General features: G+C 43.0%; 1 protein-coding gene across 1 annotated transcript; it reads right to left on the reverse strand.

Annotated features, from left to right (window-relative positions):
- Positions 1 to 5,968: 5,968 nt before the first annotated feature.
- LOC144827556 (enoyl-CoA delta isomerase 2-like) lies at positions 5,969 to 963,701 on the reverse strand. Its single transcript, XM_078685819.1, has 8 exons — positions 963,529 to 963,701; positions 676,478 to 676,663; positions 610,454 to 610,523; positions 502,018 to 502,120; positions 357,971 to 358,088; positions 122,197 to 122,286; positions 36,231 to 36,374; positions 5,969 to 6,249 (listed from the first exon to the last, which is right to left on the reverse strand). Exons 1-8 carry the CDS (start codon positions 963,682 to 963,684, stop codon positions 6,094 to 6,096), a joined length of 1,023 nt encoding a protein of 340 aa, XP_078541945.1. The 5' UTR covers positions 963,685 to 963,701; the 3' UTR covers positions 5,969 to 6,093.
- Positions 963,702 to 1,153,433: the final 189,732 nt, after the last annotated feature.

Consider the following 1,153,433-nt stretch of genomic DNA (forward strand, 5'->3'; position numbering starts at 1 on the left):
GGGGTGGAGTCAACAGTATTCTGGGGAAGCATGGAAGGGTTATGATGTCAATTTCAGGAAGGCATTGGAATTCAACAGATCATTGCCATGGGACACGGTAGATTCCATGGCGTGGCACAAACAGTTCTCCGATACTGCACCTCCCCCTCAGTTCGGTGCGGGCAAGATGTTCACTAGACCGCAGCAGCCCTTTCGGCCCCCCCAAACGAGTGAGGTACCTGGGAAGTTTAGGGCAGGTGGGCCAGAGAAGAAAGGGGTGTGCTGGGATTTTAATAGGCGCACCTGCACAAGGTCCGCGTGTAAGTTTAGACATGCATGTTCCTCCTGTGGGCACCCCTCTCATCCAGAAACCACCTGTAGGTCCAAGCAAAGTAACACAGGTCAGAGGGGTAGGGGAAGGCCAGTGTAACGCAAACAGGTTAGGCCCCCCCACACCAGTGGATGTGGTGGCAATGATTCCATGGTTGAACAGATACCCAGACCACACATCGGCCACCCTACTCCAAGAAGGTTTTTCTAAGGGTTTTAGGATCCCGGCCGGGGGATACACAGGCAGTGCGCACTGTAGAAATCAATTGTCAGTCAAGCACAATCCGGCTGTTGTGGCCGCCAAAATTGACAAGGAGCTTTCATTAGGCAGGATAGCTGGCCCTTTTTCTGAAGTACCAGTACCCAATTTTGTGTGTTCCCCATTGGGAGTTGTACCTAAAAAAGAGAAGGGGCAATTCAGATTGATCCATAACCTGTCAGCACCTAGGGGGGCGTCATTGAATGATGCCATTGACGAGGGTATCTGTAGTGTTAAGTATGCCTCTTTTGATCAGGCTGTTAACTTACTACAGGCCACGGGACCCGGGGCGCTGATGGCGAAATCTGACATAGAATCAGCCTTTCGCCTCCTCCCAGTCCACCCGGCGGACCAACATCTTTTAGGTTTCACCTTTAGGGAGAAGTTCTACATGGACAAATGCATGCCTATGGGTTGTTCTATTTCTTGCGCCTACTTTGAGATGTTTAGTTCCTTTCTTGAATGGGCCATGAGACAAGTGACGGGCCATCAAGGGGTCATGCATTACTTAGATGATTTCCTCTTCCTCGGTACAGCGGGATCTCAGGAGTGCGCACTGGCATTGCAGGAATTTTGCGTGCTCATGCGGGCTTTTGGGGTCCCTCTTGCGCCCGGGAAGACGGTGGGCCCGACCACCTGCTTAGAATTCCTTGGCATCGAGATTGACTCAATGGAGGGATGTTTTAGATTACCTATGGACAAGGTGTGCAAATTCAAGACATCGCTACAGTTATGCCTCCGGAAGGAGAAGGTCACTCTGCAGCAATTACAGGAGGTAGTAGGGCAATTGAATTTCGCTTTGAGAATCATCCCCATGGCTCGCCCCTTCTCTCGCTCCATCGCCCACGCGATGAGGGGCCTGAGGGAAAAACACCACCGCACGCGCCTATCGTCTGAAATTCGCCAGGATATGCTTATTTGGATGGCATTCCTGGAGGATTTTAACGGTAGGGTGGTCTGGCCCGGCCCGCCCACAACATCGGCGGAGTTGGGACTATGGACTGACGCGGCCGGTGGTGTGGGCTTTGGCGCCATCCTAGGGAACAGGTGGGTCGCTCAACAGTGGCCAGAAGAATGGAAGACATGGGGTCTGATCAGCAACATTGGCTTCCTTGAACTCTTCCCAATCTGGGTGGCACTGATGGTATGGCCCGAACACCTATGTAACCAATCAGTGGTGTTTTGGTCAGACAACATGACAGTGGTGGAATGTATCAACCAGCAGGGGGCGCGGTGTCCTTTCATACTTCGTCTGATCAAAGAAATTGTTCTGCGGTGCCTTAAACTGAATGCTAATTTTAGAGCCAAACATGTCCCTGGTATTTTAAACAATGCGGCTGACTCCCTTTCTCGCTTCAAAATGCAGGTTTTCAGGGAACATCTTCCCACAGCAGACCCCTCGCCAGCACACTTCCCAGCAGTACTTTGGCAGATTGGTGCCCCAGATTACAGGACCTCGTGGTCGCTAGCCTAGCCCCCAGGACCAAGACGGCTTACGAAGGGGCGTTTCTGTCTTATTGTTCTTTCTTGGGGCCACAGTGGGAAGTGCTTTGGGCGAAGGAGGATGGGTTTGCAGCCTATTTAGAATGGATGCATAAGGAGGGGCGCTCGGTGGCAGCGGCGACCAGACATAGGGCAGCTGTGTCATTCTTCGCGCAAGCTAGGGGCTTCCGGGATCCCACTAATACCTTTATGATACGTAAGGCTTTAAGGGGATGGCGCCGTATTCAGGGACACCAGAAGGATAAGAGGAAACCCATTGGATTGGCCCGGCTAACAGCCTTACTGGGCACACTGGAGACTGTTTGTAACTCGGAGTGGGAGGTGCTTCTTTTTAAGGCGGCATTCTCCCTGGCATTCTATGGGGCGCTGAGAATTAGCGAACTTGTGACAGGTTCCAAGTCAGACCTACTAGGCGGCTTGCAAAAGGCTGGGGTGTTGATAAGGGGGGACACCATGTGGGTGACTATCCAGAAATCAAAAACCGACCAAGAAGCTAGGGGTCACACCATAGTTCTGCAAAGGGCCCCCGCCAACCCGTGCTGCCCGGTGAGGCACGTAGAATCACTCCACGGACTATTGGTAGGTTCAGCGGGCAGGGCATTGCTCTGTCACGCTGACGGGAGCCCCTTGACCAGGTATCAATTCAGGAGAGTGTTCGAAATGGGGGTTAGGAAAGCAGGTCTTGACCCTAAAGAGTTTGGCTCTCATTCCTTCAGGATTGGGGCAGCAACTGAGGCGGTGGCGGGGGGCCTCCCGGTGGAAAGAGTGAAGACAATTGGGAGATGGTCTTCAGAATGTTATAAACGTTATGTTCGGATTGACATGCTATGATTACTTGTCACTCACGCCTGGTCTCTTTCCGCTCTCTTACAGTTTCTCAGACCTGTTACGCAGGGGAGGAATTTGTCGTCGGGCACCGCCAATATTCATCGGCACGGAGCGGCGACCAGGAAATCATGAAGAACAATGTCTGGATTGTTGGTCATTCATATGTGAAGCGAGCAGAATGTGTCTTCCTGTCAGGTGATAAGAGGAAAAGGGCGGCACAACTAGGGTTGGACATCACGTTCTTTGGCAGAGGGGGGTTATGTCTTCACGAGTTTAGGGGATTCTTCCAAGGGCTGTTAGCACGCCAGCAGTCTCCACCGTCAGTGGTGATACTTCACCTTGGGGAGAATGATTTGGCAACACTGGGCAGGCGCATCTTGATTGAGGAGATTATCTCAACGGCGGGTTGGATAGCTAGGACCTGCCCCGGGTGCACACTAGTATGGTCACAACTCATACCCTGACTACAGTGGCGGGGGGGTCATTCGGTCAGGGCGTTGAATCACTCGGTAAAGAGGATCAACACACGGTTGGATAGGTTGTTTCGAACCCCCTTGTTACAGTCAATACCTCATGGGTGCATCTGGGGTCACAAGTATTACTTGAAGGACGGGGTTCATTTGACAGAAGAGGGTAATGTCCTATGGTCTGACAATATCTGGGCTTGGCTAGAGGGCTTTGAGAGGAGGAGGGTGTCCTTAGGCAGGGGCTAGAGGGGGAGGCCAGATCGTCGGTTAACAATGCTGGCCTGTGGCGGTAAGGTCATTATCGGTGAGCACATATTTGAGGTCTGAGGGGGCGGGCATCATCCTATGGAGGTTCCCGCCCGGGGGGAGGGGCCTGCGGGCCACTCCCAGTACTCCAGGGGCAAGGTAATATGCAAAGGAGCGCGGGTAGGAGTAGTTCACGCTTTCCTTAGGCTGGTAGCCACCCCGCGCGCGTGGACTCATGACGCCACCGGCGCAGAGTAAGGGCCCTCCTTTAGTGGGTAAATGGAGTTTAGGGCGTAGACCGGGCAACTCCCGGGGTAACACTGCGCATGCGCACTTCTAGGGGGGAGGCGCAGCTTGTAGGACCTGACACCGGTAGTGACCCTGCCATATGGCCAGAAATGTACAAAAATCAAGTGTAGGATGTTTAGTTTAAGCTAGGAACAACATGTATTAGAGTTTTGTTAAGGTCAGGCTCTCAAACTTGTTGATAACAATTGTATAACTGAATGTCCTGCTGATTTTTGTATTCATTGTTGATTATGCAATTAAAACCTTTTTTAATTTCATACTTTAATAAATACGGCCGGGCGACTAGCGCCCGCCTTCCAAAAAGTAAAACACGTCTCGTGTCCACGTTCCTGGGGGTTGGGTGCCGGATTGGGGGGGGAGGCGGCAGCTAGTCGCTGACCATGTGAAAAGGGGGGGCCCTCGGCCCCCCCGCACGCATGGCGGCGCGGCGACCATCTCCCCTCCTTTCCCCGCGTGTCATTCGACGGTGGGGGCGTGCCCTGGGGGTGCGGCCCACTGCCGATTGGCCGGCGGCCCTCCTGACCCGGATTCAATGGAGTGGTTCCGGGTCGGGGGGGCGGGCGATAGGAGGGGCCATCCGGCCCCTCGGGAATAAGAGGTAGGGAGCGCCCAGGAGACCCCCTTGTCCCTGGACGCTCCCTCGCTGAACGTTGTGCCCCGCGTTCGGGGCCTCTTTGTTTTCCCACCCACCATCCCTTGGTACAAAGTTTTAAGCAGTGTTATGTCCGGTTTAATGATAAGTTTCGAAGGTACGGACCACGGGAGAGAGTGGGCTGTTGGTGTATTTTGTGATCTGTTGTTTAGGAATTTTTCCCCTTTGTAGCAAAAAGATGTGTGAAGTGAACTGTATTTGAAGCTATGTGTCTTTAGGCCTTTTTTCCCTTTATAGCTAGACGTTGATATTGTGATTTTGAGAAACATGAGTGAACCAAATTGTAATTTAATGCCATGTGTCGTTAGGCCTTTTTTCCCTTTTAGCTATACGTTGATACTGTTATTTATTAGCCAGTGTAGTTGTCCTTTAGAATTTTTCCATAGGTCGTCGTATTTATTAGGTATGGGGCATGCGGTAAGGTCATTATCGGTGAGCACATATTTGAGGTCTGAGGGGGCGGGCATCATCCTATGGAGGTTCCCGCCCGGGGGGAGGGGCCTGCGGGCCACTCCCAGTACTCCAGGGGCAAGGTAATATGCAAAGGAGCGCGGGTAGGAGTAGTTCACGCTTTCCTTAGGCTGGTAGCCACCCCGCGCGCGTGGACTCATGACGCCACCGGCGCAGAGTAAGGGCCCTCCTTTAGTGGGTAAATGGAGTTTAGGGCGTAGACCGGGCAACTCCCGGGGTAACACTGCGCATGCGCACTTCTAGGGGGGAGGCGCAGCTTGTAGGACCTGACACCGGTAGTGACCCTGCCATATGGCCAGAAATGTACAAAAATCAAGTGTAGGATGTTTAGTTTAAGCTAGGAACAACATGTATTAGAGTTTTGTTAAGGTCAGGCTCTCAAACTTGTTGATAACAATTGTATAACTGAATGTCCTGCTGATTTTTGTATTCATTGTTGATTATGCAATTAAAACCTTTTTTAATTTCATACTTTAATAAATACGGCCGGGCGACTAGCGCCCGCCTTCCAAAAAGTAAAACACGTCTCGTGTCCACGTTCCTGGGGGTTGGGTGCCGGATTGGGGGGGGAGGCGGCAGCTAGTCGCTGACCATGTGCTTTTGCTAATCTGAAATGATCTACTTGCACTCAGTTTCATATTGAAAGTTAGGAGACACTTTAACACGGATCCCTGGTTTTTGCCCACACAAATCCTTCAAGGATTTGTGGAGGGGAACAGGTTCGAAAGAGGATTCGTGCACGGTTTTACTGTTTGATAAAACAAAAAACTGCCTTACGAAATTGGAAAGTAAAAATGACCAGGATACCAATATGAGCAGGTGGTAATGGCCTTTCCTCAGGGCAGTTTTACTATCCGCTAAAGCTCTGAAGGAAGCCATTAGTTAAAGCAATGCATGTATATTCAACCAAGGACTCTTGTATGGTACCTCCTTCCCATCAATCTTTTATTGCTGAGTGGACACCCTTGAGAGATGAAGAATGTGCCCACTTAATGGCGTTAGAAAAATACATTTGTAGGTGTCAATTCTTGAGGGAGCTCAAGTGCAGATCACAGTTTTGACCTTTTTTGCAAAAATCTCTCCATGACTTTCAGACTTCCCCCCGTTGCCAACGTTCGGATGAAGCACTCAGACTCCTGGGCAATGACCTCGTGAAGTTTGTCCTTCCATATTCCTCTGATCAACTGCTTCGAAAGAGCCAGGGTCTGAAACAACAAGCACAAGGAGGCAATGTAGAACTGTTCTGTTTAAGATACCTCTGAGTATTCTTAGACTGTTGCTTTCAATTTTTCTGGACCCTTGTATATGTCAAAATACTAGCATTTTAAGTAACTGAAAGGCATAAATTGCGACTGATGGATTAAAACTATGGCCCTAATGCATCATTGTTGCCGTTTGCGATTCCTAAATTGTGAAAATTAAGGAATCGCAATTTAGAAATCGCAAACGGCAATGCATGAAAAAGTCGCATTTTTTTGCGATTCCTTATTTTTCCTTAATTGCGATTCACAATTTGCGAATCGCAATTAAGGAAAACCTTCCCATTGATTCCTATGGGCCAAAAGGCCCATAGGATTGAATGGGAAGGCATTCACATTTTGCGAATTTCATTTTGCGAATCGCAAAATGTGAATGCAATTTCAAAGGTGCAGGGGGGTTCCAAAGAACCCCTCCCTGCACCCCTGAAATTTTACTTTAAGTGCAATTTACACACACACATGCCCTAAGGACATGTGTGTGTGTAAATTAAAACTTTCAAAAATGTAATTTGTGCATATTTGAACGTTTTCGGTAAATTAGCATGAAGTTCAACTTCATGTTAATTTACCCCTTCCAAATTGCGAATTCGCAATTTCAAAATGATCATGCATTGCATTTAAGAAATCTGAAATTGTGATTTCTTAAATGCAATCGCAATTTTAGAAATCGCAACGTAGTTGCGATTCCTAAAATTGCGAAAAGCATGATGCATCCCAAATTTGAGAATTGCATTCGCAAACGGCCGAAAATTGCGATTCGCACCGTTTGCGAATGCAATTCTCAATGATGCATGTGGGCCTATGGACCGCTTTACAAGCCCATCACTTTATTTGCTGCACCGCCAGCGCAATGGGCTTGCCCATATTTACAAGACCATGTAAAGTCACCCTGTGTGACTTTTCATAGTCTTGTAAATATGTGCCCCTTACACGCATTCCTTTACGTGAAAGGGGTGTTGCTGTGGGTGTTCCCAAGCAACATCCATGGACCGTGACACATTCCCAGATTTACAACATTTTGTAAACCTGGAAATGCGTCAGAATTCTACGCCTCCGTAGAGGAGGAATAGGAGTGGCACAACGAGGAAAAATACTTTTATTTCTCTTCATTTTTTTCTCTTTCTATGCATGGAAAGGAAAACATTGCATCAATGATTGCTTTTTTGCAAAAAGTTGTCCCTTTCTGCACAAAAACAATTCTCCCCACATTGCAGGCACCCTTGCAAAATTACGCAAGGGGGGCCTATGCTGGCGCATGGTAGCCAATTGTGCGCCAGTGAAGGGGAAAGCACACAGATGCGTCGTATTGTTGTTAATATGACCCATTCATGTGCTTTGAAAATGACGAAGCTCGGCACAGCAGAATAGCTTGCTGTGACATTTTCTTGTAAGTGAGGCCCTATGAATGAATGAATGACGTAACTTGTAAAGCACACAGCTACTTAGAGAGTGTCCCGGCACAGCAACATGTGATAAGGAGAGGATGGAAAAAAATTACTGGTTGAAGAGATGCATTTTTAATAGCTTGCAAAAAGTGGTCTCATTTACAAGACTCCTGAGTTACACAAGAAGGAAGTTAAACATTTTGGCAACACAGGAAACATTCTCCCATAATCCTTGTTTTCTTTTAAAGCAGAGGAACATTATCAAATGAGCTTTGCTAAACTGTAGGTCCATATTTGGCTGGAATTCCTGAATTCTTTTGTTTAGATAGAGAAGGCCAGAGTTATGGTAAGCTGGGTGAGCAAGCATTAATGCTTTAAACCTGATTCTCATGTGGACTGGTAGCCAATGCAGTTGGTTAAGATAAGGTGATGTCGGTGAGATCGTTTTAAAATTGAACAGCAGACGAGCAGCCGTCTCTGCCCTCAGCAAACAATTTTTGTGGCTTTTGCAATACATGCATGCTAAAATGTCCAGTACTGTATATTATTTAGATGTAAGTGTATAGCAGTTTAACAATGGTGGTGAGCTCAGTGCCCTCTTTATTCATATTGTGTAATTGGCCTTGTTGTGTTGCAGTTGAGCTGCCAGGTGACATGGCAAATTCAGTGTGCTGTGTGAGACAGATAAATCTATTGAGTTGCAAAGTCTGATTGCAAGGATTCTGCCTGCTAAATACAGTGGCATAACAATAACCCCACAACCCCCGTGATGCGGGAGGGGGGCGAGCTATAGGGGGCCTCCTCAGGCACTATGCAGGGGAGGCAGCTGAGAGCTCCTGACTGGTTCTGGAGCGTAGCCGGGGGCCTCTATATACTTTGCAGAGGGGCTCCCTCAAGTTTTGTTACGCCACTGGCTAAATATTCATGAGGCAAGATTACATCTACAAATCTAATAAACCAGATGCAAATGTTAAGATGGAGGCATGCAAGCCAAGGGACAACAGAGACATCTACAAAATCACATTGATGAACAGTCATTATTATATATCCATGGTCCTGAAGACAACAATAGTTGCAGTGTCAAGAAAAGTAGCTCTTTGAGAATGGTAAATTGTTTGAGCTTGCAGCATTCCATTGGACCACTGATCACCACAGGAATCTTTCTTGAATTGGAAACTATTCATAATTTAACTTTGCAAATGGTTCGCAAGTATAACATGTTTTGAGACTGCATGGTGCTCACTAGCAAATCACATTGCTTGCAAATTGCAAGAATGGAGTAAGTGTCTCTTTGCCATCCCTTTGCATTGCAATGCATAAGAATGTTACCATTTTGAGACACAAAGACATCCACAGCGTGCAATGCCATTTTAATACTTTGTGATTTGTGTTTTTAATCTCATGAAGCGTACTGTTTCTCCGGGTAGGGTAACCCAAAAGTATAGGGTGTTCTCAGCCCTGGGTTTGTATGTTTACAATAAAATACCTCTGGGGATTAAATATTAAGCCAATCGACACACTATGCAAGACAAAGAAAGTAGATACATTGGCACCCACCCTTATGAGTTGGCTAATGAGTTCCTGTCAAGTCGCTCCACCAGAGATCAGGTGAGTTGATACACTGGCAAGATCCCTCAATGGGGAATCAGTAACATTGGTAAATTAAAGATATGATCCACATAAATTCCCCAACAGGTAATCAACCTGCTGGGTAATTTATGTGGCTCATATTTCTCATTTCCAGTGCTAATGTCATAAGTAATGCGGGGGGCCATCAGTGGGTTACCTGGAATGTGAAAAGTTCTCAGGCATTAGTGTGCTTCCTAATGAAATTGCAAGAACAAAACACATAAATGAAAACAGCTGAGCACTTTTGAGACATGTAAAGATCTATTTTGACTACGAAAAAAGGCAGCATGTGAAAAATAAAGATACAAAAAAATGTGGAAAGGTGTCAGGGTTTCTAGTTCTCAAAACCTACAAGGGAGGTGAATGCGTTGTTTTTATTCAGCGGCATGGGGAGGGTTCCATGGGTGGCAGTTAAGATTTGAATTTGTGCACAAGGCACCTAATAAAATAAGCTTTTACCTACCTCATAATTTTGGTGGTTATTTCCATTATCCATGTACACTCTTCCATAAATTTCAAGGAATGATTTTCCGGGGGTCTCCGACTAGTGAGACGTATTATTTAATTTATGAGTTTTGCGTTACCCAAGATAACATGACATTACCAACCCTCCTGTGATTTGCTGGTGCCACCCCATACCTTAATGGCACTTGGCAGTTACCTATATAATATCTGTAAGTGATAAGGAAGATTCCTGGAATTTCTGTCAGTCACATGGGTGTGACTGCTCAAAACCTCTGGAGTGGTGAACAAGAATCTGCAGGTTCAAGACAGTACCATAGAGAAGAATAGAAAACGCAAAACTTTCTTTTGACTTGGGCTGTCCAGATGCATGTTATACCAGTTTCTGATGTCTGAACATCTGACCTCAGAAGAGCCACATCATGATTCTGATTCTTTGCTGTTTAAATGAGTCAAAAACCTACCTTTTCTTAGCAAGGTTTGTTAATAATGAAGTTAGAAAGGGTCCAAAAATTCAGCACAAAATGGGTGTTTAGTTTCTTCCATGATAATTAGATCATGCAAATTACCAATGGCATATTTTGAAAGCAGATCATTAAAGGGTTATCCTTATTTAAAAATGCAAGAATTCTATTTTGGAATATGCCATTTGATTCCTTATATGTTTATTAAAACATGTTATATCGCAATAAACTTGCTCAAAGTAATAGCCGTACTCAAAGATTATGTTTTTTTGTTAACTAAGGAGATAACTACATGATTTCCAAAACTATTTTGTACTGATTTTGACCCTTTTGAAGCTGGAGAGAGCGTTGCTCCTCTCAGATAGCACATACAGCCTTACAGAAGTAAGTGTGGTTGCACTCAGACAAAGGAGCAGATAACCGTTTACAGGTTTGTGCCCTCAGTAAGACTGTTTTCAGTAAAGCCACATAGGGTGTATGTCTGAACCTCGCATGTCATTACCACGTGTCCATTTCCACGCATATGCCTTTATCTCGCATGCCTTTACCATGCAAATTGTTACCTTGCATATACCTGTACCATGTATGCCTTTACAATGAAATGTAAGTGCTTTGTAGATAAGGATAAAGCCTTTATATCTTTATCTGTATCTCTAAAGCTACCTAAGGTTTAGTCTTCCCCATTGCCATAGAAGATAAACTATAAACTCAATGAGATAAAAAAAAGAAGGAACCACTGAGGAGCACTTCTGGACCTAGTCAGAGGTATGAGCAGGGCCACTGGAATTATGCGACTGTTTGGCTGCATCGACTTTCGCACTTATACATTTTCTGCATTTGCCACATAATCCATCCTCTTCTGCGTAATCTGCACATTTAAACAAAAAAAATCTTGTTTATAGCTCAAACGGCTCAAATCCTACCAAAATGCACTGACAAGTGTTACAGCGTAGTGGGAGGCCCTGCGCAAATCTAGAATGGTCACCTGTTACTTATTGCTTAATGTGGGTATTAAATTGGTACTAATGGTGTGCAAACCCCTCTTGCCTCTTTCTCCACCACTGCACCTCTCTTACCTCGTTCTGCATTTCTGTTGCTTCTTTCTGTACCTTTCTTTTTTCTGTACTTCTTTTGCCTCTTTCTGATAATCTCTTCCACTTTCTGCACCTTTCTTGCCTATTTCTGCACCTATGTTGGTTCTTTCTGTACTGCCCTTGCTTCTTTCTGCCCCTCTCTTGTAAATTTCTGCACCACTCTTCCCTCTTTCTGTATCCCCTTTTCTCTCATTCTGCACCTCTGTTGCCTGTCTGCACCCCTGTTCTTTCTTTCTGCATCTCTTTTGCTAGTTTCTGCAACTCTCTTGCCTCTTTCTGCATCCCTCTTGCCTCTTTCTGCACGTACGTTGGTTCTGTGTGCAGTTCTCTTGCTTTTTTCTGCATCTCTCTAGATTTTTTCTACACCCCCTGCCTCTTTCTGCACCTCTGTTGCTTCTTTCTACACGTATCTGGCTTCTACCTTTTAATTTACAGATTAATAGAGTGTGCTATTTGAAAACACAGGTATTCAAGTATTTGTATGTTTATTTTTATGTAACATGGCACTAGGTAAAAACAGAGACACACGCATGTATACCTTCACAAACTTTGTCAGACTTACAGCAGTGATATATTTAGGATTGCTGTTATATATGTGGAATGCCTAACATTTTGAGCAGTCAATGAATAATGAACCTTCAAGAGGAAAGTGAGGGTTAAGACATCTTGGGAGAAAGATTAGTGATTACGCTACTTTGTATGAGTCTGTTGTAAAGTACAGTCGAAGTAGGCTTCTTTCTATAACTCTGTTGGTTCTTTCTGCATAGCTCCTGCTTCTTTCTGCACCTTTCCTCCTCTTTCTGCACCTCTCGTCCCTCTTATTGCACTTCTCTTGCGTCTTTCTGCACCTTTCCTTCTCGTTCTGGACATGTCCTACCTATGTAGGCATAGTTAGAAATTAGCATTTAAAAAACCTTAGAAATTCACTGAAAAAAACATAGCTTTCAGGGACATCATAGTTAGGAATTAGCATTTTAAAAAAACTTAGAAATTCACTTAAAAAACCATAGGTTTCAGGGACGTTATAGTTAGGAATTAGCACTTAAAAACCTTATGAAATCCGTGAAAAAAACAGAGGTTTCAGGGACGGTATAGTTAGGATTTAGCATTTAAAAAACCTTGGAAATTCACTGAAAAACAAACAGGTTACAGGGACGTTATAGTTAGGCTGACATTTCACTTGTACAAAACCAGAGACATTTGGCAGTCATCACTCATGACATGGTCAGTGACATCACTGATTACATCTCAAATACCATCACTCATGACATCATCCAGTGACTGAGTGTTTATAAAATTTTTAAGAATGAAGCCTAACTATAACATCCCTGAAACCTGTGTTTTATCAGTGAATATATACATATATATGTATATATATTTTATATATATATATATATATATATATATATATATATATATATATATATATATATATATATATATATATATTCATCACACAAAAGATTGCTCTTGCGGGGAAAGCCTCTCCTGGTGAATCTCCGATTATTTCATGAGCGTGCAGCAAGCGCGATGATTAAACCCTGTCCCAATCACGTTCCAGCCAAACATGTTTCGGGCCACCGCCCTTGTTCACTGGCTACAGGAAAACAAGAAAACGCGCTGAAAATGCAGTTACGTATTTTATTCAAATTTATGCCCCACCCTCAACGGGCTCCTAGGCACTATGGTATTAGTAGTCCTGCATTGCAATTAACACCCCAGTGGGTTTCAGTGTCAGTCTCTTTGTTGTGCCAAAATTAACAAACCCCAGTGGGATGACAGAGTCTTCACCTTCACGCTCATTGCCAATATCCAAGGTCTCATGAAATGACACACACCAGTTTGGAACCACACCGTGGCAGTCCCGGTTCCACCATGTCGTGGCGGGCAGTCCCCTCGACTGAGCCAGCCGAACTAAATTCATCACACAAAAGATTGCTCTTGCGGGGAAAGCCTCTCCTGGTGAATCTCCGATTATTTCATGAGCGTGCAGCAAGCGCGATGATTAAACCCTGTCCCAATCACGTTCCAGCCAAACATGTTTCGGGCCACCGCCCTTGTTCACTGGCTACAGGAAAGCAAGTAAACGCGCTGAAAATGCAGTTACGTATTTTATTCAAATTTATGCCCCACCCTCAACGGGCTCCTAGGCACTATGGTATTAGTAGTCCTGCATTGCAATTAACACCCCAGTGGGTTTCAGTGTCAGTCTCTTTGTGGTGCCAAAATTAACAAACCCCAGTGGGATGACAGAATCTTCACCTTCACGCTCATTGCCATTATCCAAGGTCTCATGAAATGACACACACCAGTTTGGAACCACACCGTGGCAGTCCCGGTTCCACCATGTCGTGGCGGGCAGTCCCCTCGACTGAGCCAGCCGAACTAAATTCATCACACAAAAGATTGCTCTTGCGGGGAAAGCCTCTCCTGGTGAATCTCCGATTATTTCATGAGCGTGCAGCAAGCGCGATGAAAAAACCCTGTCCCAATCACGTTCCAGCCAAACATGTTTCGGGCCACCGCCCTTATTCACTGGCTACAGGAAAGCAAGAAAACGCGCTGAAAATGCAGTTACGTATTTTATTCAAATTTATGCCCCACCCTCAACGGGCTCCTAGGCACTATGGTATTAGTAGTCCTGCATTGCAATCAACACCCCAGTGGGTTTCAGTGTCAGTCTCTTTGTTGTGCCAAAATTAACAAACCCCAGTGGGATGACAGAGTCTTCACCTTCACGCTCATTGCCATTATCCAAGGTCTCATGAAATGACACACACCAGTTTGGAACCACACCGTGGCAGTCCCGGTTCCACCATGTCGTGGCGGGCAGTCCCCTCGACTGAGCCAGCCGAACTAAATTCATCACACAAAAGATTGCTCTTGCGGGGAAAGCCTCTCCTGGTGAATCTCCGATTATTTCATGAGCGTGCAGCAAGCGCGATGATTAAACCCTGTCCCAATCACGTTCCAGCCAAACATGTTTCGGGCCACCGCCCTTGTTCACTGGCTACAGGAAAACAAGAAAACGCGCTGAAAATGCAGTTGCGTATTTTATTCAAATTTATGCCCCACCCTCAACGGGCTCCTAGGCACTATGGTATTAGTAGTCCTGCATTGCAATTAACACCCCAGTGGGTTTCAGTGTCAGTCTCTTTGTTGTGCCAAAATTAACAAACCCCAGTGGGATGACAGAGTCTTCACCTTCACGCTCATTGCCAATATCCAAGGTCTCATGAAATGACACACACCAGTTTGGAACCACACCGTGGCAGTCCCGGTTCCACCATGTCGTGGCGGGCAGTCCCCTCGACTGAGCCAGCCGAACTAAATTCATCACACAAAAGATTGCTCTTGCGGGGAAAGCCTCTCCTGGTGAATCTCCGATTATTTCATGAGCGTGCAGCAAGCGCGATGATTAAACCCTGTCCCAATCACGTTCCAGCCAAACATGTTTCGGGCCACCGCCCTTTTATTTATTTTATTTTTATTTATTTTATGGTTTTTGTAAAGCGCGACACTCGTCCCATGGGACATCACGGCGCTGTAAATCAAAAGGAAACTGCTGGGACTGAATTGGGGAGTTAGTTTTTAGGAAAAAGGTTAGTTTTTAATTTTTGGCGGAATTGAAGGTAATTTGTGGTGTGTCTGAGGTCTACGGGTAACTCATTCCATCTTTTGGCAGCCAGGTATGAGAAGGCGCGACCGCCAGTTTGTGCCTTGTAGATACGCTTAGATTTAGCCAGCGCCAGGTGGTTTGATCTTAGGTTCCTGTTGGGGATGTAGAACTCAATTTTCTCTTGGAGAATGAGGGGGCCCGTTTTATGAAGGGCTCTGTGTGCATGACAGAGTAGTTTGAAAGTGGCCCTCCGACGCATTGGTAGCCAATGGAGTCTTTTGAGGCATGCGGATGCCGAGTCTCGCCTACCTTTGTTACATACCAATTTGGCTGCCTGGTTCTGGAGGACCTGTAGGCGGGAGAACAGTTGTTCGTTCATCCCTTCGAACAGGGCATTGCCATAATCCAGGCGGCTGACTAAGAGGGCTTGAGTGACAGTGCGTCGGCAGTCCAAGGGTATCCAGGAAAAAAATTTTGCCAGGAGTTTAAGTATTGCGAATCCCTTGCCCCAAAGTGAACGGATGTGGTCCTTCATGGACACGACATCGTCCATAATGATGCCGAGATTCCTGGCATGCTGTTTTGGGGTGGGAGCTGATCCCACTGAGGGTGGCCACCATGTAGCGTTCCATGTGAGTTTAGCTCCTCCAAACAGAAGTATCTCTGATTTGCCGGCATTTAGCTTTAAGCAATGGTTGCGCATCCAGTCTGCCATTTCGGAGAGACAGCCGTGTAGCTTTTCTTTTGCTGTCTCTGATCCCTCATCCATTTTCACCATCAGCTGTGTGTCGTCGGCATAGGAACATATGCCGATGCCCCACTTTCTTCCAATGTCTGCCAGAGATGAAACGTAGACATTGAAGAGAGTGGGGCTCAGTGAGGCCCCTTGTGGGACTCCACAGCTGATGGGGTAGGGTTTTGAGTGGAATTGGCCCATGTGAACTGCTTGGCTGCGATTGCTGAGAAATGATTTAATCCAGCCTAAAGCTGTAGCTTGCACTCCTTTGCTTAGGAGGATATTTAAAAGGCGGTCGTGTGACACCGTGTCAAACGCTGCTGACAGGTCGAGCAGTATCAGAGCCACAGATCCTCCTTGATCTGTGATGCATCTCACACTGTCCGATACTGCCAGCAGCGTTGCCTCGGTGCTATTGTTGGCTCTGAAGCCGGTCTGGGTGGGGTCCAGGAGTGAGTTGTCTTCCAGATATCGGGACAATTGTGTGTTAACCAGTTTTTCCAAGGCCTTGGAGAGGTAGGGGAGCTGGGAGATAGGCCTGTAATTCTCTGGATTGGTGATGTCGGATCCGGCTTTTTTCAGAAGGGGAGTCACGGATGCGTGCTTCCAAGTTTCAGGAAAAGATGCAGTGGTGAGCGATTGGTTAAAAAGTTTGGTAATAAAGGGGCAGAGCGTTGGTGCGATTGTGGAAAACACAAAGTGGGGGCATGGGTCCGCAGGAGAGCCTGATTTAATTGTTTGTAGTACAGATAGTACCTCGGTTTCGGAGACTGGTTGAAAACTTGTTCACTGGCTACAGGAAAGCAAGAAAACGCGCTGAAAATGCAGTTACGTATTTTATTCAAATTTATGCCCCACCCTCAACGGGCTCCTAGGCACTATGGTATTAGTAGTCCTGCATTGCAATTAACACCCCAGTGGGTTTCAGTGTCAGTCTCTTTGTTGTGCCAAAATTAACAAACCCCAGTGGCATGACAGAGTCTTCACCTTCACGCTCATTGCCATTATCCAAGGTCTCATGAAATGACACACACCAGTTTGGAACCACACCGTGGCAGTTCCGGTTCCACCATGTTGTGGCGGGAAGTCCCCTCGACTGAGCCAGCCGAACTAAATTCATCACACAAAAGATTGCTCTTGCGGGGAATGCCTCTCCTGGTGAATCTCCGATTATTTCATGAGCGTGCAGCAAGCGCGATGATTAAACCCTGTCCCAATCACGTTCCAGCCAAACATGTTTCGGTGGAACCGGGACTGCCACGGTGTGGTTCCAAACTGGTGTGTGTCATTTCATGAGACCTTGGATAATGGCAATGAGCGTGAAGGTGAAGACTCTGTCATCCCACTGGGGTTTGTTAATTTTGGCACAACAAAGAGACTGACACTGAAACCCACTGGGGTGTTAATTGCAATGCAGGACTACTAATACCATAGTGCCTAGGAGCCCGTTGAGGGTGGGGCATAAATTTGAATAAAATACGTAACTGCATTTTCAGCGCGTTTTCTTGCTTTCCTGTAGCCAGTGAACAAGGGCGGTGGCCCGAAACATGTTTGGCTGGAACGTGATTGGGACAGGGTTTAATCATCGCGCTTGCTGCACGCTCATGAAATGATCGGAGATTCACCAGGAGAGGCTTTCCCCGCAAGAGCAATCTTTTGTGTGATGAATTTAGTTCGGCTGGCTCAGCCGAGGGGACTGCCCGCCACGACATGGTGGAACCGGGACTGCCACGGTGTGGTTCCAAACTGGTGTGTGTCATTTCATGAGACCTTGGATAATGGCAATGAGCGTGAAGGTGAAGACTCTGTCATCCCACTGGGGTTTGTTAATTTTGGCACAACAAAGAGACTGACACTGAAACCCACTGGGGTGTAAATTGCAATGCAGGACTACTAATACCATAGTGCCTAGGAGCCCGTTGAGGGTGGGGCATAAATTTGAATAAAATACGTAACTGCATTTTCAGCGTGTTTTCTTGCTTTCCTGTACCCAGTGAACAAGGGCGGTGGCCCGAAACATGTTTGGCTGGAACGTGATTGGGACAGGGTTTAATCATCGCGCTTGCTGCACGCTCATGAAATAATCGGAGATTCACCAGGAGAGGCTTACCCCGCAAGAGCAATCTTTTGTGTGATGAATATATATATATATATATATATATATATATATATATAAAATCAACAAAATGCCCTGAGCATTAGGAAATCACTGGACAATGCTCTGCCCTCCAGCTCTGAATTTCAGCATGCCTTCATGCTCCATTTAATTAATCAATTTGCCGACGTGTTTCAAGGTTACAACACCCCTTCATCCTGGGCTGCATAAATGACACCTGAGATTCGCATCAATTTCATTTCCGGTTCATTTTATTTCATTTCAAGCCCCCTGTAGGCGTGTGCTAAGTGCAACGTCATTCCAGTATCACTCTGGGACTTGAAGTCCTTAATGCGATAAGTAATGATTTCCTAATGCTCAGGGCATTTTGTTGATTCTACATTGCACACGGCGGCCCGGCCGTGAGGAAAGCACCATCGCCTGCTTAGAGAGGAATGTGACTACCAGCTGGGCGAGGCTGAAGATACAAACAGATTGTGACTTTCGTGGCACAGTGCTCTTCGATTATACAAACATGCCTGAATGTGACATTGACCTACTAAAGGGATTTAAAAGACAAGCATAATTTTAAATGTACACTTGAACTTACTTAAAGCAAACATTACTTATCGCATTAAGGACTTCAAGTCCCAGAGTGATACTGGAATGATGTTGCACTTAGCACATGCCTACAGGGGGCTTGAAATGAAATAAAATGAACCGGAAATGAAATTGATGCGAATCTCAGGTGTCATTTATGCAGCCCAGGATGAAGGGGTGTTGTAACCTTGAAACGCGTCGGCAAATTGTTTAATTAAATGGAGCGTGAAGGCATGCTGAATTTCGGAGCTGGAGGGCAGAGCATTGTCGAGTGATTTCCTAATGCTCAGGGCATTTTGTTGATTATAGATATATATATATATATATATATATATATATATATATATATCAATGTAGCTCCTCCTCGATTCTCTAGACGTCTCAAGCCACAGCCTCGCACACCAGCAAACAAGGGAGACGGACCACAAACGAATCAGCATAGATTGTTTATTCACAGAGATCAGCTACGCGTTTCAGGCAAGTTTTGCCCTTGATCACGCTGCAACATGGAACTAGACGAAATGCTTTTTATGTGCATATGCAGTGTTAAAGAAACACCCCCTCACAATGACATCATGTATCATGTGATAGATAAACAGTGAATAGATACTACCACTGAATGTTATAGCATTGTAAACAGCACATATTAATATTACTGGATAAATCCAAGTGTTCTTCAAAAAAACATAAGGAATTTAAAATATAAACACACATCATAAGGGAAAAAAAGGGGGGGAAGGGGAGGGGAGAGAGAGATAAAATAACTGTATAAATACATTAAATCTCTTCTATATATATATATATATGTGTAAAATATATACACTTACCTGCAAAATGTTTTCATTTTTTCTATAAAGGTAAGCATGATAAAGGTATATGCATGGTAAAAATGTGTTTGGAAAGGCATGCATGGTAAAGTCATATGCTAGAATACCATACATTCATGGAGGTAATTCATAATTTAAAAGGTAATTTCACTGAGGATTTTGTTATAGTTGAAAGGCATATATAGACAGCAGTTACCACATGAACCTATTGACACATGTGGCAGCTTAAATACCTTTGGGGATCAGCTGAAGATTTGGCAGTATTTGTGATACTACATATGAGATAAAGTGATAGTTCAATTTCTAAAATGATTGATAAGACAGAAATAGGTACCCAAGTTAAAAACTCTTCCTTAAAAGAAGTTATGGTGATTTTGTGAATTGTCAAAATATCTATTAAATCAGTTTAGTAACTGTGTGTCAAAGTTAGAGGTTCCGGTGCTGGTACCAATAGACAGAGGGTGAAAAGAACAAGGAATGATCACCTCAGGGTTTAGTTAATAGTCACTACACATGTTATACCATTCTCTCTATGAGTCAGTTTGCTAACTACAAACATTATTAGTAACCAGTTGAAAAATTGTGAAAAGTAAGACCGGAAGAGCATTTTGTTTAAAACAGATCCAAAGTTAGTGCAATTAGCTTCTAATTACTAAGGTTCAGTGGCTCACGGAATGCTCTATGGTGATGCATTCATTAAGTATATGGCAGAGTTTCAATGCATAAATCCCAAAGGTATTGGGGGAGCATGTTTCTGGGTTGGCTGGGTGAACAATGGTTTCTCAATGGTTTCTTTTTCAAGACCCTTTAGATTCTTCTAACCAACTTAGCATTTCAATGTGGGAATACCTGGAGCTGGGTTTATACACAGAGACAGAGGGGTAGAAAGAACAATTGTGTAGAACATTTTGAAAGAAGTGTCACAGGTGAGGTGTAGAAGTCAAGGTTGTTCATTTATCCTCTTAAAGTTGGGTGGCTCACCCTTTTTTACACAAACTGGATGATGGCAAGTCAGGATCCTTTGGTTCTAGAAACTGTGAGGGAATAAAGATTACAGTTTATGGAAAAAACAGTTCATAGAAGAAGGCCCCAGGTTTTAAAGTTCTGTATAGAGGAAAGGCTTTTAGCGGAGCTGGAAGTTCAGGAATTATGATTAAAAGAAGCAAAATAAAAGTGGCTCGTAAAGGTTTGTAAGCAGCATATTTCTATTAAAAAAGAAGTACGGAGGGAAAGTTAAAATGGAGGGGGCTGCTCAGGGACATTCTGCATAAAGGTGATTGGTTGACCAAATTAGAAGGAAATGTTTTTGCCAATTGCTATTTGGGAACATTTCCATATGAATTTGTAGTTCCAATGGCCAGAAGAGATGTGGCAATTTTGCAGTCTTCTTTTTAGCCTATCTTCCATCTCATGGTGCTTCACAAATTTGCCACGTCCAGTGCTAGGTTTGTTAAGAGTGAGGGTGTCAAACTTATAATTTATCTGTACAACATTCTGATAATGAGTCAAGATAGATATTTGTTAATGCAGCAAATGTATATGACAGTAAAGCTTCTATAAAGTCTAGTTTATTTAATGAGCACATTGTCAAGCTTGGTTCAGGAGACTCAGTGGCCTATTTATGAGAGCCCTGCATCACTTTTACTGCACATAAAGTGATACATTTTGGATGCAGGGCTTTCATGCAGATTTCCGATGCTAGGCAAAGCCACACTGTGTGGCTTTAAGTGGCCTCATATATCATGGGATAAGGCGACTCAGCGCAAATCGATACTTTGCCTGCCTTACTCTACGCCCGGAATGCATTCCATGGACATTGAGGTGGGTTTTCCCACGCAACACCCACAGATTTTGACGCTGCCTCAGATTTACAAAGTGATGCAAACCTGGGAAATAGTCAAATCCATATGCACCCCAAAGTGAGGGGTAACGAGGAGAAATATGTTCATTTAGTCTTGTTGTTTCCCTCTTTCCATGTGTGCTGCATTCTGTAGCACACATGGAAAGAGGAAAATGCCTAATAGGATTTTTTTGTGCAGGAAGATGCCCCTGCAAGAGAGGCACCCTTTCACCATGGCGCAAGGGTGCCTACATTGGCCCTAGGCTGCCAAAACCTCACCAGAGAGGACAGGAATGCCCTGTTTGCTTAAACACGGTGCATTCCTGCCCTTTCTTGTTGGCATAGGGCAGTACAGCAAGGTGCGTTGCTGTGCTGCCCTATGCCAAAATTCCTAAAATGAGGCCCTCAGTATTTAGTTTTTCTGCAAAGATTTTCAATCCATTGAAAAGAATCTGGAGAGAAATAAGAAATGTTTTGTCTTTAAGATTTCACTGGGGATATTGGCATGTAATATGTCTCCTTTTGTCTAATTTCTGAGTTGTTTTCCAGGATCATAACCTTATGATGGCCAACGTATCAGAACATGTTGGGGGAACCCATGTTCAAAGGGCCAAGCAGAATTGTCTTAAGGTATTTTTGGAATTATTGTCTCCAGAGATTAATTTTAGTAGAGCATATTCTATTTCTGAGGAATGATGTTGTGGATTGGTTCTCGAGAGCCTTTTAGTAATCAAGGAATTGAAAATTGAACACAGTAAATTTACGGGTGATTTAGAGAGTGTGGAACACTTTTTGGGGTGACCTATTTGTAACTAGCTGGAATGCTTAGGTCAACAATTTTTTCAGCTAGCAACTAGACCTGAATCTGCGGGGCTAGATGCTTTCCTTCAAGATTGGAATGCCAATCACACCTTATTTCATTTTCCCCAATCGCAATGATAACCAAGCTGACATTGATTGTCCATCATTGGTTATGAGTAATGTTGGAATTGTCTGTAGATTGTTTATTGTTACTTCCAGGCTTTTGTGAACTTCCCCTGAGCCCTTCAGTAGTGTTTCATGATTTAGTGGTTGGAGGAGATTTGTTTCTGATAGCATGGAGAAATCCAGGAGATTACGGGAAATGCCTGTACTTTCAGCTGGCACAGCAAAATTCATAGACCTGGACACCAGAAACTAAGAGGGCTTATAGACTTCATGGCAGAAATAATTTTGATAGTGTGTGGAAAGGGGGTTTGATCCGGTTTCAGTTGAAGTAGTGCAAGAAGTCAATTGTTTGAGAATGGTCTCTCATACAGGAAGCTGAATAGGTATCAAAGCCTCCAGGGAGATGCAACTTTCTGTGGGATGTGTGAAAGGCCCTTACACTTTTGTAAAGTTTGGATCTTGTAATATCGTGAGCAGTGCTGGGCACTAGGACCTGCCCGTCCAAGTTGTAATGTAGGTTGGAGGGGCGTAACAGGAGGAGCCTAGATGGGAAGAAGGCAGATAGTAGGCAGGGCATGAAGGGAAGTGGAGGGAATAAAGAGCTCCTGAAACTTACCACTGTGTCTGCGTGGTTTGTGGCCCCTGGACACTACAAGTCTAACTTAAATCTGTCTTTTAGGGTACTTATTATGAAGCTTACAATGTTATTATGTTTAATGTATAAGAGGAGGGTTTTAGATTGTAGGAACACTTGATGTAACAAGTAGGATTTTGAATCCAGATGAATTTGTTTTGATTTAACTTAAAGGAGAACAATACATTCTTCAACAACTTTTTACCCCTTGTTGCAGGATAATTCATTATTATGTGTTGTTCAGTGTGTGAAGGTGCATGAGAGTCTTGACCTGTAAGACCTTCTGGTGTAACACAATCATTAATCTTGTTCAAAACAGCACATAAGGCTGTTTCATCTCCAACTGTGAGAGGAATATCAGCATCTAAGACGTTCATTATGGGGGTTGAGCTCAGGACATAAAATGTTGTTGAGACTGTACAAGACATGGTATGTTTAAATAATTTTATTTCAAATATGTTGAGAGTGCTGCGGAACATATGGTGGCAAGGCTTTGAAGTTGCATACTGTTGGCCTCTGTGGCTTGCCATAAAATAATAGGATTTTCCATAGCATGGTAAACAGAAAATCTGGAATTTAATGAAGATACAGAAGCCATTATTATCCCTCCCTTGTTTTCCCTCCTCCCTGGACTAATGTATTTTTGTTTTCAGTATGAAGAGGAGATGTGAAGTAATCCAAGTCGAGAAGACATATAGAGAAGGAGGATCAATGTTTTTTTGTGATCTGCTACTACACTTCAGACTTTAGTCCATGAAGATGTTGCTGTTTGTTTACACCAAACTACAGAAAGTAAATTGTGCAACATCACTGCTTTTAATGTGTTTCGAATGTTGAAAGAATTCCAAATTCCTTTCTTGCTGCTGTTGTGAGCTGCAGAAATAATGGAAATGGGTATAGTATTGACCTCTGTGTCTTTAATAAAATTCAGAATTTCAAATCAACATGCTTCAGATAATGTACATTATCCAATGACCTTCACTCATTCGAAAGAGAAATACTGTTTGATTGTCATCTACTACCAAAAATATAGAAAGTCTTAAATTGGAAAAACTATATTTTTTAAATCTGTGACCTGAATGCCATGTACGATTGGATGGAGTGAACCAAAAACTGGAGGCATGTGGTCACCTTTTTAACAGAGGGTGTGTTTCAAAATGGAAGATTTTTTGGGGTTTAGTTTCTGCAGCTCCGGTTTTGAAAGATGTTAAAAAAAAGTACAATGAGATTCCAGAATGAACTACTGGAATCTGCTGAGGCAGAAAAGAAACATAATGACATTTCAGAAAACACATTGATGATTTTGAATGAGAAATGAATGTCAACATGTGGATAGGTGCATGTTTTTAAGTGATATAGTTTTTACATGTGACATGAGATAACATTTGGTGATGTTACTCCTATTCATAGTTTAATGAAAAATTAATCAAGGCAATCAAGTATGCAGTAGTTCCACAACAAATACCAAATTAATGTACTTTTTAAATTAGTATTAGCATTAATATTAGTCACACTGTCTATCATGTGGTTCTTTTATGAAAGGTGAGGTACGTACAATGCTAAGAAACCTTTGAGTTAGGCGGAGATGTAGTTCTATAGAGTGAAAGACATGACTCCTTTTATATACAAACTTGAATGTGCACTTAGGTGATATGGGTATCAAAACTGTGCGTTGTCAGTATCTGAAAGATAAATGGTGCACTATAGCCTTTGCTTCAAGAGTGCTTCCATCTGCTGAAAGCATTTATTCCATGTTTCTAATGGAAGTGTTCGTTCCTGTCCAGTGAAGCACTATAAGACATACGTGGAGTTGGAGGACTCATAAGCCATATGTTTTCTGTGAAAAGTCAGTATCACAGGAAAACGACAGCGACATTAGTGAGGTTACTGGCTATGTATGAATGCAACTTTCTTAGTAAATGTGCTCCTGGTAAAACATGAAAGGACCACGTTTATTTCAAGATTACCTTTATAGTTTCAGGTTGTGTACTTGCAGTTGTCGAGAGACCTGGGGTAACAAAAGGCATTGTGTCTAAACACGAGAGGTTGTCAGCCATAAAAAAAGACAAAGTGGTCTATTCCAATAGCCACTCACGTCCATAAATCAAGTTTAGGGGTGTAAGTGACAGGATTTATGGCTGCTAGGTTTTCACAAATAGTTAAACTGTAAGCTGATTTACTTCTATGTAATTGTAGGCTACAGCTTCATATAATTATGTAGGAGTAGATCCAAGACACGGGTGGGAAGTGGCAGGATCAGTGTGTGGTTTGCCTTGTGAGTTTGTGCATATTTCTAAACACTTTTCTGACCCTTTCCTACCCATTGAAAGGTCAGAGCTTTGCTCCTACATCGAGAGAGAGTACATCCATTTCTAGTTCAGGGTGGAAAGAAGGCAATGGAATTCTCCTAGACTTGCTTGCGGTACAGGGAAAAAGTTTCTCTATATATTTTTCCCATGAAAGAGAAAAGGCAAAATAATTTTTTTTGCTGTACTTCGGACTGCCTTTTGGCATTTAGAATTGTATCCTGTGTACAAGTCTGCATTGGAGAAATAGCAACAACAAAAGAGATTCCCCAAAGCATGCATGAAAGCTGCGTCTGGTGCAACATTCCAGGAATACCACTGGCAAAGTTTATAAATTGGATATCTGCAACCATGGGCAGGAGTTCTGGATTGTTTTTCCCCAGACCTATTGTCTTTATTATTGCTTGTTTGTGTGTGTGATTATGAGAGTGTTGCAAGAGTGTAAAAACGCAAAGGTTTTACACTGTCTGGCCCGTATTACGTATGCAGCACATTTTTCTTGTTATTACTCGGTGCACCTTTCAAAAGTGAAAATGCTCCGCATTGTAAGTGAATGCACTGCCCCCAGGGCGGTTGCAAAGGCATGCTGCCCTGGGGTCAATGCATTCAGTTGAAAAACTGAGTGGCTGCTTTGAAGCCGCTCTGTGTTTCACTGTGGAGGCTGTCATGTCGTGGCAGCAATAACGACTGACAATATATGCGTGTTTAGAAGAACTTTATTCCTACATCTGCTCCTGACCCTGTCCCTACTCTAACCGCCCGTTTCCTGTCGTTGCCCCTCCTCTTCCCTCCACCCCTAGACTCCTCCCATTCCAGCTACTAGACTGCATACAACATCACATCTCCCCCTTTGTTAACAAAACGACAAAACTGGAGTTATTCCTAGTCCATTTCCTCAATTAGTCTTCTTGGCTTGAGTATGTCTCGTCGTGGTCTGAGACATGGTCCAGAGTCTGTAGGTGCACTCTCCGGTGACCCTTCACCTCTCAGAATGGGACTGAATTGACTTAGTCTGCTACCATCATGTGGTGCTGTGTCCTTTTCAAATGCTTCTTTCAGGCCTAGCGTGCACTTCTGAAAGTGAGACACATTTCGAGTAATTCGTCTTTGCCCGGACTCGGCAGTGATCATGGTGCCTTTCTGCTGAGTGATAGACAGGGGCTCATTCTTGAATCAACAGTCTGTCTTCTTGGTTTGCTCCTGTTTCACTAGTACCCAATCTCCAATCTGGAGAGAGGGAGACTTTGCGCGCCTTCTTGCATCCGCATACGTCTTCATCCTGTTTTTCTCCGCTTGATCAGTTCTCGCTGTTTCTTGATGGGTGCGAGTCGGGGACACTGGTGCTAGAGCTCCTTCCCATGTCGGGATCCTTGTCCCGATAGGTCGCCCGAGCATGAGGGTGGCAGGACATTTCCCAGTGGTGGCATGTGGGGTGGTCCTGTATGCTCGTAGCACTTCATTTAGAGCTGTTTGCAAGTCCTTTTTCTCGAGCGTGGCCTGCTGGAAGGTTTTCTTGAGTGTGGCCATAAATCTTTCAATGGTGCCATTGGCTTGCGGCCACAACGGCGTAACCTTTCGATGTCGAAAGTTTAGATGCTTCGCAAATTCATGGAAGTCATGACTATTGAATGGTGGACCATTGTCTGTTTTGAGTTCTTTGGGAACACCCCATGCAGCAAATACCTTGTCCAGCACGGCAATTGTGCTGGACGCATTTGTGGAGGGCACAAACCGAGCTATCAGAATCTTGAATACTCGTCGATGATAGCCACTACATACCGGCCTGATTGGCGGGGTCCATAGAAGTCCATGGCCAATTCCTGCCATACCCCTCCTGGCAATGGAGTCATTTGAAGAGGAGCTGGAGGTTCTCCGGATCTTACCAGCTGACATTGAGGACAGTCTTTCAAGGTGAGCTCAACCATTTGATCTAGTTGCGGGAACCATACCCTCTCTCTCAAAGCTCTCTTGGTGGCAACTACTCCACGATGACCCTCGTGTGCGAGGTTGACTACTCCTTGCCGTAGCTGCCTCGGGATTACGATCCGATGGTCCCTCAGTAGGAGCCCATCTGAGGTGGTTGACAGCTCATCACTGACCTGTCGGAAGGCTTGCATTTCTTGGCGTGTTTGAGGATCGCCCGCTTCATCCTCACTCTCGTGTCTCCAACGATGCGTGCGCAATCGGCGCATTACTTTTTGTAGGATATTGTCTTGCACCGTCGCATCTTTGATAGCGTCTATTGGGACTGCCGGTGGTCGGGCTACATCTACCACGAAGTGAATATACTCCTCAGCTATCGAGGAACGTGACTCCTGAGATGCCTGCGGGTGTCTGGACATGTAGTCCGCTGGGTTCTCACCCTTCCCGGGTTTGTGAATGATGGTGAACGTGTATTCTTGCAGTCTCAGACCCCATCTTTCAATGCGGGGCGGCATCTTGGCTTTGGGGTTGCCAAAAATGGTGACCAGGTCCTGATGATCGGTGATCATGGTGAAGTGCTTGCCGAAGATAAACACATGAAAATGTTCACAGGCCCACACTACCGCAAGGCTTTCTTTCTCGGGTTGGGAGTAGGCCCTTTCGGTGTCAGACAGGCTGCGGCTGGCATAAGCCACAATGTGGCGCTGGTCCGTGACATCATCATATTGGGCTAGAATGGCTCCCAGACCTACAGGACTGGCGTCTACTGTTATTTCTGTCTTCCGCTTGGTGTTGAAGTAGGCCAAATTGTCCGCCGATTCCACTGCTTGTTTGATCTCTTGGAAAGCTCTCTCACACTGAGGGCTCCACTCGAACGGTTGTCCTTGTTTCGTGAGGGCACGAAGTGGATGGCTAATGGTTGGGTAGTCCTTGATGTATCTGGAGCAGTAACTGGCCATTCCAAGAAATGATCGAACGTCGCTGACGTCTTGAGGACTCTTGGTGGTGTTAAGAGCGGTGACTTTCTCGGGGTCGGGCTTCATTCCTGCCCCTGAGAACACATGGCCAAAGAACTTGAGAGTGGATTGGTGAAATTCACACTTGTCTTTGTTCAATGTTAAGTTCGCCTCCAGGAGAGCATGGCACACTCGATCCAGGGCTTGGTCATGTTCTTGGGTGTTGGATCCATAGACCAGTATGTCATCACTGTAATTTAGTGAATTCGGGATGTGCCTGATGGTTTGGCGTATGACCTTCTGGAATATTTCGGCTGCCGAGGAGATTCCGAAGTTTAGTCTTTTGTATCGGAATAGGCCCAGGTGAGTTGCGAACGTTGTGATGTATCTTGATTTCTCGTGTAGCTCAAGCTGATGGTAGCCCTTGTAGAGGTCCAGCTTCGAGAATACCCGGGCCCCATTTAAGGCCGCTATCATGTCGCTCAGGTATGGTCCTGGATGTCTCTCTCGTTCTATGGCTGTGTTGGGAAGCCTCATGTCCACACATAACCGTACTTTCTCAGGGGTGCCTTTCTTGGGAACGATCACGACTGGTGATACCCATGGTGTAGGACCATCCGTTTTCTCAATGATATCTGCCTGAAGTAGTTCTTGAATCTCGTCTTCCACTGCCTGCTGAAGTTGGAAAGGTACTCTCCTTGGGTGTTGAGCAATGGGGCGCACCTGATCATTTATGTGTAATCGAATTAGGCACTTATTCATCTTGCCAAGTCCGCTGAACAGTTTTGGGAATTTTCGGACGATGTCCGGATTAGCCTGTACTTGATATAGTATTTCTACCAGTCTAAGTCTCTCTGCTGTGGGCAGGCTGAGGAGGCAGTCAGCCTCTGGTCCTTCAATGACATGAATGTAGGCCTGTACTGCTGTGGATTCATGTTTGAGTGTTGTTGCAAATTTGCCTAGACAGGGGAGTGGTTTTCTTGCCATCCAGGTGAACACCCTGACATGTGCGGGGCTCAAAGCCGGCGGCGGCCTCATTTTCTTGTATTCGGTCACGGGCATGTAGTTTAGTGATGCCCCACTGTCAAGTACAAATTTGGTGGCATGAGTCCCCACTTCAATGTCTAACGGAGGATACCTCTTTAATTGGTCTGGGTCAGCCACCATGCATATGTATTCATCTGTATACGTCGTTTCTCTCGAGTTTGATCTTGACTCTCTCGACGAAGATCTTCTGATCCATTGGGATCTGTGTGATTCTTTGCTGGAGCGTGATGACCCGAAAAAGTCAAGGGTGGCAGGGTGTCACTTTGACACCCTGTTGCACCCCTGATTAGTGCTTAGGGCATGTATGTGTGCCACATGGCACAGGTGTACATGCACAGATTTGCATATACACAGGTATTTGTTATTTACCACCTACTAATAGTTGGTGGTAAATAACGAATCCTTAAAGCCCTGTGGCACTGTTTACAGTGCCACCTACATCTCAAAATACAGATTCGGCAATTTTACCGATTCGGTAAAATTACAGATTCTGTATTTTGAGATGCCATACATCTCAGTATCCAAATACTGGTCGGTAACGGCCGAAAATCGGTATTTTCGGCCGTTACCGACCGGTATTTGGATACCTACATCTGGTCCTTTGTACCTAACCGGGGCACAGAGCATTGCCATTCACATAAAATGTGGGTTCTTTTGGGGTAGTTTTCAAATGTTGGGTGATTTCAAATTTCCTTTAGCTTCCCCTGCTGAATGGCTGCTTTATTTGGGATCGTATTTACAACAAGGGGTGGTGAGGGACAGAGTCTCTGAATTAAGCAGAATACTCTCACCCAGTCAAAAGATCAGGGCTAGATCCAACACCGTTTTTTAGCTCATTGCACCATCCCAGTTTCAGAACCTGGCTGTATGCAAATTAGTCTGTTCCTGTCCCAGTGCATGATGGGAACAGGGCAAACCAAACTACAAAAGCCAATTCTTACACTGGGAAGGAAACAAGCTTCCGGGGACCGGTTTCTGGCATTACAGCCGTCTTCGGCCCGGCTTGCTTGAATCCTGATGGTGCAATGAGCAAGGGACTCATGTCTGAGTATACCCTTCCACGCTTAGGGTGGACAAAAATATTTACAACAAGGGGTGGTGAGGGACAGAGTCTCTGAATTAAGCAGAATACTCTCACCCAGTCAAAAGATCAGGGCTAGATCCAACACCGTTTTTTAGCTCATTGCACCATCCCAGTTTCAGAACCTGGCTGTATGCAAATTAGTCTGTTCCTGTCCCAGTGCATGATGGGAACAGGGCAAACCAAACTACAAAAGCCAATTCTTACACTGGGAAGGAAACAAGCTTCCGGGGACCGGTTTCTGGCATTACAGCCGTCTTCGGCCCGGCTTGCTTGAATCCTGATGGTGCAATGAGCAAGGGACTCATGTCTGAGTATACCCTTCCACGCTTAGGGTGGACAAAAATATTTACAACAAGGGGTGGTGAGGGACAGAGTCTCTGAATTAAGCAGAATACTCTCACCCAGTCAAAAGATCAGGGCTAGATCCAACACCGTTTTTTAGCTCATTGCACCATCCCAGTTTCAGAACCTGGCTGTATGCAAATTAGTCTGTTCCTGTCCCAGTGCATGATGGGAACAGGGCAATCCAAACTACAAAAGCCAATTCTTACACTGGGAAGGAAACAAGCTTCCGGGGACCGGTTTCTGGCATTACAGCCGTCTTCGGCCCGGCTTGCTTGAATCCTGATGGTGCAATGAGCAAGGGACTCATGTCTGAGTATACCCTTCCACGCTTAGGGTGGACAAAAATATTTACAACAAGGGGTGGTGAGGGACAGAGTCTCTGAATTAAGCAGAATACTCTCACCCAGTCAAAAGATCAGGGCTAGATCCAACACCGTTTTTTAGCTCATTGCACCATCCCAGTTTCAGAACCTGGCTGTATGCAAATTAGTCTGTTCCTGTCCCAGTGCATGATGGGAACAGGGCAAACCAAACTACAAAAGCCAATTCTTACACTGGGAAGGAAACAAGCTTCCGGGGACCGGTTTCTGGCATTACAGCCGTCTTCGGCCCGGCTTGCTTGAATCCTGATGGTGCAATGAGCAAGGGACTCATGTCTGAGTATACCCTTCCACGCTTAGGGTGGACAAAAATATTTACAACAAGGGGTGGTGAGGGACAGAGTCTCTGAATTAAGCAGAATACTCTCACCCAGTCAAAAGATCAGGGCTAGATCCAACACCGTTTTTTAGCTCATTGCACCATCCCAGTTTCAGAACCTGGCTGTATGCAAATTAGTCTGTTCCTGTCCCAGTGCATGATGGGAACAGGGCAAACCAAACTACAAAAGCCAATTCTTACACTGGGAAGGAAACAAGCTTCCGGGGACCGGTTTCTGGCATTACAGCCGTCTTCGGCCCGGCTTGCTTGAATCCTGATGGTGCAATGAGCAAGGGACTCATGTCTGAGTATACCCTTCCACGCTTAGGGTGGACAAAAATATTTACAACAAGGGGTGGTGAGGGACAGAGTCTCTGAATTAAGCAGAATACTCTCACCCAGTCAAAAGATCAGGGCTAGATCCAACACCGTTTTTTAGCTCATTGCACCATCCCAGTTTCAGAACCTGGCTGTATGCAAATTAGTCTGTTCCTGTCCCAGTGCATGATGGGAACAGGGCAAACCAAACTACAAAAGCCAATTCTTACACTGGGAAGGAAACAAGCTTCCGGGGACCGGTTTCTGGCATTACAGCCGTCTTCGGCCCGGCTTGCTTGAATCCTGATGGTGCAATGAGCAAGGGACTCATGTCTGAGTATACCCTTCCACGCTTAGGGTGGACAAAAATATTTACAACAAGGGGTGGTGAGGGACAGAGTCTCTGAATTAAGCAGAATACTCTCACCCAGTCAAAAGATCAGGGCTAGATCCAACACCGTTTTTTAGCTCATTGCACCATCCCAGTTTCAGAACCTGGCTGTATGCAAATTAGTCTGTTCCTGTCCCAGTGCATGATGGGAACAGGGCAAACCAAACTACAAAAGCCAATTCTTACACTGGGAAGGAAACAAGCTTCCGGGGACCGGTTTCTGGCATTACAGCCGTCTTCGGCCCGGCTTGCTTGAATCCTGATGGTGCAATGAGCAAGGGACTCATGTCTGAGTATACCCTTCCACGCTTAGGGTGGACAAAAATATTTACAACACTGGGTAGGAGTGTTCTGCTTAATTCAGATACTCTGTCCATCACCACCCCCTTTTTGAATCGTTTTGGCCACCACAAGTGTGGAAGGGTATGCTCAGATGTGAGTCCCTTGCTCACTGCACCATCAGGATTCAAGCAAGCCGGGCCGAAGACGGCTGTAATGCCAGAAACCGGTCCCCGGAAGCTTGTTTCCTTTCCAGTAAAGAATTGGCTTGGTAGTTTGGTCTGCCCTGTTCCCATGATGCACTGGGCCAGGGTCAGACTAATTTGCATGTAGCCAGGTTCTGAACTGGGATGGTGCAGTGAGCTAAAAAATGGTGATGGATCAAGCCCTGATCTTTTGACTGGGTAGGAGTGTTCTGCTTAATTCAGATACTCTGTCCATCACCACCCCCTTTTTGAATCGTTTTGGCCACCACAAGTGTGGAAGGGTATGCTCAGATGTGAGTCCCTTGCTCACTGCACCATCAGGATTCAAGCAAGCCGGGCCGAAGACGGCTGTAATGCCAGAAACCGGTCCCCGGAAGCTTGTTTCCTTTCCAGTAAAGAATTGGCTTGGTAGTTTGGTCTGCCCTGTTCCCATGATGCACTGGGCCAGGGTCAGACTAATTTGCATGTAGCCAGGTTCTGAACTGGGATGGTGCAGTGAGCTAAAAAATGGTGATGGATCAAGCCCTGATCTTTTGACTGGGTAGGAGTGTTCTGCTTAATTCAGATACTCTGTCCATCACCACCCCCTTTTTGAATCGTTTTGGCCACCACAAGTGTGGAAGGGTATGCTCAGATGTGAGTCCCTTGCTCACTGCACCATCAGGATTCAAGCAAGCCGGGCCGAAGACGGCTGTAATGCCAGAAACCGGTCCCCGGAAGCTTGTTTCCTTTCCAGTAAAGAATTGGCTTGGTAGTTTGGTCTGCCCTGTTCCCATGATGCACTGGGCCAGGGTCAGACTAATTTGCATGTAGCCAGGTTCTGAACTGGGATGGTGCAGTGAGCTAAAAAATGGTGATGGATCAAGCCCTGATCTTTTGACTGGGTAGGAGTGTTCTGCTTAATTCAGATACTCTGTCCATCACCACCCCCTTTTTGAATCGTTTTGGCCACCACAAGTGTGGAAGGGTATGCTCAGATGTGAGTCCCTTGCTCACTGCACCATCAGGATTCAAGCAAGCCGGGCCGAAGACGGCTGTAATGCCAGAAACCGGTCCCCGGAAGCTTGTTTCCTTTCCAGTAAAGAATTGGCTTGGTAGTTTGGTCTGCCCTGTTCCCATGATGCACTGGGCCAGGGTCAGACTAATTTGCATGTAGCCAGGTTCTGAACTGGGATGGTGCAGTGAGCTAAAAAATGGTGATGGATCAAGCCCTGATCTTTTGACTGGGTAGGAGTGTTCTGCTTAATTCAGATACTCTGTCCATCACCACCCCCTTTTTGAATTATTTGGGATCGGCTTGGCCTCGACCCAAGTAGACATGCAAAACCAAAACATTTAGGAAAATATGGTACCTGGGGGAGTCTAAGGTGGTGTACCTTGCTTGGAGCCCAAAATGATTTCTTACCCTCTATTCCCTGCAAACCTAAAACTTTACCTAAAATCATACATTATCCTCACATTTTCCTCACATTTCTGTGATGGAAATGTGCAGAATCTGCAGGGACCCACAAAATTTCTACCAGCCAATGTCCCCACACTTCTGATAAAAAAACAAAACTTCCCCCACTTGTTGGCTGTGCCTGGTGCCCACAACAGAAACAGATCAAACCATACAAGTAATTCTCATAATTAATATGTATGACATTAAATGTGCATAGAATGTGAATGTGTGAAGATGAAATGGACATGTGGATGTGTGTAAGAGAAGGACATGCTCTGTAAGACTGAGAAGCAGCACATTATATTTTTCTGTCAAAGTGGCGTATGAATATGTATTGCTTTTAGAGAAGATGCTCCACACTCTGCAGAGAGGATCCATTTACTGGTGTGCAGTGAGAGGGCAAGTGGATGGCTGAGACCATGGTGAGAGCAATGAAAGTAGAGAGGAACATTCTAGTCAGAAGAGAGAGCAGAATCACAGGAGAGGGACGAGAGAAAGGTACAGCAGTTGGAACATTTCTGTTCATCCTTCCTTTGGAGTTTAGAAACAGGGCTCCTTCTGAGGGAAGAGGATACAGTCAGCCCTTACTGGGAGGCTTAGAACATTGGTTCCTGTGCTGTCTTGGGATTTGTGAGCTTTCTTGCACCTAAGCTATGAAAGACTTTGACAAATGTTTGGGATCTGCCTGGTATGTGGCAGAGATGGTGGTTGTGACTGCCCTGACCTGTTTTAACCATGAGATCTCCCTGGCATGTTGAGAGCCTTTGTGTGGGTTATGGGCCAGGAACCATGGAGAGCAGGGTGTGAAAGGCAGCTTTTCATTACTATCTTGAGACCTGGCATGGCAGATGATGGTCTGGAACAAAAGGAGCAGGAAAGCTCATTTGTTTGTTTCTGGGATCCCGGTTCTTTGTCAACCATACGTTTGAATACGGAGGTTTCTATGGCAGGTGGTGCTAGAGTGTGCTGGGGTGGTGAAAGTGATACCAGTGCTGCTCATAGTGTACTGAAGATGATAGTGGTGGCAATGATGACAACACTGGTGTTGGTTATGATGTTAGTAATAGTGGTAGTGATAGTTGGGTGATGGTGATAGTGGCATTAATAATGATGGTAATGTTGGTGATAGTGATCGTAATTGTGGTGATGGTAGTGCTGTTATTGTTGGTGATGGTAGTAGTGCTGATGGTGGCATTAGTGACAGTAGTGGTGATGGCAGTAGTAGTGGTGATGATGATGGTGTTGGTGATGATGGCGTTGATTGTTCTGGTGATAGTAGTGGTGATGTTGGTGAAGCCATGATAATAATGGTGGTATGATAGTGATCGTAATCGTGCTGATAGTAGTGATAGTGGTGGTAGTAATACTAGTGGCGATTGTAATGATGGTATTGATAATGGTGATATTGGTGGTGCTGGTGATAATGTTGGAGATGTTTATACTGATAGTCATAGTAAAGGTGGCAATGGTGGTTGTAATGGTGATCTAAGGATGGTGTTGGGGGTGGTAAAGGTAGTCAAGGTGATAATGGTTGAGGTGATGGTAATGGTCGAGGTAGTGGTGGTAACATTTACTCTGCTCAGCATTATGACATACTGTAACATATTTGTCTGTTATTTAAAAGCTTGTATTAATAGGGCATTTTTTAAATCTAAATCCTAACAATGGCGATCAGAGCACAAACATGTACTAGTAATAATAATAATAATACTTCTTTGCTTACGCATGAGTGTTTGTATTAAATTTGAAGCTCTAAATTGTTTATGCTTGTTGCTTACAATTCACAGCATGACATTAAAAAAAAAAACAAATAATGAAAAAAGGAAACACATGCTTTGTTAACAAAATTGTGTGTATGTGCTTTTCCTGAATAGTTATGCTGTACCCTCAAGGAATGGTATTATGAAAATGAACTGGAAGATTACGTTTGTGTTCTAAAATGTGAACTTAAAAGGCATGCACTGCAAAATATTATACAGTACATTTGGCAAATGACCAATATGTTTGTTGCATTTTTAAGAAAGCCTTTGTGTATGAACATCTTTATTTTATGTAATCAAGCAACATGTTAACATGACAGCAAAGTGAAACACATGCATCTAAACTGAACACACATCCTAAGCAAAAATGCATAAGCCTGCTATTTAAACGTCTTTGTGTCAGCAAAGTAAATACACAACTGGTTCCAGTTACATGCCATGTGCCTTCACAATCTAACAAAAAGACTACTTGATGTCTCCATTACTAAAACCGAATGGGAACACAAAAGGGACAGAATAAATATGTTAGGCTAAAGGGGGCTGATCCAAATCCTACTCTTCTGTGTTCTTCATCTCTTACTAATGCGTTAAGGCATTAGGTCTTTCATTCTGTTGAAGCTATGTATAGCTGGATCTAAAAATAACTTTGAAATATAATTTGAGGATGAGATGAATGCAGCTTGAATAAAAGAAGGACTGGCAGATATTTTTAAACTTTAAAGAGAACCAGAAAAGTATTATACAGCAGTTGAGTTAGGTAATGGAGAATGGTGGTTAAGTACGAAGAGAATGTTCTTTGTGAAGAACCCAATAAAATTGTACTATAAATTGAAGTTTTGAACAACATTTTTTAAACTAACCTCTTTTGGCCGAAGTGCATAATCCTTTAATCTTTTCCAGACATCACTATGGAACGTTTTGTCAGGGAAAACATCAGCCACAAGACCCAAGGCACATGCGTCTCTTGCTGTCAACAACTTGCTAAAAAGAAGCATCTCTGTAGCCTGAACAACATAAGCAAGAATAACATTACTAAATATGCTTCCAATACACAGATCTAACATTTGTTATTGAAATGACAAGCAATTTTAAATTATTTTTACATAAAGTGTTAAATGTAGTTTTATTTGTGGAAGACAATAAATATAGACTCAATCAGTACTATATTGTAGAAATCTGTCCAGCTGGACAGATATTTAATGTGCAATCAATTCATTATTTACAAAGAATAAACGAGAAGCATTTTTAAGTGGGACACAAGCCTGTATCCAACTTTAGCAAGTTTTCAAATTGCAATATCAACAATGTAATTTATGCAATTATTTGCCCTTGTAACAAAATTTACATTGGTCAAACAACGCAAAAGGCAAGAATACGGATCTGCCAGCACCATAGCAGAATATGCTGCAACTCTCCAAATGCCCCGCTGGTGAAACATTTTCAAGCAGCAGGCAATACTGAAGATGACATACAGTGGACAATCATTAGCGTGATAAAGCCACCACCAAGGGGCGCAGACATTGCGCAGCTCCTTAATAAGGAAGAACTGAAATGGATATTGAGAACTGGAAGTATCTACACAGGCCTCAATCTTCTGGAGGATTGGACTTCATAAATTTAACTGTAACTTTCTCTGAGGTTTCCTGCGCGTGTGGTGTTTACCACAGACATTTATTATTTCAACTGCCCTGTTTTGTCCTGTTGTTAATGTCTAAGGTGCTTTTTTAACTCCACTACTGATTTTGCCACTATTGCAATGTATTGAGGTCCATTTTTACTCATTTATTATGAGTTCTGCTATTTCTGGTAACCTCTCTTACTGGTTATACTCTGTCTCTCCATTACAATTATCCACGCCTATTTATTCCTGCACACTTCAAGATGGCCTTGTTCTTGACAACTAGGAGTCTCTCTTTCATTTCCTTGTCTTAATGGGCTTTTTAACTATATTGCTAATTTTATCTCTACTAGAATGTACTAAGGTTCGTCCTGCTCCTTTTTGTACTAGCTCTGCTATTCCTGACAAAACTTCTCTTATTTGGTTTATTCTGTCTCTCTACTACAGCTAGCCTTGCACCTTGATCCCTTCACACTCCAAGATGGCCACTGTTTTGACAACTAAGAGTCTCTCCTCCATTTCCATATCCCCGATCACCTGACCTAGTTCTTCCAATTCGAAGTGCCTTAAATATGGCCTCCTCTCGGCTCAGTCATTGCTGTGACCGGCAACAGTCATGTTGTGACAGACTGAAGACTGGAGACGGTAAGCGCGCTCACCTTATTTACTCGCCCTCATATCACAGGCCACGCTTCCAATCCTTATCTATCCCTCCGCTTCCTTCCCACAGCATGGTTCCGGAACACTACTTGAGCCCGCATCCGCGACTTGGTTTACATTGCTAAATTTACATTCTGGATCTTCCCTAACCGGTAGGCCGGGTCACCACACACACCATGGTTCTTCCCACATGTTGGTCTCTCATCCCTAACCACCCCACTACTCCTTCCCTTTAGCACTGGCACAAGAATCTAACTCGCAGTCTGCACAAGTGGCTTGCTCCAACTTGAACTATCGTCACCTTGGAACCCTACTACCCGGTAGGCGCGCTCGCCCTGCATGCCGCAGTTACTTCCATCCTATATACCTCCCTTTATTAATATAAGTTTTACCCATTGTAGGTCTCAGCCTTCCGGTACGTCAACCCTCATACATGCACCCAGACCTTTACTTATATGGTCCCACGCTGGTCATTCTTTATCTTGCCTCCAAAGGCAGCCTGGCCATTGAAGCAGGTTAAGACGATCTCATCTTACCTCTCAGGTCCCCCATGCAATAGTATTTATGCGCTTCTCTAACTTTTGGAAATTGTGTCATTTCCGTGTAACTGCTACATACAAACACGGCTACAAATAAGGTTATTTTCACCCCTTGAAAACACCCTTGCCAGATCTTGCTTCCATCCTGATCGTCTGCATTCCTTTTTCCTTTTATCTGTCTCCTCGCATCACCCTTTCTAGAATTTTTCACTGCACGTTTATTTTCATGTGATTGTTTCTAAATAGAGGAGCCTCACTCATCCAAACCGGAAATCTCACTATAGGCAATCTCACGAGCACCTTGACGTACGCCAAATTCCCCTTGTATGTAAAGTAACTCCAAATTTCCTTTCTTTTTTCTTCCTTCAATTTCTCCCATGGTTCTAGCAATTAAGTCATATGTAAACAGGCATGCTTATTAAAATGTTCTGAAGATGATCCCAGTATTTTCTTAAGGGATCCAAATGCTGTTGACACCTTGTACACCATATACTCTTGTTTAAAATGTCCTAATTTTTGTCTACTGTATATTCTGTTTGTTCTATGAGAAATGTGCTGAAAACAAACATTTTCCCTTGCCTGAACCCCTCACTTTATGTTGTACATCTTTCTTGCTAAAGTTGGATACAGGATTGTGTCCCACTTAAAACTGCTTCTTGTAAACATTGAATTGATTGCACATTAAATATCTGTCCGGCTGGACAGATTTCTACAATATAGTACTGATTGGGTCTATATTTATTGTCTTTCAACTATTTTTTGTCTGGGGACCACTGTCTTTAGAAAAAAGTTCAATTACCCAAAGGTCCCTGTCCAATTATGAATTGGGTCTCCTTGTCCTTTTACAATCTGTAGTTTTATTTGTGTCCGTTTGAATATTTTTTTTAATAATTTCATAAATGTCCGTTTTTGTGTGAATTGCAATTAAGAGATCGCTATTCCTAATGAATGAAACTCTAATGAGTTTCATTAGCAATTCATAATGTGTCGCAAATGGATCTACCTCAAAAATATTAATGACTTAGGCTGAACTATGTGACTCACTACGATTCACTGCCATCGCCAGGATGGTGGCCACCATGTCTGTGATTGCTTTCAAATAAAGCAATTTTTTTTATGCAGCCCATATTCCTTAATAAAAAATGGGATGCTTTTACAAAAAAAAAGAAACTTTGAGGTTTCCTTTTTTATGAGTAGGCAGAAGTCGTTGGTACCACTGTCTTCTCTTCAAAAAATATATTCCCAACCGTTATCAAAGGGGAAGGGGTCCCCAAGGGATCTTTCCCATTGCCAAATGGGTTACCACCATTTCTCAAATGGTGGTAAATTGCAAATGTTTTGCAATTGCATTATGGTTGCATTATGGTTGCATAACATTCATACATACCATTTCAATTATGTTTTAGGAAGGGATGCCCTCAACATGCCCCTTCCAAATACTGAATCTCAAAACCCAAATTGAGATTCAGTAATATGTTATGAAATTGCTTTTTGGGCTTTGTACATCACAAAAAGCATTTTTGCATTGCAAAAGGCCTGATTCTGTGAATCGGACTATTGGCGACCTCAAAAATGATTTGTACATGTTGTCCCCAGTCTCTTTGGCCATTCGGCCATTTATGTGATGATAGTGGCAGAGGGCTATAGACCTATTTTTTACATTTCAGCCACAGATAGCTTTATCTGTCTGTTGGCCAGTTCAGTTGTTTCCAATATACATATCTTAGGCTTTAGGTGAGCCTCTTGTTCATGATTGGATTACTTTGTTGTCTATTTTAGTTGCCTCCTCTTGATTCAATTACATTCTTCCCTTGTCTGCTGTTTGTCATGCCCAGACCTATTTCAGTCTCATAGTGTCATGGCTGACTGGCTTATATTTCACCACTTCTGACGTTGCTTACAATAAGGGAACTACTTTGTTGTTTTCGTTTCAGTTCTCCAAGGGAGTGCATGTTTGATTGCTCTCTCCCATGTGTGTTGCTTCCTTTTTCAATTTCCCCTTGCTCCCTTTAATGTCTGTATTACTTCTCCCCACCCCAACTAGTTTAGTGTTTACCTGTTCCTCTGCATTCGGTTCTTTTATTTTACCAACCACCTCTCTAACCCTCTACTGCCACCTATTTTATTTTATTTAAAATGGGCTGCTCTGACCACATCCTTATCAATTCTTTAATGTGTCCCCTGGGGATGGCCTATGCCCCCGGGAAGAACAGCATGCCCATATGTTGGTATGCCTGCTCCCCTTGTCTCGGTTGGAGGGTAGGAGAGCAAGCCTGCAATTCCCATTCATGTTAAACTAAAATACAACCATTACTTTGTAACAATATTTTACAACTGACTATTTGCCCTGAACACCTCTTTAGAAGACTGGACTCCTGGGCTGTGTTGCACATTCAGTTACACAAGGTTTAATCTTACCCATTGGAAACCTTTAATTTTGAGTGACATAATGATTTTTTAGGTGTTTTCCTCAAGTTCTTGCTTTGAGAGGCCTTTTTTTCCTTTCAGCAATCCATTGAAATGTGTGCATTTTCTTGCTCTCCTCATGTGCAGCTTCTTCTTTAATTTGCCACCACACTTTGTTTCCATCCCCCTTCTACCTCATTCATTTGTTCTCCCATTCCTCATTCATTTTGTTTTTTAAATACCCCGTTTCTCTACCCCCGTTGCTCTGCCTCTGGTTTACCAAAAAACCTTTGTGCATCTGGTACGCTATAGGGTTTTAATCCATTTTATGTTGGCCACTTGCAAGTGTGCATGTATGGTGGGCATCAAGGAATGAGTCTGTTTTATTTGAGCAAGCCCATTCAAAGACAGCTGCTGTGGATGCATGCACATCCCTAGCGGCTATCTCCGAACAAGTTTGTTTAAATATTACAAAATACATTAAAAGATGTCTGCTGTCTGAACAAACCCATTCAAAATGGGTGTCAAAGACGCAGAGGCATCGACGGAGAATATCTTAGGCAAAAAAAAGGTGGCAAAACCAATAGGTTTCACTGCTGAGATATATTGACTTTGCCACTGCTTGATTTATTAGCCTGCAAATGGAAATAATGTTGTCTTATTTTGTATTCGAAGGGTATACTAGTAATTGTATTGCAGTGATATTTAGGGCAGGAAAATTTGTGATAGTCTGACGTTTTTGCCTAAGAGAGGCATTATGCGGTGATCTGCAAATCTGTGGAATCTAGTTCATGTAGTGTGCTACGTTCCTTAATATCTGCTGACAGTTTGAATGGGAAGCTGGGAGGAAGGGATTGAAATTTAATTTTGTCAACTGCACTGCTTAATTTATAAAAAAAATAAGTGAAAAGCCCTAAGGTTTTTCTTAGGGCGTCACCACTAAAAGCTGGGTTGCAGAATGCTAAACCGCCTAGTTCGGAATCCTAATACTGCATCATTCTTTCACCACTCCACACTTCCTGTTTTATCTTACTCTAGTACATGGGTACTCACAAACCTTTTCTCAGGGGCCAAAAGTACAGTCTGGTTTGTGGCCGAGGGCTGCACCGATGAGCCTGCGGATGGGGAGGGGTGGGGCGGGCGGGGCGATAGGGGCGTGGATACTAAAGTAAAAACAAATATTCAGTGTACAGGGCAGGAATGCAAGGGCCCTGACTGTATGGTGCATGAGGTGGGTATGGTCACAGAGCTGTGGTGTATGGGACAGGGATGTCAAGGCCTTGTGCTGTAAGGTTCATGAGGCACCAGTGGTCGCTGAGATGTAGTGTATGGGGCAGGGGTGCAGGAGCAGTGCGCTGTATGAGGCACTGATGCATCACAAAGCTGCCGTGTATGAGCAGGGGTGCGAGGGCACTATACGTGCATGCGATACAGCATAGATAAGTCCAGGGGCTGCACATTTAACTAGTTATAGATCCGAAGCAGCACTGCATGTGGCAGGAATATTAAAGCCCTGGATCTGCACGTTTGAGAAAAACAATGAAAACTTGTTTTTTCAAGCAAGATTATTTTAGGTTGGTTACTCTCACATGTAAGAGTCCACTCTTGCCAGTTTGGGAATGCCCTTTGAGTTGCTGGTCGAGTTGTGTAAATATAGGTCCATTCATTTCATTAATTAATTCATGGTTACCCCCAATCTACAGCTGCAACGGGAATCAATTATTAGTCAACTTCGCTCTCACTAGGGCACAAGTCACTGGAACGAATTCCTACTCATTGTGTAAAGCGGGAACTCAGTGACGCCACAGACACATTGCACACTGAATGTCACTGAGCATCTGGGATCCCTCCTTAAAACACCATGCTTCACAACCGCACCACATCTCTGAGAGACCTGCTTGAAGAACAAGGCAGAATCACAGCGTGCTTCATACAGTAAATAGGAATGTTTAGAGGCCCGTCAGCTCTAAGGCGGGGAACCGGTTTGGTACCAGGGAGGCTCATAGCTTAAACTTCAGTTGTCTTGTTCAGAAGGCATTATCCTTACATGTGCCCATTGGGAGGTGAAGGAGGGAGAACTCTTGGACAGGCATAGCGTGGTAACATGGATAAAAAACACACATTTACCTTGGGAGTCTGCAAAATGTACCTAGATTGGTGCTGCTGAAAAGGCACAGATATGACTGACTGATGTTGCTGATGGAATGCCTTCGTGGCTGTGACTACAGCTGTTTGGTTACTGAGGTTGAAGATCTGCACCACAGCAGTAGTTTCCCCCTCAGTGGCTGATGCTGATGGCTATGCTGGACTGGAAAGGAAAGTCAGCAAACTGCATGCCAGACGCGCAGAGCCCATATGGCTCAAAGGGCTTCAGCGTTGTGTGTCAGCCCAGGCTGAGACAGCTTCCAGGTCAAACACACACACAGTTTTTGAGCTGCCAGTCACACCCGAGTACTTCACAGGTTGTTAAAAGACCATTCACTTGTTAATGAGGCTTTTGTGTATTTTGACCCCTTCTTAGAGCCCCTGCATCTCACGTCACTGAACAAGAATGGGAGGGGGCACATGTGAGGAGGCGAATCGCTAATTTCTTGAGCATGCTCCGTTGATTGCCTTTTTTTCTTACTATGAATGCGGTCCCGAGAAATGAACAACAGGCTGAACAATGTCTGCTGACTGCGTCTGCTGTTGTTTTCCACACGGGGGCCGCATCTAAAGGTCTGCCAGCCGCAAGTGGCCCGCGGGCCGTACTTTGAGTACCTAGGCTCTAGTAGGTACCTTTTCATACTAGCTTTCTCTCTTTGCTACTGATTTCTTATCCTTTTTTCTCCTTTTTCTCCTTTTCATGCCTTTCTCGCCCTCTCTTGCACTGAGCCAAAGTCTGATAAGGAAAAATAGATTCTGGTTCCCTAAAGTGAGGGCTGGTGCTGAAGATTTCTATCCACCTGATCAAATTAAGCAACACGTGTAACTGTAATAAAAATTATACTTTTGTATATTGGATTTAATTTCATCTTTCTACACGAGTGACAAAGATTTACTTACTTGCATTTTACAATAACATTTTTAATTGTTTTATGTATGTCAAATATGTCATTTGGAGGTTTTTCACAATTAAAAGTACTTGTCAGATCACAAATATGGGTCCACCACCTGGGAGAGTTGGCAAAAATATGGTAAATCACCTGCTTATTTATAAGGGTAGAGATACCACTTGTCAAGCGTTGGTAGGGAAAATGAAGGTTCTTAGTATTTTATAGCACTACTTAGGCATGTGTTTTTCTGACTACACATAGGACGTCAATAAACTTTTTTTATTTTTTATTTATTGGGTTTTTATAATGCACAAAACATAACGTCCTCAATGAACAATCAGTTGCATTATCCATTACATATGGAGAAATTCCGTTACAGCCATGACACTATCTTTGTAAATGACAAACAACCTTATTTAGTCCATATCCATTCAACTGGACCAGGGTATGTAAAGTACAATTGCATTATGGCAGTCGATAAGTTAATCTACAGCATGAGGTGGTTATATATATAACCAGCAGTCCAAGGGAAAAACACATTCTTGATGGGTGCCTCAACCTCTTCGGTATATCGCAATAGAGCGGTCAAGGGGGTGAGAACCATATGTAAACCTGTCATTTGTGTCATGGCATCGGTTACCTGTTTCCAGCAGCTGTTTGTCACTTTACACTCCCAGGCCACTTGGAGAAAAACATCCCACTCCGACCCACATCAATCACATCTGTCTGTTGGGCGCAGTCGGTATTTGTGCAGTCGGTACAATAAAGTCAAGGCAGGTATTTTAAATGGATAATACATAGTCGATCACTGGCTGTAATCTGACACGTTTGCTGGCAGTAGTAGAGCCATTTTGTATCTGTCTGTGCGAGTTCCATTTCCGCATTCCACCCATGTCGGCATCCCCCCGAAAGTTCACCTGCTCCATTTGTGCATTGTGGTATGTCTTGAAACTATACGTTTGGGACATTTGTCCTGTAGTAGTGCGTGAAGAGTAGGACGTCAATAAACTCTATTATGACAATATTAAAAAAAAATCTTCACGCAACGAATGTTCATTACATATTTCGTTTGTTGCAAACTTTCATGGCGTTTCAGGGACGTTTGACTTCTGGAACCATGCAAGGCCTGGGATTGTGTGGATAATATTTATGGAAATTCACAGATCAAAAAAGAAGCACTCACTCTCAGGAAAAAAACCAGCAAAGCAATATAACAGATGATTGTGGGAGTTCTGAGGACAATATGCTGTGCATCCTCGACGTGACAGACCGAGCGAGGGGTGTCAAAGATTGAGCTTTTATCCAAGATCTCCATGCCTTGACTATGGAAGAATTGTTTGGGGAATTAACTCTGAATACGCTAAGGCTGTGGAGTTAATGACAATGTGTAGGACATCGAATCATTAAAAGAGAGGGGCCCAGTCTCAGCATTTGCACTAGAGAAGCTCTACACTCTGGCAATAGTGATAGTCAATATAAAAGGGCACATTCCCATGCAGTCTTCGCCTGGAAGCTATTTGTGTAGTTGCATTGGTATTCTACTATCGGATGTATGACGTTACAACGCAGGCTATTACAACGCCTGCCTTTACAACGCGGTTTTTACATCGCATACCATTACAACGCATAGCGCTTTTGGGTGTTGGATAGTGAATAGTTTAATTTACTATTCCAACACCAGTCCCCGTGGACACTAGGGAAGGTTATTGGATAGTAAATTAACCTTTCCCTATCCTAGAGCGCCCCCCAGCGCAATGCGTTGTAATAGTTTGCGTTGTAATGACTGCGTTGTAATGGTAGTGCGTTGTAAAAGTTTCATTGTAAGTGATGTTTACCTCTACTATCATCTCAGTTCACATTCATTTCTCATTTCTCCACGTTTGTTTTGTTTTCTCTTTATCAGTTTCTTCCCACTTTCCTCACAACCTACCTTGTTATAGTGCTGCCCGTTTGGAGCGTTTCACTCCACCTGCTTGTTATCATGTATTACAGAGTTACCAGCCTCCCATGTTCCTGAGAATGCTGGTAAGCTTCCTGGTATTTTCTGCATTCGTCAATGACTTGCCTGTTGTTGGAGACTGCTAAGCAATATTTCAGTGGTTTACTTTATGATTGTAAAGGTCACTACAAACTCCAGTAATCCAGTTCTCCTGTGCTGTAGTATGACAACCTGAATTCTACGTATTGGCACCTTACCTAATGTGAGAGAGACGTTATCACTGAAGCAGAACACTGGGATTTTTCTCTTTCACGCTCTCTCTCCTCCATTTTTTCCAGTTTAATTTCACAATTAGCACATTTTCTTTTCTATCAGTCCAGAGATTCAGGGAGGGTGGTGGATGCTTATCAAATTTATAGTCTGCATTTTGGAAACCTGATACTAGGTACTTGTGTTGCAGGGATTCTGCTCAGGAACAGAACTATGCTTGGGATCATAGAACATCAGTAGTTAGGGACTGAGCCACCATACCACATCAGTACCATGAGCCAGAGACTGACTAATTATAGTGTCTCACTTGCCCTCCTACTCATAACCAGAGAAATAAGTGAAAAGACACCCACAGAACACAACACTCCCGACCCTCTCAAGGATTGCGGTCACAGAATACACACTCGTACTCACCTAAAATAAGATATGAAAGAGACAATAAGGAAGCTTGAAATGTTCATTTAAACTATTGTGCTCTAGAATGCAGTATTCGTGCCACAGTCAGAAAACAACTGCCTAGCAAAAATACCATCTGCATTGCAATACACCATTTATATTATGAAAAGGCCTGCCACATTATAAGACAGTATAGCCTAACACATCCCCCTTTCTACAGAAGCAAACTGATTATACAGCAAAGATCTCTAAGTGTAGCAGCAGACCTCACACCTTCGCACACACAGATGAACGCTCTATATCTCAGATACAGCTGTGATCTTCTCTCAGGAAATATCGGTCTCTCTCTCTCTCTGCTTTTCCTTGCCTTGCATACCAATATGACTAGGTTAATATGTTCATAAACAACAGCTGCATTTCTGTGTTGTTTCGAGGTGTGAGTGCCTGACCAGAACAAAATACCAAGGGACATTTTTGTTTGACCTTGTCTGCTGTTCAGACTAAATCCCAGGAAAGAACAGAGCGAGAAAACAACTGCAGAGCCTGTGTGAAAATAAAATGTAGCACAAAAGCAAACATGGTTATGTAGTAACATGTGAAAAGTTAATGCAGCCTGTGTCCCGCATATTTAAGCTAACAAATGGAAAACTACAATGGGCCCGATGTAGAACACTTGACATTCTTCCCTTGCTCAGGAAGGAAGCACGTAAAGGAATGGCAAATCAGACAATAAGCAAACTCAGAGGTAGCACTAGGAATCAAAAATAGTTACAGGAACAGACAAATGACAATTTGAGAAGAAAAATATCTAATCAGTGAGTGTTGGAGGAGCCTAGCATGTAGGCGGCCATTGTAGAGGCAAAGGCAGTGGCGGCTGGTGGATTTTCAAAGTGGTGAGGCAAAAAGTTTTGTACCCGAGTAGAAAGGGCGAGCGAGTGAGTGTAGCGAGCAGGCACGAAGTACAAAAGGAGGGTGCGGGGTGGGGGTTCTACATAATAGATTGCAATGGTGGCTTTTACGCTACATATTTTTGAAAAAAAGGATCCAAATATCTAGCATTTTAAAGCACAAGTGTGAGGAAACATTGTTTTAATGACAAAAAATATTTGCATAAGATAACACAAATTACACTGGGAAGCAGTGATTTATCCAAGTTTTCATGTTTCACTTTGCATAAATCAGCCAGCAAATGGGCATCTCTTTGTCTTTCCTAATGTTAAGGCTTTGTTCTTATCTTTATGTGCATGTTTCTGCAGTTTTTATACATAGCATGAAGCAGACCAGAAGGCAGAGCACTTTACATGAGCACCGTTTACATCACATAAGATCACACTCACACACATTGTTTGTAGGTATGGGGTGATTACGTGATTTGCCCAGAATCACAGTATTCTGAGCAAATGCCGAGACACAAACCTAGTTCCCTAGACAGCAGCTCTGACCATATAGCCAGATCCTGTGCGGAGGAAGGCAGACAGGCAGAAGCCACATGAAAGGAGCAGGTGTTTTTATACCTATAATACATTTGCACACACGGTGCCCCCCCGAAATCAGAACCCGGTCGCGGTTGGCTGCGTGCATTTCTACCCTCTACCTGTGACATTTTTGTGCTGTTCCTTAATTGACAGGCTTGAGGCACCTTCTATCTCTCTGCAGTGTATCTGTTAACTGCCTGCTCTGTAGCTGCTTGTGGTCGTGCCAGTGATATGCTACAATGTGCTTGTTGTATCTGCCAGCTGCAGTGTTGTTCAGTGCCTGTTACCTGCCTGCTCAGCAGACCACCTTTCTGTTCAGTGTCTGTAGCTGCCTGCTATGTATGATCCTTCTGACTGTGTTATGCCGGTTATGTGCCTGAGAGAAAGTTGTGAACGGAGGAGCCAGGGAGCGTCTGGTGTCAGTCGAGATGTGGATGATGTTAATGAGGAAAGTGTAGAGGTTCAGAGTCTTAGGAAGTGGGCCATTTAGAAAGTTTGGGCGTGGGAAACGTTGTCCTAATAGCATAGCTCTTTTATAGGGCTTGCCATTGCACTTTCACAATGCTATCAATACAATTCATTCAAATTAGTAAACTTGGAATACTCATTTTATTTTAGGAAGGATGAAAGGCTGAGCCAGCCTGCTTTAGGAGTGGGCTATGGGGGTGGGAGCGAGCTGTTACCTTGAAGTTCCACACGGACTCAGTGCCTAATTCACAGTGCACTGGCTGGAAAACATAGATAATTCTTTCCCCTGTTCACATTCCTTTCTTTCTGCCCTTTCTCTCGGCCCTTGATCCCTCGGGTCTCTCCTCACCTAAACTAGTATCGCGCCCCATTTCCCTTCTCAGGCATTGTTCCTCACTTCCAGAAATCAACTCTGAGGCCCTTTCGAATCCTCTCACGCTTCAGCATCTGCGCACCCTAGAGCCGGCCATGCTCTTTAGACACCAGTCAGGAATCAACTGCAGCTTTGTCGGAACCCTAAAGAGAGACATCCTCCTATCACTCGAGAGTACTGCTCTGCTTCCTGAGATGTGTACCTGCCCCCATAGAATAATACCGTGCCCCATGAGACGTGCACTGCCCCCCAGAGAGTTCTGAACTGACTCTACGCTCTCTGTCTCGGCCCCAGAGGTGTTTTGCTCTGCTCCTACCCATGAGCTCACCAAGCCCTTTAGGGGGCTCTGTACCAGTCACCTTCGTGCTCCTCACTAATCTCCAGAGGGCACTCCCTGCCTCCTGCCTTTTGTACTACTTCCATGGGTGCTGCATTTTCCCCAGGGAGCTTTGAACCTAATCTGGGAGAGCTTTGCTTTTACACAGGACGGCCCTGCCATCCTTCACTATTCAGATGACTGCCCAGAACTCTGTTTCTACCCCTCAACGCTGAAGTGCCCTTCACCCTTGTCACCACGGCGTGCACACCCAGAGCTCTCGTGCTCAGCACACTGCACTCTCGTGCGTGCAGGTGGTTGTTTCCAGCCAGGAGAGGGGAGTGTTGTAAATGTGGTCTGACACACCGCCCTCCTTGCCTCCCGCGCTCAGCTCTCCGCATTGCACAGCCTGGCAGCCCGACTCTGTGGAACAATCTCGATTACTCACTGGTTAATTTTGGGCCCTTTTTATTCTGGTGTGTCGATATCTCTAGAAGATTATTATTTACAAAGCATCAACTGAAACTGTGTACAGCTAGGGAAGCAACACAGAAAAGGAAATGGATTTTAATAACGTAGTTTTAACTGACCAACGGAACGTTCTCTGTTTGCGTCGGGCTCCTTATGATTTGGACTGCAGACAGGAACTGGAAACTGCCAGATTTTGACTCCCCCCCCCCAAATCCCAGCCCACCAATCATTTTACAATTAAACTGTTGTTCCCTAGGTCTCAGCCGGACTGTCCTGCCCCCAGCCATTGAAATTAATTGAGGGCTTCCAACTCCTCCGTGGGCCACACGCTTAACGCCCAAACTCAAACAAGATTCCTGCAGTGATACACAGGCAGCGCCCATCAGTTTGTCGTCACTGCCCTGCTTTCTTGCACTAGGTCGACGGAATCTTCGCCTGGCCTGGAGGCATGCTCAGAGCTAATGTACATTCTCCCCACTCCCTCAAGGAAAAACCCAGAATTACACATGGTTGTTCACCGAGCAGCCAGCACAAAAACCGAGCTAGTTGCTCGGTGTTCCACCTCGCATTTTTTTTTTACCCCAGCAGGGTGGCAGGGCGACGCCCATCTCGCCCCTTTGCACCATCCGCCCCTGGGCAAAGGACTCCATGATGGCATCTGTTTCCATGTAGATGGACAGATCTGCAACCCAGTTCATAAGTTCCAAAGAACATACATGATCCTCAGCTCCAACAAATGCAGATACTATTAAGGGCAACCTGCCCTGACTTCAAAGAAACTTTGAGTAATCGCTGTGCAGATGCACAGGAACTCCTGTTGGGCATTTGCTCCAGACACAGATTTTGTAGAGGGCGCAAATGCAAGGAACAGTCCTGATAAGGAGCCACTAAGGGGCTCATCAGAAGTTCAAGATGCAAGTTAGCGGGCGTCTGTAAAGTCAGGCAAATGTCCAGTAACCATTGAAATGGGCACCTGATGTAGTGAAATACAGGTTGCACACAGTTGAAGTAAGCACAGTGGAATGTTAGGGACCAATTCACATCCAACACTTGTAACAGATTTATGGCAAAGAGCTGAAGTTGAAGCATGCGCTCATGGTAGTGCTGGAGCAATGCTAGGTCCAGGACAGCCACAGAACTAGCATCCATTATGGAGCAACAGTAACAGGATGAGAATGTGGCAAATGAAGAACAGAAGCAATGGGAACCCACCGAACACGCTGGAAAAAATAGAGTGTAGATAAGCCGGTATTACTCCAAAGATAGTTTGAAAAGAAGTGACGAGGCCAGTGCCCACAAGTTTAAAAACATGCACCACACCCGCAGTATCAGAAGGATTAAATATTTGATGTATCACTTCCCAAAATGCAGGGGAAGATTGGTATTTAACAATGACAGTTTTTCAACAGTAGTTTTGGCCGCCTGCAATTTGAAGGTCTAGCTGGCAGCAGGGGCGGCTGGTGACATTTGAAAGTGGTGGGGCGTAAACTAATTTGCATATTGCACCGCAGCGAGCGCAGCGAGCGAGCGAGCCCGAACCACCTTGCATCCATCCATACATCATTCATGCATCCATCCACCCATCCATCCTGCATCCATCATTCATTCATCCACCCATCCACCCATCCATCATTCATTCATGCATCCATCCATCCACCCACCCACCCACCCATCCATCATCCATTCCTGCATCCATTCCTGCATCCATTAATGCATCCACCCATCCATCCATCCTGCATCCATCATTCATTCATGCACCCATCCATCCACCCTGCATCCATCCTGCATCCATCATTCATTCATCCACCCATCCTGCATCCATCATTCATTCATGCATCCACCCATCCATTCATCCACCCATCATTCATCCTGCATCCATTCATGTGTCCACCCATCCACCCATCCTGCATCCATCATTCATTCATGCACCCATCATTCATTCATGCACCCATCCATCCATCCTGCATCCATCATTCATTCATCATTCATTCATCCACCCATCCATCCACCCTGCATCCATCCTGCATCCATCATTCATTCATCCACCCATCCTGCATCCATCATTCATTCATGCATCCACCCATCCATTCATCCACCCATCATTCATCCTGCATCCATTCATGTGTCCACCCATCCACCCATCCATCCACCCATCCTGCATCCATCATTCATTCATGCACCCATCATTCATTCATGCACCCATCCATCCATCCTGCATCCATCATTCATTCATCCACCCATCCATCCATCCACCCATCCAGCATCCATCATTCATTCATTCATGCATCCATCCATCCATCCACTCACCCATCCATCATCCATCCTGCATCCATTCCTGCATCCACCCATCCATCCATCCATCCATCATTCATTCATTCATGCATCCATCCATCCATCCACCCACCCATCCATCATCCATCCTGCATCCATTCCTGCATCCACCCATCCATCCATCCATCCATCATGCATTCATGCACCCATCCATCCACCCTGCATCCATCATTCATTCATGCACCCATCCATCCACCCTGCATCCATCCTGCATCCATCATTCATTCATCCACCCATCCTGCATCCATCATTCATTCATGCATCCACCCATCCATTCATCCACCCATCATTCATCCTGCATCCATTCATGTGTCCACCCATCCACCCATCCTGCATCCATCATTCATTCATGCACCCATCAATCATTCATGCACCCATCCATCCATCCTGCATCCATCATTCATTCATCATTCATTCATCCACCCATCCATCCACCCTGCATCCATCCTGCATCCTTCCTGCATCCATCATTCATTCATCTACCCATCCACCCATCCTGCATCCATCCTGCATCCATCATTCATTCATGCATCCACCCATCCATTCATCCACCCATCATTCATCCTGCATCCATTCATGCATCCACCCATCCTGCATCCATCATTCATATATTGTTATGACCATATAACTTGCACACAGCTTGTCAGTGTTTAATACCAGTCTCGAACCTTGTACTCCAGCACCAATGATACATGATTAATATTAATTGTTTTTAAAAACATGTATTTATTCGACACCAATTTCACACCTTAGTCGGAACATCATTTTTATTTGTTTTTTAAAATATCTATTTATTTAACACCAAAGTAAGTCATGTATACATTTTTATGGTTCGATAAGAGGCTCGAACCTGGTTTCCCAGCACCAAAGTCGGCCGTGCTATCCGTCAGGGGTTATGTAACCGGGCTATGTAGTGACCAGCCAATCCTGCGCCAGGATTGGCTGGGGGGGCACCATGACTCCTCGCCCAGTCGCCCTGTGTAACCCCGGGGGCTGCGGCCCGCCCCCTGGTCCTCTCTCTAAGGGGGAATTCACAAGAAAACGATCTGCGCATGCGCGGGCATGTTTGTGCCCAAAAATACACTTGCTCAGCTGCAGCAGCCCGATCCTTCCCCCCCACCCCTTGCGCACTCCGGGAAGGTCGGGTGTCTCCCGGTTCCCGGCCGGCAGACAGCGCAATTTAAAAAAATAATTGTGTTTGGCTTCTAGTGACGACGTGGTGGGTCCATGGGGCTTAGTGGGGCTTCGCCCCTACGCCCCAATGGACGCACCGCGCCTGGCTGGCAGATGTAAGGGCCACTTCTTGTTGAAACAATAATGCCTTCAGTCTGCTAAGCTTGTTGTAATCTTATTTCAAAGTTGGAATGAAAGGCAAGAGTGAGCTATCTATAACTCTGTGTGGAGGGGGAAACAGGAAGTTGTTGCATGAAAAAGTGAGTAACTGGGAAATGGACACAATATAAAGGACTCCTGCCCGCATACCACAACAGTCCTGATTATTAAGCATAAGATTGCTTCCATTGGAGAGTATAGTAATGAAGGGAAGAATTGTGGCAACTGGAGTTCCCTTTAAATAACAGGCCAAATTAGGCGGCAACATTTTACAAGCGCAGCAGATTTAAATATGTTGATAACAAGTGAATGACCGGCAGTCACACTCCTCTCCCATAAAAAACTTCTCTATCAGCATGTTCACAGCGATAGGTAAACAGCAGGGACCATAACTTCTGGATGTAGCTGCTCCCAAGGGGTTCATATCTACCTATCAGAAAATGTTTCATTCACACTGTAAATTGAAATATTGACATGAGCAGGGATTTTTTTCTAATTTCTCTAAATGTAACATGGTATATGTGGTGTTTTTCATAGCTAGAAACAAAGCAGTACAATTCAAGTAATGCCAGGTAATGTGTCCATTTTTAAGTGTTTCAAATGTCCAACTAAACTGCATAACGGATCTGAGCTGACTCTGACCATGATACAATGTTGACATATCATTCTGTGCAATATCAACAATGGATGACACAATGCTGTTCATTGTAAATACAAGATGATAAGGTAATAATACTTTTGTCTACAACAGCAAGTACCTTATCCAAGTTATCTTGATCAATTTGTCTCAAGCGCATAGCAGCTTTATTTTGTGATCATTTCCATATTTCATTGTAGGCTGCATATAGAAATCTTTTAGAATGTGGTGACTTGGGACCTGATTAAAATCCGATATCCTCATGTCCTTGGATAAAAAAAGAAAGATGTTGCTTGACTGCAGACAGTATGGAATGTTCTAACTACTGCTGGCATAACTTTTACACTGAATAGGTGGTATTAGTGTTCGAATGGGTGGACTGTGAGAACCGTGAATCCGGTCTACTTGATTTAAAACCAGAGGTGGAATTGAGAAAAAAAACTGACAACCAATAGTGTGTACTGGCCACAATAACCACCCACCAGGATTTGCAAATGGCGAGTTCAATGTAACATTTGTTATCATACTATTTAATTGGTCTTCTGTACAATGTGTGTAAGATTGCCAATTATCAAAGCAGGCAATGGAAGGAATTATCAGGGCATTCAGTTCTGTAATGTTTGCTAATCCCAGACAAATAGTCTGTGGACCAATTAATTTAGAAAAAATATTTTGTGTGGGAACCAGGAAGGCTTGAAATAGAGTTTCTGTACCCTGGACCTGACAGAGTTTTGTTTCAGATCAATACTGTATTTGCAATAATCATAACCCTTAAGGCCCGTTGTTCGATAAATGAAGCCAAATTTATCAGCTAGTCTGACTAAGCATATACTTTTTCAACTGGGTTGGATCCAATTTTAAAAAGTAAGATGTTGGATCTGAAAGGTCATTACATGTGAAATAAGTGTATTTATCTATCTGTGTTTTTGAACTTTCTTGTGGTGGAGCTGGACATTATTCTCACTGGGTATAATTATAATGTGGACGTTGCCCACTTGCTATATGCAAACATGATGTCCATAATGGTGATAACAGAACATCTCAGAGTAGTTTGCTGAATTACAAAATAAATCCTCTGAGTAAAAAATAGTATGTATAATATTGCAATTCATGAAGAATTGAATTCACAGTATCAACATCCCAATCATCTGATTGTAACCCAGTACTATTATATCACCCATAGAAACTTTGAACACATATGGAATCTGCAGGGTCTCCGTAGGACCATATATATCAAATCAAACTTTATCCCAAACAATTTCATCAGTCACTGGAACAGCTGAAATGTTGACAAGGGGCAAGTCTTGTTTCATTTTGTGTGAAGAGGAATGAGGAACCAACCCCCCGTCGACCAGTTCTATAGAAGAATGATCTGGGAGGTAATGGTTGTTGATCAGAAGGAAAAAAACAGTCATGAATGCAATCCACATGAATAAGAGAACCAAAGAGAAGATACTCCAAATGTTCATCCAAAGAGGGACTAAATAAGTACGTTTAAACCAAGAAATAAAAACACAAATCCACGCTGCAGGTGGATGCAGAACCGAAGACACTGAAGAACTGTCTGATGTGAAATGGTCTTGATCCATATAGTACAATGGGAACTCAAATGGAAAAGAGGTGGCTGCAATTCAGTAATAGGAGTTAAAAAATGCATCTCAGAAGGAGTGTCCAATGGCGGATCAGTGTAAACGACATCCATTGTAGAAGATGTAGAAGTAGAAACAGGTACCAAATCACCTGAAGTATCAACCTTTCCCACACGGTAGCCAGGGAGAAGCAACAATGGTGGTACGCACGGAATGCAAAGAAAAGTCTTGTGAGGGAACACTCCTCTGCATACTATGGTGAATTGGCCATATTGTTTAACTTGACATGCTCAAAGGAGCCAAAGCGATTCTCTTTATGACCTGGAAGAGGTGGCATATTCATAGTTTGTGTGCCCTGGACACCAAGGACTGGAACAGGAGCACAGTATGTTGGGCCGAATTCCTTCTTGAGGGCTACTTTTTGGAACCAGGTCGCCAACTTTGGAAAGCCAACCTGAAAGCCTGGAGCTGAAGAGAGCAATGCAGGCAAATGAGTGCAAGCCAGGGCATCACAGCACTTTCGTAGATCCTGCAAAACAGTACAATGGTTATCTACCTTGATGGTTGCCGCCACAACACCTGGGCCATCAAGGTCTGGAGCATACATCTTGTTGCCAAAGAGCCTTTCCCACGGGGTTCGCCCACCCAGAGATTATTGAGTGCCCGTTGAACCCCATAGAGATGATTCTACCAACTAGGTCCTGTACCTAATACTTTAGCCGTTAAGGATTGCTTCAAGGCACAGTTCATTCTCCCCACAACAGAATTGCCTTCAGGCCTAAATGGAGAAGAAAAATGCACTTGCACACCCATGTACTTTATCGAATCACAGTATGCCTTGGAGGAAAAAGCCAGAACTTTGTCCGAGTGGAATGTGCAACAGGCATACATCTTTAATTCCACTCTTAGTGTTAGCAGAGCACTGTGGCCAAACCTAGAGAAATCTGGAGCAAGAATCAACTGCAACCAAAATTAATTTGAAAGCAGATTCAGAAATTAAAGTACTGCAATGATCCAAGTAAATACAGCCAAAGGCCTGATTGGAAATAAACAAATGTGCTGTGGTGGATGAAACATGGTAGAACTTTTAATTTATTGTCAGATGTCACAATATAAAATATATTTCTTAATTTGTTGATATACACCTTGCCACCAACACCAATTACCTTGTTGCAAGAGGGAAATAGTGGTAGCCACTCAGACATGTGCTGTAGCAACTCCTTCATGTGCGGCAAGTATTAAAGAATGTCTGCGGTCAAGGTTGGGGATACAACAATCACTAACCCCAGCTATAGTCACAAAGGGAACATGTTGTTCATTTAAAAAATAAGAACATATTATCGGAACACCTTTAGGTAAAGTGGTGCCAGCTTGAAAATTATTTTAAAATTAATTTTTTTAATCTCTTTTTATTACATTTAAAAAGTAATCAGCAATACTACCATGCAAAGTAGCTTCCGTATTGAACCAACCAGAAACACACGTGATCGATCAACACCATAGGGGAAAAACATCACATATCAAATCAGTGATCCCAGCGTACAGTCTGACTGCCAACTTTCTTCCATATATATCAATTCTGCTCCGGCTGGCGAACCAGCCATGCATGGCCTGCTGCTGAAGGAAGTGTCACAATGGCCAGCTTGAAAATGATGCACGTCTGCCAATATGTCATTATCAACATGTGTTTTGGAATTTGTAACTGCTGCTATTTTAAAAGAGGCTACTGCAGATTTGGCTGCCTAATCCGCCGGAGAGTTTCCTACAGCGTGTGCTCTCACCTTTAGGTAAAGTGGTGCCAGCTTGAAAATTATGTTAAACTTTATTTTTTAATCTCTTTTTATTACATTTAAAAAGTAATCAGCAATACTACCAAGCAAAGTAGCTTCCGTATTGAACCAACCAGAAACACACGTGATCAATCAACACCATAGGGGAAAAACATTACATATCAAATGAGTAATACCAGTTTACAGTCTGAGTGCCAATTGTTTTCCATGTATATCATTTACTCTGCTCCGGCTTGTGAACCAGCCATGGCCTGCTGCTGAAGGAAGTGTCACAATGACCAGCTTGAAAATCATGCATGTCAACCTATATGTCATTATCAACATGTGTTTTAGAATTTGTATCTGCTGCTATTTTAAAAGAGGTACAAAAGGGGGTGGTGATGGACGGAGCATCTGAACCAATCAAATACTCACACGCAGTCAAAAGATCTGGGTTTAATCCATCACCGTTCTTTAGCCCACTGTGCCACCCCAGTTCAGCATGGCCATATGCAAATCAGTCTGACCCTGTGCCTCATGGGAACAGTCCAGCTCGAACTGCCAAGCCATGCCATGCCTTCCCTGGACCGGAAACAAGCTTCCTAGGACCGGTTTCTGGCATTTCAGTCGTCTTCAGCCAGGCTTGCTTGAATCCAGTGGCAAAGTGAGCAAGGGACTCACGTCTGAGCATACCCTGTCAACTTGTGGCGAACAAAGCGGTACAAAAGGGGATGGTGTTGGATGGAGCATCTGAACCATTCAAACACTCACACCCAGTCAAAAGATCTGGGTTTAATCCATCACCGTTCTTTAGCCCACTCTGCCACCCCAGTTCAGACATGGCCATATGCAAATCAGTCTGACCCTCTGCCTCATGGGAACAGTCCAGCCCGAACTGACAAGCCATGCCTTCCTTGGACCGGAAACAAGCTTCCTAGGACCGGTTTCTGGCATTTCAGCCGTCTTCAGCCAGGCTTGCTTGAATCCAGTGGCAAAGTGAGCAAGGGACTCACGTCTGAGCATACCCTGCCAACTTATGGCAAACAAAGCGGTACAAAAGGGGGTGATGATGGACGGATTATCTGAACCAATCAAACACTCACACCCAGTCAAAAGATCTGGGTTTAATCCATCAATGTTCTTTAGCCCACTCTGCCACCCCCAGTTCAGACATGGCCATATGCAATTCAGTCTGACCCTGTGCCTCATGGGAACAGTCCAGCCAGAACTGCCAAGCCATGCCTTCCCTGGACCGGAAACAAGCTTCCTAGGACCGGTTTCTGGCATTTCAGCCGTCTTTCAGCAGACTTGCTTGAATCCAGGGGCAAAGTGAGCAAGGGACTCACGTCTGAGCATACCCTGCCAACTTATGGCGAACACAGCAGTACAAAAGGGGGTGGTGATGGACGGAGCATCTGAACCAATCAAACACTCACACCCAGTCAAAAGATCTGGGTTTAATCCATCACCGTTCTTTAGCCCACTCTGCCACCCCAGTTCAGACATGGCCATATGCAAATCAGTCTGACCCTGTGCCTCATGGGAACAGTCCAGCCCGAACAGACAAGCCATGCCTTCCTTGGACCGCAAACAAGCTTCCTAGGACCGGTTTCTGGCATTTCAGCCGTCTTCAGCCAGGCTTGCTTGAATCCAGTGGCAAAGTGAGCAAGGGACTCACGTCTGAGCATACCCTGCCAACTTCTGGAGAACAAAGCGGTCAAAAGGGGGTGGTGATGGACAGAGCATCTGAACAAATCAAACACTCACACCCAGTCAAGAGATCTGGGTTTAATCCATCACCGTTCTTTAGCCCACTCTGCCACCCCAGTTCAGACATGGCCATATGCAAATCAGTTTGACCCTGTGCCTCATGGGAACAGACCAGCCCGAACTGCCAAGCCATGCTTTCCCTGGATCGGAAACAAGCTTCCTAAGACCGGTTTCTGGCATTTCAGCCGTCTTCAGCCAGGCTTGCTTGAATGCAGTGGCAAAGTGAGCAAGGGCTCACGTCTGAGCATACCCTGCCAACTTATGGTGAACAAAGTGGTACAAAAGGGGGTGGTGATGGACGGAGCATCTGAACCAATCAAACACTCACACCCAGTCAAAAGATCTGGGTTTAATCCATCACCGTTCTTTAGCCCACTCTGCCACCCCAGTTCAGACATGGCCATATGCAAATCAGTCTTACCCTGTGCCTCATGGGAACAGTCCAGCCCGAACTGCCAAGCCATGCCTTCCCTGGACCGGAAACAAGCTTCGTAGGACCGGTTTCTGGCATTTCAGCCGTCTTCAGCCAGGCTTGCTTGAATCCAGTGGCAAAGTGAGCAAGGGACTCACGTCTGAGCATACCCTGCCAACTTATGGCTAACAAAGCGGTATAAAAGGGGGTGGTGATGGACGGAGCCTCTGAACCAATTAAAAACACTCACACCCAGTCAAAAGATCTGGGTTTAATCCATCACCATTCTTTAGCCCAATCTGCCACCCCAGTTAAGACATGGCCATATGCAAATCAGTGTGACCCTGTGCCTCATGGGAACAGTTCAGCCCGAACTGCCAAGCCATGCCTTCCCTGGACCGGAAACAAGCTTCCTAGGACCGGTTTCTGGCATTTCAGCCATCTTCAGCCAGGCTTGCTTGAATCCAGTGGCAAAGTGTGCAAGGGACTCACGTCTTAGCATACCCTGCCAACTTATGGCGAACAACGCGGTACAAAAGGGGGTGGTGATGGACGGAGCATCTGAACCAATCGAACACTCACACCCAGTCAAAAGATCTGTGTTTAATCCATCACCGTTCTTTAGCCCACTCTGCCACCCCAGTTCAGACATGGCCATATGCAAATCAGTGTGACCCTGTGCCTCATGGGAACAGTCCAGCCCGAACTGCCAAGCCATGCCTTCCCTGGACCAGAAACAAGCTTCCTTGGACCGGTTTCTGGCATTTCAGCCGTCTTCAGCCAGGCTTGCTTGAATCCAGTGGCAAAGTGAGCAAGGGACTCACGTCTGAGCATACCCTGCCAACTTATGGCGAACAAAGAGGTACAAAAGGGGGTGGTGCTGGACGGAGCACCTGAACCAATCAAGCACTCACACCCAGTCAAAAGATCTGGGTTTAATCCATCACCGTTCTTTAGCCCACTCTGCCACCCCAGTTCAGACATGGCCATATGCAAATCAGTTTACCCTGTGCCTCATGGGAACAGTCCAGCCCGAACTGCCAAGCCATGCCTTCCCTGGACTGCAAACAAGCTGCCTATGACCAGTTTCTACCATTTCAGCCGTCTTCAGCCAGGCATGCTTGAATCCAGTGTACCGCTATTTAAAAGAGGCTACTGCAGATTTGGCTGCCTAATCAGCAGGAGAGTTCCCTACAGCGTATGCTCTCACATGTTGATTACCTCATGTGAGCGCCTGGAAATGTATCCTAAAAATCTGCCACCATACCCCACAGCATTTTGTGCGTGCTTGTACTACATTTGGAATACTTAAAATCTTTTTGTTGCCAAAAATGCAAATTATCATTAAATGATTGTACACAATAAAATGAATCACATACTATGAGTGCGGGGAAGTCGTGATTTATATGTTCAAGGGCAAGAAGCAAAGCCTTTAGATAGGCTAACTGCAAGGTAATGTCTACTAGAGACTGAGCGTGAGTAATAGAAGATTCAAAAGACCATCTAGCATAGTGCCTAGAATGATCACACACGCCGGGGTTTATTTCTGATTAGAACCTATAGCAGGTTGTACCGAACCATCAGTGTTGATGATATACTTGTATTTTTCAAGTGGAAGAAGGGAAGAAGTTAAAGGATTAACGCGCTCATACTATAAGAATGATTGCGCCTGTTAAGAAGGGTCACAGATAAAGTAGACATCAACTGCTGTTAATGATGTATCCCATTGAATTCAATGAGGATGAAGGGCTTTCGAATTGGATCACTATCTTTTGTGACAGCCTCTAAGGCGGGCACAGGAGAAAGGAGAACCATTTGATTACCTAGAGTTAAAGGTCGTTCTTTAAGAATGGCCATCTGTACTGCTGCTGAATTTTATTCAATGGAAGCAAAACACATTTCGCCTGCGAATATAAATGCGACTGCAATAGGAACTGTATCTCCTTCATTAAATGTGACATAGGTAAACCCAACAGAACCAGTAACAATCTGGATGACCACATTTGTAGTATTAAGACTTGTATGTAAATGTCACATTTCGAGCAAATTAGACTGTAAAGATCTGAGAATTGCAGTGTGTTCAGGCATCCAGCAGGCTACCAAAAATTCAGGACATAATAAAGCGTAGAGTGATTTAATGCGTTGAGCATATTCTAGAATATAAGTTCTTCCAAAATTTTAAAAGAAAAGAAAAGATTGTAGCTTTTTTAGTGTAATTGGGTGTTACAACTGTGCACATTTTTCTAAAATGTGAGGGGCCAAGCTCATACCCTTATTTTTTAATTCATAACCAAGCAAAAGAACACTGAGGAAAGCAATGTGAGATTTTTAGAGGTTGAACTTGTAACCAAGTTCAGAAAACCGCAAAATTATGCGATTCACCCTAGTTAAATGAGGATTTAATTTACTATCTGTCAAGTAGATGTTATTGATATAGGACAAAGCATCAGGGTCAATCTCATGGAAAGCGGACACAATTCAATCTGCAAAACGCCGGGGATATTTTTATACCGCATAGTGGAATGGGCATATTGCCGTTGGGAGTCCAGGGCGAAAATTGCGGACCAATCATGGCTCTATAGTACCAAACTGTGACTGAAAAAAACATTCAAAATGTCAAGTGTGGTTTGACATTTTTTATGAACAATATTGTTAATTAGAGGTGTGCTCTGTTTATTTTGGACAGCAAAAGTGTGAGTATCCCTATTCAAATGTTGATGATCTAATACAATACAATAAGACTGATCTGAATTTGAAACCGGAAAAAGAGGGTTATGCATTTGTGAGACACAGGGTTCGATTACTCCTTGGAATTCCAATTGAATAAGAATGAGGTTGAGGTTGTATAGTGGACTGCATACGAATTACATGGAAGGAGAATCTGTGCTCCATCCAATTGGTTGCGATATTAAGCAGGGGCAAGAGCAGGAGCAATTCAGAAGCATAGGCCTGTTTGACTGCGTCTGGAACCAGATGCGAAAATGAAGAGACCCTGGGGACAAGCAAGAGTAAAAGGAGGAGGCAAATCTACCTCTGCTAAAAGAACATAATAAGAAGTTAAATTGTCCCAAAAGAGAGCTTTAAAGATGCATTTAACATCACTTTCAATCTGAATATCTAAGTGATAGAGTCGGTCCGCGGTTTTTATTCTGATGGTTTCTGTTGTTCTCACCGCCATAAGTTGGTGGAGTATCTTATGAACTATGGTGAATTCTGCTGCATTGTTGAGGAGAGTCACCGACCAACTCCTGTCCAGGAGGAGGGTTCTCACCATCTGGGGCATATTTTGCTGTTCAGGCCGCTGCTTTCTTTTGCCTCAGAAGGAGGCTTGTAAGGTTGGTCCATGTTCTTGATTTTCATGTCAAAAGTACGCTGTCTGTCCATTTTAAGTGTCATGTACTCTCCATGTCTATTATCAAATTGTCCTCGCCTGTCGTCCTATTGATCAGACGAGTCCTGAAAGGAACGAGGAAAATGAATATCAGGAACCATGAAAGTGATAACGAGTTTTATTTTTTGAGAGTGTCACGAAAGTCATAATGTCGGTTAGAGTATTCCGGGGTGGTGTACTGCCACAAAGTCTACCCTTTTGTTGTGGTTGTTTAGATTAATCCCATGTTTTCTTTGGAAAAACCACAGATAGGGTGAGCTTCTTTGTCAGAACCTGGCTTTACAAGGGTGGAGACTGACCGTCTGGTCAAACAAACTATTATGTACTAGGGACGTATACACCTGTGAAATAATAATAGGCACTCACGGTTCGCAATTGGTATCTCGTCACCAAGCCGCTGGCATATAGCCAAGGAAGCTGCTTCACCTTTGACATTAGAAAGCATAATTTCTGAGACAGCTGGAAAATTACCGACTGGTTTCAACCTCAAATCTGGGACAGGACCTGCTTCATGTTCATTCTGCATTTGTTTGAGGACGTTCAGCAGAATGCCCATCAAGGGAGTGCCATTACAGAGGGTATACACTGTGACAAACACTGTCCCCCAGGTGTTGCAGTCGGCTAAAGGGGGAATTGGACCATTTAACAAACACATAGTTAAATTTATGAGTTTTTCCTATTGACCCATTATGGGGGAACTCATCGTCAACTTGATACATTTTTATCAGCAATCCAAAACAGAAAGTCCTCTCGATTAGGTGGGTGTTTGCCCATAAATGAATTTACAATACCTGGACTAATTGTAAGACATTGGACTTGGTATACCTGAGCAGGTGCACCAGTCCTAGTTGGACCGGCCAGAAAGGCACAAGTAACAAATTTTATTAAGCGTCTATACAAATGAACAATTTGTTCATATAACGCAAGCGTTTCAGCCAAATTCAGAGCTGCCAAATTTGGGTAAGGCGTAAAGCCTGCAAGAGTAGGCCAGGTGGCTCCATCAATACTTAAGGGGCCCATACGAACAAAGCTGTTGACATGGGAAAGGGCGCCACTAAACAAAATCTGCTGTTCCCAGACCGTAAGAAGAATCTCAAGAAGTGCATAAGGATGAGAAGCATTTGGCACTGCAGCTGCAGTATAAGTATGAAACATCTTGTCATTAGCATTGACAGAAGGAAAGGTGACCTAAGAATAAACACTTCAAAATTGTACGCTGCGTCCGCTTCACTCACACAGACCATAGGGGCCTCCGCATTAGGGACACCATGCACAAGTAAGTGTTTAGTAACGCAGGGCAGCATTAAGCAGCAATATCAATAGCCATAATCAATATGCAAAGGATTAAAAAAGGCAGCACAAAAGAAATGTTATCCTTTCAACTTTCAAGCTTGAAAAACCAACAGAAATAGGTGTGTCCTAAACACTGTGGAGGAGAGATCACAAGCAACACGGACGTCTTCGCAAAATGTCGCAAGGGTATTGTGGGCAAGCAAAAGCATTACTCAGAGATCCCCGAGTAAGTACCAGACCAATCGTTGGTGGTGCCATGTTGCAAGGATTCTGCTCAGGAGCAGAACTATGCTTTGGACCATAGAACATCTTTAGTTAGAGACTGAGTCACCATACCACCTCAGCACAATGAGCCTGAGTACTACTCACCATAGTGTATCACTTTCCCTCCTACTCATAACCAGAGGAGAAAGTGAATTGACACCACAGAACACATCATTCCCAACCCTCTCAGGGATCATAGTGACAGGACGCCCCCTTTTGCACACACACTCATACTCATCCACAATAAGATATGAAAGAGACACGAAGGAAGTTTGAACTGTTTATTTAAACTATCACATTCTAGAATGCAGTATACGTTCCACAATCAGAAAACAACTGCCTAGCAAAAATACTATCAGAATTGCAATAAACCATATATTATGAAAAGTCCTACCATATTACACGGCAGAATAGCCTAACCCACCTCTCCTTCTACAGAAGCAAACTGATTATACATCAAAGATCTCTGGGTTTATCAGCGGACCCCGTACCTTAGCATACACAGATGAATGTTCTACATCTCAAATACAGCCGTAATCTTCTCTGTGGAAATATCTGTCTCTCTCTCTCTATGTTACCTTGCTGCTCATACCTACATGACATGGTTCACATGTTCATAAACAACAGCTGCATTTCTGTGTTGTGGCTAGGGCGAGTGCCTGACCAGAACAAGATAACTAGGGACATTGTTGTTTGACCTTGGCTGCTGTTCAGACTAAATCCCAGGAAAGAACAGAATGAGCAAACAACTGCAGGTCCTGTGAAAATATAATGTAGCATAAAAGCAAACCTGATTTGTAGAAACATTTACAAAGCTAAAGTGACCTGTGTCGTGCACAGTTAGGCTTACATAGGGAAATCTACAATGGGCCCTATGTAGAATACATGACACGTGGTTTCTTCAGCTTTCCAGGACCTTCTGTATTCTTTAGGAGAGAAATTCCACAATCTGGCTATACAGACAAGACCTGGATCCTTGTAATCTTAGCAAGAAGCTAACTGCCTTAGTCCTTCGCACTGCCTTTTAGTCCCATAGACCCAAGCCAGAGCGTAGCATTGCGGGTTTCTGTTTACTGGGATATTTTAACCTGATATGTGGTAGTACACTTTCCTCCCTTCCTAAATAATGTTGTAGGCTTCCGCATGCAACTTGACAGTTGGATCAGGTTTGCCATATTCTCACCTGATTCCAACCATGGAGAAAACACTGAAGCCGATGCCGGACCTCCTATCCTTCATGCAGTGGCACAAGATCAAGGGACTAACCTACTTAGATCAAGCACGGTCCCTAGGGGGGAGTGGGGTTGGGATACAATAAGAAAAGAGAGTTTTGCGGTATTGGATCTGCTTAGTGGCTATGTGACACTGTATAATACGATTTGTCAATTCTTAGACCTTCTGCCTTTAACCTCTGGTTTTGCAATGTTGTAATACACTGGAAATAGCAAGAGAAGGCAGTTACCATCAGTGCACGAACAGGTCTCTACCTACAATGACCATGCATTTACTTCAGTGTCATACACAGCAGCGTGTCATGAGAGCAGAATACCCAAAATCACAGATTACAGTGTGAGCACTCTCAGGGATAAAGTCGAAACACAGATTGGAGATACTTGCACTCCAACGGATAAACTCGGAACACAAGTTGGAGTTGCACTCCCAAGGATAAACTTGGAACACAGGTTGGAGTTACTTGCACTCCCGTGGATAAAGTGGGAACACAGTTTTAGGTACAAGGTTCATACATATATCAAATACTCTGAAGTGCTTTCTCTTGGCACTACTGCTTATCAGAGAAACACAGAGCTAAAATATTTTAGTCCTTGCGCAAACCTAGTTTAAGCATCAAGGTTGCAAAAATGGTCCAAAGTGTAAAGAAAGAAGAAGCGCTGGAGAAAATCACAGAGAGGGCATGGAGGAAAAGTCTATAGTCTTGGAAGACGCTGATATTTGGTTCTGCTTACTACCAGAGGAGGATTAGTGTGCACTAACCTGATATCAAGAGCTTAGCCTAGTTCTTCCACTTGACTGAAGTTTGAAGAAGATCTCGAGGCTTTGACTCTGGTATTTGCTGGGGATTGGAGTAGCTGTGAAGGAGGGAGAGATAAGGAAGACTTCAAGGGAGCTGGAGCCACAGGAACCATCGGGTCACTTAAACCTGAAGGAGACTGGAGGGCTTCTTGGTTCCAGCTGGATTCTTCAGTTGATTGGGAAGTGTGAAGCTTGTTCCGTAGGGAGCAAGGCCAAGTGAAACTTGGGGCTGGGTGGGATATATATACCCTCTCTGAGGCTCAATGGATGTAGGTAGATCATGTGTGGCACATGGGGTACATGGCCGTCTGAAAGGTTCTTGAACCCTTGAAGAAAACATGTGTTAGTACACTTGCGTTGACCTTACAGGAAGGGCAGATGCAACTTGGCGATCTTACCTAAATAACAGGAAACAAATGCATCATTTTCGCTCAGCATGCATAATGGAAAACAGCACAAAGGCCTTAGTAACAGCGGGTGCAAGGCTTGCCATTGGCTCATGGGATTCTGGGGTTTGGCTTGCAAATACTCAAGCATGATGGAAGCACAAGTTTTGGGGAGCATCAGTCATGGTATCATAGTGTGCCATAAGACGCCACAGGGGTAAGTCAACATGAGCCCGTGCTCTAGACCACTAGGTAGGCAGCACAGGAGGGGGTTGTGACAAGGTTCAGGCAGAGAATATTCAAGTTAAAACATGGGTTAATAGCAGAGGTGGAAAAATTTGATTGTTTCGAATTTTTGACATTTGTCGCATTTTTCTAACTCAAGTTAAACATAGGGCCAGATTACGATGTCAGGCGTATCGCCACTGACAGGCTATCGGTGGAGATCCACCCTGCATCTGACTCAGGAGTGCGAACTCCGCATTATGATGCGGTAGGTCAGACTGCTGCGGCCTGGAGGAAAAATTGTTGCCTCCGACAGGATCAGGGATCCCATTGGGCCATTGGTCAGACAAATAATCCCCAAATTGCTGCGATGCCTGCTCAGACACCACCATTGGTATTATTTATTTATTTATTATTTATTTTACAGATTTATAGAGCGCATGGCTGCCCATGGGCGTCCCAGCGCTGATAACAAGAACCTGGTGTGACGTGCCTTATGGAAAAAGCCATGTTTTAAGTGCTCTGCGGAATGAGAGAGGGTTAGATTGGTCTCGGAGGTTTGAGGGAAGCGAGTTCCATAGTTTAGCCGCGTTATACGAGAACAGTCGGCCGCCAGAGCGAGCTTTTCTGATCCTGGGTACCGAGGCTAAATTGCAGTTGGAGGAACGGAGCGTTCTTAGGGTGGTGTGAGGTGAGATGAGGTTTTGGAGTATGGGGGGGGCCTTGCCGTGCAGAATCTTATGGGTCGTACAGAGAGCCTTAAATTGAATTCTCTCTTGAATGGGGAGCCAGTGTAGGGCCTTCAAGGAGGGTTTGGCTGAGCAGCGACGATGGGTTCCTGTAAGGATACGGGCTGCCGCATTTTGAGCCGTTTGAAGTTTAGCCAAAACTTTTTTAGGGGCCCCCAGATACAGGGCATTGCCATAGTCCAAACGGGATAGCACAAGGCCGTGGATAAGGAGTTTGCGGGATTGTGCCGGGAGCAAGGGAAGGATTTTCCTTGCTGATCTAAGCAGGCCGTGGCAAGTTCCAGCGGTTTTCCGTGCTTGGGCTGAAAAGTTGAGCTCTTCGTCTAACCAAATGCCCAGGCTTTTGATTTCAGGTTTAGGCGCAGGAGGAGGGCCCATGGCTGACGGCCATACGGATATGGAGCTGTGTAGAGATTTGTTGCCTAGAAACATTATCTCATTTGTTTCGTTATTTAGCTTGAGGTGGGAACTGCTCATCCATTTCGTTATTTCGATTAAGCATGTGTGGAGGTTGGAAACGGAGTGGTCATGCTGGTTAAGGGAGACCACCAGTTGAGTGTCGTCAGCGTAGGTCAGTAGTTTGATTCCGTAAGGGGCGACGACTTTCTCGAGGGGGGACATATAAACATTAAAAAGGGTTGGGCTCAGGGATGAGCCCTGGGGTACCCCGCAATTGATGGTTGTAGGTCTGGACGTAAAGGTGCTCTTTGTCACCTGGAAAGATCTGTTTTTGAGGAAGGATTCTAGCCAAGCCAGAGCAGTTCCTGCAATTCCAAGATGCCTGAGTCTTTGGATCAGGATTAAGTGGTTGACGGTGTCGAAGGCAGCGCTGAGATCTAGGAGGATCACTGCCACTGATCCCCCTGAGTCGATGATCTTCCTTGCTTCTTCGACTACCGTCAATATTGCAGTCTCGGTACTCTGGCCCGGCCTGAATCCCGTTTGGGAGGGTTCCAGTAGTTTATTAGATTCGAGGTAGTGGGAAAGATTTTGGTTAACATGTTTCTCGGCTATTTTGCTGATGCCTGGGAGTAGGGAAATTGGCCTTTAGTTGCCGAGTTCAAGTGGGTCAAGGTGAGGTTTTTTGAGCAATGCTTTCACCATTGCTCTTTTCCAGCTGGGAGGGACAATGCCTAGGATGAGCGAGTTATTGATGAGTTTTGTCAGATAAGGTAGGATAGTAGGTCCGACTAGTTTCAAAATGTTAAGTGGAGCAGCGTCAGTTGGACTGCCACTTTTAATGGAGTTGAGTATGAGGAGGGTAGTGTCAGTTGTAAGCGGGGTGAAGGCTGACAGCTGAGTGATAGATACTATAGGTGGTGGAGTGGGTAGGTTGACGTCGGGGATGGTTGTGAGGGCGTCCAAAGGGGTAGGGGGAAGTGATTTGATGATGTTGGCAATTTTTGAGTTAGATAATTCCGCAAGTTCATTGCAGCGAGTGGCTGAGGGTTCAACCAGGGGAGGGGGCTCCGGTATTTTAAGGAGTTTCCTGGCTATTTGATACGTTTCTCGAGATGAATTGGTGGATGATTTTATTTTCTCCTCAAAGTAAGCGATTTGTGCGGCTTTGATTGCTTTCTTTTAGGAGAGAAAAGTTGTTTTGTATTCAGTTTTCCTGGTGTGGTCAAAATTTTTTCTCCATTCTCTTTCTGATCTCTTGCAGGCTTTTTTTTGGAGACGCAATTCATCAGTGAACCATGCGGAGGTGGCTTTGCTCCGTAGATTACAGGAGATTTTTTTGGGGAGGGTTTTGTCCAGGGTGTTGCCTATCCATGCTGAGAATTCTGCATCAGCGCTGATGGGGTTGTTATCGAGTGCGGGCGGGGAGCTCTCTAGATGTTGTTTCCAGGTTTCTACATCAAGTTTAGACCAGGGACGTGAAGGCTTGCTAGGAGGGGCAGTGGGACGAGGAGCGCGAGTGATTGGCCAGTTTCAAGAGATAAGGAAGTGGTCAGTCCAGGGGACTGGGATGGGGTCGAGGACGGTAAGATCGTTGATGTTGGTAAAGACCGGGTCCAACAGATGTCCTAAGGTGTGAGTGGGAAGGTGGCCTAGTAGTTTTAATTGAAGGGTTTCGAGGTCTGCTATCAGGTCAGCAGTAGGTTTGACTTCCTTTTTATCAAAATGGATGTTCAGGTCCCCCAGGATCAGACATGAGGAGTTGGTAGCGGCCAGACATGAGGAGTTGGTAGCGGCCAGAGTGTAGGAGTGCTCCATAAGGGATTCGCAGAAATGACCTAGTGGTCCTGGGGGGCGGTAGATGAGGAAGCCTGAGATGGATTGACAAGGGGAGACCTGGATGGAGAACATGGCGTTTTCGCAGTCAGCGAGGGGACTGCCTTGAAGACGGCATGAAAACTGGTCTTTATGAATTATGGCAATGCCCCCACCCTTTCCCTCAGGGCGATCCAAACGCTGAATAAGGAAGCCTGAGGGCAGGGAGTTGACAATGTCAGGGTCTGAGTCCGGTCCTAGCCATGTTTCTGTTAGAAAGAGCACTTCTAAGTTATAACTTTCCAGCAGAAGATGGATTTCTGTCGAGTGCTTAGGGAGAGATCTGCAGTTAATGAGGGCCATTCGTATAGGGATAGGGGAAGGCAATTTAGGTACAGTGGGGGTGAGTCTGTATGGGCAGTGGGAACATCGGCTAGGGGGGTGGTCAGCGAGTAGGCCATGTAAGCATGAGTCGTGTACCTTTTTATTAAGGTGGAGTAGGTCGTCCCTTTCATATCTCTGTGTCAGATTGCTGGATTTAGTAGTATGGCTTGGTTCTGCGCTCTGCCTAGCGCGGACGAGCGCAGACGAGCTTGCCTTAAGCGCGCCTTTGGCGCGCCATCGTCGCGCCCGCTGCGCTCGTCCGCTGCGCTGCCTGCTCTGACACATGATTTATAGATGGAGTGGGTGCGTTGGAGGGGGGGGCGTGGCCACCAGGGGTGGGCGTGTCCCGTGTCTCCTCGAGGCCGGTGATGGCGGCTTGCAGGCGATTTCTGCCCCTAACAGCGTTAAGATCTGCTGTTTTTAGAGAGCAAGTAAGTGCTGGGGAGTTGGTGCCAAGTGAGATAAAAACAGTTTTACACAGGTTTTAAAACAATATTTCCGTTTCTAAAGGGCGTGACTCCCGGCTTTCCGCCTCAGGAGGTTCGTGTATAATGCGGCGCTAGTACTCAGTGCTCGTATTTATACTTAGTGAGGGGGGGCGTGGCCACCAGGGGTGGGCGTGTCCCGTGTCTCCTCGAGGCCGGTGATGGCGGCTTGCAGGCGATTTCTGCCCCTAACAGCGTTAAGATCTGCTGTTTTTAGAGAGCAAGTAAGTGCTGGGGAGTTGGTGCCAAGTGAGATAAAAACAGTTTTACACAGGTTTTAAAACAATATTTCCGTTTCTAAAGGGCGTGACTCCCGGCTTTCCGCCTCAGGAGGTTCGTGTATAATGCGGCGCTAGTACTCAGTGCTCGTATTTATACTTAGTGAGGGGGGGCGTGGCCACCAGGGGTGGGCGTGTCCCGTGTCTCCTCGAGGCCGGTGATGGCGGCTTGCAGGCGATTTCTGCCCCTAACAGCGTTAAGATCTGCTGTTTTTAGAGAGCAAGTAAGTGCTGGGGAGTTGGTGCCAAGTGAGATAAAAACAGTTTTACACAGGTTTTAAAACAATATTTCCGTTTCTAAAGGGCGTGACTCCCGGCTTTCCGCCTCAGGAGGTTCGTGTATAATGCGGCGCTAGTACTCAGTGCTCGTATTTATACTTAGTGAGGGGGGGCGTGGCCACCAGGGGTGGGCGTGTCCCGTGTCTCCTCGAGGCCGGTGATGGCGGCTTGCAGGCGATTTCTGCCCCTAACAGCGTTAAGATCTGCTGTTTTTAGAGAGCAAGTAAGTGCTGGGGAGTTGGTGCTAAGTGAGATAAAAACAGTTTTACACAGGTTTTAAAACAATATTTCCGTTTCTAAAGGGCGTGACTCCCGGCTTTCCGCCTCAGGAGGTTCATGTATAATGCGGCGCTAGTACTCAGTGCTCGTATTTATACTTAGTGAGGGGGGGGCGTGGCCACCAGGGGTGGGCGTGTCCCGTGTTTCCTCGAGGCCGGTGATGGCAGCTTGCAGGCGATTTCTGCCCCTAACAGCGTTAAGATCTGCTGTTTTTAGAGAGCAAGTAAGTGCTGGGGAGTTGGTGCCAAGTGAGATAAAAATAGTTTTACACAGGTTTTAAAACAATATTTCCGTTTCTAAAGGGCGTGACTCCCGGCTTTCCGCCTCAGGAGGTTCGTGTATAATGCGGAGCTAGTACTCAGTGCTCGTATTTATACTTAGTGAGGGGGGGGCGTGGCCACCAGGGGTGGGCGTGTCCCGTGTCTCCTCGAGGCCGGTGATGGCGGCTTGCAGGCGATTTCTGCCCCTAACAGCGTTAAGATCTGCTGTTTTTAGAGAGCAAGTAAGTGCTGGGGAGTTGGTGCCAAGTGAGATAAAAACAGTTTTACACAGGTTTTAAAACAATATTTCCGTTTCTAAAGGGCGTGACTCCCGGCTTTCCGCCTCAGGAGGTTCGTGTATAATGCGGCGCTAGTACTCAGTGCTCGTATTTATACTTAGTGAGGGGGGGGCGTGGCCACCAGGGGTGGGCGTGTCCCGTGTCTCCTCGAGGCCGGTGATGGCAGCTTGCAGGCGATTTCTGCCCCTAACAGCGTTAAGATCTGCTGTTTTTAGAGAGCAAGTAAGTGCTGGGGAGTTGGTGCCAAGTGAGATAAAAACAGTTTTACACAGGTTTTAAAACAATATTTCCGTTTCTAAAGGGCGTGACTCCCGGCTTTCCGCCTCAGGAGGTTCGTGTATAATGCGGCGCTAGTACTCAGTGCTCGTATTTATACTTAGTGAGGGGGGGGCGTGGCCACCAGGGGTGGGCGTGTCCCATGTCTCCTCGAAGCCGGTGATGGCGGCTTGCAGGCGATTTCTGCCCCTAACAGCGTTAAGATCTGCTGTTTTTAGAGAGCAAGTAAGTGCTGGGGAGTTGGTGCCAAGTGAGATAAAAACAGTTTTACACAGGTTTTAAAACAATATTTCCGTTTCTAAAGGGCGTGACTCCCGGCTTTCCGCCTCAGGAGGTTCGTGTATAATGCGGCGCTAGTACTCAGTGCTCATATTTATACTTAGTGAGGGGGGCGTGGCCACCAGGGGTGGGCGTGTCCCTTGTCTCCTCGAGGCCGGTGATGGCGGCTTGCAGGCGATTTCTGCCCCTAACAGCGTTAAGATCTGCTGTTTTTAGAGAGCAAGTAAGTGCTGGGGAGTTGGTGCCAAGTGAGATAAAAACAGTTTTACACAGGTTTTAAAACAATATTTCCGTTTCTAAAGGGCGTGACTCCCGGCTTTCCGCCTCAGGAGGTTCGTGTATAATGCGGCGCTAGTACTCAGTGCTCATATTTATACTTAGTGAGGGGGGCGTGGCCACCAGGGGTGGGCGTGTCCCTTGTCTCCTCGAGGCCGGTGATGGCGGCTTGCAGGCGATTTCTGCCCCTAACAGCGTTAAGATCTGCTGTTTTTAGAGAGCAAGTAAGTGCTGGGGAGTTGGTGCCAAGTGAGATAAAAACAGTTTTACACAGGTTTTAAAACAATATTTCCGTTTCTAAAGGGCGTGACTCCCGGCTTTCCGCCTCAGGAGGTTCGTGTATAATGCGGCGCTAGTACTCAGTGCTCGTATTTATACTTAGTGAGGGGGGGGCGTGGCCACCAGGGGTGGGCGTGTCCCATGTTTCCTCGAGGCCGGTGATGGCAGCTTGCAGGCGATTTCTTCCCCTAACAGCGTTAAGATCTGCTGTTTTTAGAGAGCAAGTAAGTGCTGGGGAGTTGGTGCCAAGTGAGATAAAAACAGTTTTACACAGGTTTTAAAACAATATTTCCGTTTCTAAAGGGCGTGACTCCCGGCTTTCCGCCTCAGGAGGTTCGTGTATGATGTCCATTTCCCACAGTCTTTAAATGTCAGTGCTTCTGACATTGAAAGACTGTCAGAAAATGACATTTGGCTTCCCTAGCAGGGCCCCTATCCCCCTGGTCCTCTGCTATGGGGCATAGGTGCACCTAGGGTGCCCCCCTAAACATCCCTTCACCATGTGCCACATGGTGCAGGGATGTTTGAAAAATCCATTATTTGATTGCAGCTCGTGCTGCAGCCCTTTTCTGGCCTCTGCACAAGCTGTTATTGAAAATTGTATGTTTCCGATCGCCCATAGGGTGGTCGCATTTAAATTCAGCTGGCAGAACTGCTAACTTATGGTTTGCGGTTCCATTCTGCAATGGTATTGGTTGAACTCTTGTCCGACCAACATCGTAAATAGGACCTAAGGCTTTTTTATCCATAACACAGTCCAAAAGCAGACTTCTGCATCCTGCTGTGGAAACATGGGCTTTTAAGCTTGCTATTGAGGTTATACCTTAATATCGACTCAATGACATCATTGAGCTGTAATATTGTTGTAAAACATTTTAATGTGAAAAAAGGTGTGTGGCACATAATACTGAAGGTAAGTATATATATTTTTACTGTGTAGAAAATTGCAATAAATAAAAGTTTTTCTTTTGTAAGAGTCTTTATGTGTTTTTATTGTTTTATTATTTGTTTTTCTTATTTTATATTTATTTTATTGAATCAAATATGAATATTTTTCTTGTTTATTAGATTGTTGGGTTTTTACGGGGGTAGGATGAGAAGTTTTTTTAATTATATCATTTGTGTAACGTGTTGCAGTTTTTTAATTTTTAAATCAATTGTTAATTGGCTACATAAATATGTAAATTAGTGTCATATGTAAATTAGTGAAGAAATAGGGTTATGGGGAGCACTCCGCTTTGTGCAATTAACTCTATTTTTAATCTGGAATACTGGTGCTGTGACTGTAAAGGGATGTCACCCCTAGGTGATAGAAACTGATAAATGTAACAAGCCAAGATGCCTGTAACAATCACGCAAAGTTCACTCGGTGTTACTTCACACCTAAACTAACTGTTCAAGCTTTAACTCATCTATTTATTTGAAATCTGATGCTTAACAAACATCAATTTTAAATCAAAACATATTTACTTGATGTACAATTATTTCTCTTATGCATTATTCACAAATCCATTTAAATGACAAATCATAACATGACATATATGATAACATAAATTCATGATGAACAATGAAAAATTCAAATCAGTTGCATTTTAACAACATGCCCAATGCATTTCGCAACCACTTGAGTTCCTTCCTCAGGGGCCAATCTGAAAAATTGAATGAATAATGTGATGGGTTAGTGCCCAGGGTTGTTCAACTTCGTGAGTAAATATGTGTGTTTCAGAATGGTGTCTTGTATGTAAATGAGGGATCCATACCTTCATGAGCTGTGAAGCCGATCAGCGATCTATAATGATCAGAAAGCATCTCAGTAATAACCATAGAATTGGCTCTTAACACAAAATCTATCTAATATTCCTATCCGTATAATGGAAATATTCTTACCGGAAGTGTCACAGTCTTGAATAATAAGCAACTGCCAGAAAGGTTAGAGACATATCTGTATTAGAACAACTGTTCGACAATGCCTCAAGAAATAGCATATCTCAAACAATGTTATCAATGGAAGATAACATCCTACCTGATCAACGAATGCGGTGTAGCTTTATCTGTGAAAGATACGAAATAATGTCTGCCAATGGTTAACGTTCTACTACCCAATACTTTGCATCAAGTGATCATAAAAAGTGACGAGGTCAACATACCTTACGTTTTCTTTTAGAATCACGACAAGGTAAGTGGTGTTTATTCTTTTTAAAAACATTATTTAAGTATTTAGGGAGGGCGGGAGGGAGGCGGGTGGCGGGTGGCGGGCAACTTCGCTACTCCCACGGAGTAGGCAACACTACGCCCACTCCGTTGGCGTAGCGAAGTACTACGCCCAGGGTTAGTCTACGTTGCAAGTCGGAGCAGCACTCACGGCTTCAATGCAGATGACGGCATTGCTCGCCAGCGTCGTTGTTGCAGGATTCCTTCTGTAGCAGCTAGAACAGCAAGTTTCAGATCCAGACAAACAGAAGGGGTGAAGTCTGGTATCCCTGAGACTTCTGTCAGGAGGCAACCTCAAATCAAGCCCTTGGAGTAATATTCTGCAAGATGATGAAAGTTCTTTAAAAGTTCCATCTCCTCTCCTTGGCACTGGAGACACCACTGTAGGCCAACCTAGCAACACAGCACACTGGCAAGGGGGCGGTCCAACTCCTAAAGCTTCATTGTTCTTCTCCTTGGCAGAGATTTGTCTTGTTGTTCCAGAAGTGATCTAAAGTCTTGGGGTCTGGGTCCCCGTATTCATACTGCAAAACCTTTTGTCCTCTGAAGGCAGAGGGTCCTGTACCTAGTTCAAACCAGTTATGTGCAGTCCTGGAGCACTTTGTTTACATGACTCCTTCTTTCCTTTGGCAGGGTGGGCCAGGGTCATCAGGCACACCGCAAGAGGTGGAGCCAGCATTGTAGAAGGCAGGCATAGTCCTATTCAGGCACAGGTGCTACTCCTCCCACCCATCTGCAAGCCGATAGGTCTATTCAGCCTTGTGCTGACTCACCCTGTCTCCCCCACCCCCTGTCATTCACAAATCCAGACACACAATACACAAGCTAGCAGAGGCAGGCTGGATGGTTAGGCAAGGAAATACCTACTTTCTAAAAGTGGTATTTTCAAACACAGAATATTAAAACCAACTTCACTAAAAGATACATTTTATCATTCGGAGTTCAGGCATACTAAATTCGAATTTCTACCATGTTCCCTGGGTCAGTTAGGATTATAAGATGTTATAATCAAACTGCCCATTCTGGCCTATGGGGAACAGGTAGCCTTGCAATAGTGAAAAACGAAAATGACTGTCATTCACTATTAGGACATGCCACACACACCAGTGCATGTCCTACCTTATACTTACACTGCACCCTGCCCTTGCACCTACCTTAGGGGTGTCTCATATGGAGAAAAGGGAAGGTTTAGGGACTGGCAAGTGGGTGCACTTCACAAGTCGACATGGCAGTACTAGACTGCACACAGGCTCTGCAATGGCAGGCCTGGGACACACCTTACAAGCTGCTTCTGTGGGTGGCACAACCAGTGCTGCAAGCCCACCAGCAGCATTTGATCTACCAGCCCTAGGCACACATGGTGAATTTCCTTGGGTTTGACAAGTAAATCAAATAACCCAATCATTGAGTCACTTATCAATACATCAATTTAACATAGGGAGCACTTGCACTGTGGCACTGAATAACAGTGGCACAGTGCCCAAAGCATCTAAACCAGTAAAACAGATCAAAAACAGAGGAAGCAATCAGTAAATAATGTAAGGGAGACTCACGCCAATGATACCAGGTCTAACAAATTTGCTCTTGAATTGTTCAATAAATTTGCATTCCTCTTTATAGCTCATCTGATTGTTGTTCTTATTATGGCAGCACAATCCTGCTTCCTCCCAACAAACCTGAGTGCTACTACAATCTTGGTAATATTAAAACCAGGCAAGGCTCTGAATAGTGCCCTTCACACCACCCTATATCTCTCATGAACTCAGAAACCAAGATTCTAGTGACATTTTTTGCAGGTTACTCAAAGCCATCAATTCACTTGTACATCAAACTAAAATAGCTTCACGCCTGCTCGCACCACCAGGCACTGCCTTGGCCAAATACAGCTGCCAAAACATTTTCCAAAGCTTGCGTCCAGCCAATAAGAGCTCTCCTCCTGTCGTGTGGCTTTGCGTACCAATGCAGAGTTGCGAACCCTTCAGGTCCCCAGATATACAACTGAAAATGTCTTTACATTTCTCCACAACCACTGAATGGATTTACAGCAAATCACAAAATTCACTTCCCTGAACAAACATCTACCTTCCTGTCAAATTTGTTGTTATTCCGTTGAGCAGTTCATGCTGTAGCCGTGTCTAAAATGTCCTGTAGCAATTAACATGTGGGAAATGCGTTTTGAGACCCCACCTTTAACTTGACCCCCACTTGTCGAATCACCCCGAAACTTTCAAGACAGCAGATGAATGGAGTGTTAAACTAGTTTTTGAAATTTCGTGAGGATTTGTCAAACAACACCAAAGCTATTGGCAAAAAAAAAACCTTTTTCCTATGGAAACTAGGTCCTAACTGTAACTACTTACTGGGAACTGCCAGTAGGTAATATATATATATATATATATATATATATATATATATATATACACACATACATATATATAAATAAATATATATATATATATATATATATATATATATATATTACCTACTGGCGGTCGCCAGTAGGTATATATAGTTAGGATTTTTTCTCTATGGGTTTTTTGAAAATTCTATGTCTAATAACTTTGGCGTTTGTGGACGGAATTGGCTTAAATTTTCAGGAAAATGGCACATTTTGTTTCTGAGCAGCCCCTGAAAATTGGGGGGGGGTTCGTCCAGGGGGGGTCGAGAAAAAAGGGGGGTCCCAAAACGTGTTTTTAACATTGAGTTTTCCATAGGGCGGTTGGCCTCACTTTTAGCCCGAACGGCTGAATGGATTTGCACGAAACTTGGCAAAATTGTAGGGACTGGTAGCCCGATGTGCCTTTTGTAGGTCTCAATATATGTGCTCCAGTGGATTTTGAGAAATTAACGTTTAAAAAAAGATATATATCTGTAACAGTGGACCGGGCAGCGCTCCAGTTCGCGTACTTTTCGCGCAACGGAGCTTTGTGAAGCGAAGCTGATTGGTTCTCCGGCGTCTGTCAACATTCCAAACAGTCCGTAGCGGCCGCCATCTTGTCTCTCGGTAGGATCGAGAGACAAGAGGAGGCGAAAGGGAAGGGGCAAATGACGATAAGGGGGCATAGTAGATCCTCCCTGACCTCTTAGGTTTGATGTACCATTTTGCCAAGTTTGGTGTAATTCCGTTCAGCCATTCAGGCTGTAGACGTATCTAAATGTCAATAATCGAACGGCTGAATGGATTTGCACGAAACTTGGCAAAATATTAGGGACTGGTAGCCCGATGTGCCTTTGCTAGGTCTCAATATATGTGCTCCAGTGGATTTTGAGAAATTAACGTTCAAAAAAAGATATATATCTGTAACAGCGCTCCGCTTCGCGTACTTTTCGCGTTACGGAGCTTTGCGAAGCTGATTGGTTCTCCGGCGTCTGTCAACATTCCAAACAGTCCGTAGCGGCCGCCATCTTGTCTCTCGGTAGGATCGAGAGACAAGAGGAGGCCAAAGCGAAGGGGGAAATGACCATAAGGGGGCATAGTAGATCCTTCCTGACCTCTTAGGTTTGATGTACCATTTTGCCAAGTTTGGTGTAATTCCGTTCAGCCATTCAGGCTGTAGACGTATGTAAATGTCCTATGGAAAATTGCATGGGGAAAACACATTTGAAAGTGTTGAAATTTAGAACCAATTAAAATGTTACTTTGGTTTTGTATTTGTGTGTGATGAAAGTTAATTGGTTATGTATATATGTCAAATGAGAGGAAACCACAGCCATTTTGTGATACTACTGTCTGAGGTACATTTGTGAGGAATTTTTGGTGGTGAATTTCTGGTGTTTGATTTACACAGTACTAACACTTCTCCTACTTTTAAAAAGGTGAGTTGTTAATTTGTAAGGGGAACTATGTTGTACACTTGAAGATAATTTGAAAAATGTTTTCTGTTATTTATTTGCAGTCTTTTCTGTTATACTAAATACTTGATAAAGTTAGTTTTATATTATGTATTACTAAAAACGATAAATGAAAGTGATTATTTTTTTCTGCAATTTACAGCAAGCAATTTCAAAATAAAATGGCTCACAATGAAGAGATCGTGGCAATTTCTTTTGAATTGTCCACTACATTGATTGAAATTGAGAGCACCAATAATGAAATATTGTCACATGGAGGAGATGACTTGTATGATTCCATTAGATTGATTGAAATGGACAGCACCAATAATGAAATATTGTCACAAGGAGATGACTTGAATGATTCCACTACATTGATTGAAATTGAGAGCACCAATAATGAAATATTGTCACAAGGAGGAGATGACTTGTATGATTCCATTAGATTGATTGAAATGGACAGCACCAATAATGAAATATTGTCACAAGGAGGAGATGACTTGAATGATTCCACTACATTGATTGAAATTGAGAGCACCAATAATGAAATATTGTCACGAGGAGATGACTTGAATGATTCCACTACATTGATTGAAATTGACAGCACCAATAATGAAATATTGTCACAAGGAGGAGATGACTTGAATGATTCCACTACATTGATTGAAATTGACAGCACCAATAATGAAATATTGTCACAAGGAGGAGATGACTTGAATGATTTTTTTGATCAATCTGTTGATGGCGAATTTATCGAATGTTTGGAGACCATAGAGTTACAAGAATCATCATTGCAGACTTTTCATGAGGAAATTGCTGATGAGGACATGTTACTAGTTCTTTCAAATTTAGAAAATTCTGAAGAATAAATTTATATTTAGAAATCAAAAATTGTTTGAGACATTATTCATTTTTATTTTTAATTTATGAGGTTGTAGCGAAGTGATTGTAGTATAAAATGAGACTTATAGTATAGAGTGCAACATTTTTATGTTACATGGTAAGTGTACTCATATTTACTTCCCTTCTGCCACTATATTATCTCCAATGTGTATTTGACATCTCTTCTTCATCTCCGGCCTCCTTTCTCTCACTGTGTGTCTCCGATGCATCTTATCGCTGCTATTTTGTGTAATTACAGAAGAGAGTGAAATAAAATAGTTCGGAACGTGAAAAGGGGGCAAAGTAGAGTACCCCTCACCCCGTAGGCCTTTTCAGGCGGTCCCAAAAGGATCAGTTTCTGCTTTCCTGAGAGATTATGGTATGAGTTCCATATACCACAATAATTTGCATTACAACATGCAAGATATCTATCTCCTATTACCAACTTTTGGAGATATTCGCGCTAAGCGCGAATATCTCCAAAAAGTTATACCTGCCCTGAGCAGTTCTTAGCCATGTTATCCAATGGGAGGTGGATAACATGGCTAAGAGCATTAGCTCGGTAATGCATGAATATCGCGGACTTTTTAGCGATATTCATGCATTGCGGCCGTTTTTTATCGCATTTGCGATAAACCTTGATAATAGCAAGGTTTATCTTCGATAATTTCTGACGATGCTTAGCGGTAAAAAATTTGTTGGTAAGCATCGTTAGCGATAAATATCGCTTAACTTTGGTAATATGCACCAACGTCTGTTAACGTTCGATTCGAAGGAAATGAGGAAGTGTTGAAAAACATTGTTTGCGCCATCTTGCCTTTTTTGAAATGCCACACTTTTGTCGTGCACGGCAGCCATTTTAGATGCCTTGACCAGACCCACTCTCTGCACGCTGTCGATTCGTAGCATGGCTCCCCACCCTCGCAAGCATCTTCCCCAGGCACTGGTCACCCCCGCTCTCTGTCTTATGCATGGGCAATAAACCTCCCCCCATCTGCGCTGCTCTTCCCTGAGAATCACACTCTGTGCCCGCCCGACACCTCCCTTTCGCCCTATTCACTACCGCACCCTCTGACACTCCTCTTCCTCTGTGTCCGATTGTCCAGGCTATCAGCTAGCCCTGCAGATGTAGTTTATGGCTCCAGCTGTAAAGAATCACCCCTCTTTAAAGGAGTTATAGTAGATCAAGGCCCACACCCGATGAGATCCGTCACACCACACGTGTTCCTACTATCTGAAAACCATCCTGTATTGTGATTGGGGAGGGGACCGAGCCTGAAGCGGAAGATTCCAGGAATGACTCTTTGTACATCAAAGTTTTTACAATTATGTGTCACATTAAAAATATATAGCACTCCAACAAAGTAGTAGGAATATAAAACTTTAATAACATATAAATATATACAACAAAACAAAAACAGTAAAAACATTTAAACAACGAAGAGACCGTGGCAATTTCTTTTGAATTCCTGATGAGGACATGTTACTAGTTCTTTCAAATTATGAAAATTCAGAAGATGTTGCCTGGGGGTGGGTCGTCAGTAGCAGTCTGTTGTGCGAATAGTTCCAAGGCAGCAGAACGCGCTGAAATCTAGATGGCACGAAAGTGATGTCTAGTAAGTTGCCGCCCAGCAAATAACGGCGTGGGGCGCCGCGGGGGGTGGATTGTCAGTAGCGGTCTGTTGTGCGAATAGTTCCAAGGCAGCAGAAAGCGCTGAAATCTGGATGTCACGAAGGTGATGTCTAGTAAGTTGCCGCCCAGTAAATAACGGCGTGGGGCGCCGCGGGGGTGAGTGAGTCCAGTAGGCACCACAGCTATTCTTACCGGCATTGCAGAATTACTGCTGGGGACAATGCCTGTGCTGTAGCTGGGTCACAGCAGAAACAAAAAGGATTCTGTTGAAGATGTTGTTGGTTTTCAATTTGAAAACAGTTCTGGTGTCAATTGCTATGCTAATGTAGTGGTTAATGTTTTGTTTTCTTTAGAAAATGTAAAAGAGGGGGAGGCAGTCCAAAGTTCCGTTAAAAGGGCAAAGGAAAGGATCGGTGGTTTGAACTATCAGTCAAAAAGGGGAGGGGGTGCAACAATTTATCCTACCGGGTCACACTGTGCTTTCACCGGAACTGAGGTCTGCAGGATTCTAGTAATTCAAAGTGAGGCTGGCGCCAGCATGGGAGCGCCGACGTCCCGCGGATACAGTTTCGTCACTCCACGGGCGATCATGGCAGTCATTCCCCATCGGGGGTGTCTGCGGGGGTCGGAGACTCCCGCGGCTCCTGTAGAATCTTCAAGGTCGTGGAGGACTACGGTGGTGGAGTCAACCAGTGATCGGGCCATTTCTTCATGCTGGGCCCGCTCTTGCCAGGTCGACCGCCATTTTGAGAGTTCGGTAGCTACTGGCGATCGCGGGGTCAAATGAGCGGACGGGCTCCACCCTGCCGGGCGAGACGTTGCAGCATCACCACAGTGGAAGAACCCTTTTCCGGGCGCTTGGAGCGCCGAGGGTGCAGGTGGGAAGCCTCCACTGGGGAGGCGGGAGAGGCCTGTTCGCATCGTCTCTCCCTCCCAGTGCACCCCACGGCGTCTCGCTTGAGATTTGTTATGGCCGGACCAGGGGATGAGGACGAGGGGGGGGGGGGTCGGAGGCATGTGCAAGACATCCCCCCCCAGTGTTGTCGCAGCCATTATTCAAGAGAGTAGAAGTGTCCCGTCCGTCTTCGGGCCGGGCTTCCGGTGGATGTCGGCCGGACGCCCCTGGCTCTGGCCCCATGAACGGGTTTCTTGGTTTATCGGCTGCAGCCGGATCCCGTCGGCCTCGGCCCCCCGACCGTTGGTGGCCGGACCGGAAGAGCATGTGGCGGGACTACCTGCAACTCTCAAGGGCCACCGCGGCCGGACTGGGAGAGAGAGGGGAGGGTCGAGGAGACATTCCCCCCCCCTGAAACTCTTCAGCGTTGTAAAGGCAATCCCCTGCCCGGGTCCCGCTGGCCTCGGCCTCTCCTCCGGCTACACCCTACGTTAGGATCTCCTGGCCGAGGCGTGGCAGCAGGATCCGCCTTATATGGGCTGCTCCCGGCTGGGCGTAGCCGCAACCCTGCCCCACCTTGGAAGTTTCCAGAGTGGGGGCGGATGTTCTACTGACTTGCATTTTCCCTAGTCTATCGATTTTTTTGGCGTGGCAGGCGGTGGGACAGCGAGGGGTGATTTGGTTTCTCTTACTGTTTTTCTGGTCTCTCACCACTGGCATATTTCTAACGTTTTCTTGTTTCTAGGACATTAATAGGTTTTATCATTACGTTATGTTATCGTTTCTTTGTTCGTTGTTTAATAAAAGTTTATGTTCATCAGTGGCCTACTGATTTTCGTTTTCCTATTCTTTTCTTTCCAGGTTGTTTCATGCTAAAGTTTCTGTTAACAGGATACAGTGATCACTTCGTTATTATTGCATATGTCCTTTTCACTAGGGGTGCTCTCTGGTCGGGCCAGATGACGTATCTCTAGTAAATGGTCCGGGTGAAACAGGTGCATCAATCAGTGGGGAGTAGATAGGCATGACAGATTACAACGGGGGAGAAAGGTCCGCATTACGTACCCTTTCACTATTTGCAAAGATTTTCCTACGTATATTTGCAAACAGGGAATACCTCCAAAAAGAACCAATTCCCAAACAGTCAATGTTTGGGGAAACAATCAATCAATGAGGAACGAAATAGGCACGACGTGTTAAAGGTTTGCGTTACCTACCCTTCACTATCTGCAAAGGGAGAGAGAATATTCCTATTCTTCCTCGTTTGCAGGCAGAGAAGATTCTTAAGATAACCAACTTCGAACAATTCAATGCTCGATTCAAACAATCAAGAAGGGGTACTGTGAACACAAATGAACGCCGCTTATGTACATACACATTGGTATTATCAACAGGTTGTTCCTAATGTTTCTATTTTAGGGAGGTCAAAAAGAGATCCCATTAGTGGCCTACTGATTTTGCTCGATTCCTTTTCTTTTTTTACACGATTTTTCGCTATCTGCAAAGACTAAACAGAGTATTGCGACTCTGTGCTTGTTTGTAAATTGAGAATGAACCAAAGAGAACAATCAATCAAATGGAGAGAGAAGCAGGCACGACGGATTACAACGGGGGCAAAGGCCTGCGTTAACTACCCTTCACTATCTGCAAAGAGAGAGTACTCCTAATAGAAATGAGGGGTGGGGGGCAGCATTCAAAGCAGATCAGTGTGCATAAACACGAAAATGTTTTTACTTACCACGTACTTGACATTCTACAGCTTATGATATTTGCTATTAAAAAACCATTGAAATTCACTGAAAAAACCATAGGTTATAGACCATATATAGTTAGGAATTAGCATTTAAAAAACCTTATTTTACTCACACAAAACCATTGAAATTCCATATATAGTTAGTTGCACTAACTATATATCGCGCACCCGCAATCCACTGCTGATCATGTCACATATTACATCATTCATGACATGGTCAGTGACATCACTGATGACATCACTGATGACATCTCAAATGACATCACTGATGACATCACTGATGACATCTCATTTGACATCATTCTTGTGCTAATACGATAAACCTCTTCAGACTCTAATATAACCTTAGATACACTCAGTGTATACAGACACTCACACACTGCCACTCATCCATGGAGTTACTCACACACCCAGTCAGTCATGCAAAGAAACAATCTCACCTCCATTTCTTCAACTATACAGTTAAACACACCTTACTTATTGAAACATATACTAACACATATTTACTCTCTTATACAATCCCTGATACAAGTTCACAATGATCGATACAACCACTCACTCATTCAGTGGCTCTCATGCACAGTTATTTATATATGCCAACTCTCACATGTACTGTGTTTTACATATGTATGACATGTAGCATTGAGATATCCATTCACTCATCAATACACTCATGCACACAGTCAACTGCCCATGTAGCTGTTTCCACATGCACTCTTGAACTCATACACCTAGTGAATAAACTGCTCACACATCTATGCACAGAGTCACACACCTTACAGCCACCCCCACACAAACTCAATCTCCCATAGAAATACTTGGGCAACCAATTAATAACACATATAGCCTCTCGTATAGCTAATGATCAACACATGCAGCAGTTTACATCACAACAGACATAATGATGCACAAATTAAGACAGTTTAGTCACTAACCCATGCATTCAGTGAGACATATTTAATCACTCACTCATACAGTCAGTCACGCACCTACTAAATCCTTCATCCAGACACTTATACATCCACTCATTCTTCAATATGTAAGACATATTTTAACTTTACAGAAACATACAGTCACTGGATGTTGTCATCAGTGATGTCATCAGTGATGTCATTTGAGATGTCATCAGTGATGTCATCAGTGATGTCACTGACCATGTCATGAATGATGTAATATGTGACATGATCAGCAGTGGATTGCGGGTGCGCGATATATAGTTAGTGCAACTAACTATATATGGAATTTCAATGGTTTTGTGTGAGTAAAATAAGGTTTTTTAAATGCTAATTCCTAACTATATATGGTCTATAACCTATGGTTTTTTCAGTGAATATATATATATATATATATATATATATATTCAAAAAAGAAGGAGAGAACTCTGGGTAGTTCCCAAGTTTAGGTGGAAGGCAGCTCCTGTATAGAACACCCTCAACACCAGCGACACTCTAAATTTGCTCACCTCAAATGTCTGCTTTTCTATCAAAGTTTTTAAGCATAGGGTTAGCACAGTGCTATCCATGCCGAGATAGAAATGGACAAAGTCTTTTGCCATTTGTACAGCAAAGTCTTTAAGCATAGGATTAGCATAGTGCTATCCACGCATAGCTGTAAAATGACAAAAGCCATTTACCACTCCAGGCCTAATATTACAGCTTTGGATTGGTAAAATACTATCCAAGCCAACCTGAAATGAATAAAAGCAACCACTGACATGTGTTTCGCTGTCATTACAGCTCTTCAGAGAGATTTAGCTTTGTTCACAAACAAGGGAGCACCCTGTATAAGTCAAAACAATTCCCTTGCAGGCATAGAATGACGCATAAATTATGCAAAAAAAAAGGCGAGAACTCTGGGTAGTTCCCAAGTTTAGGTGGAAGGCAGCTCCTGTATAGAGCACCCTCAACACCAGCGACACTCTAAATTTGCTCACCTCAAATGTCTGCTCTTCTATCAAAGTTTTTAAGCATAGGATTAGCACAGTGCTATCCACGCTGAGATGGAAATGGACAAAGTCTTTTGCCATTTGTACAGCAAAGTCTTTAAGCATAGGATTAGCACAATGCTATCCACGCATAGCAGTAAAATGACAAAAGCCATTTACCACTCCAGGCCTAATATTACAGCTTTGGATTGGTAAAATACCATCCAAGCCAACCTGAAAGGAATAAAAGCAACCCCTGACATGTGTTTCGCTGTCATTACAGCTCTTCAGAGAGATTTAGCTTTGTCCACAAACAAGGGAGCACCCAGTATAAGTCAAAACAATTCCCTTGCAGGCATAGAGTGACGCATAAATTATGCAAAAAAAAAGAAGGCGAGAACTCTAGGTTGTTACCAAGTTTAGGTTAGTATGCGTTTATACTATACAGGGAGTGGGAAGCGAACTACTCACACCTACCGGTCTGAAAACTGGAATGAAGTGTTTTAGCAAGCTGGAATAAAGAAATAATAGTGAAGAATATAATGCAGAATGTTGCAATGGCACAGAAGACAAATGGTGAAATGAGGTGTGTCTAAGAAAGTGGCTGTGTGTAATAAAGGGATGGAGTTTGAAAATTATACAGAAAGTGTCTTTATTTAAGTGCCATAATTGGACCCACTGGTGCAAGAGCTAGGGTGTCCAACTGATGCAAAGTTGAACCACTTCTGCTGTATTCAAATGTAAGCTCCTGCATCAGTGAATTCCATATTACATGTTACAGTTGCATGTGACATAAACAATAGCTATTACACTTGAATGACTGAATTCTATAAGGAAAATAAAGGTAGCATACGATTACCACATGTATCCTTTAAGAAAAAGAAAGAACAAAAAAAGAAATTGCAAAATGTAATCATCAAACTTTTTAGGTACTGTGGCAGTGCTTTTTTGTAACACAAAATGATCAACAGTAGAACAGTCAACAATCTGTTGTATAGTAAATTCAATGTGGTGCATGTTTGAGTTGGTACTAGTTGTACCCACATTGGAACTTTAAGGATGAATACAAACATTGCGCTTCTGAGAAGCACATTTGGTATCTTTCTAGTGAAACCATACATTACTGTGTTCAGCTGTTTCAAAAAAATATTCTTGTGTAGAGAGCTAAGCCATCGAGCTGAGAGAAAGTCCAACCGTTTCTGCTGTAGTCAAATCGAAGCTCCCGCATCAGTGAATTCCTCATTATATGTTACAGTTTTATGTGACATACAGAATAGCTATTAGATATGAATGACTAAATTGTATAATGAAAATAAAGGTAGGGTTCGATTACTACACAGTGCCAACCAGTTCCTAAACAAAGTTGTCTTTTTTCATTTTTATCATCCGATTGTGAGCAGAGGCTGTGTATGAGTAAATTTGTGTGAAAGGGCTTCGTGAATAACAGGCAGGCAGAGAGGCGGGTGCACAAAGAAAAGACCTGGTTTCTAAATGGGTGTTGGGTTTAGGCTAATTTAGCAAGTAAATAGCGTATTTGCATAGGACAGACATCACTGATCCCTGGTTTGAGTGGAGACATAAGGGGTAATAATGAAGATAGAGTTCAAATGTCTGAGTATACTTAGAAAGTTAATAAATCAAAGTAGTAGGATTGAAGTGTATTATAAAAAATTTAAAGGAAAAAGTAAAAAAAGATGGAAAAAATCCATCCAAGAATAATGTGAGTTTCTTACAAGTCTTGGAGATTGCAGTCCAGGAGTTCTTCAGCGGCTTGAGATGCGTAATTTTCCAAGAGGCTATTGTTGCCATCGTCTGAGAAAAGCGTAGAGATCCAATTCATATCCTCGAAGGGACAGTAATGTACCTCGAATGTTGGAGTGGCAATTTGAATAGGGAGGCAATCTGCGATATTGTGAAAGGTTACACGTTGCAGGAGGTATTTCGTGGCTGCGCAGGAATCCCATTCCATCACAATACCTTTTTGCATTGCATTCGCCATTGCTCCACTGCCAGAACAATCACGTTCATGGTTTTCAAGATACTGCATTACCAGCTGGATATTGGGAGTGATTATTGGGATGTTGGCAAGGCATAGATCCATTCGCCAGTCAAATGGGCAAGCTTTGCAATCAAAAGATGGTTGTACGCATATTGCATAAGTGTAGGTAAATGTTATGTTGTAGCTGGCTTCAATAATAGATAGAGGGAGGTAGCCGAAAAGTGTTCCCATTTTTTTACAGTATTGATGTAGCTTGGCGTAGAGGCGTATTCTGTCAGACATAGTTGTTTCCACAGAGAGAGTAGCCATTTTTTACAAGCAGAATTAGTAGTAGGATGGCCGCAAAGAGAGCGAGAATTATGGGCACTGTTCCTGTTATTCCAGAGATGATCGAATGAATGAAGTGTGATATTAAAGGAAGAACTGTTTGAAAGCGTGTTAAAAGGCTGTAGGAGACCGGGTTAAAAAAGTGTGCCAGACCTTGAGTGTGAGATGTGTTGAAAATTGGGTAAAGATTCGCTAAGTGTAATTGGTGGTTCGTATTTAAAAGGGAGTGTATTTTACTTGAAGCTCGTGGTATCTGCAGTCGATACATTTATTTTGCAGAAGTGAGGGAGACTTCTGTACTGAACAACAGCGCTTTTAGTTTGGTTTGTTTCATGAAATCTGTTTTCAAACTAAGGATTGAAGGCCAAATAGAAGTTTGGGAGTTGGTTTGTGTGGGTGGGAATAGACATTAGCACCGGAAGTTACTCGGTTTGAAACAGTAAGGACATTCGGTATGCCAGCTGACATTCCTTAGGAGTGCAGGTTATTGAGAAGCAGATAACTGCCGTTAGAAAGCTGTGTGAATGTTGGCCTAATTGTGGGAGTTGGCGTCCTTTTAAGAAAGGATGCAATATTGGGGGCTGTAAGCTCAGAAGCTCCGTGTAGTTGGACATTCTTGGATAGTAATGAATGACTGCCACTGTGGTTGCAGTTTTCACCTGTGAGAAAAAGTTCTGTATGCTCTTTAAGACAGCGATATGTAAATGGGAGAAACCACTGCTCGTGAATAAACGCGCTAGTTTATATAATCATATTCAACATGACAAGCAACATGTACACCTAGCAGAAACAATGACACTACGTACTGTGGGAACCGTGGGTAGCCTTGTACACAAACCAAACATGGCATGGCACCTCTATTACACAATGCAGAATGCGGGGAGAGATGAGAGCAAAGTATGTGCGAAGGTGGAAAGTGATTCTCGATTATAAAAGAATACAATCCAAACATGTAAACATACAATGATGGTCTATTGAGTGATGTGGACAGTGGAAGCAACCATGATAGTATAGTCAGTAGGGAATAATATGGAATGGTAGCACGTACGTGTGTCCTCCCTTCCCCCCCAAATGTTTAGGGAAGTGGGCTGGCTCAGCGTATGCAAGGGTAGCATAGGGGTATGAAGAAGAGGAACGTTTCTCTGGGTGTGGTTCTCTTCCGGATTGGCAAACTTGTCTGCCAGATCTGTGCAGCTTACACCGCCACGAGGCTGACGCCGTGAGCGAAGTAGCCGGCGTGAATGATGCTCGACGCATATATGCCAAACAGTTCACCTTGCGACACCACCGTATGTTAAAAAGGGCCCTTGATGTGCTGGCAGAAGCTCCTAGGCCGAGACGTGCGACCTCAGAAGGGTCTTGAGATTAACGCTGGCTACCGCGAAACAGGCACACAGTGCCCAGCCTGAGGCACAGGAGCGTGGAGTGCTCTGAATACTACAAACACAGTAGTCCAACAGGTACCAACAGTGGAACGGTGCTTTGATACCATAGTAGGCGATGCTAGAACTGTATCTGAGAGTGGAGATGAAGGTACTCCCTTCGACCAGGTGCAACCAACTCTAGGTCCCAACAGTGGAACGGTGTCTTGATCCCACAATGGAAGATGTTCGATATTACCTACTGCTTGGTTTTCACAGAGCGTCCTCCATTGAGGTGCATTATACTTTGTGCTTCCGTAGTTAACTGTTGCACATGATTATTGGGCTTGTTTGACTGCTGTCGCTGGACTACACTGCGGTACAGCAGGTCTGAACAGTGAAACAGGGTTTTGATTATACGAATTAGGATATCAGCAGTTATATTCTGTTATGATTTGTGTAAACCCCCTCCAAAGAGGTGCAACCAAGTGTAGGTCCCAACAGTGGAACGGTGTCTTGATCCCACAGTGGACGATGTTAGAACTGCATCTGAGATTGGAGATGAAGGTACTCTCTTCGACCAGCTGCAACGAACGCTGGGTCCCATAGTGGTACAATGTCTTGATCCCACAATGGACAATTTCCGATATGACTTGTTGCTTGGATTTCACAGAACTCCCTCTGTTGAGGTGCATCACACTCTGTGCTTCTGTAGTTAACTGCTGCACATGATTATTGGGCTTAGTTGACTGCGATCGCTGGAATACACTGTGGTACAGCAGGTCCATACAGTGAAATGGGGATCTTAATTCGATGATTGAGGATGTCAGAAGTTAAAGTTTGTGATGATTTCTGTGTACCCCCTCTGATGAGGTGCAAGCGATTCTAGGTCCCAACAGTGGAACGGTGTCTTGATCCCACAATGGACGATGTCCGATATTACCTATTGCTTGCTCTTCTTAGAGCTTCGTCTGTTGAGGTGCATCACACTCTGTGCTTCCATAGCTAACTGCTGCACATCATTTTTGGGCTTGGTTGACACTAGTCGGTGGAGTATACTGCGGTACAGCAGGTCCGAACAGTGAAATAAGGTCTTGATTCTATTATTAAAGTCTGTGATGATTTCTTTGTACCCCCTCTGATCAGGTGCAATGAACTCCGTGTTTTTGAATTTAATGGTATGTGACTGTGAGGTGTTAATGACCACTGCCTCTGGCCTACACTGCGGTTAGCAGGGTTCACAATTCAGAGTGGTGATTGTTCAGTTACAGAATCCAATGGAGTAGCCCCGGGCTCATAATGGCTGGTATAGGCATGGAGCTGCACCATTGCAATGTTTCTTTGTTCACAGCTCTGGCAGTGAACAAAGGCTTCAAGGAGCCTGGGTAGATTCCAATCCCCTCCCGCTCCCTTAAGGCTTTGCTTAATTTGTTAGAACATTCTATCCTTTAGTGGCAGAATGTTCTAATAGCCGTATAGCCCTTCGTAGCAGGGTAATACCGGCTATTAAAATCCCTCTCGCTTGTTAAAGGCCCTTGCCTTCCGCTCGGGCCGTTAACGCTGGAGAGGGCCTTTAATAGCCGGTATTGCTGTAGTGCGCTCTTACAGCCCCACTCATATGCATCATTGCAGGCTCTGCACATGGTCTTTGTGGCTTCATGCATTGAAAACTGTGGAGTTCTAGTCAATGCTATGAGGCTGTGGGCCCTTGTGAACGCTCTCTCTGGTCTATAGTGCAGACCGCAGTGTTCACATTTGAGATTGAGACGGTATTGTAGATGATGCAGTCCTGTAGGAAAAGACATTGGTTCAGTGCGCTGTGTCTGCACCACTCATACGCATCATTGCAGACTCCGCACACATTTTCTTTGCTTCGCGTATTGCTAACTGTGGAGCTCAAGTCAATGCCACATGGCTGTGGGCCCTTGCTGAGCGCTCTCTCTTGCCTACACTGCAAAAAGCAGTGTTCACAATTGAGAAAGAGTCGCTATTGTAGATGAGGTAGTCCTGTTGGAAAAGACATTGCTCCAGTGCGTACTGTCTTCACCATGTATACGTACCATTGCAGGCTCCGCACACGCTTTTTTGTTGCTTTGCTTACGACAAACTGGGCAGCTCAAGTCACCTTATGTAGCTGTGGGCCCTTGCTGACCACTCTCTGTGGCTTACAGTGCAGACAGCAGTGTTCACAATTAAGATTGAGTCGCTATTGCAGATGATGCAGTGTAGAGGGCAACAGATATTGCTCCTAGTACGGCCCGCCTGCAGCACGCATCATCGCTGGCTGTGCACATGTTGAATGCTTTTGATGGGGCTATGGTAGTGCACTAGAACTGATTGAGCGTTTATGATATATTTTTTGTGTGTATTAGTTCAGATCCATTGATTGTATGTCAGTATACTACACGTTGTGGTTCTTTTATGATAGAATTAATTCTGTATTATTTTACATCTACTGTCCCTACCTTACAGCAGTACAAATTGTTGATTCTGTTAATATTAAATCTCTGTGTGGTCCAATGATTACTGTTGTAGTTGATGCTAGCAGCAACCATTCCCTGAGGGCTGGTTTACACTCACACCACACGCATCCAACACAGACGTCACTGGATATGTGACCCCGGTAATAAAAAGGAGTCGAGCGCACCTGCCCGTACCCACTTCCACTATCTATCTGTGTCCATGTGTTCATTATCTATGCAAGATACTGTCTCCGGGCCCAACTATATTAAGTTGTGCTGTGCACAGCGTATGCAACCATGTTACCTCTGGTACTGGAGAACATTTCGGTAATGTAACATTTAGGTGTATGGCTATCACAGGTAGAAGGGTACTTTACAGAGTATGAATATTGATGAAGATAATGGTTGCATTTTTTGTGTAGTGTAATATATATGTCTATTGCAAAAAGTTTAGAACAAAGCTCTCTAAGCAGAAGATGTGTGTCTCATGAAATTCAGTGCAGATATTGACTAAAATGGGTGGCTTTTTCGAACTGTTACAATGGGAATTGTTATGAACTAATGAAATGCTTTTTTTTTATGGTCACATGGCAATCGTGCGCCCAGTGCGCAATGAGACTGCACCGATGTGATTTTGAGAAAATATATTTGCTATATTATAAGTTTATTACAGTTAGAAATATATAAATGTTTAAAATATTTTTAATTATCGCTTGCTCTCATATACACTTTAAAGTTATTTAGATATAGTTTTGAGACAAAAAAATGAGGGACTGGTGTATGCAGCACGACACCGTACGTCTATGATGTAACACAGGGCGTGGCAGTGTGCATTTGTCACATTCGCAATGCAGTGCGGGTGCCAGCCCTTACGTACATGACGTAACACACCGCTTGGTAGTGCGTACCGGTCGCATACCATAGTAGCAGCTGGTGCGACTTCATACGTACATGTTTTTACATACCACTCACTATTTCCCAGGTATACACACACATCTAGTCACTTATACATGTAGTTACTCATCAATACAGGACTATATTATGCACTCATACATCTACACATGCAGTCACACTCATCCATAGAGTTACTCACACACCTAGTCAGTAATGCAAAGAATCAATCACATACCCATTTACTCATGTATTCAGTTATACACACCAACTTCGTTATTTTTAGACATACCACAACACTTATTTACACAGATACTAACACATATTTACTGTCTTATGCATTACTGATAGTAGCAGACACTTATTTATACACCCACTCTTCAAAAAACTTAGTCTCACGTATAGTCATTTATATACTCCAACACTCACATATCGTGCCATAAAACATATGTAGTTAGTCACAGATATACCACTGAGACATTCATTCACTCACCAACATACACATACACATACTAGCTCACCCATACAGCCCTTCCCAGATGCACTTTTTAATCCATACAACCAGTGAATCATCCACTCAGACATCTATGCACAGACTCATACACCCGCTCACTCATCCACCCACACAAACACTCAGGGACCCATACAGATACTCAGACAATAAATCAATAACCTATATAGACACTCATGTAGCTATTCAGCAACCCATGCAGTTGCTTACACACCAACTGAGAGACTAATACTGACTTTCACACAGTTTAGTCATTAACACATGCATTCAGTAAGATACGTTCAATCACTCACTTATACAGTCAGTCACAAAATAATCCCTTTAGGCACTTGTAAATGCATTCATTCTTCAATACACCTTGGCATATATATATATAAAACATATTTAAACTTTACAGAAACACACATTCACTGGATGATGTCATGAGTGATGTAATCAATGATGTCATTTTAGATGTCATCAGTGATGTCACTGACCATGTCATGAGTGATGTAATATGTGACATCATCAGCACTGCATTGAGGGCGCGTGAGTTATAGTTAGCGCAACTAACTATAACTGGGAAATTACTCTGGTTTTATGTGAGTGAAATGTCCAACTAACTATAACGTCCCTTAAACCTATGGTTTTTCAGTGAATTTCTAAGGTTTTTAAATGCTAATTCCTAACTATAACGTTTGTAAAACCTATGGTTTTTAAGTGAATTCACTGAAAAACCATAGGTTTAAGGGGCATACATGTATGTAGGGTGCACCAAGCAATACAGGCACGAGTAAAGGGCAGATATGGACAAGTGCTTGAAGGTTTGGTTTTATAGACATAGAGTCATAGCTCCGATGTTTTCCAGGTCCATGGCAATTTTTTTTTTCTGGGACTTCTTGTTTCATTTAACACTGTAAACAAGTATAAAATCAGAACTACAAGTCCTAGATTTCAAAGAAAATATAGGGAGTAACTTACTTTCAGCCGAGAAGGTTGGGGCGGGTGGTAAGATGTTACCTGGGATCACATTAGTGTTGTTCAGAAGTGGCTGCCTGTATAGCAGGTGGGCCGGCATTGTGGAGAGGAGGTCCTTCTTGAGGGGGTGAGAAGAAGAAAGGCTCTGGTTGGTCTTCAAGGGAGAATGTGGTCCCGGTGCATTCTGGAGAAGCTTTTCCTTCACCCAACTCATCTCATTTGACATGTTTTCTTAAAGCCCCCGCTAGTCTGGACCTTCACCCACACTACTTTGAAAGATTCAGTGACCTCCTGCCATAAGGTTGCCTTCTGGATTTCGCTGAGAGTGAATGGAGGCAGCCAATGTAGGTATTCACAATATTTCCCCACAAATGTAACTACAAGGCTATTTCCGCCTCAATTCAATTTCGCTTCCTCTTTAGCACAGCAGGATCATTGGTGTAGAAAGACACAGGACCCAAATGCGACAAGATCCGAATGCTGGAAATGCTATGGTTTGGCCAGAATTTATGGGGTTGCTTGGGAACACATGCCAGGTATGTCAGATTTCTTTCTTTCAGATGTATAGTAGTTGCCTATTCACTGCTATGCAGAGGTCTCTCATTCACTGCCATGTGGAGGACTTTGCCCGGAGTGCTGAGGTCTCTTATTCACTACCATGCAGAGGATCCGCACTTGTGGCAGAGTGTCTCCGCCTAGAGCGCAGAGACTCCGTCAGACATAACATATGGTTGTTAATTATATGAAGTAACTATACTGTCTAAATTATTATTGTTCTGATTCCACATCCTAAACTGAGAGGGTAGAGACACTTTTGAGTAACTTTACCCTTGGATTTTGTGAATAGCCAAAAAGCAGTAAAGTAAGACTTCACTACTCACAAGTGTAATTTACCTTTGTGAATGGCCCCCATAGCCTTTAGAAGAATGCATCTGGTGACATGGATTAATGTAGGGCTTCCAATGGTTTGGAAACATTGAACACCATGTTTCACTATACACAGATGATATGCTTCTCTTTCTCCACCAAGTCCCTTACAGACTGGGCAGAGGGGAGTGGCGATAATATAGTTATATGGGGTGTCTCAGGACTCATGGTCAACTGGAAAAACCCATTATGGTTTCAGTTCAAACTGGAGCTCAGGCCACCAATTGGCATACTAATCTGCAGGGCCAAACATACATCTTTAGGTCCCAGTGATTATACTTTGCAAAAATTGCCCAGTTGTGCTGGGTTTTACATATATCCATTTCCAAGACCTCTTTATGTATTGCAGAAATACCTATATGGCATCCCACAAACATGCTTTTTCTATGTCCACGCCCAGATACTGCATCTCATTTGGATGAGCCAGATGCAGCACATAGTTATTCTACTGGGAAGCCTAACGCATTTGGTATTTGCTCGAAAGCAAGGATGACCTGGTTCTTAGACTGGGACAAGATATCCTCATTGGCTCTTCCCCTACCCCTTACAGTATCATTTGTGTTGAAAGTGTCACAATCATCAACACAGTTTTAAAAATAAAATAGTTATCATTTACAATATATTTGATTAGAATGTCATTATGCATATTATTTTTTCATTTTAAACTGATATCTAATACCATGCTTAAAATAATTTAAATAATGTTTAATTTCAATGTGTTTCATTTTTTTATGTTTCCCTGTTTAAGTGTTATTGCTGCATTATAGATTTTATACGACTGTATTGCATTCCTACTGCTTAGCTACGTTTGGTGTTTAATTTGCTCAAAGTCTGTTCTGGTGTATATTTGAGCTTTTTTGCCAATAGTGAAACCATAATAAATTTACATTTGTATTAGTGAAATTCATTTGTCTTACTTGGATGTGGGTGTGAGCTTTGTATTAACATGCACCTTCTTAAACTGTCTGTCAATTTCCCTTAAACCTATCCATTTTGTAGTAATTATTCCCCTTTTTTCCACTTCTGGCCATGTCCCTCCCACATTTACTATGAAGGAGAGGTGGGGCATAGATCTCTGGTCTTTAAGTTTGAGAATTGCTTTGGAGTATTTGGAGTATTTAAAGTAGTAATGTTTTACAAACACCAAAAAAGTGTTTATGAATAGGCCATTAACACTTATTAACTTCCTGGCCCAGAAGAGCGTGTCATCAAACTTTACAAAATGTTTGTGGTTAAGGACAGCATGTTATATAAAGGATGCAAAAACCAGTGTCTTTGGTAACAGGGTGTTCCTGTGGGTTGTACCTTTCTACAAGGAAGAACAATTACCACACAACAGAACTTAAAGAGCTGCTCAACCCGAGGATGTTTTTGCATAAAAAATTAAGCATCTTTGCATTTTAGGTGCACATGTTAGTAAAGATCTTTCCTTCCTATGTTAACTGCAATTTCTACCCTTGGCTCTATCTACCTCATTCCACCATACCTCTTCCACACCTTCTTATATTTACTAACCTTATTCCTTCATCTAACTGCTTAGAACCACTCTGACTGCCCCAACCCCATCTACCATTCTTAAGCCCCCTGAACCACTGACTCTCACTGTACCTTCCTAAGTTCTCACCTAACCATCTGCTCCTTTTATCAGGTTCTTCAACTTTACCACTTTTTTCATTCAGCCATGTCATACATTTGTGCTATGCCTACAACTTTTCTCCACCCTCTAATTGGTCCATCCTCCTAATACACTGCTCAATCACTTAATACTTCCTTCCCCCTTACCACATATTCTGCATCATTGTTTCGACATCTGTCACACTTCTGCCATCTCCCTACTCAACAACCATAATGCAGGTTGCTTGCTTTCCCTCCTAACCTGCCCGTCTGTATCTCCTTTACTATACTCAATCATCCTGCCTCATAAATCCCTAACTAAGACTTCTCCATCCCATCTACCCTCCACTTTCTGATACCTTGCCAGTCCCTAGCTCCTACATTTCTCATAGCCATCCTCTACCGTTAAACCCATCTGTTCCCTTCTTACATTCTTCTGTCCCACTCTAATCTTTCATACCTCCTCTTGCCTTGCATATGAACTCTTCTCCTACTTTATCTCCCTTACCTCCCACACCACCATCACACTCCTCACAGATTACATCTTTCACTGCTTTCTGTACTCCAGACCCCAGCAAGTCTCTACTTCGCCTCATCCAACAAATACAACAAAGCTCCATTGATGACCTAACAAAGAATGCAACATCCTCTATCTCCCTAGCTCTCTCGTCTCTGTCTCTATGCTAGAAACTCCCTCTGCAATCCTCTATTTCTCCTCATCCATCTTCTTCTCACCATGGATTCTCAGGGCCTCAGTTAAAGACTTGCATGTGGGCCAATCTGCCCACCAGATCTGCTTAGGCTACGGCTCCCACACCTCAGGTGGAGTACTGATTACTATAATAAGAGATCCAGATCTGGTGGCAGAAGATATCTGTAGCTTTAGAGACATCCAGTGACTCTACTGAAGACAATGACCCTTTGCCAGAGGAGCATACTGCTGTTGTTACTGGAAGGGCGAGATTTTGATCGATACCTTATCACTATTGATCTAAACCTCGATCTGGTCGACTGAACCTTTGTTGCCTGTCATTGAAGGAAGAAAGTGCCTCTCTTACCAAGTTAGTTCACCCAATAAAGGACTCCGCTCCAAAAGATCACAAACAACTTCTAGCTTTCAAAAGTTTATTGTAAGGTTAGGATAAGCTGCAAATACAGGCATCTCAGAATGAGATTCACGAGATACACAGGTCCAACTACATACATGTGCTCTCTGAAAGCCCTCAGACGAGCAACGGAAATTACCAGCACAAGTTCTAAGAATAATAAAGCTATCAGCATTGACGCATATTGAGATCTCTCCTTCATTTAAGTTGGAGGAAAACACACAGGTTAGGCTGTCCCTACCCTGCTCTAGATGGTATCCCTACTTAACCAAGTCTCAACCTAACAAAAGGTGTCAGCAGTGAATGACCCCCAAGGGAAGTCACTCACTCTTAGTCTCTTGGTGAAAACCTATAGTTCTCCAGTCATGACCCCTCTCTGCCTACCCATCCGCTCTCTAAAGGGTCCTCAGGCATCTGCTCTAACTCCACCCAGGGGTGCTGTCCCTAATACAAAACAGTCAACAACATTTGGGACGCCCCTCGTGAGACGCCCCTCACGTGGTGTAGCTTCTGGCTTTTTCCATGCTGCTTTGTATTGGGCCTCATACGTTGGAGTTGACCTTGCTTCTCAGACTCTTCTCCGGCCCGCTGATACCCCTTAAACATTCCGGAACCCTCCTCCATGTCTGGGCCGTCTACTGAACAGACCTCTATTCATTTTATTAATAATCGGATCCTCCCTTTTCTCTTGCAGACAGACATCTGCAGCCAAGAACCCAACTCTCATAGACTTCCAAAAAGGTTCGCAACATTTCTCGGCCCAGACATGTACGTGTAAATCAATGTTAAAACATTTCAGGCCTACAACATTTCTCATAATAATTATAGCATTCAACTTCTTCATTAATTAAAGCATGTTAATACTCTTATTCTATTATTCAGTAAACACATCTATAAATCATGGCCCATTAATGCAATGACCAAAACATTAGTTCAATCTATGTCGTGAAAAGAAACACCTTCTAGCTCTGGCCCTGAGGCCTACCACATTCTGCGTTTAACCACATGCCATCTTACATTTTAGCAGCTACACAACATGGATTCAGGAATAATCACATCTAATAAAATCATATAGTGTCACACATTTCTGTATTAATTCCACTTCTACTTAAATCTCTACATTAGCTATACATTCAGAATATAATTGCAGATACTACTAGCACTCATGGCATTTCTCCTCATGATTTGTGCTTACTACGGGTAAGTGTGATGCACTCATACATTTAGGTCTGTTTGCGCTCTCTCAGTTCCCCCCTTTGATGACCTCTCGGGGTCATCACTAACATTTAAACTGCAGTTATTGCTAGCATAACTTGTCTCTGCGCTTCCAGAGCCCTCAGACTCCTGTACTGATTATCTTGTATGGCAGCCAATCTCTGCAGCTGCTCTCTTTGGGCCCTTTCTGACCTTTTTGCTCTGTACCATTTGAATACCCTTACCAATCCCCACAATATAATCCCACAGATCAATATTATGATGATAGGTTTTAGTATATACCACACAAAGCTTTTGCCTAAGGTGGAGATCCACCCTCCAACTTCACTCATTCCGTGGCCCACCTTTTCCCAGACATTTTCTCTACTCAAGTCTTCGATCTCCTTGTGAATATCAGTTATGTTCCTAATAACTTTCTCAAGGGGCTTCGAATTGTCTGGAATGTAGGTACAACATTCCTGGACCTTCAAAGCCTTACAGACTCCGCCCTCTTTTGCTAGTAGGACGTCTAACGCAAGACGGTTCTGAAGAACCATAGCCCTTATCGATTGCATCTCTCCTTCTACCAGCATTAAGGACTGAGCAGTGCTGGCAGACAACCTGTCGACGACTGTTGCCAGTCGTCTAATTTTAACATCATTAAGGATTAGTCCCAAAAGAGGGAACATAGCTCCAAAGACATCTCCAACCATTTCTGCATCTCCTATATCTCTCCTTCCCCTCGATGATGTCTTGCCCTCGATGATCTCTAAGTCTTGTGCATGATATATTTTGGGGAAGACAATTGCTAGGTAACATGATCCATACCAGTTGTCAGGTAGTCTCACGTAGGCATTTCTTCCACATACAAAATACACATTTGGAATCACTTGCATTCCCTTCAGGAAATCTTTAGTATAGTACTCTATATTGAAAGCATGTTCACAGCTGACTTCTCCCACGTATACATTTTCATAATACGTTTTGGCTCGGTGAAGACATAGCTTTCCTTTCTGCGTCTTATCTAAAGCTATTGGACCACTACTACCCTTTCTCTTGTGTGCCTTCTCTTCCTCGGTCCAATCTGTTTTCCATTGTCCTGATTTTTTCAAAATCTTTTGTCTCCTGTAACGATCATCCACCTGCCCTATGAACTTCTTCTCGACTTCTGACACTTTGCATGTCAGGTTATTTCTACGGGCATGTGAAGTATCTAAGGTAATCCAAGGAATGAAGAACTTGGCCAATCTGTCTTCACTCTTCCAGTAGTCCCATTTGTTCATCTGCTTATAATTTGGGACTTCTGGCAACACTGAATCATAGTTGGAGAAATAGTATTCAAAACTATCTCTCTCATAAAATATACTAAGCAATAAGCTACATGTAATGCCATATGTCAGCGGGAGGTGATGATATCTAATGCCTTCATCTACAGACGCCGGCAACTGCATGCAGACGTAACAGTCCTTAACCTCCATGGCATCCACGTATTCATATAAGAGTTTAGCATAAGCATTTGACCTAAAGTCTCCTTGGGACTCATCTACGTGTAACCTGCGGGCTTCTGCAGCTAATGACGCTTTCTCTTGAGTGTTTTCCCTTTTCTCACCAGCAACAGTGGGTGTAAGCGTTTCTACAGATTTCACATCAGTTACCTTCGCCTCTTCCTCATGTCCCTTTACATAAGAAATTGTTACCACTAAAGCTATTAATATTGTCACTCCTACTATTAGTGTACCTATTATACATTTAGCTCTGCGGTTCTGGGTGCCGGCTTCCATTTCGTCAGACAATATAGCTCTCTCTTATCTTGGCACAAAGTTCCTTTCTTCACGTTCCTTTACAGTCTCTTTTTACTCCTTTTGTCTTTAGAATCCACACAACTGGAAGCTGACAACCTTCTTCGCAAAAGTCCTTTAACAGTTCAATAAAGACAACCCTAGCCCTTCTCCATCAACTCAAGGGAAGTTCCCTAATATTCTCTGCTTCCTGGGCGCTAGGTAATCTTCTTTTTTCTGCTCGCTTTATTTACAAAGTCCTTTAAGCATCTACTATCAAGTTTGTGCCTGCAGCTTCGATAGCAAAGTTCAGTATTTCCAAACGAAGATTGTGCTCTTCATGGGCTGTTATCGTTGTACCAAAGTCGGGGAATTGCAATTCTGAAAGAAACATGTGTTTTAACTTGCTGAGGCGGGGAGGTCTGGGGAGCATGAATGTTAGTGACCCTTCTTGTTCGACTCCGGGTACCAACAGTCGTATTTCCACGGTGACGATGGGCTCAGAACTGGACACCACCACCGCTCGAATCCTCCCTGTCTCCTGTTTCAAAGACATTTGTCGCCAGATATGTCCACTCAGGTGTGGAGTATCTTCTGCTAGGCACACGCACTCTTCTTGACCTTCTTCGGTCCGGTGCTTCAGCGCCCTGAGCACCTTCTTCCGGGTCTGAGTCTTCTGATATCGGAGGAAGGGTTATCTCTGGAGTTGACCTCAGGCTAGAGCTCCTTCTTTGCGGCCAATTAGCTTCTCCACGTGCCCTTCTACTCCGTCTCCTTCTTGTCTGTTCTCGCTCTCTGTCAGACCTGTCAGTGTCTGACTCGTACTCCCAGCTACTTTCTCCTTCTGTAGCGTCGTCTGTTTCGCTGTTGTACTGACCGTCCTCAGCTTGGTCAGACTCGTTCCCTGCTTCCGCTGGCACCTCTACAGCTTGGCTAGCCCCCTCTATGGCTTCTCGGTCCTCTGCTGGACGTCTATCCGAGAGAGGAGCTGTTTCTTCCCGAGGTGCTGGAACCCTTCGCGTATGTGACGCGTGGATCCAATTGGGCAGGCCTCCCACTTTCACAGCCGTATTCGCGATCAGGATGATCTGGAAGGGCCCACGCCAACGAACATCCAAGCAGCTTCTTCTCACATGTTTTTTCACCAGGACCCAGTCCCCAGGATACAGGTCATGGCACGGGCCCTGGCACGATGGAACCTCGGCAGCCTGCACCTGAAGGGACACAGAATGAATGGCGTCAGACAGCCCCTTACAATAGTCCAGGATCATATCATCTGTGATATTTAACAGTGCAGTAGTTGGGACAGATGGCAGCCTCATTGCTCTCCCCATTAACACCTCATGTGGTGACAACCCCGTTCTTCTGTCTGGGGTACTACGAAGGCTCATGAGGACCAATGGCAGGGCGTCAGGCCAACTCAGGGTCGTTGAGGAACACACTTTTGCAATTCTGGCTTTGATCGTGCCATTGATCTGCTCCACAATTCCTGAGGCTTCTGGTCGGTAACTGCAATGCAATTTCTGATCTATGTTCAGAGCCGCACAAATCATCTTCACAAGCTCGCTGTTGAAATGCGTTCCCCTATCTGATTCCAAAGAGGCCGGCACCCCGAAGCGCGGAATGAGTTCCCTAAGCAGTAACTTGGCCACTGTGAGGGTGTCGCACCTACGTGTAGGGTATGCCTCAACCCATCTGGAGAATACACAAACAACCACCAGGACATAGCGGAGGCGGTTGCACCTCGGCATTTCAATGAAATCTATCTGCATTCGATTGAATGGACCTCCAGACCTTCCTATGTGGCTTAGTGCAACTGGTGTTCTTTTCCCTACGTTCAGCTGCTGACAGGTCACACAACGCTGGCACACTGCTTCTGCTGCTATTCTAAACTTAGGATTGTACCAAGTCTGTCTAAACACTCTCAGCATAGCGTCTCTCCCTAGGTGTACGGAACCATGTATGTGTCTGGCCATTGGGCTCACCATCTCATTGGGCAACACTGCTCTGCCATCTGCTGAGACCCAAAAATGGGACTCACCCACTACACATCCTGCCTTTTCCCATGTTTCTTTTTCAAAATCAGGAGCATTTTCTTGCATGTTTGCCAGTTCGTCCCAAGTATCAACAGTTTCCAATATCATGGCTAATTCAGTCCTTACATTTATTCCACCCACTTCCACCTCTGTGAAAGAGTACCCTTGTTCTGCGCAATACCGCGCGACTTCGTCGGCATATCTATTGCCTTTCGAGACGAAGTCCTCATTTCTGGTATGTGCGGTGCACTTTACAACTGCGATACCTGCTGGACATTGCAACGCCTCTAACAACAGGCGCACAAACTCTCCATTGCGAATGGGAGAGCCTGAAGAGGTCATGAACCCTCTTTGAGACCATAACTGCCCGTAATCATGAACCACCCCATAACCATATTGGCTGTCGGTGTATATGGTGACTCGAATTTGATTGCTTGCCAAGCAAGCACGTGTCAAGGCAATAATCTCGGCTACCTGAGCGGAGTGTACTCCTTCCAGGCACCCAGCTTCTACAACTCCAGTAATTGTACAAACAGCGTAAGCTGCTCTCAACTGCCCAACTTCGTCTCTTACACATGAGCCATCGACAAAGAAAATTTCGTCTGGGTCGGTCAGTGGCTCATCTACGATGTCGGGTCTGGGTTTGGTGCATAGTTCAGTCACATCGAGGCAGTCATGGTCTGTACATTCATCATCATCCTCGATATCATTTGGGAGTGGCATCAAGGTGGCAGGATTCAAAACAGAGCATCTCCTGAGGGTCACATTCTCTGCAGCAAGAATAACTTGCTCATAGCGCGTGAGCCTGCTGTTGGTCAGATGCTGTGTTTTGGTCCTGGTCATCAACAGTTCAACAGAATGGGGCACGCACACCTCTAACGGGTGCCCCATGACGATATTTTCACATCTCTCAATGCTGACACCCGTTGCAGCAACGGATTTGAGACATCCGGGCAACGCTGCGGCTACTGGGTCTAAAGTAGCCGAGAAATAAGCAACTGGTCTACGGGCATTCCCATGGATTTGGACTAACACAGACAACGCGCAACCTTCTCTCTCACAACAGTAAAGCAAAAATGGTTTATTGTAATCAGGCATTCCCAATGCCGGAGCACGACACAGGTCCTCTCGCAGCTGTAGGAATGCCATCAAACAGTCTTTGTCCCATGGTACCGGATCGCTCACCTCCTTATGCGTCAGTTTTTGCAAGGGCTTTGCTTTCAGTGAAAAGTTCGCGATCCACTGTCGGCAATAACCCACCATCCCTAAGAACATCCTGACCTCTCTCTGTGTCTTAGGCGCATTCATTTTCATGATCGCCTCTATCCTGTCTGGTGACACCTTTCGTTTGCCTTTCTCTATTCTGTGTCCCAAGTACTGCACTTCTGTCAGGCAGTACTGCAACTTTCCCGGGGACACCTTGTGCCCATTGGCAGCCAGGTGATTTAACAAAGCAATGGAGTCCTCCCTGCAAGCTTCTTCTGTTTCTGACGCCACGAGGAGGTCGTCTATGTACTGGACCAGAACTGACTTCTGGGGCAGCACTAGACTTTCAAGATTTTTCTTCAAAAGCTGGTTAAAGATCGATGGGCTCTCTGTATACCCCTGAGGAATACGACACCATGTTAGGACGCGACCTTCCAGCTTAAATGTGAAAAGAAAATGGCTTTCTTCGTCCAGAGGGATCGAAAAGAAAGCCTGACAAAGATCAATCACAGTGAACCACTCAGCTTGGAATGGAATCTGAAACAGTATCACTGATGGATTCGGTACCACTGGACAACACGAAACGACTATGTTATTAATCTTTCGAAGGTCCTGTACTATCCGGAATTTCCCATTTGGTTTCTGCAGACCCATAATCGGGGAGTTGCATGGACTACCCACGATTTCTTTCAGTATTCCCTGTTTAATCATGGACTCGATCACGGGCTTTATGCCTGCAATCGTTTCTGGAGTCAATTTATATTGGGGTGTTCTTGGGAACTCAGCATGCGGTTTCACTACAATTTTCACTGGGTCCACCCCTTTGACCAATCCAATCTCTTCCCCAGTGAAGTCCCATACTTCTGGTGCCACTGTCTCTCTCAAGTCCCAGGGGAGCTCATCTACTGTCAAAGTAGGGTACAGCTCCACGCATATTCTTGAGTTTGCAACTTTGAAGTCTGCGTCATCATCATTGGTCAATACCTCCACTCCCTGAGGTGTACAGTATATTGTACAATTCAATTTACACAACAGGTCTCTGCCTAGCAGACACACAGGACTTGAATCGCAAACCACAAACTGGTGCTCATCGCTGTACTTCCCTATTTTCACCTGTACCGGTTCTGTCAATTGGCTGGTTATTCTCCTGTTTGCGACCCCCACCACTTGTATGGTCTCTCCAGACATGGGCAGGTCTGGAACTGCAGCTGATCTGATCGTGGACCTAGTGGCTCCTGTGTCCACCAGAAATGTTGTGGGGCACCCTGCTACTTCTGCTTCGACATAGGGTCCCCTCTGGTCCACCTCCAAGGCTGCCCCGAGGGTGCAGTCTTCTCTTTCCACTCTCTGTCCGGTTAATGGGTCCACATAATAGCACTCTTCTCCTTCTACAAACAGGGGCATCTGTCTATAGGTCTTACCCATATTCCCTACTCGGGGAGGTTGCGGGAACTGGGCTCGGGGAGGAGCCCCCCCCCCTTTGAGCACCTTTCCCTGGTATGGCGTCACCCCTCTCGTAGGCGCTCTCTGGACCTCTTCCTCCTCTTCCTCTTGTTCTCCTATCTCTACATTGTAGGGACACTCGCGTTTCCAATGCCCCACCTCGTTACACTGGTGGCACCTAGTCGTTTTCTTCAGGGCAGCTATGTCTATTCTGGGTCTAAAGGTGGAACTCTCCTCATTGCCCTTGTTCTGACTGTACTGCTTCTTTCCTCCTGTACCTGTTCCTTGCTGCTGTTGCTGCTGTCCCCCCTTCCCTGCTGCCTGCATCTGTACCACCATCAATTTTTCTTTTAGTTTCTTAGCCTTGGAGTCTATCTCATCACAGCAGTACCTGGCATATCTCAGTATTTCGTCTAGGGGTCTATTTTGCCAACAAATCAAGTGTTGCTGAATCATTAAACTAATATCCGGTCTCAGTCCCAGGACGAACTTGGACACAAATTGCCCTATGTCTTTTGGATCCATTACATCCAAGCCGCTATACTGTTTAAACGCCTTCAGCAATCTCTCATAATATTCGTGGACTGTCTCTTTGGGTTCCTGTCTGGTTCGGTCTATTTTGACCCAATCTATGTCTTGCATTGGCACTTTCTCTTTCAGCCAAGTCATCACTCTCTCGAATTTTGCCATCACAATCTCGGACGGCCCATTAGTCTTAGCATCTCTCTCCGGCTCCGTTGTGGGCCACTCAGCGCTAACCTTGCATGCTGTCCACAGATCTCCTGGTACTACAATGTCAAACAGCGTATTCAGATCTATCCATAGGACCTTTGAGATTTTTACAAATCTCTCAACTTGCTTGTACCACTCCACTGGGCTTTCCCGCAATTTGGGGAAGGAGGTGGTAAAAGCAGCTAAATCTCCCCTACTCCAAGGGACATGTACATAATTCCCATTTGCGACCTCACGCAAAGGGTATGCTTCTATTCCCTGCAGCCTTCCTGGTGTCGTACCAAGCGTGCTTCTCCTGACGGTCCCTTTCTTGGACCACCTCTCTTCCCACTTATCTAGTGCCCTCCATGTCCTTATTCCAGTGATCAGTTCCCTTATGTGCGTTTTCAGCCCGATCGTTCTCCTCTCATCTAGGTCTCGATCTGTATAATGTAGCCTGTGGTTACCCTGTAATGCTTTGGTTCTTGACAGGTCCACCATATATTTGCCTGCTAGTTCGACTAACTTCTCATGGATTGCTCTCGCTTTTCGAGTGATGTCCTTTGCCATATACAGTATTTCATCTTGCTCATACATTTCCATTCTTTCTAAAGGCAGGGTACCATCTACCATGTCATCCAGGTCTGACCTTAAGCTGGCGACATCGAGTCTCTTGGCTTTTATCTCAGCTCGCAATATGTCTTTCGAAGGGGGCTCACTGGTCTCCCTACCATCCCAACTCCGAGCTCTACGTTTGGGCTCGGGAGAGTTAATGAGTGCTCTCCCTTGCTCCCATCTCTCCAGGTCCCATGCTCGGCCATCCGATCTTGGAAGGTGATGGAACACGGGCCTGTTACCCCCACTCTCTCCTGCTTCTCTCCTTTCTCCGTACGCCTCTCTGTTATTTTCCCTCTGGTCGCTACTCTCCCTTTGCCTAGTATCGCTCAGTATCCGATACGATCCTTCCTGGTTCCCCATATTCCCTGGGCTGCGCTCGTTTCCGTCATCACAGGGACTATGGTGCGACCTCTCACAACTCCCATTCAGTTCTCTGGTGCCGGGCACACAGTGGGTACACTTAAAGCTGTTTCTGTACTCTTGCGTTCTCCTCTCCCCTTCACTGAGTATTGGGCGCGCCACCCCTCCACTCCCGGGGCCCCCGTTTTCCAGGTCCGTTCTATCTCCACTCCGGGCCCAATGGGTGACTCCCCTACTATCTCTCTCTCTCCAGTCCCACTCCGGGCTGCTCTCCCCAGCCCCGCAGTGAGTCCGAGCTCTGCTGTCCTGACTTTCCCTTTCAGCTTCTGCAGCTATGATGCTCTTGTGAGCCTCCACTGCCTCATCCCACTTCTTCATGTACTCATTTAGCTCTTGAAAGGATTTTCGTCCAGATCCCCTCAGATCCACTGGCCATCTAGGGCCCCCAGGATCCCCTCCTGGATCCCCTGCTGTGTGCATCGGGGTGCTCCACTCTCTGGGTATCGGCATCTGACTTGGGGAATTGATCGTATCGTTCCTCCTTGCCGTCTCTGCTCTTTCTCCGTCCTTCCGTACCCGTTCTTCCCCTCTTGCTCTCTCTGGGTCATATATCGATACTATAGGACCTATGGTAACAGGTACCTGCAGTGCAGCTGGTAATCCGTAGGATGTGGCGCACTCCGTTTCCGGCGCTCTCTGTACCACAAACCTCCCGACTACCTGTTGCACCTGACTAGGCTGGGACAGCTCTTTCTTTGCCTCAGGATCCCACTCTGAACTGGGAAGCGGTCCATGCTCTCCTGCATTGCCCCCCTTTTCTCTTTCACTATGCTCGACCTCTCCCCCTGCTCTATTATACGGGGGTGGCCTGTCTGTCAATAATCTGTTTATCAGGCTGTCCTCTGTTTCGCTCTCATCATCTTCTTCTAGGGGGCTTTTATTTCCGGGCACCTCTAACACTGGGTACAGTTTATTTACTTCCATGTTATGCACTCTCCATCTTTTAGCATCCGCATCCCACCTGGCATCCTGCACTGCCCTTACCGATCGTTTCACCCTTTCTTGTCGTCTGTTCATATTTTTTTCATGCGCTGCCCTAATCCATGCATCAAGGGCTTCAAACTGGGTCGGTCTAGGCAAGGGTCTCATTGAGGTCATGACTGATTTTAATCGATGTAACACCTCTAATCTGAACGTCCCGTACTTCGGGAACGTCAGTTCCTCATTTCCTTCCGTAATCTTACTCCACTCTGATATCCAAAGGATCGTATGCAGCCCAACATTCACTGCCATGTAACGAGCCGGCGTACCCTCCGGCGGGGCTTCTTCCCCTTCATCCGATCCCCGCTTCTCTTTTTTAAACGCCGCTCTCAGCCATTTAAAACACTTCATAATTATGCGCACAATATCCAGCCTCGCTACTCTGTTTACTTCCTGATGACAATCCACCAATCCTGTCGCGGCTTTGCTAACTTGGCCTATCGCAGCGCGGTCTTTCTCCGGTCGGCCAATCCCAGCTCGCCACTTTCTGACGTCTTTGCTAGCTGGCCTATCACAGCACGGTCTTTCTCCGGTCAGCCAATCACTGCGCGACACTTCCTGACGTCACTTTTCTCCGCTTCGCAGCAGCACCCCTCCTTTCTCAACTCGTCTCCCGGTCATGCATGCGTCCCATTCATACACCGAAAAATGACTACTTCCGACCAAGCGGTCACTTCCCTCGACTGTACGTCCACAGTCTATATGTAATTGTCAACACAACTGACGAAATGTCTATCGTCTCTCTGATAGGTTGCTTACACACACAGTAACCTCCGACCAGCGTCCGTTACTCACGCACTCACTCTTACGTTCCCCCTATCTCGGTCTTTCGGGTGATCAATGGTACCTCATGACCCCCTTCACACTATTTGACAATTACTCTGGGTGTCCGATACACCCGAACCACTTAAGCTCTCCTTGAACTTAAGATTTCCACCGGTTGCGCGCGCTCACAACCTGTTCCACAGTCACTCTACAGACATTCAACTCCGCCAGACATTACAACATAGATACAATACAAAAACACCGCAATCTAACACGCATGACCCTTTATACTCACTCTCGACCGATACTGCTGCTTTTTCTGTCTCACGTCATCCGGATCTTCTTCGGCGGGCGGTTCTTCCGATCATCGATCTCTAGGGGCCTTGGGGTAAGCTAACCTGGCCTAGGTCACCGTCCTCAAGAAGGCAACCATCCTCTATAGCTACCAACTGGAAGGGCGAGATTTTGATCGATACCTTATCACTATTGATCTAAACCTCGATCTGGTCGACTGAACCTTTGTTGCCTGTCATTGAAGGAAGAAAGTGCCTCTCTTACCAAGTTAGTTCACCCAATAAAGGACTCCGCTCCAAAAGATCACAAACAACTTCTAGCTTTCAAAAGTTTATTGTAAGGTTAGGATAAGCTGCAAATACAGGCATCTCAGAATGAGATTCACGAGATACACAGGTCCAACTACATACATGTGCTCTCTGAAAGCCCTCAGACGAGCAACGGAAATTACCAGCACAAGTTCTAAGAATAATAAAGCTATCAGCATTGACGCATATTGAGATCTCTCCTTCATTTAAGTTGGAGGAAAACACACAGGTTAGGCTGTCCCTACCCTGCTCTAGATGGTATCCCTACTTAACCAAGTCTCAACCTAACAAAAGGTGTCAGCAGTGAATGACCCCCAAGGGAAGTCACTCACTCTTAGTCTCTTGGTGAAAACCTATAGTTCTCCAGTCATGACCCCTCTCTGCCTACCCATCCGCTCTCTAAAGGGTCCTCAGGCATCTGCTCTAACTCCACCCAGGGGTGCTGTCCCTAATACAAAACAGTCAACAACATTTGGGACGCCCCTCGTGAGACGCCCCTCACGTGGTGTAGCTTCTGGCTTTTTCCATGCTGCTTTGTATTGGGCCTCATACGTTGGAGTTGACCTTGCTTCTCAGACTCTTCTCCGGCCCGCTGATACCCCTTAAACATTCCGGAACCCTCCTCCATGTCTGGGCCGTCTACTGAACAGACCTCTATTCATTTTATTAATAATCGGATCCTCCCTTTTCTCTTGCAGACAGACATCTGCAGCCAAGAACCCAACTCTCATAGACTTCCAAAAAGGTTCGCAACATTTCTCGGCCCAGACATGTACGTGTAAATCAATGTTAAAACATTTCAGGCCTACAACATTTCTCATAATAATTATAGCATTCAACTTCTTCATTAATTAAAGCATGTTAATACTCTTATTCTATTATTCAGTAAACACATCTATAAATCATGGCCCATTAATGCAATGACCAAAACATTAGTTCAATCTATGTCGTGAAAAGAAACACCTTCTAGCTCTGGCCCTGAGGCCTACCACATTCTGCGTTTAACCACATGCCATCTTACATTTTAGCAGCTACACGACATGGATTCAGGAATAATCACATCTAATAAAATCATATAGTGTCACACATTTCTGTATTAATTCCACTTCTACTTAAATCTCTACATTAGCTATACATTCAGAATATAATTGCAGATACTACTAGCACTCATGGCATTTCTCCTCATGATTTGTGCTTACTACGGGTAAGTGTGATGCACTCATACATTTAGGTCTGTTTGCGCTCTCTCATTCTCACTTAGAATTTTGTTCTGCAAGAACAAACTCTAAAAGTGGAAATTTGTTATTGAAAAACAAAAAAAAGAGAATAGCTTTGGATCGTGACATGTGTGTGTGTGGGGGGTGAATTTTGCAATTTCTCTACTCAGGACTGCAATGTTTCACATGGCACTTGTATTTTTGTAATATGTATTGCAATGGTTTTAATTAACTATGCAAATAAAATAAACTTCAAACATGGCACTTGTAGGAGGAGAAAACATGTGACAACCGCCTACCCAAGATAGACAGAATAATGAACTCCATGACCTGCTGATTCTGTGGTAAATAGACCAGCATTGGAGGATTTCTGCCAGTGGAGTCAGCTGAGGCTCCATTAGCGAAATGTAGGGGTTCACTACAACTGAATGGGTGAGGGAACAATTAGTTACAAGGACTTGGATTGCTATTCATTTGAATTTGAATCCGAACCCAATGCTTTGTCGAACAAATGAGACAGACAGTTTGTAATCATGCCAATCTTGATGGCTGACAGCTGCAAAAGAAGTTTTATATATTTTTGGGGACAAATATCCTTGGTAAAATATTGTGACTGCAAAAATATCATGGACACAATATCACTTTCTTTTTTGGTTATAATATGTGTTTAAAATAATGTTTACTCAAATATTGTTGTATTAATGTCGTTATTTTAATGTTATAATTTTAAAAATTCTTTTTTTAAATATAATAAATTGTTTTGTTATGCATAACTTTTTAGTGATTGTCCAAAATATCAGTAATGTCATGTATCCATAATATTGTCACATTTATTGTGTGACTACCAAAATATCATGGACAGGAATGTCGCAGGAAAGAATATTTTTTTTAATGTTGTGTTTAATACTGCTGTAAAAACATATAATTGTTAAAAATGTAGGGCCGCATGTACAAAGCATTTTTGCAGTTGGAAATGGATGATTGATCCATTTTCGACTGCAAATTTACATATGTATAAAACACAAACTGTGATTCAGTAACACATTACCAAATCTCAATCGGTGTTTGCGATTCGGTATTTGGAAGGGGGATGCTTAGGGAATCCCTTCCAAATACTGAATCTTAGTGGGATGTATGAATGTTTTGTGACCAAATTACGGTTGCAAAACATTCATATTTTACACTTCTCCTTGAAGGAGGTGGTAACCAATTCGCAAATTGGAAGGGGTCCCCAGGAGACCCCTTTCCCTCTGAGAATGGACAACAAATATTTTTTTAAGGTTAGGCAGCAGTCCACAGACCCATGCCTACTCTTAAAAAATTAAACTGCACAGTTTCATTTTTTTCCTTATAAATGCATCCCGTTTCCATTTAAGGGAAACAAGCTGCCTTCAAAAATCACAACATGGTGTTCTGATGGCCTCAGCAGGCCACCACCCCTGAGTCCTAAAGCGTTTCAAATTGTGACCTACCTTATTAATATGCACGATGTAGATCTACGCCCAACCCACTAGGAATCGCAGTTTCATACACTAGAAATATCGATTTCCTAATTGCAAAAATTTTAACATGTTTCAGGAATTAGGTGGGTAGCATTAAAAGCATTTACTTAATTTTTCCAGAGAATTTAATATATTTTATTATAATTATTAAAAAATAAAAATGGTAAATGTAAGCAGAGATGTTTTACATATCCCCGATCTACGTGACAGGCACGATGTGGTGCCTGTCACTTTGTTCAGGGATATGTAGGGGGTTTGGTGCCCCCCAACACCCAAAGAAATGTCAGGAAATGTCTGGTGGGGAGTGACATCCTAATCCCTAGGGCGGTGCCTGGTAGGCACTGCCATCAATGCAGGGATGGGAAGGCCCTCATCCACACCCAATGGATCAAATGGATCAAATAGCCAGTCGGATGAGTGGCAATTGGAGTTTCCAAACGCCATGGAACCACCAGCCATTGTAATGGGGCGGGCAGGGAAGGGCCTTCTGATGGTGGTGAGAGGACCACTGACAGCCTGACGGTAGCAGTCTCTCTGTCATTGTAATGACCCCCTATGATTTGATTCTCTGGATATGTTGCTTATATATTTCTTTTATGCAATTTTGTGGATTCATTTAAGAGCATGGATATTAGCTACAAAACTGTAAGTTTTATTTATTGAACCAACTGTATCACAGTCAATGGTCACTTCCTCTCTTTGGATGTCTGTGCCACAGGTGGACTGCAAACCCAGTCAGTTATTGAAGTAAAATCCCACAAAGGACCGAATCTGCCGCAATCTCACTGTAAGTTAATTCATGTTACAGACACAACACGTTTCAACTTTACAAAATATACCCAACATTAAAAGACTTGGAAAACATATTCACAACCATCTTTTGAAATGTAAGATGTCGGCAGTTAAAAAAATTCACAAATTATGTTAAAGACTCACAATTAGCCATCATATTATACATTAATTTTAACTAATAACTTCATATTGGTGTGGGATGGGCTTTAGGAAAAAATAATATGGACTCAGGAGGTGATAAGAGGAAATAAAGTCTGGTCTGGTTGAAAGAGTAGTAACAGCCCTGCATGGTTATGTGTAAGTAGAATGTTTAATATTGTGTACATCATTCCTTGTTTAAAATCAATGATAATTTTCGGGGGTTAATAGTTGATAGTTTTTACTTTGATTTGGGTTAGAAATGTATAGTATGCATCACTTTACTAATTAGGATGCAGTGGATAAACTAAAGGTATGTTTATGTTGTGGTATTAACCATGTATGGTATACATATGCGTGAAAGGTGGAGGGCACAATACAAATGTGCTTTCCATCATCCAAGTCTGCCTTTGTCTTAGCAGGTAATTTTTTATAGTATAAATATGGATTCTCCTGTTGTTAGTGCTATCATACATGAGGAAAGGTTCTTTACTATGTACGGTTGTTAAGTGAGGTGGAGTATCTATGGGGTAAATGTATCAACATACCCCTTTGCGATTTCTAAATAGCGATTTTTAAGGAATCGCTATTTAGAAATCGCAAAATGGGATGTATGTAAAAAAATCGCAATTTTTTAGCGATTTCTTAATCTTCCTTATTTGCGAATTCGCAATTTGCGAATTCGCAAATAAGGAATAATTTCCTATTCATTCCTATGGGCCAGGAGGCCCATAGGAATGATTGTGAAATTAATCTCAATTTGCGATTCGCAATTTGCTAATCGCAAATTGAGAATAATTTCAAGGGTGCAGGGGTGTCTCAAGGACACCCTGCTGCACCCCTGAAATGTACATGTGTGTGCATATGGCACACATACATGCCCTATGGGCATGTGTGTGCGTCACATGCCACCTTAAAAAATGCCAAATTGTGCATTTTTAAAAGAATTCGCAAATTAACATCAACTACAAGTTGGTGGTAATTTGCGATTTCTTAACCAAAACTCTGCGAATTTCAGCCTTTGCGATTCGCAAACGGCTTGATACATCTAGGCCTATGTCTTGGAACGTTTTAGAAGCAGCAAGGGTTTCTGCTGTAGCCTTTCTGGTGTGTGCTTACAGTCTACATAAAATAGTTTAACTCAAAGGATTGCAACCACCTGTCTTGATCACCACAAGTGGCTTAAACCATAATACGTCTGTTGGAACTGTAATTTAAGCTTCCCCAATTTTGCTGATCTACTCATTTCACTTTTGTAGCCACCTTGAGTAATAGATGCTGTGGGCCTGCAGGCATGTGAGTGGATTGACCAAAATGCCAGCAACATCAGAAATGGCTTCACACATTCTTTGATATTGGACAAAACAATGGCAAGCTGTACAAAGCGCTTTTGTCAGTCACACGCTTGGCTTGGGACTGCATAATGAGCTTTTTAAAATGTCGAAATGCGTGTTGCTTCTGAAAATTTATTTTCTGACTCAAAAAAGAGGTTTTTGGGTCTTCTGGAATCGCAAACAGGAAGTGTGTAAGTGGCATTCCCAATCTTTTCCGATTTTAGGTGAAATGTATCAATGGGTTCGGGCCACAATTGTGGTCTCAACCATTTATGAGTTACTTACCGCCAAGTTAGGGGTGACAAACTTCATCACCAAAGTGAGGTTCTTCCCCTTAGGACATCCTTTCCCTTTATGAATCAAGTCAGCATCCTCGGACAAAATAGAGAGTGGCCATGGGGGTACTGTTTGCTCCCTCAGTGCTTTTCCACAAAAGGAAGCCTTCTTTTCACACAGCATTAGTTCCATTAAGGAGCAATGGCAGCCTTAAAAAGGAAATCTTTCTCATTTGAGAGTGGCATGCTGTTCATTGCATACCAGCCTCCTTTTGTGTGTAGCCAGTCACAAGAGGTTGCAAATAGTGACCTGCCTAAAATTTATTAAGCAGGTTATGCTGCAAACCCCTCTGACCAGAGGTTTTGTGGAGCAAACACAAGGAGATGATGGATGGAGCACTGACATTTTTCAGCCACTCACCCCCAGTCACCGATCTGGGTTTAATCCATAATCCTTCTTTAGCTCACTTCACCACCCCAGTTCAGACCCAGCCATATTCAAACCAGTCTTCACCCAGTTCCTTAAGGAAGTAGTGTGGCTCACTGTGAAGTAGTGTGGCTCACTGGTTAGAGGCGGCAGACCCGAGAGCAGAGGACGGCCCGGGACCAGGGTTCGATTCCCGGCGCGGCAGGTTTCTGGACCAGGGTCAGCGGACTCGATAATTCTTTCGCCTCGGTGCCCACTCTGATCAGCGATCACACTCGGCAACTCTGGGCATTAGCTTGCCTCATCTTCACTAACGGCCCCACCAGACCGCCGGGGATGCCTGGTGTCACCCTGGAGATACCCATTAAGGGACCATCGCCCAGGGAAGCCAGGAAGGGTTTCGCAGCGGTCGAAGCGCCTTGGGACCCTACGGGTAAGTAGTGCGCTATATAAATGCCTATACACATATATTAAGGGAACAGTCCAGCCCGAACTGCAAGGCCAGGTCTTCCCTGGACTGGAAACAAGCATTCTAGGACAGGTTTCCTGGTAACACCCCTAATCAGCCAGGCTAGCTTGAATCCAGTGGCAAAGTGAGCAAGGGACCCACATCTGGGCATACCATGCCAACTTAGGGCGAACAAAGCAAACACAAGGAGATGATGGACGGAGCACTGAAACCTTTCAGACACTCACCCACAGTCACAGATCTGGGTTTAATCCATCATCGTCCTTCAGCTCACTTCGCCACCCCAGGTCAGACCCAGCCATTTGCATATCAGTCTTGACCCTGTTTCTTATCGGCACAGGCCAGGTCTTCTCCAGAGTGGAAACAAGCATCCTGGGACCGGTTTAGTAGTTACACCCCTCAGCAGCCAGGCTAGCTTGAATCCTGTGGCAAAGTGAGCAAGGGACCCACATATGGACATAACCTGCCAACTTAGAGGTTTTGTGACACATCTTATTCGTAGATAGGTCTCATCACAAAAGTCAGTGAATGGTTGTATATAGTTGCTGAATTTGTAGCCACTATTTTCAACCTGACTCTTAGTACATCTTGCACAGTGTTCCATGTCTCACCGTTAACCCTCTTAATAGGCTCTTATTTGCTGCTGCGATGCCACGGTACGGTCAAGAAATGGATATAAGGAACCCTGTTTACTTTCTTTTCCTGTCCTTTCTAGCATGATCCCTGAGCCCAGGGATAACGAGGACAGTGCCATGGGTATGAACAGACACTTCAGGGACAAAAATTGCTACCCACAACTAACCCTATTTTTGATCCATGCCTGCTGGGCCTGGATCTCCATAATCTCTTCATGAGCCAGATTTACTTTTCTTTACTCTTTAGCTAAATCAGATTTTCTTTCTTTTTCTATATCTTTTTATTAACTATTTTATAATGGATCGCACACATTACATACCTCCCATCTCACATTGTTTGTCAACTCAGAAGAACAAATATATATTTTTGAGAGTACAGACAGAAGGTTAGGTAGAAAAGAAATACATGGGACGGAGCAGGCTGCAAGGGATCGAATGACCCTGTGTAGACATTATGTGTAGCCAAGTGCCTCAGCCAATCTGATTTTCAAAGATATTGGGCTGCTTATCCTTGTTAAAGTTGCTTGTTGCATAGCCAATAAAGGAGCCAAAGCAATACATTTCTTAACTTATTTATGAATATTCTTGGTATACACCTTTATTGCAATCAATGGTGAGGCAGGTATTTATTAATCAATCATCTTACAGAGATAGGCATTTGTTTGAGTCAGCAGCTTAGCAACATTGAACACCTCATTGCGACATGCATGCATTCTCAAAGGGTCTAATGTATAATATTACTGCTGTATAGTGAACATTCTGTAAAAGCTTAAACTGCAAAAAATGGTGTCTGAAATTCATAGAAACAAAGGCATGTTGGACACAACAGAAAAACTAATGGTTATCTAGTATGACTTCATCTATACCTAATTCAATTGTAAGTCAGAATATTGCATCAAGAAACATCGTCTGATGAACATCGATTACATACATATTGTCCCATTGGATGTAGATTTATTGTCACATTTGGTGTAGTTTTTTTTTGTTATTGATTCCAATGGGGTGGTATTTTTGTAGATGACATTTAGGACATGATATTTATGTCACATGATATTCTGCCAACAATATTCTGGTACCACACTACCTCCTTCTCAAATTGCCTGCTTTAATGACCACCTCGGTCTTCAAACATTCCATCGTACCATACAACTTTTACACCACTCACCTATTAAACAGTGTTTGATTGATAATGGTCAAAGGCAGAACTTCACATGGTTCTTTGGGGACGGCAGGATGACTAGATTTGTCTGTATGCCTCAGATGAAAATATTTAAAGATACGTAGCATTGCATTAAAGTGTTTTGCCTTACAACAATAAAAAAAAAGAAACTTCACCTTCATGATCACTGGCTGACAGTAATTTGAGCATGGGGGGACGGGCCACACACACAGACACATGCACACTTACTCACACCCTTGCATTCACATGCACACACCCATTCACAGCACACACTCACAAATACCTACACACACACACTTGCATGCGCCAAAACAAAAATATATAAAATGTATACCATCTGCAGCATCACAGGTGGCAGGAGGGAAGCCTCCGAGGTTCCAGGAAGGGGATACCACCACCTCCTCTCAGTCAATGAGAGGAGACAGTAGTCCTGACTCATCACACAGTAGGATGGGGTCAGTGAGACTGCTGATCCCATTCCACTCTGTGACAAAGGAGCTTCAAGGCTTAAAACTGAAGTGCCCAGCTCCAATTCTATCAGTGATGCTCCCTCTCGTCATGAGGAGGGATCCTGGGCTTAGGAGGTCATACCCATAGGGCTGTGAACATTTTCAGCCCAGCAAAGTTCAGTTCATGCTGCCAGGCCCCTGCGAATTTAGCCTATGTATAGCGTCTGTCTGCATGAACTGAACAAGAAGGGTGTGTGTAAAGCTGACCTTTGCTCAGTCTGACAGACACTCTTTATGTTGGGAAAAAGGTAGGGTGGCAGGGCTTTTCCACTCTTAGGGGAGGGTCGATGCTGTTCATGAGTTAGCTGTCCCAGTCAGGGCATGTCTGACCTGCTCAGTGATTCAATAAGAAATCTCTCCATTCTTGTTGCGAGTAGGGGATTTTGGAGTTGTACTTACGTCACTGAATAAAGCAGCATGTGACATGTAAGCCCTCCATTTTAAAGTAGACCTCTTAGGATTAGCAGCCAGCCCAATTTGCAAGGTGCCATGTGACTTGATACCTGTTCCCTCTCCACCATCACAAGCACTGGACTGGATGAAGAGTGATTGCATGTTTTTTTAATGGCCATGTGCCAAAAGGCAATGAAGCGCGAATGCAAAAACAGCAAGCTGCTTCTCTCGACAGGAAGCATCATGATTACTTATTGCGTACGGGACTGTTTACACAGACAATGTTCCTGCAAGTGGACACGGTGGGTCGGTGGGGCGGGGCGGGGGGGAAGTTGACAGACGACGGAATAGGATTTATTTATTTTCCCTATGCCATCATCTGTCTACTTCTCCTCTGTGCTCCGCCCCACCCCACCTGCTCACCGGTCTTACCTGCAGTAGCCACGACTGTGTTTACCTGCCCATATCAGACAAGAAAGTCAGAAAAAAAGGATCGAGTTTGCAAGAAGAATTTTTGACAGTAGTGGAATCTGGGTATTTACTAACAGATATATACATTTCAGAAGGGTCAGTATTTTAATTAGTGGAATTCCACCAGGGACTTATAATGTTAAAATATTTCATTTGCCAATCTGACTGGTCAGCCATTTTATTCTTGGTCCATAGTTCTCAGTTACCATCACATTACAATTTCTTTGACTTTTTTTACCGAGATATGACATTTTTTTATTGAGTTAAAATTCCATTTCCATATTTCTGTAACCTACCATGAGTATCTAAAGTAATTCATTGTGAAAATCTCAAAGTGCTGCACAATGTAACCTTGTTATCACATAAAATGTAATTGCTTGCCATTGATCATATGCCAGTTGTTGGGAAATCAAAAAATCGTTTTATTAAAAAAAAACTTCATTTTTTCAATAGGAAAACAAAGAAGGTGGTTCATCCAAAAAACAGAAGTCATGTTTCCACGTATTCCATGTCTCTATTGTGCTAAAAACAGAAGTGATGAAGGAAGATTTTGAGAGAACCCTTTAGCCATCTTTACAATGATAGAGATTCACTTTAACACCACAAATGAAATCGCCACAGTAATTTAGGCACGGTAGACCTTGCTCCCAAAGGGTCAATGTACACTTTTCTGCTGTCTTATAAATACTAAGCTCCTTGTTTGTGAATAGCAAATAACTAGTAAACTTACACCAAAAGTGTAAGTTTACCTTTGTGCCCACAGATTGCATCTTTGCCACATTACTGCGCAAAGATAATTTTCAGGCTCATAGAAACCAAGTGGCCCACTTCCTGTGTGACCCTTTCATCTGATTATTGCCACTTCCTGTGTGACCCTTTCATCTGATCATTGCCACTTCCTGCGTGACCCTTTCATCCCATCATTGCTTTTAAGCCCTAGTAATCTACATTCTGCAATTTTAACATTTTAATAACAATGGGCCAAAAGAGACAGTTTTGCAAAAAGCTGTTCGCTAAAAAGCCAAAACGGGAGGAAGATGTCCTAAGGGACATGGGCTGCTTGTTAGCTATAAACTCCACCACTTCCATTTTCCGTCTTTCACACCTCAGCGGAGCCATGCAATCTTTATTTCCTTTTTGCAAACACGTTTCTCACTCGTGCGTACATAGAAGAGTTATTTAAAAATTCAGCCATCTTACCTTAATTGTCACGAAATCGTTCTGCTTTTTCATGTCACATTCTTCAAACTTGTGGGATATTGAACATTAAAACTGAGCTGTAATAAGCATCATACGTCCACCTCTCCACATTTTGGGAATTTGCACTGTGTGTACATAGGCTCAGTAACTTATGCATGGCAGTCATGGTGTGCGAAGTTGAGTAGAGAAATGTAAACCGACAGGCTCTAAGGCTGGGCATAGTGCCAGTCACTGTAAATAGATGTGCGCCTGTGCCATAATTAGCAGGCTGTCTAATTTGAAATATATTAATATCATCATGACAATTAAGCGACTTGGAGAAAAAAGCACATTGCGCCTCATCAGAATTAAATCATCTGCAAAGATGCAATCACAGTACAGCAAGCCACATCCCTGTGATATCTACACACACACACACCCACAGACGCACACACTTGTGAAAGCCCATAAAAACTGAGAATGTACCCACTCAAGCAAATAAACTGCTATGCACATTATGAGCGATGCAGCTATTACTCGCTGCACATGCTTATGACCAATGTCACGAGAATGAAAGCTCGCAGAGAAATGAGATTCTAATAAAGCAGAGTGTTCCCTGATTGCATTAATCAAGTATGTTTGCTGAGATTCTGTTTCACGGAGGACCTTATCAAAAGCCCGCTCACTGCACCTGACAGATTACTACATCAGACCCAGGACGATTGGAGAAAATGTCCTTAAATATTATGTGTCCACAGAAGCAAAACCACTTCAGAAAGAATTGGCATCTCACACCCATGCATCAATCAGCAAGTTAGCATGAGATGGCACACTCGAACATGGTGGCATCTCAAGTCACAAAATCGAACTGATCATTTGAAAGCTGGCGTTTAAAGGGAGACATGTTTTCATTTTCCCTTTCTTTTCCGTGCACTGTACAGCATACATGCAAAGCAAGAAACGTTTTAAATGTTGTCTAGGCATAGTATCTGGAAGTTCTGGAAGTAACCGATGCTAGACTCATGCACACACTCATGCACTATGCGAAAAAGGTGTGTGTGTGTGGTGCGCTGCAGCAACATTCTGCCCTGGCGCTGGGTAGAGGGCAGGAGGGAGCCATATCCCTGTAGATAAGCCACTCTCCTGCTCTCCTTCTCACACAACGCTCAGGAGCATTTTTGGCTACTGCACTGCATTGCGTGAGAATTTGAAAAATTTGGCCCAAATAGTTCCTTTCTACTTTCAGTGTCACATCAACACATATGGATCAAACAATTAATAAGAAAAAAAAATAATTTCGTATTTGAAAATTGATTATTGTTTCCATTTCATTATTCATGTTCTATGTTCTTTCCTATGTTTATTCTTTATGTTTCTATTTTAATCTGCAACTTAAACTAGGCAACTGGACTCCTACAACATTTTGTCTGTCAGCCGCACCGCCCCCGACTTCTTGTTACAGCATCTCCACATTTCGTTTTCATTTCATGTGTGCCTAGAGTATTTTTAGTGTGCGCATTTTACACAAAAGTACCTTAGAAGGCCCCATAATTGCTGGGAAGGTGAAAGAAGAACAGCCTTCTGGAGAGACTCCGAATTTGGAAAACGGTGTTTGGAAGGTTGCCTGTGGGGGAAAACAGAAAACATTACATACAATTTTATAGAAATGTCATTATGAATTCACATTTGGAGGTTGAGGTAAAAGGCTGGCGAGAATTTAGATTTATTTTACATGAAGTGCCTGAAAAATATGAAAACAGTACAACCGCACAAAAACACTGAAGACCTGGGGCAGTATCACTCCTTTCATGGACAAACCATGTAATCAGACAAACCTAGTAATTGCAAGGCGAGGAGGTGGTCTACGCATTTTCAGGTTATTTAGTTAACTGTGTTATGAGACATTATAATAAATAGAGGTGAAAACTCATGCTTATCCTGATGAAGACACACAGGGCAGGAGTCACAAAGATGTCGCTATGAGTAGGTGTGACGTACTCTTGTAGTACTACTGGGTTACACCTGAACTATTGGATTACCCATTGCTTATTCCTTGAATACAGAAGTAATTCAGTTGTATTACAACTGTAAATCACCGTGAAAGCCTCGAGGACAGTGGCCACAGTGGTTTGCAGGTGTCCAGCATTTCGTAGATTTCTTTAGATGACACAATTACAAGTAAAGGTGATGAAGGTCCCTAGTTAGTAACACAGCTGTCCTGCTTAGCATTAGTTTCCAACAGCCTAACCATCCCACCCATCAGTCCAACCACATGGGACACTTAAACATCATAGGGGCATATTCTCAAGGACCTATCGCCGAGTTAGGGGCACTTTATCGCCGCCAAAGTGGCGATACATTCATCGCACTATTCACAAGCTGGTGCTAACAGCCAATATCACCCCTTTTCCTGTAATAGCAGCCTCAAAAAACATCGCCACATATGACACCAGCAACTAACGCTAATGAGATGCAGAGTAGGCGTTCCCGTGCAAAGATCTGCGACAACACCACTTTGCAACATTCTCAACGACCAGACAGATAGGCGATAAGTGCACAAAACATGCGATAAGGCGCGTTAGCAGCAGGGATTTAACACCTGCTCTGACCTGGTGTTAAGTCGACGACACCCTGCACCATAAAGGGTGCCCAGCCCAGAGCCACACCTGAAGTACAACAGATGCCATGGAGCTACTCATCATGCAGCTCGGAGCCCCAAGAGGGCCACAACACCCACCGCCACCACCCCCAGGCCCACCACCACCCCCGGGGCCCCACTGGCCCTCCCCGACCACAACGGAGGCATCGCAGAAAAGGAGAGCGGACCTTCAGTAAATGCACCAGCCTCACAGACTTAACATCAGAGGATTTCATTGCCCACTACAGGCTCAAAAGGACAACCATCCAACGCATCTTGACCATAATTGCCCACAGGCTGACGGTACCAACACAGCAGACAACCAACATCCCTCTGCAGACAGAGCTGCTAGCTGTGCTGCACATGTTGGCCTCTGGGACCATCCAACCGACAACTGCCAGAGTCGGAGGAGTCTCACAGCCAGCCCTCTCCAAGTTCATCACACCTGTTTTGGATGCCATCATCAGCTTGGTACCCCAGTATCTTCACTTCCCACACACTGCCCAGGAAAAGCTGAAAACCAAGCAAGGCTTCTACGCCATAGCTCCCTTCCCGCACGTGTTGGGAGCAATCGACTACACACATGTACACCTCGTGCCCCCTGCCGCCACTGCACCCAATTACCGCAACAGGAAGCACACGCATTCCCTCAATGTGCAGGCAATAGTGGACCACCGTGGAGTCTTCACCAATGTTGATGCCAACTACCCAGGAAGTGTGCATGATTCCTTCATCTTCCGACAGTCCATCTTCAACCAGCGCGTTGAAGCTGGCACCTATTGGAATGCAGTGCTTGTTGGTAAGTACCACATGAACACACCACACACCTCAATGCCACAATCATGCAACTCACAACTCTGGGAATGCGCATGTTACCAACTCAGACACAACATGCCAAACAACATGCCCACCTACCAGACACAACAGCACAACTTACTGTGGTGACCTTGGCAAGCCATGTACATGAGCCATCAATGGCATGGCACCTCAGCCACACAATAGCAGAATGTGGGGAGAGGTGGGAACCATGCATGTGTGAAGGAGGCAAGTGACCCATGAATGAGAATGTACACAATGCCAGATATGGTGTGGATGCGATGGCCACACTGCAGTATGCAGCCCACAGACATGCTCATGTCGCATATACTGCTGGTGTGTGGAGTGGAGTGAACAGTGGACGCAACCATGTTACCCCAGGCTGTGGGGAACAGCGTGGAAAGTAGGTCATCACACCCCCCCCCTGTAAGCATGAGCAGTTTGCGCTGGCCCAGCATACTCCAGGCCAGCGTAGGGGTGTGAATAAAAAGCCTGTAGCACTGAGTGTGGTTCTCCTCTGGAATGGCCAATGTGTCTGCCAAGGTGGCACCTCCCAGCACGCCACCAGGCCAACGCCGTGCGCGGCTGTACCTGCAACCATGTGCGCCTGCTGCACCCCCAGGCCACATGTCCCTAGACCCGTCTTGGCCGCCCCTGCGCAACAAGGCCACACCGCTCACCTTCTGACACTGGTGTGTGTCAACGAGGGCCCACCACGTGCCTGTGCAAGTTCCAAGCCAAAGGCCCGTGACCTTGGCAGCCTCCTCAGACCATTGCTGTCCTCCTCAAGACAAACCGCCAGCACTCCTTTCTCGTTGACGTACTCCACCGGCCTACACAGCGGTCAAGTAGGTCACACATTTGGAACTGAGTCTTGATTATACAATGGCTTAGTACACATACCAATCCAGAGTTTAAATCACTATACTCCCTTCGATGTGGTGACACCAAGTCTGTGCATAGCATTCCAACCACACGTGTCTGTGGGCCCTTGATGACTATGCCTTCGGACTACACTGCGAGCCAACAGGCCTCACTCCAATCCAGTCCACACCAGGCAGGACACAGCATCGTCGCTGGCTAAACACCCGATCAGCTCTGGTGCTTTTACCTCCGTCAACCACAAGTCATCTTCACATGCCATCTCAACATCGTGTATTAGAGTTCCAGGAGGAGCTTGCTGAACATCACCTGGCCCGCGCTGACCGCTGCCTCCGGCCCACACAATGGTCAAGTAGGTCACACATGTGGAACTGAATCTTGATTATGCAATGGCCAAGTACATACTTTATGGCTGACTTGATATCACTGTACTCCCTTCGATGTGGTGCCACCAACTCTGTGCATAGCATACAAATGACACCTGTCTGTGGTCCCTTGCTGACTACTGCCCTCGGCCTACACTGCGGTCGAGTAGGTCACAAATGTGGAACTGAGTCTTGATTATGCAATGGCAGAGTTCACATCATTGTACGCAAGGAGAGGAGTCAGAGGAAGGCGTGGTTCAGTCCGGAGGACAAAAGGATCCTCGTTACGGAGCTGATCGAACACTACCAACAACGGCTCTGGTGCCACTAACTCTGTGCATCGCAAGCCAACGACACATGGCTGTGGGCCCATGTGGACCACTGCCTCCGACCTAAACTGTGGTCAAGTAGGTCAAACGTTTGGATCTGAGCCTTGATTTATTCATGGCAGAGTTTATATCATGATATTTAAACAAAAAGTGTTCCCATGGTAAGTACCTAGTTATCCGCTCAAATTGTTTATTTGACTTACTCTCTCCTCTTACATTCCAATGTGTCTTATACAGACCTCATACCAATCATACTAGACTTTTCTCAACCCCTTTGATATAAGTAGAACCACAAAAGGCACTTTATGCAATGGAAAATATTCAGCCTAACGATGCCAATTTATACATTATGTTCAATTTTATTAAAACATTTAAAAACACCTGTCTTCGTTGGTCTTTTATACATATGTTTCTCAATTCGTAGCAATTCATCAAATCTCTACACTCAGAAAACACATTTACTATAATATCACACTTTGGGATGCATAATCATGATATTCAACATTTTGTTAAAAACATATATGTATATCATTTTAACAAAACCACAGAGGTTTATTGTCGATGCGTTTCGGTGGAGCCTGCTTTCGCACCACCTTCCTCAGGACAGTTAAAAACACACAATAATCTGTAAAAAAAATTTAAAATCCAAAGTCACTAGTGTACATTGGCAAATTTTATTTATTTATTTTTTAAATTATTTTTTGGGGAGTTTTATATAGCGCTGACCTGACCCAGGGGTACCGGAGCGCTTTACAACAGTGTTTTCATAAAAGTTACATAGTAGAGCAGTCTTAAAAGCATAAAGATTGGCAGTCCAAGAGTGCGGAGGCTTCTTGAGGCATAGGTTTCTTGAGGTAGTGATTGAGTCCTGAGATAGCCTCGTTGAATGCTTTATTGAGGTAGTCCGAGGTCTTGAGGCAGCTTAATTGTTTGCACATTTGCCTAGAAGCTGGTTGAGATGGATCTGAGCGATGTAGAGTCAGAGAGCATTGACATCAGGGATAGCGTGCCAACGGCAGCTATCCATTTGGGAGGGAACGGTTGAGGAGGAGGGTTTTTAGGTGTTTTTTCAATTTTGTGAAGGACGGGATAGTTCTGATATCTGTTGGGATGGAGTTCCAGATTTTTGGTGCGTTTCCAGCAAATGATCTCGCGGCGGTTTTATGTTTGCGTGTTCTCAAGGGGATGAGAAGGAGGGAGTTCGCGCTCCTGAGGTTTCTTGTCAGCCCGGCATTCTTGAGTTTGGCAGCCAGGTAATCCGGTTTTCCAGTGTGAAGGGCTTTGTGCGTGAGGCAGGCCGTTCTGAAGTTAGCTCGCTGTTCGACTGGAAGCCATTTTAGTTATTTTAGTGCTCGAGAAATGTGGTCGTATTTTCTGATTCCGGTGACCATTCTGGCTGCTGCGTTGAGGGTTGTTTCGAGGGGGGCCAGGTGGATTTTGTGGTGCCGGTTAAGGTTGCGTTGCCATAGTCGAGTCTGGATAGCACCAGTGATTGAGTGGCTTGTTTGAGGTCTTTAGTAGGAATGAATGGTTTAATTTTGTAGAGAAGCTTTAGGTTGAGGAAGGCAGTCTTAGCAGATTTTTTGATGTGTTTGGTCATGTTCAGTTTAGAGTCTAGGGTGATTCCTAGGGATTTTACAGAGTTAGCCAGGGTGAGATTGCTGTTTAGAGCATCCATAGCTTTAAGCCATTCTGCAATTTGTGGGTTCTCTTCTTTGTTGGAGATGAGGAGGATTTCCGTTTTGTCTTGGTTGAGTTTAAGGTGATTTTCGGTGAGCCAGTGTTGAATTTCTTTTAGGGTGTTGTTTAGTCTGAGGATGTCCTCTGGGGAGGAAATTTCCAGATAGATCTGGTGTCATCGGCGTATAGGTGGAAGGGGATATTCGCCTTTTTTAGTATGGTGGTGAGGGGTTCCATGTATATGTTGAACAGTTGTGGTGAAAGCACTGAGTCTTGGGGCACACCTCTGCTGACGGGGTGGAGGTCAGAGGTGAAGTTTTTGATTTTTATCCTGTGCGAGTGGTTCTGGAGGAAGGAGGTGAACCAGCGGAGGACCTTCTCATCGGCACCTACCCTTTCTTGTAGGGCCTTGATGAGAAGTTGGTGGTCTACCGTGTCAAAAGATGCTGATAGGTCGAGGAGAATGAGAAGGCAGCAGTGATTGGAGTCCAGTGACTTGTGAATGTCATCTGTGATATTGAGGATCGCCGTCTCAGTGCTGTAACCTTTTCTGAATCCCGATTGGTGGGGGTCAAGAAAGTTGATGTTGTCCATGTGTTGAGTCAGTTGTGAAAGGACACATTTCTCGAAAAGTTTGGATAGGAGGGGGAGATTGGAGACGAGTTTGAAGTTGTTCAGGTCCAAGTAGTCGAGGCCTGTTTTTTTTAGTACTGGCATTACTTGTCCGACTTTAAGGCATTCAGGTATGATGCCGTATCTCAGGGAGCTGTTGATGATTCTGCACCAGAGCAGGGCTATGGAGAGTTTGAGGTTTTTGGTCAATTGAGTGGGTATAGGGTCCAGGACGTGAGAGGCAGGTTTGGAGGTGGATATTAGCTTGATAATCTCGGCTTCTGTGATGGGATTGAAGAACTTCTATGTATTTGTGTGGTGTAGGCATGTGCTTTCTATTGGAGCTGGGGACAGGCTTTCGCAGGCAGGGTTGGTGCTGGTGTCTAGCGAGTGTTCAATCTTGGAGATTTTATCTTCGAAGAAGATGGTGAAGTTTTCGCACAGTTCCTTGGAGGCCTGGGTGGGGGATACGGGGGGCTTGGTGGTTTGATGCTTGATGATTTTAAATAGTTCATTTGGCCTGTTTTTTGCATTGTCCAGGGCAGAGCAGAAGAAGTTGGGTTTTTCGTTACGGATGTGTTTTTTGTATTTACTCTGAGCTGCTTCGAGTTGTTCTAGGAGGCTTGCGGAGGGGTTGTTTCTCCAGAGTATTTCTATCGCTCGAAGTTGACTCCTTTCGATGTTGAGGTCCGTATTGAACCAGGATCTGGATGGGTTGCTCCTGGTTTTTTTTTGTTTCAGGGGGGCTATCTGGTCTAGAATGGATGTCAGGGATGTGTTGTAGTAGTCAGTGAGTTCTGTCGTGGATAGATCATCCAAGGAGGCAGTGAGGAGGGAGTTGACTTTTTCCTCCAGGTCAGTCATGTTGATCTGAGTGAGATTTCTGGTCCATTTGGGCTGTTCTTGGGAGGGAGGTTATATAGTGGCTGACTCTGTGAGGTGGAAGAGGATTAAGTGGTGGTTGGAACAATCAACCGGAAGGTGTGGCTTATCGTCACCGCGTCACGATTGGCTATGATGGCATCTAGGGTTGCACCTTTTTAGTGAGTTGTTTCTGTGCAGTGTTGCGTGAGGTTGTTGTTGCATAGTAGCTCACTCAGGTTTTGGATTAACGGGTTGTTATCTTCGTTCCAGTGTAGGTTGAGGTTGCCTAGAATAAGGTTATTCGAAACTCGTAGTGAGCAGTGGGCTATCAGGTCAGACAGGTGTTCTGTGAAAGTGGTGGAGTTGCCTTGGGGGTGGTAAATGAGGTGGCAGGTAAGTGTTTTTTTGTTGCAAGTGTTGATGTTGACAGTTAGGCACTCAAAGGGGCTGTAGTTGGAGGAGTCGGTTTCCGTCACAGAAATGTAGTCTCTGTGGATGATTGCTAAGCCTCCTCCTCTTTGGTCTTTTCTGTCTTTGTTGGTGATTGTAAAGCCTGGGGGGACGAGAGTGTCCAGGAGTGGAAGGAAGGAATCATTAAGCCAGGTTTCGGTGATGAATGCTATGTCTATGTCGTGCGTGAGGATGGATTCTGCTAGTTTAGTGGCATGTTTGGGGGCTGATCTGCAGTTTATGAGCATGCAGTTAGTGGGGGTCATCACTGTTTTGGGTTTATTCGTTAGGGGGCCGTGGGGATGTCAGTGCGGGTAGTCGGTGGCCTAGGTGAGTTTAGGGGGGCTTGGTCTCTTCCTAGTCCGTTGATGACTTGAATTTTGGATTGGAGTGTGACAACAATAGGATTGTCGTACAAGGAGGAGAGATCTGCCGCGTCACTCTCAGACATGGCGTCCCTGGTTCTTCTGTGTCAGATTGGGGAGAGGGTTAGCTATCCATCTCTGGGGAGGAACAGTGGACGGTCTAGGTTGTGTCTGGGTGGTATAGGGGTGGGTGTGATGTGGTCGCTGGGGCGCTGCGAGGTTGTCTATGATTTCACTGAGGCCCCGGATTATAGTTCTTATCTGGGTTTCGAGCATGGAGAGTCGCTGCCCAGTCTCTAATACATTGAGGTAATGGGACTGAACCTGTGTGGGTGTGTTGGGCCTAGGGGGGAGAATCTCATGGTGTTGGGCAGCTTAGTGGTGTCAGTATTGTCTGTTTTGGGTCTGGGGAGAGAGTATCTTAGGGAGATGGGTAGCCTAGAATTGGTTGTGTTATCCGTGTGGGGTCTGGGCGTAGCCGAGAGTGCAGGGTGGTGGGGGTCTTGTTGGGGTGTGGGGACTATATTGTCTGTGGGTTCAGGGGGATGGGTGTTCAGGATGTTCGGAGTGAGTTGGAGCGAGTGGAGGGCACGTGGAGGGTGGGGGTGAGAACCGCCTAGGGACCGCTGGGGATGAGAGCCAGCGGAGGGCATAAGGGGGTCCTGTTCTCTATGGGGGTGGTGAGGGGGATGCCATGTGGTGAGGGGTCTTGTTGGGGTGTCGTTGCTTAGTTGCCTGTCGGTGTGGGTGCTCAAGTTTTTCGCCGTGGGTTGGGGTGGGTGGGTAGCTGTGAGAGTCGGCAAGTGGCGGGTGGGAGTAAGAGCCAAGGGTGGGAAGTAGGGGGGTCCTGTTATTCCTGGGGGTAGTGAGAGGGATGTTGTGTGGCGGGGGGGCGTGTGGGGTTGCTAGGTAATCTCGGAGCGGTGGGTGGCGGGTGGCAGAGAGAGCTGAAGGGGGGCTGAGGGTTCCTGTTCACCCTGGGGGAGGCGCGGTGAGTGTTGTGAGGAGGTTGGAATGTGGGGTAGCTAGGGAGTGCCGGAGATGTGGGTGTCAAGTGGGGGTGAGGGCCGGACAAGGGTAGTGGAGGGGAAATGTTCTCTCTGGGGGTGAAGGGGGGATGCAGCATGGTGTGGGGTGTGTGCTGTTGTTAGTGGATGTCGAAGTGGTAGCTGAGTTCAGAACCGGTTCCTCCGGGGGGGGGAGTAGGGGCGGGAGGTGAAGGGGGCATGAGAGGGTACATTCCGGAGCGAGGGGAGGGGGGTGTCAAAGGACTCTAGATTGTTGCTGTTGGCTTGTATCAGGATGGTGCACTTGGAATAGAGGGTCACCCTGGTATTACCAGTATGCCTTGATCGGTAAGGGAGTGATATTGTTAGTTTGCAGCTTTGTGAGGTGTTGGTGGTTTTTAGGTCGAGCTGGAGAAAAGCAATGCGATGCATTGCGTCCAGCTCGACAACTAATGTTGCCCGCCTCCTGGGAATCTGAGACATGGGTCGGGCACGCGTGGCGATTGGTTTCTGTGGACGCGCACGTCCAGGCCGGTGCCGTGCCCATCCCCTGCCTCAGAATCCCTGAGGTGCGCAAACACACACATACACACATGCACACACACACACACACACAGGCAGGCACACACACACACACACAAACATACACACACTCGAGCGCACACATACAGACGCGTGCAGACACACAGGCGCTCCCCCCCACCCCCCACTCACCGGGTCTGTCGGACTCCTCGCGGTGACCGTCCACACACTCACTCGGGCTGTGGAAGGAGCGAAGACCTCGGCGCTGCCCGGGTGTAACTTGGCAGCCTCTCTTGGCAGGTAATCTCCTCGGGCAGCTTCTTTCCGCGGGAGGGAGTCTGTCGCAGTCACAGCGACCACCACGGCTGATAAGAGCGCGCACAGGAATGCGGGGAGATGAGACTGTGCGCGCGTAGTCACGGGACCGCAGCAAACCAGAGGCCATTCAGTTGGCAACGCGACATGATGCGGTAGAGGCAGGGTGGCTCTTAACCCACGGGTTGCGCAACAGAGAAGGTGCTGCGTAGTGAAGTTATTTTACTTGTTATTAACTCTGATTGTATTAATGGCATGCATTTACAATGGGGACAATCTTGATCGCATTCTGACATCTGGGCTGTGCTTGCTGCCGCCCATAGGAGCCACTGGACCTCTGCTGGACATTTGATAGAGGAGAGGAATGCCGACCCTCCCTTTTCGTGGTCTTTGCGGCTGTCCGCATTGCAACCTCGAGGCAACGGCCGCAGTGGGGGTGATTGGCAACTGGGGTGGTTGAGGCAGGGACCTCCAGGGCTGAGTTGAGTGGTGCCACGCTGTGAACGGCGGAGGCGACAGTGGTGCCAGGCAGGCAGGGAGGGACAGCAGGGGAGGGAGCTGCCACCCGATTTCCACACCCATCAAAGGCATCGTAAGGAGCCTATTCCCACGCTTGGTGTTGTGACTGCTGCGAGTGCAGGAACTGTATAGCAGAGAGAGAAGCCCAGAGTGACCCGCGAAGGCGGGCGTCCAGGGCTGGGTGCAGCTTGTTTTCTTTAACCCCTTCCATGCTGGGCCGATTCTGCTCCTGTGCTGAAGATTTCAGCGCGGGTGCGGTCATGATGGCCCCCAGCCGTCATCAGCACACGATCACTGTAGTGCATGACGGCTGGGGCCCGTCAGCAGCATGGAAGGGGTTAAATGACATACATGCTATCCCGCAACGGCCTTTTTTTAGCAAGCATCGTGCGCCTTAACAAATGCATTTTTTTAAAGCACTGAAACGTCGAGCTTTTACTTTAAATAATTCTTTTTTTCATCCTTTGTTTTTCTTTTCAACATCGGTAAAAAGCTGCTCTTTAACTTTAACAATGGCGCAATTAAATAGAAAAGAAAGGCGGCAGCCGCCTTTACATCATTGCCGGCTGTGCAGCTTTTACTTCGGCTATACCTTCAAACATGGTGACCGCCGCCTTCCTTTTCTATTTGTTTGCTTTTCTAACATTCGCGGCACGGCACGCATGCAGTGGAAGCTATTTAGTGTATGGTGGCGAGGTGCTTCTGGCTCCTGTTGGCGCCTGCTTCCCCTTCCAGGTGTGAAGCTTGCAGAGATTAGGACCACTGGATGGTGGCGAGATGATCGGTCGTGTGCTGTCTTCTACAACACTACTTCCTTTCACTAATAATTCTCTCTTCTGCTTTTTTGCAGTGATTGCCAATGATGCACTGAAGTGCTGCCATGAAACTCTAACAATATTTCTCTACACTTCAGAGTGCAATCATGAAATACTGCATTATTACAAGTAGTAATCTTCACAAAAGTTATTTACAAAAGTTTAAGCTATTACCATTATAAATTACAATAACTTTTATTCAAGTTTTAATTATTTAAAAAAATTAAAAGCCATTGTTATTTGTAATATCAATACATGTAAGTCACGTAAATACAACACATATTGCATTACAAATGCTATAGGTGTCACATTTGCGAAAGTTAAAACTATTTGCATTGTAAATGACAAAGCTATTAATCTTGCTATTTTCAAAAACAAATCATTAATAAAAAATGTGTCATTTACAATACCAATAGCTCAAACTTTACTAATGCGAGACCTATTGCATTGCAAATGCTTGTTTGTAATGCTGAGCTGCGATCTGAAAATGGATTTCCATGCTTCGTGTCTCTCAGTGTGGAAGATAAGGTCAGTTTTTACCTTTCCTTTTGAGTGGCAGTGGTAGGTGTCTGCAAAAAGTGACTCGGGTGCTGTCTAATCAGTTTCTGTTTAAAGTTCTTCTTCGCTTTGGGTGAGAGGTCAGGTGGGAAGCTGATCGCAAGGGAGTTAGGGCCGTGCAGAATTACGTGGTTCATAGAGGAGGGGGTGGTGTGGGCTGTTGTGTCGTAAGGCATTGGGTGTGGATGGGGCGGGGGGCGGGGGGCGGGCTCCGTACTGGAGGGCGGGAGGTAGTGTCCGGCGGATCTTCGGAAAGTAGTAGGAGAGAGAAGGAAAGGTTCAAGTTTGGAGAGATTCTTGAGGTTACTAGGGCTAGTAGAAGAGGGCAAACTCAGTGGTGTGGTGGATTGGGATGCTAGCAGTGTGGGTTGCGGGGTCGCCTCAGTCGAGAGTTAGTGTACCTGGGCATCCCTTAGGAAGTTAAGAGTGAATATATGGTAGTCACAGGCGGGTTCGGTCTCTCTACCTTCCTGTTGATGGTGGGTTAGGAGCAGCATAGCGCTCAAGTCTGTGGTGTTTTTTACTCAGAGGAGGTCATAATTTACCAGATGGGATAAGAGGAAGTGTCAGACCAGAAGTAAACGGGATCAACCAATGAGCTGCGTGGCGCTCCTGTCTGAGGTGTAAAAGTGCAATTCAGTGGAGGCGGTTTGGTGGTTGTCAGGTTTAAAACATTTACACATGGCCTAAATAGCCGTGAAGAGTGGGAAAATCTATACAGATAATGATTCTGTACTATGCACCTCCAACTATTGAGCAATCTGGTGGGTTTAAAGAACTCACTGCTGAACAATTGGAAACAGAACAGGATGGGTAACCATGCGGCAGAGCGTGTGATTGTCACCGCTGTGCAACACTAGGCTAACTTTAGTATGTTGTATCATAATGTTCATATAGTAAAGGGACATTTCAAAATGGCCGCGGAATAGCTAAGGCCACCCCTGCCACTGTATAGGGGATATGTGACTTTAAGGAGGTGCAGAGGAGCGTCCGAAAGGGCGAATCGTTTTCCTAATAATTCCTTGAAGGATTTCTCGAAGATTGGCGGTTACATAGGAAGTAATACTCGCCCTGTTACACAAGTTTTTAGAAAATAAGTAATAGTGCGGGTAACAAACAGGCGATTATTCGTAATAGATGAATGTAAATATTACAGGTCTGGGCAAGATAGCTTGGCAACAGCGCTCCAAATGTGAGGAACTTTAAGATTCCACACTCTAACGAAACTAGGACAATATGGCGCCCATTAACAATAACAAACACACTGCTGGTCGGGGGAATCTTGTTACCAGAAACAGGAACCCGATATCATGTGACCACGCCAAAAATGTAAATGCCGGCACGGTAGCATCTTGTTCGTTGTCCCCGTCGATCCAGGAGAAAGGGTAGTGCTGCCACAAGAAACTAGAGGTGAGGAGAATGTGGGGAGGCTGTAATACGGAGAAAAGGTGCTTGTTGCGAGGTAGTAAATGCAGCGCAGACCCGCACCATTAGCACCCTTATGAGAACGCGGGGAGGCTGTAATATGGAGAGAAGGTGCTTGCTGCGAGGTAGTAAATGCAGCGTAGACCCGCACTGTCGGCATCTTTAAAGAAGCACTTCCTGTGAACGGAATTAATAAGTAGTTGGCTCCTACTTCATGTAATAATGGGCAGGCTTAATTTGCCATTATTGCTGTATGTGTAGTGTAAAAAGAGTATGGAATACGCAGCAGCATTTCCTCTGAGTAAGATATTAATCGAACTGGGGGATTGTAAACAGCAACGATGGCCCTATCACTAGAAGCCAAGGCGATGAGTTAAAATTATATATAACCCTCCTTATCGCGAGCACTACACGCAGGCGACTTACAGTCTAGGAATAACATAGCCAGTACCTTTGATTATTCGCCTGGCTAAAAGTTATGCTAGGGAGTATAATAGTTAGATGAACGTAAGTAATGAGATTAGGGGTAGGTCCACAACAAGGGAGTAATATTTACTTATGGCCATAGCAATAGGAGGGTAGAACAAAAGAACCGTGAGTCAGGTGAAGAGGGAGAGATCGAGCGGCCAGCGGTAAATATAATGAGAACAAATATAGAAATTAACGCTGTGTTTCCCATCCTAGAGCGGAACCCGGGGACAATTGAATAATCCCAATATAGAAAAAAGAGGGGTACTCCAAGCTCGTGTTGATATTCATGCATCAATTCCTAAAGTGGAGGGAGAACACCACATACTAACGGGCGAGTACTTAAAAAACATGTTGAATAAATGTTCTCCAGCTAGGTCATCGAGTGTTTAATTTTAAAATGGTCCTCCAAAATATTGATTTTATATTAGGTGAACAATTCATGTAAAGAGCTGACAAGAAAGCCACACCGTCAGAAATATAGGATGATTGGGGAGTGACATAATATTAAACACCCAACATCTTACACGAGGGTGAGTGTATAACTAGATATATAAGAGCAGATAAATTAATTTAGGACATCTAAAGAAAATTATATATATAAATATCTGTCCCAGCAGTCTCAGAAAAATAATTACTGGTGAAGCGGACTGCAGTTTCCTTGGATGAATGATCAGGGAATCTGGAATTTTTTTTACGGGTATGCACACAAGTTGTTTAAAATATCAGGTTAAGGTGATATGATGATTGAATGGAGTAAATCTAGTTGGGGGGTGAGACTTAATAGTGGCACTTAAGGGCTAAGTATAAATGAAGTTGAGAGGGTATGTTCTGTTGAATTTCGCTCCTTATTTTAAGTGGGACTACAAACAGCATAATATGAGATGTTGATAAAAAATTATGTCTATGCAACAATGAACTATGAGGTGTTGATAGAGAATATGTTTATGTAATGATAGACCATATTATGGATGGAACGTTTGCCAATGTACACTAGTGACTTTGGATGTGAATTTTTTTTTCACATATTATTGTGTGTTTTTAACTGTCCTGACGAAGGTGGTGCGAAAGCAGGATCCACCGAAACGCGTCGACAATAAACCTCTGTGGTTTTATTAAAATGATATACATATATGTTTTTAACGAAATGTTGAATATCATGATTATGTATCGCAAAGTGTGATATTATATTAAATGTGTTTTCTGAGTGTAGAGATTTGATGAATTGTTACGAATTGAGAAACATATGTATAACTGACCAACGAAGACAGGTGTATTTAAATGTTTTAATAAAATTGAACATAATGTATAAATTGGCATCATTAGGCTGAATATTTTCTATTGTGTAAAGTGCCTTTTGTGGTTCTACTTATATCAAAGGGGTTGAGAAAAGTCTAGTATGATTGGTATGAGGTCTGAATAAGAGACATTGGAATGTATGTGTAATGGTTCTCAGGCAGGTTCCACAGGAGCGCCAAGGATCAGATGAATATTCCACAGCCTTCCCCTACGGCCTTCCGACTCTATCAAGCACTAGAGTACCGAGAGGCTCGCCAGGGGAAAACAGGGAGACAAAACAAGGAAAGGCGGGGAAAAAATATTCTTCTTGGTATGACGACTTCTGTGTGGTTGTACATGCACCTGGCCTGGACCTCTGATGGTTGTAGGGGCTAAAACCAAAACAGGAATTACTAACCCTCAGAAACATGCACAAAAGAACAGTAGGCACATCTATAGGTTATGTGTACTACATACCAAGAGTAAATAAACTTTGCAGGCATATAACTGTGTATGGGGGACAGGAGTTAGGTTGAGCTAAGGTGGAGGAACAAACAAGAAACACAATAATGAGTACTCGAGGAATACTGTGCACTTGTCTACACTGTTCAGAATTATAGTAGTCTTACTTGGTCATATGTAGAAGACTCTTAAACCAACATCTGTATTGCAGTAGAGCCCACCCGAACCAGACGGTAACATTCACGTAGAATTAACTGGCTGAGATGTAAAACAAACATACATTAATACAAGTATGACTTCATAGAGAATAACATAGAAATAGCGCACTGCGCTGTTACCGTGATTCTGGGAGTAGTGTAGATGAATCATTCACGAGTCCACGCAAGTGCAGAACCCACACACAGCAAGTATGGCCAGGAATGCAGGAAGTGAGGGAAGATGATAAGTACCAAGAAGGAAACAAACTGCGGGTAAGGGAATCACCGGATGGCGGAGACTAAGCCCGGCCGCCGGGTGAGGGAAGGACACAAACACGGCTAAATACCTAAAGGGTCCCCTGCTGGTCAGCGGGGGAAAAGCCCGGCTGAATTGCGGAGCAGTGAATAGGGAAATGACGGGGGAGAAACAGCCCGGCCAGACGACGGAGTAACAAACCCGGCCGTCGGGCGGAGCCAAGGAAAAAGGAGGAGAGGTCAGTGATTGCCCGGCCAGACGACGGAGCACAAGCCCGGCCGACGGGCGGAGCAGCAAACCAAGGGGAACACTGACACTCTGCCCGGCCGGACGGCGGAGTCAAACCCGGCCGTCGGGCGGAGCAGTCTATAAACAAACGGGGCTCAAGAACTAGTTCCAGAGCTTGGAACTATAGCAGGAACAAGAAGATAACCTCAAACGCAGAGGAACGGAGGAGAGCTTGATCCTCCACTAAGGAAATCCGGAAATCAGGCAACAGGAAACCAGGACAGGAAACGCTGTAACGGGGGCTTGACGCAAGGACGTAAAGCGTCGCTCCCAGGGCTCTAACAGCTTATGAAGGGGTTTCTTAAAGGGACCGCCCGTTTGCGGACCTCGAGGCATGACAGCACACTCCCCCCACAACTCCCCTCTCCAGGTTTGGGTTTGTCAGGATGACCTTGGTGAAACAAACGAATCAGACGTGGGGCATGGATATTAGTGTCAGGTTCCCATGTACGCTCTTCTATTCCATAACCCTTCCAGTGCACCAGATACTGCAATCCCCTTCCTTTTCTACGGGAATCCAGAATCTCCTCCACTTCATATTCATCCGAATCTTGGAGGTACACAGGAGCAGGTCTTTGGGGCAGTTTGGTACCTGGTTCAACCGGTTTCAACAGGGAAACGTGGAACACGGGGTGAATCCTGAAAGAGGGTGGAAGTTCCAGTTTCATGGCCACCGGATTTATCATCTTCAGCACTTTGTAGGGGCCAATGTATTTAGGGTTGAACTTGCGTGGACCCCTCAATGTTATATGTTTTGTGGAAAGCCATACTCTGTCTCCTGGAGTGTAAATGGGTTCTAATCTCCTGTGTAAGTTAGCACCTTCTGTGTACCGCACCTTCGCCATATCTAGACAGTCGATGGTATTCTTGTGTACCTGTTGAAGTTTCTCTACTCTGTCAATGGCAGCCGGATTGGATCCATCAGTATGGACTACTGAAGGCAATAGCTTAGGGTGATACCCATAAGAACAAAAGAAAGGGGTTGTGTTGATAGAAGAATGCGGGCTGTTGTTGTATGAAATCTCGGCCAACCATACTAACTCATCCCAATCACTCAATGACTGTAATACTTGATTACGTATGTATTGTTCAAAACATTGATTGACCCTTTCTGTCTGTCCGTCTGTCTGCGGATGGTGACTTGAGGACAGTCGGACATCGATTTGGAGCATGGAACAGAAACTTTTCCAGAAACGTGACACAAATTGGGCACCCCTGTCGGACACTAAGACGGAAGGGACCCCATGGAGTCTGGTTATGTGTTGTAGAAATATGGAAGCCAAGCTAGCTGCTGTCGGTAAGCCCTGTAGAGGTACGAAATGGGCCATTTTCGTAAATAAATCTACCACTACCAGTAGTGTGTTGTTCTTCCTCTTAGTCACAGGCAAATCCACTATAAAGTCAAGTGACACCGTATGCCAAGGGCTAGGAGGAGAAGCCAACGGCATGAGCAGGCCAACTGGGTTAAGGTGAGAAGCCTTAGTTTGGGCACAAACGTGACATGTCTTCACATAGGTCTCTATATCCTTAAGCATACCAGGCCACCAAAACCTCTCCCTCACTGCCTTGGTGGTCTTCTTTATACCTGGGTGTCCTGCCACTGGATGTGAATGATACCACTTCAAAACCTGTTGTTGTAGGTCAGTAGAAGGTATCACCACTCCCCCCTGTACCCAGACTAAACCCTCTTTCAAAATCATGTCTTGGGAACCCACCAACGTTGTCATGTCTACTGCAGCCTGGCTCCTCTGAACCTGTGCTATGAAATCTTCTTCCTCTGAAGTCCCTCCTACAATACTAGTCCTAGGGATGATGTACGGTTGTTCAACTACGTCCGTAGGAACTTCAAACCCTAATCTTGACAGAGCATCGGCCTTTCCATTCTTTCTCCCTGGTCTGTAGTGAACTGTAAAGTTGTATTCGCTAAAGAATTGTGACCAACGTAATTGTCTCATAGAAAGTGCCTTAGCGGAATTGATATATTGTAGGTTGCGATGGTCCGTATATACCACCACGGGATATCTGGCACCCAGTAAATACTGCCTCCATTCTTCGAATGCTTTCTTGATGGCCAGTAATTCTTTGTCTCCCACTGCATAGTTGTATTCAGCAGGGGTGAACTTATGGGAATAATAGGCCACCGGATGACATTCGCCTGACTCCGTGTCTATTTGGGACAATACTCCACCCACTGCCACCAGTGAGGCGTCTACCTCCACCACAAAGGGAAAGGCCGGGTTCGGATGACTCAAAACAGGAGCGCTAGTAAAGGCCTTCTTCAGCAGGCGAAAAGATTCTGCTGCCGCTAGGGACCAAACGAAAGGGATGCCTTTCTTCAACAAAGCAGTGATAGGTGCTACCAGTGTAGAGAAGCCATGAATAAACCTTCTGTAAAAATTGGCCAATCCCAAAAAACTTTGGATCTCTTTTATTGTACGAGGCTCTGGCCAGGACAAGACTGCCTCCACCTTCGCGGGATCCATGCTGAGACCCCAAGGAGACACTATATAACCCAAAAATGGGACTTCTTGTGTATGGAAGTTGCACTTTTCAAGTTTGCAATACAAACGATTCTCAAGTAAACGTTCCAACACGTTGCGTACATGCTGTACATGTTCACCCAAAGATGAAGAAAAAATCAGAAGATCGTCAATATATGCAATGACGTATAGATCCAGCATTTCTTTCAGGACCTCGTTTATAAAAAACTGAAACGCTGCAGGAGCGTTGCAGAGCCCAAAGGGCATCACCAGATACTCATATAGCCCGAATTTAGTACAGAACGCGGTTTTCCATTCGTCTCCCTCCCTGACTCTCACAAGATGATATGCGCCACGCAAGTCCAGCTTGGTAAAAAACTTGGCATTGCGGATTCGGTCAAGGAGGGAATTGATCAGAGGCAATGGATAACGATTCTTGATCGTGACAGTATTCAACTTCCTGTAGTCAATACAGCACCGCAGACCTCCTTCTCGTTTAGGGATGAAAAATAGAGAAGAGGAGGCCGGGGAACGTGAAGACCTTATAAAGCCTTTAGCAAGCATGTCGTCCAAGTAATCGCGTAAATATATATTCTCTTTTTCTGTAAGAGCATATACTCTGCTACATGGGATTCTTGCTCCCGACTCTAGGTCTATGCGGCAGTCATACACCCTGTGTGGCGGGAGGATCTCTGCTTCCTTAGCATCAAAGACCGAGTGCAGATCTTGGTAACACGAGGGTAGTTTAGTCTTGCTCTCATCACTACTGCTACATAAGGAACCCATGTCAACTAATGTACCTCCCACTGGTTCTCCTGGTTTAGGTGGAAACGTTATTGTCGAGGTTTCCCAATTGATGTTAGGGTTTTGGGCTCTGAGCCAGGGTATGCCTAGGAGTACTGGAAATTGCGGAGAACAAATAAGGTCAAAACTTATGTCTTCGTGATGTTCGGGGTCTATAGTCATGTGTAATACAGAGGTATGATGTGTCACAGGGCCTGAGACAAGGGGACTACCGTCAATGGTGGTGACATGACTGGCTATTGTTTTTGGAGTACAAGGTAACATGTTTTCTTTGGCCCATTCTTGGTCCATATAATTTCCTGATGCCCCTGAATCAATCATTACTAGCGCATGTAAACCATGCGCTCCGCTAGACAAAAAGGCAGACACATACATGTGATTCGTTGGGGTGTTTCTATAGTCAGTGGAAGAGACGGTTAATCCTAACCTACCTGGAGTCCTTGTCTCACAGGACTCCAGGCTTCCTAGTTTCCCGAAAACTTAGACTGTGCGGGTTTTATAGGACAATCCTTCAAAAAATGGCCTGCCTTCCCACAATACAGACACAGTCTGAGTGTTCGTCTTCTGTGCCTTTCCTCTTGTGTGAGAGGTCCCCTCACTATGCCTATCTGCATGGGCTCACTCTCGTCAGTGGATTTCTCTACAGTGACCTTCTTTTCACGTAAAGGCAGATACCTTGCTTCAGGTTTACCCTTCTCTTTCTTTCTTTCTTGTTGTCTGTGATCTATCTTTACCACTAAATCAATGAGCTCGTTACATGATGTAGGCAGATCTACGATTTGTGATAAAGCATCCTTCAAGTCATCTCTGAGACCTTTGTAAAACATGGTACCACGTTTCTCCTCTGGCCAGTGGGATTCGACTACAAGTCTACGAAAAGAAGTAATGTAGGACACGAGATCTTGATTGCCCTGTTTCAATGCTAATAATTCTGTATCCGCAGACTGGGTGTATACATGTCTATCAAAAAGTTTACGAAACTCCCTCCTAAAAGCGGGGTAACTGTGTAGCAACGGATCATCCCTGTCAACTAATGGTATGGCCCAATCTGCAGCACCCCCACTAAGGTAGGAAATTACGAAAGCTACCTTAGCCTGGTCAGACGGAAAACATGCAGCCTTACAGGAGAAATGTAGCTGACACTGACTAAGGAAGGCGGCACATCGTGCCCCGTCTCCAGAATACCTTTCAGGTGGTGCTAAAGGTAGAGAAGGGGGTGTGGTTACTTGAACCACCGACGGGTTTCCCCCGGTAGCTCCACTCGACTGTTGTCGCTGTAATACATCCATTCTAGTTATCAATGCTTGGGTCTCTACCTGTAAATTCCCCAACATACTAGCAACATCAGCCAGGGATACTGCATCGAGATCCATGACGCTCGGGCAGAACAAACCACGTGGGCTTTACGTTCTGTAATGGTTCTCAGGCAGGTTCCACAGGAGCGCCAAGGATCCGATGAATATTCCACAGCCTTCCCCTACTGCCTTCCGACTCTATCAAGCACTAGAGTACCGAGAGGCTCGCCAGGGGAAAACAGGGAGACAAAACAAGGAAAGGCGGGGAAAAAATATTCTTCTTGGTATGACGACTTCTGTGTGGTTGTACATGCACCTGGCCTGGACCTCTGATGGTTGTAGGGGCTAAAACCAAAACAGGAATTACTAACCCTCAGAAACATGCACAAAAGAACAGTAGGCACATCTATAGGTTATGTGTACTACATACCAAGAGTAAATAAACTTTGCAGGCATATAACTGTGTATGGGGGACAGGAGTTAGGTTGAGCTAAGGTGGAGGAACAAACAAGAAACACAATAATGAGTACTCGAGGAATACTGTGCACTTGTCTACACTGTTCAGAATTATAGTAGTCTTACTTGGTCATATGTAGAAGACTCTTAAACCAACATCTGTATTGCAGTAGAGCCCACCCGAACCAGACGGTAACATTCACGTAGAATTAACTGGCTGAGATGTAAAACAAACATACATTAATACAAGTATGACTTCATAGAGAATAACATAGAAATAGCGCACTGCGCTGTTACCGTGATTCTGGGAGTAGTGTAGATGAATCATTCACGAGTCCACGCAAGTGCAGAACCCACACACAGCAAGTATGGCCAGGAATGCAGGAAGTGAGGGAAGATGATAAGTACCAAGAAGGAAACAAACTGCGGGTAAGGGAATCACCGGATGGCGGAGACTAAGCCCGGCCGCCGGGTGAGGGAAGGACACAAACACGGCTAAATACCTAAAGGGTCCCCTGCTGGTCAGCGGGGGAAAAGCCCGGCTGAATTGCGGAGCAGTGAATAGGGAAATGACGGGGGAGAAACAGCCCGGCCAGACGACGGAGTAACAAACCCGGCCGTCGGGCGGAGCCAAGGAAAAAGGAGGAGAGGTCAGTGATTGCCCGGCCAGACGACGGAGCACAAGCCCGGCCGACGGGCGGAGCAGCAAACCAAGGGGAACACTGACACTCTGCCCGGCCGGACGGCGGAGTCAAACCCGGCCGTCGGGCGGAGCAGTCTATAAACAAACGGGGCTCAAGAACTAGTTCCAGAGCTTGGAACTATAGCAGGAACAAGAAGATAACCTCAAACGCAGAGGAACGGAGGAGAGCTTGATCCTCCACTAAGGAAATCCGGAAATCAGGCAACAGGAAACCAGGACAGGAAACGCTGTAACGGGGGCTTGACGCAAGGACGTAAAGCGTCGCTCCCAGGGCTCTAACAGCTTATGAAGGGGTTTCTTAAAGGGACCGCCCGTTTGCGGACCTCGAGGCATGACAGCATGAGGATAGAGAGTAAGTCAAATAAACAATTTGAGCGGATAACTAGGTACTTACCAAGGGAACACTTTTTGTTTAAATATTGTGATTTCCCAGTACCCTTTTTTGGTTAAAGGGTCACTCTCTATTTTTATTAGAGTGTATATCATTGCACAGGCCTCATCGCAGACTGCATCCCCTTTTAGACCTGGTGCCACTGACTCTGTGCTCCTAAAATCATGGACACTCTCTGCTTGAACTTTGGTGGTGTCTGAGTTCAGGGCCTAGGGATCGTCTCCATCATCATGTAGCTCATACTGACTTGGTGGTGAAAGGGAGTCTGTAGCATTCCACTCCTCCATTTGCCTGTTTTGACTTGGTTCTGCCCTCTGCATCATGCCCAGGAAGGACACCTTCCACTGTCCCCCAAAACACTCCGCGACATTCACCTTTGACATCAACGAGGACCCGCTCACCTCGTCTGGCCCTTCCTCAGTTCACCGCAAGTCATCGTCCCATGGCAGGGTGCCTGTGCCGGCTGCAGTGCGTCCAGGGCCACTAACTCTGTGCAGCTCAAGTCATGGGCCCTTTCTAAATGAATATTGGATGGCCTCTGTGTCGATGGCCTGGGGCTCATCAACGCCATGTTTCGGTGGCCCTGCGTTGTCCGCTGCCTCTGGCCTCAACTGTGGCCCACCTGGGCTCACACCACAAATTGAGTCCTGACCTGCCCAGACGACGCATCACCGCAGGATGCTCACGCCACCACTGCCAGGACCACCTACAACTGCCAGAGGCGAAAGAGTCTTACAGCCAGACTATCCGAGTTGCTGACACATGTCTTGGATGCCATCATCAGCTTGTTACCCTGCTCATCTCTTAAGGTGCTACCAACTCAGTGCACCACATCTCATGGAACCTTTCCAATAGATCTTTTTTGATGTAGACAGCTCACGCAACAATGTCACCTCATGCAGTGGGAAACACCTGGGACGATGATTGGGAAGATGTGGCCAGTGTGAGTAGGTGTGAAGACACGGACAATGGGAGGGCAGGAGGCAACAACGAGAAGGCAAAAATGCAGACTTGAGGTGGCAGTCCAGCTACACACCAGGAGCTATGACTGAGGTACGTGCTGTGGACTGCGGATGCAACAATGTCACCTCAGGTAGGGGAAGAGCTGGGGCGGCAGGTGTAACACACCCTACTGCAGCAGAAATATCTTGAAGGGACACAATCCTAGAGAATTTCTTCACATGAGCACGATCAGCTCTGGTGCCCCTACCTCATTGCACTGCGACTCACCGACCCTTCTGACTGATTATTGGGTGACCTCTGTACTTGCTCTGGCTACCAACATGATGCATCGCAGTTGTTTGTGTTATGTTGATGTTTTCTGTTTTCGCTTTAATGGTGAACACTGTTCAAGTTGTTCCCAGCACCAACCACTCCCTGAGGGCTGGCTTACACTCACCCCACACCCATCCAGCAAAGGCTTCACTGGTCAGGTGACCCTGGTAATAAAGTGTGGCCGGACGCACTTGCCCGAAGCCAGTACAACTGACTATCAAAGTGTGTTTGTGTGCTCATTACATATGCATGATGGCCCCGGGCTCTAACACATTACATTGTGCGTTGTACAGCGGATGCAAACATGTCACCCCAGGCAGTGGTTAAGGCCTTGTACAATTAGTCCTGTTGTCCCCCCCTTCATACATAAGAGGAGTGGACTAGGTTGATGTTGGCAAGTCCAGCATAGGGGTGTGATTGATTGTCCCGGGCTCTGGGCATGGTTCTGTACTGGAAATGTGCAAATGCTTGTGTCTATGTCGCAGTGTGTGTATCTGTTGGTGAGTGCAAGTGGTCCCTGATGGGAATTGGAACCCCATGTATGTAATCGAGTTCAGCTGCCATGAGTTCGAGCCTTCCTGCACTTGTTTAGCCACCTCCTTCTGGCAGTCTCACACCTGGCCTTGGAATGCCATGTGTTCTTTGGGTGAGGTGCTGGGAGCCATCCGTGGTGGTGTGTGCTTCCGGCTGTGTGGTCTGTGCAGGGGGTGGGGTCTCCTGGATGCAGCTGGATTGCCCTGCTCCTGGGGGTGGGATGCGGAGGCTGTCCACAAGCCTTTGGATGGTGTTGGGGCAAATGTCCAGGGGGTCCTCTTCATCATCACTGAAGAGATGTCTGCTTTGCTCTGCAAGAGGTGTTAATTGTTCCACTGCAATGTAAAGGGGAGATGCTGATTGACAGTGTGTTCCATGTATGTTGACGCATTGTACATGTTTACATACAGGCTGCACAAAAAATGTGCATTGTGACTGTTTGGGAGTAGCTGGCTATTGCATGCTGTACAGTGGACATTTGAACTACATCAGGGATGTGAAGCTGTACGCGTACACTCTCATCTCACAGTTTCCTGCTATGCGAGTTGTGATTGACCAGTTTCTACACACAAGCGGAACCAGTTGTGTCCTCTGTTCTGCAGTGAAAGTGTTGCACTTCGTACCACATTGTTGTCCATGTTGATGTGCTGTTATTGATATGTGTGTGTGCTGCATTGTGGGTGAGTCGCCCCTACAGCTGTGATTTTGCTGCCCCTTATCCATTTGGGCCGGTGTGCCTCTGACTTCTCGGCAAAACTCAAACTCAGTGGCGGACAGGATTTAGCTAGCCCCTCCACCCTCCCAAATTAATTAAAATTTTTAAAAGAAGGCACTTACCTGTGTAGCTGCCTTCCTTTCTGCCTGGCCGCTCTCTTTCCTGCTCCTCGACGTCCTTCTTCTATGAAAAAACCCTATGTTGTACGTCTTGCGTGTGAGCATGCACAAGATGTACAATGTAGGAGTGGGGACTGGCGTGTGTTAAGAAGAGAGTGTCTGGGAGATTATACGTATGTATGAAGTCTTTTTGGGTCATAAGGGTGCCCTCTGCAAACCGATCACGCACTGTTTGGACCCCCTCTTGTTTCCACAGTGCCAGCCTTCTGCTTGTTAATGTACATGAGGAAGGGAGGAGGCCTCATGGCGGTATACAAGGAGCATGAGGTACTGAAACTAAGGGGTATTTAAGCACCATTTTCCAATCTGACAATGTGACATGCAACAATAGTATGTGTGTGGGCTGTATGGGGATGCCTGAGCACAGCAATCAATGTAATTGGCCTCGCTCGAGCTGTGACTCAGTACTGTCTGTTTCCCACAAGTTATGGTCAGTGAACCAGTATGATAACCACTGCAATTGCCCGACTATGCAATAGGCCTTAAAATGGGGTGCTCTCAGCCCATCTTTATCTGGCGGAAGACAACGTTTTGCTAAGTTAACTCTATTCCACCCATGCCCCTATAGCAGATCAGTCAGTAGGGTGTTTAGTTGTAGGAAAATCCCTGCAGGAATCATAATTGGCAAATTCACAAAATGATAGAGAAGCACAGTAGCATTACCATTTCGGCCAGTAAGCGCAGCAATTGTGCATGATAGATTGCCTTCTATTAAATCTAGACTATCCCTATACACTTGTATCCCGAGGTACCGGAAAGTGGAAGGAGCTACTGAGATCTCATATTCTTCAAAACTTAAGTTAGGAGTGGTGTATGTACCAGTAAAGAAATGTGCATTAGATTTGTTTACGTTAATGCGGAGGCCAGAAAGGGTTCCAAAGGCAGTCACCAAGTAATTTGTTTCCTGCTGTTGAATGAATGAATGAATGAAAATATTTCTATAGTGCACAACTACTCTGAACATTATCCCAGTCCTTTTAGGCATCAAAAAAGGCACTGCACTGAGACTATGACCATCCCCCCAATCATGACTAGACTCTAAATAAAAATGCTTTCAGTTCCTTTTTGAATACACAGACCTACCACTTTAACAGTAAAGAGCAGCCTCCCCTCCATTGTTTCTTAAAACGAGGAACCAAAATTAGACCCTCAGAACTTGAACGCAAAAACCTACCCGGCTGTATGCCACCATGCGTCCATTCATTTCAATCTTTATTTCGGCTTTACGCCATAAAAGACTAATTTAAGCATTACAATTCAATACAAATAATCAGATTCAATTAAAATAGTAAACACATTCTAAATAACTGTGCAACACATGTTGAAAGACACTTGGAGCATGACAATAAAATCATATGAGACTGGAGGACACCTCAGTAATTCTAAAAGCAAATTCAGTTAAGTGGTACTATTGGAAGCAAATTCAAGTCCATAATTCAAGTCCATAAATAAAGGAAACTCGGTTACAGCTGATGGCCCATTTTTTTCCTGCGGTAGCAAATAGAAAGTAAAAATCTACTAACACTAAATGTTATCTGTTGCGAAGTGTTTGTAGTTAAAATTCTCAGAGCCTGAGGGCAGGACCTCAAGCCTAATAGTAGGCATATTGGTTTGATCCATCTTTTTCTTTCTTGACCATACAAGGGACAGAAGAAAAGAATATGCTGCTCATTCTCTATTTGATTATTTTCACAAAATGAGCAGACTTCGTCCAATGCCTCGGAAGATGGATCACGGTTCCTTGCCCAACGAGCCAAAGTTGATTTTATTAAAAGATTACCATATCTGAACTTTAAAAATAATGTTTTGGCCAGTGGAGGCTCTATTTCGTCCGTAAAGGTCTCATAAAAGGGTTCATCCTTAAAATTTAGAAATTTTGAAACTAATGAGCCACTAGTTATGGTATTTACAGTCATATTTGCTACATGGGACCAAAAGGCTCTTTTCAGGACTAATTTGGGATTAGATGGTAACAGCTCCGGGTTCTCCCAAAAATGTTTCAGACCTATGATATTAAACCAAGTACTAACATGTCTAAGCCATGGGATTTTTTTCTGGCTGTCCAGCGCCATGATCTCTATCAGCCCTTCTCTATATGCTTGAAGTTCAGGGACATGCCACAATCTTACCCATAGCATAAGCGGTCTAATTTTGAAATTAAGGTCCAATTGCAGAGGTACTAATGGTGTTCCTCTCGGAACCCTTACCAAGCTTCGCAAGAAATTATTATCTTGGACGCTAAAGGTCTCCTTGGACCCCGCCCCCCATAGTTCTGCACCGTAAAGCACTGATGATTGAACTTTGAATTTAAAAAGTTCCATTACTGGAAACACCGCTTTACTAGTGCTTAAGCTTTGCTCTCTAAGTATTGGTTTGACATTCTGAGCAAATAGCAGTTTGCTTTTTTCCAATTGTGCTTTCCAGGTAAAGTTGGAATCTAGCGTCCATTCAAGTACATAGGTACTCTGTTGTGGTTGGCTTGGTGTGTTAGCGTTAGCTTTATACTTGATTCGTTGTTAGACTGGCAGCCAATGAAGTGCTTCCTCAATTACATTTTGAAATCTTGAAAAAAAAAATAAAAAAAAAAATACATGAACTGCCATATTCTGCATAACCTGTAGCTGCTGAATTAGATATTTTGGTAGACCAAGGTGCATTGGCATAATCCAGCCTGGATAAAATCGGAGACCTGACTTCTGTTACTTGGGCCTCATGGGGAAGCAGGTGAAGAAACTTCTTCACCATGCTCAGAATCCAAAATCACATTTTCACTACTGCACACCTGTGCCCCTAATCAAAAATGAACATCAAACATCACTCCCAGATTCCTAGCCACCGCCGTTGACGTGGGCAAAGAGGGAACACTGTCAGGCCAGGTCTCAACCTATACTGGAAGGAGATCCTGCCCAAACAATAAGACCTCCGTCTTATCGGGGTTGCACAGCAATCTACTGGTTTCCAGCCAGTCAAACAGGGCCACCATGCAACTAACAAATGCAACCCTCGCATGAACCCCATCATACATGAGCAGGAGTTGAGTATCATCTGCATATAAGATGATCTTAATGTCATAGGATTCAAGGGGACTTGTAAATGTTGAAGCGGTGGGATTAAGGGAGGAGCCTTGCAGCACCGCCCACTTCAACATTTTTCTTCCTGAGGCATATGGCGTAATCCAAGCCACCTGCTCATGTCCTTCCAGGAAGGAGCCCAGCCAGCTCACTGCAGGCCTTGTTACCCCCAGAGGCTCTAACCTGTATAGTAAGAGGTTATGATTCAAGTATCAAATGCTACTGACAGGTCCAAGACACATACAGGCCTGAATCCAAACTAAACTTAATGGGCTCTGAGGCCTCTAGTAATATGTACTCTGTGCTGTGATGGACTCTAAACCCTGATTGAGGGAGGGGGAGGGGCGAAGTAGGTTATTCTTTGTCAGAAAGATGATGAGTTGCTGGTATACAAACTTCTCTGGCACTTTAGAAGATACTGGAAGTAATGAGACTGCCCAGAAGTCAACTAAGGATTCAGGATCGCTATTAGCCTTTTTTATTAAAGGGATCACATTTGCTATTTTCCAGTAATCTGGCAATGCAGTGGAGCAATAATATCCGAGATAGACTCCAAAATATGAGGCAGAATGGTATCTGTTGGGGACCAAGACGTACAATTCACAAAAGAGGCAATCACATCCTCCACAGATGGCGCTGAAAAAGTTGACAATGTCAGACGGGAACTTAAACCTAACGGGTCTCCTAATTCTGAATCTTCCAGACCTTTATTCACCTCCAACAGATTGGACTGAATTCTGAGAACTTGCTCCTCAAAAAGTCACTCCGTTGGGAGCATAAGGACTGACTAGGATCCAACGAGGGAGAAGCTAATTCTATAGTGGGCTTAATCAGGCAGCTGATAGAAATACCATCAAACTCTTTCTAATTTTTTACATGCTACTCTTTCAAGAGCTAATTCCTGTGAGAACCAGCCTGCTGAATGGATCTTAGTAGCCTTTCCTATTGCTATGGCTAGGAGGCCAATATGATGAGCTGCCCTCCTAAGCCATGAATTTAATCGCAAATTCCCCTTCCTTGGCAGAATCGAGGATAACCTGTATCTAGTCTAGCAGGGTGCTCCTTAACTCATCCAAGGGAACACTCCTCCAGCATCTATTCTCATTCAGGGGCAAAGAAAGTTGGGGTTCCTTTAAGTAGTCAAACTGCCACACAAAAGGCAGGAGAAATGATCTGACCATAACACTGGCTGGGGGGATTCCCCTTTTAAGTTTAGATTTAAGAATATGTCATCTATAGCATGGCCAGCTGTATGGGTAGGCCCCATAGGGGCACTAACTAAATTAAAGGTGACTGAAGTATCCATTAATTGCATCCTTAAAGGCTCCTCTACCATCCTCAAGCATGGTGAAATTAGCATAGAAGAAACAGTTAAGGGCTAGTACTTAACCTTGGGATGAAATGAAAACTCCCACATTTCCCGGGGTCGGTAAACCAATATCCCAGACAGGCAATGTTGTCTATTGATAGATAAGCTAAAGCCCAAGGTTTCAGCTCCTATAATCCCATCTGGTTTGAAGGCCTTACAATGATGTGTCCTCTTGTAAACCATCTTCTCCCCATTCCCTCTTCTTCCCACCCTGTTTAAATGCATAAAGACATGCGGGATGGCAAAATGCAGATCAGTACAAGCATCCTCATTCCTTCCCGAAGGTGCCTGAAATACAGGATCATATCAGCAGCATACATCGACATGACATGTATTATGTGGCCCACCATAATCCCCTTATATCCCACTTTCTAATGAAGTCTTTGTGCGAAGAGTCAATTGCATGGATGAAGAGGAGCGGGGAAAAGGGGCAACCCTGCCTAGTGCCTCACAAAACCAGATAAGATCGATATATATGCGGGCCAGTCCTGGCCCTTGCTGTGAGGGCAATGCAGAGCAATTTGACTGAGCTGATATAAGTCTGAGGAATACCAAGTCGTGTCAGGGTGGAGAACATGAAGGCTCAATTCAGGAAGTCAAATGCCTGGTTGTTATCTAAAGAGAGACAACCGATATGAGGTACTTACTGGCATCAATGATTTGGAACAACCGCCGGATATTCATTGAAGTGCTTTTGCGAGTTACAAATCTGCATTGATCAGAATGTATCAAGCGTGGGATGAATGATAGTAATTGTCGGGCAAGGACCTTGGCCAGCATCATATATTCAGTATTTAAAACTGATAATGGAAGACATGTGGTCAGTTCTTGTGAGGGCTTCCTGGGTTTCAGTAATTATCTGCCCAAGGCTTCTCTAGTAGAAGAAAGAATGTGACCCACATCTAACAATGCGTTGTATAATTTTTCCAGTTGTGGGATCAGCTGTGTAGTATAGGCAGACTCCACCGAGAGCCCATTGGATCCCGGTGTTTTATTACATGCCAAGTCCTTTAGGGCGCCTCTGATTTCATTAATCATTATAGGCATAGACAGGTCTTCTCTGACTGCCTCCTGCTTCTCAGGCAGGTGCGGCCTTTGGAGGAACTCCATCAGTTTTATGGGGCCAGGGTTTGGATGTCCGGTATATAATTCAATATAGTTGTCCCAGAATGCTGCATTAATCTCATGCTGTGTAGGTATTGTTCCCTGGGTCAGGTTATTCACCGTCAGCATTGGTGTGGTGGAGAGTTCTGGACATTTTATATGTGCCAATAGTGCGCTTGACTGGTCTACCTCTGTGTGGACTCTCTGTGTATATTGGCAATGGTTTACTACCTAGAGATGTTCTAACCAGTCCATATATAGTATCTGAGCTTCCTGCAACTGAACAACTGAGCAGCAACATCCTGAGTGTCTGCAGCTGCTGTTTCCAGGGGCCCCAGTGAGTTTTCTACCTATTGGAGCTTTCAGAAAATCACTCTGGGGGCTCCTACCACAATGTTAATTGCAGTGCCTTGAATCACTACTTTAAATGTTTCCCATTGTATGATGGTGAGGAACCTGTGCCCATGTTGGTTATAAAATATGTATCAATAGCCATTGCCTAGGTTTCTCAGAACACTGTCTCTTCTGAGAGATTAGGCTGTAGGCATCAGGTAGGGATGGGAGCTGGTATCCAGCCCAAAGCAGGGTAATCTCTAGGGGTTTATGGTTATATGGTTTTACTCAAGTAAGTGGCATGAATTATGTGTGTTTGGAGGCATGTGGGGCATAAAAAGTGGTCTAATCTTGAGTGTAAGTTGTGTGGGTGCGAGTAAAAGGAATATTCCTTCATGCCTACATTCCAGTCTCCCCACACATCAACCGATTCCCAGCAAGAAACCCATTATCTAAGCATTCTGACCTGCCAGGCTGGTGCTGTCCCTGGCAGTGTGTTCTATCCAATACTGAATTTGAATCCCCTCCCAGCACCCTTGGATAGGAAGCCCAACAAGCCAGCACAGCTTACAAGTGGGTAAAAAAGGTGTCTTGTTCCGTGTTAAGTGCATAAATGTAGCCCAGTATTAACTCCTTCCCATCCAAGGTGCCCTTCTCCAACACATAGTGACCTTGAATGTCCACCCTCACGTCCAGGAGCCCAAATAGAACCCCAGCCTGTATCCGCCCCATGTGAGTATGCCAAATAGGAAATTTAAAATAATTGGTCTTGCCACCATTTGTGTAGCTTAGATGACTCCGCAGTAATCAGGTATGTTTCTTGGAGATAGGTAATATGGGGCTGGCGTCAGTGTAGATGTGCTAATAACCTGTCTCTCTTTTGTATGGAACCCAGGCCCCATACATTCCATGTAAATATAGTGCTTCGCCACTGACATCCTGTCTGTACCTGTAACAACAGTCTCTCCACACAACGTAGTCCGCCTTCAGCAGTCGTCCTCCAATGATAGCAGTGACATTTCCAAACATTTCAATGCATCTATCTCCCAAAATTCGGCCCAGCAATCAAGGGTCGTTCGACCAAACCTGTTGAAAAAAGGTTACGTTCTTAAACTTTTAGAACCAAACCAGCAGTCTTGTTGCGTGATCTCAGCCCAAGCTAGGAACCAGTTAAAGTCCATCCTGCTCCCAGGCCCCTCTCCGGCAACTGGAACTAAGTAGTGGTTTACGGAGCCAATGCAGATGTTCCATCTCAGTTCATCGGCAGGGACAGTGCATTACCCACAGTGGTCAGCAACCAGTTCCAGTCTGTGGTATTGTCCATTCATGAAGAAGTTAACAATGTGGGGTATGATGTTTGCATAAAGCGCCACAGCAGATATTGAGTGCCATATTACATTGGTGCTAGAAGCTTCTCATAATTTGTCTACAGTTTGTGGAGTTACTTGGGGAACAGCGCTACACTATGAGCCATGTCTTAGTCTGATTCACTACTCTTGGAGGAACTGGAACTGAAAAGTGGAGGTGGGGTCTGTAGGGTGGTCGCTGACCGGATAGCTGTCAGTTCGCCCTCCCACACTTGTTGTGGGGAGGAGGCCTTGGTGCCTCTTCAACTTCCTACTGGAGCCTGAGGTGCCCATCGTTTCTTCATTTTGCGGTTTGCTCTTGAAGTCGCCACCTCTGGCTGCTGACGTCCCTGAGAGTCAAGGGGTTGTAGTTCCAGCCATTCTAGGACCAGTTCCAGGGTATTGAAGAAGTGCACTTGCTGACTCCACAGTACTTTGAGTTTGGAAGGAAAGAGGAGGGTGTAGGTAAGTCCTGCATCTCTGAACTGCCTCTTGGCCTCCTGAAAGGAAGCCTGCCCCCTCTGAACAGCAACCATATAATCCGGAAGAGAAAGACCCCCATGTTATTTGCAAGAATGGAAGATCGATCCCTGCCTGTATGCAACAGGGCATACCGGTCATGATAGTTAAGGATCTTGGCCACTATCACTCGTGGAGAGACGCCAGGAAGTGGTCTCTTGGTGAACACCCTGAACAACTCAGAGAGTCCTGTAGACACCACTGCATTCCGGAGCCACTCTTTCATGACCTGAGTGGGACATGCACCCTCCGTGCCCTCTGGGAAGCTAATAATAGGATGTTATTACGTCGAGCTCTCCCTTCTGAATCTTCTGCCCAGTCCTGGAGTACCTCTACTTGGCGCTGCAGTGGGTCACCTGCGTAGTGAGTTGAACATGGCTTGGAGTCAATGTTAAGAGTGTCAGTTCATTAGGTTTGACCTGTCAGACAATGTTCAATGATCGTCTTTGATTACGCTCACGTCAGTAGTGATAGCCCCTAGTCATTGTTCCATGACTTGGGGTGACTGTCTTATCTCCTGTAGGATCAAGTGTAGTTTGTCAATCAGGGATGTTCCTGAAGAGGGCAGCTCCATGTCTAGGGTTCTGGCCAGAGATCCATCTGTTGGGGGCGACTAGGAGCAAGTTGGTACTACCGGATGATCTGTTGTTTCCCCGTGTGTGCTCCATGACCACCAGCAGTCAACCACTGCACACTATTTTGTGGACAAGCAGGGCCGTAGTAGTAGGGCACCCGGCCGTCCTGCAATACCCTCTCCACGGAGCCTAGGCTTGAGTACTGAAACCAGCAGGGAGCTAGCCAGTCTATGTCTCCAGCACTGACCAAGAATGTGTCTGACCCTTCAGTACGCCAGAGCATCCAATGTCGGGGTACAGTGTCACTTTTCTCGTACCTGTCATGCGCCTGTCACTGGTCAGGCCAACGCTGGTGCTCTTGTATTGCCTCTTGTTAAGAGGGACTGAGATGTACAATAGTAGGCTGGGTCCCATCCTGCATCAACTGTCGGGCACAACAACTTCCTATGCCAGGGGTTTTCCTGACGGCACACTCTGAGGCCAACAAGGGTACAGTGCTACATGCCAACTCAAAGGTGGAGATGCAGGCCCAGATCTGCCAGGCTCCTGCCTACAGAGTACCACAACATGACTTCTAGTCTATTGCCACTGGGGTATGGCACCAGGTCCAATCTCTTTCTGGTCACAGACCCCAGTTGAGGGTGGTCAAGGAGTTCCTGCTACTGGTATCGCTCCAGGGGCCCCCCTTTGTGATTCTCATGAGGTTCTTTTCTACTCAGCCCAGCACAGGTGTGGCTCTATCAGTTTGCATGGGGAAGAGGGACCAAAGGGGTAAGCGCTAGGTAATAGGGGCCTTGCAAGGCTTTTAGTGAACGTCCTCCTGTCTGCTCATTAAGCTCAAGACCTCCCGCTGTGCAGGCAATCACAGGGAATCATCTGGAATGATTACTCCTATCCTGGCATCATTCGGAACGGCAGGTTAGGGGGACTGGAGCTTCCTCATGGGTAGGTTCTTCCATCAGCAAACTCAGCCCATCATTTTGACATCAGCACCCAGCAGTCCGGGAATATGTTGACAACTTCCTCAGCACTCGCTACTCCAGGTCTCCGGGCTCGCTCCCAATCAGTCCTGTATGTCTACTGATAGTGTACACATTCTATCAGGCAGACAATCAGGGGTCTGGCTGCCTCCGATCTGTAGGGCCTATGGCCGCCCACAATTTTGACAGCATGATGCGGCCACTGACCAGCCAGGTCCAGGATATGCAGATTTCCACTCTAGATCCATGCAGAAGGGCTTTTTCTGTTGTAGCCACACATCCCTGGGTGTCCCGGCTACTGGTCAGGATCTGGCTAGCTCCATGTTGATGAGATTAGGGCCAGATTATGGGGCTCGAGCACAGGAGCCCTCAATCATGCATCCTTCATGTTTGTGTTTCTATTGCCCCCTTAAATAGCTTTTTTATTTCATTTTCAGAATATCTCCTATTTTTCACAGTAAACAGTAATGGCGGCCATTTAATTTCTGACATTCCAACAGCCAATCAATCAGAGCACTTGTGGGACTCATGGGAGGCTCATGCTTTCATGAAAGCGTGAAGGCTCACAGGAAAATGGGCCTCTAGACCAATGTCAGGGCTCCATTTTTGATTTTGTGCTCTCACAGGAGGCTCACAAGCCTAAATGCCAAAATATACAATTATTTTTACCATATGTTTCTCAAAAACTACTGAAAGGATTTCTACCAAATCACAAAAAGCTCAATCTATGACTCCAAATATAGCTTCCTGCCGAATTTGGTGTAATTCCGGTCTATTTTGGAATTGCATTCAAATTATATCTAGTCTTCATGCGATTTGAAGACTTTTAATAGGAACACTGGTCAGTATTTTTACTATTTGTGGAATCAACACCTCTGTTCTGTTTCATTTAGCCTTCCGTTAGCTTGATACACTGCACAATCCATGTTTTTTATCCTGTCTTTCCAATTTACTAATGATATGGAAGTCAATCACTATTGGGGCATTCCAAAAGATCCCTTCCACTTCCTTGATGTTATTAATTATTCAACTTCAACTTTCATAGATGTACGTTTTTATGGAATGGTGAATCTCAATCGATCAATCAGTAGATTTGTAGAACACCTCTTGTCACTCGTGAGGGTATCCAGGCACTCTCAGGGTCAAGTTGACTAGGTGAATAGCCAGGCCTCTGAGACTTTCGGAACTCTGGAAGGGATGGGGAGCTGCGTAGAGAAAATGGTAGCTCATTCCATGTCTTTGCTGCTAGATAGGAGAAGGAGCAACCTCCGCATCTGCTATGTTGAATGCCAGGGGGGAGAGGGTTGGAGAAAGAGAGGCAGAGCGGTGGTGTCTGGTGGACTGATGGAAGTTTAGGTGGTGGCTCAAGTAGGCAGATCCGTAGTTGTGTAGGGCCATGTATGCACAGGTCATGAGCTTGAACTGTCTTAGTTTCTAAACAGGGCGCCAGTGGAGTTCTCGGAGTCTGGCTGTGGTGTTCTGTATGGTCTGTAGTCGAGGAGGTGAGCTGAGATCTCTGCTTAGAGAGAGTTGCCGTAGTCCAGTCAGCTGTAGATGAGGGCCTGGGTGATGTTACATCTTGAGCTTTGGGGTAGCCATTTTAATATCTTATGAAGCATGCAGAGGATAAAGACGCAGGAGGAAACAGAGTCGTTATGGTTAGCTTCTTGTCAAGAATGATGCCTAGGTTCCTAGCATGGTCAGTGGGGATAGGAGTAAGCCCGAGTTCTGAGGGCCACCAGGATGCATCCCATGGGTATCTTTTGTTTCCAAAAATCAATACCTTTATCTTGTCCATGTTGAGCTTTCTGCAGTTGTCCTTAATCCAGTTGGCCACGCCTGTGATGCAGTTGTAGAAGTTGGTCTTGGTCTTGGTGGTGTCTTCAGAGAGGGAGAAGAGGAGCTGTGTGTTGTTAGTGTAGGATATGATGTCGAGTCTTTGGGTTTTGGCTATGCTGGCCAGAGGTGTATTAAAAGCGTTGAAGAAGGTAGGACTGATCGAGGATCCTTGGGGTTCTCCACAAATGAGTTCCTTGTGTTTAGATGTGAAGGCAAAAGGTAGTCTTTTTGTGTTCTTCCTGTGAGGAAAGAGGCGATCAATTTGAGAGCAGCTCCTTGGATGCCTGTGTTGTGCAGCCATGTGATGAGTGTGAAGTTGGAGCTGCAGTCTCTCCTCAGTTACGTCGAGTAGGGCTCAAATGTTGTTGGTAGCTGTGAGTGCTGTCTCAGTGCTGTGGTTGCTGCAGATTCCAGATTGGGAGGACTTGAGTAGGGGGTTCAGTTCCAGATTTGAGGAGAGTTATTGGCTGATTGCTCTTTCTAGCACTTTGGCCGGGAACAGGAGCAGGGGGATTGGTTGGTAGTTATTGAGTTTGTCAGGGTCCGCCGATGGTTTCTTTAGTAGGGCATTGGCTTCTGTGTGTTTCTAATCCTTGAGTAAGGTGGTTGTGGCAATTGAGGTGCTGAAAAAGGTGGTGAGTACGTGGCTGACTCTGGCTTCACCTAGGTTGAAGAGGTGGTGAGGGAATGGCTCGGTTGGCGTCCCTCATTGGAACAAGTACGTGATAGGGGTGGTGTCCTATGGGGCGAGCTGACTCAATTTGGTTATTCAGAGGTCTTTGTGTTGCATGAAGAAGTTGGTTGCCTTGGGGTGAGGTTTGAAGTTTCTGTAGATGTTGGTGATCTTGTCATGGAAGAAGTCTGTAAGTTTGTTGCAGAGTTCCTGTGAGGGGGTAATTTTATGTGTTGCAGCTGAGGAGTTGGAGAATTCTTTGATGATGTTGAAGAGATCTTTGATATTATTGGAGCTTGATTTGATGTGTTAGGCTAAGGCCTTTTTCTCCAGTTCTCTCAGCTGTCTGTGGAGAGGTTGTGGGCTGTCTTGAACTCCAACTCCTTTCCAGTTGCTTACAGTGTCCTTTCGCGGTTCTGAGGTCTTCATTTTACCAGCTAGCCTGCGTGGTGGACCTTCTGTGTTATTGTTAATTCCGGCTTTTATAGCGCCAACTCACCGGCAGGTCTCAAGGCGCTTATGACCGAAAGGCAACAATTACATGATTGTCAGATTGTGGGTGTTGTTGTCAATGGGAGTGATGCTATTTGCACAGTTCATGCTTCAATTATTGAAATTTCTGACATTCTGGTCAAGGTTGATGGGATTGGTGGTGTTGAAGCCATTGATCCCTGTGTCCTCTGAAACTTTGCTCCAGCTGTGGTGGGAGGCGTTGAACAGATTGGGTGGCAGAGGTCCATGAGCTGGTGATGTTGAAGTGGATGATGTAGTGGCTGGTCCAGGTGAGTTCCGTGGTATCGCTGTACCTAATGGGGTTGCTGAAGGTGAAGATGGGGTATAGTATGTGGCCTGTGGTGTGTGCGGGGTCATGGATGAGTTAAATGAGTCAGATGCTGTTGAGGAGGTTGGCAGTTTTTATGTCATTGTAGTCATTGAGATGGAAGTTGAGGTCGAGAGGAAAATTTAATAGTTGTTGGAGTCTATGGAAAGGGGGGGCGATGAAGTTGGTAAAGAAGTTGCAGAGGCTGGACGTTGTCTTGGAAAGTGGTAGGTGAGCGGGTCCCTAATGGTGGTTTTGTTGTCTATTTGGAGTCGGAAGTTGAAGTGTTCCATAGCTGAGGAGCTGTCATTTGTATTGGTGCATTAGATAGATTCCTTGTGTACGATACGATCCCTCCACCAGATTTGTTCATGTGTTCACAATGGGAGAAACCTTTTATCTTTTGGGTATTGCAGTGGCGATGTCGGGTGCAGAAGTGGGGTTGAGTCAGGTGTCAGTGAGGGAGAGGACGTCGGGTGTGAGGGTGGAAATGAGGTCCTAAATCTCAGTGGTGTGTTTGCATAGTGAGCATGTGCTGAAAAGGGTGCATGCGGTTTGGTGTTTTTGTTCAGGTGATATGTGTGGTATGTTCAGGGTTGGGCTAGACAGTGGGCTGCTGTGGGTGCTGTGGTGGGTGAAGAGGCAGTGGCTACAGGTGAAATGTCATACCATGGAGCGTGAGTTAGAGCAGTTGCAGTGTTTGTTGTGGCGTCTGGGGTCGAGGATGTAGAGTTTGCCAATGGCATTGTTGGTGGGAGGAATGGTGAGCAGGAAAATACGGACAGCTGCAGTGTCACTGGATCAGACTGGAACATGCATGATCTAGAGACGACAGGTAAGTGGCAGGCTAAGTGCCCAGGTGACTACTAGCGGGGTCACAGTGTGGCATGTATTAAGTAGGTCTAGGGGTGGACTGGGCTGCTGCTGGTGGGAAGAATGGTGAGTGGGAAAACCCGGGTGGGACAACCCAGGCGGTGGGGGTGTCACTGGATCAGGCTGGAACATGCACAAACTGAAGGCCACAAACCAGTGGAAGGCCAGGTGCCCAGGTGTGAGAAGCTGGCATGGTATATGATGTCCACTAATGTAAGTGAGCAACTTGCACCAGTCCAGACAACCCTTATAGTGATTTAGGAGGTCTCAGACAACCTTAGAAATCATTCAAAGTGGTAGCTGTGGAAAGCAGCCTTCAGGCTTAGTCTTGATTGAGTGTAAAGCAGCTTGTTTTACCAGTATGCAATATTGTAGTATAGATTAAATGAAAAAGAACCACACAAAGTATTTATAAAAATATGTATTTCTTATATAACACTATTTAGTATGCTACAGTATCTCCCACACAGATAGGCACAAAGCACACAATAATAAAGCAAAGAAATCACAGTAAGTAGCACTAATACACAGTGGGCCCCGGGGGGGGGCATATACTAAGAAAGAGAGTGGTATAAGAACAATGACTCAAATCAAGACAATGAGTACGTAGAATTGCTGGGGAGCCACAGAACCACCCAAGGTAAGTAGATAGGGACCCCATGGAGAGTGTGTGCAGTGTGTGAACACAACTGTGTGCTACGTTCAAGTCTATGTGCAAGTCACGGTTGGAGTTTTAAAGATTAGGGACCCTTCCCAGTGGACCCTGAGGAAACCCCGTGAAAGACAGAAGGTTGGAGAGCCACCCCACCCGTGGATACCGTGGTACCAACGTTGCCTATCCCAGAGAAGCCTGGTGCATAGGTATGAAGTGGCGTCAGAAACCGCTTGCTGTCGAACCCAATGGAGGACTGCAGGAGAGGGCCTCTGCTGGAAGAGGAGAATGTGTTTTGGGGAATCCAAATGTGGATTTTTGAAGAGGAGTACCTGAAAGCAGAAGGGACATGTCTATGTCACTTAGGGGTGACCAGGAGACTTGGAAGACGGATGCCCTCCGATGTTGGGTGCTTCAGGATAGAAGATGGTTACCTTGACTCTGCAGCTGCAAGGACCAGGCGATGCTGAGGATGACCTGGACCCGGATACAAGCAGTCCCACGAAGGATGCCACGTGCTGAGGGGTCATGTCCAGCGGGAGCACCAGCAAGCCTTGGCAAATACAACCCATGCAGTAAGCAAGAAGGTGCACAGTTGGGACCAGCAAGGCCCGGGAGACTTACCACAAGCAGGAGAGTCAGGGCAGGCCCCAAGCAATCAGGGGAGCCCAAGGAAAACAAAGGTGACCCTCAAATGGACCCACAGGCCAGAGGCACAGGAAAATGCAGGCCACGATGCACAAGATGCAGTGTGGCCAAAGATAATGGTCACTGGTGGTGCTCAAGGTTAAGGCTACTTGGAGCCCAAAGATCTTCTTCCATAGATGTCAACAAGCCTTTGCAACTGCAAAGGGGACGCGGTAATCAGGGGTTCGCTTATTGCAACCCCAATGAGGACTACTGGCCTCAAACTTGGAGAGAAGGTTTCAGGAGCTAGAGAAAACCACCACCTGTATTGCTGAGCCCACGAAGTCTGGAGGAGCTCAGGGTCTGCAGACCAGTCGTCTTAGTTGCAGTGCCTGTGAATGCAGGTTACTTCAGTAGTCCTTGATGCTCCACAGGCCTTGGAAGGGTCCATCATGCAGAGGCACAGACGATGCAGTAGACTGGAAGGGAGACAAAGTTAGGCCCAAATGAAGTCCAGAGTGCCCTGACGGCAGAAGTGCTTTGGTTTGAGCTCTGAATCTTATCCCATGATGAATCTAGAGAACTAAAGTCAGGTCAGTCCTTAGGTACCCTGGGGAAAGGGTTGGGAAGATTCAGGAGATCCTCCCAGAGGAGAGTCTGATCAAAGTAAAGGTTAATACCATGTCCTTTGTCCAGTTTTGCACCAGAGCGGGATCCAATGGCTCCCAGGACTGGTTTGAACTGAACTATGCACAGGGACACAAAATGTGCCCCTCATGCAGACTTACAGGCGCTGACAAGAACACCAACCCAACCCTAATACACTAAATCCTGTCTTGGAGGTGGTCACACCTCCCTTTGACAGGATAGAAAACCTATATCATTAGTAATTGGTGCATGCACCAGCTTACACAGGCTGCAATGGCAGACCTGTAGTTCCATTTAGAACAGTCGCTCAGGGGTGGCATAATGCATGCTTCAGCTCATGGGAGAGCTCTAAGGGTACTATGGTCTGGGTACATGGGTGCCTTATACTAGGGACTGACAAGGGTATCCCAGTATCCTATCTGGGGTGAACCTAAGCATGTAACACAGCAGTTTAAGGAGAAAGCAGATGGTCTGGGGTCCTGATTAGAAGGATCCCAGTCTGACTAGTCAAAAACAGTATCACATCAAACAAAAGTGGGGATAATCATAAGAGGCAGATCCTACTTTCCTACACAACCCCTCCAAACGTAAGGAGATGAGACTAACCTTGCCAAGGTGAGTCTTCATTTTCTAAGTGGAAATATCTGGAGAGTCCATCTGCATTGGCATGGTAACTCCTAGGTCTATGTTCCACTGTATAGTCCATCCCCTGTAGGGAAATGGAGCACCTCAAAATGTTGGGGTTTTCACCAATAATCTGTTTTAGCCATAAGAGGGGCTTATGGTCTGTCTGAACAATTAAATCAGTGCCAAACAAGTATGGCCTCAACTTCTTCAGGGCCCAGGACACAGCAAAGGCTTCCCTCTCTATAGCTGACCAAAGTTTATCTCTTGGGGTCAACCTTCTGCTAATAAAAGCTACTGCTTATCCAAAAATCTGCATTAATTTGTGACAACACAGCCCCTACCCCCAACTCAGATTGATTTGTTTGGACAAATAATTGCTTGGTGTAGTGAGGGCTCTGTAGAATGGGAGCAGTGCACATACATGGCCTGCTTGATATCATCAAATGCCTTTTGACAGCTTAACTGTCCACCGAACTTTCTTGGGCATTTCCTTGGAGGTAAGATCATTCAAGGGGGTCACTATGGACCCATATCCTTTTACAAATCTCCTGTAATACCCAGTCAGTCCCAAGAAAGCTCTGACCTGAGTCTGGGTAGTTAGAGCAACCCAGTCCATTTTGGTATGAATTTTGCTCTGAAGTGTTTGAACCTGGCCTCCACCCACAAGGTGGCCGAGGTACACAACCTTGCTCTTCCCTATCTGCCACTTAGTAGCCTTGATAGTGAGGCCTGCTTTCTACAGAGCCTCCAAAGCATTCTTAAGTTGGACCAGGTGATCCTCCCAGGTGGAGCTAAAGACAGCTATATAATCAAGATATGCTGCACTATAGCCTTCCCGACAAGTGAGAACCTTGTTCACTAGCCTTTGGAATGTGGCAGCTGCATTCTTCAAACCAAAGGGCATCACAATACATTGATATTGCCCACTAGGGGTTGAGAATGCTATTTTTGGTTTGGCATCCTCGGCTAGCCTGATTTGCCATTTACCAGCAGTTAGGTCAAATGTGCTCAAGAACTTGGCTAAGGCCAAAGTGTCAAGAAGCTCATCTGCCCTATGAATTGGATGAACATCAGTCCTAGTGACTGCGTTTAGTCCCCTGTAGACAACACAAAACCTCATCTCTCTCTTACCACCATGGGTGTGAGATTTTGGTACCAAGACCACTGGACTAGTCCAAGGGCTATCTGAGGGCTCAATCACTCCCAACTCCAGCATCTTTTGGACCTCTGTCCTTATGCAATCTCTGACATGGTCAGGCTGCCTGTACATTTTATTCTTGACAGGTAGACTCTCAACTGTGTCCACCTCAGGGGTACACCAAGTGGTTTGACTGGGTGTCCACGAAAACATGTGCCTATATCGATTGTGGACCTTCCTACAATCAATCTGCTGTTGGTAAGTGGGGCTGCCTGCCAAGGCTACACCATCAACTGACCCATCACCAGGGATTTGTGAGAGGAGATCAGGGAGAAGGTCACTCTCTTCCTCCTGCCCCTCATCAGTTGCCATGAGCAAGCCACTTTTTTCTCAATGATAGTGTGGGATCTACTCCTCTTATCTTAGAGAGCTGCTGGGTCACAGGCTCCAACACCCACACCTTATGGCCTTGCTGGAAAAAAGTTAGGACAGCCTTTTGGTCACACCAAGATATTTGCAATTCTTAACTGGCCTCTAGGTTTTTGCTGGCCTTCTTTATGTACTTAGCCGCCCTGAAGTGGAGAGCAAGTACATAGTCCACTTTGTCTTGTTTCGGAGGTTTGAGAGGTAACACCCATTCCTCTTTCACCAAACATAAGGAACCCCTAACTGGATGCCCAAACAGAAGTTCAAAAGGGCTGTAGCCAACCACCTTCTGAGTGACCTCTCTGTATGCAAAGAGAAGGCAGAGCAGAGGGGCATTCTATTTTCGCCTAAGCTTTTCCGGGAGGCCCATAATCATACCCTTCAGGGTGTTGTTGAATCTCTCAACTAACCCATTGCATTGTGGATGATAGGGTGTGGTGCATTTGTAATTCACTCCACACTCTTTCCACATTGCAGTGATGTAACTTGACATGACGTTTGTACCTCTTTCAGTTAAAACCTCATTAGTGAAGCCCACTCTAGCAAAAATTTCCAAGAGGGCCATGGCCACCACAGGGGCTGTGGTGGTTCTAAGGGGAATGGCTGCTGGGTACCTAGTGGCATGGTCTACCACTACTAGTATGAAGCTGTGCCCAGATATTACAGGAGGGTTCATGGGACCAATTATATCAATTCCAACCCTCTCAAAGGAAACCCCCACCACTGGAAGTGGTATCAGGGGGGCCTTAGTGGTGCCAGCTGCCTTCCCACAGGCTTGGCATGTGGCACTGGAGCCACAAAAACTCCTTTGTGTCCTCAGACATGTGAGGCCCATGAAAGTGAGGGACAAGCCTGTCCCAAGTTTTACTTTGACCTAAGTGTCTTGCCTGGGGAATATCATGTGCTAGGGTGAGTAGGAAACCCCTAAACTTCAGAGGTATAACCAACCTCCTGGTAGCACCAGGCTTGGGGTCTCTACCCTCTGAATAAAGGAATCCCTCATCTTAATAGACATTCCCAGCAGCCTCAGCAGCAGCTTGCTATCCAAGGGGTTCAAGGTAGGGCAGGTTTGGTGCTCCAAACTCAAGTCTGCCCTGGAAGGGCCCCATGTTCCCAAGAACTCATCCTGATCAGGCTCAAGCTCATCTGGGACAGTTCCTTCACAGGTACTGAGATCATTTCCCCCAAGACACCAATCCTCACTCTGAGTCTGGGGGGAAGACACAGCCTTACCACTCCTGCTTCTTCTCTTGGAAGTCACCTGGTCCATTGTTCCAGGATCCATGGCTTGTTCAGTGGATGTCAGTTTGCCTTGTGACCTAGTCCCAGCAAACACATCTATCGAGATGCACAACATTGCTGCACAAGTCCTAAATTCAACCTCAGCCCATGCTGAAGTTTCCAAATCATTTCCCCACAAACAATCTACTGGTAGGTCTGATCTTACCATAATCTTCTTTGGGCCAGTTACCCCTCCCCAGCTGAAATTAACAACTGCCAAATCATTTTAAGTCCTGACATTGTTTGCATTGCTCACTTGGTACATTCCACCAAGTATTAACTGTCCAGGAGACACAAGTTTCTCTGTCCCCTTGGTGACACTGGCCGCTGTGTCCCTGTAGGCCATTGCCTCTGTTCCATTAATCAAAAGCTATTATCTGTACCTGCCCAGGTTACTGGGACTGACAAGTAAGGTGGCAATATCCATGCCACCATCACAGACTAGAACAGCCTGAGCTGGAGTTCTGACTAAGCCAGAACCCATCTCATATCCCAAAGTTAACCCCACTAATTGTTCTCTCTACCACCCCTTATACTTGTGCTTGGGGAGCAGTTGTCTTAGGGGCAGGGGTGGTAGGAATTGTTTCCTTGGCCTTTGGACAGTCAGCATCTCTTGCCCAATGGGTATTTTGTTTACAGAGATAACGCCATGGTTTGTTTTTGCCTTTTCCCTTGTTGGATTGTGACTCCCCCCTAGATGCAGGTGTTTGGGGTCCTGATGAAGACTCTTTTTGTCATTACCCTTGTCCCCACCCTTATCTTGAGTTTTTGAAGAATCTTGCTTCTTCTGGTCACAACTATTGTTCTTTTTTTCTGATTCAACCTGGTCCTGGCCATCTTATCTGCCTTCTTTCCCAATTCTTGGGGAGAAGTCAAATCTGAGTCTACCAGGGATTAATGCAATAGCTGATGTTGGCAATTATTAAGGATCTGCTCCCTCATAATCAAACTGTAAAATCTTTCAAAATCATACACTTTGCTGCCAAGCAACCAACCTTCTAGAGCCTTAATAGCACTATCCACAAAGTCTACCCAGTCCTGATACTGTGCCTTCTGGATGTCTCTGATCTTACTCCTGTGTTGTTGAGTGGTTAAGCCAAACCCATCAACGAGAGCACTCTTCAAAACTGAGTAATTATCAGAATCCTCTTCTCTAACAATGAGGAGCTTATCTCTACCTTTGTCAGCCAAGGAGAGCCACAAGATAGCTCCCCGGTGCTTTGAGAGACCCTCTGGCCTTTACAGACCTTCTCTAAAGCAGTTATCCATTTGTGGATGTCATACCCAACATGGTAGGGAGGGACAATCTTCTTCAGGTTCCTATGGTCAAAGGAATATTTCTTACTTCTAGGGACACTGTTGCTGCCACCATGGGACTCGAGTCCCAGTTTCTTACTAGCCTTCTGAACTTCAAGGGCCAACTGCTCTTTCCTGAGCCTAAGCCTAGCTTTCTCAAGCTCAAGAAGTTGGTACTCCCTATCTAAAGAGTTCCCTCCCTTACTAGAACTGGAGGCGCTTACTAAATGTCCTGAGGCATTGGATTCTCTTGAGGAGGATCTAGACTTCCTCCGTCTACTGTGTACTCTCTCAGGAAGAAAATAGGGGGCACCTTCTGGGCCATCTGTAGTATCCTACGGGAGGCCTGAACTGTCTAGGTGGGACTCATCAGGCTCCACTTGGTCAGGGTTTGATTCTAGGTCAAAGAGGGGTTCCCCTCCTGCCCTATCCTCATACCCTGGCCCACCAACTCTGTCCTGTTCATCTGACCCAGAAGCTTTCCTCAGGTCATCCAACAGTAACACCTGTACAAGTCGTTGAGTGTTGGCACTTCTCCCTGTCTTCAGCTTTCTAGATGCACACAGTGCTTTCAGTTCGTGGAAAAAAGTTCACTGTATCTAGTAGGCAGAGAGCCACTGGCATCTTCTTTCGTCGACATACTAAGTGAGGTATGGTGTTGCACCTACCTAACCTAGTGTAGGAGTGTGGCTCAATGGTTAGAGCGGCAGACCCTGATGCAGAGTTCTAGCCAGGGACCAGGGTTCGATTCCCGCCTCGGCGGGGTCTCGGGCCCAATTTCCTCAGACCTGTTAATTCTCGCCTCAGTGCCTATTCTAATCACGGGCCCCACGCTGCAACTCTGGGCAATAGCTTGCTTAGCCTCCACACCGGCCCCAACAGTGCTAAGGATTCCTGGCTTCACCCTGGGGGTGCCCAGGAGTGGACACTTCACAGGGAAAGGCAGGAGGGGTTCCACAGCGGTATGAGTATCAGCGCCAGGAAGCCGAATAGGCGACACCGCAAGGTGACCGCCTGGTGACAGTGCGCTCTATAAGTACCATGACATTTACATTTACATTTAGTGGGAACTAAATTCTCTGAGGTTGGAAAAAGGGTGTACTAGACCCATAACTTACCCAACCATAAGTTCAGTAGAACTTACTATTCTAAGCTTCTTGTATTCTGGGCACTAATGTATCCATATGTGCCTAGTACTAGTGGTTTTTCAGTTAATCAACACATAGAATTATCTGGTAACACAATGCAGGCTTGAATCCCAACTGCTGCACCCCAATGTGAAAAGCTGGCCTGGTTTATGATGTCCACTAATGTAAGTGTGCACCTTGCACCAGTCCAGACAACACTTATGGTGATTTAGGAGGTCTCAGACAACCTTAGAAAGCTATCCAAGTGGTTGCTTTGGAGAGCAGCCTTCAGGCTTAGTCTTGAAGGAGTGTAAAGCAGCTTGTTTTACCAGTATGCAATCTTATAGTATAGATTAAATGAAAAAGAACCACACAAAGTATTTATAAAAATATGTATTTATTATAGAACACTATCTAGTATGTTACAGTGTCTCTCACAAGGAGATAGGCGCAAAGCACACCGTACTAAAGCAAATAAATCACAGTAAATAGCACTAATACACAGTGGGCCCGGGGGGGGGCGGACCAAACCATAAACTATGAAAGTGGTATAAGAACCACGACTTGAATCAAGGCAATGTCGAGAGGACGTAGAATTGCTGGGGTTCCACAAAACCACCCAAGTTAATTAGATAGGGCCCCCACGGAAAGCGTTTGCAGTGTGTGAACACGACTGTATGCTCCTTACGAGTTTATGTGTAAGTCACGGTTGGAGTTTTAGAGAATAGAGACCCAGTGGACCCTGAAGAAACCTCGTTGAAGACAGAAGGTTGGTGAGCCACCCCACCCATGGATACCTTGGTACCCAAGTTACTTATTCCAGGGGAGCCGGGTGCACAGGTGTGAAGTGGCATCTTGAAGGAGTGTAAAGCAACTTGCATTACCAGTATGCAATCTTATAGTATAGATTAAATGAAAAAGAACCACACAAAGTATTTATAATAATATGTATTTATTATATAACACTATCTAGTATGTTACAGTATCTCCCACACGGAAATAGGCACAAAGAACACTACTAAAGCAAAGAAATCACAGTAAGTAGCACGAACACATAGTGGGCACGGGGGGCAAACCATATATTAAGAAAGTGGTATAAGAACCACGACTCGAATCAAGACAATGAGTACGTAGAATTGCTGGGGAGCCACTGAACAACTCAAGGTAAGTAGATAGGGACCCCATGGAGAATGTGTGCAGTGTGTGAACACGACCGTGTCCTCTGTACTGGTCTATGTGCAAGTTGCAGTTGGAGTTTTAAAGATTAGGGACCCTTCCCAGTGGACCCTGAAGAAACCCTGTGTAAGACAGAAGGTTAGAGAGCCAACCCACCCGTGGATACTGTAGTACCCAAGTTACCTATCCCAGGGAAGCCTAGTGCATAGGAGTGAAGTGTCGTCGGACACCGGTGTCGAACCCAATGGAGGACTGCAGGAAATTGCCGCTGCTTGAAGAGGAGAAAGTGTCCGGAGGAATCCAAATGTGTATTCTTGAAGAGGAGTACCTGGAAGCAGAGGGGATAGTGTATATGTCACTCTGGGGTGACCAGGAGACTTAGAAGACAGATGCCCTGCAATCTCGGGTGCTTCAGGTAAGATGAAGGTGACCTTGACTCTGCAGCGGCGAGGACCAGGCGATGCTGAGGATGACCAAGACCCGGATAAGAGCTGTCCCACAAAAGATATCGCGTGCTGAGGGGTTGGTGTCCGGCGGGAGCATCAACAAGCCTTGGCAAATACAACCCAAACATGAAGTCAAAAAGGTGACTGTTGGGACCAGCAAGTGACTCACCACAAGCAGGGGAGCCAGGACAGTGTCACTGGATCAGGCAGGAACTGGAGACCACAGGCAAGTGGCAGGAAAGATGCCCAGGTGCACCAGATGCCACACAGGTGGTTTGGATACATGTAAAACCCTGACTTTCTTTCTCTTCTTTTTCCTCTTTCTATTTTGTTTAAAGACAGACGTAGCCACAAGATTAGGTGAGTACCTGGGCACCAAAAATTCTATAGATCCGGTACGTTCAAAGACACCAGCAAATTGCTACTTAGATTTACAAGAATAGCTACGCTTGCCACCTACCATTCTATTTATATTTATTATTTGGTAATTCTTACCTAAATTCACAATATTCACAATGCCACGAAATATGTACATGTACCTGGGTCCTGTCATGTTGGGTGAACTGTCTAACTCTGAATTTTGGCAAACTGCCCTAATCACCGGGAGTGTTATTTTCTAACTTCCGATTAGTTCTACAACTTAAACTATTAATCGATAATATACCATGCTTTTTATATAATCCTCAAACTTATGTGATTGCACAGCTTTGGACAAGGACCTGTCATCAAGTAGTATACTTTACCTCACAATCATGTTTGTATAAACTGCACATATATCCGCAGTTGGTTCTTTGTAGTTCATAAACCACAATCTATTTTATATAAAGCATTTATTTCACTTATTGTGCTATTCACAGCCTTGACGAAGTCCAGTGTGGACTAAATTAAAAATGCCCTAACTTTGTGACAGTTTATTCCTTTCTTTATGTATTTGATATCCTTTTCCAAGAATGTTAATGTTCTTGTTACACTTAATAACATCTAACAGCCAGGGGAAATATAATTAAGGTAGTTAGCACATAATACTTTCGGTGCTGTATCTGAGTAGCACACCACATGAGGATTATTAATTTAAATCTAGACTCTAATGAAAACTAATGAGCACGTTGATGCTAATTCATGGCAGTTTCAATACGCTAAATTGACAGGAGGCTCATAACGACCTATTTTATTAAGGTTGCTGAATGCAATAGTGTAAAGGGAATTTTTTGGGATATTCTGTGTCCCGTGACAAATGAAACTTTTCTTGTAGATAGTGAGCCTATTCACATGTGTGCTTAATTGAAAAGTGTATTTTGCCACTGTGAATTAAATTTTCTTTCTCAGGGAACGAAGTATTAATATTGGGTTTACGATTTAATAAAATGCCCTGCTGGACTTCAGGAGCAATGCCATATTTGCCCTGTTAATTATAAGTGGTACAGTGTCACAATATATTTAGCAAAACCATCTACTGACAGAAATATCGTGTTCTAAAGATTGTTGATATGTGTAAAAGATATTTAGGACATAATAAAACTGTCATACAATAATTTGTGTTGATACCATGCTATGCAGGTAGAAAGTGAGAGGGTGGGTGATTGATTGTGAATTTGGGAGGTTACTTTCAATGAAGGTTGAAAGTGATTGAGCAGATGATAGTGTTAACACTTTTAATTAAAAAATCCAATGGGTTGAGACACAGGACCAGGGACGTGTGAGTCTCATAAGCCAATAGTACTAGAGTAAATAAAAGAAAACTTCACAGGACAAACTTCAAAGTACACATTTTGGTGTCCGAGTGGAGTGAAAAGGACACACAGCAGTCAGGTAAGGGTATAACTGTCTTTATTTTCCCATCAGGTAAGAGCACAACACCACGTGTATCTGTTACCTTCTCCTCTCCTCTCCTCTCCTCTCTTCTCCTCTCCTCTCCTCTCCTCTCCTCTCCTCTCCTCTCCTCTCCTCTCCTCTCTTCCCCTCTCCTCTCCTCTCCCCTTCCCTGTGTCCCCCCTTTGGCCTACCCCTTTTGTCACATGTCCTGCAGGCACTTCCTACCCTGGGTGCTGCATCTGGAGGGCAGCTGGAGTGCTGTCTTTTGTAACACTGTTTCTCTCTCTCTCTAAACCATAACTTCTCCGCACCCTCATTGGAAAATTGGTTGGTTGAATGGTTAGTAGTCCTGCTTTGTCAGCAGGTACCGTTTCTTCAATGAGTCTTGTGGGTCTTTTGAGGGTCTTTCTTGTTCTTTGTGGTTGATTAGCTTCCTCATCTGTGCAGCCACTCTTGGGTCCTCAGGATCTTGAGTTACAGATATGGTTGAGTCTCAGCAAGGGACATGGTGGTGTGTCTTGAAATGTGTGATATTGCATGTCAGCTCCCGGCCGTTACCTCTTGCTGTTATCATTGATTCTATTCAAGATGTCGCTTGCATTGGTTCTGCCTTGTATTTCATGTCGTCTTTCGTTGCTTGCTTTTCTTTTACCAGCATTAAATCTCCATTACTCAGGTCAGAAGAGCATGCACATCTCCTCCTGTCAGCGTATTGTTTAACCTTTTCCTTTGCTTTATGATCTCTCTGCCGCACCATCTCATCAGTGACTACTGGTGTGGTGGTTGGTGGCATCCAGCTTGGAACGTGGGTGTGACCCTCTTGTCCCAGGATCAGTGTTGCCAGGCATTGTCCAGTGGAGATATGAAGGGTATTGTAATATACTCTTAGGATGGTGTTGAGAGTCTGTTGGGTGGGCTTGTGGCTTAGCTCTGCTTGCACCAGTGCCTTTTGAGGGTCGACGTGTGAGCCAGCAGTGATTAAAGTTCAGGTGCACAGTGAATTGTGCAAACTCCTGGCTGTTGAATGGGGTCCCATTGTCAGTCTTAACAATTTTAGGGATTCCCCAGGTTGCAAACGTTTCATCTAGCAGTGGGAGTGACTGTTCTTGCACTGGTTGATGTTAGGCCTGAGCGTAGTTCGCTGAGTTTTTCTACGCAGAACTCCGCAAGGTTACAAAAAACCTTCGCGAAGTTCCATGAGTGGCAGAGTGCAGTGTGAACTGCAGTTTGTGCTGGAATTCCTGCCGCTTGGTTAGAAATTCTACCTTGCAAACTTACCGTACGCAAACTTACCATTCCCGATCACGAGCGGGGAACAAACTCCACTGCACATCACGAAGCGGAGTTTTCTGCACTCTGCGAGCTCCGCAGAGTGCAGACAACTCTGCAAACTCCGTTAACGGAGCAAAGTTCACTGCCCAGGCCTAGTAGATGTTAGTGATTTGGTTAGCTGGAATCTTGAGAGTTCATCTATGATGACGCATATGTATGTGCCTGATTTTAATGGGCTAAGGAAATCTGCTGTCATGTTTAGTCATACTCGCTGACGAAGAGGTGACATCTGTATGGGAAGAAGGTGTGTGTCCCCACTGTCTGCTTGGTACGGCATGCAGGCACGCAGTGTTTCTTCCATTAAACTGTCTAGGTTGGGAAACCATACTCTGTCATGTAGGGCTCTTTTGGTGACAATGATCCCTCTGAGGGCTTTGAATGCCAAGTCAATAATTTGTTTGCATAGTGTTCATGTGATGATGAAGCGTCTGTCCCATAGGAGTAGGCCACATTCCATGGTCGAGAGTTCATCAGTTACTTGACAAAATTTGTTCAGCTTTTGTCTGTTGGCGTCTGATGGCATGTCATTAAGGTGTCACCATTTGTTGTTTTCTGTTCTCTTTCTTACTTCCCTTAATGTTGGGTGCCTGTGATTGTGTTCTCTTATGATCAGGATGCACACAGATGGTAGTATTGTCTGGTCAATGGCAATGTTTATGCATGTGTCTTCCTTCCTGGAATCCACACTTGCCAGCGTTTAGTGTCAGGTCGGCATGACATAGAGCTTGGCAGACTTTGTGTAGTGCACTGTTGTGTTCTTCTCGAAATTTCCTAAGCAGTAGGATGTTGTCATTACACTTAAGGGCATTAGTGATGGATCTGATTAACCTTTGGATCACCTCCTGGGAGATTTCCTCAGCTGACAATATTCCAAAGTTCAGTCTTTTATATCTGATGAGTCCAAGATGGGTGGTGATTGTGGCAATTCATCTTGACACATTGTGGGGTGATCAATTTGCTCATTTGTGGGCCTGGGTGTCTCACCCTCTCTGTGTTTAGCATCCGCATATTTTTCTATGAGACTGTTACCAGTGGTGAGACCCATGGCATTGAGTCACAGGATCCTTCAATAATGTTGGCAGCTAGTAATTCCTGGATTTCATTTTCAACTGCCTTCTGCAGGTGAAATTGAGTTTTCCAGTGGTGTTGGGCATTTATGTGTAGGTGTACTTTATTTTCCCATCAGGTTGGAAAACAAGGCCACATGTGCCTGTAAACTTTTCCACCTCGCCTCTCCCCAGATGCTTCTAAAAAATTGTCTAGCCAAGCAGCCCACCTAGGACCCATGGAGGTGCCTGGCACTATGACAAACGGGCCTGTTGGCCTAAGGAAGGTTATGGAGCCTCTGATTGGTTTGTTCTCAGTGGACATGTCCCTGTTGTTTGCTCTCTTACATTCTTTTTTTGAAGTATATATATATATATATATATATATATGTGTGTGTGTGTATACACGGATGTATGACGTTACAACTCATACTTTTACAACGCATACCACTACAACGAAATTTTTACAACGCTAAAACTATTACAACGCATGTATTTACAACGCATGTTTTTACAACGCAGGTACCTTTACAACGCATACCATTACAACGTAAGTATTGGTAAGTATATTTAATTTTTTTTATTTAATTTAATTGAAATTAATATAATATAATTTAATTTAATTTAATTTAATGTAATTTAATTTAATTTTATTTTATTTATTTGATTTAATTTAAATTTTTATTTTTTATTTTTTGCCCTGTACCCCTGTACCCCCAAAACCCAAAACTGACCCTGAACCCTAAAATTACCCCTGTACCCCAAAAACCCAAAATTAACCCTGAACCCTAAAAATACCCCTGTACCCCAAAAACCCAAAACTGACCCTGAACCCTAAAAATACCCCTTTACCCAAAAACTGAAAACTGACCCTGAACCCTAAAAATACCCCTTTACCCAAAAACTGAAAACTGACCCTGAACCCTAAAAATACCCCTTTACCCAAAAACTGAAAACTGACCCTGAACCCTAAAAATACCCCTTTACCCAAAAACTGAAAACTGACCCTGAACCCTAAAAATATCCCTTTACCCAAAAACTGAAAACTGACCCTGAACCCTAAAAATACCCCTTTACCCAAAAACTGAAAACTGACCCTGAACCCTAAAAATACCCCTTTACCCAAAAACTGAAAACTGACCCTGAACTCTAAAAATACCCTTTTACCCAAAAACTAAAAACTGACCCTGAACCCTAAAAATACCCTTTTAAAAAACCCAAACATATAACATTTAAAATATAATATATACTTACCAATACTTACGTTGTAATGGTATGCGTTGTAAAGGTACCTGCGTTGTAAAAACATGCGTTGTAAATACATGCGTTGTAATAGTTTTTGCGTTGTAAACATTTCGTTGTAATGGTAGTGCGTTGTAATAGTTGCGTTGTAAAGGTTGTTTCCCGTATACACACATAATTAAAAAAATGCTCCCTTTCACTTCTTTTTTGGCGAAAAAGAGAGCACGAACTCCACTTGTCTCTGTGCAATTTCTTTTATTCCCCACAATTCCTCGTCATGTGTGTGTGTATATATATATATATATATATATATATATATATATATATATATATATATATATATAGCTACGATCTCAGCATTCTCTCACCAGAGCCCAGTAACGGATTCCATCGTCGCAGAAGAAGAGAGGAAGACCCAAGTGCAGGTGAGCAGTGTTTTATTTAGTTGTTTGGAAGGCCCACCTCGACATAACGTTTCGGCCTACCCAGAGGCCTTGGTCACATGACGCAAAAGTGGAGGAAGGCAGAATTTAAAGTGCAAGTGTCTAATTGGTTTGAATCGTGATTGGTTATTACACAGTCACATGCTCCTACTCCATATTACAATTCATGGAAGAAAGACTGTTAAGTAGTTTGAATCACAGGCTAATCCCTGTTGTACAATTCAGTGTGTGCAAAATACAGCAAAATTAAAAATACAGTATGTGTCTTGAATTCAGACCTTCAATAATGTCACAAATTCAGATCAACATCATTTTTACGGAAATATGTAAAAAGTGTAAAATACAATTAAAACCATTTCCATATTTTGATATTATCTTTATACAAATTGCAAAATGAATTTCGCTAATGTAAAACAGATAAAAAACTGTACAAAATTCTTAGAATGAGTTTGCATAACACATCCCATAAAATATCCAATAAAATTGGAATAATAATGCTGCATAATGCACATTGTGATGTTAGGCGCACAATACTGTGACAAAGCCTTGGAGGAGATAATACCAGTTTGAATACATTATCGCAGCCTCCCTATAAGATCACAATACTAGCACAACCAACTACCACAGTCCCATTGATCTTTCAATAGAGCAAACACTGTTCAAACCAAAGTGATTGTGCTTAATGATTGAAGAAATTGGAAAGTGTGAAAATCAAAAAGTTTTGTTTTCTTTCATATTTAATTTTTTATGCATTTGAAATCAGCCTAATCCTAGGCTGAGAGAATATGTTGCTGTGTCCACATTGACAAAAGTTCTAAGGCTCTTAATAGCATTACCCCAGAGTATGCCCATGTGCACAGTGGCCTAAGTCTGCTGTATATCAATAGCCTATTAATTAATTGTTTAACTGATCATCATATGTTTCGATATAGTGGGTTCAACATGAGGTTTACAGGCACGTGTAAAAGTCCTCTGTGGAGTTAAGACCTCCTGGTGTCTTACTATCCATCTCCAAAATGTACCTGGTCTCCAAACTCCTCAGAGCACCCTCTCTGTCACCTCCTCTTCTTAAGGGTCCTATCGAGTCGATGGCATAATATCTTAAGAGTGCACTGTTGTTATTGTGACACTCTTTGAAGTGCCGAGCTACCGGATACGCGGAGTCATTGGTCTTAATAGCTCGTATGTGCTGGAGTATTCTCTTGTGGACCTGCAGCTTGGTGCTCCCAACATACCGCAGGCCACAAGGACACTCCAGCACATACACCACGTACTCACTCTTGCAAGTCAATTGTTTATTGATCTTGCGTGGGGTAGCAGAAAAAGGAATAATATATTCCGATTTGTTGACCCCATGGAGGCAAGCCTTACAGCTGGAACATTTCCTAAAGCCTCTGCTTTTGTCCAACCAGTTCTTGCGGGAACCAACCTCAGGACTGGGTCTAACCAGGGCATCCTGCATGGAATAGGCTTTCCTATAGGTGATTAAAGGTTTAGCCGGCATGGTGCTCCCTATAACGGGGTCACATTTAATCAGATTCCAATATTTAGCAACTGATTTTCTCAAAGCACCATGTTGCCTATTGTACGCCCAGATTAGTCTAACCGGTTGCTTATCATGAATCTCAGTGTGCTTCAGTTTGTCTTTAGGCTCAAGGGCCGAGTCACAGGATAGTGCATTTGCTCTGCGCATCGCTTTGTCAATCTCCTCCGCCTTGTACCCCCTGGCCAGGAACCTGATTTTACTAGCTTCCTGCGCCTGACTGCATTGTGTGATGGTACTCCATAGCCGCCTGATTCGGAGCATCTCCCCATATGGGATGCTCCGAATCAGATGGGCGGGGTGATGGCTACTCGCGTGCCGTTGACTTTCTATACAACTTGGTCTGTAACTCGCCATCTTTAATCTCAATGGTCACATCCAAGAAATGCACATGGGACTGACTGATGTCTGAAGTAAAAGCCAGATTGTAATCATTTACATTTAGAGTGGTGACAAATTGTTCAGCTTCAGATCTTGTACCACGCCAGATTAGGAACACATCGTCTATAAATCGATACCAACAAACAATAGACCTTGCAGCAATGTTGGCGTGTTCACCATGGAGGACCTGCCTCTCCTAGTAGCCCATATGCAAACAGGCATAACTGGGAGAGAAGCAGGCCCTCATGGCCACCCCCCTGACCTGCTGATAGTACCGGTTGTTGAACATAAAAAACTTTTGATTCAAACAAAAAGTAATCATGGACAAAATCATCCTATTATGTTCAGACATTATGATAGGTCTAGATCCCAAGTAAAATTCAATCGCTCTAATACCGTCCCGATGTACAATGCTGGTGTATATATATATATAATGAAGCTCCCAGTCGCTACTTCCAATCCTCGGACCGGCGAAGCGAAGACAGAGACAGACCACAATTCAGGTAACAGTTTTCTTTTACTGCAGCATATAAATGATAGTTAAAACAGCAATGACGCGTTTCGGGCGTAGCCACCCTTGTTCACATGCAGTTAGTTACAAGTCTGAATAACTTTTTATAATGCAATCCTTTGCTGATGATGTCACATATTACATCATTCATGACATGGTCAGTGACATCACTGATGACATCACTGATGACATCTAAAATTACATCACTGATGACATCATCCAGTGAACGTGGTGTGTTCATTATTTAAATATGTATTATATATATAGCAATCTGCATTGAAGAATGAGAGGATATATAAATATCTGGATGAAGGATTTAGTAGCAGTGTGATTGACTGTTTACTTGACTAATTTATAGTGTCTCACTAAATATATTGGATAGTGATTAAACTGTGTGAATATCTGTATCTCTGTATCAGTTGTTGTGTAAACTGCTGCACCAGTTGGTTACTAGCTATGTGAAAGTCCATATTAGTTATTGATTAGTTAACTGAGTATTTGTATGTGAGAGTGAATGTGCGTGTGGTTCGGTGGGGGGTGTGTGACTACCCAAAGATGTGTGAATAGTTGATTCAGTAGGTATATAAGGTAAGACTGCATGTTATAACAGTTGTTTGGGTGAGTGAATATCTTTATGGGTGTGGTGATGAGCAAATATATCTCTCAATGGTACATGTCCAACACACTAGAAAAATAAAAGGCAGTGTATGTGACAGTTGTTGTATATAAATAAGTGTACATAAGACTTAGTGATTGTATGAGTGACTGTATGGATAACTGTATACTTGTAATAGTGATTTTATAATACACTAAGCATGAGTTTCTATCTATATGAAAAAATGAAGTGGTGTTTGTATACGTGTGTAGCTAACTAAATGTAAGTATGATCCGTTGTTTGCATAAGTGAGTAGGATGACTGCATAAGTGAATAGGATGTGTGTTGGTGTGTAATGTCGATATAGGTGTATAAATATATTTGATAGTGTTCTATTGATCATTGATAGCATGTTTGAGTGAATCTATAGGTAAGTGATGTGATGTGTGTGTAGATCTAGGAATCACTGAGTGGGTTTTTAGAAACTTGTATTGGTGTGTCAATGGATTCAAATATGGTACTATGTATTTTACAGTAAGTGATGAAAGGTTATACTAGTGTATGATGAGGATTGTCACATGGATGATATAATCAGTGATGTCATCAGTGATGTCATTTGAGATGTCATCAGTGATGTCACTGACCATGTCATGAATGATGTAATAAGTGACATCATCAGCAGTGGATTGCGGGCACGTGAGTTATAGTTAGCATAACTAACTATAACGGAGGAATTTCAATGGTTTTGTACGAGTGAAATGTCCAGCTAACTATAACAGCCCTGAAAACTATGTTTTTTTAGTGAATTTCTAAGGTTTTTTAAATGCTAATTCTTAACTATAACATGCTTGTAACCTATGTTTTTTTCAGTGAATTTCAATGGTTTTTTAAATGCTAATTTGTAACTATAACGTGCCTGAAACCTTTGGTATTTTCAGTTAATTTCCAAGGTGTTTTAAATGCTAGTTTCTAACTATGCCTACAGAGGTAGGACATGTGAATGAATTAGTACATGGTGCTAGATGGCTGATTGGAGGAGTGCATGGGGAGTGACAGGGTGATTGCTGGAGTGTATAGATACTGACTGGGGAATTAAAGGTGTGAAAGACAAATGTGTAGGCGGTTAGAGGACTGCATGCCTAGTGGATAGGAGTTTGAAGCAGTCCATGTGCTAAGGCCTTGGTCACTGGATGAGTACTTGGGTACTGATTGAATGATTAGAGTACTGCAAGGAGAGTGCCTGGGTGAATTTATAAGTGGTGGAGTTTTGGCACAGTGAATGGATTAGTACATGGTGCTGAATGGGTCACTAGAGGAGTGCAAGGGGAGTGACAGGGTGTTTGCTGGAAGTGTATGGAGACTGACTGGGGAATTGAAGGTATGAAAGACAAGTGTGTAGGTGGTTAGAGGACTGCATGCATAGTGGATAGGCGTTTGAAGCAATCCATGTGCTAAGGCCTGGGTCACTGGATGAGTACTTGGGTACTGACTGAATGATTAGAGTACTGCAAGGAGAGTGCCTGTGTGAATTTATAAGTGGTTGGGTTTTGGCACAGTGAATGGATTAGTACATGGTGATGAATGGGTCACTGGAGGATTACAAGAGGAGTGACAGGGTGTTTGCTGGAGTGTGTGAATACTGACTGGGGAATTGAAGGCGTGAAAGACAAGTGTGTAGGTGGTTAGAGGACTGCATGCATAGAGGATAGGGGTTTGAAGCAGTGCATGTGCTAAGGGATGGCTCACTGCATGAGTGCTTGGGTACTGACTGACTGAATAGAGTACTGCAAGGAGAGTGCCTGGGTGAATTTATAAGTGCTTGGGTTTTGGCGCAGTGAATGGATTAGTACATGGTGTTGAATGGGTCAGTAGAGGAGTGCAAGGGGAGTGACAGGGTGTTTGCTGGAAGTGTATGTATACTGACAGGAGAACTGAAGGTGTGAAAGACAAGTGTGTAGGTGGTTAGAAGACTGCATACATAGTGGATATTGGTTTGAAGCAGTCCATGTGCTAAGGCCTGGGTCACTGCATGAGTACTTGGGTACTGACTGAATGATTAAAGTACTGCAAGGAGAGTGCCTAAGTGAATTTATAAGTGGTTGGGTTTTCGCGCAGTGAATGGATTAGCACATGGTGCTGAATAGGTCACTAGAGGAGTGCAAGGGCAGTGACAGGGTGTTTGCTGGAAGTGTATTTATAATGACTAGGGAATTGAAGGTGTGAAAGACAAGTGTGTAGGTGGTTAGAGGACTGCATGCATAGTGGATAGGCATTTGAAGCAGTCCATGTGCTAAGGGCCGGCTCGCTGCATGAGTACTTGGGTACTGACTGAATGATGTGAGTACTGCAAGGAGAGTGCCTGGGTGAGTTTATAAGTGGTTCGGTTTTGGCGCAGTGAATGAATTAGTACATAGTGCTGAATGGGTCACTGGAAGAGTGCAAGGGGAGATACAGGGTGTTTGCTGGAGTGTATAGATACTGACTGGGAAATTGAAGGTGTGAAAGCCAAGTGTGTATGTGGTTAGAGGACTGCATGCATAGTGGATAGGGGTTTGAAGCAGTTCATGTGCTAATGTGCTTGGGTACTGACTGAATGATTAGAGTACTGCAAGGAGAGTGCCTGGGTGAATTTATAAGTGGTTTGGTTTTTGTGCAGTGAATGGATTAGTACATGGTGCTGAATGGGTCACTAGAGGAGTGCAAGGGGAGTGACAGGATGTTTGCTGGAAGTGTATGGATACTGACTGGGGAATTGAAGGTGTGAAAGACAAGTGTGTAGGTGGTTACAGGACTGCATGCATAGTGAACAGGCATTTGAATCAGTCCATGTGCTAAGGCCTGGCTCAGTGCATGAGTACTTGGGTACTGACTGAATGATTAGAATACTGCAAGGAGAGTGCCTGGGTGAATTTATAAGGTGTTGGGTTTTGGCGCAGTGAATGGATTAGTACATGTTGCTGAATGGGTCACTACAGGAGTGCAAGGGGAGTGACATGGTGTTTGCTGGAAGTGTATGGATACTGACTGGAGAATTGAAGGTGTGAAAGACAAGTGTGTAGGTGATTAGAAGACTGCATGCATAGTTGATACTGGTTTGAAGCAGTCCATGTGGTAAGGCCTGGCTAAGTGCATGAGTACTTGCGTACTGACAGAATGATTAGAGTACTGCAAGGAGAGTGCCTGGGTGAATTTAGAAGTGGTTGGGTTTTGGCGCAGTGAATGGATTAGTACATGGTGCTGAATGGGTCACTACAGGAGTGCAAGAGGAGTGACAGGGTGTTTGCTGGAAGTGTATGGATACTGACTGGAGAATTGAAGGTGTGAATTACAAGTGTGTAGGTGATTAGAAGACTGCATGCATAGTGGATACTGGCTTGAAGCAGTCCATGTGCCAAGGCCTGGGTCATTGCTCGAGTACTTGGGTACTGACTGAATAATTAGAGTACCGCAAGGAGAGTGCCTGGGTGAATTTATAGGTGTTTGGGTTTTGGCACAGTGAATGAATTAGTACATGGTACTGAATGGGTCACTGGAGGAGTGCAAGGGGAGTGACAGGGTGTTTACTGGAAGTGTATGGATACTGATTGGAGAATTGAAGGTGTGAAAGACAAGTGTGTAGGTGGTTAGAAGACTGCATGCATAGTGGATATGGGCTTGAAGCAGTCCATGTGCCAAGGCCTGGGTCACTGGATGAGTACTTGGGTACTGACTGAATGATTAGAGTACTGCAAGGAGAGTGCCTGGGTGAATTTATAAGTGTTTGGGTTTTGGCGCAGTGAATGGATTAGTACATGGTGCTGAATGGGTCACTAGTGGAGTGCAAGGGGAGTGCGTCCTAGAGCCAGTGCTATGCTAAAAGACACTTCGAATACAGTTAAAACACCTACATACTCTAGGGAACACTATGCGTTGGGGTACCCCTGTGATTAGAATGACCTCCTCTGTAAGCCCCTAGTACATAATAGGGCAGGGGATTAAAACTACCTCATAAAACGCGCCACAGGGCGCATTTGCACACTGGTGAAAGGAGGGGGGCTAAGCTGACGTGTGCAAACGGCGTGTTTGCACACGTGTGGCCATTTTAATTTGGGGGATAAAGTCCCCTTGAATCCTGAGTGTCCCTTGGGTCCAACTAGCCCACCAGGTATCTCCAGTTAGAGTCACAGAGCTGCGTTGCAGAGAGGTGTAAAAAGTGGCACAGCCTGGACCACCTCTCTGCAACGCAGCATAGTGGCATTTACTGGAAGCACCTGGTGGACTAGTTGGCTCCCTGGGGCCTCAGGTTTGAAGGCAAAATATTTCCCCATCTTAAAACGCGCCACAGGGCATGATTGCACATGTCACCTTAAGCCCCACCCCCTCCCCTCCCCACTGTGCAAACGTGCCCTGTAGTGCGTCTTAAGTTGAGGGATTAACTCCCCTTGAGCCCTGAGGGTCCCTGGGGTGCAACTAGCCCACCAGGTACCTCCATTAAGTGCCATAGAACTGCGTTACTGAGAGGTGTAAAAAAGGGGCATGGCCTCAGAACACCTCTCTCCAACACAGCTCCCTGGTGCATACTGGAGGTTCCTGATGGACTAGTGTGCCCCCAAGGACCCCCTGTATTCAAGGGGAATTAGTTCCCCATCTCTAATGCGCCAGGGGGCGCGTTTGCAGAGTGATGCAGGGAGGGGGCGGGGCCTCCGGCGCCATGCCGGTCTTTTTTTCCTTTTTTTTAAGAAGGGGGCTATGTGGCCCCCCTTCTTTCCCAATTTTACTGGCCCTGGGGACCCCATCCCCCAGGGGCTCACCCCAATTTTTTTTTTATAAAACAAATTTGGAAGGGGACCGCGTAGCCCCCCCCCTCCCAAGGCCATAATTTGCACCGGGGACCCCATCCCCGGGGCATGGCCATTTTCTTTTGTTTAATATAAATGGAGGGGGGCTGCTTGGCCTTCTCCTGAGGACACTTATGGCCCCGGGGACCACATTTCCTGGGGCTGGCCCTCTCTGTTGGGGGCCGTGGGGGGTCCCCAATCCCCCCACATGGGGAGCTGCTAAGATTGAGCTCCCCATGTGGAAAAGCAATCTGCTTTGGTATTTGGAAGAGAGAGCAGGTTTCCTGCTATCTCTTCCAAAAACCAAAGCAGAGTTTGCTATGGTAGGCGGGATCCGAAAGGCTCCCGCCCTGCCATAGCAAACTGCAGTGTCCCCGGGTGGGCACCCCGGGACACTGCAGGAGCCGGCCCTGTGGGGTGGTGGTCCCCAGGGCCCTCGAGGGCTCCAGGAGGGGGGCCGCGGGGTGGTGGTCCCCGGGGCTTGGGGGTCCATAACAGACCCCCAAATCTAAAGACTTAGTACCCCGGGGAGGTGGCGGTCCCAGGGGCATGTGGGGGTCTCAAGCCCCCACACAGGTTTATTTATAAAAAAAGCCCTCGGGTGGTGGTCCCTGGAGCTTGGGGGGCCCTAACAGACCCCCAAATGTAAACTCTTAGTGCCCCGGGGAGGTGGTGGTACCCTGGGTGTGTGCGGGTGCTCAAGCCCCCATACAGGTTTATTTTTTTTTAAAAGCCCCAGGTGTGGCGGTCCCCAGGGCTGCAGGGGAACCGTGAGTCCCCCGCATATATTCACATGAAGCCCCAGGAGTGGCAGTCCTTGGGGCTTGGGGGGGCCTTTGAGCCCCCCACAAATGTATATTGAAGCCCCGGGGGTGGTGGTCCCCAGGGCTGGGGGGCTGAGAGCCCCCCATAATTCAGAAAAGCCCTGGGGGTGGCATCCCCCAGGGCTGGCGGGCCAGGGGCCCCCATTAGATTAAACCCATTGCCCCCAGGACTTGCCCCCCCCCCAGGGTTAATTATCAATGAAGCGCTTCATTTTTTTTTTACGGATGGAATGTGCGAACCCTAGGCGTATCCTGCAATTTTAAGAAAATACAAACATTTGGGACCCTGGGGTCCTTGTGGTACCCCCTAAGCAGGCCTAGAGGATCAGGGTGTTTCTACCCTGCCCTCGTTGTGCAAACTTTGAGTGATTTCTTGTGCCTCGGTTCTACAGAGGCACAAGATGGCTGCCAACACTTCCTGGTATGGAGTGTTGACAGCCAATTAGCATAAGCTTGTGCTCGGGAGGATCCGCGGCCCTTGATATATATGTCTTTTTACTTTTTAATTTCTCAGCAACTACTGAACGGATTTACACCATTTAACAAAAAGCACCTTTCTGAACCAAGGGCTACCTCTTTGCCAAATTTGGGGTAATTCCATTCTGCAGTTCGGGCTGTAGCCTTGGCTAAAGTTTCCTATGAGAAATTGCATGGGGAAAACAAGTTTTGGGACACCCCTTTTTTCTCAGCCCCCGCTTGACGAATCACCGTGAAACTTTCAGGATAGGAGCGGACCGAGCTGGCCATAGGTTTTGAAAATTTCGCGAAGATTCGTCAATCGGCGCCAAAGTTATTGGGAATAGAATGTTGCGGATTTCCTATGGAAAATAGGTCCTAACTAGAACTTAAAGCTTTGACCACGGGAGGTTTGTCTCCTTTAGATAATCCTTCAGATTCTAGGGTGGTGGTCTCCAACTGCAGGAAAAGAGTGAGATGGTCTAATCTTAGTCAATCTGAGGACAACATGAGTAGTTTATACAAAGTCTTGCTACCTGTTCTCATTGAGGCGTCCCCCTTATGTTGCCCTAGTGAGGACGGTATAGACTTGTAGCAGAAATGATCAATGTCCTTTTCTTCCCTTGTATTAGTGCGGTGATCCTACTACCGGAGCTGCAGCCAGTTGAGGTGATGCCCGTCCTCCTACCTAAATAGATAAGCAGGTTTTGTACCATTCATGGAAAATATCCCGCTACGAGAAAGCTTGAGACATAGCCTAGCTACTACGAAATGTATTACATTATTTTTGACTTTCCTTTTTGTTCTTTTTCCTGTCCTGTTTGGGTGTGATCCCCCTTTTGGTCTGCTAGAAGCAACTTCTATGAGGAGGACTTTCCATGACCTGAACCAGGTGATATGGTTATTAGTTTTAAATTGATTTTCACTTATTGCAGTAGCGAACGGTCCTGACAAAAGCTGTGGAAAATTCCACAAGAGCTGAAACATGTTGACCAATCCCTGAATAAGTAGCTATTTGGTAATCCTGCTTTATTCCATTTTGCACTGTTTTTAACTTTGGAAGTTTGGGAGACACTTAATAAAATATTTTCTCCCCACTCTCCAATTGTATATATGCACTTTTTCTTTCACTCACGCACTGCACATTAGCTACCCTATCAAATAGTGCCACCCTTAGTTATCGTACACCATCTCCATTTTTCGATTTAAAGATTGGCATTGAACATTGAGTACTTCCATTGATTGCCAACATATTCTCCCTGGTGTAGGGAGAACCCAAATGATGACAAGGGCGGTACAGAACGAGCACTGATGGGTACTTTTCACACCCTGGTGATACCATGTTGTGCTTACAATACAAACAGGTATGATCCCTCTTCCTCCTTGTAAGTAGATCACACTGTATCAGGCTTTTTAAAAAAAACTTTTTCATAGACCCATAGACATTTAGTGTGTTGTTAAATGAGGGAAAGCCTCATTTGATTTTTTTTATCCAAATAGATGCATGAAGCAGGATAAGCGGCCCTCCCACCCCTGGTATAACGTTCCTTGTCGCACAGCCAAAAAAGCTCTAGTAGCATCCATCAAAGCTAAAGACCGCCCTCTAATAAGGACAGCTAGAGCAAATTACAAAGCGGTCATATTAGAAGCTAAGAAGAGGTGGGAAGATGAAAATCGGACCACCCTGGAAAATGCACTAGGGGAAAGAGATATGAGGACTTTCTGGGGAGTGGTAAATACAGGATCACCAGCCCCCCGTAGTGCGACTGAACCAAATCTGGATGAGGAAGTCTGGCGGGAGCATTTTGAATCCCTATATGCCAAGGAGCAATTGCCCGGAGCTGCTCTCGCCAATAGCTGCGATATGTTAGTGCCCTACCCCACAGTTAAAAGGGATATATCCTTTCTGCCTGACGGTGAGGTGGATCCTAGAATAAGCTTAAATGAAATAAAGGGCGCCTTGGGAAGGATAGCCCCGGGTAAGGCTCCAGGCTTACATAAGATACCTGGAGACCTTTTTAAGACAGAACCATCCATTTGGGTGCCATATTTTTGGATGCTTTGTAATGCAATCATGCAAGGTATGAAGATTTCCCCGAGCTGGCTTGGTGCGGAAATATTTCCAATTTTTAAAAAGGGCTCCCCACTCCTCCCTACCAATTACAGACCAATTAGTTTAATAGATATTCCGCAGAAAGTATTTGCACGTGTTTTACTCCTTAGGCTTCAATCTTGGATGGAAGAGAAGGGGATACTGTCAGCTCTGCAGGCTGGGTTCAGGGAAAAGCTGTCGACCCTGGACCAAGTAGTGAGATTGCAACTGCTGTACTGGAAGACCGTTAGCCTGTAGGGGGGCAGTCTCTACCTCATCTTTGTAGACCTGAGGTCTTCATTTGATCTAGTGCCCAGGGAGAAACTTTGGATGGTCTTGAACGAGATTGGGGTCCCTGTATATTTAATTCAACTTTTTAAACATCTACATGAGTCTAATTATGTGCGCATTAGGCATGGCAAGGACGGTAACCTTACAGCACCTATAGCCATTAATCGTGGAGTACGTCAGGGTTGTGTGCTCGCGCCAATCCTTTTTAGCCTCTACATTAATGGCTTGATTGATGCCCTGCTTGCAGAAAAGGATCTGGATGCCCCTAAACTAGCCTCCCGCAGAATCTCGGCAAAGATGTTCGCGGAAGCCAACTGGCTTACAACGGGTTTTGGACAAATTTGAGTCGTTCTGTAGGGAAAGAGGCCTAGAAATAAATCTACAGAAAACAAAATTCATGGCATTTAATTGCCCAAAAAGTACATGCCTAACCCGTCTTTAAATGGCATCCTTCTCGAGAGAGTGTCCTCCTTTGTGTACTTAGGAATTACAATTTCCGAATCTATGGGATGGGGGGCTCACATCACGAAATCCACACTAAAATTGGCCCAAACTTCAGGTGGCATCATGAAGGTCGTTAACAAGTCTAGCAAAAGAATAGTTAGCCCGGCAATAGAAATTTATCGGGCACAGGCTAGAGGTGGGGCATTATATGGTGCAGAGTTATGGGGACACTTAAAGCTTGAGAACTTAACTCAGGTGGAGAACCAATTTTTAAGACAGTTATTTAGATTGCCACGCAGCACCCCGCTGGTCTCACTACGCCTAGATATGGGAATTTCACCAATCGCTGATGTGGCGAGTCTTAAACCTATAATGTATTGGCGCCGCCTGTGGACCACCCCCAAACTTACAGCTTACAGAGATGAATTGTTAGAGGTTTTGAGGGCCTGGGTCGCAGTAAAGTTCCCTTGGTTCAGCCATATCAAATCTTTGCTAAATGGCATGGGCCTATGGGATTGCTGGTCAGAACCAGAGTCAGCATGTTTTTTAACATCTAGGAATAAAAGGAAGGCACTCTACAATGAGTATAGATTGGCCCAACTCCATATTTCCTTCAGTATTGGGAAACTTACCAGAGTCTTTTTAGAAATAAAAGATATCCCCTACTTTGAGTCAGTAATAGACTTAATCAATCCTTTGGCGGCTAGGAAGCTTTACCTCCAGTATAGATATGGGGTGCTACCTCTTCGCAGTTTTACATCGAAGTGGAGAGATCAGCAAATGCTCCAGTGCCCGGTGTTCACCCACCCCGAGAAATCTAAGCTCCATGTTTTCTTTAGCTGTCCAGGCTATCAGAAGGCAAGGAAACACTGGTTGGTTCAGATCTGTAGAAATCTTGGTGATAGGCGCTGCCTTGAAGTATTTAGGATACTGAAATCTGATTCGAGTATCCCAATAGTTTATTCAGTTGCAGGCTTTTTGTTCTCCATGTGGTACACCAGAAGTTTTTTTTTGAAATCTTGAAAATGCTGTACTGATCCCACCATAACAAACTAATAGTGTTATTATATCAAGCTGGTTTAATCACTTGTAGCCTCCTTTTTTTTTTTTTTTTTACAATAAATATATTTTTTTCCACAGATATACATATAACATTTAACACAATTCGCTGTTTATTGTACTCCTTGTTTTATCATGTTTGTTTTAGATAAATTATATATTTATTAATGTACTACGCACTTTCCGGAATTAACTTTGTGTCCTTTGTCTAGTTGCAACACACCATTAATTTGGATGCTCTGAATGAAAAATATGTGTTAATTACTAATGTGATTCTTAATCATTATTGAATTTTCGATGTATTTTTAACTTGTGTGATTACTGTGTATTGTACTTTTTAGGTCAGTCTGACCGAAATAAAGTTTATATGAACTGAACTGATAACTGCCTACTGGCGACCACCAGTAGGTTTTATATATATATATATATATATATATAGTACAACTAACTATAACTGAGGAATTTCAATGGTTTTGTATGAGTGAAATGTCCAGCTAACTATAACACCCCTGAAACCTATGGTTTTTTCAATGAATTTCTAAGGTTTTTTAAATGATAATTCCTAACTATAACCTGCTTGAAACCTATGGTTTTGTCAGTGAATTTCAAATGTTTTTTAATTGATAATTCCTAACTATAAACCTGCCTGAAACCAATGGTTTTTTCAGTGAATTGTTGACCACTTCCCCATATTTTGAACAAGAAACCAAATCTGCAATGCTACCTAAAAAATCAGGCAACAGTTCCACTTACCACTAACAAATTAACATCAACATTTAACTAATCTAAGAACGTCGACTATGTACTGTGTGAATTACATCCAACTCACACCCATATTTAGAGAGCAATATGTGATAGAGGTTCTAATTATAAACTTCGGACACCAAACAAAATCACAATACCCAGCGCCACCACCACCACAACCAACCCCCAGACCCCTCCCCCCACTACCTCAGAGGCAGCGCAAAATATTACAACGGACCTTTCCAAAATAATATATCCCCTCAACAGCACACTAGCTCAATGTACAGAGATGTGCAACCAAGTATGTATAAGGGAAAGAACTTGAACATCAACAATAATGTACACAACGCTAAGACTACCGGTGAAATACTATACACAATTCACTATACAAACCAAAAACGTTTCCGTGTGTAGATATACCATTGATACGTGTAGTGTACTGAATAGTGGACGCAACCATATTATCTTGGACACTGGGAAATATTTCGGTCATGTAGCTGTGTTCACCCCCCCTCCCTTTGAAACAGAAGCGGAGTGGGCTAGTCCAACGTAAACAACATCAACGTAAGACTATAAATAATTAGGCTACGCCTTGGGTGCGGTTCACTTCTGCAAAGAGAAGAGACTGCGCCACATCGAAGGTCCTCACCCTGCCACGTGGCTGCTGCCATGACCACGTGCCTCCTCGATACAGGCCCATTGCAAACTCAGCACCACAGCACCACAGACATATGTCTGTATTGACTACTGTCTTCGATCTACACTGCGGACAGCAGGGTTTACAACTTAAATTCAACTTTGGATCTAAATTTGTCGTCGGTATCTGTGCTGAGTACTGCCTTCAATCTACACTGCGATCAGTAGAATTGACAGCTTGATACCAGTTGCACATTAGCACTACAGAAAACATTGAATTCAGTCTCGATTTATTTAACCCCTTCACTGCGGGGCTGATTCCCCTGCTGTACTGGAGGTGGGGGGGGGGTGCGCACAGCGTCCCGGTGCTCATGATGAGCTCAGCTCGTCATGAGCCACGGTGCTTGTGTGCTCATGACGAGCTGAGCTCGTCACGGCCACACCGGTTTGGGTAGAACGCTCCCACAGCAGTGGAATTAGCCCCGCGTGTGAGCGTTCTAACGGTTATAACTAGCTCAGCTCGTCATGAGCACACGGGAACCGTGGCTCATGACGAGCTGAGCTCATCATGAGCATGGGAGGGGTTAAAGCAAAGACAATTGTACTATGTTCTCACATTTTGTTAAAGTTTGAAAAGTAGGAAATTCAGCCTTCATTTATTTAAGACAATTGTACCATGTGTCTTCAGATTTTGTTTACATAAGTGACAAAAAGCATTCGTCCATGTCAACAACTGACTTCAATCTATGCTGTGTACAACAGGGTTCACAACTTGAATTCAGCTTTCCATCTACACTACAGACAGCATTCAAGTTAGCCTTGATTTATGTAAGGAAGAGACAATTTTGTTAATGGATTCCACAAAAAACATTCTTCAATGTCTGTACAAAGTACTGCCTTCAAATGTACACTGTGATCAACAGAGTTCACTACTTGATACCAGAAGCACATCAGCTCTACAGACAATATTACATTCATTCTCGATTTATTTAAGGCAGAGACAATTGTACTGTGTCCTCAGATTTTGTTAACTGTGACAAAAAAGCATTCATCGATATTTGTGTCGAGTAGTGCCTTCGATCTACACTCCAATTACTGTGCCCCTTCTAACCACGCATCATCGCAGGATACATACACGCTAAGCGCCAAAGGTACTACTAAGTCAGTGCACCAAAAATCATTCCTCAAACCTACACAAAATCGCCACGTGGCATTACTAAGCCAGAATTCACAAGACAAAAAACAGTACTATCAGTACGGCCTGCCCAGACCACACATCATCGCAGGCTCCACAGAACCTTGTTGTTTCAGATAACACTAACTCAGTGGAAACCAAACTAAGTATAACACCTATCAAACCCTACACAATATCCCTTTAGTATGCTTCCTTCAAAAATTTAATATATCACTTATAGATTTAGTTGAATAATAAAATGCACGCTGCATACATGTTCGATCTTCCAATTCAATCATGAATGCAGATGATGCACTCCACCCTAAGATCTACACTGCAGACAACAGAGTTTACAACTTGAATTCACCTTTCCATCTACACTATAGATAGTAGGGAATTCAACCTTGATTTATTTAATGCAGAGACAATTATCCTGTATGTATTCAGATTTTGTTAAAATAAGTGAAAAAAAAGCATTCTTCTATAACTGTACTGACTAGTAGCTTTGGTGTACACTGTGGACAGTAGGGTACAGAACTTGAATTTACCTTTTGATCTACACTACAGACAGTAATAAATTCAGCCTCGATTTATTTAAAGTAGAGCAAAAATAGTGCTGTTGTATTGCTAGTATGTGCAAGCACCTTCAATCATTGCATCCTGTGAATTGTGGTCACAAAGAATGTAGAAGATTGCGCCAAAATGTACCTCCATCACCGGCAATACCAAGTACCTCTGGGGTATCACCTTCAACATCGCCACCAGACATACGGCCCCAATTTGTGAAAGTTAGAATGCATTGCCTGAAGTGGAATAGTTTAATTTGTTATGGGGAGCAATCAGTACACCTAGTTTGCACATCAATTGATAACCATCAATGATAGTTTCCCCCTTAAAGTCCATATAGTCTAGTATGCAACAGTGAATGGTTTCAGTGCAGCCTACTCAGACCATGCATCATCGCAGAGTGAGAGCACACTAAACACCAGACGTACCACTAACTTAGTACACCGTAAATAATCGCCACGTGCCCTTGTAAAGGCAAAATTTAATAGTCAAAACACATTTTTGCCAGTGCGGTCTGCCTGAACTACGCATCATCGCAGTCTCCACACAGACCACCCCTACCTCAGTGCACCACAACTCATGAACTCTTTACGATAGAATCTTCTGTGTATTATTTCACATATAGTGCTCCTACCTTTGTACAGCAGAAGTCATAAACTTTTTATTATTAAATATTTGTGTATGATATCATGATTACTATTCTACTTGTTACCAACAACAACGTAATAAAATGGAGTCGAGCACACGTGCCCGTACCCACTTCAACTATCTATCTGTGTCTGTGTATTTCCTATGTTTGTAAAATGCTGCTCCTGCACCCTGCCACATTATATTGTCCTATAAATAGCGTATACAACCATCTTACCTCTGATAGTAAGTGTGGGCTATCTCCCTTTAAAAATTTTTTTTTAGCATATTTATATAGCGCAAAATCAACTCAAAACTATATCAGCAATTTACATGACCACCGTATTTACAGTACATTTTCAGGCACGCGTCCATTACGTCATTACTCTACAATAATAGGATGTGGACGCAACTCCAAGCCTCGAACACTGTTTTCCAGCACCAAGTTCTACAGTGTACAGATTTTGTAGAAAAATCTTGGGGCCCAAATCATCTCACCGACCTATGTATGTCACAGTGAACTAAATTTGTGTTGCATAGAAGATTTTATCAGGTCGCACCCAGCTATATTCCGGTTAAAAATATGGCAGAACCCTGCAGCAACTCTAACAAGAGAGATCATTGTAAACTGCCTTAAGTGCTATAAGGGTGGTTCTATACCCTGGCTCTACGCTGTCAGAAAAAGTTTAACCAGCGTGAACATTGAACACCTCTTTTTACATTCTTTAGCACTTGAGGGTATGAATAAAAGATCACTCACGGGGGTATTGTATGAATCGTACAACAATGAAAGACACGCCACTGAGTGCCTTAAACCATCAGTTGTCAGGTACATGCCCCTACTGGAGGCATCCAGCCCCCAACACCACATGCTACCTAAATATCTTTTGAAGAACATTGGGCGTTGGAAGCAGAGCATACTTTTTTGACTCAGAGATGGTACAATAAAATATTCACTTTGTTTCCCCTTTGGGATTCAACAACAATCTCGAGCAGATGCCTTGTCCATGTGGTACTGGCGGTAACCAAACAGTGGTACATTTCTTATTGTTCTGTAGCTTTTATGGAAAACATACAAAACAATATTTGATCCCGTACTTTAAGGCATCAGCCATCATTGATCACAAAACAGCGTACCTCGAAATCATACAACTCGGAAGTGAGGATTTGACGTTCTGTGTAAGCTTGTTTCTACAAGCGACAGTACGCTCACGTGCCTCCATGGGTGATTTTTAATGTGACAAAAGCATCTAATGATGCTCAGGTGTACATAGCTATTATCATCTTCTTAGTTGAACATCAACCAAGGTGCCACCCCTTAGGTGCGCAAGCTTATACAAAATCAATCACTTCTGCACTATGTCGCGGACATTGCCTATAACCAAATTGCACTTTACCTTAATATGAGGCTGCTGTTGGCACTCACATCCATTCATATTTGCACTATGCTCTTAATGTTGTTCATATTCATTGCACTTTATAATAATATGATGTTGTTTTTAAACGCCCGTCCAACTGTTTTTTAAATGCTATTTTATTGGTCTATTTATTTGCTAATCTCTAATATGGCAGTACTGTCGTTTATTGTGCTTTTTTCATTCACTGTTTACTGTTGCAATTGTTCCCATCAAATTTATGTGTTTTAGCCATTCGCAAGCACCACGGATTCATATAAGATTTAGTTGTGAATCTACATGAGATTTTAAATAAGAGTTCTATTTCTGTTTGGTGGTGATTGAATTGTGCTTTTATGGATATTTGTATCCGAATAAAGACTGAATTGAGAATTGAGACACATTTGCTTTTAAGACCCGGGTGAAGTCAGCACTACAAAACGGACACCCGAATCACTTGATTTTTCATATAGCTAACGACGGAATCATATCCATAGCTCTGGAATCATGATTCAGAGCCTCGCGCAGCACGGGCATACGTCAAGCCAGCACACTCCACTTACGCTACCAGGAAAAACAAAAACAAAACATTGCCCATAATTCCATTGTAGCGATTTGTTAGTTCTAGGTCTAGTTGTCAGAACGGCACACACACACTCCCTCATGGCTGGTACACACCCACACCACACCCATCCAGCACATGCGTCACTACACACATGACTGTACCAATAAAAAAGACGGGGCGCACGTGCTCTACACCATTTTAGAGTTGCTCCCATCCCAAACGCTGAGATGGCCCATCCTAGTGATTGGGACGCCTTATGAAGGCCCGAACCACCGAGTACAAGGGCCTACCACTACGTTTGTGTCCTCTTTGGTTACTGAGTTAGTGGTACCGCAAGGACTGAGCGGGTGAGGAACCTGCGATCGTGATAGGAGCACGAATATGTAATTAGCCATACCAATATCAAGACTCGCACCATATGTCAGATTTCTTGGTGGCAGAGCGGGACTGCATGATGTAGAAGGTGTCCTGTTCACCAAAAGGTGAGCAGTGATGCATGGATGTGCATCGGAGGGAGTCAAAGGGCTGCAGCAGACTGGATACAAAAAACTGACGCAGTGATTTAGGCATACGCAGTCCTGTATACCGTATCCTATTGCATTTATATAGATTTTTTTCCAATAGCAGGAACGTTTTTATAATCGGTCAAACGTCCGGAATATAAACTGTACAAATAGTTGCTTTTAAATGCGGGAGGGAAGGTGTGTGAAAGGGCGATCTTATTGTACTCCACATTAAGATAGTAACAAACACCAATCATAACATCTTTCTTTTACTATCTTTTAGATGTAGAGCTTCATGGTGCATTATGTCCCGGCACGTGGTGAAAAACACACCAGTGACAGAAAGGTGAGCTGCGAATATTCTTTTCAGTCACTCTCTCACTTCCTCTCTCCTTTGATAAAGAAATGACACATACTGTTAACTTCCTTTTTTATTATCTTACAGGTTGTGTTTTACAAATTGGCATCATCCCCCCCAAAACACCTACAAAGCTCTACGTTCGTGGATTCTGCGATGATGCGTGGCCATCATAAGAACATCTGAGAAGGCTGCTTTGACATGTGGTGCACCCTCTTTGAATCACGCCAATGACACAAGGTGAGCAAATAAGCTTGTTTCCGAAACAACAACAAGTCATCTGTGAAAGGAGAGAGTGGGTAGTGTGCAGCAGCTTCACTGCATAGAAATGTACAATTACCTCAGACAAGTGAGGATAGGTTACAACAGTCTGAGGGTCAAAATGTACAAGCCCCTTGCGCCACTTTTGTGTCACTTTTAACATGGGAAAAGAGGCACAAGGAGCTTCTAAATCTGCCTCTGACTTCCCAAGAAAAACACTCACCTCCCGACTCTGCAACTCAATGGGGTGCAACAGTCTAGGTACGCAATATTGAAAACTCATCGCTATGTAGTAGGAGTGCATGGGATATACTACTTTGGAAGACAAACAATGCACAAACACCTCCTTACAGTTGAAGTTGATGAAATACATTATCCTGAGTGTACAAATAAATAAAGCAAAAATATACGTTTGCAGTTGTATGTACTATGCTATTACTAACTCTATATACTATCTCTCAGATCACTAAACTGGAGGGTGCACTATGAACCAGCACATGCTTGGACACACAACGGATGCAAAAGGTGAGCTATGAGTATTTTCTCCAGTATTAACTGCTCCATCTATAACTTTCTCTCTCTCACAGTTTTAATGTCGTTTTTATCTCTTTCTCTCTCTCCCTCTCTCCCTCTCTCTCACATCATTTCACTTTCTCTTTTAAAGTTATGGACGCTGCTGTTCACTCTGCCATGTACAACCAAAGCTGAGTTCAAGTTGTGAACTCTGTTGGTCACAGTGTTTACATAAGGTAAGCAGAGCGGCCTACATAAACAATACCTCTGATTAAATGCATTAGAAATAAAATAACTTATTTACAAGCCCCTTGAACCACTTTTGCGTCACTTTTAACATGGGAAAAGTAACGCAAAAGTGGCGCAAGGGGCTTGTAAATAAGCCCCAAATAATATTGTCCTGCATAATGACTTGATCTCTCACCTAATTCTGTCTCATCTCTGAATCATTTTAAAGACCTGTTGGTCCATACTGTAAATCTGATGCAGTAGGCACTTCCGTACAGACACCTCTTGAACGCGGGCCTATAAGAGAGGTGGAATGTATCAGGCACAATGGCGACGTGCAAATAACCAAATATTACCAAGTGTTACCTAAACTTGTAATGTTTGACCTCATTTAGTCACATCGATCTATTTTGAACACTTATTTTCATTTTTGTTTTGCAGATTACTTACCCTACTTCTATTGGAGTCCATATAACATTTTGTTTAATTGTTTTTTTAAAGTTATGTTTCTAGTTATTTATTACATTGTTATCTTTAAGTTACGTTTCCAGTTATTTGTTGTTGTTTTAATAAAAGTTAATTAAAAAACTGTATATGTCTTCTTTTTCTGACAACATTTCACTATTATTTAGTGTGATAACAATACAGTTAGAAAACATTTAAAAATAGAAATAATATTTATAACTTGAAGTATAATACTGAGGCTCACACTTTACCAGCTCTTTACCAGAGTCTATAGCTATGACTAACGGTTCCTATGGAAAACTTTTAAAACTCCAGCACAGTAACTGTTTCGATTAGCAACATATTGTGGTGAACTTCTAACCTCTGTGCTTACTTAAGTGTTCGATGAACTGCTACTATGGTAACAGGCAGTAAGCCGTTTGAGGGTAGGGTTGAAAGGTACTGGCTATACAGAAACCGTTATATTTACCCAGGGTCCTCTACATAACAGAAAGGAAAGCAAAGTAAAGCAGAACACTGTGCACCAGATTTACAACCCCCTTGCACCACTTTGGCATCCAAGCCCCCACCTGCAAAATTAGAAGCGTGGGGGTCTCTCCAACCTCCTCAAGCCCCAGGAACCACTACCCCGGGGATTTGTGTATTGTGGAAGGCAGACTGCACTCAGTCTGCCTTCCACAATACACAATTCCACAATCTGCCTGGAGCCCTCGAGGGCCTTGGGGACCGCCACGCCCCAGGGCCGGCTCCTGTTGTGTCCCGGGGTGCCTACCCCGGGACACTGCTGTTTGCTATGAGAGGGCGGGAGTCTCATGGCTCTCGCCCTCCAAAGCAAACTTGATTTGGATTTTGAAAGACAGAGCAGTGAAATCTGTTCTCACTTTCAAAATCCAAACCAGATTGCTTTTCCACATGTAAGTTAGCATCTTCCCATGTGGAAAAGCAATGTCGGCTACCGAAGGACGCGTGGAGCCGGCGGGACCGTGGAGGCCTTGTGGCTCCCCCCACGTTCCCCAATATCCCCGGGGATAGGGTCTCCGGGGATATTAGAAATTACTAATAGGGGCTATTTTTTTACGGTGAAATTAGAAGTCGCGCACCAAGCGCAGCGCTCAGTGCGGCCCCCTGGTGTGCACGTGCACAACTCATAATCTGTAGGGTGCGCAACTCCAGCGCCTTTGGTGCATAACTTCTACACGTTTGGGAGCCGGCATTGCTTTTCCACATGGGGAGCTACTAACATGCAGCTCCCAATGTGGAAAAGCAATCTGATTTAGATTTCGAAAGAGAGAACAGATTTCCTTGCTATGGGAGGGGGGGATGGACACCCCGGGACACTGAGGGAGCTGGCCCTCAGTGCATACATAAAGCCCCAGGGAGTGGTGGTCCCCTGAGCTTTGGATACCTTGTAGCCCCCCAACCATTTTTTTTTGTAGCCACGGGGGGTTACGGGGCCCTCGAGTGCTCCAGGAGTGGGACCACGCAGGCTCCCTCCAACAATACATAAAGCCCCAGGGGGTGGTGGTCCCCATGGCTTTGGGGACCTTGGACCCCTCTCCCACCACCACTTTTTTTAGCCCCGGGGCTGACAATCCCCGGGGCTGGGGGGCACCTCTGAGCCCCCATAAAATGTAATAATTTTTCCCCCGGTATTTAGCACCCTCGGGGGCTAATTATAAAATAAGCTCAGTTTTATTTTTTTTATTTTTTTACGGCAGAAAAAATGTTGTGGGCCCTGGGGGTTTATAGGGTGAAAGTATTTCTACCCTGCCCCCTTTCTACGTTTTACACACATATTCCACTGACTTCTTCAGCCTCGCTTCTACCGAGGCACAAAATGGCTGCTAACAGTTTCTGGTTTCGAATGTTGACAACCACTTGACAGCCAATTAGCATTCAGTGTGTGATCGGAAGGGTGCACTTATGATGTGCTCATGGTGTGCTCAGGGTGCGCGGATCCACCGCGGCCATAGATATATAAATGCTTTTAACTGTCATTTTCTCAGGAACTACTGAACAGATTGACACCATTTAAGCAAAAGGCACAAGTCTGAACTGAAAACTACATCTTTGCCAAATTTGGCGTAATTACGTTCAGCAGTTCGGGCTGTAGCTGTGGCTAAAAGTCCTACGGGAAATGGCATAGGGAAAACGCGTTTTGGGACCCCCCTTTTTTCTCGGCCCCCACTTGATGAATCATCCTGAATCTTTGAGGATAAGAGCAGATCAGAGCTGGCCAAGTGTTTGGAAAATATCGCAAAGATTCATTAACCGGTGCCAAATTTATTGGGAATAGAATGTTGCTGATTTCATATGGATAATAGGTCCTAACTATAACTACCTACTGGCGACCGCCAGTAGGTAATATATATGTAGTTGCCAACAGGTAGTTGTAGTCAGGGTCATGTTTCCAAAGGAAAATCTCTTTTGACTTGCCTATATCTTTAAGGTGGGTTGACGAATCTTCACGAATTTTTCAAAAACAAGTATGCTAGTAATTCTAGTTGTGCAAGGAAAGCTTTGGGGTCATCTATCAAGCGGGGCTAAGAAAAAGGGAGGGCAAAAGAAGTGCATTTCCGTTGTTATTTTCCATAGACTCTTTAGACACACCTGCAGCCTGAACAGCTGAATGGAAATACACCACAATTAGCAGTAAGCTCGCTTTTGGGCCTTAGATTGTGCTTTTTGTTATTTGGTGTAAATATGTTCAGTATTTTTCTAAATATAGAGGAAATCCAAATTTGTATATTTGTGGTTGTGAAGCCTTTGTGAATAATGATGAGCTCATGAACAGATCTGCAGAGCTTTGATTGGCTGCAAACACTTCAACCAGGAAGTGTTGCCAGCCATCTTGGGACTCAGCTTCAGCTGAGTCCCCCCCAAAAAAAGGTAAAAAGAAAAGGGGCAGGGTAGGAATAGCCTGACCCTTTGGTGGACCGTCGGAAGCGCCGGAGGGACGCGGCTTTAGTGACTGTGATTTGCTCGGGTCACGGTTACGGACACGTGAACAGTTGACACGGTGTCCTGAGGAGTGACGCTGGTATGTGCTGACGTAGCGTACTCCAGGTCCAGTACAGGTTGAAAAGATTGAGAATAGCAAACCCCTCATATGCCCTGATGAAATCGCCACAGAAGGAGCGATGAAACATGTGGGCTTGAGGAAAGAAACTCTGATGGTATATAAAGTAACCATTTTTAACTAGTAGTGCTTCGCTGCATCAGAATAAAATGGCATCAGCAAGCAAAGCACCACTACACAACTTATTTATTTTTGTGGTGTGGTTTGTTTGGGGTTCTGTTGTATGTACCTTGACACTTTCAACAGGTATCAGTGGTTTGATACGTTGGTCACTATTTGTGTTTTTCCTTCACTATTCTCACGTCCGCACTACTCTTCTGTTGAGTGCACGTTTGTCTTTTCACAATAGAGAGAGTTGCCAATGATGAGAAGTGGATATACCGGGAACCATCAACCGGGAACCCCCTCGGGTTGTTCGACCGTGAGGTACTCTCTCTATCTTTCACACTTTTTTGGGTGAATGTGCTGGTCCTGTGTGATTGTATTTTGTTAAAGAACACATCCAGACCCTTGAATTTATGTTATTGGACATATTTCTGGTAGTATTGAAATTTCATATCTACCCGGTCCACGTTATACATGGATGTGCACAGGTGGGTGAGGCATTAATTGTTTGAATACTGTTTGAGTTGGGGGCTGCCTCGCCCATTCCCTTCCCCCTTTACCCTATTATTATTATTATTATTATTACCCCTTCAGATTATGCCAGAGGGACCCTGCCAGGACAGAAACAGTTTATTTTTTTAATTCATAGCAATTTTTGCGAAATATTCATAAATGTGGTGTGAATTAAAAAAAAACAAGTGCCATGTTCCATGCTTGTTTTAATTGTATTCCAGGGTGGGACAGGTTCTGGGGACATGCAGAGGTCCTAGGACTTCATATTGCCCCATTACCCAGCACCTCCCTGGAGCTAATGCACTTGTAAATCAGGGGGCCGTGTGGAACTCCCCGGACCCCGGGGACCACCATCTCCCTGGGGGTTAAAATATTAAATACTATAGGGGGCACCGCACACCCCCCTGGCCCTAAGGACCACCACCTCCCTGGGGCTAAAATAAACATTGAAAGAGGGGATCAGTGTGGACCCCCAGCCTAGGGCACCACCACATCCCCGGTGCCATATGTGACCCAGGGGACTACCACCTTCCTGGGTCCAGCCCATGCAAGCAGAAGGAGGGGGCGCATACAGCTTCCCCTTTTGGGGCCATTAGTGGTTCCAAGGGTACACAGGAGACATGGTCTGGTACTTGGAAGATAGAATTCCCAGGATCAAAATTGGCACAAGGAGGGTGCTGCTTGGTTACCCTCCCTCATTGAATTGTGACTGTTCCTGAGGGTTAGGTCCCCGGGGCCCCAATCGGCCCAGGGAATGGAGCCTTCCCCATTGAATTGTGACCAGGACCTGGGGTCTAGGCCCCTGGGCTGAAATTGGCCTGGGGAGGGGGCCATGCTGCCTCCTTTCTTCAGTAAGTTTTTGCAGTGCCATTGTGGCCCTAAAGGTCATTTCATAGAAATTAAAACTAAACGTGAGGGACATACCAATATGAACATAGTAAGTTCCCCTGTTGAAGCTCCACTTCTGTAAAGGACAATTGATGCTAATGCCTAGGCTTGGCAAAGGCAAAGCGAATGCATATTACAAAATTATCTGAAATCCTTTGTAGAGGTGAATGCATTGTTGATATATTGGAGCGCAATCTGTAGGTGACTGTGACAAGTAAGCTATTTGTTCTCCTGTCCTGGTGAGACCAGTCAATCGATCAAACAATCGAAGCATTTATATAGCGCACTACTCACCCGGAGGGTCTCAAGGCGCTAGGGGAGGGGGGGTCCGCTACTGCTCGAGAACCAGAGTCCATGGTTCTCCCTTTAAATTACTAGGAGTATCCAAATTTGCTCGGTGATTGGGGGAACATGGCGGCCGCTGAGTAGAGGCGGTCGGGAGTTTTGATTCGTCTCGGGCGGGTGTTCGTCTTGATGTGGCAGACTCACACGAATTGACGGGATCTGACGGCACATGGAGTTCGAGGGACCTTTGTAGAGGCTGTCGAGGCGGAGAGGCTTGGTGAGGGGGTTTCAGCGGAGCCCCCACACAGGTTTGGTGTTCTACGCGCCGCATATGACCGCCAGTATCAACAAGTGGCCGATCTCAGGGCAGATACAGGCGGGGCCAGAGTGACAGCGCCGGGGAGTGCTGGGGAGTGTCTGGTCGGGAGTGTTTGGTCCGGAGCAGCGCTACAGTTCAGGAGGAGTCGTTCCGCAGCTGGAAACTCGGAACTCGGGCGAGAATAAGCAGTAAGGGGATCTAGAGTCTTAGCAGAAGCGGAAAGCAGAGAGAGGATTGCGGGTGTGAGGAGAAAGGAGAGAGGAGTGAAGATCGTTATTGCATTGCCGAACAGCAGCAGCTTGGTGTGTTTTTTTTTTTCTCTCCCTCTTCCGTGTACCAACCTGCCTCAAATTGTTTACTGGGCAAGTAAGGAAAAAGAGAAAGAAAAAGAGAAAGAGAAAGCACCCAGGGGGAAAGGTAAAAAGCTAAAAATGACACCGTCTCTAGGCTCATACTTTTAAGTGAAATCCCTGCAGTCTCCTCCAAACTACTCAACTAGCTTTGTAGCTCCCAAACAAAGTGTGAGTACGTCCGTGCTAGCACCAGGACCAGAACTAAGCCAGGAAATGAATGAAGATTTAAAAGTAGTGCACCAGGAGGTTGTTGTTGCCCAAATTCCGTTAAAAAACAGCTTTGGATTACTAGTAGGTTTGGAGGACTCTGCGTCAGTAGATGCGGATGACCAGACTGTGAACCTTCTCCAAAGTATTCAGAGGGACCAAAACTGTTCGACTATGGCAGATCTCCCATTTTGCCCCCCGGACGATGGTACTGGGCTAACTTCAGAGCGTATACAGGAACTTCCTCAAGATCTGGGGAAACTAATGTTAACTATGTATGCAGAGATCAATCAAAGGTTCTTTGTCTCTGAAGAAAACCAAAAAAAAATTCAAGGGCAATGTGAGTTGATGGAAGAGAATCAAAAAAAAATCCAAGGGCAATGTGAATCAATGGAAATCAAGATCAACTCCTTAGTTGAGAGGGTCGGGGTTATGGAGCAAGCATATGGTCAACTTGCAGCAAAGGTGGTCTCTAATCAGATGGGGATCACTAAATTACAGAAAAATGAACAAGAACTGAGAGACAAAATTGAATTTCTTGAAAAAAACGCAAGACGCAATAACATCAGAATCCTAAATGTTCCCGAAGGGGCAGAAGGGGGTAACATTAAATCATTTATTGTCTCGCTTATTCTGGAACATAACAGTGATCTTGATCAAGCCTCTGTAGAAGAAGATATACAGAGAGTCCATCGCGACCCCTTCATAGCTCGTACCGGCAGGAAGTCAGCTAGGAGGATTTTGGTACATTTTAGAACGTACATTTTGAAGGAAAAGATACTTGCAGTGGCATTGAATCTATCTCGCACCACGCTTGATCGTCAATGGGAGCTGGGCAAATTTATCCCTGAACTAAAAGAGTTAGGAGCAACAACAACAGTTAGATTTCCTGCTTCACTGAGAGTGATGCTAAATAATAAAATGCACAACTTTAGAGATCCTAATGAAGTAAGAGTCTTTATAGATGGAACTAAAGGATAGCCACATCAATAAGTTATTCAAATACAGATGCCCGCTGAGACAGGGAAAGGCTCAAAAGGAGGTATAATATTATACCTCAGGAAAAATGGGAGGGTTCCCCAGGGTGGGTGAGGGGGGGCACAGATACGGAAATAAAATGTATAAAAAATCTCAAGAAAAATGTCACAAAGGGTAAGGGAGCATTAGGGGAAAAAAACAAAAAATAGTCCTCAATTGTCACAGCCGTAGTTTAGGTTTTTTTCACAACCAAGCAACATGGAGTGTCTTTTACTTTATTTTTTGGTATGCCGGTACAGAACAAAATTAGAGGTCTGAAGATAATGACATGGAATGTCAACGGACTAAGAGTCATACCTAGAAGGCAAAGAATTTTAGAGTATTTGAGTCTATGCGATTCGGATATTATTTTTGTTCAGGAATCACATTTGACAAAAGAGGAATGGCCAGATGTAATAAAATATTTACCTTGGCTAGATTACTGTTTATATACATCACAATCAGTTACTACAAAAGGGGTAGCGATTTTGATCAAAAAAACATGTCACAGTGTACTGGGAGAAACATTGGTTGATCCATTAGGGAGGTGGATCATAGTCAAGCTTAAAGTACAGGGTCTCTTGGTTGCTTTAGTGGGGTATTACGGACCCAATTTAGATGATACAGAACCCCTGAAAACTTTATTCTTACATCTACTTGAGATGAATCTCCCTATTATTATGGGGGGTGATTTTAATATCATTTTGGATCCAAGTCACGATTCTACATCTAAGAGGTCAGCAGCTTCAACCCCAAAAATGAGGGCGGTAGTGAAGAAAATAATGCAAGACCTAGGCATGGTAGATATTTGGTCTACAAAGGGCCCCAAACATCGACAAGCAACAAGGAGGTTCACTTTTTATAATAAAAGGCATGGCCATAGGTCACAAATAGATTTCCTCTTAGTTTCATCTTCAATTAGTCAGCAGATAAGTAAGGTTCTGCACATACCAGAACATTTGTCAGACCATTCTGCAGTTGTCTTATATCTTGAGATAAAACAACATAATACCAATGAAAGGAGATGGACTATGAATAGATCCTTACTATTGGATTTAACAATAATTACCACCCTGAAACTTTCCACAAAGGAATTCTTCAACATTAACCTCGGGTCTGCACCTTTAGACACGGTCTGGGATGCTTATAAAGCCTACCTCTGAGGTATATTAATTGGTCTTGGTTCATCACATAAGAAAAAGGAAAAAAAAAGAGCTTGAGTTTTTAGAAAAGGCAGTCAAAAGAGCACAGAAAGTTCTAGATGACAATCATAACATAACAAATGAAGGGGAACTATCCAAGACTAAGGCTATTCTAGCTGATTACTTAGAGATTAAGATAAAACAAAAATGGGAGGCGAGTAAATTTGCAAATCATGAATATGGAGAAGGCTGCGGCAAATTTTTAGCCTGGAAAACAAGGGCAGACCTAGTTAGGAACACTATAAAAGAAATCAAATGTCCAGAAACTGGGCTAGGAACAACAGAGGAGGGAGGGATTAAACAAGCATTCTCACGGTTTTATCAACATCTCTATACAGAGAATCTAAGCCTAGATACTGATCAAATAGCAGCCTTCCTTCAAGATATCGATTTCCCAAGTATTAGTGAAAAAAATAAGGAAGAACTTTCAGCCCCCTTCACGATTGAGGACATTTATGGAGGCATTAAAAACTTGAAGAAAGGGAAAGCTGCAGGACCCGACGCTCTACCTAATGAAATTTACTCCAGTTTAAAGGAAGAGTTAGCACCTATATTATTGGATATGTTTAATTCCTTTTACATCTCACAATCGGCTTCACTTGTATCATGGCAAGCGGCCACCATAAATGTATTATTAAAACCTAATAAAGACCAAAAGATATGTGAGTCATATAGACCGATCTCCCTACTCAACTCGGACTACAACATTTTTACCCAGTTAATCACCAAGAGATTGGAGAGGGTGATCGGTCTTGTCATTCACGAGGATCAGAAGGGCTTTATTAAGCGTAGACATCTGCACGATCTAACCCATGAACTAATAGGCACAATCGACCTGGCCACTACAAACCATAAACCGCTAACAATCATGACCTGTGATGCAGCTAAAGCGTTTGACAGGGTGAGTTGGGTGTTCTTACAAGAAATAATTCGGTGCTTCAATCTAGGTGACACGTTTTTAAATCCTTATATAACAGCCCAGTAGCACGGGTACTGGTAAATGGATTCCTTTCACCGCAATTTAAAATAGGAAGAGGAACCAGGCAAGGGTGTCCCCTTTCCCCACTTGCCATTAAGCTAAGGAATTCTCAGGAAATAACTCCTTTTGTTTGTAACGATTGGAAAAAAAACATAAGCCTCTACGCGGATGGCCTTATGATTTTTACGGGTCATTTACAAGATTCAATATCGACTATTTGGGAAATTATAACAAAATTTGGGGAAATATCCGGTTATGCAGTGAACCACGGCAAAACTGAAATTATGCAATGGAACACATTTTATAGTTGTCCTCAGATTAAGCAAAATATCAGATATTTGGGCTTAGAGGTGGTACAAAAAATTGAATCAATAGCAAAAGCTAATTTTGATAAAGTAACAGCGAAAGTAAGAACTTTACTACAGAAATGGGAGACCTTGCCATTATCCTTTTTTGGTAAATGCAACCTTGTAAAGATGTCCATCCTTCCTAAGTATACGTTTTTATTTATTTCTATTCCTCTGGAGTTTAAGAAGGAATGGATTAATAAGGTCCAAAGTCTTTTTATTAGTTTCATATGGGCAAAAAAAAAACCCCGAATAGCCTGACTGAAGCTTAGAGCTAAAAAAGAGAATGGTGGGAAAGCAACACCAGATCTTCTTCAGTATCAGAGGGCATTCCATTTAAAAATCTTCAGGCAGTTACTGGGTGATACCCCAGCATTTTCGCCACTATTTCAGGCCCTAACAGCTGTTTATAAATCCCAAGCTAGATTCTTCTTGTTTAAATTTGGCGATCCAAAATACTACAAGAAAGTGAAATTAAAAGTCCTATCAGCAGCCTGCAGGGGGTGGCATCAAATAAAAGTTTCACAATGTATCCCCTATTACAGCTCTTTGGCCCCAATTTGGAACTCATCGGGAACCCCAATTTGTGAACAAAACTCCCTAGCCAGAGCAATTCAAGACAATGGAATAGAAATATGGGGGGAGTTGTTGGAGGACGATGAATTAATATCATGGCCAAGTCTTCTAGTTGTAACGAAGGGGGACATTTCCAAATTTAAATATCTTAAATTACTAAGCTGGGTTAAATCACTTAAAAAAACTGGAAATGGCAATGGGTGGATTGAACGGAAGGCAGCGACTTTTCCAGTGGGACGGAAGGAAATTGCCATATGGTACTGGAATATGATTCAATCCCATGAAGATTTGCAGCAGTGGCCCGGATCTATTTGGAGGAAAGAGCTGCCGAGCTACGATCGGGATACCCTATGGCAAGTATCTCTATCTCTTCAATGGCAAAGTGTTAAAGCTGCACCTTTAAGGAAAAACCATTTATTTACAGTTCACAAGGCTTATTGGACCCCGAGAAGATTATCCAAGTTTGGTTCCAGGAGAGTGATATGTCAAAAGAGCGGGGAAATAGAGGCTGATGAAGTACATATGTTTTGGAGATGCCCTGCAATTCAATCGTTTTGGGAGAAAGTTGGCGAGACGATTTTCGGCATCATGTTGGTTGAAGGAAAGGTGAGTCTCCCACAGGTAATTTTTGGGGTAATTACAGATGAGGATACTTCAACCAGTTTTTCGAAGAAGAATAAAAGCTTAATGTTTGTGCTAATTTTACTGGCACGAAGGGAAATATGTATTAAATGGGTTTTATCTGTCCCTCCGTCAGAGAGTGAATGGATTAACTCAGTCCATAGGGTGGCTAAATTAGATAGGGCAATACGTACAACAACAAAAAACGAGTTTTTGGGATATTTGGGACAACTATTGCAAAACCAGAGAGGAGCAGTTGAAGGGCCACACTAGCTATAGTGTAGTAAACACATTTTTAATGACCTATCTTCTTTCACTCCTCCTATTCCCTGGTAGACACGTTTTTTTTTTCTTTTTTAAAGTTAGGGGACTTCAGTCCTATGATTATGTTTAGCCATACAGGTTTGAGATAGTCCATTGAATATGGACTGATAACCCCAGAGCAGAGCCATCTGCGGGACCTGTTATACTGGAGAGCGAGCCTGGGGGACAGAGAGATGGACTATGAGGTTATAGGTCATGGCCAGGCGTGGACGCGAAGTGTTGTGAACACGCCTTCAGCAAATGAAGTGTTCGGTGGTCCCCAAAATCTGGTGATCTAAGGCCATTGGACTTCGGGCCTCTTCCTCTGTGGGTTTTATCTCTGTCTCTACATTCGACCTCTCAAAATATATTGGCTATGTACAAATGAGGACAAAAAAAAAAAGTATCCAAATTTGTAAATCACTTAGAATATTTGCCGTTTTGCCCCACCCACCTTGGTAGTATGCACAGGTCTTCTTGCGTTTTGCCAGGATAACACACAGCTTAACAAGCGGCCCCCAGCATGTTTCTCGCCCATTTTGGTGAGGAGTTGTTGATGCGGAGGACATCTCCATCACACAAAAAAGCACTTACTTCATATATTAAGAGGTAATACCCTCGTTTAGTGAACATTTACCTGTTTGTAATCTTGTTATCTTCTGTATAGGAGGATTCATGTTATAATATATTTCTGGGTAAATACGCGCCAGGAACAATCACAATGCCAAAACACACACAAGGTAATTGCTGACATTTCCTTTTGCTCCATTACGCAGCTGTAGCGTAGAATACATACTGGACATTTACTCAAGGAGGTAGCACTTAGTAATCAGCTGATAGAATGTGCTCCACTTGGATAGATATTTTATGCAAAATTGTTCACTCTTGTTGGATAAAAGGGTAGGTGTAATTCCTTTGTGGCTGAATCTCTCCCACAGCTACTGACACACCCACATAGATACTTAGACACACACTCAGGTACTCACACACCCACTGACAGACCCACTCAGACACAAATATACTCACTTACAGACCCACTAAGACACTCACAGACCCCATCAACACTCACTCGGATACTCATGTATCCACTCAGACACCCACTGAGACACGCACCTACATAATGACCCAATGAGACATTCATGGACCCACTCACATACCCAGTGGGATACCTTTGCAATCAGTCGCATTCACACACAAATACTCCCACACCCATTCACAAACCCATTTTTGATACTCAAGCACTCACTCATGCACCCAGTGAGATACTCATGCACATTCCCTTTCGAAGGTTACTGCTTACAGTTAGCAATTATTTTTTAAAGGCTTAGAAATTCACTTAAAAAGTAAGGGTTACAGGGACATTAAAGTTAGGAAACAACATTATAAACAACCTTAGAAATTCACTGAAAAAACAGGTTACAGGGATGTTATAGTTACGAAATAAAATGAAAAATCCTTGGAAAATCACTGCTGATGATGTCACATATTTCATCACTCATGACATGGTCAGTGATATCACTGATGACATCACTGATGGCAGCTCAAATGACATCACTGATGACATCACTGAAAACATTATCCACATAATCTCTGTTGCACCTACTCATACCCCAATATAACCTATCATACACCCTCTCCAAATTTCAGACTACCATTCTTGAAACCATTGACACACCAATACCAGTACGTAAATATCCACTCACTGATTCATTGGTCTACATACACATCCACTCACTGCACTGACCCATAAAGCCGCTCTCAAAATCACTCACTCATGGATACACTCATGTATATACTCCAAAACTCATATATACTGCCTTTCACATATGTAGTCACTCACCCATGTACCACTGAGACATCCATTCACTCACCAACACAGCCATACGCACACTCCTGCGCCTACACTGTCCCTCAAGGATGCACTTATGAACCCATACACCCAGGGTTTCACCCACTCATACATCCATACAGGGAGTCACACACACCGTCACCCACCCACACAGACACTCAGGCACCCACACAGATAACTGATCAATAACCCATATAGACACTCATGTATCTACTCCCCAACCTATGCAGCCACTTATACACCAACTGACAAACTGATACACACATTCACACAGATTAGTCACTCACCCATAAATTCACTAAGACACGTTTAATCACTCACTTGTACAATCAGTCACGTACATACTAAATCAGCCATACAAATACTCATACACACACTCATTCTTCAATCTTCAATAAGGGAGCGCAAAGCCTCGCGCCTCCTTCTAAAATTTCCGATATTCAGTAGAGCCATGGATTGGCTTAGTTCCTCAGTTCAGCCAGCAAGTAGGACATCCATTGCATTATACCACATAGATCTTCTATACAATCAACATAACTAAATTTCTCCCAGTTCTGCACAACGTGTGTTCTCATTCTCATTATAAATTACATTTCATAATCCCAGATTGTAATTGCCAAAATGATTCATATTCAAAGTTCATCAAAATCCATCAGAATCCATCTAAACTCTAAGAGACTGGGCAAAAGACCCAAATCAGGCAGAATCAGGAGAAATCAGAGAAATCATTAAAGATCAGAAAAAATCCGAAAAAATCCCAAAATTCAAAAAACCCAGAAAGATCAGAAAAAATCAATCAGTTCAATTAATCAGAACTTACATCTTAATGTCAAAGGTCAAAATATCCTAATGCTCAAAATAAAATATTTTTACAGTTACACATGAGGGATAACCTTCGCTATCAACTCATCAATTCCAACCATAATTTACAGATTCTTACTTCGCAGTCTTACTATGTGTTAAATCAGTCCACGTAACACTCATTTTCCCAAATGGACAGCGAGCTCTTCTCCGCTGTTCAGCCCCAAGGGTACTTTGGTCATCAAGTCTATAATGTACCTGGATTTCAGACGTCTCAGCTTTTTCGGCCTGTCTCCCCCTCTCGCACTCTCCGGCACACAGTCTAGGCCAAAGTACTGTAATTTACTTCTGTCTCTTTACTGTGCCTGATCAAAATGTCTTGCGACAGGGTAGGTGGGGTCTGCCTTGTCGATCGCCCTAAGGTGTTCCAGGACTCTGACCTTTAGCTGATGGATTGTGCTCCCTATGTATCATAGGCCGCACGGACAGACAAGGCAGTATACCGCATAGATAGTGCTGCATGTCAAGAACTTTTTGATAGGTTTAGAGATGTCTGCTCCTGGTACCCAGTAAGAACGAACCCTCTTACTTCCCAAACAGGCCTTACACTTGCCGCAGGGGTTAAATCCCCCTATATCAGTTATTTTGTCTGTCTTGGGAATTACTTTATCAAAGTGACTCCTCACTAGTGAATCTTTTAAAGATCTCGCCTTCCGGAACGTTACTAGGGGTTTAGGTGGAATGTCTTCCTCTAGTACTGGGTCAGTCCTAAGGATATGCCAGTTCTTTTACAGTATTCTCTTGAGATTGTGGGACTCGGTGGTGTATGGTGTAATCATCCGAAATTTTCCCTCATTAATTGGTTGAGTGTTTACTGGTTTCTGTTTAAGTAAGTGGGCCCTTGGGATCTTTCTCACCCTTGCCAGTGTTTTAGATAGAGAGGGAGAATCATATCCTCTTTTACAGAATCTCTCTATGCAACCTTGGGCTACCAGGTCGAAATCCTCGTCCCTACTGCTGTTCCGTTTGAGTCTAAGGAGCTACCCATAGGGGATGCTTTGTATCAATCTGGTAGGGTGGCTTCTGTCAGCTGTCAGGATGGAATTCCCTGCCGTCGGTTTGCGGTATAGCGAGGTATATAGCCTGCCTTGCTCCACAAACACCCTCAGGTCCAGATAGTCCACTGCCACTGGACTAACTGTCCCCGAGAAGTGCAGGTTGCAGTTGTTATTGTTCAGGAACGATATACTTATGTGCCATCTCCATCGCCCCCTGCCACACGATGAAGAGGTCATCTATATATCGGTACCACCTCACTACCCTTCCTGCCTCACGCCCCCGTTCTGGAGCGCCATGGGCACCCGCTCCTCCCACCAGCCCAAGAACAGGTTTGCGTAGCTGGGGGCAAAGCAGGTGCCCATCGCAGTCCCAGACACCTGTGCATAGAGCTGCTCATCAACCAGGAAGATGTTGCTAGTCTAACGACTATCTACGTGGGCGAGTCTTCACTTTCGCTAAAAAATACGATGCACCGAGGAAAGAGGTGTACCGTAAAAGGGCCCTGGGCCTAGAATCACCTGAGATTACATCAGAATCCAAAGTTACTGACAACGAGTCCGTGGAGGATCAGCGAAAGAAAACCACAGCTGGGAGGCCAAAAGGAGGACAAACCAACCCTCCTCCCCTTTTTCACGACAAGTTCAGCGTAATCCGCCAGGCCTGGCTACGAGGCGGCAAGAACAATCCACCCGAAAGTCAACCCGGAGGACTCGGAGGGCAGGCGGAGGCAGGAAGAGGAAGTGCCCAATCCTGGAGGAGCAAGAAGAAAACCAACAAACAACAACAATAAGGATGACAGATTACCTAACTGTGGTAAACCTAACAGAGAGAGTATTGACTAAAGCAGAGAAAGATCTGTTAAGCTGGGATTAAGTTTTTGCCCTAACAACAAAATTGAATATACACAAACAAGAATCGATCTGTATAGTTTCGTGAGGAAACTCAAACTACATAAGTATCACAAACTGAGAGCGTCGACTAAAGGGATGAAAACAACTACTAAAAGGCTGACTGCTACCGACATACTATCCTGTGAAGACCTAAGGGGTGTTGAAAACCTAGAAAACCTCAGGACTGAACGAGATACACAAAGTTCACAAGGTAACACCATGATCGAGAGGGCAATAATGAATGATATAGAGCAAGACAGGGAAAAGAGTGGACTTAAGCCTGTCTCAACATTTTGCCCTGCAATGCCCTGGGATGCGATAGATGCATTCTCTGAGACTGTCCTGAAATATCTAGTGACCCTGAGAGGTAAATGTAAAACTCCCAAGGGGAGAGATAACATCACAACACAAGAAAGGATTGCTCTACAGAACCTACAAAAAGACAAAAGGATTATTATCAAGCCCACTGATAAGGGCGGCAATGTGGTGTTGCTTACCAGGGAGTATTATCGCAAAGAAGCCCTGAGGCAACTCTCGGACACCCAATACTATGAAAAGACTGATGAGAAGACATATAAAGAGAGTATTAGCCAATATGACGATCTGGTGAATAAATGGTACAAGAAGTCAATGCTGGGGAGTGAAGAGAATCTATTCCTGTGCAGCAACAATCTAGCAAAACCCACTATCTACCACCTGCCTAAGCTACACAAAAACGCCACTGAACCGCCGGGAAGGCCCATCGTTTCTTCAATTAATGGGCTGACTGAGCATATGTCTAGGTTTATAGGCAGTTTTTTATTCCCCCTTGTTGTCCAGCTCAAATTCCACGTGAGAGACACTAAAGACTTCTTGGGAAAAATTGAAGACATTGTATGGGACCCCACATATTTACTAATGGTGCTGGATATAACAAGCCTATACACCAACATCAGGCACGAACTAGGAATAACTGCCATAGAGCATTTTCTGAACAAACGGCCGGTTAGGTTTGCTTTACACAACTGTATGCTGCTTGAATTTATCGAATTTTGTCTGACTAGCAACATCTTCCTGTTTGATGAGCAACTCTAGGCACAGGTGTCTGGGACTGCGATGGGCACCTGCTTTGTCCCCAGCTCTGCGAACTTGTTCGTGGGCTGGTGGGAGGAGCGGGTGCCCATGGCGCTCCAGAACGGGGGGCGTGAGGCAGGAAGGGTAGTGAGGTGGTACCGATATATAGATGACCTCTTCATTGTGTGGCAGGGGGCGATGGAGATGGTACATAAGTATATCGAGGTCCTGAACAATAAAAACTGCAACCTGCACTTCTCGGGGACAGTTAGTCCAGTGGCAGTGAACTATCTGGACCTGAGGGTGTTTGTGGAGCAAGGCAGGCTACATACCTCGCTATACCGCAAACCGACGGCAGGGAATTCCATCCTGAGAGCTGACAACAACCACCCTACCAGATTGATACAAAGCATCCCCCATGGGGAGCTCCTTAGACTCAAACGGAACAGCAGTAGGGACGAGGATTTCGACCTGGCATAGAGAGATTCTGTAAAAGAGGATATGATTCTCCCTCTCTATCTAAAACACTGGCAAGGGTGAGAAAGATCCCAAGGGCCACTTACTTAAACAGAAACCAGTAAACACTCAACCAATTAATGAGGGAAAATTTCGGATGATTACACCATACACCACCGAGGCCCACAATCTCAAGAGAATACTGTACAAGAACTGGCATATCCTAAACCCCTAGTAACGTTCCGGAAGGCAAGCTCTTTAAAAGATACACTAGTGAGGAGTCACTTTGATAAAGTAATTCCCAAGACAGGCAAAATAGCTGATATAGGGGGATTTTACCCCTGCGGCAAGTGTAAGGCCTGTTTGGGAAGTAAGAGGGTTCGTTCTTACTGGGTACCAGGAGCAGACATCTCTAAACCTATCAATAAGTTCTTGACATGCAGCACTATCTATGCGGTATACTGCCTTGTCTGTCCGTGCGGCCTAAGATACATAGGGAGCACAATCCATCAGCTAAAGGTCAGAGTCCTGGAACACCTTAGGGCGATCGACAAGGCAGACCCCACCTACCCTGTCGCAAGACATTTTGATCAGGCACATAAAAGAGACAGAAGTAAATTACAGTACTTTGGCCTAGACTGTGTGCCGGAGAGTGCAAGAGGGGGAGACAGGCTGAAAAAGCTGAGACGTCTGGAATCCAGGTACATTATAGACTTGATGACCAAAGTACCCTTGGGGATGAACAGCGGGGAAGAGCTCGCTGTCCATTTGGGAAAATGAGTGTTACGTGGACTGATTTAATGCATAGTAAGACTGCGAAGTAAGAATCTGTAAATTATGGTTGGAATTGATGAGTTGATAGCGAAGGTTATCCCTCATGTGTAACTGTAAAAATATTTTGTTTTGAGCATTAGGATATTTTGACCTTTGACATTAAGATGTAAGTTCTGATTAATTGAACTGATTGATTTTTTCTGATCTTTCTGGTTTTTCAAAATTTTGGGATTTTTTCTGATTTTTTTCTGATCTTTACTGATTTCTCCTGATTCTGTCTGATTTGGGTCTTCTGCACAGTCTCTTAGAGTCTAGATGGATTCTGATGGATTTTGATGAACTTTGAATATGAATCATTTTGGCAATTACAATCTGGGATTATGAAATGTAATTTATAATGAGAATGAGAACACACGTTGCGCAGAACTGGTAGAAATTTAGTTATGTTGATTGTATAGAAGATCTATGTGGTATAATGCAATGGATGTCCTACTTGCTGGCTGAAATGAGGAACTAAGCCAATCCATGGCTCTACTGACTATCGGAAATTTTAGAAGGAGACGTGAGGCTTTGCGCTCCCTTAAACTCCCCGTGGAGGTAACAACCCGGGGAGAAACGCCGATACACGGCGAGATTTTGTTAAACTTCCGATTAGATTGCACTGAGTAGGCGCACCGTAAAGATGGAAATATGTACCTGAATTGCTGGCTTTAACATACATTTACATGTTTAAAGATGGCGCTGCGATTAGTTGCATTGTCAGTAGTCCATTATTAATGTTTAGTTAAGCATGTGACTGCATTATTACCTTTGGCCAGCCCGCGCAGTGCGACTAACACTGACGAAGGCTTGATGCTGAAACGCATCTGTTGTCTCTGAAAATAAAAAACGATGGTGTGAGCATCTACTTGGTTTACGAGTGCGGTTCTTCTGAGCATATTCTTGGGAGCTGAGCATTGTGATATTGCGGGAACCCACTACCGCAGGCCGCACCCACCCGCGAGTGCCTCGGATTGTCAGCGGGACCGGGAGCATTTATATATATATATATATATATCTATATATATATATAGATTCACTGAAAAAACCATAGGTTATAGACCATATATAGTTAGGAATTAGCATTTATAAAACCTTGAAAATTCACTGAAAAAACCATAGGTTATACACCATATATAGTTAGGAATTAGCATTTAAAAAACCTTATTTTACTCACACAAAACCATTGAAATTCCATATATAGTTAGTTGTACTAACTATATATCGCGCACCCGCAATCCACTGCTGATCATGTCACATATTACATCATTCATGACATGGTCAGTGACATCACTGATGACATCACTGATGACATCTCAAATGACATCACTGATGACATCACTGACGACATCTCAAATGACATCACTGATGACATCACTGATGACATCACTGATGACATCTCAAATGACATCACTGATGACATCTCAAATGACATCACTGATGACATCTCATTTGACATTACTGATCACATCACTGATGACATCATTCATGTGATAATACGATGAACCTCTTCAGACTCTAATATAACCTTATATACACTCAGTGAAAACAGACACTCACAGACTGTCACTCATCCATGGAGTTACTCACACACCTAGTCAGTCATGCAAAGAATCAATCACACCTCCATTTCCTCAACTATACAGTTATACACACCTTACTTATTGAAACATATACTAACACATATTTACTCACTTATACAATCCTGGATACAAGTTCACAATGATCCATACAGCCACTCACACATTCACTGGCTCTTATGCACAGTTATTTATATATGTCAACTCTCACATGTACTGTGTTTTACATATGTACTTACTTTGACATGTAGCACTGAGATATCCATTCACTCACCAATGCACTCATGCACACAGTCAACCGCCCATACAGATGTTTCCACATGCACTTTTGAACCCATACACCTAGTGAATCAACTGCTCACACATCTATGCAGAGAGTCATACACCTCCCAGCCACCCATAAACACTCTCAGTCTCCCATACAATTACTTGGGCAACCAATCAATGACCCATATAGTTAATCATATAGCTACTGATCAACACATGCAGCAGTTTACAGAACAACAGACATAATGATGCACAAATTAAGACAGTTTAGTCACTAACCCATGCACTCAGTGAGACACATTTAATCACTCACTCATACAGTCAGTCATGCACCTACTAAATCCTTTGTTCAGACACTTATACATCCACTCATTCTTCAATATGTAAGACATATTTTAACTTTACAGAAACATACAGTCACTGGATGTTGTCATCAGTGATGTCATCAGTGATGTCATTTGAGATGTCATCAGTGATGTCATCAGTGATGTCATTTGAGATGTCATCAGTGATGTCATCAGTGATGTCACTGACCATGTCATGAATGATGTAATATGTGACATGATCAGCAGTGGATTGCGGGTGCGCGATATATAGTTAGTACAACTAACTATATATGGAATTTCAATGGTTTTGTGTGAGTAAAATAAGGTTTTTTAAATGCTAATTCCTAACTATATATGGTGTATAACCTATGGTTTTTTCAGTGAATTTTCAAGGTTTTGTAAATGCTAATTCCTAACTATATATGGTCTATAACCTATGGTTTTTTCAGTGAATTTCATTGGTTTTTTAAAAGCTAATATCTATAGCTGTAAAATGTATTCTTCTTTAAATCCAAAAATATATTTTATATGTTTATTAATAATTTTTTTTAAATATTTTTTTTGTTTCGCTCCCGGTCCGCGAACCGGGAAGCTTCCCGTTAGCTCAATTTAATGCCGCGACCCGGTCAGAAATCAACATAGTGATGGTATCGCGTTGCCGCGTAATGCGTCTTATGACGTACTGCGTTAGCGCACCCGGAAGTGCCCCGGGGGGGGCGGACCTAGGCGCGAAACGCAGCTCCCCGGAAGCGATCCGCGGCGCATCGCGAAAGCGTGACGTATCGCGTTGCCGCGTAATGCGTCTTGTGACGTACCGCGTTAGCGCACCCGGAAGTGCCCCGGGGCGCGGACCGAGGCGCGAAGCGCAGCGACCCGGAAGCTATCCGGGGCGCGGACCGGAGCGCGTAACGTAAGCATAACAGGTCATGTGACTTGTTAATAACACTTTTCATTGGTTCATTTCACTTTTGGTTTCATAATGATGTAAGGCTAGGTCAGGTGACCTAAAAATAACACTTTTCATTGGTTGAGAAGTATTGTTTTTCCCAAATGATGAAAACCCCTCCTTCTTTCCCCACTCTGACTTTCATCATTGTGAGAGGAAGACCTTTACTACTATATGAGAAATGGCTTCATTGGTAGCTTCAGCTGGTGCACCCCCACCACCACCTCCACCTCCTCATGGGAAGAGAGGACCACCTCCCCAGGTCATTACCAACACTGAGGAGGAAGATGAAGAAATGGATGAGGAGGGAGAAGAACCACAGTTCTTAGAAGAGGTGCCCCGGGTTTCCAGAAAGAAAGCCAGTTTCATCTGGCAGTTTTATTCGATCCCTCGTGGCCAAAAAAAAGTCAATGCGAGGTATGTCACCTGCCGCATATGCAAAGAACAATTATCAAGAGGGATGGACAAGAAATATAGTTATGGAAATCACACAATGCACAGGCACATGACAAGGAAGCATCCACTAAATTACAGCCGGGCGGAAATAAGGGATATGCAGGACAATCCAAGACCAACTCCTGTGGCCAGACCAAGATTACCAATTTCATTAACACCAGAAGAGGCACGGGAAACTGTGCCAAATATACAAGAAAATTTTGGCCACATGATACACTCTTGTATGCACTGTCGTGCGTTGTTAGCGTGTGGCAACATGAGCATCAATGCACTCAACCTGGCGTATGAACACCATGATTGCCCTAACCGCCCCCAGTAATTTTTTTTTTTGCTCCTGTTGAGCCCTTTTCAACGCCTGTTTTTTGTTGTTTCCCCCCCCCCAAAAAAACCAAAAAAAATATAAAATCGTTCAAAAAATACAAAAAAAACTAAAAATGTTCAAAAAATAAAAAAAATATATAAAACAACAAAAATATAAAAAAAAAGTTCTTTTCAGAACTACCTTCCCTTTCAAAAAAAATTGCTAGAATGTTTAGCACTCTGGCAAGCTCTATTTCTTTTGGTTCGCTCCCGGGTTAGCTTCCCGGTACGCGGACCGGGAGCTAACCCAAAAAAAAAAAAAAAAAAAAAAGAGTAAGTATAAGGAAAGTAAACAGAGAGTGATGTTAAAAGAAAGACAGCTATAGGGAGTAAAGAAGAGATACTGTTTAATAGATCTATTTACCAAAGAAAAGACGGAAGAGGGTATAATTGTGAAAAACAAAATAGATAACGAAGTGAAAGAAAAAAAAAGAGAGTATAACATTAACAAAGAAGAGTTTCTTGGAGAATGTGAGTGAATGTTCAAAATAAGATTAAAACATGAGGAATAACAGAGAGAAAAAATAGAAAACAGAAAACAAAAAATAACAGAAAAAGATTAATTGAAACAGCAAAGAAATGTAAGTAACATAGAGCCATATCATCAACATAGGCAATACAAGTTTTGCAGCTTTTATTGGCAGAAATGTGTCGCTAAAGCTGCTTTTGCGGCAGAAAACTGCCGCTAAAACCACTTTTGCACCAGTTTTCTGCCAATAAAAAGAGCAATAATTTTATTGGCTGTATTCATAATATGCCCCTTAGTGTGCTTCAACTACACAGAGAAAGCATTATGAACAAGTAGTGATAGAGTGATCAGTCAAAGACACTATTTATATATTTATTTATTTATTAATACAACTTGTAGAGCGCGTGCGTATGCCCGTAGGCGTCTTGGCGCTAAGATTGCTTAGACGGGTCTCTGGGTGATTAAGCGTAGAGGCAGGGAGTTCTTACTGGTTAAACAGCCATGTCTTCACCAGTTTCCTAAACTGGAACAGGGAGTGTGCCATTCGTATGGTTAACGGGAGCGAATTCCAGAGTCTGGCAGCAGATACTGTAAAACGCCTGTCTCCCCAGGTAACCGTTCTGGTGCGGGGTACTGGCAACTGCTGTAGTTGCATCGATCTCAACTGTCTGGCAGGGTAGTAGATGGAGAGCTGCTCTTGCAGGAATCTTGGGCCCGTGTTATGAATAGCTTTGAATGTTAAACAGAGGGTTTTGAATTTAATACGATTTTTTATTGTCAGCCAGTGGTAGCTCCTAATGATGTGGCTGACAGATTTAAATTTTGGGGTCCTTGAAAGTACTCTGGCAGCTGCATTTTGGATCATTTGAAGTTTGGAGATCACCCTGGACTGTGCATTGGCAAATAAACCATTACAGTAGTCCAGGGATGAGAGCACTAGTGTGCTAACCACTGTTTTTCCCGCACTATCAGATAAAAATGGGATTATTTTAAGAGTACTAAGAGTAATAGAGACGGAGTGAGTGAACAAGAGTGAGGAACTATGAGAAGAGAGGGACTGAGAAAAAGAGTGGAAGGAGTTGAGTAAGTAGGTAATAGAGAAAGGAATGAGGGAAGTAGCAAAGGCAGGAAACTGAGGGTTAAAGAAATGAAGCAGTGGAACTAATAGTAGGTGAATGTGATAGAAATGTAACGAAAAGAGTACAAAGCATTTACCTTATAATTGTCGTTAAATTACTCACTTTTTGTTTTTATACTTTCAATCTGTGAAAGAGAGAACAAACATTTCAAAAATATTAAAACATGTATTTAAAAATTACAAAAGACAAGGGAAAAGATTGAAGGACAAACAGTTTTTCAACAACTTTGACACTTACAGAAGCTTCTGCTTCTCCAGGCCCCCTACACAGTCCTAAAGATATACATTTTAAACTAACAGTATCTTGATGCAGATGAAGTGAGGCCTATCTTAAAACATGGTGCATCTTTTGCATTGCTGTTGTCTCAGAAAAGTGTCGCAAGACACTAAAATTTTAAATAATTGCTTCAGGATGCCAATAAGATGTGTCCTATCCAGAGGTTTGTTTGAGGTGAGGCCTACTCAGGGTTGCAGATGAAATTTCGAGTTGTTGAAGAGAATAGAGGACATAATACATGTGAAGGTCTACCAATGAAGTGAGTCATGTCCACTGCACTCTTGAACAAAGTCCAAACCTCCTATGTTTCCCTGGACAGACCTAAACTTGATCTGCACAATGTGATTCGTAATGATAGGAAACACAGGTGATGTAATTGAAATACGTGCAATTTATTTTGCTCATTTCACAATCACATCACTTGTGTTTCCTTTGCTTAGGTATCTCATTGTGCAGATGTAGTCTAGCATATGAAAGAATACGCAGAAGTGCAGCACTGCATGCAACAACTTTGACACTTACAGAAGCCTCACCTTCTCCATGCCTCCTACACAGTTCTACATATACATCATAAATGCAAACAGTACAGAATTAATTGTTAAATGGTTTATTTTTGCTGTTCTCAGAATGTATCAAAATTCACTAAAAACAGTGACTTGAAGGTATTCATCATATAACAGCGGGGAAAAAAAAACACAATCAAAATGATTGTGTTTAAAAAACCCATACAACATAAGAAATCAGAATTCAGAACTCCTTAAAGTTAACTTACTTTCCATGACGTCAAAGGATGTCCTATGAACAGCTTACACTCTTTTGTGCTGTTATTACTTTCAGCCCGCCACTTTCTGAAAGAAAATCTCCATCGTTTTTTAAAACATGTTACATGCAATAAATGACTTCTTGCTCTCTACCACAAGTTTCCACAAGGCCAAATCTTGTCAGACCCATTTATAACTCTTGGATTTCTTGTAAGCCAATCCCGTCATTTGGCATTTCCGCAACTTTCAGAATTAAAATGTTGAAGATCATTTTCACAATCCTGGAATAGTAATATCTTCCCCTTCTTGCTCAGTCATGTTCTACATTTCCTATGACACTGATACTGCTTACTATGAAGCAGACTTACACTAACTCTATGACTACTACAATTATTTAATTCTCTACATCACTTTCAATCACAAAGCAATGTAAAACAGTAGACAGCGTTGCAGACTTACATTCCCTCTACTCTATGTTTTGATTGGCTGCTTCAATTAGCTTATAAAAAGAAATAGTTTTTCTGAACTCATTCAAAGTGCAGTTATTTCTCCATGACGTCCAGTCTTATGGTTAGAACTTATGTCTCTGAACTACACTTATCCTCAAGGCCAAATTGTGTAGGAGCCATTAGAACTTCTTGAAATTCCACAGAGCACATCCCAAGATTATTTCCCTAAAATTTTGGTTTTAAAAACACCAGGTAAGAGTTTTTAAGGTCATACGGCAATTTTTTTTTGAAAATTAAAACAGAATCGTTGCAGAATGACCAGCCATTTCTAGACTTTAAATAAGCTGTGTAATGTCCTGATGTTATTGAAGGGCCGTCATGATATATAATTGCTGCAGTTACAAAAGTCCTTCCTGATATTGACAACTGCGAAGCTACAAAATTTTTAATTAAAGTTGTCAATTTTGTTCCATCAGGCCTACATCGTTGGAACATTAAAATGACATACTGGCCATATGTTCGTTTAAATAATGTGGACATCATTTCAGATTTACATTGGCTACACTCCATGTTGTGATCAGCTGCTTTTACTAGCTTATTAAAGGAGACTGATTTACTGTCTGGCAAAGTTAAATATATAAATCTTTCTGAGTCTACACTAGTAGTACTTGATACCATACAGTTCTCGCAGTCATGCTGCCATTGATAAGAAAGCCCAAACAGCTGATCTACATCTACACCTTCAGCATGCAATACATCAAGCATATACATTAAAAACTCCTGACAATCTTGCTGAATATTTTGAGAGAATTGTGTTTGGCCTGAACATCTGTCTAACAGATTTCGAATTTCAGACACACTTTCTATGTTTCTTCTATCAGTGCTACATTTCTCTAACACAGAATTTAACAAACAGCAAAATCTTTGATCAGAATTGACCACAATCTCTTCTTTTACATTTTCTAGAGAAAACAAAACATTAACCACTACATTAGCATAGCAGTTGACACCAGAACTGTTTTCAAATTGAAAACCAACAACATCTTCAACAGAATCCTTTTTGTTTCTGCTTGTAATTTTAGGTTCATCGACTTTTCGTCTTTTTGCTACAACCTCCCCAGTATTGGTCACATTTCTTCGTTTCCGGCCTACCACACGTTTCTCAAACAAAGGATACTGAGGCAAATGTGACGCATACTCTCTTCTTAACCTATTGTATTCCTCAACACAATCTAGATCCGCACAAATGTTTGTGACATCACACTCAATCAAGTACAATCCTGATAAAGTTCTAACTCGTGACAATGCCACATATGCCATACCCTCCTTGAACACAGAACTGCCAATATTCACCAATGCACAGTCTACACTTAAACCTTGCAATTTATGGATTGTCACCGCATATGCCAAGCAAACAGGAAACTGCTTACGGCGAACATATAAGTCTTTTACAAGCAAAAATCTAGCAGAGCAACGACCAATTAGCTGTACTTCCTCAATGCCATCAAATTTAATTTTTAAAAATTCAATTCCATCTCTATTTCTGTATTTTACAAAATCAACAACATTACCCATTGATCCATTTACCAGACCTCTTTCAACATGTAAATTCCTTCTTAAAATTATACGGCAGTTCAAGCACACATTCAGAGTCTTTTCAAAACCTGCAGTGTTAGATATACTCTTCTCTAATGAATCCAATTTTGTTTTCAGATTCTCAGAGAAAATAATTGTTGATCCCATATGCTCTACTCTGTCAATAGCTTCCAGTTTCACAATCTCTTGCTTTTCTAAATGCAACATTTTGTTGTTGAATTTGGCACATTCTGCAAGAGTTGGCATCAAACATATTCCAGATTTCTTATCAGTAATTTTCTGAAAAATATTCTCAGGCACAACATCTTGTTCTGGATATAAATTTGACAGTAATCGTGCATGTAAAGCTTCTTTCCCATGCTCGGTCACTTTTCCAATTCTAACATCTTGTAGAATAGTCTTGTAAACTTCATCCTTCGCCTGACGCATATTTTCATGCAGTTCAGCATAATTGAAGTTTAACCATATATTGACGTTGCCAATGCTGCCTAGGCACTTCCTGGTATCTTCATGCGTGAGCATTTTGAACACAGGTTGCCCTTTCACTGGTGTCAGCTGCAGAAGATCTCCGAAAACAATGATGTGTTTGCCACCAAATAACACATCATACTCTGTTTTGAGAACTTCTTGCATTCTCAAATGCACAAAGGCAAGCATGACATTGGAAACCATGCTTACTTCGTCAATGATAAGAAGTTTCATTTTCCTCAAGATTCTTGAAACTTCAAAACAAGCATCTCCAGATAGCTTGTGATATTGTAATTTGCTGTCATGCTCCACTGGCAGCATCAGTAAACGATGTAAAGTAATCCCTTTAATGTTATGTGCTGCCAGTCCAGTTGGAGCGGTGACAACACAAGACAGCGATGACTCTGTCCTTTCCTGCAAATAGCATGAAATTGCTTTAATGAGGAAACTTTTTCCAGTTCCCGCTTCTCCACTCACGTACAGTCGGACAGGCTTCAACGACGTACATGAGCACTCTTTCTTGTCATGACTTAATCCATGATCAATTTGCATGGTAACTTCGTCATATATTTTCCTCTGCTCAACGTTGAGTTGTCTTTCCAACTCTTCTAAGTTAACCGCATCCTCCTGAGCATGTGCCATGGCTCTTTCCACTTCATTCATGGCAGTGGCAGCTTCATTTTCGATAACAGGTCCTCCTAGTGGATCCTGACTCAATGAAGCAGAACTCTGACTGTCCTGAGAACTGTCTCTGGCAATCTCGGCTGCAATCGTTGCTTCCTGCTCAATTTCCGCATTCAACATTTCTACATATTTGGGAAAAGCAGGACATTCTATGGTCTCCTTGGCGGCATTGAAAGAGTCTTCGTAACAGAGGAAATCTCCAAGCAGTTCCTCTTCTGCACGCCAAGGCTTGAAAAGTTGCAAAAGTGCTAAATAGAAAAACTCCTTTTTTTCAGGAGATTCGCCACTCAATTTTCGATGGTTTACCAAGTGGCATTTTCTTTGCTTGACCAGACATCCCTCACTTCCTATTACAGCATACACTCCTTTCTCAGTATCTTCTTTGATGTTCCTCTTGAATATGTAATTTTGAAGAACCTCATACAGACAAACATTGTCGAGGTGACTGCTTCTATTTGGATAATATGTATCCAACATGTTGGTCTTCAAAATGTCGGTACTGTTTGGCTCCTTTTCCGCCAAATACTCAATTTCCCGCACAGGTTTCAGAACTCGATTACGCGTTGCAGCAAGACCAAGACTCGCCCAAACGATACTCCTGGACTTGGCATAGAGACTTGCTGAAGACAACCGGTCAGAGCATTCGTAAGCTCCAATTTCTCGATGCAACAACATCTTCAGACTGAAACTGTACAACTTCTTGCTGAGGCTCTTTTCATGGGAAATGTCCTCCCACATATCCTTCAATTCTGTCTTCTCTTTTTTGGTGATGTAAGACGTCACATACCGAGCCACAGCCATACAGTTATCAGCCACAAACTGTATATCCATGTTAGCATTCCACATGGACAAAATCACCGGGTTGTAGTCGTTGATGTACTTGGACTCTTCGTTCCTCTTCAAATTGTATGTGTTTTTAGGTGATTTCTTCATGACATTATGTCGCAGCGAAGACATCAAACTGTTTACTCTTCCTTTAGAAATCACCGGTCGTGGAAAGCCGAAACGACATTTGGTGTAGAACTTGTCCTTGTTTCGGAATTTACGACGGCAGTACTTTCCACATCGATGGCTTTGGAAACGCAGAACTTTTTCTCTTAGGCTTTTCTTCTCCTTTGCGTTTGGAACAGCACACGTAGAATACTGTTGGATGAAACTCATCACTGAGTCTTCTGGATCCGTTCCAAATTTAGGTGCATCCTTGATCCACAGCAACATATGTATATGAGGAGCACCTCTTGCTTGGTACTCCTTTCTCCAGAAGAAATCCAACACCTCTCCAAGAGGTGGATTCTTCTTATTCATGATGAAAGACATCATAGCTTCAAATCTATGATTGAAGTACCTACATACATTGACTGGATCCAAAGAGCACAGTTCTCCGGGTGTCTTGAATTCGATGTTATCTACGTTAGCATTTGCCTCTCGTAGAAATTCAAGTAAGTCTTCCCAGCCATACTCGGCACAGCTCAGAGTGAGGAACCATGTGGGAGTACCTAAGTTCCTCAGCATACATTTTAAATCACCATGACGACGGTACCAGTACTCATTAGTACCACGCTGACACGCCATGAGATTAATCAGGTGAGAATCCAAAATACTGTCTTGGACATTGACTTTATCCATAAAGTCACTTGCCGAGATGTTTTGCATGTGTATACCACTTTTCAAGATGTGGTTCACTGCATATGACAGTCCAGACAGATCGCTTTCAAACAGGAGATGAAACAAATAGGGAATGCATTGTCGAAACCTAGCATCTCCTGCATACAATCGCAAAGTCCGGTATTCAGAAGCAGGAATTTGATGAGGTCGCTCATCATATCTTCCTCCCTGACCTGTTGGAAAAAGCTGTGGGAAACACCGAGCTTCCAAACTTTCCTCCCAAACACTAATGGGACTCCCTTTGGCTTGTTTCATTTGAAACAACTCAATAGCATTCCCCATGACTTCCTTGGAATGCAAAGGATGAACACTATAATGTTCATATATTTCTTCACTAGTAGAGGGTTCTACTTTCTCAATTTGACCAGCACACAAATCGCTATCCTATTCCTCACTTACTTCCTCTTCTGCAACATATACATTCTTATAGTATTTATTATTTTTTTTCAAATACAATGTTGCCTTTTTAACTTTCCTAACATCTACTAAATCTTGCCATATTTTCTTATTCTTTGTCGGAACCCCATTAACTAAGATAACCAGAGGTTCCTCTTCCACTTTTTCTACTCCAATTGTGTTAATGTTTTTCTTCAAATCTAGAGGCAAATAAACAACTCTTCCCTTTAATCCTCTCTGTAAATCTGATGGAGGCAATTTCCCTGTCTTTGGCTCCATTCTTACAATAGCCTGAAAGGGATGGATACTTTGAATCAAAATAGATTCATAAGTATTTAAATCCTTCAATTCAGAAGGAATCTCAACCAATTCCAGATTATTATGAACTGCTCTAGCAGGCATCTGGTTTTGATTTAATTTGCAACAACAATAAGTACACACACGTTGATCGAATCCCAAATCAAAACAATTTTCTACCATCAAGTATGTTGCAAAATCCTTACATCCACTATTATTTTCCCTTTCACTTTTTGCATATAAATCCACTAACTTAGTCTGATTCTTATAATAAGTGCGTCGACAACACACACAAGTGAAATTAGGCCTCTCACTTGATTTCACCTGAAACGTCGCAATTTCCCTCTGGAAATTATCTGTACTGGAAACCTGTACACTATCTTCCACATTACCCTCTTCTTCAGGGTCAATTTCAACATTCTCCTCTTTACTTCCAAAGTAACAAAACTCAATTTCTTCACATATGTTCTTCACATCTATTTCAGAACCATGCAAAAGAGCAGCACATAATTGTTTAAGCATAATTGCTGGACTCTTAGCATAATACAACATTCTAACTAATTTCCTCACTTTATTATGATGCACTGCTAGCATCCTGAAATGATGAAAAACACTCTGGCATACTCTCCTGGAAAGACAAGCCAGTGAATGACCATGCAAACCTGTCACTTCTCTCACTCTGCAAGGATCTAATTCTTGCAACAACCTTATTTTCTGCTTCAAACTTTTCTTATTAAATGACCGTACAAAATCACAAAGCAAATTGATGGAATCCTGTCGCACACTGCAAATACTACTACACTTCCAGGTGTACACAGGACCCTTAGCACGTCTTCCTAAAACCTCATTACCTAACACCTCTTCTGTCTCTGTTGTCACAAGTTTTTCTTTTTCAACTGGACAACCATCTTTCACTTCATAAGCACGACCACTGGTGTCAACTGCATGCACCAAATCATTATCCTGGAAATAACTCTCCTCATTAAAAAATGCCTCACAGCTTGAACTATGCATCCATTCTCCAGAAAAAACTTCACAAAAATTACTACGATTAACTATTCTCTTCCATCTACTATTTCTTTTGAAATCATAAATTGCCTTGTTTAGCTTCCTAATTCTATTGATTATCAAAATAAATAACTTACGTTTAATTTCAAATGCCTGATCAATAACTTTCTCAACTTTTTTTTTTCTCTTATAAAAAACCAGTTTCTGTTGACCTTTCTTAATATTTTTTAACAAATTGCCAATTATCCTGTTGCGGAACATTCGTTTACGAATGTCCCTAAACTGTTGTTTCCTTCTACTATCATGCACAGAGTTATCTCTTGCTCTAGCAGTAACATTTTTGATTGGCCTTTCCTTTCCATTTGATTTGCTTCTCTTTTTATGGACTGAAACATTTTCTGTAGTAATATTTTTTTTACTACACATATTTCTTATGAAATATTTTGTGCTCTTACCCGGTGCTTTCTTCGTGACTTGACAAATCTTTTTGTTAGAGGACTGCTGCTTATTTTGTTTCACCTGCTGTCTTTGACGTTTTGCAGCCTTTCTCTGATCTGCAGTTGAATCTGTGGTAAAATATAATAAAAAATGTTATTAACCATTATTACCAAACAGTAAATCAATAACAATGATCAAAAACTTAACACACTACTTGACATTTTAAATAGAAGATTTTTTAGTCCTTGGCAAATTTACAATACAGAAATAGCAGAAAAGAAATGACATTTATATTTGTTACCTGTGCTATTTTATATGTGAATCTGATCTAATTTTATGAGCATATTTTAATATTTTATTGAAGACACTACACATAACCTGTTTTTGAAGGTGTCTTTATTTTTAAATTAAACGGTTTACATTTTTACTTTTTATTAATTATACATTTTAAAAATAAATGTTTATATTTCCATAGGCTCAAGCAGGTCAGCTTCCCACCCTATGTCATATAATTCGGACAAATCTGCATCCTCATCACGCTCTTCTTCATCCTCAGGATTTAAATCATCCAATGGATCAACATCCACTGATGTTTTAATTACAAGTTCAATGATGAGGTCAAAATCAACTGATTGCAGATTGTCACTCATGTTGATGTTGTCTTTATCTTTAAAGAAAGATAACAACAATGAGATGTTGCAGAGTAAGAGACAAATCTCAGAGATTATAATAGTAAAATTGTTTAACAAGAGTAATATTTTGCAGCTATTATTTAGCCATGTCCAGCAATGCTGATCAGGTGAAGACTATGTCTAATTTTTCAGTGAACAGGACTCATCTCTTCTTAACCTTGGATAAGCCTCACCGACTCTGTGTGTCCTGCACATACTTAAATGTAAAGGGGCAGATTTATGTTAAATGGCACATCCCCAGGCATGCACCAGTTAACGTGCACCGCTGCTCTGCCACCCATGGTGTGCCGTATTTACAATCAGATAGGAGAAAGCTGCGTCAAAACCCTGCGCCTGCTTTAAGCAGGCATAGGTCTTGACGCAACATTGTGGAGATGGGGCACCCCTGAGCCTTGCTTGAGCTGCATCGCACTTGCGATACAACTCCAGCAATCACTACCTTTACAGCACAGATACATCACGCATCTGTGCCATTTTTGCCCCATGATGCCCCGCATTGTAAATGCAGCACACCATGGGTGGCGGAACAGCGGCGCAGGATGACTGACACATCCCTGGTGATGCACCAGTCATCATAAATCTATCCCTAAGCTTCTTATCTTGTTACAGATGAACCGCCATATGTACCATCAAACTATTTTGCATTTCCTAAATAGCGAATTTTAAGGATTAAATAGCAATTCTTTACCATTCCTAATTTGCAATGAGCAAATTGCTAATTGCAAGTTACCCATTCATTTCCATGGGCTAGGAGCCTCATAGGAATGAAGGTTTAATTTGCGATTAGCAATTTGCTCATCACAAATTAGGAATTTTTCCAAGGGTGCAGGGGTGTCTCAAGAACACCCTGCTGCACCCCTGAAAAAGAAATTTGGGGGCATATGGCACACATACATGCCCTAAGGGCATGTGTTGGCGTCATATGGGACCTTTTGTTTTTTTGAAAAAAAGCTTTTTGAAAAGAATTCACAAATTACCACCAATTTACCACAATAGTTTCCAAATCCTTAATGTCATTTTTTACATATTTTTTGTTTGATACATTGCATTTAAGTAATCGCAAAATTTGCAAATCCTTCAGTGCAATCGCAAAATAAGGAATAGCAAATTTTGCTACTCCTTATTTTGCATCAAACTTATTTGATACATACCATTTGTCTAATTAACATTCGCAAAGGCCGAAATTCGCAGAATTTTGATCTTTGCGAATGCTAATTAGCTTGATACATATGGCCCCAAGTGAGGCCTGTCTTGCAACATGGTGCATCTTTTGCATCACTGCTGCATCGGTTTCATGTGGTACGTTTTTTTTACACCATGACATATCTGCCTAAATGCATCAATTTGTAATTTTGTCGCCTCATAGCAAATCTTTTGCACCGCCGCTGCATCATAAAAGTGACGCACAGTGGCGCAAAAGAGGCATACACCTATCATAAATCTGTCCCTAGCATTTTAAATGATTAATCCAGGATGACGATAAGGTGTGGCCTACCCAAAGGTTTGTTTAAGGTGAGGCCTACTCAGGATTGCAGATTAAAGTTACGCTTGATGAAGAATACAGAGGAGATAATACATGTAAAGGCCTACCAATGAAGTAAGTGATTTGCACTTTATTTCGCCAGTCATCATAAATGTATCCCTAAGCTTCTTATCTTGTTACAGATGAACCACCATATGTACCATCAAACTATTTTGCATTTCCTAAATAGCGAATTTTAAGGAATAAATAGCAATTCTTTACCATTCCTAATTTGCAATGAGCAATTTGCTAATTGCAAATTACCCATTCATTTCCATGGGCTAGGAGGCTCATAGGAATGAAGGTGCAATTTGCGATTAGCAATTAGCTCATCACAAAATAGGAATTTTTCCAAGGGTGCAGGGGGGTCTCAAGAACACCCTGCTGCACCCCCTGAAAAAGAAATTTGGGGGCATATGGCGCACATACATGCCCTAAGGGCATGTATGGGCGTCATATGGCACCTTTTGTTTTTTTTTGGAAAAAAAGCTTTTTGAAAAGAATTCACAAATTACCACCAACTAGAAGTTGGTGGTAGTTTCCAAATCCTTAATGTCATTTTTTTACATATTTTTTGTTTGATACATTGCATTTAAGTAATCGCAAAATTTGCAAATCCTTCAGTGCAATCGCAAAATAAGGAATAGCAAATTTTGCTATTCCTTATTTTGCATCAAACTTGTTTGATACATACCATTTGTCTAATTAGCATTCGCAAAGGCCGAAATTCGCAGAATTTTGATCTTTGCGAATGCTAATTAGCTTGATACATATGGCCCCAAGTGAGGCCTGTCTTGCAACATGGTGCATCTTTTGCATCACTGCTGCATCGGTTTCATGTGGTACGTTTTTTTTACACCATGACATATCTGCCTAAAAGCATCAATTTGTAATTTTGTCGCCTCATAGCAAATCTTTTGCACCGCCGCTGCATCATAAAAGTGACGCACAGTGGCGCAAAAGAGGCATACACCTATCATAAATCTGTCCCTAGCATTTTAAATGATTAATCCAGGATGACGATAAGGTGTGGCCTATCCAGAGGTTTGTTTAAGGTGAGGCCTACTCAGGATTGCAGATTAAAGTTACGCTTGATGAAGAATACAGAAGAGATAATACATGTAAAGGCCTACCAATGAAGTAAGTGATTTGCACTTTATTTTGCCAGTCATCATAAATGTATCCCTAAGCTTCTTATCTTGTTACAGATGAACCACCATATGTACCATCAAACTATTTTGCATTTCCTAAATAGCGAATTTTAAGGAATAAATAGCAATTCTTTACCATTCCTAATTTGCAATGAGCAAATTGCTAATTGCAAATTACCCATTCATTTCCATGGGCTAGGAGGCTCATAGGAATGAAGGTTGCAATTTGCGATTAGCAATTACCTCATCACAAAATAGGAATTTTTTCAAGGGTGCAGAGGTATCTCAAGAACACCCTGCTGCACCCCTGAAAAAGAAAATTGGGGGCATATGGCACACATACATGCCCTAAGGACATGTATTGGCGTCATATGGCACCTTTTGTTTTTTGGAAAAAAATGCTTTTTGAAAAGAATTCGCAAATTACCACAAACTAGAAGTTGGTGGTAGTTTCCAAATCCTTAATGTCATTTTTTACATATTTTTTGTTTGATACATTGCATTTAAGGAATCGCAAAATTTGCAAATCCTTCAGTGCAATCGCAAAATAAGGAATAGCAAATTTTGAATTAAGGACATTTTAAGTCATTTCCACATGTGCAGTGTTTTCAAATTATGATTTGAAAATCGTTTTTGGGGAAAAGTAATGGTTTGCAAATTTATGACAAGGACATAATGGTGTATGCTTCTCTATAAGGCATTTCAGTGTCTCTGATGTCATTTTTCCCATATTACATTATAAGATCTTTCCCCATGGAGCACATTCCTTGTAAATATGCTCCCACCTGTGCATGGTGAATTTAGATTTTGACTGTTTGAGTCACATAGCCATGTTAAAAGTGAGCCAAAAAAATTGCAAACGCTTTAAAAAAACACATTCATGTGTCTTAAGGACATTTTAAGTCATTTCCCCATGGACAGTGTTTTGTAAGTGGCGCAAAAGAGGCATACACCTATCATAAATCTGTCCCTAGCATTTTAAAGGATTAATTCAGGATGACGATAAGATGTGGCCTATCCAGAGGTTTGTTTAAGGTGAGGCCTACTCAGGATTGCAGATTAAAGTTACGCTTGATGAAGAATACAGAGGACATAATACATGTAAAGCTCTACCAATGAAGTAAGTGATGTCCACTTCATTGCGCCAGTCATCATAAATGTATCCCTAAGCTTCTTATCTTGTTAGACATCAACCGCCATATGTATCATATAACTATTTTGCATTTCCAAAATAGCGAATTTTAAGGAATAAATAGCGATTCTTTACCATTCCAAATTTGCGATGAGCAAATTGCTAATTGCAAATTACCCATTCATTTCCATGCGCCAGGATGCCCATATGAAAGAAGGTGCAATTTGCGATTAGCAATTAGCTCATCGCAAATTAGGAATTTTTCCAAAGGTGCAGGGGTGTCTCAATAACACCCTGCTGCACCCCTGAAAAAGAAATTTGGGGGCATATGGCGCACATAAATTTTAACAACATTCCTTTACCTCAAAAACGATTTTCAATTCATAATTTGAAAACACTGCCCACAGGGAAATTACTTAAAATGTCCTTAAGACACATGAAAGTGTTTTTTATTGCCTTTCCAGCATGGTTGGGTCACTTTTAACATGGCTATGTAACACAAACATTTAAAATCTAAATTTGCCATGCACAGGTGGGAGCATATTTACAAACAATTTGCGCCACAGAGAAAGGTCTTACATTAAAATGGGAAAAATAACATCAGGGACAGTCAATTGCCTTATAAAGAAGCATACACCATTATGTCCTTGTCATAAATTTAAAAACAATTCCTTTTCCCCAAAAACGATTTTCAAATCATAATTTCAAAACACTGCACATGGGAAAATTACTTAAAATGTCCTTAAGACACATAAAAGCGTTTTTTAATTGCCTTTGCAGCATGTTTGTATCACTTTTAACATGGCTATGTAACACAAACATTCAAAATCTAAATTTTCCATGCACAGGTGGGAGCATATTTACAAGCAATTTGCGCCACATAATTCATAATTTTCTCCTTAAAGCACACTATTCTCTATCTAAATTAAAGAAATATTTTCTCACCTTAGCAAATACTTTGAGTTTGAAAACAGTCTCAGAAACACACCAATTTGTCTTCAGCAGAGCAAAAGGTATGCACTCCAGAGTCTGCAGCTATCAAAAGCACAGAAATGCTGTAATTCTTCACACATATCTCTCATGTCACCCAATCAAAACTCTTCCCTCACTTTTTTTCAAATGAAAACCCTTCCCCCCTCTGCCCTTTCTGCCTTTTCTGCATGGCAACCACCTCTTGGAAGACTTCTGGTGTTTGCAAGTTCACACAACAATGTTGCAATTGAACTCTGAACTCTCAGTGCACCTGCATATCCAGTGCATTCTTTCATTTAATGATTTTTTATTGACCATTCAAAATACATCTTTCAAATAACTCATCCGTGCACCCTAACTTTCTGTTTTCAGCAATCAAAATCCACCAATCACTGTTACTGCTTCATGAACACAGAAACTCCACAGTTTTTTTCATTTTAAACTCTCATTTTTTCAACTGCCATTTCATTGCCACACTTCATCTGACTGCAGGAGTACCTTCTCTCACCATGTTTTCTGTCTGGATTGTTGGACATAGTTATATTCACTGGGCTCAAAGGTACGCTGAAAACAGGAATTTACCTAACCTCAATTTACAAGATGTGGAAATTAAGTGGTTTGGCCACAGAGGATTAAAATGTCACCAATTGATACCATTGGTGAAAACCTTTATGCATTTGCCCAAACCTGACCTGTTAATTGTGCACTGTGGAGGTAATGACTTGGGCACTTTGACTGGTGTAGGTCTGGAAATGCTTTTAAAGGACACCTTTGAGCAATTAATGGCACTTTTTCCTCAGACTTCCTTGGTATATTCAAATATATGCCAAAGACAGAAATGGAGGTGGTCAAACCAATTTTGTCCACAAATTGAGAAGTCGAGGAAGCATGTAAACAAATCTGTTTCAGCTTACATGAGAGACCATGGAATGGGCTCCCTGTACAACAATAACTTGCGTTACTACATGCAAGATATCTACAGAGGAGATGGAGTTCACTTCTCAGATGAGGGCAACAGAATTTTCACTCTGAATTTAAGAATGTGCATTGGTACCTACTTATAAGTACCTAAATGTACCATAAACCCAAAAGCTCTTCTCAGAGCTACCCTACATCTGATCACTCACAATTATTATTTTACTCTAACATTTTTCACTAATTTTCAACAAAGTACGCTCCCTGGGGCGCTACCCGGTACGTGAACCGGGAGCTAACCTCGCGAAATTTTTAAAAAAAATGTTTTTTTTTCGCACATATAAGCCTCCTCAGCCACCCTCACAAAACCTAGGGGGTCAAGATAAGTCTACCGTGCCCCCTTCTACCCATTCCGAACATTATTTGCCCTCCATCTTGTATCTTAATTCGACCGAAACACAAAATGGTGGACTCCCGTTACGCTTAAGGTTCGCGAACCGGGGCGCTCAACGGTTCGCGTACCGGGTCGCTCCCTGGGAAGCGCACCATCAAAAAAGGTGGGAAAGTAGTTCACAGAAAAGCCACTGGAGACAATTTCACCAAATATAGACTAGCTCATACTACATACCAATCCCTACCATTTTCACAAATTTGATTGGAATTCCATTTAGCCATTTAGCCTGTAGACCTCTCTAAATACCGTGAGGTAAATTACTTCACAAAACACATCTGAAGTGTTGGAATTGACAACCAATTAAAATGTTACTTTCATTTTCTACTTTTTTTACCTGACATTTGATTGGTTATATACCTGAATATATATAAAGGAAGAGAAGAAAACACAGCCATTTTGACTACTACTTCTTGGTGTACATTTCAATAGGATTTTCACTAATTCCTTCAACTTCTTTCTAAAGGTAAGTTTTTATTTTTAAAACTGAAGTATATTGTGCACTATAAGTTAATATGGTAAACTTTTTCTGATAGTTATATACTATCCCTCTGTAGTAGTTATAGATTTAGATAGACTTCTCTGTTATAGTTATGGATGGAGTTAGGCTTCTCTTGTATAATTATGAATTTACTTACGTTAAATCACATACACTTTTTTATATTCCTACTTCCACTCTGATACTATACACTCCCCAAAATTAATCCCAACAGTGCCCTATCTCTACTAATATATATTTTCAATAGGATTTTCACTAATTCCTTCAACTTCTTTCTAAAGGTAAGTTTTTATTTTTAAAACTGAAGTATATTGTGCACTATAAGTTAATATGGTAAACTTTTTCTGATAGTTATATACTATCCCTCTGTAGTAGTTATAGATTTAGATAGACTTCTCTGTTATAGTTATGGATGGAGTTAGGCTTCTCTTGTATAATTATGAATTTACTTACGTTAAATCACATACACTTTTTTATATTCCTACTTCCACTCTGATACTATACACTGCCCAAAATTAATCCCAACAGTGCCCTTTCTCTACTAATATATATTTTTTTAATCTAAATTTCAGGCAAAATGGAAGGCGAACAGAAAGTTGAATTTCAAATTGTCCTGCAAGAGAGCAGCCAAGAAATCAATGATGAAAATGATATTGAATTTTTCGATGAAACTTTAGACAAAGAACTACTGCAATGTGTACAAGCAGTAGATAACCTCCTTGAAAATGAGGACATTTTACACCCTCAGAGACTACAATGTATATTCAATGATAATTATGAAATTTCTGACAATGAAATGTTAGAAAGTTTAATAAATTATGAAACACAATCACAATAAAAAAAATGCTTAAAAAATAAAGAAAAGAAAAAATAATCAACAAAACCAACAATCAATTAACATACAGCATTTGAAAAGTCTATCATTCATTTTTCATTGCAGTACGCTGCCCAGAACGCTTCCCGGTTCGCGGACCGGGCGCTCCCCACGCAAAAAAAACAAAAAAAAAAAATTTGTTTTTTTTGCCCCGCGGGGCCCTTTTAAAACCTCCACATTAAACCTAGGGGGTCAGGGAGGATCTAGTATGCCCCCTTATGGTTATTTCCCCCTTTGTTTTGGCCTCCTCTTGTCTCTCAATCCTACCGAGAGACAAGATGGCGGCCGCTCCGGACTGTTTAGAATGTTGACAGACACCGGAGAGCCAATCAGCTTAGCTACGCGAAGTTCCGGTACGCTTAAGGTCCGCGGACCGGAGCGCTGCCCAGAGCGCGCTTACAGATATATATCTTTTTTTAAACGTTAATTTCTCAAAATCCACTGGAGCACATATATTGAGACCTACAAAAGGCACATCGGGCTACCAGTCCCTACAATTTTGCCAAGTTTCATGCAAATCCATTCAGCCGTTCGGGCTAAAAGTGAGGCCAACCGCCCTATGGAAAACTCAATGTTAAAAACACGTTTTGGGACCCCCCTTTTTTCTCGACCCCCCCTGGACGAACCCCCCCCAAATTTCCAGGGGCTGCTCAGAATCAAAATGTTCCATTTTCCAGAAAATTCCAGCCAATTCCGTCCACAAACGCCAAAGTTATTAGACATAGAATTTTCAAAAATCCCATAGGGAAAAAATCCTAACTATATATACCTACTGGCGACCGCCAGTAGGTAATATATATATATATATATATATATGCAAAAAAAAGCAGGGAACGCTGGGTAGTTCTCAAGTTTAGGTGGGAAGCAGCTCCTGTATAGAGCACTCCCAATACCAGCAACACTCTAGATCTGCTCACCTCAAATATCTGCTTTTCTATCAAAGTCTTTAAGCATAGGATTAGCACAGTGAAAGTTATTGCTTGTAGTAATGTGTGTGCGATGAATGTTAGAATTGTTCATAAGTAGTGTCTCAGTGAAAGGATGAGCGCATGCATGACACATGAGTGAATGAATGAGTTAAAGAATAGTGCTTGGGTGATTTGATATGTGTATGAGTAGTGGCTGAGTGAATGGATGAGTGTATGCATAATGTCTGAGTGAATGGTTGAGTGAACGAGTCTTGTCTGAATGATTGCATGAGTGCATAAGTAGTGCCTGGGTGATTGTATGAATACACTTGTAGTACCTGGGTAATTGTATGGGTACTGCCTGAGTGAAATGAGTGGAAGTGTTGTGCCTGAGTGTTTGTATGAGTGCAGGTGTACTGCCTGGGTGATTGGATGAGTGCACATATAGTACCTGCTTGAAAGGATGATTGCAAAGGGTCATTGGATGAGTTCATGGGTAGTGCCTAAGTGAAAACATGAGTACATGGGTAGGATTGCATGAGTGGATGGTGGTGCTTGTGTGATTGCATGAGTGCCTGGGTGGTACTGCATGGATGATTGGATGACTGGATGACTGCAATCTTAGTGCCTGAGTGACTTTATGAGTACAAGGGTAATGCCTGGATGTTTAGATGAGTGCATGAGTGAAAGGATCATTGCAAGGGTAGAGCATGGGTCATTGGATAAGTGCATGTATAGTGCCTGAGAGAATGGATGAGTGCATGGGTAGTGCCTGACTGAATGATTGAGTAGAACAATAATGCCTGAGTGATTAAATGAGTACAGAGGTACTGCCTGGGTTATTGGAAGAGTGCTTGGTAGTGATTGACTGACAGGATAAGTGCAAGCATAATGCCTGGGTTAATGCATTAGTTGTGCCTGAGAGAATAGATGAGTGCATGGGTTGTGCCTGTATGAAAGGATGAGTGCAAAGGTAAGGTCTGGGTCATAGGATGAGTGCATACATACTCGCTAAGAGTAAAGATAAGTGCATCAGTAGTGCCAGACTGAATGGTTGAGTGCAAGAGTATTGCCTGGGTGATTGCATAAGTGCATGTGTATTGCCTGGGTGATTGCATGGGTTTAGGGGCACTGCCTTGGTGATTTGATGACTGCATGTGTAGTACCTGAGTGGCTTCATGAATCCAATGGTAATACCTGGATGCTTAGATGAATGCATGGGTAGTGCATGAATAAAATGATCAGTGCAAGGGCAGTACCTGGGTCATTGAATGAGTGCATGGGTAGTGCCTGAGAGAATCCATGAGTGAATGGGTAATGCCTGTGGGAATGGTTCAGTACAAGAGTAGTGCCTGGGTGATTGCAGGAGTACAGATGTACTGCCTAGGTGTTTGGATGAGTGCATGGATAGTGCTTTACTGAAAGGATAAGTGCATGGGTAATGCCTAGATTAATGCATTTGTTCATGGGTGATGGCTGAGAGAATGTATGAGTGTACAGGTAGTGCCTGTGTGAATGGTTGAGTCCAAGAATAGTGCCTGAGTGATTGCATGAGTGCATGTGTAGTGCCTGGGTGATTGCATGAGTACAGGTGTAGTGTCTGGGTAATTGGATTAATGCATGGGTAGTGTCTGTGTGAAGGGAAGGGTGCAAGGGTAATGCCTGAGTTATTGCATTAGTGCATGAGGTGTACCTGAGAGAATGGATGAGCACATAGGTAGTATTTGAGTAAATGGTTCAGTACAAGAATAGTGCCTGAGTGATTACATGACTGCATGGGTAGTGCCTGGATGATTGAATGAGTGTAGGTGTACAGCCTGGCTGATTGGATGAGTATATGGTTAGTGCCTGCGTAAAAGGATGAGTGCAAGGATAATGGCTGCTTCATTGGATGAGTGCATGGGTAGTCCCTCAGAGAAATTATGAGGGTATGGGTAGAGCCTGAATGAATGGTTGAGTGCAAGAGAAGTGCTTCTGTGATTGCATGAGTGCATGGGTAGTGCCTGGGTGATTGCATGAGTGCAGCAGTACTGCCTGGGTGATTGGAGGACCACATGTGTAGTACCTGAGTGAATTTATGAGTGCAAGGGTAATGCCTGGGTACTTATATGAGTGAATGGGTACTGTGTGAGTGAGTACATCCGTGTACGGGAAGTATCTGGGTCATTGGATGAGTGCATGGGTAGTTCCTGAGAAAACAGATGAGTGCATGGGTAATGCCTGTGTGCATGGTTGAGTACAAGAATCGTGCCGATTCCATGAGTGCAGAGCTATTGCCTGGGTGATTGGATGAGTGCATAGGCAGTGCCTGAGTGAACGCAAGAATGCAAGGGTAATGCCTGAGTTAAACACACCAAGAGGGTTAGAGAGGAAAAAGGATCTAGACAAGACATGCGGGGGCACACACAGTGTTAGTAAAACTGCCCTCACTCATACACAAATCTGTGTGTGACATGCTTCAACATCGGGTCTGCTTGCAAAACACCCTGGTGTAGCCATGCACAGGATGGAGCATAGGGAAGGGGGATAACACAAACAACATAAATGACAGAACATATATGGGTGAGTATAAGGTGCTACCAACCCTGACTGCGAACAGTGATAAGAAAAAGTGCAGTGGAAAGTGAACCTAAAACTGCCTCATGGGTACTCTATTGATTACTTTATTCCGGAGTGAGAATGTTATGGATTCACATCAACCCTCCCACTACTGCCAAAGTCGTGGTGTTTCAACCGAGTTATAATGTGTCCACACCATAGGGTCAGTGATGTGACACAGACGTTGTGGGTCCTGTAGTGTTTGTCATTTGACTACAAACACCAAATGCATTGACATAGGCTTAACGTATCCCTGGGAACAAAGAACCCACACTAACTGCAACTCAGAGGGGGTTATTTATTTGATTATTTGTCCCTGCACAAAACAATACGTTGGGATGACTAGCCGTAAAGTAAAGACTCGGATTATGGAGCATCGAAGCACTGTTAGATGTGGCAGTTCTAACACGAGACTGACTGCCCATTTCCTTGAAACAGGATACACGACGGAAGACTTAAGATGGACCGTGATTGAAAAATTACAGTGTACCCCTGCTGCTGGGGGTGATAGGAACAGAGCCCTGTTTTTATGTGAGCAGAAATGGGTTTACCGCCTCAAAAGTCACCTTCTGGGACTAAATGATGAAATCCCCTGGCATGCCAATAACAGATGAAGTATACTCTGAATCTTGAACCCAGCATTTTATAATAATTATCATCATAACAGCGTATGGATTCTAAATTGTTAATCAGCATACTGTGGGGATTATTGATAATATTCGACCTCATGATGGGATGCTGGACAGATTAACAATGACAGATGGGTTTCTTTTTGTAACTTTCACCTGCGCCTGAATAGGAATAGGTGTACTGTCCAACTTGGAATCTGTGTCCCATTTTCCTTCCTGTGGTTCCACTGTGCAATGGCTTATAACTATAGTCATGGCGGTCCATGCCTAGTTCAATGAAATCTGTGGGATGTGCCTTTTACCCTGGGCCGGTCATTTACTGTAATATGTGGGACTTGAAGGGTAGTCCCACGCTTGTATACATCAGCGTATGGGATCACTGAAATGGATTCTCGCCTTTGCGAGTGTGTGGTTTACTGTGTAATTTCTTTCCTCTAATCCGGTAGTGAGGGCGTGCCCCTGGTGACATCACAAGCTTGGTTCACTATGACGCTGACACGTCGTTACGTGATTGGTAAGTGGACGAGGAAACAAGGGATTTAAAGCTAGCTTTGGCAGGCCTCTGGCAGACTACACGGCGGGACCGCCGCTAGCCGAGTTGGCGTGAATTACCCACGGGACAGTAAGTGGGACTATTGGCAGGCGAGACTGAAGTTGTTATGGGAAGCGGGTACGCAGTTTACCTCTAGGTTCCTTTCGCCTAAATGCTAGCCGGGTATGGGTTTGCCGCTGGGGATCAGAGCAGGTTACACAAGAGGAGGTCTTTGATCATGATGAAGCATGTCACACACAGATTTGTGTCTGAGTGAGGGCAGTTTTACTAACAATCTGTGTGCCCCCGCATGTCTTGTTTAGGTCCTTTTTCCTCTCTACCCCTCTTGGTGTGTTTAGGTTACAAAAAAGAGGGTTGGGGTAGTTGAGTAGTTGACCCTCTACCCCTTCTCGTTTGTGTGGAATATAATGCCTGAGTTATCCTGTTAGTGCATGAGTTATGCCAGAGAGAATGAATGAGTGCATGGGTACTGCATGAGTAATTGGATGAGTGCATGGCTAGTGGCTAGATGAATAGTTGAGTGCAACAGCACTGTCTGGCTGATTTTATGAGTACATAGATAGTCATAAGTGAGTGTACAAGTAGTCCCTGCGTGATTGCATGAGTGCATTTTTACTATCTGTTTCATTCAATGAGTGGATGGGTAGTCGATGGGAAATTCTATTAGTGCATAGATTTTCTATGTATATATCTGAGAAGTGATTGGATAGGGAGTTCAATATAGACCTTTCCTGTATAATGAGGATTAAATAACTTGCAATTAAAGCACTTTTATTGCTCTATGCAGTTTTGTAAAAGGTAAGTGTGATACTGCTCCTCAGAAATATGATGATAGTGTAAAGGATCAACATTATTTATATTAGAAACAAATAATTATGCATATGATATTGTATATTCTTACCTTTCAAGTAATTTAAATATAATACTCAGTAGAACTATTTTAGAGTAGTATTGTCCTAAACAGCATTACAACGGTGTTCAAACTTCAACAGTAGCTACCATAAAAAAGAACAACTGTTATTTAACAATAATAAATTACAGAAAATATATTATATTTTTAAGAACATAAAATAATTTTAGAATTACATCACATTTTCAGTTTCCCTTTTTTGCTGTTCTTAGATTCCACTTAACTTCACCATACACAGTGATTTCAATGTAGTATCATCATTGAACAGCGGGAAAAATAACAATCAAATGGATTGCACAAAAAAAACAAGTCAACATAGTACTTCATTATTATTATGTTTCCCTATGCGTTTTTCTATCTACACTTTGTTAATTACTTCCTTCATCTACATTAACTCTAATATTTATCTCAAATACATTTCCAGAATATAGACTTTCATTTACATCTGGTACAATATAGACAACAAATATATAAACGATTTGCTATCAATAGTAGTAAATTTAGACGTTTGGTCTAAGTTTAGACCAAAAGTCTAACTTAGACCAAAAGTTTAACTTTAGTAGTAGTAAAGTAAGACTTTTGGTCTAAGTTAGAATTTTGGTCTAAACTTAGACCCAAAGTCTAACTTTAGTAGTAGTAAAGTTAGACTTTTGGTCTAAGTTTAGACCAAAAGTCTGACTTTATTACTACTACAGATAGACTTTTGGTCTAGATTAGACTTTTGCTCTAAGTTAGACTTTTGTTCTAAACTTAGACCAAAAGTCTAACTTTGCTAGTAGTAAAGTTAAACTTTAGGTCTAAACATAGATGTTCTGTTTGGAGGAAAACATTTAATTGTATTTGGAGACCTACTACAACTTACTCCTGTTAAAGGACAACCTGTTTTAAAAACACTTGTCCATGAAGACACTAGAAAATCTTTGGGAAGTATTGGAAATGTGAACATTTGGTTACATTTTGAATATGAAGAACTTGTTTAGAATATTCGTCAAGCAAGTGATGAAGATTATGGAAATATTCTTCAAGACATAAGAATTAGTGTCTTAACGGAACATGGTAAACAAGCTTTAGAAATTCGGCTACTAAGGAACTTGTTTAAAACTGGAAACACAGCAGCTGAAGTAATGTACAATATGCTTGGAGAAAAGAAGCCTATAGTTTGCCTAAGGCCTACACTGCAAGAGTGTTCTATATTTAATCAACAACTTTTGAAACTGGAAAAACAACAAATAGTCGAAATTGAAGCTTTTGATCACATTAAACACCAGGGAGTGACAATTATACTTCTTGAAGAGAAACTACAGGCTAAATAGCATTCTTTGGAAAAGTTTGTATCTAAAACTACAGGCTTAGAAAAGACTTTACATTTATATATAAACTGTCGGGTAATTTTATGGCATAATTTCAATGTAGAAGAAGGTTTAGTAAATCGAGCAATGGGAAAGGTTGGCGATTTTGTAAAATTTCAGAACAGAGATGGAATAGAATTTTTGATTATAAAATTTGATCAGATTAAAGAGGTAAGACAGATTTGGCATTGTGTTGTACGGTTTTTGCTTGTAAAAGATTTGTATGTTCACAGACAACAGATACCTCTTTCTTTAGCATATGCAGTAACTATTCATGAACCTCAATGTTTAAGTATAGACAGTACTTTTGTAAATATTGGAAGCACAGTGTTCAAAGAAGGAATGGCATATGTTGCATTGTCTCGAGTAAGAACATTGTCTGGTTTGTATTTGATAGATTTGGATGAGAAAAAGGTTAATGCTGATGCAAATTGTGTGAGAGAGTATAATCGTTTAAGAAGATTTAATATACTGATTAGGTGAATATCCCATATATGAGAAACATGTAGTGTGTTCAAAATGGAAATATGTCAAACATTCAAATAATTGAAGAGAAACTTAAAGGCCTAAAGAAAAAGAAAATGGAAACTGTTGATGACATTGTAGGATACCAGTTGGAAAATAGTTCAGGTATCAACTGTTATGCTAATGTGATTCTGGATGTTGTGTTTTATCTACAAGATCTTCATCATGAAACCATGGGAAATCGTGAAAAAAGATTCTGTTCTTTACTACATTATGTATTTCAACAGTTGGTAACTGACAGAAGTAAAATGCATACTGCTTCTGGCACTCAGCATCTTTTGGATGTATGTACTGGTTCATTGACATTTACTCTTAATATACAACAAGATGCACAAGAATTTCTAATGCTTATGCTTGGAGTATTAGAATATGAAGGAATACAGATTGAAATGTATTTGGACTAAGTTACAGATGGGATCATAAGTGTGAAGAGTGTTCATTTACGTCTACCACTGAAATACAAACAGAATGATTCATATACTGACAATACCAGACTGCAAATTAGTACCTTTTAGCAAATTGATAAAACAGCCAAACAGGATATATGGGCCCTGATTCACAAATGTAAACTTAGATTAAAAGGACCTGAAGTCTAAGTTTAGACCTAAAGTCTAACCTTTTCATCTAAGTTTAGACCAAAAGTCCAACTTATACCAAAAGTCTAACTTTATTTCTACTAAAGTTAGACTTTTGGTATAGTTTAGACCAAAAGTCTAATTTAAACCAAAAGTCTAACTTTACTACTACTAAGAACAGGTTGTCCTTTTACAGGAGTAAGTTGTAGTAGGTCTCCGAATACAATTAAATGTTTTCCTCCAAACAGAGTAAAGTTAGACTTTTGGTTTACACATCGCAATTAAGCCTGGGTGGTAAAATCCGCTCCGCTCGTGGAGTTGGCTGTTTTCACCTTGTACGAGCTTTCAAAAAGCGTTTTTGTGCCCGTGGTACCAACTTACCAGGATCCCTGCGTACGTTGCCGAATTTTCCTGTCCAATCGCGTGCGCCCTGAGATTTTGGTAGCCGGCCGCGCGATCCCGCAAGAGTGTGCGTTTGTGAACACATCGTTCGGACGCGCAATCGGACATCCGGCAAAAGTTTAGGGAAGCTTGCAAAGCTAAACACACAAAATTTGCAATCTGGAGAAGAATATTTGTCGAGCAGCATAAAAACTTCTCGAAAATTATGATTTGGATGAAAAAAACTCCTCAGATTGACATTTGGCTGAATTTTTTTGTGCAGGGAGTCCTTTTTCTTATTTTACTTTTTTCTTTTTTAGAGGAAGTGCCCCAGAGTCTCCAACTTCCTGTTCCTGTCCAGCAGGCTCCTCCTGGTGCTTTGTCATGCCTGTTCACTTTCCATTTGGATTTGGAGCTGGAAAGATCACCCTTTGTGCCTGCTGCATCATATATCATTGGATTTTAGGACTTTTGGATTTGAGGACTTTTGAATTTGAGATTTTAACAGTAAGTTGGTGTTGTTTGTTTGATTGGGGCATTGCAGTTGCTGCAACTACAGTTTTTGTACTTTTCATCATTTAATTTATTTGTTATTGTGGGCAGACAGTAGACCTAGAGTTAGTCATGGGTGCATGAAACAACTGTTTCTGTGGTGTCTGTTGTATTTAAAAATCATTTAGGGCATGTATGGCATTAGATTGAATTGCAAAATGTCTATTTTTTGGGGTATTTCACTCTTTTGGTATTTGTTAAATAAATGCCTTTGTTGTGTGTGTGTGTGTGTGTGTGGTGTAGTTGTTTAGCCCTGTGGATTTTCATTTTTGCATTTTATTGCATTAAATCTGTGTTGTTTAGCATGCCTCCTTTGCCTGGTCATTATAGGCTTGTTTTAGTTAATTGTTTACCAGGCCTCCTGCTTGTTGTGACTGTGAGTGACCATGTGGTTGGTGGCCATTTTGTGGTGGTGATTTAAAAGTGTGTTGTTTTTGCCTTATAGGCCGGCATGTGTTACCTTTGTTTCTTTTGACCTATGCTTCTTGTTGTGGGCCTGGCCATGTGGCTGGTAGCCATTTTTAAACCAGGCAGCGTACTTTTGTCAAGGGCCAGCATTGTCTGTTTTCCCTTTCTTGTTGCTGTTGGCCTGGCCATGTGGTTGGTGGCCATTTTTAAGCCAGGCAGTGTGCTTTTGCCATAGGCTTACATTGTCTGTCTTCCCTTTCTTGTTGCTGTGAGTGGCCTGGCCATGTGGCTGGCAGCCATTTTGAAGCCACGCAGTGTGCTTTTGACATAGGCCTGCATTGTCTGTCTTCCCTTTCTTGTTGCTGTGGTTGGCCTGGCCTTGTGGCTAGCGAACATTTTGTGGAGCCAGCCAGTGTGCTTTTGCCATAGGCCTGCAAGCTTGTGGCCTAGTCTGCCAATAGGTTTTTCATCCAGTAGGCCCAGAGCTACTCATGGGTGCACGAAATGACGCAACTGCTTCTGTGGTGTCTGTTGAATTTAAAAATCATTTAGGGCATGGATGGCAATGGCTTGAAGTGCATAATGTGTATATTTTGGGGTATATCACTTTTTTGGTGTCTGTTAAATAAATCAATTTTTTGGATGTGTGTGGTTGTTGTGTAACTTGCAAATCTTGTTTAGCCCAGTGGATTTTAATTTTTCCATTAAAGCTGTGTTGTTTAGGATGCCTCCTTTGTCTGGCCTTATAGGCCTGCTGGAGTTCATTGTTTTCCAGGCCTCCTGCTTGTTGTGACTGTGAGTGATCATGTGGCTGGTGGCCATTTTGTGGTAGTAGTGTAGAAGTGTGCTGCTTTTGCCATTTAGGCCTACATGTCTTTGCTTTGTTCCTCTTGGCCTAGGCTTTTTGATGTTGTGTGCCTGGCCATGTGGGTGGGGGCTATTTTGTGGAGCCAGCCAGTGTGCTTTTGCCATAGGCCTGCAAGCTTGTGACCTACTCTGCCAATATGCCTTTCATCCAGTAGGCCCAGTGGTACTCATGGGTGCATGAAACAACTGTCTCGGTGGTGTCTGTTGAATGTCAAGATCATTTAGGGCATGGATGCCATTGGATTGAATTGCAAAATGTGTTTTTTGGGGTATTTAATTTTTTTGTGTGTGTTAAATAAATGCCTTTGTTGGATGTGTGTGTGTTGTGGTTGTTGCATAACTTTCCAACCTTTTTTAGCCCTGTCGATTTTAGTTTTTGCATTTTTGCATTAAAGCTGTATTGTTTTAGTATGCCTCCTTTGTCTGGCCATATAGGCCTGCTATAGTTCATTGTTTTCCATGACTCCTGCTTGTGAGTTACCTTGTGGCTGGTGGCTATTTTCTGGTGGTAGTTCAGTAGTGTGCTGCTTTTGCCATATAAGCCTGCATGTCTTTCCTTTGTTCCTCTTGGCTTACTGCTTCCATCCCCATCGCCCACATCACCAACAGACTCGATTACGGAAACACCCTCTACTCTGGAACAACAACCAAGCTCCTGAGACGACTACAACGAATCCAGAACGCCTCGGCACGACTGATCCTCAACGTCCCCTGACGCAGCCACGTCACACCCCACCTGAGAGGCCTGCACTGGCTCCCAGTCAAAAAGAGGATCACCTACAAATTCCTCATCCACGCACACAAAGCCCTACACAACACCGGACCAACATACCTCAACAACCGTCTCAGCTTCCACATCCCCACCCGCAACCTCTGCTCAGCTACCCTCGCCCTATCCACAGTTCCTCGCATCTGCAAAACCACCGCCGGCGGCAGATCCTTCTCCTACCTCGCCCGCAAGACCTGGAACGCTCTCCCCACCGGCCTACGACCGACCCAGGACCTGCTGGCCTTCAGAAGACTTCTCAAGACCTGGCTCTTCGATCAGTGACAGCCCCCCCCCCTCCCTCAGCGCCTTGAGACCCTCACGGGTAGGTAGCGCGGTTTACAAATGCTGGATTGATTGATTGATTTGCCAGCTGTAGCTCCCTGAATGACTTGATGAGCAAATTAATGCCAAACAGGTTCCACTCCCATTACATTTGTATTTTTGTTTCTGTTCTTCTTTCCTATCCTTCCTGAGTGTACACAGTATACCATGAAAGCCCTTGTTGTCAAAGTCTCACAAATGGCTACACTGTTATGTATTTTTTATAACTTAAACTGAGTTAACGTAATAATATAACACTAACAAGTGTGACCATCACACACTAAGTTATACATTATATTTGTTTGTATGTGCTAGTAGTAATTGAACCACAACAACAAATGTAACATTTCACTGATGTTCTTCTCCTGAGACCTTTGCTTTTAGGTGCACAAAATGACAGAGGAGGAGGTGTTATCATCACCCGTTGTCCTGCCAGACAGAAGTCCTGCTGCACACCACGTCACGTCCACGGGTGACCACAGACATCTCTGCAACTTGTGCACCTGCAACCTGCTGACATCGGAAGGAAGAAGATAGCCACAAAGAAAGGTACCAGGTCCACCAGTACCAAGAAAGTTACCAGTGAGAAAAAGGAACAGAAGACGGAAGTGGCACTGCCACTTACCAAGACTGGTGTGCAGGTCAATATATTTTTAGGGAAACAAAAAGTTACGCCTGCATCAACGGTGTCTGGGGACCAAGCTGGGAGCAGCACCTATGCATCAGCGGGCCCACCCCACCAACCTAGGCCAAAGCCTATGATTATCGCAGAGGTAGCCAGTCTACTTGCGCAAACGCCAAAGAGCAGTGATGTTTAAATTGACTTATCGTTATCGCAAAGTAGTACCCAATCAATACAGGCAGAAATTCAGCAGGTAAGTGGGAAATAACAGCCAGAACAACAGCCAGAACAGCAGCCGCAACAACAGCTGGAACAACAGCTGCAACAACAGCCGCAACGACAGCCCACAATAGTAGTTGTTCCTCCCAGAGTAGGGGCAGTTCAGGAAATCGAGCTTCCTGCAGACAAAGAAGAGCAAGCCACTTTTAAAAGATCCATTGTCTTCCAGATCCCCAGCAAGGAAAAGGAGGGTTAGTTCATCAACCTCTTCTTCAAGGCTCCCTTCTGATGATCTAGATGCCACCAGCTTAGTCTGAGAGTGAGGCACGCCACAAGACAAGGCTAGGAAAAAGGAAGGTTCCAGAAAGCCTTAGAGGTATGGAGGTATATGTAGAAGAGGGGGATGATGATGAGCTAAGTCATCATGAACATCAATCCCGGCCCAGTGGAGATGGAGACCGACATTATTACCCTATCCCAAATTGCTGTGAGGGATGTGGCACGGAATACCACCAAGACCGGTAACACCAACACCACCTCTAGCTTTCATATTTGCATTTATGAAGGCCCAACAGAGACCTACATCCAGCACAACCACCACCTCAGTAGGTAGTAGTGGTACTGCACAGAGTCAAATTCCACGCATACCCTCCAGTTCATCTGGCATTGCAAGTGGCACCTCCAGCAGCGCAAGAAAGTTCGCCTCCCAAGTTTGGAACTTCTTTTGGGTTAGCAGTAAGGAGGAGAACATTTCTATATGCTCAATTTGTTAACATAGTGTTAGTTGGGGTAAGCTTGGTACAAACTATGGTACCGGAGGCCAAACAACCCATCTGAAAAAACACCACTTGATCCAGTGGGAGGAATACCTTAAAGGCCTAAAAAGTAAAACTGCACCCATTGCTTTTGGTGTGGATGAAGAAGTAGAAGAAGATATGATCGCGGTGGAAGGTGAACAAGAGGGAGACATTTTCTGTGATACACCAAGTAGCCCTGTCCCCAGCAGTGTAGTGGTACCGCCCACATCCTTAGCAATATCTCAGCAGCACCGCAGTAAGCTTCAGGCTGAGACACTAAGGCAACAGAGCACTGCAATGAAAAAAAGTGTGTTGTTGAGCCTAGCTGGGTTCAAAAAGTCCCCTGCTTCAGCTGCACCAGAAAGGAAAATAATCCAGGCTACCATTGTCAGCATGCTTAGGTCGGAGGGGCAGTATGAACGCAACCACCCAACGGTATGTTTGTACAATGCAAAGCTGGTTAAAATGTTAGCGCAGGACCTTCTCCCTTTTTCCTTTGTGGAATGGGTAGATTTCCTTGAATTTGTGACAGCCATCTGCCCAAAATGGAAGGTTCCCAGCAGGTCCTATTTCACCAGAGTTGCTGTTCCAGCACTACATTACGATGTGCTGGAATTGCTTGGACAAGCTTTGCAGCAGAGTGTTGTTCACAATATCCACCTTACAACAGACATGTGGACCAGTTGCCAATCCACTGATTACATGTGCATCACTGCACACTGGATCTCTTTTATGGGGGTTAGGGAAAAGATATCTGAAGCAGGTGTTTTTGACACTGCTGAGATTATTAATGCTACTCGGAAACATGCAACTGTAGCCATGTTTGCCATGGAGAAATCTCATACTGCTGCAAAGATTTTGGAAGAGTTTAACAACAAGGTCTTTGAATGGCTGCGCCCAAGAGGGCTTAACATTGGTTTTGTTGCCACGGATAATGGCAGTAATATAGTTAAGTAGTGTGAGCAACAAGGACCCACTGATCAAAAATGGTAATTCCTAGGACAGGGAAATAGACTGTGTGTATAATACTTTGACATTTATAATACATAAAAGGGAAGGATGATGCAAGTAGAAACATGCAAAATTATTTCAGTAAAAAACTCTATTCTTTTTAATACATTTTCATATTAAAATCATAAATTATACATATCAAGATTACATAAACAATAACAAAAAACAATTCATACATTCATAATAAAAATTAATCATTCAATATTAAAAGAAAGGGGGGTGTGGCGATCAATACTTTCGACGTGTGTTTCGGCGTTTAGAAAAACGCCTTCTTCAGGAGCCACGAAATATTTCTGAAATACACAATTAGTAAACATAAGAAGAGGACATCAATCAATCATCAATCATGTCCCCCGTCAACTCTAAATTGTTGACATCATATTAGTTATTTTTTAGTTCAGAGTAGAGCTTGGAGAAATGATTGACCCAGGTGTCCTCATCTAGAAATAAGTCACGCTGTTTGCTACCAGCCCTATTTCCTTTCATCTTTAAATTCCAAAACCCTGCCTGATCTTTTATCTTGGCTGCTCTAATAAGCCCCTCCCATATCTCCTCATCCCAGGCTCTTTTGGCGGCAACAATTTTTTGATTGTATGCACGCCTTAGTAACTTAATTTTGGGTAAATCTTTTCCTTTTATTAATAATAAAATAATAATAATAATCCACATTTGTAAAGCGCACAATCACCCGTTAGGGTCTCTAGGCGCTGGGGGCCGTCGGGAAGATTAAGCAAGCTATTGCCCAGAGTCACATGGAGCTGGGCTAACCTGCCGCCGGAGCCGGGGATCGAACCGTGATCCCCAGATTCCAGCGTCAGTCGCCCTGGCCGCGGCGCCACACCTCTTCCATCCTCTTCCATTATTGCTACTATTAGCTCCGCCTTTGCTATACGACAGTCCTTAGAGTACCAGGGTTTTCCATTACTGACCCTTCCACTTGCCTTTCCCTTTTTAGTTTGAATTACTGTACTAAGTATAGGACCGAGTGCTTTTACCAACTCACCATGTAAATCAGATGTTAGGATTAATGCTGAGTTGTCCTCGGTATACTTGGATAATGTTTCTGAGAAGGCAAGGTAAATTTTAGTCAATGCCCCTTCATCCCCTAAGATGTTGGGCCATTTTATAACACGGTCATTCTTTTTTAACATTATCTGGTCATCTAAGGTGCCGCAATTATTAATTATAGGATTCGCTATAGATAGGAGTTCAGGGGAGGTCCTCAAGGTCAAGGGTAAGTGATCGCTCTCTGTTCTAGTGACTATTTTAAAGTCACACAAACAGCTCCAACAGCTTAACGATACCATCATATAATCTATATGACTTTGAGAAATCCCTCTCGAAAAAGTGTAAGCCTTAGGTCTATAAGAAGGAAGGCGGCCAGTGCAAGATCTGAGATTATAGGCCAAGGTTAGTCCTAAAAGCTGAGTCACTGCTACAGTACATTTGACCTGTTTTTCACTAGCTAAAGCAGGAATGTTGTATGCCTGATCCTGTTGCTCCATCAGATCATCAAATCCATATACCGGCTCAAAGTTACAGTTAAAGTCACCAGCAATGAATATCCTTGGGCTATCTCCCAGGGTATCTAAGACACAATTAAGCTGGTTGATAACATTCGAGAGACCCTGTGAGGGCGATGGCCCATTATAAACATTAAAGAGATATGTAACTTCATCTTCTTTGCTTCTAAACTTTAGGCCCAGTATATCTTGGGAACCAATCTCTAAAGGAGTAATTTCAACTTGCAAGGTTACACGGGCCCAGATAACTAGGCCTCCAGAAGGTCTGCCTTTTGATGAACATTTTGCCTCAACCCCATACATTTTATATCCTACCATGTGGGGGTTTTCTAGCATCCAAGTCTCCTGTAGGATTATAATGTTGTACGTTTCTATAAAAGAAAGCCAATTTGGATCCACCAAATTTCTATTTAATCCTGCAATGTTCCAGGAGACAATGGATAGGTCTTGACAATTACTATATTTTCTGGAGCGGCAGAATCTATTAATCAAGGTCTCCGCTCTCGGGTCTTGACATATAGTAGGTAATTTGCTAGATGGCATTTTTTGAGTAACCGCCATAGTTCTGACCCCTTTAATGTTTGTTACTTCCTCTACGCTACTGCTTGTCAATGTGACATTGATTCCCTTTAGATCTTTCTTCGGGACTCGGGTTATGAGAGGCTTAAAGATCTCCATAAGCTTGGTATTCTCGGATGGCAGTCAATCAACCCCCTCGATCCCCATAAGTAAGGAGAATCTATTATGAATGGGGATGTTAAATATGGGAGGCCTGGCGTTGCGGGAGGCATAATTTCCATGCCTCCATGGATTAGCCACTAGTGACCTCGGATAAAAATAGCTCAACGATCTTGCAGTTATACCCCCCTCATAGCCCTCGCAATACTAATCATGAATATGGTTTATCACTCTCCAGTCTCGAAAGTTTATTATAATAATATCTCCAGGAATGTCTTTTGGCCTCCTCCCTACCCAGGACGCCCTTCTAACATTTATAATATCGACATCCAAGTGAGGGGGAAGTGGTCTATTTGCCCTTAGCCAATACATGGCTTTGTTCTAAAGGGTCTGGTAGCTCTCAAATTTCCCTGCAGGGAGTAAAGGGACTCCTGTCAGTATAATTACAAGAGGGTCTGCCTCAGGTGGTAGATCAATGCAAATTGAAGGCTCCGCTACCTGGCTATCATTATCAGGGGTGTTCGATTTTTTTGTCCTCGATTTTATTATCTTTTGTTATAGGGGGTCTATTTCTGACTATTTCCTTTTGTCTGGTGAGATCTAGGGCCGTGTTCAGGATCTGTGTGCTGGTTATTCTATCATGGACTTTAGAAATTGGCTTAATGATATTTTTATGATTAGTGGGAGTAGTCTGACCTGCTCTCACCTCCAAATCTTTCGAAGAGGATTGTCTAGATAACAACTCCTTTAATGTGATAGAATTGGTGGTTACAATATCAGTAATGGACCCAAGTTGCTCATTTATACGCCTGACTCTTTCCACTATGGATAGCAACAGGGCTTTGAGTAAGTGTTCTATATTGCTCATTAGATCTTGCAGTGGGACTGTTATTAGATCCCCCTTATTCGTTTCACTTGAGGAAAAACCTATGTTTTTCTTGGGGGTATTGGTGGATCTACAGGATTTAGCTCTGTTTTCCCTTTGTTTTGTGCCCCCCTCTTCCTTTTTTGGGGAATTCCCGTCCCTGTATGTTTATCGCTTATGGTATTTTTGGAAGTACCATTGCTAAGAATTTCACACAATGAGTCTTCCGGTGAAGTTTTCAATAAGGAGTCTAACGTAGTATCAGACAAAATTGGATCCCTATGAATCAATGGGTGGGCTGGAGAATCTTGCAATAGCAAAGGGATGCCTATATATCTTGATTGATCACTGTTATCAATGGTATATGTGGGCGTTTTAGCATGGTTTATAGCCCCCAGGGACGAACGTTTTGTTTGCCATTCAGTAGATATTCGTCTCTCAGTAAGGGCTATTTCTTTCTCCAATACTGAAGCAGCCCTTGTGATGAAGGCATCTAGTGTCCCTCTGACAGAGCCACCAATTGATGACTTCCGCCCTAAGCTCGGGATGGTATTCATTACTGAGCACTATAAATGTCTAGTAAACAGTACAAGCGTAATCAAACCAATTACTGCACAATGAGAAGCCTTACTGTAAGTCCAGTAAATCATAGGACCAAGAGAGGTGGCCCAGCCCAGCCTTGGCCAGCCCCGGACGGCCACAGACGGCCCGCCCTTTGCCCGGGCTTAGCCCGGCATGCCCCGCGCGCGTTCCCGCGACGCGGGGAGTGTGTCCGATTTTAAGCGCCTCCGGGCGCGGGAAATTGCGTGCGCAGCTTGTACCGCTATGCCCCCTGGAGATTGCAGTCCTCCTCACGGCGGCCGTGATGATCTGAATGCGGCGGCGGGAGGGCTGCAGGCAGGGACACGAGAAGGCTAACAGCAACCAAGGGTTCAGCAAAAATGCCCCAAGTACGCTGAAGGAGACACCCGCTCCACCAGGAATGTGTCTGATTTTAAGCGCCTCCGGGCGCGGGAAATTGCGTACGCGGCTTGTGCCGCTATGCCCCCTGGAGATTGCAGTCCTCCTCACGGCGGCGGCGATGATCTGAATGCGGCGGCGGGAGGGCTGCAGGCAGGGACACGAGAATGCTAACAGCAACCAAGGGTTCAGCAAAAATGCCCCAAGTACGTTGAAGGAGACACCCTATGTTTTTTTTCCTCCATGATTTTTAAATATCCCTTTTGTTTTCCCATCTACACTTACAGGCCAGCCTTTACGCTGTGCTAAACAGAGAAAAACAACTCACACTCACCTACCAATACGCATCCACCAGGCAGGCAGTGGCACCCAAGATTGATGGATGCAGCTTCCATGGAAGGGAGAACCAACAGGAATGCCGAGGTGCAACTCCCCAATTTGACCAGGATACCATACAGTAATACTTTAGTATCAACATTCATCATCTTTAAAATAATGTGATTCATTTTTTCTCTTCAATAGTTACGACTGTGTGTTGTTTTTGTTTGCTCTCTGCTTCTAATTGATCTCTACAGCTATTTTTAAATTTTCTTTGCTAGCTTTAAAAAAGAAAGCCTGGTACAACAGAAGTAAAAATGTATGTAGTTGGGTCTCTCTGAGGGCAGACAGGCATGGCACATTGCATAATAATTAGTAATATACTGCTGCCCTGTGCTGTCTACTAGTCTAGTTAGTAAGTAATACTTATCATTAACCATCAAGTCATCATAATCCTCATGCATGCATTTGCTTTTTGTCCCTTAACAGATTTATGGATATGATGGTCGTCTGTCAAGATTATGTTTTGTTGTTTGTCCGTGCATAGTGTTTTTCTTTGTCAAACCTTTCCCCAGACCCCACTTCCCACCCATTCATCAAACCCTAACCCTCTTCCCCCAAGCTGTGTGATTTATATTGAGGTGTGACTAAATATAATGTACACCAATAATTGATCAAACGCTTGCTGGGGTAGATGTGGTGAAAGCTCCACTAATTCAATTTCAAGGCAGGGCGAAGATCTTCTTCTGCTTGCCCACCCATGCTCAGTATATTTGCAAGTCAATTTCTTTTCCAAAGGAACCTAATCCATCCATAGCTAATTACCGGCATCGATTGGATTCATCATCCTCCTACACAGCACTAAAGGTTACGCTTGTGTCGAGTGACTAGACAGAACTACAGTTTGTAACTTGTTGTACTAGGCTCTCTCCATCACCATTATGTTTTATTTTACCTTAGCATTGCTAATCAGCATTATTATTATTGTTTGGCAGTCGTCTTGTGTATGTACTGTACTTTGTTCTACTACTCCTTCCAGAGTCTCTCTCAGGTGACTGACTGTCTCATTTTCTTTTTTTGCAAATGCTACTGCCAGTGTCTACTACTACCACCAAAACCGTGGCATCTTGGGAAACCAAACCATCATCGCCATGCTGCCATCGCTGTGCCTAAGTTTAACATCAATCACAGGTAAGAGAAGAAGTTTGGTGGAGGTATAATTATTAAGATTAAATCATTAATTAATTCACACACCCCTTGAGTCTTCCTGCATAGACTAGGAGGGGAGACGGACAGTACTAGCAGGACAAGTCACTCAGTGAGGGGTACCACATCTATCTGTTTGTGTGTTATAAAATTGGCAGATTATTTTTAAATCAAACACTGGCTGCGGCCCTGCAGCAGCAAGGAAACCATGTGACGTAAAACAGTAACCCCTCCAAAACATTAACATCGTATGTAAAGTTTAAGTATGAATATAATTTAATACCCTAACAAATAAACTATGTAAAAATCCCTCAACACCTAACCGACCCCTCTCCCTAACCCCAACCAATGTCCAACAAAAAAAAGTCCAACCAATGTCCGGTAAGTAAATAAAACCCCAACGCCCAATTCCCACCCACCAAAAAAAAGAATAAAAAAGGGGCAATCCAACAGGGTCTTTAGTTTCTTAGCGGATCCAGCGGGCACTCAGTTGCTTGTCCACCAGGATCTTTACCCACTCCTCTAGGTGCTCCTAGAGGTGTGCCATTCGGAGGAGCATGCGGTGCTTGAATGCCTTACAATTGCATCCACGGAGGGGGCAGCAGTGTTGGATGTGTCCAGTGGCAGGTGGCTGCTTGACCACAGCACCATACCACTGGTGGGGCCTGGGGAATTGGAGGGGGCTGCAGCTGCTGCCTCCTCCTCTTCCTCCTCCTCCACCAGAACCACCAGCCGCTGGTATTAATTTTGTATGACCTCCAGCTTCTGGCGCCGGGCCATGGCTGCCAACTCCTTCCTGTCAGGTTTGGATTTCCCTTTGGAAGGAGTAACTATATCGAGAAGAAAAAAAGACTAATGTAACAATATACTCTTTGCAAAACAGTAAGACAAATTAATTCTACACATAGTGGCACAGTAGCACTAGCAAGCACAGTACATAACATTTGTGGTATGTATCTATCCTCCCACTTCCTCTGCCACCATTTGTGGGAGTTTCAGGCATTATACTAGCACTATGGATTTGAGTACACAGTACACCAGTCGTCTTCTTCTCTCTTGTTTAGCAAAATTATGTAACCTTGTTGTAGCCGGCATGCCAGCTCAGCTTACGCCCAAGACAAACATAGTTGTGAGTGACTCAGTCACAGGCTCACGTTAGTTATATGTACTACTGCCTGCAGGTGGGGAAGCAGACTACACAATCATTGTAATTCTCTAATATGAGTGGCACTGGCCATACTCTGTTACATCAAGGGCAACTGCTTAATTTCACTTTCACCCTGCCCTGACTACTAGAAAAAGTCAGATGATATCTGATCCAAATGATCATTGCTTATATATGGGACAACATTAGGTACTTTGTTTTGATTGATTGTGTAAACAATAAACACCCATGTCTGGCTGACACAGTTGAAAATAAACTAACTTAGGTAGGGAGTGGGCCTCGGAGTCGGAGAGAAGCGCTTGATATCAACATACATACACAATATATATGCTGTACTTGCAAACTACCGTGAGTCAAGGGTGTATTCTGAAAGTACAACTTCGTTCTATTCTCCTTGGCTTTGCTACTCTGACACGGTTGCTTTTATATTCTCTTTAAACTAAGACTCTTCATCCAGTGACAGTCTCTATCTGCTATCTATGATGAATACCACCCAGGGATCCATCCATTCAAAATAAACGTCGATCATTCTTCTTAATCTCTCACGAAACCTTAGTTTGTTTCACCAACAACAACAAACATTTTTTTTTTAAACCACCACCCATGGGTCCTTCCTTGCTTGCTGTGGCTTTTAGTTTAACCCATGAAACAGCCCGGAGGATTCTTGCTATCGACCCATACAGTATCACCCACCCAGACAGGCATCTTTCCTTTTACCTTACACCCATCCTTCATCCACCCATGCATCTGATTCTTTCCTATCAGCCACCAATGCATGCATCCCGCATATCCTTCTCTGCCAGTCATAAATATTACATCTCGCTCGTCCTTCCTCCTTCCACCCTTCCTTCCCTTTTCGTTCAACCCATCCATCAAGGTAATCTGATCTGACTCTTAGTCTTCTCCATAAAACTTTCACAGCTGAGATAAAGTCAAATAGAAGAGGCCACCAGTTACTCAACACCTACCGCTAATGCTATTGCTATTGCTAATGCTAAGTAAAGGGTGTCTTCTTCAACCATTGTTCACAACAACTTAGTCTCTCTCAACAGTACAGGTACACCCTTGCAGCGAGTGTAATGTCAATAAGTAAGGAATATAACTTACCACCGCTCGCCACTGCTGATGGCTCACCCCCTGCAGCTGCTGCATCTTCTGCTCCCTCCTTACCGGCAGAATCGCTTTCGCCACTGGCCCCGGCACTGGAGGTCGGTACGCCTAGAAAAAACATTACATATTTTTAAGATGCCATATACACCTCCCCCTATTTATTCTTTTTCACCAGCAAGATTGAAAAAAAAGTTAAAACATACATATACAAAGTACAAATCAGGTACTAGAGTGGAGTAGAGTAGACTAGTAGTAGTATGTCCTATTCCATCAAAAATAGTAAAATCTCTGGTTGGGCACTTTGTTGGTGGGAATTGTAGAAAAGCCTCAAGATTAAGAAACTAGAAGTGGGACAACCAAAAGGACTGGACCCACTGGCTAGAGCTAGTGGTGAATCTGAGTTTTAAATAAAGAGTGGCCAACTGGGCAAGCTTAGCTACAAACAGACTAATAGTAGTAGGACAGAGAGTCATAGAAGAGGCAGTTAGAGGCAGGGATAACAAGAATTTAGAAACAGATAGTCTAGATTGAAGAAGATTTGGTATAAAATAGAATTAGGAAACAGAAATAATAGTTCGGAAAAAAGAAGGTGTAGTAAAAGTTAGGGAACTATAGTTATTAATATTAACAACAGGAGGACCTACTGAGGCCAGCAGCAGAGCCCTTGGTAGAGGAGTGGTCCTGGCAGGCATCATGTGCAGCTGCTCCCTCTGACTCCAACAACCCTGTCTTCTTGCCCCTGGATGCTGATCATGAAAGATATAAGAAAGAAAGAGATAAACATTGATCATTGGTGTGAAACAAATAAAATATTTTGGAAAACGCTCAAAAGAACATTTAAGGAAACAACAATTGCAATAAAATTGACCTATCTAATCTGGTCGACTAGTAGCATTGCGGCGGGATTCGCGGGCCGTCTCAGTTATTATTTATGAACACTAATCCAGTGTTCCATTCTGATTCCAGAATACTAACAAAGCCTAAGTACCACCTCACCTAGCCCACCTATTCCAGATGGGCCAATTGTTCACCAAGTCTACAGTTCCATTTATTTGAGTCCTCAAAAATGCATAGATGGAGGACACATGCATACATTTTTGCATACACCAAATTGTTGGTTGGTTGCTGTTGATGTTCTGCTAGTGCTAAACCTATTACCACTCACTAAACAAACTACAAAAGGTTCTACTAAGGACTGGGGTAAGCAGCACTCGACAGCACATGATGTAACATAGTATGGGTCACGCAGACTGCTACAAAATTACCAACAGATGCTAATAAGTAACTAAACCTATCAATCCACCACTATCTCTCAGTGACAGGAGGACAAAGGTTGGACTAGAGTCTCTCCAGCCTTACCTAACTTAAGATATCTCTTACATAATCAGCCCAAGTGAGAGCAAAGTTGCAAACAAGTAAGATTAGTAGCTACCGAGGTACATAATTTACCTGCAATGTAAGCAGCAGCATTCAGAAAAAAATGATATTCGTAATATATAACACAGAGCTGAAGAACATCAAGTAGTAATATTAAATAGCTACTCACCAAGCCCCGGGACCTCAACTCCTAGCAGGCCCAGCAGGTCCTGCTCCCGGTCCAGGATACCGGACCATCGGTGCGTAAGCTGGGTAGGAGTGCGCCGGACCCCAGGGCAGCAAAACACTGCCCAGCGCACCCTTCCCCACCGCTGGTGATGCTCCCAGGCCCTATACCCAGACCCAGGCCTGGTGCCAGGGTTAGGGGGAGGTGGTGCAAAAAAACCAAGGGCGCCACCTCCGTCTCTCCAAATAAGGGCCGTGCCTGCACCCCGTGTGGGCGCTGCCTTCCGCAAGGAAGGCGGTCACGGCTCTGGCTGCTGCGATGCGCCTTGCCCTTTGCCATGGTTTTGGACCCTCCGGGGGGGCAGAAAATAAAAGGTAGGAATTAAAACAGTAAGTAAAAGAAATGAAAAAAGCAAGTGATAGAAAAAAAGTGAAAAAGTAGTGAAAGACACACAAAAAGTAGAAAAAAACTCAAAATATAGAATCAGGAAAATAGAGAGATAGATAAGTCAAAAAGATCAAATTTTTTTTCTGCAACAAAGGATTGAAACTATCGAGGGAGGATAGAAAAGCAGGCTCAGAACAATAGCAAAAAAGTGAAAAACAAGACCGCATGGGCAAGTTCGAGCGATATTTTCCCCCGAGCACACAGAAACCGTAGTGAACACGCAAAATGCGTTCGCGCACAGAAAATAGGCATCGCAAATGGGCGGGACAAGTGAATAAAAAGATGGCTGCGCCAACGGGCGACCGCATGGGCAAGTTCGCAAGATATTTCCCTCAGAACTCACAATACGCATTCCTGAATAGGGAAAATGCATCACGAATGGGCAGAACAAGCAACTCCGTGCACTCGCAGAATTCCGAATAACTCGTGAAGTTATTCACAACTTCACGACTATGCGAACTCCGTCCAGGGTTAATCGTAATCTGTTTTTAAAATCTGTTGCATTCTCAAGTGTACAAAGGCAAGCATTCATTTTGAGACCACGCTCACCTCAGCAATGATTACAATTTTCATTTTCTTCAGTTCTCTTGAGACTTCATAACAAGCTTTTCCAGATAGCTTCTGATATTCCAATTTATAATCATGTTCAACTGGTAGCATAAGTAATCGATGTAAAGTAATCCCTTTAATGTTGTGTGCTACTAATCCAGTTGGAGCTGTTACAACACAAGATATATGAGATTCTATAGTTTTGTGCAGATAACTGGTCAAAACTTTAAGAAACTTTTTCCTGTTCCAGCTTGACCACTGATGAACATTAGAATAGGTTTAGATGATGAACATTGCCATTCTTTTTTTCGTGCAGCTCACCATGTTGTATCTGTTGTTTGACTTGTAGATATATTTATTTTTGTTCAATATTTAGCTGTTCTTCTTAATTTTCCTGCAGCAGAACAAGTTGGGGTCCTTACCAAACAGATAGCTGAACTGAGGGCAAGCATTTCTGGTGACAGCACTCTTACAAATTCTAAAGAGGCATTATCTAAACTGGTTGCAACCCTTCAAGATTTTGAGACATCGACTATCAAGAAGAAGCTTGACAAATTAGCTCGCGATCTCAAATTCTATGACAAGAAGAAAACCTATCCATATCTATCTGAAGAATTCTATCGACAGGATCAACAGGGACGCTACACCAATCGGGGCTATAGAGGTGGTAGATCTAGAGGACAATTTACTACATTTTCCGACTCTTCCTATAGTTCTGGAGAAGATTCAGAGCAAGCAGGCAATAGCAACTCCTACAATTACCAGGACAACTATCGTCCCCAATACCAGCCGAACTCTTTTTTAAAACAAGGCACATGGAGACCACCCCGGGGACGAGGCAACAACTGGAACCGAGGGACAGGACGTGGACAGCAAGGTCCCCCGATGCAGTGGGACAACGACGGCGGCAGAGGGCGCGGCTTGAAACAGTTCAGATTCCCACCGGAGGAGCACGGGGAACGCTCCACCAGGCGCAAGAATTACAGGTGGTAGAAACCACGGATACACCTATTATTAACTTGTCCTCACATGAACTCAACAAGGACGAACTTGGGGTGCTAAGCAAGGGCTTGTCTTTTGTCCCCACAACACCACCGAATTGTTTTAATACAATTATGGAACTTTCCAAATTCTTTCGGAAAATAAGATTGAGATTTTTCTTCAAAAACAGACCACCACCAAGGAACATCTCTGTAACAGGCCTTAGGATACCATCCACATTTGTACCCCATTCTAATGCGATGAGCCACCGAATACTGGCGTATGAGAACATCATCACCGATGAGGTCAAGGAAATTCTGAGAGAAAAAACTTATGTCAAATACAACATCAAGAAGACTGAAAGGGCAGCACTGAACACTCTCAAATCTAATCCTAATGTGGTTGTGAAGCCAGCCGATAAGGGCGGGGCTATCATCATACAAGATGTATCTAAATACAAAGAAGAGATCTTGCGCCAATTGAACGATGGTGTAAGCTATAGAAGACTAACATCTGATCCCACACGTGGTTTGGCCACTGAAATACAACAGGTAACCCAGGAAGGTGTCCAACAAGGTTTCCTAACGGATCAGGAATACCAATATCCTAATCAAAGTCACCCACGTATACCAACGATATACACCTTGCCGAAGGTGCACAAAGATCTACATAATCCCCCGGGGCGACCCATCGTCTCCGGATGTGGTTCCATCCTTGAGCCTTTGTGTCGCTACGTAGACTTCTTCTTAAAACCACTAGCAGAAGCTACCTCCACCTATTTGAGAGATACCACACAGACCATCACCTTGGTAGACGGTAAATCGTTTAATCCGGATGAAGAGCTACTTGTAACTTGTGACATAGTGTCACTGTACACGAGCATCCCTCAGGAGGAAGCCCTTATGGTGGCCGCTGCAGCCCTTGACAGTCGTGAAGCCCCTGTCCGAGTGCCCACTTCATTCATAATTCTCCTACTGAAAATTGCAATGATGAGAAACTTTTTCATTTTTCAAAATGTATTTTACTTGCAAACAAAGGGCGTGGCAATGGGGGCAGCCTTTGCCCCAGACCTGGCCATTCTTTTTATGGCCTTCTATGAAAAGACATTTGTCATCTGTGACCGGAATCCCTTTCAACATCATATACAACTGTGGGTTCGGTACATAGATGATGTGCTGTTACTTTGGAAGGGCAACAACAATGAACTGACACTTTTTCATGCATGGCTCAACTCACGGTCTCCAGACATCCAATTGACCATACAAGCAAGTAATAAGAAGATTGATTTTCTAGATATCACGTTAGTGGCAGAGAATGGCACACTACATACCACTCTGTTTAGAAAACCTGCAGAAAGGAATTCTCTGTTACAGTATTCTAGTCACCACCCTAGGAGCCTTCGAGACAATCTGCCATATGGGCAGTTCCTTCGTGTCCGAAGGAACTGCAGTAAAAAAGAAGATTATATGCTGCAATCGGAGATTCTGATGAAACGCCTAATAGAGAGAGGCTATCCTAAACGGCTCACTAAACGATCCAGAAAAAGAGCCTGGTTTTGTCACCGTGAAACACTTCTTGAACCTGCAACACGCAATAGCCAATCAGAGGAACGCATGATTTGTGTGACTACCTTTTCGACAAAGAGTAATACCATTAAGAAGGTCATCAATAAGCATTGGAACATGGTTGCCAAGGATCTTGGAATAGCAAACGTACCGATGCATGCGTTCAAAAAGGCCAGAAATGTTAAAGACTATGTAGTGATTAACAAGAAGGGGACTCAGTTGTTCCTAGACGAAGAGTAATAGTGATACGGTCAAGCGAGGATGAAAATTGATGAGGGGGTAGTGCTCAGTGGAGTGCTCCCCTGGGCATCCCATTAGTTGGAATGAATGGCCTCACACACCCTTGCGAGTGTCATGCTTCATCATCGGCCGTTGCTCCTCGTTGGGCAGGCGGTGCAATGTCCAACGGGCTCACCTCTAGGAGGGGCTCTTTATCGGAGATCTTTTTTCCAACAGCCTGTGGGTGAAGTGCAAGTGAGGGGCCAGGTAAGAAGTGGATAGTGTAGGTGGGTGTGTTAAAATATAGCAAGGGATACCGGAGAGCAATTTATTCTGGTGGTTCCCCTACTATAAGTAAAACAAGTGGGTGGCCTATGATCGCCAGAAGATTAGGTTCTGTATCACGATCTAGGACTGCACAGCGTTACGTGAGGTCAACATGTTTCTCGCTTCTGCGATTGTGCTGCGATTCTTCAGGACCTTATTAAGTTGTTACATCTATACACAAGAGGAAGACCTGAAAGTGTCAACCTATACACATCAATTTATAACTGTTGTACTACCTGGGTGTACCCGCTCTTGCCTGGAGGAGACAAAAGGAAAAGTTACCAAGACACATGGACAACAATTAACCAAACTTGACCGTGAGCACACTGTGATTAGGTGAAGAGAAGTGACTCGGTGCCTGTGGCATTCTGTGAGCAGTGACCTGTAAGTATCCACTTGATTCACATGTATCACAAGTCATCTCTATCACAGTAAAAAAATAATAATAAAATGAACTTAATTAAATAAATAAAACTAAACTTAAAACATGATAGCAGCAGTTATTTAATTCAAGGTGTCTAATTAATGACCCCTCGGCTTCAACGGGTACTCACCTATAGGTCAAGGAGTCCAGGTGTCAACAGTACCCGGTAGGTGTGGTTTCGAGGGAGAGAGCCAATAAGGGTTTAATGGCTAAAGGGGAGATAAAGGCACCAATATCCAGAGTTATCAGAGAATCCCCAATGTCTGAACGTTTCTTGGAAGGGATAATGATGTGTAGGTGGGTGAGCAATTGGATGTTATCAACTGCTTATGTTGAAGGATAGCCATATCCTTATTCAAGTATCAGAGACATAGGCATATACGTCCGTCGTACAGCGTTGGCATATTGCATTCTGTTCACCACTGCCAGTGACTACGTTTTGATTCTCGTAGGGTGGCTAAACCTAAAATTGAGCTAGGTTCAAAATAATGGGACAAGAGGCCCTAGGCAAAGTAAAAGCATGTGTCATTCAGTCCACCTGTGCATACCCGGTTACAGATACACGTGCCACTGTCTCTCGTGTTTGATGTTGTGGCCCATCCCAATCACACCTTGGCACAACTAAGACCTCCCTACCCGAGGCCAAAGGTGGTCATATGCGATTGACTGAGTAGTGAAGTAATCTGAGGTTTAGGCGCATACATGCAGTTCTTATCTCAACTTTGGTACTACCTCTATATTACAATCAGTTGCCAGTTGTACTCCTGTGTGGTCGACTGGGCAACGAAGCAGTCTATTGTATGAGGAAACATATGCGCTTCCACCAATTTACCATTGTCTGCATGCCCAATATTGAAGCGTAGCAGGGATTTATACTGCGCCCTCCAACGTGCCCAGTACATACAAACAATCTGCGGCCAAAGGTACTCGTTTAAAGCCAGCCATGTAGCGCCCACTCATCCTAAGGAAGCGCCAGGCACGCACATCAAATGCGAGGTGTCCAGATCTATTGTGTATAAAGATATAAGAGCAACAGCCTGCTATAATAGCAGCAGCACGCAATCTGCGTGCTGATCGTTGAGTTATGGCCGAGGCTCGCATTTTCTACATCATGCCCAGTTTTACACATATACATAACGGTCAGGCGTTCTCATTTTGGCTACACTGTGTCCAGTTCACATATATACACCGAGAACGGGGGTTCTCGTTTAGCGCTGGCCGTGTAGTGGCCGCCATTGCTAAGGACGCGCCCCGGTGTGCACATCGTATATTAAGTGTCCAGGTCAATCCCCCGCGTCATCCGCGCTAATGCGGGTCAAAGACGTAAGGCGCGCCGCCTACTTACTTGTCAAAGCCTCGACCAGTGCTGTTTCGCCTACCCATCTCTACCGGGGTCCGGATAGTGCCGGGTCCCCGGTCCGGTGTTGAATATATTGTTGGTTTGGGGCGTCACCCCAGTGACTAGTAGGTCACGTGCTGGGTACTACAAACGTGGGCGCCATCTTAGAGTAGGCAATTCCTGGCGCCTACACAATAGAAAAAAGGCAGGATCACCTAAATGTACGGTGTTGACTCCGTAACATTCAATGTAATCATTTTGGTGAGTGTGGAAGTACACACAAATATAGGTCAGTCCCCATATGTATCAGGGTTGAGTTTAGCACAGCTCATCTCTTTCATAAGAAGATGCTAATACGGGCGCCATCTTGGAAGGGTAAAAAACGGACCCCTTCTTGTGTTTTGCTCATTGCAGCGCTATATATGCAATGCAATGGTTGTTGTATTAAGCTTATGGGATATCCTGGGGGGACCTATGTTATACTGGTCCAGTAGTCCAATGGTCCACCCAAGACATAAGCTAGATACAGACGCTTAGTGTGTGTCAAGCGTAGGACAACAATCCAATGATGTATTTAGAGACAGCTCCACGGGATGTCTTCGTTCAATCCCCGCTTGTCTGAGGATAACCTGTGTATCCAACGCTGCTCCTTGTGGAACAGGTCCTGTTTGGATCTGCTGTTGGGTGTTTCAAGGATGATCCACCAAATGGAGTCAGCAGTATGATTGTTTTCCAGGAAGTGACGGCACATCTTTGTGTTGGTCTTTTTGCATCGTATATTGCTACGATGTTCCGATATACGAGTCTTGACCGCTCTGGTGGTCATGCCAACATATTGTAATGCACAAGGGCACCTAATGAGGTAGATACAATTGGTGGAGTTGCAATTCGTATGATTGCGGATTTCCCAAGTGAATGTCTCTGTCAAATTGATGGACTTAGTCACATTAGTAAAGGGGCAGACACTGCAGGAACCACACGGGTAATGTCCCATCACTGGTGGGAGCTGCCAGAGTGTGTTCTGTCTGCGGCCTCTACTTGGTTTCGGTCTGGTGTGTACCAGGACGTCTTTGATGTTGCTGGACCTCTTAAAAGCAAACCTAGGGATCTCCAGAGTCAGCTCTCCTGTATTGAGAATTTGCCAGTGTTTCTTGACAATCTTCTTGATGTCATTAGAGATTGGTGTGAAGGTTGTAACACATGTCAAGGGCATGGTCTCTTGGGAGGCTCTGATATTGCCCTCCAGGAGTGCCTCTCTATTGTTATTCTGTGCTCGCTTACGAGCTTTGTAAATCTCCCTGGTGGGATAGCCTCTGTCCTTCAAGTTACGTGAAAGGATCGTAGACTCACTCCTGTAGTCAGCGAGGTTGGTGCAATTACGCCTTACCCGTAAAAATTGCCCAAAGGGGAGGTTCAGTCTCAGAGCTTTGGGATGGTGGCTGGTGAAGAGTAACAGACTGTTTCGGTCAGTGGGCTTTCGATACATCGTGGTATTGATCTTTCCCCTTCCAATCTGATAGTCAGGTCCAGGAAGGCGATCCTAGAGTCTGACGCAGTAATTGTGAAGGTCAGGAAGTTGTTCAGGGTGTTCAACCACGTAAAAAACTCCAGGTACTGGTGTGTTGTCCCTGTCCAGAGAATGAGGATATCATCAATGAACCTCCTCCATAGTATGATGTTAGAATGGTAGGGGTTCATCGGACCATTGATGTGTTGGTCCTCAAAGTCTGCCATGTACAGACATGCCACCGAAGGGGCAAAGGTACTGCCCATAGATGTACCTTGGGTCTGTTGGTAGTATTGTCCTTTGAATTCAAAGAAGTTCTTTGTCAGGGCAAGTTCCGCGCATTCCATAATAAAGGAAGGTGGTGTTGCCGATGTCCAAACTTCCATGTTGAGAGTCCTCTCTATCACCCCGAGTGTGGCCCTCTGTGGGATGTTAGTGTAGAGGGCCTCCACATCTAGGGTAATGAGGAAGTCTATATGGATGCCCTCCTGCAGATTGTCAAGGAGGCATAAGACATCTTTGGTGTCCTGCACGTAGGAGGGAATTCTCTTCACCAGCGGTTGCAGGAAGTAATCACAGAATTGTGATAAGGGCTCCAAAATAGAACCTATCCCTGATACAATCGGGCGTCCAGGTACCGGTGTTATGCCCTTATGAATTTTGGGGAGGGTGTAAAAGTATGGTACTTTCGGATTTTGTTTCACAAGAAATTCTGCCTCTTTCTTGGAAATCCATTCCTGGCATTCCGCAGATTCCACCAAACCTGTAATCGTGGTTTTGAGTCTTGCGGTGGGGTCAGTCGGGATAGGAGTATAGTAGCGTCTATCTCCTAATTGTCTCAGGCACTCTGTTTCATAGTCTTTAGTGTCCATCAACACTGTGGCCCCACCCTTGTCTGCCTGTTTGATCGTGATGGTTTCGTCATTGCCCAAGGAGTTCAGTATTTGTTTCTCCATATTGGACATATTCTGGTATTTGTTGCACGGTCTCAGCGCCCCGATGTCCTTGAGCACAGCCTGCTCATATGTTAGGACTTCGTTTGGTATCATCCCACTGTGTGGCGTGAAGATCGATGGATTGTGGAGACCCGAGTCTGTGCGAGTCTCAGCGGGTTTACCATCAAAGAAGGCTCTTAATCTGACTTTTCTGAAGAACTTCTGGATCTCACAAGTCAGTTCAAAATTGTCTACTTTGGGGGTGGGCACAAATCCCAATCCTTTTTGGAGAACTTTTTCTTCTGGTATTGTGAGCTGGCGTGATGAAAGGTTCACCACAAGACTTACTTCCTCCCTGTCTGGCTCCTCGTTTCTACCCCTCTGGTCTGTGTTTCCTCCCACTGGACCCTTTTGTCTGGAGCGTTTCCTCGCCTGCGCCCGCGCCCTCTGCCCCAACCTCTGTCTAAAAAAGGCTGTTGGTTCGCATTTTGCGGGGCAAACTGAGGGGGGTATGGGGGTCCAAAGGGGTTCATGGGGTGTTGAAACTGTGGAAAATGCCACATTGGAGGACCTTGGTAGGGAGGTGGTTGATAGTAGGGTTGTCCCCTTCTCCCTCCTCTGTTGCCTCTCCGGGGTCTAGGTTGCCATTCGTCTCCGCTGGAGTTGTCGTCGTTGTTAGAACCTCGCTTAGAAGAGGAGGCACTTGAGTCGGAGAGATAACCTGTACCCGTAGGGACAAAGTCGTCCTTGAGGTAAGGATAGACTTTCTCTTTGGAGAATCGATCAATATCCTTTTGTAATTTTGCCACTTTTTGTTTCATCAAGAAGTCTTTATGTTCAGTGATTTCTTTATTAAGCTCTGCCAACTTGGTCTTAAAACCGGTGTTCTGTCCAGAGTTTTTTAAGGCGCTCTCTGCTGCCTGGATTTTGGTCAAGAGCTCATCAGCCAACCTTTTGGCTGTATTTACCAGAAGAATCAATAGGTCATGAGTACATTTCCAAGAAATGAGAGACCATTCTATTTTAAATTGGCCGTCCTCCCAGAAAATTCTGGGGAAATTCTTGACAATGAGGCCGTTAGGTGCTATTTTAGCCTTGAAGTATTCAGCCATTAACGCCCCATGTAATGTAATTCTGACCCACTCTCTTTTCATATCAGAGAGTGCTTTCCAGTCTGTGGAGTTACTCCCTGTTGCAATTTCAAGGTCCATGCCTAGAATAGATGGAAGCCTGTGGATAGCTGCTGCATCATCGTCACCAAAACTGAGTCCTTGTCCGTCCATTTTGGGACAGTACAGGGTTCTCTGGTGAAGAATGAAAGAAAGGAAAAAGTCAGAGGGGATAATAGTCTAAGTATATCAACCCCGGTCCAAGATACATTGGTCAAGGACTCAGAAAGAGGAGGGGGATAGAAGAGCACTTACCCACCAAGTAATATATATACACCCCACGGTGGTTAGCCGTGCAAGATATGTATCAAAGTAGGGGTAAAGAAATTAGATCGAGAGTTGATCCTAAGGCTCAATTTACCATTCCAAGAATTGGAGTGGAAGGTCCAACATGAGTCGGAGCCCCACGTAGCAATGATTAACAAGAAGGGGACTCAGTTGTTCCTAGACGAAGAGTAATAGTGATACGGTCAAGCGAGGATGAAAATTGATGAGGGGGTAGTGCTCAGTGGAGTGCTCCCCTGGGCATCCCATTAGTTGGAATGAATGGCCTCACACACCCTTGCGAGTGTCATGCTTCATCATCGGCCGTTGCTCCTCGTTGGGCAGGCGGTGCAATGTCCAACGGGCTAACCTCTAGGAGGGGCTCTTTATCGGAGATCTTTTTTCCAACAGCCTGTGGGTGAAGTGCAAGTGAGGGGCCAGGTAAGAAGTGGATAGTGTAGGTGGGTGTGTTAAAATATAGCAAGGGATACCGGAGAGCAATTTATTCTGGTGGTTCCCCTACTATAAGTAAAACAAGTGGGTGGCCTATGATCGCCAGAAGATTAGGTTCTGTATCACGATCTAGGACTGCACAGCGTTACGTGAGGTCAACATGTTTCTCGCTTCTGCGATTGTGCTGCGATTCTTCAGGACCTTATTAAGTTGTTACATCTATACACAAGAGGAAGACCTGAAAGTGTCAACCTATACACATCAATTTATAACTGTTGTACTACCTGGGTGTACCCGCTCTTGCCTGGAGGAGACAAAAGGAAAAGTTACCAAGACACATGGACAACAATTAACCAAACTTGACCGTGAGCACACTGTGATTAGGTGAAGAGAAGTGACTCGGTGCCTGTGGCATTCTGTGAGCAGTGACCTGTAAGTATCCACTTGATTCACATGTATCAAAAGTCATCTCTATCACAGTAAAAAAATAATAATAAAATGAACTTAATTAAATAAATAAAACTAAACTTAAAACATGATAGCAGCAGTTATTTAATTCAAGGTGTCTAATTAATGACCCCTCGGCTTCAACGGGTACTCACCTATAGGTCAAGGAGTCCAGGTGTCAACAGTACCCGGTAGGTGTGGTTTCGAGGGAGAGAGCCAATAAGGGTTTAATGGCTAAAGGGGAGATAAAGGCACCAATATCCAGAGTTATCAGAGAATCCCCAATGTCTGAACGTTTCTTGGAAGGGATAATGATGTGTAGGTGGGTGAGCAATTGGATGTTATCAACTGCTTATGTTGAAGGATAGCCATATCCTTATTCAAGTATCAGAGACATAGGCATATACGTCCATCGTACAGCGTTGGCATATTGCATTCTGTTCACCACTGCCAGTGACTACGTTTTGATTCTCGTAGGGTGGCTAAACCTAAAATTGAGCTAGGTTCAAAATAATGGGACAAGAGGCCCTAGGCAAAGTAAAAGCATGTGTCATTCAGTCCACCTGTGCATACCCGGTTACAGATACACGTGCCACTGTCTCTCGTGTTTGATGTTGTGGCCCATCCCAATCACACCTTGGCACAACTAAGACCTCCCTACCCGAGGCCAAAGGTGGTCATATGCGATTGACTGAGTAGTGAAGTAATCTGAGGTTTAGGCGCATACATGCAGTTCTTATCTCAACTTTGGTACTACCTCTATATTACAATCAGTTGCCAGTTGTACTCCTGTGTGGTCGACTGGGCAACGAAGCAATCTATTGTATGAGGAAACATATGCGCTTCCACCAATTTACCATTGTCTGCATGCCCAATATTGAAGCGTAGCAGGGATTTATACTGCGCCCTCCAACGTGCCCAGTACATACAAACAATCTGCGGCCAAAGGTACTCGTTTAAAGCCAGCCATGTAGCGCCCACTCATCCTAAGGAAGCGCCAGGCACGCACATCAAATGCGAGGTGTCCAGATCTATTGTGTATAAAGATATAAGAGCAACAGCCTGCTATAATAGCAGCAGCACGCAATCTGCGTGCTGATCGTTGAGTTATGGCCGAGGCTCGCATTTTCTACATCATGCCCAGTTTTACACATATACATAACGGTCAGGCGTTCTCATTTTGGCTACACTGTGTCCAGTTCACATATATACACCGAGAACGGGGGTTCTCGTTTAGCGCTGGCCGTGTAGTGGCCGCCATTGCTAAGGACGCGCCCCGGTGTGCACATCGTATATTAAGTGTCCAGGTCAATCCCCCGCGTCATCCGCGCTAATGCGGGTCAAAGACGTAAGGCGCGCCGCCTACTTACTTGTCAAAGCCTCGACCAGTGCTGTTTCGCCTACCCATCTCTACCGGGGTCCGGATAGTGCCGGGTCCCCGGTCCGGTGTTGAATATATTGTTGGTTTGGGGCGTCACCCCAGTGACTAGTAGGTCACGTGCTGGGTACTACAAACGTGGGCGCCATCTTAGAGTAGGCAATTCCTGGCGCCTACACAATAGAAAAAAGGCAGGATCACCTAAATGTACGGTGTTGACTCCGTAACATTCAATGTAATCATTTTGGTGAGTGTGGAAGTACACACAAATATAGGTCAGTCCCCATATGTATCAGGGTTGAGTTTAGCACAGCTCATCTCTTTCATAAGAAGATGCTAATACGGGCGCCATCTTGGAAGGGTAAAAAACGGACCCCTTCTTGTGTTTTGCTCATTGCAGCGCTATATATGCAATGCAATGGTTGTTGTATTAAGCTTATGGGATATCCTGGGGGGACCTATGTTATACTGGTCCAGTAGTCCAATGGTCCACCCAAGACATAAGCTAGATACAGACGCTTAGTGTGTGTCAAGCGTAGGACAACAATCCAATGATGTATTTAGAGACAGCTCCACGGGATGTCTTCGTTCAATCCCCGCTTGTCTGAGGATAACCTGTGTATCCAACGCTGCTCCTTGTGGAACAGGTCCTGTTTGGATCTGCTGTTGGGTGTTTCAAGGATGATCCACCAAATGGAGTCAGCAGTATGATTGACAGCCTGTGGGTGAAGTGCAAGTGAGGGGCCAGGTAAGAAGTGGATAGTGTAGGTGGGTGTGTTAAAATATAGCAAGGGATACCGGAGAGCAATTTATTCTGGTGGTTCCGATGCATGCGTTCAAAAAGGCCAGAAATGTTAAAGACTATGTAGTCTCATCATTTTTAGAGTGCCCACCGGAACCAACTATAGCCTCTTGCTGGAAACTCCCGCAGATAGTGGGACACTATAGATGTGGGAACTGTAAGGCTTGCCCCTCCACGATTCAATCTAAAGACTTTGTTTTCAAGAACCACCACCACACGCACAAACATCACACGAACTGTAACACTAAAAATGTGATCTATGGAATAATTTGTCCATGCGATCTCATATATGTAGGTCAGACTCAGCAGTGCGTGAAAGCACGCTTCCTTTCACATTGCAGTAGAATCAGATGCAAGGTACCTGGGGCACCTCTAGTTGATCATTGCACGAAACATAATCATTTACCTGAATCACTTAAATGGGTAATTCTGGAACACGTCACACTTGGTCCGAGGGGTGGAGACTTACCCAGCATCCTAAATATCAGAGAGCTAAAGTGGATCCATATTTTTAACTCTGTGGCTGAAGGTCTTAATGAATCCGAAAATAGCTTTGCACAACTAGTGAATCTCTAGGTAAACACGTTGAACTCTTTTCAAGTCGGACAACAGAGAGTTGGAGTGTATAACTTTGCCCCAGTATTAACATGACAAAATGGCAGAGTCTTCACTATCCTGTGAGATAAGTGCACTCTCCCTGTCCTCTCTCCCTGTCCTCAAACTAGTAATTTCTTAAAAGGAATACTACAGAAAATACTACAGAATATGTGTTGTGATGTTGAATAATCCTTTCCTTCAAAAACATGTGAATTTCTATATATTGTCGACTTCTGTAACCACTCGATTTTTGGGATTTGCATCGTTCTATGTGATTTGTGCACGCTTTATCTCCACACTAACAGCCGAATAGATGTGCAATAACTTGAAAATACGCAACCTATTGTTGGTAAAATCGGTTTTTTGTATATAGGAATTTGCAATTAATTGATCCGCACTATTGACTAAAGTGATGAGTCTACACTAACCTGCGAGTCAAGTGCACTCAATACGTGTCAAAATGTAATGAAAGAAAATTACCATCATGATTGACCAGAAATGAAGGAATTCGTTTTACTTATCCATACCAATGTAAATAATATATTGCATTCAATGGATCTGGGGCGATGTTTTTAAAGTGGCACGATAAAATTTGAAAATCATAGATCTGTAGTCCTGTGACTCGAGTTCCTTCGGAACTACGAATTCCTAACTAGGGTTAGTCCTTTTTCCACCTCTGCGATAGGAGCCCCGCCCTCTCCCAACCAACTAGGAAGCGGTACTATGCGGCGTCAGCTCTGATAGACATTTACCGGAGGGTTAATGGCACGGTAGCAACTGGTTGGCGTTTGAAATAATTATATATTTGAGGAATACTGACGGACTTGCGGGCGGATTCTAGACGTCCTAAGGTAATCACTGCGTGCCCTCCGTTCATGTTGAAATCGCGGTACAAACACGACACACCTTTTAAAATCCTGGTTGTCTGTTTTATTGCCCAACAGTAAGCTGTGAACCATACAGAGGAACCAGCCTTTCTTCCTGGATAGCCATCATCCATTGAAGGTATAAATGCTCAATCTGTGATTCTTTTACGATCACGAACATCTGCAAAATATCAATTAAAATATCAATTGAACAGGACTTTCTCTTAAATTTCTAGGCTTTATCCTTAAGTCCTCCCACCTGATAGAAGCCACCATTCCCTAAGGAAAAGCGGTAACTTTAAAGTATGATCATAATAGCAATGTTATGCCCCGCTTTTTTAAGTGATCATGCATGCAAAGTAAATTAATGTACAATTCTGTTTGTCATTTTACGAATAAGGTTTCGCTTACTCTTCACGTGACAATGGTTTTGAAATAGAACCGACAAGTATTTTTAACTCGATGCTGAATCCACTAGGACTTCTAAATTAAGCTGGATGGTTGTTTGAAGCTCGCCTTTAGGTACGGACATGCTAAATACATTGTGGTATAATATTAATGACGCCAAGATAATGATAACCAACCTCTTTTACCTTGTAGGTTGCCCAACCTAACGTGAAAAAACTCTATTAGAATCAGCTAAGAGCAGACCTTGTAGAGGCCAATAGGTAAAACTATAATGTGGTATTCTCTAATGTGTGCGTAACTGTTAGTTGTGGTTTGGAAGTCTTTTGTGTTTGAAGTCAAGAGATGATCTAACTGTTTCCATTAAGTCTGAATTCTCGTTTGCTTTAGACGATATCAATACGCTGTACAAACAACCTGACTATCTACATCCTCAAATCTTTGTTGCGGACCAGATAATCCATCTTGAAGTAGTTCCTACTTCCCTCGCCTTCGGCGATAGGTGAGAACTAGTCGTGTACTTAATGTTAGATGTAATAGTGTGTAATTTAGACACTGATAGATGACACGGTTTTTAACTATTTTCCACCCTCCATTGAAAATATAACTGGATGGGTTGGCTTCTAATTAATTTTTCAATTGCTCCATAGGAGGTTGCCCGCCCACAACTTCTTTGTCCTGATGAAGACCCTTTTGTAAGGAAAAGACTCCTACTGTCCTTTCGGGTCGAAACGTAGACGACTACACACCACCGACCAACTCCTGTCCCGATATAGACACTGATCGCTTTAAGGGAGTTAGGCTCCTTCTACTTGAACAAATTTGGACTCTCCATGAGCCTTGTGATGTGGCCTTTATTCTAAAGGACCACCCATATGTACTTTTCTGAATAAGAATAAGATTTGTCACTGAATGACTCAGATCACTTTTATCCTATTCCCGACACTCCCTTCACTTCACCCCTCCCTGTTGTGAATGTGGGCACAAACATACTCGAAAATTGTTTATTGTTATATAAATTCTAATCCATTGCACAGGATATATATGCAAATTTTGAATTAAACTTCTTTTGCATTGAATAGCTTTGCTTCTTTGAATTGATTTATTATAATGGAAAGAATTTGTAATTTTCGTTGTTCTAAGTCTTAGGACCCCTTCCTTTCATTCTTCTTAATTTTCCAACTGAATGATATCCTGTTGTGCTTGATGCATTGCAGTTTCTACCTCATTCATGGCTATTGCTGCTTCATTTTTGATGATTGGTTGTCCCAGTGGATCTTGACTCAGTGGACCAGAACTTGGACTGTCTCTAGCTGTTTTGGCTGCATTAGTACTCTCTTGTGCACTGAATGCTCTCTTTAGTTGCTCTCTTTAGTTGCATTAAAAGAATCTTCATAGCAGTCAAAATCTCCAAGTAATTCTGTTTCACTACGCCAAAACTTGAACAGTTGCAGAAGTGCTAAATAGAAAGTTCCCTCTTATCTCGACTTTCACTACCGAGTTTTATGCGCTTAATAAAAATTCCTTTGGCATGTTTTACTTAACATCTGTCACATCCAATTACTGCATATTTTTCTTCTTTTAAATTTTCTGTAACTTTTCTTTCAAAGCTGTAATGTTGAAGTATTTCATACAGACACATGTTTTCGAAATGTGGACTCCTTTTGGGATAGTATGTATCCAACATATTAGTGTTACCAAAATGTGTACTTTCTGGTTCATTCTGTGCTAAGTATTTGATTTTCTGGAAAGATTTCAATGCTCTATTTCGTGTGGAGGCAAGGCCTAAACACAAATGATTAATCTTGACTTTGAATATCAACTGGCAGAGCTCAAGTGATCCGAACATTCCTAGGCTCCAATCTCTCGATGGCAAGCATTTTCAAGCTAATGCTGTGCAATTTCTTGCTAAGACTCTTCTCTAGTGAAATTTCTTCCCACATTTCTTTCATCTCTGTCTTTTCAGATTTGGTTATATATGATGTAACATAGCGAGCAAAAGCAATTGAATTATCTGCAACATATTGAATATCCATGTTTACATTCCACATTTTCGAAATAACTGGATTGTAGTGAATAATGAACTTTGAATCTTCTGTTCTTTTTAAGTTGTATCTATTCTTCTGAGATTTCTGAGCTATTGAATGCTTTACTGCTCAGAAAAACTATTTACTTTTCCTTTAGAAATTATTGGAAGTGGGAATCCGAAACGACATTTTGAATAACATTTTCCTTTACACTTGTATTTTTATCGACAGTATTTCCCACATTGATGACTTTGAAACTGTAAAACTTCTGTTCTCAAGCTCTTTTCTCCTCCATCTCTTGGATTGGAACACGTAACATACTGGTCAATGAAAGACAAAACAGTTTCATCAGTATCAGTTCCAAATTTTGGAGCATTCTTTAACCATAATAGCATGTGCATATGAGGCGTACCTCTGACTTGGTATTCTTTTCACCAAAATAAATCAGTAACTTCTTCATGAGGAGGAATATTTACTGCAGATAAATGACATCATACTTTGAAACCTATGGTTGAAATACCTGCAGGCATTTTCAGCATCTAAGGAACAGAGTTCTCCAGGTGTCTTCAATTTAATATTTTTTTTAATTTGAATTAGCTTCTTTTAGAAATTTAAGTAAATCATCACACAAATATTCAGAACAGCTAAGTGTTACAAACCATTTAGGTGTACCTAAGTTTCTTAACATACATTTAAGTTCACCGTGACGATGAAACCAATATTCATTGGAACCACGTTGACACACTATCAATTAATTAACTGAGATTCTAAATTTTGTTTGTTGAACTTTATCCATAATTTATTTTGCAGAAACATGTGGAAGATGAACTTCTGTTTTTAATATGTGGTTCACTGCATATGAAAGTGCAGACAAATCACTTTCAAATAGAAGATGAAAAACATATGGAATGCACTGTCAAAATCTTGGATCTTCAGAGTACAATCTTGTCAAGTGGTATTCTGAAGCTGTAATCCATACAGCTCGCTCATCACATCGTACACCTCTCCAGTGGGGAATAGTTGTGGAAAACAACAAGCTTCCAAATTAATTTCCCATACACTCATGGGAGTTCCCTTTGTTTCCTTCATTTGAAAAAATTCAATACTGTTTCCTATAATTTCTTTTGAATGTATAGTATAATGTTCATAAATCTCTTCACTCCTGGACTTGTCCACTTTTTCTATTTGGTCACTTGAAATTTCTGTTTCATCTTCTAAGCATATTACCTGTCCATCAACATTTACATTCTTATAATAATATTATTCTGTACCAGATGTAATGTAGCCTTTTGAAGTTTATTAACCTCTGCAAATTCTTGGCATATTTTTCAACTCTTTTTGGTACACCTTTTACTAGAATAACTACTGGCCCATTTTCCTCCCTGTCTACACCAACTGTTTCAAGATTGTTCTTAAAATATAAAGGTGAGTACACAACACTTTCTCTCAGACCTCTTTGTGAATCTTTTGGTCTCAGCTTGCCTGTTTAAAGGTCCATACAAACTATGGCTTGAAATGGGTCACAGATTGAATAAGAATGGAGTCATATACATTCAATTAGGCCACTTCCTGAGGAATAGTTACCAGCTCCAAGTTGTTATGTTATGCTCTAGCTGGCATTTTGTTCTCCTTTAATTTGTTGTAACAATATTGACAAATAACTTGATCAGTAGCCAACTCAAACTGACATAATACCAAAAAATAAGCACCAAATTGCTGCCACTTATCATTGTTTTTCTTTTTTTCTTTTTAAATTTTAATTAATATCACTGGTTTGACTTTTATAGTGAGTACATCAACAAAAAATACAAACATAGTTTGGTTTTTCAAATGAAACTGTCTTAAACTGTGTCATTTCTTCTGCAAACTCATTAATGCTAATTTACTTTCCCGTCTTCTTCAACACCTGCACTTATCAAGCTCTTACTCTACACTCCTCTTGTGAACCCAAAAAATGACACTGTATATCATCACAAACTTTTTGTACATCTTATACTGAACTGTGCAAAAGAGCTGTGTTCATTTCATTAAACATAATGCAGAAGTTTTTACATAGTAGAGTCTCCTTACTAACTTCCGCATTTCTGAGTGGTGTGCTACTAACGGTCTTAAGTGATGAAAACTTAGGAACATTTTTCTTGAAGGTCAAGCCAGAGAATGACTCTGCATGTTAGTATATGTTCTTATTTTACATGGATTTAGTCCTTGTAACATCTTAATCTTCAGTTTAAGACTTTTTTTTCATATTCTCGTAAAACAATTCATATTATGTCAATAGATTCCTGTTGAACGCTGCAAATACTGCTACAATCCCACTTATATACAGGAGCTTGTGTATGCTTCCCTTGAACTTCTTCATCTATTACTTCTTCCACACTCCTAACAACCACTTTTTCTTTTGGAATGGGACAGCCATCTTTCCTCTCATAGCATCAACCAATAGTATCAACTGCATGAACTAATGTGTTCTGTTGAAAATATCTTTCTTCATTAAAGAAAGGCTTAGTTCTAGAAGTGTGCTTCCATTCACCAGTAAAAGATTTACAAAAGATACTTCTATTAACAAGTCTTTCTTTTTCTTTTTTCTTTCGTAAACACCTTTGTTTTAGCCAATGTTCTCATTCTCTTCAATACTAATATAAATAATTTTAGTTTCAATTCAAAAGCAGTATCTACTGCACTTTCAATGTGTTGCTTCTTCTTATACACTGCTGATATTTTTAATACTTTTTATAATCTATTAATACATTTTGAATTACTCTACTTCAATACATTCGTATATGTATCTCTTTAAAGTGTTTCTTATAATATGTGTTGTAGTCCAAAAACAAATGTTTTTTTTACCATTACAATTCTTCTTTTCCTTGTACTTCATTGTAAAATGTTCTTTTTCACTTCATTATTGTTGTCTTTCTTTAATCTCTCTGCAACTGTTTTAAGAATCTATTTGGTGCACTTACCAGAACAGACTTTATCCTGAGTAATATTTTGGTCTTATTCTAATGCAGTCTTTTTACTTTTCTTAAAGTACTTCTGTTGTTTTTGCTGTCTTCTCTTTTCATCTTTCTTGCCATCTATCTTCAATTTGTGATCCAAATAATTTTTTTTAAAACAAGGTACAGTTTCAAAAGTATGCTACATCAATTAATAATTCTAAATTAATTACATGTCAATATTCATAATAACTAGCAAGCAAATACAATTACATTGCTATTCTCTTTATAACAAATAAAAAAAACGAAAGCGTAGAAACAAGCAAGAGAACTACAGAACCCAGTGCGGTACATGGTGTAGTGCACTGGGGGTGAATTGGATGTTTAACAAGTTGTAGACGTAAGGGCAAACAAATGAAATTAACATATCACAACGCTCAGAATATGATGCACGCTATTTATAAATGGTTCGAAATTGTGGCTGTAATTGATAAAGCTATGAAGTAAGTTTAAAATGAAGGATGTTATGAAGATAATGATGTCAGCTAAAACATTTTATTTCTTGTACATTGTAGATGCCCCTGACAAAGGGAATCAAGTTCCCAAAATGTATTGGGTTATTTTAATAAAGCTATGGTTTGTGGAACCCACAATTGATCCCTGAGCTTTTTGTGAGATATCTACATTTAAAAGATTGAGTAAAATGAATTGAACAGAAAATAAGAGTAAAATGAGTAAAATGAAAATTGAACAGTGAATCAAAGGATAAATTAACATATAAGAAATTGATTCATTTGATTCAACCCAAGGTGCGGCAGTGCAGCCTGTTGGATTCTGTAAGAAGTTTCCTATTGTGGACATATATCAAGTACAAACATACCCCAGTCACAAAACCATGCAGACCTTTAAACTTGACAGATTGTACTTCCCATTGCAAGCAAACACCTAAAGTTATCTGGCATACTCCAAATATACCTTTCTACAGACTCATACAAAATAGTCTAATCACTAAACCATCTACCAACATGTATTAAACCACACTTTTCTCTTGCAGCTTCACTGTTCACTGATTGCTGAGAATGTTGGGCCTAGCCAAATATAAAATAGCAACCCTTCGCATGCCACTGTTGTAAGTCTCACCATATTCCTGAAAGCATGCATGCATGTGCCTGTACTTTTTACTAGTGGCATCATACATAAAAGAAGCATTCAAATAAATGTATGCCTGTGTTTTATACATCTAGCATCTTCAGATGCATCACATGTGTGAAAATACATGTACAAGTACAGACATACCTCAGTCACACGACCATGCAGTCCTTTAAACCTGACAGACTGCACTTCCCATTTCAAAGCAGACACCTTTATACGGTGTTCTTCAAGTGTACCATTCCACAGACTCATATGAAGTAGCCTAATCACTAATACCTCTGCTAACATGTCTTAAACCTCACTTTTTTCTTGAGCTTCACTATTCAGCGACTACTCAGAGTGTTGGGCCTAGCCAAATATAAAGCAGCAACCCTTTGCATATGACTGTTGTAAGTCTCACCATATTCCTGAAAGCATGCATGCATGTGTCTGCATCTTTTGCTAGTGGCATCCATCATGCATAAAAGAAACATACAAATAGATGTATACCTGTGTTTTATACATCTGGCACCTCAATTTATACAGTGTACTTCAACTATACCTTTCCAGAGACTCACACGAAGTACCATAATCATTACTCCATCTACCAAAGCACACATATTACTATGCACAACCTATTTCAATCTTTATTTCAGTAAAATAAATCAAACTACAATACACATTTATATATTTCGTAATATATTTCAAACATCACACTTCCCTACTAATTTACAAACTTTAAAAATAATGCTTTTGAATGTTAAAAATATCACTACAAAGACTGAAGCACTACTACACAATACATAACACACCTTACAAATTTGTAACTCACCTTTTAAATAGTATTGCAGAATATGAAATATCAGAAACTCATAAAAGATGTTCTTTTTCACACAATAAATGTAATGCACCACTCTCAACAAGGTAAAGCCAATTACTGCAAACTTTTTCCCTCTTTTTCTGCACACAAATAAATGAAAGTAACAAATGAAAATGCTTCATTCATTATTTTAAATTCTGAAACACATTTCTATTGGTTAGACATATTAACACTTTCTAAGGGGCCGATTCCGATCCTGGAAAAACGCTGTACAAATCGTGGTATGGAGCGTTTTCCCCATACAACTCGTACTACAACCTAGGAAGTACAATCCGTACAAATAGACGCACTCCATACAAATTGTAAAAAAGACCATACAACTCATATATACAAGCGATTCTGATTCGGATTGCTCTGTACGCGACGTTCCCATGTATTCCTGGCAGCAGTTTACAACCCGGCAAGTACGATTCGTACAAACGGCACTCCGTACAGCTCTTTTTTTACAAGAGCCAAAAAGTGCCGGAAAAACCTTGTACGCCCCAAAAACAGTACGAGACAGACCCCCCATGTACGCGTCAAACACCCCATGAATACAGGCGTACGGTGCGTATGTACGGTGCATACGGATGACACGGAAAGTGGGGTACGGTGCGTACATACGTGATGAAGGGGTACTGGTCGTGTACACACCGTACAAGCACCGTACCCCAAAATCGCCTGTGTACGCACCGTACCCCAATATCGCGCATGTATGCACCGTACCCCAAAATCGCGTATGTACGCACCGTACCCCAAAATTGCCTGTGTACGCACCGTACCCCAAAATCGCCTGTGTACCCATCATACCCCAAAATCGCGTATGTATGCACCGTACCCCAAAATCGCCTGTGTACGCACCGTACCCCAAAATCGCCTGTGTACGCACCGTACCCCAAAATCGCCTGTGTATGCACCGTACCCCAAAATTGCCTGTGTACGTACCGTACCCCAAAATCGCGTATGTACCCACCGTACCCCAAAATCGCGTACGTACGGTGCGTACATGCGCGATGTTGGGGTACGCACCATACACACGCCTCGCATGTGGGGGGACCACTGTATGCCTCATACCCCTATACGACCCGTACCCCGGTATGAGTCATACCCCCAGAACGAGTCATACCAGGGTATGAGGCGTATAGGGGTTCGCTTCCTTGCCTGGTACGAGTCATTCCCCGTATACTGGCCATTTTCCATACTAATCATATGCTGACAACCCGGTACAAATTGTACTTGGCGGGTTGGACAGCCTTTTTACAAATTGTATGGTCTTTTTTACAAGTCCGTGTCGTACAGATTTTCCCGATCCGATTTGTAAGGATCAGGCCGATCTGTATGTATTTTTCCCGTACGAATCGTACTACACGGGTTGGAAGGGACTTTTACAATTTGTATGAAAAAAAATACAAATCCTATTTGTATGGAAAATAAAAATCCAGGATCAGAATCGGCCCCTAAGTGTCTTCTAAAAGTGCCCAAACTGGTTGTGTAAGTTACTAGAGTCGTGACTCCAACACGGTGCAGCAGTGTAGCATCGCGATGGAGCCGCGAACCCTTATGGGAGTTCAAAAACCTGTTTCCAATAATACTAGTATTATTTTTTAACAACACACTACTTCTAAACATACTACTGATTTGGAAAAACTTGATTTAGTAGCATATCACTTATATATAAGTTACCATTCCACATTTTCAAACCACAGTTAAGGTTCAATCCCTCTCCCGTTCTGTTTAATCCTAGTTTCCATAGTAAAACTTTCTGAATCATTCAAATGTACCTGAAGGTCAGAAGTTCACCACATTTTCAAATTCAGCACACAAGCTTGCAAATGCAAATAGCAGGTGTTGTTGACTTTTGCAAAATATTACCTTATCCTATCTACTGTACCTTTCAAACATGTTTTAATAACCAATCAGAAACATGCTTCTTCAGAAAAGTAACATGCATCCCATTTTTGAGTGCACAATGTTGATGAACAGCCAATCAGTTATCAGTTTTCTCAAAAACAGCATGTTCTCCACCATTTTAGATACCTCTCATTCTACCAACTGACTACCTCAGCTACAGACATCTCTTTATTCCTTCCAAACATCCCTTCAAAATGCTTACAGTACGAGTTGTAGGGCACAGCTATATTTCCTGATGTAAACGGTATGCTGAACACAGAGGTATTGACAAAGACCTAGTTTTGCAAAATGTGGATATTAAATAGTTTGCACAGGGAGGATTAAAGTGACACCAATTGATGCCTTTGGTTAAAACCTTTTTTGCATCTCCAAGTCCCTGACATCATGATTGTGCACTGAGGTGGCAATGGCCTAAGCACATTGACTGGGGTAGGGCTGGAAATTCTAATGACGGATACCTTTGTACAATTGATGTGGCTTTTGCCTCAAACTGTCTTTGTATACTCTAATATATGGCAAAGACAATAATGGAAGTGGTTAAATCAATTCTGGCCACAGATTGAGAAAGCTAGGAAGAATGTCAATAAAGCTGTTTCTGCTTACCTCAGATACCATAGTGTGGGTCGCAATGGCAGAGACCATATCAGTGCACACGGCATCAACGCAGGTTGCACATCCGCTCGGCTCTTGAGGTGCCACTAAATCCGTGAACCGCGAGGCAATGCCACGTGGTGGGAGGCCCGCACTGCCCGCTGGCTCAGGCCTACACTGCGGTCCAGCAGGGCACACACTAATCCTCACCAGTCCGGACTGTCAGGACGGTGCATCATCGCAGGCTGCACACCCGCTCAGCACTTTAGGTGCCCCAATCTCACTGCAGCCGCAAGGCACCATCGCATGGCGGTGTGCCTTTCCCTTCCACCAAGTCTGTGCACCGCTTGCCATGGACCCTTTATGATTGAGTCCTATGCTGCAGATGCCATCATTGACTGAAAAAATAACAGGGGTTCTGCCCATATTACCCTCCCATACCTGGACAAGGAGCATCAAAAAGATAAAAAAGTAGAAAAAAATAGCATTGAGGGATTCATTCAACTTTTAATTAAGAACATGAAAAGATTAATTATCCTGTTCTATACAACTTAATATGTAACAAATCAATCGCAAATTTCTGAGGACATATAAACATGTACAAAAAAGAGATGGCGCATAACAAATATATATAAAGAAGGCAAAGTCAACTATATACACAATACAATGCAATATATACAAATCACAAATACAATATATACAATACATATACAAAGTGTACCCATAGACAGATCTCAAAAAACGACCTATCACACAATATACACTCCTAATTTCGAGTGATATATATCTACAATGGAGATCCCAACTACGCCTGAGATGCAACTTCTCTCAAAACATTCTTTTGTATAAGGCGACTGAATATACAAACACAAATAAACTGAAAGGGGACTCCAAATCACAATGATGTCGACGCAGTCGCGGTCGCGTTTCCGCCAGTTGAATCTTTATGGCTTCATCAGGACAAGGGTACTGAAAACAGAAGCTAGCGCTGGTCAATGTAGTGGTCACCCAGGGAAAAGAGGTTATATAGGTCCACAGCGCCCAGAGAAAACTTTAAGGGCCAAGCCGCCATTCCCACTTATAGGTCAGGGGCGTCAATAAAGCTAAGCAAACACATCCAATGCAAGGGTCGAGGCTGAAACACTCGCTCCAAAACGGGAGGCCAACTTCAATCCATGGTCCATCCACGTCGCTAAACCGGTAACTAACAACTGCCATCATGTCACCCCCGGCACTGGGCAACGTGAGGTGGCAGGGCCCTAGGCCCTTGTGCATAAATGAGAACCACACAGAGACACCCAGTTGGAGAGTGGAAATGGCATCCAGCACGTGCCCCAGGCCCTTTTTATTGGGAGGGCCACATGTCCTGTGATGCCTGTGCTGAATGGGCGTGGTGTGGGTGTAAACCAGCCATGAGGGAGTGGCTGTGGCATGCTGACAATTAGACCTGTGAGCAGCAGATCCCTACAAGGAAGACCTAGGACATGTAGCATTGTCGTCCTCCCCTATGTGTGTAAGCAGAGTGGGCTGTCCTGGCATATGCCAGTCCAGAGTAAGGGTGCGAGAAAATCCCCCTGATGCTCTGGGCATGGTTCCGTCCTGGGCTGGACAAGGAAGTGGCTAATGGATGTATCTCTGTTGTAGTGTGGGTGCCACCCGGACAGCAACTGGCAATGTATCACCCTGTGTCCCAAGTCCCACAACATGAGCAACATGGAGTGGGACTCACTGACCCTACATTTATCCATACTTCCACACTTGAAAGATCATAGACATGACACATCTGTGTTAACATGAATGTTTATTGCTAATTCAGTGGAGTGTTGCAGCTGGAGCAGTACAGGGCCATGCAAATCCCACTTTACATTGTTGGCCCATGGAGGGCCAGCCGGAGTCCTTCAGGGAATGACAAGTACATCAGAAAATCGTCAACACACAACTGACCCGCTACCTCGAGGTCAACAACATTCTAGACCCATCCCAGTCCGGATCCTGAAAAAACCACAGCACCGAGACAGCCCTTATCGCCGCCACAGACAACATCAGGATTCAACTAGACAATGGTGAAACATCAGCCCTCATCCTCCTGGACCGGTGAGCCGCCTTCGACACGGTCTGCCACCGCACACTAAAGACACGCCTCGAAGAAGCTGGAACCCAAGAGAAGGCCCTGGACTGGATCACATCCTTCCTCTCAGGCAGAACTCAGAGTGTCCGTCTCCCCCCTTCCGCTCCAAAGTCACCAACATCATCTGCGGCATACCCCAGGGCTCAGCCCGACGCTGTTCAACGTCTACATGGCCCCCCTCGCCCACGTTGCCTGCCAGCACAACCTCAACATCATCTCCTACGCCGACGACACCCAGCTCATCTTCACCCTCACCAAGGACCCGGACACCGCCAAAACCAACCTCTACGAGGGAATGAAGGCCGTCGCCGAATGGATGAGGAGCAGCCGACTGAAGCTCAACTCGTACAAGGTGGAGGTCCTCATCCTTGGATCCACCCCCTTGGCCTGGGACGACTCCTGGTGGCCGACCACGCTGGGAACAGCACCGACACCTACCGACCACGCGCCCAACCTAGGAATCATCCTCTACTCCTCCCTCTACATGCTGAAGCAGGTCAACACCGTCTCCTCCTCCTGCTATAACACCCTCCGCATGCTCTGCAGGATCTACAAGTGGAATCCCACCGAAACAAGAAGAACGGTGATACAAGCCCTCGTCAGCAGCAGGCTAGATTACGGCAATGCACTCTACGCAGGTATCCCAGCCAAACCACTGCGACGACTACAACGCATCCAAAATGCCTCCGCCCGACTGATCCTCGACGTCCCCCGTCGCAGCACCATCACCCCCCACCCGAGAGGCCTCCTCTGGCACCCCATCGACAAGAAGATTACCTTCAAGCTACTCACCCACGCACACAAAGCACTCCACAACACCGGACCAGCCTACCTCAACAGCAGACTCGGCTTCTACACCCCCACCAGCCAGCTCCGCTCCACCAGCCTCGCCCTGGCCGCTGTCCCCCGCATCCAGCGAACAACCTCCGGCAGTAGATCCTTCTCTGTCCTCGCCGAAAAACCTGGAACACCCTCCCTACCCACCTACGGCACACCCAAGACCTGCTCAACTTCAGAAGCCTTCTCAAGACCTGGCTCTTCGAGCAGTAGCGGCACCCTCTCCCCTCAGCGCCTTGAGACCCTCATGGGTAAGCAGCGCACTTTATACTCGCTGAATACTCCTGAGGCGAACTAGCCGGGAGCACCCTTGTTTTTTTAACACTGTGATTTATACTGTGATTTTAAAAACTGTATTCTGTATCTTAAAAAGCTTATTTGCACATTCCTTGGCCATTACCTGGTCAGCGCTGGGAAACAGATCGCATGTTGTCTCTGCCCTGACCCGAGTCTTGCCGCCATTTCCTACTCGAGGGACACGCCCACCTCGGTTGGCCACGCCCCCCCTCCCAGGACGCTATATCTTCGCGCTGACTGCAAGCGCCGCTCCCACACTCGCTGAATACTCCTGAGGCGAACTAGCCGGGAGCTCCCTTGTTTTTTTAACACTGTGATTTATACTGTGATTTTAAAAACTGTATTCTGTATCTTAAAAAGCTTATTTGCACATTCCTTGGCCATTACCTGGTCAGCGCTGGGAAACAGATCGCATGTTGTCTCTGCCCTGACCCGAGTCTTGCCGCCATTTCCTACTCGAGGGACACGCCCACCTCGGTTGGCCACGCCCCCCCTCCCAGGACGCTATATCTTCGCGCTGACTGCAAGCGCCGCTCCCACACTCGCTGAATACTCCTGAGGCGAACTAGCCGGGAGCACCCTTGTTTTTTTAACACTGTGATTTATACTGAGATTTTAAAAACTGTATTCTGTATCATAAAAAGCTTATTTGCACATTCCTTGGCCATTACCTGGTCAGCGCTGGGAAACAGATCGCATGTTGTCTCTGCCCTGACCCGAGTCTTGCCGCCATTTCCCACTCGAGGGACACGCCCACCTCGGTTGGCCACGCCCCCCCCTCCCAGGACGCTATATCTTCGCGCTGACTGCAAGCGCCGCTCCCACACTCGCTGAATACTCCTGAGGCGAACTAGCCGGGAGCACCCTTGTTTTTTTAACACTGTGATTTATACTGTGATTTTAAAAACTGTATTCTGTATCTTAAAAAGCTTATTTGCACATTCCTTGGCCATTACCTGTTCAGCGCTGGGAAACAGATCGCATGTTGTCTCTGCCCTGACCCGAGTCTTGCCGCCATTTCCTACTCGAGGGACACGCCCACCTCGGTTGGCCACGCCCCCCCCCTCCCACTCCAAAGCTCACTCTACAAAACATGAGTACCAGTCGGAAGCGCAGTGGACGAGCGCAGCGGGCGCGACGATTGCGCGCCGAAGGCGCGCTTAAGGCAAGCTCGTCTGCGCTCGTCCGCGCCTCGGACGCAACTGGGGCAACTCTCCCAGCCTTGGTCCCACCGCCTGCCGCCGCCCCTCTCCCACATTTGGAACGTGAGTCCCTTCTCCGTCTCCGAGACTTCGCACATATGGGTCATTTGTCATTTCTTGATACCGCCTTCCCTCTGCACGATTTCACCACTCAGGGCCTTCTAACTTGCGGCCTTCTCAATGTCAGGTCATTGCCTAAACATGCCAACGAAATCCAACTGCTCATTGACACTCATCACCTTGACGCGCTATTCCTCACTGAGACTTGGACTCAGGCAGACTGCAACATTGACCTCGATCTCGCGTGCCCTCAAGACTTTAAAATACTGCATCTCCCCAGGCCAAAGGGCCGTGGTGGGGGAGTGGGTGTCATTTACCGAGCATCCTGGTCGACTGCCATTATTGACATAGACCCGGTTGCCGGAACGGAACTCCTTGGCGTTTCTATAAACTGTCACCATGGAGACACCGTGACGGCCGTCATCTGCTACCGCCCCCCGGGTGCTTTTAACACCCAGCAGCAACAGTCGCTACTCACAACTCTCACTAACCTGGCCACTTTCCACCACAAACTGATCATTCTAGGAGATTTTAATCTCTGGCCCAATGGAAGCCTGGACAATGCACTGCACAACTTAGTGCTCTCCTGCGATGGAGTCGGCCTCTCACAATTGGTTAACGAACCCACCCACACTGCTGGGCACCAACTGGATTTAATCTTTGCCTCCCCCCAGTTAGTACACTTGGGCGACATCCTGCCCATGTGCTGGACCGACCACGCACTTATTAAATTTCACATTTTCTGTGACAAAGCCAAAAGGCCCCCACGTAGCACTACTTCCGATTTTATGTATAGAGATTGGAAAGCCCTTGACAAACTAAGAGCGGCGGGCACTGTATTCAATGTTGGAAACAGTTTTTCCCCCATTAACTCGGTTGAGAACAACTTTAAAGCCTTCTGTTTAGCAATCTCCTCCACCGCAGACTCTCTTGCCCCCCAGAAGAAAGGTAAAGCAAAAAACAGAGCTCCAGGCCCCTGGTTTAACGACTCCTTGAAATCCCTCAAATTAGCCTGCAGACAATCAGAGAGGAAATGGAGACATGGCTACTCCGATACGAATAAAGTAATCTGGAAAAACCATCTCCAGGCATATAAAACCGCTATTGCTCAGAGCAAAGCCAACTATTTCTGCACCACGATTAGCAATGCCACCAACAGCTCAAAAAGCATATTTCAGATTCTCAAAAACCTTACCCACCCTGAATGTGCCACAACATCTATTCCTCCCACACAAGCCCTCTGTGATAACCTTGCGTTATTCTTCAAAAACAAAATTGACACCATTATCCTTAATCTGAACTCCTCCCCTCCCTCAGGTGATCCCATTACACCTAGAGCCTGTACCAGTGACCCGGTCTCGGTGCACTTAGATTCTCCTCTTATGGAAAAGCTGCGGGAGTTCCCACCCATCCCAGAACCTGAATTCGAAAGGTTGGCACTCGGGATCACTTCTGGATCCCCTCTTGACCCGTTGCCTCCAAAAATTTGGAAAAGTTTTGGTACCGACCTCTTTGTTACCCTCCGCAGGATCTGCAATCAATCCTTACACTGCGGACTTGTGCCATCTCCCTGGAAGCAAGCCCTTATCTCCCCACTATTGAAAAAACCTTCCTTGAATCCTGACTGTTTGTCTAATTACCGGCCTATTTCCCTCTTGCCCTTCCCAGCAAAAATTGCCGAGCGCTGGGCGCACCTGTCTCTCCACTCATCTGGAGCAAAATCATATCCTGGATGATTTTCAATTTGGTTTTCGTCCTGCTCACGGGACCAAAACAGCTGTCCTGACAGCTATGGAGGACCTTCGTATGCGGGCAGACAGGGGCCAGGCAGTAGCCTTGATCCTGTTGGACCTGTCTGCCGCATTCGATACGGTCAACCATGGGATCCTGCTGGAGCGACTCCGGGTGGCTGGGGTAGATGGCACAGCCCTACTTTGGTTCCACTCTTTCCTATGGGATAGGAGACAGGCGGTGTCTCTCCCCCCTTATCAATCTACCTTTTCTTCTGTCCCCCACGGGGTGCCCCAGGGCTCCTCCATCAGCCCCATCCTTTTCAACGTGTATCTCAGACCTCTGATCACGCTAATAAAGGCCCACGGGTTAAAAACTATTAATTATGCGGACGACACCCAGCTCATCCTCTCTTGGGAGGGAGAAGACTCTACCCCCCTTGCAGCCTTTCATGACTGCTTAAGGGAGACGGCTGGGTGGCTTCATAATAACTCGCTGCAATTTAATTCCTCCAAACGGAGGTTCTGTACTGTGCAGGAAGTCGCATTCCTCGGCAATTCCCCTGCGACTTTTGGCCCCCGGAAACACCAGACAAACCTCGGCCAGTTACATCGGTTCGCAACCTAGGGGCCACACTCAACAATAAAATGAACACTGAAACCCAAGTTGCAAAAACTGTGGGAACTTGCACAGCTCTCCTGCGCTCCCTGTGCAAAATTATGCCATTACTTCCCGCACAAGCTCGGGAGCTGATAGTCAGGTGCACTATCCTCAGTCGCCTCGACTATTGCAACGCGCTGTTACTTGAGTCCCCAGTTGCCCTGCTTGACCGACTTCAAAGAGTTCAGTCGGCCGCAGCCAAATTAGTTTTGGGCTGGACCAGGCGATCTTCAGCCTCAGCGGCTCTAGCTGAACTACACTGGCTTCCGCTTAAACAACGAGTGGCCTTCAAGTCCCTCTGCCTCGTCTTTAAAGCGCTCCACGGAGCTGGGCCCAAACCTCTGCAGGCCTTGTTCACCTGGTATACCCCTACCAGAACTCTACGCTCAGCCTCAGCCCGTCTGGTAATTGTTCCAAGATACAACAAAGTCAGGACGGGGGGCAGATCTTTCAGAGTCGCAGCGGCTAAACTGTGGAACAGTCTGCCTCCTGATATCCGTCAAATCTCACAACTCCTCCCCTTCAGGAAACGCATCAAAACGTGGTTATTCCCCTAGAAAACCCCCCAACTTTCCTGTTCCCCGCTGTCTGTTCCCCTTAGTTAAGAGTATTCGCCAGCGCCAGGAAACCTGCAAGGTGTCAGCCGCGCTTTATAAATGTTAAAAAAATAAATAAATAAATAAATACATTGATTGATTGAAGAGGAGGAGTTCAGTCCGCAGTCGGATAGCTGTGTCATTGGTGCACAAACAGAATATGGCAATTCAATGTCGGGGCTTCAAGGTGAGTGTCGCAGAGTGCATCAGGGGACAGTGGAAGGTGATGATGCAGAGGGCAAAACCAAGCAGAATCAGGCCACATGGCATAGATGAATGCTACCGCTTCCTTCTGACCACGAAGGCAGATACATCCGCATGTTTGTCCTCTGCTGTTGCATGTGCCTCACATGTGGGTAGTCTGTCTCCAGCACTGTGTGGCAGTGACACCTCAGGAGCTGGAGGTGGAATGTCTTCTGCACTGTGTGACACTGACACATCAAGGGCTGGAGGTGGAATCTCTGCCGCACTGTGTGACACTGACACATCAGGGGCTGGAGATGTGGATGGGGTGGTAGCAGCAGCATGCGTCACCGCCAGGCCTTGTGGCAGCAATGCCATGAGGAGGGTCTTTATGGTATTGAGGGACCCAGCTACCTCTCGCTGGTGTGCAGCCATGGCAGCCGCACTTTCCGCCCACGTCCGCTCAATGTTCTCCATGATCCTCTGCATGTGTCCCAACTTCTGGGCGAGATCGCTGGAGGCCCTCTGACTAGACAGTCATTCTTGTTGCAGAGTCAGGACTCTAGCGATGTCAGCCATGGTTCCTTGGAGAGCATGGAGGGGACTGTCGGTGTCCATTAGGGATTGTGACTGGTCTCTGATGGGACTTAAACACCCACTTATGGCATCTAGTTTGACTGCCATGTGGTTGAACCCCTGCACCTGTCAGCCAGCTTCTCCTGCCACCCCAACACATGGTGTTGGAAGGCCATGTTTTCATCGTGGGGGTCCTGGGAGGTAGACGTGGTGGCGGGTGCAGCCTGCTGTGTGTTCTGTGCAGGGGTTGGTTCTCCTTGTAGCAGCTGGGCTGCCCTGCTCCTGTAAGTGGGCTGCATGAGCTGTTGGAGGGCATGGGAGTCGAAGGTGTGGTTGTCCTCTTCATCATCAGAGGTCGGACTGCTCTGCAGGAGGGGTTGGATTTCCACCTGCAATGTGAAGGGGAGATGCAGTTTAACATTGTGTTCAAATGCATGTTGACGCATTGTACATGTTTACATTCAGACTGCATGAGAGTGTATGTTGTGACTGGGGGAGCTGCCTATTTGATGCGGGACAGTGGACATCCTGACTACAGCACGGATGTGTGTTTGTACTTGTACATTGTCAACTCACATTTTCCTTCAATGCTAAATGTGACTGACCAGTTTCTACGCACATGCAGCACCAGTTGTATCCTCTGTTCTGTTGTGGACGTGTTGTTGTTTGTACCACATTGTTGTCAATGTTGATGTGCTCTGCATGTAATGTGTGTGCCACATTTCGGGGGAGTCGCCCCTGCAGCTCTGATTTGGCTGCTCCTTAGCCCTTACATGAGGTGTGCCTCTGGCTTCTGTGCTTATGCAGTGCTGGGATGTTGCATAATTGGGTGCATTGGCCTCTTAGTGGGATTTGGAGGTCTGGGGCATGGTTGTCCGCAGATGTGCTATGCTTATTTGTGGATGTGTGCCATTGTGCCCATCCCCCTGTGTCACCCCAGTCCCTGGTCGTTACTCACCCTGTTGCTGTTGTATCCGGTCATGTTGAGCAGTGTCAGGTCCCCCAACTCCTGCCACTGTCTCCCCACTGATGACTGTGGAAAACATTTCCTACATCTCGTCCAGCTCCTCCTGGGGTGCTGGACTGCCACCTCCAGTCTGCATTGCTGCCTTCCAGTTGTTTTTGAGTTTCTGCTTGGTTTTGTGCTTCACATAATTCCAGCACCTCTTGACCTCCTCCATTGTCCTCTTCAGCACTCTGACTGCATACACCTTGTCCACAATGGTCTGCCATATTCAATTTTTAGTTCCAGTGACACAGTGGAGGTGACAAACAGTAGTTGATGGTGGTCTATCGCCTCCGTTATCAGGATCCTGTTTTCCTGCGGACTGTACCGATTCTTTCTATTCTTCTTGTCCTTGCCCTTCCCTGATCCCGAGGTCCGAGGCTGAGTTTCTGGGGGGCCTGTGGGGTTCTGGTTGTCCTCTGTACTTGCTCTGGATAACTCCATTGTGCTCCGCTGTTGTTTGGCTTGTTTTTGTATGTTTTTTTTCCACATTTTTTAGTGCATTTTACCGCATGACGCTTGGGAATTGCAGGGCTGTGGCTGGTTTTTGCAGATTTTTCTGTCGCGATTGGCGTCATCGCCTCTATTTTCGCGTTTGTGTTTCACGTTTTTGCGGCGTTGTGTTGATGTTAACACGTTCATTTGACACATTATCGTTAGACTATTGCATGGTACCGTCGTGATGGGAATACCACATTAACACAGCGTTATTTTCCCGCAATAGACTGCGATGTGAAGAGTTGCATTAAACTAATTTTGCGGGAGTTATCACACATTCTTGGGAATATGCCCCTCAGTGCCTTGGTTTAGGGTTGTGAATGTAAAGTTATAAAGTTCCTTTGGTGGGCTCGACAGTAATCGGGTGAGAGGTAGGCTCTTGTAGCATCTGTGGCAAAAGTTTCATAAGTACATTCAATTCCGATTAAACTATGTTCTGCTCATACACAGAGCTGACTTTAACCATCTGATAAAACTGCTTTTATGATCTTGGTCCCAGTGAAGAATCTGCTAAGATTGAGGAACCGGGGCCCCTTGGCAGAGCCTTTTAACAGCCAAGCTTTTTGATGGTTGAAGCAAACTTGGCCAACAGGATGTTTAGGTTGGTGTTTCCGGGTTAAGGGAGGCAATAATGACCCACTAGCATGAATGAATAGCCAGTTCATTTCATCACCACTTCAGAAGAGCTTTACACTCAACTAGGAGGTCTGGGCATAGGCAGATGATGTGTTCAAAGTATTTCTCATACACTCCACAACCCCTGCATGTTATTCCTTCCGATGGCTGTCACCATCTCGCAGGGTGTTTGAAAAATGGCCCATTTCTCGAGCATGAGGGCCTTGAATCTTGTCTTCTGGAGTTTTGAATAGGTGCAAGACAGGAAAGATTAAGTGGGCACTGAATGATAGGAATGTATAACTGCCCAGGCATGCTTGCGCTTAGCTAGAGTGGCCCTGTCTGAGTGGTGCGAGCAAAGGCGCATACATTTTTTGATGCATTGCTTGGATTCTGATTGACTCAAGTGGGAAATCCAGAGCTCTCTCAGGTTCAAGATGCTAAGGCAGTCCTCAAGATACAAGTTGTGAGGTTGCATAAGGTCACCAGTTTGGATCTCATCCGACAGTAGCGCCTCTGAATGGCCTCCCCTGGCAGTCCTGAGTTTATATAAAAGAGAAGGAGAGTTTATGGCATTGGTTAAAAAAGCACCCGCTCTGACACCCCACTGGTCATATAGGCCCAAATCTAGCCAGGCGACCCCTGACCCTGTTCGCAGGGCCGGTCACTCCACTCACCGCACGGCCTCCCGTCTGTGTCCTGGTCTCAGCTGCTGCCGCGAGATCGCCGCTGATCCTGCTGCCCTGAGTATACTGTGCTTTCTATGCTCTTTGCCCCTTTTCTGCTTGTGCCACTGTTTTTGGTTTTGAATCTGTATTTTTTGTCTGCACCACTGCCTATCTCGAGGTTTGCCCCCTCGCCACTCTCCCCGTGATTGTCTCCCACTCTGTGTCCCCCCCACTCCCCGCCGCTGCTCCCCTGCGGCCCCGCCGCCCTTTTCTATTCTGTACCCGATCCCGCTCCCCATTCGCCGCCCCGCTCCTGCCTCCCAGCTGCTCCTCCCTCCCAGTTGGCCATTTATGGCGGAGACCGCACGGTGGTGAGCTGTGACCCTTGACCCTATTCGAAGGGCCGGTCGCTCCACTCACCGCACGGCCCCCCCCGTGTGTGTTCTGGTCTCAGCTGCTGCAGCGAGATCACCGCTGATCCTGCTGCCCCGAGTATACTGTGCTTTCTCTGCTCTGTGCCCCTTTTCTGCTTGTGCCACTGTTTTTGGTTTTGAATCAGTATTTTTTGTCTGTGCCTCTGCCTATCTCGAGGCTTGCCCCTCGCCGCTCTCCCCGTGATTGTCTCCCGCTCTGTGTCCCCCCCGCTCCCCGCCGCTGCTCCCCTGCGGCCCCGCCCCCCTTTTCTGTTCTGTACCCGATCCCGCTCCCCATTCGCCGCCCCGCTTCCGCCTCCCAGTTGCTCCTCCCTCCCACTTGGCCATTTATGGAGGAGACCGCGTGAACGCGCAGCGGTCACGCACAGCGGGTGCGCCGTTTGCGCGCCAAAGGCAAGCCCGTCTACGCCTGGACCGCGCCCAGCGCCAGAAACCCTGGACCCCACCGGACCCAGACCAACCAACTGACATACAACAGCGCCACCCTCAAAGCTCTCAACACCGGACGAGCGCCCACCTGCTATCGAGCCACCCCCAGACACACCCACGGACCCTTCACCTGTCAAGCCTGCAAATTCACCTGCATCAAACCCCGTCCCCCGCCCGCAAAAGCAAACAGCAACAACAACCACCTCAAGTGCATCCTCCTCAACACCCGCTCCGTTCACAAGCACGCCATTGAACTCTGGGACCTCCTCAACACAACAACACCGGACGTCGCCTTCCTCACGGAAACCTGGATGACCGCCTCCTCAGCCCCCAACATCGCCACAGCCATCCCGGATGGCTACAAAATCACCCGGAAGGACCGCGTCAACAAAACAGGAGGAGGGATCACCATCCTCTACAGGAACATCATCAACATCACGACCAATGCCGAAGACACCATCCCCTACGCCGAACACCTACATTTCCAGATCCACACCGACCCCCAGACCACCCTCAGAGGAACACTCATCTATAGACCCCCGGACCCACGCACACAATTCAGCGAAACCATCGCCGACGCCATCAGCCCGCACGCCCTAGCCTCACCAGAATACATCCTCCTAGGAGACCTGAACTTTCACTTGGAGAACAACAATGACAACACCACCACCACCCTGATCGACAATCCCGCCTACCTTGGACTCAAGCAACTGGTGGACACCCCCACCCACCTCGCTGGCCACACCCTCGATGCCATCTTCTCCGCCAGTAACCACGTCGCCTTCAACCACTCCACAGGACTACACTGGACCGACCACAGCTGCATACATTTCACATTCAAGAAGACTACATCTCACCACCTCACACATCGGATCCCCCACAGATGCTGGAGCAAAGTCACCACCGACCAGCTGACCACGTCACTGAGCCAAAACCCACCTGCCGACACCAACATACCCAACACCAACGACGTAGCTCGCAACTTCGCACAGTGGATCACCAACTGCGCCGACAACCTCCCTCCACTGAAAACCCCCCACAGCAAGACCACCCCCACTAAACCCTCATGGTTTACAGACACCCTCAAAACCGCAAAGAGAACCTGCCAAACACTCGAAAAGACCTGGCGCCAGGAACGAACGACAGAAGACATGACTGTCCTCAAAACCGCCACCCGCGAATACCATCAGTAGATCCGTTCCACCAAGAGAACATCATTCAAAGAGCGACTGGACAACAACACCCATAACAGCAAGGAACTCTTCAGCATCATCAAAGAGCTCTCCAACCCCAACGCCAGCAACAACGACATCACCCCTACGCAAGACCTCTGCAACTCCCTCGCCACGTTCTTCCACCGCAAAATTGCAGACATACACAACAGCTTTGGACCCCAAACTCCACTTCAAGACACCAAACCAACGACCCCCAGCAACACCATCAACTCCTGGACCCCCATCACCAATGATGACACCACCCACGTCATGAGCACCATCCACTCCGGCTCCCCCTCCGACCCTTGCCCCCACCACATCTTCAACAAAGTCGGCACCACCATCGCACCCCACCTGCGGAACGTCATAAACAGCTCCTTCATGTCAGCGACCTACACTGAAAGCTGGAGACACGCAGAGATCAACGCCCTCCTGAAGAAACCCACAGCAGACCCAAAGGACCTCAAGAACTTCCGTCCCATCTCTCTTCTCCCCTTCCCGGCTAAAGTCATCGAGAAGACCGTCAACAAACAGCTTACTGCTTTCCTCGAGGACAACAACTCGCTCCGGATTCCGAGCCAACCACAGCACCGAGACCGCCCTCATCGCAGCCACAGACGGCATCAGAACCCTGATAGACAACGGGGAAACAGCTGCCCTCATCCTCCGGGACCTCTCAGCAGCCTTCGACACCGTATGCCACCGCACACTAATACAGCCCCTCAGCAACACTGGAATCCAAGGGATGGCCCTGGATTGGATCATCTCGTTCCTCTCCCAGAAAGTCCGTCTCCCACCCTTCCGATCCGCGGCCACCGAGATCATCTGTGGCGTTCCTCAAGGATCCCCACTCAGCCCAACACTCTTGAACATCTACATGAGCCCCCTTCCCACCATCGCACGAAAACACAACATCAACATCATCTCCAACGCCGACGACACCCAGCTGATACTGTCCCTCACTAAGACCCGGCCACTGCCAAAACCAACTTCCAGGAAGGGATGAAAGAATTAGCAGACTGGATGAAGCACAGCCGTCTCAAGCTCAACTCAGACAAGACGGAAGTCCTCATCCTTGGACAATCCCCATCTGCCTGGGATAACTCTTGGTGGCCCCCGGCGCTGGGAACCGCACCGACACCCACGGAACATGCACGCAACCTGGGCTTCATCTTGGACTCCTCCCTCACGATGACCAAACAAGTCAACTCCATCTCATCCTCATGCTTCAACACCCTGAAAATGCTTCGGAAGATCTTCCGGTGGATCCCCACAGAAACCAGAAGAACAGTCACCCAGTCCCTCGTCATCAGCCGACTGGACTGCGGGAACACCCTATACGCAGGAACCACCGCCAAACTCCAGACGAGGCTCCAGCGCATACAAAACACCGCCACATGACTCATCCTTGACATCCCTCGCCACAGCCACATAACCACCCACCTAAGAAACCTCCACTGGCTCCCCGTCAACAAAAGGATCACGTTCAGACTGCTCACCCACGCACACAAAGCGCTCCACAACATGGGCCCAAACTACCTCAACAGCCGACTCTCGTTCTACACCCCCACCCGCCAGCTCCACTCCACCAGCCTCGCCCTCGCCATCATCGCACGAATTCACAGAAGCACCTCCGGAGAAAGATCATTCTCCTACCTGGCTGAGAAAACCTGGAACTCCCTCCCCACTCACCTACGACTGACCCAGGACCATCTCAGCTTCAGGAAGCACCTCAAGACCTGGCTCTTCGAGCAGTAGCAGCCCCCCCCCCAGCGCCTTGAAACCCTCACGGGTGAGTAGCGCGCTCTATAAATGCTTTGATTGATTGATTGTTAGAGGTAACAGAGGAGGATCTTGGGAGGCGTAGGACAAATTTGTATCTTAGTAACAAGTTTATTCAGAAGTATGCCGTTTTTTCCCATTAGGAATTTACTGCCGTAGAAGAGAGATGGAGTAATTTGTGCCCACATAACTTCCAATAATGGGAAAAGGCTTTTGCCCCACAGTATGTTTGATCATTTTGACAGAGGCATCTGAAGGGCCAAAGCTTTTGTTTCAACTTCCTTTAGCTGCCAAACAAAGGAACCCCTTACATCAATAAGGACCCCCAGGTATTTGTAAGAGTTCCCTTATGATCTTGTTGCCATTGTAAAACCAGCTACCCCTGGTATAATTTCGGGCCAAGTGTTAACGTTTTGTTTTTCTTTGGGTTGACCTCCACGCTGTTGGCGGAGGTGTAGGAGTGTAGCAGGTTTAACAATTGCCGAAACCCTACTATCTTATAGCTAAACAATGCAAGGTCATCTGCGTAGAATAGGTTGCTGATGCATTCCCCACTAATCTTGGGGGAGTCACTGTTGATAGTGTTGAGGGCTTTGGACAAATCGGAGACAAACAAATTGAAAAGGAGGCAGGTTAACAAGTACCCCCACTTCATGCCCCACATAGTGATTTTTCTGGACATGCAGGCACCGTCACCCAGTTTGATGTAGATCCAGGTGTTAGAGTGTAGCTGAATAATTGCCTACAGGAGTTTAGGAGGAATACCCCATTTCTTTAGTTCTAACCAGAGTGCTCCCCTTGGGATACACAGTCAAATGATACCTGCAAATCTACAAAGCAGCAGTGCAGCAAGGTGCATGAAGTGCATGCTTTATCCAATAGGATAGGTATGGATAAAAAGTTGGACAGTGTGCCATATTTTGCAGTGAATCTGTTTTCGTACTTCGGAATAAGCCCCCTTGTCTCCACCGTTTGCTGTATATCCTTTAGCAGTAGACTGGCATGGAATTTTGCTTCATTGTCCAGAAGTGCAATCAGTCTATAATTACTGGGATCTAATTTAGAGCCTCCTTTGTGGATGGGTTGTAGGATAGCCACAAGCCATGACTTTGGATGTTTCATGCACCTCAGGCAGTAATTAAAAAGCAACAAGAGCTTGCTTGCCCCAAAAGGAATGTCCTGCTTGAAGACCGCCTGTGGGAGGCTGTTGGGCCCAGATGCCCCATCTGACCTGGCCTTTGTCAGACCCTGTTGCAGCTGACTAAACAGAGATGGTTGATCCTCAAGGGAAGCAATGGGCAGTCACAGTCTTGGGAGTGGCAGACGTGATGGCTTCAATAGGACTTTTAAGGGACAAGTAATTTTTTCGTACTGGTAGGTGTGAGTGGTTTGATCGCCACTTGGTTGAAGTGCCTGGAGAGGAAAGATGACCATTCTGGTTAAGAAATATTTGCACACGCCGTCCTGCTGGACCCATTCACCTGCTTGTTTACCAGGGCCCAGGAATTCCTTGAGTTGGTTTTCTTACTTTCCTATAAGATAATCACCCAGAAATGGTTTAAGCGGCTAGACTTTTCAGCCTGAACAGCTTGCTTGTAGTTTTTCTACACCTGCTTAAATGCTAGAATTTACTAGTTATTACCAGTGCTTTTTCGAATCCCTCTCATGGCAGTGTTCTTTAGGTGCAGAATCACTGTCATAGGGAGGAATGACTTTGTACGGTTGTACTGCTGGGCAATGGTTGCAGCTGATCATGGGATTTTTGTGAGGAATGAGAGTTTGCCCACTCAGTGATTGGCGAGATGTCACCTGAGTCTACCCCTGTGGTGTATCTTGAACACTCTACTATGATTTTGCCATAGGTGTTGTCTCTAAATTTAAGGTGCCTAAGGTTGCAGGTGTAGTTGCCCTTACTTATGACACAGGCTGATGGAATAGATTAGAGTTTGTTCCTATAATCCGGTGTTGGTGATCATACAGTCTGCTATGGGATGATCCTTGGCCAAGTCACACAGGACTGATATTAACTCGTTAAGTTATGGCCTTTTCTCCCTTGAACGTGGATTGATGTAGATGTTAACCAGCAAAAGTGAGCTCTGTGGTTTCAAGTTGTGAATTTGGATTCCTTGTAACAAATTCTCCTGTAATGTAATGTAATGTAATGTAATGTAGTGTAGTTCCTATTATCCCAATAGGCTCTGCGCATTGGAATAATACCTTCAATAGTAAAGGCCTAGACCAGACGTTAACTAGGTCTACTACTGTCGATATTAGACTTAAAGTTTTGGGTTTGCCAGCTAGCTCAGAGTTCACTAGAAACTTTCTCGAATGTTCAGGAAGGAATTAACTTCCCTGATTAGACAAGAAGGGATTTAGTTTCTGACAACCATAGAACATGACAACTTTGCTCTCCCCTAATCAAGAGTGTATCTCGAGAGTCGTGTGAACAAAAGGCAATTTATTTTACTCAGTCAGTACGTGCATTCTTAGTCTCATCAGAATGTAGAGAAAAGGAAGAGACGGGCGTGTTCAATAAAAAGGTGTTATTTATTGATCAGTCTCTTTTCTCATACAAGAGAAATGGATCGATATTATTGCAATACTTATAGCTAAGTAAAGTGCATACATTAAAAGCAATAGTATGAAATAATACTGTAAAAACATTGATATGGTTTCTAAGCCATAAGATGTTTTAAAATGAATAAAATATATTACATACACATATACATTTGACTAAACGTACTCAACTGGTGTTTCTAAATACGCCTACCCCGTGTACCTGACCTAAGCCTAATACGTGGGCGGGAATAGAAAGTTACAGTTTAAGTTAAGTTTGTTTTTGCCAAGTGAATAACTAAAGAATTCTCTGCGAGGGGTTATTCAGTTCTGTACCTGGAATCTAGGTTGAATGAGGGATGGTATCTCTCTCTCTGGTCTCGATATTCCAGGCTGCCTGCGAGGGCTACCAGGAAGCGCCGGTGCTGGATTTCTCGGCAGGAGAAAGCAGCGCGTCTCGTTCTCAGCGCGTCAGGAAGGCGGGGCTGCGCCAGCGGGGTCTGCTCTGCTCTTCGCTTCGGCAAGTATGGCTGCTCCGTCTCGTCACCACCGCGTGTGTTTGCATAGGGCAATATCGGTAATATTTATACCTTTAAGGTGCCGAGATTGACGTAAGGATGGACATAGATACGTCAATAAGGATGTCATACGACTTGCTCGTTAGCACATTCTTTTGCTGAAGTTCTCGGTGAAATCAAAACAATGGCCGCAGGGTTTTGCCCAGGTTGTCATAGGTTTGATTTGTTATGAGAACTCCGTATGCCTTATCAGGGGCTGGAGGAATATCGCTTGTCTAATTAGATCGCAAGCGTTATGACCTAATCAGATAACACGTTCCTGTGCCGTAGTGTGACTGCGTCAGATAACGGTATCTGCATCATGGGGGTTTTCTGCCTCATGGGCTGACTGCTAGTTAACTTGTTGGTTTGTTTAACCAGAATAGGGTCAGGAATAGGGGGATCGATTCAGAACCTATAGGAATACATCACACCCACTCCACGCTAACTATGGACATATTTACTAATCTATGCATAGTAAAACATACTATAGAGTATAGTGTATACCTTACCACCCCAAAATACATAAATGCATTTTGAAATTTTTCAAATATACGGAAGAATTGCAATCATATGTATTGTATGCACTCAAGCTGTAGAGTAATGCCAAAGTAATCACGCATTTGTATACATTATTGCTATTTGGTATATGAGAATTTACACATGAAATGGCTCTTAATACAGAAAAAAAGTTCGAGACCATTCCATCACAGAATAAAATATTTATGAACATACCAGCGGGCAGCTAATGTCTATAAGCTATCTAAAATTTAGAAACCTTAGTTCTCTAAGAATAGTTCTTACTTTAAGCAGAAGATAGTGTCCCGAAAAATATGCAAAAATATTTTGGGGCTGCTGAAAAATTGCTGTCCGTGAACTGGAGGTAAAATTGTTCATGTGACTTTATTTTTAAAGTTGAAGGCCGAATTCAGGGAACGCCGTGTGCGAGCTTGCTCAAAAGTCTCTATTTCTGCTCTGGTGAGAACATCATATCATTTAGGCTTTCGAAAAAGCTGTCAACAGCTTCCTGGGAAAGTTCCACTAACTCGGAAAAAGGTGTAACCATGCATTCGTGCGCATGATTGTCTCCATTGACATTCTGATTCGCATTGCTGACAGAAGGTCGTACCTGATCGATGCTGCTTTCATCTTGAACTTCACTACCCCTCAATCATAGTGGTGAAGCTTCCACGAATGCCGTCATCAGGATTGGTAGCCTTTGAGGGCAGCACAAAGCGTGAACCTTGATCGGGCTCAACAATGTTTCTGCATCCATTGGCGCATCCGATTGTAGCGTCAGACAGGTGTCTAACACGCATTCTTCTCCGCATAGCAGACACCTTAATACAGGTAAAACACATCTTTGCCACATTGGTCGAAATTATAGAAACCAAGTCATGTTCAGGTCTCTAAGCCGGGAGAGTCCCAGGATTTTTGATATCCGGTCCCGGTATCCAATGGCTAGGATTGTTTCTTCCCTTGTCGCAAGAGTTTTGTCTGTGACATGGGTTGCCATAACGAAAAATAAGGACTAAGAATAGGATTCCTGCAATTAGTCCCAAGATCAGGGGAAGTCCGCCAAAAATCGAATGGACGAAATCTGGAAAAATACCCAGTATGGCTTTGAATGGTGTTAATGCCATCGAAAATACTGTCTTAAATACCTTTGAGACCCCATTGGTATCAGAAATATTTAAGATTTCATTCAGGATTTCTGCGAAATGTATGGGGGAATTAGTTGATAACAATGAATGTATCTCTGCAGTCGTCCTTGCGACTTGTAGATCATATGTTTCTTTTGATGACGTGAGCCTTGTAGGCGTCTGAAGAAGCACTGTTTTCATTCTGCTTAAAGTATCTATTCGAATAGAAGTAATTTTCAAATTGGGCCATGCCCTTGCCTCCCTGTCTGGAAAGGAGCTGGGGAACAATGAGCGTCCACAGCACTTGACCTTCGCAGTCGTAGTTACGAGATAAGGAGTCCCGGGCATAAGACTACAACATCTGCGATCTACAATAAGAATGTAACTCCCATTATAGAGTCTTTGAAAGAATGGTTCTATCTCTGTTGCAGGTGCGCCTTGCTGGTGACATGAAAGGTTGTATGAATTCCCTTCACAGGCTCCATGCAAACTAATTCCGTTACACAGAAGCGTGCCGCTTAGTGACATCGCACAATTATTGCCACTAAGAAACACTTTCTGTCCTTTATTACTGACACATGCATGTGAATAGGGCAGGTTCCATGTTGTTTTAATGTACCCCTTTCCCAATTTCTCGTACATGCCAGCCTGTATATATTTTTGGCAGTATTGAAACCTGAAGGTTGAGATTGGAATATTTATTATCCCATGTATTATCCATTCACTGACAGGTCGTTCTGACATTGTCACTGGTAATCTTTCGAGTTTTTCAATGCTCAAGATTGTATAATCAGCACCCTTTTGTGCCATACTGACTTGTCTATCAGTAAGGTTAAAGATTTGGAATAGTGACGTTGTGTTGATTAAACGCCAAGGCACATAGCCTGAACGTAGATTTTGTAACGTCCAGCCAAGCTGTACAATAGAACGCAATTGAGACTGACCGTGTTGTAGCAACAGTAAGTCTTGCGATAATATGTCGATTGCTGAAGACACAATGCTGTCCAAAGAAAAAATTCTGGAGGACAGAGTCATTAACCCATTGTCCACTACAGAAAGTGATTTTTCCAAATTAATACGGTCAATTTCCCGTATTCTCTCTGCTGTTTCAATTTGAGTAACCTTCCAGGCCTCATTGTATGCTGCATATACAGAGGCTGCTATGAAACGTTTTTGACGCTGTTTGCGCGGTCCCATAATGAAATCACGCAAGTCAGCACCATCAGTAAGTAAAGTTAGGTGTTGCTTAATTTCTGCCAGTGTGGAAGTTTGTAGCCATTGAAGGCATAATTTGCCCACACTGTAGGTGGTTATTATCCCTGGGTGATGTCTTTGAGGATATCTAGGGTCTGGCCTTGTCATTTTGAACCCCTGTGTTTTGTTCAGGAATCTGTCTTGACAGTTATTAGTATCTGTGGGCCAGATCAACCACTGTTTCCAATCTGGATGTGTTCTGTTTTGGTTTAATACATAATTTACGTCTATCTCTTCATCTATAGAGCTATTGCTGCTCATTGTTGGCTTTGGAATAGACGGTTTATTTAAGTCTTTGATTTTGGCTAGGCCAAGACAGGTAGTTTGTTGAACAGTGTCATTTAAAAATATCATTTGTTCTGGGATCATGCAGGCTCTAAACAAAGATTCTATACCCTGTACTTGCCATTCTTTTGTACCCCAAACACTTTTCAATTCAACATTTTTGTCCCAATAATCAAAACCAAAAGTATTCATTTTTTCAAAGAATGAGTCTGAATATATCAATTTTGTGTTTGTTATCATGGTCTTAGTTCCTGTCTTGTTTGACAATTTGAAATAAAATGCTTCAGCATTACTTGTGTTAAAACCTGAAAAGTATGAATATTTGTCATAGAAGGTTCTTGAGCTTCCTTTTGGAGGGGTTGCACAATGTTCCCATTGATTATAATTTAAAACATTTCTAGGTTCTGCAGATCTATGTAAAAAATGGTTACCATAGTGGTTATAACAGTACATACTATCATAATTTGTAGAACCCTGCAAATAATCATGTTTGGTAAATTTAGCAGACATTACTAAGTCAGACATCATATTATTAATGCTTTCGAAGTCCCAATCATCAGCAAATGAGCGTGGTTTTGCAAAGTCACTCAATGAGATCTTAATTTGGTGTGGATATTTCAGGATTTCGACCGGACCATAAATTTCATAGTCAGTGTTGTCCCAGGCTACCCCACCCGGTATCGGATTGGCTGTGAAGTTGACTGAAGAAAGTTCTCTTTTCTCGACGTGTGAAGATGTGTGTGGTTTGAGGATCAAGTTGATTTTCTGACTTGCTGTGTCCATTTTAGCATATTTTCCCTCAATGAAGCGTCCCAAAGTAAGTACCATGATGAGCCAAAGTATGAAGATAAATGCACCAAAACCCACCCAAAATTCGATCCATGGAGAAATCAGATATGTTTCTTTTAGTTGATTCAAAAGTTCTTTTGCTTTATCTTTAAAGGTTTTTGATGATGGCTGTGTCTTTGATTCACTGAAGCCTTCAGAGGAATCATCGAAGTTTATGAAGTAGCCGGATGCAGTTCTGTCAATTGTTCCAATTGTTTCTGGATTACTGTTTCTTCCATTTTCGCTTGGTACTTCATTATAGATTGGTGTGTCTCTGCTAAATGTTTTTATTTGGGTTTTCAGAGGTCTGAGTTCTATTGCATTGTTGCATAGTCCTTGTTGTTCTTCTGTAGGCGTTTCGAATGTGATGAGCCTCTTCGTTAGGACCTCTGTACTGGTAGCAAACCTTGGTGTTCGGCTACTTATTGGGAGTCCACTTGGCCTACTGTTTGTTATCGGCCACATGATTGTGGTTTTACCAGGTCGATGGATACAACTCGGTTCTCCTTTTTACCAGCAAGTGGCGGTAGTACAACTGATCTTGTCCCGTTGATAGACAAGACAGGAACTGCTTTTCTGTAAGAAGGCCCAAATTCCTTCTTTACCGCGATCTTTTCCCTGACTAGATCCCCGACTTTTGGAATCCAGACAGGTCTTGCTGGGACAGGTGGTGGTTCTTCAGTGGTTGTTGGCTGTTGTTTCAACTTTATGTTGCTCAGGTCTTTTCTTGTTTTGTTTAAGTCCTGCAAAATAGCCAAACGGTCTTTGATATCAAAGCTTTTTTCTTTCACCACTGAAGTCTGACTATCAATGTCAGAGATCAACATCCTAGTTCCAAATAATAATTCGTACGCACTGAATCCCTTCAGAGAATTTCTTGGCAAGTTATTTAGACTACGTTGGACACTTATTAGATGTTTGACCCACCCAGCTCCCGAACCTAATATTCTTTCCGTTATAGATTGCTTTATGCCTTGGTTTTTTCTTTACACCATCCCGTATCCCTCAGGAAGGAAGTGAGAAGATTCCCGCTGTGCTATGCTCATTTGGCCATGTTTCCCCTCAGGCTGGAGGGCTAGAGTGAAAACAATGGTCAAACGTAGCATGCTCTTAGCGTATATGCCATTTAGACTCGCAAATCTTTGTATAACAGTCCAGACGTCAGCCGAGTGCTGGTGATCTACATTATAAGTGGAAACTAGCCTGTATATGTTAATCGCAAGCCTTCCTTTTTACTCTTGATTTTTTCTGGAGTAAAACGACGAGGTATTAAACTTTTTCTCTCCCCACTGCGATCTCTGTTGCAGTTTGGGCAGTTTTTTACAAACATGGTGTGACGCAGGCTCATGCCTGGCCACCAGTACCGTGATTGTAATTCTTCCAGAGAATCTTTTAGTTTGAGGTGTCTGAGACCCTCGCCCATATGTGCGTCTGCAATTAACAAGTTTCTCCTGTCCATGTTTGGAATCACTCTATCCCCCACTCCAGGGATTCGAGCAAAAGGGACGGAGTTTGCATCGATTATGTATGTATAATTGAGTGGATAGTTGATCGGTAGCGCTGAGCAGTCGCCTTTTGATGACGTTTTCACCGCCAGCACTGTTTCACCGTCAATGTATTTTAATGTACGCTTTTTTCGAACTACGGGAGCCGATTTAGTGGCTGCCGCTGTGGCTGTCTCAGCCAATGAATTCCCTGCAACGTGAACGCCATCACGCTGATGACTCAGTGAGTGTGTCACGTGAGTCTTTGGTAGCTCTTTTTGTAAAAGAGCTATTTGTTCCCAGAGCAGTTTCTGCTTTATTGGTGCATCTGTGTCATCTTTGTAACCGTTTTGAATCCATGTCTGCAAATCCTTGTTATATGATTTGACGCAGTAATATGAATCTGACACTATAAGTGTCGGGAATTCGCGATCCGCATTATCTAGCGCCATTTTCAATGCTAGTATTTCAGTTTGTTGTTCTGAATTAGTTTCTACTGAGCGTGTTTTTGTTAATAGAGGTTTTAGTTTACCTCCGCGCCACACTTCTTTTGTAATCCCACATGTGGGGTTGTATGCCTGTTCTCCCCAAACGGGGGGTTGAGCATGTCCGTCTGTATAATTACACAGGCGTAATGTCGTAAAGGCAGAATGTCGATTGGCAGAGGATATGTTTCTTCATATTCTAGATTTTTTAATTCTTCTAGTTCTGGATCAAAGTAGTAGTATACTTTGTCCGTTGTAATTGAATTCACCCATTGTATCCATTCCGGATTCAGTGTTGTTGTTGGTAAATTACACGGTGTTGTTAGTGCCTCAAAGGCTGATTCTGCTGTTCTGACTGTGACATGTCTACCGTCAGCTTGATCTTTTTCTCTAGCTATTGCGGTTTGAACAGCATGAACAATTTTTTCTTTAATGCTGAACTTCTTTTCAGCTTCTGTGTACAAGTGTGATTTGAATGCAATTGGTACCTTTTCTCCCTCATTAGAGGTCAGGTATGTGAATCCGCATCTCCCTGGGATGACTCGAATCACAAGATTGCGTGTGTTATCACGTGTTTCTAACTTTGTTTTAATTAGCATGTCTGTTTGTAAGGATCTCAAAATCTCTGTGTGTTTTTGAGTCCAATTGGATCTTTTAAAATCTGGTTTTATCAGATCATAAAGGGGTTTGACCCTTTCTGCGTAATTTGAAATGTATGTTCTTCCGAAATTTAGGAAGCCTAGAATCGACTGTAGGTTTTTTAGTGTTCTAGGTGCTTGGATTACGGCACATTTCTCTAGGAAATTGTCAGCCAGGCTATACTTGATAATTCATATCCTAAGAACAGGACTGTCAGATGGGCAATTCTGGATTTTTTTAAAGTTGAATTTGTAACCCTCTGCTGCGAACCCAAGTATTATGGTGTTCACTCTCTTCAAGTGAGTCTCCAAGTCATCATCTGTTAAGTAAATGTCGTCGACATAAGATAATGCTTCATCATCATATATTTGTAGTAATTCTGTTACTCTCGCTGAGAATACTCCCGGGCTGTTCTTGTACCCCTGGGCTAACCAACAGAATTGTTTTTGAGTGCCATTTATTGAGAACGCAGACAAATATCTGCTCTCTGGTGCTATGTTTTGACAAAAGAATCCATTAGAGATGTCTAAGGTTGTTTTGTATTTTTTGCGCACTATGTTATTCATTAGTGCAGCACTATGCGAATTTTGCACTGCAAAAGTTTTGCAACATGTGTTAAGGTGTCGGTAATCCAAAACTAGACGATATGAACTGTCTGGTTTGGAGACCGGAAACAAAGGGTTGTTCATTTGTGAGGTGCAAGTTTCAATCACCCCCTGGTATTCTAGCTGATCTAGTATTTCTTTTACCTGTTTTTTAGCTTCTTGCTTAATTGGGTACTGCCTTTGTGCAGTAGGTTGTGATTTTAACTGGATTTTGTGAGGAGGAGAGTCCTCATCCCATCCCACGTGATTTTTATATAAAGCAGGAGCTAGAGCCACTGCCCACTTTCTAGCAAGTGTGTATTTTTTATGAATTGGGATATGATTTGAGAAGGCAGGCATAATTACTTCTTCGCCATGAGGGCAATACCTGACAAACTCTGGTGGCCAGTCTTTTTCAGCTAGAAGGATATCATAGCCCTTGGAGAGATTATCCCAAAATAGTCCCCTTATTTTTCTAGTCTTATCCCCCTCTATACGCAATGTTATTTCGTATATTTTGTGAGGTTTGCTAACTCTGGTGTCCGCAGTTTCCACTTGAAGATATTCATTCGTGTCCACTGTCTCCAGATGATTCATAAGGACTTTGCGAGCTATGCTCACTTCTGCTGCGCTGTCTAGCATTGTCTGAGCCCATTCCCCGTTTTTCAGTTGTGTCCTCAGAATTCTCGGCATTGTTAACTATTTTAATGCTAGCTACCTTCTTCTTTGGAAATTGTAATTTCTTTTTTAGCTGAGCAGGTTCCTTGTCTTTGGACTTGACGTGCTCTTCTCTTTGTTCTGATCGTCCTCTTCTTTCCGATTTCTGCGAGGAAGTCTGAAAAGATTGAGAGGGACATGTATCAATGTCTTGATATCTATCAGGCTTTTTTATATTATCCCTGTTTCTAAGGTTATATCTTTTCCCAGAGGGGTCACTCTGGGGTGACCTGTGTCTTTGGTTCGGAGATTTCTCTCTTCGCCTAGGAGACCTTCCTCTGGACTGGAATTTCTTTTCTTTGGGATTGGATTGTTTGTTTCCATCCCACCTCTTTTTCTGTGATGTTGAATTATTATTAAAAAATATTTTTTCAGGACTTTCAATCAGTTGTGGTTTTACTGGTATTCCACCTAAACTATCTCTACCTAGTTCCTCATAGGATTTTTCTATGACTCTGGCAATTTCAGCTGGTTGGTCTGCTATATCTGTTTCCTTTAACCTCTGGCGGATCGCCACGTTTGCTGCTTCTCCCTTTATGTTGGCTAATAATATAGCCGAGACCTGCTTGAAGTCTTTTAGTAATTTCATACCAAGAGTTAAAGCGGGTTCTGGACCGTATTCATCTTGAATTTGTTTTAGCACATCTGGTATTACCGAAATGGATGGAACACCGTGCGTTTTTGTGTAGATGGAAGCAAAGACTGTACCCCAAGTGTCACAGTCCTCAATGTGTGGTGCGATTCCCATTGGAAGACAGATAGTCAGAATCCTGTGCTTTTCTAGCGGGGTGGTGTCTGGAAACACCGCCTCTATTTGGGTGATTTTCTGCGCTAGCCAGAATGGTATTTGTTCCCGTTTAGCCGGTACTTTACCTAGGCAGGACTGGATGTTCTGTGGTGTAATTTTATTTGTGTTCCCCTGGTGAGGGGTCAGCTGTGGGAGTTTAATCGCTGGCTGAATTGTTGAAGTTCGCATCACATACTGGACTAATTGTCTATGTATTTTTATTAATTGTTTTAGCTGTGTTAACAGGTTAGCTGCAGACATCCCGTCGATGTCTGGATGTGGTGTGTATCCAGCTAGGACCGGCCACGTTGCTCCTGGTCTACCTAAAGGACCGAGCCTGGTGATGTGATTGTTATGTTTTAGGGCGCCATCAAATAAGAGCAAATGCTCTTGAAATTTGAGTGGTACTTCCACCTCCTCGAAAGGAGTGTACGTTTCAGGAGGTTCCTCTATTTTGTAATAGTGGAAGTACTTTGTTACAGGATTTGCTGCTGGAAAGTTTATCCATGAATAGTATACCTCTGTCTGCCGATATTCGTGTGCCTCAATTACGAATATGACTGTACCACCTCTAGGTGTCAGTCCATTTTCTATAAGTTTTAAAGTTATAGATTTCCTTTTGATGACCGGGATGAGTATTATATCCGGGTCTGCTTCTTGCATGGTAGCATCAGCTGCCGCGAGTTCAGTTGCTAATCTAACTGCCTCTCTTTCTTCATCACTGTCTACCATTTTACTGACAGGATGGTTATTTCTTTTGTTTGCAGATCAGGTTTCTTATGGAAACAAAGATTAGATGCACAAAATTTTGGAACAGTGTATCCTTCAACGTTGACTATACCAAGAACCATACATAGGAGTTCCCTCCTGCGAGGTCTGGCGGATATAACCTTTTACCCACTCCAGACGTCTTTGGAGTATTATGGGAGAAAGGGGTCTGAGTGAGAAAGCACGACTGAGTTACTTTAAATGTCTTACGTTAGTTTTATCGCCCTTTCCAAACACGTTGGGCGCCATGTAGTGTAGTTCCTATTATCCCAATAGGCTCTGCGCATTGGAATAATACCTTCAATAGTAAAGGCCTAGACCAGACGTTAACTAGGTCTACTACTGTCGATATTAGACTTAAAGTTTTGGGTTTGCCAGCTAGCTCAGAGTTCACTAGAAACTTTCTCGAATGTTCAGGAAGGAATTAACTTCCCTGATTAGACAAGAAGGGATTTAGTTTCTGACAACCATAGAACATGACAACTTTGCTCTCCCCTAATCAAGAGTGTATCTCGAGAGTCGTGTGAACAAAAGGCAATTTATTTTACTCAGTCAGTACGTGCATTCTTAGTCTCATCAGAATGTAGAGAAAAGGAAGAGACGGGCGTGTTCAATAAAAAGGTGTTATTTATTGATCAGTCTCTTTTCTCATACAAGAGAAATGGATCGATATTATTGCAATACTTATAGCTAAGTAAAGTGCATACATTAAAAGCAATAGTATGAAATAATGCTGTAAAAACATTGATATGGTTTCTAAGCCATAAGATGTTTTAAAATGAATAAAATATATTACATACACATATACATTTGACTAAACGTACTCAACTGGTGTTTCTAAATACGCCTACCCCGTGTACCTGACCTAAGCCTAATACGTGGGCGGGAATAGAAAGTTACAGTTTAAGTTAAGTTTGTTTTTGCCAAGTGAATAACTAAATAATTCTCTGCGAGGGGTTATTCAGTTCTGTACCTGGAATCTAGGTTGAATGAGGGATGGTATCTCTCTCTCTGGTCTCGATATTCCAGGCTGCCTGCGAGGGCTACCCGGAAGCGCCGGTGCTGGATTTCTCGGCAGGAGAAAGCAGCGCGTCTCGTTCTCAGCGCGTCAGGAAGGCGGGGCTGCGCCAGCGGGGTCTGCTCTGCTCTTCGCTTCGGCAAGTATGGCTGCTCCGTCTCGTCACCACCGCGTGTGTTTGCATAGGGCAATATCGGTAATATTTATACCTTTAAGGTGCCGAGATTGACGTAAGGATGGACATAGATACGTCAATAAGGATGTCATACGACTTGCTCGTTAGCACATTCTTTTGCTGAAGTTCTCGGTGAAATCAAAACAATGGCCGCAGGGTTTTGCCCAGGTTGTCATAGGTTTGATTTGTTATGAGAACTCCGTATGCCTTATCAGGGGCTGGAGGAATATCGCTTGTCTAATTAGATCGCAAGCGTTATGACCTAATCAGATAACACGTTCCTGTGCCGTAGTGTGACTGCGTCAGATAACGGTATCTGCATCATGGGGGTTTTCTGCCTCATGGGCTGACTGCTAGTTAACTTGTTGGTTTGTTTAACCAGAATAGGGTCAGGAATAGGGGGATCGATTCAGAACCTATAGGAATACATCACAGGTATGGATAAAAAGTTGGACAGTGTGCCATATTTTGCAGTGAATCTGTTTTCGTACTTCGGAATAAGCCCCCTTGTCTCCACCGTTTGCTGTATATCCTTTAGCAGTAGACTGGCATGGAATTTTGCTTCATTGTCCAGAAGTGCAATCAGTCTATAATTACTGGGATCTAATTTAGAGCCTCCTTTGTGGATGGGTTGTAGGATAGCCACAAGCCATGACTTTGGATGTTTCATGCACCTCAGGCAGTAATTAAAAAGCAACAAGAGCTTGCTTGCCCCAAAAGGAATGTCCTGCTTGAAGACCGCCTGTGGGAGGCTGTTGGGCCCAGATGCCCCATCTGACCTGGCCTTTGACAGACCCTGTTGCAGCTGACTAAACAGAGATGGTTGATCCTCAAGGGAAGCAATGGGCAGTCACAGTCTTGGGAGTGGCAGACGTGATGGCTTCAATAGGACTTTTAAGGGACAAGTAATTTTTTCGTACTGGTAGGTGTGAGTGGTTTGATCGCCACTTGGTTGAAGTGCCTGGAGAGGAAAGATGACCATTCTGGTTAAGAAATATTTGCACAAGCCGTCCTGCTGGACCCATTCACCTGCTTGTTTACCAGGGCCCAGGAATTCCTTGAGTTGGTTTTCTTACTTTCCTATAAGATAATCACCCAGAAATGGTTTAAGCGGCTAGACTTTTCAGCCTGAACAGCTTGCTTGTAGTTTTTCTACACCTGCTTAAATGCTAGAATTTACTAGTTATTACCAGTGCTTTTTCGAATCCCTCTCATGGCAGTGTTCTTTAGGTGCAGAATCACTGTCATAGGGAGGAATGACTTTGTACGGTTGTACTGCTGGGCAATGGTTGCAGCTGATCATGGGATTTTTGTGAGGAATGAGAGTTTGCCCACTCAGTGATTGGCGAGATGTCACCTGAGTCTACCCCTGTGGTGTATCTTGAACACTCTACTATGATTTTGCCATAGGTGTTGTCTCTAAATTTAAGGTGCCTAAGGTTGCAGGTGTAGTTGCCCTTACTTATGACACAGGCTGATGGAATAGATTAGAGTTTGTTCCTATAATCCGGTGTTGGTGATCATACAGTCTGCTATGGGATGATCCTTGGCCAAGTCACACAGGACTGATATTAACTCGTTAAGTTATGGCCTTTTCTCCCTTGAACGTGGATTGATGTAGATGTTAACCAGCAAAAGTGAGCTCTGTGGTTTCAAGTTGTGAATTTGGATTCCTTGTAACAAATTCTCCTGTAATGTTATTGATTCAATTTTCACCTGGAGTTTTACAGAGATATATAACGACAGGCTGCCTTTTGGTCTACCAAGCTTGTGGTCTTTGGAAGCCAGTTTGCTGTACTCGATGAAACCCATGATAGGATGAGTTACCACGAACCATTTTTCCTGTAAGGCAATGATTTCAAAATTAATCAAAAAGGCTCTGAAGTCTGAGGACTGGGGCTTCTGCGGGAGACCAATGATGTTCCAGGAACACACAGATAGTGGCTCAGAAAGTGAGGGCACTGGTTTCTTGATTCAGTTTGAGTGTCTGCAAGACAGGGCTGATGGCAGCCAGTTCCACTCATCCCTTAAGAGATCATTTGTCGCTCCTCTTTGCTCACTGAAGATTGTGATGGTATGACTCGGGATTTTTTTTAGTTTTGAGTAAGGGTCTTACCCGAGTACCTCTGGGGGTATCTGAGGCTTTGCCAGAACTGCAGAATAGCCAATTACCTAGAAGGGGCTGATCTTGATGCCGCATGCATTAAAGCAGTGGCGGTTTCTCTATGTGGGCGTCGGGGCTCCGCCCCGTTACATTTTTGGATATGCTCAACTGAGCACTGGGCAGTCATTTACATCATTTAATACCCAAGATTTAAGAGCTCAGCTGCCAAAACTGCCTTGAACGCGGGGCACTGTATGCCCCACACTCACTCACTGCCGACATGGATCACCACTGTAGTGACTGTGTTGATTGACCTCACGTTACGTGACTTGCCCTGCGCTGTTGTTTAAGGCTATGTGTTTGCCGGCTGAGAACCTCACCGCCTGAAGGCTGTGATGTCATCAGCTCAGCAAAGACATAGCCTGGAGGCCCAGTCTCCACCCCCTGATGGCGTGGAGGTAAAGTTAGCCCCGGGTGTTTTGAAAACAAGCCCGGGATCTCTAACTCTCCACGTCAATCAGAGAGGGTGGAGCTTATAACCACACCCTTTCCTAACTCGTTACAGGGAGTGGGTGGGGCCCCTCTCTGTGAAGAGTTGGGAAAGGGTGTGGCAGGCGGGAAGAAGGAATCGAGTCTGCGCAGACTCGACCACCTCTGCAGTGACTGTGGCAGTTTCAGGTTGGGCTTAAGAGCATTTATGACTGCGTCATCATAACGAGGTAAGACTTGCCATCTTGCTTTCGGTCCCATTCCAAGTACTTCTGCGATGTCCTGCCCTTTGCCCGTCGTCTCTTCCTGCCTTGTATTTGCCCCTTGCAACTATTCATTTAAAATCAGCCCCTTCCGTGCCGTTTGTCCTCTGCCCCGTTCATCATGCCTCTGTTCTGTGTCTGCCCCTCCATCTGAAAAGGGGGGGCCCTTGGCCCCCCGCCCGCATGGCGGCGCGGCGACCGCCTCCCCCTTAGTGCCTCTCGATGGTGGGGCGGGCCCTCATGGGCGCGACCCGCCACCGATTGGCCGGCGACCTCCCTGACCCGGATACCAGGGTAGGATGTCCGGGTCAGGGGGGGGCGTGCTGCTGGAGAGGCTGGGCGGGGGGCGTTGCCATCCCCACCCGGCCCCTTGTGAATAAAGAGGCGGGGAGCGCCCGGGAGACCCTCTTGGTCCCTGGACGCTCCCCCACAGCGTGCTGTGCCCCGCGCTCGGGGCTTCTTTGTTATTTTTCTCTTTTGTTTCCCGGCTACAGGGCATCGAGCAAAGGCGAGAAGAACGCGATGGCGCCCGGAGACGGAAGGCTGCGAGGGTCATCGGTGCGGGTCCTCGGCTGTCGGGAGGACAAGGAAGGAGAGAGGAGAGGAAGAAGCTACGGAGCGGGGGCTGAGGAGCGAGCGTGGGAGCACTCAGCAGTTGCAAAGGTATGCGGGGGGTGCTCTCGGGAAGGGGCGCGGGTCCACCAGAGTTGGGGAGTGCTGTGATTGTAATCCCCCTCAAGTGCAATTCAAAGTGCACCGATGTGATGCAGCTCGAATAAAGAGCTGGGGTGTTAGGGGAGCGACGCTGGTGCGATCGGCTATCGGAGCCCGGCGAGGTGGAGTAATAATGGGCTCAGTTTGTTACAGAGACAGGCCAATGGCTTTTTGGGAATCCTGTTGATGTGGGTAACAAACGCAAAACACTACAGGAGTCAGGTGAGATGGTGTGTACACTGTACAGCGACGAGTGTGGAGGATGCGTTGCCGTTCTGACAAGTTAGGAGGCGGCAGATAAGGGTTTTTACGTGGAGAATATAGAAGGAAGTGGAGCCTTAGCCTGATATAACAGCGGAGCATTTCAGTAAACTAACTGAGATCCGCAACTGCACAACCAACAAACCCGTTTGGGTGGATTAGGAGCATTATAATGCAACAAGTAAATGCATATTTTCGTCTGGGACTTGATATGAGCGATGTAGAGTGGAAGAAGAGAGAGGAGTTTTCCTGAGAGATGGTCGGTGTCTGCATTGACCGTTGTGTTTTTTAGCGGGTGTTTAGCCCTGAAGGGTAGGGTCAGGGTGGTGTGTCGTTGGTTAAGACTTTTATGTAATAGGGGTGGGTATCACTTTCTATGAGTGGGTTGTGTCATTCTTGTTTGCAACAACTAGGACGTTGGGTTATGTTACGTATGATAAGGGATGTGGCTTTAAAGATTCCAAGTTTCGAGACTCGGTATCGACGCTAGCCATCTTGTGAGTCATGGCTATTCATCTCCCAAAAACGAAGATGTCTTCATGTAATGTAACTGGTGCTATGTAAGGCGCTCTGATTCGTGTTCATGCTGTACGAACTGGGGATGTATGTTTGAGCCTCGGTATCGACGCTAAACATCCGTGATCATAAATATTACTTGACCCTATCTGAACACCATGCTTAAAACAATAAAAAATGCATGTTTCTTAACTTAGCCAGAAGCATTCAGCTGTACCAAAGAAAGGCTTGGAAATATTGTAAGTTAAATGTGCCAAGTTTAAGTTCCCTTTTGGTTGTTCAGCTGAAGTATCACTTCATTTGGAAATAAGTCGATGAAAACCAGAAATATGCGGAACTAATGATTGCATTCTGCTAAAAGATAGGGTTTCCTGTACAGTCTATATATCGTAGTTCTGTCTGCAGAGCAGAGGCAGTGGCGTAGCTAGACTTTTGTTGCGTGTGGCGGTCCCTGCGCACAGTTTATCGAATGTACTTGCCGCTATTTCGTGTGAAAATTGAACATGGGGTCATATATACAGGAAACTGGTGTGAGAAGAGGTGTAAACAGCTTTCATGAAATTTTTCTCTCATACTAGTATGCCGTCCAAGAGGCAATGCAAGCACGTGCGTGGCGTCCATGAAATTGGAGTAACATAACATTTTAAATGTCATGAGCTTTAACCCATGAACACATTTCACCCGGCCTTAATATTAGCATGCACAGATTTGTGCTCAGTCAAAAATGTTCAATTTTTGACATAATTGATAGGACATTTTCCTTCACTCACGCTAAGAGTGTTGAGTTCACCACCGTGGGAAATACTGCAGTTTATATTAGTTAAGGAGTACGTGAAGGTTTGTAAATATGTGTAAATATCCACAAGGTTGCATCTGTGCACACAGGCACTACGTTATAATGACTTGTTAAAACTGGGCACAAGGTTTGGACTAGGAGATTTCACATTGTTTAATGGGTGAACATGCTCATGGATGAGCCACTTTCAGGCGGTTCTTTCAGAAAGACAAGAGGTGAAATAGTTACCAGAATTTTAAAGGGGACTAAGGTGGGTTTTCAGAGACACATGAGGCTGCAATTTATGCCATTTCTTATTTCTCTATTCAAACATAATATTCAAGGCATAGCATATACTTTACGTGTTGAAATCTGCCCCTTTTTAAATGCACCAAGCAAGTGTATTCCCTGTTTTAAAACGTAAAAAATAATTACTTCACCAGGTGAACCGCCCAATATATGAATGACATGCATGTGACTTACATTAGTTATATAGCTTAAATGTTCTTTCCATATCTCAGTTTAGGATACCTAGTTTGCATAGAGTTAAAACAGCAACTAAATTCTAATCAAAACAAAATGTGACCTTAATCCTCTTAGATCCCTGCATATGGTTTATATATGAAATATGCACGATATATTGTGGTTTGTTACAAAAAAGAATAAATAAACTGCCTATTTATTGTTTACTGGTTTGGTGCGAGTTCTTTCATCCAGGGTATTTTCAATGGACAATCAGGCACATGAGCAACAATATCTTGAAGGCCAACTGGTCAGCTCTCGTCCCCATTGAACAGGTCATGGGCCACACCAATAATTTGGTGAACCTTTTTTCCAATGTCAGTTGGCAGGGCTGTGACGCAAAACGATGCCCCCCACCATCCCTGCAGAATGTGATGAGTCACCCGAGTATCTCATATCTCAGAAATGTACACGGACCTAGGATAAATTGGGTCCCATGAAGGTTTGGGGAACTTTGCAGATTTAGGACGGCAAGGGCCTGTGTCACGCTCCTGTTTGTGAAAGCAGACGTTGCGCGGCATGAGGAAAAAGTGACAATGGTGAGCAAACGTAATACATGAGGTAGCAATAGTGCACAGGAGGAAAACGTGACAAGTGTGCAGATTGCAAGAGAAGACCAAGTACAATTGGAGGTATAATACTGCAATATATGCTAAACACTCAGGCACCAAGAAAATCTTACGTAGGCAATGTATTTGGGCACGTATCAAAGGCAAACAGAATGCGAGAGGTACAAGCTTTGGCAAAGCCAAAAGTTCTGACTCTAGGGGAGTGACCATGGCATCCCACCTAAAGCTCAGTCCGTGGAGCGAGGATGGTACTATGATGCGATACCACGGTTGGTAATACCACATACGAGGTGCGTCATCATGGCACTGTGGTCCATGGGTTGTTTGTTTGGGAAGGTCACACCTAAATAGGGGCTTGGAGGCAGTTAAGAAGATGGTATCACCATGCCAATAGGCCTCTCCTGTCCGTTGCTCATTTGGTGCTAGGCTTCCCGGATAGCAATTGGGGAAGCACATCTTTTATTAGGTGTGGTATTGTTAGTCGCTAGCATGGGTTTGTGATATTAACCCCTAACATCCTAGAGATGAGTGGGCCTCAGTGCTATATGTTCGTTTAGGTGAATATAATTGAAATGTTACATGATAGTGTCTCATTTCTGTAATAGGCAGTAATGTTAAACTTGGCTAGCCACAGCATTGTCAATGCTTGAAACAATGCATGAACTGACAAGGATGAGCAATATAGACTCACCTTTGCAAGCAGGTCAGACAAACAGCCACGGCCTCAATTAATTTAAATTCACATGAGCATGACACTGGGCTGTCTGTAGCCTCATCTGGCGAGCTCTAGGCATGTCCATTCCTCCATTGCATGCCTGCCTGTGTCCCCATAACAGGATGGTGGTACGTTTGGGGTTGGGGGATCACGACTGAGAAAGCCCGTCCGCCCTTGGTGGTTCTATTGAAACACGGGCAGATTGGGGGTGCCGTCTAGGCACATAGGACTTCGAGTGCCAGTCCAAATTAGGCTTTATGCGCAATGCACAGACCCTGGAACATGACCCTCTGCCTAATAAGGAACTAGAACAAGTGTTTAAGCAAGGGGATGGATGCTCCCTGGATCTAGGACAGAGCTGTACCTCCCGGAGGTTTGTAATGGCAGGGAACGCAGGCCAGGGGTGGTTTGAATAACGTCAGGTTAGTTGGACGGTAGGTAACTAAGAGCCAAAGCGATGACTGGACTGATAAAGGGCCAGTTTTACACCTCGGCACGGATAGCATTCTGCTAGCCAAAGGCTGAATGAAGTGGTTGCTATTGCAGTGGGAAGTGTCCCTGGGAATACATTGGGCGTTAATTTTGGCTAAGACATGGCTTGTGCGGGCAATGTAAGTCAGGCTTGTGTAATGCAGTTTTCACAACGAAGCCAGTAACACTAATTGTTGTGTTTGTCTATCTTTGTATTCACGGCTGGGTCCATGGCGGATATCTGAGAGGTGCCCCACACCGCGACATCAGCAGCTGGTGGACGTCAAAAGGGAAGCATACGTCCGGCACGGCGACGGCAAGCAGCGACTTCAAGTTTGTGGCGATTGATCAAGAGAAAGAGGACACCCAAGGGCCCAAGCGGCGCTGGCAGGTGTAAGTGCTACCCAATTCCCTAAGGTGGAAGTGGGAATTGTCATCCAGGTTTTCTTGGTCTTTTTCTGGTTCTTGCAGTTTCTCAAACCTGTGACGCAGGGGAGGAACTCATCGCCAGAAGTCGAGGAGCTACAACGTCCCAGCACAAGCAGCAGGCTGGACGCGGGACAGGGAAGATCTGGATTGGGGGCCACTCTTATGTAAGGCGGGTGCTAAATGTTTTCTTTCAGCAGACCGTAAGAGAAGGGCGGCATTGAAGGGGTTAGACATCTCATTTTTCGGGAGAGGGGGTCTGTGCCTTGGTCAGTTCAGGAACTTCTTTCAGGGACTCTTAGCTCAGCAGCCCGACCCCCCGTCAGTGGTGATACTTCACCTAGGGGAGAATGACTTGGCCAAACTTGGGAGGCGAATCCTCATTGATGAGATCATCTCCACTGCGGGTGGGTCTCCAGGACTTGCCCGGGTTGCACAGTAGTATGGTCTCAACTTATCCCTCGGTGGGAGGGGCGAGGGGGGGACTCGGTCAGGGCGTTGAATCACTCGGTAAAGAGGATCAACACACAGTTGGACAAATTATTCCGAGCCCCCCGGTTGCAGACGATCCCACATGGGTGTATCTGGGGTGCACAATTCTACCTGGGTGATGGGAGTCCACTTGACTGAGGAAGGAAACGTCCTGTGGTCTGATAATGTCTGGGCCTGGTTGGAGGGTTTTGCTAAAGTGAGAACTTTCTAGGGTAGGTCAAGACAGGGGGAGGCCATATCGTCGGTTAACAATGCTGGCCTGTGGCGGTAAGGTCATGACCGGTGAGCAGCTATTTTAAGGTCTGAGGGGGCGGGCATCATCCAATGGAGGTTCCCGCCCAGGGGGAGGAGGCCATCGGCCCCTCCTAGAACTTCAGGGGCAAGGTAATTGGTGCTTCAAAGGGGCGCGGGTTGGAGGAGTCACGCTTTCCTTAGGCTGGTAGCCACCCCGCGCGCGCATACTTATGACGTCACCGGATGACGCAGAGTAAGGGCCCTACTTAAGTGAGTAAATGGAGTTCACGGCGTGGACCGGGTAATTACCAGGCCCGGCTGCGCATGCGCACATCTCTAGGTGAGGCGCAGCTAGTAGGACCTGACACCGGTTAACGACCTTGCCATATGGCCAGAAATGTAGGATACAAAATCAAGGTGAGGATGTTAGATTCGGTTAGGAAACAACCTGTATTAGAATTTTGTTAAGGTTAGCCTCTCAAACTTGCTTACGATATTGTATCTAATGTCCTGCTGATTTTTGTAGAAATTGTTGACCATGCAATTAAAAACCTTTTTTAATTTCATATCTTAATAAATACGGCCGGGGGACTAGCCCCCGCCTTCCAAAGATAACCAGGCCTCATGTTCATGTTTCTGGGGTTGGTGTGGTCGGATGGGGGGGGGCGGCAGCCAGTCGCTGACCATGATAAAAGGGGGGGCCCTTGGCCCCCCCGCCCGCATGGCGGCGCGGCGACCGCCTCCCCCTTAGTGCCTCTCGATGGTGGGGCGGGCCCTCATGGGCGCGACCCGCCACCGATTGGCCGGCGACCTCCCTGACCCGGATACCAGGGTAGGATGTCCGGGTCAGGGGGGGGCGTGCTGCTGGAGAGGCTGGGCGGGGGGCGTTGCCATCCCCACCCGGCCCCTTGTGAATAAAGAGGCGGGGAGCACCCGGGAGACCCTCTTGGTCCCTGGACGCTCCCCCACAGCGTGTTGTGCCCCGCGCTCGGGGCTTCTTTGTTAACCCACCCACCATCCCTGGAACAAAATGGTTGATGCTGTATTAGTCATGTTAGGTGTAATTTTGAGGTGATTGTTGCCATCCTGGCTATGCACATGGAAAATTGTCGGGTTATATATTATGCGGATGATGCTTTCTTTAGGAATTTTCCCCTTTTAGTGAACGGTAAAGTATGTTATAATTTGCAATTGTGTTTAGGAAGTTTTTCTCCTTTTAGTGTACTGTGCTGAAATATTTGATAATTTGCAATTGTGTTTAGGACCTTTTTCCCTTTGTAGCCTTACAGTGATGCTTTGATGTGTTAGTCAGAGTAGTTGTCCATTAGAATTTTTTCCCATAGGTCGTTGTATTTATTAGGTATGGGGCATGTGGTAAGGTCATGACCGGTGAGCAGCTATTTTAAGGTCTGAGGGGGCGGGCATCATCCAATGGAGGTTCCCGCCCAGGGGGAGGAGGCCATCGGCCCCTCCTAGAACTTCAGGGGCAAGGTAATTGGTGCTTCAAAGGGGCGCGGGTTGGAGGAGTCACGCTTTCCTTAGGCTGGTAGCCACCCCGCGCGTGCATACTTATGACGTCACCGGATGACGCAGAGTAAGGGCCCTACTTAAGTGAGTAAATGGAGTTCACGGCGTGGACCGGGTAATTACCAGGCCCGGCTGCGCATGCGCACATCTCTAGGTGAGGCGCAGCTAGTAGGACCTGACACCGGTTAACGACCTTGCCATATGGCCAGAAATGTAGGATACAAAATCAAGGTGAGGATGTTAGATTCGGTTAGGAAACAACCTGTATTAGAGTTTTGTTAAGGTTAGCCTCTCAAACTTGTTTACGATATTGTATCTAATGTCCTGCTGATTTTTGTAGAAATTGTTGACCATGCAATTAAAAACCTTTTTTAATTTCATATCTTAATAAATACGGCCGGGGGACTAGCCCCCGCCTTCCAAAGATAACCAGGCCTCATGTTCATGTTTCTGGGGTTGGTGTGGTCGGATGGGGGGGGGCGGCAGCCAGTCGCTGACCATGCTACCGATGGTGTCAAAGCTCCAGTTATCTGCCTTCGTATTCCAAAGACCTAGTGATAAACAATCCTCCACAGTGTCCCCTGATAGATGGGAGTCGAATCACCCATCACATGTGAGCTCTAGTTCATTGAGGGCCCATTTTCACTCATTTCTCCGGGGTATCACCGGCACCATTTTAAGAGTGCGCCCCTTCATTCTGATGTTCACACCATCAAAGCCCTTGGGCAGATGGTGAAATCCACTACACAGACCTTTTTACATTTCCCTTCAGACTGCGCTGTGTTGGGCAGTGCTATGGTCTACACCATTTGGGCCTTAAGATCGACTTTCATGTAGGAATGGAAGAGAAAGCCGAATGATGGCGCACGTAAAAATCTTTATGAAAATACTGTCAAGATGCATACAGAGCAGGTCTTTCATGAATGTTTGACAACCCGATCAAACTCCTGTTTTACTGCATCTCCTAAGGCGAAGCTCAGCCTCTTATGTACAATACCTGCCTTTTTGCTTACTCGATATAAAATAAGGAATAAGTAATTTCTTCCAGAATTAAATGTATGAAAAGGTGTGTGTGGGAAACGCTTGGTATTCATCATTACACGTTGATCCGGTCTGGGTCAGAGGTAACATCCTCAGGGCCTCTCCACATGTCTCCTTATCTAGTAACATACTTATGTTCAAGGTTTGTTTGCAGTCTGGTTGAAATCCGCTGTTCTCGCCATGCCAAGTGTTCTTGAATGCGTTTACTTTCTGGCAGTTCGCAATAACCCTCTCCTTTTTTGCCCCTGCTGTTGGGAAAAGCGGGAAACGGACCCTCCCTGTCAGAGTTCTGCCATTACTCGATTTTATGATTTTTGCAGTTACAATACCCTGAACTTGGCCCAAGTGCATTAGAGCGCTTTTCATCACACATTTGTAAACGTACTAGTGACTGTTACTTGTTAATTGATTGAATCCGTTCCAGAAGGATGAGAGGGTGGCAGGTATTTTCAAACAACATCCAGCTGGCGACGTGTCACGTTAATTTTCATGTATGTTCTTGCAGTTTTATATAGTGCAAACATGGCCTAGGCGGGGCATTCGAGCGTTTTTCAATGGAAACGGCCAGCTTACATAGATCATACATTATATAGAGCGTAAACACAAGAACAAATTACGTGGGGAAGCAGGCAAAACGAGTTCCAGTAGATGAGAGAAAATGAAAGTGCAGAGGACGTGGGAAGCACGGAAAGGGGAATAACACCAAATATGTTGTCAGATGCACAGGGTAAAAGTTAGAAATAAATGACAGAGGGTAAGGTGGGACAGAGGAATTGCAACAGGAAGTGAGTTCTAAAGGCATCACCCATGAATCTTACGCCCACAACACCCATGAATCTTACGCCCACAACACCCAACTAAATGACAAGGGAATGTGAGCTTTTCTGTCTTGTTGATGGGTGTATCTGTGTGTAAAAGTTCGTGGGTGATGCTGCAAAATTATCTGCAGTGTACTCTGGGACCAATAGGCAGCTATTGGGATATTATTAACACAGGAGTGGTGATCACATTTTTTTGGCTTCCGGACGTGAAGCAAGCTCTGGCCTGGCGTATGACATTTCCCCATATGGTGCATTCGCAACCTGATGTGCTAGCAAATGTGTGATGCGTACATGCCTAACGCACATAAGACAGACAGACACATGCTCAGACCAAGCAGCCATGCAATGAGGTGCAGACAAACGCACTCACGAACACGCACATTGTACGTCCAAAACAGACAAACACAGCAGAAGAGCACACAAAGACAAGACACCCACAGGAGAGACATGCACACTTCATATATACATACCTCACGACAGTCAGACAGACATCCACACATACATAACCGATACACCTACACAATACACACGTTTCTCATTCGTGCTGTGCAGTCACAGGCTGCAGAGCAGTATTTAGCTTCTGCTGGAACAAGAGACCCTAATCCCGTCGCTGCCGCTCCTGTCTTTACTTACCCTAGATTCTCCACCCACCCTACCGCTTGCCCTTTATCCTCTCTTTCCTGACATAAATATACCGACCCGCAGCCTTCCGGAATGTCGCGAGGCGACAGCACACTTAGGAAAGAAACCCTTTCTCGCTCTAATGTCTGCAGTGTTTATGGAACTGTTTTCAAGTTAAAAACCCACGTAATAATCTATTGTGGGAATGTTGTCAGATTTTCAGTAAATTATTTTCTTGTTGTGTCTGATCGAACAGGGACAGGGTGCACAGATGACGTTTTTTCATGTTGAATAGATGCAGTTTATTTAGCGCCCACCAAGAATGTGCATTGCTTCTTGACTCTTTTATTGAGCTGGAACAATGAATGGGAGGCTTCAGTCGTGACCTACTGTGTAAACAACAGTACATGCATGAACTTGGCAAGCTCTTTTACTAGGGTTCGAATCTGTGATCTGCCTGAGTGAGGTGGCACGTGCGTTGATCTGGCGAGGTACCTTACTTGGGTTCATGGGTGCAACCTTCATATTAAAGTGGCAGATTCATGAGGCCTTGGGCAAGATGTTAATTTCTGGCATTTTTGTGGATTTTTTAGCTTCCTGGCCTCTTTTCTGTACCTGCACTTTCCCTGTTTCTAGTAGATCGTTGTGCTGCTATTTACTGTGTTGTACCAAATTGTTTGTCATTGTATGTAGAACTAACTTTCTAACTGAGTAACCAAGCATTCAGAGAAATAGACTGAGAAACAATGTGCCAAAACCTTAATCTGATGCAGGAACGTGTCCATGATGCAAACATAGAATGAGGCAAAAGCATATTGCCCTTCTAGCAAAGAAAGCCAGTGGATTTCTGCTGTATCGCCACATCTGTCAATTTTTTGGCTAAATGAATCCCAGCCTGGCAGAGGTATTGGAGCTGTTAGTCTATATCAAGACCTTAAAGGGTCTGCTCCATTGACTTGGTGGAATTCTTGCTTGCACTTTTGTCGAAATTTCAACTTGTTAGGCATAAGATTGAATTGGTATCCTTTAGTTATCTAACTACCTACACCAACTACAGCTTTAGCTGAACTATCCCTACAAATGCCAAAAGGATTTCAGGACTAGCCTTTCCTGCTTTGAAACCCAGTCAACAAGAACAATTTAAACTTTTCTCAGCATTATATGGCTGATGAAAGCATCTATCTAGGGATGATGCCAAGAACCAGTGCATGAGGAACATGACGATCATCTCCTAAAGCACTGTTTTTGGTTCCCTTGAAGGGCTTCACTTCTGCCGGTCTCTTTCTTATCTCCACTGTCTCTCTTACGTGTCGGGTCGTCCTTCTGTGAGTTGGCGCTCATACTTCATGGATGCGGGATCAAGCTCTCCTTCCTTGCCTCAATTTTGTCAGTCGTTCTTATGGCGGCACAAAACGCTATGCCACCTCTCACTCATGGATGACATCTCTCAGTTTTCCCTAGAGGAGAGCACCTCCACATCCTCAGCATCCGGTCCCCAGGCTTCCTTCAGGGATGTGAAGGGCTGTCAACCCTCCCGCAGGAAGATCCCTCTATGGGGCTATCCCCAGTGATATAGGATGCCTTAGACTGACAGAAAGTCTGTGACAAGCTGAAAGGGTTTCTGGTTCATGAGACAGCAGAAAGATCTGGGAAGAGCTATATCTGATCCCCAATGAAGGAGATTGGGCTTCCCTGTAAAAGTAAAGATGTTTATTTGATTATGTAATCTCAGAGTCAAACCCTGAATGAAGATTTGCACTTTGAAAATCTTTGTTAAGCCATTTTAGTAGAGATTTTAGCGTGTTTTGCTAATTTTGCCACTATGGCCTCCATTTATGTGTGGAAATGTATCAGCTATAGACGATCTAGAAGCAAGCCATTTACTAAGCCTTTGAGGCCAGCCTGTGCAGCCTATCCAATGTGATTGGTTCTCTTTCTGGCCTTTCAAATATGGCATCAGATAGATCTGAAATACACTGGTGCAACTTGCTCTGGAACACTTTTAGGGGAGGCAGTAGCCTGTTTGTGTTTAGCACAGTGGCTTCCAAAAGTCTTGAAAATGCACCATTTGCCCAGTCATTTTTCAAAATTTTCTCGGGGGGAAAACCCCCGAACCCTCCTTAGGTTGTTTAGGCTCGCTCACTACGGTGTGCTCCACCACTACTTTTACGCCACACCACTTTCAAATGTCACCAGCCGCCACTGCATTAAAGCCTTGGTTCTAGATAAAATTATCTGTTTGAGAGCCACTAAAGAGAAGGTCACCAATGTTGGTTTGTAGATGTGGGATCCCTGGGGGCCAGGAACTTAGTTGAAAGGATGTCATGTTAATCCAGAGTTGAGTTTAGGGATGATCGTTGGTGACCTTAAGATGTTTCCCCTGCTTAGAATGTCATGAGTGCCTTGTGTGTGGTGTTCTGGAATGAACAGAAGTTTAGCACTAGAGAGTTGAAAGGATGCTTGTTTAGTTGATCCATATCTTCCAGAAAGGCACTGGGGAACCTGTGCAGGGTGTGGTGCAAAGAGGACTAACTGAGTGTCTTCATCCAACAGAAAGAGTTTTAAGAGCTCAGTATTTCTGGCTTTTTCTGACTGTGGGTTCAGGGGTTCCCTGGGCCCTTGCGAATGTGATTCGAATGGTTTCACAGGGGGTTTTAGGGGGGTTAGCAAGGCAACCTAAATTTGGCACCACCACTTGTACCCCTGGGGGCCCAGACCCCCTGTGCCCGCATGGATGGCCCTTATTATAGGAACATCAAAGCACAAGCTGATTTGGCTCGGGAGTTGGCATGGCCCACTGCTGATAGGGCTTGGAGGGAGATTTAGACAAATGGGCTCGGAGCTTTTAATTTGAACCAGTGGTTACATATGTCATTGGGCACAGAGACCTTTGAGCATTTTTTAGTGAACAGTGGAAACAGCTTGTGTGTAACAGAAGAGGAATTACTACTAATTTTGGTCCATTGCTTCTGGCGGTGTTATCTTTCCCTCTTGCTTAGAGGACGTGGAGGCTGAGTAACATCTAGGTCTAGGATTCCAGGGGCAGACTGAGGCACCAGCATGGAAATGTCTGTCAGAATGAGCAAAAGTAGAGAGCCTGCCTGCTCGGGACTGGAGCTTATTGACAAAATCTACTCATTTGATGAAGGCGAGTTAAGATCTTCACTAGCGTGGAGGCCATTTACATTTTTTGGCATTGCGAGGCTGATTGGCGGCCGGGAGCTTCATGTTATGGTTTAGAGCTGGTAGGATGTTGCTTTTACCAATGGTTGACGTTGCCCTGAACCAGTTGTAAACTCTTTTATCTCCATAACAACAGTTGTGAGGAAAGTTGGAAGTTGCTAGAAGACAGGTCATCTATGATGGGGGAAAAGCAGCTAAAGGACTGAGTGAGACCAGAAGTGCATTGCACTCTGGAGATTAATGTGTTTAAATTGTCAAGCCTACTGTCAATCCCTGTCGTAAAGACAGCAAGTGAACTCAGAAAACCCAACTTGAAGGTCCAGCTTATCAGAGTGGTAATTGAAGGCAGAAACAATAGATTGGAGTGCTCCAAAAGTTAGGGCCTGATAGAGCAAAGAGGAGGCCATAGAGAGACCTGGGGTGGAATTGCCAGGTTGGACAGGACTGAGGGGTGCCTCTGTAAGGAAGAGTAACAGCTCCAGAAGAAATTGATTGTTCAGTTCCGTGCCGAAAGAAAGCGTAGGGTGGCTGGAAGCATCCGGGCTGGATGATTTCATTGGCGAGAGCAGAGCTATGTACCCAGCTGGGGCCCAAGGCCATTGAGCAGCTGTTGGACTAAAGGGACGACCTGAGCTTAGCTATGGGATTCATTCAGTTTGGGAATGGGCCAACGGATGGTAATGAGCACCTATTTGATGCCCTAGGCAGCTGGAAAGATTATCTTAGCAGGAGTGGATATATTGTATTTATGTTCCAGTGCGCTGGAGGAAAAGACTATCTTTGATGAGGGGTGGCTTAGTGAAGGAGTCAGTATGGGCCTACAGGAGAGGATGGCCACCGAATAAAGGTGCTGAAAGCCCGTTGACCAGCTTGAAACTAGTGGGGCAGATGAAGCAGGGAATTTCTTTTGTCCTCCTTCTGATCTTTGGTGGCATTGCTGCTGGGGTCTAGATCGGACAATGACTACAGGGTTGAGTGGACTGTTTCTTAGACTATGAGCTTCGGGGCCCGATCTCAGCTGATGCCCGGTGGGCATGGGGAAAGGACTCTCCCTCACCTTCTTTAGGGGCTCTATACCAACAGCTGTGGCTGGTTTCTTAAAACAGTTAAGAAGTGTGGTTGCACGAGGGCCAGATAACACAATCATATGCAAAAGTTAAGGCAGAAGGCTGTGGGTTGACTAAGTTGTGATCAGGTGCAGAAATAAGAGAAACGGGCTGTTAAATGGGCTCAGGGCCAGGGGGTATGGGCTTCTCTTTTGAGACAAGGACCGCCAAGCATCCTGTCTTGTTCTTTCTATACTTCCAAACTGTTGGTGGTTCTCTCCAATCAACGAATCAATCAATTTTCATGTAAAGCACAAATACTCACCCGTTAGGGTCTCATTGCATGGGGGGGATCTGCAGTTAGGAGAACCAGGTCTTAATGTCCTTCCTGAATTGTTGCCGCAATGTTGATTGCCTGAGGTGCAGATGCAAGGAGTCCCAGGTCTTGGCTCCTCGCCCTTGCAGACCACATTTCTTTTCCCACTGCTTGCTTGGTTAGTACTGGGGGTTCTTGATTACTCTGTGCTAAGCATAGAACTGTTACCAATTCTGGAGTAGGGACCTCTTCCATCAGGGTCACCTCCCCCCCAGTTGTGTCCTCTAACTAAGTGCAGGGGGGCAGGAGCACGCTGCTCAGGGCAGCAGCTGAAAATAAATGAATAAGGACATCCAGGATTTGTAAATCGCAACAAATCCCCTATGAAGGTCTCAAGGCACTAAATTTTTAGGCATGAGGATATTTAAGTGATCTGCCCAGAATCACAGAATGTTGATGCCTACACCGAGACTCATACCTTATTTCCATCAGCTCTGGAGTCGGCACCTCTGGCCGTTACACAACATCCTTTCCTGAATTCCGAAGTTGAATGCTGATTTTTTGGTCTCTGCACTAATGAGACTATGGGCTCACTTCTGGCATCTCCGTAACTTTACTTGCTGGCACATTGCGTGATATAGAAGTTGCTGAGCGCTTGGAGGCAGTGAGGGGTAGCCACTGTGATGCCATAGTGCTGGTGGGGCTGGTGCCAACCGGCACACTGTGTGGAAGCCGCACCATCCTAACCCTGGCCACCCTGCACAGTGAGAGGCTATGCTGAAAACCTAGTGCTCGAAGCCATCAACCCTGACTCTCTGCTCGGTGCCCACTGCTGCTGCAAAAGTTGGAGATGCCACTCAATGCTCTCCCCGGATCCACCTCCAGGTTCACTGGGTTGATGATCTGGGTTGATGATCAGCTAGTGTCAGGGCAAGAATGTAGTACCTCAGGTGTGGGGGAGTATGCGCTAAACTCCACCCCACTCTTCAGGATTCCCCAGGACCCCACCACACCAGCACCAGGGCCCAAAAGCCAGTGACCAGGCCACAGCAACAGAAACTCAAAAGCTCATCTCAGCTGGAGCTCAGCTGCAACTCTTCCACCTCAGGAAGCCGGACACCAGTGCTGAGGGACTGGACTCGGCTGGGCTAATCTAGAGGGCTGGGGTTAAACAGGAAAGTCAAAACAGCAAAGACTAGGGTGGAGCTGGAGGTTGCAGGATGAGCCGAGGCTACACTGGGCAGCAATGCACCATGCCAGGTCACACCAAACTGAACCAAGCTGCATAGAGGGGTTGGGGGCCAAATCAGAGGGACCTCCTCTGGGGCGACAGCGGTGGTAACTTCTTGCTCCTCGCAGGAATGAATGTCATGTGACATCAGCGCATCTCACTCTCCAATCTCCAATGCTCTGGATGAGAATATATTGCCAGCTAGGCAAATCTAACTTACTACTACTATTAGCACTGTTTACACTGTTCCATAGGGCAGTACCTATTGCTGTACCTGCCTCTCCGGAACCTTCTGTGATTCCTAAAGAGAGGGAGGTTAATATTGGACATTTACCAATTGAATTTGGACACATGTAGATCAGATGAGATATCTGATTAGAAGAGAGCAAGGTGCATGAATGAGGCACATAATAAACTTGAGCAACAAGAGGATAAATATGAGGTCGATATAGTCAGAACAAGGACTTTACAGAGAAAGTATAACATCGATTTATATGAAACAGAAATAAAAGAAATGGCTTGGTGACTTTGTTAACTCACATTAAAGATTTAGTCAAGAAAACTAATGATTGGAGTGACTTAAAGAAATACAGAGTGAAGTGGAAAAATAAAGATACAACTAAAAAGAAAACTATGGAGACAGCAAAGGTGTCTCTGATTCTGAATCACTAATGATTCAGAATTTTCTTTGAGAGAAGTGCATGGAGGCAGTTATGTGCATCTGCCTTGGGCTTGGGGTACTCGCTATTCTTCTACAACACATTTTTCAATACTGTGGGAGGAACTTGACATGTGGTATAAAGAGGTTTATAGACTGATGATTTTCATAAAATGCTTTGCATTGATCTGGACACCTTATTTGACATTGTTGTTCTTAGTGATTATGAACAGATTGCATGACTGCTGTGGCTTATTAATCTGAGGAACCAAATAGAGTTGCACCTCCAATGCTCCGACTGAAATGGTTTCTGATAAATACAAAGCAGTGATAGACTATTCGAAAAAGAAAGTGCCAGAAAAGGAAGTGGTCTGGCCAAAGATCTACACAAGAGGCAATGACTTTTACTATGAGAGGCTTATGCAGATTCCTATCAAGTACAGTGAAGTTGAAGAGCTTGGGAAATAAGAGGTTAGTGGATTCGTTTTGGCTTTTGTTTTGGGTTTTCCTCGAGAGCTTACTTCACATATTCAGCAGAGTGTGATGTGCACTCAGACCAAGAGTATTGACAAGACCTTGAAAATCCGTAAAAATTGTAGTGATTGTCTTGATGTGAAGCAGAAAGAGATTAAAGAGAAACTGATCATCGCACAGATAAAGCAGTTTCGGAGAAGCAACAGAAATCAGACAATGGGTCTGACTTAGATTTTGTGCAGCCTGAGAATGAGTATGCCTAACTGAATGAAGTGTATGCCACCCAAAGTGTCGAAATGAGGAATGAGATGGTGCAGAAACAGGATCCAGGTAGAGCGAATAATTCTGGAATGAATGCAAATATTAATTTGCTGAAGAAGAGCACTACTAGTCATTTCTATGGTAAAATCGGGCACTGGAAACACAAATATGGGCAAAATCCAGATTGAACTCAAAATGTTTTTGCTACCCAGATGCAGCAAAATGCAAATCAAGTACATACACGGGGCAGATTTACAAGCCCCCTGCGCCACCAGTGCGTCACTTTTAGCGACGCACTGGTGGCGTATTTTCCTGCTCTATATTCACAAGGACAGGAAAAGCCACCCTGCGGGCTCTTCCTGTCCTTGTAAATATGGCCCCTTTACACGCGGCACTTTGCGTGAAATGGGCCTTCCATGGGTGTTGCTGTGGGTGTTCCCATGCAACACCCATGGAACAAGACACATTCCCAGATTTATGAGGAATCGTAAATCTAGATGCCTGTAGGTATTGTTTTTGTGCAGGAAGGTGCCCGTTCCTACACAAACAAAATCTCCCTATGACGCAGGCATACTTGCACCATGGTGCAAGGGTGCCTGCGCCAGCGCATGGCAGCTGTTTGTGCACCAGCACAGGGTAGAGCACAGGAATGCAACATATCCTTGTAAATATGTTGCATTCCTGTGCTTTGGAAGGAAAGGGCTTGCTGTGCCACGCTGCGGCACTTCCTCGTAAATATGCCCCATGGTTTGTTTACTCAGTCCAACTGACTTCTGTTCAGATTGTGCAAAATCAAGGGCCGTCCCACACGAATAAGCCTGTAGCTCCAGTATTGCAAAACATGAGAAAGAAGATGCCATACACTCCAGGGTACCAATAGAATCCATTGATTCTAAGCAATGATTTTACTCAGATTTCACCATAGACTAATTCTAAGTGACGGTACCTGTGGGGAGAGGGGGAGTGCATGCTTGGTGCAATCCTAGAGGTAGACACAGTTGGTGCAATCCTAGAGGTAGACACAGTGGCCCTTATATGTTGATATGAATTGCCACCCCTATCATTCTTGATTGATACTGGTGTTTTCTCTACTGTTTGTTCTACTGAGGTACCACACCTACACCTCTTGGGAAAAAAACTCAAAATTGTAGGAATTGACAATAAACAAAGTGTCAATTAGGTTGATGTTCCAGTTAAAATAGGATCCAAGGAAAATCATCATCAGTTCATACTGTGTGATTCAATGCCTGTTAATTTGCTTGGCAGAGGCTTACTTTACACGATGAACTGATATATTGCACATCGGATGGATTTGCAATTGAAACCCAAGATGCAGAATAAGGGCCCGATTACGATGAGGGTCGGAAAGCCTCAGTTTAAGATTAGGCTGTCGCATTACAATGCAAGTGGTCAAAACTGAAACTGGCCCTCATTCTGGCTGGATTCCGACGGGTTCAAGAAGCCCGTCTGCTAGTTGGAGACCGGCTCATAATCCCTATGGATGGCATTTCCGCTGTAGGGATTAAGATGTTGGCTTCCATCAGGCTTTCCATGTTGGGCTTTCCAACTTGAAAAGCCTGTCGGAAAGTAACATTGGGGGCCCTAAAGGCCCCTTCATAATGTGGCCTCTGGTGGGGGGCAGAAGGGGCACCATAGTTAATCCCTGCACCATGTGCCAGGCATGCGGTGCAGGGATGAACAGATTCTCCCATTTCTCTATGGGAGTATGATACCACACCATCTGTGGTTGCATCGTAATACGGTATGGGGAACTGAAAACCCACAGTCAGGAGGTTCCCATACCGATATGGTGTTCTGACATTGTAATAAGGCCCTTAGTGTTTAAAATCACATCACAAGACTCAAGATGACATGCCTCTGAACATACTGTCAAGGAATAGGTATGGGATTTTCCATGTAAAGCGATATAATTCATAAAAGTGCTTAACCAGTTAAGACTCAGCTCAAATCCAATGTTGTTTATCATAGAATTAGGCAATACAAACCTAAAAAAGAAACAGACGGAAGAAGAGCATCATTGAAAAGGTATACTACGGCAAGTGTTTAGTAGTCCTTAGAACTCTTCTGTGATGGCCATTAAAAAATTAATGGTAAGTGGAGGATAGTTTAGGATCTTCAGAGAAAAAATCAGATTGTGAACTGGTCCAAGAGACCATCTTGAGCACTAAAAGCTGCTTACGCATTTGGGAAATCATTGAAGCATACCTACCTAACATAACTTCAGTAAACTTTCAGATGAAACAACATTTCATCATGACGGAAAAGTTAACCAGGGTGATAAGTGAATACCAAAGTACCTTTATTTTATGCCATTCACATTTCAAGTTGGAAAACCATAAATCTGCAATGAAAGTGCTGTCGTGCCATCAAAGTAAATGCCCTAAAGAACACACCCTAAATTCTGAAGCTATAGGTAATTTTGATTCAGTGATTTAACACAGCCATTGGCAAATCCGTGAAACCTTCTTGTTTTTTATCTTAGCTGCGCTAAGGCACACACATCCATGTCAGCCAACACAGAACAAGCTTGTAAAATATTTGAAAATGCATCCAAAAATAGCTGAAAGAATGAAGAAGTAGTGAAAATGAAAAGAGCCTCACCCATCCCCTACACAGAAAGGTCCAGGCGCGGTGCGTCCATTGGGGCGTAGCCCCACTAAGCCACATGGACGCACTGTCGTCAAGCACTGCACACTAAAAATATTTTTGGCATTGGTGGCAATTCTAAAAGAATGTTAAAAAGCGCCGCAGCGCTACTGGCCGGGAATCGGGGACACACCTGACGCAATCTGGAGTGCGCAGGGGGTGGGGCTGGGCTGGGCTGCTGCAGCTTGAGTGACAGTCCACACTCAGCTCCAGAAGTACTGCACATGTGAAGTTTTGGGCTCTAACTAGCCCAAGCAGGCGCATTCAATACCTTCTACTACCTTCCTCTTAGGGAGGGCCAAGAGGGTGCTGCTTCTTACAGCAGCCGATGCCGCAGCCCCCGGGGTTGCAAAGGGCGAGTAGTAACTGTGCCCCCTAGCCAATCCTGGTGCTGCATGCAGCGCCAGGATTGGCTGGTCCACCGCGCAGAAGGGCAGGCAATCCATTATTGGATGCCGCGAGTGGGTGGTGGCACACTGCCTCAGCCGCACATTATATGGCCAATCACTGTGTGAATTCATGTGAAGCCATGCAGTGATTGGCCATTTCGGGAAGCGCCCGCTGCTGGCTGTACTAGTAGCATGTGTAGCCAGGTGACGTTCTAGTAGGGGCTTGTGCGCTGCAGACCGACTCCCGCCTCACAACGTCGCGCAGCAGTTGTACAGTTACAATAGAGTCAGAGAGTGCTGTGTCTGCTGCTGCCTGCGTAACTGCCTGACAGTCTTCTGGTGCCTGCCTGGTGGTGGCGGTTCAGTTCAGTTGGCACTGGCTCACGTCACCTGCCTGTGCTTGCCTGTTGCAGCTGAGAGCTCGTCGTCGTCGTGTAGTCTACATCCGATCCAGGCATCCTGTAAGTAGGAGAGTCAGTCGGAATGTAGTGGTACGATTTAGGAATGTGCAATATATTTTAATATGTGCCATGTGATGCCAGAGTCCACTTTCTTGTCTAATTGACACAGGCCACTCTTTCTGCACACATCTCACACAGGGAACGCTCTTCAAGTGTCCCGCAGTAGTGTCTTCTCTGCCGCTGACCCCTCCAGCAGGTTAAATGGAGCGAACCAGTCACCAGATAACAGGAGCAAGTGGGGCCGTTCCATTCAAGCCTCTTGTGTGTGTAGGAGGCGGCAGAAGGGAATACAGGAGAAGTTGGTGAAACAACTAACTTTTATTGACGTCACCGGTTTGTTGTTATCATGCTCTCCTTTCTCCATCTTAGTTTTTTTAAAAAGGTCAAGCAATGTGTAATCGTCAAAGTCTTTATGAATGGCTTCGGTGCCCTGAGACTCACTCCTTGCTCCAGATCTAAAATAAGCCTCTGGTAAAATTTATAAAAACAATGCTCCGATATGAGGTAACCATTTTCTTTTTTTTTAAAAGTATTATTATTATTTTTTCAGAACAAAGAAAGAACTTAGGGCATAGAATAATCTTACAGTACAGGTAAATCACACATCGAGTAAGACATGGAGATCAAGAATGCAATCAACAAATGCACAGACAATGCAAAAGGACGGGAACTTCCAGCACTTCCAATAAAAAGACAATAATTCCAGTCACCCTCACTCACTCCGAGTCATCTTCACTTCTCAATACAGGTGGTTCACACAAATCGCCCCGGTATGTATTCCATGCCCCCCATATTCTGGACCATTTTCGGGGGCACTTCCGGTTCAAATACACAGCGCGTTCCGTCAACATTGCGGAGTCTAAATCGGTGCACCAATATCTGAGCGTCGGCACCACCGGGGACCCCCAAAACTTGGCTATGTTCAACTTAGCATACATGCAGCCCAGCGTCATCCAATCTTGCATATAACACGTTAAATCATTAGGTTCCCAAACATTCAATAAACAACACCTAGGGTCAGGGGTCACTGATACTTTCGCCACCTGTGACATTGTCCTCATGACTTTAGCCCAATAAGGAGTGACTAGAGGACAGTCCCAAATAATGTGATAAAAGGAACCCTCCTCCCCACATCCCCACAAACAAAATTTATGCGTGGCCCTACCAATTGCATAGAGAGTTCTCCTAGTATAATAGACTCGGTGGAGTATCTTCAATTGTACAAGATGAAGTCTGGATGGTATAGCCACCTCTGTAGGCGAGGAGAGCGCAGCCTGCCAGTCCGCTTCATCAAGTTCTCCCACCTCACAAACCCACGAGTCCCTAAGTTTCAGGGTAGGGTCAGGTAAATTAATAATACGTTTGCGATATACAAAGGACGTCGCTTTTTTGGGCATGTGTTCCATGAGGAGCCTGTCTTCCATCGGAGTGGAGTCGGGCAGCACTTCGCCCGGGTGAACAACGGAACCTAGGACGTGATGCACCTGCAAGTAGCTAAACCTCTCCGTTGGGGCCAAGTCGTATTGTGCCTGAAGTTGTTCAAACGTCAGAATGGTGCCTTGTTTCCATAGATCACCTACAGTCGCGATCCCAATCAAGTCCCAAGCCTCAAAACCTTTGGTATACCTCAGACTGGCCAACTTCCAAGACAGCTAAAGGGGCGTCATAAGAGTGAGTTTGTCCGGACATTTCAGACGGGCTTGAGCGACGTACCAGAACTTACCAGTATGCGCCGTCGGGCCGATCAGAGTCGAGGCAACTCTCTTGTCATACAGTGCGCCAAGCACGCCCCCCCTACCCAGGTCGTATCTGTCTGCCTTAAATGCTGGTTCTTCCTGGGGGACATGTAGCCAATGATTTATGATCTTTAGCTGGGCTACCCAATAGTATAATTGAATATCCGGAAGGGCGATCCCCCCGTCGTACCAGCTCCTAACCAATTTCTGTCGCGATATGCGGGCCGGTTTATTACCCCAGAGAAGGCCCGACAGCAGTGCCTCTATGGACTTGAAGTATTTCGGGCCGATGAAATAAGGGGTATTTTCAAGAACATACAGCAACCTGGGCAAAGTCATCATCTTATACAGAGCCGCTTTACCCAAGAGCGTCAAAGGCAGAAAACACCAATGTTTAACATCCGCCCGAAACCGGACGATCGGGGGTTCTAAATTCAAACGATAAAAAGCATCACAATCAGGTGTGATCCAGATCCCTAAATCCTTAAATGGTTCCTCAGTAATCCTAAGGGGGCAATCTGCAGGGAGCTGAGGTGGAGGACCCTTGAGAACAAACAAAACCGACTTGGACCAGTTAATATTGTAGCCAGAGACTCATCAGAAAATCTCAAAAATATTAAGAAGCATTATAATGGAGCGTCGTGGGAGGGTCAAATAAAGAAGAATATCGTCCGCATATAACGATATGTGGTCCTCCCATGTGGCTGTCTAACTAAGGCCCCTCACCATAGGGTCCCACCGGACCCAGGCAGCCAAAGGCTCTAACACCAAAGCAAAGAGCAAGGGGGACACCGGGCATCCCTGACGCGTTCCACGGCTAAGTGGAAAGTTTCTGAAAACATGACCATTTGCCACTACATGCGCCTGGGGCTCAGCGTAAAGGAGTTGCACCCCTGCAAAAAATCTAGGTCCAAAACCTAAATGACGGAGAACCGCCAACAAATATGGCCACTCCACCATGTCAAAGGTCATCCGCGCATCTAACGACAAAATAACTACAGACTCGGGGAGACTTGGCATCTGTGCCAATACTGCATGAATCCGGCACAGATTGAGGGCCGTGCTCCTGTTAGGCATGAACCCCGATTGGTCCGGGTGTATCAGAGTATCGAGATGAGGGTTCAGTTTATTGGCTATCATTTTGGCCAAAATTTTGGCTTCAGCGTTAAGTAGAGATATTGGACGATATGACGTACATTCATCCGGTAGATTTGGGAATCGTAATTATTGTAGCTACTCGTTGATCCAGAGGTAGTTTACCCTTTTCTAAACTATCCTGAAACATTGCACGAAGAAGAGGAACAGTCACATCCGCGACTCGTTTATACAACTCTATCGGGATCCCATTAGGACCCAAAACCTTACCCGATTGCAATGATTGTAGTGCCTCCAAGACTTCGTCATTTGTGAAGTCTGAGTCTAGAAGCTGAGCCTCCTCCTCAGACAAAGAGGGCATTCGAATATCTTTAATGTAGGTCTGAGCCTCTTCCGTCGTTATATTTGACGTTGACGCATAGACCTGTTCGAAATGGTCTGCTAAGGCATTCGTAATGTCAGATGGAGAGGTGACTACTTCACCAGATGGTGTACAGAGTTGTGCGATTGTCCTATGTGCCCTTTCTTTCTTATCAAGCCATGCCAAGAGTTTGCCTATCTTATCACCCTGCTTGTAAATTATATGTCTAGTATCTTGTATACGCAGTTTAACCTGAGACGTTTGTAGTTCAGTTACCTCGCACTGTTTCCGGCTCAAATTATGGGCCGTCTCTGCATTGGCGTCGGACTCATGCAGGTTCTGGAGTACCGATAGTTCCATCTCCATCTCCTCCAGGTCATTCCGCATCGCCCGTTTATACCCCGTAATGGAAGAGATAGCCTGCCCCCGTATCACCGTCTTATAGGCTTCCCACAGGACCCCAGGAGATTGCACAGAGCCCAGGTTGTCCTGAAAATATTGTCTCATTCCTACAGTTATAGCCTTTCCAATCACGGGAACCTGAAGATAGTCGGGGGAGATAGGGAATATGCGTTTGCGCACCTTCGTGTGACGGGTATAGGTCAAACTAACCGGCGAGTGATCAGAGATCCCCCTCGGCCGTATTTCTATAGAGGTCAAACAAGGGAGGCTGTCCGCCGACACGAAGACGTAATCGATACGGGAGAGACTCTTGTGTGCCCTGGATTGAAAAGTGTAACCACGGTCCCTGGGTGTCTATATCTCCATCCATCTATTAGCCCCAATGCATCCAAAAATCCACTTATCCGCGAGTCACTCGCCCCTGTCGACCTGCTCGGGTGACGGTCCAGAGCTCCGTCCATGACTGCATTGAAATCCCCCCCCACAATAAGTTCACCTTCAGGAAGATTCAATAAAAACGCACTAAGAGCTGGAAGGGTCACTGAATGAAGAGCCGAGGGAGCATAGACTGACACTACATTAAATCGTTTCCCCTCCCACTGACACATCATAGCAGCAAACCTCCCCAGGGAGTCCTAACACACCTGGTGGACAATTAAAGGAAAGCTTTTCCGCACCAGGATACCTACCCCTCGGGAGCCCGTGGAGAACTCCGAATGAGCTACCATATTGTACCCCCAGCGATCCAGAGCTCTGCAGGTCGACCCCACCAGATGCGTTTCTTGGAGTAATGCTATAGCCGGTGCAGTACTGCAAAACCAACCCTCGTTTAATCCTGTCTCCCAGCCCATTTACGTTCCCAGTGACAACTGTCAACGGCGGTACAGGAGTCAAGGAAGGGACAACAGTCGAATCCTCAGTGTGCCTCAACTCCCGACCCTCCAGTTCCATCAATACCGTCCTTCAAAACACACTCGTCTCCACACATCTCGCTCATCATTATAAGTGATTGCAGCCCAAAACCAAAAACGAAAAACAAAACACAAACCCCCCCAAACCCCCAATCCTGAACCTCACCTGATACCCATCCCACAACTCCCAAAGACCACCCCACCCTTTAACATCAACCCCCTCCCTGCTCCCCCGCCTGTGGATGTAGAACGACCCACCCCCCAAAACTGCAGAGTGCCTTTGCCCCACCCAACCATGCTCAAGCGCAAAAGGGGGAAGATCGCGCCCCCCGTCCACTAACGACAAATATTAGCTACTTTTCAACACAGCCCACTAAATCAGAAAATGCCCTTGAATCTTCATATCACATCATAACAATCAATAAATCAAACATATTAGACTCCGTACGTAGCGCTTGACATCCCCCACCCATCATTGTTGCGCAACGACCCAGTTTACTATCAACCCCCCCCCACAATCCACTTGCGGCCAGACAGAGCGTCTTATCTCGACAGTTATTCAGGTAGCCGTTTCATTCTTGTTCATCCAGACCATTCGATTCCGGTGCAGGTTCCATAGCAGCTCCGTCTTCCACTACACCCGGGTCATCACCGGTCTGTTGCTTCGGTCTGTCACGACGAGTACCCCTCCTGCCGTCCACGGTGGTCCAACCCTCCAGCCATTCCCAGGCTGTGTCCGGTGAGTCAAAGAACCAAGGTTTGCCGTCCCATTCCACTCTCAGCCTGGCCGGGAAGAGCATCGCATATTTCAAGTCTTTGTTATGGAGCTCCCTCTTGACCGCCTGGAAGCTTATTCTTTGTGCTTGGACTCTAGCGGTGAAGTCCGGAAAAAAGGACACCTCGTAGTTGTCGATTTTAAGAAGGGGGCCAGATCTGGAACACTGCAAAATGCTATCCCTGTCCCTGAAGTTAAAGACCCTGGTGATAATTGGCCTCGGTGGGGCCCCTGGCTTGGGCCGGCCTCCTGGCACCCTATGTGCCCGCTCTATTGAAAAATAACTAGACAGCGCCTTGGGTTTGAGATGTTTCGTTATGAGCTCCTCCACGTATAGGTCAGCCGCAGGTTCCTCCACTTTTTCCGGAACACCTAAGATCCTGATATTGTTGCGGCGGGCCCTCCCTTCATAATCATCAAGTTGCTGCGCCATTCTAACCTGGTGTTTCTCCATATCTTCCACCTTACCCTGGAGCTCCGAAGTGTTGTCCCTCAGAGCCGTCGTCGCTATCTTGAGCTCCTGCACTCGTTCGTTCATCTGTTTGAAGTCCGCCCTGAGCAAAGAGACTTCCACTGTGACTGAATCCATGGAAGTTCGAATCCCCCCGATGGCGGCCAATACATCGTGAAGCGTCGGTTCCTTTTCAGCTGGGTGCACCTCCTCTGTAGCACTCTTATCTGACCTCGGTGAGTCCCCTTTGTCAGTGACCTTCGACCATGCAAACTTAGAAAGTCTACCCTGAGCATTACTTCTGGAGCCTCTGTCCCCTCTCGCCATTGTGCAGGCTGTCCTTAGGCACTCTGCCACCCCAGATGAACAGAAACAACAAACTGTCTCAGCTCTGTAGTATCCAACAAACAATTTGGGGGGGATTCAGGGGGGATGGCGGAGAGCCGCCAAGCCGTGTCCAATAATAGAGGGCACCCCAAGGGGGGGGCACACCAATAGAGCGGTGCAAGTGGCAATCCAAGGCACCACCTACATGTCCCTGTGTCTTCAAGTTCAAACGGAGGCATGTGCCTTCTATTGTCCGAAAGTGGGGGTCCCCTGCCTAAGTGAGGGCCCCTCCAGATGGCCCCGGGGCCTCACACCGAAGGCCACCCAAGCGACACCATAGCACAGGCCAAAGTCAGCGCCCCCGTGCCGTAGCTATTTACAAGGGACCAACTCGCAGTCAGCAGCTCTCCACAAATGACGGGGGGTGTAGAACCTCAAAACTCTTCCCAAGCATGCCAGGATACAGCAGTGCCTAGAATGACTCCTTCACCTTGCCCTCCGTCGCCGCACAGGCCAGTCCGCGTTGTTTCTCCTGGTGGCCGCTCTGATCCTCAAGCAGATGATAATCACGGGGTGGGGGGGGGCGCCCTTCCATGTCCCCCGGATCAGGAATCGCTGGGCGCCCCACCGTGGCAAGGCCCACTCAGAGGGGCGGCTGCTTGATAAAAGTCCCCGGAAGCCTGGGCCTGGATTTCAATATGTCCGGGGCAGAGTCCCCACTCATCAGCTGTCACGGCCGGGAGACAACACCCTCTCCCCCACCAGTCAGGGCCTCGCAGTCACGTCCCCCTCTTCTCTGGCACCAGCAGGGGGAAAGACACACCACCTCAGGGCAATATCCGGGGGGAGGGGTCGCCGCCAGTTCAAAGGCCCAAAAGCCGGGGCCTAAATTTACGAGGCGCCCCAGCCCGTGGCTCCCCTTCCTCACCGAGGAATTAACCGGGGAGAAAGAACCTCCCCCGGCAAGGCGGGCACTCCTCCCGCCTCCTCCACACCTTCACCACCTCCGTCCGGGCCGCCTCAGAAGACGCCGCACAGTTCCAGGCGCATTCACGGGGACACTTCACCTCCCCGCCATCGCTCCAGTCATTGCCGCCATGTTGTCGAGTCCGACCTCGGGATATACTTCACCGAGTTTCGCCGCCGCAGCAGCTGGGGGCTCTGCGCCGGGTCACCACTGGGTGCGGGGACATTAAGGCCGATACCACCACGATTCCGCTCAGTCGTGAATAGTTAATGGGGCTGTGGCATCAGTATTTCGCTGTGGATGCGGGAGAGCGAAATCAGGTCGCAGCCATCGTCTTCGGCTGCTGGCCACGCCCCCTCGAGGTAATCATTTTCGTTCGTACTTCTGGATTCACGACTTTTGCTGATTTGCTCTGTTTTGATGCTTATCTCTAGCCTCCTTAAGAAACCGTAAATGTGTGCTTGGTGTTTGAACAGGCGTCTCCGAGTCCGCCATCTTTCAGAGCAGGCTCTGTGACGCATGTGGGCTGGGCCTGTCCTCGTGCATTTTGACAGGACGGACTGGCACTGAACATGACAATACTCATAACGGACTCAACGCAGGCATAAGGCCTCAGCCTGGTTAGTAAGAAATACGTAAAGGCACCGAGAAGTGGAAAATGTCACATAAGTCTTTTGTGTGCCTGCGCGTCTCTCTCCTAGAATTATAATCTGGGATTATTGCAGAGATCTGGTATTTATTAATGGGATAACAAAAGTTGTAAAAAGAGGTTTCATAACTCTACAGTTATGAGCTACGAGATAAATACCATTTGCAATAAGATTAAATAAAATACACCCACACAATGGTTTGGGAGAGCCTGGAGGAGGTTAATTATATAGTTACATAATGCAAGTACTTGAAGTGACCACAGGGCCTCTACAAAGCATACAAAAGTGAAGTAACTGGAAAGGAGGGAGTAAGACCGGTAAGTACTCAGTGCTCTTGGTGTAAAAATATGCTGGCGTGTGTCCCATTAGAAAACTAGCCACGTGGCTTCTGTTTTCATTTGACAAGATGCCTTTAAATATATTGCTCCTTCATACGGTTAGTGAGAGAGTTGTGTATGCAGCTATCGCTAGTAAACCTCTTACCATCAAATTAAATGCAATGACTAACTTTTCCTAACCATAACACGTGTTTAATGGTGTATAAATGTCAGTTGCGTAACATGTTGAGGTAGCTTTAGAGTCCGTTTTTTTTATCAACAATGCTTTCTGGGACTTTCAATAACTCCTGTATGCATAGTGCTGCTGCATTAAAAAGCAAAAACTGGCATTTTCATATATATTCAATTAAGGCCCCATGTACCCAGTTCTGCCAAGCGTCACGAATCAGGCGTTAGACAAACGCATTTCAGTGTGGTAATCCGCATTAGGGCTCTGTCTGTGGTCACTCTCAAGGCCCTCAAGCAGTGTTTGTTTCAGTGCCTCCAGCAACCACTATGGCACAGAGAGGCAGGAGGCAGTAAGGCTGTATTTTTAGCAGACATTATGTGGAAAGGGGAGCTGTTGGAGATGTATTACGATACTGCACAAGATATATGTATTGCACTGCACCTTATACGCTGTACTTTGATTATTGACAGATTTCTTTAATATATATATTGGTAAGGCCAGCAACAGCATCATGAATACCGTACAAGAGCTGATTACAAGGTCATTCCAGGCACGGCCACTTGAAGAAAAACTACATTTAAAGCAATTAGGACCTCATCAGCCTGACATAAACCTCCAGAAAACTTCCCAAGTCAGAGGAAAAATGTCAAAACTTACATTCTCAAATGCCTGGTACACAAAAGCTGATTGGCTTACAGGGTGCCCTATAAGACATTCTCTGTTCTGCTTCCCCTGCTTGCTGTTTGGTGATGACTTTTCTTGGACACATTAAGGAATCACTGACTTGAAGCATTTGTCGGAAAAAATAAAGAAGCATGCATACACAAGAAAGCATATGGAAAACCTGACGAGACTGGGAATGTTGGGGGAAGACGCACCAATTGAGCAGCAGGTAAATGATGCATACCGCAAAACCATACAGAAACACAATGAAGCTGTTGATAGGAACAGACAAATTCTATCCAAGATAATTGATTGCATTTATTTCTGTGGTGCTTTCGAACTGGCATTGCGAGGCCATGATGAATCAGAAAGTTCCTCAAAACCTGGGATCTTTAGAGGCCAAGTGAATTTAATAGCAAGCATAGACAAGGATGTGGAAACACATTTAGCAAGTGCTACAGTCTTTAGGGGCACCTCTAAAACAATACAAAATGAACTCCTTGAGTGTATGCTCGAAATTATAAGAAGCCATATTGTGCAAGAGTTGCAAAATACAGACTTTAGGGCTATTCAGGCTGATGACACCACTGATGTAGCCACTAAACCACAGTCCATATTAGCGTTTCGGTACCTTGACAATGACAGAGACTTTGTGGAGAGGTTCTATGGTTTCACACATTTAAGAGACTATAGTGCAGCAATCATTACTGAAGCTATACTGTGTCAACTGAACTTAATTTTTCCGGAGCTGCCTAAAAAACAAAAACGTATCGCACAAAGCTATGATGGTGCGTCTGTAATGAGTGGAAGCCTTAGTGGAGTACAGAAAAGAATTTGAGATGTGTACCCTAATGCTCATTATGTGCACTGTTACGCCCACCAACTCAATCTTATTATGCAACAGGCAGTATCAAAGATCAAAGAGACACACATTTTCTCTCAGGATGTAGGAGGCATGGCAGCATTCTTCTCACGTTCCCCCAAAAGAACAGAAGCCCTTCATGAGATTGTGGACAAAAGCGTTTGTTGGAACTTTAATATCTGTAAAGTCAACCTAATCTTTGAACATAGGGAGGACCTTGAGAAATGTTTTGTCGCCATAGAAGCCAATGATTAGTTTGATTACACAAGTCAGAATGAAGCCTGTGGCTTTGTTAGAACACTACAAGACAGAGAGTTTCAGTTATTACTGTTTTTATTTCATGAATGCATGCTGTCGACTTGTTATACAATCAGTTACAAGGTAAAGATGTAGATACTGTGAAAGAATGTACCAATACATTTGTACAAAGCATAAGGAAAGTGAGAGATGGGGTTGACAATTTAGAGAGCAAACTGCCAGAGCATTCTACTTTTGCAAACCGCAGGCAAAACATCACCACTCTGGTTCGAATTGCAAAGGAGATATGTGACATTGTAATTGTGCAGACACAAGAATGTTTTTCATTCACTAAACATTTGGTGAGTGCCACATTATTGCAAAGTAAAGAGTTTGCAAAATATGATTAATCCTTCCCGGAGCGTGCTCTGAATGAGGCTGTGCAAGCATATCCTATGCTCAAAAAAGAGCAGCTGAGAACTGAGTTGACTGTACTGTACGCAATGCCTGTGTTCCGGAAAGCCACAAGTGCCTTGACTTTGCTGACTTTAATACATAAACTGAATATGGAAAAGTCACTTACAGAGACAGTGACTTTACTAAAAATTGTCATTAGCACTCCAATGACAACATCTGAATCTGAACGATGTTTTTCAGCCTTAAAGCGCATTAAGACATTCCTCAGGAACACCATGCTAGAGGAAAGACTCAATGCTTTGGCGATGCTCTCTGTAGAGAGCAAGCTAGTCCAAAAAATACCGGACTGCAACCTTAAAGTTATTGACAAGTTTGCTACTCTTAAAGAGAGACGTGCTGATTTCATTTAGAAAAAGTAAACAAAGTTGAATGCTGCTACTTGTTTGTTAAATAAAAAAATGCATTGTTAGCTCTGTTTTTAAAAGTTTTCTACTGTTTGTTCTACTTGGAGACTAAACAGATGTTACTGCTCAAATGGCATATTGAGCACATTCTATAGCACCTAAACACTATAACCTGTGTGGAAAGACATGCGTGGTAAAGTCACATGCATTGTAATGGAAAGGTTGTAAAGGTAATGCGTGGTTCACAATGCTTTGTAAAGGCTGTTTCCCAACTGTAGTGCAACTTCTGCTACTCTTAGAGCTCAGATTTTCATGAAAGTCTTATAGTGTGAACTCGGCAGCGTAATAGGATGGAATGTATGAAGCTCTGTGGTTATACTGAATAAGCAGCTTCCTATGTTATGACATCTATTAATGTAATAACTGCACTTTCACAATTGCTTTATTAACCTTCCTGCTTTCTCAAATTTGCTTGAAATGCACGATTTTTCTTCTCTTTTTTCAAAATTTTGATGGTGGTTCGGTCGCGCTCGCTGCGCTCTCTCGCAACGGTGCAGTATGCAAATCAGTTTACGACCCACCACTTTTGAATGTCACCAGCTGCCCCTGGAAAGGTCTGACGTCACTAGCGGAAGGATATATCATCCAATCAAAACACTGTCAGACTGAGAACTCTTGGGTAGGAAAAACATACAAACAGGGATTAAAGCCATTCAATTCGGAGCAGGTCTAGTGAGATAGGCAACAAAGTCATTCAATTGTTAACAGTGGGCTGACCCAAACTCCAATCTCAGTATATGTAATACATTGGAAACAACTAGTTTCCAGCAGACAGCTAAAGTTTCTGTTGCCAAGGCCTAAAACTGACAACGTGATCCCATCATCAAAATCTAATAGGAATACAAATGGAAAAAAATTAATTATCCTCAAAATGCCAAATTCTTGATGGACAGCCCCTACAAGCAACACAGATCATGGAACATATGTAGCTAACAGCCGAAGTGGCCTGATCCAGAGATCACGCTCTCTCTATACATGTCTTCACACTTCTATTGATGTATTGATGATGAGTTCTCACAATAGCAAGATCTAAGAATAAAACAAATAATGTATAGTTTTTCCAGTCTACAAGTCTTCCCTGGCAGCATCTGTGTGAGGCAAGATTAATAATATACATTATCAGACAGGCACACCAGACCTCGAAATTTCAGCACCTTCATGTGTAACATGATTATATTGTCATAAATATTGTCTCTATAAAAATATCATGGAACGGAATAGCGAAGTGAAGGTAAGAATACAGTTCTTCATTGTATATAATATTGTTTTTAGGAATTATTTTGTATTTAATATTGTTGACTTCAATATAGTTGTAATAAATATTGTTTTTAATCAATTTAAGATAAACTAGTTACTATATTAATTTTAGGTTATATTCATATAATTGTCATTTTTTACATCATTTGTAATTTTAAAAGTGTTATTTTAATTTTAATCTAAATAGTCATTTATTATATAGTAGCATGTGGGTGGATTTTTTTGGGAATAGATGGGATGGTAATTAAATTAAATTAGAATCTTTTTTAATGTTAATTAATTTTGAATTGTAAATTAAATATGTAATTTGTCCTTAATTATATAAATTGTTAGTTTATTTTGTATGTTATTTATTACATTTAGTTTGTTGATGTTGATGTATGTTTGGTTTTTTATAAGTGAATCACTAATTTAAGTTTCAGTAGCAGCTTGTTGGGTTTGTACAGGAATACGGAATAGGGAGGGAAGGTAATTGAATTATAACTTAGTGATTTTTATTACTAAATAATTTTAATTGCAATTTAAACAATTAATTGAGTATTAATCACATACATTGTATACATGTTTAATTGTTTTTTTATTTAAGTTACATTTGTTAATTTAATTGTATATTTCATTTTTATAGGGTAATTAGTCATTTAAATTTGAAAACTGGGTTATTGGGTTTGAAGGGTATTATGGTGGGAAGTTATTTAAATTGTTATTGTTTTATCACATGTTCATATTATTTAAATATTTAATTGATAGTTATATGAATCATTTATTTAATCATTTATTATGCACATGTTTTATTTTATAAGAAGTGTGTATTATGTTGCTTAGAAGCTTATTCGGAATGATATTTGTATAACGTATATTTATTATTGTTGTTAATTTGGTTTAAGTGCTAGTTATATGTTATTGTTATTTTATAGTTTATTTAAATCATACATATTTTTTGGGTACTAGTAAATCTAACCCCTCCAAAGTCAAATGTCTTTCTTAGTGCTGCCTCAATTGCAGTGTGAATTGTAAATCTGACCCCTCCGAAGTACAATGCATTCCCTACTGTTGCATATATTGGATTGAAAATAATATATCTACCCCCTCCAAAGTTCAAACCTTTTTCCTGGTTTTGTGACCATTGGAATGAAAATAGTAAATGGACTGTGTGCAAGGTGTAACATTCTGCCTATGGTTAGAAGTGGTCACTCACTGGAGATCCGATTGAGCTGTGCGGCTTATCCACGGTATCATAACGTTACTTTGTAGCCTGTTTAAGTTTGAGGTTTACATGAAATACTATGCTATAGGCAGATATGGATCTTTAGGCAGCGCTTATCTCCATGAAGCTTGGTTATTATCATTTACATATAGGTGCCTGAGGGAGGGAAAAGAAGTCTATCTGAATGGCGAGGATTGCACAATAGCACCAGATCACTTCTCAATTTGTAGACACATACAATTGCATCTTGTAAACAAGATGCGCCTAATTTAGCCTGAGTTTTGAAAGGCACTCAGACACCTGCTATCATACCAACGTTCAGTTTACTGGAAACGTGAGTTATTTAATTTGAAATAATGCAGATTGTTGTGCAATGTTAGCAGGCATTGATTACATGATTACGGTAACTGAGCGTGTGGTTTGCTATAAAAAAAGTTGTGTTTACTCCTCTGCATGGGAAGCTGGATGTTTCTATCTGGCCGTCGATTCCGACCTTGAAAGAAGAGTCGACCAAATGAGCCTTATAAGAGCGCTATTGTCTCAAAAATAGGTCGCTCTTACATCTGCTAGAGAAACATTTGTCCTTCATGTAGCAAACACCAGCACTGAAGTGCATGCTTTATTAAATACAGACGTGCCCCTGCATTTTGGGGAGTTAATTCAGACTATCTTTAATGCGTCCTTGACTACGGAGTTACTTTACTTTTTTTAAGTTATAAGCAATGGCCTTGTGACTTCTTTTCAAACTATATTTGGTGTCTTCTCTGCATTTTTCCATTCGATTTTTTTCCAGCATCGTTGGTGGATTCCCCTTAAAACTCGCATTAGTTGCCGGTGTGCTTCTATTAATTTGTTTACTTAAATATGGATGCACATCCTGCAGCACACAACAATATTTCTTGGTTGTTGCTGGTGCGCAACCGAATGCTTAGTTATTACGGAGCGCTGCCTCTGGCTACATTGAGTGCAGCTTATGGATTATCGTTTCGATTTTCCTTTTTCACATGCGTTCAACCTGTCTTCCATTGCCTGTGCTGCGATTTCGACTGGGCCCTGGATTTGTGTCTCTGCTGTACGGTGTCTCCCAACGCGGATTATAACCAGCTGATGAGCCCCTTAGTGGTTCATGACTTGCTCTGTTCTGGCAGCGGGATTATGGCCTTAGCAGCGATACATGGAATAATGGGACGTTGGAATGTTTTTGCAGGGGCACATGAATTCTTGGCACGCAGTTACATTGAAGATGACCCGAGTTTTCCTGCGATGGTGATAGAGGCTCCGGTCGTTGAGGAACATGTATGTTCATTCCCACTATTGAATTGGATGGCTGAAATGTTTTCAGATGGGAACAATGACTTCCTCCTGGAGGCTGTTGCTACATACTGTGCATATACACTGTTGGAATAAGACTCTATGGTTTTTCTACCTATTCTTTATTATTTAGGTACTGCTTTCTATGAAACAACAAATCATTTTTTTTGCAAATATGAACTTGACTGTGCTTTTCAGGCTTGGACTCTGCGTTCGTAATTAGTCCACATTTATATAACGTGATTCGATCAAGGCAGGGTGTCGTGGGGCTTGGGCTTGCACTCACACCGTGTTAAGTTAGCATGGGTTTATTAGAAGCTTAAACATATTTGCTTTTCTGCTCTGCTTTGCTCACGACACGCACTTGCGATATTGTTTAGAGAAGGCTGAGTATTTTGCTTCACATGAGAATAATTTGTTATGCTACATTTGTAGACTGCCTCGCTAGTTTAGTGTGTATAGCGAGAGCATGGAACATCAAGGTTATCTTGGAGACTGTGTCTGTTATTCGGAATGATCTTCGCACATTCGAGCCATAACACATATGCAGCTGTGGTCACCTCTTATACTGCCGCGTTTAATTATGCACTGTGCAGGCATGATTACACACAGTTGGAGAACATTCATTTCCTGACAGTTTGTGCGGAACTCAATGTGATCCACTACTGCTAAGTACCAGAGGTATGGGTCCACCCATGTAATCCTATGAGACCTTCTGCTGTTATAAACTAACCTGTTAGGTAGGGAGTATGAAATCTAGGTATATTTTAAATCTGTTTCCCTTTAGCAATATAAGATGCTTTCTCACTTTGTATTTTCTGGAATAGTAACAATGCTGACAACCTTTCTTCTGATAATATGTTTGCTTGTATTATCTAAGGTACTGCGCATGAGATTACGGCATTAGAAATAAACATTTCAAACGTGCACGCGTCTTTATTTACTGCTTGTTTTGGACTGGCGTAAGACTATAATGAAAGAGTTCTCTTGTTATCCACCTTACTTGAGGTAATCTAAGTTGCATGTTCTGGGTTGACTAGCTATTGTTTTTTTTGCTATAGGACAAAGAACAAATGAGCCACTGATTGCTAGTCTGTTAGGGGGTTTGGATACTAAGGTGGGTTTTGGAACACTGTAATTCACTGAGGTCCTAAATCTTTATGTACAGTTCTGTGCAGGAGCAGAATCCCTGCAACAGTAGTTACAACAAAAAGGCTTGATAAAGGGCTTTGAGTTTGAATCAGAATATCAAATTGAAGAATAATTGATAACCCCAGCCAAGAAAGGGAGCAAGTGTGCAAATTTCACTTTCACTTTGGCTGGGGTAGCTGTTACAATAAAAAGGCTCGATAAAGGCCTGCACTTTGAATTTGAATTAAAGCAGAATAATTCATAACCCCAACCAAGAAAGGCAGCAAGTAGGTGTGTGTATGTGTGGATGATGTGTTGATTGAGCGGAAGATGAATAAGGTGAAAAATAAGAAAGGCTGCAGACATGCAAACTTTCCACTTCTTTATAAGGGAAGAGGGTGCTTAGTTTTCCAGTGCATATATATATATATTCACTGAAAAAAACACAGGTTTCACACATGTTATAGTTAGGAATTAGCATTAAAAAAAACTTGCAAATTCACTGAAAACACCATAGGTTTCACACACGTTATAGTACGGAATTAGTATTTAAAAAACCTTAGAAATTCACAGAAAAAAACACAGGTTTCACAAATGTTATTGTTAGCTGGACATTTCACTCATACAAAACCTTTGAAATTCCCCCGTTATAGTTAGTTCAGCTAACTATAACTCGTGCGCCCGCAATGCACTGCTGATGACGTCACATATTACATCACTCATGACATGGTCAGTGACATCACTTATGACATCACTGATGACATCTCAAATGATATCACTGATGACATCACTGATGACATCATCCTTGTGACAGATGGCAGACCTGCTCTCAGCGTAATATACCCGTTGATACACACATTCAAAAATAGAAAATAAAATTTTCAAAAAAATGGAGATACCAATACCACTTACAACAACCTATACAGTAATTCTACCATCTACATCCACTCATTCACCAACACTTCTATATAGTCACTCATACATGTAATCACTCTTCATATGTACTCATACACCTATACATGCTGTTACACACCGACACTCATCCATAGAGTTACTCACACATGCAAATAAACTATCAAACATCCATTTACTTGCATATACAGCTATACACAAACCACTACACTTTCTTTTACAGAAACATACACATACTTACTCTCTTAAATATTCACTTATAGAAACACATACTTATTTATACAGGAACTTTTCCAATCTCTCACACTCACATATACTCACTTACATACATCAGTACTCACATATAGTAGTTTAAAGCATATGTACTTACTCATAAAGACACTATTGAGACAGTCATTCACTCACTAACACACCTATACACACACTCATAAACCTATACAGTCCTGCACACATGCTGTCTTCAAAACACATACAAACAGTGAGTCACTCATTCATGCATCTATGTGCTAAGTAATATCCCCCATCGAACCATACAGACACTCAGACACTCATAGTGATACTCAAAAACCAACTAATAACCTATATAGACACTCATGTAGCTACTCACCAACCCATGCAGCCACTTATACACAAAGTGAGAGACTGATACAGATATTTACACATTTAAACATTACTCACTAACCCATGTATTCACTAAGATACAATTAATCAGTCAGTTTATACAATCAATTTTACACAAAAAAATCATCAGTTTAGACACTTATATACCCATTTATTCTTCCATCAACCTTGAGATATACATATATAAAAGATATTTAATGTTCAGAAAAACACACATTCACTGGATGATGTCATCAGTGATGTCATCAGCGATATCATTTGAGATGTCATCAGTGATGTCATGAGTGATGTCACTGACCATGTCATGAGTGATGTAATATGTGACGTCAACAGCAGTGCATTGTGGGCGCGCGAGTTATAGTTAGCTGAACTAACTATAACGGGGGAATTTCAAAGGTTTTTTAAATACTAATTTCTAACTATAACGTGTGTGAAACCTATGGTTTTTTCAGTGAATATATATATACATATATGCGCACACATATATATGTACAAACAAATATGTACATTATCCAACAATCACCCAAAAGCAATGAAGACACACACAGCAGGTGATGTAAACCTCATGGTTTTAATCTTTTCAAACGGCAACCAGCAGCCTCATCACAAAGTTAAAATCTATATTGCCTGACGCGTTTCGAGGCGAAAAGCCTCTTATTCATAGGCAGCTGGTAACGCGCGTCAGAAGCTCTAATTGGCTAATTTAGCCCATTTCTTTAACCCTCAGTGGGCTAGTGCGTACATCATTGCATGTCCGGACATGTAGTTCATGTATTAGACCAAAGTATTACCCTCAGCGGGTTCCGTCGCATCAAATTTTTTAAGCATATTATAAACCATTGTGGGCCTCTTAAATGAGCCTCCGGCGAGATTAGCCACATCTCCTGTGCTGCAGAATGAGCGTGGACACAGTTCCTCACCACAGCCTCGCTGATTTTCACGATTGTGCTGTCTTCCACGGCAGGGCCGCCGTGTAAATAGATTATCCAACAATCACCCAACAGCATTAAAGTCGCACACAGCAGGTGATTTAAACCTCATGGTTTTATTCTCTTCAAATGGCAACCAACATCCTCATTACAGAATTAAAATCCATCTTGCGAGACCCTTTTTGAGGCAAAAAGCCTCTTATTCATAGGCAGCTGGTAACGCGCGTTGGAAGCTCAAATTAGTTCATTTAGTCCATTTCTTTAACCCTCAGTGGGCCGCGCTTAGTGCATAAAGATGGATTTTAACTCTGTAATGAGGATGCTGGTTGCTGTTTGAAAAGAATAAAACTATGAGATTTACATCGCCTGCTGTGTTTGTCTTTAATGCTTTTGAGCGATTGTTGGATAATCAATTTACACGGCAGCCCTGCCGTGGAAGAAAGCAGCATCGTGAAAACGTTACTTAAGTGTACGGCGCACCAGTTGATAGCTGCAAAACTAGGGGGCAAGATTATTTTTAGGAAATCCCGGTAAATACAGTGGAAGTGGTGGTAATTACATTTCTGGCAGCCTTACCTTCATATGTAAGAATATCCAGTAAAAAGCTAAAGAACTGGCAGTGTCATTGTTCCCACCAACATTTCTTGATCTTTCTTCTAGCAGCTTTTACCTACCAGACGCACTGGTGGTTTTTACAGGTAGGTGCATGGTATTACCATCAGTCTAGCTGGTGATTACATGAAGGATGTAAATGCTATGCAGTGGGAAAATGTCTGGCACCAGGTTATCAGACATGTTTTCTGCTGGGCCAGTAACCAATTTCTTAAAGAAAGGCTAAATTATGATGGACCTCCGCCTTTTTCCAGCAAAATGGGGGATAATTGTTGGGAATTATATTCACGCCATACAAAAATCTCTTATGAAAATGAAACGTGGTTTCCATTATGTTGAGGGTACTTGTTAACCCTTGTGCTACCCGGCTTAGCAAGGCTATGTTCCTAAAAGAATGCCTGCTGACTCTGTTTTCTTCTTTCCTATTACTCAAGTACTGCATTATTTGCAAGGGGTTGTACTCTGCCTGGTAATGGGCTACCAGCTAGAATATTCAAAGATGCACAAGAAGAATGGATCAATCTTCTACCTGCTATTCAAGCAATGTTCTATAACAAATGAGGAGCTTGACAGCTGGAGGGGATCCATACTATCCCCAAAACACAAAAAAAGGCCCAACTAACCAGCCATCCAACTTCATACTAATAGCCCTGCTTGATGTAGATGGGAAATGCTATGTGAAAGCACTGAATTCAGAGTTTGAAGAATGGGTACAGCCAACGCATTATTATGGATCACACAATTATGTTGCAGACATGGCTGTAGCAGGAGAATAACCCAGTGATTTCCTCTTCCCTGATTGAGGCAGCAAATTAAAAACAAGCGCCAACACTAAATGCAGCCTTTATTGATTACACCACTGCCTTTGATAAAGTAAACAGATTGAGGCTTTGGCAGAAGCTCCATAGCAGGGGCATCGCATACCCATTGTTGCAAGCCATCATGAGCCTATATGTTAAATCCTGGGTGAGATTTAGGGTCTCAGCCAATAGAGTGACACAAAAGATCTGGACTAATCAAGGGCTGAAACAGGGATGCCTATTGGCTCCCCTATTATTTAATCTTTATTTGGCTGACCTAAACAATGCACTAGCTGGTGTGAATGTATTTCCACTCAAATTTGTGTGTGCTCATCTACAATGTTTGCAATATGCACATGATACTGTTTTACTTGATCAGACTGCTTTTAGTCTGCAAAGATTGTTGAATGCCCTATCTTGCTATTGTAATGAAAATAAGGGCTCTATCAATGCCTCAAAGATCAAAATAATGGTGTTTCTGGGAAAGAAAGTCAAGAAAACCAAATTCACTTTGGATTATGCGAATATTGAGCAGGTATCCAGCTTTAAATACCTTGGTTTCAACCAGCGCAGCTCGCACTAGGAGGCCTATTAGGATGGCGGACAGACCTGTGTCCGTCCGCCACCCCCGAGGTGAAGGGACCGTCCTAAGGGTCAGCGACGGTCCCTCCGTTGGAATTAGGATGTGACCGCCACCCTAATTATTGTGTGCAAACGCAAAATACTCCAGGCAAAACTTGGTGGAATTCATCATGAGAATTACCGCCCGCATGTTCTGCAATTTAGATTTGGGGAGGAAATAAGCAACATATTAAAAAATGCAGAACTCAGAATGGCAAGGTAACACCACACCACACCAATACTGCATGCTGCTGCAAAATCTGTATTTACTAGATGCACTATTGCCTTCCAAGTACTCTCAAAATAAAGGTGTTAGGGGGCATTTTGTGAGTTGGGATTTTTCGAATTAATCAAGGACTGGGATTGACATAAAATCCTAGAAGATAGGCACAGGTTAGTAATATAGGAAGTCTTGCTTGTATAGGATTATACTAGGTAACCAATAGAAACATTAGAAACTGTTGGATATGCAGAGGAAATATGATTTACCTGGCTAGTTTAATCTCTTACAGGATTTAGGTAGATATTTGGAATTTTTGCCGACATGTTTCTGCCCTTACTTCAGTGATATAGACACACTCAGGTCAAGTCACAGGGCACTTTAGCTCTTGGAAATAGTTAGTCCCTGCCCATCATCAAGGTATGGGTGTCAGGCACTCCTTCTTCAGATGTTAGCTCCAGAGTTCTAGATATTCGCTTTTGCAAACCCACAATTATTATTATTAATATGCGTTCTTATATAGCTCTCGATTACCCGTAGGCATCTCGGCGCATGCCTTGGGAACTCATCCTGGCTTTTTTGCCTGTGAGATACCCGTACTGGGCATCCCCAAGGCGAAAGCCAGGCATCCCGCCGCGGGGGGCCATAGTGGAGATTAAGCAAGCTGATGCCCAGAGCTGCAGAGTGTGAACTCGTGATTCGAGTACGCACCGAAACGAGAATTATCGAGTCCGTGGATATTTGGGCTCAAGACCCTGCCGCGTCGGGAATTGAACCCTGGTCCCAGGTCTGACCTCTGCTTCAGGGTCTGCCTCCTCTAACCAGTGAGCCACACTTCTCCACCCACAATGACTTCCTGACTCATACTACATATACTAGCAGTTCTTCCAAATATTCATTTAATATGCACATGGCATAGGGAACAAGGATCCAGTAATCCATACTCGTCTGAATATCACTTATAGCCTTTAAGGTTACAGATGATTTCCATCCAGTAACAAACAAAGCATTCATTTATGTGCCAAGGGTGTGTAACCTGACTTCATGACTCTTCGACTACAACAATTATTGCTATTGTGAAGGAAATTGTCTTGTTAAAGGACCAGGTACTGTCATGCAATGGTAAGAGATACTGTAAATATCTTTACTACCCAGGTGAAGTAACTTGCTGCCACGGCCTACTTGCTACTTCACATGAGGCTGGCTTGTGTTTTATAGGCCCAGCAACTGCACAGACACTGAGATTTTGCCATTATAATAGTATTGTAATGAGTACTATTTGAAAGGCAGGGAGGCAAGGAAAAGAGAACATTCTCTGGCACTCTGCATATTTATGAACTTTTGTTAAACTTTTGAATGAAAACAATGTTTTTTAATGCTCACTGCCAGAAGTTACTTTTCACAATAATTATTCCTTGCCAGAGCAGCAGACTAGAGACCTTAGGCAAATACAGCCATTGTCCAGTTATAATTGCATAAAAAAAACGTTTAAGTATTCTACTTTGGAATATGTTTATTTTATGAAGTAGACTACCAAATAACCCAGCTCGGTGTGCCTCTGAATTTAAAAAAAAGTCTCAAGGGAGCCTTGGCCCAGCCTTTGAGGCCAAGGGTCATCGGGGCTTTTTTTCAAGCCCATTGAGCAGCTGGTGTATCACTTTTTTTGATGCACCTGGCAGCACACTGGGCTCTGCAGCACACATAGAAAGAGGAAAATACCATGTATTATTGTTTTTGTGCAGGACGGTGTCCCTTGTAAAATGAAGCTGGTGCATTGCAGCCAATTGTGTGCCAGCATAGGGGAAGGTACAGGGATGCGTTGTATTGGTAACACAACGCATCCTTGTGCTTTGAAAATGACACAGCACGGGTCAGCTAAATGCCTTGCGGTGCCACTCTGTGTCATTTTCTTGTAGCTGAGGCCCACAATGTGCAAACAGAGGAGCAGGTGCGCTACCATTGAAGATCCCTAAAGACCTCCGTGAAGCAAGATGCAGGGCTACTTTTGGGGAGATTCTTACCCAAGCTCGCCTGCCTATGGGACATATTTTCACCCTCAAAAAATCTACACATTTATATTTAGAAGTAATGAATTTCGATAAAGGAGGCATGACTTACCTTCTCAGAGGCATACACAACATCGAACAAGCCCAGTATTGTTACAGAGATGCCAATTGCAGGACCGTTCACCATTGCTATTAGAGGCTTCGGGAAGTCAACGAATGCACTGATAAACCTGAGGATGGAAAATGAAAAACATAAAATATACCAATCTCTTTTTATTTTCTCTCGAGGCATGCATATGTTACATGAGGAAAAACACAAATGCCTAGATTTACGAAAACCTCATTCAAAGCATCGCAGCAATTAAATTTGCTGTGCTTCATCGCAGCTAAGTTGTTGTGCTGCATTTTGTGAAAGGTAGATAGCAGAACAGCACCAGATAAACTCTATACAGCACTGTTTTCCCTCCCTGCGCTGGTGTACTTTAGGCTGCCGTGTGCCAGTGAATACACCCTGGCACCATACTGCAGGGGTGTGTGTCCTGTAAGGAATGGTTTTTGTACTGGAATGGGACCTCCTGTGCAAGAAATATCCTTTAACACTTTTCATGCTTGGTATGTGTGTTGTTCAAAGCAGCATGCATGTAACGTGGGAAAAATGAGTAGAAATGAAAACATTTCTCCTCGTTTCTCCTGCCTCAAAGTGACGCAGGATTTTGGGGCACATTCCTGTCTACATATATACGAATGATAGCGATTTGCATCAAAACCCATGAACGGATGCTTGGGAAGGCCCTTGAATCACCCTTGAAACGCCTCCTTGACGCAGGGTAATGCAAGGCAGCGCATATCACAGCTTTCCATTACTTTGGGATACTTTCCAATGCAAATCTTAATTTGTATTGGGTAACATCCCAGAATAACACTTTGCTTTCAAAAGTAAACCAAACTAGTTGCAAAGCGGTAAAATAATTGAGGCCAATGTGTGCGTTATTCCCTTACACCTTGTCTCACATCCCTAGGATCAGGGCCTCTGAAAATATGCAGGAGTAAACGACAAATTAAGCAGCTGAGTTCAAACCATGCAGCAAGAACAGGTACATTTTGCAGTAAGGAAGAGCAAGCCATGTAGCTTTTAAATGAGTGAAGGCAAATTATGGTACACATTCTGTGACATTACCATCTAGCTTCAGCATTTCAACATGTATTCATAGGGGATGGGGTACTATAAACGAATAAAGATGTACCTTTAGAAAGAGAAATATATAGATATGAAGATTCCATTCAAGCAATTGTAATTGGTTCTTGGTGAGGAGCATAGGAACATAAAATAGATTGACACGTACAAGTACACATTTGATGTAATACAAGGGCTCATGTGTTTAGGCCTACCAGTTATGCTTTAGCAATGTGGCATGAGCAATATCTAGTGGTTGAAATTAATTCAAGCATTCCATCCATCACTTTGTTGTTTTGCACATGCCCTACTTCGTGGCAGCATGCATACTTCTTCTTCCAAGGCCTCTAATTTTAACAATCCACTGCTCACATCTTCTTTTCTATCCTTAGAAGCTAAGGAATAATAGAAAAACCATTCCCACCTGTGGGTGGCATTTGCTAGATTGATCATATCTGAGGCATGTGCTCCATTTGTGACCAATTTCAAGACTGTTTTCCTCAGTCCAGTGTTGGCTATTGTAGCAGTATTCATGTTTGGCTCACCTTCTGCTTCCAGAGATTCATTAACTATTGCTATCCTTGCTTCTTGAACCTGCAATGTTTTTCAGTGTATCCTAGTTTCTTGAGCCAGCATTGTCTTGCAACCTTGCTTTCTGCAACTGTACCATTTTGTAGTGACTCCTTGGTTCCTCAACCCCCACTGTAGTGTAGTATTTGCTCGATCCTTCAACAAGTGTCATTAAATTCTTTCTGATACCTTCTGTCACTGACTTCCTATTGATGCTTACTTCGCGGCATAATTACGAGCCCCTATCGCCAGCACAACATCACTTTGAGTAACCTCATCCATAAAATTCTCAAATAGTAATATGCATTTAAGTGACAAAAAAAGCTTTAGCAATATTGCCTTGTTGGCATTTAGAGACATGATTCTCTCCCAACCAGAGTTTCTACACCGTCTTCGCTATCAGACATAACCCTGTTGGGGAATTCCTAGAAGTAGGAAAGGCCAATTTGTCCCAGCATGTTACTGACATATCCAAACAATCAAAGGGGGCAGCTACTGGTAGGATTCAGGATAGGTGTCCACTAGATAGATGAACTCCAGGTACCACAAACTCTTGCTTACTACAGTCAAGATGTATGTCTCATATGGGAAAGTATATCAGAAATCCCCAGATCAAGATCCAAAGGAAGTGTAGGGATGCTAGATGGAAGCCTCAGCAGTCTTTGTGAGAACACTTTTTGACTGTTGACAACTATGAGAGATTCTAATGGCCCCAGAGTTCTACTCCTCAGGAATTAATACAGTTACTGACCTCCTTGACTACCAAATGTATCTGCAATGAAAACAAAAAGGGGGCTTGGGTACAACACTGGTGAGCTCCTTTGTTTACTTAGAAAAGCTGTGTGGTGTCACCGACAATCTCCCATATATTATATATGCATTTGGACTTTTTCATTGTGCTGCAGAGAAATTGAGCACTCTAAATTTAAATGAGCACTCTGGGTTGCTTTAGGGAAGGGGTGACAGAGAGGCTTTAGTGTGCACTATGTTGGGATGCTTAGGGAAAGATGAGCTACAGTTTCGCAAAGATGTGGTGTTGATTGAGGATTTTGTTTCTTTTCGTGACGAGAGAAGAGAGGGAAAATTGAGTATTTCCATAGCAGTGTTCAGATCCTAAGTTCTTTGGTATCTTGGTCTCTCCTTTCTGCATGTACTGGACTCTTATCTGTTGATGTTAGTTGTGCAACTCACACAATTTGTTTCCTGTGACCTTGAATGTTTCTTTAGTGACAGATTTGTCATTGGAAATCTCTAAGTGTCAGTGTTCCATGGTTCCAGAGCCTATTGATGGGGAGATTAGCTGCATGGAGGATGCCTTTTAAATGAGTGGCGGGATTAGTTGGATAGTGAGGTGTAGAGCTTTTCCTCTACCAAGATGGTAGAGGATTAATATTTGTACTGCTGTTCTGAATTCAACTTCAAGGAAGAAGTGATTTCAATTTCCAGAGTGACTCCTGCCAGATTGGAGTTCTGAGTAATGTCTTTTTTTTTCATTTGAGATTGCTGATATTGTGTAAACTGAAGAAACAGGCACCACTGTTGAGTTTTGGAATCAAACTTCCCAGGGTAATTTCATTCAGGCATCTTTGGACCTGTTCCTGTTTGCTAGTTTCCGTGATGATGAACAATTTTGATTTGGCTCAGAGTCAATTTGAGAAAGTTTCCGGGCATCTATGCTTGGAAAGTTATGAAGCAGGTCTTCAACTGATTTATGTTGTTTGACATAATTCGTTAGTATTGCTCGGTGTTGCAGGCATATTGCTGAATGTTCATATTCTTCTCTGTCCTTAAAGTACCCTTGAATTCCATGTGAACATTATAAATTGTTGGGTAACAGGTGGAGCGTGATGGATTCCACAGTTTACCATGATAGGTTCAGAATTGAAGGATCCTGTCTGATCAACTATGTTCTTTTTTGTGTTAAAATTGATTCAGAAGGGTTTGAAGATTAACGGTGTCAAATATTGATGGCAGGCGAAGCAGGTTTTCCCTTCGTCTGTGATCTGCAGAGCATCATCTTCACCGGATAGGTTGTGGTTTCTATGTTGCCCACCTGATTAAATCTAGATTGGTAGGTCTGTAGAAGGTTGTTAATCTTATATGGGGTTAAAAGTCCAGAACCAGATCAGTGACTGTGCCATTCCTTCAATGTTTCATTTGTCTCGTTTATCTTCAGAAGTTCTCTTGGATGTTTGTTTTTTGGCAGAATTTGTAAGGCCTCTACCATGAAAGATCCTTCAAACCAAACATTTGTTTCCTTTCAGAGAAACCCTAGCTGTGACCTGAAGTTGAGGGTTACCTTTGTTGCCTCATAGGAATAACTCTCCTTGACAGCCTCTGCACAAACCCTGTGGATACAGTGCTTAAATTGTGCCGGTGCTTTCAGGTGCTCAGCACCGGCACTTAATTGCCAGCACCGGGGCTTATGACTGTCTGCCACATGGTAGTGGTGTATGCCAATTTAGGTACAAGCACAACAACTTCTGTTTATTATTTAAATTTAAAATGTAAAATTAGTAGTATTTGCCTCCAAAGCCATTCTTGGGGGCCTGTAATAGTATGAGTGTGATGATTAGTAGGGTGTTGGTGCGTTCATTGGTAGTGCTGCCAGAGGCAATGGATGGTGCAATCTCTAGTGTCCTGTCGAGGAACCGGCACTACGTTTTTTACAAATTAAGCACTGTGTGGATAGCAGTTTATCATTATTATTTGGGTGCATAGTTGCCCTCTGGGGAGTTGTCTACTTGACTCTTTGTGTAAATGAGTTCCAGGAGCTTTGCCCAGATGGGGTCCCCTTTATGTTTGTTTATTTATTTATTTATGAATGTAATGTTTACAAACATTACACCCGATTAAATAATACACCCTTTTTGGATATTGCTGGTACCTCTATTGTTAGAGACAGTCATAGCTGATTGGGAACATTTACTTTAGGGTAAGAATGGAGTTTGCAAAATGGAGGATGAATGCTTCCCCAGAGGTTAATCCCAACCCAGCCAGAGAAACTCCAGTGGAAAGTCTACCTGGACTCTGCCCTTTGGCACCAGGGCTTCATTCCTTACTTCTTAAGGTTAGCCATTTTTTGTGATATGGGAACCGTCTTCATTTGCATCTGACCACTACACCATATAATTGGCATGGACTGAATTGACAGTGGCTACCCTCTATGTTAACAAGTAGAAACTGGAGTAAAACCCAAGTGGACATGTTTAAATATCTTGCTTAATGGTTTCTTTTCGTTTTGTGATTCTAAAAGAGAGGTTCCTCCCAAAAACTTTCCACTTTTTGGAGGCTGTCTCACTACCTTTATATCCCAGAGTCTTATGCCTGAGCACACAGATTATCCTCTCCTAGGCTGCACCTATACACTCACTCACATGGTCTCATAATAAGGGAAAAGGCGACATCCAGAAACTACAGCAGTGCAGCTGGAAGAGGTGCAGTGGAGGTTGTGGCCTCTGTGCACAGAAACAAGATCCTGGATATGCTGATATCACACACTGACCAAGAAGCTACTGTTCCACGAGGTCAGCTTCTGTAGTGCAAAATGCTTTAGTATTGTTCTGCTCCATCTCACCATCACCCACACCCGGAGCCAGTGTTCCTGAAACCAGTAAGTAATCAGAGAAGGCCTATAAAAAGCAACAGCCTCGGAAGGTCCTGTTCAGAAATGTCCTCTTTGCATGAAACAACATTTAGGGCCTTATTACAAATTTGGCAGTCCTCCTGCTTCACTGCCAATGATGTGCTGGCAGGACTGCCAAGCCTGCGGTGCGCCCACCCGCAGGATTCTGACATGTATCCAGGGCAGGCTGGTGGTGCTGTGGCAGTCTTACGGTGGTGCTGTGTTAGGTTTAACAGCAGACCACCGCCATGACAGCACCTGCAGCATTTTCCTGCACGGTGTGGCCCCTGCTGTGCATGCCACACCATGAAATTCCAGGGGGGCCCAACATGTGCCCCCCGCATGTACCCCAGTCCCAGAAGCAGCAGAGGGCTCTGTTAGGGCCCCCTTACTTGCACCTTTTAATGACAGGCTCACAGCCATGAAATGGGCAGTGGAAATGCAACTTGGAATGTGCTTGGCGGTGCTGCAGCAGCACCGCCCCTCACCACTGAGACACTGCTATGGGATCCTTGCAGAGGCGGGGGTCTGTGGCGGTCCGACCACCTCACTCAAAATACAGTGGACGGGCCCTGAGTGGTCAGCCTGCCACCACAAGCACGGATGTCCTAGGACCTCCGTACACATGATAAGGTCCTTAGACTATTCATATCGCCAGGAAAATACGTTTTGTTACTCATTTTTTTCCAGTTGTTATCTCATTCCATTTTCTACTTTTTGAGGAGTTCTATTGGTTCCTGTTCATCCCAGCCTTATGCTCCTCTCTCACCCACTTCTGATCTTGTGACTCCTTTTAGGGAGCTTCCATTCAACCCAAACTACTCTCCTTTTCTCTTTTATTCCAATCAGCTTTCTATCATTCACAAGAGAGATTGGTTATAATTTCTCAGAGGTTTGCTACTGGGGAACCACTTGTCAGTAGCAGTACATTCCGGATCACCTAGATTACTTAGGAAGTCTGGAAGTGAGAGGGTTCATGGAGTTTGCAAAAGCATAACACATTGAACCACAAGGATTTATGTCTTTTTCTCATTTCAGCTCCTTATGCGTCACTGCTGTTTTCCTATGCCTGTGGGGACCTCTTGCTGTTCATTTCAATTTTAAGGTGAGCAGTGGTCCTTGAAGAGGGTAGTGAGGCACCTCTTAGAGCCACCCCTGACAGTCTCCAGCACCCAGAACCTTACACTGAGTTGAGTTGATGAATTAGTATATATATACTTGGTAAGTTCTGACCCCATTACATCAATGTATTTATCCATCAGCTACATCAGTGTATACCACAATTGGATCAAATTTCCTTGCAGCATTGCAAGTGTGCTCTAAAAATGTATGCCTAATCTGTGATGTCTGTGACTTTAACTTCTAATGTTTCACCATTCCAGTGTAACACCCTAATGTTAAATATCCTTTCGTTACCTTTGCTGGATAGTTACACAATTTTTTCAGCTGCATTTAAATTTGCTAAACTAATTATTGTTCCACCACAATTCCATACTTGCAAACATTCAGAGACAAAAAAGGTAGCATTTTTTTGGTCTCGGAAAGGGTATTTAGCAGAATGATGGCATCACAGGAAATCATATCAATGACATCACATGACTTTTGTTCTTGTGACCCAGCTCAGACAACATCCTCATATTCACCTGTTCATCAACAACCCTACCAATGGCAGCAAACAGATAACCAAGTATAACTTTCACTGACAAATGCAAGGATGTTTCCTCAGTTCTCAAATGACAACTGTCCGAAGTTACCACCAGATGGGAATATACAAAGAATCGGAATTGTCCTGTGTAAAATCTCATATTTAGTGATCAAAATATGCTCATGGAAACTATGTTTTATTATCTATCTAAATTCAAACAAGGAAAATTACAAAACAAGTACTTTTGCTTACAATGCACAAAATTAATAACAGCATGTCTTCAATCGAAGTGCTGGGGAAAAATCAGTCTTTTGCTTGTGTGGGAGGAATTAATTATAACACAATGGCTACATAAGAAGACAATATTTTAGACAAAAAAGAGACACAGTATAGCATATTTTTTCTTGAGCTCATAGTTACTGGTGTCTTATCCTACCATAATCAGATAAAGTATTTGCGATAAAACTTTGTGAATGGTTATAAGCTCACACAGGCTATTTAATGCAGAACACATATTATTAGATATTTGTAATAAAAAATAACTAAGGTATATGTTATTGACTTCGCTGTGCCAACAGCAGGATCACTAAGCCCGTTATGTGCCCGCCCGCTGGATTATGAGTGTAATCCATGGTGGATGGGTGATGCTGCTGCGGTCTCAGGGCAATGGCTGTTTAAGGCTCATAGGAAAGCCATAACAGCAGACCACCACCGTTACAACACCTGAAGCATGTTCTTACACAGTGTGGCATGCACCATGTTGTGCATGCCATACCATGGAGGAACGAAGGTGCAATTCCAGTGGGGCACCCCATGTGCGCCCCTGCATGCATCGCCAGGCCCAGAAGTGGCAGGCGGCCTTGTTATGGCCCCCTTACTTCCATGTCCACCGCCCTTTTCATAGCAGGCTCACCACCCTGAAAAGTGTGGTGGAATTGAATGTTGGAATGTCCTCTGTGTGCCACAGCCACACTGCCAGCATATTCCTGGCCATTTCCTCTGCCAGATCCTGGATCCCAATGGAGGCGGCGATACAACTGCCACACTAAGAATACTGTGGGGGAGATCTGCCGTGGTGGTGGTGGTTGGACCGGCTAAGCAACAAAATCTTCCTCCTAAAGTTATAATATTATGGGTGATTCATCCAAACCATGTAGATAGTTGTCCCACAGATTATAGAGCATCACAACATGTTTTTGATTCATATTTTATTGGTATCAAAAAGATAAGACAATCACATACATACACATTTAAAAATTACTTTCTTATCTCAAAAGAGTGCTTTCAATACACAGGCAGAGGTCCGGTGGTTGGACCGGCACCATGAGTGCGGCTGTTCTCTGGTCTGCCATACTCGTAATAAGGCCCAAAGTCTTAAAAGTATTTTCTTTATAGCTTACATTGGTGGAGACTGACAACAAGTGACAGTAACACCACTGAGGCCAGTGAGTGGTTTTTACAGAATGGAACACTACTATAATGTAATTTGATAACCTAAAATAAATAGATTATACTTTATAAGAATAGTGAAAGATTATCTTTAGCAAGAGGCTACATGTTCAAGAAATAGAGAGCACAGGTGGCCTTAGCAACCTTAAATGCACATTTAAATATATCTTTCTGTGTCTGTGTTACAAAAGAGACCTCAATGGCAGTACTAAGAGGGAACTCTGAAAATGTTGTAATCACTGTTTTATTTTGGGGAATTTGATATTTCCACTTTTCGATAACAGATTGCCTTCGTATACTACAGCTGTCATTTAACTAATTGTAATGAAAGTCTCTGAAAACTAGACAGGCGGCAGTCACCTTGTGGTTGCCACAGCACTCAAACTCTTCCTCCAACCTATGATGTTTGGTATGTGAAAGATGTTGCTTTTCTCCGGAATATACTAGAAAGTTTCCCCTGGTGGGGCTCAGTATTGCTACAAACATTAATTTTTTCTACATAAAAAACCACCCAGAGTACTTACTAATGCTCCAAGACAGCTGACTCCTCATTTTCCGCACACCAGAGCATCACAGAGTACCACTGAGTGCGAGTCTTTCACCGCCAGAACAGCTGCCGCTGCTTGTGGTGAGAGCAAGAGTACTGGCAGCGGCACCTCATTGCCGCTCTGTTGTGCCTCTGAGGTAGCAACTGTGGTTGCAGTCCCCTGGCGAGTTGGTGAGAGTGCTGAAAGTATGTGTGGATCTCCTTCTGCCCTTGCTCCCATGCTCTCCTGGCTGCCTGTTTCTTCATGGCCCCATTTCCTGCTCTGATTATCATCTGATTTCTTCTTTTGTTGGCTCTTGTAGCCTGCACATGTGTGCTCTTTTTGCCCCCACTATTATACACCCAGCACCTTGTGCTTTTCACTAACACCACAGCAGAGAGGCAGTCAAGCTTGGACGTGGTAGAGGCAGTGGGAGGGATGAATAGAAGCAGGGTGCTCTGGACATTTGGAAAAGACCATAAGGGACCTAAACATTTTGGAACCCTAATACTCTAGAGTCTCTCTCAATTGCTTACTCTGGTAGGCCTTGGTGTGCGCTGGAAAGCAAATTATGAAAGAACTGTAGAATTGACATCCAGTCTGTAGGTTTTAGCTGTTCTACAGGCAAGGTGAAGTGCTTTGTAATTTAGCCCCACTTGTCCTGAGGGGAGGTCAAGTGCAGTGGCTGTAGTCAGCTGCAGCGGAAAGAGAGCCGGGCCTCACGGAAGCGGCCTTGCTAGGTCTGGGTGCGGCTTGTGGGGTTGAGTGGTGAGCTCCTACTCTGCCCTTTTCTCAGTTTATTCTACTCTGAAGACAAAATGTCAATAAAGTTTCCCCTTTGGGCGAACTTTTAAGTAAACCACAGTTTACCACTAAGTATGTACCAAATACACACAATAACATAAACTAGGAGCAGATAATGATCAACATAAAACAGTCATACAAAGCATGTACATTTTATTTTGGTAAATATTAAAAACAAGGAGGTAAAAACATTCTTAACACATCAAATTATCATGTTACAACACAAGGGACAACACAAATAGGAAAATGATTCCAATTAAAAAATGGGTAAGAAATCACTAGAACGAGTAAATTGATAATTCCTGCTCCAATTTATACACTTGATTTCATAGTTACAGGAAAATCCTTCCATAGTGGCTTAGTGTTTCTCCACTCAAACAAGTTGCATCGACGCGTTTCGGTTAAGGCATATTACTGTTCACAGCCAAAAACCTTCTTCAGGATTAAAATAATAATGTCCCAAATAATATACAATCTGAAATAAAAATACACAATATAAGATATACATTGCTTGACTGAAAGATTACAAACATTCAACATGCTATACAATACTGCTCCTACATACATACAACTATCGTTACAAACATTTGCAAAGAGAATAAAAATCATTCTTTACTGAAGATAAAAAGCTGACACATCGGCTAAAGCTTTATCACATAATAATCCACAGATGCTGAATGATATTAGGGGCAAATTAGCAATTGTTCGCACTCAAATTAGCAATTGGTCGCACTCAAACATGACCCCTGGCACCTAAGCTGATCATATTCAATATCTATTGATGGCTAAAAAAAGCTAAAAGGCTGGGCCTTGCCACCCTAGCACGTAGATATATACAAGGTGTTTTACCTTCTTTGATCAGCAGATAGATATTTTCCGCGGCACTGCTATAGTCAGCTAAGTTCGAAAAGTACCTACAATGGTTGATTCGTGATTAGTGATATCCTGTATATATTTTTGTTTACAATTCATGAATACTATAGTCATACAGGGTACTGTCTAGATATACCAAAAAGCCATGTCCACTGTTATGTAGGGTCACAGCATGTGCATAAAACCATATCTATAACATTTAAGTTCAGACAAATATTATTATAATATTATTAATATTGAATATTATCCCTTAGGCTGCGGGCGGTCTGGCTTAGACGAGAATAGAAGTTCCTTCTGGCCATTTCCACGAAGAACGGGATCGTGCCGTCTTTGTTGATAGAGTGCAGTATATTTATATACGCACATCGGAAACAAACTCCTGAGGTAAAAATAGTAGCCATTTCTAATTATGTGTAATGTTGGAGGGTTTGGGCGGCTAAGCATATATGCCGATCAGTACCTGACCCTTTTGCCTGAATATTATCCCTTAGGCTGTGGGCGGTTTGGCTTAGACAAGAATAGAAGTTCCTTCTGGCCATTTTCACGAAGAACGGGATCGTGCCGTCTTTGTTGATAGAGTGCAGTATATCTATATACGCACATCAGAAACAAACTCCTGAGGTAAAAATAGAAGCCATTTCTAATTAGTCCATATGGGAGATGCTATTATTGATGCACTGTACAACGGACGTATTGTTGAACCGCCTACGGCACTTAAACATATGGAGTGGAGAATTAACTTACACCATATTGATTGTCGAACAACATTCCTCAAGCAGTAGGAGTGTAATGTATAGAACGCTTCTTCCTATTCATTGAATATATTAATATTTGTCTGAACTTAAATGTTATAGATATGGTTTTATGCACATGCTGTGATCCTACATAACAGTGGACATGGCTTTTTTGTATATCTAGACAATACCCTGTATGACTATAGTATTCATGAATTGTAAACAAAAATATATACAGGATATCACTAATCACGAATCAACCATTGTAGGTACTTTTCGAAGGTAGCTGACTATAGCAGTGTCGTGGAAAATTTCTATCTGCTGATCAAAGAAGGTAAAACACCTTGTATATATCTACGTGCTAGGGTGGCAAGGCCCAGCCTTTTAGCTTTTTTTAGCCATCAATAGATATTGAATATGATCAGCTTAGGTGCCAGGGGTCATATTTGAGTGCGACCAATTGCTAATTTGAGTGCGACCAATTGCTAATTTGCCCCTAATATCATTCAGCATCTGTGGATTATTATGTGATAAAGCTTTAGCCGATGTGTCAGCTTTTTATCTTCAGTAAAGAATGATTTTTATTCTCTTTGCAAATGTTTGTAACGATAGTTGTATTTATGTAGGAGCAGTATTGTATAGCATGTTGAATGTTTGTAATCTTTCAGTCAAGCAATGTATATCTTACATTGTGTATTTTTATTTCAGATTGTATATTATTTGGGACATTATTATTTTAATCCTGAAGAAGGTTTTTGGCTGTGAACAGTAATATGCCTTAACCGAAACACGTCGATGCAACTTGTTTGGGTGGAGAAACACTAAGCCACTGTGGAATGATTTTCCTGTAACTATGAAATCAAGTGTATAAATTGGAGCAGGAATTATCAATTTACTCGTTCTAGTGATTTCTTACCCATTTTTTAATTGGAATCATTTACTATTTGTGTTGTCCCTTGTGTTGTAACATGATAATTTGATGTGTTAAGAATGTTTTTACCTCCTTGTTTTTAATATTTACCAAAATAAAATGTACATGCTTTTTATGACTGTTTTATGTTGATCATTATCTGCTCCTAGTTTATGTTATTGTGTGTATTTGGTACATACTTAGTGGTAAACTGTGGTTTACTTAAAAGTTCACCCAAAGGGGAAACTTTATTGACATTTTGGTTTCCGGTACCCTACCCCTTTGGGTTTTTCAGGGTCCCTCTCTTTTGTTAGAGATATTCTACTCTGAAGGCCTATTTCTTTTTGACTATTGCCCAGGTGCTTGAGTTCAAAGTTGTGGGTAGCTGTTTGATAGTACCACCGTAGCAGTCATTGGTTATATACTTTATTGTTTCTCAACAATGCTGTGTGATCATTTAGTGAGCTCAATCTTCTCCACGTTCGGCTTGGCTAAAAATGACATTAAGGAAGTTATGCTCCGGTTGATTGATTGCTGTAATGAATCCACCCAACAATCTCCTGAAACAAAAAAAATCTCTTTTTCCAAAGAAGTCTCAGTTGTTTCATCTAAATTCTTATCCTCTCATTTAGAATTTGTTTTCTTTGAGTGCCAAAGAAAGACAACTTCCAACATAGATCAAGTTTTTGATGTGCACATTGTTTTTTCATCTCCTCCCTGTGTTCTCATATGCCAAGGAGTCCAGGGTAACCAAAGTTTCCTCTCTTCATGAAAGTTAAGGACATTATGTAGTTGCCCTGGCTTAGAAGAAGCAGGGGATGGCATCAGGGAGGCTGATCCACAGTTGAGCTCGTCAAAATATGGAAGCAGTGACCTAAAGTTGGGTGCTCCAGAGTTCGATGTCGCTCCATTGGGTCCTGTACCACAAAGCTACATGGCTTTGAATTCTATGAATGGTTCACATGACTATCAGGGGCAGGTCTTAATTCCCTCTCTGGAAGATCCTATGAAACCTTACCTTGGTCATTGTCTGGTGGACGCTTCTACAGTTATAAATGACATGATCCCTTTGGAAAATCTCTCTGAGTCTGACAGGGAGAGGCAAGGCTAGGGGACCGTGTCAGAGGACTCTCCTTTGCCAGACTTAGGTTTGTTCAACTATAAGAATGGCTAAGGGAGACATGTCTGAAATCTTTGGGTGCTTTAAGGGGGGTTATTTGCATCGGTCTTCGCAGTGTTTGCCCAATCATCCATCTCAGCCTCTTCTGTACAGTAGTACACCCTCCCATAGGGGCTCATTACGTTCGTTGCGCTCATTGAACTGTGAATCATATATGTCCTCAAGGACATAATGGACTGTACAGCTGTTTAACTTAGAATGGGAAGGTGGGGGACGTGTTTCTACTGAAATATTGCTATGTATTGAGACATTTTTATTATCCTTGCTTGAAAGATTGGTTTCCAATTCTGATCAAGTGCTGGATGTGCTGGCTCCAATTCTAATGGGGGTTCAAAGCCTTACTACTTCTGGTTTGTGTCAAATGTTAGTGCAAAAGACAAAAGAGTTGAAATTGTAGATTACTCACCTTGATAATGTGACTAATGTTGGTCCTAAAGATATTGGTATCCAAGTGGGTAAACCCTACTGCTTAACGCATCCTCCTGCAAAGTTATTTATTGCTAAATCTAAATCTAAATCTAAAGGGGACAGATACAATTTTACCTGTTTTTCCAATTTCTAACAAAGGGGTACAACTTCATGGGGGGCGCTAGAGGGCGCACTGCGGAATGGCTGGCTGAGTGTGTCAGCTCCGCCGGACGGGAGCTAAATTGCGGCCTTTGACCCCCTTCGGACATGGCAAAGGCGGCGAAAATGATCCACATGGCCGTCGGAATACCCAACCTATGAGCGCTGCATGATGAAATGCCGAACTATTGGCGTTTACCGAAGATAACAGCGAAAATTGCTGCAGGGAAGTGCGGTGTTGCAAGATGGCCGCGCCTGGCTATCGTGACAACCTCAGGATCTGTTGACCAGGAGCCCAGCACTACGCTGTCCAAACCCGCTGTGAGACCTGCTGAGGCACTCCACTGCAATAAAACTAAAAAGGCTGTCTGTGAGCTCGTGAGCACAAGGTGATCGCGGAGATACGGTATGCGTTCCAGCGGGCACAAGATGGCGGAGGCGCTGGAACGCAAAACCGCTGCAGCGAGAGAGGCATCAGAGGCGATCCCGGACCCGCGCAATGCTGAGGGGAACTAACTGCCGGATGGCTGGAGCGCAAGGTCAGTGAAGAGGAGCCTACTGGCAGAGGCGCATTGTTCTGACAGCGAGACCCTGACCGAGAGCAGCAGCAACTGACTGCCGTTCGGCAGGAGCTGTTCCTGGGGACGCGAGGTGAGCTCCCGGCTGTGTCGGGGGAGCGGATGCGGTGACACCCTGCAACATTCACTGGCAAGCGGCAACGTCGGGAACACAGGAGCTCCTGCCACATGTGCAACACAGTGAGTAGCAAACCAGTGACGCGCCAGACAGACGGCTAACACAGATATACCTATTACGATACAGCACTCCTGCTACACTACGCAGGGTGAGACCATCCTACGACAAGGAGGCAATGGGGACACACTGGCACTAAGGAAAGTCTGGGGCAGCATAGAAATACACTGCAACCCCATTTGACGAACGGCGCTCATGCCCTGCAGAAACGGCGAGAATAACCACCTGAGCCGAAGCTGCCTTTATTATATGCCTGCGGAGTCAATGCGGAGGGGCACACACAACCGGTCTGCAACTGATGCATAGGTCTGCCGCCCTGTCGGGGTCCAGACCACCATCCCGCCGCACCCAATCCACTACTGGAGCCCAGACGGCAGCAAGCACACTGAGACACAGCCCCCCAAAGTACGCTGGTGATATGGGTAAGCCGGATAAGCAACAGTCGAAATTGCCATTCGAGACCAGGAAGCAGGTTAAGAACAACGCGTCTACCCCAGATAAAGAAGGAGAACAAGAAACGCCTGAGGGTACGGGCATGGAGGTGGTCCTGAGGGCTATCCAGCGGAGTCTCCAGGAGATGAACAGCAAACTAGATAACGTGATGCAGCGTGTGGACAATATGGCGGCGAAGATAGAAAAGCACGACAAGCGCATAGTAGAAGCAGAGCAGAGAATCTCTAAAGTGGAGGACGACTCGAGGACCACATTAAAACCCTGCAGCGGATTCGACAAAACGTTGGAGAGTCTTCGGGCCAAGGTGGAGGACCAGGAAGCGAGGTCTAGACGTAATAATGTTCGCATTTCTGGCCTGCCGGAGTCCACCAACACTGGCAAAATGGAGACCTACGTCGAGACGTTACTGAAGGAGATCTTTGGCGCCGAAAAACTGTCATCTGTCTTCCTGGTCGAACGGGCCCACCGATCATTGGCGCCGGCGCCTAAACCGGGAGCAGCCCCGCGCATGATCATTGCCCGCTTACTAAACTACAGAGATCGAGACACGGTCCTCAGACTGACCAGAGAAATGGGCAAAATCACGCACCACGGAAATACCCTGGAGTTTTACCCAGACCACACCATGGCAGTGCAGATGGCGCGCAAGGAATTCGCCCCGGTGAAGAAAAAATTGCGAGATCTGGGACTAGAATACGCAATGCTGTACCCGGCAAAGCTCAAGATCACAAATGCGGGTAAGCCGGTTGTGCTCCCAATGGTGCAGGCAGCGCAGGAGTACATCAAGAAACTGGGCAAGCGGAGGAAAACACAGGACCGAGACGAGCAGACCAGTGATATCGACTGAATCTTCAGGAGAACGGACTCCGCACGTAAATGCATAACCAGATGGAGATAAGTTTAACTAAAGGGAGCTGTGGCATGGCGCGAGAGCGGAAGGACATGGCGCTCACGGGGGACAACGGACGGCACTGGTGTTACATTGCTTCACGACGAAGGGACCTCCTTTGCACCACATGCATGAACATGCCGGCTGACTGAACTAGAGGTGGTGCCTCCCGCAGTGAGTACACTGGGAAAGCATTGGGAGTCAGGGCAGAGGGAGAGGAGATATAGACTGCGTTGGGCTGAGAGGCACCAAACTGAGTGATGTATTCTGAGCTTAGTGACTAGAGGGTTTGATGGGCATAGACTTAAGGAACACGGCTGAACATTTGGACTGTGCTAAAGGGTCCCGTTGGAAGTACTGGCGAAGATGGATTTGCACATGTGTCAGTTAACGCAACAGACTTTTACTGCATGGCAAACACACTAATGAGAGGCTATGTTGAACTATGAGATTAATGGCCTGCGAGGGGTGGGTGAGGGGGAACAAGGGAAATCGTGAGCTTTATAGACTAGAACGCAAGCTCCTGTCCACATCCACCATGTGGATGGAGATGTGTGTACCTGGTGACACCCCCAAGAGGGTGCGCCCCAATCCAAGTTCTATTACTGGTTTAAGAGTTTTGAAGGGAAGGCTTTGGCACAGTTTGGGCGCTGAAGTGGGTGGGGGGAGGGCGGGGGGACTGGGTGTTATTAGAGTTCAATCACTGTGTCTGAGAAGCATGGCGACCTCCTTATTGCAGGAACACATTGAAATGTCAAGTCAAGTCAAGTCAAATAATTTATATACCGCGCTACATACCCAGAGGGTCTCAAGGCGCTTGAGGAAGGGTGGGGAATTATTTGTCGAATATCCAGGTTTTAAGTTGCTTTCTGAATGATAGGTGGTTCTGAGTGAGGCGGAGGCGAGTGGGAAGTGAGTTCCAAGTTTTGGCTGCCAGGTAGGAGAAGGATCGTCCTCCCATTGTGGTTTTGTTGATGCGAGGTACAGCAGCCAGGGCTTGGTTGGAGGAGCGTAGCTGGCGGGAGGGGGTGTAGAAGGAAAGTCGTGTGTTGAGGCATTCTGGTCCAAGTTCGTAAAGTGCTTTGTGTGCGTGGGTTAGGAGGCGGAAAGTTATCCTCTTATTGACGGGGAGCCAGTGGAGGTTTTTCAGGTGACTAGAGATGTGGTCTTTACGCGGGATGTCTAGTATGAGTCTGGCTGATGCGTTCTGGATGCGTTGGAGTTTTTTCTGAAGTTTTGCGGTGGTACCGGCGTATAGGGTGTTACCGTAGTCCAGGCGGCTCGTGACCAGTGCGTGGGTAACCGTTTTTCTAGTTTCGGTGGGGATCCAGCGAAATGTTTTTTTGAGCATGCGAAGAATGTTGAAGCAGGATGATGAAACGGCGTTGACTTGTCTGTTCATCGAGAGTGAGGAGTCTAGGATGACGCCCAGGTTCCGTGCGTGGTCCGTCGGGATGGGTGCTTTTCCAAGGGCCTCTGGCCACCAGGAGTCATCCCAGGCGGAGGGGGAGGTGCCTAAGATAAGGACTTCTGTTTTGTCTGAGTTCAGTTTCAGACGGCTGAGCTTCATCCACTCGGCTACTTCTTTCATTCCTTCATGTAGGTTGGTTTTGGCGGTGTTCGGGTCTTTGGTGAGTGAGAGGATCAGTTGAGTGTCATCAGCGTAGGAGATGGTGTTGAGGTTGTGTTGGCGTGTGATGGTCGCGAGGGGGCTCATGTATATGTTGAAGAGGGTGGGGCTGAGTGAAGATCCTTGTGGCACGCCGCAAATGACTTCAGTGGCCTCTGACTTGAATGGTGGAAGGCGGACTCTCTGAGTTCTTCCTGTAAGGAACGAGGTGATCCATTCCAGAGCTTTTCCTTGGATTCCGATGTTTCTGAGGCGTTGTAACAGGGTGCTATGGCAGACTGTGTCGAAGGCTGCGGAGAGATCAAGGAGGATGAGGGCGACTGTGTCTCCATTGTCCAGTAGAGTTCGAATGTCGTCTGTTGCTGCAATGAGGGCGGTCTCAGTGCTGTGTTTGGCTCGGAAGCCGGACTGTGAGGGGTCGAGGGATTTGTTGGTTTTGAGGAAGGCGGCGAGTTGGTTGTTGACAGCTTTCTCGATGACTTTGGCCGGGAATGGAAGGAGCGAGATGGGACGGTAGTTTTTGAGTTCGGTGGGGTCAGCTGTGGGTTTTTTCAGAAGGGCGCTAAGTTGGGCATGTTTCCAGCTTTCCGGGAAGGTGGCTGAGTTGAGGGAGCAGTTGATGATGTCTCGGAGGTGTGGTGCTATGATGGAGTTTGCTTTGTTGAAGATGTGGTGAGGGCAAGGGTCTGTAGGGGCTCCTGAGTGGATGGAGTTCATCAGGCGGATGGTGTCCTCAGTAGAGATTGGGTTCCAGTCATTAAGGAAGTTAATGGGGGGTGAAGGTACGGCAGAAGGTTGGGTGGGTTGGTCTCCGGGTTGGTTGTCGAAGCTGTTGTGGATGTCTGCGATTTTGTCGTGGAAGAACGAAGCTAGGGAGTCGCAGAGGGTTTGAGAGGGAGTGATGTCGTTGGAGTTGGCAGTAGGGTTGGTAAATTCTTTGATGATGTTGAATAATTCCTTGTTGTTGTGGCGTTGTTGTCTAGTCGGTCTTTGAATGCGGCTTTCTTGGCAGTCCGGATTAGTTGGTGGTGTATGCGGGTGGCGTTTTTGAAGGCGTCCCTGGTGCTGGTGTTTGGGTCTTTCTTCCATGCATTCTCAAGGGAGCGACATAGTTTCTTGGATTTCTTAAGATCATCGTTGAACCAGGGTGCGTTTTTGCTGCCTAGTTTGATGTGACGTTTTTTCAGAGGTGCTAGGTTGTCGGCGCTGTTGGTTAGCCATTGAGTGAGGTTAATGGCTGCATGGTTGGGGTTCGAAGAGTGGGCAGGGGGGTTTTGAAGAAGCGATGAGGAGATCTGGTCGATGGTGATTTTGTTCCAGTTTCTTCGCAGAGTAGGTTGAGGATGGTTGTGGGTTGTGGTCTTGTTGTAGATAAAGTGAACACAGCTGTGGTCCGTCCAATGGAGAGCTGTGGTGTGACTGAAGGAGATATGTTTGCTGGAAGTGAAGATAGGGTCGAGAGTGTGACCTGCTTGGTGAGTGGGGGTATTAACAAGTTGTTTGAGTCCGAGGTTGGCAAGATTGTCCAGCAGGGTGGTGGTGTTGCTGTTGTTGCTTTTTTCCAGGTGAAAATTGAGGTCTCCCAAAAGAATGTAATCCTCGGAGGGGAGGGCGTGTGGGGTGATAAAGTCAGTGATGTCTTCACTGAATTGAGCACGGGGTCCTGGTGGCCTGTAGAGGAGGGTGCCTCTGAGTGTGGTCTTGGGGTCGGTGTGGATCTGGAAGTGAAATGGATGTTGCACTACATTTCACACTTCTCCTTTTGCATCTAGTGGTGTGACTAACTACTACCAAGGCACGCACCAAGGTGGCCACTAACACGACATGGCATCAACTGCTCACACCGACGTGACAAGATCACACGCATTAAAATTCATCACGTGGAATGTACGGGGCCTGGGTAACCCCAAGAAAACCCGGCAGATATTTACGTACTTTGATCGATTACATATTGACATAGCCTTTCTACAAGAAACGCATATAGCAGCTACAAATATATCCAATCTGGGCGCTAGATGGGCGGAGTCAGTCACCAACTCGAACTACTCGTCATATTCCAGAGGGGTTAGCATCTTAGTAAGGAAAGGGATACATTTTACAATCGCTAGCACACACACTGATCACGAAGGCAGGTATGTAATTGTGGTGGGTACAGTGAGACAAAGGCGGATGGCATTAGTAAACACATATGGCCCTAATATAGATGACCCGGGTTTCTTTAGGAAAGTATGGAATACTGTTGCAGAACTCCAGGTAGAACATGTGCTATGGGGTGGGGATTTCAATGTGGCCCTGAGGGACGGACTGGATAGGACCCCAGGCACACTGGAACCGCATGTCAGGGCGAGAGGAATGATACAGGACACTATAGAAGACTTAGGCATGATTGATATGTGGAGGGTTCAACATCCGGAGATGGCAGTGGCGACACATATAAACGCAGCGCACAACAGCTGGTCCAGACTGGACTATTGGCTAGGAACGCATGAAGTAACGACATGGGCCACTCATATAAAGCATCTCCCAAGAACACTGTCTGACCATAGCCCTGTGCTGGTTGAGATGACTATCCCGCACTATGAGCCACCACCCTTCACTTGGAGATTTAATGCTGCGGCATTGCGAGACCCATTGTATGTAGACACCTTACATAAAGCAATGGTAGATTACTTCGACCTGAATGGTCCCACGACCGAGGATCCTTGTCTGTTGTGGGAGGCGTTTAAAGCCACGATCCGCGGGGTGTGCATAAGTACTTCGACAGGCATACTGAAAGACATCCGCCGACAGCTACAAACACGTGAGAAAGAGATACACGCTTTAGAACAGAGATATACACAAACAGGAGACACTAAATTATTAGGGGACATACAATCACTGCTAGTTGAACACCGCAAGTTTGCAGCTGATGACCTTAAATATATATCCTAAAGCAAAACTGCTAGAAGGTATGGGGAGGGAGGCAGACCAGGTAAAGCACTAGCTGACAAGATTTGCTCAGGCCGTCCACCCCAAAATATCACGGCTATAGAAACCCAGGAGGGACATGTCACTAGGGACATGAAGGGAATAACTAGGGAATTCATGGCCACATATGGTACACTATATGAGGCACGCCCCTCGACACCACAAGAGGACTTAATGTCTTATATGGCAGACGTAGAGACTGCATGGCTAGCCGATGGACACCGGGAATATCTAGCTCGCCCTATTACAATTGAAGAAGTCACGGATACAATTAAAAGGCTACCGAATGGCAAAGCGCCAGGGCCAGACGGGTTCGTGACGGAATTTTATAAAATGTTCGCGGACTTGCTAGCCCCATATTTAGTAAGATTATACGGAGCGGCACATAAGGCACAGACACTACCAGCGTCAATGAGGGAGGCAATGCTTATTGCGTTATTGAAACCTGGGAAAGAGGAGGATAAATGCGATTCCTATCGCCCCCTCTCACTCATAAAGGTCGACACAAAAATCATAGCAAGCTTATTGGCAGATAGGCTTAAGCCACTGATGCCCATGTTGATACGACCAGACCAGTCCGGATTCATACCGGATAGGTCCACCATGCATAACACGCGAACACTATTTGCGCTAGCCCACTATTTGGCACCAGAAATTAAAGCTGTGGCGGTATTGTTAGACGCGGCCAAAGCGTTTGATACCATAGACTGGCTATTTCTGCACGCTGTTCTGCTGCGCATGGGATTTCCAAATATCTTTCTGGGTTGGATAACAATATTGTACACGAGCTTAACGGCACGGATAAGAATTAACAAATATGTCTCGGATCCAATTCCGATCTGTCGAGGCACCAGACAAGGGTGCCCACTTTCACCGATGCTATTTGCTTTAATATTGGAACCTCTGGCATGCAAAATTCGGCAATGCAGCTCCCAACACGGCCCATACACATCTCGCTTTATGCTGATGATATGGTGTTGTATGTGAAAAATCCGGAACAACACCTCAATCCCTTGTTAAGAGAATACATCAAGTTCGGGCAACACTCGGGTTTGCAGATAAATTGGTCCAAATCCCTAGTATTAGCACTGACAGACGGCACGCACCCCACGACTCTAGACTACCCTCTAGAATGGTCAGAAGAACCGACCAAATATTTGGGGGTATGGTTCCACAGAGACCCGGAGCTGGTCATACGCACTAATTATGGCAGAACGATAACGTCCTTAGAAGATAGGATAGCCAGGTGGAATAAATTGCCGTTATCCTTAGCGGACAGAGCAGCAATAATTAAAATGGTGCTATTGCCCAAGTTCCTCTATTTATTCAACAATATCCCAATAAAACCACCTGCTGAGGTCTTCCGCAACATTAAAAAATTGGTGCTCAACCTGCTATGGGCGGGAAAACAGGCCAGGCTAGATTTACACACTATGACACTGCCATTCGCACAGGGAGGTTTCAAAGTCCCAGATTTTTATCTATATTACCTGTGCGCTCAGGCGCAATTCGCGCATTACTGGTACCACAAAATACACTTCCTGACACATGTGGCGGTGGAAGCAGGGGATGCAGACCCGATTCCGCTGGCAAGTATAGTACCACACAAACGGCCTAGTTTACGCGACCATGATATCAACCCAGTCAACACCACCACGGAAGCGTGGAGACTGATGGGGAAGGCTGCAGATTGCTTGCCGCTTTATGTGCCTGCCCTTCCGCTAGCGCACCATCCGGCACTTTCAGTCACGCGGGAGCAGGTTGGAATGGATTTGCTAAAATGTGCTGGGATAGATAAATTAGGCGACTTATACAAAAATGGGGTCTTTCAGACACTAGATAAATTGGCATATATCACTAACCCGACACTATTATTTAGTTTCACCTATTACAGGTTGCAGAGGGCAATGAAAGAGCATTTCCCGAATTACCCAAATGAGCCTAGGACCCTGGCGCCTTTGCAGTTAGTACTCACGACACCTACGGCTTCCCACTTGGTATTGAAATTATACACCAGCGTACAGCGAGATATAGGAGGGAACACGGAGAGGGTGAGAGACAAATGGAACACTGCACTAGACGTACAACTCACGGATGACGAGTGGTTAACGGCCTGCCTGCTTACAGGTATGCTGACACCCAATGGGAACCTGAGGATTATTCACTACAAGTACCTGCATCAAATGTATTATACCCCAATGAGATTATACATGTATGGGCTAAGAGATGACTCAAGCTGTGTACGATGTAAACAGGAGAATGCGGACTTCATGCATTTGGCGTGGAGTTGCCGCCGGGTGGCAGGTTTTTGGGAGGAGGTGATACAGGCCCTCAATGAAATGCTTGGAACGTCACTGCAGTGTGAGGCCAGGGTATGCTTGTTGGGCATTATTCCGCAGCTGAGAGCACAGCGTCGCAAATTCTGCATGGTGGCGTTGCTGATGGCTAAGAGAAGGGTGTCAATGCATTGGAATAGTAAAATGGGGCCGAAGGTTAAGCACTGGCTGGAGGATTTAACATATTGCCGAGATATGCTGGTCACATACGAGGAAGAGTTGCCAGTCAGTTCAAGGCCCAGAGACTAGAAAATGTTGATAACCCATAGCATGGACTAAAACAGGGTTAGTGGTATGTGGTGATGCAATGTCAACTTGCGACGGGGGGAAGGATGCTGTGACACAGTGATATTCATTCTCAGAGTTATTTGTTCTTTACATGTTTAAAGAGTATTTAAAAAAAAAACAGAAAAGTAAGATGACTGACATGATTAACTGTATGCATAAGCACTGCTCTAAGGCTTCAAATAATATTCGCTACAACGCCGCCGGTCCCTTGGATGTCGGCTGATGGGCTGTGTGCATGGTGGAATACTTTGCGAAGGATATAACTGCATAGCCGGCCTGATGAGGTTGTAGGCGCAAACATGTATATTGATGGTATGAAAAGTGCAATAAACTTCTTACACCCAAAAAAAAAAAAAAAAAAGGGGTACAACTTCATGGTGGTGCTCTATCCCCCCATGTTCAGTCTACTGTTGAGCCTCCTTTAGTCATCTCTAATGGAGGTCCACAGGGGGTTTAAGCCACTTCAGGGGGCCTTTGATATATCTGCCAAGGGGTAAAGGAAACAGAAATGTATTATGAAATATAAGTTAAAAAAAGCTAAGGTTTGTGAGGTTTCCTGTTGAATTTGTATCTTCCAATCCTTTCGCAAATATTGAAATGTCGGACAATGTTCCTTCGTATTTGGGTTTGGTGCCCAGTGGTTCAGAAATCTCTATCATTCCTACATCATCTAATGCATTGGAAGAGCAATGTTCCAACATTTTATGTCAGAAAAACTGAAACTACCAAACAAATAAAATGCAGTTTAAATAGTCTGGTTTATGTAAGTGTTTAGCGCATGGCTTAACAAGTATGGCATTCTTATAAACCAACTTAATTGTAATTAATTAAAGTATATAGGTAGAGCAGACTGTTTCTTTTGTGGTATTTTCTGATTTTCCCCTATTGCTCTACCAACATTCACTTAGGCGTTCCCCTTTTACCTAGTGGATGTCAGAAAAACAGGCCAGTTCCCCATATAAGGGAACATTTCTTATGAGACCTATGATAATAAGGATGAGTTTGTCAAGAGGGTGGTGGTGTGAGAGGGCTTAGGAATCATGGTGCCACGGAGGCCCAAGTAGAACCCTTGGGTTCCCAAATAGTGGGGTTGAACTCTAGAGTTTTTTTTTTTTTAGAGTTTTATATAGCGCGAACTAGACCCGAACCGAATCGGGTATCAGAGCGCTTTACATATTTTCCAGTTACGTTACATGAGGACACACTTTCATTTTAGGCAGGGGGAGATTAAGTGATTTGCCCAGAATCACAGGAGGTTTTGGTGTTGTTACCGAGACTCGAACCCAGATCCCCAGGTCCGAGGTCGAGCGCCCTAGCTGTTAGGCCAACTATTTGCCATCATTAGTTACTCTCCTACATGACAAAAAGTAAGGCCCGATAGACTCCTAAATGGGGAGGCACAACAGTTTTTTCCTCCGTCACAGAATTTTCAGTATGGCCCAGAGACAAAGCTCGATTATCATAAAGAGGGCCTGAAGGATTATGAAATTGATCCAAAGTCAAATATGTTGGAGTTTGTCCTTTTGTTTGATTGTGTGACAGGGCCCTTTGAATACACCCTTAATTTTACACTCATTATCGGATATTGAGTCCCTGAGACTGGTATCAAGTAAATAGGGAAACAGCCATAACAACGTGGGCATTACCCCGCGCTGCTGTTACAACGCTGCCTTTACAATGCAAGTCGTTACAACGATTAGCGCTGGAGGGCGCTGTTGGATAGGGAATTGTTTAATTTTGTATTCTAACACCTTCCCTACTGTAACGTGGGCTGGAGTTGGAATAGAAAATTAAACTATTCCACTATCCAGCCCTTACAGCGCAAGTCGTTGAAAAGACTTGCGTTGTAAAAACAGCGTTGTAATAGCACGCGGTGTAAAAGCCCGTGTTGTAATGCTATACAACCAAGTAAATATATTGATACTGTTTTTATAAATTCTCCTACTACTTTGACGAGCTCAAGAGTAACATTCAGCTACAAGGTTATCCTAATGTTGATCTTGGAGAATGTAGATAATTTCCTGGAAAGAAGAATTGATGTCTTCTGCGTAGAGCCTATTATAGAGTATAACGGTAACAGTTCAATCTTGAATTTTAGGGTAAACACAGGACCCAATACAGAGGGGGTCTGTTGACCCGAAGGACATCTCTATTTCTGTAGGCAGAGGCACTGGGACAATAGTTATAAATGCTGTGGAGAAGAAGAATTTGAGTGCTTGGGTAACCAAGCAGGGAGATGACCTAACTAAGTGGAGTTGGGTAGCAGGCATATTGAATGGGACCAACACCACCGCAAAGCATCTGGTTTTGCTGAGGTAACTCCTTGGGCAAACTAATATCCTGAAATTGGGCGAGTCTAGGCCAATTCAATGTAACTCTGAATTTTGTAACGCACCTTAATCCTTTCAATATTTTAGTTTGTACTATTTTTTCATTGGGAGAATTATTTAGTTTTTTCCTGTGTAGCAAACCATCCGTAAGAAGCCATGCCAGTGGAGGAATTGCTATTTTATTTTAAAATAACATGAATTGGAATCCAAAGATATTTGTTTATCCCACAAACCTTTGCCTTAGCTTAAAGCTGGCCATGTTCAATGAGAGTGGAGGATTATCATCTTTTTTGCTTGTACATTTTTCCTCCCCAGTAAGCCTCGGCATAATTTAGTTAACTCTATGTTTTCATTTGTTTGCAACATCAGTCTCTTGGAGGAATGTCCTGTGGTTATAATTGTAGGGGACTTTAACACTAAAGTATCAGACTCAGCTTGTATGAGTCTCTGTAAAGCTGAAATGGGTGAAGTATGGTGTATCCCTGATGAGGTTTTACCAGAAAAAGTTAGATCATATATGTGGGGCTTAGGTTTCCTGGAAAGTTTGAGACTGTATGAATTTAGTTTTTGAATGGCAGATTCCCCAAAGACTCTCCTGCTTCCTATACTTTTTATTCCCCTCGTGGTCAATCCGTAATTGATTATATGGTAGAGTCCCATCAAATGTTTAGTGCCTGCTCGCAGTTTCAGATCTTGAGGACTGATTTAAGTATTCATATTATTCTTTCTCTGTCCCTTATTTAGGGCTTAGGTCTCTTGTCAACTGGATTTCTGAGAAGGATAATGTTTATAACAAATCAAATGGGTGCACTTTTTGGTCACGTAATAATATAAATGCTTTGGGACAATGTCTTAAAATAGCGAGGTTGGGCCCACCTGATCGGTCAGTACATGATCTCATCTCCTGGTATGAGAGACAGTTGACCTCCTTCAGTGCTTTTGTGAGCAAAAATAGCAGTAAGAGATCTACAGCAACCATTAAGATCTCTGGGGCTATAAAATTAAATTGCAAAAAAAATCCCTTGTTAGGAAGCAATTTAAGTTCTTTCTGATCTTGAGACATGGGTAAATCAGAACGTATAAAGGAGAAGGATAGAAAGTGGATTAATCTGAGGGAAGTCGTCGTCTCTAATAATCCAGGTAAATTTTGCGCTTTAATAGCGAATTACTTGGACTCTAAAACAATCCCAATATTGGATGATGTGTGGACCCAGTGTCATGACTGATCATCCCATCTCTCGTGCTGACTGCCATCTACGCACCTGTACGGTCTGTATGAGGCTGTTACCATGGTGTTGGAAGCGCATGTGCTTATGTATAATGTATATCTTGCATATTAATCCTGTCATGTTTGTTCCCTGTGACATGTTATGGGGAAACATAATGGAACACCTATGGAACACTTCTATTCATGCAGCCATAGAACTTCACCACAGACGAGCTACAGACACGCAGTATGTGCGCACTCTTCCTTTCTATGTATTAAATATTGTGGTTATCCTTCTAGTGCCAGCACGGAGAATGATCACGTAGCTCCGCGAGAATAGTTACCTCGCAGCCGCCATCTCGGGTGTGGCAGCAGGCAGCAGAGTATATAAACGAGCCCAGCCCGTTGACGAGCGCCCGTGATTGATGACCTTCTGAAAAGACATCTGGCTCTTTGTTCTTGCCTTGTTTTCAGCTCCAGTTCCTGCCGCCTGAGTAGCAGTAAGACATTCCTCAGTTCCCACGCATGCTAGTGGATTTCAGAAGCCTATGTTAGCGTATTTGAGCAGAATAAGGAAAATCTTATGACTAACAGGACCAAATATATAGAAGCATTGAGAATAGATTGTTGATAATCCAAAAAACTTTAGAAAAATTGTGAACTGTTCGAGAGTTAATTCGTTAGTGAGAAAAATATGAGACATTATAAATCTATTCTTCAAAAAAGACATGGAGATGTGTGCTTAGTTCTTTATGATGGATATGTGATTGCGCATCATTGAGAGTACTTTCATAACTATCTGCAGTGCATTTTAGCTCAGAGACTATATGGGAGACTATTAAGAGATTCAACAAGGAATATATCCTAATGCTAAACCTTGACACAAATGTCTGAGAAACTGGATTGAATAAGATAAAACTTTATTGATTGATTTCCACACAGGTAAGAAAAATTCAGAAATCTGTTAACTTGCGTACTTTATAATAAGTCTTGGCCTTCAGCATCATACTAAGACAGGTTCTCCCTGCAGTACCCTCCCGAAAACCCTTGACCCTGTCCGGCCATTCGGATCCTCTGTTGTATATATTCACATTTTCAGTGCTTTCAGAAGGTGGGAATTTGGAGGGTACTGCTCCTGAGGAACTCGCTCCTGACACAAAGTACATTTCTCAATTATATGCTCGCAATTCAAGTAGCAGTGTTTTGCCTGTTCTAAACACTGAAATAGATTCCATGGAACTATATGGTCCGCCCTCTGGTAAAGAGATTGAGGGATTCATGAAAGGTTCAAGAACTTCATGCGCCATATAATTTTTTATTGGCATTGTTGTATAGTGAGCCTAAGGTCGCTGAGCCCAGTGCAGCCCATGTGCTGGTGGTACCCAAGTGCTTTAGGGCCTTCCTACCGGGTCTGGCTTGTGACGTGCCTTCAGCAGGACATTTGGGGTGCGACAAGACATCTTTGTGTTTTGGAAAAATATTTGGAGGAACTCTTTCTAACAATAAATACCTCCAAGAGCAAAGTTATGACCTTTAGAAAGAAAGGGGTTAGAGTTAGGCAAAGCTTTAATTGGTTCTTGTGGAGTGCTAAGATGAAGGCATTAAAGCACAAACGTTTCCATACTATGAAAGAAAGAAGTGCACTTTATTATTCCTATATAAAAGCATGGGAAATCTTTATGGGAATCTCAATTGAGTTCCAAAAACATAAATAATAAATAATTGAATTGAATTGTGACTCCTCGTCTTAGTTGTCTCTTTATGTAGCATGGAAAGAGTTTCACAAAAGATGCTGCTGTTCAGTATTAACAGAAGATACTCAGAAGAAGTACCAAGCCACTGAAAGTTATTGGGCAAATGCCTTTTTTTTGTGTTCCCATAAATTATCAATTCTAGTACCTTCGTATTCCTCGGTTGGCAGTATTGTAGTAGATTTAGAGTCTAAGAATTCTTGAGAAAGCTTTAGCATTGGTTAGCAGGGGTAAAGTGAACAGAGTTTTGAAGCCAACAAACAACAATTAATCAAAAGGGGAAGAAGAGAGCAAAAGGTCTGAGAGTGACCCTGCACAAAGGGCCAATTTCCAACATAGCCCTGAAAAATAACTTCTGCCTTTATAACAGTACAGTTGTGAGGATGTCCTCATAGTAGCTATTATACTGTTTGTGCCTGTAAGTACATTGGCACGCACTTTATGTTTTGCAGCGACAATGGGCTTTTCAACATTTGATACACCACCAAAAGGTGAAATCACACATACACTTTGAGCAAATACCATTAAGTCTATTCTTTGATGACTTTAATAAGGTATACTGGTCTTCCTAATATTGTAAACATTATCCAGCAAGTGTATTGGCAATCTCAATAAAACGTTTAACCTTGATTTTTGGCTTCTCTGTTTCTCACTCTCTTCTGACCTTGGCACCTACTCCGTGTTCTCCTCTCTGTGCTGTGGCTATAAGGGAGATAAGAATTACAGAGTTTTCTTTTATGAAACTTGTGAGTATAGGACAATGTCTTGGAGGTTTAAACGGCTGGTGTGAAATAGTCCAGGAACTTTAACATTTGCTTCTACCAGTTTGGCCAGAGCATCCCAGTGAAATCAGAGAATTATCAGTTTCTGCTCTTCTTTTCAGAGGTGAGCACAATAAAACTTGCTCCTACTATGTGTAACATTAATGATTCAATTAAATAGTAGTATTTGCTATATCTGTTTCGAGACTGGTTTGTGGAAGAGGTGCAAAACACCTATGGTGCCAAATTACCTAGCAACAACCTTGGAACATATGGGCTATTCGTAAAGGTAACATACTATTGTGAGTAATTTACAAATGCAATTTATTCTTCCATTTTGAATAACTAAAGGACTTTTGGCTATTCACAAAATCTGAGTGCAAAGTTACTCAAAGGAGTATACTTACACGTCTCCATCCTCTGAAAACCGGTTTAGAGTCAAATGTATGACTTCAAGTTACTAGTGCCAAACAAAATAACAGTACCAAGTTCAGACCACACATGTCCAACCACTGATACTACAATACCCCCACATAGCAAATAATGGAGATACCATTAAAATTGAACTCTGTAGGGAGTAATGTTAAATTAAATTAAATTACTTACTGTAGTTAAAAATATAAATAAATAAATATAACTTGGTGTTTTTTGGTGCTTCCTTCCGGAGTTAAGTAAAGTTTATTTGCTTTTACAGAAGGCATTTGCTTATAATGCAGGTGAAAACAACATTGTAGATGGGGATATTACCATTTTGCCCCATGACCAAAGGCAGATGTGGTTCATGCATTCACTGTGCCACAAGGCTCAAGTTGTAGTGCACTGACAAGGCCTGACTAATCCAAAACCGGTCTGACTAGGAACAGACAGTGGTCATGTTTATTTAATTTTATAGGCCATGCCAACAGGCATACAAGTGAGCCAGAGCAGGTGCCATAGTGCTGGTGGCTCTTGTCTTGTCCCATTGGAGATTTTCGACTTTCAAAAAAGAGACTGCACAACTTCATCCAGCGGCTCCCTCACAATAACGCCCCATCCTCAGACACCACCTGCAGCCCTGCCCCACTGAATTTAACCTTCTCAGAACATTTCTCTTTAAAGCTCATCTATGTCCGAAAGTACGAGCCAACCGGGCCCAATCCACTTCTTGTATCGACGTGCACCCTTTCGCAATGGGCCATATTTTTCGACTTTGACCTGATCTCGCGTGACTAGATGTTAGCGGTTGGCTGTTTGATCTTTTAGGTGGTAGTTTTTACTAAACACCTTGAAAAAAATCATAACTCCAGTTCTATTGATTGGATTTTGGTAATTTTGCTGTCAGGTAATTTATTAAAATGTACTCTATTATTCTAAATTAATGTGGGATTTTTCTTGTGTTGTGTTTTCACTTTATTACTGTTTTTGTGCTGCATAAATACTATACACATTGTCTCTAAGTTAAGCCTGACTGCATTTTGTGCCAGCTACCCGGGGTTAAGCACAGGTTAATTTAGTGCGTTTTTGTAAGTAACCCTGCCAGGGATTGTGGCTGTTGCTTGACCAGGGCTAATACCCCAGTCAACCAACAACCCAATTTCTCACAAAAATACATACAGAATGACAGTTTGCTAAAAATATAAAACACCTCAGACTAGGGCCTAAAAAGAACCATCCCTTGAAAATCTTCTACTGCCAGGGTTTGCCAGAGTGGGTGATCAACACCTTCACACTTGCCTACTATGTAATCTGTGAGATTACATTTTAACAAATGTCTGTCTACAATCTGTAGCATAGTGTGATGCCAATCTACTGCTAGAGGCACATTGACTTTAACAAATGATGTTCACAAAAATAAGGAAGGCCTACTGCCTTTGTCTTAACAGATTAAACAGAAAAGAACTCTTGCATACAAAGCAGGCCTATAGGTGATGTCATTGGCTTGTTAAGCTTTCCTACAAGGCAACCATCAACACGCAGTCATAAAAGTGCAGTTACAATAAGCAAAGCACAATGCTGTCTCCCCAAAAGGATTCTCACAGTGCAAATCTTCTATACCCACGGTTTGTCAAAATGGGTCACCAGCATCAAAGCCCTTGCCTACTACAGTAATCTGTGAATTCCCATATAACAAAATACTTATCTGCAGGCTTTAATACAGAGTAAGAACAATCCAACCTTAAATGCCTATTGACTTTCACATATACTTTTCATAACAAATATATCCGCTTAGTGCCTTATTTGTAACATTGTATAATAAACAGATCATGCCTATAACTTTGACCATTGGCTTACTACCAACTCAGCCCTTCTGTATTGTTTATAAGCTTTGCCATAAGCTTAAAAGTTCAATAAAAGCACTCTTTCTAGTGGACGCACACAACTTCAGGCCAATTAAATCTTCTACTCAGAGAAAGCAACGTGTGGTTGAAGCTTAAACTCCTCTCTCACTAGGACTCTGAAACCTCTTACCATTTGATCACATAAGGTCCAGCAACTGATGTAAGAATGTATGTGGATTACTGTAGTCCTGGGCATCTCATACTGCTATCAAACGCACAACTGCACTCTGAAGTCTAACGTTAATGATGCAAGGAAATTGAAAATCTCCACTCCTGCCAGAGAAACACAAACACCAATCAATCAGGGAATGGAAGCATGCTACTTATCTTAATTAAAGTGCCTTGAGAGGGCCCCTGAAAGTTCAAGTTTCATCCTACTATTATAAGCTTGATACTTTGTACCTGTTAGTAAGCTTTCTCTAGGCAGGTACACTGCTGCTGGCTCCTGGGGCTGGATTCATATAAAAGAATCACAGTTACATGGTGAGGAGGCCCTTTTTCTGTGGAAGTAAACAAATACTGCCCCATCAAAACATTTACTCCTGTCCACCAACATATGGCGGCGCAAAAGCCTGTTTCTGTAGATCTTCTGAAAACGTTGCTATTAATTTGTATCCTATAAGTTCAGGCAACAGCTACACTGTCAAGCAGATATAAAGATTGACAGGTGGTAGGGATCCCTAAAAAGCGCTAGCTTACTGTCTAAATATGTCTGGTCGGCAAGAATAAAATTCCTGAAAGAAAATGTTCAATGCTACTACAAACATAAAGTCATTTTGTTGCTTTTCAGAGTGCATGACCCAGTAGGAGGCGAAATTAAACTGGTTCTCAAGTGCCAGATTCAGTGTGTGTCCCTAGAGGGTTCAGTGTCCATGAGTATTGGTCCAACTACTCACAACTGACAGAACACAGGAAACCGCAATAGAAATATTGCTTCAATGGTTAAAAATAAATATCAAAGCTCGTATTTATTGGTCGGAAGGACCTCTTGCAAAAGAGAACAAGTGTTTACCTGAACGACAGTGGTGACCCAGATCAACCCATGAAACTCTGCTTTGTCACTAATTCTCTGCAGGGAGAGGCGTGTGGCCTACATCTTGCAACACTTGTAAACACTGAACCTACACAAGCTCTACAAAATGTATTTGTCTGATACTCCATTAAGCTAGTTACTTGAAGCTTTGTTATTTTAACCTGTTTTATTTCCAAAGGTTTACCATCTTTTTGCTCTTTACAGAATTGTTCAGCCAGGTTTCATTCCAACATGAGATTTTCAAGACATCACGTAGTTTATATAAAGATATTTGTTTGTGTAAAAACAACTGTTGTCATGGCAACAAATCAGAAATGGGTGTCAGAACTGGGTGTTGAGCAAACACAATTAATAAAGAGATTAGTAAATCAGGTCTAGTGCATTAGGACAATATCAGAGTCATTAAGCTCACAAGCCAAACAAGTACAGAGATTATAAGTGTAAGACAGAAAATGTAAATTATTCAACTTACAAAAACACAAAGAAATCTAAGGGAAAAATGTAATGCTGGTATTAACAGCAAAAACAAAAAAGGGTCAATAATGCAAATTGGAGAGTACAAGCTATATATTTAAATTATGTGTAGTTCTAATTTAACAGTGCATTGAACCCATATTAGCAAGTTATAAAATGGTAGGAGATGTAAACATTAGAGTAGGTGGCCTAACTAGCTGGTCCTTGAAACATCAGCCTTGAGTCTTCTGGAAATCAAACTGCTCGGAGATGATATGAAGAACCTGAAGGGACCTAAATAAGTGTTTAGAAAATGTATTGATGTAGTGTTCTACAAACCTTTTCACTAGGTAATTTACCAGTATTTTTACGGCTCTGAAATACAATTAAAAAAAGCCTTTAGTTGTTTAGCTGCCTGTATTGTCATTCATACATTTCACCCCTATAGAGTGTCTTTGTATGCATTATTCAAACTCCACATCTTCAAGGACATATTCCCAACTTCTGTCATTTGTCTACTCTATATATAGCCGAAGGCGCGCCTAAGGCAAGCCCATCTGTGCCTGTCCACGTTCCAACCGCGACCAGCGACAGGAACCCTGGTTCTCCTTGGCCCCAATGCTACGATTCAACCGCCCTCCAAGCACTCAATCCCAGAAGACACACCAACTGCAAAAGAGCCTCACCGAACACCACCCACGGACGATTCTCGTGCATACCCTGCTGTTGATCATTTACCATCAACGAAGCCCCCACAACCGCCGAAGGCTCGCTTGATGCAAGCATATCCCAAACCCTGACATGCATACTCCTTAACGTGCGCTCCCTGCACTGACATGCTGTAGAGATCTGGGTCCTGATCGACACCCTCTCGCCCGACGTTGCCTTCTTCACAGAAACCTGGACCGCCCCCACCACCCAGGAGGAGGACCTGCCATCGCACAAAAGACCCCCCTCCGAATCTCCACCTCCAGCGCCAGTGACCCCCACTCCAACACAGAACACCTCCACTTCCAGATCCAAACCAGCCCCAGGACCACGCTATGCTGCACCCTCCTCTACAGACCTCTGGGACCTCACACCCAATTGGCATCTTCCATCGCCAAGCTCGCTGCCTCCCACGCCATCACCTCCATGAACTACATTCTATTCGGGGACCTAAACTTCAACTGCAATGACCCCGACTCCGCCAATCTCCTTGACAATCTCGCCAACCTCGGACTGAAGTAGCTGGACAACACACCCACTCACAGAGCTAGACACATCCTCAACTCCATCTTCGCAGGATGGACTAACATCCGTTTCATCCTAACCATCCAGCCCCTCTCGACAGACCACCACTGCGTCCACCTCACCTTAAACACCACCACCACACCCAAGCCCCCCACTTGCCCGCCCTGAAGGAACTGGAGCAAGGTCACAAAGGAACATTTCAACACCACCATCCTCCAAGACCCCCACCAGTGCCACGACCAACACGACCAACACCAGCTCCGCAGCCATAGAATATCACTGCTGGATCTCCAGCTGCGCCGACAAGCTTGCAACCCTCCACCACCCTGCCAAACAACGACCTCTAAAGGCAGCTCCTACTTTCATCTGAAGATAAAGGTCCTCTACGACAACTTCAGCAAACAGACGCCGGACAAATCCCCCCTCCCCACAGCCACCAATAAGTGTAAAGGATACACGATGATTCCACAGGAGCGTCAGGAGTCCGAAGATAAATCCACAGCCTTCCCCTGCGGCCTTCCGACTCTATCGAGCACTAGAGCTCGAGAGGCGCGCCAGGGGAAAACAGGGAAACAAAACAAGGAAAGGTTGGGGGGAAAGAAATGTGTGATGGTACTCTTCAGACAGGATGTATTTTCTGCTTCACTTAAGTGCTGGGTAAGGAGTTGGCCTGTAACACAAAGAAGTAATAACATGTATCTGCATACAGCAATATTCTACAAAAACACTACAACCGTGACCTATATGACCCTCTCCTACCCTGTATATGCGTGTAGGAGCTCAAATGTCGTAGAAGGATTGTGGATGGACCTCTTGTAAGGACTTCTTTTGAAGCTATAGGAAAAGATGGTACATAAATAAGTACAGGGTGCCTGAAATACACGCAGTATGATATATAAGGACCAATACACTGCTCACTTTGGTGTTTGTGTAATGCTCGTCTTATTCTTTTAAAATACAGATGGAACACTCCAACTCTTGTACCAACACACAGGATAGCAGTATTAACATCTATGGAAACAAACATATATATTCAAACTACTGCAATAAATCACAATACGTAAATAATTGAATATGCAGCGCTACTGCGCTGTTACCGTGATTCTAGAAGTGTAGAAACGTGAAATCCCCTCTGGTCCACGCAAGCATCAACAGCCAAATAAGTAGATGTCCCGAGATAGCTGAATACCTCAATAAAAGGCTGGACAGGGGGATAAGTAAACGAGGGAATGGAAGGAAGTGACACACTGTGCAAAGCAAAAACCTAACTAACTAACTAATATGAGCACTGCAGTAAACCCAGCCGGGCAGCGGATACCATGACCGGCATACCGGGCGAAGCAACTCCAGTGGGGGGAAAAAAGGAGAGAAAGCCCGGCCCGTCAGCGGAGCACAAACCCGGCTGAAGGGCGTAGCCGAGGAAGAAAACAGCGGCAGGGAGGTAGAGCCCGGCAGAGAGGCGGAGAGAAAGGTCTGGCCGCCGTGCAGGGCTAAACACCTGCAGACTCACGGAAAATACCGTGAATGGGATTCCATAAGTGAGCGTTAACTGGAAACAACGCTCGAGGAGGGCTGGAACCCACGAAGGGAGGGAGTATGAAACGGAGCCCGAGAATGACACGGGGGCCAGGAGCTCACTCGGGGAAAATGCTGAAGGTTCAAACACCGGAAGTCAGGCAAAATACAGCAGGACGGAAGAAACCAACGGAGCTAGACACAAGAACGAGAAGCGTCGCTCCATGGGTCAGAGAGTCTTATGTAGTGGCTGATTAAAGGGACAGTGCAGGAGGAGGAGAACGTGTGAGGCATGACAGTACACTCCCCCCACAACAACCCCCAACCGTTTTGGGCTTGTCAGGATGTCTCAGGTGAAACGCCCGCAACAGACGGGGTGCATGAATTTTGGAAAAGGGTTCCCATGTATGGTCTTCCACACCGTATCCCTTCCAATGGACCAAATATTGAACCGAATTCCTCATTCTACGGGAATCGAGAATAGCCTCGACCTCATATTCCTCCGAATCCTGCAAGATTAATGGCGGAGGTTTCACTGGCAACGTGGTACCTGGCTCAACCGGTTTTAACAAGGATACATGGAATACCGGATGTATCTTGAAAGAAGATGGAAGTTGTAATATCATTGCGACAGGATTGATCATCCTCTCCACCTTGTAGGGACCTATGTATTTGGGGTTGAACTTGCGTGGACCCCCAAGAGCAATATATTTAGTGGAGAGCCAAACCTCATCCCCTGGTGTGTATATAGGTTCCCATCTCCTGTGTAGGTTAGCCCCTTCTGTGTATCTCACCTTGGCCATTTCGAGACACTCTAATGCCCTCCTTTGTATGTCATGTAATCTCTCTACCCTATCTGAAGCAGCGGGGGTTAGACTCTCTGTAACCTCTCCTGAGGGCAACAACTTAGGGTGGTAACCATATGAACAAAAGAACGGAGATACATTGATGGAGGAGTGTATGCTGTTGTTATAGGAGATTTCTGCTACCCACACCAGTTCATCCCAGTCCACCGGAGACTGTAACACCTGATTCCTTATGTACTGTTCAAAACACTGGTTGACTCTCTCCGTCTGCCAATCTGACTGAGGATGATGGCTCGAGGACAGATGTACTTCTATTTGGAGCAACGAACATAAACTCTTCCAAAATCTAGACACAAATTGGGCCCCTCTATCGGAAATCAGAACAGAAGGGAATCCATGAAGACGTACTATGTGTTGCATGAATATGGATGACAATTCAACGGCTGTGGGTAATCCCTTTAACGGCACAAAATGGGCCATCTTAGTGAACAGATCCACTACCACCAGCAACGTATTGTTCTTTGCTTGAGTGAGCGGTAATTCCACTATGAAATCAAGGGATACTGTATGCCAGGGGCCGGGAGGGGCTGGCAGTGGCATAAGAAGACCCACAGGATTGAGGCGAGATGTCTTGGTTTGTGCACATACATAACAGGTCTTGACAAAGTGTTCTACGTCTGAAAGCATGTTAGGCCACCAATACCTGTCACGCACTGTCCTGATTGATTTCTTTATCCCAGGATGACCAGCTATAGGATGGGAATGATACCATTTCAAGACCTGCTCCTGTAATTCCTTTGTTGGTAATACCACTCCCCCTTGTACACACACAAGGTCCCCTAGTCTGGAAGTGTCATGCGTACCCACCACAGTAGTCATGTCTGCTGAGGCCTGACTGATCCGAACCTGCTCTATGAAAGATTCCTCGGTCAGTAAGCTTCCTACGATATTCGTTCTGGGAATGATAAAGGTCTGTTCAATTGGATCTGTGGGGGCCTCAAATCCTAATCTTGATAGGGCATCTGCTTTGCCGTTACGTCTTCCAGGCCTATATTGGACAGTGAAGTCGAATTCACTAAAAAACTGGGACCAACGCAGTTGTCTCATGGACAGCGCCTTGGCCGCCTTAATGTATTGGAGGTTACGATGGTCTGTGTATACTACTGCAGGATGCCTGGCCCCTAGGAGGTACTGCCTCCACTCTTCAAACGCCTTCTTGATGGCTAGGAGTTCTTTATCCCCCACTGCGTAGTTGTATTCCGCCGGGGTGAATTTATGAGAGTAATAAGCCACCGGATGGAGCACACCGGACACTGCATCAGCCTGAGAGAGGACTCCCCCCACCGCCACCTGAGAGGCGCCTACCTCCACCACAAAGGGCAGAGCTGGATCCGGATGGCGCAACACAGGGGCGCTGGTGAAGGCCTCCTTCAGGAGTTGAAAGGATTGCTCTGCCTCACAGGACCAGACAAAGGGAACCCCCTTCTTCAACAGAGACGTAATTGGAGACACCAGGGCAGAACAATTGCAGATAAACCGCCGATAGAAATTAGCCAGCCCCACAAAACTTTGGATTTCCTTAACTGAACGAGGGGCTGGCCATGCCAGAACGGCCTCTACTTTGGCAGGATCCATACGAAGGCCCTTAGGGGACACGATATAACCCAGAAAGGGAACCTCTTGAGTGTGAAAAGTGCATTTTTCTAGTTTACAATATAAGCGATTGTCAAGCAACTTTTCTAGCACATTGCGTACATGCTGCTGGTGGATAGCCAAGGTGGAGGAAAAAATCAACAAATCGTCAATATAGGCAATTACGTATATATCAAGCATGTCCTTCAAAACTTCATTTATGAAGAATTGGAATGCCGCAGGGGCATTGCAAAGCCCGAAGGGCATTACAAGGTACTCGAAGAGACCGTATTTGGTGCAGAAAGCCGTCTTCCACTCGTCTCCCTCCTTGACCCGCACCAGGTGATAAGCGCCCCGTAAGTCCAATTTCGTAAAGTATTGGGCATTGCGGATCCTGTCAAGGAGGGAGGCGATAAGAGGCAGAGGATAACGATTCTTTATGGTGACATCGTTTAACTTGCGATAGTCAATACAACACCGCAAACCCCCTTCCCGTTTCGGAATAAAGAACAAAGAGGAAGAGGCTGGGGAGCGTGACGGTCGGATGAATCCCTTCTCAAGCATGGTGTCTAAATAGTCACGTAGATATACATTCTCTTTTTCGGTTAATGAATAAACCCTGCTGCAAGGTATTCTAGCCCCTGTCTCGAGATCTATGCGACAGTCATAGACTCTGTGTGGGGGAAGAACGTCCGCTTCCTTTACGTCAAAGACCGCCTTAAGATCTTGATAACAGGGTGGAAGAACAGGACAACCCTCAGGATCCCCTTCAACCAAACGTGCCTCCTCCGCTGCTGCCCCTACCACGGCCCCTGGTGTAACAGGAGGAGGGAAGGTTATAGTGGAAGTCTCCCAATCCATGTCAGGATTTTGAGTCCTCAACCATGGAATACCAAGTAGTACTGGGAACTGAGGAGAACAGATTAGATCGAATGTCAAGTCTTCGTGGTGTTCTGGGGCTATGACCATATGTAAGGGGGTGGTACGATGCGTAACCGGACCAGAACTAAGAGAGCTACCATCTATGGTGGTGACATTATTGGCGACCTCCTTTTCAGTACAGGAGATCATGTTTTCTCTAGCCCATTCTATGTCCATGTAGTTCCCTGAAGCTCCTGAATCAATCATTATCAAAACGTGTAACCCAAGGGCACCTTGTGAGAGATAAGCTGAGATGTGTAAGTGATTTGTAGGAGTGTAAGCATATTCAGAGGAAGAGACTGTAAGTCCGGATCTACCTGGGTTCCTCGTCTCACAAGAGCCCAGGCTAACTAGTTTCCCGACAACTTGGACTGAGCAGGTTTAACCGGACATTCTCTTAGAAAATGACCAGCTTTACCACAGTACAAACAGAGCCGAAGAGCTCTTCTCCTCTGTCTTTCCTCTGGAGTCAAAGGTCCTCGGACTATACCTATCTGCATAGGTTCACTGTCATCGTTTGGTTTTTCTGGAACACTCTTCTTCTCTTTCATAGTGACATAACGGTACTCATGCTTCCCCTTCTCTCTCTTCCTTTCATGAAACCGATGGTCAATCTTCACTACCAAATCTATGAGAGCATTACATGTATTGGGGAGGTCTACTATCTGCGACAAGGCGTCTTTCAGTTCATCTCGTAAACCCCTGTAAAACACGGTACTGCGCTTTTCTTCAGGCCAATTGGATTCAACCACTAACCGGTGGAATTTGGTGATATAAACTACCAGATCCTGTGTACCCTGTTTAAGATCCAATAATTCAGTGTCAGAAGAGTGGGTATACATGTGTCTATCGAATAGTTTACGGAATTCTCGCCTGAAATCTGTATAGTTATGCAATAGAGGGTCATCCCTATCCACTAAGGGTATAGCCCAATCAGCCGCAGAACCACTGAGGTAAAGATCACAAAGGCTACCTTTGCTTGATCAGACGGGAAGCATTGAGCCTTGCACGAAAAGTGTAGTTGGCATTGACTAAGGAAGGCTGCGCATCGTACTGCCTCTCCTGCAAATCTTTCAGGGGGTGCTAGAGGTATAGTAGAAGGTGTGGTTACTTGTACCACCGATGCCCCTCTTCCTGTAGCCCCCGTGGTTTGATGTCTCTGTATAGAGTCTACTCTGGCCATCAATGTTTGTGTTTCTACTTGCAGACTCCCTAACATCCCCGCTAAATCCGCTAGGGTCACAGCTTCGAGATCCATGACGCTCAGGCAGAACACACCACTTAGGCTTCTCGTTCTGTAAAGGATACACGATGATTCCACAGGAGCGTCAGGAGTCCGAAGATAAATCCACAGCCTTCCCCTGCGGCCTTCCGACTCTATCGAGCACTAGAGCTCGAGAGGCGCGCCAGGGGAAAACAGGGAAACAAAACAAGAAAAGGTTGGGGGGAAAGAAATGTGTGATGGTACTCTTCAGACAGGATGTATTTTCTGCTTCACTTAAGTGCTGGGTAAGGAGTTGGCCTGTAACACAAAGAAGTAATAACATGTATCTGCATACAGCAATATTCTACAAAAACACTACAACCGTGACCTATATGACCCTCTCCTACCCTGTATATGCGTGTAGGAGCTCAAATGTCGTAGAAGGATTGTGGATGGACCTCTTGTAAGGACTTCTTTTGAAGCTATAGGAAAAGATGGTACATCAATAAGTACAGGGTGCCTGAAATACACGCAGTATGATATATAAGGACCAATACACTGCTCACTTTGGTGTTTGTGTAATGCTCGTCTTATTCTTTTAAAATACAGATGGAACACTCCAATTCTTGTACCAACACACAGGATAGCAGTATTAACATCTATGGAAACAAACATATATATTCAAACTACTGCAATAAATCACAATACGTAATTAATTGAATATGCAGTGCTACTGCGCTGTTACCGTGATTCTAGAAGTGTAGAAACGTGAAATCCCCTCTGGTCCACGCAAGCATCAACAGCCAAATAAGTAGATGTCCCGAGATAGCTGAATACCTCAATAAAAGGCTGGACAGGGGGATAAGTAAACGAGGGAATGGAAGGAAGTGACACACTGTGCAAAGCAAAAACCTAACTAACTAACTAATATGAGCACTGCAGTAAACCCAGCCGGGCAGCGGATACCATGACCGGCATACCGGGCGAAGCAACTCCAGTGGGGGGAAAAAAGGAGAGAAAGCCCGGCCCGTCAGCGGAGCACAAACCCGGCTGAAGGGCGGAGCCGAGGAAGAAAACAGCGGCAGGGAGGTAGAGCCCGGCAGAGAGGCGGAGAGAAAGGTCTGGCCGCCGTGCAGGGCTAAACACCTGCAGACTCACGGAAAACACCGTGAATGGGATTCCATAAGCGAGCGTTAACTGGAAACAACGCTCGAGGAGGGCTGGAACCCACGAAGGGAGGGAGTATGAAACGGAGCCCGAGAATGACACGGGGGCCAGGAGCTCACTCGGGGAAAATGCTGAAGGTTCAAACACCGGAAGTCAGGCAAAATACAGCAGGACGGAAGAAACCAACGGAGCTAGACGCAAGAACGAGAAGCGTCGCTCCATGGGTCAGAGAGTCTTATGTAGTGGCTGATTAAAGGGACAGTGCAGGAGGAGGAGAACGTGTGAGGCATGACAATAAGCAAATCGTCATGATCTGGAATCCGCCATCATGAAACACATCACTGCGACCATGAAGAAAACCCACTCAGGAGCTCCAATGGACTCATGCCCACTGCAAATATTGCACAAGGCCTCCAACGCCATTGCACCTGAATTAGGACAGACCATCGACGCCTCCTTCAAATCCGGCATCTTCCCAGATGACTGGAAATGGGCGGAGGTTAAACCCCTGCTCAAGAAACCAACAGCCTACCCAACGGACCTGAATACCTACCGGCCGATCTCTCTCCTCTCCTTCATCACCAAAGTCACTGAGAGACTCGTAAACACCCAGCTGACTGCCTTCATTGAAGAGTACTCCATTCTAGATGCCTCCCAGTCTGGATTCTGCAGCAACCACAGCACCGAGACCGCCCTTCCCGCCACCACTGACGACATCCGCATGCTCCTCGACCAGGGACACACTGGGGCCCTCATCCTTCTAGACCTCTCCGCAGCCTTCAACACACTTTCACATCGCACGCCCACAGCTAGACTTCATGACGCAGGGATACAAGGAGCCGCCCTCGCCTGGATCCAATCCTTTCTCTCCGGCAGAACCCAGAGGATCAGACTTCCTCCCTTCAGCTCCAAACCCACTGATATCAACTGCGGAGTACCCAATAATCATTGCTCATCCCCACACTCTTCAACATCTACGTGCCCCCCTCACCACCATCGTCAGACAGCATGGGCTCAGCATAGTATCCTATGTCGACGACACCTAGCTCATTCTCTCACTCACGAAGAATCCCAAAGATACCAGACTCTGCTTCCATGAAGGAATGAAGGACTTAACAGCCTGGATGAAAGACAGCTGCTTGAAGCTCAACTCAGAGAAAACTGAGGTCCTCATCTTCGGACCCTGCACCTCCGCCTGGGACAACGCCTGGTGGCCCTCCTCCCTCGGGAATCCACCCACCCCAATGGACAACGCACAAAACCGCGGCATCATCCTCGACTCCTTCCTCTCCATGAACCACCAGATCAATGCCGTCGCTTCCACCAGTTTCAACTGCCTGCGCATATTCCGCAAGACCGTCAAACGGATCCCCCAGATTGCAGAAGGACCGTCACCCACACACTCTGCAGACTGGACTACGGCAATGCCCTATACACTGGAATCAACAAAACTCTTCTACACAAACTCCAAACCATCCAGAACGCCGTAGCCAGACTCGTCCTTGGGACAACATGTCACAAACACATGACCCAACACCTACGAGACCGCCACTGGCTCCCCTTTGAGACGAGGGTCACCTTCAAACTCTTCATCTATGCCTCCAAATCCCTCAACAACATCAGGCCCAATTACCTCAAAGAGAGAGTCTCCATCCACATAACCAAGAGGAACCTCCGCTCCGCCGACCTCGCCCAGGCAGAAGTCCCCCTGCATCCGCAGAAACAGAGCAGGTGGGAGAGCCTTCTCCTACATCGCAACCAAGACCTGGAACTCGCTCCCTGTGAACATCAGACACCCGCCGACCCTGCACACGTTCAGGAATGACCTCAAGACCTAGGTTTTTGACTAATCTGGAGCTGCATCCCCCCAACCCACAGCGCCTTGAAACCCTCATGGGTGAGTAGTGCACTTTAGAAACCCTAGATTGAGCGATTGATAGCTGGCCTTTTAGTCGGACCCCCTTAAAAGTGATATGGGTAAATTTGCACAATCTGTAAGGTAAATCAGAAGAGGACCAATGGAATACCTACTGTCCCAGTAGAGGAAAATATAAAGTGATCATTGATTAGTAGAGTCCCTGTGTGAAAATGCCCCTTTTTGCAAGATCACCCCTATTTTTGCTGAATAATTTTACTGGTTTTTAGACTCTGTACACTGATGCACAGCTCTTCAGTGCCCAGTGCAAGTGCTCCGAACCCTAACCTATGTGGCATATCCCTGACTGGAATATTTACCTTTCCTATAAGGCCATAGTATATGATGTCGATATTATGCTCAGAACATGGAAACTTAAATGTCACCTGTGAACTGCAGCACTTACTGTGCCATCCACTAGTGTGACAAAAGAAAACATGGCCTGAGGACAACCATTATAGTCTGCTGGCTGCATTTTAAATCTGCAGCCCGACCTGTCAAAAATAACCCCTTTGACAGAGGAAACCCCTACTTTTATTTTTTTGTTTCAAAATTCTTTATTGGAGGATTAGAAAACACTGTATAGGGAAAGGAGGGACGGGAAACATAAGGTACCATAAGTGAAACAGTAATACTATACAAATAAGCACAGTGCAAGAAGAAACAGAGCACTATGTACATAGCATGTGGTGTTCGCACGAGGCAGGGGCCCTTGAAAGACAAGGAAGGGCAATATCAAGGAGGACATGTGGGTCCACACCTGTACACACAATAGTCAGTGGGATGGGGCAGAAAAATATAACATGAAGAAAAGAAACGAATAGAGCCAAAGCAAACTGGGGATCCATACTCACATCCACATGCCCGGGAGAGAAGGGGGAAGAAAAGAAAAAGAGGTGAGGCAAAAAAGAAGAGGAAAGTAGGCATGCACCCTCAAAGATCAGGACCAAATGATATCTCAAGTGCCGTGTCAGTGTGATATAATTTCTGGTCACCCTTTTGGGGACAAGGGCGCTCTCACTTAAGCTTTAGTGGGCTTTATACCAGAGGAAAGGTGCCCAGGTGAGGTGGAATGTCTCTGTCTTATCCTGTTGGTTACATATGACCCGCTCGTAGGAGGCAGTCTGGTACATCATTTAGAGCGATTCATCATGGTAGGGGCTGGGGAAACCCTAGTGGCTGAGAATGCAGATCTTAACCATGGCAAGAGCTGTATGTAGTAGAGTGCCCTCAAGAAGGGAAAGGCCCGGCGAGGTCGCAAGATCATGTAGAAGGATCAGGGGAGGAGGCAGGAGTGACGTGATTGGTAGGGTCTAGCTGTATGTGGTTCTGATTGCCTCCTAGAATGAGGGGCAATCACAGAGGTCGTTTATCAGGTCACATTGGTTGTGGGAGCAGCGCCAGCTGCCTGCAGTTTTATGGAAGTCCAGTGCCACTCATGCAGTTACTTAAAGATACAGAACTTAAATTGTGCCTCACAGACTCCATGATCCAGAGCCTTCAAAAGATCTTCCCATTTTCCCAGGTCATATTATGAAATCTGGTGTGCCATGTGATACAGAGGCTATTTAGAAGGGGCAGGGAGAAAAGATGACGGCTTAAGAGGCTAAAGAGGACAGACATCACCCCCCAGAAGTGGCCTCATGTTCTAAAGTAGGAGACTACATGAGAGGGCTGGAGGACCCAAGGCCGTGCACCCAGGTGATGATTAAGGCAATGCCAGGACTGCGAATATTGCCAGGTCTGATGGGAAACCAAATACTTAGTGGAGCACCGCATTTAATGGCACTCTGTTCAAGTTCTTGATGGAGGCTATAGAAGATTCCTGTTCAACATCTTGCCACCTATACACAAGTTGCCCCATAATGTTGCATGGTTCTAAAGAAGAGGATCCACCTTGAAAATGCGGTGGGTCCGCTGCCATGATTTGACCACAGTACAAAAGGGGGTGGTAATGGACGGAGCATCTGAATCAATCAAACACTCACACCCAGTCAAAAGATCTGGGTTTAATCCATCACCGTTCTTTAGCCTTTTTCGGCTTGCTTGAATCCAGTGGCAAAGTGAGCAAGGGACTCACGTCTGAGCATACCCTGCCACACTTATGATTTGACCACAGCTTGCAGCACTGAGTGGGTGGGGCTCGGCATAGGTGCACCACTCTTAAAGAGTGGGTGAAGTCCCTGTGGGCAACGCAGCAGGGGGCAATCTGCCAGCACCTACTGGGGTGGATCTGGAGTCCATGCAAGAGAATTGTGCCAGGTGCAGGACCAGACCATAGTACTCTACCGAGGGTAGGCCCTGTCCCTCACAAGATTAGTGAACCAGGAGTTTGCTACTGCTGCTATAGTGGTCTCCAGTGACATGGGTAGTGCCGTGCTTGCACCGCAAGGCCAGAGAGGATATCCACAAGGGCACGGAGGGAACAACGGAGTTATAAGAGGATAAGCAATATATGATTGGCTTAAAGAAGAACGGACAACATCCCACCGGGGATAATAATACCGGTTAGGTGATGGGATTGTCGAAGAGAGGCTGTGATGGTTTCAAGGGCAAGAAGGAACAGCGAGGGTGACAGCGGGCACCCCTGTTTGGTCCCGGGACTGGGAACAGATCTGAGAGAAAGCCCCCACAGTTAACTTGACCAGTAGGTGAATCGTAGAGCCATAGAACTTTGCCTCCACCAAAAACAAAGCATCAGAGGGTCGCAAACAGGTATCAAGTATACATATATATATATATGACAGAGCTATGTCTTAACAACAATGTCTTTCTCTTTAACAAAACATACTATACCCAAAGATGTGGAACCGCTATGGGCGTGGCTTTCTCACCGAGCTACGCTAACCTAGCAATGGGCCACCGGGCAGACCCATAATAGCAAGTTGTGGTTCATTGTATGAAAATCTTTCTATTTATGTGGATTCTTTTCTGGCACCAATTGTCCCCACTTTAACATCGTATCTCAAAAATACAGGAGACTTCCTGCGTAATTTGATGAACATTGTTTGGGTCGATGGATACAAACTAGCTACCATAGATGTAGTCTCCTTGTATACTTCTATAACTCATAAAATGGGACTTACTGCCATGGACTTCTTCCTCAAACAGAAACCTTTGGAAGAGTTCCAACATTGGCAAATGATCAAAGAAATGACGGAGCTATGTCTTAACAACAATGCCTTTCTCTTTAACAAAACATACTATACCCAAAGATGTGGAACCGCTATGGGCGTGGCTTTCTCACCGAGCTACGCTAACCTAGCAATGGGCTACTGGGAAAGAACAATAGCCTGGAATGAAGAGAATGACCACTATACGTCAAAAATACTAATTTGGCTCCGGTTTATCGACGATTTATTCCTGATTTGGAACGGCACTGAAATTGAATTCTCCGAATATCTAATTAAACTGAATACCAATGATTTGTGACTGATATTTACAACAGTGATCAACGAAAAAGAGGTTGCGTTCTTAGATACAAAGGTATACATAGAAAATGGACAATTGGAAACTACTGTTCATAGAAAAAGTACTGCAACCAACAGTATTTTACATGGAGAAAGCTTTCACCCTACAACCCTAAAAAAGAGTATACCTTACGGTGAATTCATTCAAATGAAAAGAAACTGCTCAAATCCAGAAGAAATGAATCAAAAATACAGGGAGACTACTAAAAGATTCCTCAGACGAGGATACAATTATAAAGATGTCAAAAAAGGAGAACTGAAAGCTAGAGAACTCAGCAGAACACAAACTCTGATTGATAAAAAACAAGTGAAATTACCATCAAAACCTGAACCGATCAGAATGATTATGACATATAGCAAAGAGAGTCAAAACGTAAGAAGGATTCTTAATAAATATTGGAACATCATTAAAAAGATCCAGATATCGGTGACCAAGTAAGCGAACACCCTTTGGTAACGTTTAGAAAACCACCTTCATTGCAAGATAAACTAGTGAACAGTCACTTTAAGATGAAAAAGAAGAATGACTGGTTGACCTCCAAACAAAAAGGCTTTACCAAATGTTTACAGTGTAAGGCGTGCACAGTAGGATTGTCCCTCAAATCTTTAAAAGATCCACATGGAAAAATCTTCAATATAGAAGACACAATAACTTGTAAGACCACATATGTAGTTTACATCCTCACATGTGCATGTGGAAAGAACTATATTGGAATGACGACCTGTCCATTACATAAAAGAATTCTGGAGCATATCCGAGCAATTCAAAATGGTGATATGTCCTACGCCATTGCTAAGCATATGTCATTGCACACTGGTAAAACATGGAAAGACATACGCTACAGTGGTATAGCAACAATACTCCCCAATGAAAGAGGAGGAAATCGAAAACTGCAATTGAGGAGATTAGAGTCACGTCTAATCATACGGTTTCAAACCAAGGCACCGAGAGGATTGAACATGGATGATGAGATGTATGTCCATCTCTAATGATTTTGGACTGACCATTGGGGACTAAATCAGATGTGAGAGATCTGGATTCCATGAAGTTTGTAGACTCTATGAAAATATCTCTTTTTTTTCTTCTCTTTTTTTTCTTCAATATAACTTTAAGGGCACTGAGCCCTGTATAATGTTTGTTTGAGGACGGGACTTTGTTGAGGAGTTAATTATGGCACTATGCTGTTAAATGAATAATTATAACTGTGACATTATATATTCAACTTTTTGGTAAATAATGCACCAAGTGGCGGCATAACCAATACTTAGGTTAGATGAAAAAAAAAATGTCATACTTAGAACCGACTTTCATATAAACCCCTCAAACATTTGTCCTATCCCCTCTTACACTTTTGAGAAGGAAAAAGATGTCAAAAATTATTAATTGAATGTCTAACTTGACAATATGAATTCAACTACAATGCTTAAAAAACGTTTTTTGATGTCATAATATTTTGATAAACTACATCTCCCAAGATGCTTCATTACAAGCTGATGGGGAGTAACAGTATATAAGATGAAAATAGAAAATGGACCAGTGGCAAACACTGTGATCAAGACCTGCGGTCGAAACGCATAGGTGAATGGGGCTCCTTGAGTCTCTTGAATAAAACCCATACTTAAGCAATTGGACGAGTGCAGACAATTATTTCTATTTTGGTGAAGGATTATTTGTGGGGATACGTTCATCCCTGCTGTCTGGCACCGACCGTCAAAAGTGTGCGCCTTCTGGAGAACGAATTGGTGGTAAATTGGAAGAAAAAAAGAAGGCGGCACCCGACTACCCTCGGAGGTTCCCAGCTCGATCTAACGTGATTGACAACGTACGGCGTTGAACTTTGCCTCGGAACAGAAAGCTGGTCGGCTTTCGGATCGAGGCAATCCAGGCGTCCGCCGAAGAACTGGAATTAAAATAACCATTAATCTTCCCGAGGGACCCGCAAGAGGCATTCCGCCACACGAGTGCGAAGAAAAGAAGGATTTCTGAGACGCTGCGCTTCACAAAGAAAGAAGAAGGTGAGAGCGCTTCGCGTCATTCGTTATTATATGGAAATGCCCAGCGGAGTCGCGGTAAAATAACACAGTTTAAACCTAGCGATTCAACAGAATACGGAAGCATCTGTTTGATCGCGCTTCTTTAAATCTATTTGTCCATCGCTTGTGGGTCAAGAGCAATTGAATACAGACATTCCCCCTGCCACACAGCTGATTGAATTTTGTGATAAAAAGAAACGTCAGCATTGCAATTCATAAACAGAGTCTACATACACAATGGAAGAAAGAGCAAATAAACGTGCACTTCGTGCACAAACTGTATTTCAAAAAGGAAAAAAAACAGAAAATACCACGGATAACACCAGCAAAGAACCAGAGGAGACAAATTTGAGCTCCATGACATTGAAACAATTATTTGTGAAACTTGAAAGACTGTTAAAAAAAGAAATATCTAAGAGTTGGGAAATTCTAACATTGAATAAATATTTGGAATGTAAAATAGTCCCAAGAGGCCTAAGAATATATACTCTCCCAAATCACCCAGACACACGCCCAGAGATGCTCATTGATTGGGGCAATAACAACATGCAATGTTCTGCTAATATGCTAAGAGTAATAGTAAAATACGCAGAAATTGATGTAGATGAATTGCATGTAAAAATATCAGAACTGGAATCTCTAATCCTATCTCATGGTAAAGATGAAGAAACTAAGAAGCTAAGAAAAGACATGGAAATCATACTGGATAAGCATGAGACAGAAGTGGAAGAGCGAAAAGAACGCAAATACAGGAGAGATGAACAAGACTACTCATGTGGTAGAATTTTAACATTTGTAAAGAAATTTGAGCAAATAAAACTTCAATTGAAATCACAACCTCAAATTGAATTTGCGAATACCACCTTGAGCGAATCTGATACAGATTGGAGCGAAAATGAAGACCAGGAGATAACTGGAACAAGGACTCCTTTTTTAGAAGAGGGGAAAATGGTCTAACTAGAGCAACAACAAACAAGAGGAAGAGGAAGAGGACAAGGGAGAGGAAGAGGAAGAGGCCAGAAACAACAAGCTACAAAGCAAAAAGCAAGGGGCCAACAAAGCCAGAGAAAAAACGAAGGAAAACCAGAAGAGGCTCCGGAAAAAACAAAGGGATACACCTTACGAAACAGAGTCACGAACTAATAGTGGCTAATGAAGAACCAGACCTGTACTTGATAATAAATCTATCCAAACATGTATTAACAAGAGCTGAGGAAAATCTACTCAATAAAGGCCTCACATTTTGCCCGGAAAAGCATTTTGACCCGGTTGAAATAAAAATCGATTTGTATAAGTACACACGAAAACTTAAACTGGCTAAATTCTTCAAAAAACAAAACAACCAAAAAACCAACAATTCAATAATAAATGACAATGTTGACAATGAAACACGCATCACAATTGCCGAAATTCCTGCGATGCGAACAGCCTTTGAATTAGCAAATGTGAAATGGATGACTTGACAATGACAGACAGTCAAATACTATCCAACATGGGGCAGGTCACAAATCAACATCTAAAAACTAAATTCAAGAAACAAACGAGATTTTGTCCTATGTTACATCCAGGAAACAAAATTGATACTTTTTTTGATCTGGTGAATGCTGACCTTGAAAAAATGCAAAAAATTAAACATACAGGAAAAAAGGAAAATATGTCAATACTGGAAAGAAATGCATTACGATCTCTAATGGAGGATGAATCACTTGAAATTAAACCGGCCGACAAGGGCGGGAATATAGTCCTAATGGATAAATCGGACTATATACAAGAAGCTATGCGTCAACTAACTGAAACTAAGAACTATGAGAGATTAAAAAAGAATCCGATGAATGATTTGATAGCTGAATTAAATCTCAAGTTGACCGAATGGGAAAATAAGGGACTACTGACCAACCAGGAAGTACAATTTCTGACTAATGAAGATCCTGTCATGCCCACTATGTACTTTCTGACGAAAGTGCATAAAACATTGAGGAAACCACCGGGCAGACCCATAATAGCAAGTTGTGGTTCATTGTATGAAAATCTTTCTATTTATGTGGATTCTTTTCTGGCACCAATTGTCCCCACTTTAACATCGTATCTCAAAGATACAGGAGACTTCCTGCGTAATTTGATGAACATTGCTTGGGTCGATGGATACAAACTAGCTACCATAGATGTAGTCTCCTTGTATACTTCTATAACTCATAAAATGGGACTTACTGCCATGGACTTCTTCCTCAAACAGAAACCTTTGGAAGAGTTCCAACATTGGCAAATGATCAAAGAAATGACGGAGCTATGTCTGAACAACAATGTCTTTCTCTTTAACAAAACATACTATACTCAAAGATGTGGAACCGCTATGGGCGTGGCTTTCTCACCGAGCTACGCTAACCTAGCAATGGGCTACTGGGAAAGAACAATAGCCTGGAATGAAGAGAATGACCACTATACGTCAAAAATAGTAATTTGGCTCCGGTTTATCGACGATTTATTCCTGATTTGGAACGGCACTGAAATTGAATTCTCCGAATATCTAATTAAACTGAATACCAATGATTTGGGACTGAAATTTACATCAGTGATCAACGAAAAAGAGGTTGTGTTCTTAGATACAAAGGTATACATAGAAAATGGACAATTGGAAACTACTGTTCATAGAAAAAGTACTGCAACCAACAGTATTTTACATGGAGAAAGCTTTCACCCTACAACCCTAAAAAAGAGTATACCTTACGGTGAATTCATTCAAATGAAAAGAAACTGCTCGAATACAGAAGAAATGAATCAAAAATACAGGGAGACTACTAAAAGATTCCTCAGACGAGGATACAATTATAAAGATGTCAAAAAAGGAGAGCTGAAAGCTAGAGAACTCAGCAGAACACAAACTCTGATTGATAAAAAACAAGTGAAATTACCATCAAAACCTGAACCGATCAGAATGATTATGACATATAGCAAAGATAGTCAAAACGTAAGAAGGATTCTTAATAAATATTGGAACATCATTAAAAAAGATTCAGATATCGGTGACCAAGTAAGCGGATACCCTTTGGTAACGTTTAGAAAACCACCTTCATTGCAAGATAAACTAGTGAACAGTCACTTTAAGATGAAAAAGAAGAATGACTGGTTGACCTCCAAACAAAAAGGCTTTACCAAATGTTTACAGTGCAAGGCGTGCACAGTAGGATTGTCCCTCAAATCTTTAAAAGATCCACATGGAAAAATCTTCAATATAGAAGACACAATAACTTGTAAGACCACATATGTAGTTTACATCCTCACATGTGCATGTGGAAAGAACTATATTGGAATGACGACCTGTCCATTACATAAAAGAATTCTGGAGCATATCCGAGCAATTCAAAATGGTGATATGTCCTACGCCATTGCTAAGCATATGTCATTGCACACTGGTAAAACATGGAAAGACATACGCTACAGTGGTATAGCAACGATACTCCCCAATGAAAGAGGAGGAAATCGAAAACTGCAATGAAGGAGATTAGAGTCACGTCTAATCATACGGTTTCAAACCAAGGCACCGAGAGGATTGAACATGGATGATGAGATGTATGTCCATCTCTAATGATTTTGGACTGACTATTGGGGACTAAATCAGATGTGAGAGATCTGGATTCCATGAAGTTTGTAGACTCTATGAAAATATCTCTTTTTTTTCTTCTCTTTTTTTTCTTCAATATAACTTTAAGGGCTCTGAGCCCTGTATAATGTTTGTTTGAGGACGGGACTTTGTTGAGGAGTTAATTATGGCACTATGCTGTTAAATGAATAATTATAACTGTGACATTATATATTCAACTTTTTGGTAAATAATGCACCAAGTGGCGGCATAACCAATACTTAGGTTAGATGAAAAAAAAAATGTCATACTTAGAACCGACTTTCATATAAACCCCTCAAACATTTGTCCTATCCCCTCTTACACTTTTGAGAAGGAAAAAGATGTCAAAAATGATTAATTGAATGTCTAACTTGACAATATGAATTCAACTGCAATGCTTAAAAAACGTTTTTTGATGTCATAATATTTTGATAAACTACATCTCCCAAGATGCCTCATTACAAGCTGATGGGGAGTAACAGTATATAAGATGAAAATAGAAAATGGACCAGTGGAAAACACTGTGATCAAGACCTGCGGTCGAAACGCGTAGGTGAATTGGGCTCCTTGAGTCTCTTGAATAAAACCCATACTTAAGCAATTGGACGAGTGCAGACAATTATTTCTATTTTGGTGAAGGATTATTTGTGGGGATGCGTTCATCCCTGCTGTCTGGCACCGACCGTCAAAAGTGTGCGCCTTCTGGAGAACGAATTGGTGGTAAATTGGAAGAAAAAAAGAAGGCGGCACCCGACTACCCTCGGAGGTTCCCAGCTCGAACTAACGTGATTGACAACATACGGCGTTGAACTTTGCCTCGGAACAGAAAGCTGGTCGGCTTTCGGATCGAGGCAATCCAGGCGTCCGCCGAAGAACTGGGATTAAAATAACCATTAATCTTCCCGAGGGACCCGCAAGAGGCATTCCGCCACACGAGTGTGAAGAAAAGAAGGATTTCTGAGACGCTGCGCTTCACAAAGAAAGAAGAAGGTGAGAGCGCTTCGCGTCATTTGTTATTATATGGAAACGCCCAGCGGAGTGGCGGTAAAATAACACAGTTTAAACCTAGCGATTCAACAGAATACGGAAGCATCTGTTTGATCGCGCTTGTTTAAATCTATTTGTCCATCGCTTGTGGGTCAAGAGCAATTGAATACAGACATTCCCCCTGCCACACAGCTGATTGAATTTTGTGATAAAAAGAAACGTCAGCATTGCAATTCATAAACAGAGTCTACATACACAATGGAAGAAAGAGCAAATAAATGTGCACTTCGTGCACAAACTGTATTTCAAAAAGGAAAAAAACCAGAAAATACCACGGATAACACCAGCAAAGAACCAGAGGAGACAAATTTGAGCTCCATGACATTGAAACAATTATTTGTGAAACTTGAAAGACTGTTAAAAAAAGAAATATCTAAGAGTTGGGAAATTCTAACATTGAATAAATATTTGGAATGTAAAATGGTCCCAAGAGGCCTAAGAATATATACTCTCCCAAATCACCCAGACACACGCCCAGAGATGCTCATTGATTGGTGCAATAACAACATGCAATGTTCTGCTAATATGCTAAGAGTAATAGTAAAATACGCAGAAATTGATGTAGATGAATTGCATGTAAAAATATCAGAAATGGAATCTCTAATCCTATCTCATGGTAAAGATGAAGAAACTAAGAAGCTAAGAAAAGACATGGAAATCATACTGGATAAGCATGAGACAAATGTAAATGTAAATGTGTGGGACTTGTAAAGCGCACGGCTGCCCGTAAGCGTCCCGGCGCTGAAGACCGCTGGGGAACCCGTCCTGGCTTTCCCTGTGAGATGGCCCCTTCTGGGTATCTCCAAGGTGAAACCAGGCATCCCCGGCGTCTGTGGGGGGCCGTTGTAGAGATGAGGCAAGCTTAATGCCCAGAGTTGCCGAGTGTGATCCCTGGTTAGAGTAAGCACTGAGACGAGAATTGTCGAGTCCGCTGACCCTGGTCCACGACCCTGCCGCGTCGGGAATTGAACCCTGGTCCTGGGCCGCTCTCTGTTTCCGGGTCTGCCGCCTCTAACCAGTGAGCCACACCACTCCACTACAGAAGTGGAAGAGCGAAAAGAACGCAAATACAGGAGAGATGAACAAGACTACTCATGTGGTAGAATTTTAACATTTGCAAAGAAATTTGAGCAAATAAAACTTCAATTGAAATCACAACCTCAAATTGAATTTGCGAATACCACCATGAGCGAATCTGATACAGATTGGAGCGAAAATGAAGACCAGGAGATAACTGGAACAAGGACTCCTTTTTTAGAAGAGGTGAAAATGGTCTACCTAGAGCAACAACAAACAAGAGGAAGAGGAAGAGGACGAGGGAGAGGAAGAGGAAGAGGCCAGAAACAACAAGCTACAAAGCAAAAAGCAAGGGGCCAACAAAGCCAGAGAAAAAACGAAGGAAAACCAGAAGAGGCTCCGGAAAAAAAAAAGGGATACACCTTACGAAACAGAGTCACGAACTAATAGTGGCTAATGAAGAACCAGACCCGTACTTGATAATAAATCTATCCAAACATGTATTAAAAAGAGCTGAGGAAAATCTACTCAATAAAGGCCTCACATTTTGCCCGGAAAAGCATTTTGACCCGGTTGAAATAAAAATCGATTTGTATAAGTACACACGAAAACTTAAACTGGCTAAATTCTTCAAAAAACAAAACAACCAAAAAACCAACAATTCAATAATAAATGACAATGTTCACAACGAAACACGCATCACAATTGCCGAAATTCCTGCGATGCGAACAGCCTTTGAATTAGCAAATGAAATGGATGACTTGACAATGACAGACAGTCAAATACTATCCAACATGGGGCAGGTCACAAATCAACATCTAAAAACTAAATTCAAGAAACAAACGAGATTTTGTCCTATGTTACATCCAGGAAACAAAATTGATACTTTTTTTGATCTTGTGAATGCTGACCTTGAAAAAATGCAAAAAATTAAACATGCAGGAAAAAAGGAAAATATGTCAATACTGGAAAGAAATGCATTACGATCTCTAATGGAGGATGAATCACTTGAAATTAAACCGGCCGACAAGGGCGGGAATATAGTCCTAATGGATAAATCGGACTATATACAAGAAGCTTTGCGTCAACTAACTGAAACTAAGAACTATGAGAGATTAAAAAAGAATCAGATCAATGATTTGATAGCTGAATTAAATCTCAAGTTGACCGAATGGGAAAATAAGGGACTACTGACCAACCAGGAAGTACAATTTCTGACTAATGAAGATCCTGTCATGCCCACTATGTACTTTCTGACGAAAGTGCATAAAACATTGAGGAAACCACCGGGCAGACCCATAATAGCAAGTTGTGGTTCATTGTATGAAAATCTTTCTATTTATGTGGATTCTTTTCTGGCACCAATTGTCCCCACTTTAACATCGTATCTCAAAAATACAGGAGACTTCCTGCGTAATTTGATGAACATTGTTTGGGTCGATGGATACAAACTAGCTACCATAGATGTAGTCTCCTTGTATACTTCTATAACTCATAAAATGGGACTTACTGCCATGGACTTCTTCCTCAAACAGAAACCTTTGGAAGAGTTCCAACATTGGCAAATGATCAAAGAAATGACGGAGCTATGTCTTAACAACAATGCCTTTCTCTTTAACAAAACATACTATACCCAAAGGTGTGGAACCGCTATGGGCGTGGCTTTCTCACCGAGCTACGCTAACCTAGCAATGGGCTACTGGGAAAGAACAATAGCCTGGAATGAAGAGAATGACCACTATACGTCAAAAATAGTAATTTGGCTCCGGTTTATCGACGATTTATTCCTGATTTGGAACGGCACTGAAATTGAATTCTCCGAATATCTAATTAAACTGAATACCAATGATTTGGGACTGATATTTACATCAGTGATCAACGAAAAAGAGGTTGCGTTCTTAGATACAAAGGTATACATAGAAAATGGACAATTGGAAACTACTGTTCATAGAAAAAGTACTGCAACCAACAGTATTTTACATGGAGAAAGCTTTCACCCTACAACCCTAAAAAAGAGTATACCTTACGGTGAATTCATTCGAATGAAAAGAAACTGCTCGAATCCAGAAGAAATGAATAAAAAATACAGGGAGACTACTAAAAGATTCCTCAGACGAGGATACAATTATAAAGATGTCAAAAAATAAGAACTGAAAGCTAGAGAACTCAGCAGAACACAAACTCTGATTGATAAAAACAAGTGAAATTACCATCAAAACCTGAACCGATCAGAATGATTATGACATATAGCAAAGAGAGTCAAAACGTAAGAAGGATTCTTAATAAATATTGGAACATCATTAAAAAAGATCCAGATATCGGTGACCAAGTAAGCGAACACCCTTTGGTAACGTTTAGAAAACCACCTTCATTGCAAGATAAACTAGTGAACAGTCACTTTAAGATGAAAAAGAAGAATCACTGGTTGACCTCCAAACAAAAAGGCTTTACCAAATGTTTACAGTGCAAGGCGTGCACAGTAGGATTGTCCCTCAAATCTTTAAAAGATCCACATGGAAAAATCTTCAATATAGAAGACACAATAACTTGTAAGACCACATATGTAGTTTACATCCTCACATGTGCATGTGGAAAGAACTATATTGGAATGACGACCTGTCCATTACATAAAAGAATTCTGGAGCATATCCGAGCAATTCAAAATGGTGATATGTCCTACGCCATTGCTAAGCATATGTCATTGCACACTGGTAAAACATGGAAAGACATACGCTACAGTGGTATAGCAACGATACTCCCCAATGAAAGAGGAGGAAATCGAAAACTGCAATTAAGGAGATTAGAGTCACGTCTAATCATACGGTTTCAAACCAAGGCACCGAGAGGATTGAACATGGATGATGAGATGTATTTCCATCTCTAATGATTTTAGACTGACTATTGGGGACTAAATCAGATGTGAGAGATCTGGATTCCATGAAGTTTGTAGACTCTATGAAAATATCTCTTTTTTTTCTTCTCTTTTTTTTCTTCAATATAACTTTAAGGGCTCTGAGCCCTGTATAATGTTTGTTTGAGGACGGGACTTTGTTGAGGAGTTAATTATGGCACTATGCTGTTAAATGAATAATTATAACTGTGACATTATATATTCAACTTTTTGGTAAATAATGCACCAAGTGGCGGCATAACCAATACTTAGGTTAGATGAAAAAAAAAATGTCATACTTAGAACCGACTTTCATATAAACCCCTCAAACATTTGTCCTATCCCCTCTTACACTTTTGAGAAGGAAAAAGATGTCAAAAATTATTAATTGAATGTCTAACTTGACAATATGAATTCAACTGCAATGCTTAAAAAACGTTTTTTGATGTCATAATATTTTGATAAACTACATCTCCCAAGATGCTTCATTACAAGCTGATGGGGAGTAACAGTATATAAGATGAAAATAGAAAATGGACCAGTGGAAAACACTGTGATCAAGACCTGCGGTCGAAACGCGTAGGTGAATGGGGCTCCTTGAGTCTCTTGAATAAAACCCATACTTAAGCAATTGGACGAGTGCAGACAATTATTTCTATTTTGGTGAAGGATTATTTGTGGGGATACGTTCATCCCTGCTGTCTGGCACCGACCGTCAAAAGTGTGCGCCTTCTGGAGAACGAATTGGTGGTAAATTGGAAGAAAAAAAAAAGGCGGCACCCGACTACCCTCGGAGGTTCCCAGCTCGAACTAACGTGATTGACAACATACGGCGTTGAACTTTGCCTCGGAACAGAAAGCTGGTCGGCTTTCGGATCGAGGCAATCCAGGCGTCCGCCGAAGAACTGGGATTAAAATAACCATTAATCTTCCCGAGGGACCCGCAAGAGGCATTCCGCCACACGAGTGTGAAGAAAAGAAGGATTTCTGAGACGCTGCGCTTCACAAAGAAAGAAGAAGGTGAGAGCGCTTCGCGTCATTTGTTATTATATGGAAACGCCCAGCGGAGTGGCGGTAAAATAACACAGTTTAAACCTAGCGATTCAACAGAATACGGAAGCATCTGTTTGATCGCGCTTGTTTAAATCTATTCGTCCATCGCTTGTGGGTCAAGAGCAATTGAATGCAGACATTCCCCCTGCCACACAGCTGATTGAATTTTGTGATAAAAAGAAACGTCAGCATTGCAATTCATAAACAGAGTCTACATACACAATGGAAGAAAGAGCAAATAAATGTGCACTTCGTGCACAAACTGTATTTCAAAAAGGAAAAAAACCAGAAAATACCACGGATAACACCAGCAAAGAACCAGAGGAGACAAATTTGAGCTCCATGACATTGAAACAATTATTTGTGAAACTTGAAAGACTGTTAAAAAAAGAAATATCTAAGAGTTGGGAAATTCTAACATTGAATAAATATTTGGAATGTAAAATGGTCCCAAGAGGCCTAAGAATATATACTCTCCCAAATCACCCAGACACACGCCCAGAGATGCTCATTGATTGGTGCAATAACAACATGCAATGTTCTGCTAATATGCTAAGAGTAATAGTAAAATACGCAGAAATTGATGTAGATGAATTGCATGTAAAAATATCAGAAATGGAATCTCTAATCCTATCTCATGGTAAAGATGAAGAAACTAAGAAGCTAAGAAAAGACATGGAAATCATACTGGATAAGCATGAGACAAATGTAAATGTAAATGTGTGGGACTTGTAAAGCGCACAGCTGCCCGTAAGCGTCCCGGCGCTGAAGACCGCTGGGGAACCCGTCCTGGCTTTCCCTGTGAGATGGCCCCTTCTGGGTATCTCCAAGGTGAAACCAGGCATCCCCGGCGTCTGTGGGGGGCCGTTGTAGAGATGAGGCAAGCTTAATGCCCAGAGTTGCCGAGTGTGATCCCTGGTTAGAGTAGGCACTGAGACGAGAATTGTCGAGTCCGCTGACCCTGGTCCACGACCCTGCCGCGTCGGGAATTGAACCCTGGTCCTGGGCCGTTCTCTGTTTCCGGGTCTGCCGCCTCTAACCAGTGAGCCACACCACTCCACTACAGAAGTGGAAGAGCGAAAAGAACGCAAATACAGGAGAGATGAACAAGACTACTCATGTGGTAGAATTTTAACATTTGCAAAGAAATTTGAGCAAATAAAACTTCAATTGAAATCACAACCTCAAATTGAATTTGCGAATACCACCATGAGCGAATCTGATACAGATTGGAGCGAAAATGAAGACCAGGAGATAACTGGAACAAGGACTCCTTTTTTAGAAGAGGTGAAAATGGTCTACCTAGAGCAACAACAAACAAGAGGAAGAGGAAGAGGACGAGGGAGAGGAAGAGGAAGAGGCCAGAAACAACAAGCTACAAAGCAAAAAGCAAGGGGCCAACAAAGCCAGAGAAAAAACGAAGGAAAACCAGAAGAGGCTCCGGAAAAAAATAAAGGGATACACCTTACGAAACAGAGTCACGAACTAATAGTGGCTAATGAAGAACCAGACCCGTACTTGATAATAAATCTATCCAAACATGTATTAACAAGAGCTGAGGAAAATCTACTCAATAAAGGCCTCACATTTTGCCCGGAAAAGCATTTTGACCCGGTTGAAATAAAAATCGATTTGTATAAGTACACACGAAAACTTAAACTGGCTAAATTCTTCAAAAAACAAAACAACCAAAAAACCAACAATTCAATAATAAATGACAATGTTGACAACGAAACACGCATCACAATTGCCGAAATTCCTGCGATGCGAACAGCCTTTGAATTAGCAAATGAAATGGATGACTTGACAATGACAGACAGTCAAATACTATCCAACATGGGGCAGGTCACAAATCAACATCTAAAAACTAAATTCAAGAAACAAACGAGATTTTGTCCTATGTTACATCCAGGAAACAAAATTGATACTTTTTTTGATCTTGTGAATGCTGACCTTGAAAAAATGCAAAAAATTAAACATGCAGGAAAAAAGGAAAATATGTCAATACTGGAAAGAAATGCATTACGATCTCTAATGGAGGATGAATCACTTGAAATTAAACCGGCCGACAAGGGCGGGAATATAGTCCTAATGGATAAATCGGACTATATACAAGAAGCTTTGCGTCAACTAACTGAAACTAAGAACTATGAGAGATTAAAAAAGAATCCGATCAATGATTTGATAGCTGAATTAAATCTCAAGTTGACCGAATGGGAAAATAAGGGACTACTGACCAACCAGGAAGTACAATTTCTGACTAATGAAGATCCTGTCATGCCCACTATGTACTTTCTGACGAAAGTGCATAAAACATTGAGGAAACCACCGGGCAGACCCATAATAGCAAGTTGTGGTTCATTGTATGAAAATCTTTCTATTTATGTGGATTCTTTTCTGGCACCAATTGTCCCCACTTTAACATCGTATCTCAAAAATACAGGAGACTTCCTGCGTAATTTGATGAACATTGTTTGGGTCGATGGATACAAACTAGCTACCATAGATGTAGTCTCCTTGTATACTTCTATAACTCATAAAATGGGACTTACTGCCATGGACTTCTTCCTCAAACAGAAACCTTTGGAAGAGTTCCAACATTGGCAAATGATCAAAGAAATGACGGAGCTATGTCTTAACAACAATGCCTTTCTCTTTAACAAAACATACTATACCCAAAGATGTGGAACCGCTATGGGCGTGGCTTTCTCACCGAGCTACGCTAACCTAGCAATGGGCTACTGGGAAAGAACAATAGCCTGGAATGAAGAGAATGACCACTATACGTCAAAAATAGTAATTTGGCTCCGGTTTATCGACGATTTATTCCTGATTTGGAACGGCACTGAAATTGAATTCTCCGAATATCTAATTAAACTGAATACCAATGATTTGGGACTGATATTTACATCAGTGATCAACGAAAAAGAGGTTGCGTTCTTAGATACAAAGGTATACATAGAAAATGGACAATTGGAAACTACTGTTCATAGAAAAAGTACTGCAACCAACAGTATTTTACATGGAGAAAGCTTTCACCCTACAACCCTAAAAAAGAGTATACCTTACGGTGAATTCATTCGAATGAAAAGAAACTGCTCGAATCCAGAAGAAATGAATAAAAAATACAGGGAGACTACTAAAAGATTCCTCAGACGAGGATACAATTATAAAGATGTCAAAAAAGGAGAACTGAAAGCTAGAGAACTCAGCAGAACACAAACTCTGATTGATAAAAACAAGTGAAATTACCATCAAAACCTGAACCGATCAGAATGATTATGACATATAGCAAAGAGAGTCAAAACGTAAGAAGGATTCTTAATAAATATTGGAACATCATTAAAAAAGATCCAGATATCGGTGACCAAGTAAGCGAACACCCTTTGGTAACGTTTAGAAAACCACCTTCATTGCAAGATAAACTAGTGAACAGTCACTTTAAGATGAAAAAGAAGAATGACTGGTTGACCTCCAAACAAAAAGGCTTTACCAAATGTTTACAGTGCAAGGCATGCACAGTAGGATTGTCCCTCAAATCTTTAAATGATCCACATGGAAAAATCTTCAATATAGAAGACACAATAACTTGTAAGACCACATATGTAGTTTACATCCTCACATGTGCATGTGGAAAGAACTATATTGGAATGACGACCTGTCCATTACATAAAAGAATTCTGGAGCATATCCGAGCAATTCAAAATGGTGATATGTCCTACACCATTGCTAAGCATATGTCATTGCACACTGGTAAAACATGGAAAGACATACGCTACAGTGGTATAGCAACGATACTCCCCAATGAAAGAGGAGGAAATCGAAAACTGCAATTGAGGAGATTAGAGTCACGTCTAATCATACAGTTTCAAACCAAGGCACCGAGAGGATTGAACATGGATGATGAGATGTATGTCCATCTCTAATGATTTTGGACTGACTATTGGGGACTAAATCAGATGTGAGAGATCTGGATTCCATGAAGTTTGTAGACTCTATGAATATATCTCTTTTTTTTCTTCTCTTTTTTTTCTTCAATATAACTTTAAGGGCACTGAGCCCTGTATAATGTTTGTTTGAGGACGGGACTTTGTTGAGGAGTTAATTATGGCACTATGCTGTTAAATGAATAATTATAACTGTGACATTATATATTCAACTTTTTGGTAAATAATGCACCAAGTGGCGGCATAACCAATACTTAGGTTAGATGAACAATTTTTTTTTCATACTTAGAACCGACTTTCATATAAACCCCTCAAACATTTGTCCTATCCCCTCTTACACTTTTGAGAAGGAAAAAGATGTCAAAAATGATTAATTGAACGTCTAACTTGACAATATGAATTCAACTGCAATGCTTAAAAAACGTTTTTTGATGTCATAATATTTTGATAAACTACATCTCCCAAGATGCTTCATTACAAGCTGATGGGGAGTAACAGTATATAAGATGAAAATAGAAAATGGACCAGTGGCAAACACTGTGATCAAGACCTGCGGTCGAAACGCGTAGGTGAATGGGGCTCCTTGAGTCTCTTGAATAAAACCCATACTTAAGCAATTGGACGAGTGCAGACAATTATTTCTATTTTGGTGAAGGATTATTTGTGGGGATACGTTCATCCCTGCTGTCTGGCACCGACCGTCAAAAGTGTGCGCCTTCTGGAGAACGAATTGGTGGTAAATTGGAAGAAACAAAGAAGGCGGCACCCGACTACCCTCGGAGGTTCCCAGCTCGAACTAACGTGATTGACAACGTACGGCGTTGAACCCTGCCTCGGAACAGAAAGCTGGTCGGCTTTCGGATCGAGGCAATCCAGGCGTCCGCCGAAGAACTGGGATTAAAATAACCATTAATCTTCCCGAGGGACCCGCAAGAGGCATTCCGCCACACGAGTGCGAAGAAAAGAAGGATTTCTGAGACGCTGCGCTTCACAAAGAAAGAAGAAGGTGAGAGCGCTTCGCGTCATTTGTTATTATATGGAAACGCCCACCGGAGTCGCGGTAAAATAACACAGTTTAAACCTAGCGATTCAACAGAATATGGAAGCATCTGTTTGATCGCGCTTGTTTAAATCTATTTGTCCATCGCTTGTGGGTCAAGAGCAATTGAATACAGACATTCCCCCTGCCACACAGCTGATTGAATTTTGTGATAAAAAGAAACGTCAGCATTGCAATTCATAAACAGAGTCTACATACACAATGGAAGAAAGAGCAAATAAACGTGCACTTCGTGCACAAACTGTATTTCAAAAAGGAAAAAAAACAGAAAATACCACGGATAACACCAGCAAAGAACCAGAGGAGACAAATTTGAGCTCCATGACATTGAAACAATTATTTGTGAAACTTGAAAGACTGTTAAAAAAAGAAATATCTAAGAGTTGGGAAATTCTAACATTGAATAAATATTTGGAATGTAAAATGGTCCCAAGAGGCCTAAGAATATATACTCTCCCAAATCACCCAGACACACGCCCAGAGATGCTCATTGATTGGGACAATAACAACATGCAATGTTCTGCTAATATGCTAAGAGTAATAGTAAAATACGCAGAAATTGATGTAGATGAATTGCATGTAAAAATATCAGAACTGGAATCTCTAATCCTATCTCATGGTAAAGATGAAGAAACTAAGAAGCTAAGAAAAGACATGGAAATCATACTGGATAAGCATGAGACAGAAGTGGAAGAGCGAAAAGAACGCAAATACAGGAGAGATGAACAAGACTACTCATGTGGTAGAATTTTAACATTTGCAAAGAAATTTGAGCAAATAAAACTTCAATTGAAATCACAACCTCAAATTGAATTTGCGAATACCACCTTGAGCGAATCTGATACAGATTGGAGCGAAAATGAAGACCAGGATATAACTGGAACAAGGACTCCTTTTTTAGAAGAGGTGAAAATGGTCTACCTAGAGCAACAACAAACAAGAGGAAGAGGAAGAGGACGAGGAAGAGGAAGAGGCCAGAAACAACAAGCTACAAAGCAAAAAGCAAGGGGCCAACAAAGCCAGAGAAAAAACGAAGGAAAACCAGAAGAGGCTCCGGAAAAAACAAAGGGATACACCTTACGAAACAGAGTCACGAACTAATAGTGGCTAATGAAGAACCAGACCCGTACTTGATAATAAATCTATCCAAACATGTATTAACAAGAGCTGAGGAAAATCTACTCAATAAAGGCCTCACATTTTGCCCGGAAAAGCATTTTGACCCGGTTGAAATAAAAATCGATTTGTATAAGTACACACGAAAACTTAAACTGGCTAAATTCTTCAAAAAAGAAAACAACCAAAAAACCAACAATTCAATAATAAATGACAATGTTGACAACGAAACACGCATCACAATTGCCGAAATTCCTGCGATGCGAACAGCCTTTGAATTAGCAAATTAAATGCATGACTTGACAATGACAGACAGTCAAATACTATCCAACATGGGGCAGGTCACAAATCAACATCTAAAAACTAAATTCAAGAAACAAACAAGATTTTGTCCTATGTTACATCCAGGAAACAAAATTGATACTTTTTTTGATCTGGTGAATGCTGACCTTGAAAAAATGCAAAAAATTAAACATACAGGAAAAAAGGAAAATATGTCAATACTGGAAAGAAATGCATTACGATCTCTAATGGAGGATGAATCACTTGAAATTAAACCGGCCGACAAGGGCGGGAATATAGTCCTAATGGATAAATCGGACTATATACAAGAAGCTATCCGTCAACAAACTGAAACTAAGAACTATGAGAGATTAAAAAAGAATCCGATCAATGATTTGATAGCTGAATTCAATCTCAAGTTGACCGAATGGGAAAATAAGGGACTACTGACCAACCAGGAAGTACAATTTCTGACTAATGAAGATCCTGTCATGCCCACTATGTACTTTCTGACGAAAGTGCATAAAACATTGAGGAAACCACAGGGAAGACCCATAATAGCAAGTTGTGGTTCATTGTATGAAAATCTTTCTATTTATGTGGATTCTTTTCTGGCACCAATTGTCCCCACTTTAACATCGTATCTCAAAGATACAGGAGACTTCCTGCGTAATTTGATGAACATTGCTTGGGTCGATGGATACAAACTAGCTACCATAGATGTAGTCTCCTTGTATACTTCTATAACTCATAAAATGGGACTTACTGCCATGGACTTCTTCCTCAAACAGAAACCTTTGGAAGAGTTCCAACATTGGCAAATGATCAAAGAAATGACGGAGCTATGTCTTAACAACAATGTCTTTCTCTTTAACAAAACATACTATACCCAAAGATGTGGAACCGCTATGGCCGTGGCTTTCTCACCGAGCTACGCTAACCTAGCAATGGACTAATGGGAAAGAACAATAGCCTGGAATGAAGAGAATGACCACTATACGTCAAAAATAGTAATTTGGCTCCGGTTTATCGACGATTTATTCCTGATTTGGAACGGCACTGAAATTGAATTCTCCGAATATCTAATTAAACTGAATACCAATGATTTGGGACTGAAATTTACATCAGTGATCAACGAAAAAGAGGTTGTGTTCTTAGATACAAAGGTATACATAGAAAATGGACAATTGGAAACTACTGTTCATAGAAAAAGTACTGCAACCAACAGTATTTTACATGGAGAAAGCTTTCACCCTACAACCCTAAAAAAGAGTATACCTTACGGTGAATTCATTCGAATGAAAAGAAACTGCTCGAATCCAGAAGAAATGAATCAAAAATACAGGGAGACTACTAAAAGATTCCTCAGACGAGGATACAATTATAAAGATGTCAAAAAAGGAGAACTGAAAGCTAGAGAACTCAGCAGAACACAAACTCTGCTTGATAAAAAACAAGTGAAATTACCATCAAAACCTGAACCGATCAGAATGATTATGACATTTAGCAAAGAGAGTCAAAACGTAAGAAGGATTCTTAATAAATATTGGAACATCATTAAAAAAGATCCAGATATCGGTGACCAAGTAAGCGAACACCCTTTGGTAACGTTTAGAAAACCACCTTCATTGCAAGATAAACTAGTGAACAGTCACTTTAAGATGAAAAAGAAGAATGACTGGTTGACCTCCAAACAAAAAGGCTTTACCAAATGTTTACAGTGCAAGGCGTGCACAGTAGGATTGTCCCTCAAATCTTTAAAATATCCACATGGAAAAATCTTCAATATAGAAGACACAATAACTTGTAAGACCACATATGTAGTTTACATCCTCACATGTGCATGTGGAAAGAACTATATTGGAATGACGACCTGTCCATTACATAAAAGAATTCTGTAGCATATCCGAGCAATTCAAAATGGTGATATGTCCTACGCCATTGCTAAGCATATGTCATTGCACACTGGTAAAACATGGAAAGACATACGCTACAGTGGTATAGCAACGATACTCCCCAATGAAAGAGGAGGAAATCGAAAACTGCAATTGAGGAGATTAGAGTCACGTCTAATCATACGGTTTCAAACCAAGGCACCGAGAGGATTGAACATGGATGATGAGATGTATGTCCATCTCTAATGATTTTGGACTGACTATTGGGGACTAAATCAGATGTGAGAGATCTGGATTCCATGAAGTTTGTAGACTCTATGAAAATATCTCTTTTTTTTCTTCTCTTTTTTTTCTTCAATATAACTTTAAGGGCACTGAGCCCTGTATAATGTTTGTTTGAGGACGGGACTTTGTTGAGGAGTTAATAATGGCACTATGCTGTTAAATGAATAATTATAACTGTGACATTATATATTCAACTTTTTGGTAAATAATGCACCAAGTGGCGGCATAACCAATACTTAGGTTAGATGAAAAGATTTTTTTTCATACTTAGAACCGACTTTCATATAAACCCCTCAAACATTTGTCCTATCCCCTCTTACACTTTTGAGAAGGAAAAAGATGTCAAAAATGATTAATTGAATGTCTAACTTGACAATATGAATTCAACTGCAATGCTTAAAAAACGTTTTTTGATGTCATAATATTTTGATAAACTACATCTCCCAAGATGCTTCATTACAAGCTGATGGGGAGTAACAGTATATAAGATGAAAATAGAAAATATACCAGTGGCAAACACTGTGATCAAGACCTGCGGTCGAAACGCGTAGGTGAATGGGGCTCCTTGAGTCTCTTGAATAAAACCCATACTTAAGCAATTGGACGAGTGCAGACAATTATTTCTATTTTGGTGAAGGATGTATATATATATATATATATATATATATATATATATATATATATTTATATATATATATATATACATAAATACATACATATTTATATATATTCATTTGAGATGTCATGAGTGATGTCATGAGTGATGTCACTGACCATGTCATGAGTGATGTAATATGTGGGAGAGATGTGGCGCCGCGGCCAGGGCGACCAACGCTGGAATCTGGGGATCAGGGTTCGATCCCAGGCTCCAGCGGCAGGTCAGCCCAGCACCATGTGACTCTGGGTAATAGCTCGCTTAATCTTCCCGACGGCCCCCAGCGCCTAGAGACCCTTACGGGTGATTGTGCGCTTTACAAATGTGGATTATTATGTGACGTCATCAGCAGAGCATTGCGGGTGCGCGAGTTATAGTTAGCTGAACTAACTATAACGGGGGAATTTCAATGGTTTTGTATGAGTGAAATGTACAGCTAACTATAACATGTGTGAAACCTATGTTTTTTTCAGTGAATTTCTAAGGTTTTGTTAAATGCTAATTCCTAACTATAATGTGGGTGAATACAGAAAACCTGTGCACACACATAATAATCAAACATCTTATATGACAATTTGAGGAACTAGAAGAAAGAAACAGTTGGCGCGTGTGGATCTCGTTGTTTTAATGCGCCAGCCGACACGTGTTTCATTGAAGTACAGTACACTCCAACTCTTCAGGGCTAGATCCTAATAGATGCAAAATAGTCAATCCCCCACAACCGGTGATAATTCCAACCCGGTTAGGGTATCTGTAGATTGTTCGGCGGGTGAGTAAAGACAATCAATGGAATCGCTGTAGCGGTGTGCTCAATGAATATGGGCCGATTACAAGGTCTGGACAGATGTGGGTGCGTCCTCATATGCTGAATGTACAAATTTTCTTTGTAGTGTCACTTCAAGTATCAACAAAGGTTCCACATTAGTAGCCTGGCGGTCTGCCCAGCCCCGAATACGGCGTCTTCCTCGTGTCGATGATGCACATGAGGACGCACCCACTGTCTTTACTCAATCAGCGCCAAAGTTATTCCTGAACGGAATTACACCAAATTTGGCAAAGAGGTAGCCCTTGGTTCAGAGTCGTGCCTTTTGCTTAAATGGTGTAAATCCATTCAGTAGTTCCTGAGAAAGTCAAAAGTAAAATCATAGATATATCTATGGCCGCGCAGAATCCGCGCACCCTGCCGAGCACGAGCTGTATGCTAATTGGCTGTCAACACTCCAAACCAGGAAGTGTTGGCAGCCATATTTCGCCTCGGTAGAACCGAGGAACAAGAAAGCAGTGAAAAAAACATGAAAAACTCGCAAAGGGGTCAGGGTAGAAACCCCCTGACCCCCTAGGCATGCTCATGGGGTCCCACAAGCAGCTCTGTGGCACTTACTGGATGTACCTAGTGGGCTAGTTAGACCCTACGGACCATCAGGATTGAAGGGGAACTATTTCCCCAAATTAAAACACGCCACAGGGCGTGTTTGCACAGTGGTGAAGGGAGGGGATGGTGTAGGAAAGTGGCTCTATATATACTGGACCGAAGTAAAATCAGCCGAACTACAAATTCCGTTTTACTCACCTGTTATCAGGAGAGACCTCAGTGCGGCATCTTTGAGCCCAGTACTGATCCTGAAAAGTAAATCTAACCATACTTATCAGTAACTTGAATTTTCTTCCATAGGATATCATTGCCTGCTATATAAAATATATATACATATATAAGCCACTCTCCTGGTTAATCCATGCTTTCGCATGTCCACTTTGGGAGGGTGTGCCTTCTCCACTTTGCTTCCTGCAGCGTGGAATAAATTACCAACTAATCTCCGCAAGGAGTCTAATCTATTGCTTTTCCGCCGAATGTTAAAAACTATTCTCTTTCGGGAAGCATGGGGAGGGTTGTAAGTTAGCCATCTGTTTTCTGTAGAGTCGGTTTCCATTTTTTTCTCTGTACAAGCTCTTAGAGACCTTGGGGTGATAATGCGCTATATAAATTGAAATAAATAAATAAAATAAATATTTAAAAAAAATATTAATTAAAAAAACAATATTAGAATTTCAATATTTTTAAATACATTTTTTCATTTTATATAAAAAAAGTAATGTAATTTTAAAAATATCTAAAAATAAATAGTTTAAAAAATGTAGTAAATCAGTATATAAAAAAAAATAACAAAAAATACATTTAAAAATTGTCATTTACAAAACCTTTGAAATTCACTGAAAAACCATAGGTTTCAGACATGTTATAGTTAGGAATTAGCATTTAAAAAACCTTTGAAATTCACTGAAAAAAAACATAGGTTTCAGACATGTTATATTTAGGAATTAGCATTTAAAAAACCCTAGAAATTCACTGAAAAAAACATAGGTTTTAGGGGTGTTATAGTTAGCTGGACATTTCGCTCATGAAAAACCATTGAAATGCCTCTGTGTATAAGTATATTTAATAGTGTTCTGTTGATCTTTGTTATCATGTATGAGTGAATCTATAGGTAAGTGTTTAGATGTGTGTGTAGATGTAGGAATCACTGAGTGGGTTTTTAGAAACTGGTATTGGTGTGTCAATGGTTTCAAATATGGTACTCCATATTTTATAATGAGTGTTGAAAGGTTATACTAGTGTATGATAAGATGTATCAGATTGTCACATGGATTATGTCACCAGTGATGTCATCAGTGATGTCATTTGAGATGTCATCAGTGATGTCACTGACCATGTCATGAATGATGTAATATGTGACATCATCAGCAGTGGATTGCAGGTGAGCGAGTTATAGTTAGTACAACTAACTATAATCAAGGAATTTCAATGGTTTTGTACAAGTGAAATGTCCAGCTAACTATAACACCCCTAAAACCTATGTTTTTTTCAGTGAATATATATGTATGTATATCCTACTAGTGGTCGCCAGTAGGTAGTTATAGCTGGGACCTAGTTTCCATAGTGCTTTTGTTTTCTCAATAGCTTGGGGTGATTCGACAAGCGGGGACTGAGAAAAAAGGGGGGCCCCAAAACGTGTTTTCCCCATGTAATTTTCCATTGGAAACTTTAGACACAGCTACAGTCCGAACTGCTAAACGGAATAACACCAAATTTGGCAAATAGGTAGCCCTTTTGGTTAAATGGTGTAAATCTGTTCAGTAGTTCCTGAGAAATTTGTAAAAGAAAAAGTTTCGATAATTAGGGACGTGGTGGAGTCCGGACCCCTCCCGAGCAAGAGCTTCACTGTGATTGGCGCCAACGCTCCAAACCAGGAAGTGTTGGCAGCTATCTTGTGACTCTGTAGTACCGAGTCACAAGAAAACAGTAAAACAACGTTGAAAAACAAGAAAAGGGGGCAGGGTAGAAACAAAAAGCATTTAAAAAAAAATATTTCGGCAAAATTGACGCTGGGGTCGCGAATTCCACCAAAATGTAAAAAAAAATGAAGCCCGCGCTTTATTTAATTGAGGCCCCCGGGTGGGCCAGGTCCTGGGGGCATTGCCCAAAAATATTAGCGGGGGAATGCAAGGGGTCCCCGCAGCCCCAGGGACCGCCAGCTCCCCGGGGCTATGTTTACAATTTGCAGGTGGGCACGCGACCCTGCCGCAACCCCAGGGAATGCCACCCCCAGGGCTTGTTTAATTTGTGGGGGGCTTCCAAGGGCCCCCCAAGCCCAGGGCACTGCCACCCCTGGGGCTTTTTGCAAATATACATGGGGGCACATTGCCCCTTGCAGCCTCAGGGCCCGCGACTTACCAGGGCTTGTTTAATTAATGGGGGCCTTCAAGGCCCCCCCAAGCTCCTGGGACCACCACCCCCGGGGCTTTTCTCAAATATTTGCGGGGGCACACGGCCCTCCCGCAGTCCCAGGGACCGCTACCCCTGGGGCTTCTTTTTGTAATAAAGATTAAACCTGTGTGGGGGCCTCGACCGTTATGGACCCCCACACTCCGGAGACCACCACCTCCCAGGGCTTTAATCACATTGGGAGGGGGGCTGTGTGGCCCCCTCCTGATTCCCTCAATGGCCATGGGGACCGCCACCCCCTGGCCGGCTCCTGCGATGTCCCGGGGTGCCCACCCCCGGGACACTGCTTTTTGCTATGACAGGGCGGGAGCCATGTAGCTCCCACCCTGTCATAATAAACTTGCTTTGGATTTTGGAAGCGAGAGCAGGGAAACCTGCTCATTCTTCCAAAATCCAAAGCAGATTGCTTTTCCACACGGGGAGCTGCATGTCAACAGCTCCCCATGTGGAAAAGCAATGCCGGCTCCTGCAGGAGGCGGGGAGCCGGCGGGACCATGGGGGCATTGGGGCTCCCCCCACAATCCCTAACCATGAGGCCAGGTCCTGGGGGATGGAGTCCCCGGGGCCCAAAATGGCCGGGGAGGGGGGTGGCAGACCTCCTCCTCCTTTTTTTTGATTAAATATATATTTGAGCATGCCCCGGGGATGGGGTCCCCAGGCGAATGTAAATTAATGAAAATGGACTGTTTAAAAAAAAAAATTGGAGTTGCAACCTTAGCGCGGCGCTCAGTGCGGCCCCCTGCTGTGAACATGAGGGGTGCCCGGCTCCCAGCGTGGCCTCTGGTGTGAACACAAGGGGTGTGCGGTGCTCAGTGTGGCACCCCCAATGTGAACGCGATGGGTGGGCGGCGCTAAGTTGCGCTGGGTGCGCAGTTCCTAGCAAAAATAATGACGATTTTTTTCTATAAACCTAGGTTATATGTTGGGTTATTGGGTGGCTCTAAAAAGTGCCCTCCTCTTTATTATGAGTTTCTTGCAGCTACAAGTGCGGATGCATAGCTTTAGGTTGTTGAGAAACACTCTGTTCCCTTCATCAGTGAAGTGTACTCCCGTAGATGCCCTCCATATGGAAACGTAGATTGTTGTTATATATGGAGCCCATTCTATGGTCTCTAAGATAAGCAGAAACAGCTTTACTGACATTTTCTCTAGCTTTCCCAATCTGTGGACAAAATTGATTGGACCACTTCCATTTCTGTCTTTGGCATATGTTAGAGTATACAAAGGCAGTTTGGGGGAAAAGCAACATCAATTCTGCAAAGGTGTCCTTCATTAGCATTTCCAGACCTACCCCAGTCAATGTGTCTAGGTCATTGCCACCACAGTGCACAATCATGAGGTCAGGGGGTTGGAGATGAAACAAGGTTTTAAGCAAAGGAGTCAATTGGTGCCACTTTAATCCTCTCTGTCCAATCCATTTAATGTCTACATTTTGCAAAGCTGGGTCTTTGTCAATACCTCTGCGTTCAGCATACCTTTCGCACCAGAATATGTTTTTATTTTAAAAGTTTTGTATAGCGCTAGCTAGACCTGTAGGTATCAGAGCGCTTCACATACACATTGTGAAAATCAGAAGGGCCTTGCATTACCCAGAAGGCTGACCGTCGGTAAGCAAACCACGGATAAAGAATACAGTATGAACAATAAATAACTGTGCAAAACACAAGGTGAATAGCATAGTCCGTTCACCAACAATCCTTGAATGGGAGTCAATTTGGAATATTGAGGTCTATGTTAGTTGACGTTGTTCCAGAAAGTATTTGTTAAGGAGATGGAGTTTGAGGTCCCTTTTGAAACAAGAGAAGGAGGGGTTGCATCTGAGGACTCCAGGGAGAGCGTTGCATATCCTGGGAGTTTTGCCAGAAAATGATCGGAATTGGGTGGTTTTCTTTTTCATTTTTGGTGGATCGAGAAGTCGTGAGTTGGAGCTTCTCATGGTTCTGGTTCGACCTGCTCTTACCAGTTTGTTGTTCAGGTATTTGGGGGCCGGAGAGTGGAGGGTTTGTGTGTGATGCAGGCCAGTTTGTAAATACATCTCCCTTCCATGGGAAGCCATTTGAGGGAGTTGAGAGCTGGAGTGATGTGATCAAATCTTTTTCCTCCAGATACAAGTCGAGCGGCCATGTTCAGCACTGCCCTTAGAGGGGCTAGGTGACCTTTTGGAGTCCCTGTAAGGATGGCGTTCCCGTAGTTGATTTTAGAGAAAACTAGGGATTGAACTACTGTCTTGAGGTCCTCATGGGGCAGAAAAGGTTTCAAATTCTTGAGGTTTTTCAGAGAGAAAAGAGCACTTTTTGCAGAGTTTTTGATGTGGGCATCCATTGATAGGTTCTTGTCAAGAGTGATGCTTAGAGACTTAACTGAGTCGGATAAAACAAGGGGGTAGTTGAGGGCAACCAGATTCTTGAGCCACTCTTGGATAGGACGATGGTTGCTTTTTGGAGAGAATAGGACCAGTTCCGCTTTATCTGGGTTGAGCTTTAAGTGGTTGACGTTGAACCAAGTTTGGATCTCCGTTAGAGTGGTATTGAGGTGTTGGATGTCATCGGGGGACTTGATTTTGAAATAGATTTGGGTGTCATTCGCGTAAAGGTGGTAACTCACTCCAGCTTTTTTCAAGATGATTGTGAGGGGCTCCATGAAGAGATTGAAGAGGGACGGGAGAGGATTGAGCCTTGTGGTACCCCAAGTGTGTCCTTTGTTGGCTTCGAGAGACAGGAGATGATTTTAATTTGTTGCGCGCGATGCTGGAGGAAAGAGGTGAACCATTTTAGAACAGTGCCATTTATGCCGGAGCGCTTCGACAAGGTCTCCAGAAGAGCTGAATGATTAACCGTGTCGAATGCCGCAGATAGGTCAATAAGGAAGAGTAGGCAGCCATCACCATCATCTAAGGCTTTGCGAATGTCGTCTGAGACGTTGAGTATGGCTGTTTCAGTGCTACAACTTTTCCTGAATCCCGATTGAAAGGTGTCGAGGAGGTTGAACTCATTAATGTGTTTATTGAGTTGGTGGAGAACACATAACTTCAATGTTTTTGCCAGGAATGGGAGGTTTGAGGTTGTTAAGATCCTTAGGTCGGCTCCGGGTTCCTTGAGAATATACGTGATTTGTCCTAGTTGAAGGGAGTCTGGGACACAGCCTGAGGTGAGAGAGGCATTGATGATTTTTGTCTAGAAAGGGGAAATGGTGTGGTTGAGTTCTTTTATGATTGTGGAAGGGAGGGGGTCCATGGTGTGGGAGGAAGGTTTAAGCTGAGAAATTATCTTGAAGAGCTCGTTTTCCGCCATTAGCTCAAAGTCAGACGAGTGCGCATTGTTTTTTAGCTGGAGGCCCGTCAGATTGTCCATATACAGCACACTTTCTGCGTGGTCAGGGGAAGTAGAAGGGGAGCAGGTTATGAGGGAAGGAGTGTTTGCGGTTATAATGAAGGACTGATCAATTTTAGAGACTTTATTAGTGAAGAAGGATGCAATTTCTTCACATCGCTCATTTGTGGATTCGATATCTTGAGAGGGGGTGCCGTTAGTTTGGCTTTTGACAATGCTGAAGAGTTCTCTTGGTCTGTTTTTTCGCCAGATCTAGTTGGCTGCGGAAAAAGGACGCCTTTTCACAGAAAATGTGGTTTTTGTATGCCTGCCGAGCAGATCTAAGTTGTGTTAGGTGTAAGGTCGAGGGGTTAAGCCTCCATGCCCTTTCCATTTGTCTGAGTTGACGCCGTTCATCGTTTAGCTTCACGTTAAACCAGGGTTTCGATTTGTTTTGCCTCTGTTGTTTGATTTTGAGTGAAGCTACTTGGTCTAAAACCTCTCTCATTTTAGAGTTGAAGTGTGTAGTGAGGTCATCAGCTGTCCATGATTAGGGATGGAGTTGAAGATGAGGATGAATCATGGAATCAAGTTTGGATAAAGGGACTTTTTTGATGTTTCTGGTCAAGAGTTTAGGTTTGACGTCACGAATAGGTTGGTGGCTGACTGGTGTGTCAATCCTGAACAGAATGAGGTGGTGGTCGGACCAGTCAAGGGGAGAAATCGCTCTCAGAGAGACCAGTTTGTTGTTGGTAGTGATCGCATCTGGTGCTGCACCTTTGATGTGAGTTGGCTTATTGCAGAGTTGTTTGAGGTTACGAATTTCCAGAAGGTTGGATAGGTTCAGGACAGTGGAGTCTTTTGGGTCGTTCCAGTGGATATTGAGGTCACCCAGTAACACGTCTTTAGTATCTGTCAAGGAGAACCGTGTTATTAGGTCTGTTAGTTCTTCGGGAAAAAGAGTACGTTCTCCAGGCGGATGGTAGATGTTGTGGAATTTGATGGATGAGGTGCCCTTAGTGGTAAGTTCGAAACCCAGGTATTCAAACGATAGGTATTCTGCAGGTTTGAGATTGGTAATCTGTATTCCAGCTTTGTGGATGATGGCTAGTCCCCCCCCCGTTTTGATCGGCCTGTCTTGTCTGATTATGTTGTACCCTGGGGGGGTGAGAATGTCAAGGATGAGGCTAGAGTAGACATTGAGCCAGGATTCAGTGAGGAAAGTGATGTCAATTTCTTCAGCGCGAATAGCTTCATCAATTGTCAGAAGCGTGTTGTACTGCTGACCTGCAATTTAGGAGCATACAAGAGAGAGGGCGGGGATCCTTCGAAGATGGGGGGAGTTAGGTGGATAGATGTGTATTGAGCAGGGGGTCTAGGTGAGTGGACAGTATTAGGGAATCTGTTTGTGCCAGTAATAACAGGGATGTGGAAAGGGGCAGACTTCTGTTTCGAAGCGAGGTAAGAGTCATTGATCTCAACTGGTTTAGGTCCCGATAAGGGCTGGCTATCCCAGTTGGGACTAAGTGTCTAACTCGCTGCTGGACTGGCAGGTCGAGGTGTACTCTAAGACTCCAACTGTCCAACTGAAAGTCCGTAGAGCCCAGCCTTTTGATGTTATCTTCAGCACTCCCAATAGATGGAGTAAACGCCTCCCCCAACCATGTGACCATCCACCAAGTTGCCACGCTGATGTACACTGCAACTCCCAGAATGCTGCATACCTGGGTCGGTGGGACGTGGAGGAATCCAAAGTTCAATATTTGTGATGAGGAGTGAGCAGAGCTGGGCACACTTGATTACGTCTGACTGTAATCTTCAAAACCCCTCAGGTCCCTGCACAACGTTTCAACCTGCAGGGCACAGGTCCGCCGGGTCGTGGGCTGGTTACAGTGCACCAGTTACCTCCGTGAAGTCACGGCTTGCCGATTGACAGCGTCCTTTGCTTAACTGCACTCTGGAGGTGGGCTGCCGCTAGTCAATGCCTTGACAAACACCAAAACTGCTTCGGCAGATGCCAGGAAAGCAGGCAGCCAGCTTGATGAAATGGGGAGCCTTAATGTGTCTTCTGGCTGACACAAACAATATAAAAACACCCTCAAACAACGCCGAAGGAAGGAGCCACAGGCAGGGATTTCAGACGGGGTTCTTTTATTAGAAGAGCAGGTAAGGCATAACGCATTTTGGACATTTCTTCTTCAGACGCCAACTGCCCAACTGAAAGTCCGTAGACCCCAGCCTTTTGATGTTATCTGCAGCACTCCCAATAGACGGAGTAAACGCCTCCCCCAACCATGTGACCATCCACCAAGTTGCCACGCTGATGTACACTGCAACTCCCAGAATGCTGCATACCTGAGTCGGTGGGACGTGGAGGAATCCAAAGTTCAATCTTTGTGATGAGGCGTGAGCAGAGCTGGGCACACTTGATTCAGTCTGACTGTAATCTTCAAAACCCCTCAGGTCCCTGCACAATGTTTCAACCTGCAGGGTACAGGTCCGCCGGGTCGTGGGCTGGTTACAGTGCACCAGTTACCTCCGTGAAGTCACGGCCTGCCGATTGACAGCGTCCCTTGTTTAACTGCACTCTGGATATGGGCTGCCGCTAGTCAATGCCTTGACAAACACCAAAACTGCTTCCGCAGACGCCAGGAAAGCAGGCAGCCAGCTTGATGAAATGGGGCTCCTTAATTTGTCTTTCTGGCTGACACGAACAATATCAACACACCCTCCAACAACGCCGAAGGAAGGAGCCACAGGTAAAGACTTCAGACGGGGTTCTTTTATTAGAAGAGCAGGTAAGGCATAATGCATTTCGTTCATTTCCTTCTTCAGACGCCAACTGTCCAACTGAAAGTCCGTAGAGCCCAGCCTTTTGATGTTATCTGCAGCACTCCCAATAGACGGAGTATACACCTCCCCCAACCATGTGACCATCCACCAAGTTGCCACACTGATGTACATATATATATATGTTCACTCCACACTGCTATCGGGTAATCGTACCCTTCCACACAGATGACAGCACTCAAGGGGGAAGTTCCAATAAAGTTTTTATTTTCAAGAACTCGGGACGCACAACAGACGCGTTTCGGCGATTGCCTTCCTCGATGTTTCTAGCACAATACGCCAGCATCACCATTGTTTTTTAAAATATTTTTTTGCGCCATCACTAGGGCAATTGAAACAATAGACGGACAAAAACGGCACATCTCAAGAAGAGCAAACGAGTATTGACATACCATATCCCTGGCCTAAGAACTGAAAAGAAAATTAAAACATTCCTCACTTGTACTACCCCATACACAGTGTATTGTTTAACTTGTCCATGCGGGCTCCGCTATATAGAGAGCACTATCCATCCCGCTAAAATTCGAATTCTTGAACATATGAGAGCAATCTCTAATACAGATGATTCTTATCCAGTCGCAAGACACTTCAGTCAACATCATAAACGCGACAGGGACCTGTTGACATATTACTGTATCGATCAAGTACCTATCCATCCCAGAAGGGGGGACAGTATTCAAAGACTTAGACGTCTTGAATCAAGATATATTATCGATGTGCAAAGTAAATTGCCTCAGGGTTTAAACAGTAGTGAGGAATTAGCTGTACACCTGGGTGACTAGAATACTCACTGTCTAATAGTTATGTAAAAGTCTGTATTCATGAAAAGTTCTTGATCATGTTTATTCCACTTAATTTGAATCCCTTTTTATGATATATGAAATATGTATGATTTAATGTAAACATCCGATTCTCCTGGAAACAATATAGCAAGTGGCTGTCTTCGGTCACTACATTAATTTCAAATGTATATAATATGCGCCATTTGTATTAATTTTGTGGCAAATGATGAAATTGTAACAACAAAAGAACCGGGGGTCTATAATGGAGCTTCAAGTACTCCGAGCTGCTGCAAAACTCCTACATAAGTGAGTTAGGCGCTAATAGAGCTACATAAGTCTCTATATCAGAATGTGTGCCAGGACAAACCTGTCGAAGGACCTACTGAGATTGTTGGTAAGACCCGTACAGAGATGTGTTGGATTCCCATCAAATAGGTATGTAGATCAAGTGTTCTCATTTGGTCATCCAAAAATGGGGTGGTATGTCTCTTTATCAATGAGACCCATCCATAGCCCTTACTCAATTGGGTCGCACCATCAATCGCTAAGGTACCCATGAACAAATGATAAAGATGGGATCGAGTGCAGTGCAAAAATCAAAAGATGTGCGAGTTAAAAACAAGGGGTAAAAGGATCAATAGGCGAAAAACTCTAATGTAATTTGTCCTTTCCCTCAAACAAACAAGAACAATGCAGAGGAAGCAGTCTAAACATATAACTGCATTTACAAGGCCAACATGTTTCAGCCGGTAGGGACAAGATCCCATGGCTTTCTTCAGGGCCAGAGTTCTAAGCATTAGCTACTGCATACATAAAGTGAACGTAACGACAATCTGTAAAGGATATACATAAATAGTCCAAAATCGTGTTCCTCTGTACCAAACGGTGTCTCTTACATCTGAATAGTACAGGGAGTGTACCTCACCTCTCCTGGAACCCAGCTCAGGAAAAAGGAGGCCCGCTCTGTCCGGCGTTGTCTCATCGCAGGACCCGAGCTTGGTGGAAGGCCATTGATCAAGAGACATACCACCGAGTGTGCGGCAGGCTGGTGCAACAGAGGAGCGATAATATATATATATATATATATATATATATATATATATATATATATATTCACTGAAAAAACCATAGGTTATAGACCATATATAGTTAGGAATTAGCATTTACAAAACCTTGAAAATTCACTGAAAAAACCATAGGTTATAGACCATATATAGTTAGGAATTAGCATTTACAAAACCTTATTTTACTCACACAAAACCATTGAAATTCCATATATAGTTAGTTGCACTAACTATATATCGCGCACCCGCAATCCACTGCTGATGATGTCACATATTACATCATTCATGACATGGTCAGTGACATCACTGATGACATCACTGATGACATCTCAAATGACATCACTGATGACATCACTGATGACATCTCAAATGACATCATCTAGTGTCTGTGTGTTTTTGTAAAGTTTAAATATGTTTTACATATTGAAGAATGAGTGGATGTATGGAAGACTGAGTGTGTGTGTGGCTGGCTGGGAGGTGTGTGACTCTGTGCATATCAATGTGTACTTGTATCAGTGATTGTATAAGAGAGTAAGTATGTGTTAGTATATGTGTGAAAAAGTATGGTGTTCTGTGTTTAACTGTATAGATGAGGAAATCGAAGTGTGATTGATTCTTCACAGGACTGACTAGGTGTATGAGTGCATATGATAGTGTTGTAATAATGAGTGACTGTATGTATGAGTGATTGTATGGGTGAATGAGTGAATGTGTGTGTAGACGTAGGAATCAGTGAGTGCGTATGTAGTAACTGGTATTGGTGTGTCATGATGTCATCAGTGATGTCATTTGAGATGTCATCAGTGATGTCATTTGAGGTGTCATCAGTGATGTCATCAGTGATGTCACTGAAGTATGGTGTTCTGTGTTTAACTGTATAGATGAGGAAATGGAAGTGTGATTGATTCTTTACAGGACTGACTAGGTGTGTGAGTAACTCCATGGATGAGTGGCAGTGTGTGAGTGTCTGCATAGGTGTATGAGTGCATATGATAGTGTTGTAATAATGAGTGACTGTATGTATGAGTGATTGTATGGGTGAATGAGTGAATGTGTGTGTAGACGGAGGAATCAGTGAGTGCGTATGTAGTAACTGGTATTTGTGTGGCATGATGTCATCAGTGATGTCATTTGAGATGCCATCAGTGATGTCATCAGTGATGTCATTTGAGATGTCATCAGTGATGTCATCAGTGATGTCACTGACCATGTCATGAATGATGTAATATGTGACATCATCAGCAGTGGATTGCGGGTGCGCGATATATAGTTAGTGCAACTAACTATATATGGAATTTCAATGGTTTTGTGTGAGTAAAATAAGGTTTTGTAAATGCTAATTCCTAACTATATATGGTCTATAACCTATGGTTTTTTCAGTGAATTTTCAAGGTTTTGTAAATGCTAATTCCTAACTATATATGGTCTATAACCTATGGTTTTTTCAGTGAATTTCATTGGTTTTTTAACAGCTAATATCTGTAGCTGTAAAATGTATTCTTCTTTAAATCCAAAAATATATTTTATATGTTTATGAATAATTTTTTTTTAAAATATTTTTTTTTCTTCGTTCCCGCTTCGCGAATCGGGAAGCTTCCCGTTAGCTGACCTTGATGCCGCGAAATAGACCGCGAGCCGGTAAACGTTTCTTTACCGCAACTGCCGCGTTAGAAAACAACATCGTGACGCCTCCCGTCCGCATGACGTTTCACGTTGTCGCGTGATATGTCATATGACGTGCTACGTTAGCGAACTGGTACGCGAAGCGAGTCGCAAAGCGCAGGTTTCTGGAAGCAAACCGGGAGGCCCTGCAAAGCACTTAACGTAAACACAGCAGGTCATGTGACTTGGTAATAATACTTTTCATTGGTTCATTTCACTTTTGGTTTCCTAATGATGTAAGACTAGGTCATATAATCTAAAATGAACACTTTTCATTGGTTGAGAACTCTTGTTTTTCCCAAATGATGAAAATCCCTCCTTCTTTCCTCACTCTGACTTTCATCATTGTGAGAGAAAGACCCTTTGTGATCACTGAGCAATGGCTTCCTTAGTAGCTTCAGCTGGTGCTTCCCCACCACCTCCACCACATCCAAGGAAGAGTGGACCACCTGCTCAAGTTATAATTCAACAAGAAGAGGAAGAAGAGGAACAGAACGACGAGCACGAAGAGAGGCAGTTTTTGCCTGAGGAGCCCAGGACGTCTCACCGGAAAGAAAACTTCATTTGGCAATTTTTTAAAATTCCCAAAGGTCAGAAAAAAGTAAATGCAAGATACGTAACTTGCCTTATATGTCAAGATAGACTGTCCAGAGGAACCGAGAAAAAATACAGTTTCGGAAACTACACAATGCATCGCCATATGACTAGGTGGCATCCTAACAACTACAGTGCTGCACAGTTTCGGAACGACCTAGATAATCTCCCTATTATGGCCAGAAGATCTGTTGTACCGGAAGTAACGGGACCAGAGGGCAGGGAGATGGTGCTAAATATACAAATGAGATTTGGTGAAGTAAAACACATCTGCGTATTTTGCGATGGATTCATTTGCTACGGAGAAAGAAGCATCACTCTGATCAACAGAGCTATTGACTATCATATGCAAGTTTGTACGAAACGCCCAAAATAATAAATACTTTTTTTTTGTTTTGTTGCTCCTGTTGAGCCCTTTACAATGAATCGTTTTCATTGCCCCCTCCAAGAAAAACCCAAAAAAATATAAAACTGTTCAGAAAAATTCAAAAAAAGTAAAAAAATGTTCCGAAAAATAATAAAAAAAAATAAAACAACAAAAACAATAAAAAAAAAGTTCTTTTCAGAACTACCTCCCCGTTATTAAAAAATTGGTACAATATTTGGAACTGTGCCAACCTCTATTTCTCTTAGTTCGCTTCCCAGTTCGCTCGCCGGTACGCGAACCGGAAGCGAACCAAAAACAGTAAGTATAAGGGAAGGAAACAGACACTTATGTTAAAAGAAAGACAGCTGTAGGGGAGTAAACTAGAGATACTATTACCCGTAATCCACTGCTGATGATGTCACATATTACATCATTCATGACATGCTCAGTGACATCATCAGCAGAGGATTGCGGGTTTTTTGGCAACGTGCCTTATCCACGGTTTAATAACGCTGCCTTTTGCTTTATATAAGTTTTCAAATTGTATGAAATATATACCAATAGGTCGTTATGAACCTTTAGGTAGTGCTTTTCTTCATGAGGTCTGGTCGCTTCTATACACATACAGATGTTTCAAAGATGATCAAGAAGTTTATCTGAATGGAGAGGAATGCACTGAGACGCCAGATCATTCACTAATGTGTAGGCACATACAGTTACACGGTTCATGCAACAAACACCGACCAAATATGGCTTGCGTGTTGCAAGGCACGCCAGTTCCTGCTATCATCCCCACGTTCAAGTTGTTGGAAAATGGTAGTTATTTGATGCTCAATAATGAAGATTGTTCTGGGTTAATTAAAAGTATTCCTTTTATCGTAACAGTAAGTGAACGGGTTATTTGCTGCAGAAATGTTCTATTTCCTCCCACACATGAACATAGGGAGTTTTCAATCTGGCCACAAATACCAACCTTGGGAGCAGATTTCAACGGCATGGCAAGAATAAGAGCTCTTTTGTCTCAGAGAGAGGTGGCCTTGAGTTCGGCCCGTGAAACTTTCGTGCTTCGCATAGCGAACACCCGTACAGAGGTGCAGACCCTTTTCAATTCAGATTTGCCTTTCCATTTCAGCAAGATGGTTCGGACTATCTTTAACGCATCCTCCACAAAGGCCCTGGCGCACTTTTTTAAAGTTGTTACCAGTGGTCTCGTGACTTCATTTGAGAAAATCTTTGGAGTCATCCCTGCTTTCTTTCATTCTATTTTTTCCACTCTGCTTCGTGGATTGCCATTTTTACTTGCATTACCAGCGGACGCTCTTGTGCTTTTTTACATTTTTAAATATGGATGTCCCTCCTATGCAACCTCCCGCCCTGCAGCTGCTGACACTGTTCCGCAATCGCATGCTAGAATATTATGGCACAATGCCGTTGGCGATATTAAGCACGGCATATGGATTATCTTTTCGATTCTCCTACTTCACCTGTGTCCAGCCTGTATTTCACTGCCTGACCTGTGATTTCGATTGGGCCATTGATTTGTGTCTCTGCGGACCGGTTTCTCCTGACGTCGACTTTAATCAGCTGATGACTCCTATCATTACTCACGAGTTGGTTTGTCCTGGCGAAAGGATTATGGCTGTGGCATTGATGCATGGACTAATTGGTCCCTGGAATTTACTGGCGGCAACACAGTCTTTCTTGGAACAGAGCTTTCTTGAAAACCCACCGAGCTGTCCTCTGATGGTGATAGAGGATCCGGTGCTGGGAGAGCACGTATGTTCTTTTCCGCTTTTAAATTGGATGGCTGAACTCTTTTCGGATGAAGACGGTGACTTCCTATTGGAGGCTGTTGCAACTTATTTTGCATACACAGTTATGTCATAGACCTTTTTCATGTTTGATATGCTGAGTACTAGCATTTCATTGACAATTCATTGACTTATTTGTCAAGTTTTTATTATTTACCTTGCCTATTGGCTTAAGACTCGATAAAGTACTTGGCTGTTTTATTTTTCTTTAGCATTAAATTTTCCTAGTTTTTAATGCTTTACCTTGCGGACCGTCCACATATAAACTTGCAATCTGCTCTCATGAGATGGCACTTCTATTATCTTATTCAGTTCGTTTCCGGATCATGGGGAGGTGTCATCTAGGTCCTGGATATCTTTACACCGTGTTAAGTTAGTATGGGCTCATTACCGGTTTAAACGCCATTTTTCCTTTTTTGCAACTTCTGCACACGACACTTAGTTGTTGCTTTAGCTTTCAACCTAGTAGTTCATCGTGGTTTACATGAGAATAATATGTTATTGCTCTACTATCTGCTTTGCTTGTTAAACTATATCTGTACAGCGAGTGCTAAAGTTTCAAGAACAACACGATACAGAATTGTTATGAGGTCTGATCTCCACGACTTCATACTCATAACATAAGTGCAGCTTCTGCCAATTCTGGGCATGAGGCGGGTTTTATATTGCTTTGCCGAACACACATACACAACAGTTGATGCGGTTCACATGAAGAGAGAGCTGGTGTATGCTGATGTGATTCCTTCAAATCTAAGACACTAAAGTATGGGCACGCCCTAAACCAACACAAAGAGACCTTCTTAGCAAATAATATAATATGTGTATTAGGGAGGGTGAGATATAAGCAGCCGCGGGCCGTGGAGGGAGTCACGGTGAGGCAGGGAGGCGGGGAGGGGGAGAAGCAGGGTGGAGCCCTCTCCACCCTGACCCTCCCCCTCCCCGCCTCTCTGCCCCACCGTAACTCCCTCCACGGCCCGCGGCTGCTTATAAGTGTTGCTAACTCTTATTCATTTACAGCATGTTAACATACTGTCACCATTCGCTTTTTATGTACTAGTAACTATGCTGGTAATTTTGCTACTGATAATATGTGTACTTGTATTATCTAAGATACTACGCCTGAGAAGACGGCATTAGTAAATAAACATTTCAAATACACATGTGTTCTTATTAACTCCATGTTCTGGTTTCTAAGAAATATATAACGACCGACTGTTCATGAGTTCCACGTATCCTGAGGTACTATAAGTTCATATTCTGGATTGTCTAAACATTGAGAGTTTGTTATATCCAATGTGACACTGTACCTAGCTTGCTAAGGGGTTTTTGATTACTAAGGTGAGTTTTGGGACACCCTAATTCGCCGAGGTTCCAATCCTCTGTCCACAGTTCTGTGTGAGAACAGAAACCCTGCGACAGGGGCACCCCCGACCCTTGCTGGAGCTTCATCACACTTGCGATACAACTCCAGCAATGCGCCACCTTTACGGCACAGATACATCACGCATCTGTGCTGTTTTTGCCCCATGATGCGCCGCATTGTAAATGCAGCACACCATAGGTGACGGAACAGCGGCACAGAATGACTAACACATCCCTGGTGATGCGCCAGTCATCATAAATCTATCCCTATGCTTCTTATCTTGTTAGAGATGAACCGCCATATGTATGATCAAAGTTTTTTGCATTTCCTAAATAGCAAACTTTAAGGAATAAATAGCGATTCTTTACCATTCCTAGTTTGCGATGAGCTATTTGCTAATTACAAATTACCCATTCATTTCCTTCATTTCCATAGGGCGGTTGGACTCACTTTTAGCTCGAACGGCTGAATGGATTTCCACGAAACTTGGCAAAATTGTAGGGACTGGTAGCCCGATGTGCCTTTGCTATGTCTCAAGATATATGCTCCAGTGGTTTTTACGAAAATTAACTTTGAAAAATATATATTGGGCTACATTGGCCTATATATATGTTGGAGCCCAAATGTAGCCCAATGTAGCCCAATGAAGCCCAATGAAGCCCAATGTAGCCCAATGTAGCCCAAAGATGGCCGCCAGAGACGAAAAAAAACAAATGTAGCCCAAATATCAGCCAGATGTAGCCCAACTATAGCCCAGTGACAGAATGACCAATCAGCTTCGCAAACCTCCGTTACGCGAAGCGGAGCGCTGTTACAGATATATATCTTTTTTTGAACGTTAATTTCTCAAAATCCACTGGAGCACATATATTGAGACCTAGCAAAGGCACATCGGGCTACCAGTCCCTAATATTTTACCAAGTTTCGTGCAAATCCATTCAGCCGTTCGATTATTATTATTATTATTTTTTTTTGCCCCGCGGGGCCCTTTTAAAACCTCCACATCAAACCTAGGGGGTCAGCGAGGATCTACTATTCCCCCTTATGGTCATTTGCCCCTTCGCTTTCGCCTCCTCTTGTCTCTCGATCCTACCGAGAGACAAGATGGCGGCCGCTACGGACTGTTTGGAATGTTGACAGACGCCGGAGAACCAATCAGCTTCGCTTCACAAAGCTCCGTTGCGCGAAAAGTACGCGTCCTGGAGCGCTGCCCGGTCCGCTTTTACAGATATATATCTTTTTTTAAACGTTAATTTCTCAAAATCCACTGTAGCACATATATTGAGACCTACAAAAGGCACATCGGGCTACCAGTCCCTACAATTTTGCCAAGTTTCATGCAAATCCATTCAGCCGTTCGGGCTAAAAGTGAGGCCAACCGCCCTATGGAAAACTCAATGTTAAAAACACGTTTTGGGACCCCCCTTTTTTCTCGGCCCCCCCTTGACGAACCCCCCCCAAATTTTCAAGGGCTGCTCAGAAACAAAATGTGCCATTTTCCTGAAAATTTCAGCCAATTCCGTCCACAAACGCCAAAGTTATTAGACATAGAATTTTCAAAAATCCCATAGAGAAAAAATCCTAACTATATATACCTACTGGCGACCGCCAGTAGGTAATATATATATATATATATATATATATATATATATATATATATATATATATATATATATATATATATGCTTCCAACCGGTTTCAGTGCAGTGAAACCTCCCAAGCACTTCCTCCAGCGCGCAGACACAAATAAAGCTCCAAAACCAGTCTTCAATTCGTCGTGGTTTGTTTATTTAAATCATAAGTGCAGGGGTGCACATGAGAGCATCGGACAGACGCGTTTCGGGCGTAAACGCCCTTGCTCACTGTTAGCGGTCGAATGGACAAACTGACATTTTTATAGTACACATCACATTTTGAAAATATATATATATTTAAGTCTGTTCAGAGGTATAGCTGAATGATGCCTCTTATTGTTACATAGTTGGTTGAACATGCACTACAAATGTGTATTTTTAAAGATGTTAATATAAGGTGCAGTTTATTAGGCATCATTTTTTCTTCTTTCTACAAACGTATAGTTTAATGATGCTGCATAATTATGTTTTTTTTTCAGTGAATTTCAAAGGTTTTTTAAATGCTAAATTCTAACTATAACGTGCCTGAAACCTATGGGGGCATATTACCAAGCAATAGCGATAATTATCGCTATTGCTTGGTTAGAGACAAAAATTTACCGCTGCGGCGATTTTTGGTAATACCAAGGTTTATCGCAAATGCGATAAAAAACGGCCGCAATGCATGAATATCGCTGAAAATTCAGCGATATTCATGCATTACCGAGCTAATGCTCTTAGCCATGTTATCCACCTCCCATTGGATAACATGGCTAAGTACTGCTCAGGGCAGGTGTTAGCTTTTGGGGATATTCGCGCTTAGTGCGAATATCTCCAAAAGTTGGTAATAGGAGATAGCGATGTTAGCGACTGTTTCCAGTCGCTAACATCTTGGCACGCCCACTTTGCATGTCATTAGTGATAAATATCACTGACATGCAAAGTGGGGCCCAAGATTGTCGCTATCTCCTACTAGCTGTCGCTAACTGGTGTTAGCGACAGCTAGGTAATAGGGAGATAATTTTATCTCCGCTTTCTTGGCTTTTAAAGCCAAAAAAGCAGAGATAAACCCCCTTGATAATATGCCCCATGGTTTTTTCAGTGAATTTCAATGGTTTTTTAAATGCTAATTTCTATCTATAACGTGCCTGAAACCTATGGCTTTTTTCCAGCGAATTTCAAAGTTTTTTTTATGCTAACTTCTTATTATAATGTTCTTTTAACCTATAGTTTTTTCCTATACCCAAGAAGGACACAACACCCACTGCCACAACCCTCAGGACTTCCCCCCTTACCACCCCTCTCCCTACTACCACCAAGGCAGTGCAGAACAGGGCAGCAAACTTTCCAAAAATGGCATGGTCCCTCAGCCATATAATAGCTCAATGTTAGGAAATGTGGCAATCTTTTTTTCAGTAAATTTGAATGTTTTTTTAAGTACTAATTTTTAACTTTAATGTTCCTGAGACCTATGTTTTTTTGTGAATTTCAAAGGTTATTTAATTACTAATTTCTAATGATAATGTTTATCCCCCTGTAAGCATAAGTGTAACCAGAGTGGGCTGGTCTGATTTACGCCACTTCGGCGTAGGAGTGTGAATAAATAGGCTGGAGCTCTGGGTGTGGTTCACTTGTGGGAAGGCCAAAGCATCTGCCAGGGTGGCACCCACACCCTGCCATGAGGCCGCCATTGTGACTGCCAGCCTCCTCAGCCGATCGTTGGCTTCCGCCACACATGGCCCCAGCTGCACAGCACCGCAAACCTATGTCTGTACAAACTACTGGCTTCAATACACACTGCAAATCAGATTGAGTCGCGATTGCAGATGATGCAGTTCAGTAGGCAACAGACATTGCTCATGTCAACAACACGTGGCTGTGGGCCCTTCCTGACCGCTGCCTCCGGCCTACATTGCGGTGAGTAGGGCTCACAATTCAGATCGAGTCGCGATTCAAGATGACGCAGTCCAGTAGGCTTCATCATTGGGTTCCCACTGGGGAGACCGGGTGTCCCCCCAGTGTGCTACAACGCCTGATTTACAGGGGAGCTGGTTCTTTTTGTTGTGAAAGTGAAAATCAGTGATAATAGTGTCGTGAATTAAAAATGCCTGGTTGTAACCTGCATTCACTTTAATAGAGGGCCAACCGGCATCAGTTAAAAACAGGTGAAAAGGACTATTCAGAGTTTATAAGTTGAAACCCCGTGTCCTACAAATTAATGATTATAATGGTCAACATGTTTCTGCTATATGGAGCATAGATCGCTCAGCATTCATCAGGACCTCAATAATTATTCCCCCGGTGGTATGCGCACGCTAAGACGCACCCAACCGTGAGGAATTATATGTGAAAAAACAGTATTACTCACGGAATTACCCGTGGGGGCTCACCCAGGCATCTCTAGGGCCCGTTATCTGTAAAGGAAGGAAAATGGTAATGCACAGGACAAATGAAATGAAATAACAGCGGTTATTTTGCTAGAATATTCGCACGTTAGTCTTATATATCCAAGAGTCTTTATGCACCCATTTAAACCAACCAAGAAACACCCTGGTGTGACAAAATAGCAAAGTACATGCCGATCTATCTCTGACGGCACATCCTCATCCCATAATGATTACGGTGTTATAGTGCCAAACACCTGTGACTCTCCAAGTGTTGGAAAAGCGCATATCAGCTCATACTTTAGTTGCTGCGCTCGTCTCATTCTACTGTGACAGCAGGTACACAAATAGTTGAAATCAAATTAAAAAAATATAGAAGTTATATATCAGTGCGTGCCCTCGTAGTAAACTAACAAACCAGCAAGGGGAAAACATAGCCAAAGATTCCCAAAGGAAGGGGACTCACTGTTAATAAACAGGTTTCTCATTACAACCGTTGGTGAGTGAGGGTTCTTTTAAAGAAAAAGTGTTTTCTTTTCTTGTTTTGACCCATTGCATTTAGCCGTGTGGCACCTTTTTCCTTCTTTTTAGTGACAATTATTTTAGGGGAATCACGTATAATTGGTTTCTTTAGAGTTTTGCACTTTAAGTCACTCTTTTGTTGTTGTTAATAATTTGACTAAGGGGTACAGGAGTGACCCAGAAACCCTGACTCTCTAGTTGTTTACCTCCGCAGTCCAGTAGGCAACAGACATTGCTCAACACAATGCGACGTGCCTGTGGGCCCTTCCTGACCACTTCCTTCAGCCTACACTGCGGTGAGTAGGGCTCACAATTCGATTGTGTCACGATTGCAGATGACGCAGTCCAGTAGGCAACAGACATTGTTACTTGTACGGCCTGCCCGGACGACGCATCATCCGCACAGTAGATCCCACATGTGGAACTGTATCCTGAGTCCTAAATGGCAGTGACCCCTAATCCGTGGCAGCGAACACAGCACCAGTCTCCCTTCGATCAGTGAGGCATATTTCCATATGGAAGGCCGGCGACACGTGGTGCCACTAACCCTGTTCAACACAAGCCGATCCCACATGTGGAAGTGTGTCCTGAGTCCTGAATAGCAGTGACTCCAAGTCCATGGCAGCGACCACAGCACCAGACTCTCTGCAATCAGTGAGGCATATTTCCATATGCAAGGCCGGCGACACGTAGTGCCACTAACCTTGTTCAACACAAGCTGATTCCACATGTGGATCTGTGTCCTGAGTCCTGAATGGCAGTGACGCCAACTTCGTGGCATCGACCACAGCACCAAACTCCCTTCGATTAGTGAGGCGTATTTGCATATGGAAGGCCGGCGACATGTAGTGCCACTGAACCTGAACTACGCAGGCTGTTGGGGCCACCAACCTATGCACGTGGCTGTGGCTCCTTGCTCACCGCTACCTCTGGCCTACACTGCGGTTAGCATGGCTCACAATTCAGATAGACTCACGATTGCAGATGACGCAGTCCAACAAACAAGAGACATTGCTCCAGCGCACTCCATCCGCACCAAGCATCATCACAGGCTCATACACTCTCAATGCTTCTGGTGCCACTAACTGTGCACCTCAGCACCAGACTCTCTTCGATCAGTGATGCATATTTTCAAATGCATGGCCATTGACACATGGTGCCACTAACCCTGTACAACACAAGGTGCGACACGTGGTGCCACTAACCCTGTTCAACACAAGCCTCGAGACGTGGTGCCACTAAACCTGTTCAACACAAGCCGATCCCACATGTGGAAATGTGTCCTGAGTCCTGAATGGCAGTGACCCCAAGTCTGTGCCAGTGACCACAGCACCAGTCTCCCTTTGGATCAGTGAGGCATATTTAAATATGCAAGGCCGGTGACACGTGGTGCCACTAACCCTGTTCAACACAAGCCGATTCCACATGTGGAACTGTGTCCTGAGTCCTGAATGGCAATGACCCCAACTTCGTGGCAGCGACCACAGCACCAAACTCCCTCCTATTAGTGAGGCCTATTTGCATATGGAAGGCCGGCGACATGTGGTGCCACTAAACCTGAACTACGCATGTCGGTGGGGCCACCAACCAATGCACTTGGCTGTGGGTCATTTCTTACCGCTACCTCTGGCCTACACTGTGGTCAGCAGGGCTCACAATTCAGATAGACTTGCAATTGCAGATGACGCAGTCCAGTAGACAAGAGACATTGCTCCAGTGCACTCGGTCTGCACCAAGCATAATCACAGGCTCATACACTCTCAATGCTTCTGGTGCCACTAACTGTGCACCTCAACTCAACGCCATGTGGCTATGGACACTTGCTGACCGCTACCTCTGGCTTTCACTGCGGTCATCAGGGCTCACAATTAAAATTAAGTCTTGATTTGTTAATTACAGAGTCCAGTAGGCAACAAACTATCACAGTCCTAAACCCTACATAATATCCTTTTAGTATCCTTGCTTCAAGAACTTTTTTCTATCAGTTATAGCTTTAGTACAATGACCAAATTCATCTTCAAGTGCAAACGAACACTCAATAACAGTCTACACTGCGGACAGCAGAGCTCGCAATTCGAATTTTAAATACTAATTTCTAACAACAAGATTGTACTCAGAAAATACAACACTTCGACAGTGTATTCTATACATATTTAATCTTTTCATGATACGCCTACACTGCGGTCAGTAGTGCTCACAATTAAAATTAAGTCTTGATTCATTAATTACAGAGGTCCCTAGGCAAGTAACTATCACAGGCCTAAAACCTACAAAATATCCTTTTAGTATCCTTGCTTCAAGACCTTTTTATATCAGTTATAGCGTTAGTACAATCACCAAATTCATCTTCAAGTGCAAACAAGCACTCAAAAGCATTCCACACTGCGGGCAGCAGAGCTCGCAATTCAAATTTTGGAAACGTGGTGCCTCTAACCCTGTTCAACACAATCCGCAACACGTGGTGCCACTAACCCGGTTCAACACAAGCCGATCCCACATGTGGAACTGTGTCCTGAATGGCAGTGACCTCAACTCCATGGCATCGACCACAGCACCATACTCCCTTCGTTCAGTGAGGCATATTTCCATATGCAAGGCCGACGACACATGGTGCCACTAGCCCTGTACAACACAAGGCGCGACACGTGGTTCCACTAACACTGTTCAACACAAGCTGATCCCACATGTGGAACTGTTTCCTGAGTTCTGAATGGCAGTGACCCCAACTTTGTGGCAGCTACCACAGCACCAGAATCCCTTCAATTAGTGAGGCGTATTTGCATATGGATGTCATCGATGTGGAAAGTATTGCCAACGGAAATCTAAGTCAAAAGATACATTTTACACAAAATGTCGATGTGGCTTTCCACGTCCAGTAATTTCAAAAGGAAGAGTGAGCAGTTTTATGTCAGCATTGAGGCATACCATCACTCAAAAATACATTAATGATTACAATCAGGTGATTTGGAAGATGTGGAATGCAAATATGGACATACAATATGTTGCAGAAAACTCATTTGCTGTTGCACGCTATGTCACGTCATATATATTACCAAGTCTGAGAAGACAGAATTTAAAGAAATGTAGGAGGAAATTTTGCAGAAGACACTTAGGGCATATGTATCAAGCCTTTTGCGAATCGCAAAGGCCGAAATTCGCAGAATTTCTGCCTTTGCGAATCGCAAACGGCCTTTTTGCATGTTTTGGGATGTATGAAATATTCGCAAAATAAGGAATAGCAAAGATTTGCGATTCCTTATTTTGCCATAGCATTTAAGGAATCGCAATTTTGCGATTCCTTAAATGCTATGTATGTAGCATTTTTGGGTTGCGACTTGTAGTTGATGGTAACTTGCGAATTCTTCAAAAAATGCACAATTTGGCATTTTTTAAGGTGGCATATGATGCACACACATGCCCATAGGGCATGTATGTGTGCCATATGCACACACATGTACATTTCAGGGGTGCAGCAGGGTGTCTTTGAGACACCCCTGCACTCTTGAAATAATTCTCAAATTGCGATTAGCAAATTGCGAATTCGCAATTTAAGAATTATTTCGCAATCATTCCTATGGGCCTCCTGGCACATAGGAATGCATTGGAAATTATTCCTTAATTGCGAATTCGCAAAATGCGAATTCACAAATAAGGAAGATTAAGGAATCGCTAAAAAATAGCGAATTTCTTCATACATACCATTTTGCGATTCCTAAATAGTGATTCCTTAAAAATCGCTATTTAGGAATCGCAAAAGGGTTTGTTGATACATATGGCCCTTAGCAACAAATTGTACAGCTTCAGCTTGAAGATGCTTTCACATTGAGAAATTGAATCCTACGAATCGGATCGGATCGATTGACATCTGCAAGTTTATATTCAAAGTCAAGAGAGATCATCTGGATAAGTCTTGGTCTTGCTGCAGCATGAAATCGAGCTTTGAAATCTGTACAAGAAATTGAATACTTGGCACTGAAATGAACCGGAAAGTACAGATATTCTGAAAACAAATATGATGGATACGTACTATCAAAATAGAAGTCCATACCTGGAAAACTGCAACATTATAGTTTTTAAAAAAAAAGTCACAGAAAATTTGAATGAAGGAAAATATGCTGTAATTGGATCTGAAGGATGTTTGGTAAAGCATGAAAAAGAAAATCTGATAAATCACAGGAAATTGAGTTGTGATACTCCAGATAAAAGAGACTTTTTCTATTTAGCTCTTCTGCAACTCTTCAAACCTTGGCGGACTGAAATGGAATTACTTGGACATATTGACTGCTATGAGGATTCTTTCAATGCATGTAAAGATAGCATTGAATGTACAATATTTCCAAATTATTTCCAAATGTTGAACGAAGAGATTAATCAAGAAAGAACTATTGCAGCTGAAATAGCTAGAGATAGTTCTCAAGATAGTCAGAGTTCACATGACACACGATCTTATCTTCCTTTTTATCGAACAGGCTGTGAATCACGAATCAACGTTCACCCCCCAACACCACCAGAGCTGAACATGTGAAAAATCTGCAATGATGCGTGGCAATACTGACAAATAACACTCAATCTGAATTGTGAGTTCAGCTGGACCGCGTGCACGGAACGGCTGAGGAGGTTGCTTCGGCACGTGTTGGACCCTCTTACACACACGCCGGTGGGGGAAGGTGAGCAGAGAGACTTCTTTCGGCAGCAGTGGGCAGTCACCTCTGGGTGGTGGGAGTGGATAGTGTGCAGCAGTCTGTGCGCACAAGAGCGCACAGACACCTCCAAGCAGTGGGAGTGGATGGGGTGCACCACCCTTATTGCGTATTACCGAAAAATAGAATTATGCGTGTGCAGCTGTATATACTCTGCAATTACTAATTCTATACTATCTTTCAGATCACTAAACTTGAAGGCTATACTATCTCCTGGCACGTGGTTGAAGACACACTGGTGGCACGAAGGTGAGCTGCAAAGATTTACCCCAGTCTCAACACTCCCTCTCCATCTCTTCCTTTCTCTCTCTCTCTCTCACTTTCTTTTTTTCTCTGTCTCATTCTTTCTTTCTCTCTTCCTCTCTCTCACTCTTCATCTCTCTCTCTTCTCTCTAACACTGTTTCTCTCCTTATCTCTCTCTTCGTGTCTCACACTGTTTCTCTCGTCTTCCTCTCTGTCTCACCCTTTCTCTCTTTGTCTGGCTTCCTCTCTCTCACACTTTATCTATTCCGCTCTCACTCTCTCTCTCTCTTTCTCTCTTTCACTCTTTTTCTCTCTCTCTTCCTGTCTTTCTCTCTTCCTCTCTCACTGTTTCTCTCTCTCTTTTCTCTCTCAGTCTTTCTTGCTCTCTTCCTCTCTCTCACTATTTCCCTCTCTCTTCCTCGCTCTCACTCTTTCTCTATCTTCGCCTGTCTTCCTCTGTCGCACACTGTTTCTCTCTTCCTTGTAGTTCACTCTTTCTCTCTTCCTCTCTCACTCTTTCTCTCTGTCTTCCTCTCTCTCACACTGTTTCTCTTTCTCTCTTCCTTGTATCTTACTCTTTTTCTCTCTCACTCTTTCTCTCTTTATCTTTCAGATCACTGAACTTGAGGTCTGCACTATCTCCCTGCACGTGGTTGGAGACACACTGGTGGCACAAAGGTGAGCTGCAAAGATTTGTCCAGTCTCAATACTCCCTCTCCATCTGTTCCTTTTTCTCTCTCACATTTTCTCTTTTTCTCTGTCTCATTCTTTCTTTTTCTCCTCTTCTCTCTCACTCTTTATCTCTAACTCTTCTTCTCACTCACACTGTTTCTCTCTTTATCTCTCTCTTCCTGTCTCTCACACTGTTTCTTTTGTTGTCTTTCTCGCTGTCTCACTCTTTCTCTCTTTGGCTGGCTTCCTCTCTGTCACTCTTTCTCTCCTCCATTCTCACTCTACACCTCTTTCTCTTCCTCTCTGTCACTCTTTCTCTCTTCCTCTCTTATTCTTTCTCTCTCTCTATTCCTCTCTCTCAGTCTTTCTCTCTCTTCATCTCTCTCACTCTTTCCCTCTCTTCCTCTCTCTCTCACTGTTTCTCTCTCACACTGATTCTCTCTTTCTGTCTTCCTCGTATCTCACTCTTTCTCTGTCTTTCCCTGTCTTCCTCTGTCCCACACTGTTTCTCTTCCTTGTAGCTCACTCTTTCTCTCTTTCTCTCTCTCACTCTTTCTCTCTCCATCTTCCTCTCTCTCATACTGTTTCTCTTTCTCTCTTCCTTGTATCTTGCTTGTTCACTCTCTCGCTCTTTTTCTCTCAGATCACTAAACTTGAGGTCTGCACTATCTCCTGGCAAGTGGTTGTAGACACACTGGTGGCACAAAGGTGAGCTGCAAAGATTGTTCCAGTCTGAACACTCCCTCTCCTTCTGTTCATTTCTCTCTCTCACAGTTTCTCTTTTTCTCTGTCCCATTCTTTCTTTCTCTCCTCCTCCCTCTCACTCTTTATCTTTCTCGCTTACTCTCTCTCACACTGTTTCTCTCTTTCTCTCTTTCTCTTTCTGTCTCTCACACTGATTCTCTCGTTGTCTTCCTCTCTGTCTCACTCTTTCTCTCTATGGCTGGCTTCCTCTCTCTCACTCTTTTTCTCTTCCTCTCTCACTCTCTCTCTCTCTTCTTCTCTCTCCCTATTTTTCTCTCTCATCCTCTCTCTCGCACTGTTCCTCTCTTCCTTGTAGCTCACTCTTTCTCTCTTCTGCTCTTTTACTCTTTCTCTCTATATATTCCTCTCTCACACTGCTTCTCTTCCTCTCTTCCTTGCATCTTACTCTCACTCTTCCTCTCTCTCACTCTTTCTCTCTTTCTCTATCTTCCTCTCTCTCACTCTTTCTCTCTTCCTCTCCCTCTCTCTCACTCTTACTGTCTCTCTCTCTCTATTTCCTTTGCTGCACGCATGACGCACCATCTTATCTTTCTTTTTGTCTTCCAGGCTGTGAATCACAAATAGACCAGCGATGACATGCCACGGCTGTACATAGTTTTTGTTGTTGTTGTTTAAATAAAATGTTTTATATGTAAATCTATACATGACTAAGACTCTTGTTTGTCCAACTGCACAGGGACACTTCTAAGAAGGTTGTTGGGGGTATGTTGGCAATGTGGGAAGAGGGTGCGTCACCTGCTGATGTGGGGAGAGACAGTGTGAAAGGGGTATCTCTCACACAAAGAACTCCGGTATGCTTTCAGAAATGCTTCAGAAAGATGCCAGCTGACGAACTGAATCACAAAATGGCTTTTCAATGCTTATGTAGTGTGACTTATGAACAGTTCGCACCCAGGCTTGCAGAGGGACAACCGCCGCCCGTCCTCTCGACTCACAGACGCAGTACTATGAGCCATGCGCTCCCAAAGGAACAGCAGCGTAGTAGCTCGCAGAGGTACAGGCACAGCAGCGTTGTAGCTCGCAAAGGTAGAGCGTTGCAAGCCGATGCACTGACTTCTAAAGGCATAGCTGCGAAGTGGTGATGTTGGGCAGAGCGAGCGTGAAGAGGGTATCTTACAGAGAGAGACCTGCAGTATATTTCTAGTCTTGACTTCACAGATACAACTGCAGCCCCAAAAAGTCCCACCGGAACAGCTGCGAGCCCACCACTAGTTCGCAGAGGCAGATTGCAGGCCCAATAAGGTTGTTGGGGGTATGCTGGTGATTTGGGAACAGGGTGCATTACCTACTAATGTGGGGAGAAGCAGCATGAAAGGGGTATCTCTCACAGACAGAGCTCTGGGATATTTTCAGTGTTGCCTCAGACAGATGTGAGCTGATGGACTCAATCACAAAATGGCTTTTCAATGCTCATATAGTGTGACTTATCAACAGTCGCACCCAGTCTTGCACAGGGACACCTGCTCCCCAGAGCAACGTACTAGCTTGCAAACGTAAAGAGGTGGGAGCCGACGAACGGGTTTCTAAAGCCATAGCTGCGACCTAATGATATGAGAAGAGGCAGCATGAAAGGCATATCTCACACAGATGCCAGTGTTACCTCGCAGAGGTAAAACTGTGGATCCAATGGCTTCTACATGGAGACATGCGAGCTAACTGAGTAAATCACAAAATGGCTGCCAACACTTCCTAGTTTCAACAGTTCACAGCCAATGAGCCGCACGCTCGTGCTTTTTAACCCCTCAGACTAATCACATGTCAAAATTCTCAAATATTGATATCTTTAAAATTTGATATTTCTTAAAAACTACTGAACAGATTTATACCATTTAAACAAAAGCATGCTTTCTGGACCATCGCCTTTCTCCCTGCCAAATATGCTGTAATTCAGTTCAGCAGTTTCACCTGTAGTCTTCTGTAAAGTTTCATATCGAAACTGCATGGAGAAAACATGTTTTGGGACCCTCTTTTTTCTCAGCCCCTCCTACACCATTCACACTAAACTTTCAATATAGGACCTAATCAAAAATAGAGAACGTTATTGGATAGTTTCATAAAGATTCATCAAATGACGCCAAAGTTATAAGCAAATACATGCCTCCAGGAGGGGGGAAGCGCAACCCCCTCCCAACAAGACTGAAGCCCCAGGGCTGCGCGAACCCCAATGGCCAACAGCAACCCCTGTGAGCCCCCACTATTATTTTTTTTTAACTACCCCCGGAACCTAGCTAACCGAAGGGCCTCATTAAATTAAAACGCGCGACCACAGTGCGAATTCCGCCATTTTGTTTTTTACAAAATACTTCATTGGGCCCTGGGGGTCCTTCTAGGACCCCCTAAGCAGACCTAGGGAGTCAGGGTGTTTCTACCCTGACCCCTCCTCTTGTTTTATACCTTTGTTTCTCTGTTTTCGGGTGACTCGCTTCTACCGAGCCACAAGATGTCTGCCAACACTGCCTGGTTTGGACTACAAGCAGCCAATCACAGTGATGCTCGCACACGTGACTTAGGCTCTGCCCAGATATTGAAACGCTTATTTTTCTAATTTCTCAGCAACTTCTGAATGGATTTACATCAATTTAAAAAAAGGCAGCTTTCTGACCCGCGCACTACCTTTGTGCCAAATGTGGGGTAATTCCGTTCAGTAGTTTCGGCTGTAGCCTTGCACAAAGTTTCCTATGGGAAAATTATTTTTTGACACTTGTTTTTTGAATTTTCAAAAACTACTGAACCGATTTACACCATTTAAAATAATTTCTGAACCAAGCTCTACCTTTCTGCCAAAATTTGTGGTAATTCCGTTCAGCAGTTTGGGCTGTAGCTCGTCGCAAAATTTCCTATGAAAATTAACATGGGGAAAACGCGTTTTGGGAACCCCTTTTTTCTCAGTCCCCACTTGACGAATCACCCCCAAACTTTCAGGATAGGAGCTGACCTAGATAGACTTTTTTGAGAATTTCACAAAGATTCGTCAAACTACGCCAAAGTTATTAGCAAATCAAAAAATGTTTTTCCTTTGGAAACTACGTTCTAACTATAACTACATACTCGCGACCGCCTTGATCACAGGTAGAGTCTCTCTGTTTTTTTTTAAACTGGACACGTGGTTAAAAGCTCAGGTCGGATTTCTCATTCAGAGAACACACTGGAAAACATTAAAACCATCAAATGAAGATTGATGTACATGGGACCCTTCCGAAAAGTGGTCACGACAACATTGGCAAAATGGAGAGTTTATTTGAGGTATCGGATCGTCATGACCCACAACCTACCCCTGGAAGCAAGGAGGTTGCTGGCAGCAGCCGGTCCATGATGGCATGGAAGGACGTGGTCACTGCACAGGTGTCCTTGACCCCCTGCCCCAGATGGAGTGGTGAGCTGGAAGTAGGGGACAGGAGAACTTTGAAATTTGTTTTTACTCATGGTCAAGCTCTCTCACTGGATTCGTGGGCAAGAACAATTTACAGCCCTGTAATTTGTTATCAACAAGCTGCATTGTGGGATCGGTAGTTCTGGCCTATTGTAATCACCGCTGCAGCTAAAAAGGAATGCGAACCAGATGCTCACTCCACAATGGTGGTAGGAGGCGCCTATTTAATGACTCATATGGAGAGAGACTGGTGATAATTAGGGGTGGGCGGAAGTTGCGTAATCGCGTTACGCAAATCTCCACGAAACGGTAAAAAAATCTCCGCGAACACACAGAAATTCCACGAACATGCGGAATTGCTTGTTCGCGATGCTTTTTTGTACTGCTCCAGGAGAAATATCTCGCGAACACGCATTAGAGAACGCGAACAAGCAAAAAATGTTGCGAAGTTATGAAACGCACAATTTTTGGCAATTTTGCATTCCCTTGGAATGCGAAATTACCCAAATTCCGCGAACGGAACAGAATTTACTGCCCAGGCCTAGCGATAATGAAGGAGGCATCTGAGGAAGGCAGTCGCTGAAACGTGTAATGCCACATTCCTTCAATAAAAAGTTTACTGAAGACCCGCTATGTCCTCTGATCTTTCTCTAACGGGAGGAGATGCATAAGGGATGTATATATGTATATATGTGTATATATATATATATATATATATATATACATATATATATATATATATATATAGGGATACAACCCTTACAACGCAACTATTACAACGCACACCGTTACAACGCACACCATTACAACGCAGGATCCATTACAACGCATACCTTTACAACGCATGACATTAATAGCAGATGCTATTACAACGTAAGTATTGGTAAGTATGTTATTTTTTTAAATCATTTTTTTAAAATGTAAATTAAATAAATTAATTTAAGTAATAGTATATATTTAGGTTTGGGTTTTGGGGTACAGGGGTATTTTTAGGTTTCAGGGCTAGGTTTGGGTTTTGGGGTACAGGGGTATTTTTAGGTTTCAGGGCTAGGTTTGGGTTTTGGGGTACAGGGGTGTTTTTAGGTTTCAGGGTTAGGTTTGGATTTTGGGGTACAGGGGTATTTTTAGGTTTCAGGGCTAGGTTTGGGTTTTGGGGTACAGTGGTATTTTTAGGTTTCAGGGCTAGGTTTGGGTTTTGGGGTACAGGGGTATTTTTAGGTTTCAGGGCTAGGTTTGGGTTTTGGGGTACAGGGGTATTTTTAGGTTTCAGGGCTAGGTTTGGGTTTTGGGGTACAGGGGTATTTTTAGGTTTCAGGGTTAGGTTTGGATTTTGGGGTACAGGGGTATTTTTAGGTTTCAGGGCTAGGTTTGGGTTTTGGGGTACAGGGGTATTTTTAGGTTTCAGGGCTAGGTTTGGGTTTTGGGGTACAGGGGTATTTTTAGGTTTCAGGGCTAGGTTTGGGTTTTGGGGTACAGGGGTATTTTTAGGTTTCAGGGCTAGGTTTGGATTTTGGGGTACAGGGGTATTTTTAGGTTTCAGGGCTAGGTTTGGGTTTTGGGGTACAGGGGTATTTTTAGGTTTCAGGGCTAGGTTTGGGTTTTGGGGTACAGGGGTATTTTTAGGTTTCAGGGCTAGGTTTGGGTTTTGGGGTACAGGGGTATTTTTAGGTTTCAGGGCTAGGTTTGGGTTTTGGGGTACAGGGGTATTTTTAGGTTTCAGGGCTAGGTTTGGGTTTTGGGGTACAGGGATATTTTTAGGTTTCAGGGCTAGGTTTGGGTTTTGGGGTACAGGGGTATTTTTAAGTTTCAGGGTTAGGTTTGGTTTTTGGGGTACAGGGGTATTTTTAGGTTTCAGGGCTAGGTATGGGTTTTGGGGTACATGGGTATTTAAGGGTTCAGGGTAACGGGTATTTTTAGGGTTCCGTTTTTAAATAAATAATTTTAAATAAATAATTTTAATAATTTTATTATTTTTTAATATTAGTTCTTTATTAATAATTGTTCTTTTTAAAATAAACTATTTTTTAAAGTATATATATTTACAAATTAATTATTAAAAAATAATTTAATTTATTAAATTAAATACATTTTTATAAATTACATTTTTTTTAAAAATAATATACTTACCTATACTTACGTTGTAATGGCATGCGTTGTAATAGCATCTGCTATGTAATGTCATGCGTTGTAAAAGCATTCGTTGTAAATGTATCTGCGTTGTAAAAATTGCGTTGTAACGGTGTGCGTTGTAAAAGTTCGCGATGTAACGTCATACATCCATATATATATATACACACATATATATATGTATGCACATTACCTACTGGCGGTCGCCAGTAGGTATATATAGTTAGGATTTTTTCCCTATGGGATTTTTGAAAATTCTATGTCTAATAACTTTGGCGTTTGTGGACGGAATTGGCTGAAATTTTCTGGAAAATAGCACATTTTGTTTCGGAGCAGCCCTTAAAAATTTGGGGGGGGTTCGTCAAGGGGGGGCCGAGAAAAAAGGGGGGTCCCAAAACGTGTTTTTAACATTGAGTTTTCCATAGGGCGGTTGGCCTCACTTTTAGCCCGAAGGGCTGAATGGATTTGCACGAAACTTGGCAAAATTGTAGAGACTGGTAGCCCGATGTGCCTTTTGTAGGTCTCAATATATGTGCTTCAGTGGATTTTGAGAAATTAACGTTCAAAAAAAGATATATATCTGTAACAGCGGACCGGGCAGCGCTCCAGTTCGCGTACTTTTCGCGCAACGGAGCTTTGTGAAGCGAAGCTGATTGGTTCTCCGGCGTCTGTAAACATTCCAAACAGTCCGTAGCGGCCGCCATCTTGTCTCTCGGTAGGATCGAGAGACAAGAGGAGGCCAAAGCGAAGGGGCAAATGACCATAAGGGGGCATAGTAGATTCTCGCTGACCCCCTAGGTTTGATGTGGAGGTTTTAAAAGGGCCCCGCGGGGCAAAAAAAAAATAAATAATAATAATCGAATGGCTGAATGGATTTGCACGAAACTTGGCAAAATTGTAGGGACTGGTAGCCCGATGTGCCTTTGCTAGGTCTCAATATATGTGCTCCAGTGGATTTTGAGAAATTAATGTTCAAAAAAAGATATATATCTGTAACAGCGCTCCGCTTCGCGTACTTTTCGCGTTACGGAGCTTCTGCGAAGCTGATTGGTTCTTCGGCGTCTGTAAACATTCCAAACAGTCCGTAGCGGCCGCCATCTTGTCTCTCGGTAGGATCGAGAGACAAGAGGAGGCCAAAGCGAAGGGGCAAATGACCATAAGGGGGCATAGTAGATCCTCCCTGAACCCCTAGGTTTGATGTGGAGGCTTTAAAAGGGTCTCGCAGGGCAAAAAAAAAATATATCGTTTTTTTAGTTTTTTTGCGTGGAGTGCGCCCGGTTCGCGAACCGGGAAGCGTTCTGGGGAGCGTACTTTCTTGAAAATTAGTGAAAAAAGTTAGAGTAAAATAATAATTGTGAGTGATCAGATGTAGGGTAGCTCTGAGAAGAGCTTTTGGGTTTATGGTACATTTAGGTACTTATAAGTAGGTACCAATGCACAGTCTTAAATTCAGAGTGAAAATTCTGTTGCCCTCATCTGAGAAGTGAACTCCATCTCCTCTGTAGATATCTTGCATGTAGTAACGCAAGTTATTGTTGTACAGGGAGCCCATTCCATGGTCTCTCATGTAAGCTGAAACAGATTTGTTTACATGCTTCCTCGATTTCTCAATTTGTGGACAAAATTGGTTCGACCACCTCCATTTTTGTCTTTGGCATATATTTGAATATACCAAGGCAGTCTGAGGAAAAAGTGCCATCAATTGCTCAAAGGTGTCCTTTAAAAGCATTTCGAGACCTACCCCAGTCAAAGTGCCCAAATCATTACCTCCACAGTGCACAATTAACAGGTCAGGTTTTGGCAAATGCATAAAGGTTTTCACCAATGGTATCAATTGGTGACATTTTATTCCTCTGTGGCCAAACCACTTAATTTCCACATCTTGTAAATTGAGGTTAGGTAAATTCCTGTTTTCAGCGTACCTCTGAGCCCAATAGATGTAACTATGTCCAACAATCCAGACAGAAAACATGGCGAGAGAAGGTTCTCCTGCAGTCAGATGAAGTGTGGCAATGAAATGGCAGTTGAAAAAATGAGAGTGTAAAATGAAAAAAACTGAGGAGTTTCTGTGTTAATGAAGCAGTAAGAGTGATTGGTGGATTTTGATTGCTGAAAACAGAAAGTTAGGGTGCATGGATGAGTTCGTTGAAAGATGTATTTTGAGTGGCGAAGAAAAAATCATTAAATGAAAGATTGCACTGGATATGCAGGTGCACTGAGAGTTCAGAGTTCAATTGCAACATTGTTGTGTGAACTTGGAAACACCAGAGGTCTTGCAAGAGGTGGTTGCTATGCAGAAAAAGCAGAGAGGGGGCAGAGGGGGGAAGGGTTTTGATTTGAAAAAAAGTGAGGGAAGAGTTTTGATTGGGTGACATGAGAGATATGTGTGAAGAATTACAGCATTTCTGTGCTTTTGATAGCTGCAGACTCTGGAGTGCATACCTTTTGCTCTGCTGAAGACAAATTGGTGTGTTTCTGAGACTGTTTTGAAACTCAAAGTATTTGCTAAGGTGAGAAAAGATTTCTTTAATTTAGATAGAAAATAGTGTGCTTTAAGGAGAAGATTATGAAGAAAGTTGTGTTTTTCAAATGTTGCTTTGTCTCAAGTGTTTTACAAATAGATTTTGTTTCTTTGAGAAATTGTAATTGGAGAAAATGTGAAGTATTAGTACTGACAGGGTTTTTATGTGCATAGGAGCTGTGGAGTGTTTTCAAATTATGACTTGTAAATCGTTTTTGAGAAAAAGCAATGGTTTTAATATTGATGAGAAGGACATAATGGTGTCTGCTTCTTTATAAGGTAATTGAGAGTGTCTGATGTTATTTTTCCCATTTCAATGTAAGAAGTTTGTCTGTGGAGCAAATTGCTTGTAAATATGCTCCCACCTGTGCATGGCAAATTTAGATTTTGAATGTTTGCGTTACATAGGCATGTTAAAGGTGACTGAAACATGCTGCAAAGGCAATCAAAAAACGCTTTTATGTGTCTTAAGGACATTTTAAGTCATTTCCCCATGTGCAGTGTTTTCAAATTATGAGTTGAAAATCGTTTTTGAGGTAAAGGAATGTTTTCAAAATTTATGTGCGCCATATGCCCCCAAATTTCTTTTTCAGGGGTGCAGCAGGGTGTTCTTGAGACACCCCTGCACCCTCGGAAAAATTCGTAATTTGCGATGAGGTAATTGCTAATCGCAAATTGCACCTTCATTCTTATGGGCCTCCTGCTGCATGGAAATGAATGGGTAATTTGTAATTAGCAAATAGCTCATCGCAAACTAGGAATGGTAAAGAATCGCTATTTATTCCTTAAAGTTCGCTATTTAGGAAATGCAAAAAACTTTGATGATACATATGGCGGTTCATCTCTAACAAGATAAGAAGCATAGGGATAGATTTATGATGACTGGCGCATCACCAGGGATGTGTTAGTCATTCTGTGCCGCTGTTCCGTCACCTATGGTGTGCTGCATTTACAATGCGGCGCATCATGGGGCAAAAACAGCACAGATGCGTGACGTATCTGTGCCGTAAAGGTGGCGCATTGCTGGAGTTGTATCGCAAGTGTGATGAAGCTCCAGCAAGGCTCAGGGGTGCCCCTGTCGCAGGGTTTCTGTTCTCACACAGAACTGTGGACAGAGGATTGGAACCTCGGCGAATTAGGGTGCCCCAAAACTCACCTTAGTAATCAAAAACCCCTTAGCAAGCTAGGTACAGTGTCACATTGGATATAACAAACTCTCAATGTTTAGACAATCCAGAATATGAACTTATAGTACCTCAGGATACGTGGAACTCATGAACAGTCGGTCGTTATATATTTCTTAGAAACCAGAACATGGAGTTAAGAAGAACACATGTGTATTTGAAATGTTTATTTACTAATGCCGTCTTCTCAGGTGTAGTATCTTAGATAATACAAGTACACATATTATCAGTAGCAAAATTACCAGCATAGTTACTAGTACGTAAAAAGCGAATGGTGACAGTATGTTAACATGCTGTAAATGAATAAGAGTTAGCAACACTCATAAGCAGCCGCGGGCCGTGGAGGGAGTTACGGTAGGGCAGGGAGGCGGGGAGGGGGAGGGGCAGGGTGGAGAGGGCTCCACCCTGCCCCACCCCCTCCCCGCCTCCCTGCCCCACCGTAACTCCCTCCACGGCCCGCGGCTGCTTATATCTGACCCTCCCTAATACACATATTATATTATTTGCTAAGAAGGTCTCTTTGTGTTGGTTTAGGGCGTGCCCATACTTTAGTGTCTTAGATTTGAAGGAATCACATCAGCATACACCAGCTCTCTCTTCATGTGAACCGCATCAAGTGTTGTGTATGTGTGTTCGGCAAAGCAATATAAAACCCGCCTCATGTCGTGGAGATCAGACCTCATAACAATTCTGTATCGTGTTGTTCTTGAAACTTCAGCAGTCGCTGTACAGATATAGTTTAACAAGCAAAGCAGATAGTAGAGCAATAACATATTATTCTCATGTAAACCACGATGAACTACTAGGTTGAAAGCTAAAGCAACAACTAAGTGTCGTGTGCAGAAGTTGCAAAAAAGGAAAAATGGCGTTTAAACCGGTAATGAGCCCATGCTAACTTAACACGGTGTAAAGATATCCAGGATCTAGATGACACCTCCCCATGATTCGGAAACGAACTGAATAAGATAATAGAAGTGGCATCTCATGAGAGCAGATTGCAACTTTATATGTGGACGGTCCGCAAGGTAAAACATTAAAAACTAGGAAAATTTAATGCTAAAGAAAAATAAAACAGCCAACTACTTTATCGAGGCTTAAGCCAATAGGCAAGCTAAATAATAAAAACTTGACAAATAAGTCAATGAATTGTCAATGAAATGCTAGTACTCAGCATATCAAACATGAAAAAGGTCTTTGACATAACTGTGTATGCAAAATAAGCTGCAACAGCCTCCAATAGGAAGTCACCGTCTTCATCCGAAAAGAGTTCAGCCATCCAATTTAAAAGCGGAAAAGAACATACGTGCTCTCCCAGCACCGGATCCTCTATCACCATCAGAGGACAGCTCGGTGGGATTTCAAGAAAGCTCTGTTCCAAGAAAGACTGTGTTGCCGCCAGTAAATTCCAGGGACCAATTAGTCCATGCATCAATGCCACAGCCATAATCCTTTCGCCAGGACAAACCAACTCGTGAGTAATGATAGGAGTCATCAGCTGATTAAAGTCGACGTCAGGAGAAACCGGTCCGCAGAGACACAAATCAATGGCCCAATCGAAATCACAGGTCAGGCAGTGAAATACAGGCTGGACACAGGTGAAGTAGGAGAATCGAAAAGATAATCCATATGCCGTGCTTAATATCGCCAACGGCATTGTGCCATAATATTCAAGCATGCGATTGCGGAACAGCGTCAGCAGCTGCAGGGCGGGAGCTTGCACAGGAGGGACATCCATATTTAAAAATGTAAAAAAGCACAAGAGCGTCCGCTGGTAATGCAAGTAAAAATGGGAATCCACCAAGCACAGTGGAAAAAATAGAATGAAAGAAAGCAGGGATGACTCCAAAGATTTTCTCAAATGAAGTCACGAGACCACTGGTAACAACTTTAAAAAAGTGCGCCTGGCCCTTTGTGGAGGACGCGTTAAAGATAGTCCGAACCATCTTGCTGAAATGGAAAGGCAAATCTGTATTTAAAAGGGTCTGCACCTCTGTACGGGTGTTCGCTATGTGAAGCACGAAAGTTTCACGGGCCGAACTCAAGGCCACCTCTCTCTGAGACAAAAGAGCTCTTATTCTTGCCATGCCGTTGAAATCTGCTCCCAAGGTTGGTATTTGTGGCCAGATTGAAAACTCCCTATGTTCATGTGTGGGAGGAAATAGAACATTTCTGCAGCAAATAACCCGTTCACTTACTGTTACGATAAAAGGAATACTTTTAATTAACCCAGAACAATCTTCATTATTGAGCATCAAATAACTACCATTTTCCAACAACTTGAACGTGGGGATGATAGCAGGAACTGGCGTGCCTTGCAACACGCAAGCCATATTTGGTCGGTGTTTGTTGCATGAACCGTGTAACTGTATGTGCCTACACATTAGTGAATGATCTGGCGTCTCAGTGCATTCCTCTCCATTCAGATAAACTTCTTGATCATCTTTGAAACATCTGTATGTGTATGGAAGCGACCAGACCTCATGAAGAAAACCACTACCTAAAGGTGCATAACGACCTATTGGTATATATTTCATACAATTTGAAAACTTATATAAAGCAAAAGGCAGCGTTATTAAACCGTGGATAAGGCACGTTGCCAAAGCAGCCAACCTTTTGGATTTATACTGGAAATGTTAAAGGAAGAATTATGGAGTAGGGCCTGTAAATCTTTAATGGACAACCGAGTAAAATTACTCCAACCATCATATTCCTCTAACTCCGGGATAGTAGGGGTGTTTAATTTTTTAGAAGTAGCCAATCCAAAGCATTTGGTCTGGGAAATTGTTTCATTCACAAACAACATATGATTTGGGATGAGATATGCACGGTGCAAAGCCTCAGTGCCTTGTACCTGCCAGGTTCGTGAACCCAAACTGATGTAGATCCTGGATATCTTTACACTGTGTTAAGTTAGCATGGGCTCATTACTGGTTTAAACGCCATTTTTCCTTTTTTGCAACTTCTGCACACGACACTTAGTTGTTGCTTTAGCTTTCAGCCTACCTGCGTCAAGATCTATGCCTGCTTCAAGCAGGCGCAGGGTTTTGATGCAGCTTTGTCCTATCTGATTGTAAATGCGGCAGACCGTGGGTGGCAGAGCAGCGGTGCACGTTAAGTGGTGCATCTCTGGGGATGTGCTAGTTAATATAAATCTGCCCCTTTCCTTACATACTGAGCATGTCATGAATGATGTAATATGTGACATCATCAGCAGTGCATTACGGGTAATAGTATCTCTAGTTTACTCCCCTATAGCTGTCTTTCTTTTAACATAACTGTCTGTTTCCTTCCCTTATACTTACTGTTTTTTTGGTTCGCTTCCGGTTCGCGTACCGGCGAGCGAACTGGGAAGCGAACTAAGAGAAATAGAGGTTGGCACAGTTCCAAATATTGTACCAATTTTTTAATAACGGGGAGGTAGTTCTGAAAAGAACTTTTTTTTTAATTGTTTTTGTTGTTTTATATTTTTTTTATTATTTTTCTGAATTTTTTTTTTCTTTTTTTGAATTTTTCTGAACAGTTTTATATATTTTTTGGTTTTTTTTCAGAGGGGGCAACGAAAACGATTCATTGTAAAGGGCTCAACAGGAGCAACAAAAAAAAAAAAAGAATTTATTGTTTGGGGCGTTTCGGACAAACATGAGCATGATTGTCAATAGCTCTGTTGATCAGAGTGATGCTTCTTTCTCCGTAGCAAATGAATCCACTGCAATGTACGCAGACTTGTTTTACTTCACGAAATCTCGTTTGTATATTTGGCACCATCTCCCTGCCCTCTGGTCCCGTTACTTCCGGTACAACAGATCTTCTGGCCATAATAGGGAGATTATCTAGGTCGTTACGAAACTGTGCAGCACTGTAGTTGTTAGGATGCCACCTAGTCATATGGCGATGCATTGTGTAGTTTCCGAAACTGTATTTTTTGTCGGTCCCTCTGGACAGTCTATCTTGACATATAAGGCAAGTTACGTTTCTTGCATTTACTTTTTTCTGACCTTTGGGAATTTTAAAAAATTGCCAAATTAAGTTTTCTTTCCGGTGAGACGTCCTGGGCTCCTCAGGCAAAAAGTGCCTCTCTTCGTGCTCTTCGTCCTGTTCCTCTTCTTCCTCTTCTTGCTGAATTATAACTTCAGCAGGTGGTCCACTCTTCCTTGGATGTGGTGGAGGTGGTGGGGAAGCACCAGCTGAAGCTACTAAAGAAGCCATTGCTCACTGGTAACAAAGGGTCTTTCTCTCACAATGATGAAAGTCAGAGTGAGGAAAGAAGGAGGGATTTTCATCATTTGGGAAAAACAATAGTTCTCAACCAATGAAAAGTGTTCATTTTAGATTATATGACCTAGTCTTACATCATTAGGAAACCAAAAGTGAAATGAACCAATGAAAAGTGTTATTACCAAGTCACATGACCTGCTGTGTTTACGTTACGCGCTTTGCAGGGCCTCCCGGTTTGCTTCCAGAAACCTGTGCTTTGCGACTCGGTAAGCGTACCAGTTCGCTAACGTAGCACGTCATATGACGTATCACGCGACAACGCAAAACGTCATGCGGACGGGAGGCGTGACGATGTTGTTTTCTAACGCGGCAGTTGCGGTAAAGAAACGTTTACCGGCTCGCGGTCTATTTCGCGGCATCAAGGTCAGCTAACGGGAAGCTTCCCGATTCGCGAAGCGGGAACGAAGAAAAAAAAATATTAAAAAAAAAAGTTATTAATAAACATATAAAATATATTTTTGGATTTAAAGAAGAATACATTTTACAGCTACAGATATTAGCTGTTAAAAAACCAATGAAATTCACTGAAAAAACCATAGGTTATAGACCATATATAGTTAGGAATTAGCATTTACAAAACCTTGAAAATTCACTGAAAAAACCATAGGTTATAGACCATATATAGTTAGGAATTAGCATTTAGAAAACCTTATTTTACTCACACAAAACCATTGAAATTCCATATATAGTTAGTTGCACTAACTATATATCGCGCACCCGCAATCCACTGCTGATGATGTCACATATTACATCATTCATGACATGGTCAGTGACATCACTGATGACATCACTGATGACAACATCCAGTGATTATGTGTTTCTGTAAAGTTTAAATATGTTTTACATATTGAAGAATGAGTGGATGTATAAGTGTCTGAATGAAGGTTTTAGTAGGTGCGTGATTGACTGTATGAGTGAGTGATTAAATGCCTCTTACTAAATGCACGGGTTAGTGACTAAACTGTCTGAAAGTGTGCATCAGTATGTCTGTTGTTGTGCAAGCTGCTGCATGTGTTGATCAGTAGCTATATAAGTAGCTATATGGGTTATTGATTGGTTGCACACGTATTTGTATGGGAGACTGAGTGTGTGTATGGCTGGCTGGGAGGTGTGTGACTCTGTGCAGATCAATGTGTACTTGTATCAGTGATTCTATAAGAGAGTAAGTATGTGTTAGTATATGTTTGAAAATGTAAGGTACTCTATGTTTAACTGTGTAGATTAGAAAATGGAAGTGTGATTGATTCTTTACAGGACTGACTAGGTGTGTGAGTAACTCCATGGATGAGTGGCAGAGTGTGAGTGTCTGTATAGGTGTATGAGTGCATATGATAGTGTTGTAAAGATGAGTGATTGTATGTATGAATGAATGTATGGGTGAATGAGTGAATGTGTGTGTAGACGTAGGAATCAGTGAGTGCGTATGTAGTAACTAGTATTGGTGTGTCAATGGTTTAAAAAATTATACTCTGTATTTAACACTGGGTGTAACAGAGGTTATATTAAAGTGTGAGGAGATGCATTGTATTGTCACATTAATGATATCATCATTGATGTGACCATTGATGTCAAATGAGATGTCATCAGTGATGTCATCAGTGATGTCATTTGAGATGTCATCAGTGATGTCACTGACCATGTCATGAATGATGTAATATGTGACATCATCAGCAGTGGATTGCGGGTGCGCGATATATAGTTAGTGCAACTAACTATATATGGAATTTCAATGGTTTTGTGTGAGTAAAATAAGGTTTTCTAAATGCTAATTCCTAACTATATATGGTCTATAACCTATGGTTTTTTCAGTGAATATATATATATATTCACTGAAAAAACCATATATATATTCACTGAAAAAACCATAGGTTATAGACCATATATAGTTAGGAATTAGCATTTAGAAAACCTTATTTTACTCACACAAAACCATTGAAATTCCATATATAGTTAGTTGCACTAACTATATATCGCGCACCCGCAATCCACTGCTGATGATGTCACATATTACATCATTCATGACATGGTCAGTGACATCACTGATGACATCTCAAATGACATCACTGATGACATCACTGATGACATCTCATTTGACATCAATGATCACATCACTGATGATATCATTCATGTGACAATACAATGCATCTCCTCACACTTTAATATAACCTCTGTTACACCCAGTGTTAAATACAGAGTATAATTTTTGAAACCTTTGACACACCAATACTAGTTAGTACATACGCACTCACTGATTGGAAACCATGCTTACTTCGTCAATGATAAGAAGTTTCATTTTCCTCAAGACTCTTGAAACTTCACAACAAGCATCTCCAGATAACTTGTGGTATTGTAATTTGTTATCATGCTCCACTGGCAGCATCAGTAGACGATGCAAAGTAATACCTTTAATGTTATGTGCTGCCAGTCCAGTTGGAGCGGTGACAACACAAGACAGCGATGACTCAGTCCTTTTCTGCAAATAACATGAAATTGCTTTAATGAGGAAAATTTTTCCAGTTCCCGCTTCTCCACTCACGTACAGTCGGACAGGCTTCATGAGCACTCTTTCTTCTCATGACTTAATCCATGATCAATTTGGTTGGTAACTTCATCATATATTTTCCTCTGCTCAACGTTGAGTTGTCTTTCCAAGTCTTCTAAGTTAACCGCATCCTTCTGAGCATGTGCCATGGCTCTTTCCACTTCAATCATGGCAGTGGCAGCTTCATTTTCGATAACTGGTCCTCCTAGTGGATCCTGACTCAATGAAACAGAACTCTGACTGTCCTGAGAACTGTCTCTAGCAATCTCGGCTGCAATCATTGCTTCCTGCTCGATTTCCGCATTCAACATTTCTAGATATTTGGGAAAAACAGGACATTCTATGGTCTCCTTGGCGGCATTGAAAGAGTCTTCGTAACAGAGGAAATCTCCAAGCAGTTCCTCTTCTGCACGCCAAGGCTTGAAAAGTTGCAAAAGAGCTAAATAGAAAAACTCTTTTCTTTCAGGAGATTCCCCACTCAATTTTCGATGGTTTACCAATTGGCATTTTCTTTGCTTGACCAGACATCCCTCACTTCCAATTACAGCATACACTCCTTTATCAATATCTTCTTTGATGTTCCTCTTGAATATGTAATTTTGTAGAACCTCATACAGACAAACATTCTCGAGGTGACTGCTTCTATTTGGATAATATGTATCCAACATGTTGGTCTTCAAAATATCGGTACTGTTTGGCTCCTTTTCCGCCAAATACTCAATTTCTCGCACAGGTTTCAGAACTCGATTACGCGTTGCAGCAAGACCAAGACTCGCCCAAATGATACTCCTAGATTTGGCATAGAGACTTGCTGAAGATAACCGGTCAGAACATTCGTAAGCTCCGATTTCTCGATGCGACAACATCTTCAGACTGAAACTGTACAACTTCTTACTGAGGCTTTTTTCATGGGAAATGTCCTCCCACATATCCTTCAATTCTGTCTTTTCTTTTTTGGTGATGTAAGATGTCACATACCGAGCCACAGCCATACAGTTATCAGCCACAAACTGTATATCCATGTTAGCATTCCACATGGACAAAATCACTGGGTTGTAGTCGTTGATGTACTTGGACTCTTCGTTCCTTTTCAAATTGTATGTATTTTTGGGTGATTTCCTCGTCACATTATGTCGCAGCGAAGACATCAAACTGTTGACTCTTCCTTTAGAAATCACCGGTCGTGGAAAGCCGAAACGACATTTTGTGTAGAACTTGTCCTTGTTTCTGAATTTACGACGACAGTACTTTCCGCAACGATGGCTTTGGAAGCGTAAAACTTGTTCTCTTATGCTTTTGTCTTCCTTTGTCTTTGGAACAGCACATGTAGAATACTGTTCTATGAAACTCATCACTAAGTCATCCGGATCTGTTCCAAATTTGAGTGCATCTTTGATCCATAGCAGCATATGTATATGAGGAGCACCTCTTGCTTGGTACTCCTTTCTCCAGAAGAAATCCAACACCTCTCCAAGAGGTGGATTTTTCTTGTTCATGATGAAAGCCATCATAGCTTCAAACCTATGATTGAAGTACCTGCATACATTCACTGGATCCAAAGAGCACAGTTCTCCGGGTGTCTTGAATTCAATATTTTCAATGTTTCCATTTGCCTCTCGTAGAAATTCAAGTAAGTCTTCCCAGCCATACTCGGCACAGCTGAGAGTGAGGAACCATGTGGGAGTTCCTAAGTTCCTCAGCATACATTTTAAACCACCATGACGACGGTACCTGTACTCATTAGTACCACGCTGACACGCCATGAGATTAATCAGGTGAGAATCCAAAATACTGTCTTGCACATTGACTTTATCCATAAAGTCCCTTGCCGAGATATTTTGCATCTGTACACCACTTTTCAAGATGTGGTTCACTGCATATGACAGTCCAGACAGATCGCTTCCAAACAGGAGATGAAACAAATAGGGAATGCATTGACGAAACCTAGGATCTTCTGCATACAATCGTAAAATACGGTATTCAGAAGCAGAAATTTGATCAGGTCGCTCATCATATCTTCCTCCTTCACCTGTTGGAAATAGCTGTGGGAAACACCGAGCTTCCAAACTTTCCTCCCAAACACTAATGGGACTCCCTTTGGCTTGTTTCATTTAAAACAACTCAATAGCATTCCCCATGACTTTCTTGGAATGCAAAGGATGAACACTATAATGTTCATATATTCCTTCATTTTTAGAGGCTTCTACTTTCTCAATTTTACCAGCACACAAATCGCTATCCTCTTCTTCACTTACTTCCTCTTCTGCAACATATACATTCTTATAGTACTTATTTTTTTTCTTCAAATACAATGTTGCCTTTTTGACTTTCCTAACATCCACTAAATCTTGCCATATTTTCTTACTCTTTGTCGGAACCCCATTAACTAAGATAACCAGAAGTTCCTCTTCCACTTTCTCTACTCCAATTGTATTAATGTTTTTCTTCAAATCTAGAGGCAAATAAACAACTCTTCCCTTTAATCCTCTCTGTAAATCTGATGGAGGCAATTTCCCTGTCTTTGGCTCCATTCGTACAATAGCCTGAAAGGGATGGACACTTTGAATCAAAATAGATTCATAAGTATTTAAATCCTTCAATTCAGAAGGAATCTCAACCAATTCCAGATTATTATGAACCGCTCTAGCAGGCATCCGGTTTTGATTTAATTTGTTACAACAATAAGTACACACACGTTGATCCAATCCCAAATCAAAACAATTTTCTACCATCAAGTATGTTGCGAAATCCTTCCATTCACTATTATTTTCTCTTTCACTTTTTGCATATAAATCCACTAACTTAGTCTGATTCTTATAATAAGTGCGTCGACAACGCACACAAGTGAAATTAGGCCTCTCACTTGATTTCACCTGAAACGTGGCAATTTCCTTCTGAAAATTATCTGTACTGGAAATCTGTACACTCTCTTCCACATTACCTTCTTCTTCTGGGTCAATTTCAACATTCTCCTCTTTACTTGCAAAGTAACAAAACTCAATTTCTGCACAAATATTCTTCACATCTACTTCTGAACCATGCAAAAGAGCAGTGCATAATTGTTTAAGCATAATTGCTGGACTCTTAGCATTATACAACATTCTAACTAATTTCCTCACTTTATTATGATGCACTGCTAGCATCCTGAAATGATGAAAAACACTCTGGCATACTCTCCTGGAAAGACAAGCCAATGAATGACCATGCAAACCTGTCAGTTCTCTCAATCTGTAAGGATCTAAGTCTTGCAACAATTTAATTTTTTGTTTCAGACTTTTCTTACTATATGTACGTAAGAAATTACAAAACAAATCAATTGATTCCTGTCGCACACTGCAAATACTACTACACTTCCAGGTGTACACTGGACCCTTAGGACGTCTCCCTAAAACTTCATCACCTAACACCTCTTCTGCCTCTGTTGTCACAAGTTTTTCTTTTTCAACCACACATCCATCTTTCACCTCATATGCTCGACCACTGGTGTCAACTGCATGCACCAAATCATTATCCTGGAAATAACTCTCCTCATTAAAAAATGCCTCACAACTTGAACTATGCATCCATTCTCCTGAAAAAACTTCACAAAAATTACTACGATTAACTGTTCTCTTCCATCTACTATTTGATTTGAAATCCTAAATTGCCTTGTTTAGTTTCCTAATTCTATTGATTATCAAAATAAATAACTTTCGCTTAATTTCGAAAGCCTGATCAATAATTTTCTCTACATCTTTCTTTCTCTTATAAAAAGCCACTTTCTGTTGACTTTTCTTAATATTTTTTAACAAATTGCCAATTATCCTATTGCGGAACATTCGTCTACGAATGTCCCAAAACGGATTTTTCTTTCTACTACCATGCACAGAGTTATCTCCTGCTCTAGCAGTAACATTTTTGAGTGGCCTTTCCTTCCCATTTAAATTGGCTCTTTTTTTCTGGACTAAAACATGTTCTGTACTGATACTTTTTCGTCTGCAAATGTTTCTTAAAAAAGATTTCGTTGTCTTACCCGGAGCTTTCTTGGTGACTTGACAAGTTTTTATTGTAGAGGACTGCTGCAAGCATTTAGTAAGCTGCTGTGTTTGACGTTTTGTAGCCTTTTTCCTCCTGTCCTTCGAAGGCATCGTATAATTTTGAAATGATCTGCAGTTGAATCTGTGGTAAAATATAATAAAAATGTTAACCACTATTACCAAACAGTAAATCAATAACAGTTGTCAAAAAATTAACAGACTACTTGTCAATTCTACATACAATAATTTTTAGTGCATTACCAAATTTAAAACTCACAAATAGTAGCAAAGAAATGGAATGCTTCTACATTTGACCTGCGCTCTTTTATATGTGAATCTGAACTAATTTTATTAGCATATTTCACTATTTTAATAAAGACACTTCACACAATCTGTTTTTGAAGTTGTATTTAATTTTAAATGAAACGGTTTACATGGTTACTTTTCATTTCGAGTAACTTAAATTTATTTTTAAAAGTCTTTATAGGTTAATAGGCTCGAGCAGGTCAGCTGCCCACCCTATGTCATACAATTCTGACAATTCAGCATCCTCATCATATTCTTCCTCATCCACAGGATATAAATCATCCAAGGGATCTACTTCCACTGACGTTTCAATAACAAGCTCAATGATAAGATCGAGATCAACAGATTGCTCATTATCACTCATGCTTGATGTTGTCGTGATCTTTAAAAAAAGAGAACAACAATGAGATGTTGCAGAGTAAGAGACAAATCTCAGAGACTATAATAGTAAAATTGTTTAACAAGAGTAACATTTTGCAGATATTATTTAACCATGTCCAGCGATGCTGAGGAGGTGAGGCCTATGTCCAAGTTTTCAGTGAACAGGACTCATCTCTTCTTAACCTTGGATAAGCCTCACCAACACTGTGTCCCCTGCTAATACTTAAATTTAAAGGAGCAGATTTATGTTAACTGGCGCATCCCCAGGGATGCACCAGTTAACGTGCGCCACTGCTCTGCCACCCATGATGTGCCGCATTTACAATGCAGAGCACCATTGAGCAAAAACAGCACAGATGCGTCACGCATCTGTTCCACAAAAACAGCGCATTGCAGGAATCACGTCATAAGCGCGACATATCTACTGCAATGCACAGGGGCAAGCAACACATTGCATGGTGCATCACTCCTTATGCCTGTTTCAAACAGGCGAAGGATTTGATTCAGCAATGCCATAAAGGTGACTCAGTGAAATCTTCTTAATTTTACTGTGTTAGTTTTACAGGGCTTTCATGCAAATGACTGCCCACCCTACAACAAAACACTCACATGAAACCTGACGCAGGTTTCATGTGGCACAGGACTTTACAGCATGATACATCTGCCTAGATGCATCAAGTTGTAAATATGTCGCAACATAGCACATCTTTTGCACCGCCGCTGCGTCACAAAAGTGACGCACAGCGGCGCAAAAGAGACGCACGGCTATCATAAATCTGTTCCTAACATTTTAAATGATTGATTCAGGATTACGATAAGGTGTGGACTATCCAGAGGTTTGTTTGAGGTGAGGCCTACTCAGGGTTGCAGATGAAATTTACGTTTGTTGAAGAGTACAGAGGAGATAATAAATGTGCAGGCCTACCAATGAAGTGAGTCATGTCCACTGCACTCTTGAACAAAGGCCAGACCTCTTCTGTGTCCCTGGACAGGCCTAAACCTCATCTGCACAATGTGATTCATAATGTTAGGAAACACAGGTGATGTAATTGAAAAATGTGGAATTTATTTTCCTCATTTCACAATCACATCCCCTGTGTTTCCTTTGCTTAGGTATCTCATTGTGCAGATGGAGTCTAGCATATCAAAGAGTACGCAGAAGTTGAGCACTGTATGCAACAATTTTGACATTTACAGAAGATTCAGCTTCTCCATGCCCCCTACACAGTCCTAAATGTTTACAGTTTAAACTGACGGTATCTTGTTGGAGATGAAGTGAGGCCTATCTTGCAACATGGTGCATCTTTTGCATCACTGCTGCATCACAAAAGTGACGCAACAGCGGCACAAAAGAGGCGCACGGCCATCATAAAACTGCCCCTAACATTTTAAATGATTGATTCAGGATGACGATACGGTGTGGACTATCCAGAGGTTTGTTTGAGGTGAGGCCTACTCAGGGTTGCAGATGAAATTTAGGCTTGTTGAAGAGTACAGAGGAGATAATACATGTGAAGGCCTACCAATGAAGTGAGTCATGTCCACTGCACTCTTGAACAAAGGCCAGACCTCTTCTGTGTCCCTGGACAGGCCTAAACCTCATCTGCACAATGTGATTCGTAATGTTAGGAAACACAGGTGATGTAATTGAAAAATGTGGAATTTGTTTTGCTCATTTCACAATCACATCACCTGTGTTTCCTCAGCTTAGTTATCTCATTGTGCAGATGTAGTCTAGCATATCCAAGAGTACACAGAAGATGAGGACTGTATACAACAGAGCAATGTACATTACTCACCTCCCTTGACACTTACAGAAGCCTCAGTTTAATATTTCTCAGTTCAATATTTATTTAAAGAAGCAGACACCAATATGACCTTCTCATAAATGTGATTTTTTTTTTTTTTTAAAAACCAAACGATCTTCTTGTCATAATTTGAAAACACAACACAGGTCCTATGTAGAAGCACACCCTATCAGTACTTAAATTAGCCAAGCACACATGAGGGCGTATTTACAAGGACCTTGCACCACGGGGAAATGTCTTAAATTTAAATGGGAAAAATAACATCAAAGGGACTCAAAGGCCTTGTAAATATGCCCCAAGCAACCTATGAAACTCTAGCAGTACATATGAAGAAACCTAATTGATTTCAAAAAACGTTTTTAAACACATCATGTTAAGCAATTATATACCTACATTCATGAGGAAGTGACTTAAAATGCCCTAAGACACATGAAAGCGTTTTTTCAAGGCCCTTGCACCATTTTAGCGTCACTTTTAACATGGCTATGTAACTCAAAGAATCAAAATCTAAATTTGCCAAGCACACATGGGGGCGTCTTTACAAGGACCTTGCACCACGGGGAAATGTCTTAAATTAAAATGGCAAAAATAACATCAAAGGGACTCAAAGGCCTTGTAAATATGCCCCAAGCAACCTATGAAACTCTAGCAGTACATATCAAGAAACCTAATTGATTTCAAAAAACGTTTTTAAACACATCATGTTAAGCAATTATATACCTACATTCATGGGGAAGTGACTTAAAATGCCCTAAGACACATGAAAGCGTTTTTTTAAGGCCCTTGCACCATTTTAGCGTCACTTTTAGCATGGCTATGTAACTCAAAGAATCAAAATATAAATTTGTCAAGCACACATGGGGGCGTATTTACAAGGACCTTGCACCACGGGGAAATGTCTTAAATTAAAATGGCAAAAATAACATCAAAGGGACTCAAAGGCCTTGTAAATATGCCCCAAGCAACCTATGAAACTCTAGCAGTACATATCAAGAAACCTAATTGATTTCAAAAAACTTTTTTAAACACATCATGTTAAGCAATTATATACCTACATTCATGGGGAAGTCACTTTTAACATGGCTATGTAACTCAAAGAAACCAATCTATTTGACACAAAGCAACATTTTAAATACACAACTTTCTTCATAATTTTCTCCATACTAATCTCTATTTAAATTAAATGAATCTTTTCTCACCTTAGCAAATACTTTTTGAGTTTCAAAACAGTCTCAGACACACACCAATTTGTCTTCAGCAGAACAAAGGGTATGCACTCCAGAGGCTGCAACCAACAATGGCACAGAAATGCTGTAATTCATCACACATATCTCTCATGTCACCCAATCAAAACTCTTTCAGAGTTTTCATCCTGAATTTAAGACTATGTATTGGTACCTACTTATAAGTACCTAAATCTACCACAGACCCAAAAGCTCTTCTCAGAGCTACCCTAACTATGATCACTATAAACAAATTTTAAATGTAACTTTTTTTTACTAATTTTCACAATTTACGCTTTCCGGAGCGCTACCCGGTACGCGCACCGGACGCTAACCGCGCGAAAATTAAAAAAAAAATGTTTTTTTTTCGCACATATGGGCCTCCTCAGCCACCCTCAGAAAACCTAGGGGGTCAGGATACATCTACCGTGCCCCCTTCTACCCATTCTGAACATTATTTGCCCTCCATCTTGTATCTCAATTCTACCGAAACACAAAATGGAGGACTCCCGTAACGCTGCCGGTTTGCGTACCGGGGCGCGCACCGGGAAACGCTCGCTGAAAAAAGGTGGGAAAGTAATTCACAGAAAAACCACTGGTGACACTTTCACCAAATATAGATTAGCTCATACTACATACCAATCCCTACCATTTTCACAAATTTGATTGGAATTCCATTTAGCCATTTAGCCTGTAGACCTCTCTAAATACCCTGAGGTAAATTACTTCACAAAACACATCTGAAGTGTTGGAATTGACAACCAATTAAAATGTTACTTTCATTTTCTACTTTTTTTACCTGACATTTGATTGGTTATGTACCTGAATATATATAAAGAAAGAGAGAGAAACACAGCCATTTTGACTACTACTTCCAGAAGTACATTGCAAGAGCATTTTCACTGACAACTTAAACTTGTTTTTAAAAGGTAAGATGTTATTTTGAAAAATAAAGTATATTGTGCACTTTAAGTTAATATGGAAAACTTTTTCTGATAGTTATATACTATGCCTCTGTAATAGTTATAGATTTAGATAGACTTTTCTGTTATAGTTATGGATGGATTTAGGCTTGTCTTGTATAATTACGAATTTACTAAGGTTTCATCACATACACATTTTTATATTTCTACTACCAGTCTGATACTATACACTGCCCAAAGATAAATTCACTGTTAAATTAATCCCAACAGTGCCCTATCTCTACTGATATATATATTTTTTTTATGCAAATTTCAGGCAAAATGGAAGGAGAACAAAAAGTGTCATTTGAAATTGTCCTTGAAGAGACCAATCAAGAAAACATTGAACCAAATGACATTGAATTCATGGATGAATCACAGGACCATGAACTACTACAATGTGTACAATCTGTAGATTTCCTCCTTCAAAATTAGGACATTTCAGACACTCAAATGTTGCAAGTTATGTTCACTCAAAATAAGGACATTTCGGACACTCAAATGTTGGAAGTTATGTTCACTGAAAAGGACGACATTTCGGACAGTCAAATGTTAGACTTTCTATTAAATTTTGAAAAACAATCACAAAAAAAAACAAAACAACAAAACGAAAAAATCAATAAACATACAATATTTGAAAAGTCTATCATTCATTTTTCCTCATAGTACGCTCCCCGGACCGCTTCCCGGTGCGTGTACCGGGCGCTCCCCACGCAAAAAAAACATTTTTTTTTTTTGGCCCCGCGGGGCCCTTTTAAAGCCTCCACATCAAACCTAGGGGGTCAGGGAGGATCTACTATGCCCCCTTATGGTCATTTCCCCCTTTGTTTTGGCCTCCTCTTGTCTCTCGATCCTACCGAGAGACAAGATGGCGGCCACTCCGGACTGTTTAGAATGTTGACAGACACCGGAGAGCCAATCAGCTTCGCTTCGCAAAGTTCCGTTACACGTCAAGTACGCGAACCGGGGCGCTAACGGGGGCGCGCTTACAGATATATATATTTTTTTGAACGTTAATTTATCAAAATCCACTGGAGCACATATATTGAGACCTAGCAAAGGCACATCGGGCAAACAATATCTACAATTTTGCCAAGTTTCGTGGAAATCCATTCAGCCGTTCGAGCTAAAAGTGAGTCCAACCGTCCTATGGAAAATTGCATGGGAAAAATGCGTTTTGGGACCCCCCTTTTTTCTCGGCCCCCCCTTGACGAAACCCCCCCAAAATATTAGGGGCAGCTCAGAAACAAAATGTTCCATTTTCCTGAAAATTTCAGCCAATTCCGTCCTCAAACGCCAACGTTATTCGACATAGAATTTTCAAAAATCCCATAGGAAAAAAATCCTAACTATATATACCTACTGGCGACCGCCAGTAGGTAATATATATATATATATATATATATATATATATATATATATATATATATATATATATATATATATATACAAAACAAACTCCCGACTTCACCGCTCCAAAGCGGCTCCAAATCAGGACGCGGACCACACGGCAAGTTGGTATTAAAGTGCTTTTATTTTTCCCTTTAGGCAAACATGACGCGTTTCGTCCAGTAACCCCCGGACTTGATCACATGACATGTCGTGACCACCATAGTGAATAAATACTGTTTCTCAAAAGCACCAGCTCCTCCCCTTCCTTGATGGGCCTAGAAAACAGACTTTCCGATATGTGTGTATCTATGTATGTGTCTTAAACGAGTCATAGTAATTTCATTTTTTACAAAATGTAACATTTTCTTCAAAAAGACTTTTTTTCAAAAAACTTACAGTTAAACATAATAACGGGCAAGTGCCCATATTATCTAAAATGTTTAAAAATTGCTTATTTGAAACCATAAGTTCAACATATATATATATTACCTATGGTAGTTATAGTTAGGACCTATTATCCACAGGAAAATCGTAACATTCTTTTCCCAATAACTTTGGCGCCGGTTGACGAATCTTCGTGAAATTTTTCAAACTTATGGCCGCTCCGTCCAGCTCCTATGTCAGGTTGATTCTGCAAGTGGGGGCCAAGAAAAAAGGGGGGTCCCAAAACATGTTTTCTCCATGTTAATTTCCATAGGAAACTTTAGACATAGCTACAGCCTGAACTGCTGAACGGAATGACACCAAATTTGGTAAAAAGGTAGCCATTCTCACTGATAACGCCTTGTATGATGCATGGCGGCCCACCCGCCCAACGCGAGTGAGGGTACCTGTGTCACTGGCTCCCGTGGCTGCTGGTCCCTCCTAGACTTTTGGATCACTACTCTGGACGCCTTGGCTTGGCTTACCTCCTTTGATCACATGGCACGTACACTTTCTGACCATTCTCCCGTCCGATTGGGCCTACGCCTTCCACTCTCTCCTTGCCATGCTTTCTCTTGGCGGCTCCCTCCTAAGGCCCTCCGGGACTCAGTATTTTGTGATGAAATTCAGACTGCTATTAAAAGGTTCTTCGAGCTAAATGAGGGTTCAGTTTATTCCCAGTCCACGCTGGTGGAGAGTTTTAAAGTCGTGGAAACTAACTGAATTCGCCAACAAGGCTGATAGAGTGCTCACCTTCCTTGGCAGGGAGGCACGGGCACACCATTTTGGTGAGGGAGACTATCCTGGTAAAACCCTGGCCAACCTGCTTCGCCCACCGTGAGCAGCTTCTTATATTAACTGCCTCCGTGATGGTGGAACTGATAGGACTACCTCGCTTGAAATTAAAGCGTGCTTTATTTAATTCTACACACAACTTTACATGGCTGGCTCAGCCCCTTCGCCAGGGGTTCTTGATAAATATTTGGACACACTTCAACTGCTGTGGCTTGATAACCACCACTGGAAATTCCTTGACGAGACGTTTTCCAAAGAGGAAATACTTGCTGCAATAAAAAGCATGCCCAGTGACAAGGCTACTGGCCTTGATGGCCTGCCAGCCTCCTTTTACAAGGCCTTTACCCTTATTTTGGTTCCCCATCTATGTATAATGAGTCCTTTGAAACTGGGCAATTCCACCCATCGCTCCGTGAGGCCTCCCTTACCTTGCTCTTGAAGCCAGATAAACTGCCCAAATTGTGGAACTTTTATCGCCCCCTATCCCCCATAAACACAGACAACAAAATCTTTGCTGAACTGCTCACTTCACGCCTATTGCCTCTTATGCCGCATATTGCTCTCCCGGACCAGTCTAGTTTCATTCCTGGCCGCGCTACCTCTCACAATCTGTAGACTATTTTCTCCAACCTACATCAAATGAACCCAACCCTCCCGGCGGTGGCGGTCTTGTTGGATGCTACTAAAGCCTTTGACACCTTAGAATGGCCATACCTCTTTTCTCTTTTTCCCCACCTGGGCTTCGGTCCGATGTTCATATGAAAAGTGCTACTCCTCTACACTCTTCATCTTCGGCTCAATGGCCAAATCTCAGACCCCATTCCTATCGAGCATGGCACTCAGCAGGGCTGCCCGCTGTCCCCAATGCTCTTTGCCATTGCGATGGAGCCTCTTGCGCGGTTGCGTCAACATCACACCCAGAGGGGCATTGGCTTTGCGGCCTGTGCTTTACTTGTCTCAATGTATGCGGATGATATCACTCTATTCATCCGCCACCCTCGTGAGAACCTCAACCCTCTGGTCCGTGAAGTGAAATGTTTTGGTGGCTACTGCAGCATCCAGGTCAATTGGAGCAAATCCGTGTCATTCCCTCTCATCAATGCCACAACACCATTCAATTCGGAATATCCTTTTCTGTGGACGACTGAGCCCACCAGGTATCTTGGGATATGGCAGGGACATTGATGAGTTTTGGAAGGCTAACTTCGGTCGCACAGTGGATTGTCTAGAATCCCAAAGATTCTTCTCTGGAGTCGTTTGCCACTACCTCTAGCCGGACGCATAGCCATTGCCAAGATGGTGTGCTCCCCAAGTTCCTTTATCTATTTGTGAATATTCCCACTCCCCTCACAGCTCATTTTTTTCATAGACTCCGTTCGTTGGTGATCGCTCTGATCTGGGCCGGCCGGCAACCCAGGATTGCATATAATATTTTAATGCCTCCTATGTCGTGCAGTGGCCTTGGAACCACTGATTTTAAACTCTATGTCCTTAGTGCCCAGGCCAGCTTTCTTCATTTCTGGCTGCACCCCACCCCGTTCTAGCCTCCTGTTGCGGTCAAGGCTGACCTGGCTACCCCTTGGCCGCTCTCTACCACTTTATTTGCCCCGGCGCGGCCCCTGGGCGCTGAGATTGATATGGTCGAGACCCTATGCTGGGCTTGGGAGGGGCTCAGAAAAATCTCGGGCTCAGACATGCTCTCTGCGGATGCGATGCCCATTGCTCAACACCCGGCTTTCCCTCTTCATCAATCTTCCTGGATGGCGAAGTAAGCCACTCATCTTGGGCTTTCTACTGTGTCTGATATTTATTTATTTGTCTGATATTTATCCTGGGAACAAATTCTACTCATTGGCTACTGGCTCTGGCCCTATAGATACTTTGCTCTATTACCAGCTAAGCTCTGTAGGAAGCTCCATCCCTCTTTCCCTCAGCCCTCCCTTCGATGGCCACTCTAAATCTCCTTTATATGTCATCCTCCCCACATAAACTGATCACCAAAATCTTTGCGACCACGCTGGTGGCCAATTCCATCTCCAGTAACATGGCATGTTTGACATGGGAGACGGACCTTGACATCACAATATCACAGGCCGACTAGCTGTATTGCCACACCCAAATTAAACGTCTCTCCTCTAATTGTCGACTGCGCCTTATCCACTTTAAATATCTCCACAGGCTCTACCGGACCCCCATGCAATTGCACAGTATGGACCTCATTTCCAGTGACAGATGCCTGCGCGGCTCTGCGCCCGCAGCTGACTTCTCCCACCTTGCCTGGCTATGCCCTAAAGCGTCCGCCTATTGGTGTGAGGTATGCACTGGTATTTCTGACATCACTTCATTCCCGCTCCCTCCTGACCCTCTGCTTTGCCTCTTAGGCTTTGTCAAATTTTCCCCAGATGCCTCCTGTAGGCTGATTGCTAAGCTGTTAGTTCTTGCGTGGCGCAGGGTTTCCCTGTGCTGGGGTCGCCGACTCGCACCGAAATCGTCCCTTTGGTTAGAGGATGCTTTCCGCTGTCAGACTCTCTTGTCCAAATTCTGGGATCTAATGCCCGCTAGCACCCACCGGCTGGATATCTGGGGTCCGCTTGGCTCCTATCTCCTAAGTCACACTTCCCAGCACTCGGCAACCTCTCCCGCGATCCCTGTGTAACTCTATGCTTCTGCTGTGTCTAAATCTTCAATAAAGGTTTTTGAATTCTTTTTTTATAAAAGTCTTTTTTAGAAAGGTGTAAAATTAATGCATTGTTGCTTAGGGGAAACTGGAGCTGGCTCTGTCTTGGATTCACTGGGATCAAGAGAGAAGGTATCTAAATCGATGAAGTAGCCAGAGCAGTTGGATCTATCTTTGGTAGCTCAGCAGGTTGTGTAGAAACGTTAGGTGTCTCTTGTTGAGGCATATTGATGTAGACGTCGGTGTTTGGCCAAATTGATATTTCTCTTTCATTTGTTGTTTGAAGATCTGTTTCTAGAGGAACGAGTTCCAAATCATTGTTGGAAATTCCGTCATTTCGAATTGGTGAATGTTACGAGTGTTTCTGTCTGAACTTCCTGTACGGTAGCGAGAGGAGAGCGTCAGCTAGCCAGGAGCCCAAGTGGCCTACTATTCAGTATCGGCCACATAGTGTGGTTTGATCAGATCAATGGAGACAAATTTCTTTCCTTTTTTTCCGGCAAGTGGTGAAAGAAGTACTGTTTTGTTCCTTCGACAGCCAGGACAGGTACAGAATTCAGGTGTGATGGCCCAAATTCTTTCTTGCCCTCGTTTAGATCCTGTAAAACAGCCAAACATTTATTGATGCCAAATGGTTTGTCATCCGCCACTGTGCTATCATTATTGAGATCAGGTACCCACATTCTCAGGTACCCCTAAGAGAACTTCTTAGCATGTTATTGAGGGCACGCTGTACCCCATTCAGATGATTGACCCAAATACCACCCGCGCCCAATACTCTTGCTGTTAAAGACTGCTTTAAGTCTTGGTTTTTCCTCTCCACGACCGAATTTCCCTTGGGGTGGTATGGAGAGGAGTACCACAATGCTACACCCAAACCTTCAATGGCTTCCTTGTAAGCCCGAGAGCTAAACGCGGGGCCACTGCCATAATGTAATGTGCCTACTGCGTATGTCCCTGTAAAGACTCGCAAATCTTTTATAACAGTTCGAGCGTCAGCTTAGCATTGAGGCAATACGCATAGGAATCTTGAGCATGAATCGACTGCCACCAAGATATACTTGTAAGCTCCATCCGAGTGTAGAGGGCCGCAGTAGTCCAGATAGACACAAGCCAGTGGTTTCTCAGATATTAGTAAAGGTGTCTGCGCTGGAAAAGCTACGGTGGAAACCTTCATCTGCTGACAGATGTTGCATTTTAAGACAAAATTCTTCATCTGTTTTGTTAAACCAGACCACCAATAGCACTGTTTTTATAATAAAACTGTTGCTGTAATCCCTGAGCGTGCAGTTCATAGGCCCTTGTCTGCTGCTAGTGTTAACCCGTTTGCCGCGACCCTGATTTCGCGGCAGTGCGGCACTTCGGCAAAACGGGTGGGGCCGATTCGGCCGTTGGACGTGCGCAGCACTACGAATGCAGTGTTTGCGATGTCCAACGGCCGACGACAGCACTTAAGGGGTTAAACTCAATCTACGATCCATTTTTGATATTACTCTGTCCCCCACCCTTAGAATCTGAGCATATTGAATATTGTTTGCATCTAACTTGTAGGAGTATTTGAGTGGAAACCTTTTGTTAAGGCTGTGCTGTTGTTGCATGAAGCAATGACCGCTACCATTATCTGTCCATCTATTCTCATTTTTGAATGAGTGATTGCAGCTACGGAAGCAATAGGTACTGCCCCCTTCGTGACTTCATCAGCCAATGAATTCCCTACAAAGTGAACGCCATCACGTTGATTACTCAGCGTGTGTATCACATGAGCTCTTGGTAGTTTGTATTTCAACTCAGCTACCTGTTCCCATAGCAATTTATGCTTAACACCTTCGACGCTGATGACGAGCTCAGCTCGTCATGCGGTACACCTCTCCTACGCTCATGACGAGCTGAGCTCGTCATGAACGCATAGGTTTCCGTTTGCGGTTAGCGCACAGCGGAAATATGTGCCGCATTGATGAGGTTAAGTGTGCAACCGTTAGAGTCTCTAATCTCATTTTGACCCCAGTAGTGGAGATATTCGTTGTAAGACTGGACACAATAAAAGGAAGCCCACACAATCATTGTGGGAAAATCCTGATCCATAATTTATCATTGCCAGCAATAGGGCTTTTAGTTCTGCTACCTGAGCCATGCAGTCTCCTAGAGACTGTGTCTTTGTATCGCTGGGATGGAACTTGCCTTCCCGCATACGACCTTTTACAATTGCACAAGCTGCGCTGTTTACTTCCAATGGCCGGTTGAACAGATACGTCAGTGTAAATAGTGTATTCATACTGATCTAGAGGCATTGTTTCATTTTGGAGAGGATATTCTTGTTCATATTACAAAAAAGCCTGTGTTTTGAACGTTGGGTCATATCTGCATTCTACATCCATTGCAGTGAGAGAATTAGCCCATTGTATCCTTCTTGGATGTAAGGCTTTAGCGTTAGGAATGCTAGCCCTTTTATCAGCCTCTAAGGCTGGTACTGGAGTTATGATAATTATTTGTTTCCCCTGAGCCAGTGCTCTTTCTCTTACCATAGTGGTCTATACTGCTGTCAGTATGTTTTCTGTGGAAGCAAAGTGCATTTCAGTGTTTGTGTATAAATGTGATTTTGTATGCTTTGGGTACCATTTTGCCTTCACTGAAGGTTTGGTAAGTATATCCAGATTGACCGGCTACAATGCGATTCACTAGAGTGCATACATTTACACCTGTCTGTAAATGTTTTGAAGCTATCATGTCAGCTTGTAAGGAACAAAGGATATCTGTGTGTTCCTGTGTACAATGCCTAACTGAAAAATCAGGTCTGATTAAGTCTTAGAAAGGTTTAACTCTTTCTGCATAATCCAAAATGTATGTTCTGCCAAAATGAAAAATCTGAATATGGATTGTAAGTTTTTCAAAGATATAGGCGGTTGGAGCAACACACACCTTTCTAAAAAGTTAGCTTCCAGGCTTTTTTCTTCACTTGATAACTCATATCCTAAAAATAGGACATCGAGATGGGCTATATTTGATTTTTGAAAGTTGAATTTGTAGCCCTCAGAATCAAATCCCAAAATAATAGTGCTCACCCGGGTCAAGGGATCCTGTAAATTATCAACCATCTGCTAAATATCTTCTACATAGGACAATGCCTCTTCATCCAAATTCTAAAGTAATTCTGTTATCTTAGCGCTGAACAACCTGGGCTATTCTTTTACCCTTGGGGGTGTTGAAAAAATTGACGCTGGGAACCTAGCACTGAGAATGCTGTTAAATACCTGCTTTCCGGCGCTATATTTTTGCGGAAGAATCCATTTGAGATGTCTAATGTTGTTTTGTATTTTTTCTGCACAATGTTATTCATTAATGCGGCACTGTCTACATTCTGTACTGCAAATGTTTTTATGCATGTGTTCAGATATCTGTAGTCTAAAAGTAGACAATATGAATTGTCGGGTTTCATTACAGGAAACAAAGGATTATTTATTGGAGAGGTGCATGTTTCTATTACACCTTGGTATTCAAGTTGATCTAAGATCTCCCTGACCTGTTTTTTTGCAACTTGTTTTATTGGGTACTGTCTCTGTGGAGTTGGAGTAGTTTTTACTGGGATTACATGGTGTGGAGGCTCAGCATGCCATCCAACATGGTTGCGATAAAGTGCTGGAGCAAGGGCTACTGCCCACTCCTGTGAGTGCCTTCTAAGTAAATAGGAACGTGGTCTGAAAAGTTTGTTGAAATTACTGTCTCTCCCTTTGGGCAATCCATAACAATTTTAGGCAGCCAATCTTGCTCAGCTAAAAGTATGTCATAGCCATAAGTCAAGTTCTCCCAAAAGAGACCTTTCTGGGTTTGTCCCCCTCCATTTGGAGTGTTATTTCATGTAACCTATGTGGGACACTTACCCTCATATCAGGTGCTTCCACCGTGATGTGTTCATTCAACTCTGCTGTCACCAGAAATTCCATCAGGTTCTGGTGAGCTATTGTTACTTCTGTTGCGCTGTCTAGCATCATCAGAGCCCATTCCCCATTCAATAGTTGAGTCCTTAGAATTCTGGACATGTATAACTTTGAGACCTGCTACTTTCTTCTTTTTAAAATGAGCTTTAGATTGTGACTTGTCTTCTTTTTCAGAAGGGTAGCTTGAAGCGCGTGGCATGTCTCTGTACTTTGTACGCTCTTCTTGTCTGTGTTCTGACTGTCCTTCTCTCTCAGAGTTTCTTGGTGAACCCTGAAAGGAACGCGAGGAACGTGTATCAGTATCATGATAGCTGTCAGGTTTTTTAATCTTATGTCTATTCCTGAGATTGAATCTCCTTTCAGAGGGTTCCTGCTGAGGAGACCCACTCCTAGATAGAGATCTATTTTCTCAAATATTTTGTTTTTTATTGTTTTTTTCCCATTTCTTCTTAGAGGAATCAGGTGCTTCCTTGGTGTTATCCTTCTCAGGACCACCCATGAGTTGAGGTTTTGTTGCTCTAGCTCCCTAACTATCTCTTCCTAATTCAGCATAGGTGTCTGTGATAATTGTAGGTTATTCACGTTCCTGTTGTAAAGGAGTAAAATCCCTCAGGCGTTGGTGTACTGCCACTGCTGCTGCCTCCCCTTTTATATTGGCTAATATTATAGCTGATACCGGGGCAAACTTACCTAGTAATTTAATCCCTAAGTTCAGAGCAGGTTTGTTCCATACTCAGTTTGTATCTGTCTTAATATGTCTGATATTACTTCTAATGAAAGGATACCATGAGTTCTGATATATATGGCAGAGAAAACTGTACCCCAAGTGGTAAAATCCTCTATCTGGGGAGCTATCCCCATTGGCAAGCAGATTGTTAGCATTCTGTGTTTTTCTTGAGGGCTTGTGTGGAAATACTGCCTATAGGAGTGTTCTTTTTTGAGCTATCCAGAATGGCATTTGCTCACATTTAGTGGGCATTCTACCCATAACTGCGTATAGCGTTTGTGGTATAATTTTAGTTGTAGAACTCTGAACTTGATTTGTTTGTGTAGCTCTTGTTGGCTGAAATGTGAGTGTTCTAATCCTGAATACCACACCCTACCTGACTATACCCCCTACTCCTTCCCTACACCTTCCCTCATCTACCCTGCCTGAACCCTACCCCACTAACCCACTGCTTAAAAACAATGCCTCATGTTTACGAGCTAGAAGTCTTTACCATCTTATCCATACTTAAACCTTCCTCTCACACAAAAGACCCACTCCCATCTACCCTCATCCAAGATCTAAAGCACATCATCGTCCCTTATTGGACCAATATCACTTACTCCCCCCTTTCTACGGGTTGCGTCCCTGTCTCCCTCCAACTCGGACAAATCACATCCATCCCTAAAAACCCCAAAGCCGATCCTAATGATCCTGACAACCTCCGCCCCATCTCCAACCTCCCTCTTCTCTCCAAAGCCCTTGAAAAATGTGCCCTACTTCAATTGGATAAACACATTGACACTTGTAACCTGCTCAACGCCCTACAATTCGGCTTCCGCAAAGGCTGCAGCACAGAAACTGCAAATATAGTGGATGACATCTACCTCGCCCTGGATAAGGGAGAGACCTGCCTACTCATTCTTCTTGACCTCACTAATGCATTTGATACAGTTAACCATTCAAATTTACTTAATGCACTCAAAGATCATTTCGGCCCTAAGGGCACTGTCCTAAACTGGTTTGCCTCCTACTTCCAACACAGAACCCAACAAATTAAAATTCAAAACCGCCACTCTTCCCCCACACCTGTCTCCCTCAGTGTCCCCCAAGGATTTATACTCTCTCCCACTCTCTTCAACCTTTTTATGGAGCCACTTACCCTTATACTTAATCAAGCCGGAATTAACTATCACCTGTATGCTGATGACATCCAACTGTACTATAAAATTAAATCCCACTTAGATATCTTACTCCTCAACACTGCCCTAACCAAGATTCAATCCTGGTTCTACTCCAATCATCTCGAACTGAAGCCAACAAAACTGAAATCACTATTTTTTCTCCTTAAAACAACCCTCTCCCCATTCAAACATGTATCGCGGACCTTAATGCCCTAAACTGTATTTTCTCCCTCGCCGAATCAGTAAAATCTCTTGGCAGCACCATCAACAATAAGCTAACGCTCAACTCCCATATAATAAATTCGGCAAAGGGAGCACTCTTCACACTCTGACATCTAAAAAAACTCAAACCTTTCATTCCAGCGTAAGATTTCGAATCAGTTGTCCAATCTCTAGTCCTCTCGAAAATTGACTACGGAAACGCTTTACTCTCCGGAACTCCCAAAGTTCACCTTGCCCTCCTCAAATCTGTTCTCAACCCTGCAACCAGGCTAACAACCGAGTGTAAACATTTCGACCACATCTCACTTGCCCATAAGGACCTTAAATGGCTTCCTACCGAAGGCAGATCCTCCTTTAAAATTGCCTGCATTACGCACAAAGCCCTCTATCAAAAGACCCTGCTCTATCTCTCAAACAAACTCAACAAAGAAGGCTGCACCCGCTGAGAAGCACAGACTCTCTTCTCTTCATTCCCCCTCTTTAAAAAAAACCCTCTCAATCCAGCCTTTCAATCCAGTTTCAAAAAGGACCTAAAATACACCTCCTCTACAAATATTGGGGTACATAATCCCTTGCTTACTGTACATGCGATTCTCTACCTCCTCCCTAACACCCTTACTGTCTCCCCTCTCTCCGATACATCCCCTTCCCGACCTCTCTCCACCCTGTTTCCACGCTCTCCCCATCCTATCATCCCCCATCCCACCCTTCTCACATGCTCAACCACGCCAGATCTGTTCTGACCATTGCGCCCACCCCTTGTGTACTGTATTATAATTTGTTACGTCATCTTTTTCTTACTATTTTTTTTTCTTTTTTAAACTGCCCTTGCTTTTGGTTTTGTTCCCGTCAATTAGTCTATAGTACTCAATATGCTTTTTTAGCCCTCAATATATGAATGCTGCATTTGCATTTGAAACAACTGTTAGATATTCTTTTAAGATCATCATACTGATGTAAAGTGCTCCGATACCCCTAAGTGGAGCCAGCGCTAAATAAAACTTCCTAAATAAAATAAATAAATAAACAAAATGAGCACTCCTACGTTTCAACCCTATCTAGATGTACCTAAGTGTACCTAGCATGTGTATGGGTGTGAAAGCCAAGCATCCCTCTAGGATAAAGTCAACCCCATTACCTGAAGTGAGTGACTGTGGGACCCTGTCTTGGTCTCGAGATGGACACCCCGCAAGGGATGTCAGACCACTGTGAGCTGGAGTTTCTGCGTGTAGGAGCCTCAGCACCTTGAATCAGTGTGTCTGCATGGTAGTCCTTTTCTCCTCTCACTCTCTCAGCAAGATATGATGTAACCAAAGTGGAACCCCCTGTGTTATGTGGGACTAGGATGACAGAAGGAATGACCCTTATGTAGTTAATTTGCAGGAGTTGGTAGACTTGCTGTCCTGCTGTAAATCCAAGAATCCTCATGCATAATGAATGAGGCTTAACTTTTCAGAGAATACCCCAAGTCATCTTTGGACATTACCGAACTAGGTAAAAGGAAAGTACTGAGAACTGTTATGCAGTGTAACGGTAGGGGAGAATATAGGTGAAAGGCTAGGCGACTACCTGAGTCTATATTGGGGTACCTGGAACATAACAGTACCACACATGCCTCCTTTTCAAGCAATAGTTTGTATGGAGCCAAAGACATGGAAATTGCCTCCAACGGAGCTCCAGAGAGGACTAAAAGGAAGAATTGTGTATTTACCTTTAGTTTTTAAGAAGAATACTAAAATTAGGTAGAGAGATGGAAGAAACACTTATCATTTTAGTAAATGGTGTTCCAATATAGAATGGAAAATATGGCAAGAGTTAGTAGATGTGAATAAGGTTAAAAAATCTAAATTGTACCTTTTTGAAAATAAGATTTACTATAAAAATCTTGATGTTGCTGAAAATGAAATTTGCATACAAGATGATGCCTTACCATCATGCGGTCAGATTGAAAAAGTGGATCACTCAATATCAGAAGAAGTCATTGGTGATGGTATTACATTGTTTCAAATGTAGCAAGCCAAACGAAGTCCCTTAAGTTTCGGGGAAAAATGTTTAGAGGCTCGTTGTTTTCCGCAACTGTTTCCTACTGAAGTGGACACCATGATGACTGTCCTGTATAGAAACCAGCAGCTGAATACCGCTCAACACGATTATACTCAGAGGATAAAAAAATTTCATCAGTGCATTCCATACAAATATTTCATCTTCTGTTTGAGAGTGATTTGTCTGGATTTTCTTATACTTTGAATCATATCTTGGAGACAGGAGCAAATCTGCAATAATTATGCGCAAGGGAACTTGTTGATAAAGTTCAAGTTAGAGATGCACATTCGGAATATAACTTAATAAAATTGATGGCAGGCCAACAAGGAACACATGAGTTTGGTATCACCATTAAGGAGTACTCAAATGCATGTTGAGAGACCTAGGAGCACCTACCTGGTTTGTTACACTTGGTTGTGCTGAATACGCATAGGAAGATCTGCTTGAAATTTTGGGAGAGGCAAATTCAAATATCAAGATCATCTTTGGATCCTGCTACTTTTTGCAGATATTTTAATCTCTGATTCCAAGCCACACTGTCTTTCATCTTTAACAAAATTAATCTTACACTTGGTGAAGTAACTAATTTTTTGGGGCATAAAAAGTACCAAGCAAGAGGTGCTCCTCATATTCACATGCTGCTTTGGATAAGAGATGCTCCAAAAGTTGGAACAGAGAGTGATGAATGGGTATTCTCATTCATAGAACAGTACATGACATTCACCGTCCCTAAACAAACTACTGACAAAGGTCTGAGACAACTATTTCTACACTTTCAAACACATAGATATGGGAAATACTGTTGTGGAAGATTCAGATTTAAAGGAAGATGTAGATTTGAATTCTCATGACCTGGGATTTCACAAGGAAGAGTGAACATCATTTTGTCTGCAGTGAGACATACAGTGACACGAAAGTTACCAAAAAACCCAAACAATCTGAGAAGAACAGAGGCATCTAAACAAATTAATGATTACCACGCAGTCTAAAAATGTGTAATGCAAATATGGACATACAATTTGTTGCAGACAACCCTATTGCTGTTGCTCAATAATGTGACTTCATTCATAACAAAATCGGAGAAGACAGAGATGATATAGATGTGGCAAGAGATTAGTGCAGAAAAGAGTCTAACAAAAAAGTAGTACAGATTCAGTTTAGAAATGTTGTCACATAGGGAGATTGGTTCTTATGAATGCTCAGACAGGTTGAGCTCAGCAAGTTAATATTCTTTCTTTTTACATTTTTACTTTTTATTGACTTTTCTCGGCCATGAGTATAATACAATAAAAAAAATGAAGAAACTATAAGAAAAAAAATTAAACGATTTGTAACATGTGAAGATATAAAAATACTAACAAAGTCCAAGTCAAGTAAAATATCCATGAGCATGAAAGAGAAGGACAAGAGAAATATAAAAGTCAGAAGAAGTAGTTGTAGAATTAGAACAGGAGTATAGGGAGGATAATACAAAAATACAGAAAGACAATAATACATTAATCCCATTGGAGGCTAGACCAGACCCTTTTAAATTTGAACCAAGAACGTGTGCCTCTGACCTTAGCTAGTGCTAGTTCCATTTTGTATAAATGTCTGAGTAAAGCCCAGAATTCGTTAATGCTTGGACTTGTGCTATTAATCCAATCTCACGCTATACATAGGCGGGCACATGCTATGACAATTGAAGCTAATAATCTCTCGTAACTAGCCATGCCGCGTGTTGCCCCCAATACTACTTCCCTCTCTGTGAGCTGAACATTATAGCTATGGAGTAGTGTAAGTGTGGAGGATACATCTATCCAGAATGTATTCAACCTTGGACAGGTAACACACATATGTCTTAAACCTGCAGCAAAAACTTTGCATTTTGGACAGAATGATTTGGCCTAGGGTTGGGATGTAGCCCATTTGGAGATGAGCTCATGGGTGTAGTACAGCATGAAAACTGTCCGATGTTGCTGATGTTTCAGATTAACAGAAGTTACAGCTGCATCTAAACTATCCAATAAAGCCTGTATTTCCTTGCCTGTTATGTCGGTTTGTAAAATTCAGCTTAGTTTTGCTGCTATCTGCAAACTGTCATCGCAGAAAAAAATGCCAGTAATACTTCAGAGGGACTTGCCATTTCTGATAGCCTCTGGCCCCGTAGGAAATAGTCCCTTACTAGCAAAAATTTGAAAAATGTACTCTGTGAAAGCCCAAACTCATTTTTCAGGGCTGAAAAAGATTGAAACTTGTGTCCATCGTATAGCTGTCCAAGTTGATTAATGCCCTTGTGCTGCCAACATCTTCCAATGTGATCGTTGAATATGTTGGGCAACATAGAATTGCTCTACAACACTATGTACTGGTGCAGCACTGGCAGAGAGTATTCCTTGCAAATGTCTTGCCAGATCCTGGCAGTATCTCTAATTATCATGAACCTGACCTGCTTAAAGTAATTGGGGTCAGCCGTTTTGCACAGCATGAACCCAGTAGCTGGTCCACAGGGTAGCTGGAATGATAGCCAAGCAGTGCAGGTGTCAGGCCCACTGAGCAAGCTCCGCATCCGACCGGCAAATGCAGCTCAGAAATAAAGATTGAAGTGTGGGAGCCTAAAGCCCCCTTGTTTGTAAGATAATTTGATATATTGAAGAGCTCTCCTTGCGCGTCTGTATCCCCATATAGCACTATCTAACCACTTGAAGAAAGACCAAGGAATCTTTAAAGGAATTGTGCGATATAGATATTAAAATTTAGGGCGAATATTCATTTTCACTATGTTGCATGTTATGTATATACTGAGAGGGAGCCAATGTCAACTGCGAAATTTCACCATGACTGTTTTAATCAGTGGCTCATTATTCAAGGAAACCTCATCGTCTACTTGGCTGCTAAGATGAACTCCCAAATAAGTAGCTGTTCTTGTAACCCCAAATGTTATTGGTACTGTTTCAGGTTGAACATTTAAAATTGACTGAGTCTTAGTCAAGTTTAATTTATAGGAGAAGGAGCTGAAACGCTGTGCCTCTTGTGTAATTTCGACTATAGCATCGACAGGGTTAGAAGAAAAAATAGCGATTTCGTCGGCATATGCAGTTAATTTTAATTCTAATCCACTGAGACATACTGGAGGAATCCAAAAGTGTTGCATCAAATGCCTTATAAAAGGCTCAATATAAAGGGCAAATAGTAGTGGGGATAGCGGGCAGCCCTGTCGCACACCGCTTTGAACTGCAAAGTGAGCTGAGGAAAGGAAATTCAGCGTGACTGCTGCCACCGGGTTGCATACAATTTCCGAACCTCAGAAATATACCTAAGTCCGAGGCCAGATGATAACATAGTAAGCCATAGTGTTTCCGAGGCCACCAGATTACAGGCCTTTTTGGCGTCAAGCATCACCATCCCTATATGTTGATCTAACGGACCAGAAATGTCAAAGCTGGCGATAACTGGGTTTATCGGAGCCACCGAATTTCTACCTGGAACAAAGCTGTGCTGTTGCTCCGAGACTAATTGATGGATAAGAGGAGCCAAACGGGAGGCTAGAATTTTTGAGAAAATGTTAGCATCAGCATTAATAAATGATATAGGACAGTAAGAGCCCATGTCCTCTACTGGTTTCCTCTTCTTAGGAAATATAACAATGTTAGTAATGCTCCAAGAAGCAGGGGCATTGTCCCCATTGATGATGTTACTGAGTAATAGAGTGAAGACAGGTGCCAAAATGTCGTTTAAGATTTTGTAAAATTCCAACTGAATAGTGTCTTCACTGACAGCCTTGCCGGGTGGTAAGGCACTATTCACATGCTCAGCCTCACCCAGCTCTATTTCTTTCTATAAACAAGCAGACTCCAAAGGGGCGAGAGTCGGTAACACACTCTCCTGTATATAATCTAGAACAGTATGTTTATTAAAAGAAGCTGACTCACCATATAAATCAGCATAGAATAATTTAGATTGTTTAACTATATCCAGTGGTCGAGTATAGAACAGACAATTAGCACCTTTGATTGGCGATCTGAGTGTCTAGCAAATGACCAATCTCCTCCCCATACTCGTATTGCTTAGTTTTATACTAGTGATAGTTAGTGGCAACTTTATCAATTAGCATTCTATTAAGCTTAGCTCTAATTTCTACAAGCCGATGATATATTAACTGTTCAGCTGCGTCTCTTACCGCAATAGCTCTTGCACATTGTTGTTCCAAATCTAAATAGAGCCTTTGCTCCTGCTTTGCATCCTGAGTAGCACGCGGGATCGGTGTTAAAATATACTAGAGAGTGGCCCCTTAACATAAGCCTTCATACAGTCCCACACCATTGAAGTAGAGGCAGTGCCCCTATTATTAAGTATTCCCCAAGTGTTCTTCTAATATATGCCTGATAGTCTAAGTTACTAAGCAGATGTCTAGGAAATGAAAAAGCCCGGAAAGGTTCTCTATCGCTGAAGCTGAATCTGCAAAATTAACATCACTGGATTATGGTCAGATGTAATTTTGGGACAAACCTCTATGAGTGCCTTTTCCAACATAATTCTATTAGTAAAAGATCATGTTGATTCAGGAGTACTGTTTGTGTGGGAATTAATAATACGTGTAACCTGGGAGTGACATAGTCTCCTCCAGGCATCCTCCAGTTGATATATGTGGAGAACTTCAAAAATGCAGCCCTAGTCTTCACCATTCTAGCCTGAATTTTAGGATTAGTGGTGCCAATCTTCTTATCAATAATGCAGTCAAAGTCCCCCATAACTATCAAATCTCCAGCCCACTCCAGTAGTTCAGAGCATAAGTGGTAGAAAACCTTGGGTCAATCGTTATCAGGGCCATATACCATACAAATTGTGGTCTTATGCCCAGAAATCAATAACTGGGCAATTGCCCATCTCGCCTTAGAGTTGGCTAATGTACGTAAAATTGTCGCTTTAAAGTTCCTAGATTTCAATATGGCGACTCCTCGAATAGAGATCACCTATGAAAGGCAAACAAGTGTATCGTAGCCATGTTGTTTTAACTGAGAGCTATCCTTGTACGCTAGGTGAGTCTCAGTAAGGTCCAGTATATTAGGTTTAAACACACAGAGATCCTCCCCAACTCATCAACACTTTCTGGGCTGATTCAGCCCGCAGCCTTCCAGCACATGTATTTAAAGTCAAGCATCAAGTAATCTCCCTGAGCTTGGTTCAGTCACCTCCCTCCTTATTCCATTGTCCTTTTCCTTTTGCTCTACCAATGAAGTGTGGATAATTAATCCCCTCCCTCCCCATCCCCCTTTCACCCTGCCGCTCCAACAGATTGACAAGGAGCCACTATCTACCATTGCCTGCCTACATCCTACCCTTACTAAACCCCCTGTGCCTACGGAAAGGAATAATCCACTTTCCCTGCTGTCGTTAGCTGAAAGCCTTGAGAGAATACCCCTCCACCCCCCAGACCTCAAATCCCCAACACCCCCACCACCTTCCCCTACCCATATGTATGAAAAATTTCCCAAAGAAGAAAAAAAGAAAGAAGGGGAGAATGGGAAGTGCACATCTCCAAACCCCCTACACATGCCTCCTTCACTTATAAGATCAATTACTGGTACCAGACTGCCAGTTTGCTATTGCTTGTATGGCATCTTGTTCACTGTAGAAAAAATGTGAAAGCCCATCATTAGTAGTTTGAGGCAGGCTGGCTCCTGCAGAAAGACTTGTGAACAGCCTGCCTTGAAGGGATCCATTATTTGACGTACTTCCAGCATTTATCCATTGTGGATTTACACAGGTCAGAGCGTGCAAATATAGAAATTGTGTCCAACTTGACTGGAGTAGATGGGTGAACTTTCAAATAGATTGCTTGACTAAACGAGAAATTGCCCAAGTACACCAGTAAAATCTGTGAAAAAGTTGACCTGGCTTGATTCCCCTGAGAAATAGCCCTAGGCAGTCGATGCGCCCACTGTACCTGTGTGTCCATATCCCAGTCCGCTAAGTTTGGAAATGCTTGCTGGAAGTGGCTAACAATGTAGGCCCGTGGATCGGAGCCTTCCCTCTTTTCTGGTATGCCGACAATCCTCAGATTCTGATGACGTTGACGATTTTAAAGATCCTCAACTTTGGCCAGCATAAGTGTTAGCCTCTTTCACTGCTGCAATGAGTTCTTGTAAGTCTATGACTTCAGAAGATAGCTTGGCAACCTTGGTAGTGACGTCAGTCAGTGCTTGTTTTATCTCCCTGCTGTCGGTTTTGGCTTGTGAATAGTATTCTTGGGCCTCTGCTCTCTGAGTGACTAGTGCCTGCAAGATTGGAGACAGGGAAGGTTCCTCACAATTAATATTCTAAGTCCAGGGGAATAGTTTGGGTACGTTTACACAAAATAGAGTGTAAAAATCTTTTCCTGAAATTCATTATCTAGCAGAGTTTGACCCGGAAAGAAATTGTAAAAACAAATATTTTGGATACATACTACCCATGAAGAAAGGTACATCTGGAAAACATGTTCCTTTCATGAAATTCCTCAGTACTACAGATACAGAAGCTATGTAAAAGAAAACATAGAAGAAGGCAAGTTTGCAGTTTTCAGATGTGATTGTTGTTTAGTGAAACATACAAAATAAAATCTCATTAGCCACAGGAAACTTAGCTGCACAACTCAAGCGAAAAGAGAATTTTTCTGTTTGGTACTTCTTGAGCTTTTCAAACCTCTGCATGCAGAATCTAATTTACTTGAAGGCTAGTATTGCTATGGACATTCTTTTAATGCTGTAAAAGTCAGTATTCAGTGTCCAGTCTTTCAAACTTAAATGCAAATGTTAAGTGATGTGATTCAACAAGAAGAAGCAGTTGCTGCAGAGATTTCAGGGAAAGTTCTGAAAGCAGTAAAAGGTCTGCAGCACTTAGTGAAGATCCTTGTGGAGCACCTATTTTTCAGAAGGAAGCTGCAGTAGCAATGAATAAAGTGGAAACTGAAATGGAACAAGCTAGACAGGAAATTGAAGATATGTAACAGTTAGTTACACAACTCAACAACAAACAGAAAGTCATGTATGTAGAATGCAGTTGCTCTTCCGTTTACACCACTTCTATTATACCTTAGTGGTCAAGCTGGTACTGTGAAAAGCGTTTAAATTAAAGTACTGACTGCTTACCTACAAAGAACACCACAATCAAATTTGTTGTGTGTAGTGACAGCACCAACAGGATTAGCTGCACACAGTATTGAAGGAATTACTCATCATCAAGTACTAATGCTACCTGTGAAACTTGACAATAAACTGGAACAGCAGAAGTTATCTAGTGAAGCATGTCATGAGGTGGCAAGAATTATGAAGGAAATTAAGCTCTTGGTCATTGATGAGGTAAGCATGGTCTCAGACTTAATGCTTACTTTTATTCACCTATGAATGCAACAAATTTTAAGAACAGAGTAAGATGTTCTCTTCGAAAGGAAAACATTAGATTGTGTTTGGTGACCTCCTGCAGCTAACCCTTGTAAAATGAGAACCTGTTTTCAAGACCCTTGTCCATGACAAACACCTAATTCTCTAGAAAGTATTGGAAATGTAAATATGAATGTTAAATAGCCTCCTCAAAAAAGCTCTGCTTCTCAACATGGAGTGCATCCATTTACTGTATCGATGTGGTAAACAGATGCAATCCATGTTGAGAAGCAGAGCTTTTTTGAGGCCATTTAACCGTCTACAAATGCACAATTAATGCACCAGAAATTTGGAATCTTTGGATTTATCTTGGCCCTCCCGTATTAAAGAAATAATTGTAAGAAAACGAGTGGAGACTAAACTTGTGAGACGTTGCCTTCAATCCGCTCTCGGCCCTAGGAGCCTGCAAGGCCCACCTTTGCATATTCAACTACCCATTTGTTGGTGGCTCATGGTGCACCAATACACAGTCCTGAGGAAGACCCCTTTTGTAAGGATCAAGGTCACCTACACATTTTTGGGGTTAAAACATCGACAATGTTTCTATGCCAGTGCTGCAACAGTGTGGTTCACTGTGCCTTCTCAGCAAACAGAATGGCAGATAATTTGTTCATATTCAATTGTCAGGCTGGACAAGCTTTTCCTTTGTAAATAGTACTGTTGATGTATGTATTGTCAATACATTTCCTTTCCCATTTAACCCTCACTTTACGCACATAAATTCCCTTTTCCTTTCTTCCATTTTGGGGCACTTCCTGTGCCATACATAATTTTCACATGTGTGCTGGATTCAGAACATCTCATGGATGTTCAATATGAATAAATAATATTGAACAGAAGTTTACAGTGTAAGTAATTGAATGCATGGTAGCGCAAAAAATATTTTGTGTTTTTTTAAGTTGTTCTACTGGGACCGCTTCCCTCCTTTTGTACTGCCAAGAAAGGCTACAGGCACAACAGAGCTAAGGACAAAAAAAAGTCAACTTTCTAAAGTGGCATTTTTTACATTGTAATTAAAAAACAGATTTTACCATTAAATAGGGCTTTTCATTACAATTCCAAAGACACCAAAAATGACATACCTACCTGTTCACAATTTGAAATTATAGCTTATTAAATGCAATAAGCAATCCTCAATGTTAACCTATGGGATAAGTAGGCCTAACAGTAGTGAAAAACTTATTTAGGAATTTTTCACTACAGGACATGTGGAGCTTGAAAGTACATGTCCAGCCTTTTATTTCAATGCACCCTTCCCTATGGGCTACGTAGGGCCTACCTCAGGGGTGACCTATACCAATAAAATGGGAGTTTAAGGCTTGGAAAGGGGGGTGGATTAGCAAGTTGAATTGGCAGTTTAAAATGCATTCAGGCTGCAATGCCAGGCCTGGGATATGTTTCATGGTACTGCTTGAGTGGGTGAAACAATAAGTGCTGCAGGCCCATTGGTAGCATTTAATTTACAGGCCCTGGTTAAATGGTATACCACTCTACAAGGGTCTTATAAGTAAATTGAATATGAGGTGTAAACCAACCAAACCATGTTTAAGAGAGTGAACACTAGCACTTTAGCATTTATTAGCAGTGCTAAAGCCAACAAAAACACATTTCAGCTAAATAATGGAGGTAATTAGCCGGAACGTTAGGGGAAGCCCATCCTAAGGCTGACAGGTCTAACTCATATGTTTTCATTAGTTATTGCTACAGTAACTTATGTAGCTGGATCCTGTGTATAACAGTCTGCAAAACGTTTGGCTCTGGTCCACATGATATAAAAACTGCTAACTGACCTAAAATGACTATCAACTGCTGTACACAAAATATTACAATATTTAGCATGCACTTCATTATTTGACTTGAATTTAGTACAACAACTATGTTTTCAGAATTATAAATGTTAGTCAAAGTTAGTAAATTATTTCAATTTACTCTCAAGAGTTGTATGTCTACAATATATTTCTCTTTTCAGTCCAAGGTGAATGTAAAACCGTATATGTAACCATAAGTAAGCAAAAAATGTAAATACATTTAAATTGTACATCACATTTTCTGAAAACTCTGTATTAGAAATAACGTTTTGAGTTTTTATATGTAATTAAATCATCTTGCTAAGAATGATCAGATTTCCACTCTCACTAACAATTTGAAACTGTACATACAACCAAAGACTGTAAAAGAATTGGTATATATGCTCCTACTTGATAGATTCTTTGGAGAATTCCATCTGTTCCTCAGGTTCCCCTGCTACAATCGTCAACAGAAAAGCCAGGTCATTTCCACTAGAAAAATAATCTCCACTTCCTGCAAGAAAATAACATAAACACATATAGTTTAATGGTAGACAAAAACAATCTTTTTGTCTTATTTTTTTTTTCCTTATTCCTGGATGCCTGGTATTTTACTTCTGGTCAAAGAGAGGGTGACAACCAGCTTTCCACTGCATGCACCCTTCCTTGATTCTAAAATAAATCATAATAATTTTCACAATATTACATCAATTGTATTGTATAAAAACAAAAAACAAAAAAATAATAAAGGATATGGCCAAAGAAATCAATTTATGTGAGCAAAGTGTATTCAAATCATTTCTAATAACATGCAGCATATGCATTCATAAAATCAGTTAAGTAAGTGCTCAGATTAGAATGTCAGGTTGTCCGACACCCAGGATAGTGGTCCGACTGCCGCATTATGATGCGATTGGTTGGAGCTCAGTAGACAGACCAATGCCTCCTACAGGCTCAGGGTGCCCATCGGAGCATTGATCTGACTGTAATCCCTACAATGGGGGTGGTGTCTGCAGAGGCACCACCGCAGGGATCACGATGTCCCTTTTCCCTCTGCTTTTACATGGCAGTCCAACACTCCCCTATGAGGCACATCTGTGGCCCCCCAAACATTCATGCACCACATGGTGCCTGGCACACGGTGCATGGATGTTTGTAAAATGCCTTTTTACCTTGCAGCTTTTGCTGCAATTCATTTCCTGGTCACAGCACAAGCCACAATGTAAAAAGGCATTTTTCTAACTGCCTAGTTGCATAGTAATTAGGTGGGTGGAACTGCCGACTTCATGTCGGCTGGTTCCATCTCTGCAGTGATGGTGGTCGGATGCTCGTCTAACCGCCATCATAATCACGCCTATAGTGCTAAAAAATTCATGCAAAATGTCATTAAAGGTTAAAGGTGATCACAAAATAAACAATGGAATGGAGGAAAGACTCAATTAATGTGTGCAGAATCTAGAGTGGAGGATTTACTGTCCCAATTTTTGAACAAATAGATTCTTGCATACAAGGTCAATTAATGAAAGTCTCTCTCAACCAGAAGGATGTCCATGGCATTTCAAACCATGTATCAATATGGGATCATCATCAGGATACATTTTACTTACACCTCCCGGTCTCAACACTCTCACCAATGGCTTATGATCGGTCCAAATGTAAATTGCACAGCCCACAGATATGTGTGGAAGTACCCCACTACCCATGCCGCTGCCAAGGCCTCTCCCTCTACTACGGCATAATTTAATTCCATGAGAAAGAGTCTTTGAGGCAAAGGCCATGGGTTTTTCCACACCATATTTTATCTGCTTTATCTGTGTTAACACAGCTCCAATTCCATCAGCATTGTCATCAACACTTAATATGGTTTTGTTCATTGGCTCAAATTGGGTTAACATTTCTGCAGTGACTATTTCAGCTTCAATCACTGCAAAAGCTCTCTCATGTCTCTCTTTTCACTCAAACTCCCAGCATTTCCCAGCCTTTCCTCAATAGCTCCCTCAAAGCTTCTGTTTTTTCAGCAAAATTCTAAACAGATTTCACATAATATTCAATTAACCCCATGAAAGACCGTAATTGATTGTTCACTTCAGGGATCGGAGTGAGGCATATTGACTTCACCAAACCTTCCTTAGCTTTAGCTCCCTGCTTTTTTCAATAGGAACTGACATTTATCTTTACGTAATGTTAATCTAGTTTCACTCAAACACTTTCAACGTTTTTAACCAAGGTTCTGGGCTCATCTTGCTCTGATTCTCCAGTAATTAAAATATCGTCCTGAAAGAAACAACGTTAGGAACATCACCAAATAATTTGTGCATCATATGTTTGAAGACACCTGAAGCTGATGCCAGCCCAAATGGAAGTCTTTTAAATTGAAAAACCACCTCCATCGCAACGAATGCTGTGAACGCTTTGGATTTGAGACATAATTTGTTTAGGTGATAAGCTGACTTCAAATCTAGTCTCATGACATTTTTTGCATTAGTCAACATTAACCATCTCTGAAATATCTGGCAGAGAAAAATATCCATCGCAATGCATTGATTCAGTAATCTCAAGTCTATACACAATCTCAGTTTGCCATCCCCTTTTTAGTATTAACTAAATGGATCAGCCATCACATCTGTTTGAACCCCATTCACTTTAAATTCCGCTCTTGGTCTATGCATTCTCATTCCATTGTTATTCTCAATACACAGTATTATATCTTGTGTACCATCATCCTCTGCAACACACACCACTCTACTCCTACTCTACAAACTCTTGCCAAATATCCCTTTCTCCCACAACTTGGACAATCTTTGTCCCAAGTGAAGCAACCTTTAAAATAGGTGGCATGTCCTATCCTTCCACATCTGTAACACCCTTTAAATTCTGAACTTCAATTGGTACTCACTCTCTTCTTGGACTTCTCTACAAATTGCTTACCTTCTCTACCTTCTTTAGTATGCCTTCCTTCAACATCACCCTTTGTAACATTTTCTTTTCTTATTTACTACGTTAACTTCTTCTTCATGCTTAGTTTCCACTGTTGCATTTCTTTATGTATCTGTCCTATTCCTCCCACATTTTCGCAATGGTTATTGATTCCTTTAATATTGGATTCTTTGCAGCCCACAGTCTCTCTTGCATTCTCTTGTTTTTGCACTGTATATCAATTGATCTCTAATCATCTGGTCAGTCATGGTTTTAAAATCACATTTTACAGCCCATTCTCTCAATCTTGTCACCCATTGATCCACTGATTCCTGTGTTTGTTGGGATTGCGAATAAAACTTATGGCGCTATATCACTATATTAACTTGTTTCCATAGTCCTTTCCTAGTCGTCTTTTTGTGTCCATATAAGTGTTTTCCATTGGCTCTCCATCTTCACCCATTACCTCTGGTAAAAACTTAAAAACATGTTGTCCCTCTTTACCTAAGGCAGTGAGTAACAAAGCTTAACTCCTAGATACTGAGAACCTTAAATCATCAATAGCCTCCAAATAATTTTCAAAAATTCTGATCCACTCTTCCCACTCTATTGAATGTGAACCAGCTTGCAATAAAAACATTGGAGGAGCAGCCACTAGTTAGTTGCTTGGCATGGACATTGTGCAAGAGCTGCCGCTTGAGCAGAAATACCACAAATTTCCACTTAATTGTCAACACAACTTCAGAACCAAAGGGCCCCATTACGAAGGCCGAAGGACTACCACTGACAGGCGGTCGGTGGCAGTCTTTCAACCATCCTCCCAGGGATTTCCATCCACCTCGTAACAATGTCATTTTGATGGGTGGCGGTCAGAAACACCGACCGCCATAGTCCCGACAGGCGCTCTGTATCTGACTGCTTGTTTGACCTCCATGCAATCCCAGAATTACAATATCACTTTCCGCCTGTCGGTCTACAGCAGTCAACCCACAGCAAAATGGCAGGCAGAAACGGATTTGGGGGCCGTTAGTGGGCTCCCCTAATCCCCTGAACCAACGATATAGGCCCTTGGGGGCACCTATGGTACCACATGGTGCCTGCCACGTGATTCAGGGATATACGTGAGGTGTCTGTTTTGGCTTGCGGTGAGTGCTGCAGAGTACAGCACCTGCCACAATGCAAAACATGGGCAATGAGACCGCCATGGTGGCAGTCACATCCTAATTTTCCCGGTGTGACTGCCGCCTCGTAGTTGGGCGGTATCAAAGACGATTGGATGGCAGACGGATGAAAGTCCATCTGTCATTTAATGACCCCCTAATTCTTTCCTCAGGATGCTATCTTCCCTGTTCTGAGCTTCACAAGAGTTCAAAATGGCATCTAGCTGCTGCACAGGTTTGATCTTCATCTACATCTGCAGCTTTGACTCCTCCTGGGGAAGACAGTAGGCCCCAGACGACAAATGCAAATTAGTATCGGGAGCAGCTTTCCTTCAACAGGTAATGCACATCATATATATTTTCTGACCTAAAATAATATTGTATTCACTGTTTTAACTTACGAAATGCGCAGTCAAATATGCTGAGCTTCAGGTTGCGTGTTAACTTTATTGCTTGCTGCACACGCACCTCATGCAAGGATGGCTCTAATTAACCTACGCTGCTGACTTGTCACTTCAGCGAGTTTGCAATGCTAGCCGCTACCTCTTATGAAGAAATACATTTTGGTCCTGCCATCAGTCAGCATTTCGTGCGCACTTGTCTAACAGTTTGTATAGATGGCTCACGTCAGCGTCTTTGGTCCTGTGGTTTCCATTCTTTTTTTTGTGAAAATATTTTTATTAGCATTTTTAAAACATTGCGATACAGTGTTACATGTGAATATAAAATGTGTTAGGCATTGCAATTTGGAACCAGAAATCCGTGTAATTACATCATTAACACAGGAGCTTACTATTATACATGGTACAGCAAGGGTTGATGAGCTCACCCTGGATGAAGCCGCCTTAATCGGTATCAGAGCTTGTGCTGTCTGTATCAGACGGTGGGTCGCAAATGTCCCCTCTATATTTGTTCCACGCCCCCCAGACCCTTTTCCATTTCTTGGGACACCTTCTGTTTCGATACACAGCCCGTTCTGCAATCATTGCAGCGTCCATGTCTTGTCTCCAGGTCGCTATGGAGGGTGGCAACCCCCCGCCCCACCTCTGTGCTATATTCCTCTTCGCTATCATCATACCTATTGTCATCCAGGTCTGTCCATAGCGCGTGAGGTCGTTGGGCTCCCATATGTTCAGGAGGCATCGCTTGGGGTCAGGAAGTATGGAGAGTTTCTCCGATTGTGACATGGTGCGCATCACTTGAACCCAATAGTGCGCAATTTGGGGGCAATCCCATATCGTGTGGTAGAAGCTACCTATTTCCCCGCATCCCCTCAGACAGTATGGGTGTGTAATCCTTCTCATCTTGTGCAGTGCATCCCTTGTGTAATATGACCTGTGCAATATACGGAGTTGTACCAGGCGCAAGCGCGCCGGGACACCTATTTCTTTTGGAGATGAAGTCGCCTCCTGCCACTCCGTGTCGTCCATGTCGCCACAGTCACGCACCCATTTCTTCCGCAAGGCCTCTAGGGGGTCAGGCAGATTGTTTACAAGTTTTCTATATGTTAGGGATGTCGCATTTGAAGGCATAAAGTCAGTCAGCAGCCTGTCCTCTAGTGGGGACGCTTCTGGAATATCTGTACCAGGTTCGAACACTGCTGTCAAGGCATGACGTATCTGCGTCTATCTGAAGCGTTCAGTCAGCGCCAGCTCATATTGGTGTTGCAGCGTTTCAAAAGGTAGCACTTGCCCTCTTTGCCATAGATCTCCAATGGCTGAGATGCCAATTGCATCCCAACGGTCGAAGCCCTTAGATTTCCTCAATTGTCCAAGTTGTTTTACGTCCCACAACGGGGTGAGCTGTGTCAGCACTCCCTGCCATTTCAGCCTGCGTAGCGCCGCATGCCACAAGGTAAGCGTGTGACGTAGTGGGCCGATCTTCGACGAGATTAGTGATTTATCGTATAGGGGGGTCAGCATTCCAGAGAACCCCAACTGCGCCCTGTCCGCCTTTAGGGCCGGCTCAGACTGGGGAAGATGCAGCCATTGATTAACAATCTTCAACTGTGACGCCCAGTAGTAAAGACCAACATCTGGGAGCGCTATGCCTCCGTCGTACCAGCCACGCGTGAGCTTGGCTTGCGCTATTCGAGCAGGTTTAGAACCCCACAGTAGCACCGAGACCTGCGCCGCGATGGTCTTGAAGTACGCGGGAGGGACAGGGTAGGGTGTGTTTTCTAGAGCGTAGAGGAAGCGGGGCAGGGCCATCATTTTGAACAGGGCCGCTTTACCTAGCAGTGTCAGTGGTAGCGACTCCCAGTGTCGAATGTCACGTTTGAGGCGGTCAAGAGGGGGCTGTAGGTTCTGTGTGTGGAAGGAAGCGGGGTCCGCTGTGACGTATATCCCTAAATAATTAAACCCGGCGACCGCGATCCGCAGCGGGCAGGTGACCGGCAAGTGCGGTGCAGGACCTCGCAGTACGTGCATGGTGGATTTGGACCAGTTCATCGAATAGCCGGAGGCTCGGCCGTAGACTGTGCAAACATCCAATAGAGTGTTAATTGAGCGTTTGGGAGCGGTGAGATAGATCAGCACATCGTCGGCGTATAGGGATATTTTATCTTCCCAATCATCCGTCCAGCGGATACCACTGATCGTGGGTTCCCACCTTATCCATTCGGCCAAAGGTTCCAGGACCATGGCGAACAGTAACGGGGAGAGGGGACAGCCCTGGCGCGTGCCCCTATACAATGGAAAGTCCACCGAGATGTGGCCATTGGCAGCTAGATGTGCCATCGGTCTTGCATAGAGCAGACGGATCCAGGAGCAGAATTTCGGGCCGAAACCGAAGTGACGCAGTACCGCAAACAGAAAGGGCCAGTGGACTGTGTCAAACGCCATATGGGTGTCAAGGGACAATATCACCGCGGGCTCTAACAGATACTTCGCTCTCGCAAGCACACCGTGGACTCTGCGCAAGTTAAGGGCCGTGTTTCTGCCCGGCATAAATCCGGATTGATCTCTATGTATGAGTTTGGTCAGATGCGGCGTGAGACGACGTGCCAACAGTTTCGCAAGTATTTTGGCCTCCGCGTTAATAAGGGAAATCGGGCGGTAAGATGTACATTGGTCCGCAGGTTTTCCTGGTTTTAGGATCGCCACAATTGTGGCCGTTCGCTGATCTAACGGGAGTGCACCTGTCTCCAGGCTATCCTTGAACATATGTAGCAAGTGCGGCGCGAGCGTTTCTGCCTGTTGCTTATATAAGTCTACTGGTATCCCATTGGGTCCCAGCGCTTTACCCGTCTGTAGGGCTTTAATCGCCAGTTGTATTTCCTCTGTCGTTAAGTCTACGTCCAAGGCCCTTGTCTCCTCCTCAGTCAACACTGGCATTTTGAGATCTTTGATGTAAGTGTATGCCTCGTCTTCTGAGATCGTGGACGCGGACGCGTATATCGTTTCGTAGTGAGTCGCCAGTGCTTGCACTATTGCACTGGGATCTCTAATGGGGACATCTCCCTCTACCGTCAGTTGTGCTATCCACCTGTCTCGTCTGTCCCATCTGTCCAGCCAGGCCAGCAGTTTGCCTGCTTTGTCCCCCATCTCGTAAACCCTGTGTCGTGTGGCAGACAGTTGTAATTTGACTTCCTCTGTTAGATGTGCTTTGTGACGTTGTAGTGCTATTTGCAAAGTGTGTGCTGTAGTGGGGTTTGGATCCGCCGCATGCTGCGCCTCAGCTCCCGTCACCGCTGTTTCCAGGGCTAACAGTTCCGCCCGTCCCTCCCGCTTAAGCGCTGTGATGGAGACTATCGCACATCCCCGAAGCACCGTTTTATAGGCCTCCCACAGATTGGCAGCCGAGGACAGCGAACCCGCGTTGTCCCGGAAGTACTGTTTGGTTCCCACCCTCAGCTCCTTTCTGACCTTAGAATTGTGAAGGTATGCTGCGCGGAAAGGATAAATCCGACGCCGCGTGGGTTGGTGATGCGTATAGGTAAGTAGCAGTGGGGAGTGGTCTGAAATACCTCATGGCCTTATCTCTACCCTGGATACAGTACCAGGACCTCCCGGGGAACTAAGGAAATAGTCGAGCCTGGTGCGTGTATTATGGACGCCGGAGTGGTACGTGTATTTATCGGCCCTGGGGGTTGTATTTTCTCCACTGGTCTTCCAGTCCCATCGCAGTCATGAAGCCGGCCAGTCGTGTTGCGCCTGCTGGAGCCAGCCTCGGGGGGGCCCTATCTTGCAGGCTATCAGCTACCAGATTGAAATCTCCTCCCAGAAGCAAACCTCCCTCGGGGAGCCCAAGTATAAAAGTGCTAAGGTCTGCTAGGGCTGTTGCCTGTAGTGCAGGTGGAATGTATACGGAGACGATGTTAATGGGTTTACCCTCCCACTGTGCGTGTCTAGCGGCAAACCTACCCGCCGCATCCAACCTGACAGATTGTACGAGTAGGGGGAATTGTTTCTTCACTAAAACTCCGACTCCCCGTGACCCAGAGGTGAACTCAGAGTGTGCCATCATCTGGAAACCCCAGCGATCCATAGCTTTGGTAGCCGTGCCAGTGAGGTGCGTTTCTTGTAGGAGGACCACTGCAGCCTCTCCCTCTTGATGTTTTTCAGGACCAGACCTCGCTTGACTTTGTCCCCTAGGCCCCTGACATTCCAAGAGAGTATCGACAGGGACGGTGTCACAGTAGTCCCGTCTCTCTGTTGACCTAAGAGTGTGTCAGCCCCCATCATCATGAATCAGTGTGCTCAATAGACAAAGACTCGTTTCCGTGGTTCCCAACATCATGCCACTCAGTGTAGTTAAGTGTATCGCAGTAACCAAAACCATAACCAACAACATAAAATATTCCCCCCTTCCCTCCCCCCTCCCTGCCTCCCTGCTTCGCGGACTCCAAACTGCCCGCCACCCCAACTCAGCAGAGTGCTTACTACCCCAGTCAAAAGACAACGTTGCTTACAAGAGCTTAAGGGGGGGTGAAAGTACAAGGGGGGCCAGTAGCCCCCGATAGTTTCAGAGTCCCAGTACATTTGCAAAGTCTCAGTAGTACACCAAGGAAGGTGAGTGTTCATAAGGACGAGTTCGACTCATCTGCTATAGTTCTCAGCAAAAGAAGAAAGAAAAAGGTTTAGACACTTCCCTTAATGCAGCAGGGGTCAGTCACCAGAGTCCTCGGTCGGGTCGGTCTCGGCCTTCTCCTCTTGTCCGGTCAATTCACGCTCGTCGGGTTGATCATGTCTTCTTCGCCTGCCATTCTGCTTGCCAGAGCCCTCCGCCGGTCTCCATCCTTCGAGCCAGTCGTGCGCCTCTTCCGGCGTGTCAAAGAACCAAGATTTTTTCTCGGCCACCACCCTGAGGCGCGCCGGGAAGAGCATGGAGTATGGCAACTCGCGAGATCGCAATGTTTTTTTCACCTCGATGAAACTTCTACGTTTCGCCGCCACCGCCGTCGTGTAGTCAGGGAAAATTAAAACTTCTGAGTTCTGTATACGTATGGGCGGCGCGACCCTCGCCGTTTGAAGGATGACATCGCGGTCCCTAAAATTGAATATACGCGCTATAACGGGCCTTGGTCGCGCCCCAGTGCGCGGACGCCCCCCCCGGGACCCTGTGCGCTCGTTCCACCGAGAAGAACTTGGAGAGGCCTTTAGGCTGCAGCACATTCCTGACTAGGTCTTCCACATATAGGTCCATGGCGGGCCCCCCTTCCGATTCCGGCAGGCCAATAAGGCGGATATTGTTGCGCCTGGAGCGCCCTTCCTGGTCCTCCATCTTGTCTGCCAGGTATTTATTGTCCTCCTCCAACCGCGCCACCCTTTTCAACAGTGACGCCGTGTCCGAGGTAAGGGTCGTAGTGGCCTGTTCCACTGCTGAGACTCTCGTTGACATCTTTTGTAGATCAGCCCGCAAAAGTGTGACATCCGTTGATATGGAGCCAACCGTGGTCTGCACCTGCGTCAGGGCCGCCATAATGTCTTCCAGGGTTATGGCCGAAACCGCGCCACCCCCCGCACCCTTTACGCTGGTTCTTTTTTGTTCAGGCAGCGGTGCAAAGTCCTTGGCGTACGCAAATTTATCCAATTTGCTTTGCTGGGTCCCACGATTGCCCCTGCCGCCCATTGTGGTTCAAGGGGCGGGGGTGCCGTTCCGGGTCACACCGGGGCAGGCGAAGGGATGCGCAGCAGTCCGGAGCCGGGCAGGTAGGCCAGGAAGGCAAAGCCTGTCCCCCCACGCGTCGTCAGGCGCCTCCCGGGAACTCCAGTCCCAGGCTTCTATGGCAGTCGATGTGGCACTGGTAAATAGGGGGGGAAGGCGGGGACCCTCCGCTATGCGTGCGCACTGGCCGCTGATGTGGAAGCAGGAGTGAATTCCGCTGCTGCCGGCTGTGGTGGGCCGCTAGGGTCGTGATTCAGGCCGCGGCTTGGCCTGGAGCTGGCAGCTGTCACCGGCGTCTTCGGCGCAGTCCCTCCGGCGGGGGGGGGGGAGCAGCGATCTCTCCCGCAAGGTCCCCGTAAGAGGAGATGCCGGGCAGGGGGGGGCGGGGGGTGCCAGCCGTGTCACCACTCACCCGCCGTCGGCCGTGCAACGTAGCCCCGTGCCTCCACACGATGGTAGCGAATGGCGCCCCCTCGGTCGCTCCTTCAAATCGAGTCCGGTGCTTTTGGTGCCGATGCAGGCCGCAGTCCCTCACACGAAGTAGCTCCGGGCTCCGGTGTCGTGGCGAGCTCAGAGAGGGGTCGCTGCACGCCGGATCACCTCCGCTATCTGGTCGCTGCTTCTGGGTCACTGCTTGACAGGATAAGTGGTCGGATTAATAGTGGGCTACGGTCTCACCCTCGGAGCCTCACCAGAACGCCGCCATCTTGGTCGATCGCCGGCCACGCCCCGTGGTTTCCATTCTTGATGGTCTGAATAATTCTCGGCTTCCACCGTGGATTCCACCTTACTGTGGCTGGCATACAGGACAAAATACGGTTGCCGCCAAGTAGTGGTAATTAATTTGGACTCTGGTTGATAGGCTTTCAAACAACGTTATTCAGATCAGCCACAAGTGTGTGACTCCCTCGCCTAATCATGCCCCAACCGTCACCCTGCACTCTGTGGAAGTTCACCTCCATCTTAACGCCATGAGCAATGCCTTGCGACATCAGTTGGCATGGCAACATGCCCTTAAGATCACAACAGATCTCTTAAGAGATGACTTCCCTCCATCTTGAAATGGTTGTAACAAACAGAATCGTTCAGATCCCTTCGATTTATCACCAGTCTCATCCATTTGTCCTTCTTCTTTACCAAAAATATATTGCTTACAAATCCCTTTGAAACCTTTGAGCAAATCTCTATTGCACCTTTATGAAATAGAGCTTCCACTTTCTTATCTACCAGGACTGTACACTCTTTTGAAAATCTTAATGGTCTTTGGAAATACACCTGAACAGGTTCCTCTGCAAATTCTGTCTTGTAAATGGTACTGTCTGAATTACCCATTCATCTGACGTTACTTCCCTCCAATGTGCCCAAATAAATGAGTCTGCTGCCCAGCTTTAAAGGGGTATAGACAGGGCCTTTTTTCAAACATACCTTGCAATGCTCTTGATCTTCTTCTAACACCCCTGGAGGCGCTGCCTCTACTTCATTGCCTCTAAGTAAAGAAACCCTGATTGGAAAATCCTCTGGAGGGTCTGTATCCAATCTTGTGATCCAATAGCTTTGGCTGGGAAGCGGATTCTCACTCTCCCGGTCCTTCCAAGAACCATTCGCATATTCCTTTGCACTTTTTGAATAGAATTAAATACGCCAACATACTTGGCTATATCTTTTGCAAAATCCTCACCAAATAGGAGACTCTTGGCCTCTGCACCAGACTCCTTACTTGCCAACTCTGCAAGTTTAGGATCAATCTTCATTAAAATGCTATTTCTTCTCTAAAATGCAAAGGACCGCATTTGTGTTACCCTCTGCACCCATTGCCTTATTTCTTCAACATTCATCTTAACACCATTCACACGTGAATTCTCGCATAAATAAAAATTGTCAATGGAACGAACATATAAAGTAGCCTATATTGCTTCCTTTGAAACCTTTGTCCAATCCCTTTCTTGGGTCTCTTTCGCATTTTACTCAGGAGTGAATACAACTTTGTTTTACAATGAAGGCCTCAGAAATTCTGAATGCCATTTTTTGGGGAACCTCTTTAGGCATCTCACGCCCTAATCAATACTGGAGATATGGCGCAACATGCTCCATGGGTGTCAATTGTGGAGACAAAGAATTTTGTATTAAATTTGGATTAAACATGCTCTCCCCAAAAGGATTTCTTTAACTTCTCCATATTTCCTTTGTTCGCATCAATGACTACTCCCTCTGAATATTAAAACTGTGAGGAATAATTTATTACTACGTCCCCACTAGATGAAGACTTATCACAAGCAACCGCTTTGTGATTTCCTTTTTTGGGCTTTAAATCCACTCTTTCGTTCAAATCCAACTGAGTTGTCCTCTTTCTCTTTGCCAGAGGAGCCCTGAAGTCTTTATTCTTTTTCTGCACATCTCCACACTCCACATGCTTTCTTTTTTGGGTCTTCTTCTGCCCAATTCTAGAGCCTGGAGCCTTCATCTCTAACTCTTCCACAGACCAAAATTCCTCTTAATCTGTATGAGAATCGTTGCCCTTATCTTTAGGAAGTATTCTTTCTACACGATCATCTAATTTCTTCTCTAACTGAGAAGACAATGTTAAGAAAGCCTTGTCAACACAAACCTGTACTCCCCTGTCTAAACTTTCCTCCTTCATGGTGGTATTATCCATATTCCTTTTTTATTTATTAAACACAAATAAATATTTTTTCCCCTAAACAAAAGTACCTCTTCTTAAAAACCACACTTCCCAAAACACACCTCTTCCACCAGATGCTCATCACTAATGACCAGTGACATGTACTCTAACTGTAAAAAATAAGCTTTTCATGCCCAAAATATGACCGCCCCCATGCGTTGCTAATCTACCTTTGTTATCCTAATTCAAAATGGCCACTGGAACGCTATACACTGGTACGGAAAGCCCAAATGAATCAAAGTTCAAGTCCTTTCAAGTGCACAGGTGAGGTAAGAATAAACTATCCAAAATTCATGAAATTCCATCTTCAAACATAGGTGTACTAATCTACGCTTGGAACGCCTGCCAATCCAAAGACTTAAAACTGTTCATGCTGGCATATGCTGCGGAATTTAATGGCTTTCAACTAATAGCTAATAAATCTGAGCTGTTCACTCTGACACACACTACCATCTCCATCCTTAAAGCAGGCAATCGGAGCTTGCGCCTACACACACGCCTTTATTTTTAATGTGGCTCTTTTCAACGACACATGCGAGCGTGCATGTTCAAAAGAGTCAACCACCTTCTTTCTGTCGGATGCTTAAAACTTGACCAAACACCAATGTTTTACTGGTGAAATAAATCACCATTGCATGCCTAAACCCATCATCGCACTATTGCTGAAGTTTCTGTGAGCCTAAGTATCTCAAACCATTAATATAAATACAATAAACTACACGTTAGCGACAAAAATCCCTATACTGGAAATCCCCTGGCAAGTTTCACCTTGAATTCAAGAACGGCCATAATAAAAATGACCTTACATAATAGCTACAAAAAACTGTACTTCTTTCAAACATTCATGTGTACGTCTGTGCCAATCCCATTTTCATATTAAGATGTATCTACTCTAAATACCATAATGGTTCTTCCCATTGTATTATCAAAATGATCATGTTTCAATCCCAAGTAAACTGACTATGGGGAGGAAACCGGTCTATTTGGTATGACAGAAGAATCTCCAATACTTGAGAGTATACAATTCACCAGTTTAACATAGCTTGTCCAATACCTGGCTTGAGAAGAGTTTCCATCAGCCCACCCAGTTGGCGGAACTTCGTCATCTGGAAAACTCAGAGAGAGGGGTCACATGTAGCCCAAGTTATTTCCGGGCTAATGCACATGATATAGAACCACCTACTCTCAGAGATATCAGCCACTTGGGTTGTCCAAGGTATGTGGAAACTAATGGAGTGCAGTGCAAGTGGTAAACGTGTGTGAGAATAAAAATGACTAAAAGGACAAAAAATATGTTTATTAGGGATTGCCCTAATGCCATGTAATAAAAACCGCCTGATAGTTTAAGAAATTGTTTCTATCTCTTGGCTATATGTGAGGTCGACATGTTTCAGCTGTGTAGCTCACTGGCTCGGCTTTCTTCAGGACCTTGAAAGTGACGTGTGTTACTGCAAAAAAATGTGATTATTACTGAATTTTTTTTTCAATTCTTGCATCAGAAGAAAATAGATCAGTGGTATAGTACCACCCTACCAGACATGGATCCCATGTGTGTGTAGATTGAGAGCTATTTCTTCATCCCTAAGAGAATAGGAAAATAATGTCAAATAAAGTGATAGTGCTTTACATGGTAAAAAAACATATACTTCAAGCATGGAGATAAAACATATCAAATAGTCGAAAACACCTGTATTCGACTATGCTTATTCAACACATACTAGTGACTAGAAGAATTTTTTATTTGAAAATTACTCACCCAGCTTTTTGTGGGGGTTTTGAGATAGCTTTGAGAACATACTTATGGTACATAAGTCGGATAATGCAATTACCCTTTGTTTCCATGTTCTCTTTTACTATCAGAGCGGGGCCTCAACCACCGAGCAGTTGCCGGGTGAGGTGAGGCTTGCCCCCACAAAAAGCTGGGTGAGCAATTTTCAAATAATAATTTTCTTCTAGTCACTAGTATGTGTTGAATAAGCATAGTCGAATACAGGTCTTTTCGACTATTTGATATGTTTTATCTCCATGCTTGAAGTATATGTTTTTTTTACCATGTAAAGCACTATCACTTTATTTGACAGTATTTTCCTATTCTCTTAGGGATGAAGAAATAGCTCTCAATCTACACACACATGGGATGCATGTCTGGTAGGAAGGTATTATACCACTGATCTATTTTCTTCTGATGCAAGAATTGAAAAATGTTTTCAGTAATAATCAAATATTTTTGCAGTAGCACACGTCACTTTCAAGGTCCTGAAGAAAGCCGAGCCAGTGAGCTACACGGCTGAAACATGTCGACCTCACATATAGCCAAGAGATAGTAACAATTTCTTAAACTATGAGGCGGTTTTTATTACATGGCATTAGGGCAATCCCTAATAAACATATTTTTTTCCTTTTAGTCATTTTTAGTCTCACACACGTTTACCACTTGCACTGCACTCCTTTAGTTTCCACATATCCTGGACAACCCCAGTGGCTGATATCTCTGAGAGTAGGTGGTTCTATATCCATGTGCATTAGCCCGGAAATAACTTGGGCTACATGTGACCCCTCTCTCTGAATTTTCCAGATGACGAAGTTCCGCCAAATGGGTGGGCTGAGGGAAACTCTTCTCAAGCCAGGTATTGGACAAGCTATGTTAAACTGGTAAATTGTATACTCTCAAGTATTGGAGATTCTTCTGTCATACCAAATAGACCGGTTTCCTCCCCATAGTCAGTTGAGTTCGTATTTAGGGGTGTGGAGTGAATCTGGTCTCTAAATATTTCCCCATAGACCCTCCCCCACCTTCTGTATTTTATCAATCCCAAGTAAACCTTAGTGTACTTATCGGATGGGTGAGCAGCAACAAAGAAGGAAGATTGCAGCTTCTTTAGGAATTTTATATCTATTAGAACATTAAGTTTTAATTCTAAAGTTATTTTTCTAGTAGTTGCTGCTGTGTGTGTGGCAATAAAGAGTGCATAATATTGGCCTCCATTCCTTGTCATAAAATTACATTTAGTAATAAGTTTTTGTACGTATTACATGCACATACGTTTGACATAGCATTGGTAAGATTGCGTTCTATTCCTTGTGCATATCACGTACACATGCACCTTACGTACAATTTTTGGAAAACTGTTACAAATTCCACAGAATGTACCTGCAGAAATAGTGCATGATGAGATATGTGCAGGCTTCATTGCTGATTACATACATTTGCACCATACCCTTCTAAGGCTTTTGATATGGGTGAAAAATGATTTGGAATTAAAAAAATTGATTCTGGGAGATTTTCTGAATATGGAGCATAGATTGCGCATTCCTTGGTTAAGTTACATAAAAAGGGCACTGACAAATTTGGGTAAACTGCATCTTTTTTAATCTCCAGAGCTAATTTCTACATCAGATATAGCATAGGTTTTTAAGGTACATACACAGGAAATTAGAACCTTAGGATCACAGCATAAATATTGCTGCACACATTACGGTGAAATCTATGGAAAAACGTAACTTTACCTAACATTGGTGTAAAGATGCGAAGTAGCCAGAAGGTAAGTATATTTAGAGGATTTATTTAGGAGTGACATAGTACAACCAGCTAGGAAAGCCAGTACATCCAACTGCCGTTCTGTGGTTCCAGAACACAGAACAGCAGGCACAAGATGCCGTTACAAAAATTTCAAGAGCGTGACATAGGAAAAAAAGCTTAAAAGCAAAGCAAGAATATGACATATCTTACCCCATAACATTAAAAAGAAACTAAAGTAGAAAAAAAAAGATAACAAGAAAATAACAAAAAGAAAACTAAAGAAGAAAACCAAAATGTGTGTCACCAAAAAATATACCATGAAGGTAAACAAATAGGCTCTATCATTCACCTTGACTCAGTGTCATAAAGACATCTACCTTGCAGGTAAACACTTGGGGCCTCATTTATGAAAAATGACGCATCGCTGCGTGAAAGCAGCGATGCATCACTTCTCAGTGGGCACTCCGTGCGACATACCTGATGCGTCATATTTAATGTATGACGCATCATGTCGCAAGGAGTTACAGATATGTCAGTATTTCTGATGTATCTGTAAGCGCAAAAGTGATGCATTTCTGGAGTGTGTCACAAAAGTGACACAACTCCAGCACTGCGTCCATTCACATGGGGCAAGCTCCATGTGAAAGGGTCTGCGTTAGCCTTACACCTGCTGTGAAGCAGGGGCAAGATTTTGAGGCAATGGCGTCCTAGAAGTGACGCAGTGAAATCTCACTTCTGCGAGGCTTTTTGCGGGGGAACGCGGCCCCTGCATACATTATACCCGACACAGGTATAATGTAGCGCTGGGGTTTACAAATCTGCTTAGATGCGTCACTTTGTAAATAGTGCGCAACAGGAGGCATGTTTTACGCCCCTAATGCGTCACAAAAAGTGACGCATCGGAAGCGCAAAACGGACACAAGGCCTCATAAATGAGGCCCTTGATTCTTTTGTTCACCTTGACTCTGGGGGCTACAGTTTGGGCACTCCTGGAGTCTACACAGTTATTCAACAAAGATTTGCTCTCACTGACTTTTCTATCCTCTGTGAATCTGCATTTTTCAACTTTTCCCACATTCCACACTTTGCCATCTTATGTAACAACACTGTTCTTGCTAACCTTAACAACCTTAATAGGATGACCACATTTTGAATCGCCTTTCACCATGAAACCTGGTTTCTTGATCCTAACCAAATACCCAGCAGTGAAATCAGGAACTCTTACATTCCATGTGTCATCAAACAGCTCTTTAATTTTCCTTTGTTTATCTCTCACACGTCCTGCAATAATATCTAACTCAATGTCATCAACAATTTTGCTAGCATTCTTTATCCACTGAGGACAAATATCTGAGACAGGCACCCTTCCTTTCAAAAGTCTAGAAGGACTCACCCCAGTAACAGAGTGAGGAGTGATGCGGTACATCCACAATTTCTTCCTCAACACATCTCTCCAAGGTTCACTGGACTTATTAGCCAACTCAATACCCTCCTTAAGAACATGGTTGAACAATTCGATTTGCCCATTTTCCCTAGGTTTGTGAAGAGAAGTAGTGACATGTTTGATACCACATTTACAGAGAAACTCCTCCATTTCTTGTGAAGTGAGTTGTATACCATTGTCTATATTCAATACTTTATTAGAACCTTCTCAAGCATAACCTTCTTTGAAAAATGTAATAACAACCTGAGATGTGGCATTGGCCACAAACTTAAATTCCGGCCATTTAGAGTGGTAATCTACCAATACAAGTGCAAAATGGGCGTCAGAAGGCAAACGCTTGAAAGGGCAAGAAATGTCAAAATCCACCTTTTGCCTGGGATACTCAGGCCAAGTCACCGGCTTGAGAGGGGCAGAAAAAACGTTAAGCATTTTATCACTGTTGATGTACTCATAGCATTCCCTAACCGTCCTGTCAACCATTTTGTCAATGCCCGGCCACCAAAAGTTAGCCCTAAAGAGGCGCTTCATGGAAGACATTCCTAAATGTCCCTCATGATCAAGTTGTACAATCTTGTTTTGCATAGCCACAGGGGAATAATGTTGCCACCTTTAAACAGTAAATCACCTTTTTCCTCGATCTCACCGGAAACTTGACAAAATTGAGCGACCTCAGAAGTGACAGACCTTTCTTTGGGCCAACCCTCTCTCAAGTAATTTCCAATAAGCTGACACAAAGCATCATTGCTCATCTCTTTCTTCCATTCACTCTGACACTCCCATAAATTCAGGGGAAACAAAATCCTTGATAGTAGCAATCTAATTCCTGCTCATTGTAAAAATCCCAGCTGTCAGAGCGAGATAATCTTGACAAACAATCAGCAGTGATGTTGTTCTTACCTAGAAAAAACTCCACCTCAAAGTTGTGTTCTTGCAACCTGGAATTGAGTCTTGCAATGCCCGCAGTGGAATTCCATCCTCTCCCCAGAGATAAAATACCAACAAGAGGCTTGTGTTCGGTCCTGAGCAAAAACCTGCTACCCCACACATACTTGAAGAAGTGTTCAATGGCCTAAATACAAACTAACAGTTCTTTTACAATTGCAACATACCATCTCTCAGTTACTGAGAGACTCCTAGATGCAAATGCAACACACCATTCTTCCTTGCCACATCTTTGACTTAACACACTGCCTAACCTGTATAAGCTCGCATCAACGGTAATAACCCACATTTTATTGAAGCAAAAAGATTTGAGAGTGGGCGCATTCATTATTTCTTTCTTAATCTGCTCGAAAGCACAAATTCAGTGGATTTCCTTGTCAACTCTCAAAGTGGTTCCATTTTAGTGGCAAGATTCTGTATAGTTTTGTTGTAGTATTCACATAAACCAGCAAAAGAGAAAAGATTTTCCCTGTGAGGGTGCTTTGACAATTGCATCTACTAAGGATTTTTTGGTACCACACCATCATCAGACAGAGTATGTCCAAGATATTCGACAGATTTACAAACAAACTGGCATTTCCTCTGCTTTGAGTGGCAAACCACATATTTCCAACCTTTCACATACTTTGTTGATATGACAACAATGTTCCTTATTGTTGTTTGAAAAAATAAGAATGTCATCCTGGAAACACTTAACAAAATCACTAACATCTTCGAAAATATGATACATTGCCCTTTGAAAAACAGATGCAGCTGAGGCCAAGCGAGAGGGCATCCTTTTAAATTGAAAGAAACCATGAGGTATAATGGTGAATTTAATAGAATCTTCAGTGAGTTCCATTTGATGGTACGCTGAACGGAGATCCAAGGTGGAGAAAATATGTGCACCATCCACCTTACACACCATCTCATTGATGTTGGGTAGGGGAAGACAATCAGCTGCTAAATTAGCATTCAATGCCCTCAAAGAATCAAAGTGTCAAAGAATCATCAGAAAAACCACAAATGGCGACAACAATACCCGTTTCCGGACTCCACTGCATATCATCATCATCATCACATGGGTCACAAGATACACACGAAACCTGTCCTTTGGCGTAATTAACAGAAACGCTTTCCTTCACATCTTTACACATCTTGGAGAAATATCTCAACCGCCCACAATTACTTGAATCCTTCCCAATGACCGGACAACGTGGAGAAGATGCAATATGTCCTGGAGTACCACATCTGAAACATTGGAAACCTTTGGGATTACCTTTACAAACTTGAAACATTCTTAGAGGTTCCAGGAGTAACACTATTAACATCTCCAGACACATGGGTTTTTACATCTTTGTTAAGGGAATTCATCCATTTTTCTGACTGCTCTAAGGCTTTTACTGTACTAATAGCAGCCTCTAAATTAGGATCACTCATTATCCATAGCTGCTCTTGCACTTCTTTTGTTCTGACATGAACGATAATTTGGTCCAGATCATTTCATCAGTGATCAAACCAAAGTTGCAATGTAAATACAAAGCATGCTGGGATGTAAGATATCCATCAAAACTCTCTCGCTCTTCTTGAGCCCTAGTATAACATTTAAATCAATTAAGAGCAACACTGGTAGTGGGTTTAAAATGGTTCTCAATACATAAAATGGCCTCATCATTGTAATAACCCCCCATCTAACAGGAGGTAAAGTTCTATAAACAACTTGACCTTCAGCACCTACACAATGGAGACATTTTATATCTTCCTCTCAGCTGACATTCGTACTCCATCATTTGCTTTCAAATAAGTGATAAACTCCTCCTTCCATCTGGTCCACGGAATGAGAGGTTCTCCTTTGTTTTGTAAATCTTGCAGGGTGGATCAAACTGCATGATAGTAGCAGTAGTATTAATAATTAAGGATTGAGGAGAACGTATAATAATTGCTGTAAGTAGCTAAAATAATGTGAAAGGTATGGTCTTGTTAAAGAAATGAGAAGAAAGAGAAAAGAGGAAAAAAAATATGGAGCTTGTGCAAAAAATTCTCAATGAGCGCCAAAAGAACCAGGGTGTGTCTATCAGGGTGTGCCTGTCACCCTGAATCAACAAGCTAGGCTGCAGGAAATAACAGGCCAAGTGACACACAAAAGTGTCAGGGTGTGCCTGTCACCGTGAATGACAAGCTAAATGACCCACAATACAAGCTTGTGTCTGTCAGGGTGTGCATGTCACCCTGAATCAACAGGCTATGCTGCAGGAAATAACAGGCCAAGTGACACACAAAGGTCCAGGGTGTGCCTGTCACTATAAATCAACAGGCTTTTCCTTCCTGGATGAAGAAACAATATTTGAATGTGTGCTCATCAACCCGTGGGCGTCTCTGTAATTGTGGGCAGACATGCGAACCGGAATATATTAACTAAAGACAGGAAACCCTGCAAACACAATGGAAATCACTGTCGAGGCATTGCATCTGATAAATGGACTGAAATCCTATCAAAGATAGCTGCCAGCATGATGATGTAATGGCGCAAAGTGAAGTGTGTGAGGTGAGAGATCACGTACTAGCAGAACATAGTCAGGAGCTTGCCATCACAGCCTGGAATCAGCTTTGTTGGGGAGCTTTGCCAGGGGAAACACCATCATGAGGAGTGTCATTGTCACAATGGGATCTGCCGTGAGACCGATGTCATCTGTGGAAATGGACATCGGAAATGCCAAAATACTTAAAAATCTGCCAAAAGTTAAAGAAATGGGTCGGAGAATCCGGATCTTTGGGAGCACAGAAAGAACGGGAATAGGAATATCCAACGTTGCTCCAATAACGGGGAAGCCACAGGAACAGCATGGAAAAATCAGAAGGGTCCAGAAGGCATCACCGCACCTGTTCTGCAGAAGGAAATGTAGCAGGAAATGTCTTCTTCCAGTCGTCGCAACTTGTAAAGATGCGAAGTAGCCAGAAGGTAAGTAGATTTAGTGGATTTATTTAGAAACGACAGAGTAAAACCAGCTAGGAAAGACAGTACATCCAACTGCCGTTCAGTGGTTCCAGATGCATGTACAAAAGTTCCAAGGGTGTGACATAGGAATAAAGCTTAAAAGTAAAGCAAGAATATAACAATTGGATATGCTGGTTATGCACAGAAGGTTTTTAACATACTTTTGTCTGAATATGTACCCTAAATTACTATGGGGATGGCACAGCCATCAGATCCCCCCCATTGTACATGTGATCCACTGCTCTAGGCACTTTGCACATTTTTGCATTTGCCCTAAATGGGCCGACCTCCGACATAAATATATTCGTCCATTTCTCGTGTCTTTGAATTTTCAACAAGCAAAACGAACTCTTTTATGTCTGTGATTTTTAGATAATATTAAAGCATGTTGGTACTTTTTTAGATTTCTAACAGGGGTGTATGCGAAATACACCCCTGTGTATGATATTGTAATTTTGTTGATTTTATTCCATGGTCATGAAGTTATTGATGTTTTTATTGTATTTTTATGACTGCTGATGCTAATTGAAATAAGGAGTTAATGAGGATGTCGATGACTTCTGGCACAATACACAGTGCCCATGATGCTGAGAACTGTTTAAATGCCATACACAAATTGCACAAAGATGTTTTTGATAAGATTAATGGATCTATGTGGCCCCTTTCTTTCCTACCAACATAGTGGACCCTAAAATTGAAATTTTTGTTTGTTAGGTTCTATTAGGATGAGGTTCCTTACAGTTCACTCACAACAACTGCGCCTTATTATTAGATGTTTCTTATTTTGCTATTTTTAAATAAATGTTGCTACCCATCTAGATTTTCAGAAGGGGCTTTTTTATGCTTGTATATGAATTTGCAGCCTCTGGATATCCTATGTCTTCATCAAAGATTTTCCACAGTTTTTAAGTATTTATATTGTGCTTTTATTATTGGTCTTGCAAGTCGAATAAAGAGAATCTGACTGACTGACTGACATGCACCTTACGTCATTCGCTTTCATCCTTGAATAATTCAACTACAGAGTCAGTCGGCTATAACTCCCCTGCATAACTTCCCGGTCATTTGAATATGACCCTCCATAACACAATTCACAAATCATTTCATTGAAGTAATTCTTGGATGTAATTCCTTCCCTTTTTTCATTGATGCAGTATCTTGAAATGATTGTGCTTAGTCTTTAACACCTTTGTCCTGATGGTGACTCTATATTGATACATGGGTCAAATTTCTGTAAACTTCCTTTTGGGTGAGAGAGACTTTAATTGACTGCCCCTTATGTGCAGGAATCTGTTTGTTCTAAATTTGGGACAGTAAATTCTTACTCTAGAATCTGCACCTTTTAGTTGGGCCTTTTGACCAATCCATTGTTTTTATTGTGATCAACTTTAACCTTTTTTCTTGGTTTTGGATGGATGTTTGAGCACTAGGGGCCCCATTAGGATGTCGGGCGGATCGCCACCGTCATGTGGGCGGTGGCAATCTGCCCGACATCCTTCCTCGCCCGCCACTCATTTCCCACCCACCATATTATTATGGCGGGGGGACCGCGGTGGACGGAAAGACCGTCCGCCGCTTTTCTGCCCAGTCAACATGTAAATCGGGCGGAAAAGGGTTCTATATGGTGGCGGTGTCTGTTAGACACCGCCATCCATATTAAGAAGGCAGCGGGAGCATGCTTTTTTGTGGCGGCGTTGCTGGAATCTCTTGGGCCCGTTGCGAGCCCCCATGGATTCTGGGAGGTGGGGAGGCGCACACGGGGGGTACCTATGGTGTCCCTCTGCACTTTAATGTACAAGGTGGCAGGCACCGCACGGTGCATGCCACGTTGTGCATTGAAGTGCGTGACGTGCATTTTTAGCATTGCAGCGGGCGGTACTTTAATGAATGCGGGACGCGCCCGCCAGTGTGGCGGGCGCATCCTAATGGCCCCCATGGAACCGGCACCCTTATGGCAGGCGGTCCCGTTTTACGTCGGGATGGCGGGTGGACAAAGTCCGCCGCCTTCCTAATGGGCCCCTATGTGTTCATATTACACTGAGCACTCACTTAGCTGATTTTATGAATACATATGTTGCTTTTGATTATAAATGATTGAATCACCTTATCTTACACAAGTTGGTTCATTTGGCCATATCCTTTATTATTTTCTTCTGTGTGGCTTTATTGTTATTGTGCAAAACGTTGATGTGGTCAAGTGACAATTATTAAGTATGACTTCAAATTATAACTAAATGGAAATTTCCTACATATTTCATATCATGATCCCTTTGGATCTATTGGTCACCCCTTTGGTCTATGATAGCATGTTTCCTTAATACCTAACAACTCTATGGGAAACAGTAATTGGCATATTTGACTTTTATGGAAGTCCACCGAAAAAACTGCAACCACTCGGCATGTGGCATACATGTCAAAATCCCTTGAAAACATGGCAAAATGCAAGCCCTCTAATACATCTGTATTAAACAAATAAAACAAAAGCATTTTATAAATTGAAACATCTAATAAGCCATCCCTGAATGTAACCTAGAATGGCAGGGGCCAGTTTCCTGATCTCAAGCTTTAAAACAATTGTATGTTTCAATGGTGTTGATAACATGGAGTGAAACAATTTATATGTGAATAAAAAACTGCACTCTGTCTTAAAAGATGGTAATTTGCAGCTCTGGCTAGGGACCCCTTAGAAGTACCATGTGTGTGGCACCAGTCTCATTAGTGTAGTAAATATTTATTATTTTGAGATAATAAAACCATTTAAAACATATTCACAGATGCATGTAAAGATGTATTTAGATGGAAATTTGGATAACCACTGAAAACAGCTGATATGCAAATACAAAAGTTAAATAATTATCATATTCACTGTCCTATCAGCAGTACTGCTGTGCAGTCTACATTTTACACCACTGGCCGAAAAAAAGTAAATTTCTTTTTGGTTTACGTGCTGACTACATAAACTTCATGACTCAGCCAATGCAATACTAAACTGACTTTTAAAATATTATTTTACTACAGTGTCAATAGACCTACATCAAGCTTCCCTGAAGACTATATTCCTTTACTAATTTTACATGACGAACTTTGAACTGCACTGGGGATATACAGTATAATTATAAAAACGTGTAGCTGTACACTAGGGCTTAAAATGCTGTTTAACTATACGTGCTTGGAAAAAAATCTCTCCTTTGTATTAAGTTTCTTGCCAACAGCCAGGAAATAATTAGTACTGTACACCTCATTGACAACTTTTTAAAATGGAATATAAGCTGAAAACGAATGACGCCAGACACCATGTCCTATGGTTCCAGCTGATATTTGTTAGACAGATCCTTATACCACATCAGTAATTTAAACTTACAATTACTACTAGGTCCCTTTAAGCACTTCTGAATTATAGACTTTAAGAATTTTGCATCTACCATGGCATAATCAACAAATATGTTATGGTACACAAATTTACCTAAGCAGAAATTAGATTATCATATCAAAGTTACAATTTTGACTACCTAAAAAGGCAATGGACAAGAAAAAGAGCAGTGGAATATGTTTACATTTGCAAGCCATTCCATCACCATGAAACGGGAAAGATTTTTTAAACCGATTTATAGTTCCCATACTACATTTCTTACGACAGGTGAGATGACCACTTCAGATAATCGTCTATTACAACTCCAGGATATGGATATGCTTATGTAATCAATTTTCTTATTATCAGTAAAAAAGGAAATATTACTTTATTCATTGAAAATGCGAAACGTCTAATGTGTACCACATTAGCAATTAAAAAATCTTTACTTTATAACTAATTAAAAAACTGAAGTCTTTTTGGCATAGGTTACATCAGAACTTAGTCATATGCATAGGTAGGAGGGGCTAATTTTATTCATCCTAAGGGTGGAGAGGAGTTTCACTGAGTCTAAGGAATCCGCAAGTTAGACATTAATAGTGAAAAAAAATCACAAGAGCAAGTATACACCTCTGCTTTAAACTGTTTTACTTGGGAATCATGGGATGAAGGCCTTGGGATGTAGGGAGCATTACCCACACCAATGTTTGAAATTGAAAATCTGCTAGCAGGAAAAATCAGTGCCTTAGCTCTTCAGTTTTAACTTGAGTCATATCCTATTCACTCAGTCAAATGTCGATCTACAGTCAATAAAGCACACATGCAGGCTGACAAATTATTCCTTTTAGTTCTACAAAGCAATAGAAATAGTGGCTAAATGTTGTCCATGGTGGACCACTGCTTATGAAAATATATCTGTATTTCCTATTGGCTAAGGTGACCACTCGTGATGTAGGGTATTCCGTCTAAAAATTTACTTAAAAACATTGTCTAACCAAAAAATTATGGTCAAACTATCATGACTCCCCACAAATTGTGTACAAAAGTATTGAAGGAAAATATATATTTGTATTGTTTTACAATAATATCTGAGTTTAAAGCATTGTTTGCTATAATATATTTTCTTATGTTGTTTTATTACATTTTTTATTTCATATCAAGATTTCTTGTGAATAAAAAAAAAAATTCAAATGTTATAGCAATGTATACTCTTTTTCAGGTTGTTTGGTATATTGTGAGATTGTCTGGGTCAGTTTTTCAAGTTATATATTAATTATTTTTAAAGGCTTAATATGTTATTTATTCATTGTTGAGTATATTTTTTTAGATAAGTTTACATTAAAATTCATTTACTGTATGCTATTCCATGGCAAAGCCTCCGCCATGGAAAGGCATACCCACCGCAGGCATCCGAATATTGTGGGCCTTTTCCACCCAGCCGGCAATCTTGACAATTGCCGACCGGTGGAAAAGCGGTCGACAGGCTTTCCATCCGCCGTGGTACCCCCGCCATAGTCATATTGTGGGGGGTAAATTGTGATGTGATGGCGTGTGGATCGCCACCGCCCACCACAGCCGGCCTGGTTGTGGCGATCTGCACAACATCATAATGGGGCCCTTGGTGTGGATAGCGTTATTCTTAAAGGGCATATTAATCATTATTACTTCTTTCATATTTTTTGTGTAATTTTTTTTGTCTATATGTTTTAGAATTTTAGAATTTTTTAATTATATTTTGGAGATCTTCCGTTCATTTGTAGATTGGTGGAAAGGCTTTAAATATAAATTGTTTGATACTTAATATTTATTGGTTTATCTATCAATTATGTTATTTTTAATTCATTTTAGTTAAAACATTTGTTTTATTAATTTATTGAAGTATGGGATTATATGAATATTATCTGCAAAAATATTTAATAAATGTTTAGTACGCTTGCATGGTGTATTACAAGAATGGTTGGCTTGTGCTTTCTAAAATAAATCATTAAATTGTAATAAATACAAATTTGAATGGATACAATTTCAAAATTGAACACAAATTTTTTGGTATTGAAATAATTGTACATTATCATAGGTGCTTTTTTTTAAAGTGGAAAGTTGAGGTTTAATGTTTATTTTATAGTTTGAATAGTTTTTTTAAACAATTCTGATATTTATGTGATTTCTGTAAAATATATTAAGACTTTCTATATTTTATTTGAGATTTTATTTTTTTAGAGTTTGCATTCACATTTTTAAATAATTGTAAACATGTTCTTATATTATTTGAGAATATTAAAGCTGACTCCTCCAATGTATGCTCTCCACCCAATGTTTGCCAGACTGGAGTTTGAATGGTAAATCTGCCTCATTTCAATGTATGCACTTATGCACTTTGCCTAACATTTGTTAGACTGGAATTAGAACAGTAAATCAGAGCCCCCCCCCGCCCGCACACAGTTTCTTAGTTTGTAGTTATAATAAATGTGCTCCCCACTATATATGAATGTTCAATAATCTATGTAGGATTGTGGTTACAATAATATATTTGATTTTTTTTTATTAGTTTATATTTGAATGTTTCTGTATTGGACCTAAGTTACTACATGTTAATGGAATGCAATTTAAAAGCTAATTTGAGCATATCTAAAAGTATATCTTTTTGATTTAATATTTATTTTATTGACATTTTTAAATGTGTACTTTGGGTGCTTGTGGGTACAGAATATACCCTTTCCATTGTAATGTCTTCCTTTAATGTTTTATGGGCTAGAATTAGAATAGTAAATCTTACCTCACTAATGTATGGACTTTCCCAAAAGCTTGTTAGACTAGAGTTAGAATAATACATCTGGCCCCTCAAAATATGCACTTTCCTAAATGTTTGGAAGACAGGAGATAGATTGATAAAAATGTCTCCCCCCCTTAAATTCATGCCCTTTCCCAAATTTTTGTTTGACTGGAGTTAGAATGATAAATCTTAACCACCTCCCCCATGTATGCACTTTCACTAATGTTTGTTATGTTGTTAGACTTTAGTTGAAATAGTAAATCTACCCCTACACACACAAGGTTTGTTGGATTGGAGTTAGAAAAGTAAATCTGTCCCCATTTTTTAACAATTTTTCTTATTTAAATTGTTCTATATGTTTCGTGTTTTAGTATGTTAAATGTATAACATATTTTCATAACTAACTTATAATAGTTTATTAAAGGTAAAATGCAGTTTTCTATTTTTTATTTATTTATAATTATGTGTTTTGTCCAATAATATAAATTAATATAATATGTTAATTAAAATATTTGTATGTGTCTTTAATAAATGTTTTGTAAATTATAATGTAGCATTAATGTTACTTATTAATCTATCAAAAGTTATATACATCACGCACTCCTTATTTTTCTCTACAAAAAGTTGCTAAAGTATTCAAATAGTGGCTTGTAGCAGGGTATCACTCTCTGATCGCAGATTGTAACAAACGAATATCACCAGCAGCGTTCCCCTCCCTGCGGAGCATCCCCTTCCTGCACTGCTTCTCAATCCCAGACAGGGGGATTAAATCAAATACTAAATTACTCTTGACACGTTTGTCACTTGTCAATCGTTAAATTTATTGGTTTAACCAATCATAATATTGGGTAATCTTCATTCCTCCCAACATGGGGTTGAAACAATGATAATAAGTAGTAGGAAGTGTGGCAAATGTAATCATAGCTCTGGTGGTGTATTTGCAATCTACTGGCTCCTTGTGATGTAAAGAGCTACCTAGCAACCCATAATTATGAGGTATTTGATAACCCAGCATGGCCTTTACAGACCAATGGGACAGTATGCAACACAGGCTCTTCTAAAGCACCTGGGTTTTTATTCCCAGGGCATTAGTTGGTCAAGAAACCATGAAACTGGAGGGGAAGTCTCCAGATTGGTAAAACGCAAGGCGCTTCTCCTCTGGACATTCACACCAGAAGTTAGTGAAAAACCTAAGGAAGGGACAGGCTAGCCTCATGCTTGATGCATCGCCAGCTGGGCCACAACCAACCACGTACTGGAAGTAGTGTGTGAGGGTTTGATGTACCTTCCTGGTAGGGCGGAGCAGAACTCCGTGGAATAACACATCGTTTTTATGCAACTCCGTGGAATTTCACGTAGTGCCACAAGTTGATATTGTGATTGTGCCCATTTTCACTTCTCTTACATATGACAACTGATGTTCATGTCTCATGGAGTTCACAGTTTAGCAAGTGTTGGCATGTAGAGATTCAAATGACTACAACTACTATGAGGCCCTGTTTCTGTAACTGGAAACAGTATGACATTGTGATTGTGCCCATTCTCACTTTTCTAACATACTAAAACTGATGTTCATGTCTTATGAAGTTCACCATTTTTCAAGTGTTTGCATGTTGAAATTGAAATGATTACAACTACTATGAGGCCCTGTTTCTGTTACTCAAAACATGATGAAATTGTGATTGTTCCCATTCTCACTTGTCTGACATATTACAACTGATGTTCAGTTTACAAGGCCAGAGCAATCTACATACAATGCTCAACTCAGAGATATTTCTGCCTACTTTGCTCTATGTTGTCCCGATCTCCTCAATGGAAACTATTGATAGCATGAGTGATACCATATCAAGTGTTTGTAAGACATGAAGGTAACTCAGCTGGTTCGAAGTGGCAGATGACCCATTGACTCTACACTGCCCACATGACGACTAGTTTCAAGTATACAACCAAATTGTGTAATCGAAAAGTTTAATTTACATTCTGGTTTTTCCTCTCTTGTATCCATACAGGTCAACGTCTATCAGAAGCGGGACATATGGAAGGGTATCGCCAGGAAGGTGAAGAGCCTGAGGATCTACAAGTAGCGTAGTGCTCATTGCCAAAAGAGTGGGGGGGGGCTGAGGTGCTGGACCAGGAAGATTGCACGGGGCCAGCTGGGGAAATACTCCCAACACAACCTTGGAAGTGCCACACCCTCACCCCTCTGTTGGCCTGCATACTGGTGTGGCATATCCTGAGCTGGATGGGCAGTTGAGAGCTCAACAGCAGCTACAAGGGGGTAAGTCCTGACCAGAAATCTACATGGTACATTGCCATCTTTTTTGGTAATAGCCATTTCCACATCAGCATTGAGGGTGACTTGTATCCAATGCACTAGAAGAGCTGTTGAATGTGTAAGTCTGGTAGTAGGTGCATGATGGTGTACTTTGACTATTGTCTTTTTGACCAGGAACAAAGCAGAGTCCAGTCAAATACCAATGTTTGGACTTGAGCAGACACATGACTGACTAAAGTCATACATCGTTGCATGCAGTGACTGGGCAATACGTCCCATTGGAAATTAGGGTATCTACATCAACATGAGAGTGCAACCATCACTGGTGCCATCAGTATTAGTGCCTACATGTTGGCATGTGTACCTTTCCCTTTTGTAGTATGATCTGCACTACTGTTTCATACCTGATTTGAGTGGCTTCATAGGTTGATGTCTGATTCCATCACAAATATGTGTGTAGGCCAATCTGTATTTGGAAATAGTCATTTGTAATAGGTACACAATTCATGTGTTACCACAGACAGCAGTGTCTTCATATCGGTGGGTGGGTGGGTGACAGATACCCTAAGGCATTACTCAATGTCATTTGTTAGGTCCAATGATGAAGCAATAAAGGACATGCTGGGTAGACACACAGTAAATTGTCACTATTAGTAATTCCATGGCATAGATGTGTGAGTATTCTGTTCTGTGAACTGCACATGTCGATTGGGCAAGGTTCATTCACTGACTGGTGACATGCATCAAGGAGTGAAATGCAGAAATGTAGGGATCATATGTGAGTGTATACACTCAGTATTAAAAGACGTTTTGTGTTTGTGTTACAAACAGTTACTGTGATGAGCCTCCCATTAGCATAGAAGTGAAACAACCTCTTCATGTCATGGAGATTTCCTGAGCCTCAACAACCAACTGTGGTCTGTTGGCTTTTAGGGATGCAATGTAAGAAAGGTGTTGTCACCAGTACCAAGCTGATTTGGGGATTTCCCTAGGCCTAGTTGGACTCATGCTGTGGATACTTGTAGACAAATCTACCAAAACTTTGGATCCCATTGTCTCCAGTCTACTTTTCTGTGCTACTTGTGATATATAGCAAAGCTACTATGTACAGCTTTAATTAGACTATTCCGACAGTGGACATTTGATGAACTTTCAATTAGGAAGTGTCACCAGTGTGAAATGAGCCTTTGCATGTCATCTGATTTCTGCTTCTGCACATATTACTGTAACATAGCTGTATTACCTGACCATCATTTCATCATGATGTGGTTTCAGGTATATGACCATATGCTGATCACAGGGTTTTGTGCTGAATCTGTTGAAATGATTTTGTCATAGCCATCCTATTTGATTTGATCAGGTCACTATGGTATCCTACAAGGGCCTAAGTGTAGAAGGTGATCAGGTATCCTACTAGATACATAAGGATGGAGTTGGGACAAGTTCACTCATGCAATTGGAACTGTCTGTGGTTATGACATCACTGTGATCAACTGTTTATCGGTCTTGTAGCATGCATGCATCTGCTCATGCTTTCTAATGTTGAAGCCACTTTAGTGGACCGTATAGGTGAAGTCATATGTATACTTTGGACATGTTCTGTGGTAAAACCTCTTGGTTAAGTGTGTGTGTTCACGCAAATGCAAATGACCTATTTTAAATATAATTTCAGCATCACCCCAGGCAAGCAGCGGAGACAGGCTCATCATCATTGGAGAAGCATCCGGCCACAGTGGCTCTGGTCAGGACACTACAGACACCAATGGAGGCAATAGCCCAGAGGGTGAGTGGAGTGCCACGGAGGACACACACTCAACATTGTCATTTGCAGAGTCAACTTCCAGTGGACACTCCCACGTGGTGTCAGAACACACAGGAACAATATCAACACCATCCTTATCTACCACCCCCTCTTCCATCCCCAACCTTCCTGTTGCTCCCCACCTAGTTGGCCAGGCCCACTCGCATAAGAGGGGAACCATTTCCTTTGTTCCAGGCACCGCAGCCCCTACAAATGTCCCCCCTGCTGCCCTGAGTGTGGAGCCTATTGACCTTCTGAGACATATCTCTGTATGGCAGACAGCATTACTGAATGCCATTCAATGGCAAGACAGCCATCTGCAACAGATGATGGCTTACCTGGAAGGCAGCCACAATGCTATGTTTGGCCTGCAGAGATTTTCTCAGGCTCATGGCAGCCTTCCACCTATCCCAATACCCATGCTTGTCCAAAGCACATTCACAGATAAGCAGGCACACACTTCATCAGCCCAAAGTAGCAAATAGGAACACCCCAAAAGACAGAAGCACATAACCATTCACCTGCCAGTTACCCCCTCACCATCATCACCCATCATATCCCCAAACACTAACCCTGCAAGCACAGACACATTCACAATACCCATCAGTCCCCCAAATACCACACCCACAAGCACAGACACATCCACAATTCCCATCATACCCCCAGACACCACACCTGGAAACAGAGACACATCCACAAGACCCATCATATCCCCAGACTCTACACCTTCAAGCCCGGACACATCCTAACCACAAACACCACATCCGCAAGCACAGATACATCCATGACACCCATCATACCCCAGACACCTCTCCCAAAAAGAACAACAAATCCACAACACCCATCATCCCCCCACACACCACACCCACAAGCACAGACACATCCACAACCCCATCATACCACTAAACACCAGGCCCACAAGCACAGGCAAATCCATAACACCCATCATACCTAGAACCTCCAAAGCACAAATGCCCATACTCACCCACACAACAGATACCTACAAAATACTCACAAACATGCACAAGATGCATCAGACGCACAGACAACTGCACCAACAACGCCCACCCCACCTAACACTTCCACTCTCTCTACCTCCCAACCCCTATTCCCTCCCAAACATCCTACCCATTTTCACCCATGAGAGTTTGTTATTTGCCCTTTGCCATTACCCCTGTCACAGCCCAACCTCCCCTCACAAACCCCAAAGTACCACTTCCACATCCTAATCCACCCCTGAATAAACTGTCTCCCACCTCTAAACCCAGGCATACCCCTGACAAAAAGAAAAACATTTTTCCCAAAAGCAAAACCTCTCAACTCAAAACCAAATCCACCCCTCCCGAAGACAAACCATCTCTCCCAAAATCAAATCCACTCCTCCCAAAACCAAATCCACCCCTTCTGAATCCGAGCCTACCTCTACCAAGTAACATCATTGAGGAGCCTGGACTGCCCACTGAAGACCCCTTCCTGGGGAGGTTCCACTGGTATTGCATTTGAAGGCAAGCGTGTTGCAGCACAGCTGTCCACAGGATTTATTGAGAGAGGTTTCTCCATTGTGAGAATAACTCACGATTTTTAGTTTCTCCAAGGTAGTCCTGGCATCATTTTTCTTTGCAATAGTTTGAATTCTAGCAATGTTTAATTTAAAGTTATGTAGTACATGTGTCTGTTTAGCATGATGGTAGGAACAACTGCTTACTTTTAAAATGTCTACTATGTTAAGTGCATACACTGGATACATAGTATGCAATTGCCATTTGAATTTAGGTACAGCCGTTCAACATAGTAGTGGACACTTGCTCCAAAAATTATTGTCGACAATTCTTTTAAGGATGGTTAACTACAGGTGTGCTTAATTCAGGATGTTTACTGATACGTATGATTGCTATATGATGTGACCATTGACGTAGTATACACTACAGGACATGCTGTAGACAAGGGAATAGTTACATAGATGATGTGGTAGAGTATGGCTCATAAATGGGACTGCCACTTTTTTTTTAAGGTAATGCATGGCTGACAGGTTACCCCTTGGATAGAGAAATATCTACATGATCTTACATTCCACTTAGCACAATGATGTGTGATGCATATTTTTTAATTATGAAAATGTTCTGAAATATTTTACACACACCTATATGGTGAGTGTCTCCTTATAGATTTGCAATCCCTTTTTGTGCAAATGTGCATTGTTTGCTGCCACCTTGCACCAAAGTTGTGGACAGAATGTGATTATACAGGTGTGTTACATTTTGTTTATGTCAACATTAGAGACATATGCATGGCACTTGTTGATGCTATAGGTTATCCCGCTATACTTGGAGGCAGGGGGCCTGTGCACGGAAATATTTAGAGGTATGGGAAAAGTGGGCTCTGATGCAGGGAGACAGAATTTCAGGGCACCCCCAGATTGAGACAACCCTGTTCTACATAGAATATTGCCCTGATGAACTTTACATCTTCAACAGATTGGTTTAATTTACATTTTACAACAAAGTACTTTATAATGCGGTTGATGTCTGAAAGTTGATTACAGGAATTTTGTAGAGAAGGTGTGTTTCTGTTTCATGAAACATCAATACATAAGTATATTTCATATCAAAACAGGACCTAACCTGGGAGAAATGGGAGGGTGTCATGAAGCTTATTTGATGTAATGTTAGTGAGATCATGTTGTGTTACAGTATTAAAAACTTACATCACTATCCATGAGTAACAGATATCAACATATTTGGGATGTGGAAAGGTGTGCTTGTGAAGTGTCAGTGACCTGGCCAAAAAGGGCATCAAATAAGTGAATTTATATCATACGTTTAAAGCTGTTCAAAACACGGACCCACAAAATAAGTTTGGGCTAAGGCACCCAAAGAGGTCCATGCCTGTGCATCTCTCAAATGGGAAGTCAATGGAAACAGGTTTGAATGTGACTTCCCATTGGTTGTGTTCATGATGGTGCTGGTTTTAGATGTCATCAAGCAGGAGCTCGAGCAGCAAGACCTGTAGGATCGGTTCCATGGAGGCACAGGCTGTGTGAAGCTGAGTACAGGTGAGTTTTAGCCTTATATCCATCCTTTACCGCCAGCTCAGGTTTGACCGCCACAATCACATCATCAGAAAGGCATTTTATGATTGGGCCGGCAGACACTGGCGGTCCGCCATTTGACAGAGGGTAATGTCTATCTTGCTTAGGCCTGGGCGGTAAAATCCGCTCTGCTCGAGGAGTTTGAGCAATTTTGGCAATTCTGCGTTCCGCGGAGAACGCGGAATTGCTGAAAATTCCCCCATCCACGGTGTAGCGGAATTATTTCCTTGTTCACGCTTTCAAAATGTGTGTTAGTGCACGCGGTAGCGACTTACTGGGATCCCTGCGTTCGCCGAGGAGTTTTCCTATCCGTTCACATTCTCCACGAGATTTTGGTAGCCAGCCGCGCGTTCCTGGCAGAGTGTGCGATCGCGAACATGTCATTCGGACACGCCATCGGACATCTGCGTTCACGAACAGGAAACACGCATCGCAAATGGGCGGGACAAGTGAAACAAGATGGCTGCACCTATTGGCGACCGCATGGGGAAGTTCGCGAGCTATTTCCCCCGAGCTTGCAAACACCATCCGTGAATAGGAAAAACACATTGGAATGGGTGGAACAAGCAATTCCGCGTGCTCGCGGAATTCTGCGTAGCTCGCAGAGATTTTTTACAACTTTGTGGAACTTTGCGTAAACCGGCTACACAAATTACGCCAAGGCCTAATTCTACTGCTGTGGTCAAGATTTTCTGGCGGAGGTGCTGCAGCGGTCTATCGTCTAAGGAGCCGCATACATCGTATTAGGGCGAGCGGACCTCCAACTGGACGCGTAGAAACTGACGCCGTTTCTGCATGAAAGGAGCATTCAATGGGTGTTGCTGTTGTCGTTCCACCGCAACACCCATTGCTTTTTTACGCTGCCCCAGATTTACAAGTAGGTGTAAATTTGTGGCAGTGCCAGAAACTAACGTCATGCAAGAGCGCACGTGAAGAAAGGGTCTTCTTTCTCCTCCTCGTTTTTGCTTTTTCTATGTGTGCTACATTCTGCAACACACAGGGGATGAGCAAAAAACCATCAATCATTGTTTACCTGCAGAAGGTGACCCTTCTTGCAAATGAAAAACCATTAAATAATGACAATTTGCTAGTTCTATGTGTGTTGCTGAACGTAGCACACACAGAAGTAACACATAGACATTTTGGATTGTTTATGTGCAGGAAGGGACACCTTCCTCCACATAAATAATCATTTCCTGCAACGTAGGCACCCTTGCATTATGGTACAAGACTGCCTATGTAGGCACTAGGCAGCTCTTTTTAGCACTAGGGAAAAAATAAGGGTGTGCCATAATGTAGTAAAAATGGTGCATTCCTGCGTTTTGAAAATGTCAGAGTGATGCTGCCAAATTGGTGCAGCTCCGCACTCCTAGATTTTGTTGTACATATGCCCCTCAATTTCCCAGATAGAGCAACAAATACCTTGTTGATCAAGTTCTTTGACAATAACCTTTCTCGTGAGAACTCTGTCAGTAAGGGATCTCATAGCTTGAGTGTAAAAAGATCTTACTCTAATTGCAAGTATATTTCTAAAAATAGATTGGGGTTAAAATCTTTAAAACATGATGTGCAACTGCAGGCTTGCTAAGCCTGGGGCACCCAACCTTGGGACCACATATATGACGCAGTAAAAATTAATGATGCTAAATAAATTTGGGAACTAGTAGCTAATGGGACCAGTGTAGAAATCCACCTTGATCAATAATATTTAGCCCTAGGTCTGGTGGAAGCACTACTCAGACCTATATGATATGGCAGAAGAGGGGTATCCTGTAAATAATGATTTATTTGAGATAGGGAGGCTCATCTCCAAACCTGAATATTACTATAGATCTAGAAGCCACCCGGTATGCAATTAGAAATATTTTGCCTATTAAAGCCGTAGGCCCTGACCGGAATCCTGGGGATCTTTTAATTGCTGATATCTGCTGGGTCCTATACTTTAATAGACTCGCAAATGAGATACTAGAAGACCCCCCTCCCCTACTGAAAAGTAGCTGAAATTGTACCTATCCACTAAATGCCTCTTAGGATTTACCACTGAATTATAGACTAATCATTTTAATAGATGTTCCCCAGGCAGATTTTGAACACTCTTAATATATGGATTGAAGACGCTGCTGCCTTGTCGTACCTGCAGGATGAATTTAGAAAACATGTTAGCACTATAGACCCTGTGTTCAGATTCTTCAACATATACTCAAAGACAGTGGTCATCCAGAAAACCAACCTATGAGTAGCTTTTGTGAATTTAAAAACTGCATTCGATTAAGTCCTTTGCAATAATGTCAATACTGAATCCTTCATCAGCTATGTGTCAGAATGTTAAAACGTTTTTATGATTTTATGAATGCTTTTATGTTTTTACCAGATATAAGATTTATTGATGATGATTATTTTATAATGAGGAGTGGAAAGATTTTGATTTGCTCTACATGCCTCCCCGTGTACATACAAAATAAAGAACTGGGGTATAGCCCTGCCATAAAATAAAGTATATCTGACCTACAGTGTATTTTCTTTATTACCAAGGAATGTTCTTTGTATGGTGTGGTACCCCTCTCCCATAAATTGTAGCATGCTTCATCATATGGATGCTTACACAACTAGAGATAGTGGTACCTCGGTGGGCTCAACCTTAAGAGCTTGAGAGCTCCTGAGATAGATTTTGTTGTAATTAAAGGTGTCTGGATCAAAAGATTAAAATAATCTAGTTGTATAATTCCATTGAATTGTATTGCAGGGTACCACTAATAAGATTAAAAAAAATGCCGTTTTATGCTTAATAAGTGATCATCCTTCCTGCATCTTTATTGTCAACATGATTCAGAGATGTCTGCTATGCTGGTCAGCTGGCTTTCGTAAGAACTTAGGATCCCATATTTGTTTTCTTTATTTTCTTTGAGTTAGAGTATCTACACATCCAATCATTCTTCATGCACAATCTATGATATTTATTCAATAGTGATGTCAATGCATAACACTGGGTGCTTTGTGTGTGCAACCTATGAGAAAAAAGCAAAAATATATGTAAATCAACCATCCTTTTTTCATGATTTCTCACACTTATCTTGTTAAATTAATGAATGCTGCCATTCAGACATTGGCACTGCAAACGTGAGGTAAAGTAATTCAGCATGCTTGACACACACATGGAATATCTCAACCATCTAAATAAATGTGTAATTCTACACTTTATGTAGGGAACTCTGTCCCCATAGGAGACAAATAGGGGGAACCCCCTGCAATCAGACACTAGAGACAACATGACAAAACAACTAGACGAGTTCTTGGATTCATTATCAGATAGTAGTTTCACAAGTAAGATAAAGCCTCACTTCCTAAGCATCAAAAAACCTTTTTAATCTTATAAGTGGTAACACTGAAGGAAATTCCATGAGGTGATCTGACTAGATCATTTTAATCTTTGAATCCCTAACACATTTATCGCTGACAAAATCTATCCTAAGAGCTACTTAACATATTGATTGAGCCCATTGGGTACCACTGTCTCTAGGTGTGGAAGGACCTCCGTGATGGAGCATGCCATATTCTGTGGGAGATATGTACCGCACCAAACAAGAAACATCCCTTGGATAAAGAGGATACACTTGTAAGTCAGTTCAGGGATATTCCACAGTTGTTTTTTTTGTACAATGTGACATTCATCCTGTCCTAGCGAGGACATGGAGACTGTCACTCATTTTCTCAGCCCGTCTTGCGTACCATGCATCACATGGCGGATACGAGCAGGGAAAATACAGAATGGCCCCAAGGTGCAGAGAGAATACTCCCTGTGCTTGCGCTATCAGCTTTTTTGTTTTCAAGAACAAACTTCCATTTTGGGAGTTTGTTTCTTGAAAACAAAAAGTTTTGCTGAAGAGGTGCAACCAACATGATGCCCACTCAACAACGTTTAAGCGTCTTCAGCAGAGCCCCATGAGTGGTGGCTCCACTAAAGACACAGGGATCACTAATTGCTTATCAGAGACTTTAAATCGTGCAGGCAGCCCTACATCAGGGGAGCGGAGGACAACCCTTCACTGAGATGGAGCACTGCCATGCCACACACAATAAATTAAGCTAAGTTATGGTTTAAATCTCTTTATACTTTCACACAAACACCCAATCTACAACGAGAGGCTGTTAGGTAAGAGGAGAAAAAAGTAGGAAGGGAAGCCAGAGAGGTGAAAGGGAATATAGAGACGAAAACAAGTTGATGAAGGAGGCTATGTGGATAGGTCTGAAGGTCATGAACAGTTCTCATCCACAGTTCTGTTATAAAGAAAGAGGAATAATAGGGGGGTGGGGTTCATGCATACTGTGTGTAGCCATGCTGCCTATCCTTCATGAGTTGAAAGAGGTGTCAGTGATTAGTGAGCCCCTCTCTGCTCCGAGGTTCCATCTGACAGTCAATTGAGTTTTAGGACAGGAAAGTACAAAGGGCATGTAAGGTCCCTTAACTCTTGTTTCTGGGGTTCCACATTTTGTCGAATGGACTCCGTTTATTGTTTAGGGTAGCTGCTCTCTTCCCCATACTGGACAGATCCCCAAGTCTGTGTAGCCATGCTGTGAGGTCTTGGATCTTGTCTGTGGCCTACTTGGCTCCTATTACTTGCATAACCACATAAAGGGCACGTGTATTAGTTTTACCGCTACAAGAATGTAATGGGTAGTATTGCATTTTCGGAGGTGCAAGAAGTGGAAAGGGCAGAAAATTATTGTCAAATATTTCAGTGGTGGCCCACACAATGAAGAGGTGGTGGGGCTTGTGGAGGTGGAGCAGGGGAGTGCGGGGGTTCTTAATGAAAAAATACCACTTAGCTAAAGCTGCTGGCCGCGTTGCTCCTCGCAGCTTGGTAGTCTGCTGCTTCCTGGTCCCAGCAGACCCTCGGACAGCAGAAGTGACTCCCTGTGCAATCCCTGCACTGCTCTCATGCTATGAGGGATTGACCTGAGCAGGATTTGACGCTCCTTTCAGGACTGGGATTCTGTGCTGTTTCTCCATCCTTGCTGTTCAATACAGCCCGGTTGGAGAAACCTAAGGCACACGTGTGTTTGGCCGGCCTGAGACAGCTGGCCAAACACAATTGCACACTTATAAGTGCACAAACCAGTCCTCCTCCAACTTCCATGGCCCGGCCTGGCCCTACCCCTCCCTGCACATGCTGGCAACTCAAAAATAAAATGATTTTAGTATATTGTTTTATTTTTCACCTGCTGGCTCTGAACCAGTGAGGTGGTGCTCCCCCAGCATTGCGGAGGAGCCACCCCAGAATTATTTATATTTATGTCCAACAGTACCTGCTGCCAATATCTTTTCAGTTTGAGGAACCTACACTGAAGGTATGTAAGCATGCCTGACTCCCTACACCCACACTTGCAATTCTCCACTGTGGTGGGCTTCCATTTGGCAATATGTGCTGGATATATCAGTAGTGTGAGATTTTAAGTAAGACCTCTTTACCTACTGCGTTAATTTTGGAGGCGAGGGACTGGTAGAAGATATCTAGGCATTTTTTGTCTGAGAGGCTGTTTTGCAATTCAGATTTACAACGTTTCTGGGCAGGGGACTTTTGTTTGTCTGTAATGCAGTCAAGAAATCTATAGATGTCAGACTACTCCTGCATATTATCTTTTTTTGGTAAAAATGCACTTTTCAAATGCAACAGGTTTAATAGTAGTTGTAAGTAGTAATAAATCTCTATTCGATTATGTTTCATAATCATAAAACATTAATAGTAGTGTTGGTAACTCAATGTTGTGTGTGCAGATATCTCTGAAATCCCCCCTCAGAGATCTTGTAGTTGGTTTTTATCTGTTCTAAGGATAATATCCCTTCAATACCAGAAAAAACCCTATTCTTTTACAATTGGCTTCCCACCAGGCTAGGTTATCATCTCTGACAGACTCTGTGGTGAAGTTAGGGCTTCCAATTATAGGTATCATGAGTGAGGGTATTGTTGTTAGACTCTAGGAACTGCAACTGAATCCCAAGCCGACATTGTGGCTCTCATGATAGGAGAGGATAATACCCCCAACGGCCTGTGTCTTAAGGCAGTCATGCACATTCCAAATATGTATTCCTGCAATATATTGATTGGTGAAGTGCCAACATTTTTTTCATAGGACACCCAATTCCATTTCAAGAGATATTTTAGCTGAGTGGCCAAGTAGTGATTGGAAAGGCTGGGTGTGCCCAGGCCCCCTTAGTTTGGTGATAGATACATGAACTTTCTAGCCATACATGGCTTCTTACCCCACCTCCATTATGAATTCTTCCAAAATATGCTTAAGCTTTTCTAAAACACAGAGGGGAAGCTGGACAAGAAGGGTTGCATCTATACTACTATTATAAAAAGAGAGCTGAAACCTTTGAGGCGGGGAAGCTCAAGAAGTACAGCACCAATCACAACACCCAATACAGCATTGTAAAGGACAGGTGCAGCAGATGGACATAGGCTATACAGCTGCCCACCATATACATTAAAAAGGTAAAAGAACCTTAGGGGGAAAGTAGTCCCTTGTGGGGGCGTCGGCGTTGTGCTGTCAGCAATGGGCGCGGCAAACAACAGTTGTGGGCATTGACGTTGTCAAAGGGGCCTGGCCAAAAACAAAAAAAAGTAATGGGTGCAGCTTTCACGGGGCTCATGGGCGCGGCTTTCACGGGGCGTGGCATTCATGGGAAGCGCTATTTGCGCCTTGACATTCACTCGCAATTACTGCTATATGGTGCACCGAAAAAGAAAGGTTTAGAAGACTCCCTTGTGGGCGTGTGCTCACGCCTTAACATATTGCTCCACGGCTCCGGCGGAGGCTAAAGTGAGGCAGCGTAGCAGCCTAAATCCCACAGTTAACGATTGCAATTTACTCCGAGGCTCAGGCGGCGCCTCAAGCCAGTCAGCCTACCAACGTGAATCACACACGCACAGCCCTCGCAAGCACGCTGTGATGCAGGGCACTGTCAGCGTACAAGGATTAACGTCAGACACAATGCTCTTGGGGATTACATAAACAACCCACTCCACACCACCCACAAGCTGCAAAGGTTACCGCTGACGACGCACAGATCACGAAGACTCTTCAAATACTTTACAGCTAAGGAGGCACATATCACCAACGCTCTTCCTAACAGTGCATGCACAAGCGGACAAACAAATTGCACACAAATTAACAACTAACGTTAGCCTAGATCAACAACTTCTCAAAACAGGTAAAATACGACGTGCAAGATCAATGTTAAAGAACGCATAAAATCCTATTGCCTTTTGTCATACTTACGTAATGCTGCATACCTCGCAATAAATTCACATTTCCTATTACAAACATTGCACACATTATATTTCATCCCCGGACAAAGTCGGGACGGGCTGCTAGTAATATATAAAGATCTTGGAGAGTTAGAAATATTGATCACTTCTGCCTAATTCCAAACTGGCTCTAAATCCAGCCTGGCCAATGTGGCAATTACAGAGTCATCTATAGGAATTTAAAACTTCCCTTAAACTTCGGAGCACTAAAATAAGTTGAATTTTCTGCATAGTTAGTGCTGTGCCAGGTAAAAAGGGTTTCTGAATCAATGATCCCTATTATATGTAGACAATCAAGGGAACTCTAAGGATTTGACACTGACAAGTCAACCGATTCTGTGTCTAAGAGAAACTCATGAAATTAAGAAAGGTAAAGTTTGGCAACTTAACCATACAAAGACGAGCCGTGGCTGCTGTACACCCCAAACAAACTCCAAAGGCAAGGACAACTGATAGATGACTTGGATGGCCATGTTTAGCTTTGATGGGGAGAAAGGTGTCCCTGAATAGCATAGACTTGGAGATTAACCTACAGGGCTAAAGGAGGGCTACAAGACAGTTTTTCTTTTTGGCCATTTTGGAAAAGCAAAGGAACATACCTGAATAGCTGTTGGCACAAAGTACAGGAAGTAATTGTTATGGGAGCTGCCCTTTGATAGCTTTGGGGAACCTTTCCGATTAGTAGTAGGTTGTTACTAGAAAGTAAGACTCATAACACCTTGAACACAGAAGGAAAGAAGATACCTGCAGGAAATAATTATTCATCCCCCTGGAGGAGGACTGAGGCAAGATTGATTTCAGCTCTCCCTCAAATCTCTACGTATAAGAGTTATTCTATTGTCCAAGAGAGCTGGAACCTTGCACAGCAAAAGGATGGAAGATGTCCAGGTCTTAAAAAGGTCTGCCTAATTTTGGGCTATGTATACCAGAGATCTGTCAAGTGAAGGTCCCAAAAAGTAGAATATAATGCACTGGATTAGAGAAAATCAGCAGGACCAAGAACTGCACTTTTATTTGTGATCCTGTTTAGAGAAGGGAAATGTTTTGCCTGGTGTCTCAGGAACAGCTCCCTAAGTGGAGCATCCAGAAAGACTGTATTCACCTTTAGTGAAATTCGACCTAGAAATGTTTAGCATTCTGGAGGGCTGGTGCAAAGTAACAAGCCAGCCTAACAGAGAAAGAGGCAACTTTTTCCATGTTTGTTGTGTTGAAGCTTTTGAGCCCACAGGTCAAGGTTACGGAAAGACTGTGTCAAGCAATTATCTAACCGTGTAGGACCTCTTGTAAGGTATCCAGCCCTGAAGGACTCAAGGATTTTGATCTCCAACCAAAACAATTACCGGTGATAAACTCCTTATGAGGGATAAAATGCTAGGCTTCATAGAACTCACTTTTTTGCAAAACAAAAGAAGGAGTATCCCCAGGACACCATGTCCTAGTGATCACAAAGGAGAGAGAAATGCGTTCAAAGAAAGAATTCTTTCTTTTTTTATAAACTCCTCACTCACCAACCTGTTCCTCACTCACCAACGGGGTCCACCTGAGTGACCGAGTGACACTCAGGTGTGCTTCGACACCTGTAACTACAGCGGAGCTGTTTTTTTGCGTGTGTGGTGAAAGTGTATTTGGAAAAATAAGTGAGTTAAACCGTGTCCTGAATGTGCTCTCTGCCAATTTTATTTACGAGTCATGTGGCACGATTAAAAATAGGTGGGATACATTTGTCAATGAGGGGGGCGCCATGGAGTGTTTTGGAGTGTTATTTTTTTTTTGTGTGTTTTTTTCATGCTAGTCTGCATGCAAAGACTAGGGGTGTGTGATTTTATGTTCTCAAGTTCATATCAAGGAAGTTATGACAAATGGAGTTCTCTGAAATGAGTCAAAATGTTATTGATCTATTTGAACAGTGATTGTTTAAAATATGATTGGCGAATAAAATTATTAGTTGTGATGGAATTTTGACATAGGTAAATATTTGTAAAGTGTTCGACCTTTTTAAGATATAGACAAATGTGAGTCTAGGTATGTAATTGTAATAAACTGAGAATGAGAAATTGTATATACATGCACGTCAGCATTTTGTAGAGCTTGTAAATAATTTGTATATTTTCTTTATATAGAAAACCGTCCTGAAGAAGGTGTCACATCGATAAAATCACCGAAACGCTGCGTCAACTGTTTTTCTGTATATGAATTGTGCATTGTTTTGAATCTGTGGAGGCTAATCCCTCTTTTTTATAATAAATGTATGTGTTTTTAAGTAATTTTTTTTTTTTTGAATGTGGTTAATTATTGCTGGCTCTACTGACTTACTGAGGTTTTATTTCTATTTGCAATTTCTTTAAGTCTATAGGCTGTTTACATGTTTTTTAATTAGAAAAATGTAAAGAGTGACATTGTATGTCTAGTGGAGGGACTCTTTCTATTTCCAAGTGGATTTCAGGGGTATCTCCTTTTATTTTTGCAATAAGTCCATAAACACTGGAACATACTCAACACCGGAAATCTACATTGGGACAAACCACTTTTCTCTTTCAGGAGAGCCAGGAGCATCAAGGACTCACTTGTGAACACCCGCCCGAGACAAAATGAACCAGACGAACCAACTACAGTACTTAGCGCATGTTGTCTACCAAACGTCACTGGGCACCATCCGTGTGGCAACTGTAGCGAGTGTCATTTAACCACAGCAACAAAGACACTAAATCTGGAGAAGGACAGAATCTGGACACAAAGAGCACATACGAACTGCAATAGCCACAATGTGGTGTACCTAATAACGTGCCCATGCGGTTTACAAAATGAAGGCATGACAGGGCGGAAGGTCAAACAACGCATTTGTGAACACTGCAGCACAATTAGGTGCAAAAAAGCAACCACGAAATTGACTGAACATTTCCTCACTAATAATCACACCACCAATAACATGAGATGGACAATGATAGAGGTGGTAAAACCTCGCGAAAAAATGACACAACAGCTTTTCGAGAAGGAACAACGTTGGGTGTATAGGCTATCCACCAATGTATCTGGCTTTAATGTTAACATGACCTGGAATAATGTGAGGCAAAGATAATAGTTACAGCTTTGCCCCCAATCTCCTACTCCTGATTGTAGAGTAGCACAAGAAAAATGCATATCCCTAGGTCTAATTTTCCCCCTGCTCAACAACTACTCTGTAGGTGGGTTTCTTACACAAAAGGGAATTCATCCATAAGGTAAAACTACATGGGATCCTGTATTGCAAGTGCTGTTTTGCATATATCATCTTCCTGAGGTCCAGCATAACAGCAGGTTTATATACCAAGATACCTCTATACACTAGGCATCTCAGACAGGAATTTAATAATCCCCCTCCCTTTTTCAATTATGGGAACCTTTATTTCAGTCACGGTGTTACCAATACCATTCACCTTAGATCTAGGTGCACAGCGTTTTGTTCAACATACGTGCCTTTACACACTAGGCATAGTGATCCTTTTCTTTATGAAAAACTATGGTTTGTTTTTACACTCCGAACCTAGGAGTATAGCAGTATACTTAACCAACATGCCACTTTACACGTGGCATTGTATGTAATAGTTTTCAATAATGTTTGAAAAATACCGTTTTCCCTGATCCCTAAAACCTTTTTTACAACTTCATAGCTTTTCACACGAACCCTGACTCGGAGGGAACACACTCCCAGCACCCACGCCGCAATCAGCTGACCATGACGCGAGCGCCGTGATTGGCTGGAGCCCAGTAGGGAAGTTTCCTTAAAAACCTCATGGATGCGTCTCACCGGTATCCTCGGGACGCCGTGAGGGAATCGGTTAGGTCTTCCGACGGGCCATTTTTGGTCTACATGTACATACTTCCATTGTACATCTATGTACCTTCTATGTACTTGGATCTGTGTGTCTGTTACTTTTCTCCTGAAAAAGCATATCCAATGCACTACCCTATCTCTCATCCTGTGCCTCTATCAATATATTTAATCTAAATATACTTACTTTTTTATGTATCTATATACTTTTAATGTACTTATGGATCTATATACATATCTCTTCTAATTTAGCATTTCCAATGCACTAGCCTATTTCTCAGCCTATACTTCACTCAATATATCTTCTAGCCCAACCTTCTGACTCCTCTCAAACTTCTTTCTACTACTCCTTCTAATGCACTACCCTACCCCTCATCCTATAGATCTATCAATATATCCTCTACATCCACTCTCTCATTTATCCCAAACCCCATACCACTACTATGATTGCCTAAATAACCTTTTCTAGACTCTCTCCTGCTCTACCCCTCCTTGCATCATCTGACACCTCTTTTTACTACACCGATCCCCTAAAGCAAACATTTCTAAACTCTCCCTTCTGACTCCTTCCCTCCAAAACTCCTTTTACTCATCCAAAAGCCTCTTCTTACTGCTAAGACTTTAAAAAGAAAAAATAGAAAAAAATAAAAATAAAATAATCCTTCACTCTTTTATCCCTCCACTATCCTTTTTTAATAAAAAATTAACAGACTAACATGTTTCACTTCTCAAATTCCATCTTCCATATTCAACTATACTAATATACTGCCCAAATAACTGAATAACATATCTACTACTCAAATTACTATACTAATTTTCAACACTAATCCTTTATGGGTTCCGGAGTGGCGTGCTACTCGCCAGAAAAGCGCTTCAACGCCCATCAGGGGTAACAAGTGCTATATGAATGCAAATCTTTCTTCCCCTTTTATCCATTCCGCTATCCTTCTCACTCCAAGTAACAGACTAATATCCACCACTGAAATTACCTCATATTTCACCATATTAATTCACCACTAATCCTCTATAGGCTCCCTGAATAGCATGCGTCAACAAGCGAGCGATAAATAAATACAAACCTTTGTCCTACTCTATCCTTCTGCTATCATTCCAAATCCAAATAACTGATTAACCTATCCACCACTTAAAGTGTACTTGCATGTTTCACTATACTAATTCAACACTAATCCTCTGTGGGTCCCGGAGTAGCGTGCTACCCGCCGAAAAAGCGCTTCAACGCCTCGTATGGGGTAGTAAGCACTATATAAATGCAATTACAATACAATACAATTACAACAAGTGTGTCAAAAAGTGAGCCTTTATCAGGTCATTTATCTTTTTAAGCATTTTCAGACACTCACATCATCCATTTTTGCGAGCTCAAATGGTGCAATTCGCAAAAATTGGCCTTTTGTGCTCGCAAAAAGGTGCTTCAAGGCTCAAGGCACTCGCAATTTGAGAATTCGCAAATAATTGTGATTTCTCAAATTGCGATTGCATTTAAGGAATTGCAATTTGCGATTCCTTAAATGCAATGCATGAACCACTTTAAAATAGTGATGTCGCTATTAGGGGGTGCACATTACCATGAAGTTTAACTTGATGGTAATTAGCAAAAACTTTGAAAATGCACTAAAGTTGTAGGTTACACACACACATGCCCTTGGGGCATGTGTGTGCGCAAAATGTGTGCACAGAGCAATTTCAGGGGTGCAACAGCCTTGACACCCATCTCCCAGAGCCATTGATCTAAAATGCAGTGGGAGATGGTGTTGAAGGCAGCTGACTGATCCAACAGGAGAAGCATAGCTGACTGCCCGTTGTCCTCTGATAGTCTTATGTTGTCGACAACCTCCACTAGCGAGGTTTCAGTGCTGTGGGCAGTTCTGAACCCCAACTTTAAAGGATCCAACAATCTGTGACTTTCCAGGTAAGTGGTGATCTGCTTGTTGACCAAGGACTCAAGTACCTTTCCAAAATAAATTAGCAAGGAAATTGGGTGGTAATTGCAAGGTACCTTGGGGTCAGCAGAAGGTTTTTTTAGATTGGACGTGACCCTTGCTGCTTTCCATCTAACAGGGACTACTGCTTGTGCTAGTGACATATTAAATAAATCAGTAAGGCTTCTGAGGAGCAGGGGGCAACAGTTGAAAAAAATCAGGTGGAAACCATGTCTACTGGAGAGCCCGATTTGATCTTAGTCAAGGCAGTTGAAACTTCATCTGAGGTAAGTGTTGTGAACTCTTCTAACAGAGGAAAGGTGTAGTTAGAGTTGGTGTCAGGATCATTGGCAGAATTAGTGTCATGATGCAAAAAAGAACTATGAATCGTAATTATCTTTTCTTCTAAAAAATTAGAGAGTGTGTCTGCCCATTCTTGCGAAGATGGATTACAGGGCCGGGCAGGAGGAGGAGTGGTAAATTCTTTTAGTATTTTACAAAGCTCCTTATTGGAATTAGCAGCTTTGTTAATCCTGTGAATAAGATACCATTTTTTAGCCTGTCTGATATTATCTAAATAGCTTCGCTGTATAAATGTATACTTTTTACAATACTTTTGGCTTTTCTCCATTTACATTCAGCGTTCTTACTGGAGAGTTTTTCAATTTCCAATGATACTGTGAACCAGGGTGATACCCTGGGCTTAAGTTTGACCCTTGAGAGGGGGGCCAAGGTGTTCAATGTCAATGTGATTGCGGCCTCAAAGGATGTTGCTGCATGATCAATGTTGTCATTACAGTTAAGGAAGGGGGCAAAAATGGGCTGAAACAAGTGGTAGGAGTGACTTTCCCTCAGGGCCATGTGGATTTGCTGCTAAGGTCATATTTGGTGCTAATTATTGGTAGGGAGAATTTCAACAGATTATGATCAGACCATAGCAGAGGGAGAGGTGGCTCCACTCTGACACTGGCTGTGTTGGTAAACAGAAGATCAAGGGTGTTACCTGCCGAATGTGTAGGTCCGGTCACCATTTGAACTAGTCCCAGTGTGTTCAGATTAGTGATCAGTTTACTTGTATCAGGGTCTGAGAGAAGTTCCGCATCATAATTAAAATCCCCAATAAGGAGAAACTTGTCAGCTGCTAGTACACGTGGGACAATTGTATCAAGCAGGTGGTTTATAAAACTGGCTTTCGGGCAGGCAGGTCTGTACACTAGGGTGCCTCACCAGGTTCACTTGGATTGTCTTTCAATTCTAAAAATGCATAATTCAGACCTTTCCGTAGTAATGGTCTCTAGCGTGGTAATCTCCAACCCAGCCCTGGTGGCTATTGCTATACCTCCTCCTCTCCTGGCATTCCTGTTTAGTCTAGTTAGATGGTATTACAGAAGGAACGCAGCTGCCACGTCAGGGGAGGCATATTTCAAATGCGTGTTTTGGAATTGATTGGGCATTAAAATACTGGCTTGCTGAGGTTGATTTTAGTATCTACGGCTATGGACACAGGGGTACCTAGAAGTCCCTCTGGTACAGTGGCAGTGTGGGGTTTATTTAATAGTTTGAGTTCCTTACGTGAATAGTAAAGTTTGCCATTGCCTGCATTCACCAGGCTGGGGTTGCCTGCGAAAGGTAAAAAATGGGCAGAGGTCCTGGCGGCTGGTGGCGGTCTGGCGGGGACAGGCATGGAAGGGTGCAGACAGGCTTGCCTTTGGCGCTGTGCGCGGCGATGTGCGCGTCCGCTCCCTTCCCTGCCTTAAATAGGTAGGAAAGTGGAGGCTGGAACAGCTGAAGCACTAACCTTCACTTCCGGTAGGCACACTAGAAAGGAAAAGCCAGGAAAGTGTATCCCTCCGCTCAAACGGCACAAGCCGTGGTGTAACAGGGACAACTGGCAGCTTACAAGGAGATTTACGAAAGAGAGAGTGGTAGTGGAAAACGGCTTATTGCCATGCTATAATATTGTCTTACCCACAATGTGTTCCTTTTTGATAATACGACCTACTTACAAAAACTAAGAACTGCCATTCGAGTCTACATATGCCAACTATTTAAGGGGTGATGGGAATTGGAGATAGCATGGTCTGAAGAGCATACCAGATATATGGAAAAAATTGTATAATGGGAGAATTTTATTGATGATTTTAGTGTTTTTCTGGAATGGAGAGGGATCAATGTTATATGAATATATAGTGATACTGAACAATAGTGAAGTGATTATTCAATTACATGCTTCATGGAGAACGAGAATAGATTTTTTTGCTGTAACTCTGTTTGTGGAGAATGACAACTACAGACACTAATATTTCACAAAGAGACTGCGAGCAACTCAATATCACACGCTAACAGTTGGCATCCCAAGGCTTTGAAGTGGAGTATCTCCTATAGACAAATATTAGGAAAGATTTTTAAAGAGGGTTTACTCCAAGCAAATCCTCCTTGAAGCTTCCAAGTGGGTGCATTTGCAAAAGAGGTATATTCTGTTATTTAGAACAAACCAAAGGGAACCTCCAGATACACAATTAAAAAAGGATTGAAAACAGTAATAAGCCTCAAATCAGATTCTTTATGGAAAAGAATAAGGAATACAATAAGGAACACCAACAGATAGGAAACATTTTAGAAAGGAACTGGCGTAGCCTCCAACATGATTAACATCTAAAGGATAAATTAGGCCCACACCCCAAGATCACATATAAAAGAGCCAGATCACTGAGCAATATGTTCATTTTAAATGAGATTTCTTCATGTTTTAGCATGTGCCACTTTTCAAAATATGTAGTATCAACAGGGACTAGCCGTGTGTGACACTAGTAGGACTCTGAGCTGTATTATCAGCAGGCACCTAGTAGGTGTTTCCATGAAGCCCTCACCCACCAACCCGGTTGGTACCATCAAAGAGCCCCAAGAACAACCCATGACCTGCGTTACCACCTACAACACGGCCTCCAACGAGGTTACAAAAATCATCCGCAAACACTGGCAGATCATTAACTCTGGTTCCAGGACATGGGAGACACCACGTTTCGCCTACAAGAGATCCAACAATCTCAGAGACCAACTAGTACCCACCCGCCCTAAACCCCAAACCAGAATGGAAATCAACACCATCATCAACACTTGGGGACTTCCCAAGATTACGGGACACTACCCCTGCAACGATTGCTGCGTATGCCATCTCACCCGACACACCAAAACCCTGGGCCTGGAACCGGGCAAAGTATGGACACAACGAAAGCACACTAATTGTGACTCCAGCAACGTAGTCTATCTCCTAACATGCACATGTGGCCTGAGATACATTGGCATGACCACAAGGAAAGTACGTACCCGTGTGGTGGAATACCGAAGTGCAATCAGATGTAAAAAGAACATCACTAAACTGACGGACCACTTCCTAAGCTTTAATCACACCCCCAAGGACCTCATCTGGATGGTGATTGAACAATTCACTACCAACGGAAATGACAATGAGAAATTCCTCCTCAACAAGGAGCAACAGTGGGTTTATCGCCTCTCCCTCCACAAACATGGACTCAATGACTCTATACCGTGGAACTCTCTAAATCATTAACTTTTACCTGTGACACTAGAGCAGACCTCTCTCCGGTTCGTAAGCCTAATGCTATGACCCATACTCTTGTTCTGAACACCTGGCCCCCTGTACACAGTGGGCGCCCCATGCCCTTATACCTGGGCCCAGTGCCTTACCTCCCTAAACGTAGTACTTTTCACAATTACATGTGTTATACACGGCGTATTATGCAGACTCTTTACGCCTTACTGTTAATATCTTGGTAACCAGAAACAATAGATACATGGCTGGCCCCACAGTCGGCACTCCTAAAACCCTCACGCATGCACGGATAAGCCATTCCCGCGCATGCACACTATAACCGATACCTCTGCTCATGCGCGACAACTCCTCACGCGTCTCTCCACGACGCATGCACGCACTGGCCTGCACCGGGGAGTCTCTCTACTATTGCTCCCATCTCCAGGTGCCGGTACTTACTGAACACAATATAAACGCTGCCGCTAACCTCAGTCGGGTTCCGTAAGGTTGATGGCGGCACTACAGGTACCCTGCAGGCTTTGACTGATAAACTCGTGAGTATGATGATCACCACACGCATCTATCCGGTAAGCGTTTCTTTTCCTTACAGGTTGTCTAACTATAGGTCATCCCATCCTAGGGTCAATCCCCTTGCCGAATCACTCCAGGGAGACATACGAAGCAAATCGCTAGCGTGAGACTTTTTTCCCTAACGTACTGTCACTAGAATGTGTGTGATGCTCGTTTCCTAGGCTCACCACACCAGATATCTCCCGTTTAAACCACTAGCAGCACCACCAGTGCTGTTATACTTTCGCCGTGCTATAGTCCTCCCACCCACGAAGCACTTATACCGGCAACTTCGTTTTGTTTTGTTTTTCTGTGACCTAAGACAATTGCTAATTGACTCTCCACCCTGTATGTCCTGTTTTGTCATTCATGTTACGTGTTCAGGTATGCGTGGTGAGGGAATCCCCCTCACACGCTTAGAGCACCTTAGTGAGTGCAAAACATAGTCTGCAAAACACTCACTTAAATATATTTTTAACTCACACACACTATTTATGGTCATGAGGAAAGCCAGCATTACTAAAGGCACTGGCTGAAACATGTCGACCTACACCGGATGTAGGTGATCTTAACTGCACCACCACAACATCCACCTGCCTTGTTTTTAACCACTCACGGAGGCCCAGTTATTAAAATGTAATTAACCCTCGGGTACTGGGACCACCATGAAGCCGTTTTAATTCTCACTCACTTCACTGCACTCTCAGTTAAATACCTGCTCCGCTGTAACCATGCATCGAAGCACACCCGGGACATATTAGGTGTCACTGGGTGGGCCCGATGATGAAGCATGCCACCAACCAGGGTGGTGGGTGAGAGCTTCATGAAAACACCTACTAGGTGCCTACTGATAATACAGCTCAGAGTCCTACTACGGTCACACACGGCAAGTCTCTGTTGATACTACATATAAACCCCTGGGGATCCGGACTAGCTTTCTAGTCCTCTCTCTCCCTCTTGATATGCCAATACTTTTCAAAATATAACATTGAAAATGCCAAAAAATTGTAATGGAGAGAGGAGAAAAACATGTATATTTTGTCAATGTTTGAATCCCCTGTTGATACTATACTGTGACTTGAATTAGGAAATGTAGAATTCATGCAGAAGATACTGAAATAATAGAGATTGAAGGGGTAAAAATGTCAGGGATAAAAGACAGATAAATAATATGAGGTTAGCAAATATTTTGGTGAATGTAGAATAAAGGTGGGAATGCAAAAACAACCCTATTACGTGTTGGAGGTGGGTTGGCCCGGCAGAAGGCATTTGCTGAAGCGTGTTGACTATCCGTCATGTATGGTGTATAAAATAGTGGTGATTAACTGTTAACTGTGGCACATACGTGGTACAGCATTTATTTCATGGAGAATATTTGTTGAAGAGGATCTGTTTAAATATATGTGTGTGTATATATATATGCGGCGTGCTTGCACCTGAATAAAACGAAAATTGCACTCAACCTGGTCCATGTCTGCGTGTTCTGTGGTGTGGAGGACTCTGAACCCACGGAGGAGAAGCGCTGCTCTCTGGATATATATATATATCTGGAGATATATATATATATTACCTACTGGCGGTCGCCAGTAGGTATATATAGTTAGGATTTTTTCTCTATGGGATTTTTGAAAATTCTATGTCTAATAACTTTGGCGTTTGTGGACGGAATTGGCTGAAATTTTCAGGAAAATGGCACATTTTGTTTCTGAGCAGCCCCTGAAAATTTTGGGGGGGTTCGTCAAGGGGGGGCCGAGAAAAAAGGGGGGTCCCAAAACGCGTTTTTCCCAAGTTAATTTCCATAGGGCGGTTGGCCTCACTTTTAGCCCGAACGGCTGAATGGATTTGCACGAAACTTGGCAAAATTGTAGGGACTGGTAGCCCGATGTGCCTTTTGTAGGTCTCAATATATGTGCTCCAGTGGATTTTGAGAAATTAACGTTTAAAAAAACATATATATCTGTAACAGCGGACTGGGCAGCGGCCCAGGACGCGTACTTTTCGCGCAACGGAGCTTTGTGAAGCGAAGCTGATTGGTTCTCCGGCGTCTGTCAACATTCCAAACAGTCCGTAGCGGCCGCCATCTTGTTTCTCGGTAGGATCGAGAGACAAGAGGAGGTCAAAACAAAGGGGGAAATAACTATAAGGGGGCATAGTAGATCCTCGCTGACCCCCTAGGTTTGATGTGGAGGTTTTAAAAGGGCCCCGCGGGGCAAAAAAAAAAAATAATAATAATAATCGAACGGCTGAATGGATTTGCACGAAACTTGGCAAAATATTAGGGACTGGTAGCCCGATGTGCCTTTGCTAGGTCTCAATATATGTGCTCCAGTGGATTTTGAGAAATTAACGTTCAAAAAAAGATATATATCTGTAACAGCGCTCCGCTTCGCGTAACGGAGGTTTGCGAAGCTGATTGGTCATTCTGTCACTGGGCTATAGTTGGGCTACATCTGGCTGATATTTGGGCTACATTTGTTTTTTTGTGTGTCTGGCGGCCATCTTTGGGCTACATTGGGCTACATTGGGCTTCATTGGGCTACATTCGGCTAATTAGCAAATAGCTCATCGCAAACTAGGAATGGTAAAGAATCGCTATTTATTCCTTAAAGTTCGCTATTTAGGAAATGCAAAAAACTTTGATGATACATATGGCGGTTCATCTCTAACAAGATAAGAAGCATAGGGATACATTTATGATGACTGGCGCATCACCAGGGATGTGTTAGTCATTCTGTGCCGCTGTTCCGTCACCTATGGTGTGCTGCATTTACAATGCGGCGCATCATGGGGCAAAAACAGCACAGATGCGTGATGTATCTGTGCCGTAAAGGTGGCGCATTGCTGGAGTTGTATCGCAAGTGTGATGAAGCTCCAGCAAGGGTCGGGGGTGCCCCTGTCGCAGGGTTTCTGTTCTCACACAGAACTGTGGACAGAGGATTGGAACCTCGGCGAATGCATTGCTGGAGTTGTATCGCAAGTGTGATGAAGCTCCAGCAAGGGTCGGGGGTGCCCCTGTCGCAGGGTTTCTGTTCTCACACAGAACTGTGGACAGAGGATTGGAACCTCGGCGAATTAGGGTGTCCCAAAACTCACGTTAGTAATCAAAAACTCCTTAGCAAGCTAGGTACAGTGTCACATTGGATATAACAAACTCTCAATGTTTAGACAATCCAGAATATGAACTTATAGTACCTCAGGATACGTGGAACTCATGAACAGTCGGTCGTTATAGATTTCTTAGAAACCAGAACATGGAGTTAAGAAGAACAGATGTGTATTTGAAATGTTTATTTACTAATGCCGTCTTCTCAGGCGTAGTACCTTAGATAATAAAAGTACACATATTATCAGTAGCAAAATTACCAGCATAGTTACTAGTACATAAAAAGTGAATGGTGATAGTATGTTAACATGCTGTAAATGAATAAGAGTTAGCAACACTTATAAGCAGCCGCGGGCCGTGGAGGGAGTTACGGTGAGGCAGGGAGGCGGGGAGGGGGAGAAGCAGGGTGGAGAATACAAGTACACATATTATCAGTAGCAAAATTACCAGCATAGTTACTAGTACATAAAAAGCGAATGGTGACAGTATGTTAACATGCTGTAAATGAATAAGAGTTAGCAACACTTATAAGCAGCCGCGGGCCGTGGAGGGAGTTACGGTGGGGCAGGGAGGCGGGGAGGGGGAGGGGCAAGGTAGAGAGGGCTCCACCCTGCTTCTCCCCCTCCCCGCCTCCCTGCCCCATCGTAACTCCCTCCACGGCCCGCGGCTGCTTATATCTCACCCTCCCTAATACACATATTATATTATTTGCTAAGAAGGTCTCTTTGTGTTGGTTTAGGGCGTGCCCATACTTTAGTGTCTTAGATTTGAAGGAATCACATCAGCATACACCAGCTCTCTCTTCATGTGAACCGCATCAACTGTTGTGTATGTGTGTTCGGCAAAGCAATATAAAACCCGCCTCATGCCCAGAATTGGCAGAAGTTGCACTTATGTTATGAGTATGAAGTCGTGGAGATCAGACCTCATAACAATTCTGTATCGTGTTGTTCTTGAAACTTTAGCACTCGCTGTACAGATATAGTTTAACAAGTAAAGCAGATAGTAGACCAATAACATATTATTCTCATGTAAACCACGATGAACTACTAGGTGGAAAGCTAAAGCAACAACTAAGTGTCGTGTGCAGAAGTTGCAAAAAAGGAAAAATGGCGTTTAAACCGGTAATGAGCCCATGCTAACTTAACACGGTGTAAAGATATCCAGGACCTAGATGACACCTCCCCATGATCCGGAAACGAACTGAATAAGATAATAGAAGTGCCATCTCATGAGAGCAGATTGCAAGTTTATATGTGGACGGTCCGCAAGGTAAAGCATTAAAAACTAGGAAAATTTAATGCTAAAGAAAAATAAAACAGCCAAGTACTTTATCGAGTCTTAAGCCAATAGGCAAGGTAAATAATAAAAACTTGACAAATAAGTCAATGAATTGTCAATGAAATGCTAGTACTCAGCATATCAAACATGAAAAAGGTCTATGACATAACTGTGTATGCAAAATAAGCTGCAACAGCCTCCAATAGGAAGTCACCGTCTTCATCCGAAAACAGTTCAGCCATCCAATTTAAAAGCGGAAAAGAACATACGTGCTCTCCCAGCACCGGATCCTCTATCACCATCAGAGGACAGCTCGGTGGGTTTTCAAGAAAGCTCTGTTCCAAGAAAGACTGTGCTGCCGCCAGTAAATTCCAGGGACCAAGTAGTCCATGCATCAATGCCACAGCCATAATCCTTTCGCCAGGACAAACCAACTCGTGAGTAATGATAGGAGTCATCAGCTGATTAAAGTCGACGTCAGGAGAAACCGGTCCGCAGAGACACAAATCAATGGCCCAATCAAAATCACAGGTCAGGCAGTGAAATACAGGCTGGACACAGGTGAAGTAGGAGAATCGAAAAGATAATCCATATGCCGTGCTTAATATCGCCAACAGCATTGTGCCATAATATTCTAGCATGCGATTGCGGAACAGTGTCAGCAGCTGCAGGGTGGGAGGTTGCATAGGAGGGACATCCATATTTAAAAATGTAAAAAAGCACAAGAGCGTCCGCTGGTAATGCAAGTAAAAATGCCAATCCACGAACCAGAGTGGAGAAAATAGAATGAAAGGAAGCAGGGATGACTCCAAAGATTTTCTCAAATGAAGTCACGAGACCACTGGTAACAACTTTAAAAAAGTGCGCCAGGGACTTTGTGGAGGATGCGTTAAAGATAGTCGGAAACATGTTGCTGAAATTGAAAGGCAAATCTTAATTGAAAAGGGTGTGCACCTCTGTACGGGTGTTCGCTATGTGAAGTACGAAAGTTTCACGGGCCGAACTCAAGGCCACCTCTCTCTGAGACAAAAGAGCTCTTATTCTTGCCATGCCGTTGAAACGTGTCCCAAGGTTGGTATTTGTGGCCAGATTGAAAACTCCCTATGTTCATGTGTGGGAGGAAATAGAACATTTCTGCAGCAAATAACCCGTTCACTTACTGTTACGATAAAAGGAATACTTTTAATTAACTCAGAACAATCTTCATTATTGAGCATCAAATAACTACCATTTTCCAACAACTTGAACGTGGGGATGATAGCAGGAACTGGCGTGCCTTGCAACACGCAAGCCATATTTGGTCGGTGTTTGTTGCATGAACCGTGTAACTGTATGTGCCTACACATTAGTGAATGATCTGGCGTCTCAGTGTATTCCTCTCCATTCAGATAAACTTCTTGATCATCTTTGAAACATCTGTATGTGTATGGAAGCGACCAGACCTCATGAAGAAAAGCACTACCTAAAGGTTCATAACGACCTATTGGTATATATTTCATACAATTTGAAAACTTATATAAAGCAAAAGGCAGCGTTATTAAACCGTGGATAAGGCATGTTGCCAAAAAACCCGCAATCCTCTGCTGATGATGTCACTGAGCATGTCATGAATGATGTAATATGTGACATCATCAGCAGTGGATTACGGGTAATAGTATCTCTAGTTTACTCCCCTATAGCTGTCTTTCTTTTAACATAAGTGTCTGTTTCCTTCCCTTATACTTACTGTTTTTGGTTCGCTTCCGGTTCGCGTACCGGCGAGCGAACTGGGAAGCGAACTAAGAGAAATAGAGGTTGGCACAGTTCCAAATATTGTACCAATTTTTTAATAACGGGGAGGTAGTTCTGAAAATAACTTTTTTTTTTTTTTTTTCTGAACATTTTTTTACTGTTTTTGAATTTTTCGGAACAGTTTTATATTTTTTGGGGATTTTCTTGGAGGGGGCAATGAAAACGATTCATTGTAAAGGGCTCAACAGGAGCAACAAAACAAAAAAAAGGAAGTATTTATTATTTTGGGCGTTTCGTACAAACTTGCATATGATAGTCAATAGCTCTGTTGATCAGAGTGATGCTTTTTTCTCCGTAGGAAATGAATCCATCGCAAAATACGCAGATGTGTTTTACATCACCAAATCTCATTTGTATATTTGGCACCATCTCCCTGCCCTCTGGTCCCGTTACTTCCGGTACAACAGATCTTCTGGCCATAATAGGGAGATTATCTAGGTCGTTCCGAAACTGTGCAGCACTGTAGTTGTTAGGATGCCACCTAGTCATATGGCGATGCATTGTGTAGTTTCCGAAACTGTATTTTTTGTCGGTCCCTCTGGACAGTCTATCTTGACATATAAGGCAAGTTACGTATCTTGCATTTACTTTTTTCTGACCTTTGGGAATTTAAAAAAATTGCCAAATGAAGTTTTCTTTCCGGTGAGACGTCCTGGGCTGCTCAGGCAAAAACTGCCTCTCTTCGTGCTCGTCCTCCTGTTCCTCTTCTTCTTCTTCTTGTTGAATTATAACTTGAGCAGGTGGTCCACTCTTCCTTGGATGTGGTGGAGGTGGTGGGGAAGCACCAGCTGAAGCTACTAAAGAAGCCATTGCTCAGTGATCACAAAGGGTCTTTCTCTCACAATGATGAAAGTCAGAGTGAGGAAAGAAGGAGGGATTTTCATCATTTGGGAAAAACAAGAGTTCTCAACCAATCAAAAGTGTTCATTTTAGATTATATGACCTAGTCTTACATCATTAGGAAACCAAAAGTGAAATGAACCAATGAAAAGTGTTATTACCAAGTCACATGACTTGCTGTGTTTACGTTAAGCGCTTTGCAGGGCCTCCCGGTTTGCTTCCAGAAACCTGCGCTTTGCGACTCGCTTCGCGTACCAGTTCGCTAACGTAGTACGTCATATGACGTATCACGCGACAACGTGAAACGTCATGCGGACGGGAGGCGTCACGATGTTGTTTTGGAACGCGGCACTTGCGGTAAAGAAACGTTTACCGGCTCGCGGTCTATTTCGCGGCATCAAGGTCAGCTAACGGGAAGCTTCCCGATTTGCGAAGCGGGAACGAAGAAAAAAAAATATTTACAAAAAAAAATCTTCATAAACATATAAAATATATTTTTGGATTTAAAGAAGAATACATTTTACAGCTACAGATATTAGCTGTTAAAAAACCAATGAAATTCACAGAAAAAACCATAGGTTATAGACCATATATAGTTAGGAATTAGCATTTACAAAACCTTGAAAATTCACTGAAAAAACCATAGGTTATAGACCATATATAGTTAGGAATTAGCATTTACAAAACCTTGAAAATTCACTGAAAAAACCATAGGTTATAGACCATATATAGTTAGGAATTAGCATTTAAAAAACCTTATTTTACTCACACAAAACCATTGAAATTCCATATATAGTTAGTTGCACTAACTATATATCGCGCACCCGCAATCCACTGCTGATCATGTCACATATTACATCATTCATGACATGGTCAGTGACATCACTGATGACATCACTGATGACATCTCAAATGACATCACTGATGACATCACTGATGACATCTCAAATGACATCACTGATGACATCACTGATGACATCTCAAATGACATCACTGATGACATCACTGATGACATCTCATTTGACATTACTGATCACATCACTGATGACATCATTCATGTGATAATACGATAAACCTCTTCAGACTCTAATATAACCTTAGATACACTCAGTGTAAACAGACACTCATAGACTGTCACTCATCCATGGAGTTACTCAGACACTTAGTCAGTCATGCAAAGAATCAATCACACCTCCATTTCCTCAACTATACAGTTATACACACCTTACTTATTCAAACATATACTGAAACATATTTACTCACTTATACAATCCTGGATACAAGTTCACAATGATCCATACAGCCACTCACACATTCACTGGCTCTTATGCACAGTTATTTATATATGGTAACTCTCACATGTACTGTGTTTTACATATGTACTTACTTTGACATGTAGCACTGAGATATCCATTCACTCACCAATACACTCATGCACACAGTCAACCGCCCATACAGCTGTTTCCACATGCACTTTTGAACCCATACATCCAGTCAATCAATTGCTCACACATCTATGCAGAGAGTCATACACCTCCCAGCCACCCACACACACACTCAGTCTCCCATACAAATGCTTGGGCAACCAATCAATAACCCATACAGTTAATCATATAGCTAATGATCAACACATGCAGCAGTTTACAGAACAACAGACATAATGATGCACAAATTAAGACAGTTTAGTCACTAACCCATGCACTCAGTGAGACACATTTAATCAGTCACTCATACAGTCAGCCATGCCCCTACTAAATCCTTCATCAAGACACTTATACATCCATTCATTCTTCAATATGTAAGACATATTTTAACTTTACAGAATTATACAGTCACTGGATGACGTCATCAGTGATGTCATCAGTGATGTCATCAGTGATGTCATCAGTGATGTCACTGACCATGTCATGAATGATGTAATATGTGACATGATCAGCAGTGGATTGCGGGTGCGCGATATATAGTTAGTGCAACTAACTATATATGGAATTTCAATGGTTTTGTGTGAGTAAAATAAGGTTTTTTAAATGCTAATTCCTAACTATATATGGTCTATAACCTATGGTTTTTTCAGTGAATATATATATATATATATATATATATGTATGTATGTATATATATATATATATATATATATATATATATATATATATATATATATATATATATATATATATATATATATATATATATATATATATATATATGTATATATATATTTATATATATATATTACCTACTGGCGGTCGCCAGTAGGTATATATAGTTAGGATTTTTTCCCTATGGGTTTTTTGAAAATTCTATGTCTAATAACTTTGGCGTTTGTGGACGGAATTGGCTGAAATTTTCAGGAAAATGGAACATTGTGTTTCTGAGCAGCCCCTAGAAATTTGGGGGGGGTTCGTCAAGGGGGGGCCGAGAAAAAAGGGGGGTCCCAAAACGTGTTTTTAATATTGAGTTTTCCATAGGGCGGTTGGCCTCACTTTTAGCCCGAACGGCTGAATGGATTTGCACGAAACTTGGCAAAATTGTAGGGACTGGTAGCCCGATGTGCCTTTGCTAGGTCTCAATATATGTGCTTCAGTGGATTTTGAGAAATTAATGTTCAAAAAAAGATATATATCTGTAACAGCGGACCGGGCAGCGCTCCGGTTCGCGGACTTTACGCGTAACGGAACTTCGCGTAGCGAAGCTGATTGGCTCTCCGGTGTCTGTCAACATTCTAAACAGTCCGGAGCGGCCGCCATCTTGTCTCTCGGTAGGATTGAGAGACAAGAGGAGGCCAAAACAAAGGGGGAAATGACCATAAGGGGGCATAGTATATCCTCCCTGACCCCCTAGGTTTAATGTGGAGGCTTTAAAAGGGCCCCGCGTGGGTAGCGCCCGGTTCGCGAACCGGGAAGCGTTCTGGGCTGCGTACTATAATGAAAAATGAATGATAGACTTTTCAAATACTGTATGTTAATTGATTGTTGGTTTTGTTGATTATTTTTTAATTTTTTTATTTTTTAAGCAAATATTTATTATTGTGATTGTGTTTCAAAATTTAATAACATTTCTAACATTTAACTAGTTTATGAATTACATATAAAAATGATTAAAGACTCAAACAATTTTTTAATATTACATACAATTTTATTTTTCAGATTGTTTTTCAAAATTTAATAGAACGTCTAGCATTTGACTGTCCGATATGTCCTCTTGTTGAGTGAACATAAGTTCCCACATTTGACCGTCATCATAATGGAGTAAATGATCGACAGATTCTACACATTGAAGTAATTCATAGTCCCGTGACTCATCCATGAATTCTAAGTCATCAATGGGTTCCATAACTTGTTCATTGTTGCTGTCCAGAACAATTTCGAAGGAAACATTCTGCTCACCTTCCATTTTATTGCTGTAATTTGCATAAAAAATAAATATATCAGTAGAACTAGAGCACTGTTGGGTTTAAGTTCAGACAGGTACTTGTGAGTTTATAACAGAGAAGTGATCTATGGGCACTGTATGGTTTCAGGCGTGAAGTAGTACTATTAAAAAGTGCCTGTGAAGAAGCCTGAGTAAATTCATAATTATACCACAGAAACCTAAATCAATCCATAATTATAATAAAGAAGCCTTTCTCAATGTCTAACTCTTACAGAGGGATAGTATATAACTATCTGAAAATGTTTTCAAATTTATAAAATAATATCTCACCTTCTAAAAACAAGTTTAAGTTGTGAGTGAAAATTATCTTGCAATGTAGTTCAGGAAGTAGTAGTCAAAATGGCTGTGTTTCTCTCTCTTTCTTTATATATATTCAGGTACATAACCAATCAAATGTCAGGTAAAAAAAGTAGAAAATGAAAGTAACATTTTAATTGGTTGTCAATTCCAACACTTCAGATGTGTTTTGAGAAGTAATTTACCTCAGGGTATTTAGAGAGGTCTACAGGCTAAATGGCTAAATGGAATTCCAATCAAATTTGTGAAAATGGTAGGGATTGGTATGTAGTATGAGCTAATCTATATTTGGTGAAATTGTCTCCAGTCGCTTTTCTGTAAACTACTTTCCCACCTTTTTTGATGGTGCGCTTCCCAGGGAGCGACCCGGTACGCGAACTGTTGAGCGCCCCGGTTCGCGAACCTTAAGCGTTACGGGAGTCCACCATTTTGTGTTTCGGTCGAATTAAGATACAAGATGGAGGGCAAATAATGTTCAGAATGGGTAGAAGGGGGCACGGTAGACTTATTTTGACCCCCTAGGTTTTCTGAGGGTGGCTGAGGAGGCTTATATGTGCGAAAAAAAAACATTTTTTTAAAAAATTTCGCGAGGTTAGCTCCCGGTTCGCGTACCGGGTAGCGCCCCAGGGAGCGTACTTTGTTGAAAATTAGTGAAAAATGTTACAGTAAAATAATAATTGTGAGTGATCAGATGTAGGGTAGCTCTGAGAAGAGCTTTTGGGTTTATGGTACATTTAGGTACTTATAAGTAGGTACCAATGCACAGTCTTAAATTCAGAATGAAAATTCTGTTGCCCTCATCTGAGAAGTGAACTCCATCTCCTCTGTAGATATCTTGCATGTAGTAACGCAAGTTATTGTTGTACATGGAGCCCATTCCATGGTCTCTCATGTAAGCTGAAACAGATTTGTTTACATGCTTCCTCGACTTCTCAATTTGTGGACAAAATTGGTTTGACCACCTCCATTTCTGTCTTTGGCATATATTTGAATATACCAAGGCAGTTTGAGGAAAAAGTGCCATCAATTGCTCAAAGGTGTCCTTTAAAAGCATTTCCAGACCTACCCCAGTCAAAGTGCCCAAATCATTACCTCCACAGTGCACAATTAACAGGTCAGGTTTTGGCAAATGCATAAAGGTTTTCACCAATGATATCAATTGGTGACATTTTAATCCTCTGTGGCCAAACCACTTAATTTCCACATCTTGTAAATTGAGGTTAGGTAAATTTCTGTTCTTAGCATACCTGTGAGCCCAGTGGATATAACTATGTCCAACAATCCAGACAGAAAACATGGTGAGAGAAGGTTCTGCTGCAGTCAGAAGAAGTGTGGCAATGAAATGTAAATGTAAATGTAAATGTAAATGTAGTATACTTGTAAAGCGCACAGCTGCCCCAGCAACGGGGCGTCCCGGCGCTGTATAACTCTGGGGAACCCGTCCTGGCTTTCCCTGTGGGATGGTCCCTGCTGGGAGTCCCCAAGGTGGAGCCAGGCATCCCCGGAATTGGTGGGGCCGTTGTGGAGATTAGGCAAGCTAATGCCCAGAGTTGCCGAGTGTGATCCCTGATTAGAGTAAGCACCGAAGCGAGAATTATCAAGTCCGCTGACCAAGGTCCACGACCCTGCCGCGTCGGGAATCGAACCCTGGTCCCGGGCCGACTTCTGCTCTCGGGTCTGCTGCCTCTAACCAGTGAGCCACACTACTCCAGCAGTTGAAAAAATGAGAGTTTAAAATGAAAAAAACTGTGGAGTTTCTGTGTTAATGAAGCAGTAACAGTGATTGGTGGATTTTGATTGCTGAAAACAGAAAGTTAGGGTGCATGGATGAGTTCTTTGAAAGATGTATTTTGAATGGTCAATAAAAAATCATTAAATGAAAGATTGCAGTGGATACGCAGGTGCACTGAGAGTTCAGAGTTCATTTGCAACATTGTTGTGTGAACTTGCAAACACCAGAGGTCTTCCAAGAGGTGGTTGCCATGCAAAAAAGGCAAAGAGGGCAGAGGGGGGAAGGGTTTTCATTTGAAAAAAAGTGAGGGAAGAGTTTTGATTGGGTGACATGAGAGATATGTGTGAAGAATTACAGCATTTCTGTGCTTTTGATAGCTGCAGACTCTGGAGTGCATACCTTTTGCTCTGCTGAAGACAAATTGGTGTGTTTCTGAGACTGTTTTCAAACTCAAAGTATTTGCTAAGGTGAGAAAATATTTCTTTAATTTAGATAGAGAATAGTGTGCTTTAAGGAGAAAATTATGAAGAAAGTTGTGTTTTTCAAATGTTGCTTTGTCTCAAGTGTTTTACAAATAGATTTTGTTTCTTTGAGAAAATGTAATTGGAGAAAATGTGAAGTATTAGTACTGACAGGGTGTTTTTCTGCATAGGAGCTGTGGAGTCTTTTCAAATTATGACTTGAAAATTGTTTTTGAGGAAAATGAATGGTTATAATATTTCTAACAAGGACATAATGGTGTATGCTTCTTTATAATGCAATTGACTGTCTCTGATGTTATTTTTCCCATTTTAATGTAAGACCTTTCTCTGTGGCGCAAATTGATTGTAAATATGCTCCCACCTGTGCATGGCAAATTTAGATTTTGAATGTTTGTGTTACATAGCCATGTTAAAAGTGATACAAACATGCTGCAAAGGCAATCAAAAAACGCTTTTATGTGTCTTAAGGACATTTTAAGTCATTTTCCCATGTGCAGTGTTTTGAAATTATGATTTGAAAATAGTTTTTGGGGAAAAGGAATTGTTTTTAAATTTATGACAAGGACATAATGGTGTATGCTTCTTTATAAGGCAATTGACTGTCTCTGATGTTATTTTTCCCATTTTAATGTAAGACCTTTCTCTGTGGCGCAAATTGCTTGTAAATATGCTCCCACCTGTGCATGGCAAATTTAGATTTTGAATGTTTGTGTTACATAGCCATGTTAAAAGTGACCCAACCATGCTGGAAAGGCAATCAAAAAACACTTTCATGTGTCTTAAGGACATTTTAAGTCATTTCCTCATGTGCAGTGTTTTCAAATTATGATTTGAAAATCGTTTTTGGGGAAAAGGAATGGTTTGTAAATTTATGACAAGGATATAATGGTGTATGCTTCTTTATAAGGCATTTCAGTGTCTCTGATGTCATTTTTCCCATATTACATTAAAAGACCTTTCTCCGTGGGGCACATTCCTTGTAAATATGGTCACACTTGTGCATGGTAAATTTAGATTTTGACTGTTTGAGTTACATAACCATGTTAAAAGTGACCCAAAAAAATTGCAAAGGCTTTCAAAAAACACTTTCATGTGTCTTAAGGACATTTTAAGTCATTTCCCTGTGGGCAGTGTTTTCAAATTATGACTTGAAAATCGTTTTTGAGGTAAAGGAATGTTGTTAAAATTTATGTGCGCCATATGCCCCCAAATTTCTTTTTCAGGGGTGCAGCAGGGTGTTCTTGAGACACCCCTGCACCTTTGGAAAAATTCCTAATTTGCGATGAGCTAATGGCTAATCGCAAATTGCACCTTCATTCCTATGGGCATCCTGGCCCATGGAAATGAATGGGTAATTTGCAATTAGCAATTTGCTCATCGCAAATTAGGAATGGTAAAGAATCGCTATTTATTCCTTAAAATTCGCTATTTTGGAAATGCAAAATAGTTTGATGATACATATGGCGGTTGATCTCTAACAAGATAAGAAGCTTAGGGATACATTTATGATGACTGGCGCAATGAAGTGGACATCACTTACTTCATTGGTAGAGCTTTACATGTATTATCTCCTCTGTATTCTTCATCAAGCGTAACTTTAATCTGCAATCCTGAGTAGGCCTCACCTTAAACAAACCTCTGGATAGGCCACACCTTATCGTCATCATGAATTAATCATTTAAAATGCTAGGGACAGATTTATGATAGGTGTATGCCTCTTTTGCGCCACTTACAAAACACTGCCCACGGGGAAATGACTTAAAATGTCCTTAAGACACATGAAAGTGTTTTTTTAAAGCCTTTGCAATTTTTTTGGGTCACTTTTAACATGGCTATGTGACTCAAACAGTCAAAATCTAAATTCACCATGCACAGGTGGGAGCATATTTACAAGGAATGTGCTCCATGGGGAAAGGTCTTATAATGTAATATGGGAAAAATGACATCAGAGACAGTGAAATGCCTTATAAAGAAGCATACACCATTATGTCCTTGTCATAAATTTACAAACCATTCCTTTTCCCTAAAAACGATTTTCAAATCAAAATTTGAAAACACTGCACATGTGGAAATGACTTAAAATGTCCTTAATTCAAAATTTGCTATTCCTTATTTTGCGATTGCACTGAAGGATTTGCAAATTTTGCGATTCCTTAAATGCAATGTATCAAACAAAAAATATGTAAAAAATGACATTAAGGATTTGGAAACTACCACCAACTTCTAGTTTGTGGTAATTTGCGAATTCTTTTCAAAAAGCTTTTTTTCCAAAAAACAAAAGGTGCCATATGACGCCAATACATGCCCTTAGGGCATGTATGTGCGCCATATGCCCCCAAATTTCTTTTTCAGGGGTGCAGCAGGGTGTTCTTGAGACACCCCTGCACCCTTGAAAAAATTCCTAATTTGCGATGAGCTAATTGCTAATCGCAAATTGCACCTTCATTCCTATGAGCCTCCTAGCCCATGGAAATGAATGGGTAATTTGCAATTAGCAATTTGCTCATTGCAAATTAGGAATGGTAAAGAATTGCTATTTATTCCTTAAAATTCGCTATTTAGGAAATGCAAAATAGTTTGATGATACATATGGCGGTTCATCTGTAACAAGATAAGAAGCTTAGGGATACATTTATGATGACTGGCGCAATAAAGTGGACATTACTTACTTCATTGGTAGGCCTTTACATGTATTATCTCCTCTGTATTCTTCATCAAGCGTAATTTTAATCTGCAATCCTGAGTAGGCCTCACCTTAAACAAACCTCTGGATAGGCCATACCTTATCGTCATCCTGGATTAATCATTTAAAATGCTAGGGACAGATTTATGATAGGTGTATGCCTCTTTTGCGCCACTGTGCGTCACTTTTATGATGCAGCGGCGGTGCAAAAGATTTGCTATTAGGCGACAAAATTACAAATTGATGCATTTAGGCAGATGTGTCATGGTGTAAAAAAAACGTGCCACATGAAACCGATGCAGCAGTGATGCAAAAGATGCACCATGTTGCAAGACAGGCCTCACTTGGGGCCATATGTATCAAGCTAATTAGCATTCGCAAAGATCAAATTTCTGCGAATTTCGGCCTTTGCGAATGCTAATTAGACAAATGGTATGTATCAAACAAGTTTGATGCAAAATAAGGAATAGCAAAATTTGCTATTCCTTATTTTGCGATTGCACTGAAGGATTTGCAAATTTTGCGATTCCTTAAATGCAATGTATCAAACAAAAAATATGTAAAAAATGACATTAAGGATTTGGAAACTACCACCAACTTCTAGTTGGTGGTAATTTGCGAATTCTTTTCAAAAAGCTTTTTTTCCAAAAAACAAAAGGTGCCATATGACGCCAATATATGCCCTTAGGGCATGTATGTGCGCCATATGCCCCCAAATTTCTTTTTCAGGGGTGCAGCAGGGTGTTCTTGAGACACCCCTGCACCCTTGGAAAAATTCCTAATTTGCGATGAGCTAATTGCTAATCGCAAATTGCACCTTCATTCCTATGAGCCTCCTAGCCCATGGAAATGAATGGGTAATTTGCAATTAGCAATTTGCTCATTGCAAATTAGGAATGGTAAAGAATTGCTATTTATTCCTTAAAATTCGCTATTTAGGAAATGCAAAATAGTTTGATGATACATATGGCGGTTCATCTGTAACAAGATAAGAAGCTTAGGGATAGATTTATGATGACTGGCGCATCACCAGGGATGTGCCAGTCATCCTGCGCCGCTGTTCCGCCACCCATGGTGTGCTGCATTTACAATGCGGCGCAGCATGGGGCAAAAATGGCACAGATGCGTGACGTATCTGTGCTGTAAAGGTGGCGCATTGCTGGAGTTGTATCGCAAGTGCGATGCAGCTCCAGCAAGGCTCAGGGGTGCCCCATCTCCACAATGTTGCGTCAAGACCTATGCCTGCTTAAAGCAGGCGCAGGGTTTTGACGCAGCTTTCTCCTATCTGATTGTAAATGCGGCACACCATGGGTGGCAGAGCAGCGGTGCACGTTAACTGGTGCATGCCTGGGGATGTGCCATTTAACATAAATCTGCCCCTTTACATTTAAGTATGTGCAGGGGACACAGAGTCGGTGAGGCTTATCCAAGGTTAAGAAGAGATGAGTCCTGTTCACTGAAAAATTAGACATAGGCTTCACCTGCTCAGCATCGCTGGACATGGCTAAATAATAGCTGCAAAATGTTACTCTTGTTAAACAATTTTACTATTATAATCTCTGAGATTTGTCTCTTACTCTGCAACATCTCATTGTTGTTATCTTTCTTTAAAGATAAAGACAACATCAACATGAGCGACAATCTGCAATCAGTTGATTTTGACCTCATCATTGAACTTGTAATTGAAACATCAGTGGATGTTGATCCCTTGGATGATTTAAATCCTGAGGATGAAGAAGAACGTGATGAGGATGCAGATTTGTCCGAATTATATGACATAGGGTGGGAAGCTGACCTGCTTGATCCTATGGAACTATAAACATTTATTTTTAAAATTTATAATAAATAAAAAGTAAAAATGTAAACCGTTTAATTTAAAAATAAAGACACCTTCAAAAACAGGTTATGTGTAGTGTCTTCAATAAAATATTAAAATATGCTCATAAAATTAGATCAGATTCACATATAAGATAGCACAGGTAACATGAATATAAATTCCATTTCTTTTCTGCTATTTCTGTATTCTAAAATTGCCATGCACTAAAAAATCTTATATGTAAAAATATAAAGTAGTGTTTTAAGTTTTTGATTACTGTTATTGATGTACTGTTGGGTAATAGTGGTTAATAACATTTTTTAATATATTTTACCACAGATTCAACTGCAGATCATTTCAACATTTCACCATGCCAACGAAAGAAAGACTGAGAAAGGCTGCAAAACGTCAAAGACAGCAGGTGATTGAAAAAAAGCAGCAGTCCTCTAACAAAAAGATTTGTCAAGTCAACAAGAAAGCACCGGGTAAGAGTACAAAAACATTCATAAGAAACATTTGTAGTAAAAAAAATATTACTACAGAAAATGTTTCAGTCCAGAAAAAGAGAAGCAATTCAAATGGAAAGGAAAGGCCAATCAAAAATGTTACTGCTAGAGCAAGAGATAACTCTGTGCATGATAGTAGAAGGAAACAACAGTTTAGGGACATTCGTAAACGAATGTTCCGCAACAGGATAATTGGCAATTTGTTAAAAAATATTAAGAAAGGTCAACAGAAAGTGGTTTTTTATAAGAGAAAAAAAAAAGTTGAGAAAGTTATTGATCAGGCATTTGAAATTAAACGTAAGTTATTTATTTTGATAATCAATAGAATTAGGAAGCTAAACAAGGCAATTTATGATTTCAAAAGAAATAGTAGATGGAAGAGAATAGTTAATCGTAGTAATTTTTGTGAAGTTTTTTCTGGAGAATGGATGCATAGTTCAAGCTGTGAGGCATTTTTTAATGAGGAGAGTTATTTCCAGGATAATGATTTGGTGCATGCAGTTGACACCAGTGGTCGTGCTTATGAAGTGAAAGATGGTTGTCCAGTTGAAAAAGAAAAACTTGTGACAACAGAGGCAGAAGAGGTGTTAGGTAATGAGGTTTTAGGAAGACGTGCTAAGGGTCCTGTGTACACCTGGAAGTGTAGTAGTATTTGCAGTGTGCGACAGGATTCCATCAATTTGCTTTTTGATTTTGTACGGTCATTTAATAAGAAAAGTTTGAAGCAGAAAATAAGGTTGTTGCAAGAATTAGATCCTTGCAGAGTGAGAGAAGTGACAGGTTTGCATGGTCATTCACTGGCTTGTCTTTCCAGGAGAGTATGCCAGAGTGTTTTTCATCATTTCAGGATGCTAGCAGTGCATCAGAATAAAGTGAGGAAATTAGTTAGAATGTTGTATTATGCTAAGAGTCCAGCAATTATGCTTAAAAAAATTATGTGCTGCTCTTTTGCATGTTTCTGAAATAGATGTGAAGAATATATGTGAAGAAATTGAGTTTTGTTACTTTGGAAGTAAAGAGGAGAATGTTGAAATTGACCAAGAAGAAGCGGGTAATGTGGAAGATAGTGTACAGGTTTCCAGTACAGATAATTTCCAGAGGGAAATTGCCATGTTTCAGGTCAAATCAAGTGAGAGGCCAAATTTCACTTGTGTGTGTTGTCGACGCACTTATTATAAGAATCAGACTAAGTTAGTGGATTTATATGCAAAAAGTGAAAGGGAAAATAATAGTGAATGGAAGGATTTCGCAACATACTTGATGGTAGAAAATTGTTTTGATTTGGGATTGGATCAACGTGTGTGTACTTATTGTTGTTGCAAATTAAATCAAAACCAGATGCCTGCTAAAGCAGTTCATAATAATCTGGAATTGGTTGAGATTCCTTCTGAATTGAAGGATTTAAATACTTATGAATCTATTTTGATTCAAAGTATCCATCCCTTTCAGGCTATTGTAAGAATGGAGCCAAAGACAGGGAAATTGCCTCCATCAGATTTACAGAGAGGATTAAAGGGAAGAGTTGTTTATTTGCCTCTAGATTTGAAGAAAAACATTAACACAATTGGAGTAGAAAAAGTGGAAGAGGAACCTCTGGTTATCTTAGTTAATGGGGTTCCGACAAAGAATAAGAAAATATGGCAAGATTTAGTAGATGTTAGGAAAGTTAAAAAGGCAACATTGTATTTGAAAAAAAATAATAAATACTATAAGAATGTATATGTTGCAGAAGAGGAAGTAAGTGAGGAAGAGGATAGCGATTTGTGTGCTGGTCAAATTGAGAAAGTAGAAACTTCTACTAGTGAAGAAATATATGAACATTATAGTGTTCATCCTTTGCATTCCAAGGAAGTCATGGGGAATGCTATTGAGTTGTTTCAAATGAAACAAGCCAAAGGGAGTCCCATTAGTGTTTGGGAGGAAAGTTTGGAAGCTCGGTGTTTCCCACAGCTTTTTCCAACAGGTCAGGGAGGAAGATATGATGAGCGACCTCATCAAATTCCTGCTTCTGAATACCGGACTTTACGATTGTATGCAGGAGATGCTAGGTTTCGACGATGCATTCCTTATTTGTTTCATCTCCTGTTTGAAAGCGATCTGTCTGGACTGTCATATGCAGTGAACCACATCTTGAAAAGTGGTATACACATGCAAAACATCTCCGCAAGTGACTTTATGGATAAAGTCAATGTCCAAGACAGTATTTTGGATTCTCACCTGATTAATCTCATGGCGTGTCAGCGTGGTACTAATGAATACTGGTACCGTCGTCATGGTGATTTAAAATGTATGCTGAGGAACTTAGGTACTCCCACATGGGTCCTCACTCTGAGCTGTGCCGAGTATGGCTGGGAAGACTTACTTGAATTTCTACGAGAGGCAAATGCTAACGTAGAAAACATCGAATTCAAGACACCCGGAGAACTGTGCTCTTTGGATCCAGTCAATGTATGTAGGTACTTCAATCATAGATTTGAAGCTATGATGCCTTTCATCATGAATAAGAAGAATCCACCTCTTGGAGAGGTGTTGGATTTCTTCTGGAGAAAGGAGTACCAAGCAAGAGGTGCTCCTCATATACATATGTTGCTGTGGATCAAGGATGCACCTAAATTTGGAACGGATCCAGAAGACTCAGTGATGAGTTTTATACAACAGTATTCTACGTGTGCTGTTCCAAACGCAAAGGAGAAGAAAAGCCTAAGAGAAAAAGTTCTGCGTTTCCAAAGCCATCGATGTGGAAAGTACTGTCGTCGTAAATTCCGAAACAAGGACAAGTTCTACACCAAATGTCGTTTCGGCTTTCCACGACCGGTGATTTCTAAAGGAAGAGTAAACAGTTTGATGTCTTCGCTGCGACATAATGTGATGAAGAAATCACCTAAAAACACATACAATTTGAAGAGGAACGAAGAGTCCAAGTACATCAACGACTACAACCCGGTGATTTTGTCCATGTGGAATGCTAACATGGATATACAGTTTGTGGCTGATAACTGTATGGCTGTGGCTCGGTATGTGACGTCTTACATCACCAAAAAAGAGAAGACAGAATTGAAGGATATGTGGGAGGACATTTCCCATGAAAAGAGCCTCAGCAAGAAGTTGTACAGTTTCAGTCTGAAGATGTTGTCGCATCGAGAAATCGGAGCGTACGAATGTTCTGTCCGGTTGTCTTCAGCAAGTCTCTATGCCAAGTCCAGGAGTATCATTTGGGCGAGTCTTGGTCTTGCTGCAACGCGTAATCGAGTTCTCAAACCTGTGCGGGAAATTGAGTATTTGGCGGAAAAGGAGCCAAACAGTACCGACATTTTGAAGACCAACATGTTGGATACATATTATCCAAATCGAAGCATTCACCTCGAGAATGTTTGTCCGTATGAGGTTCTTCAAAATTACATATTCAAGAGGAACATCAAAGAAGATACTGAGAAAGGAGTGTATGCTGTAATAGGAAATGAGGGATGTCTGGTCAAGCAAAGAAAATGCCACTTGGTAAACCATCGAAAATTGAGTGGCGAATCTCCTGAAAAAAAGGAGTTTTTCTATTTAGCACTTTTGCAACTTTTCAAGCCTTGGCGTGCAGAAGAGGAACTGCTTGGAGATTTTCTCTGTTACGAAGACTCTTTCAATGCCGCCAAGGAGACCATAGAATGTCCTGCTTTTCCCAAATATGTACAAATGTTGAATGCGGAAATTGAGCAGGAAGCAATGATTGCAGCCGAGATTGCCAGAGACAGTTCTCAGGACAGTCAGAGTTCTGCTTCATTGAGTCAGGATCCAGTAGGAGGACCTGTTATCGAAAATGAAGCTGCCACTGCTATGAATGAAGTGGAAAGAGCCATGGCACATGCTCAGGAGGATGCGGTTAACTTAGAAGAGTTGGAAAGACAACTCAACGTTGAGCAGAGGAAAATATATGACGAAGTTACCATGCAAATTGATCATGGATTAAGTCATGACAAGAAAGAGTGCTCATGTACGTCGTTGAAGCCTGTCCGACTGTACGTGAGTGGAGAAGCGGGAACTGGAAAAAGTTTCCTCATTAAAGCAATTTCATGCTATTTGCAGGAAAGGACAGAGTCATCGCTGTCTTGTGTTGTCACCGCTCCAACTGGACTGGCAGCACATAACATTAAAGGGATTACTTTACATCGTTTACTGATGCTGCCAGTGGAGCATGACAACAAATTACAATATCACAAGCTATCTGGAGATGCTTGTTTTGAAGTTTCAAGAATCTTGAGGAAAATTAAACTTCTTATCATTGACGAAGTAAGCATGGTTTCCAATGTCATGCTTGCCTTTGTGCATTTGAGAATGCAAGAAGTTCTCAAAACAGAGTATGATGTGTTATTTGGTGGCAAACACATCATTGTTTTCGGAGATCTTCTGCAGCTGACACCAGTGAAAGGGCAACCTGTGTTCAAAATGCTCACGCATGAAGATACCAGGAAGTGCCTAGGCAGCATTGGCAACGTCAATATATGGTTAAACTTCAATTATGCTGAACTGCATGAAAATATGCGTCAGGCGAAGGATGAAGTTTACAAGACTATTCTACAAGATGTTAGAATTGGAAAAGTGACCGAGCATGGGAAAGAAGCTTTACATGCACGATTACTGTCAAATTTATATCCAGAACAAGATGTTGTGCCTGAGAATATTTTTCAGAAAATTACTGAGAAGAAATCTGGAATATGTTTGATGCCAACTCTTGCAGAATGTGCCAAATTCAACAACAAAATGTTGCATTTAGAAAAGCAAGAGATTGTGAAACTGGAAGCTATTGACAGAGTAGAGCATATGGGATCAACAATTATTTTGTCTGAGAATCTGAAAACAAAATTGGATTCATTAGAGAAGAGTATATCTAAAACTGCAGGTTTTGAAAAGACTCTGAATGTGTGCTTGAACTGCCGTATAATTTTAAGAAGGAATTTACATGTTGAAAGAGGTCTGGTAAATGGATCAATGGGTAATGTTGTTGATTTTGTAAAATACAGAAATAGAGATGGAATTGAATTTTTAAAAATTAAATTTGATGGCATTGAGGAAGTACAGCTAATTGGTCATTGTTCTGCTAGATTTTTGCTTGTAAAAGACTTATATGTTCGCCGTAAGCAGTTTCCTGTTTGCTTGGCATATGCGGTGACAATCCATAAATCGCAAGGTTTAAGTGTAGACAGTGCATTGGTGAATATTGGCAGTTCTGTGTTCAAGGAGGGTATGGCATATGTGGCATTGTCACGAGTTAGAACTTTATCGGGATTGTACTTGATTGAGTGTGATGTCACAAGCATTTGTGCGGATCTAGATTGTGTTAAGGAATACAATAGGTTAAGAAGAGAGTATGCGCCACATTTGCCTCAATATCCTTTGTTTGAGAAACGTGTGGTAGGCCGGAAACGAAGAAATGTGACCAATACTGGGGAGGTTGTAGCAAAAAGACGAAAAGTCGATGAACCTGAAATTATAAGCAGAAACAAAAAGGATTCTGTTGAAGATGTTGTTGGTTTTCAATTTGAAAACAGTTCTGGTGTCAACTGCTATGCTAATGTAGTGGTTAATGTTTTGTTTTCTCTAGAAAATGTAAAAGAAGAGATTGTGGTCAATTCTGATCAAAGATTTTGCAGTTTGTTAAATTCTGTGTTAGAGAAATGTAGCACTGATAGAACAAACATAGAAAGTGTGTCTGAAATTCGAAATCTGTTAGACAGATGTTCAGGCCAAACACAATTCTCTCAAAATATACAGCAAGATTGTCAGGAGTTTTTAATGTATATGCTTGATGTATTGCATGCTGAAGGTGTAGATGTAGATCAGCTGTTTGGGCTTTCTTATCAATGGCAGCATGACTGCGAGAACTGTATGGTATCAAGTACTACTAGTGTAGACTCAGAAAGATTTATATATTTAACTTTGCCAGACAGTAAATCAGTCTCCTTTAATAAGCTAGTAAAAGCAGCTGATCACAACATGGAGTGTAGCCAATGTAAATCTGAAATGATGTCCACATTATTTATACGAACATATGGCCAGTATGTCATTTTAATGTTCCAACGATGTAGGCCTGATGGAACAAAATTGACAACTTTAATTAAAAATGTTGTGGCTTCGCAGTTGTCAATATCAGGAAGGACTTTTGTAACTGCAGCAATTATATATCATGATGGTCCTTCAATAACATCAGGACATTACACAGCTTATTTAAAGTCTAGAAATGGCTGGTCATTTTGCAATGATTCTGTTTTAATTTTCAAAAAAAAATTGCCGTATGACCTTAAAAACTCTTACCTGGTGTTTTTAAAACCAAAATTTTAGGGAAAGAATCTCGGGATGTGCTCTGTGGAATTTCAAGAAGTTCTAATGGCTCCTACAGGATTTGGCCTTGAGGATAAGTGTAGTTCAGAGACATAACTTCTAACCATAAGACTGGACGTCATGGAGAAATAAGTGCACTTTGAATGAGTTCAGAAAAACTATTTATTTTTATAAGCTAATTGAAGCAGCCAATCAAAACATAGAGTAGAGGGAATGTAAGTCTGCAATGCTGTCTACTGTTTTACATTGCTTTGTGATTAAAAGTGATGTAGAGAATTAAGTAATTGTAGTAGTCATAGAGGTAGTGTAAGTCTGCTTCATAGTAAGCAGTATCAGTGTCATAGGAAATGTAGAACATGACTGAGCAAGAAGGGGAAGATATTACTATTCCAGGATTGTGAAAATGATCTTCAACATTTTAATTCTGAAAGTTGCAGAAATGCCAAATGACGGGATTGGCTTACAAGAAATCCAAGAGTTATAAATGGCTCTGACAAGATTTGGCCTTGTGGAAACTTGTGGTAGAGAGCAAGAAGTCATTTATTGTATGTAACATGTTTTTAAAAACGATGGAGGTTTTCTTTCAGAAAGTGGCGGGCTGAAAGTAATAACAGCACAACAGAGTGTAAGCTGTTCATAGGACATCCTTTGACGTCATGGAAAGTAAGTTAACTTTAAGGAGTTCTGAATTCTGATTTGTTATGTTGTATGTTTTTTTTAAACACAATCATTTTGATTGTGTTTTTTTTTCCCCGCTGTTATATGATGAATACCTTCAAGTCACTATTGTTAGTGAATTTTGATACATTCTGAGAACAGCAAAAATAAACCATTTAACATGTATAATTAATTCTGTACTGTTTGCATTTATGATGTATATGTAGAACTGTGTAGGAGGCATGGAGAAGGTGAGGCTTCTGTAAGTGTCAAAGTTGTTGCATGCAGTGCTGCACTTCTGCGTACTCTTTCATATGCTGGACTACATCTGCACAATGAGATACCTAAGCAAAGGAAACACAAGTGATGTGATTGTGAAATGAGCAAAAGAAATTGCACGTATTTCAATTACATCACCTGTGTTTCCTATCATTACGAATCACATTGTGCAGATCAAGTTTAGGTCTGTCCAGGGAAACAGAGGAGGTTTGGCCTTTGTTCAAGAGTGCAGTGGACATGACTCACTTCATTGGTAGGCCTGTAAATGTATTATCTTCTCTGTACTCTTCAACAACTCTAAATTTCATCTGCAACCCTGAGTAGGCCTCACCTCAAACAAACCTCTGGATAGGACACATCTTATTGGCATCCTGAAGCAATCATTTAAAATTTTAGTGTCTTGCGACACTTTTCTGAGACAACAGCAATGCAAAAGATGCACCATGTTTTAAGATAGGCCTCACTTCATCTGCATCAAGATACTGTTAGTTTAAAATGTATATCTTTAGGACTGTGTAGGGGGCCTGGAGAAGCAGAAGCTTCTGTAAGTGTCAAAGTTGTTGAAAAACTGTTTGTCCTTCAATCTTTTCCCTTGTCTTTTGTAATTTTTAAATACTTGTTTTAATATTTTTCAAATGTTTGTTCTCTCTTTCACAGATTGAAAGTATAAAAACAAAAAGTGAGTAATTTAACGACAATTATAAGGTAAATGTTTTGTACTCTTTTCGTTACATTTCTATCACATTTAACTTCTATTAGTTCCACTGCTTCATTTCTTTAACCCTCAGTTTCCTGCCTTTGCTACTTCCCTCATTCCTTTCTCTATTACCTACTTACTCAACTCCTTCCACTCTTTTTCTCAGTCCCTCTCTTCTCATAGTTCCTCACTCTTGTTCACTCACTCCGTCTCTATTACTCTTAGTGTCTTTGACTGATCACTCTATCACTACTAGTTCATAATGCTTTCTCTGTGTAGTTGAAGCACACTAAGGGGCATATTATGAACACAGCCAATAAAATTATTGCTGTTTTTATTGGCAGAAAACTGGTGCAAAAGTGGTTTTAGCTGCAGTTTTCTGCCGCAAAAGCGGCTTTAGCGACACATTTCTGCCGATAAAAGCTGCAAAACTTTTATTGCCTATGTTGATGATATGGCTCTATGTTTCTTACATTTCTTTGCTGTTTCAATTAATCTTTTTCTGTTATTTTTTGTTTTCTGTTTTCTATTTTTTCTCTCTGTTATTCCCCATGTTTTAATCTTATTTTGAACATTCACTCACATTCTCCAAGAAACTCTTCTTTGTTATTGTTCTATTCTCTTTTTTTTTCTTTCACTTCCTTATCTATTTTGTTTTTCACAATTATACCCTCTTCCGTCTTTTCTTCGGTAAATAGATCTATTAAACAGTATCTCTTCTTTACTCCCTATAGCTGTCTTTCTTTTAACATCACTCTCTGTTTACTTTCCTTATACTTACTCTTTTTTTTATTTTTTTATTTTTTTGGTTAGCTCCCGGTCCGCGAACCGGGAAGCTAACCGGGAAGCGAACCAAAAGAAATAGAGCTTGCCAGAGTGCTAAACATTCTAGCAATTTTTTTTGAAAGGGGAGGTAGTTCTGAATTTTTTTTTTTTTTTTATGTTTTTGTTGTTTTATATTTTTTTTATTTTTTGAACATTTTTTGTATTTTTTGAACGATTTTATATTTTTTTTGGTTTTTTTGGTGGGGGGAAACAACAAAAAACAGGCATTGAAAAGGGCTCAACAGGAGCAAAAAAAAAATTACTGGGGGCGGTTAGGGCAATTATGATTCTCATAAGCCAGGTTGATGGCATTTATACTCATGTTACCACATGCTATCAACGCACCACAGTGCATACAAGCATGTTTCATGTGGCCAAAATTCTCTTGGATGTTTGGCACAGTTTCCCGTGCCTCTGCTGGTGTCAATGATATTGACGATCTTGACCTGGCCACAGGAGTTGATGTTGGATTTTGTTCCATATCCCGTATTTCCGCCCAGCTGTAATTCAGTGGATGCCACCTGGTCATGTGCCTATGCATGGTATAGTTCCCATAGCTATACTTTTTATCAGTCCCTCTTGATAATTTATCTTTGCAGATGAGGCAGGTGACATACCTCGCATTCACTTTCTTTTGCCCTGGAGGGATTGAATAAAACTGCCAGATGAAACTGGCTTTCCTATGGGAAACCCGGGGCACCTCTTCCAAGAACTGTGGTTCTTCTCTCTCCTCTTCCTCTATTTCTTCTTCTTCCTCCTCTGTGTTGGTCATGACCTGGGGAGGTGGTCCTCTCTTCCCATGAGGAGGTGGAGGTGGTGGTGGGGGTGCACCAGCTGAAGCAACTACTGAAGCCATTTCTCAAGTATTAATAAAGGTCTTCCTCTCACAATGATGAAAGTCAGAGTGAGGAAAGAAGGAGGGGTTTTCATCATTTGGGAAAAACAATAGTTCTCAACCAATGAAAAGTGTTATTTTTAGGTCACCTGACCTAGCCTTACATGATTATGAAACCAAAAGTGAAATGAACCAATGAAAAGTGTTATTAACAAGTCACATGACCTGTTATGCTTACGTTACGCGCTCCGCGCCGCGCCCCGGATAGCTTCCGGGTCGCTGCGCTTCGCGCCTCGGTCCGCGCCCCGGGGCACTTCCGGGTGCGCTAACGCGGTACGTCATAAGACGCATTACGCGGCAACGCGATACGTCGCGCTTTCACGACGCGCCGCGGATCGCTTCCGGGGAGCTGCGTTTCGCGCCTCGGTCCGCGCCCCGGGGCACTTCCGGGTGCGCTAACGCGGTACGTCATAAGACGCATTACGCGGCAACGCGATACGTCGCGCTTTCGCGACGCGTCACGATGTTGATTTCTAAAGCGGCAGTTGCGCAAACGGAATGTTTACCGGTTCGCGGACCGGGTCGCGGCATCAATTTGAGCTAACGGAAAGCTTTCCGGTTCGCGGACCGGGAGCGAAACAAAAAAAAAATTAAAATTTTTTTTATTAATAAACATATAAAATATATTTTTGGATTTAAAGAAGAATACATTTTACAGCTATAGATATTAGCTTTTAAAAAACCAATGAAATTCACTGAAAAAACCATAGGTTATAGACCATATATAGTTGGGAATTAGCATTTACAAAACCTTGAAAATTCACTGAAAAAACCATAGGTTATACACCATATATAATTAGGAATTAGCATTTAAAAAACCTTATTTTACTCACACAAAACCATTGAAATTCCATATATAGTTAGTTGTACTAACTATATATCGCGCACCCGCAATCCACTGCTGATCATGTCACATATTACATCATTCATGACATGGTCAGTGACATCACTGATGACATCACTGATGACATCTCAAATGACATCACTGATGACATCACTGATGACATCTCAAACTTTGAAATTCACTGAAAGGACTATAGGTTTCAGGCATGTTATAGTTAGAAAGGAGCATTTAAAAAACTTTTGGCATTCACTGAAAAACCATAGGTTTTAGGCACGTTATAGTTAGAAATTAGCATTTAAAAAAGCTTAGACATTCACTGAAAAAACCATAGGTTTCAGGGGCGTTATAGTTAGTTGGACATTTCACTCATACAAAATCAGTGAAATCCCTTGTTAGCTAACTATGACTCACGTGCCCGCAATGCATTGCTGATGACGTCACATATTACATCACTCATGACATGGTCAGTGACATCACTCATGACATCACTGATGACATCTCAAATGACATTACTGAGGACATCACCGTTTACATCATCCTTGTGATAGAGTGGCAGACCTCCTCTCACCTTAATATAACCTTTGATACACACACTCAAAAATAGAAACTAACATTTTCAAAACAATGGACATTCCAATACCACTTACAACACACCTATTCAGTAATTCCAAGATCTGCACACACATCCACTCATTCACCAAGATTCCTATACAGTCACTCATACATGTACTCACTCATCATATGTACTCATACACCTATACATCCTGTTACACACCGCCACTCATGCATAGTTACTCACACATATTGTCACACATGCAAACAAAGTATCAAACATCCATTTATTTGCATATACAGTTATACACACACTACCACACTTACTTCTACAGAAACTTACACATACTTACTCTCTTAAACAATCACTTAAAGAAACACCTACTTATTTGTACAGGAACTCTTCCAATCTCTCACTCTCACACATACTCACTTATATACACCAATACTCACATATACTACTATAAAACATATGTAGTTACTCATAAAGACACTATTGAGTCATTCACTCACTAACACACCCATTCACACACTCATCCACCTATACAGTCCTGCACACATGCTGTCTTCAACACATACAAACAGTGAGTCACTCATGCATGCATCTATGCACTAAGTAATACCCCCCACCGAACCATACACTCATACGGATACTAAAAAAAACAAGTAATAACCCATGTAGACACTCACGTAGCTACTCACCAACCCATGCAGCCACTTATACACAAAGTGAGAGACTGATGTAGATATTTACATATTTAAACATTACTCACTAACCCATGTATTCACTAAGATACACTTATTCAGTCAGTTACACAATCAATTTTACAAAACAAATCATCCATTTAGACACTTATATACCCATTTATTCTTCCATCGACCTTGAGATATACATATATAAAATATATTTAATTTTCAGAAAAACACACATTCACTGGATGATGTCATCAGATATGTCATCAGTGATGTCATTTGAGATGTCATAATCATAATCATAAAGCTTTATTCGGAGCATTTAAAAAACATGTCCATAAAAGCACATATAGTTACAGATACAGACAATTCATACATATTCCATTAAAGAAAACACTTAATATACAATTCATTATACAATACATAACACTTTAAAAAGAAACACATAATTCAATATATCCAGAGGGGGAAAGAATAAATATGTAAAATGTACGAGTGTACAAATATTTAAAAACACATGCTTTTCCTGGCGCTAATAGCTTTAAGCACAAAAGAAGCGGTAAAAAAGCAAATGTCCGGGTGATTCAAGTTAAAAAGCAAACTCATAGCATCCGCAATATTTCTCACTCCAAATCGATTTAACAAAGGCTTCAAGTAGAATTTCCGTAACTCCCTATACAATTCGCATGTCAATAAAAAATGCTTGGTACTTTGTTCTGTTTTGTTATCACATACACATGGGCCAATAGGGCGCTTTTTAATGTTAGGGCACGCAACCAGATAATGCACAACACCCATCCTCATTCTAGTTAGTACAAACTGGTGCGAGCCTCTGGTTACATGTGACAAATATGGGCTAAAACCAATAAATTCATTCATGCTATTGTACAGTACACATGTGGTTAGCTTAGAATCCTCTAGAGTGTGCCTTTCATTGCAGTGATTTAAAAAGATTGTTTTCACATTAGATTTGGGAATGTCCGAAAGACTATGAGGGTCCATCAGCACATTAATTCCAAATAATTTTTGTGAACAATCGATAACATATTTGAGCCAGGGAATCTTCAGGCGCTGGTCCAATAAAAGACAATCTGTGATAATAGCTCTATTCAGGGAGGTACCATCACTGAGCCAAATAGAGCGCCAAAGTAATAGGGGCCTTCACATAATCAAATCACTTAGGGCTTGAATCCCTGTTTCCTTATGAACCAAGGAGTTGGAGATAGACTTAGGTAAACACAAAAGCTTTTTCAGGAAGAGATTCTTCTCTACCTGGAGGCTCTTAGTAGATGAAACACCCCAGACGCCTGCCCCATATAGGGCCGCAGAAAGACATTTCGCTTGGTAAATTTTTAACATGTCTTTAATACGTCTATTCCCCAGCTTCTTGGCGAACAAAAAGACCCCGTTAGAGCTCCTAATCATCTTAGTTCTGACTACTTTATGTTCAGTGGCCCAACTTCCATTATTGGAGAAGGTAATTCCCAAATAGCAAAAATGATCAACTTTTTTGACCGGTTCCCCATCAATTAAATAATGGGTATTACCTTTAATTTTTGCTTTTCCCGATCTGCACTCCATTACATATGTCTTAGACTTGTTGATTACCAGTTTCCTACTCTTAATAAAAGATGAAAAACAGTCCATCAAACGTTGGAGACCCAAGGGTGTCCTGGACAGTAACACCGCGTCGTCCGCATAGAGTAATACAGGTATGTTAAAATTATTAACTCTAGGGACATCCGCGGCGACTGCCTGCAGGACGGATTCGACCTCATTAATAAAGAGAGTAAAGAGTAGGGGTGCTAGAACGCACCCCTGTCTAATACCTCTTCCAATCCCGAACTTGGTTGTACATTCCCCATTGGGTCCATAACGGACACTCGTACGGAGCTTTTCGTACAGGCGGGCTAAGAAATATATAATACCCTCAGGTGCTCCCATTTCCAATAATTTGGCCCATAATATTGTATGGTCTACCAAATCAAAAGCGCTACTAAGGTCAGCAAAACATAAATAGAGAGACCCTTTCTTTGCCTTGGTATATTTCCCTACCAGTAGCTCTAAGTTCAGGCACTGTTCAATGGTACCACGGCCTTTCCTAAAGCCAAATTGACAGTTACTTAAAATATCATTGGTTTCTGCCCACTCCTCTAGTCTTACAAGAAGGACCCTACTCATAATTTTTACCGATGAGTCCAGTAAGGATATAGGTCGATAATTTTTAGCGTCCCCTCGGTCACCTTTTTTGTAAATGGGGACGATTATTGACTCTTCCCATGTAGACGGTATTAAACAACAAATAGCTGTATTAAAGATTTTGGTAAGTAATGGACCCCAAATCTCTGGTGCCGTTTTATACACGTCTATGGGGACGCCATCCGGCCCCTGGGCCTTGCCTCCTTTACTAATTCTAATGCTAGCCATGGTTTCTGCAATAGTAATATCTAAGGCTAAGATGGGCCAGCCTTTTCCATGGGGGACTATTTGGTTATATGAGTCGAAGATGTTAGAAAAATGCTGGATCCACTGTTCCATACTCACATTAGATGTGAGTTCAGGAACCTTGTCGTCTTTTAAGAATGGGCTATTCACCGTGGACCAGAACAAAGTACAATTATTCGTGTCCGCAGCTTGGGTAAGGTTATCCCAGGCTTCCTGCTGTAATTCAGCTTTTCGATTTTTCAGGGTCGTATTATATCCCTGTCTCAGTTGGCCCACCAAACTCTTATCTCTTGGGTTAGCTGCAAGAGCCTCTTTAAGATTTTTCCGAGCAGAAGAGCAAGCATGGTCGAACCAGCCCCTTTTACACTTTGCCCTAGTCCCTGCCTCTTTGTAAAATTTCTTATTAATCCTTAAATTGATCCTATTAAAGTGGTCGATACTGTCAGGCGTGATATCATCCTGTTCTAAAATTGCCACAATCTCTGTCTGACAACTAGAAATAATGAAATCTGATGTTATGTCCGCTTTTTCCCCCTTCCACCTCAATCTATATCCGTTCTGTCTATGAGGTTCGATGTTGACAATGATACCCTGTTCACAGACATAATCATGTTTCCAGAAGGTTAATTCAGTGGACAAACAATTATGATCACTCAACATAATATCGATCACTTTGGGCATTGGACATACCGGAGCAATGCTTGAGGACATACAAATAAAATCAATACTGGTATTAGCGCCCCTTCCTTTAAAAGTAGGTATATTTTCGCCCATATCGTTTTTAGCATTGTCCATAATTTCCATATCATATTGAATCAGAAAATTGTTCAAAGTTTCCCCATATGTATGATGGGGAAAAATGAACTTCAGCTTCCCCCAGTCGGTTATACACACCGCAAACCTTCTGGGCGGATAACGGGCACACACAAACGTTAAAATCCCCCACAAAAATAAATTGAAATACACCATTAAAATTCTTCACGAAATTGTTCAGTGCCGCATCTAATTCATTAATTGCCAAATGTCTGGTGCTGTCGAAAACATTGTTATAGAAGTTGATCAGTAGAATATTTCTCCCGGCTTCTAGTGTAAGCCATAAGATTTGTGAATGCGCCCCCACATTGACAAACTTTTTCACAGAGATGGGTAGTTTAACTGAAATTAGCACCATCAACCCACCTTTAGCTCTACCATGGGTCGAGGGCAATGCCGGAAGCTCATAGGATACATACCCATCGATGCCTTTGAAATCTTTACACCATGTTTCCTGTAGGCACAGAATGGTATATAAATGCACAACATCCTTCCATCCTAATGCAACCTCCTTTGCTGCAATTCCAGCAATATTCCAGCTAGCAATGTAACAAGATAACTTCCCTCTCTCTTGGCTTACATTTGGCAATTCAACGCTAGATATGGACATGTTATTCTCCATATTAAAAGGCTCTATGTTAGATATAAAATTTGAGACGTCACCCCCGTCAGCGTACAGTTCAAACGCTCATCATTGCACGTTGTATCTATAGACAAAATTACATTTTCATTAAGGGTACTATTTCCTACATCCCTTAGTAAGTCGATCTCATGTCAATCATTCTGATCTAGAAAACTCAGGCTCTGAAACCTATTCTGGGTTGGAACCTGGTATACCATTCCATTATCGAACAAAGGGGGGCTACCAGATGGTAGAAGTAGGTTGGGGGTATACATTAAAGATGGAACATTCCCCCCTAACATAGAATTCCCCTTGTACATTGGATGAGTAAATAGACCAGGAGGTACAAACGAGTTGGGGGTATGCATTAAAGATGGAACATTACCCCCTAACATAGGATTCCCCATATGCATCGAAGGGGTAGATAGACTATTTTGTGGACCAAAGGGAGAATTAGGCATCATTGGTCTATTTGCAATAGACGGATAGGTAACATTACTCAATATCCTCTCCTTACAGTTAACATGGGGTTGCCTACTTAGATGGTTGTAAAAGTAACCCAGTGGTCTAACAACTACTTCTGTCTCCGACTGTGTAATTGCGGCCGCTCTGAGCAAGACGGTCGCAACATGTTGCGGATATTTAAAATTAATTATCACACAATCCCCCTCACAGACTTTTTTGGTATTACCTATCCAGTTGACTCTTCTAATCGAGATGATTTGATCAGAATAGCCCACTGGATAGCCACAATGTAAGTTTAACCAAGAAATAGTTGTATTCCTCAAAGAATCAGCGGTCTCATGATCAATTGAGGGCTGGGGAAGGATTGGGACATTAGTTAACACCACAACGTAAGGTACACATTCGGGTGGAAGGTCAACTGGGCGTCTGCATATCCTAGTAGGTACCCCGTTCGGTCCCCTTGTCTTATTAGGTGGGGCTACCACCACTGGTGCCGTCACTTGCACGGGGGCTGATAGTATGGCACCCGGCAATGTGCTTGATACCCCAGTATTAGATTGTGTTAACGATCTATCTGCCTCCTGAATCGATGTAGAAATTGGCTGCAGTGGTACTTTGGGGGGGTATTTCCTGGTAATGCTAGAGGGCGCACTAGTTGAAGCTTTAGGCTGCTCCTTATCTCTTATGGGGGCAGTGGCTGAACAAGTTGTCTTTTTAATATCAGCTAAAGACTTTTCTAAGTTGTCAGCCTGTTTATCCACCACACCCCTTAGTTCCTCCTGAAGATCTCCTATTTTATTTAACAGGGGCTCTACCGCCATATTAATTTTACTTAGAATATCACTCATTAGTAAATCAATTTGGTCAGGCTTAATGGAAACATATTTATCTTGGCTCGGAGTTCCTAAGTCCTCAGTATGCTCCAAATGTTTGGTGTCTTTTTTCTTTCTTGTAATAAGACTACCTCGCTTAGGGGCAGTTTTTCTACAGGCTCGCATATATTTAGAAGCCCTACCAGATTGCTGTGGAGTTCCCCTAGCATTATCACATGAGTCATCATCTTCCCCCCTTATCGACGTATCTGGTACCATAGTTAGATCAACATTAGTACTATTATCAAACTCGGCTGGGACATTCATCTCATTTACATAATTGTCTGAGTTAATACTGTTAGTTACATCTACAGATGAGTTCAGTGGATGGTCTACAATAGTACTTTTTCCCAGTGATTTCCTTCTGTCACAGTTAATTCTGGAGACCACTTTCAATAGGTAATTGTCCGGTAATGTACTTTGGACTGACATTTTCAGGGCTGTCAGGGCTTGGTCAAAAGTCTCAATAAATGGTAATTAAAACAAGGGGACCAAATTTAGTTTCCACGATGTGTAGAACAAATGTACTCACAGTTGGAGCCAAGGGGGGTGGCCCTGCCCGGCCTCCTCCGGCCCCTGACGGCCACAGACGGCCCCGCCCTTGTCCCGGGCTTCTCCCGGACGCTCCCGCGCACGACTCGCGGGGGCGATAGGGGGTGTCAGGCTTTATCTGGCGCCTCCGGGCGCTCTTTGCGCGTCACGGGCGCGCTGCAGGCACAGGGAGTGCTGGGGAGTGAAGTCCGGTCACACTGGACGCCTCCCTCCGCCTCCCGGCGTGTTGTCGACCCGCCGTTTCCCTCACGGCAATGCCCGTCGGCAAAATATGCAAGTAAGCTGCTTGGTGTTCCCCCACTAGGCTCCCGGGGGGTCAGGCTTTATCTGGCGCCTCCGGGCGCTCTTTGCGCGTCACGGGCGCGCTGCAGGCACAGGGAGTGCTGGGGAGTGAAGTCCGGTCACACTGGACGCCTCCCTCCGCCTCCCGGCGTGTTGTCGACCCGCCGTTTCCCTCACGGCAATGCCCGTCGGCAAAATATGCAAGTAAGCTGCTTGGTGTTCATCAGTGATGTCACTGACCATGTCATGAGTGATGTAATATGTGATGTCATCAGCAGTGCATTGCGGGCGCACAAGTTATAGTTAGCTGAACTAACTATAAAGGGGGAATTTCATTGGTTTTGTATAAGTGAAATGTCCAACTAAATATAACACCCCTGAAACCTATGGCTTTTTCAGTGAATTTCTAAGGTTTTTTAAATGCTAATTTCTAACTATAACGTGCCTGAAACCTATGGTTTTTTCAGTGAATATATATATATATAAATATATATTTCAGCTACTGACAGACGGGCAGGGAAAAAGATGAAACGATTACTCTTTCATGCAGGGAGCTGCATTTTCAGCAGCTCCCCTCATGCAGGAGCAATACCAGCTCCCGCAGGAGGTTCTGAGCTGGTTTGGACCACCTGAAAGCTCCCCTGTGGTGCAGGAGGAAAAGAACAGCAAAAGGTAGGATAAAGGTTTGAAACAAGCAGAAAGTGAAGTGGTAAGATAAACGTGATAAAAGAGCAAAAAGAAGGATAATTAAGGTCAGGAATAAGCAGAAAGAGTCATAATAAAGGGCCACAACAAGCAGACAGAGGCAGAATAAAAGTGGGAAACATCCTTTACAACGCAACTTTTACCACGCAGTGCCTTTACGACGCAACTATTACAACGCATGTCATTACAACGCATTGCACTGTGGGGCGCTCTAGGATAGGGAATAGATTTAATTTACTGTCCAACACCTTCCCTACTATCCACGGGGACTGGAGTTAGAATAGTAAATTAAACTATTCACTATCCAGCACCCCTAAGCGCTATGTGTTGTAACAGCATGCGTTGTAAAAACTGCGTCGTAACAGCATGCGTGGTAAAAGCATGCGTTGTAATGTCATACATCCAATTAAATGTGGGAAACAAGCAGAAAGAGGCAGACAAAAGGTCAGAAAGGAGCAGAAAGAGGCAGAATAAAGGTCATCAATGAGCAGAAAGAGGCAAGAAAAAGGTGAGAAACGAGCAGAAAGAAGGAAAATAAAGGTCAGAAAAAAGCAGAAAGAGGCAGAATAAAGGTCAGAAGGGATCAGAAAGAGTCAGAATAAAAGAAGAAATGAGCAGAAAGAGGCAGACTACTGGTGAGAAATGAGCAGAAAGAGGCAAAATAAAGGTCAGCAACTAGCAGAAAGATGCAAAATAAAGGTGAGAAACAAGTTGAATGAGGCAAAAAAAGGTGAGAAACAAGCAGAAAGAGACAGAATAAAGGTCAGAAACGAGCAGCAAGAGGCAAAATAAAGGTAGGAAATAAGCAGATAGAGGCAAAATAAAGGTGAAAAACGAGCAGAAAGAGCCTGAATAAAGGTCAGAAACGAGCACGAAGATGCAAAATAGAGGTCAGAAACCAGAAGCATGAGGCAGAATAAGATCAGAATCTAACAAAAGGAGGCAAAATAAAGGTCAGTTGCGAGCGGAAAGAGACAAGATAAAAGTGAGAAATGAGCAGAAAGAGGCGGATAAACACAAGAAAGGAGCGGAATGAAGCAAAATAAAAGTGGAAAACAAGCAGAAAGAGGCAGACTAAAGGTCAGAAATCAGCAGAAAGAGGCAAAATAAATGTCAGAAACAAGAAGAAAGAGACAAAATAAAGATGAGAAATGAGCATAAGAGGCAGAATAAAGGACAGAAATGAACAGCAAAAAGCAAAATAAAGGTGAGAAACAAGCAGAAAGAGGCAGACTAAAAATCCAAAAATGAGCAAAAAGAGGCAGAATAAATGTCAGAAACGAGAAGAAAGAGGCTAAATAAAGGTGAGAAAGATCAGAAAGTATCAAATCAAGGTCAGCAACGAGCAGAAAGAGGCAAAATAAAGGTGAGAAATAAGACTAAAGAGGCAGAATAAAGGTCAGAAATGACCAGCAAGAGTCCAAATGAAGGTGAGAAACAAGCAAAAAGAGGTAAAATAGTGGTCAGAAACCAGCAGCCAGAGGCAAAATAAAGGTGAGAAAGGAGCAGAAAGAGGCAACATAAAGTTTAGCAATGACACAAAGAGGCATGAGGTGGGACACTCATGCTCTCACCCAAGCAACAAGAAGAAAGAGGCAAAATAAAGGTCAGAAATAAGCAGAAAGAGACAAAATTCAGGTCAGAAAAATGCAGAAAGAGGCACAATGAAGGTCAGACATGAGCAGAAATAGACAAAAATAAGGTCAGCAGTGAGAAGAAAGAGGTAAAGTAAGATTGGAAACGAGTAGAAATAAGCACAATTACAGTCAGAAGGGAGTAGAGAGAGGAAGAATAAAGGTCAGAAATTAGCAGAAAGAGGCAAACTTAAGGTCAGAAAAATGCAGAGTGAGACAAAATAACTGCTAGAGAACCGGTAAGAAGTAAAATAAAGGTAAACAATGAGCAGAAAGAGGCAAAATAAAGTTGAGAATTTAGCAGAAAGAGGCAGAATAAAAGTCAGAAGCGAGCAGTAAGAAGCAAAATAGAGGTCAGAAACTAGCAGAAAGTGGTCAAATAAAGGTCAGCAACTAGCAGCAGGAGGCAGAATAAAAGTCAGAAACTAGCAGCAAGATGCAAAATAAAGGTCAGGAGTGAGCAGAAAGAGCTAAAATAATGGGCAGAATGAGCAAATAGAAGCAAAATAGAGGTAGGAATCGAGCAGCAAGAGGAAAAATAAAGGACAGAAACGAGCAGCAAGAGGCAGAATAAAGGTGAGGAGCGAGCAGAAAGAGGCAGAATAAAGGTAGAATGAGTTGAAGGAGGCAACATAGAGCATGGCAGTGAGCAAAGATGAGGCCTGAAAACAAGCAGAAAATGAGCAGAGGAGGCTCAAATCTGAAGGCAGAAGTGTGTAGCAGACTGCAGGCAAGCTGAACAGAAGGACCATCATGGGGGCTAGCACAAGGACCTGCTCCTATGTGCCCCCCTACTTTTTTACTGTGCATCCACTGACAGACCCACTCATACACTCATGCATCCACTCACACACCCATTCACAGATCCACTGAGAGACTCACACACCTACTGACAGACATACTCAGACACTCATGCATCTACTCATAGATCTATTCAAGAACTCATCCACCCACTCACAGACCCACTGAGAGAGAGACTCATACACACACTCTCACAGCCCCACTCAGAGACTCACATGCCCACTCACAGACCAACTCAGACACTCATGCACCCACTCACAAACCCACTCAGACACTCAAGTTCTCAGTCACAAACCTACTCAAAGATCATGCACCCACTCACAGATCCACTTAGAGTCTCATGCACCCACTGACTGACCCACTTAGACACCCAGTCACCCACTCACAAACCACTCAGACTTATACAACTATTCACAGACCCACTCAGACAGTCACACACCTACTCACTTGCCCGGAGACTCATCCATCCACTCACTGACCTTCAAAGACACTCCTGCACCCACTCACAGAATGAGTCAGAGACTCACACAAACAGTCACTGACCCACTCAGACACTCATGCATCCACTCACAGATCTACACAGGCCATCCTACAACCACTTACAAAGCCATGTACATAATTGTACAGTCACTCAAATACCCATTCACAGACTCGTACAGCCACTCACATATCTTCCAACCCACTCACACACCCACTCAGAGACCCATACATCCATTCACACCCACTTTCAAAGGTTACAGGTCACAGTTAGAATAAAAAATACAATTTTGTTTGAAATTCACTGAAAAAACTAATGTTACAGGGACATTATAGTTAAGAAACTGAATTTAAAAAAACCATCGAAATTTACTGAAAAAACAAAGGTTACAGGGACGTTATAATTAGGCTCAGAATTTCAGTCATACAAAACCATTGAAATTCAGCAGTTATACTTCCCGGTACTATAACTTATGCCCCCAAAATGCACTACTTATGACCTCACATATTACATCACTCAGGACTAACCGTGGCCAAAGTGCGTAGTGTTGTCTACTTCGCGGTCCACGAAGTAGGCGTCGTAGGCAGGCTACGCACACGCCACGGCGGAGCAGAGTTGCCTGCCACCTGCCTCCCTCCCGCCCTCTTTTAAATGCCCTTACAATCTTTAAAAGCGTGTTAAAAGTAATTAAACTGACTTACCTGGACTGTGGCGTCCCGGGGTTCCCTCTTCCTGCTTTATCGCCGACTTCTTCCTCATAAATGCGCATGTGCGGGCACCCGCGCATGCGCATTTGTGAGGAAGAAGTCGGCGATGAAGTAGGAAGAGAGGGCCCAGGTAAGTCATTTTAACTACTTTTAACATGCTTTTAAAGATTGGAAGGGCATTTCAAAGAGGGTGGGAGGGAGGCACGTGGTGCGCAGGGGGGCTACGTGGAGTGTGCGTAGATTTGCCCCCATTCCGTGATGCTCTGCGTAGCCCCACTACGCCCACTACGCCCAGGGTTACTCAGGACATGTTTAGTAATATCATTGATGACATCTCAAATGACATCACTTATGACATAATCCACAGAATCACTCATACCTCTACTCAAAACCCCATACAACCTCTAATATACCCACTCACACACCCACTCATCTATTCACAGACCTATACGACTACTGACACATAAACTCACTCATCCATGCAGCCACTCACACCTCCATACAGCTACTAACAGAGCTACTCAGTCACCCACATAGCCACTCACACATCAATTCACTCATACACTAAACAACCTACATACTCATTCACACATCAATATAAATCACTCGTGCCCATTCACTCATCTATACAGCCACTCACACACCCATTCACTTATCCATATACCCAGTCAAACAGCAACTCACTTACCCATTCATCCACTTACACACACAGTCACTCACCTATAGAGCCATTCACATAGCCACCCAGTCACCCATAAAGCCACTCCCATACACACTCATCCACCTATACAGCCGCTCACACAGCTACCAAAGTCACTGGTACAGCCACTCACACACGCTTACAGACACTCACAAAGTCCCTCACTCACCCATACAGCTACTCACATGCCTACTTTTTCACCCATATAGCCACTCACATAACCATACATCCACTCATACACCCACTTGAACACTAAAACAGACAGTCAGTAACACTCAGATAACATATTTTAGAAACAGTATCACTAAGTAGTGCAAAAAGAATATTAATTTAACTTAAGCAGTTGCTTCGTATATATCTGTAACACTCAGAGCCTTTTATAAACACTTATACTCACAGGATGATGTCATCAGTAATGTCATTTGAGATGTCATCAATAGTGTCATCAGTGATGTCACTGACCGTGTCATTAGTCATGTAATATGTGCATTGCAGGGGAGTAAGTTATAGTTAGCTAAGGAAACTGTAACTGCTGAATTGCAAGGGTTTTGAAATCTAAACCTAACTACAACGTCTCTGTAACCTTTGTTTTTTTGTGAAAAGAAATCATATTTATATATGTGTACGTGTGGATATATATGTATATACATAATACTCACTGAAAAAAACATAGGTTTCAGGGACGTTGTAGTTAGAAATTAGCATTTAAAAAAACCTTTGAAATTCACCTCATAGTTAGTTGGATATTTCACTCATACAAAACCAGAGAAATTCGAACGTTATAGTTAATAAAGCTAACTATAACTTGCGCCCCGCAATGCACTGCTGATGACATCACATAATATATCACTCATGACATGGTCAGTGACATCACTGATGACATCTCAAATTCATATCCACACAGATGGGTCATGTGCACGATCTTTCATGTGTGGAAGTATGGAAGTATGGATGAATGTAGGGTCAGTGACTCCCCCCACCTTCCATGTTGGCCATGTTTTGGGTCTTGGGTCACAGGGCGACACATCGGCGCTTGCTGCCCGGGTGGCGGTAGCACTACAACAGGGACATCCGCATCAGTTGATTCCTCATACAGCACAGGACAAAACTACGCCCAGAACTCCGGAGTCATTGTTCACAGGATCACGCAGGACCGGCATAAGCTAGGCCAGCCCACTCCGCTTACGCATCATACAGGGAGGGACAACGCTACATGACCCAGATTGTAATGATCTGCTGCTCACAGGTCTAGTTGTCAGTACGCCACAGCCACTCCCTGACAGCTGGATTACACCCACACCACACCCATCAAGCACAGGCGTCACAGGACATGTGACCTTGCCAATAAAAAGGACTGGGCGAACCTGCTCCATGCCATTTCCATTTCAGACTTGGTGGTACCGTATGCACTGCAGCTGGCACAGGCACACCGCCACGGGATGGTGACTTTCGGTAGGGGTACTGTAAGTGCTGAGTGGGTGTGCAGCCTCCGATGATGCCCTGTCCCGGCGGTCCGGACAGGTCAGGTTTTGTGTGCCCTGCTGGACCGCAGTGTATGCCTGAGCCATCAAACAGCGGGGGCCTACCGCCACGTGGTGTCGCCTCGCAAGGGCTGAGCGGGTGTGCAACCTGTGATGATGGCGGGTGCACTGGTATGTCTTCTGCCACCGTAAAATCAACATGCAGCACCAAATGCGAGACATGGTGGCCTGCAGAGCGGGGCTGCATGTTATGCAGGGTGCCCTGTCCACGGGCCCCGGGCTTGGGGCTTGCAGCGGCACGTGGTAGACCCTCTTTTCTACATACCGGTGGCGAAATGTGAGCAGAGACCTTGTTTGTGCATCGGTGGGCAGTGACAATCTGCGTAAATCCCTGGCAACCCCCCCCCCATCGAGCCCAACAATCCATCAGGGCAATCTGGCTATTTTGAGAGTTTATCTTACCTTGACTTCTGGAATCCACGGACTTGCGCGGCGAGTCTTGTCCCCTCTCGACCTCTCGAGCTCGAGCCGTGGGGATCGCCTGCTGCTTGCCGGGGGCTCTGCTGCTGCCTCGTCTGGTCTTCACCTCCTGGAGCCTGATGCCGACTTGAAACGGAGCGACCGCCACCGCCAGCGCTTCTTCGCCCGGCGAGTCTTGCCTGCGGAGGGCACCACCGGCCTCCGGCCACCCTCCTTGCTGAAGTCCCCAAGGTTCCCGTGGATGTCTTGGCAAAATCTTTGAACGGAGCGACCGCCAGCGCTGTTTTTGCCCGACCAGTCCGCCTGCGGAAGTCAGCACAACCTCCAGCCGCCCTCCCTGCCGAAGTCCAGAGGTGTCCCGTCGGACATCTCGGCAGAGGAGTCAAGGACGTCTCGGCACGAGGATCAAAGTAAGGGTGGCCCCCTACCCCCCCTCCCACTCCCGAAAGATTGTTGCCTTCTGACTGCCTTTGCGGCGGAGCACACGACCCTCCCACCTCTCCCAGCGCTCCCGTGGTCATTACTAGGAAACGTGATTGAGGTGCAACTTTCGAGACAGCATGCCACTTCTCTCTTCCTCACTGCACCGCCACCTGGCCTCAGAGTGCTCGCAGAGCCGTCCGCCGGCATCTCCGCTTATCGCTCACTTTCTGGGGCGGACGACAAGCAAATTCGGTGCCAGGCGCACTCACTCACTCTGACACTTCGAGTGCGTTTTGCGCACTTGACTCTTTTGTGACTATTGGCTCAAAGGAAACAAAGAAGACAAACAAATGGGTTGATGGCTTCACACTAACTTTCAGCCAAGTGAAATTCGGGATGATCATCTTCTGCTCGAATTCACCATGTTGTTGTCTGTGTAAGCCCAACTTGAGTCAAAATGGCTGCCCCTAATCAGTGCCCATAGAAAGAGGACTGCGCCGTTAGGCAAACCCCCTCCACAGAAAGAAACCTGCACAAACCCTAACTGCAGCAACAGCAATAGAAACAGAAAGAGGACTGATTATTCACTTTCTCACTGCAACTGAAAGAAGACTACTCTTTCCTCTATCTCTGTGGCGGCCATCTTGCAGTGGCACTAACCCAACCTACAGCTTCAAATGACGACAGGCATCCTCACTTCTCACTACCCACCGCAGCAGGAAAATGACCGCTCTCTACCTCTCCTCAATCTGAAAGTGGTCTACTCACTCTTATTTAAACCTTAAGACTACTTTTAACACATAACAACTGTTTGATGATGACCCCAATGTCGGATGCTCACTGATCCAGTTCGCTTTGTGCATACAATCTCTGGCCATCATGGTTGGCCCTGCTTTAACCGCCTATGGCTCAAACGCCTTAACACTGGTCTACCCTTCAAACCGCCCCAAAAATGACTCAAAAGCCTTAAAACACCTCACCCTGAAAAACCATCCCGAGACACTGATTGCGGACCTACGTTTCTGTGTGGACTTAGGCACTGTCACCAATGACCTGGTTTTTTACTCCAGGAGAATCCCTGCTTGGCGTAACACTTTCTCACTATTCCTTAATGTCCACACATCCAGGATCATTCCCTACGGCACTAAGCTCACAATAGCGCCTTCAACAACTTTTCGAGCTGACCTCACCATCACCCTCTACAAAAGCGGCATTGTACTGACCCAAGCCTCACCTAAAAACCTTGACAAATTCTCAGAGCTTTTCATTACTCTCCGAAACTACGTGCAAGACACAGGGTCGCCGACCAACACCCGGCCAAACCGTACACCTACCCCCTTGCCCAATACATAACACACAAACCCCATCATTACGCCTACAATCTTCCCTAACGCTATGGACCTGAGTCCACCCCTCCACATGAGTCCACCCCCCACGCTTCCCACTCGGAATCCATGGCTCCCATCACACTGCACCGTAACCCCATCAGGCCGCCTTCAACCGCCCTGAGCAAACCTAACACTGAACCTTTGACCCCCTCCCTCCATCCTCCCTCCTCGATCTCCAGGACCACTACCTCTACGTCACCAGTGACCTGGGCTATAGCAGTTCAAACCCGCTCTGCTAACACTCAAGCCACTCTCTCTATGACCCCACACACAATCCATCCTAGCCACCAAGCCCCACACCCCTCAACGACTCCTACGGTACCAGTTCAGGCCAACACTTCTAACACTCAAGCCACCTCTCCTATGACTCCCAGTTCAGTCCATCCAGGCCCTCCTACACCCCACTCCCCAGACATTATTTCCTTACACTCCAGAGCTTCCATAATAATTCAGAACCTCCATTCCTCCTTCCTCGATCTTACAAAACTCCTCCACCTCGCTGAACTCTCCTTCGCAACGCTCATGCCCCAGACTGCCTCCCTTCTTATTCCAGAGCTCCCAAAACGACCTCTACCGACAACCTCAGGACATCTGCGCCCTCACAAGCACACTAGCTACCTGTCCGAGGAGGAAACCCTTGACCTTGCCCTCTCCTACAACCTCTCCCTCACCACAACTAATCCACTAGATCTCACTGAAAAGGAAATCCAGGACCTCCTTCTGGACCTTAACACAGCCCCTATTTCTCCCTGTCTACCTGTTGTGAGTGACGTGAGTGCCGCACACCCCATCCACACGGTAGCCATCGACCCACACAGATCAGCCTCCCCCAGTAATAGAAGAATGCTCATAAGCAACCTCACGCCAGTGCCCTTGTCCATCCCGACCCTCGCCACCACTCCTCTCCCTGCCCTGACGGGTCTCTTAATCACTGTCGCTCGGCAGTGAAGCATGCGGCTGATGTCGCCGCACTCATTCTGAACAACAACACCGACATAGCCATTCTTACAGAATCATGGCTTAATGAATCCTCATCCCCATGCCTCGACCTCTTAATCTCCCCTAACTTCAACATTGTCAGGCTCGACAAACCACACAACAAAAAAGGAGGCAGAATTGCCTGTATCCATCGAGCTAACCTCCTTGTCACTGAGCTTACAACGAACACTACTGACTCCTGCGAATATCTAGCCCTCTCAGTCTTCAGTAGCACCATCCACATATGTAACCTACACATCTTTTATCACCCCCCAGGGGCACAAACGAGCTTTTCACTGACTACCTCATGGAAGTTATTACGGCTAAGAACTCCCCCAACTCCAAGGACATTTTCCTCGGCGACTTCAACCTGCACTGGAATGATCTTAAGGATCCCCATGTCAATGCCATTAAAGACCTCCTGGCCGATCTAGCCCTGACCCAAGCTTGCCCTCTCCCAACCCACCTGAAAGGAGCCACTCTTGACAGGATCATCTCCAAGGAAACCACCATCAAGCTCACCTCGATAGAGCCCTGCGAATGGTCTGACCACCATACCATCGCCTTTCTGTTACCTAGCACACGCAAGACAAGGACACCACAACAGGTACTCCCAAAGCGCTGGGTCAGAGACACCAAAAACCTAGACATCAACAAGCTTGAGATCCGCTGCAAAACAGACCTACCACCCGTCCGCCCTCCCCCCACATCACCTCGGTCAGTGACCTCAATGATTATTACTCGGCTACTATGTCAAGCATCTTGGATGACCTAGCCTCTCTTAAACTAAAAAGAACTCAAGTCAGAGATAAAAACTCATGGTTCACTGGTTCCCTCAACGACGAGAGAAGATCCCTCCGACATCATGAAAGAACCTGGAGACAACACCCCTCAACAGACCACCTAAAACTCCTTCGCCAGGCCAGACATATCTACAACAAGAACATCGTCAACTCTAAAAAAGAATTCTTCAGAGCGGAACTAGGAAACTGCCAGAACAGACCTCGCAAACTCGAACAAACTGTCCAAAACAGTGAAAGAAAACCCCAAGTCTCTCATCTCCTCTGAGGCTTTCTCCTCATTTTACACAAACAAAATCAAAACCTTAGATACTGAACTCAAGGCCGCCTCCTTCCCCCCTCCGAACTTTGACCCTTTGCCTCCTCCTTCCTTGCCGCCACAATACTTACCAAAGAATTTAGCTCACTGGTCCGAGTTTGCATCCTATGACGAAGTCACTGTCGCGAAAATCCTGGCTTTCCTGAACCCCAACAACCACTTCAATGACCTGCTCCCTTCAAACTCTCTCGCGACCGGTACCAAATCCATCATTCCTAGCTGGACTGAAATCATTAATGCCTCCCAACGACAGGGATCAATACCGACCTCGCTGAAAACAGGCCAAGTCCTACCCATTCTGAAAAAAACGTCGCTGGACCCATCCTCCCCAGACAACTTTAGACCAATTTCCAACATTCCGCTCCTGGCGAAAGTGCTGGAAAAGTGTGTACAATTACAGCTAAGTCACCACATCAACAACTACCATCTACTCGACGACTGTCAATCAGGTTTCCGACCCGGGCACAGCACCGAAACCACCATGCTCCACATCGTTGATGACGCTCTTCAAGCCCTTGACCAAGACAAAACCTGTCTCCTGATCCTCCTTGATCTATCATCGGCCTTCGACACGGTCAACCATGCGATGCTACTCGAACGCCTTAAACTCAGGATGGGAATAGAAGGCACAGTCCTCGACTGGTTCAGATCCTACCTCCAGAACCGATCTCAGAGATTTCTAGTCAATGGTGAACTGTCCGCTCCCTCAGTCCCTCAGGTATCAACATTGTCCCCTACCCTATTCAATCTCTATCTGGAACCCCTTGCTGAAGTCCTGCGCAATGCGAATATCTCCTTTCATATGTACGCTGATGACACTCAGATCTACATAAAAATCTCATCTCTGGCAGAGATCCTCACCCTGAATGAAGCCCTGAAGCTGACCGTCAGATGGCTCTCCTCCAATGAACTAAAACTTAATACCAAGAAAACTGAGTTCCTTCTAATCTCCCCACCCAAGAACAGCCCCGACATCCAGACATGGATTAAAGCCAACACAGCCTTAAACTGTTCCCCGACCATTGTGAACTCTGCCAAATCTCTGGGAATCACCTTGGATTATAACCTAAATATGCGAGACCACATCAACACAATGGCGAAATCGGCCAGATTCCACCTGAGCTACCTATGGAAATTGAAACCCTTTCTAGACACTCCGGACCTCAAACTCGCTGTCCAATCATTGGTCATCTCTCGACTGGAATACGGTTGCTCCACCCTCTCTGGCTTACCTAAGATCTCGCTGGCACCCTTAAAAGCCTGCCTCAACGCAGCAGCCAGACTACTTACAGGCTCAAAAAATTCGATCACATCACTCCTCACTTGAAAGCGTTAAACTGGCTCCCCTTCGAGGCGAGGATTCACCTCAAGCTGGCATGCATCACGCACAAGGCCCTTCACTCTAACTCCCCTGCGTATCTTGCTCAGAAGCTTATGTTATCTGGAGGAAACAGACACTCAAGATCGACCACTCCGGCCTGCACGCTTTAGGAAAATAACAACCTACAATCGGGCTTTCACTGGAGCTGCACCAAGAATATGGAACTCCCTCCCTCCCGACATTAGAAAAATCCCTTCCTTTGCTCGCTTCAAAAAGGAGGCCAAGGCCTTTCTCATGGGTAAATTCCTTGGCTAATCTCGTTCCCTCAGCCACCTGAGAGACTGTTGGCCTATCCTGCGTCCTTGTACATCACTTTTCTTGTTCATTGTATTATATTTATCCTGCTGGATAGCCTATCATATCCTCCAGGTACAGTACCCGTCTGCTACCCTGTCCCACCTTCATCCCCCTGATTCTCTGTAAGGTCTCCTATGTACTGTTTTTATCGTTCTACCTGTTTTTTGTGTGCTATAACCCTGTATTACTCTATTGTATCTGTAAAGCGCTCTGATACCCTCACGGGTCATGTTCGCGCTCTATAAAACCTTAAAATAAATAAAATAAAAAAATCTCTGGGCAGTGGGAGTGGATGTGGTGTAGCAGCCTGGGTGCGCAGTGGCGGGCAGTCACCTCTGGGCAGTGGAAGTGGATGGGGTGCAGCAGCCTGGGTGCGCAGCATCGGGCAGACTCCTCTGGGCAGTGGAAGTGGATAGGGTGCAGCAGCCTGGGTACGCAGCAGCGGGCAGACACCTCTGGGCAGTGGAATTGGATGGGGTGCAGTAGCCTGGATGCACAAAGGCGGGACAGCGATTTAGGCGTGCACAGTCGTATGTACTCTGCCATTACTGATTCTGTACTATGTTTCAGATTAGTAAGCTGGAGGGCTCCACTATGTCCCGGCATGTGGTTAGAGACACACCGGTGGGGAAGGTGAGCTGTAAGGGTTTTGCCCACAGTGTGGGCACTCACTATCCCTCTCCATCTCTTTCTTTCTCTCCCTCGCACTCTTTCTCTCTCTGTTCCTCTCTCTCACACTGTTTCTCTCTTTCTCTCTCTCTTCTTCTCTCTCTCATTCTTTCTCTCTCTCTTTCTCTCTCTCACTCTTCCTCTGTTTCACTCTTCCTCTTTCTCACACTGTTTCTCTCTTTCTCTCTCTCTTCCTCTCTCTCACTCTTTCTCTCTCTCTCCTTTGACGCATGACGCACAATCGTGTCTTTCTTTTTGTCTAGCAGGCTGTGATTCACAGATTGATGACCCCCCCGACACAGACCTCCCGCCACGAGGCAATAACTTCAGTTCCACTGAGTTAGTGTCACCAGAGCTGAGCACGTCTGCAGTCTGCGATGATGCGTGGCCATCCTAGCAATCCACACCAACTTTGAATTGTGAGCTCAGCTTGACCGTGTGTACGCAATGTCTGAGGAGGTTGCTTCGGCACATGGTGGACCCTCTTCGACACACGCTGGTGGCGGAAGGTGAGCAGAGAGGCTTGTTTGCACAGTGGTGGGCAGTCACCTCTGGGCAGTGGGAGTGGGTGGGGTGCAGCAGCCTGGGTACACAGCAGCGGGCAGACACCTCTGGGCAGTGGAAGTGGATTGGGTACTGCAGCCTGGGTGTATAGAGGCAGGCAAACACCTCTGGGTGGTGGGAATCAATGGGGTGCAGCAGCCTGGGTGCGCAGGGACGAAACAGACAATTAGGCATGTGCAGTTGTACGTACTCTGCCATTACTGATTCTATACTAAGTTTCAGATGACTACACTTGAGGGTTGCACTATGTCCCGGCAAGTGGTTAGAGACACACCGGTGGCAGAAAGGTGAGCTTTGAGGATTTTCTCCACAGTGTCAACACTCACTCTCCCTCTGCATCTCTTCCTTTCTGTCACTCACACTCTTTCTCTCTCTCTCACACTCGTTCTCTGTCTCTTCCTCTCTCTCTCATGCTTTCTCTTTCTCTCGCTGTTCCTCTCTGTCTCACTCTTTCTCTCTCTCTCTTTCTCTCTCTCACACTGTTTCTCTCTCTCTCTTCCTTGTATTGCACTCTTTCTCTCTCTTTCTTCCTCTCTCTCTCACTCCTTCTCTCTTTCTCTGTCTTCCTCTCTCTCTCTCTCTCTCACACTTTCTTTCTCTCTCTCTCTTCCTCTCAGCCTGGGTGCACAGGAGCGGGCAGACACCTCTGGCAGTGGGAGTGGATGGGGTGCAGCAGTCTGGGTGCTCAGCAACGGGCAGTCACCTCCGGGCAGTGGGAGTGGGTGGGGTGCAGCAGCCTGGGTGCACAGCAGCGCGCAGACACCTCTGGGCAGTAGGAGTGGATGGGGTACAGCAGCCTGGGTGCGCAGAGGCGGGCAGACACCTCTGGGTGGCAGGAGTTGATGGAGTGCAGCAGCCTGGGTGTGCAGGGGCAAAACAGAGAATTAGGCATGCCCAGTTGAATGTACTCTGCCATTACTGATTCTATAGTATGTTTCAGATGACTAAACTCGAGGGCTGCAGTATGTCCCAGCATGTGGTTGGAGACACACCAGTGGCAGAAAGGTGAGCTGTGAGGATTCTCTCCACAGTGTCAACACTCACCCCCCCTCTCCATCTCTTCCATTCTGTCACTCACACTCTTTCTCTCTCGCTCTCATTCTATCTCTTGTCTCTCTCTTCTTCTCTTCCTCTCTGTCTCACTCTTTCTCTCTCTTCATTTCTCTCACAGTTTCTTTCTTTCTCTCTCTCTTCCTTGTATCTCACTCTTTTTCTCTTTCTCTCTCTCTTCCTCTCTCTTTCTCTATCTCTCTTTCTCTGTCTTCTTCTCTCTCTCACTCTTTCTTTCTATCTCTCTTCCTCTCTTCCTCTCTCCCACTCTTTCTCTCTCTCTTTCTCCCTCTCTCTCTCTCCTTTTATGGACGCATGATGCACAATCTTATCTTGCTTTTTGTCTTACAGGCTGTGATTCACATATGGTCCAGCGGTGACACCATGGCTGTACATAGTTTTATTTGTTGTTGTTTTGTTTAAATAAAATGTTTTATATGTAAATCCATACATGACTGTGATTCTTATTTGTCCAACCTCACATGCATCTTCTTAATTATAATTGTGCGACACCAACCAATTTGTTACGTTCGAGATTTCCTAAGGTTGCTGTCACATTTGTTTGTTGGGGGGTGAGAGGGGATGGCGGACAAGGGGCTGGTGGCGGAGCCGTGTTGGGTCTCCGAGCTGCATGATCGTTGGCTCCATTGCATCTATTATCGTTCAGGTGTGGCTCTGGGCTGGGCTCCATTTCATGTTGCAGGTTGCAGTCTGACTTTACACCAGATCAGAGTAGGTGTAAACTTCCTGGTTCTAACGCACCTTATCACCTGTTATGTACTCTCTTCGATGATCTTGCTGGTGGGTGAGAAACTTGAGAAGTGATGTGTTTGCTGCTTATTGAACGGAAACGACTACTCTATATCTCATTAGCAATATTTTACGGGGTCATCCATGACAATGCTTTTTGAGGCTGCTATCACCGGTAAACTGGTGATATGGGCTTTTTGCTCCAGCTTGTGAATGATGCGTTAAATGTATCACCATTTTGGTTTCGATAAAGTGCAGTTAACTTGGCGATGTGTACTTGAGAATATACCCCTTGGTGTTTGAAAGACTTAAGAAGTCCTCAAGTACCATGCTGAGAGCCGTGCACCCATCACTTTCACACGAGGAGCCGCACTGAGAGACACGAATCCATTTAAAAAAAAGAAATTCTCTAAACATCCACTTTCACTAATTTACATTCGCCTCGGGGATCCTATCCCCCGAAGCATGCCGACATGTTCATGATTTAAAAAAAAAAACAAGAAGAGGGCCGCATCTGCCCCCTCCCGTAGCCAATTCCGGCCCGAGGAATCCCACCCCCTGGGGCATGGCCTCACCATTGGGGACCGTGGGGGGAGCCCCAATGCCCCCACGGTCCTGCCATCTCCCTGCGTCCTGTGGGAGCCGGCATTGCTTTTCCACACGGGGAGCTGCTGACATGCACCTCCCCGTGTGGAAAATCAGCTTTGGATTTTGGAAGCAAGAGCAGGTTTTCCAGCTTTCGCTTCCAAAATCCAGAGCAAGTTTGCTATGGCAGGGCGGGAGCTGCGCGGCTCCCGCCCTGTCACAGTAAACAGCAGTGTCCCGGGGTGGGCACCCCAGGACACTGCAGGAGCCGGTCCTGGGGGTAGCGGTCCCCAGGGCTATCACTGGCTCCTGGAGGGGGGGCCGCATGGCCCCCCTCCCAACATGAGTGAAGCCCAGGGGAGGTGGTGGTTCCCAGAGCTGCAGGGGCCCCAGCGTGCCCTGCTATTATTTTTTAAGAAATGCCCCGGGACGTAGCCCACCCAGGGACCTCATTAAAATAAAAAGCGGGAACCCACGCTCCATTGTTTTTAAATAATTTGGTGGAATTCACGACCCCAGCGCGTATTGCCCTGAAATAAAAAAAAAAGGTTTTTTTGACCCTGGGGGTCCTTCTGGGACTTCCTGACCAGGTCTAGGGGGCCAGGGTGTTTCTACCTTGCCCCCTTCTCTTGTTTGCTATCTTTGTTTCTCTGTTTTCTCATGACTCGCTTCTACCGAGTCACAAGATGGATGCCAACACTTCCTGGTTTGAAGTGTTGGCAGCCAATCACAGTGAAGCTTGTGCTCGGGGGGTTAGTCTCTGCCCAGATATCGAACCTCTTATTTTTTTAATTTCTCAGCAACTACTGAACGGATTTACACCATTTAAAAAAAAGTCACTTTCTGATCCAAGTGCTACCTTTTTGGCAAATTTGGGGTAATTCCGTTAAGTAGTGTCGGCTGTAGCCCATCTCAAAATTTCCTATGGAAATTAACATGGGGGAAAATGCGTTTTGGGACCCCCTTTTTTCTCTGCCCCCGCTTTACGAATCACAACCAAACTTTCAGGATAGCAGCTGACCTGGATAGAACTGTTTAAGGGAGAATTTCAGGAAGATTTGTCAAACAACGCCAAAGTTATTATTATATCAAAAAATGCTTTTCCTATGGAAACTAGGTTCTAACTATAACTACCTACTGGCGACCGGCAGTAGGTAATATGTGTATATAGATATACGTGTATATATATATATATATATGTGTGTATATAATATATATGTGTGTGTATATATATATGTTTCCTACTGGCAGTCACCAGTAGGTAGTTATAGTTAGGACCTACATTCCATAGGAAAATCGTTTTTTGCTTTCCCAATAACTTTGCCGCCGGTTGACGAATCTTCGTGACATTTTCAAAACTAGTGATCAACTCTGGCCAGCTCCTGTCTTGAAATGTTTCGGGGTGATTCACCAAGTCGGGGGCGAGAAAAAAGGAGGGTCCCAAAACATATTTTCCCCATGTCATTTTCCATAGGAAACTTTAGACAAAGCTACAGCCCGAACTGCTGAACAGAATTACACCAAATTTGGCAAATAGGTAGCCCTTGGTTCCGAAAGAGTGTTTTTTGTTAAATGGTGTAAATCCGGTCAGTAGTTCCTCAGAAATTAGAAAAAGAAAAAATATCGATATCTAGGGCAGTGGTGGGTTCGCGACCCCTCCCGAGCCCAAGCTTTACTGTGATTGCCCAAAAATATTAAATAGTAAAACAAGGGGGGCCACACAACCCCGCTTCTTAAAAAACATTTTTTTTGTTTAAAGCCGCCTTCGCGCGAGAGGCCCAGCCCCCACCCTGCACCACTCTGCCAACACGCCCCATGGCATGTTTTAAGTTGGTGAATTAATTCCCCTTGAATACTGAGGGTCCCTGGGGGCCAACTAGCCCACCAGGTACCTCCAGTAAGAGCCACAGGGCTGCGTTGCCGAGAGGTGATCTGAGGCCACGCCCCTTTTTACACCTCTCTGCAACGCAGCTCTGTGGTGCTTACTGGAGGTACCTGGTGGGCTAGTTGGACCCCAGAGAACTTAAGGATTCAAGGGGCCTTAATCCCCCAACTTAAAACGTGCTATGGGGCGCGTTTGTACAGTGGTGAATGGAGGGGGTGGGGTCTGATGTGACATGTGTGCAAACACGCCCCGTGGCACGTTTTAAGTTGGGGGATTAAGTACCCTTGTATCCTGAGAGTCCCTGGGGGTTAACTAGTCCACTAGGTACCTCCAGTAAGCACCACAGGGCTGCGTTGCAGAGAGGTGGTCCAAGGCCATGCCCCTTTTTACACCTCTCTGCAACGTAGCTTTGTGGCGCTTACTGGAGGTACCAGGTGGGCTAGTTGGCCCCCAGGGACCCTCAGGATTCAAGGGGACTTAATTCCCAAATTAAAACTCACCACGGGGCATAAATGATGTAATATGTGACATCATCAGCAGTGCATTGCGGGGGCGCGAGTTATAGTTAGCTGAACTAACTAAAACGGCAGAATTTCTCTAGTTTTGTATAAGTGAAATGCCCAACTAACTATAACGTCCCTGAAACCTATGGTTTTTTCAGTGAATATATATATATATATATATATATATATGTATTTGCTGTGAATTGGAATTGTTCAATGTTTCATCTGCACGTGTACTTTATGTTTTTCAAGGGTAATGAACGCAATGTACTTTACATTGATGAGGAACAGCACATACATATAAAAATAATGTAAAAAACTGTTTTAAAAACATAAAATGGATAATTATGTACTGTTTTAAAAAAACACACAAATATATAATTATAAAATGGCTAGTCATTTTGCCATTTCCTTCATATGGAGATGCACAGCCTAGCTGCTTAGGAGCAGTAAAAAAGGATTGGGCACTTGTGAACTTTAAGAAGACACTCTAGACGGTAGGGCTCTATGGCCCAGTAGGAGGCTGCGATGCCTCTGTGGTAGTGCTGTGTACTTTTGTTGTAAGAGAGGATCAATGTGGGTGAATTTGTGATATATATACATATATATTTGTATGTTTTCGCTGAAAACCACTGTTAAATGGAGCTTACGGTTATCTTTGGTTTTAGGCGCTTAGCACTTAAGTAACCACAGTTAAAGTACATGTATGCTTAGGAATTAAAAGCAAAAATGCTGACATTTAATAATATTATTAGTTCTGCAATCCATAAAATGCACACCAGGCATGCAAATGGTAACTCGCACTCCAAATGCAATACTCATAACCTCACCTTGATGTGACTGGCGCAATTACGAAACTTGTAAATAATCTTATGGAAGAGATTACATATTATATTATTCTTAACACTATGAAAGAGATGACTATGAATGCAGTATTATTTATTGGGTTTAGTATGTGTGGTTATTTAATTACTTAGTGCTTTTAGGAGTTGTTACTTATTGGTATAAATATTGTGATGGCATAAGCATTGCTTTTGGTGTGCTAGTAAAGCCAGTCCCAGGGTCCATTTTTTGGGTTCACCAAACCACACAGGTTTGTCTGCCCTTGTTGGATCTCTTGCTAGTCTGTGGGTGGAGTATATGGACCCCAAACTCTGCAGGTAGTCCAAACATGTCTAAGATCACCAGCTCTGAGCTAAAATTAGCAGACCACAGAGGGGGCCCAACATGGCTACAGGAGCCCTTTCCAAAGATCACAGACCCCGGGGTAGACTTTGTGGACTATTGAAGTCACTCTAGGATTCACATAGCCTCATGCAAGACCCCAAACCCTTCAAAACAAGTTGTTTCTATTTTGACCTAAACAGGATAGAACCCCTCACCATCTAGCACATGCACTGTGTTAACCACCAACTGAATAGTGACTTTCTCAGTGCACACCCATAAAGAAAACAGAACTGGTAGGGTGTGTTTAAAATTACCCCATCCCTAGATATAATAACCAATAAAAAGTAAATATCAGGCATAATGAAAAACTGGCCAAACAAAGCACTAGTCTAAATGAAGGTGATGGTCATGGACCAGGTAACCAAAAGCAAGTTCAGTTTCTAAGTGCAAATGTAACACTGAATTAGGAAAAACCTCTGTGTTTATGATTGTTGGTCATGAGTGAATCCAGAAATATGAAGGAAGAGATTTAGGCGATGTTTAGTAATTGAAAGACCTAACATGTTGGACACATTGTGGCTATTGAAAACTACTGATGTTTAGGTGTTGCTTGTAATATTGATCTACTCTTTCAGAACCATCACAACAAGTTTCCCTGAAAAAGACAACTCCGCTAGAGAACACCACCTGTCAATTAGGGTTCTACTAAGCTGATGCTACAGAATTTACATAAATAATGGAGTTAGCACAAATTGAGACCGACTCATAACAGGCACTAATGGAAAAATGAACGCAATTACAGTTTGTGTCCAATGTATCATTCACTCATAGCTCTTAAGTAGCCTTTTTGAGTCTAACATACACCATAAAGTGGTATCTGTGTGCTATTTACTTCATGAGAAGTGTGCACAAATACTATATTTCTAAATGTAGACAGTATTATATTTTCAAATATTTTATCATGAATTTTCCATGTAACACACCATTTAATATATTTGTTGTGTGATTCAACTGCCACTTTATGTTTTAGCACTTGACCATATGATGTTAGAGCAGTATCTAATAATAGTACACCAAAATGACTCAATTAGTTTATATTGTAAATAAACGTCACCTGTCAGAACTGTTATAGATGAGTCATCTCTTCCAGCTTCCTCAAGTGCTTGTATTAGTTCTCTTACCATCTGTTACAAAATGAAAAAAGCCTCATCAGTCATAGCAAAAGCCGAAACTCTTAGATTTTTGAGGCTTCTAGTTGTCAGTGTTCAATGGTATTACTTTTGTTGGAATAACACCTTAGAATGTACAGTAATTGTGAAATCGTTCACCAACTGTAATTGTTGCTTTTTTATGTTTACTTTCATGGTTAATTTTTGAGCGCTTCTTATACTTACCGAGTAACAAAGGCATTGCATGGTAAATCCTGTTTCCAGGGTGAAGGCGTAACTGCCCAATGTGTAGACCCAAGGTATAGACCTACACCTATGCATTGATTAGATTTTATCACATTTTCACCATTCTCAAAATTCTCTGGTGTAGCCTATAGAAGTTTAGGATTTTCATGGCTTGCCAAGTGTATACCTTTTTCGCTTAAATCAAGTTCTATGGATTGTCTGCAATTTGTAAGAGAAATGGAATATGAATTTACACAATGTTTCATGTCTCGTTTTTAATTTAGATAGCACACTTTCAACACTTACTACACCTCATTGTAGCAAGGTCATTGCAAATATTAGCGAAAAGGCACAAAGTGGCAGCTTTGTGGATGTTTACCACATTTGCTTTGTCCTCTCCCATGAAGCATGTACAGGAATGTATTTTTTCCCACCTCTTAATAAATAGGCCTAATAAATCTGTACATTGTGCTCACGTGGGACCTTGCTGGAGTGGGAGGCAGCCCAGCGTGCCTTGGAGGGCCCGCGATGACAGGAGTAGTGGGTGAGCCTGAGGCCAGGCCTGCGGTGCCCCGCTTTGCCTCCCTCCCGCTCCACGTACCGCCAAAAAACACCACTGCGGCCCGTGGATTGCTGCCTCACCGGGCTGATCGGGGGACCCGTGCCGTAACTACAGGGTGAGTGACGATAGCCGCTGCAACACTTTGACATACGTGAGGGGACATGGATTGTGGTGGAGGCTTGGCCTAGTCAGCGGCTTCTCCCCGCCCAGCGCCTACCCTTCACTGAGAGTCCGAGTCCCCTGCCGTCTTCTGAGTACCCATCTGTCTACTAATAAACGCTCGATCCCTCTCTAAAAACAAATATCACATCTACGACCTTCTCACAGATGCAAAACTAGACATACTATTCATAACTGAATCATGGTTGGAAGATGATATGGCTCCAGTCCTGCATGAAGGCGTTCCTCTAGGCTATCAAAAGATCACCCAAAATCTTATAGGCAAAAAAGTAGGTGGTCAACCTTTTGTGCTCAGGCAAAAATTACATATCACTAAAGTTGATGACATCTCCATAAAGAATTATGAGGCTCTTCGAACAAGATGCAATCCTACACCGTCTTCCTCCTTTAACTTCCTGCTCCTTTACAGACCTCCACCTAGCAAGGCAACATTCCCAGATGCACTTCTAGACACAGTTTTAAATCTGATAACATATTACACTCCAATAATCACTGGCCTAGATGCACTGAAACTGCATCAGATTGACCACAAACCCACATACATTGCTGGACATATCCTAGATGTCCTTTCTGCTAAAACTGAACTAGTTACCTTTCAAACTATTACTCCAGTCACGTGGTCGGACCACCACTTGCTTGCTTTCCAACATAAAAGAACAATAAGCGACTCGCCTAAAATTACCTCACATCCATCCACCTATCTGACGTGGAGCAAACTCAATTTGGAACACTCAGAAACACAACTAACATCCAGTACAAATCTGGAAACAATAAATTATGTTCAAAATCTGAGTGTCTACAGGAAACTTTTTGATATCCTGATACCACACAACAGAACAAAAGATAAAAAGCGCCTTGGAGAAGCATAGAAATGAAAGACACAAAACAACAAATTAGAAAGCTGCAACAAACCTGGCTCAAAACAAATGCCAAACAAGACAAACTTCAACTACAGAAAATTAACAGATTATACAAGTCAGCTGTCAAAAAAGCTAAGAAAATGTACTATTCAGACAGAATTCAAAATTCTAAATGTGCAAATGAAGAATTCTATAAAATTCTCAATGAATTTCACAAACCAAATTACCTAGAAGGAACTCATCCTGTTACTCAAGATTTCACAGACAAACTGGCAAATCATTACACGGACAAAGCAGTCATATTGGACTTGTACTTAATACAGAAACAAAGCACCAGCACTAACCCTTGTACAAAACAACAATCCAAGAATACTCTAACCCAGCCTCTCCATTCCTTCCAACACATCTTACACGATAAATGTATTGACCTGGTCACATCAAGCAGGCCTGTCGGCAGCCCTTCGAGCCCCTGTCCACCACAAACTTTCAAGTCAATTATTTTACCAACCTCTACTGCCACTCCAGTAAGAAGAATCATTAACCATTCCTTAACTACAGGAATATTTCCAGAACAAATCAAAAAGTCACACATATGCCATTTACTGAAGAAAACAAACTTGGACCCGCCAAACCCTGACAACTACAGACCCATTACAATGGATCTTTCCTGGGCAAACTGATAGAAAGAGCAGCGCTCACCCAGATGTCACAATTCATTGAAGAGAATGACATACTTTCAGACTTCCAAACAGGATTTCATCTGAGAAGAGGCACTTAATCTGCCCTCCTTGCCATGAGGGAGGACCTGAAGAATACAGTAAACCGCAACGGGGTTGCTGCGCTACTCCTCTTGGACCTCTCAGCTGCCTTTGACACGGTTGATCATGACACTCTGAAACAAAGCCTCTATGAAGCCGGCATAGAGGAAACTGGTCTAGAGTGGATTGCTTCCTACCTTCGAAACAGAACTAATGTCATCCATACCCCAATTTCCTTTTCCAAACCATACTCCGCAAACGCAGGGGTCCCTCAAGGCTCTATCATCTCGCCCATGCATTTCAACATCTACATGAAGTCATTACCAGAACTGATCAACCAATTTCACCTCACATGCTATAACTATGCAGATGACATACCAATACTCCTTCAACTGGAATGCCCCAAAGACATTGGAAAAGCCCCAATTTTCAGATGTCTCAGGGATGTTGATCAGTGGATGATTTGGAGCAGTCTCAAATTGAATGCTTCCAAAATGGAAATACTCACCTGTGGCTATTGGAAACATTATGACCCGCTTGCCGCCTGGCCTGATGATCTGGGATCACCGCCTAAAGCATCGAAGGAAGTAAGAAACCTTGGCGTGACCATGGACTTCAAGCTATTGATGAAGGCCCAAGTCTACAAACTAGCAAGATCAAGCTTTGTCTCCCTTGTTCTGTCCAAACTCGATTACACCAAAAGTCTCTATCACGGATCACCTTTAACAACCATGTAAAGACTACAACGGATTCAGAACTCAGCTGCCAGACTACTCTTGCATATCAAACCCTGAGACCACATCTCACCTGCCTTGAAAGCACTGCATTGGTTACCGGTTGCCAAAAGATCCACGTTCATGCTACTTTGTATCACCTGTAAAGAAAAACATGGAATGGGGCCGCTCTTAATCAGGAATAAAATCAGCAAACACATTCAACAAAGGAACCTCCGCTCTACAGGGGCATCTTGCCTCAAAATCTCAAGATACAAGAAAAAAAACATGGGTGGCACATCGATCTCTGTTCAAGCAGCCAAACTATCTTTACCTCCCAACATAAGATCCACCGACAACCACCTTGTCTTCAGAAAACTACTCAAGAATTGGATCTTTCCCACATAAGCATCACACACAAACAGAAATTTACAGCATATCCCTCTGTATATAACCATTTATTTTCACTATAGATATGTACCTATCTTTGTGTATTGCTTTGTATAAATATGTAGCATAATTATGTTGATTAAAAAAAAAGAATCTTCTTTGGCCTACATGTACTTGCTTCCATTGTGCATCTATGTACCTCCATGTACTTGGATCTGTGTGTCTGTTACTTTTCTCCTGAAAAAGCATATCCAATGCACTACCTTATTTCTCATCCTGTACCTCTATCAATATGTTTAATCCACATATACTTACCTCTTTATGCATCAATATACTTTCAATGTACTTATGGATCTATATATTTATCACTTTCTTCTAATTTGGCATTTCCGAAGCACTACCCTACCTCTCAGCCTATAATTCTCCCAATATATCTTCTAGCCCAACTTTCTGACTCATCCCAAACTACTTTCTACTATTCTTTCCAATGCACTACCCCATCTCTCACCCTATACATCTATCAATATATCCTCTACACCCACTCTCTCATTTATCCCAAACACCGTACCACTACTATGATGCCTAAAACAACCCTCTCTAGACTCTCTCCTACTCTACCATTTCTTGCATTATCTGACACCTCTTTTTTGCTGTACTGATCCCCCAAAATAAACCTCTCTAAACTCTTCTCTCTGACTCTTCCCCTCCAAAAACCCTTTTTACTCATCCAAAAGCCTCCTCCTACTGCTATGTCTTAAAAAAAATCATTCACTCTTCTATCCCTCCACCATCCTTTTCAATCAAAATAACAGACTAACATGTTCACTTCTCAAATTCCATATTCCACTATACTAACTCACCACTAATCCTTTATGGGTTCCAGAGTAGCGCGTGCTACTCCCTTTTCCACCCCTCCCCAACCCTTCTCAATCCAAATAACTGGCTAACATATCCATCACTCAAATTAATTTCATGTTTCACCATAGTAATTCAGCACTGATCCATATGAGTTCCATAGTAGCATGCTACTCGTCAAAAAAGCGCTTCAAACCCCATCAGGGGTAGCAAGCGCTATATAAATACAAACCTCTTTCCCTCTCTTATCCCATCACCTACCCTTCTCTATCCAAATAACTGAATAACATAGCCACCACTCAAATAACTTCATATTTCACTATACTAATTTTCAACATTAATCCTTTATGGGATCTGGAGTAGTGTGCTACTTGCCAGAAAAGCGCATCAACACCCGTCAAGGGTAACAGGTGCTATATGAATTATGAATGCAAACCATTCAACTTCTATCCCTCCGCTATCCTTCTCACTCCAAATAACAGACTAATATCCACCACTCAAATTACTTTCATTTTCACAATACTAATTCGCTACTAATCCTTTATGGGTTTCCAGAGTAGCGTGCTTCAACACCCCATCAGGGGTAGCAAGCACTATATAAATACAAACCTTTTTTCCCTCTTTTTTCCTTGTGCTATCCTTCTGAATCTAAATACCTGACTAACCTATCCACCACTTAAAATGTACTTGCATGTTTCACTATACTAATTCTACACTAATTATCTATGGGTCCTGGAGTAGCGTGCTACTTGCCCATAAAAAGCGCTACGACGCCACGTCAGGGGTAGTAAGTGGTATACAAATGCAATTACAATACAATACACTACGATCTACTCACCCCAGAGGGACCATCTGAAGGCCTGGAGGCCCAACATCACTACCCTGACCTCGAGGAGCCACAAGCCCCAGTCCACAGACCTGCGTGCGGGCTGGACCTGCCCCCCTTCATTGCGAATGCAGCCCATACCATGCTTTGAGACATCTTGACCTACTTGTACAGTGCTGGGACATTCCATATGCCCCCTTGGGGACTGGCACGATGCTGCGATGCTACAGAGGTGGTGGGGAACCGCCTGATCTATCTCCTGGCCTGGGCTTTGCAAAATACCAATGAGCCCCCTCCCACCCCTTGACGTTGCATTGGGTGACACGACCCAGTCGAGCCTTACTGCTGTGCAGCTCTTTCCATGTCTGTGGCCTTCGATTGGGGTAATCAATGTCTTGCCCTGTACCTCCAAGGAGCCTTGCACTGATAAGGGCCACGCTTTGCTCTCCTGCAGGACACGTGGAGTCTCCACCGGGCTCCCCCCTTTCGCATATCAACTCTTCCACTTAAATACTGCCAGCTCCCCTCCGCTAGGAACTGGGGCCCACAACCTGCATGGCATCTCCCCCTGATCGGCAACATTAACTGTGCCTATCCGTCAGCAGGCGAGCCGGAATTAATTTTGCTGCAAAGCAAGTGCAGCTGATCCTGAGAGAGAGGTGGAAAGGCCACCAAGGTGCAAGTAGTGAGGGGCCTTGGTACAGCAATTAAACATGCTGGGATGTTTTCCACCTTCCTAACAAAGAAGGTGGCGAAGTCCTCACGCTGCTGATCCGACATGATCAAAGGAGCTGTTGATGTCTTCCATGATTTAACCGCATGCGCGCATGCGGTTTTCCCGCTGCGCGCTGCGTTTTTTGAAAAGCCGCGTTACATGACGAGCTCAGCGCGCCATCAGCGTGCGAGCGCCGTAACTCATGACGAGCTGAGCTCGTCAAGAGCGCCGACGTGGTTAAGGTCTGTAGGTATCAAGAAAATACTTTTTGCCAGATTGCAACTCTCCCTAATTTCCTTTGCATAGAAAGCTGCCCGTTCTGATTGGATGAACCTGTGGTAGTTTTTAATAGCAGCCTGATAGCGCCCCTTTGAGACCGGGTCGTAGTCCCGTCTCCAAGCCTGCTCCAGCCTTTTACATGCTTTGAGCACAGTCGACAGTTTGTCATTATACCAAGGGCTAGATTTAGAGCTATGATTCTTAGACCACTTGGCAGGAATAAGTGTGACCAGGGGCTTGAGAATCCAGTCACATAGCACTTTATTAGCATCCTCCAGGTCAGCAGGCAGACTGGGAATATTTGTAGAGAGAATGGCGTTGAATTGATCCCAATTCAATTTACGCCAAGGGCGCTTAAAGAAGGACTTCTGACCTACCATCCGGGAGGGTCCTGCCCCCGGAGTGACATGGAAACTAGGTAATGGTCAGACCAACACACCAGGATAGGGGTGTGGACTGTGAGGGAAGGAAGATTAGAGAAGACAGGGTCCAGCAAATGGCCAGCGGAGTGGGTAGGACCTGAAACCAGTTGGATTAACTGACAGGCTGCAAGGTCCGCAATGGAATTAGCCATTTCCGTGTCCAAAGGGCTGTCTAGATGCAGATTCAGATCCCCGATGACACTAACATTGGCAGCACTCATAGCCAAGGAACTGGCTGCCTCAATGAGTGCTGCCCTAAACTCTTTGGACGGCCCTGGTGGTGGATGCACCAGCAACCCCGACATGGTGTAATGAGGGCTAAAGGAGATCCCAAAACACTAACACCGACAGTCAGCCACAGTCTCTTTCACAAATGTGAAGGTGTAACAAGATTTAAAAATGACTGAGATTCCACCTCCTCTCGACTCTCTATTAAGGGTCAGGATGCTGCAGCCCTAGGAGAGCGCAAGGCCAGGCTCAGAAACCATAACATCAGAGAGCCATGTCTCAATTAGAAAAAGGACGTTGTGGTGGCGTCGTGGCCCAGGAATCAAAACCGCAATATTTGCAGCAGAACGGGCCCTCAGGCAGACCGCAAGATGGATTACTGCAAACGCTCACCAGTTTTATAACAGCTAGCAGGTCTCTACAGGAATATGTCTGCATACCCCCTGCGGAACTGGGAGCATCTCTTGCATCTGGTGACAATCTGGCACCGACAGGTGCAGACGGGCTTGCCTTTGGCGCACCGCCGGCACGCACGCTACGCACGTCCTCTGCACTTCGGCGCCATCGCCTCCTTTTGAATCCCCATGCTGGTCCCATTCCTAACGACTAGACCACCCTACAACATATAAAAAATGGTATGTCCTTTACAGTAATGTAAAGCTCCCTGCCCTAGAGCTCCATAGACCTTTCTTAGGGGAGACTTACATATATCTTTAAGAGAAGTGGGGGCTTTGCTATTAGCTGTAATGGCCAAGTCAAATTAGTAGGGTAAACACTGTTTTTTCATTCTGCAGTGTCAGGTTGGAAACCATTTTGTCTTTTGTCCTACTCAGGATGGCACAAGCAGTGCTGCAGCGCTTGGTGAACACTCTGCCTTACATGCCCTGGGTACCATATACTAGGGACTTATAAGTAGGTCAGTACTTGTCAATTGGGTGTATCTACTTCACATATCTTTTGTATACAGATAGAACTCTGGCACTGGGGTCTAAATATGGGGCCTCAGTGCACTCCCAGAATCAAAAACCAGCACCATCAGTCCAAAAATGTGGGAGCAAAAAGGGATTTCCTTACAGAGTACAATTTATTATCAATAGTATTCCCTAACTATGGGTACTCGGTGATCAATTCAATATTAACCATTAAAAGGCAGGTGTAATTTTGGTCTCTGAAGGCCTATTTGTGTTTTTGACAGAACAATAAAATTATCACCATATGCTAGATGAGTTATCGTTTACAATCCAAGCATCAGGAGTACAGCATCAATATAGATAAGGCATTCTGGCAGGTCTTGCATATATAAATAGAACAACAAAGAATCCAAAACATATCCCTGTTTTAGGCCATCTGCTGTTTTTATTTTGTGGGTAAGATTATTACCATCAGACAGCTTTACTTGAACCCATGTGTATTTCATTTATAAAGTAAATTAGTCTCTGATCAATACCCCACGAATGTTGCTTTCTCCAGAGGCGATTCAGATCAACTTTACCGAAGGCAATTGAATAGTCAATAAAACAAATAAAGCGCTGATGATTACAATTCCTGGATAAAGCTTTATTTGATAGATTGGTCAAAGCTTATATATTGTCAATTGTAAAGCAATTTGGCCTCGAGCCTTTTTGGGGAAGATTTTAGAAGTCTCCTTTCAACTACCCAGAGAATGAGGTTTTGTAATAATCACAATATAACACGGATGACAATAATAATAATAATAATAATAATATTTGCAAGCAGCTTCCCATCAGAACAATTTATCATCATAATCTCTTTATTTTGGTTTTATGACATAAAAGAACAATTGTCAAATAAAATAGTTAAACGATCATCGGTGACCTAAGTTTGACAGCTTCATTTAAACAAGCATTTACAATGCAACGGTTTTGCCTTTGGAAAAGTTAGAGCTATTGGCATTGTAAATGACAACATTTGTATTTATCTGTTGGTTTTGAAAACAGATAAATAAATGGCATTGTCATTTACAATGCCATTAGCTTAATCTCTCGCAAAGCTTTCCCCCATCCAGCAAATGCCGCCAAATTACTTCTTCAGTCGTTTCTGTTAAGTTTCGATTAAGATAACATTAAAGACTATGGGGATCAAGCACCAATTGCTCACATCATAATGTATTACATATTAAACAGTAGCAGCGACTCTACCTATGGTAGAATATGGACCAGCGAACTTTAACCCTGACTTCCACATATGCAAAAAATGTGTTCAGTAAAAATTACAGAGCACTACACACCAAAAGAGCATTGAAGTGCCTATGAAGGTTTTGACAATGTACGAGTTCAAACATGCATGTTTGAATTTTGTATCGGAAATCCTATGTCCCAACAGTCATTTGTCTGACAACATAAAATAATGCGAAAAAACACGCTAAACCAGAAAAAAGCAGTATATAAAGAAATTACATACAGTTCCCGATTAAAATGCTATTTTTCGGAATTATGGACTGCAAAGTCATTCCATATGGAATACACTTGCGAATGAGGATCATTGTTTTATTGCTTTATCATTTTTAAATACCGCGTCTTAAAATTATATAAACGTGATTTGCGACTTCCTTTCGCTAACAAATATGTGTGGGCAATAAATGCGGCTGCAATGCAAGTTATGGTAAACTGTAAATGTCTGTCAGAGATAACTCAGGGTATTTAAATACGGAACCTGTCAAAATGGCAATACTGTCATGAGCCGCAACAAGTTTCTGAACTCGAACCAAATATGCTGTAACTAGGAGGGGTAGAAATTGTTCCCGCTGCAAAATTAAACCGTACGGCCAAATGCATCTATAACATGTTAACTTGCAAACGCAACAATGAAACAGGCAGATGCTGAAAAGCCCTGCTAAATCAATGCGAGTGAAGCGCAGTTCTGAAAATCAGACTCCTGGATGCTTTACTCATCGGAGATGCTGAGACTATTATCAAGTATCCTGCACGTACATGTAAAGATGGCATGTCCATGGAACAAATATATTGTGTTGGAAGCACGTTTAAACTCGCGGCGCATTAGACAAGGATTGCTGCTGCTTTAAAGGCGCTGGTGTAGCTATGTGCGTAAATTGCTACAATGCCATAGGTCCTCCATGCCAGAACGGATTTACATTAAAGCAACAGCTATTCTGTTATTTTAATGATATTAGTATCAACACATGGCCCAGGGAGTGATACACCAAGCCACAATGGCTCTTCCCACATACGCGTCGTTTGCGACTACTGATGTTCTTCCATGCGGAAAATTAATTTTGCACAGAAAAGTAAAAGTGGAAACAAAAAAACGACGGCGAAGAACGAAAGCTACATAAGCGCAAGAGCCTTTGGCATGGAACATGCAGAGCATAACCCCTTGCACTTCTGCAGTCTGAGAAGGTTGGCAGGTTTCACGGTAGAGAAAGTAGTGGTCTTTGAGGGGGGTTCAGTTGTACAGATGCAAGTGATGTATGGGCACACTAAAGCTCACTTGCACCCCTGTGAGTGAGAATTTCTCCTGCACGACAGCAAGCTTTCAGTGGACCTCTTTATACAGTGGAACTCAAAATACATGTGCCGTCACCTTTAACGCGCGAGCACCGCCACCGGCCCAGTGCTCAGCTCTACTGGAAGACCAGAGCTTCACATGCACACAATGACTAGTGCATGTGAAGTCAACGCATACAGTGAAGGCCTTTAATCGGCATGAACATATATCCACCAGTTCGCGAAAAATACAAAAGTAAACAAAAGAATTACCGGTTTCCCTACCCCCAACAGCATCCCCTCAAGGGCCCCGAACCCACCAGCGCGGGAGGGAGACGGCAGAGACATATCCCATAGACGCGACATTTAAACGGGCCGAGTCCCATTAAGCAGCTAAAAAAGGGTGGAGGGGGACAAATATGTCGGCGGTTGAAAAAATTAACCCATGAGAGGCCTGAGCTGCCACGGCTTTCTTAAAGCGGCCCGGCCTCCCCTACGACCAGGACGCCGACGTATCACGATGGATTAAGACACGGCAAGCAATGTTTTATAAGACACTAACCCAATCGCTGTTTAACAAAAAGCGAAAACTCAAAACGTTACATACAATAAAAAAAATAAAACTACAGAACCTAGTTCCCCTTCAAATGAGGCCCCCAGCAGCCTCTTACCTGCATCACCTCTGGAAAACGGGGCTCCCAGCTTCCCAGCATGCACCGCGAGCAGGGCTCCCCTGGCGCCGCCTGAGTCCTGGCTGAGGGAGAGAACAGCAGGCCTGCCTGAGGGGGAGGAGTTTTTTGTTTCTGCCCTGCTGCAGTTTAAATCGTACTTGGAAACGAGAAAAGGCTTTTTCAGTGTTTATTTAAAATACGAATATCTCTAGTCAGGAGAGGTCCGACTGCTGGGCAATGGTGCTTTCAAAGTAGAATCGGGCTTGCCAAGAGTGGTACGCGGATCCTTTAAAAGCAGGACGGCCCTACGCACCTGCCTTTAAGAACAGTTGTTGGCAGCGAGTTCACTAGAAACGCTGTGGACTGCACACGGATAGCCTTTTGGTGCAGCGTGACTTTGTTTCAAAGTCTCCAGGTTTTCCGCTTTTATTGTAAATAGTGCGCGTCAAGCTAAGAAATTAGGTATATGTATTATAACGTTTTTAGTTGCTTTATCGCACAAGTAGCAGTGGTTTCAGATCTAGTATTTCAGAGCTTCTGGGGTATCGTGGTGCACGCCGTAAAGTCCTTCAATGCCTCGCCTATGTATAGGAAGCGCTATAAACATTTACATTATTATGGATTTCTTCTAAAGGAAGCCTACATAGTCTGATTTCACCCCGCCAGTTTATCTTCTGTATGTGGCAAGTAATTAGCATTTTTAATGACATGGCAGGGAGCGTTGTCGCGCTTGAATAATGAAAACAAGTCAGGTCCCGGGCCGGGCTGTGATTGGCTGACGTCACGGGGGTGTCCCGGGCCGGCAGCCAATCACAGCGCGGCCCGGGAATGACGTCACGGGGGTGTCCCGGGCCGGCAGCCAATCGCAGCGCGGCCCGGGACAAAGGGGCGGGGCTTAAAAAAAGCACCAGAAACGCCCCCGAATCGCGTTTTCGTGAGAAAGCGCGATTGACAGCCTCTGTCTCCCAATGGCTAGCCTCCATTTATGGAGCTAGCCAATGATAGACAGAGGCGGGTCATCACCCCACATAGAAATCAAGAGGTTTTGCTAGCGCATGCGTACTTCGTACGCATCGCTAAGGCAAAACCTAAAAACAAGTAACATAAAAACAAATATGTCCAGTTGAATACATTTGAAAATATATTAAGGCCAGCCTGAATTGTGTAAAATTCAGTACTTTTAGCAGGGGAAATATAAACTTAAAGCATAAAACCCACAAAACATCATAATGTGCATTCCGTCCTGATTCGAGTTTAGGTCAGGTGGACTCATGTTTTTCTCCTGCATCCACCCATTTGGAATGGCAAGTACACAATGTACTAAAATGTAACCTAAACCTGGATAAAAGAAAACGATGATTCAAATTTGGCAAAAATATCAAGTATAGTTTGATGAGAGATTTGTTTTTTAAGGAGGACATGGGCACGAACAGTCGTTTGATTTAATGTCCTGGATTCTCTTATGTCACGTTTATGTGATACACGTTTATTTTTGGTCCAGCTCAGATTCGATTTCTTAATAACTTCAATAGTATTAGGATGTTCTGGCTATGCTAAGGTTCTAAAAGCCGTCTTAACATAGGTCAGCTCGGGAATTCTGGCTGCCCAATTGAGGTCCATGCACTCACTGAGAATGGCTCGATTAAGCCCAGGTTCAACTTCAATCCGAACATAGTCACCTCAACAAAGGTAGTCGAAAGGCAAGCACATCTGAGCCACAACCGTACCTAACTATTCATGCACAATATGGGGTGAAACACTTTCAGGTACACAAAACAGACATCTAATGAAGTTGTTTTCAACATTTTGTAACAGAAAAATATCTACGTAACTCCAAATGCTGCTTACATATTAGACTGCAAAGCACATTTGGCCAAATATATCTTAGTCATTGATTTTACCAGTTCATTCTACAATCTTGGGGCATAACCAAGTACTGCGGAAACAGACCTTGTGAGCAGATGTTTTTTTTATATTAAAAGTGCGGACCATAATCCACCTTGATCAACCTGCGCTCCCAGGTAGGGAAACAACGATAAACTGCAAATGTCATACCCTTGTACCTGATACTTTTTTGATTTAGTTCTTCTGGAGTCTATATTCATAATGTGGGATTTTGTTCAAATTAGCAGTGAGTTTTAAAGAGTTCATGAAGCCTACATAGGATCCCACTAAATGTTTAAGGCCAACGCGGTTCTTGCTATCGCGACTGTATCATTGGTGTAAAGTATTGTCCGGACCACTCTAAATTCCCACTCGTGGCATGTCCTGGCATTCTTTAAGCAAGGTATCCTCCTATTTGTTAATATACAATGTAAATAAAAATGGGGCTAGAATGGATCCTTGTCACCCCCCCCACTTAATCTCAAAATCCTTAGTGCAACTGTCATTCACACTCTATCTTTTTGATATTCATGTGCATGTTAAGTAAAAAATGAATAATATCCAAATATTCATATTTGAAGTGTACGTAAGTCCATGACGGCTATGTGTACAGTGTCCCGCTAGGCCATAGTATATTATTTATATGGAAATACAAATTTAAGCACTGGTCAAGTGTACTCTGTCCACACCTAAAACCCTATTGCAGACCCAATAGTATATGGTTGTCTTCCATCAAGGCCATAAGCCTATTTAGGATCGCCCACCCTATCACTTTTACTATTGAATCTATAAGTGGAAGGACCGCATCAACCAGACTGGAGGAGGCATCGCCATTGTACACAAAAACACTATCCACATCACGATCAACCCCGACGACACCTTCACCGCCGCCGAACACCTCCACTTCCAGATACACACCGATCCCAAGACCACCCTCAGAGGCACCCTCATCTACAGACCCCCGGGACCATGCACACAATTCAGCGAAGACATCGCAGACTTCATCAGCCCATACGCTCTCCCCTCCGCCGACTACATCCTCCTAGGGGACCTCAACTTCCACCTGGAGAACAACAAGGACAGCAACACCACCACCCTACTGGACAACCTCGCCAACCTCGGACTCAAGCAACTGGTGAACACCCCCACCCACTACGCCGGCCACACACTTGACCCTGTCTTCTCCTCCAGCAAGCACATCTCCTTCAGCCACTACACCAGACTCCACTGGACTGACCACAGGTGCATCCACTTCAGCTTCAGAAGAACAACGACCCACCACCACCCGCAACAGATTCCTCGCAGAAACTGGAGCAAGATCACCACCGAGCAGCTCACCACCTCCCTCTGCCAGAACCCTCCCGCACAGCACAACGGACCCCAACGAAGCAGCCAGCAACCTCACACAGTGGCTCACCAACTGCGCAAATGACCTCGCACCACTGAAGAACCCTCCCAGCAGACCAGGCAGCAAGAAAGCCTCCTGGTTCACCGACGAACTCAAGAACTCCAAGAAGACCTGCCACACCCTCGAGAAAGCCTGGCTCCACGACCAGACCACAGACAACATGACTGCCCTTAAACATGCCACCCGTAAACACCACCAGCTGATCCGCACCACCAAGAAGACAGCATTCACAGAACGACTGGACAACAACGCCCACTACAGCAAGGAACTCTTCAGCATCGTCAAAGAGTTCTCCAGTGCCGTAGACAACAACATCGCCCCCTCGCAAGACATCTGCGAATCACTCGCCTCGTTCTTCCACCGCAAGATCACCGATATACACAACAGCTTCAGCGCATCTACCACGCACCCAACCACCGAACCAACGCCCCCCACCACCCTCTGCACCTGGACCCCGATCAGCACTGAAGACACCACCCGCACGATGAACACCATCCACTCTAGATCGCCAGCCGACCCCTGCCCCCACCACGTCTTCAACAAGGCCGACTCCATCATCGCACCCCAACTCCGGGACGTCATCATCACCTCCTTCAACACCGCCACCTTCCCGGAGACCTGTTGGCACGCTGAGCTCAGCGCCCTCCTGAAGAAACCAACTGCAGACTCCACCGACCTCAAGAACTACCGCCCTATCTCGCTCCTCCATTTTCCTGCCAAAGTCATCAAGAAGACCGTCAACAGACAGCTTGATGCCTTCCTCGAGACGAACGGATCCCTCGACCCCTCGCAGTCAGTTTTCGAGCCAACCACAGCACCGAGACCGCCCTCATCGCAGCCACTGACGACATCAGATCCCTGCTCGACAACGGGGAAACAGCGGCCCTCATCCTCCTAGAGCTCTCTGCAGCATTCGACACTGTCTGCCACCGCACCCTAGTGCAGCGCCTCAGCAACACCGGAGTCCAAAAGAAAGCACTAGAGTGGATCATCTCGTTCCTCGCCGGAAGAACCCAGAGAGTCCGCCTCCCCCCGTTCAGATCCAAGGCCACCGAAGTCATCTGCGGCGTACCACAAGGATCATCACTCAGCCCAACCCTCTTCAACGTCTACATGAGCCCTCTCGCAGCCATCGCACGCAAACACAACCTCAACATCATCTCCTACGCCGACGACACCCAGCTGATCCTATCCCTCACCAACAACCCCACCACCGCCAGAACCAGCCTACACGAAGGGATGAAAGACGTCACCGAGTGGATGAAGAACAGCCGCCTGAAACTGAACTCAGACAAGACGGTAGTCCTCATCCTGGGATCATCGCCCTCCGCCTGGGACGACTCCTGGTGGCCCCCTGCCGTGGGCACCACTCCCAAGTCAACGGACCACGCACGGAACCTGGACTTCAACTTGGACTCCTCCCTCTCGATGACCAGACAAGTCAACGCCGAATCATCATTATGCTTCAACACCCTGCGCATGCTCCGTAAGATCTTCCGATGGATCCCCACCGAAACCAGGAAGACGGTCACCCAGGCACTCGTCACCAGCCGACTGGACTACGGAAACACCCTCTACGCCGGAACCACAGCCAAACTCCAGAAAAGACTCCAGCGCATCCAGAATGCCTCCGCACGACTCGTCCTGGACGTCCCCTGACACAGCCACCTGAGAGACCTGCACTGGCTCCCCGTCAGCAAGAGGATCATGTTCAAGCTCCTCACCCACACACACAAGGCCCTCCACGACATGGGCCCCAAGTACCTCAACAACCACCTGACCTTCTACGCACCCACCCGCCAGCTACGATCGACCAGCCTCGCCCTCGCCCCCGCACCACGCATCCGCAGAGCCACCGCCGGGGGAAGATCCTTCTCCTACCTGGCGGACAAGACATGGAACTCCCTCCCCATCCACCTTTGACTGACTCAGGATCACCTTTCATTCAGGAAGCTCCTCAAGACCTGGCTCTTCGAGCAGTAGCGGACCCCTCCCCCCCCAGCGCCTTGAGACCCTACCGGGTGAGTAGCGTTCTATACAAATGCCCATGTTTGATTGATTGATTGATTAAGTGGAATAGGCCTATAGTAATTGCAATCATGATGGAATGGGACTAGGTATTTGGAATACCCTCTCTTAAAGCAGCATTTATAGTCTGGGTGAGCACTAGAGCCCAGATTCACCGGTCCAATTTATATCAATCAGAAGGGACCCTGTCCAGCCAACCTAAATTCTCTGTTCTTTAATTCTTTGTCAGCTGGACAATTGCCTCCAACACCTTATCCTACAAAAAAGTATTGTTGAGGTACCCTGGGATACCACTGGCTCCGTGACAGGTATAACTATCTCTGTCGAGTTGTAGTCCACTTTAAAATGTTTGACACAAGTCTCTGATGGGATGTGTGAGCATACAGGGTTCCCCTACCCTAGGCGAAAAGTTGATGATTCACTATCTCCCAGAATGGGGAATTGTCCTTCAGAGTACTAGCTTGCGTGAGTTGATCCCAAGCTTCATATCTCAGGTGATTTTTACTCTCTTGTATCGCTTGTTTTATATTTCTGGTGACATACTGCAGCTTCATTTCTTAGTCTGTTTTTTTTCTCATGGCCTTTTCATTTCTTAGTCTGTCTTTTTTCTCATCACCTTCATCAAGTCACAGTGCAACCTAGCACAGTGTTGATCAAACCATGTACATTGTGGAATGTGGGTTTGGAAAATGCTGCTGTGTTAACCTTCTTGTAAAGCTTCATACAAATGACTAACAGTGCTACGCTATTTGAGTTCTCAGAAACACACAGCACAAACTCAGTAGTACAATTAAGAAGCAGGTTGGCATGGAATAACTCAGAAATAACTTTATTCCACTTTAATATGAGACCATGGTTGGTTGATTTCACAGTGCTACTGGTAACTGATAATTCACTTTCTCACCCTTAGTCCTTTCCACTACAAACACAGTTTATGGTGTTGTGGCCACTATGCACATTCCATTAAACCATAAAATGTTTTATCAGCAAAACTAATGATAGAGAAATTTTCAGAAATCTGTTTTTTAGATGGCAGAGATATGCATCCTGTCCAAGCAGGAGCCACAGTCCTAGTCAGGCCAAGTCATATACACACACTAAATTAACCTGTGCTCACACTGTGGTAGCTTGGCACTAAGCAGTCAAGCTTAACTTAAGTAACAATGTGTAAAGTATTTGTGCAACACTTCAAACAGTAAACCAGTGAAAACATCACACAAAAAGATACCACACCTGGTTAGAAGAGTAGAGCTTAATTTATTGAACAAAACAAAGCAGAAATAACAACAATCCAATATGTGATCCTTGAGATATGATTTTTTTTAAATAATATCTTGAAATGTAGTGTTTAAAAGCATAAAGCGCCAACTGTGGCTATCTGGTCATGCTAGACTGGGTCAAATCCAAAAGTTCAGGTCAACTGTGATTGAGTGAGAGTTGGACCAGCCTTTGCCCATTGAAACAGTACCTTGGTCCACGGTTGCATCGAGGACGAGAAGAGAGGAGCAACAGTCTTTGCCTTGGATGCTTTGTTTCATTAAGGGTTTCTACTAGTTTCTTGAATTGTTTTTTACCTGTTCCTATAGGGTAGCAATCTTAGAGTTGGGGGCTCCAACTGGAGTATTCTGAGCACTTTAAAAACTGCTAACATAACATAACAAAGGAGGTGATGCATCATCGTTGATCTTTTAGGATGTAGGCGATGTGTCGTTACTAAGCCGTGCAAATCTGAGATGCGTCGTTGTCGTACCCCAAGATGTAGGAGATGCATCAGCATCGAGTCGCGCATGTCCAGGTTGCGTCAGGAACTGGAGGCGATATGCTACATAGTCGGCAAGGTGATGTCTTTGGTCCTTGCGGCTGCAGCGATGCATCAGCGTCAAGGGCACTGCGCAGTTCCCGTGCCGCGCAATGGCGCCAATGCATGAAATGTTGGTAGTTGCAGCACTTTATACCCACTTCCAAGGGCACAGCACTGGATTGGCACCACCTGGTAGGGCAAGACTCTCAGATGGCAGAGTCTAGGTGCTGTAAGTTGATGGGTTGAAAGTCTTTGATGTCCCAGATACTTCATAACAGGAGGCAAGCAGACAAGCCCTCTGAGTTACTCTAGTTCTGGGTTGGAGAGATGCAGGTCCAGTCCTTCTCACTCCTAGGCAAGAGAGCAGTAGGCAGCATGTCAGCACATAAGAGTGAGAGTCCAGCAGAGTAGCAGTCCACCAGAGTGGCAGTCCTTGTAGCAGCACAGCAGTCCCTCTTCATGGCAGAATACCCACAAGTTCAGAGGTCTACTGAAGTGGTGGTGTCAGAGATCCAGTACTTATACCCAGTTGGGCTTTTGAAGTGAGGGAGATTTCAGACAGGTCTTTGAAACACACAGACTCCCCACCCTTTCTCGCCGACCAATAGAAACCGCGCAACTTGACACAGAAGATTTTACTGCATCAAGAACAATCTAGGATTCAACAACTAAACAAGAATAAAGCACACACCACACCCTGAGGATGCCCCAGGCCAAAAAAGGCCAATGTGAGGGGGCAAAACACGTGTTGGCTTTTATATATTTTTTCCTAGTCTTGGGGTTCTATGATCCGCCTCTGCCCTGCATGACCCTGAATCCTTTCAGGTGACAAGCATCACAACATTATTTAGGAAGCAAAACATTGGAATCTTTTCACAAAAACAATGATTATCTTACTTGTTCTTGCACATTTTGAATTTCTGTACCAGTACTGGGGAAGGGGTCTCCTATTGCCAAGGACAAGTGATCAACACTTAATATGCTCTATTGATTCAGGATTGCTAAAGATCTGGATCCATTACCCCCCTGACTGTCCCCGCCTTTCCTACCCTGGCTCCAGACTCACTACAGGGGGGAATGCCCTTTCTGTGGGGCTGGGTGACACCCTTTTAGGTGTAAGTGCCAGCCTCTTCCTCCCATCCTACCCAGGATGTCCCATCAGGATGTGGATGTCCCATCCGTCACACTTAAGCTTCCTATGTCCGTGGCTCTCTGGAGGAAATGCACAAAGCCCAGCTGTCACACACCCCAGACGTGTAATCAGAGATGGCAGAAGGCACAAAATGACTAAAGAAAGACAATGCCAACTTTCTAACAGCATTTGCAGAATAACAAATTAAAATCCTACTTCACCATAAGCAGGGATTTTAAATTGTGATTCCAGAGACACCAAACTTAGGGGGTCTCATCTCCTCCCAATTGAAAATGACACTTATAAGATGTAATAAGGTAATCCCATTGTTAACCTACGGGAGCGATTGGCCTTGTAGTAGTGAAAAATAAATGTAAGTGGTTTCCATTACTAGGCCATGTAAAACTTAAAAAGTACACCCTACGTTTTGAATACACTGCGGCCTGCACTTGGGCTGTCCAGGTTCTACCTTAGGGGTGAATTATATGCATTAAAAAGGAGGTTTTGGGGCTTGCAAGAGGGTTAACTTGCCAGGTCGACATGGCAGTTTAAAACTGTACCCAAACGCTCTGCAGTTGCAGGCCTGACACAAGCTTAAAGGGCTACTTAAGTGGGTGACACAATCAGTGCTACAGGCCCACTAGTCTCAATTAAATTACAGGCCCTAGGCACATGTAGTGCTGTTTATTAGGATTTTACGTAAGTAAATTACATATGCCAATTATGGATAAGCGAATGCTACCATGTTTTAAATAGGGAGCACATGCACTTTAGCACTGGTTAGCACTAGTAAAGTGCCCAGAGTCCTAAAGGCAACAAAAACAAATTCAGTAGAAATGGATGGGAGGAGAAAAGCAAAATGTTTGGGGGTGACCCAGCAGAAAGGGACATTTCCAACACGATTCCCCTACAGCCTAAACCCAGTGTAAATTCATCAAAACCCTGATGGACTTCCCTGCTTAGGCAATAACACATGGACAATGGCCCACTACTGCAGAGGCACTTGTCAGTTCTATGCCTTACTGAACTCAGTTGGATCCCTCTGTCTATACTCTCTCAAGCCACTGAACAGACCCATGGGGAATCCTTCCCCTCACCTATGCAGCACCAAACCTCAGTTTGCTCACAGATGCATCCCAGTAGGCAGCCGGTACCACCATGGCCAAAAACGTGCTGTGGCCCATTCCATCCTTTGGGTCTGACTTCAGTCCCCAACCCAGGGAAAATTCTTCCAACAAGGACAACAACCAACAGAGGTCACTGACAGCTGTCAGTGTCTGGAGCCAGGCCTAGGCCATCCATGGGTTTCTGACCTCTGTGGTTTCTCAATGTGGGGGGAAGTAGCACCAGCTGCTTTGAACCCATATCCACTTCACCTCCCACCAGTTCAGGGGTGGTATCTTGAAACTGGTCCTCAACCCAGGGTCTGTACCCTTAGGCTGTACCCTTAGGCTGAACATGTGACTTGTGTTCCAGTACTTCCAGGGGAGTTCCACTACCCCCCTCAAGAGAGATACACTCTGTGCATGTCATGCAAAAGTCTCTTATGGTGCAGATCCCAAGCCCTCTGTCCCTGTGACAGTGCATCAAGCCCCTCCCAGCCAGAAGTAGCTGTACCAGGGTCAGTCTTGGGGTGCTCTGCTCTCAGAGCAATCAATCCCTGACCCACTGGTCCTCACACTGTGAACTGTTTCTACCTCCTGCCCCTCCATCTGGGACTCTGTACCCTTCACTGAGGAGTAGTACACCGAGAACATGGAACAGATATGGCCTCTGTGGCGGCCCCCCTACCTAGCTCTCCTGACACATTGAAGCTCCCATCATTGGAAGGTATTTCTGTACAGACCAGTTCTCCCAGCTTGGGCCACAACTGAGAGCGATCTTTTACCACTTGGGCTAAAAATAGGGCACCCTGGGTCTCTGCCAACCAAACCCCCCCTCCTATTCTTGGAAGGGACAAGGGGACCCCTTTTCCCCCACACTATACAGGGACCTATCTGGGTCACTGTGTACCTCTTCCATACTCTGTTTGGGGGAAATTGAAGCACCCTCCTTAGGATCACTCCCCAATGCCTTCTCAGACACTCTGGTACTCACCCAGAGGTCTGCCTCCTTTGCAAGTTCCTGGGGTAAGTAAACATGCAATCCACCAGGTGTTGAGATCTGGAAAACAGTGATTTAACATGTGTACTCTAGGCATCAAATTGTATAGCCCCTCAAACATGTTTACTATACTGACCTTCACTCAACCATCCATTGCCTTGCCGAAGTACCCCACAGAATGTCCCAGAAAGGGTGAGACAGTTTCTGATGGCCCCTGAAACTCGACCTGCACTCTTCTGGGGTGAATTCCCATCCCTTGACAAGCGTTTCCTTCATGGTGGGACACCTCAGCCTGTCCCCCTTCTCTACAGCCAGAAGGGCTTCCATACCATCACTAGGCATTTGCCTCCATATGCCAGCTCCCCAATCCTCGTCTAGTGTAATCTCATATGCTTCAAACCACCTGTCTATGTTATCCCCCCTCTTTGAAGTCAGGACCCAAGTCCATGGGTATATGGATCCTTCCCCCACCACTGGACACTGTAGTTTTGCTGCCACCATTCATGCTAGACTCTATCATCTGTTTGGGTCTGAGGTCCATCTTTCACAGGCTCAGTTCATGAGCCAGCAAGATCTTTTTCTCATCATTAAATCTTTATTCAAGTATACAACCATAAAAGAAGAAGGTATCCAGCAAAATATACTTACATACAATTGAATAAGATACAAATACATACATAAAATAAATTAAATCCAAAAACAATAATACAATGTGTAAGATTCAGATGATTGACCTCAACAACACTATAAATAGGGATAATCCTTGCAAGATACAAAAGGTGAGTCTCTACACTACAAGCTTCTTTTGTCTGAGCCTCCATATATGTAGCAAAAATCTTGAGACTGCATACTCAATGGGTTGTCTGACATCACTTCTCAGGATCCTAATGGCTACTCTGTAGTCCTGTATGCTCAGTTTATGACACCTTGGGAGGATCCATTTCCTTCTGCTTCCCATATATCTAAGACAGAAACGTACAACATGTTCAATAGATTTAGCAGTCTTGGGATAGAAGGGGCAGAACCCATCCGACTTCCTGGGAGCGCGCTGCCATATAACAGTAAAGGAGCAGCGTGGCAGGATCCCTATTCATAACGTTGAATACAGTGTTTCAGCTTGAGAGGACTTATCTTATCTAAGAAGATTTCTAAATTAATTCATCTTTAAACTCAAGGAATAAAACTGTAAAGGAGCCTATCCTAGTTTGTCCTAGGGAGAAAGCATACTTGTACTGTCAATATAGCCCCTTTAGCAAAGCCTCAGAGAGTGTTTGATAAACCTAACCCAAGGAATCTTCAGTGCTCCTGGTTACCACAGAACATCCTCTAAACCCCGTAGGTAAGGAAGTAAATCACGGGTCGCCCAAACTTTGCACCAATACTAGATGGGTCTCAGGCTCTTTTTATGGACACTCGGTCTAAGACCCATATCTAGGCGAAAAGGAGTAAACGGGGTGCGAACAAGAAGAATACCTGACGATCAGATAAAGTGTTTTTCAACTTTCTCCATATAGGTTACCTCTTTGTGTCCCTATAACGCTGTGCCATACAACACCACCCCCAGGTCTTGCAAATCATTCCTCTGGAGAGCTAGGGAAATGGGGGAAAGTGTCAGCCCAGGAACTGACCAAGGCTGATGTTCATCGTTGGTAAGATCTTCAGAGTCAAGTCTCAATGGCTCAAATTTTCATTTAAAATCATGAGCACCAATTTTGTAGGAATCAGCCGGAAAGGCTACCATATGTCAGCCTGTGATGGGTGATTCAGAGCTGTTACCCCTATGTCTGCATTACACGTTATAGACATAATAAATCGCATTAACACTGAACCGCAGGTTAAGATATAGAATGTCGTGTGAATCCATATCATATATTTGATCCAAAATGGCCAGCCTGCCTGATGGGCAGCCCTTCCCTGTGGAAATGTTTGCCTTTGTAAAAGTAACAAAACCAGGGCAGATCTGGGGAGAGTTTGGAAACTAACCCTGCAAGATTCCAGGAAACAAGCTTAGTAGGTGCACAGAGGAGTCACTGTCAGTGATGCTGCGTGAGCTTTTAATGACTGCTGGTGCAGGCCCACTGAAATCAGAGGTAAGAGGGTTGATAGGGTCCATCAAAACCTCTAACACTTGATACTGGCCTATGAAGAGACACCAGTGATACCTAGGCATCAATCAAGGTTGGCCAAATCTAATAGGGGGAGAAATCAATTAGATATGGGAACTGCACAGCTAAGTGTCTCAGCTGTCCTAAAGGGCACAAACCCTTGCCCATCTCCTTGCTAGGCTGAAGTTGTTTGTAAATAAAGCCAAGGGGGCAACTTTGATAATGGGTCCCTGCATGTATCTTTTGGCATCAGACTGAATTAAATGAAGAGCCAGACCTAGTTTATTGCAGTTAATTGCAACACAGTCCCCTCTCAGATGTTTTACAGAGGGAACAAACAAGATATAATTAAATTTGTTTAACATTAAAATCAGTGTTTTGGGACAACCAATGACAAACTTTGTTCTTGAGTTGAGATTTATGTTCCTCCATAGGGGTTTGTAAATACAGCACGCCAGTCAATACCGCAACTAAGGGGCAACTTTCAGGCAGAAGATTAAGACATGTCTGATTAGGAAGAAATTGAGATGGAGGGAAAATTCCTCAAGCCTGCCATTCATCCTTAGTATATGAGCAACCTTGAATACCTCCACTATTGACCCTTGCTGAAGGGGCTTCCATGATGTGCATGGATTAGGACTGAGCACCAGTAGCTGTTGATGCACCCTGCAAGAGAGGAGGGCCTATAGTGGGAGCAGGACTAGGGGCTAGGGGCCTAGTTGGACCAATTACTGGTGGCTGGTCAGAGGATGGCTGGGCCAGCAACTTAGACCGGACCAGAGTTAGCTGTGTGATGGTATTCTTGAGAAAGTGTATCCTGTCCATCAAAGGAGTAAAACATTCTGCCACTATAAATTTGAAGTTCTTAAATAACCGGATCCAATCTGTATTTATGGCTGCACTGGCAGCACTAGATGGAGTTGATAAAGCTGGACTGGGAGCTGTTGGGGGACATGAGGAACTATACAACATTGACCATAGACCGTACGGAAAATCTCTGAATCCACATTGAGAGTATGATTGAACAGGCTCTGGCACACAAGTGGATTACAAGGAAGGAAGGAGACTTCTTAAACAATAAAAACTCAGTAATCCCTTGCTTCTACAAAATTCCTAAACTTCACAAAAAATTGGATAATCCATCCGGGTGACCAATGGTGTTGGGGATAGGATCAACCCTGGAACCACTTTCAAGTTTTGTGGATGCCTTCCTGAGACCCATTGTTCAGAAAACCAATAAATTCCTGAAGGACACAAAGGTGGTACTCAACCTTTTGAGAGATAACCAATACAACCCAGATAAGCGCATCCTGATGGGCTTAGATGTTGAAAGACTATACACAAGTCTGCCTCATGTAGAAACCCTCAACGTAATCGAAGAACTACTTTTCAAAGAAGAATGGGTTTTCCAGACACCTAGAAACATGGTGATGGAATGTTGTAAGTGGGCTATCACCCGGAATGTCTTCAAATTCGAAGATACACTATTTACAATGACACAGAACAAGTATTGGAAGCAATTTTGCTCCAAGTATAGCAGGCTTCTATGTACATCATCAGGAGACACAGAATACTAGACCACTCAACCCCTTCTTAAAACACATAAAACTATGGAAAAGATACATTGATGATGTGTTGATGATATGGGAAGGAAACAAAATAACAGCAATGAACGTCCTCAGCTGGTTGAATACACAGAATGATTTCTTGAAATTCACCACTACGATGAGTAGGGAGGAACCAGTGTTTCTGGATCTGAATATAGTAGAAGGCGACAGATGTTTGAAGACCACAACACATGAAAAACCAACTGCAAAGAACTGTCTTCGACTATACAACAGTTTTCACCCTAGACGCCTGAAATTCTTAAGACTAAGGAGGAACTGCTCTGAGCTAAGAAACAATCAAATCCAAGCTGATCACCTCACCTGCAAGCTGGAAGCTAAGAAATACCCTAAGAAGATGGTGTCACTGGCCAAAAAAAGAGCACAATATAACAGAGAAGAACTTTTGGATCCTACAACACAGAAAGACAGAGAGGAGAGATCAATATGCATTACCACCTACAGTATAGCATCCAATCCAGTGACAAAAATCACCAACAAACTTGACAAATTTTAAACAGTGGATCCTTATGGGTACCATGCCCTATGTTTTCCAATAAGTGGGGAAAGAGCCTAGAGGACATGTTGGTCCATACAGGCCCTCACAATAACCATAACACCACAGTGAGTTTCTAAGGTACCTTGGCTCCAATTATGGGCCACTACCCGTTCAGAAACCGCAGTGTTTGCCATCTGATAACACCAACAAAGAAAATAGTCTTTAATAACCAGATGACCCAACAACTGAGGAATTTCATGAACTGAAACACACAAAGGGTGATGTACCTGATTATGTGTCCTTGCAACTTACACTAAGTAGTGATGACAACAAGAAAGGTAAAAACCAGGATCTGTGAACATCGAAGTAACTTGCGATGTGGTTGAGCTACCACAAGAATGTCAACCCATTACATAGATAAGAGACATACTGCCCATGATTAACAATGGGCCATTCTTGAACATATAAATAAAACAGAAAACTCTGATTCAAGATTTTTTGAAAGGGATGCTGTGTTTACAAACTTAAAACGCATATGGAGGGCTTGAACGATAACATCCCCTGGAGCCAATTAATCTCATGTGACCTCATGCCTTATAAGCTGCTTATTAGATGATCACCTATGCCTATTTTATGAAGATTTTCCAATAACACTGAAACATCACCATTACCTGTGGCACGAGTACCACGGCTGTACTACTGAATGACAAGACATAGAGGACCATCTGGTTGTGGAGACAAAAATCCATTAATTCTTTGTTTTTAAGATTGTTTAAAATTAGGACTGATGGTTGACTATAGAACACACAGATCGAGCAACTTTGCAGGACCATAAATACAGTGTTACCTCTCATACCATTAAACACATCATGTTAATGTTAACGAGATTTATAAAAAGCGCACGAATACCCGGAGGTGTCTTGGTGCTGAGAACACATTAAGCCCACACGACTTCTAGTTCTGAAACGCCAGGTCTTCAACCTTCTCCTGAAGATGAAAAGGGAGATTGCACTTCTGAGATCACTTGGAAGAGTATTCCAGAGTTTGGAGGTGCCATAGTGGAAGCTGCGCCGCCTCCCCCCTTCCCCCCACTGCGATGTTCGAATTCTGGGCACTGTCAAGAGTCTGGCCCCTGAGGAACGAAGATGTCTTGTAGGTTCGTACCAGACAAAAAGATTTTGAAGAAAGGAAGGGCCTATGTGATTCTGTGCTTTGTAGGCCAGACGCAGAGCCTTAAATTTAATACGCTGTCGTACAGGAAGCCAGTGCAGATTGTGAATCTCTTTTGATACCGAATCATGCCTGGGGATGTTGAGCAACAGCCGTGCTGCTTTTTTTTGGACCATCTGAAGCTTTTGTAGACACTGCGTCTGAACATTCAGATATAGCCCGTTGCAGTAATCCAGTTTGGACTGGATGAGAGATGTTACCACGGTTTTCCTAGATTCCACAGGGATGTACGGAAGGATCCTCCTTATTTTCTTTATGAGAAAGTGAGAAGCGGATACAATAGCATTGGTCCGCTGAGAGTGTGTTAATTTATTGTCAATCCATACACCCAAGTTCTTAGCTTTAGCTGCTGGTTTAGGTGGTACTCCCATGTCTGCTGCACCACAGATTGCCCCAAATTGGCTGCATATTTCCAAAAATCAAGACCTCTGTTTTTCAGAGTTAAGTTTGAGACAGTGTGTACTCATCCATCTGTTTATTGTACACATGCATTTCTGAAACTGTTCAAAGGGAGGAGCTTGATCTTTATATGCAGCCACCACTATCTGGGTATCGTCTGCGTAAGACGTCAGACTAAACCCAAAGTCCTGGATCAGAGGAGCCAGTTCAGGAACATAAACATTAAAAAGGGAGGGGCTTAAAGAGGAACCCTGTGGCACTCCGCACGGCAAGGTGTAAGATGCTGAGTGATATCCCTCATCATATACTGTTAATCTCCTATCCTTAAGAAAGGAGGACAGTAGAGCAAGTGCTGTGCCCCCGACCCTAAAACTCTCCAGCCGCAGTTGCAAGAGGACATGATCAACATTGTCAAAAGTGTCTGACAGATCGAGAAGCACAAGGGTGACTGTGCCTCCTCCATCCATCACCCCTCTGATATGCTTAGTGGCTTTAATGAGTGCCGTTTCCGTACTGTGCTCTTGGCGGAATCCGAACTGGGAGTGAACAAGCAAGTTGTTTTGCGCAGATGAATTGGGATAGTTGGATATTCATGATTTTATCTATTATTTTGGCCGGTAATGGCAATCTGGTTATCGGTCAATAGTTATTCGGGTTAGTCGCTTCCATGGTGGGTTTTTTTAGCAGCTGAAGGATGGACGTCTCTTTCCACCTGGAGGGAACGTTACCAGAGTTAAACATTAAGTTAAAAATATCTGCGAGCCCTGGGCCGACCACGTTTGCTATTTCTTTCAGAAGTGCTGGCGGGCATGGGTACGAGGGTGATCCCGACTTTGTTTCCTTTATATATTTTTTCACTGCTTGAGAAGACTTGGGGGAGAACCCGAGCTCAATTGGGCGGTGGGGAGGTGCTCTGATGTATCCTCAACGACCTGAAAAATATCCAGGACCTTTGCTTTAAAAGCCACAGCAATGTCTTTGCAGAACTTTTGGTTGCCCTTCCTCCCTGTCTTATTAGGTATAGTAAGAAGATTTACTAAAGAGAATAATTCTTTCGGGGAGTTTTTTGCTGTCTCGAACTGTTTGGTAAAGTAGTCCCTCTTTTCTGACATTATTACGTTTTTATATTGTGTTATGGCGGTTCTATACACTTTCCTCTCAGGTGAGTGATAGTTTACTCGCCAACTTCGTTCCAAACGGCGACAATTTTGTTTTTCTTTCCGTAGTGTGTCAGAGAACCAGGGGGCAGAAGGAGTATTCCTGTTCCCTGAAATTATTTTTGTGGGTACAGAGGCCTTGACTGCTTCAGTAAGTCTGTGTATTTGGTGACAGCTAAATCAATGTGGGCGTTAAATTGAATCATGAATACCAATAGGTCCTTTTTAATGTCGTCTATTGATAATTCCCACTAAGGATAGGCATTATACACAGAAGCTGACTTATTACTGTAATGGAGCCTAGTGATTGTTCCATTACTGACTGCCATCTTGAAATGCTCGGGCCAGTGTTTCCAGCATAAATGAGGACGTTACGTTTTTTCCCCTTTCCCTCATTTGCATTTCACCAGCCGGCAAGCACCACGCCAGCAATATGTGGTTCCCGGCGGTGAACACCCAGTAAGTAAAACGGTAAAGTGACAGCCTTGATGCTGTAAGTGTGGCGCACGCCATCCTACTCCCTCCTAAATTCAGCACTGTTTTGTGACCGTTCGCTGCTCATTTTCTCATTCATCAATTTTTCTGCTACATATACTGGCGTTTAAACTATGATTCTGCCCACATTAATGGGAATTATGCCCTTTCTGTTTTTCCACTCCATTCTTTCATTTCAGAGTGTGACCACAGGCTGCACTCTCCCCTGGAGGAACCATGAGGCAATAGCTAAGCAATAGAAATGTATGCTGTGTTCTAAAAAGTTTTTAAATGTTGTGTGTTTATATGTGTGTGTGTTTAATCTACCCTTCGGGGAACACAGGTTGTTTCTATAAATTAGGATGTCACAAGATGTGCCCACTCACAATGTTTCTTGCAATCATATTTTTCCTCACTTATAAGTGCTCACTACACCGAAACCAGTATCACTGAATGCATAGGAGCATGTATACATCCCTGAGGATGTCAATTCTAACCCTCCTTTTGTATTTTCACAGAAACAAAGACAATGTTCACCAGTCATGTGGTATAAGTATATACACCTTTCAGTTGCATGCAGTGAATTTATGCCCAGTTGGATAGAGCAGGAGTAGTACCAAGGATTTACCATCATTATAAATTGCTTTTTCCCTAGGCCGTGATGAAGAGCCAATATGGGTACAGCTTGAATCATGTTGACACTATAAAAAAACAGGTACATGATACCCAATTTTCCTAAACCACACCCCTTCCCTGCTTTTAACCATACTGACTAGGGGTCAGAATAAATAAAAAAATAACCCTCTTGGCAGGTATTTTTAAAGATTCACTCACACCTCCCCACTCCTATATTTTACACCATCATCTTTGTCATTATACAGTCACTTAAGTGCTCCCACATATTCCGTAGGTTGCAGCACGCATTGCTTCACAGCGAAACAGGATGGAGCCGATGATGAAGCATTCCACCAAGGAATATGTCTGGTGAGTGAGGGTTTTTCAAGAAAACTTTGTTTGTTCCAGTGGAGGGTTAGTTTTTCCTCGGCACTCCTAGGTTTTTTGTGATGTTGGTCATAAAAGGAGTAACACATTGTTGCACCATAGATTTGAAGCTCTCCAATAACCGTGCCCAATCAGTATATATGGCTGCCCTGGCAGCACTAGTTGGATTTGATAAAGCTGGACTGGGAGCTGACGGATTGTGCTCAGTAAGGCTAATATTGCCCCCTTGGGCTCTGGTTTGTCTAGTTGGACCCCCTTGATTAAGGCTAAATTTCATTTTGGCTGAAGTGTCATGAGGTGAAGGGCCAGTGGCACTATTGGTCAAAGAATCAGCATTGATAGGCAAGCCAAATTCTGTTGGTTGAGCTTGAATAACCGACTCATTGGACAGTTGGCCAAAAAATACAGTTAAATCCTCACTGCCCACAGCAGACGTTGGTCTTTCTGAGCCAACTGTGTCAAAGGGGGGCTACTGGAGCCTTCTCCCAAACTGAGGGATAAGCGTCTGTCTGCTAAGTCAAATCTTTAGCTAAAACTCCAGCTTCCCGAACCAAAATAGAACCAAGTGCAGTGGCAATGCCTCCAGCAGACACAAGTTCTATCCTCACTGCTGGTCACCAATGTTAGAAATAGGGCTTCTTGTTGGCAGAGATATGCACCCTGTCCAAGCAGGCGCCACAATCCTAGTCAGAGTAAGTTAGATACACAACCTAAATTAACCTGTGCTCAGCCTCTGGTAGCTTGGCACAGAGCTGTCAGGCTTAACTTAAGAAGCAATATGTAAAATATTTGTGCAACACTTCAAACAGTTAACCATTGAAAACATCACACAAAAAAGATATCACACATGTTTAGAAAAATAAAGCTTAATTTAATGGACAACACAAAACATAAATGACAAATCGAATAAGTAGAACTTGATATATTAATTTTTAAAGAATATCTTGAAATAAAGTGATTAAAAGCATTTAGCGCCAACCAGGGCTATCTGGTCACGTTAGACTGTGTCAAATCCAAACGTTCAGGTCAACAGCGATGGAGTATGGGTATGATACTGGGACTAGTCTTGGCCCACTGAAACAGTACCTTGGTCTGCAGTTGCGTCAACTTCAAGGATGAGATGCAAGGAGCAAATGAGCTAATGATTTCTAGTTGATCCCTTCGGATGTAGGCGATGCATCATTACTGACTCACGCAAGTCAGAGATGCATCATCATCAAACCCCAAAATGTAGGTGATGTGTCATCATTGAGCCACACAGGTCAAGGAAGCATCGGGAACTGAGGGCAAAGTGCTGCACAGTCTGAGAGGTGATGCCTTCGGTTCTTGCAGCAGCAGCGATGCATCAGCATCAAGGGCAATGCACTGGTTCTGAGCCGCATAACAGAGGCAATGCATGGATGTTTGGTAGTTGCAACACTTTATACTACTTCCAAGGGCCTAGAACTGGATTGGCAGCACTTGGCAGGGCAAGACTCACAGATAGCAGAGTCCAGGTGCTGTACGTTGATGGGTTGAAAGTCTTTGATGTCCCTGAGAATTCAGAACAAGAGACAAGTAGACAAGCCTTCGGTGTCACTCTGGTTCTGGGTTGGAGAGATGCATGTTCAGTCATTCTCACTCCCAGGAAAGAGGGCAACAGGCAGGTCAACACAGCAGAGCAGGACCACAGCAGAGTAGTGGTCCAGCAGAGTGCCAGTTCTTGTACCAGCACAGCAGTCCTTCTTCCTGGCAGAGTATCCACTCACCCAGAAGTGTACTTAATGGGTGGTGTCAGAGGTCCAATACTTATACCCAGTTGTACCTTTAAAGTGGGGGGAGTTTATAGAGAGGTCATTAAAGTGCACAGAGTCCCTGCTCTTCCTGCCCTGGCTCCAGACTCACTACAGGGGTATGCAGCCCTTTGTGTGGATACAGGACACAGCCTATTCAGGTGTAAGTGTCGGCTCCTCCCTCCTATCCTACCCATGATGGCCCATCAGGATGTGGATGGACCATCAGTCACACCTAAGCTTCCTTTTTGTGTGGCTGTCTAGACAGAATACACAAAGACCAGCTGTCACCCACCCTAAATGTGTATTTAGAGACAGACAGTAGGCAGCAAATGTCTAAAGTAAGGACATTCCAGCTTTCTAAAAGTCGTATATGCACACCAGGGCAACCCAATATTCCCCCAGGGAAGTGGGTAGTAAGTATACTTTTGCTGCCTTGCGTTGCTCCAACTTTACCAATCACACCAGGGCCAAGCAAGGTTGCCTTGCATGGCTTGGTAAATCTGACTTTAGTGCTGCATTGCTCTTGTGTTACCTTGCATGGCGTAAGGGCAATGCAACACATTGATAAATCTGGCCCTGGATATCTAGGCGTAATGTTCAGTGAATCCCTATCTTCCAACTTACTAAGAGATTCAAATCTACTCAATGTATGGATGGGTACACCTTTCAAGTATCTCAGGGTCATCTGGGAAGTGAGTTCTGGAGCTAGCCAAAAAGAGGCAGAATATGCATACGTGAGTGGTGATGCCATGTTATCCAATGGTAGGTGGATAACATGGCTAAGAGCATTTGCTCGCTAATGCATGAATATCGCTGACTTTTCAGCGATATTCATGCATTTCGGCCGATTTTTATCGCTTAGGAGATAAACCTTGATAATATCAAGGCTCCTAAGCGATAAAAATTGTCGGAGCGCGGCGTTATAATTTTGCCCGCTAACCAAGCTTAGCGATAATTATCGCTATAGCTTAGTAATATGCCCCACTGTTTACTGTGGAGTGAGTATCGGGAACCTCTAATACACTGTATGAGAGCTGGTGTGGCTCTACCACACCCCAAATTAAGGTAACTTCTCCACACCCCTCGCTCTCAGTAGAGTTGTGCCTTGTTTGTGATAAGAGGTGCATGTGAATCCCAGGCAGTGAAACTCAAGTGAGATCTCCCATCAGCAATCTCATCAGCAGCCATGCTTCTCCACTCTTGGTGTCTGTGTGTATCGCTGTGAGTCACGTGACTATGTGCGTGTCTGTGGCTTTTTTTGTCTCTGTGCCTGATTGTTCATTATTGTCTGTCGGTGCACCTTGGCTTTCCCCTGTATTATCTGTTGTGTGCTTACTGTGTGTCTCTTTCTGTCGTTGGGTATGTATGCCGAAGCATTTCTCTGTCAGTAACACTTACACACAGCTGTTTGTCCATGTGTCATGCAGTTGTCTCCATGTAGTTGACACATAATAGGGGAAACAGGGGTTGGCACATAATAGGGGAAACAAGACTTTTTATGGGAGCGCCAGGGTAGTGGTGCATTTATTAAGGCTATAAAAGTGGTTTAATCTATGGAGTAAACTAAACTGTTGTGGTTGGATTAGTACGTGCAGGGATGTTCTTCCCGTACTTGGCTGAAGTAGTTGTTTTTGATTCTTTTTTCATAGTATTAAGTGAAGGTATTATTATATATCTTGATTGGTTGTAGGACAATTTAATTTATGGGATACTTATAAGGATTGATTAATAAAAAAATAAAAAATGTCATGGGTAGTGAAATAGATGTTTTGAAATATTAGTTGATTTAGAGCTATTTACTACATGCATTAGCAGGTGAGCTTCTGAATGTGGATAGGAGAAGGAAAATTAGCGTGAGAAACAAGACCGACATTTGGCGGTGTTGAGCTATATACTGTGGGACTAGAGATGAAGATTAATCAATAGAGATATTCTAGCCCGGTGGTTTGGTTCGAGTGGACAGTGATGTTTTTACTTTCACAGCAACTAATGTGTATCTAAGGGTAGGTATTTCAATTTTTGTAGAATGGAATGTCTGGAGCGGCATGAGGGTGGATTTACACTGTTTCAATCAAATAATACTACAGCGAAGGTTGGATAGCAAAGGGTGACGTGTAATGGGCATTTGACGAGTCAGCCCATGTCATCACAGGCACGCAAAAGATTCTTAAACGCTATTGGTGCGGGTACTGTAGAGGACCAGAGAGGGAACTTTCAACTTGTGAGGCTTGAACGAAAATGATTGGCTGAATATTCAAACCGGAAATCAGGATCTAATATTTCCGGTGAGATACGTCACTAGCGGGAAATATTAAGTGCGGACCGAAATGAGAGCAGGGTTGTGTGGAAATAAGGACTTCATTTGGGATGTTTTTGATTGGACGAGAGCTGTTTTTAAGGGCACTGTTTCCGGTGATCAGGTACAGCGGAATGTATCTGGACTTAGCTGTCGAGCAGGAAAGACGTACGGACTTGGGTAGTAGGTGGGACGGTAACACGGTGGGAAGTGAAGATGCTTTGGTGAATGTGGCGTATAGGATGTAAGTAGCCTAGTGGAATACTTCTCTTGGGTAATAAGAACCTCTGGGTTATCATGTTCATTTAGTGAAATGTAATAGGGGACCTGAATAGGTGTCTCTTTATACAGAAAGGGACTCAAATTGGATATAGTACATTATTTTGCTGACAGTAAGTTCCTCTTTGTTCATAGGTGGATACCTTTAACTGACTGGAATCTTGCATAATAGAAGTTCTAATAAACTACGCATGATGGCATCTTATTAGCCAGTCAGTAGGTGAGTTCATTGCGGACACTATTACAGAGTTTAATAAAAAATGTTTAGACCTTACTTAGGGGTGCTATTTTAAAATGTTGGCTTCTTCACATATAAATAGGCATCTACGATAATCGCAAGAATAGGGATATAATCAGGAGTAAAGAAGTGATACCGTAAATTAGATTATTTTCCAGACAACAAAAGAGGTGAGATTATGCAACTTTCAATAGAAGAATTATTTATAGGGGGTACAATTAATTTTCCCTGTTAAATAAAAGTGCACAATTAGAAGCTTATTTGGGAGGATTAGTACACCAGTGAATACAAGGGTATTGAGAAATCGAAAGGCCTTATGTAATTTGTAGGATAAATGTTTTTTGGGGATGCCTCAAAATGTCCCTATTGTGGAATAATCATGAAGTCATTTAGTCGTTGCTCACCAATTGTAGAATGCAATGATTTAATGAAAATACTATAAGATTGTTATATAGGCAGGTTGTTTTTGAATGGAAATGTTATTATTTTTTAGAATGATATATAGGCAGGCTTCCGCAGTAGGATTAATGACGGTGTATAGGCTTGGGAAATCTGTATAGTGTGTTATGTAAATTGATTTGCAAAATAGAAATGTAAAATTTTTATTGTTATGTTCTCTCTCCTTACAGCCTTGAAACGTGTAAGCTGTGGAGTGTTGCATTTGTATGTTGAATGATATGAAGATAAACAAATTCAAAATCACCATTCTACAATAAAACAACGGAACAAAATTCACAAAGAAGCTTGCGTGAAAATTTCCTTTGATTATTTATGGACTATATTATTTGAATGCTAATATTATGGTTACTTTGACGCTTCTTCTATTTTGGGGAATCATCCTCAGCATCTTGCGCACTTACCACCCTGGAGCATGTAAAGCTATACTTTCAGTGAGCAACAGTTCAGACTGAGTTTGTAGAATCCCAGATCAGAGCCAACTGCACTCACTTCGAGAGCCAGGATTCAGCGGTTAAGACACATTGATACCCATCCCTTAGCTGATTTGTACAAAGTTAAACCAGAAAACCTGGACACATTGTGTATTTCATGAAAAATCTTTTTTTTCTTCATTATCCCACATGAAAGGACCTCCAGATATGTGAATTCAGACTACCAGTTGTACAAAAATAACACTTGCAGTACTACTCAATGCAGTGCTATAATATACCTATTAGTGTCAATGCTTCCACGTTAAATAACAGTAGATGTTGTAGCACCCAGGATAATGTGCTGCATGGCTAAATACTTATAAAGTCCCAAAGGTGAGACCTATTGGTTATGCCAATGGTTGTGTTCCTTTTGCATGCAGGCGGATCACTCTCTACTTAGGGTTCCAAGAAGAACTGATGCACATCTGCTACTTCAGTTGCAAAGGGGGTTCCACCCAGTAGGTGACTAACATTATTAACGCCATCAACCTACTCAGAGATTGAAGCCTTATCAGTATCAGTGGCCTTCTTGCGGGATAAACCTCTGGCACTGCCTCCATCATGTAAAGTGGAGCCCGAGAATCCCATCCACAGAGGCTATCTCATCAGCTACTGCCCCCACTGCAGAGTTCAAAAATGAAATAGTAGAGGACCTTTGGCTTCTTGTGGTGGTAATGGTATTGTCAGTAGGTGTTTTTCACTTACCCATAACTTAGCAGTGATGGACGTAAGAGGAGTCTTTGCCCGGGCCACAGCGGGGCTCATCGCACATGTGTCCTGGCAATGGGAAGCCAGAGCGCTCTTTGTAGTGCCAGAACACAGGTGCCCGCCTCCTGTAGCAATATGTGTTGTCAGCTTTGCAGTTCTGATTAGTGGTGACTGTCATGTAAAGAGGGTGGTGAGGCAGGCAAATGAGTGGGGTAGAAAAATAAGTAAAAGAAAAAACAAATTACCTTCCAGTCTTGCCTCCTGCAGGCAACAACATGGGACCCTGCCAACTCCCCTAACCAATGCTGGCGATGATCTCATGCTGTTAAGGAGCATGATAGAAGCACCAGGTTTGGCGGTAGCAGCCTCTCCCAGCGCTCTTAAGAGCACTGGAAGCCTGTGCTTTCTCTAAGCCAGCTATCTTAAACAGCTGGGTTCAGAGGTTTAAAATGGGCGTGTCTGCCTGGCCGTTGCAAAATGGTCAGCCAAAGGGACATGCAGACTTTAAACATTAATGCACAGCTCCATGCTGCCACTCTGCTGCAATTTCCCTCTCCATCCTGACTTGCTGTTTGGGACGGGTTGGAGAAAAATAAAATGGTCACAAATAACATTTATTGCCATTTTCTTTTAATTTTCTGGGACATTTTTTAGTGGGGAGACGCTCCTCCGCTATAATGGAGGAGCCGCTCCTGGGTCGGAATTCAGCTTCCCGCAGAATCATTCTTAGTTCCACACAGCTGAATTCAGAGAGCTCTTTGTAGCACAGGTGACCTGCTTCCTCCAGCAGAGAGGTGTTGTTGGCTTTGTAGTTCGAAGCCCAGCGTCCTCAGTCAGAGCAAAGTAATCAGACAATAACATATGGGTACAGAAACTGGGGCCAGTTCTGGGCAATTTAAATAGGCTGTAAAGTTGAGCTCTTCTAGTATCAGATGTTTGCCCCTGAGCAGAAAATGTTAGGAAATGATAGTCTCAACTTATTACCCCGTTCATTTGGATGCGTTTTTAAAATACCTACCGAAATGCCATGAGGACCTGCAGCTCTTCAAACAGACTTCAATATTATTACATTTTTGAGGGACTGTTGTGCAGGCTGGATCAATGTTTAACTGTTTAAAATATTACAACATAATCACATCAAAAAATGAGATAACGTTGTGAACATTTGTAGGTTTGAGTTCCAAAGCTAGCAGATTCCATAGGCTAGGCATGTCCCTAGACTGGATTCAAACAGCTTGGACTAATCATTTCATATTTTAAACTAAGCTATGCATTAACTTTCTTTTTTTATCCTAACTTCAAGTGCTTAATCCGGGAGTCCCAAAGTGCAGTTTCGTTTTTCTTACAGACTTGTTGCATTGATCTTTTGAACCACCTTTTCTCATTTTGAATTTTTAAATACAAAATATTTTAAGTTTGCACTGTGGACGTGGCAATCACATTTTGTACCCAGCACAAGTGAAATATACGTCTGCAATGATGCCATTAGATAACTGCTATAGTTTACAAGTAGATGCATGAAACACTACTCGCACCTATATTGGTAACACTGGAAAAATATTCTGCCGCAAAAGATTTTCCATCTCAATCCAGAGGTCGTTGTTTCAATGTTTTTGCCTGCAATGCATTAGAGTATTAGAACCTGGGAATCTTTGTTTCAAATGATTTCAAAGCCCAAAGTAAAGAGATACATTGTGAAAGGTGATCACTTTCTGAGCATGGTTTAGTTTGAAAGTCTTTACAAAGGCAAATATCAGTAAAATATTTGAACGAGTAAGCCAGTACAGAGCTAGCTCTGGTGAAAAAATTAGTAACCTACGTGGGTTGGCTAGTAGCAATCCTTCCATTTAATGTGCAATAACGTAGACCATGAAAGAATGAATACCTAATTTTATCATGAATCATCCTGCATATTGTTTCCGATGACAGATTATCTGGAACTTAAAATAAAAATCAAGGGAGCCATCAGTAGAGGTGAGAACTGTCTCATGTAGCAGGTTTGAATGGAGGTCTCCAGGGATGAGGATGAATACGTTGAAATCATTTGATAGCAAAAAGTCAATTTCTTTGAAAATTGAGACTAACATAACTCTGCACGTGTCATTTGTTGGTGACAGGTATACATTTATAATAGCAAACAAGCCAGGAGAGAGATAATTGGCTGTCACCTGAAGTACAACTACAAGGAGGTATTTAGAATTTACCCAATCTTTTTTCCTGGTAAAGCATATCCTCACACTAATCAATGTCAATAAACCCTGCCAGGCCTGCCTTTGGCATTATAAAGGCTCTGTAAGGAAGTCTCATCGTTTTCGGGACGTGGACATGGAGTTTTGGAGACCCATAACACAACTTTAGAGGAGCCTGCAATGCTAGTCTCCTTCCCATTCCAACAGGGTACCTTTTCCATCGGAAAGTACAATGACTTCATAAGTCAAGATGATAGAGGAGTACGTCCAGGTCAAATTGGGAGGAGACTTTTTAAGGCCTTCGTCTGTCTTTTTCCAGTTCGCCCCAGGTCTTTCCTTCTCATGCACCTTTGTTGTTTTTGTCACTCCCTTCAGTTTCTCCTTGATGATATCCTGCTTAACGTCTGCACCTCTTTGTTTCAGTTTGCCACTGCCATGAACCTGTTCCTGGAACCCTGCTGCCACCATCTGCTCTTCTCCTCTGTGTCCTCTACGGGAGTCCTTTCTTACACTGTGTGGGTGATATCATACTGATAGGGCGCTTTTAAAAAGTGCAATTAAGTGTAGAAATAACGTGTGGGTCAAAAATGAGAACTCACATATATAAAGACAGATGGGAGCACTAGGCTTCTATAGCTGCATATATCAAGTTAGAAATGCTTTAGGATGCAGTTTTATTTTTCATATTTTCCCCCGACCTTAGGTCAACATTCTAGGTAATGTGAATATGTGAGGGGCTTCATAGAGGCTGGATGTTATGTTCATTAGATCTCTATCACCTCTCCCTGGAAAAATGATTTATGACAATAATTTACAGACATTTCAATTGTGTGACGAATTATCATGCTTTAGGAACATGCACGAAATGAAGGTTGATTTAGATACTGCATCGTAAAAGCATGCAGAATGTTAGACATTTATTTGTGATGACACCTAGCCACAGATAAATCTTATGAGAAGTTTAATAAGCTATCAGTATATGTTTTCTATATGCATAAATGAACATTAACAGGCAAACAATAACATATTTCCTTAATATGTGTATGAATAAAGTTGTTTTAAGTATAAAGAAATGGGCGCTAATATCAGAATGTGTAACGTGAAAACTGATATTGATAAGAAAAATAAATGTTATAATAATGTGTGCTTTGTAAAGTTGAAAGTTTAGCAATGCTTCCAATTACCGAATGGTGTAATAAGGTTGTAACATGAACCGAGTATTTTAGAACTAATATGTGAATTGACTATAAAGTGTTATAAAAAATATTTTGATATATGTTAGAAATGGGGGTCTCTAGTTGGCAGAGGTAGGTACCTTTGACCAAATAGCGACCCTTGCTTCTAGTCAGGGTAAGGGGCTACACTTTTAAAATAACCCCTGCTCACCCCCTTGGTAGCTTGGCACAAGCAGACAGGCTTATCTCAGAGGCAGTGTGTAAAGCATTTGTGAACATATACATTAATACAGTGAAAACACTACAGATGGACACAACATAGGTTTTATAAAAATAAGTAGTCTTTATATAGACTTAACACAAGACCCAAGCAACAAAAATCCACAATACAGTAGTAAGAAAATGACTGTAAGATGGTAGAAATAACTCAGTTCACTTTAGATGGTAAATGCGACACGTTCCTCACAAAGTACCTTTGGTTACGTCACGCAAGATAAAGGAAAGGTTCGCAGGGAGAACGATACGTTGGTTCCTTGCTTCAGGGGAGGCGATTCGTCTGTTCCTCAGTGCTTGCACAAAGTAGGCGTTACCCGAGAGGAGGTGATGCGACGATCTCATGGTGCATCCCAGTTGCGATGCGATAAGATGGTGCCTTGATGCGATGCAATGCGAAAAGATGGCACCCTTGATGGGATGCGACGACATGTAGGCGATGCATGCCTGCCCGATGGCCGTACGGCGACTCTATAACTTTGGAGCTGCAACAGGCCCTGCGACACACTTCTCTGGTGATACGACGGCAAACTTGCGGTAGCGACAGGCTTCTCGGGGTATGCGACGACACACAGCTATGACACAGATAAGCTTCTCCAGTGATGCGATGGCGACCCTTGCGGTAGCGACACGTTCTCCGATAATGCGACGGCAATAGCGGCGGATGCGACAAGCTTCTTCTCGCTGAGTCGTGCTTCCAGCTCCCAACAACACGCAGACTTCCACAGACAGACTTCCCAGCAAGGAAATTCAGGGGGGAGCTGGTGGTGAAGTCTTGTAGCCCAGAGATTTCAGCAGGAGGCAAGCACAGTTCAAGCCCTTGGAGATTCTTCTTCAAGATGATGAAAGTTGCAAATAAAAGCCTTTCTCCTTTCTCGGCAATAAAGAAACCACTGCAGGCCAAATCCAGAAAGCAACACACTGGCTCAGGGATAGTCAGAAAGTCCTGCATATTCTCTGGTTTTTCTCCTTGGCAAAAGGTCCATCTTGATGTCCAGAAGTGATCTAAAGACTTAGGCACCAATATTTATACTGCAAAATCCTTTGTCCTCTGAAGGCAGAGGGTGCCTGTGTCCAGCCAAAACCAGTTCTGGGTGCACTCTGCCAGTGTACTACTTCTTCCTTTGTCAGTGTGGGCCAGGGTCATCACAGGAGGTGGAGCCAGCATTGTGGAAGGCAGGCATAGCCCTATTCAGGCCCAGGTACTACTCCTCCCACCACTCCTCATGCAGCTAGGTCTATTCAGCCCCTGACCCTGTCACGCACAAACCAGACATGGAATATACAACTTAGCAAAGGCAGGTTTGGATGGTCAGGCAAGAAAACACCTGCTTTGTAAAAGTGGTATTTTCAAACACAGAATGTTAAAACCAATGTCACTAAGATGTATTTTATCATTCTGAGTTCAGGCATAATAAATTTGTTTTTCTACCATGTTCCCTGGGTTAGTTAGGATTATAAGATGTTATAAGATGTTATAACCCTACCCTAGGGAGGAAGGCAAAAAGGGCCAAGTCCAACAATATATATTTCATACTTACAAAATGTAGATGCAATTATTAATTGACCTAAATTAAGAACTATCGCATTGTATTACGATAATGTGAAACTCATATTCTAGCACAACCACAGAATGCTAAGGCTGTATTTCATCAAGGCCTAAACCTTTCCTTCCTTGCATGAACAAATTAACTGAATAGCCTGAAGCCAGTAAGAACTTTACGTAAAGGTTCTACTTGTGCTCCATCGATCAATATTTCCTTTCACGCTTGTAGCCTACCTGACCGGCATGACAAAGGATGAGATCATGGACTCGCCTACTTTCTAGATGTCATAACCAATCAAATAAATAAAAAACACTGGTCTTATGGAAAATGCAAACTAATAAATTACTTAATCTTTCGGATTTTGTACACTTTACCTACTACATCATCTCATCCTATCGAAACTGATCAATGGGACAGAATGGCCCAATTAAATTGGTAATGTCAAGGGGTGTCAACCAGAAATTGATGTAGCATAATTGCCTAAAGTGCAGGCAGGGACAGTTCCTGTCTTGCCCACCTTCTTGACCCACCTTGTAGTACAGAGACTGATAATTTGGACTTCCTGAAACTAACACGAACTGAGACATATACTGCGTTCGCTGTCGGCTGGTATTCTTGCATTAGTGGAACCTCTCCTTGGGCGGAAGGTTTCCAACAACAATCTGTGGCATTTGATGCAGCAATACGGACAGGAACAGACAAATGTGTTCATGAACTGGAACTGGTCACTTTGGCGATTACTGAACATACATCTTTAGGGTTTGTATGAACGTCAAATGCCTTAAAGACTCATTTCTCATAATTCAATTTCCCTCAGCGGAGGAAGAATTTCCTTTTAAACTTGTTTCTTATAGCTATATTAATGCTTAATAAAAATCTCTACAATAGTAAATCAATTTGACACACAATTTTCTTCAGATGCAATAAAGACATCAATTAAGATAACCTTTCTGCTGATTCTGTTTCATTCATTTGTTAGGGTCGCTTTTTTCTGTTTTCCAAATCTATTTGATCCAAACAGTTTCTGCATCAACTAGTCCATTTGGAAAGGATATATGTTAACTATTATCTTATTCCAGGTCCTCATATGATAATAGTTCACTCTAAGTATAAGTATTCTAGTCCCTTTCAGCACAGAACAAGATCCATTGGAGGACCTAAGGAAAGACCTTAATTGGTAGCTGAGGTTATTCTGGGAAAATGTATTCTGTAGTACAAACTGTATATGAGGCCCAACACATTTACACTTCAACAATTTTTCTGTTAGCGTGTCGGATGGTGCCCTGTCTGACAAAACTGGAATATTAAAGGTAGGATGTGTAAGTAGACTATTACAGATTCTCAAGTTCAGTGATTCTTTAGCCGAATGCCAGTTCTGAAGATGACGAGACGACAAGACAAGTAGTGTGAGTATTAATAGGGTTGTGAAAATATTTGCATGTGATACTAATTATAGGTAGTATAGGTTTGTTTTAGTGTTTGAATGTAGACTAAAGGTTGTTGATGGAAATTGTTATTAGGTCAGAAGTGGCTGAAGATCCCAGGATATACATCTAAGGGTGATCTCAGTGTGGCACACACTGAGTAAGTTTGTCTGCTCTTTCGAAGGTCCTATATGTGAGACGTCATAGACAGTACCACCAGAGAAGGGAATTTTATGACAGTGTGAGAAGCTCAAATCATTGCGATTTTTTTCAAGTGCACAGAGATCTATTGTAAGTATTTTCATGTGAAATCGCACTGTTCCGGCTTTTGCTTAGGATTGGATGAATAATTCTTGGGTGTGTGGAGATCTATAATTTCTTTTAGTGGAGCAGACAAGAGTTTCATTGTGATATGTAGTTTGTTTGAAGTCGAATTTGAAGAAGTCTGATTGTAAAGGGAGGGCCAGTTGCTGCGAGGAGTTGGCCTGACATCATTGAGTGCTGTGCTGTGATAGGACGGTTGGTGTGGAGCCACGCTGGGATTGGTTGCTAGCGTTGGAGGAAAGTTGTGCAGTGATTTGACGTTTGGACAATAATATTGAAGTGAATAACTCTCGACACAAAGTAGACAATTGTGAAGGATATAAAAAATGTAATTGACCAGAAAATATGAAAATCTTAAAGGGTTAAAAAACATTGATACACGGGGATGCGCATGTGCTTACGGGCGAAGGAATGCCAGTGGCACCTGAAGACACTCCTGCATTCTACATGGATATCATACGTGAACATGGTTAGAAAATTGGATGAAATATACTAAAAAAGATGGACATTTGGCTTTCCCTCAATATGGTACCTTTAATGTACGAATTCTTGAAAATTCAAGGAAACAGATGAATGATATTAAGCCATCACCTAGACATATGCTATATGAAGCTCTTGAAGAATGGGACCATGGGGCCAATCTGAAAGAAGAGTAGAAAAATTGAGGCTGATACAAGAATACGTTAAATACATATGTAGAGGCTAAGTGGGACTCACAATGAAGAATATGGAGACGAGATAATGCGGAAGGAGCACAAATGTATCCTTTATTGGTTGCTGATAAGGGGGAAAGAGAAAAATGCAAAGAAACGAAAAATAATCTAGAAAATACTCAAGCTCTCAAATTAACTGAGGAACATGGGGAGGACATAGATGATACGTTTTTGAGTGAATTATAAATGAATCGACCTCCGCCATATAATGAATAACAGGTACAATCGGGGACAAATCCCTTTTTAGGAATTCAATCAGATGCATCTGCCATGCCAAATAGTTTACATTCTGTAAACCCTTTTTGTCTGAGGAGCCAACACCCAGAGGAGCAGGGATTAATAACTCAATAATACCTAATGCTCCAGATGCCCATTCTGTGCCCATAACCATAGGATCCGTGGTTCCTTCATATCAGACAGGCATGGAAGGACAGCATTTGCACACAGTAACCGTTCTTCCTGGTGTGGGATGAGCTCAAGAATTTATTAAGAGACAAATGAGTATACATTCAGCATTTCCAAATGAAGGTACTTCTCAGCAGGGTAATGTATCAGGAGTTAGTGGAGGGACAATTTGGACAACTGTATCCCCAAATCAAGAAAGATCAAAACCATTAATTTGAACTGCATAAAGGATTATGGAAACTCCCAATAAAGGGCCTCAGGTTCTGCCAGATAGAGCCTTACAAATGGGAGCTTGAGGTTCTGAACCTAATGTCACTTCACAACTGGAGGGAGCTACTGGGGTATCCCAAGAGGGTGTATTAAATCAACGAGCAGAACCCACCCCACAGGAGCTAGATGATTGGATTAAGGAGGTAGCACCTTCTACCCTTGAAGACTGTGGCAGAAAAGGGAGTTTTGGATGCAGGAAGTTCAAATGATAAAACGCTGGACATTGCTAAATTAAAGGTGGAATTGGAAAAGATGACTTTGGGAACTATTAGTCCAAGGAGAATTGCTAATTACTGCGACAGTGAATTATTGTTCATTTGCAAGGATGTCACCAGGAGAGCTAAAACCACACATAAGAAATATGATGAGGTGGCACAAAAGTATGGGGTGGATATACAGAAGTGAAAAGCATTTTAAAAAACTTATCGATTAGACTTTAGTGATAAAGATTTGGAAAGTTTAAATCCATCAGGGAAATTATTACAAAATCAAGAATTATTGTCAACAGTCAGGAAATGGGGTGAGTTAGAGGGACGGGAAGGCAGATGGGATAAAAAGAAGGAAACGACAAAGACAGCCAACCCAATGTACCCAATGTTCAAAGGGAATACTGAAAATTTCTAAATGAAAACATTGCTAATAAGAGAATGCCAGGAAGAGGGTATGTTCATGGTCCTTGTACTAGACCGGATATATTGTCCTTCACAAATTAATTTTGGAAGTTGAGAGAAAAGCCAGTTGAATGGTACAGGCAGGTTGAGAGGTTTGTGAAAGTTTTGAACGTTTTGTTGAAGGAATTAGATACTGTGTTTGATATTGTGGTACCAAGTGATTTGCGAACTGAATGCAAGATTGCGGTATATTTGCCAAAGACAGAACCTCAGTGTGGATTCATGACCTCTACGGGTTCACTTATCCAAAACGGAAAAATATACTCCTGTTGTTACTATTGCCAGCCCAGATTGCAGTTGTGAAGTGCCCAGCCCACCGACAAGGAAATGATTATGTGATGGTCAGAAACCGATATGCGGATGAGACCGGGCGCTATTGCTCTCTAAATTCATACATCTTCAATTGGGACCCATTGAATGAGCAAACTGATGTCACAGAATGTAGGTTTTCAGTTGTAGAAACATGAAAAGAAATTAAAGCATTGCAGGATGTAGTGCCGGAACTGAGCGACAAGGGTGGATTAAAGCAGGATGCATACAGAGACAAGACAATAAGGTGTGGGTGTACACTGATGGGAGACCTGTCCTACCTGAAAGTTTGTGGCAACCAATGGCAAGAAACTATCACGGACCTGCCTATGTTGGGAGGGATTTCATGATGCGCCTTTTCCAACAAACCTAGTTTAATCCCTGATTCAGAGTTGTGGCGGAAGCGTTATGTCGAAGTTGTGTAATAGGTCAACAATAAACATGGGTACGAAAACACTAGACACAATGAGTCATGTAGGGAGATGTGGAGGACACTCTAACAGAATGCAACTTGACTTCATCGAAATGCCACCTTTCAATGGATTAAAATATGTTCTAATGATTGTGCGTCTGTACTCTCGTTGGGTGGAAGCCAAGCCAACAAGGCGTAATGACAGTCTAACCATAGCAAAATTTCTCCCTAGAGACCTTATACCGCGTTTTGGATTTCCATCCTCTTTGGAATCAGATAGAGGGCCACATTGTAATAATGAGGTGATAGGAATACGTTGTGCAGCCTTACAAATTGAAAATAAGTTGTGCATATCGACCAGAGGCATCTGGAGTGGTCGAACATTTAAATAGAACATTAAAGTTCTGTTTGGCAAAAGTATGTGAGTCCACGTCTCTGAAATGGGCAGATGCTTTGCCCTTGGTGTTGATGTGTTTGAGAAGTGTCCCAGACAGAAGAACTGGGCTGTCCCCTCACGAGATCATAATGGGGAGAGCTATGAAACAGCCTACAGTCCCAGCAAGGGTCAAACGAAAGAGGACCTGACTAGGTGAAATATTGACCTCCCCGTTGTGTAATAAATGAAGTCCAATGGCCCAAAGGAACTGACAGATTGAGGCAAGTTTTGGCAGACAGTAAAATACCGCCAACTGTAAGTGAAGTTCCAAGCCAATGTCAACAGGGCGAAAGCGATAATGATGAGACTACAGTGAGAAAATCAAAAAGAACAAGGGTACCAAGTCAGATATATGCTGCAACAGAGTGGACTTATCTTGCAGCAGAGAATTATTGGGAAAGATCGTATCATGTGTTTTGCTTCAAGAACTTAAACTCCCAAAAACCACCTAGAGGAATTGATGATAAGAGACATTTGTGCAAAACAGAAAAATACACGGGACAAGACAATGACTTTTGAATAATTGAAGAGACAAAATGCACACCTAATGATGCTAAATTATTGAAACTTGTGCATGAGACAGGGGGAGAAGCAAAGAACATTTGTTTCCTTAACTGGAGAAACTACACTTACTGCAAAGTTCTACGTTGTGAGGCATTCCTAAATTTTAACAAAGATTATATGTCCCACTTCTGCAGATATGGAAAATCTGACCTCTGCATTGTTAAAACGTAAACGTATATGTTCTTATCTAGATGCTTTTTAGATAATTCTTGTATTAGTACTAATTGATCTGAATCTATCTCATTATGTGTATGTGAAGCACAACATTAATCCTTCCTCTATTACTAAACCAATAGAAGGGAAGAATGATGATTCTGTAACTAACAATCTAACTGTTAAGATCTTACATCATAATCAATCTATTAATGATTAATGTGTTAACTAAATTCCTCTACGAGAATGTGGACACTATGGATGGGAAAGATTGGTATATGTGAATGCAACTGCCTACCTCAGTATCAGAAGGAGTGACTTACCATCACTTACCTTTAACATATAGCATTTTGTGTAGTATACTAACTAGTTCATTTCATCGAAAAGGGCAATTTCAATAGAATTACTCAAATTATGATTTGATCTTTTCAGAAATACCTATCAAGGAGAATTTGAATGCAGTACCCGACTCACGAATGGCTGAAATAATGGGTGAATTTATCCAACCTACACAGAACATAGATACAGTATATGTGCATAGGCATAACTTGACTTGTTTCACACATAATGTAGAAAAGGATTTCATAAATTCTGTTAAGGATAGACATGGGGATATTAAGAAAAGGCGGAAACCCATTAAAAAATCCCACCTCGAGCACATCAGTTGGTTGAAATTAAAAAGGAGGAAGCACACTCTGCAATGGCTCTGGATTGGCAACACAAGGGGAAGCTATGCATACTAAGACACAGAACCTAATTTAGCAATACATTTGTTGATTTCAGTGAATGTGATCACACCTTCCAAACTGTGGAAGTTTGGGACTTATATCTTGAAGGGATGGATCCTGTTTTCCAAGGCGTGTACTATATTTGTTGGAGAAATTCCTATTATAGGTTCCCAGAACAAGGTTTGGATGCTGCTACATTGGAATAGTTTTTCCAAAGATTTACCATTTAGGTCAAACAAGTGTAATCAATTATTTTAAACACACTCGTTTAAGAAGGGGAATAAGTGCTGCTAAAATAATTGGGGACATTTTTGGTGCAATAATACCATCAGTTGCGGTTTCTCACAAAATTTGAAAACTTTCTACTGTAGTTGATAGTTTGTGACGTCCTTGGAGGAACATTACCCCGCGCCAGAACCCCTTCGTATACATTCTGGGACACCTATCTTGAGAGAGATACGTCTATCCTATGGGTGTTCCCATATTTCTATATACATATTTTATAGCAGAAGGAGAGAAGTCCAAAGGGTTGCTCTATTTGTCTTGGTTTTAAGATTGTCCTGTTTTTCTTGATTTATCTGGATACATCGAGAGAGGAACCGTGGCTGTTCCCCCAAAGTTGAAGATACATTACTAGCTTGCATTTATCCTTCCTGACCGTGAGTGACGGCTTGTTACTACTGATACTCTAATTTGCCCTCTGCAAATGAATTGCTAAGAGAGCATTCATGAAGATTTGAGATGTTGCAATAGAAAGTGGGAAGATTAAGTTTTTATCCTGAAGAAGGTGGGCAGCTATCCTTTTGGACCCGCCGAAACACATCGATGCTCTAATTCTGGGAATACTCCACGGATACATGACATATATACAAACAATAGCTCTTGATTATCTATCTAAAAGTGTTTTTCGCCTAGAGCTTTGTGCATTCAATCTATCTATCTATAGGTCGTAGTACCGCGGTGCTCCCTGATTTGATATATTTTGTCTTGCTGTATTTCTGCCCCACTTTTTTGATGTATGTTTTTTATGGAATGTTTTTAACTTGTCATTTATATTGTACAAATAATTTTTAATCATATAGCTACTTTTGTTACAACTGGTAATAAATTGCAAAGCAAATTTTTCTTAAACTGTTTATCTGTTTTCACATTGATTTGCTTTTCTGGTTCATTTTGAAAAAAAAACCAGTGAGTGTGCTACAGATATCTGGTTGGATGCCTAGTGTGACTGCATGAGTGTGTTGCTATATTGGTTTCCCAGGGAAATTTGTTTTAGACAGTTGATAGTTTGTGAACCAATACAGCGTGAGGTTTACATGCAATGGACACTGAAATGGATGCTATCAGATCTATTGTTTTACAAAACAGACTTGCATTAGACGTCCTACTCGTAAAAGAGGGCAGGGTTTGTTGTATCCTAAAGGTCCAACAGTGTTGCACTTATATCCCTGGCAAAAGCAAAGATTTGCGGGGCTATATCAGCATCATTACAAAATTGGGCCAGGATTTGACTGAATTAAAAGCTGATGGTGTATGGGACTCTATTGAGAAAGTATTTAAGTCAGTAGTAAAATAGTTTGCAACCTTGCAAAGTAGTTTAATGGGGCCAATACTGACACCTAAATTAACAATTGCTACTGGCTTACTAATAATTATAATAACTTACAGATATTTTAAACACACAAAATTTGAAAAGGGAAAAAGAGGGAGAAAGAAAAAACAAGCAGAAATTGAGCTAGAAGATAGGCAATGTGGATACTATGATCAATTAAAAGCCTCAGAACAGACTAGACCGAAACTAATGCCTATCTTCTAGCTCAATTTCTGCTTGTTTTTTCTTTATCCCTCTTTTTCCCTTTTCAAATTCTAATCTGCCTTATGATTGTGCCATCTGATAAAGATGAAGATAAAAATAAGAGTGTGATGGCTCAATTTGCCATCAAAGGGGGAATTTAGAAGAGCCTGGATGTTATCATTCATCTGATCTCTATGAACTCTTCCTGGAAAAATTATTTATGACAATAATTTCCGGATATGGCAATTGTGTGACGAGTTATCATGCTTTTAAGAACATGCATGAAATTAATATTGATTTAGATACTGCATCGTAAAAGCATGCAGATTATTAGATGCCGATTTGTGATGACACCTAACCACAGATAAAGCTAATGAGAAGTTTAATAAGCTATCGGTATATGTTTTCTATATGCATAAATGAACATTAACAGGCAAACTGTAACATACATTTCCCTAATGCGTGTATGAATAAAGTTGTTTTAAGTATTAGGAAAGGGACCCTAATTTTAAAATGTATAACATGAGCACTGATATTGATGAGAAAAAAAATGCTATAATAATGTGTGTTTTGTAAAGGTTAAAGTTTAGCAATGCTTTCAATTACTGAATGATGTAATAAGCTTGTAACATGAAGCGAGTATTGAAGAAATAATATGCAAATTGACTATAAAGTTTTATAACAAAAACCAAATTCATAGCTATTTCAAACTTACATAATTCAGATGCAATTATTCATTTAACTAAGCAAAGAACTAATGATTTGTATTACGATAATCTGAAACTCAGCGCAACCACAGAATGCACAGGCTGCGTTTCATAAAGGTCTAAACCTTTCCTTTTTAGCGTGAACTAATGAACTGAATTAGTCTGAAGCCTATGATGACTTTTCTTAAAGTTTCTACTAGTGCTCTAACATTCGATAACTCCTTTCACGATTGTAGCCTACTTAACCAGCCTTTCAACAAATGTATTACTTTCTACATGCTTGGGAACGGACTGATAAAGGATGAGAGCATGAACTTGCCTTCTTTCTAGATGTCATAACCAATTGGATGAATAAAAATTAATGGTCTTGTGGAAAATGCAAAGTAATGGATTCCTTGATCTTCCGGATTTTGTACACTTTACCTACTACATAATCTCATCCTATCGAAACTGACCAATGGGACAGAATGGTCCAATCAAATTGGTGATGTCAAGGTGTGTCAACGAGAAATCAATGGAGTTTAATTGCCTAAAGTGAAGACAGGGTCAATTCGTATCTTGCCCACCTTTATGACCCATCTTGTGGTACAGAGACTGATTTGAACTTTCAGAAACTAATGCGAACTGAGACATGTACTGTGTTTGCTGCCAGTTGGTATGCTTGCGTAAGTGGAATCTCTCTGGCTGAAACGTTTCTGACAACAATCTGTGGCATTTGATGCTACAATACGGACAGGGACAGACAAATCTTTTAATAAACTGGAACTGGTCATTTTGATGATTACTAAACTTACATCTTTAGGGTCTGTATGAGGGTTATATGCTTTAAAGACTCACTTCTCATAATTGAATCTCCCTCAGCCGAGGGAAAATGTTCTTTTAAACGTGATTCTTATGGTTTATTAATGCTTCTTAAAGTTCTGTAAAATCGTAACTTCATTTGACACAAAATGTTTCTTTAGATACAATAAAGATACCCACTAAGATAACATTTCTGCTGATTCTGTTTCATTCATTTGTTGGGGTCTATTTTCCAAATGTATTTGATGTGAACAGTTTCTGCCTGAACTAGTCCATTTGGTAAGGAATACATGTTCACTATTATCTTATTCCAGGTCCTCATATGATAATTGCTAGCTGAGGTTATTCTGAGAAAATTTATTCTGTAGTCAAAATTGTATATGTGGCCCAACACGTTTACACTACAACAAGTTCAATGATAAAATGGGTTGTGACTACTGAAAATCGAGTCGATAGAATATTTCTCGACCTTCTTCTAGAGGCTGAACCTACAAAATACGATAGAAATGTAGTTAAATGATTAGATAATTTCATTATTAATAAGATGCGTAAGGTAGAATGTGTGAGAAAGAGTTGATTTCATTTGTAGAATGACTAACCTAACCATGAACTGTTTTGTCTTTTAGGAGAGAGATGGGTGGAAATCAAACTATGATTTGTGAAATGCTATTAATAATGTACATGTAATACTTAGGGCCTGATTTCGATGTCGGGTGGGACACCAACTCGGTCCTGGGCCCTACCAACATCCGTACAGTGGTCCGACCTCTTCATTAGGATGCGACTGAACATGTAAACAGGCAGTAATGAATGCTCCCATAGTGAAATAGGAGGTGCGCTTCATTCCTGTCCCTGTGACAGGCACTTCAAGGTGCCTCCCACAAGGTGCAGGGATCAACTGGGGGGTACCATAGGGGGCCCTTCGGCCTCCAACCAGAGAACATGCACCAAAGGGGGCATGCTGTGGGCCCCCAAACATGATTTCCAACATGGTTTCCATGTCTGACAGACAGGCATGGAAACCATGTTGGAAACCATGCTTTGTAATCTCAAGGGCATCCTTTGATTCTGGGCAAATCACTTAATCTCCCCGTGCCTAAAATGAATGTGTGTCCTCATGTAACGTAACTGGTGATATGTAAAGTGCTCTGATACCTGATTCGGTTTGGGTCTAGTTCGCGCTATATAAAACTCTGCAAAAAATAAATAAATAAATAAATAAAAAGCCCTTGAGATCACTAGCTGATTTCTGACTGGTGGACGGGCTCTCCGAGCCAATCAGAAGCCAGTTGGAATGACTGGCTAGCATCCTTTCTGACCGCCTCCATCATAATGAGAAAGTCAGAAAGGAAACCAAGCGGTCCATTATGATGCAGCCTTGAAGGCTCCAATCACAGGTCGTAGCCTTTACAGACTGCATCGTAATCGGCCCCTTAATGTTTTTAAGCCTTTGTTTCAAGACATTGTAGATGGTGGAAGATATCCATTCCCTTGAAGACATCACTCCCTGATTGGCTGAAGAGTTGGATTGTTGCCTCTCTTGATTTAGTTGTAAGTATCAAAATGTTATGTTAGTGCATGTCCCTAGGCCAGACTCAGACATTTTCATCCACGCTCTCTTAATGGTTTGAGCCTCTAAGACCCAGACTTGCTATGCACTGAAACATTATGCCTTCAGCAGGATCTTTGCTATATTTCCGAGACTCCACTGTATTTCGGGACTTCTCTCCATGAGAAGTACTTATTGAATTATTTAAAGCTTCATGCTTTCACCTCGGTTTCAAACTCTTTATTGGTTCAAGATACATTTCTGATCGTCATTTTTAGAATAGGGACTCTACTTATATGAATCTCACTGTTCTGTATTGTATTTCTGATGAATGTATTACCTACTGATGGCTGTTAGAAATGGGGGTCTCTATTTGGCAGAGGTAGGTACCTTTGTCCAAATAGGGGCCCTTGCTTCTAGTCAGGGTCAGGGAGATACACTCCTAAAATAACCCCTGCTTCACCCCCTTGGTAGCTTGGCACAAGCAGACAGGATTATCTCTGAGGCAGTGTGTAAAGCATTTGTGAACACATACAGAAACACAGTGAAAACACTACAAATGGACATCACACCAGTTTAAAAATATGTCATCTTTATCTAAACAAGACCAAACGACAAAAATCCACAATATAGTATTAAAAATAAGACTCTCAATGGTGGAAATAGTTCAGTTGAATGCAAGTTGTAAATGCGACACTTTTCCAACAAAGTACCTTAGATGCTTCCCACAAACAAAAGTGTCGCAGGGAAGGTGATGCGTCTGTTCCTTGCTTCGGGGGAGCTGATGCATTGGTTCCTTACTGCAGCACAGGGGAGGTGCTGCATCGGTTCCTTAGCAGAGAGGAGGAAATGTGTTGGTCTCAAACTGCGTTCCGGATACGATGTGACGAGATGGCACCTCGATGTGTGCAACGATCCATTACAATGCTACAAAATGGTGGGTTGATGCGATGGTCCGGTACTATGCATGCACATTTGCAGCCGCACAGCAGGTGCTGCAACGGTCTTCTTGGCGATGCGTAGGGACCCGGTGTGGATGCGGCAAACTTCTTCCTGGTTGCTCGTCGAGGCGTCAGAACCAAGTGCGGATGCAGCACGCTTCTTTCCCATGACTCCGTGATGCACCTGGAATCAGTGCGGATGCTACACACTTCTTCTCGTTGCATCGATCTTCCAGCTCCCTGCAACAGACAGTCTGTAGAGGTCTTAAACAGCAGCAGGCACCTCTTTGCGGGATAGATTCCCAGCAAGGAAATTCAGAGGAGCGATTGGTGAAGTCTTTGTGTTCCTGAGACTTCAGAATAGGAGGCAAGCTCAGTTTCAAGCCCTTGGAGCTCTTTTCTTCAAGCAGGTGACAAATCAAAGAGCAAAGTCCTTCTTCTCCTTTCCTTGGCAGCAGGCAGCCACTGCATGCCAACCCCAGACAGCAAACAGCACAGGGGCAGTATTCCTCCTCAGCTTCTCTGGCTCTTCTTCTTGGCAAAGGTTCCTCTTGATTCCCAGAAGTGATCTAAAATTCTGGGGTCTGGGTCCCCCTTCTTATACACACAAATTCTTTGTTCTCTGAAGGCAGAGAGTGTCTTACCCAGCCAAAACCAGTTCTGTTCTCACTGGTGCAGCTTTCTGGAAGGAGGTGGAGACAGCATTGTTGAAGGCAGAGCTGCCCTGACTCATCAGACTGCCAGAGACGCAGGCTTCTTCCCAGCTCATGCCACTCACAAACCAGACGTGCAATACCCAAACCTTGCAGGGGCATACTGGATGGTTAGGCAAGAAAATACCTACTTTCTAAAAGTGGTATTTTCAATTACAGAATGTAAAACTCACCCTCACTAAAAGAGGCTCTTTAACATTCAGCGTTCAGGCATATTAAACTTTATTTTCCTATCTTGTTCCTAGGGCCTGTTATGTTTTAAGATGTTATAAACTAACTGACCATTCTGGCCTATGGGAACAGATAGCCTGGCAATAGTGAAAAACTAAATTGGCAGTATTTCACTATCAGGACATGCCATACACATCAGGGCATGTCTTAATCAATCAATCAGGTCATTTGTAGAGCGCACTACTCACCCGTAGGGTCTCAAGGCGCTGGGGGGGGGGGGGGGTGCCGCTACTGCTCGAACAGCCAGGTCTTGAGCTTCTTCCTGAAGGCGAGGTGGTCTTGGGTCAGGCGCAGGTCGGTCGGGAGGGAGTTCCAGGTCTTGGCGGCCAGGTGGGAGAAGGATCTTCCTCCTGTTGTCGCTCTTCGGATGCGGGGGACGGCGGCGAGGGCGTGGTTGGCTGATCTGAGGAGGCGCTTGGGAGTGTAGAAGTTGATCCGGTTGTTGAGGTAGCTCGGGCCTTGGTCGTGTAGGGCTTTGTGCGCGTGGGTGAGGAGACGGAAGGTGATTCTCTTGTTGACCGGGAGCCAGTGTAGATCTCTCAGGTGTCCGGAGATGTGGCTGCGTCGGGGGATGTCGAGGATGAGTCTCGCCGAGGCGTTCTGGATCCGCTGGAGTCTCTTCTGGAGTTTGGCAGTGGTTCCGGCGTAGAGGGCGTTGCCGTAGTCCAGTCGGCTGGTGACGAGGGCCTGGGTGACCGTCTTCCTCGTCTCGGTGGGGATCCACCGGAAGATCTTACGTAGCATGCGCAGGATGTTGAAGCATGACGAGGAGACGGCGTTGACTTGTCCGGTCATGGAGAGGGAGGAGTCCAGGATGAAGCCCAGGTTGCGCGCGTGGTCCGTCGGCTTGGGTGCGGTGCCCAGGGCGGGGGGCCACCAGGAGTCGTCCCAGGCGGAGGGCGTGGAGCCCAGGATGAGGACCTCCGTCTTGTCTGAGTTCAGTTTCAGGCGGCTGGTCGTCATCCATTCGGCTACGTCTCTCATCCCTTCGTGCAGGTTGGCTCTGGCGGTGGCGGGGTCGTTGGTCAGGGAGAGGATCAGCTGGGTGTCGTCAGCGTAGGAGATTATGTTGAGGTTGTGTTGGCGTGCGATGGCCGCGAGGGGGCTCATGTAGACGTTGAAGAGGGTGGGGCTGAGCGAGGACCCTTGAGGGACGCCGCAGATGACTTTGGTGGCCTCTGACTTGTACTTACCTTTCGCATACAATGCACCCTGCCCACAGGGGTACCTAGGGCCGAACTTAGGGGTGACGCACATGTAGAGAAGGGAAAGTTAAGGGACTGGCAAGTGTGTGCAATTGCCAAGTTGACATGGCAGTCCCATACTGCACACAGGCTCTGCACTGGCAGGCCTGAGTCACATTTTACAGGCTGCTTCTGAGGGTGACACAATCAGTGCTGCAAGCCCACCAGCAGCATCTGATTTTCAGGCACTGGACACACATGGTGCACTGTACTAGGGTCTGAAAAGTAAATCAAATCAGCCAAACATGGAGTCACTTATCCATTACATCAATTTACAAAAGGGAGCACTTGCACTTTGGCATTGAACAGCAGTGGCCAAGTGCCCAAAGCATCTAGGCCAGTAAAAACAGAGGAAGGGAGACCCACGCCAATGGTGCCAAGTCTAACAATGACTATAAAGAAATATGTTAGTAAAAGAAATGTAATAAAACCCTTTAAACTCGTACCAAAATCCCATCATTAACTCCCTATACTTGATTAACTGTATATTGAAATTAGAATATTGCTTTCAGCTTCTAAATAATTCTTTACCTACGGCAAAGATCCATAGCTTTAGGACCCAGTATGAGCAGGGACTGTATTTTCAGGTGTGCTGAGATGTAAATTCTGAATTGTAAAACAAATATTTATTAGGGTACCAAGGTTGTAGCAGGGGATGGTTTACGTAGTGATAAAGAGAAGCTGCATAATTTAAAAAGAGCCAAAAGTAGATAAAATTCCAATGCCCATATGCCCAAAACCTGACTTTGAAGACTTTGACGGAGTGAGGCTTTGTGAGAAGGTTGCAGGTGCTGAATTGAAGGTGTGAATATAAATAGAGTCATACGTGGCAATTTGTGTTGGTATTTGTGATTTTTAATTTGAAAAAACATTGATGTGTTGAATTGAAGTAATGAGCTTGTGATCTGTTGATATTCATGTGCTTTTGTCAAAACGGGCAAAGATGTTACCGTACTAAGAAATAGTCTAAGATCCTGGGATAGAGAAGCAAACTTAGCTAATTTTGGTATTCTTGTTTGTTAATGATTTGAAGTGTGGGTAGTGAGAAGTCGTCGACTGCACATTTGAGATAGGGACTGTAAAAAATTGTTGTGATTGTACTAACATTGATCAGTGTTAGTGAAACCTGATGTGCAAAAGGGACACTGCATTGATTAGGTAATTTCTCACTAGCTGAGATTTCATTGGGATGCGTCAAACCTACTTTTTTCCCCCAGAAAAGTCAAATAGTGTAAAAACCTACAAACTACGGAGGTTGAATTGCCCTATTGATTTCTTTAGAAGAAGCAGACAAAGACTGTTCTTTTATGTTACATAGAATTATAGCATTGAAGCTTTGTGTGTTTTTGTATGAGAAATTTTTAAAGGAGGGTGAAGTGCTGAAAGGAGCAGGTTGTGACATATTGTGCTGCACTGGTATTGGTTGATTACTGTGAAAAGCCACACTGAGATTGGTTAAGCTTTGTGAAGAGATGTGTTGCTATTGTTTGGTTGGCTTACAGAACCGTGCTGAGATTGGAAGAAAGGGCTTGCTGAGCATATTTGTGTTTCATTTTCATTGTTGAATTAAGTTTGCAATCATGAACTTTTTCAAAGCGATTAAAACTATAACCAGAATGCATACCAGCAGTTTCCTATGATTGAGAATGAGGATTTTGATACGAGTTTGGCACAATGATGGTGCCTGATGGGGGAGGCAGATTGCATGCTTGTCGCAGTCTTAGAGGTAGACCTGAGTGGACCATTTGTAGAAGGTGACGTAAATGGCCACAAAGTGCATTTTTTCATCAAAACAAGTACTAACCGTTCCACTTTTGGAATAGCAGAAGTCCCAGAACTACCCCTCTGGGGAAAGAAGATACGAGCTGTAGGAGTCACAAGCAAGCAAATCCTATTTAAAGTGAAGAGCCTATAAAAATAGGATCATTGGAGGAAAATCACCAGTTTTTCATGTGTGATTTGGTCCTGTAAATTCATTAGGATGTGATAAAATGTGCAAGTTAAATTGCACAGTTCACTGTACCCAAGAGGGAGTTGAATTCAAAACAACAGATGAGGTTGTGGGATTTCAACTGAGATAACAGAACGCTGAAGGGTTTATCCATTCAGAACCATTGAAGAATTGTCCCCAGATCTTACAGGGAAAGACATCTGGCTAATAAAAGGTGTGGGACCAGTACAAATTGCAGACAAACTAAATGCTGTTTTTCCAAGGACCACACCCTATCAAATGGCACCAGAGATAGTAGTAGGAATAACACCATTAATAAATGACATGCTACAAAAAGAGATTTTGAGAGAAATAATTGGGAATCCATGCAACTCCTCAATTAGGGGATTACACATACTTAATGGGAAATATAGAACAGTGCAGGATTTGAGAAACATTAACACAATTGTAATCCCATGTTGTCCTGCGGTACCGAATACAGAGACCATAATATATCAGATTCTGTTCACAACAGAATGGTTCACTGTAGTGGATCTTTGTAAAGCATTCGTCTTGATTCCCTTACAGGAAGACATCAAATTTCTGTTCTCAATCATGTTTCAAAAGGGAGTTTTGGCATGGTGGCAAGTCCCACAAGAGTTTACTGAGAGTCCATTAATTTTTAACCAGATACTCATGAAGAATCTGGAGACATTATAAATGCCTTGTGCTTAAGTACTTCTACAATACATTGAGTACCTACTTGTGGCATTAGATGCAAAGAAAGCCTGTAAAAAAGATACAGTTGCGCTTCTGCATCATCTTCCTGAAAATGGGCGTAAAGTGTCCCTGAGTAAATTACAATATTGTCATACTGAAATCCAATATTTGGGAGATATCATTGAAAAAGGAATGAGAAAAGTGTCACAAGCGAGTGCGGAGGCTATTTTAAAAATGAGTCCTCCTAAAACACAGAAAGATGTCAGAATGTTTTTGGGAATGGTTGGCTACTGTAGATACTCACATTTTCACTGGTGGCAAAACCTTTGTTAAAGCTAATGCACAGAAATGTGGCTGGTCTACTTCCATGGGACAACAGATGCATGAAAGCTTTCCTAGAAATGAGCGAAAGTTCCTGTCTTGCCCCAGCACTGGGAAGGCCACATTATACTAAGAGATTAACCTTGCTTTGCAATGAGAGGGAGGGCTGAGCTCTCTCAGTGCTTACACAAATGCATGGTGAAGGCCTGTGGCCTACTTTTCTATTACCCTTGCTTCCATACCAGCAGGGCTGTCTAGTTATCTAAAATGGGTAGCTGCTGTGAGTCTAAACCTGAAGAGGTGTAAGAAAATTGCAATGTGACTTCCTTTAATTATCAAGGTGCCCCAATCAGTGGATATTTTGCTTACAAGAACCAAAACTCAGCACATGACTGGTTTCAGGCTGCCAAAATATGAACAACAGATTCTGGCCTCAGACCACGTTTAATTGAAAAGATGTCAGATTTGTGATCCCAGTACACTGATTCCCCTACTTGAAAACTCTGATGAGTTTGAACATTACTGTTAAGTTCTCACGCAATATTCACCATGCCAAACCCCAAATAAAAGATGAGTTTTTAATAAGACCTAACTATAGGCCTGATTATGATGTCGGGCGGACTTGTGTCCGCACAACACCGTCGCGGTCCCGGGACCGACCAACCTCTGGTCGGCGGTCCCGACCCCCCAATTACAATGTGAATGAACACTGTTTGGTTGCATACTCCTATTTCTCAATGGACGCTCATGTTACGGCCATATACTGGCCATAATACAAGCTCTCATTGAGAATGGGAGGTGTTGCTCATCCTTGCACCCCTTGGCAGGCACCTCAAGGTGTAGGTATCAACAGGAGGCCCTGCAAGGGGGCCCAAAATACGGTGTCCGACATGGTTTCCATGGCAGACAGGCCGGCAAGGAAACCATGTCAGAAACCATGCATCCTAATCCCAAGAGCAGGAAGACCACCCTCAGGGATACAAACCGTCTCTCACTGGCCGACTGCCCATAATAAGCCAGCTGGAATAAACAGCCTGTTTACTTTCCGACTGCCAGCATTGTAAAGTTAACCTGAGTGACCGATTACCGTTGGTCGGCGCCTTTACAGGCCGCATCGTAATCGGCCCATATGTGTTATTATTGGATGGCTTGTCTTTGATAACAAATTATGGTTTCCTGAGAGCAGTCAAGTCTGTCTGTACAATTCAAGAAATTGTTTCAGCCTCCTGGTTTCAGAGTACAAAATCAGTTCAAGTTGCAGAATTGATTTCCCTTAGCAGAGCATGCCATTTACGAGCCCAAATGAGAATGACTATATTTACAGATAGTCAGTTTGGCTTTGGTGTTGTCCATGATTTTGCACAATTATGGTCACAAAGAGAATTCATGACATCACCTGGTTCACCCGTAAGCGATGAGACCATGGGAAGAAGTTGCTAGATGCATTACAACTCCCCACCAAAATTGTGCAGCTCACAGAAGTGACAATGGCTATGTTATGGTTGGCAATCAATACACTGACGAAGTAGCATGTTATTGTGCTATGGTGGCCGGTACATTTAATAGAACATTAATAGGTGAATTTCAAAAAGATACTGTCTTTTGAATGTTGATGTCTGTACCTGACACATGGGAAGAAATTAAAAATGTGCAGAAAAATGTCAGAGGAAGAGCAGATGGGTTGGATCAGAGCAGGATGTGGGACTCTACTAAAGCCAAGGATTGGCTGATGTGGTGAGTTCTGTTTCTCGGCAGGTTGAAGCTGCTGCTGCAAATCCGCACATTTCTGAGGCCAGACACAAAATGTTGTGTCCCAGAAAGAAACCTGATGCTCATCAGAGTCTATCATATTGTTCCAGTTCATCAATAAGGGTGAGGAAGGTCTAACACCATGCAATAGAAATTGAAGAATGTGTAAATGTTAAGTATATATGATTTAATATTTGTCCATACAGCATACAGTGATATCTACCACAAACAATGGTTACCCTATCCCAGCATTTCACTTTCACTAGATTTCCAAAGTTCCCAAATGCACGACATCCAGTTTATGATATTTGAGCATCTTCATCCCATAGTAACCACATACATGCCTGATATCCTTATACTCAGGGGACTCAGAGAAACAATGCTGTGGGTCAAAGGCATGGTAGAAATATGTTCACGTGCAAGGGAGACTGGAGGGAATGACTATTATTTAAAAAAAAATGTAAAACATATGAAAATCTGGGAAACCCAAGCTGAAATCTTTGTCAAGAGTAGTGCTAAGACATAACCAGATAAACCAGTTGCAATAAAGTCCTTTCCTTTCATGCCAGTTCCTGTGTGTTTCAGCAAGAGGATGATGGGAAGAAATCTCCATGTTTAGGAAAAAAATGCTAAAATCTGATATAGCCATTTCTTTATTTTTATTTTATTTTAAAGGTTTTATGTAGCGTTGGCTAGACCCGGAGGTATCAGAGCGCTTTACATGAGAATCAGATCATAGTTACAGGTTAAATAGTTACAAAGGTTACACAGTTATTAGAGCATAGCAACATAGTTACTTGTAAGGTCGAGATAAACAATAAGTACAAATACGTAAGGGGAAAAGCAGGCAAGGGGAGAGATTCAGGAAAGGGGGGTATGAGCAGGGGAAGTAGACAGATAATGAAGACGGGAAAGAGGAGGGGAGGGTGAGAGACACCGCATGGAGAGAGGAGGGGAAGGGCGACTGGGACAAAAAACGGTAGACGAGTCAAAGCAACGTCCAAAGTCCAGTAAGCTGTGATCCCAGGGGAAGTGGTATCACTTCCCTATCTCTGTTGAGAGAGGCTCCCTTTACACAGTGGACTCTCTCAGAGGGTTCTCTGAGACTCCAAGGACTACATACTGGATCCTTTCCCAAAAAGGGGAGAGGGAGTGCTTTGGCAAGGGGTGCCAACCCATACCTCAGTTGTGAGTGGCTCCCTTGGCACAGTGGACTCTCTCAGCGGGTTCACTTCTACGAGGCTTACTTGCATCAGAACGCCCCCTCTGCATACATTACATCTGGCGCAGGTATAATGTGGCGCAGGGGTTTATTCTGTGACGCATCTACCTGGATGCGTCACTTTGTAAATATGACACAACATGGAGCATTTTTTTTCGCCTCCAGTGTGTCACAAAAAGTGACTCACTGGCGGCACAAAAGTGACGCAAGGGCTCATAAATAAGCCCCTCAACATGAATATAAGTCATCTGTAGGCATCCATGGTGCTAAAACTGATAAATGTGCAAATGTGGTTCATTTTTAAATGAACTGCGCATTTTTAGTGTTAAAGTTACTGTATTTGCTTTATGACCGAAGAAATAAAATGGGTTATTTGATTAAATCAGAGCCAAGGATTTTACACATTACAAAAGGAGTTTAAGGGTGAGCCCGGGCATACATGCTGAAGCACAGCCCAATTCGTGAAGGCAAAGGAGAGTTTAAGTGCGAAAGCTGAGTCAGATACAATGATGTCAGAATCCGGAAATACAGGACAAGACAAGGCGGTGGAGCTGGTGATCGGCCAAGTGCCTAATGGAATCTAGGTAGTGTAAGGAGAAGCTGGAAACCACCCAGTTCTATATTTATCTAACCATCGTTTTAAGGCAAAACCAGTTTCCATCCGGAGGTGGGTTCGTTGTTGCCTCATCACCTGAGCAACAAACGTCTCTACGACTGGCTCTGATTTTACAGACTGCAGTAAATTGATCTGTAGAGCAAAGGTCCCCAATGTTTTGAAACATAGGTGAATTACCAACAATTTAAATTCCTAAAAACAAAATCTTTCAGAATAATTAAAGCATATCAACGTACATACACAGATGTTTGGTTTGTGCTCCTAAGAGTTAATCAATCATCAATAAATGCGCAGGCCAGGGGGTAGGTCACCAAGACTAGCTAATTTATTTGAGTTCTCCTCAATTATGATCTAAGCTGTTTCATAGCGGCTAATGTTTCACATTGCTATGTGTGACATTTTCATAATTTGATCATAATTATGAGTGACATTTTAACTACGACGAGTGACACTTTCTCACGAGCAAAATCAAGCAATGAATACGAGGGCAACATACAGATCAGAAATTGCACCCATTTGAACAATGAGAAACTCTAAGAAGATCTTATAAATGCTACAAATTATCAGAAATGGAATGGCACTTTGGCAGTAAAGGGATGGCAAGGGGTATGTTTAGTGGGAAAGAAGCATTCGACCTCCCTGGTGGAAAGACTGAGCAGCCTGGACAATGCACAACACCTAGAGTGCCTGGTTCTAAGCACTACCATCAGACACAAAAGAAAGACCAGAGTATGGGCGAGGGAGAGCTGAGTTATAGAAATTATGACAGTGCTGTGATCAGTCTGAGCCAGCAGGAACTTCAGCTCACTGCAGCCCACCCATGCTGTGTTGAGGAAGATCTTGGATTCTTGTAACCCCTGATAACATGGGGTTGAGGGGGAAATGAGAAAAAGGGGTCTGACTGGCAAACTATGGACTTTGTGTGTCTTTTTCCAGCGACAGGTTAGATCTGTGTGCCTCCAGGCACTGTAGAGATTTGTGTGCTCTGAGATGTGTAGGCAGATCACTGTGATCCCAGGCGATCATGATTCCTGATTTCTAGAAGTATGAAGTGACCCAAGCTGTATGCAGAGTAGGACACAGTGATCTCTTCTGAGTACAGTTGCAAGCATTACATTAAATGAGGCCATGTTTGTATTTAACTGCTTGCAAACCATGAGCCTTCAGAGTTCAATATTTTGCACTTTACTATGAAGGCATTTTATGTCGCAAAATACCAATATTCCCACTTTTGAACGGTACATCCCGCTAGTAGTAATAAAATGCAAAACATCATAGGTAGCCATGAGTTTGAGCCAGTTTGCCTTGTAGTGAAAGGGCTGTGACATGCTCAGTGCGAATTCCCAATCATCCATGATGCAAGTTAGAGGCGGCAGACAGCAAGTAGCGAGCATTGAATTTGGGCAAGGCAGCCTGACACGCAGCTGAGGCGGGCACTTAAAAGTCACAGACACCCGCTGGCAGCCTCACTGACCAAGGCAGAAATACACCTACTGGCAGGCAGTTGATCACACGCAAAGCGCTTAAAGTTAAAAGCAAATTTGGAGTAGATTAGCACTTAAATACTCTGGCACACAGCAATTTGAGTTTACTGGCCAGCCACCAATCTCCTCAAAGTCCTGGCCCATCACTTCCTGTGCGATGGCTGCCTAGGCAGCATACTCACTCAGGCTCAGCAGCAGGGATTGCTGAGCTGCACAGTGTGGGATACAATGATCCCCGCGGTCCGGCGGTTGGGTCTGGCGGTCGCAGGATCATTAATTTTAATTTACCAACAAGCAGCATCAGTGCTACCATGATTTGCCACACTGGCAGCCTAGCTAGCCTCTCACAAACTTAACCGCAGCTGGCAGCAGCATGAAGTGACTTCCTGTGGTGCTTGACTTTTGGGCACTGCTCTGTACCGTCATTCAGAATGAATGCCGCACCATGGCGGGAATCTTATCATTCTATTGATATATTGTAGCAGCCAACGAGTTAGCGGCAACTAGCTCAGTCAGCTCCCAAGTCTACCGGGAGCAACCTGGATACCACAGCACATTTCAACTCCTTCAGTTGAGTCAGCATTAGCAGTGCTACTAGAGCATGACAGACGAGGCTGGTGCTATGCCTATTATGTGTGACTTTGCATTTCAGTGAGGTGATGCTGAACACTGTACTGAAATGTGTTTATCTAATTATTATTATTATTATTATTATTGGCATTTGTACTGCGCAACGAATCATCCCCACAGGGATCTCTCGGCGCACTCGGCTGCTATACTACTTCCCATCACTTTTAAAGCTTTCTTCTGCAAACACTGTAGGTTACGGTCCTTTTGGAGCCCACTGGGCCTCCTTCTTAATTGGCCGATTTTCCTGAGGGGGGGAGTCCTTTAACCGTGGCGTCTCAGACTGCCGCAGGGTACAGCGTCTGGGACATTCCCTGCATGCCACACTGTCTGAGGCTCAGCTGGTTTTTCTTAACCACTGTCTTCCAATGGGTGGCAGATTCTAATTTGCTTCAGTTTTGCATGTTATTAGTCCCCACTAGCATTGGGGCATACTGCTGCCAGCTCTGAGATAATATTTTAGCTAATTACAAACTTTCTTGCCTTCAACCTTTCTACTGAGCACAGCATATGTTTAAAGTCGACTACAATCTTCCAAATCATAGCCACACAAATGGTTATTCTTATTAATGTGTTTAGTCAAGTTTTGCCAGCCTTGCCTTTGCTCTATTATCCTTCCTATGTGCACTGTAGGTATACTATACTAGATATTTTTTCTCATTTAAAAAAAAATAACTCAAAATGTTATTGCCATGGTGATGGGCCTGGTGAGCCATGTTAATGATTTTTATTTAAAAGAATCAATTTTTACCTGAGTCACCCTTACTCTCACATTGCTCCCAAGGAGCGACTCCAGATAATATTTTTCATTTAAAATATTTTCTTTAGGACATGTTTTGCCATGGTGATTGGGCCTATTGGGTCATGACTGTGGAGTTTTTACATATTTAAACAATGATTAGGTAGCTTTTTTTATCTGTAACTCATGTTTATTAACTCGTATTCAAAAGACATCCTGTAACTGAGATACTTTGCCTGCGGCAAATGGAAAGGCAACAATAGTGGTTTTGGGGTAGGTAGCCCGTTTTTGCAGTTTATATCCCTGATATTACCTCTCTTTTTAGCTATCTGTTTCGGTTATGGAGACCACTTTTATTTTGGTGCTCTGGGTTATGTTTTTTGTCCTGTTCTGACCCTGAGTAGCCCTAGTTCTATTTCGTTTTCCTGGTCTTTGATTACGTGCTGTCCTAGCTCCAAGGAATACGAAAACGGTTTAAAGAGTACATTTTTATTGTACAGCAGAATCTCAAATTGCACAGTCTTTCATAAATATCTGCTTGTCACAGATATCCAGATGCATTCTCCATCATCTCCTGCCTCCCTCCTTCCATGTGGTTTCAGCAGCTCATCTTTTTAGCACTGACATTTCTGTTTAAAAATCATAATCTGTTGCATACAGTATTTTTAATTTTAGTTTACAATCTATATTTATTCTTCTCTTATGAATGTCTAATGTATGAATTTTTACATTGATGCAATTTGAACCGTTAACTTGTTTTGACTGAAACCGTTAAATTGGGGTCTTACTGTCATGTTAATGGCGTTTTTCTTGTCTGGACGGTTCAATGTTATTGTAGTGATGTTGTCTTCAGTGGCAACCTGAATGGTTTCATATTTATGCTGGATTCTCGGAGAACGCACTTTTTCCGACCCAGAAGAGTCTAAAGCCATCAAACCAGAAACATCATGAGCACCATCCTGCTGGACCTTTTCCTAAAAAACAGGAAAGCAGAAAAAAATAATATTTGAACTGAAACGGGATATTGTTTTTGAAGTGAAGTACTCGTGACTCGAAAGTAAGTAGAAAGGAGTTTATTTCAATGTCTCCAGATGTACAGGGATCCCCGCCTGCCGTACTCCTCAACTGTTTCTCCTGTAATGGATCGTCATGACAGAATCGTAATGAAGATTCTACCACGAACACTCCACGACCACGAGACACAGCGAGGAAGCACAAGCCAAGTACAACATATCCCCTATTGTTCCAAATAACAAACATAAACAATATAATGGTGAATAAATGCAAGCAAAATACATTTTAAAGCTGAAATTAAAACTGAAAAACATAAACATAATAATGAAAACAGAATTCATACAATTCAATCAATAGTGACTTGTGAAATGAAAATACAATAACATACAAATATCTTAATTCATCACAAAGTCATGAAATTTTCTTGGAGCTTGACGCAACCTCGGTTGCTTGATGTCAACATCAGTAACACCACCCACATCCTTGTCTTTGACAACAACAGAACCAGATTTTAAATGTGAATCATTGTTCTTCTTATACAAAGCTAGCCTACGGAAGTTCCATTTCTGTCCATTCTCTAAGACAACATGCCAATTATAAACTTCTTTGACTTTCATAGGATCAGAAAATTTATTTGGAACACCTTCTCTTCTACCAAACTTTACCTTAACATAATCTCCAACTTTAATAATGCCAAAATGTTTTCTATTTACACTAAAGTACCACAGTTGTGCATCCAAAAAGCTGTGAGTTTAGTTTTGGGTGGCCTTCCTCTCATGCTCACAAAAGGCACCTCACCAGTTGATACTATGCACAGTAGTGTTATGAGCCCAAACCATATCTTGTACATTTTTAGAGACATTTTGCCTCCCTTGCAACGCCAATTGAATAATACCCTTGACCACTCTGTTCATCCGTTCAACTATACCGTTTCCCTGAGGGTTATATAGTGAAGTGCACATATGTCTTATGCCAATATTCATAAGAAAATTACGCATGGCATGAGAAGTCAGTTGAGTACCATTATCAGTAATTAGGGTGTGTGGAAAACCCTCTCTCGTGAATATAGAGGTAAGACTGTCAATAAGGGTGTTGGTTGTGATGTTGCGAAGAAATTTCATCTCCAACCATCTTGAGCAAACATTTACTAAAACTATCGCAAAACGTAAATCACTACATACAAAATCAAGAGGACCAATGAAATCGAGGCAAACTTTATCCCAAGGTAAATCTTCACTACCAATAATAGACCCAGAATCTTTAGAACTCATTTTGAACCTCTTTTCACTTTCCTTACACAAAGAACAACTTTGGACCCATCTTCGAACATCATCATCAAGACTAGGCCACCAGAACTGACCTTTAAGACGTTTGACGGTGTTGGTCTGGCCAAGATGCCCCTCATGCGCTAATAGAAACAGTTTCTTCCTGAGGGTAGCAGGAGGTGCAAATCTCTCTTCTCACAAAATGAAATCATCTGATACACCAATACTGAGTTCATCTTGTAATTTTGCATACGTACGTAAAGGTTTCAACATGCTTTCACGTTTCCACCCCATACGAATAAAATTGGCCAACTCACCATAATCCAAATCAGCAATAACAGCTTGATGCCATTTGTCTTTAGTAATAGATTTGAACTCGTTTGTACATGCATCCTCAATGTTAGCAACAACACAAATTACTTCATCATCCAGATCCAAACAATCTTTTGCTGATAAAGAAAGTCTTGATAAACAGTCCACTTTGACATTTTTCCAACCTGAAATATACTCAACATCATACGTAAATTCTTGTAGCTTAGCTGCAAATCTCATCAAACGAGGAGAATCCTTATCAGCACCACCTGGACTCAACATTTTCATCAACGGCTTATGGTCCGTCCTAAGAGTGAAATGACTTCCCCACACATATGTACGAAAATAATTCACCCCTCAGGCTGCAGCCAATGCTTCACGTTCAATGACAGCATAATTTCTCTCAGAAACATTGAGCGTACGCGAAGCAAAAGCAACAGGTTTCTCAACACCCAATTTGGTCTGAGATAAAACGGCTCCAAGTCCATGGGCACGAGCATCTACAGTAATGAATGTGTCCTTACCAAACTCAAAAGGTGTGAGAATACCAGCATTGACAATATCATGTTTGATATTGTGAAATGAAAGTTCTTGTGAAGTGCCCCAAGAAAACACTGTACCTTTTCTCAATAAAGACCTCAAAGCTTCCGTTTTATGAGAAAAATTGTCCACAAACTTTGAATAGTACTCTATGAGTCCCATAAAGGACTTCAATTGTTCTTTATTAGTAGGTGTGGCTACATCTCTTATGGCCTTTAACAGATCCTCTTTGGGTCGTACACCAGCTTCAGAGATAGTGTAGCCTAAATAATCTACTTCTTTGGCTAAAAATAAACATTTATCTTTTCGTAAAGTAAGCCCAGCTTTCTGTAAAGCATCCAATACACCATCTAAAGAAATATTATGTTCAGCTTGACTTTTGCCAGTGATGAGAATATCATCCTGGAAGTAATGAACATTGGCAAAATCTTTAACCCCTCCATGCTCATGACGAGCTCAGCTCGTCATGCAGCACACTGCTTGTGTGCTCATGACTAGCTGAGCTCGTCAAGAACAATGGGATTTCAAGAAGTTCAGCACCAGGGGTGAATTGCCTTAGCATTGATAGTGTTAAGGAGGTGATGCATCATCCGTTGGAAGATGCTAGGAGCTGAGGCCAGACCAAACGGTAACCTCTTAAACTGAAAGACACCCTCCAATGTAAGAAAAGCTGTTAACTTTCTAGAATCGGGATGCAGCACAACTTGATGATAGGCTGATCTTAAGTCGAGTTTGGTGAAAAACTTTGCCTTATCCATTAACAAGATCATTTCTGAAATATTGGGGAGAGGAAAATTATCAACGATGATGTTTTTATTTAAAGATCTGAGGTCAACACAAAAGCGGAGTTTGCCATCCTTTTTTATAGTGACCATGATGGGAGAAAGCCATTCTGAGACCTCAACTTGCTCAATAATATCTTGATCCTGCATTTCAAGTAGCATAGCTTTGACTTCCTTACGAACAGCAATAGGAATCTTCCTCAAAGGGTGTCTAATCGGAATAGCATCTTTTTAAATTTTATCCTATGCGTGTAACCTGATAATTTTCCCAAATCAGAACGGAAAATATTATCAAATTTGGACAAAATGGAATCCAAACTCGGGTAATCATCAATAACTAAAACTTGCTCAGGAGAACTGGGATCAATAATAACATGCAGGTCATGTTGTTGTGCCCATCCGAGAATAGCTGGTCCCTCACTTGAAATATACTCTTTGCCAAAGGCACTCCTCCCTTTAAATTCAAATTTAGTGTCCATGACACCTTTGATGTCAATGGTCTCACCACTGGAACCTTTGGGAGATACATCAGGAATAGAGAGTGAAACCTCAGGCCAACTTTCCTTATAGATACGAAAAGGAATAATGGTAATCATGGATCCTGGGCCAACCAAAAGGAGTAATGAAACACCATTCAATACAAACGTTGCTTTAGGTCTTTGTAAAGTACACACAAGCATATCCTCAATGCATAAAGTCATTTCAGGAGGAACAGTATCATCATCAATAAAAGCAACTCTATTTTTTCTAATGTTGTTACAAACAGCACTTAAATGTCTCCTTCTCCCATAGTTATTGCAGGTTTTATCTCTTGCAAAGCATCCAGCAAAGTCAGCAGCATGGTTAACACTACCACACCTGAAACACGCTTTGAATTTAGTTTTATGATCACTAGATGATCTTTGTTTAAACTTGAGAAATGGTTTGTTCTTGCTGTCAGCATTTACAGTTACATCTTTTTTTGAGACAACATTCACAGAGTCATCTTTCTTTAATTCCAAAGAGCGCATTTCCAGTATACATTTGTCAGATTCTTCAACTACTTTAGCAATAGTAATGGCTTCGAGTAGTGAAGGATTTTTGGCTGCCCACAATTTTTCTTGCATGCGCTTACTCTTACACTGTACAATAAGCTGGTCTCGGATTAGCTGATCGGTCATGGCACCAAAGTCACACTTCAAGGCCAATTCTCTTAAGCGAGTGACAATCTGATCTACAGTCTCACTATCTTTTTGAGGGACTGTATAAAACTTATGACGTTGCATAACAATATTGACTTGCTTGCCAAAATATTTAGCCAACCTTTGCTTAGCCTCAATAAAGGGATTTTCGAGAGGTTCACCATCAGCACCAATGATTTCAGGCAAAAACTTAAAGGTGTGCTGACTAGCTTTGCCTAAAGAGTTTAATAAATGGCCTTTTTTCTACATGCTGGAAACCAAAGGCCATCGATTGCTTCCAGATAGTTTTCAAAAAAGCCTATCCAGTCCTCCCATTCTATATCAGGTGTATCACCTTCAGCTAAAAAGGAAGGAGGTGGAGAAATAGTTTGAGACACAGCCATGACAAACGAAAAAAACAAACAAAAGCAGACTGTGTAAAATGAAATGCAAAACTTAAAGTAAACAACGATGACACTTAACTCGTAATGTAATGTAATGTAATGTAAGCACACATTTTTATAGCGCGGCTATCGCTCCGAGGAGCATCTTGGTGCTCCACACCCAACCCTGATGATAATGAGTTGGTAGACAGAAGGCAGTAACACACTGTACAATTTTTACACCAATGCTCTACAGGCTACGTCAGAGAGCGAAAAGATCCATGTTTTCAAAGATTTTCTAAAGTCAGCCTCCTTGACTATACAACGGAGCTGAACTGGCAATTTATTCCAGGCTTTAGATCCTAGCACAAAGAGAGACTTCCCTCCCTTAGTGGCTAATTTAAATCTGGGGACAACTAAAAGGTTTTGATTAGCAGACCTCAGACATCGCGTTGGCTAGGCAACGTTGTACTACGCGTGTGAGGATGCACGAGCGTGAAGTCGCGAAGGCTTCAGCTTCAGCGCGAGCGGTAATGGCTCCAGCGCAAACCAAAGCTAATAATAATAATAGAAAGTACAGTACATTAAATTGAATAAACAATGAAATCGCAAGATCGTGTGGAGAAAAATCCCTGTTGTAAAGAAAAGCAAATTGCACGCTGTGAATTCATCTGCTGTCACTGGAGACTTCAGAGACCATGGAGGAGACAGGCGATCGTCGCCAAAATGAAGTGAAGTACTCGTGACTCAAAGGTAAGCCGTACTCCTCAACTGTCTCTCCTGTAATGGATCGTCATGACAGAATCTTAATGAAGATTCTACCACGAACACTCCACGACCACGAGACACAGCGAGGAAGCACAAGCCAAGTACAACAGTTTTCCTTATGAAGTTCTTCTAAACTGTTCAAGACATGTGCGACTCACTTCAGATCTGAAGTAAAAATATCTAAAGTGTAGATTAGCTATAAAGGCGGACTCCGTTGCCCTGTACACTTGTTCTGACACTATACTTGATGTTTAGGCATATGTACTTCATACCGCACTACATAATTCACTATCAAACCATATACATTTCTCCCTCCTCTCCTCTCTTCTCTTTTTCTTTTCTTTCATCACAAACTACAAAATATAAAATGCTATTTTTATAAGGTACAGAATTATTAAATTGTTGTTACTGGTTTGCATTATTCATTTAGTTTATTATTCTTTAGTGTACCTTGTCTTATTGCACTATCGTTTTACATAATGCTATATATTCCATTTTTTCAAGGATATTCTGCACTTATGTTACTTATTTAAGTAAAGCTTCTTTAAACACGAAACAAAACACATACATGGGGGCGTGGCAAGTAAGCCGACATGGTCTTTTCATTCCCTTCAGTAACCATCATGCCAGGGCCCATCTGGCCCTGTAACTTACTTGGTAGCTGACGGTGTTCCGTTTTTTCCATCTCCCCATCGGTACGTGCCCCCCCCCCCACGTGTTTCTGCGCATGCGCATCATCCTACGCAACCGCACGTGGGCCGGGAGGGCCAGGCCTACCCAAATATGACCTTTGGCCCACCCACTGCAGAAGAGGCAATGGAGTAGGCACCTCTTAAGTGCTTCATCAATTTCAATGGTAGAAAGTCGAAATGTTTTTTCCACTGCCTTTAAAACTGAAATTGAGTGGTGTGTTTTGGGGGTAGAGACGGGCGAGAAAACAAATTAACAGGGAGAGCCGAGCTAAGGTTCTGGCTTGGCCCTTTCAGCCCATGCACAAGCTGAGCCCTGAAAATGTTTGCCATGTGAAAACATACAACAAACATCATGTAAAATAATATACAGTCTCTTCAAAATGCATTTTTTTAAATTCACATGGATGCTTTGACATTAATGTTGCAATATAGCGCTGCACTGAGAAGTACTTAAAAGTGAGATTACAGTCATTCCTAACTGTTCCTCACACATGTAACAGTGCCATTTGTGAACCAAGAGGGATGACAGTTGTCATGTGTACTTTGTAAGTGGCCCAGATTATTATAGAGCGACATTAGTCTATTAAATAGAACACAACAGGTTTTGTAAAGTTTTTTTTCTGATTCGTGTATTTGAATGTGCTTTCATGCGCAACCATAAAGAAAAACGAGTGTTGGTGAAATAAAATATTTTCCCAAGCTCACACTTTAAGTGGGGAAGCTCCAATTTATCCAGGTTTTTTTGTTCACTTTGTACAAATCAACCACTAATGGCTGTCTATATGTCTCTCTTTTTACATTAATGCTTTGTTTTAACCACTTTGGGCAGTTTCTTGCTGTGGACTCAGCCTGGAGATATTGAAGTGCTTTACAGTTACATTATAGAATGTCAAATTTGTTTCTTTTAGACACTAGAGATATGCCCAGAATCACAAGATGTTGAGTCAACACCAAGACTCAAACCTAGCTTTTTCAGTTCCAAACTTGAAAGCTCTTTCTGTAATGCCACATCCTGGGTAGAATAAGGGTGGCAGGCAGACGGTACATGAAAGCTTGGCTCATTATTGGCTCGAAGTTCCAACAGGACTTAAAGCTAAACCAGAGCTTGGCTTCAGGCTCAAACCCGGGTCAAACTTTCAGTGCCAGTCTTCCTAATGCAAAATGTCATGGCTTAGGTGTTGTAACAGGGACCTCCTTAACCTCGAACTACTATTCACTCTGCTTGGAATCCTGGTGCTGGTGCAAAAGCTTAGCCTGCTGGAAATTATGAGTTAGGCTATTGAGTACAGACATCAGCTCTTACTCTCAAATGACTCTCTAGACACACTGTATGCCTGTGTGGAAGAAGATATAATGAAAATCCTGGGTTTGTAGTCTACCTACAGAATTAACAAAAATTGGGCCCGTACTGGCACACCCAGAGGAACCCTTGGCCCATCCTTGAAAATTCCTAGAACCGGGCCTGCTGCTGAGCAGAGTGTTTATGTGGCGAAGCGAGCAGAGCGTTTATGGGGCGAACGAGCAGAGCAGAGGCAGTAACGCTGACCAGTCTCCACTGCCGCTGCCATTGAGCCTGCTGAGTTGGGAAGCAATGGTTTCCCTTTGATTGGTGATATCTGAGGAAGGACGACCATGCAAAGGACTGGATTCTCGCCACCCAGGATAGTGTACTGGTTGGGAACAGATCGCCGGCTTACAGAGGCCCTGAGACCGGTGGTGTGATGTGTGGAGGCCTGTGAGACTTGGCCATTTTTGCAGGGTCATCCCTGAACTTTTTGCCTTCCTCCTGTATTTTGTCTGACCTGTTGTTGGCTTTTTTATGACTCTGGGCACTTTACCACTGCTGATCAGTGCTAAAGTGCATGTGCTCGCCCTAATGTAAATTGATGTATGGATTAGTGATTCCATGATTGGCTGGTTTGGTTTACTTGTCAGACCCTAGTACAGTGCACTGAGTGTGCCCAGGGCTTGTAAACCAAATTCTGCGGGTGGGCTTGCAGCACTGGTTGTGCCACCCACAGAGGCAGCCTGTAAAAGTGTGTCTAAGGCCTGCCATTGCAGAGCCTGTGTGCAGTCTGGTACTGCCATGCTGACTGGGCAAGTGCACCCACTTGCCAGTTCCTAAACCTTCCCTTTTCTTCATATCAGACACCCTTATGGTAGGCCCAAGGGCAGAGTGCATTGTAAGTATTAAGGAGTACATGCCCTGGTGTGTGTGGTATGTCCTGATAGTGAATTACAGCCATTTTCATTTTTCACTATTGCAGGGCTACCTGTTCTCCATAGGCCAGAATGGGCAGTTAGATTATTACATTTGATAATCCTAACTAACTCAGGAAACATGGTGGAAATTCGAGTTTAGTATGCCTGAACTCAGAATGATAAAATACATCTTTTAGTGACGTTGGTTTTAACATTCTGTGTTTGAAAATACCACTCTTAGAAAGTAGGTATTTTCTTGTCTAAATATCCAAGCCTGCCTCTGCTAGGTTGTGTATTCCTTGTCTGGAGTTTGAGTGACAGGGCTGGGGGATTCCAGGAGACAGGGTGAGTCAGCCCAGTGGTGAATAGAGAGATCTGCATCTAGATGGGAGGGAAGAGTTGCACCTGGGACCTGAATAGGACTGTGCCTTCCCTCCACAATGCTGGCTCCACCTCCTGTGGTGCGTCTGATGTCTCTGCCCTGCACTGTGAAATGAGAGAAGGAGCCATGTCAAAAGAGTGCTCCAGGGTTGTGCCTTTCCTCCACAATGCTGGTTCCACCTCCTGTGGGGCGTCGGATGTTTCTGCCCTGCACTGTGAAAGGGAAGAAGGAGTCATGTAAACAGACTGTAAACTGCTGCTGCTACTGGCAAAATTCCTTCGGAGAGAGGGGAGAGGTAGACGTATCCAGGTGGACGGCCATGAACATATTATCTCTCTCTATGCGGATGACCGACTCCTTTACCTGTCTGGTGGAGCTGCAAGGCTCAGAGTAGCAATTAGACACTTGGGCGACTTTGGGGTGATATCGGGCCTGAAAGTCAATAGATCCAAAACATGCCTGTTCCCATGTGATCGAGGTACTCCTGTACCAACGGATCTCCCAGTGGGGGTTACTTGGCAAGTTGTGATATTAAAAACTCTGGGTATCCAGGTGTATCATCAGCTAGATGATGTGAGAGAAAGGAACTTGGGCAGAGCATTGCGATCCCTGTGAACATGTGTCGCCTTCTGGAGAACTCTGCTCTTACCAGTTATGACTCGTGTATCAATCTCCAAGCTGGTGATGCTCCCTCGGTTGCTGTATTTCTTTGCCAATCTCCCAATTAAGATCCCTGGGGCGTGGTTCTGACATCTGGATGTCCTTCTCTGAAAACTGGTGTTGGAGGGAGGCCATTATAGGGTGTCACTTGAGGTCTTGAGGTGCCCACCTACACAGGGTGGCCTTGGGGATCTGGATTTTGAACTGTACTATATAGCAGCACAGCTGGAATGGCTGGCCCAATGGCTTGAAGACTCACGTCAGAGCACATTAGATGTTCTAGGGTTGGCTCTGCATCAGGGACTCGTATTAGTCAAATTATTGCACCCTGATGTGCTGAGACTCCAGCCTAAGACTTTGTTGCAGGTGGCCCTACATAGCTGGTGCTGTGGCTCTGTGGCTCTGTGAGGACCCGCAGAGTGCCACTGTACACTCCGGCTATACCATTGATGGGACCCCTGTCCGTTGCTTCACTGTGATTCAACTTTGGGCCTGGACATCGGCTGGGATGACAACGGTGGGGTATTGCTTAAAGATGGGCACCCTTATTCTGCTGGAAAAAACACTTTGAGCAATATGCACTGCCCAATGGTCCATTTCTCACGTATGAGGCATTGGTGCGGTCATAGATGGACTTATGGGATTCAGGACAATAGGAACCCCCGCAACACTCTGTACTTCAGCTACTACTCTCCCTAGGCTCGCAAGCTGTTGGGTGACATGGTTTTATAGAGCACTGAATAACATAGGACAGAGGCCACTGGTTTCTCTTCGGGAACAATGGAATTGTATCCTGGAGCATGATATCACTGAAAGGGAATGGGACAGAATATTAACTTACCCCAAGAAAACTTCTCGCAACACCATATTGATATTAATACAATTCAATATCCTACACTCACCTTACACTGCACAGGGTGCAAGTTAACTACAGTGGGGACCCCCAGGAGTACTCGAGGTGCCAAACTCTGGACGCAGATTTTTCACCACATGACTTGGGGATGCCCATCACTTCAGATTCATTGGAAGGCGGTTCTGCTTCGCATCAATGCAGCATTGGGACGCGTCTTGCTATCCACAATAGAAACTTGTCTCTTGGGGAGTTTTCCTTGACCCAAGGCATGCAAAGTTGGCGCTAGATTTTTAGACTTGGTCCTTGTACTAGCCAGACGCAAGTTTGCGCAGATGTGGAAGTCAAAGATGAGCCCCGGGATAGAAGCAAAGGCATAAGATGTTACTACTTGGGCCAGGGCTGAGGAAAGCACACTTTGCCTGGAAGGTGCCCGGGGCATAAGGAAACGTAGGTGGAGATACTTGAGGCCTGGGAGCACCCAGACAGGAACACACGTTCTGAACAGAATGACTTGGATGGGGAATACTTGGATGGCAAAGGGGGGGGAGAAGGTTAGGTAGGGATGGGGAGGTGCCCCACAGGACCAGGACTAATCACTTGAGGGCACGGCTACCCTTGTCTTCCTTGGGGAGTTGTTTACAGTACTGTGATCCTAGACAGGCCGTGGACTGAGAAGTTGGATGCACCTTTGCTCCCCTTACAAAGTTCTGACATTTAGGCACCCAGAATGTCCTGGCACTTTCACTGGCCAGTGCCTGTAGATTCTTTTACCTCTCGGGTACTTTGCTGAGACACCCAGGGTTCCGCTCACAGAGACTTTTTTTTATTAGGTTTGTTTATGCATATTTGTCAGGCAACTCTAATTTTTCCCAAATCCCTCATATCCATGGCATTCCTCAGAGTCCCTTATACTTGAGATTCATGCCCCGGCTTAGAAACTACACAATATGGCACATAAGCCTATGTAGATCCAGACCGACAAGACCCACCCATGCAAACTGATGGACAACCTTGTATAGGAATAATAACACAATAGCGTCACCCAATAAACCCCCAGGGACTGGGTATCCTTAATAACAATAGCAAAATGTCCCTAAAGGAATCATTCATGTAACAGCTTTAAAGTTTACCAGTGTCATATCCATGAACACTTAATTTCGGAAAATCACAGGAGCTTAATGACAACCACAGTTTATCAAAAAGTCCATTTTAATACATATATTGTTTATCAATTGTTCTCCGGCAACACAAACTACCAATCGTTTCCAGATTGTATTAGGTGGTAGTACATAGAAAACCATTCGCATTACACATGGATTTTATAATCAACCATGTTCATGTAGTTATTACACAGACTGATTAAGTCAACAACAAAACACATTTAGATGTTCAGGCAAAAACGGTGTTCATGCGTCGACGTTTCGGTCCCCGGTGGTAACATGCATCCTTGGGACCATCTTCAGGACAAAATAGTTGCACAGTAACATCTAATGCATTAAAACAACAACAATACTGAATGTCAATACCCTGTGACACAAAGAGAGACAGTACAAATCGCTCACACTAGAAAGACAATAAGGAACTTCGCCACACTACACAAAGACTTTAACAAAACTAATACAGTGAGGGTAACCCAAGTTGCTTACAAAAAGCCATCTACTGCACACATGTGCCAATATACTTACATGTCGCAATTCTCAAATAATTCGCAATCTGTAACAGAGAGATAGTCAATAATGCTGGTTATTCCTAGGCGCCAATAAATGCGTTAACCCCCAAATGTCCCTTCTTACTGTGTGGTACTCACGTAAAAACAATCCAAAAGGTCATCTATAAAAAAGCCAAAAGCCACAATGAGTGCCCGTGTCAATTGCCATCCGTCTGACCTCTACCATCACCAACACTACATGTGAGGGGGTGAGTGGATACATAAATAAATAAATAAACTATCATTCGCGTAATATTACTTCACAATGCGACCTGTGAAATGAAATGAAACACAACATAAGCTTTCAAAGCCGATGTAACGCCTTTCCTGGCATCCTTATAAGACGTTGTGGGTGTGTGCTAAGTCCTCATGTCGCAATCCTAACGGTAAGCTACTCAGGTATGACCTGCACCAAATTACATCCTGAAGCGTATGACTTGCAACAGCTTAAAGTGACTTACGGAGCTGAGCCAGCAAACTTCCTCCATACAACTCTATACATGAGCTGGTGGAGGCGCTAACAAGGTCCTCAGACAAGACCAAATAACATACCCACAGCGAAACTTTCCAAATATCACTAGAACATACAGAACGCATCGGCTTACCTCAATAACGGGAAACAACAGAGCTCAACCCGGGACGCCCAACAACACAGTTCTGGACTCACCAAGGGCCCGCGCACGCTATGTTTAAAAGGTTACAGGGCAGTGACGTCAGACTGGGACGGAGCCCCACCATCTTGCAGTGGAGGATAAGTCTCAGTTAACGCGATCCGAGTAAGTAATGGAGGAGTCAAATTGTAAGACTCCGCTAGTGGAATACCATTAAACAACAATGCCAGAATGCCCACATGTATGATCAAACGGCTTTACACTAGAGCAATACAAATGCTATGTTATGATGGCCGCCATCTTGTAGTGGGTCGAGAGTGGTTAGGTTGATAAACCCACTTCCACAATGTGTGAGTACACGTAAGATGTATAAAATTGTGCAACCCAATTCGCAAAACATCTTCAGAGTAGGGGGCCACTAAGCCAGACCAGTACTATCTATCGATCGCCCACCAATGGTGCTGAAGTGCTATATTCTAATGGCAAAAATAATAATGTCGTACATGAAACCCACTATATCTCAAAGACAAATCAAACAATTGGAATCGGGGAATATGGGGGAACACGCGGCAAACATAATTCTGCGTGACTCCGCCCAACAGGTGGGTAACAATGATCTGCCAAAGACCAATGAACCAAAAGCCAAAAGCTGGATACAATCCCAGTACTCAACCGAGTACTATACCAATATACATTCAATTAGAAGCCACCCATATTCCATATATATAGGCGCTCCTCATTCCCAACTGAAAAAATCGGGACAAGAGCCTATATATGTCAGGAGGTCACAACGCAACACTCAGCCGAGTGTTGGATTACTGTAACAATATCTTAATCAGAAAAGGGGGGTGATTGAATTACCCCAGAAGGGCTAGTGAGTGACACTCAATCATAGAATTGAGTCCATTCTCCACAGTATTCCCAGACCAAATCCACTTATTCTCCTTCTGTGTGAGCAGCCTGTCAAAACAATGTCTTCTCTTTGTGCCCTTTACAACTTCCAAGACAAACCATGTCATTTCTGAAGGCAGATGTGCGAAATTGTTATAATGTTCCACCCCGCTTGAAAGCGAAACGTGGCATTTCCAATTGTGGTTCCACTTTTCTGATCAAATGCCGATTATGCTTTATGATTTTACTGATCTGATGGGATTCGGTACCAAAGGTCATGACACAGGTGATCGGTTGTGCACTACTTGTGTCACCTGAATCCTGTTTGTCTTTGTTTAAAAGGGCTTGTCGATCGTAATACCAAGCCCTTTTCATGGCGTGTTTAACGAGTCTATAAGGGTAGGAACTTGCAGGACCACCTTGTTAAAGCATATAGAGAACCTGCACCGAGCTCAATTACCAACTTATGGGGTCTAACACCAATTGTGGGTCACTATCCTTGTGGGAATTGTGCGGCTTGTCCTACTACTGAGATGATGAAAAGTTGTTGTCTGAATGGGAAGAGGATAATGTTTAAACACCATTCAAACTGCCTAACAAAAAATGTCATTTATTGCATAAGATGTCCCTGTGCTCTAATGTACATAGGAAAAACTACCCAAGAAATTACGAAACGGATCCTACAACATCAATCACGTATCCGCTGCAATGTGACGTCTGCCCCTTTGGTGGAACATTATAACAATTTCGCACATCTGCCTTCAGAAATGACATTGTTTGTCTTGGAAGTTGTAAAGGGCACAAAGAGAAAACATTGTGTTGACAGGCTGCTCACACAGAAGGAGAATAAGTGGATTTGGTCTGGGAATACTGTGGAGAATGGACTCAATTCTATGATTGAGTGGCACTCACTAGCCCTTCTGGGGTAATTCAATCACCCCCCTTTTCTGATTAAGATATTGGTACAGTATTCCATCACTCGGCTGAGTGTTGCGATGTGACCTCCTGACTGTGGAGAAGTGTGGCTCACCAATTAGAGCGGCAGACCCTGAGGCAGAGGTCTGGCCCGGGACCAGGGTTCAATCCCCGTCGCAGCAGGGTCTTGGGCTCAACGTCCTCGGACCCGATAATTCTCGCCTCGGTGCCTACTCTAATCATAGGTTCCACTCTGCAAGTCAGGGCAATAGCTGGCTTAATCTCCACACCGGCCCTAACAACGCTAGGATGCCAGGCTTCACCTTGGGGGGTACCCAGGAGTGGACACCTCACAGGAACAGGCCAGGAAGGGTTACACAGCGGTATTCGTACAGCGCTTAGAGACCCCTGGGTGATAGGCGCTATACAAGTGCAAATTACATTTACATTTACATTTATAGGCTCTTGTCCCGATTTTTTCAGTTGGGGTTGAGGAGCGCCTATATATGTGGAATATGGGGGCTTCTACTTGAATGTATATTGGTATAGTACTCGGTTGAGTACTAGGATTGTATCCAGCTTTTGGCTTTTGGTTCATTGGTCTTTGGCAGATCATTGTTACCCACCTGTTGGGCGGAGTCACACAGAATTATGTTTGCCGCGTGTTCCCCCATATTCCCCGATTCCAATTGTTTGATTTGTTTTTGAGATATAGTGGGTTTCATGTACGACATTATTATTTTTGCCATTAGAATATAGCACTTCAGCACCATTGGTGGGCGACTGATAGATAGTACTGGTCTGGCTTAGTGGCCCGCTACTCTGAAGATGTTTTGCGAATTGGGTTGCACAATTTGATACATCTTACGTGTACTCGCACATTGTGGAAGTGGGTTTATCAACCTAACCACTCTCGACCCACTACAAGATGGCGGCCATCATAACATAGCATTTGTATTGCTCTAGTGTAAAGCCGTTTGATCATACATGTGGGCATTCTGGCATTGTTGTTTAATGGTATTCCACTAGCGGAGTCTTACAATTTGACTCCTACATTACTTACTCGGATCGTGTTAACTGAGAGACTTATCCTCCACTACAAGATGGCGGGGCTCCGTCCCAGTCTGACGTCACTGCCCTGTAACCTTTTAAACATAGCGTGCGCGGGCCCTCTGTGAGTCCAGAACGGTGTTGTCGGGCGTCCCGGGTTGAGCTCTGTTGTTTCCCGTTATTGAGGTAAGCCGACGCGTTCTGTATGCTCTAGTGATATTTGGAAAGTTTCGCTGTGGGTATGTTATTTGGGCTTGTCTGAGGACCTTGTTAGCGCCTCCACCAGCTCATGTATAGAGTTGTATAGAGGAAGTTTGCTGGCTCAGCTCCGTAAGTCACTTTCAGCTGTTGCAAGTCATACGCTTTAGGATGTAATTTGGTGCAGGTCATACCTGAGTAGCTTACCGTTAGGATTGCGACATAAGGACTTAGCACACACCCACAACATCTTATAATGATGCCAGGAAAGGCGTTACATCGGCTTTGAAAGCTTATGTTGTGTTTCATTTCATTTCACAGGTCGCATTGTGAAGTAATATTACGTGAGTGATAGTTTATTTATTTATTTATGTATCCACTCACCCCCTCACATGTGGTGTTGGTGATGGTAGAGGTCAGACGGATGGCAATTGACACGGGCACTCATTGTGGCTTTTGGTTTTTACGTGAGTACCACACAGTAAGAAGGGACATTTGGGGGTTAACGCATTTATTGGCGCCTAGGAATAACCAGCATTATTGACTATCTCTCTGTTACAGATTGTGAATTATTTGGGAATTGCGACATGTAAGTATATTGGCACATGTGTGCAGTAGATGGCTTTTTGTAAGCAACTTGGGTTACCCTCACTGTATTAGTTTTGTTAAAGTCTTTGTGTAGTGTGGCGAAGTTCCTTATTGTCTTTCTAGTGTGAGCGCATTGTACTGTCTCTCTTTGTGTCACAGGGTATTGACATTCAGTATTGTTGTTGTTTTTATGCATTAGATGTTATTGTGCAACAATTTTATCCTGAAGATGGTCCCTAGGATGCATGTGACCACCGGGGACCGAAACGTCGACGCATGAACACCGTTTTTGCCTGAACATCTAATTGTGTTTTGTTGTTGACTTAATCAGTCTGTGTAATAACTACATGAACATGGTTGATTATAAAATCCATGTGTAATGCGAATGGTGTTCTATGTACTACCACCTAATACAATCTGGAAACGATTGGTAGTTTGTGTTGCCGGAGAACAATTGATACAAAATATATGTATTAAAATTGACTTTTTGATAAACTGTGGTTGTCATTAAGCTCCTGTGATTTTCCTAAATTAAGTGTTCATGGATATGACACTGGTAAACTTTTAAGCTGTTACATGAATGATTCCTTTAGGAACCTTGTATAGGGCCACAGCTACTACCACCATGGGTATATGGGTTTGCTAGACGATATGGGATTGTGGTAATCATTGAGTGTAATTGGTTCTTACATATGTTGAACTTGCAAAGCTGTGCAGATATGGACACTGTGTAGCATAAGCATATTGCAAGGTTTTAAATGCCAATAAAGATATGTATAAAAAAAGCTAAATATACTCCAAGATAAGCAAAAAAAGAGGTGTCATATGGTTTCAAAGAACAGACGAGGGAGCGACACAAAAAATAGAAAAACAGCCACATTTAGGACGTTTTTTAGGAAGGCCCTCACTCACCACCTGGTGATGGCATGCTTCATCATTGGGTCCCACTGAAGAGGCCGAATGCCTCTTCAGTGTGCTTCGACGCCAGATCTACTGCGGAGCAGAATATGTGAGTTTAAGGCGTACAGTGAAAAAATAAACTAAATAGTGGTGAGGGGATTAAAAATGTCTTCAGTTTATCAAGAAATGATTTATTAAGCGATCACTTAGGACATATTATTAAATTAAGTGTAGGAAGGTAGTCCACAAATTAATTGTGTGGTTAGTTCCTTAGTCAGTCAACATGTTTCTGCCTCTGAAACGGCGTAGATTTACCAGGCATTCGTCAGGACTATATATAGGTGTACTAAACCCTGGCGGTATGGGCACGTTAAGGCCCACCCTTACCACGGGACGTGTACGTGTGAAAAAAATAAAAGTGAAAAAAGTGCGAAAAATAGGAAGAGAAAATGTCTTCCTATTAACTCCTAGTTTAAGAGGCTTCCTTCATTAAGGTTTCTGCACCTAGAAAGGAAGAAAAGACAAAGACGCACACAAATGACAAGACAAACAGTTATAGGTTTGTTCTTAATCGCAATTGTGCATCTAAATTGCTCCAATCGATGTGAGGAGACAGTGTTTGGCGCTTGTAACACTATGTTAATCACCACCTCTGTCCCTGGGTTGATAAGCACTAGTCACTGGGAAGTGCAAAGTGCTAAACGTGAAAAATTAGTGATAATGGGTAAAAGTATAAAAAGGGAAGAGCGTCTTCCCACGAGCGATCAATATGCCAGAGTAGTGAACCGATCGCTATAAAGGTAAGTTAAAATGTCTCACTTTTATGGTGTAACAGGGGTACACCATGGGTCACAGGAGGGGGGTGGTAGCGTAATTGACACACCCTTGGGATAGGGAAGAAACATACAGATCGTCAGAAAATTAAGAGAAAGGGTACTTAGCTCCGTGATATGCCGCCGAGATCGAGAGTGTCGATAATTGCTGTTTGACTTACGCCCTCGACGCTAGGCACCCTCAGTATACCTGCATTACCCTCATACTGGACCCCGAAGATCAAGTGCCAGTCTCCGTGAGTGATTAAAGTATGTTTGGCAGCGAGGCGGAGGATCCGGGGGGCGGGACCCGCCTGAGTGATGGGGAGGCGCCCGGTGTTGGAAGGCCAATAGGATGTGAGGCCTGGAAAGACGTAGCCGGTCACGTGTTTCGGCGTAAGAGGCGGGTGGTTGGTCACGTGGGCAGAAGTCTAGAGAGAGGCTTGGTCGGTTGCTAAGTGATCAAGCGCTAGGCATTGAGAGGTGAAAACTTTATAATTTGGCCAACGGACAGATCGTCATTATTTATAAACCAGGCACAGGTCAAATACTCGGAAGACACATATGGCTGGCAAACAAGTAAAGATTAAGGCGCTTAGCCAAAGGATGGTATAAAAAAGCGTGTTATAGAGGTGGGTGATTACTTGTTTAGCATTTTGTTGGGTCAAATTATCAAATAGCAATATCGATTGTTAATAGTCATGTAGTTAGTAGGGCGGCAGTGATCACAGAGTACCCTTTCAAAGAAGAGAGTGGGGGGATCTACTTGATCACGGAATTCCATGGGATATCATCGTTTAAACCCACTAGATGTGTCCCCAGTCGATAGACCCATCTTTGCTCTTTCTCGAAAAGACGGTTGCTGATGATATTGCCAGTATTCACCTGTTCAATCACAGTCCACTGCATGTCATTGGTGGTGTGATTGTGTTCAAGGAAATGCCTGCTCATTTTTGTTGTTGCTTTTTTGCATCTTATGTTAGATCGGTGCTCGCAGATCCTCTGCTTGACCTTTCTGCTTGTCATGCCTATGTAACGTAGACTGCAAGTACAAGTAATCATGTATATCACATTTTGGGAGTTACAGTTGGTATGATCTCTCTGTGTCCATACTTTCCCAGATTCGAGTGTTAGGGTCTTAGTATGTGTTGTAAGGTGGCAGACGCTGCAGTTTGAACAGGGGAAATTACCTGTTACTTTTGGCATTCCCCACATGTCTGTCACAGATCTAGTTGTTGTTTGGGTCACTTGGGGTCGTGTATGGACCAAGGCATCTTTTAAGCTGCGTCCCTTCCTGAAGGAGAACAAGGGTTTTTCCCAAGTTTTTTTGGTGCTGGTTATAATTTTCTAGTTTTTGTTAATGGACTTTTTTATGGTATTTGAAAGGGTGCTGTATGTTGTAACACAGGTGAGCGGAATGGCACTAGGATTGTCAGTCTTATCCTCAAGAAGAGCTGCCCGTGGTTGATTGTGCGATCTTTTGTAGCCTTTGTTAAGGATTGTTACGGGGTAACCTCTTGACTTTAGTTTTTCTATCAGGTCATCTGATTGTGACTTGAAGTCCTGTAGGTTGGTACAGTTACGTCTGATTCGTAAATACTGACCATATGGGAGGTTTTCTTTCAGTGGGCGGGGGTGAAAGCTAGTAAACTCCAGTAGGTTGTTTTTCGCAGTGGGTTTATAATAAGCTTTGGATGATAAACTAGTCCCAGTAACACTGATGGTCACATCCAGAAAAATGGCCTCCTTTTTGCTGGTAGCATGTGTGAATCTCAAATTTGGGTCCAAAGTATTGATCCACGTGAGAAAAGATAACAGTTGTTCATCACTGCCGGTCCAGATCACTAGGACGTCGTCAATATAGCGTTTCCAAATCTGGATGCAGGATGTGAAGGGGCCATAAGATGGTAGAATATACTTAGCCTCATAGTCAGCGACATATAGGCCAGCCACGCTTGGGGCAAAAGTACTGCCCATCGAAGTTCCCGTGCACTGCAGGTATAGTTGACCCTTATATGAGAAGAAATTTTCTTTTAGGGCTAGAGTGGCACAGTCGATGATGAATTGTTTGGGGGTCTGGTAACTCCAAGTCACTGAGTCTAGAGCTGCCCTCAGGACTCTGATGGTATCGTCCTGGGGGATACTGGTATACAGACTCTCGATATCAAGTTTCACAAGAGTCACTGAATTTTCAACGAAATTGAAGTCTTTCAGAAGTTGCAAAAGATCTTTGGTATCTTTCAGATAGGTGGGGGTGTTCTGAACGATGGGCTTAAGGTAATGGTCACAAAAACGTGACAGTGGTTCCAAAAGGGAGCCGATGCCAGAAATGATCGGACGTCCCGGAGGGGGCGACTGATTTTTGTGCGTCTTAGGCAGTGTGTAAAAGTAGGGAATCACACTGTCATTGGTACTGAGGAAGTCGGCCTCATTTTTAGATAGATGTCCATCTTCCAGCGCCCTACTGACAAGAATGGAGATTCTAGTCCTGAGTTCCTCAGTGGGATCTCTTGTTAGAGGAAGATAGTTTTTCCTATCATCAAGTAGGACCTGGCATGCTTTGTCATAATCCACTGTATTCTGTATTACAAGGCCTCCGCCTTTGTCCGCCGGTTTTATGGTTACGTTCGGGTCTTTTTGTAGACTTTGTAATGCATGATACTCTTAAGTGCAGAAATTACCAAAAGTAGAGGGATCAGTACAGGTTTCAAGATCCAAGAACACGGCCTGTTCAAAGGCAGTGATTGCTGCCGGTACTGTGTGGGGAGGAGGGTTGAATGTAGAATCAAGTCTGAGTCCGGTATCCCCTTTACGAGCAGCCTCATTTGGGTCTTCTTTGTCTTCAAAAAAAGCCTTCAACTTGAGTTTCCTGAAGTAAGCAGCAAGCTCGCAATAGAGCTTGAATTTGTCAGGGCGGGATGTAGGGACGAAACCTAAGCCTCTTTCAAGAACTTTGGTTTCGGTTGTAGTCAGTATTTTGTCCGAAAGGTTAGTGATTAAGCTTAGAGACCGCTCGTCCTTGGTTGTTGGGTCTTGCTGCGGGTGTGGTTGCCCACTGCATCGTCGTCTTCCCATGACACTTGGTTGAACCCTCTCCGCTTCCCTCTTCCTCTCCTGCCCCTCTCTAAAAAAGGCTGTTGATATTGGTTTGGAAAATCAAGTGGTGGCATAAAGCCTGGATTCCAGCCCATCATTTGGAAGGGGGGGTTGGAAGGGGAATTGATGTCCCATTCCACCCATTTGGGGGGGTACTGGCCAGCCCTGTTGTGGGTTATAATAACCAGGTCTTCCTCTGTTGTTATGGTTGCCTCTGTTTCCCTTTCTCCTTCCTTGTTTAGAGGACCCGTTGCTTGACCCACTGCTGTTGGATGAATCCTCATCCGATTGGTCAGTGTTGCTAGGGTTTTTTGTTGGTGGGGAGAATGTGGCTGCCGAATATGGGTAAACCTTTTCAAATTCAAATTTTTTTTTTTAAATCTTTCTGAAATTTGGTAAGTTTCGATTGCATGAGGCTATCCTTATATTCAATCAGTTCTTTGTTAATCTCATCTAGCTTTTTTTTGTAGCCAGTGATAGTCGCCTTGAATTGTGATTCAGTTTCTTGGATTTCCACCAGAATTGTTTCAGAGAGTCTCAGTGCTGTTTTAATAATTAGGACAAGCCAGTCGCGTGTACAATGCCATGCGATCATGGCCCATTCCTTCCGGAACGTAGCATCGTTGAGAAAGATGCGCGGGGCATTAGTGACGAGGAGCCCTTTTGGAGCAATGTTTTTGAGCAGATATTGTTTTAGAATTGTTCCCTGGAGAATGGTGCGTATTCTATCTCGTTTCAATTCCGTGAGTTTCTCCCACTCGGATGTGTGGGCTATTACTTGTGAAATGACTGGATCAGCAAAAAGATTGGAGTCAGATAAAATGTCTGATATCTCTGACTCAGAGTATGTTAGTCCCAGGTTGGACATGGTGACCACGAAGAAAGGAGACACAAGGAATAAAAGAGAAATATGAAATTTTAGATGTGTTTGTGAATATTATGTGAAGTATTATGTGACTATCAAGTTTATTATAATTTATCTATCAAATATTTATATATATTTTGTTTTGTTGCTTCAAACAAATGTGTATAAAAAGTATATATATCTATGAAAAAATAAAATAAATCAGAATACCCCTACACTTTTGGTGATTCAATATCAGATTTAGTGGGCTTACATAGTAGTAGTGTTTATCTTATCTTTGAGCTTTTTTCACTACTTATAGACTTTTTCAAAACATGTTTCTTCCCTATGTATAGCTAGTGCATTAATATATAGGGGTCCCCTACTTCCTAAACTACTTGATCTTCGGGGTCCAGTATGAGGGTAATGCAGGTATAGTGAGGGTGCCTAGCTTCGAGGGCGTAAGTCAAATAGCAATTATCGATACTCTCGCTCTCGGCGGCATATCACGGAGCTAAGTACCCTTTCTCTTTATTTTCTGACGATCTGTATGTTTCTTCCCTCTCCCAAGGGTGTGCCAATTACGCTACCACCCCCCTCCTGTGACCCATGGTGTACCCCTGTTACACCATAAAAGTGAGACATTTTAACTTACCTTTATAGCGATCGGTTCACTACTCTGGCATATTGATCGCTTGTGGGAAGACGCTCTTCCCTTTTTATACTTTTACCCATTATCACTAATTTTTCACGTTTAGCACTTTGCACTTCCCAGTGACTAGTGCTTATCAACCCAGGGACAGAGGTGGTGATTAACATAGTGTTACAAGCGCCACACACTGTCTCCTCACATCGATTGGAGCACTTTAGATGCACAATTGTGATTAAGAACAAACCTAAAACTGTTTGTCTTGTCTTTTCTTTCTTTCTAGGTGCAGAAACCTGAACCTGAAGGAAGCCTCCTAAACCAGGAGTTAATAGGAAGACATTTTCTCTTCCTATTTTTCGCACTTTTTTCACTTTTATTTTTTTCACACGTACACGTCCCGAGGTAAGGGTGGGCCTTAGCGTGCCCATACCGCCAGGGTTTAGTACACCTATATATAGTCCTGACGAATGCCTGGTAAATCTACACCGTTTCAGAGGCAGAAACATGTTGACTGACTAAGGAAATAACCACACAATTAATTTGTGGACTACCTTCCTACACTTAATTTTAATAATATGTCCTAAGTGAACGCTTAATAAATCATTTCTTGATACACTAAAGACATTTTTAATCCCCTCACCACTATTTAGTTTATTTTTTCACTGCACGCCTTAAACTCACATATCCTGCTCCGCAGTAGATCTGGCGTCGAAGCACACTGAAGAGGCATTCGGCCTCTTCAGTGGGGCCCAATGATGAAGCATGTCATCACCAGCTGGTGAGTGAGGGCCTTCCTAAAAAACGTCCTAAATGTGGCCGTTTTTCTATTTTTTGTGTCGCTCCCTTGTGTGTTCTTTGAAACCATATGACACCTCTTTTTTTGCTTATTTAACATAACCGAGGAATAGGAGTGTCTCAAAGTACTCCCTACCTCTCCTATTGTTGATATATACTTCAAGATAGCCAACAGCCGTCTATGACTTTTGACTTGAATTGTGCTTTTCTTGTGGATTCCTTTTGTAACTTAGGACCCACATATAGCCCCTGGCTGTGGGTCTTGAAGTGCCCAATATTTACCCTATTGATGCTATGACGTCAAATTGTTTGATCCATGAGAATTACTTTATTTGAATGGCCGAACGCCACTTTTCCTGTTGGCTGCACTTCTGCAGCATAACACCAGAATATTTTTCTTATCCACATACATATTATACTGGTTCCCACCTTTACATAGCATCAGCTACTGGCTGTTAGACCAACATGTTGTTGCATGAAGTACATTGCAAGATGGCCGAATGCAGCTCCCATGTTTACGATCGGCTCCAAATCCAGTCCGCTTTCTATCGCTTACAGATGAGTATATCAATTCACGGTGTCCGGCAGGGTCGGACTGGGCGTAGCAGGTATCAGGCATTTCCCTGGGAGGCTGGAAGAGTGGGAGCCGGTTTTGCAGTGGTGGAGGTCGGTTTGATACTGGTGGCGGTTTTTCAGTGGTGCAGCTATATTAGACCCCAGTAACAAAAGCAGCAGTGCTTCACTTTTGCATTCCCCCCTAGAGGGGGAGTTGGGTGGTGTTAGGGAGGACTGATCCAACAAAATTGCCAGGTTTGCTTTGGGTTCGCAGTCCGGCCCTGGCGCCCAGTTCCCTCACTTTGGATGCTTCTCTTCTCGAACAAACTACTTACATGAGTTAATGAGGCTTTACGCTGTCATAGTATCGGTTTATGTCTAGCACCTTATGCCATATTTGCTTTCACAGTATCCCCCTTTTGCCCATACAGGAGCTTTCCAGGGTCTCCTTTGCCACTATTGAAATTGATGTACTACAACCAGGACTGTTTTACTCTTTGTACAGTCCCATTGGTAAGAGACTACAACGTATATACTTTTAGATAATGACATTTATATGGAGCGTTTGGCTATTGTTCAAAAGTCTTTGTTTTTACCCTTTGATTTACTGTGCAGTACTCTACAGATAATTGTCACAGGATTATGAGTCTGGCACCAAGCAGTGTTTCCCCTACACCTACCACACACAGGTATTGGTGCTACTCTCTGGCCAATAAGCTTCATGGAGTTTTGCTTTCTTTGCCTTAGGTGACTAGGTAGTACTTCCTTTGACCAGTCACTCCATTTTTTAATTTTTTGCTAGGTGCTACTTTGTTTTTACTACTACACACACCAAGACAACTAGGTATTTTGGACAGAAAGCAAAAGAAAAGAGACAAGGGAAACACTTAGAGACCCTACTGGGAAATCTAAAGACTTTGGGTTAGACGCCTCACCCACTAAATAGTGGCATGCTTCATCATTGATGCCTAGCAAAACCCTGTTAGGGTAATACTTTAAGGGCAGATTCAACCAAGAATGGGAGTTATTATATAAAGTGTCTATCTGGACCAAGCAGAGGTTAGCATATTTTGTGTATTTGAGTCTACAACAGGTTTTGAGAGCAGCCACAGGGGTTAATACTAATATTAAAATGAACCGAGATAAAATTGCAGAGGATCTTTTTAAGAATGCAGTGAAAATAGATTTGTACAAATTTATGAGACTTTTGAAACTAAAAAAGTACTTTGCAATAAATCCAGAGAAAGAATTGTATCCTACTGTGAGTCTTAACATGAGTAACTTAACCATTCAAGATATATATGACACCCACACATTGGTAACACTTACAGAATGTGAGGAAGATCTAATAACATGGACTAGATTACTTTTAGACTTGGAACTCAATACTGATTTATGTATGGACAGTGGCTGAGATCGAAATCAAAATAGACACCGCAACTTGCAACAGGGAATAGTATTGATATCTTCCATAAAGCTATGACATTGGAGATTGACAAAAAGATCAATACAGAGAGATGCAAAAAGAAAGGTTTTAAATATGATAATCTTACATATTTGGCACGTAGTGCAGTGAAGTCTTTACAGGATAACAAGGACCTCATCATTAGGGAAGCGGACAAAGTGGGCAAATTGTTTCAATGAATAGAGTGGATTATGACAAATAGGTTTTGTTACAACTTAATGACCCCATCCACTATATGAAATTGGATATGAACCCGCTTGCCACGCTAATGATGACAATCACTAAAGATCTCTAACTTTGGCAGGAACAAGGTCTCCTGAGCCATGACGAGTACTTATATTTGAGGATTGAACATACACTTCAGAAAATCTATAAAGATTTAGTGACCCCCCAGGGAGACCAATTGTCTTCAGTATTGGGGGTCCCATGGAAAGGTTATCCCAATTTGGTAGACATTTATTTAAGACCCCTAGTGATGAAACTACCATCTCATATTCAGGATACAAAGTATATTCCTAACCAGTTGTCAGATGTAGTATGGGAACCAGGTATGATATTAGCAACTATGGATGTGGTTTCCAAGTATACTAATATAAGACATGACTTGGGAATAGCAGCTTTAAAATACTATTCATGAAATAGACCGGTGGAATTCTTACAACATACGGAAATGCTACTGTGTATGACTAAACTGATACTTGAAAATAATGTGTTTCTGTTCAAAGGGAATTGGTACAGACAACTACTTGGGACCGCCATGGGCTCCAGGTTTACTCCAGCTTATGCCAGCCTCTTTATGGGGCATTTCGAGGCTGAGAGGATCTGGGGTGCCATGGGGGCCAAGTGGGTGGAATACATATATTTGGGGCAGATTCATAGACTAATGTCTTTAGATCTGGACAGGCACACAGCAACTGCTTTTGGAGTTTTTTACCTATCTGAATAATAATGAGTGGAATCTGTTGTTTACCTACCAGTTCAGCTATAAAAGTATTGTCTTTCTTGACGTGGGACTATTTATTGTGGGGAACAGGATATGCAGTCGTATGTATAGGAAGAGTACATCGTGCAATGCCTTACTGCATGCATCTACCTGCCATCCAAAGTCTCAGATCAATTCAATCCCCTTTTGGGGAAATCGTCAGAGCTCGCAGAAACTGTAGTGAGGATGTAGACTTTAATCTTACTTTGACAGATATCAGAACTAGATTTCTCGAGAGAGGATATGAATAACCAGTTGTTACAAGAGTAGCTAAAAGAGCGTGGACCTTACCACGTAAGAGCATATTGAGACCAAAACAGGCCTCTGGTAAAGGGTCTAAATCTGTGATAAGATGAGATTTGTGACAAATTTTCACCCAGACACTAATTAACTATATAGCTTTGCGGAAAAACTGGCATATTTTGACCTCAGACAAATTATTGGCCCCTTATTTGACAGCAAATCCTGGTCTGACTTTCCGGAGAGGATGTACACTTGCTAATATGGTCAGTCCTAGCTACCCGTTACCTACCATACAGCGCAATTGGCTTAGCATTCACATTAAGGGCTTTCATAAGTGCGGCCATTGTAATGTGTGTAGATGGGCGGTAGATAAAGTCATGTGCTTCAATTTCAACAGTACAGGCAACCGTATGATTTCCATGTTTATAAACTGTGCAACAAGATTTGTAGTTTATGTGATTGCGTGTACATGTTTGAAAATATTTGTGGGAAGCACAATACAACCCCTAAAAGAATGTATCACTGAACATTTTAGGGCACTTAAAACAATGATTATAAATATCTGATTGTGATACATGCTATAGATACAAACACACTGAGACATGTACATAGTTTCAGATGCCATGCAATAGATCATGTGAAGAACAATATCCGTGGGGTAATAGAGAGTTACAACTCAGACGATGTGAAGCCTCATGGATACTGAAACTGCGTGCTGTGGAACATGGTTTAAATATAAATAATAGGAGGCAGTACTTCTTAGGAGATTAGAACATCTAACATTCACCTTTGAGGTGAAATTTGAAAATGAAAAAACTGTCAATGACTAAATATCCATGTGGTAAGAGTATTAGAGTATATATAAATATTATATGCATGGACAATATTTTGTTAAAGAAATGTTTTGTATCAATAAATGTATTGTTTATTTAAGATAGGTAATTTTGTTGATAATATGTACACATTATTTATTTAGGATGTAAGTTACTATTGAAGCTGGTACTACATCACATCTTAGGTACTATCTCTCCTCACATTTTGAATATTCACTTGGTGTTTGTTGTTTTTTCTGTCTTACTTTGGTTGATTAGATATGGGATTTTAATACCCATGTAGATTTTGCGATGTGAGGTAAACTAGTGAAGAGCTAACAATAGGTTTTGTAGCTATTTAATCTATCTCAAACTTGTTTCGCAAGATTAATTAGAAACAAACATAGATAGAAACCCACGTAACCAACGGTGCAGTCCTTATTAAAACATGGCAGCCGTGCTATGTGGACGTATGTAGATGCCCTGAGATCAAAAAATTATATATGCGCACTGTAATTTCAGTGTATTTATTGAGTTAGCTTTTCTATGTACTGGGTGCATTATTGGTTGGTATCCGATGGTGCACTTAAGTGTGGTTAATTTTCTGCGAGACTTACATTTTCTAAATGTATTATTAATTCTGTTTGGCCAGACTATGATATAAATGCAAGAAGAGTCTTTCAGTCTGGGTCACTTGTGACGAGTTGCGAGTTACCACCTATTAATGGCTGCAACCCGGTATTAAATAGGAGCGGATGAAATATGGAGTAGAGAACGATATAAATTGATTCTATGTACATTTTGGAGTATACGATGTTCAGGTATTTGATTGTTAGGATTGGAAATGAAGAAGATATGTCTATAGATATTGGTTTATATTTAAGGTTTAGTGATAGCCGTGCCCCAGGGGATATGAGTTCCGATTCAGGGGGTGATAATGGCTTAGAGTGACCACTCCAAGATGGCCACACGTGTTTTGTGTGTGGTTGTTTCTGTAATAGACACAATGTGACATTAGACGTGGAGTACTATATATTGCAATTCAAATATGGCGTGGGTGACATACACAAGATAGACATGAGGAGCACTCTACTTTTCTATTTCTATCCAGACTAACGTGAATATATGAGATGGGGTTGAAACGGTTTTAAAAAGTACGGTTGTTATGCGTCATATATGCAACAACATCTATTTTCTTGTCGTTTAATTGAAGAGATGTTACGTGGTCTCTGGACTTTAGATTTAGTAGTAGTTGCTGTATTGGTCTCATATACGATAGTTTTGTGATAATGGAGATAACACGTTGTTGCATTTGTCAGCTACATGTAATATGGGTACTCAAATCAGTTATGTGTTTTTTTTTTCGTTAAGTCTTTTTCCCCTGATATTACTTGTTAGAGGAGGAGGAGTAATTGTTAATTGTGGTCTTACCCGTTTGATGAAAGTTTGAAATAGAAATTGCTGTGCATTTCGATGTACTTAATCGTGAATTTTGACCTAGGATATTTATAACTACTGCCACTACTGGACTATACACCGCCAGAACAGGTTAATATGAGCAGAATGATATGCTTTGTTCTATCAAGGGTGATTGAGAGCAAAGAAGGTCCTTATCACTGGATGAAGAGGGTACACATCGGGTGATGCATGATTAGCACTGCTGTTCGGTCACATCCCTTTACTTTCTGGTGTCTACTATTGGTGGCTTTGATACTGTTTGGTTCTCTCTCCGTCTCACTTATACCTCATTACTTTTACCCATTATTTTATGTCTTTCTAATTTTACAAGTTTGTGTATATATATATATATGTATATATATATATACACACACACACTAGTTGTGTGCGTATATGTGTTTATATAAAATTTTTTATTTATCTTTTCTTTTGGTGCACTGAATATTGTTTCTTTTGCTAATGTTTATGTAGAGAATTCTACTAGGACCTTAGGTGCATTTATATGTGATTTAAATTGGCACTTAATTCACTATATTGGTTCTGTGCATCATTTTTTGGTGAGGGAATACGTAGTTAATGTAGAAAACAATTGTTAAAGTTGTATTATTTAATGTCCACAGCCCTGAAGAAGTCGAGTCGTACGAACAATCAACCAAACACGTGTTGGCTGACTTGTTTTTGTTTCTTAATTGTCTTTCAAACTGCTCAGTGTTGTGGAATAATTGATTTGATTGCCCTCCTTTTGCAAACAACTGTAAACAGCATCTACATAACATTGATGTGAAGATTTGGACCAAAATGTATGTGCCTGAACGTGGATTAAAGGGGGACTACTAACTATATAAAATTGTATTGATGACTTTTTGGAGTGCTCGGATTTGAAGTTTGATTTAATTTTGCCCTTCGTTGAGAGGGCAGAGCGGGATTGTGGATGGTAACCAATCCCTTCCTAGGAGCACTTCAAATATTTTGTATATGTTATATATTTTCCCCTAAATAAGAGTGCAGTGCGTCTATTTAGTATTTGCTTGTCTTATGCCTGGTTACCATAGTTTGTGTATTTGAGTCACTTAGACACCCTACTGGGAAATCCAAAGACTTTGGGTTAGATGCCTCACCAACTAAATAGTGGCATGCATCGTCAGTGGTGCCTAGCCGCAGCCTGATAGGGTAATACCTTAAGGGGCGATTCAACCAAGAATAGGAGTTCTTTTATAAAGGGTCTATCTGGATGAAGCAGAGATCCAGTTGATAAAGAGAAAAAGAGTATAAAATATCCTCAAGGTAAACCCTTTCAGAACTACCTTTATTACAAGAACTTTAATGAGGCATAAGGCTCTCTCCTGACAAGCTAGGGTCCATCTGTATTTCAGGGGTACCCTATCTTCTCCTTTTTCAGGGATCATGTGTTTCTGGCAGCGGGGACCATCCTAATGTCATACTTACTCCATGGACTTGGTTCCACCAAATCATCTAGACGGGCTGCTGAAACTGCCACAGACCTTGGCAGCCTGTCATGTGTGAGCCTTATGCCTCATTAAAATTGCATGGAACATGCTAAAACAGGCAGGGACATATTTAGCCCAGAGGAAGGCCCCAGACCCAATTGGGCTCTATGTGAGGGCGAAAACATGTCGGCAATAAATCAGGAGTAATTAAGAGATTAACACTCAATCAGAACCCTGCACTAATTTTTCTATTAACCCATGGTACCCTACTTATAAAAGTAATTCTAAAAGGTTATACCTTGAGGTTATTTTATTCTCTTTTTCTCTTCTTCAACTGGATCCCTGCTTTTTACAGATAGCCAATTTATATAAGAACTCCCATTAATGGTTGAGTCTGCCATGATGATATTACCCTATCAGGAGATGGATGGGCACCAATAATGAAGCATGCCACTATTTAGTGGGTGAGGCGTCTAATCCCAAAACTGGATTTCCCAGTAGGTTCTTTAAGTGTTTACCTTATCTCCTTTCTTTTGCTTTCTGCCCAAAATACCTAGTTATCTTGGTGTGTATAGATATAAATTTGGGAGAATGTAACTAGATGGATCGTCACTCGCTCACCCCATGTGAAGTAAGCACTACTTTTTTTGCCAGGATACACCATCAATATAGAAACTCTAGGTGGGTCCCCTCATTTAGAATCACTCCTTATACAATGAGGTTACACATTATTTCTAACACGTGTGTTCTTTTAACTCTTGTAGCTCCTGTGACCTCATTTGTATCTCACCACATGTTATTGATCAGTGGCCTTCGAGTACACTTGTACCAGACAGGTACTTTAATTCTTTATATTTAATCCCAGGACACTTCTGGACAGTTGGCCCCTGCTTGGCTATGTTTGATAGGAGACTTCCTGTAATATTATTTTATTTTATATTTTTGACAGAAGTCAATTTTTCCCTTATATGGTCAACCTTTTGTGGAGCCTTGATTTTCATCTATGAGCAGATACACCTGGTATGTTGCTAATACTATACTTATTTGACATACACCTCTTTGCTCATTTCACAGTGTGGAGGTAACTTTGTCATAGCTAACTAGGTGGATCACCTCAGGACGCCTTCTTTCATTGAGTACAGTTTGACCCAGTGGACTCTGCTTACATACAGAATACCATTCTACAGATGGCCCCGTCCAAAAACTAAGACCAGCGGGCTTCTACCAACGTACAGGGGTATCCTATTTAAATTCACATGTAAGCTCTGTATTTATTTTCCTTTAACTACAAATTATGGGTCACATTGATATAATGACCTACTCTGATACTTTCCCTTGTTTTGACACGGTTTGGTCATCTTTCGGAAATTGTTCTCACTTGTATAGTCCAAATCACAAGACTCCCAAGACTGCCAGCAGTTATCTCCTGCATGGGATTTCTTCAAACATCCTAGGTTGGCTTTGATACAATACATATTAACTATAACTTTGGACTCCCAAGGACACTATTTTATCAGCATTTCTTTTACCTAGACAAAACACCTTATCGCAAGTTGCCTGCCTTTGGAGTATTTCTGGCATCTGATTTGAGCCTACTCTCATCCATTATTAGGATGGATTATTTCGGTTAATTTTCCATTTACATAACCTTTTCTGTAAATCACTAGACTGCTTTTTCATTTGGTGCACAACCACTTTCAGGCACAAAGTGTCGTAGTTCTGCACTAGGGGCACATCCAGCGGTTAATATAACGTATTCGTTCCACCACTTGGGTGTGCCACGATGCATCAATCCTCCTCTTTTACTTAATTCTCTCACCGCTTATTCAGCAAATTCCCCGTTATCTCCTACTTACACTAATATGAAACAAGTTAATCCCTGTGATCTTTTTTATTTTTTGACTGTTGTTGTGTATGAAATTTACAGCCTTGAAAAGTCATCATTGTAACAAAACATGTCAACTGTTTGTGATGATGTATGCACTGTGGATTACAGAACTTGCCATGTCTCAATAAAATAATTTACTTGGAACCACCTTATACAAATCATCATTTCATGGATTTTAACTTCTTTGGACGCTTATATGAGTGATATGGTATCTTCTTTTGTTGCTTTTAAGTTTTACATGCCCTGGTAGTGAAAAACTCCCACCATTAGTTTTTCACTGTTGAGAGGCCAACCCGTCTTTTAGGTTAACATTGTGGATTCCTTATTGCATTTAATAAACTGTCATTCCTAATTGAGAGAATTTATAAATACCATGTTTAGTACCTATGGAATGGTAATGGTTAATCCTATTTAATGGTAAAGTTGGATTTGTTATCACTACTCTGACACATTTAGGAAGTTAGGAATTTTCCGGCACTTAGCCATTTGATGTCTGCTGCCTGTCTCTGATCATTGGGTGATCGCTGAACTTTGTGTATTCCCTCTAGACAGAGAGGTTAGTAGGGAGGAGCTGAACACAGCCTGACACTTACACCTCAATAGGCTTTGTCCTGTCTTCACACAAAGGGCTCTAACCCCCCTGTAGTGAGTCCGGAGCCAGGGTTGGAAGAAAGGCCCTCTGTGAACTTCAAATATTTTTCTAAGAAGTCACCCCCACTTTAAAGGCACAACTGGTTTCTAACTACTGGACTTCCAACACTACCAACTCAGTATACTTCTGACCTGAAACCACTCTGCCAGAAAGATGAACTGCTGTGTTTGAGGACTGCCACTCTGCTGGACTACTGATATTGAAGACTGCTGTCTAGCTGTTTTTCCCTGCTGCTCTCTCTGCCTGTGTAAAGACTGGACCTCCATCACTAAATCCAGAGTTCCTCCAAAGGCTAGCTGACTAGCCTCCTGTTCTAAGAATCAGGGACATCAAAGTCTCCCACTCTACTCCTGTGCCAGGCCCATTGGAAGTGAACCCAGGTGCTTGCTCCAGCGGAACTGACGCATCCTCTGCTGCGAGAGCAGAGTCAACCATATAGCCACTGTGGAGGGAACAGAACCAGCACATTGCATTTGGAACTACTGCATTGCCATTGGAAACACCACTTTGGAACCACCGCATTGCCACCACTGCAGAGAGATCACCAATGCATCCCCTCGACTGCATGGTGAAAGCAGAGGCATCAGCTTCAGAACCATTGCATCTTAGAACTGGTGCTTCGTCTTCAGGACTGATGCATTGCCATCATTGTGTGGAAAAAATCGACACCTCACTCCACTGCACCCTGCATCTTTGTGTTGTGACAAGGTACTCATGTTCACTGGGCCTTGCATGGTCCCTGTATCCAACATGCGCACCATCGTGGTCGGCCTGAACTTTTGATTTTTTCCCAGTCCGGTGTGACCAGATGTCCCAATAGGTCCTGATTGCTAGTAAGCTCTATTTTTATATTTAATCTGCAAAAATGTATATCTCAACTTCTACTCATTTGTCATTTTGGTCTTGTTTTATTTATTAAATTAAGAGCTATTATTCTAACTTGGTGTGGAATCGTTTTGGGTGGTGTTTTCACTGTTTTACTGTTTGATGTTTTGCACATATACTTTACACATTGTCTCATGAGGTAAGCCTGACTTCTCAGTGCCAAACTACAATAGGGTGAGCACTGGTTCATTTAGAGTGTGTTTGTGATTTACCCTGACTAGGATTACGGTTCCTGCTTGGACAGGGGGCATACATCTGTCAACCAGAAACTCAATTTCTAATAGTGTTGCTCAAGAATAAGCCACTTGATTCTGCATGCTTTTTCCCCGCATGCAATTACAACACAGTCGTTACAATGACTGTGTTGTAACATTGCATACCATTACCCCCAAACCGTAACAACTACTTGCTCTAGGGGGGGGGGGGCGCAGTATGTTGGAATATTATAATTTACTATTCCAACTAAAGCATGTGCAACAGCTGGGAAGGTGTTGGATTTTAAATCCAAATCCTTCTGCCCCCTCCGCAAGTTGTTATTCCGACTTGCGTAGTAATGGTATGTGTTGTTACAATGCAGTAGTTATAAAGACTGAGTTGTAATTCTCTACGGGGAAAAGGATTTGTAATAAATGATGTTTACTGTTGCTCAAATGTACAATAGTTATGTAATCAATTATGTTTATTTTATCGAACTAAGACGACTGAAAGACTGATTGTGCATGTTGAAATCTAGGTCTAAGGTCGTCAGCATTGGCACTAGGCAGCATACAGTGCACCAGCGCAAGGAAGCAGAAGAAATGTGCCATTGCTTTGTACATATGGTGCATTTTTTCTCTCTCCCTTTCAAGCAATGCAGCGAAGCAAGTTGATTTCTCTTTGCTGCATTGCGTTAAATGTTAGTAAATCTGCCACAGGGTCCTTCAGAGGATGTCTAATCGCCTGACCCATTCAAGATAAGCCTGTCCCTTAAATTCAATAAAGTCCTTTGGGTGTTTTATCTTTAAGCTAGGCACAGGTGAAATGTTATCATAGAAGCAGAATCTGACAAGATCCACATACTTTGCATTGTGCACGTTTCGCATAGTAATGTGGTATTTCCTGTTTGTGCTGTTTCATGCTATTTTTAACCCATGTGAAATTGGTTTGAGCAGAAAATGAGTTGTGGGTAGTGTGACTGAGAGACATTTCCTGCTTAAACTAGTCTCCTAATGGCATATTGTCTGACGTTTGCACATAGGTATGCTCCCTTTTAATTTTTATTCACAAACATGGCATGCAATATGCCTCTTTTAACATTATTGGTGAAAATGATGCATATTTCTCAAATCCTACTATTAACACAATTAAATGAACTCTCCAATGCTGTGACAAATGTGTAGAATTGTTTACCTTTTCTTATGTGGAGGGTCTGGAATTTGCAGTTTACATTGTTTTAAGTGTGAGATAGATATTTGTTTAATTGTTTATTTTCATTTTTAAAACTGCATTTCGTTTTCATTTATAGCATGGGATACCTGATTGTTCTAGTGGACATTATGTGGTTTCCATCTGATACCTGTAGCAAGGTCCTGGAAGATGCCCTATCAGTGTACCTCTGTCTTATAGTCCTATTGATTCCAGTGGATCAGGGAGATCACTTCAGTGCACCATGGAACTTCTAAGTTTTAGTCTAACATAGTGGCAATGCTAGATTGTTAGCAACAGCACAGAACAAACAGAATAAAACAAACACCCAGCTCACAAATAACACATATCATAAACCAAACAACAGAATGAAAACAGAGTTGTAAGACCCATCAAATTCAAAAGAAGCATTGGCAACACATAGGTCTGTCTTACAAACCATGAAAACACATTCATGCACAAATACAGTGGAGGTAGTAATGGTGGTGGAGGTAACGGTGTGAATTGTAATGAAGATTGTCGTGATAACGGTGGTGGTGTTAATGATGGTAGCAATGGTAGTAGCTGTAGTGGTCATGGTAATGGGGATTGTATTAATGGTAGTAGTAATGGTAATGATGGTGATGATAGTAATGGAGTTGGTGATGGCGGTGGGTATTGAGGTAGTGGTAATTGTGGTTGTGGTGGAGGTGCTGATGGTGGTTGCAATCTATGTTGTGGTGGTAACAATAGTGGTCATTTTGATAATGTGAAGGTAAGGGTAATGGTGGTAGTACTAGTAATTGTGGTAGTGATAATGGTGGTAACAAGAAATTGACAGCCAGAAGATCTCCGACAGGGGTCACTCCTCCAATCATTGATGTATGAAGCATTAGAATCTATCTTTCCTTTTGACCATTCCAGAAAGTATCTGAGATGTGACTCCTAGTAGTGTGACATAAAATTGGTATCCCAGTTGTGCTGCAACCCTCAATGTCTATCCTCCCTCCATAACCTCCAAACAAATCCACTGTATGTGTATAAAGTATTTTTGTTCAAACTAAATCAACCAGGTCAGAAATAAGTATGTTTAGCAAAACCATAATTTAGTGGCAGCTATATGCCATAGACATGAAAATGATTGCCACCACGTAAATCTCGTTGATTCTCCCGCACCAGAGGTGGGAAGTTAGTTTTGCTTAGTTCAGAAATGGAGGGCATAAGTTGTATCCCAAGCTTACTGAACAATAAGGATTAATTATTTAATCAAACAATTGGCCCAAAGCCATGTCATTTCTTCTTCTAAGATGTTTATTTATTTATTTATTTATTTTACAGATTTATAAAGCGCATGGCTGCCCGTGAGCATCCCAGCGCTAGTGATAGTCATGACGAGAATTGAGGGAGAGGACTATTATGGGAACAGCCAGGTCTTGAGTGCCTTACGGAATGGGAGAAGATTAGGCTGGGCCCGAATGTCAAGGGGCAGTGTGTTCCACAACTTGGAAGCATTGTATGCAAATAGTCGGCCTCCAGAGCGGGCCTTCCTGATCCTGGGTACAGATGCCAGGTTGCAGTGTGAAGAACGGAGAGTTCTGTTAGTTTTGTGAGGGGTGATGAGGTCCTTTAGAATGGGTGGGGCCTTTCCCGGCAGAATTTTATGGGTGGTGCAAAGAGCTTTAAAATGCACTCTTTCCTGGATGGGCAACCAGTGTAGGGCTTTGAGGGCCGGTTTGGCTGCCAGTATGTTAATGTTGATACTTAAGTCCTCATATATATGTCTATGTCACTTAAACTTAAAGTCTGATACCGAGATAGCAGAATCTTTGAAGCTCATGAAGAAGGGGTTGCTGAGATCAGGTCCATACTGACAGGGAGAGCAAGATTTCATGTGGGATCAGATCATATTTAAACTTTGTCTATTCCTAATAGAGGCCCCCTTGATATCTGTTGTCTTCCTCATGCTTTGTGCAAGCTCTTCTTAGTATTGAGCAAATAGTAGAGGAGATAGTGGACAGCCCTGTCAAGTCCCTAGCTCTATTTTCATTGATTTCAGAAGGAATCTACTATTACTTCTTATCTTTGTCAATGGTGCTCATTATCCTGCTCGGGTCATTCTTAAGAAACAGTAGGCAGCTGCGGCCCGTGGAGGCAGTTCCGTGGGGCAGGAAGGCGGGGTGGGGGAGGGGCGGGATGGGGGTTTAGGTAAACACCTGAATATGGATGATTGCAGGTAAGTAAACAATTAAAATAAAAAAACGAATTTCGTTGGGCGCCCTGCATTGCAACATGCGATGCAGGGAATGCTACGAAATTCGTTTTATTAATTTAATTGTTTACTTATCTGCAAGCATCCATATACCGGTGTTTACTACCCCCCAGCCTGCCCCACGGAACTCCCTCCACGGGCCGCGGCTGACAGTAGGGAAAGCATGTTGACATCAAGACTTTGGTGAGTAAGCTGCAGCTTACTTACATCTGTCTCCCACTTGATTTTTTTAATAAATCCTGCCTGTTCTGAGCAGATCACATGGGGTATCAAATAATTCAGGTGAAAGTTCAGGATCTTTGCAAACATTTTTACATTCAGCAGAAAAATGGTGCTGCTCGAAACACACTCATCTGGTAGCAGCATGTACCCTCTAGCCTCTGCCATTGTAAGCATTACCTTCGCATTGGAAGTAAACTCATTATAGAGTTTGCTTATTATTCATAACAGTCCTAGTGAACGGGTTTTGTAAAAAGAGGGAGAAACCCATCTGGCCCAGTGGTCTTGCGTGGCTGTATACTTGATATCCTTGATGACATCTTCTGTTGTAATCAGCCTGTTGTGTTCTTTATTGTGCTCCTTCGTTAGGGAGGGGAGTGTTGCTTCTCCCACATACTCTCACTTCTTTCTCATTTAACATTTCTTTTTCATTTAACATTTCTATTCTATTCTCATCATGTTCCTACATTAACTAGTATTTTTAACTATCCTAATTATTGCACTTTAAGCATGTGGCTATTTCTTCCTGGGTTTTGCTGCTTGCATTCAGCCAGCTCTAAAAGTGTATTACTTCCTTTGAAATGTTTCTTTTTAAATTTGGCAAGGGCAGCCTCTGCTATTTGGGTGCCCCAAGTCAAATCAGTCTTTGCAGGGCAAGAACTTTGTACCAGGTCATTTGGGAAAATTAATTTTTGTGTTAAGCTTCCAGGGTATGGCACTAGTTCTGGAAGTCCAAAAGAAACACCGCCACATTTTTTTCACCCAGACTGGATTCACAATACAAGCTTCTTAGATTACTGCCCCAAGGGCGTCCAATACCATGAAGGCACTACAATCCTCCTTAGTATTAAGGAGGATTTGTGCCTTTGTTTGATCCTAGATCACTCATTTGGACACGGGTCCTTGAGCAGATAATCATTAAGGCACCATGAAGGGAACTCTCCTTTGTTCCATCACCTCCCATATAAAGGTATGAAGAAACAGAGCACTGTCTGAAAGAGTCAGAATCCCATTATCTACCTCTCTTGTTCACCATATAAAAGATGATCCTTAAAGATCATGCATATCTTTGCATACAATCTATTCCACCTCTAAATGTTGAATAACCCCAGAACAACTATTCATTCGCAGCCATTGTGCCTTCATACACCTGGTTAAATCTCTCTTTGACCTCATCTATCACTAGGTTTCAATCACCTCCCATTAGGAGAGGACGTTTTGCTTTATCTATTAACTTCTGAATTGTCTGCATCAGATTAGAGTTTGGACCCTGCTTTTTGGTTCATGCAGCCAGTGAAACTAGTCTCCCCCGAGTAGCTCATTTTAGAAGTAGTCACCTTCCCTCCTTGTTTATGATGGACTCTTGCAAATAGAACCCAGTGTCTTGGATAAAGATATACCACTCCCCTTCATATTTTTGTGAGATGAAGCAAAGTATTGTATGATTTGTAAATGATTGTGACTTTAGTTGCCTATTTTTTGGGCCAGAAGATGAATCTCCTGGATAAAGCAGATGTTCCCCTTCAAGTGCCTGAGGGCCTGGCCAACCATGATCTGTTTACAATGGGCATTTAATCCTCTTACATTAAGGGAAATACATGTGAATCAGTAGGTCTGATGTATGGCTGCCCCCCTTCGCGTATCAAGGAATCAATGTGAGATATATGGAAACTCTCAATATTTAGGATTCTGACGTATCTGGATACTTCATCCCACCCACACCCAAAGAACTGAAGAACAAAAATAACACCTCTTCTATCCCTTTCCCTTACTGTAGGAGAGTAGGATCTGCTTCTTATGGTTACTCCTACTTTTTGCTGATGTTTCACTGTTTTTCGACTTTAGCCTGGCTAGGGCCCTGCTATCCAGGACCCCAGCCTAGCTGCTTCCTCTCTTAATTGATTCCATGTACTATAGGTACCCTCCAGTTTGGTTACTGGGGTACTCTTATGAGTCCCTAGTATACTGTATCTTAGGTACCAACGGCATAGGTACCCCAGAGGCCTACCAGGAAATGCAGCATGTATTATGCCACCCTGGGAAGCCTTCCAAAATGACACCACAGGACTGTTACTGCAGCATGGGTAAGGTGGTGCATGCACCCCTTACTAAGATGTAGGTTACCTATATCTACCTTAAATCACTGCACATAGAAACCTATCAGTCACCCCTATGGCACGCCTTATCAATCCTGAAGGCAGGTTTCTTGGTTTCGTGTGAGAGGGTGCCCATCCTTGCGCAGGACCCCTCTGCAGCATTCGGAACCTATTCCCTGGGGCTGTTCTGTGATGCAGCCTGACCATATACCTTAAGTGCATTATAACCTTGCGATAAATGCTACCTTTGGGATGGCTGCACGGAAACATGTCGTGTTTGGTGTCAAACACTTTGGAATCCTACCCCCCGCCAGTTCTGGCGGCGGGGGTAGAATTCCACCCTTCTAGAGGGAGAGACATGTACACACCGGTACACCCGGTACCAGCTTAAAAGAGCCCTGGCATCACAAAATGGATGCTGCAGCCACAGACACGAGTCTGGCCTCCTGCTGCTGACCAAAACTCTGGCAGGGGGAGGCCTGGACAATAGGTTTCCTGTCACAGGGAGGTGTAACCACCTCCCAGACAGGCCTTAGTGGATTGGGGCTGGGTGGGTGCACTCTGAGAGTGCTTTGAAGTCTGCACTGGGGGCACAGTTGGTGTCTCTGTACATAGCCCAGTTCAAACTGGTGGCAGGGGCTACCAGGCCCTGCTCTGCTATGAAATTGGACAAAGAAAATGGGTGTAGCCACCCCTCTTTCCAAACCCTCCCATAGGTGGGTTACACAGAGTATGTCCAACCCCTTCGGTGGGTATAAGAAAGGAACCCCTGACTACAGGACTTTAGATTACACCTGGATGAAACTCTACTACAGACTACGACTAGATGACTGAAGAATCTCCCTTGGAGTAAAGGAGTTACTCCCCTGCTTGGCAGGCACCAACAAAGAATTTGCCGGTCTGCATCTCCAAAGCTCCCGCCCCACTGGGAAGTATTTGCAGCCCAGGAGGTAGATTTCCAGACTTCTCAGAAGCCGACCCGAGTTCCTAGCAAAGCTGAGACCCACAGCCCTCGTGAGTGACGTCGAACCGGAACTCCTGGATATCGTGCACATTTGTAAGTGCGGTACAAAAGGGGGTGGTGATGAATGGAGCATCTGAACCAATCAAACACTCACACCCAGTCAAAATATCTGAGTTTGATCCATCACCGTTCTTTAGCCCACTCTGCCACCCCAGTACAGACATGGCTATATGCAAATCAGTCTGACCCTGTGCCTCATGGGAACAGTCCAGCCCGAACTGCCAAGCCATGCCTTCCCTGGACCGGAAACAAGCTTCCGTGGACCGGTTTCTGGCATTCCAGCCGTCTTCAGCCCGGCTTGCTTGAATCCAGTGGCAAAGTGAGCAGTGTTTCCGGTCCAGGGAAGGCATGGCTTGGCAGTTCGGGCTGGACTGTTCCCATGAGGCACAGGGTCAGACTGATTTGCATATAGCCATGTCTGAACTGGGGTGGCAGAGTGGGCTAAAGAACGGTGATGGATCAAACCCAGATCTTTTGACTGGGTGTGAGTGTTTGATTGGTTCAGATGCTCCGTCCATCACCACCCCCTTTTGTACCATTTGTAAGTGCATCAGCTTCTCAATGTTCTTTGAGACTGTGCATTGGGTTACTTATAGCCTAAGCTCCGAACACCTTTTGCACCGAAGATTGTGGGCCTACACTCCGCGAGTGTTCCATAAGCCCGCTTCTTGCATTTCTGCTCAAGGCTCCTTCGCGATCCCTGGTCCTTCGACTGGTGGGTCCCTGTGAAGGCAACTCTTATTTTCCTTGGGCTTCCCTGGTTGCTCCAGATGTGCCCTGACTCCCCACCGCGTGGCCAGTCCCTTGGTCCTTGCTGGGCCACAACAAAGCATTTCTTTGCTTTCTGCTTGGGTTGCTGTTGCCCAGGCTTGTGAGTCCAATCTGGGCACCTTCACCGCAGCACTTGACATCCTTTGTGGGACAGCTCAAATCCAACTCCTGGTTGTCATCGACGCCTCCTGGTCCTCGTGGATGAAGAGTCTAGGTTCACCTCTTTCACCTGAAATCACCCGACATCGGTAGGCATTCGACTATCGTGCCCCTGGTCACTGGCTCACTGGCATGTGACCCAGACTATGTCCCCTCTGTTTTCAGGTTCTTCAAATCTTCGATCCAGGCTTGGATCACACCAGACACTTTCCTCTTCAATGGCAACAGCACTTTGCAGCAGATCGCCATTGAAAACGACGACGATTCCCGACACCAAATGACACCTATGCACCTGGCTTCCCTGGGTGAGGTAATTCGAGTACTCTGGTGCTCCCGCGGGTGTAAGTCTAAAGGGGTTTGCTTAAAGTCCTCTCCGAAGTGTCCTTTATCTTTAAATTTCCAACTGCGACTTTCCCCATAGAAGCTAATGGTGATTCGCTGCTGTGTTCCCACACTGCACGCATCCCCAGTGGGTCCCCTGTGTCACTACCTTGGGTGGTTCCTTGTGGTCCCAGCGATTCTACAGGCTCTAGGCCTTGTGTCTAGTCAAGTCGTGGTTCTTATACCACTTTCTTATTATATGGTTTGGTAAGCCCCTAGGGCTTAACGTATATTGTGCTTATGCTTTTACCTCTAGCCTCAAAGAGAGGCTAGTAGGATGTGTTTAGAATATTTACATCAATTTTATATATATACCTGGTGTGGGTCTCCTTTCATTTAGTCATTCAAGAGATTATAGACTGGTAAAACAAACTCCTTTACATTCCTTCAAGACTTAGCCTGAAGGCTGCTCTCAATAGCTACCACTAGGATACCTTTCAATAAAGGTTGTCTTTAACCTATCACCTCCAAGGGGCTATTTGGACGGTTGCAAGGTGCCCACTATAACTAGTGGACAGCATATGCCAGGGCAACTTCTCACACTTGCCAAATCCTCAAAGCTGATAAATGGCTGCCTTTCTCTTACTGGGGTAATTTAATCTCTCTCTGTTCAAACTGCAGTGGTTTTTAAAATATCTTTACAAAATCTTGAGTGTGCTTGATAGACCCCTCACCTCATGGTTGTCTTCTGCCAAATGTTTTGTCTTTGCCACTCTTATTTTTTCTGAATTAATGTTTGTTTACCTTATAACTTTGTGCACTTTACCACTGCTAATCAGTGCTAAAGTGCTAGTGCTCATTCCTCAAACCATTGTAAAATTGGTAGAACCCTTATTTCATTTAGCTTGCGTCTCTAGTAGAGTGATATACTACATACTCAGGGTCTGTAAAATAAATATTATGAGTGCGCTGTAAAACATATTGTGCTGCCCACCTAAGTTGTCCTTTAAAACATCTCTCTGGCATTCCATTGTAGCCACCAGCAGTTTTAAACTGCAAATTTGACTTTGCAAAATAACCCCTTTTCCAAGCCTAAGATTCCCTTTTTAATACATGTATGTGAGCCTAAGGTAGGCTCCAAGCATTCCAGAGGGCAGGGTGCTGTGTATTTAAAAAGTTTAACATGTACTTTTAAGTTTAACCTGTCAATTGTAGTGAAAAACTCACCAATTTGCTTTTCACTACTGAGAAACCTACTTCTCCCACAGGATAATATTGTTTTACTAGGAAGGAGCTAGGAGAGCCATGTTTGGTGACTGAGAAACTGAAATTAAGAATCATCTTTAATGGCAAAATCAGATTTTAAGTCAAAATTCTGAAAATGCCACATTAAGAAAGTTCGAATTTTTCTCCCCTGACCATTTTGTGCTTTTCGCCTGTTCCTGGGTCAAATGTCAAAAGACTAGTTATCAGTGGTAGGTGGCATTTGTATATCCCTCTCAAACAGGCACACAATAGGACTACTTGTGCTTGGGTGGGCCATCTCATGCAGAATGGGGGTGGAGCTGTTAGCAGCCCCACTTGCAGTTCAAAAGACTCTGCATAAACACACACAAAGAAATTCACACCAACCTATTGCATCTGCAGACAGACTGGGACCATGGCAGGGAGGCAGGAAATTCCAGACACTTATGTGGGGGAAGTCTCCAGAAGTTTCTTCCACTACAAAGTGGACAGCAGATATAACAAACATTGGTAAAGCCAAAAGGTCTCACCTTTGCGAGAGCTTCTGTTTTTATTTTCTCTATTCTACAGCAGTTGAGTAGATGGTAAGTTTAGATTGTTTGTGTTTGGGTTTTTAAGATGGTTTTTAACGTATTGCTGATTAAGTGATGTATGTTAGATGTTTGACTCCCTTGGTATACCTATTGGCTTTTCAAAAGTTTCTTGTCGGTGTTAGCCAGCTGAAGCATTAGTGCCATGTACTACCTCACTGGCATTGGAAACCCTTACTGCAGATTACATAAGCTCCCTTCGGCATGTGTTCAGCGAGCTATAGTACATACTTTTGCTAAGCCATTTTAGCACAGCACACAGGGTCTTGGTTCTTTCAGTAGCACAGAGGTTCTTATTTTATTCAGTACAGAAGTTATATGTATACAGTATTTGTATAATAACCTAATGGAAAGGTAGTGGAGCTATGTATATTGTAAAGGCAGAGTCATCACAAATTATGATAGAAGTGGTAGCTGGTTTATGGAGAATTGCCGATGCGGTTTGATGTAAAAGTGTGAATCAATAACCATAAATCAATCACCTCTTATAGCATCATCTCTAAGCAGCCCATCAGCGAAATTGAGTCCTGTGATGTAGAGCAAAGAAGATTAAGTAGACCACACAACTGCTTTTCCTTCTCCTGAACATTGAGTAGCAGCAAGACTGTGCCCTGATGGTTCCTTTAATAAAATACATAGCTGTAAAGCTTTTGGTTTGCATATATGGTTGTGATAATTATTGGTAATGCATTGTGCCTCTGTATGATGATTGGCGGTCTTATGTGTGCATGTGGCTCTCCATTGTAATTGCCCCAGGCTTGCACAACTAGATCACCCTGATTGGGGCATTGATCCTTTAGGTGCTATTTTAACTTGAAATATAAAAATTAATAACTCTGGTTTTACGGATTTTAGGGGCTAATTACGATGGTGTAAAGATCGCCACAGCCGAGCCGGCGGTGGTGACCGCTACGCCATCGTAAAGTGAAATACCCCCCTCATTACTATTGCCTGCCGGGTGGCGGTGCCTAGCAGGCACCGTCAGCCATATTAGGATGTGGCATATTGAAGGCCTTTCCATTTCGGCGATGCGCCATGGAAAGGCTGATGAAAATTGGCCTTGCGGGCCTCTGCGGGGATGGGGGGTGCACTTGGAGGGGTACCTATGATACCCCCCTACATGTTGCTGCACCAAGTGGCAGGCACCATATGGTGCCTGCCATGTGGTGCATTGACATGCCAGGCATGCGATTTTTACATTGCAGCGGGTGCTGCTGTAAGCAGCAACACCTGCAATGTCAAAATGAGGAATGCGACCGCCAAGGTGGTGGTCGCATCCTAATTCTCAGTGCGGGACCTCCGCATGTCTGGCGGATGGTACCAACACCGTGAAGATAGCGAGCGGACTCAGGTCCGCCCGCCATCTTAATTGGCCCCTTAGTGTTTTGGTGTCAAATATTATATTAAAATGTACTCTATTTTTCTAAATTGGTTTGGGATTTGTTACAAATTCTTGTGTTGCGTTGCACTTGCGTAACACAAAGTGTCACAAGGGGAATGTAATACTAAAGCCAGATTTGCCTCCTTGTGCAGTGCTACATTGCTTGGTAAATCTGGAGTTCACCTAATACAATGGCATGCTGCACAGTACTTAGAGGTTACATTTTCATTTTAAGTATTTTGATGTTGTGGAAATTTGGAATTGTTTTCCTTGAGTCCGCTATCAGCTTTTTGTCGCAATTGACAAATAGGTGTTGTTAAATGTGGGGACTCTCCTTTCAGTTTATTTGGTTTCTGACCTGCATTGCACATGACGGTACTTTGTGCTAAGGCTTGACACGATATGTGCAATGATTACTAATTAATAAGACTATATGTGATAGTGGTGAATATCTACAGATTATAAAGATTCTTTTATGGGGGTGTTTGTCTCTCACTTATTTTATTTACTTTGCTGTGTACACCGGAGGTAGCTGATGTATTATAATGCAGAGTTTTGAACTCTTTTTTCTCTGATTAATATTTTAGAACCTCCTGTCTTTAGTCCTCGGGGCTCCGGGGGCCATAATTTGGTTAATCATCTCAATTGAATGAACCATCTATCATACGCTAAAGGGAGCCTACCTTTATCAAACTTGCAATAGTCCTTTTCTTTTTCTCCTTACATTTCATCTTGCTTGACTTGGTCCACATACTCAATTTTGGGATCAAATGGTAAGTAGTGCACGCGGACTTTCGGGTGTCTGTCTCTTTTTCACTTCTTCCTCTGTTTACTTCTTCCTCTTTTCCTTACGTCCTTATTCCACATTTGCTGTCTTCTTTTGATTTACATTTGGGAATGTTTCACAGTCCCAATCTTTTGGGAAGAAATGCAAGTGTTTCTTGCTTTTCATATATATCCTCTTACTATCTATCAATATATCTTCACTTGCTAGGGTGTATTTCATATACGTTTGGAGATATCTGTTTCTCGATTCCTGGAAATAACATTGAGTTATGCACTTTGAAAAACAATGTTTGTTCTTACTATAGTGATATGATAGTTAAGAATTGTAATATATGTATATTTTATTTCGCTTTCACAGCCTTGAAAAAGTCGCCTAGTGTGACAAAACACGTGTTAGCTGTCCTTGTGTATGTATACGGAATGGAATCACCAGCTTTTCTGTGTCTACCTTTTGCGCATCGAAGTTGATTCTACGTGAACGGACCCATTAAAGTGATGGACCTCTTACTTATGATTGTGGTGGTGCTCTGGACATTTGCCAGTAAATCTGGAGTAACATATGGCAGTGTAAGTTGCTGCCTTGCATTACTCAGCCCTGGGATGGTGTTCCTTGGGTGGAGCGTGAGTGTTCCCAACCATTCACTCATAGGTTTGGATATATTCCTAGATTTACCAAGACTGGTAAAGCATCCAAATGCTATGCCTTCCCAAGCGAGGCACAAAGGAGAAATATCTTTATCTCTCCTCATTATTTCCTCTTTCTAAATGTGCCACATTCTGCAGGACACATAGAAAGTGGAAAAGCCTCAGAGGATTGTTTTTGTGGCTGAAGGTATCCCTACCTGCACAAAAACAATCCTGCCTACAATGCAGGCCCCCTTTCACCACGGCTCAAGAGTGCCTGGAGTGGTGCAAGGCAGCAGACTGTGTCCCAGAGCAGGCATTGGTGCATTCACGGCCTCTCTCTTTCACGCAGGGCAACTAGTTGTCTAACTGCATTGCGTCACATGAAAGATTGATAAATCTGGCCCCCAGTGTTAAAATTGCAAAATACCGGAGTCACTCAGTAAGTAGAAGATTGTACTCTCTTTTTGGTTCTTTTAGGGGCATGTTAAGTGTGAAACATGTCACCCAAATGGGTGCATCTTCCTCTCTCCCAAGTCTCAAAGGTTTTTCTTCTTAGCCCAGGAGAGAATTCCCAATGTGTGTACAATGGTAGACAGTGCAGGAAAGAATGAAACCCATTTCTTCTTAGTTATATAATCACAGACACTGAACAAGATCCTAGTCATTGGAGATATGCATGCACCCATTCCCCTCTATGCTTAAGTTACCCACAGGTCTTCCTCCAAGGGAGGGGTGCCGAGTTCTGGGCAAGGAAACCCCATAATTGGTCTGGCTTGCCTAACTACCATTGAATCAGACATCTCATGTCGGCTGCTTGATAATAATGGAGAAGATGTGAGATACCAAGGTTGCACTATTTTCTGAGTATCATGGATCCAGTTATGCTAAGTCTATGTCTCTTTCCTCCTAAGATGTAAAATCTGCAGAGCTCCCAGTTCTGGAACTGAATGGTGGTAGTGATTTAAAGAGATATAGAATTTTCAGTTCATTTGCTTTATTGCATACTAAAACTTCCAACCTGTGGCTTGCTGGTGCTCTGACCCTTAATACAATGTTGCATTTTAATTGAGAAGGTTCCTTACTGCACAGTTTTCATGTTTTAGTTAGTAAAATATGTTTTGGCTTAGAAAGGCTGTTTTTAAATTCAATTGAAATGCAGTTCATATCTGTGTGTTGTTATTATTTTGGCATGAAAAAGCTAATTAATTTCATAAGTTTGAAGATAGTGTTTATGGGATGTCATTACAATTTTGTTATGAATAGAGGTTGGCCGAGATTTTTGTTTTATACAGGGAATTGGTAGGATTTTGGCCAATCTGCGTTACTCATTAACTCGGATTTCAGGCCAAATTCCACCAATTGAAGTGCGGCTGAATTTTTCTCCTGTGAGACTCCCGATTATGTGAGCGGGATTTGCGTCCCCTAGCGTGATTATTTAATGCAGGCGGTCACCAGTGTTCGCGAGTGGTCACGGTCAGAGGGCCCTGTTTGAGTAGATTTGCTGCTGCTCTAGTGGATTTTCTACTCAAGCGGCAACAAAATCAACTCAAATGGTCATGCGCTCTAGCACAATGCATGATGCAGTTTGTGCGGACTTTCAGTGCTGCTCGCCCTACTGGTGCCAAATTGTAAAGCGAGCTGCATATTTTCCGCACGTTGGCGGTATTCCATGGAATCGCGCATGAGTTTTTCTGTAACTTCGCAGAATTCCTCAGAATGAAACTCTGCAAGTTCCACCCACCCCTAGGTATTAACTTTTAAGAATTGTGGCAACCTCTTTCAATGTGTTGAAAGAATATTGAGAAATATTTTTTTTGTTTTGCTGTATTTATCATTTTATGACGCTTAAGTAGACCTTCTAACTGCTAGAGAAACCGGCTTTGCACCAAGATGATTTCATCAACTTCTAGCCAGTTCAGTAACAAAATATTCAGTACTAAATATCGAGTTACAGACATATTGAGCTAAAAAAATAGATGTTAAAAATATCGACTCAATAGCCTTATAATTAACAGTATAAACATATTTAAAAAATATATAGATTGCACCGACATAGTTTTCCAAAGTAACGATTTTTAAATATATAACTTTAAATAATAAACATGAATTGAAATAAAAAAAGTAATACTATTATAATAAAAAGGAAATATATTTAATAATGTTTTAAAAAAATAACAATTATGACTATTTTCACAAATTAAAAACATATATTAATATATATAATTTAAACACTTTATTAAATTGAATTTTTTAATTCATATTATATTTGAAAACGTACATGTACTATTCCCACTACAGCTTATAAAAATAGAGAAAGTGTCGAACTCAGGAGGTGTAAAATTTCCCACTAAAGTTAATGCAACAGTATGGAAAGTGTTGGATTGTGGCGGGGTACAATTTTCTATTTCCACTCCAATGATTGCAAAGAGGAAAATATACTCCCACTCCAGTCAGTACAACAGTAGGGATTGTCTTGGATTGCAGAGGGGGAAACTTTACTATTCCCACTCCAGTCACTGCAACAGCAGAAAAAGTGTTGAATTGCGGAGGGGTAAAATGTACTATTCCCACTCTAATCAGTGCAACAGTCGGTAAAGTGTTGGATTGTGGGGGCTAAAATTTACTATTCCCACTCCAGTCAGTGTAACAGTAGGTAGACTGTTGGTTTGCTGAGGAAAAATAAATAATACTGCCACTGCAGTTAGTACTACATTGGAAACAAATGAATTCTCTGCAAAACATTGAAATGATTGAAAAACTAATTAAAAAATGACATGTATAAATATTTGATAAAAAAACAAATATATTCATATAAAACAGTTATAATAAATACATATTATGATGTTAAAAACATATCATAAATATTTACAAACATTATTAAAATACGAATCCCAAAATTATTTTCATGTAAAAAAGATTTTTATTTAAAAATAATTTATTAACAAAAAATTAATTTATTACATAAGTTTTATTTTAGTTACCTACCACCATACCCCCTACAAAACTTACAAGCAACACCTAAAACTTACAAGCAACATCTAAAACGTATTTAAAAAAAACTAATTATTTACACTATTAACATAAATATTTATCAACAAACTAATTATCAATAAATACAAACTAATTATTATTTTATTAAATGTAATTCACATTCCATAATATACCCCCACAAAATATGAAACCCACACTTAAAATGTAATACAAAATTCATTGCACCTTGGTTCACTAGGTCAGATCGCGCTTCTCTGCTCATTCAGCATTTAAATAAGCCAATGGAAAGCCCCTTGCTGGACAAGCTGACTGCATCCTACATGCAGTTTTCTGGTGGCACATTCCCCTCACAGTGAACTGCGTCCACGCAGCATCCTCTCCTTCCATGCCTCTTGCTGAGTTCCTCTGTGCTAGGCCACCAGCTTTACATTTTTACCACTACGATATAGGCACGACGTGGCTTACTCCTTCGATCTCTTGTTTGTCTGCTATTTGAAATCTGATGGGAGTCAGGGTGATGCCCCTCACTTTTTCTCCGTGCCTGCCCTCCCAAAATAGTCACAATAGTGACTTATTTGGCTTTTTCAAGCAATCACACATCTCGCCAACCCAGTGATTCTATTGCGCTTGCCACTCTCCTTCTCTCCCAGACAATTTCCAAAATACATAATGAACTAAAGAGAAACCTACAAACCTACAAACTACAATCCACACACTTCCACCAAATGCATTCTTCAAAAAACATGCCGTCCAATCCTCACTCTGAATCATGGCAGACTAAAAGCCTTCATCTCTTTGTAGATGATCACTTTTTTGCAAAAGAAAGAAGGCATATATTTTGATCCTTTCTCTTTCCCAAATATTAGACCAGTCTTTTAGTTTTCCTTGCTGACTAAGCTCATAATAAAAGCTCTACAACTAATACATACTGAAAAATGAGTTAGTGGACTCTTCTCAACTCAAATATAGCACAAAAACAGCAACACTTGAAATACTAGATAGCATTCTCAGAGCCAATGATGAAGGTGAGCCATGTGTATTGTTCCTATCTGGCTTCAATCAATCAATCAATCATAGCATTTGTATAGCGCACTACTCACCCGGGCGGGTCTCAAGGCACTGGGGGGAGGGGTCCGTTTACTGCTCGAAAAGCCAGGTCTTGAGTTGCTTCCTGAAGGCGAGATAGGCCTGGGTTCGCCGATGGTGGGTGGGGAGGGAGTTCCATGACTTGGCTGCCAGGTAGGAGAAGGATTGTTTGATGTTTGGGTTTTTAAGATGGTTTTTAACGTATTGCTGATTAAGTGATGTATGTTAGATGTTTGACTCCCTTGGTATACCTATTGGCTTTTCAAAAGTTTCTTGTCGGTGTTAGCCAGCTGAAGCATTAGTGCCATGTACTACCTCACTGGCATTGGAAACCCTTACTGCAGATTACATAAGCTCCCTTCGGCATGTGTTCAGCGAGCTATAGTACATACTTTTGCTAAGCCATTTTAGCACAGCACACAGGGTCTTGGTTCTTTCAGTAGCACAGAGGTTCTTATTTTATTCAGTACAGAAGTTATATGTATACAGTATTTGTATAATAACCTAATGGAAAGGTAGTGGAGCTATGTATATTGTAAAGGCAGAGTCATCACAAATTATGATAGAAGTGGTAGCTGGTTTATGGAGAATTGCCGATGCGGTTTGATGTAAAAGTGTGAATCAATAACCATAAATCAATCACCTCTTATAGCATCATCTCTAAGCAGCCCATCAGCGAAATTGAGTCCTGTGATGTAGAGCAAAGAAGATTAAGTAGACCACACAACTGCTTTTCCTTCTCCTGAACATTGAGTAGCAGCAAGACTGTGCCCTGATGGTTCCTTTAATAAAATACATAGCTGTAAAGCTTTTGGTTTGCATATATGGTTGTGATAATTATTGGTAATGCATTGTGCCTCTGTATGATGATTGGCGGTCTTATGTGTGCATGTGGCTCTCCATTGTAATTGCCCCAGGCTTGCACAACTACATCACCCTGATTGGGGCATTGATCCTTTAGGTGCTATTTTAACTTGAAATATAAAAATTAATAACTCTGGTTCTACGCATTTTAGGGGCTAATTACGATGGTGTAAAGATCGCCACAGCCGAGCCGGCGGTGGTGACCGCTACGCCATCGTAAAGTGAAATACCCCCCTCATTACTATTGCCTGCCGGGTGGCGGTGCCTAGCAGGCACCGTCAGCCATATTAGGATGTGGCATATTGAAGGCCTTTCCATTTCGGCGATGCGCCATGGAAAGGCTGATGAAAATTGGCCTTGCGGGCCTCTGCGGGGATGGGGGGTGCACTTGGAGGGGTACCTATGATACCCCCCTACATGTTGCTGCACCAAGTGGCAGGCACCATATGGTGCCTGCCATGTGGTGCATTGACATGCCAGGCATGCGATTTTTACATTGCAGCGGGTGCTGCTGTAAGCAGCAACACCTGCAATGTCAAAATGAGGAATGCGACCGCCAAGGTGGTGGTCGCATCCTAATTCTCAGTGCGGGACCTCCGCATGTCTGGCGGATGGTACCAACACCGTGAAGATAGCGAGCGGACTCAGGTCCGCCCGCCATCTTAATTGGCCCCTTAGTGTTTTGGTGTCAAATATTATATTAAAATGTACTCTATTTTTCTAAATTGGTTTGGGATTTGTTACAAATTCTTGTGTTGCGTTGCACTTGCGTAACACAAAGTGTCACAAGGGGAATGTAATACTAAAGCCAGATTTGCCTCCTTGTGCAGTGCTACATTGCTTGGTAAATCTGGAGTTCACCTAATACAATGGCATGCTGCACAGTACTTAGAGGTTACATTTTCATTTTAAGTATTTTGATGTTGTGGAAATTTGGAATTGTTTTCCTTGAGTCCGCTATCAGCTTTTTGTCGCAATTGACAAATAGGTGTTGTTAAATGTGGGGACTCTCCTTTCAGTTTATTTGGTTTCTGACCTGCATTGCACATGACGGTACTTTGTGCTAAGGCTTGACACGATATGTGCAATGATTACTAATTAATAAGACTATATGTGATAGTGGTGAATATCTACAGATTATAAAGATTCTTTTATGGGGGTGTTTGTCTCTCACTTATTTTATTTACTTTGCTGTGTACACCGGAGGTAGCTGATGTATTATAATGCAGAGTTTTGAACTCTTTTTTCTCTGATTAATATTTTAGAACCTCCTGTCTTTAGTCCTCGGGGCTCCGGGGGCCATAATTTGGTTAATCATCTCAATTGAATGAACCATCTATCATACGCTAAAGGGAGCCTACCTTTATCAAACTTGCAATAGTCCTTTTCTTTTTCTCCTTACATTTCATCTTGCTTGACTTGGTCCACATACTCAATTTTGGGATCAAATGGTAAGTAGTGCACGCGGACTTTCGGGTGTCTGTCTCTTTTTCACTTCTTCCTCTGTTTACTTCTTCCTCTTTTCCTTACGTCCTTATTCCACATTTGCTGTCTTCTTTTGATTTACATTTGGGAATGTTTCACAGTCCCAATCTTTTGGGAAGAAATGCAAGTGTTTCTTGCTTTTCATATATATCCTCTTACTATCTATCAATATATCTTCACTTGCTAGGGTGTATTTCATATACGTTTGGAGATATCTGTTTCTCGATTCCTGGAAATAACATTGAGTTATGCACTTTGAAAAACAATGTTTGTTCTTACTATAGTGATATGATAGTTAAGAATTGTAATATATGTATATTTTATTTCGCTTTCACAGCCTTGAAAAAGTCGCCTAGTGTGACAAAACACGTGTTAGCTGTCCTTGTGTATGTATACGGAATGGAATCACCAGCTTTTCTGTGTCTACCTTTTGCGCATCGAAGTTGATTCTACGTGAACGGACCCATTAAAGTGATGGACCTCTTACTTATGATTGTGGTGGTGCTCTGGACATTTGCCAGTAAATCTGGAGTAACATATGGCAGTGTAAGTTGCTGCCTTGCATTACTCAGCCCTGGGATGGTGTTCCTTGGGTGGAGCGTGAGTGTTCCCAACCATTCACTCATAGGTTTGGATATATTCCTAGATTTACCAAGACTGGTAAAGCATCCAAATGCTATGCCTTCCCAAGCGAGGCACAAAGGAGAAATATCTTTATCTCTCCTCATTATTTCCTCTTTCTAAGTGTGCCACATTCTGCAGGACACATAGAAAGTGGAAAAGCCTCAGAGGATTGTTTTTGTGGCTGAAGGTATCCCTACCTGCACAAAAACAATCCTGCCTACAATGCAGGCCCCCTTTCACCACGGCTCAAGAGTGCCTGGAGTGGTGCAAGGCAGCAGACTGTGTCCCAGAGCAGGCATTGGTGCATTCACGGCCTCTCTCTTTCACGCAGGGCAACTAGTTGTCTAACTGCATTGCGTCACATGAAAGATTGATAAATCTGGCCCCCAGTGTTAAAATTGCAAAATACCGGAGTCACTCAGTAAGTAGAAGATTGTACTCTCTTTTTGGTTCTTTTAGGGGCATGTTAAGTGTGAAACATGTCACCCAAATGGGTGCATCTTCCTCTCTCCCAAGTCTCAAAGGTTTTTCTTCTTAGCCCAGGAGAGAATTCCCAATGTGTGTACAATGGTAGACAGTGCAGGAAAGAATGAAACCCATTTCTTCTTAGTTATATAATCACAGACACTGAACAAGATCCTAGTCATTGGAGATATGCATGCACCCATTCCCCTCTATGCTTAAGTTACCCACAGGTCTTCCTCCAAGGGAGGGGTGCCGAGTTCTGGGCAAGGAAACCCCATAATTGGTCTGGCTTGCCTAACTACCATTGAATCAGACATCTCATGTCGGCTGCTTGATAATAATGGAGAAGATGTGAGATACCAAGGTTGCACTATTTTCTGAGTATCATGGATCCAGTTATGCTAAGTCTATGTCTCTTTCCTCCTAAGATGTAAAATCTGCAGAGCTCCCAGTTCTGGAACTGAATGGTGGTAGTGATTTAAAGAGATATAGAATTTTCAGTTCATTTGCTTTATTGCATACTAAAACTTCCAACCTGTGGCTTGCTGGTGCTCTGACCCTTAATACAATGTTGCATTTTAATTGAGAAGGTTCCTTACTGCACAGTTTTCATGTTTGAGTTAGTAAAATATGTTTTGGCTTAGAAAGGCTGTTTTTAAATTCAATTGAAATGCAGTTCATATCTGTGTGTTGTTATTATTTTGGCATGAAAAAGCTAATTAATTTCATAAGTTTGAAGATAGTGTTTATGGGATGTCATTACAATTTTGTTATGAATAGAGGTTGGCCGAGATTTTTGTTTTATACAGGGAATTGGTAGGATTTTGGCCAATCTGCGTTACTCATTAACTCGGATTTCAGGCCAAATTCCACCAATTGAAGTGCGGCTGAATTTTTCTCCTGTGAGACTCCCGATTATGTGAGCGGGATTTGCGTCCCCTAGCGTGATTATTTAATGCAGGCGGTCACCAGTGTTCGCGAGTGGTCACGGTCAGAGGGCCCTGTTTGAGTAGATTTGCTGCTGCTCTAGTGGATTTTCTACTCAAGCGGCAACAAAATCAACTCAAATGGTCATGCGCTCTAGCACAATGCATGATGCAGTTTGTGCGGACTTTCAGTGCTGCTCGCCCTACTGGTGCCAAATTGTAAAGCGAGCTGCATATTTTCCGCACGTTGGCGGTATTCCATGGAATCGCGCATGAGTTTTTCTGTAACTTCGCAGAATTCCTCAGAATGAAACTCTGCAAGTTCCACCCACCCCTAGGTATTAACTTTTAAGAATTGTGGCAACCTCTTTCAATGTGTTGAAAGAATATTGAGAAATATTTTTTTTGTTTTGCTGTATTTATCATTTTATGACGCTTAAGTAGACCTTCTAACTGCTAGAGAAACCGGCTTTGCACCAAGATGATTTCATCAACTTCTAGCCAGTTCAGTAACAAAATATTCAGTACTAAATATCGAGTTACAGACATATTGAGCTAAAAAAATAGATGTTAAAAATATCGACTCAATAGCCTTATAATTAACAGTATAAACATATTTAAAAAATATATAGATTGCACCGACATAGTTTTCCAAAGTAACGATTTTTAAATATATAACTTTAAATAATAAACATGAATTGAAATAAAAAAGTAATACTATTATAATAAAAAGGAAATATATTTAATAATGTTTTAAAAAATAACAATTATGACTATTTTCACAAATTAAAAACATATATTAATATATATAATTTAAACACTTTATTAAATTGAATTTTTTAATTCATATTATATTTGAAAACGTACATGTACTATTCCCACTACAGCTTATAAAAATAGAGAAAGTGTCGAACTCAGGAGGTGTAAAATTTCCCACTAAAGTTAATGCAACAGTATGGAAAGTGTTGGATTGTGGCGGGGTACAATTTTCTATTTCCACTCCAATGATTGCAAAGAGGAAAATATACTCCCACTCCAGTCAGTACAACAGTAGGGATTGTCTTGGATTGCAGAGGGGGAAACTTTACTATTCCCACTCCAGTCACTGCAACAGCAGAAAAAGTGTTGAATTGCGGAGGGGTAAAATGTACTATTCCCACTCTAATCAGTGCAACAGTCGGTAAAGTGTTGGATTGTGGGGGCTAAAATTTACTATTCCCACTCCAGTCAGTGTAACAGTAGGTAGACTGTTGGTTTGCTGAGGAAAAATAAATAATACTGCCACTGCAGTTAGTACTACATTGGAAACAAATGAATTCTCTGCAAAACATTGAAATGATTGAAAAACTAATTAAAAAATGACATGTATAAATATTTGATAAAAAAACAAATATATTCATATAAAACAGTTATAATAAATACATATTATGATGTTAAAAACATATCATAAATATTTACAAACATTATTAAAATACGAATCCCAAAATTATTTTCATGTAAAAAAGATTTTTATTTAAAAATAATTTATTAACAAAAAATTAATTTATTACATAAGTTTTATTTTAGTTACCTACCACCATACCCCCTACAAAACTTACAAGCAACACCTAAAACTTACAAGCAACATCTAAAACGTATTTAAAAAAAAACTAATTATTTACACTATTAACATAAATATTTATCAACAAACTAATTATCAATAAATACAAACTAAATATTATTTTATTAAATGTAATTCACATTCCATAATATACCCCCACAAAATATGAAACCCACACTTAAAATGTAATACAAAATTCATTGCACCTTGGTTCACTAGGTCAGATCGCGCTTCTCTGCTCATTCAGCATTTAAATAAGCCAATGGAAAGCCCCTTGCTGGACAAGCTGACTGCATCCTACATGCAGTTTTCTGGTGGCACATTCCCCTCACAGTGAACTGCGTCCACGCAGCATCCTCTCCTTCCATGCCTCTTGCTGAGTTCCTCTGTGCTAGGCCACCAGCTTTACATTTTTACCACTACGATATAGGCACGACGTGGCTTACTCCTTCGATCTCTTGTTTGTCTGCTATTTGAAATCTGATGGGAGTCAGGGTGATGCCCCTCACTTTTTCTCCGTGCCTGCCCTCCCAAAATAGTCACAATAGTGACTTATTTGGCTTTTTCAAGCAATCACACATCTCGCCAACCCAGTGATTCTATTGCGCTTGCCACTCTCCTTCTCTCCCAGACAATTTCCAAAATACATAATGAACTAAAGAGAAACCTACAAACCTACAAACTACAATCCACACACTTCCACCAAATGCATTCTTCAAAAAACATGCCGTCCAATCCTCACTCTGAATCATGGCAGACTAAAAGCCTTCATCTCTTTGTAGATGATCACTTTTTGGCAAAAGAAAGAAGGCATATATTTTGATCCTTTCTCTTTCCCAAATATTAGACCAGTCTTTTAGTTTTCCTTGCTGACTAAGCTCATAATAAAAGCTCTACAACTAATACATACTGAAAAATGAGTTAGTGGACTCTTCTCAACTCAAATATAGCACAAAAACAGCAACACTTGAGATACTAGATAGCATTCTCAGAGCCAATGATGAAGGTGAGCCATGTGTATTGTTCCTATCTGGCTTCAATCAATCAATCAATCATAGCATTTGTATAGCGCACTACTCACCCGGGCGGGTCTCAAGGCACTGGGGGGAGGGGTCCGTTTACTGCTCGAAAAGCCAGGTCTTGAGTTGCTTCCTGAAGGCGAGATAGGCCTGTGTTCGCCGATGGTGGGTGGGGAGGGAGTTCCATGACTTGGCTGCAAGGTAGGAGAAGGATCTTCCTCCGGCGGTGGCTCTGCGGATGCACGGAACGGTGGCGAGGGCGAGGTTGGTCCATCGTAGCAGGCGGGTGGGCGTGTAGAAGGTCAGTCGGTTGTTGAGGTACTTGGGGCCCAGGTCGTGTAGAGCTTTGTGTGCGTGGGTGAGGAGTCTGAACGTGATCCTCTTACTGACGGGGAGCCAGTGCAGGACTCTCAGGTGGTCGGAGATGGGGCTGCGTCGGGGATGTCCAGTATGAGACGTGCGGAGGCGTTTTGGATGCGTTGGAGTCTTTTCTGAAGTTTGGCTGTGGTTCTGGCGTAGAGGGTGTTTCCGTAGTCGAGTCGGCTGGTGACGAGTGCCTGGGTGACCGTCTTCCTGGTATCGGTGGGGATCCATCGGAAGATCTTGCGGAGCATGCGCAGGGTATTGAAGCATGATGATGTTACGGCGTTGACTTGTCTGGTCATCGAGAGGGAGGAGTCCAGGATGAAGCCCAGGTTGCGTGCGTGGTTGTCTGTTGGCTTGGGAGTGGTGCCCAGGGCGGGGGGCCACCAGGAGTCATCCCAGGCGGTGGGTGATGATCCCAGGATGAGGACTTCCGTCTTGTCTGAGTTCAGCTTCAGGCTTGTCTTCATTAGACTCATATAGGCCCTCAATAGGATGTCAGAGGGATCGACAAGGTGTTGGTCCAACAGACATCCAGGATAGTGATCTGACTGCCGCTTTACGATGTGGTCGGTTGGACCCCAGTGGTCAGAGGGACATATCGATGCCTCTGACAGGCTCAAGGAGCCAGTCAGACCATAAACCCTACATTGAAGGCGGTGCCTGCGCAGGAACCTCGGAAGGGATTGCGATGTCCATTTCCCACAGAATTTTCATGGCAGTCCCACAGTCGGAAGAGGACTTTGGGGGCCCCTAGCACGGCCATGCCCTGTGAGCCCCCACTATGTGGCCATATGTGGTGCCCCCCCCACGCATTCATGGCACCGGTGCACGGATGTTGAAAATCATCCCTTTTTCTATTGCGGTCGGTGTTGGAGCCCTTTTCCGGGACTCAATAGAAAATGTAATGTTTCTGACCGCCAACACCCCGGTCACATCATAATCTGCCAGGTTGGACCTCCGACTACCTGTCGAGCGTTCTAACTCCAGCTGCGATGGCAGTTGGACGCTCAGCTGAATGTGATGTATTAAATCTAGCCAACAAACATGTGTGTAACCCCTACGGCTCATTATCTCTAAACCTGAAAGAAAAAAACAATGTGTAGTTAGGAAGAAGTTTGAGATCTTGAAACCTATTTAAGAAGAACGGTGTATTATGTGTATATCACTTCCATCAAATTGAAGGCAATATGCACACCTCAGAGATAGACAGTATGTAAAGCCGGTTCCTTTTTTTGGGTCCCCTCGTCGAATGATCAATCTACGGCACATTAATCAGTGAAGTTGCCGAACCACCTGTTCACTTACAAATAAGCCAATACCCACGCACAGTGGTGAAAAATTCTTATAACCAAAGTAAATTACCAAAAGTAGGCCGAAATCAAAGTTGTAAAAATATCACAGGTTGCATGTTGGAATGACTCCTATGACTTCTAAAAGATGGTTGTATACTGGTCCAAATTAGGTTTGCGCTTTCATATAAGAAATGTCTAATTTAAACAAATGAACTTTCACACAAGAAAACTTCTTTACCTGTTCCCTCACAACAAGAAGTTACCAAGCCTCCTTGACCTCCTATTGTTTGTTTATAATTATGCTTAATTTATCATTTTCTATAACATCTTTTAAAATTGTGTATTTTTGACATATACTGTTATTTACGATTTTTGTGGACCTTTGATTGTATTCATATCATCTTCTATATTATCCTTTTACTATTTTAATGGATATTATATATCATTATTATTCTTTATTACATCTTCATGTATTTATGTATTAATAAATAACTGCATATACGAAGTATTGTTTTTATGATCATATTAATCTTTTCAATAAACCTTTTCTTGAACTTAACTTTCACACACGGATGTCCCATCTCACTAAACATCATGTGGGAGAATATTGGTCAATCTCAGATGTCAAACACAACTAGAGGCCCCATTGGCAAGGTCAAATAAGACCCAAAACACACAGTGGGGATAGATGACAAGGGTAGGCAGAAAACCAAGAGGAAGGGCTGGATTGGTCTTTGTGCTTCAGTGCACCATGATATACCATGACCCAAGCATGCCCCATGGCTCTAGTCTAGTCGCTTGCAGCTTCCTGTAGTGTAAGGCTAGCTTGTACATTTTAGCCAGGGCTTTGTTTTGTTTTACAGTCTAACCCTGCTTTTGAAGTAGTGTGCACTAGATAACCTCTTTAACAAAAATTGCCCATTGGTCTTGCAGAAGGAATAACTGTTGTATTTTCCTGGATGAATGTGAATTGCAATTTTCTAAAATACTACAGAACATTGTGGCCTCCTGGTGAGGGTCTGAGCAGTTACATGGAAGAAAAGGATATTTTTAGCCGAACAAAAGCGTTGATCAGAACTACTGTATTTGCTCAAGGCATTTGTATAATTTATATTTAACAATGGATGATCTCAATAGGCTGAGGCGGCACTGATGCATGTTAAGCTTTCATTCTTTTCACACGATTAAAGCATCAATGCTACTTAATGACATCTAAAAATACTGACTGCAAAAACATCTTATTACGAGGCTGGTCCTTTGCGATCTGGGTCTATAAATCACATTTTCTCAAGACTAACATGCAAATGCCACCCTTTATTCACATTGGTCTGTTTACTTTCCTTACAACAAATATACTGTGTGCAGTGTTTTCTGCAATCATCATTATACATTTGATATTTCTACTACTTTGCACTACAAGCAACCATAGATACAGGAAGAAACTCATAGGAAGACATCAGCGTTAAAGTACAACTTGGCAATCAGCAGTTTTTGGGGGGAAATCATGTCTCTAACTCCCCTATGTAAACAATTGCACAGATATGGGATTGACATTCAGGTGAAAGTATCAAGAGCCACTCAAAGTCCTACTTTCTGTAATTTTCATTTTTAAAAAAAATAATAACAGACACGTTAAAATCCTGTTTCCTGCATGTATTCGCTACACCCCCAAAGGTCTTAAAGGTTTCATAACAGCAACGCGAACATTCTTAAGTCTAAAAAACAAGAAACGGCTTTGAGGTTATTATCGACTCAAATGCATTTCGTGAGCCTCACATACATGTTTTCATTTCATCCAGCAATTAGATTCTTAAATCTATCAGGAACCTTAAATACTTCCTCTCAGAGGGTGACTTAAGTACTGTCAATCAAAACCACATGAAAATGTTATTATTGGCCTGCGCCATATTAGTGAATAGCACTGTCGAGAATAATTAGAACTTCTGCAAAAATCATTTTTCGGGCTGATTTTCGAATACCAAGAAAAGGGACAATGTGGGATCTATTGTTAAAGGTTTTCACTGCACTGCTCTCAATAACATCACCCAAGCTACTCTTCCTGATTCACTAAGTCATGTAGGATGTTACTCTCTCAGCTCCTAGTGTATTCAGCCCACCCACTTTTAAAATCTCCCACTTATAAATGGAAGGTTTTTGGGTGGCAAAGTTGTCCTATGAAACCCTATACCTTAGTACCTGTGAGGTTTTCGAGATGTTCTTGCTTTCAGGACAAGGTTTACAATTTGGATGTCTTAATACACTTTTGTATACTGACCCAGACAGTCCCTCTTGTCTTCACACAATCTGCTGCCCCCTTGGGGCCATGGCGAGGTGTTGTGCCTTAAAAATCATCTCCAAAATTAAGAAATAAAATAACGTAATTATTATTACAAGGTAGGTGAACTTTTCAGAAACTGTATGTTTTTTGAGTCAGGACTGTTTTAACGGTGATGAAGTTTATGTTGTGGCATATCAGTGTAGGAATTGATTTTTCAGGTGATTAATATTTCCAAGAACTGTTATGAGGGAGTTAGTGCTATCTGAGTGAGATGGTGCATGACGTGTAGTTTCCTACTCGTTATCCTTTGAGAAGGGGACTGGCCCAGTGAGGAACCTACATTTTTAGAGGCGTATTTTGTAAAGTACCCTCATTGACGTTTATACAAGGGATCCTGTGAAAAAGTCAGCCCATAACGCTCCTGATGCCCAGGCTGCTGGCGCAAGACGCCTCTTAGTTCCCATCTTGAATAATTACCAAATAAAGAGACGGGCACTGGAAGCAGGAAGACAAGGAAAGAGTTTTATTTCTCATGAGGAGAGCCTGTCATTTGGGACACTCGCATAGTGTCTTCGGGAGGTGCTCTAACAAGTTTCTCTGAGGCTTCGCCTTTTATACACAGGTTTATGGCACACACATCCTTCATTACAATCAAGACATTGGGAAGTGTGAAGATATTCCAACACGTGGCTACAGTAGGGGCCCTTATCCTCCATACAATAGGAGGGGGCTGTCACGCAGCTGAGTGTTCTGCTGATTCCTTTGGAATGTGTGCGCCTGATCGAATCTCAGGGGGTGGGGTGGTCATGATCAATAGTGGCTCCTTTCAAGAGAGGCGAGTGCATACAGTAGTGGGCAATAAACTGTATCCTCGGGCTAAAGGATGACCAGCGGTCCGTGCAGACATTCAGGCTCAGAGGTCGGGGTCATCAAAGGAGGGGTATTCATGGAAGGAAAGGAGGTGTTGGTCAGGCGCGGGGTGTGATTCTCAGAGACAGAGTCATGCGGGAGGGGAGGGCTCATGACTTGTGCATGTGAGAGCGGGGGCGGTCAGGGTGCATGGGGAAAGCTTGCAGGGTCAGGGAAGGGGCTGATGATCGATCGCAAACAGAGAGACCATGGTACCTAAAAATGGCTGCTGTATATATGTGTGTATGGGTCTATGCTGGCGGGATAACACAGTCAGTGTTTTGCAATATCCATTCTGCTTACGACAAGAGGTACAGTGAACACAAATGAACGCCGCTTATGTGTATATACATTGCCAATTTTCAACAGTCGCCGCTTTTAAACATAGCTAGTACATTTGTTTTTACCCCAACTGATGGAGTGTACATATAGTCATGTGTGGCCAATGAAATAACGTTCGTCAAATGCTAGCAAATTGCGTGTAACCATATGCAGTCGATACAATTGGCGGAATGCGGTACATATGAATTTACATTCGTTGCGTTATTCATACAAATCTAGAGATCGGCATAACACTTAGTCGGGGTCAACCAAGGAATCAAGTTCTGACTTTTTCTCCGATGACATCAACATACAGTAAAAGTGCTATATGAGACCTTTGGACTTGAGTGACCGAAAACATTTTTGAAAGCAATAAGAATTGAGGGAGGAATTCAGTTCGATGTAAACAACTAGTCAAGGGGTAGGTGGAAAGTTCAGGAAGGGGGGGTCTTAGTGAAAATGTCTTTTCAACGACGAGCCACCACTGGTGGACTCTGGTAGTCCGTTTTCTTTTCGTTGGCGCTTTTGAGCACCGGCGGTGGAGCTATAAGTCCAGCTCGGAATCATCCTTACGCGTTGCAGGGTGCGATCAGTCCTCTGCTGTTAGATCACAGTCCTGTTTCCTAACTGATCTTCTTAGGGGTGCCTTATGCTGGGCACCTGCGTGTCTCTCTTCTTCCGTGGCAAAACCTAATTCTATAGTCAAAGCTTATATGAAAGAGTTTGTTGAATAATCGAGGGAGGAGAGGGCGGAGTGGGGCCAGATCTTCGAACACACCAAGGGACCAAGGGAGCAAAGGACAACGAGCAGGCAGGCCCATCAGTCGGACTCAAAAGGGGGGGGGCGGGGACTTCAGGCACAAGTGGGTCAGCAAGTCGAGGGCTTCAAGGCAGCCCTTCATTCCTTCATCTGCCGAGTTTGAGAGTTGTGCCTCGTCCCGCGTCCCGTTGCTCTGCGGCTCCACCTTTGGTTGCGGTCACATGTGCTTCATGATCTGTGGCCAGGCTGTGCGTCACGTCCAGCTCCTCTCCTCCGGTGATTGTATCTTTGAATGGGTAGAAAACAAGTTTTAGAAAAACTGGCAGGAGAAGACATTTATACATCTCAATTCCGTCCCCAATCCTATGTAGGTGGGGGATAAGTTCATCGGTCATAGTCAGAAGTCATCATTTATGGAGTATGTAGGAGGGCATTACCATTGAATTCATAAACCTGTTTGGCGTTCATTCGTGACGTATGTGGAGAGAAATTGGACCTTTATACACAGTGTATTATCTCAAACTCAAAATCGAGTCCTTATGTAGAGACTCGCCCTTCCCAAGTATCGACAATCTTACATCTCCCTTCGGGGTCGGCTAACTCTTGTAAGTGGGGCGTTATCGTCATGAAGAAGGGGGAGGGGGTGGAAGTAAAACATGCTCTTCTTGGGGAGTGAACGTTAATCAAGGTCATCAATTTCGCTTTCGAGGGTAGATGACATGAAGCTGGGGTTAATCGGGGACGCTTTGGCCAGGGGCTGGGGTCAATCGGGAGAAGCGGGGGCACTTTGGACATCCGCACTTAAGTGCAGAGGGGTGAGGTAGTCTGTGCATTGGGAATGGCATTTTTTAGCGAACCGAAAAACAGAAGGCCATTTGACGTTATAGTCCCCCCATAAAAGGCCAGATTAGGGGACATCCGTCGTCTTACCTATCCTTTCCTTCATTACCAACTCGGGTTCTATTTGTTTTGCAGAAAGGAGAGGTAGTAATATGGCAAGTTACAATTGTTTTAGTTTCTGTCAATTTTGCCGAACACCTTTGTGTTCGAAGAGACCCAATTAGGTGTTGTGCCGGGGGGGCACAACGTTACCATACAAGGAAGGAGGGAACGGGGGACTTTAGAGAGTGAGAGAGAGTGAGAGAGAGAGAGAGAGAGAGAGAGAGAGAGAGAGAGAGAGAGAGAGAGAGAGAGACCGCACTCTAAGTGGTCCATTCAGTACACGTATGACATGGAGAGAGAAAGAGAGAGGGAGAGAGAGAGAGAGAGAGAGACGTGTACAATAATGGACCATTCAGTGCGCGCACAACATAGAACAACAGGGGTTAAGTAATACGGAAACACAAGCCGAGGGATGACGTAGATCCATACATCACGTACACACAAGCTCAGACGGGGGAGACAGTACATGTATTATATACAAAAATCCAAGAGAAAACATAAAACAGTTATTGGCCAAAATTATCTTTTTCTGTATGCTGTGCATCCTTATCATCCTAAGCTCTTTTTACCTTTTTCTTCTCTTTTATTCGTCGGCTGCCTTTACTGGTGGCTTTGATTGTACACACTTGCGCCGTTGGCAATTGGTCATGAACTGACCTGGTCGGGCTAATGCTCACGGTGGTATTTTCGAGTCATTTTAGCAAATGTGTTTCCAGGCTGAGGCAACAGCTGGTGTCAATTGCAGAACAATGGAGCAGCTTTTAGTTACATGTCTATGAGGATGCGAAAAGAAGGTAGTAGGTTTTTAAATATTGGCAATATTCCTAGTCCTCCCGGCGGAGGGTACTTGTGTAAACCTTACCTCGGAATATTCCTTAAACTTTCCCTATTTAGTTAAACGTAGGAATGTATTCATTATTGTACGTCATTTTTGGTTGCATTATTCGGGGTTTGTCGCGGTTAGGTACCATAATTCAAACCCTCTTTCCCGTCTCTTCGTCCGCTAGATCACCATTTTCGTATATTAATCGACATTCCGATGTGACCTGCAGAGAGAGGGAAAAAGAAGGGGGCAGGGGCTACATTGATAGACACATTAGCGTGCATAAACCCAGAAAGGCTTTTACTTACTGCGTACTCGGCCTATCTCCACGGGATGCAGTCACTGCCAACTGGGCGTTCAAGCCCAGGTGGACCGTTAGTGTGACTTTTCCTATATAGGTAACATATAAAGTATAGGCTAAATACCAGGATCTTTAGCGGTTGCTTTTGGCTGTATAAAAAGGAAAAATACACAACTAAAACTTGGACCCTTCATATCTGCAATATCTTTATATATTATACCTTTTAACTCCTAACTAATCGAACTGAGTCATTTCACCTGCATTTCAGTTATATCGGAAACAGTGGTCATTTGTTTGAAACTTATCAATCTACGCGTGACAACTATGTTTGCTTTTTCCCCAAAAATCTTTATTAAGAATGTCGATGCACAAACACGGGCCTACAACCCCGTGGGCCGGCCACGGAGCAGGCTGGAACTGCATATGTGGGGATACTTATTAGTGGAAAACTTTAATGGAGTCGGTGGTCGTTTATTTCATAATAAAAGTGCGACAAGTGCAATAAAATCATGTCAAGACTTCAGTGTGAGCGAGTGTCATGAGTGTTGGGCTTCCAACTTTCAATAATCATGATGCGTCAAACTTAAACAACAATTCATTGTCCGAATGTTCAATCAATACCCATCTGATGTCAATTTACTGTCTGAACACATAATCAGTACCCATCCAATATCAATTCATTGTCCGAACATATAACCAGTACCCATCCCATATCAATTCATTTCCCGAACTGACAGTACACATCCTGAATCAATTAATTGTCCGAACATATAATCAGTACACATCCTATATCAATCCATGTGGTTAAAAAACCTGCATACATATCTCATGACACCAGGGCTGAACAATCGGGGTACAACAAGGAGTTGAAAGTTTCATTTTGCATCGGCGCCATTTTGGGTGCAGTCAAGCAGATCCAGGCATAGTCTAAATCTCCACTAACTCGTGGTTGGCCCAGAGCTTCTTTTGGCAGTCCAAAAGTTCCGTTAAAGGGCAAAAGAAAGGATCGGTGGTCTGAACTATCAGTCAAAAAAGGGGAGGGAGTCAACAATGTTCCTACCGGGTCATACTGGGTTTTCACCGGAACTGATCCGAACTGTAGTCTGCAGGATTCTAGTCATTCAAACTGAGGCTGGCGCCAGCATGGGAGCGCCGACGTCCTGCGGCTACATTTCCATCGTTCCGTGGGCAATCATGGCAGTCATTCCCCATCGGGGGTATCTGCGGGAGTCGGGGACTCCCGCGGCTCCTCTAGAATCTTCAAGGACGAGGAGAACTTTTATGATGGTGGCATCCACATGCAACCGGGCCATTCCTTCATGCTGGGCCCGCTTTTGTAAGGTAGACCGCCATTTTGAGAGTTCGGCAGCTACCGGCAATCGCGGGGTCAAATGAGCGGACGGGCTCCAACCTGCCGGGCGAGGTGTCGCAGCATCGCCACAGTGGATGAACCCTTTGCCGGGTGCGTGGAGCGTTGAGGGTGCAGCTGGGGAGCCTCCACCTGGGGAGGTGAGAGAGGACCGTTCGCGCCGCCTCTCCCTCCCGGTGCACCCCACGGCGTCTCGCTTGACATTTGTTATGGCCGGACCAGGCGATGAGGACGAGGGGGGGGTCGGAGGCATGTGCAAGACATCCCCCCCCAGGGTTGTCGCAGCCATTATTGAAGAAAGAAGAAGCGCCCAGTACGTTTTCGGGCCGGGCCTCCGGTTGATGGTGGCCGGACGCTCTTTTCCACGGCCCCAGGAATGGGTCCCTTGGTTCATCCTGGGGACAGACCTTGGCGCGTGGTGCCGCCTTCGGGCTATTCGTGTAGTGGCCTCTCCACCCCCAGGCCTCTTAGGGAAGCTGGTCCAGACTGTCTGAGAGAGGGGGGGGGTCGAGGACATGGACATTCCCCCCCCTGCAACTCTCCAGCGTTGTCGCAGCCGCTACCGCGGCCGGATCCCGTCGGCCTCGGCCTCTCCTCAGGCCCACCCCATGTGATGATCTCCGGCCGACGGTTGGCAGCAGGACCCGCCCTACATGTGTTGAAGATCTCGCCTTCCGGCTGGGCGTAGCCGCAAACCTGTTGCACTTTGGGAGTTTCCAGAATGGGGGCGGATGTCTGCTGACTTGTATCTTTCCCAGGTTGCCGTTATTGGGGCGTGGCAGGCGGTGGGACAGACATGTTTGGAGCAGTGAGGGGCGATGAAGCCTCGTTGCCTCGTGGCCGTCGCAATGTCAAGCTTGGCTTCTCTTATCATTTTCAGGTTTCTTATTACAGGCTTATTTCTAATGTTTCTTGTTTCTAGGACAATCATAGGTTTTATCATTAAGTATTGTTATCGTTTCCTTATTCGTTATTTTAATAAAAATTTCATCAGTGGCCTACTGATTTCGTTTTCCTATTCCTTTCTTTCTAGTTTGTTCCACGCTAAAGTTTCTGTTAACAGGTTACAGTGATCACTTCGTTATTATTGCATATGTCCTTTTCACTAGGGGTGCTCTCTGGTCGGGCCAGATGACCTACCTCTAGTAAATGGTCCGGGTGGAACAGGTTTATCAATCAGTGGGGAGTAGATAGGCATGACAGATTACAACGGGGGACAAAGGTCCGCATTACCTACCCTTCATTACTTGCAAAGATTAGACAGAATATTTCTATTCCACGTTATTTGCAAACAGAGAATACCCCCAAAAAGAACCAATTCCAAACAGTCAATGTTCGGACAAACAATCAATCAATGAGGAATGAAATAGGCACGACGGGTTACAATTGGGGGCAAAAGCCTGCGTTACCTACCCTTCACTATCTGCAAAGGGAGAGAGAATATTCCTATTCCTCCCCGTTTGTAGGCGGAGAAGATCCTTAAGAGAACCAACTTCGAACAATTCAATGTTCGATCAAACAATCAATCAATGGGGAGAAAAATAGGTATGACGGATTACAATGGGGACAAAAGTCTGCATTACCTATCCTTCACTATCTGCAAAGGGAGACAGAATATTCCTATTCGTCCCCGTTTGTAGACAGGGAATATCTCAAAGAGCAATAATCGATAAAAACCGATTAACAAACAATCAATGGGGAGAAAAGATAGGCATGACGGATTACAATGGGGACAAAAGTCTGCATTACCTATCCTTCACTATCTGCAAAGGGAGACAGACGTTCCTATCTGTCGCTGTTTGCAGACAGAGAATGTCTCCAAGAGAACCAATACTTCAAGTAGCACCCAAGGCTAAATGAACCAATCAATGAACAATACCAGTATCTAAATACCGTTTCCAATATCAATAATCAATCAATCAATCAGATGGATAAAGCCATCCTACCAATTAGACGTAAAGACGTCCTACTTAACCTTACCCGGACCGGACCATGTGGACAGTTCTTCGCCTTCCTTTTTCCAGCGCCCGATCGTTCTCTTTCTCCATGTTTTTACCGCAGCATTCCTGTGGGATTCCAGTCAGGACAACAGGTCATTTGAGAGAGGTCCGTTCGGAATCGGTGAAGTTCATTCAATCGGCAGCCGGACGAGGGCCCTCTCAAGGCAGGTATACTCCAATCATTTAGATGTTCACCTCATCGTCTGGACCTCTCTTACCAGACCTTATGTCGCTGATGGACCCCGCGTTGGGACGCCAATTGTGGAAAAGTCAGCCCATAACGCTCCTGATGCCCAGGCTGTTGGCGCAAGACGCCTCTTAGTTCCCATCTTGAATAATTACCAAATAAAGAGACGGCCACTGGAAGCAGGAAGACAAGGAAAGAGTTTTATTTCTCATGAGGAGAGCCTGTCATTTGGGACACTCGCATAGTGTCTTCGGGAGGTGCTCTAACAAGTTTCTCTGAGGCTTCGTCTTTTATACACAGGTTTATGGCACACACATCCTTCATTACAATCAAGACATTGGGAAGTGTGAAGATATTCCAACACGTGGCTACAGTAGGGGCCCTTATCCTCCATACAATAGGAGGGGGCTGTCACGCAGCTGAGTGTTCTGCTGATTCCTTTGGAATGTGTGCGCCTGATCGAATCTCAGGGGGTGGGGTGGTCATGATCAATAGTGGCTCCTTTCAAGAGAGGCGAGTGCATACAGTAGTGGGCAATAAACTGTATCCTCGGGCTAAGGGATGACCAGCGGTCCGTGCAGACATTCAGGCTCAGAGGTCGGGGTCATCAAAGGAGGGGTATTCATGGAAGGAAAGGAGGTGTTGGTCAGGCGCGGGGTGTGATTCTCAGAGACAGAGTCATGCGGGAGGGGAGGGCTCATGACTTGTGCATGTGAGAGCGGGGGCGGTCAGGGTGCATGGGGAAAGCTTGCAGGGTCAGGGAAGGGGCTGATGATCGATCGCAAACAGAGAGACCATGGTACCTAAAAATGGCTGCTGTATATATGTGTGTATGGGTCTATGCTGGCGGGATAACACAGTCAGTGTTTTGCAATATCCATTCTGCTTACGACAAGAGGTACAGTGAACACAAATGAACGCCGCTTATGTGTATATACATTGCCAATTTTCAACAATCCCACCATGCTGTGTAGACGAGCGGATATTTGTGGACAAGAGTAGCACTTACCTTGAGCTCAGAGATTCTGTGTGGCAAGGGTAGATGGCTGTGAGTGGGATATTGCTAGCATTAGCATGCGGGACACAAGCATCCAATGTGCGATGCATAAATTGCACAAATATAAATAAATTTGAGAGTTATGGCAACAGAGAACTATAGATAGTGCCTCAGTGCTGTCAGAGCATAAACACAGTCTGCTTATTGATATGAATCATGGAGTGTACGTGTGCCGTTGAAGTTTGGAGCCCAGACCTCAAACCTTTAGAACATATAAGTTCAGCATACACACATAAATAGCTATGAGTGCTCCTGTAACACATAACACATACTGTGTATTTGTAAAGCGCATGTTTACCCAAGGGTATCTTGTCGCTGAATAACAGATGCTTATTGTTAGCCAAATCAATGGTACTCATTTTATCGACCTCAGAAGCATCAAAGGCTGAGTGGGCCCACCAAGATTTGAACCTGGGACCATGAGGCCAAACACAGTGGATGCATAAGTCTACTAAGCCATCAGACCCCACTTGCTCTGGAAAGTTTAGGAGCACCAACATGTCCAGGCATTTGTGGGTTGTTGGACTTGGCCCTCTCTGCAGGAGTGACCACCAAATGTTTTGCCTTCCCCCTTTTGTTTTCTTAACCCATTTGTGTTTGCTTTTTGGACTCTGTGACCTTTACCACTGCCAACCAGTGCTAAAGTGCTAGTGCTCACTCCATACCTGGGGCGCCCAAAGAAAAAACCGCCAGCAACAAAGAGGTTTTTGCCAACTGCTTACTGATCAACTGCAGGTCGGCCTCCCTACACGCAACTGAATTAGCAGAGGCCATCCTCTCACATGACATTGACATTGCGTTCCTCGCAGAGACCTGGCTCAATGAGATATCCCCACCATGCTTAGACATGCTTGTACCCACGGGCTTCTCCCTCATCAACAAAGACAGGAAAGACCAGCGAGGAGAAGGGGTTGCTATTATCCATAAGGACAACATGGTCATCATGGAAACTAACTCTTATGACTACAATACATTTGAATGTCTCTCATCCAACATCAAGACCAAAGATAGTGGTTCTGCACTTTATCACCTTCTCTATCACCCCCCTGGTAAAAACGCCGCATTCGGAGAACAACTATCCAACCTTATGGCTCAGGGCGCACTCGGTGATACTAATAATCTAATTCTTGGCGACCTGAACCAACGGTGGAATGAGACCAACAACCCTCTAATCCAATCCCTATCCGGTCTCCTCTGTGATAACAATTTAATCCAGTACTGCACAGAGGAGACGCACTACAAAGTAGCCACATTGGATGCCATCATTGCTCAAAGAAACACAATCACTATCAACCACATACTCCCCGTTGACTGGTCAGACCACCACATGATCCTATTTCATATCAACCAACCCACTCTCTCCCAATCACCTCCACAAGACCCCCAAAATGGCTGAGAAACTTTTCTCAGGTTCCCTTGGGAATCCTCAAAGAACAGATAAGCTCACTTCTCCCCGACACCAATGACCACCTCTCCACTAACAACCTCACCGATTGGTACAATGCTAAGCTAGTGTCCTTGCTTGACAAAATAGCTCCTTTAAAGCTCAAAAAGAGCAGCGCCATCCCATCCATATCATGGTTCAACTCTGACCTCAACTCCGAAAGGAGGAATCTAAGAGCCAAAGAAAGAACGTGGAGAAACAACCCTACCTCCATCCTCCATGATCAACTCAAATCAGCCCGCAGGAAGTACAACAACCATATCAAAAACAACAAATCCAGCCTTTTCCGCTCGGTGCTGGATAGTGCCAAAAACAGACTTAAGGAGCTCTATAGCATCATTAGACAACAAACCTCCAAGCCTGTGTCCTCATCTGTACAGGCCTCCAAAGAACTTTGTGACAACTTCGCCCATTTCTTCAATGACAAGATCTCAAAAATCGAACTATCACTGGACATCAACAACTCGCACCTCACGAAGAGCATCATGGCTGGGCTGCATGATATTTCTCCTAGCTCCTCTCCCAATTCCTGGCTAAGCTTCTGTCCCGTTCAAGAAACTGAGATAATCACTCTGATCTCCACATCCAAACCCTCAGCTCATGTCCTAGACCCCATTCCTCCCCTACATGCCTTTGCACCGCTCTGGAGCACAATCATAAATAGCTCCCTGAAAAACGGAGTGGTTCCTGACTACCTTAAAATGGGTCAAGTCTCCCCTGTTGAAAAAACCTGGCCTAGATTCGACAGATCTGAACAATTTTAGACCTGTGTCAAACCTCCCCCTGCTCTCAAAAACACTAGAAAGATGCATACTACATCAACTAACAGAGCACCTGGACAACATCAACCTCCTGGACCCCCACCAGTCTGGCTTCAGAAAAGGCTGTAGCACAGAAACCGCGATTCTCAACATCATGAACGATATACATTAATCACAAGACTGACCAATGCTGCCTCCTCATTCTCCTTGAACTCTCGCCAGCATTTGATATGGTTGATCACAAACTTCTCATAAGGGTTCTCCAAGAAAGAGCTGGTCTTGGTGAGGTAGTCCTCAAATGGTTCTCCTCCTTTATTCACAATCGCACGCAAAAAATAAAATCAACAACTTCACTTCCGAACTTCAGCAAGTCAACAATGGCATTCCTCAAGCCTCGGTGCTCTCACCGCAACTCTTTAACATCTACATGGAACCTCTCTCCAAACTACTCAGAAAAGTCAACATTCGCTTCCACCTCTATGCTGATGATACTCATATCTATCCTGAAACTACCTCTCTCAAAGACATTCAAAGACTAAATGATGTCTTGAAAGATGTCCAAAACTGGTTGAAGAGAAACTACTTGAAACTAAATCCTGACAAGACTGAGACCCTCCTCATCTCGAACAAGGAAGATAACCCCCAAAACACCGAATGGTTAAAGGCTATCGATGCGCTCAAGGGGAATCTCACTCTACCAGACTCTGTCAAATCGCTAGGCATCACCCTAGACCCAAAACTGAACATGATGAGACACATTAAGAATTCGGCCAAAAGTTTGTTCCTTAACCTCAGACTACTGAATAAAATAAAACTCTACATTTTAACCAATGATCTCAAACAGGCCACCCAATCTCTGGTACTGTCAAGACTGGACTATGGGAATGCAGTCCTAGCAGGAATTCCTAAATCGCATTCGGCTCCCATCAAAACAACCTTACATGTGGCTGCCAGAATGATCACTGGCATCAAGAAATTTGATCATATGCCCCCTGCACTCAAGGAACTCAAATGGCTGCCAGTCGAAATACTATTCAGCTTCAGAACAGCCTGCCTAACCCATAAAGCCCTTCACTCCGGCAAACCCGAGTACCTTGCAAAAAAACTCACAAAAGCCGGCAAATCCAGGAACCTGAGAAACTCAAACTCCCTCCTACTCATCCGACCTAAACCAGAAGGAAAAGAACTGCGGACTGATCTTTCACTGGAAGCGCTCCTAAAATTTGGAATTCCATTCCCCCGCACATCAGAACCATTCCCTCCTTTGTAGAATTCAAAAGCCAACTCAAAACCCTGTTCCTCAACCGCTCCGTAGGAAGTGGATTGCTTGGGACAGACAGCAAACATTGAGCTCTGCTCCAACCCTAATACTCCGAAGAACCTCGAATCCAAAAAATGTCCTGTACTACAATGTGTTGCTCTTTATTTTTGACGTTCGTCGGTTGATATGTCACTCCTCTATCTTGTATCTGATGATTATATGTTATGCATCTACTGTAAAGCGCTCCGATACCCCTGGGTCTGGACAGCGCTATAGAAAACTTCTTAAATAAATAAAATAAATAAATGGTAACATTGGCTCGCACCTTGTTGGCATATTTGATTTACTTATAAGTCCCTAGTAAAGTGGTATAAAATATGCCCAGCGCCTGTAAATTAAATGCTACTAGTAGGCCTGCAGCACTTATTGTCCACTTAAGTAGCACCTTTAAGCAAGTCTCAGGTCTGCCAATGCAGTCTGTATGCAGTGCTAACTGTCAATCTGACATGGCAAAATAATCCCCTTGCCAAGCCTTATACTCCCTTTTTATTACATATCTGTCATCCATTAGGTTGGCTCTAGACAGTCTTCAGGACAGGGTGCATTGTAAGTTAAGAGCTGGGCATATACTTTTAAGTTTTGCATGTCCTGGTAGTGAACAATTCACAAATTCGGTTTTTACTACATTGAGGCCTACCTCTCCCATTGGATAACATTGGGTTACCTTATTACATTTAATAAGTGAGAACTTTTGTTTGCGAGAATGTAGAAGTGTCATGATTGGTGTCCAGGGAAATTGTAATTTAAAATCTTCCCCAATGGTCGGAAGCTTAAGTCACAATTCTGATAATGTCACTTTTAGACAGTTGACGTTTTCTTATCCTAGCCATTTGGTGCCTTCAGCCTGTTTCCTGAGTCACATTACAATGTGTAATTTGCACATAGCCTTTTTGTATTTCTCCCAGACAGCCACACAGTAAAGGGACTGGGTGTTGGCAGGATGGGCCATCAAAGGCAGCATGGGTGTGGGGGCGGAACCTGTACACAGACCTACCTGCACTTCAAACATACTGCCTCAGCTCACACACAAAGAACTACACATTAACCTATTGTGACTGTAGACAGACTGGGACCAGACAGAAGGAGGCAGGGAATTCCACATACTACTGAGCGGGTGGGGTGGGATGTCCAGTATTTTCTTCCACTTCAAAACTGGCATTAGGTATAAACATCCTACCCTCACACCCACTCTTCAGTATAACAATGGAGCTGTGGATACTACAAAAGAAGGACGGCCCTGCTGCCAGAGGACTGCCCAGCTTCCTGAGGCCTGCCTGCTTTTTGAGACTGAAGACTGTACCTGCTCCCTTCATCTCACGCTACCCAAGTTATTCCCAGGGTCAGCAGACAGTCCTCCTGTTTTGAGTTACACACAAAGAGCTACCTACAGAGCCGTTCCTACAACTGCCCAGCTGACCTGCTGCACTGGACCTGCCTGGACATGCAATTGGACCTGTCTGAGCCATGTTGGCCTCTATTGGGGATAGTTCCTAATCCCCAAGTGGTGCCGCCCCAGTTCCTGGGCCCTTGGCTGACATCAGAGAGAACTCCTCCTGGCCTAATAGACGGTTCCCCCAAGTCCAGTTTGAAGTGGCCCGATGTCCCACACAGCCTTGTCGCATAGCTGCAAGCTTCCTTGGGACTGACGTAGAGCGACCCGAAGCCCCGGAAAGCCTTGCCGCATAGCTGACAGCTCCATCAGAATGGACACCAAGCAACGAAAGCCCCATAAAGCCTTGCCACGTAGTATAATTGTAACAGATGCAGGATGAAGCAAAGCCTTGCAAAGCAACGCAGCAAAGACCGTGCACCAAGGATAAAAGTTACAGTTCTCAGGGGTACAAACTTAGTCTTGTGCGCAGCCTGCATTCCCTCACAGTCGGCCTAAACGTTTGACTTGGTATAGGTCCAGTGTGACTAGATATCATATGTACATCATTGGCTGCTGAGAGGCCGCATCTCGGACAACAATGGCCCCCACTGCCCCCCCATTTTGAAATTTTAGCTGGCGTGTAATAAAGATCAAACAGAGCCATATAACTTTGAGAGTGTAGACTTCCATATACTAACACAAAACTGGCTAATTCAAGAGCCTGATTAATGTCCAGCCCTGTCTTACCAAGCTTAGCCTCCCACTTGGCATTCTGTAGAAAAAGATTATCTGGAAGGCCAGATAGTAAGTGCTGATACACTACATTAATTCTTGACCTCCTCAGAGTCAATTCAATCAATGTAATCTTGTAAAACTAGGGTGGTAGCTTGACCCTTCATTTTATCAACAAAACTTCGGATCTGCAGATATTTTAAAAAGTCATGTGGATTGAGATGGAATTTATCCTTTAGAAATGAAAAAGAGGCCATTTTCCCATCCAAGCCTAAATCACCAAGAGCTCTCAACCCTAGCAACAACCACCTGAAGGTGGTCTGATCCTGAAATATGGACGGCAAGAGTCTTGTAGCGGTGAAGGGTGTATAAGAATTAATATTGGGAATCGACCCTTTACGCCGAATCTTGTGCCAAACTGAAAACATGGCCACAATGACCTTGAACTTAGTCTTCTGTAATAGCTGGGTTTGAGAATCCGCAATAAGATCCCCTTGGCATCCTCTCCAAGCCCTATTTCATAGATAGTAGGTCTACAGAATGACTGCACCACCGCCCTGTCTCCAAGCAATGGCAAGCCAAAATGTTGGAGCAGTGCGGACCTGTAATAGAGCAAAAGATTCGGGACTGACCAGCCCCCCCCCCCCCCGGTCTCTCGAGAGGCACATCCACTTAGCTGCCCTACGAGGGCGATGATACCCCCAAAGAAATCTATTACAAGTCCTTTCTGCTCTGGCTAGGCTTAGTTGTGAGAACTCCAGTAGAATGGTTCTGAATAGGTATAAAAACGTAGGTAGAACCAACATTTTAAGGTCATTACACCTGCCATACAAAGATAGATGTAAGTTGTCCAATCTTACTAGGGTAGAGTTAACTGATTCAATAACCGGCAAAATATTCAGATCTGGAATATTGCCAACTAGGGCAGTGATTTTAACCCCTAGATATGTTGCAACTTGAACCACTGGGGCTTGAGAAGGACCCATATGAGCAGTTTGAATGACCTGTGTTTTGGTGGCATTGGACTTGTAGCCAAAGAGCTGACCCTACTGTTCTGCTAGGTACTTTGGGGCAGGAAAGGCTGATGCAACATCACGGTTTAAAACTATAATGTCGTCAGCGTAAGCCAACGTCTTGTACTCTGTAGCATTGACCCTAACCGGCGGAATATTTAAAAAACATTACATTTTACTTAAAAAAGGGTCAATGAACAGGGCAGAAAGCAGGGGCGAGCAGGGACAACCCTGCCTAGTGCCCCTGTTAATGCTAAATGGTGTTGACACCAGACCAGAAACGCATAGAGTGGCCACTGGAGCAATATAAAGCGATTGGACCACCTGGACAAACCTAAGACTAAAACCTTTACAACGGAGAACTGCCCATAAAACCCCCCGGGCGACCCTGTCGAACGCCCTCTTGGCGTCCAACAGGATCGCTCCAAGGGGAGACTCAGTGACCTGAGCCCAATCCAGAAGTGCAATAACCCGGCGGACATGGTCGTCCGTATCCCTGCCCGGGATAAAGCTGTGCTGACGTAATGAAACCAATGGAGAAATCACCAAGGCTAATCTGGTGGACAGAATTTTGGAATACATTTTACTGTCTGTATTTCTAAGAGATATAGGGCGAAACAAAGCAAGGGTCAAGCTCTGGTTTATCTCTCTTCCTAAAGAGAACGATAGTAGTTTGGCGCCATGAGTCCGGTATGTTGCCTTCCGGTGCAGCTCTAAGAACTGAGAGAAAATCCAACCGAATCTCCGACCAAAACACACTATAAAATTCCAAAGGAATAGCATCTGGGCCTGCAGCTTTCCCGTTCGCTAATGAGTTAATTGCTAATGAGTTAATTGCTAGCTCAACCTCTTCCCATTCTATGGGGGCAGAAAGAGATTCATTCTGTTGAGCCGTAACATGGAGGGTATCAATGTCCTGAAGGAAAGCCCCAGCTTCGGACTCTATCTCTAAACCAATGTTCTCCTCTGTATACAATGTGCGATAGAACTGCTGAAAAACACCCATGACCCCCTCCTGTGTGTCGTGAATATGGCCTTAATGATCTTGTATCTTAGTGATACGATTGACCAGACTCTTCTGCTGGAGTCGTTGGGCCAGGACCCTGCCGAATTTTTCCCCAAACTCAAACATCGTTGTATGAAACTGTAAGAACTTAGCAGCCAGGTCCTGACCAAAGAATTTCAGCAGGCCAGCTCTAGTTTTAGCGACCAGTAACTGACTTTGAACTGTGTCCTGACCCTCCTTAATTGCACCTATTAATTGCACCTCTGCAACCCTCAACCCCTCAATACGCCTTCTAGTTTGTTCTTGGATTGTTCTCCATCTAAAGGCCGAAAAACTCTTCGTCTCCCCCCGGACTGCAGCCTTAAGTGTATTCCAGACTGTAGTACAAGATGCTGTCCCCCTATTAATATTTAAAATTTCGATTAACCAATTCCTCATATGTTCTAAATAAGACTGTTTCAATAATAGTTTTCTTTCGAATGTCCAGATCCTTGGGACACTAGGCCCGTTAAAATGAGGACATTCAACGATCAGAGGATTGTGGTCTGACAATATTCTTGGGGTGACTGAATTAGAAGTAACCTCAGAAAGCTGATCCGACATAAAAAAAATAGTCCAACCGGACCATTTTATTATGAGGGGCAGAATAAAATGTAAAGCCATCCTTATTTTTATTATGGCGAATCCAGAGGTCAATAAAACAGTGCTCTTGAACCAGAGTTTGGAGCACCCGAAAAACTCTAGGCTTCTTACCCACATATCTTTGACTCCCTATTAAATTAAAATCAGCAAACAAATGAATATTCATATCCCCACACAAACAAATAAGATGAGGCCATAATGCCAGCTCTACACTCAAAAAATGTAATACTGCTGGGTCATCTAATTTGAGGCGTACACTGTGCACACAGTTAAAGGTCTACCATTTTTTTTGGTCAAATCTGTTTATTAGCATTTAGAGTTTTAACAGCACAATAGGTGCAGCATTTCATATAACTCATTCACTTGGTGATGTCAAAAATTACGTTGACTGTAGAATAACATATCAATTAGGCACCACAACATTGCATGTAGGTATTTCATCAATTAAGGGTAAGCGCCTGGGGCTAACTGCAACGTAAGAAGTCTGCTTATCCCAGACCTGCATACAGAGATGATGTTTTGTAACAACTATAGAATAAAAAGAAAATGCAAAGCGAACAGCGACATGAGCACAGACATACATTAATGTTTATCTCTTTCCTCTCCCCACCTCCCCCCGGCCCCCCACACGCAAGCAAACCCCCCAGCCACAATTGTTCTTATATGATAAGCCTGTACATTGCAGCAGGGCAGTATGCGCAACGTCCAGACATGGAAACATCTCGCCGTCTACTCCAACCCCGTAGTGCCTATCTGATCCCGTGCAGCCCCCGCATCCGCGCTACTTTCTGGTGGCTGTAGGGGGTTAAGCATGTGCTCCCACCGCTCTGCCATCGGTTCCTAGTGAAGCCCCACCATTTCCTCCTGGCGCATGGCAGTCCACTCCGCTCGGGCCCATGCCTGGAAGGAGGAAGTCCACGCCCGCACCCCAGGCGGGTCCAGCGCTTTCCATCTCCTCGTGAGAAGGCGCGTTGCCACCGCCATCCCCAGGTCTAGGAACCGGGACGACACCTTGTCTTTGGGCGGCCTCTGGAAGTGGTGTAGAAGGTATTCAGGCCAGTTAAAAGGGATAGTACGCCCAGTGCAGTTCCTGAGCAGCTCACTGATGTCACTCCAGTAAGTACCCAGCCCGGGACAGTTCCACAAGAGATGGAGAAGATCTGCTCCCACATCCCCGCACCTGGGGCAGGACGCGTCAGACCTATGAAAATACTTATTTATTAATGCAGGTGTGAGAAAGGCCCTAAGAACAACATAGAGCTGAATCTGACAAAAGCGCATGTTTCTGGGGATGCGCACGGGACTTTTCAGGATTTTCTCCCATTCTTTATCGGCGAGTGCCCGTCCCAGATCCTGTTCCCATTTGCCTCGAAGTGGGGCCAAACTGAGCTCCGTGTGTGTCCGCAGGGACGCGGCGAACCACCTGACCAGGTGCCTGCCCCTGCCCATAACGTTAGGATATTGCATGGTTAGATGTTGCTCAGGCTCCGCCGTGACATCTCCCCACCTGGCCGTCATTCTCGCTATTAGCGAGCGATGCAGTAGGAACCCCCCTGGGGGAAGCCCATCGCCAGAGACCAGCGTCTCATAAGGCGTCAGTGTGCCATCCCTGTAGAGGTCACCTAGTGTCTGAACGTCTGCCTCCTGCCACTGTTCTAACATGGGGCACTTGAGGACCCCCTCTCCCCCCGGTGAGCCCTCCAAGGGTATCGCAGGTGCGTAGGGAGGCATCTTTCTCGTGAGGAACCGTGCTTTACAGAAGCATTTGTACGCTACGCCCAACAGCAGCGGGGCGGGTCGCTCAGGCGCCGCCAGTGGGTGAAAGAGCTTCGTGACACGCTCCAGAGTGTATGGCGGCTCTCCAGTGGCCGTGTCGTCTCTTCCCCTATCTGCCAGCCAGCGGGCAATCCATTGGAGCTGCGCGGCCAAGTAGTAGTGTTCAAAACAAGGAGCGGCTAATCCACCACTGTTCGTAGGTAGGAACAGTTTCCCTAACGCCAGCTGGTGTCGGGATGCGCCGCAGATAAAGTCTCGTAGGACCTTGTTTAGTGTGGAGAAGAAGGAGGTTGGTAGAAATAGGGGAAGGTTAACAAAATAGTATAGGAGGCGGGGAGCATAACCATTTTAGCAAGGGCCACTCTGTCCGTGGGCGTCAGCGGGAGCGTGGACCAGAAACATATCTAAGATCTGAGCGCTGCCACCGCCCGGCCCAAATTTCCATCAAATAAATCAGCCGGCTGACGGTAAATCTGAATCCCCAAATACCTAAAGGTGTCAGACTTCCATTGGACTCTCGTGCCATCAAGGCAGTACCCCGGGTCGTCCACCCCGCTTCCAAATGCATAGAGGCAAGACTTGTCAGCATTCACCCGCAGCCCTGAGACAGCTGCAAAGCGACTCAGCAGTTGGGTCAGTTCCGGTATGCATCCCACGTCCCTCACAAACACCAACAGGTCATCAGCATATAATGATACCTGATGGGTAGCATCACTCAGGGGAATGCCGTCTCCCAGGGTCTGCCTCATGGCTGCGGCCAGAGGCTCCATGGCCAGTGCAAACAGCAGCGGGGACAGAGGACACCCCTGCCGAGTGCCCCTGCCCACCGCCACTGCCTCCGAGACGTATGGTCCCAAGCGTACGCAGACTGCTGGATTTCGATATAGGAGGCCTACCATCTGTAAGAAGCCCGCATCCAGCTCGAATCCCTCTAGAACAGAGATCTTCAAACTTTTGGATGCCGAGACCCCCCTGTCAAAATTTGCAGCCGTAAGGACCCCCTCCTGAATTTATTTTCAAGAACTTGGTTCTCCTCATCACCAACAACCACAAACGCCCCCAGTTCCGATTGCAAATCATTTTTACAGAGGGGAAATATTATTAAACAGTGTTTAGCAAACTAAAGGTTTATGCGTGATTGTAGCAGTTCGGAGTCACAGGCTTACTACTCAGTTCAAACAAAAAGTCTCCAAAAGGAATTGCTCAAAAATGCACAACAGTACTTTTATTTTTCCTAAACAAAACATAATTTGACAAAACTTGATAACACATTTCTGAACTAATGTGATGGGTGTGCCTGTTTTTCTCCAGAGAGACTGCCAATTTGTTAATGTATTTTTTCATCGTCTTGAAACAGGGTGGAGCAGTGTCTACCCTAGGCTGCAGTTACCAATAAATACAGCTACTAATCACCCCATCACAGGTGACCTTATTATATGGATACATTAACTTGAAGTTACTAGTGTACAACCTCAAGTGAGAAAACCTCTCGAAACAGCAGCTGATAAAGCAGGGTTTGGAAAAACAATCCTTGGTAAAGAACAGGCACTCCCCAGCAAAAGTGAATCACCCACTCAATTGCCACCACTAATTAAAAAAAAATGGCGAGAGTTTAAAGGAGGCTGCCCACTAAACAGGACTGGCATATTAGGCCCCTCCCCAGCTGCTTGGTCAGGGTGGTGATGTGGGGGACATGATGCCTCAGATGAGCTAAGATTAAAGTTTAACAAAGGACTCCAGCCAAAGGTAATTTATCAGAATTGCTCATTTTCCAGCGAGCTGCATGTCGAGGAAATTGTAATCATGTGACAGTGCCACCGTTTATAGAACAAAGGCAGGTAAACAAATGCCATTCACCTCTGCATACTAAGGCAAAACCCATTTTCAACATTGTCACTTACATCGTGTTTAGGGCCTAGCATGGTGCACAGGAGGTCAAAGTTAATAGATTTGTTTTTGAAGGAGACTACAAGGTTAGTAGGAATTGGCAAAATTACCTATAAATGTTGCCAATCTGAAATGATTTTTCCTGAAAAAATATCCAAAAGTATTTTGCTGAGCCCCTCAGATATGATTTCTAGTAGTACTAGTAGCAGTTGTAGCACTGGCAGTAATGAAATTAGGTGTAGCAGTCAGAGCAGTTGGAGGAGTAGGAATAGTTGCTTTAGGGGTAATAGTATTATCAGTAACAAGTTTGATGTGCCAAGAAATAGTAATATGCCATCAAAGTATCCCCAGACCACAATACAAAAATGCAATAACTGGGTCAGAATTAAAGGTCATGGAAAAAAAGTGAAATAATTGTGCTAAGATTGAAAATAAACATTCGCTGAGAAGGGAAGTTATATTAATGTAGAAGGTAAATGTTGAGTTTAAATTTGGCTCAACAACACATGCTAGTCAAAAAATGATAGTGAAGGCAAATATTATTTGTGACCATTTTCACCTTTTATCTAACCCCTGGTAAATAGTTTTTAACTCTCTTCATTTGCACAAATATTCTCCAAAATTAAATAAGCCCCAACCCACCTTTCAAAATTATTTACACATTTGCAACTCTTTGAATCCTTAAGGAAATGCACATCCTTTGTGTGTGTCTCTGAGGGGTTAAAAACAAGCATTTGCAATGCAATCGGTCTCGCCTTTGGGACCTTATATGTATTTAGCTATGCAGCACAGTAGCCTGGGTGCTGAAACATCTACTGTTCTTTAACATGGAGGAAAGTAAGCACCAAACTGCGTGACATTCGAGCAATGAGAAAACATGGTGAGAAATATTGCCTTTCAGCGAGAAATGCTCTAGAGACCTGTTGCATAACAATAACATGTATTTATTTACAGTATTTCTCTATAGCGCTGCTTCCCCAGTAGGTATTTGAGTGCTTTACATAGAAATAAAATAGACACAGAACTTTACATATAACTAAAATGTGTTATGTTACACTGTGCTATGTTATGCTACCATATAGAGAGAAACAAGAGACAGATGGATAGATGGAGAAAAAGAGACAGATAGGGCAGCAGATAGAGAAACAAAAGAGAGAGATGGGTGTGTGAGACGGAAAGAGTGAGACCGAAAACACAGATGGGAGAAATATAGATACAGATGTGAAGAAACAAGAGATTTTAAGGACAGAGAGCGAGATAGGGCAACATGGGTGGATAGGTACGGTGAGAGAGCGCGAAAGAAGGGAGCGAGAGAGATGAAGAGACAAGTCGAGTGTGTAAGGTGAGAGAACAAGAGAGAAGGAGCGAGAGAGATGAAGAGACAAGGTGAGTGGGTAAGGTGAGAGAGCAAGAAAGAAGGGGGCGAGAGAGATGAAGAGACAAGGTGGGTGGGTATGGTGAGAGAGCAAGAGAGAAGGGAGCGAGAGATATGAAGAGACAAGGTGAGTTGGTAAGGGGAGAGAGCAAGAGAGATGAAGAGACAAGGTGAGTGGGTAAGGTGAGAGAGCAAGAGAGAAGGGAGCGAGAGATGAAGAGACAAGGTGAGTGGGTAAGGTGAGAGAGCAAAAGAAGGGGAGAGAGAGATGAGACAAGGTAGGTGGGCAAGGAGGGAGAGAGAGAGAAGGAGGGAGAGAAAGATGGGGTGACTTGGGTGAAGGTATAAGACGAGGGAGCAAGAGAGAGAGAGCGGGAGAGAAATGAGACAACGGGGTGGGTTAGATGGGAAACATCCTTTACAACACAACCATTATATCGCACTACAATTACAACGCAGTCATTACATCGCAACATCCTTTACAACGCATGTCACTACAATGCAGGCATTACAACACATGACACTACATCGCATGACACTACATCGCATGTCACTACAATGCAGGCATTACAACGCCTACCATTACAATGCATAGTACCCCTACACTATCCAAAATGTACCCTACTGTTGCACCCCTGGAGTTAGAATAGTAATTGTTACCCCTACACTATCCAACACTTACCCAACTGTTGCACCCCTGGAATGAGAATATTAATTTTTACCACTACACTATCCAACACTTACCCCACTGTTGCACCCCCTGGAGTTAGAATAGTAATTTTGACCATTATACTATCCAATACTTACCTTAAATGCAATGTAATGCTATGCTTTCTAATGGTATGCGTTGTAAATATATATTGCGATGTAATGGAATGTGTTGTAAAGGTAGTTTTAAAAAAATGCGATGTAGTGTCATGCAATGTAATGGAGTGCGTTGTTAAGGTAGTTGTGATGTAAAAACTGCATTGGAAAGGCATGCGTTGTAAATGTATGCGTTGTAACGTCGTACATTGGGTAAGATTCAAAATAAATAGAGAGGGAGGGAGAGAGATATTGCGTAACAAGGGTGGGTGGGTAAGATAAGAGAGATGGAGAAAGGGCAAGAGTGAGGTGAAAAGACAAGGGCAGGGGTAAGGTGAGAGAGACAGAAAGAGGCAGGGCCGTTTCTAGGTGTTTTGCCGCCCTAGGCGAGAATTGAAAAATGCCGCCCACTCCCTTTTACTACCATCACTCTCTCCCCATGTCATCCAGGCTAGAAGCCTCAATCATTTCCTGCTTTGATAGAGTTTCTATTATGGTCTTTTTTAAGCATTGCACTAACACATTGGTGTTGGTTGGCACACAGCGATGCAGTAAATCACTCTACCTGACTCTCACATTCCCTCAAAGGTGAAAAGGTAAAATGTGTTCCTTGGCAGGATATCACATTCTTTGAAAATCCAACCTTGAAGATGAGTGCCAGAGGGTCCTCGCCATTATCTCAGAGGCACCACCTCGGAGTACATATTGGAATGGTCCACCACACCTTAGACACATTTATGGCCTGTGTCCATCATCTCACATGGGACATCAATCAATGGTAGAGGCAATGAAGGAGCCTTGGAATGGCCTCTAGTCTTGCCACTCACTTTAGATGCTGGTCATACCTGGCTAGTAGAACAATAGATCTAACCTGTCCTTTGTCTGTTTGGCTGAAAGTAACTAATGAGCTAGAAACAAGATAACGTTTCTGTGTGCCACTAGAGCTATCAGAACAGGTACTTACACCTGTTCTGGTTCTATAGGTTTTCTGTACGGTAGACCTTCCTCCCAGACCAAGCTTTGCCTGCTAACCACCCCAGTGGCAACTTGTTCTTTGACCACCATGCATAGGCCCAGTAGAGTAGGACACTCTTCCTGTGTTTGTTTGAACTTTCACCTGTGGCTCTGACAATGACCCTGAGTCCAATACAAGAGTGACCCCAGGGGCCTCAATGTCTGGAACAGAGGCAGCGGGCACCAAAACAATATATTCTCAGACCCTGCCCTGGTTTGCACTACAATACACTCTCTAGATCTTTCACCTCCAGGTGTGGAGACAACCTCAGCCTAAAGCTGAAATGCTGCCTGTGATCTCAACAGCAATGTTGTCCAGGAAATGCAGGCCTCTGGCCATGGCATTAGCTCAGGCACAATTAGTTTATTGCAAAGCAGGCACCCAGCAACCTGCATCTGTTCCACAGCTATGTCGACCAAGACCATCTAGCTGTTTCCCTCTAGCACGCGTCTGTTCGTTTGCAGTGGCTGCTAGGAGAAGACTTGGACAAGCTGCCTGAATTCACGGGCACCGGCGGCAAAGCAAAAATGATTGCTGTGGGAGGTGGTTCGAGGCAGCACTTAGACTGTTTCTGCGGAGTCAACAGCAGAGGCCAGACACACAGCACTACGGCTGCCTGGATGAAGATCAGATCACCAAGAACAGAGAGTTAAGTAAAGTAAGTTTTGCCACCCCCACCCGAGTATCTGTAAGAGTACTAAATTAGTGCCCTTCAATTTCTGGTCCAGTGACCTGGCTGTGCAGTATGTTTAAAGTCTTCTTAGTGTTTCTTGTTGCTGAAATTAGTGCATTTTCATTTATGTGCTTCCCTCATCTTTATGTTGCTTGCCAGAAAGTGTCACTCATAGTCCCTGAAACGTCACTCATAATTACACTGAAATTATGCACGTCACATCACACATAGCATTAACAAGAAATCCGCCATCCCAGGTATAGAATGATGTCTAATTATCTCTGCAATTAGTGTAATCCTAATATATTAACTCTATTATAGCCCTTTTATCATCATAACTGATTGCACCACATGTTAGGCCCTAGTCATAATAATAACATAAAAATATGGGCAGATATTTACATCTCCAGCTAAAAGTACTTTTCTATTTGCAAACGTTCCCAGAGGTTTGCCTACAAAGCTGCCTCAGACAGAGATTTCTGTGCATCCTGGGAACTCATGATACATATCCCAATGGCTCCTCTTCCACATGTGCACAACTCTTCTTGCCTTAGAGTTTTGGCAGCTATGGTTTAATGGCGTGCCTGGAATGACCCGGCCCTGCACGCACTTCAAACCCCTCTCGGATCCAGACAGACACGACCGCGGCGCTCAATTTACTGCTTGCTTACTTATTAATACTTAGTCTGGGCCAGGTTATAACTAACTGACCAGGCCTTTAGCCCCCTATATTTTTTTACATCTACCTGCCTGCCACAGCCAACGCGGATCCCACCCCGGCCTCCCCCGGTACCTGATAGGCAAGCCTGCAGGCAGCAGCAGGAACTCGGTCTCTCTGCCTCTTGCCGGCTGCACGCACACGGGAAAGTCACTGGGATTGCACTCGAGACAGTCATGCTTAGATTGCAGCAAATTTTTGATGATAGATAAGATATGCGGAGACAGCACACCTGCCCAGGCTCGACCGAGCTCAATAATATTTTGGTCTGATTAATGCTTTACTAAATTTGAGCTTCAGCTCAGGCAAGCACCTGCTTCATTTATATCTGTAAGTGCTTCCTGACTGTTGAGGTTTCATTTTTTTGCCGCCCTCCACTTTTTGCCGCCCTAGGCGGCCGCCTAGGCCTGCCTAATGGTAGAAACGGCCCTGGAAAGAGGGGAGAGAGAGATGATGAGTCAAGGGATAGGGAAGAGTCAAGAGGGAGGGAGAGGAGAGCGAGATTGGGAGACATGGGTGGAGTGGTAAATTGAAAGCTTAAGAGGGAGAATGGCAGAGCGAGATTTGGAGAGAAAGAGGCGCTGAGAAAGAGAGCGCGAGGAGGGGAGTGACAACAACCCCCTCTCCTAGCTGGGGAGAAAGATTATATATAGCATTAATAAAGATTAATATAAGTCAATTTTAACGAAAGAGTGTTATTTCAAAGATCTTAAACACCACCTGTGTGGACCACCGTTTGAGGCTGAATGATGAAGTACACAGACCACGGTAACGCCCCTGCGACTCCTGGACACATCTGATTCATTTGCAGCAATGCAATTCATTTTTAGTGACCGAACACAGGGGCTCAGACATGAATTATGCAATATTGCCAATGACGTTCTCTTCAAATTGCTTTTAAAATTGTCCCACATTAAAGGTGTTGTTTTTTTTGAGAGCAGGTCAAATAACGTGCCAAGCTGATGAGTCAAAAATTAGCATATTTATCTCTCTATTCCCGCGCTACACCCGAAATGCATGTCATTTAAATGTAAAGCGAATTACTTAAAACAAAGTGAAAAAACGAGGAAGTCCAGGAAAGGGAGCAGGAGTGCAAGGCAGCAGGTTCAACACACGCCACAGGTGCATGTATATGGCCCCAATAGTTCCCGGCGTTCCTGGTGTGCATCCTGCAGTTTCTCTGATTGGAGGACAGTTGTCAATGTCCTCCAATCAGAGAGCTCCTTGAGATGCACTGTTCAGAATCCAAAACGATGAGTAAACGTTTTGGATTCCGGATCCAGGCAGAAGTGAGATGGGAAGGCGCGACCCCCTTTCTACAACTCCACAACCCCCCTGGGGTTCACGACCCACAGATTGAAGACCCCTGCTCTAGAACCACCGACAGGTAGCCCCACTCCAGGCAGTCAAAGGCCTTTTCCAGGTCTAACACCAGGCATCCTGCCCTTGGCCATTTCCTCACTGCCTCCGCCGCTACCCTGAAGTACCTCCTAAGGTTCAGAGACGTGGACCTCGCTGGCACAAACCCATTTTGATCTGAATGGATTAAGTGGGGGACCACTCGCGCCAAACGCTCTGCAAGTAGTTTTCCAAAGATTTTATAGTCTACGTTGAGCATTGCCAACGGCCGATAGGAACCCACGACTGTAGGGTCTCTATACGGTTTGGGCAGGGATACCAGGAATACTTCTCGCATTGACGGGGGAACGAGCCTGCGTCAATCACTGTGTTATACAGCTGAAGGAGTAGGGGCGCCAACATTTCATCTGGGCCTGGGGTTTTCCCCGTCGCTAAGGCTTGAATCGCGTCTCTCACTTCCTCCAGCGCTAGGGGGGTATTAAGTGCCTCCCTGTGCTCCTCGGTGGCCGCGGGCAAAGTAACAGCATCCAGAAACTCATCCAGCAGGTGTCTGGGGCCAGTGCCGCGGGCCATGTATAACTGCTTGTAGTGATCAGTCAGGGCTTGATGTATTTCGTGCTGCGTGTAAACCATCTCCCCTCCCCTTGTGCAGATGGCTCCTATCAGGACACCGTCCCGCCTTTTGTATTAACCAGGCCAGCAGCCGACCCGCCCTGTCTGCCCTGGCATGTGTTCTGGCCGTATGCACCGCGTAGTTGTGGCATCTTAGCTGCTCCATAAGGGCTGCATGTTTACCACAGAGGTCGCTCAGCGTGCGGGAGTGCCCCCCAACCCCCTCACCCTCCCTCTCGTACCGCAAGAGCTCAGACTCCAGGCACGTCAGGGAAGCAGACAAGGTTTTACGGATGTTCCACGTGGCGCCCATGCAGTGCCCGCGAATGGCTGCTTTGTGCGCATCCCATTCCACCATGGGGTCGCTCGCCGTCCCGAAGTAGGCTAGGAGGGCTGTGCTCAGCGAAGAGTGGAACTCAGCATCCTCGAGTGCTGCAGGCTGCAGCCTCCACGTGGGTACAGGTGGCCGATCCGCCTCCCAGCTGATTTGGAACCATAGAGGATTATGATCTGAGTGTGTCCTACCGAGATATTCTGACTTGGCCAGGAGCGGGAGCAGTGATTGGGAGCCAATTATGCGATCTAACAGGACATGTAAGTCGTGGACTGGCGAGTAGTAGGAGTATATTTCATCTACAGGGGGCTGCACTCGCCATAAATCATATACCCCCAGATTGAGAGCCAGTCCCCAAACGCCTGTGCATTCGACATTACTGTTGTGGCCCGGAGGGGAAGAAAGGATCTGTCTAGGGTTGCATCTAGTATCAGGTTAAAGTCCCCGCCAATTAACATGGGGAGCCCAGCGTACGGATGAAGGTTGTGGTTTAAGCTCGCTAGGAAGGAGAGCTGATCCTTGTTAGGAGCGTATAGGGATCCCAGCAGGACTTCCTGACCATTCACTCGCCCGCACTAAGGAGTACCTCCCCTCTGGGTCCACCTGAGCCTCTGTACAAATGAAGGGGACACCCGCCCTCACCCAAATCAGTGCGCCGCGCGCATGTGCAGAAAAGCTCGTACCATAGAGTTGCCCCCTCCAGCGCCTGCGGAGCCTGTCCAATTCCGCTTGGGTCATGTGCGTCTCCTGGAGAAGAGCAATCCCCACCGTGTGTCGCTGTAAATAGGAGAAGACAGAGTAACGATGTGATGGGGTGTGCATACCGCGGATGTTCCACGTCATGATGTTAGTGTGTGTCATGTGTCAGGACATAGCCGTCCCAACCGGAGCCAGGGGCGCGCCTCAGGGGGGGAACCCGTGGGTGCCACTAAGGAGGGGGGAGCCTGTGCGTCGCGTCTGAAACATGTGAATAGTTACAAACAGTGTAACAAAATGGGCGAGTTCCCAACGGGGCATACGTCCAAACCAAAAATGAAACTACTGCTTGGTGTTGTGTGAACCCAGCGCAATGGTTATATGGGTGAACGCGCAGCCAACAATCAATCCATGCTGCGCCCCTATCTTGGACCCCCAAGTGTCCCAGACGTGCTTAATGAGTGTTAGGGTGGAAAACGCATGGAGTCGGTACAAGCCCCGGATAGGGGAGCCCCGCGTGTAGTGATCGTCAAGCGCCGCTGAATCACGATCCCAGGAAACCGCCTGCATGCACTAAGCTGCACAGTCGCGCAGGGCAGCGCGCGCACATTTGGCTAAAAGTACACAGCAGAAATGCGCAAAACAACAGCAGTAGAAGGATATAGGTAAGAGAACAGTCAGAGACAGGAGCTCCTGCCTGGCCACCGAAGTCCATTGCACAGTCACACAATCTGGTCAGCCGTCTGGGGCATCACAACGGGCATGCCCATATCTTCCAGCACAGTGGATGAGAAAGATGAACCGCTCATGTCCAGGTCACTGTGCGGTCGAGTGTCCGAGCGGACATCAGAGTTCACCACTCCCAGTGTCACAACCGCTTCAAGTGCATCCTGTCATTCTAGTCGCATCTTCTCCGGGCTAGGAGCAACCTGGCCCAGGCCCGTACCACGACGCGCCCCCCTCCTTCTTCGCCTCCTTGACCACTGCACCTGCCATCCGCCTTCCTCCGGGCCCGAGGGCCTCGTTCCTGACCATTGTCCGGTCTCCTCCAGCCAGTCCCAGACGTCCGATGGAGTATCAAAGAAGCGGGCCCCGTCTTTAGAGGTCACACGGAGGCGGGAGGGGAACAGCAGGGAATAAGGTAGACCCAGGTCTCTCAGCTGACTCTTCACGGCCATGTATGTGCTTCGCCTCCTCTGCACCGCTGCCGTATAGTCTGGGAAAAACATTACTCAACTGTTCCCCACTTTGAGATCACCCAGCTTCCTGGTTTCACGAAGCACCACCTCACGGTCACGGTAGTTGAGAAGCTTGAAAAGGAATGGGGGGGGTGTGTGCTCCAGGTCGCGGAGCCTGTGTTGTCACTCTGTGTGCTCTCTCTACCACAAAGTGTGGGGAGAGCGTCCCCCGAGGCAAGAGCTCCCGCAGCAAATTCTCGGTATACAGCTCTGGGTCCTTCCCCTCTTCCCCCTCCGGTAATCCAACCACCCGGACGTTACTGCGTCGAGAACGCCCTTCCGCATCTTCCATGGGGTCCTCTAGCATGTGAACCCTGTCAGTCAAATCTTGCAGTGCGGAAGGGTGATTTTGCACCACAGGTTGCAGTTCTTGGATCGATTGCCGTTGCGTAGCGACAGTGTCCGACAGCTTACGGTGGTCCGCATGCAGCAGGGTGAAGTCAGAGGTGACCTTGTCTATCCGGGCTTCTAGGGACACTTTAGTTTGCTCCAAAGTGGTTCCAATGCGCTCCACTGCCGCCAGAACAGAGTCCATTTTGGCTGCCACGGTTGCCGCCAGCTCCATGCTGACTCGCCTGCGCCCCTACTCGGAGCCCAAATCACCCGCCGGTTGCTGCTTGGTTTTGGATTTATCACTGAGCCTGCCCATCTCCAGTTGCTGCGCCATAGGCATCCACGCGCGATGCCGCGCCGCCAGGTAATAGAGCAAGAACCGCGGCACCTGAATCAGTCGCCGCGCCGGCGACGGTGGGAGGAGGCCGCGCAAAGAAACTGGCTATCTCTGCCAAGCGTCACGTCGTCTGTCTCTGAGGGGAGTGCGCCGTCCGCCCTGGCTCCGGAGATTCTTGCGATTGTGTCGCCTTAGCAAGAAGTGACTCTTGCCCTTGACGCGTACCTAGGCTCTAGGGGTCTCGGGCACTTGGGAATATGGGCTCGGCACACCCAGTACAATCCCGAGTACCTGCTGTTCGTGTAAAATGTTGAGACGTCCTCGAGAGCCAGGTCTGCTGACCGTGATGGCCTGGGTCGCGTACCGGAAGCCGCTTCACCAGACCAGTGTCACTAGTCGCGACAAGGTACGTAGTCCACGTGCACTGGGCGCCTGTTCCATCAGGGCCCAGCACCAAATATCGAACGCCGACCCCAGGGGCGCCTACAGTAATCTTCAATCAGCAGAGCAGCACCCCTGCCTTCACTGGGGGCCCCCGTGCCCGAGCCCCCTCCTCAACAAGGTGCGCCAGCATCGCCCAAATGCCCCCAGGGAAGGGGAGTCCCACAACGTCACAGTGCAGAGCTTCAAGTCCCCTAGTCCAGCCCTTGACGCCCGGCTCCTTCCCCGTGTATGGCGTAGATCACTCACCGAATGCGAGCCCCTCCGGGAGTAGCAGCAGCTAAGATGTCGCCTGCACCAAGTCCAAAATGGTGCCCAGGCCTCGGTATGTCAGGCTGCAGGTACACGGCGTGCTCCAAGGGGTCGCGACCACTGGGGCTCCAAATGTGGCTGCCACCGTTGCCACCACAACCCACACACCGCCTTGCTCCTCCACTGTGACGGTCGGGGTATCACCAGGTCGCGACCAGCCCAGGGATGCACCCCTCTGGCCGCCACCACGGTCCAGGCGGCCTCTCCTCGCAATCACCCCCAAGGCAGCTTCAAACCCGGCTCCCCCAGCGCGAATCAAGCCAATCACTGGTCCCCGGGCTCCACAGTCTGACTGGGCGGGAGCAGTGAGGTAGTACCAAATTGCAGCGTGCAGCGCCGGACACTCAGACCTCCGTCCAAGGCCTCTGGGCCCCGCGATCACCGTCGTAGCGCCTCAGGGCTGCCCCCTTCACCATGCAGCGTCTCCTCCACGGGGCTCCGCCCAGTCACCCTGGGCCCCGCTCCTCACCGTGTGGGCTGCTCGGCAGTGTCCGGTGATCCCTCGAGCCGGCCACCCCGCAGTCGGTGCATCCACAAGGCCCCACTAACTCAGGGCTCCAGGGGGAGGCGCCAGGTCCCAGTCTCCGCAGGCCGCAGGGGCCGCCGCGTCTTCAGCTCACGCTCTCTCACCAAGTTGACTGTCGCCTTCTCTGTGCACTCCTCCCGCCAGCACCGGGCTCTCGGCGGGACTCACAGGGCGGCGGGGTCCCGAACACAGCGGTATCCAGCTCAGTTAATGGCCGCCAGGCCCCAGGACGATTTTCGCGCCTTTCCGGCGTGGATCTCGGTTCCTTCGCCCGCCTCTGGTCATCACAGCCCCGAGCCGACATCCGCCAGGCTCCACAGGCTCCCCGCTGTGCCCCCTCACCGGCTCCGACAACACAGGCACAAATGAACACCTCTACAGGGTAAGTGGAGGATAATTAGGGGATCGTTGGACAGAGCTCTACGCGGGCACGTCCACAATGTTTGCCGGCTGGCCACGTCCCCAGTTAAAGGTCTACTATTGATTGTCAATTCAGCAATTACCCATCTTCCTGCGCTATCTTGACCAGTTTTACTACATGATCCAACACACAGTCTCAATAAAATTGCCACCCCTCTAATCATAGAGGTCTGGCGGGAGCATCCGAATTAATCAAACCCTGGAATTCTCAAATAATCACCATTGCTCAAGGGGACATGCGTTTCTTGCAAACAAAGTACATCTATTTGCAGAGCCTGAACAATTCTCGAGAACAGGGCCCTTTTCTTACCATCATTCAGCCCACATAAATTCCAGGAACCCAGTTGCAATTTACCCTGCCCCATTTACCTTCATAAGAGAGCCTGACCCGACAAGTACATACAAAACAATTTTAATCCACCCTCCTAGAAATAAACATACCTTGATGATACCAGTGCCAACATAAGTGCAACGATTATACTGTAAATTCAAGCATTTTTTTGTTTTTAAACCCTAACCCCTGCCCACCTCCCACCCCCCCCCCCGATCACCCTCCCAACCCTTGGCCATCCTAGGCCCACCCACCCGAAACCCCCCACATCCCCCATATAACGCAACAGGACCGAGATCCTTGTGATGGAAGAACTGGTTCAGCACGATCTCCCCTGGTGTCATCGCCAAACTATTAATAACGATGGGGGATAGTGCCATGAGGAAAAAAGGAGAAAAAAAAGGAAAAGAAAGAGTATAGGACCTAAGCTTTTCCCCAACAAATGGCCAGTACCCCCACTTAAGGACCCTTAGGTTCTTGAAGAAAAAAAAAAGACATAAGAAGACATAGCTTTAGAGCCTAAAGTGAGTTCAAAAACTCCTCGGCCTGAACTTCAGAGTTTAGAGGGAAAGAGCAAAAATACTTGGGCTCCCTTTGACTGGAAAGGTGCTAATAGCTGTCGGAGCTGCCACCTCTGTTCAATAGTAGCTGGACAAAAGCCAGGCCTGACAAAAAACTCACATCCTTTCCCAGCCCGCCTCCTATCTGGCCTGGCTAAATCATAAATCTTTTCCCTGGCTAGAAAGTTATTCAAGCATATTAAGATAACGTGAGGCTTATCCTCGGTTTGGGCAGTCCGTTGCCTCTGCTTAAATGGAAAACGGTGTGCCAGCTGGACTTCAAGGTGCCAGTGCCACTGTTTAACTTCAGGAAATGCTTCAGTGAATAATTCGACCACAAACTGCCTGGTGTTCGACCCTTCCATCCTTTCCCGGACTCCCAAAACTCTCAAGTTGTTCCTCCTTGCTCTGTTTTCAAGGTCTGTGAGTTTCCACAGCATGTCATCCCTGAGTTTTATTGAGATCTGTATTGCCCCTCGGAGTGGCCATGTCATCTTCCAGAGTCGAGATCCTCTCTTCCGCCTCCACAAGTCTGGAGGCACTATCAGAACATGTTTTTACTACTCTCCGGATAGAGTTTTGCACACTACGACACGAGCACTGAGTGCGCACACTTTCTTGCTGAGTCTCTTCCGGTGAGCCATAATGGTCAGGTAAATTACAGCAAGTTTCATCTCCCCTGGGGGTAGATGAGAGGGATTGGCCCCATTACCACTCCTCGCATCAGTAGTATTACCCTTTAGACCAGACTGTATAGAAAATGAATAGTCCCAGACCAATGAACCTGTGTTCAGGCAAGATAATGGAAGCCCCTGCTCTCTAGCTGCTTTCCGGACTGTACGAGGACCATAGGATGAGGCTTCTGAATTTAACGCTTCGTTAGTTCGCCAATCACCCAGCTCGCTGTTGTCATCAGTCCAATCTTTATCCAAACCGGCATCTTCCTCAGATGACCCAGTATGCTCAGAGAGAGAATAACATGTATCGCCACCTTCCATGTCTCTAATATCTCCAGTTAAGTTTGACAGAGCCTTCTGAGAGGCTGCTTGGCCCGCCTCGCCTGAGACAGTCTTATTTTGCTGTGGCAGTTCCGCAGCTCTTTGATCAGGGAGGGTTCCATGAGTACCCATAGGCAACATTGAAACTACAGCTCCCAGAGTTCCACAGGGCTGGGTCGAATGGTCTGCAATGTTAGAGGGGGCTTCAAAATTATTATCAGTACTCTTACCCCCTACCTCCAGGTGCCCAGCCTCGCTTGTAGGGTCAGGCCCCAGTGGCACCCCATCTAGAGGGACCTTACTGCCATCTGATTCTGTTGATACCAAAGGAGACAGAGAAAGAGCAGCATCTGCCTCACCGGTGGTAGAAGCTGCCAAAAGTTTTGGAGACGCAAGTGCAGGCTGACCACGTTTGTTCTTAATAGGTTGCTGCGGTGTCTTGTTCTAGTTAGCCTGTGGTTTAAACATAGCGGGGAGGGTCTGTCTGGATTTCACTGTCGCTGGGACGACCATCTCCACCGGAGCCAGCCGGCCGCCCGCAGCATCTCCACCAATTCCCGCTCCCGATACTTGCACTGCAGGGGACTGTTCCACCACACCGGCTAACTTCGAAGAGCTGGCCTCCCGGGCTGCCGAAACACGTCCTGCGATGGCAGAAGCCAGATTTTTCACCTGAGCTTTAGGAGGCATGACTAGGCGCGTAGAGCTGAACAGCTGAGACGCGGAGCCGCAGCCAGAGCAGCAAGCGGAGGAGCCTGTCCGCAGAGAGAGAATCCAGCTGGTGAGTCGATTGTGAGAAACCAAGGGCCCCCACAGCATAGCGTTTGTTCTTTTTTGTTCTAAAGTGAAGTTATTGAAACCGTCTGCAAAAGTCCTGCCCAATTTCAATCGTCAAGAGACATAGTACACCGTAGATTGGCGAGTCGACCGGTAGAGAGTGTTTCACCCAGCTCACTCAGCCGAGTGACCAGCCGCCATCTTGCCCGCAAAAATACCTTTCCATAGTTATAAATACAAATTCACAAACATTTTCAGGAGTGCGCCTAGCAACTTTTGACTGTGACAGCTGTTCAGGCATACTTCTCAAACCCTTTGTAAATTCCATAAATCCGTAAATTTACCCCATGTAAGATATGGTAAATAGATGCTGTATGGCTCCATAATTATAAATTGACGATGTTTGTTGTTTATATGTATTTTGTATTTTATTCATGTTTACATTGACCGAAATGGTCTACAAAACCTGGTTTGACATTATTAAAAAAACAGCTTTGTCAAGCCATTTGGTTTGAGAAATTCCAATGTGTGATACAGGCGAATGAATGGTGTCTTGTTAGGTGCAACTACTCCGCACAAATGGAGGTGGTATTAAGGACAAGAAGAAAATGTGGTCAATCAATCTATCAATTCGAATTTGGAGAGTGCACCTAATCACCTGTAAGAGTTTCAAGGCACTTGGTTCTCACAGGGATCAGTTGAAGAGCCCGGTCCTGAGTCCCATTCTGAGGGCGGGAAAAACATTCATAGGTAAAGGAGAAGGTCATTCCAGGACTTGGTGGACAGGCAGGAGATAGATTGTCTTACAGGGTGGCTTCGATGGATGTGGGAATTGTGTGAGAGAGCCAGGTAGCCAGGTCCACGTCCTTGGTCGTGGAGGACCTTGTAGGCATGTGTCAGCATCTTGAATTTCCATCTTTTCTGGATGGAGAGCCAGTGGAGGTTTCTGAGGCATGGGTGTTGCGGGCCCATTTGCGGAGTTAGAGATGAGCCTGGCCGCTATGCTCTGTATCGTCTGGAGTCTTTTCAGAAGTTGGGTGGAGATTCCTTCATAGAGTGCATTGCTGTAGTCTAGCCGGCTGGTGATTAGGGCTTGAGTGACGGTTTTCCTAGTGTTGACAGGGAGCCATCTGGAGATCTTTTGGAGCATGCCGAGGGTGTGGAGGAGGTGGAGGGGGATAAATATATATGGACCAAATAACAAAGCCTCAAATGACAGTGGTAATACTATGACTCAAAGTTTGTTACTGTGATTTTTATGGATTTCCGACTTTGTAAAAATCTCAGAAATCACCAGGATTATATATCGACATATATGCAAATCATAGATTTGTTGAAGTGGTAGGGCAAGGGGAACTACCTGGATGGTACATGCAAGAAAGCTAGTAATAGATCTATAAATCGGCCACCTTTGGACAGATCCAGGCAAAATTAGAGATGGTAAAAGAACGATACAAGCCGCCAAAGATGGGAATTTATATTGGCTAAACTAGGACCGGGAAATATAGTCTATTTTAAATTTAAGATGGAACCAGGGAACTGAACTGAAATGCACCTAGTATGTTATGTTTAGATATGGGATTTTGCCAACCATAGAGCATCTTGTAAGATTTGAATTCAGTTTTCTGTCATATTCAATTTTTTTAATAATACATGTGATTTGTAACCAAATGTTCTTAAAATAACGCTTATTGTAATGTATGTTAAGGTTTCTTTTATTGAAGTATTTGTATATGTGGCTTTATTTAAATGTGTTTTTTTGCAAAGATTTCAATTAATCATACAATAAAGTTTTTTACTTACTTTAAGAATTCAGTGGTTGCTGGCATGGAACGGTGGTGGTGGTGGTGGTGGAGAAGAGGGTTAGAGAAAAAAGAACAAAAAAATTGTGACCTGCTAGTCACTAGTTGCCAGCCGCTGCCTTTCCTCCATCCACTGCTCCTCCTCGATCCTGGCAGCACCCAAGCTTCCAGACTCCCCTAGCCAATCACGACGCTGCTGTCACCATGACAGCAATGTTGTGATTGGTCTGAGTACTGTAGTTCGGCGTTCAGACAGGGACGGCACTCAGACAGGGAGTAGGAGCCTGTGCATGTTCTCTACCCAGGCTTTGCAATACAGACAGTAGAGAACATGCAAAGTGCCCATGACTGTTTGGTCGGCCCAAGATGGCTGGCCAAATCGTCAGGCGCACTTAGGCGCACCATCCACTCCTCCCTCCGAAACAAGCCTAGCTCTGCCCACCCTTAAGTTGGCTCAAGTCTAATATAGTGAAAATAAAATCATAATAACGTTCTGTTGTTATCATTTTCTTTTTCTTTTACACTGTTCATAGAGCCGCCGCTGCATGCATTACTTAAAGGGTGTGCGAATACTGTAATTGTATGGTTGGCAGGAAAGATGACCTCAAGCACCTCCTGTTGTATTGTATCAAATTCATAAGAGTGCGCAGAAACAGGCTGCTTTCGCTATTTAGATTCTATGAGATAAACACGATCGGAGGTGCACTGGACCTCTGTTACTGGACAGACAAGTCCAAAGGTTTTAAATCTGAAGCTTCATATCATGCCTGATATGGTACTTGGCTACAAATATACAAGTAATTGGGAAAATTAACTGTTACATTTCAATGAATAGGAGCTTCTTTAATTTATTGATGTTTTTAGTATTTAGTGAATTTATGCTTATGGATTTTATGTGCAATAAGGGGCATATTTATGTAGCTTTCATTCAGCGCAGCAAGCCACCTTGCAATTTCTATGAATACATGGAAAAAACATTTTTGTTGCATGATACACAAGCATGATTATCTTATTTAGCTGCTATCTTATTTAGCTGATATTGTGATATGGCATCATCTGCTTCATTTCGACATTTGAGATGCATTAATATGCAATTGTTACAGCAACATGTAATCATTGGATACTGTAAACTGCACCAACATTTGCACTTATTTATTCAACATTTTTTGATTGGTGCCAGTAAGTATTGTTTACTTTTTTAAATATTATATTAGGCTGATATTATAATAGGATACAGTATACTCTGGCACTTCAATTTTTTTATTGTGTAATTGTAATTGCCTTCACTTACATTGTAACTTTAAATTTGATTTAATTGTAATTGTAAGACATTTTTCTGAAACAAAAAAGAATATACATTGTAAGTAACTGCTGCCACAGTCCACTGGGACTACATTTTTGACTATTATCGAGCTGGCGGCAGTTCAACTCACTGAAGGAGAAAAGCGTGGACTCCAAGTACCAACAAGCTGCGGGGTGCGAGCCCCGCCCATTGTGACGAATAAATTGAATTTAGGAGTCCCCGCCTAAATGAATCTGCCTCCAGGCTCGAGTCATGTGCCCCCGAGGAAGCATAAAGCGAAACGCGTCGGGCATGACTTTATTGCAGTTGGACAGAGTTTCTGATATGCTGGTGCCTTCCTGAATAAACTAATTTGGTAACACTTACCGGTGATGCGGATTCTTCCACAACAGGCAACTTTGTTTGGTGGGATGTATGCGGCCGGCCTGGGCCGCGGAGGAAGCCCTGGTGCAGTCTAATGCACTCCTGCTGAGCCGTCAACCGGCGGTTTAGCTTAAGGACACTGGTGCCGTTTTTCGTGTGAAGCAGGCAGTGGCATTGTAAGTAACTGCTGCCACAGTCCACTGGGACTACATTTTTTACTATTATCGAGCTGGCGGCAGTTCAACTCACTGAAGGAGAAAAGCGTGGACTCCAAGTACCAACAAGCTGCGGGGTGCGAGCCCCGCCCATTGTGACGAATAAATTGAATTTAGGAGTCCCCGCCTAAATGAATCTGCCTCCAGGCTCGAGTCATGTGCCCCCGAGGAAGCATAAAGCGAAACACGTCGGGCATGACTTTATTGCAGATGGACAGAGTTTCTGATATGCTGGTGCCTTCCTGAATAAACTAATTTGGCAACACTTACCGGTGATGCGGATTCTTCCACAACAGGCAACTTTGTTTGGTGGGATGTATGCGGCCGGCCTGGGCCGCGGAGGAAGCCCTGGTGCAGTCTAATGCACTCCTGCTGAGCCGTCAACCGGCGGTTTAGCTTAAGGACACTGGTGCCGTTTTTCGTGTGAAGCAGGCAGTGGCATTGTAAGTAACTGCTGCCACAGTCCACTGGGACTACATTTTTGACTATTATCGAGCTGGCGGCAGTTCAACTCACTGAAGGAGAAAAGCGTGGACTCCAAGTACCAACAAGCTGCGGGGTGCGAGCCCCACCCATTGTGACAAATAAATTGAATTTAGGAGTCCCCGCCTAAATGAATCTGCCTCCAGGCTCGAGTCATGTGCCCCCGAGGAAGCATAAAGCGAAACGCGTCGGGCATGACTTTATTGCAGATGGACAGAGTTTCTGATATGCTGGTGCCTTCCTGAATAAACTAATTTGGCAACACTTACCGGTGATGCGGATTCTTCCACAACAGGCAACTTTGTTTGGTGGGATGTATGCGGCCGGCCTGGGCCGCGGAGGAAGCCCTGGTGCAGTCTAATGCACTCCTGCTGAGCCGTCAACCGGCGGTTTATCTTAAGGACACTGGTGCCGTTTTTCGTGTGAAGCAGGCAGTGGCATTGTAAGTAACTGCTGCCACAGTCCACTGGGACTACATTTTTGACTATTATCGAGCTGGCGGCAGTTCAACTCACTGAAGGAAAAAAGCGTGGACTCCAAGTACCAACAAGCTGCGGGGTGCGAGCCCCGCCCATTGTGACGAATAAATTGAATTTAGGAGTCCCCGCCTAAATGAATCTGCCTCCAGGCTCGAGTCATGTGCCCCCGAGGAAGCATAAAGCGAAACGCGTCGGGCATGACTTTATTGCAGATGGACAAAGTTTCTGATATGCTGGTGCCTTCCTGAATAAACTAATTTGGCAACACTTACCGGTGATGCGGATTCTTCCACAACAGGCAACTTTGTTTGGTGGGATATATATATATATATATATATATATATATATATATATATATATATATATATATATATATATATATATATTACCTACTGGCGGTCGCCAGTAGGTAGTTATAGTTAGGACCTAGTTTCCATAGGAAATCCGCAACATTCTATTGAGAATAACTTTGGCGCCGGTGGACGAATGTTTGCGAATTTCCCAAAGAAGATGGCTCGGTCCGCTGCGCTCCTTCCCTGAAAGTTTTGGGGGGATTCGTCTGGTGGGGGCTGAGATAAAAGGGGGGTCCCAAAACATGTTTTTCCCATGTGATTTTCCATAGGACGTTTAGACACGGCTACAGCTCGAAGGACTGAATGGATTTATAAGAAATTTGGTAGAAAGGTAGAGTCCGGGTCGCAGATCACGCTTTTGTTTAAATGGTGTAAATCCGTTCAGTAGTTGCTGAGAAAATTAAAGTTGATTTCAATTATATATCTGTAAGCGCGCACGGGTGCGCGCACTTATGCGGCTGTGCGCGAGCGGAATTGTGATTTGCTGTTTAACGTCTGTCAACATTCGTTTCGGAGGAAATCAGGAAGTGTTGACCGCCATTTTGTTAGTGCGAGTGAATATATTGTACAGAACAAAGGGTTAGAACATGGAAAGGGGAGAAGGTAGAGATTGTCTGGCCGGGTAGGTTTTCTCAGGGGGTGCAGTATGGACCCTGAACGCGAAAAGAACATTAATTTTTTTGTGAAAAAAGTTGCGGGGTGCGCGCACATGGTCGCGCACCCCTATTTACAAGACTGTGAAAAACTATAGTGGAGAGAATGGAAAGGGGGCAGGGTGGAGACTGTTTGATTTCGTAGGTTTCTTCAGGGGTTTATTAAGGATGCCGAAAGTTTAAAAGTAGCTTTTTTTTTACACACGGCGAACAAAAAACATAAAGAAAGATGGAGATAAATTACAAGTTTGAGTGTTTAGATCTAAGGTGGCTCTTAAAAGAGCCCTTGTGTTAAATGATTTTTTTCTGCACTTATAAGTAAGTTCCGATGCAGAGTCTCATGTTACAGAGGAAAATTCTATTTCCTTCATCCGTGAAATGAACACCATCTCTCCGATAGATGCCTTCCATGTTGAAACGCAAGTTGTTGTTGTATATAGAACCCATGCTATACTCTCTGAGGAAAGCAGAAACAGATTTATTTACATGTTTCCTTGCTTTCTCAATCTGTGGACAACGTTGATTGGACCAATTCCATTTTTGTCTTTGGCATATATTGGAATACACCAAGACAGTTCGAGGAAAAGTGTCATCAATTGACGAAAAGTGTCCTTTAGAAGCATTTCCAAACCTACCCCTGTTAATGTGCCTAGATCATTCCCACCACAGTGCACAATTATAAGGTTAGGTTCAGGTTAGGTTCAGGGAGATGCATACAAATTTTCACCAATGGTATCAATTGGTGACATCTCAATCCTCTTTGGCCAATCCACGTAATGTGCACATTTGGTAAGTCAAGGTTAGAAATTCGTCTGTTTGCAGCATATTTTTCACTCCAGTGAATATAACTGTGTCCTACAAGCCAAACCTTCATTTTCAAGGCAGATGCAGTAGTACTCCAATGGGTTCTGGAAGTGGAATGGCAAGTAGATGGTGAAAGTCACGATAAAAAAGTGTATGAGGTTTGGTGTTGATGAAAAACTGAAAATGATTGGTTGATTGTTATACCTCAAGATTGAAGGCTACGTTGTATGTTACTGTTTTTTTAAAACAAAATCAAATCTTCTATTGGTCGTGGAAAAAAAAGAAATGTAAAAAAAACAGTGGATAGGCAGGTGTGTTTGGAGGGAAATGAGCCTTTTTGCTTTGATTTAGAACGTTGAGATATGAACTTTTGACCTGTGCCTTCAGCCAGGTGCAGAATGAGCTGTTACCATGGTAACAGCCAGAGAAGGCAGAGGGTGAAGGGTGACCTTTATGTGACTTTGAAAATATTGAAAGGGATAACCAACTGAAATGTTAATTTGATTATGAAATTGTGCGGGAACAAATATGATTGGTTGAAGAGACATATATGAGTGTGTATTGACAGGAAATCTATGCCATTATTCTTTGGTTGCAGTGATAGAAGTATTATTGAGAGCTCCGTCAAACGGCTAACGTTTTGCGACTATCATTGTTCTACATCTTATAAAGCATTGGTAAAGGTGAGTGTCTAACTGTTTCTTTTGTGATGTACCGTTAAATGTGGTTTGGTCACTATATTTGATTATTTCCCTTACAGTCTCTGAGCAACCAAATTTTTGACTTTGTCACGGTTTTATATGTTTTCAACTACTGTTCCATTTCATTATATCACTCTTTATAAACATTGTTTATTAGTAATTATTAGTTTTAAATTACGATTAATAAATTTGATTAAGGTCAGTGGACTTCAGTCATGTTTTTATGCTATCCTCTACTGTTAGTTCTTTTAATTAAATGTCAGTTAGAGACGGAACTGCAACGAAATTTTGGGGGGGGAAATGTTTTTTGCTAGGGGGACATGAACGTTTAATCAGTAGGTAGAGAGAAGCTGGAGGGGCTGTTAGAATGGGTAAAACAAGTGCAAGGCCTAATTAACATTCAAATGTTTCTTTATAGAGATGTGAAACTTTCAGGTGCGGCTCTGTGTGTATCTGGGATGTATGTTATCTTGGGATTTCACAGCAGACGTGAGGGGGGAGGGGGCTGAAGTTCTGTGAAGTTAATGGGGGTTGTGCGTCGTTTCTTCACTTTCTTTCAAGTGTGAATTATAGTTTTGGATGTATTTGTGGTATACTGAATAAATGGAATATAAAATATGATAAAATAGACAGAAATTAATTGAGAGATTTGGGAGCGTTTCCATATAATCTGTAAAGTTGGTTACAGATCAAAAAATGGAATTAGCAGAGACACAGATAATGCAGGTAGAGAGAGAAATGGTAGATTATATGTCATATCGTCGACAAAAAGTGCAAATGCTTTAGGTATTATAAACTTTATGTTGGAGGATAAAATTACAGTGTGGTTTGTGGCCGAGGGATGCACTGGTGGGGGTGGGGTGAGAAGGAGAGGTGTCCCAGTACAATCAAATGAAAACTTGTGACCATGAGGTTGTACACAGGTTTGTGGAGTATATGCCTTCATAAATTGATGTAGAAGACCGAATATACATAGAGGTCTCTCTGTACCGCCGTGTAACTCCATTTTCATCTCACTCCTGCTTTCTGTATCAGTTGCTTTGTGTTATCTTAGTGTGTGTGTATCTGTGTGTGTGTGCGTTCAGTCTGGGCTGAGGAAGTTTGTTCTGCAGGGAGACACAGATAGTCGCATCAGAGTACTTGGCAGGTTTCGAAAATACTATTTATATAATTGAGATGGTTTTTGGAAGCGTTAGTCAGTGAATGTCGAGTTTCAGAATTACCGCTCGGTCGGCTCCACAGAGCAGAGGGTTTGTCGTATTTCACTTCTTGGTTCCTTTGGTTTTTCACTTTGTTCTCTGATGGCTGGCAAAGAAGTGTTTGTTATAGTGGAGATGAAAGGGTGATAAGTAGTGAAATACGACATAGCGTGTGCTCTGTAGAAGCGGGGGAGCAGTGATTATCAGTCTGAGTGAAGCACAACTGCGGCGGTGCTTGGTTACAGTAATAAATTATTTTTTTCCCAGAGGTACGATTGTTGGCATGGTTCACAACCCGCAAAGAAAGGCTTGACGGGCCGTCGCAGGCCAGCGAGTTGCACCATGAATAATTCAGGTTGAGAAAAGAAAACATGAACTGAGTACAGCTGAGATTACGTAAAACACATGAATACAGTTTTAGTATACAATAATTTCAGTTGTGAATATGGATTAAAAGAGGGAACGTATATATTTGAAATATTTATTCACTGATGCAGTGCTTTGAAGCGAAGCTTATTATCTAATACGAGTAAAGATATTATAAAGAAAGTAATCGGCATAGTTACTAGTCCATACAACACAAATGGTGGAAGTATAGTATGATGCAAAATGAATAAGGTTTAAAAAAACATATTCTACAGCCTCCTAATCAAATATATTAAATTATATTGCATGTAAGAAGGTGTCTTTTGATTTTAAGTTCAGTAATCATATATGAAAAAGATAGTGGTTAGACATCACCTCATTAACAATTATTTCTCTGCATACGAAGCACTATCAAGTTTGTTGTATGGTATTGTGTAAGGAAATAAAAAACGCGCCAAAAGCGAGAACTTGGCTGGAGGTGCATGTATGTTATCTGCAGGGATGTTCGAAAATCAGTGTTCAGAACAACTACTGTATTGAGATAATTTTTTGAAAGGTTTCAGTACTCGATGTGACATACAGCTCGATAAGCAAGGGTAATATCAGTGTAATCACATACTTTTCAGTTATGAATCAAAAATATTTCACTAGGCAGAAAACAAAAGCAGCACATGTGTGTGAGGCGGGAATAAGGAGTAGAAAGGGAAAATGGCGTTTAACCATATAAAAAGTCATTGTAACTATACACATTTATCACGGCACATTTAACCATATTTTACCCAGCCTTGCTTCGAGAATGTTTCAAATAAGATAAGATAACATAAGCAAGTGATTTGTTGAAATTAGAGCATCATGAAATGTTTTGAACAAAATCGAGAAGGTGAGGAAAAAAAATTAACTCCACATAAAACACGAAAATCTCACCAGCACGAAATTGCAATGTCCACTGTTAGTAAAGCCAATAGGTCTGTTTATATAAAAAATAAAATTTAAAAAATAATAAGAAAAATAGGGAGGGAAAAAACAGTTAAGACGTCAATGGCTTGCATAAGAGTCATCCTACCATTGAGTAGGCGAAGTAAGTAGCAACCGCTTCTAAAAGGAAGTCATTGTTATCATCCGAAAACAAGTCAGCCATCCAATTGAAAAGAGGAAATGAACATACATGCTCTTTAATTACCGGCGCCTCTAGTACCATCAGAGGACAATTCGGTGAATTTTCAATGTAGCTGTGTGCCAAGAAATCTTGCGTCGCTGCGAATATATTCCAATGACCCAGAACTCCATGTATCGCTGCAAAGGCCATAATCCCTCCGTCGGAACAAAGCTGTTCGTGATCAATTAAAGGATTCATGAGATAATTGTAATTCACTTCAGGAGATACCGAGTTGCAGAGACATAAGTCCAGGGCCCACATGAAATCACAGCTCAGGCAATGAAATACAGGCTGCACACAGGTGAAATAGGAAAATCGAAATGATAATCCATATGATGCACTCAAAGTCGCGAGTGGCAGGATGCCATAGTATTCAAGCATCCTGTGGCGAAACAGTTCTAAGTGCTCCAGCTCGTTTGCGAAGACAGGACGGACATCCATTTTGTAATAAAGAAAATAGGAACAGAAAAGTAGCAGCTGCTGGTAGTAGATCAGGAAGTTCAGAAACATAGGTCAGAGAATATGGAGTGAAGAATAGCAGAATGCCTTTAAATAATTTGGTGCAAAAAAATCACCAAACCATTGGTTAGTAGTTGCAAAAATAATAGGCCAGCTGCGAAGTGGAGGAGCGTTAAAGATTATGGGAGTCACCTCAGGAAATTGTAAAGGAAGGTCACTATTTAATAAGGTATGCAGTTTTCTGCGAGTGTTAGCTAAGTGAATGAGATATGTTTGTGAACAGATGCTCGGGTAACTTCATTTTGTGACAATAAGGCTGTTGTTCAAGTCTTGGGATGGAACTTTGAATTCAAGGCCGGATTTCGCGGCCAGATGGAAACATCAAGGTTCCCATGCGGGGGAGGATAAACAACATTTTTACAGAGAGGCATATGCAGAGTGACTATTACAGAGTAAGGCTTGTCGTTTAAAAACTCAGAGTAATTCTCATTGCTTGAAAATAAATAATCACTGCTGAGTATTAAGGTAAAATTCAGCATTATAGAAGGTACCGGTGTACCTTTGAAAACACATGCAACATTACAGCGCTTCCTGTTAAATAAGTCATGCAATTGGTAGTGCCTGGATGTGAACGACTAATTCCATGTTTCAGTATGCTCATATCTATACAAATATAATTTTTTGCCATCTCTGAGGGATTAGTAAGTAAAAGGGAGCGACTTGGTTTCATGTTAGTAAGAGGTACTGAGCCGGTGGTATGTATTTTTGTGAAAAAAATCTGTGGAATTTAAACATTGAAAAAGCGCGAAAGATTTATTATTAAGTAATTAATTCGTAGATTAGGCATGTTGGAGGTGCAGCTTCTGACTAAAAAGGGTAAAGTGTCTAGGCGTTGAATGTGGAAAACCGAAAAAGAATCGTGTGTGATGGAAAGGAAACGTGGTTTGAAAATTAAATTTAAAGGTGGAAAGGGAGAGAACACATGAAGATAGTTTCAGGGCTTTAAGTTTGCCGGGTCTTTTCGGGTGTCAGTAGAGGCGCTTTCTTAAAGCTAGGCTGGGTGTGTATCGGGGTGCACTTTTGAGCTCTGGCATAGGTAGATTGTTTTGTTTGCCGGCCTATCGTGACAGCATGGTGTTGCAGTACTTCAAGAAAAACTGGCAGAGCAAAAAATAGAGTGCAGTACAGACACGTTCAGAAAGTACATGTAGATTATGTGCGGTATTGATATTTTTGACACTGTGTACTTATGAGTAGTGGAGAAGTGACGCAATGAGATGATGGTAGGTGAGTGTAGTGTAGTAACGGAACGGAAAATCTTTAAAGAGAGTTATTTTTAGTGTGGAATTCTTTTTTTTCTGAAACTTAGGTATGAGAATATTGTTGTGGTGTCACCCGGACTGTAAGTTAAAGTTTTCTAAACATTATTGAGAGGAGTAAATTAATGTTTATTTAACTTGTGCAGCTATCAATCTGTGTCAAAGGCAATAGTGCACAGTTGCTGTAGGTATGATGTTATCTATTGCAACATACCCTCATGCTTTGATATGTAGGGCAAAATTTACAGTGTGGTTTGTGGTTCTGGTGGGTGAGAGGTTAGAGGGAAAAGGGGTGGGGCTAAAGGGAAACAATGGGGCAGATTTATGAAGGCCTTGCACCGCCGGTGCGTCACTTTTTCGTATGTTAAAAATGGCGCACCGGCGGCGCAAGGCCTTCATAAATCTGCCCCAAAGAGTTTTGACTATGACGTTATACAGAAGTTCCTGCAGCAGATGTGTTCATGCACTAAGTTAGTGAAGTTAGCAAACATATATCTGTGTTGCTCTTTCCCTTTTTTCAATATCTCTATCTTTGTGCTCGTTCCTTCATGTATTTCAGTGTGTTAGGCTAGTTCTCTGTATCTCTGTCTATTGTGCAGTTTCACTTCATGTTGTGTACTCTCTGAATTCTACCCTTCTTGTCTCTCATGTATTTTCTTTCTATCCTATTTTTGTTCTCCCTCAATCTTTGTTGTATTCTTTCTGTTTCTCTTGTTGTCCCTCTCTTTGTTGTGGTTTTTACTATTCTTTTTTCCCATCTGTTCTTCTTTTACTTTGTGGCATGAATAATGCCCTTGCTTTCCCTCTCCCTTGTGATCTCTCACTGCTTTTTATGGTTGTTTTGTATCTTTCTGTATCTCCTGCTTTTAGTCTTTCTCCTGCATTATCTCTATAGTGGTGTATCTCTCTCTCTGTCTTCTATTCAGCCTCCTTTTTTCTATCTCTCCCTTCCTTCGGCTCTTCTTGTCCATCTCTGCGTTCCTTCTGCTCTCTTTCTCCCTATTGTGCTGTTTGCCTGCTGTCCTGTATTTTCCTGTGTCTCTTGGCTTTTTTTGTTTTTTGTGCCTTGTCTGTTGTTTCTTCTCTGTTACACCCTGTATATGTTCATCTTTTTCTTTTTTGTACTCTCCCTCTTTTTGTTGACTATTGTCTGCTTTCTGTTATTTTTCTTTCTCTCCATTTGTGCTTTGAAAGCTTGTCTGTCTCTGCATGTTTGTGTCCATGGTACTGTGTGTCTGTCTCCTGTGGTCTGTGTCCCTTCTGTACTGTGTCTGTTACGTATTGTACATCTCTCTCTATCTCTGTCATTAGTTTTGTGCAACTAGTGATTATGAAAATGTAGGAAAGAAAACAAATCAGTATAATTATCAGAATTAAAATATCAAACTGAAAAGCAAATTATTCACCCAAAATTATGTAAAAAGAAGCTTTATTCGTAGTGTGTTGTTGATGTTCCATGCTGATTTATTTTGCCAAGTAAGATGGGTAACAAATATACTAAGTAAGATTGTGTGGCAGTGCATATCATAAATATTGCATGTAGTATCCTGGCAATGTGTGGGAGATTAGACTGTAAATGAAGATTGATTTTTTTAAAATCTGGGTGAAAAATGTGGTAATTGGATGTGTTTAATAAACAAATATTAAACTTAGTTAGGCTTTAGGATATATAATGGAGAGAAAATTAGGGAATGTATCTGTTAGGCTTGATATTTGGCACAATGGGTGTATGTTGTCTAATAAATATGTCTGTAATATGTTAACTAAAATTCAGTTGTTTATTTTTTTTTTAAGAGTGTTTGGTGCTGAAAAGCAACAACCTGAAGTCAACGTGACAGAGTTTACAACAATCAAATTCTTTTTTACAGGTGAATTGAAATTTTTTTAATGACAATTTATTTTTGTGCAGATTACAATAATAAGCAAGATTGTTTAGAATATTTGCACTGCTTCTCTTTTGCAGGAGGATTTTATCTTCTATTTTAAACATGTCTGTACCTGCTTGCACTACATATGTATTTTGAGATAGGTTTCCACTGTTTGTTGGTACTATCTTTTTATGGGCCGGGTCCATGTGTTATTTTCTATGCAGTTCTGGTTCATCTATTCTTTGACTGTAAGAGTTTGCTCTTTACGTGGATTAATTCTTGCTAAATGTCAGAAAAACAAAAAACCCTGTTTACGCAATGGTGGCTAAGGTGGCCAATCAGATATAGTACTGAGAGGGGTAGACAACGGATGAGTAATTATCCTTATGATAATTTTCTCACCTAGATCTATTTGAGAAGCAGGTACTAAGCATTCACACAGTGGTATAAGAAAATATACTTCACAGAACAATTTTGTGTTGGTTTTGTAAAAAAGTTATCACAATTTATTACCTCCCTATATGGGTTACAATCTACAACATGATAAAAACATTAAAGTTAAAAACCACAAAGGTGGTGAAGCAATGATTATACAGTGGAACAAAACAGTCGATGCGGCGTTTCGGTGTATTTCTAATTTCTTCACACCTTCTTCAGGACTTTTGTAAATATATTCACTCAATATCTATAAAATTAAAAGATACATTTTACTATGTGATTTCATATATATACAAGAACCAACAACCTTACACTCCTGCTACCTTGCTAAAACAATACAAATCATATTATTAAGTGCTTATTTATAAATCTACCACCCCTAGATAGAACTTTTCTAGATCAGAAAAACAGTTCATTTGTTGATAATATCTCATCGCCATTAGTTTCTACTCGATTTATGGACATAGCCAGCTATCCTTATTCCCCCATACCATGTGGGCCATGTTTGAAAATTTACCTGCTATAAAATGGACAAGGCTTAAAGTTTCCTTTCCTTTACATTCGGATTGATGTCAATAGTGTTTCATACGCTGTTTGGGGATAAACGTAGAGTACTATTTTAGTGATTTTACCCTAGTTTAAGCATTAACACAAAAATGGAACTATGGTACATTTAGGTACAGGATTTTACCTTCGTATTAAATGCCGAGGGCCTAAAGGTACACGGAGGAGCCACCATCAATATGAGGGAATGGTCATCTTTTTCATAAGATCTAGAGAAATCACATTAATTATAGCACTCATGAATTATGTACCCAGGGTTCTATGTTACCTGTCATGTTTCTGATATGACAAATATTACTGACCTGTTTCTGTTTAATATTCAGAAACTATTTGTGGATGTTGACCAAGGTACAATCAGACTCGTTTTTCCAGTCTTCACCTTCTTGATGTGATGAAGAGGTCTAGTCTTAAAGAGTAAAAGGGAATATATGTTTAGATTCCTATTCCCCTCTCTGTTTCGCTTTTGTTTAGATGTACTAGAATTACGCAACATTATCTCAAACAAAATGTTTTAACCATTTGTCTATGTTAGAACTACAAGCCAGTTATCAATTATTGGTTGTCATGGCTAGCTGTCTTATGTTTGTATAATTCCAGGCAAATATACTTTCAGTTTTTAATTGAACTTTGCCGAAAATCCAAAAAAACGGCAGAATTTAAATACTACCGCTTTCTGAAACAACACTTACATCACTATTGTGGGTTTTTAGCATTATAAAACATCTCAATAGGAGAACGGCATAATTTCAGTATTACCTACTTCTAGAGCAACTATTATATTGCTTTTATTTGGGAAGGGTCGCTTCATGTTAAATTATACCTCTCCCCTTAGAATAATATATTATGCTAACCCCTGGGTCTCTTGGGGCTTTTAAGTAAGGGGGCATGCCAATATGCGCAACCCAGCCGGTATATTGCCTACCTTTGGACTCGAATGTGGCCTCCCTGCTCCTCCGTATGTCAGGACTCCATAACGATTTCGAAGTGAAATGGATGTTCCTAAACTTCGTCTCTTTATGCTGCCTCTGCCCGAATTGACCCGGAAGTCGTCCGGGAAAGACGATTACTTTAATTCCATACAACATTCTCCCAGTGTTATGATAATGACTTTGGTATTTATAAAGGATATAAAATCCTCAAAAGTAAGTTTATGCAAATACCTATTTTGTAACAGAACAACCTAGTTATAATGTTCTTCATAAACTATAACCCGGAAGTAGCTTGCTAAGCTTCGAAAATCAGCATCTCGGACCGTAAACTATAAAATATGAACAAGAGGCCTATCAGACCGGAATAACGGTATCGGTTTACCGAGATCTCTTTTATTAATACTGATATCTTTTATAGTCCGAACCAAGAGGTTTTTAACTGTTCTCGATGTACGAGCAATCTGTCGGCCATTTTAGGTTGGGACATATCGGCTGAACCGGGTCGGCCATTTTTGATAGGGACATGGATACATCGAAAAAGTCAGCCCATTTCAATGTCCCGATTGGAGGTTTTTCCTTTTACCAATCCCGAGTTACTGACATGTTTTGATAATATAGACATGTTGTACATTTAAACATATCAACATTTCATATAAAGAAAAATTATAAATACATTTCGTAGTATATTGCAATATCATTATATTACATTTCGAATGAACCTGGTCATCTGTGATATACTCAAGAGAAGCAGAAGCTTCATTATTGTTACAGCAAAACATTTCATCAACAGTAAGCACCGTCCTAAACCTTCAATATGTTGACTCAAGTTTTTTTCAAGTCTAACTTAACCTAGGGCTGGACTTCATGATATCTTGCTGTTTCTTTAACCATATGATATTTACGAAAACACCTTATAATAAAAGACCTTATAATAACGGGATCAAAAAGTACAGATAGAAATGTCGTCTTACTTGTCGAAAACCAACAAGCTATCGTTCTTTTTTCAGATTTTTAGACTGACATAACATATAACGTTTTTGTCACCTATGGGCAATGTTATCCCTATGTATGAGTTCACTAACCCATCTCGATCTACCTTTAATTTGTTCAAAGGAAAATGAGGAAGTTTTATAAATCAGTATGACTCAGCATGGCCACTTGGAGATAGGAAAGGGAATCTCAGTTGTAACTATTCTCGGATTATAAGATTATCCTTTCCCATTCCTCTCTGTTATTGAGGCCTGTTCGGAAAGTGTCGAATAGAGACATAAAAAACTGTTCTCTCTTTTTCCTTTTGTTGTTAAAATTACCGCCTCTCGAGTTATGCATTATCACTTCTACCACAGACCACTTAAGGTCTTCTAATGTATGGTTGTGCGTAGTCCAGTGTTCTACCAGAGGAGCTGATTTCTTTTTTGTCCTAATGGCAGACCTGTGCTCAGTGATTCTTGTTTTGATTTCCCTGGCTGTTTCACCTATATAGGCTTTATTACAGGGGCATTTAATCATATATATTAGATCTTTGGTTTTACAGTTTGCAAAATTCTTTACATTATATGATATGCCATTGTAAGATATCAGGTTGCCTTTAATCATAGAAGCGCAATTAGAGCATGTATTGCACGTGAAGTTTCCAGTAGGTAAGGGGGTTCTATTGATAGTGTTTAAAGTATTTCTGGTCTTGTCTTTATATGTGTGAACCAAACAGTTTTTAATTGTTCTGTTTCGGCGGAAACTGAACATTGGTTTCGGAATTTTCTCACCCGGTCTATTGTTTAATAGAGACCAATTCCGATTAATAATATTTTTTATTTTATTGCTCGCGATGCTGTAGTTGGTCACAAAGATCAGCCTATCATTGTTTTTATGCATTTTTTCTTTGTCTTTATTAAAAAGAGTTTCTCTGTTATAATATTTCGCACGTTTATATGCGCGTTTGATCAGTTTGTCGGGGTAGCCCCGATCTTTGAGTTTCAATGAGAGGGCATCCGCATGTCTGTTAAAATCATGTAAATTGGTGCAATTGCGTCTGATGCGCAAATATTGCCCGAAAGGTATGTTATCCTTTTGGCTATGCGGGTGGTTGCTTGTGTAATGTAACAATGTGTTACGATCACTTGGTTTAGTGTAAAGATCCACCCCCAGTGTTCCACATTCCACTCTAATTTTGATGTCTAAAAATTCAATTGCTTGTTTATTAAAATTGGAAGTAAACTTGAGATTTTTGTCTCCTAAGTTCAACCAAATTAAAAAATCATTGAGTAACTCAACTGGCCCTGTCCAAATAAAAAAAATATCATCAATATATCGCGACCAACATGTAATGTTCTCGCTGAAAGGTGCTAAATCATTAAAAATGTGCTTATCTTCGAAGGCCGCTACATATAAGCAGGCTAAACTTGGGGCGCAGGTGGCCCCCATGCTGGTCCCCTTTACCTGCTTGAAGAAGTTGTCTTTGAACAAGAAGATATTATTTTTCAAGATGATTTCAGCACATTCAATAATGAATGTTGCATGTCGACTTAAATCATCAGTCCCATTCTTTAAGAGGCCCTCTAACATCGTGATCGTGTCATCCTGCGGGATGTTGGTATAGAGGGCCTCTATGTCCAGGGTCACTAACCATTGAGTAGCGATATCAAATGGTAGGCCTTCTATTTTCTCAATCATACAAGCAGTGTCTTTAATAAACGCTTTTTGATCTGTTACTATTGGTTGTAAGAACCTATCTATGTACTTACTTAGGGGTTCTGTGACAGAATCAATGGAGGATACAATTGGACGCATAGGGGGATCCAATATATTTTTGTGGACTTTAGGGAGTCCATATAAAGCGGGGATGATAGGTGTTTCATTTTTCAAAAAATTATATTCATCCCGGCAAATGATTTCATCTTCTACCGCAAAATTGACAAGCACATGTACCTTATGGATAAGGGTGTCCCACTCACGTTTACTAGAGGGACGATAATGTTCAGGATTGTTCAGTAGTAACATCATTCTTCTTTCATAGTCTTCAGATTTCATGAGGACTATGCTACCACCCTTGTCACCAGGTTTAATAGTTAAAGATTCGTTATTCTCAAGATTTTTTAGAGCAACTCTTTCCTCTTTGTTTAAATTATTGGGTCCAAATAAAGTGTGTCCTAAAAGATCTGCAATATTATTTTCAACTACTTTTTCAAAGAGATCTATTTGTTTATTCACCATGCCCACATGGGGTGTCCAGGTGGATTTGGGTTTCAGGCCCGATTTGTTAATCTGACCTTCTCTTGGGGGTTTATCTTTAAAGAAGTCTTGCAGTCTGAGCTTTCTAAAAAAACCTAGAGAAGGGTTTAGGATTTGCCATTAGCAACAGAGTGGATAAGTATAACCTAGAAAGAGACCTGCAATGTATTTATAATTTTTCTTTATATGAAATGTTGATATGTTTAAATGTACAACATGTCTATATTATCAAAACATGTCAGTAACTCGGGATTGGTAAAAGGAAAAACCTCCAATCGGGACATTGAAATGGGCTGACTTTTTCGATGTATCCATGTCCCTATCAAAAATGGCCGACCCGGTTCAGCCGATATGTCCCAACCTAAAATGGCCGACAGATTGCTCGTACATCGAGAACAGTTAAAAACCTCTTGGTTCGGACTATAAAAGATATCAGTATTAATAAAAGAGATCTCGGTAAACCGATACCGTTATTCCGGTCTGATAGGCCTCTTGTTCATATTTTATAGTTTACGGTCCGAGATGCTGATTTTCGAAGCTTAGCAAGCTACTTCCGGGTTATAGTTTATGAAGAACATTATAACTAGGTTGTTCTGTTACAAAATAGGTATTTGCATAAACTTACTTTTGAGGATTTTATATCCTTTATAAATACCAAAGTCATTATCATAACACTGGGAGAATGTTGTATGGAATTAAAGTAATCGTCTTTCCCGGACGACTTCCGGGTCAATTCGGGCAGAGGCAGCATAAAGAGACGAAGTTTAGGAACATCCATTTCACTTCGAAATCGTTATGGAGTCCTGACATACGGAGGAGCAGGGAGGCCACATTCGAGTCCAAAGGTAGGCAATATAACGGCTGGGTTGCGCATATTGGCATGCCCCCTTACTTAAAAGCCCCAAGAGACCCAGGGGTTAGCATAATATATTATTCTAAGGGGAGAGGTATAATTTAACATGAAGCGACCCTTCCCAAATAAAAGCAATATAATAGTTGCTCTAGAAGTAGGTAATACTGAAATTATGCCGTTCTCCTATTGAGATGTTTTATAATGCTAAAAACCCACAATAGTGATGTAAGTGTTGTTTCAGAAAGCGGTAGTATTTAAATTCTGCCGTTTTTTTGGATTTTCGGCAAAGTTCAATTAAAAACTGAAAGTATATTTGCCTGGAATTATACAAACATAAGACAGCTAGCCATGACAACCAATAATTGATAACTGGCTTGTAGTTCTAACATAGACAAATGGTTAAAACATTTTGTTTGAGATAATGTTGCGTAATTCTAGTACATCTAAACAAAAGCGAAACAGAGAGGGGAATAGGAATCTAAACATATATTCCCTTTTACTCTTTAAGACTAGACCTCTTCATCACATCAAGAAGGTGAAGACTGGAAAAACGAGTCTGATTGTACCTTGGTCAACATCCACAAATAGTTTCTGAATATTAAACAGAAACAGGTCAGTAATATTTGTCATATCAGAAACATGACAGGTAACATAGAACCCTGGGTACATAATTCATGAGTGCTATAATTAATGTGATTTCTCTAGATCTTATGAAAAAGATGACCATTCCCTCATATTGATGGTGGCTCCTCCGTGTACCTTTAGGCCCTCGGCATTTAATACGAAGGTAAAATCCTGTACCTAAATGTACCATAGTTCCATTTTTGTGTTAATGCTTAAACTAGGGTAAAATCACTAAAATAGTACTCTACGTTTATCCCCAAACAGCGTATGAAACACTATTGACATCAATCCGAATGTAAAGGAAAGGAAACTTTAAGCCTTGTCCATTTTATAGCAGGTAAATTTTCAAACATGGCCCACATGGTATGGGGGAATAAGGATAGCTGGCTATGTCCATAAATCGAGTAGAAACTAATGGCGATGAGATATTATCAACAAATGAGACAAATGAACTGTTTTTCTGATCTAGAAAAGTTCTATCTAGGGGTGGTAGATTTATAAATAAGCACTTAATAATATGATTTGTATTGTTTTAGCAAGGTAGCAGGAGTGTAAGGTTGTTGGTTCTTGTATATATATGAAATCACATAGTAAAATGTATCTTTTAATTTTATAGATATTGAGTGAATATATTTACAAAAGTCCTGAAGAAGGTGTGAAGAAATTAGAAATACACCGAAACGCCGCGTCGACTGTTTTGTTCCACTGTATAATCATTGCTTCACCACCTTTGTGGTTTTTAACTTTAATGTTTTTATCATGTTGTAGATTGTAACCCATATAGGGAGGTAATAAATTGTGATAACTTTTTTACAAAACCAACACAAAATTGTTCTGTGAAGTATATTTTCTTATACCACTGTGTGAATGCTTAGTACCTGCTTCTCAAATAGATCTAGGTGAGAAAATTATCATAAGGATAATTACTCATCCGTTGTCTACCCCTCTCAGTACTATATCTGATTGGCCACCTTAGCCACCATTGCGTAAACAGGGTTTTTTGTTTTTCTGACATATAGACCCCCTTCCCTGCACAGATATCAGGGGTACCTCCTTCTGTTGAATTCTATTAATTCTTGCTAAGTCATCATTATCTCTCTAACTCATGCTGTATTAGAGACCTGCCCTCAGGACACCCCCGCGCCGCACGGCCACCAGCTGCTGCATGTGCGGTCCTCCCCCGCTGCTGCCCTCAGCCTTGCTGAGCCCGCCCCGATGACCCCGCCGCTGTTTTTGTGATCGTGATTGACTTGTGTGTTCTTTTTCATATTTTACTTCCCACTGTACTGTTCCCCGTATTGTAGTGTCATTTGCCTGTTTCCCTTCGCTTTGCTCCGTGCCGTTTCCCTCTCTGTCCCTGCGCCTCCCGCCCCGCTCCCCGCTTCCCGCCGCCTGCGTGCGGCCACGCCCCCTTTTCTTTCTGTGCCCTCCCCGCTCCCACCTCCCAGCTGCTCCTCCCTCCCTCACACTTGGCCATAAATGGCGACCGTGCGGCGCAGATGAGTGTGACCTGCCCTCAGGACACCCCCGCGCCGCACGGCCACCAGCTGCTGCGTGTGCGGTCCTCCCCCGCTGCTGCCCTCAGCCTCGCTGAGCCCGCCCCGACGACCCCGCCCCCCGCTGCTGTTTTTGTGATCATCATTGACTTGTGTGTTCTTTTTCATATTTTACTTCCCACTGTACTGTTCCCCATATTGTAGTGTCATTTGCCTGTTTCCCTTCGCTTTGCTCCGTGCCGTTTCCCTCTCTGTCCCTGCGCCTCCCGCCCCGCTCCCCGCTTCCCGCCGCCTGTGTGCGGCCACGCCCCTTTTCTTTCTGTGCCCTCCCCGCTCCCACCTCCCAGCTGCTCCTCCTTCCCTCACACTTCGACATAAATGGCGACCGTGCGTACGCGCAGCGGGCGCGCCGATTGTACGCCAAAGGAAAGCCCGTCTGAGCCCGTCCGCGCCTGGACCGCGCCCAGTGCCAGGACCCCTGGTCCCCACCGACGGAAAACGACCTGACTGTCCTACGGCGCCACCGAACTCATCGCACTCAACACCGGCGGGATCCCTGGATGCTACCGAGCCACTCCGAGGCGCACCCATGGACCCTTCAGCTGCCACTCTTGCAAGTTCTCCTGCATCGGTTCCCACACCACACCCGCACCCACCAAGCCAAGAACCAGCAGCAACCACCTCAAATGCATCCTGCTCAACACCCGATCCATCCACAGACACGCCTTCGAGCTTTGGAACCTCCTCGACACAACATCACCAGACGTCGCCTTCCTCGTCCTCAGCGCCCGACATCGCCATCGCCATCCCAGACGGTTACAAGATCATCCGGAGGGACCGCGGCAACCAGACCGGAGGAGGCATCGCCATCATCCACAGGAACACCATCCGCGTCACGAGCAACTCCGACGACACGCTCACAGCCGCTGAACATCTTCACTTCCAGATCCACACCGACCCCAAGACCAACCTCAGAGGCACCCTCATCTACAGACCCCCGGGACCATGCACACAATTCAGCGAAGAGATCGCCGACTTCATCAGCCCGCACGCTCTCCCCTCCGCTGACTACATCCTCCTCGGGGACCTCATTTCCACCTGGAGAACAACAACGACCGCAACACCACCACCCTGCTGGACAACCTCGCCACCCTCTGTCTCAAGCAGCTGGTGACCACCCCCACCCACTACGCCGGACACACACTCGACCCTGTCTTCTCCTCCAGCAAGGGCATCTCCTTCAGCCACGCCACCGGACTCCACTGGACGGACCACAGTTGCGTCCACTTCAGCTACAAAAAGAACACGACACACCACCACCAGCAGCAGGTCGCACGCAGAAGATGGAACAAGATCACAGCCGACCAGCTCACCGCCTCCCTGAGCCAGGACCCACCCGCAAGCTCAGCGAACCCCACCCAGGCCGCCAACAACCTCACGAAGTGGATCAGCAACTGCGCAGACGACCTCGCCCCACTGAGGACCCCACCCTGCAGACCCGGCAGCAAGAAAGCCCCATGGTTCACCGACGAACTCAAGAACTCCAAGAGGAACTGCCGAGCCCTCGAGAGTGCCTGGCGCAGAGACCCAACACCAGATAACATGACCACGCTCAAGCTCGCCACTTGAAAACACCACCAACTGATCCGCACCACCAAGAAAACTGCATTCAAGGAACGACTGGACAACAACGCCCACAACAGCAAGGAACTCTTCAACATCATCATAGAGCTCTCCAACCCCAGCGCCGGAACCAATGACATCACCCCATCACAAGACCTCTGCAACTCCCTCGCCTCCTACTTCCACAACAAGATCGCAGACATACACAACAGCTTCAGCACAGAGCCGACGCACCCCACGACAGCACCTGCACCCCCCACCGCCACCCTCCGCGCCTGGACCCCGATCAACACCGAGGAAACCCTACGCACGATGAACTCCATCCACTCCGGATCCCCAACCGACCCCTGCCCTCACCACGTCTTCAACAAGGCCGACTCCGTCATCGCACCCCACCTGCGGGACATCATCAACACCTCCTTCGACACAGCGACCTTCCTGGAGAGCTGGAAGCATGCCGAACTCAGAGCTCTACTGAAGAAACCATCAGCGGACCTCACCGAACTAAAAAACTACCGCCCCATCTCGCTCCTACCGTTTCCAGCCAAAGTCATCGAGAAGACCGTCAACAAGCAGCTGGACGCCTTCCTCGTTACGAATGGATCCCTCGACTACTCGCAGTCCGGCTTCCGGGCCAACCACAGCACCGAGACCGCCCTCATCGCCGCCACCGATGACATCCGAGCCCTGCTCGACAACGGGGAAACAGTGGCCCTCATCCTCCTGGACCTCTCCGCGGCTTTCGACACTGTCTGCCACCGCACCCTAGAGCAGCGCCTCAGCAACGCCGGAATCCAAGAGAAGGCTCTAGAGTGGATCACCTCCTTCCTCGCCGGAAGGACCCAGAGAGTCCGCCTCCCCCCCTTCAGATCAGAAGCCACCAAAGTCATCTGCGGCGTTCCTCAAGGCTCCTCGCTCAGCCCCACCCTCTTCAATGTCTACATGAGCCCCCTTGCGGCCATCGCACGCCAACACAACCTCAACATCATCTCTTACGCCGACGACACCCAGCTGATCCTCTCCCTCACCAACGACCCACCACCGCCAGAGCCAGCCTACAGGAGGGGATGAAAGACGTAGCCGAGTGGATGAAGAACAGCCGCCTGAAACTGAACTCAGACAAGACGGAAGTCCTCATCCTGGGATCTTCGCCCACCGCCTGGGACGACTCCTGGTGGCCCCCCGCCCTGGGCAGCGCACCCAAACCAACAGACCACGCACGCAACCTGGGCTTCATCCTGGACTCCTCCCTCTCCATGACCAAACAAGTCAACGCCGTCTCCTCATCGTGCTTCAACATCCTGCGCATGCTACGTAAGATCTTCCGGTGGATCTCCACCGAAACCAGGAAGACGGTCACCCAGGCCCTCGTCACCAGCTGACTGGACTACGGCAACTCCCTCTACGCCGGAACCACTGCCAGACTCCAGAAGAGACTCCAGCGAATCCAGAACGCCTCAGCAAGGCTCATCCTGGACATCCCCCGACACAGCCACATCTCCGGACACCTGAGAGACCTGCACTGGCTCCCGGTCAACAAGAGAATCACGTTCCGACTCCTCACCCACGCACACAAAGCCCTACACAACCAAGGCCCAAGATACCTCAACAGCCGCCTCAACTTCTACACTCCCACGGGCCAGCTTCGATCAACGAACCACGCCCTCGCCGCCGTCCCCCGCATCCGAAGAGCCACCACAGGAGGAAGATCCTTCTCCTACCTCGCCGCCAAGACGTGGAACACCCTCCCGACCCACCTCCGCCTGACCCAAGACCACCTCGCCTTCAGGAAGCAGCTCCAGACTTGGTTGTTCGAGCAGTAGCGGACCCCCCACCTCCCCAAGCGCCTTGAGACCCTCCGGGTGAGTAGCGCGCTATATAAATGCTGTGATTGATTGATTGATTGATTATTTGTGTACAGTCGTTTTTCTTGATTTATAGGGGTGTATTATGATATGGCTGTTGGCGTCATGGGCATTTCTGGTGCATTTCTGTGACTGTACTATCTATTTGCACCCTATTATATGCATTTGCACAGGTCTATTATGATGTGGTCAGTCGGAGGCCGTGGAGGGAGTTATGGTGGGGCAGGGAGAGGGGGAGGTGCAGGGTGGAGAGACCTAAAAACTGGCATATGGATAATTGCAGGTAAGTATACAATTTAATTGATAAAACGAATTTTGTAGCGTGCACAGCATCGCATTTTGCGATGCAGTGCGCACTACAAAATTCGCTTCAATAATTAAATTATGTATTTACCCGTAATTATCCATATGCCGGTTTTTAGGTCCCTCCATCCTACACCTCCCCCTCCCTGTCTCCCTGCCCCACCGTAACTCCCTCCACGGCCCGCGGCTGGATGTGGTTCCTTCTGGTTATGATGAAATGTTGTACATTTGATGAAATTTACATGTTGAGTATGCTGTTTAAAGGTAAAAGCAACTGTCTCTGTGGGAAGTAGCAATCTGTTTAGTGAATGTTTTAATTGGTATATTGTGAGTCCCCCCTTCAGTTTGCATACAGTTTGAATCATAGTTTGTAGTGGTGAACTCAGAATATAGATCCCTAAAAATAAATTAGAAAGGGATGAAAGATGTAGCCGAGTGGATGACGACCAGCCGCCTGAAACTGAACTCAGACAAGACGGAGGTCCTCATCCTGGGCTCCTCGCCCTCCGCTTGGGACGACTCCTGGTGGCCCCCCGCCCTGGGCACCGCACCCAAACCGACGGACCACGCACGCAACCTGGGCTTCATCCTGGACTCCTCCCTCTCCATGACCAGACAAGTCAACGCCGTCTCCTCGTCATGCTTCAACATCCTGCGCATGCTACGGAAGATCTTCTGGTGGATCCCCACCGAGACCAGGAAGACTGTCACCCAGGCCCTCGTCACCAGCCGACTGGACTACGGCAACGCCCTCTACGCCGGAACCACCGCCAAGCTCCAGAAGAGACTCCAGCGGATCCAGAACGCCTCAGCCAGACTCATCCTCGACATCCCACGAAACAGCCACATCTCCGGAGACCTGCACTGGCTCCCCATCAACAAAAGAATCACCTTCCGTCTCCTCACCCACGCACACAAAGCCCTACACGATCAAGGCCCGAGCTACCTCAACAACCGAATCAACTTCTACGCTCCCAAGCGCCACCTCAGATCAACCAGCCACGCCCTCGCCGCCGTCCCCCGCATCCGAAGAGCGACAACAGGAGGAAGGTCCTTCTCCTACCTGGCCGCCAAGACCTGGAACTCCCTCCCGACCGACCTGCGCCTGACCCAACACCACCTCTCCTTCAGGAAGAAGCTCAAGACCTGGCTGTTCGAGCAGTAACGGCACCCCCCCCCCTAGCGCCTTGAGACCCTACGGGTGAGTAGTGCGCTCTATAAATGTCTTGATTGATTGATTGATTGATATAAATAGTTCTACAGCACACAAATCCTAAAAACAAATTTCACAGTAAGATGTGTTTTTACAGCACAATTTCAATTAAAAAATTAAAAGGGATAGTGTTAATGTCTAGGATCATAGTGTCAGTTTCTTTCTAAAATAAAGAGGAAGGTGATATCTTAATCTATGTAGTTAATGTCTTAAAAAGTATGAAAATGTATGTAGTTTAAAGATTAGTAAAGGTATTTTTTGGTTATCTATTCATGAAAAAGATATAATTTAGTCTTTATATTTTCTTAAAAGGATACAGAAGACATAAAAGGAGTACTAAAATGGAACATTATTCCGAAAATATAAATGTACATTTTGAAATTGCAAATGAACTTATAGAAGATTTATTAGAAGGAATATTTGAAGAGGAAAATGGCACAGAAAATGTGGACTTTATGGACCGCACTTTTGATAGTGCATACTTAGAAATGGTGAAGGGGAAGAAGAAGAGAATTTGGAAGAAGAAAATAATAATAATGAAGTACCTGATGAAATGATGCTCCAAGTGCTTTTAGAATACGAATTATTAAATGAATAAAATTATTTTTGTTTAAAAAACTATTCTTGAAGACATTATTGTTGTACCATTCGTCGATGTTCTGCTTTTTGAGAATGAGAATAAAAGTTTTCATTAAGTGTATAACAGATTAAAGTTAAAAAAATTAAAAGCACTAGGAACACCTACAATGCTTGAAAATGAGTATAGTATTTATATGCCTGAAAATTAGATTCATAAAATACGTCTATAATGATGACACAGCTATGGACTGTCATAAATTTAGAACCAATATTCACTATAGGATTTCCTACTCTGTTCAGAGACTGTCTTTGTCTTTATTCTAGTTATAAAATCAAGCAGTGGTTATAATTTGTATGTGATATGCTAGAAGAGGTCTATAATATTTTTTAACTTTTTTCCAAACAGATTGTCTTTTTTATCACAAACATCAATCACTATGCCGACCAGAAATGAAAAAAGAAAGCTGTATAAAAAGACATACCATTTGAAGAGGAAAGAAGGACAAGAATTACATAATCAACAAAGGACGGAGAAAAACAAGAGTGCTCCTGGTAAGAGCAGCAAGGATTTTAAAAAAAAGTTGTGTCAAAGGAAAAGTCAATTGGATAATGTTCAAAAGGAAAAACAGTTTTCAGTATCTACAAGGAGAAATGGAAGAAAAAAGAAAAATGTGTCTGAAATCAGTGGTGAGGAAAATATGTACAGTAAAAGACGTATTAATCAGTTTGCGGAAATAAGGAAGCGTATGTTTCATAACAGAGTAGTTTCGAATTTATTAAAAAAGGAAAAAGTTTCTAAAAGGAAATCTGCTTTTTATAAGAAGAAAAAATATATAGAGGAAGTTGTGGATCATGCGTTTGAGACAAAAAAATTATTTATTTTAGTACTTAATAGAATGAATACACTAAATAAGGCAATCAGAGTTTTAAAAGCTAAGAGTAAATGGAAGAGACACATAAATAGAACTAATTTTTGTAAAGTTTTTTCTGGGAAATGGATGCATACTTCAAATTCTGAGCCATTTTTTAATGAAGAGAGTTACTTTCAAAGTAACGATTTGTTGCATGCAGTTGACACCAGTGGTTGAGCGTATGAGGTGAAGGATGGCTGTCCTATTGAGAAAGAGAAAATTGAGATTAGAAATCCAGAAGGGGAAATAGGTGGAGAAGTTTTAGAGGGACGTGTTCATGCTCTTGTTTATAGTTGGAATAGTAGCAGTATTTGCAGTGTACGACAGGATTCAATTGATTTCTTTCGCAATTTCTTACGTAAGTACACTAAGGAAAGTTTTGAAAAAAATTGTAATGTTGCAAGAATTAGATCGTTGCAGAGTGAGAGAAAAAACAGGTTTGGAAGGCCATTCTCTGGCTTGTCTTTCTAAAAAAATATGCCAGAGTGTTTTTCATCACTTCAGGATGTTAGCAGTGCATCATACCAAAATGAGAAAATTAGTGAGAAAGTTGTATTATGCAAAAAGTCCAGCACTTAAACTTAAACAGTTAAATAGTGCTCTTTTGCATGGATGTGCATTAGATGTGAAGAATATTTGTGCAGAAATTGAGGTAAGTTATTTTGGTCGAGATGAAGAGAATGCAGAAACTGATATAGTTATAGTAGGAAATGTGTTAAAAAATGTTGGACATTTTAATACTGAAGATTTTGAACAGGAAATAACAACGTTTAAGGTCATTGCAGGTGAAAAACCAAATTTAACTTGTGTGTGTTTTCGACGCATTCATTACAAAAGTCAAACTAGGTTAGTTGATTTATATTTAAAAAGTGAAGATGAAGATAATACTCAGTGGAAAGAGTTTGCGACTTATTTGCTGGTAGAAAACTATTTTGATTTGGGTTTTGAGCAACGTACTTGTAAATATTGTTATAATAAATTAAATGAAAATAGAATGCCTGCTAGAGCTGTATATAATAATCTTGAGTTGATAAATATTCCATTGGAACTGAAGGATTTAAATACTTATGAGACTATTCTGATTCAATGTGTACATCCTTTTCAGGCTATTGTTTGCATGGAGCCTAAGACTGGGAAATTAAATCTTTCAGATTTACAAAGAGGATTAAAGGGTAGAGTTGTATATTTGCCACTTGATTTAAAAAAATATATGGAGACAATTGGTATTGAAAATGTAGAAGAGGAACCTCTAGTTATTCTAGTTAATGGTGTACCTACAAAGAGTAAGAAAATCTGGCAAGATTTAGTGGATGTTAGGAAAGTCAAAAAGGCAACGTTGTATTTAGTCAAAAATAATAAATACTATAAAAATGTGTACGTAGAAGAAGAGGTAATAAGTGAAGAAGAGGATAATGATTTGTCTATTGGACAAATTGAAAAAGTCGACTTGTCCAGAAGTGAAGAAATTTATGAACATTACAGTGTTCATCCACTGCATTCGAAAGAAGCAATGGGGAATGCTATTGAGTTATTTCAGATGAAAAAAGCAGAAGGAAGTCCTATTAGTGTATGGGAAGAAAGTTTGGAAGGTCGTTGTTTCCCACAGTTATTCCCAACAGGTGAAGGTGCGCGATATGATGATCGACCTATGCAGATTCCTGCATCTGAGTACCGGACAACAAGATTATATGCAGAAGATCCGAGATTTCGTCAATGTATTCCATATTTGTTTCATCTTCTGTTTGAGAGTGACTTATCTGGTCTTTCTTATGCAGTAAACTATATCTTAAAAAGTGGAGTGCATCTGCAAAATGTTCCAGCAAAGGAATTTATGGATAAAGTGCAACAGAAAGATAGTGTTTTGGATTCTCACCTAATTAATTTAATGGCATGTCAGCGTGGTACTAATGAGTATTGGTACCGTTGTCATGGAGATTTAAAATGCATGCTTAGAAACTTAGGAGCACCTACATGGTTTTTAACTCTAAGCTGTGCAGAGTATGCCTGGGAAGATTTACTTGAATTTCTTCGAGAGGCGAATGCAAATATTGAATATATAAACTACAAGACACCAGGAGAATTGTGTTTGTTGGATCCGGTTAATGTTTGCAGATATTTTAATCATAGATTTGAAGCTATGATGTCTTTTATTACAAACAAGAAAAATCCACCTCTTGGTGAAGTTCTGGATTTCTTCTGGAGAAAAGAGTATCAAGCAAGAGGTGCTCCTCATATTCATATGCTACTATGGATCAAGGATGCTCCCAAATTTGGAAAAGACTCCGATGACACTGTACTGTCTTTTATTGAACAATATGCCACTTGTGACATACCTAACAGTACAACTGATAAGGACTTAAGAGGAAAAGTGTTACGATTTCAAAGACATCGTTGTAGAAAATATTGTCTGCAAAAATTCAAATCAAAGGATAAATTCTATACTAAATGTTGTTTTGGATTTGCACGACCGGTGCTTTCAGAAGGAAGAGTCAACAATTTGATGTCATCTTTGCGACATAATATCACAAGAAGATCTCCCAAAAATACCTACAATTTAAGAAAAGGTGAAGAGTCCAAATATATAAATGACTATAACCCTGTCATTTTGACCATGTGGAATGCTAACATGGATATACAATATGTTGCGGACAACTCTATTGCTGTGGCTCGATATGTAACGTCTTACATCACGAAATCTGAAAAGACGGAACTGAAGGAGATGTGGGAAGATATTTCTCATGAAAAGAGCCTAAGCAAGAAATTGTATACTTACAGTTTGAAGATGTTATCTCATCGAGAAATTGGAGCATATGAATGTTGTGATCGATTATCATCAGCAAGTCTTTATGCGAAATCTCGAAGTATCCTGTGGGTGAGTTTAGGTCTTGCAGGAACACGAAACCGTGTTTTGAAAAGTGTGCAAGAAATTGAATATTTAGCAGAGAAAGAACCAAACAGTACAGACATTCTGAAAACAAATATGTTGGATACATACTATCCAAATAGAAGTACTCTGCTTGAAAACATTTGTCTGTCTGAAGTACTTGAAAAATACACTTTTAAAAGGAATATTAGAGAGAATGTTGAAAAAGGTGTATACGCTGTAATTGGACAGGGAGGATGTCTGGTGAAACAAAGAAAAGGACACTTGATTAATCACCGAAAACTGAGTTGCGAAAATCCAGACAAAAGAGAATTTTACTATTTAGCTCTTTTGCAACTCTTTAAACCATGGCGTACTGAAGAGGAACTACTTGGAGACTTTGTTAGTTATGAAGATTCCTTTAACGCATCTAAAAGTAGTATAGAATGTCCTGTTTTTAGTAATTATCTCAAAATGTTGAACGACGAAATAGAGCAAGAAGCAACAATTGCAGCGGAGATTGCTAGAGAAAGTTCACAAGACACTCAAAGTTCTGCATCGTTGAGTCAGGATCCACTGGGAGAACCAATTATCCGAAATGAAGCAGCCACTGCCATGGATGAGGTGGAAAGAGTAATGCAGCAAGCTCAAGAGGATATAATAAACTTAGAAGAATTGGAGAAGGAACTTAATCTTGAGCAAAGACAGATATATGATGAAGTGACAGAGCACATTGAGCATGGTTTTCGTCATGACAAAAAAGAATGCTCATGTATGTCATTTGAACCTATTCGACTATATGTAAGTGGAGAAGCTGGAACAGGGAAAAGTTTTCTTATAAAAGGAATTACTACATATCAACAACAAAGAACTCAGTCACCACTGTCTTGTGTTGTTACTGCTCCAACTGGATTGGCAGCACATAATATTAAAGGTATTACTTTACATCGTTTACTGATGCTGCCAGTTGAACATGAAAATAAATTACAATATCACAAGCTATCTGGAGACGCTTGTTATGAAGTTTCTAGAGTCCTTAAAGAAATGAAACTTCTCATTATTGATGAGGTAAGCATGGTATCCAATTTAATGCTTGCTTTTGTACATTTAAGAATGCAACAGATACTTAAAACTGACTATGATGTGTTATTTGGAGGGAAACACGTCATAGTTTTTGGAGATATACTGCAACTAACTCCTGTGAAAGGACAACCTGTATTTGAAACTGTTACACATGAAGACACCAGAAAGTGCCTCGGCAGTATTGGAAATGTTAATATATGGTCACATTTCAAATATACTGAACTGATTCAAAATATGCGACAGTCAAAGGATACTAAATATGGAAATATTCTTCAAGATATAAGGATTGGAAAACTAACTGAAGATGTGAAAGAAACTCTACGAACACGATTACTTTGGAAGTTGTTTCCCAATAAAGATAATGTACCTGAGAAAATATATAGTAAAGAGGTAGAAGATAACTCAGTCATATGCTTGATGCCAACTCTAAAAGAATGCTCTGTTTTCAATGACAAAATGTTGACGTTGGAAAATCAAGAAATTAAGAAACTGGAAGCTAAAGATAAAATAGAGCATGAAGGAAGTACTATTGTTTTGTCTATATCTAAAACTGCTGGCTTAGAGAAGAATCTGTATGTATGTTTAAATTGTCGGATTATTTTATGGAGAAATTTACATGTAGAAAGAGGTTTGGTGAATGGAGCAATGGGTAATATTGTTGGTTTTGTAAATTACCCAAATAGAGATGAGATTGAATTTTTACGAATAAAATTTGATGGAATTGAGGAAGTTCAACAATTCAGTCGCTGTTCAACTCGTTTTTTGCTTGTGAAAGACTTGTATGTCCGTCGGAAGCAATTTCCAATTTGTTTGGCATATGCAGTGACTATTCACAAATCTCAAGGTTTAAGTGTAGATTGTGCTTTGGTAAATATTGGAAACAGTGTATTCAAAGAGGGTATGGCATATGTTGCTTTATCTCGAGTTAGAACTTTATCTGGACTTTATCTAATTGATTTTGATGAGACAAAGATTAGTGCAGATTTAAAATGTGTGAAGGAGTATAATAGGTTAAGAAGAGAATATGCTTCAAGTTTACCTCAATATCCTTTAATTAAAAAGAGTATGGTTCAGAAAAGGAGAAATGAGGAACAATGTAGTGAAGTAGAGAGAAACGAAGAAAAAAAGATGAGGCTGTAATTGGTAGCAGTAAGAAAAAGGTTAGTACTAAAGAGATTGTTGGATTTAGATTTGAAAACAGGTCTGGTGTCAACTGCTATGCAAATGTAGTGGTTAATGTGTTTTTTTTTCCCAAAAAATGTACAGCAACAGATTGTAGAAAATCAGGAGCAAACATTTTGTTGTTCCTTAAATTCTGTGTTTGAAAAATGTAGCAGTGGTAATAGTGAAGTAGCAAGTGTTTCAGAGGTAAGGAATGTTTTAGACATATGTGCAGGACTAAATCAATTTTCTCAGAATATTCAGCAAGATTGTCAGGAATTTATTATGTATATGCTTACAGTTTTGGAAGAAGAAGGTGTAGGTATTGATAGTCTTTTTGGCCTTTCTTATAAATGGGAACATATTTGCGATAATTGTTCATTTTCAAGTAGTACTGACATACACACAGAAAGATTTATATATTTAACATTACCAGATTGTAAAACAGTGTCCTTTAATAAACTAGGTAAAGATGCGTATCAGAACATGGTCTGCTCTCAATGTAACTCAGAAATGTTATCAACATTATTTATCCACAGATATGGACAGTATGTAATTTTAATGCTTCAACGATGCAGAACTGATGGAAGTAAATTGTCAACTTCAATTAAAAATTTTGTGGCTTCTCAAACATCTATTTCTAGAAGAACATTTGTAACTGTAGCAATTATTTTTCATGAAGGGCCATCAATATCATCAGGACATTACATAGCTTATTTGAAGTGTCCAACTGGTTAGCCGCTCTGCAATGATAGTCAATTAAGTTTTAAGAAACGTTTGCCTTTTGACTTAACAAATTCTTATCTGATATTTTTGCAACCAAAATTTCAGTAAAATTACTTGGTGTAGTCAGATTAATACTGTAAAGATATGAAACTGTGTTGTTTAGAAATATCATGTGATTGAGGGTGTTCAGATCTAGAAATGAAACTTTTATGTGGCAAAGTGATAGTATCAGGTAAGGTTTCCTTAATGTTTAATGGTACAGGACACGTTGGAATTAACTCATACTATTTGGCCACGCGGAAAAGAATGATATATCAAAATGTGGACTTGAGATAAATGTTTTTAGAACATACTTACTCGGAACTTTGTTGAGAGGTACTCAAAAAATAACGAATTAACTCATACTATTTGGCCACGCGGAAAAGAATGAGATATCAAAATGTTGACTTGAGATAAATGTTTTTAGAAGATAGTTGCACGGTTATTTGTTGAGAGGTATTTAAAAGTAACTGGTATAGTTTAATTAGTTTGTAACTGTGGAGTATGTGCTGTGCTTACTCAAGAAATTGCGAATTAGAGAAAAACATTTAAGACATGTTTTTTTCCAGGTATTTATATTATGTATAGAGATCTTGTACGGGTTTTTTAAACACAATCATTTTGATTGTGTTTTTTTTCCCCGCTGTTACATGATGATTACTATTGAAATCACTGTTTATAGTGAAAATCAATTTATCTGAGGACAGCAAAAATAAACCATTTAAGATGTTATCTAAATTAATTTTGTAACATTGGATTTTGAAATATGTATTATAACAGATTTTTTTATTGTCTTCCACAGATATTACATTTAAAAGGCAAGTACAACTAATCATATGTGAGAGTTTCGTGTACCTCTCTCTTATTCTTATTTCTTTCATCCTCTTCCTTTGTAAGTGGTGTTTAGTCATGGTTATTCCCTTTTACTCATGCACATTTTGCATTTTTTAATTTTCGAAACCTGTTTCTCCTACATCTTTTCTGTTAGTATTCTATCCAGTCTATCTAACTCTTCAGTTTGTTATTTACGTTGTTTTATGCTGACTCACCTTTATTGACCCTGTATCACCTTTGTTTCCTGATTCTTAATTTCTTTGTCTTACTGTACCTTACAATTTGTTCCTTTACTCTGTTTTCATTAATTATGCTTTATTTCCAATCTAAAATCTATAGTTTAGTTCTCTTACCCTACTTCATTTCTCTTAATGTCTCTCTCTTACACTCCTTGTCTGTTTCTATTCCATTCATCTTCTGTTATTCATCCTTTTTCACTCTGTTACTCTTAGTCTTCTTCCTTTATTTTAACTATCTCTTTAAGACATTTTGGTACTCTTAGTCTGTTTATTTTACAGACTGTTTGTTTTGTGTATTATCACTGATCATACTCTCATTTTCTCTCTCACTTTACTTTCCTTTAAACAATCATTATTTCAGTGCTAATATTTCTTTCAATTAATTTTTTTATTTATTGATTTATATACCACATATTCAGTCTCGGTCTCTTTATGCCCCTCAGTCTTCTTTTCTTTCACTTTCTGTTTCATTCACTTCTACTTTGTTTTGTTTTATAAAATGACATTATAACCTTATTTTTACTTTTGTTCCACAGATACCATGTTTTTAAAAGATTTTAAGTTTTTCTTTATTACTATTTCGTAGGTAAGTATACAAAATAAAAATACTTTTTCATCACTGTGTCATTTCTTTGAGTATCCTGGTCATACCAGTGTCGTGTTTTATGTGAGCACTTCCACGGAGGATTGGCTGCACTGTCACAAGGAGCCTCTTAAAAATTAATTTAAGAAATCAGCCCCATTTCTCGGAGTCACTTCACTAATGCTGATGTGTCAAAACATTGCAGGTAAATGATGTGTGTTAAAAAACTTTGGGGCAAATTATCAAGGGGGTTTTACTCTGCTTTTTTGGTTTTAAAAGCCAAGAAAGCGGAGATAAAATTATCTCTTTAGTACGTAGCTGATGCTAACAGCAGTTAGCGACAACTATTAGCAGATAACGACTATCTTGTGACCCGCATTGTTTGTCTGTGATATTTATTACTATTGACATGCAAAGTTAGCGTTGCAAGATGTTAGGGACTGGAAACAGTTCCTAACATTGCTATCTCATTTTACCCACTTTTGAACATATTTGTGCTAAGGTCGAAAATGTCCAAAACCTAATAGCTGCCCCTGAGCAGTTCTTAGCTATGTCATGTAATGGTAGGTAGATAACATGACTCAGAGCAATAGCTCGGTAATGCATGAATATTGCTGACTTTACAACAATATTTATGTGTTTGGACCGATTTCTATCACTTCGGACAGTGGTTTACAAAGTTTGTTGATCTGTGGTTTCCTTGACCTATTCAGCAGTTTACAGTGGCTCCCCACCATTTTTTTCAACGGTGGGTAGGTGGTATGTATGTCCTGTTATTTTTCTTAAAGTAATTGGGACACATTCATTCACACATCCAATCATCCGTTCACTGTTCCAGCCATCTGGTCTCTTATCCATCCACCCTTTTAATTTACTGATTTATCCATGGTTTTGTACATCTACCCCCTAATTAATCTTTACAATCACCCTTCCACTTATCCTTTCATCTACCATTTCACTTATCAATGTATCCATCCACGCATTGACTTGCCCATTATCTACCCTTTCATTCATTAATCTATCTATCCTTTCACACATCCATCCACTAAATCACTGATCCATCAGGTGGTATTTGCTCATGCATCCATCCTTTATCACATCTATCCTTCCTTTTAGCCATTTATGCACTCTTCTAGCCATATATCCATCAATTTATCTTTTCTCTCATTTATACTTTCACTCATTCATTTATTCATCCATTTTTTCTTTGATTATCTAACCTATCTCTTTTCATTCATCCATTCATCCTTTTAGTAATCGATCCAGCCATTTAGACATTCCACACTTATTTACTCACCCCGCTTTGTACTTTATAATGTGAGTGTTTGTCTGCAAAGTTGTAGGGAGAAGAGGCCTATGAAGAACAAAGTACAGCAAGGGGTGGGGTGCGGTGGGGGAGAGTTCACAATGCCTCCGTACATAGGCAGACTGAAAAGGTAGAAGTTATCAGTCACACATGATGTACAGTACCAGGATGTGAGGTTACTGTAAAATGGTGTTGTTTCCATGGCTTTAAGCAGTGTTAAAAAAATGGAGGGGTCTTTTCAAAGGGGGTGTTGGATGTAATTCCGAGGGCAGTTTAAAACACCTAAGCTACAAATATGCGTTTAGCATAGTGTTGTGCTCGACTGGTGTTATGTTGTATGTGTCATTGCATGCAGATATGTAGAACAGCAAGTATCTTTACACCAACAACAAGCAAAGACTATTGGCTTTGTCAATGGGTGCTAGTTCCTTTAAGTACAAAAGCAGTAACCATGGCATTGTTGAATATAATATTAAAAATACTGCTGTTCAAAAATGATGAGAGAATGAAAGAACGTTAATCTGTTTTTTTAATCTTCTTTCAGAGCCTTTTTTAAAGGAAGTGTTTTCTAATATTGCATCGTGGTGGTTTTACTTTTTTTATCTAAAAGAATGCCTTCTGTTCGTTGAGGCAGGAAGAGCGCTATGTGCTTTAAAAACGTTGACAGCCATATTCTCAATCAGTAAGTGCCAATGAGTTCCATATAGAATTTCAATGGGCGGGAGGGGCTGCTCCTGGAGGAGTGAAATCCAAGGCCCTTCCAGCAGCGGGTGTGAGCCTTCTCACAGGGGAGGAGCGCGCAGCTCTGTGAGATGGATACAGTTACACATAACAGTGTAGTGACGTCCGTGGAATTTACGGACAGTTGGTCACCCTAGTGTGCGCCGTGCCCTTTTCACCTCATTACGGCGCACTGGGGAGCCGCGGTGCACAGTTTGGGAATCACAGGTTTTGGAAGTAAACCTTGATAATTGCAAGACTCCTAAGCGATAAAAATCGCCGCAGCTCGACGAAAAAAATATTGGAACTAAACCAACATAGTGATAATTATCGCTAGTTGTTTAGGGTAACCAGATTTTTAAAGGCAAAAACCGGGACATTTCAGAAAAATAGAAGAAGGACTATGATTTTACTTCTAGTGATGAGAGTGCTTGTTAGCAGAGAATTACAGAAGAGGCAGTAAGAACATAAATAAAATGTAATTTTTAATCCGTGTACGTTGCCTGTCAATTACATTGCATTGTGGAAACAACAGGTAACTTTAACTGCTTTGTAAAACATAAAAAATATTTCTTTCCGTTTTCAGTCGACTCTCTCTAAAAACGGGGACATGAGCAATATTTCATGAAATTTGCTGGGATAGCTGGTTAAAAGAAGGGAAACCGTCCTGGCAAAACGGGGACGCCTGGTGAATCTATACTTGTTGTTAATATGCCCTGAACATCGTACATTTGACTTTCGCCGGCTATCGCCAGAGTTTTCCGCAGTGTAACTACGTAATTATTAATTTGAATATATATGTGATAGTACTCCTGTAGCAGCCAGCGGCAGTTAACATTACCGCGTGAAAACAAGCGTTGTTTTCACGCACTAATGTGTGCCTTGTAATTAGGAGAGGGGGTTGGTTTAGTTTTATTTTCCACACCCCCATGTTAACGCTGCCAAATGCTTGATCAAAGCAGGCCGTGGCAGTCGTACGATAAACAAGTTTATTTCAACTGTTTTTCCAACAATACCCGTGTTCGTGATAGTATTTTCGCCTCCAAACACATTTTGCTTGTGGTTTGACGTACGCCTACTATGCATCTCATTAACTTTCTGTGTGGCAGACATGCAAAGTGCTCTTACGGCAGGCGCTGTTATGACGTTGTCACAAAGGTGTTGAGGAATATTTACAAGGATACGCAAGACATTATCGCCGCCCTTAATGGCAGGAAGTTGCCGATATAGGGGCGAAAACGGCCTTCATAATATGCTCTATGAATTGCAATCGAACGTAATGTTAGATATAAAGACATCTAACATACGTTTCGATTGGAATTTGTAGAACATAGGGACATATTATCAAGGACGGGCGATACATTATCGCCACTTTTATCGACAGGAAACTGCCGATAAAGCGGCGATAATGGGCTTGATAATATGCCTTATGGAAATCCTATCGAAGCCCATGTTAGATGTGAAGACATCTAACATGGGCTTTGATAGGAATTCCATAGAGCATAGTATCAAGCCCATTATCGCCGCTTTAACGGCAGTTTCCTGCCGATAAAAGCGGCGATTATGTATCGCCCGTCCTTGATAATATGGCCCATATTATGAAGGCGATTATCATCGCTTTTTTAGCAGTGTTCTGCCGATAAAAGCGACGATAAATTATCACGTCTTCTTCATAATATGCCCCAAGTATTGCCGCATTCTTGAATAATTGTTCTGAAAATGCGGCGATACTTCAGCTTATGAATAGAGCTCTTTTTGGTACAATGAGGTAGTTCTGAAAAGAACTTTTTTTGGGGGTTTTGTAGTTGTTTTACTTTTTTTAATTTTTTGACAAGTTTTTTATTGTTTATGATTTGTTAAACTGGAGCCGAATTTTTGAACTGTAAAACTGTAAAACAGGAACATAAGAAGTTGTTAAAAAATTATCTTCATTCGAAGCATTCATGTTCTTTAATTCTTCTTTCTATAAGAGTGAGGCTCTGCTCCCCGTACACAATCATTCCATGACACTTGTTGCATTTCATATTCACTGTCGACAAAAAATGGTCTCAAGTCCAACTGTGCAGTATATGGAGATGCAGGTCGTCTTCTCGATGAAGTACTGGCCACAGCTGGTGGTAGTTCTGTTGCCAGAGCTCTTGTCGATGCCTGTGCAAATTGCACAGGATGAACTTGGCTCACATGTCTCTTCATGGTATGAATCGAAAAGGAATACTTTTTAGAAGGATTTCATCTTGAAAGTACTGCGTCACAAATTGTGCAAGTAACTTTCGGGGCATTTACTTTTTTTTGATCCTGAGGATAAGTAAAAAATTGCCAGATGAAAGATTCATTTTTTTTTTTTAAAGGTACTCGAAAATTTTCCTCAGATTCCGAAGATGAGTTGCATGCGGCAGCCATTTCAGCAAACTCTGCGGAAAGATGAAAAAGGTTCTTCTCCCTTGAGCGCCAAAAAGATAGTGAGGGAAGTGGGTGGTTTCTGGAAAATTGCAGAATAGAAACTACTATGAACCAATAGGAAGTGTTCTTTTCAAGTCACATGACTTGGCATGCGCGTATTAGGACGTATACGCAGTGACGTTATCCGGACACGTACGTCATTTGGAAGTATCGGTCTAATTTGATGAAGTTTTAAAACGTGAAAAGGAGGAAAGGTAGACATTCTCTGATGTTGTATACCTTCATATGGGGTCCCAAGAAGAATACCAATAAAGTATAAATCCTTTTTTTAATCTTTAAAAATACCGGGGTGCGCGCACCCGGTCGCGCACGACAGTATAAAACTACGTTTTCCAACATTTAGTGACAAGTCTGAAAACGTTAAAAAGAAGGCAAGGTAAAGACTTCGTAAACCTCTAGAGATTTACAAGGAGTCCCTAAACAATTCTGACAGTGAAGAAAACTTTTTTATCAGATAAAAACATTTGTCGAAATTCTATGATAAAACTATAGAATACAGTGAAGGTATAGTTAATAATTAGCATTTAAAACACCTTTGAAATTCACTGAAAAAACCATAGGTTTTAAACACGTTATAGTTAGGAAGTAGCCTTTAAAAAACCTATGAAATTCACTGAAAAAACCATAGGTTTTACACACGTTATAGTTAGGAAGTAGCATTTAAAAAACCTATGAAATTCACTGAAAAAACCATAGGTTTTACACACGTTATAGTTAGGAAATAGCATTTACAAAACCTATGAAATTCACTGAAAAAAACATAGGTTTCACACACATTATAGTTAGCTCGAAGTTTTACTCGCATAAAACCATTGAAATTCCCACGTTATAGTTAGTTGGACTCACTATAACTTCCGCGTGCAATGCACTGCTGATGACGTCACATATTACATCACTCATGACATGGTCAGTGACATCACTGATGACATCACTGATGACACCATCCTTGTGACAGAGTGACAGAACTCCTTTCACTGTAATGTAACCCTTGAAACACATATTCAAAAATAGAAACTAAAATTTTCAAAAAAATATAGATACCCATACCAGTTACAACAACCAATTCAATAATTCCACCATCTATATACACATCCACTCATTCCCCAACAGTTCTATATAGTCACTCATACATATACTCACTCATCATATGTAGTGATACACCTATACATCCTGTTACACACCAACAGTCATCCAAAAGATACTCTCACACATAATCACACATGCAAATAAACTATTGAACATCCATTTATTTGCATATACAGCTATACACATACTGCCACTTTACTTCTAAGGAAACTTACACATACTTACTCTCTTAAACAATCACTTATAGAAACACATACTAATTTAAACAGGAACTCTTACAATCCCTCACTCTCACATATACTCACTTATATACATCAATATTCACATATACTAGATTAAAACATATGTAATTACTGATAAAGACACTAGTGAGACAGTCATTCACTCACTAACACACACATATACACACTCATCCACCCATACAGTCCTACACATATGCTGTCTTCAAAACACATACAAAGAGAGAGTCAGTCAATCATGCATCTATGTGCTACGTAATACCCCCACCAAACCATACAAACACTCATACTGATACTAAGAAAAACATCTAATAACCCATATACATACACATGTAGCTACTCATCGACCCATGCAGCCACTTATACACAAAGTGAAACACTAATACATATATTTAAATATTTAAACATTACTCACTAATATTTATTTTTCAGAAAGACACACATTCACTGGATGGTGTCATCAGTGATGTCATCAGTGATGTAACTGACCATGTCATGAGTGATGTAATATGTGACGTCATCAGCAGTGCATTGCACGCACAAGTTATAGTGAGTCCAACTAACTATAACGTGGGATTTTCAATGGTTTTATGCGAGTAAAACTTCGAGCTAACTATAATGTGTGTGAAACCTATGGTTTTTTCAGTGAATTTCATAGGTTTTGTAAATGCTATTTCCTAACTATAACGTGTGTAAAACCTATGGTTTTTTCAGTGAATTTCATAGGTTTTTTAAATGCTACTTCCTAACTATAACATGTGTAAAACCTATGGTTTTTTCAGTGAATATATATATATATATATACATATATGCATATATGTATATATATATGTATTTAAATATATACATATGTATATGGTATATATACCTCACGCCCCGGCCATGTGCAGTGATATTATCAATGATGTCACAAAGGATGTCATGAGTGATGTAATATATGGGGTAATTAGCAGAGCATGGTGAGGGAAACCCCCTGCATGCAGCTAATCCCACACTGCCCACGACCTTTGACCGTGCAGAGTGTCAGTTGGCCACACTGCCTGGTCAGCGGCCAGACCCTGTGGCCAACCCATGTAAAACCAAACAACCTCACACTGTACAGGGCATTCAGTTGTGCATGACGGGGTGCTGGCCACAGGGCTTGGCCGGGTCAATCCCCTGCATGCAGCCAACCCATGCTGTACATGGCCTACGGCCAAGTGCCCCCCTCCCAAGCCTTCTGAAGCCCTGGGGACCACATCCCACAGAGCCATATTTATTGTAAGGGAAGGGGGTCATGTCCCTTCCCCTTTCTGAACCTTATTAGGCCCTTGGGGTCCAATCCCCAGGGCCATATTCTTTATTAAGGGGAGCAGGGCCACATGTACCCCTCCTGAGCCTTGTTAGGCCCTGGGTACCCCATCTCCAGGGCCACTATTAAAATTAAAGGGGAGGGCAAACACGACCCCCCTCCCCAAGACTTGTAAGGTCCTGAGGATCCCTTTCTGGGGCCAATTTCGGCCCTTGGGGCCCCATCTCTAAGGCCCGGCATATTTTGTAGCATGAGAAGCGCATACTGTCCCCCTACCCCTGGCTGTATTTGGCCCCAGGGACTTGATTTCCAGGGAACTACTGCTTTAAAAGTGGGTGACCTAGTTCCCACCAAGAGCACCCACCATAGACTCATTAGGGGCCTCGGGGGAAGCCACAAGGGCCTCGTGGCCCCAGCCAGCTCTCCTCATCGAGAAAGATCCGGCATTGCCACTGCCCACCGAGAGCAGCTTCTAATGCAGCCCCTGTGGGCGGGAGCAATATTTAGATCAGTTTTCCTAACCACATCACTGCAGGCAAGGAAACAGATCTAAAGTCTGCTCCAAGCGAGCAGGTGCATTTCTTAAGATCCTGCCCGCTGGCAGCAGATTTGGTGTTTGTTCGCGCTTGGTGGGAGTTTTGAATATGTTGCTGCCAAGCAAGAGAATACACAGGCTTCCCTGCCTGTGACTGTGCGGGCAGGGAAACGTGTATGTCCTGGGCATCTGAGCCGATCTTGCGGGATGGGTTGCGTTGTGTCATCATTAGCTCAAGGAAGTGGTCACAGTGCCCCCTCCCATTCAATTAAGTGTTCTGGTCCGGGGGGGGGGGCTCCCCGGGGTGCTGTGTACCCCCTCACATTAAGAATTAGATAGGGCCGTTGGGAATGGGGTCTCGGGGACATTAAGCAACCGAGGGGAGAAGGACAGAATGCCCCCTTCCCTTTAAAAATGCACTGGGCGACAGTTGACCTGGGGATGGTGGCCATGCATGCCCCCCTACCCCTAAAAAGTAAATGCCCCCTCCTGAGATCCTGAGCTCTGGCCCACCCAGGAGGGTTTTGAATAAAAGCGCAGGAGCCCTCTTTTGTTTTCTTAAAATGTTGCCACAGACTAGCTGATCCTCTGCAAATTGCGGTAAGATTTTAAGAAAAGTCATTTTTGGACCCCTCTCCCAGTCCAAGGAGTTTAAGTGTTCCTACCCTGCCCCTTATGTCTTTTTTTGTTTTTTGTAGGACTCATGACTTTGCCCCCAGTCCTAAGATGGCTGTCACCACTTCCTGGTTGAGGTGGTGGCAGCCAATCAAGTTTCAGCTTGAGATGTCTTGGGATCTGTGGAGGCTCTGCGTCCCAAGATATACAAAGTTTTTTTGCATTAAGTGCTCACAAACTACTTTAGGAATTTACATCAAATTACAGAAAGCAATCTTGCTAGAACTAAATCTAGCTTTCTGCTAAATTTGGTGTAAATCCGTTTAGCGGTTTAGGCTGTAGTTGTATCTAAAGTTCCTATGGGAAAATGAATGTGGAAATGCATTTAGGAACCCCTTTTTTTCCTCAGCTCCCATTTGGTGGATCACCACGAAAGCTTCCATGAGCAATCTAGTAAAAAAGTAGCACTTTTTTGGAATGTTTCTTGGAGATTCTTCAAACTGCGCCAATGTTATTAGCAACACAAAAGTGCATATCCTATGGAAACACGATCCTAATTATAACTATCCAGTGGCAACTGCCACTGGGTAATATCTATCTATCTATCTATCTATCTATCTATCTATCTATCTATCTATCTATCTATCTATCTATCTATCTATCTATCTATCTATCTATCTATCTGCTTGCCTGATGCATTTGAGCCATTGCCTTGGTTACAGGTGGGGAGTCAGCTTACTAGCCTTGCATACATAACTTTTCCAAAATAGTGTTATTATCAAGTGTGAAAATATTATCACTAGTGCTATACTGTGACTACAAAAAAACTAGCTTTAACACTAATCTTAACATCATATTCAATGTCTTTCTATTCAGAGATCAACCACCATCACCCTTCTTTTAACCATGTGATCCTGTTCAAAACAACATTAAAAAATACGAGAAAAGCATTAAAATCAATAAAAGGCTGAAACAAAAAAAACTCTATAGATTATCTAGAAGAAAGAATATATTCAATCACTGCATATAAAGGTATGGAATTGCCATGCAAATTGTAATGTATTCCTTCTGACTTCCTTTTGTTATTCCTAATGGCTCTCTATTAATTTATACTAAATGGCCGGCCAATTCCTCATCTGAGTTAAGTTACATAGGAGCCCCTGTATCAAAATTAATAATGTATCTCGACTGCATTCTACGCATTTCCAATATTCTGTTACCTCTTCTTATGTTAGCTGGAATTCTGTCAATAGCCACAAACTTCAACAATTTACTATCTTGATTGTGTACCTCATAGAAATGTCTGGCTACTGGGTAATGGATGTTGCGTTTGTTGATGGATCTTAAGTGCTCCAATATTCGTTTCCTCACTAGATACACTGTGCTCCCTATGTGAAAATTGCTTCAGGGGTAGATTAGGCAATATACACAGTAGTCTGAGTTGCATGTCAATCTTTTTAAAATGTTATGACTTCTATTAATGCTAGAGATCTCTTGACTCTTGACATTGCAACTAAATTTACTTGCTTTACTTTGTTTACAATGTACAAGCCCTTATTTTCTTATTAATATAGGGTAGTGGGCCTGCTACTTATCATGTTGTTGCTTAGCTTGTCTTTTAGAGACCTGCTTTTCTTGAAAATAATACTCAGTTGTGTTTGTCTAAATCTAGTTACTGTATTATCGTATTATCAGTGTAGTATATGCTAGTATTTTCTTTTTATATATTTTTCTAACCTGGGCCTGCCAGAAGTTTATTGTTATAAATCTGGTTACTTTAGAATCCCTGTCATGTTTCTTGTTTTTAGTTGCTGATGTCAATAAATTCTTTTTACAGATTTCACCCTTTCACTGGCTGCTGTGACAACTATGTGGCTATGCCCACGTTGTAGAAATCTCTTAGTCATTACTTCTTTCTCTGCATATATGCCTCTACAGAGCTGCAATTCCTTCTTGCCCACAAGAATCCCCCATGCTGGATGCAGTTTAACAACTTGGCTGGGTGTGAAGAAAACTGTTCCCTTCTGTGACTTTGCAGTATAGTTTAGACTGCAATCTGTTGTGGTGTACACACATTTGTAAATCCAAGTATTCTATCATTACCTTGTTGAAGTTACTTGTGAACTGTAAGTTCAGCTCATTCATAATATGTTATTTTGCAAACTGTTTGATTGAGTTTTCAGATCCTATCCATGCTTGAAATAAATCGTATATATATCTATTGCAATCTCAGTTGTGGTTTCTAGGCTGCCCTGCTCTAGTGTCATTGCTATGATGGGGACACAAGACTTTGTCCCTATACTCATGTGGCATGTCTCATCTAGAATCTCAACACCATGAATGTCGGTAGATGTTTTAATGGCCCAGTATTTCAGCATCACCCGCTCTTCCTCTTGTGGGTATTCACTCATCCACTGCTAATTGTAGCTTGTAGCTCTCCAGCTAAGGATTAGTCAAGCATGAGAGACACATTCAGCCATTTAATTGCAACTTCCATGATAAGAGATTTTTGGGCCACAATTCCACAATTCCCCTGTTGCTACACTTTCAACCACAGGCAGAGGCTGGATTCCTTAACTGCCACAGACCTGCTGATAAGTTGAACCAATGTTTCATCCTAGTGGGGATGCTTTCTGAAGCGCCTATTAACAAAGGGGCACATGCATCAAGCTAGGCCATTGCGATTCCTTAATAGCAATTATTAAGGAATCGCTATTAAGGAATTGCAATTGCCTATGCATGTAGGTTTTGCAAAAATATTTGCGATTCCTACACATTCCTTAATTGAAAATCCCAAATAGTGATCTGCAATTAATGAATGCCTTCCCATTCATTCCTATGGGCCTCGAGGCCCCTAGGAATGAATGGGAAGCCATTTGCAATTTGAAGGATACTAGGGGACCTTAAAGGCCACCCTGCTGCACTCCCAAATTTGGCATGTGTACTCATGTGGTGCACACATATGCCCTAAGGGCATATGTTTGGGCCAGATGGCACTTTGAAAAATGCACTTTTGTAAATTTTTCAAAGTTTTTGCAAATTGCCATCAACTTGCAGTTGATTGTAATTAGCGTTTCCCAAATGTGAAGTCACATTTAGGAAAGGCTTTGATGCATCCCAAATAGAAAATTGCAATTTGCGATTCTCTAAAAGCATTCGCAATTTAGGTAATCGCAAAATTTGCGATTACATATATTGCGAATGGGTTTTGGGTTGATGCATCACAATTGCCTAAATACCAGTCGCAAAGGGTTTGCGATCGGTATTTAGGTTGAGGCATATGCCCCAAAGTTCTTTGCGCTGAAATAAGACGAAATACTTGAAAGATTGTCTAGACAGGCTGGAGGAAGTTAGCAAATTGGTGCAGATTTCCAGTCACTTGCGACTGTGTGAAGAGGAAATTATCCACATCCCTCAATTCAAGAGTCTCAAATTAGTTTAGTGAGATTTCCTTTCCTAATTTTATGTAAATTTATGTGATTAATTATCCTGCCTATAACCAGCAGAAGCCATTACAATGATAATGACTGTAACGGGGGACTATTGTTGTGGGGTTACATGTTACAGTGGACCTACCCTAAAGGCTTAGATGACCACAAAGGGACATTAGAAGCAACTAGCCAAGGACATTATTGGTTTGGTCATATGGTGACAAATTAAATGACTTCTTCCCGATTTTTAGATCTTACCTGCATAGCCACTGTAGCTTGGTTCATTGCTACTCTGCAACTGGTTACCCCTGGGATGGATGGCAATTGTAACATCCTACTAATGCTGGAGGGTGTGGTGTCAGTGATGCTGGGGCTCCAATGAGAAGTTTCCATGTCAGGAAATGTTTCAAATGTGATTGGGGACAAGAAGGTCAGGAGAAGTGCAATGCTGAAAGCCCACTGCAGGATGGCTGCTTGGAATACATTGCAAATAGGAAATTATCACAAAATACACTTCCACGTCAGATTAGACATCAGTAGCATACGTTGTGAATGTGAATGTTGATCCGTACCTGGCAACCTTGCAAGCTAATAGGTTTGTTATCTATCAAAAGGTTGCACTGGGGATCTCCTAGGCTCCGTACTTTTGCTCTTTTGCTTTGCATCACTTCGCTGCTCGTCCAACATTACACAGGGTTTGTTGATATGGAATGTTTTTTCTATTTTCCCTTCCTTGTTTCAGATCACTTATTCAACGTTTTGGTGTTTTCCCCCAGTAAATAAGATTGGTAGGCAATTACTTACTGGTAATCACTTGGTGAGTGACTATTTTTAAATAAACTGAACTGCAATATTGATTGACAATTATTTGCTTCAACATTTGCTTTCTTCCCAGTTTTACGGTAGCTATTCATAGCTCCTATGTTTATTCCACTCATTCCATTATTTTCCTTGTTCCTTTGTTGTTCTGTGACTTATTTCCTCCTTGGGCTGCACATAGTGTATGCTACAGGATCTGGGGAGGTTGAGGAGTAGCTACATTGTCACTGTCAGTCCTTTTATATTTGTGACTTTCAGTGGGGGTTCCTGTGAATGGCATCCAACGACTCCAAAGATTGGTACTGGTTGGCTATAACTACAGAATAAATAAATGGGTAAATTCCCTCATATTTCCACTACCAATTTTCTTTGAAAATTGCTAAGTGTTCATTTGTAACTACTCAGCTTTGAACTTTGGTTCATAGTCCACTTATAGGGGCCATCCAGTGACCAATGTCCCAATAGAATTCCAATCCCAGCTGACATCTTCAAACAAAGCAATGCTCTAGCATGCCCATTGTTGATGATTGTGCGCATTCACATCCGGTCTAAGATAAGTGGTTTTTTCCTCTACACTGGAAGGGCCTTCGCAGTGAAATTCTTTTGGTGTTGCTGAATCGTTGCAGTCCTCAGCTGCTTCACTGGGATAAATCTGTGGAATTGGCCCCACTCTACCTACCTAATGGTATGACATACATTCTTAATGGAGTTCTTTGGCTTGCCTCTGTGTACGCCTTCTGGCGTGGGCATTGTGGATATTCACCTAGCCACTGTTTCCTTTGTGTAGTGTATTGTAGTATGGCCTGAGGCCTGCTTTGTGCGCATGTTAAGTTAGCATGGCTTATTAGAAGTTTAAACACCATTTTACCTTTCGCTGCTTTTTCACATGACACTGCATAGCTGTTTTTGTACGTTAGCCTTCACAAAGGTCTTTACATGAGAAAAGGTTTGTTTTCGGCATCTCTAGACTTACATCGTGCCCCTAGTCTGAACAGTGAGTGCTGAGCCGTCAAAGTTATCAAAACATGTTAGCTGTTTTTCGACATGTCTGTGTAACGCTCTCTAGACACAACAGTTTGGCAGCTGTGAGCCAAGTAAGATTCTGGCGTCCTTATTATCACACACTTGTCATGATTTCACACACTTGGAGATTCCTTTTTCCAGGGATTCTGAGAGCCTTGCTGAGTGGAAAGGTAATGGGGTCCCCCGAACCAAGCCCAAGAGACCTTCTTTAGTTTATAATACATAGTTCCTATATAGGGAGGGTGTTAAAACTAGGCTCTATAGGACCTGTTTTCACTATCATTGTAATATGATTCCTCCTTTTGTATTTTATGGAATTGTTACCATGCTGACCATATTATTCTCAATCATATGTCTGCTTATGTTGGCTAAAATACTGCACTTGAGATCACGTCGTTAAAATAAATATTTTCATCTTACTGTGTCTCTTTTTTACTCCTGTTGTGGAGTGGTATGAGAGTATGACAAAAGAGTGTTCTCGCTTCCCACCATTCCTGAGACGGTTCTAAGTCGCATGTTCTAGGTTGTCTAATCATTGGTTATTTTGCTATAGGACGAAGAGCTAATGTGACACTGATGCTAGCTGGTTGGGGGTTTTCTAGGTACAAAGGTGAGTTTTGGTACACCACAATTCACTGATGTCCTAAGTCTCTGTGCACAGTTCTGTGTATGGTACAAAAGTGGGTGGTGATCGACGGAGCATCTGAACCAATCAAACACTCACACCCAGTCAAAAGATCTGGGTTTGATCCATCACCGTTCTTTAGCCCACTCTGCCACCCCAGTTCAGACATGGCTATATGCAAATCAGTCTGACCCTGTGCCTCATGGGAACAGTCCAGCCCGAACTGCCAAGCCATGCCTTCCCTGGACCGGAAACAAGCTTCCGAGGACCGGTTTCTGGCATTCCAGCCGTCTTCAGCCCGACTTGCTTGAATCCAGTGGCAAAGTGAGCAAGGGACTCACGTCTGAGCATACCTGTTATGTTGTCCCTTTAAGATCTTTTAGAATTATCACTGTAGATTCCACTGTATCCTAGATCCCTTCCTGGCAACAGGGGCAGTTGCTGAGGAAGAAGACCTGTGTAGGATGTTCCCTACCTTGCTCCTGTGTTTCTTTGAATAAACTACACCTTTACTACAAATTCCTGTGTAAGCAACTTTACAATTTGGCGACTTGGCTGAAAAGAAACACCAGGAAAATCAAGAACCCATTTCAGCATTCTTGCAAGTTTTCAGCGTTTTTAATGAATTTCCTTCGAAGGAACTTTACAATACCCTGCCACACTTATGGCGGCCAAAGCGGTACAAGAGGGGGCTCAGTTCTGTGTATGAGCAGGATCCTTGCAACAGTATGGGGGATTTCTAAGAACCACACTTTCTAAATCATGGAAGAGGAGTGATACTTTAATGCCATTGCATGCAAATCTCAATCGAAACCTCATCTGAAACCGGTAAGTGTGGTCAGATTATAAGACTACTGCCCACTAAGATCTACGGAAGGGGCATACAAGAAGAGGGATAACAAGACATCACGAGTATGTGTCTATCTGCAATATTGTTTTGTAGACTGATACAGACTGTCAATTTGAGATTTATAAATGAATTACATTATGATGAAAACCATACGTATATGGTTACCATGTGCTTAATCTGATGCATGATTTGCTTACTACTGTGCCAAAAATATTGGGACACAATATTAGCATTATTATTGTTTAACATTTTCATTTCGCTTTACCAGAGAAGAGCTTAACTCACTTGCAGCACCAATCTGTGACAGAGTAAAGAGGTGCCAGGATTCTGAGAAAATGTATTTTTCATGAAAACAATTACGCAAACCTGACATTTAAAGTGCTCTCTTGGATTGCTATAATGTATTCTTTTGACAACGTATCTTATCAGCTCTATGAACTGGCATCAGTAGCACTAGAATAGGAAATTACAACCTTGCATGCCCTTGGGAAAACGAAAAATACTAGAGAGACATGCACAAGTCTACAAAATGGTCTTTAGTTAAGGAAAATTCGCAAGCTACATTTTATAACCTTTGATTCGTAGATTAGTTAATAGCTGGTTAATAGCTGGTCATTTTCGTGTTTTTCCTCGAAGTAAAATAAGCCCTGTATTCTGCGAAAACTCTGAAAAGCACCCGATTGATTGGATATTTAACTCCATATGCAAGTTATAAAATCAGTTTGGGTGTCCAAAGAAGAAAAAAAGTGCTCATTTCTATTTTCGCTCACTTTTTACATTCCTTAAAACACAGGGGCATCGACGGGCTACATATTTCAGTTTCAGCCCGTAAATTGAGCTAAACTTTTGTCTTTTACGAATATCGTCTTTTTGAAGGGAATATGAACTACTTTATTGCTTCTAATCCACTGATTCCTTTGGGATGTGGATACAGTGGAAGTTCTTACTCGTGGGCCTATCTATAATCCAGGTTTCAATGAGCATTGATGGCAAGTCTTTTGATATTTTACTTGTCTGATGTACCTGGTATTTGCATTCAGTGGGCGAGTTATAGTTTTCATGTTGGGGCGCAAATTATCGCTTCTGTAATTAAACATAAATGGACAATATAAAATGTTTTTGGGATCTACTTTGTAGCAATAATTCAGCTTTTCCTGCAGCTTCTATTGGAACTTCGAAGATTTTTTTAAACACTCGTAGTTTTTTTATTAAAAAAAACCAATAACCTTATTTTAATGACGTTTTTTCAGACCTTGATTTTATTAACCATCATGCAACTGTGTTTTTGGAGGAATTTCTGTTTTGTCGTTTAAACATATATTAATGTCTTAGACGCTGAGAAAACGGCAATTACCGTGAACAAAGATTTTCGCGGCTGCCACCGAACAGGGTGGTGGTAGAAGGGGGAGGAACGCAATAAAAACAAGCATTGACATAGCCAATTGGTCTCGAATTTGGGACCTGCTGCACAACTAAAAACTTATAAGGTCCCAAAGACAAGACCTATTGGCTATGCCAATGATTGTCTCTTTTCCTATGCTGCATCTCAAACATATTTTCGCAATGACTGTTAGAAAATGTACTCTTATAATGTGCTCTGATGCTCCTGGACAATGACCGTGCAATACAAAATCAATATAAGAAATACATACAAATGCACCCGTTATGTGACACTGTAACCCCCTTGCCGCCTAAGACCTGAACATCCAAAAGAAAACCGCTACATTAAGCTTTTTTCGTTCCTTCCACCACATACAACGTGCTGCAGAAATACCTTCAAGTACAGTGGTCACCAGTTCATAATTTCCACAGACCGTTACCACTTCACAGACGCCTTTTAGACAGAAAATTAGTATTAGGCTGAAGTACGGGATAGTATCAGCCAATCATCTTGGAAGAAACACATTCTTCTAGGATTACAAAAGCGTGATGTCAGGGGATTTGGTTGAAGAGCATTTCTGTGATAGGCTTGACAAACTGATTCCTCGTTGTTTGTTGGCTTTTGGTGATTAGAGACTGTGTTGTGGTTTACCATTTGCTGTTCAGCATGATAGTTGATCCCGGAAATTGTACTTTTAGAATTTACCTGATGCACATGCTCACCTTCTGTCTGCGAACCAGTTCCTTTTTCTGTTCACTGGGTGACTTCTCTCTCTCAAGAAGATTGAATAGTGTAGCAGGGAATCAGATAAACCCTTGACGGAATTAAGGATGCACACACCTTGAACCATGTTGATTTATTACAGTATGCTTCCACATGTACAGTTCCCACTGAATGCACTTAGGATTGATTGTATCCATTTCTCTCCTAACATTTAGGGCGGGAACTCTTGCAGGATATCCTCCTGCCCATACATACAGGTTGTATCAGAAATTTCTTTCAACTAGGTTGAAATTTCTCGTGTGCTGATGAGCATCTATAGGTCCTGACGAATTGCCTCCATTGCAAGAAACATGTTGACCGCACCTTAGGTGAGGGTTGAACGAGGGCAAATTACCTAATTCCTTGTGCCTCGCTACCCCTCCCTTTACCTTTTTAACTAGGCAATGAGCCATCTCATTAAAGTGTTCTTAATGGACTCTACTGACCTATTTTAAACTTTCACTCACGCTCACTACTGCACTTCTGAGGTTCCTCACACACATGCATCTATTGGCCAGGAATAAAAGAACTCCACCAAAGAGTAGCACCACGTGCTACCCGGCAGGCATTGCACCGCCAGCCCGCCGCTGGAGCAGGAGGCCAATGATGACACGATACAATCATGAGGTAGGATGGCAATCGGTGTAAATGTATGTAAATGTATTTCGATTTATATAGCGCACGTTTCACCCAGGGGTCTCAAGGCGCTTGCTTAGGGAACCCGTCCTGGTATTCCCCTGTGAGAGATACCCCGGCAGGGTATTCACAAGGTGAAAGCCAGGCATCCCGCCACGAGGGGCCGTAGTGGAGATTAAGCAAGCTATTGCCCAGAGTCGCAGAGTGTGACCCCGTAAGTCGAGTAGGCACCGGAGCGAGAATTGTCGAGTCCGTGGAATTTTTGAGCCCGCGACCCGCCGAGGCGGGGAATCGAACCCTGGTCCACGGCTGATCTCAGCTTCCGGGTCTGCCGCCTCTAACCACTGAGCCACACTTCTCCCAGCCTTGTAATTGTGTGAGGCATCCTTAATTCCGTCAAGGGTTTATCTGATTCCCTGCTACACTATTCAATCTTCTTGAGAGAGAGAACCAATTTATTTCACCCCCTTGGGGAACTCTGTACACGCTTTTGTTATCTACTTGTAGGACACGTACACTGGACCCCGGTAAACATTGTCCTTGGTTGTCCCTCTTTATTGCTAACACTTCCCTGCGTGGGTTTACCCCACGGGACGTACAGGTTACCAACGGTGAAAAATACTCACCCGTTGGCCCGACTCTAATCAGTATTCTGATTATCCCAGAATCAGAGCCTACGCTTCTCTGGCCAGCATATCCCTCTTTACCCTTGTCATCCCCCATCACTATGGAGGATGTACCTGGACTGAGTTTCGCTGAGGATGCAATAGCAGAAGCACTAAGAGCGGCACCACCTCTGCTGACTGACCCAACAGCCTCTACATCTGGCACGTCCAATGATGATTGGACGATACTAACAGAAATGAAAAAAGAACTCATAAGAGTCACGATCCATGGCAGGATGATGACCGAGTACTTAAGAAGCAATATAGCCCCACAAGGCCTTATTGTCAATATCATCCCGAGACTATTCTTGGAGGATAAACAATTTAAAGTCAACTGGTGCCAGGTATCCTGGAAATGCACCAAAGACTTACTCTTCCTCATCTCGCAAACAGCAAAGCGCCTTGCTGATGCCATACAAGATAAAATCTCAGCTATAGAAGCCACAATGAAGAGTGCCATCAGTAAGAATAACAAAGCTGCCTTCACCACCAAGATAGCTGAGATCAATCAGGAGATGTCAGACCACCATGACTTTCTCCTTAAACAAAAAACAACTAAACTCCAAAAAGACATCACCAAATTCGAGAAAGAGAAAGTATACCCCTACCTAAAGGATGGCTTCAAAGGGAAAAGGACCAACTATTCCTCAGATGAGAATTCGGATACCAACAGTAGTCGTGGCTCCACAGGCAGTGATTCCAGTGGGGGTCACCCAGGAAGGAATGCTCGTACCCAACAACGCTCCACTTGGCAACAAGGCTACCAACCCGGCCCAACCTTCATGGGTCCCCCGCATCTGACACCACCATGGCAGTATCCATTCTTCCCGCAAGGCCCTCCACAGTTTTACCCTCCAAATCCGCCACCTTGTCAAGGCAGAGGCTGGGGCAGAGGAAGAGGGCGAAAGCGAGGAGGACAGAAAGGAGTACAGTGGCAAGATCCACTGACACCACAAGTTACAATGGAAACCAGGAGCATTACATCCAGGGGGAGAAGAGCCTGATTGTCAACCTCTCCAAGAAAACCCTGTCACCTGTGGAGATTAGCATATTGGAAAAGGGACTCGGGTTCGTCCCGACCCCTACCCCAGACAGCTTCCAGGAGATGATTGAGATCAAACAATTATTTCGGGAAATACACCTCCGTGCTTTCTTTGACAACAAACCTGAGCCCCCCAGTGATGATACTGGACTGAGAAGACCGTCTACCTTCACCCCTACTGATGGGATGGTCCCCCGGGAGGTCCTGACCTTTGAACAAGCTGTCTTGACTACCCTGCAGAATAAACCACACGTCAAACAGTTCCACAACCTCACTTCCACAGAAAGACAAGCATCCACCAATCTGGGGAAGGATGAATCTATCGTCATCAAGCAGGCAGACAAGGGGGGTGCAACAGTCATCCAAGACCACGAGGACTACGACCGTGAATGCAGACGACAACTGTCTAATACCACGCACTACCGACCCCTCACCGAGGACCCGACTAAACGACTGACAACGACCATCATGAGCCTTGTGCTTGAGGGAGAAACGAACGGATGGATCACCAAGAATGAGGCCGACTTCCTTACCACTACGGAACCCATCACGCCTTATTTCTACACTCTCCCCAAAATTCACAAGGGGATCACCCCTGTCCCGGGAAGACCCATAGTCTCCGGGATTGGGTCACTCCTGGAGCCACTATCTCAATTCTGCGATGCTTTCCTGCAGCCCCTGGTGAAACAAATTCCTTCTTACCTACAGGATACCAGAGACGTTCTTCGCCTTATTGAGGAAGTGGATGGCAGAGAAGATGTTGACCTCCTCCTCACGTTAGATGTAGAGGCATTATACACTAACATCCCGCAACAGGCGACGTTAGAAGCCGTGGAGTTCACTTTGCGGTTGGAAGAATGGTCCTCCCCAACCCCCATAACTTTCATCATGGAACTAGCCCACATAGCCCTCACAGAAAACTTTTTCAGGTATGAGTCACAACTCTACCATCAGATCTGCGGGACATCGATGGGTTCTACCTTCGCGCCGAGCCTGGCCTGTATTTATATGGCGACCTTTGAAAAGAACCACATCTATCCACCCGAACAGAATCCGTTTCGTGAACACCTCACCCTTTGGCGTCGCTATATCGACGACATTTTAATATTCTGGAAAGGTGATCGAACTACTTGTGAGGCCTTCTGCACGTGGATCAACCTACAAGACCCCTTTCTAAAGTTTACAGGCACAATTTCTGAGAGGTCTGTCCCTTTCCTAGACCTGACTATCAAGCTGGATCCCACAGAAATCTCCACCACTCTCTTCAAAAAAGAGACGGACCGGAACAGCTTGCTTCTGTACAACAGCCACCACACCAGATCTTTGAGTGATAACCTGCCCTTCGGGCAATTTTTACGACTCCGCAGAAATTGCACGTCAGTAGGGGACTACAAACAAGAGGCGAATATTCTTCAATATAAGCTCCAAGACAGGGGGTACCCGACACAACTCCTTAAAAAATCATCAAAGAGGGCCCTCAACAACAACAGAGACTCACTTTTGGAAACTCACACTAAGGAGAAGGATGACTTGATTACTTGTGTTACATCTTACACAAGGAACTCCACGTTCATAAAGAAGACTGTGAACTCACATTGGGGAATCCTAAATACGGCTGGCCTCGGTTTACCGCGTCCACGTTTTGCCTTCAAAAGGACAGCCAACCTTAAAGACACTCTGATCCACACCCGCCCAAAAAAATCCAGCACACGTCCGCTGAACACCTTGTGGGATCTGCCCCCAGTCACGGGCCATCATCGATGTGGGTCCTGTGTGATATGCCCCCAGACTATTCAGGGCAAAACTCTACAACTCCCCAATGATTTCGTGTGGCACCGTAACAAACACACTAATTGTAACAGTGCAAAATGAATCTATCTGCTTACGTGTCCTTGTAAATTAATCTACATCGGGATGACGATGCGCACCGTCAAATTACGCATCATGGAGCACAACAGCAACATCCGATGTAAGAAGACACACACGAAGTTGTATGAACACTGCAGACAACAAGACCACTTGGCTCAACACATACAATGGACTGTCATTGAATGCCACCCATCCATTAACCAACAGGCACTTTATAGGATGGAACAGCGGTGGGTGCACCGTCTTCAGACAGATGTCCAGGGTCTCAATGACTCCATTCCTTGGAATATGCTGGCCAGATAGACTACGCTCAGTCTGTCCCCCTACCACGTGCCTTATCCCCTATACCACACTGGGGCCCGATTACACTTCGTCCTCACTGGCTTTGGGACCGAGTGCATTCCTCGTAAACGGAACTTCACCACTCTAAGATGGCGCTCCACTGTAGACGCTTCTTAGCAGCGTCTACTGACCGCCTTCGCTTTTCATACGACGCGCGCCTGCACTGCCTAGCAACGCACCCCGGACACGCCCACCCACAACCCTCGCGGCTACCTGTTCTTAAACCCCGCAGTAACAAACCGACCCACCGGCTGTCCTGCGATTCCGCCGCTGTGGGATGGGTAGGTGCTTACAAGCTTAGCGCCTCGAGCGATCTAGGTAAGATGGGGATTACGGCAACGATGGGGGCTGACTGATTCATATACTCTTTGACCGTGAACAGTAATTGTTGTCCCTGACGGTTTACACACCGCAGAGATGCCATCGATTACGAACAGCAAATATACCTTGTTCACTTTCCCAATTAGGAAACTCCTTCCTGCTCAGGCCCCCCAAGGACAGACTGTGGGGCTCGTCCACCAGGGTTTGCGGGTAAGGAAATTTCGAGCGTCATCTCCACCCTGATGTACTCGACACTAAGTTTCCCAGATTAGCATCTTTGGCTCTGGTTTCTCAGATTCGTTTCACAGATTGATTTTATGAAATACACTACCCTAAGCTTAAACACACGAATGGATGACATTACATGGAGTGTATAAATCGATATATATCGAATAGATATTTTCGTGTCAGTGTTGTATAACGGTATACACCACCTTCCTTTAAATATTCCCTCTTCCTCTCTCTCTCTCGAAGTCACCATTACATGTTTGTGCACGTCACTACTATGTGCATGTACACACCTTGAACCATGTTGATTTATTACAGTATGCTTCCACATGTACAGTTCCCACTGAATGCACTTAGGATTGATTGTATCCATTTCTCTCCTAACATTTAGGGCGGGAACTCCTGCAGGATCTCCTCCTGCCCTGACATACAGGTTGTATCAGAAATTTCTTTCAACTAGGTTGAAATTTCTCGTGTGCTGATGAGCATCTATAGGTCCTGACGAATTGCCTCCATGGCAAGAAACATGTTGACCGCACCTTAGGTGAGGGTTGAACGAGGGCAAATTACCTAATTCCTTGTGCCTCGCTACCCCTCCCTTTACCTTTTTAACTAGGCAGTGAGCCATCTCATTAAAGTGTTCTTAATGGACTCTACTGACCTATTTTAAACTTTCACTCACGCTCACTACTGCACTTCTGAGGTTCCTCACACACATGCATCTATTGGCCAGGAATTAAAGAACTCCACCAAAGAGTAGCACCACGTGCTACCCGGCAGGCATTGCACCGCCAGCCCGCCGCTGGAGCAGGAGGCCAATGATGACACGATACAATCATGAGGTAGGATGGCAATCGTTGTCCAGCCTTGTAATTGTGTGAGGCATCCTTAATTCCGTCAAGGGTTTATCTGATTCCCTGCTACACTATTCAATCTTCTTGAGAGAGAGAACCAATTTATTTCATCCCCTTGGGGAACTCTGTACACGCTTTTGTTATCTACTTGTAGGACACGTACACTGGACCCCGGTAAACATTGTCCTTGGTTGTCCCTCTTTATTGCTAACACACTGGGTGACTTCGTCTGTCCCACTCGGTAAGCCGGCATGCTGGCCGAAAAGGGCAGTGTGAACCTGATCTGGGCTGGCGCAAGTGTGAGATCCAATCCCGGTGGGCAGGGCCAAAAGTGAACAGGGCGGTAACAAGGAGGGACTAAGAAGCCTCCTTTCCAATCGTGAGCCAGCGTATGGAAAAGATGGGTCGGGCTTCAAGTCCGCCTCTGAAAGCTTCGGAATCTGTATTGATTCCAAGAAGCCCTTAGCATGCCAAGAGCTCACGCCAGGCTGGGACCTAAAAAGGACTTGCCTTTAACGACCTGCTGCCGCCTCTTCTCTGTCTTTCATCCTCGTCATCTTAATCTTTCTGTCCCGGCCAGCGGCAGCAGGAAGTACCCCTAGGCACACAGGCTCTCCTGAGCCAGACTGGAACAGGGAGCCCATGCATGTTCATGACCAGGCTGTATAAAGCAGCCTGGTAGGAACATGTAAAGTGTGCATGAACTGTTTGGTCGGCCCAAGTTCATGTGCACTTAGGGTGTGCACACAACTCCTCCCCTGCTCTGACAAGCCCCGCCCCACCACTGACAGCAAAGGGAAAATAACATTATTATAAAGATATTATCATTTTATTTCCCCTTTGGAGCAGTGGGGCGATGGTCCTCTGCCTTAGCGGAGGAGCCACCACAGCCACTGTGCAGTCTTTTGCCTGCTGTAGCAGGAGTTGGCTAATGGGTCTGGGGTGTCTCACCTCCTATATAACAGTGGGGGCTATTCCGCTAAGAAGAAGGAGCCATCGCTGTACTGCCCAAAATGGAAAATAAAATGATAATAACATTTTATTATTATCATTTTATTTTCCCTATTGCAGTCAGTGGTGGAGTGGGGCTGGACAGCGTAGGGGAGGAGTTGTGTGCACTCCATAAGTGTGCATGAACCTGGCCTGACCTTGCTGCTGCTGGCCGGGTCAGCAAGATTAAGAAAATGAGGACAGAGGACGGAGGAGAGGCGCCGGCTGGCCGTAAAAGGAAAGTCATTTTTTTAATTGCATTCCTCTCCCCTCTACTCCGCGCCTCACCACCCCCATCTCATAGCAGTCGCTGCTGCTACACACTGAACTTTGGTTGTGCATGGCACATACACCCAACCTAATGTGCAATCATCTCCAGCTGAGCATGATCTTCGTCCATGCCCAGCAGAATTGCTCTTGTCTAGGTATATTTCGGGATACTTTGTTAACTTTTCAACAGCAAGTTAGGAACCAAATTGACTAATGTGTGGCATGTTCCTCATGAGTTTGGCTAGAGGGTATTGAAATGAAATATCGAAAAAAGTATTGAGAGGCAATAATATTGAGTTGTAAATATGATGCACAAATATAACGTGCAAAATATATTACTGGCAAGAATATCAATTTCAAGTTTAAATAATATAGAAGTAACAAATATCTATGTTGTTAATATTGATGTTAAATATATCTATGTTCATTTACAAAAATATTTTTTTAATAATATTGTTTTTTTAATTGTTATGTATTTTTTATATGATGCACAAATATCACGTGCAAAAATATGGCTAAAGAATATAAATTTCAAGTTTAAATAATATAGATGTTAAAAATATATATGTGTTAATATTGATGTTAAATATATCTTTGTTGCCTATATCATTTACATAAATGTTGTTGTTAATAATATAGTTTTTTTAATTGTTATATAATTTTGTATATGAATTGTATATATTATAAAACATTTGTATAATTATTGTTTTTAATATTTACATATTAATATAATTTAATATTTCGTTTTTTTAATTTAATAGTTTATCGTTTATCATTATTTTTAGTTGTGGGGTTTAAAGGGGTACAGGGTTGGAAGTCAATTATTAATCATTGATTGATAATTAATTTTTAATTAATATTAGTAATAAAATAGATAATTAGTTATTTTAATAGTATAATTGATTTGTTTAATAGGTGAAGTTTTAGGTGCAAGTTGTGGGGTTTGTAGGGGCATAGGGTGAGAAGAAATTTAACTATAATTAATTAATAATACCTTTTTAATTAATATTAATTATTTCATTGATAATTATGTAAATTGTGTAGTTAATGAATTTATTTACTTAGTTTGTTATGTGGGTTGTTGTAGGGGTGCAGGATTTGATGGAAATTAATTATAATAACTATTATCTAATGTTGATGATTCATAATTAGTTAATTGATAACGAATTACGTAAATTGTGTAATTGTGATATTTTTAAAGTTATATATTAGGTACGGATTATGGGGTTTATAGGGGTAAAGTGTGGGAAGTTAATTAAATATAATTAATTTATGATTACTTAATTGTTAATAATTGTTTAATTGATAATTAGGTGGATTATGGAAATAAGATAATTTTTCGTTTATATATTAGGTATGCATTTTCAATTATTTAAATTTGTAAGATATATTTCAGGTGTGTGTTGTTTAGGTAGTAGAGGAATAGGGTAGAAAGTTAATCAAGTTATAATGAGTGTAAAATTAGTTTTTTTTTAAGTGTGTTATTTATTAAGTTATGTGATAACTGTGTTATGCTTTTTAATTGTTAATTTATTTATATGTGTTTGTTGTCATGATTGTTAGATTATAGTGTGGTGTTTTAATTATATTAATAATATTTGTTTCAATTCAAAATATTGATTAAACATTGTCATAAATATGTCATATTTCAATTTCTTTTTGCATTTTTATATAATTTCTTTTTGAATATTTATATTTCTTGGTATTTAATGCTGCACTTACCAAATGTTATTTGTTTGAAGTGAACTACTGTCTCTCCACTGTTGCATAGACTGTAGTGGAAATAGACAGTTTTACCGCTCCGCAATCTAATGCTTTTTTTACCGTTGCACAGCCTGGAGTGGGAATAGTGATTTTAAAACTTTGAGTCCAACCCCTTCCCTACTGTTTCACAGACTGGAGTGGAAATAGTAAATCCCCCCCCCCCGAGTCCCACACTTTCCGTTATGCTGCACAAGCTGGAGTGGGTATAGTAATTTTACCCCGCCTAAGTCCAACGCTTTCCCTACTGTTGCAGAGATTGGAAAGGGAATAGTATATGTATTATTCCTACAATTTTAAAGTTTTGTTATATTGATTACATTTATATTATTATGATGTTTCTGTGTATTTCAAATTATACTAATTTCATTAAGTAATGTTTGAAATATGTAATACATTTTAATTACAATGTAATTTTTTAATATTGTTTACTTTTTATGTTTAATTAAATTGGTCTGCTTTAAAATATTTACAGTTTATGTTTTTTGTTTTTTATTTGTGTATATATATATATATATATCTATAGATATATTACCTACTGGCGGTCGCCAGTAGGTATATATAGTTAGGATTTTTTCCCTATGGGATTTTTGAAAATTCTATGTCTAATAACTTTGGCGTTTGTGGACGGAATTGGCTGAAATTTTCAGGAAAATGGCACATTTTGTTTCTGAGCAGGCCCTAAAAATTTGGGGGGGGGTCGTCAAGGGGGGGCCGAGAAAAAAGGGGGGTCCCAAAACGTGCTTTTAACATTGAGTTTTCCATAGGGCGGTTGGCCTCACTTTTAGCCCGAACGGCTGAATGGATTTGCACGAAACTTGGCAAAATTGTAGGGACTGGTAGCCCGATGTGCCTTTTGTAGGTCTCAATATATGTGCTACAGTGGATTTTGAGAAATTAATGTTTAAAAAAAGATATATATCTGTAACAGCGGACCGGGCAGCGCTCCAGTTCGCGTACTTTTCGCGTAACGGAACTTCGCGTAGCGAAGCTGATTGGCTCTCCGGTGTCTGTCAACATTCTAAACAGTCCGGAGCGGCCGCCATCTTGTCTCTCGGTAGGATTGAGAGACAAGAGGCGGCCAAAACAAAGGTGGAAATAACCATAAGGGGGCATAGTAGATCCTCCCTGATCCCCTAGGTTTAATATGGAGGCTTTAAAAGGGCACCGCGGGGCAAAAAAAAAAATATTTTTTTTTTGTTTTTTTTCGTGGGTAGCGCCCGGTCCGCGAACCGGGAAGCGTTCTGGGCAGCGTACTGCAATGAAAAATGAATGAGAGACTTTTCAAATGCAGTATGTTAATTGATTGTTGGTTTTGTTGATTATTTTTTATTTTTTTTATTTTTTAAGCAATTATTTATTATTGTGATTGTGTTTGAAAATGTAATAACATTTCTAACATTTAACTAGTTTATGAATTACATATAAAAATGATTAAAGACTCAAACTATTTTTTAATATTACATACAATTTTATTTTTCGGATTGTTTTTCAAAATTTAATAGAACGTCTAGCATTTGACTGTCCGGTATGTCCTCTTGTTGAGTGAACATAAGTTCCCACATTTGACCGTCATCATAATGAAGTAAATGATCCACAGATTCTACACATTGAACTAATTCATGGTCCCGTGATTCATCCATGAAATCTGAGTCATCATTGTCCTCAATATCTTTTTCTGTGTTGTTCTCCAGAACAATTTCGAAGGAAACATTCTGCTCACCTTCCATTTTATTGCTGTAATTTGCATAAAAAATAAATATATCAGTAGAGATAGGGCACTGTTGGGTTTAAGTTCAGACAGGTACTTGTGAGTTTATAACAGAGAAGTAATCTATGGGCACTGTATGGTTTCAGGCGTGAAGTAGTACTATTAAAAAGTGCCTGTGAAGAAGCCTAAGTAAATTCATAATTATACCACAGAAACCTAAATCAATCCATAATTAAAATAAAGAAGCCTTTCTCAATGTCTAACTCTTACAGAGGGATAGTATATAACTATCTGAAAATGTTTTCAAATTTATAAAATAATATCTCACCTTCTAAAAACAAGTTTAAGTTGTGAGTGAAAATGATCTTGCAATGTAGTTCAGGAAGTAGTAGTCAAAATGGCTGTGTTTCTCTCTCTTCCTTTATATATATTCAGGTACATAACCAATCAAATGTCAGGTAAAAAAAGTAGAAAATGAAAGTAACATTTTCATTGGTTGTCAATTCCAACACTTCAGATGTGTTTTGTGAAGTAATTTACCTCAGGGTATTTAGAGAGGTCTACAGGCTAAATGACTAAATGGAATTCCAATCAAATTTGTGAAAATGGTAGGGATTGGTATGTAGTATGAGCTAATCTATATTTGGTGAAATTGTCTCCAGTGGCTTTTCTGTGAACTACTTTCCCACTTTTTTTGATGGTGCGCTTCCCAGGGAGCGACCCGGTACGCGAACCGTTGAGCGCCTCGGTTCGCGGACCTTAAGCGTTCCGGGAGTCCACCATTTTGTTTTTCGGTCGAATTAAGATACAAGATGGAGGGTAAATAATGTTCAGAATGGGTAGAAGGGGGCACGGTAGAGTTATCTTGACCCCCTAGGTTTTGTGAGGGTGGCTGAGGAGGCTTATATGTGCGAAAAAAAAACGTTTTTTTTTTAAATTTCGCGAGGTTAGCTCCCGGTTCGCGTACCGGGTAGCGCCCCAGGGAGCGTACTTTGTTGAATATTAGTGAAAAATGTTAGAGTAAAATAATAATTGTGAGTGATTACATGTAGGGTAGCTCTGAGAAGAGCTTTTGGGTTTATGGTACATTTAGGTACTTATAAGTAGGTACCAATGCACATTCTTAAATTCAGAGTGAAAATTCTGTTGCCCTCATCTGAGAAGTGAACTCCATCTCCTCTGTAGATATCTTGCATGTAGTAACGCAAGTTATTGTTGTACAGGGAGCCCATTCCATGGTCTCTCATGTAAGCTGAAACAGATTTGTTTACATGCTTCCTCGACTTCTCAATTTGTGGACTAAATTGCTTGGACCACCTCCATTTCTGTCTTTGGCATATATTTGAATATACCAAGGCAGTCTGAGGAAAAAGTGCCATTAATTGCTCAAAGGTGTCCTTTAAAAGCATTTCCAGACCTACACCAGTCAAAGTGCCCAAGTCATTACCTCCACAGTGCACAATTAACAGGTCAGGTTTGGGCAAATGCATAAAGGTTTTCACCAATGGTATCAATTGGTGACATTTTAATCCTCTGTGGCCAAACCACTTAATTTCCACATCTTGTAAATTGAGGTTAGGTAATTTCCTGTTTTCAACGTACCTTTGAGCCCAGTGAATATAACTATGTCCAACAATCCAGACAGAAAACATGGTGAGAGAAGGTTCTCCTGCAGTCAGATGAAGTGTGGCAATGAAATGGCAGTTGAAAAAATGAGAGTGTAAAATGAAAAAAAACTGTGGAGTTTCTGTGTTCATGAAGCAGTAACAGTGATTGGTGGATTTTGATTGCTGAAAACAGAAAGTTAGGGTGCACAGATGTGTTCTTTGAAAGATGTATTTTGAGTGGTCAATAAAAAATCATTAAATGAAAGAATGCACTGGATATGCAGGTGCACTGAGAGTTCAGAGTTCAATTGCAACATTGTTGTGTGAACTTGCAAACAACAGAGGTCTTCCAAGAGGTGGTTGCCATGCAGATAAGGCAGAAATGGCAGAGGGGGGATGGGTTTTCATTTGAAAAAAAGTGAGGGAAGACTTTTGATTGGGTGACATGAGAGATATGTGTGAAGAATTACAGCATTTCTGTGCTTTTGATAGCTGCAGACTCTGGAGTGCATACCTTTTGCTCTGCTGAAGACAAATTGGTGTGTTTCTGAGACTGTTTTCAAACTCAAAGTATTTGCTAAGGTGAGAAAATATTTCTTTAATTTAGATAGAGAATAGTGTGCTTTAAGGAGAAAATTATGAATTATGTGGCGCAAATTGCTTGTAAATATGCTCCCACCTGTGCATGGAAAATTTAGATTTTGAATGTTTGTGTTACATAGGCATGTTAAAAGTGATACAAACATGCTGCAAAGGCAATCAAAAAACGCTTTCATGTGTCTTAAGGACATTTTAAGTCATTTTCCCATGTGCAGTGTTTTGAAATTATGATTTGAAAATCGTTTTTGGGGAAAAGGAATTGTTTTTAAATTTATGACAAGGACATAATGGTGTATGCTTCTTTATAAGGCAATTGACTGTCCCTGATGTTATTTTTCCCATTTTAATGTAAGACCTTTCTCTGTGGCGCAAATTGCTTGTAAATATGCTCCCACCTGTGCATGGTAAATTTAGATTTTAAATGTTTGTGTTACATAGCCATGTTAAAAGTGACCCAACCATGCTGGAAAGGTAATCAAAAAACGCTTTCATGTGTCTTAAGGACATTTTAAGTCATTTTCCCATGTGCAGTGTTTTGAAATTATGATTTGAAAATCGTTTTTGGGGAAAATGAATTGTTTTTAAATTTATGAGAAGGACATAATGGTGTATGCTTCTTTATAAGGCAATTGACTGTCCCTGATGGTATTATTCCCATTTTAATGTAAGACCTTTCTCTGTGGCGCAAATTGCTTGTAAATATGCTCCCATCTGTGCATGGCAAATTTAGATTTTGAATGTTTGTGTTACATAGCCATGTTAAAAGTGATACAAACATGCTGCAAAGGCAATCAAAAAACGCTTTTATGTGTCTTAAGGACATTTTAAGTAATTTTCCCATGTGCAGTGTTTTGAAATTATGATTTGAAAATCGTTTTTGAGGTAAAGGAATGTTGTTAAAATTTATGTGCGCCATATGCCCCCAAATTTCTTTTTCAGCGGTGCAGCAGGGTGTTATTGAGACACCCCTGCACCTTTGGAAAAATTCCTATTTTGTGATGAGCTAATTGCTAATCGCAAATTGCAACCTTCATTCCTATGAGCGTCCTAGCCCATGGAAATGAATGGGTAATTTGCAATTAGCAATTTGCTCATCGCAAAATTGGAATGGTAAAGAATCGCTATTTATTCCTTAAAATTCGCTATTTTGGAAATGCAAAATAGTTATATGATACATATGGCGGTTGATGTCTAACAAGATAAGAAGCTTAGGGATACATTTATGATGACTGGCGCAATGAAGTGGACATCACTTACTTCATTGGTAGAGCTTTACATGTATTATCTCCTCTGTATTCTTCATCAAGCGTAACTTTAATCTGCAATCCTGAGTAGGCCTCACCTTAAACAAACCTCTGGATAGGCCACATCTTATTGTCATCCTGAATTAATCATTTAAAATGCTAGGGACAGATTTATGATAGGTGTATGCCTCTTTTGCGCCACTTAGAAAAGACTGTCCATGGGGAAATGACTTAAAATGTCCTTAAGACACATGAATGTGTTTTTTTTAAACGTTTGCAATTTTTTTGGGTCACTTTTAACATGGCTATGTGACTCAAACAGTCAAAATCTAAATTCGCCATGCACAGGTGGGAGCATATTTACAAGGAATGTGCTCCATGGGGAAAGGTCTTATAATGTAATATGGGAAAAATGACATCAGAGACACTGAAATGCCTTATAGAGAAGCATACACCATTATGTCCTTGTCATAAATTTGCAAACCATTACTTTTCCCCAAAAACGATTTTCAAATCATAATTTGAAAACACTGCACATGTGGAAATGACTTAAAATGTCCTTAATTCAAAATTTGCTATTCCTTATTTTGCAATTGCACTGAAGGATTTGCAAATTTTGCGATTCCTTAAATGCAATGTATCAAACAAAAAATATGTAAAAAATGATATTAAGGATTTGGAAACTACCACCAACTTCTAGTTTGTGGTAATTTGCGAATTCTTTTCAAAAAGCATTTTTTTCTAAAAAACAAAAGGTCCCATATGACGCCCATACATGCCCTTAGGGCATGTATGTGTGCCATATGCCCCCAAATTTCTTTTTCAGGGGTGCAGCAGGGTGTTCTTGAGATACCCCTGCACGCTTGAAAAAATTCCTATTTTGTGATGAGCTAATTGCTAATCGCAAATTGCAACCTTCATTCCTATGAGCCTCCTAGGCCATGGAAATGAATGGGTAATTTGCAATTAGCAATTTGCTCATTGCAAATTAGGAATGGTAAAGAATTGCTATTTATTCCTTAAAATTTGCTATTTAGGAAATGAAAAATAGTTTGATGGTACATATGGTGGTTCATCTGTAACAAGATAAGAAGCTTAGGGATACATTTATGATGACTGGCGCAATAAAGTGGACATTACTTACTTCATTGGTAGGCCTTACATGTATCGTCATCCTGGATTAATCATTTAAAATGCTAGGGACAGATTTATGATAGGTGTATGCCTCTTTTGTGCCACTGTGCGTCACTTTTATGATGCAGCGGCGGTGCAAAAGATTTGCTATGAGGCGACAAAATTACAAATTGATGCACTTAGGCAGATGTGTCATGGTGTAAAAAAAACGTACCACATGAAACCAATGCAGCAGTGATGCAAAAGATGCACCATGTCGCAAGACAGGCCTCACTTGGGGCCATATGTATCAAGCTAATTAGCATTCGCAAAGATCAAAATTCTACGAATTTCGGCCTTTGCAAATGTAAATTAGACAAATGGTATGTATCAAACAAGTTTGATGCAAAATAAGGAGTAGCAAAATTTGCTATTCCTTATTTTGCAATTGCACTGAAGGATTTGCAAATTTTGTGACTACTTAAATGCAATGTATCAAACAAAAAATATGTAAAAATGACATTAAGGATTTGGAAACTATTGTGGTAAATTGGTGGTAATTTGTGAATTCTTTTCAAAAAGCTTTTTTTTAAAAAAACAAAAGGTCCCATATGACGCCAACACATGCCCTTAGGGCATGTATGTGTGCCATATGCCCCCAAATTTCTTTTTCAGGGGTGCAGCAGGGTGTTCTTGAGACACCCCTGCACCCTTGGAAAAATTCCTAATTTGTGATGAGCAAATTGCTAATCGCAAATTAAACCTTCATTCCTATGAGCCTCGTAGCCCATGGAAATGAATGGGTAACTTGCAATTAGCAATTTGCTCATCGCAAATTAGGAATGGTAAAGAATCGCTATTTATTCCTTAAAATTCGCTATTTAGGAAATGCAAAATATTTTGAAGATCACTGTTATTGTTTTACTGTTTGGTAATAATGGTTAATAACATTTTTTAATATATTTTACCACAGATTCAACTGCAGATTATTTCAAGATTTCACCATGCCTACAATAGAAAGACAGAGAAAGGCTGCAAAACGTCAAAGACAACAGGTGAAAAAAAATAAGCAGAAGTCCTCTAACAAAAAGATTTGTCAAGTCACGAAGAAAGCACCGGGTAAGAGCACAAAACAATTCATAAGAAATATGTGTAGTAAAAAAAATATTACTACAGAAAATGTTTCAGTCCATAAAACGAGAAGGAAATCAAATGGAAAGGAAAGACCAATGAAAAATTTTACTGCTAGAGCAAGAGATAACTCTGTGCATGATAGTAGAAGGAAACAACAGTTTAGGGAGATTCGTAAACAAATGTTCCGCAACAGGATAATTGGCAATTTGTTAAAAAATATTAAGAAACGTCAACAGAAACTGGTTTTTTATAAGAGACAAAAAAAAGTTGAGAAAGTTATTGATCAGGCATTTGAAATTAAACGTAAGTTATTTATTTTGATAATCAATAGAATTAGGAAGCTAAACAAGGCAATTTATGATTTCAAAAGAAATAGTAGATGGAAGAGAATAGTTAATCGTAGTAATTTTTGTGAAGTTTTTTCTGGAGAATGGATGCATAGTTCAAGCTGTGAGGCATTTTTTAATGAGGAGAGTTATTTCCAGGATAATGATTTGGTGCATGCAGTTGACACCAGTGGTCGTGCTTATGAAGTGAAAGATGGTTGTCCAGTTGAAAAAGAAAAACTTGTGACAACAGAGGCAGAAGAGGTGTTAGGTAATGAGGTTTTAGGAAGACGTGCTAAGGGTCCTGTGTACACCTGGAAGTGTAGTAGTATTTGCAGTGTGCGACAGGATTCCATCAATTTGCTTTGTGATTTTGTACGGTCATTTAATAAGAAAAGTTTGAAGCAGAAAATAAGGTTGTTGCAAGAATTAGATCCTTGCAGAGTGAGAGAAGTGACAGGTTTGCATGGTCATTCACTGGCTTGTCTTTCCAGGAGAGTATGCCAGAGTGTTTTTCATCATTTCAGGATGCTAGCAGTGCATCATAATAAAGTGAGGAAATTAGTTAGAATGTTGTATTATGCTAAGAGTCCAGCAATTATGCTTAAAAAATTATGCGCTGCTCTTTTGCATGGTTCTGAAATAGATGTGAAGAATATATGTGAAGAAATTGAGTTTTGTTACTTTGGAAGTAAAGAGGAGAATGTTGAAATTGAGCAAGAAGAAGAGGGTCATGTGGAAGATAGTGTATAGGTTTCCAGTACAGATAATTTCCAGAGGGAAATTGCGACATTTGAGGTGAAATCAAGTGAGAGGCCTAATTTCACTTGTGTGTGTTGTCGACGCACTTATTATAAGAATCAGACTAAGTTAGTGGATTTATATGCAAAAAGTGAAAGGGAAAATAATAGTGAATGGAAGGATTTTGCAACATACTTGATGGTAGAAAATTGTTTTGATTTGGGATTGGATCAACGTGTGTGTACTTATTGTTGTTGCAAATTAAATCAAAACCAGATGCCTGCTAGAGCAGTTCATAATAATCTGGAATTGGTTGAGATTCCTTCTGAATTGAAGGATTTAAATACTTATGAATCTATTTTGATTCAAAGTATCCATCCCTTTCAGGCTATTGTAAGAATGGAGCCAAAGACAGGGAAATTGCCTCCATCAGATTTACAGAGAGGATTAAAGGGAAGAGTTGTTTATTTGCCTCTAGATTTGAAGAAAAACATTAACACAATTGGAGTAGAAAAAGTGGAAGAGGAACCTCTGGTTATCTTAGTTAATGGGGTTCCGACAAAGAATAAGAAAATATGGCAAGATTTAGTAGATGTTAGGAAAGTTAAAAAGGCAACATTGTATTTGAAAAAAAATAATAAATACTATAAGAATGTATATGTTGCAGAAGAGGAAGTAAGTGAGGAAGAGGATAGCGATTTGTGTGCTGGTCAAATTGAAAAAGTAGAACCCTCTACTAGTGAAGAAATATATGAACATTATAGTGTTCATCCTTTGCATTCCAAGGAAGTCATGGGGAATGCTATTGAGTTGTTTCAAATGAAACAAGCCAAAGGGAGTCCCATTAGTGTTTGGGAGGAAAGTTTGGAAGCTCGGTGTTTCCCACAGCTTTTTCCAACAGGTCAGGGAGGAAGATATGATGAGCGACCTCATCAAATTCCTGCTTCTGAATACCGGACTTTGCGATTGTATGCAGGAGATGCTAGGTTTCGACAATGCATTCCTTATTTGTTTCATCTCCTGTTTGAAAGCGATCTGTCTGAACTGTCATATGCAGTGAACCACATCTTGAAAAGTGGTATACACATGCAAAACATCTCGGCAAGTGACTTTATGGATAAAGTCAATGTCCAAGACAGTATTTTGGATTCTCACCTAATTAATCTCATGGCGTGTCAGCGTGGTACTAATGAGTACTGGTACCGTCGTCATGGTGATTTAAAATGTATGCTGAGGAACTTAGGTACTCCCACATGGTTCCTCACTCTGAGCTGTGCCGAGTATGGCTGGGAAGACTTACTTGAATTTCTACGAGAGGCAAATGCTAACGTAGATAACATCGAATTCAAGACACCCGGAGAACTGTGCTCTTTGGATCCAGTCAATGTATGTAGGTACTTCAATCATAGATTCGAAGCTATGATGTCTTTCATCATGAATAAGAAGAATCCACCTCTTGGAGAGGTGTTGGATTTCTTCTGGAGAAAGGAGTACCAAGCAAGAGGTGCTCCTCATATACATATGTTGCTGTGGATCAAGGATGCACCTAAATTTGGAACGGATCCAGAAGACTCAGTGATGAGTTTCATCCAACAGTATTCTACGTGTGCTGTTCCAAACGCAAAGGAGAAGAAAAGCCTAAGAGAAAAAGTTCTGCGTTTCCAAAGCCATCGATGTGGAAAGTACTGCCGTCGTAAATTCCGAAACAAGGACAAGTTCTACACTAAATGTCGTTTCGGCTTTCCACGACCGGTGATTTCTAAAGGAAGAGTAAACAGTTTGATGTCTTCGCTGCGACACAATGTCATGAAGAAATCACCTAAAAACACTTACAATTTGAAGAGGAACGAAGAGTCCAAGTACATCAACGACTACAACCCGGTGATTTTGTCCATGTGGAATGCTAACATGGATATACAGTTTGTGGCTGATAACTGTATGGCTGTGGCTCGGTATGTGACGTCTTACATCACCAAAAAAGAGAAGACAGAATTGAAGGATATGTGGGAGGACATTTCCCATGAAAAGAGCCTCAGCAAGAAGTTGTACAGTTTCAGTCTGAAGATGTTGTCGCATCGAGAAATCGGAGCGTACGAATGTTCTGACCGGTTGTCTTCAGCAAGTCTCTATGCCAAGTCCAGGAGTATTATTTGGGCGAGTCTTGGTCTTGCAGCAACGCGTAATCGAGTTCTCAAACCTGTGCGGGAAATTGAGTATTTGGCGGAAAAGGAGCCAAACAGTACCGACATTTTGAAGACAAACATGTTGGATACATATTATCCAAATCGAAGCAGTCACCTCGAGAATGTTTGTCTGTATGAGGTTCTGCAAAATTACATATTCAAGAGGAACATCAAAGAAGATACTGAGAAAGGAGTGTATGCTGTAATAGGAAGTGAGGGATGTCTGGTCAAGCAAAGAAAATGCCACTTGGTAAACCATCGAAAATTGAGTGGCGAATCTCCTGAAAAAAACGAGTTTTTCTATTTAGCACTTTTGCAACTTTTCAAGCCTTGGCGTGCAGAAGAGGAACTGCTTGGAGATTTCCTCTGTTACGAAGACTCTTTCAATGCCGCCAAGGAGACCATAGAATGTCCTGCTTTTCCCAAATATGTAGAAATGTTGAATGCGGAAATTGAGCAGGAAGCAACGATTGCAGCCGAGATTGCCAGAGACAGTTCTCAGGACAGTCAGAGTTCTGCTTCATTGAGTCAGGATCCACTAGGAGGACCTGTTATCGAAAATGAAGCTGCCACTGCTATGAATGAAGTGGAAAGAGCCATGGCACATGCTCAAGAGGATGCGGTTAACTTAGAAGAGTTGGAAAGACAACTCAACGTTGAGCAGAGGAAAATATATGACGAAGTTACCATGCAAATTGATCATGGATAAAGTCATGATAAGAAAGAGTGCTCATGTACGTCATTGAAGCCTGTCCGACTGTACGTGAGTGGAGAAGCGGGAACTGGAAAAAGTTTCCTCATTAAAGCAATTTCATGCTATTTGCAGGAAAGGACAGAGTCATCGCTGTCTTGTGTTGTCACTGCTCCAACTGGACTGGCAGCACATAATATTAAAGGGATTACTTTACATCGTTTACTGATGCTGCCAGTGGAGCATGACAACAAATTACAATATCACAAGCTATCTGGAGATGCTTGTTTTGAAGTTTCAAGAATCTTGAGGAAAATGAAACTTCTTATCATTGACGAAGTAAGCATGGTTTCCAATGTCATGCTTGCCTTTGTGCATTTGAGGATGCAAGAAGTTCTCAAAACAGAGTATGATGTGTTATTTGGTGGCAAACACATCATTGTTTTCGGAGATCTTCTGCAGCTGACACCAGTGAAAGGGCAACCTGTGTTCAAAATGCTCACGCATGAAGATACCAGGAAGTGCCTAGGCAGCATTGGCAACGTCAATATATGGTTAAACTTCAATTATGCTGAACTGCATGAAAATATGCGTCAGGCGAAGGATGAAGTTTACAAGACTATTCTACAAGATGTTAGAATTGGAAAAGTGACCGAGCATGGGAAAGAAGCTTTACATGCACGATTACTGTCAAATTTATATCCAGAACAAGATGTTGTGCCTGAGAATATTTTTCAGAAAATTACTGAGAAGAAATCTGGAATATGTTTGATGCCAACTCTTGCAGAATGTGCCAAATTTAACAACAAAATGTTGCATTTAGAAAAGCAAGAGATTGTGAAACTGGAAGCTATTGATAGAGTAGAGCATATGGGATCAACAATTATTTTGTCTGAGAATCTGAAAACAAAATTGGATTCATTAGAGAAGAGTATATCTAAAACTGCAGGTTTTGAAAAGACTCTGAATGTGTGCTTGAACTGCCGTATAATTTTAAGAAGGAATTTACATGTTGAAAGAGGTCTGGTAAATGGATCAATGGGTAATGTTGTTGATTTTGTGAAATACAGAAATAGAGATGGAATTGAATTTTTAAAAATTAAATTTGATGGCATTGAGGAAGTACAGCTAATTGGTCGTTGTTCTGCTAGATTTTTGCTTGTAAAAGACTTATATGTTCGCCGTAAGCAGTTTCCTGTTTGCTTGGCATATGCGGTGACAATCCATAAATCGCAAGGTTTAAGTGTAGACAGTGCATTGGTGAATATTGGCAGTTCTGTGTTCAAGGAGGGTATGGCATATGTGGCATTGTCACGAGTTAGAACTTTATCGGGATTGTACTTGATTGAGTGTGATGTCACAAACATTTGTGCGGATCTAGATTGTGTTAAGGAATACAATAGGTTAAGAAGAGAGTATGCGCCACATTTGCCTCAGTATCCTTTGTTTGAGAAACGTGTGGTAGGCCGGAAACGAAGAAATGAGAACAATACTGGGGAGGTTGTAGCAAAAAGACAAAAAGTCAATGAACCTAAAATTACAAGCAGAAACAAAAAGGATTCTGTTGAAGATGTTGTTGGTTTTCAGTTTGAAAACAGTTCTGGTGTCAACTGCTATGCTAATGTAGTGGTTAATGTTTTGTTTTCTCTAAAAAATGTAAAAGAAGAGATTGTGGTCAATTCTGATCAAAGATTTTGCAGTTTGTTAAATTCTGTGTTAGAGAAATGTAGCACTGATAGAAGAAACATAGAAAGTGTGTCTGAAATTCGAAATCTGTTAGACAGATGTTCAGGCCAAACACAATTCTCTCAAAATATTCAGCAAGATTGTCAGGAGTTTTTAATGTATATGCTTGATGTATTGCGTGCTGAAGGTGTAGATGTAGATCACCTGTTTGGGCTTTCTTATCAATGGCAGCATGACTGCGAGAACTGTATGGTATCAAGTACTACTAGTGTAGACTCAGAAAGATTTATATATTTAACTTTGCCAGACAGTAAATCAGTCTCCTTTAATAAGCTAGTAAAAGCAGCTGATCACAACATGGAGTGTAGCCAATGTAAATCTGAAATGATGTCCACATTATTTATACGAACATATGGCCAGTATGTCATTTTAATGTTCCAACGATGTAGGCCTGATGGAACAAAATTGACAACTTTAATAAAAAAATTTGTAGCTTCGCAGTTGTCAATATCAGGAAGGACTTTTGTAACTGCAGCAATTATATATCATGACGGCCCTTCAATAACATCAGGACATTACACAGCTTATTTAAAGTGTAGAAATGGCTGGTCATTCTGCAATGATTCTGTTTTAATTTTCAAAAAAAAATTGCCGTATGACCTTAAAAACTCTTACCTGGTGTTTTTAAAACCAAAATTTTAGGGAAATAATCTCGGGATGTGCTCTGTGGAATTTCAAGAAGTTCTAATGGCTCCTACACAATTTGGCCTTGAGGATAAGTGTAGTTCAGAGACATAACTTCTAACCATAGGACTGGACGTCATGAAGAAATATGTGCACTTTCAATGAGTTCAGAAAAACTGTTTCTTTTTATAAGCTAATTGAAGCAGCCAATCAAAACATGGAGTAGAGGGAATGTAAGTCTGCAATGCTGTCTACTGTTTTACATTGCTTTGTGATTAAAAGTGATGTAGAGAATTAAATAATTGTAGTAGTCATAGAGGTAGTGTAAGTCTGCTTCATAGTAAGCAGTATCAGTGTCATAGGAAATGTAGAACATGACTGAGCAAGAAGGGGAAGATATTACTATTCCAGGATTGTGAAAATTATCTTCAACATTTTAATTCTGAAAGTTGAGGAAATGCCAAATGACGGGATTGGCTTACAAGAAATCCAAGAGTTATAAATGGCTCTGACCAGATTTGGCCTTGTGGAAAATTGTGGTAGAGAGCAAGAAGTCATTTATTGCATGTAACGTGTTTTTAAAAACGATGGAGATTTTCTTTCAGAAAGTGGCGGGCTGAAAGTAATAACAGCACAAAAGAGTGTAAGCTGTTCATAGGACATCCTTGGACGTCATGGAAAGTAAGTTAACTTTAAGGAGTTCTGAATTTTGATTTCTGATGTTGTATGGGTTTTTTAAACACAATCATTTTGATTGTGTTTTTTTTTCCCCGTGGTTACATGATGAATACCTTCAAGTCACTGTTTTTAGTGAAATTTGATACATTCTGAGAACAGCAAAAATAAACCATTTAACATGTATAATTAATGTTCTACTTTTTGTACTTATGATATACATTTAGAAATGTGAGGTAGATATGGAGAAACTGAGGCTTCTGTAAGTGTCAAAGTTAATGCTTACAGTGCTGCACTTCTGGGTACTGTTTTTTTTTTGAAAACTGAATAGGCCTCACCTTAAAGAAACCTCTTGAAAGGACACATCTTATTTGTATCCTGAAAGAATCATTTAAAATGTTAGACACAATTTTATGATGGCTTTACATCTTTTTTGCGCTGCTATTGCATCACTATTGTGAGACATCAGCAGTGCAAAAGATGCACCATGTTCCAAAATAGGCCTCACTTCATCAGCATCAAGATACTGTTTGTTTAAAATATATATCTTTAGCATTGTGTAGGGGACGTATAGCAGCAGAGGCTTCTGTAAATCTCAAAGTTTTTGAAAAACTGTTTCTTCTTGAACCTTTTCCCTTGTCTTTTCAAATTTTTAAATACATGTTTTAATATTTTTGAAATGTTTCTTCTCTCTTTTACAGATTGAAAGTATGAAAAAATATTTGAAAAAGTTAACAAGAATTATAAGGTAAATGTTTTCTACTCTTTTAACTCGCAATCCACTGCTGATGATGTCATTGACTATGTCATGAATGATGTAATAAGTGGACATGACTTACTTCATTGGTAGGCCTTCACATGTATTAATGCATACACTGCTGCACTTCTGTGTACTGTTTCATATGCTGAACTACATCTGCACTATGAGATACCTAAGCAAAGGCAACACAGGTGATGTGATTTTGAAATGAGCAAAAGAAACTCCACGTTTTTCAATTACATTACTTGTGTTTTCTAAGTTTACGGATGACATTGTGCAGATGAACTTTAGGTCTGTCTATGGACACAGAAGAGGTCTGGCCGTTGTTCAAGAGTGAAGTGGACATGTTTTACTTCAATGGTAGGCCTTCACATGTATTATCTCCTCTGTATTCTCAAACAAGCATAAATTTGATATGCAACCCTAAGTAGGCCTCATCTTAAACAAAATTTTGGAGAGGACACACCTTATCGTCATACTGAATCAATCATTTAATCTATCACATTTAACATCTATTAGTTCTACTGCTTCATTTCTTTAATCCTTACTTTCCTGCGTTTGCTACTTCTCTCATTCCTTTCTCTATTACTTAATTATTCTACTCCTTCCAGTATTTTTCTCAGTCCCTCTCTTCTCATACTTCTTCATTATTATTCACTCATTCTGTCTCTATTAATGTTACTGTTTCTGAATGATCTCAAAAAAATGTTAAAACAAGAACTGTAAGTATAAGGATAGGAAACAGACATTTATGTTACAAGAAAGACAGCTATAGGAAGTAAACAAAAGATACTGTTACTTGCAATCCACTGCTGATGATGTCACTGACCATGTCAAGAATGATATAATATGTGACATGATCAGAAGTGGATTGCGGGTAACAGTATGTTTTCTTTACTCCCTGTAGCTGTCTTTCTTTTAACATAACTGTCTGTTTCCTTCCCTTATACTTACTGTTCTTTTTAAAAAAAAATTTTTTTTGGTTCGCTCCTGGTTCGCGTACCGGAGTGCGAACTGGAAGCGAACTATAAGAAATAGAGATTGGCAGAGTTTCAAAAATTCTACCAAATTTTTTTATAATGGGGAGGTAGTTCTGAAAAGAACTTTTTTTTTGGTTTTTGTTGTTTTAAATTTTTTTTATTATTTTTCTGAACATTTTTTATATTTTTTTTGTTTTTTCTGAACATTTTGTAATTTTTTTGTTTTTTTGGGGGGGAGGAGGGAAACAAAAATGATTCATTGAGAAGGGCTCAACAGGAGCAACGAAAAAAAGAATTTATTTTTTGGGGCGTTTCGGGCAATCATGATTTCTGATAGCTCTCATTATAAGAATAATGCTTCTTTCTCCGTTGCAAAGTGTTTGGCCGCACCACACGCACACTTGCCTTACTTCCCCCATGTCTATTTGAATGTTCGGGATCACCTCCCTCGCCTCTGGTCCCGATATTTCTTTCACAGCAGATGTTCTCACCATTGCCAGGGGATTTTGTTGTTCATCACGAAGCTGGGCAGCACTATAATTATTTGGGTGCCACCTACTCATATGCCTGTGCATCGTATAATTGCCGAAGTTGTACTTCTTGTCAGTGCCCCTTGACAGTCGATCTTTGCAAATACGGCAAAACACATATCTTGCGTTAACTTTTTTTTGCCCAGCTGGAAATGTAAAAAATTGCCAGATGTAATTTTCTTTTCTATTGTACCTCCTGGGCTCCTCTGGCAAAAACTCAGGCTCTTCCTCCTCTTCCTCCTCTTCTTGATCTTCCTCAAACATTGGTTGAGCAGGTGGTCCTTTCTTCCCTTGAGGAGGTGGAGGTGGTGGTGGGGGAACACTACCTGAAGCAAGAATGGAAGCCATTTCTCAATAAAGTAAAAGGGTCTTTCTCTCACCAAGATGAAAGTCAGAGTGAGGAAAGAAGGAGGGGTTTTCATCATTTGGGAAAAGCAAAAGTTCTCAACCAATGAAAAGTGTTATTTTTAGGTCACCTGACCTAGCCTTCCATTATTATGAAACCAAAAGTGAAATGAACCAATGAAAAGTTTTATTACCAAGTCACATGACCTCTCACGCTCATGTTACGCGCTGCGGAACGCTCCCCGGTTAGCTTCCGGTTCGCTGCGCTTCGCTCCTCGGTCCGCGCCCCGGGACACTTCCGGGTGCGCTAACGCGATACGTCACAAGACGCATTACGCGGCAACGCGATACCGTCACTATGTTGATTTCTTACTGGTTCGCGGACCGGGTCGCGGCATCTATTTGAGCTAACGGAAAGCTTCCCGGTTCGCGGACCGGGAGCGAAACAAAAAAAATATTTAACAAAAATTATTAATAAACATATAAAATATATTTTTATATTTAAAGAAGAATACATTTTACAGCTATAGATATTAGCTTTTAAAAAACCAATGAAATTCATTGAAAAAACCATAGGTTATAGACCATATATAGTTAGGAATTTGCATTTACAAAACCTTGAAAATTCACTGAAAAAACCATAGGTTATACACCATATATAGTTAGGAATTAGCATTTATAAAACCTTATTTTACTCACACAAAACCAATGAAATTCCATATATAGTTAGTGGTACTAACTATATATCACGCACCCGCAATCCACTGCTGATCATGTCACATATGACATCATTCATGACATGGTCGGTGACATCACTGATGACATCACTGATGACATCTCAAATGACATCACTGATGACATCACTGATGACATCTCAAATGACATCACTGATGACATCACTGATAAAATCTCATTTGACATTAATGATCACATCACTGATGACATCATTCATGTGATAATACGATGAACCTCTTCAGACTCTAATATAACCTTAGATACACTCAGTGTAAACAGACACTCACAGACTGTCACTCATCCATGGAGTTACTTACACACCTAGTCAGTCATGCAAAGAATCAATCACAGCTCCATTTTCACAACTATACAGTTATACACACCTTATTTATTCAAACATATACTAAAACATATTTACTCACTTATACAATCCTGGATACAAGAGCACAATGATCCATACAGCCACTCACACATTCACTGGCTCTTATGCACAGTTATTTATATATGTCAACTCTCACATGTACTGTATTTTACATATGTACTTACTTTGACATGTAGCACTGAGATATGTATTCACTCACCAATACAGTCATGCACACAGTCAACCGCCCATACAGCTGTTTCCACATGCACTTTTGAACCCATACATCTATGCACAGAGTCATACACCTCCCAGCCACCCACACACACTCTCAGTCTCCCATACAAATGCTTGGGCAACCAATCAATAACCCATATAGTTACTCATATAGCTAATGATCAACACATGCAGCAGTTTACAGAACAACAGACATAATGATGCACAAATTAAGACAGTTTAGTCACTAACCCATGCACTCAGTGAGACAAATTTAACCACTCACTCATACAGTCAGTCATGTACCTACTAAATCCTTCATCCAGACACTTATACATCCACTCATTCTTAAATATGTAAGACATATTTTAACTTTACAGAAAAATACAGTCACTGGATGTTGTCATCAGTGATGTCATCAGTGATGTCATTTGAGATGTCATCAGTGATGTCATCAGTGATGTCATTTGAGATGTCATCAGTGATGTCATCAGTGATGTCACTGACCATGTCATGAATGATGTCATATGTGACATGATCAGCAGTGGATTGCGGGTGCGTGATATATAGTTAGTACCACTAACTATATATGGAATTTCATTGGTTTTGTGTGAGTAAAATAAGGTTTTATAAATGCTAATTCCTAACTATATATCGTGTATAACCTATGGTTTTTTCAGTGAATATATATATATGTGTGTGTACATATATATATATATATATATTATATTTCTACATGTTACAAAGAATTAGTAAATTATAATATAAATGTGAATTATTCTTTAATTAACAGTTTTACATTATATATGTTTAAATAAACATACACATATATATGAGTATTTTTTAAGTACAACATTTATATATATTTTTAAATTATTTAAATATATTTAATTTAAATTGTATTACCGTTAGATATTAATATATATGATGTTTATTTTCAATATATACATGTTAACAACAATAATATTGTCTTCGATATTAGTGTATAACAATATTTTCTTGACATTTTTGTCACTTACAGGATATCCCTTTCTGACTGTCTGGAAGAACAGGCAGACAGAAACTGACTTTGAGGCCCAAAACAGGACCCCTGTCTCCCCGGGGGGGGGGGGGGCACATTTAGTGCCCCCCATACACCCATGCACCATGTGCCTGACACCACATGGTGCCGAGCACACAGTGCATGGATGTGCAGGAAAAGGGCCATAGCACAGGCCACAGTAGAAAAAGCATTTTATGACCACCTGCACAGTGGTCCTATCCTAATAGGGCAGGTGAAACCACTGACACATTGTCGGACAGTCACCTAACCGAAACAGTGGCGACCACCATTGTAATAAGGGCCTTAGTTCTTTATTTGGGTGGAAACACATTTGCATGTCATCTTTATTCAAGGAATTCCAGTGAATGAATTATCAAGGAAGTTAATGGAGAGATCAGTTTAATTTAGATCGGTCTTTACTGTACGGTGCTTTGATCATGGCATGCTTCATCTCTACAGGTACCACCTATGGCGCAGGTAAGACAATCACAATATCAGGTAAGGTGCCCATGATTGTGCCACTTCTTATTTCATTTGTTAAAGAGGGCAGACATATTATCAGAACTCTCTACATTTGGAAGATACTAAAAGTTGTGTTAAAGAGAACATCTGTTATTGAATAACCCTCAGTTTCATAATTGATTGATTGATTGATCTTCCATGCAGCCTCATTATAAGGAATAGTATTGTTTGAGGTGTTAAGTTTTGTAAATATGCACAGCTTTTCATTTGCAGACTATCAACTAGTTTTCTGAAGCTACAGTCTCTGGGCTGATGTTTTGATGTTGTTAAGATTTACAAATATCTGCTTGAGGAAATTCAAAGTCTGAAAAATGTTACAAATAAGACACTGCTTCTATTTGGAAAAGCAATTTATTCTACTGTTTTGTATTTTCCTTTGTCTACTGCATTATATGTATGATGCCAGGAATTATGTATTTTGCGCTCTTACTTTGAAGCAATTATAAAAAGTCTCTTGTTAACCATTTTTCTGATGAGCCTTTACTCTGTTTAGTCTTCCTTTGCTGCAAGGTTCAAGCTCTTCTGATCTTTGTTTCTTTATCCACTGACAATGTTAGTATTCACTCTGAATTCAAAGCTATTTTCTATGAGTTTGCTTTGAAAAACACTGCAGTGTTCTCAGCCTTAACATTTTTCCATTTCCTCACTTACATTGAGGTTGCTGTCTCACCATTTACATCATTACATGCTATTCTTTATCCTATACTGAATCACATTGTGGTCAATACAACCTAAACTCCTTAAATCAGGTAGAAATATCACATTGAATGTTACCTTTCAAATGGGCTAGTTTCACTTCATCAAATTGAACAATTATATGAATTTATGTATTTCCTTGTTGTTAGACCGGGCATCCTTGGAGTGGTTTCCCCTGATTTTTTGCCTTCTGACCTCCTGTTTTTGACTGTTGCTGCTGACTTAATTTTTGCTGGCTTTAGGAATGCGGGCACTTTACCGCTACAAACAAGAGTTTAAGTGCATATTTTGTTTACTTAAAACATGGTAACATTGCTTTATTTTCAATTGGCATGTTTGATTTACTTATAAGTTGCTAGTAAAGCGCACTACATGTGCCCAGGGCCTTGTATTCCGATGCTACTATAGGCTTGCAGCACCGATTGTGACACTCACTTAAGTAGCCCTTTAAACATGTCTCAGGCCTGCCATTGCAGAGCCTGTGTGTGCAGTTTTAAACTGCAATTTTGACCTGGCAAGTTAACCTCCTGGTCAGGCCCAATCCTTCCTGTTTTATTACATATAGATCACTCCTAAGTAGGCTCCGGACAGCCCCTGGGCAGGATGCAGTGCAAAAAAGTAGGACATACACTTTTAAGTTTTACATGTCCTGGTAGTGAGAAACTCTTAAATTCATGTTTCACTACTGCAAAGCCTTTCTCTCCCTTAGGATAACATTGGGATTGTCTTATTACATGTGTAACTTCCACTTGGGAAAAGATGGGTCTGCAAATTTGGTGTCTCTGAAATCACAATTTGAAAACACAACTTAAGGTGAAGTTGTCACTTAGAAATTTGGCATTTTCTTACTGTAACCATTTGGTGCCTTCTGCCTATCTCAGTAATACACGTCTGAGGCGGGTGACAGATGGCTTCCTGCATTCTCATAGCCACACACAAAGGAAGAATAGGTTTGACTGAGTGACCATCTGCATGCTGATGGGTCATTCTGAGCAGGATGAGAGGGAGGAACGGACACATACACCTGAAAGGGCTGTGCTCTGGTCCCACATTGGGATCTGGAGCCAGGTCAGAAAAGGCAGGGTCTAGTGCACTTCAAAGGCTACTCTTTGAAGTCTCCCTACTTCAAAGGTGCAAATGGGTATACGTACTGGACCTCTCACACCACAAAATCAAAACAGTTCTGGAATTTAGAAAAATTTTCCAGGAAGGAGGACTGCTGTGCTGCCAAGAGTGTCTTCCAATTTGATGAACTGCTTTGCTGTGTTGGCCTGCAGCCTGCTGCCTCTTGCCTGGGACTCAGCCTGCTGTGAGCCCTGCTATGCAAAGTGGTGCCAATCAAGTACTATGTTGCACTGATCAGAACCAGCGCATTTCCAATGACATGTGGCATCGCTGATGTTACATGAACTGTGGACATTTCATTCCTGACAGAGGTATGCATCATCCCCTGTTTCCAGCGCATCTCCGACTTTGTGCGGTTTGGTGCCAACGCATCAATTTGTGCTGCATGCATCGCCTAGAACCCAGCAGTTCAGCGATGATGCCTTGTCTGATGTTCTGTGCTTCTTGACTCTGAATGCATCTTCGACTTTGCGCTGCTAGGAACCGACTCATCACCCCATCTACGAGATTGACGAGATTCACCTCCTTTCCTCCATACACTGCCTTCTATGTTGATGCATTCAGGGTATTGTTAACCGGGACACGGCTGGTCCCTGGATTTCACCTGTGCTCCATCACGGTCAGCCTGAACTTTTGGATTGGTCCCAGTCAAGCACGACCAGATAGCCCCAGTTGGCACTATTTGTTTCTAAGCTCCTCAAAACAGTTAATTGTTGACTTCTACATATTGGATGTTTGTTGTTTTGGTCTTGTTTTACTCATAAAAATTGTGGTTATTTTTCTAAACTGGCGTGGATCCCATCTGTGGTGTTTTCACTGTATTTCTGTGTTTTGGGTGCACAAATACTTTACACATTGCCTCTTAGTTAAGACTGACTGCTCTGTGCAAAGCTACCTGAAAGTGAGCACAGGTTAATTTAGAGTGTGTTACTGACTTACCCTGACTAGGATTGTGGTTCCTGCTTCAACAGGGTGCATAACTCTTCCAACCAGAAACCCAGGGCCACATTCATGGATTTTTTGTTGTAGGGCGGAGCAGCAGGCCTTCCTGCTGCGCTGCTCTACGGCAAAAGAAAAGGGCATTCCTGTCCTTTTTCTCTGCGCCGGCGCACAATGGGACAACTGTGCCTGTGTTGCAGGGATGATTACATTTGTGTAGGAAGGGAAACCTTCTTGCACAAAAACAATACCAAGAGGCTTTTTCCTTTTTCTATGTGTGCTGCAGAATGTAAGAGGTAAAACGAGGAGAAATAAAGATAATTCTTCTCGTTGTGCCTCCCTTACACCTCCCCTAGAATTGTGAAAGCTTATATGTTTAAACATGAATCAGTTCCGCACACCAGCATTATCATCATCCCAAGTGAGCTCTCCCTGCTACCAATTTCATAAACTACTATAATGTTTGTATTGTTTTTGCCTCAAGGGCGTATTTCCCTTTGCTTTTTTTGCTCTTTACATTATATCTAAATTATTCATATAGTGCTTCATGGACCGAGTATTTGCAGAGTAATAACATACTAATGACAAGGAGTGCTTGGAGGGAAGAGTGTGTGTCTGTTATATGTCATTTGTGAGCAGTGTTTGGATGTCATTCTCACGGACCAGAGTTGTCCTATTATAGCGCTTTTTGTTGCTCTGCTTTGGTTTGCAGAAAAGCAAAAGGAGTAAGAGAGAGGGCACCTAGGCTTATAGGTCCAGAGTTATGCAGCTTGATCGAAGCACATATAACCCTAAAACTGCCTTGTGAATACAAAAAAACAACCACACTGCAATTTAACAAAGAAAAGAGAAGACCTAGGAAACCTACAAATGGGGGTCGATTCCGATCCGGTAAAAAAATCCGCCGTACGACTCGCATCCGGAGCCGTTTCCGTACGACTCGTACAGACGCCATACGACCCGACGAGTACGATCCCGACCGGTGTACCAGGACGCGAGTCGTACGGTCCACGTCAGGTAAGGGCGATCGGTACGGAAAAGCGCACATTCACATACACACCGTACGGCATGTACACCCCATGATCGCAGGGGTATGCGCCGTACCCCTGCGATCATGGGGGGTACGTGCCGTACACCCAGCGTACATGGGGTATGCACCGTACACCCAGCGTACATGGGGTACGGTGCGTACCTCATGTACGCTGGGTGTGCGGCACGTACCCCCCATGATCGCAGGGGTACGGTGCGTACCCCTGCGATCATGGGGTGTACGCGCCGTACCCGGGGGGGCCGTACCGTACCAGTTTCGGGGCAAACACCGCTTTTACGACTGTTTTCAGCTCCCGTAGGAAAAGGGTCGTACGGTGCGTACCCAACACAAATTGTACTTGCCGGGTCGGAGAAATCGGCCGCGAACCGTACAGATGTCGCGTACAGCGGGTTCCGAGGGAGAGTCGTACGGGGATTTCATTCGTACGGTCCCTGTACGATTCGTACGGAGTACGGCTCCTGGTACGGATTGTACTTCGTCGTTCGTACGGTGGACGTTGCAGGGTACGAATCGTACGGGAAAAACGCTCCGAACCGCAATTCGGAGCGCTTTTTACCGGATCGGAATCGACCCCATAGTGTCAGACAATTGGAAATCGGTAACAATAAATTCCACATTGTGTAGACTGCACATTTACAAATGGCGAACAGTGATCAGATGAAAAGTATATAAAGCCACCCAACACAAACTTTCAAAATGGCAGTTCTCTATGTGATGGCGAAACGTATAGCAGTTTTGGGGTCCAACTGAGGAGAAGGATGTAAGGGAGAGAATATTTAGGCAGAGAGTAAGACTCTTTGGGAAATCGGAGAAGAAAGTGTCTAGGAGGCTTGGCTGGCAAAATATTCTATACCTCATTGATGAACTCTAGTCAGCTACACCTGCACGCAATCACCACATAAGTGCCGAATTTGTCTACATTACTCCTGTTACATTCTTGTACCTACAGTTCACAATATGGGCATTTTAGAATGGCTTATCATGAGCATTTAGAGGGTACCTCCGTACAATATTCTCCCAAGAATACACTCATTAATTGTCTTCCCTATTATACCGGCTGAATTGCAAGACACAAGGGTGACACTTTAATGAATTGCCAGCTGGTTGGCATATTTGTATGCCTCTGTGTAACAGAGTAACTATGCAGAAAAATGAAGCAACAACACCACTTGAACAATCAAGTAGTATAAGTACCTCATCACTGACCAGGTGGCACATGAACAATTGAATACAAATTACATGCACATGTTGTACCATTGTGATCTGTATGAACAGCTTGCAAGAAGAGAACTAGGAGACTGCTGGTTGCTAGTCAGTCAACACCACTGTGAATGCAGGAACTAAATGAACGCATGCCAAACACAATACTAGCTTGTTGTTTCCCACACATAAGTGACAGTGCTTATACCATAATATCATGAGTAATGGCTCCAAGCTTGAATCCCCTGAGTCAAAGCCAACATGAGTATATTGCAGCACACTCACGATATCACTGGTGGTGGAAATATTTGTTGTCCTGAAAGGTAGATGATACAGCCTACACAAAGGCTGAGGGGGACTACAATATGACTCAAAGAAATGCTGTAGAGTCATTGCCACATGTGCAATGTTTCACAACATTGCAACCAGTAGGTGTCTGTCAATTAAAATGGATGAAAATGAGTGAGCCAATTAAAAGCCCGCCCCACTTGCCAATCAGCCACCAATCCCAGATGGAAGGAGAGTGGCTAAGATTTCAGCTTGCAGTACTGTTACTGTGAGAAATCTGTTAAATTTTTAAACTGTGAAGGATATTTGGCTTATAAATTATTACAAAGCAAACCACACAGATCAACTGAAGTGAACAACATAATATAGGTGAAATGAGGATACTCAAAGCAACAAATAGCGATGTCCTCTTTAAGGACTTCTTAATGGCAAAATACCCACAGAATATGATAAGGAAGAGACCCAAAAAAAATTATAATGAAGGGGAAGTAACATAACAGTGAAAATACAGCAGTTAAGCCTTAAACACTACAGAAAGAGGAACTGTTGAAGGGGACCATAGGTAAGAATGCTACAAGTGACATTAATATGATATGTATAACTAAGTATAAACCCAATGACTAATTACAATTACATGGTTCTAAATAATCAGTGGCATTTGCTACTTTGAAAGCAAAAAGGATAATGTATGTTATGAGTCAATTTATAATTAAATAACTTGGATTCCTGATCTATGTAAAGGTTTCCTTCACTGGGGACACTGCATGTGTTAAACTTGTGAAGGGACATGAAGTAAACTAATTGGACTCAAAAAGGTAAATCTTGTTATAAAGGCCTGTTTATGACCGAATTTACCCTTTTTATGCCCGCCAGGAATTCACTAAGAGATTCTTGGGTTGCATTAACAAGTCCAGATTTTTCTGCCATGAGTGCACACTCTTTTAAAAAAAAAGTATTAATCTGTTTATTAAGTTTAATAATAGTCATATACACAGTACCATTCAGTGTTTATTACAATTATCCAATACTTCATACATTGATCAGGGGATAGCAAGTCACAATTACAAGGTGGTTATATCTCTGTTCTCACCTCTGCGCAGTTCCAATTCCTCCATTGGGGATATACATACATCTCCACGATAAACATTCCATTTGTTCCATTTCTTGTCCCACTTTTTAGGGCATCCATGTGTTATAAATACTTCCGTATCCGCTACCATACACTTGTCAGGTTCTTTCGCCCATACATGGGTGGACGGTGAGTTTGCCGCCCCCTCATTTCATGCTAGTTCTCGCTTAACTAATGTATATCGTAATGTTGCCAGCTGCTGCTCAATCTCTGTGAGGTCCGTGGCTGTCCAAATGTTGAGTAGGCCCAGTTGCGGTGTGAGAGCTAACTCCTTCCCCAGTGCAGTCTGAATGTGAGTCTTGGCTCCCTCCCATATATGCCGTATAACAGGGCGTTCCCAGATCGTACAGTAAAAGGTGGCTATGTGTCTGCACCCCCTAAGACAGAGTTCATCCGTCCTTGCGCCCATTTTGGCCAGAATGACCCCGTCATGTAGGACCGATGTAGAATCCTAAGTTGTATCAGTCGGAAGCGGAGTGTGATAGCGGCTTCTCTAGGGGAAATTAAGGCCGTTTGCCTGTGAGTGCACACTCTTAAAATCCATTCAAGGGTTGGGAAAAGGGCATTCTGACGTATGGATTGCCTTGGACGTTTCCACACGCCCACTAACAAATATGTTTATGGCCCTTCCTAAACACCTTTCCAGCCGCTCTTCACACTGAAAATGGTAGAAGACAAATTCCCGCAAAGGATTGAGACAACTCCCTTTCAAAATGAAAAGGGGAACAGATCACTCCCTCAGTTGGGGGAGCTGTATTGAAAGAGCATTCCCCATGGGGAAAATGTTTCACTTTGAGAATAAAAAGTCTGTGTTTGCGCAGGAGGGGCTTTTTCACCTTGCGTCTTCTCTATTACAGCTCTGTACAGTTGGAATAGGAGACATTGGTGGCTACTCTGCTAAGGCAGAAGAGGGTCCCCCTACTGAGCAGGTCGAAAAAGGAATAGAAATGATAATAACTCATTGTTATTATCACTTTATTTTTCCCCTTGCTCAGCTGGGTAGGGTGCGGGATGCTCTGTTCACAGAGCAGGGCAGGGGAGGAGTGTTTTGCCCACTCCAAGTGCATGGGACACCTTGGCGGGCTGTCTCAGTCGGACAAGTGGTCATGCACAATTTGCATGTTCTCCATGCAGGCTGCATTACAGCCTGCATGGAGAACATGCCCAGCCTCCCATTATCTGGCTGAGATCGGAACCACGGCGCTTAGACCAATCACAATGCTGCATTGCAGTGCTGTGATTGGCTAGCGGGAGGCTGGGAGCTGGGTGCATCCTGCTTCCTGCTCTGGAAGCGTGGAAGAGGACCGAGAGGAGGTGGATGGATGGGACAGGTAAGTGTATATTTTAATTTGTATGCCACTCCCTCCTCCCCCCTGCTCCCGCCGCCTTCAAATACCAGCCACCACTGATAGGAGCTTTTGAATACAGTCATATGTTTTCTTCTAGAGGTACATAGGACGTTTCTAGAACATGAATCCAAAAAGTAGTAAATCTGCATGCATGTATATACATAAGGTCATAGGTGCTGCTTATGCACCTTCTTCAAATATTCAGGCCTACTGAGTTTATAGAAAGAAAATTAAAAAAGATCTATAAAATCACAGAATTTAAGGAACTGTTGTACGACATTTGTGCTTCCACCACAACGTGTTTGCTTTTAGCTCATTTAAACTCCACTATGAATATTATGAGATCATCAAAAGAAAGCTGGATAAAGCATCCAGAAGCTGAAATAAATAGATTTTTCTAACGCTCAAAATGATTAATAGTGCAGTGGTAGGCAATATTGAGAAACTAGGCATTCCAAAATCTATGTTATAACAAGATATTGAGTGCAATTTGAAGAGAACTGAATAAAATAATTAACAATTTTAATGTTCATAATTGTTATACCCTGAAACTTGCAGACTGAATATAATATGTTATTGTGCAGTTTCTTCAAAAGAACAAACCGAAATCTTAGAAATGCTTTACTTGAGTTATAATTTAGAGCGAGAGCCACTAAATTGGAGGTAGTATATACTTTGCAATCACAATGATGCGAGTGATTGACTGCATACGTATAATTATTATGAAGGCTTTAATAAGACACAAAGGGATATTTTCATTTTCTCTTAGTGTTTTATTTTTACTATTTAAAATGAATGTGAAGCTGATAACAGCATTACTCCTAAAGCAAATAAATGCACGTTGATGGAAGCTGCACAAAATGATTTTAGACCGAGAGCCATCAGAGCTGCCAAGAATGTGGTGAGAGCTGTGAAATGGTGCACTGGAGTATCAAGAGCTGCCATTTAAAAATATTGCACATACATTTTTTAATCTAATTCAGAGCTGAGTATCATGTATTGATGGCAAAAATAGGACTCCTCTGAAATCTTATGTTTGAAGCAAGAGTAGATCCATCATATACAGTTGACCATTTGAACTATTTCAGGATATTGGATAGAATACTTTAGAGGCACCCTTTTTGAAGCAATGCAAAAACTCAGATGAAAGCTAATGAAAAGATATATGGTTATTTATTTTGTGTTTGAGAGAGAATTACAATATACATTTAATTTAATAGATCGTCAAGTCGAATTACTTATATTTGATATCTAAGTTTAATTATATTTGGGTCAGATGGAAATGTTAACAGGAAAGGAAAACATGAAACACGCACACATTTGGATACTACAAAGCTAGGGTAGAAAAACCTACCTTTTGAAGTTGATCATCTAAGCACAGGGTTTAATTATCATTTTTATCAATGAGATTCAACCACCTAGGCAGCATGGAGTCTGTGATGTGCAGCAGCACTAGCCATCAAGTTATTATGGTTATTCTACCATATTGCATGAAAATGGCGTTCCACATTGAAATTATATACTGTTCTTACAGACTGCATGCAATGATGCAGTATCTTGGGACTGTGTTAGTAAGATAATGTCCAAATACTAGAGATATTAGATATGATGCAGATGAGAATTATAAAAATAATTTGTGTGTTAAATTAGTTGATTTAACATACCTACTATCTAATTCTGTTTTTATTAATATTGGGGCACATGCATCATTAGAAATTGCGCTCAAAAAGGGGCAGATTCTGCAAACCTGCCACTTTGTGAGCACAATTTTCAATGATGTGAGCGCAATTTTTGCATTTGGAATGCATCATTATAAATGCAAAAATCCCAATTTGCAATTGTATTTAAAGAATCGCAAATTGTGATGCCTTAAATGCAATGCAGGATTGCATTTCAAATAGCAATTTTGCTATTATGGCCCACTAAATACCAATTATTTCAACCTGTTGGTATATAGCGAATTTTTTGAAAAATGCACTAAAGTGCATTTTTCTAAGTTTCAGGTTACCCACACACACACCGGCCCTTGGTGCATATGTGTGTGCAACATGGGTGCACATCACAATTTCAGGGGTGCAACAGTGTGTCCTTTCGACACCCTTGCACCATTGAAATTGCATGCACAATTTGTGAGTACCTATTTGTACTCACAAATTGCGCATAACATTTCCCATTCATTCCTATGGGCCTGTAGGCCCATAGGAATGAATAAGAAGACATTCCTTTATTACGACTCACAGTTTGCGAGTCGCAATTAAGGAATATTTAGGAATCGCTATTGCAGCAATTTCGATTTTAATATAAAAATCTCCAAACTGGGGACTCTTTTTAATAAAACATTCAGTGTCCCTGATTCAGAGAGTTTTGTCTAAGAGCATGAGGGGAATTGTTATTTTTCTTTTGTGGTATTGCATGTGTAGGAAAACAAAGCTGGCATGGACAGAAAAATGTAAAAATATAGAGCAGATCTTCTGAAGGTATGTGAGCCAGATTGGCATAAGGCTCTGCCCAAAATCAGGTGGCATGGTGAGCAAAAGAACGATGAGTTGGAGTGTTACCCTGAACTATTGCCAGTGGTTAGAATTATTGCAAGAAGCCTCCCATCACCTGTTGGGTGTTTCATATATTACCCTAAGTGTGATAGGAAGGCCCAGGCATGGGCCCGTGCTCACTCTGTGTCCCTGGAACCAAGCTGTACCTGGCTGATGAGCCAATAACCAGGGAAACATAATTCCAAGGTTCTTGTGTTCCTGTTCAGGGAGGACCTGGCTTGGCATTTTGAGCTGTATTACTCCCATGAAGAGCAGGGTCGAGACTGATTTGCATATGGCTGAGTCCAACTGAGGGGGCATGGTGAGCAGAAGAATGAAAAGTTGAGTGATACCCCAAGCTATTGCCAGTGGTTAGACGTATTGCAAACAGACTACATTCACCATTTGGTTCATGTACTGTCCTGCGTGATATGGGTATGCCCAGACGTGGGACCTGTGCTCAATCTGTTACTGAAGCCAAGCTGCACATGGCTGATGAACCCATAACCTGGGCCAAACGTGTCCTGGGTTGCTTGTGTTCCATTTCAGGGAAGACCTGGCTTGACATTTTGGGCTTGACTATTCCCATGAGGATCAGGGTCAATACTGATTTGCATATGCTTGGGTCCAAAATGAGGTGGCATGGTGAGCAACAGATCGATGGGTTAGAGTGCTACCCTGAGCTACGGCCATTCTCTTTTATGTGTTTCATTGAAGTCAGCACCCCATACAAGTAATGCAAGTGCAAAATAGGCAGAGCTTAACCAGAATAATCACATACCCTTCTGCATCTAAATGTTTCTATGGGAAATGACCAATATGGGTGGGATATCTGCCAATTGTTAGCAGAGTTTCCATTATTACTCAGCTCGAAAAAAGCCCAATAATCTCAGCATGCACATTTAAGTTACGTATTTGTTTATTTAATTTTATTGTTCTTTGGTTGTTTGGCTGTGCATAACAACTAAACCATTTTCTTACAGGACTGCTATTCTCTTCAGGTCAAGCTACCAAAGATAGTCATCTTTTCTATTATTTAAAAATGCGTATCTCCATGAGCACTTCTGTATGAGCACTTCGGTATAAGTACTTCTGTCTGCACTCTGTGGGAACTCATTACCCGCTCATCTAAAGACTGTGGCCTTTTTCCCAGTTCCCATTTCCTATAAATGGATCAATAATGTACAATTGCTTAAGTACAAATACTTGCTTATGAACATGTTCAATAAATATTGTGGCTATTATGAAGAGAACAGTAGAACCTGGTTACTGAGATTGGGAAGTTACTGAATTACTAACTGCATCATACATTTTAGGTATCAGACTGAGGTACTATGTTCTACAACTACAAATGTTGTTTACTGCTAAAAATCAGAATCTGAAAAATAATTTTATGCACTGTGATTTGAGGCTTGAATTCCTCAAAAAGTCGAAATGCATTAAAATATCTTACTGATTTACTTAAAGATTGGCATGATCTCAACACAATCAATAAGAACATATTTAAGGTGAATACATTTGATATAGTGAATAATGCTTTTGTTTTGAGAGGAGCAGAGCCTAATTTGAGACAGCGTTTTCCGGTGCTCAGAAGTGGCACTAAATTGTCAACACCTGAGCGTGTTACAGTCTGCCACATGGTGGCACTGTTTGTCTAATTTAGAGGTGAGCACAACAATAGATGTTTATTAATTCAATATGCATTAAAATGCCACCCAGCCAATTTGTATAGCTTTGGGAGCCTGGAATAGGCTGAATTGTCACATTGTAAGAGTGTGATAATTAGACATTGCATTGGTACTGCCATCAACAGTGCTGGCAGGGGCAATGTGTGATGCCCGTTGCAGTAGCTACCTGGTGAGGGCCCTGGCGCCTATTTCTTTTACTAATGAAGCACTGGTGCGTAGTTTTCTTCGGAACACCACAGCGGGGAAAGGCATTTCATATATTTTTATGTGCGGGGTTCTCCGCCTCAACAGTGGTGTCTCAGCACCCATAACCTATGATTAAAAAGAAGTTTTGTGAATTTCAAGCAAACTTGAAGTTACACAAAAGTGTAATTTTACCTTTCTGAATCAGGCCTACTCCCAGGTGAACACCCGCAAATGGCAGAACAGCATGCATGGTATAGTCTGTTCCTTTGCTTCCAGGACACATCAAGAGGCCCTGTTAGGTTTGAATACTTTTTCCGTGCCATAGTAGGTTAGCAGTGTGCGGCTAAAGGAAGTTCCATTTGCAATCACGTTATGAAACCCACTGAGTTATCCTTGTAATGCGGAAGCCTCAGTTAGCAAGTGTGACTCCATTTTGTATTTCGCAATCCCGATTAGGCTGTGTCTGAACTAGGCCTCAATATTCGTATTGCTTGCCTTAGCAGAACACTGTATTCAGCTATTATCTCCTTCCCTACTCAAGGTTGGATTCTGACTTACTAATGAATAGGCCATTCTGCTCTTGCATTCCTAACCTTGTGTGTAACTTTGCTTCCATGTTAGGAGACGCCAAGCCTCAGCATTGCAACTTGAGACACTGATAGAATGTACCCATCTGGCAGGTGGTAGTCCATCCTTCTGTGCCTGCGTTGTTCACGTTCGGCCTGAGCCGGTAACTTTCCTCTGCGAGCATGGTTGGAGGTACTGGGAATAATTATAATGTGTTGTAGGCTGTTGGGGGGGCCAGTCCCTCGGCAGACATCGTGGGGTGTGGGTCATATTGGACTCCTCTGCAGAGTATTGCTAATAAAATGCTTGCTTATATTCTCTACTGTGTAACCGAATCTTCATTACTTGGGAAGGCATAGCAGGTGGTTGTAAATAACCAAAGTGGCCCCTAAGGGCCACTTTCTTCAGATGGTGCCCAAACAGGGACCCCGCAAGGTGACCTAACTCACCCGCAATCAGGTTGCAGGGTCGGGGTTGCGTCGGGTCGGTAGGATGGATCGGGGTACTCCACATGATCGAGCTTGGTTCTCGCAGCTGCCCCACTCGTCTGATCGGGCGACTCCTCATCTATTGGTCACTGGCTGAGGTCCTGAGAAGGCAAAACCTTGGAGTTGACCGTTTGGTCTGAAGAGTCGGCAGTGGAGAATAACTTGACTCGACCTGTGTGCACCAGGTCAGTGATTTGATTCTTGGGAAAATAGCGCCATTTTTTAACAGCACCAGCCTACAGGCTGTGAGCTGGTACTGTCTCCAGACTGTCTTCTTGACCTTGGTACAGTCTCTGGACTGTCTTCGTGAACTTGTTACAGTCTACGGACTGTCTTGGTGCAGTTTTCGGACTGCCTTGCTTGAACGGCACAAGCCGACGGGCTGTGTCTTGGTACGGTCTTCGGGCTGTCTTGGTTTGAACTTGGTGGGTTTGTGGACCCTTTAAAACATGCAGATTCTTTGTGAATAGTCTACCAGGCCAACTGGAAATTTGGCCTATTGTTGAAAAGGCTTGGGACTGTTTGCGAACAATCTGCCATGCCAACTGGAAATTTGGTCTACTCTTGAAAAGGTCTGGGGCTAGAGCCTATCTCTTGTCTTGGAGCAGTCTTTGGACTGTCTTGTCTTGGTGCAGTCCTTGGACTGTCTTGTTCTGATGCACTCTCCAGGCTGACTTGTGGTTTGATTGTTGTGTTTGAGTGCTATGAAGTTTGTGGACTGACGTTGATGGTGGTGCTTGTGCAATGCTTGTTTGAGTGAGTAGCGACTGTGCTCTTCGTGTGGAGATAAGGATGCCTTGCCTCAGCAAGCCATGTTGTGTGGGGTTTTTGTTTGACACGCCTGAGGATTGTCTTTGGGAAAAGTACTTGCAATTCCTTCGCCAGGCAAATTGATGAGTATGGACCCTTTTTGAAAATGTCTGGAACTAGCTTAATTTGGTCTCTTGTTGTCGTTGTTGCTCTGCAGATGCCCATTGGAAGGAGGTTAGCTGGCACCTCCTGACAACACTTTACATTTTGAAGAATGGAAAAAATAATAAATACATAAAAATCTGGGTTGATTAGAAATACTAGCAAGAATGTACATTTGTTTTGACATAGGAAGAGTACAACATGGGAAACATGTAAGGAAGTTATGTGCAGTTATATTGAAAACTGTGTTGTGACAATTCAAGTTAATGTATACTTATACTGAACAGACATGCATTCTAAAGGTGCAGTAGGAGAGGTGAAATACATGCTCATATTTCAGTAGCGCTGAATGTGTTCGGTCTCTCCATGAAAGGGGGCAGGAGTTCTGGAAAGGGAAAAAGGGAGCAGTGAGTTGGTACTTAGGGCTTTCCAGCTTCAGACACAAACTGCATTCTGAAAATTGGCACATAGAAATTCGGTGCAATGCTCAGAAGTTAATTTATGATTAATTTGAGTGGGTGTGTTTCATTTGGATTTCCCACAATAGAACGTGTGTTCAATTTGGAAAAAGTGTTTCAAGCAGTCCAGTCAGTGTGTCTTTATGCTGAATACAAGGATTTTCAAAGTTGAAAAACATAGCTTGTGAATTCACTGTGTGACAGGCTTGCTATGGCTTTTGTGAGATAAGGAAGGAATTCCCAAGGAGGGGGCTCATTGAGCAGAGACACTTAGAGCACCAAACAATATAATTGAGACACTGGGGAGAGAGTTCTGTGAAGCTAGAAAGGAAGGTGGGGGCCATACCCATCTGACACAGACAGGCAGAGATGTGCAGCACAGAGCCTGACTTTCCTAAAGGGCAGAGTGCCAACAAAGGTTTTTGATTGGGTACAGATTAAAAGAACAACACAGGAGCTAAAAGAATTGGTTCATGAGTTTTGTGAAAGTGTGTAGCTAGAGTTTCACAACACTGTGGAATAGAATGTTCTGGAGCAGGTGGCATGAGATTCTTTGTGACTCAGTTGGTTATTGGATTAATGCTCTCTGATCAGATTAGGGTTCACGTACAATAAACATTGGTTTGTTTTCAAAGAAAGTTGATAGATGGTATTCTGAAGGATGAAGGGTACTATAGTGTTGGATAAGGAATTAAGTAGAAAGAGTTTAAGAAAAAGAAAATATGATGGTACAGAGAGGGTTTGCTCAGAAACATTGTTTGCAGGGAATAAAAGTGAGTTAATATGTGTTGTTTCACAAGCAGCAATAAAGGTGCAATAGCAAAGTTGTTGGGGTTCATTAAAGAAAAGGTAAAGCATAGATGAGTATGTACAGTTTAGAGGGGCCCATCAGGAGACAGTTAGTAGCAATGTTTTCAGAAATGTCAATTTGCAAATATCCCTCTGATTTTATTACTTTAAGCATTCAGCTGTTCTTTTATTTCTGCTGTTTCTATTCCTGCTGTGACGTTCAGGCTGTTCTAGTTGTTGCTGATGAGAGAGGGAAGGTGTTATTTAGATTTTAGAGGACAGGATTTGTGTCTTAAAAGAGGGATTTGATTGTTTATTTGCAGATTCGTTTTTATTGTGTTTTTTTTTTTTTTTTGCAATAGCAACCTGGTTGTAGATATTTGGAAATAATTGGTCTATATTGTTTCCTTCTGTTATGTATTCAACATAGTACAGTGCTATGCGTGTATTGGTGGGTGTTTCAGACGCATTAGTTGTAGCACATGTTTGGCGCTCTCTTGCTCTGATTATTGGTCCTTTTTTATTGTGAATTTTTCATTTCAGTTAATGCCTTGTTTTGCTGAGCATTTTATGGGTTTGGCATCCTATGATCACTGCTATCAGGCAGGTGAATCTCTGATGATGGGCCTTAATGTAAGTAGAGAGAAGTGTTTGTTTTCCCCCGAGTTTTGCGGATGTGCTACCCACTGTGTGGGCAACAGGTGATGTAGAGCTGGGACTCCTACAAATTTTACGAGCCATGTTGTGCATGAATCTGGATTTGGTTGAGAAAGCTGTTGGTGAGGAGAAGGCTGGTACATTGTAATTGTCCCACTATTTCGATTGTGTTTACAATTTGTGACTGACCTGTGTGCAGATCAAAAGAAAAATGAAAATATGGCCCTCTATTTGTCTGCTCCTCTGGCTATTATTATGCTTTTTCTGCTGTTTAATATTTTTCTGTCGCTGATCTAGAGCGCATTCGTTGTCAGTATTGCTTATAGAATATATCCGATAGGTCTTTGTCTGGAGTAACATTGGCTGGTAAGAGATATAGGCTCTGCTGCACCTTACAGAACTGTGCAGAAAGACAGGACATCTGTAAAAAGTTTAAAAATACAAGGTAGTTACTTGCTCATCGTTTTAAACACAGCAAAGTTGTAGGGGCAGTACAGATGTATGGTGTCAGACATGGCATCCTTGGCATGGTTTCCCCTGGCCTTTAGCCTCTTCCTCCTATGTTTTGATATTGTGCTGGTTTTCATTTTTGCTAGCTTAGATGGTTTGGGTATTTTGCCACTGCTGATCAGTGTCACAGTGCGAGTGTTTTCTGTGTAAATAGATATTGTGCTTGGTTCTCCCTGATTGGCATATTGGTTTTACTAGTAGATCCCTAGAGAAATGCACTGATTGTGCCTGGGCTCGTAATTAAATAGCTACTAGTAGGCTTGCAGCGCTGGTTGTGCCATCCACATGAGTGGCCCGGAAAAGATGTCTCAGGCCTGCCACCGCAGTGCCTGCTTGCAGTTTGTCCATAGGGCACCCCAATGGTGGGCCCAGGCCCCCTCCCCCCCTGGGTGGGGCACGTTATATGTGAGGAGTGGGATATGTGCTTGTGTGTGTGGCGTGTCCTGGTAGTGAAAAGATACCATTTTCTTTTTTCACTATTGAAGGGCTGTCCTGCTAATAGAACGGAAAGGGCAATTTTTGTACCATTTTACGAGTATAACCATCATAGGGATAAGATAGAACATATGAATGAGCTCAGAATTTGATAATATATATTTTAGTAAGTATGGTTTTTAAAGTCTGTGTTTGAACACAGCACTTTTAGGAAGCAGATTTTTTTTGTCCAACTTTTCCGTGCATTTCTGTCTTTTTGTGGATGAATGGTTTTGTTTCAGTGTGACAGAGGAAGAGGATGTGCATTTGGTGGAGTGTCCTTTCGTAGTGTCTTCACTCTGGTACTGTGAATGTTGGTACAAATGCTTTGTACATTGCCTTTCGGATGAGCTTGTCTGCTCGTGCCAAGCTACTAAGGGGGGTGAGTAGGGGTTATCTAAATTGTTTATTCCCTTTAACCTGACTGGAGGGAAGGGTCCCTGTTTGTATAGAGGTACCTACCTCTGCCAACTAGAGGCCCCAATTTCGAACAAATTGTTCTTGTGTTTAGCTCTGAATGGCTTAGGGAGTCTTCTTTTTAAAAGGGGTAAGTATTGTCGACAGGAGGTTACCATCTTTGGTCACCTACTGGCGGAGGGGGTTAGAAGATTAGCTCCTTGGCGAATTAACACAGTGCAGGAGGTGCATGAGGTGCATGAAAAAGTCCTTTTGGGCAACTAACAAACTGCATTTTTCTTTGGCTTCTGTGCTTGTTACATATCTTGTTGTGTGCTGTTTTATGTTGTACGTACACAAGACGGCTGTGCATTTTTCTTTGGCTTCTGTGCTTAGCACATATATTGTTGTGTGCTGTTTTGTGTTATAAGTACACAAGATGGTTTGTCGTGCATTCTTTCTGTCTTTGAAGCTATCACAAGAGCCCTCCTGAGCAGTCTAGGAATGTTCATGATGGTGGCCGTCTCCATAAGACTATCAGTTGGACTCGCTTTTGCCACTAATTTCACATATATGGTACTCCATATTGTGAACTTGCCCTTGAATAAATAGAGATACAGCACCTCACCAGTGCACTTTTAACTGACTATAAAAAAGTACTGTTTAGAACATTTTTCATGATTAGAAGTGTGTCACCTTCAAGTCAGCCGTGTTACTGCCCCCCCTTTCTGTAAATTGATGGAATTGAATTGAAAAGAAGACAAAAGGACGGGTAGACTAGACTGATGTCCCTCATCTGATCTTTAAGGGTAACTATATGTTGATGGGTCCTGTTTAAATTCCCAGGTGGCAACACCACTGTTGCTCATGTTACCACAACACTACAAAGAGTCGCTGAGACATCACAAGTCCCTTATCGATTAGCCTGTGTAATTGAGCTGACAGCCATTACTAAAGCTGATGAATTGGTGGGCCGTATCGAAAAAAGAAAAGAAAACAAATGTTCCTAGATGCCTATGTCTTTCCCCTGGTTATGATGACACATGGCCCAGTTTGTGTACTGTATGGTGCACATGATGCACAATACTAGGAAGGGTGCCTGTGTGCCCCCAGTAATTGTACACCATACATGTTAGTGATTAACAGTTTGAAGAGCACATAGCTCTACAAGAGCTTGTTTGGAACAACAAGTTTTGCTGGAGAATTCATGTACTTGCTACATTATGCTTAATTTGTCGGTTATTTATATAACCAGGATCTCTGTTAAATTAGCAATTTAAAATTTTTCTGCCACAACTATAACTTGAGAGCATGGTCACAAAAGCAATATTTATGTTGGCTTCCTTGGAAAAATAATCCTAGAGGTGTCTGCAGACCTGCACAGCAGCGAAGGTTCACAAAGTGGAAGCTGTGTTGTGATCTCCATGACTTATTGAACACAAGCTTGTTAAGACAAGAAACACAAACAAGCCATTGATTTAAAATTCCCTTTTTGAGGTTCTTCAGATGAATAATATAGGAATGGGCAGATGCAATGTTTCAAAGTATGTCCGAATTGTTCTTTCAGAGCTTAGTAAATGAATTAAGGCTTACCCCACTACTTGATGTTGGGAGAGAAAACAAGTAATTGTACAACATTTTATTCTTGCCAGTTAATAAAATCTCTGCTTTTGTACCTACTAATAGGTCCGGGACACCCTGCAGTCATAGAAAGAGGGGCCCTGACGTGATGCACAGCCTGGCTGCTTGTTATGGAACATCAATGAATATGAATGAGGCGGAGCTGCAGAGCAAAGTGCTGGACGAGGCAGTACCACCGAAAAACAAAACAGAGAGCCCCTGCCTGTTGGTCCACTTGTGCTTGAGTCCTAGCCCAATAAGCCCAGCCTGTGGGCTCGCCTGTGTTTGAGCCTCTGCCCCCTGGTCCTCTTGAGTCTGACCCCATTTTTCCTTGTACCCAGAGTATTGAGGCACAATTTGCGCCCCGACGGAAGGACAGTGCACCAGAGGCAAAGTTGAATGAGTGGGGATGAACTTCATGGATGAAGAATAGGGTGCAGGTACCCTGTCCAGGGTGTTAGCAATAGAATAGGAAAAACGAGATTGGTGCACTGGCCTGAATACTGGACAGGATTAGTTGAGGGGGTCCTCCAAGGAAAGATGGTGCCCTATCCTGAGTCAAGAGGATTTTTACGGAAAGAGCTAGACGAGTAGCTCCACCGCCGGTGCTCAACAGCGCCTAAGACAGATAATCAATAGGAGCCTGCCAGTGATGGCTCCCTGAAAGACACTGGAATGAAGAGTTTTGCTGATCCCCCTGTTCTCTGATCATCATTTCTATTGCATTGCATTTATCTCCCAATAACCATGTATCCTTTAGGTCGTTCCATTATTGAAAAAGAACATCTCTTTTCAGCCCGCTGACTTATAGCTTGCTTGATACCAAGTTTGCCTTGGTTCTTATTTTATTATGTTCACTTTCACAATTATGTTTTACCTATGAGGAAATGGTCTGACAGATGTTGCCACTCTTTTCTTTTTCCCCAATGTTTGTTGGCTCGTCTATGCATCATACATCCCATCAGCTACAAAGTGAAAGTAGGTTTCTGCCCTTAATCAAAAGGGGTTGCTAACGCAAAGAATATGCCCATTTATACACAGTTTCCCAGTTCGTTGTGCCTGCTGTGTAAGTACACCGAATCCCAAGAAAAGGGATATCCATGCGATACAAACGCTAAGATCATGCTTCAGAAAGAGATTGATGGGTTGATGAGCATTGATGCAGACACTTTTTAGGTCTCTTATAGTTTCCCTGCTTAATAGCGAGCATTTGAACACTTCTGAGTATTAAGAAATTGATCATGTGAATTGAGATTTCTCCTCCTGATTAGAATTGTAAAGACCCCACCGGATGGCGCCAATAAAGCATTTAGCCACCCATGCTAAAAGGAGGGTCTGTTAGGTTTGAAAAACCCCATTCCTATTATATACCTATTCTGTGCCATAGTAGGTTCGCAAGCCTCAGTTAGCAAGTGTGACTCCCTTTTGTAGTTTGCAATCACCATTAGGCTGTGTCTGAACTAGGCTTCATTATTTGTATTGCTTGCCTCAGCAGAGCACTGTATTCAGCTATTATTTCCTTCCCTGCTCAAGGTTGGATTCTGACTTACTAATGAATAGGCCATTCTGTCCTTGCATTCCTATCCTTGTAAGTAACTTTGCTTCCATGTTAGGAGATGCCGAGCCTCAGCACGGCAACCTTGAGACACTGATAGTATGTACCCATCTGGCAGGTGGTAGCCCATCCTTCTGTACCTGCTTTCTTCACGTTCAGCCTGAGCCAGTAACTTTCCACTGTGGGTGTGGTTAGAGGTTCTGGGAGGAATGATTATGTGTTGTGGGCTGTTGGGGGGCCAGTCCCTTGGCAGACACCTTGGGGTGCAGGTCAGATTGGACTCCTCTGCAGAGTATTGCTAATAAAATGCTTGCTTATATTCTCTACTTTCTGACTGACTCTTCATTACTTGGGAAGGCATATCAGGTGGTTGTAAATAACCAGATTGTCCCCTAAGGGCCACTTCCTTCAGCTCTGGCAACTGTCGAGGAGTCCCACATGCCCTTCAACCTCAAGCCCTGAAGGAATAAGGTGTTGTTCATATTTCAAACTAAAGGCTTTGTGGGAATTAGAGGTGGAGTGGAGACAGGTAAGTACAAACACTAGTTCCATCACAAAAACTGATTCACCCTCTCGGCACTTTTACACCCCTAATACTTAACACAAACCTTTACACTGATGACAACCTATGACATAAATATGCTACCTGATGTCTTGTAGTTGCCCAAAAAGGAAATCCGTAATTTCATGCTATATTTTAGCGCAAAATGTATTCTTGCATAATTTTTTGGTGCAGGGATGCATTTAAACTAGAGCACTAGTAGCAACCGCAAGCAATCAATCAATCAATCAGGGGTTTATAAAGCGCGCTACTCACCCTGAGAGTTGTCATGGCACTGGGGGGGGGGGGGGGGGGGGGTTCAGTTCAGACGAAGTCGGTTCAGTCGAAGAGTCAGGTCTTGAGGTTCTTCCTGAATGCCTGCAGGGTTGGGGAGAGACTGATGTTCAATGGGACCGCGTTCCAGGTCTTGGCCGTGATGTGGGAGAAAGCTCTTCTGCCTGCCCTATTCCTGCAGATGCAGGGGGTCTCTGCCAGAGGGATGTCGGTGGAGCGGAGATTCCTCTTGGGTACGTTGAAGGAGACTCTGTCATTGAGGTGTTTGGGTCTGATGTTGTGGAGGGATTTGTAGGCATGGGTGAGAAGTTTGAAGGTGACTCTCTCCTCGACAGGGAGACAGTGGAGGTCTCGTAGGTGTTGTGTCATGGGCTTGTGCCATGGACTCCCCAGGAGGAGTCTGGCTGCGGCGTTCTGGATGGTTTGGAGCTTGTGTAGCAGAGATCTGTTGATGTTGGTGTATAGGGTGTTGCCATAGTCCAGTCTGCTGGTGATGAGTGCGTGGGTGACGGTCCTCCTGCATCTGGGGGGTATCCATTTGAAGGTCTTGCGGAGGATGCAAAGGCAGTTGAATCTGGTGGAGACGACGGAGTTCATCTGGCGAGTCATGCTGAAGGAGGAGTTGAGGATGATTCGGAGGTTTTGTGCGTGGTTTGTAGGGGTGGGTGAGCTCCCGAGGGTGGAGGGCCACCATGTGTTGTCCCAGGCAGAGGTGGAGGGTCTGAGGATGAGGACCTCAGTCTTCTCTGAGTTAAGCTTCAGATAGCTATTTTCATCCAGGTTGCAACGTCCTTCATTCCTTCCTGGAAGCAGAGTCTGGTGTCATTGGGGTTCTTTGTGAGGGAGAGGATGAGATGGGTGTCGTCGGCATAGGATACTATGCTGAGCCCATGCTATCTAACAATGGCGGCGTGGGGGTCAGGTAGATGGTGAAAAGCATGGGGCTGAGTGATGATCCTTGAGGTATTCTGCAGTTGATCTCTGTGGGTTCAGAGAGGGAAGGGGGAGTCTGATCCTCTGGGTTCTGCCGAAGAGAAAGGATTGGATCCAGTTGAAGGCAATTCCTTGAATTCCAACGTCATGAAGTCTGGCTGCGAGCCTGTGATGTGAGGCAGTGTCGAAGTCTGCAGAGAAGTCTAGCAGAATGAGGGCCGCAGTGTGTCCATTGTTGAGTAGCATGTGGATGTCATCAGTGGTGGCGAGGAGGGCGGTCTCAGTGCTGTGGTTGCTGTGGAAACCAGACTGGAAGGAGTCAAGGATGAAGTTCTCTTCGATGAAGGTGGTCAGCTGAGCGTTTACGAGTCTCTCAGTGACTTTGGCCGTGAAGGGGAGGAGAGAGAGGGGCTAGTAGTTTTTCAATTCTGTCGGGTGGGCTGTGGGTTTCTTGAGGAGGTGTTTAACCTCCGCCAACTTCCAGGCATCTGGGAAGGTGCCAGACTTGAAGGAAGTGTTGATGGTCCGTTCTGGTTCGGGTGGGATGGTGGCGGCGGCCCTGTGGTAGATGTGCGGAGGGCAGGGGTACATGGGGGGCTTCTGTGTGGGTGTTCTTCATGGTTTCGGTTATGTGTTCGCTGGTGGTGGGATTCCAGGTCATGACAGTTGGCTTGTTGAAGGCGTGGGGAGTGGGGTGGTGTCCGGCGTGTGTTGGCTGAAGCTGTCGTAGACGGCCTTTATCTTCAGATGAATGAAGGAGCTGATCTTGTTGCAGAGTTCCTGCGAAGGTGTGACATCCATGGCTTCGCTGGGGGGGTTTCACAAACTGCTGTATGACGTGGTCAACGGGTTCATGTTGACTAGTTAAAAACACACAAGTCAAATGATATGTAAAAGCCAATGATTTAAAAAGTGGAGTCATAGTGGAGTTGACCCATTATTTTCAATTATGTAACACAATACTTTGACACACTTCACCCTCACACATAACATTGATTTAGTTGTGCCTTGAAACAGGCAAGGACTACTCATTTTAATTCAATAAAACAAACACACATCCATCACTCCACGTAAATAGAAATGGAAATGGAGTGATGAATATATAATCACTCAAAAGCTCTGCAAAATGGCCTGTGTCTGCTAACTAGCATGGTTCAGCTGTCACACTTAGTTATGGCACAACATACCTCAGAACAAATTGTCATTGGGTGGACACCATTGCCCGCTGATGCCCAGAGATTGTAAGAACTGAGGTGTAGTGCTGCACTTGCACTGTGCATCTGGTTAATAGGCCCTACTCAAATGGGTTGTTTGAGTTACAGGGAATCATCAAACCTAGGGTATATTTTCAAGGGAATAGTGCCACCAGAACATCCCTTTTAGTGACATTCTGGTGGCGCTATGTCCTTCTACGTGTTTACAAAGTGGTGCTAAGCCACTTTCAATGACTTAATGCCTCCGTGTAAATACAGACCCTTTATACACATCAATTTGCATGAAAGGGGTGTGAAATGGGTGTTGCAGTGGGAGTTCCACCACAACACCCATTGCATTTTGACACTGCCCCAGACTTACAATGATGAGTAAATCTGAGCAGTGCCACAAACTAACAAAATGCAATAGTAACGGCCACAGCCCCTACTCCTGAAGAACCTCTGCACATCCAGGCAACAGATATTACAGCATGGCGTGAATCTGCTAGTAATCACATTGTCCCCTTCAAGAAAATCAAGACTATGACACCCCATGATGCCCAACAGATGGTTTTCCAATGATTTAAAATTTTAAAAACTTGCACTACGGCAAGCCGAACGTAGGTGGAGGCATGACTACTCCTTGGATAAAAGAGCCTTATATGGTACTTTCCTCAAAGATTATAAGAACGCAATTCTCCATATTAAGGCAGAATAATTTTCTGCAAAGATTGTTAATTCGGCAAACAAGTCTAAAGAAATGTTCTCTATAGTTAATGAGCTCACTAATCCAGACAGGGTCATAGCGAAACCTGTTCTCACGCAATCCCTATGTGATTCGCTCAATTCTTATTTCATTGATAAAATTACTCTGATTAAAACTAGTATTCCTCCAGCCTCCTCCTCCACAGCCCCCTTAGCTCCCGGCAGAAATTCACTTGTACTTAACCAAATGCCCCCAATTTCAAAGGAAATCTTTTTTGGTCTACTAAAAAAGTTAGCCCACCTCATATTCTACATGAGGCTTTCCTTACTGGCCCCGACCCCCCCATCATTTCTCAATAATCCACTAAAACTTGTTATTGTCCCCGACACCTTCAAAAGTGCTGACATCATCCTGATTCTGAAGAAACTCAACTCGGATCCCTTAGTGCTCAGTAATTACAGGCCTGTTTCCTTGCTGCCTTATCTGGGGAAAATCCTAGACCAGCATGAGGTAAAGTGCCTGAGATCCTTCATCAAACAATCTAATTTCTTGGATTCTCACCAGGCTGGCTTTAGGCCTGCACATTCAACAGAGTCCATCATCCTTGCAGTTATGGATGAACTCAGAGGCGGGATGGACAGAGGCCTCACCCGTGCCCTGGTACTCCTGGATCTATCAGTCGCTTTTGACACGGTCGATCATGATATTCTGATCAACCGTGTCAGTAATGCCGGGGTCCAGGGACTGACATTGACATTGAGGTGGATCTCTTTCTTCCTTAGCAACCATTTCCAAGCTGTTTGCCTGGTGAATTTCTCTTCCCAGAAAATGAAATTGACGTGTGGGTTCCCTCAGGGGTCTTCCCTCTCGCCCTTTCTGTTTAACTTATACCTATTCCCCCTGATCTGGTCTCTGCATGAGAGAAAGGTTGTGACTTTTAACTATGCCGACGACCTTCAGTTGGTGTTTGACATCAATCCTACCATCTCCTCAGCGCTCAATTTCCAGTCTACACTAAGCTTTATTAGCGTCTGGATGAATGATAACCAACTGAAATGAAATCCCGACAAAACTGAGCTCATTCTCAAAGGTGGATCAGCAAACCCATTGAACGCCAATTTCTGGCCCCTTATGCTAGGTAGTCCCCCACTACCAGAAACCTCTGTCAAGAGACTAGGGATCGTTATTAGAAATGATCTTTCCATGAAGGCCCAGATAGGCTCAGTGGTCTTAGCGTGTTTCTTGCATCTACACAGAGTTTAGAAGATCAGCAGATTCTTAACCACTGAGGCCCTAACATTGACTATCCTTGCCTAGACAATGTTGCGTATTAATTGCGCCAACTCACTTTATGTAGGCATCCCCGCCTATCAATTTCAACGCTTGCAGCTGGTGCAAAATCATGCAGCCAGTCTAATCGCCCGCTAGGCCAATACGACATCACGTAAAACCTCTGATGAAGAGCATTCAGTGACTAAACGCTGTGCCTTTAAGCTGGGATGCACTACATTCAAAGCCCTAACAGGGAATGGCCCTGCCTTCATTGCTTCCAGGATTCAGCGCTATATTCCCTCTCGAGAACTGCGCTCCTCCAATTTAAATTTGCTGACCACTCCCGTATTTAAACGCAAGAAACATGGAGGGCTCAAATTCGCAGTATTAGCTCCGGAGCTCTGGAATTCGCTACCCGTGGAAGTGAGGCTGACAGCCTGTTACGCACAGTTCAGGAAACTGCTTAAAACATTTCTCTTTACCCAATCATATCTGTAAGTCAAATGCACCGCTGTCGCAGCCCCTCTCTTGCTCATGAGCGCCATGAAACCGTTTGGTGTACGTGCACTGTACAAATGCAATTAACATAACATAACATAACAATAGCAGTCGTTTGAATGGCACAGTAAGGAGAAATACTTGTATTTCTCCTTGTTTTTACTTTTTTTCTATTAGTGCTGCAGTACACACAGAAAGGACAAAACACCATTAAGGATTGTTTATGTGCAGGAAGGTATCACTTCCTGCACATAAACAAGCATTAAAAAATGACGATTTGTCTACTTCAATGTGTGCAGCAAAAATACAGACACATCAAAGTAGCAAATCACCATTATTGATTGATTATGGGCAGGAAGGGACACCTTCCTGCACATAAACAATCATTCCCTGCAATGCAGGCACCCTTGCACTATGGTGCAAGTGTGCCTGCGTTGGCACAAGGCAGCTAATTTTAGCGCCAGTGCTAGTGAGAACACAGAGGGGCTCCATATTAGTGTAAATACGGTGCATCCCTGCGTTTTGGAAATGACGGAGCGCCACGCTGCTAAATTTAGTGCAGCATCGCACTCTGACTTTTCCTTGTAAATATGCCCCTATATCTTTGAATTACACCTGAAAATCGTGTAAATGTATGGAAAATGTTTACAACATATCACTGTTTTTTGGTGGAAAAAATTTCAAGCAAATGTGAATCTATGTATTTTATATTAACTTCAGGTAGCATGTTGTTCTCAAAGTGTGCTATACGTCCACACTAACCTTCATAAGAAGTCTAGAATTGTTCAACAATACTAAAACAGACAGCGAAGTCTTTGAGGCATTGCGCTTCACACAGTATCGACAAGGCATGGCACAACAGACCATGTGACAGAAGTGCGAAACAGCCCTAGATTTCACGTCTCACACCCACTAGGCTGTCCTGTCTTGTTAACCCTACACAAACTACACTTCATTCTGTATCAATGTTTCTCACAAAACTATTTGTTATATGACTTAAAATTGTAATCCTGTCCTAGCCCTTGTGAGAACCACAGCCATAATATCAGGTATGCAGCCAGGGCACACTGCATTTGTGGCCACCCAGTCAAGGTCGCAAGATGGTTTGGAAAGGGCTGAGGCAGGACCTGCTGTGGGGAGAGAGACTCAAGGTGTGGCCACCAATGTCAACATCATGGGTAGAGAGCTGATGGGTGCAGCTACACAACAGTAGGATCAGCTGGGCAAGATAATTGACCTCATAGGAGCCCAGAATGATCTCATGAGGGCCCAGAGTTACAGCCTAAATGATCTGGAGCACTCACGTGAGTTTCCAGAGTTTACATTCAGTGATGGTACAGGATGGCTTCCGAACATTGTCTGCAGCAGTGTCTGATTTAGCTGCTGTTTTGCCTTGTCAGATCAGTCCCACAAACATATCTTACAATATTTATTTTGCTCTTAAGCTAACTTCTCTGTGGATTTTTAGGACTAAGCACTACCTACATGTTTAGTTTCTTTGTCTTCAAAGTGTGCACTTGTATATGGGCAGAGTGACACAACTCGAGCCATTTTTCAAACATGTCTCTGTCAGATATATTAGGAACACCCCCTGCAACTTCTCAGATTACCATAATGGACGATTCGTGTTCTTCACTATACAAACAAAATGCTTCTTCCTCTTCCGCTTCTCCTACTGAAGCTCCTCCTGCTCTCAATGCAGGGAAAGCATCAACTAAGAGACTTAAGAAAGATCCACCCTCCCCTATAAAGTCTCTGCGACTATGGACCTCCTGCTGACATCGGGACTCTGCGCCCGTACATGAAGGAAACCAATACCAAGCTACTTCTTCTTATTTCTTCTTAGTGACAAATGGTCTCACTAAGAAGAATACTTTTCTCTGAACATTATAACATAAGACATAACCTACACATTTATGGACTTCTTATAGGTAAAGAAGGCACAGACCATGAAAAACATTTCAAATCCTTTCTTCCTAAACTATTTGGCCTGCTAGACGGCCTTACATAGAAAATTCAATTCGCTCATATACTAGGACATCAGCTTAAAACATTCTCTACCTCTCAAAACCTAGGGGGGTAATTCTTTATTTTCTGGAGTCCACAGAACTACTTAAAGTCATCTCTGCAGCCAAATAAATACAACAAATCTTGAGGTTGGGACATCATCTTTACTTCTCCCAGGATTACGCTAAGGGTACCGCTGACAAATGCAAAGATTTCTTAAGCATGAGACTGGCACTTCGCTCCATTGGCACTCACTGTGAACTAGTCCACTCACGCTTCTTTAAGTCATCTTCAGAAAGAAAATGACTCCATACAAAGATCCCCGTAGGCTGAAGGTTTTGCTTGAGATGTGTACAATTGAGACGATGGAAGTTTCTTGACCCACCAAATCCTAAAACTAACATTTTATCACTCGATCTTATCTCAACAAAAATGCAGACCGTTACTATATTGTATTGTTATTCAGTTGTTGTTCTCTTCATAGGCTGTTATAATCTAATAATATTGTTGGATTCACTGTTTGCATGCGCACTTGCTTATTTGAGTACCAAAAGAACAAAAGATGGACATAATGCTGAACAATGTCAAACATTCACCCCCAGTACAGAGACATGGGCCTAAACCCATTGTTTTTTTGCTTACCACACCGGTCCACTTTAGCCCCAGCCATATGCAAATCTGTCTTAACCCTGCCCCCCATGGGAACAGTCCAACCTGAACTTCCAGGCCAGGTCCTATCCTGACTGGAAACAAGCATCCTAGGACTGGTTTCAGGGTATCACCCCTCATCATCCAGGGTAGTTTGACACCTGTGGCATGGTGAGCATGGGACCCACGTCTGGGAATACCCATCCCACATATGGTGACAAATGCAAAAAGAACAATTGATGGATGGAATTCTGAATAATGTCAAACATTCACCCCCAGTGCAGGGATCCGAGCCTGAATCAATTGTTATTTTTGCTCCCCAAACCATTTCAGTTTGGTCCCAGCCACGGGAATCAAGTTTTACCTAGCTGAAGAGCCCTAACGAGGGCGAAACCGGTCCTAGGTTGCTTGTGTTCTGGTTCAGGGAGGACCTAGCCTTGAAGTTTGCGCTAGTCTGTTTCCATGAAGAGCATGGTCAAGACTGATTTGCGTATGTCTGGGTCTAAGTTGAGGTCACATAGTGGCCAAAAAACTATGGATTGAGATGTGGCCCAATCGATTGGCAGAGGCTTAGATTAATTCAAGCATTCCATCCATCCCCTTTTAGTTTTTGCATTTTGCCGTCTTAAGTGTGCTAGGTATGCCCAGACTCGGGTCCCGTTTTCACTGTTCCACAGGAACCAAGCTATACCTGGCTGAAGAGCTCTAACTAAGGTGAAACCGGTCCTATGTGGCTTTTGTTCTGGTTAATAGAGGATCTGGCCTGGCAGTTTGTACTGCACAGGTCCCATGAGGAGCAGGACCAAGTCTGATTTTTATATGGCTGCGTCCAAACTGAGGTAGCATGGGGGCAAAAAAACAATGGATTAGGATGCAAGCAAATGCCAGTGGTTGAGATCAGTTCAAGCATTCCACCCATCACCTTGCTGTTTTTTAATTTATTTCTTTGACATTTTTCTTATAGTTTTGAAAAGAGTTTCATGGAATGTCAGAGGTATAAATTCTCCAATCAAATGACAGAGTTCTGACTCACTTTTCAAACCTTGGTGCACATATTGCTTTTTTTTGCATGAATCACATTTTACAGTAATTCTTTGAAGTTGAAAAGGGATGGGTGGGTAACCTCTTTTTTCTCCAGGTAATTGAAGGAAAATGTTGTTGTAATTTTATTTCACAAATCCTTTCATATTCGCTGTTATCCCAGGAAATTGACTCAGATGGTAGGTGGTTACTACCCAAGTTGTTGATAAAGTTCCAACCGCTCTTTCCAAAGTGTAGGGTCCCAATGCTCCAGACTGCCAATGTTGGTCTAATATTGCACAGAAACTCTTGAAAAATCCAGATGAAAGTGTTATCCCAGCTGGTGACTTTAACCAACTTGTTGATCTGTTCATTGATAGGAACACCACCACCCATTACATTCCTAACAAACAATAAAAATATTTTGTTTACATCATTAAACAGCATAGCTTAAATTATCTATGGGGGTTGTGCAACCCTACCCTACTAGAACTTACATATTTTTCTCCAGTACGTCACACACAATAAATGACTGGCTACTCCTTAATCTCTCACAATTTAACTCAAAACGTACACTTCACAGATGTAGGCTCCATCCTGATTTCTGATCATGTCCCTTTTCTGTACAACTGGAAATCCTACCTCAATCCACAGCACCAAAAAGCTGGAGATTCAACAACACATTATTGTTAGACAGATCATTTACTTCCTCTTTCACCTCATTCTCCTATGAATAGTTCCACTTTAACTACACGGATGACCTTCCATTTCATACTATATGACATGCATTCAAAGCTTAAGCTTGAGGCTTAATTATTCACTACGTATCCAAAAAAAGAAAATCAATTCAATCTCAGTCAAAACAACTTGTTACAGACATCAAACAATTAGAACATTCTTACTATACCTTCAGATCACAGCAACATTTAGAACAGCTTATTATAGCAAAACTTTAATTTAGAAGATTTTCCCCTGACAACACATTTACATAGTTACTCAAATCCAGCACCTAATACTGTGATGGCCAAAATAAATCTGGGAAATTTCTGGTCAGCTACATTAAAATTAAACAGAACAATTTACAAATCCAATCAATCACGAATAATACAATTGTTTCTCATCACAATCATTCAAAATTTTTTAATGAATTGGTAAATGTATACCAAAGATTATACACACCAGGAAACTACTCATCTGATCCTGAAATCCTACAATATCTCTCCCCTATTTAAATTACTTTTAACACAAAGATCAATTTTTCCTCTTTAGAATCAGATAACCCACAGACAGAACTTCACTATGCATTACTTTCACTACAAAAGACAAAACCTCTGAGCCCAGGTGGCCTCACAGTTGAATTTTACCAGTTTTTTATAACCTAATTCTCCCCAGACTCCGTGCTCTAATTCAATATTTCACTCACTCTTGTAAATCATCCAGCTCCTTTCTGAACACAGTCATTTGTCTTATACCAAAAGAGGGAAAGAATCCAAAGTACTGTAAACATTATAGGCCGATTTCTCTCATTAACATCGACTCTAAAATCTTTTCAAAGGCATTAGCACTGTACCTAGAATACTTTCTTCTTGATCTTTTGGGAAAAGAACAATCAGGTTTTGTTAAAGGATGTTACACAACTTAACTTTTCTTTGAGATTTTATCAGAATCTTCAATTATGTTTGAACCCCTAGCAACAATCATTTTAGATGCCAATAAAGCTTTTGATCGAGTCTTATCTCGTACTCTCACTTGGTTCTGAATCAACCCCAAAACCACTGCTTTAATTCCCCTTCCAAACATCTCTCCCGAAGCAGCAGTTTTTGCGAATGGGCTCACCTCGTCCTATTTTAAATTGGGTAGAGGAGTTCGCCAAGGATGCCCCCAGTCACCTTTTCATGTTAATCTGCCTTTAGAACCATTCCTATCAAAACTCAGACAAAATCCAGAATTGAATGGGTTAACCCAGAAACCTCAATGGGTCAAATTAGCTCAATAAGCTGAAGACATTTAACTATTTATTTTGCAACCCCAATCTTCAATCCTTGCCTTCTAATCAGAAGTACCTTCTTATGTCCTAGTATCTGGCTACAAATTAAATAACGATAAGTGTGAAATTGTACCTCTAAATAAATATACTTTTAAACATGCTTTCATATTCTCTAACTTCACGTGGCAGTTGAAGCAAATCAAATATCTTTGTCTTCAATTTACCTAATCCCTGAAAACCTTCATTTCCACAAACATGGAAGATTGCATACAGAAGATAACCTTAGTAACTAGCAGATGAAATCCTTTACATCTATCTTGGTGGGGTTGCCGAGACACTATTAAGATGATGCTGGTACCCATCATTCTTTATACCATCTCCAACATTCCTGTAATATTCCCCTTAAATTTTACACAAAAATCTACTCCATACTTTCCTCTTTTCTATGGAATAGTATACAACCCTGTATGTACTTGTTAAAATTAAAACATCCTATGACATAGGGTGGCTTTAATTTGCCTGGCTTCTCAATATATCACAAAGCGTTTCTACTAAAACAATGCACATATTGGACCTCACAATCTTTACCCTAATATCCATTGTAGGTTGATTTAGAGCACAACTTTCTCCTGCCCTTTTCATTTTGTTAATACTTGACATTTACTTAAAAACCTCAACAATACTCCACTCCAATATTTAAATATTCCGGCAAAACCATTAGAACTTATAATACCATACCCTTCAAACACCTTCACACTTTTCTTCAATCCATTATTTGGCGCAATAATGCCACGCAAATTAACAATAGACCTATTTACTGAAAAACCTGGATATTGAAATGGATTAATCAATTGTTTATTCAAGATTCCCTTATCTTCTGTGCGCACCCCAAACATCTTTCAGATTTCAACCCTCATTTCACAATAAATTCTGACTTGTCCTTAGTGCATACATACACTTCAAATCTGACAACCCGCCCGCCCAATCTAAATACGCTCATTTTGCTGATCTCCTCCATACAAATCCAAAGGCCTCTACCATCCATGCACACTTATTCAGTATTTCTAATGATAGAGTCAAAACAGCTATGGAAATATTGTGGGAGCATGATTTAAATGCCACTTGACCCATCTTAAAATGGCGACGGATTTGGTCGAAAATCTGAAAATTTTCCAGAGCAGTGAACACAATATAAATGCTTTTCGTTTATACATAATAGACTCTTTACTGACCCCTGAATCATTAAACAAAATCAATATATGTCTCCTGGTACTTGTTGGACATGTTCACCTTAGCATGCTGATTTAAAACATTTACTTTAACATGCCCTACTGTTTCTTATTTTTGGTTGGAAATTTGGAAGCAGATTAATTCAATTTTTCACTCAAATGGTCCCTGTTATATGTCAAATATATCTTCCTAGTAAGCATATCTGATTATTGGCTACACACTACTTCAAACAAGAGAATAATAGATTGACTATTAGCAGTTTCCTTCGAGCAAATTATGAGAAACTGGAAAGCTCTAACTCAATTGTCAAGTGTGGTTGTATACAGCATGTCATAATCATTGATTAGATACTGCTTACATGCACACCATATCATTTGTTATAAAAAAGGAAAGGACTGTGGATTCCAATGTTTTTTTCCTCTTTTCCCACCAGTAATGTGGGCTTAATGGTGATATGAAGATTACCTAAACTGGAGAAACCCACTTTACTCCTTTTTTTATTGCCCTCTCCAGGGTGTTAATATTTATTTGGGAGATTTTCAAAGACAGCACAACAGTGGATTCTATAAGAGCATATTGGTTATTTCTAGTTTGGTTGCTTTTATTGTTGGTCCTCATAATATTCTGGCATTGAATGATTCTGTTTTTACTGGACCACCTTGTCAAAAGCTGGCCAATCAGCATTTAATTCGCCTTGGTAGTCACTGGAGGACTAAATAAGCTATCCTGCCTGTTCCTTGACTTATACAACTTCAGAGTCTATTCACGCAACTAAATCTCAGGCTTCTAGTAATTGTAATGCCAATGGTTGCAAAGAATCTGTAGGCAATGCTAATAAAAGGACTCTAGACTTACAGAGGTTGAACAAAGGATTAGCGATGCTCAGGATGTTGTCGCCAAGGTTGATGTTTTATCTGAAGAAGTGACTAAAGAGGTCAACAGAGGATCTGGAGAACCGTAACAGACACAACAACTTACAAATATATGGCATACCAGAGGGTTCTGAGGGCCCCGACATGATCAACTTCCTATGGTTTCATATACCAGAAATAGTTGGCCTGTTGAAACCTGCGTATCTCAGTATCCAGAGGGCACACATGATTGGTCCTTTCAACGTTTCAACCTCAAACAGACCACAAGGTATAATTGCCTCTTTTCTTAATTACTCTGATTCAATGATGATTTTTACAGCAGCTAAACAAAGTAAGCTACTGTTATGGTCTGGTCAGAGAAGTTTCTTCAGTCAAGATGTTCCAAGGATTTACTAATCACTGGAAGGAGTTTTTAGATCTCAGACCTACGATTCGATCCATGAATGCTCATTATGGCCTTGTTCATCCTTGTTTCTTCAAAGTTACATATAAAGACAGGACAATAACTTTTGAAGACCCTGCATGGCTCGATAAATGTATACCTGTGCATGAAGGAGAAGACATGGAACTTAGTAAATCATAAATGTAAATCACAAATGTTTTACATTTATAATATATAAAGCGGTCTCTTTTTTCATTTTTTTCTTTGCAGGTCCCTAACCCCCTTGTGTATTGATGAAGATGTCTCTGTTCAATATTGTCCCTTCATTCCAATATCCACATTTTGTTCAGCTACGCTGTCTCCTTAATGAATGGTAATTCCTTATGGTGCCATGTTGGTTTTCTTTTTTAATGTCTTTCCATTTCTTGTTGTTATCATATTTATTCACTCTCTGTGTTTCTTCTTTTGAGAATCATCTGTTGTTCTTATTCCCCCTTTCAATATTATTGTTGCTTCTGTTCTTTACTCTCATGGCTAAAGCCCTCTGGCTTTTTGTCATCTCTATTCTATATATTCATCAGGGGAGCTTGTGTTCTTTCCTTGCTCGTTTGGTCTCTTCTTTTCTTTTCTCTCTCTTATTAATCTTTTTGTATTCTTCTTTTCTTTGCTTAACAGTGAACTTCTTAATTGTAAATTTGTTTATTTGGTTCTCTATCACTTTCTACCCGGCTCCATATGGTTGGATAAGTATCTCTCCTTTTTTGACCTTTCTTCTATTTATTGCCATAAAACTTTTCATATACTCTTTTCAATACAGCTTCATAGGGCCCGATTCACAGAACTAACTTAAAGCGAAATCCTAAACTTACTACCATTTTGGTATTCACAGAAGGCACTTACTCATTTTGGTATTCACAGTAGGCCTTTACTCATTGATGAGTAAGTGCCTTCTGTGAATACCAAAATGAATAAGTGCCTTCTGTGAATACCAAAATGAGTAAATGGTAGTAAGTTTAGGATTTTGTCTTAAATTAGTTCTGTGAATCGGGCCCTTGGTTTTTATGTAGTCTTTATACTCTGACAAACTATTTTCTATCACATTTTCTGTGGTTGGTTAAGATATATATATTTGCTCCTGGTTTCCCATGTGCTTTTTAATAGGCCCTTACTTGTTCCTTCAATGAGTGGCATATGTATTGTCTCCTGGAACGTTAAAGGTATTTGTAACCCAGTCAAAAAGCAAAGATCAATCTGAAATGCCAAATAGCTTTATTACAGGAAATGCATCTTAAAGTGCAAGATATAACCTCCTTGCATAGACAGTGGTTGGAGAGTGTTTTAGCTCCCCTGCTGTAAATAATACGATTAGTGTTATAATAATTTTTCATAAATCATTATGTATTCAACTGCTGAATGAGCTCAAAGACAAAGGTAGATGGCTTTTGTTAAATACTAAGATAAATGATAGTCATTTTTCTATTTGCAATGTTTATGGCCCTAATGGTGTAGATTTTGTATTTCGTAATGCAGTTTCTACTCCCTTTTCTTCCCATGCAGTAGAAAAACTTATTGTGTGTGGCGATTGCAATCAACTTATGAATCCTTTTTTAGCTTGAAAATCTCAAACCAAATTTATTCCAAACAAAATGCATAAGGCCTTTCATTTATTTCTAGAGGGATGAGGACTTTACACCTTGATATTTTAGGATTTACTTTTTTATCTTGCGTTCACAGATCCCAATCTAGAATAGAATACAATTTGTTTACACAATATACTCTTTAATTCTTGACACATGATGAAATAGGTTCAATACTTATTTCAGATCAGAATCCTGTCAAAGTAGATTTGGATTATCCTACCCCTACACCCACTTCACGCAGGGGATAATGCCCTTCTGCTTGACAGCCAATTTACAGAGCAATATACATTATTTTTTTTTACAAGAATATTTTGAGAATAATCTTCCCTCAGACTCACAGATGAATTTTTGGGGTATGCATTTAAAGCAACTGCCAGTGGGTTCATAATAGATTTTGTTGCAAAAAAAGGGGGAGGCACTCAAAGACTTAAGGCTACTCTTAAAGTCAAATTAAATCCTTAGAGCATGAATAATTTTCTTTAAATCATACAGATACATTGTCTAAACGTATTAAGGCTAAAATGCAATATAATAAACAATCCTGGGAAAATGTTCACAGAAATTTGCTTAAGTTTAACGCTAAAATGTATGGTGATTGGACCAAGGCTGGCAAATCTCTGTCTAACTATCTTTCTTAAAATTAAAAAACAAAAGTCTAAGATTGTTGCTATAACAGATACTGATGGGGTCAGGCATGTTACTGACTCCAAAATATTAGAGTGCTTCACAGAATACCACACTAATCTATTTACCCCTGAGTCCTCTCCTTTAACTAAACAGATAGATGTTTTTTTTCAATCCATTCCTAAATCCCCAGACAATACTGTTGACTTGTCCTCTCTTGATATTTCAATTACGGAGCAATAAATTTCAAATGCCATTAATCGCATTCCAAAAGATAAAACCCCTGGGCCTGATAGGTTTACTGTGAGCTTTTTTGTATCCATTTCAAGCACCTGTTAGTTCCTAAGCTGGTGCTTTTTATTACTCAATTTTTAAATGCGGGAAAAACACAGGGCTCTTTTACTCAGGCCATACATTGTCTGATCCCAAAGAAAGGCAAGAATCTCTCTCAGTGTAGTAACTACAGACCCCTCTCACCGTTTAACACCAGATTTTCTGAATTTTGCCAAATTATTGACACTCCGTATTAATCAGATCGTCCCTGATTTAGTTGACTTGAATAATTCCGGGTTTTTTAAGGGACTTTCTACCACAGATAATTCTAGAACTTCCCTCAATATAATTAATTTGGCTTTCCAAATTGAACTCCCCCGTAGCTGCCACAGCTCTTAATGCTGAAAAGGCCTTTGATCGAGTGAACTGGAACTTCATTTTCAGAGCATTGAAATGGCATGGTTTCAGTCCTTATATCCTTTAATATATTCAGTTACTATATTCTGAACCCTCCACCTCTATTTGGGTCAACGGTCATCAATCCAGTTATTTTTCCCTCTACGGCAGACTAGATAAGGATGCCCTTTATCGCACCTTTTATTTATTTTTATCTCTCGAACCATTCTTGGAAAGAAATTTCCCGTTCTTCAAAGTTCACAGGCTTCCAATTTAGCAACATGGACATTACATTTACAGCATATGCGGATTCCATCTTATTATTTGTATCTAATTCCAAACACACTATACCTACGTTTTTTTCATTATTAAATGTATGTATGTATGTATAACACATTTATAAAGCGCTCCTGTCACCCAACGGGCATCCTGGCGCTGTGATCTAACAGATCCTGAAACACAGTCAATACTATATCAGCAAACTACACTATCCTAGGGAACAGGTGAGTTTTTAGTTCTTTTTTAAAGGAGAGAAGGTCTCCTAGACATCTGAGCGGCAGTGGCAAATCATTCCACAACTTGGATGCCGTAAAGCCAAAGGAGCGGCCACCCATCCGCTTTCTCCGGATCTTGGGGACAACTACCAAGTAGGCTGAGGCAGAGCGGAGAGATCTAATAGGGATGTACCAAGAGAACATCTCCTGTAGGGGCAGCGGTCCCAAGCCATGAAGGGCCCGGAAGACCAAGCATAAAGCTTTAAACTCAACCCGCTGAGAAATGAATACTTGTTTATGGGATAAGCTTAATATAGATAAATCAGAGGTCCTGCTCCCAAATAAATACTGCCTCCCAGCTATTCTTAAGGATACGGGGTTTACATGGAATTCAAAAGGTATTAAGGAGTCCATTAGGATAACGGGCGGATCGCCACCACCCGTATGGCGGTGGCGATCCGCCCACCAAAAGCCTCCGCCTGCTTTTATTTCTCCCCGCCACATTACCATGGTGGGGGGGACCGCGGTGGACAGGAAGACCGTCTGCCGGTTTTCCGCCGGAAGGCAATCTGCTAGTTGCCGCCACAGAAAGGCAGGTGGTTTTTGACATTGGGGATCCTGGGGGGTGGAGGGTACACATGGGGGGTACCTATGGTACCCCCCTGCAGTTCAATGCACAACATGGCAGGCACCGCGTGGTGCCTGCCATGTTGTGCATGGAAGTGCACAACATGCTTTCCTGGCATTGTGGCGGGCGGTGCTGAGTGCACCGCCCCCACAAAGACAGGAATGAAGGATGCGTCCGCCACTATGACGGGCGCATCCTAGTTTCCCCCATGGGACCCCCACCCTTATGGCGGGCGGTCCCATTTCCCAATAGGATGGCGGGAGGACTTTGTCTGCCCGCCATCCTAATGATCCCCTAAGTGTTTAGGTATCCTATATTCAAATAACGTCAAGGAAACCATTAAAATTAACCTTGATGAAATCATCACAAAAATTATGTTGTTGATGGAGGGTTGGTCCCCATTATTTCTGTCCTGGTGGGGTAGATCAGCAACATCTAAAATGCCATTGTTACCAATAGCTAATTTCTACTTGTCCATGTTACCAGTTACCCTTCCACTGTCTTTCCTTGATCAAATTCTTGTGGAGCTATCGCAAACCTTGTATCTCACTAGACCGTCTTCAACAATCCAAAGACACTGCAGGAGTTAAGTTTCCTAATCCTAGGTGATATCTTTCTGCCTTTACAATTAAACAAATGTGTATTCCCTGTTGGCAAATCTTCATGCAGCATGATCAATTTGGGGTCAATTGGAACAGGCCCAATGTACACCATTTTCATTAAACGAGGCGGTTCATATCTCTCAGCCGCCCAGGGCTTTTTTCTCTTCTATACTTACCCATTCCATAGCTGTTGCTAAACCTTTAATTACCTCCTCTAATTCACATATAGATATTATTTCTCATACTCCTATTTGGTACAATAAGTACCTACATTTAAAATAATAGAGTTCTCTCTAGGGAAGAATGGATTAGCAAAAAACTGTTAACAATTGGCCATATATTTCCTGATGGCTCTGCTATGGATTTTTCTGAGATTCAGAAACAATATGACTTATCTTCTTATCATACCACTCATTACCTACATCTCAAGACTCCTCTTCTTCTTCTTCTTCTCTCTCATGACTCCTCTACTGTCCCACATAATCAGCCTCCCTCTCTCACATTGGACCTCTCCTCTCATATGAACGCATCTGGTATTTGTAGGATTTTGTCTTGTCCCTCTGATTTTGTGATTTGAGAACAAAATCCAAGGTGGAGCTCTTGTGGAAGGCGGATCTACAGCAAGAGTTCTCATTCCAGACCTGGGGTTCCATATAGACTAAGATTCATACTTTCTCTCACTCAGCAAGAACAACTCAAACATTGTATTATTTTTATATTAGGCTACCTCTGACCCCTGAGGATCTTCATAAATTTAGGTTGACTAATAATGCAAAGTGCTGATGTTGCTCTCATGATAAAAGTGACTTTCTACACAAATTCTTTCTTTGCCTTTTGGTTAAAAAGCTATAGTTGCTCATATGGGATAAACTGAACAAAATTCTGCCCACAACTTTTCCTTTTGATATTGTGTACATTTATTTAGTAGGATCGTCCCCATATGGTGCTCTCAGGAAAGTTTATTGATTTGATAATTGCTATTGCCCTGTGTTGGACCTAGAGTTGTCAGGTCACCTAGGGTAGCCTGGCCTAGGGTAAGACAGTCAATTATTAGAGGCACATGTGTAAAGGTTGCACACCACCCAGCAGTAACTCAATGCAATTCCACTCAAAAAGGACACTACACCAATTTAGAAAAATACGAATGTTTTATAAAAGAAAGCTATGGTCTCTTGTTTTGGTTCTGCAATAACGTTTCACCTTTTCACATAAAATATTTCTGCATTAGTGTACTTTTACATTCGCTATCTTTACATTACTTTCATTGAATACATTTGCCCCCATCTCTTTCTGATTGGTAGGTGTTTGAAAATTCTACTGTTAGCCTTACTTCTCATTATTTGATCTCAATATACAGTTGGTAAATAACTAAATGACACTTTCCTTTAAGAGAATCAAGTTCTACATTACCATACGAACTGTAAGACAATATCAGCTGGAAGGGTCAGTTGTGCAACAAGAGGACCTTACTGTTGTATTAGTAACTGGATTAAGCAGCTGGATATCTGAAAGGAGACAGGGTAATTAATACCTCAATACCTTTAGCCTCCTAGATTTTTCTAAGCTCTTATGGGAAAGCTGGGATATTTTGTACACCTATTCTTTCTCAATGGAAGCTTTCCTCTACAGCTTAGTTCATATACTGCATTACGGCCAGTTCCTGTCCTCCTGTAATGCCTGCCCGCCCTATTGCCTCAGTTCTAAAGTCCCTTTCGGACGTCTCTCCACTTGTCAGGTAATTTTTATGAGTGTCACAGTTCCAGGCTAAAGCGGTAAAACTTAATTAAATGGTTCGTCTCGTGCAGCCCAAGCACCGGAGGAAGCGCCACGGAAGAAGGCTCGTGCTTTGTTCACGCCCTGCGCCTGGAAGCACTTCCTTTCACCGCCACCCACCAGAGTACTCTTTCCAGCTTACTTGTGAAAGGCACGAGCTGTAACACCCTCTTCCTGCCGCCGGGGGCCTCCGATCACTTTACAGCCTCCCGGGGGTTAGGAAACAGGCAGGACGTTTTCCCGCCCTCCGCCATGGCTCCGCTAAATCAGGGGGTGGAACAGGGCCTCTCTTCGCCCGGCAGGAACCCTGGACTTCAGCGTGGTGCGCAAAGAGTGATGACCGACGCCACACTCACTCGCTCCGCGCCGCTGAGGAAACACTACCTCTCGGCCTCTCTCCACGGAGCATGCGCGGAAGTAGATCCGCTTCAGCGCTGCACCGCCCACTGCCAGGAAGGAACTCCTCCCTAGCTTCCTGGCCTGCGCACTCGGCGGGACGCTACTCCGGCACACTCTCCTCACCAGCAGGTCACAATGGAATATCCGGACTCTCCGGATCGGCTGGGGCCACAATTCCTTCAGCGAGGGCAACCGCTTCTGGGCTCAGCAACGGGGTAAGCTCCCTATCTCCACAGAAATCCCAAGTCGTTGGTCAGTGAAGGAGGGTTGCCCTTGCACAGCGCTCCTAGCAAAACGGACGTCGTGGGTGAGCAGGGGTGGGGAATACCTCAGCCTCCTTTCCTCCTCCTACACCACCAGGCCAAGTCCACAGAATGCGCTCACTGCTGTCGTGTTCCCTGGTGCTCTAACCTGGCAAATTACCACAGGGAAAATTCCCTCAGCTGGGCCAGATCGACTGAAAGGGAGGCAGATTCTCAGCTCAGGCAGCAGACCAAAAAGGCTATCAACCCTGACAGGATCTCCCTTCTCCTAATCACAGTAGTCTATGCTCCAACCAGACCTCAGGGTTCCTTTACTACCAAGCACCAACTAACTAAAATGGCTGCCCAACATTCCGCCTTATATAGGCTGACCTTCTAAGGTCCAGAAGGGACCAGAAGGTTCTGGAATGCCCTATTCTATCCTATGGGTCAGATCTCAGGTGTGACAGTTGTGACAGTTGAAAACCACCATTTTGTATATCTTGGTGAATTCTAGTCAGGAAAAGGCACCTAGGCCTGAGGTAAAAATCCATGAGGGCAAAAGAGCATCTATCCCCCAGGTCAACACCATAAAAATCTAGTGGGCACAAAAAGATAAAAGAAACAAGGTATGAGGGGCAGAAAAGGGGACAAAATAAATAATTAAGAGGAGGGTCTACGCAAAAGGCCAGACAGGTCTAACACGCGTCCCCCCCAGCTGAAAGTGGGGAGAGCTACCCAACCCCTTGGGAGTCCTCATGACTAAGGCGGAAATACCTAGAGAGACCGTCTGCATTGGCGTGGTCCACTCCAGGCCGATGTTCCACCCGGAAGTCCATTCCCTGTAGGGAGATGGACCATCTCAACAACTTGGGGTTTTCCCCCTTCATTTGCATCAGCCAACGAAGGGGTCGGTGGTCAGTCTGAACCAGGAAGTGTGAGCCAAACAGGTATGGCCGCAACTTCTTCAGAGCCCACACCACCGCAAAAGCTTCCCTCTCAATTGCACTCCACTTCTGTTCCCGGGGAAGCAGTCTCCTGGATAGGAAAACTACAGGCTGATCCAGACCCTCTTCATTTAGTTGCGATAACACTGCCCCAATGCCATGTTCTGATGCATCTGTCTGTACAATGAACTCCTTGGAGAAGTCTGGGGCCCTCAGGACCGGTGCTGCACACATTGCCTGCTTCAATTTTTCAAAGGCTTGCTGACAAGCCTCTGTCCAAACTACCCGTCGAGGTTGTTTCTTTGAGGTAAGCACTGTGAGGGGTGCTACAATAGTGCCATACCCCTTCACAAAGCGACGGTAGTAGCCTGTGAGGCCCAGGAAAGCTCGGACCTCAGTCTGGGTCTTGGGGGGTTCCCAGGCCATGATTGCCTCAATCTTCGCCTGAAGGGGCTGCACTGTTCCCCTACCCACCAAGTGTCCAAGGTACACAACCGACCCCTGCCCTATCTGACATTTGCTGGCCTTGATGGTCAATCTAGCTTGTTTCAGGGCCTGGAGAACTGCTTGCAAATGTTGCAAATGGTCCTCCCAACTGCTACTGAAGACAGCAATGTCATCCAGATAAGCAGCGGAGAAACCCTCCATTCCGGAGAGGACCTGATTCACCAGCCGCTGAAAAGTGGCGGGGGCATTTTTGAGCCCAAAGGGCATCACACAAAATTGGAAGTGTCCCTCAGGCGTGGAGAAGGCTGACCTTTCCTTTGCTCCATCTGTCAGGGAGATCTGCCAGTACCCTGAAGTGAGGTCAAAGGTACTTAGATATTGGGCAGCTCCCAGCCGGTCAATTAATTCATCCGCCCTAGGGATCGGATGAGCATCAGTTTTGGTAACTGCGTTCAGTCCCCGGTAATCCACACAGAACCTCAGCTCTGGAGTGGTGCCTGGTGGAGCGGCTTTTGGCACTAGAACCACCGGACTGGACCAGGGGCTGTTGGAAGGTTCGATAACTCCTAGTTCCAGCATCTTGGCGACCTCACCATGGATGCCAGCCTTCACCTTGTCGGACAGCCGGTAGGTCTTTGACTTCACTGGTGGGCTGTCTCCTGTGTCCACATCATGGGTACACAGGTGGGTCCTTCCCGGGACAAGGGAGAACAACGTAGAGTACTGCTCCAGTATCTGGCGGCAGTCCTCCCGCTGTTCAGGAGTTAGGGATGGGGAGAGAATCACTCCCTCCACTGACCCATCCTTTTCTTGAGACGAAAACAAGTCTGGGAGAGGTTCACTTTCCGCTTCCTCTCCTCCATCAGTCACCATCATTAAGATGACCTCGGGCCTCTCATGGTGGGGTTTGAGTCGGTTAGCATGTAGCACCCGTAGGGGCTGTCCAGGGGTCTTAAGGTCCACCAGGTATGTGGCCTTACCCTTCTTTTCTAACACCTCAAAGGGGCCTGTCCAGCAACCCTGGAGGGCACTTAGCTCTCCAGGCTCCATCACCCACACTTTCTGGCCAGGCTCCAATTCCACCTGGTGAGCATTGTGGTCATACCACTCCTTCATCACTGCCTGGCTGGCCTCCAAGTTTTCAGAAGCTTGCTTCCACAACTTCGCCATTTGGCTCCTGAAGGACAGCATGTAGCTCACCACATCCTGAGGGGGTTTCCTGGGAGACTTTTCCCATCCATCCTTCACCAGGCTGAGAGGACCGCGTACAGGGTGCCCATACAGAAGCTCAAAGGGGCTGAAGCCCACTCCCTTCTGTGGCACTTCCCTGTAGGAGAATAGCAAACAGGGTAGGAGGACGTCCCATTTCCTCCGCAGGCTTTCAGGCAGACTTCTGGTCTTGTTGAACCTTTCTACCAGACCATTGGACTGGGGGTGATAGGGAGTGGTGAACCGGTAGGTCACTCCACACTCCTTCCACATTGCCTGCATGTATGCTGACATAAAGTTGGTCCCCCTGTCGGGCACAACTTCCTTGGGGAATCCCACTCGGGTAAAAATCCCCATCAGGGCCCTAGCCACCACAGGTGCAGTGACAGTCCTCAGAGGTATTGCCTCTGGGTACCGTGTGGCATGATCCACCAGAACCAGGATAAACCTGTGACCAGCTGTTGTTGGTGGATCCAATGGCCCTACAATGTCGATGCCCACCCTTTCAAAGGGGGTGCTAACGACAGGAAGTGGTTCCAGGGGAGCTTTCAGCTTTACCCCTGTTTTCCCACTGACTTGGCAGGTTACACACGTCCGACAGTAGGTGTTAGACGCCACTTTCATCTGAGGCCAGTAAAAGTGGGGGACAAGCCGGTGCACAGACATAATATCGACTCCAAAATATCGTTTGGACAGAATATCGAGTCAAAAATATCGTTTGGACAAAATATCGACAGGACAGAATATAGACAGCCAAAATATCGTTTTTAAGGTAAGTGAAGTAATATCGACTGTAAATAATATAGAAAGTGAAAATATGTAAGTATATAATATAGATAGTAAAAAAATTCGTTTTTTAAATAATATTTAATTATTTATAGTGTTTTTTCATGTTATAATATGTGTGAAAAGTGTCATTTTATGTTATAATTAAGTTTAATTAATGAATTTTTTTTAAAAATATTTTGTAATTTAATTCTGTAGCGGGTTGTGGGTTTATAGGGGAATAGGGGGGGAAGTAATTTAATTATAATTAATTAAATATGTAAATTTATTAATTGGTAGTAATATTTAATTAATTGTTAATTAAATAATATTTGTTAATTATATAAAATGTAATTGGTAATTAATTTAATTTAATTGATTAATTGCTAATTATGTTAATTTAAATAATTTATGTCATGTAGCGGGTTGTGGGTTTATAGGGGAATAGGGTGGGAAGTAATTTAATTATAATTAGTTAAATATAAACATTTATTAATTGGTAGTAATATTTAATTAATTGTTAATTAAAGAATATTTGTTAATTATATACAATTTAATTGGTAATTATTTTAATTTAATTGATTAATTGCTAATTATGTTACTTTAAATAATGTTTGTCATGTAGCGGGTTGTGGGTTTATAGGGGAATAGGGTGGGAAGTAATTTAATTATAATTAATTAAATATGTAAATTTATTAATTGGTAGTAATATTTAATTAATTGTTAATTAAAGAATATTTGTTAATTATATAAAATTTAATTGGTAATTATTTTAATTTAATTGATTAATTGCTAATTATGTTACTTTAAATAATGTTTGTCATGTAGCGGGTTGTGGGTTTATAGGGGAATAGAGTGGGAAGTAATTTAATAATAAATAATGAAATAATAATATTTATTTTAGGTATACAACGTTTACCACGCAACTTTTACAATGCACTACCATTATAACGAAACTTTTACAACGCAAATACCATTACAACGCATGTATTTACAACAAATATTTTTACAACGCAGGTACTTTTACAACGCATATCATTACAACGTAAGTATTGGTAAGTATATAATTATATTTAAAATGTTATAGGTTTTCGTTTTTGGGTAAAGGGGTATTTTTAGGCTTCAGGGTCAGTTTTGGGTTTTTGGGTAAAGGGGTATTTTTAGGGTTCAGGGTCAGTTTTCAGTTTTTGGGTAAAGGCGTATTTTTAGGGTTCAGGGTCAGTTTTCAGTTTTTGGATAAAGGGGTATTTTTAGGGTTCAGGGTCAGTTTTCAGTTTTTGGGTAAAGGGGTATTTTTAGGGTTCAGGGTCAGTTTTCAGTTTTTGGGTAAAGGGGTATTTTTAGCGTTCAGGGTCAGTTTTCAGTTTTTGGATAAAGGGGTATTTTTAGGGTTCAGGGTCAGTTTTCAGTTTTTGGGTAAAGGGGTATTTTTAGGGTTCAGGGTCAGTTTTCAGTTTTTGGGTAAAGGGGTATTTTTAGGGTTCAGGGTCAGTTTTCAGTTTTTGGGTAAAGGGGTATTTTTAGGGTTCAGGGTCAGTTTTCAGTTTTTGGGTAAAGTGGTATTTTTAGGGTTCAGGGTCAGTTTTCAGTTTTTGGGTAAAGGGGTATTTTTAGGGTTCTGGGTCAGTTTTCAGTTTTTGGGTAAAGGGGTATTTTTAGGGTTCAGGGTCAGTTTTGGGTTTTTGGGTAAAGGGGAATTTTTAAGGTTCAGGGTCAGTTTTGGGTTTTTGGGTAAAGGGGTATTTTTAGGGTTGAGGGTCAGTTTTGAGTTTTGGGGTACAGGGGTACAGGGTAAAGATAACGTAAATTTAAATTTACATTAAATTAAATTAAATTATTTTCAATTAATTTACATTAATAAAAATATTATATACTTTCCAATACTTATGTTGTAATGGTATGCATTGTAAAGGTATTTGCGTTGTAAATACATTCGTTGTAAATACATGCGTTGTAATGGTATTAGCGTTGTAAAAGTTTCGTTGTAAAGGTATGCGTTGTAAAAGTATGCTATTATTTTATTATATTTTGTTACTATATAAATATGTTTTAATAAATATGAAATAAAAAAATATTTATTTAACTTTCATTAATTATTTATTTATTATAAGTTAATTTAAGTAATTTTAAGTATATTTTAGTAATTAATTATTAATATTAATTTAATTTAACACTGTTTTTAGTAAATACGATATTTTTACAACCATATTTTTGTAAACGATATTTTTAACTCGATATTTTTGTACTTACCTGTTTGTAGATAGAAACTCGATATTTTGACTGTCGATATTTTGTCAACGATATTTTTGATGGTCGATATTCTGTCCCTCGATATTATTTCAGTCATCCGGACAAGCCGAGCAAAGGTCTTGTCCTGACCTAAGTGTCCTGCCAAGGGAATTTCATGAGCCAATTCCAGCAGAAAGGCTTGGTACCGTTGCGGGACTACCAAGGCCCTTGATGAACCAGGTAAGGGTACCTTGGGTTCACTGTAAAGGAGTCCATCCTCCCAGTAAATGTGGTAGTGTCCCGCAAAGTCCCCTGCTGCCTGGGCTTCAGCCTGTCGCCTCAGTCCCTCAAGGGTAGGGCACTCCTTCTGGCCCTTACAGAACTCTTCTCTGGTAGGCCCTCCCTTCACATGCCACTCAGCAGGGATGGGCAGGTCCTCCATAGAAACTACTTCCCCCTCCACGGACTCCTGGTCCACCACCGCAGGTCGCCGATCTGTCACATGGGATGTGGAAGCCGAAGCAGGCTTCTCCTGTCTTCGGGTCTGTCCCTTTTTGGCAGCGGGTTGGGCCATTGTTCCAGGCTCCAACCCAGGCGAACTCCCTCTCCGGGCAGTCGCAGACCTTGTGCTCGCACAGGCCCAGTCAGGTGTACCTAGCATCTCTGAATGTGTCCGGTATTCCACCTCTCTCCAAGCATTGTGCTCCATGTCATTCCCCAGCAGACAATCAACTGGCACGGCAGGGCTTACGGCAACTCGAAGTGAACCTGCAACCCCTTCCCACTCAAAGGGAACCTCGGCCACGGGGTAGTGGCCCATTCTGCCGTCAGCCATCGCGGCGGGGTGGAGTACATTGGGAATCACCTGCTCTGGAGACACCAGTTGACTTCTCACCATAGTCATACAGGCTCCTGTATCTCTCAGAGCCTCCCCTCTCTGGCCATTGATGGTGATCCATTGCCCATACTTAGTAGTATTTGGGGGCACCTGAATCTTAGGAACCATCTCCCGTTCTCCCAGGGACACTAAGGTGACACCGGCCCACTCACCCCCCTTATCTAAGGGCAACTCCTCCCCGAGCGCTACACTAGCTACTCCCGGGGCTTTGCCTCCAGTGGGAGGGGGTGGTCTCTTTGGGCATCTGACATCTCCCTTATAATGTCCAACACCACCACACTCGAAGCAGTGGACAACCCTTGGCTGCTGGCTTTGGCCAGGATGAGGGTTTCTGGGCGGGTTAGCCTTAGGGGTGAAACCTGTTCCCTTTCCCTGGAAACTGTTTTGGGGACCTTTAGAGAACTCCCGCTTTTTATCTCCCCCCTCCTTCTTCTGAGGGGCGCCCTGTCCGGCCTTTTGGGAATCCCCTCCAGTCCCCTTTGAGGACACCCGGGTACTAGCCCAGATGTCCGCCTCCTCTGCAAGCTTCCGGGGGTTGGTCAGCTTGCTGTCCACCAGGTGCTGGCGCAGCTCGGGAAAACATTTCTCGAGTAGATGCTCTTTAAGAAAAAGGTCATACAAACCCTCATAGTCCTTCACCTCACTGCCCTGTACCCAGCCCTCCAATGCCTTCCTCGCATAATCCAGGAAATCCACCCAGTTCTGGGTGCTTAACTTGTGGCTCCCCCTGAACTTTTGGCGATACTTTTCCGGAGTTAGCCCAAACTTTCTAATCAATGCTAACTTCATGTGGGGTAGTTGGTCTGCTCCTTCGGTTCTAAGACTAACAAGGTGTCCCGACCAGTAGGAGGCATGTACTTATACAACCCACCCCCCCAGTGCTTTTCCTGGATCCCATGGGCTCTTAAGGAGACCTCATAGGCAGCCAGCCACTTAGCTATGTCATCCCCCTGACTATAGCTGGCAACTATATCCTTAGGCAGGTAGGGTCTGGACTCCCTGGTTGGTTCTCTAGTTTCACTGCCACCATTTGGAGAGTTGGCGAGTCCTAACTGTAGAGCCCTGAGTTCTAGCTCTTTTAGTCTAAGCTCATGAGTCATCCTCTGTTCCTCCCTCCTTTCTTCCAACTCCATTTTTGCTATTTCCCACTTTAACAGTCTTTCCTCTCTCCTTTCAGCTAACTCGGTTTCTGACTACCCTCTCGATGACACACTGCTGCCCTCCCGTGAGGTTGCCTTGGGGCTGATTGACATCTCACCCACCCCCGGGGGACATTCCGCAGTCCTATCAATGACAGTACCTCTGTCCGATTCCACCTCCTCCACCGTTCCCTCCGTGTGTGCTTCCACCCATGCTCGCAGACTAGTACGGAGCTCCTCTCTTTTGGCCCCTCGCCTGACAAACACTCCCCTCTCCTGACAGAAATCCTTGAGCTGTGCCACAGTATAGGTCTCCAGCTCTGACATTTCGAATTCCATCTTGTCAGTGAAAAGTGTGGATAACCACCCCAAAGTAGGTGACCAGGATAAGAACTTTGAGGGTCACTTCCACCCACCTCCAGGAAAGAATTTGGAAAAAGCAAAAGTAAAAAAATTAGGAAGGCCGCCAGGAGAAAACTCCTAGTGTAGGTCAGTGGATTACGCTTAGTTACTGCAGAGTAGTTGCAACCACAGTTCTCATCCCACCGCTAGACACCAATATGTTGGACCTAGAGTTGTCAGGTCACCTAGGGTAGCCTGGCCTAGGGTAAGACAGTCAATTATTAGAGGCACATGTGTAAAGGTTGCACACCACCCAGCAGTAACTCAATGCAATTCCACTCAAAAAGGACACTACACCAATTTAGAAAAATACGAATGTTTTATAAAAGAAAGCTATGGTCTCTTGTTTTGGTTCTGCAATAACGTTTCACCTTTTCACATAAAATATTTCTGCATTAGTGTACTTTTACATTCGCAATCTTTACATTACTTTCATTGAATACATTTGCCCCCATCTCTTTCTGATTGGTAGGTGTATCAAAATTCTACTGTTAGCCTTACTTCTTATTATTTGATCTCAATATACAGTTGGTAAATAACTAAATGACACTTCCCTTTAAGAGAATCAAGTTCTACATTACCATACAAACTGTAAGACAATATCAGCTGGAAGGCTCAGTTGTGCAACAAGAGGACCTTACTGTTGTATTAGTAACTGGATTAAGCAGCTGGATATCTGAAAGGAGACAGGGTAATTAATACCTCAATACCTTTAGCCCCCTAGATTCCTCTAAGCTCTTATGGGAAAGCTGGGATATTTTGTACACCTATTCTTTCTCAATGGAAGCTTTCCTCTACAGCTTAGTTCATATACTGCATTACGGCCAGTTCCTGTCCTCCTGTAATGCCTGCCCGCCCTATTGCCTCAGTTCTAAAAAAAGGCACGAGCGGTAACACCCTCTTCCTGCCGCCGGGGGCCTCCGATCACTTTACAGCCTCCCGGGGGTTAGGAAACAGGCAAGACGTTTTCCCTCCCTCCGCCATGGCTCCGCTAAATCAGGGGGTGGAACAGGGCCTCTCTTCGCCCGGCAGGAAACCTTGACTTCAGCGTGGTGCGCAAAGAGTGATGACCGACGCCACACTCACTCGCTCCGCGCCGCTGAGGAAACACTACCTCTCGGCCTCTCTCCACGGAGCATGCACGGAAGTAGATCCGCTTCAGCGCTGCACCGCCCACCGCCAGGAAGGAACTCCTCCCTAGCTTCCTGGCCTGCGCACTCGGCGGGACGCTACTCCGGCACACTCTCCTCACCAGTAGGTCACAATGGAATATCCGGACTCTCCGGATCGGCTGGGGCCACAATTCCTTCAACGAGGGCAACCGCTTCTGGGCTCAGCAACGGGGTAAGCTCCCTATCTCCACAGAAATCCCAAGTCGTTGGTCAGTGAAGGAGGGTTGCCCTTACACAGCGCTCCTAGCAAAACGGACGTCGTGGGTGAGCAGGGGAGGGGAATACCTCAGCCTCCTTTCCTCCTCCTACACCACCAGGCCAAGTCCACAGAATGCGCTCACTGCTGTCGTGTTCCCTGGTGCTCTAACCTGGCAAATTACCACAGGGAAAATTCCCTCAGCTGGGCCAGATCGACTGAAAGGGAGGCAGATTCTCAGCTCGGGCAGCAGACCAAAAAGGCTATCAACCCTGACAGGATCTCCCTTCTCCTAATCACAGTAGTCTATGCTCCAACCAGACCTCAGGGTTCCTTTACTACCAAGCACCAACTAACTAAAATGGCTGCCCAACATTCCGCCTTATATAGGCTGACCTTCTAAGGTCCAGAAGGGACCAGAAGGTTCTGGAATGCCCTATTCTATCCTATGGGTCAGATCTCAGGTGTGACAGTTGTGACAGTTGAAAACCACCATTTTGTATATCTGGGTGAATTCTAGTCAGGAAAAGGCACCTAGGCCTGAGGTAAAAATCCATGAGGGCAAAAGAGCATCTATCCCCCAGGTCAACACCATAAAAATCTAGTGGGCACAAAAAGATAAAAGAAACAAGGTATGAGGGGCAGAAAAGGGGACAAAATAAATAATTAAGAGGAGGGTCTACGCAAAAGGCCAGACAGGTCTAACACCCTGCAATATGAATTGGAAATACACCACTAAAATTACCTTTACTTGTGGTGGAATCTCTTATGTCATCATCACAGATTGGATTATGCATATGCTACCTCCATTCCTTTAATGAATAAAAACGATTTATTATGGTCACCACTTACATCATTCTTATGTAGGCAACCCGTTTAATCCACATCCAATGTTACCTGTAATGAACCTCCATAAATGTTAGAAACTTTTAATAGGTTAATCAGTTTATTATTGCATTGCTCGTAATGCTTATTCCTTGCTTTTCCTCTCATTCTTTCCCTTCCCCTTTCTACTCTTCTTCTTCCTGTCAGCTCTTCATCTTTTCGTAAAGATTCTTAAAATACAAAGGGTTTTGGAAAGTGTTTATATTTTTAATTCAAGCTCCTTGGTATTTTCTAATCCACCAGTTTACAAATTATTAATTTTGGTTGCTTTTATCTCTGACATTTTGCTTTTCTTGTTCATAGAAGTGTTCATATTTCATTCTTTCATTCACCTTGCTCGGATTGGCTTATTTGAGTACTTTGTTTATATATTTTTTTGATTATCCACATAATCTCAATAAAGCATTGTAAAAAAAACAATCTTCAATCTAGTGCTCTAAAACTACTAAGAGATTTTGCCCAATTTAAGGGTGTTTCTTTCAGGATTAGGAAGACCTCTGGAAAGGCATAAAAGATACAAAGGTGCAAGATCAGTATCCTAGGTTTCAGGCCTCATACAAAGTCAGAACTAAGGGTGGGCGAAGCAGGCATAGTGCCTCTATGCGTATTTCCACGGAGTTTGGAGAAAAAATCAGTGGTAATGCGCTACGCTCCTTCCCTCTCCCAAATGAATACCAAAATAAAAAAGAAGGCACCTGCGTGACAGCCTCCTCCTCTACCTGGCCGCTCTCCATCTTGCTCCTTGCCGTCTTCATTCTCCTGTGAAAAAACGCAACGTTGCGCGTCTTGTGCGTGCAAGATGCACAATGTAGTATTTTTCTATAGGAGAAGGACGACAAGGACGGTGAGGAGCAGGAAGGAGGGTCGCCACGTAGGTGAGTGCCTTCTTTTAAAAAAAAAAAATATTCATTTGGGAGGGTGGAGGGGCTGGCTAACTCCGCTCCGCCACGGAGGGGCGTTTTTGCCTAAACTCCGCATTTGGAATGGAGCATGGAGTAGGCAAATATTTGCAAACTCCATTTACGGAGCGGTGTTACCTGCCCGGGGAAAGTCAGAATGGAGCTAGAATGGAAACAGTGAAAAACAATTTGGAAAGTAGAGTAAGACAACATAAGGTTTAATTCCCAGGTTGAGGCTAGAACTTCCTAGGCAGCAGGAGTAGTACCAGTATTTAAGAGGCTAATAGATGCTAAGCAGGTGCCTGCCAACTTTCCCAGTTGTTTTTGAGCGTTACTTTCTGATAGCTCCTTCAAATAGCACTGCATCTCCACACTTTGTTGTTTATTTTTAATTTTTCGGCTTCCCTCTCTACTTATCTCTTCTTCCTGCTACAATCCTTGACTTTTTTGCTGTCTTACAAGCATTCCAATTCCCTCCTGATTCTCTCTCCTGTTACTCTCCTTACCTTTAACGCGAGTCTAACCTCCTTGACTTCTCCACAGACATGTGGCTACTACTCCGTCTCTGCATCTTACCTAACTGTCATTGGCTATGAGCCAGTATCCTGGTAGGATCAGGGCTAGATACAGTGTTCCTTTGCCAAGCAAGAGCTAAGACGCCAGCGTGCTTTATTTGTATAGTACAGTGTATTCGTTTATTATTTGAAAGATTGCTAATCATTTTGCTTTTAGGCTAAATCACCAAGTTGCATAGCTGCCTTTCAGATTGCTATGGGTGACATTTTCATAATTTCAGTGTAACTGTAAAAGCAATGAAGATGAGGGAAATAAACATATCAGAAATTACACCCATTTAAGCAGCAAGAAACGGCAGGGCCCGGTTGTATTATTTCAAAATGACAACACACAAGTACACATTACTAAATGCAACCGGAGCCCTGTCCCCCAGCGTAAATAGCATGATATCATGAGAATGTATCCGTGGCGTGCACATGCCCACCCTAGTCCTATTTAAGTAAGCAATTATACAGCAGTCACAGTGCATAATTTACATCTACATATACTCAGTAGCAGCATGGTCCGGTGGTTGCTTCAAAACCATTTGATAACCATTCGAAAATCCAACTGCCGCCCCGTGTCGGGACAGCTGCCCGAGGCACATAAAGCATTGGGAGGGAGGGGTGGGGGGGGAGCAGACCACAAACCAGCTTTTGTGTGTAAAAGGCCGCTTTATTGAAACATGTACACATTAACAATTATAAAACCTCGGCCAACGCCTTACAAAACTAAACCTCATAAATAAAACACTTCGTTAACCCCAATTCACCGCCCCCGCCCCTAAAGTTTCTTTAACCCCGCCCCTCACCCATACATTACATCATTACAAAATACAAACAATGCAAATCCCTGCATAATCGTCTAAACCTAACAATTCAAACAATCCGTTACACAAACTCCCCTGCCTGCCCCTTGACAATTCTTGATCCCCCAACCTATGGAACCACCCCAACAACTTAGCCTGCCCAACTTATCCTGTTGATGACACAACTACGCAAATGAGCAAATGAACAACAATTCTGGCAACCCTGGCAAAACACCACTAACCCCAGCACTGCACCTGTTCCAAGCGACAGTACAAAATAATCCCCTGTCCACCTGTTCCAACAAAACCAACCGCAAAAAAAGGGGAACCTAGCAAGACCAGAAAAGAAAAATCCTAAAAAAAAACCTTAAAAAGAGGGAGAAAGGGAGGGACAAAAATTAACCTGCCTTACAACTCCCGTCCACCAGGTCACTGAACCTAAAATGGTGGCTGGGAGAAGGAGCCCAAAGCATTTATGCTTGGGCTCCTTTTGGGCTACATGAAAACAAGCCCAAAAATAAAAAAGCCCGCCTTGCTACTGCAAATCCCCTCCCTCCCACCCCTCCCAAACTGCCCTGGGGGGACCTCCCTGCGGTCGGCTGCCCCCCCAAGCCCTCCAAAGCGGTCGCACAGAACTGTTTTTTAATTACAGCTTTGTATTACCGGTTCTCTCAGGCACTTACCATTGCTACTGCCTGACTGGGCAACATGGCTCAACTGCCAGTCATGGCCCCGCTGACGATGGCAAAAGTCAACCGCTGCCAGCTGGCCATGAGGGTCACACCAACGATTCAATCGATCACCCATTCACGCCACCCCGCCGTGGTGCAAGTGGGCCTGCGAGGTCAGTAGTATAGGAGCTGCAAGGCATATGCATGACTTCAAAAAGCGCAGCCAACATGGCACTTAATTTAAAATGCCACCCGCGCCTCACACTGCGGTATGCGGCAGCAAGGATGTGGGAGTGGGACCCGTGACTCACCAAGTTAATCTTTTAAACGGTGCCTCACACTGAGTCTACTTCATCTTAGGGCACTGCACTGACAACATATCAATTTAAGTTATGAGCCATGTGTGTCAGCCCAGGGTGTCTCACTCGTTTTGGTAGTAATGCATTGGAAATTACCAGGAATAGGACGGAGGAGGAACATGGCGGCCGCCAGCTAAACGGTGGCGGCTCAACTCCCCGGGTTGCTTTAGCGTTGATGGTGCTCCTGACCTCGTAGCGGATTTTTATGTTACCCTGAGCGGCATGAGTCGGTGTAAAAAGATATGAGTGCGGAAAGTCAAAACAACGGAAGAAACCTGTGGATCGGTGAAGGGATTCAGAGGCTCGGCTCCAGCTCCAGCGGAGGACGCAGTGAGCTCGCTTGGTGTGCACGGTGGGCGGAGGCTGCCCAAGCTAGGAGGAGACGTGACTCGGCTCTGCTTCTGTTTCGGATTCCGGGGCTGGGAGACGAAGGCACTGACAACGGAGAAGGCGGTGTGTGCGGCATAAGTGGCAAAGGCGTAAGCTTAGTAACGGTAAAACCTGCAACTGCGGCGGGGGCTAAAGAGAGACTTGTGGGAGGCTATTCTCGGAGGTATACTTTAAAATATACCTCGGATAGTGTCCGTCAAAGCGGTGCAAGTAACTTTATTCTATCCTCTATAAAAAGCTCAACGGTTACACAACAAGGGGGAGATGTCCCTGAGGGTGCAGGTAGATGGATGGATGGTGAAACTTGCAAGCCAGTGGGAGCTGAGGTGCAGGGGGCGGTTAAAACGGTAAAATAAGAGGACATAATATCGCAAATTGATGCTATTGCTCAGACACAGAACACAAAGATCAATAGATACGCCCTCAGAGCTAGGCTGACACTAGATTCCTTGCAGGAAAAACCTGGGTACCCCCCTCGCATATCTCCCCCCATCTCTGTCGTTAGATTAGGAAATAAACGGGGCAAAGGTAAAGCCTGTATCTCGGACGATGGTACAGAGAGTCTGAGGTAGAAAATAAAAAAAGAGACGCTGGGGTAAGCAGAAGGAAGGGGAAGGCCAAGAAGTGTGTGCCACCACAGATACAAGTTACACCCTTGTTGAAAACATACTACAAGTTTATGGCCACCAGCACTACCCAGACGCCATCGAAACTATTAAAACCGTCAAAATCTCCACCTATACCTCCTATACCAGCTGCCAAACAGAGTACAGTGGAACAAGGGAAGCTTACTTTTTTGGAGGAAGCTCAGAAAATATGAAAAAATCTGGGGAAGTAGCGGCAAGTAACGCTCCTATCGACGAGGTGTGAAATGAGGCCGCAATGAGGATACACCCGGATGTGAGTCTGTCAAACAAATATTCTGCACTGGTAAACAATATCTCTGAAGAGTGTGATATTCCTCAACCACCTCCAGAACAGCGGGAGAAGCAGAGAAATCCAACATGTACTAGTAAACCAGGAGTCAGCAATTCGGATGTAACGTCCTCCACTTTAGCAGATATTCTCCTGACTATGAAGGAGGAAATAACGAATAGATTCACTGTCTCGGAAAGCAACCAAGCAGAGTTGGCTAGTCATTTTTTAACATCTGAAGCAAACCAGGTGGCTATTCAGGCGTCATGCGAAGCTCTAGCTAAAAGACTGGACGATGTCACTTTGAGAACAGAGGTTATGGAAAAGGAAATTCCAATGATAAGGGATTCATTGCATGCTACTAATGTAGAGGTAGCGAAATTAAGTGCACAAAATCGTGAGCTAAAAGAGGACATGGAACGGTTAGAAAATCATTCACGATGGAACAATTTGAAACTACTCAATGTGCCTGAAGCTCTGGAAGGGGCAGACTTGAGGGGGTTTGTGATTTCGCTACTGAAGGGAACTCTTCTTAAAAGGTGACGATGATGTAGACCTAGCACGGGAAATTCAGAGGGTGCATCGCGACCCTTTTCGAAGAAATCCGGCAAGACAAAAAACGCGGAAAATTCAGATTTATTTTTCCCTTTTTTTTTCTCCATGTCTTTTTAGGATTGCTGATTAATCGCATCAAAAGTATTATAGAATGACACACTTCAGGAACACACATACTTGGGGAAAAAAAATAGATATTGCATCCCGGTGTGGGAGTTGATCTAAATAGGCTCAGCCTATTGGAAGGGAGGGTTCCTCATGGGGGAGAGGGGCACAGGGATAGATGGTTGGGGGGGGTCACAGGGGGAGCACTTGGGTGGTGAGCATAGGGTAAACATTAAAAAATATACTCATCTCACCAGAATCCAGAATTCAAGTTTGATAGGCAACAGTAGAGATAATGGGAGACCAAAGTTTGGGGAGTAAACAGACCATTTTCACTACCTGGAATGTTAATGGAATGCGGTGTCCCCGCAGGCAGAGATTAATTCTTAAATATTTGGAACTGTCGAGAGCCCAGATCTTCCTATTACAGGAGACGCATCTAAGTTCAAGTGAAAGCCGATTAATATTTTCTAAGATACATTGGATAAAGTATTTTGCGGTGTCTCAACAGACCGCACACAATAGAGGAGTGATTCAGACAAGGGGGTGGTGATGAACAGAGTGTCTGAATTAAGCAGACCACTCTTACCCAGTCCAAAGATCAGGGCTTGATCCATCACCGTTATTTAGCTCACTGCCCCATCCCAGCTCAGAACCTGGCTATATGCAAATTAGTCTGTCCCTGGCCCAGTGCATCATGGGAACAGGGCAGACCAAACTACCAAGCCAATTCTTCACCAGAAAGGAGACAAGCTACCGGGGACCGGTTTCTGGCATTTCAGCCTCGTCGGCCCGGCTTGCTTGAATCCTGATGGAGCAGTGAGCAAGGGACTCATGTCTGAGTATACCCTGCCACACTTATAGTGGCCAAAAACGATTCAGACAAGGGGGTGGTGATGAACAGAGTGTCTGAATTAAGCAGACCAATCTTACCCAATCCAAAGATCAGGGCTTGATCCATCACCGTTATTTAGCTCACTGCCCCATCCCAGCTCAGAACCTGGCTATATGCAAATTAGTCTGTCCCTGGCCCAGTGCATCATGGGAACAGGGCAGACCAAACTACCAAGCCAATTCTTCACCAGAAAGGAGACAAGCTACCGGTGACCGGTTTCTGGCAATTCAGCCTCGTCGGCCCGGCTTGCTTGAATCCTGATGGAGCAGTGAGCAAGGGACTCATGTCTGAGTATACCCTGCCACACCTATAGTGGCCAAAAACGATTCAGACAAGGGGGTGGTGATGAACAGAGTGTCTGAATTAAGCAGACCACTCTTACCCAGTCCAAAGATCAGGGCTTGATCCATCACCGTTATTTAGCTCACTGCCCCATCCCAGCTCAGAACCTGGCTATATGCAAATTAGTCTGTCCCTGGCCTAGTGCATCATGGGAACAGGGCAGACCAAACTACCAAGCCAATTCTTCACCAGAAAGGAGACAAGCTACCGGGGACCGGTTTCTGGCAATTCAGCCTCGTCGGCCCGGCTTGCTTGAATCCTGATGGAGCAGTGAGCAAGGGACTCATGTCTGAGTATACCCTGCCACACCTATAGTGGCCAAAAACGATTCAGACAAGGGGGTGGTGATGAACAGAGTGTCTGAATTAAGCAGACCACTCTTACCCAGTCCAAAGATCAGGGCTTGATCCATCACCGTTATTTAGCTCACTGCACCATCCCAGCTCAGAACCTGGCTATATGCAAATTAGTCTGTCCCTGGCCCAGTGCATCATGGGAACAGGGCAGACCAAACTACCAAGCCAATTCTTCACCAGAAAGGAGACAAGCTACCGGGGACCGGTTTCTGGCATTTCAGCCTCGTCGGCCCGGCTTGCTTGAATCCTGATGGAGCAGTGAGCAAGGGACTCATGTCTGAGTATACCCTGCCACACCTATAGTGGCCAAAAACGATTCAGACAAGGGGGTGGTGATGAACAGAGTGTCTGAATTAAGCAGACCACTCTTACCCAGTCCAAAGATCAGGGCTTGATCCATCACCGTTATTTAGCTCACTGCCCCATCCCAGCTCAGAACCTGGCTATATGCAAATTAGTCTGTCCCTGGCCCAGTGCATCATGGGAACAGGGCAGACCAAACTACCAAGCCAATTCTTCACCAGAAAGGAGACAAGCTACCGGGGACCGGTTTCTGGCAGCTTGTTTCCTTCCCAGTGTAAGAATTGGCTTGGTAGTTTGGTTTGCCCTGTTCCCATCATGCACTGGGACAGGAACAGACTAATTTGCATATAGCCAGGTTCTGAACTGGGATGGTGCAGTGAGCTAAAAAACGGTGTTGGATCTAGCCCTGATCTCTTGACTGGGTGAGAGTATTCTGCTTAATTCAGAAACTCTGTCCATCACCACCCCTTGTTGTTAAATATTTTGTCCACCCTAGGCGTGGAAGGGTATACTCAGATGTGAGTCCCTTGCTCATTGCACCATCAGGATTCAAGCAAGCCGGGCCGATGACGGCTGAAATGTCAGAAACCGGTCCCCGGAAGCTTGTTTCCTTCCCAGTGTAAGAATTGGCTTGGTAGTTTGGTTTGCCCTGTTCCCATCATGCACTGGGACAGGAACAGACTAATTTGCATATAGCCAGGTTCTGAACTGGGATGGTGCAGTGAGCTAAAAAAACGGTGTTGGATCTAGCCCTGATCTCTTGACTGGGTGAGAGTATTCTGCTTAATTCAGAAACTCTGTCCATCACCACCCCTTGTTGTTAAATATTTTGTCCACCCTAGGCGTGGAAGGGTATACTCAGATGTGAGTCCCTTGCTCATTGCACCATCAGGATTCAAGCAAGCCGGGCCGACGACGGCTGAAATGCCAGAAACCGGTCCCCGGAAGCTTGTTTCCTTCCCAGTGTAAGAATTGGCTTGATAGTTTGGTTTGCCCTGTTCCCATCATGCACTGGGACAGGAACAGACTAATTTGCATATAGCCAGGTTCTGAACTGGGATGGTGCAGTGAGCTAAAAAACGGTGTTGGATCTAGCCCTGATCTCTTGACTGGGTGAGAGTATTCTGCTTAATTCAGAAACTCTGTCCATCACCACCCCTTGTTGTTAAATATTTTGTCCACCCTAGGCGTGGAAGGGTATACTCAGATGTGAGTCCCTTGCTCATTGCACCATCGGGATTCAAGCAAGCCAGGCCGACGACGGCTGAAATGCCAGAAACCGGTCCCCGGAAGCTTGTTTCCTTCCCAGTGTAAGAATTGGCTTGGTAGTTTGGTTTGCCCTGTTCCCATCATGCACTGGGACAGGAACAGACTAATTTGCATATAGCCAGGTTCTGAACTGGGATGGTGCAGTGAGCTAAAAAACGGTGTTGGATCTAGCCCTGATCTCTTGACTGGGTGAGAGTATTCTGCTTAATTCAGAAACTCTGTCCATCACCACCCCTTGTTGTTAAATATTTTGTCCACCCTAGGCGTGGAAGGGTATACTCAGATGTGAGTCCCTTGCTCATTGCACCATCAGGATTCAAGCAAGCCGGGCCGACGACGGCTGAAATGCCAGAAACCGGTCCCCGGAAGCTTGTTTCCTTCCCAGTGTAAGAATTGGCTTGGTAGTTTGGTTTGCCCTGTTCCCATCATGCACTGGGACAGGAACAGACTAATTTGCATATAGCCAGGTTCTGAACTGGGATGGTGCAGTGAGCTAAAAAACGGTGTTGGATCTAGCCCTGATCTCTTGACTGGGTGAGAGTATTCTGCTTAATTCAGAAACTCTGTCCATCACCACCCCTTGTTGTTAAATATTTTGTCCACCCTAGGCGTGGAAGGGTATACTCAGATGTGAGTCCCTTGCTCATTGCACCATGAGGATTCAAGCAAGCCGGGCCGACGACGGCTGAAATGCCAGAAACCGGTCCCCGGAAGCTTGTTTCCTTCCCAGTGTAAGAATTGGCTTGGTAGTTTGGTTTGCCCTGTTCCCATCATGCACTGGGACAGGAACAGACTAATTTGCATATAGCCAGGTTCTGAACTGGGATGGTGCAGTGAGCTAAAAAACGGTGTTGGATCTAGCCCTGATCTCTTGACTGGGTGAGAGTATTCTGCTTAATTCAGAAACTCTGTCCATCACCACCCCTTGTTGTTAAATATTTTGTCCACCCTAGGCGTGGAAGGGTATACTCAGATGTGAGTCCCTTGCTCATTGCACCATGAGGATTCAAGCAAGCCGGGCCGACGACGGCTGAAATGCCAGAAACCGGTCCCCGGAAGCTTGTTTCCTTCCCAGTGTAAGAATTGGCTTGGTAGTTTGGTTTGCCCTGTTCCCATCATGCACTGGGACAGGAACAGACTAATTTGCATATAGCCAGGTTCTGAACTGGGATGGTGCAGCGAGCTAAAAAACGGTGTTGGATCTAGCCCTGATCTCTTGACTGGGTGAGAGTATTCTGCTTAATTCAGAAACTCTGTCCATCACCACCCCTTGTTGTTAAATACAATAGAAGAGTGGCAAAACTTGTGAAACAAGGTATCTCTTCTACGATAAGGGGGGTCCAAATAGATACACCCGGGAGATGGTTAGTGGTAAAAATGACATTGAATAATGTAGATATAGTATGCGCTTCTTTTTATGGCCCTAAACATTGATGACTCTTCCTACCTCCTAAAATTACAATCTATATTGATGTTGGAGGCACCACCGTATATCCTGGGAGGTGACTTTAATGTATTATTAGATCCCACTAAAGACAGGTCAAATGTAAGCCATTATATAGGGGCACTTAAGATACGTTGTACGTTGCTAAATATGATCCACGACTTAGACCTGGAGGATGTATGGAGAGCTAAGGAAGGTACACACCAGGGTTTCACATTCTATAGTAATAAGTCCAAACATGCCTTTAGGATTGACTATGTCTTTATAGACAGGCATTCTATCACTGATATTAAGGAGATAGTAGTTAAGCCTAGTCACTTGTCAGACCACGCTCCTCTGCAGTTTGTGTATCAAAGAAGGGAAGTCCAGATGGACGTTAATGAGGGCTATGCTTCCGAATTCAGAAATAATTGAATCTATCCAGGCCTTTTCTTTAGATTTCTTCTCACTTAACATGGGGTCTACAACCTTTGATTATATTTGGGATGCATATAAGGCTGGGCTAAGAGGAAGACTTCATGGTATTATATGTGCTAAGAACAGAACAGAGGCTGAGACATTGAAGGAAATTGAGGAAAGAATCGAACAGCTTGAGCTCGATAGGATTGGGGCACATAATGTCGATCAGGAACGACTCCTGCAGATCGAGCAGGAATTAGATTTGGCTAGACAACAATATAGAGGGAATTTGGATGCGAAGTGTAAAGCGCAATGGGATTCAAGTAAGATGGAAAACTTTGAATATGGAGAGAAGGCAGGAGCATTATTGGCTTGGAAAGTTAGAACTGACAGGGTCAGGAATGATATTAAAGAACTAATTATAAATCGGAATGGGGAAACGTCGAGCAAAACAGAAGATATGCAACGATGCCTTCTCTCGTTATTCTCAGATTTATACAGAGAAGATACCACTCCATCCTCTGAAGCTATACGGCCATGGCTGAGTAGTAAAAAGTTGCCAATTTTATCTGAAGAGGGTAGGAATAGCTTGGACGCCCCCATTACGGGCGAAGAGATAGCCAAACAGATAAGGAAATACAAAAATAAAAAAGCAGCTGGCATGGATTCACTTCCAAGTGAAGTGTATAAACACTTAATAGAGGAGTTGTCTCCAGTGTTGGGAACTATTTTTAATTCTGTGTATTCATCTACAGGTAGAGTCCCTCACTCATGGAAAGAAGCAATCATTGTTCTGATTCTGAAGCCCGGTAAAGATCCCTTAAGGGCAGACTCATACCGGCCAATCTCCCTGCTGAATGCCGATCACAAGATCTTTAGGGTTATTTTAGCGGGGAGATTGGCCAAACTGACACCTACATTGATTCATACAGATCAGAAGGGCTTTGTGGCTGGAAGACATATTGAAGATCAAACTCACCTTTTAATTGGGAATATCGATTTAGCTGTACAAAGATCGGAACCCTTGGCCGTGGTTGCTTTAGACGCAGCCAAGGCGTTTGACATAGTCTGTTGGGGATATCTGTGGGGACTTTTCGAAATAATGGGGTTTGGTCCAGTATTTATCCAGACCCAGGCTTATTAACACCAGGCTTTAACATACAGCGGGAACCAGGCAGGGGTGTCCTATTTCCCCGTTATTGTTCCATTTATACATTGAACCCTTGGATCAAGCTATTAGGCTTGATGAAATTATAACTCCATTTCGGTCAGGTCCATATAGTTCTGAATTGGCCCTGAAAGCGGATGACTTGATATTATACATAAGTGATCCAGGTGTAGCTTTTCCTCGGATAGAGGAGTTGTCTGAAGAATTTGGGGCTATATATCGGGATATGAGGTAAATAGATCCAAGACAGAGGTCATGTGTTGGAACTTAGATCAATGGAGTAGTACTGTGAGTCCTGAGTTTAGATACCTAGGGATATATATTATGAGGGAACTAGATCGAATCCCCAAGTTAAATTTGGACAGAATAATTAGAGAAATGGACCGTTGTTCAGCAGATGGAAGAATCTCCCATTAACTATCTATGGGAAAGTTAACTTAGTGAAGATGGTCATTCTCCCCAAGCTTTCTTACCTGTTTTCTGCAATACTATTAACATTCCCAAAGAAAGATATCAGTAAGGCACCGAGTAAAATAGGAAGCTTTGTGTGGGGGGACAAAGGGGTTCGCCTGACTTGGAAGAAGCTTAGACGAAGGTTATTAAAAGGAGGGTTAGCTCTCCCCGATATCAGTCTGTATGCAGTGGCATTCCAGTTTAAGAGCATCCGGATGCTACTTACTAAGCCAGATGATTCATCCTGGGGCAGATTGCTGGGATAAATGGTGAGAGTTGAAGGGGGAAGTGGAGGTGAGGCCTTTATGTACAAATTTGGATCCCCGAGATACTTCAAGCGGGTTCATCTGAAGACTCTAAAGACAGCTTTAGAGATATGGTATAGGGTAAGGGTGAGCAGTGGGATTGGCTATTATTCAGGTTTAGCTCCAGTGTGGGACTCACCCGAAACCCCGGACTGCCTGAATGATGCCCTGGCGATACCAATAAAGAGGGCAGGAATCATGACTTGGATGGAATTGATGGATGCTGAAGGGGTACATCCATGCGAGTATTTGAGGGCAAAGGTAGGGATTGGCCTATCAAGGTTTAAATATCTTCAGTTGGTGTCATGGCACACAGCAGAACGTGAGGAGATAAAAGGTAATGAGGAAATTGAAAGGCTGTGTCAATCCATCTTACCAATTAAAAAAGACATTTCGGTATGGTATGACTATTTATTAAAGGCTGAGGATAATGGAATCCCATCCGCAGAGGCGATATGAAACAATTCCCCTATGGCATCGCAGGCCGAGGCCATGCTCGAACCATCCTTAAAGACGTTATATAAGTATATAAAACCTGCCTGTCTGAAAAAGAATCATTTTTTCGTAGTCCATATGCTCTAATATACTCCCCATAAAATCGCAAAATTTGCCACCATACCTCCGCCAAAATGTCCGAGATGTCACACATTGATGGCGAATTACATCCATATGTTTTTTGAATGTAAAGAGCTGGAACTTTTTGGGGAAGAAGTGGGGCATACACTGTTGGGAGTTTTTAAGACTAGGGTCAAAGTCAATATTTCCTTGATTCTATTCGGAGATGACGGTCTATTCTACCAGACTGCCTCATGGCAGGATAAAGGTCTCCTATTGTACATGATCCTATTGGCAAGGAGGGAAATTTGTAGGAGATGGAAAGATCACCTCCCCCCAAGAAGAGAGGAGTGATTAAAAGCATCTTTCTCCATGGCTCGGCTGGGAATATGAGAGAGTAGAGGATAAGTCATCCAATATATGGCATCCTCTTCTGAGTTGGGGAAGAAATCTAAGTCGCATCCAGCCCCTCCAGTAATTACACCATGTCCCTGGTATAAAAGGGGAAGAGGTCTGGTGACCCAAGCGAATTGCGGTAGGCCAAGCGGTCCCCAGTTAGATAACATGGCTGTAAAAATTTCCGCAAAGACTTGACAAGGTGAGATGAGGAATAAAAAAAAATAAAAAATCTTTTAAACGGTGCCTCACACTGAGTCTACTTCATCTTGGGGCACTGCACTGACAACATATCAATTTAAGTTATGAGCTATGTGTGTCAGCCCAGGGTGTCTCTCTCTAAGCTGATGGGCTGCGAGCTGCAAGGCAGATCTAGCCAGATCGCTTTGCCTACGCAGTCAGCCTGCTGGAGCAGCACATACCTTGCTGACAGCCACTGCAGCTCAGTCAATCACTGTGCATATACTAGTGCTCCGCTTTACTGAGCCTGGAAGTGCTATACATGTGTGATATTTCATTTCAATGCAGTAATGCAGACCACCACATTGAAATGCTTAGTATGAAGTCATAATTCAGTAAAGATCTGAAGTTGCTTTTTGATCCATTTCTAACCACAGACTCTGGTGTCTTTACCTTTGTGCAACTTCTCCTGGATCTTTATTGAGCTATTAACATTTATTATCACAATTGGAATGAGTAGAGGTTTGGTACTATTGGCTATATTCTTTTGCTCATCCCCACAAACAAATCCTGACATTTTCCTCCCAACTGGGGCCATCTTAAGGAGATACTTGCCCCTTTTCATGTATACTATTCTTTGCAGGGTGGCACTGTGGCTACTGGAAGGAATTGCCTTTGCTTTAGGGCAACCAAGGGGGGAACTCAACAGATTTCAGTGCAAAGTCCTTGACAGTGTATTACGAAGCATGCATCATGATGCAAGTGGGCATATGGCCAACTACCTTGGATCAGAGTTTCACTTAACAAAAAGCCATTGCAAAATGGACACAGATGTTTGTGCTTGCATAATGATGCATCCGTGAAAATGCATTGATGCATAAATGCACATGAATTGTGACACTTCATAGCCATTTTGAAATTTTTTATTTGCCATTCTAAGAACAGCAAATTATAAGGAAAATATCAACTGTGCAAGACTGCAAAAAACAAAGCAAGCAGCACTTTGCGCTGCAGAACCTTTGTAAACAAACTACTAGTAAACAAACAAAAAATGATAATGGGAGTGGGATGGGGAACATCTGGTAGTGGGAAGGAAGGGTTAATAGGAAGCATGGTTATAGGCAAGGAACAAGCCAGAGATAGATGAGACACAAAGAAAACACAGGCTCCCATACAGTGCTGAAAGCTGTAGAATATAATCTTTAGCAAAGCCAATAGGTTTTGCTATTTTAGTCAGTGTGCAATGTTAACTTACATTAATTACTGATATTTCGAATGGATAAAGAAAGCTGTGGAACAATTTAAGAGTAAAAATAAAAAGTAGCGGAACTCAATTGCTCACCGCCGTTTCTTAACCGGTGGCAGAACTCATTTCCTCACTGCTTCCTCTTGCTTACACACAATTTGTGTTGGACAAGTTTTTTCTAGTAAGAGTGATGATCAGCAGTGTGAACAATATTGATTCGTGAGACTATCACAGAGATGGCCACCATTAGTTCAGGAGGGGTGGATGCATGTTATATCACTTGTATTTGCATTGTGTCCGTTCTGCCATTAGTGTGGATGCGTAGAGCTAAATGTGAAATTGTTACGGTAACAAACTTTCTAAATAGTTTCCATTTACATTAACAGCACATAAGTGTGTGTCATGTGGGAATCCTAAGAATATGAAATGCATCCAGTCCAATTCTGAAGCAAAAGTGCCATGTACCCTAACTCCAACCAGGAAAATGGGCCCATTGGCTTCTAGAGTAGTAAAAGACAGTCATAGTTGTGGCAAAGACAGTTTTTAATTTGAGCCGGTGTTTGAGCCGGTGTTTGCACTCATTTTTCTTCATCAGACTTTGATCAAAAGCAAGAGAAGGAAAAACACAAATGCAGAAAGAACAAGGAAGAGAAAGACAGAAGAACAGCGACAAATGAAGAAAGCAGGGATGAAAAACAACCTTAAGAGTATTGTAAAGAGGCAGGGAGTTATTCTTGATGGATTAAAGAGGCATTAGATTAAATCAAGACTATGCTGCCTTGGTGTTTGGCACCCAGGCCTTTGAGAGCACCAGCCGTGGCTTTCAGAGTGGTACAGTGTAATTTTAGCCCTACCTTCACATACCACAAATAAATGATATAAACGTGCACCTAGCACATGTTTCTAGTGTGATCTAACATTATTAATATAATTGTTGCATTTGGCTTGAATATTAGAGAGGAGTCACTGTAGAAGTAGAGCGATTTCTCATACTGTACATCTTACCATATTGAGTGATATATATTCTTTGGAGACTTGATGAATAAACCATCCTCACTGATTTAGAATGTGTTAACATTAGAAACACAATTGATTTATGTAATGTGTACTCTAATGTTTCATATATTTCATTTAAATGTCATTCTTAGCCATTTTTACACACAATAATTTACGATTTGCTGTATGCTCCATGTAACATGAATTTAATACACATACATTTTACATTTATTGGTTAGTTTGAGAATGATAGAATATTGTACTAGTGATAGAGAGAGCCTGAGAAGAGGACCTTAACAAAAGAACATGGAGAGCCAGAGCATTAACTTAAAGGTCTATTCAGCATCTTTTGTAGCCTGGCCTGAGTTCACAAGGATGATGTAGTTCCCATATTCAGTATAGGATATTTAGCAAATGTTTCAGCTTACAGCGTGAGAATGGAAAAGGACAATAGCACTCCTTATGATGCTTCCAGAGGGGTGTTACCTGTGCCATTCTGGTGCAAATAACTAGAGTATACACTGACTTTTGTTAAGACCACTTTCCCTTGGACTTTGAGAAACTTCGTCCGCTATGCTTTTCCTTGATTCTCTACTGGGTGTGGCTTAAGCTTAGACCTTTTCCCAGGCTCAAGAAGCCTCTTGAACAATCTGCTGAAATGGTGATAGCTTCCCACTATTCCCAATTTTTCCTGTTTTTGCATCCTATTCAAATTCTTTGCCTTTATTTATTTTCTTAGCGTTTTGGTATTTTTCTAGATACAACCATCCTCTTTAGTTTGGACTTTCACTTAGACGATTTTAGACTTTGGTCATGTATTGACAAGAGAATCAGAACTTATTCTCTGAGAATCAGATCTTACTACTAATATTTTGTATTGCTGTGACTGAATTGCTTGTTTGTATAATACAGGTACGCCTAAACTTCTTTAGGAGGTTGGGTTTCCTAATTGTTATCTTGTACCCATATAGCATGATGCTGTGGTTTGTGTACCTTAACATGATGATTAATTTGTAATACACCTTCTTAACCACAGTAACTGATTTGTGGTCTTTATTGTGTAGCCAAAGGGGTTACACTGTTAATTGAATTTTGATTGATGTAATGTTAACTCCGTTCACCTCTCAGTTGTGAAAGAAACGTCCATCGGAGGACAAATGGTAAGAGAGTTGGCCCAAAGCGCTGGTTCAACTTGGTAGCACATTGGATGGTTTTCCACTGACATGAGGGAGTCAGGGTGTCCCATTCAGGATTTTCCAAGCACAGTCCAAACCCCTAAAGCCCATGGTTTGCTTGAAAAACGTAAGGCATTCCAGTGGTTTGGAAATTAACTGTAGAAGCTTGGTATGAGTATCAATAGGGTTGAGCATTTCAATTGTTTATGCTTTGATTGCAGTATTCTGAAGCTGTTGCATGGTGTTCTGAAGAGATGATTTAAGTTGTTGTGTGAATTTGGTGCTTAATGCAGAGAAGTTGAAGTAGTTATCAAGTCTGGTGCAGCGGTATTCTAAAGTGCCTGCTGGTGTTCTAAGGAGATGATTTAAGTTGTTATGTGAATGTGGCGCTTAATGCAGGAAGGTTGAAATTGTTATTGGGTTCATCTTGGCCTAAGATTCAGTGATACATACCTACATGGTAAGAGTTGTCAGTGTAGCAGACACTGGGTGTGTTGTGGTGCCGGTCATGAGACGTAGTCAACAGCACTTGAAAACAGAACTTATTCTTTGTGTGACCTTGAGGTGTAGTTGATATAGTTGATCTCAGTGAACAGGGAAGAACTGTATCAATCCCAGTGATACCCCATTTGTCAATCAAAAGGTCAGTGGTTTTATTTATTTATTTACTTCCACCTCTCCTGTCGTATGTCGTACTCTACTACCCCCACCCCGCCTTACCCCCGCCACGCCTCACCGCCCCACAGCGTGTCCTGTGCAAGCAGCTACTGGATGTGACTGTGCCTGTTAGAAAGCGGAAGAGGCAACACTAGAAGATACACCAGGTCATACTATGGCAATAGACATATGTATTCATACATTTGTTTGACTTGAACAATGCCATAGGATCACAGAGAAAGATGGTGCATTGACATTTCCTCGTTATAGCACATTTACTTTAAGAATCTTTGAGCATTTAAGGATGACATTGTATGACATGAAACCACCTCCTAGACCTACACAATATGAAGCACTGAATGCCTGGGAACATGCAGCTCAACTTAGGCAGAGAGAGAGATTTCAAGGAAGGGTCACAAAAGCTGTGTACACTTGTGCAGATGCTAGATGGGATGCATCACAGAAAACATGAAGAACTGCCATTATACCCTGCCCTAACAACTGAGGAAAAGGGGAAAGGAAAAGGGAAGGATAAGAAAAAAGGAAAACAACAGATGAAACAGAGAATGTAGCTGAGGACAGTCATAGTGATTCAAATACACCGTCCACCTCCATACAATGTAAATCAAACCAAAGGACGAGCAATATTCTATTGTTGGGATTTTTGATGTGCCTACAGCACCAGCAACTGTAAATTCTTACTCAATGGGAGAGAACTGAGGAAAGACAGTCCCCTCAAAATCTCTTGCTCTAAATGCTCCAGATGCATTAACTGCCCCTGTTACAATTGGTCCTGTATTTACTTTGTATAAACCTTGATTAGCAAGAAATATTGCACGTACTTCGGCTGTTCCTTTGAGAATGAGTACTTCAGCTAGTGCTCAGATGGGTTCGACTATGAGACCCATTCCCCAAACTCCTATGGTTCTGACACAAGGGAAACCCCTATATGCTGCGAATGCAGATCCTATATTAAATCAGTCAGGTTTGATTACGATAGGATATATTCCCAAAGATCACCAACCTTTTTCAAGCAAAACACAAATGTTTTTCCAAATGTAAATTACAGTACTCCCAGGACAGAAAATGCTTTTGGGTACACCAAATTTGGACATGTCTCTTTTACAGTCAACACTTAATGCATACAGTGGTCCCTTTAGTGGAGAGATAATTCTTGACACCCCAGCAGAGCAACCTGTTCTTACTTCCTGAGAACTTAATGACTGGTTCAAGGGTATAGACACTTTGACTAGTAGTGGGAATCCTGACAAGTGAAAGGAATACTCAGGTTCCAGGGAGAGAAAGGACACTCGATGTGGCTAAATTATAGGTAGACAAGAATAAATGATCATTGAAACCCTTGCTATGTCTCAATTAAATGCTCACTGATGTAATGAGCTATTGTTTCTGTGTAAAGAAATTACAAGACATGTAGAACAAGCTCTTGAGAGATTGTCTGAATTGGTTCACAGATATGAAATTGAGGTGCAGAAATCCATAGCCTTACAGAGAAGTTACATTTTAGGCTTTAATGACAGGTATCTCGCTAACATGAGACCATAAGGAATGACATTACAAATCAAGGAATGAATTACCTATGTTCGAAAGTGGAGTGAGCTGGATAGATGAGAAGGTAGATAGGCAAAGAAAAAGGTACTGAAGAAAGATAGAGGAAAACTTTGTCTATTTGGAATAGAGGAGGAGAAAGGAGATATGCATATGCTTCCCATGAGAGAAGTGCCTGGTGGAGGCTATATCTACATACCTTGGAGCAAGACTGATCTTGCGTCTTTATTTACAAATTATTTCCCAAAATTGAGAGAGAACCCAGTTGAATGGTACAGACTGTTGATCAATTTGTAAAGATCTCTGAATACCATTTTTGAAATTGTGGTTCCAGGTGGCTTGTGTGTTGAATGCAAAGTCGCTGTGGACTGGCCCGAGGTTGAGCCAACAAGGCATCCTATATCATATGCTCCGTCCACAGTGGTAAGGAAAAAGTATATTCAGGTGATTTCATTTTTTAAATCAAAAATATCTCCTAAAAAGATTAATGTGGTCAAGATTGACAGAACAACTCAAGAGTCCAAAGAATTGATACATTCTTATTATGAATGAATATTGCAAGTGCTTAAACAGTTCAATGGGACAGAAACTATTAAGGAAAATGGTATGGGTCATTTTGTATACAGATTTGTGTATGGATTGAAACCTGAGGTTCGTTCCATGATTCATCAGCATTTGATTTGTTGGCAGAGCAGGCCCAGTTATGAGATATGCCAAATATTGCAGTAAGGAATTGGAAATTAAACACAAGAAATTGAAAGAAAAAACCTCATATTAGCACAAATGAAGGCTGCACAGCGAGGTCAGAATCAACAGGTTGTTTGGTATGTTGGTTTCATGCAGGTAGTGTATCCAGAGGGAGTTCCTATGATGCAAAGTTGAAATGCGTTCAACCGCAAGGTAGAGGTTGTGGTGTTATGATTGATCCAAGTACAGCAATTGATGTGGTGACTTAAAAGTCGTGCCACATATATGGTTGGTTGGGCCATTAGAAGCGCAAATGTCAGTTTAATGCTGGGAACAACATAGCTCAGATACACCAAGTACAGAGAGTACACAATTACAGTGTGCCCAAGCTCAGGTAATGTAGGTTTCACAAGCCCCAATTCCACAACAAAATGCAAATATTCAAAGACATAACACAAATCAGAGTCCCAATGTAAATACCAATCCATTCCACGCATCAGGGTACATCAAAACAGTCTTCTATGATACAAGCAGATGATGATTACAGCTCAAACCTGTCACATTGACGGACCCTGAGAGGGAAGGAGGATTGCGTACTTGGTGCAAAATTAGAGGTAGGCCAGAGTGGTCCATTCGTGGATGGGGAGGAGAATGTTTATCCCATATCATTCCTCATCAACATTGTTGCTATCAGTTTACTGTGAGAACAGCAGAGGTTCCTAACCTACCCCTCTCGGGAAAGAGAATCCGAGTGGTAGGAGTTGCCAATAAAGAAATGAATCGCCCAGTTTCAGAAGCGGTACCTGTCAAAATAGGGCCCTTTCAGAGAATTCGCTGATTTGTGGTGTGTGATTTGAGTTCTTTAAATCTGCTTGGATGAGATATTTTTTGCAAGCTAAATCTTTACATTTACTGTTCATCAAATGAAATAGAGTTCCGGAATCATGATGAATATATTGTCTTTAAACTTGTCAGTCAGAGATCAGAGACCGGATTGTACCCCATGTTGACAAAACACAATGTGCCCCTAGAGTTGACAGATACAGTGCTACCTAAGTTCTGGGGTCTGGGACTTTTCAGGGAAAGACATCAGACTCATCAAAAGTGTTGAATAAGTCCTCATCACAGTGAAGACTAATGCTGAGTACCAGAAAATTCCACAACACAATCTGACCCTGAAACAACTGCTGACATTACTCCTGTGATTGACTTGATGAATGAGCAAAGCATTCTGAAGGAGATCATGGGGAGTCCACATAACTCACCCACTATGGGGTTGCAGAATCCCAAAGGAAAGTACTGCATTTTTCAAGATCTACAAAAGGTTAACCTTATAGGTGTTCCTTTTTATCCTGTTGACCAAACCCAGCTGTAATTTTATTTCAGATTCCATGTGAGGCTGAGTGGTTCCTTGTCATCGATTTGTGGCAAGCTTTTTTTTTTATACCATGACATAAGGATTGCCAATTCCCTTTTGCTTTCTATTTCAGCAGCTGTCAATTTACAATCAGATACTAAAAAAGAAGCTGGAGTCTGTGGCGATGCCCTGGTACTCTGTCCTAGTACAATATATTGATTACCATTGGTGGCTTCAAACATAGGAGGCTTGCAAATAAGACACAATTGCCCTGTTGAACATCTTAGCTGGGGTGGACATAAAGTATCCTAGACTAAGTTGCAGTTCTGTAAGAAAGAAGCCCTGTACCTAGGACATCACATTGAGAAAGGAGTGAGGAAGGTGTCATAAGAGAATCTCGGGGTTCTGAAAATATATCTGCCAACTACCCAGAAAGAAGTCAGGATGTTCTTGGGAATAGTGGGCTATTGTTGACAGTGGATTTTCAACTTTTCCTTTTGACCAAGGTTTTACAGACGCTTACACACAAGGAAGTAGAAGATCCGCTACCATGGGATGCCAACGGCATGCATGCCTTCCCAGAGCTGAGAGAACATCTCTGGAGTGTCCCAGCACTGGGAATGCCTGATTATAATACATGTTTTGCTTTGTTTTGCAGTGAGAGGGAGGGCTGTGCTCTCTCAGTGCTAACCAGGATGCACAGGAATGGTCACAGACCTGTTGCCTACTTTTCACTAAACTTAATCCGTGTCAATATAGAGAAGTGCAAAAGCTATGTCATGGGTCATCCGTTAACCGTTTGTGTCCCCCACTCTTTAGATGTACTGTTAACTTGTACCAGGACACAGTACCTTACCAACAGTTGTCTTACCAAGTACGAGCAAGTCATACTTGGTGCTGAAAATATCACTTTGAGAAGATGTACTGTACTCAATCCGGGCACCCTTTTACCCATACCAGGAAATTATGTTACGGATGGTGTAGTTGATCATTCCTGTCTTGATGTTACTGAACTACGCACCAAGCCGAGACCAGACATAGAAGATGTGTCACTAACTGAATCAAATTGCCTATGCAGTCTGTACTGTCTCAGGTGTGGTTGAAGCCTCCTGGCTTCAAGGAGTATTTTCAGCACAAGTGGCCAAGTTAAATGCTCTTACTAGGGAATGCTGTGTCACAGACCAGCTGAAAGTGACCATTTTTACTGCTAGTCAGTATGGATTTGGTGTTGTTCATTACTTTGGACAGTTATGGTCACAATGGGGATTTATGACCTCGTCAGGATCCCCCATAAGGAATGGTGAAAGTGTCCAAAATCTTGTGAAGGCTTTACAGTTACCTGCCCAGATTGCAGTTGTCAAGTGCACTGCACACCGCAACAGGAGTGATTACGTGAGCAACAAATATGCAGATGAGAATGCACAATACTGTGCTCTTAATGCTTGTACCTTTAATGGAGTGCATCAGAACAAAACATCAGAGGAGACCAATTTCCATCTGATGTTGACCACAGCTGATACTTGGGATGAAGTTAAAAGGTTCCAGGAAGAGATGTCAGAAGCAGAAGAGCAGGGCTGGATAACAGTTGGTTGTGTCAAAAGAGATGAGTATGCCATTTTGGTTTCAGGAGATGGAAGACCTGTGTTGCCAGATAGTTTGTTACCTCCAATGGCAAGACATTATCATGAACCTGCACACATAGGGAGAGATGCCCTGGTACTCTTGTTCAGGCAGCCATGATTTAAAAAAAGGTTTAGTTTGAAGTCTGAGGGGTTGTGTCACAGATGTGTCGTGTTGGAAAAGCAGAATGTAGGCAGAAGAACAGCAGTAGCATTGAGTCACACAGGGAGATCAAGTGGTCGCATCAACAGGATGCAACTGGAATTTATCAAGATACCTGAGTACAATGGACTAAGACATGTCCCGTAAATGTGTGCATCTTCTCGCATTGGGTTGAAGCTTACCCATCCGGGGGAAATGATATTCTCACAGTGGCTAAGTTGTTGTTGAGGGAGTTAATACCAAGGCTTGATTTTCCAACTTTTCTGGAGTCAGACCGAGGAACTTGTTTTAATAATGAGGTCCTGTTGATGTGTGTAACAAAACAAGTTGAACAGAGGCTACATTGCAGTTACTGATAGGAGGCTTTCGGAATTCTGGAACAGATTAATGACACTTTGAAAACCAGAATGGCTAAAATGTGTGCTTCAACATCTCTGAAGTTGGCTGATGCTTTGACTCCTGTGTTAATGAGCCTACATAGTACTCTAGACAGGAGGACAGGATTATCTCCCCCTGAAATCTTCAGGGATAGAGCTATGAGACTGCCAGCTGTGCCTGCGAATGTGCATGTGAACATTACAGCATGATTTGTGATGACTGCAAAGGACTGGCTGATGTTGTGCATTCTGTGCCTCATCTTGTTGGAGAGGCAACAGCCCGGCCTCAACAGGAGCAGTGCCACACTCTCAGTCCTTGCTTCTGAGGTATGGTGAAGAAGCAAGTGTTTAGAGCCTCGTTGGCCTCAGTGGTCCCTAACAGGTTTTATTGGTCACTACAACAGTTGTGAAGTGTAGACGTCTCCCTAACTGGGCACATGCCACACTTACTTGCAGAGTTCCTTGTCCCCTTGCACCTGTCCCTGAAGTGCCGGTGGTTATAGTAAGGCAAAGGGAGAAGATTCGTCAAGCTGTTGGGGCTCAGTAAGAAGCTGGGACAGCACTTGTTCAGCATGAGGAGGGTCTGAGAAAGTCAAAAGTTGAAGACGATACAGAAGGTTCCATTCCTGCGGTGTTGACTGCCAGATTCAGACTCTGGCAAAGGGCCTAGTGCAGTAGAAACATTAGTTGTACATGAAAACCGGTGGCCAAGAAGACAGGGGAGAGGGAAACGCAGTTTGTCTGAAATGTCAGTGCCACACACTGTCCCAGAATATATGGTAGAATCAGGCCTAAGTGATAATGATAAAGAAGTGCCAACAGTAAGGAGATCAAAGAGAGCTAGAGTACCCTGTCGGAGGTACTCCTCACCTCAATGGATATACCTTGCTTTCAATGACTGGGAGAGAGCATTTTATGCATTTTCTTATAACAATTCGCATTCAATTGATCCTCCTTGTACTGAACTTTGTGGCTGGATTGAGCTTTGAAATTACGTTGCCACTAAACAGACGAAGTCAATTTATACTGGATGTGATCATTAGTGAGTTTGAACTGAGCATATATTATAGAAAGGAATTAATAAATTTGCCCAAACTACTAAGAAGAGTAGCAAGGCCCTAGTATGCTGAAGCAGCGTAAGGTTGTCCCATAGAAGAACATGAAATAAGGCTAAGGAAGTCTCATGAAGATCACTTGTACATATTTTGCTGAAAAGACATTTGAACTTTGCTTTGTTGTTTACGCAAGTGGAAACAACTTGAGAAGTCTAAGCTGAAATCTTCCATTTAAATGGTTCAACCACAGAAAAATAATGGAGACTAATCCTAAAAATAGTAGAAGTAGATGCTTATGTGTAGGAGTATTTGTTGATGCAGCATTAGTATTAATTGTGTTGCTTGTAATGTTGAGTTTACCCTACCCAACTTAGGTCTACAAGTACCCCTCAAATACCACTTCCTACTGACAATAGTTTAGCTGCAATAAATGAGCCTAATCCTAAACATTGTAGAAGTAGATGCTTATATGTAGGAGTATTTGTAGTTCCAACATTAATATTAATTGTGTTGCCTGTAATGTTGAATTTACCCTACCCTTCTCATGTAGAAGAGCTTAGGTCTACAAGTGCCCCTCAAACACTACTTCCTACTGACAATAGTTTACCTGCCATAAATGAGAAAGACTTACAAGTAGATGCATCTAGAAGAGACTTTTCATTGAATGTTTATTCCAAATTACTTTATGAATATGTTGACACTATGGATGCTGCGGATTGCTACATCTGTATGCAATTACCTGCATCAGTTGCTGAGGGGGTTACATACCATCAACGAACCGTGACATACGGAGTTACCTGTAGGTTACTGCTGATCTTACACTATGGAAAGGGTAATTTTGAATGTTATTACTTGAATCATGACTTAGGGCCTGATTATGACTTTGGCGATGCAGGAGTACTCTACCACACCACTGCCCCGCTCCCACACTTCCAAAGCTCACTGTCGCCCGCCCTCCAGATTGAAAGTTATTTTGAGGCCTGGCGGGCGGACGGTGTGGTGGTTCCACAGTGGTGCTGTTTAAAGGTTCCTATGTGAGCCTAAGAACTGCCACACAGCGGGACCGCCAATGTACATACCTGCACGGCATAAACTGAGCAGTCCATGCCATGCAGGAACATGGGTGGATGCACACAGGAGAGTACAGCACAGGGTCAACAAGGGCCCTATAGGGCCCCCTTTGTTTCCCAACTGCCAGCATTTTCATGGCGGATCATCTCTTTGAAAAGGCTGGCAATGGGGAGATTCGTGATGTGCTTGGCGGTGACGCCGAGGCACCAACAAGCATATTCCCTCCCCAGACGACCGTGCCAATGTCAAGGTTTCTGGTTCTCTGGCAGTTGTGGCAGTCCCATGGAGGTCTGACCACTGTACTCCTAATATGGTAGTCGAACCACTGGTGCGGCATTCCCCAACTGCCACCGCACCTCCATCGCTAGTTTCTGGTAATTGGACCCTTCGTTTTTTCAGAAGTTCCTGTGCTGCAGCATTTGAATTATCAGCCTGATGCTAAAAAGTTAGAGATAGTGGTAAATTTCTATGGACCCACTATAACAGCAGACACTGCATATGCGCATAGACATAACTTAACTTGTTCCTTAACAGGTGTAGAAAAGAAATTCATAGATTCAGTAGAAAAAGACGAACTGACATATTGGCTAAAGCAGCGAATGATTCAAAGGCACCCCAATGTGTCAAAGAAGAAGGTGAGCTTGGCTGAGTGTGAAATTTAGCAGCATTGGATTTAGATTGGCAACACACAGGACAACAGTGCACATTCATTAGAAAGTCCACAACAGACACAAATTATGTGGGACACAGTGAATGTGATCATACTTTTGAAGTTCAAGGAAATTGGGGATTTTACTTGAATGGAGCAGATCCTAAATTGATGACCCAATAGGGGAACAACATTCACGAACGAAGAGAGGTATCAGTGCTAGTGAAATTGTAGGAGTAATCTTTGATGCTCTAATACATTCTGTGGGAGTGATACTGAATTCTCATAAGATTAAAACACTTTCTACTGTAGTTGATAAGTTACCTTCTAGTACAGCTGGATGATTTTTATGTATAGATACTGAAATAGTTGCCATCAGATCTATGGTTTTGCAGAATTGAACAGTATTAGATGTCCTTCTCACAAAAGAGGGCAGAGTCTATTGGATGTTAAAAGTTTAACAATGTTGCACTTACATTCCAGACTAAAGTAATGACTTGAACAAATACATTAAAAACATTACTTACTTAAAGAGACATTTGAAAGGATTAGAGGCAACAGGTGCTTGGGTGGCAGTAGGGAATGGATTTTCTGCTATAGGCCGATGGTTTGAAAACTTAGGGTGTGGAACTGTTAAAAGCATTTTGAAACTCTTAGTTATAATTGCTCTTTGTGGATTATTCTTGTTTGCAATCTATAAGAGATACAAACGTGCACAAGCAAAGAAAGGATTGAAGAGAAAGAGAGCAAATGTAGAACTAGAGGATAGACAGAGCAAATAATACAATAACATGAAGTTTCTGGAGGAATCCAGAAGAAAGCAGATGAAAACAACCAGATTTTGAATTGTCTATTTGATAAGAAGTTGATAATCTTGATTTGATGGCTTAATTCACCATCAGAGGAGGGATTGGTACAGCGCAATGTTAGCCCTACTCTTACACGTCACAAATGCATGATATAAATGTTCACTTAGCACATGTTTCTTTTGTGTTCTAACAACATTAATAAAAGTGTTGCATTTGATATCATTATTTGAGCGCACGCACTGTAGAAATAGAGAAATGTATCATTTCTGTTTGCCTTAACCACATTAAATGATATGTTCATTGGAGACTTGATCAATAAATCATCCTCACTTATTTAGAATGTATTTATATTAGACTTTGAGGATATAGTAAGATAACATTGTTTCATTTGTTGTGTATCTGTCTGGACTCATCACTCTCGAAGAAACTCCTCCATCCATCTTTAAGACTGCAATGTCGACCGGCTTTAATTAAGCTAATGGGAGGGATTCCTGTCCATGTAGCATGCAATGCTGTGAGTTTCTTGACCCTCACAGCTAAGGAGTTAGAAACATTGAGCAAGCCTCCATAAGCTCCTTTCTAATGAGTCACATTGGAAAGCAATGTACAAATTTTAAGATCACAATGTATTGTTCAGCAATTATGAACATTCTATCCATATCCCGCTGTATTCTAGTTGAGTTTCAACTATTAATTTGATAAGCAAACCAGCTTGACAAGTTACAATTTAAGTGTAAATTGATGAAAACATACTGCACTTTTGAGGTTAGGTTAAAATGCATGTAGGATTAGTAAAATGTGTTTAGAACAATTATGAAGTTTAATGCACAAAGTAGTTTCGCTTAACTTTCGTCAAATTTTAAATAGACCTATTTTTGATCCTGAGCATAACTAAAGTTTATATTTCAATATATGCTGCAATGCCTCGGCTCTCATACAAGAATACATTTATATTTTTTATAGTTAAAACAATGTATGCTGTGTTGCCTCGGCTTTCATACAAGAATACATTTAAATGTATTATAGTCAAAACCCCTTGCAGCTCATCTCATTATAGCCTTTTAGGTTTATTCAAAAAATAGAACCTTGCTCAGCACCTTCATAAATAAGTGCAGTTATCCAATATGTAATGGATATGTTTAACAATCACAAAGATAATGAACGCAACTTTCACATAAGATGCCAATGTAAAACTGGTCAATGATTTTTTTTCCCAAAATTCAACAAGGTGCAAGGGTCCATTAATTAGTATTCAACTTGTTGGTTTATTCTTTTGGTACTCCCAGCGAAGATTTTGCCAACACGTGTTTCGTCTAACATAGACTTTTTCAAGTCAATTCTATATAAGAAGTCTAGGCGGTCCTGACGTATTCCTTCTCGCCACAACGTTTTAGGATAATATCCAAAAAGTAGAATTATCAGAAATTAATTTTCATGTTTGGCGATAAATGCTCCGTATCCCTGTATGTCCTTCAAGTTTTAGTCCACAAACGTCGTTGTCTCGCCTAGGCCTGTGTTAGCTCGTTCAGAGAATTATGTCCAGAGTTTATGAGTACTATTGGCACATAGTATGAAGCCGCAGTTCCAAGTACAACTGATCCAGTCAAAAGCAGGCCATTAGTAGGCTTCCTCTCCGAAAAATATATATATCGACATTCATTGGAATGCAAATTCGTGTATCTTGCACCAAGTCTCAGCGTTCGATTTTGCTGTGAATTAGAAAGTGCAATCCACTAAAGGGGAGGTGCCTGATAACCTCCCTCACAAGGAGAAGTGTTGATACACACTTGAACGCGAGTCTGTGCTGCCTCTACCGAGTCAAACGCATTGATGCTAAGGAGTTAGAAACATTGAGCAAGCCTCCATAAACTCCTTTCTAATGAGTCACCTTGGCATGTAATGGACAGATTTTAGGATCACAATGTATTGTTCGGCAATTATGAACATCCTTACCCATATGCCTCTGTCTTCTAGTTGAGGTTTAACTATTAATTTGATAAGCAATCTAGCTTGACTAGTTACAGTTTAAGTGTAAATGTATCAAAACATACTGCACTTTGGAACTTATCGTAAAATGCATCTAAAAAGTGTTTAGAACAATTATGAAGTTTAATGCACAAAGTATTTTCGCTTATCCTATGTCAACTTTTAAATAGACCTATTTTTGATCCTGAGCACAATTAAAGTTTATATTTCTATATATGCTGTGAGGTCTCAGCTCTCATACAAGAATACATTTAGAATGTTTATAGTTAAAACCATGTATGCTGAGATGCCTCTGCTTTCATACCAGAATATATTTAAATCTATTACAGTCAACCCCCTTACAGCTCATCTCATTGTAGCCTTTTAGGTTGCCTCTTTATAGTCTCTGTCTGCATGATACAAGATTTGAATACAGGATTACACTTTATTATCACAGGCCAACAGTAATATATTCCGACACTGGCTCTATTTTAAGTACTGTTAGTTGGATGTAGGCTGTGACGCATACGTTTTTTATACAAGAAGAAATGTATAGCTTTTATAATTTAAAATTTGTATTCCTTTTTATATCTATTTTACATAATTAAAAGTTCAAAAATGTAATCTTGCTTCCCAGTTTCTGCAACTAAAATCCACTTCACAGATTTGTTGCACAATATTCAGATACTTGTGGTCTGTGATTTACCTAAGGAAAAATCTGGCAATTTTGAACAAACCAGCTGTGTTGAGATGATTTCCTTCACTGTGTGCAAAACGGACTTGATGATATAATCTTGTGTTTTGCCTGCTGTTTTATCCTAACGCTTGTAGAGTCTGTGTGTCTGCTGGAAAAGAGGGAGAAGCTGTGCCCTACATACTCGTGCACCGCTGGGGACTGCAAATCCCATCTACCCATGTGTCTGTTAACGCGTATAAAAGCATGACACAAGCCCGCGGTGCTGGCTGTGCCCGGGCCAAACCCAGGCACGTCCACGCCCATCATCACCTGGAAGAGGCTCGGCTGGGCCAACCCCTGATTTCTGGAGTCTTGTCCATAGCGCACCGCCACTCAAGGTATGGGTAAGCGAAAAGCTAAAGCCTTTGAGCGAGGAGAAATCATCAATACATTGGACTCCTTCCTGACGAGAGCAGCAGATGTGCTCTCTAAGGAGATTGAACTCATGGAGCATTGCCTCTCGTTGGAAGAGGAATTATTCCTGACTTAAATAGAGTGAGTACCTCAGTAGACTTAATAAGTCAAAACATTGCGCCAAGCATTGCCGGCAGGTTGATAGCTTAAAGGCCCCTGAAGCAGATGGTAGTCCTATAGTGGAACCCCCAAGCAAAAGGGGAAGGGAAAAAAACTCTGCAGAAATGAACCATCGAAATATAGCAAAATAACCCATCTGGACACACATGGATATACATTCGGACACTGTACCCAGAATATATCCACCACTTTTAGGGGATGACTTATGTTAAAACCTGGAGCAAATATTCTCATTACTCCTACAATCGATTTTGAGCAGATTGGCCAAAATAGAGGCAAGTTCAATGTTGCTCTCTAACAGAAAAATGGGAGCTGAGCATGGGAGGGGCCATGAGGAAAGATATGCCCAGCCCCAACTATCATCTGGGCGCTAGAGTCATCTTATTGCTCCTACCCTGTTGCCGTGGGGAAAATCACAATTAATGCTGAATGAGAGTCTGGTTGGCTCCCCTAATACCCAAAGTCCACACTCTATGGTTGTGGGCACACACAGGAAATCCCACGTTTACCCACGTTTACCCGCCGTGATCTCTTCTCGGCTAGTTTGATAGTGCGGCTGCGGACTGTGAACTGTGCCGCTACTGGGGGGAGACCGCAAAACCTCCGCGGGTTCCGGTGGCTCGGCCCTGCCCTGGAGTGCGCTCACGCTCCGCACTCCTCGAGGGAGCAGGGAGCAGGGAACGGGCAAGACACCAGCCAGAAAGCCGCTCGCGCCAAGCTGCAGATGGGGATAGGCGAAGCGGTCGAAGCCGGTCAAGCTCAACTGCCTCCCAGCGCATCCTCTCACTCGCGTCCTCCACAGGACAACACCAACACAATAGCCCATCAGCCCCTACAGATTTATTTTACCACGTTAGAAGAGAAGCACCAAATGGGGAGAATAGGGGCTTATAACATCCCCAATGGGAACAGCGTATGTGAAGGTGGTGCAATCACTGCTGATTATGACCAGGGGTGTATGAACTCCCACAGGTCCCAGAGATCAAAACCATGAGGGAGATTAGCTTGGCCCCCGGCAGCATGCCCATTTGTTATTGTCCTGGCTAATACCCTCCAATTGAAATCTAAAAAGCAGGAATCTACAGAACAATTAATGGACAAGGTCCTACATTGACTGACCCAATTCTTTACGGGCAAAGTTATATAACCATATTATTATGGCTAGAAGAGTAAATTGGGTGAGACATGTGCCTAAAACTATAGGGGGGTACTGCATAGTTGTAAACTTTAACAATCAGTGATTGGTAGGGAATTTATTGAGCATAGTGCCTAACAATCCATTGTCTGACACCCTGATTTTTGCACTCCTACTAGGCTTTTTTTTATAAACCTTTAAGGCCAATTTCAACGGTACAGACTAGAGTCACGTCCGCTAACCCCTTTTATCTTTCCAATCCTTACTCTGACCTAAAGAGTCCAATTATATCGATTAACAATAGATATGCCGCCCCTGGGAGATCTTGAAACTTGTGACTGCCTGACTAAATCTCTAAATAATTTCTGGAGAAATTATATCATGGCCCCCTTCCAGAAGGAAATTGGTCCAATGGGAGAAGACAGGGAAAGTCTATAAATAATATTCTGGAATATAGAGGGCTTTAGGTAGAAAAAAAGAAACCCCTACTGGTTAACTCTGGTGACAAACTATGGTATCCTGTGTCTTCAAGAAACATAGGAAATTGATCAGATCTATATAGATGGTTATTGTTCCTTCCAGACAGATGTGGTGCCCTCTAGAGCTGGTCCACCCAGAGGGGTTATAGTAACCTTTATAGCCAATACAGCTGGGTTTAAGTTAGCTACATTTCTAAATGTTCCACCCAGCTATCATATTCTCCTATGTGAAGATCACAAAGGACAGGACTGGATTTTGATTAATTTTCATATTAATACATCTGAAGGCAATATGGCAACGCTACCAGAATCACTGGAAAAGGATATTGAATAACTTGTGAAAAAGATCCATCACAGATGCCTTGATACAGTATGGATGGGTGACTTTAATGCCCATAGTTGTAATTGGAATGACTCCACAGTGTGTGGTCTGATCGGTGGATATGGGAATCCTATCCCCCATTTTAGGTACAATGAATATGGAAATATACCCAATAGGGTATTAATAGTTAAGACAGTTCAGATAATCAATTCATATGACCCCAAAACAGGTCACTTAGATTACACGTTCTCCTCGCGGCCTCACTACTCAATTATTGATTAATTCTTGCTTTCAGAATTTATTAGAGCACTATTCTCCCATATCAAGACCAATTTTTATGACTTTAGTGATCATGCGGCCATTACATATCAAATGGTCTGGGGTCATAGGCGAACCCCTCCAATGGAACTAATACCAAAGCCCTCTATTGCCAGAAAGAATGGGAGTGTCTTGAAATGGGAAAAGATTGACTCCCCAAATGTTATTTGTAGAATTATTGCCAAAATGAATCAGGAAATATTAATAGGTCTAAATCCAAACCCAACAAGTAAAGAAATACCAATAGCTTTTGAGCAGATCTTCAAAATCCAATACGATGTGCTCCGACCAAACTCTCAAAGGGCCCTAGGGATGCACATTGGTTTTATGATGCCTGTGCAAATGTGTTAAAACCTTCATGCAGCTTTGATGTCCAGACTAAGAGACGCTGATCAGGTAAGATTATCACGCCTCTCATACAAAGAAGCAAGAGCAACCAAGATGAGAGCTTTGAAGGAGGAGGCCTGGGATAAACTACAACAGACGGCAGCATCAAAGAATAATAGGGATTTCTGGAGCCCATTTAATGGCCCACTCCTTAAAGATGACACAGAGATCAGTTTGGAATTGCATGTGACCGAGGAGACATGGGTGGCTCATATGAGGAGGTCTTTGAGTAATTAGGGCAGGAAAATTATCCACCAAGTGGCTTCCCTGTGATTATTCATGATGATGTAATGCCCTTTGGTTTGGAAGAAATTAGATATGCTCTGGAACCATGCAGCAGATCTAAAGTCTTAATGGGGTCCCAATTGACTTATTTTTAGACAAACAGGGGCTGTGGGCCCCATTACCTACTAATGTCTTTAACAGTATAGTTCAAACAGGTATCCCTTCTGCTTGAAAAAAGATGGTTATAATCACAACCTATAAATAGGGGGATAAGGCTATGACCACAAATTATAGACCCACAGTACAACTAAATTAATGGGTCGATTATTTTTGAATAGGCTAGAGATTTGGGGTCAAGAAAGCAATATAATAATCCCTGCCCAGTATGGTTTCAGGAAAGGAAAAGGGGCAATGATCAGTGCCTTAACTTAAATCCGCTCACTGCCAAGTACACAGTGGCTAAGAAAGCCCATCTCTACATGGCCTTCGTGGATTTATTTGCTGATTTTGATTGTGTAGTCCACTGAAAGCTATGGGCAATAATTGAAGGCATGGGAATAGAGGTGAAAATAATTAATGTGTGAGATGTACTCTTATGCTACAGCCTTTGTCTGCTATAGGAGAGAGGGTGAATGTACAAGACACTTTAGAATTATTCTCAATATATACCAATGCTGTGTAAGTGGGTCTGGTTGGGTCTACCATAGATGTCCCTTCTGTTAACTCCTCCCCTGTCCCGATACTCCTCTATGCAGATGATGCAGGGTTGTTGGCATGGACTGGCAAAGCACTGCAGAGGTTCATAGAGAAGTATACAATATTTATGAATGACTTGGCTTTGTGGATAAATGAGTTCTAGTCCTTTGTACTTGTGGCAGGAGTGTGACTGAAGAAACAACCAAGAATGTATATAGAAGGGAGGAGATTGGAGGTGGTGGATACCTTTTCCTACCTAGGGGTCCTATTTGATAGCAAAAATACCTGGCAAAATATGGTGGCTAATAGAGGGCTTTTAATCAAAAAGACCAGTGGGGCTCTTTTTAGATTTATAAAAAAGCTAGGATCTATGCCAATGGATATAACAAAAAAGATGTATGAGGCAAGAACAATATCTGTTGCTACATCTTGGGCAGCAGTATGGGGAATGACCGATATATTGACCCTACTATGAACAGCGGATGTCTTCTTGAAAAGTTTGGTGTGTGTCCCACAGTCCTGCTCCACCTATAATTGCCGCTCCGAGTTAGACGTACCATATATTACGGACCAGGTCCTTATCGCTCCAATTCTGTTATGGCATTCAGTCTGGAGAAGAGAATCACTATATTTAACCCAAGATAGTCTGAAGGATTGCCTAAAGCTAGATGGCATAGGAAAGATAAAGAGTAACTTGCAATCAATTTAACTCTATAAACTATTTGAGAATTTGACTACATGTTTGACTGTCTCAAGAACGGAATTGAAGGGTGTGTTACTAGATATGCTGGGCAGAGATAGGTGGCAGCTTATCTGTGATAAGTACAGGGTCAAACAATATAACATATCCCCTAAAATAAACAAAACTATAACTTCATATTTTTCTTTTGTGACAAAGCCTCAACATAGTATTGGGGTTCCGACTGAAATATATCCCGCTTATGCCAGGCTACCCTACTAACAGCCATTGTATTATTCTATTGATGTCCTTTCCCCATGTAACCTATGATCTTCCCAATGTGATCTCCATTTTCTATTCTCTTGTAAATTGTGCACCGAGGAAAGGAAAGGATGTATTCACCGCTAATGCGTAGACTTAATTTTAGACAATGTCGTCCAGCTCTCCACTTCCTATTAGCTGACCCTTTTACATGTTACTGCTTGGCTTCGTTTCTTTGGTATGCCATAATAAAGAGGAAACGGCACCTGTAGCTTTGGAATATAAAGAAGCATAGGTGCAAGGCAGCCTACCTGGGTTTACACACGTATGAATTTTCTTTTTTAGGTGTGATTTGTCTTATTTTTCTAATTTTTAACTGTAACTTTTTTATGAACTGTATATAGCTATACGCTTTAACCAAATATGAATTTTAAGATGTTGTGCTTATCTGTATGTAGAAGACTGTTTATGCTGTTTTTGTAACAGCAAAATCAAGTTTTGATCACTGACTAGTAATTTGGCACAAAATCATACTGCAGAAGCAAAGAATTGAACATAGTGACCAAGAGCGCCTGCGACTGTTTGTGTTCTGCTGCTCTTAGTGCTATTTTCTTAGCAAAAATGTTTTTGGGTAAATGCTGGACACAAGGGTGCATTTTGTGCTTCTTGATCAATCTTGCATATTTTGCTGTAACTAAGCGTAATGACGCTACAGCAAATTACACAAGTTACGCCCACTCTTAATATGCCCTGGTCCTTTCACAACGGATCTGACTTTGATTTTTTTAACCATATCCTAATTTTGTTTTGTTCTGCCACTATATCTGCCCTCTGCAAACCCGTTATACATTTCCTACCTAATAACTCTAAAATCCCTAACATCCAAAAAACAACCATGTCATGCAAAGAGTAATCAAAGAACTTCGCATTCTGAAAAATATATCTTGTGTAAAAAAAACAAAATGCCTGCCAGCATTACCACTGTCATGAATCTCTCTTGCCTCTCACACAACCCTATGTTTATGCCCAACCCACTAATATCCTGTGTCCAAGATCCCCTGCTGATGGTTTGCAACATCTGAAGTAATTTTGCTGCAACAGAGTCGGCTGTCAATCTGCCCCATTATAAACTGCACTAAATCATCTCTTCTCCTCTGAACCTCCATATTCAATAACCCTCTTCTTTATGCCACACTATCTAAAAACTCTTGCCATGCTTGTAAATGGTCTCTTCTTATGGATGGGGCTACTGACTTTTCAACCAGCTCAAGCACCGAAATACCAGAGTTCCTGAGGCATCATGGTGGTTTCCTCTTCTGCTGACAGGGACAGCCCAAAGAATCAGTGCCAGGCTGACCAAGACAATGAAATCGTAATAATATTTTGATTTTTAGTGACATGCTGGGCCCTAAACACAATATTACTTTTTAAGCAACCTAATCAAAATACCCATTTACAGCTCTGAAACTTTCAAGTCCCTCATCTTCTAGCCATTCACAATTCTACTAGTATTTTCTTGTCCACATTGAAAGTAACTCTCCTGTTTGCCAGGGATGTGAGTCTAGGGGTGGGCGCAGTGTGCGTAGTGGGGCTATGTGAAGCTTCATGAAGTGGGGAGGAAGGTACGCCCACCCACACACTTTGCGTAGCCTCACTACGCGCCGCCCGCCTCCCTCCTGCCCTCTTCTACATGCCTAATTTAATGTTAAATAGAGTAAAAGTAAAATAAAAAGGACTTACCTGATTTGTGGCGTCCCAGGGCTCCCTCTTCTGCTGTTGGGCTGACTTCTTCCAGCCAAATGCGCATGTGCGGGCGCCCGCGCATTACCAGCACTACCAGCGGAGCTGCAGGGGGAGAGAGCAGTTCTCTGACCAGGAGGTCAGAGGTCTTGCTAAACCAAAGACTAACCTCAGAAAAATCTGCTCTACTGCCTGTTAAGTGTGCCTCAACTAAAACAAAATTAAGAATGTGCAAATACGTGTTAGCAGCATATGGTAGTTAGCAGTGATTCAAAAATTATTTTAAAGTGAAATTAAGTTTATATTTTAAATGATTTTTTTTCATTCATTTGCCTTATTGCTATCATTTCAACTTTCCTTCAGTACTGGCACACTCACATAACTTAAAATTTATCACAATGCCTGACAATTACCAAGTTCTAGGTGGGTTTGTAATTGCACCATTCTTGTTTGATTAATGAATCATACGTCCTGACTTAATAATCATAAACAAACATTTTCGAACTAAAATGCAGCTCTGCAAATGGTGAGGCCATTAGGTGAGTCATATATAATCTGAATAATAATGTGTGATGCCATTTGGATTTTTTTTATGATTCTTTTGGAATTTTAAACACCAAGAAAAAAACTTGTTCCAAGAGCAAGGGGACATATACACAACGTATCAAGCAAATGAGGAGAAGAGCAACCTTAACGGCAAAAAAGAAACAACATTCAAATTAGAACGCAAGAAACATCACAGTTTCCTTAATAATAAGTATTTCACAAAATTAAAAACCCGAAAAATCCCAAAATCATTATGATGATTAGCGGAACATAGGTGGGGGAGGGCGTTGAGGAAAACAAATCAACTGGAAAGCAGAGGTGGACCAGCCTGAGAAGCAGCCACCTCAGCCAGCCAGCTCTGAACAGGATCTCAGGTCCAACCCAACCCAACCGTTTCCTCTGAGTATCATTCTCAATTAACACCATCTCCAGTCCACTTATATTGATCCACTTGAGAGACAGAATCTTACCAGAACTAGTCATAGCTAAAGCACTTGAAAAAAGTATTACCCAGATTAGTTGGAAGGAAAAGCTGGCGAATGACCTAGCATAATCAATGTCAGATCCGCCACTACCACCAGCTTAGATATGTCCCATAATTTGCCAAAGACAAATTCCCAAAAAAGAATAATGCTAAGCACGATTAAAAGACATGGACAATGTCAGCTCCTGCCAGTCGACAGTGAAAACAATTATTGTCTGGTCGTAGCTTCATAATGAAAGGATGATGCGGGGTATAATACCAGTCGTTGATACATTTAAGATGATGTACCTTAATACATTCAAAGCGGAATGAAACAACACTATGCTAAACCGAAGGTCTGCACTTGTTACTTCCATATTAAACTGAATACTCCATGTGCTAGCCCTCACCTGAAAAAGGTAAAACCTCCTGATTATGGGAGGACAAGTAGGTAGGCTTGTACACCAGCCCAATATTTCTCTTGAATTGAGCTTTCCTGGTAAGGTAAATGCAGGGATTGTCAATACAACTCAAGTCCTATTCCTTAAAGCTTAAGATAAAAATTCACATCTGCAAATATCTAAAGAAAAGTGTTGACGGAAGAGAAGCCTGTTGGACTTTACTAAATTAGGAAAAGACAATACCCTCAAAGAGTTGGCCTAAAGTCAGAAGATTAACATTGCCCCAGGTAGCCCTGAAACCTTCGTGAATACTGCTGGGAAAGTTGGGATTATTGCCAAAGTATCTGAGCCGATTGAACGGGGTATGCCGGGGAATATTCTCTTGAAGAAAACCCAGATAAGGTGAAAAACTTTTAAGGTCTTGAAACAAGTTCACTTGAAGTATACTGTGTCTACAATTTATTTCCATACCTGAGACTATTGATTCGCCCAGAGGAAGAAACATACTAAACATGCAACCCAATGGCTATTGCCCCCATCCCAATACCAACCGGAGTTGTGAAAAGAATGACGCCATATAAAAAAAAACTTGAGAATTGGTATAGAGACCCCACCCTCTTCCTTAGACTGCTGTCAAAACTGGATCCTACGCTGAGACTTCCGATAAAACCAGATGAACTTCTGCCATAATGCCTCCACTTAAGTGAAAAAGGCCAATGGGAGAAAAAGTGGGCTACAATTGAAAAGATAAAGATACTGAGGGAGGATATTCATCTTGATGAGATTGCAGCAACCTATAAACCACAAATGAAAACAGTTCCACTTAAGAAAAACGTCCGCTGAATGTTGAAACAGTTTACCATAGTTATTCTCCGAGATCTCAGAAGTATTGATCGTTAAAATCAATCTAAGAGGAACCAAGGACTCTACCCACCTTTGTTCCTGGCCAGGAGGAGACACATAAGATAGGATCTGAGTCTTATCTGCGTTTAGCTTGCAGCTGGCGACTTCCCCAAATGAATGGGCCGCTGCCACTTCAGCACATAAACTATTGGTCAGAGCGGGGTCAAGGTGGCTATGTCATCTGCATATGCAAGGATTTATACTTCAAAGAGGTGTAATCTAAGGGATTGTATTTCTTCCGTTCGTTTGAGCAATTGAATAAACAGTTTGATCTAGAGACCAAATAACTGAGGGGTGAGAAGGTACCCCTGCCTGGTACCGTGAAGAATGGAAATAGGATCTGATAATTTACCCATGCAACATATCCTTGCTTTAAGGCCAGAGTAAAGGCGCCTGACTCTATAGACAAAGAATGAATCGAAGCCTTCAGACTCTATGACCCCCCAGAGAAAAGGCAAGGATACCGTATCAAAGGCCTTCTCTGCATCCAAACAGATCATATCTATCGGGCCTCTTTCAACCGAGACTACCTCCAGAGCCGTAATTGCAGTATTGACATGCGATTTTGTGTCCCGCTTCTGGTGTTGGTTCGGGTCCACCAATTACGAGATGTTACAGACAGCCGATTAGCAAGAACGCTCATATAGATCTTAGAGTTGGCCTTATTTAACGAAACTAGGCCATAGGCTATGGGCTCGACTTCCAGCCGGCATCAATGTATCCAGCACGGCAACTGCCCTGTAACAGAGTTGAAAATGCAGTGGCTAGAAATAAAGTCCTACAAAAAAGTAGCACCACTTACTATCAGAAGGACTCCTCCCCCCTAGAGCTCAAGAAAGACGCCAGCAGGTGATTCTCACTGAGGCTGTAAGAACGGGACTCCAAGCTCCCTCCACACCTGACATGTAGGATAGAATTATCAGCCACTTCTACAGCCAGCTGGGACCCAATAGCATGCTTCCATGCTTTGCCGAACGAGTTCCAGCAGAAGCCACCCACCGTTCCTGATGCTGCCGGCTCCTACCCTTGAGGCTGATGGCCGGTTGAGCTGGAGATCACCAAAACTGGAGCATCCCAAACAATCGGCAGACCCCAGCAGCACAGTTAGCGGAAAGGGCTGGGGGACTTTTAGTGTCCAGAGATGCCCTTAACAACCAGGGTCACGCCGCATCTCAATCACTGGGTGGACTAGGAAGAGCCCCTGCATTAACCTAGCGCAAGCCGCTATCTTGCACAGGCTCACCCTAATGTTTGATTCCATTTGTAATGCCGTGAATGATGTAGTCAGAAATGCTTTGTTGAAGGAATTTATGTTGCATTTCAGCAACATTTCACGACCTTTCTGTAATTCGGTGAAATCCATTCCATTACTTAAAAGAAAGTATTTTCACTGAATCTCAGTAGGTTTTTATTGCAAATGTAATTTCAATTTTTTTAACAGCCATTTGAAGTTTTCAGTTTTATTCGACTTGTACATCGACCGTTTTTGATTCATTTTGACCATTTTATTTAAAAAACTGGAGGTGAAGAAAAACAACAAATGGAAGGGGTGTCACACAATAAACCTGTACATGCAGGTGTGTATATATCTGTGAGCTATAATACATGTAAAAGAGACGAAGAACATCCAAACCCACAAATACAATTAATGTGTAGCTGGGTATTTACTTCTTTGTCAGTGTAAAACGGTCAGAAAGCATTAATACGTAGAAAGCTCATAAGCTTCATCATGCACAAACAGTATTAAGATTTTCACAAAATAGAACAAGGGGGCATATTAGCAAGGGGAAGTACCACCGCTTTTTCGGCGAATTGTGCCGAGAAAGCGGCGATACTTCTAGAGCCCTATCCACAAGGGCATTATAACACCTGGCTCAAGCCCACTTTGCATGTCGGCAACAAACATCGCTAATGACATGCAAAGTGGGCGTTTCCACGTCCAACCACATGTAAAATGTGGTTGGAGGTGGGAACACCCTATTACCAAGGCAGGCGTTGGGAGAGGCAGACCTGCGATAAACTCGTTTATTGCAGGTCTCCCAACGTCTGTTCTGACCAGGTGTTAGGGCATTGATAACATGGGGGTGTGGATCATAACGCTGATTCCACCCCCCCATATTATCAATGCCCACATTAGCGCATGACAATCAACAAAAGGAGGTTTTGGGTCCTGTCACTGACCAGCATGGACCTCAACAATCGCTTAACAGAACACAGTGGCTGATCAGGTTTACTTTGTAATTATTTAGGACACACCCAGCCTATCAGTGCTGCGTGAACCACAAGTTTGTTTAAAGAAAATTTATTTTCATTTTTATTTTAATTTCATTGATTTATCCGTATGTCTTCAAAGGCATATTTGTCAAAACAATCAAGTCAACATTCAGACATTTATGTGCGCAATATATACAAGTGTAGAAAATGTTCACAATAGATACTCAAAGTTCAGGACACCAAAAAACAAATTACTACATACAATGCAAATTGAAACATATAAAACATTTCACAGAAAGAACCAGTCCTTCAAATTGTGTACCAATGGACAGGAGGACACAGGAATACAATGAAACTGCCTGCCTGTCTCAAAAAACCTGTGATTAGGTGTTTTAAGGCTTGAACAGCTGGGGCCAATGACAGTAATATTAATTATTCCCTGAATGCACCCTTCTTCCTTGTCACAGGCTGGGGGTCAACGCGTTTCGAACCATTGGTGATTACAAGGTTCTCCTCAGGACGTGGACTGGGTGAATCCTTTTCTGTAAAACATGGCATTTGGTGTAAATATTGTGTTGCAGTAACATATTAGTGACCTCTCTGACTAAAATGGAAAGATTTTAAGAGTTACCTGCAGGAAGCACGCAGGGGCTGCAGGAGTGGTATGCAGCTTCACGCGATATGGAATTTCCGAAAAAACAAGGGTCTGTGACGGTCAGGGCTACTCAGCTGGGCTATACCCCACAAGTGCAAAATAATTCAAAGGTGCTGCCTACTGTCCTACCTGAACTTGAACTTGAAAGTGGGAGGAAGAAACGTTGATGGAGACGCCCGGGAGTTAGTCCGGAGGTCACAAGGGGTACTGCTCTCCTTCGCTTGAACACTAAATGGAAAACGAGGAATGTTACAGGGCGTGCAAGGAACCTAACTAGTATGTTTCAAATCCATTTTGCAGATGGATGGATCGTGTACTCACTCAGAAAGGAACTGAAATCAATCCGTTCCGCGGCCGCCGGCGTCTGACGTGTGCCGCCGCGGGCCAGCTGCAGTGAGCGCATAAACACAACGATTGTTTTCATGCGTTAATGTGCCATGTCGCCGACTATCGCTGGATTTCATTTCGCCTACGTGATGCGCATTGATAATTGCGCGCTATTACGGCGAAAAAATCTGGCGATAGCCGGCGATATGGGAATGTGCGTTGTGCGTTTCCTAACGCACTTCTAGGTAATATGCCCCAAGGTTCTCACATAGTATTCACCTGAGTTTATTTATGCAGTGGTCGATTTATTTCCTGCTGTAACTGTGGATCTAATTAATATTCACCTTAACATCAAATGCGCAGTAAAGGTTATTTCTAACTTCGTTCGAGTACGGTGTTAAAAGTGAAGGCTTCTTTGCAATGTAATGTTGTGTTGTATTGTTATTGTTGTGTTATGTTCTGTTTTGCCTGTTCTGCTGTGTTGTGCCCAGTATGTTCGTTTACTTTAGATCTTATGAAATGCTGATACAAATTGGGCATGGTGGTTTAATATCTTTCTAAACTCTGGAAAATGTCCTTATATCCTACAGAAACAATGACTTCCCCTTTTAAGTACTTTTTTTCCTTTACTCATATACATAAAAGAGTCATTTTTTTCATCGGCGCCTTGGGGGAAGATGATATTAAATTTATGAAAAGATTATTGACTCATCCTATTATGCAGGATACATGATACTACTAGACTTTTTTTTGTATTACTTTGATGTCAGATTATCATGCATGTTAAACCCATCTCTCTTTGTTTGATATATGCCATTGAACGCCATCTTTCTCCTCCTCTAGTTTTTGCTGCCCCAAATACCGGAACTGTAACATTTTTATTGGAAAAGCAGTTCGTATTTGTGTACTTTTGCATGAATCATATTTAGACGTTTGTCTGCATATTGATGCTTTGTCTTGGTCTTGTTTTCTTTAAATAGACTTTATCGTCTATGTGGTTAAAGAGTGCATTTTAATTACAGAAGGAGGAGCTCATTTATGTAAAATGTTATGTTGCAGAGTCCGGTCTACATCTAATTACAGAAATCAGAATGTTTTGAGGGACTACAGGAGGTCTGAAACATGTATAGCGTAGATTCATAGAATAGTTTGGTCAAATATCACAGCTAGGATTAAAATCCAGACCTCTAAATTCGAAGGAAAAATAACCTTGTGCATAGATCGAATAATAAGCTTAGCTACTTTCAAGACCTAGCGTCAGCTTTAGTTGTAGTGCAAGCCTCATGTAATAAAAAAAGAGTAAGACTGAAAAAACATAGATTAAAGTAATGTTATAGCGAGGTAAAATATTCAGTAACAACATAACATGTTAAACTTTAAAAAACACAACAATCTGCCAGTTATAATTATAGTTATTTCAAGTAATTATAACACTTGCCCTAAGGTAACTATAACTCACGCCCCAGCCATGCACAGTTTTCTCATTAATAATTTTATGGAAGATGTCATGAGTGCTGTATTATGAGGGGTAATTAGCAGTACATGGCGATGGCCTTTTATTAAAAAGATTCTGCAGGGCGTGAAATATACAATTTATTTGAGCATTAATTAATCAGAAACTACTTAGTGGATTTACACCAAATCACATAAAGCACCTTCCGGGACCAAGATGTAGTTTTTTACAAAATGTAGCTTCCTACTAAATTTGATGTAAATTCGTTAAGCGCTTTGGGCTGTAGCTCTGTCTAATGTTTGTAGGGAAAAATGAATGGGAAACTTGCATATTTTCTCAGCCCCTGCGTGACAGATTACCCCCGAACATTCCTTGAGCAAACTAGTAAAAAAGTAGCATTTTTTTGGAACATTTCATTGAGATTCAGTAAACAGCGGTAAAGGTTATTAGCAACACAGTAAATGCATTTCCTATGGAAACACAATCGTAACTAAATCTGACCAGCGCTGATCGCCACTGGGTAATACATGTATAAACATAGAGGGGCTCTGGGCTAGCCCTCTGCATCTATTGGTCTGTTCAATTGTCATTTACATTTTGCTTCTGCCCATCACGGCACACAGAATAGGTCAATGGGTTTTGCTTGATCACATGTTCACATCCACCGAAAAAAGTGCACCTCAGTATCAGTACAGGGGGTCCCAAATCTTTACTTTGCCCATGTTTTTCTACACCTATTCTAAGTACATCTATCAGCAAGGAAGCAGCCATACTGTTCTATTGAATTCATTTGCAATGATTAATGTTTTTTACATTTAAATGTGATATTGCACGCATAGAACTGCAACATTTAGGAGGCAACACATTATCTTTTTTTTCCCAGTTTTGTTACCATGTATTTACAATAACATAAAAAGTGATAATCATTGCATTAGCTTGCCATGGCCAGACTGACTGTCTCTGCTAGCGTTTGTTGCCTTTGCACCAAAGTCAACATTTATTTTATCTGAGACACATTGCTGATTCAAGCTTTTAGCTAAAGCATGAAGATGATTCAAATTTAGAACCTGGGACTGCTTCCTTAATACATATGGATTTTCAGAAGCAGTGACATACTTTGTAGGTGGTGGGTACATAATATAAAAAAATGCCATAAGGTGCATGTACCTTTGTGATTATATACAGCTGGGCAAAAACGGAAGCTATAAACTGTATAAGGACTGTCATTTGAAGGCATTTAAGGGAGCTGTGAACACTGTGAATTGCAATAGTCTTGGGGAGGTTGTAAGGGCTAGTATTAATGCACAGTGGCTTTGAGACAAGCTTTTGTCCATTTTTTATATATCTCAAATTGTGAGATTTTATGAATTGCTGCTCCAAAGAAAGTCTGTCCTCAAAGAGGAGGGGTTCACAAGATTTCAAACTTTTTATAATGGCAAAGAATATCGCAGTGGGAAGGGAGCAGCCAGTATTGAGGGTTCTCCTTTAGGTCAATACAAAATGATTTGTATGTTTTCAAAAGAGTATGATAAGAAAGATGTAGGGGCATATTATCAACAGCCCGTGATAAATATCGCAAAGCATGCTTACCGTGATTTTAAATATTGCCGGCTATCGCTGGATTACACTGCCGTGTTAGCGGTGTATTAGCAACGCTTTGCTAACAGGCAATGTGAAATCCAGCGATAGACTGGGATAGTGATCATTAGCGTATGAAATCCAGTGATGATTTCACAGCGCTAATGTAAAGCTTGGTAATAGGGGAGTGTGTACTTAACCTTACAATCCACCTCCCATAGGCATTAAAGGTAAGTCTGGTTTTATTCAGGCGATAGAATATTACGATAATGGGGGCTTAGCGTGCCTTTTGTCATCGCTGCACTTTTCAGGGGCAGCGTTGGTAATACCGTGATGTAGGTTTTGCAGGCATTTCACTGTTTGTCCTAGGAGGGAACGGCTACTTTGCATCTCATTAGCGATGTATATCGCTAAGATGCGTAGCATTAGTAATTCGGCTGCTAACATGCGCTAATGCATGTTAGCGCCGTCTTGGTAATAGATTAACAACAGAGAATGCTGGTGCTAGTCGATTCAACGCAACACTTTTAATATATAAACATTGGAATAAAACCAAATGTTTTTGATTTTTATTTTATTTTTAATTCATTCGATTTTAGTCAGTATTTCTTTTGACACATCATATCATTTTACATTTCACCTGATTTTTATCAAACATATTTTTTGGACCTTATATACAAAACCTAACCACAACATTTTTCAAAAACAATACAAATTTTCACAAACTCATTCAAGCTCTCACCCATACTTCACTCATACTCTTACAGATAAAATACAGCTGGAAATACAATCTTCACAGCAAAGCCATGTGACAAATACACCAAATTCAAATATATGGTATAGTCTCTTAATTTGTTCAATCTTTTCAATGGCTCTCAACAGTCTACGCGTTTCAAACCCGAATCTTTTTAAGGGTTCTCATCAGGACGATGGTCTCTCTTTTCAATTAGAGTTTGGGTTTTTTTTTTTTACAGTTACCCGATGTGCAAATCAATTGTGAAGCAACTTGTGCTGACACGGTTGGGGTTTAGGTCTTAAATGCTCTGAGCAGCTAACAACTGAAGCTTTGCTGATTGCTTCTTGTTGGTCTGGGGTCCAGTGCTCCCGCCTAAATCGGTCGGGGCACCGAGTATACACTCCGTTCCTTCGTGTGGATGCCGCGTTCAATGTCGCGTTGACTTCCGGGTTTCCATGGGTTCATGGGAATTGGGCGATAGGAATATCACCGCTTTAGCTGCTAAAAGTGCTGCTAAAGCGGCAATATTTTCCTTGATAATATGCCCTGTATTGTCATGAGGGGCCGCTTTCCCTTTTTTGAGAGAATATTTCCATATCAGAAAATAGATTTAATATGCAGTAGCATAGCCAGTGTGTCATGAGCCCTAGTGCAAGGAAGGAAATTAACCACAAGGTTGCGGTCTGAGTTATGAAATACAGCAATATTTGGGGTTCAGTGGGGCACTTGGACCTCTGGGCCCCAGTGCCACTACACCTGCTGCACCAATGGAAACAACTAATAATATTATTATTATTATTATTAACAGAAATTATAACACGCACAGCTACTCCAAGGAGTGTCCCGGCGCGTACCCTACTAAGCGGTAGGAGGAGCAGGACAGTTTGTTTGGAGAGCAAGGTTTTCAGTTGCTTTCTAAATATCTCTGGATCCCTCACAGCTCTTAACTCAGTCGGGAGCTGATTCCAGACCACCGCCCTCAATCGGGTCAATGATCTGCTGCCAGCCCTCTGAGGACCCTATGAGTGCAAGCCATAGGATTATTTGAGGATCGCAATTGCCTAGCCGGAGTATAGAAACTGAACTCCCCTGTTAATCTGTCTCTGTGGACTTTGGAACATGGCTGAAGGCTGATGAAAGCAGGCATTATAATGGGTTGCTGATCGAGAACATCCCCATTAAAGAAAGCCACGGGTAACAGCACTTTTTGGAAACGTCTAGCTGCAAATTTAGACCTTATGCACAGTACACCAGTAGTTAGTCACCAGTGGGGCCTACCCGGAGTCATATTTTGTGACCAACACTGTTTTTCACTCCAGACATTTACCGCAAGCAAGAGAGGGAAAATATACTAACTGAAAAGATGAAGGAAGAAGGGGAATGGAAAAACCACCACAAAGGTAGAAATCAGGACCCTGCATGAGTGAAATAAATGGATTAAGTATGGGCGAATTTTGCAGATTTGCGGTATGCGAAATCTCGCAAAATGGCAAAACAATCCACGTGTTTGCGAAAAAGTTCACGAACTCGCAGATTTGCACAAATAGTACTGTTTCTACTTTCTACTTTCTACTGGCTAATCAGTAAGTAGACAACAAGCTCTCCTTTGACAGCCATGTCAAAAAAACAGTAGGTAAGTGCTTCGGAGTCATGAAAACCCTCAATCGTACCCTGGATCTGCTCCCGCTGAATTCCAGGCGTACCATGACTCAGGCACTTATCACCTCCCGAATAGATTATGGGAACGTGCTGCTGCTGGGCACGTCCGCAAAAAACATCAGAAGATTACAAGTCTTGCAGAACTCAGCAGCTCGCCTAGTGCTAAGACTTCCCCGTAGAGCTCCCTCCAGACCTTCCCTGACTACCCTCCACTGGCTGCCCATTAGCAAGAGGATACTATTCAAAGCACTCCTCTGGTGCCACAGGATTATATACCAAAAAGCCCCCTCCTACCTGTCCGATCTGGCGTTATTGTATGAGCCCAATAGATCTCTTAGATCTAAAGGAATGGGCTTGCTCAAAACATCACTCCCTAAAAGAGCTCGAATGGGAGGTAGGTCCTTCCGCACTCTGGCAGCCAAGAAGTGGAATATCCTCCCCACGAACATCAGACAAGAAACGAACGAGGCATCTTTTAGAAAGTTGCTGAAAACCCATTTATTTACTCTTTAGTGGTAGCTATCTCTGCCTCTCCTCCTAAAAAAAACTCTCTCTCCACAGCGCGGGGACACGCCGGGAGGCGTCACCAGGCGCTTTACAAACCCCTTTAAAAATAAATAATAATAATAATAATAATAAGTGCTAGCTCGTTGGGTAAATGTATAGTGCTTTTCCTACACTACAGCTGCGTAAAGGCCAAAAGAGTTGTGTTCAGTGACCACATGTGTTTGTAACTTTGCCACCGCGCCCAGGTCCCTCGAGTGAGCTGTCCATCAGAGTGGGGGAAAGGGTGGGAAGACGTTGCATACCCTAGTGTGTGTGTGGCAGGGCCAAACAGGCGGGGCTTCTATGTGAGTTCACATGTCTCTTTTTTATAAAGGGTTAGAGACCGATCAGAGCAGCAGATGAGGAGGAAGCAGTCTCTTGGTCACAGTAAGTACACAGGGATTGAGCTCGAGAAACTCGTGGATGCAAAGACCTCCATCAAGGATTACAGCTGATTGTAGACTGTAGATCTGGGGAGAAAGCACACCTGCCTAGCCTCGACCGTGCTCACTAGTTTTTTGGGCTGATCATAATGCGTTACTGAATTTGAGCTTCAACTCATGTGCAAAAAAAAAAAAAAAATCCGCCCGCGAGCGGATTTGCGGATTTTTCGGTAATTTCGCAAGATACGTGGATCGCGAAATTGCCGAAAATTGCGAAAATCCGAAAATTCCACGAGCGGAACGGATTTTCGGCCCATACTTAAAATGGATGGAGAACTTAAGAAGACTTACGGTAAGGATCTTTGACGGTTACCAAGAGTGTTACAGTGTCTGCCTGCACAGGGTGTTTATGCCTCCTGTATATGATTATTATTTTTCCTATACTCCAGATTATATATTAGTTTATTACAAGTATTTGACTCCTGGAGTACAGTGGATATGACGTATGGATTTAGGATATATCTCAAAGGTGAGCTCATTGTCTGGAACGACTGGATAGGTATCTTGTGTTATTCACATGTGGGTTGATGAATTATACACCATATATAATGGACTTGTTTGTTTTTGCATGGATGCTATTTGTGTTTTGGTGTCTATACTTTGAGATTATATTTATGTATAGAAATGTCTCATGCAAGTTAGGATTGTATTGTTTTTAATTCTTCTTTGTGATTTGTACATTTACATGATTTTTTTGACAACTGTTTTGGATGCTTATAAATCATTTATGAATCACTATGAGATCGCCAAAGCACATGGGTTATGTGGTGGAGGTGATCTTATGTGAACATTTCTAGTGTGACTCAGACATATGTTGTCAATTTGTTTATAGCCCTGATGAAGCCAGAGATGCGGAGGCATCAGATCTGACGAAACACGTGTTGGCTATTGTGCGATCTGGAGAGGCTATGGGCGATCTGGAGAAGATTATATTATACTTCAAGAATAAAATCATCTGAATTGGAAAGAAGACGGACTGGACTTTGATTTTATGATACACATGGTGTAGAGCTCAGGATAATTTGTTTTCCTGCATGAGTGAGATAAATGACAAGGTTCTGAGCAGAGCTTTGGGCACTCATCCTTTTAGAAACTAAGCACTGCTTCTGTGAAGGGTTCAGATTTGGAATAGCAAAGAACAGTGGGCAGAAGCTGTGATAAAAAGTTACGAGTTGGAAATAAACTATCGCACTTTCACTCAAGGCTCAATGGTCTTCTTTTTGGAACTACATATTGCAGAAATGTTGCATGGAGAAAGTCAGGGAGTCTTCTATAGTATACTGCATCTTCATAGGAGTAATTATGTTTTATGAAACACGAACCAATTAAGAAACAAATCTTTTCAGGCTGGTCGTTTTTAAGCACCTCACTGTGAAGAATTACAAAAACAATTTCTATGAAATTGACAGCAAATAGTTGAAATTGCCAATATTTTATTTGAAGAGAAGATATCTCACGCTTTTATTTTAGACTGATTCTACTGGAATTAAAAGGTCTGGCCGTGTGCAGATTCTAGTTGACTGCAAATTGCCACACTGGAACACCAAATGATGTGGCTGGATCTAAAGTAAGAAAAGCAAGTTATGCAGCACAGATTGTGCTGTTTAATTTTGTGGGTAATCCTTTGCATTTCCCCACATAAAATCAAGGAAAGACTTTGAGGCCAGAACGACGACAACTAAAATAATCCAGAAAATGTGAACACATGTAAAATCAATATCCGTAGCTAGCAGCAATTCGGACAATTAGATTATTCATAAGGTGATAAATGAAGAAGGCAAATCCATTCATACATTTATTTTTTAGACACTTGCACCAATGACATTGGCAACAACGGCAAATATGACAGTAAATCGGTCCTGGTTTATTTAATTGGTCACAAAGAGGCTGCATTTTAAAATATCTCACAGGTTAAAGGCACCTGCTCTAGAGATCTCTGTATAGCCATCAATTCCCAGCACATAACAGTGAGCTAACTCCCGTGGCTATTGCACTTAATGGAGGGATGTGAGTGAAGTCTAATCACAGGTCAGACTTGTCATAAACAATCATAGAGGATTAATGTGCCTGTTGAAATCCCAACGGGTAAAATGCAGGTCACTAATTTGTACTTTATGCAAAAAGTTTAGTAAGATACTGCTTTTTTAGCAGAGATCCTTGCTCCCTTCAAGTAATAAATTACAAACATTACACTATAGCACGGTGAGTTATAAACCGGCATCAACGAGCTGCATGCAAACTGTAAGCTGTTACATTTTTAACCTTATAGATGTTTTATCAATCTTTCATTATTCTAAGGTTGCTAAAAAGGATTCCTTTGTGTAGTGATACGTTCTTATTATTGAATACAACCCCAACTACTGCATTCTGAGGATCCCACACACATTTTTAATTCTGAGGTTGTGTTTCTCTATAGTATCTCCAACGAGTAGCTCGTGAGCTACCAGTATCTCTCCAGCTACCTGTAAGTAGCTCTCCTCTGTGCAGCTCAGGCTACAAAATTAGAAGGTTTTGCTTGGTTGAATTATTATTTGTATACCAATATCAGAAAGCACATGTTTGAGACAAAAAATATGTATATTTTCAGACCTCATGAGATGATAATTGGAGACACGGTTAATTTTCAGATTTAGTTTACGGATATTATTTGAGTTGGAAAGATTTATTACTCACCTTATAATTTTGGTACTGGGGGGGACTGTAGCTATGGATGTTTTGTATTACACATGCAGATGAATTCAAAATTGACAGTGCTGTTTTACTTTATGGCAAACAACCCTGCCTATAGCACTGATGTGATCACTGCTGACAGTCTTGGATGAGGTGTTCACTATCACATCACTAACATCAGTAGCTCGGGATGATTTCTGTAGCTCTTATTAGGAAAAAAGGTTGGAGACCCCAAGCGTGCTGAGCATTTATCGCCCACCAGTATGGATTATATTTAACTCCTACAGGTTTTAGTACTCATTGTCTTATGTAGAACTGCCTGTATATTAACTCTTGTATGATTCTTTCCCGCTATATAATATCTGAGTGACATGAAGGACTCTGCTTTCATAGTTTGGATGAGTTTTATAATATAAATTCAATGAAATGCATAAATTAGTATGTGATGCTTAAACAAATATTAGTTTTATTACTGATATAGATGGATACGTCTGACATTCCTTACTTGAATGCATATCTCACTTTATAGGAAAAGTTAAAAACCTACCACCAAAACAGAATTTGACTTTTAAACACTTGTGAAGTGACTATGCGATAGTAGAGTCTTTGCTGTGGGACTACGGTATGGATGCTTTCTGTATTTGTTAGTACTGGTTTCTAAAATTAATTTCTATTGCTGAGTTTAACTGCACGTGCATTTACTAAGACTATGATTTCTTGAGAGGCATACCAAGGAGAAGATTGATAAGAAGGGCAAGCTAAATTAATCAGGATCACCTGGCTGTCCATCAAAATGCAGAATTAGGAACTAGTGCAACTCTAGGCGCCACTTAGGAGAGAATGTGAATGCCAGTGGGGTAGTATATTAGGGTACCTGTTGTGCAGTTGTGCAGCAGACACTCACAAAGGGTGCATCAGAGTAGTGCCAGAGACAAGTCCCTCTTTATCCATCTGCAACTGGAACACAGCTGTGACAGGCCCCCAAGCTGCATTCATCCAGAATGGAGAAGGACGCAATTCACAAGGGAGGAATGCTTAGAGGTAAGAGGAAGTATCAGTAAGTTGCCAGTGCGTTACCAGCATTTCCCTAACGAGATTCAACTCCCCAAATTTAGATCAATAATACCCACTAACGAGGAACCGAGACAAGGAGTACATTTTGTATAGAAAATCATTGCCAAAGACCAGGTTGAAGATATGTGAGCTCATTCTAGACAATAAAATCAATATAATTGTTGTAACAGAAACATGGTTCACTTGGTCATCTAAACTGGACATCACAATAGCCATTCCTGAAAGGTTTAAAAAAACAGGCAAAGTCTTAGCTATAATATATATCCAATGTAAGAAGGTGTAAGTTGACTATGGTATGAGCCCTGGTCAAGCAGTAACCACAATCCATGTCAGTTTAATGCACAAGCACACCCTAAATTAGGCTGTGCTCAGTCCCCTGGTAGCTTGGCACAGAACAGTCAGGCTTAACCAAGAGGTCATGGTAAAGTATTGGTGAAAAACTTCAAACAGTAACACAGTGAAATCACACCACAAAATGAACCCACAACAGAGTAGTTTTAAATAAATAATACAAGACCAGAATGACAAATATCCAATTAGTAGAACCAGAGATTAAAAATAAAAGGGTTTTGAAGGAAAATGGCACCAAAAGATGTAAAGCGCCAACTGTGGATATCCGGTCGTGCCGGACCGGGACAAAGTCACAAGTTCAGAAGACCACAATGAAGCACAGGGCAGCTACAGGGACTCAGTTAGGCCCGCTGAACCAAAGTGCCTTCAACCATGGTTTGTAGAGCGTTGTGTGGATCTGAATGCAAGATGTGTTGTGCAGCTGGGGCAAAGTCTCAGTTCCAAGCAGCAGCTATTATTTGGCACGAGGGCCTGTTGTTTCGACGTCAAGGGTCCCATCAACGGGGCTTGCGATGCAAAGTCTGGTATTGGGGATGCAATGCGCAGTCAGGCAATGCATCGGTTCAGAAGAGCTGCGAGGCTGTGATGCAGAGTCTTGCGTCATCGTCGAAGCTGAGGTCAACGAGAGATGCGAGGCCCTGTGCCAAGGATTCATTGCACAGTTTTGGTTCCAAAGGCGATGCGGGCTGTGGCGATGATGCAAGTCTTTACAAGTCCAATCCATACTCCAGTGGTAATGTGTCAGATCTGCTCAGGGTTGGCAGGCACAACAGGGGAGATGCATTGGTTCTGCTGGATCCACAAGCTGGTAAATCACATCAGGCCCACTTCCTAGGGTCCAGGACTGGGGGAGGGCACCACTTGGCAGGGTAGACTTACAGAAGGCAGAGTCTAGGTGCAGATGCAAGGTTGTTGGAAGCCTGCTGTGTCCCTGAGGCTTCAGATCAGAATGCCAGCCAACTAGACGTTGGAGTCACTCTGGTTTCTGGATTCAAGAGATGCAGGTCCAGTCCTTCTCATAGAGTCAAGAGGGCACCAGGAAGCAGGTCAGCTCAGCAAAGCAGAAGTCCTGCAGAGTGGCAGTCATTCAGCAGCACAGCAGTCCCTCTTCCAGGCAGAGTATCCACAGGTTCAGAAATGTGCTTAAGTGGTGGTGTCTGAGGTCTAACTTTTACACCCTGGTGCCCTAGTTCTGGAAGTTGGTGAGAAGGTTCTAGACAGTGACTTTGAAGTGTAAGGAATTCCCTGCCTCCCCTTTCCTGGCTCCTGGATGGCTGGAAAGACAATGCATGGTCGTTAGGCCTTTTGTGTATGGACCGGACACAGTCTATTCAGGTGTAAGTAAGGCTGTGCCCAGCTCCTTCCTCCAATCCTGCCAGTGATTGCCATCCAGTCACACCTAAGCTCCAATTGTGTGTGTCTGTCTAGTAGGAGTACACAAATGTCCAACTGCCAACTACACCTGGTCCTATGACCAGGGACAGGCTGCAGGCTCCAAATGGCTAAGGCAAGAAAATGCCAACTTTCAAGTTAGGATTTTTAATTGGGATTGCAGAGACACAAAACATGAACTGGTTTTCTCTTTTCATTTGGAAATTACACATATAAAATGTAATAAGACAACTTCAATGTTATCCTATGGAGAGCTAGGCCTTGCAGTAGTGAAAAATACATTTAAGAGTTTTTCATTACCGGAACATATAAAACTAAAAAGTACTTGCCTACTGTTTAAATACACTCTACCCGGCCCTATGGGCTGTCAAGGGCCTACCTTAGGGGAGACTTATATGAATTGAAAAAGAACATTTCGGCCTGGCAAAAGACTAAATGTGCCAAGTTGAAATGGCAGTTTAAAATTACACACAGAGACTCTGCAATGGCAGGCCTGATATAAGGTTAATGGGCTATTTAAGTGGTTGGTACAATCAGTGCTGCAGACCCATGAGCAGCATTTAATTTCCAGGCCCCAGGCACAGGTAGTGCCAGCTTACTGGTAATTTAGCAGTGAATTAAATATGCCAATTTGGGATAGGCCAATATTACCTTGCTTAAAGGAGAGAGTATACGCATGTTAGCACTGAATAGCAGTGGTAAATTGCACAAGTCCTAATACCAGCAAAAACGAGGTCAGAAAAAGTGCAGGAGGAAGGCAAAAAGTTGGGGGGAACACCACCCAAAGGCTGACAGGTCTAACATTAAAGATGAAGAATTAACAAATATGACCCTTAGCTCGACCAACTTGGTTGAGTTACTTGCAGAGAGTTTGTGTGTTTCACCTAAAATTTCGATAGCATGCATTTGCGTTTATCGCCCCCCCTCAGAGGGGACGAATCACTTCGGGATCAAATGCTGTCACTTAATTGCCATCCTTCCGCGTTATGCTTCTAATCTTTTGATTTTAGGCAATTTAAAAATCGGAATAAAAACCAGCATTCTACTTAGAATCTTTGGCCATTTTAGGGCTGATTCAATTGATTATTCTGCCACCATGTTGCAAGTCATTGCATGATCACGTATTCACTAATTCTAGTTTTATAAAAAATTTAGATATAAAACCCAAAGAGTCAATGGACCATCACTTGACTTTAGCAGAAATGCATTTTGAAGGGCCTTAGACAGTTAGACAGAAAGACCAGAGTGCAATATTTCAACCCACTCTCTTTAAAATTGTGGCTGCCACAAATAACATAAATCTAGCGGAGCTCAACACTCCCACCATGACTGGAGATGTAACAAGCACAGTACAAGATACTAAACAATGGATCAAAAACACCAATAATCAAGTTTCCCCTCAAAAATGGGTTAAGCCCTTTCAAAGAAATCCCACAGCTCCTTGGCATAATGAAGCCCCTAGGTTTTGCAAAAGTGAATGCAAATGTTTTGAGGGGACACATTGTGAGGACTATAACCGTTAGAGCAAACCCAGTTATTCTGAGACTTTGAAGAACTATAAAAGCCTGAATTGAGAAGCAAGAGCTGTCTTCTTTGCCACCAGAAATATTATGGCTAACAACAGCATTAGAAAAGCTTTCAAGAGCATGAATGAATTCTCTGATCCTTACTGTTGCATTGTACTAATGATTCCAAAGTTAGATTTACTTGAATAACTACCACAATTCTTTCCCACTAAGATTAAACAATTCATGATACTTTTCAGTCATCGATAGTCCAGGGAATTATCTCACTTGATTCTAAGTCTCAGACTAATGATGAAAATTATACCAGTTGCCCTAGTATTGGAGGCAAATATTAAAGCCTATGCTCTAAAGGTACAAGCTATCTTTCCTCTAGATCTGTGTCCTGCTAAAATCTTTCCTCTAGCTATGGATACACTGGCCTATAAAATAACAAAAATAGTAGAACCTGATGATTGAAAAAAGTAACTGTAAGACCTCTTCTTAAGAAACCATCTGCTGATCATTCCATGAGTAATACATTCTTGACAATTTCCTTTCTACAGTTGATGCCTAAAGTGGTAGAAAAATTGGTTAATAATCAGCTTTCAAGGTTTAGCAATGATAATGTTAAACTTGGGGAGCCTCAGACTTGACTCACCACTTATCAGGGCATGGAAGTGGCTATTGGGGTGTGATGAACACGCTGCGAATGATGCAGGATAAGGGTGGAGTGGATTTCATTCTATTGGAGTTGTCTGCAGCCTTTAACACTGCAGCTTATACTATACTTATTTTTCATCTTACGGAGACAGGGGTGAAAGATCTGGCTGTGAGTTGGTGAAAATCGTGTCTTAAGACCCATTGCCAGCTAATCTTCCTGCCTCCAAATACCAAATCGATGTGGAGAATTTCCGAAACAATAAATATATAAAATAAATCAATACGTGTATTAACGAACATGAACATTTATTGAAAAAAAAAGTAACATCAAATGTAAAAAATAATGCCCTTATGACTAACTACAATTTTACTTACTTCTGTAATGTAAGGCCAGGGTGACCCTAGCATGAAGAAGTATCTCACACTGATCACCTAGGTCACTACTAGCATGACAGTATTTTAGTCTTAAAGTTTGCACTTGAAATTGCTTTATCTCTCTTCACTGAATTCTATAGTGGCCCTGGGCTCTGTGATGTTTAATTGTTTAATATATATATACTTGCAGTGTAACACTTTTCTGCCATTGGGAAGACTAATTATAGATTGCTCATTGATTGTAGGTATGAAAATATATATATTACATTTTCGTAAACACCTGTAGAGCGTCCCTCATTGAAAACACCATTCAAGTCAAACTTTATTTCGGTTACCAAGGTAAACATAGGAGTGCATCATAGAGAAACACACAATATTGAAACAACTCAAGACAGCTCTATGCATTAAAAAGCCAGTCAAGCTGATCCTCGACTACACAAAAACGCAACACGTCTCCCGGCGTAGCAAGGCAATTTTTATGTGACCAGCCTCCTTTGCATTCTTCATATACTCCTAAACCTTACCTACTCGATTGAGTATGCTTCTTTTTTATTGTTCTATCACATAACCCTCCATTTATCACACTGCCAATCTCTTGGTAACGTGGGTTTGCCATTTTACCATTGTTGTTTAATTAATGAGCTATATAGTTCCTGACATAGAACTCAGAATATTTTCCAAAAACAAACATATTCTAATCTAAATGTACACATAGTGAACACAATCTGTAATGAAAATATACATGGTATTAGTGGCATCAAATGTGATCTAAATGACGATATAATGAGCATTTAAAATGCCATGAGTGGTGTGATCAGAAAAAATGTGTGAGGGGAGTTAGGTTGCCTTTCAGTAACATTGCTTGACCTTTGTGCAATTTGGTGAACTCCGTTACAACCACCTTAAATAGTATTTTCAATAAATGCAAATATGTTTTTATGACAAATTCTAGAGAAGTAATTTCAAAACTTAGCATTCATCTAAGGATTTTCAATTTGAATCGTATACATCCAAATCGATGTTTCGATTATTGTATTACTTTATAATTAATTGAAAGTGTACAGTAGAAAAAGTAGAAAACAAAAAGTCCCTGATTACGAACGACCTGGTTAATTGTGATATACGTGGTTGGAGTTTTATTATAAATATCGGTAGATCAGACCAGGCGACATTTTATCGCAGGAGAAATGCCCAATCTTGACTGAACCACAGATGTTGGTCCCCCCCCCCCCGCAAAACTCGAAATTGTGTGGCATTTATTAGCGCCTGATAAAGCAAGACTCGGCGGAGATGGACTTTATCAGGCGCAATAAATATGACATCATTTAATGAGGGCATTGGGGCAACATACTACCCTTGATGATGCTGTATGAATACACGTGCTTGCCAGGGCTATAGCATGATGTGGTAGAGAAAAGTAAAAATAAAAACACTTTATTGCAAGTACGGCTCAGAACGCATTCTCTCCCAGGTGTTCTCATGCACATTAGGCGCACAATCTATATATAATAGAACAAGCATACAAAAAGGGATCACTTTAACCCATTGCTGTAACTTTGGATCAAAGTGTTTACCCTATAATGAGACACTAGTAACTTTATTACGATGAAGCGCACTTACCCCTTTTGGGTCCGGTGTTAAATTTGAGGTGTCCTTTGCGCCGCGCTTCGCAAGAGGCATGTTTCCTGTGACTGAACCAACCACGCCGCAGAATGCTCTCAACACACAACTTAAAAATGCTCTCAGACGTAGCACTTGACACTGTTTGAACTTCATGTGTTTACTACACTAGCTGCTAGTCATGAACCGAATTTTAATAACTCAAACCGCACAGCCTGTCAGCTAGTATTGGAATCTGCGCACATTACATCATTTAAGGGCGTGGCTCTGTTCTGAGCTCTTATACAATTTCTTAATTTTCTGTTAAATAACGATTACACGATTCTTAGCTGGTTTCTTTCTTTACAAATGTTGAAAAGTACTTTTTAATCACAGAATGCATCATTTTCAAAGCTGTGAAAAAGTAAATACACCACCCTGCATGATACGAATTAGTATTCATTCCTTTGGTTTTTTTTTTAATTAAACTCAGTAGCTGCTGTGTGTTGTGCATACCTGTGCAGAAATCAAAACAGAACACGTAGAAACTTAAAGAGCATGAATAATGTCCAACATCACAAACAACGGTGTCAGCTGCACTGTGATCCGCGGGATATGTTAGTTCCAACTTGTTTAATTTTGTGTAGACATATGTAATGCATAATAACTCCCGGGTTAGGCGAGGTCAACATATTCAGTCCAAACAAGTGAACCGTGCACCAGCTTTAAGCCTTACTTTCATGTAAAATATTGAATCTCATGAAATGCGTTCTGATAAATGTCAATGTTTTTCAATTATGGTCATACGTTCCCCTTACTATACAGCAGCAGTACAGGAACAGAGTTCATAATTTCTAGCATCGAATAGCAAATTCAGAGAGAGGAGGGGTTAGATGTGTGCTTATTGTTTCTATCTAAACAGAATAGTTGTAAACACCACATATTTTTGAACCGATTACAGAGAAGCCATGGCTGGGTTATTGGCCTGGATTTTACCAAATAGCATATACAAAGCAGTGGTGGTTCCTCCACTAAGGCGGAGGAGCGATGCCCCACTGCTATTTAAGCAGTGCACAAAAGAAAAAGAAAATGATAATAACAGCACTCTGAGCTAGTGGGGGTGGGGCTGGGCTCCACGACGCCAAGCAGAGTGAGGAGTGGTTTGCGTTTTTCGAGCAAGAGAGGTGCGGACACGTTCGAGTCAATACGATAACGATGGGTGCTTGGTAAAAATGCCGCAATCATTTTCGGACAGTGTGACATACCCCACGATATATCTGTTGTGGGCGCGATAAGAAAACAATGCTAGGTGTCCTTGTGCTAAATGTGGAGAGTTATCCTTTCACTGAAAACACCTTGTTAAATCTTCTGATAATAAGACACGTCCGGATTCAAAATCGTGAATACATAGATGAAAACCGACCCAACATCACAGATCTTACAACTTTACCCATATGAACTAAACTGACACCAACCAATGAACACAGGACTGGTGACAAATCAGTCTACTACTCATGATCTATATCACTGAGTTTTCTGGAGTACTAGTATTCAATATCTGCGCCATTTTACCCGTGTCTGCTATCAGAAACATAAACATTTGCTAAAAGACGGTGTCCTGATGAAGGCAGCAGTGACGAAACGCGCGTAGTCTCTATTCTGCCGCTAGCCATCATCATATAGATCCGCTGTCTAAATTCTGATTGATAAATATGACTTAGAGATGTAAATAATATGTTAAAATGTATCAGATGTCTTGAAATATTTGTAAATTCCTATATCTAAAAATAATAATGAATTTAAAAACTATCAAAAGAACAGAATAAAAAGGAAATGTTTTCTAAAATATTGTATTGTGGACTTACCATTCTTGCACCCTGTTTAGTTGTTTAATGTATGTTTGCTATTGTTCATTTTCCTAAAATTGCAATCTTCTAAGTGCACATGACAGTTTGACCGGCCCTCTAGGGCCGGACACACTATCATGTGCACTTAGCATGTTATCCATTGGGCTGTGTTGCACAGCCCCGTGGAGAACATGCCCAGCCTACCTATTCACTGCCTGAGCATCCACACAGGATGCTCAGACCAATCAGGACACTGCTTCTGCAATGGTTGGTTATTTTGTAAACCCATTTTTACCCCCTCCACCCCCTGCCCGCTCCACCACCTCCGTTCCGAGGCAGCTGCCACTGCAAAGATGATGATGGAAACTATCGGGATGTCAGCAAATCAAGAAGCCTTTCCAAATTCACACCCAAGAAGGGTAAAATGTGGCGGTGTCAGCAGCAGATCAAGCCTGGACATATATAGAGAACTCAACTGGATCCTGATCTTTCTTCACAACCCGCAGCTGTACTCGGAGCAATCATCGGAAGAAGACAGTTATCACTGAATGATGACTTAAAAGGCCTGGTTTAGAGTTCCGTGGATGGGTTCCTCCATTCATGGCAAATCTCCCATCTAACCTATTACAAGTTCATTATATCCAGAGGCACTTGTAATATGGTGGACTGGCGATCTGTCACACTGTGATGAGTAACCCATTCGGTCGAACTTGTAATAAGGCAGACGGATATCCCTCACTTCTGTGACAGAGTTACCCATCCTCAGAACCTGTAATAGGGCAGAGTAACCCATCAGCCAAACTCTAAATCTGAACAAATATGATACTTCTGATCGATAATCATACTATTGCTTTTTACTAGATTACACAGCTGGCTGTAGGATACCTGTGAATGTTATTTCATAAATGTTCTCTATTGCAGTGAGGTAAGCCTGGATGACTGGCTGTCACTGAGCAGCCTTCATCACCCCATTTCCTTGCCTCCATATTAAGGTGGCCAGAAATTCGATAATTGTTTGGTTTAAGTTAGTGGGCGGACAACCATCACTCTAGTGCTCCGAGTTGGAAGGAAGCAGCTGGGAAAAGTTCACGATGGATCTGTGGTATACACATGGTGGCAATTCCACTAGGCTAAGTCATATTCAGGAAAGCTGAGGCATGTTCATATATGTCGGGCTCTGCGCTTTTGCTTTTAGGGTTATGTGAGCCAGGTGATGTTTCAGTCTTTACTGTACACCTATGCCTCCATTGCAAAAAATATGTGTTCCTAATGTGGAACATAAGGGGGTAAAATGATCGAAGTATACTCCCACTCTAAACAGTCTACCCACAAAGACCTGACCAAAGAGAATAGGCACAAAATAAAAAGAGATAAAGGGACAGCGTTACAGCAAAGGCTTTTCATCATGTGCCAGGGTACCTATTCAGGGTAAAATCTCCCTTCTGTACATTATAAGGATATTATATGTGGGTGCTTGTAATCTCCCTATAATGTCTTTTGTCAATTTTCTCGTAATCGGTGCCTTCTGATGTTAGAATGTGCAGATTATAAAAACATTACATGCCCGTTTGCCTATAATAAGGAATTACAAGTAACTTCTTATGTCGCAATGCTCGAGACTCAGCAACCTTCACTCTGCTTGAAGGAAGTTGGTGCGTTTGAGCTAGGGGCCGGTTTTGTGACGTTACAATACATTTCATTACCCCGCATGCCGTTGCAATGCCAAACTTTACCCAGTTTGTCGGCGGAGCGCTGGAAGTTGAAATACATAAATTTTCTATTCTAACTCCAGGTGTGCAATGGTATAGAGTCACAATATTGATGTTTAAATATCGATATGCCGTACTATCGATGTTTAAAAATCGATATGACACAATATCGACATGTAAGAATATTGTTGACCAGAATATCGACATGCAGGTAAGAAGTATTTGTTTTGTTAATATCGAAGTTAGTAATAGCGTTCCTAATCATTTCGAAATTTGTTTTTGTGTTCTATATTTTAGTATATGTGTAAAAAGTATAGTTTGTTTTCCTAATGTATGTTTGACATTTTTAGAAGTAATTAATTTTATGTTAAGTAAACTTTGTGTATTTATGTTCCGTAGCAGGTTGGGAGTTTATAGGGGAATTGGGTGGGAAGTAATTTATTTATAATACATTTATTAATACATCTTTAGGAATTATAAATTTTCTAAGAAATTAAATATTGCGTTTTAGTTCTGTAGTGGGTTGTGGGTTTATAGGGGAATAGGGTGGAAAATAATGACATTAAAATTAATTAATTAATCATGTTAATGAATTAATATTTTTGTATTTATTAACTTATATTTTAATTGTGTTCATTGATGTTAATTAATGGGTTATGAATTCGTTATTAATTGGTTATTAATTATTAATAATTAACTGGGAAATATTTTAATTGTGTTATTTTGGGGGAGTGGTTGTGTGTTTATAGGGGAGTAGGGTGGGAAGTAATTTAATTATAATTAATTAACTAATAATTGTATTAATTAACATTTATGTATTTAATAAGTTATGTTGTTAATTGTGTTAACTATTTGTTATATTGTTATGAGAACATTGTGTATTTAGAGGGGAGTATAATGGCAAATAATACAAAATTATTATAATATTTAATTTTTTCAGATACTATGTATTTATTTTTATTTTATAGTCTTAATAGTATGAATTAATGTATTATTCATTGTTTTTATTTTTTTGTATATCGTTATCAGTTAATTATTTTAATGTTAAGCAATTATACTAATTGTGTCATATTTTTCAATAGTGGTGGTGTTATTTATAGGGGTATTTGGTGAGAGGTAATTTTTTTTATTATTTAAGTATTTATTAATTAATGTTTTTTATTTTGCTGGAGTGGGAATAGTAAATTATTCACCTCCGCTATCCAACACTTTCCCCATTTTTGCAATTGTTGGAGTGGGAGTACTCATTTTATCCCCTCCACTATCTAACACTTTCCCTACTGTTGCACTCTGTGGAGTGGGAATAGTAAGTTATTCCCCTCCGCTATCCAAAACATTCCCTACTGTTGCACTTGCTGGAGTGGGAATAGTAAACGATTCCCCTCCGCTTGCCAACACTTACCCTACTGTTGCACTTGCTGTATTGGGAATAGTAATTTTATCCCCTTCACTATACAACACTTTCCCTACTGTTGCACTCTGGAGTGGGAATAGTAAATGATTCCTCTTCGCTAACCAACACTTTCCGTACTGTTGCACTCCCTGGAGTTGTAATAGTAAATTGTTCCCCTCCGCTATCCAACACTTTCCCAACTGTTGCACTGGCTGGAGTGGGAATACTAATTTTCTCCCCTCTGCTATCCAACATTTTCCCTACTGTTGCATTCGTTGGAGTGGGAATAGTAATTGTATCCCCTATGCTATCTTTCACTTTCCCTACTGTTGCACTCTGTGGAGTGGGAATAGTAAATTATTCCCCTCCGCTATCCAACACTTTCCCTACTGTTGCACTTCTTAGAGTTGGAATAGTAACTTATTCCCCTCCTCTATCCAACACTTTCCCTACTGTTGCACTTGCTGGAGCGGGAATAGTAATTTTATCCCCGCCACTATCCAACACTTTCCCAACTGTTGCACTCTGTGGAGTGGGAATAGTAAATGATTCCCCTCCACTATTCAACACTTTCCCTACTGTTGCATTCTTTGGAGTGGGAATAGTAAATTATTCTCCTCCGCTATCCAACACTTTCCCTACTGTTGCACTCCCTGGAGTTGGAATAGTAAAATATTCCCCTCCGTTATCCAACACTTTCCCTACTGTTGCACTTGCTGAAGTGGGAATAGTCATTTTATCCCCACTGCTACCCAAAACTTTCCCTACTGTTGCAATCATTGGAGTGGAAATAGTAATTTTATCCCCTACGCTATCCAATACTTTCCCTACTGTTGCACTCTGTGGAGTGGGAATAGTAAATTATTCCCCTCTGCTATCTAACACTTTCCCTATCGTTGCACTCTGTGGAGTGGGAATAGTAAATTATTCCCCTCCGCTATCAAACACTTTCCCTACTGTTGCACTTGCTGGTGTGGGAATAGTAAATTATTCCCCACCGCTAATCAACACTTTTCCTACTGTTGGACTTGCTGGAGTAGGAATAGTAATTTTATCCCCTCCACTATCCAACAATTTTCCTACTGTTACACTCTGTGGAGTGGGAATAGTAAATGATTACCCTCCGCTATCCAACACTTTCCCGAACTGTTACACTTCTTGAAGTTGGAATAGTAATTTTATCCTGTACGCTATCCAACATTTTCCCTACTATTGCACTCCCTGGAGTTGGAAAAGTAAATTATTCCCTTCCATTATCAAACACCTTCCCTACTGTTGCACTTGCTGGAGTGGGAATAGTAATGTTACCCCTCTGCTACCCAACACTTTCCCTACTGATGCATTAGTTGGAGTGGGAATAGTAAATTATTCCTCTCCGCTATCCAACACTTTCCTTAACGTTGCATTTGCTGGAGTGGGAATAGTAATTTTATCCCCTCTGCTATCCAACACTTTCCCTACTGTTGCATTCGTTTGAGTGGGAATAGTAATTTTATCCCCTATGCTATCTAACACTTTCCCTACTGTTGCACTCTGTGGAGTGGGAATAGTAAATTATTCTCCTCCGCTATCCAACACTTTCCCTACTGTTGCACTCCTTAGAGTTGGAATAGTAACTTATTCCCCTCCGCTATCCAACACTTTCCCTACTGTTGCACTTGCTGGAGTGGGAATAGTACTTTTATCCCCGCCACTATCCAACACTTTCCCAACTGTTGCACTCTGTGTAGTGGGAATAGTAAATGATTCCCCTCCACTATTCAACACTTTCCCTACTGTTGCATTCTTTGAAGTGGCAATAGTAAATTTTTCTCCTCTGCTATCCAACACTTTCCCTACTGTTGCACTCCCTGGAGTTGGAATAGTAAATTATTCCCCTCCGTTATCCAACACTTTCCCTACTGTTGCACTTGCTGAAGTGGGAATAGTCATTTTATCCCCACTGCTACCCAAAACTTTCCCTACTGTTGCATTCATTGGAGTGGTAATAGTAATTGTATCCCCTACGCTATCCAATACTTTCCCTACTGTTGCACTCTGTGGAGTGGGAATAGTAAATTATTCCCCTCCGCTATCTAACACTTTCCCTATTGTTGCACTCTGTGGAGTGGGAATAGTAAATTATTCCCCTCCGCTATCAAACACTTTCCCTACTGTTGCACTTGCTGGTGTGGGAATAGTAAATTATTCCCCACCGCTATCCAACACTTTTCCTACTGTTGGACTTGCTGGAGTAGGAATAGGAATTTTATCCCCTCCACTATCCAACAATTTCCCTACTGTTACACTCTGTGGAGTGGGAATAGTAAATAATCCCCCTCCGCTATCCAACACGTTCCCGAACTGTTACACTTCCTGAAGTTGGAATACTAATTTTATCCTGTACGCTATCCAACATTTTCCTTACTGTTGCACTCCCTGGAGTTGGAAAAATAAATTATTCCCTTCCATTATCAAACACCTTCCCTACTGTTGCACTTGCTGGAGTGGGAATAGTAATGTTACCCCTCTGCTACCCAACACTTTCCCTACTGTTGCATTAGTTGGAGTGGGAATAGTAAATTATTCCCCTCCGCTATCCAACACTTTCCTTACTGTTGCATTTGCTGGAGTGGGAATAGTAATTTTATCCCCTCTGCTATCCAACACTTTCCCTACTGTTGCATTTGTTGGAGTGGAAATAGGAATTTTATCCCCTACACTATCCAACACTTTCCCTACTGTTGCACTCTGTGAAGTGGGAATAATACATTATTCCACTCTGCTATCCAACACTTTCCCTACTGTTGCACTCCCTAGAGTGGGAATAGTAAAATATTCCTCTCCGCTATCCAACACTTTCCCTACTGTTGTACTTGCTGAAGTGGGAATAGTCCTTTTATCCCCTCTGCTACCCAACACTTTCCCTATTGTTGCATTAGTTGGAGTGGGAATAGTAATTTTATCCCCGCCACTATCCAACACTTTCCCAACTGTTGCACTCTGTGGAGTGGGAATAGTAAATGATTCCCCTCCACTATTCAACACTTTCCCTACTGTTGCATTCTTTGGAGTGGGAATAGTAAATTATTCTCCTCCGCTATCCAACACTTTCCCTACTGTTGCACTCCCTGGAGTTGGAATAGTAAATTATTCCCCTCCGTTATCCAACACTTTCCCTACTGTTGCACTTGCTGAAGTGGGAATAGTCATTTTATCCCCACTGCTACCCAAAACTTTCCCTACTGTTGCATTCATTGGAGTGGGAATAGTAATTTTATCCCCTACGCTATCCAATACTTTCCCTACTGTTGCACTCAGTGGAGTGGGAATAGTAAAATATTCCCTCCGCTATCTAACACTTTCCCTATTGTTGCTCTCTGTGGAGTGGGAATAGTAAATTATTCCCCTCCGCTATCCAATACTTTTCCTACTTTTGCGCTTGCTGAAATGGGAATAGTAATTGTATCCGCTCCACTATCCAACACTTTCCCTACTGTTGTACTCTGGGGAGTGGGAATAGTAAATTATTCCCCTCCGCTATCCAACACTTTGCCTACTGTTGCACTTCCTGGAGCTGGAATAGTAAATTATTCCCTTCCATTATCCAACAATTTCCCTACAGTTGCACTTGCTGGAGTGGAAATAATAACTTTATCCTCTCTGCAACCCAACACTTTCCCTACTGTTACATTTGTTGGAGTGTGAATAGTAATATTATCCCCTACTCTATCCAACACTTTCTCTACTGTTGCACTCTGTGGAGTGGGAATAGTAAATTATTCCCCTCCGCTACACAACACTTTCCCTACTGTTGCACCTCCTACAGTTGGAAAAGTAAATTATTCCCTGCCGCTATCTAACACTTTCCCTACTGTTGCACTTCCTGCAGTGGGACTAGTAATTTTATCCCCTCCACTATCCAACACTTTCCCTACTGGAGGGGATATATTAATTTGTATCTCCTACGCTATCCAACACTTTCCCTAAAGTTGCACTCTTTTGCGTGGGAATAGTAAATTATTCCCCTCCGCTATCCAACACTTTCCCTACTTTTGTACTCCCTGGAGTTGGAATATCAAATTATTCCCCTCTGCTATCCAACACTTTCCCTACTGTTGCACTTGCTGGAGAGGTATAGTAATTTTATCCCCTCCACTATCCAACACTTTCCCTACTGTTGCACTCTGTTGAGTGGGAATAGTAAAATATTCCCCTCCACTATTCAACATTTTCCCTACTTTTGCACTCCCTGGAGATGGGACAGTAAAGTATTCCCCTCTGCTATCCAACACCTTCCCTACTGCTGCACTTGCTGGGGCGGGAATATTAATTATATCCCCTCTGCTATCTAACACTTTCCCTACTGTTGCATTTGTTTGAGTGGGAATAGTAATTTTCTCCCCTACGCTATCCAACACTTTCCCTACTGTTGCATTACCTGGAGTTGGAATAGTAAATTATTCCCCTCCGCTATCAAACACTTTCCCTACTGTTGCACTCCCTGGAGTGGGAATAGTAAATTATTCCCATCCACTATCCAACACTTTCCCTACTGTTGCACTTGCTAGAGTGGGAATAGTAAATTATTCCTCTCCGCTATCCAACACTTTCCCTACTGTTGCACTCGCTGGAGTGGAATAGTAATTTTATCTCCTCCGCTATCCAACACTTTCCCTACTGTTGCACTTCGTGGAGAGAGAATAGTTAATTATTCCTCTCCGCTATCTAACACTTTCCCTACTGTTGGACTCCTTGGACTGGGAATAGTAAATTTTTGCCCTACGCTATCCAATATTTTCCCCACTGTTTTAGTTAATGTAGTGTAAAATGTTGTTTTAAAGATAAATATTTATTTTAATATTTTATTTTACTATATATATCCATATCCATAGTAATATTATAAAGAGAGAGCCCAAACCTTTGAGGCGGGTAATCTCAGGAACCACAGCACCAATCACAACACCCAATACAGCATTGGAAAGGGCAGTTTCAGCAGATGGACATAGGCTATACAGCTGCCCAACATATACATTAGAAGGGTAAGAGAACCTTAGGGGCAATGTAGTCGCTTGTGGGCGTGGTGTTCTGCACGGGGCGTTGTGCTGGGGCATATGCATACAGCGAAGTGCACGGTATGCATACACAGCGATGGGCGCGGCATTCAGAAAAACAAAGCGTTCACAGTACTCCGTGGTGGGCGTGTGCGTTGAGCTGGGGGCGTGTTAAATAAGCGTTCACAGTACACCGTTGTGGGCATGTGCGTTGTGCTTGGGCCATGTGCATACAGCGATGGGCGTGCCTCAAACCAAGCTGTATTCCACCGCTTGCGCCAAGCGCTCTGGGGGCGACTACCATTACAATACCACTGGGCGGTGCTTTTGGCAATTTGCGGTGCGTTCGCCGTTGACGTCATGTGGGTCATCTAACTGGCAAGACATCGGCCAAACCGTTCCCGGCTCACACACTTCGCATTTTTCAATGGCCTCAACTACAGCGGACAAACACGCCCGCGGCTCCACACACCTTAACATATTGCTACGGTGCTCTGGCGGGGGCTGAGGCGAGTCAGCGTACCAGCGGGGATACACTGAACTGTCAGCATAAAGGACTTAACACGAGGCGCACAACATCGACCGGGACACTGTCGGGGACTGTCACACCAACGGACTCCACAGCCCCCGCACGCTGCAAACGTTACCGCTGCTGAGGCACATATCACAAGGCCGGTTCCTCACACTGGCTGCACAAGCAGACGCATCATGTTGCACAGCAATGGACAAGTACCGTTATCCTATATGCACAACTAAACTTAACAGGTAAAAGACGACGTGCAAGGTCATTGTTAAAGAAGGCATCTGACTCATCATATCTTTTGTGATACTTACCTAATGCTTACCTAATGCTGCCTACGTGACGTAAATTTGTGTACTCACTGTAAATAACAAGCTTTCATGCACACATTCTATTTCATGCCCGCATAACGTCGGGACGGGCTGCTAGTATATATATATATATATATATATACATATATATATATATATATATATATATATATATATATATATATATATGAATATATATATATATATATATATACATATATACATATATATGTATATATGTATATATATATATATATATATATATATATATATATATATATATTTCTCCAAGATACTCCAAAACAAGACTCCCAATCTACGAGGTGGCGTGAAACCGGCAGAGTCAGCAGGCAATTAACATCCAGAAAAACGTAGTAACTTTCACGCTCTCAGACAAATACCAACACAGCAGGCAGGATTTCGTGCAGCAACATTGGGGGTTTATTTAAGTCATAAACCCGCCGTGACGCGTTTCGCTACCGTAGTGGCTTGTTCACACAGCGTACATTAACACAGCCCCCTCCTTACATGCTACTATTACGTAAACATGGAGAAAGGACTAGCGGTACAAACAGTATCTCTTATTGCGCGCCATTTTGAAGTGGTAAAAACAATGCTACAAATTCATTGTATAGTACATTGGCAGCACTAAATAAATGCTAGTTCAATTGTTATCATTATACTGCAATACATTTTTAAGTACAATATTCCTCAGACAGTGCTGTTAGTCAATAATAACAATGATATTACGAAAGAAATTCTTCAAACAGATACTGACATGTAAATGAAAGTTCTTATATTTAGCTTGCAGGTTTATGTATATATATATGCATTTTTAATGTTTATTATGTTTGTAACATTTTATATTTCAATGAAATAAATTTTTTATTAACATTATCAAGTAAATATATATATAATTTTTTATATATGTATGTTTCTTTTTTTAATATTACATTTATTGTTTATAATTTATAACCATCTTAAATAACTCTAACTATGTTTTTATTAATTATAGTTATGATTTAATTTATTTTAAATTATTTTTAAGACATTTAAAAAAATAAATTATATTTTGAACAACGATATATGTTTAGATATTTTTAACTTACCTTTGTAGAGATAGGATGTTGATATTTTGTCCATCTTTATTCTTGACACGATATTCTGGTAGTTTGATATTGTTGTCGTCAATATTATGTCAGTGATCTGTGTGCAACAGTAGGGTAGGTGTTGGAGTTAATTCCAACAACTTCTACCCACTGCTACACACCTTTTCGTTGCAACGGCAGGCAGAGTAAATGCATACGTTGTAACGGTTGCGTTGTAAACGCTTGTTCCCCTTAGGGCCGTATTACAACTTGCCTCCTTGTTTCTGGGAAGGAATGCAGGCTGTTTATTTCACAGGTGAAGGCTGAGGGAATTTCCTGTTCCTCCAACTTTCACACATTAAAGAAACGGGTTTCGTTTTTTAAGATGGGCTACCTCTTCTAATTTCTTGAGGCTGTCTAAACTGCTGCGAAGGGGCTCCACGTCATGTGCTACACCATCAGCAATATCTGCCTTCTTAACCTGCAGCACATTGCATTCCAGGACAGCTCGCGCTTTTTAAAATCCCCTACCTTGCACTCTGGGACCTCTCCCCTGATTTCGCCTTCCCGCGCAGCCGAGGTTGACGCTGCCGCGGCCCCAGAACCACCCGCCTGCCGCCTTCAGCGGACGCTCCCCCGGCCACGCCCACTTCTTTGGCCACGCCCCTAAACTGTCCTATAAACCATGTGTCTTCAACGTACGCGCAGCGGACGGGCGCAGCGGGCGCGCCTAAGGCAAGCCCGTCTGCGCCCGTCCGCGACCAGACGGGCCCAGGGCCCCGAGACGCTGTCCGTTTACCACCATACTCTCCTGCCTCTCTTAGAAATCTTCAGCAGCCCCCCTGTGCCCTCTCATCTACAACTTGGGATCGCTTGCTGTCCCTCGGCATCGCAGCCGAATTGCCTTCTCCTAGACTCATTCACGCTCCTGTGTTGTCCCCAGCTCTGCCTGAAACCCAGATTCGCATACTGTACCTTAATACACGTTCTCTCCCCCAACATCACACTGATATCTTTCTTCTGCTAACCGCCGAAAACCCAGACATTCTGCTGCTCTCCGAGACTTGGTTGTCTGACCTGTCTCTCCCAGATATTTTGGCTGCGCTGCCCCCCAATTACTATCTGTTGAACGCCAACCGGCCTGATGGTCGCCGTGGCGGTGGGGTTGCAGCAATCATTCGTAAAGACCTACCCCTCATTAAGTCTTCATCACTGTGCCTTCCAGATGTCGAAAACCTTGTAATCAGCTTGCCCACCGAAGCCGGTGCCCTAACTCTCATTATCCTATATCGCCCACCTACCCCCATGCCTCTGTTTCCTGCCGCTTTCTGCGAGCAGCTTTCTGCTTTAATGACCTCCTCAGTCCGTATCGCCATATATGTCGACTTCAACTATTGGTTTAACCATGCTGACGCCGGTCCTCACGCCACCGAACTGTTCGAGGCACTCTCTAGCCTCAACTTGACGCAGCATGTCACTTCCCCCACTCATATTGGGGGCAACATTTTAGACCATATCTGGACACAGGGGGTGTCGCTCTCCAACTTGACCATCTCCCCCTGTGTCTGGTCCGATCACTCACTGATCGCGTCATCTATTCTTATAAAGGGCCTGGTCAGGCCCCCCTCCCGGCACGGAGGGGTCGCTCGAAATTGGAAGTCTATCGACCCATCCGCTTTCCTCGCTCTTCTCGCTGAGACTCAGCCTGTACTCTCTGACTCCCTGGATGTCAACACCATGGACGCCAACGTCTCACATTGGCTCACGACGGCTAGCGACGTATGCGCACCTCTATCCCGGTTTTCCCGTTCACACCCCAATAAGTCCCACAAATCGTACAACCCCACTTTAAAATTACAACATCTGGAGCTGCGCCGACTGGAACGTAGATGGCGGCGCAACTATCTCAGCTCCGACAGGGAAGCTTACGTCTCCGCGCGTAAAGCTTACAAAGCCACCATCATTTATACTAAGACTGCTTTTATCTCCAATAGAATCCTAACAGTCCCTAACAGATCCAAGGAGATCTTTAAAGTCCTTGGCGAACTGACATCGGACGCCAGGACACTCCCGAGCCCATCCTCTTCCTCAGAGTCATGCACTGCCTTAAACTCATTTTTCATCGACAAAATCATTTCCATTAAAAATTCCATTCCTTACGCTCCTTCCCCAATAACAGCAGCACCCCTCCTTTTAAACACTTCTACCTTCCCTCAGTTCCCCGCGCTTGACTTGGAATCTCTTGTTAAATTGTCCACTCGCGTGAAATCTGGATCCCCCAAGGACTGCTGCCCTCCCTCTGTGCTCCGCGATATCTGCCAAACCCTCCCACATTGCATCCTCCCTCTTCTTAACTCCTCCCTCTCCTCGGACATAGTCCCCAGTTCATTTAAGGAGGCCGTACTGCTACCTCTCTTAAAAAAACCTGGCGCCGATTCAGCGACCTTGGCCAATTATCGCCCTATATCCCTCCTGCCCTTTCTCTCTAAAATACTGGAGGCTTACGTCACGACCTGCCTCTCGCATTTTATTGAGGAGACCAACTTTCTGGCGCCCAACCAGGCTGGGTTCAGACCAGCCCATTCCACGGAGGCTGTGATCCTTGCCGTGCTGGACAACCTTAGACGCAACGATGATAGAGGGCAACCCCAGGCATTAGTCTTGCTCGATCTATCAGCGGCATTTGACACGGTGGACCATAACATCTTAATCCACCGTGTCGAGTCCGCCAGAGTCTGCGGGGTTGCTCTGTCCTGGATCAAATCCTTTTTAGAGGAGAGATCTCAGGCAGTTAGCATGGGCCCCTTTCGTGCCACCAGCGTCTCATCATCTTGTGGGGTCCCTCAAGGTTCCTCCCTGTCTCCCCTCCTTTTTAATTTGTACCTTCAACCCCTCCTTCACTCTTTAGGTAAGTGGGACATCACCGTGTTCAACTACGCGGATGATCTACAGATTATTTTTCCCCTCACTACTCCCGACGCCGCCAAAAACTTTCAGACAGTCTTGTTACACATCCAGCATTGGATGAACCAAAACCAACTCAAGCTCAATCCGAGCAAGACTGAGCTTCTCCTTCCTGGGAGAAGTGCCCCTTTTTGGGGCCCTCAGTACTGGCCGGCTGAGCTCGGAACACCTCCCTCTCCTGCTGGATGTGTAAAAAGCCTCGGGGTCCTGATTGATTCCGGACTTTCTCTCAAGGCTCAAGTGAGCGCAGTAACATCTTCCTGTATGTTCCAGCTCTACAGGATACGGAAAGTCGCCCACCTTTTGTCGCCTGAAGCCTTGTTGCAAGTGCTAATTGCCCTGGTGATGTCCCGGTTGGACTTTTCCAACTCAATTTATTACGGTCTTTCCAAATCTCAGCTGGCCAGGTTACAGATCGTGCAAAACCAGGCAGCTCGGCTCGCTTTCAGGATCCCCAAATGGCAGTCGGCTCAACCTCTGCTACGCCGCCTTCACTGGTTACCAGTCAGTGACAGAATCACTTTTAAGGTTCATTGCCTGGTCTTCAAAGCCCTCGCTGGTCCCTCCCCTGCCTTCCTTAAGTCCTTAATCACTCCCTACTGTCCTTCTCGCACTCTTAGGTCTACTCATCTCCAACTTCTTGTCGTTCCTCGTTTCAATCTCTCTAGATCGGGCGGTCGCAGCTTTTCTTGCTTAGCACCTAAGCTGTGGAACTCCCTCCCACTTCCACTCAAGTCTTCTTGCTCCCTTCTCTCCTTCAGGAAATCATTAAAAACACTACTCTTCCCTCCCCCCCACTAATTTCTCTCATCTTTTCTGTTTCCTCCCTTTCTTTTCCAAGTCCGTCAGCGCCAGGAAACTCACGGTGACAGTGCGCTCAATAAATTCATCATAACATAACATAACATGTTGGTTCATTTCTGAATTGAAAATTGCAACTGCAAAGTGCTGTGGGATAAAAAGCAGGACCAGTAGAAGGTGTCACACATAACACATGGCCATTTGTGCGCCATTTTATGTGTTTTTACAAGGAACTGTAGAGCCCACATATTTTTGGGGATAAAATACCTCCTTACTATACTTTATAAGGCTATTGCGAGTCCCCTCATAGTTGTGTGACCAATAACGCCACTCAGCCTTGTGCCTCTATAATGTCTTAGAACTCCTTGGTGACCACATTTATTAGTCATAGTACTGTAGTGACTTGTAAAATCCTTATAATGTTTAGTAGGGGGATATTTTATCCTAGTTTATATGTGGGATTTGCCCGCTCCTTCTGCTTAAGCTATTAGCTTTTTCATGTAGAGCACACATTCTAGGTTAGTGTCATACTTTATGCTCAGGTGGATTTTTGAAGGTGTCTTCATATTCTCTGGTTAAAGTGGTAATACCACTAATGAGTGGCAGTATATGGGTAGATTTCAGGAGTGGTCAAAATCATTGCTTTTTATGGGTTATAGTTGTTGCTTTGCATGTGTTAGCATTTCATTGTGAGTTGCACTGTGTTAGGTGAAAGGGCATGCACTAATGGGATGTCTGTATTTTGATATTGACCATGTGTTGTGTACATGGTGGAGGGAACTACTTAAAAGTGCCATCCATCATTTATGTGTTAAATTGAGTTAACGTTAGAACATTATTATGGGCAGCATAAATATTATTTATTTTTTATTGTTATTAAGGTTGTCATATAGCATAAATGTTAATTATTTTTGTTTTAGGGTGTGTACATATCTTTATATTGATTAGGTCATACTGGTGCTTCTCTGGTTTTTCTATGTGGTCTGACAAGTAAGCTGTTTAGAATGGTATGCTAGGCAGGTGGCCTCTTCCTTGCTCAGAAATGTTTGACATGATATTTGTAAGTATAGTTCCTGTTTGCTTTTGTAAGCTTGTATTGCACTCTTTTAGGTTCACTAAAATATTTCTGTCTCATATTTAAGTAATATTAGGGGCATTTCAATGTGAAAAATCTACAGGTGATCGAAAATAAATTCTTAAGATATCTCTTATCAGTACCAGAAAGTGTTTCCACCCATAACTGCCATACATAACTTGGACTTGGGTTTTTGGAAGATACCATTAGGGTACAACCCGTTCTTCTGTGGCACCGGGTATGGACCACAGAGGAATATTCTTTAAGTCGATTAATTTTGACTGATGTAATCAAACTTAACCACGTTCAGAAGATAAATTTGTTACAGTTTATCAAGACGTTCCTCTACAAATAGGTCACCTTGATTTTTATGAAGAGCCTTTTTTGGTGACCCAGATCCAGAGAAAAGATTTGAAAAATCTGTGTATAACTTATCTGGAGGATCGCAGGAACATTATGGAATTTAAGAAAAACTCTGTGATCTCACATCAATTGATTACGACTATGAATGCCATACTACCTTACATTGTGTTACTGATGAGAGACTTTGAAAGGTTCCTACTAATTCGTTTTAGATTTGGCATTTTGTACAGGTTATTACGTTTTCCCAATGTAAATGACTGGTCCAAGCAACTGATTAAGTATCCTTGTGACGATCTGTCCAATCAATCAGATATACATATTTTATTATTTTGTAAATTTTATACCATACCTAGAAAAAGGTGGATTAAGCCCATTTTAAAGTAAATGGATTTTAGACAATGTAGACCTGCCTTTTTAGCAATTCAGATGCTTGATAATATATTTGGTGTTGCATCCGTCGCAGCCTTTCTTAAAAATGTTTTTATCTCTAGGAAATCGATGAATTTTTAAATTGTAATGAGCCTTGAGTATTAATTTGATCTTGACTGTATTTTGAGTTTTCTAATATGATGGGTTATTACTGTACTTTCATGGTTATCTGTGTATTATAAACGAATAAAGTAATTTGAATTTGAATTTGAGTAATATTAGTTTAATGGTCATGTTACATAATACTTTCAACTATTTGCTTTTTAGCACCTAATTCTGATGCGGTTTGGAATGGTTTCTGACCGAATCTGATCGGGAGAGTCCAACCGACTGAGTACTATGCATACGGATGCTTCCAGATACGATTTGGTTGGACTCCTATTGACTTTGATCCAGCGCTCCTAATGAAAAACTGTCTCACAAATGCTATCTATCACCTCAGTACTTACCATTAAACATACATAACTCATATAAAGGCCCTATAACCAACGAGACAATTTCTGAGCAACTGAATCATGTGGCCTAATTAATCAAACTATTCATAAATTATTTGCATAATTATATACAACTGCAGTTTATTTAATCTCACCATGGTTTTAAACATATGACATTTTAATTAAGTCACTAAGGCAAATGGATCAACTGATGGTAACTAGACCATGAATAAACAAGACCAGCTTGTCGTTTCAAATCTAATTTGTATTAACTTTATTATTCAAGAATGCGCATTTTATTAAGAATCAATATTTTATTAGAAAATAGAAAAGCAGCATTTAATAAGGAAATGACTTATTAGTCTGACATTTTCAAAGCAAAATCAGGAGACAAGAATAAAAACAAAATAACAGTTTCCATTCCCTAATTCTACTTCCCTGTCTAAAACTCGCTCCACCTAGAAAGGAAAAAAGCATTTAAAGTCTGCTGTCCTTACATGCGCCAAAGAGTCCAACAGCACTTCACGTCATTCAGGAATCAGAAAGCGAGAAGCGCCCTCCTGCTCATAACGTCAGGTTTTATACCTTTCCTTCTAACTAAACTTTCTACAAATGATATATTTTCTTAGAAATCCAAGCCTCTCATTGGATGTGCTGTGTCAGTCCACGATAAAGGGTGTTAGGTCACTACCGTTTCTTGACCAAGTCCAGGCTTTTCTTAAGCCCTATTGTCTCTCATTTCCATGTCATTCGGCTTCCTCAAGAAGGATACTTTCTACTCGAGTTTCAATCTAACTTCCTAACCTTGGCAGACAAACCAGATTTCTGTCCTTGGGCCTTTCCTCCAAGTGCACGTTCAGTACGACAAAAGAACTGCTTTTCAAACATTGATGGCAGCATGGTAAAAGTCTTCACAACTGCGCATGTACAAGGCTCCACTTTGGACAAGCTTTTCGTATCTGCCACTCCGTCAGCTATTTTTAAAACGATCTTTAGGCCTCACTCTCGGAAACTATTATTAAACAAACACAAGACATCAATTAATAAAAGAATTGAAACCCATTCTGTTACCCGCTCCCAATACTAATTAAACCCGTTAATTATGTTATCTAGCAAAGCACACAAAAGCAGCATTATATTTACCATTCTTCTTTCTTCTTTTGAACTGGACGAATCTCTGCGAGCATTTTTATCACAGAAAAGACCTAACATAAGCACACATAATAAGCACATGCCATTAGTTAAACAGCCGCATTTAATACTGACAAAGACAGTAGACATGGTTAGTTTATTATTTCTCTCTGCGATTGCAACATAAAGCACATTAGTTAACCCCGTGTGTTCTGTTGAATAAGTCCTTATACTAAGTTGATTAGTAATTTCACCACATGCTTATTAATTCGATTACTTTTATTATGAGAGATTAACTTTGCAAGTTTGAACAAAATCTTGTTCATCACCTTGCTCCATCAACTCCCTCATCTGGTGATTTCAAAATCACCAAACTATACCCAAAAATGTATAAATTTTCAACCCTTGAACATGTTTTGGTCACTTTTAATATTAGTATTTCTAAAGTTTAGATTCATCTGTTTTTCTGCAACTCTCATGTTGAATTCTTCGAAACTCTTCTAATTCTATTTCTTTTTCTTTTTCTTTTCTCAGATTGTAAATTCTTTTCTTCTCTAAAATATGTTTTCTTCTCTAGTGTATCATGCAACTAATTTATAACAAACGTATTACTATGGCTATAACTATTAAAGGAAAGACTATTTTACCTATGATTGAACTACCAATCTCTAGAAACCAGTGCTTAATTGCTGTAATTCTTTTACCTAAACGTTCTGAAAAACTATCATCTTCTAAAGGTTCGACTTCAGAATGTAATTCAGTTATGTTTTTAATATACATCTCTATATTCGGACTCTTGTCAGGTATGTACGTGCAGCAATGTTGGACATGTAAAATTCCACAAACTCCTCCCTCTTTACCTAGCAGAATGTCTAAAGCAAGACGATTCTGCATTACCATTGTTCTCATAGCAATAAGTTCAGTATTCACTAATTGAAATCCACTAGCAGTATCTGTAGATAATCTATCAACAATTGTAGACATTTTTCTGATTTTATTTGCATTCAAAGTTAATCCTACCATAGGTTTTACTGCACCAAATATATCTCCCAAAATTTCTGAAAAACTTTCCGTCCTGAACCTATTCAGGTGTTTGCCAATTTAATGACCCCTTTGCATTTCTATCTACATGAAAAATCTTTGGAAAAACTAATCCCACATAACAAGTCCCATACCAGTGATCAGGAAGATTGTAATAAGCTTTATTCCCACAAACAAAATAAATTCCAGGAAAAATTGGATCTTTGCCTCCTTTAAATCACCATCCCCCTATAATACGATAAGTATCTTCACATTGACTAGCACCTACAAAGTAATTATCAAACAAAGTATTATCTCTTCTAATACAAAATTTTCCACTAACAGGTTCATCTATATGAATTGCAACATTTTCATTTCTACCATTAAGCTTATCATCTTCCTTCTGCCAAAACTTAGATTTAGTTTGTTTCAGCATCTCATTTCGCTTGTAAATTGCCCTTCTCTCCTCTACCATATTTAAGAATGTTTTTTCTTCTGTTCTCAATTTGCATGTTAAATAATTTCTAAAAGCATACTCATAAGTTAGTTCACTAGTCACTAAGAAAAATTCCCTCATCTGTTTAGCATGTTTCACTTTATTCAAGCTATTTTCGACTTTTAAATTTGCAAAAATCTCATCAAAGTTTGAGTAATAGTACTCCAAACGACCTGTTTGATAAAACAAACTAGCTATTACACTACAGGTTATACCATAAGTAAGAGGAAGCATATTGTATGTCACACCTTCTGAAACAGAGGTAGGCAATTTCACACAAATGTAGCAATCTTTTGCATTCATCACCTTTACATATTCAGATAAAAAGCCTTGAGAAAGTATTACTAGAAAAATCTCCTACAGATCTATCTTGGCGAATCTCTGGTCTATGTTCAATAATTTTATTTGTCCTGTCAACTTTATCATGTTTGTCATGATTAACCACAACTTTACTAGTCATGTTAGCTTTATACATTTCTTTATCTATACCAAAAGGAAAAATGACAGCTAAAATTAACCAAACTAGGATCATCAGGATTACACGTATTGAAGATAGTTTGCAACATCTTCTGCAAATTGAGCATCTCGAGTTATTATTAGTAGAAGGCATCTTCAAAAATTAATCAAAAATAAAAATGTATTAAAAATTACTAAATATACACCCCTCTATTTTTTATTTTTTTAGTCTAACAGTTTTTCTTCGACCTTATGTCATACATCAATGTGTTTTCCAGCTAACACACTTTCTTCGACCTTGTGTCACCTAACACAATTTCTTCAACCTTGTGTCACAATAAAATCAATCATTATCATTTGCATCATCAACATTTTCTTGACTATTATTTACTTCTACTTCGACAACTGGTGGAATGATGATATAAGTCCACTCAGGAGACTTATATTTTTGATTTGGCTTTACTACTCTTTTTGCTCTTCTGTTTATCACTTCAATTTTCTTTTCTGCTTGTTTTACCTTGTTTGAGTTTTCTCCCTTTTGACTAGAGATCTCATTAACCTGATCCTTTGTTTTATTCTCTAATTTAAATTTTAGACCTTCATTTCCACTTGGCCAATTATCTCCTTTTCTTGATGATTTCTTTTTCGGTTCAGCTAGATTATACTCCACTCTCCAAGCTCTTTTTCTTGAACTTTTCACTTTTGATTCATCTCCACTCTCATCTGTTTCACTTTCTGTGTTATTGTCTGATTCATCGATAATCAGTTTTTCTGTATCAGATTCTTCTTTAGATCCAGGCACTTCTTTACTCTGCAGCTTCACTCTGTTAGGAACAGTATCTTTATAGCTGGTACTTGGAATTTCGTCTTCTTCTTCTTCTTCTTCAATTACTTCCAATTTTCCAGGTTCAGAATTTTCGTTCCTTCTTCCAGAGCTTCCAATCTGCTTTTCAGTACTCTCCTGATCTTGATCTTGAATCACCACTTGTTCAGTTTCTTTTTCTGCTACTTGATCTAGCAGATCTTCTTCATTTTTAGAATCTTGTATCACAATCTCTTCATTTCCTTCATTCAATGCCTCATTCGCATTTGAATTTTCCAGATGTCGACTTTCTTGTCGATCTTCAGGATCTGGATGTCTTTCAGGCTCTTCTTCAGAATCTGAATCAGCTGTTGTATCACCTTCGTCTGGATTTTCAGGTGCTGGCATTCGTATGGTATGACTAGCATGAACCCATCTCTTCAGACCTCTACACTTTACTGCATTTGTTGTGACTAATATCACCTGTCTTGCTTTCTGCCACCTTGGTACTAGGCAGTTTCTTCTTCGGTGTACTTTTGTTCTCACCCAGTCTCCTGGTAACAGATCATGAGCTTGTTCTTTCTCTTTTGTAATCACTTCAGTTCCCACCTGATGGAACACAGAAGTTACCACATCAGATAGATTTTTGCAGTAATCCATAATGACACTATCATTAATGCTCAATAGTTTTTCGACTGGAACAAATGCTTGCCTCATTACTCTGCCCATAAGGATTTCATGGGGACTCAAACCTGTTTTTCTATCTGGAATGCTTCTCAAAGACATCAGAACAAGTGGAAGTGCATCTGTCCACTTCATACCTGTCGCTAAACACATCTTTGCTATTCTGTTTTTTATTGTACAATTCACTTGCTCAACAACACCTGATGCTTCTGGTCTGTAACCACAATGTAGCTTTTGTTTTATATCCAGTGCTTCACAAATCAATTTTAGCAATCTGTTTTCAAAATGTGTGCCACGATCAGTCTCGACCGTCACTGGAAATACATACCTTGGTATGGTTTCTCTTAAAAGCAATTTTGCCACAGTAACTGAATCATTGTGACGTGTTGGGAACGCTTCCACCCATCTCGAAAACAGACAGATTATCACCAAGACATATCTGAGCTTATTATGAGGTGGCATGTCAATGAAGTCAAGCTGTAATCTGGTAAATGGACCACCCTCCCGTCCTATGGATCCCATGCTCACAACTGTTTTTCTGTTTAGATTGATCTGCTGGCACACTGAACATCTCTGACAAAGTGATTCTGCAATAATTCAGAATTTTGGATTGTACCATGTTTGTCTAAATAATCTAATCATTGAATCTCTACCTATGTGTCCTGGACCTTGATACATGCGAGCCATGTCAGAAATCATGCTGTCTGGCATTACTGGTCTCTCATCTTTGTAAACCCAAATCTCATCTTCTTCTCTCTGTCTGCATCCTGCTTTTAACCAAGGGTCTTTTTCCTCATCATCTGCCTCATCTTGCAAATCCTTTACTCCTTGCCAAGTTTCAACTACAGATGTTGGCATAAGTGAGTTCAAAACATGTTCATTGTCTTTTTCCAGATTAATGGACATATTATTCTTTGCACAGAATTTTGCTATTGAGTCTGCATATGAGTTTCCTTTTGTAATGTAATCTTCGCCTTTTTAATGTGCTGTGCACTTTACAACGGCAATTTTCTCTGGCAATTGAATTCCATCAATTAGTCTCTTAATCAATTTAGCATTTCTGATAGGTGATCCCGCAGAAGTTAAATAACCTCTTTGAGACCAGAGCTGGCCATAGTCATGGACTACGCCGTAACCATACTGACTATCAGTCACTATAGTAACTTTTAGCTCTTTTGCCATTTCACATGCACGAATCAAAGCAATCAATTCTGCTACTTGAGCTGAACGAATTCCTTTGAGACAAGAGGCTTCAATTACATCTGCAACCGTGCATACAGAATATGCTGCACTCAGAACACCTTCATCTGTTCTTAAACATGAACCATCAACAAATAAAACATAGTCTGATTCTTCGAATGGGACATCTTTTATATCTTGCCTAGGTTTTGTGCAATATTCTAATACATCCAGGCATTCATGATCAACCTCATTCCTGACTTCTGTTTCAGTACTATCAGGTAATAACGTGGAAGGGTTTAAATTCACACATCTTGCAATAGAAACATTATCTGATCCAAGGATAGTCTTTTCATACTTTGTTAACCTGTTATTTGTCAAATGCTGTGTTTTACTTCTAGTGAGAAGAATTTCTACTGAGTGTGGTACATATACTTTTACAGGAAATCCCATTATTATTCCTTCACTTTGTTCCAAACTTACACTTGTTGCAGCTACTGCTTTTAAGCAGCCTGGTAATGCTTTTGCAACAGGGTCAAGAACAGCTGAGAAATATGCTATTGGCTTTCTCAGTCTTCCATGTCTTTGAATCAGGACTGATTATGCACATCCTTCTCTTTCACTGCAGTACAACTCAAATTCTTTTTCGTAGTCAGGCGTTCCCAATGCTGGAGCTTCACACAAACTTTTCTTTAACAATTCAAAAGCTTCTAATTCAGTATCTGTTAAACAAATTGGGTCTTTTATGTCTGATTTTGTCAGTCTCTGCAGTGGCTTTGCAATTACTGAAAATCCACTAATCCATTGACGACAATAACCTACCATTCCTAGAAACATTCTAACCTGTCTCTGTGTTCTTGGAGGTTGCATTGCTTGAATCATTTTTATTCTTTCTGTTGTCACTTGTCTGACTCCCTTTGCAATTCTGTGACCAAGATATTTCACTTCTTGTTTGCAAAACTTTATGTCCATCATCTGCCAGATGATTCAAAAGAGTAATGGTATCTGTTACACACTTATCTCTTGTTTTTGCAGCCACAAGGAGATCATCAATATACTGCACTAATGTAGATTTTCCAGGTAAATTTAGATTTTCCAAGGATTTCTTTAACAACTGATTAAAGATAGATGGACTTTCGGTGTACCCTTGAGGTATTCGACACCATGCTAGGATACGCTCTTTCAACCTGAACGCAAACATTTGCTGGCTTTCTGGATGCAATGGAACAGTAAAGAATGTGTTACACAAATCAATAACTGTATACCATTCTGCATCATGCGGAATCTGATATAAAATTACCGCTGGGTTTGGTACAACTGGGCAACATGGAACAACAATTTGATTAATCTTTCTCAGGTCTTGAACAATCCTGAAAGTTCCATTTGGCTTTTTAATTCCCATTTTCCGTGAATTACATGGACTGCTTTCAATTTCTTTTAAAACGCCTTGTTCTATGAATTTATCAATTACAGGGGGTTACTCCTTCAATCACTTCTGCTTTCATTTTATACTGAGGAATATTTGGATAATCTGCTCCTTGTTTTACTGAAATTGTAACTGGGTCTACATTTTTCATCAAACCCATTTCATCTCCAGTGAAATCCCAGATTTTTACATTCACTGTCTCTTTTAATTCTTCAGGCAAATTACTTTTATCAAACACAGGATATAATTTACTTTCTTCAGCCTCAACCATTAACATTGTTAATTTATAAAGTCCATCTTCTTCTAGAGTTTGGAGCTCAATACCATCCGGTGAGCAATATATTTTACAGTTCATCTTGCAGAGGATATCCCTACCTAACAGATTTACAGGACTGCTATCACAAACTACAAATCTATGCATGTCCTTAAATTTACCAATTTCAACTTCAACTGGTTCAGTTAAATCTGTTCTAATTTGCTGATTAGCTACGCCTACTACTTGGATCTTGTCCCCAGAGAGGTAGGTTTTCTTTTTCCACTGATCTAACAGTAGAACGGGTAGCACCTGTATCCACTAGGTAAGTAATTTCTACATCATTCACTTTACCATTTACAAATGGACCAGATTGATCTACCTTAAGAGTGGCTCCAAGCACACACTCTTCCTCCTCTCTCAGGCACCGTCACAAGTAATCCTCAGAACCACTCCCTCCATCTTCTTTCAACCAAAATTGTTGAGAAACATTTGGCACATTCACTCTTGGCGGTCTGTTTACCTGTTCACCTCCGCTGAATCCTGTTTCTGCACTGTATCTCTGCATATTCACACAGTTTGGAAGTGGTGGCTGTGGAATCTGACTTTGCTGAATCACTACCTGTTGCTGTAGCTGTTGCTGCTGATTTATCTCATTCTGCATCTGTGGATTTAATGATGCATTTTTTAACAAATTTCTGGGCGGATTCTTACATTCGCGCTTCCAGTGTCCAATTTGACCACAATTAAAACATGGGAGTTTCTGTTTAAGCTCTTCAATATTACCCATCAATTTTGGCTAATTATAATTACCTTTAAATTTCCCTTGATTCTGAACAACATTTTTATTTGCTAATGTTGCTATTTGTTGTTCGGCCACTTTTACCTGTGCCCACATAGCCTTTTCTTTTAGCTTCTTTTGTTTAGCATCCAATTCATCATTACAGTATTTTGCCTTTCTCAAAATTTCATCTACTGAGAGTGATTGCCAACCAACCTTTCCAGATCTAATCATTTCACCAATTTCAGGTCTCAAGCCATATACAAATCTGTATATAAAATGGCTCATATCCTTTTCACTCAAATTTTCATAACCACTGTATTGTTTAAATGCCAACAGTAACCTTTCATAGAATGAATGTACTGATTCTTTTGGCTCTTGAGTTGTTCTATCTATTTTGACCCAATCTACTTCTTTTTGGGGAATCTTGTTTTTCAACCACACAATTACTTTATCGTACACTTTCATTACTTCTGAAGAAGGAGTACTTGTTACTTTATCTCGAGAAGGTTCTTCCCTAGACCAATCTATAGAAATTTTACATTCTGTCCATAAATCTGATGGGACAACTATGTCAAAGAATCCATCGAGATCAAACCACAGAACTTTTGAAACTTTCACAAATCTGACTACCTGTCGATACCATTCTACAGGTTTTTCTCTCAATCAAGGAAAATCATTTGTAAACAGTAAAATATCCTGTCTTGTCCAAGGGACATGCACATACCCTCCTCCCGGTATTTCTCTCATTGGAAACTCATTTACAACTGGTTCCTTTTCCTTTTCTCTGGCAGTAAAAGCTAAACTTAGTCTGTCTTCCTCTCTTTTATTTGCCCATTTTATTCTCCATTTGCTTATTTCACCCCATTTTCTCAGAACAACAATTAACTCTTTTATATGAATTATTCTTCCTGTGGTATTCCAATTTTCAATGTCTTTTTCAGAGAAATCCACTCTGTAAGTTTTCTGCAAGTTCTTCTGCTTACTCAAATCCACTTCTAATTCAGCAGCTATTTCCTCTAATTGATCATATTTGTTTTTCGTTTCCATGTTATGCTTTTACAAATAAATAACAATTCATCATTCCGATATGCTTTTAAACTGTCAGTTCCAATTGTTCCATTTATTAGCTCTTCTATATCTGCTTTCAATTTTGCAACATCAAGTATTTTAGATTCAGGGCTTTGTGTTGAATCTATTTTATTCAAGCTCTTTTCTGGAGTTCCAGAATCAGATTCTGCACCAGATGGAGTTTTACATGATAAACTTTGATTAAAAGTTAAATCAGGCATCATTGATGTTTCTCGATGAATTTCAGATAAATCCGAATAAAATTTTTCAGCCACTTTCTGTATTTCTGCATTTAATGGAACAGTTAAAGCTGAATGTCTAACTTCTCTTTGATCAAATACTGGAAGAACAGGTCCAATCGTTACAGGTACCGTTACTGCTTCCCTGCTTTTACTTAACTGCTGTATTAATTCATCTTTTGAATGAAAATATTCCGAGGTATTTGGTAACTCCTCACACCTTTCTGTTCTCATTCCAATTCTTGGGGTTTCATTTCTCTTAACTGGAGTTTCAGCATAATTTCAATTTTCACCTGATATACTAGAATTACATCTTGTTTCTACTCTTTCAGGTGTAACTTTATTATTCAAATTTGATTTAGGAGATGTCTCATCAATAATTTCTCTTGGAGGGGCACTTGGGGAAGAACTTGGTGGAGTTCTTGGGGAAGACCATGAACAAACTGGTTGATAAGGTGGCGGTTTTGGTTTTGTAATATAAATCTCTTCTAAAAGCGCATCTTCTAATTCGTTTTCTTCACTATCTTTATTTTTCTTTTGGGCATTCTTTTGACCAGTCACCTCATTAATCATTCTCGCTGGGTATAAGCCTTCACATGTGTTTTCTCGTCTCCATCGACGCATTCTATCCTCATGTTTTTCTCTAAAACCTCTTGCTATTCCTCTATTCTCTCGTTCTATTTCAAACATTTCATCCTCCCATTCAGCTAAAGCCTCAAATTGAGTAGGTCTAGGCTTTGGTACTAGATTTGTCATCCTATCTCTCAGATTTTTCAAAACCCCTATGTTAAAAGATCCATCTTCTGGCCATGCTAATGCACCATCATTCTCGGTATACTTCATCCAATTCTCAATCCAAAGACAAGTATGATAACCATATTCACCTAACATATAAGCTTCAGGTGTTTTGTACTTATGAAGTAATCTTCCACCTCGCGTTTCAATTTTCTTGTCAGGTTTAATTTTATTTTTCAATTTCTGAAACCATGAAAGTTTCTTTTTCTCCTTTATGTAATAATAATCCATGTTTAAAAGCAATATCCCTTACTTCGGAAAAGATCGTAACAACTTCCTTGTTTGTTCCGCGTTTTCAACCAATCCGTGCGCGAAACTCACCAACAAGCCAATCAGGTTAAGTCACGTCACTATTCTGCTCAGCCAATAGATTTACTGTATTTCAGGTTGAGCCAATCAGCTGTAAGCTCGTGTTTGTCACATGAACCAATCAGTGCGCGGCTACTGTGACGTATGTTAGCCAATCACAGCGCGACACTTGTGACGCATACTGCCGCTGCAGCTTCTCTGTCTCTCGCTCTGCTCCTCTAACTAACACCTCCTTTACAAAATATTTTCACAGCGCCATATTTACACATTTTTCAATTGAATTCGGTTAGTAACTCCACAAAAACAAACCATTTGTCTGTTTCTCTAAAATAAAGAGTTAGCTTTCCCAAACATTCAAGTATTATTTTGCGTGAAATAGATGACGCTATTTTCACAGAATATTTAAATTCGTTTATAAAGTATAGCTACTTTACCCTTCTAGCAGGTAAAACCGAACTTGTTTCCCTCTGAATGCACATATAGAAAAAATTCAGAGTTTCACTTGATCGAATATTACAAATTCATTTACGCACATCCAAACAGATAAAATCCCTAACCATGCATACATGAATCTTTAGTAGGACTCTAACCCACCAATAGAAATCCCGACTTGCCAGTAAGATAGACGACGCTTCCTTACCCTTCACTCAAGTTTAAGATAAATTCTACTACTCTTTTCACAGTGAGTTTTAGAACAGGACATAGGTCCCTATACTCGAAAGCTACGATTTCATAGACAATCCTCACTATACATTCTACCTTACACACCTAAAATCCGTAACTTGTGCTGTACAACCACAACACTAGTGATATACAGCGATACCACTATTTGAAACAGAACAAATGCACTGTGTAACTTCACCTGTCACACTATCCTTGCCGGCAAACCAGGAATTTTCACACTGCTGGAAAAAACCTTTCGACTACATATAACAACTGAACAAACTTTTAACATGTTTTAGTCATCAATCCTATGTAATTACCATGTAAAATGTCAGTTACCATAGTAACCATCCTCTGCTACCAAGTTATTGATCCAGCGCTGCTAATGAAAAACTGTCTCACAAACGCTATCTATCACCTCAGTACTTACCATTAAACATATATAACTCATATAAAGGCCCTATAACCAACGAGACAATTTCTGAGCAACTGAATCATGTGACCTAATTAATCAAACTATTCATAAATTATTTACATAATTTATATACAACTGCAGTTTATTCAATCTCACCATGGTTTTAAACATATGACATTTCAATTAAGTCACTAAGGCAAATGGATCAACTGATGGTAACTAGACCATGAATAAACAAGACCAGCTTGTCGTTTCAAATCTAATTTTTATTAACTTTATTATTCAAGAATGAGCATTTTATTAAGAATCATTATTTTATTAGCAAATAAGAAAGCAGCATTTAATAAGGAAATTACTTATTAGACTGACATTTTCAAAGCAAAATCAGAAAACATGAATAAAAAGCAAAAAAACAGTTTCCATTCCCTAATTCTATTTCCCTGTCTATAACTCGCTCCACCTAGAAAGGAAAAAAGCATTTAAAGTCTGCTGTCCTTACGTGCGCCAAAGAGTCCAACAGCACGTCACGTCATTCAGGAATCGGAAAGCGAGAAGCGCCCTCCTGCTCATAATGTCAGGTTTTATACCTTTCCTTCTAACTAAACTTTCTACAAATGATATATTTTCTTAGAAATCCAAGCCTCTCATTGGCTGTGCCGTGTCAGTCCACGATAAAGGGTGTTACGTCACTACTGTTTCTTGACCAAGTCCAGGCTTTTCTTAAACCCTATTGTCTCTCATTTCCATGTCATTCGGCTTCCTCAAGAAGGATACTTTCTACTCGAGTTTCAATCTAACTTCCTAACCTTGGCAGACAAACCAGATTTCTGTCCTTGGGCCTTTCCTCCAAGTGCACGTTCAGCACGACAAAAGAACTGCTTTTCAAACATTGATAGCAGCATGGTAAAAGTCTTCACAACTGCGCATGTAAAAGGCTCCACTCTGGACAAGCTTTTCGTATCTGCCACTCCGTCAGCCATTTTTAAAACGATCTTTAGGCCTCACTCTCGGAAACTATTATTAAACAAACACAAGACATCAATTAATAAAAGAATTGAAACCCATTCTGTTACCCCCCAATACTAATTAAACCTGTTAATTATGTTACCTAGCAAAGCACACAAAAGCAGCATTATATTTACCATTCTTCTTTCTTCTTTTGAACTGGACGTATCTCTGCAAGCATTTTATCACAGAAAAGACATAACATAAGCACACATAATAAGCACATGCCATTAGTTAAACAGCCGCATTTAATACTGACAAAGACAATAGACATGGTTAGTTTATTATTTCTCTCTGCGATTGCAACATACAGCACATTAGTTAACCCTGTGTGTTCTGATGAATAAGTCCTTATACTAAGTTGATTAGTAATTTCACCACATGCTTATTAATTCGATAACTTTTATTATGAGAGATTAACTTTGCAAGTTTGAACAAAATCTTGCTCATCACCTTGCTCCATCAACTTCAATGGGAAACTTTGCTCCGACCGAATGCATCGGCTTCCATTGAAGAAAGGGGTGGCTGGGGAACATCGGGCACCCCGTGGCAGGCACCCCCTGATGCCTGCCACACTGAGCATGGCTGGTAAGTGGGGGACCCATGGTTACCCTCACAGGCCTGATTGGGAAGGCTCCAGGTGCAGGGGGGCCCACTACAGGACACCAAGGTCTGATTCTGACTGCTGATCGAGTCCGATGGCACGATCGGAAAGGCTGTCCAATCCAGCATCGTACTCGGTCGTTCAGAGACAGGGCCCGTGGATACATACGGTTCTGCTCCATACGCCTCAGTCATTCAAAATGCATCAGGTTTGAATTGGGATATTCCTAATGTCTAACTCGTATCGTACTCGGTCAGTCGGAAACCTTTCCGAGTCGGTCCGAAAGACACGTTCCTGATCCAATTTGGACAGAGCAAATGCCAATAGGAGGCCTTCCTAACTGCATCAGAATCAGTCCATTAATAGTAGTCTTGCCATTCCATATGTTTGAATAATATTTGGTGCTTTCCCAGTGTGCTTTCTCGCTGGTTGTGATCTTTTTTCTATAAGCATCTCTTCTATAATTTAATAACAGCTTCTCCTTTTGGAATTTGATGTGTTTTGCTGTTGTCTAAATTGTATCTGTGGGTTTTAGATTATGAAAAATACACATTATTTTATGTAAAGAATAAAAAAATAAGTGATATTGTATTATTTAAAATTTTAACATTGCAGATGTACATTTTAGCTTTTGTTTTGGATGCTGTGTTTATATCATTTTAGTTGTAGAACTTTGCTTTGCAGGTTTATTAGGTGTTGTTTTGGTACTGTTTTCTTTTATTGCAGGCTGTTGAGAAGAAAGATGTCTTATATGTGTTGGTTTATCTTTTAATCTAAAATTTAGCTGGGTGTTTTTTTTACCCCGGTAAAACATTCCTTTTACTTTAATGTTATTTTTGTGCTTTAGTTTCTCTACTTATTTCAGTGGTCCTTTTTAATAGCGAGTAATTTGGTGTCTGTGTCTTTATTTTCTTTTACGTTTAGTATTTTTTCTGTCTGAATCTAAATAGAGCAGGCAGACCATATGTTCATGAGACAGGGTACTCTGTCCACCAAGCTCTAAATTAGGCCCTTAGTGTTACAGATGGAACAATGTATTCACAAACAAACCAAGAATGAAAGAACAAGAAGAAATGTAGTTCTCCTGTGTCTAGTTCAGATTTCTTTTCTCACTGAAGATTTCCCGAATCTTCTACTGAACTGAAGCAGATTAGTTCTAGTTTAAGAGGACATTTAACAAATGAAGCACGAGAAAGAAGAATGTCATTGTCCTTGTGTTTAAACTGTGGCAAGAATAACATTTAATTAGAAAATGCCTTGTTAGTCCTTCACAGGGAAACTAAAGTTATCTGCCTTAAAGGGGTTATTGTTTCCAAGAAAGATCATCAACTCCACCCTGTGAGAAATTGAGCTGTTGGTAGACTGGGGGTGACCTATGGTCAAGCAACAGCCACAATCCCTTGCAGGGTGAACCACAAAAAGTCACTAAATGATCCAGTCTCCCGGAACATGATGTCCTCGGTTGGCGTGTTTATCTTTTAGCCACTAGTTTAAAAAAAAATTTGAATACTCTGCTTCTACTGATTGGATTGATTCATGTTGGTGACAAATAATTCATTAAAATGTACTCTATTTTCATAAATTGGTTTGACATTTTCTTTTGCTGTGTGTTTAGTATATTGCTGTTTGTGAGCTGCATAAATTCTTCACACCTTGTCTCGAAGTTAAGTCAGACTGCTTTTGTGCCAGGCTACCCAGGGTTAAGCACAGGTCAATTTGGGTTATGGTTGTGTTTCACCCTGACAGAGACTGTGGTTGCTGTTTGAGTAGGGTTTCACTCCCCTCATCCAGTAACCCAAGTTCTCACAATGGTGATCAGTGGTGGGGTCCAGAATTTGCTTGTGCAGTACCATACAGTGATTTGTGTAAAAGGAAAATCCATATAAAGGGGTTGTCTGCAGAATGCAAGCTGCAGCACAGGAGGAGGATGATGATGAGGAGGATGAAATGGATGAGGAGGAAGAGGAAATAGAGGCTTAGAAGGATAACTTAGTAACAGATCCAGAGCTGGAGAGAGAAAAGCATCTTCTGCCATTGGCCCCAGATCAAGACAAGAGTGGGAGGCCAGAGTGAGAGACTCACTGGAGTGAGGTCTCCGACTGGGCTCTGAGCAAGAATAAGTGTGTGCTTCCCTCTCCCCCCAAGGACCTGTGGGACAGGAAATCATAAAGAGATTACCAGCTGCAGGTGGCTCAACTGAAACTTGCTGCAAAAGCAGCAAAGGTGAAGGCCGAGAGAACCTTAGCCCTGCGGAAGCAACAGCTAGCTCTTGAGGGAAAGAAAATGTAGTGGGCTCATGAACTGAGTCTCAAGTAGCTAGATGTAAAACTAAAACAATCCTCAATGTCCAGCAGAAATGGTGGCGGCATACCGACAGTGCCCTCTGGAAAAAAGAGTATCCATATCCTAAAGGATCTGGTACCAAACTCTTTTGTTAGAGATGACATAGACAACTGGTTTGAGGACTTATAAGTAAGTCGGCATATACCAGTTGGGGTAGACAATTCAACATACATTTTTATAATGGGTTAGAACACTGGCCATGTGGTATAGTTAGCAGTCCTCAGTACACTCTCAGAGTCAAGAAACCATCAGCAACAAGTCCAAAACTTTGGTTGTTGTCATGCGAAAGAGACATTTTCTTATAGGCATATTTATTGTACTTGCAAGACCTTTGTAGAGTGGTACCCTCTTAAGTAGCCCATGAAACATATCCCAGCTCTGCCATTGCAGAGTGAATGCAGCTCTAAACTTCCAAATCAACTTGCCAATATAACCCCCTTTCCTAGTCCTCAACTCCCCTTTTATTGTGTATAGTTCAGGTAGGTCCTAGGTAGCCGATAGGGAAAGGTGCATTCAAATTAACAGGATGGACATGTACTTTTAAGTTACACATGTCCTAGTAGTAAACAACTTCTACATTTTTTTTTCATGGTTATATGATGGTACGACACATGTCACAACAACGCATGCCTACAACCACGCAGGGTCAACCCTGGCTGCCTCTTTACCATGCATGCCTTTCCATGCATGCCTTTACCACACAATTTTGTGGCAAAGACATGATTGGTAAAGGGATATGTGTGGTAAAGATCACACCCCTTCACCTAGGCCTGAAAACGGCCCCTTTCCCCCTCCCAGCCCAAAAAATTTACCTCACGCCCTAAAAACTACCCAGACCACAGCCACCCACCCTGAGCCCAAAGAACTGTTCCCTACACATGTAGACTACCTTGACCCAGCCGACTCCGCTCTGAGGCTTCAAACTGTTCCAGCCCTGAAAACTATTCATTCCCCCGCACGCCCTGAGCCCTAAAAATTTACCCCATGCCCTAAAAGTAACCCAACCCCAGCCCTCTCACCCTGAGCCCTTTAAGCTGAACCCTACCACTGAAAACTACCCCAATACCCTGCCCTGAGTCCTAAAACCAGGCCCACCTCACTATACATAACCCTGACCCCCCCTAAGCCCTAAAATTACCCTCTACTATGGAAAACTAATAAACCCTAGCCCCAGCCCTACTTACCTGACCGTATCCTCTCCTAATCCTTCCTCTTCCTGCGCACCCATTCCAGCACCTAGACCACGCACTGGATGGATCATCGACTGTCAAGATGGGAGGCAGAGCAAGGCACAACCTCACCTGCAAATGAACTGACTGTGCCCTGTCTACACACACTGTTAATGCAGCCAACTTGCCCCCAGGGCTGGGGAAGCAGGAAACTTCAAAGAACTTCTAGAAAATGTTGCCTACATGTAAGAAGGCACCCAGTAAAGAAATAGAACCCTCAGACCCACTCTTCAGTTTACTTTCTGGACCTGTGAAAGGACTCTCAGAGGACTATCTGCTGCTGTGGCCTGCTGTGTACTTCACAAGACTTCTTTGCTGCACCTGAAAGGACTGCTTTGCTGCCTTGTGCCCTCCTAGAATCCTGAGAGGCCTGCGCGGCTGTTTGAGCCCTGTTCTGATGCTGAACCCAGTACTACCAGGGGGACTCCAAGGACTAGTTAGCTGGCCTTCTGATCAGGGACAGAAAAGTCTCCAACCATCTTAAACCTGCATCTGGGCCCAGCCTGAGTATGATTCCTGAGGCTCCCAAGAGGGACCTCTCCAGTCCTTGTCCTTTGGCGGAGATACTAAGGGTGCCCAGCTAGCCAAAAGCCAAAACTTGGTACTTACAACATTTTTGGCTATAAACTGCTCTGAGATCCATGAGAGGACTGGGGCCAACTTGCTTGTCTACCTGCCCAACGTGCATCACTGGTCTGCCTGACTTTGTGGCTGCTCCCGCTACATTCCTCCCTGCAGCAGCAAATCCTGTTCAGCTGTCCTTCACCAAAGGGGTATCCAGCCGTGTGGAACTCTCATTGGCAACCGCCTCCAGCTCCGTCCTGCTGAAGATTTTCAACCTCCAGAAAAGAGACTAAGCCTAAACATAGAAATATTCACTGTAACTTCATCTAGAGGCTTCCTAACCAGGACGTTTCCTCCGTGGATACTGCCTGCAGCCTGGCCCACCTGAACTTTACCTTCTCACAACATTTTTGACAACATTTCCTCTAAGTACGAAGGTAGAGGCCAACCGGGCACAATCCACGTTTTGTATCCGATTTGTTCTACATCACAGTTGGCCCTATTTTTTACTTTGACCATGTCTCGTGAGACTAGATGTTCGTGTTTGGTGCTTTGACCTTCTAGGTGCTAGACCTTAAACTTTAAAAATTCATAACTCTGACTTACTAATTAGATTTTTGTCACTTTGGAATAAAATAATTTATTAAAAAGTAGTTGTTTTTTATATTGGTGTGGTATTTTTCTTGTGCTGTGTTTTCACTATAGTATGGTTTAACGTGCTGCATAAATACTTTACACATTGCCTCTAAGTTTAACCTTACTGCGTTTGTGCCAAGATACCAGAGGGCTAAGCACAGGCTAATTTGGAGTTTGCTCGTGTATCACCCTGACAGAGATTGTGGCTGCTGCTTGAGTAGGGGTTCACCTCCTTCAACCAGTAACCTAGTTTGTCACAAAAGGGCACCTTAAAAGTGCCCAATGCTCCCTTCAACATGGGAGGAAACTCTCATGGCATGGGGGCATAGTTTTTCTATTTTCAAATAGAATAATCCCATGTTGGTATTTTTTGTTTAAAAATAAAAATAACTCAATAAGTGTGCATACAGCTCCGTCATGGTGACGGAGCCATATGCCAAAATTACAATGCTTTTGCAGTGAGGGTGGTTCCAATCAATGCTAGAAATGTCACCTGGGCCAGCAGACATTACTACATTTTTCTGTTGGCACCTTCATTGGCATGGAGGACGGGCCGACTGCCAAAATTGTAATCAAGCCCTTAGAAACATTCCAGGCACAATGTTCTACTAATGTTGGCTGCTATTTTGAGCTTAAAGTCTCTGAGGGAGCAGAGCATTTTTGCAAATCAGAAGGTAGAATTTTCCTTAGGGTGATGCATGTGAAGCAGCATGAGCACCTCGTCTTGAGAGACGTCACAGTCCACTTATTCTCTGTCTTTCTTAATCCCATCCCCTTAGCCACTTGCTGATTTCTTGATCACCCTGGAAAGTATCAGAGGGCATAGGTGGCTAATCTTCAGACATCCCTACTGCTGGGCCTAAGGCAAACAGGTTATTCACTTTTACTTGCACTTGAGTAGTCAGATGAACCTCGATATGGAATTTGATTATTTAGTGTTAGGGATAGTGGTGGATCAAAATAGGTACTAACCATTCTCTAATGGTCATTTCCGAAAAATCTGAATGAACTTTAAAGATTCTTAGGTTTTCTGAACTTTATAAAAAGCATATGTCAAATATTTCTCAGCTTGTTTACCCTCTTTTTCAGTTCACCAAGTAGTGTGAACACTATGATCTTAAAGAAAGATTGATTGTACAGACAAATGTGTCTATTTTAGCAATTAGAACCACACTTTTGCATAAACAAGAATATGCAAGGAACTCTTGTGGCTTATTTTTCACAACTTTTTACTTCAGCAGAGATGAGTTTCAGTATCCCTTAAAAAGAATTATTATCCATCAGAGGAACTTTCATAAAATAAAGAGATGTGTGAAAGGTTCAACTCTTCAAGTGACAGAAACATAGTGGTTCCTGACCCCCCCACCATGTTTACACCACAACAAGTGTGAATAGCTAATAATTTGAATAAAGGTTTTGCAATGTTAAGTGATAGCTTGCAAAAAGATAAACAACCTCAAATATTAAAGAAACAATATCAGCATCAGTTCACAGAAAGGTAGGCTTACTCTTCCACTAGACGAGATTAGCAATTCTTGCAGATTCAGTTTGTAATTTAATTTTGCAGTGATGTCATGACCTCTCCTATGAAGGACAATTAGGACACTGCAAAACTTTAGAATGAAAACGCCAGTGTTTTTGAGGGCCGAATATGAAGGAAGATGTATACAGTTACATTCAAACGTGTAGTTTGTGCAAACATCCACATTTTCTCAGAAGGAAGGAGGATTACTAGACCCTATTTCTTTACCCTGTCAACTTTGGTCGCAAATATTGATAGACTTTATACGAAACCTTCCTCCATCTGAACAAATGAATGCCATTGCAGTGAATACAGACTGTATAATGAGAATGGCCCATTTTCTGCATCCTCTGAGATACCAAGAGTCAAGGCCTTTGCTTTTTTATTTCTGAATCCAACATAGTGCTAACATGGACTTCCTACTATAATTATCTTTGATGGTATCATTACTGAATAATTTTGGCAGGTACTGTCACAACAAATGAAATAATCAGTGTCATCTTCTTATCATTCACAGACAGATGGGCAAACTGAAAGGCTCCAAAACACTTTGGAACAATGGGGCACGTGCATCATTGAAAATACCGTCCGCAAAGGGGCAGATTAGAGGAATCTGCCCCTTTGCGACTGGTATTTTTGCATTTGGGATGCATCAACCCAAATGTAATTTCACGATTTAGGTAATCAGAAATTTAGCCATTACCTAAATTGCGAATGCATTTAGGGAATTGCAAATTGCGATTCCTCAAATGCAATGCATGATGCAAGTTGATGGTAATTTGCGAAAAGTTTGAAAAATGCACTAAAGTTCATTTTGCAAAGTGCCATGTTGTGCACACACATGCCACTACAGATGCGTCAGTTTCTTGTAAATCTGCCCCGAAGTTTGTAAAATCTGTGACTAGAAGACGCTGAGGAAAACTTCAGTTTCTTACATGTTGGAAGAGACATGGTCCTGAGGATCGCACCTGGAAAGGTGTTTCACAGGTACATGCTAGTTAGAATCTTTTCATCGATTATTTTCACATTGCCATGACCCATATCCGGCAGTGGGTACTCTCTTACTCCTCACAGAGGGGGTACTGTCAGATATTCAACAACTTACCTGAAAACAGGGGCCGATCCCTAATGTTGTGTACAGAGTGAATACTTTTGTGTGAGATTTGAGTAGGGAAATTGCATGGAAGAAATGCAGGAACTGCTTCACGCCTTCTATTGTTGTGAAAATGCTGGAGAGACTGCTAGCCCTGTTGCCAGCCTTTCTTCTATTACAAAGTTACTTTGCGTGCTCTAGCTCGAGCGCAGACTAAATAAAGCAGTTTCCAATGCTTGGTCATTGGTTCACACGTGTTTGATATGAGAAATCGTTTCAGAAGGTCCTTGGTAAATCCCAGTCAGTAGTATGTTTACTACTTGGATACATACTTTCTTTTCTCCTTTTTGCTCTCCAGCTGAAGAAAGCTTTCTGTACCAGTCTGCTCTTCAGCACAGAAAGTCTGCTGCACCAGTTTCGTTGACAACTAAAGAAGGCCTGCAGTAGCCTGTTCCTTTATAAGTTTTCTATCAATAACCTATTCAGTCACTCCAGCATTTCAATTTAATTCTATTATGGGATGGCAAAGACCTCATGACAGCACTTCTTGCCAAGAATATCTGATCCTACTTGTTCCTTTCCTGCACTGCTCAGTGTAGCTGCTCCACAGGCAGAAAAGTGAATTCTGCCACTTGCAACTTTCAGTCTTCATAATCCCAATGCTATAATATACATAAAGAGAAAACTACAGACATACAGTGGAATCTATTCGAAATGTTATTCACCAACAGTCATTGATGTTGTCTTGCATGGAAGCAAAGCTACACGATGTCAAACTGTTCTTTCAACCTATCGGAGATATTGCAAAGGTGTACACTGGCATCATCATCAGAATAAAAGCTTACATGTATGCACACCTTGTAATAAAAGCTGTACCTCAGTTATTATGAGCATCCCAGACCTGTTCTACAACTAGCCTTTAGATTAGTGTTTACACTGTGTTTGAAGAAATGAGCCTCGGGAAGCATCTCTTGCCATTTAGGAACATCCATTAACTAGAACTACATTAGCCCTTAAAAGAGAGTCGAAATGTTTTGTGACTGTTCTAAACAGTGAGTGCCCTCTAATTTAAGAACTGTGTCTGTGATGTAAACATATCATCTATATATTAGTTTCCTTAGTTGTAGAAAATCTCGTTTCTCAGTCCAGCAAAGAGAGGTGTTTACACTAGCTGAATAAAAATATCACCTAATTAAGCCTGACTAGAGCAATCAATGCCTGAAAGATGACAGTTAACCCTTGCATATTGTCAGGCATGCTGTTGAATCATGTGCTCATGGAGAGCATTAGACACATGGACCGGTTGCTTAGGGGAGATGCTGAAGGGCTGAATTTTGATTGCTGACCTTAAGGTATGTGGCGAGACGACATATGCTTAGGCATAATTAGGGCTTAGTGAACAAATACAGTGATATATGTTAGCTGGCTGACAACATTTAGACTCTTGAATAGAGAATTGACTAATATTAGGGGGTGTATGATGAAATATGTTTGGAGTCTGTACAACATACTCCCTGATTTGCATATTATCTGTTGAGCTGTTTATTTATGATCATCTCATACAGGTGATTTGATGAATAATACTATAATAGTAAAATACCAGCCACTTGGTGTACTGATGTTGGTGTCTAAGGGCGGCTCTCATTGTATCATCACCAGCAGATAAGATATTCTCTAGCAGGTGCGTCTGACTCCATACACTCCACACAGAGGACACTCTACATACCTATGTGGGCGCGCTTCTGTTCTTTCATGCTCTCTCTTCATTACCACTCCCTATACTTAGCCAGCGTTACGAATTGCTTAATCTTGTTTAATTGCAACTTGGTGTGTGCAACAATGGAAGACCATCCGACCCTGGTAAAAAAATATTCAAATGTCAACACACTGCACACGCCATGTGGCGTGACCCTTGCGCCCAACTGTGGTATGCATTCAGATTGTCTATGTTCTTCAGCTAGTTAAAGTACTCAAAATAAACTTTTAATGCATCTTGTCTTTTTCTTTCTTTGTAAACTTTAATTACGTATGATTCGTTTTATATCACATTATGTGTTGTTCATATGTCTTTCGCGTTCAAACTAACCATATCTTTGCCATGAAACCCTCAATGCACTTCGGGCCAAGATGTGCCCTTCCCCAAGAGGTAATTGCAAACACAACAATGATGGACAGAATGTGGATCAATGTCACACATTCACCCCAGTCCAAAGATCTGGGCCCAAATCCATCGTTTTTCCACTCCACACCACCCTGGGTTAGACAATGGCGATATGCAAATCAGCGCTGACCCTGTGCCCCATGGGAACAGTCCAGTCCGAACTACAAAAGCCATGTCCTTCCCAGAACGGAAACAAGCATCCGAGGACCGGCCCGGTTTCGAGGTAACACCTCTCATCAGCCCGGCTAGCTTGATTCCAGTGGAGTGGAGTGCCTGGGACTCACGTCTGAGCATCCCCAGTACACTTAGAGCGGTAATTGCAAACACAACAATGATGGACAGAATGTGGATCAATGTCACACATTCACCCCAGTCCAAAGATCTGGGCCCAAATCCATAGTTTTTCCACTCCACACCACCCTGGGTTAGACAATGGCGATATGCAAATCAGCGCTGACCCTGTGCCCCATGGGAACAGTCCAGTCCGAACTACAAAAGCCATGTCCTTCCCAGAACGGAAACAAGCATCCGAGGACCGGCCCGGTTTCGAGGTAACACCTCTCATCAGCCCGGCTAGCTTGATTCCAGTGGTGTGGAGTGCCTGGGACTCACGTCTGAGCATCCCCAGTACACTTAGAGCGGTAATTGCAAACACAACAATGATGGACAGAATGTGGATCAATGTCACACATTCACCCCAGTCCAAAGATCTGGGCCCAAATCCATCGTTTTTCCACTCCACACCACCCTGGGTTAGACAATGGCGATATGCAAATCAGCGCTGACCCTGTGCACCATGGGAACAGTCCACTCCGAACTAAAAAAGCCATGTCCTTCCCAGAACGGAAACAAGCATCCGAGGACCGGCCCGGTTTCGAGGTAACACCTCTCATCAGCCCGGCTAGCTTGATTCCAGTGGTGTGGAGTGCCTGGGACTCACGTCTGAGCATCCCCAGTACACTTAGAGCGGTAATTGCAAACACAACAATGATGGACAGAATGTGGATCAATGTCACACATTCACCCCAGTCCAAAGATCTGGGCCCAAATCCATCGTTTTTCCACTCCACACCACCCTGGGTTAGACAATGGCGATATGCAAATCAGCGCTGACCCTGTGCCCCATGGGAACAGTCCAGTCCGAACTACAAAAGCCATGTCCTTCCCAGAACGGAAACAAGCATCCGAGGACCGGCCCGGTTTCGAGGTAACACCTCTCATCAGCCCGGCTAGCTTGATTCCAGTGGTGTGGAGTGCCTGGGACTCACGTCTGAGCATCCCCAGTACACTTAGAGCGGTAATTGCAAACACAACAATGATGGACAGAATGTGGATCAATGTCACACATTCACCCCAGTCCAAAGATCTGGGCCCAAATCCATCGTTTTTCCACTCCACACCACCCTGGGTTAGACAATGGCGATATGCAAATCAGCGCTGACCCTGTGCCCCATGGGAACAGTCCAGTCCGAACTACAAAAGCCATGTCCTTCCCAGAACGGAAACAAGCATCCGAGGACCGGCCCGGTTTCGAGGTAACACCTCTCATCAGCCCTGCTAGCTTGATTCCAGTGGTGTGGAGTGCCTGGGACTCACGTCTGAGCATCCCCAGTACACTTAGAGCGGTAATTGCAAACACAACAATGATGGACAGAATGTGGATCAATGTCACACATTCACCCCAGTCCAAAGATCTGGGCCCAAATCCATCGTTTTTCCACTCCACACCACCCTGGGTTAGACAATGGCGATATGCAAATCAGCGCTGACCCTGTGCCCGTTCAAACTAACCATATCTTTGCCATGAAACCCTCAATGCACTTCGGGCCAAGATGTGCCCTTCCCCAAGAGGTAGCACTAATGCTTCCCATGCTGGGGAAGAACACGAAGAGCTGTCATGAGCTCCTAATTGAATCTCTGCCTGAAAGGACTTGCTAGCTTTGGTATTGTCAGTCCAGTGGCGGCTTACAAAATGAAGTGGTGGTATGGCGGTGAGGGTGGGAGGAGCAGCGTGGGGGGTTAATAATAAAAGATTAAAAAAACACTTACCAGGAGCTGCCACGCGCCTCTGCATCGTCCCTCATCCTTCCTGGTCCAAGCAGGCACTGGAACTGCATTAACCACATGCGCGCTAGCGGTTTTCCCGCTGTGCGCTGCGTTTTTTAAAAACCGCGTTACATGACGAGAGCGTATGAGCGTCGTCACTCATGACGAGCTCAGCTCGTCATGAGCGCGGAAGGGGTTAAACTCCATGTACAATCCCCGCGCTGCTCTCAAGATTCCCTGCTCAGACCAGGGAGTCTGTGTTGTTGTTTCGCCAGCCTGGCTGTTCAATGCAGCTGGACTAGAGAAACCTAAGTGTGCATGTGTGTTTGGCCGGCCTGAGAAGGTGGGCCAAACACACATGAACACTTAGAAGTGCACATAGCACTCCTCCTCCCCCCTCCCATCCCCAAGCCCCACCCCTCCCTGCACAAGCTGGCTATGAGCCAGCAAATGAAAAATAAAATGATTATAGGTAATCGTTTTATTTTTCAGCTGCTGGTTCTGAGCCAATGGGGTGACTTTCCTCCGCTATTGGAGAGGAATCGCCCCTGTCCTAGTCATAAGACTGACTCTGAGGCATAGCAGAGTCTCTGGCCTGATCCGACTTGCATCATGCTTGGTAGAATGCCTTGCGAGACTAGAGGTTTTTGGAAGCTAAAGTGGTACTTTTTAGAGGAGCCTGCAGTTCATTGGAAACCTTCATTTGCCTGTGTGTGCAGAGGACGTAAGGACTTTATGATTAGTGTTTCACCTTGCAATAAACCCCAGTGGTGGTGCTGGAACAGTTTTCAGAGTGGCGATGCTGTAGTGTGGTGCTGAATCTCCAAACTTAAAGGAAGTTGAGAAAAAATGGAGGCTTACATATCCAAGACATTCATGGGAATGTTTATTTTCCGTATCAGGTGCCACCAAAGTTAAGACTTAGCACAACCATTTCTGCAATTTTATTTAGCCCGAATTTGGCTCAAAGATATTAGCTCTTCACTTGAGCACCAGTTTGCATTTCACAAGGTCAGATTAATATAGCTTTTTAGGCACAGAAAGATTAAGGGGCCTATTACGATGTCAGTCGTAAGGCCTCCAACCTCAGGTCGGAGACGATCCGACAGGCTGTTTTTGATTCAGCCAGTCACAATTGAAATTGGCTTGACATTCTGGCTGGCTTCCAGTTGGAACTGGCATGTAATCCAAATGGATGGCGGTTTACACAGTTCAGATTACGAATCACGCCTTCCTGGCATGGAAACCCTGTCAGAAAGCATGTTTGGGGGTCCCTAGTGTGCCCCCCTATTTTTTGCGGCCTCTGTGTTGGGGCCACGAGGTGCCCTCCTGTTAATCCCTGCACCCCTTGGCAGGCACCTTAAGATGCCTGCCACAGGGTACAGCAGGAATGAACACCATCTCCCATTTACCTATGGGAGCATGTACTACAGCCGGTTTACAGCCGTAACACATGCTTCAATTAGGAAATGTCAGAATGCGAGCAAACAGTGTTTAGTCACATTTCATCAGGTGGTCAGGACCGCCGACTGGAGGTCGTCGGTCCCGTTTCTGAGATGGTGTCCGCCCGACATCGTATCAGCCCTTAGGTTTTTTTGCCCAGAATTACAGGATGTTGAGTTAATGCCCAGATTCGAACCCAGTACCCCAGTTCCAAAGTCGGTAGCTCTGGGTGTTAGGCTGTTTTTTAATTGTAGAACCAGCTTGATCGGATACTTCCCACTCAGCAGATACAACTACAACATCTAGCCATAAGGAAGTAAAAAAAATACAGTGGCTTATTCAACAGTAAGTAAAATAAATGAAGAATTGCAGTTTAATTGGGCGTTTTAATAATTCTCTTTATTATGTTTTTGAATTTTTTTCAAAGCAGAACATAAATCAAGCAGTAGCACCACATTGCAGAGGCATACATATTTCTCGGACCATTATTAGCATGCATCTTATATATCTCTTCATCCACTTGATTATATGGATCAGCATTGGTCATGGTAGCATCATCCCAACCTGTGTTGTTTCTAATATAAATGAAGAGATATTAATTGTTTACCTCATCCCCCAGTATTGTTCTCAGTGGTGGTGTTCCCTTCCTCTTTCTGAGGTAAATCATGTTACCCGAGGGTTAATCCTGACCTCAGAAGGACATTTCAGACTTCTTGAAGCCCTCGTCTTTTAGTATGTTTAAAAAAACTGTTTTGGGATCAAGTCCGATGGCCCTTTTCAGTATCACCTGAAATGCATGAAATATCCCTTCACAGAAGGGCCTGATTATTAAGCAAACCCAAATATTGTGAATAAAGTCTCCCACCACTGCCTGTCAAATAAGGCACTCCCGCCCTGTGACTCTCTGGAAGTGCCAGCCTTTCGGGGTTTAAGTATATTTTATTCAAATATTTGAAATTCAATCATTTAAATCTGTTTAAAATCCCTGCTTCGCTGGGGACGTTGGTGGAATGGTGCACTCCTCTTCTTCTACATAGCCAATGTCCTTTTCCCAGGTTTCTCTGAGCTCTGCAAAGTTGTCTGAAGAGTGAATATCAAGGTTCTGCACAGTCAGTTTTGCTGCTAGGTGGACCAAAGTCAAGCAGATCCTTTAGACCCGCTAAATAGGGTGTATTCAGATGTTTGAGTGGAGGTATGGTAGAACTACGTGTGTAAAAGTCCATATTATACCTTAATGTCAGAAAAGGATTTCTATGTGCCCTCTGGCACTGCAGCTCCCAGCAGTGAAATCCCTAAATGGTCCAATCGCCCGAAGCCTTCCAAGATGGTTACTTCTGGTTAAATGATTCCCACCCACAAGGGGGTTTGACTTGTCACTTGACCTGTCATCTGATTTGATTATTTGAGGCCTTCCACATTTCTATGACCACCCTTGCAGCAGAGGAAAGACCTGGAAGGAGCTCTCGATAACATAGACATTGGATTGGGAGCCCTCGCCCATTGCCCACAACTCAACTGTATATGCTGGATCGATAACAAGGGCTATCTGAGGAGAGTAGATCCACTCGTTTGCATGCTCTGGTGTGCAGCTCTGTAATAAGTGGAAACTGGGTAGAAGATCTAGTATGTCCTTCTGACAACTACTCAGTACAAAGCAGTCTGCGCTTTATTGTCTTTTTAAAATTTTATTCTGAACCTAGGACACACTATCTTTAGCCTATATTATGCTGTTTTAAACTCAGTAGTTCTAAAAAAGGGCAAAGAGTTTTGCAACAACTGTCGTCTGACAATATTTGCCTAAACATTATGAACTTCATTCTAAGTACTCTAAAAATAAGGACATGGTAAGCCCTCTCAGTATGGTAAGGACTGATTTTTATATTGGAAATTAACTGTTTTTAAATAACTGTCTTTGAGACATTGTTTTATCTCTTTTTATTGTATTATATACTTTTGATTTATTGATTGTTTTTTTTGGGGCCCAAACCGGTCGCTATCGCCTAAAAGCTGTCGCTAACTGCTGTTAGCGACAGCTTGCTAATAGGGCGATAACATTATCGCCGCTTTAGCGGGAAAAAGTCCAGCTAAAGCGGTGATAGTGCCCTTGCTAACTTGCCCTAAAGTTATTTTGACTGACTGATGACTGATGAACTGACATAGCTCAGCATAGGCCCCACCCGCCCACCGCTGTCATCGTCCACTTGGATAGAAGGATGGTGGCTCAGGGGAAAGCCCAACAGGGAAGAAGGAAGCACACCACAGCAGCTTGGCCATTTGTTTACAGTACCATGCTTCATGCACCAGCTCACTCCATGTGCTACTATTTCATTAAGTATGTAAGCGGCAGCCATTCTAGTATTGTGGAATCTACAGTATGTCAGGCCACATAGCACCAGCCATGCTTCTGCAGAAACATTCATCACAGCACACTATTGCTAGTTTTTCAGCATTGCCTGACACTGTAGCTGTTGGAGCTTGCGATGCCACAGCATGGGACACAAGTGAGGTCGATAGAAGCAGAGCCAATTTCTTCTGGGTTAATGGGCAATAACAACACACCTCCATTACAATGTATGTGGAAATGTGAGGGAAATGCTTTGGGGGGACCCAGGGCAATCGTGTGCTACAAGTATCCCATTACAACAATTTGAGTCTTGTACAACTGGTCTCCTAGGCCTGCCTTACGATTTTCCCCAAGTCAAGCACGAAGTACACCCCTTTAGCACCAGACCCTCGCGGTAGCAATTCAGGATAGTCGATAGGCTACTATAGGAGGTGGAGTGTTTTTGAAAGTCAGAACTCAGCAAAGCATACAATAACACTTAATAAATCGATGCACAGACAGTGCTTTTACTTTGTAAAAGGAACAATACTTACATTCAATTAGAAAATTACAATGCTCAATCATATCTAGACCTCTATCCATCCCTCCTGAACTAAAGAGCTTCGTAAAAAGGTCTCTCCATGTTAAGCAATGAAAAGCCCCCTCCCATGGAGTTTCTCATAGACATCACTACTTCTTATTGTATTTGTCAAAGAAGTCACAATGTCACAATAGTATGCTATCCAAAGCTATTTCCTACTCTATTTGATACTGGGTCAGAGATATCAATGTCTCTAACAATACTGAGGAAAGGAATTACTTCATAGGTGGGCTAACAAACCAACCCTAAAGAGCATCATTAAAGGTGTGGAGCCAAATGAATATTCCCACCTTGCTACTAGACCCAAAGTAAGCACCAAATAAACCACTTTAGCGCTGGCCTCTCAGAGTAGAGAGGCAGAGCAGTCCAACGCGTAGCTAGGGAAGTGATGTGGCTAGAAACACAGAATGCTGCAACGCTCACAATACCATTTAATAAATCACTGCCCAGACTGTGTTTGTACTACTAAAACGAAAGGGTACATTAATTCATACATAACTAAATGCTAACGATAACATTACAAATGTGCACTAAGTCCAGGAAGACAATAATAAGGCAGACTACTGGAATTTATTAAGGAAAATACATAGAATCTCTGATGTCTTTGAAGTTATAACTTTATAACCCAGGTATTGCCCACTTTCCAGTGATCGATTGGATTTTTATTCGTTCTCATATTGGTATTATCCTCCAGTCTCTTACTTTGTGTCTAGGGTTGTCTTCTGACTGGTGGTAAAGACAAGGGACAGTTCACAGTCCCTCTTGGGTTGCCAGGTGTTCCCTCCCTTTCTTTCAGCCATTATCACCTTCCTTCTGGACCTTCTCCCAGCCCTTAGATAAAGCACTTACATGGGAAAGAGATACTTGACAGGCCTCAGTCTTGCTTGGGTTTGAAAGTTCTCCTTCCCTCTCTTGGTCCACTCTAGGCTAGAATAGGAAGAGAGATGCATCGTTGTCCTACATCGCTCCCTCTGACCCCACTTGTCTTTGACTAACTATGTGGGTACTCCTAGGTCCTTGTAAGCTTTTCTAGAGGGTATCTGTGCCAGGGGATGGCATTTGTCACATTCCTTCCTGACATGGTGATCAGCTAGCGAAGTCAGCAGCAGTGGTGTAACAAAGGTCTGCGCAGCCCCCGCAGTAAAGAGGGGGGCCGAAGCTCCATGGGTACCCCTCAACCAAGCACCCTTGCCGGAGAGCTTCAGAGTGAGTCTTCAGTTTCATTACGCCACTGTTCTGCAGGAATGAGGTGAGGTTGAATTATCCTCCTTATTGGGACAGCTCTTTGGGCAAGGGCTTCCTGGTGCCTGCTGGCTTTTTGGTCTGCTCCTTACACCATCGATGTCATCCACTGGCCTGCTCTTAGGGCCAACAATTACTATAGCGTCTTGCCGCATGCTCGGGTAGGATGCATACTGCAGCCCAGCTCCATCTGTGCCAGCCTATACTGTTGGAAATCTGCCGCTGCTTATAGTCCATATTGTGTGTCTTTTCAAGGAGAGCACAGTCCCATGATAGTCCCTGGCTCCGACATGCATCTTGGAACAACCTCTGATGTGAAACTGAATGTTTCCACTGTCACATACACAACTAACAAGATACCACTCCAGCCCTTTCTTAACCTGAACTATAGATCTGTACATGGATGTGTATGAGTGTTAAACAATATAAAGCCTGTTCTTTTGGTGGTTGGCGCATGGCTCAAAATGTACACCCTTCCGATTACATTTTTGAAATAGTGCACACTGTAAAATCCCATTCTATTGCATTTTTCAGAGTCACAATACAATAACCTTTCCTATTTCAATAGTTATATTATTTACTTTGTTATATTTAAAATGAATTACTGTTGTACTTGTCAAAATGTTCACAATGTAAAACACCTTAGTACTGTTTTTTTATTTTGGGGTTACATTAAGCAAAGTTCCTTGCTACTCTATTTTACATGGAGCTTGCAGTAACAACCTTCCATTACTTATGAGAAAGGAAACTACTTACCTGAAAAGCTGTATCTTGCACAGTTTTCTGTGTATATTCCTGTGATGGAGCGAGATACCAGCTTGGGTTATTTCTTTGAGTTCAAAATAGTTTATTGAAATTTTGTTTAAAGACAAATAATAAAGTCAACACAGAAAATATTAATGCGCAACAAATAATACCAGGAATAAAATGCATAATTTAACAATATGCATCCCAAAAATTACAATGGTATTACAACAAGCTTAATCAAGAGAAATATAGGATGGAAAAGGAAGGTGAGGAAAGGGGTAACACATAGCAAGTTCGTAGTAAAATACATTTAAACAGAGCTACAATAATACATTTTAAAATAGTCTATATGTTATAAATTGAAAAAAAGTTGTAAATATAATATTAAGAGGATAAATACACATTAATAGGAATCCAAAAAGAATGATAAGCAAAGGAATTATGGTTAATCCCATTCATAGACAATTGTGCACCTCTTCTAGTGAAAATAACCCAAGACCACCATGCATGAACAGATAACATAGAAACATCGTTCCAACAGTAAGTATTAGATTTTAGTGCTGCTGAGATTAGAAAATTGAAAAGTTTGCATTCTAAATCACACAAATTTTATGTTAAAAGTGCAGATTTACATATTATTCATTGATAAGAAATATATGTATGAATGATAAAAATCTTTTTAATAATTGCCCTTAGTTCAATCCAAAATTTATAGATTAAGGGACAATGAAAAAGCATATGTTGTAATGTACCTGGATGAGAGCTGCAATGCCAACAAGCAGCAGTTGGGAGAAGTTTAGCTTTATACAAACGCAATGGAGTTCATAAACGATTATATAAGAAATATGAATTGGTTTGATAAATTGAAACAGGAAACCAACCAGATATACTGCTAAGCCAGATATCTTTCCACGAGTTCATGGATAAAGAAAGGGAAAGGTCAGTATTCCAAAAAATTTAAATCATTTCTAAATTATTTCCTAAAGTATCTGACAACTTTTTATAAAGAATGGAAACCCCATGAGATGCAGTAGAGACTGAATATAAATTGACAAATCAGCAGTAACATTAGGAGGGATAGTATTTGGAAAAGAATCTAAAATAGAATTATATAAATATTGATATTTAATAGATTCAGAATAGTGTAAACCAAATTTAGCTTGGAGTTGATCAAAAGGAATAAATGCGTTAGTGGAATATACATCTTTGAGGTAAAAAATACTGGCTTTAATCCATGAAGACTAGAAACTGATATTTCTGTTTAATTTAATAACACTACTGTACCATAGTGATAACTCCTCAGTATTATTCATGGGACATAAAAAAATATGATCAAGATCATGAAATAACATTTTAGAAGATTTAAGAAGAACTGAATGTTGAAAAAATGTAGTAGAATTACGCATAGTCAACAAAGTAGGTAACGGAAATGGAGTAACTAATGATTTCTCAATACAAAACCATGCAGGTGGATTATGAAGAAATTATTTGTTAAACCTTAACAAACTTTGTTGTAAAGCTTTATGATAAAGCAAAAAGTCAGGGATACCAAAACCAGCATTACATTTAGGTACTTTCAACTTTTTATAACTAATACGATGAGACTTGTTGTTCCACAAAAATGTTGCCAAAAGTTTATCAACATGTCCATAAAATATTAGTGGAAATTGTGTAGGAAACATGGATAGAGTATAACATTTTTGGGGAGCAATAGTCATTTTAATAGTGTCCATTCTGCCCCACCAAGAAAGATGTAATGGAGCTCATTTAGCCGTTTTAGTTTTAATATATTTGAGCACAAAATCACAACCTAAAGTGACTGTAGATTTTATGGAATCAGAAAATAAAATTCCAAGATATTTTAATTAATTTCTTTGCCAGATAATTCCCCGTATAGGGAGCATATCAGGAGTGCAATAAATATTTAAAGGGAAGAATTCTGTTTTATTAGTAATTAAAGTATATCCCGAAATTTTAGAATATTTGGTAATAATATCCATAAGTGAAGGAAAAGAGGATAAAGGTTCACTAACAAATAAGAGTACATCATCAGCATAGGCAATGGTTTTAACATTAATATCCTTAATATTGATTTCTTTAAAATGCTCACATTTTCTGATAGAAGCCAGAAAAAGTTCAATGCCAATTAAAAATAAAAGAGGAGAAAGAGGGCAGCCTTGTCTTGTACCTCTAAAAAGGGAGAATTGATGGGATATTTGACCATTAATAAATAAACGTGCTGTAGGGGCATAATATGAAGCTGAAATCATGCGTATAAAAATATCTCCAAAATTAAATGATGATAAAGTAGGAAATAAAAATTGCCAATGAATTTTATCAAATGCCTTCTCAGCATCTAAGGTTAAAATTCCAGAAGGTAAAGTTAAAGTATGGCTTTGTTCAATAATGTGCAGCAAAGTTCTTGTATTATTAGCGGAATGTCTGTAGCGCCAAGACGCCGCGGCATTCGAGCGCTTTCAAAATATTTCAGTCAGTCAGTCAGTTTTTCATAAAACCAGATTGGTCAGGATGTATAATAGAATCTAATATGGGTCCTAACCTAGTCGCAAGGATTTTAGCATACAACTTACAATCTTGATTAATAAGGGAAATGGGGCAATAATTAGAAACTCGGGTGTGGTCTTTATCTGGTTTTGGAAGTACTATAATTAAAGATTCCGTAAAAGAGCCAGATGTAGTTCCAGTAGAGCCAAAAAATGTAAAAAGTTGTTGTAAAAAAGATGATAATTGTGATTGAAATTCCTTATAAAATTCTGCAGGGATCCCATCAGTGCCTGGAGATCTATTCTTCTTAAGAGATTTTATAGCTGATAAAATTTCATTTGTAGTAATAGGTGCATCTAGATCATTTTTGTCTGATTGTGAAATCACGGGTAACTCACAGGACTTTGCAAAGGAATCTTTCAGAGACACATCTAGAAAATCAGGTTTATTATAAAGTGTGGAATAGAAACGTAAAAATTCATCAACAATATCATTGTGAGAAATAGCAATTTTACCCTGGGAATCATGAATCGAATTAATTTGAGATTTATCTTTTTAATTCGAAGATAATTAGCTAATAATCTTCCAGACCTATTGCCATTAAAACTAAATCTAGCTTTAGCATTAGAAAGTTGGACACCCGCTCTTTTACTAAGAAGCGAGTTAAATTCATAACGCAATTTTTGTAATTTAAAAATATATAGTGTGGATCGTTTGATGTGATAAAAAAGACGTTCAAATTTTGCAATCTGATTTTGAAGGTGTTTAGCACTTGCATGAAAGGTTTTATTTTCATGAGCCATAATAGAAATGGAAACACCTTTAATATCAGCCTTGAAAGCATCCATCTAGTAATCATAGATGTAAAACCTTCAGGATTATATAAGAAGTATTCTTGAATGGCAGTTAAAAGTTTATGCTTGTTATACTCATTTCCCAAGATTTGAGGGCGATTGCCCTAGCCATTAGGCCACATCCTCTCCCAAGTGAGATTTATGAGTGCAAAGAACTATACACTTGTGGTAGCGCTCTCCACAGGTGTAAATGAATTTAGACCTACCAGGAATCCCTTTGTGAATTTCTGCAAGCATAAAAAAGGTACATTCAGTCATAAATCTACTTTTATGATTCAATGCACACTTATGAACAGGACCCAATGTGCACAAGGGACTCTTCAGGTGGAAAGTGTTCCAGGAGATTCAAATTTGCCTTCTAGATATCATGCATCTTAGTAGGGAAACTACCAATTAGAATTACTAAATTTCCGTTCAGCAACCAACAATTTGGAATTGGACCTGGTTCAGGTAACGTAAAATCAAGGAAAGAGTGGGAGAATGCCCATGCATGCCCCTCGTAGCTTCTGTGAATATAAACATCTCAACTGGAATTAGGACAATGAGACTTAGGACCTGATATAGGATAGAGTAGAACTTTGGGTAAAGTAGATCAACACCAATCGACTTAAATACAGTGACTCCAGGTCCCGGCTCTATTCCAGTTGATGGCAATGAGAGAGAACTAGGGGTATGTGTATAGAGAGGACTAGTCACATGGGACTGATGGCCCCTTACTATATGCACCCTGTCCATTTCCGTTAAGGTGGAGGAACGTCGCCCCACTTATTGAAATGTCCACAGATGAAAAATAATATGGTAATAGACATTATTACCATTTGTTTTTTCATTGACTCTGCAAACCACCATCCTGAGCTGAGTCTCAGGACAGAGGCAGGGTCGCTGCTTATTGGCAGCAGTAGGGAGGAGTGGTGATCTGGGCACTTTAAAGTGTGTATGTCTCTTTGGCCCACCATCTTACAACAGCCAGCAAGACGTGTGCACTTTAAACCTCTCAAACCAGCTGTTTTGAATAGCTGGGTTGAGACCAAGCAAAAGCTTCAAGTGCCCTTTGGAGCGCTGAGAGAGAATGCTCCATTTTTCCTGGCACTGCTCTCATGCTGGTAAGCAGCATGAGCCATTATAAACAACGGGGTGACCCAAATTGGTACTGGACCTGGGTACAGTTGGTATAAAAAACAATGGTCCTAGACCTAAATTTAAAATAGAACAAATCAAACCTCTAGAGATTGAAAAAGTGATAGGGTGGGTAGCCCCCCGCAAGGCACCTGGTCCAGATGGCCTTCCGGGGGACCTTATGAGGGCATATCCAGTTGAGTGGGGTAGGGTCATTGCAGCACTCCTTAATGACATCATGAGGGGAGGGCCAGTGCCAGAATCATGGAAAGGGGCGGTGGTGGTACCGATTTATAAAAAAGGGTGTAGAGAAACCCCGGGTAACTACCGCCCTATAAGCCTGATAGACTCCACCCAAAAAATAGCAGGTAAAGCCATACTTGGGAGGATCCTCCAATGGGTGGAGGAGAATAATATACTATCGGTTTTTCAGGCAGGTTTCCGGGCAGGAATGGGGACAATAGAGCAGGTGTTTAGGTTGGCACTCCTGGGGTGGAAGGTGGTGGAGCTAGGCAAAGGCAGTCTATATCTGGCCTTTATAGACCTGAAGACTGCCTTTGACCTAGTCCCCCGGGAAGAACTGTGGAGGGTGCTTCATGAGTTGGGTCTGCCTCCCTATATCCTGTACCTCCTCGTCAGCCTCCACGCCCATACATTCGCCCAGGTCCGCTGGGGTAAAAGTGGAGAGCTCACCGAGAAAATACCGGTGTCCAGGGGCGTGAGACAGGGTTGCGTCCTGGCGCCCACCCTATTTTCACTATATGTGAACGGGGTGGTAGAATATCTTCAACTGGACCCAGCTGACGCTCCTTGTCTCGGAGGTGTGCGGATTCCCACCCTGCTATTTGCGGATGACACGCTTTTGATCTCCAAGACTCCGCAAGGTCTACAAAAACTGCTAACCCGCTTTCAGGATTTTTGTGCTTCAAAGGGCCTAGTAATTAATGTGGACAAAACGAAATATCAGTCCTAAATCCTCCAAGGAAACTGGGTCGCCCACCCATGCTCAATTCTGTTGCCTTGGAGAAAGTATCCGAATTCGACTACCTTGGAATTCGGATAACGGATAAAATGTCTTGGGCACCCCACATTGATAAGATGGTTCTTAATCACAAAAGGGTAGGAGGAGCCTTGTTGAGGGAATTCCGGGCTTCACCTAGGAGATCGCTTACCCCAGTAATTGACATCTACAAGGCCAAGGTAGTAACATCGGCCTTGTATGGGGCAGAATTGTGGGGTCATTGCCGTCTGGAGGCCCTGGCTACAGTGGAAAGTAAGTTACTAAAAGCCATTATTGCCATCCCCCCGAGCACTCCAACTATACCTGTCTCGATGGACACTGGCTGTAAAAACATCAAAGACCAGGCCCAACTCCGCCCCCTCCTACTATGGACAAGAATTTGGAGGGGTGAAGAATTGAAATCATACGCTGATGGACTGGCTGAAATAATAAGTCTGGGTGGCTGGGCAAAAATAAGATGGCTGAGAGACACTAAAAAGCTTCTGGAGAAAATCGGATTGGGGGACTGCTGGTCAACTCGCACAGCCCCACCAAAAGAGGTTGTGAAGAGTCTTTATTGGAAATGGGCTGCGGAACGTTTAGTTACTAACTCGAATCATTGCAAGTCCACTGCCGCTTTCTTAGTGGTAAAAGACGTGGTGGTATTTGAGCCTTATTTGGACCTCATCACCCTCCCTTTTGACCGAGCACTTTATTTTAAATTTAGAGTTGGTTCTCTCCCAGTTGGGGCTCTAGTATCAAAATGGAAATCAGCTGCTCACAAGTCTCCCAACTGCGCAGGTTGTCTGAGCAGGATTGAGTCCATCACGCATATCCTGTTTGAATGTCCGGACTATGCAAAGCCCAGGAGCATTTGGCTTAAACCTCTCTGCCGAAACATGGGTACTCGTAGTTACCTAGCAGCTTTGCGCATTTTAATGACGGACACATCCCCCCCAATTGTATGTGGATTAGCAAAATTTTTAAAGCAGTTTTGGCTTATTCGTTGCAAGAGATTGTCAGTAGCAGTTTAATTCTTTTTTTAGATAAATTATTCAGGGCATCCCATGTCCTTTTATCCTTTTTAAACGAGTTTACTACTGTCTTCTTATGTATTGGTTTTGTACATTTTTATATGGCTGTATTGTATTGTGCTTATAAGATATCTTGCATATCGAATAAAAGCTTTTGACTGACTGACAAATCAAACCTATAATCGTAAGTTCCTCATTTTGAGCTTTTTCTTAATTGCTCACAGTATTCAATACAAACATTAGACTGATAATGCAACAACCCAGACTAACAAGTTGGAGAATAAACACATTTTTATTCCACCAAATTTCCACAATCATTTATAGGATCAATTAGTTATTAGACACAAGGAGGATACTCCTAGGAACATGCAGAAAAAGAGAAGTGCTCAAGAGTTGAAAGGGTGAGTGAAAAGAGCAAAGGTTAGTGATATTTTTTAAAAACAAAGAGAAACATGTACTGGTTCATTGATTCCAGTCACTTTTATCTTGGCCACATTTAGTATTCAACCATAGTTATTCATCACTAATGTAAGACAATCCAAATCCTTGTGTAGCACGTTTTCACAGATTAGAGCTATTCGTGGTCCATGAGGGGTTATGGGGGCGTCGACGTTTCGACCCGACTTATTGCTTTGGGGTGAGTTGAGGCCTCAGCCTGCGGGTCTTCTTCAGGACAGGAGGGCAACCTCAGTACCATAGTGGTGTCAAACTCCCATGTGTAGAACTGGGCAGTCAGTGTAATCAATACTCGATGTGGGGCATTGTCGTGTAGCTCCTTGGCTTGTCATAAAGTTCACCAAGTCAAACGTATCCATCCGTGGCTGCATCCTAATCCCATTCAGAAGGGTCTGATTCTCTTCTTTCTGGGTGCTAACGTGGTTACTGCAAGGATGTCGAAGTCTCAATAATAGCGTGTAAATGAATTCGATGGGGATGGCGGCAGCCTCATCCCAATTAGAAGGGTGTGCTCCCCTTCCTCAAGTGTGCCGGCAAGGTCACTGCTAAAAAGAAAGGTCTGCAAAAGTTGTGCCTATTTCGACTAAGGTCCTACGTTTGGCATCTGTCAGTGACAACGGGTCTGAAGCAGCATGAGGGCAGGATTGGTTAGGGGAGTTGGCTGGGCCTGAGGAGAGATGAACACTGGGACTGAGCGAGGATGTGCAGCAAGGAAAGTGAGTTTTATTTCCTTTAAAAAACATGCATTGTATGTGTGCTTTGCTGTAATTCGCCGACATGCGTTATATTACCATTTACAAATTAATCATTCTAACTTTAAAAGGATAATGTAATGCATGTCAGCATGTCTTTAGTGTATATATTTTTGTGCACATTTGCCCACTCCCACCTCCATAGCTGGCAGCCCCCACTGTCTATTTCTCTTGAGCTCTCTCTTTCTCACACAGAAACACACATGCATGACTGCACACACATGCATGCATCCACACACACTCTGGGCCCGAGCGCAGACAGTACAACACATTCCATGTTCGGAGGCTTTAGATGGAAGGGATTGAACGTCGCAGTGAGGTGGCAGACGTAGGGTCGCCCCATGTGGCATTGGAACATATGGCGGGGAGCATGCTTTCTGTTGCTCCAGCCACCGAGTGAAAGCAAATCTCTTGAGCTCTCAGATTCGAGACACAGTTATTGGAAAATCTAATAATTTACCCAGGTGGCAAACATTTCTGGTGCGTGCTACTTTGATTATTACGCAACTAGTGGCACAGAATTTGAAATGCAGTGCATGTCTGTGCTCCTGCCTGCGGTGAGGTGGCTTCCCCTTGCATTGCATGCTCCGGGGGCTGGGGGGTCAAGCAGCCCTTTGCCGTCCCCACTGCTTTGCCTCTGCAGAGGTTTCAGCAGTGATTTCAGAATGTGGTGCGACCTATAGCTGCGGGAGATGTGCTGGTGACCAGATTTGGAGGTGAGGGAGCTATTGCACCATCCTGTTCTATTGCTCTATGGAAAAACGGCCACGCCAGTTCCAGAAGTTCTGGAGGAGCCAGGACCCAGTTAGAAAAATTTGGAAAAGCAAACCTAGCCTGTACTGGTGCATGTTGTGTCCATGGCATGCCAATGGCAACATCACGCAGTAAGCCTGTTGTGAGGCCCCAGGTGGGTACCCCCATTGGGGTGGAGAGGCCTGGCGAGCCAAGCGAGATGGCCGAACCAGTGAGAGGGTCCCAATGAAAGTTGGGATCATCTTGGTATCACTCCCTGGTGAATGAGAGAGGTGCATATGGTGCTCGTACCAACCCCCCCACAAAGGCTGGGAATCCCTGTGACAGCGTTAGGGCTAAGCGGGGGGTTTTGCGGTGCCACTTTTTCAGGACCGCCATTGGCAAGCAGGAACTGCAGGGCCCAATCACAGTGGTGGTCACTGGCGGCAGCCTACGCAGGACGATGTTAGGGCAGGGCCCTCGAAGTAGCATGGGAGGCTCCCTAGAGACTTCACCATGGCATGGAGTCCTGCAGTATAATTATGGGGCCTTGTTGTTGGGTCTGAGGTAGAAAGAGGAGGCGGATGAGGCTATAAGTGGTTAAGGAGGCCCTGGAAGGGCTGCAGATGAAGAAAGGGGGCAAGCAAGTCTGTATAGGCGGTAGAACACAGGGATGCACCCAGGTGGAAAGGATCATGGAGCCGGCCTTGTCAATGCAGCTCAGACCGGTCGGTGCAGCAGTGGGGACAGGCTCCACAGTGACACAGGTGGAGCAGAAGGGAGTAGCACAGTGGTGCCCACTAACTTTGACACCTGGACAGCGGCAATCACTATATTCACCAGCATCATCTGTGAAAAGACCCCAGAGCACATTGAAGCCATATAGAAGTATTTAAATGTCATTAGGATTGCAAACATTACATTTCGGGGACTAGCATGTTGAAGATATGAAATGCAGTTCAGGGTGCAGAAGAGCACCATGCCGTCAAAATCAAGGGGGTCTATTGTAAGTACGCCTACAAGTTTTGCCATGACTGTTCCAAGTGTGGCGGAAATCATTCCATGCTGCCGTGTACAGCAGGGGGAAACCAACCCCGGTGGAATGGTGCAGGGGGAAGGCAAAGGAGTAGCAGAAAAGGGAAGATACTCTGGTTATATCGGAGTTAATACTACTGTGGTTGAAGGAGTAGCTTGAATACGCAGCTGGGATTTTCTTATATGAGGGCTTTCATTTTGGTTTTCCAATACCCTACATGGTTCCCCGGGCAGGACCGACAAGCGGAGATGCCGAAGTCCGGCAAAGACATGGAGGAATTAGTGAGAGAGCAGTTGGGAAAGGAAGTGAGCAGAGCCATTCTAGTTCCCGCCATTGAGGAACTTGATGGTGTCTCCATTAGAGGTGGTGCCGAAGAAGCCTCCAGGAGAGTTCAAACTAATACACCATCTGTCATTATCCGTAGGGGACGGGGATCTGTAAATTATGTCATTGACCATGCAGAAAGTTCTCTGTCATATCCCAGAGTAGACACAGCCATTCAGTTAGTGCGTCAGTACAGGGCTGGTGTGAAAATGGGCAAAGCAGATATTATATCGGTGGTGAAACTGAAGACTGCTTTTGATACTTGGGTGTTAAAGAATCGGTGAGAAATGGTCTTGTTCTGCTTGGAGAACAACATCTTGTTTCATGCTAAGTACATTGTGGGTCTGGACAATGGAGTGGCTGATGCACTTTTGTTCACAGTCAGAGAGGTTCTGTGGTTTAGCTCGAAATGTGGCAAAGTAGGGGCTTTATATTCCAGAAGACTTGTGGGACATTGGGCTGTGAAAGCATACATTCTACTGGAGTATTCTCTGGTGGAGTCAAAGAGAAGAACTTATCAACAGGGATGAAGGGAGTTAATTGCATCGGCAGCCACAAGGCACAACAATTGAGTGGAGTTGTGATAGAGATGCGAGGACATGCTTGAACTCATCTTGGGGCAAATAGAGAAGGTCTTATCTGCGATTACAATAGGGGCAAGCTAGCAGGTCTCTCATTCTATGGGAAGGTCAGATGGGGGTATAACCCATGCGGTGGTGAGCTAGGTTGAAGAATGTTAAACGGCTGGCCAGAATAATTGGCAAGGTGCCCTGGGTGAGCATCGGATTTTGATTCTGGTCCTGATAGCAACAGTGGAGCAGGCGAGAGTCATGAGTGCGTATGCCTAGGAGGCACAGCTTTTCAGAGCAATATTAAGTCCAATGTTTTTCAGAGCCTTTACAGTTACAGAGTTGATTGGCGGAAAATGCAGTGCATGCATGGTGTTGGCCCACCTGGTATAGAAGGCAAAGTGTTTGGAAGTGCATTTGAGGAGGTCTAAGACTGCTCAGAAGGGGAAGGGGGCAGTGGTGTACCTACACCACTTTGGTGAGGCATGGGTATGCCCTTGGTTGCAATTGGGGGAGTTTTGGGGGTAGGGATGAGAGCCCCATTTTTGGCACAAGTACAGCTCTGCCATAAGCTCAGGGCTAGTGCTAGCAGTGTTGAGACAATGCTTATGGGATCCAGGACTTTGGCACACATTCATTTTGGATAGATATATCGAAGGAGAGCTTTCAAATAGGGATGTGGTGGGACAGACCTAAAGGGTTTGGATATATGGCAGAGCAATGTATGTGGAGGTATGTTCATCAAGAACTGAACTAATGGCGGCTTGCTTTATTGACAGGTGTTCCCTGTTTGGAGCCTAACTGGTAGCATATATTGATTTGCGAGAACTCATTGGTTATGTGGAAGGTAGTGCAGACAGAGAGGCAATTTGAAGGAAACCAGCTGCAGCTGGAAAAGCATAGTGGCAAGGTGCACTGGTTTGGAATTGGGGGAATGTGTTGGGGGAAACTAGTGCTGGACTTGCGGTAGTACAAGGCAAGGTGGGGCGATCATTCACTCGAGGGAGAATGACTTGAGCTATTCACTGGGTTAGAATTGCTGAAGTCCATGAAGTGGGACTTGGAAATACCAGCTGTGATCAACAGAGCCTGGAAGGGGCTTAACAGGGAGATGACTGTTTTTGTAAGATGGGAGGGGGTGCAGTTAATAGCGCACTGGAGCATTCTTTTTGAGTCCCCATGCCTGTTCAGACTTGATGGGTGCAATTGTCTGAGCAGGGCAATAACCTGTATTTGGAAGGGTTGACAAGGTCATTGGAAGGATGAATGAATGACCGCAAGAAGCACTGAGTTGGGGATGGGAGGCAGAAAAGAATAATAGGGCAAGGGCCTTTCTGATGGTGGAGGAAGGCAAACTATTCAGCTGATTTTGGGAAAGATGAGGGAGGGTAAGAATGAGAAAAGAACAATGGAGCCAAGATTTGAGGCAAATATGAGGGCCTGCTCCAAGAGCAGACAGACTCAACAGGATTGTTAGGCTGTGTTCCAGTGCAAGTACCACAAGGTAGGTACTGTGGGTTCTGTGTGGGCACCACAAGGCCTCATGGCTTTTCAAAGCTTGTGTGGAATTCAGAAGTGTTTGAGGGTGGGATGTTGGTGGTGGGGATTGCTTAGGGGAGGTAGACTGGTTTAGAACCTTGTGTTAGCACAGATGAGCCACTCAGGTTCACTAAATATGTTCTTGTGGTAGTATTTTTGCCACCAGATTTCTCCCAATTCAGCGGATGGGTATTACTGCGTTATTATGGGCAATTCTACTTCAAAGAGTAATGTGGAATTACCAAACAAATTTGGATTACTCCAGAGTCATTGAAATTCCGCCCAGGCCTACAAATTATGCAAGTTACACCCACCCTTAATACTAGGAATAAAATATCAACAGGAAAAGAATGATCAATCCCTGTATCTGGCACTTGACACCATATATACCTCAGCCTAAGTTAGAATAGTGAATACACATAGTTGTAAATAAGTGGAAGGGATATGAAAGAATTAAAATAATTTCATATAAGAATATTCTGGAATGGAAATATTAAGTGCACGTTGAAATGATTGAAAATTATATATTTGTTGTTGCTGTTTGCGTAGTGGGTGTTTTGTTGTCTCATTTTTGACTAACATGCCTTAGTCTGAGGCGTACTTTCCTTGCTCTGAGGTGACAATAAAACGAACATTTATAAATGAATTAGCATCACTCCCAAATGTACCTATCTGTTTCAAAATTGCTTCAAATTTCAGGTTACTATTTTAGAAATCAGTAGATGCAATATAGAAAACAAAAGAATCAACTAGGCTTGAGCCTCTATCTCTTTTTATTCTCATTTGACATTGATGAATTGCACCTATATGATCAATAGACTTCCTTTATCTACCAATCATTTCAAGAAGTTACATTTTTTAAAGAAGAAACACAGAGTGAAAGACATTAGCTACTGCATCAGATAAAAAAGGGACAGATACAATACACATATAAGACTTATAGACTTACCCATGTGACCTACATGATCTCACTGGAACCAGTCCCCAGGCCTACCAAGAAACGTGCCCAAAAACTAAAGAAGGATGAACTCCACAGTATAAGGCAGGAAACAAAAGACTAGATATCCTGGACAGTACACAAGCGTGAAGACACTGTACTACGAACACTGAAGACAAGTCAGGAGAAAGGACCACAGTACAGTCAAGGAGGACAAGGTATTGGCAACAGACCAAGGAAGCAGAGGAGGTAAAAACAATAAACATGTGATAACGAAAATGGTGCATGCTAATGTGAAAGAGTCGACCAGTGTTGCCAGACAACCAGTGTTGCCAGACACCTGCCCTAAGTTCAAACAGAATCTGCTGGGATGGTAAAGTCCTCTACATGGTAATTGACATGCACCCCTGCTCTAAGTGCCCAACTGTACTGTTGTCTGGATCCCTAATGCTGATTTTTGTTTTCATAGGCAAACACCAATCATGTTTGTGGCCCATGAAATAGGCCTATGTCACAGATTGCAGTCTTGTTGGACCGAAAGGGGCACCCAAAGTGCAACCCTCATAGTGGTGGTGGCAGCATATTATGTTGTCGTCAGTATGAGTGAACAGGTCCTTTTAGCCTTTGTCATTGGAATGAGGCGTACTGGCTCACCCACCATTTAAAAGTTTCACTGCTGTTTGCTTGACTCACTCCTTAGTGTACATCGTTTGGGATGTGAATTGCTGCACAGCTCAACAGTAATGACGTGCTGGATGTATGTGTTTCTGGAGGGGTACCATACAGAGATAGAGCAGTGTGTTGGGGTACATGTGATAGATACATTACATGAAGATGTGGTGCTGTGCAGTGCATGCATGATGAAAGCATGTGCTGGATATAAGTGTACTTGCACAAAGTACACTACATACAAAAAGGGTGAAGTCTTGTGCCGCTCATGCATGGTGAATGTGTGTGCTGGGAGTGTGTGTGTTTGCAAGTAGCGCTCAATGGCACTTCCAAGGTTGCTCTTTGATTCAGTGAGGGAATCATAAGAAGTAGGGCTGGGGGCCTGGGATTAACCTTATGATGCATATATAACTGTGGCTGACATCCAGGTGCGAATTCTAGTCACTTCCATAGCCCTTGTTGGGGGACTATCAGCTTCTCGAGTCTCTCCTGCTGTGACAGACATCCATTCAAGAGGAAGAGAGAGAAAAGAGGGGTGCACTTCAAAAGAAACAGAGCTCAAACTTCAAATTTCAAAGACCTAGACCCTAAATCACATTTGATGTCTGGAAATGGACCATAGGGGAGATTGAGACACCAAAAAGTGTCATCTTCCAAGCAGCCAGATGGACTCTGTGAGGAAGGGAAGCTCTGCCAGATTTCTGTCTGTGAGGAGGACTGGCGGCCAAGGTCTGCTAGCATCCTTGCTGGGAGAGGGTACACCACCCAGGGAAGCCAGGATCACCCGATCTAGAGCCTGGAGCTCAAGGGCCTGCCTGCTTTCCTAGATCAGTGTGCCCTCTGAGGGAGAGTGGAGCATTGGAGGGAACAAGGTCCAGTTGGGATCCCTGTTGAGAGAACTTGCAGTGCAAGGTGTGAGGAGACGGCTGCTGCACTGAATGGTCATTGTTTATGTCCAGAATCAGGTCAGTATGTCAGGAGAGGGCTTCCATAAAGATAGCCATGAGCGAAGTGCTATGAGGGGAGAGTGAAGCCATACCACACTGTTGCATTGATGCCGCATGCCATGAGGGGCCACCGTGGAAGTGAAGCTGCTAACAAGCAATGAGACTGTTGCTGGTTCTAGCGGTGACCCGGTAACCCCATATTCTAGGAGGGGTCACCGTGTGCAGATTGCAGGGCAAGATTTGCCAACCGCGTGTGTGATGTAGGGCCCGATTCACAGAACTAACGTAAGACAAAATCCTAAACTTACTACCATTTTGGTATTCACAGAAAGCACTTACTCATTTTGGTATTCACAGAAGTTAGGAGTCCTAACTTTAAGACTCCTAAATGCCTTCTGTGAATACCAAAAGTCTTAAAGTTAGGATTTTTCCCAGTTTAGGAGTAGCAAAGTTAGGACTCCTAACTTTAGGACTCCTAAATGCCTTCTGTGAATACCGAAAGTCTTATAGTTAGGATTTTACTCAGGTTAGGACTCCTAAAGTTAGGAGTCCTAACTTTACTACTCCTAAACTGAGAAAAATACTAACTTTAAGACTTTCGGTATTCACAGAAGGTATTTAGGAGTCCTAAATTTAGGAGTCCTAACTTTACTACTCCTAAACTGAGGAAAATTCTAACTTCAAGACTTTCGGTATTCACAGAAGGCATTTAGGAGTCCTAAAGTTAGGAGTCCTAACTTTACTACTCCTAAACTGAGAAAAATCCTACCCTTAAGACTTTCTGTATTCACAGAAGGCATTTAGGAGTCCTAAAGTTAGGACTCCTAACTTCTGTGAATACCAAAATGAGTAAGTGCCTTCTGTGAATACCAAAATGAGTAAGTGCCTTCCGTGAATACCAAAATGGTAGTAAGTTTAGGATTTTGTCTTAAGTTAGTTCTGTGAATCAGTCTCGTACTGTGGCAACCCCATATGCCAGGAGGGGCTGCCAGTACTAACTGATTTTCGGGGTTTGGACTGCTGCCCATGAACTGAAGTGCAAACTGTGAGAAAGCATGGAGAAACTTGCCTTCGAACTACCCTGTGCCCATAGGATGCTCTGAGTGCTACAAGCTCACTGGATAGCATTAAGAGCACCAGGATCAACTCCCCCTTCTCTGGTGGGGAGCGTTGAAGTTACCTCAGAGGAGGAAGTGCCAGAGCTCCACTGATCACTGTTGTAGCTCTCAGAAAACCCGCACCTGCCAGTTGCTGCGGCGCATCCTACATGCAGCCCCACTTGGCAGAGCAGGACTGGAGCCATGCAAGTGCCCGTGGTTGGGGCACCCACTGAGATGCTGAACAATTCCTCATTGCTGGAGTCGGTGAGACTTGATACAGGCCTACAGGGTCTGGCGGAATTAATGTTATAGGTTCTATGGCGGTACTGACACTTTTGACTACTTCCAAAGAACCAGAGTGGACTCTTGAGTAAGGCCTACTAGGGAGCATTCCCAGAATGCGGCGACCTGTAAATGGGGAATAACCCAGAACATTTTCTGAAGAGCGGGAAGGACATGCCAGAGAAACTCTAAAGCCCCAACCTCAAGTGGATTGTTCTTTTGCTTTTGAATGTCAGATTACTACTTTACTGAGTAGAGTTAGAAATAAGATACTTATTTTTAATATAAGAATAAATATCTGACTGGACAGTGATTTATTGTCATTACTGTGTAATCTTTGAGTTATGAGTCATGTTCACTATCCTGTATCCATACTTCCCACGAAAGAGCCTTGGACTGATCAACCACAGCTACCGCTGAGAGTCAAGTGCAGAAGAGATACTTGGCCCTGTTGCTCAGAATCCACAGTAGGTTGAGCCCCGGGACATCAGAAGTAAAAACATTCGCAACCACCACGGTTGGGCCTAGTAACCTCTGCATGCCCCATGGATCTTTGCAAATGGTTCTGACAGAGTCTTTAAAGGGCTCTACCTTTTCCTCCTTGGGAGTGCCTTTGAGATCTCCGTTGCGGCAGCATGCATGTCCTATTGAACTGGAAGTCTCTGTCCTGAATGATAGTAGTCTCCACTGCCCTGTACTATTTCTTCTCCATGTGTGAAGTTTTTTGAGTCTTTTCTGTGGTGTTTCTCTCAGACATCTGACACCAAGGATGATTGGGGGGTGTATCCAACTATGTAGGGTGGGGATGGTGGAAGGTGCGAAAAGTGGGGCTTACTGAGTGGGATGGGAAGCAAGGGGGAAAACAAAAAATTGCAGATCTGCATTATTTCCACATCCAATGTTGCATCTGGTCCTGTTTCCAGGCAACTTCACTTGATTGAACTCCATAATATGCCGGATGAGGAACAAAAAGCCATCTATAATTTTACTCTAAGAGATGCATTTTCGAAAGTGAGAAGAGACTTAAGGCCTCATTACGAGTCTGGCGTCCGCGGAGGGCGGCAGTGTTTGTCTTCCAGCCCCCCTATGTCGGGCCGCCCTGGGACCACCGTACCTGCCAGGGATTAAAGATCCCTGGCAGTGGTTGCGGTGGTCTTCAGGCTGCAATATGCTTGGTGCGACTGCTGTAGTCCTGCCAAGCATATTACATGTATCCTCTCTGCCATGGTTTTCATGGAGGTGAGCCTGTCATGAAAACTGTGGCGGAGAGGAAACAAAGGGGGTTCTACAGGGCCCCCTTTTGCCTCAGGTCCATGAGGTGCATGTGCCCCCTTGTGTGTATGTACCCCAGTACCTGCACGAAATGAACTGCTGAAGACCATGCCATGCAGGTACTGATTTTAACATTCCCATTGCAGTGCCAATTTCTTAGGCACCGCCATGGGAATGCACAAGAACAGCCTGCCAGACAGGAGAAAACGCCTAATCTGGAAGGCGGTTAAACCATGAGTTTGACGGTGAGGGAGGGGGCAGTCCCTGACCACTGATCCCTAAACACTACCCAAGCCATAAACACTACCTAGTCCACCTTGAGCCCTAAACACTACCCCAACCTACCCAACCCCTAAAAACTACCCCAACCCCACAGAGACCTAAAAACTGTCCCAATCCTTAAAAATTACCCCCACCTCCCAAATCGTAGTCCCAGCCCCAATTACTAGACAGCGTCCTCTCATAATCCTTCCTGTGCCCGCACATCTCAGTATTTGAGTAGTTAAGGCAATTGTGGTTCCGCTTGCGGGGTAACGGCACCAATGGCACAGCCAATGTTTTTTCCTTATAGGCAACTTGTGATGTTTCTAATTGCCAGTAATTAAGAATGGCATAGCCGCTCATGTGTAAGAACGTATTACAGTTGAGGTCATATAGCACAATGTCTGCTGCCAGAGCCAGCAACCGATGGGAAAGGCAGATGTTTATCACAGCACCTTTATTTTTTCCATTCTTTAGGTAATTATAGGAAGGGTATAATCTCTCAGCATTTTTCTACACAACCTAAGGTGCAGTGTTTTTTATTTTTTTAAATTTGACTTGCACTAAACTAATTCTAATATATTTTTGCTACAAGTATCTAACTGTTTTTTGGTGTGTTTGATTTTAAGAGGGATTCTAATTTTAATCATCATGTTTACCAACACCCGATCTCTTTCATATGGAAGATCACTACACCTAGGGTTTTACAGCTAGATTCATCAACGTAAAATCGGCTTGCAAAGGGCCGGATTCTGAGAATCTGGCCCTTTGCGAGCGCAATTTTTGGATTTGGGATTCATCATCCCAAATGCAAAAATCGCTGTTATAGAATTCGCATTTTTGCGAGGAATTGCATTTAAGGAATCTCTATTTGAGATTCCTTAAATGCAATTCATTAACCATTTTTAATTTGCGAATTCGCAATTTTTGGCCTCTATTTACCGCGAAGTGTAACTTCGTGGTAAATAGCGAAAACTTAGAAAAATGCACTTTAGTGCATTTTTCTAAGTTGCATGTTACACACACACATGTCCTTTGGACATGTGTGTGTGTGCAACACATGTGTACCTTTGCATTTCAGGGGTGCTACAGGGTGTCCTTTGGACACCCCTGCACCCTTGAATTCGCATCCTTATTTGCAATTAGCAATTTGCTAATCGCAAATAAGGAAGCTGTAGGAATCGCAATTTTATTTGCGATTTCTACATGAATCCCGTTTTGCAAGTCCTTAATAGCGATTCCTTAATAATCGCTATTAATGACTTGCAAAACGGGACAATGATGAATCTAGGGGTATATGTTTTGTGGGAAGGGTTTTTGTGTGTTCATGTATTATAAGGAATAAAATACCCTTATAAAGGAACTCTGCCTTTGTCCTTGTCCCTCTCTATGTTCATGGAACTCCTCAGTGACTGAGCCAGGTCTGGTGGCTCAGTGGACTAATGTGTCCACTGTAGAGACTTGTGTTCGACCTCATGGTCACAGGTTCAAATCCCGGCGGGTCCGCTAAGCCTTTCATCCATCTTTCAATAAAAGGAGTACCGTTGGGTAACAATAAACATCTGTTATTCAGAGGCCTGTGGGTGAATGTGCACTTTACAAATACACGTGTTATTTGCAAATATCCCAAATGACTCATACATGAGGCTGCTAGTGGTTAGGATAATGGGTGAATATCACAAATGATTTTGGTCCGATTCCCTTTGGCTTGTTGGGATTGGACTCCAACCTACATGCTCGAATATGATTCCAACATTCAGAAATTTTTAGAGACTTACAGGAGTACCTCTGGAAATATGGTATTGTCACATAATGATTCCCAGGAGTACTTACAAGGACATCCATTTATACCCTTTGCAATATACAGGTGTGCACTACCACATGAAAACATTTGATACTGAATTGCATTTTAGCAATGTTTCCTCACCACTTGGTCCCTATCTGTCAACCTTGACAGGAGTGAATCTAAAACCTTTTATTTTGATATTAGTATAATGCCTGTTCATGTTTTTTCAATACGAAAAAAACTTTCTAGGTTGTGAGTCTTTACTAACTTTTAAAAATATACCGACCTTGAAACCTCCAAAAATCTACTTACAATCTACTCAAAAAGCATAATTCCTCACTTCTAAATCTCACTATATATGGGAAGAATTTTCGACAGAGTAAATTCCATTTATGATGCAAAATCTAATTTCTCAAATCTCTTTATACAAGGGGTTCCCACTTAGGATTACAAATAAGTTTTTGAATAAGTCTCCACGTTTATATACAGTTGAACGTATATTTTATGCAGTTTAGTCTTTCCGCCTGATTGTCAAAGAATTTATATGTTTTCACCGAATATTTATGAATTATCCCCACGTAGTCTATTTTACAGAGAGTGTGTGGAGTAATATTCTCATATCATTCAGACTCCCTGGAGTATCTACTGGGGTTTTATGTACTTTAATGAATTTAACAAATGAATCCAATTGGAATTTTTAGCTCATTTTACTATAAGTCGATACCACCTACAGTGCTATTGGTAAGAATGATGGATTCTCTCCAGAGCGCAAGGGGATAAATCCATGCAGTGAAACAACTATAGTTTTAACAGTGTCCCTTTGATGTGCACAAACAGACTCAATATCATCTGAACTTCTGACACCATGTAAACGTTTCCTAAAATCCACCTCTTGAAGAGAGCCAATAGCTAGAATTGGAAGCTGTGTAGCCCAGATAAGGATTTTGGTGCTCCCTGAATGGAGCTATCACTTCTGTTTAATCGATTAGGCTCATTAACAGATGATAACTGTTCTTGTAAGAATAATGGGCAAGAGTTGTCATTTCAATGCTTTATATAAAGAACTAATAGGCGGTTTATATAGACCATGCCATAAGTAAATTCAGCAGCAGAGCATACAAATCATAGGTAGAGAGAACTCAGTACAGTTTTAAGTGAAATCCGGCACCTTCTAAAGGTGGGGAAAGTGGTCTGTCTCACATAGAAAACAACATGTTCTCTTATTGGACTTTAGACAAAGACATTCATATATTCGAACATGAATGCATGATTCTCAGGATATGTACACATAGGGAACAGGTAAAAGGAAACCTTTTCATACAGAATTCATTTGAGGTTTCTCTCATGGTGGAAATACATGAAGTTTACAGGCATTCTCAGTTTACAAATCAATTGAAATATTGTATAATGATAGCCTGGGACAGTTTAAATGTCTTTGGTTAGGGTACAGTGAGAGAATGTTTTTGAGAACATTCTCTTTTCATTAGTGCAAGTCTTGCAATGCAATATTTAGAACGAGAAGAAGCAGTAACATTCAGCATGTGATATTTTATGATCTAGGTTAGCATAAACTCAATTTATGCAGAAAGGAAAACAACTTTTACACTTCTTACCGTGTGATAAAGGATCCTGGATTGAGAAAATTTACATTGCAAATGTTACTTGTGCAAGCACTAAAAGAATCATCCAACTTACTTGAACAAACTAGACTGATTCCAACTTGCATAACTTGCAAATAGATAAAAAAAGGTCTACCTGTGTATTTTGAGCAATAAGGGCATGTGCAAGCTACTGTTTGGGCCTAAAATGTTGTTTCACAAGCAGATATTAATGGAGCTGTTGAAAATACCCAGCATGTCAACCCTGTGATAGTACTGTACACAGTAAATTTCAGACTTGGAAGGAATTCTCAAAGAATTCTAGCAGCATCCCCTCGAAGCTGTGAATGTTGCAGACTCCCAGCAATAGCTGCCTTCACTTTGTAATGTATACAGGTGAACACTTCTGCATGTTGGAGTGTTTTGTCACGTGGAAACTTCACTATACATCACTATACTCTATTCCTTTAATCCTTTGAATCAGTAAATCAACATCGCTCTTTTAAATGTGTTTTTTCACAACTATGTTCCACCTAAGTGCACATATAGGTTTGTGAAACTGGTCAAAGCAAATAGCATACATTTAAAAGTATATTTCTGCCATGGAAACGCAATGCTTGATTACTAATAGTGTTGAAAAGATAGGCTAATACTATAATCTTATAGCACACTGTTGAGGGATATACCAGATGTTAAAAACCCTGAACCAGAGTTATAGCTCCAAACAGCAGGCGAGGGCCTGTAATGATGGAGAGGGTGTTTAACAGCCAATATTAGTGAGAATGTCTATAAGGCCATTAGAACATACCACCCACTAAGGGTAGAATGTTCTAAATTAAAATGGAGAATCATAAAGGCAAAAATTGGAATGTTGGAGCAAAAGGCTTATACCAGCCATTACAAGCCCGCAGCCACTCCATTGTCTTCAATGGGGCTTTCAACATTCCAATGCTCTAATGTAAGAGTTGAACAAATAACCTGTCTTCTCTGTTCATTAAAAGGAACCATCCGCCTGATTCATCAAGCTAAATTGCACTCGCAAAGGGCAAGATTCTCATAATCTTGCCTTTTGCGAGTGCAATTTTTGCATTTGGGATTCATCATCCCAAATGCAAAATTCGCTATTTAAGAATTCGCACATTTGCGAAGAATTGCATTTAAGGAATCTCTATTCGAGATTCCTTAAATGCAATTCATGAAGCATTTTAAAATTGCGAAATTGCAATTTTAGGCCGCTATTTACCGAGAGGTCAGACCTCTCGGTAAATAGCAAAAACGTAGAAAAATGCATTTAAATGCATTTTTCTAAGTTGCATGTTACACACACACATGTCCTTTGGACATGTGTGTGCGCAACACCAATGTAGATTACATTTCAGGGGTGCTACAGGGTGTCCTTTGGACACCCCTGCACCCTTGAAATCGCTTCCTTATTTGCGATTAGCTAATTGCTAATCGCAAATAAGGAATAACTCCCCATGCATTCCTATGGGCCTGTAGGCCCATAGGAATGCATGGGGAGTTATTCCTTATTAGCGATTAGCAATTAGCTAATCGCAAATAAGGAACATGTAGGAATCGCAATATTTATTGCAATTCCTACATGAATCCCGTTTTGCAAGTCCTTAATAGCGATTCGTTATGAATCGCTATTAGGGGCTCGCAAAATGGGAGAATGATGAATCAGGCTGCATGTCCCTTCTCTATATTCCCTCACTTCTTACTTCCAAAAGTCCACTTTTTGTCTCCTCTCTGACAAGATACTGCTGAATGATGAGTGTGCAGTGTGCCACATTGTGAGGTGCGACTTTACTGTTTATACTCACACTTGATGTCCTGTTACATTTTTAAGGGAGTTAGAAAACAAAGTTGCAGCAGCAGTTATTCGGTATGTTCTCCCATCTCAATTGCTTTAGCTAGAGGACGAGGTTTCTGCTGAGGCTATAGTGCCATAGGAAAAGCTGCTGCAGCAAGTTTTCCAGTTCACATTAGAAATTCCTGGTGAGCCTATGAAGGCGATTAGGGGGCATCTAGCTGTTTAGTCATCCAATTAAGGTCTTGCAAGACATCAACCAGGTTGATAAGCAAGTTTATCTAAGCAGAGGCCCTACAGTAGTGTTCTGTTCTACAAAATGAAATGGGAAATGCACAGAAAAATTCCACAGTCCCTTACTGGAGACTGCTTATGCTGATGTGTTATTGGACACCGCGTATTGGAGACCACTTTTGCTGATAAGGAGGAGGAAAATCTCATATCTATCTCCAAGACTGATTCACATTTCACAATAGCAGATTGAGTATCTGCTGCTTTGAATGAACCCTTAGCAATGCAAGCTTTATTAATCCTGACATAGATAAGGCGTATGATACCTTGTGAAGAGTGAAATATGTGCAGGGTGCAGTTGCAGTAAGTTCTCATACATATAAATGTTAAGGTTTCAAACTCTTTCATAGGTACCTGATGATGGCTTTTATTTACAGTACAAAAGACATGCAGTTAATGAGCTTCTTTATATGTATTTTCAAAAACTTACTATCTAACTGAGACATATGCAGCATATGCTGCTCAAACGTTATTAAAGTACTTTCTATTCTCGTTTGACTAGATACATTAGGGAGCTGATCCTAATCTAAAAAATTTATTTTTCAAATTAATAATGCCCATAATCCTTCAAGGAGCTCTTCAAAATAGTTTATATACTCTCCTATCCAAATAATCCTGTCATTACAAATGTATCATAATCTTTCTGCGAAAATATTGTATTTTTCTTCCAAACAAGGATTAGCTATTGCTCTGATGTTACTGAGCTATTCTCTCTCTAAATATTGCATTGGGAGACTTGTATTAATGAAAAGAAGATATTCTCACAATCTTTCTCTTACTGTACCCTAGTCAAGGACTTTCCAACTGTCCCAGGCTATTGTTATGCAATGTATCAATTGATTTGCTCAAGTAAAGTGAGAATGCCTGCAAACTTCATGTATTCCTACCATGAGAGAATATCCAAATCTATTCTGTGGTTAAAATATTTGCTTTTACCTGTTCCCTATTTATGCATATCCTGAGAATCACGTATTTATGTACAAATGTATGAATGCCTTTGTCTAAAGTTCTATAAACGACGCATAGATTTCTATCTAAGAGAGACTACTTTTCCCAACCTTAGTAGGTGAATCTATGCTGGATTTCAATTAGAACTGTACTCAGTTCTCTGTACTTATGGGTTGAATGCTTTGCTGCTAAATTTACTTATTGCATGGTCTATATAAGTATACTCTGAATTCTCCAAATCACAAGATCCCGATCAAGCGGGCTATGTTCCCAGTCTTGCAGATACATCTAAAACTACAATTTTGTCCAAGTTTGCGCCAGGGACGGCTGGTCCATAGGGGCGTTGGGGCAGCACCCCACAACAGAATCGGGCAACAAGTGAACAGGAATGTAAACAGACGAATTGACAGCTTACAATTTGTCTGTTTACATTTCCGGGCCCGCCTGTGCGCTTCACTGGTGAAAGTGCGCATGTCACAACAAGCGCACGCAGGTAGAGACGAGCAGGAGTTCAGAAGATGATCTGCTCATGTGAGAGAGGAGTGTTGCTCCTCACTCACATTCACAAACCATAAAGGTATGCTGCGCATGCCCAGTGTAGTGCAAGAGTTTGAAGATAGGCTCATGCTCGGGTGGTGATGCGTTTTGCGCAAAGTTGCCCATGCCCTATCAAATGCCAGGACAGAGTAAACAAGGTTCAGCCCCCCTCACCCGCCTCGCATCCAGTATCCTAATTGGGAAAAGAAAAGAGTGGGGAGAAGTTACTTCCACCACGTTACAGCAGAGACATAATGCAACGTGGGACCGGAGGAGATGCCTGGTAAGTTCTTTTATTCATTAAATTAACCCCAACCCCCCCCCCCCCCCCCACGCGTACCCCCGAGTAATGCCGGCCGCTCCTGGCAAATACAATATATGCACCTTTGTGTGAGCACTCTGAAGCCATGGCCAATGCTTGTCTGCTATCCCATTGCGTCTGGGCATTCACGAAACCACACGTCCCTCACACAGGTGCCCACGCCATGCCACACACTGCCCTTGTCTATGCCCACTCCTCAGACTAATATACAAACGTTTATTGGGCTGTAACAGAGGGGTTAAAACAGGGGGCTGAAAAAGGGTTATTTTACCACACCGGGGCTCTGTCATGAAAGCAATCTTATTTGACTTTTTTTGTGTGAGTCTAACCTCCTGTCATTACCACAGCAAGTCAAGTGCGAAAAACGATCTGTGTACAGTTTTAATTAACTGTCAGCTGGCTGATTATTAGAAAAAAGAGCAGTGTCTATCAAAATGTAGCGTTCAGTTATTTTTGATTTATATATGTGAGTATTCAGTTTTACAGATGTTTCCCTACATCTTTAATGTAAAATATACAGTTATATTGGCATATAGCATATACACTTGATTCCTGTGCGTGGCGTTTGAGGCCATACCTCTTTTGGAAATGAAACGCCCTTATTGAGCAAAAGAGATTCAAATGATTTCTTTTCCGGGAAAATCACTTGAAGTACATGTGCATTAAAGGTGAATAAATGTGACCTTGTGTAATAAAACTCGTGCTCATGTGAAGCACTCCAAGACTTTTGGGTCGTGTTTGTGTTATGTTAAACTGCAAAAAAAAAAATAACATTCTTCTACATGTGCTAGGCTTTGCATATTCAGTCAGTGTGACCTTTTTGATTTGTGGAAAGGTGGTTGCAATAATTGTCAACACCGGAACTAGATGGATTTCTGGGACAAAAAACAGCACTACGTCAGGGAAAGTATTGAAATGTATGGTATTTTTATTTAAATATTAGAAGGTGGATGTACATGAGTGTCAACGCTCCTAATTAATTAAAGAATAGCCATGGGCAGGAAAGGGAGTTTCATGAATGTTAACGCGCAGTCAAAAAAACACAATGAGCACCCGGGAACCATCGTAAATGAGCCAAAATGTATTTTATGGGGATTGGCTGAGGGCCGCATGGATGTTGACAAAAAAGTAAATAACCAGTGAAGCAAAATAGGACTGAAAACGTACTCATGTGTTCTATAAGCAACATGTGGCTGCGAGGTGGGTTTCAAATGTATTTTGTGGTCCAAGAACCTCTTTAATTTTGTAGCAGGTTTCATAATCCACTTGCTGAATTAGAAGATGAGCCCTTGTCTCGTTTTCCACAAATTGTGTGATCCTGGACAGACCACTTAACCTCTGAGTGCCTCAGTTTCCTTTCTGCCCCAAACTGTGGTTTCCTAGAGCTGTCCAGCTAAAGTGTGCACTGCTGCATTATAGCGGCCAGAAGCTTCCAACCTGTGGCTCCCACTGTGTGTTTTTTCGGAATTTGTGTTGCAAACCATTGTATCCTAATCTCTGTTATGACCTAGAGAAAGTTTACTGTTTTATTTATGGCGAAGAGTGGAAAGTTTAGAGGTGAACATTGCGGAAGGTCCTTGGTACTGTCGCAGGGATCCTGTTCTCCTACAGAACTGTGCATAGAGACTTGGAACCTCAGTGAATTGGGGTGTGCCAAAACTCACCTTAATACCCAAAATCCCCTACCAGACTAGCTACAGTGTCTCATTGGTTATTACAAAACTCCCAATGCTTAGACAAACCACAACATGTACTTAGAATTAACCCTGGGCGAAGCACTACGCTACGCTCGCGGAGTTTGGGAAGTTTTCGCAACTTCGCACTACGCGAGCTGCACGTAGCACAGTGTGAACATGCGTAGTGCAGCGTAGCGTAGTGCAGCGGTCATGTTTTGCTTGTTCGCGGTCCTGAACGCCATGTTCGCGACCGCGAGCAAGCAAAATGACATCCCGGCGAGATTCTCAACGCGAGGAGGTCAGGTTTCTCATTGTGAGTGGTTGCGCATGCTCGCGACCGCTCTCCATGAGAAACTACCTGTTCGCGTTGAGAAAGCTGCCGTTCGAGTAATAATCTACTCGAGCAGCAGAAAACTACAGCTCGCACTGTGCAAGATGACGTTTTCAATGCTTGCACAGTGCAGGATGCTTGTCCGCACTGTGCAATCATTGAAAACGCATCTTGCACAGTGCGAACATGCTACTACGCAGCTCGCGTAGTGCTATGTGAAGTTCGCGTAGTGCGAAGTGCACTTCGCGTAGCTTCGCGTAGCGCTACTTCGCGAACTACGCCCAGGGTTACTTAGAATACCTCAGGTAACGTGGAACACATGAACACTCTTTCGTTATACAATCATTTCAATCCAGAACAAGGAGTAAATGAGGACGCGTGCATATTTGAAATATTTATTTACTAATGCAGTGTTCTCAATCGCAGTATCTTAGCTAATACAAGCAAACATATTATAATAAGTGTTGGACCTTGCCCTTTTTGGCAGGTTCACCCCGAAAGTTTTTGCTTTTTCCTAGCCTGTTTCTGTGAACTGGTGTCGGTGATTTTAGGCCTCTGCGCACTTTTTCACTGTGGTACAGTGTAAAGTGCGTGAGCTCTCTGTGTATGTGTGGTGAGTGACCTGCCCTCCCATAGGAATGAATGGGGAATATGTATGCCCATGGTAGTTCCTGATGTGTGGGGAGTGCAGGGTCGAGTTTGGTATGTACAAACTCGTGAGATTGAATGCTGCGCAATGGTATATGCGGCATGATTGTGTCTTCCTTGATTTTACACCTCTGAATGTGTTGGTTTATGCATCATGTATTTTTCCTTCCCTGCACCTCTGAATGTGTTTTTGATGCATCATGTGCCTTGTTCTTACACCGCTGAATGTATGTTTTATGCATCATGTGTTTTTCCTTCCCTACACCTCTGAATGTTGTGATGCATCATGTGTAATGTGTTCTTGCTTATACCCCTAATTGTATTGTGATACTTAGGTGGTTGTTCTTTCTAGTACAGGTGGTCCTAGTGAGGTCCTGGTCCCCTGCGTGACATTCTCCTAAGGTGGTTAGGGTTGCGAAGCAAAGTAATCCGCATTGTTACTAGTCCATAGAATACAAAAGGTGACAGCATGCAATATGCTAAAATGAATAGGGTTAAACAACGCCTAATTCCCACCCTCCCTATGTAGTATATTATATTATATCTAAGAAGGTCTCTTTGGGTTTTAGCAGGGCGGCCCCATACCTCAAGATGTGGGAAGGGTATGCCCAGACGTGGGTCCTGTGCTCACTACACCACTGAAGTAAAGCTATCCTGGCTGATGATGGCTGATAGCTAGAAACCGGTCCTAGGATGCTTGATTCCGGTCCAGGGAAGACATGGCTTGGCAGTTCGGGCTGGACTGTTCCCATGAGACACAGGGTCAAGACTGATTTGCATATGGCCATGTCTGAACTGGGGTGCGTGGTGAGCAAAATAACGATGAATTAAACCCAGATGTGTGACTGGGGGTGAATGTTTTGCCAATGTGCAACATTCCGTCCATCATCTTGTGTGTTTTTTTGTTCATGCCTCCGCGTGTATGCCATGCGGTGACACACACAATATGGGGCTCATTAGGATGGCGGTTTTTCCGCATCCTCTGGGCCGGCGGAATCCACCGCCGGCCCGGAGGATGCGGAAAAACCGCAGCAGACCAACCAAAGACCCACCGCCACATTAGGATGGCTGGTGGGTCCTGGTTTCCGTCCGCTGCTTTTCCGCCGCGGTTGGCTTACAACCGCGGCGGAAAAGCTGTAATATGGTGACGGTGTCTCTCAGACACCGTCCACCATATTAGGATGCACAGAAAGAAATGCTTTTACACGGCGGATATTCCGTCGTGTAAAAGCATACGGAGCTTCACTGCGGGGGCCCGTTGCGGGCCCCCTGGGTGAAGGGGGGTGGGGGGTGCACATGGGGGGTACCTATTGTACCCCCCTGCATATGTATGCAGCAAGCGGCAGGCACCGCGCGGTGCCTGCTGCTTGCTGCATACATATGCAATGTATGCTTTTTTAACATTGCGGCGGATGCAGCTTGAAGCTGCACCCGCCGCAATGTTAAATATCCAGGATGTGACCGCCAGGGTGGCGGTCACATCCTAATTTGCACGGAGGGACCGCCGCAGCCCATGCGGACGGTCCCTCCTACTCTAGGGTGGCGGACGGACGCAAGTCCGTCCGCCATCCTAATGAGCCCCTATGTGTGGTTAGACCACAGCAGTGTTCCACCCTTGTTTTACTTTGTTAATATGAGACAGTGTGCGTTTTATTGTGCATTCTCAGGTAACACTGGCGGGGCCTGCTACCAAATCTCCCCTTCAGCTACTATTAGGTGTGTTGATACCAAAACCAATATTGATGTGTCAACAGCAGGTGGACAGTACACCTGTTGGCATACAGACCGCGTATTTACATATTTATTTTGTGCACAGAAATCTATAGCTATGATTTGGTCCATTTTCTTTATTATGCTAAGCGATGTTTGTAAACTCTCACATGAAGATTGTAATTGTGTTTTCATATTAGAATCCGCATAATTCCTTCATCAAATTTACATTACATTTGTATTACTCTTTTAATCTTCTACGTTGAAATTGTCTCAGTTTACATGCTGTTATCATACTCCGCCTTTCATACTTTGATAAAATAAATACCATTAATTCAAAAACATGTGTTTATGGCACTGAGAGAGTGCTGGGTCTTCAGTTTATGGAGTAAGAGTGCTGTGTATTGTGTCCAAGAAAATAAGGTGCCGACTGAGTACTGATTAAAGGGTGGGAGGAGTATGCAGGTGGGGTGAGAGAGCAACCAGAGAAACATAAGTGAGAGAATAGAGTGTGCGGAGGGAGAGAGAGAAAAGTAGTGGAAGAGGGTGAACACTTGGAGGAGAGGAAATATATGGAAAGAGAGACAGGGAGATACAGAGGGAAAAGAAAAGACAAACCACAAAGAAAGGAGAAAGGGGCCGACTAGAGTCAGGAAGCAGAAAGAGTAAGCAAGAGCAAGTCAGGTAAATAATGGGAGGTGGAGAAAGAGAGAGAAAGAACGAAAGAGGAAGGAGGAAGAGAGGGGAGAGACAGAAGTGATAGAGAAAGAATAGAAGATGAAGATAGAGCAGGAGAGGAGCATGTAGAAAGAAAGAGACAGAAAGAAAGAGGAGAGTTAGAAGGATAGGGGAAGAGAGAAGTGGAGTCAGGAAAGACGAGAGAGAGACGAAGTGCTGCGATTTCTGTAATAAACACAAGATGCTGGATGGAATGCTGAAACCTTTCAACTACTCACCCCCAGTCAAGACAGCTGGGTTTAATCCATTGTTATTTTGCTCACCATGCTATCCTAGTTTGGACCCAGTCATATGCATATCAGTCTGGAACCTGCTCTTCATGGGAACAGTCCAGCACAAACTGCCAGTTTGGTATGTTTGCCCTAAGTGGGACAGGTATGCCTAGACATGGGTCCCATGTTCTCTAGCCACACCAGATACAAGCTAGCCTGGCTGATGAGGGATGATACCCTGAAACTGGTTCTAGGGTGCTTGTTTCAGGAGTAGGGAAGACCAGGACTGGCAGATCGGGCTGGACTGTTTCCCATTGGGAGCAGCGTCAAGACTGATTGATTGATTGATTGATAACAAAGTTTATTTAGACAATAGTCTATAAACCATACATAGAACAATGGATCACACATAGTGATAAAATATTTAAAACCACAATTCATTTTACACATTTACAACACTTGTAAAACCATAAAACTTAAAATTGGGATACTTTGTAATTTTAAACTCTCCCGCTCTCCTTTGTTGCCTCCATTACGTATACTCTTGTTGCTTTCAGAAATTTCCCCAACGCAATTGTAATATCCAAAAATGAAATTTCTGTGAGGTCGATGGCATCAGCACGAGAGGTCACCTCATATTTTAAAAAAATTGGACATAAAAAAGCTTTCCGAATTGCTAAAATCCATGTACAATCAAACAGTATATGTAAAATATAATTTCTTACTCCTAGACCACATTTACAAGTACCGTCCAGTTGGATCAGGGCCACTCTTATTTTTCTTTCAATCTTCCATGGATTTAGGCCCACCCGAACCTTCAAGATTTCATGTCTTAGCCATCTATTGGGCAGCAAATCCAGGTATGGGAACCGGACCTCCTTTTCCCATTCATTCTTTACCCAATTCACCGATTTTTTTTTTTAGCCTCAGATAGTCCATGTCTTGTGATCTGGAGTATTCGAGCCCTTGGTCTCTAAGCATTTTTTTAGTACAGACTATATTCAACAAAGGTAGGGAATGGCTCAATTTCAAGTGCTCGGCTACCATCTGGAGGGTTTTCTTCACATCTCGCGCCCCGCGTAAGCTGCTTACTTGAATTTCCTCTCTACACCAAATCGAAACCTTTTCATCACCACCAGACTCCTGTCGGTTCCAAAATCTTATTAAGGACATTTGAGTCTTTACATCCCATGATGTCAGTCCCACCTCCATTCTAATAGCTTGAATCATGGAGCTATTTGGTAAGGACAGCAGCATTTTCAGAATTTTACCTTCTTCCCGGTCCCACCCTCTTTTACCACTCAGGTAAAGCACCTCTGCTCCATAAAGGACTTGTGAGGGATCATACCTTCAAAAGCCTTTAAAGACCACAGACCGATGAATAAGCCTTTGCCGTTTGTGCCTCCAAGTGGGTATTCCACTTTAATGTGCTATCAAACCAAAGGCCTAAATATTTATATTCACGTACTACGTCTAATTTATCCTGTCCTAAAAAGCAATTAAAATTATTTACCCTCTTTCCAAAAACATAGGATCTTAGTTTTTTCCATATTCACAGTTAAGAGCTTTTTATCACAGTACTTTTTGAACACATTTAGCTTCCTTTGGAGGCCCATTTCAGTTTGATACAAGATCACAAGATCATCGGCATATAAGAGACATGACACTTTATTGCTATTCATTCGTGGGCTCGCACTTTTTTCAACTTCCAAGGCCGCTGGGAGGTCTGCCATGAAGATTGAAAAAAGCAAGGGTGCCAAAACGCACCCTTGTCGCAAACCGTTCCTTACTGGAATTTTATGGGTTAGTGAGCCCTTTATGTCTCTAATGACCTGGGCCCAATTGCCACTATGTAATTCTTTTAAGATGTTCAATATACCCTGTGGCATTCCATAGTTTTCTAGTACTTCACAAAGGCTATTTAGGTCCACTGTGTCAAACGCCGCCCAGAAATCGACGAAACAGCAAAATAATTTGCCGTTTTGTTCCATCGATTTCCTGGCCAATGCCCACAGTGCAAAACAATGATCTATCGTGGAATGGCCTTCTTTGAATCCACCTTTTTCGACCGGAACAATAGACCTGTGTTCCACCCAAACCTTTAGGTTAATAAGGATTATTTTAGAGAATTTTTTTTCTCCTATATCTAATAGGTTGATTAGCCTATAATTCTTCGGGGCATGTACATCCCCTTTCTTATGTAACGGTCTTATTATAGCTCCCTTCCAATTTGGGGGCATAATCCCTTGGTCTAAAATTAAGGCAAACATTTTCGCGTAGAATGCCGCCCACCAGGTCTGGTTTGAATTTAATATCAGGGCTGGTAAACTATCTGAGCCTGCTGCTCTGGTTAGATTCAGTGTCCTTATTGTCCTAAGGACATTTGCTATTGAGCATTCTTGTTTTAAGTCCTCTACTAGGCCTCTCCAGTCCCCTGGTGCCTCATTTCCAGTCCCACTCCCAGGGGCGTATAATTGCTGTATATACTCTGCCCACGCCCCCTCTTCCACTACTCAAATCATAGGAGCAACCGAAGGTTCCGTAGCTGACTGGATTAGCTTCCAGAACTGCTGTGTATTCTTGGATTCGATTGCTTCCAATAATTTGCCCCAACACATTTCTGTGTATGTCCTTTTAGCATTGCGGATTGGAGCGGTATATTCCCTCTTTATTTTTACTAGGTTTTCCGCCCTAGCTTGCACACATTTTTTCCGTAGGCTATGTTCTACTCGCCTAACTTCTCTTTTCTTTAGTAAGCAATCCTGGTTAAACCAAGTTCCTCGCTTTGCTTGTGACCTTCCATTGTTCTTATTGGCGCTTACATCATACCTTAATTCTACACTTATGCTTTTCACTACTTGAGTTATTTTCTCAACATACCAAGGTAAATTTTGGCCGCACAAGCAACCTAATTGCTCCTTTTGTTGCAGACTAGTTAACCTCTCCATATATTTTTCAGTTAACCGGGTGGTTATCCGCTTTGGATAGTCCATCTCTTGAGGGATAACTCTATCACATGCTAAATGTTGGGCGATTACAAGCTCTAATTTTTACATTTTATGATCACTACATTCCGCGGGGTCAATCCTAAAATCTTTTACCAACTCAAAATTCCATGCTAACATAAAAATATAATCTATTGGGCAATTTTGAGTCCCATATTTAAAGGTTTGTTTAATCCTGAGTTGTCCTACCATTTAAACAAAATAAACTTTTTATCGCTAAGAAATTGCCCAGGATAGCCGCATCAGTCGGTATTTTGATTTCCAGAAATTCGGCTTTTTTTACTTCACAAGCCTCTAGAATTTCTGTATACCACTGATCAGACAATTTTGGGTTTAATTTGTGATTAAAATCTCCCAATAACAACATCAAATCATTTCCATACTTATCACAAAGTGTATCCATATCATTCTTAAAATATAGCAATTCGTCCCCATATTCCTTCTGTGAACTCCACTGCATATACACATTTAGGATCAGCATATTTTCATATTTTTTATCAGCAAATGATGTTTGTATTCTACAAGCCAAGAGCCACTTAGACGTCACGGGTATCTGAAGAACCATAATCAATAAACATGTTGAAATCAAAGTCAGCAAGCCACCGGCTGGGCAGCCAGAGGTAGATTTTTCTGCTGGACGGTAAATTTGTTGAAACCCTTCCACAGAGCCAGGTCTCTTGTATACAAATGATGTCACACTTTTTTGCGAGTTCTTTCAAAGCTTCCTGTTTTACTTGGGTACCCATCCCATTTATATTCCAAGAGACCATATATGTGCTCCGTGGCTGCCCCCTTACCTGTAGAAATTCTTTATTTAGATATAACACAGATATCTTTAAAAGAGGATTACATAGTTCACGTTGTATACAACTTATTAAAAATAAAAACAACAAGACAGTCAATTAGCCAGGCATGATAAAAATAGGGGTCTTCCGCATCCTCAGCCTAAAAATAATACAAAAGTTAAAATCTAATATACTGGGAACTTCACCCCATTTTCTTTACTCTCACTGAGTTGGATATCAAACAACTAAAAAACGACCCAATTCTCCTAGGGGTACTACTCATATTCTTTTCATTTCATCCCCCTAGAAATTTGGGATGTATCGTAAGGGTCATTAAGTAATAAAAAAGAAAAAGGAAATAAGAGGGAGGATTTAGCAGGACCTCTTTAAGTTAAAATTACGATAAGCTTGCTGGATGAACTTTGTAAGTCTGATATTCAAGTCAGTGTTTTCAGGGTTCAGAGCCACAATGATGGCTTGCCTGCAGGTTCGGGCGCCCAACCTATTCCATTTGGGTTTTAGTTTGCACCTGCGTTGGAGGTTAAAGGCTGGGCAAAGGCAAACCACGTGTAGCAATGTTTCGGCTGTTTTACCGCACCCTCTGCAGGTTAGATCTTCCACTGTCCGTCTCCAAGGAGGTAAATCTTGCAGAAAACGCCAATCACCCATTCTAATGGCTATAAGGGTTCGTTTTAAATACAGTGGATATGTGCAGGAAAAGTAAGCGGCGGGGAGTAGCCGACTGTAAGAATTTACAAGGGCCCAAGAATGGCTGCGTTTTGAGAAGAGTGCTTTGTCTGTGATGAGTGATCTCATTCTTACACATTTTTTGATGGCGATTTTAAACGCTGTCTGACTGGGGTTAAGAGCCCATAGGTCACCTGCTGACATTTGTTGAATGTAGTCCTTAAAAAGGCGACCAAACGTTCCACCTGGATTTTTCTGGGAGATTTCCAGCCAGACTAGAGATTCTAGTGAGCCTGGGTTAGCCTGCCTCAGCTTGTGACACAAGTTTAGATATGCACCAATATTGAAAACCTCATAGTTTGGGAGCCCCATCTCCAGTCTTATCTGTGCAGCAGATGCAGAAGTTGGCAACTGGAGGACCTTTTTATAGATTTTGGTGGTATGTTGATTTAGGGCCGTATTCAATTTACCCTTGAATGACTCTATCCCGTATGATAGGGTGGGGCCGATTTTCGCTCTCAGGACTTCCAGGAGGGGCGAAAGGGTTGGACCTGAGAGGTTTTTCGAAAGCTTGGTTAAAGATACTGCAAGGGTCGTGGCTTTAACTGCAATCTCATGACGCTGTTTTAAAAGGTTGCCCCTTGAATGCAGGTGGACACCAAGATATTTATACGATTGACCAATCGCGAGGCTTATGTTGTTGAAAGTCCACCCACCGCAGACATGTCGTTTCTTCCCAAAGGGGACTACTTGGGTTTTCTTTAGATTGACTTCTAATTGATTCGCTATAGTGTAGCGAAGCAGTGTGTCAAGGAGCCTTTGCAGCCCGACCTTGGTGAGGCTGAAAAGAACTAGGTCATCGGCATATAACAGATTGCTGAGTGCCGTGCCGCCCACCTTTGGAGGATGACTATTAGTTTCATCCAGGGTCTGTGACAGATCTGCTATAAACAGATTAAAGAGAAGGGGGGCCAGCACGCATCCCTGTTTTACACCTCTCGTTGTCATAATTTTCCGGGAGAGATGCGTGCCGGACCCTAACTTCACTCGTACCCAGGTACGAGAGTGAAGTTGAATCATGGCCTCCAGTAGTTTGTCAGGGATTCCCCACTTCCTTAGCTTTTCCCATAGGGCCGCCCTAGGAACCCTATCAAATGCTGCTTTGAAATCGACAAAGCAGCATAGCACTGTCCTGGATGTTAAGAGTGCTTTGTCGACGATGGTTGACACTGCTAGGAGATTGGTCATAGTCCCTGAGTTGGCAACAAACCCCGTTTGATTCATCGGAATCCGGTTGTGTTCCGTTGCCCAATGCTTCAGGTTCTCCAAGAGGAGGCCTGCATAGTGCTTAGCCTCAATGTCCAAAAGAGCTATGAGTCTGTAGTTGTTAGGGGCAGCGCGAGATCCTGATTTATAAATTGGATGTATTATTGCACCCCGCCATGAGTCTGGGATGGTTGCGGTTCTCAGGGCGTAGTTGAAAAGGTTTGTTAGAGTTCCTGACCAAAAAGCTACATCAGATTTGAAAAGGTTCTGTGGCAGGCCATTTGGGCCCGGTGCTCCATCTGATCTTGCTTTAGTCACAACCGTCGCTACTCTGTCTTGGGACACCTGAAGATCCATATTGAGTGAGCTTGATGGCTCATTGGGTGTGTTCCGCTGGGTGCTGGCCCCGATCGCGGTCTCTCTCAACGGTCCACATCCTATGGGTCCTAGATGTTCTGGGGAACTGAAATGGTCTGTGAGGAATGATGCCCATTCAGACTCTTGGATATTTGCTGATCCGAAGCTGGTGGTGCTCGGATTGGTGTGGTTTATTAGGGCCCAGAACTTTCTTGGGTTTTTGCTCTTACTCTCCCACACCAGTTTGCACCAAAATTGATTTTCGTGGTTCTGTTTGTCTTTGAAGGTCGCCAACCTAAATGACTTTTGGGCAGCTTGATAGAGATTTAAACATTCGCTGTTCCCAGGATTTTTTGCAAGTGACCGCAGGGCCTTGTTCCTGGCTTTCTTAAGTAACTTTGACTGTAATGAAAGTTTGAAATTGTGAGGCTGAGTTGTCCTTTGGGCCTGCTGTATTACTGGAAAACAGTTGGTCAGATGGGAGCACAGCGTTGTCCATGTTACGATAGGGGAGATATCTTGGTCGTTTCCACCTTTTATACGTTCCATGCATACCTGTAGGATAGTTGGGCTGATATCATCGCTCCACTTAAGGCGCTTAAGATTTTCCGTATATGTTCCCAAACACGCCGAGGGTGCGGGTTTGTGCTTCACTGTGTTTGTGTTAAGGGATATGACCTGGGGTCTGTGGTCACTTTCAGAACGTGGAAGGATACAGAAGCTGGTCAAACAATGAAGCAGGTCCGCGTTACAGATGGTGTAATCCAGATAAGAGTGTTTGCTACCGTTAGACCAGGACCAATTCGGGGGGATATCCCCCGAAGACCTGCCATTCATTTCCAGGTAGCCGGCGCTGTAGAGTTTCATCACACAGATCTCACCCAGACCGCAATAGGCTTGATTGGTTGGTTTGATTTGTGTCAAGGCCTCAGTAATGGGGAATAAGAAGGGCCCGTCGGTGTCTGCTAAGTCCCCCTGGAATAAGTTGGTGTTAAAATCCCCCGTGACAATGCAGTCTGAGTCGGGGTGTTCCGCAGCTATGTCGCTCATTATTTCCGTTAGGCGTGCCAAGTGATCTTTTTTTGTACGTGTATTGGGGTTGATATATACATTAAAAAGAAGAAGTGGGCGCTGTTTTCGCCACGAGTTAATTTTAACCCCGAGTAGCCGGTCTTCCTTGGTACTTAGTCGTGAGATTGGGCCTTTTAGGTTATTTGATATGTATATTGAAAGGCCACCTTTGGCGTGGCCATAGCGGCTGTCCCTGAGTGCGGGTTTCCATAATTCAATATAGCCAATGACAGGAAATCCTTCTGTAGCCCAGGTTTCCTGTAGGGCTATTACGGCATGTTCGCATAGGAAAGAAAAAGTGTCAGGGTGCGTAATTTTCTGGTGGAGGCCGCTAATGTTCCAAGAACATATAAGAAAAATTGAATCAGCTTCTGGAATTGGAGCGGTTGTAGATGAAACTACTGGTGGAATTGGCATTGCTTGGGGTTTGTAGTTGTCGGCAGAAAGCTCTACTTCGGAGGGTCAATCTGAGCTTTTGGTTGACAGGATTGCTGGAAGCCATTCCCAGCCTAGACTTGTGTCGACGTTGGAGACCACCGTTGGGGGAATATTATATAGTTCCTCGGATCCTGCCGCGTTTTTTAAGATCGAATACGGTCTGAGATAGGGCGCTGGTCTGGTTGTACCAGCATTTCGAGTAGGTGTCGGCTGGGTTAGTAAGGAGGTGGGGTAACCTGGTGTGGAATATGGATACACTCTGATGCCCCAGTCCCGAAAGGTGGTCTTATGGTTCAAAAAGACTCCTGCCCAGCTGGCCGACTTGAGTGACACTAGCGTTACCTCGGACGGTTGGGTGCCTCTTGGTGGGAGAAATTCGATAGATTCTATGTCCTCCGATGCCAGGCCTGCGAACCCTGGGATGCCTTCCACGAGTTTTATTATGTTAGATCTGTTGAGGATATCCTGTCGACCCCTTGATTTATATTCTGGTGCCAGTAGGATGTGAGAGAGTGAGGAATCATTTTTATTCTCTTCTTTGGGTATGCTTGGGGCCGACTTGTTGGTTTTATTAGTAGACAGTCCTGCATCTGTTTTCTGCACCTGTTGCATTGGACAATTAGGAACCTTCAATGAAGGATGACTGGTTTTGTGCACAGTTGTTTTTTGGATGTAAATTGTTTTTGTGAGATTCATTCTTGTTTTTACAGTGTCCAAGCGTGGAGGGGATGTGACCGACATTGGGTTAGATTTTATTAAAGTAACTGTGGGCCCTATTGGACTTGGCTCAACAGTTTTGGTCATTAAATTTTCCACAGCTATGCTTGATTCTTCAGTTGCCGCTCCCCTAGCTGGTTCGATAAGATCTTGGATACCCCCCAAGGATGGCTGGGTGGCGCAATTTTTCCAGGACTCCACTAGGTCCACTAGGTCCAAAATATTTATCACTATATTGAAGTTTTCCCGCCCTTGTTCCATTTCCTTTCCTGGTAACTTCACTTGTCTCTTGCCTAGCCCTGCATGGTACTTTAAAAAAGATCTCTGCTGAGGCACCATCAGACCTTGTACTTGCTCTTCTTTAGGCACTAGCCTAATTCCCTCTTTTTGGATCTCCTGCTCTGCATTTATTATTGTCGTTAAGGCCAGAGCATAATAGAACTGTACCTTGGTAACCTCCTTACCATCACCATTTACCTGGAATCCCACCTGTCTCAGGTCTTCTGTGCCTATGCTTTTTAGATTTGGGCAGTGCGCAAATATGTTAAGAAGGTGGGACCTATTTAGATAAGCACTCTTTTTTGCTTTTTCCCCCCCTTCCCAATTTTACTTGTTCAAAGTAGAGCAACTTATTCCTTTTATCCATCTCTTCTCCAGACGTAGCCTCCCCCTGATGTGATTCTATGTTAATTCTGTGTCCCTCCTCCGGGCTACTTTCCCAATATAGCTTCTTTTTAGCTGGGACCTTCCGGGCGGGTGCACTTACTTGCTCAGGGGCCACCTGTTATATATTTTTTATCACCTTTTCCTTGTGGGTTTGCTTCTTACAACTGCTTTCCTTTTTTGCGAGCCTCCTGCCCCAATTCTCAGATCTTGTTCTAATTAATCTGGATTCCCTCACCGTTTTATGGGGCTGGGATTTAGGATCTTGCACTACTGCTTCTGTTAACTCATACCTTTCTTCATATTTTTTTGTCGCTCTTTTGCTCACCTTTCCTTTCACCCCCCTTCTTGCCACTCTTACTCTTTTTGATAAGCCATAGTTCCTAAGTTTGCCTCTTCTTTTTACCAGCAATGGCCATCTTGACACATAAACTTGTTGTTCCCCCGAGTGGGCTATATCAACTTGACTTGCTGATGGGGGATTAATAATTCCACCTTCCTCATCCCCTTCCTTCCGTAGATCCGTAACCACCGGATCTAAGATGGGTCTTAACATTGAGGGCATTTGATCCCTAATACCATGTAATTCTCCCTCAATTTTAGACAGGTGCATTTTTTGGCTTTTCAGAATATCATGATTTAGCATTGTTACTTCTAACAATCCTTGTAACGATTTTTGCACCATTAACATCAGTTCCAATATTGAAGATGCTGGAGTTTCTGACGACTCCAAGTTTATCTCGGAGAGCTGGTTTTCGCCTTTTGTGTCGCCATTTTTGTCCAGACCTACAAGGTCATTGCTTCTTGTTAAAACCAGCTTTTCTGTTCCAGCAAGTCTTCCATCTGGATTTGGGGTTCTTTCTTCACTGTGCCTCGAACCCAGGCTAACTACCTCCTCCAGCGTCTGTCGTAACAAACGCGGAGAAGAAGAAAGTCGCGTTGACATTATTGTCCCCTTTTGGCCTAGCAGAGACTGCACCGATCGGTCGACCAGGTCTATTGAGTCTACCAAACAGTCATCAAAGATCAAAGACGTGCCCCCTTTCCATGAATCCTCCGCTTCTTCGGTAGCCATGGCTTTAGCCGGTGAAAAAAACATTTTAAAGTGCTTTCCCACGAATTCTTTGATTGTATGGGACGTTACACTCCCCCTAATTCCTACCTGTTGGACTTCTTTGGGGGTTTTCTCTTTATTCTTTTGAGAACGTTTGGATTTTTCCTTGACCCCCGGTGATGTCAAGCTCTCTTGGTCATCTTGTCTATTTTCACTGTTAGGCTTTGCTTTCCTTGTTATTCCTAAAGTGCTTTTGTTTTTCCGTGGGGCCATTCTAGTCCTTAAGCACTTTCCCTTAAGTGCTTCTAATTAAAAAGAATTTAATTTAATTAAACTTAAATATTAATACAACAAATTACTTCCACTTACCTCTGTTGTGCCTTGTACTTGCGCTCGTGCCCGTGCCCTTCTCAACTTCTCCTTGTAAAGTTATTTGTCCTGGATTGTTTGGATCATTTTGTCAATTAGTCCAAGTTTCCTACCTCCACACCCTCAGCTTTAACTCACATGAGGGTTCATAGGGAATAATGAGGGTATGGCCAGGAGGGATTACTCCTTTTCCTGCTTTGGCCAGGAAGTCTACTCTCTTAGCCTCCTCTTATGCCACCACAGCTTCCACCTGCTTCCTCTATCCCCACTCCACCTCCGCAACTCAGTTAGAACTCAGGCGGGGGGGGAAGGGAGATTTTCAAAACTTGCACGCTCACGCTGGTCTGTGGCCAGTCTATGGCTATTTTATTCAGTTTATTCAATTATTCAGGTCCCGGTTCTGCCCCACGTAGCAACCTGGCAAGGGCGAGGGCGCTGCCTGGACTCACGGGTCCCACAGGCCCGGTCACCTCACTCCTCGCTCCTCGCTCCTCTCGTTAGGGATTCGTTAGGGATTTAGTTGGCTCGCCGTTCGGCACTCACAGCAGCTCACCGCAGCTCCGCTCCAGCAGCCAGCTTCTCCTCGCGCTCCTCGCGCTCTAGCATGTCACGTCGGGGTCACGGGTCACGGCAGTACGGCAACAACAGAGCTCACACTATAGCATTGCGTCAAGACTGATTTGCATACGGCTGAGTCTTACCTGGAATGGCGTGGCATGCAAAAAAATTGATTTAACCAAGATCTGTGACTGGGGGTGAATGTTTGATTTGTTCAGCATGAAGACTGAAGGTGGGGAGCTGGTTTCTGGTATGTTAAACATGTAATACTTCCCTGTGTTTGGTTTCCAGTTCCTTGGTCGAGGCAGGTATGCCCGTTAAACATGTGGGTGCTGCTGAGCTCATGTCCAGGGCTGGGAAGCTTATGTTCAAGGTGATTTTTCAGCACCATGATCCTTTTTCATGTTTCCATATTGCCTCTTGGAGTCTTGGTACAGCACTATAGCTAATAAAAAAAGGCTTCCTTTGATATTACTCAGCAATGCATTGTATCTGAAAGTCTCTCATGAAGCTCTGTGGTTATACGGAATAATCAGCTACCTATGTTATATGACATCTCTTTATTAATGTAATAACTGCACTTTCACAATTGCTTTCTTAACCTTGCTTTCTTAAATTTGCATGAAAATGCACCATTTGTCCACTCTTTTTTCAAAATGTTCTCGAGGCGAAAACTCCCCTGAACCCCCTTAGGTTGTCTGGGCTTACTCGCTACGCTCACTCGAAGCGGTGCAGAATGACAATAATGGTACGCTTCACCACTTTTAAATTTCACCAGCCGCCACTGCTTTGCACCTCTATCTCCTTCGCAAATTGAGGTGCTCATTCTCAACATTACGTCAGGCTCTCCTCTTGATCCTTGTCCTCCCAGAATTTTGTATTTGGTGTCTTAGGTTGTGGCCAGTGTTTTGACAGTTACATTTAGCTTTGTAATATAGTCTGACTGCTTTGCACAGGTGTGGACAGAAGCTATAGTTATTACTCTTGACAAAAAACATAATCTTGATCAGAAAGATCTAAAAAACGATCTCTCCCTATCCCGCCTGCTAAGAGGCTTGAAAAACATCTCAGTCAGGAACTGATGACCATGATTGACGCTCATGGGCTTCTGGACCCATCTCAAACAGGGTTCAGAACCGAGCATAGCACTGAGTCAGTGCTAGTAGTGGTGGTAGACAGCCTCAGCTTGGTAGCAGTAATGCTGCCACAGTCATAATGTTAGATCTGTCCACAGCGCCCAGCCCTGTTTACCCTTCAAGACTGATATCATGTCTTTCTCAATTTGGGATTAAAGGTAAGGCACTCAATTTATTAGGATATTTTCTTTTTAATAGGACCGAGTCAGGAGAGTGTAGGGGAATTTGTTCATAAACCTTTTCCCATACACTGTGGGGTTTCACAGGGCTCATCCTTAAGTCCCACTCCGCTCAATCTGTATGCTTCATCTCTTGCCAAGATGATCCAGTCCTTTGGCTTTCATGCGTTATTATATGCCGAAGACACCCAGATTATTGTGACCATTACTGATTATATCAATTCGGTTGCTTTGAACTTTAAGAACTGCATGTAGAAAATCAATAATTGGATGGTGTTTTCTTCAAAATTCAATGCTGATAAAGGAGAGGTTCTTATTTTTGATTGCCATCATTCTGTCTTGACTAATAACTGGTGGTCTGTGGACCTTCGCTCTCCTCATTCTCCGGTCAGGTCAGCAAAAAAACCTTGGGGTGATTTTTGATAAAAAAAACTCATGTTTGAATCCTATGTGATCTGTATCGTTTCCTCATCCTTCAACATTATCAGATCCTTGAAGAAAATCTTTTTCTACATGACTGTTGCTGCACCTAAGGTGGTTGTCCTTGTCTTGATTTCATCTTGACTGGACTATGCCAATGTCCTCTATCTCAATATTAACCAAGTCTCTCTTACTAAACGTCAGGCTGCACAAAAGGCAGCTGCTCTGCTCATTCTTGACATCCCCAAAAATCGGTCTCTCAGGAAATTTTAAAACTGCACTGGTTCCAGGTGACAAAAAGATTTGTGTTAAAGGTCTTATGTATAGCACACAAGGCCTTATGTATTCTGGGTCCTAAATATTTTAGCTCTAAGTTTCAGCCATGAGTAAATCAGTATCAATAGTGGTGCCAAGAATCTGCTGTCCAAGATGGGTTGGCAGATCCTTTTCTTATGCAACAACTAAACTGTGTAATAGGCTTCCATCCACATTACAGATACTGATAATTATTTGCTGTTTAGAAGATATCTCAAAATTTGACTTTTCACTCTTTCATTTTGTTTTGGCCACCTAGGGTCACTATCCTACTTCTTACAGTTTGGGTTTTGGGCTTCGATGCTTTAGGGAATTTTCATTTCAGTACAGCTATATTGGGGCATATGGACATTTTGGGTCAATGTCTTTCCGACAAAACATTTGATTTGTTATGGTCATATGTGACTGCTACTGCAGCTGCAGTGGCTTGTTGGTGACATTGTTTGCTAAATTATGGAAGCTTGATGGAACGCCTAAATTATTTGGCTCACAATTAAAAAACTTCTGATGAAAAGAAGATTCTAGAGCCTTTCCACAACTAGTCATTCAGAAAACTTTCATTCCACACCCTACTCCTCTGGCACATCTTGGAATTTGACATACCTTTCATGGTCAGGCCCAGGTTGGACGGTGCGTCCTTGCTTGTAAATACCGGTCCCAACCTCAACAGCAGCAACAGACTCCAAAAGCATGACTATACAGATACGAAGGTGGGAAGCAGGCTGAGCTTTTTTTTCTGTCTCCAAACGCCTAATTCCAGAGAGGTAGGGTGTCATACAAAATCATTATTGTGTCTAAATCAGAAGCCCTCCTCAACAAACCTCTGCTTTAGCCAACACTGCTTCTGTGGTTGGAAATCAGGAGGCAAGCTTTTCTCCAAGTAGTGGAATCCCTTCTGGAAAAGGTATGGTGCCGTTAGTCAAGACTATTTGGTATGTATTGTATTATTCTATTAGTGACAAAACCTCACAGAAGGTTTTGTCGAGTCCTAGACTTAAAAACAGTGAATCATTATGGTTGAAATGGTCACACAGCAGCCTATAATTCCACTTCTGTCCAAAAGGGATTATCCATTGACAATGGAGCTCTTGTAAGCATACTTTCAAGTGCCCACTCATCTAGGGAGTCAGTGTTTACTTTGTTTTGCAGTGGATGAACAACAGTTTCAGTTCCAAGTCATTGCTTTCGGCCTGTCCCCTACCCCCCCCCCCCGAAGAGTCGTCCCGAGGGAATTGGCTCCATTATTTGCAACTCTCTAATTAGTAGAAATTCAATTGGTTCCTTAGCTGGATAACCGGGAAATCTCTGCTCTGCTTTTCAAGGCAAAAACTAATGTGGAGAGAGCCTATGGCAGTCCGAAAGACCTGAGCTTCATTCATCAGAGTGCTTTTCAAAACAATTCCACTTGAGTCAAGTGCTGCATCTTCTGTCTTCCTCAGCCTGATCTTGTTTGAAGGTGTAAAGTTTAATGGCAACCAAAAGAGCTATTGTTGTGTGATCATGTCAAAATCTGAAACCTCTGTTCTGTCACCTTTTTATCCATTGGTGACCAGAGAGACAAAATTAAAGAAAAATGATTCCAATAATAACACAAATATTTCAGGAACTTCAGTGTTGATTAAAGCTTTAGAATCCTTAGAAAGGAGGTACATCAAATTTCTCCAGTCCCAGTCATATGGCCACAGATGCCAGTCAGTGGGCTCGGTGGGTAACTTTGGAGTTTATGGAACTAAAAGGGCATTGGTCACCTAAGGAGGGGCATCATTCATCCAACTGGCGAAAACTATTTGCAATTCTAGGAACCCTTCAAGGTTTTCTCAGCATATAGTAGGGAGAGCAATGATTGTCTGAATGGACAATCAGATGTCTTGAGAATATGTGAATAGGCAGGTGGGTATGAAAAGTCAAACCTTGTCTAGCTGTCAACCCTTGTTCCGGGGCCAAAGCTCATCTAATATCCCTAAAAGCAGTTTATCTTCCAGGATCTTCCCACATCAGTCTCTCATCATCTTGCTCAGGACAGGAGGTGTTTCAGTTGATAATTGCCCACTTCAGTTAGAAATGATTGGACCTATTTGCCACCCAAGCAACACTCTTTTTTTTTTAAGTTCAAAAAGATTTTATTAGGCAGAGAAGTAGGCATAAAAAGAAATAAAAAGAGAGGAGAAGAGGGGGAAAGGGTTGACAATAAGGGGAAAAAGTATAAAAAATAAAAATAAAAAAAAGGAATATAAATACATTCGCAAATACAGTTCTACTTTAGCTCTGGACAAAGAACTGGTGCTCCATCACTGCCTTGGTCATCAGGTCCACTTTATGATTATCGTCTTATTTTCCACCTCCCAAAGGTGCTGGAGTAAATTTGGGGGAGACAGCAAAGATAATTCCGGTTGATCCTTTTAGGACTTGCCACTGTTGGTTTCTGGCTCTATTGTAGTATGAAATTAAGTCACATGTGTATCTACTGATATTTGCATCTCCTCTCAGGCCTCCATCCTTGTCTCAAAAGACTCTGTTGCATCTTTGCCTTATGGTGTACAAGTTGAGAGGCTTCAAGAGAAGTAGCATCTCAATTCAATAGTCATGTAAACCATTTACATTATCATGTTATAGCAAACCCTGGAAGAATTTTGAGGTTTGCTTTAAAGATTGGGGGTTCTACAACCTGTGATATCTTTCTAATTCTAGAACTTTTCAGAGATAGGTTTCTTAAATAATGAGCTCCCTTGGCTCAGTGGATGGATCTTTGAAGCAGTTGAGAAGCTTAGGATGCAGTGACGAACATAGTCCATTTAGAAACCAGTTTACATAGACATTTTAGACATTTTTCCTTTAAGAAGTCTGCAGTACCTAATTCCCCTTCATCTTGGGATATTCCTACAGTTCAGAGGGGACAACAGGGCCCTCTACTTGAACCTTTACCTACAGCTTCTCTTTCTTGGTTATTTGCTAAAGTGGCCTTTCTAGTCAAGATAATGTCTGCTAGAATGCTGGGAAACCTAGGTTATCTGGTTATTACGCACCCATATCTGGCTTATTTCACTAGAGAAGTAGCAGCTTTATAGGCAGAAGCAAATTATGTTTTTATAATAGATATTTGCACGACAGCCGCATGGACTAAACCTGACACCTTTGTTTCTTATTATCGATTAGACTTGGAAAAGATGATAATACATCTGATGATACCTTTAGACTTCTGAAAACAGATGCTATTGAGCTGGCTGATATGGCTTTGCTATGTTCCTCTGTGAAATCTGGTTCCCTCCTAGACCATATGTCTCCATCTATTTTGGAGCAGGGTTCTGTGGTGGTCTATCCAGTTTTGTGTGATTTTTTTAATTGCTGTTTAGCAACCGGTGGTGTTCCCTAAAGTTGCAAACATTCAATGGTAGACCATTACTATAGAAACCTCGCTTGACCCTTTGAAATTGTAGAATTATCTTCTGATCTCCCTTTTACATTTCTTCTCCATGATCGCTGAGAAACAGGTAAACTAGCAACTTTACAACTTTTTAGAAGGTAATCTCCTGCTTCACAGGACTCAGTGGTGTGTCCATCTATCGTAAAGCACTGAATCTGCTTTGCTACTGGTCATTGAATTGGTGGTTGCATCTTGGACTTAGGTGACTCAGTGGCATTTAGAATGTTAGATCTCAGTGCTGCTTTTAACACGTTATCTCATAATATCCTGGTGAAGAGATTGTAGGAAAGCGTTATTGGCAATGAGGCTCTGCTTTGACTTGCCTCTTCTTTACAAGGCAGATCTTTTTAGGTTTCACACAAACCATTCCACTCAAAAAAGCTTGAGCTGTGCCAAGGTGTGCCTCAGAGATCTTTACTGAGTCCAACCCTCTTTAATCTCTACATCCGGCCCTTAGCTGATGTTATTGAACATCTTGGCTTTACCATCATTTCGTATGCCAACGATATGCAGTTATATAGGAAGGGAAAGATGGCAAAAGGAGGAACAGATATAGACACATTTTCACAATAGATGACAATAAATTCTCCTATTAGTCTTCTGGCAAACGTCCACTGTGGAATTATTCAAATGTTTTCTAATATCATCACACCCACAGGAGGATAAGATTACACACTTCTATTTATTGTAATCTGTTCAAAATATACTTTTCTCATTTCTTTTATATATATCACAAAACACAAGCGCTAAATCCTCTCAAAACAAATATATGCATTATACACAACAAATTAGCCTACCTATGTACATACCTATATACAACAAATATACAGAGTGAAACAACATGTACACTTTATACAGCAAAAACATATAACAGAAAAAATATATATGACAAAGAAAGGGAAGGGTATAATTTATATATATATCTTTGTTAAGTACGTCCTATCTTTCACCCTAAGGAACAGTACTACAAAAGTGTCCTCCTATTAAATCTAGGTGGTACACTAGGAGGTAGTCAGACACAACGGTTCCAAACCAAAACCTCTTGGAACCCCACTCTTCACATGTGTCCAGTGAAGTATCTTTCACAAATAAATTGAAAACAACAGCACTCCTCCAATAGGAAAGTGTTGACGCGGTCGCGTTTTGGCCTTCCAAAAAATCAGGCCTCCTCAGGACAGGGCGACAAAAGAAGGGGGAAACAAACTTGAACTCCACGGTGGCAAAGCCACCCGCTATGTCAACAAACGCCAACTAATTCTTGCGTATGTCCGCTCTTTTACTCATGGGACAAATCTCAGGGTTCTTGAGTAATCCTATGTGCACGAAAAATCCAGTGTCGGCAGTCCAAAGTACTGCAGCAACAAGTCGCCATGAAGGTCCGATCTACAGTTAATCATCATTCTCTCTCATAAAAGTGACAACACCTCTTCACAGCTGCGCTTGTGCCTTTTGGAAGTAGCTAACTGGATGGACAACAATTGCTTAAAGTTAAACGGTGAGACAACTGGGGTGCTGATCCTGGGTAATCAGGCGAATGTTTGATCCACCGCATGGTGACCTGCCAGTCAGGGTCATTTACCATCACCAAAACAAAAAGTTAAAAATCTTGGTATATGGCTTGGTCACAAGCTGTCATTTGACAGCCAAGGAAAGTTTCTAGTCGGAAAATGCTTCGGAACACTAAAAATCCTCATGAACATTCTGGGATTTCTACCTTTGTGAGCCCAGAAAAATGGTATTCAAGCTTTGGTTACTTCCAGGGGTTGGACTATTGCAATGCCCTTTAGGTTGGCCTTTCACAATAGTGACTCACCTGGTTACTACATATTCAAAACTTTGCTGAGCATTTTTTGCTGAAACTTCCTAGGTATGCCCTCATTGGGACTGGCCTGAGAAAATTGCACTGGCTCCAAATCAAGAAGAGAATTGCCTTCAATGCTCTATGTTACTGTAATTACGGCGCATACATAGTGGCGCAAGTGTTTCTCAAAGTGGCGCAGGGAAAGTGACACATCTTCACAGATGTGTCACTTTCTTGTAAATCTGCCCCCAAGGGTTTAATTCCATCCAGGGTATTAAAACTTACTTCTAACACGCATTAGCAATGCCAAAAGGACAGGCTTACTTAGGAAGGGTGTTGTTTATTATAGAACACTGAAATGACAGAAGCTGCACGGGAACACATACATTTGTTGTTTAAGAAATAGGAACTGGTGCTAACTGATTTTGCAGTACCATTGTTGCTTACATAGGATAAAAATAGCAAATAAACATTTTAAAACTGCTCAATAATAAGTAAATCCAACAATTATAGTTTGTCAAATGTTGAAAATGGCTTCATGATATAAACATTAAGGGTAAGGATCTCAATAAAGCTGTTGTCTGCAGTCTGTATCTCAATTTCATCCATTGTTTACATAAAGTATCTTGAGGAATTAGCTTTTGCATCTTTTTTTTTAAACCTGCACATGGAGATCAGTAAGTGTAACTTTCTGTGCCTGGCATTGGTCAAGAGGTAAAAAATGATACAAAGGTTCGTAGCTTTCTGTTGAAGATTCCAGCTTCCCAAAGCACTGCTTTCATTCAACGCAGCATTCATTCCAGCTCGAGGTTTTCGAGTGAGGAGGAACACCAAAGAAAAAGGCAAACTTGGATTAGTAGTAGGCTTGTGAAAGAAACCTGGTAGCATATTATCAAGAATGGCGTTAAAAATTATCGCTGGTTAAGCGGCAGAAAACTACCGCTAATGCGGCGATAAGGGGCTTGATAATATGCCCTTCAAAATTCCAATAGAAGTCCATGTTCTTGTGTGAACATGGGCTTCTATTGGAATTCTCCAGGGCATATTATCAAGCCCATTATCGCCGTTTAGCGGCGGTTTTCTGCTGCTAAACCAGCGATAATTTTAACGCCGTCCTTGATAATATGCCCCCACATTCTTTCAGAAAATGCACAGTTAAATAAAATACGCAATACCTTAATTTTTTACAAATCCTTCCTGGTGTAAGTATCCGCTGCTCAAACTTGCCTATTGTTTTCTTCAGATTTCTCCCTGCAAGATGAACCTGGAAGCAGCTTGGGTTTCAGGGATTCCTCACCATCTGGCTCCGCTGCCTGGAGGAGGATGGAACTTTTACACCGATCCCGCTCCTGCAGTTAGAGTGGCAATCACTCAAGGCCGAAGTTAATGACTGCAGGGGCCTAACACAAGCCTCTGCAGCGCAGAGGGTCATCCAACCCTTCAGGGTCCCCGATCCTTCAGGTAGCCCCCATTCTGGGGTCAATGCAGAATTTTTGGGGCCTTGGGCCAAATGTACTTCGGGGGCCCCTGTTCGGAATAGCTTTGAATTTAAGATCCAAATGTTCACTTTTTCATCTCTCTTTGGCCAGGTCACTGACAGTGCACAGGCACACTGGTCCAAATTCGAAATGTGTATAAGTATAATATGCAGGGATGCAGTGATGTGTGATTTCAATAATGTAACCCCGTAGCAGCTCATTAATGTTACTGCAAATAATCTCTGTGACACCCTCCCATTTCTCATTTGTGAGGTTCTATTGTCATCTAAAATAAGCGCTTGTGTGGATGCTGCATAAAACATAAACACATTTCTCTTCAAACTGTCTGTAATAGACGCTCACACATCATTCACATTAAAAACACTATAAAGTAAGACTGTAATTGAAACAATCTGCTTAAGAATTGTTCAAAGTATTCAGGGCAAGACTCTCTACAGAACAGAGCTGGCTCTATCAGGGGGCCCCCTGAAAAGCTGGGCCCTGTGCCAAAGCCCACTTTGCCCAATGCTTTAATATACCTCAGGGTCAATGAATATCTGTACGATTTGGGGGATTCAGAGGCCCCTCGTCACATCCTGCATGTGGGTTCTATCAATTTGCATTTTGCTACTGAATGACTGGCGGACTGCTGAACTTATAAGCACTGATACTAGGTAGGACAAGCCACCACACAGCGCAGGGCAGCTCACCTGTTGTGACAGATGGGATCAAGAAAATACAATTCCAACAGCGACACCAAAGCAGCTGACCTTTTAAAAGCACAAGCTACAGGCCAGCGTCCTGAAAGGGTATAAAATGGGGAATAACCGTAGAGGCCAGAGTATGGAACTTCTTTTCTCGACCCGCAGAATGGACACAGCAGTAATGGAGAATAACCTTGTAGAGTTGCGAAAAAGCACATTAAACAATCATACCTGGTAGGCTGCTTCTTTATCTCCTCCCTAGCTAGGGTGGACACCTTTCTTAGAAAAAACAATCGATTGTTTGCTTAAGTTTACTATTCCTGAGCAACCAAGAGTTGGTAGGTGAAAAATATTTCATGTAAAATTAGTAGAATTCTATTGGTACGACTATCCCTCTGTTTGCTCGAATAATAATCTTTCCAAAATTATCTAGACAGGTCTCATATACTTTTCAACTGATTTCTTTATGTTTGCTGTTTTAGGCTAGTCTTTTAGTAAGGGAACAATAGAGGTTTGCACTCCTTTTCCTAACGTTTTCACTGGCCTGACATAAAAAACTGACCAGGTAGGTACAAATAATGAGCAGCTGTCGTGTATGTGAAGCATAATCGAAATGATGTCAGGCAGGCAGGAACTAGAGCGTGTTGGTGGTTTCGCGTCGCTTGAGCTGGTCCTCAGAGAATTTGTTTAGAGCTGGGCTGTGCGCTTTTCAAGGACGCTGCTTTCATTTGGATTTTGGGCAGCTGGGCTTTTATTTACCCAGCAATTAAGCGTGTCATCATTCCTTTGAAAAGAATTACCAAAAGGCTTTAATTAATTACTGAGGTCAGAAGGGCTAAATTTAGACCTTACAAAATTCGAATTATCTATCTGGGTGAAAAAAAAGATACACACGGAAAATACAACAATTTAAAGCAGAAATTGAAGTGCCTGCAGAAGTCAACAAAAAACTAAAGTACACCCTTGAATTGAGCAGATTGAAGCTTTCGGACAGATTTTAAAGCAGCCTGCACTGTATCACCACCAACCAGTTTCTTTGTTATCTTCTCTATTCCTATCAACCTGCACACCAGGAGCGACCATATGAAGCTTCTCATCGCGGCTCACTCTTACTAATTCCAATGCTAACTTAAAACATTCAAGGTTCTGGAATGTAGAACAGCTAACATGCTGAACGCATGAGCAGAAAGCAACACATCAGGAAGTAAAAGTGGAACTCCTCCTAAGGCAGCTCATGTTGAGGGGGGTCTGCTGTAATAGCGGTGTTCATGAATATGAAATAAAAAATAAATGTATAAAGGGCAATACTTACTCAGGAAGGAGCGTACGGGTGCTTGAAACCCCTACCTCAGACAAACAGCACCAATTAAAGCAGAAACTACAAAATTCACAGATACTGAAAATTCTAAAAGATGCAAATTCAAAAACAGAAAAAGATTTTTAGATGTGCATGTGAAAGAAAACACGGGTGAGGGATGCCTGCACAAATAATGGTCACCCTTGCCAAAGTTTAGTACCAATTACTGCCGCTATAAAGCCTCCGTGGCTCCTGTGATAAAACTTAGGAGGCTGTAGAACAAAGGTAGTAGCTGATCTCAAACATATTGTGGGAAGATAAAAGAAAAAATATTTTAGATACTAATAGTGCCATTTTTGAAAAATGCTCTATAAACTTGGGACAAGATTTTGAAATTAATTATTTTTTCTACTGGCAGCCAATGGAGATCTTTACGACTATTCAACAATAAACACTGTCTGGGAATATTAATTAATAACATAGCTGCTGCATATTGTATAAGCTGGAGTCTACTCACATACCTTTTGAAGACCCCAAGACAGGAAGCAATGGAATTCTTGAGGTGATGACTGCATATGTTACCGTCTTCCTAGCCGTGAATGGTATGAAAGAAAACATCTTGCGTAGGCTTTTTAGCAATCCAAAGCAAGTAGCCATAACATTTGGGATTTGTTGATTAAAAGAAAGTTGGGAATCAAATTTCACTCCTATATTGCGTACTGTTTGACCTGGGAGAGGTGCCTAGCTCACCTGTCCACCAATCACTGTTCCAGACCTGTGAATTAGGGCCCAGAATGAGCAGGTTGGTTTTATCTGAGTTAAGCTTCAGATGGTTTTTATTTATCCACAAGTGTACGACTATAAGGCACTGTCTGAAATTGGGGCCGGTGAGACCATCATCGTTCCCCTAGAGAAACAAGTAAATCAGTGTCATCCCTGTAGGATAATACCTCAAAGCCGAAACCCCAGATAGGTTTGGCTAACAGTGCAAGATAAATATTGAATAATGTAAGATCTGGGGCAGAGCCCCGAGGCACTCTGCAATTCAAAAGGATTTATTGGGATGTGAAAGGAGAAAGCCGGACCGAGTTATCTGTCCTTGAGAGAGTTAGCCATCTATTTCAAGGCAGGCCCCTCAACGCCAATCTCTTTAATTTGATAAATCAAACTATTATGAGAGATGATCTCGAAGGCAGTCGATAGATCAAGCACAATAAAAGCATTTGTTCCAGTTCTGTCTAGTATATTTTTCAGATTTTCAGGGACAGTAAGAAGAAGGAATTCTGTGCAATGAGCTGCTAGGAAACAAAATTGTGAAATGTGCAAAAAATGGCATTGCACGAGGAATTTAGGGCCAGATGTACAAACATTAGGAATACCAATTTCCTAATTGCGAATTTCTTTGAATAGCAATTGGGATAATTGTTAATTCCTAATGTATGAAACTCATTGAGTTTAATTTTGCACTTTGCGTCACATTAGGGATCCCAGCTATCACAGAGATGGTACATAACAGAAGCTTAACGGTTAACCCTTCTCGTTGTCAGCACCTGACTTCCTTTCTCCCCAAAAGTTTCTCTTCCCCACAAGTTCCAATTGGGGATTGTGTGCACACTGTCTGACACCCACCGTAACTGTGCCTATTCCCTAGGGAACTAAATTCAACTAAACAACCGCAAAGGTGCACCACTAAATACTTCAAGGAACAATATTTAACAATATGATCAATCACAAAAGAAGATCATAATAAATCGTTCCGACAGAGAGTAAGTCCAGAGAGCCCTCTCTGTCGGAACGATTTATTATGATCGACCGGACAGGTCGCCATCGCACTTCTCTTGAATAAACCTTCGGAGTGGGATACCTAGAGGATATCCTAAGAAACGTTAGGTTGTCTTGAACTCTCACTAACCGAGTTTTCAACCCGTGACAAGATCTCCATAGAGCTAGCACACAAACACAGGATATCCGGATTACTCACAGCTTGTGTGATGATCAGTTACGCTTGAACATTTAAGTAAATATTTTCAACTTCTTTGAGCAAGCAACTTGATGTTAGGAGCTGTATTGGAGCTTTTCCATTGAGGATTCATTTTGGAAATAGTCTTTTCCAAAAATAAGCCCTGAAGAAGTCCCTTGTGGACGAAACGCGTCGGCTGTTTGGTGTTCATTATTGAAAATAAAGAAAGACAAGAAAAACATCATCTTCTTTTGTGATTGTTCATATTGTTAAATATTGTTGCTTGAACTATCACAGAGATGGTGGCCTGCTGAGGTCAACCAATGTCTAAGTCTGTGATTGTTTCTTTTCAATAAAGCAATCTTTATTTAAAATGCAGACCGATTTCCTTAAAGGAAAACAGGTTGCATTTAAAAATAAAAAATTTGACCTCAGAAGCCTTAAAAACTTCAAAAAATTGCTCTTAAAAAATATTTTTATTTACATTCTCAAAGGGGACGGGACCCCCTTTTACAAACGGGTTACCATCAGTTTTAAATTGAAATAAAGTTGCACAACAGCAATACATACCATTCCGATTCAGCATTTGTAAGGAATGCCCTAAACACGCCCCTTCCAGATACCAAATGGCAAATGAAAAATGCAATACAGTAACAAGTTACAGAATCACATTTTGCTTTTTTTACATTTAGAAAAGCACTTTTCCAGTTGCAAATGGCCTAATTCTGCGAATCAGGCCCGTTTGTGGCTAGAAAAATGCTTTGCACAATTGGCCCTTAGTTAATTGTGAGTTTATGTGAGACTCTTACGTTTTTTACTGGAGCTGGTAGAACAGAGAAGGGCCTGAAATTAATGGAAATGGATGGATCTGTGTTGGCCTTTTTTAAAATAGGTGCCACAATTGCCAACTTCAAGAATCCAGAAACGAGGTGAGGGGAGGTAATAGGTGGATTTTGTAAAGTACATAGGATAGGAACTGATGTAGGAAAATCTAATTTAAAGATTGAAGGAGGGGCATGTTAGGTGATCCAGGAGAAATTTAATATAACACGGTCATAATTTCCTAGTTACAAATGGGAACAAAATATTTGAGCTTGGGACAGCAGTACGTTATACGGCAGAAGATTTCTGGCCTCTCAGGTATCAAAGGTTGCTTGGATAGATAAGCATTTATCCTTAAAATAGTGTGCAAGTGGTGGAGCAGGGTTTTGAGGAAATAAAACCTACTTGGATTGAACCCTCAGTAACATTTATTGTGCTGTGAATAATATTATTAAAGAACACTAAAATAAGGGGAATTGCTTTTGCACATGCGTGTACTAATGCTTAGAAACTAGGCCGCAAATGATTTGAATAAAAAGACTAATGCTGTTTTTGTGCATTTTAATAATATTTTGCTATGAATAACATAGGTTGCACATGGGTTAGTGCAAATGCTGTGATGGTGCGCCAATGAAATGACATTTCATCAAAATAATAAATGTTTGTGTTTGTTTTTTACTGAAAAAGCAGGCATGGGCCTACTTTCCTGCTTGCCAGTTTAGGGTTAATATTCGGTAGGAAAATAAAAATGACTGAAAAGGCTTTGAAAATGCAAAGAGAGCAGACAGAAGCATAAGATGTGACCTTTGTGGTGTGCTGAATGTACTCCAAGCTACAGAAAGATTGATAAACAAGTGGAAGCATGTAACTTCCTTCACAAGATGGCAGAGGCAAACAATGAAAGTGCTGTAACTTGCAACATGTAGTGATCTGCAGGAAATATGTACTATGATTGCGTTCAAAGTTGTTTCCTGAGAAGAATCTGTTGTAATGCTGAACGTTTAAGACAAAGGAACATTGAATAAACTGGTCATGATAAGAGTGGTGTGACAGAACACACCCATTCTTAGCCAATGGGAGACTGGGTTTGATCTCATATTGAGACATATGTGTGTTGGACATTTAGGTTTTAGGGTATAATTGAAAGTCCCCGGTGGGTGTGGTTAGGGTCGGCTGGTTTCTAGGTAGCAGGAGATCATTGCTGGTGTCGGTTTGCTGTTTCCAGATAGAGGCCTACCTGTTTCCTGATTTCTGACTAATCTTTGCCACACGACTCTTCTCAAGGGGCCTTGCTGCCCTTTTTGTCCAGCGGGTAGATTTTCCTGTTTCCCTTGGGTTAGTATAAATAATAATCTAAATTTGCATAATCATTTACAAAAGTATTTGCCTCTGAAACTTTTCTCTCTTCGCCTAGCCACTCCTTCAATGCATTATTTATTTGATATGAGTTTGATACTACACATTGCTAATATTAACTCTCTGAAATGGTCTGTCTTTTTGCTTTGTCTGACTGTACTTGATTCGCATTTATATTCACATTAATTACGATAAACAAAAACATAAATGACATACTGGGTCTGTTATTATTTAGTAGTATAGATAGGTACATAAATATTGCTATCAACTTCTCAACTATAGGTTCATCACCACAAAGGAGAAATGCAGGTTCTATTTGCGTAATTGGTAGTTAGGCATAAACCTGCATCACACTGAACCCCAGTGTGAAGGGATTTGTTGGGTAGTGTAAAACGGCCTTTGTCTATGAAAAAGTATTGATCCCTGATGACTGGATCACCAGTGTATCATATCTGGCTTGAGAAGGCTTAACTGATGGAGTGGCGCATCAGAATAGGTCATTCCTTTGACTATTACACATATGACCTTCAATGAATATTTTGCCACCTTGATTTTGTTGCCGTAAAATGCGGTTTTAGCTAGTCTGATTTCTTCATGGTAGGCTTTTACACTGTCTTTGATCTTCAATTTATCAAATGCTGTTTACAATAATCACTACTTTCTTTGTTTTTTCAAACTCAGAAGATTAGAAGTAAACCAAGGCACATGTTTTTCTCTCAACAACAAAGAGGACACTGTACCTAGACGTGAGATGCAAAAAGTAATCTGAAACGTCAGGATGCAAAAAGTCACCCATTCAGTCTAAAGTAAGAGGAAAAAGAGGGGAAGAAAAGACTAGGTGTGAAAAGAGACAATATTGTCCATAGTAGCCCTCACACACCCATAGGATGTCATGCTTCATCATCGGGCCATTTTGCTCCACGTAGGGCCGGCGCTGCAATTCCCTACGGATGACTTTTTGCATCTCACGTCTAGGTACAGTGTCCTCTTTGTTGTTGAGATATTGGTTTGGGAGCACGGACACTGGACCTTCATATAGCTCCTTGGGTCTCCCCTTTTTGTATTTATAAACATGTTTTTCTCTGCCAGATGTTTTCATTGATTTATAGACTGCCAGGATGTCCAAAATGGTAGAGATCCAAGCTTTACAGATGGAGCAATCTTCAGCAGGTTCACCTGAAAAATCTGATTGAGCCTTGGCCAAGAGGGTTTGAAATTCTGATCTTTGCTACAATGCAGTGGGCTCTTTAAGGAGGCTTCAAATGTTATATTGAATCTAATAGTTAGTTCAATGGAAAAAGGAACTGATATATAGTCTAACCATTCTACAGGCATCAGGATATCACTTCAGGTACTATTGGTGGCCTGGTTGATGCGTAGCACTGGCCATTACATCAGTGAATTGAAAAAAAGTAAACTGTTCGAAAAGTAGGCAGACCTCCACATCAGAAATACTATCAATGTAGTAGTTAAATCTCCCATGTCATAAAGTTGACTGCGTTGGCAATATGGAGCATCAATAAGTCCATTAGCACTCTCGATAAAATTGGTATTAAAGCCAGGGACTCTATAAATCAGTGCTCCAGATAAAGTAAAATTGGTTGTCAGGGTTAGTGAAAATATCAGACCTTCGACATGTTAATGGAAATAATCAAAACAATAGAACAGATGAAGGCTTGTTTAAAAACTATTTCGGCCCTGGCAGCAGACCTTTCTGACCTATTATGCTGTAAAATTGAAAAAGACCAGTGGAAGGGCTACTGCTATGTCCGGTAGCAAACTAGTATGCAGCCAAGTTTCAGTTAGAAACATGGCATCCAGGTTAAATTCAGAGCTAAAATTGAAGATATCTAATTTATATCAGGGTAGTGAGCAAACATTCAATAAATACATTTTATAAATCAATTCAGAAGCCTCTGCACAGAGGGAGAGGGATAAGCGAAAGGAGTCTGGGCATTCTTGTTCATTGTTTGAGGAGCATTTAAAGCTAATAAAGAATCCCAAAAATGTACTACATAAGAATCTTTAGCCGTACATTTAAGACAAAGATTTCTTGATGATGATATGTAATAGGAGCCCGAGTTAACCGTCGGGGCGTGCAGTGGGTGCGGGCCAGGTGTGGATGGACACAGATGCGCACTGATGCAATTTTTTAAAGCCCTCCGACCTGGCAATAGTGCTAGGTTTAGAAGAGATTAGACTAGAGTGCAGCCCACGCTGGTCACAAAGCAAGTTGTAAGTGAGAGTAGTTTTAAAAACACTAACCGTATCCCAGCAGATCCAGTGTCTGAGGTCAAGCTGCCTTGCTTCAGGAACTGCCAAGAAAAAGAAAATGAACTAAAATAAGCATGAGAAAATATAAAAAATATCCATAGAAGAAGGACTCTACTGAGTCACTGAAGTCCAGCGGGAGCCTGCCAACTTCCTAACTACATGTAAAATAAAATGATCCGAGTCGAACTTAACAACATCATAAACATATTCAGAGAAATGTGGCGACAGAGTTGTTACATTAATGATTAAAAGAAAGTGACTGAATAAAGAGTTACTCCATCTAAAGAAGGTCAGTAGAGCTTTAAAAAAAGTGGAAATTAATAATGTTTATGACATGAATCTGTTCATCAACATTAGGCCAGCAATTAGGTGAGTAAATAATGGGTTGATGTTGGATGAACAGAATAGTTTTCTTTCTCACAATCGTGAGAGGGTGGCTACAAAAAAGTAATGTATACTGCTCCAGCCACTGAAAGTTTTCGTGTGTTTCCAGGTCCACCATTATTGGGTCCTTGTAATCCGGACCTGATAATGCCGGGCCCAAAGAAAACAGGCCCAGAGTCTTGTGAGGAGCTGCTCCAGCTGTTGTTCCCACATCTCACCCTGCCCTTATTCTTCAGCATTCAGAGCATATCCCCCAAGCTGTAGTAAAATAAACTCTGCTCTCCCACCACTGTAGTGCCCCTCCATTTCTGCAGAGCGAAGAAAAATGGCCTCTGCTACATTTACCACATGCTATAAGTAGAAGAAAATTGTCTGGTAATTTGGGCTTGTTACTTCCCCAGGAAGAGGGAAAATCATGCCGATTTGGACCATGTGTTTCCAGATATGCCTGTTACTTCCCATTCTAGGGGCTATAACTTGTAATAAGGAATTGTCAGTGAGCATGAAATTAATAAGGAAATAAGGTGCTTTGTTTTTTCATTTGAGAAAGAATTGCAATTAATTGAAGAGGAAGCTACAAGAGGTGAAATAGTTGTCAAGCTATGCTAGTATAACATCTTTTAAATTATCTCACAAGTGTATTCACATGTTACTTGGACATCAAGACACCTGATAAAGCGTGGTTACCAGCTTGGGTTCCAAACTACCATACTTACCTGGATCCATAATCATTCACACGTATGCCAGTAATTTTACCTCTGCAATCAATTTCGATATTCCTGCGTGATGAATTTACCTTTTACAATTCTTACCAACCTTATCACCTTGGGTCTGAATTTCCTCTGGTTAATAGATCTGTTTTTTAGTAGAATAGGTAGAAATGTCATTAACTTTATTCTTCGACTCGAGAGAGTTTTAAAAGTAGTATCAAATCAATAATTTTGTGAGTCAAATACCAATACATGTCATACACTGTTTTCTTGAGGAAAATAATCAAGAATAGGATAAATAAGTCTTGGTTCAAATCTCATGATGCTAGTACCTGGAAAGGGTAGAAACAGAGATCATTACAAGGACATACTACACAGAATCATATTTACCTAGAATGGTGTGAGGACCAACCCCTGGCCAAGGAGTTGGATAGGGACCCCTAGGTCAGTCAAGAGCCTAAGGCTCAGGACAGGTCCAGGACAAGATAGGTGACCTTTTCTAGATGGAACGCCAGCGTTGCACCCCTCTCTGGCACTACTCTCTCCAATTCTTCCCCTCCTTCGGATGTGCCTCCTCGATTTTCTTCCACGTTCCCCTTCTAGATGATCGGATTCTTCTCCGGGAGTATCTCCAGCTCTTTTCTCTCTCTCATGTCTTCTATCACAGTGCTCGGACAGCATCTCTGACCTCTGTGGCATCCGCTGTCATCTGCATCGGTGATGGGTCTGTGACATCTAACTGACTTAGCCTACCTTAGTTATACTATTCTATGTGTACGTACCACCCCCAATGTTTCAATATTGTGAAAACCCCTACTTCTGATTGGGCAAGGAGATGGAGACAGGTCATCACACCATACTAATGTAATGCTTTTTCTTTAGTTCATTGTTCAATATTCCCACCCCTTACTTTACTTTTCCAAGCTTTATTCCCACCCACATTTCACATTAGGATTAAAACATTGTATACAAATTTTAACTTCTTTCCTTCCCCTCTTCGGATTGAGAGGTGAGGTTCCCAAGCACTTCTTGCTAGAGCGACCTTGCTGAGTTTCAACTGACTCATCATGGTTCCGGACGAGTTTGGGTGCACTTGCGCACAAGTCAGGTGGGATCAGGATTTCAGTCACCCTCCAGGCCCGAATACAAACTAATAATAAAGTCAGAGAAAGCCATGTTAGAATACAAAAATAAATAATGTACTTTATCCCATTTATTTCTACTCTAATACCATTAACTTATTGAAACTTTTGCATTAGCAATAAAACATGCGAGGTTTAGTTTAAGCATAGCATGTGCATTAACATGTGAGTTTCGAATGGACATTTTTCTAGCTATTGCACAGCTGCAAAGTTTTCCTACCAAAGCAAAGGATGTCATACCACGTAGATGCTGTAAATGCAGCGCAGAAAATTCCCGCGTTTTTGGCAGCCATTTTAAGTCACTCGGGTTACTTATTAGTAATACACATAGGCAAGCTTCCCCTAGATTCTGTATGAAGAATGTAATGCAATATTTGTATTTATGAACATGTCGGTTAAAGTATTACATGTTATTTGAGAGGATTGCATCCGAGCAAGTCTCTTTCATACAGAACCTTGCTCCTTCACACAGAAAGTAGAAAAATAAGATTCCATGCTATAGGTCAATATGATTCACATTTAGATGAACAAGAGACTAGACCAGCTACTAAATATTTAAATTAATGTATATGCATTTGCAACAGTCAAACTTCTAATACAACACATACTCAGATTGAGTCAGAAAATTTGCTGGTGACCCATCTGAGGGATGTAAAGCAGTTCCCACAAGAAGGGTTGCCGTACAGAGCTTAATCTAAGTTAGGTCAACAAAAGAAATGTGAGCTGTATTGGAAAATTATAGCCTTCCATTTGAGAACTGGGCCTTCCAAGAGGTTGAAAGAGAGAATCCACAGAAGTCGTTGAAAGTCGGGAGATCGAGGCCGGACACACCTCATTGGCTAGAGAGACAAATTTTGTTAAATGATTTCAATAACAGATGTAAAAACATCAGAAGGAAATGATGCAATGTGCTCAATTTTAACTACATCTCCAGAATGAATGATTTTAATTAGTGGTAAGTGAGACTAGAAAAAAATTTGATTGAACACTTTAAAAAAGCCTGTTGGAGGAATTCAATTATAAAGGAACATACAGGGATAGTGAAAGTTGGTCCACCGCTTTTCTAGAAGCAGACACTATGATAAAAAGGCTTGAGAGTGTAACTACTCAAATAGAAAAAAAAAGAGTAGAGCCTCATTCCAACAAACACAGTCCCCATTAGAGGAAAATTTGAATCAGTCTCAATTAGAGGGAACAATAATGAAAGTCACTTAATGTTGTTGACAGAAGAGAAAAATCCGGTGAGTGAATGTGAGGAAATGTTCACGTTACCTCTGAGAGACGTCAAAGTGAAGAAAGAGTCACAGGAGGAAGAGAGGCAGGTATCCAAGTGAGCACAACACACATCAACAGGCTTGTCACCCTAGACACTCCTGAGTAATTTCTAATATGGCATGGATGATAGTGATACAAAAGACTTTATATTTTATTACCACCTGCCAGTTTTTCTCTGGCTATTCACATCCATCCAAGTGTCGAACATTAATACGGTACACACACGGTAAGCTTTCAATCTGTCGTAATACCATCACCCACCAAACGTTAAGTGTGGAAAAAGTGTGGAGGAGAGAGTGAGCCCCTCACGGAAGAACCGCCAATCGGGTTGTCTGACTAGCAATTGCCAGTGTACCCAATTATCATCATTGGTGACTCACTCTCATAACAGTGGAAAATGAAAACAGAAAAAGACTGACAACATATAACAGTACTTCTTCTCAACATCAGCCCCGCAATCTGCTGACTGTTCCTATCAAGGCAAATCAACGTATTGCCCCTGCTATACTTGTGTGCACATATAACACAACACACAAAACAGAAAACCCCCAGTGAAAAAGAAACGTGAATATCACACAATTAAAACAGAAGAGTTCACTGGCCACTCCGGGTTTTATTCTGGGCTGTGAATCCTTCTAACATAAAAATGACTCACACCGTGTACATTCTCAGGTGAGTCATAGTCGCCAACATGTTTCGTTGCTTGTACTTTCTGCAACTTCTTCAGGGCAAATGGGGGTTGCCCACTGTTATTGCCACTGTATTTCAACACACACCTGTGGTGGTAAAAACGACAGATTTCAAAAATAAAATGAGCCAAGGGTTAAAAACCTTCCCATATTTACTAATGGATGTAGTTTCAAAATGTAATTCAAGGCTGCGTTACTTAGAACAGATAACACTGCACATAATCACCTGGGGTTAGCGTTTCTCACGCATACCTGCTACCCCTTTTAGACAGTATGTCCGTGTCCTTGAAGATCACGTAGTTGATTACGATAACCCGCTATCGTCGGGTGTCCTACACACAGAAACAAGGACAAGAAACAAATTCAGTTGAAGTGACAATCCTTAGTCTACTGTCACGCAATCAATCACCACATTAGAATCTAGAGGGCTCGTAGTTAAAAATTAGAAGACAAATATTTACAGTACGCCCTTTCTCACAACAGACCCAACGGTCACCGCCCCTATCTCTACACAGGGACTCCCTCATTCGATACTGGTTTCAAATCACCTTACCGATCCCGTGGCAAGAGCTTACCCACGCTCAGATCACCGGCACTTCCGATTGTTACCCGCACCCCGTACTGACTTGGAAATCCGGATATCGGGAAGCGCGTGATGACGTCGAGGCCGTCGCGAGTCATGTGATAAACGTGCTTCCCGCATGGCGGCCATCTTAGAATGTGTTCACTGACTTTAAGCAATGGGCAAAACACACTTCTGGGCAATGCAAAGCATTGCAGCCCAACATTCAAGAGCGAGAAAACGGGGGTGGGAAAAGGAAACTGGTGACAATCTACCATGTATTCCCTGGAAACTCATCCTAGATGGACAAACAAAATCATTTACAAAGAATTTTTTACAACAAACTTTTAAATAAACTTATTTGTAATGAAAACAGCTGTGGCCAGGGTGTAGGCATGTGTATCAGAGGGAGCAACTAATAACGGGAGTAACACAAAGATAGTGTGAACTGTACCATATATGTTATATAGTTGAGGAATGGAGACCCCGGGCTGCAAAATTAACTTGTCAAGGGAATGCATCATCGTGTAAGTTCATGTGAAAAAGGGCGTACTGTAAATATTTGTCTTCTAATTTTTAACTACGAGCCCTCTAGATTCTAATGTGGTGATTGACTGCGTGACAGTAGACTATGGATTGTCACTTCAACTGAATTCGTTTCTTGTCCTTGTTTCTGTGTGTAGGACACCCGACGATAGCGGGTTATCGTAATCAACTACGTGATCTTCAAGGACACGGACATACTGTCTAAAAGGGGTAGCAGGTATGCATGAGAAACGCTAACCCCAGGTGATTATGTGCAGTGTTATCTGTTCTAAGTAACGCAGCCTTGAATTACATTTTGAAACTACATCCATTAGTAAATATGGGAAGGTTTTTAACCCTTGGCTCATATTATTTTTCAAATCTGTCGTTTTTACCACCACAGGTGTGTGTTGAAATACAGTGGCAATAACAGTGGGCAACCCCCATTTGCCCTGAAGAAATTGCAGAAAGTACAAGCAACGAAACATGTTGGCGACTATGACTCCCCTGAGAATGTACACGGTGTGAGTCATTTTTATGTTAGAAGGATTCACAGCCCAGAATAAAACCCGGAGTGGCCAGTGAACTCTTCTGTTTTAATTGTGTGAGATTCACGTTTCTTTCTCACTGGGGGTTTTCTGTTTTGTGTGTTGTGTTATATGTGCACACAAGTATAGCAGGGGCAATACGTTGATTTGCCTTGATAGGAACAGTCAGCAGATTGCGGGGCTGATGTTGAGAAGAAGTACTGTTATATGTTGTCAGTCTTTTTCTGTTTTCATTTTCCACTGTTATGAGAGTGAGTCACCAATGATGATAATTGGGTACACTGGCAATTGCTAGTCAGACAACCCGATTGGCGGTTCTTCCGTGAGGGGCTCACTCTCTCCTCCACACTTTTTCCACACTTAACGTTTGGTGGGTGATGGTATTACGACAGATTGAAAGCTTACCGTGTGTGTACCGTATTAATGTTCGACACTTGGGTGGATGTGAATAGCCAGAGAAAAACTGGCAGGTGGTAATAAAATATAAAGTCTTTTGTATCACTATCATCCATGCCATATTAGAAATTACTCAGGAGTGTCTAGGGTGACAGGCCTGTTGATGTGTGTTATGATTTGAGTGGGGGGCGGCCTGTACCCTTTTCTTCCCCCTTAGACGCCTCTTATTTGGACATGATCCAAGTGAGCACAACCATCTAGAAATGATTTATTATTCCACTATATGGAAGTGATTAGGCAAGCACGCATGAGCTTTTGTGGTATGGCTTGGTAACGGTACGATGAAGATTTTAGATCCAGAAAAGTTAAAGAAACATGTCAAATTTGGGGTGTTATAGCTAAATAGCTATGGTTATGTAGAATGTCGGCATTCTATTATCAATCTTGGAGAATTCTGGCTACAAAACCGGTTTTAAAGGTAAGGATGTGACAAGTAAAGGGGAGCCTTATGTAATTCCAAAGGATTTTCAGGGGAAATGAGCTGGACACCTGGCTACGTTAATCATACCAGTATAAATAAAATATCCAAATGCACTTTGGCTGCATCTTCAAAAGTCCCTTACTTATTCATACATTCAAGCTGGACATCTTGCAAAACTCCAATCCCCTGTAGTCACGTTCTAGCCCAATCAAGCCAAGCACCGACTCCTGAATGATCCCCTATCTTTTTCAACCCAGCTGCTCGAATTTCCTCCAGAATGCACTTGACAGTCATCCTTTAGACTTGTGAGGCTATGAGATTATGTTTGTAGTCAGAGTTTTCCTTGGAGTTGCACTTTTCACAATTTGCTGGACTTTATTGTGGTTTTAAATACACAATATGATTGCAGATATGGAGTGGGGATGCTGCCATCAATATTGTGTCACTGAATGTATAGGGATTATGAAAAACTCAAGGGTTGCATAAAGAATGTGGCAACTCAGTCACATCCATTCAGCAAGAGAGTGGTAAACGCATAGTATGTAGCTGGTGGTGGATTTTGGAGCACACTGTTGTAAATATATTACTAAATAATGGACACTGAAATGGTTACTACATTTGCATATGTGCAGTTTTACTGATAAAACTACACAACACACACACAATAATATGTTGGAATCTGGACCCAGCGAAAATGTGTCATTTGCACATCACCTAGTAAAGAGTCTGGATTTTTTAGATCCTATTGAAATCTTTGCTTCCATCACATTTCACAACTACAAAAAAGTGGTTAATTTGTGCTTTCATAGCCACTGATATATTTTGAAATATTTGTACAGTTCATTTATAAACAGTGGCAGCTCCTCCGCTTAGGTGGAGGAGCGTCGCCCCACTGCTTTTTAGCAGTGAAAGAAAGGAAAAATAAAATGCGCTATTATAATTTTATTTTCTTCTGCGTCCGCAGCTTTATGTGAAGGGTGGGGGCAGGGGAGGAAGTGTGCAATGACTGCTTGGCCGTCTCTCTCATGCCGGCCAGTCTTGTGCACTGTGCATGTTCTCCATGCAGGCTGGATTACCGCCTGAATGGAGAAGATGCCCGGGCTCCAAGTCAACGTCTGAGCTCCGAAACACGGCACTCAGGCTAATCACAACACTGCTAAGGCAGCATTGTGATTAGCTGACTGGAGTCCTGGGAGTGCGTCCTGTTCAAGCCAGTGAGGGAGGACTAAGGGGGAGAGATGTGGCGAGGAAGCGGAGAGTTGGTAAATGTTTTATTTATTTTTTAATACCCGCTTCCCCTGCTTCCTTCCACCCCACCGCTGTTTATAGATATTTTGGTTTTTCTGTGTGTTACAAATAAATGACATGCTGCAGCCTTTCCCTTCACACCAGCAAGGCTGTCAAGTAGTTCACTTGACAAAATCATCTAATTTTGCAGTCAGAGAAGGAAAACACCAATCTCCATGTTAAAAGAGTAAGCAGATATTTTCAGAAGGCATGGTCTGACATTTGATCCTTGACTATGACCGTACAGCAACTGTGACAAGAAAAAAACAAAGTGATGAAAACAAACTGTAGATGCATCTTTTTTGCTTGTTCACCTTCGGAACTCTAGCACGGATATTTAGGGAGTACTGCAGCACCCCACACCTTTACTTCCAACGCCTATGTCTACACTTTGTACTACCCTGTGTTGGTTGCAGGGAAGGCCTGGTTAATATGCAATCAACTTATTTTATGGCATAATGCTGTCATAAAATAATGCTGGCGCTAGGGAAGTCTAGTGCATTTGCATGTGAATGAGTTTGTCTCTGCAAAATGGTAGCCCCATGTCTGCCTTGTCAAATAAATGAAATGCTGATTAATGTTTTCTTTCCTGTGTTATTCCCAAATTAATGTCAAATTTACCCTGCTATCTAATATCAAGGACATCAGAGAAGCTATATAACAGCAGCAAGCATCTGTCAGTTTCTTGGGCAGGAAAAGCAGTGCAGCATTAATAAAGAATCCACTGGCTAAATTCCATTCTCACAAAAGTGGCAAATATTCTAAATAGTGTGGTCTTGCATTCATGCAAATAGCATTAACGCAAATGCACACTGCTCAAACAAAAATCAAACAAAGCATGAGATAAATACCTGCCCCACCACACAACTCACTTAGGGCTTGATGTAGGTAAATGTAATTTACCGACTCTAAAATACCGAATTTTACTGATTCGGTATTTTAGAATCGGTAAATGCTATGTAGGTAAAAAATCAGTATTTTTTACAGATTCTGTAAAATTCGGTATCTGTCATTCGGAATTTACCGAATCGAATCGGTATTTCCCATTCATTCCTATGGGCCTTTTGGCCCATAGGAATGAATGGGAAATACCGATTCGGTAAATACCGAATCGGAAAGCAAGTAAAACTGAAACTGAATCAGGCAGCCAATCAGGTGCTACCACCCTCCCCCTCCTTACCAGCAAGTGGCTACACAGGCAGCTGCAAGTAATTAGAAGGTTCTGGAGAGGCAGTTGGAGCTGATCTGAGTGCAGGAGACACAGAAAGAGTTTTGCACTTTTAAATTGTGAAAATGGCAAGCAGCAGTGAAAAGGAGCAGCCAGAGAGGAAGAGGAAACTACAATTCTGCTCCATGGAGCTACAGGTCCTTGTGGAGGAGGTGGTGAAGGAACACCAGAATCTATTTGGCAAGCTGTCCCTGACTGTGCCTAAATCTGCCAAGAGAAAGATTTGGCTGCACATTCAAACAAAGGTTAATGCTGTTGGAGTGACTCCAAGGGACATAGAGGACCTGAAGAAGAGGTGGTATGACCTCAGGAGCCTGACCAAGAAAAAACTCTCTGAAATCCACAAGCAGGCAAACAAAACTGGAGAAGGGAAGAATCGTGCACCCCTTCCCCCCCCCGAGTGACCTGGAGGAGCTGGTGGGGTTCACCATTGAACCTGAGAGCGTCTGTGGACGGGGAGATGCAGACAGCTCAGCCAGAGCTGCAAACAAAAAAGGTAAGATGCATGCACAGCAATCACCCCCATCCCATCAGCCTTCCCTGTTCCCCATGTGGCATAGTTAATCCCAGTCCAGTAGAGGTAGCACTATACAGGAGCAATGCATCATGGGACATGTAGTCAGTAAATGAAAGACCATGTCACTCAGCACAGCAAGCAAAAAGTCAGGCAAATCATGTCAGACATAATGAAGCACAGGCAACATGTAAAGTGTTTAAGTGTGAAAAATGTAATTGTAGTGGTTGTGAGGCAGTAGCACTGAGCTAATGTTCGTTTACATGTCCACAGGCGAGACATCTCGCAAGCACACTAGGGAGACGGAAGGCACGACACCAGAGAGGGATGACATCCAGGATCCAGGACCAAGTGCAGGGAATGTCACAGAGGACACAGGTGCACCAAGTACGCAGCCACCATCCCAAGACACAGAAAGGGCTCCACAACTGCATGCGTCCCCAGAACGTTCAGGATCCCCTCTGCTACTGTCCTCACCTGAACTGTCTGCATCACTGCCTCTGCCACAAAAGAGCAGGAGGCATGTAGTTGCCCCACTAGTACAAATATAGTTATCAGCAGTTGACATGGAGGGGGATGACACACAAACCATGGCAGGTGAAGGTAGCCCTACAACACAGCAGTCCACTGCAGAGGTTGCCCGTCCAGGTACCAGACGCCGCAGGCAGAGAGTAAGCATTGTACCAGCACATGTTGAGGGTCCCAGTGTCTTCCGAGGCCTTGAGGGGAGCATGGTCAAAATCCAGAGGATGCAGGGGAAGACCATCCTGTCTGTGCAACGGCAGATGAGGAACCTAAACACACATATGGAAGGAAGGAATAGGGAAGGGCATTAGAGAACTGGTAGATGTGAACAAAGAGATGACACAATCGGTGCAGCTTCTGTGCACCAAACTGGACAAGGACATGGCAGCTAGGCGCAAGGAGAGGCAGCGTGCGCAGCAGCAAAATAAAGCCATTAACTGCCTGGCCACAGCCACTTCCCTGCTATGCAGAAGATGCATTAACATGCAGGATGGACTCACACACAACAGCAATGAGGTGTCTAGGGGCAATGCTAGTTTGACAAGTGCTGTAGAGGTGCTGATTCATTCTCAGACAGCACAAACTGCTGCTCTGGATGCACCAGAAAGTGAGGAAAGCACTAGTAGAAGCAGCATGACAAGCCCCCTTGTTGTGGAGACACGGAGGAGCAGCAGGCGCCATGGTGAGCCAGCAGCCCAAAAGCAGAGTGAAGAGAGCCAGCAACTTACATCTGGCACTGGTAGGCGTGGGCGTAAATGACTTGTTCAGTTTATGGGGAAGTGACCCAGGACTACCATTATTGCCTGGATGACGTTTATGTTGCACATTTTTGCTTTTAACCTCCTGCGTAGTGACAGATATTAAACTACATTTGGTGCATACTCCACCTGTCTGTGTCTCTTTACTTACTTAAAAGTAGTTGCGTGTGATCTCTTCCCGTCTGTGTCTGCCATCTGTTGGTGTCGCAACTCCAGCTGTGTTGGGTTCAGGCAGTGCTTGTTCATCATCATGGTCCTCATAATCAGATAATTCCACCTCGGTGCCCTTCTTCATGGCAAGGTTGTGCAACATTGCACAGGTTGCAATCATCTTGCAGCAGGTGACTGGTGTGTACTGGCGTGCCCCTCCACTTTTGTGGAGGCAGCGGAACCTGCTTTTCCACAGCCCAAAGGTGCGCTCCACAATGTTACTGGTAGACTTGTGTGCCCTGTTGTATCTCCTCTGGTTGGGGGTTGAAGGGTTGAGGTAGGGAGTAAGGATGAAAGACCGGACCCCATATGCACTATCCCCTATTTGTAAAAGAAAAAGTCATTATTCACATGCACACATACACATACATCTGCAATATGTATCAAGGGAGTGTCACACAGTGTTTTACCTAGCAGGTATCCTTCGTGAAATTCCCCCGCTATCAGGCATGTGTAGATCCCACTGTTTTGAAAGATGTAGGATTTGTGGGTACTTCCAGGAAACTTGGCAACTATATCCGTGATAAGGTACTTTGCATCACAGATCTCCTGTACATTTATGGTGTGGGTAGACTTCCTGTTCCTATAAATGTACTCTGTGGCAGCAGATGGACATATTGGTATATGGGTGCCATCAATGCAGCCAATGACGTTGGGGAAATGTGCCATTTGATAACACTCTGTCTTGGTCCTGAGCAGTTCTGCGTGCGTTGAAGGGAAGATGATGTAATAATACATTCTCTGCATCATGGCCTCTAGTAATTTCCTAAACAAACGGGACAGACAGCTCTGGGACACCCCACCTACCGCAGCAACCACACTCTGGTAACTCCCAAAGGCAAGCAGGTGTAGGCTACACAGCACCTGCACATGGGGTGGGATGGCGTGCACCCTTAGGGTTGGGTGCTCCAAAAGTGGGTGGAGGTCCCCGATCAGCTCCAGGATGGTTTGGCGGTATAGCCTGTACCTTTGAAGGATCTCTGGCTCAGTCAGTTGGAATAGGGTGATTCTCTGCCTGTAGACCTGCTCCTCCCTTCTCCAGATCCTCTCTCCTTCTGCCTGTAGCCGTAGCCGCCTCGCAATCACGTAGAATGCAGCCATTCTGGTCACACTGTTGCATTTTGGGTCCTTTTTTATAGCCTGTACCTGGTTACCACCTGATTTCAATCCATGGTAAATACAGACTCTTAAATACCGAATTTCATGAAAATTCGGTATTTTAGACGTTACCTACATCTCAATAGTCATTTTTACCATTTCTTATTTACCGAATTGGCAATTTTACCGATTCGGTAAATTTACCAATTTGGTAACTTTACTGATTCGGTAAATTTACCAAATCGGAAAAAACGTCCGAATCTGTAAATTTACCGATTCGGTAAATTTACCGATTCTGACGTTTTTGTGGCCCCTACATCTCAAATACCAAATACCGGTCGGTAACGGCCGAAATTCAGTATTTTCGTCCATTACCGACCGGTATTTGGTTACCTACATCTGTCCCTTAATTATTTAAAAAGTAGTAATGGAATCCAAACGATTGCTCTACAACCACAGCCAGGAAAATGAAGACAACTGCACCACACACATCTTTCAAATTTGCAACATACTTAGCCAGCACACCAAACACGTGTCATGCATGAATGCCCTGCTTCAAAAACACCACAACATTTGCATCAAGTTATTATGGACACAATTCATTCTATTGAAGAACACATGAACAACAACACATGGCCCACAGCCCTGTAGTATACATATTACAGTTACAATCGCATTATTAGAGAGGTATTGGATATCTCAAAAGAAGCAGGTTCCTCTGCCTCACCACTTCTCCTGTTCCATCATTCTTCAGCTTAGATTTGCCCAACTCTCTTGCCTCAGACAGCTCCGTTCATTATGATGAGACATTTTTAAGTGGCTGATCTCCATTCCTGCCTCAAACTGTCAAGGAAGGGAAGCAGAGAAGGGCTCTTAAGTTTCAATCTTGATTGCCTAAGATAAGGGTGACTGATCCCGCTAGCAATGAGACTGTCCTGCACTCATATATACATTTAAAGGTGCCAGGCGTCTCCTTAACAGGTTACCAGTTAGGCAGAAAAAAACACAAACGTAAGAAACATCTTTTGCAATGCATAATTCCTTGATAGACTTCAAGATTTTCCTAACTTCTGGGGGGGGAGGAAGTATCTGAGCAAGAAATCTAGAAGAAAACTCAAAGGGAGCCTGCTGCAAAAGAAGCATAAATCGGGGATGAAAATACCAAGTGGCCGACGAATATGACTCAAATACAGTAACCAATGTATTGTGATGCACGCTTTGCTCATTCATGCCTCCTTTATAGATGATTCATACATGAACGTACATCATAAGAAAAGATCCAAGTTCACCTTGGACTGAGAACTTCAGATAGAATCCTTTGATAAAACTTCCATCTTGGAAAGGGCAACTCTTAAACTTGAACATGCCCCTTTCCGCTTACTCATGACATCAGCTTGGTGCATGAAGAAGAGTCCAATTTGAAAACTTTTGACAAAAGCAAAACTCCTCTGTCCACCTGCTACCCTTCCTGTCTGTCGCTGTTGCAGAGCACCCTCTGTGTGATTGCAGCCGTAAAGCTCCAGTGCGGTCTAGGCTGTGCAATCACCTGGGCACATGCTGCATGCTGCCTGACTTCTTGGTAGGCCCAATGTCACTGTTGGCCCATCACAAGCTCTGGTATGCTCTTGGCATGAACGAAACATAAACATGTGACTGCTACTCCTCGGCTGAAAAGAAAACTTGCTTGACCAAGAAATCCCTGGTAATTATGAACGAAAATCGAACCTCCCTCTGATTAGCAAATTATATGAGAGCCTGATATCAAAACAACTGTAAATCATAATCATAAACTACTGGCTCTGGGATAATTACAAAATGCATTGTGCTATGATGTAGTTACATTCTTATATTTGCATATGTTATGTTGCATGGTTCTGCCTTAGCTTGTAAGGCAGCGGGAATTCCATAGAGGGCAGTTGCTGCTAATACCATGGTGAGGAATGAAACCATGTTGTGCCTGCAATAAAGCTTACTTGGAAACATTCTCTGTTGGTACATTATGAGTTTTTTCACCACAATATTTTGGTGACAAGGATGGGATTTGGAGTGGGAGGAGAGCAAAATTGGGCACAACCTAGGTGGTCCTGCTTTCGCCCTAGAAAGCGCATTCTGCAAAACTCACATCCGTGGGAGGGACAAACTTTGGCCATCATATTCTGATGTCTGGATTGGATCGTCAACCCTTGGGTTCAATGTACTGTGTTTGTATGAACTGCAACTTACCTCACTTTTCAAGTTGTGGCTCGGATGTGAGGTGTTGGTTGAAATTTCAAACGTCGCAGTTGGATTCATACACAAGTGGCTATGGTGCGCATGTTGCATCACAAGCAGTGCGTGTATCGAGCAGTCACATCGCTTGGAACTCCCACATATTGATGAAACTGCCTCATAGAAGAAGGAAGTATACAACACATTGTGCACAGCATGATGGGGATATCAGGAAAGTGAATGCCACATTGTGTTGAAGATTCAAGTACCGATGCCATCACGTCTTAGCGGATGCTGTCAAATTTCCTTTCCAGTGGATGCAACGAAGTTCACATTGCAGGAATTTCTAGGCGGGTGAAAAACTTTCCTCTGGTGAGTGAGCAGCAGCAGTTAGTGTTGGAGCTGTGAGCAGCAGACTTGGCAATCCCACGGTAGTGAGCCCAGACTTCCTATTGTGCAGATGAAGATAAAAAATCTTGGTAGGAAGAAGCCCTTCAACTGTTGTTCTTATTGTTTGTCATGTACTAATGGCCTTCAGTCTACAATTTTCAGTTGAATCTGGCTAACAACATTATTAACCCACAATTTGTTTTTAATCAGCCAGGCGCTGCAACAATACCTTGGTAGGATTGGGTAGAGATGATGGAATACTACATCATAGCTTTGGAAGGCCATGACTTTTAAGCTGCAAGGAAATAGGAATTGCTTTTGAGCGCACTAGGTAATGAGAGACAGAGGATCTTTAAATATTTGCCTGTGGCAGTGGGGCCTAATGGTCAACCCATTACCAATGTGTATAAAGAATCTATTAAGCGTTTGGAGAACAGATTTGCGAAATAACTCAATACAGTGATGGTGTAGTACCATTTTTGTACAAATCCCCAGGCAGAGCATGGCTCTATTGATGAATTTGTATCAAGATTAAGGGATATCTTGATTAAATGTTGTTTTGGTGCAATGACTGTTGAGGAAATTCAGGACCAGCTTATCTTCCAGTGCAAGGACAAGAAAATTCAAGAGAGGCTGTGGGCAGCGAAGGATCCATCTCTCAAGGAGGCAATAGATGTGGAAAAGGTAATTGAGGAGTCTCAAAGTTGCATGAAGGACATCAACAGAAAATGGGGAAGGATGAATTGTCAGTAGTTAATGAAGGGAGGCAGGATGTTGGGGACGATGTGATATGTGTGGTAAAATGAAAACCTGAAATTAATTACACAAAGTTCATAATTCATTTTCAATCAATTAATTAATATAAATTAACAATGAATTATTCATTAATCAAAAATAATTTATTCCCACCCTTTACCCTTATAAAACCCATAACCCACACCTAGAATTAATGACACAATTTCCATATTTGATATTCAATTAATTAATAACAATTAACAACTTTACCTATTAAACCCTACAACACACACCTAAAACAAATTATACAATTAATATAATTATTTATCAATTAATTAATTAATATTAATGAACAACCAATGAATAATTAATTACAAATATATTTACTTCTCACAATTAACACTTTACCTTTCAATTAAATAAATAAATAAAAACATTTTTTCAATTATAATTAAATTACTTCCCTCCCTATTCCTCTATAAACCCACAACCCGCTACGTGCTACATTTAATTAAAATAAAATTGATAACTACTAAAAATGTAAGACATATATTGAAAAACATAAACAATACATATACAAAAAAATCACATACGTTTAAAATATAAAAAAATACATAACTAATTTAAAAAATCTATATTTTAAACAACTATATTTCGCAAACCTTATTAATGACTTCTATATTTTTAAAACAATATTTCTTACCTTATATTTATTATTTTTGACCACGATATTCTTGCTGCCGAAATTTCTGTTTCACGATATTTCCAACTAGATATTTATGTAAGTCTACATTTCCATCTAGGTATTCTGTCTGAATACCATGCTCACTCCTCATTATATAATTCCAGGGGTAATGTTTAGCAGAAAGGGTCAACTGATTGATGAAAGTCACCATTCAACTCGCTATCACAAATCATTGTGATGGAGAAGGAAAGATAGCTAGTATGGAGTGGGCATATCACACCACCATGCACAGTACCACACGGAAAGTTCCCATCCAAGTTCAGAGTGACCGTTTGCCAGGTACCAAGGAGTCGATTAGGATGGCAGTTGGAAAACCCTTCTGACTGCCGTGGTAGAGGAAATTAGCCGTTCACATGTACTACTGGAAAACCAGATTAGGATGAACAGCCCGAGAAATCTGACCGCAGCGGACGGATTCCGTGAAAGTCCATCGGGAGGGTCCGGAGCAGGTGAAAATAAATCCGCAGCAGTTGGATTTGATGCAGAGAGACCCAAAACTGCCGCACAACCAGTGGATTGACCACACCTGAAATTAGGATACAATTGAGATGACAGTGGAAAGATCAGTTTTTTCCAACCGCCGCGATCGCAACAAATGATGAATGGGAGAGCCGGTGGAAGGGCTGTTGTATTCTGATCGCTGCCGTTGCTCCGGAAGAGTAATGGCGGTCGAAAGGCAACCACACAACAAGGCTATCAAGTGTGGCCATTAATCAGGCTCAGCCTCAAAAAAGCCTAACACACCCCAATGACACATCCCCATGGCAAGTAAAAAATAAAAATCCCAGGTCAATCCACACAACACAACTTTCATGAATACCTCATTTTGACCCACCCACATAGCTGAGTATAAAACCCTGACCAGAATCCTTTGCACAACTCCACAACTGAAGGGCCCAACCCCACAACACAAAGGAGAGGCAAACCTGCTCACATCACACCCTCACAACCACAACCACACACACTCAACACACATCACCACCACCACCTTCACAACTGCACTTTTGACACATTTGCACATCACACACCATGTCACAGAAGTAAATGCCCAAATTCACTGACTATGAGTTGTCAGTTATGGGAGATGAGGTAATCATAGTAGAACCATATTTGTTTGGAAGCCTGGTCCAACAGACACCACCTGCCACAAAAAATCAAATGTGGGCAAGGATAGTCAACAAAGTCAATGCAGTAGGGACCACCCGCATACCCAGAAGGAGATCAGGAGGAGTTGGGATGACATCAAGACCTGGGTGAAAGAGGGTGCAAACAAGAACCATGAGCTGGCTCAGAGGACTGGCGATGGCCCTCCCATTCGACCACTAACATTCACAGAATGGGAATAGAAAGTGCTTGCCATACTGCATCCAGCGAGTCTCACAGGAATAGCCAGGGGAGTGAGGCTGGTAAGTACCAACAAATGTTTACCATTACACTGCTATGTACTGTCTTGCACAACTACAAAGTTACACTTCCTAGGCCCAAATGCACTCATGTTCACCACACTCTTCCCAATACATGTCTCACAGATCTTACATTTACTCCCTCTGATTCACCCCAAAGGTAGCTAGCAATATTTCAATGGGGGCATATGTACAGGCAGCCATAACTACAACTCCCACCAGGCACCCTTGTCCGACAGCTGAGCATGATGGAGCCCTCCCCCCACCCCGAACCATGTGGCGGCCATTCCATTGCTCACCTTCACCTAACAGGTAGGTAGCCATCTTAACAGGGAGGGGTGGTTGCGGGTGGGAAGGCAGCACTACAACTCCCACAAGGTCCCTTTGTCCCACAGCTCAGCAGGGTGGAACCCTCCTCACACCCACAACCATGTGGCAGCTATTGCATTGCACACTTTAAACTTACAGGTAGGTAGTCCTCTCAACAGGGAGGGGTTTTTGTGGGTGGGAAGGCAGCACTCCAACTCCCACCAGCCCCCCTTGTCCCACAGCTCAGCAGGATGGAACACTCCCCACACCCTGAATCATTTGGAAGACAATGCATTGTTCTCTTCAAACTTACAGGTAGGTAGCTATCTTAACAGGGAGGGGTGTTTGAGGGTGGGAAGGCAGCACTCCAACTCCCACCAGGCCCCCTTGTTCCACAGCTCAGCAGGATGGATAAATATCCACACCCAGAACCGTTTGCCTGACATTGCATTGCTCTCTTCAAACTTACAGGTAGGTAGCCATGTTATGCTCTTTTGTCCCACCCTGAGCAGGATGGAACACTCCCCCATCCAAGAGCCATGTGTAGCCTATTCCCTTCCTCTGCTACACTTCATAGGGAGGCAGCCATCCTAACAGGGAGGGCTGTTTGTGGGTGGGAAGGCAGCACTCTAATTCTCACCAGGCCCCCTTGTCCCACAGCTCAGCGGGATGGAACACTCCCCACAACCTCAACCATGTGACAGACATTGCATTGCTCTCATCAACCTTACAGGTAGGAAGCCATCCTAACAGGGAGGGGAGTTTGTGGGTGGGAAGATATCACTTCAATTCCCGCCAGGCCCCTCTGTCCCACAGCTCAGCAGGATGCTACACCCCCCACACACAGAACCATGTGGCAGCAATTCCCCTCAACTGTGTCACTGAACAGGTAGGTAGTCAGTGCCTGCACCCTCCCATTCCTCTCAAACAACATGGAGCCATATGACCACACCAACCCTCACATGTCACCCAGCTTGGCATAGATCCAATAGCCACTACCAGTGTGCAGACAGCTAAGCATAAATAACAGTCACTGAAAACAAAGTTTGACTCACCAAGTCACATGTTGAAGAAATTCAGGACACAATCATGCACAGCACTGAATGCTATGTGTAAGTGCCATGGGGTCAGAGCATGGAGGCCCATATGAACACAAAACATGCATGGCCAGTTGGTAAACAAAAGTAAAGTACATGATATGACAAAGGTATGCATTAGATTACAGTGGCTAGTTCTTGCTCAGATTAAATGTCTACCATACAGAGCAAACCAAAAAGATGCATCACAAACAGTTGATGTGCTAAAAGTCATTAAATGACGACATGTCCTTGTAATAACACAATCTATACGTGAAAAATGGTATATATTTACATGTCATACCATGGACAAGTAATGGAGGCACCTCCACATCATGTCATGATGCGCAGTACCTTGCAGCCATATAAAATGATATCAACATAAACTGTGTGATGTAACACATGTAGCATCCAAACGTCTTACACCAAGCTACTGAAGTGCACTTCAATGACCATTTCACCTCTGTTCAACAGGAGATCCACAATTAACTGCTGCAGAAAACAACACCGACCTGCAAAGCCAGTCTCCCCCCCGGAACATGGAATCTTGGATGCAGACTACCTATGTTTCTCATATGAGGAGCAAGAACCTGGCCCATACAGACTGCCAGGGTGCATCAAGTCCCAGGCCCTCACTGTCCCCCACTGTCTCCACCACCACCACTCCAGCACCAACAAAAGAGCTGACCCCTGCTGCAATGACCTGTGCGGCCTCAACCCCCATCACCACCACCACCACCACCAGTGCTGCCTGCAACACTCTCCCTGCCTCAGTGGCTATCCACACCACCACACAATCGGAGGAGGGCAGGGAGAGTCTGCGGGTGCGTCGAGTGGCAACACCACAGGACCAGGACAGCAGGGCAGGTGGAAGGGCAACTGGGGGACAAATTTGAGAGGACACTGGCCGAAGCCCTTTTCAACATCACCAGAGTCCTTGGGGCATACGAGCATGGACACATCGGCCAGGTTTTGGAAGAAGTGTGTGAGCTCCAACTGCTGCTTAGGTCCATGGACATACATATGGGTCAAATTGTGGACCTCATGAGCAAGCTAGTGGGTGTGCTTTGGGACAGGCATGTGGCCCAAAGGACAGCTCAACCGCCCTCTAAAGGCCCGCATGATGATACTCCCACCACCTCAGCTTCAGCCATTGAAAGGTGTGAGTTGCAACAGGTTGACTCCTCAAACACCGCTGAGCCCTCAGCATTGCCCCCCCCCTGGAAAATGCCAAAGGGGACATCCGAGAAACACAAGGGAGGATCACGTGGCAAAGCACCATCCGAACGCCACTTGCAGAGCCAGCCATGATGCTACTTCTGTTCCCCTTGACATTGCCTTTGTTGACTATCCTCACCCACACTTCCATGTAAATGGCAGAAGTCTGTTGGACTGTGCCACTTCATCAATGTGGTGACTACTCAATTGTCTCATTTACCATCACTGACAACTCATTAATTCACTTAGCACCATTTTTTAAAACATCATTTTTCTGTCTCAAATACTCATTGTAAATAAACACTCTTTACACACCTATGTTTTTGTGTCAGTTCCATGTTTATCACAGTATGTACAATGTTGACTCAGATTCCAATGTACCACAAGCCCTGATTGTGACGAGGCATTGAGAGGCTGAAGGGACCTAGAAAGACACAAGAGAATGACATTTACTTGTCAGGTAATGGCATCACAGCCAGTACACAACACTAGTTATCAAGGTACACAAACCAGCACACATTACAATGAGAAACAATATCAACATAGACATCACGTGGCTGGTCATAACTACCCGGTGCACCAAACATCAGCCATCAGCACCGAGCCAAGAACAGGCAGCAGTCAAAAAGCTCCTCTAGGCCTTGCCACTACCATCAAAGCTAACAGACAATGTCACTGTTGTACAATGTCACTCACACTCAAGGGAAGTAGTTGTTGATGAGCTGTTGATGCAGGTCAACACCTTCCTCCTCTCCACTATCGTCGTCACTGGACATGTGTCGGTTTACAGGGGGGGGGGCATCTGCTGGTCATCATCATCCAGGAGCAGGGGGATCTCTTTGCGCAAGGCCCGGTTGTGGAGCATGCAGCATGCAACTACGATCTGACACACCTTGTGGGTAGAGTAGAGTAGTGCACCTCCACTCTTGTCCAGACACCAGAATCTAGACAAAAGGTACGCTCTACCACACAACATGTCTTCCTTGTGCCTCTTTGTAGTGGACTTTACCTGGGATCCTGAGATTCCTCAGTGGGCTCAGTAACCAAGGTCGGTGGGGATATGCAGAGTCACCTAGTTGTGAGATACACAGACACATTTAGTAAAATAACAGTAGCTGAGGACAGCATGTCACACATGCAGCAAACTACTTGACGCTGCATACTCATCAACAATCCACGCACACTCCAGATGCAGATTTGCCATCAGCTGTGGTAAGATGCTGATACACAGTATGTAGGAGTCATGTGCTGATCCTGGAAATCTGGCACAGACATGGGAGATAATCATATCCGCTTCGCATACCACTTGCACATTGATGGAATGGAAATGCTTCCTGTTCCTGCATATGTGCTCATGTGCCTGTGGTGGAACCAGGCCAACATGTGTGCAATGTATGGTGGTACTGACAGAGTGGTCCCAAATGAACAATCAATAATTACAAGATTCAAGGCTCATATACAAAAAGCTTATAACATTGTTTTTAATCACAATGTGTAATATACACAATCTTTATAAAAATTCATGCACAGTCAAAAGCATGTAATGCCCCAAGGGGATGGGTTCAGGGAAGGGTAGTGGTAGGATAGTGATAGTGTGGAAATTACATACACTGGTCATTTGTACCCAAATGCAGTAAAGATACTGAAAAAAGGAAACAAATCAAATTTACATTACACAAACATGCCTCAACATAAAATCACAAATTATATTTCAAAATGGAGGCTTAACACAGAAGAAAAGATGTCGACGTTTCGACCCAGGTAGGTGCAGGCGTGCTTAAAACCTTGCTAGGGGGTCTTCATCAGGACGGGGGTAAAGGAAAACGGGGCAGTCAATCTGTATGGGAAAGATTAATAGATATGGGTCACCAAGGATCCCAAAAAAATTCTAAAAACATTTTAGGAAGGGAGGGAAACACCTAAATACTCAAAAAGGACTACATTGTAGAGCAAAAATTAATATAGAGTTTAAACAACATCTAATTTGAGGTGGCAAAGGTCATACAGGTACGACTCAATACAAGTGATACCACATCACACAGATTATAGAATAATAGATATCCCATGTATAGCTGTCATATCTCTAATTTCTAGAGTTAAACAGCAGAGCAGTCAAGGAAGGTTGTAAATCCTATGGACATATATAAAAGATAGCTAATACCAAGGTACAGCGTTTGTGAAATGTATCAAAACACACACAGGCACCCAGCCTAGGGTTGGCATAAAGACCTAAAACAATGGTATACCACTTAACTAGCACAGGTTAACTGACGCATAGGGTTAGTTAAGGTTGGTTCTGGCAATATCCATTGAAGGGGCCTTTCGTACCTGATATGCTCATGTCGTTCAATTTCTGGAATTTCACTAGACAACAAAGTATGGCTGTTAACGACGCGTCTAAAATAAAAAGACCAGGTCAATAATTGGCAACTTAAAATTAGTCGGTTGCATATTATGACGTATATGGTGGCATGCATACCTGATGTAAAATTGGTATTCAAGGCGTCTAGTTGTTGCACCCTAATAAGAAAAAATAAAGGAGGAGGCGTCTGTAAACGTAAAGGTTGTAAATTACAGACAAGATCAATCTATCAAAAATGTCGATGCCATATCACGTACCTGCAGGGGTAAAAACCGCCGGCAGGAGTGGACATAAATTTTTAACCGGCACAAAGTGATGTCAGTGGCGGAGGACTCGTGTTCCAAATACGCCTCGCAGTAACCATAGGAATCTGTGGAGTTACGGTGCACAAAATTAATATGGCCGCTCTGACTCATTACTCGTATACTAATTCATGATAAGCGGCACGGATCAGTAGTGTAAAATGTACCTGCAGCTTGTGAAGAGTGAGATCGTATCAGGGATTTTTCAACAGGACATCAAACAACGCCTCTCGGCGCCAGTGTCAGTTCTATATTCACTTCCCTGTAGGATCGCGATCACGTGGTCCTCAAAAGGGAAGAAATACTCAAGGATAGTTTGAAGGATGGAAAAGAGACTAGCGTGGCAGAGACTATGAAGCAGTTGTGTAGAAGCACTACTAGTCTTGCACGAGTCCGTAATATTAATTGACAAAAAGTTTTTTTTGTCTCAACGTACACAATTTAAATATGCTAAACAAAAAGTCTTTTATATTCCACATGGGGATATACCAATGGCCACACTTGTGTGGTCCGGAAACTTGCAGTCAGGGCTTTTTTTTTGAAAATTCATTAATTGGCATACCTTGCGGGCACGGTGTTACAGGCTAAGCCACAACTAACGAATTGATATAAAAGACGAATTTTCATATCTATCAGGTATGAAGGTACAGGCCATTCGTAAGGCATTGGACATCACGGGCACCTCACTGGTCAGTCCAGATAGCAAGTTGAAATTCATATTACCAAGATATAGCTTCCTTAGTTGTACTCAATTATGTACGCTGACATATGCTGGGATACATACATTTTGCATTATATTTATGAGCAAGGGAAGTGTTTTATGGCGTACCTATCAGGCATGATGGTAAAGGCCACATAGTACTTCACACATGGATAGATATGCAAAATTTGTTATGGTGTACCTATCAGACATGATGGTAAAACCATTCATACGACATTATTCACGGCCCACAGTGCAAAAGAAAAAACATATTATTGAGCAGTTTCATTTACAAGTTAGCAATCTGGGCAAATGTACTGTCACTTTCATTGAGCCCTGTGCGTACAGAGTCAAAAAGAAACATCCATTTCGCCTCACGGACATTTAGGACATCTGAGAGACTCCCGCCCCTAGCCCCCAAAGTGACTTTCTCAAGGATAACCCACTTGAGACTCTCTGGCGGATGATGCCTGGCTTTGAAATGTTCAACAAGTGGGGCTCCCACTAGTTCACACCTTACTCTACTCATGTGTTGCAAGATCCTTACTTTAGCCTTCTGCTGAGTCTGTCCTATATAAATTAGATCACACTCACAGATGATAGCATAGATCACATTCTGCGTATTGCAGTTCGTTAGCGATTTCAGTGGAATTTTGTGATCCTTGTACTCAAAGATCTTCGTTTGGATCGTGCTATCACATGCCTTGCACTTAGTGCATCTATGGTGTCCCGTGACAGGGGGCAGATTCCAAAGTGTCAATACAGTAGCTGGTTTTGCTGGGGGCAAAAAAGATCGAACAACATAGTCTCTGATGTTTTTACCCCTTTTGAAGGCATGTAGAGGTAGTGCAGTGTAACCGATATCATCTGATATTAATGGCCAATGTTTATTAATGATCTTCTTTATCCTGTTGCTCTCTGTCGTGAAAGTGGTAACGCAGACCATCCGGTTGTTTCGTTCATTATTGTTTGTCTTGGGTTGTAATAGGCATTCTCTCTGGTTATACCATGCTCGTTTCTTGGCCCTCTTCACCAATCGCCTTGGATAGCCTCGTTGTATCAGTCTGTTCATGAGGTCATCTGCTTGCTCCATATAATGTACCTTACTGGAACAGTTCCTGCGAATACGCAGAAATTGCCCGATGGGTAAATTATCCCGAAGGGATCTGGGGTGATGGCTCCCATACTGTAGGAGTGAGTTACGTTCCGTTGGTTTTCGGAAAAGAGTCGTCCTCAAGAACCCATCATCGTTGTAAATTGTAAGGTCAAGGAAGTCCACATGAGTTGAATTTGAGTTAAATGTGAACTTAATATCTGTGGATTGTGAATCAAGCCAGATTTGGAAAGCGAGCAGGTCAGCAATAGCCCCATCCCAAATGAGGAGGATATCATCAATGTACCAGACCCATAGTCCCAGATGATCTTTATAGGGGTTCCGGTCATTGAGTATGGTGTCTTCTTCGAAAGCAGCCATAAAAAGCATGGCAAGGTCCGGGGCAAAGGTGGCCCCCATAGCCACCCCCTTCGTTTGTAAATAGAAATTATCTTGAAACATGAAGAAATTGTGCATCATGGCTAGACGAAGAAGTCCCACAATGAATTCCGTCGGGACAGGTGTAGGAGCTGTCCTCCGATCAAGATATTGGGTCATGATGGTTAGTGCTTCCTCCTGTGGGATACTAGTATACAGAGAGGTGATATCACAAGTTATCACAAGTTACCAAAATCTGTTTATCCATATCAAATGGTAGGCCATCCACAATGTTTATTGCATGCATGGTGTCACGAAGATAGGTGGGTGTGGTCTCAGCAAGAGGCTTAAGGAAAAAATCTATATATCGTCCCAATGGCTCCAACATTGATCCACAGCCAGATACAACAGGTCTACCCGGTGGCTGCCTCAAGTTTTTATGTATCTTTGGTAAAGTGTATATCGTTGGTAGTCTTGGGGTTTGTTGGTTCAGGTAATTGAATTCTGCCTCAGTGAGGTCTCCTTCCTCGAGGCCAACCTTGGTTATGGATAGAATATCAGATGCCAAAGCCAAGGAGGGGTCAGTATTGAGTTTTCTATAGCTGATCCCATCATCCAGCTGTTTGTAAACTTCACTCTTATATGCCTGGATGTCCTGGACCACAATGGCTCCGCCCTTGTCAGCCGGCTTGATTATTAATTCTCTGTTATTTCCAAGGGATAGGAGAGCTTTTTTTCTCAACCCTACTGATGTTGAACGGATGGTACCGGCGTTGTTCAAGAATCTGGTTAACGTCGCGTAAAACTACCGCCTCATAAGCCAAGATTTTGTGTGACACGGTGTTCGCAGATGGTACAAATGTAGAGGGGTTTTTCAGACCAGTATGAGATTTATGCTGAGAAGGTGGTTTATTTTGGAAAAAGTATCTCAAGCGGACCTTTCTGAAGAACTTAAACAGTTCGAACCTGATGGTGAATTGATCAGGGATATTGGTCGGTACATATGACAGTCCTTTCCCCAAAATCCTGAGTTCATCCTCAGAGAGTTGGTAGTTGGAAATATTTACCACTGGGTTGGGTGGATTTACCATCGGTATACATTGCGGCGGGTGGATATCTCGCCGTGCTGCTCCGGTTGAAAACGGACCTGTTTCTGGGCCCTGCCCCGGCCCCTCTCCCAGTTCTGGTTGCCTGATTGTTGGCCGCGTTGGTATCCTCTGGACCAGTTGTTTTCTCGATTCCTCGGAGGTTGCCATTGCTCCTGGCCCTGATCTAAAAAAGATTGTTGGCAGGATTGGTAGTTATACTCCTGCCCAGTGTGGGAATGACTTGGTCCTGCTTGGTCAAAATCCCCGTCGGATCCGTAGTCTGAGAAAGTCTTGTAGTTATGTCTCCCACGCGCGTGACCTGCTCCTCTGTTGGTAAAGCGGCCTTGATTATCTTGCCGATAGTAGTCCTCCTGTAAATACGGGTAAGTTTTTTTCTTGTCGTATAATCTAAGGTCGCGGGCCAGCTTTTCCAATTTTTTTTGGGTTGTTAACTCAAAGTCTTTTAGAGTGCCATCCAAGTTGGTAAGTGCCTCTTTTGCATTGGTCAATGCTTTATCACCGTTGATTTCTGCTTTGAGTGCTGCAATTTCTTTGGAAATAGACTGGACTTGTTCTCCTGCAGTCTCAACAATGTATGGTGGCAACAACACTAGGGATGTTGGCAAGGTCATAAAAATCCCCATTCACAGATCCCAATTCATGTGTCCTGGGAAAATGGATGTAGCGGTCCTTGTATGTCATCATTGCGTACAGGACATCACGTAGCACCATGCTGAACATTGGTAGAGACTTTCCACCTGAGCTGGACACCATGTACTGGAACGAACCAGTTGCAAAGAAATGCAAGGCCGCCCTCACCTTACATGTTGGTAACAAAGCAGTCGGATAGGTTCTGCGAGGCCTCAGATGGGAATCCAACTGGCCACATAGGTCTTGAAGGGTAGGTCGATCCAAACGGAATTTAAGTATGATGTCCTCCTCCTCCATGTCTGCCAGCAATGTGAATGGACGATGCATATTTGGTCGTGCCCTACAAAAAACAAAAGGGACAAATGACAATTAAATTCACCCTATAAGATGTGTCCAACATCTTATGTCTTGACTGACACAGCGCCAACAATGACTGGACAGAAACAACAGCTCACAGCACAAGTCACATGCAGAGACATCTTGATCTCAAGTAGTTGTAAATGCGTTCAGTAAGTACATACTGAGTGCCCGTAAAACTGATTCAGACTATGTGAATGTAAAATGATACATTCGAATATCTTGTGTCACCAGCCCTGAGAGTAGTTGACACAGCAGGTGTTTGAAACAGCAACACTGCTGGCTTCTACATAGCTGCTGTAACTGCCATGCCTTCTTGCTTGAGTCGGACAGAGCACACATTAACAACACAATTAGCACAGTCTGTGTATAAAGATCAACTATCAACATGAGTTCAGCAATCTACAAAGTGAAATAGGCACATTTGTAGTCAGTACATCATTACTGTGGGCTTATTAGCCATCTCACACATTGACATGCTTTCAAATTTGAGAGTCCATTACACAACAGATCTGTGTACATGCACACAAATATCATATGTGACATGTGAGGGAGTACATGCCAATGCATGTAATCCTGTGCACTGACATGGCATGTGTAGTCATCAGTGAGTTCAATGGGACACTAGCATTGAATTTAACAATCTGGTGCCATGAAATGTGTAAGTAAGTAAGTGAAATTGATTGTTTTTCATTAATTAAAACCATTACAAAATACATTCAGATAAAACATTTTGATAAAAAGGCTTTTCAATCAATGCTCTGTTAAAAAGGTTTTTAGGTATCAGTGCTCATGTGCGTAAGTAAAAAGTGCAGAATATTCAGAGTCTTTTTGCTGGAGGCATGTGAGGAATTATATGCTAGTTGTAGTAACAAGCATCTTTTGCTTGGATGCTACTAGAACTAAAAATTTGACAAGCTTCCCATTCAGTTGTGAATCCATTGGATTGGAGCATGCAAGTACTGCTTGTCTCCGTGTGCGTATGCCTCGTTAGTTAAAGTTAGTTTTTAGCAGGTCAACCCTTTCCTTGTTAAGCTTGACACAGGAGCATATTATGTGTTCGATGTCTTCCTTTCCAGATCCACATAGCCGGCATAAATTCCCAAAGTTCTTTCTTAGCCATGGTGGAAGATGTGGTATGGCTGGCAGGATTCCTAGCCTATGCTTTAAAAATGCTTCTTTAGACTTCCTTGAATACCCTAATACAAAGTATGCCTGTGATCCAAATGATTTATAATTGGATAAAGTCATCCATGCGTGGCTCCTGTGTGCAAATACTGCTTTATCTTCTATAAAGGAGAGTTTCTTAACAACCTTAATAGTGATGCGTTTAAAGTGCAAATTTCCCATAGGTTGGCCAATCCCGTTATGACGAGCGATTCCTCCAAGTAAGCTTTGGCCAGTGAGGTAGGTGTGCACACAGTTCCTGCCAGAGCTGGTGATTTAATGTGTTTGCGGTGGAGTTCTTAATTTTGTGCCAGCACTTGATGTATGAGCCTCGCCTTACGAGGAGTTGCTTCGTTAGACCAAGCTCGAGCCGAATCTGTGCTGTCGACACATAAAGCAGTAAATTTAACATTACTCTATATGCTATTTGAAATGTGTAAGTGTCTACTGTTCAATGATGAGAACTGGCCATTGCCATTGCTACAGCATGATGTGTCCATGGGTGCCGTAAGCGTGCATCGCTACCGCAATTACGGTCATTGGCACCAACTGAAAAATGCCAATTCGCGGTAGCCAACGCCTGGGCCCTGCAGTGTGACACCGCCAATGCCCATGCCATTGCAGCCAATTGGAACCACCATCACGGGAGTGAAATAAGCATTTGAAAATCGCAGTAGGCGTGCACCTTCACAGTGGGCCCGGTCATTGGGTACAATCGAAAAATGCCAATTCGCAGTAGCGACCGCCTGTCCCCAGCGGTGTGACACCGCCAATGCCCATGCCATTGCAGTCAATGGGAACTGCGATCTCAGTAGTGAAATACACATTTGAAAATCGAGGTAGGTGTGCACTGCCACCGTGGGCCTGGTCATTGGTGGGCCCGGTCATTGGGTACAATTGAAAAATGGCAATTTGCGGTACTAACCGCCTGGCCCCCTCGGTGTGACACCACCAATGCCCATGCCATTGCAGCCACTGGGAATCGAGGTAGTGAAATACAAATTTGAAAATCGCGGTAGGCGTTCACCGCCACCATGGGCCCGGTCATTGGGTACGATTAAAAAATGCCAATTCACAGTAGCGACCGCCTGGCCCCTGCGGTGTGACCCCGCCAATGCCCATGCCAATACAGCCAATGGGAACCGCGATCACAGTCTTAAAATAAACACTAAGCATGGGCGGATTTTGCAAATTGGCAATCCGCAAACTTGCGTATTTACGGATTCGCAATCCGCAAAATCCGCGAACTCTCGCGAATTCGCGGATTTTTTTTTTCTTGTGTTCGCAAGGATTTCTGCCAGTTCGCGAGGGTTCTGTACCAGTTCGCAATTGCGAACTTACTTGTCGGCTCGCAACGGCCGCGACTATGTTGTTTCTACATCTGGTTCATCATCACAGGTTCACAGCACCCTCCTTTTCACCACTGCCACCCTCTGATACACCCATGCCACCCTCTGGTACATCACTGCCACCCTCTGGTTGGTTTATCACTGTAGATTATGGGGGTGAAAAAAAGCAAGCACACCTGCCCTGCTTCAACTGACATGAATTAATTTGGGGTTGATTAATGAGTCACAGAATTTAAACTTCCAGTCTGGCTGGCACCTGCTTCCTTATCTGTAATTTGCTTTCTGTTGCAGTGCACTTTTTTTTCACAGGACATTTGTGGCCTATAGTTGCAAGTAGGCAACTGAACTCTGAAGGGGCCCCTCAGGAAGCACTACAGGGAATGGTTACTAATGATAAGATTGAACTTTTGCACCTGCTGAGTGCTTTCAGTTTTGTCTGTAATTGCTTTCTGTTGCAGTGTAATTTTTTTAACAGGACCTTTGTTGTATACTTGTAGCTATTCTCTGAGCCTGCTGTGAGGGTCAGAGCAGGGTCATAGAATAGTTGCAAGTAGGCAAATGAACTCTGAAGGGGCCCCTCAGGAAGCACTACAGGGAATGGTTACTAATGATAAGATTGAACTTTTGCACCTGCTGAGTGCTTTCAGTTTTGCAAAAATCCAAATATCCAGCAGCATCCACAAAAAGTAATCCTTCCAGGTCAAGATCCAAATCAAAGTGACCAGCACATGAAGAAAGCACTGGGAGGAGCCTGGTGGACAGGAACAGGAAGTTGGAGACTGTGGGGCACTTCCTTCCTCCCACCCCCACCCCCCAAAATGGACTCCTTGCAAAGAAAAAGTGCAGGCAAATGTCAACCTGAGGAGTTATTCTGATAAAAATCATAATTTTCAAGGTTTATGCTGCCTGCTGGTGGATTTCTTGTGCGAAATTGCAAATTTTGCAATCTCGCAATTGCGAGATTGTCGCTGCCCGCCGCATCTACGTGTTCGCAAGTGTTTACTCCCGCGAAATTGTATAGTATTCTAGTTGGCAAGTGCGACCAAGCAAAAAATCCGCTTCGCACGGATTTTACGAATTTTCGGCAAGTTCGCGAGAGTTCGCGGATTGCGAATTTACCCAAAATCCGCAAAATCCGCTAGCGGAACGGATTTTACGCTCATGCTTAATAAACACTTGAAAATCGCGGTAGGTGTGCACTGCCACCACTGGCCCAGTGATTGGTTACATTTGAAAAAAGCTGATCTGGAACACCAATTGCAGCAGCTGAGCACCACTGAAACAACTCCAGAGGCCTATACATATCTGTGATAGAGCCACACATTTCCACTGCATCCAGACACTGCTGCGAGCCATTCTTCATCCTCAACTGCTGCTGTTCCTGTCTCATTGACCCAGTGATGGTGAGAACTGAGAACATCAGGGCCCGTCCCTTCACGACAGAGGAGCTGGAGGTCCTCGTGGGCGAGGCGCTTTTACAGTACGGGAGGCTATAGGGTGCTGCAGATGTACTGGTAATTGTTTCAGAGTGAAAGTTTGAGAGTGCAATAAGTGCTCACATGATGTTGCTCTGCAGTAGTATGTGCCTGTGAGTGCAAGTTAATGTAGATGTAACCTAATTTTTCATATACCATGCTCTATACATGGCCTAATAAATATTGCACTTGAGTATTTGTGGAGGATGGCAACATGGACATTTCTACAGCCCTTCTTCAGCAATAACAATACAAACGTTAGTCTGAGACTGGGTAATGTAAATGTGTGATACACTGCCTAGCATGCTGGCTTCACGTCAATTGGGTGTGTAGCCATATTTCCACAGATCCATGGCTGTATTGAAGGATGGAAAGGACATGCAGTGTGTTTGCAGCCATACAGTAACACTGCTGGTTTGGACAGTCGATTCTGAACAAACATTGCCTGTGCCATGTGATGTCATAGTCCCTGAGGTTTTCAATGCTCATTTGTGACTTTACTGATGTATTTTGTCCAGAGGGTACTGAAGAATGTGTGTACATTTTTCATATTGCCCCCATGGATATGTCTGCATTATGCACAAGATTAAAATGCCTGAGTGTAACACTCATGGTGGTAATTCACCTATGACACATCAGATAAATGTAATTTGGAGATATCATTCTTCCATTGTTTTCATTATGTGTTCTGTCTCGCATGTGTAGGCACTGTTTGCCCTCTCATCTTGTACATGCATGTGAATTTTTTGATTGGCCCACGTTTTACCTCAGTGTGAGTCACACTGGCATGCACAGCAGCTGCCAAATTTTAAAAGAACCCATCAGTAAATGGACTGAGTAAAAGATATGTGTTATCCACAACCCTATTTATCAATGAGATATCTTAGTCCTGAGGATTGCACAAGACAGGCTTACACCTTGTGAGAATAGTGTGAGAATGTAAGATCATGTCCCTAAATGAGACCTCCATGACATAGGTAGCTATTCTCTGGCCAAGGACATTCAGGGGTGTGTAGTGTTGGACACAGTGAGTCTGCCCCGACACATCATATCAAATGCATTGTATGTATTGCTCACTCACACACTGCATCACAGATGAAGGCCTTCTTCACAATGGTTTCTGTGCTGGCACACTGCATATGTATGAGATGGGCAGCTACTGTGTCCATCATCATACATGTATACATTTCTATGAGATTATTTCATGCAAATGTACTACGTGCCATGCTGTATGGGCTCTGCTCAACATTTATGTATTGGTGTGCTATGTTTATTCATGCTCCTGTACTGACACACAGTGGTACATAATACAGTGTCACTGAAACTTCCTCTTCTTGTCTCCCATGCCTGCAGCTTAAAGTTCACCAGCGTAAGGTCATATGGAGGGTCACTGCAAGAAAGGTGTGGGTGCTGGGTGTCTCTAACTAAAGGCACGCACACTGTCAAAAGAGATGGGACGCCATCTGCCGGCTGAGCAAAAACGTGGCAGAGATGATGCTGGGGATGCTCCCTCAGACTTGAAGGTTGGCGCACAGGAGCCTGACACCACTAATGGCCCACTTCTTGGCAGTGACACATCCAGAGCTGGATGGATGTTTGAAGGCCCACCAGCAGCAAGTTGGGCGTGAGTATTCTGTTAAGGGTGAATTTGGGTGTGAGTGACTGCATGTATTCCAACCCTGAGCCCGTGCGGAGCTCTATGATGTTTCTAGTGTGATGCAAATGCTTGTAAGTGTGGCCTCTGTGTTGAGTGCAGCTGTCATGCATTTTCGCTACATGTACTTCCTCATGTGTTTAATACAATGGCCCTTGACATTGCAAGATGAGCTGTGGCCTTCAGACATCTTCTGCATTATGGGTGTCATAGACATCACCGTGCAGTGAACAACAGTGTGCATCATCTTAGTGTGCTTTCGTAGATGTGTGCAGTGCTTAACTTGGAAAATGTGAGAACTACACATCTGACACCAATTTGCAACTGTTGTTGTGCTTCAAAGCACAACATGGTGGATATCAGGCTCATGGCCATTGCAAAAGGACATTTGGGAGTCAGTATCTGTGTTGTTCCCTTAAAGTGACTCAATATGTGACATAGACAACATGTTGAGAACTATATCTATTTCACCTACAGGCACGTAGGTGTGCTTACAGAGATCAGTATGTTAGATTACAAGAAGGCACGGGCCAGCTATTTGGCTGTGTCAATGTCACATGAGTCTTTAATGTCAACCATGCATGTTTCTATGCATCTTCTGAGGATTGCATAAAGGTTGCATAAGCAGACTGCACATGGTGGTGGGCAACATGGGGGTATAAGTTTCTAGTTGTGTGCCTTGCTTGCATGTGATGTTTGTGACTATGTCACTATACTCACCCTAAATCTATGTTTATTGCAGCATCTGCCGCGGGCACGAAAGGACAGCGTATGGACACCAGTGGTGAAGCTTCTGGCACAACTGCTACACATGAGCTCACTGACACTGATGTGACCAGCACCTCGGAGGGGGACAGGAGTTCCCTGGAAGAATCACGCCCAGAAACACCAACCTTAACTTCATCTGACTCCAGTGGTGACTCCTCGATGTTGGCAGGCACAGGTAGTTCAAAATCTGCCTCTTCTTCCACCACACATTGTGCAGTGCCCACCCTCCCGCCTGCTACCACTAGTGCTGGTTGTGCCCACAGCCCTAGAAAGAGTATCCTTCCCCCAGGCACCGCTGCCCCTGCCCCTGTCTCCCCTGTTGCCCTCAGTGTGGAGGTGGTGAACCTTTTGCACCAGCTGTGTGTGGGTCAGGATGCTCTCCTGAATGCCTACCAGGATCATGACAAGAAGTTGGCACAGGTAGTTGCCTTCATGGAGGGCATTCATTCTGACATGGGTGGGCTACACAGAACTGTCCAATCTTTATCCTCCATAGTGTCGGCAGCCATTCAGCTGTCACAGGCTCCCAGTCCAGCTCCAGTCCCTTCAGCAACCACCCTGCCAGTGGCACCACCTGATGAGAGTGTCCACACGTCACAGCCCTCAGGCACCAAGTCCTCCACACACAGCACACAATTGCAGTACTCCAAGCGGCCCAGAGCACAGACACCATCCTCAAAACACAAAACAGGCACACAGGAGTGCAAAGGCAAAAGCCCTTCACGCGCCACTCAGGGGCATCAGGCCAAGAAGCAGGCCTCAAGATCACATTCATCCAAGTCACCCTCATCCAAGGGCACTTCCATCCCCACACCTGCTCCCAAAAACAAACAAACAGTTGCCCTGTCTGCTGTGAACCTGGTGCCTGCAAAGGCTCAGCACAAACACCTCACAACGTCAACTCCCACCCTCACCCCTGTGAAGCCGGGGCAGGAGAGCAAAGTGGAGGGTTTACCTGGACAACAGGGGATGGAGGGGAAAAGGTAAGGACACCCCAAGCGTGCCACCACATCTAGCAAATCCCCACAGGGAGAGCCACCTGCACCTGATACACCTTTGCTGGAGAGTAAGGCTGTTGTGCCCACCCCACTTCCCACTCCTGCCTACACAATTGTTGGCTATCGAATACCCAAGAAGTTAATACCCAGCCCTCAACATTCACCCTCACTCACTGTGTCACACGGCAGCATGTCTCTGCCTCCCCGTGCCACGGGCCACCCTGTCCAAGCAGCCCTCAGGCTCCCACAGTCACTGATGCCTCTACCTCAGCTGGTCTTCTCTCTCCTAGGTCCACTCCTCCAACTGGCCCCAACAATCATCCAACTCCCAGTTCAACTGACAGCCAAATCTAAGGCAAAGTCCCCCTCCCAACCCCATCTCTCCCACAGCGGTGCCTGGACTGCCCATTTGTATTCCGGAGCTGGGGGGATTCCCATGGCAGTGGACGGTGTTATCCATTCCCTGTGCAGTTTCTCATGCACACATGTGCACACCGGAACTATGGACTGGCCAATGGCCTTGCTGTTTGTCACTTTGGATGCCCATTCCCTGTGCAGTTTCTCATGCACACATGTACATACTTTGAATTTACACTGGCCAATGGCCTTGCTGTGTTGTACTTTTGATGGCTATCTGGGTGTTATAAAGACAGTTACTCCGGTTGTCCGCATTGTCAGTTTGCTTGCTACATAAAATGTTTTCTGTATGGGTATGGTTGCATGTGACACATGCTCTGTGTGCCACTTTAACATTGCCAATTGCTTGTTTTATTTTTTCGGAGTTTGCCACAGGTGACAGGCACTTTTTTTCTTGTTGATTCTGAGGCTTGAGGGTGCAATGAAGGTTGTTTGTGATGATCTACTCTTATCCTAATCATTCTATGGTCAGGTTTGCTAAATTGTACACATATCACATTAGGATGCATTACCACAACAGAGGTGAATTTTATCCACAGGTTTACTTGCGGTGTGGCCAGAGTCAATCATATTTGTGTGATCTTTCTTGATGTGTGAACAGCAGTGTTGATGTGTGGTCATCTTGTGTAGGCCTGTCGTCATAGTCACATGGGCACATTTGAATGTGTAAACTTGAGTAGTCATACTGTGTGAATGGGCTGTCATTGTCAGTAGTGTTTATGTGTGTATACCCCTGCAATGCCAACTACACAAATGGATGATCCAGGTAATGTGTACCTCTTTGTTTAAATTGTCAGCCATGTGCTTCAGTTTGGTGGCACATGTAGGAGTTGTAGGTTGAGCACTGTGCAGTGTGTTGGTGTGTCGTGCACTCCTGCGGACACCTACTTGTTGTTGCTGCCAGTTGTGAGTATGCAGAGTGTGTGACAGGCAAGTCTGTGGTATGTTTTGTTGATCAGCCATGTGTCTTGTTTCTGTTTGTGCTCACTGTACAGACCTGCTCAGCCACACTGACATTATTTGTGAGTTTTCTCATGCACTGCTGTCACTTGAGCAATTTTTGACTCCAGTATGGTATGTGGTCTGTGGAGTCATACCATCCCCTACAAGGGTTTATGATGCCTACACTTTGTGAGTTACTTTTCTATGTGTTTGTGGACTGTACACTCCTCACCTGTCCACTACTGAAGTACACATCACTTAAATCTCATGTCTTCCACCCCATGTCTTGCCAGTGTGTGAGCCTCCCCGCCACTTCATAATGTGACACTATGCTGTGTGGGGATGATCTGTGTAAAGGACCAATGTGCCACTCTAGACAGTTTCACAATTAGTTTTATGTTATTTTTTTCCACTGGTTTGCAGTCATGGTTGCTCATGTGCAGTGCATGTGTTTTAGCATCACCCTCTAGTAAGGTTGTTTGCTTCTAGGTTTCCATGAGCTATGCATCTGTGGGTGAAGGCTCAGGTGTATGTGTGTTTGCTGAGGTACTGCCACCCTTCCTGGGTGTGATGTTATGTTTGTGCTGAGATGATTTGTGTTGTGGGAGTTTACGTGTGGCCCTCAGATATGTGTGCTACTGGTTTTGTAGTTGTGCACACACTGCTTGGTGTGCATGCAGTGCTGTCAGTGTATCTTGCCTTGTTCTTGCTATTTGTACATCCCCCTGATGTCCAGCTGAGTTTGCTATGTGATGGATTCATATGCGCCTCTGTTGTATTGATCTTGTGGATGTATGCATTGTTTGGGCTGTGTTGGCTCTTTCTGCTGACAGGTGCAATATATGTGTTGTTCTACTTGCATGCCATTGTCTGTGAGTAGCTTTTTTTTTTGGGAGGCATTTGGAGGTTAATTGACTGTGCTGCGCGCAGCAGTTGAATTTGCACTAACCGGACTAACGGGACTCTTGCCTTCATTACCGGACAGCGAAAGGAGAGAGGGAATAGGGAGTACAACGGGACTCAATCACCCAGGAGCCACCGCAGTCACCGTACGGCGCTCCTCCCCCTGTCGCCCACAGCCTATATCCTTTTGATACGCCCACCGCTGCGCGAAGCCCGGGCCAAGGGTGGGCCAGTTTGAGCCCAGACGAGGCCGGTCCGGGACCCCTTTCTAGTCGTTCTTCATCACAAGGTTAGTGTACTTTGGCAATACGGTTGACAATAGAGAAAACAAAGTTAACCAGGGTGGTAAAACATATATAATTACAACCCAACTGGACCTATTTCAAGAATCATAGAAAAATAAATCCACGAGAGGGGAAGGGAAGATCAACACAGCCAAATGGTATTATTGGGGGGACTTTGGACCAGTTTTTAATTAGAGCTGGTTCCGTCCTCGCTCACGAGATAGCTCTGACTGAACGTCGTCTATCACTTGGTATTCAAAATGCAAAGCGATCATCCCTGGGTGCCATAGCCTCTGCACGCACCTCGGAGCGCACTATGGCTGTTGATATCGTGGCGTTTGATGAGGGAGGTGATCCAGGTTTGACCGCTAATATAACATCGGAGTTACAAAGCGGTCCGGGTGCCCTAAACATCTTGCTACCTATTGAGCCGGTTGTAGTGGTTATAGAAAACACCCAAAGTTCCCCTCCCTCACGTATTGCCACTAGATCTGCTCAACATGGTAAAGCTTGTATTCCAGCCACTAACCAATACCCCTCGCAAAAGAGGAAGCGGGATGGAGGGCCACAGAGACAGAAACCGTCAAAACTAAGGAAGCCAAATGAAAATGGAGGGGCCGTAGCACTTCAACCCCCCGAAATGGAGGGCTTACAGGACTCGCAGCCAATTTCGTCCAGTGTTTCGAACTTAGCGGCTCCAGATGACGCTCATGTAAAGACTTTTGACGCTAGGTGGTGTAGACTGGAAAACTTAATAACACTGTCTTTGTCCCCAATTTTGCTTAGGCTGTCCAAAATAGAAGATAGACTAATTGCCTTTGAATCAAAGGTTATGCAGAATTGTGAGGGCTTCAAGGGTTCATTGGAGATGAGGACAAGGTCAATGGTTAACGAAACAAATAATATGGTATCTGGAAATTACCCCGCCCCTAACCCTAGTGTACCAAGGCTAATTCCTGTAACACCAAGTGCTTCAAGAAGGAATGTATATAACACTAATAGAGTAAATGAAGCAGAAGATGTTCGCAGGTCAGGGATAAATTCTAGCAGTAATATCCAGGCTAGCTTAAGTGGGCAGGGAAGAAGGGTAAGCGGTCCAATGGGGCTTAGGGGCGCAGTCTTACCTGGGCCGATGTTGGGAGATCAGCAACAGGAATTCAATCAAAGGTCGAGGGGTCCGGTTTACAGGAATGCGCTAGAGGGCCCACAGGTCTTACATCTCCCCCCAGCAGCTGCCCCGTTGGTAGTGGTTTTATCGAACGTTCCAGTCTTCCGCGAGGGCCAGACAGAAACCACTGACCAATTGATGGCTAAATCGATGCATTGGCTTTCTAACCAACGAAAGAATTCGGGGGCGGGGGGTGTGGATATCTGTAACAATTTGATAATGGCCAGACGATGCGCTTGGATTGGGCCCTCAAGGAAGGAAGGAAGAGGGGATTGTATAGTTGTAAACGTTAAAATAAACGAGTTGTGGGATTTCTTTTGAATTGCTTGGGGAGCCTCAATTTAGATTTTAGTTCCGGAAGAATAGGTCTCTTGCCAATGGGGTTTTTTTAAAGACCATTTTTTAACCAGAATGATTGTCAGACGCCGCGTGCACAAATTTACTGTAGAAGACAACAGGATTTTAGCCGTAGGTTACCTCCATTAAATTTAGCCAACAGATTCGCCACATTGTCAGGCCTAGACTGTTGTGATTGACTACATTCTCAAAGCCCAATACAGCGGGAGAATTTTGTCACTTAGTTATCCCGGTCCCCAGCGATCACCTAGTTTATGCATTTAGACACTCTAGAGGTTGTGGGTAGGAGATTGAGTAAAGTAAGCATAGTGTCCTTTAAGTGCAGACCTAGATCAGAGGTTAAGTTAACATGTTTGAATGATCTACAGTCCGAACGCTAACATATAATGACATGGAATGTGGCGGGGGCGAGGAAAAAATTACAGGATGTAAACTGGTATAAAACCTTTGAGCATTGTGAGATGGTCCTAATACAGGAGACATGGCTTACGGATCCCTTTTTTGTAAACGGCTTTAAGACCATTGCAACCAATGCTATTCCATCAAAGGCTAGTGGTGGTTTAGCTGCACTTATTTCATTGTCTTCTAGGCTGATCTTAAAAAAATATTATTCTAAATCGCCGAATTTCCAGTTTTTATTCGTTTTCAATAGAAGGAATATAGGATATAATAGTTATTCATTTTTACAATAGCGTTTTTAATGTTTCACGACATGAGATCATTGTACCCTTGGATAATGAGCTGAGGGACTTCATGAAGAATCTAGGCCGGGAGTGCTCCCTAATTTGGGCAGGGGATTTTAATCTAGAACCATGTGATTTTATAGCGGGAATTCAATGCGGTCATGAAGAAGAGCTAGGTAGTGCCTCTGCACACTTTTCACATAATAATTATGGGGAAAATATTAACCTTGTTATGTCTAAACATAACCTGGAAATTACGGAGAAAATCATAGAAGGATGCAGAAGGGAAGATAGTGATAATATCGTTACCTTTGATGGAGCAAGGTCATCCTCATGTATTGATCACTTTATTACATCAATAAATTTAAGGACCTTAATATTAGAATGCCTTGTTTCCTCACAACCTGGAGGAATGTGGGAATTGTCAAGAAAATTCTTACTGAAACCGCCAAATTTGAAGAGTGGGGAATCACTCTCAAAGAAGAAGTAAAACCGGGTTATCCGTCTCCCCTACTAAGGAAGCGTGGCAAAAGAGAAGACCACACATGGGCAAGTCGACCTATATATTCAGTATTGCAAGGTGCCAGGGGTGCTGAATCCGTTAACAACGAACACCCGAATAGACAGAAACAGAGTACTAACGATGACTGAACATATAGCCGGGCTGGCAAAACTGAAGGAAAGTCAATAAAACTTTTTTCTTGGAAGATCGCTTGTGCAAAAGACATCTTAAATGACAGCAGAAAAACAGACACTTGGGACACGTACGACATCATAGCCCTACAGGAAACATGGTTAACGGAGCCAATTGATGTACCAGGCAGATTATGCTTTCACGTTAGTGCGACTCGCACTCAGCGTCAAGGGCGTGCGAAAGGGGGACTATTGGTCTATATAACCACCGCATTGAACATCAAGGCCTCCCAACTGGCTACACCGGCAGTAGACATGCAAATCATCAAATTGGAAAGGATATCACAGGCCAAAACTGGAACTATCATTCTACTTAACATATATGCTCACCCAAAAAACACAGTTAAAAAAGAGCTTTTCAAACGCATTAATAACGTCGTATCTGATTTCCGCCTTGAACAACCAGCTTGGGAGATAATCCTTACTGGCGACTTCAATGCTAATCTCCTACATCGCCCGGAAGATGAGGATGACATCGTTACAGCTAATGAACTTTGGGACGTCGAAACCCAGGAGATTCCACCCGCAAAGAAGATAGACAAAGTGGGTAGGCAGTTGATGTGGGACCTCAAGCACCTAGGGTTGCGGGTGATAAATGAAAGAACAAATCAGGACAAACCCCCCTCTACCACATACATAGGTCATAGCACAAGTACAATCTTGGATTATACCATAGTCTCACTATCCCTACTAAGACTAATTAAACATTTCCAAATAATATGCTCTCTAGACAGCGACCACTCAATGCAGCACATTGAAATGAATTTGGCATAATCGAGGTACTCACAAGCACCCACGACAGAAGGTGAAATCTCAATAATTATTCTGAAGCAATTAAGGTGGACGAGTAATAAATTACCACAAATAGCGCAGGACGCCAAGAAGCTACTTCAAATGCTAATCCAAGAAAATTATCTGTGCCCAGAAACTTGGTCTGACTTCTTAAACAAACTACCCAGGACTGGTGTCAACAATAAAAAGAAGGCCCAGCCAATGAGCAACGCCAAATTCACAAAGTCCACACTTTTCTTAAGAAGACGTCTGCGGAAGCTCACAAGGCAAGCGCAAGGACACAATGTAAATTCGAATATTTGGCAAGAAGTTCGATCAACAAGGAAGCATTACAAGAATCTAATTTGGACTGAAAAAAAAAACCGAGTCACTGATTTCTGGACCAAAATATTACACAACAGAAAAAAATCGGACTCCAGGGCATTCTGGTTGCAAGTTAATTCTTTGAACAGACCAGCACAAACAATAAGCATGACTTGCATCACTGAAAAGATATGGGTCCAGTACCTAGTAGATACCTTTTCAATAAAATCACCGCCGCCGCCGATAACAACTGCAACAATTGCACTTAAAACATCAAATATTGCGTCCATGAAGGGCACTGCCTGTATTTGGTTAAATGTCTCGGGCAACCAACAGGGAGGTTCAGACCAACCACCATGGACAGGTGATGAACTTCAAATACTACAAATAATAAAGAAAAGTAGGCAAGACAGTGCACCAGGACCCAACGGCGTCCCCCAGGGCCAATTTATAAAGAGGACCCCCACTACAGGGCCCGTAACTTCAACCTCTTATTCAGGTCAATAAACAACATAAGTCGGCTCCTATAAAGTTGGAGAGGGGCGATCGTCGAACCAATCTATAAAGGCGGAGATCGTAAAAACCCAGCTAATTACCGCCTTATAGCACTCATCGATGCTGAAGCCAAATATTACGCATCCCTGGTACTAACTGACCTTGCACAATGGTCCGAAGTCAACAACAAAATCCCGATAAACCAGACAGGGTTTCGCCGCAGCACAGGCACTATGGCAAATACAATGGCGCTAAGTTTAATGGCCGAATAAAGTCTACAAAATCATCAGGCATTGTACGCCTGCTTCATAGACTTTAAGGCGGCTTTCGACCGTGTCAGCAGGCAACTACTCTGGTCTAAACTAAAGCAGCAGGGCCTGCCGGATTCAATCTTAACCCCAACAATGGACCTGTACACCAACACCTGAATGCATGTAAAGATCGACAACGGACAGCGGCTAACTAGGAAGATCAGCACCTTTGATGGTCTAAAACAAGGCTGCAGTTTGGCCCCTCATCTCTTCAATTTATTCATGGCCGACCTGACATCGAGACTAGATAGGATCAATGCTCATCCACCGCGGCTAGGAAACCTTCGTTTAACACATCTATCCTATGCCGACAATGTGGTCCTACTCAGCCAGATGAAAATAGGCCTGCAGCGTCTCCTGCAAGAACTGACCGGATACACAAAACAGAACCTGCTTGAAATAAACAGCAAGAAAACAAAGATCATGGCAATAACTCGACGCTGCAAAGCACCACCAACCTTTGTAATAGACAACAACAAACTGGAAGTAGTGGAAAGCTATAAGTACTTGGGGATACAACTGGACAAGCGCCTTCATTTTTCCATGCATTTCAATGCCATCGAAAAGAAGGGAACTGCCCTGTTACTCGCATTTAGCAGTCTAGCTACCAAACTCAAAGGCCCTCTGTTCAACCCCCTATTAACCGTAATGAAAGCCAAGCTACTCCCAACAATAGCTTACGGCAGCGTGTTACATCACGGAAAGAGTGCACAGCTTATAGACAAAATTCAAACGAAAGTCTACAAGCACGTATTTGGCTTACCACACAACTCATCACCTGCGCAAGTGCGACTCGAATTCGGCCTGCAGTCTCAAGTACTGTTGAAAAAATATGAGACTGTCAAATTCTGGGATGACATCTGGATGAATCAGGAAATTGAGGTCTATCGCGCCATGTGGGAAGCAATTCATAACAGTCCGAATTCCCAGTACGCCAAATTCTTACAACACTCCCTTGAAACCACCAAACTAGCAGCACTTTGGGAAACCAAGCTTCCTGTACCAACGTTCAAACAGGCGGTAAAGAAGGCTGCAAACAGGCACTCATTGCTCAATGACAAGTCAACCCTGAGCCATCGCTCATATGCCTGGATGACAATACAATCTTATAAAAAGTCTACGCCGGCAGCCTATCTAGAACTCGAATTTTCATCATATGTTAAACATAAATACCTTAGTCTAAGGTTGGGCAACCTGCCAACAAATGCCGATCAACCCAAATGGAGGACCCAGGACATCAAAGAGTGCCACCTATGTTGTGCCGCAAAACAAGATCTCACTCATTTGATCTGCATTTGTCCCGCACTGGACCAGGAATGCCAGAACAGGTTAAAAGCGAAGTTCAAGGAATATGGAATCCGCACCTGTCGTTCCGCGATCATACAAGTACTGTGCTCAGCGGACCCTCAACTCATTTGTAGAGCAGTCAAATTTATCACTAACTTTGAGAAAAAGAGAGGAACTTTGGCAAAGATCCAATTCATACCCTGAACTTACATTACTTGTGTGACTGTTTCCTCTGTAACTGACTCGGTTTTTCGAAATTCGAATGACATTTTCATTCACGATTTTAACTTATGAATGTATCTCCAGATCCGTTTTTAAATATCACAGCATTTTATATTTTGTAATGGTTTTTATTAACTATACAATAAAGAATTTACTAACTTACTTACTTACTTAAATTTGTTTCCCCAAACCTTTTGAGTGACCATCACCCGGTAGTAATAACTTTAAAAATTCCCCCCAGGAGAATTCCTCAAGCAGCTATCCATAATGTGGACATAAATACACAAGGGGAAAACTGGATCAAAATTAAATGGGCAGGTGTGGACCCAGAAGTTTTCACAAATAGAATCCTACTAAAAGTAAAAGATCATATTGGTATCTGTTAGGACGTATTGACAAGTAGCACTGATATTGTCAAGGCCTTTCACTCTATCTCCACTGTAATTTCAGATAACTTACGACGGAAAAGTAAGAAATTCATATTGAATTCACCGAGATGGTTTGACAACCTTTGTTCTAGAATAAACAGAGAATTAAAAGCGGCACTTAAATTGATCCCACGTAATAGGGAGTTGATTAGAATGCTACGAAAAGCATAACACTAAGCCTTAAAGCAGAGAATAATGGAGATAAGGGAAAACGCGTGGGAGTGTTTAATTAAAGCCGCTGAGTTGAAGGATTCGGTTCTCTTCTGGAAAACTCTGGATCAACCTTTCTTTAAAGAGGCAAAATCAGTAAAGATTGATACAGTAGTGTCCCCAGAGGACTGGCTAACCCATTTTGAATCAATTTTTAACGAATCCAAACAGGTTAATTTAGATATTCAGGATAACATTGTCATATGCATAAATAAAACAAATATAGGGTGTATTACCAAAGACGAAATCAGAATAGCCCTTGAGAATAGTTCAACTGGTAAGGCTGCAGTCCCCGACGGCGTCCCTATTGATGTATTTAAACACGACATGGACCTTTGGGTACCTGTTTTGTTTAGGTTCTTCAATGCAACAACAGATGGGGTGATACCGGTCACATGGGCAGAGAGCTTGATAGTCCCTGTCTTTAAAAAGGGTCATAGAAGGAGTGGTAGTTGCTATCACCCAATATCCTTGCTCGACTCAACGTCTAAAGTCATGGGCGAACATTGTTGGCAAGATTAGAGCAGTGGTCAAATGATAACAACATTCTATCAAAGGCTCAGTATGGCTTTAGACGGGGTGTTGGCACAATTGAGCAGTGTCTGAATTTGGACCTAATAATAGGGAAATACACCCTCGCAAGGAAGGGCTCATTACATCTTTGCTTTGTGGATTTATCAAGCGCTTTTGACTTGGTAAACCATTCAAAGTTATGGGAGACACTAGGAGGTATGAGCGCCCCGGAAGACATTGTTAGTTTCCTATCACAAATCTATTCCCAGCTATCCGCCAAGGGTACGATATGGAATACACGGGGAATGCACAAAGCACTTTAAAAGCACCCGTGGTGTAAGACAGGGCTATACCCTTGCTCCCCTACTGTTTTAACTTTACATAAATGGTGTTGATACCTTATTACAGAACAGTGGGGTAGACGTTCCAATGGTTGGTAAACGGGCCACACCCCTGTAACTCTATGCCGATGACGCTGTACTGATTTCGAGGACAGAAAACGGCTTACAGACCCTGATGGACAATTTTAATAGTTTTATGATGGAGAAACACTTGAAAATCAACTTGAGTAAGACATTAGTTATGTCCTGTGGTATAGGGAATATTAAAACCAAACAACATTTTATCAACGGGACGCGGATAGAGAGAACTTTTACATTTTCTTACCTAGGGATTCTTTTTAATAGTAAGGGGAATTGGAATAAGCATATTACCCTGAGTAAGTTGAAATTTGTGAAAATCGTGGAGGCTATTTTTAGATTCTCCCAAAAGATTGGGAATAAACCTGTCCGGGAGATTCTTAAACTGTACGGAGTGAAGTGTATTACAGGGTGTTGTTATGGGGGGGCTCTATGGGGTCAGATTGAGACTTCTACTCTACAGATCCTTGAAAATAACTTCCTAAAATGCCTGCTAGCTGACCCTGCTGCCACATTATCGATTATTTTGCACAGGGAAACAGGATCTCAGTCGTATATAAACAAATATAAACAATCTAATTTGTATGGCTGCATTAAAACTGTGGCATCGTATCTGGGTTAGGGATGAAACTCATTTTACGAGGGATATAATTTTAGATTGCATGTCCCAAAATGGTTGTAAACAAATTCCCTGGCTAAATTATATTGCTAGTCTTCTAGAGGATTGCAATTTTAACGTAAATGATTTTACCTCTGGAGATGTGCAATATATTAGTAAGGATTAATTAAAAAAAGAGCTTTCTAAACGTAAGGGCCGTCCGTAGAGAAGAGGCATCCAATTCCAAGAAATCAGTTATCTCTTATCTTGAGGGTCCTGAGGGACAGGTTTACAACCATATCTTATTTTTGTTACCAATGTACAACATAGATTCTACCTAACCAGATTATGATTGTGCACTCTACACTTTTAATTTGCATTTCCTAAAAGGGGTGAGTGGTGCGCCATCATGGCGAATTGTCCGTGTGATGGCAGGTCCAAACAAAGCACCCTTCACTTTTTATTGTTTTGTAGGTTTTATACAGAAAGTAGAAAAACGTATCTCAGTCCAATTTTTAAAACTAATAGCCTGTTTTCCTATGAAATTGCTTTTAATTACCTTCGGCATCTGGATAATATTTTAGTATGTAACGCAGTTATCTGTTATATAATGATGGTAATGAAACAAAGGACCGAACCTGTTCATCTAGAAAGACTGAATTATGAAGTAACGTAAGCTCAACTGTCTAGTTTGGTGCCCATTCAAATTAAGTGATGAATTGAAGTTCTCTGATGTTTTTAACCTTGATGTGTTTGTTTTTTAAAACATTTTTTATTAACTATGAATGGATTTTAAATTTTTTGTATAGTATGCTTTTGTGGACATTTTGTATGATTCAAATAAAGCTTGTTTGACTGACTGAGTAGCTTGTGCATTGTGATACATTCATATGCATGGTGCATGTGGAGTGTGCATTTCTTGTGTATATGTCACATACAGCTATGTGGATTCATGTTCATGAACTTGTTTTGAGTGCACACTAGTGGTTTGTCCTCCTATTTTGGGCCTGTGACTTGTCAGGATTGTGCATGTGCATGCTTGTGGTACACTATGACATCATGTTCACAAGATGACTGGTGTGGTGTGTATGTGTGTGTTAGCTGATGTGGCCCCTTGATCCCAGTTGTTGTACATGATTGTTCTTTGAGGAGGCAATTCTTGTTTCTGTTGGGGTATGGTGTCTGTGCATTTGTCCAGAGTGATAATATTGTGTATTCCTGTTCTGTCTAGGGTCACATTGCCTTTCCACTGTGTGGCTGCACATGGCTGGGCTTGTTGGGCTTCTGTGTATGTTGTTTGTGAGCTTTGTTTTTGGCCATTAGTTTTGTGTCAGCATTGTTTCAGGCATCACTGAAAGTGAGTCTGTTATTTGTGAATGAACCACAGGGAGTGTGATTGGTTGTCAGTGAACTCACATGATATCATTTGCACCATTATGTGTGTTTCACACAGGTGTGAGGAGGGTAGTGAGGGGCATGTGTGAAGGTCTTATTATGTTGTGGTCACTGTATGACTTCTGACACTACCTATCATTCCTGTTCCTATTCATGGCTTGCCTTGATGTATCCCAGATTTGTTGCACAGAGGTCACTTTGGTTTAATTTCACTCACGTTGCCACCCATGTCTGATTAGAGGGCCTAAGGGTGGTGTGGTATGTTCCTTCTCTTGCATGTGATGTACACATGCCATATGGCTTGCTCCATGGCTTTACAGCCCTGTCCACTTCCCTTTGGGCTAGCCCATTTATTCTCCTCCATTGCTGCTGACCTATGGTATGGTATGTGGCAGAGTGTCAGCGTGGGATCTTTCTGAGGGACTTGACAGGCAGTGTGAACAGTTCAGTGGATGTTCAAATGCAGTGTGAGTCTTCATTTTGTAATTATACTCAGTTTGATTCACAAGTGGAAGGTAGGTGTGAGTAGGAGGGTTGTCCAGCCCATGAGCTTCTGTCCAGTCCATGAGCTTCTGTGTCCACCTTCCCAGTCAATCTCCCTTGTCATTTCATGTGTGAGGTGCGAGGTCTGGCTACACCTGGCTGATAAATTGTGCTGGGGGGGCACAGGAGGGACACACAGCATGTGCCCAAATGGGTGTGGGAAGTGTACTGTGGGAAGGCTGAAGGTGGAGCCCTGTGAATCTGTCCAGACTGCTCATGCCTGGCGCGGCCCTGCCTACTACATTGTGCGCAGGTTTTCCCATGTCTTCACTGCTATGGTGACCTTCCCATGAGATTGCAGTGATTTTGCGGTTCATGGGTGACCCCGATGCAGGGGTGTAGCTTTCTATCAGGTAGGACATGTGTGAGTGCACTGGGGGATATATTCCTGTCCCCACCAGAGTGTCTGATGTGGACAGGAACGGTATGTCAGCACAGGAGTTGAGTGTTGTGGTTGTATGGGGAGTTGTGTTTTTGAGAACCTGCAGTGTTGTCTGCGGTGGTGTCTTATTTCCTGGTAGTGGATGAGGTACAGCAGTGGAAAGGCTTGAAGAGCTGGATCCATAGTGGTCAGGACCGCATTGAGGGGACCGGTAGTCGAGTTTTGCTCTCTGCTGTAGTGCTTCCGCCGTCTCCGGGTGGCTGGATTCTCTGCTGCAGTGTGATAGGCTGTTTGTGGCATGGTGATTTGTTTGGCGGATGAAACATCATTCCGCACATCAGTGTTTCTCTATTGCTCCCTCCGCCACTGTTGCGGATGGAAATATCTGGCGGTTCACGCAACTCTGCAGAGGACGGAAAATAGCTTATGTTTGCCCATCATAATATGGCGGTCACTCGGGCGCAAATGGAGTGCAGAAAAGGACATTTTCCGCCAGCACCGCGGATGTGCCTCCGTCTGCCATCCTAATGGGCCCCCAAGTTAGTTCCAGCTTAGTTGAAGGAATGGGTAAAGAATGACGCTCTGGACCACTCGCTGAGCAGATATTCTGTTAAATCTGCCTTGTACACCCTTTTTTAGAGTTAGGAAGCTGAGAGAAACTATTAAAAATCATTTTCTACTCAGTTTTACCTAATTTTATATTGTCACTAGTCACTTCTTTTGCACTGCTTTTTGCTACTGTGTTCGCCTAACAGATAATATCTGGAGGGTCTCTTTATTTTCATAATCCTCCATTGTGTTTGGTGTGATTGTGAAGGTACACACTCCTGGGTAAGGAGAACCCAAATGATGTGATAGTGGCGGCACAGTTAGACAACTGATGGGAAAATTTCCACCTAGAATATGTGCCTCACGTGAATGTGTTGTCATCTTGTCACGTGATGCAATTGATGAATGTAGTTTCCACCTGTCTCTTATTTTTTGATGTCAATGTTGGTTTGTGATTAGATTTCACTTCTTTTAGACTCCTAGATACCCTTTGTTGTACACTAAAGAATGGCGTAAGCAGGAGAGGTAAATCTTGTGGCATGGGAAGCAATAAAGCAAGATTTAACACTGGTGACTGGGTCAATGTGAAGTCAAGAAGAATTGAAAGGGATCTTTCCAAATGTAAAGGCCCTTTCCGCATTGCTGATGTGGGAAAAAATATTGTCACATTGGAGAATGATGAGAGGTGGAATTTTTGAAACATTGTATGTGTCAATGGTAGGAGAATGTATAAGGGAGAGGGATGATGGATGTTCAGCAGCAATGTTTATGAAGGATGTGGAAGTCAGAGGTGGTGCTTTGATGACATAAAAATGGAAAGTGCTGATGGGACTACTTTCAAGAGCAGTTCTAGAGTTCGTAGGACACCTTTAATCTTGAAGGTTATGTCTTCAATGATAAACTACATGGGATTTTCTTTCTTCCCGCTGGTACCTTATATTGATGTGGGGCGTTTAGTGTTTTTTTTTATTAGTTACATCTCTTTTGTTCGTTCTTTTCCCATTTAGTTTCTTCTTAGGAAAGGACAGGGAATATGTTAGGATGTAGTTACATTCTTATATTTGCATATGTTCTGTTGCATGGTTCTACATTAGATTGTGGAGGGAATTCCATTGGGACCAGTTGCTGCTGACAACATGGTGAGGACTGACACCAGGTTTTGCCTGCAATAAAGCTTACTTGGAAACATTCTGTGTTGGTGCATCATGAGTGCTTTTCACCACAACTTATTGCTCAATGTGCATTAGTCCATCTTGAATGAAAAGCTATCTTCATACATCAAGACCTATTGGTGGCTTGTGAAACAGTTGGCAACAACTACCTCCTTCATAGGTTAAGAGGGTCACTTGCCAACTGCAAAACCTGCACTTCTCACCAGCTGATTTCAACATGTTAAATGGGCAAATACTGGTCCGGAAGCCAGCCACTTGACTTTGGTGCCTCTCAGAGCATAGCTTAGTATCCACTGCAGTAGTACTTGAGACAATTGGCAGTAGTTATGGAAAACCTTTTAGCTCGTACATAAAATATATGTTGATGGTCGCTTGCTCATCTTTTCCTTTTGTCAATCGATGCTAGTGTAGAAATGTCACCTTCAACTCATCTCTGGGTGCTTAAAATAATCTAAGATGGAATGGTCCTTAAAAAACTCTCCTTTGATGGTCAAAAGACTGAAATACTACATTTCTGTCTTCCCTAATCAGCCACTTTTATCATGTCTTTGGTCTGGTTCATTTAGCCCTCAGATTCTACCCATTCCAAATGAAATGTACTGGTCGAACCTGATGATACATTTTCCTTTGATACTCGTACACATTAGCAGATCAAATCATGATTATATTATCCTGCTGAGACACCTGATTTTGTTTGAACCTTTTCATATCCTTGGTTGGCCTTTTTATGAGGCAGAACTTAACCAACGGTTATATGCAATAAATTCATGCAACACAGTGCATCAAGTACAGTTGCTGCTCTGCATTGTGTGAATGGGAAGAGAGGAAGTGTACTATGTCCACTTAGAAGTGGCACAGTTCTGCTCTTTCACTGCACTGGCACACTTGTGGCTGTCATGTGCCAATGTGGGCATCCTTGTGACATAATGCAAGGGTGTCTGCATTGTACTGAGAATAGATTTTGAGCAGGAAATGGGTCCATGTTGGAAAATGTTCCTTCCTCATCCTCTTTTTCTGAACTTGTATTTTTTTGGCTTTTGGACTCTAGGCACTTTACCACTGCTAAAGTACATGTTCTCTCTCCTCTAAACATAGGATAATAGATTACACATGTTTGGTATATTTCATTTACTTGTAGGTCCCTTGTAAAGTGGTGTACCACATACCCAGGGCCAGTGAGCTAAAGGCTACAAGAGGGCTGCATCAGTAATTGTGCCACCCACAGAAATAGCCTTTCAAACCTGCCTCAGACCTGCCACTACAGTGCCTATGTGTGCAGTTTACTAACACTTCTTGGCATTTAAAGCTCCTTGTCAAGCCCTAAATACCCTTTTTATTACCTTTAAGTCACCCTAAAGGTAGGCCCTAAGTGACTCTACGAGCACAGTGCTGTGAAACTAAAAGGCAGGACATGTACTTTTCGGTTTTATATGTCCTGGTAGTGACTAACAACTACATTAGTTTTTCACTGCTGTGAGGCTTACTCCTGTCATAGACTAGCATTGGGGATTTATTGACACACTTTTTAAGTTGTAATGCTGGATGAGAAAGGGGTATCTACATCATGCTTCATATCTTTGGAATGCTGGGGATAATTCCTTTTTCGTGGTAAAGTTGGATTTGACATTACCATTTTAGAAATGCCACTTTCAGAAGGTAGACATTGTTCTGCTCTTAACTCTGCATTCCTGCAGTCTGTCTGTAATACACATCTTGGCTGGGTGACGGCTACACCTTGTGCATTACCTCTAGACAGCCACAAACACAGAAAGGGCTTTTAGTGTAGTTCCTATTTCCCTTATAGGCTCTGCGCATTGGAATAATATACACTATAGTTTTAGCATAGGACTAAGGTTAGAATGCTCCTAACGAGTACATTAAACTTAATTACTTATGTGTGCCAGCTAACACATAGGTCACTAGAAACTTCTCGAATGAACAAGAAGGGGGTGCCGCTCGTAGCCGCAGATTGTGTGCCGTGGGACAACGCTCACCTGCGCATTTACAAGCCCCGCCTCCCCGTGCTACATAGCGGCTCGCGCCTCCTGCTTCGCGGGACGAGCGCGGGCGCGTGCCGGGTGAAGCCCGGGCCAAGGACGGGCCCGTTTGAGACCGTTGGAGGCCGGTTGAGGACGGAACGAGGCCACCCCCTTTCATTTGCAAATTAAGGTTAGTGCACGAATATCCTTTTTGGCAGCTCGCTAGACTGGTAATCTATACGTTATAAATTCTATAAGTAAATACTGAAGAAGCTGCCGTCCTTCCCAACACTGTCATGACTACCACCAAGGCAGCTAAGGGGAGGAAGTCCATTACTGGCGGGTCATTAGTGGGCACCCTGGACCGATTCCTTACGAGGGCATCATCCGTGCTTGCCCACAAAATAGAATTGACAGAAAGAAGGCTTTCGTTGGAGCCTGCCTTTGACAAACTGTCATCTTTGGACATGTTGGTACACGCAGTGTCGCCTAATAACAAACACGAGGCTGAAACTGCCTTGATAAGAGTTAATGGCGAGGGGAGTATTCCATTACAAGTCATTGAAGATTCGCACATATCCTTTGATATTATGGATGCTGCCCCGGCCTATCAAAGCACCTCTGACCCCAACCACGAACACTCAGGATCGATGATTTCCAAGCCAAAAACACGATCTACACAGAGTTCTAAAATGGAGGCCACAAATCCTGTAGTAGATCCGGTTGTTAAAAGGAATCGCGGGGCACCCCTATGAAAAATAGGAAAGCGAAAATCCAAAAACGGAATGCTGAGGGGGAAGGACAAAGTATAAGAACTCTAAACAGCCCAGTTGCAAACCCGCTCACTGTACAAGCGGCTATACCTACAACGAGCTTTAGTGAGGTGGGTTCTACTGAGCTGGGAGCTGTCTTTTGGGCCAAATTGGAAGTTATCTTTACAAAGACTTGTCTCCCTATCTATGAAAGACTCACTATGATAGAAAATAGACTCTTGCACCTAGAATCCTTGCATGAAGCCGCCCAGACACCGGGTGGTTTACAGGATACAGGGGCGAATGGAAACCTTGATAGGTTGCAACATAATGGAGATGGTAACCAACACGCCCCTCCTACTAGTAATAATATACCTGATCCATCTTTTTTTGTGGCAGCACCTAATGACCCCCTATCCCGACCTAGGGACATTGCTGTAATTATTAACAATGATTTGATTATAAGGGGGGTGACTGGGGGGTGAGTGGGTCTGAGAATCAACAACCCCGAGCAAGCAGAAATATGCCCCAAGAAGGTCTAATAAAAGCTCTACCATGTATAGATCTTCGCCAGAGTCATTATCATATGTGGTGGTGCTTGCAGGGGGTCCCAGCTTTGAGCCAGGGGAAAAAAGAGGGCTATAATGATCTTAAAAATAAATGCATGCAGTGGCTCGACCTCAATAAGTCACTTCCCTTACAGGTTTCTGGCGAAATTTTGTTTGCAAGACGAGTAAACTGGGTGGGGTCAAGGCAAAAAACTATTGTGGGAGATTGCGTAATAATTAATTTCAGGAATAGTCGTGCTGTGGAATATATTTGCAACTGGGCACCAGCACGGTCTGAAACGCAAATTCAATCCCTACACCTATCCTACTTTTATCCCGCTCCTCAGCCTGATCCCAGTCGAAACCGAGGTGGACAGTTCTGGGGGCCCAGGACATGTTTCACCATAGAGACCAAGGGGGGGCAGTAAACTGGAAGGGTGCAAATATACATACCCCTATACTTGCAACGTTTCCTCAAAGCAATAGATTCAGTACCCTAGATCAAGTGGATTGACGGCTTGGGAGCCGATTGCCTACACTTCCAACGATTGATGGCCAGGGCTCACGAGTAGCTAGAGTTGGATTAATTGTTGATGTAAATGTTTCCCATATCCCAATAAATACCCAACAAGAGGGTGTAGGTGGTAGGGTGGCATCTAGGGCTAGCACTGGGCAGGTTTTGGGGAGTGGCTATGTGGCCGTACATCATGGAGCTCTATCCCCCGTGATACAGGTGGATGTCGGTGGTGATTAATCTGAGTTGTTAAAGGGAGGGGCCCAGGAAAGAACCCAAGGGGGTAAGCGGCCAATGTGCACTAGAGGGGAAGAATCTGGTGAAGCCTCCCATGCTGGGGAAACCACCTGCACGAGGGTACTAGGTGTAACAAGGGCTAAGGTAACGGGTGGTAACATTAAAATTCTCTCCTGGAATTTGGCAGGGATTAAAAGCAAATTATCTCCCCCTGAGTGGGGATTGTTTATAGAAAAATGCGACATCTGCTTAATGCAGGAGAGTGGGCGCTAGAAGAGACCTCGATGGCCAATTTTGCCACTTTTAATATACTGGCTACAACACGGGGCAGGGGTAGACCATCGGGTGTTTAAGCACCTGGGTGGGCACACACCTGGGTGCCAAAGCAGCCCATATACCAACTAACTCACCTGATGTTAAATGTGTTCTTTTAACGCTCCCAGATTTGACTCAAATTTTCCTACTTAATATTTATTCGAGGCCTATGCAGAGTGGGCAGGAATCTGGAACCATTGACTCACTAAGGCAGTTCATCACGACCCTTGACTCAACAGTTGTCTTAATAGTAGCTGGAGATTTTAACTGCCAATTTGAGCCTCTTAGCAGCGCAGATTTATATGGACTAGCTGATGAGGATCAGTATTGGCGTATCCCAGAACCACAGATAGCACCTGTAAGAGCATGGACGCCGCTAGTTATTCAAATAAACTTTTTTTCCCTCTCACTGTCTTTGAGGGCTTGCAACGGGAGGACAAAAACAGACAGACCGGGTTTATCAACCTTTAATAGAGAAGGGCAAAATTCCCTCATTTATTACATACTGGTTGAACTGAGACACTGGGATGAGGTCCTGGATTTCAGGGTTCACCCGAGGAAAGACAGTGACCACAACGCCCTGGTCTTGACATTGAAACCAGGGAGTTTTGGGTTGACAAACCCCGTTCCTGAGCCCAATGTTGTACAACTGTCCCTCCTGCTAACCAACAACAGGCGGAGAGTTAAATGGTCATACTTACAGGGCTCCCCAACTAAACTTGCAGGTATATATCAACAGGCTTTGCCTCAGTTGATAGAAATGGGAGAGACTGGGGATAAGGACACTTACCAAGAATCTTTGACTAAGCCCTTGGAAATTCATAAACAGTTGGTTGCCAAACTGTCTGATGTGTTCTACCCCGAAGGAAGTAAGAAGGCAAGACCAGTTGCAACCCATCCCTGGTATAACGCTACTTGTCGGAAAGCTAAAAAAGATCTGGTAACCGCAATAAAAGCAAAGTTTAAGCCAAGCACCAAGCAATGCCGGCTTAAGTATAATCAGGTTATTAAAAGGGAAAAGAAAGATTGGGAAGCAAATAGATGGGAAGATTTAAGAACAGCACTCTCACGTAGGGACTCTAAATTATTTTGGGTTATTGTAAGCTCTGGTGCGAGAGAGGGTAGAATAGCTTCTGAACCGAACATAGCAGCTGCCATTTGGGAAGCCCACTTTGGAGCTCTCTATGCATATTCTGGTGAAGAGGGTCCCTCGTTTCTTACTCCAGGACCCCTCCATGAGTATCGATTGGAGGGGTCCTGGGATATTACGTTAAGTGAGGTGGAAACCACAATAGTTAAACTCCTACTCAACAAGGCGCCCGGCCTTGATAAGCTTCCAGGGGATTTATTTCGGTCTGAACTGAAAATTTGGGAACCATATTTGGGTGTTCTTTTTAATGCAATACTAAAGGGCACGGATCTGCCAGATACCTGGCGTGGAGCGGAGATAGTTCCTATCCACAAAAAAGGTTGTCCCCTAATGCCGTCTAATTATAGGCCTATCAGTTTGATAGACATCACACAAAAACTGATGGGAAGGATCATTTTAGATAGAGTCCAGGGGTGGATAGAGGAAAACGATATTCTGAGTACTATCCAGGCTGGGTTTAGGCTGGGTACTTTAACCCTGGATCAGATATTTAGACTCCAGGTATTGTTTTGGAAAATGGTGAGTGTGGAGGGTGGCAGCCTCTACCTCATCTTTGTTGACCGGCGGGCCGCATTCGATCTCGTGCTGAGGGATAAGCTGTGGAGGGTATTATTTGATCTGGGCTTACCTACTTATTTATTAGATGTGCTAATTAGACTCCATACTGATAATTATGCTCAAGTCAGGTGTGGGAAGTACGGAGAACTGTCGGCCCGCTTCCCAGTGAAAAAGGGGTTGCGCCAGGGGTATGTCCTGGCCCGCACCTTATTCTGTCTTTATATAAATGGGCTAATAGACCACCTGCTTGGAATAAAGGATAATGATGCCCCTAGGCTAGCCTCAGGTCGGTGCCCACGTTGATGTTTGCGGACGACACTTGTCCAAAACATCAACGGGTATCCAACGAACTTTGGATGGTTTTGCTGCATTCTGTGCTTTGCGAGGTTTAGAAATAAACTTAGATAAGACTAAGTTTATGATTTTTAATCCCCCTAGGCAGACCCGTCCAAATCCACTTTTGAATGGAACTTTTTTGGAGCGAGTTAAGACCTTGGAGTACCTAGGCATCACTTTGACAGAACATCTTGACTGGGTTACCCAGTCAGCAAAGGCGGCTCTTAGGTTATCCCAAGTGGCAGGGGGAATTGGTAAAATGCACAGAATATCTGAATTTAAGTCAGCGGCCCCGGTCATAGAAATGTATAAACTTCAGGCTAGAACGGCTTCTATGTATGGGGAGGAACTATGGGGACATCAAAGTACATCAACAAAAAAAGAGAGGTCTGGTCAGTCACAGGACTGCCACAAATTTGGAGCGAATGAAGGAAGGGTAACACACACACTCAATTTGAGTAGGAAGGCCCTCACACACCGACCTGGTCAGTGTCATGCTTCATCATCGGGCCCCACCAAAGAGGCCGAGTGCCTCTTCGGTGTGCTGCGACGCCAGAACTACTGCGGAGCTGGTCGTGTGGGGAGGGCGTGATGTGAGTGAAATATAATTAAAAGTGCCTCGGAGGGTATCAAAAAGAGTTTTTAATGAGTGATCCCTAAGACACAGGTAAGTGGTATATGTGTCTGAATTTACGTGCCAAGGTTGTTAGGATTTGGTTAAATTCAGCTAAATACCACACAGTTAATTAATCAGTCAACATGTTTCTGCCATACTAGTGGTATAAATTCACCAAGGCATTCTTCAGGACTATACCCCGGCGGTATGGACACTCTAATAGTCCACTCTAACCTGGGGACGTGAAAGTGAAAAAAAGAAAAGGTGAATTTGACTGATTAATTAACTGTGTGGTATTTAGCTGAATTTAACCAAATCCTAACAACCTTGGCACGTAAATTCAGACACATATACCACTTACCTGTGTCTTAGGGATCACTCATTAAAAACTCTTTTTGATACCCTCCGAGGCACTTTTAATTATATTTCACTCACATCACGCCCTCCCCACACGACCAGCTCCGCAGTAGTTCTGGCGTCGCAGCACACCGAAGAGGCACTCGGCCTCTTTGGTGGGGCCCGATGATGAAGCATGACACTGACCAGGTCGGTGTGTGAGGGCCTTCCTACTCAAATTGAGTGTGTGTGTTACCCTTCCTTCATTCGCTCCAAATTTGTGGCAGTCCTGTGACTGACCAGACCTCTCTTTTTTTGTTGAAGTACATTTAACCGGGGATTGAGAGAGTGTCCTCGATTCTCCCTACCTCTCCCTTTGTTGATACATAGACATCAAAGTACAACCAGCCTCATGAGGGTAGAACATACCTTCATGAGGAACCTATTGGGTTTACCAGCCAGTACACCGCTTGTTCCCCTTCGTATGGGCCTGGGGCTAGATCCTATAGAGGAGGAAGTAGCACTATGGCCTTTGATGTATTGGAAATGATTATGGTCTGTGCCCGAATTAGTCTACTACAAAAAAGAATTCCTGGAGCTTTGGTTTACGTTAAGAATTAAGAACATTCCGTGGATCTCACATATTAAGGCAGTTAGTACCAGGATTGGCTTACCCGAGCTGTGGGATAATCCTGAAGAAACTTGTCCAGGGTTATCCAAGACAGTGCTGGTCTACCATTTTAGGCACCATAATCTACTATCTCTTCATAGATGTACTACAGTGGGAAGACTAACAGCAGAGTTCCTCCAAGTTAAATTAGAACCCAAAAAGGAGGACTTTTTGTATTTAATGTATCCCCCACTGGCGAGGAAACTCTACATGCAATTTAGGATTGGCCGTCTCCCCGCTCAGGGCATTTACCAGCAAATGGGCCAATACAGAGAACCCAGTGTGCCCGGCATGTAAATACAACCTAGAGGATGAATTCCATGTCCTGTTTTTTTTGCCCTGCCTATCAGGCCATAAGGAATTGCTGGCTGATACCACTTTGTAGAAATGTAGGCTTCAGTCAATGTGCCCAAGCACGCAGGGTTTTAAAGTATGATACCCATCCCCCAATTGTCTTTGCTGTCTTGCGGTTCCTAATTGGTATGTGGCACAAACGTAGAAAATTTCTGTAAAGACCATCTGTAATTACAATTTTGTATTCAATGTACATCTCGATAACTACCAAATGTTTAATCTGATTTTAGATACTTGAATTTTATTCGGATATGCTATTTATTGTTTTATTCCTTTTTTGTGCAATGTATGTATTTTATCTGCACGTTTATGGTCCGAGGTGACCGAAATAAAGTTATTGATGATGATGATTAGTTTCTGACAACCGCATAAACATGACAACTTTGTTTCCCTTAGAATCTGAATATTTCTCAGAATCGTGGAAACAATAGATAACAGTTTCACTCAGTCAATCGTGCATGCATAGTTTCTGCAGAGTTGCACAGAAAGAATAGACGGGCGTTTCAATAAAAGGATTTATTGAACAGTCTTATTTCTCGTGCAAGAGATATGAGCTGTTACGATTGTTAAACAGTATGCAAGATATAAAATGTACAGCGTGAGCAGTAAGAAGAAATAATACTGTAATAGCATTGTCTTTTCGCTATGACCTATATTCATGTATATACACATAAATAACACAGGCTTAAAGTAGATACTCAACTGGTGCTTCTAAATAGTTCTACCCCAGTGTACCTAACCTAAGTGTAGTACGAAGAAGTAGGTGCTGTTTTCTATAGTATGGTAAGCTATAGTTTGTTATGCTAAGAGTCCCTCTAGGTTCTAGTTAGCTCCATACCTTAGAATGAGAGAGGCGGGACTCTCTTTCAGGATCTCAAACTCCAACACCCAGCGAAGGGAGTCAGAACACTGGAAGCTGGAATCTCTGCAAGCTGGGAGGACAGCGTCTGGTCAGTGCGTCAGGCGGGGACTCATATTCCTTCCGAACTTGCCGTGGCGAGCTGTATAGCCGAGCCGTGCAAATATGCAGCTGTAGCTTGCCATGGCAAGTGAAGGTATATTTATACCTGGAAGGTACTTAGGAATGCTAGCACTGACGTAAAGTGGGGCAGAAGAAGACGTCATGAATGAACCCCTAAGGAATAGTTGTTCATGCATAATAAATGAGTTCTTGGAGAAATCAATAATCCAAGCAGGGAATGTCCCAATGGCTTAAGGGTCTGGTTTCTAAGAACTTGTTGTGACGTGGGATGGATGGATGTAGGACCATGCCTGTAATTAGATTGCATGGCCAGTGCCTAAATAAAGACTAGGATTCTATGACTAAATAAGGGCAATGCGAATTATGCCTATATAAGGACATGATTCAGTAAACCTATGTACGGGCATCTAAATCGACACACAACAGGCTGGGTGTGACAGAGGACTCATCTCCATTTCTCTGCATTCTGATAGCCTTCTTGGGCAGACAAGGGAAGAGGTGGCTCACACTTCCAACTGAAAATATGAAACACGCTGGCTCGCTAGAGAAAAAACAACAAGTGCATTCCTCACTTCGAAGTGTACAAACCAGTTACTGGCATACATTGTTTGTTTGTTAAAGCATATATTTTGGTTTGATTATGTAATGTAAACAGTACACCATGTTCCCTGATGTAAGTTTCTATTTGTATGTGTATATTTCAAGGTGCATTGTGTGCTCTAAAATATGTCTTCCCTAATACCTTTTCATCTGTGAGGTGGTTTCTGACTTCCCTTATTTCTTTCTACCTCCTGCCTCAACTAAGTCAGGTGATATCGTGCACACGGTTGATGGTCGAGCTAGTGGTGACCAACCCAATGCACACTTTTTGTAAATCTGCGCATAGATCCATTTAAGACGCACTGTCTATTGCCCTGACCAGCAAGACCTAAGCCATTCAAAACTTATTAGAAAGGCTTATTAAGACTCACATACATACTAGCTCGGTTTCTCTTTGCCCCCACTCCTTCCCCATCCTCCTCTATCTTTATTAAAACATTGAAAGTCCTACACTACTATGCACAGTATGCCCAGTTGGCCATATTTGCATACTTTTTCTCTTACTTAAAGAAACTGTTTATAAGTGGACGTTTGGTGTCCATTCATTCACACGTGTGGTAGGCCACCTGGGAAAAAATAAATATTAGTAAAGCCAATAGGTTTCACGGATGAGACCAATTGGATTTACCAGTGCTTGCTTTTAATTTGAAACCACATTTACTGATCAGTGAAGCTTTGAAAGAGCTACATTACTTGACCTTAGAGAGCCGTCGGGAAATGTAATTGCTATATATTAGCCACTGAGGCCTTCACAACAATGCCCATGTGCTCCTTCGTTTCAGGATCACCAAACACACCTCGCCTACGTGAGCCAGATCATCAAACACCGTGTTAATCGAAATCCAACAATTCCACCTTCGGAGACAGGGTTGACGAAGCTGGTTGCTATTGAGATTCTGCAACTTGTTAAATAGCCGTTCTAGATGAAAACTTCAAGTCGTAACTTTTCAATTAACACCACAATTTATTTTCTTCACTATGCATCGCCTATCTCTTTACACTTCTCTTCACCCCTCCGTTTGAAGCAACTGTGACATGATTAAGAACTTTCCAAACGACCAGTAACCGCATAAACACTGCCTCAAAATCGCTTTTGATCTGCATAATGTAATGCTTCGAAATTAGATTATTAGTAAACGTTGTAATTTTACATCATTGCGTATGACATTCAATCAGGTTCACCAAACTTCAAGTCCATTATTAATACACACTGAGTTAACTTATGAAATTAGTTGCAAAGAAAATGGGGTCTCCGTAAATCAGTTGTGTAGTTTAAAAACACAGCCATCATTTGATGTCAGAGTGCTTCTTACACCTTTGCTCACCGGTGCCACTTAACCTGCTGCACTAATGATAGCTGTGCTGCTGAATATAAAGCCACTGTGATTGTGTCTGGAATAGCTTTGTTTTCAGCTCAGAAAAAATATGGAACACGCTGGGCCTCATTTATGAAAAATGACGCATCGCTGCGTGTAAGCAGCGATGCGTCACTTCTCAGTGCGCACTCCTTGCGTCATGATTGATGCGTCATATTTATAATATGATGCATCATGACGGAAGGAGTTACAGAAACGTCAGTATTTCTGACGTATCTGTAGGCGTAAAAGTGACGCACAGCCTCATAAATGAGGCCCGCTGGCTCCCTAGAGGAAAAACAACACATGCACTCCACACTCGGAGGTGTACAAAACAGTTAATGGCATACATTGTTTGTTAGCATATATTTTGATTTAATTATGTAATGTAAACAGTGGTGCAAGTTCCCTGATGTTAGCCTGTATTTGCATGAGTATATTTCAAGGTGCATTGCGTGCTCTAAAATATGTCCAATACCTTTTTAAACTGTGAGGTGGTTTCTGACTTCCCTGGTCTCTTTCCCGCCCCCCACTAAGTCCACCGATATTGTGCCAGGCAGGGCCGGACTGGGAACTGAAAGCAGCCCTGGCAAATTTTGACAGACCAGCCCCCGTCCGGCGTGTAGCGAGCGCGCGCAGCGTGCGAGCCCGACCACTACTAGGGGGGTTTGGGGGGGTTCTCCCCCCACGAAAATTTTGGAAAAAGACAGACCAAAATGGTGAATTTTACAGCACATATCAACTTTCAAACCACAGTAAATAGTACATGATGACCTTAAAGAGCACCAGGTTACCCACCCAGTCATATGTACCCATAGTCATTCTTTCATAGAGCACAAAAAATAGACACAAGTAGTGAATCAGAGAGAACAAAGCAAAAGTGAGACCAGCCCCCCCATGGTGTGTAGCAAGCAAGCGCAGTGAGAAACCACTACTAGGGGGAGTTTGGGGGGTTGTCCCCCCAAGAAAATTTTGGAGACAGAAAGGCCAAAACAAAGCATTTTTCAACACATTTTTCATTACATATTAGATTGAATTAACTTTTAAAGCATAGTAAATGATTACCTTATGGAGCACCAGGATACCCAGTTATAAATCACAGACATTCCCACAGAGCCTCCAGTCACTGAGGCCAGAAACTATGGAAATAGCACACATAAGCACCAAACCCAGAAAGCATGGAAACGGTATACATAAGCACCCAGGTTGCCAGAAGGCATGGAAATGTCTCACGTGGCACCCTAGCCAGAAAGCATGAACAATTCACACAAAGGCACCCAGGCCAGTGGCACTGGAATACTTTTCAGAGTGTGGGTGCTGCCATCAATGTAGCCTGTACATCAATGAAGTCATGGGATTGTGAAAAATTCAAGAGTTACATAAATAACAGGGGTAGCAATTGAGCCATGCCTATTCCGGGACATATACAACTTAAAAGTATATGCCAAACCATTTAAATGCACTGCACGCAGCACTCTGCCTTATGGAAAGGGCTTGCACTAGTGGTGACGTCCTGGTGACGTATGTAGTAAAAGGGAATATTTTTAGACCTGGCAAAAGGATTTATTTTGCCAGGTCAAAATGTTAGTTTTACACCTGCACAGGCAGACTGCAATGACAGGCCCTGGCCTTGACACATGTTTAAATAGGCTACTTACGTGGGTAGCACATTAAGTGTTGCACACCCACTAGCAGCATTTAATTTACAATCCCTGGGTACATGTAGAACCACATTTCTAGGGACTTCCAAGTAAATTAAATTTGCCCATTGGGTGTTAGCCAATTTTAGTATATTTAAAGGAAAGAGCGCAAGCACTTTAGAACTGGTTAGTGGTGGTAAGTTCACTGAGCCCTAAGAGCCAACAAAAATGACCTATTTTGCTGTAATAAAGTAGATCAAACATGAATTTAATTTCACACACACCAGGCTGCACGGGACTTTACAGATCGATCCATCCATGGTAATTGGTATATCAGTTGTGAATTGACTTCACAACTGATTTACCAATTACAATGGATTGATGTGTTTTGTGTTGTGTACACCCTGTATGAGTCGTGCCAATTTGATGCCCTATTTAGCAGGGGCTCTGATTGCTGACATTGTGCACCACTTGCCTGCTCTGAAAATTAGCCACAATGTCACGGGGTAAATTTGAGACGGGTCCCCCCCTCACAGAGGAGCTGCAGCGACAGCCCGGGATTTCCCAAAGTCCATGCGCTCCACCAGTGATGCCCCACAAAGCCTTCAGCACTGTGAGCAATGGGTCAGCTCCCGGCGGGCCGGCCTCCAACCACAGACCGGGCCGGCCGCACTGTGGCTGACAGACACCTACCAGCCAGCGGCTAATTCCACGTCAGGGGTCACACCCACAGTGAGTGAGAGGGCACACCAGGCTGCACGGGACTTTACACATCGATCCATCCATGGTAATTGGTATATCAGTTGTGAATTGACTTCACAACTGATTTACCAATTACAATGGATTGATGTGTTTTGTGTTGTGTACACCCTGTATGAGTCGTGCCAATTTGATGCCCTATTTAGCAGGGGCTCTGATTGCTGACATTGTGCACCACTTGCCTGCTTTGAAAATTAGCCACAATGTCACGGGGTAAATTTGAGACGGGTCCCCCCCTCACAGAGGAGCTGCAGCGACAGCCCGGGATTTCCCAAAGCCCATGCGCTCCACCAGTGATGCCCCACAAAGCCTTCAGCACTGTGAGCAATGGGTCAGCTCCCGGCGGGCCGGCCTCCAACCACAGACCGGGCCGGCCGCACTGTGGCTGACAGACACCTACCAGCCAGCGGCTAATTCCACGTCAGGGGTCACACCCACAGTGAGTGAGAGGGCTCACAAGACCACATGGGGAGGCCATTGTCTGTCCACCAATGTGGCCTAGAGAGGAGGAGATGGATAGAAAGATAGATGGAAGGGTAGACGCAACGGTGCAAGGGACAGATGGGTGGATGTATTGAGGTATGGATGGGTGGCTTGATGGATAGATGGATTAGGTAGGTAGTCATGTAGGAAGATAGACAAACAGATGAAGAGTCTCCAGCACCTGAAAAAACAGTGAAGAGAGGGTCCAAGGGCATATTTAAAGACCTGGCACAGCTACGACCCCTAGAGAAGACAGTATGAGCAGACAAAGAAAAGTAACCTTGGATCTATAGAATCTGCTGACTATCTACGTATATGACAAAAAAGGGAAGGAGAACACCCAACAACTAAAGACTAAGTGTGGGGAAAGAAAATGTATCTAAAGGTGTGATACAAGGTCAACAAGATACTTTCCAGATGTGAAAAATACCCATCAGTTATCGACCGATACCGTCCTTGTCATCATCTGGGACCCTTTACACAAAGAAGAGTAAACATTGCAGCCACTTGTAGCTTGATCAAAATGTGGATGCCCCAGTGGGCTGTGAATATATGGACGTGTACTGATAACTGAGAAGCAGTGCGTGAATCAAGTGAGGGTGAAAAAAGTGCAAAAAGAGATAAAATTGGAGGGACAGGAGGAAAATGAGTTTGATAAGTACCTCTCAGTCTTCCAGAAGATAAAATCAGTGCGAAAATATAGTAGTTTCAACAAATAGCTACTATTTATAACAACTAGGTCAACATGTTTCTGCAGTCTGTGGACCCAAGTAGGTGTCCGCTGCTTTCATCAGGACCGGAGGTCGCTACTGCTTATAAAAAGTGGTGAACAACAAATAAGTGGTAAAAATATCACCTGGAAATCCTAGGTGTAACAATTCTCCTAGCTATTTGGTAGGAGAAAAACGCTCCGCCTCACCTGGCTGCTGCGCAGGTAAACAGAGCACCGCTCTGACCGTCGGTACTCCGGGCGTCCCTCTGGGCCGTCTCGGGGTACTTATTAACCGATATGTTCGGGGTCCGGTCTCAGCGAGTGGGCCCCACACCCTTCTGCTGTGAACTGGCATCATATTACAGACATAGACATGCGGTAAAACGTGTCCCATCATTTTACTAGTAAAGTGAGATAGCTCAGTGTGTTGAGCGTCTGCTACAGGAATCTGTGCTTAAGCTGCGGATTTCCAACGAGGCCGGCCTTCATTCGCCCAAAATGAGCTACTGCGCTGCGTTGTCCAAGTTCACCCTGTTGCAAACCTTTATAAAGATCATGTCACTGGCCTCACAGACAGACTGATTAAAAACAAATGAGAGCATGTTGTTTGAGCATGTGGGGACAAGTTCCCTCTGATTCCGGTTTAGATTACTTAAATTTAAGGTGTTTCAGTAGAGATTAATTTGACCAACTCTAAAGAGTTCAAATGGGCATGGCTCTGGTCAGAGAATGGGTAATAGAAAGCAATGACTGCATGTGACACAAGACCCTGACTGTGTGAATCTTCAATTTTACCAACAAAGAATAGTTTATATTCTCAAAGCTCTTTGGAGAGCATACCACTATATTCCAAGAGGACACTATGCTACCACCGAACTGTACAATTGGTAATAACAAAACCTGAGGGTTTCTGCCAGAGATGCTAAAGTTACTGGAACAGATTTTCATTGAGCACAAAGGGTGGAAAAACTATGGCATAGCAACCAGACCAAAGTACACTCTGTACGCTGATACTTATAAAATATGTTCGCAAACTGGTCACTAGCAATGCAAGACCATGCATTAATCTGGATCACTGAACCGGGGCAGCAGATTTTCCCAGCTCTTAGCAGAGCTTGGTTGCATTATTGGGAATTTATTACAAACATTTATACACCGACAAGAGCTGAAACATTTTTCAAGCTAATGTTTACCCCAACAAAAACGCAGAATAGAACGCGCGGTTAGAAATCACACTTTTAAAGGGATACAATATCTTATTAGAGGAGACAGTCCCCTCCAAGCAAACATGTGAAAAACAAAAATGGCAAAAACAAGATAACTCATCAGTATGATCTGGTGTGTGCCTATAAATGTTGGTATCTATTGGTATGTTCAAAGCAATACGCACAAGAAAATGTAGAAAAACAAGAATCGAACCGGCTTGCTATGTGGGCAAAGTCAAGAAATATACAAGCGCGGGTGGTCAATCATCAAAGAGCATCTCAACAGTACCGATAATGCTCACTGTCTTTCTAAGCACTGGAAAGTGCATGATGCATGATTTTTGTTTGACTTGACAGAGATTGGCCTGAGCTTGAACCAAAATAATTTAAAATATTGCATGTCCGGTCATGGAGGTATTACCGAGCCTCCGCTGTCCACCCTAAGCATGGTTACCATAGCTGCCAAGGTTTTAGATTGCTATGTGTGACATTTTCATCATTTCAGTGTAACTATGAATGACATTTCAATGACTAGGAGTGACACTTTCTCGCAAGCTTAAGTCAAGTAATAAAGATGATGGAAGCATGTAAATATCAGAAATTACACCCATTTCACCAAAGAGAAACTTTAAGAAGATCTTAATATTACTGGTATGGAAGGGCACTACCCTAGTCAGTGGTGGCTGGTGACATTTGAAAGTGGTGGGACGATTCAGCAGCAGGACTCGGGGTCACGGCTAACTCATACATGCCAATAAACCTGATTCGGGAGGGGCAACCCCGATTTTGCAAGCCAAAAACGACTATTTTAGGAACAGAGACCTTATTAGCTGCTGAGTTTACAGTAGGCCGGCATATTGTCTTTTGATGGGCCCAGGTAGTTACACCTACAAGCATATATGCATTCTCTGAATATTGTCAGTATTATGAAGTTTCAGGTTGTTACTAAAAGCCTCAAACGTGGCCCAAATGGTGGTGCATGTGAGACACCACTTTGCATCAGCTGGCAAAAATCATTCCACAATTGCGCCTTCAAACACCATCAAGGAGCAAAATAGTTCTGCAAATAGATATACACTGGATATATTTAATTGAAAAGCAAACAATTGGCCCTGGTATAATATATAGCAGTAAGAAAGAGGTTGAAACAAATAAAGATGTTGGAGTGTGCCGGTACATATCTTACACAGGAGATGATTTATGTTTGCCCAGTCACAAGAAGTAAGAAACGTAATTTCCTCTGTTTGTCTGCTGGTGAATATATTTGTGAATCAGTTCAAAACATGAATGCGAGCACTGGGAGGTTTAGTTATTGTAGAAACAGAAATGCTACTAGCAGTGTTAACCGGGCTCCCAATCTTTCATTTGAGCAGCGCAACAATCATTTTAATTAAATGCTGAGCACATTGGCCCAGCAAATGAGAGGCCACATGCAAGAGCCCAGGGTCTACAAATAATTGTTTTTTTGCTCGGGGAGACTGGGGCTGCATTTAAGCTCTTCTCTTCGCAATGGTTGTCACAAATGTGTACCGAAACACGCTTAACTCTAATTTCAATGTACCCTCCCATTCAACATGCAGTCTACCTCACGTTTTTTCCCGGTAGCATTCTGCATACACAAGCACCCAAGAGTAGCAAGCGCCGAAGATAGCCACCTTCCATGCAGTAATCTTGCCATGTTTTACATCTTCAGTCGTTTCCATCACCCAGCCAATTCTTCTGTTAAAGTAGTAACCGAAACAAATGTTTTTGAATACGATACCAGGCCCTCGTCACCAGCCGACTGGACTACGGCAACGCCCTCTACGCCGGAACCACCGCCAAGCTCCAGAAGAGACTCCAGCGGATCCAGAACGCCTCGGCCAGGCTCATCCTCGACATCCCCCGACGCAGCCACATCTCCGGACACCTGAGAGATCTGCACTGGCTCCCGGTCAACAAGAGAATCACCTTCCGTCTCCTCACCCACGCGCACAAAGCCCTACACGACCGAGGCCCGAGCTACCTCAACAACCGGATCAACTTCTACACTCCCACGCGCCTCCTCAGATCAACCAGCCACGCCCTCGCCGCCGTCCCCCGCATCCAAAGAGCGACTACAGGAGGAAGATCCTTCTCCTACCTGGCCGCCAAGACCTGGAACTCACTCCCGACCGACCTGCGCCTGACCCAAGATCACCTCTCCTTCAGGAAGAAGCTCAAGACCTGGCTGTTTGAGCAGTAACCAGCGCCTTGAGACCCTACGGGTGAGTAGTGTGCTCTATAAATGACTTGATTGATTGATTGATTGATAGTTAACCTGGCTCTGTGGGTTACATGTTCGCTTCTGTCATCAATGGTAAGCTTATGGATCGGATGTTTGAGTACTGGCGCAAGGTCGAAACATCCAATGCCATGGTGGTAGATAAAGGTAGCATCTGTCTTTTGAGAGATACGAGACTGACTGAACTACAGAAACACGCAGTTCTTGAAACATTCACGCAAATAGAGGCGGAAAGAGTTATGACTGGCCATCTTATTTTACTGGACAGTCCAGTACATTAAGTCGTGTAACAGTGCTTCGGATTAGCAGTAATTCTGCAAACGTGTATACCAGCACTCACTCGTGGGTCTGAGACCTGGCCCAAACAGGATGTGTGAGCCCCCAACACACTGGTGCCTAGTGTTGTCGCAGTCGGGCAGGCAGACAAAAAACAGAGCACTGAGATTGACAGCCAAATCAATCTGGAAAACACCATCTCAGGACTGGGCCACTCTCGGTGGCACGACTGACGTCACCCGGCTCAACAGCAGGGATCATGTGATAGGCCTCAGCACAACAGTTATTCACGGACCCACCCACCTGTATCTCGGTGATGGAGCACTAAGTGACACAGACAGCAAGCAGCTGCAGCAGCGCCCTGATCACGTGCTCCAGTAGGCATTGGTGATTTAATTTGTGTTAACACTAAGTCTGGGGTAGCAAATGGCTAGTAAACAACTGTCCACTTACTATTGAATGATCTTTAAAGCCAGCGTGACTGGCGCGTCAGCAACTCATTCAATCCACCTTAGACTTCGGTCCAGGCTGCCGGCTTTCTTCTTAATGAGTCCTGGCAGGCTGAGACTCTCAGATTCCATTACTGCTTTTAGGCTCGGCCCGGTTTCGCGAGCGCAGTCTGCTCCACTCGTCCTCGTCAGTTAGATTTAATGCGCATGCGGGGGAAAATTACACAAGCAGCCGCACCCTGCGCAGACACAGCAGAGGAGGAGACAGGAGGGCATTCTGCGCGCTGCGCACAGCCTCCTCCTCCGTTTGGTGGAACCGTGGAAGTTTGCATTGCCCTGTGCAGTGCTGGCTGGGTCAGACTCTCGATGCGGGGGCCGATTTTCTAAACGGGGGCCGGTTTTGTGGCTGGGGGCCGATTTTCAGTCCGACCGTCACAGGCTGTGAGTGTGACTGACGGGCGGACTGTCAATCGGCCCCCAGCCACAAAACCGGCCCCCGTTTAGAAAACCGGCCCCCCACCACCCTCCAGCCGACCGGGGGATTGCCCGGTGGGCAGACTCACCAGTCCGGGCCTGGTGCCAGGGGTTGACGGTCGAGCCTGCTGCGTTAATGGTGTCCTTGGGATATAGTATATTAATGAAGGATGCATGAGCTAGTGTGCTCTCCTCATCTCAGAAGCTGTATGCTGCATATGTGGTAGAGGTAAATGCCAGAGTATGGCATAGTGGACTTGAGCTTCCAAGTTATATTGTTCAAAGTCGGGAGATTGAATCCACCCTTGTCACAGGGGAGTGTCAACATGTCCCAATTTGCTCTAAATTCTTTACTTGACCATGTGAAACTACTGAAATGTATTCGAACATTTGTAAAGGAGCGGCTGAGTGGTATATGGGACATTGGCGCAGAAATCTAGGTATTTTTATTTTACAGAGTTTTTATATGGTGCGAACTTGACCCAAATCAGTTATCAGAGCGCTTTACATAGCACCAGTTGCATTACATGAGGACACATTCATTTTTTTTAAGCACAAGGAGATTAAGTGATATGCACAGAATCACATGATGTTCAGCGTCATTGCCGAGACTCGAATCCAGTTCCCCAGATTCGAGGTCGACCGCCCTAGCCTTTGGGCCAATCCTTCTCCCCTAGCATCACCACCTTTGTTAGCAATCCTACTGGCTATTGAAAATGGGAGTTTCAGCCATATAGTAAATTGTATGGCTAAGCACACGTTCATATTTATACCCAAACTCTTTCTTTTGACTGATCTGTCGCTCCAATTTAATGGAAACTTTGATTCAAATGGGGAGTGTAGGAGTTGTTGGTAAAGAGTTTAGCAAAGAGTTCAGACTTTCCCATTTATAACCGATTTTATTATCTCGCTGCACACTGGGGGTAGATTAGTACTTGGATGCTTGATGAACAGGAGTATATCATCAGCGCACATGGCATGGACACAATTTGTTTTCTATTCGTAACTGAGGTACGCCTACGTAAATAGTGATGGCGAAGATGACATGCTAAGGGTTTCATTGCTGTTGTGTAAATTGGGGGCAACAAAGAGCACCCTTGTCTGGCACCTCCACTAATGAAGAAAACCTCTGCAGGCTTGCCATTAGTTCGGACTTTCGCGAGTGGGAGTGTGTATCAGTGGCGGCTGGTGACATTTGAAAGTGGTGGGCGTAAACTGATAATCATACTGCACCGTAGCGAGCGAGCGTAGCGAGCGACCCCAAACCCCCTAAGGAGGGTTCGGGGGGAATTCCCCCCGAGAAAATTTTGAAAAAATAGTGGAAAAATGGTGCATTTTCAAGCAAATTTGAGAAAGCAGGAAGGTTAATAAAGCAATTGTGAAAGTGCAGGTATTACATTATTAAAGAGCTGTCATATAACATAGGTAGCTGCTTATTCAGTATAACCACAGAGCTTCATAACAGGCTATGCCAATGAAAATACTGGCTGCTACCTGCTGTTATGGCTGACACATTTGAATAGCGGCTGCCCAAATCTATTTACAAGCCACAGGTAATAGAGCAAAATTCAAATGCTTTCGACGGTGGACCAAAACATGGTTTATAGGATGTGGCCTTGCCCTAACAATGGACCACATTATTACTACTGACATATAAAAATAACAATAACAATTTGCACTGCAGGCGAATTTAAATATTGCAAATCCAAATGTGTTTACACGATACAGTTGATGCGCTGATGCGCATTAAAATTCCACGGACCAAAAAGTAACTGTTTACTAGACCTTAAGAAGTCTTGGTCAGAACAAATTTTATTAATCAGAATTTTTAGTGTAGAAAACAGTTCCTTTCTGTGCACCTTAAATTACACAGAAAGCATTGTAAATGATAAAAGCGGAAACATTTGCTGCTGCTGGCTAGTACTGTGTTTTTCTGATTCGAAAGTGCGTCATGGCTTGAAACACCCATCCCTGGGCAGTGCAGTGGGGCACCTCGAGGCGATTTCAGCCTGTTATCACTCCATATGAGATAGCCTCCCTACCTATCCTCCCCAATCCCCTCCACCGAGATAGAGGACAGATACGGCAAAGCCTTCTGAGACACCAACAGGCCACATAAATACTCTACGGTGAGCCTAGCTCTCTGGAACACTCGTTGAATGTGGGAATGAAATTGGAAGCAACCCAGGAGAAGCAGTGGGAGCTTTTCACGGGCAAGGCCAGGGCAGATATTAAGCATGTATTGGTCCAGTTTCTCCCAGAGGGTGTGCACTGTGTTTTGTTTTAAAACAAGATTAAAATACATACTTTAAACGTGATCACCTCGACTTCTGCCCAGGCACACAGGCCTTTCTTAGGCCATGCTTTAGATCCCCACAGTTCAGTATTTCCCACATTTATGTTAATTGTTAGTCAACAAACGCAGTAAAATGGGATTTTGAGCCAGGAATTTGCTAACTTTCTAACCTCACATTCATTAACCCACAGAGCAACCCTCCATGCATTTTAATATGTCTTACCCAGTTATATTTATATTATAAACCTCACAAGGATGACATGTGGAGCCAGGTCACATCTAACTATCCAACTCTGCCAAGGGCCCGCGCCACTTTCAGAATAAGAGTTACTCTTAGAGATGACACCACCCCATCCACAGGCTAGCCCACCCCTGTCTTATTTTGCAGAGTTGGGCACACTTTAAAACAATGACGGAGGCACATGTGGGTAGAAATGTGGTGTATAACCAAAAGAGCCTCCAAGAAGCTCCGATAGCTTGGAGTTCAAATTGCTTATTCTCGCTGATGCTGTTCTCACTGCACCATCAGGATTCAAGCAAGCTGGGCCGAAGACGGCTGTAATGCCAGAAACCGGTCCCCGGAAGCTTGTTTCCTTTCCAGTTTAGAATTGGCTTCGTAGTTTGGTCTGCCCTGTTCCCATGATGCACTGGGCCAGGGACACACTAATTTGCATGTAGCCAGGTTCTGAACTGGGATGGTGCAGTGAGCTAAAAAACGGTGATGGATCAAGCCCTGATCTTTTGACTGGGTAGGAGTGTTCTGCTTAATTCAGATACTCTGTCCATCACCACCCCCTTTTATGAATCGATGCTGTTCTTAAGGCACGCAACCCCACAACTTAAAAAAAAAAAATGTTAAACAGTATTCAGGACATTTGCTCCCACCTAGATGTGCCCAAAAGCTAATTCAAAAGCATCCTACTGGGAAATTACATGTGTTTTTATAACAATATATCCTTAAAAAGAAGCGAAAATGCAGCAATAATAATAATTTTAAAAAACGCTTTGAAATCCTAATGGTGTTTTCTAGTGTTAGACGTGTCAGAACTTGTGCAAGCAGATGCCGCCTAAAAGTGATTATGGTGTATTAACAAATTACCAGGGGACTGGTGCTTCCCGCATTGCAGGAATTATCCCTTTCCCAGTGTTTCACATCAAAAGCCTGGCGGATTCACCAGCCCTAATCCCTGCTGGGCTCTCTCCGGTAAATATATATAGAGGCACATCGGTCGAAAGAAGCAATGCGGGCCACACCTCCTCATTTAAATCTCATCATACTCTGATATGCATCTGCTCTTCTATGAGCCTGTACGTAAGGTATTCTGGGACGTGTAGTCAATTAAATCCAAAGAAGGATGCTTCTTATGGTAAATGCCCAATGTAAGCTCACCTTGAGCCCCAAGGAAAGGTGCACTTCTAAATTTCGGAAAGCGCGCTCCACATTTAAGTCCATGTTGAGACTCCATGGCCCCCTGCAATCCCGGGGTGGTGTGACTTTTATTAGTTGGAATCATCACTGGTGTTTATTCTCTGAGGGTTCCACATAGGCAACAGTTAAAAAAGATGCCACATAATGCGCTAAGCTATTTGTCCAGGATGTGCCTACAATCTTTCTCTTGGGCATTACTGTAATGTTAGCCCCTCCAACAAAAAGACTGGTCATTGCTATTAAGTGCAGCTCGTAGAAGACGCATCTAGTACAGAGGGCAGTTCTCTACATGTGGACAAAATTAAATACATACATGAATACACACATAGACGTCACTTTTCGGATCCCACTATTGATCCTACTATTGAGGTTTACCTGTTGGGGTTAGTGCAGTGGCCCAGATGTCGTGGGTTTATTGCACCAGCTCCTTTAGAGCTGCATGTGAATGAATGAGGGCGATGATAATGATGTAGCAAGAGTATCAGGAGCTGTGAGATTTAAAATTGTTCCCTTATAAGCTATATGTATCATGTGATTGATTGGGGTAAGCAAGGTTCAGAGCTAACAGAGCACTATTTGTAACCTGATTAGCGTAAAGAGCCTGGGATGTCCCAGCACGTTATTGCAGTCCTTGGAGAAGGCTGGAAAGAGATCTGTCCCATGGGGGCAGGAAGAGCACTGTGCAGGACTGAACCGAGCAACCACTGCAATACAGTATCAAAACAGCGAGCAGACACAGCGTTACAAGCATCATGAAAAAAACACACAGCTCTGTCTGGCAAATTTCTCTCTATAAAATCTGCTTTGCACAAGTCATTTAAAAAAAAGGGGGAAAACCAATTTTCTTTTAAAGGAACAGAAAAACATTTGCAATTAATTTTTTTCAAAGCCCAGACTGAACAGTTATGTCCAAGGTGGGGTGATGAGTCCAACTTAATCGTAATTGATCCGTGAAGGTGTGCGTGGCCCGTGCTGGGTTTGGTAAAATTACCTCACCCTGAGGGTTGTAGACTACAGACAGCAGACACATACTTGTGCTGTGATTTGCCAGAAGGCCTGCTGTTAAGCGGTTCTATGAAAGAGAACAGAATGACAGCCCCGGGCACCATGCCTTTTTTTACCTGTCAAATGCAGACAATGGCAGGTACAATACTGGGTATGCACCTCGTGTGCCCACTCTTCACTAGATGTTCGGAATTACTGGTGGCACGCATTTTTTGTAAAAAATGCAGGCCAACAGGGACACAGAATAGTTTCATTACTAAAAAAAAATCTTTGTTAAAACACAGTAAAAATACAGCAATGGATAACATTTTGACTTCCAGCCACACTAGTCCAGAGAAGTCCAACTATCAGTGCCATTCACTTTGGGGCTCTGTTTGGAAAGAGGATAGTCCCTGCATAGAGAAAGAAAAACTCTAGACTCACGACAGAACCCGGAGCCATGAGATGAGCAGCCACTTCTGAGTATATGTTTAGTTATGGAAATAAATCATATTCTATAAAATACGAGTGAAATAAATAGTAAACCAGAACAACAAGCCCCACGTCTGAGTACAGAAAGGAAAGATTTGTGTACCAACACAAGCATACATGCAAACATGAAAAGCAATGCCACCAGCTCTTCAATTAACTTAGTAATACATGCAAACTGCTATGAAGAACTGGCTGTATGATTTATCACATTAAAGGCAGACCTTTTGGCTTTCCCAAAGCTTTTTGTGCCACTAGCACAATCCGAATTTTAAGAGTGAAGCCAAGCAAAACAGTGCTGGGGAATTAATCAATGGCGTTCTTTGAAGTAACCTAGTATTAAATCACAGTATACCTTTTCCGTTTCACCTACTTACATGTAAACAAGAAAGAAGAGGAGATTCAGATAGGCACATGGAGATTAAAGCGCCAGACTTTTAGTTCATGCCAAAATGTAACCGGCATGACCACCTTATAGTAAATGCAACAGTCTCTCTCTTTGCAGCATTATCACTGAGCTTGCAGCCAGCTTGTGCACACAGTTTTAGAACCCTAAAGAAGCCCAAGCACGGCACAACAAATGATTCCAAGAAGTCTTTTCAGTATTGAAACAAAGAGGAAGTTGCAGGGAAATATTGTACTGCCCTGCCTCTGAAACTGCATGTTAGATCAATGAGTATGCCTACAAATCAGTTATATACAGCTAAAAGGGCATACTCCCAAATTTGAAGTGAAAAGTTAATATGTTTTTTATACAGCTATTTCAAATTTATTAAAAAATAGTTTAAAACCCACACTTATACACATGTGCAACTCCCACAAAAGAGTTATGCTGGCCGGATGCCTATCTTCAGCAGCAAGACACCAATGCTCAGGTTGTTAATGTAGGTCTAACACACAAATCCCTGTAAGGTCTTAGGTAATCAGTAACCAACCATGAATATGTCTGCAGCTGTTTCTGGAGATGCACTCAAGAAGACCTTGAATAATCTCAAACTGTTGCCTCAACCACAGATCCCTGTGCCGAAAAAACATCAAACTGTTCTAGTCTGTTATCAAACTGATCTACACACGTTACTGGGGATTGTCCCTCAAACGCTTGGATGTCATATTTACCCAGCTTATTCAGAAACTGACTGCCCATGAATCAAACTTTACCCAACTACAGACCGATGTCCCTTTATCACCTAGCACTAAAATCCTCAGAACTGCTGTTAGCTCACAATTATCAAATTATTTGGAAACAAATAACCTCCGCAGTGACTTTCAGTCAAGGTTCAGACTGTGTAGCGGTACCGAAAATACATTACTAAGCATTAAATAACAACTGCTTTCCACAATGACCAGAGTAAGTATCCTCGTAGACATGCTTTATGTATTCGATAAAGTAGATTTAAAAAAAATAATCTAATGTGCCAGTGAACACTTTTGGCATAGACAAAATTGTACTCTAGTGGTTACGTTATTCCTCTGAAACTTTACCTAGCAAGTAAAGCTTGGCCCCCTCCTCCTTAAAATATCACAAGTGACACAAGGGCTTCCAAGAGTTTTCCAAAAAGTCCTTGCCGACAACTACACCACTCAAGGCTTTCCACAGCAGCCATATCACTGGTTATTCGTTTAAATTCACAGTTAAATTGAAAGAAAGCTCTAATAATAATGAAAACCAGTCAGGGTATTGGCTTTTGCCTATTGAAATGCAATGTACATGCATACATAAATACAGAGGGTGAAGTTTTGTTTGCACAGTGGACGCAATGTTAATGAACACAATTAAATAAGGGGAGTAGAAATTAGAAAATTCAAATGCTAATTTCATCATTGGCGAGAAAACCAAGGAAATCACTAGGGAAGTATTAATATTGCATCCAATTGAATTTAGAAACAAACAAACGACAAAGGGATTGAACTGTTACACCTACTGCTTGTCAAAGATTAAGAAACTATGTCAGGGAGTTCACGAACAGTCAGTAGTCCATCAGTGAGCTGCTGTGATTTTACACGAGTGTTCCATGGCCCATGATATAGGTGTGTTAGCCAGGACACCCTCTGGCACCCACAGCACTATGTAATTAGTGCTAAAGCTGGGCCATTACAGAAAACACTGCACATTATCACGTAGCTGGCAGGCAATGTGTGCAGGAGGGCCAGTGTGAAAGGAAAGGAGCGAGTGAACAGCAAGGGGGGGAAAGGGGGGACTCCTCATTTTTCAACAGGCGCTGGAATGTGGGAGGAAGAAGAGAGTGTGAAAAGGGGTAGGTCGTGTGAGGCCACAATGAAAAAAACATATTTTTTTTTAAACAGTAATAAAAACAAATACCTGAAACAACTAAACTCGCCTGCCTATGTCCGACCACAAGATGGTTTCTGGCTGCTCTGAAACAAACCCACGTGTGACACACTGGAAGCAGCCATCTCGAGTCTGCGCAGACTCGATTTCTCAGCTTCCAGTCTGTTTACAGCCTTAACCCCACCCTTTCCCAACTCGTCACAGTGACGAGTTGGGAATGGGCGGTGTGACCAATTCTCCATTCTCTGATTGACGTGAAGCCCCGGGATTACAGGGCTTCACTGAAAACGCCCAGGGCTGATTTCATCCCCACGGCATCAGGGGGTGGAGACTGGTCTGCAACTCCATGCTTTTGCCGAGCTGATGACATCACAAGCCCCAGGGTAGTGAGATCGTCAGCCCGGCAAAAGCTGTAGACATTGCCACTCTGAGATCGTCAGCCTCGCTGCAGAATGAATCATCGCAGGTAGTGTGTGTGCACCCCCGACCCTGAAAAAAAAAAGAAGAAACTGCATTTTTAGGCTGTGTGTGTTCACGGTGTCTCTAACACAAAACAGTGAAACACAACACTTTGCTTGTTTGACGAGTGCCAGCTAAAGTTAAGGGGGCGGAGCCCCGACGCCCTCAAGGAGAAACCGCCCCTGGTGTGTATAGATGAATTAATTTAATAATGTATGGAATCACAATTTGCTGTTGGTGGACAATCTCATGCAGTGCTTAATTTGCAAAATAATAGATGCCAGGGCCCTGACCGGAAGGCCACGGCTGCTTGCACCACCCATCGCCCTTGTCATCGCTGCCAAAACAGTTACTAACCATCTCTCTCGCCTGCAAGTGCCACATTTCAGATTATTCAAGGACCCCAAAGCTAAATGAATGTCTGGGGAGGCAGGTATTAGTCATTTTTTTATACTGATTGTATTCATAAACAACCGTTGTTCTGCTCATCCCTAAATTCAATGAACAGTGGATCATCTCACACCTGCCCAGGCCCCCTAAGGTGCCCCCCAAATCATTCTCCCCCATCTTGTGATTTGCAGCCTACCTGCCCCCCAGTTTGCAGTGAGCAGAGTCCAGGAAGTGATAAGGAGGCAGACTAGTGCTGTCTCTTTCCTAAAAAAAAGTTAAAAAACGATGTTCTCTACCTGTGATTGCATCATCTCTTTTTCTTTTTAAATGTATTTCTTTAACTGTCTTTGTCTGTGGTTGTTACAGTTTACAATTGTAGATTTCACCATCCAGTGATTGCATAATTTATCACCTGTTTTTTTGTTTGAACTTGTGATTTTTTTTGCCAGTGACTGCTTCCATTTAACTTGTTGAATTGTGGGATTTGCAGGGCAAACTCTGTAGTTTTTCCCTCTCATTTCCTGGACGGCCGTGCACAGAGGGTCAAGCTGGGGGACTTTCTTTCCCCAGCTGTGCAATGCGGGGTGCCTCAGGGTTCGTCCCTGAGCCCCACGCTCTTTAACATTTACGTTAGACACCTAGCCAGACTTGTAAGATCTTTTTGGCTGGAAGTTCTCTCCTATGCTGATGACACTCAGATTATGATCTCTCTTTCTCAAACCGTTGATATTACAACCGGAAACTTTAAGAATTGCATGGAAGCGGTTGCAAACTGGATGGTGAGGAATTCCCTTAAATTGAATGGGGAAAAAACGGAGGTGCTGATCTTCGGAGGCAAGGAGGAGATCTGGTCAATGAACTGGTGGCCTCCCTCTCTCGGAGCCTGTCCATCGCACTCTCAGTCTGCTCGGAACCTAGGCGTTATCTTTGATACCAAACTCTCCTTCCAAAAACAAGTCAGCAGAACGACCTCTACCTGCTGTGGTGTCCTTAGAACCCTGAGGAGATTAGTACATTATCTTTCCACCGATGCCCGTAAATTGGATACGACGGCCCTAATCTCCTCAAGGCTACATTACTGTAACTCGTTGTACCTGGGAATCAACAAATCCCAGATACAGCGTCTGCAAACAGTTCAAAGCGCAGCAGCTCGGTTTGTTACTGATGCCCCGAAACTCGCCTCAGCCACCTTTATTAGGAAGGACCTTCACTGGCTTCCTATTCAGGCCAGAATAGAGTTCAAGGTTCTATGTCTCACCCATCGTGCCTTGCACGGGCTCGGCTCTGAAGACATCAAACCCCTGGTGACCCCGTATGCCCCCGGCAGGGCACTTCGTTCAGCTAACAAACATCTTTTGTCTGTTCCTAAAACCAGCAAAGCCAGATGGGGCGACAGAGCCCTCAGCTCCTGCGCTCCTAAAATCTGGAACACTCTTCCGGCTGAGATTAAGGAACTCACCCCCCACCCCCTTTTCCGAAAGGCTCTGAAGACCTGGCTCTTCAGGGAGGCCTACCACTGACCTTTCCCCCCGCCTCTCTACCATACAGCCTTTTATTCCATCTTTAGCGCCTTGACGCCCTTGGGCATAGTAGCGCTATACAAATTCTTCCTCAACTCAACTCAACTCAACTCATTTCCCGTGACTATCAGTTTTCCCCTCCAAATTTCTCCTTTGCTCTATGCTAAGACCTGTATGTTAAGCAGTGCACCCCCAGCCACCATTGCGTGTTAACAAGTCTGTGAAACCCGCCCTCCCCTCCCCCCTCTCCCAGCAATAGGGACATTCTACACCAGAGGGTGCTCTGAGACAGCAGTAATCTGCTGTGAGCTGTTTAAACTGTGTTTAATATGGGCTGTGCACTTCGTTTTTTAGCCAGGAAAGGGAGTACAATATTATACAAACAGTATTGTTAGAGGACACGTTTGTTAGGCCCTTAACTGTAGAAGTCCAAAGTATGAATTGAGCCTGTCAGTCTCCTAGGGGATTTCTGAATAGAGGAGCAGCTTCCAACTCCCTGGTCAGCCAACCTTGTTTGAGGTATCTGGGACCTTACATAGCCTGCTATTGTTTGGTACATGTGTACACTGAATGGTGGTTGTATCTGGTGTTTCCATTGGTTTAGGGTTAGTGTCCTCATTGGTTGGGTATTTGAGGATTCTGATTGGTTTCTGGGTCTGTGACTCAATCAATGTAGGGTTGGGACTAGGGCTATGGTTAGGATTTCCATTAGAAGTAGGGACTAAGGCTTCCTGTGTTATTGGTTGTTGGGACTAGGGTGGGACTAGGGCTAAGGTTAGGCTTATAATTGGAAGTAGCGATTAGGGCTCCTTGTGTGATTGGTTGCTGGACTAGGTGTGGGACTAAGAGTAGGGTTAGGCTTTCTATTGGAAGTAGAGACTAGAGCTTCCTGTGCCATTGGTTGCTTTGACTTGGGTTGGGACTACTGGTAGGGTTAGAGCCTCAATTGAACGTAGAGCTCAGGGTTTTTGAAACTGATTGGGTGCTTGGACTAGGGCTAAGATTGGCTGTAAGGTCCTGGTCTCCTATTGGTTCAAGATTTTAGGGCTAGTGGTGTGATTGGATAGTGTTAGGGCTAGGGTTCCCATCAGCTGAAGTGGTCACCTCATTACTAGGGCAATAAAAGGCCAAGGCTTAGGGCGTCTCAGCCCGGGCGCCAAGGCTAGGGGCAGAAATTATAAGGGCAGTTGCCTGTTTGAGCCTGTTGAGGGTGGAGAGAACAAGGGCAGGTGCCTGTTAGAGCCTGTTGAGGACAGAGAGGACAAGGGCAGTTGCCTGTTTGAGTCTGTTCAAGACTGGTCGTGACTAGGGCCAGAAATGCTGCCCATGTTCCCATTCAGTAATTTCCACCCCACACCATAAGCATCCACAAACCTAGTACCACACCCACACCAAATGTACACCACACACAACCCTATCCACAAACCAATGTACCAGCATACACTACAAAACCAACCAAACCACATGTATACACCCTTCAATCTGAACTACCACAGATACCCACCATCACCTAGAAACAGTACACAACTCTATCCTATACCACTAACCAATCCACTCATCACTAACACAACGCCATTCAACACTACACATAGCTACTTCCCATCCAGACACACGCTCCCTGCTCTAATTACTCCAAACAGACCACCTTTTATCACTAACAAACATATATTAAGCCTTCCATCATTTGTCCAACCAACACCCTCCTCTTCCCTCTACCATAATAACACTAACGCACAACACATACACTGCACACCACCACACTTTATAACTCTTGCAACAAACCAGTCTAAGACAAACACTCTTACCTCTACTTCATTCCCTCTTACACACGACATTCACTCTACTCATCAACACATCAACACCCCTTCTACCTTACAACCTCCTCTCACAAACAATACCGTACAACTAAATCCATTGCATGAAACAAATACACCAGCACCCCTTTTCACTACTCCTCAAAAACAAAACATATCACACACACCAGCACAACAAGATCTTCAAAGCGCAACACATCATAATACTTACCATCACCAAATACAAACATGCACCCACCTTTCAAACCACACAAAGGAACAAACTCCAGTGCCAAGCTTTTTCTCTTCCACCACACCTAACATAGATACAGCAACACAGCAACTCTCTTCTAACCGCCTCTCATCCATTGGACAATTTAGAACCTTACTACAAGACCCACATGCTACACCACCACCCCTGACTCATACACCTTCTGCCCTAAACACACACAAACAATATAAGCAACATGCCACACCTCAAAACTTCACTTCCCCATGTCTACTACACAACAATGTTACACCACGGAAACAACACAGTACACCAACTCACTCTCAAACACCATCTCCATCACATACACACCCAGACCCATCAAAAAGTCTTTTTAGCATGCTGGATGAGGAACATGATACATACAGAACAGGTACACAATTGGTATCCTAATACTGCTAATGCCAGCACTACAAATACACCTGCTACAAACCCACACAATACTGATCACTCTTCTAAAAAACAAAGCCTCACTATCACCAAAGACCATTCTCTAAAATGTCTACTAACAAATGCTCAATCCCTCTCTAAAAACAAACATCACATCTACAACATTCTCACAGATGCAAAACTAGACATACTCTTCGTAACTGAATCATGGTTGGGAAATTATATGGCTCCAGTCCGGCATGAAGCCGTTACTCTAGGCTATCAAACGATCACCCTAAATCGTATAGGCTAAAAAAAGAGGTGGTCTAGCTGTTGTTTTCAGGCAAACATTACATATCATTAAAGTTGATGACATCTCCAGAAAGAATGTTGAGGCTCTTCTAACAAGATGCAATCCTACACCGTCTTCCTTCTTTAACTTCCTGCTCCTTTACAGACCGACATCTAGCAAGGCGACATTCCCAGATGCACTTCTAGACACAGTTTCAAACCTCATAACAATAAACTCCAACCTCTGCGTCCTGGGTGACCTCAACATTTGGTTTGACAAACCCAATATGACCCATCCAAAAACAATAATCACTGGCCTAGATGCACTGAACCTGCATCAGATTGTCCACAAACCCACAGACAATGCTTGACATATCCTAGATGTCATTTTTGGTAATACTGAACTAGTTACATTTCAAACTATAACTCCACATAGTCAGACCACAGCTTGCTTGCTTTCCAACATAAAACAACACTAAGCGACTCATCCAAAACTACCTTACATCCATCCACCTATCGTCCGTGGAATAAACTCAATTTGGAACACTTAGAAACACAATTAACATCCAGTACAAATCTGAAAACAA

The sequence above is a fragment of the Lissotriton helveticus genome, chromosome 4_1, assembly GCF_964261635.1.
Source record: "Lissotriton helveticus chromosome 4_1, aLisHel1.1, whole genome shotgun sequence".
NCBI classification, from domain to species: Eukaryota; Metazoa; Chordata; class Amphibia; order Caudata; family Salamandridae; genus Lissotriton; species Lissotriton helveticus.

Bases quoted from the DNA above. Each gene is read 5' to 3' on its own strand.
- LOC144827556 (XM_078685819.1), bottom strand. From the start codon at position 963,684: ATGAAGTTCAAACAGTGTCAAGTGCTACGTCTGAGAGCATTTTTAAGT. The intron at 610,524-676,477 runs GTAAGACCCCAA...ATTTTGTAACAG, and splicing joins AAAACGCCATTAACATGACA to ATGGTAAGAGAACTAATACA. The intron at 36,375-122,196 runs GTACTTTTGTGT...TATGTTGTTCAG, and splicing joins CAATTATGGGGCCTTCTAAG to GCTACAGAGATGCTTCTTTT.